This window comes from Camelus bactrianus, chromosome 8, assembly GCF_048773025.1.
Source record: "Camelus bactrianus isolate YW-2024 breed Bactrian camel chromosome 8, ASM4877302v1, whole genome shotgun sequence".
In the NCBI taxonomy this organism is placed as follows: Eukaryota; Metazoa; Chordata; class Mammalia; order Artiodactyla; family Camelidae; genus Camelus; species Camelus bactrianus.
The window spans coordinates 36,448,696-37,577,226 of NC_133546.1; the positions used below are offsets into that span (position 1 = coordinate 36,448,696).

The 1,128,531-nt window shown below is 36.1% G+C and overlaps 1 protein-coding gene and 3 long non-coding RNA genes across 11 annotated transcripts; 3 read left to right on the forward strand and 1 right to left on the reverse strand.

Annotated features, from left to right (window-relative positions):
* Window positions 1–26,480: 26,480 nt before the first annotated feature.
* LOC141578361 (uncharacterized) lies at window positions 26,481–836,130 on the reverse strand. 7 transcript variants are annotated; one of them, XR_012508643.1, is made up of 14 exons: window positions 835,923–836,130; window positions 658,553–658,672; window positions 648,273–648,325; window positions 641,595–641,740; window positions 639,606–639,712; window positions 559,902–560,202; window positions 553,190–553,292; window positions 434,766–434,864; window positions 325,637–325,719; window positions 143,267–143,313; window positions 78,761–78,839; window positions 74,218–74,254; window positions 50,266–50,318; window positions 26,481–27,923 (listed from the first exon to the last, which is right to left on the reverse strand). It is a non-coding gene; the product is annotated as an uncharacterized LOC141578361 (long non-coding RNA). The 7 variants fall into 7 exon arrangements; XR_012508642.1 differs by lacking the exons at window positions 26,481–27,923; window positions 50,266–50,318 and adding exons at window positions 58,833–60,004; window positions 63,980–64,065; XR_012508640.1 differs by lacking the exons at window positions 26,481–27,923; window positions 50,266–50,318 and adding an exon at window positions 58,833–64,065.
* Window positions 52,461–88,573, forward strand: LOC141578362 (uncharacterized). Its single transcript, XR_012508647.1, has 4 exons — window positions 52,461–53,106; window positions 56,430–56,548; window positions 76,414–76,514; window positions 87,776–88,573. It is a non-coding gene; the product is annotated as an uncharacterized LOC141578362 (long non-coding RNA).
* A 62,094-nt stretch (window positions 836,131–898,224) lies between the features above and the next one.
* On the forward strand, window positions 898,225–1,049,707 carry MAN1A1 (mannosidase alpha class 1A member 1). Of its 2 annotated transcripts, none has more exons than XM_074368421.1 (13): window positions 898,225–898,515; window positions 898,723–899,580; window positions 936,732–936,828; window positions 939,145–939,260; window positions 949,831–949,911; window positions 984,355–984,449; window positions 1,020,924–1,021,047; window positions 1,023,019–1,023,112; window positions 1,030,933–1,031,048; window positions 1,041,014–1,041,233; window positions 1,041,999–1,042,171; window positions 1,046,490–1,046,605; window positions 1,046,986–1,049,707. In XM_074368421.1, exons 2-13 carry the CDS (start codon window positions 898,969–898,971, stop codon window positions 1,047,110–1,047,112), a joined length of 1,971 nt encoding a protein of 656 aa, XP_074224522.1. In that variant the 5' UTR covers window positions 898,225–898,515; window positions 898,723–898,968; the 3' UTR covers window positions 1,047,113–1,049,707. The 2 variants fall into 2 exon arrangements, with proteins under 2 accessions (XP_074224522.1, XP_074224523.1); XM_074368422.1 differs by having other exon boundaries at window positions 898,225–898,469.
* A 23,627-nt stretch (window positions 1,049,708–1,073,334) lies between these two features.
* On the forward strand, window positions 1,073,335–1,089,499 carry LOC123619830 (uncharacterized). The gene is made up of 3 exons (XR_006728564.2): window positions 1,073,335–1,073,458; window positions 1,077,259–1,078,054; window positions 1,080,600–1,089,499. It is a non-coding gene; the product is annotated as an uncharacterized LOC123619830 (long non-coding RNA).
* Window positions 1,089,500–1,128,531: the final 39,032 nt, after the last annotated feature.

Consider the following 1,128,531-nt stretch of genomic DNA (forward strand, 5'->3'; position numbering starts at 1 on the left):
TTCTATCATCTGAGCTAGAAGTAATCAGAAGCCAGGCATGAAGGATTAAAGCAAAATACTTTAGGTATATGCTTGGCTTCTGAAAGTTCGAATTTTATTTTTCTTATTTTAATGCCCAGGCTAACACTTGACTCTCTTCACAAATGCAGAATTGAAGTGTTCCCATGATAACTTATATTAAAAAATCAGGAAATAAGAATGTATTCACAATAAAAGCAACTCTCCAGAACTCATAGGGCTGTTGTAGAATATAGTGTAATGCTGGCAAGTTTTCATTTGAAGATTCATATCCCTAAAAGAGATTTCCAGAAGTATTTGGTCCCAAACAGTCATGTAATAGATAAGAAAAATAAGACCCGGAAAAGGGAATTAACATGCCTGATATCAAAGTGTCTTGTCTTTAATCCTGTGTCCATTGTCTTTAATCCTGTGGCCATAACTGTGCAGATAATATTATTAGGAAAGAAAAAAAAAAGAAAAAAACACTGATCAGATGCTACCTTTCAGAGAACAATAGCAGATACCCTGATAAAGGGCCAAGGCTATGGTAGCCAAATAGTTGGTTTTTTTTTTTTTTTTTTTTTTTGGCAATTCCAGTGTCAAATATTTGTCCCTGTTATCATTACAGTTGTGATTTATAGTTTGGAAACAAGTCACTGTACTCTTAAATAACCATGAGCAGATGATACTGAGTTAAATAATTTGGTCTTCTCTACTATAGGTTCTTACTTTCTCCTGTAGCTTTTGATTTTTAAGATCCTATTTTCCCTTAGAAATAATACCATATTCAATCTACTATATAATCTACAATGTAGTTAGAAAGTTGACATTTTCTAATGCTTCATTGTGTATTTTTGTGACTTTCTAAAGACATCTGTCACTAAGTTATGGTAGTAATGGGTACCATTTAGTGGCCATTTAGGGAAAGCACTTTGCTAACATTTTCTAATTTTTTAACTCACAGCAATCATATGAGGTAGACGTGATTTTTTCCAATTTACTGATGAGGAGACTGAGTCTTAGACAGATAGTGTAGTTTGTGCACAGTCACACAGCATTGGTAGACCCACTCCTCTAACTTTTGGAAAGCCCTGTATTTCTTTTAGGAATTTTCATCTTGTATTCTATGTGATTTGGATGAGACTATCATTGAAGTGATCCAGGTTTCCCACTGTGGAACTGTACACATGACCCTGCCTGGACCATCAGAGCCTTCTGTGGAGAACTGACATGCGTACCATACTGGAGAGAAAGGTGTCGCCCCTTCTGATATTGTTAGCTGTAAGAAATACGCAAGCTCTGGGGTTTGCTGAGGTCTCTCTTTTGTATGTGTGACTTGAGGAGAGAAATAGATAACTAAGAAGACAGGGCCAAGAACAGGAGAAAAAGAAAACTTTGATAATAGCATTTTAATCTTTGGTGTAAAGCCCGTTTCAATCCTGAGACATCAGAGTCATATGAGAATAAAAGCCAATTCCTAACAACGTCTTATTATATCTCAGCCAAAGTATCATTTTATAGTCACCTGAGAGTAGTATGGCAGTGGTTTACTTCACCTCATACGGTGGGGCTGACTGTAAATGCTGCTCTGAGCCTCCTCACTTACCCTATCACACTGATTCTGCTGTGCCTCAAACACACTGGGCCTGCTCCTGGCACAGGGACTTTGCACTGCTTATTTACTCTGCGTGAGACCGTCTTCTGCAGGAAACCTTATGGCTTACCATCGCCATGTTTCAGATATCATCTTCTCTGTTGGCTTTCCCCAGCAACCCTTCCTAATTCTCTCCAGCCTCTACTGTCATTCCCTCACCCCCTTTCCTGCTTCGTTCTCTCCCACAACATGTATCCCTGTGTCTTATCATGTCTGTGGATCTCATCTTTCATCACCATCATCCAGTGTGATGCAGCTTCAAGAGGGTGGGGGTTTTGTTCTCTGCTAAACCCCCAGTACCTAGTACATTGCCTGATGCATAGTGAATGCTCAATAAAAATTTGTGGAATGAATGAATGGAAGCCAGTAAGTTCTATTTTGGTTGATTAGGGTAGGTTGGATAAGATAGTTTGAAAAGGGTTTCTGCCATTTGCAGCTTAAAGATTCCTGACTGTAAACAGGCATTAATGGTGGATCCAGGATTCAAACAGATGTTTAATTGTAAGACTGTATTATTCTTTACTACTGCTAATCATTTTTAAGGATGATATTTTTTACAACAAACTGACCAAATTAGGGCTACTGGAAGGCCCTAAAAAGGTGGCTAGAGAGCATTTAAGTATAGTAACTTATTTATTATTGCTAACATGGAGAGTGCTATATACCATAGAGATTAAAAATAATCTGTAATTATCTTATTATTGACTAAAATGCTTCTAAAAAATGAAATAATTGCTTGAAAATACATTAATCTCTCCCCAAAGCAAGTTCTCTTTGAGAGTTCTAAGACTGCAATAAACAGATTTACTTCTACATACAGTATTTGTAAGCATGAGAATGTTGGTTCAAGTAAGAGTAAATCTAAATGAAGTTTTATTTAAGCAATTTTATCTTTAAACAAAAAAATAAAGAATTGTTTTAAAACAATGCATATGTATTAAATATAGATCAGTTACCTTCATTGATGTGGTAATATTTTTTATGTGTAACATATTAGGCACTCAGCTAAAGTTTGTTAAATTAATAAATTATGAATGTGCATGCGTTTTGACTTAAGTATTTTAAGTATTTATTAGTAATATAGGCTATTTATGTGTCATATGTGGAATTAAAAATGATTAAAAATGCTCAACTCACATTGCAAAATGTGAATTTTGAAAACTGTCTGTAGCTATGGGAAAAACAATTTACCAGAAGCTAAGGGTCTTTTTAACATTGTACTAGTGTTACATCACTTATAAGTAATGATACATCACTTATATGTATTACTACGTATAGAGACACAATTCCCTTATGGAAATGCTGGTTCTGATTTTGCATTACCAGTACAGAGCTTAATGCTTTGTTCCACTCTGATTTTGCATAGTTAAAGACTTATGTGTTTTTTTTAATTAATTTGTTTCGTTGAGATAAATCTTAACGTTAGAACTACTGCATAATTAATGAAAATGTATGTGTGAGAGGCTGCCTGTTTTCTAAAGAAAAATTATGATTCAATTAAATATTGTATATGCTTCATTAGATCTTGAAATGATCTTATTTAAATATTGAACATCTTTTAAGAATATTGAGATGGCAATTTCTCCATGATTAAAAATGCTCTCTTCATTCTTAAAACTTTAATTTCAATCATCATGCTGTTAGCTCTCTTCAGGGAACAGCAGAAAGTTTATAAACAACTTTTCCAATAAAGCTGTGAATCCAAGAGGTCATTGTATGGAACAGTCCTGCTTTAGTGAGTGTTCATATTTTTCAGTTATTTTCCTGCAGGAGAAAATGTTCTGTGAGCAATAGCATGAGTACCCTATTAATTCTGTCACTGGCAATGTGCATAAAGAGGGGACTCAGATATGAGTTTATTTGTAAATCAAATGAATAATTTCATTCTGACCCCAGGGCAGTGTTGCTTAATAATGCTGATGATGACCAACATATTCCCAGCTTAAGAGAACTTTGAGATAAACTTGAGATACAAATAAATATGTATTTTTCTATTTTTGCTTTTTTTTTTTTTTTGGTGTAAGCTTTTTAGAGGAAGCAAGGTTGTCTTATTTCTATATCTTATTTTTCTAAAAAGACAATTCTGTTCCATCAGTTTACTTCTGAAGTACCCTCCCTGCATTTTCTCGGAGGGCTTCCACATTGCAACTCTGTGTCCTTACGTATGTGAGAAGACACCAGGACTGCAGAAATTCTGCAAGCAGAGACCTTGAGTACCAGCGCCAAAAATTTCCATTTCAACCTTCATGACCACTTCTTTCTAACACTTGAAAAGTCCTTAACAATCAAGGCAGTCTTTTCTTACGCAATTAAATGCAGGATTTTAAATAGAGCTATCTTAAGAGAGTCAACTTTCGAGCTTAAATTCATGCCAAATTAGGCATGACTGGTGATAGCTTTTTCCTTGGGAATAAGGAACACTGTACTTATTTGATCAAGGTGTCCAATGTCTGTTCTAAGAATAATGCACTCAGAATATCTGAAACAAGTTTTTTTTTCCTTCTAATCAAATACATTAACGGATTTTTTATTTTTATTGTTTGAGTACTCCAGAAAAATCAGACTCTTCTTATGGGCCATTTGACTCCTTTTAAACTAGTGAAACAGCCAAACATAGACTGCAAGGCCTTATTTGGAGAGCAGAGGCATGGGTCACCAATTGAGGTAATCATCACTTAACAGTGCTGTTGGCTTATTTTTGACTGAGGGAGTGGGCTTTAAGCTGAGAAACCAAAGACAGTAGTTCTGGCAGTTACATTTGCTAGGCTCCAATTTCTTTGAACCTGTTTCTTTATTTTAAAAAAGAGATAGTAACTTATAGATCTGATTGTGATTATTCCATAACAACACTAGATTTTACTTAAGGAAAATTAAAATTAAATTTTACTTAAGTACTTAATTTTACTTTAACTTTTACTTAAGGAAAGATACAGTTAAAGCACTGAACAGAAGTGAATTCACTCACTTTATGGTAGGGATGCCCAGGAGTAAAGAAGAGAAGGCAGGTAATCTGATCTAATTTTCTTGTCTACAGGATCTCTGGGTAAATAGACTAATGAATGATCTTTGCTAGAAGGAAGAAGCTTTGTCTCTGAAATGCCCATGGCAGAAGTCCCTAGATAAAATTATCCATAGTATATAGAACACGAAGTTTTACAAGGCATTGCTTTCCTGGAGAATGTCACGTAGACTACACAATTCTCTGGGGGACATAAAACAGAGATAGTACATAAGTGAAATGCTCTCTACTGTGTGAGAAACCTTACAGACCTTACTGAGAGATTTCATCTGTTCTGGGTCATAGGTGTAGGCCCATGTAGAAAGGAAAGACCTCAGAGAAGTCCTCAACGTCCCAGATGCCTCTCTGCTTCTTCTGAGCCATTTGATTACTTCTGTCCTTAATATTATTTAGCTTAATGAGTAAGATCTCTGATTTGTGTGAATTCACACAATACTATTCTGAGTTTGCTCAATATATGACACTGCTATGATAATTTATATAAATACATATATATGTATGTATATTTCCTTTATATATATGAAATTATTTTTCTTATGTAATTATAAAAATTTAAAATTTTACACAGGTAGCATTTAAAATAAGTTAAATTTTGACCTAGAACTCCAAAATTAGGGCTATTAGTGGGGTTTCTTTTAAGACAACAGTTATACTACCTTCTATCTGTCTTATCTCTAATATATCTTGCAGAAATTTCTTAAAATTTCTGTATGTAATAGTTGCCTTCTCTGGTTTACTATTTTAATTCAGATTATTTCTACTTTTATAATCTATTATAATTTTACTAGTCATTCTTGTGGCTGGGAATCTGCAAACAGAAGTGTGTATAGTTAAATATATAATCTCAGTTCACTATTTTGAATTAAATATTTAATCCATTTTATTGGCCTGAAGACTAAAGCTCAAAAAACAGATAAAATAGTGGAGCCAGGAATCAAATCCCTATATACTGGCTTCAAAATCCATGTTCTATCAATTATATTATATGACTTCTTTCCAGTTTTTAAAAAACCTAGGGAATAGATTATTCTTAAAAGAATAATAATAGTTTGATACATTAAAAAGGAAGAGGGCCATGTTAGAATATTTTAGCAAATAATATAAATAAAATAATATTTGTGATTACTTGATATTTTCAGAGAAAATATAACAATATCTAACACTTATGTGCTTACTATGTGCTAAAAACTATCCTCAGCTCTTTATGTATATTATTTCATTTAGCCCTCACAATTTCCTTATGATGTAGTGTTATTATTTTCACTTTATAGATGAGGAATTATCTAGAGAAGTTATCAATACAAGTTCACATGGCTAGTAAAATAACAGAGAAGGGATTAAAATGCAAGACATCTGGCTTCAAAATTGATGCTCCTTATTTACATATTAAATTGACCATTTATTTCAATGTTGAAATAAAATGACTGATATGGATGTGAAATACAGTTTAAAAAACTTGGATTTATTCCCTATTGTCATTAGGTATTCTTAAATTTATTCGTAAATGAGATGTTCTTGCAGGGTACTGAGTGTGAATAATCAGCTGAAGATTATCTGGACACAAGAGTTTGAAAATATTAACTCCCAAAGTCAGCCATACATCCAAATTCCTTCCTGTCCACCAATCTGTCCACTTGTGTCAACAGGGATGCAACATACAGACAGCATTGTGATGGGCACAGGATGGTGAGATCTTCACAATGCAGAGCTTACTGGACTGTATGGTGCTCTGAGAGACTGCTCTTAATGTTGGAGATGTAGATGATGACAGAGATCATGGGAGATGGTTAGAGATGGCATGAGTGTTGGAAATAAAGGATCTATATTTACCTATTATCTATCTGTCTGTCTGTCTGTCTGTCTATCTATCTATCTATCTAATCTATCTATCTATCTATCTATCTATCTACCTATCTATCTATCTATCTATCTATCTATCTATCTATCTATCTATCTATCTATCTATCTATCTATCTATCTATCTATCTATCTAACTATACTAGTCCCCTTCCTGCCCAGTCCACTACAGAATCAACAAAAAGGAAAGCTGTGTGAAAATGACAGGAAGAGATTTGGCATAGCAAACCTCACAAAGAGTCTGCTCTTGTCTCTTTGGAATTTCCTCCTATCCTCCATGTTTCTGCTCAAAAACTGGTGAAGGAAAAAAGGGAGTAGGAGAGCCCAGTCAGGGTTACCAGAATTCCTTTTCCAGGTAGCAAAGTTTCAAATATCAGACTGACCTCTCACCACTCTATTGGTGCTTTAATCGGGTGCTAATCATAATGTCACTGTGAAATGCCAGTTAATATTAGATCATCCCAGCTCCCTGATGAACACTCACCAGCATGTCAGTTCTGAAGAGGAGAGCTTCTGAGAAATATCCATAGAAATCATGCGTGAGAGAAAAAGTCCTATTTGTGTGCCAAATAAAGAGAAGAAACAGCTGGAGAATTAAAGATAAGCTATTTACCTCTCAGTAAATATTTTAAAAGGATCACTGGAAACAAAGAAAGGGAGGCATTAGGATATCAGAGATTAGAATGGTGACTAAAAGAAGTCATTTTTGACTTTGAATTTTCAATAACATCACACCCATTATCTTGGCATTAGAAAATCTGATGTCACAAAGAGCAAGTGAACCACAATGAGATTTAATTTGTTTCAAACTCTGTATTTAAGACTTTGTCATTATAGGACCATAGGTCATATTTGTGATGAATTGATAAATTGAATAATTAGTAAATTACTATACCCAAAAGAGATCTTTAACCTTTTGTCAGTTACTTTGGGCATTTTTAGCAAGGGAGAAAGCAATGTTATCAGGAGAAATGAATCAGAAAGCTCAAATTTAGTCAGTAGTATTTGCAGCAGTGTCTCTCTGGGTACTATCCTAAGGCAAGCACCAATTACTCTTGGTCTATCCTGGATGACCTGAGGGGCCTGTAATCTCCTCAGGTAGTATGTTCCCAGCTGAATTCCTAGGAAAACGGAATGTAGCTGAGTATTTTAGAGCTTGTGGCTTAATTGAGGACAGTAGCTGGAAAGTTCCGTATAAAACACCATCTCCGTTTTTTCTTTTCTTCTTCTTTCACCTCTCTCTTTTCCTCCTACTTTTCTTCACCTCCCCTTTCCTTTATTGCCATCCTCTCATAGATCCTTTTATAGAAATCTGACCATTTATCTGTTAACAAGATGCAGAGGACATTTTCCCCACCTCCAAAGTTATTTCCTTTAGGTCTTTTCAGATATGATATAAATGAGCTACATTCAAAGATTTGAACTGCTCTGTGCCTTGTAAACTAGACTTTACCTCCTGTCTATATCCCCTCATTTCTTAGCATAATGACTTACATGTAGAAAGCACAAAATAATTTTCCTATATATTGTTGGTGGACTCGTACAATTTTTATGAATCAATCAACCACTTCCTATTTATTTAATGGTACAACTATCATTAAGGCAAAACAATCTGTGAACTTTGTATAAAACACATAGATGCATTAAAATTCAAACTTTTCTTGGTCTTTAAGGATTAATTACTTTTAAAAAAAGGAATAGTTTTCTTTCTAATGCAGCAAGAAGTTGGGGGAATCATAGAATGGCATAAGAGGTCAGGGGAGGTGGCTCTCCTTATTCCTACATTGGGCTTCATTAATCCTAAGATCCTCTGTAGAGATGGTTCATCATTCTCTAATCAGTTCATAGATTTCTGTTGTAATTTTATTTCCTTCACATGGAGTATGTTTTCCCATCTAGTAAACTTCCACGTATGCTCTAAAAACAAGAGCAAACACTATCCAATATTTCCAACCCTGGAAGAATGAAAAGTATCCTTTTCAGTTCCCCCACAGTATTTTCAAGCCAATTAAACTCATTGAATAATAACTATTATTATACATGTTATTCACTTACTATTCAGCCTTCCCTGGAGAGTAGTAGATAGTTCATAAATGAAGTAATATACAAATAATAGAAATATATTTTATTACTCACAAAGTATGGACTGCTATTGTATTGGTAAACTTTGTATACTTAAAAAAAATTTAGGTCATCTTTATTAAAACCTGTGCTTGATCTATGCATCCTGATACATTCTGAATCTAAATATCCTGAAAACTAAGAATCATGGTTTTTCATGAAATTTTTCTTTTAAAAAGTTTTAATTGAGATATAATTTACTTACTATAAAATTCACCTGTTCAAAATGTCAATTCAGTGGTTTTTAGTCTTTTCCAAAAGTTGGGCAATCTTCACCACTACTTAATTCCAGAATATTTCATTATCAAAAAAGAAACCCTGTACTTATCCTGCATTTCACCCTTTACCCAGATTGTAGCCATCACTAATTTCTGTCTCTGTGGATTTGCCTATTCTGTACGTCACATATAAATGGACTCATGTAATACTGGCTTCTTTCACATAGCACAGTACTTTCAAGGCTTATTTCCGCTATAGTATGTATCAGTACTTAATTCCTTTTATGGCTAAATAATATTCTATTGTATGTATATAACACATTTAGTTTATAAACTCACCAGATATTGGAAATTTAGGTTCCTTCCATTTTTGACTATTATGAATATTTTTCCTGTAAACATTCATGTGCAGGTTTTTGTGTGGACATGTGTTTTAAATTCTCTTGGAGTAGATTCATGGAGTTTTCATACTTTGAAAAAAGAGTGATTAAATTATACCTGGTATTTTTTTTGTACATGCTTATGAAAATATGTAATCTAAATAAAATATAATTATTTGTACTGAAAAGATGTTAAAACCAGAAGTTGATCTGAATTGAACTATATTAATATGGAAATTTGAAAACATAGTCAGAATTTCTACATACTAAGCATATCAATGAAAATATATCTTCCCTACAAATACATATATATTTATATAAGACCCTCAGTGATTCTGAAGTATATATAAAGACAGAAAAGAGAACGTATAACCAATATTTCAACATGACATGCGTCTGTGTTGGAAAAAAAGTAGGTATATATCCATCCAAACACTAGTTTTGTATTATTTAAGACATATTATATTGTATTATATATAAGACATATATTATATATAAGACATATATTGTATGTCTTATATATTATATATTATATATAAGACATATTATATATATATTGTATTATATATAAGACATATATAGGTGGAGGGTAATTAAAGAGTAACAAGACATAGTTCTTGATCTCAAGGAGTTTAAAGACTAAGCAGAGACAAATTATTAATGCAAACAGTAGTTGTAGAGTATGGTTTAGCTATGGAAATTCAAAAGAGGGAGATAATACTTCAACTTTCAGTGACTGAAGGCAGAGTGAAATTTCAGTTGTATACTCAGTGGAAAGTACCAATTGTAAGGAACGCCTGATATATATGCAGGGTAGAAATCAGACTGTGGGAGATCAGACCATTATATGGGAGTCACATTTAATGGTCATTTTTGCATAAAATAAGTAAGTCATGATGGATATGATCTTTAAGGAAGAGAACAGATAGCAAAAGAGCGTAAGACCACAGGTGAAGCTTTTCTGAATACCTGCAAAGAGACCATGGAAAGAGAAGGAGGCAGGCGGGGGAGGACAGAGAAGAATTAGTATAAGGAAGAATAAAACATGGCAAAGGGCTGTGTTCCAGAAGAGTTGTGACAGAGTTCTGAGTTAAAAGATAAGGAAAAAACAACACAAACACACATACCCACATTCCCCCTCCCCTTTTTTAATATAATGAGCCTCCTCAGAGTCAGCATTATGCAAAGTATAGGGGAAAAGCACAGACAGGATAAAGTAATGCTTCCCTATTCAAGGGGCTGACAATTTAGTCCAGGAGATATATAAAAACAAGTGCCAGGCAATACAAGTTACCATATAATTCCATACTAAATTATATATAGTTACAACAAGAGCTGCAGCAGTATGGAGGAGATTAATGAAGGTTGATATACTCAGGTAATCTTAGGATTGTTTTCTTTAGTGTCTGGTAGAAAACTGACAAACTAGAGCTTAAGCAATAAAAACATTTATCATAAGGAAAAGCCTATTTAGACATGCAGGGGTTTGTTAACTGTTAACATGCAGTGTGACTTTTTATAAAAATGTTTAAAATTATCATGTTTCTCTTCTGGTTACAAAATAACTTGAAAATACATTATAATGTCCTATACTATCCTTCCATGAAGAAAGGAAAGGCATGAGTGATATATTTCTTGAGTAAGAAACAGAGGAATCTTTCCAGAAGACTACCCCAAAGAACTTCTTTCATTTCATTAGCTATTCACATGTCATCATAGCAACAAGGGAGCCTGTGACAGTGATGATCTGGTAAAGAGGATGCCATGCTTTGCTTCCACAAATTATAACCATCCCCTGAGAATGCAGGAGGGCTGTACTTTCCCAGATGTTAGGCATTATCTATGGGGTTATCTAAACATAAAATGAGGTGTCTCTTAGGAGGAAAAGGTGGTCTTTGGGAAAGATGTGAATGCTGTTTCTTCATTTTAGTAGCCATTTTTTTTATCATGTTCTATAAAAAGGTAACTATTTTAGTAAGAATCTCTTGGTATATGTTCAATACAAAAGCATCTACAATTTTATTCATTGTTTACAAAACATGATTGATGTTATATGGTAATTATAAACTTTATAAAAGGGAAATTGAACTATTTTAAGAGAAGATGAACATCTGCTTAGGAATAAAAACTCAAAGGGTCCAGCAAAATAGAACAGTCATTCCAAATTAGATCTTTGTAAATTAAACAAAGTTAAAAAGTAGATTTTTTTTAATTGAAAAAGACTAAAACTACCAATGGTATAATTTCCCTAATAGAAAAAAAAAACTAGACAGATTGCCAGTCTAAAATGACGTTATTTCAACTGAATAAAAATGTTGCACACATTGAAAACCTCAATTCAAAGTAAAGGAGAATCAGTCAACAAGAATAAAATTGTTAGATTTCTGGCAATTTTTAAAACTTTTGACTCTTGTAGACTTTTTAAAAAACTATTTCCCATTGTTGAGCCATTCTGATATTTGCTGAAGGACTAACACTACATTTATTATTAATTTGTCTCCGTGGCTCAGGGGTAAGCCTGCAGAGACTGGAACTAAGTCTAGAGAGAGAATAATAAATAGTAAATAACAACAATAATAATCTACATTTCTCCAACATCCTCCAGCTGTGGAAGTCAAAGTGATTCACAAAATTAATTAAGCTTCACAAGGTTCCAGCAAGTGAGGAAAATAATGTTGGCCAGATGGAAAAAACAAAGAACTGAAAAGTTAAATAACTCGGTGAAGGTCATACATAAGTTAATAACAGATTCAGGAATATTCCCCATGATTTCTCACATCCAAATCCACTTCTCAATTTCCCTAATTTTTTATTGTATCTTTTTTTTTTCAAATATTGAGAGTCACACTTTGAAGGAAAAAAGTTCTCTAAACATATTTGTCTGTTGAAATCACTGAAGTACAAATTTTGGGACTTACTCTCAAAATTTTATTTTGTTTATAATGTGCTATATACCATGGCTGCTGAAATGTATAATACCATTATTCCCTACTCTGTAGGTGGTTAACTCTGAAGTTGGAAGGAAACTAACTCTAGGAAAGGATTGAGCACGTTTGCCATGTTACTATTGGCAATAAGCTCAGCAGTTGTAAAGGTGCTGAAACTGACAGGAACACAACTAAGTTAACCTTAAAAAACACAAGGCAATACTGAATAATCTGAATATTCACTTATCTACTGACTCGGCCAATGTATCAACTGAAAACATATATTTCATGCTTCATACATTTCATAGTCAAGTATTAATCTTCTGAACTGGTTGCATCTAAATGACAAACTTCAAAAGACCAATCCATTCATTTATTTCAGAATACTACTTATTGGAGTGGAAGTTATTCTTAACTTTATTGTCAACTTTTTTTTAAATTCTTGTATCTTGGGTATTGGGATTCATCCTTAAATAGGGAACTAGTGTGCTTAAACGTAAGGAACTATGTTTCAGGAAGTAAAAAATGTGAATATCTTTCATTATGCAGTCTGCCCCTGCTAATATAGTCAATGTTAAATAATAACACAAATATAACAAGAAACTCTAAAAACTTCAGATAGATAATGCCCTTTATATTTTAGTGTTTTATAGGTAATCTAGCTAGTGAGCTAACTTTGCTAGAACATAATTACTGTATGGGCTGATTCTGTTCTATAACCAAGATCACCATAAGTCTAGCCATGTACATGAGGAGACATTTAGTACTGAGAGAGGCTAAGTGCATGAGGCACTTGGATCAGGCATTTCCCACAATTGTGCAAATATAATTTGAGTCAGCCTAGACATCTTCCTATATCTTAAATAGCTATATATTCTTCAAGGTAGAAAGTCATGATTACAGATAAAGAAAATAAACATTTTTTAAGTTTTTTCCCCAAGGACAAAGTTTTTGGAATTAAGCAGGGATGGGGAAAACTGATAGTTTGTTATCAAGGGCAGAGGTAAGAGGATGCAAAAACAAGGACAGTGAAATGGGTAGTAGAAGAGCAGATAGTTTAAAGAAAGAAAAGTAAAGGAAGTCAGCAAAAAGAAGTTAGATAAAAGTTCAAATCAGCTCTTAAATGCTCATTTCTATTGTTTTTTAACTCTTGCTAATGCTGGAATCTCAAAGTAAATTTTAGAGGAAAAATACCTTCTGAGGCTTAAATCACTTTTTTTCCCTTCAAATATATACTAAAAATATATAAATTAATTAGAATTAAAAAAAAGAAAATACATGAATAAATTACAAATCTGTTTTGCCACTCAAAAATTTTGGTTGGGAACAGTAGACCTGAAATTCTATGTTTTACTTATTCTTGTCAGTGGTGGCAAATACACAACAGAATTCTCTAGATACTTTTCCTGATACTAAACAAGGAAACAGAACAATATTCTCACAATGCCTACATACAAACACACAAATATTCTCACAGCTTTGGCAGTTAATGCATATCTAATTAGGAAGACTGAAATAACAAAATAAACACCTGTCAAATTGAGACTGTGCAATATTTTTAAAACATTTTGCATTATTCTAAAAGATGTCATAATATTTTCTAAATGGGTTTTAGCACTAGTGTGTCTAATATTTCCCAGAAAATAAATATCTAATTTCTGTAGACATCCTTGAATGTAAAATATCAAGGAATATTCAATTTAAGTGGTTATATTTCCCACTAAGTGACAGCCTATGTTATTGATCTAACTTAAGTTCCAGTTTGAAAGTTATTACCATTTTCACTCCAGGGCAAACCTTTGCGTTCCTATTTCAACAGTGAAAATTTTGACTTAGAATGTATTTTGTCTTTCATTGTCACACATGTAACTTAAATTGCTAAATTAATCAGATGTTTTTGAAATTCAGGAAATGCTGCACAATGAAGTACAATATTCTTTATGTATTTACAAAGATAGATTGGCAGATAGATATAAATATCTATACTTTAAAGAACATATATATATATATTTGTATAATAAATATGCAAATGTTTGAAAAGTGAAGGGGCTATGTAGCCTAAATGAGTCAGTAGCTCTAAAATTCAGTTTTTGAAAGGTATTTCTCTCATTTTAATCCTAAGAAAAGGTTAAATGCAACACTACATTTTAGCTAAAATTTTCATGGTACTCATCAGGAATCTTTGCACACCTGTTAACTGAGCCCATTCAGTTGATTTTACTTCTTTTTTTGTGTTTATGTCTCAAATTCTAAATGACAGGGCTATTTTTCTGGTCATCCAAAAGCATGTCTTCTCCCCTGGACACAGTGGTCTCACCTCGATGACCACAGCAGCTGCCCAGTAATGTGATCTCCACTCAGCTATTTTTTCCAGTTCACCGTGTCCAATTAACAGCACAGCAAGCATGCCAATTTTTATGCTAGCATAGTCTCCTAAAAATCCATTCCTTTTTTTATTATATAGAATTTGGAATCCAATTGCTTTAAATGTTTTTGTATCATCTTTGACAAAAATCACTGAGAGTGTTTCTGGGTATATACAAATCAACATGTCATCTTATTTTTAAAAAATAAAAGAATCTATATCCAGGAAAATATTGATTGACGTCTGCAGGTAACTTGAGAACTAATTGAATTATCATCAGAACCACAAAAATCTGTTAATATTTAGGTTCTGATCACTACCTAAGAATATTTTATCTTAATTCATTTTACAGTTGCCTTTTTGTTGTAACATAAAGATAAAGTTAAAAAAAGACATTTTTATTGTTTGCAATGCCATTCTGTCGAGTCACTCAACAAATATTTATTGATTTATCTCTATTCCCACTGAAAGACTGCTTTAGTTTCTGTGTCAGGTCTTATTTTGCTTATCTCCAGGCTGATGGATCTGCTTAAGGGAGAGCCAGGCTCATCTGCCAATCTCTGCCTTGACCTCAGAGAGATAATGGTTAAACTTTGATGAAAGACATAAATCTTCAGATTTAGGAAAACAATTCCTTACAATAGGATTAAAAATAAATAGATTCACCTGTAGTATAGTCCGTGGTTCTAACACAAAGTTAACATCTTATAATCAAATATGAAGGAAATACAAGTTTTAATGAATAGAAAATAATTAGACTTATAGCTTAATAATAAACATAATAGTAATTATAGTAATATAATAACAACAACAACCATAATAATTGCTAACAGCAAGAACATTAGAGTTCAGAAGATACTGGGTATATCCTAAAAGCACTGTGGAAAAATAACTATTAATCTAAAATTATATGTCACTAAATTATTATTCAAAAATAAGGATAAAGTTAAGGTATTTAAGTGAGTAAAACAGCAGGCAGATTAACAATTACAACTCACTAATGAAGCAATAATATAGAATATACTTTAGATGAGAAAGAGAACTTAGGAAAACTGTGATGTAGAATGGGATGTTGACCAAATAAATTGATAAAACATTTCATTAAATTTAAATAAGAATGTTTTGAATAATTCTATCATAATTATGACTACTTTTGGAGATAAAGAAGCAAAGTGAAATGAGAATATTGATAACATAAAAGCTAGGGTGACGATTGGAATTAAAACATTCTAAGACTTTTTGTTACCCTAGAGGAGGGTAGATACTAAGTATATATGTGTGTGTGTGTGTGTGTGTGTGTGTATACATATATATGTATATATATTATTTTTAATGAAGTATGCAAGTAAAAAATGTGACTATAACCACTAAACATCTTCAAGTAGAATTTTTAACTTCTAAACTAGAAGTAGGCCAAAAAGGATAGGAAAAAAGAGATAAAGAAAATGACTCATAAGAGTAAAGCACAACATAAGATGGTAGATTATGTAGACAAATTTAACAGTTATCATAGCAAACCACAGATCATTTACCACTTATACATCAAATCGAGAGAAAATAACTCACTTGTATGCAGTTTAAAATAGATACACCTGAAGTCCTATAAATCTAAAAGATTGATAAATGATTAGAACAAAAATCTAGCCTCTCTCTGTTCTCTTGACCTCACCTCTTGTGCTTCCTGCCCCCACCCTAGGCCCCAGCCACATGAAGCTCCTTTATTTTCCTCAAAGACAGCAGACCTTATCTTTGTAAAATCTTTTCATTTGCTGTCCTCTCTGCCTGAAATGTTCTTTCTCCAGAACCTTCTTAACATTGGGTATCAGTTCAAATACCACTTCCTCAGAGAGACCTTCCCTGATCTAACTGGAGTAGATTCCTTGGCATGAGGTACTCTTTATTTTCTTTGTAGAACTTACTATAATCTGTAGCTATCTTAAATATTAATTCATTTACTGGCTTATTGCTTTTTTCTTTCCAGTCATCTCCAGGATGAGACTCTGTCTTGTTCATTGCTGAATTCTCAGAAGCTTAAAAGCTCCTTTTTAAAAGCAATCACTAAACATTATAATATAATTAGTGACAATACTACATTCTCTTACATTAAATAATGACTCCTTTCCTTGAATCTAAGAGAGAAGTGCTGAGGGGATTGTTACCAGGAAAAGGAAAAGAAGAATTACCTTGGTTCTTAGTCACCTGAAAAAAAGATTTTTGGTGAGAGACAAAAAGCATAATATAAGCAAGATTTTTATTAGTAAAATGAAAAAAAGTAAAAGATAGTACACTCCCAAGAACTGGGAGCAGGCCAATCCAAGAGAGGAAAAATGGTGCCACTTCCTCCTGGTTTTATACCCTGGTTTTGTAATTGATTGATTGATTGATTGATTGACAACTCAAGTTCCCTGTGCTCTGGTTGATAGACAGCTCAGGTTCTTTGTGTTCTGGCTTGTTCCTTTCCCCTACCTCTCCCCCTGCCCAGTGCTAATTTCTGTCTGAACTACCTAACAGGATCACTCAAAGGGGGCATGCAAGAAGGGGCATTATTACCAGATAGACACATCTGCTCAAATATGGGATTTTTCTCCCAGCTTTATTGAAATACAATTAACATGGAACATGTAATTTTAAGGTGTACAATGTAATGATTTGATTCACATATATATTGCAAAATGATTACCCCAAGAAGGCTAGTTAACACCTTCATCACCTCATATAATTATTTGTGTGTGTGTGTGTGTGGTGATAACATTTCAGATCAACTCTCTTAGCAACTATCAAGTATATAACACAGTATTGTTAACTATAATTACTATACTGTAGATTAGATCCCCAAATTTATTCATCTTATAGCTAGGACTTCATACCCTTTGACCAACATATCCCCATTTCTCCCACCCCTCAGCCTCTAATAAGCACCATTCTACTCTCTATTTCTTTGAGTTTGGCTTTTTTAGATTCCACTTGTAAGTGAGAACATACACTATTTGTCTTTCTCTGTCTGGTGACTTATTTCACTTTGCATGGTGCCCTGAAGGTCCTTCCATGTTGTCAAAAAGGGCAAGATTTCCTTCTTTTTTTATGGCTGAATAATCTTCCATTATTTATATTTATATGTATATTTATATGTATGGTTAATCTTTTACAAATATAACAAATTCTGCCCCTCTGCCTTACTCGGTGTCTCCAGCTTTTCAGTAGACATGTCTTGGATGTAACTGTCTCTATTTTCCCTGTTTTCATTATTCTCTTCAACAGAGGAGCATAATTTGTTTCTGTGGTAAAATCTCATTTCTCATTTTAATCAGTTCTGTGATTACGTACAGTTGGTTAAATGTCCCATTCTTCTCAGGGAAAATAATACTATATTGAACACTTTCCTTTCCTTTAGAATGTAACATACACCCAATCCTATTTTTCTGACAATGATTAATAACAACTTTGTAGCATTTTGTTTGAAATACCCAGTCTGGAGGAAATCATTTTGAAATACTTAACTATTCAGGATGTAATTTTCTTTTCCAGTTCCTGTTCATGAAGTTTCACTTTCCAGATTTTCCCCTCAGTTACAATGCACAACTTTCTTCCTTTCTTCCTTTCTTCCTTTCTTCTTTCCTTCCTTCCTTTCTTTCTTTCCTTCCTTCTTTCCTTCCTTCTTTCTTTCCTTCTTTCCTTCTCTCTCTCTTTCTCTCTTTATTTCTTTCTTCTTTTTGAGGGGAGGTAATTGAGTTTATTTATTTTTGGAGGAGGTACTGAGGATTGAAACCAGGAACTCATGCATGCTAAGTACACACTCTACCATTTGAGCTATACCTGCCTCCCCTACAACTTTCTAGCTTGTTTACCCTTGTTCCCATTCTTCTATCATATACTTTCTGTTTTTGAGATAAGATCAGCTTAATCTTGTTTCTTCTCAATTTCAAGCTGATCAAAATCTGTTTTTCCTGTTATATCTTCATTTGTAATTAACATGCATAAGATGCAGAGACAGGAGAATTGATGACAATTGGAAAATTTTCTTTTCTCATAGAGGAAAACAACTAAAAGACCCTGTGTTCACATGGTATGTGGTTTATTTGAGTTAGTCAGGAGCAGTTCATGACATTTTAATATATTGTGCTAATGTCTTAAACTCTGATGTCAGAATACATGCTAGGTCAGTATTTGCATAAGGATATCTGAACTTTTCCAGACTATGCTTTTGTAAAATCATGTTTAGAAATATTAGGATCACAGTATGATAATTATGTCATCATTGCACTTTTCAATTGAATGTAGAATGCCTGCTTACACTCCCACATAGCTGTTCTTTACAGCAAAACAATACAGTTTAATGAATTTTAGTCCCAATTCACAGAAACACCAAATTATAATCAACTAAAATAATATAGAAAAATATAGCATTTTGAAAATAAAAATAGTTTTTAAACAACTGAGGAAATCTTCAGGCACAGTTACTAAATGAATGCCATGATAAGAAAGTTGGCATTTATCTCAGTTAGGCTACAGATCTCCCAAATACATTTTTTTTAAAGGTTAGTGACTGCCTTCTCTGGGTTAGGAGAAACAACGTATTCAAATATAATGAGAACACAATAAAAAAAAAAAAAACCTTAAATGTTATCTGAATAAAGGTTGGAAATGAGCAGATGATATAACTATTACTTACCAGGAAAACTTTCCATCAACAATATCACTATCTGAGTTGTCTGCTCATTACCTACTAAATAATATGAAGTTGAATGCCCAATAAGAAAGTAAGAAATAATGATCTCATGATGTTTAAATCACATAAACCAAACAGAACTTTATCTTCTGGGTTATGAGTCTTACTCTTTTACTATCATTGATCATTTCTCACACACCACTATGAGCTCTTAGAGTTTGTGCCATTAAGGTGATTTAAGTTAGGGAGTTCTTCAGTGAGAGAATACTTAAGCTATAACAAACCATGCTTTGTACAGTTTTTATACAAATATACAGAAAAGTGAATTATGAAGTGATAGCTGTGTCTCATGATTCTCTTAACTCATCTGTGAAGTCATGAGATCCGTTCCAACGATGCTTCCTTTTCTCCTCTTCTGTAATAATCTCTCTGCCAAACTTCATCCACAAAAAGGCTTAAATTACTGCCAATGTATCTATCTTGCTTGAACCCTCTTCTGGGTAATAGATTTCTTTTCTGATCACCTCTAGCCCCCTTTCTTTTTTTTACCTCCATAGTCAGTATACATCTCAAAATCATGAAGTCAACTTGACCTCATTTTTTTCTCTCCCTACACAACTTAAACCAGCTGCTGTTCCTCCCAGGTAACCATGTTTTAGTGAATGTCACCGATACACATCCAGTTACTAAGTTGTCAACCTGGAAGTTATTCTGACTCTCTCTTCTCCCTCATATCCAGTTAGTGACAAATTCTGTAGCTTTTCTCTCTTAAATATCTCCAAATCATCTCTCCTTTTTCTGATGTCCACCACCATTGCTTTGGTCCAGTTTTCTGTTCTCTATCACCTGCATTACTGCCATTGAAAGGACACGGAAACTGTGCCAGTTTTTTCAATTATATGTCAAATATTCATTGAGCACCCATACTGTTTCAGATTCTGAACAAAGTCTGAGAATAAAATGAGGAAACCAACTCTATACCTATTGTCAGTACTAGAGTTTTCTATGCGAAACTGACTAGGATTTACTGTCCATGCAGTATAAGCCAGGCACATTATTATTTAGTATCGCTAATCAGCACAATGATGTTATAAGATCACCATGATTATTAATCCCTTCCTAAGGGGAGATTAACTAATGTTCTCTGTTTCCAAGATAACATTCAAAATTTGTCTCCAACGCTTTTTCCTTTTGCATTACACCACTCAGTCTCAAGTCACAGTGTTTTCCAATGCCTTTGTACATTTGAATAAACCATTCAGGCAGCCTGGAATACTTTCATCACATTGGTCACCTGATGAACTATGATTTGTCCATCAAAGCTCAGTCTATGTGTTATGTGCTCCAATTAGCTTTTCAGGACTGCACCAGGAAAACCACATACATTCTTCTAAGGGTGCCCGAGCAACTTGAGCTTATACCTAAGGGAAAAAAAGTATCACAGTACCTTACAATTATGTTCTGTCTGTCTCACTTTCAATACTGTGTACTCTGGGAGGGCAGAGGCGTTTACTCAGTTGACTATCTGCTAGTATGGAAAAGACCCATAAGCAGTTATTTCAACAGAGACAAGAAAGCTGTTCTAAAATGTACATGATCTGCTTTTGGCCACTCCCTTGTGTCTTTCTGATCTCGTTTCCTGCCTCTTTCCTCAGCTTCCCCAATCCAGTCACACTGGCCTTCTTGCTCTTGTTCAGACATGCCAAGTTCACTGCCACCTCAGTCAGGGCAACTGAACTGGCTTTTCTCAATGCCTGGACTATCCCTTCCCTGTTTTTTGGCATGTTTTCTTTTATCATTCACTCAGATATATTCACATGCCACCTTATCAGAAAAAAACTTCCCTGAAGACTCTATATATTAAATCACACTCATGCCTGTCCCTTTCACCCTTCCCTGACTGTAATTTTATTCCTACAATTTATTATTATCTGATATGTGGCATACTTATTTTTGACTTATTCTCTGCCTTCTTAAATCGAATGTAACCCCTTGAGGCAGGGGCATTGCCTCTTTGGTGCACCTTTTATCTCCACAGTGTAGAATAGAGCCTGGCATATAGTAGGCCCTCAGTAGTATTTATTTAATGAATGTTGAATAAACATGCCTCCTAGCCAGCTTTCATGGATACTTCAGTATTTGGTCTCCCTGATTCATCCACCATGTGACAGGACTCCTCCAAGACATGTATACTCAGCTATGAGGTCCAGGAAAACTTCTCTACAAGACCAAACATGGGCTATGAGAACCAAGTTTTATTCCAAAAACCAACTCAGTGGGGATTTCAGAGGAGGTGAGACATTAATACAAGCCTTTGAGAAACAGCTGAAGGAGAGTAGGTCACACATCTCCCTTACAGTAACCAGGTATCACACCAGAAGTAGCACTAACTTGAGAGAAAGGAGATGTGGGGAAGGCTCTTAGGCCTTAACGCTACCCTCTGGTTCTTGCTAATCTCCTTAAAAAATATTGGCCTTAGACTATGATTCCAAAGCCCTTTAAAGCACAAACATTCTGGGATCCAAAACAGTGCTTTAAAAATATATGTATGTGACTAGAGCTTTGATAGCCTTTAACTGAAAAACAAAACAAAGCAAACAACAACAACAAAAATTTTGTAACTCTAAATGCTACAGCATTTATAATTTGCAGTCCCCAACTGATACAGTCATATACAGCCACTGTCCTTTTTTGTTCCATTTTAGCATGTGTCTTATTTACTTCATTAGATTGTAAACTTCAGATGGGAAAAATGTGTGGCTTAAACCTCCTTGCCAGATGCCTTTCACACCAACAAATACAGTGACACTGAACCTCATTTGCCTGCTCCTAGTTGCTTCCTAATTGTACTTCTGGGCAGAAGAGTTTAGGAATACAACATAGAGCTTACAATATATTTTAGTTCAGGAAAAGTCCATATGTTACTGCTATTTAAAAAAAAAATTATAGCAAAACTATTATTAGTTAATTCAGTCACCAGTCTTAACAATTATATGTAACTCTCTTATAACCCCATATCCTTCAGTCTTTTCTCAGAGTTGGTTGTAAAGAAGTTTTGGTGATCCATTATTTGTTTAAAATTATATTTCAGTTATATAATTATTCTGAGTGGACATAACTGTACATCACTTCATCAGTTTTCACAGAATAGTTAGCATTTTTGCTGATCTTTTCCAAGAAAAACAAACCATATTCTGGACTAGCCCCAAACAAATATCTTCTGGTACAAAATTTCTTCCTTTTGAACAGTGTCTCACCTCATCCTCATTCAGATGTAGACCTCTAATAATTGTAAGGGAGTGATCGTCAACACAGTTCCTCACATCTTGGACAATATTCTGCATTGATTACTACAATACAGATTGGTCATTAATAATAGATTTTCATAGTGCTTTTTCATCTGACTTTGTTGGAACAACAAAGAGATGACTTAACACTTGGCCAATACCATTTCATTCACCTTTCGACCATAAGCACTATGTAGATGAGATCGTTTCTCTTAGTTCTAAAATGCTGGGTGAGATAAAGGAAGGCTGATGGAGCTTCCTTGTAATAAAACAAATGCAACACATACATCCTGTATAATGGATACAAAGGATATAATGGATTGAAAGCAGAGATGAATAGCCAACATCCATCACTCTATCTCAAATGTATCTCATGGTATGATGCAGTGCCATGATGGAGAGACTTCAGTTCAGGAGAGAGAAATGGCAGGGAAGGCAGTGAAAGCACTGGCCTATTGTCCGTGATAACTTCCCCTTGAGTTGAGCAGCACTCACGTAAGGAGGCTTTCCTCTGAAACACAGCACCTTCTCTTTGCAGCCAGAGCTGGAGAGCACAGGTCATGCTGGGCTGAAAAGCATTCACACTGGTTGCTTTCTTCATATTCTTGAAAAGTGCTACTCGTTTTACTCCACAAGCGATGAATTGCCTTGACTTGATTTTTAAAGAAAAATGTGAGTAGCTAAAAATGCAGAAGTACTAAAAAAAAATTGAGTAAAACTGATTTGTCTTTTCTGATTTCAAAAGATCTTTTTACTTGGCATAAAAAAATGCCTTGGAAACCTATTTTGTTTGTGAAGGGTGGATGCAATTTTTAAATGTTTCGAAACAGCTGTTTCCATCTTCTTTGTTTAAAAAAAGAAAAAAAAAACTTAATCACTGAGGCCTGACATGACAGAAGAAAACCAGGCAGGAGCTATCATCACTCCTTATCTCTTCTTTGTGTCCTACGTGCACTGGGGGAGCTGGTAAAGGCTTGAAATAAAGGTCTAAGTTGCAAATAACATATGTAGATGGCCATCTCTAATTTCTTGTTCTCCACTACTCAGTTCCCTACAGTGGATCTGGAAGTTTACATTTTATGGACCCAGTTTTATGAACATTTAGGCAAATGTTAGGAGATCTGGAAATATGCCCTACATTTTGTAGTCCTGATGTTTATTCTTTGTATGATGTTGGATTATCTTTAGAAGATATTCTGTACCATAATGACTATTTTCTATCCACAATAAATATCAAAATTTAGTTACATGGAAAAATAGTATCACAATAACAACAAAATGTTCTATAAACAAGAGTGATATGTGAAGAGTGAAGCCACGATGCTGGTCCAACACAAGTGTAAGCAGGGAAGGGAATAGATTGAATGTGGAGAATTTTAAAACAATAAGATGACTGACTAAAAGCAGCATTTTTAAATTATTGTCATTCATGAACAATTTAAACAATATTAATGATAAAATCCTTGTCTTTCCAGAGCTTTGTAGTTTATAGTGATCTAAGTTCTAAACAATTTCCCACAGACAGAATAGACTGCTCCCACTGCCCCACCCACTCCTGAGAAGATTCCACTAAAACACTAAATAAAGGAGTAGGTTGTTAAGGTTACTCTTGCTTTTCAAGTTATAAACTTTGAGTTATCGAAGTCAGTGCTTTTCAAACTTTAATGTGCATATAAGCACCTGTGGTTTTGATATGCTATTTCTGATTTAGTTGGACTGGGTAGGCAGGAACAAGATTCTGCGTTTCTAACAAGCTTGCTGCTGATGCTGCTGCTGCTGGTCCACGGACCACAGTTTGAGTAGTCAGGGTCTGGAAGACGTTCACTAGGAACATTAGTGGAGTAGCCATTTAAAACTTTCAAAAAGCAATGAAAAAAAACCGGGTACCAATATTCTCACAGCTCCTTAACTTTCTGAATGGAAATGTCTGTTATCTTATTGCTAGTTCTTTCAAAACCAGCATGCTAATCTAATATTTTGCACTTGACTGCATTGATATATGAGATTTTTCTTTTGTTCCCAGTTTTATATATGTGTATCTATCTATATATATATATAAAGAGAAACAGAGACAGAGACAAAGAGAGACAGAGAGAGATTTAAGATTTACTTACTTAGCAAATTCCAAGTGTACAATACCATATTTTAATTGTAGTCACCATGTTGTATATTAGATTCTCAGAACGTATTCATGTTATTACTGAGAGTATAGACTCTTTGACCAACTCCCCATTTCCCCCATCTTCCAGACTGTTAACCACCAGTCTACTCTATTTCTATGAGCTCCTTTTTTAGGTTCCACATATAAATAAATTCATAAAGTATTTGGCTTAGTCTGGTTTATTTCACTTAGCATAGTGCCTTCAGGGTCCATCCATGTTGTCACAAATGGCAGAATTCCCTTCCTTTTCATGGTGGCAGAATAATATTTCAGTATATATATGTATACATGCCACATTTTCTTTATTCATTTATCCATCAATGGACAAATGGACACTTAGATTCTTAGGTTGTTTCTATACTTTAGCTATTGTGAATAATACTGCAATGAACATGGGAATACAAATGTCTCTTTGAACTACTGTTTCTATTTCCTTCAGATGTATAATGACAAGTAAGAGTGCTGGATCATATTTATAGTTCTCTTTATAGTTTTTAAGGAACTTCCATGTTGTTTTCCACGATGGCTGTACCAATTTACCTTCCCATCAACACTGGACAAAAGTTCCCTTTTCTCCACATCCTCACCAACACTTGTTATCTTTTTTTTTTGGTAAAGGTAATTCTTAGGTGATATCTAATTGTGGTTTTAGTTTGCATTTCCCTAATGATTAGTGATGTTGAGCATCTTTTCATGTGCCTGTTGACCATCTGGATGTCTTCTTGGAGAAATGTCTCTTCAGATTCTCTGCCCATTTTTTAATAAGAGTTGTTTGTTTTTTGCTATTGAGTTGTATGAGTTCCTCATATATTTTAGATATTAATCCCTTACCAGATACATGGTTTGCAAATATTTTTTTCCCATTCCCAAGGTGTTAGTAAGAAAATAATAAGGCAGAGAAATACATTTACAGTACTGTACTGTGTTTATCCATACCATAAGTTTATGTCATCTGTTTATAAGATGAATCATCTGTTAGTACATATATCAATATTGTCTTATGTGATAGAAAACACTGCACATGTTATACATATTACTGACACTAGATATCAAAAATGGAAAGATAATATGAAAAATAAATTAATATTTATTCACAGATATTACAGTTCATGCATTGATAACAAAGAAGTAGCAATGATCGCTTTATAGTAGCCTAGCATAATCAATAGGATTGTTTCATGGTAGCCTAGCCTATACACTAATGAATGAATCATTATAAAATTTTTATGGTATACAGTATTACAGTCGTATTTATAATACAGAATTGGAAACATTGTTGCATTAAAAAAAACTTAACCTACAATGATAGGCTGATACATACTTTCTACATTGATGAGAGAGAGGCATACAGTACAGTAGTGTAACTCTTTGAAAGCAAGGCTAGAAAACTAAGAAAACTAACACGTTATTAATCTTATATTAAATGTCACTCACTCGCCTTGTGCCTATGTAAGGATAGGCTATCCACCTCAATAAAAGTCTCGCACAAGATGTTTTACACATATATTTTTGTATAGTTATTGAAAAAAATCCATGAATAAGTGGACTTGCACAGTTTAAATCTATGTTGTTTAACTTACAGGGTCAACTATAAATAGTGACATGATCGAATACATATTTGAGCAGGGTCACCCAGGCTGCTCTTTAGGTTGGATTGTTGGGGAGTAGGGAATTCCAGGAAGATGTCATTACAATATTCCAGGCAAAAGAGACCTCTTAAGAGGGTTCTGCTATTGTTGCTATCCTGAGAATGTTTCCTTTGTTATTAATTTTTCCAACAGCAAAGAGAATATTTGCAAGCTCTACATTTTTTTTTTTTTTGGGGGGTCATCCCAAGCAAGAGATATAATTGGATGACAGATCTTCACATGTCTCACCTCTGTCAATGAGGAAAAGAAAATTAAACTTAGGAATCTTTCTCCAATGAAGGAAACTATGTATTGGTGCTATTAAAAGAGTAGCACTCTATTAAATATGCAACTTTTGACAAGTAACATTTGCAACAAATAATGAATGTTTCTGACACATTAATTATGAAAAACTATTGAGTATTCTTCTGTAGGATTTAAAAACTATTTATATAGCAAAAATATACAAAAATAAAATTTGAAGTCAGGTTTATAATCTTTAACTCTGTTGTAATATGGAAGCCAAGGCTCCTCTTTGTACCTTAGCCTGGTCTGCCACACAGAGAAAAACGATACATGGGCTATCTGTACTTTTGCACAAAGATGTAGTATTAACAAAAATAAAATATATGCAGATTTACTTTAGGAAGTTGATAGAAGAATTTACATGTAAAATGTTGATAAAATATATGACTAATAAATCAATCTAAGTTACCATTCATTTTTCCACTTAGTGTATTTTTCAACCATAATGGAGAATCTGCTGTATGCTAGCCATTGCATTGTGTATATGCAAATAAAAATGAATAATTTATCCAAAGAACTAGTTGGCAAAGATAGCAAACAGAGATTCATAATACAGCAATAATAGCAATAGTAATATTAAGCCTGGGGTGCTGATAGATCATGTGGTAACAGTACCTAATCTAAGTGCAGTATTAAGAAAGACTTCTCTGACTTGAAAAATATAGGATCTAGTCTGAGCAATAAATAAGGACAGAGTATAAGAAAGTGATAACCAGGGCATTCTAGGCTGATCAAGCAACAAGTATAATGCATAAAATCACGTGAGGTCAGGGAAGCACACTAAAGTATAGGGTGGAGGAGCATTTTGATGAGTATAGAGCTGGAGACATAGGCAAAGGTAGTTTCAGTAGTCTTATGTGTCATCATGAGAGGCTTGAGCTTCCTACTGGAAATAATCAAGAAACATTGGTGATGTGAGTGTGTATCGGGCGGTGTGTGAGATTACCTGTGGGGATACCAGGAAGCTCTGTAAGAAACTGAAACAAATAATAGTGGTAGTTTGAACTGAAGCATTATCATGCGGATAAAGAGCAATACTGAATTCATGAGGTAGCAAAAGTGACAGAATTTGGGGATTAGATGTAAAGGAGAAGAAATGGCACATAGAAATATTTTTGTCTGCAAATAACAGAAAATACAACTCACAGTTTAAAGAAATAAGGGTTTCTTCTCCACACGTGATATGCCTGGCAGTAAGGTTTGCAGAAGCTCAGCTGTCATTAGGGACCCAGTTGTCCCTAGTCTTCTGCTCCATGACCCTTGACATGCTTCCTTTTTGCTCTTGCATGTGGCCTCATAGTCGTATGCCTACTCTGTCCTAGGCTCACATCAACCTTGCAGGCAGGAAAAAAGGAGGAGGAAGAAAGGTTGCATTATGGAAATCATTTTGTATTTCATTGGCCAGAACTGTGTCACATGATCAATCAATATTGAAAGGGAGGCTGAGAAATCAAGCATTTTTAAGTTTGTGTAGCCTTTAGAAAAGAGACAGATAAAAGAGGAGAGAACTAGATAGGTGATGGGATTTATCAACCTATGATATCTGCCTCAGAGACAAACAGGAAAGTGGATAATCCCTAAAATGGAAGCCTTCAACAGCTGAGAAGAGGTAGGTGAAACATAGGCAGAGTAATTAGTCTTATAAAATGGCCATGTCCTCCATCAGTGTAAAAAATAGCAGGTATGTGTGTGGATATATTCTAAAACAATTAAAGAAACCTAACAACACATTACAATCTCTAACTACACTGAGTATCTACAACATTTTATTGATTATTACATATAGATAATCCTAATATATAGCATTTGGTTTCCGTAAAATCGACTGTATGCAAATTGTTGCATAAACACATAGAGTGAATTTAGAAATGTGGGAAAATTTTGCAGTATGTAAGGAAAACAAAATCACGAAAGAGTACAAGCTGAAAGCAATATGAATCATGTCCCCTGGTGATGTGTAACACAGTGGCTCTGAGCACAACACACACAAAGGCTCCCCATTAGAAAAAGACTCTTGTTTTTAATTTTAAGAATTTCTGTTTCCTATTGGTTCAGCTCATGTCATTTTGGTATTATTTGTGTCATCCTTTCTTTTACTGCATAATAATTTGAACTAGAAAGAAAAGATTAGAAATCTGTTCAAACACAGAAAAGAAAGCATAGTCATGTTTGTGGATAGCCATGGGTTATTTTAAAGATTTAGACCATGTGCCAATTTTTGTAGTGCAAGAATACAGAGATGTTGCTAGTGCTACTGTTGAAGGGAGGTTTGTTTCTGAAGTTTACAACTATGAAAATGTCTTCCAGTCATTTTTCATATGTAACAAATTATTGCTTCCCTTGGCAGTCCTCAAGGAATATTTAAGGAAGTGGATTATATTTGGGGCTACAAAGAAACTTTAAAAATTTAAAAAACCCAAAAATGAATAAGACATAGTCTCTATATAATGGATTTTTTAAAAATGCATACAAAAGTTGAACTGAACGGATAGATGTTTAGGGAGAGGAATGACCAAACAGGTCTCTCATCTTGCATGCTGAAACAAGAGAACACCAGCATTCCCTTTCTGAGACAGAAGGAAAGGAATGCTTGTATTCTAGACATGGATCAAAACACTGGGTGAGTTAAAGTCAGTCCTTTCCTTATTTTAGTATTACCTGCCTTGTTCTACTTGTAGGACTTCAAGTGTGTAGTAGGTATTCCAAATATGATTTTCATTGCATGATAATCAACAGTGTAATGAATGGAAATTGTACATAGACTTTGCCACAGGGCCTTTAATTTTTATTTAACACTTTTTTTTAATGCCTCCACATTTGGGTTTTTATATATCTTCATGAAATTTTTAGCATTCAGTTTGGATTCTATGGGGACAGATGCTCTAATTTTGATACAAATATCCATCTAATAAGTGAAATACATTGTTGGCTAAGCGAATTAAATAAATGCAGGAACATTTCTTATGATTTCCTTAGTAGAAACCAGGTCATACATTACAAACTTCTCTCTTAAAATTTTAGAGAAAAATATCTAAGCATGTTGTGTATTTCTGTTGATATTAATACACAATATTTTTAGAATTATTTTCCCTAAAATATTAAGGGAGAGGGCTAGACTGTATATCTATGGTTAACACGAAGGAGAGCATAAGAAATATTCCTTCATCTGTTTAACTTGCTTAGCCAACAATGTGTTTCTCTCATTGCACAGACATTTGTATCAAAATTAGAGCATCTGTTCTAACAGAGTGGAATTTTGGGGGCAGTCAGTGCTTAAGTAATTGTGTTTAACTGATAGCATTTATACTTTGTAAATAAATGAATAATAACATTATCACCAAATAAAACACTCTGAAAACCAAATTATTATAGAAACATTTCTACATGAATATACTTAATATTTTGGCCCATGAAATTACTAACCATTAATTATTATCCTGGAATCATAGAAACATTTGCAAGCAAGATAGTAAATGATATTAAAATCTGATTATAGATTTGTAATTATACTGATGGTTTGGAAGATTTCTTTGTTTAATTTAGAGTAATTGAAAAATAAATGTGGTTGATTACCAATTTTGTATCAAGTCCATTCCTGAAGTTCTGTTCTTTTTTCAAAATATCTTGTATTTTAAAAATCTGCTTCTTATTCTCCATTTCCCCTGCAACAACTCTCATTCTGGTTCTGATTACATTTTATCCAGACATTTGTCATAACTTCTGAGCCTTCATCTCAATTCTCAATTACCTCCACTTTGCACACAGTCAATAGATTCACTTTTCTAAAATCATTTTGATAATAGCCTACTCAAAAGCCTACAGTAACTCTCCTTTCTCTTAATATAAATTTAATTTCTTGTCCTGACAGTATTTCTCTCTCTGTCTTTGGTTGATCTGTGCTGATAGAGTAGTTAACTTAATCTCCTTGTAATATAAATAACTCCCATTTTTCCCAATGAATTAATAAAATCAATCCTCTTATTCTTCCCCTCTCCACTTGCTGTCACCTCTCAGTACTTCCTCCACTTTCCCCAATGGATGTTAAACATCACTACCTGATTTAATTCCCTAAAAATAAATCTTTCCATTTTCTCTCTTTCAGTTTCCCATTTGACTCAGTTATTTCACTTCTTGCATCAGATTTTCCCCACTACTTATTTATATGTGAGCTGCTCCGTGTCTTCCAAAATGTATCTATTGGTTTTATTGCCAAGAGATATAACTTTAGTGCCTATTATCATATACCATATTAAATTATGATTAATTGTATAGTTTTATTTTCTCCGTAAGCAGAATAAATTCTTAGCAGACAAGGACCATAGGTTATTTTGTTTATATCTTCCAATGTTGAGCATGGGACCCTGTGTATAGTTTTCTCAATAAATGTATACTACATGAAATTATGCATTAATGTGCTCTTAAATTGTATTTTATAAATAAATAATTACTAGAAAAAACAGTAGTGAAAATATTTAAAGAGGAAGAGAGCTTTAACAACATTGCACATTAAAGAAAACATATTCTTGAACAATTTTCCAACTATTGCTTCTGGATTTGTTAGCATAATGTTAGCTGCCAAAACAAACTCCCAAATTTCAGAGTTCTAACACAATACAATTTTAGTTTTTGTTCACATTACATTCCAATGCAGTGTTGCTCAGAACTGGAGTGGGAAAGAGCTTTGCTTCATGCAGATTTTTAGTGACCCAGAGTGGTAGATATTGCCATTTTCAACACAATATTTCTAAAGTTTCTTTGGGAATTGACTTGTGGCTGGTGAAAGAGGTAAGAGATTAAAAGATCAAAACTTAGAGGAGATTTTTATGGGTCAAGCCTGTGTGCAGAAATTCTGCTCACATTTCATTGCCCCAGTTTCAGTCACATGGCTACCCCTAACTGCAGTGGGGTCTGGGAAATGTAGTCCCTTTCTGGGGATTCACCTCCAGAAAGAGGTCTGCGCTTAAGTAACAGGGAACCTGGATTTTTGATAGGTAACTCTTTTCTCTGCTACAGCATCCATCCAGAATTTATATTAAAATATAAATATCTGGGAATAATTAGCTCTTCCAAGATTAGGAATTAAGACAGGGGCATTCTGTTTTTGTTGTTACAAAACAACAAAAACAAACAGAATTTTTTCAGCACTTTCTCAAGCTACTACTTCATTATAAACCTTTGAATTGTGAGAAATGCTTTAAAATCTTTAATGTGACATAAAGCATGCAATTAAAAGTATCTTTAACCTGTTCCACAAATTTAAAATAGGATAGAGCAGTTCTGTGGACTTTGTTAAAATAGATTTTTTAAAACATTTTTTTATTGAGTTATAGTCATTTTACAATGTTGTGTCAAGTTCCAGTGTAGAGCACAATTTTTCAGTTATACATGAACATAGATTTATTATTAAGTATATTTAGTCATTAAAGGGTATAAAATGCATAAACCCCCTCTAGGGTTTAGCTCAGATCTCTAGGAATCAGGCTGAATGTGCTGTATATAGTCATCTCTTTTCTATACTTGGTGGGGTCTCATTCCTAACCCCTCAGGAAATTACTTTTCTTTCTTTTTTCTTTAATTGAAGTATAGTCAGTTTATAATGTTGTGTCAATTTCCAGTGTACAGCATAATGTTTCCGTCATCATATACATACATATATTCATTTTCATATTCTTTTTCATTATAGGTTACTACAAGATATTCAGTATAGTTCCCTGTGCTATACAATAGAAATTTGTTTGTCTATTTTATATATAGTAGTGCGCATCTGCAAATCTCGAACTCCCAATTTATCTCTTTCCATCTCCTTTCCTCCTTGGTAACCATAAGTTTGTTTTCTATGTCTGTGAGTCTGTTTCTATTTTGTAAAGAAGTTCATTTCTGCTTTTTTTTAGATTCCACATATGAGCGATATTATATGGTATTTTTCTTTCTCTTTCTAGCTTATTTCACTTAGAATTATGATCTCCATCCATGTTGCTGCAAATGGCATTACTTTATTCTTTTTATGGCTGAGTAGTATTCCATTGTATAAATATACTACAAATTCTTTATCCGGTCATCTGTCAGTGGACATTTAGGTTGTTTCCATGTCTTGGCTATTGTAAATATTGCTGCTATGAACACTGGGGTGCATGCATCTTTTTGAATTAGAGTTCCCTCCCAGGAGTAGGATTGCTGGATCATATGGTAAGTCTATTTTTAGTTTTATGAGGACTCTCTGTACTGTTTTCCATAATGGCTGCACCAAACTACATCGCCACCAACAGTGTAGGAGGGTTCCCTTTTCTCCATACCCTCTACAACATTTATTATTTGTGGACTTTTTAATGATGGCCATTCTGACTGGTGTGAAGTGATACCTCATTATAGTTTTGATTTGCAAGGAAATTTCTTAATAAAATATGCTAAACTTAAATAGTACTTGGTTTCTTTAGAAAAAGATTTGCAAGGTCAAATGGAACTAACACCTGAGACATGCTTAATCTGATTTTATAAATGTGATTTGATATATTTGGCAAATAAAGTGAGATAAGTTTTTTTATTAGGCTTTTGACTAATCAAAGCTCACCAAGCACATAGCCTCATTCAACAACAAAGGAAACCTCCTATTTAATATACAACACTGTCATCAACACACACTTAGATATAAGTGATGAACACTAAAGTCTTGGTATATACACGTGATAATAAACAGAAGTGTACCCTACACAAATCTTTCAAATAACAGAGATGCTCAAATCTTAGGGTGAGACTTTTTGTGAAGAAGTCTAAATTAAACTGAAGAAGATTAGGTAAGGTAGATTTAACTGGAGTTAGTCTATAGTCAGAAGGAAAAAGAATAATAGTTAAGATTCTTTCAGATAATGCTATACACAAATTCCTTGTATAAAATTAAATGCTGACACATAACAAGCCGAAAATTTGAATAGATTTATTGTTAATTTCAGAGCTGAATAATAGCAATTTTACTTCTTCTCATCTTTACATATGAAAATACAAAAATCTATTTGCATTCACAGCACCATAGCATCAGGTATGTTGTTCAAATCCTGGCTCTACAAATTACAGATTGTATGTTTTTATGCTGTTTACCTAAAGCTTTCTGTGCCTCAGTTTCCTAGTCTAGAAAATAAGAATAACGTTTATACTACATTATAGGTTTACTATGTGAATGCAATGAATTCAAATACATAGATTGTTTTGACTTGTTAATATTAACTGACACTGGTACTACAGTAAATTTTCCATTATGTAGAACAAACTTTATTACAATTTCCTGGACAGGGAACTACCATTCCCTTTTTTGGCAAGGATTTAAATTCCTTTATTTTTTCTTTAATTTACAGGTGCTGACCCCTGACAGTGATGTAAATAATTTGGCACACACCCAATTACATTGCTGTCTCCATCACTATTGCCAAGTCCCTTTCCTTGAAATGTGTAATCAGATAAAATATTCTAGTCTATGTCTGAAATGGTATTTGGAAAGGAGGTTAAAAAAATAGTTAATGGAGTAACCTTTTGCCTTGTATACTGATTAAGTACAGTCAGGCTTGTTGAGAGAATAGACTGAAATAGTTATTCAGGGAGAAGAGCCTTGAAGAGCAAGGGAAGACATCCCCTGAATTTTTAAGAGTGTTAACATCCTGGTTCTTGGTTTACATGTGAAGTTGATTTGTATTTTTTTTCCTCCACATAATATGACTTGAAGAATCAGTTCTTGTAATTTGCAGGATAAGAGCTCTAACTGTGCTACATCATCCAGTGAGAGTGGGAAAATGAGTTAAATAAAGGTATAAATGTTCTTTCCTGTGGATTTAATAATCTATTTTAGAAATCTCAAAAAAGGGGTTAGACTTGTTGTTTATCCCAAACATAATTGTCCATGGAATTTTATTTCTCCCTTCAATGAACAGCTCCAAAGGAAAAATGGTCCTTGGAATGACCGAAGCTAGCATCACTATATAGAGAATATATTTGTGACATTTCTCTTTGACATAACTCAGAGAGCTATGTTACAGTGCCGGACAGGCCAAGCCTTAGAATTTCCTCCATGCCTTCTGGGAAGATCTGACTCCAATCGATCCTCTGATGCTTAGGCAATAATGTGTTGTGCCTCGAGACTCTGACACGAGGGCTGTCAAATCATAGACAGGATAGTGATGCACTGCCTGGCCAGCCATAAGAAACAGATGTTTAGAAATGGTAACCACTCCGTCTGAAATTTGAGCTATAAAGTACCACTGACTTTTTGTAGGCTAAGAGATTCGAAGCTGAGGATGCCTTGGGAAAGAGTTGCTACCCTTGGAATCGTTACATGTCAATGGCTGCAACCACTGGCTTTTCTGCTCAATCCCTCTCCCCTGTAATTGCCTACCCCTCCTCAGTGGTGACTTTCTAGCAGCCATGCCTCACTCAGAAGCCCTGCTCTGTGGCCATATTTGCAGTTGGACACGTTCTCCCAAGATAGAATTAGAACTAAGAGAAAGGCAAGTTCTTACTATTGGACGCTGAATGTGGGCTTAGAAATTCTGGGTGGACATATTACATCATGCAAACTAGGAAACAGAGAACATTGGTCTATAGAGGGAAAATGAATAAAAGAAATGTAATATGAAGCAGAGATGAATGTTGAAAGCATAATATTCCTGTTTCCCTTCCTAAAAAGAAAGACCCTGCCCTTGGTGTCTCACTGTGCATAACTTTAATATCCTTTCTCCCCTTAAAATTAAGCTGTCTTTAGTTGGCTCTTACATATGATCAAGAATCTTAATTAGAAATCACATTTTGTGGGGAACAGAGACCATAAGTAAGAGAAGAAAATAGGAGATAAAGACCAGAAAGAGATGGAAAATTATCAGTAGTTAGAAGAGAATGTAGAGTTTGTGCCCAAAAGCAAGAATACTATGATAATTGAGCCAGGGAGGAAGATAGAACGGTGCTCAGAGCTGCCGCATTCCATCTGATTTTCCTATAGCAATTCTGGTCCACAGGTTTTCTTAAACTGCTTGCCATGCTTTTCTTGAGGTAATTTTAGGAGGGAACTGTTTTATGCAATACAGAGCGACTCATTAAAAAGTTATCAACCACAAGGCATTTAAAGAGGAGGAGAGCTTGCTCAAGTGCATTGATGTCCTTACAGTTGCTTGAGTGGGTCAGTCACATTGGATATAGGAGCCACAACAGCATGCATACCTGATTAGCAATCTCCAAGTAAATAGTAAGCTCATTCTCTGGGCAAAGCATGTTACAGAATGTGGAGACATTCTTACAAGAAGAAACGTTTTCAGATAAAGATAAAAGACACATAAAATGTGTTGTTTCAAAACTTCCTTCACTTGAGATTAATTTTGAGTATTTGCTTCCAAATTTCTGCCTAGTAAATGTGTGAGTAATATTGTCAACTTTCTTTTGATGTTAGAAAAGAATACAGAATGGAATTTTTCAAAGAAATTTGAATTCCCTCACGAAGAGTCTATATTAGTAGATGAGTAAAAAATAGGAATTTTGAATTAGATGTCTTTTTATCCCATGTAAATTTAGCATTTTAAAATGTCAGTTATCTGGTAAAAGTATAATGTTTTTGTATCTGAGGGCACAGATAATTGTATCTAATTGTATTAAAACACAAAGCTAATTAGATTTCTAATTGTTGCAGTATCTATTGCTTTTCCTCTGTTTTTACCCCTTTATTATATTTTCCTAAGGAGGAAACCACTTATGGTGGAGCTGCTTGAAATAATAGGTATCCATTTAGGCTGGACTCATCTTTGTTAAAATTTTATACAGAACTTTTAAACTTATTTTATTGAAGCATAATACACAACACACAATTTTCAGTGTATAGCTCAATGGATTTTTACAAATTGAGCATTCATGTAACCACAACCTAGATCAAAGATAGAACAGCACCCCCCCACCCTCTTATTGTCCTCTTTAAGACACAATTGACTCCACTCTCAAGGGTGAAGAAGTGTCCTGACTAAACACCATAGGTTAGTTTGATCTGGTTTGTAGTTATAAAAATGCAACCATACAGTACAGTATGTACTTCTTAGTGTCTGGGATTTTTCCCTCAATATTATGTTTATTAGTGTCATCCACTTTCCTGTGTCTAGTTGTAGCTTGTTTATTCTCAAGAAGCTACTCAAGAAGCAACCACTGTCCATCATGTGAATATTCCACAATTTATTTACCCATCTACTGACAGTGGGTGTCTCTTTTACCCAGGTTTTAAACCTATGTGGCTGTGCATGCATTTTCATTATTTTCACATAAGCCAGAGTCTCATGTTTCAGTTCTAGCTAGATGTTTTCAAATTTTCTGTGTCACTAAACAATTATGTAACACCTTGTAGGATACTACTCAGATCTGGTACAGATAGATATATCAATGCACATAGTTCAGAATCAACCACCTCGCTATGGCTGTCTCTTCAAACCGTTTGTTTCTTAAAAATTTTTTTTTTAAAAACTCTCTTCTAGAATTAGAAGTTTGATCTGAAAATTGTTGGTTTTGCATTTGAATAATGCTGGTGTACATTTTTTTTTAATTTAGAGATTTGCATTTTCTTCTCTTTCAAAGAACAGTTCTTCTCGCTTTGTGGGGTTAAACATTTGATCCATCTCAAGTTTATGTACCTTGGTGTGTTTCCTTAGCAGTGAAGTCATCTCCTCATTACCTCTCTGTCTCCATGGGCTGCCCTCCTACTCCAGTGCTCACCACTGGCAACAGAGTATGGACACTCTTTCAATTGTTGCCACCTCTGCCCTGGAATTTGTCAGAAGAAAATTTGGTTAAGGTCCCCTTTCCCTGCTACACTATTTCTTCAGGCAACTCCACCAACAAATGAAGTTCGCCCATGATAACTAGTAAGGCAATTTCAGAGAGAAATTACTATGTGCAATGGAGGTTTATAATTTGAAGAGGAAAGACTGGGTACAAAGTAATTAGGAAAGTAAGGTCTAAAATGCTTGGGTTCAAAACCACACTCAGCCTTGGGTAAGTAATTTTACCTCTCTGTGCCTCAGATTCATTCAGACTGCAATTCCAGTTTACAGAGATGGCAACTGAAGATTAATCCTTCATCTCAAGAGGTTTCTTTCCCAGGTGCCTCTGCTCTTGATATGATATGTCAGCTCTTAGTTTCCTGTTTTCTTTCTTGTGGAAATCTCCTTTCTTCATCAGTTCCTTTCGTGAAAAATATTTACTCTTCCTAACCAAATGGAAAAACAATACCACTATCAACCAAACACAACCTTGCCCAGAAAGAGGGACTCATTTACTGGATCCATTTGACCTTCCCTGGTATTTTGTGATTCATCTAGTCTGAAGGAGTTACTTTTAAAAATTACCTGGAGAGCCAGTGGTGAGTACCAGGGAAGGGAGTATGGCACCCAGGTTTCAGAGGCTGGCTGTTTGGTCAAAGGCAGCTGTGACATCTTGTTTGACTTCATTATTGTTAGTACCATCAGTATATACTTCAGGCAAATTGATTCTTTAGCTGGTTGTTGTTCTGTTCAATTAAGCATGTGCAGCCCCCAAACAAGTATTATTTTGGGGATAGTTGTATAAATTTAAATCCATTTAGGGAAGGAAATATTTCTCTTTTAACAAGGTGATGTATACTTTCCAATGAACTAAGTAATTCTGACTTATTGGGGAAAAAAGTAGTATTTTCTGTTTTACTTAAGGTACAAGTATGTACCAAAATAATAAAAGCACCTAATTATGCCTCCTTTTGTTTCCTCAGGAAGAGCTTTAGACTCTTATTTTTAAAGCTCTGCAATCTTCTTTGTTTACCAATTCTTCTCAGTGCATTTTAAACTATATTCATACTATTATTAATCTCGTATATGATCTAGTATTTCAAATGTTTATGCCTTAAATATGCCTAGAATTTAGAAGTTGTGCATATATCATGCAATTTTTTAATCTCCTAGTACCATATACAATGTAGGTGCTTGATTCCTATTGGCTGATGGACCTTTAAAATGTATATTCAGTTTACTTTTTGCACCAATTCAGTGATGCCCTGCACCAAAATATACAAATCTCTTAATTTGCATGACTTTTAAAAATACTAAAGGATCAATAATCAAGCTATTTCTAAAGTGATACAAAATGGTAAGTATACAACTTGTAAATCTTTTTGTTCTTTTTGGTGATTATTAGATGGAACCATATCCAGGCAAATGATCTCTTCTCATGCACATTGTAGTTTCCCCTCTGCATCAGGAAGTAAAAATATTCCCACAGAACATCCTAAAAATCAAACACTTCTTTTCTAAACATCTAATCCGAGCTCACCATTGTGGTGGTTGCAGGGGTATAGAAAGATTAAACTGCTAGCTTCCTGATTTCAATAACATGGGATATGACTAGAGGACAAATAATCAGTTTAATTATTTAAGTGAATTTTCATGATGTCGGCCTGGTCAGTAGAACACCTGTATTTGTTAGAGGAGTAGAGAAGTCTTACAATTGTAGGTGAAGCTTTAACTAAGAACTGAGGGATGAGAGAGAGTGATTTGGCTAGTGAATTGGTGGGAGAATGCATTGCGGGCAGAAGAAAAAGAATATTGAAACTCACACAGGCATGAGACAACATGGTGTCCCTAAGGGACTATATGAAATTCATTAGCACTAGACATTACTAATCAAGATGCAATTCTATGATGCTTGTTATATGGTTTCTTGGGTTTATAAACTCAAAGAATAAATTCCAGTGAGCGTGTGAAGCTTCAATTTGGCCTCAGTCTTGTTTACATTATCCACTGTAATATTTGGAAAGTAAACTATCTGATGTTATAAGTACATTATTTGCATAATTGTTTTAAAATACTAGAATCTCATTTGGCTAGCCAACTTTGCACTTTTTCTTCATCTATCAGACTTGTGGTGGGAAAAGGGATTCTTGGTAATATAAGAATCTTGATTTGGAAAAAAAGAAACTTTGTAAATGTGATTGGCAGGGCCCAATGCAGTCTGCTGGTGGTAACCAAATGGCTCTACCCTACAAAGCATTCTTCATGGCAGAGGTTGGCAGTGAGGCCATAATACCATGAATGTGCACTTACCTAATGCACTTACCCCAGTTATGGAGGGCTATATTTTGTGCAGCAAATCTTATACCCAGCTCCATCAGCTCATGCCGATAGAGCCCTAGTATTGCTGATAGGTATATTTACATTGAATTGTACTAGTTATCTGCTAACTTCCAAACTATGTCTCAGTCCTTGGATATGCATGAGATACTGTCTTCTTTATGCATCCTTTAAAAATTTTTCACTATTTGAGGTTGATTATGTGAGTCTTGGTTACTTACAACTCCAATAATCCAACACAAGAAACACATAGTCAACTTTCACTGATGAAGAGTGGGTACCTATTTCTGCAACTGGGACTTAACTCAGTGCTGGGAGGCAGAGTAGAGCAAGAATAGCTACTATACCACAGTCACGTAAGAAATAAAAAGTCTGTTTTGGTGGATTATTCCCAAACTTCAGAATATGTGATAACGAGTGAGGCAAGAACATACACCCATTTCCTAGGTCTCTCAATCATTACATCATTTTGGCTGTCATCTTTCAAGTTTCTGTTAGTGTAGTTAATATTATTGGTACTGTTGTCTGTTGTTATGATTGTTATTATTATTACATTTATGGAGCATTTTTTGTGTGCCAGGATCAGTGCTTTACTGCTTTATATACTTTATTTCAATTATTACAACAAAATCTTGAGATAAGATGGTTATTGGATTTTTAATAATTTTAAATTCTATAACATATGCTTGTTGAAAGTAAGTAAACATATTTACAATTTTAACTTCTTGCTCACAAACAATTCCTTCTCATTTTTCATAGTTTTTCCCACGTAATTGTTAAACAGCATGATGTTTTAGAAAAATGTCTCAGGTGTTGTGATGATTTGTTCATATATGACATAGGATATTTTGGCAAACAGACTTCTACCTCATTAGATATTCTTTTGAGTTGTCTTGGGCACCAGGAGTACATAACTGCATCAGTGAGATAGCTCTAAAATCCCTTTTCTCAAAGGTAATGAAAGTAGTAATCCCTCACCTACTCTCATTTGCTCCCCTCAGTAACTTAATTTCCCACTCCAACTTCAAATGGTTTAATTTCTTTCTTCATTGATCCTTTGTTCTTGAAGAGAATGAATTTAACGTCACTGGGAGATAGGTTTTATATATTTCAGTTGTGGTTTATTAACTACTTACAACTTTAACTTTTTTTTTTCATTCTAAATTCAAAATAAGCTCTTATTCCTTCATGTCTTACGTTTATTTTTGTTTCATAGAGCTCATTATTTTATTTTGATTTTCTTCTCCACTTTCCTAATTGAGCCAGAATCTACAGCAAATATACACAGGCATGTTAACAGATATGCAGGTTACACTATAGTTTTGTCCAGCATCTTGACTCTTATCAGAAGAAACCATTTTTTCCTTCGAAGTTGAAACACCTTTTATTCTTTTCAGTGTATATGTTCAATTTATCAACATTTGACTTTTCTTGTCTTCAAGGTTGATCTTTCTAAAGTTATAAGATTTGTTTTGGTGCTAACTAGTTTGCAGTTTTTTGATTTCTAGATTACTGTATGTCAAATTTAATCATAAGGCTGTCAGCTGGTCGAATGGCTCAACTCCATTTTTCTGCTTCACTGATTTTACCTTCATTCTGGCTTAAGTGATCATTCCCCGTAGGGGATTTGACAGACTAATTCTAGAAGTAAGCATTTGCCTAAGCCATTATTTCTGTGTCTGTTTCATGATGTGCCTCAAAAGGTTTAAATTAATATTTAGATGATTTTTATTTCTTATAATTTTTGTGTTTATATTTTTGCTTGCTTGCTCAAATTGTATTTGGAAAAAATATAAATTCTTTGATAAATTTGTTAACAAATTTAAAAATCCTCACCTGACACATTGGTGTTAAGGAAAGTGATCTTGGGAGTTACAGAAGAGAAATTTGTGGATTTTTCTATTAAATCACACTTGCTTTCATATCATAAATATTCAGGGAAGGATAATCATGCTTTTATTGTATCATATGTATATTTTAAATGGTATTATCCAATGGTACTTACTACTGAAGTATGAGGAATATTTTTTCCAACGAGTAACAGCAGGTGTTATAATTTCTCCTTCATTAAATCATTATGAAATCTTTGAAATGGATAGAAAGAAAATTCTAATTTACTGGCTCTTTAGAATAAGTGAGTGGTGGTGGTGGTGGGTGTGTGTGTGTGTGTGTGTGTGTGTGTGTGTGTGTGTGTGTGTGTGTGTGTGTGAGATGAAGCACGTGTGCAGCACAGCTTTCGTGGCTCCACTGCTTCTGTGTTACCTTATCCTGAGCAAGTAAACTACCATACCTTGTTGAGAGGTGACCTGACTTAAAGAGTGTTAGTGGAATCATTATTTATAACCTGAGGCTTTGAACTTAAGGAAAGTTAGGACTGGCTTCCAACGTCTATAAGAATATGTACCAATATGATCCTGGTTCATCAGCAGACACTGGAAATTCCAGAGAGAAGGCAGAGTAGAACTAAATTCTCCTTGTTGTAGGTGTGGAATTGAGCGAGGAAGAAATTCCCAATTTCTTAGGCTTTCCACGGGTCACACAATGAGAATTGGTGGGTGGGAGATCCCTGAACTGGGTCAGGGCAAGTGAGCATTGCACTAGGAAAGGAAAATATTACACAGGAAATAGCATTCCTGATACTGAAAAAACAGAGAGAAAGAGAGAGACAGAGAGAGAGAGAGAGGTGAATGTGATGAATTACCTTCAATAACAATGAAGCAGCTGAAAGGAGGTTGATAACTCTCAGTGACCTGGTATGTCAAGTACAATCAAATATTTGGTTTATTTAGGTGCTCAGGCAACTGTATGCTCCTCCTCAGAGGAATATAGAGGTTTTTGACTTAGCGGGACAACAGAGGTGAGTCCAGAGGCTTGGCAGCCTGTGTCTGGTGGTGAAAGTGCAGTGGTGGTGGCTTTATACCCACACTGGTCTTGGCTGACGGTCTGATGTATACGAAGCTACCTGGCCTCTCTGAACTCCTGGCCACTCTCTCCAGCCTTTTGTTGGTTCTGTGAACTACCAAACACCTTCCAATAAATCCTTTTCCATTTGGATAACCAGAGCTGGTTTTGGTACTATGACTAGTAATTGCATTATTCTGCTCCCAGGATGTCTGAATAACTTTCTGAATGCTCCCCTTCTTCCCTCTCATGGGCTGGCCTGGCCATCTTATTTCTATCCCTGTTCTTCTGTTTTAACTGCCTGTATCAGATGCTCTAATTATAAGTTATTTCCATTTGTGTTGTTTTATGCTTTTTTTTTTTAATTATCTCAGTTACAAGAGCATAATGTTTCAGCCAGGTGCACAGAGATACACAATAAAGACTAGATTTCTTAGGTTTCATTATGACTAAGAGTGGCTGTGTCTAAGGTGTGGCTAATAAGATGTGAGTGGAAGTAACGAGTACAGATTCTGGTCCCTTCCCATTATGGGGAAGAACTACCCCTCACGCCACCTCATCCCCCTTTCCCACTTCCTGGAGCGCATGTATGGTAGTGAGTCATCTTGAAAATGTGTGTGAGGGCAACGTACTAGGAATAGTGAAGCAACAAGTTCAGCAAGCTGGGGCCTTGACTAGTGGAACAGAGTTCCCATACCCACTCAACTTTTGAAGTGATAAAGTAATGTCTTCGAGTCAGAAAGGCACATAATGGGTAATACAGAGACTCACCAACACTTACTTAGCCACCACTCACCTCTAATAAAGATTTTTAATCCTCCTCTCCAGGTTAATGCCATCTTCCTGGCATTAGAATACACTTTCTGATGTGTTTTTGTTTAGTGCTACCTTTTGGACAATAAGGTTCTAAATGAAAGAGGTCTACAATTTGTAAGGTATTAAGAATGGCACAAGAGCTTAAAGAGTTATGACAAACACACACATCTGACATTATTTACTCCCACCCACATCAGTTACATATTTTGACATATCCCAGGTATTTCACTTACTAGGATAAGCAGCAGGGTGACTATGGTAAAAGAAATCTAAATTTCTGCGCAAGGAGATGATGCTGACCCACTGATTCTAATAGTTTCCTCCCTGGCTAAGCATTACTGATACTGAGCTCTTAGGACCATTATGGATCTTTTTATCTTGAGCTTTTAGCCAGATTGTTAATTAGAACCAACCCCAGACCGAAGAGATTTTAGTGCCTAATTACAAGGACCAATCATTATCATGATAATCTAGTGCTGGTGGTTTTTCAATATTATGTACACAATTCAAGTGGTTCTGGTTACACGCGTACCGACGGAGGGGATGGCATATACAAATGCTTGTGTTCTACTGGAAAAGAAGTCACTTTTTAACAGGAGGCAGTCTTATTCAATTCAGGTAGGAAGATTTCCTGAATACTTAAGGATCATTATCTAATAAACATTTAAAAATGAAAAACGCTGACAGTTTTAAAAAATCCATAGTTATTTTGGGGACAGTCTGATGAAGTTTGAATGTGGCAAAGAGGTTTAATTTTTCAGGATAATGGTTAGCATGGATAATTCATAATAAGTTTAACAATTCAAGGCTCAAAGCTGTTAAATAATTGCAGCTGGATTGCCAATTGGCTTTACTCAAATCTAAAAGGGACCTTTAATGTACTTAATATTTTGCTGAAACATAATTCAGTCTCAATGACTTTGAAAGGGACATTAATAGTTTTCTGAAAATATAACCTTGAAAATTAAATCCATTATATCTTTCCAAGATTATAGATGAAACTACTCTGTCAAATAAGTCATTACATTAGCATAATGAGCTATGAGGGGAGATATAAGTGAGAAACAGCAAGTAAAAGGTACTTTGTACCACAATTTGCTTACATTTAACCAAAATGACCTTTAAAAGCAGAGCTGAAGGGTCAGGTTTATCATCACTTTTCCAGCCTTCAAGTAATATATTTCTATTTAACAGAACAATTTGCTGAAAATTGCTGTAGTAAGAATTACGTGTGGTCCAGCTCCCTGCCTGCAGTACACAGGGTTTGAGTGGAAGCAACCTCTGAAAACAGCTGTCAGCCAACCACCGCGTCCCTGAAGCAAACACCTGAAGCGCACATGGCTATCACTTCCCTTCTAAAAAGCAAGCAAATCAAAAGGCAGACAAGTCATTAAAAATGTATTCTGGAACATATATATGCCAAAGAAGAAAACAGCAAAATGTTAAAATGCTAAAGAAGTAGCATGATGTATTCACATCTTTCACACTGAGGCTGGCAAATGTCAACTTGCCTGGTCTTTCAGCTTTGGATGTGATTTTTAAGTGTTTGCCTGAAGGAGATTATGTATGCAAAATACCATGAAAAAATATTTGATTGAAGGTAAGTTTTCAGATGCATTTCTGCATTTCCTATATTCAAATGAGGATTTTCTTTTTCCTTCACTGGCTGGATAGCCTTTGACTTGAGAAATTCTCTTCAGCTAAAAGGCGGCTGAGAGAAAGTGTCCAGCAGAGTGTCTGACCCACAGCAGGCACAAGTAAATATTTGTTGAGTGAATATTGAATGTATGAGTACCGATGAGCTTGAAAAGCAGGATTTTGTGTTTGCACATGGCATTGGTTACACAAGTGATTGATGGAATTCTCCTGGACAATGATTTAAGATTCTTTTTAAGGTTTCATAATTCTATAAAAAAGATGTGAAGAGTGTCTTTTCCCCTGTTTGGTAGCTCTGGTGTGCGATGGTTATCGAAACATCAGTATCTTTGCTGTGTCAGTGACTTTTAAAAGAGGGCAAAATTGAAACTGATTCAGCACACTGTAATGGTGTTGATGATAGGAGTAAAAGAGATCTGGGGAAACTGTTCTCCTTGACCTTTACTGGAAGGTTTTTCAGTTAAGAGGCAGTTACTATGCGAAGCGATACTATCCAAGTGCACCAAGAGCTCATGCAGTCAGGGCCGGCAGGACCCACGTTGTTCATAGACCAATATGAGGTGGGAAGTTCACATTCTAATTTAATGTGGCCTGAAATTACACATTGGTCCTGAGGAAACAGATTAAAAGAGCTAAATGAAAACTTAAAAAATACAATACAGACTGGGTGAAGATACAAGTACCTCAGGGCCTAACTGAATATGTCATTCAAAGGAGTTGTCACCTGATGCCATTCTTTTCACTATAAGGTATGTGGCTCAGCAGTCTGAATGGCTTCAGGGAAATGAGATGTAATAAAGTCAAAGTGGTAATTTCATAAGCTATAAAAATGCTGCTATTTATATACTATAATAAACAATAATGATAAAACGAAATAATACAAAGAGATTTTAAAATTACATGACATTTAGTCTGCTTTCTGTACTCTAAGTAATGGCACTTAACTCTGTCATTATACTCCATTGTGGGTTTGATCAAATATTATTGCAATAATTAGAGTTGAGGTATTGAATTATGTAAATGGTTTAAATTTTTTTAAATTAGAGTACTTCTAACGTGGTCCATATAATATCCCCACTTGCTCTCATGGACATTTCTATGAAGTGTAGTCCTTCTTTAGCATTTTAATATTTTGTTACTTTCTTCCTTGACATATAAATGTTCCAGAATATGTTTTTAATGACTTGTCTGCCTTTTGATTTGTTTGCTTTTTAGAAGGGAAGTGATAACCATGTGCACTTCAGGTGCTTTTTACCGACCTAACATCCTGTAATCTGGTGAATTCATAGGACTGTTTCATTCATGCATGTAAATATTTGGTATATGTGCTGTAATAGAAAAAAACTGTCTAAGGACTTCCTCGTGCTTACATATCCATTGTCTCCATACTGTTATGTTCAGTCAAGTAGTGGACAGTGCCAAGTTTACTTTGGAACTCATTGGCAAGTCAGGTCAGGTTTATCAGCTTCTTTATCTCTGTGCTTCATTATTCCTGAAATCTCCCCCCTTTATTTTGAACGTTGCTGGCCTCTTTTAGGATGAGATAGTTTCAAGTCTGAACCAAATCATCATAGCACTCATTGTACTTTAATGGCTATTTTGTTAATTACTATTAAACAAAATATAAATGTTATGAATTAACCTGTTGCTTTCTTAAAAATTACTTGTTCCACGGTAGAATGTTCTATTGCTTTCAGCCACTTTTTAAACCAGCATAGTGATCACATGAGGTAAATACTATTACGCTAGTTTTTTGATTGAAAATCTGAGACTCAGATTTATCCAAGTTCACAAACAACTACCAGACTTGGTATTGAAATTCATTTCTATGTGGATTATGCAGGCCAGGCTCTTTTCAACAACCACAGTGGCAGAAATAAAATGTCCTCTGACATTTTCTCACTGTCTGCTTCTTTAAAACTATAAAAACCAAACTTCTTATAAATCTTGAGCATTTTCTGTTCATTAAGAGTAAGTAAAAACAGGCAGAAAGTTGGAGGTTACCCATGGTGCCCTCGTGTCCCTTCTTTTCTCATATATCTATAAGATCTCCTGTGACTTTCTGCTTTATCTGCACCCCCAAAATGTGTTATCCATAATCGAGGCTCATCTTTTTTTTTTTTAAGCCTAGTAGAATGTGCCAGCATTTACACTGACTGTAATTGACAACTTTAAACAACCTACAGATGTTTATTTTTTCTTAGAATATATACTAAACTGAACATTATTCAATTTTGCATTATAGAGCAATTCAAAATGCAGGACTGCTTGCTAATTTTATTTATTTTCACCCACAATCAATTATTTTACCTAACAATTTAGAATTGTGCTAAGAGAAGAAATAAAGTAGGTTTACAGTCTTCAAAAGATCTATAAGCAGAACTAAAATTATATATCTACTAACTCCTTCACAGATATTAAGCCGATCCAGTATTGTACCTGCAGTGATTGTAAGAGGAAATTACTTGCTAGAAATCTAGAAAAAATTCACAGAGAGATCAATAGTGATTCTTAAAAGAATTTTATGGTATTTCCTTTTTATTATCCTAAAGATACAGATTTAGTAAGGGTTTACTTCTCAATAGCAGAAGAGAGGAGTAGTGAAAAAAGGCAATTTATAAAGCCCTCAAAATACATCTGATTAAATCATGAACAAACCATAGCTAGCCTAATTTTATGTTTAGAAATCTAGAGACTATTCTAATAAAATGTAAGAAGCTGAATGCTTATGTTGTAAGAAGTTTTTTAACTTTATTTCCACAATTTGTCAAATTCATAAATTTTAAACTTTTGTATGTGGATAATCCATGTCCAAATATGAATTGTCCAATTTTACCTTAGTGATAGGCAATAAATCTGATCACCTAAATCTCTAAAGTTAAATTCATTTATTTAAGTTTTCTTATAAGAAAAGCATTTTACTTTAGATTTAATTTACAATTTTTATTTTACTTTATGATGTTTTTATTGCAAATTGAAACAAAACAAATGTATTCAGAAAAGAAAAATTATTATGACATCCCGTTCTACTTCTGCTTTCAGTCTTGTTCAACTTTAAAATAAAACCATCCTTCACACACACACAAAAAAGTGACCGTCTTTTGCTTTTCATATGTAGATCCTCACTAATAAGGAATGAAGGAATTATACTGGAAAATCATCTGATGTTTCCCTTGTCTTTTAAACAGGAATGTTTTTTAACATATACTATAAATACATAAACTTTAAAAAATTACTTGAGTTTGAAATTTTTAAATTAAAATTTTAATATGCCATTAAATGAATTATCTCTTTATTTACTTATAGCAATATTACCAAGAAAGTGGAAAAAGAACCTGCACAGATGTCTACTACTAGTAGACTGACCACAGATCTCGTAGACTGACTACAACATAATGAGCAACGGTCACCTTTCCACTAGATAACTATGTAACAAAAAGATTGGTTGACTAAAATATACTTAGGGGATTACATAATTTCATCTATGAAAACAAGGGAGCAAAAAAATAGTTGCTCTCCTAAACCTATAATTTGAACTTATTTTTATTACATGATCCTTGAAGATGCATTATAGAAAATATGTTACACTGTATCACAAAGCCCCATCAAACTATTTCAAATCGTTTATATTTTTTTTTGACTAGTGTTAAGGTAGGAATTACTAGATAAGACTTTGCAAACTGGAAGGTGACATACAGGTAATATAAGTAGAAGTAATTATTATCAATAGAATATAGCTGAAATGTGATAAAATCTTCCAAAAGAGCATTTTCTTGGTTTTTCACTATATTTTCTTCATTTCATTAGCAAATACACTTTATTTGGCAAAAACGTAAATCATATTCAGTTCTCAGTGTGTGAGGGTGTGTGATAAGATGAAATAAGTGCACCCCATCCTTTCTCTCCCACTGAATGCCATTATAAAACCTGGACAGGATGCATGGAGCAGCTATTTGAGAACACTGAAAAGTAAGTAACAGCAGTCACACTAAGGAAGAAGATCAGAATTCCAAGTAACACCAGATCAGCAGCAAGTTCATCAGTTTTCTTTTTGAGAAGTCTCCAGCGTTAATACACTGCAGCAGGAGACCCAGAAGTGACACTGGGGTGCAGACAAAGAGATCTCTTGGAGAAGCATTCTTGGTTTGGTTCAGGATGTGGGAAAAGGAGCTCTTAACACTTAAAATGAGTGCAAAATCCACCTCCCCCTTAATTTAGTTATTTCTCCATTTTTTCATGCCCTAGCCCCCAAGCAATTTCCGAACATGGCAGCAGAGATGGCAGTGGAAAGACAGTGAATCCACTGTGTTTCTCAGTCTTTCTTCCTTATGGTCTGACTTGTAAACCAGGAGCTGATTTACAGATGTGTTATCAGTAGGTGTCACAATTTGATCCTACCTCTTTTATTGCCTGGGAGTCCTCCTTACCGAGGCCATGGAGCATATTCATATGGTCTTTTTTCAAAGGGATGTGTGAAGAAACATTTAAAGAGCTAATTGGGACATTTAAGAATTGCAAAATGTGAGGTTTGTTCCTACAATAGACTTTATTTTATTTTGTATTATATTGATCACTCAGTTGTATTAATGTGAAACTTTTCATTTGTCTAAGTCTTAATACTTATCTCAGTTTTAATTAGAGAACAGGAATTATGTAAACATCCTATTTCCAGCAACCCAATTTTATGCCATGTAGACACCTAATAAACTTACTGAAAGTAAGTAAAGGTGAGTTGCCCTTTTAGAAATATCTGAGGGGAATTCAGTGAATTTCTTAGGTTGAGATCTCTGTAATTTTGGAATTTTCAGCACAGGGATCTGTGCAGTTGTTTCCTATTTTCATTGCTGTAACAGTTAAGGATAAAAGACAAATAAAATAGCAGTTGAATTGCTCGCTTTTATGAGTACTATTAAGGAATTATGAAGTGAATAAAAGTTCCAGTCTGGTTCTTTGATGTGGGCCAAGTTGTGTTATTCCAAGATCTCTAAGAAGTAAGAATGTATAATTAATGTGCCAGGGGTCTAAAATCAAAATGGCAGTCTCTGTTTATAATTATCAGAGGACATCTTAGTATCAGTAATGTGAAGAAGAAATAAAATAATGTAATTATTAACATAATGATTTCATTTAAATAGAACAGCTTAAACGTTTAATGTCTTTTTCCATAAAACTATTTTTTTCTTCAAACTATTCTTACCTTGGCAGATCTCTGTTTCTAAGCTTTTGTTCCAAAAGTGTCAAGGATGCTGACTGAAAAAGAATGTGTTGAAATACAGGGATCAGTTTCAAAGAAGATAAACCAAAATAAATAGGTACTAGTTTTGCTTCATTTTCTCACAGATCATTTTCTATTCTTTTGTGCCCTCTTTTGAGTTCTGAAATTCTAATTTGTAATGTTACCTTTCACTCTTGCTTCGCATTTGGTCTAGTCAATGGAAAGTATCATTAGGAGATCACAGGGAGATTAGAAAGGACATTTGGTCTTTACTTCCCTCCACTTCCCACCTGTTAACTGGCCATGGTTTAGCAGTAGTTTTTGTTCCTTTACTTGCACTCAGAGTGAGTTCCTATGGTTACAGCTATTGCCGAGTTGTAGTATTATTTCATCTCCTTATCCATATAAAGCTAGAGATGGTCATGGTTTCCCACTGTTCTTAGTCAATGTGTGTTCTTCATAGTATCTTATGGATTCTCCTGTTCTTGACCACACTATGGTAAATCATTCTTTCTTTATATCCACTTCAAGTAACACTCCAAGTGTGCTTTTTCATGCCTGAATCTGGACTGATACAAAGCCTACAAATCATCTCTAGCCTATTTAATGATTTCTTCCTTCATGCTTCAAAATTACATTATTTTCGATGAAATGTATTTTTTTTTGAACTGTGATATTTACCTCTGTGCTATTAGTTGGTGTTTCAAATCCATTTGATAGGAGAATTATTACAACAAAACTTGAAATGAAGATACTTCTAAGCAGCAAGACATGAATTGCCAGCATTTTCTTTTACACTAGGATAAAACTGACCTTTCCTCAAACCTTTCTCTAATGGATGACATTATGAAGAAAGGAATCTTCAGCCTCAAAAGGGCACTGTTTGGTCTAGTCTTCATTCAAAGGGTATAGAGTCCAAGATGAAAGTAAACCTGGCACTTTTACCTGAGTCAGTTGGGGGAAGATGTCATTTAATCTGTTGGATAATGATGGGAAGAAGTCCCAGAGTCATTTCCTAGAATTAATGAGAAAATGGCATGCGGGAACAACAAGTTCCTCTCTTTTTTCTACCGCTTAATTGGCATGCATGTTTATCTGGGGGACTTTAAGAAGAAACTTGGCAGTAGATATATGACCACATCAAAAAAACTGGTTTGGATTGCTTACTCTTCCATGAGAGTTAAAGCTGGCAGCAGTGTTAGGTTTATTTTAATGCAATTAGTTGGAGCCTAACAAAGAAAATAAACCTTCCTTTATATCTTTCCAGTTTTGTATGTTCTCCTGCTAATGAGCCTCAAAGACTACCACTACCCTCAGGGTAATAATATAAATGTTTAATTTATGTTATTAATTAAATTGCTTAATTTAAATAACATTTAGATTCTGCACGAAGCATACAATAATATTTCTGAGAGTGTGACCTTAATGTGATTTTGCAATGTGTTTTCTTATCTAAGTGGCATCCATTTGCTAAGGAAAATATATGACATATTACTGATGCTCAGCTGGTCAGTAGAAATCAGGTGTGAATTTGCAAAGACATGTATAACATAATGTAATATAATATTAATATACTATAAATTTATATTTACATATGTACAAATATTCAAAGTGGGTGATTAAAATTATTCTCTTAACATAAATATAATTATTCAGTTAAAAGCATATTCAAGTACATTGTTAAAAAGAAGGCAGGGATTTAAAAAATTATCAACAAATTTTCTTTAATGGCCCAAGTTTCTCTACTATATATCTAACCAAGCTAATTAAACTCATAAGTACGAGACTGGAATAGTAATACTACTGGTTGAGTTCTGTGCTGGTGTGATTAAAAGGTTCTGTCAGAGACTAACCTTCACATATTAAGCTGGGGACAGCCTTTCAAAGAAATGATAGTGATAAGGCTTTGAGAGAGAGAGACAACACTAGAATAAAAGTTCAACATGCCCCAAAGGATTCTGCAGTGCACGATGACTGGAGGTCTAAAAGCTAATAAAAGATAAACTTTCTACAAAAGTGCTGTCAAAATGAAAGGGGGAAAAAAAGGTGACTAAGAAATAGCCCCAAGAAAGAAAACTTGGGCAAGCTCTCTTTTTACAGCAAAATAGAATAAAAAGATTCAAATGAAGATACATTCAACCATCATACAGTTTTCTGCCTCTTTAAATGCATTTCCTAGAACTGACCTTTACAAAGTTTATTTCTAGTTTCTGGCAAAAGTGGAAGAATGAAAGATCACTGATAGAGCTGTTGGGTAGTTTAGATAGAAATGGGCACTGGGCGGGGGAGAGGAAAGGGAAAGGAACGACCCAGAACACAAGGAACCTGAGCTCTCAATTAACCAGAGCACAAGGAACCTGAGCTGTCAATCAACCAGAGTGCAGGAACCTGAGTTATCAGTCAATCAATCAATCACAAAACCAGGATATAAAAACAGGAACGGCGCCATGTTTCCTCTCTTGGATTGGCCCGCTCTCAATTCCTGGGAGTGTACTAGCTTTTACTTTTTTTACTTCACTAATAAAACTCTTGCTTATATCACACTTTTTGTCTCTCATCAAAAATTCTTTTTTTTTCGGGTGACTAAGAACCGAGGTAATTATTTTCCTTTTCCCGGTAATACTAATTTTGGTGCTGTGGCTCGATGGCGTGCTTAAACCTAATCTTTCCTCCTTCATTTCCCCCTCCCTCCCTGAGGCCAGTGCAGCACAAGCTCCTGGGGCTGGTTGTGGAGCTGGACAAAGAATACAAGGCATGGAAGGGTGACCAGCCACTGGCTAAAGGAGATCATTCCAGTCAGACCACGGAGATACCCAGCACAAGGTAGGACTCTGGCTGTTTCCCCCTTTCTGGAGTGGAGGCTGAGACGTCAGCTTCTATCCCCAAATCAGGACCCTAGGATGCTAGGCACTGCTGAGTCATGGCTACTCTCTAGGATGCATCTGGTTGTAGACAGAGGCTGAGACATAAGCCTAGTCCATGGGCTTTTCACCTTAGGCCCCCCAGCTCTGAAACCCCCCTGTATCCTACCCTTGTTTTAGATGGGAAACCAAGAGTCTATCCCTGCTGGGACTCCTTGGGCTGCACATTGGCCAACTGGGACCGTTTTAATCTACAAACCCGCAAAAGAAAACACTTACATTCCTTAAAGCTGCGCTGCTGGAGTACTAGCACAGGTTCTCCTCTCCTGCTGCCTTCCCCGTTCAGGAGCTTCCATGTGGACCCTCTAACTGTAACCTACTCCTCTATTTATGCTCCCCTTTCTCTGGCTGTCCCAGTAGAGCAGCTCTCCTGCTCCTGGATCACTGACCACCCACGGGATTAAAACTATTTCCTTGGGCTGCGGAGACTCCCAGCTCACGGTAAGACTGTGGCCGCTTTCCCTATCCAGAGAGAACACCAGGACGCCTTCCGCGGGCCGACCCTGGGACACCAGGCTCTCTTCAGTCCATGGCTTCAGGGTACTCTTGACTACAGGCAGAAGACTGAGATGTCAGACTATAGCCTGTGGGCTTCACCTCAGGACTCTGGGCTCTGAAGACCCCCCTTCCCCGCAGTATCCTGCCCTTCAGAGGGAAAGTCAATAGTTGATCCCTGCTGGGACTCCCCTGGGCTGCATCTTAGCTAAAAGCATGGCCCATAAATAGGAGCATAAATTCAACCTCCTTGCTCCAGATTAATTTCTTCTACAATACACAAGGCAAATGGTCTAAAATACCATAAATCCAGATCTTTTACTTGCTGAGGGACAGCAATGATCTCCTAAAGAAATGCAAAATAACCACCTTGGCCATGGTTACTGTCAGCGACCTGCTGTCTCCAATACCTCCTTGAGGGGGGGACTCTCTTAAATGTATGTCCTCCCCTGCTCTTCCTACCATATACCCCTCATTTCCCTAATACCCAGGAAAGATACTGCCTTCAGGTCCTCCATTACCTCTGATAGCTAAGACCTGCCCCGATAGAAACAGGTGGAAAATTTGGTCCACAGCTCATACATAAGCCATCTTCTCTGGTAGAGCTGAGACAAATTAAGACTAATTTGGTAAGCTACTCAAATAATCCAGATAAATACATATGGGCATTCCAGCACCTTGCTCTGTCATATGATCTCACCTGGAAGGATGTTAATTTTATCCTTGGCCAGACCCTGTCTGACTCAGAAATGCAAAAGGGTCCTCAGAGAAGCCAGGAAATAAGATAGGATTCCGGGCAGCCCAACAAAGGTTATCAGTTATTCTAAGGTGCTGGCTGTTAGTCAAGAGTCCAGAGAAGACCTCACCTCCTTTTTAGCACAACTCCCGGAGGCACTTACTAAGTGTACTAATTTGGACCTTAGCTCATATGAGGGACAAATCATCTTAAAGGATAAATTTCTCACCCATCTGCCCTCAATATTAGATGAAAACTCTAAAAGCAACCATTGCTATCACAAGTTTTTAAAATTGAGATCAGGTGCAAGAGGCCAAGGCTCAGGAGAAAGGACGAAGGAAAGAGGCCAGGCCTGCCCAGATGATTACAGCCCTTTGAGGGCAGCCACCATCCCTAAACCCCTGGCCCCCAGCAGCCTGAGACAGGCCTGGTGATCAGCATATCTGCCACTGACCTGCTCAGTGGGCCAAGAAATGTCCCCATAAAGACAAACCTTCAAGATTCGCCTATTTTTGGTGTATCAAGCAAGGTTATTGGGTGGCCCTCTGTCCCTTGAGCCAAATGGCCCATGGGGGATAACCGGCCTGTGGCCTGCAGATGGATGTCTGGGACTAAAGAAGCCCCCTCCAGTCAGCCCCAATGCAAGAGATCTTCATCACTGTGCTGGAGCCATGGGTACAAATGGATGTGGCAGGTAGGACAATCACTTTCCTTCTGGAGACTGGGGCCACCTACTCTGTCCTGACTTCCTTTTCCAGACCCCTCTCCTCTAGATCCTACAACACACCTGTCCTTCTGGTCATTAGGAAGGATGGGGCCTATAGACTAGGACAAAATTTAAAAATTATAAATGAGGATATGCCTCTTCATCCAGTGGTTCCAAACCCCGATGTATTACTGCAAACATACCTCCAGGAACCCAGTGGTGCACTACCTTTCTTTTGTATGCCCCTTAGCCCTCAGTACCAATATTTATTTGCCTTTCAGTGGGACTCGCCCAATGGGTATCAACGCCAGCTAACCTGGATAGCACTACCAGAGGGGGTTTAAAGACGGTCCTCCCCTATTTCGTCAAGCTTTGGCCCAAGATTTACAGGACTTACTGCTTGAAAAAGGAACTGTTCTCCAATATATAGATGACTTACTTATCTGCTCCCTTACTCGAGAACAGGCCATCCAGCACACAGTCCAAATTCTCAACTTCTTGGCCAAGCGGGGATATAAAGTTTCTAGGTCCAAGGCCAAAATGGTCAAACAAGAGGTAACTTATCTAGGAGTTGTTCTGACTCCTGGACAGCATAGCCTTGCCCCTGAATGAATTCAGGGAATCTTACAACTTCCTAATCCCACTACTCAAAAACAGCTCAGGGCATTTCTCAGACTAACAGGTTACTGTAGGCTTTGGATCCCTAACTATGGGTCTATACCCCAACCTCTGTATGACAGCTTACAGGGTAATAATGACTCAGTACCTCTCCCATGGGGTCCTTCCTAACAGGAAGCAATGGAAGAATCAAAAAAAATTTCCTAGTAAGATCCCCAGCCTTGGTGCTTCCAGATCCCACAAGGCCCTTCCAGTTCTATGTTCATGAGAGAGGAGGAATAGCCTTGGGGGTCCTCACCCAATGGCTGGGTCCTACCCAACAGCCCATGGGATACCTCTCTATGCAGCTAGATCCCACTGCTCGAGGCTGGCCTTCCTGCTGAAGAGTATAGGGAGCCCTCTCCACTCTCCTGGAAGAAGCTTTTAAGCTAACTCTGGGGGCCCCTATACAAGCATATGCTAACCACCAAGTTTCTGATTTTTAAAAGGCAAGGAATGTTTCTGGCTCTCAGAAATGGTTTCTTAAATATCAGGCATTATTATTGGAAAACCCAGATGTCCCTGTCTCCGTTTGTGGGACACTCAATCCTGCTACATCATTACCATCACCAGATGAGTCTCTTCCCTTTCACCTATGTCATGAGACCCTATCCATTTCTCTCGGAGCTAGAACAGATCTCACCGACCAACCCCTGGAAAACCCTGATGGGATCTGGTTCACCGATGGGAGCCACATATTCTTGTAAACCTCTTAGCGATCTGCGACTGCTTTTCAAGCAACACACCAAGGTAATTCTTATTTCTCTTTTCCCAGTAACAGAGCTATCTTAACCCTTCAGTTTTTGTGAAGAAGGGAATAATGAGGAATGTTTTTCTATATCATGTCTGGAAAACAAGTTTTTAGGATGCCATAGACAACACCGAGAGGGTTGATGATTCTCTCAATCCTTGCAGGGTAAGCCAGGCCTGAGACCAGGAGGGAGTGGGCTGCTGGCCCGTGTCAGCTGTATACACCTAATGGGAAAATAAGCAATGTAGCTTAGCATGTGGGAGACTCAAGTGGTTTGGAAAGCGTTTCTCTGAGTGCGAGTCTTGGCAGTGGGAGTTCCACAGGAAAAGGATGTGCACTGTGCTGTAAGAATGGAGACCAGACAGGACTCAGGAACCAGTTGCCTTACAGCTGAGTGAGGAAGGCTGGTCTGGCACACCCAGATTAGTGAGAGAACCGACATTACAAACTGGTGGGAAGTCAGGCTGCTTCACGGGTGTGTGACCTGTGCAGTCACACAAGGCCCCATGCTCAGAGGACACCATGCTTGGTTTAATGTTCTGCTCTCGCTGTCTTGAAATTCTTAACTACTTTTTGAACAAAAGGCCCTGCATTTTAATTCTGCAGTTGGCTCTACAAATTATGAGGCAGGTCCTGTGAGGGAGGGGTTACCAGCTTTCAGTAATTTATCATATCCCAAGCATCTCTAACAGTTGAAGAGGTCATTCCTTTCTCCTCTCAAATATAAGCTTCTCTGAACCCCAGAAAATTGGGAGAACGTGGCCCAAAACATCTACTAATGTCTCTTTCCTCCATTTGGCACTCTGAGCTCCAGCATCTACTTAGTTCTGCATTGCCCAGGGTTACATTTAGGCACTTGCAACTAAACCACAGGACCTGTGCCACTTGCCTTTTCTCTATCACATTGCAGTGGGCATGTGATGAGAATCTGGTAAATGACAATGTCTTCAGTGGAAAGTCACATTCCTTTTAAAGCCAAATGAGAGAAGAGGCAGTCACTCAGAAATGACTGATCCCCATGGACTGTTCAGTAGTGTGCTAAGTGCTGTCTCGGCTTGTTTATTCTCCTTTTTACTTTGGCCCTTTTCCCACGACGTGTTTATAGTTCCATAAAGATCCCAGGAGGCAATGAGCCCGTTTAGCACACTCGGTTAGAGGATGAACTCTAAGCTAGACGACTTGAGTATAGCTCCTCAAGCCAGCACTTACTGTGTAACTTTGAGGAAATGCTCAGTCTCTATCCCTCAGTTTCTGCAGATATCAAAGGGAACTGAGGGCATTAATATACTAACTGCACTTAAAAATGTAGTTAAATTTTACCTGCTCTTATTATTCTATTATGGAAATTTCAAATAGGAGCTTTGCATGCTCTTGATGCCCAAGAACATGTGAAAATATGCCTACCTGTAAAAAAAAAAAAAGTCAATCTCCAGTGATGAGAATGAGAATTAGGAAACATCATAATTCTTAGCAGCTTATTACAATATTAAGGACAACCATATATCTTGAACTTATTAGTAGCTTCAGGCCCAGAAATGGAAGTTATAGTTTGCCTCTAAAGTTAATTCATGGGCCTCTGCAAGAGAAAAAAAAAAGTGTCCCTTTCACCACTTGGTGGCCTATAATTGATGGTAATTATCCAGTTTGCACCAGACTGTATTGGTAGGAGGGTCAGAGACTACAAAGAACTTTCCCATTACTCAGTGGCTAATGGGACACAGCTACAAGGGAAATAAAACAGTATAATTAAACTTTAGTCTTTTTTGTTCCTTTCTTTAAGCAGCATAGTTAGAATTTTCATGTCACCAAAGAACTAAAGAAGAAAGCTTCATATGCTATAGTGAAAAAGGGCCTGTCGTTTGATGAAATTGTATTGATCTTGGATGCTCTGACTAGTTTCTACCATCTTTTTATTGATTAGAATCTGACCTTAGCTAACTGCTACTTGATTGGGAGACTGTCTTTAAGTACATTAATATTCAAAGGGACTATGAAAAAGGTAAAGAAAGAAAATCTTAATACTTCAGCAATTCCTCCCTTTTCTTCACTGTTCATCATGCAAATTGTATTTAGCGTCCACATTTTTACAATCTACAGAATGAAGGGCAAAATGTCAAAAAGGTGTTATTTAGTTTCTAAGTATTGTCTTATTCTTATTTTTCTTAACTTATATGGCTCTTCTCACATTGTGAAAATAATTCATTCAGAAAATAATATATCTCCTCACATTCATTGTTAATTAAAACACCTATAATCAAATCAGCAAATAATACAAATCACCAGTGATCTTTTCAGGTATATTTTATCCTCATGCTCAAACCTGAGATTACAGAAAAAAAATCAGTTAATATTTAAACTGTATTATTTCCTACAGAGTTGGCTAGTTGAGAACAAATATTCTTTATAATAAATTACAGGTTTTATTGACTGTTTATTTTATAATCTTTTTTTTTCTGATTTTAACAGTAAAATACATCTTTTGTAGTAAATTCAGAAGTTTTCTGGCTCAAAAAAGAAAAGGATAAGAAAAATCAGTTATAATGTGTCCACCAGAGAAAATCATTTTTATTGTTGAATATATTTCCCTCTATACATACATACACACAAATATATACATACACATGCAAATTCACACACAAAGGTTTATAGTCAGTGTATAAAATGCGTGTATTTTAGAAGGATTGTGATTTTGCTATATAGCCTGTTTTGACAATTTTATATTATACTAATTATGTATTACATGAAAATGTATAGAAAAGAAATACCTAATTTTTGTCTATGAAGCAATGCAGGCAATTACAGCGGTTACATAATTTTTCATTCTTGGAATAGAGCATCATGAGTTGTTAACTCAGTCTCAACAGAGCCTCAGTAAGTACATTTTTACAGGTCTCAGGCCACAGGCAGGCTGATTCTTCTAAGAACAAAGACAACACTTCGATGATATTTAAGTGGCTTTTGTGGTATTTTTGATCTCATATTTTAGCCAATTGCTGTCTTACTGATTTAGCCTTAGTCTCCATTTCTTAGGAACATATAGGATCTATCCTGTCTCTTGCTTTCCTAAAGTCCCAAAAAGGTCATCCCTAATTTTACATAGACTTACTTTTTCAATACTGTGAACATTTACCTCTAGCTTTTCTAAATCAAAATTTACATGGTCCTTTTCTTAACCAGTTGGCTGTTGGTACATAATCATATTCAAAAATACGCATCTCTTAAGAGAATTAACAAGGTGCTTGTCAAACGCCACGGGGGGTTCAGAGGTGAAAGAGGCACAGTCCTCTTCTCAAGAAGCACAGAGAACCACTATAGCAGGAAGGAAGAAACATCAGAATACTAAAGAGAGACAAATACATTTTTATGAGAATTGCATGCCAGAGATTAACTTTGGTTTGGTGAATGGCGATGGGAAGAAGTTTCCATGAAAGATGTTCCATTTCATTGAGTTGCATCTGCAACAGGTAAAACAAGGTACTGAATTTCTCTCTCGACTTCAGATTCTTTTGTAAAAAATAAAGGAGTGAGACTACGGGAAAATCCACTTTTAATATCAAAACATTTCATCGGTACAAATTAGTGCAAAATAGCAAGACATTCTGTGGTGAATGTAAGGATGAACAAATCAAGATCCCTTTAGTCACTTCATTGTCTATGGGAACTCTGATGCCTGTTTGACTCTGTGTCACCTTGATGACACTTTCCTCTATGTCTCCATAGCTCCTGATGCCCTACCTCTGCACTTTCTGGAATTCACTGTCAGTCATCAATAACCACCCCTCCCCAGTACGTGCTGCCTCATCTCTGAAAGATCCCCTCAGCTTATTCCTCTTATGCGGCCCTGTGGACACTGCTTTCTCTGGAGCCCTCTCAAAAAGAGGTAGTTTTCTTTTTGTACTTTGCACCCTTTTGCCAGGGGGCAGGTGAGCATGCTTCCTGATTTTCATGATTGCTTTTTCTTTTTCTCTTTTCCCCCCATAAAACCCTCCGCTGCTAATCTCATGTCATCTGACTACAGTGGCACTACTCTGCCCTGTTACACTGAGGTTCCAGGTCCCAGATCACTCCCCTTCATTCCTTTGGCTCCTCATCACTGTCGCTCTCCTCATTTATATTGTTGTTGTAATTCTTAATGATAATAATATCACCACAGGGCGAGGGTTCCAGTGCTCCAGGCCTTCACTCCCTCAACCTCCTCTCTTCAGGGAGCATGCTCTCCACTCTTACTCAACTGCTTACTCTAGGATCACCCCTTAAATGTCATTTCCAGTAGATGCAAATCCTTCATAATTTGTTTTCCAGCTTCCAACTCTTACCCCTTTCAGATTTTTTTTTTTAAATCTCATGCTCTCTCACACTCCCATGCCTGCAGTCCTTCTTCACCAGCCCTCCATGCACCACTCCTGACACTATGCTCATCTCCCTTCTATCTTTAATTCCCTCCTTAACTCTGCTATGCCGCGTTAAGTTCTGTGGTTCATCATTATAATCACACCCGTCTGCTCTGTTTCCTTGTGCTGCTCTCATTTCCCTGTACTTGCTTGGCAAAATCAAAATAGCATAGAGATAAAACTCTCCTATTCTATACCTAAATCTGGCAGCTCAGTTTGAGGGACAGACTCACAGCCATACTGCCTGATCTCACTCTAAATTCATGACCATTTATCTCAAGTGGGCCATTAAAATGACTCAGCATTAGACTACATTTCCCTAGTTGGTTCCTTTTCCCTCTCCCCTGATTGCATATACCCTACCTGCTATTCAAATGTCAAATTCTGCTCCTCCATATAAATATGGCTGTCCTTAAATTGAGAAAACATGAAGAGGGACTGTAGGGACTACCAACCTGCCTCTCTACCTAAATCTTATATCATAAACTTTGCTTTTTCTCATTAATATGAATTAAATGAATTAATTCACTAATGTGAATTAAATGTTTGTGGTCCTAGCCGTGGCCAGCTAGTTCAGTTACTTACAAGATCCCATCTCTTCTCTCCTCTTCAAAACACAGCTCTAATTCTCCCCTCTCTCTTCTGTATCATCAATGTTTACCTCTCTGATGAATCATCCTAATTTAGTATAAAAACATTTTTCCCATATTTAAAACAAACAAAAATAAAACACCTTTTCTCATTCCAAGTCTCCTCATATTTCACTTTTTCCTTTTACCGCAAAACTCCTGAAAAATTTGCCTGGACTTGCTCTCTTCGGATTTAATCCCACATTGTGTATTCCACCTACTAAAATCAGGATTTAGACTCCACTGCTCCATCAAAACTGTTTAATATGGTTACTGATGACCTCCACATTGCTAAATCCTGCAGCTGTTAATCATTCCTTCTGGGTCTTTCAGCAGTTTTTGTCTTAAATTAATGCTTTTTTCTTCTTCACCTACATACTCATTCTCTTGGTGACCTCATCTAGTCTAAGACTTTAAATATAATTTATGTGATCACATCTCCCAAATTCACATTTCTAGCCTGGATTTTGACGCTGAATTACAGATTTGGTTTTTAACTTCCTGTTCTACTTTCACCTGAAGGTCTATTAGGTATCTCACACGTAACATATTCACAGCTGACTTTCAGATGTCTCCCTTCATGCCTGTTCTATTTACTATCTTCTCATCTTAATGGAAACTCTGTCCTTCCTGTTGTGAGCCCCAGATCCTCCTCTTTCACACTTCTCTTTATTCACAAGTCATACTCAATTATGACTAAAAACTTAGGACTAGTTTTAGATTCAACATCTGTGCAGAATCTGATCAGCTCTTAACAACTCTGTTATCCATGTCACTACTCCCTCTCACTTGGATTACTCAAAAGACTTCTAACTTCTCTGTCATCTGCCCTTGCTCTCATAAATTAAAGGCCAAGGTGGTGGCCAAAATGACCTTGTTGGAACTTCGAAAACAGATGGAAATCTGAAATAGATTACATCTTTCTTCTGCTCAAAGCCCTCCAAGGGTTTCTATCTCATTTGGAGTGAAAGCAAATTCTTTACAGTGTTCTCCAAGGATCTATATTATCTGTCCATCATCTCTCTGATCTCATCTCTTAACAATCTCCTCTATGCTCATTCTGTCTTAAATCATAAACACAGAAGGTTGGTGCTTGCCTCAGAGCCTTCCCAATTTGTACTGATTCTTCCTGGCATATTCTTCTGCCAAATAAACATTTGGCCCATTCTCTCAAAATCTCAAATTTTTACTCAAATGCCAGTTACTCTAAGCTGCTTCCCTTATCACTATAATTAAAATCACAACTTTTCAATTTCTTTTTCCCTTCCTGGAATTATTTTCCTTGATAGTAATTAACATCATGTGATATGCTGTAGTAAATGGAAATTATCTGAACAAATTTTTATATATGAAAGAAGAAAATGTGTATTTTGATTATTAGTATAATCTTAGAAAATTATAATCTCAGAACTATGTCTTGACTAAAATGAATACAGATAGGGAGATGGCTGGACATAGAAGGTGGTTGAATACAAACTGGAAAAAGGAGTTAAACTTGGATTAAGGGAAGCTAGAAGGATTTAAATGCATTTAGTAGTCACTAAGGCACAATTATATTTTGGAGGAAATACATATTTTGGAGAAATAAAGAAGTAAACCTTTATAATATGCTACTTTAGGAATATGAACACTTACATCCACTAACATATCAATAACTACAAAATGATATAATATGTCATCTTTCCAGAAGTCATTTACAGAAAATATTGGAAATGGACTAGTGGCTATATCTGAGCTATTTTTATGAACTAGTGTGACAGAGACTGTTTGAGAAAGAGGCTTTCTGACATTCTTCAAGTCATACCCCAGTTGAAGAAAATGATAGAATAATTTAATTCTGATGGTGACAAAGACAGGGAGCAGGGTTTTCACCTCAGAGTGTAGAACAGCCCTACAGAATCACCTACAATTCATTTTGCACTTAGTTCCTCACATGTGAGTTATTCCACACGTTGGGCTGATCGACTCTCCAGAGGAGTGGAAAGCCCACCACAAATTCTGTAAGCACAGCGCCATGGTTAGCACCACCCATCCTTGACGGGATCTGTTCTGTAGATGTCAGCAGAACCCGTTTTCATAACTTACCTGTGTATTTCTTCACGTTTTTATAGAATGGCAACTTGCTTTTTCTTACCAACTTGCCTATGTTATTCTGTTGAATTGTAGCCATGACTTCTGCAAAGGGTAAATCATCTTTGAGTAGCTGATATATATTTATATACATCTATGTTTCAGTAAAGTGAACTTGAGGGAATGGAGTAGGTGATGAGGGGACTGAGGCTCTTACAGCAGGCATCCTTCCCTGGGACTTGGACTTTATGTTACTCATATAGCCAGGAAGCAGGTCTTTAAAAAAATCATAATGCAAGTAATTATAGACTATTGTAATTGAAGGAATTTTAGCGATCACCTTCTCCAGCATTTCCCTTGAGTTCCAGAGATGTGGAATGATGTTCAAGGTCAGTGATGATTCATTCAGGTGCTTAAAAAGCAATTCTGAAAAACAATGGTTTATTTTCATTTAGACCTCATTTTTTTTCTAACCCTAACAGATCTGCCCTTGAGATCCGTAAAGCTTTTTCTGGAAAGATTTGATATAATTTTGTAGTGTCAGAATATATAGTGGGTATGAAAAAGCAGAATGTTCAAATTTAAGGGACTGGTTTATTGTATGAGTCTGCTATTGGAATAGCAAACCATCCCAAATCTTAGTGGCTTGCCACAGTAATCATTTGTTTTCATTATATGTACATCTGTGGGTCAACTGGGGCAAATGTGCTTCAACAAGGGGCCCAGGTGGCCTTTTGGGGAGTATACTGGACTGATCTATACATCTCCTCATTCTCTTTGGACCAGAAGCTATCATGTGAGACTGAGCAGGACTCTTGGGCCCTCCTGGACACAAAAGCCCTTCCTTGTCCCTCATTTCTTGTTTGTAGGAAAAAGGTTTCAGCCTCCTAGATGGTTCCTGAGTTCCAACAGGCAGGTTCAAACAGTTACTAATTAGAGGAGTGAGGGACTAAAGAAACAAAGGAAAGCAGTTAAGAAACAATAGTGCAGCGATAGGGGCAGGGTCCTGGAGCCTCCCTGCTGTGCACAGGGACATGCATAGCAATCGGATATATATCTCTTGAGTTCTTCTACAGGAACTAAAGCTCCCACCCCCCAGGTAAAGGAGGGTAACTTCGGGCTGAGCACAAGCACATGTACCACAGACTGTTTGGAAGCAGAAGGCTGATGTTTGAGATTCCTGGAACACCCCCCCATTACCTCACCACCAACCAGAGGGAGGTCACACACCCTGCATACCTCTCCCCAAATTTTGTCTATAAAAACTCTTCACCAAAAACCTTTGGGGATTTCGGGTTTCTAAGCAAGAGCTATCCTTTCTCCTCACTTGACCCTTGCAATAAAACTTCTCTGCTCTCAATTCCGACGTTTCAGTTTGGCCTCACTGTGCACTGGGCACATGAACTTGAGTTCGCCAACAGAGGCACACAATCTTCCTATGGACATACTTCTTACTTCATTACATTTTTTTCTCTTTCTCTTATTATGCAATTTAGTTTAATTTTATAGCGAAAATAAATGGATTTATAATGTAATTTTAGAAAATGCATGCCCATCATGTCTACTGGAAGACTACTGATTGGGTGTAAATTTTTGGAAATCTACAAGTTTTCACATCATGTTGAAGGGATATTTTAACTTCTACTAAATGTGTCTTTTATTCAATATTTAACAAGAAATAATGCCTATTCCTTAAGCCCTCATTTCTTCCAAATTGATTACTTTATCTTTTTTTTTTTTCCCTGAAGAAACTTACCCCTGGCTTTGCCTACCCTCATTCCTCATCTAGTTTTCTCAGAAAGCCTTTAACTACATGGGTTACAGAATTAATAAGGCCATAATTGTATTAAGCCTTCACACAGAAGGAAAAAATCTATTCCACAGCTGCAGTTTGCATACCAAGACCCAATTCTTTGCACTAATCACCCACACTTTTGCTTGTAAAACATGAGTGGCTTAATCTTAACACAAATCCATCAAAACAACCACAAAAGCACAACTTCCATTGAAAACAGATTAAAACTGTCACCTATAGAACCAATCTGTTATTTCTATGATCGTCTCTTGCAACCTGTAATGGAAATCTACCTCACTCTAAATGCAGGAGTAATTTTCTACATGAACCTTGGAGCATAGTAAAAAGGGTTTGTGGTGGATACTGTCAATGCTCTGCACATATACCCTTGAATCCCTAGAACATTTTTCATCCACAATGCACAATGGGGCTTCCATTTAAAAAGCCAACATCAGTATTTTTTCTCAGGCTGCTAGAAATCACTTTACTTTTGCCCCCAGAGAACCAAATTTGCCTGGAAATTTACATTCCTTTTAATTAAAAGGGCAGCTTTTAACTAGCACTTGAGAGGCCTAGGAATGTAATCCACACCTTTCCCCTCTGGGCTGACAATTTGGAGGTGAGATCTGCAGTGTTTCCACAGCCTTTCTGTCAAATTGAGCCAGAAAGGGTTAACTTGAACAGGACCCATTGACAGTGATAATGCAACCTTACTTGCCCCCTTCCCTTCCTGGTCCTCCTTCCCTGTTCCTCTACCAGAAATACGCCCTCAAAATCCATTCTCCGGTGTGCTCTGCTGTCCTTCCCGTCACTGAGGGGTCAGCTCTTTCAGCCAGGAATTCCTTTATTCTTTCAGGAAGGCCTGTCTTCCCCAAGTGGTCTGGCTGCAACTTGACCTATTTATTAGCTGAATAGCCAGAAGAGGATATCAGATCTTGAGGAAAAAAATGATCAGTTTGCAAGGCATCTACCTCAGCTGACTCTTTTGTATGACCCTCAGACTTACCTTATCCTTGCTAGCCAGTTTATTCTAGCAACCAAGAGAGTTCTGGGGTTCAGTGTTCTTTAGTGGGTCTACTCAGATGTCCCTAGTCCAAGTCTTACTCCTTCCCTATTTGGCCTGTGATTTTAGCATTGGAGACTTGCTGAAGCTCTGAATTTGGCCCTTTTTGTAATTCTGTTGCCCTAATCACCAAACTTATGCTTGACATTGTTGATCCAATCATAACAGTTGTAATTAGGATGATTCTTTAAAACTTAGAAAAAGTAATGGTTCATATTAAGAGTGAAGCAGTGTTAGATGAGGGAAATTAAGAGGTACAAACTTCAGGCTACAAAATAAATAAGTCACAAGGATGAAATGTATAGCATGGGAAATCAGTCAATAATAATGTAATATCTTTGCACGATGACAGATGGAAACTAGACTTAACCTGGTGATTCTTTTGCAATGTGTAGGAATATAGAATCACTGTGTCGTGTACCAGGAATTAACACAGTGTTGTAGCTCAGTTATATGTTCCAAACAAACAAACTAATAGAAAAAGAGATCAGATTTCTGGTTATCAGACGTGGGGGATGGGAGGAGTGGGCATTGGATTAAGGTGGTTAAAAGCTACAAACTTCCAGTTATGTTAAACAAGTACTAGGGATGTAAGGTACAACATAATTAATATAATTAACACTGCTGTATGTTATACATGAAAGTTGTTGAGAGGAAATTCTAAGAGTTTTCATCACAAGGAAAAATATTTTTTTCTTTTTTAAAATTTTATATCTATATGAAATAATGGATATTCACTAAACTTACTGCAGTAATCATTTTATGATGTATGTAAGTCAAGTTACTGTGCTGTACACCTTAAACTTATACAATGCTGTATGTCAATTGTATCTCAGTCAAACTGGAAGAAACAAAAAACAAGTTAAGCACTGTTGCCAGAAATGCCCTAGCAGAATGTTGTGGAAAGGATACTAAGGTGGCCTAGGAGAGATGCTTTTCTAGATGGGTCAGTTATGAAAAACCCAATAACCTCAACCTTCTCCCTCAGTTTTTTGGGTTTTTTCCCCCCCTAATAGGGGTCAGAAGACAGTACCTTCACTAAGATCATAAGGGTTATTTTGATGGGGCTAGGCGGAGGGCACTGGCATTGTACTGAAGCTCAGTGTGAGCCGTCCTCTACGGATAAGGGTTAATGATCGAGGTTGCATTTATGAAACTGGGCTCTCTGATAATAACAAAATTCTAGAATAGCAGAGACTAGGCATCAAACTCTCAGGGAAAAGGGCTAGTGAATTACTATAATCCAAACATTTACCTCTATGTAGTTCCAAGAAACAGAGCTCATACATTAAAAGGGAAGCTGAATGTGGATTAGGAAGGACCTGATAATGCAATGGTAAGTGTGTAAAGTAGTGATTCCTCCAATCTTTCCTCCAAAGGACTCTATGGTCATTTACCCAGTTTGCTGTTTTAGATGTAGTGTCTTTACTAGAACACATCAGCAGGACCTCTGGCTCTTGGTATGCAAATTGATCTACAAATGTATGTTCTCTTTAATAAATATTCATTAAGATAAAGAATCAATGGTTTGAATTCATGTAGAGTAGAGAACTACACATATTTATAGACTACTTGATATTACACTTTTATTTGTCCTCATTCTTTTCCAAGTCCCAATTCCCCTCCTCCCTACTGTTTTTCTTTTGAGAACACATAATATTTCACTTTAATATGAATATTCATCTCAAAATCTGTTTCTGAGGAACCCAGCTTAAAACAGGTGCCACTTCATTTGGGCCTTTTAACAAATTGACCTGAATCTATTTTAAAGAAGTTGGGACAGTGATGAATAAGTGAAAAATGAAAAAGAATAAACATTTCTCCATGTCACAGGATATTTCTGCTCACACACAATGTATTCATTGTGTGTGAGTGTGTTTTTTTTAATAATGGAACATTCATGCTTTAGTTCTTATCCACATAGAATGTCTCTAAATATAGTCCCCAGGAACCAAGGAAATAGCTCCTGGTGTACTGTATCTTAGAGTTGAGGGAGACTTTCTTTTCCTACTTGTATGCAAACAAAGAAACAAACAAGTAAAATTAAACTGTGAGTTATTTTAGGAAGGACAAAATTCCCTAATTTAAACTCAGGGCCACCACTGCTTCACGAGTGAGCTGGAAGCCCCCCTCGGGCGCTGCAGGGCTCACCCAGCTTCACTTGTTGGTGCGGACTCAGCTCTCTGAGGAGCGTTTACTCTGGTGTCAAAGACAAAAGACAAAAACACAGCTGGGGGAAATGGCAATGGCATCTCTGTGACCCACAGCCATCATTACTTTATGTGAGCAGGACCTCGATAGTCCATTAAAAGTCAGCCGAGTGCCTCAAAACAGCCTGAATGCCTTCAGCAGAATCTTGAGCAATGGCTGCAGGCCAATAACCCAGTAAACGTAAGTGAGGCCCCTTTTCCCTCCTCGTTATTTCCTTTCTTTGCATTCCCTTCACATACCCCCAGAGATACCTTATTTCCTTTCATTTGAGCTAGCAGAAGAGATTCCAGAGGAAGACAAAGGGCTGTGCAGATCGGCTTGCTACAGAAAATTGTCTGTCTTATTTAGAGGCCTTTATAAAAAGATAGTTATACCCAACTTTTTCTATACAAGTATATAGTTCAGAATTGTCTTCTTCCTCCCTCAAATACTAATATTTTGCATATTATTACTGGTATTAACTGAAACCACTTAGCTGGGTGGTTGGTGAGTGAGTATTAGAATAAGGTAGACGTTTTACTCTTTTCTGGAAGTTCAGGAACAAAATGGGGTTGCAGTCATTTTTACAAACTAAAGGAAGCTGTAAAGACTGGACATTATCACATTGTGCCTGAATGTACTCTTGGTATTTTGTAATTCAGGAACAAAATGGGGTTGCAGTCATTTTTACAAACTAAAGGAAGCTGTAAAGACTGGACATTATCACATTGTGCCTGAATGTACTCTTGGTATTTTGTAATGACTTTGCTATAATCCAAAGAATGTTTTTCAAAAGAGAAGGCATGCTTCTTTCTTTACCTTTTGCTTTATCAGCTTCTTATGATCCTGCAGATCCGGTGTACTCAGACCTTCACATCCTTGTTCATAGAATTTGTGGATACATTTCTACTAAATCAGACCTCAAGCTTATATAAAAGGGCTCGTGTGCTACTTTTGTGACTTGATGGTTTCTTTTTGGTTCAGAAGTAAAATGTGAAGATTTATCTGGACAACAATGGCAGTGGTAAATCCACATGAAAGCCATTTCATCCTTTTTCTTATAAAGAATCATTTTCTCACAAAAAAGAAAATCCCAGTATATTTCCAGCCTTGATGCACAAATGAATTTGGGTCACACTTCGTATTTACTTGTGTTCAGAAATATGAAATACTGGTAATTGGGCATGTGGTTTTCTTTGACAGTAGTAATTCTAGCTTCCTAGGAACTGTTTGCAACTATTTTACGCCACTGTGAAACTTAGAGAGATTTCATGCTTTTCTCTATTACTTTTGAGGATAATGGTCAGCCAAGGAAAAGTAAAAAACAAACGAAAAACCCTTTATTGGTTGCTGATACAACTTCAGCTACTGCATTTGTCTGACTAAGCATTCATTGTATTGGAACACAAGAAAGAAAGCAACTTCTAATATTTAATCAAGAGGTACTAAAATATTTTGATTTTGCATCATGTGATGTTTGCATTCATAGTTTAGATTTTGCTTATAAAAGACTAGTCCTCTGCATACATTACCTTATTCTTATAACCTTGTGTGGAAAGCAGTTACATCCCTATATCAGAAGTATTTGTGGAAGGCATGCTGATCAGTCTAGAAGTGCAAACAAGAAAGAGGCAAAGCATGTGACTGACTCAGCGTCCCTCTCCCCTAAGCAATGCCCTGCTTCTGCATGGAGCAGAGTATCTGCCTCCACCACCAAACGAGCAAAAACATCCAAGCAAAAACTCGTCTTTGTTTTCCTTGCAGATTGCACAATTTATCTCCAATAACACACACATTCATCGTCACCAAAGCTCAGTGGAATAATTATGAATACTCACTGAATAGACCATGCAAAGCCATATGCTGTGGTAGAAAGAATGTGGAAGAGATACTGAAAACTGGCACAAATAATAAGACTGCAAAATCAGCCACTTACAGTTGAGCAGCATTTAAAAATCATGTATGCGATGAGAGTGGCCTCCAGCTGTAAATAGACTCCTGGATTTCCAGAATTAGTGTGATAGGAAAGGATAGGAACTCTAACATTTCTGTTGCAAGTCACAGAATTTTTAAAAAAGAAGTTATTATAGGGAAATGTTAATATAAGTTATGGCACTTTTTATATATCACTGAATCTCCTTTAATCTGCAATGCTGAAGAATTTTTAAAAATCAGGAGTCTGAGGATGCAGTGGAGAAAAGCAAAATAGATCTTACTTAATTGCACAGGCGTTAAGAAGTGCTGGCAAGCCACTGCAGGTAACAGTAAAAAGATAATCAATTTGCTTTGAATTTTGCAGTTTACCAAACACTTTTCTACTTACATCCTCACTTGACTTTTTAATAGTTGTTGTAAGATACTATTATCCCCTTTCTACTGATGATAACATAGATTCACAGTGTTTACATGATTTGTTCAAGGTTACAAATATGTAAGTGGCAAAACTGGGCAGGACTCCTATCTCCTGATGTTTATGAAGATTTGGCAAATGCACGTAGATCAGATATAAAAAGAAGTGAAGACTGTCAGAATCACAGGCCTGTATTCAATGCAAATCAAAACAAGCTAAAAGGAGATGGTTGAGGACGGTTTATAACATGCTAGAGAGAAAACACAAATTTCCAAGATAAAATATTGGGATTAGTGGCCCAGAGAATCAGATACCATGGAAGGGAACGTCTACATCCCGAAGCAGGGCCATTGTTAGGAGGCTTGTTTTCCATGTCAATTCATTAAAAAAATTACAATTTTCAATTGCCATCAATCTTTCTTAATTAAAAAAAATCTGATGTCTTTCAGAGTTTTAAACCAACTTATTTTAAAATAAATCAGAGTTTAGGAAATCTCTTAGTTTCTGAGACACTTGTGCTATCTGTTTTTTATCACTATCCCTCCAATTTCATTGCACTTTTCACCATCTAACTTATCTACGATTATCTGTTATCTGTTCCTGTTATCTGTTACAACCATGATGTAAGCACCACAAAGGTAAGAAATTTGTCTTTTTATTTTTTTTTAATTACTGCTGCAGCTTCAACACCTAGAAGTATGCCTGGTGGGAAGTAGGAACTCATTATGTGTTAACTTGAAATTATTAATGAGTAAATAATTGGTTGAATTGTGATTTCCCCCATCTCTTTTACTAGCTCCTTCTCCTTCTTCAGTTCCTTTACTATGGAAGTTCTAAAACACTTAATTGAACTTTACTGTCAGGATTTGCTTTCTCATTTTGTTTAATCAATGTTAATTCATGATTAATTCTACTGCATTTTATTTGCAGTATCTTTTCCATTCCCACTGCCTACTGTTAGTCAAAGTACATGCCACATGATAGCAAAGTCCTTATTTCTTTTCCTAACTTTAAATCTCTCTAATTATTCAGTGCAGCCTGCGATTTATTTTCACATGACTATTTCTAGTATGCCATTTGAGTCAACACACTCCATTTTTTTTTCAGGAATGACTATTGGTTTCTGATTCTTATCAGATGATTATGATTATGAAGAAGGAGCATGCCATGTCCAATTCCCCAGCCAACATGCAATCCTTAAAACATCAGTTAACTTTATTGATTTATCAACATAAGGATAAGGATTTTATCAGAATCAGAGAAGGAACACTAACCAGGGGCAGATTCAGGATAAATAAATCCTATTCCCCTCCACCCTCAAAACTCAAAACAGAAATATATATAGCTTTTGGTGGCATTATTCACCCAATATTGGGTCTTACCAGCACTGAAAACTTCAGTTATTCTGTGACCACATGAAGCTTACATCATTTAAGGACTCTTACTTCTTATAAAAAGTAAGTTCTAGCAAGGTCCAATCTATGGGATTTTCCCAGGTTTAGTGAATAATATATCTGCCTTCAGCCTTCCCACTTTGTGGAAATTATATTTTTCTATAGTTCATTTCTCAACTCTGCTCTAACACCCTTAAATCTTAATGGTTCTTATACTGAGTCTTTTCCCAGTAAACCCATTTCCACAATGTCTATTACACTGGTAGGCCATATATCTAGGTATCATCACTCCTGAAGGAAATGGGGCAGCACAGCCTGTTGGTTAAGTACAGACTCTTGAGTGAGGCTGTTCCATGACTTAGGAGCTATGTGACCGTGGGCACACCTCACAGCTCTCACCCCCATTTTCTCTGTCTATAAAATGGGGATGATAATGGCATCTGCATTACAACACATTTGTATTCTTTTTAATTGAGCATTAATCATTGTGGTCAATAGTAATGAATTCTCTGATACTTTTTATATTATGCATCCCTTTCCATTATCATATAATATTTCTTCTATCAGACATAATTTCAGAGTATACCATCATCAAAGATCACTTTCTGACCATGATGAAGCAATTCAAAAATAAAACCATTCCAAAAACATGTTTAGACACAAAGTAGGGACAAATCACTGAAATGACTAATCATGTTCTCCTGGCTCACATAAGAGAATTCTTTTACGAGATGCTTTCTTTAGCTTCACTCTGTTTCTTTCACCTCCTAGATTTAAAAAAAAAAAAAAGAGAGAGAGAGAGAAAGAAAAAAGAAAAATCCCAACCATAAAACTTTTCCCCCTTTTCTACCACTACTCGATCCACAGGAAAACCACATTTCAACAAAACACCTATGACAAACCTCTAAAACTTCTAACATAAGCCTAACCCTATAATAAGCCCCTTCTAAAACCAAACCAAAACAAAACCCTGTTGTTTACATGCCCCTGGTTCCATGTAGTGTGCAGTCATCCTTGTTGCAAGAAATCATAAGCGCAACTTAGTTTGACTACAAATATGGCTCTGATAGTCTTTGTCTGATGGGTAGCAATTAGTTTGAAAAAGAAATTAGATTCTCTTTTTCTTATCATGCTATGATCCTGTATAAATAAACTGAACACCAATTTTAACACAACCTCTCTATAGTGAAGTTTCTCAAGTAGAAAATTATGTGAAGATAGAAATCCAGCACATATATTTTAAAAGTGTTATTCTAAGATTAAATAACAATAAAGAGAACACACTTTACATTGGAACCAGGCTCTTTCTTGATGCAGAATCACACAGGGAAAATTGGCATAATAAGAGGGACAGAATTTTCTCAGCCCCACTCATCCACTTCACAAGTAAAATCTCAGTTCAGCTTTTGCCTTGAATGTGAAGGACCAACCCATCCCCTTGGATTTTCAGTTGTCTTTGGCGGTCCTTGATCACCCTTATTGATTAGAGAGGTGCCACCAATTGGGTTAATTATCTACATTCTATCAGTCAGAAGAAGGTAAATGGTGCCACATCCCACTAACTACAAATTCCCCCACCAAACCTTCCTCAAAAACTCAGTGTCATCAAGGCTTCTGTCAGCTGGTCTCCAAGAAATACTCTTAGCTCAAGACTCTCTCCTATTATAGCTTTCTGGCTTTCTTAAAACCTAACCATAGGAGTCATGGTTGTCACGCCAAACCTATTTCTGATACCATTTGAAGTATGTCAGGTAATTCTGAGTTAATAAGTAGAGGCAATACTTACGCCTATCCCTTGATTTTCAGCATCTCATCTGATTCACCTGGGATGGAAAAATCTTATCAAAAGTGTGGTAGCCACACAAGACAAAAATATATGCGCAGTATCTTAAAAATGCTTCTTGGTCCCTAGACTCTGATAAGGTCACACAGTTGAAAGCTAAATCTCATGTGTTACTGCTATTTTATACTCATAAATAATATCAACAGTCCTGAATTATCTTATACTAACCACCTTCCATTTGAGGGAATATATACAAACATTAGACTCACATTATCATCAGAAAGACAAAACAAGGAATATTCAGTGGACTAGTGACCTTGAAAAACAAATTTCTGTTATCCTGAAAAGCCACTTGCATGAGGATCCTTATTACATAGCACAAATTTGCACCATTCTGTTCCCCATTTAAAACCTTAACTAAACAATTGCTGGCCATATAGCAATAACCTACTTAATAATTCATTGACTAAGTAACCACATTCTTTTTCTGGTGAATGTCAGATGTATCTGAATGAGCAATTAATCTAAGAATTTTGAGAAAACCTAGGTAAATACTATTTTTTAAAAGCAAAGTAAAAATTAACTTATGTATTTAACTTTTTTAAATAACAGGTAAGTACATTCTGTTCTATGTATATTGACATAATAGCTTTTCCCCCTCTCTCCCTTTAAAAAAAAGACAAAATGAAACACTTCTAGGTAAAAAAGAAAATTGTAAAAAGTATATACTCATATTTTTAATTAACTTTCTTAACAAACACTAACATACCAATGTGGCAAGAAAGTAAGGAACAGCTTTAGAGACCAAAAAATGACAAGAAAGTACAAATGCAAAGCACTAAATGAAGTTTGAAGTGCACTGTAGCTTTTTGTCCGTGTGATCTTGGGGGCTTGGAGCAGAGGTCTTCAAACTGCATTGTATGCTCCCAGGCCACACTAGGACTTTCCGGTGGATATGGCCACAGACAGCAGCTTTAAACAAATTAGTTTTCACATTTACTTCTATCATATTTTTGACTAAAATTCATCTGCCTAAGAATCTGCCTGTGGTCAAAGTTTGCAGCAGTGTTGCTGTTTCTAGTTTTCCCTCCTATCCTACCTAATTCCTCCCCTCCGGAAAAAAGCTAAAAATCGAAATTTTAGCCCATCTGAGCTATACTGCATTACATTGTCTATGTAAAAACAACAAAAACAAACAAAAACTTCTGAAGTGGCTTTTAGAAAGGAAGAAAAAAGAGAAGGAAAAAGGAAAGAAAAAGAAAATAAAGGTTAGATGCAAAAAAACCCACAAATATTTTACAAGGACAATTCAAAATAATCTTCTCTGCATAGTCTCTGTAATCAAAGAACTGCCTCAGCTACTTATTTTGCATGATTGCAAATAGAAGTTAAATTTTTTCTACTTTTTTGACATATCGAAGTTATATCTTTGATTCCAAAAACATTTACCAGAGGTAAGTTAGCTTAAACATTTATTGAAGCTTTTAAGGGGAACATATTCATTACATTTTGGCAATAGATGATTGGACACTGAAAAAGTCATACGCATTATTTTTTACTTGGATGCTTATCTGCTCACTATCTCCAGGTAAATAATTATATGCCCAATTATTTGTGAATTTCATGTACTTATTTGTTTTATATTAATCTACTTGGAATATGTTGAGAATTCTACTGTGAATAATGTACTTAAAAATTACTGGTTCCTTTTTTGAAAGCCCTGAATTTATTGGTAGCCCACCTACTCTCTCTTCATTTGCTGTTAATTTCCATTGAACCTGCTTTATTCTAGCAGTAAGTCACATTCATTTATGAGTACATGAATTTTAAGAAACTATCCATCTCATTAAGTAATACATTTCCAGTAAAATTTTATTTTCCATGTTTTAATCAATTGTGTACTATTAATAATTGTATAGTACTTTAACACAAAGGAACCTCGTTAACATTTAGAGCTTCACAGGAATTGAAAAATCAATTTCAATTTATAAATATAATTTAGTTGAAGAGAAATATGATAGAGCCACAAAAAATTCATGCATAAAATATAGCATAATAGAATAAATGTCTTGTGTAGGAAATGCCATGTAAATATGAGCTGATGAAGGCAGGCACCTGGTTGACTGAAAATAATCCAAGGTACTCATGCAGGACTGCTTGGTTCATGCACTAAAATGGATTATTTCCTTCTTTTCTCAGGAGAGACTGTATCAGAAATGAGTTTCCAATGGGACCAGTGGCTTTTTCACCCTTAGGGGGGTCTACACTTTCCCACTGGCTTCAAGATTTCCACGTGATGAGTAAGTGGTATTCTGTAGCGGGGGGGAGGGTGGTGTGTGTGTGTGTGTGTGTGTGTGTGTGTGTGTGTGTGTGTGTGTGTGTGTGTGTGTGTGTGTGTGTGTGTGTGTGTGTGTGTTTGTAAAATGCTATCACTCAAATCCAGACTTGCAGGTGTGCAAGATATTCATGTGACTCTTCACTGATAAGATTGCTCTCACATTTTTCATAGCTATAAATAGAAAAATAGAAGAGAATGTCCAGCCATACACTCTGTCCTCTCAATGGGGCAATGGGAGCACAGGAGCTCATGTTTCTCCATTGCTGACTTTGGCCTTGTTAGCTCCCCCCAAATAAAATCTATTGCTAACCTGCACCAAAGTTGTCAGACTAAACATGGGACCACCTTAGCACAGAAAACAATGTGAGATTTATGAATGTTAAAATCTAACATCACAATTTTTTTTTTGCAGATAATAGGGGTATTAACTCACTCACATTCTACTGAACACATTCAAAAGAGTGAAGTAACCAGTTTTGTTCTGAAATTTCAATATTAAAACACAAGAGATTGTTAACTTTGAAACCATTTAAAATTTAGATTGAAATTTTTAGATATCATGGATCTATAGCTTATCAAAATTCTTTTAGGAGGTATGGAAACAAAAGTAAATCTTGATGATCAATGATGCAGATACTTAATTTTAACTGACCATGCAAGACAGGAGGCATGGATATGGGAGGTTTATAAACAGAAACCTGCAGAAAGCCAGAACCATGAAGGACCATATGTTCAGTGAAAAGATGAATCAGAGCAAAACAGGTGCCAACAAAGAAGGCTCTAAGGTAACTTGCCTGAGTTTTCATGGTGTATGTAAAGAGTTTATCCTCTCTCTCTCGTAACCACAGTCTACCTCTCATGTAGTTCTGGGACTTGAAGCATGCTACCAGTGTGATCCCCAAATCTTTAAGCTGAGTACACTGCTGAAAGTGGTTCCGGGTATGCGGCACTCTAGGCACCCAGGCAGAAGCAAAGGGAAACACTCTTTAGAGGAGCATATTTTAAAACCAGTCTTAAATAATTTTCTCTTATGAATCTCTAATGAATGTGGGCTTCAATTGAAGACACTGTGAGGTTTTTTAAATTCTTTTTAAAATTTTTAAAAAATTCTTATAATTGAATTTTCAGAAAGAGATAAGAGAAGAAGCATAAGGAAGTGGCAATATCCAAAGAGATAACTCTAAGAATGTTCTAGAATTGACAAGAGACATGTATTGTCAAATTCAGGAAGCCCACCGTTTCTCAAGCAGGAATTTAAAAAATAATGAAGGAGAAAAGAAAGAAATAATTTCTTGTCTAAAGATATTATTGTGAAACTGAAGAATATCAAAGACAGATAGAAAATATTGTAAGCTGCCAGAAAGAGAAGATAGACAAAATACAAAGAAATGACAGACTGACAGTTGACTTATTAACAGCAATGCTGGATACCAAAAAGTAGAGTAAAAGTTTCAAAGACTGAGAGAATTTAACTATTTACTAATCATTGTATTATCAACTAAACTGCATTTCAGGAATACAGCCTAAAAACCTGAGGAAGCTGACTACAAACAGAATTGACTAAAGAAACGTGTAAGCAAGAAACCCTTGTACACTGTTGGTGGGAATGTAAATTGGTACAACCTCTATGGAAAACAGTTTGGATGTTCCTCAACAAGTTAAACATAGAACTACCATATGATCCAGCAATTCTACTTCTGGGTATTTTTCCAAAGGAAATGAAAACAGTAATTTTAAAAGATATATGCACCTCTATATTCATTGCAGCATTATTCACAATAGCCAAGATATGGAAGCAACTTAAATATCCATTGATAGATCAATGGATAAAGAAGATGTGGTTTATATGTACAATGAAATATTGCTCATCGATAAAAAATAATGAAATCTTGTAATTCGGGACAACATAGATGGGCCCAGACACTGCCCTCAATTTCTTGCCACATGGGCTTCTACAACATTGCAGTTTTCTTCTTCAAAGCATGCAAGCTAAAAAGGCAATAGAGTCAGCTAGCAAGATGGATGCTGCAACCTATTATAACATAAAGAAGTGACATTCTATCACTTTTGCCACATTGTACTTGTCAGAAGCAAGTCAGTAGGCCAGCACACACTCAGGAGGAGGGGCATATGCAAGAATGTGAATATTGTAAGCAGGGATCTTTGAAAGTTGTCTTAATATATGCTTACCACATAAACTATACTTACCAGACATATAAAGGAGTAGGGAAACATGGCCAAAAAAGAGGAAAGAAATCAGTCCATCAAAACCAACCCACGGCAAACCCTGTAGCAGAGAATGACATTAAACCAGACATTATAACTATATTATATAGGTTCAGAAATTCAGGTAGTGTGAAGGAGGATATTAAAAAGACCAAATCAAAACTTCAAGAGAAGAAAACTGCAAGCTCTAAGATGAAAAATACATTGAATGGGACTAATGACAGACTAGGCAATACAAAAGAAAAGTTTAGTCCCTTTTAAGACATAACTGTCAGCAGTATCCAGAATGAAATGTAGACATAAAAAAATCTGAAAAAAAAATTAACAAAGCACCAGTAAGCTGTGAGATGAAAAAAAATGGATGGGAATTTTTTCAAATGTGACAAAAATTCTGTATCCACAGATCTGAGACTCTCAGCAAACTTCAACCAAGCACAAGAAATATTTTTGAAAAACTACAATAAGGCACATCACAATCAAATTGTTAAAAAAGAGTAAATACACTATATGTGCAGAGTAACAAAGATGAGTATGACAATAGATTTCTTGTCAAAAGCAAGAAGTATGTGGAAAAGACAGTAGAGCAACATGTTTAAGTTACTGAAAGATAAAAGCTATCAATCTTCAATTTTATAACTAACAGAACTCTTTCAGAAATTATGCTGATACAAAACATTTTACAGGAACACAAAAGCTAGACTTTATAATATACATAATAGTAAAATGTATGGCAAAAAAGCAAAATTACTGGGAGAAGAGAAAGGAAAGTATACTTTTTGAGATTCTTATGCTACATATGATGTGATATACGATCACTTGGAGGTAGACCTTAGTTAAATTTAAGATGTATGTTGTAATCCTATGTTGGCATATCCAGTCTACGTGATTTTTCAAATAATGTGTTATTAAATTACCACTATACCCTTCTTTACTCACTACCTACAACTTTGTTCATGCTATGACAGCATAGCTAAGTAGTTGTGACAGAGCCTGTAGGACTGGAAAATGAGCATGTATTTACTGTTTGGTCCTTTACAAAAAAAGTTTGTGATCACAGCTGTAAACACTAAATCAGCTACTAAAACAACAAAACAAAGAATTAAAAGTAATAAATCAACAAAGGAGATAAAATAGAATTTTTTTAAAGTTTGTTTTAATCCAAAATGAGGCATAAAAATATTAAAAAGGCAGCAAAGGTTGTACAAATAGAAAACAAGAGCAAGACGGTAGAGTTAAATATTAAGTCAGTAATCATATTAAATGTAAATGTTGTAGACTCATGCTTCCAACCAAAGTGGAGCTATAGAGATCATGTTTATTTTACTGCTTGAAACAAAAAAATGATCAAAATTCATGAAACAATAGATTGTTAGACATTGGATAGTAAACAAAGGAAAGGAAGCAAAGGAGGTGAGTCCTATGACTGCTACAGCCTATTGTTTAGAGAGACTTTCCAAGTGGGAACCCAGAGAAAGAAAACTAAAACAGAGCCTGGCAGATTACAGAGCTAAAAGTCCTAAGAGACCAAAGTGAAGAGTTAACAGGACAGAGTATCAGCTCCTAGAATTAACTGAGTTTGGTAAGGCTGCAGCATCGAAGATCAATACACAGAAGTCAGTCGTATTTTTATATTATAGCAGTGAGCACTCAGAAACTGAATTAAAAAATACTATAAATACAAGAAAATATGAAATAAATGGGGATAAATTTGAAAAAAAAGATGTGCAAGGCGTGCTCACTGAAAAGCATAGATATAACAGAGAGAAATTAAATAAGACTTAAATAAAGGGAGAGATGCACCATGCTCAGAGGTCAAAAAACTCAATATTATTAAGATGTTAACTTTCTCACAACTGACCTATAGATTAATGCAATTCTAATCTGAATTCTAATATGGGCATTTTTTTCAAATTATGGGCATTTCTGAAAAATAACTGACAAGCTGATTTTAAAATTTACATTGAAACGTGAAAGTCATGGGTACCTAAAAACTTTGAAAAAATGAACAATGTTGGAAGACAAAAAAATGAAAAAAAAACACTACCTTATTTCAACACTTAGAAACCTGTGGTAATAAAAATTGTGTGGGTGGTATATTAAATAAAATCAATAGAACAGAATAGAGCCAAGAAATAAACCTATATATAAAAGTCAGTTGATTTTTGACAAAGGTATGAAATTGATTCAATGGGAAAAACAATCCAGTCAAATGACGTTGGAACAAATTTAGAAGATTTTGTACAAAAACAAAACAAAACAAAACTTCCACAGTTACCTCATTCACACATTTATAGAAATTGACTCAAAATGAATCATGGGCCACCATGTAAGATTAAAAACTATAAAATTTCTAGGAGAAAATACAAGAACAAATCTTAGAAACTTTAGGCTTAGGAAAAGATTTCTTAAATATATACCAAAAAAACAGGATATATAAAAGAAAAATTCAATAGACTGTTTATCAAAATTTAATTATTTTGCTCTTCAAAAGAGACCACTAAGAAAATTGTGAATCACTCTATTATACACCTGTAAGTTATATAATACTGTACATCAGCTATACTTCAATTTAAAAAAAAAAAAGACCACTAAGAAAATGAAAGATAAGCCACAGCCCAGAATAAAATGCAAAACTCACATATGACATAGGACTTGAATCAGGAATATGTGAAGAGGTCTTATAATTGAGCAATTAGAAAACAAACACAATAAAAATAAATAGGCATAGGATTTGAGGAGGTGTTTCACCAAATAAATTATATGGAAGGTGCTATGGACTGAACTGTATCCCCACCAAATTCGTACATTGAAGCCTTAACTCCCAGTATGGCTGTGTCTGGAATAAGGAAATAATTAGCATTAAATTAGGTCATAAAAATGAAGCCCTGATCTATTAAGATTACTGTCTTTATTGTAATAAGAAATACCAGAGATCTTACTCTCTCCTTGCCATGTGAGGACACAGCAAGAAGGCAATTTTCTGAAGCCAAGAAGAGAACTCTCACTGGAAACCAAATCAGCTGGCATCTTGATCTTGGACTTCCCAGCCCCCAGAACTATGAGAAAGAAATTTCTGTTGTTTAAGCCACCCAATCTATGATATCTTGCTATGGCAACCCAAGCAGACCAAGATAGAAGGAAAATGAGCACATCAAGACAGGTGTAACATCATTTGTCATTAGGGAAATGAAAATTAAAGTTGCCAGAGATATCAGTACACACACCACAATGTCTAAAATTAAAAACATTGACCTCACCAAGTGTAAAATGGTTGCGGAGCAACTAGAACTTTTACTCACTGTTGGTATAAATATAAAATTCTACATCCACTTTGGAAAACAGCTTGGAAATTGTTTAAAATGTTGAACATATAATCCAACTATGCTTCTCAGGAATTTACCCCAAAGAAATTGTATGTCCTAACAGAGACTTAAACATGAATGTTTACAGCAGATTTATTTTCAATTGTGAAAACCTGGAAACAACCCAGATGTTCATTAGCTAGACAACTGATAAACAAATTGTATATTTTTCCAGTGGAATACTACTCAACAGTGAAAAGTAATGAACACCTGCAATTAGCAAGAATAAATCACAAAAGAATTATACTGAGTGAAAGAAAGCAGATAAAAAAACAGCACACATGACAAAAAAGAGTACACATGCATAATTCAATTTATACATATTTCTGAAAAATGCAGATGGTGTGGATGGGGAAGGGAAGATAGAGGGCAGTAAGGAGCAAATATAAAATGGTAAAGAGAAATTTTGGTGGGTGACATGGTGTAGATGTCAGTGATGTATACATATGTTAAAATTTAGCAACACAAATAATTTAAGTATGTCTAATTTACTATATATCAATTATACATAAAGCTGTAAAAAAAATCAAACTAAGAACAAAAATGCCTGCTTAAAAACCATGACAAAATCTAAATCTTGCTTACCCCCAAATAACTTTCAGTAATATTTGGGAACATGTAGCATCCTGTGAATATCATTTAACATAAATACATTTTTAAAGGTTCCTTTAGTTGAGTATTATGTGCACAATTCCAATCTACCTGTTTAATATTTATTGTCTTTAACTTCTCAACAAGCCCTACATAGGTGTACAAGTATTCTCCACCAGCAGTATATTAATAAGGATACAGGAGAAAAATAAGTTAATTAATTTGCCAAGGATTTTAAGTGACAAATTCTAATCTATGCCAGACGTACTCCATAGTCTGACTATTAACCATTTTACAATAATCTAATAATACCAGTTTGAAAATTATAGTACCTGAGCCAACAGCATCAGCTTCATCCAGGAATTTGTTTTAAATCAAATTATCAGATCCCCACTCTAACTTACTGAATTAGAAAATATCGAATTGGGCTCAACTCAATACTTTTTTCAGTAAAATCTAATTTACATGAATTTTAAAAGATACATTTTATATTTAAAATATATTATAGAAATTATATTTTACATAAATGCGATTTATATATATAATTTTTGTATACATAAATTTCAGTTTTATTGAGGTATAATTGACAAAAATAAGATATTTAAAGTGTACAATGTGATGGTTTAATATATATTGTAAAAAGATTCCCCCATCGAGTTAACACATCCACCACTGCACATATTTACCATTTTAAAAAATTTTGGTGAGAACATTTAAGTTTTATTTTCAGCAAATTTTAATTATACAATGCAGGGGTATCAACTGTAGTCACCACTGTGTACATTAGATCCTTAGACTTTATTCATCTGATAACTGAGAGTTTCTGTACTGTGACCAGCCTCTCCCTATTTCCCCCATTCCTCCAGCCTCTGATAACCACTTTACCACTTTTTTGTTCTCTGTTTCTCTGTTCAACTTCCTTTTAAAAATATTCCATAAATAAGTGAGATCATGCAGTATTTGTTTTTATCTAGCTTTTTTCACTTAGCATAAAGCCCTCCAGGTTCATCCATGTTGTTGCAAATGACAGAATTCCTTTCTTTTTTAAGACTGAAGAATATTCCATTGTATGTGTGTGTGTGTGATGTTTTCTTGATCCATTCATCTGTTAATGAATATGTATATTGCTTCCATCTGTTGGCTATTGTGGATAATGACGCAGTGAACATGAGAGTGCAGATATCTATTTGAGATAATGGTTTTGTTTCCTTTGGCTGTATATCTAGAAGTGGGATTGCTGGACCATATGATTGTTCTATTTTTAGTTTCATGAGGACCCTCCATACAGTTTTCCACAGTGGCTGGCTGTACCAGTTTACACTCCCACCAATAGTATACAGGTTCCTTTTTCCTCACATCCTTGCCAGCATTTGTTATCCCTTGTTTTCTCAAAGAACTGAAACCATAAAACTCCCAGAAGAAAAAAAAGATTAGTCTTGGCGATGACTTTTTTAATTTGACACCCAAAGTAAAGGCAACAAAAGCAAAATAAACAAGTAGGTCTATGTCAGACTAAATAACTTCTGTTCAGCAAAGGAGACCATCAACAAAATGAAAAGGCAAGCTATAGAATGGGAGAAAATTTTTGCAACCCACGTATTACAGATGGTCAATGAGTACATGAAAAGGTGCTCAGTATCACTACTCAGCAGGGAAATGCAGATCAAAACTACAATGAGAGACCACCTTACATTGTTAAATGTCTGTTATCAAAAAGACTAGTGATTTATATAAAGTTTATATTATTATATTAAATATATATGAGTTGAACCTCAAGTAACTGTTGAACTTAAATGTTTCTTAATAAGTTACATTGTTTCAAAAAACTAAAGTTAACAAAATATTAAATATATTACATAATTAAAACATTATCATTTTAATATTTAGATATACATTTGCTAGTATAAAAATTATAAATTCAGCAAAGTTAAATTTCTTCATTACCTCCTTCTTTCCTAATCTTTGTTAGTTACATTATTATCACATTGCTATTATTTATATATTCAGGGTTTTTTTTAATTATTTCCCATAACTGTTTTGTTTTAGTTCTATATTTCATGATTTGTTACTAATCATATCTTTATATGTTAGTGTCTCCTGAACTGTATATTCATTTTTATGCCCCTATTTTATCCTGCAGTTTATTATTATTATTTTTAAAAGAACTTTCTATTGGTGCCCTATTTTGAATTATAAAAATCAGAGACAAGGACCTACTGTGTAGCACAGCAAACTGTATTCAGTATCTTGAAATAACCTATAATGGAAAAGAATCTGAAAAAAAAAATATATGTCTGAATCCCTTTGTTGTACACCTGAAACTAACACAACATTGTGAATCAACTATACTTCAATAAAAATAAATAAATAAAATACATGAGGAGCAAATCATAAAAGAAAATCATTGAGTGATTGTCTCTTCTCTTGGTATTAGGAATAAAAGTTCTTAGGACACTTTCCTGACATCATTGTTTTAAGACTAAGTACTGATACAGCAAAGACCTAAGTCAACTTACCCAATTTTCCTATGTACACGGTTTGCTTTTACTGCAGTATTGTCTTTATTTGCACTGGAAATACAGCTTTGCTATAGTAAGTTTGACTGTGTTGTCAGTTGAATAGGTTGTAAATTTAAAAATTTAGCAATTCATTGCTAGCTTCCTTCTGTCAACTCAACCTCTCCTGCTATTCTGAAAATGGAACTGAGTGTCCTACATTCCTGTCACTCATAGTGTGGTTCTTGAATAAGAATATCAACATCACATGGGAATTTGTTAGAAATGCAGAGTATCAGGCCCTACCTCAGACTTACTGAATCAGAATCTGCATTCTAATTGGATCTCCAGTTTATCCTTATGCACATTAAATTTGAGGACCATTGGTCTAAGTGCACTCTCATTTGATCTTTTCACTGCCTCCTGAAATCGAGGTTCCCAGATGCCAGCCAGGGACAAATCTTACAAGCCGCCTTTCTAAGGATGGCAGTCTTAGGCCTGCTATGTTAAATCTTTCCTGCACATAATCCAAACCAAAGAACTTGAAAAATCAATGATTTAATCAGTGGATTTTACTTGTAAGGGCATGTGTGTATTAATATGTTTCTACTCTAAGTCAATTTTATTAATTGAAAAAATTTTGAACTTAAGGTATGTTAAATGTTACTACTTTACTACACTCAAAATTTTTCTTTTGGCCAATGGAGGAGTACAAAGATAAAGGCAAGTTAAAAATGGCAGATATTCAAAAGTGTGTTTATCTTTTTATGGTAATTTGATGTTATTTTTGTACTTATAGTGGAATTTTTAGTATTAGTTCTAGAATTTGCAGTTTCCAAACGAAATCAGAAATCTTCAAGGACTTCCAACTCAGAGAAACCTTGATAGTATTCAGCATCCATATCTTGTCCTTCCCCCAAATTTTCTCTGATCCATATTATATGATAGAGAATGCATACTTTTGAATATGAGGTTATTTATATCTACCTATGATAGTTACCATATGCTTCATGAAATATTTCTTTGCATATTATTATTATTTTTCCCAAGTGGTTACTAAAATTCTACAAATTTGGATATATTTCCCCTCCCCAATCTCACCAGCTACCCTAAGTACAAAATGTTTCCATCTTGTTTCTCCAGAGTATGGGTTCCTAGGAAAGTCTTGGAATGCTTAAATGTCTTCACATGTAATTCTGCTTACACTTCCCAGGCCAGATAGTTATATCATCACCTTAAATGAGAAAAATGGTAATGTTTAAGTATTGTCTATTTCATTCAGAGAATTACTTTGTGGGGAGAAGTACAATTCCTCTTAAAGTGGTAGATAAAAACAAAGGTGGCCTGAAATTCTACAGCTGCAAGGAAATGAGTTCTGCTGCATGAGCTCAGAAAAGGACCTCAAGCCTCAGATGAGACCTCAGTCCCCTGCTGACAACGTGATTGACTGCAGCCTTGAGAGACCCTGAGCAGAGGACCCAGCTAAGACTTGCTGGACTCCCTACCCACAGAAACTGGGAAATAATAAATGAGTGTTGTTTTAAGCTCAAAACAACAATAACAAAAAACAGAAAGCGTGGCATGTATCAGTCAGTCAATAACAATCACTGAGCTTTAGAAAATGAAACAAGGAGAAAGAAAAACCTATTAAAATAGATGAAAATACATAAATTACCCAGAAGTAATTGAACAAACTATGTATGCAAGTAGTTTTGGAATTCAGTCAAATACTATTTTTTTTAAACAGTTGTTAAGTATTTGCATAACCAGAATTAGATGGATGTTGGGGCAGCCTTGTAGAAGTGTATAATGTTTAAGCATCTTCTTAAGGGAATTTATTTTTCCAGAAAATTTTGCATTGTAGAAGCACAGAAATATCTATAGCCTTTTAAATCAGGGACTGCTAACTTATTGACAGTAAGTCAACGTCAAAGATTTTTTCTTTGTCATTAATCACTTTGGGGATGGCTGAAGGCCATTAAAATAGTCACATTTTAAATCCCTAGTAGATTTCCTAATTACCTCTGCTCTCTCAATTGCTGCAGTTTTAAAACATATTGTAGTACCTTCACTTTTACAGCCCTATCATAAAACAGTGTCCACGTCTAAAATGCAGAAGTGAAGGAGTAGACATTTTATGTTTCAGAGAAGCTAAAGATTCCATATTAAAAATTACTTGAACCTATCACGTAATTTCCAAATAACTTGTTACACAATTCCAGCAAATGTCATGTCATGGGACTATCTTGTATTTTTAAGTTACAATAATGCAGATGGCAGGTTGAATGTTAAATGAGAGAAATTTCCAGTCACCATAAGCAGTGTGAACTTCCACTGTAATTTACAGTCGTACAACTGAGCCATTTGAATTGGATCTTTTGAATTAATGCTACAGCTATCTTATTACGTGGTGTCAATGTGACAGGCTATCATTTGTCTCAATAAGTTGTTGGCAATTATGACTGACAAGCAGAGTAGAATAAAGCTAGAAACAGAAATATCTAATAAACAAGGACTACTACTTACGAAAATAATTGTGTACTTTTCAGTTTCCAGTAACCTAAGGACTAGAAGAACAGACACAAGACCCTGGTGAGTAAGAAGTTCATCATAAAAGCTGTCATTTTGTTATTGCATCTGGAGGCACAGCCAATTTTTTCAATGACAGTATCGCTATGTAATATGAAATGTTGTATAATAAAAGTAATAAATCGCTCTGTTGTCTTTGTATCACCGGGTCACTTAGCAAGAAATAAAACCAGAGAAGCCTAAGTAAAGAGTAGAAGCCATATTGTTCCAAAGGTCAGAATAATCTCCTTCATTCTCTTTTTAAATTGCTCATATAAAAATAAAGTTGATTTGTATTACTGTCATAAACTTTTCTTAAAGAAGAGATTAAAGCCATGCTGAGGCTGCTTGTTTGAGCATATGCAATGCTTTGCTTAAAATACAAATATTTTATTTCTCATCATTACCTGTGGTGTTTCCTCCTTCTGAAGATGGCTTTGAAAAGGCTAGTAGCCCAAAAATCAGTGTAGCATTTTCATTATTAACTCTTCAAAACATACTTAGAGCTATTAATCATTTACAGAAAAATTTTGAAGCCTAAATTTTGTGCATCTCAAATTTCGTAATAGATTATATTAAATAATATTAAAAATTAATTTTCAATGATTATCAGTTATGCAAATGAGTATAATAAAGTCTTTGTGAAACTTATAATAGTTCTTTAATAAAAGTTGTTTAATATCTACCTTCCCAATAGATTACAAGTTTTATGAGTGCAGAACAGTGTGCCCTTCTTCACCACAATATCCTCACTGCATGACATTGTATGACAGTGTCTATTAAATATGTCCTCAATAAATATTTATTGAATTACTTAATAAGGAAATAGTTACACTTTTTTGAAGCCTCGTTTATGAGGAAGCTGACCACTCAGCTCCATCTCTTGATTCTTAGACCATGCATTGCACGTTATTGGACAGAGAATTATAATATAATTACTGATTTACAATGTGCAGAAATTATACACAGTTGGATAATTGCCAAGAATCCACAAGGTAAATTCACACAAGCTTCACTAATGGTGGAAGATGTGATACAGCATGAAAAAGAAAGTGCAGGTAAACACAGAATTTTTGAAAAGCTAACTTCCAAGCACAGCGCCCTAGGTCCTTTGCACAGAATGCACTTCGTCTTGGGATTATGAACTACCAAGATACATACAAGTTATTTTGTTCTCAGGAAAGTCAAGGTATGAGCTTACTGAGGGGTGTTTGTACCCCACTGGTCTGTATAACAAGTTAGATGCAGACTCATCCTTCAGTAAATTTTTAATAAACATGTAAATAAGCTAGTACAAAGTGCTAGGGGACTTTCAGACTTTAAACAGATCGTTATAAATCACCAGCTGCGACACTTCATCCTTATTTTGTCCAACGGTCAGTACCATGGCTCCAGACATCCCTGGAGATAAGCACAGATCCAGTAAGGACCAGCTTCCTTGCACCAAGTGGAGAGCACATCCTGAAGGAGAGCTTCCCAGAGCGTCATCTTCAAGCATTACTTCACAGGCACCTTCAAAAGTCTGTTTCGTTACCCACATAGTCTGGCAGTTTCTGGGTTGTGTAGTATTTAATAGGACCATTGGGTCCCGTGGTCATAAGTGCACACTGTACTTCATTTGCTATAAAATAGATGTGTGCTCCCTTGGTCCAGGTGGTTTTATATGTGCTCCATTTCAGTGAATCAAACACTCTGTAAGTTCTCAAATAGAGTGCCAATTTACCAGTCTTTAAATTATTCTCAGATAAATTTGACTAGAGTTTTTCTTCTTTTCAAATCTGTAGTCACGTATTTAGATACATTTTTTGTTTTGTCTTACTGGTCATTAATCTTGCTTATGTATACAGATCTTATTCATTTAATGCCAGGAGAAAAAATTTTATTTCTCTTATTTATAGAATTCTATTACAATGTTCCTTACTGAGGGACGTTTTCAGATTCATTTAGTGAGAAAAGTTTCATTTCCAATATATGGCCTACCTTTCTCAACAGAAACCGTGTAAGTATATTCTTTGATTTCTTAATTAATTATTGAGAAGTAAGATGTAAGTTTTTCTTGATTCATCTGTGCCAGGACTGTCTCTCTAACCTATGTCAGGCATCTCTCCACCTCCCTCATTTAGCTTTAGCCACACTGGAAATGCCAGCGTGCTCCTATTCCACGGGCTTTGCACTTGCTCTTGCTCCAGCTGGAACGTTCTTCCCTCATATGTTTGCCTAACTTGGTCCCTCATTTCATTCAGGCCTCTGCTGAAATATCCCCTTCTTAGAGAGCCTTCCTGACAATCCTGTCTGAGATAGCACACTGCCATCACTCCGCAACCCTACAGAGCAGGTTCAACAAGGAAAAATGATGACTCAGGTGGGGTCTGGAGGAGATCAGGCGCAGGCTTCTGAAGTCCTTCCCCTTAGGGTGTCATACAAGACATACATATTCCTCTAGCAATGACCTGGAACAACACATGTGAGGTGTTTCTGTCCAGGGAAGCCAGCTTGAGCCTCGGAGTCCAGGCTTCATGTGGAGGGCTGTGCAGGCACTGAGCACTGTGTAAGCAGCCGGCCGTGACTACTGAATTCCAGACCCAGAAGGAAAGCAGGTGTCCACCATATATCATATCGTTTCCACAAACTAGCTAGACAAGCTGGTACCGGATGTTTCAGTGCCACAGGCATTGAGAAATAACCTTACCAGTTGGTAGCATGGCGAATTTTCCAAAGGCTAAGTTCCCAGGGCCAGCCAAGGGTCACCCACACAAGCAAGCCCTCCTGAAGACAGGAGAGGCGAGCAACAGCAGGTCTGCTGCACTGACTCTTCGCTGGTGATTAACTTTATCACCACCTGACCTCCTGTACACGGATTAGGTTATTAGTTTAAATGTCTACCCCTCCCACTAGATTATAAACTCCATGAGGACGGGGACTTTGTCTCTTTTGCTTGATGCCATATCTCTTATGCTTCAGATACTTTGGATAGTGACTGGTATAGAGGAGTCATTTCAAAGTATTCATTCAATGCAGAAAGGAAGGAACACTCATTGACCTCTGCCTGGTAGGATATGTAATGTGAAAGATGAAAACGGGATAAAAGTATCACAGGAGAAGGACTGGTTGGGAGTAATGTTTTTATAGGTATTTGGAAATGAGATATGAGTACATGTGACTCATTTTGCTCCAAAAAAATGAAGTGAAAATTCAGTGCCAGAAAATAACCTAAATGTTTGAGTCAGAGAGAAAGAATGAACAGACAGCCCACTGGCAGAGACAGGTTTATTTTGAGAAACCAGAGTAGGTGACAATAATGAAGTGCTAGAAAATGTAAGGTGATTTTTGAAGAAGAAAAGGGAACAGCTGTGCACCGTCTTTTCTGAGATGGGAAAACGGGCTTTAATTGTGAGTTAAATTCATATATGACATAAGAAAGATGGTTAGGCATGTCAGGGAGCTAAAGTACTTATAGAGAGAGGCTTGAAATCTTTATAGAAAAGATCACTTTTTATCCTGAGGTCTTTAGCTCTTTAGATTTTACCACATTATAGGGTAGACTAATTGATTCTTTTCAAGGCCTCTTCAGATCATAGGATTACTGCTAAAACAGTCCCATCCCATCCTCCAGCAGTAGCTGCATACATGATAAATATGTAATATGATAAATATCTAGTATTTATCATATAGGCATAAAAAGCATAAAATGCATATTTTCTCATATTTTGACATAAAAACAATTAAAAAATTTTGCAGTCTTTGCTTTTTCAAAATCTGATATTAACTTATTCTTACTGAAACAATATTATGATGTGTTTAAGGATGTGAGGTGTAAATGATGGAAGAAACTGACTGATGTAAAATAAGGATGGGATAAAGAAAAATAATATGCATCTCCCAGGAAGTCATATAATTAAAAAATAAGAAATTCTAAATTGCAAACATTGGAAGAAAATAACCTTTGTAAGATTGTAGTTGAAAAATAGGATGCATGCTGTTGTATGGGTAATTCACATATGCTCCATAAACATTACTGGTATTGCTACATATTTTTTTTTATTTTGTAAAGGTAATCTCAATGAAGTTTTACTGAGAACTGTTTGAAATAATCTACACTTAAGATGACAATTTAAAAAGACACATTTTAAGGTACCTTAAGAGTGTTGAGATTTTGTTATCTACATGTGTGGGTTCCTCTAAAAGTTAACTAAAAACAAAACAAAAACTCTGTAAACCTTTGACAAAAGCATGCATTAGAGGTGATAAAAAGCAAAAAACCCTGAGCTGTTTTGAAGACATCCCTAATCTCTAAACACAATGAAGCAGAACAAATGAACTTTCAGCCTTTTCTTGGAAAGAATGATCAGTGATAAGCAACACATCACAGCAAATACCTCAGTAAGAGTACAGACAACGCACGTCCCCTGCAGCCTGCAAACATTCACTCCTCAGCACTCTCAACCCATTATACCTCCTGTTTCACTCCCTTTAGTCACAAACACAATTTAGACTCTTTTCTTTAAAAATAATCCAGAGTCTAGGAAAACACGAAGAGAATAAAAATAGATTCCTCAGACTAACAGAATAAAAACTTCTCTTTATCCTCTCCAAGGCTGTATATTTTATAAAGACAGTGGTAATTAGGATTGGTGATGAGTTCTTTTTGTATACATCTGTCTCTCAAACGTCAAACTAGTTGAAAGTGCTGATTGATAAAGATACAAAAAGGTGTCATGCATTTTTTTTATGCTGCCAAGCTCATTAAACTCTGTGGGCCACAAGGACCAGTCCTGTGGGGTCCTTCTGGGGATAAAAAGTAGTCAAGAAAAATGACTAGACTAACTGGACAAAGTCACTGCATGGATTCGCATGCTCCAGAGCATTAAAAACACTATTGGGCTGCTTATGAGAATAATGGTTTGCCTCCTGGCCTGATTCCAATGAGGATAATTAAATTCTGCATTCCTAAAATCGCTCTCTGCTTCCAGCTTGGAGAAGTCATTCCTTTCCTATTATGTACTGCTGTCCTAGGCTCTGAAACCCTAGCTGTTGTTCAGCCCAGAGATAACTGCATTTCAGTGGTGGGTAAAGTATTACGCTTCCTATGCTACACAGTAAAACACTTTCATATGAGAATTTTTATCATCAGTTTGCATCATTAATATAGATATTTTGTTCTATTTTCTGGAATGATATAGTTCAAACTGTGTATTTACTACATGCTGAGGAAATAAAAATTAGCCAAAGTAGCAACATGGCAAATATTTATAACTGTCAAATATATTTGATATAACTAAACTAAGTTATATGAAGAGTCATATCAAATATAAATCATTTCCCCTAAGGATTTAATGTATTAATCAATTTTTTTTGATAGGAGTGCTTAGTATCAGACATCACTGGTGTAGCATCCAGTTCACAATGGCATCCATGTTTTCTTCCTTAGTCCAAACCAAGACTGATTTCAAGAGAGAAATAAGTTCCCCTCCAGCAGGCCTCTTTCTCATTTCTATTTAGAGCAGAAACTATCATGAAGCAAAGTTAAAGCAAATGAGCAGTGAGAAGGATCTGGAAAGTCTGTTTCTTTGTGCTTGCATTAAGCAGTTCCTTTTATTAGCACCTTGTCTGCCACTCAGCCTCCTATTGCTATATGTCTGTATCTAGTTATCATGCTTCCCTGCCTGAAATGCTTGGCATTATTGAGAATGAAGCGAAGGTCTGAACATTCTAGCATCACTCAATTGATTGACCAGATGCATCTTATTAGAATGTTTGGCAGGTACATGATGAAGCTTTGGTGGGAACAGTGGTATCTGAGAAGGCCAGCCACCTAAGTAACAGAACAACTTCTCCCACCTCCCCCACATTTCTCTTCCCAAACAAGAGGTGCAGTGAACAGACCACTAACATGTCCACCTCCTGCTGGAAGGAAATACTGAGTATCCAGTTTGGGACTAACAAAAATGGTGCAAAGTTTGGTTTATGTAAGTGTATTAAATGGAAGCTCTGTGATTACACCTGCTATTCTCCCAAGAGTATTACCCTCATGCTATTGCAAGTCTGGTAAAGTCATCATGGCATGAAATTACACCATGTTCTTAATTCCACAAATGTATGTGTTGTCTAGTCTCAATTCCATTTTGCTTTGAAATTCAGTTTCATCTAAATCATAGGTTAAAGGGGACGATCAAAAGCAGGCTTATTATATTTCTAAGTTTCCAACAAGGTTAATGAAGTTCAACACTTCAGTTCAATCTGAAAATTAAGGAACAAATGTGATTATTGTAGTTTCAGACAGCAGGGAAAAATATTATAATACCCACATCCTGTGAACAAACACATGCTAATTTTATGACATTCCTTTAAAAAGTTTAATATACTTTTATTTACTGCCTACTCTCTAGGGACAAAGCAGTCTTGAATGTAAAACGCCTTGTAGAATAAGTCGCACGTTCTAAAGAAATTTATTCAGAATAGCAAATAATTGTACTCTGATACTTTTATTCAAATAAATGTCTAATGGGGTCTCTGGGGATATCTACTTTCTTACATTTATGCTCAAAATATATTTGCACTTAATATAACTGATTTTTTAAAGATTAGAAAATTCATGTACATATTGTTAGTGTTTCACAATATGAATTGGCAATAAGCAAGAACAGCTTATACTCAAATTTCACCAATGCTTTATGGACAACTTTATAACTAGTAGGATTCAGAAAGGTATTCATTAAAACTATCCATCACATTCAAAATCCTTATGATGGATTTACACAGTGCTGATTTCCAGAGCAAAGAAATCACAGAGGAAATAAGCATTTCACATGCTCTAGTTATCAGCTGCACAAAGGTCCTAAAGATCATGGTCTTGTAAGTAAAACACAAGCAGGTGCTCTCCTATCATGAGTTCAGTTCCTGCCCATCTCTATGTCAACAGGATAATAGAATTTTCATTATGAGTCTCTAACAACTATTATAAATGAACCAGAATTTGGAACCACAATGATAAAGTTTTTTCACAAGTTCTACCTAAATTGGTGCCACAATCAACAGATACCCTATTTTATTCTCACTGGTATAATATAGCAGAATGAGACAGGAATTCAAAAGGCCAACCATATTGTTTCTTGATTTTTTAGAAACTTTACTGACTTTTTGAGTAATGTGGATGCCCAGTAAGTTTTTTAACTTATGTGATTTATCAGATAAAACATTGGTGGTCAGTTTTGTTCATGTGATCTTGGAGAAATATTATTTTTGCTAAAACTTATTACCATTTTATTTTCCTAAAAACAACTCTAATATAGTCTGAAATGTTTACAAACAATATAATGTGATGTTTGGTGATCAGCTTCTAAACAATACGGGGGGGATAAGTGGGTGGCAGGTAGGTGGGACACATCCAGCCATAGACTGATGTTTGTTGGGTCCAAGAAAGTTTTTTATACTTTTCTGTCCACTCATATATGTCTGAAATTCTCCTCAATAACAATTAAAAAAAAATACTATCTTCTACCCTAGAGGTTGCAAAATGGTGGTCCCACGATGGACCAGTCAGCCAACATATGACCCATACAGTGTTTGAAAACTGGGAAAACCCATATCATAATAACAGTTCACAGATTTTCTTGAAAACTCTGAGGTGGCAACACTGGGTCAGTATCCTCTCCTAATAAACACTTCAATAGTGCAGCGAGCAGCTGCTTCCTGTAGGAAAGGATGATGCCTTGGGTCTGACTGACATCACTTATGTACTTTGCCTCCCTGGCTCTTTTAACCATTTGATATTGTTTAAATTAGGGAAAGGTTTTCACTTTCTTGCTGAAATATGCTGCTACTGAGAACCATTCAGTTATTTATTATGAAGAATCTGGGCTTAATGATGCCATCTTTTTATTCCCAAGAAAATCTGGAAACAGATTGAATGCAATTTCCCACTTTACAAATACTGTCTGGGTCAAATATCAGTCACAAAAGTGACTTATACCTCAGAATAGTTTCCAACGTGCTTAGAGGCCTAGCCAAATCATTTTGATTGTCTAGGAAACGGCTAAAAATTAAAAAACAATGGAGAGTACTCAGAAGATCTTCTAGGTCCTGAAATACAAAAGAGAAAATCCTTCTTCCTTACCATCCAAGATTTACATGGTGGGCATGTGAGCTTTTCTATCAGTTATTTACTCATTGAGGATTTGTTGTAATTGAAGAGTTTTACACCTGAGCTGAAATGTTAATCTTGCTATGCTCCAGTCAAAATCTGATCAGATACTCTGATTACAGTGATATAATCACACACATATACACGTAACATGCACACACCTTAATGCATATTAAAATATATCTTCCATTTCAAGAAACTGTAAATCAAGCATATAAAAGTGAAAGGAGAAGAAAGAAATATACCAGTGTTGCAGTGAACAGAGGAAAAGAAGAAAAATGAGTTACGGATGTCATTATATATCATTTATGTTTAAAAGAACTTTTTGTAACATGAATATTCAATTTACAAAGCCTTGTTATAAATCAGCCATCATCAGTGAGAGATTTATCTTGCTTGCCTGTGCGGTATCATAACTCATTGCTTTATGGGAAGAAAACCATAGAGTAAATTGCTAAATTCATTAAAAACTTATATATTACTGTCTAGGAAAAGACCAATTGATTGAAAACTGCTAAGTCAATTCCTCTACATAGAAATACTTTAATGAGCTTTTATTAAAATAGGTATTTCAGATGCAGTTAAAGAGATAAAATTATGCCAGGTCAGGTTAACAATTTGTTACAGTTCCCAGCATAACTTTTTGGGAGTTCAACATAAATAAAATGTTCTCTAAAATCTGGAGGTAGGGATTTTTATCCCATCCAGGCTGAGGGACTTCTACCACTGAGGCGGTGGGTGCAGACAAGGAATTTTAGCACCAACACCGTACTCCACGCTCACAACATTTGGATTCAGCCTAATTACAATGTACTTTAAGTTTCATCCACTGGCCTTTTGGGTTCAGGGAAACCCATTAATAACTTGATTAGGAGGAGAGTGAAAGAAGTACAGGGTAAGTTTCTATGTATTCATTCAAAGAAATGAATAAAATATCACACGTGGAAACTAGCCCTCCCAGTTTACACTGTACAAATGGCACTTACAGGGAGGTTTGTAGCTATTTGAATGTCATAAGTATCCTGAACAGACTTTTTAAAAAATATCTGTTCACTTCATAACAGCTAGTCTCCTCTTCTAGACTACTAAGAACATTAAAAATTTACTTAGATTGTAGTACAAGTGATTGTTTATGTTTAGTTGGACTTAACTCACTAATACCTGTGGGCTATGACTACCTTTACTGCTGCTGAAACCTAGGAATTGGGAAAAGACAACTGAAAATGTAACTTCCAGCATTAAATTAATAAAATATGACTTTGTATGTAGCAAAGGTTATAAGGAGGCACATGCTCTTTTTGATAACAAGGTAAGGTTACCTTAGTAGATGTATACGACTCTGTTAGGTGCATCTTCTAAGAGCAACTGGGAAGCAATTAACGTTTCATTATGACATACTAGTTTCAAAGCTGGAATTTTTTTTCCCATGCTAACTCTCACACTTTGAAGATGGTGTTTTTCATCAGAACCATTAAGAAATCAGCTGCTACTTGAATCTTCCTAACAATGCTTATGAATTTTCTCGTAGAGTTTATCTGCTCAAGCCAATGACAGGTGCCTGAAACATGTTCAGTGGGTATCAGGGTCAACAGATGTATTTATGGTTTTTAATTTAATTAGAGACATAGCATATTTAATTCTCCTGACTTTCTCCCTCCTCCTCAGAAAAGAGCAGCAGACAATTTCAATGGGCCAAAGAGAAGGATCGCATTACACTGTTTATGGTCCTCATACATTTTCTGTTACTTTATTTTATAATTTTGCTCCAAATGATGGTTATACAATTTTTTGGCCCCATCTCTCATGGAAGATACTGTTTTGAAGTGATTTTGTTTTTTTAAATGCAAGGCTAACAGTAATATTGCTGGGCAGCCCACAGCACTGAACTGAGAAGACATTAACTCTGCCCCTTACATTTAAAATGGACCTGAAAATTCAGTGTCACTGAGTGTCAGGTACAAGGTATAGTAGGCTGTGGGCATTTGGATCACCTCATATTCTATCTGTTCTAAAACATTCCATTTACTCTCAGGATACATTAGTCAGAATATCTTTCGATGCCCCCAAATGTTTTCCCCACCGTTGGTCCCTAAACTTCCTGCATTATTGCCCATGCATTGGCTCTTCACACCTTTCTAATCCCTGTGCCTAAAGCCCCACAAGATTCATTTCTTATAACAAATTCTTCTCTATCCTAACTCCCTATATAGTGATATTTCTTCAAATTAATACACTCTCTCATATTAAAAAATATAAAATGTGGGGCTCATTACAGGCATAAAACCCCATATCTCTGGATATCCCTGGAGTAAACCCCTATTCCTCCATAGACCCAAGAAAAGTGAGAGTCCAGAGAATATTTTTTTCATTAAAATTTACCAAAAATCTATTTGTTGGTGGGGAGATGCTGGACTAGATATTGGGAAAATGCCTAGAAATACAACTTGTTTACAGATAAGATATAAAAGAAACTTTCTTCTTGTAATTTACTTGACCATTTTCAACACTGCCTTCCACTTCTCAGATGTTTCTGTTTAGGCTTCTTAAGAGGGGAGGTCAGCATTATGAAGACAGAATGATGGCTATCTCATGCTCTCCTCTAAACTTACTCAAAGACTGCAAACTGCTGAAGAATGAGGTCAGTGGCTTCCTCATGCTTGTGTCTTTATCACCGAGCACAATGCTGTGCATCTGTCAAGCATCAATCAAATGTGAGTTGAATTGATGGCTAGAAGAACGAATGAGTGAACTGAAATAAATGAACTGTCCATGTTCCAGGACTGGAGACTGGGTTTGGTTTTCCCAAAGATTGCAATGTCTACCAAGACATGGATAAATAATGGTTGGCCAAGTATTGCCATTTCAGTATGTCACTTTAAAATAAATATATTTTATGTTTTATATCAAGGATATGTTTCTAATAAACCCTCTTACATTCCAGTATGATCTGATTTACTCCTGAGATAAATAGAAAGGGCTAGAGATGAAACTAGTGAATAATGTCTAATAGTATGCCAGATGTGGTCATTTTCTGTCCTGAGAACCTCACTGCAATGTTGAGAATCCCTGCCTAGGGGATGAGCTCTTAGAATAAAAAATTCATTCACTCCTACAAGTAAGTGATGGAACAGTGACTCAGAGAGGCAGCAGGAGAGGGGAGGAAAGAAGGGAGAGAAGTGCCTGACTGTGGGTGGAGAAATATTCCTGAGTCTCACATTATATACCACTAACTGAAAACCTTCCCTTCCAACCTGTAAGACTAATCAAAGCAGGTAGGGAGACTATTCTAAAGAACAGAAAATGATTCTGCTGGTGAGCCACATTTTACTTTCTTGTTTTCAGGGAGGATTTCAAGGCAGCTGCCGTACACAGCTCATTTAACTCTGGAATTCTCTTGCTTCTGCTCGGCTTTCTTTAGCTTGGTTCACTTTTATTCCTTGTTATGGTTGGACTGTGTTTGTTGCCAAAAGATATTGTGAAGGCTTAACCTCAACTACCTCAGAATGTGAACCTAATTGGGACATAGAGTCTCTATAGAAGTGATCAAATGAAAACGAGACCATTAAAATGGGCCTAATTCAGTACGACCAGCGTTTTCATAAAAAGGGGAAATCTGGACACAGACACACACAGAGGGAAGTCAGTGTGAGGAGCCACAGGGAAAAGATGGCCATGTGACGAGGGTGATGCGTTCACAAGCCAAAGAATGCCAAAGGTTGCCTGCAAACACCAGGAGCCAGAAGAGGCAAGGAAGGTTTCTCCTGGCCCAGCTGACACCTTGATTTCAGACTTCTAGTCTCCAGACTGAGAAACAGTAAATATCTGTTATTTTAAGCCATCTGTTACTTTTGGTACTTGACCCAGCAGCCCTAGGAAACTAGTGCATTCCAGTCTCATCCTAAATGCCACTTCTTCTGGTACGTATTCCTGACAACATTCCCCCAGATAATGGGCCTACACTGTCCTCTCGGGCGCCATACTTACACGTGGTGTGTAGTAGACACTCAGTCATTATGAACTGAATGAGTGAATAAATCACTGAAAAGAAGGATAACTGGTTAGTTCTTGGAGAAGCTGGGAATCCTTGTGGAAAACACTTGTGTGTTAAGGCTTATCCCTATCAGTCATTTCCAAGAAGTGAAGGACTGTGTAGCACTTGAAGTAAAATGTCCTGTATCATTAAATTAAACCATCATTTTAATAGTTACTTCCTACCATCTATATTTTAATTAAAAACAGAAGTAATTATATTGCTATCATTCAGCATGGAGACTAATTTTAGGAGGAGGAATTTGTTGATGGGGAGAGGTATTACAAATTTTACTTTAAAATATTTCAAGGAAATAAGTCACAGAATGTGGAAAGATGTTTCCTGAAAACTAAAAATGTAGATATTATTCATATTTTCTGGTAGCATATCAAATGGATTTTTTGGAAATGTTGAGTATTAAGTCTTAAAGAGTCAGTTTTCTAAATCATAATCAAATAGTCCTGTAGACTCACCCAAGCCCTTTCAGGAAAAAAAAAAAAGTAGTATCATACTGTGAAACCACATCTGAACTTGTGTTTACTCAAGACTGTCCCCATTTTCCTTACGAGGAACTGAGGAACAAAGAGCTTGAGAGATTTACTCAGGGAACAGGTCAGTGAGGAACTCAGGGCCATCCAAAGCATTCACGCTTTCCATTTCCTCTTCTAAGAGTGCCATGCCCTGTACACATCCTAATAATAGACAGGAACTTCATGTCCTAAACCCTCCACTTTACATGAGGCAAATCAATTATTCCACTCAAAAGAAATCAGGAAAGAAAATTATTTTTGAGGGACTAAAGAGCAATCATTAATTGCTAATATGTCCTGACTGCATCCACCTGTCTGTCTCTGGCTGTTCCTGGGGTCTAAGATGCCATCATTGCTCACGTGACTTTCCATACTAAACATCTGCCTGACCGGCCTGCTCTCACTTTTGTCCCCACACCGGCCACCCTCCATCCCAAGCCCACTGAAGTTTCACACAGCAGCGAGTATTCTTTCTAAAAATCTCAATTTGATCATGTGAATGTCTTGCTTAAAACCATTAAAATCCTTCCTAATATTTTTGGGATAACGATCAAAACCCTTAACCTGACTTTCAAAGCCTGAATGACGCCTCATCCCTCCCCGTACATACTGGAAACTTCCCCCGTGCAGGTCTCCACTGACCAGTCTCAGGCGCTCTGTATTCTCTGAGCGGCAAGTTCAGCCTTGCGGCCTCAGAGGGGAGAGGAAGTCCTTCCTACCTGAAACGCTGCTCTGGTCAACTCATTTCTTCCTGTGCCCTCTCCACTTAGTTAGCTTTCACCTATTTTTATATGGTCTTTTCTTAAATGTTGTTTCTCAGAAAAGTTTTTCTTGCTCTTTGAAAACATTGGTTCGGCCCCTGATTTTCTTTCACAGCACTCATCGCTCTCAGTTATAATTATATTTTATTGATGTGATCAGTTAGTATCTGTTCCTGCCATGGGACTGTCATCTCCCTGAGGGTAAGCACCAGGGCTGTTCTGCTCACCGATTAAACCCCCAGCAACTTACAGGTGCCAGACTTGATAAGTACACATGAATCAACAAGCAGAAGGGAAGACAGCATGAATTAGTTGGTGATTTTCATATTGGTATTATTCTCAACCATGGTTCCTGGAGGCCACTGCAGGAGAGTCACCAGACATGTGGGCTGGAGTCCAGATGTCCAGGCCCGTGGGTAGTCTAGCACAGGGCCTTGTATCACAGAAGCGATTCCGGTGCACCAACTGCTTTGTGGGATCACTCAGCTAAGCAATGTTTCCAACAGGAACCACGTGTGAAACTGCATAAATTCCAAATTAAATCTCTTTACCGAAGAGTAAGTATATGGTTACCCAAGCAACCTCTATAAACAGATGAAGAATTATTAAATGTAATGTAAAAATAATGTACAAATGAATCAAATAGGACTTATTTACTTGGAGAAGATCACAAATTAGTAAATTAAATAGATTTATAATCAGACAGATTACAATTCATTGAAATATATTTTTCAGTGTATCAGGATGCAACCTTAAGTCCTGATTAGAAAGTGTAAAGGGAAAACTATGGGGTGTTAGGACCCCAATTTGAGTTGAGTCTTAAGAGATGAGTAGTAATAGAGGAAAGTGATTTCCAGAACACAAAATAGTCCGAAGTTATCGAATTATGAGAGAGCATGGCTGCTTCAAACACTGAGTCAGAATGCTTGAGAGATCAGTTTGTAAAGGGCATCATAAGCCAAACCAAAGAACTTAGATGACAATTTTAATCAATATAGTAACATTTACAAAGACAATGACACTGCCTTTTAGGACTTTGTGATGAACAAACAGATCTCTTAGCTGATTTCACAAGCTGAGTTATTTTTCCTGCCAACTCTGAGACAAGTCACTATGGAAGTTAAAAAATATTATATTTGCCAACAAGAACATTTTTATTACTGTGTATATGCAACTGAAAGCTCCAGTCTTCTAAATTCTTTTTGTGAAATGTCATGTTGGAATTTAAATTGATATTTAAAGATATCTATACAGAAGTATGCCCTGAATTCTTCAAAATTATAATCTATTTTATTTTATATAGACTGCTATCTAGCTACAGAAAATGCATATTTGGTATCACTGCCATGGAAATGTATCAAAATAATTCACTGAAAAAGATTCTGTAAGCAACAGAATGGGCATCATCCTCTAATTCAGTAGTTCTCAGGCCTAGCTACACCTTAAAATACCAAGAAAACTTTAATTGATTGATAGTAGACATTCAATATATATTGTTTGTGTTGATTTAGAGTTCCTTTGTAGTGTAAGAGACTAGCAAGGAATAACAAAATCTGTACTAACTATGATAATCTGCTAACATCAGGAAAGAGAGAAAGACACCAGAAAAAACATTTATAAACTTAAGGTTACTCTAAAAGTGCACTCCTTGTAGTACATTCTCAGCTGACAAAAAGAAATGCTTAAGGCATCTCCATGAATTTCTAGTTCTTTTCTTTTAGGGGGGAATATTTGTGATTATTTTAAAGGTTGTAAAGAAAATTATTTTATATACCAGATTTTGCTCTTGCCAAATTGCATTAATTGTTGGATTAATCTCCAACATTTTTCTTTTTCTTTATAGTTTTGTGCACAAATGTCAGAATTTAATATTACAATGAAAAAATAGAGTACTGTCTGAATGAATTTGTTTCTGGGAGAGCCCTGAAGTTCAAGCTTGCCACACCTTAGTGTTTCTGCCTTGCTGTGGTGTCTGAGCAAATTACTGTGTGCTGGATTAATGTCCACCCCTGAAGAACAGAGTCTAGAAAAGCTTTCTTACTCAACTGACCTGCATTCTAAAAGCAATTATAACTTATATTTAATCCTTTGAGCTTTATCTCTTTCCAAAATTGCAAGCAGTTTTCTTGTCTCTGAGTGCTTGGGAATGTTAATTAGAGCATTTCAAAACCATAGTTGTAATGACAGACATATTTCCTGGTGTAGAAGAAAAGCACACAATGAGTCAGGAAGTTTATTTAAAGTCTAAGTGGTAATCAATAGCTTTATACTTCTGTATAGTTCAGCTCTTGATTTTTCTCTTCTGCCTAATGGGAATAGTAAGTTTTGCCTTCCTTAATTCACACAGTTACAGTAAGACTACAGGATTCTATATTTATACAGTTATATTAAATAAGATGGTACCTTCAGCCCCAATTCACTTGGCTTCTACTAATTCAGTAAATGTTTTTGACAATATACCATGTGGATATATTTTAATGATTAAAATCTGGACTCTGAATCTATATGACATTTTGAAATCAGTTTTCTCTCTCCAATTCTCAGTTTTCTCATCAGAAAAGTAGAAGGGGAACAGTAATACGTAGCTTAGTAAGTTGTTGGGAGAATGGAATGGGACAATATCCATTAAAGATTTAGCATCAAATGAGAAATGAGTAATAACAGCATGGAAGAATGGTTAAGACAGAGTTAACATAGGGGGTCTGATCCTTATAAGGCCTGTTTGCAGAGCTGGCCCTTGGCTGGCTTGAGGAAACTTGGCTTTGAAACGTTCTGTAAACTGATCAGGTCTCTGTACCATGCTGTGTAGGCTGTTTGTACCGGCAGCGTGATTTATGGTGAACATCTGTTTTCTTTCTGGGAATCTCGAGCTTTGGTAGCTGTGACTAGGCGGAGTGCCTCTGACCAGCCCCTAATAAAACCCTGGACTCTGAATCCCTGACAGACTTTCCCGTGCAGAAGTAGTATCCACTGCACCGGTGGAGGAAGGAGTGTGTTGTGGGGCCCCTTTGAGGAGAGCATAGGAAGCCTGTGTGGGATTCCTCCAGACTCTGTGAGATGTGTCTTTTTCCCCTTGCCAACCCTGTTGTGTATTCTTTCTCTGTAATATTTCACAGCCATGAGCATAAGAGCTTTCAAGTCCCCTGAGTCCTTCTAGTAAATCACCAAGTATGTGAGTGGACTTGGGACCCCCATCCCAAGAATTTGTTAAAACAACCTCCATTCATAGAAACATGACTAAAGCACTGCTTGGGGAAAAGAAAGAGGGAGAGGTCTGGTTGCTGAAGCCCCGATGCCTGGATGTCTATGGAATCACCCATATATGAAACAGAAGTTGAGCTGTGGTCTGTTATGAGAGGTAAAAGTTACCAATGAAATTGAAAAATGATAAATCTAATACCAAGAGAATTGGCTCAATGGATCCCTTGGGTTTCTGTTTTTGTTTTTGTTTTTGTTTTTGTTTTTGCTGTGGTAGCTAAGGTGGCAAAAGATAAAAGAAGAAGAAGATAAAGACAGAAAGGGCCCAGAAATCTCCAAGATTATACTTTTTAAGGCAGGAAGGAGAAACATTTTCTGAATGCCTACAGTGCCTCTATATTTACCAGAATTAAGTTAGTATTAATTTGAACCAGAATTATGATGAATAAATGCATAATCCCCACAGAAGCCAGTAAGGAAAAAAAAGCAGAAGAATTAAAATGTTGTATTAGACATCTACTTAATTATATATATAAGGAATATATATATATGTGTATGTATATACACACACACACACACACTCACACACACACTCACACACACATACACACCCCTACCTACCTTGTGGGAGATATCACTGAACATGATTGCTCTTCTAAGGTTTTGAAATTATGAAAATATTAAGATAAAACTGAGTTGTATGAATAAAGACCATTCAAATTAAAATTTAAGCCTAACATATATGGATAATATAAAAAGAAATTACCTATTCAACAGTTTTTTCAAAGTTTATATGGTATTTAAAGACAGAAATCTTTATCTACTTATAACATACATATGAATTAAGAATATTGACACTTTTATTTAACAAATGAAATTATAATTTTATAAGTGGAAGAGATCTTAGCAATAAGTACTTCATTTACAAATGAAGACTGCCAAAGACTATCAGGACATCCACAATTTGCCTAAAATTGATTTGTACCATTCTATTGTTTTTTCCAGAAAAATATGTAACTCTTGTTTCACAATAAATAGATCTCTTAAAATGTGTATATATTTAATTTATTTTTGAACTATTTTAATAGTTTTATGAAGTTAATGTTTTAGCATTAAAATTTCTCCTTGTCTTAGGCTTTTTGCCAAATGGTTAATCATATGCAAACACCTTCACTACTAAAAATCTGCTTTCAAATAATTTTTATAATTTTTTATATTTAAAATATAAAACTTTAATGTACGTGTTTCATGAAGATCATATTTTATGAATTAGAGTGAAGTAATCTTTGTTTAGAATTAAGCAAATGCTAAACACTGTCTATAATTCTTTAATAAATCGCATTAATGTAGAACTCAACAAATGCTCTCCAGCAACTTGTAGCATTTTTCACCTTTAAAACTTTTTGAGAACATTAATTAAATGTTCTCATTTGATTCCCTTTTCAGCTGTAGCTCCATGAGCATTTCTGACTTGAAGTTCATGAAGCAGGATAATTTGGGGTCGGTGTGAGAAGAACGGTGTGTGTGAAGATGTACTCCGGCTCAGACTCATAATGAAACACCATTCAGAATGTGGCAATTTCCTCCCTTACAAATCACACAATTTCCAGTGTCATCCCACAGGTGGATGACACTGCTCAGTTGGATTATCACTCATGCAGCTTTCTGCCAAAAAAAGATTGGTTCTTGAGAGTTGTAAAGTTCAAGAGGCTGAGCAAAATATAAAGGAGGAAAAGGGAAGGAGAGTTTGAGAGTGCTTGTGAAGCCCTCAGGCTGCTCAGACGTGGTGTGACTGAGAACCCTACATTTCGCTGTGACTCAAGGCGAAAGACTCAGCCACGCTCTGATTACTGGTTCTTTAGCTTGTCTAGTCTTAATTTTTATTTTTAACAGTAAACAGAGACGGTTGAATTATTTGTATCAAACAGGTTAACTAATAGAATCCATATTTAAAATCTTTAGAATCTAGTAGCATCTCAAAATACCATATAGGTAAAGCCATGCATAAAAAAAATGGTAGCATTTAAATATTTATATTTTAAAAAGAAATAATCTTAAATCAGTAACCTGAAATACTCTATTAAAAATAAAAACAAAATATAAAAATCACCAAAATCTATGTAGTAATCAAATGACAGAGAAAAGGATAAGGGTAAAATTCAACACTAACTGAGTTTTCCCAAGAGTTCTCTAAAGCCTTGTATTCATGTCCATGTTTTACTGCGCAATGTGTTAGTTACCCTGTGAGTACAATTATGGGAACTCCCTCTCCTAAAACCGGATAAGTGGAAACGTACTGCTGAGAAAAGGAGAGGTGAAGCCACAGCTACACTACTTGAATTTTATACCCAGGGTTGTGACTGGCTCAAAATCCTAAATTCTTATAAGCCACTGAGAACTCACTCTCCAAATCTAAAGACATCTTTGATTTCATACACTTGCCATTAGTCCAGGGCTTGATGAAGATTATGAGCAACTCAAAGCCAGGCTTAATATTATGTTGATTTTTGCAGCCCAGCACTCATTAAATATTGCTTTACTGAAAGAATAAAAGGATGAGTATATACATTAATAAATTAAAAGAAGAATCTTTCCTTAGGGAGTACAATTTTATTTCCTCTTGATTTATATTCAGATGCTTTTAACAGAATTTTGAAATTTATCTTCCTCTGATTTAATCTCATTAGTTGAGGTGATCTTAATGCTACTTTAAGTACATAGATACATACATATATACATGTTTCTAGTAAGCATGACTCATAATTATTTCTCTATGCATACATTTGCCCATTTTTTGATTGTGCTAGACACTCGGATGAAAATGAAAAATTCTTTCTGAATGTTGAAAATTTACCAAATTCAAGCATCTGCTTGGATTGTTCAAGAATATTAAAATCTGGGACTTAACCCTTGGCCGAGAGCTCAGTGTTTAGTATCTTTGACTCAGCACTTGAACAAGTTCTTGCTGCACATTTTGTGGCTAGTTTCTTAGGCTAGCTGTGAGTGCGTGTTCACACTGATATTAGTCTTTCACACTTGGTGCCTTCCACATATCACAAAGTTGGCTGGTATCGATAAGGAAAAAATAGCCAAATAATTAAAAATATACATTCATGTGATCCATTATGATGCTCATTTGGGAATTTTGTCAGCATTTTAGTTAAAGTCGATAGATCTGAGGCTTTCTCATTCATGGTTCTGAGAATAAATCTGCAAATCAGATCCACAATCATTAAATGCAATTTAATCAAACTTCAAAAATTAAAAAGTTCTAAAACAAAAATTTTTAAAAACTCATAGCAAATGTGAACTCAACTAATGCATGCCTATTAGTTTGAGCAGTTGAATATTCACATATTAAAACTATGGACCATATAACCGCTTTTATTTTGCTTGCTGATTTCCAAGGAAAGACCTATTTTGATGAACTTGGAAGCCTGACCATAGCTTTGGATTTCTGATATCAGTATGATTGACTTGAAAAAAATCAGATCTGATATTTTTGGGTTATACAGACATGGCTTAAAGTACATAGACAGAGATAAGCAAGATGACCTTAAGAGACCCCAGTAGGTTGAATGGACATCTGCGGTTTTAATTTCTCTAAAGGTCCAAGGGAGAATCTGCACCTAAGAGCAACTTTCTAGAGACGGGGTAATGTGTGCAGGGTAGGGAAGCTCCCTTTGCTTACAAGCTTGATTCCAACCTTCACCAAAGGTCATTATATCTAAGCTCAAATTTATCCAAGTGCTAATATCTCCACGTGCACTTGGCATGGTATCCTCACTTATCCTGGTGTTTAAACCTTGCTGTGTTTAAATCATTAAGTGTTAGGTATGCCTAACACATATTATAAGAAAACAGAATGGGAGAAAGAAAGAGTGCCTCTCACCGGGGCTCTAAGCTCTAAGCAACTCCATGTTCAGCAGCACAGACCTGGCCAGTTAAAATTCCAGGAACTATGAATGAGACCATCTGGATCCTTTCACCTGATCTGGAGTGTTCACAGGAACCCTAATTGAGCATCTCAAAGGATCAGTTGATCATATTATTATTTTTTATTTCCTTGTGATGTTTTTTCATCAATACTGTCCTATTTAGAGATTTGGAGGAAACTAAGAGTAAATGATCCATGTCAGCACCAACATGTACTCATAGCTGGCCTAGGAATTTAGTTACAAGATGAACAGCAACCAGTCAGATGAACTCGTCAAAGATACTAAATACCAAGCAAGCATGTACTTCTCTTCCAATATGTGATTTTTTTTTCCCCAGTAAAACCTGTGTATTTACAGAATATATACTGTGACTTGTTAAGACATATAAGGGCTTACTTATACCAAACCAAGACATTTAGTCCCTTTAGTATTCTTCCATAAATCATAATTTAGTTAATAAATGCACAGTTGATAAATGAATCTACATAATCACATACCTAAATTTTATTTTAATAAAACTACCATCATATCATCATATCTGTATTTTCAAACAAATACTAACTTTTAAAGAGATCAAGTTTGGAATTAATTCTGCTCATATATAATTTTTTTACTTTTTAAAAGACATGCCTACAGTGTTATTTTATGAACTACAAAACTCTAGTATTACTTCATAGCTACTCTTACTTTCATAATGGTATTTCCAAGTTTAATTATCCATGTTGCAATTCCATCATTAAGTTTGATGAAAAATCAGATTTCCTACAAGGTGAAGAATTTGTTCACATTAAGAATATGCCTAAGAAGATCTTACAGACTTAAAGCATTTCCAAAAGTAGAACAATACTAATACTTCTGTAGTAATTTTAAGAATATTCTCCTTATGAATCATCTAAATGCAATAAGAGAGAATTCCTCGTTATTGCCAATCGGAGTTCCTCCTGCTATGCTTTGGGAATTATTGCCATGAAAGACAGAACCACAAGCCTACCCACCACCTTTACAACTGAGTGGTGTCCTCACTTCTCACTCATTGCAGTTGCCTGCCAGAAACTGTGGGAGCAGCCTTGCTGTTATGCCAGAATCTGGACATACCCATCCCCCATCCTTACTCGCACTTGTCTCTGCCAGTCTTAGGTTTTCCAGTTTACATTTGCTGATACGACACACAGCCCATATTTGGTCACATTTGAGATTCTTTCCTTCATATAAATTCAGGGGAAAGAAGAAGGTTCATCTAACTCTATACATCAAGTATATTTGAATCTTAGATCTAATTCAGTTACTCCTAAAGCACTCACATACATTGACATGAAAAACATTAAGTCCTATCTACAGTGACACAGAGAAGTGACTTTATATTCAGTGGCATTATATTGAGCTCTTACACCAATATTGTAACACTTTCTATGCCAGAACTGTTCTAAGTGTTTTACACATATTACTACATTTAACATTCAGAAGGACACTTTATTGAAGATACCAACATACCCAGATGAGAAAATTAAAGAACAAAGAATCTAAGTAACTTGCTCAACTTACAGCTAATTAAATGGCAGAGCCAGGATTTAAAACTGAGCAGTCCAGGTCTAGAATATGCACTTTTAGTTGCCATGAGATTCTCAATTATATATGTAAACTGTTATTACAGCAAAACCCATAACGAACAATGTAGTAGTAATTTTGCTGCTCAAAATGTAATTCCAGTTCTGTGTCTTCCAGGAAACATGGTAGGATTGTCTTTTCATGCTGCTTTGTAAGTGTTTGATACTTTCATGTAGTTCTGGTAAATAAGTTTTCTATATCATTTTCAGGCCTAATATTTATTTAATTGCCTGTGTGAGACCATTTAACACAGAAAGGGGAGCCTCCAAGATGGTGGATACTCCATCTGTCTGTATTTCTTAGGAATTGCCAGCTAAACATTGGCACTTGCCATCTACCTCTACAAGGATTAAATCACAAGCCACTGCAGCCACTGACCTTCATCGCACCCTAGAAGGAGTTCAGGGTGGAGATCAGGAATGAGGCACTCTGTGTTCTGGGAAAAATTGGCTGAACACGCCTTCACATCGATATTTTCAGGAGAAAATTTTATAAGCCCAAATTCTTGCATCTCCTTCTATCTAGAAAAGCACTAAAATGATTAACAGTGACATCTACTCCTTATGACTAGCAGCAAGCCTCTTTCTAATTGTGTGTTTTACTTCATGTACCCCTCTTCGCTAAAATCATATATAATACTGATGTTTCCCTGGCCTCTTTGGAGCAGTTACTCAGAGCTATCTGAAATGCTGTCTCCCAGGCTACAGTCTTCATTTTGCCCCAAATTAAACTTAACTCACTACTCTCACATTGTGTGATTTATTTCAGTTGACATGATTGATGAGTAAATGTTCCTTTCAATTTGTGAGGAAATATAATTGAAAAAAATCAAAACTGTATCACTTTCATACAACTTAATAACAAACAAACAAACAAAAAACCCAAACAACCCAATCCAAAAATGGGCAGAAGATCTAAATAAGCAATTCTCCAATGAAAACACACAAATGGCCAATAGAGACATGATAAAATGCTCAATATTGCTAAATATCAGAGAAATGCAAATCAAAACTACAATGAGTTATCACCTCACACCAGTCAGAATGTCATCATTAAAAAGCCCACAAACGGTATATGCTGGAGAGGGTGTGGAGAAAAGGGAACCTTACTATACTGTTGATGGGAAAATAATTTGGTAAAGTCACTATGGAAAACAGTATGGAAATTCCTCAAAAGACTAAAAATAGAGTTACCATATATTCCAGCAATCCCACTCCTGGGTATATATCCAGAGGAAACTCTAATTCAAAAAGATACATGCACCCCAATATTCATAGCAGCATTATTCACAATAGCCAAGACATGGAAGCAACCTAAATGTCCATCAACAGATAACTGGATAAAGAAGTTGTGGTATATTTATATAATGGACTACCACTCAGCCATAAAAAAGAATAAAATAATGCCATTTGCTGCAACATGGATGGACCTGGAGGTCGTCATTCTAAGTGAAATAAGCCAGAAAGAGAAAGAAAAATACCATATTATATCACTTACATGTGGAATCGAAAAAAAAAAAAAAAAGACACAAATGAACTTATTTTCAAAACAGAAACAGACTCACAGACAGAAAATAAACTTATGGGTACTAGGGGGGAAGAGGGTGGGAAGAGATAAATTGGGAGTTTGAGATTTGCAGATACTAACTACTAGATATAAAATAGATAAACAAGAAGTTTCCACTATATAGCACAGGGGACTATACTTAATATCTTATAGTAACCTATACTGAAAAAGAATATGAAAATGAATTTAAAAATTGTATTGATTTATGGCACAAAAATTTGGAGACTGCTTGTTAAATACAGTAAAATCTAAATGCATTTCATGTTTTTAATATGAGTATACCAAACAGTGTAAATAAAAGATGCTGAGCAATAAATTTAATCAGGCTAAAACTTTCATCAGAATTAAAAGATGACAAATATTTTTATCCTATATATAATTTTATATTTATTATATAATTTCAATTATATTTGTAATTTGCTAGCAAATGATTTCTTCCTTCTATCACCATTGTTGAAGTAAAAATTAAAATGTATAATGGCAGAAGACTAAGAACATAGGATAGGTAAATGTTTTATTATCAGAAAACTAACTCTCTTAAAACACAATAAAATTTTTGTACTGTAACTATTTAACTTAATCCATCAACAAGTATGTATTAGCCACCTGATATATATGCTCATTACTGTTGATCTAGGAATTAGGACAGGTTAAAAAAATTAGAAAAGTAGCCAAAATTCATAAGATTTTTGAAGTCACATTTTATACATAAAGATTAGACATAATACATCTAAGACTGGAGTATTATTTTCTGGAGCTAAGAAATTTATCACTAATAAATTAATGTCATTACCTTTTGAAGTTTTCTAGTATCTGTTGATTTTAGGTAATTTAAAAATGCAGTATGTGTTTGTTTAATTTTAAAATGTTAGTTCTATATAAATTATAGAACAGATAATTTTTTTCCATAATGAAGTAAAAAAATTAGATTTTCCCTCTCAGAAAGATCTGTAATTTACAAAGGTCTATATTTTATCATTAGGAATGAATAATTAGAAATATGTCAGCATCCCTTTGGCTAATTAAACACTTATTTCACAGGGAAATGCTTATGCAGAGTTTTAAAAATATTGTTGAAAAAAGTTAAATTTCCTCTTAATATACTATTTATATAAAGTCATATATCTCACCTTCTGAGAGTATCTGTCAGCTGATAGTTTTTATGGACAGAGGTAATTCAAATTATGTCAACTGTAATATTCTGGGCAACATATTCACCCAAATAAGACAGTAAGTTTAGTTTTCCAAGGAAAACTATTGGCAAATAAACATGATATTTATCAGGCTTTCCATTTTCACAGGAAAAACAATTATAGTGTTTTGTTATGTAAACAAGAACACCTCTCCAATTTTCCCACAGCTCTGTTGTCATTCAGAAGCAAGAGCGTTACATGTTGCTACCAAAGCCATTTCCTTAATTCTTTTATAACATTTATTCTTATAGGCAATAAAATATATTCTACTCTTCACTTTTCTAAAGAGAACATATGGTAACAAGAGTAAAGTTGATGAACCTAGAATCAGTAGAATTAAAGAGAAGATAAGATAGCCTTGAACTAAGTTATAAAAATGTGAATATTGTGCATCTCTTGTTAATGGAAATTAAAGTCACATAAATGTATTTATTATTAGATAAACATTCAATGAAAAGGAAATTATTTATGAACAATTTTTAAACTGAAGTTTAAGAGTGATGAAATATCTTCTCAAACCCTCTTTTCTGGCAAGCTTTAATTTTATTCTCTTTGTTAATAGTAAATGGAAAACATCATTTCCCTTATTGTTTCTTGTCTTCCTCTGATCTAATTTCTGTTTTGTACAAAGTCACTGTAGGGGAAAAGGGGCAGAAAATTATATTAAAAGGTAAACTGCAGCACGTCAATATTTCTGACACTTTACTGGAACATACATGGATTGCAATCTGGCAGTATCAAAACAAAGGTGAAGGAATGTTCCACAGACAGGAGTTAGGGACATGGTTTTTATAGAGTAGACACACTGAAGCAAAGCAAAGCAACTATTTGATTGGTTATAGCTTAAGCATTTGCCTTGTTTGGGAAAACCTAGCTGGCTGTTTATGACTGGTTGTCGTTAAGTTTCACTTTCTTACATGCCAGTGCATGGGCTCCACCTTTGGTTTGCTTGTGGGCTACTAAGGTAATTAGAGCCACCTTAGTGTAACAGCCTCCTGGTTTAATTACTTCAACAATTGATATTTGAATTGTGAACAGAGGTTGCTTAGGAACAAAATCAGGAGGAAAAAAATAATTTCACTATCTATCCCCTTTCTTTAAAATGTTTTTTAAAAAAATTGCTATTTGTACAATCAGTGTGTTCAATCACTTCACTTGGATTTTCACGTAACTAAATTGAAAAAAATATTGTGCAAGTACTTATATATCAAATAAAATTTGATGGATATATAATTTGGCATATAATAACATGCCAAAGCATGCTGCCCCCCATTTGTGCTGGACCCTTTGTGGGACAAAAGGAAGGGCTCACATTTTCTGCCCTAGAGGAGCTTCGTAATTTTGGAGAGACAGAACACCCGCCATATTACCCACCGAAGGCCAGAAATGGGCTGCTCATTGAATACAATGTAGCCAACAGCACATCCTGTGATCCTAGAAGGTTTGCTCTCTTGGGTCATTCTGACACTGTTTCAATCTAATATTCAAATAATATACCATACTGATTAAAAGAATTGGATTTAGACTCACTCAGACCTGAATTTAAGAACCAACAATACCAACTCTTGGATGTGTAAACCTGAACAAGTTACTTATCATCTTTAAATTTTAGTTGCGTCATCTATAAAATGGAGATAATGAATGCTGTACACTAGAAATTGACACATTGTAACTGACTATACTTCAATAAAAAGAAAAATACCATATGATATCACTTATATGCAGAATCTGAAAAAAGGAACACTAATGAACTTATCTACAAAACAGAAACAGACTCACAGACATTTTGAACAAACATGGTTACCAGGGGGCAAAGGGGATGGGAAGGGATTGGGAATTCAAAATTTGTACCTCTTGAGTAGTGATGGAAATGTTATCTTGGTTGTGGTGGTGGTTTCATTGGTGTATACATCTACCAAAATTCATCAAATTGTACATCTGAAATATGTGCAGCCTATTGTATAGGAATCATACCACAATAAATCTGTTTAAAAAAAAAAAAGAGAGCACTAAAAGAATAGAATGATAGTACTTACCACATTGGAGTTTTAAAGAATAAAATATAATAATTATAAATACTTTTAGCTCAGAGCCTCACACATAGTAAATATTTAAATAACTAATAATTTCTGTGGTTATAATTAATAATAGGATGACTCTTTTATTTGCTGCTAGATTTAAGGTCATTCCAGATGAGCCTGCACTGTGTATGAGGGGAAATAAATACACGTACATTGGATCACTGGAAATTGCATAATGGCTTAGACATCTATGCTTCAATCAACAGTAGCTCCTCAGGGAACAATTAATTGTATTTTCAGATTTCTTGTTATCTCCAAAGACACATATTCACTTAGCCACCTGTGGCCAACCCATCAGATATATGGTAACTGGAAATCCTAGATTCCTCACTATGTAAATCCTTTTTTCCCTGCCTTCTATAATGGGAGCTTATTTTTCATAAGAAATAAATTAGTTTGAGATTGTCACAATCATGTTTATGATTGTGTTATGCTCATGTTAAATTCTTCATATTGTCCTATGTAGTATTTCTGCAGCATCTAAACTGTGGACCTGTTATTTTATAAAGCAACATTTAGTTGGATGTTTATTCACACTTGATTTTTTTTGTATCAACGAAACAGCATATCAGAGACAAAAAAAAAATTAATGTGTTAGAAAAAACAAAGATTTGGGCTATTCTGATTATCTTTAAAGTATTTTATTTTTGACTCTGTGAAAAAATGACGAGTGTCAAATACTTAGCTTTTGAGTTATCAGATATATAATTTTTTAAAGTTAGCATCAGAAATGTGCTCATAATGGGTACAAATAGGTGGAAATGTAACTAATCCAAAATGCATGGATTAAAATCAAATATTTACTTATTTGCAAAATAATAGCAATAGTTTCCTTCAATTCAAAGTATATTTATCTTTTATATATTAATAGATGTTTTTAGATTCACAAAATTTTAGAGCTGGCCTACGAGGAAGTGTAGTGGCCTATTAGTAAAATAGGTAAATCCAAGAGATTTATGAGAGATGCCCAAGGCCACACAACCAGTTTGAAACAAAGCCTGAACAGCAACACAGATCACCTGGTTCCCAATTCCATGATACTCAAAATGATAGGACGGAGATGGATGCTCTCAATGTTTCAGAAGGGCCAGCAATTCCAAGATACTTTCATGGTTCTCAGTCATCAATCTCACTTATTTCCAAACTTTTCAGGGGAGCTGGTATTATAGAAGCAGCACTTATACTAAAAAATGCCAACTGTAACCACAATTGCTTTATACAAGGAATGGAAATAGAGAGCACTCCTTATATAATGCAGTCATTATCTAAAATTATTCAGTATACTTGCAATGTTACCAGAATAGTTCATGGGCTACTAGGAAAGCCTGAGATGTAAGTAAATTAAATTTTCTGTTAATCATATTATTCACCATCTTTTCCTCTTGAGATATTTACCTGAAAGAGTCAAAGCTGTCAACATAAGAGAGGCATTACCTAACGATCGTGTGATCACTCAGTCAGACTCTGTAATAGTTTTCTCTGTGTTCACTAGTTGTTAGCTGAAAATGGTCTACTACTTTTTATATCCATTATTTTAAAATGTCAAAATTCAATTATTTGCTTTCTTTTTGATGCAAAATATTTTTTGTTATTCTTTCTGAAGAACTCTTTTGGGTTCATATATGGCCTTATAAAGAATATGTATTGAAAATTCTCATTTTTAATTTATTTAAGTTGATAGTTAAAATATACTTTTTTCATCAGCCAAGTATTGTGTTTTTCTAATCCTCATTGTGCAGCAAAACTCCATTAATTTAAAAATATTTATCAAAACATCATTTATTTAAAAACAGTATGTTCCTGCCCTAATAGTGGAGGAAGAGTCTGAATATTCAGCTCTCAAAATTCTTCGTATCAGCTAGCTCTTCTGTGTTGAATATCTACATAGATACATATACATGCATAGGCTTGCCTTTTCCCACAATTATTTTAGTCTACTTCTTTCAAATTATCTTTAAAAAATATTCTCTGATATCAAGGCACGAAAGGGAACAGAAGTAATACATGAAAACTGATTTACAGTGGAGTGGTCAAACTTGCTGTAACATGGTAAATGAGAAAAGAGAAATGGCCCCAGCTCAACAGAAGGAACAAAACAGAGAGATCTCAGCTCAGAAACAAATCGTAGGCGATCTGTAGCTCTGAAAAAGCCCACTCAACATCTCAAAGCACCCCACTAGCACAACTCAGGAGAGGTGACTGTCAATCCTTTTCCATGTTTCTATTGATAAGAGGCTTTGTTTAAAATGTTTATTTCTAATGTTTATCAATGTTTACTATAAAGGAATATGTTGTTATTAACCTATAATGAGTTTATGATATTTTCTCCTTTTTGGCATTAAATGAAAATCTAATCACATTATTCATGTAATAATAGATAATTGAAAAATCTTTCCTATTTTTGACTTGCTTAGAGTAAAGAAAGCCTTATTAATCATTATTTGTCTCAAAAACACTAACTACAAACATCTTCGTGGACTATATTTTTTATTTATTATAATTAAGCAAATTTTACTACAACTCATGAGATCCAGCTGAGTTTTTATCCTAAAGTATTAAAATGCTAAGCTTTACAATAAAGAAAAAATTTAGATAAGAGCCTGTTCAACGGCTGGGAATAACTGGAGTCCATTCATTCGCTGCTTTATCTAAAAAAAGTTTCCTGAGTGTCCACTGGAAACACATAACACCAGAAAAATATACAGGTTGAAAATATAAATAAGACATATTTCTCTGCATAACAAATTCAGTTAACAAATTAAGAAAACTACTGAAAAATATACACAAAGAAGAAGGTGGAGGTAATTAAAGCAGGGAAAGCAATCTTTCCTGAGATGACTGATGAACATTTAAAATATAGTGAGGAAATTAGAATTTCAAAAAGTGAAAGTAAAGCTTTCCAGGTATATTAGGAAAAAATGCATAAAGTTAACAATTTAGACAGAAATGATTAAAGTTTATATAGAAAATGACACAGAAAAATAAATTATAAGAAAATTTTTCTGTTATAAGAAAAATAAATTAGTCTGTTAGAATCCTACAAAAATATTAAACGGTATTCATTTACTATAATCTGTCTAAATGTGATTTTTTTTTGTTCAATTAGTTCAGTCTTGATGAATTTTTCACTATCAAAACTGAGATTTTTCTTCAATTCTTGAAAAATTTCAAGCATTGTCTCTGAATATGCCCTTCCCTTACTTTTCTGCAATTATTACTCCTGAAAATTCTCTTGAATAAAATTGAAGCTTCTCAATCTGTTCTTCATATTCCAGCTTTTAATACTGGTCATCTCTTTATTTCTCTCTGATATGTTTTGTGGTACATCTTCATTTCTTAATTCTAATAATTACCTTTCTCTTTAAGACTGTCTACTAGTCTGCTATTTACTTCCTAACTTTTTTCAGAATTTATTTTTTCATTTTCAAGCTTTCCAAGAAGAGGAGATCATCTGTGCTTTGTCTCTACTGTCTTGCCTAGAGCCTCCCACTGATATTTAATTTATAAATTTTAACTTTGAGATGGAGAACATGGCGGAGTAGAAGGACGCTCGCAGGTCACCCTCTCCCAGAAATACACCAAGACCCACATCTACAGACCCACTCAGCCAACCAGAGCACCTGTGGAACTCCGACAGAACATCGCCCTCTTCAAAAGATAAAGACGCCAAAAATCTGGTAGGAGAAAAGGAAAAAAGAAAGAACAAAAGGCAAAGCAGCGCGGGACGGGTCCCGAGGGGAGGGAGCGGCAAAGGAGGACTGGCTCTCGCTCGCTGGGTCTCCCCTCTCCAACTGAGAGGCCAGCGGGACGGAGGGGGAGCCTCCGAGGCTCGGATCTGTACAGAGCAGCCCGTGACTAACAGAACTAAGTTAAACTGGCACAGAGCGTCCCCCCGACACCCAGCCTGAGACGCGGGCCGGCAGCGGCGGGCAGGGCCAGGCTGCACAAGCCAGGCGGAGGACGGGGGCGGCTGCACGGAGGCAGCCCCGGGGGAACGCAAGGGGCTGCGCGCCGTGGCTGTGGGTGCACAGGGCAGAACAACCTGGACCTCTCATAAAACAGCAAGGTTGATGTGCTCTCGGGGGAAGGGTGCACACCCCCATCTCTGAAAACCCGCGGAAAGTTTTCGGAGGAAGAGAGGCGGGGCTCAGGCACAACCGCCATATCCTCCGCGCTGAGCACTCAGGCAGGGGCGGGGGCGAAACCTGCATCCGCACGGAAGGGCTTAGCAGCCTCAAAGGCCAGACTGAGACTGGCCTGCAGCCTGGGGCAGATAGGATCCTTCCATCCTGGTCCCTCAGAGAACTTGCTCCACAAAGACAAACAAGGAGCTGGGTTTTGGCTCGGAGCAGGGACAGGGCTGTCCCTCGGTCTTCCCCGAGCCCACCCACGGAGCGCCGACCAGTGCGGAGCGCGCAGCCACACAGAGCAGCGGAGCTACCTGCAGCTGCGCAGGTAGAGCTAGCGCGGCCCCCAGCCTTTCAGGCAGGAACACAGCCCCTGACCGAGGTGCTGGGAGGGGGCACGACCCGCCCTCCTACCCGGCCAGTCTGCAACATCTGACTACAGCATCCGGAGGGGCAGCGACCCGCCCGCCCACAGCAGAGAGCTGCACCTGACCCAGTGTTAGGAGGAGGCGCCATCGGCTTGCCGACAGGTGCTGGGAGCAGCACAGAAGAGGGCGCCAACCGAGGGCCTCTGAAAACAGCAAGGTGAGCTTCCAAAACAGGACGAAGACAGAAAGACTTCACATTAAAAGCACACAGACTCCAGGAGAACACCGACAAACCCCCCCCCCTTTTTTTTTTAAATCTGTTTTTACCTGTTCTATTTTCTATTACTCTCTTAATCTTTACTTCTTAATTCATTTCTATTTCTCTTGGGTTTTGATGTCCTGGTATTGATTAGACACAGGTTTCAAATACATCTATTCATCCCCCCCCCCTTTTTTTGTAAAGGTTTCAAAAGGACGTCTCAACCCGATTAATACTCTGCTCCAACTCACTCTTCTATTATTCATTATACACTGTTTTCAAACCCTCTTTCTCCCTTCTTTTAAAATTCTTTCTCTCTCTCTCTTATTTTTTTTTTCTTTTTTTCCTAAGTTCTATTCCTAAATAGGCATCAGATAGATAAAATCCTTAAGGACCAAAATAAACAACTGATACTCCATAAACCACAGTGCCAAAGAGGTATGAGCAAGATGAAGAAGCAGAAAAACCTTTCCCAATTAAAAGAACAAGAGAAATCCCCTGAAAGAAAGATCAACGAAATAGACATCGATAGCCTACTAGATCAAGATTTCAAAAAAGGAGTGATCGAATTGCTGAAGGAATTAAAAGAGATAGTGTTTAGAGATATACAATATGTCAAAAATGAAATTGAAGCTATAAAGAAGAGCCAAGTAGAATGGGTAAACTCATTGACAGAGATGAGGAATGATCTAATAGCTGTGCAAAGCCGACTAGATAATGCAGAGGAACGAATTAGTGATCTAGAAGACAGGGCAATAGAAAGCACCCATTCAGAAGAACTACAAGAGAAGCAAATAAAAAATAATGAAAATAGCATAAGGGACCTATGGGATAATATAAAGCGTCCCAATCTTCGCATAATAGGGGTCCCAGAAGGAGAAGAAAGATCAAAGGGGATTGGAAAGGTTTTTGAAGAAATCATGACTGAAAACTTCCTAAACTTAAAGAAGGAATCAGATATCCAAGTACAGGAAGCTCAGAGGGTCCCAAACAGGAAGAACCCAAATAGACCCACACCAACACATAGCATAATTAAGATGGCCAGAGTCAAGGATAAAGAAATGATTCTAAAGGCAGCAAGAGAAAAGCAAAGAGTAAGTTACAAGGGAACCCCCATAAGGCTCTCAGCTGATTTCTCTACACAAACACTACAGGCCAGAAGGGAGTGGCAAGATATATTCAAAGCCCTGAATGAAAAAAAAGATGCAGCCTAGGATCCTTTATCCAGCAAGGCTATCCTTGAGGATAGAAGGAGAAATAAAGAGTTTCACAGACAAAAAAAAAAGCTGCAGGAGTTTAGCAACACTAAACCCCTGCTAAAAGAAATATTGAAAGGGCTATTCTAAATAGGAAAGCAGCAGGATGCTACAGAAATGAGAAACACACAACTGGAAAGGTGATAACTCATGAATTACAAATAAAGTAAACATGAAATTCTAAAAGAAGACATACAAATCACTGAGAGTGGGAGAGGGAGGCAGGGAAATATAGAATACTTTTTTCTTTCTTTTTTAAATTTTTTTAACAGTAGGATGGGTTTGAGATCATGTTACTATCAGTTTAATAAAAACAGTTATAGTAATGGGTTGACAGATTTACAAAAAAGGGTAACCACAAGCCAAAAATTTACAAAGGAGTCACAAAAATTAAATAAAATCCATGATAATACAAAGGAAAATTACCAAACCACAAAAGGAAGAAGAAAGGAACAAAGAGGATATACCAATTCAACTGCAAAGATAAGTTCAAAATGGCAATAAACACACATCTATCATTAATTACTGTAAATGTTAATGGACTAAATGCTCCAGTCAAAAGACACAGAGTGGCAGACTGGATAATAAAGCAAGAACCTTCAATATGCTGCATACAAGAGACCCACTTTAGGGAGAAGGACACATATAGATTGAGAGTGAAAGGATGGAAAAGGATATTCCATGCAAATGGAAAAGCCAAAAAAGCAGGTGTTGCAGTACTGATTTCAGACAAAATAGACTTTAAAACAAAGGCCATAAAGAAGGACATTTTATAATGATTAAAGGAGTGATACAAGATGAGGATATTACACTCGTTAATATATATGCACCCAATATAGGAGCACCTAAGTACATACAGGAATTACTAACAGAGATAAAGGGGGATATTGATGGGAATACAATCATAGTTGGAGATTTTAACACTGCATTAACATCACTAGACAGATCTTCCAGACAGAAAATAAACAAGGCAACAGAGAAATTAATTACTACAATAGAAAAACTAGATTTGGTGGATATTTTCAGAGCATTACACCCCCCAAAAATAGGATATACATTCTTTTCAAGTGCACATGGAACATTTTCCAGGATCGATCATGCACTTGGGCACAAAAGAAACCTCAACAATTTTAAGAAGGTAGAAATTATCTCAAGCATCTTTACTGACCACAATGCCATGAAACTGGAAATCAACAACAGAGGAACAAAGGAGAAAAAAAGGAAAGCATGGAGATTAAACAATATGCTATTGAAAAAACAATGGATCACTGAGGAAATCAAAGCTGAAATTAAAAAATACCTTGAGACAAATGATAATGAAAGCACAACCACTCAAAACCTATGGGACACAGCAAAGGCAGTGCTAAGAGGGAAGTTTATAGCGATACAGGCCTTCCTCAAAAAAGAAGAACAATCTCAAAGAAACAATTTAACCCACCACCTGAATGAATTAGAAAAAGAAGAACAAAAAGCCCCAAAAAGCAGCAGAAGGAAGGAAATAATAAAGATCAGAGGGGAATTAAATACAATAGAGATTAACAAGACCATAGAAAAAATCAACCAAACCAAAAGCTGGTTTTTTGAAAAAGTAAATAAAATCGACAAACCTCTGGCCAAACTCACAAAGAAGAAAAAAGAGAGAGCACAAATTAGCAAAATAAGAAAGGAAAATGGAGAAATTACAACAAACAAAATAGAAATACAGAATATCACACGAGAATATTATGAAAAACTATATGGAACCAAACTGGATAACCTAGAGGAGATGGACAAGTTTCTGGAAACATACTGTCCACCAAAACTGAATCAAGAAGAATCTGAACACTGGAATAATCCGATCACTAGAAAGGAAATAGAAATAGCAATTAAAAACCTCCCTACAAATAAAAGTCCAGGACCGGACGGCTTCACCGGGGAATTCTACCAAACATACAAAGAAGAACTCATACCAGTCCTTCTCAAACTCTTCCAGATGATTGAAAAGGAGGGAATACTCCCAAACTCATTCTAGGAAGCCACCATCACCCTGATACCAAAACCAGGCAAAGACACTACAAAAAAAGAGAATTATAGGCCAATATCACTGATGAACATAGACGCCAAAATCCTCACCAAAATTTTAGCAAATAGAATCCAACAACACATAAAAAAGATTATACATCATGACCAAGTGGGGTTCATTCCAGGGACACAAGGCTGGTTCAACATACGCAAATCAATCAGTGTAATACATCACATCAACAAGAGAAAGGACAAAAACCACATGATCATCTCAATCGATGCAGAAAAAGCATTTGATAAAATTCAGCACCCATTTATGATAAAAACTCTCGCCAAAGTGGGTATAGAGGGAACATATCTCAACATAATAAAAGCTATATATGACAAACCTACAGCCAGCATAGTACTCAACGGGGAAAAACTCAAAAGCTTCCCACTAAAATCTGGGACAAGACAAGGATGCCCACTATCACCACTCCTATTCAACATAGTCCTGGAAGTCCTAGCCACAGCAGTCAGGCAAGAGAAAGAAATAAAAGGGATCCAAATTGGAAAAGAAGAGGTAAAAGTGTCATTATATGCCGACGACATGTTACTATATATAGAAAACCCTAAAAGGTCCACACAAAAGCTACTAGAGCTGATTGAAGAATTCAGCAAGGTAGCAGGTTACAAAATTAACGTTCAAAAATCAGTTGCATTTCTATACACTAACGATAAATCAACAGAAGAAGAAAGTAAAGAAACAATCCCCTTTCAAATAGCACCCAAAGTAATAAAATATCTGGGAATAAATCTAACCAAGGAGGTGAAAGAATTATACCCAGAAAACTATAAACCATTGATGAAGGAAATTAAAGAAGACTTTAAAAAATGGAAAGATATTCCATGCTCTTGGATTGGAAGAATCAATATTGTTAAAATGGTCACACTGCCCAAGGCAATCTACAGATTTAATGCAATCCCTATCCAATTACCCAGGACATATTTCACAGAACTAGAAAAAATCATAATAAAATTCATATGGAACCATCAAAGACCTAGAATTGCCAAAGCATTACTGAAGAGAAAGAAAGAGGCTGGAGGAATAACTCTCCCAGACTTCAGACAATACTATAGAGCTACAGTCATCAAGACAGCATGGTATTGGTACCAAAACAGACATATAGACCAATGGAACAGAACAGAGAGCCCAGAAATGAACCCACAAACTTTTGGTCAACTCATCTTTGACAAAGGAGGCAAGAATATACATTGGAATAAAGACAGTCTCTTCAGCAAATGGTGCTGGGAAAACTGGACAGCAGCATGTAAAACAGTGAAGCTAGAACACTCCCTTACACCATATACAAAAATCAACTCAAAATGGATTAAAGACTTAAACATAAGACAAGATACAATAAACCTCCTAGAGGAAAACATAGGCAAAACATTATCTGACATACATTTCAAAAATGTTCTCCTAGAAGAAATAAAAGCAAGAATAAACAAATGGGACCTAATGAAACTTACAAGCTTCTGCACAGCAAAGGAAACCAGAAATAAAACAAGAAGAAAACCTACGGAATGGGAGAAAATTTTTGCAAGTGAAACCGACAAAGGCTTGATCTCCAGAATATATAAGCAGCTCATACGACTCAATAAGAAAAAAATAAACAACCCAATCCAAAAATGGGCAGAAGACCTAAACAAGCAATTCTCCAAGGAAGACATACAAATGATCAAAAAGCACATGAAAAAATGCTCAATATCACTAATTATCAGAGAAATGCAAATCAAAACTACAATGAGGTATCACCTCACACCAGTCAGAATGGCCGTCATTCAAAAATCCACAAATGACAAATGCTGGAGAGGCTGTGGAGAAAGGGGAACCCTCCTACACTGCTGGTGGGAATGCAGTTTGGTGCAGCCACTATGGAAAACAGTGTGGAGATTCCTCAAAAGACTAGGAATAGACTTACCATATGACCCAGGAATCCCACTCCTGGGCTTGTATCCAGAAGGAAATCTACTTCAGGATGACACCTGCACCCCAATGTTCATAGCAGCACTATTTACAATAGCCAAAACATGGAAACAGCCTAAATGTCCATCAACAGGTGACTGGATAAAGAAGAGGTGGTATATTTATACAATGGAATACTACTCAGCCATAAAAACCGACAACATAATGCCATTTGCAGCAACATGGATGCTCCTGGAGAATGTCATTCTAAGTGAAGTAAGCCAGAAAGAGAAAGAAAAATACCATATGAGATCGCTCATAGGTGGAATCTAAAAAACAAAAACAAAAACAAACAAACAAACAAACAAAAACAAAGTGTAAATAAAGGACAGAAATAGACTCACAGACAGAGAATACAGACTTGTGGTTACCAGGGGGGTGGAGGGTGGGAAGGGATAGACTGGGATTTCAAAATTGTAGAATAGACTACACTGTATAGCACAGGGAAATATACACAAAATGTTATGATAACTCACAGAGAAAGAAATGTGACAATGAGTGTGTATATGTCCATGAATAACTGAAAAATTGTGCTGAACACTGGAATTTGACACAACATTGTAAAATGATTATAAATCAATAAAAAATGTTAAAAAAAAAAAAGAAAGAAAGAAATTTAAACTTAAAAAAAAAATTTTAACTTTGCTCTAGATTGCTACTACTCCTAGTCAATCATTTAAAATGCTACAGAAGTCACCTAGTTTGTCAAGTCACTATGAATTATTGTCCTGTCTTCTGATTTGTCACCAAATATCCTCCACATTAGTTCCCTTCATATCTTGATGAGCTATGCTCTTTAATTTATGAAAAACATGATACATAATAAGCTGATTATATTAAGTTATTCAGCATAGCCTTATCATGTTAAGGCTCACATTTTAATAGACATTATGCCCATATGTCTTTATTAAGTTTATGTAGGAAATCAAATTGGAAAAGAAAAAAAAAAATCCAGACATCCTAACAAAGTTTTCCAATTCTCCAAAAATATTTTAAAATTACATAATAGTGAATTTACAAGCAGAGTTAAAAGAAAATGACATTCTATAAAACTTGTTTTAGTACAATCATATTAAGTGACTCACAGTGTTGTACCTTCTAACCTCTGCTCTTAAAAACAAGCCCTTAGAAGGTCATTGCAACCTTAAATGATGTTGATTTTCTTCAGATTATGCTGTAGCTTGACAGGAGTCATATAAAGGCCACATTGTAAATGATATATCTTGGTTACTAATGTCCTTTTCTGCTGGCACTCAGACAGCTCTTGTCAAAGCTCTTAGACCAGTTAATACTTTCCTATTCCCTTAAAGGGTAATCTGAAAATGTTACCTGGAGTGTTACCAAAGTCCCAGAATTGTTTTTCTGTGGATAGGTCATGTCTTAAAAAGAGAGAAAAAATAACTATAGAAAGTGTTATTTTATGCTCTTTTGGTAATACTATATATATTATACTATATATATACAAACACAGGTATAAAAGTTTAGAAATTTTAACCTCGTAATATTAATTTTTTTTGGTTCAGTTCTTCTTTGTTTGCTTGTTTTTACTTATGTAATTTAAAGTAATGTAAGTACACCAGAAGATACAGTTTTGGTTTTTTTTCCTGAAAATTAAGATATGGCCAAAAAAGGAACAGGGAGAGAGGAAGGTTAAGATTTCTAACTCATGGAATGCATTTAAAAATACTGACATATATATTAATGTGTTAGATTGATCATCCGGCCCTTATTCTTGCTATATATTGAGCTACTTATTCATAGATTTTAACATTTATAATCACAGGCTTTACCAAGTAAAATGGCCAGAAAGAATAACTAGTTTTTAAATAAATGATTATTAAGTTTTTCTTACCATAAAAAGTCCTATTGTCTGGGTTAACAGAACCCATCTTTGAGAGTTTTTTCATAATATCAAAGGTGACAGTTTCATTCAATACTGCAAGTTTTTATAATGTCTTTAGCCTTAAGAGTATAAAATCTTTGATGCCAGTAATACTCATTCATTGTGTGTACCCAGAACAGGGCTATGTAGAATTGGTGCAATATGAATGCTACTTGATGAACTAAATAAGGGAAATAAGCCTCCAGTTCACTCCGTTACACAGAGTAACTAAAGGTGTTCCACACTAATGTGAAATTTCTGAAAAAAGGTAAAAGAACACATCTGTACCATTTTAAGAGAGAGTTAAGAAAACAGTAATATAATTAATTGCCACTGAACAGATACAAGCTGAGCTTTTCAGAAGGAATAATTCATAGAAATCTTACAGACATTTTAAAAGTACATGCTACAAAATTGCATGTTATAGGATTATAAAAAAGTAATAACAACATTTTATAGACAAATGAGCCTATAAGGAACTTTAGATACCCTCTGGCCCTGTTTCTAGCACCTGGAAGATCTATCTTTAATTTGAACTGGCACATAAACTGAACATTGCTGAGAGGTCAAATTACACTTTGGTGAAGACAGAAGGAGTGATGAATAATAATAATGATAGTGCTTTACATTTATATAGCAATATATGCCATTTAATCTCCTTTTATATCCATAGCTGTAGAGCAGAATGAAAAATTTCATGATATCAAAATATCCAAGTCTATCTTCCATCCATCTAACACTTTGCAGCTTACATGCTTTCTACACTGAGTATATTTTTTCCCTCAAAATGCTAGGAATTCTCAATGATTAGTGCCCGACTCAAACATCAGATCTACAGTTGTAGACAGTTTCATCTCTGTAACTAAATATCATTTCTCCATAGAAGCAGTGATCTTCAGACTCAAGTAGACATATTTTTATTGATTTTTATAGTGATGGAAAACCAAAGCAAGGGATATTCAAAATTTCACATCAAATATATTCCCAAATGTAGCCCAGAAGTATATGTGATAATATAAAAATAACATTTCTGAAACTAGAAGTATAACAGCAACTATGCTGATGCCTCTTTGCTTCTGCCACTGTCAGCATTCAAGCAGCATCTGCAGAGTTATTGCTCTGGATGCTGTGGTAAAAATTCCAGAAAAGAAAAGGATGAGAGTTATACAGTACTCCCCAATTTAAAAAATTTATGATTCCAATAATTTTGCTTTGCTAATAGGTAGAAAACCATTCCATATTTTTCACCATGGATAACGTTTCATGATCACAAATAAAATGTCTACTATTTTGTTTTCACTGGACTGTTCTGAATAATGTAAAACACTTGGATACAAGTTTATGACACAAATTTTAAGCCTTCATGAAATTATTTTCAATATTGTCATCACTAATAACTATATTAAGTCTTTTTACATGTATACTTATATTAAAATATTTTTTCATCAATTTCTAGGATACCTGATGCTCTGAAACAGTGCTGTTTGTAAAAATTTTGGTAAGAACAGAAAGAAATCTAAGAGAATAAAAGCAGCATCCTCTGTGACATAAGATCAATGGCTGTCACAAATGTTATTGAATTGGATGACCTGCTTTTTGGGAAATAGGTGACTAGGGAAATGTGTCAATTTGTATAACTTCCATTTTTTTCCAGATCCATCAGACCATGCAAGTTTATTCTTGGAGAGGGGAGAGTGGCAGAGAGGATGGTCTTCTAAGTTTCTGAGGACAACTGTGGCTGAAGAAAATGGTAGCTACTTAAGGAGTCTCCATATATCCTCCAGAACAGTGTATAACTACCAGCATCATTAAAACAATACAAACCTCCCCCCTGCACATCTTTAGCATAACTAGAAGCCAAAATACACTTAAAGCTACAAATGTAAGTTTTAAAACAAACAAACATCAAAACCCAGTTAAGGTTCCTTTCATGATCCTTTAGCACACCTTTACCTTTAGCATGACATGACAGAGACTTCCCTCCCCGCCAGAGACACCAGGGAGGTTTGAGGTCACTGGTAGGAAGATCTCACCACAAAACAAAAAACACTCAGTCAGGAAAGCTTTTTGTCTCCACAAGCCTGAAACTTTCCTCCCCTAATGGGAGACATCCAGGGAGGCAGGTGGCACAGACACTTCAGAGCAGCCTCTTCATTGCTCTGGATCTGTCTCCACTTCCCCACCGAGAGCCACTCTGTGGCTCCTGGAAAACCCCTCCTGTCCCCTCAGGCAATGCCAAGAGAGACCAGTGGGAACCACAATAGCCAGCAGGCTATTAAACTGTAACTAGAACCACAATCCACAAAAGAAGTCCAGGACCATGTGCTAAACCTAACCAGAGTGAATTCTCACTGATAGAAGTAATGCTGACCCAGAGCCTCCTAACATGAAAGACTAAGGATTAAAAATCACTTGCCATATCAAAATCAAGAAAATCATAACTTTAATGAGGAAAGACAATCAACTGACAGCAACACCAAGATGAATTGGATGTTGGAACTATCTGATAAAGATATTAAAGCAACTGCCATAAAATGTTTCAATAATAAATTAAAGATTATCTTTAAATAATTGAAAATATAGGATCTTAGCAAAGAAGCAGAAATTATTTTTTTAAAAAACAAATGAAAATTATAGAACAGAGAGATACAATAAGTGAAAATTTTAAAAACTTGTTGAATGGACTTAGTAAAATGAAAATAACAGGATAGAATCAGTGAACTTGAGGAAAGAGCAAATATACCCTATCTGAACAAGAGAAAAAAAATAGACTGAAAAAAATAAACAGACCTCAGGGACCTGTAGAAAAGTAACAAAAGTCCAACATTTCTATTATCTAAGTAGGGAGAAAAAGACTGGGTTGAAAGAGGATATGTGAAAAATCCCCAAGTTTGAAATACACTTGTTTTCAAATTTTTATATACTTGTTGGCTATTTGTATGCCTTCTTTGGAAAAATGTCTATTCATGTCCTTTGCTCATCATTAATTTTTTATTTTTTTTGCTATTGAGTTGTTTGAGTTCCTCATGTATTTTGGATATTAACTCCTTATCAGATAGAAAGTTTACAGATATTTTCTCCCAGTCATGATATACAGATTCAATACAACCTCTATCAAAATTGTAATGACATTTTTTTCACAGAAATAGAAAAAAAAGCAAAAATTCATATGGAACTACAAAAGACCATAAATAGCAAAGCAATTTAAGAAAGAACCAAGTTGAAGTCAACACATGTTCTGAGTTCAAATTATATTCCAAAGCTACAGTAATCAAGACAATATGGTACTGACATAACAAGAGAAACATGGACTAATAGAACAGAGTTGAGCCAGAATTAAAAGGAAGCATATAGAGTTAACAAATTTTCAACATGGGCACCAAGAATATACAACGAGGAAAGGATAAATAAATGATGTTGGGAAAATTGGATATCCACATGAAAAAGTATGAATTTATTTTATACCATACACAAAAATTAATTCAAAATAGGTTAAAGTCTTCAACGTAGGGCCTGAAACCATAAAACTCCAGGAAGAAACAGGGGAAAAGCCCCTTGACAGTGGCCTTGGCAATAGCGTTTTGGATATGGCATCAAAAGCTCAGACAACAAAAGCAAAAATAAACAAAGGGTACCTCCTCATACTAAAAGCTTCTGCATAGCAAAAGGAAAAAAATCAACAAATGAAAAGGCAGCTATATATTGAATAGACATTGCAACAAAGGGTACAGAAAGATGTTAAATAAGTACGTGAAAAGGTGTTCAACATAATTAGCCATTAGGGAGCTGCAAATTAATACCATTATCAGATAACTCTATATATCTGTTAGAATGATCAAAATACAAAAAACAAAATCAAAAACAAAACCATACTAACATGCTGGCAGGAATTTGGAGCAACAAGAACTCTCATACATCACTGCTGGTGATTCAAAATGGTACAGGCACTCTCGAAATCAGTTTGGCAGTTTCTTAGAAAGTTAAACATACACTTACCATATGACTGAGCAAACCCACTCCTTGGTATTAACCCTAAACCTCTGTAAACACTTGGCTGCTTGGCCCTTTTAACGCGTTTTGCTTGTTTTTGCACACTGTGTTTACTACCCCCATGTCACAACACTGCTCCTGTTCTACCACCCCTTTGACCTGCTGGTCTAAGTCATCCGGACTGAACAGAAGGGCTCTTTTCTTTGGGGCTGCTGTACTTGAGATGCTGCTTCTCTACTCCCCTCCAAGTCCCTGAGAGAGAGACTGGGAATGCCATTTCGAGGGCAGGTTAAGGAGGTAAATAGTCTCATCTCTTGTTGCTCTAAATGTTTTCCCACAGACTGGAAATAATGCTCCATCTCCAGGCAGAGGAAGCTGGAGTGGTGCTCATTGTTGTGCAAGTGAGGCTGTGCCTGCCAAACACTGGAAGCCCTACAGACCCCTCCCCTCACCAAACTATCTTCCCCAGGCTGTCCCTTGGAAATCTTATCATGATATGCAAAACTGGATTTTTCTAAAATCATCTCTAAAAAAGCAGATTTTTGCTCTATGGAAAGGAGGTTGGATCATTACCAAACTGCTAGGATTCTATTGACATATCCATGTGGGCAATGTTTCTCTTTTAAACATTTGTGCAACACAAAACTATAAAAAATCTCCACCCTTGATGGGTTTGAGGTAAAGTAACTGACTGTTTAAACAAAGTGAATCACACTTCTTGGCTTATGAATATGAAACAATCAGTTGTTTAAATTATTTTTCACACTGTACAAAGTAGGTAGATTTAATGAGTTCATCAATATGAAGTTCACTTAAGTTCACTGTTATTAAAACAACTAAGTAATAGATCCTAAGATTAAGTTAATAGAATATCAGTGTATGTTGGTAAAATGGGAATCTATTCACTTATGCCAGAAACACTTATGAAAATGTGTTTGAAAGACAGTTCAGAGCTTGGATGAAGTTAATTAGCATCTAAGCACCACTTAAGGAAATATTTCCTTACAAGAGGCTACTTCTGTATGACAGCTAGAAGAAATTTATAACACAGAAAGATTGTGCCTGACTTTTAGCTCATCAAGTCTAAAAGAAAGAGGCTTCTTTCTCTTTCCAAAAAAAGAGATGGTTTGCCACTTACAACATACTTTTCTTTTAAACTCCTCTGATAAAGACTATTTTGTTTCTCAAGTGTTTTTAAATAGAGCATGCAAATGTGAATAATTTATCTAGTAAAAGATACACAGTGTACTCTAATATACAAAATTCTGCGGGAGATGGGAGGTTTGCTTCTTGATTGTAATGTACTTATGCCTTTATGTGTTCATTGTATGGTCCTATATTCTGCAGATTGTGTGTGTGTGTGTGTGTGTGTGTGTGTGTGTGTGTGTGTGTGTGTGTAAAGCCTTTAAGTGACTACATTACTGTTACTGACTGAAGGAAATGTAATTTGTGCTAGGGACATAAAGACCCTATAATAAGACTTAAGGAAAAATTTTGTTTTTTCCATGAGGATGATTAAAAATAATACTTTACATGTGCCTGGGAGTCTTGTGGTATAGAAAATCTTTTCCACAAGCACTAGCTCAGAGAACATTATTATCCTGATGAAGCAATGTCTTATAATGCAAACTGATTTGGACCAGGGAAGACTTGCCTTCCAGTTTCTTCCTCTATTATGCAAGCACTGTAACCTCAAAGGACTCACAGAACTTCTGGGTTTTTTTTTTTTTAATAATTATCTATTATTTGAGGACAAAGAGACTTGCAAGATGATTATAGTGAAGGCAATGCTCCTATGTTCCTTGTATAATGGCTAGAGTAGTACCTAGCATATACTAATAATTAATTCTTAACAGTGCATTGCTATTGAATTTATAGACAAAAGTTCACCTTTTTAAAGTGTACAATCAACGGTTTTTATTATGTATACAGAGCTGTGCATTCATCACCATAATGTAATTTTAGAATGAGGCTCATCATACCAAAAGGAAACCTTGTACCATTAGCTGTGACTCTCGGTTCCCCTACACTGCACTCAAGGCCTGGGCAACCATTAATCTATTTTCTATCTATATACATGTGCCTATTCTGGACATTCCATATAAATGGAACTATGAAACAACTGGCTTGACTTAGCATGTTCTTGCGGGTCACCAGGTTATACAGATCAGTACTTCATTCCATATTATTGCTTAATAATATTTCATTGAATGAATATACTAAATTTTGTAATCAGTTTAATCAGTTGAAGGACATTTGAGTTGTTTCTACACTTTTGCTATTATAAATAATATGAACATTCATATAGAAGCATTTTTTTGTGTGTGCATGTACATATAGTTCATTTCCTTTGAAACTCTTTCTTTCTTTAAGAGTGGAATTGCTGAGTAAAATGACAACTCTATATTAACGTGTTGAGGAAATTCCAAATTGCTTTTCTGAGTATTTGTACCCTTATACATTCTGATCAGCAATGTATGAGAGTTTCAATTTCTACACATCCAACTGACAAAGGGTTAATTCCCAAAATATACAAACAGCTTATATAACTCAATATCAGAAAAAAACAAACAACCCAATCAAAAAATGGACAGAAGACCTACACAGACATTCCTCCAAAGAAGACATACAATCATGTGTATTTAGACCTGGAACCTGTGATTCCAAGTCTAAACTTTAGCACACATTCAGAAATTGATAAGGGATCCATGGTTTTTTTTTTCCTTTTGAAACATTTGCCTTCAGATTCTTTGTTGTACATCCTGGATTTGTTCTTCTTGTACGAGGTAAGGGAGATTTTGCTTCATATATCCACTTGTCTTTTTCTCCTGGGAATTCTATGTTCTAGGATCCTTCTGCATAACTCTCTGCAGTTCAGACCCCCTTGACTGAAACTATGGTCTTTCCAGTTATAGTTATTGTCACTCGTAGCTTCTGGAAGTTAGATTCTGCCACTTGTCCTCTGTTGTTTCAGTGTCTTAACATCCTTTGCAATCAATGAACTAAGTTCTATAACAGCCTCTTCTATCATTATCTAGGACCTGCAGAGGAAAGCTGTCACCAAATTTTTAGTGATGCTTGGGCCCCTCACCCACCACTCCTTATTTGTTTGTTAAGTAGTGCATACTTTGGGCCCTACCATAGAACATAGTCATCTGGGGACTTTTCCTGAAACTGCTCACTGCTCTAAACCATTTAATTCCTACCTGCATTGTTTGCCCCAATAATTCTGACATTTCAACTTCTGTCAACATGGACAATCACTTTTCTTCACTTCGAAGAACCATTCTAGTAGTAACTTTGCATTAAAAAATACTCTTGAAATTATATTAACTTCTTTTGTTATATTAGCACATTAACTTTTCTGATCTTTTCTGTTTTCTTCAAATAGAGGGACTAATGACAAGCCTGGCAGGTTTAAAGAACTTTCCTCCTTTAGGTTTGTCTATTTTCTATGAAAAAAAAAATCTGCTAGTATTCTAACTTACCTTAAATCTCACTGACATATCTTTTATATGCCTTTCAGATTCTCTGTTGCTATTTTCCCAGTATTTGAGAATAACTTTCTGCCAATGTCATTTGCTTAATTATAACTTGAGATTACCTATCTGTCTTCTGAATAAAGTTGTTCAGATTGTTCATTATTCTCTACCATTTATCCTCTGGTACACAAGAGATTATACATTTATGTATATATGCTTCTTAAAAAATAAGCAAAAATAAAAACAATCTTGAAAGAAATAGAGATGATTTAATTTTTCAACAATCTTCCTCTAAATTCAAATTATACTTTGTTTTCTGGGTTATTTAAAAGATTACATATATTTTATAAGATAAAGAAAAAGTGCTAACTAGTTTCCATTAACTTTTAAAATAGATTAAGAACTACCTCAGCAAACTCTAAATATATAGAACTTTAAGAAGCATAGGTAGCCTTTCATTTTCTAAGACTGATCTTTTTTCAGAAAGTACTCAGTAACTACTTGCTGTTATTTGCCTGTTTTCATTAGTTACAGTGTGTTGTTCTAATGTGTACTCAATAACTATTGGTTGAATTGAAATTAATTGAACTATATCTTTAGAAAAGTAAACCAAATTGTTTTTATCTTTTTCCTATCTTTCATTTCCCTCGTTCTTTACATTTGTATTTTTCATAAGTCTTCTATAATTTATCTACCAGTCAGATTTTTAAAATTCTTCATACCAGTTGAAGGGAAAAATTATGTTTCAAGTTATTTTATATGAAGGCAATTATATATCATGGTTGCTTTTCTCTATTTGGTATCCTGAGAATACAGTTCAATAGAGTTTGGGAAAATTCTCATTACTCTTCCTGGCAATCATTCTGGTGATTCTTTGTACTTGCTGACTTAATTTTCTCAGTCTTTTCATTGAGTTTATGGCTTTGGCTGCTACAATGAGATGCAAAAGGAATGGCAAGGACTCAAAAACAGATTTTATGAAGGTTATAGAAGTCCAGCAATCATTTCAACTTCCAGTAATGTACTGTACTCTATCAGGCATGCTAATTCAGAAATTCTTACCCTAGTGCCAGGCGGTTAAAATGAATATATTATCATGAATATTCATGATTGTATTCAGAATGGAAAACTGTGTGATGTTCAACTTTTTCTAGCTGCTTTCCAAAAATTGTACTTGCATGGCCCTCCTTAATTGTTACTACTTGAAAGAAAAATTTTAATGGTCCATCATTATTCTTTAAAGGTTTATACAGGGAGTTTAGCAGAATGTAGGTGATTTGATGTTTTCTCTTACTTTTAAAAGATAGTTTCCTCTCATTTTAACCTTTCAGGGTGAAGTTTAAAAATACCTTTATATAGAGAGAGAATAAGCACCTGACTATTTTGTAAGTGAAATGAATTAGATCATTTTGCTTTATTCTCAGTATTTGCTTTAAGATAGACCATGTAAGAAAAACTCTTGTGGTAAAGTAAAAGTAAATCATTGCTCCTCAGAAGTTTGAAGGAAGTAGGAGAGATCTCATTCTTTTTCCTTCTTAAATACATTTTTAGGCCAATGGTTGTCAACAATGTAGGTTTAAAGTAGTATCTTTGAATAATAGGAAGGCAAACGCAAAGGGATTTTTAATTACACTATTTACTTGCTTCCACATGACTCATCCCCATTGTTTGAAGATAATTGTTTACTTGTTTTCTATGTGGCACAGAATCTATATGCCTCATAAGACAACAAATAAAAACCAAAAAAAAAAAACCCCCCAAAAAACCCCAAAACTGTCTTGTGCTACATGGTCATCTTACTGAATGCCATTTAACTTGATAACAAATGTTACTTCTTAATATATATGCAGTTAGCTTTCCTAAGGAATCTACTAAAAAGGACAAATAATCCATTTATCATATTCCTCTGTTAAATAGACAGTCAGTGGTGATCAGGCCAACTTTAATGGGACATTGCTAAAGCTACTTATGACAGCCTTATATATTCCAAATTTTTCCAATAATGGTAGATAGAAAAAAAAATTACCCTATCTGGATAGCTTACTGTTTTCTCTATTAGGTCAAAATACACTATTTATGAGATAAATTAGTAGTAGAATGGGCAAAGACAAACTTAAGTATAGACTTATTGACTAATATTTTTAAAAGTAAATTTTAAATACTCAAAACTGTAATACCATAGAGAAAATCATACTAGATGCAGTCAATACATTTAAAATAAATTGAAGCTGCAATTGATAAGATATCCTGTACTAAGTTATTCATTGTGCAATTTGGAATTTCCAAAATGAAAATTAAAAGAGTATAATTAAATTTGGATATCAGTTATGGATTTCTGCCTTAAAACTTATAAAATCTAATCAATATGTCTCCTACCTTGGAATTATATTTGGCTATTAAAATCTTTATTTTTTTAAAAACTGGCTTTTATATCAGTATTTAGCACATCATTTCCTTCTGGATCTTCCTTAATCCCTTCTTCTCTATTCAAGATAAGTTACTCTACTTAAATTGGTTTAAGTCCACTTCCATGGTCATTACTTAACTAAATATGAAGCCTACAATGTATAAGTCACAGGCATTTTCATTTCTACTGCCTGTCTAGGAAAAAGGTTTAGTATCTATTGTTTTGAGATTGACTGAATGATTAGATGACATTTGGAAGTTAATAAGAAACCACTTCTTAATTGCAGTTTCTTTTGGCACTAAATACCACAAAATATTACATTAAAACTTGTGGGACTAACAAAATAAGAAAGATAATTTATGAGAACACACTTCTGGTAACACCTAAAACTCTAAATCTGATTTACACAAGCGCCTTGTTTTTCTATTGGCTACGCACCAGGGCACTTTTTGAAGGGGTCCTGCTATAGCTTTTCTTTACTGCTGTATATGTTTACATAACATTGGGAATCAGGTGACTCTTCCAATAGTTTAGCCAAGTATCTAAAGAGATGATTAGCTTCTAATTTTCTTTAAACTCAAACATTTCAGTTTCTTTAGCAAGGAGAGCTCCAAATATTATGTGAAGTTTGGAGATTAGAACTATAGTATATTTTCTTACGTAATGTACCCATCTTATAAATATTCAATAGTAGAAACTCAGAATTATGGCCTAATGTAATAGAAAAATTACTTTGACATTATTAGGCATCTTTAGTTATATAGGTTGCATATGGTGCTCATTTTTTGGTCCTTGCAGTGGGGGGCTTGAAAAAATAAAGCAATATTCATCACACAGAGGAAGAAAGGATGAATTTTGTGCTTTTCTGTATGCTGTTTCTTCAATAAAGCTCTAATACACTTTGATTCCTCCTAGGTTTTCTACTTTTATTCTCACTGGTGCCATTCTTTTCATCCACATACTCTATAGTCTTATTTTCCTATTTCTCACCAATGCTTATCATTTCCTTTCCACAAGTATGTTTTTATTCATACACTTTCAACTATTTTAGCTTCCCTTGGGGATCCAGCTGTTGATTATAACTCCTCAGAAAAAGCTTACAGTCATTGTCAGTACTAATGAGAATAATATGATTTTGATTCTCTTTTGAGCACTGATTTTTTTTTTTAATTAGTCCACAATTGCAAGCCAACGATTCAGCGTGGAAAGAGTTTTTAAATGGGTAGTTGGATCTCAATTTCTCATCTATTTAGATTCTCCTATTTGCTTCTCTGATATTTTTGTGGTAGGCAGTTGGTGAGTTCTCTAGGGTCCCTCAATCAGCCTTTACCAAGTTAAAGTCTATTGCCAAGGGTATCTTTTTTTTTCCCCCTCTAAGTTCTGTGGCTGTTCCCAGTGTGGAGGTATGTGGGTGTTCTGGAGCAGGATAAGGAAGACAGAGGAAACAGGCTGAAAAATGAGTGCACAGAGAAGTATAAGATAGCAATGAATTGCAGAAAATGAAAACACAGGACTTATATTCTCTTCCTGGTAACCAAGATGTTTTGAGCAACAAAGAATGCCAAATAAATGTTAGGTAAACATATTAATTTTTTTCTTGGATTAATTTCCTTCTTATTTGTCAGCATGTGTTGACTATAAAATTCAACTGAATTAGACAGCTCTACCACAGATACATGATTATTTGCTATCTTCTAAATTCATGTAAGTTATTTTTGTATTGAACACTCTACATATGTATTGAATATGCCCACAGTGCAGTTGGGTTGTCCATGATGTACTTTATGATGCTTCTTTATACACTGCCACTATCCCCATCACCAGAACACAGCCCAGCACCAGGGAATGAGCAGATAAAAATATCTTTTCTGATGAATGAATGAATTTGTCTTGATAGTTAGTGAAATATAAACACATCTTGTGTTTTTTTCTCTTTTATTTTGCTTATTTTTCATTATGCAGTTTCAACTGAAGTCTATATAATAACAGATTTTTAAAAAACCCTTCTAATATGGCTAATACTATTGAAAGAATGAATCTTTGTTTTAACTTTATCTTAAATTAGGCTGAGTTAGCATGTTGACCTCACACATTTTGGGCATATAATGTGTAAATGAGTAATAAAAATGTAAAAATTTAGTAAATTTAATCTTGAAGATAATATACTAACAATAATAACATAATACATATATTTTTTAAGCTTTAGTTTCTTACTTGCTGCCAAATGGTTTAATACTGCCTCACAGGTTAAGGAAAAGCACTCGTCCTTTCAGCATTACCGGGCAACAAGAATGGAAGTAGCTTCGGTACGTAAGAGATTCAAGCTTATTGATATCTCTGGCATCAAAAGGGATTTCAAAATGTTTTACTGATGCTCAAAAACAGCACAATAGCCAAATGCAGTTTTAATCAAGTGTTTACTGTAACTGAATATTATATATCATAGTGTATTGAAAAGTTATGTGAGAATAAATAAAATACTATATTTTTATTTGGGAATAGTCTGTAATAGATTAAGGATATATTAATCAATCAATATAGTGGGCAAAACAGAATAAACGGCTATTAAAATAATATAGATGTGATATTTAAACTTCTAAGTATGCTATTTTAAACATGAATATTCCAGTAGAAAAAGAAGTGAAGAATCATCCTAAATATTACAATATCTCTTCAAATTTATCTCAATAAACTAAAAATACAACCCACTTATCTTTCTATTCATATTACAAACTAAGCTTTCAGTACAAAGACTGGTACAAAATGAAGAAACCAACTCTTTGATCCAAGATAAGTCACCTACAAACTGGGAAGGATTTTCATTTATTTCTCCCTTACAAAACCACAATCTTTTAAAATTATTTTTAAAATAAAATTATTTTATAAAAAGCCTATATAAAAATCACGTAGGCTACAATGTTATCAAATTACATAAGAATTTTAAAATTATAAGGATGTCCTGGAAATTTGAAATATACTAATTTCTCTGTAGCTAGATTTTTATTCCACCTCCAAGGTAATTTTATAGTTCTTAACTTTAGAGTCCAGTCTAAGTTGAAGTTAGTGCTAACTATATTCATAGACTTAGAGAGATGTCCATGTGTAAAAATCAATGATATAGTTTAAGAAATGTCCAGATGCCTTCCCTAAGAATTAATTTCACATTTTTTCATTTAAAATTGCATCACAGTGATTCCACCCCAGTTTTTTCTCAAATGCTTAGATCATTAAAATGGATTTAGTCTAGTCAAAAAAAAGTCCAGTAATTTTTTTAATTCTTATGAATCTTAATTATAGTTGTGTTATTGTTAGTGTAAAGGAAGGCAAACCTAATTTATTATGATGAATAGACTATATGGGTAATATATTTTGATTCACACAATGAAAATGCTATATATAAATATCTCAGAGACTTAAAGAAGGTTTTTATAAAGAGACAAATTCAGCCTTTTAAAAGTTGGTGAAGCAGGAAAACTTTAAGTTGTCTTCAATTTAGGTTTTGGAGCGATTGTAGAATGTTAAGTTTGAATAACTAATCACGAATCACTATATATTTTCCCTAAATGCAATAGATGCTGACATTTTTAGATACCGTATTTTTACAATTATTAGTTCAAGTTAGAATATTTTTTCAAAACATAAAAATTAAGAAAATTCTACAACATGTCTTTTCATTTCTAAATTATTTTGATGCTTTTTGTTTAGTTGGATGTGTGATCAGGTCACTGTGTAATCTTTCTTTACAGTTAAAATGTTTATATTTTATTTGTTTCCTATATATTCTAACTAGATTATTACTGATGTAAAATTGTGTAATCTTAAATAAAGTTATTCTATCAGACATATATATCTGAGATAGATATATATATATATGTAATAAGTTTAATAATAGTTTTCTAAAAGTCAAAAGTAATAAGCTATCCTAGCAAGCTTATGAAATGATACTAATTCTGGATACTGCCGAGTAACATGATATACCCCTGAGCAACTGAGTCACTTAATGAATGCTGGGCATCTCACTACCAACCATAATTCTACTCCATGTAAAGTTTTTCTGGATAATCAGACACATAACTACAGAGGAAACTAAGCAAGATCCATATAATAATCAATGTTGTCTATCATTTATGGATGTACAAATAACAATATTGTTTTTAAGGACACACTATACAGCCATTATAATGAAGTGTCCGTGGTAGCACTGGGTTGGCTGAAATGGCAGACAGAGACCCCACGATGGTAAATCACATATCTTACATTCATTTAAAGAATTCAGAATAAAGTCAGTGCTGAAGGAGTGTCAGTAACATTCTCTCATATAGGCAAGTTACAAAACCCTACGGCTCACTAGAAAAGGGGTATGGGACCATGGGCTTGTAGAGACAATGAAAATGTAAATTCCTCTCAGAAAGCAGAACGAAGGGCTACCTGATGGGCTAATCATGGCAGATACTTCATATAATGGGATGAAATCTTCCCCCTTCCTATCCGGTAGGATTTGGTCAGTGCTATGAACCAATTACTGCTGAGTTTTCATATTCTCCCTTTTTCTGAATGGGAGTTTTAACTGTATATGTAACATTTTTACTCAACCACTGTATTTGGGGAATTGTAGAGAAAATAAATCATCTATTAGTTTATGTATCACTTTAAGAGCCACACTCTGGAACAGTAGTGAGGATTGAGCACTACATGGAGCTTCTAGACTTCAGTTGGATGCAGTATTTCAGATATAACTTTTTAAGCAGATTGTTACATGACAGTTTCTTGGAATATTCCCTAGGAGGCAACTAGTGCCTGCCTGCTGCCCTGTCTTTCGCTTGCCTTGATCCTTATCTTTGGACCATAAATACTGAGTTTGCAGCTTGATATATATAATTTTTTTTCATATTAACAATCTTCATTTGGAATGCAGGGAAATTATCCCTTTCCAAATATGAAATACAACTGCATGTATTCCAGGGAAATGTTATATAGACCATTGGTTTAACATTTTAACTGATAATTAGACACTTCAATTCAACAAATGGTCAATTCCATCAGCTTCCTAATTGACTTTTTTCTTTTTTCAGTTTTAAGTTTTATTAGGTAGAATTGTTACTATTTGACTGTACATATACAGTATACTGCACATATTTTTTTAGTTTACTTATATGTACTGAGATTGCAGCTTGATCTTTCATGGAGATAAAGGGCATACTAGGAAGTAGTGGAATAGAAAGACTCAAGAAGTTTATATCTATGAGGTACTGATGAAGCAGATGTCTCATATCAGCCTATTTCCAAACCGTTACCGTTACATGAAAGCAAAGCAAAATTCTATCAAGTTTAAACCAATGTTATTTTTCTTTCCACTGCTCATATCCAAACCTAATCCTACTTGGTAACACTGATCATGTAATAGCCCCAAAGAATTTCACAACTACAACAAAATCAGTATCATAAGGCAATATTAACTTACCACATGTAATTAAATTATAAATTACGAATTTATAGTTAGTTTTTTAAAATTCATAATAAGTTAATTTATTATTTTTTTCTTATAATTTGTGACTGGACGATTACATGAAAATAGAAATTTTAAAAAATTAAATAAATGGCCTTGAATGTGCTAGTATGAAAAATCTGGTATTAAGTTAAAGTGGTTCTGAAAGAGAAATTTATAGGAGTGAACTTACTTATTTAAAAATAAGAAAGACTGAAAGTAAATTAACCTAGACTCTAATTCAAGAAGCTGAGTAAAGAATAATGAAATAAACATAAATAAAATTAAAACAGATAAGAAATAGTGAAATATAGAAGAAATATGTGAGACTATCAATAAAACACAAAGCTGTTTCTCTAAAATAGAAAATAGGAAAAAAAATACCTCTTACTAATATAATCTTGAAACATTAGAGAATTAATACATAGGTATCTTCAAGATTGAATAATGGATCATAATTGTAAAGATTATTTTTAAATATAAGAAATTATGATATTATTTTAAGAAAATACAAAATACTAAAGTGACTCATATTTATAAAAAATCTTCATAAACAATAAGAAAGGAAAAGAATGAAATGATATTCAAATATCTACCTCTCACAAGACAACAGGCTAAATGCTTTAAAGACAATTTCTACTATATATTTGAGAAACATAAAATCTCAAATTTCTCAGAGTATAAAAGCATTTCCAGAGCATAGAAGTTCTTGGGAAATTATTCAGCTCTTTATATACCTAGCATAATCCTGATTTGAAACAAAAATTGACAAAGAAAATCCAAGGAAAGCACTGGTAATTCTCATTCTTTGAACCTAGGTGTAAGAATCCTTAACATTTATAGCAAACTGAATGTAGCGATATCTAAAAACACAATCATGATCAAGAACAGTTTTATCATATAATGTTAGGAGAGATTAATTTAAGGAAATACACTAATCAATAAATAATTTATTAAATTAACACATTAAGTAAAAAATACATGTTTCTGTCTACATGGAAAAATGATAAAAATCCAATATGTATTTGAAAACTTCCAAGAAAACTAGAAAGACATTTTTTTAATTTGTTTAAAGTTTACCCATCATAAGCTAATAGCAAATATGATACATCATGATAAAAAATTAGCAGCATTTAAATTAAATTTAAGGAAAAAATAGATTTACCTGTTATTTTTGTTGCTGTTCTATATTGTTGTGGGAGTCTTCACAATCTAATAGAAAAAAAGTAAAACAAATAACAGTTGTAAAGTTTTATAAAAGAAAAAGTCTAAAAGAGTCATGTAGAATTTTTTTGCAGTAAGAGATTTTGGATTATTAAAATACCTAAAATAAAAAATTAGAGTCTGGGGCATATGTGTAAGTTTATAAATATTGCCTAAAATCTAGATCACCATCCCACAACGGATAGTCTTCCTATGCACAAACAAAAAATAACAAACAAAATCTTGTCAGAAATGATTGTGGTGGATTTATATTGGGTCAATTTAGATAATCTGGTCGATTTCTAGATTTCCACTTCCTGTTCATATCCAGGTTGGTGTGTGGGTACAAGAGACGTTTGGAATGAAGTTCGGAAGGCAGACATGAAATGGCTGTCATATTGTATGTGTGTTAGGAAGATAAGGGGGAGACAGAAGTTGGGGCTGTTGACTTCAGTAACCTATCACAGATCTGCTTACTGTTTGTTGCATGGGGCAGCAGTGAGCTCCACATTCCACCAAACTTTCTCCCTCCACTTTTCTAAACTCTAGGATCAGATGAATATTTAGCTTCAAGACAAAGTAAACTACTTTTCCTGTCTGTCTTTACATCATCAAAATTGGTGGCTTGACAGCCGTGTGAGATTCAGAAGGATTCTAGTTTATCTTGGTATATTCTAATTTGACTTTCATCCTCTACTGTGCAACTATTATTTCTGTATGAGAGCCTTATCTGTGACTTCAGCTCCAGGACCCAAATCAGAGACAGAAATAAGAGCTTCACATCCTGTAGACTATAAAATGTAGAGTGTGTGTAAATATTTAACATAATCCCTATTATGATAGCAGTAGACTTTTTTTTTGGTTAACTTTAATAAGCTGATTCTAAAATTTATATGGAAATGCCAGCCTAAAGAAGAATTGTAATGTTGTATTATATCTCCTAACTGACCAGTTTTACTTGTCAGTTAACTAAAAAATTAAGATAATTTAGTGAGAAATCAAAGAATGCAACAAAATAAAGAACTTGGAAATAGAACCCCTCTTACACAGGCATCTCATTTTTGACAATGTAACCAAAGCTATTTAAAAGGGAAAGGGAAAGTTTTTCAAGTTATGGTGCTGGAAAAATTGTATCTCTACCTGCAAAAAATAGGCCTCAATCCCTACTTAGTATCACACAAAAATATTATCTTAAGAAAATATCATGGACTAAATATAAAAGCTAAAACCACATGGCTTTTAGAAGAAAATACAGGACAATATCTTTATGACTTGGTAATATGAAATAGTTCCTTACACAGGTCATAAAAGTAATATGTGTAAAAGAAAAAAATGATAAACTTCATTTAAATTTAAAAGTTCTGCTAATCACAAAATACTGTAATTAAAATGAATAGGTGAGTTACAGACTGGGAGAAATATTTATGAAGTATCTTTCAGATAAAAGACTGGTATCACACATACATAAAGAACTCTTACAACTCAATAATAAAAGTCAAATAATCCAATTTAAAGCATGAACAAAAGACTGAAAAAAACTTATAGAAGTAGATATGCAAATGGTCGATCAATGCATGAAAAATTGTTCATAGTTTGCAGTCATCGGGGAAATGCAAAGCTTAACTACACAGTTATCAGTATAACAGATATTATAAAGTCTGGTAACACTAACTAGTCACAAGGGTGTGATACCACTGGAAGCACATCTACAAGTTCATCTAAAGATATGTACATAAATATTCATAATAGTGCTAATTATAATTACCTTGAACTGGAAACAGTTCAAATGTATATCAAGAGCATACTGAGTAAATAAATTGGTGGGTATTCCTACGATAGCATACTATGTAGCACAGAGAGTGAATAAGCTATAATCACTAACAATATGGATGATTCTTGTAAATATAATAATGGAATGAAAATAGTCAGATATGAAAGAGTGTATACTGTATAATTTCATTTATGTAGAATTCAAAATCAGGAAAATAAATTTGTAGCATGAAAAATCAGAATACTGGTGACATTGTAAGGTTAGTGACTAGAAATGGGTACAAGGAGGCTTCAGGGGCTATATCTATTTTATAAGCTGGGTTACAGTTATATGGGTCTATTCAGTTTGTGAAATTCATCAAACTATATACTTAGGATCTGTACATTTTCCTACTTTTTATTATGTATGTTACACTTCAGTAAAATGTTTACTTTCAAAAAAACTCCTCTGGATTTAACCATTGCTCGTCTCTTTCTCTTGTACTCTGTATTTAAAATTATTTTTTATGTGTTGTTGGATTCTGTTTGCTAATATTCTGTTGAGGATTTTTGTATCTATGTTCATCAATGATACCAGCCTATAGTTTTCTTTTTTGGTGGTGTCCTTGTCTGGCTTTGGTATCAGGGTGATGGTGGCTTCATAGAATGAGTTTGGGAGTATTCCCTCCTCTTCAATCTTTTGGAAGAGTTTGAGAAGGATCAGTATGAGCTCTTCTTTGTGTAATGGCCTTCTAATTGTAAATCCGTTTCCTGCTTCTATACCTGATTCCTTGTCAGTCTATTCCAAACACAATCACCGACATAATCATGTTGACAAGCAAGCCAGATCTTGTCACTGTTGCTTAAAACGATCTGTGATGGTTAATTTTATGTGAAAGGGAATGGGCCATGGTGCCTAGATATTTGATCAAGCATTATTCTGGAGATTTCTGTGAAGGTGTCTTTTAGATGAGAGTAACATTTAAATTGGTGAACTCTGAGTAAAGCAAATTGCCCTCCATAATATGGATGAGCCTCATCCAATCAATGGAAGGCTTTAATAGACAACAGTTTACTTCCCCTGAACAGGAAGGAATTCTGCCAGCTCATTACCTTTCTTACTATCTCTAACCATGTTGTCTCTCAAACTCTCCACTTCAACCTCACTTACCACCTTGCTATTCCTTGAACATGTCAGGCAAGTTCCTGACTTAGGGCACCTGTACCTGTATCTCTGGTTGGAGCACTTTCCCAGATACCTGGGTAGCTTATGTTTCTTAAAATCTTTGCCCAACCTAAGGCCTTACTGGCCAATCCTATTTCAATTTGCAACATCTTTTAATACTCACTATCCACATTCTCTGCTTCATTTTAACACATTCTCTTATTCTTTATTTATTCACTGATTTTTTTTTAATCTCTCCCCTAGAAGGTAATACCTGTGAGACAGGATTTTTTTCTTACTAATATATTTTATGCTATATCTTCAGTTCCTGAGACAAGGCTTGTTACATAGTAGTTGCTCAATAAACATTTTGTGAATGAATAAATGAATAAAAATAAATAAAAGAACCATTTCAGAAATAAATCTTAAGCTAAACTAGACTTTTAGTTCATAAAATATTTTAAAAGTAAGGATGAGATTAGTGGAGTTACTTTGTGTTTCTCTTTCCACTTTTATATTCCAACTTTCCTCTCACCCTACTCCCAGTAATTTAAGATACGGACTGGAATTTAATTTTCCTCTTTGGTAATATTTATAAGTTTTGGTAAAACATATAAGTTTTCAGATATGTTCAATTTTAAATGTATTTATTTTCAATTTTCTTAAACATATTTTCTCACCCTTCTCTGTTCATTATAAATTTCAAGTCTTCATGTTAACACTCAGGGGTTCCTTGGGAACGGGGAATGTCATATTCCCTCATAGCTCACTGGAATTTTACTGATTTCCTGCCTAGGAAGGAGAGTTTTGGATCTCACATTAAGAGTCACTTGTGATCTCAGAATGTGGTTAAGTAAATGTCAATAGCAAGGATATTGATGAGCATTTTCTCCGTCAAAGAAGATTTATCTGCAAGTTAACCACTGGCATGACAAATCCTAAAGTAAGTATTATAACTGTTTAAAATATGAGCCTAAGATAAATTTGGATAACATTGTAAGATGATTTGAACTATGAAATATCTTCTAGTCATTTATCTTTTTGCTACAGAAGACCTTGCTTACAATCTATAGCTAAAATTGAAAAGCTTGGAACTACTTAGCCTTCAATGTTTTAACAAAAATGTCTTTTCTTGATTTAAAAAAATAGGCAAGTTCAACAGAGATAGGTATTTCTTAAAGAGCAATGTGTACAACATAATAATCTCATAGGTACCCAAGGCCCTCCTGAGTGGTCAAGGGGTATAATTCTGCATGAGCAATCTTCATCTGCTACTTCTCACATGTAGCAAGCAAGAACATCCTTGATTGGTCATCAGAGGCCACATAGTACTTTGCTTCCAGCTAAAACAGAGAGAGTGACAAGGCAAGTTGGTTTCTATTACTTTAACCAAAAACTGTAAGAAATATGAAGTATGGCTAATCTTTGGTGTGTAATTAATGCCTTTCACATTTTACACACATACAAAATATTAAAATGTAGAAATAATCCAAGAGGGCCACAAGTATGTACAAGTTTCATATAGTGATAGCGTGTGTCTCTTGCTGTCTTTTAAAAAATCACCTGTAAGGAGAACAAAATGTTTTCTTTTTAGCTGTGGTACATGTTGTACTGTAAACCATAAGGTGTACCTTAATGAGGAACTAGACCTTGAAAATTACATCTTATTCTAGTAGAAGAAAAAGCTTTTTACAAGAATAAAAATAAACTGACTCAATATCTAAAATCTCTAGGATTTTATAGACATTTTAAAATAATTTTATGTAGAAATAGGCATTTTGTCACATGTTGAAAAAACTGCTCAGCTTTCAAAATTACTCTTTCTTCTGACTTGATGCTACAAAATCCAAATTTTCACAATGATATTTATAATCATGATTTGTAGGAGGGTATAAACTTCCCCAAACTAAGCTCTACCAATTTCTAAGTCAGTATTTGTTATAAATATTTTATTTATTTTCCTATTGTGTATAAGTAGCTTTGCTGGTTGCAATATATACAATATTTCCCATTCATTTTCCTCTCATGATTGACTGCCATGTTATTTTTTTTATCAGATTTCTCACGGATAAGACTGATAGGATGTCAGAGGTAGAATGCAAACATTCTGATTGTCTTATTACTCTTGGAATAATTCAGAGTTTAGAAAACTATAACTTTGTTTCAAGGAAAATTCGGTAGAGAGTCCTGAATGTTACTTTAGCCACTCTTTGCGTATTCACGCAGGAAGAACATGTACATTTGTTCTCTTTCATCATATTTTTGTTTTATTTCTTTATTGTTGCTCATGATCAAGATGATATATAACAAATTAAATGCTGGTAGAGAGAAGGGATTCATGATGCTGTTAGGCACTCTCTTGAAACATTATTTTCCTGGAGATGGTAATAGTTATAAAGCTCAATACGGTGACCTTAGTTTTGCAGGTGGACAGGCACGTGAGAACTTGCTGCTCCACACAGCAAGATGAACACCTGGAGTACACATATTGGCGCTTTTAGAAAAAGAAAAAAAAAAAAATAACAAACAACATCTAAGTGTATTTTTGAATTAATTTAATATGCCTGTCATGTGAAAATACCTCATGCCATTCACATGGACTTTGACTGCAAAACTGTCAGAATTTATCTGAAGAAAATGTTTATTAGCAAATAACAGGTTTAGCATAATTACAGCCAAGTGCTAATTATACACAATATTGAAGGTTTTTAAAGATGTCTTTAAAAGCAGTACAACTGAAACCCAGCTCTCTATAGTCATTAAGTATATCTCTACAGAGGAGAAAAAAATTTGCTTAGTTTTATAGAGGATACATGTAATACATGAGAAACATCAGGGAAATTATATTTCTCCTCATAACTACAGTTGACCCTTGAACAACACAGGATTGAACTGCATGGGTCCACCCACTTACATGCGACTTTTCTCAATAGTAAATACTACAGAACTGCATGATCCTGTTTGGTTGAATCTGCAGATGTGAAGCTGCATCTTTGGAGGAACCTCAATAATGGAGGGCCAGCTATAAATTATAGGTGGATTTTTGACCGTGCAGAGGGTCAGCGCCCTTAACTCCTGTGTTGTTCAAAGGCCAAACATATTTAATTTTCAGAATTATTCAAAATCTACTCCCACCACAATATATATTCCCTAGTTGCTGAAAGTTAGATGTTTTCCTTGATATCAGCTGGGATTATATGCTAGTAAAAAGCCAGCATATAGTACTGAGTATCTATGTGCTCCCCACAAAAAGTTATTCAGTTGTCAAAAGCTAACCCAGTGTGTTAGAATAAGGTATTCAAATAGTCTTTTCCCTGTATTAATTTTCATATATTAATTTGCAAATCACCTATTCCAAGATTTGAGTTACATACATAATGTTATTATCATTGATCTCTCTTTTTTTTAAACATGAGAGTTTCCAAGGTAGATTCTGGTGCAGATGCAGGTATAAAATCTTTCCGAGGTATTCAGTGAAATGAAAGGAACCAGAAATACAAATATATAAACTTCATTAGTGTTAAAGCTAGCAAGTCAATTGAGCAGAATTGTTTACAAACTCTGAGGAGTAACTAAGATTTAGTGAAATTAAAATAAAGTAAGAAAAAGAAAATTGTGAATTGACAATGTCCCTACTCAAAGGAGGTGTGCTATGAATAGGCTAAGTGTATGCATTTCTAAAGCACCCATTGTCCGCTTGTCATGAGACATCAAGTTGGAGGACTTGTCAAAACCTGAGGACATGGAAATAGCCCCACATGTACCCCACCCCAAATTGTGAATCAGCTTTAGCATCTAGGATAAAAAAGAAACTATGTGATTATACTTAGGTATTTTTCTGCCCATGCCTTCCTGTAAAAGGGTGACGATGAGGGAAGGTAAGACTCAAGAGTAAGCTACGACCCAATTTTATAGTTGTAGAGCAACTACCAAACATAAAATAGACATGCACAGAAAAATATATTCTGAACCACAAAATAGGAACACACGGTGAGATACTTCACTCTAATCCAATTGCTCACTTAAGTAGTTAGTTCATGTAAAACCAGGGACAAAAACAAAAACTCAAACTGGGTATGAGTCATTGGGACAGAGTAGGACATAGAAAGCAGGACAGCCCAGGGGCAGTGATTTTAGTATATAGAGAAATCAAGCAGAAACAAAGTGGACTGAATACAATGGCCTATACACAGTAATACATCCCCTTCTTCTAGGAATACTGAATGGCAGAAATGATCTCTCAAAGCTTTAATACCAGGAAAACAAGATTAACTCTGAACAATAAGCTAATGGTCAAATAAGAACTGGACACTCTGTCCCCAACCCAAATATCATGAAAAATACACAGGAAAAAATAAATAAACATGGATTATGTAGAAGTTAATAGTGAGCAAACTTTTAAATTGCACATCTGAATAAATATTTCTACATTTCAATTTATTATTCACTCATTTATTTCCTTCAGCTATTTTATATGTATTTTTGTGCGTATTCTGGAATAGTAATAGGATCTGATGATCGTATAAGGAGCAAAACCAGACATAGGCCTTGCCTAAATAAAACTTGCCCTCCAGACAAACATACTCATGTAAAGAGCAACTGGGGTCAGTGCTACAAAGAAGAGGTGATATTCTAAGTGCACAGAAGGGGAATTTAGCCTTTTGGGGGATGAGAGAAAGCCTCCCTGTGGTTGAGTTTCAAGTTGCAGCACGAGTGGGACTTGGTTACACAACTGGAGGGAAAAAAGAGAATTCCAGATATAAACAAAACCATTGCGTGGAGAGAGTATGGGAGACACAAGAGAAAAGAACAGCGTAGCTGAAGCTAGTTCTGGAAGGCAGCTACTGGTAAGCACATTTAAATAGCAGCTTCAAACTCTTAAGAAAGTACGGAAGGTATGAATTCCAATTTTCAGTAAATGGTGGTCTAGTTCACATAACCACATCTTCTGGTGGGAAAAACAAAACATATTTAATTCAGTATTCTGGATAAAATATGAAAACATGATTTTCAAAAATTAATCAAAGATCTAAAAGTCAAATTAGCAGGACAAGCAGAAGAGAGAAGGAAAACCCTGAGATGTAAACAAAGCACTCAAAGTAGGTGCTTCTCTAGGTTAAACCAAGCTGTGAAATTGAAGTGTTGTTTTGATAGACTTGAAAAGAAGAGAAGGGGGCTCAGCACCATATGAACGTTCATCCACGCCGCCTCCACCTTCAGGATAGGAATGAATCAAAAGTAAACCAGCAGCAGCCCCACCTTCTGCAGGGGGACAGTAGGAGACTTGTCTTGATACTGAATAGAATACAGGGGGATCATTTTTTTAAAACCTAAGAGATATAAAGTTTTTTAAATTCTATGTGTGCCAAAACTTAACACTCCATATATTTTAAAAAGTTACAGCCATATAAAAATTATGACTTAATTAATGGGGAAATTAAGTCATAGAGTGAGTTTTAACATACCTCTAGTAATTAATGAAATATTAAAGGGACATAACATATTAGCAAAGATTTTGAAAGTCTGAAATCCAACATTTCAGCTTTTCAGAGGGCTGCTAAAGGGGCAAGATTCTGAATGGCCTAGGTTAGAGCAGTAAGGGACCTGGTATGCTCTGGGTGTCTGGGGGCTGCTGAGAAGAAAGGTGGTGGTTCAAAATCATATGTGATCACCATCAGAGCCCCAGTCTCTGGCTCAGTGTGACACAGTCAGGAAGACTCACAGCCTCTGGCATATTCCTGGGCAGGGAAGGAGAACGCTGAAACATATATTCAACACTCCGAATTTTTCAAAGGGCTGCCCAAGAGACTAGTTTCTGTTCCATCTGTCTCATAGTGCTAATGGGAAATAGAGAAATTTAGAGGCATGGGGACTGCTGAGAACCAAAAAATGGGCTGAGTGGGTATGCTGCGGCGCCAGAGGACGCACAGAACAGCAGACAGACTTGAGGGGCAGTAAGAGCTCATGTACTCCTAAATAAAGAAACTGGAAAATCCTTCTAATTGTGAATTTAAACAGTCTAGTGGGACACAGCCACAGAAAAGACATGACAAGCTACCTGAATCTCTAGCAGGGCTGATAGGCAAAAGTCTTCCCTTAAATGAAGCCAGTTCAGAAAAATTGGGAGAAGTGGCTTTTTCAAATGCACAAACACCCACCCACTGTTATGACATGAAGTCATAACATAATAGAGAATTTTTAAAGGGCCATTTGCAGCCTTGCAGATGGATGAAACTGCACTTAAAACAAGAACATATTTAGTTTCGTTGCCTGACTTAATTTCCAGGTGTCATCACGACTTCATTGAGAAGTGAAGTGACAAATAAGCTTGATTAATGGACTAATCATTTAACTTGATTTCCTTTTCTGTGATTTCTATTTAATTGCTTTTCTAAATGGTCACAGGTGCTTTAAGCATTTCTCCCCCATCTATAAAGAATTGAATATAGAAGAATAGCAACATTTTCCATTAAAACTCTGATGTCCATGTGTGGATTTGAAGTCCAGAGCATCGTTAGACAACCTTACTGAGACTGTCTATTCTGAGGGGTATTTTGCCCTATCAAGAATACTAAGTTCAGCTATAAATATATCAATGAAGTCAGACAGAGTTCCATCATTTCTTGAATATCTAACTCCTCATCAATAAAGTAATTCATTAGTAAATGACAGCTCTTGTCTGTCTCCTTGATTCCTGATAAGAATTCTGACAGCTTTTAGAATAACAAAAGAACAGATATGCTTTGCATAACTATGTCATTAAAACAGGAGGAGGGAGTGATTTACATAAGACACTTTAAATATGGAAACAGTATTCACAACCCTGAGTGAGCAGATTTAAAGAACCCCAGAGGTAATCTAGTCAAATCTCCTTATTTTACAGATGAGGAAAGTAAAGTTCAAGACTTTTAAGTGATTTCCACTGGGTAAATCACACTGGACTTTCAGCCCAGTGCTGCTTCAGCTGCATCAATCTGCTTCCATATTTGGTTATAAAATATCTCCCAGAATTTAAAGTAGCATTATACAAAAATTCACATTCTAATTTGAAATAGAATGTACACAACAATATTCTTCGAGTCCACGACATTAAAACATTTGATATGAACAACAAATTTTTATCAGTCATCGCTGTCTTTGGATGAGATCACTTTATAGTACCTCAAAATTCTGAAATTTTTCTTTGCATAAGTTATTATATAGTACATCTCTGAGTTAGACAGATAGTTACTAATACGATTTCTGTTTTTAGATAAGAGCAGCAAGACAGAGAGGTTAAATAACTTGCCAGACATTATATAAACTGAAAATGACAGAGCCAGGATTAGAACCAAGGTGGTGCTCTAGACAACCCTGAGGAGTTTACGGATCACAATTTAGAAACCACTCCCTCAGTTATATGGGATATTATTTAAATAGTTGGACAAATATAAAGCAAATATTTTCAAAGAGAAAAATAACAGTTTTACACCTTTAGACTGCTTTTTATACAGTAAAAATGAGTAAAAGGTGTGGAGCTGGCAGGCACTCTCTGGGGTCATGAAACCCCTACTCCTGGGCTCTCTGTGTGCCTGAAGCCTATTGACTCCTTGACCCTCACTACTCACTGCAGGATCCTTTGCATACCTGCATTCCTGCAGAATATAGAACATCTTCTCTTGATGTGTGTTTACCCTAACAAAGCTAAACCGCCCCAAGAAATAGTCCATCTCACAATACCCTGGGGGACAGGCCTCACATCCTGCCCTTATCAGAGTTGTAAAACCTATTGTTCAGAGAAGTCGCTGACAGATCTTACAACCAGTCAGGCACCTGTGCACAAACTGATCACGCAGCCCCTACTCCTTGTGTGCACAGCTCCCTCCCTAGTAAAAGACCCGCACGCCCACCCTCTGCTACCTATAGCAGCGTCCCTATTAAACTTTCCCAAACTCTTCCCAAACTCTTCCCAACCCACATCACTGGCCTGCTGCATTGTGACCCACAACAAAATGAACTAACAAATTCCTGTTCTAAACTAAATTATAAGGACACATTTATTTTTACATTAAATGAATAATTTATTTTCAGATCATGTGAATGTTGGGGCAATACATTACCATTCACTTCACTGTGTGCTTTTTAATCCATAATAATTGAATATTTTGACATTATTTCTGCTATTTTATTGGAAATTAATGAGTTTATTCTATGATATGTAAAATAACGTGTAGTAATAAATTAAAATAAAATTTGGATGCTGAATTCTTTGAAACAGTACTATAAAGCATGCCTGAAGATTTTGAGCAATGACAATTCTGTGGAATTTGAGTTTAAGCTCATATTTTAACTTCAGAATTTAATGTATAAATAAGAAATATAAAATTAAAAATAATTTCAGCCACTTAGTTAATTTTAAATTTGCCTCATATTGGATGAAAGATATTTATTGAGCACTTGCATAATAATGAACACCTTCCTGCCTTAACCACCCTAAACTCTAGTTATGGGTAATCCATGCATAGATAACTCTGATGGGTGTATGTACATTTAACATAATTCTAATAAACTAAAAATTAATAATATATTTGAAGTTTTAGAAAGAATAATTTCTTTGCTTACTGTGCTCCCAAAATGATTATTTCAAGCAAAGGTAGCTTCTCTATAGAAGCACAGTGATGTAAACTCCAGCTAGAAAAAGAGCTGTCTCTCATTGGAACACGAGGAAGACAGGGAGCCAAAGGGTACTTTCAGGTGGAGATCAAAGTCATAAAGTATGTGAATTAAAAAGAACAGATTCGTTTATCTTTGTCTTTTACACCTGGACAGAATGCTAAGAGCCATCTGTCAAAACTGCATTCAATGCGATAAAGGGCATTTTGTTTATCTGTGAATAAATTAAATGGACCTGGATGGGATTTTAATGGAAATATGTACAGTTGAGATTTCTGAACAATCAAGCTTGGTGTTTACTTCAACAAGCATTTGATGATTAGTGTTTACTTCAACAAGCATTTGATGGGCCTCTTTAGAGGGCAGTCCTCAAGGAGAATTCCCCTTTTCTCTTCTTGCAATATGGCTATTCAACAATTTTTTTTTTCCTTTTAAATACCTAACACATTTTGGATCAGTAGGAAATTAAAAGAATTCCAAATGATCTGCACCATGAAAGCTTTGCCTTGGGATGAATAAATAAATAAGGTGGAAAAAATACGACTATTTAGAATGCTAAGGGTAGATTTTCACTGAAATTTTTAGTTTCTCTTTGTTTTTTAAAAAAAATTTGGACTAAGAATAAATTGAAAGAACACAGAATGACAAACATCAAGATAAATAAGATAAAAAATATATGAGAAAGTAAGATACAATCTATAAATATTATGTTTGTCTTTGGAAATAGCAATATAATGTTTTAAATGTTGGGGTTTATAAACATCATGTTTAAAGGACTGATATTAAAATATCCAGTTTTCCTATAAGCAGCTATGACAACCCTTCTTGACAAAACCGGAACTATTTTACAGAAATAAAATATTTCTGTAAAGTATTTATTTAAAATACATCAATTTTTATAATTATATAGACGCATATTGAGAAAAGAACAGGTCCCATAGTAGTATAATTTGTACCAAAGAAAACCACACAAAGTAGAGAAGTTCAATATTCAGGATAGTACTGTATTCCGAAGTGACTTTTTTTAATCAGTAAAAGAGAATTGAGACATCTCTTTTCTTCCTAAGAAATCTTCAAGCATTAAAAGTTTATATATGAGGGGTGGGGTTTCCCAAATGGTGTGGGGAGAAACTCAGAAAATCCACTTTCCTCTAAATTCAGTGAGAACATTTGCAAACATTGTAAAAACCATCTTTTTTCAGGACTCTGGAAAATAACCAAATGTTAATAATAATCTGAGGAGCATTTATTCATGAAAAATGACTGAATCTTGGTAAGAAGAGTAAGGATTGTAGCATTCTATTTTCCCTGATTCCCATCTCCTTCTCTTCAGTTCAATGCCAGTCTGGTAAAACTGCAGCCTTGCAACCACATTAGGAGTAAAAAGTGGTACCCTACCTGTCACTGAGCTATGTGTGGCAGGAGGGAGGTAGGGTTTGGAGTTTCTCAAAAAGAACTATCTCTAGAGCATTTTTATTGTTTTGTCTGTTTTGGTACCTCCTTGGAAATGTCATGTTCTCATGACTTGTCTTTATTTGACCTGCCTCAGTTTTCTCAGTGAGAACAGCCTTATACCTAGGGTTTTTGTCCAAAAAATTCAAGGACAATTGTTTAACATTGCAACTGCCTGAGACAGCAGTATCAGTTGAGGCAAATAAAAGATTGGCCAAAAACAAGTAAGGAAGAAAAAATCTTGCAAGGAAAATCTGAGAATGAGATGTCCACAAGGGGCTTAGAAAAGTTTCAATATCCCTGGGATCTAGGAATCCATGTGCATGTGCAGGCCAGTGCATATGTCCAAGAAATACTCGAGAAAACCTTCACCTCTCAACTGTGGCTGACACTGAGAATGTGCACAAACACAAAGTGGAGGATAAGCCTGAGTTTTAAAGTGGCAAATTTAAAAGCATTCTTCATACCACACACAGAATCTTTCCAAATAGGCATATTAGTGCAAAGCATTTAAGGATATATCTGCCTAATCACTGACTGATTACTAAACTAATTAAGCAGAGACCATTGCCTGCTCAATATAGGGAATACAGACATTGGAATTAGTCCTGAAAAGTCACAAAATAAAAAACAGAAGTAATAACAACTACAAGAAAAACAAAAAGCAGCCACAGTAGCAAACCTGGGGAGGGAGGAGGTAGTTGATTTGTAGAGTTGCCACATGGCCCATGCACAGGGTGGGGTGGGGGAGTCAACAGAAACTGTTTTTTGTTCTTTAGGAGCCCAATTTTAAGCCTAGTAGACAGATTTGAATCAGCTATTATAAATACAGAAATTAAAAAGTAAATCATGTTTAAAATATTAAAGAAAAGCATGTGAATGATGTCTCACCAAATATTATGAATTAAGAGATAGAAATTATTAGAAAGGAACTAATGGATATCTTGTTGAAAAATACAAAAACTGGGATGGAAATTTCTCTAGAGGGGCTCAACAGAAGTAAATTTGCAGAAGCAGTCAATCAGCTTGAAAATAGTTCAATTTAGACTATCTAGTTTGAGGACAGTAAGAAAAAAAAAACAAAAGGAATGAAGAAAAATGAGTATGGCCTAAGTGACCTAGGTGAGATACCATTACGCACACCCACGTATGCACGATGGTGACCTCATAAAGAAATAATAGAGAGAAAAAGGCAGAAAAAAACTCTTGAAATAAATAAATGGCCCAAATTATCCCAATAAAATATGAGCAACATTAAACTACACATCCCAGAAGCTCAACATAAACCAACTATGATTACTTCAAAGGGAACCACACCTGACTACATCACAGTCAAATTGTTGAAAGACAAAGGCAAAGAAAAAATATTGAAAGGGGTGAGAGAAAAATGACTCATCACACACAAGAGAACTTCGGAAAGATAAGCATCTTACTTCCTAGCAGAAGCCCTGGGGGCAAGAAGATGTTGGGAGGACATATCCAAAAGGTTGAAAGAAAAACCTTGTCAACCAAGAATTCTATACACAACACAACTATCCTTCTGAAGGAAAAATTAAGACATTGTCAGATAAACATAAGCTCAAAAAATGTATAACTAATAGGACTACTTTACAAGCAACACAAAATGGGATCTTTAGGTAGCAAAAGCTATACCAGACAATAAATTGAATCTACACAAGGAAATAAAGAACATTTGTAAAGGAATTGCATAGGTAAATATAAACTACATAATGCATGTATTTTATTTGTAGACTTCTTCTCTTACCTGATTTAAAATACAACTGCACAAATTATTATAAAGCAATGTTTATATGCTTATTATATATATATAATTTGCTTGACAACAATAGCACAGAGGTAGGGGGGATGTAGCTATATTGGAACAAAGTTTTTTGTACACTATTGAAACTAAGTTGATGTTTTTCTTAATGATACTGTTTTTTTTAATTGAATAAAAAATTTTTAAGATTCTAAAGAGCTTTATAATTTTCAAGTATTTCACACACATGACTTCATATAACCCCATAGTAACCCTTTTTCCCCTCATCCTTATATTGTCCTTCCCCTCCCCTCTCCCCACTGGTAACCAGTAGTTTGCTCACTATATCTGTGAGTCTGCTTCTTTTTGTTTTATTCACTATTTTGTTGTATTTTTTTAGATTTCACATATGACATACTGTATTTGTCTTTTTCTATCTGGCTTACTTCATTTATCATAATGGTTTCTAAGTCCATCCATGTTGCTGCAAAATGGCAAAATTTCATTCTTTTTTATTTCATTGTATGTATGTATGTGTAAAATTTACTCCAATCAAAGGCAGAGATGAGAAGAACAGATAAACAGAAACATTCCCAAACATAATTCAACTGTATGCTGTCTACAAGGAACACATTTTAGGTTCAAAGACACACATCTAGAGTAAAAGGATGGTAACTGATGTATTGTGGAAACAGTAACAAAAACAGAGCTGGGGTGACTAATATGAGGTGAAAAAATCTTTTAGACAAAATTTCTTACTAGAAGTGATATTTTATATTGCTAAAAGAGCCAATCCATTAGGAAGATAACAGTTAAAAACATATGTACCTATCCACGAAGCCTCAAAATAAAGCCCAAACTGACAGAATTAAAGGGAGAAACAAATGATTGAACAGTAACAATTGAAATCCTTGATACCTTACTTTCAATAATGCATGAAACAACTAGGTAGAAGATCAGTAAGGAAATAGAAGGCATTGACACCACTATACGGATTCACTAGGTCAAACAGACATCTCTAGAATACTCCACCAAGAGCACACTCTCCTGTCTTCTCAAGTTCACATGGCACATTCTATATCATAGACCCCTGACATGCCCTAAAATAAGATTGAAGTCCTGCATTCATAGGTTCTTGAGTCTCTCATTTGATTTTTGTTATCACAGAATAAAATTGTTAAAGAGGCTTTGAACTCAATCCATAATAATTATTATTTTTAACTGAACTTGAATAGTAGGAAGGATACTTTTGACCAAGTTGTGATGTCTACCCCTGCAACCGTATATTGCATTGTCTATTAATGTGGCAAAGTTTAGTTTTCAGTCCTTTTTTAGGAATAAAGTTTTTTAAAATTAACCCATAAATTGCTTACTAAGAAATATCAAGATTCAATTCTGGGCATAACACTCCATAGAGAAAAAAATCCAAGCTATTAGTCAAATTAGAATAAGACGATAAATCAGATCAAAAAGTGATTTAAAAAAGTATGTGGTAAGATAGTTTAGAAATGAATTTTAAATTGGTGAAACATATCACCATCTCATTAGAAATACAAGTCTTAATATAACAGCTGTCCTTTAATAAAAACTAAGAACTCTGCCAAGAGATTTTCTTGGAGAGCTGGGTTTAAATAAAAATCATTTCCTTACTGAATGTATTTCCATTCTAAGATAATTTTTTCTCTTTTGCTATTGGAATATTCTAGCAAGACCTCAGATATGCCATATTACCATCACAAGACTAGTAAAGACATTAATAAATGCCCCTTTTATTTCAAATTCTGTACTCAGAAAAATAATCACTCCTTTCAATGCTGTCTGCATCATCAATGTGAAGATACCTCAAGTGGAAACGAAACAATGTGGCTTACTCTCTATTTTCACCCTGTTAACATTAAATTTCTGCTATAGAAATAATTATCTTTTAGTCATACAGCTCTAAAATTAGAATGAATTAGGAGTCTTAACGTTAGAATTGGAAAAGTATCATTAAAACAATTTTAGAGCAATAAAACAATTTGAGTGTTGTGAGTGTCCTAAATTCTACACAGAAAAAGTATAAGTGCTACTCTAATTGCTCACGTAATTGGTAGCAATTGTCTACTCTCTGCTATTAAACAAAAATGCTTTATCTTATTCTTCTTATGTTTCCTTAGGAAAAAACCTAGCTTTAATCCCTAAATAGTGCTTTGTCTCCCTGCTGGTTCTTCTAAATGTGGCTTTGATAATTGGTTAGGGTCTTTCTGTCCCTTACATATTTAAGGTTTTTTGCAGAGCAATAAAAAGAACTAGGAGCTATGACTTCACCAAATTTATGTCTGTAAGTGTTACAGAATTTTATATAAAAATTTATTATCTTGGTATAATCTGATAGGATGTGGCAGGGGAGCTGCTTTTTCTCTTTCACCTCCTGGAGGCTTTGCAACCTCTATTAAAAACATAAAAGTGAGGTAATTCTAACAATCTAAGAATTTTGCATGACCACATAGGCTTGGATGATATACCTACACACAACTAGGGGATAAAGAGACAAGGTGCTGCACAGAAATGGCCTTAAATCGGTAAAGAAGAACTAGAAAATGTTTGAAAGTAGAAGTTCAGAAGATAGCCTGAAAAATAATTGTAGATTTTGAGAGTTAGATACAGCAGGAGAGAAGAGAAAACGTCAGGATATATGGGGAATTGAGGAAAAGAAATATAATTTTAATCATTTGAAAAAGAGACTACAGAAAAATTGTATGATTTAACCAACAGTCTATTGTTTCTCCATATGAGAAAAGTGCTAACACAACAGTATGTGAATTATAAATATAATTAAAATAACACTTCCTGAAGGCAAGGGAATAGAATAAATTGTCCATCTTAATCACATTAAAAAATTATACTGTCTAAGCATAACTATGAAGAGTTTAGAGTAGGGGTTTCAAATTTCCTAAACTTTAAATATGCCAGGCATAATTACCATTCCTACTCTTAAGACATTTACTTCAAGGTTCATTTGAAAGAATGAACCACTATGGGTGTTTTCATGCAGGCTGAAGTATAATTATACATATTTTGCTTCTATGAGTTCATCAGATGCCAAGAAATGGGGTTACAGAATATGGAAAATAAGAAGAAATGGATATTCCAATTGTGTCAACTTTCAGCTGATGGCAAACTGATGAGATGCAGGAGGTACTCAGACAACCTTTTTACTTTCTGATATACTTTACAGGTCAATGTATCATGAATTATTTGCTTTCTATCTTTTGACCTTCAGGATTAGAAATCTTCTGTTGTACTATGCCCCTGTTTCCACACCCTTAACAGGATGACCACCTACCTTAGCTTCTGGATTTCCAAAGATGAGAGCCCCCTATATCCCCACAATCTAGCAGGATGAGATTTTCCAAGGAATTAAAGTGTGTAGTTCGAGTAACTTCTCTCTTACCTACATGGTTGTAAAATGGAGCAGAAAAGTTGAACCATAATATTCCTCTCCTTGTACACTTTGTCTCCTATGGAATAACTAAGGTACTTGCCCTGGAAGGCACTGACTGGTGAGCTTAGGCCAGTGTTGCTCTAAACAACAGATCATTGCTTTCCCCTTTTTCCTGTTTCCTACTCTTTATACTCCATTTGTACTAATTGTTTTAATGTATTTTTACCATTTGCACTATTTTCTATTTATAAATTTATTGTTCTTCCATTTTGTTTAAGACTAAGACTCAAGTTAAAGAACTGAGGTTTCCATATAGGCGACGTAGATAGAGCTGTTCTTATAACATTACAGATCATTTTAGCAGATCTAGCTTGGGTAGCCAGCTTCTTGCGAGATTTATCCCAGCTCATTAGGGTTCTTGAGTTCTCTAGATTTAAGATGAAAGCTATAAATGAACTGTGACTTTGCTTGTCATTATCTTACACGTCTCTCTCTTTGGAACCTTATGAAGAAGGTTATTTGTTTATTTGAGGCTGCACTTGTAGTGTACACAGCATGGGCACCAAGTCTGATGAGGAGAGGAATCTGCTGACTGGTGAGAAATACAACATTTAGTCCTTTTCGTTTCGTAGCTTAGTCTAACTTGAGAATATATACAGTCATTTTAGGTAATGTTCAATCTTTTAGAAGATGATTGCTCAACCCCTTTCATATTTTATCCTCTCCCTAGTCCCTTTCAGGGAGAGATGTGATCATCTGACCTCATAATGGCAAAATAAATGAATCCTGATTTCCTCAAGGTGTTCTCTGAATCCTCTGGCCAAGCTGTAAAGTGGCTGGTTTGATAGCTTTTGGATGTGGCTAGCCTGGTCCCACTCATGGGCATTCTGATGCTGCTTGAAGCTGCCATTCATGGTTAGAGTTGTAGTCTTTCTCAGATGAATTAGAGCTTGGAAACTAAAATCTCTGACTTATTTTCCTTGGCCTTAGCTTTTATCTATCTCCTCAGTTAGAAGTTATGACACAGTGCCTATTACATGGTCATTTCACTCCTGCCTAGACAGACTTCATGGTAAGCCTACTAGTTCCCAACTCCACATCAGTCCTGTACAGGGGGTATCCGGAGTACACTCTGATCCTCCTGACCACACTTCTCTGCCTCTTTAATTGTGCTGCCAAGAGATCACATGAGTCTCTCTCCCCATAAATGTCCAGACGCAACCTCAGAGAGGAGCAAATGTTGAGGCAACAGTAACAGCAACGCTGAGTGACTACCTCAAAGAGATAAGCTTTATGTAACGAGACTGTTTGAATCAGCAGCTGGGACTAGGTTTTAATTTTTTTTCTCCTTCCTAGCAGATAGGGTCTCTTGCTAAAGATAAGTAAACCGTAAGTAAGGGTCTTCTCGCTAAAGAAGAAGCTGTATTTCTTCTCTATACCTGACTTGCTGAGAGAGCAAATTTGTGACTTCCAAAACACACTTGTAACTATTGTTTACTTCCATAAAACTTCAAAATGGCCTTGTTTGTGAATGCATATATGAGAGCTAATTTTCAGTCTAAGTGTCAGACTCCAAATGGAATTGTGAAAATTAGTTTTTAGCATCAAGACAAGCACAGACAATACCATTTTCTATTGATTAATTACCATAATTATCAAAAAATGATACCAAATTAGACTTGCTACAAAAAGGAAAATTCTGATGATATCAGAGTGGATTTAATGTTAAACAACATTTAACATGGATAATTATCCCTCCCTTGGAGTGAACCAGCTGTTTACTCTCACCAATACCATGTTGAAAAAAAGTAATTCACATTCTGTTGATTCTTATTTTGTGGTTGGCTTTATTCCTTTGGTAAGCACGTAAGTTTAAAAAGCTAAAGCTCTAATCTGTTCTTAGAAACAATGATCAATACATATATGTAAACTAAGAAAATATGTGCAGTATATTGTATATATGTATTTACATGCAATATAATGTATATGTGCAGTCAAACTGTAATAATTCTACCTAATAAAACTGAAAAAGAAAAAAAAGAGTAATTCAACTTGTAGACCATGGGTAAGAATTGGTTCATAGCTCTCTCCAGTGTTCATAGCAACAATTTACAAGGTAATAGTCCAGTATTAAAATCATATCTATTGAAGCAAATAAAGTTCCAATTATGAATATTTGAATTAGATACACAGATTAACTTGTTTAAAAATATAATTTCCCTTAGAAAAACAAACCTAAGAATAATTCCACATGCCATAATACATTATCAGGTTAATCTGTCCTCTAACAGATGATCATAAATTTACAGAGTATAGACACTTGTCTCAATATGGAGTCTCTGTGGGGACTCTTGAAGTATCAAGTGCACAGTTGCTCAATAAATGCTAATTGGCAAAAGTGATAATGATATGATAACTCATTTCCCAAAAGGCCTTCTTAATCTCTGTTGGTTTCCTAATCCATCTGCTTGAAATATTAAAAGGAAAGAAAAAAAGTCAATACTCACAAGAAGTATAAAATTTCCCACAATTTGTGAAGTTCAAAAAAATCTCTCATTATATACTTTAATTGCTCACACACACCCACATGCATGTACGCACACACATACACACCATTCAGTGCAGTGAATTAGTTTGTAATAATTAATTTTGGGAGACTCTTCCCTCTTTGAATTATTACAGATACTTCAGAGTTTATCTGACTGAGAAGAAAAACTGAAAAAAAGCCTGATCTTCTGTTTATTCCCTTTGCCATGATTATTCCTCCTCTTGCACATTACAGCTATTTAAGGCTGGCCCTGCCTGGTCTACAGGACATTACTTCTTCGGGTGGTAGCAGTGATATAAAGGAAGCCACATGAAAATATGGACGGTGCTTAGAGGCTGATGCTGCACCTTCCGCCACATTCACTTTAACTTCAGAGTCATTGCCTCTCTAGTTTATGTCTGCAGGATATGTCCCTTATCTTCTTGTCTTTTCAGAGGACCGAAAGCATGGCAACGTGTTTCTATGTTAGGTGGCAGCATGAGAAGGAGGAAGGCAGGGGCACATTTCTGCCATCTTTCTATTTGATATCCATTACCAGGTGTGTTACAGAAGAATTAGCCCGGCGGGAAGCGACAGAAGGCACGCACTCGAAGAATCCGGAAAAACTGTTTAATTCCGCACCAGTGCTGGCTCAGCGGAGTCACCTCCAAAGACTGAGTCCAGGGCTTGGGGGTCTGATTGTCTCTTATACTCGTAACACTTCCGGGTGTTTGGGACTTTCCAGCTTGGGTAAGCTTCCACTCGACTGTTGCAAGAAGCAGCGGTTTACAAACGCAGAAGCAATGTTACCGGGGCCGCGGGGAGGGGTAACTTGTCTGATTTTTCCTCCTCATGTGGGCATATCTTCTTCTTTTAATCTGCTCTCTTCTATTTGGCTTTCTGGGGTAAAACAGAAAGCAGGTGTTGTCTTTGCTTATTCATTTACATGACCTACGTCATTAACTCTGGCTTTCCTATCTTCTCATTTCTCCCAGGTTGCTCCCCCTGTGCATATACACACTTGCGAACAAGTTAAAGGTATTTTTTTGGCTGTTAGGAGCGCGGTATCCTTTTGCCTAGGAAGATGATTGTTGTGTGTGGAGGTTTACCGGTCATAGAAAGATTTTTCACATCCGATTCTTGAAAATAACTATGTGGCAAAATGGCTCCAAGTCCCTCATAAGATGATACATATTGATCTAAGGCTACATATGTTAGAGTGGAGTCCTGGAAAGTAGAAACAGACTTAGGCAAAAAGAATGAGATATTTTTAGCCCTGTTGCTAAACAGTATTTTGGAAGAAACAATTGACTAAATTGTGCATGTTGGAACTTGACACTTTCTTCAACTTCCTCCAGATCTCAAACCCAAAAAAGAACGTAGGAGTAGAATAAGTGTTGTTCATCTCCTCCAAGGTAATAACCACAGTAGTAGTAGCTCAGAGACTGGCAAGGCTATTTAGATGGATGATCAAAAGACATTCTTAGAATATTAGCACAAATTTTTATTATTTCAGGAGTCAAGTGAAGGAACTCAAACAGCTAATGATATTGAACATCTCTTCACGTGTTTGTTTTTTGTATATCCTTTCAATGAAATATTAGTGACTTTTTCCCCATTTCCAAATTGGATTGCTTGTTTTTGTTTGTTTGTTTTGTTTGTTTGTTTGTTTCTATTGAGTTCTGAAAGTTCTATGCATTATAGACACTAGTCCTTTGTTGGGTATGTGATTTGCAAATATTTTCTTCCAGTCTGTATCTTTTGTAACTTAAAAGGATCTTCCATAGAGCAAAATTTTAATTTAATTTTTTTCTTAGTTTTAATAAAGCCCAATTTATCAACATTTCCACTTTATGAATTGTGCTTTTGGTGTCAAATCTCAGAACTCTTGTCCTAGCCAAGAGACACCCAAAAGTTTTCTTCTAAAAATTGTATAGTTGTAAGTTCATGATCCACTTTGAGTTAATTTTTGAGTAAGGTGGGGGAATTCAGCAACCGTTGTGGAAAAGGAGACATTGAATTGTTCTTGCATTTTTGTAAAATCAGGAATATTTGTATGGATTCATTACCAAGTTCTCTATTCTCTTCCAGTGATCTATGTATCTAACCCCTCTGCAATTTGTTCAGTCTTGAATACTGAAACCATATAATAAATCTGTAATTCAGTTAGACTGATTTCCTTCTGCTTTATTCTTTTTTTTTAATTCAACATTGTTTTATAGTTATTATAGGACGAGTACTTCCCACATAATGTTGAAATAATCTTGTCTATATTTACAAAAATACCAAGCTGAGGGTGTGGTAGGATTTCATTAAATCCATGTATCAATTTGACTTGACATCTTAATTCTAAGTCTTTCAATCCATAATCATGAAACATTTCCCCATTTATTTAGATCTTTAAAAAATTTCTTCATCAGCATTTTGCAGATTTCTGCAAGCAAATATTTTACATTTTTCTAGATTTACACCTTCCATTATTTTTGAGCACGTACATATAATACATTTTTTATTTTTGTGATCACATGTTCATTGCTCGTACATAGAAATACAGTTTATTTTTGTATGTTTATCTCACATTCTACAAATCTGATGAACTTGTTAGTTCTATGAATATTTACTTTTACTTTTGTAGATTCCTTAAAATTTTCCACATAGGCAATTGTGTGGTCTATGACAGAAATGGTTTTATTTCTTCCTTTCTACTATAAGTGTATTTTACTCCCTTTGTAAGTGTTATTACAGTGGCTAGAAAGTCAGGCATTGTGTTTTGTGAGTTGTAAAAGCAGACATGCTTGCCTTGTTTCCCAAATTAGGAGAAAGTATCTAGTCTTTTCTCATTAAATGTAATGCTCACTGTAGTTTTGTTTTTTAGATTCTCTTTCTCAAATTAAGAAGATACCTTACAATTCTATTTTTCTTAGAGCTTTTATCATTAATTTTGTCAAATACTATTTCTGCATCAGTTGATACAATCATATGATTTATCTTTTTAGCTTGGTAATTACACTGATTGGTTTTCAATTATTGAACAAACCTTTCATCATTGCAATAAAACTTATTTTGCTGTAGTTTATAATTATTTGATATATTGCTGAAATCTTTTTGCTAATATTTTGTTAATTTTTGTATCTATATTCATGAGAGATTTCACCTTGAGCTTTTTGAAGTGATATATTGATTTTCATTAATAAGAAAATATCAAATTATCAATTACTCAAATCATTTATTTCATATTGTGTGAGTTGTCATAGTTACTGTTTTTTGAGGAAGTGCCCATTTTGTCTAAAATGTTGAATTTATGTGTGCACATTTGTTTATATAGTGTTCTTGTTGATTATCAATTTGATGTCCACAAGGTCTATAGTGATAACGCTTGTTTCATTCTTAACATTGGTAATTTATGTTGTCTTCTGTCTTTGTCAGTCTTGCTAGAGATTTGTCTAATTCCTTAATCTTTTCCAAGAATGAGCTTTTTATGTCATTGATTCTATTATTTTAAATTTCAGTCTCATTGTTCTCTGCTTTTACTTTATTCTTTCTTTCTTTATGCTTGCTTGAGTTTATTTTTCTTGTTTTCTATTTTCTTGAGATTGTAGATTGATTAAGAATAATTTTTATTTCAATTATGCACTTGGTGCTAAAATTTTTCTTGGTATTCTTTCAACTCTATCTCACAAATTTTGATATACTCTATTATATTTTCATTCAGTTCAGTACTTTTTTTTTTTTTTAACATTTTCTCTTGGCAGTTCCTCTTTGACCCATGAATTATTTACAGGTGTGTTGTTTATTTTCCAAGAGTTTATGGAGTTTATCATTGTCTTCATGTCATTTATTTATTGTTTGATTACACTGTGGTCAAAGAAAACACTCTGTGTGGGTTAAGGTTTATTTTAAAGCCCATATATATCTTATCTCAGTGCATGGTCTGTGGGGTCTTAAATAGAATATAAATTCTGCTGTTGGGTGAATAGTTTTATGCATGTTAATTAGATCCTCTTAACTGATGCTGTGGTTGAGGTCTTTTATGTCTTTGCTGATTTGGTGTCTAGTTTTTAAATTAATTGTCAAAAAGGAAATATTAAAATCTTCCACTTAATTCTGGATTTGTTTGTTTTCTTTCAGTTCTCTCATTTTGTTTCACATATTTTACAGCTCTGTGGTTTGATGCATACACATTTAGGATCACTGTGCTATCTTGGTGGTTTAACTTTTTATCATTCTGTTGAGGTGGGAAGCCCCATAAAAAAGACCAGCAGGACCCCTAGGCAGTGCCACTACTCTCCTGCCAGCAGGTTCACTGGCCCAGCAACTCTCTCTCACTTTTTGCCTTTGAAACGGCTTACTTCTAGGAAAGTGGAACTTACCCCTAAAATTCTATTGGTTCCCTGAGCTCACTCCTGATTGGTTATTTCTCTCCCTCCTGATTGGTCCATTTCTACAAAGCTTGTTCCTAATTAGCCTTTTGTTATCCCTCATTTGCATATGACGATGCAAAGTGTAAACTGGCAGCCTATAAAAGCCTGTGTAAACCTACAGATGGGTGTCTTGGAGTGTTAACTCCTCTGGGCCCACTGACGTAATAAACTTGAGTTCTCCAACTCTCCGAGTGCTGCTTGGTCTCTTGCCTGGATCCAGGTTGCTGTCACAACTGAGCTGTAACACCAAGCTGTAACACACTTTTCTGCAACACTGTAATGTCCCTTTCTGTCACTGGTAATTTTCTTTGCTAATATCATCTAATATTAGTTTAGCCAGTCTTGTTTCCCTTTGTGAAATATCTGCATACTATATCTTTCCCATCCTTTTTACTTTTAGCCTGCTTGAATCATTATGTTTGAAGCAGGTTTCTTGTATATAGCATATAGTTCTGCTTAATTTAAAAAAAAATTTTTAAAGTATTTGAAAACAGAATGGTTAATATTAATGTGAATTATCTGAAGAATTGCTTCCCTTTATCTACATGCCAGGCATTTTATTAAGTGTATCATATATATCAATTTAAATTGTAACAACATTCTTTCTCTTTGAAAACCTCTTAATTATGGCCTGGCTTGCAGGTCAACTGTATTGCCCATTGTTCAGTTTTCCTTCTAACATAAAAATTCTGTCATATTATGTGATAAAACTACATGGTACTTTGTACATATCTTTGCTACATCAAAGAATATATGAATCCCCAATGAATTTCCTTTATCTTTGCCTCCATCACCATCTCTCACGAAGGCTAGAAATGTAAATTCTAATGCTCCATTCCTAATTTAATGCATATTAAGATTGCAAAATTTGTCCCAAGAACAGTCGTGTGCCAAAAGACTACTATAAGAGGAACATGTGCTTATTCATATATTTACTCCTAAACAGGATAGTCTGTTCTCTACCTACTAATGTATACTACAGTAGATTTTGCTATACTTAGAAAAAGCAGATGTATTTCCTCAGGCAACAGTTTACTTTTTCTGAGATTGTCCAGTATAGGTCAGCAGTTCTGACATGTTAGATACATTCTCTAAGAGGTTAATGTTTCAGTATCTAGTACTTTCCTGCTGTTTGCATACAATTACACAATTATTTCAGGACCATGACATTTATTTCACACTTTTAAAAATGCAGTTGTCTAAAAATACTGCTATGCTATTTTGCCTGTGTAGCAATTGAAGCAAAACCAGAAAAGCATCTTATATGAAATGGCTACTCTTCTTAAATTACAAATTATATCATTCGAAAATCTTCAAAATGTATTCATTTTACTTTATAGGCACAGAAGAAAGAAGCATGGGTGAAATGTACTTTCCAAGGACATATCTCAACGATTTCTCAGCAGCAACTAGAATATAGTTACCTTTTGAGGGCTTTGGAAACTCTCTAACACAGAGAAAACTACTGTTAACTTTTGGGCAGATTATAAAGGTATAACTTCATCAAAGGCCCTATTAAACTAAACACTCATTGTCCTCCATTTAAAATTAGTCTCACATTCTCACTTAAATCTTGAGTAATCATAAGTTGGTCATGAAAAAATGTGCTTTTGTGTAAAGTAAAAATTAGAAGACTAAGAAGAGCAACAAATGATTTTAAGGATTTTAAAAAAGAATGAGCTATTAATCAAAGTCAACAACTTGAAACCCAAAAACATTTGCCATAAAAACAGGGGGCAGAAAAATGCTGAAAAGTAAAGGATGTGTTCGGTAGCTCTCAAAGGAAGACTTGTTAGTCAGTGGCAACAACTTGATGTTTATGTGGGATAATTTTGGTAAAGGAGATATAGTGGACCACCAAGATAATCACACATGTGCATAATAATTACCAAGGTGAAAGAGAAAGATAAATAATCCCAATAGCTAAACTTGGAAGAAACAAAATAATTCTTAAAAAGCCCCTAATTAATATACTTAGAGAGAGCCAAGCGATACTACTCATATAAAACATAAGCAGCATACTATGAATAAGAAAGATTCAGGAGGAAAAAACTTGAACAAAAGCTAATGTTGGTAACTCCTTTACGTGTGAGATGTAAAAATAAGTAAATAAATAAATAAGATAGACAGATAACCTGGAGAAATTTCCCCTAATTTTTGTTTCTTTTAAGTGCTAATGTAGACCAAAAACTGTAAAAGCCTGTTGACTAAAGGAAAAAAGACATTAGAACAGTGTTTCTAAGTGTGATGTGTGGTCTACTTATACCAGCAACAATAGGGATGTTTAAAAAATGGATACAATATCCCAAACTCAGAAAAAAACCATTAAATCAGAATTTCTGTAAGCATGGCAAAGACAGATGCATTTTAATAAGGCTTCCTAAGTGATCTTAAGGTTACTACAGTTACTACTATATTAAAGCCATTTAAAAGATTCCAAAAATGTTAGATAACTTTCAGATATTTTTAATACTTCTTTTTAATCTTTTCTGTTCTGAACTTGAGAAATCTTTCAAAAACTAATATATATATAAGATATATATATATATATATAATATATATATAGATTATATATATATCTTGCCACTGTAAAGGAAAGCAACTTTATGCTCCCATATCTCCATATTACAGTTAATCTCTATGAAAATATTTGTCATGTTTGTACTATTTGCTAACCTTCCTTCATCATCAAATTCTAAAATTCAGGAAACCTATTTAATTAATTAGGAGTTAGCACATAGCTCATAGTGTAATTATTAAATTTTTTTTAAAAATTAAGAGTCTAAAGTTCACTGTCTAACATAGCATCTACTAACCACATGTGATTATTGAGCATTTGAAATGTGGCTAGCCAGAATTTCTAAGACTTGTAAAAAAAGATAAAATATCTCACTAATATTTTTACAGTAATTACATATTGAAATGAATTGTTTAAGGAGGGCAAACAATGAAAACAACAAAAACCATTTTTAGATGTTAATTATTCTAAGTATTTTCAGTGAATTTTTCCCATTCTCTGTAGATTAAAAGTTGTAGATTTTATGTTTTTGTTTCCTAATTAGAAACACATTCTCATTAAGCATTAAGTCCTTTGAGTTTTAAGCAGCAGATTGCCAAGAAAACCATGTGAAATGATTAGGGAATGAGGAGCATATAAAAGTTTACCTTGCATTCCTTTCTAGTCTCAAAATACAAACAACAAATGGAGACTCTATTAAAGTTTTAATTAATTTCTATCTCTAACCAAGAAAACCGGGACAAGACTTTCTGCTTAATAGGTTTTTCTTTGTTAGTTTTCAGAACTAGGTAAAATTAGGAAATACTAGGCCAGTATTTTCACATGAAAGAAACAGTATTTTAAAAATTATTTCAAATAAAAAGAGGGAGACACGATTCGCTCAGGGAAAGAACATATGTATGATACTGATCTGTTTTATTGCTATACATATATTTGTACTTTAAATACAAACATAGATATTGATTTTTTTGGTGAAATATAGTTTCCTAAATTGTAAGTGGGGGACACAGAAATGTTTTTCATTATAATGATATAATATCAATTAATTACCTTGTTTTTGCTCTCTTTAAGTTTACCAATACATTTACTTCATTTTACTATCATACAAATGCAGTTGCAAACATTGTGAATATATACTGTCTTATCACATTTAAAATGACATATGCGTAAACAAACATGATTCCTAAATATCCAAGATTCAGATTGGTATTAATAGATTTTCACAATGGCATTAATTGTCATCATATACCAGAAAAGAAAAAGTGGGTCTAAAGGCAGTCATAATCTATTAATATCAGGCACCAATACTGAATTTTATTCATCATCATACCTTTAATGGACAGGAATATATGACCAGGTAACTGAATTAAATTTACCTTTTTTATTGCTATAGTTTTCAATTTATTACTAAAAAATAATTTTATTGTACATTCAATCACCCCGTCTTTGTTTGAATGTTTATTTTTAATCAGTAAGTATGGTAGATAATTAAGTTTTTTTTATCTTTACTCTGTAATATTTTTCATCACTGCCCTTTTCCATGCTTAGTATTGTTGGAAGAAAGTCTGTATTAATTATAACAAAAGAATTAAGAGAAAAAAAATGTTAAGTGTCACTGATATAACTAGACCAAAACTTAAGAGAAAATATGGTTGAAGAAACAGAGATGATATATGTGGTCCATATATAACCATATCAATTCTGGAAATCTGTGTGAAAAATGGAGATATGAATCAAAGTATAATAATGCCATAATATGTTAAAATTTGGTTCAAAAAATAATTGCAGTATTATCATTGTAGATTTCAAAGACTATAAGTAGGCCTTCTTTCTGTGAAAAATGGCTTGTGTGATTTGCAGTTTTTCTTTTGTTTTGTTTTAATGTTTAAGGAAAAACTCAAAAGTCTTCCTAACTTTCTAGATTTCATTTTTTAAGCTAATGCATGATGTTTGATGTGATTCACTTTACAGTAAATATCAACAATTATATAGAGACCAAACAAAAAAGTAGATGCCCAATAGTTATTTGACTAAAGGAAAGTTGTTAGAAATTGAAGAAATTTAAAGAGCACCTTAAAATTCCGTTACTCAGATAACAATCCAAAGAAAACAATTTGTGTTTTAAAACTGCCTAACTTGTGATTATGTTTTATGTAAAAACAAAAACAAAATCAAAAGCTGATTTGGCTTCTTAATAGGATATAGAAAGTCTCATGACTTTCATTCCTGACCTTAAATATGAAAACAAACCAGACTACAATGTTATTCCCTCATGAGAGACCAGAAGATTCTAACAAACCCAAGTTCATTAAAATACAGAGAATGCCAAGAAATTCCTAGATGAAAGATACCTAAAATTGTTTTCATTCCTGACAAAGAGGCATGAGGAGGAGGGAATTGGAATGACATTGATAAGAAAAAAAAGTCAAATTTTAAATAAACCTTAGCATCCATGTGTGAGCTGGTGTAACAGATGGAAATTACAAGGATCTCCTGTCAGAGAATTTGTACTCACCATCTGCTCTTTCCCGAAGATCATCTCTGAATAGTATACTGAAAGCTGGATTCAAAGGGGAAGTAAGAGACTCTCACTGAATCATGTGAGATGGAATCAGGGCCAGAGAATTGAAAAACATTTCTCCCACAAATTCCTGGACTTTACCTAGAGCAAGCCAAAGTTGGCTTCTGGCTCTTGAAGTCTGGGTACATAAGAGGAGACCTGAAAGAAATCACTTTGAAGCTCTCTGAATCTTTGATGAATGTACAACATAAGTCCTTCAAATGTTGGAGATAGGACATTAAGGTAGAGAGATTCAGCACCAGAATTAAAATTAGAGTCCACAAAAACTCCCATGACAACCCCAAAAAACTGGCAGCCATGTGGTTAAAGCTAAGAAAAATTTCCCATGATTCAGAAAGCTAGCTGTTAAGCTGGAGAGGAACATAATAGCTCTAGAATGTTGCTGCTATTCAGATATCAAGACAAGCTAAACATAAAATACAGATCCCACTTTAAAACTATCAACCATGTAAGAAATGGGGACTAACTTCAGTTTCAACACAGCACACATTCTGCTCTATTCAGATTACTAGCCTTGGAGAAGTAAAAGAGGTGTTTCCTGTTCTGGGTGTAAACATTGTTCATCTACATTTGTGCTGTTTACTGACATACATTGTCTTGGTGAAGAAGCAAGATAAAGTGACTCATGGTTAAGAGAAGAAAAGTCCAATAAAAGCAGACTAAGAGATGAAGAAAATGTAGGGATTATCAAAAGACTTTAAAATTTAAAATAACTATAATAAATATGACAAAAGATTAATATCAAGAATGGAAAACATGCATATATAATAAGTAATATCAGTGCAGAGAAGAAATTCTAAAAATTGAATCAATTGAAATACTAGAAATAAAAAGAATGCAATATCAGAGGTTACAAATTCAATTTAAGATCTTAAAAATTGATTGCATTAGCCAATAATTATTAACATGGAGATATATCAACAGAAATTACCATAATCATTAATCAAAGAGAAAAAAACCCTCAAAAATGTAACAGAGTAACTGTGATCCATAAAAAATGCCAAGGAGTCTACAGTACTACTTGGGAAGAGAGAGAAAATGGAGCAGGGGAAATAGTTGAATAGATAATAACAGAGTTTTATAAAACTGATAACAGACAACAAAGATATAGAAATATTAATGTGTTTGAGCTGGATTTTTTAAAAAATAAAAGAATAAATGAAAATAGGAATATACTTAAGCACATCAGAGGTGAATTGCCTGAAATAAAATAAATAAATTGCCCTAAAAACACATTACATATAATGGGCAAAGGAATGAAAAACATGAAAAACACATTCCATACAGTGGGTAAAGATTAAGAATGATAGCTGTCTTCTCATCACAATGAAGGACAAAAGATAGGCGGACACTATTTTTACAGTGCTGAAAGAATAAAACCGTCATCCAAGAATGGCTTTGACAGCAAAAATAACTGTCACAAATGAAGCACTCCTTAGAGAGAAATTTATAGATTTCAGTGCTTCTGTCATAAAAAAAATATAGTAATTTTAGCTTCCACCTTCTACTAGATAACAAGGAACACATGAAACCTAGGTAGTTAGAAAAAAAAGGAATTAATAAAAATAACAGTGGATATCAATGAAATGCACAAAAAATAAAGAAAAATACAATGATATGTAGGTTCCTGAGAAGACTAATAAAATTATCTCCTATCAAAAGTGGTCAAGAATAAAAATCACAGAAAACAAGATGGCATATATCAAGAAGGAAAGAAAGGAAATCACTGTAAATATTACAGTCATTAAACAGGTAAGAAAATGTTATGAAAACTTTTTGGCAAAAAATTTGCTGATTTTGATAAAAGTGGTAAACTTACAGAGAAGCACAGCTTATCAAAACTGACACACAAAAAAGAATAGGTAATTTAAACAGCCTATGAGGTGATTTAAATATTATTACTAGAGAATTATTATTAGCAGAAAAAAGTATTATTCATGAAAAAGTTCTAGCCATATGACCTCACTGGTAAATTCAATAAAAAATTTAGGAAATAAATAGAACCATATTTATATAAACTTTTATGAGACTCATGTAAGCCTGATACTGAAACTGATAAAATATTATAAGGAAAATAATTATACATTAGTATCTGTCATAAACATAGATGGAAAAATGCTTTGCAAAATATTAACAAATACAGTCCTGCAATATGTAAAAACGATAACATTGTACAACCAAATTGAATTAAAAGTCAATTTAACATTCAAGAATCATTCAATATAATTCAACACTTTTATTAATAATTAAATAATTGTTATATTATTTATTATATTATAATTATTATAACATAAAATCAACTGAATGAGAAAAAATCATGACCATCTAAATAGCTATAGATAAAAAAAGATTTGAAATTAACTCTCATACTCTCAGTAAGCTATGAATAAAAAAGAAATCCCAAAAGAATATATATATGTAAAACTGAATCACTATGCCGTACATCAGAAACTAACAAAATACTGTAAACTATACTTCAATTAAAAAAAAAAAAAGAAATCCCACAATCTGATAAAAGGCATCTATGAAAACACTACAGGTAACTTCACACTTAATCATGAGACTTGGAGTATTCTGACCCTAAGGTTGAAACAAGGCACAGACATTCTTTTCCCAAATGCCAACTAATTCATTTGTAGTTTATCTGGATTATTTACATTTAGATATTTAATTCCTGGTAAGTAAGTAGATTCTCTGCTATATATCTGAGTATGGGTAAGAAGATTAATTTATTCTTCCTATCAAAATAGTAAGCTTAATTTTCTTACATAAATTTTTTTTCTTGTTAAATGCACAATTTTATTTTCTCTTCTGTATATAAGAATTGAAGTATAGGCAAATGGAATTAGTTGATCACATTGAAATAGAAGTTGTAAGCTTCACTGAGAACAAACTGAAGAGTAACCAGAAGTACTGTCAAAAGGGTTTTATTCTAAAGTGAAAATTCTCAGTGCAGTATCTCATTTTCACTTTTGTAAACTCCAAGTCCCAGACTACAAACACAGGTAACATTTATTTTCCTGAATAATTATGTAAGTGCAGCTTATGTTCAACATGTAAGAGCAACATAGCCCTCAATCAAAGCCTCATGTTTGGTCAGCATAATCGTTATATATTAGATACGTAAGAATAGTTAATTAGAGGTTTTTTGATCCTTATAGTATGTTCTTTGTCTAGATGTTCCCCGATGTGCCTGGGAGAATCATTCAGCATTTTAAAAGGCTATTCCTGTTTCTGACAGGAGAGTACAGTAAAAAGAATGGCTCATATCATAAACCAAATCATAAACCAAATGTGTGCCTCAGAACATCTGTATCTTTAATGTCTGATTAGAGGTTATATTGAAAACCACTGCTTTTTTCCCTTGTCCACAGAATCTTCTTATATGTGGCATATCTTTTCTAATTACAAGGGGTTTTAATGGTACCTTAGTTTTAGTATCTCTAGATTATGACCGTTGGCTTCTGTAAAGTAAGTTATATACACTATGTGTTGCCCATGTCTTCCTTTCATTAATTTACTAAACTCATATTTATTGAGCACCTACTTCATTTCAGGCTGGAAATTCTGTGTTGAAATGATAAGTACAATTCCTGCTCCCAAGGAGCTTACATTCTAGGGTAGGAAAGATAGATAACAAATACATGTGAAAATGTCATAAATATGTTACCTAGAAATTTTTTAAAAATGTATGTGATAGAGAGTAAGCAGGGGACCACATTACATAATATGGTGAAGTAAAGAGTACGTTTGAGTGGACACTCAGGAGTCACTTTTTCCATGTTAAGTTTGAAATGTTATTTGCCACACCAGTGATTAATATATCAAGCAAGCAACTGGATGCATATGTTTTGAATTCATGAGAAAGTTCAGCTCTTGGAGTGAAAAATTAGGAGTAGAAAGCATATAGATGATACTTAATGTATTATATACCCAGATAAAAATGATAGGGAAATAATTTATAGAGAGAAAGTTTTCTACAACCAAGTCCTAGCATGCCAATATTTAGAGATTTAGCATAAAAAGGGAATCAGGCAATGACAAATAAAACATAGAAAGAAAATCAGTAGGATGGTTCAGGTTGGATCTTATCAAATAGATTATGAAAGGTCCATTTAGCAAATTTTGAGTACAGTAGCAGAAAGATGGAAATTGAATATTATTTAATTATATCAGTAGTAAAAAACACTACAAGACTTGAAAGATTTAATCTCTATTTGGAACTAAAGAATAATTTCATTCCTAAAAAATATAGCTCATGATTATTTTATATAAAGCTGACTTTTAGTTATTAATTTTTAGAATATTACTTTTACTAATAAAGTTTTTCTTAATAAAGTCTTCTTGCTTTTGACTTTCTTGTGACTCTAGACCTAGAGGTCAGCAGAGTTCTCTCATTATAAAAGTCATGCATATTCAAAATACTCATGCATATTCAAGTGCTACAGATCTTTTTGCTTACACTAAAGAATTTCCAAAATGATAAAGATTGATCTTTCTCTTGTCACCTTCTTTGAATGTCATTTGGTTTAGCTTATATTTACATAAACCCTATCAGTTATATAATAAACTTGCAAAGCATGTTAATCATGCCAATTTTGACAGGTTTTTTGCCTAAAATATACAACTAAAATTTCCTTTTATAATGCTGAGAAATAAGTGTTAGCAGAGAAAAAAAACTGATGGGCATTTTAACTTGTGGTTGCTTTTAAAGATACCTTTATTCTTTCAGAACTCATCTGTTATTTTCTGTGATATTTTCAACTTAAGATTGTTGAAGTAAAGTTTTGAAGATAGAAATTGATTCCCCCCTCACGACTCACTGTGACATCAGATCCTTCACATCTGTACTTCCTCCCTAAGAAGTTTGAGTAAAGCTTTCCTCAATGTAAGCATACTTGCCTCCTTTCCTGATACTACATTTATCAGATCTGGTTTTACAGTATGATATTTACTGAGGAGATAATATGGACTGAATCATGTCCCTGCCCCCCCAAATTAATATGCTGAAATCCTAACCCCAATGTATTTTGATTGTTTTTTGAGGTAGGGCTTTAAAGAGACATTACAGTTAAGTGAAGTCATAAGGGTGGGACCCTAATCCACCAGGACTGGTGTCCTTACAAGAAAAGGAAGAGACATGATTTCTCTCTCTCTCTCTAGTGAGTGCACACAGAAGCCACATGAAGACACAGCAAGAAAGTGACAGCCCGCAAGCCAGAAAAGAGGCCTCACCAGAAACAGAATCTGCTGGCACCGCAATCTGGGGCTTCCAGCCTCCAGAACTGTGAGAAAATAAATTTCTGTTGTTTGTTACCCAGTTTGTGGTATTTTGTTATGGCAGTTTTGTTATTAAGACTAATACAGGAGAACAGGTTGTGACCAGATGTCTGAGATCATGTATGTTCAAGTTTAGGAGATGAAGACACATTTTTTCAATATTTTTACACTAAGTTCTTTCTCAACTTTAAAATAAAAATTTAAAACTCTACTGAAAAAAACATTTTTTATAGAAAATGGTATTTTATGATTCTTTGTGATTTTGATGCTAGCCTCTTATACCTTTCAGATACCTATTTGGTATCTTTCTGAAAAAATTAGTGATGTTCTTTCATATGAATTTTGTGTACTTGGTCACAATTGTTTTATCCAATTTTAGAATTCACTATATTTAGTAGATTTGATTGTAAATGAATTTTAGTAATTTCAAAGGAGATACAATTTGTGTTTTAGGAGAAATGTCTGCAATTATTGAGAATGTGTAAAGCAGTTATTTTTTGTCTTTGAAAATAAATCAGTAATCCTTATTCAGGAATATATCTTTTAGTTATAAAGATCCAACTATTCACTTATTATTCACTAAATATTCTTTTGACTACAAGGTTCCAGAGATGTTGCTGGATGCTGGAGCTGTAAACTTCGAAATTTAACCGAGACTCAGTCTTACACCCAGGTATCTCATAAACTAGTAGAAAAAGCAGACAATTATAATACAGTATGATAGAAGAAAGCAAAGTACTTATGAGGACACAGAGTATCTAGCGATTCAGAAAAAAAATTGAGAGGATTCCCAAAGAGAATGAATACTTTGAGTTTGGAGATAGATAGTTAAATTCAGAAGAAGGAAGTGGAATAATATTCTGTACTGAAGAAACAGGGAAATCCAATGAACCACAAATATTGCTGTATCATTAGTTACCTATGGAAGGAAAGTCATATGAAAAAGACTAAGCTTCATACACAGGCAGGAAACAGATCATGGTCATGTGCCAATATGAGACAGTCATGGAGAACCACTGAATGATTCTTAGAACACTGCTATGTCAAGATTTGCATTTTGTACAAATCACTTTCTCAGTACTGTGGAAGGAGGGACAGATCTATGGGCAGAGTGATGAGCTAGGGAACTACTGCAGTAATGCAGTTGCAATTAAGAAAGGCAGATACTTAGCTAACAATGGTGAATCAGGAACAAAGGACAGATTGAAAACGTTTAGGTGGTGAAATTAACAGGATATTGACAACAGTTGGAAGTAGGTTAAAGAGGATAACAGAAAGAAGTCAATGCTAACTTAAAGATACCTGATGCAGATTCACACTATTATATATAATAGATAAACAATAAGGTCTTACTGTTTAGCACAGGCTACTATATTCAGTGCCCTGTAGTAACCTATAATGATAAAGAATATAAAAATTATATATATACACATATACATATATATATACATATACATATATATACATATATATATATAAAACTGAATCACTATGCTGTACACCAGAAAGTAACACAACATTGTAAATCAAATATACTTCAATTTAAAAAAAAAGGTATCTGATGCTGGCTACTAAGAGAAAAGCAGTGCCTTTCACTAGAGTGGAGAATGAACAAAGAAACAGATTTGAGTGGTGGGATTTAAGATGAATTCAAATTTAGATATGTAGTCAGTCTGTCTGTCTGTCTTTCCCTCTTTCTCTTTCTTTCTTTCCTTCCCTCTTTCTTTCTCCCTTTCTCTACCTTCCTTCCTTCTTGTCCTTTCCTTCGTCTTTCTTTTCTTCTTTCTTTCATTTTTCTTTCTTTTCTTCCTTTCTTTCTTTTCTTCCTTTCTTTCTTTTCTTTCTTTCTTTTTTCTTTTTCTTTCTTTCTTTCTTTCTTTCTTTCTTTCTTTCTTTCTTTCTTTCTTTCTTTCTTTCTTTCTTTCTTTCTTTCTTTTTCTTTCTCTCTCTCTCTCTCTCTCTCTCTCTCTCTCTCTCTCTCTCTCTCTCTTTCCCTCCCTCCCCCTCTCTCTCTCTTCCTCCCTCCCTCCCTCCCTCCCTGAGTTACAGAGGGGTGAATATATCCAGCTGACCCTGGATAACTTATCTAGACTCAAACAAACAAACAAAAAGTCCATTTTGAGAAACAGGAGCAGTGATGGATTTCATTTTATGGACAAAACATGGTGAGGACTGGCCCATGGTTCTAGATAGAGAAATGTAATAGAGGCCAAAGAAGAAGTCTATTCTTATGTACATCACCAAGATAAAGCTATAGAAAAGGGTGATAAAGGTGTAGAGTTACTACTATTTGGGCTACATACTAGAAATATGCCAATGGATATAACAGTCCCCAATCTTGAAAAATAAGAGGAAAACAGTGGAAACACAACTATTATTTTAGGTCAATAAAGTTGGATAGGAGAGTGGGCAGTTTGTCTTGTATTTAACACTTCTGAAACACCCTCTACCCTTCTTTGTCCTTCTCTGTGCTCTATGAGGATGATTTGCTTTATTGCATTGCTTTGGGATTCCTTTCCTCTTGGTTTCTAGCTGTGTTCAGATAAAGCAAAGTATTGGCAGGAGATTGGGGGCTGGAAGAAAGTTTGAGGGGAATTATTTTTTTGGTTATCTCCCACCAGTCTGTGGTTGAATTAGTGGCATCAATTTTCTACCTGTAGCCATAGTTGCTTTTTGGCCATCTTCTCCCAAATTTAAATTCTCCTTAGGTTCCATTTACCGCCTTTTCTTCTCCCTTTAAAACTATGAATAATAAATCACATTATTGCTAGTTAATAAGTGCTTAATCTTCCTTTGTTAGTTACCTTAATTCTGCCCATACCTTTGTACATAATCTCCTTATTAAACTCTCTTTAATTTTCATTTAGAGTAAGCCATCCTTCTGCATCTGGACTGATACAGTAATTAGTACAATGAATAGGTCCAGGAGGAGGACCTTCAAAATAGGATTCTGGAATCTGGTATGTCATACATTTGATTGATTTATGAACTACTTCCTTGCCATAGAAAAAAATCAAATAGTAATACTCCATGGAAGGCAGTGGTATTACGTTTTATTCAGTTATTAACAATAATGACATAGGGTGAAAGAGAGATGGAAGGTTGAACGTCGGGAGAAAAGGGGGTTTTAGCACTTAGACATGCAGCATCAGTGGCAATTACAAAGTTTACTGGATGTTCTGAAAGCCTCTGCTGCCCTACAGAGCATATGCAGTAAAGTACAAATTTAATGCCTTAAATTCATAAATTCAATAAACCTGATTAAAAATTGGAAAGATTAGAAAGCCTCTTTGACATTTTTAAAATAACCCCTTAACTGAAGTATCTAAAGGGCAGACATGGTTGAAGTTAAGCCTAAGACATGAATGCAATGCTTGTGGATTTGAAGCACCAAATACATAGTTCTACCAGACAAGAAAGGATGGTAATAGTGAAGCACTGGAACAATTCCCACTAAATGGAATTTTTGAACAGACACAGATAATTTTGATACTGTTGAGCCCCCTAATATGTCAGGAAATTCTGAGAGTAGAAACAACACATCCCTATTCCCATTGCCACAAATATTTGAAAGAAGCATCTTTTCAGGCACAAAATCTCTTAAGGATTTCACATGGGTTATTGTCTGCTAGGGGATGCTTTTTCTCCTGGGAATGGTTCATCATTCCTCATTGCCTCCAGATTCATTTTAGCTCTCCTCAGATAAATCCTTATATACACCTATAAGAATTTATCTGGGAGCAGAGAGATTGTACACCAAGGGTGTATGTGTGATTTGCCAGCTTTCCCTGGCAGGAGTCCCAAGAGGATGCAAGCGAATGGACTCTAAGGGTGAAAGACAAAGAAGAACCGAGTACAAGATGATTATTGACATGAATATATTTCCTTCAGGACTCAGAATTTATTATGTTGGATTAGTTGTGTGATTATAAGTCTTGAGAATTCTTCAAAAGATAGATGATGAAAAAGTTGAAAACCAACACCAAGAAGAGAGATTCCTCCTCCTTCACTGCTGGTAGGAATGCAGTTTAGTGCAGCCACTGTGGAAAACAGTATGGAGATTCCTCAAAAGACTAGGAATAGACTTACCGTATGGCCCAGGAATCCCACTCCTGGGCATATATTCAGAAGGAACCCTACTTCAAAAAGACCCCTGCACCCCACTGTTCATAGCAGCACTATTTACTATAGCCAAGACATGGAAACAGCCTAAATGTCCATCAACAGATGACTGGATAAAGAAGATGTGGTATATTTATACAATGGAATACTACTCAGCCATAAAAACTGACAACATAATGCCATTTGCAGCAACATGGATGCTCCTGGAGAATGTCATTCTAAGTGAAGTAAGCCAGAAAGAGAAAGAAAAATACCATATGAGATCGCTCATATGTGGAATCTAAAAAAAAAAAAAAAAAAAAAAAAGCATAAATACAAAACAGAAATAGACTCACAGACATAGAATACAAACTTGTAGTTGCCATGGGGGCAGGGGGTGGGAAGAGATAGACTGGGATTTCAAAATTGTAGAACAGATAAACAAGATTATACTGTATAGCACAGGGAAATATACACAAGATCCTATGGTAGCTCACAGAGAAAAAACTGTGACAATGAATATATATGTATGTTCATGTATAACTGAAAAATTGTGCTTTACACTGGAATTTGACACAACATTGTAAAATTATTATAAATCAATAAAAAATGTTTAAAAAAGAAGGAAAAATAAAAAAAAAGAGATTCCTCATGCTCAATGGGTTTATAATCACCTTCAAAGAAAGCATATGATCATAAAGCAAAGTTAAATCTCCATGCTGTGATATATGGAACTTGTATACAGTTCATTTTTCAAGTAAACCCCAGAGGGATTTTCCAAATTTTATTCCTACATTTTAATATACATTGACACCAATCAGATATCTAAATTAAAAGTTCTAACTGAATTAATGTCATGATGAACTGAAAAGGAAAAGGTGATGTGCTCTTTAAATATGATGACTCCTTAGGCACAGATGTGTCAAATTTCGTCCTTAATTGTAAATATAACTTACAGTAGATACTTGCCAACTCGACTGTGAGGATGACTCTCTTCTAGGCTTGGTATAATATTTAATTAATCAAAGAACTAGAAAATCTAGTATACTTGGAACATATTACATAGGCAGACAACTATTATTTTGCTGCTTCACTACCCACTATTTTTAAACAATTTAAAACAAACACAAAATAAAACATTCAAAACATTCCAGTACTATCACAGAATTTTTTACCTTTTTTTATGGAATGATTAGTGTTTCATTTTTCTATGCAGATCTGGACTTCCTAATTGTATGAAATTGGATACAAACCTTTGGCTTTAGAGGGAAAGGATTTTTAGATCCCTTTGTCTAACTTTTTTTAAGGGAAGGTATAATTAGTATTGAAGACAGCCAGTAACAACTCAGTTTACCTGATTTAAGCTGAGTGCAATGCATACATTTTTCTTCATGCATTATTTAGCAATATTAACAAGCCCACTGAAAAAAATTATGGACCATGTTTTCTCAATGGGAGGTTTGCAATCCAAGCATATCCAACTTACTGCAATAAGACGTGATATCTTTCAGGTTAGGGTAAATATGCATTTTGTTGCAACTCCCATGAACAAATCAATTCACACTAAAATCTTATTTCTAAATTTCCCCCATAAATAATGTTGATAATAAATCATACAACAAGTTGGATTCCTTTAAAATATTTTATGAGACAAATTTTAAAAATTATATCTGAATCAAAGCACAAGTTTCATTAATTCAAACAAACAAAAAACTGTTCACTCATATGTAACTAATTACTGCCTGAACTCTAGAGATTATTCTGTGCTATAAGATAAATAATAAAGGAAGTTGTTAAAGTTACAAATAGAATTTACATAAGTTATTACAAATTGAGTAACACGTACATCAGGAATGTTTTAGATTGTATGACTATTTTTGTTGAAAATACTAAATATTTTCTCACATGACATTTATTACTGTAAATTCCATTCACCTTTTTGAATTTCATAAGATTCATTTATATCTCCGGGGTTTTTTCTTAATAATGATTAATACCTAGACTCCTTGTGTCACACAGTTTTCCCTCCTGAGCTTTGTAAACATTACTCCATTTTCTGATGGAGTAATGTTGCTGATGTTGCTGAGGGGAACCCATGACCGGTTGAGTTTCTCATTCATCTTTTGCTGGTATTCTCGTAGGATTTTTTCTCTAACCTTGAATATGAGTGTGGGTCTTGGTGTTAATTGTAATTTATTGATTTTCATTGGGCAAAATGAGCTCTTATTATTTTTATGAGTCCTTGAAAAAATAAGTCCTTCCTTATTATCTACAATCCACTTTTTTATAACACTGTTCTCCAAGGAATCATTTCATGTCTTCAGTGATGAAATCATAAATTAAAAAAGAAAGCAAGGAGGTAAGAGTTCACAACTGAGGAGACAGAGAGAGACAGAGGGCTCCCAAGGTATTCTAAAAATTCTAATTTTGGTGTGTAAGAATTTTTGTTATTATTATTGTTGTTATTTAAATACACATCACACATATATTCTCATCTATTACATATTTGCAATAAAATGCAAATAAAAAAAGACATGAATATGTAGTCTTCAGTATGTTTCATGGAAAAAATTAAACTTTGAGTTATTTCTTCCTTCCATATGCATTTGGGAGTTAAAAAATATAATTTCTAGTGTATCAGCTCTGACCTTTACTGTCTGACTAAGACAAATCACTTTATCTTTAAGTTTCATGTTCTTTGTATGTATAATTAAAAGATTAGGGTATGTGATATAAGGAATCCCTTATAGCTGTTATATCCTTGACTTCAGATCTGAGCTGCTGACAGCGAGTGGTGCTGTGTCATAACCAGCATGTAGCATTTCTAACTGACTGCATCAGTGATGAAGTCGTTTTATTTTTAATAAAAAATATATTAATAGTGAGAACTACAGGCAAATATTATAAACCTCTTGATTTTGTGCAAAAAAATATTTTAGTGTAAAATATTATTGAATGAAAAATGTAAATAGTGGCAAGAAGTATTCAAAGATATACTTGGACATAAAAATAATGGTCATGTACAATTAATTCTGTATAATTGGACTTAAGTAGTACAAATGGATAAACCCTTCATTTTAAAATTATACTAAAATATATAAGTAATTTTCTTAACATGATACATTTCTATTTTTATCATGATGAGTATTTTCTATTTTTTTAGAATTTAAAATTCTTCAGAAAAATATAAGTCTAAATTTGATCTCTATATTTCATGCAATCTTACTATTTTGTGTTGTTGATGTTAGTACCATTGAAAGCTGACTCTATTCCAAGTGATGTTTTAAGTATTGGAATATAAATATGAATAATACAAACATTTGGTAATATTCTTTACTTAGGTAAAAATAAAAATGAAAAAGAGAAATAGGAGTGATATTCTGGGAGTGAATGTCTAAAATTGCACTAACCATTTTGGAAGAAGTCTAAATACAGTAAAAGTAATATAATTTTGAATGCTAACTTGCACACACACTCCATATACCATGAACTAGGAGATCAATGACTAAATAAAACAAAACAATAATAATAACTATAAAATAAAATCTTTAGGAGGGAAATATTGCTATAAGAGAAATTTAAAAGGTGGCAATAAGCAATTTAATTAACATAGAAAGTCAATAAGAGATACAGTAAAAATTTGAAAGAATGCCACAAATAATCCACAGAAGAGGGTAAACTGAGATGACTCAATCAGAGAGAAATGCATTATTAGGAATAACAGCGTTAGTTGTTTGTCCTACTTAAATCAACTTCTGCACAAGAAACATATAACAGGAAAAAATAGAACAGAGAATTCCAGCTATGTAAGTTAGTAGAAGAGGAATCCAATGGTATCCTTGTAATATTTTGTGGTGTCTTTCCATCATAGGCTGGAAAGAGTTGTAAAACATATTCCAGAGCTGTCGGGCTCCTGATTCTAATGGAAAAGAGATCCCAGACAGAGATGAGTGAGACTGTTAAACCTTCAGCACAAGTTGGGAATGGCTGGCCTAATAAGCTACGGAGATGTTGGTGTCCAGGTTGCTTTTTTACTTCAGAGGTCTATGAGGATAGCTAAGTCATCCCAGGGTCTCAAGGAGTTAAAACAGATGGACAGTCTATTAAGGGCTACATGAATCATGGAAATATAAGAATTCTAAGTCTACTGGATATGAAATTGTTATGAATTGCTATGAGAGGGATTCATATTTGCATAGTTCCCAGATGCAAGACTGGTGACAAACCCAGAGCCATAATTTGTTTTTCTTGCTTTATTAAGATAAAATTCACATATAGCATTGTGTAAGTTTAAGGTGTATGACATGATGGTTTTATATTTATAGTGAAATGCTTACCACAGTAGCTTAGTTAACATATCACATTCTAACCTCATATAGTATGTAACTTTTGTGACTGTGGTGAAAATGTTTAAGATTTACTCTCAGAAACTTTCAAGTACACAGTACAATATTAACTATGGTCACTGTGCTGTACATATCTTTAGAACTTATTCATCTTATAACTGAAAGTTTTTACCCTTTGACCAACATCTCCCCATTTCCCCAACCCTGCCTATTTCGGTTTTGTGAATTACTTTTGGATATTAGCCTCTTTTCAGATAGGTGGTTTGCAAATATCTTCTCTCATTTCCTAGGTTTCTTTTCATTTTGGTGATTGTTTCTTTTGTTGTACAGAAGCTTTTCACTTGATCTAGTGCCACTTATTTTTGTTTCTGTTACTTGTGCTTTTGATATCATATCCAAAAAGTCAGCTGGGCAGTACCTTAGCCTGAGCTCCAGGGCTGCCCAGGGTCCCTGTTCAGGCTCCTCTGCCTGGCAGGGTTGGAGGCTATGCTCAACAGCTGGGTGTGGATACTGGTTTGGCTCCCTGTCTGAGCAGAGCAGTAGGACAGGCTCTGAAGCTGCCCAGGGTCTCTGTCTGGACTCCTTGGTCATGTGGGATTGAAGGCTATGCTTCACCACTGGGTGGAACCACTGGCTTGGTAGAGCAGATTAATGAACACACTTAGTCTTCCTGGATTGTTTTCTTTAAAGCTATCTTTATGCCACTTAAAATATAAATGTGTTCATTTATTCAGCATATGTTTATTTAGTACCTACCATGTTTTAGGAATTTTCTAAGAGCAGGACACGTATCAGCGAACAAAGTACAAAACATTCCTTCCCTCATGGGATTTTCACATAGGGAGAGGAATATAGAAAAAGATAAAGAAGTGGAAGCAAGAGAAAACGTATGTGGTGTACTAAAGAAAGTGAGAAAAGGTCTATGGGGGAAACTGAGATTTGAGCAGACTTGAAGTGAGGGAGGTAAGTATACTGTTACATAGGGGAAGAAGCTCCAGGCAGAGGAAGGAGCTGCTGTAAAGGCTCAGAAGTGACGCAATGCTTGGTGAGTTATAAGAATTAGGAGATTGATGTGGTAGGAATAGAGTGGATGAGAGACTGTGAGAAGGATGAGTTAAGAGTGACCATGCAGGACTTTGTCAGCTATTAGAAGGACTTTTCTCTAACTGAATGAAATGACAGCCACTGCTGGGTTTGTGAAAAGGAATTTCATGACCTGTCTTATGTTTTTAAAGGCTCCTTCTAACATCTGTGGAGTTAGGAGAGAAACAGGAAGTTAGGGTAGAAGAATATTACAGAAGGGGAGAGAGGGGAGAGGGCGGAACATTGTAGTCATGGTGTAGCAGTGAGAAATGGCAGATTTTGGATATATTTTGCAGAGAGCACTCATAAAATTTTCTGATAAATTAGATGCAGAGTGTGAGAGAAAGATCTTAAGATCCAGAAAAACCATTTACTGAGATGTAAAAAAAAAAATGTGGGAAAAACAGGTTCTTTTTTGAGAAAAGTATTAGGAGTTCAATTTGGGATGTATTAATTTTGTGACCCCCCAGTTCAAGTGTAGAGAGAGGCAGAATAAACAGCTGACTATGAGTCTGGTGGTCAGGGAAACTGCCAGGATTTGTGATATAAGTGTTCGATTCCTCAGGTCCAGAATACAGATGTTATTTCACCCAAAGCAGTTGCTTTTTTTTAATCTTTACTAAAAGTACCATGAAATTTATTCTAAAATCCACATTACTTCTACAGTTGATACTAGCACTTTTACTAAATCTTTATTTAGAAGTTCACTTATTGGTATGCTAAATTTACATTTTTTTGAGTTACTGAAGATGTATTCAGGTTAAATTGCATTCTTATATAAGGAGAGAGATATTAATGGTGTGGATGGGGAAAAAGAAGAAAACAAGCACAAGAAGATAAATGATAATTATACCTGGAGTTAACTAATCCATTTTGCTTAAAATAGTTGAGATACATTTATTCAGTGGTTACTGAGCACAAAAATTCTTAATTAAAAGAAAAAAAAGTATTATGAGCTGCTGCTAAATCAAACAAAAGCTTTTCTACCTCACAATTATATTCACAGCCATAATTCTGGTTAAATTTACAATTCCATCTTTTCCCGAATAAACATGTTTCTTCTATAAATGCATGAGAGGTCATTATAATTGCTCATCTCTCTGGATGAATTTCAAATCATAGCTGGAGATAGAAATGGCAAGAATAGGAAATGAAAATGACAAGAAAGTTTGACGTAAGAAAAGAATGAAAAATGATACAATTATTTCTTTATATGTAAATAATTAGTAAAATATTAAAAATATTATTTAGTGATTCCATTTATGTATTTCCCAGTAAATTCTTTGTCCATTATCCTAATAACTCTAGAGGAAATTATGGTCATGATAAGGAAATTAATGCTGTTGACATTCTTCCCAGGGGTTAATGAATGTTGCCAACAGCATTGCTATCTTAAATGAACTATTCATAACTATGACACTGAATGGAAAAATTCAAATTTTAACATGAAAAGAAAAAAAAAAAAGAAAGAAACTACCAAGACTTCCATTTTGTTCTCTAACAAAACAAAATGAAAAAAAAATAAAATTGTAGAAACTGTCTTCTATACTTTTCATATACGTGTGTACATACTTATCAGTATTTTCCTGGAAATCGCTCACATTCAGAAAAAAATTATTGAAAATGCTATGTATTAATTTTTTAAAAATAAACATAATAAAATTTACAAATGTAGTAAACATACCAAAATCCTGAAATATGTTAACATTTTAAATAATATTTAAAATATCTGCATGAAAAAGGTTAAACTTGTTCTAATCCTCCAGTACACTAGAGATATTTAAGAAAAATATTTCTACCACCTAAGATTGTTAAAGAAAAGCAACCAACTACTCATAAGATAATTTCAGTTTACAAGAAATTCTAAAATGGTAGGGATTTTAAAATAAATTTTATTTACTTTTGTATGAATGCAAAAACATCTGCCAGAATCTACCTGCTCAAGAAAAAAACGTTCATTTCATCAGTATTATTTCAGATTGTAATTTTATATTTAATTTGGTAATAATTAACTTCTTTCTCTTCCACTAGATAATAAGCTAGTAAATGAATGGTGAATGCATGAAAGAACTGTCTTTCTCTCCTAAGAATCCATTCTCAAGTCATGGTGACAGTTGAATGTGTGAATTCTGCCACAGAATTTGCAATGTGAATGTTATTATACATGTTGATCGAGATATTTTTTTCAGTTTTCTCTCAAAACAGCTTATTGCTACTAAGGGTGATTTTTACCTTGAATCCTTCAAATTTGGGAGGAATATACTTTTAATTTTAAATGAAAGCTAAAGGGTCAATATGATTAATTACATCCAAATTACCATTAAGAGTTTTTAAGATGAACCTTTCATTTTGGAAGAGGTTGAAAGAAGGATACACTAGTACTTTAGCTTACTTATAACTCTAGGTTATAAGTGTATACATGAAACTAGTTTCAGTGAAGGCAGGGCAGGCAGGAAGGAGGAACAGGCCATCCAGAGGGGAGAGTTGCTGATGTGGGGGTGGTGTTGACAGAGAAAAAAAAAATTTCAATTTAATGTCCCATTTGAGCCTTGTAATAAAAATAATTTAGCAAACACAACATCACATTGATTGGATTATTACTGAATGAATTGTTAATAATGAAAGAATATTCAGTCTTCTAAAGGTACAAAGGTTGTCAGTTGCCAGCCAAAATGACCTTAAAGATTAACTTAAAAATTATTCTATAAAGTATTTTTGTGAATATTGGTAATTACTTAAAATTTATATCAAAATTCTCTTCTTGTGGCTTTATTTTTGGCCTGTGCTAATTCTGTTGAATGTTTAATGCCTGATTAATTATGCACATATTTCTGATCATGTTCTAAAGTGTGATTTCATTTCTTAATTATTGATTCTATATTAGGGTCATGTTTAATTAAAACCTAAAGAAAAAGTACTACATTACATTATTTCTCAACTATAAATACATGTAATCAAAGTTGATCACACATAGTAATAAAGTTCTACGTGTTCAAGAAGGCTTATTAATTTATATTCCAATCAAATACATTTTGAAGTCCACAAATTTAATTATTTCCTTTGGTTCCATTTCCCTTCACTATTACCTCCTTATCTCTGACACAGTAGCTTTTCTTTGAGCATACCAGTTACATCTGAAGCAGATGGCATAACCATTGGTAGATGATTATAAAAGTTCAAGGGCACTTTATAAAGGGTTCAGTTGTTCCTTCTTTTTTCATCACAGGCATTGATGCATTGTGCCATTTGCCTACCCACGTTATCTAAATTCAAATAGCCTGGTATGGAACTCAAAGCACAAACTCTGCAAATGCAAATCACCTAGAAAATGCAAATTACAAGTTTGCTTTAAAAACGTGGGTGTTCGGTTAAGGAGGCTAAATCATCTTTCCATCCAAAGCTATTTTGCTTAATTACAAACTTGAAATTCACATAGAAAACAACCCTACTCCCAAATCACTCAGATCCAACATACACTTCTTTGGCATCCTCCTAATTAAATCTGGCTTCTGAACATTAATTATGAACTCTATAGAGATAGAGTGATTGAGAAAATTTAAAATATATGCATAATGCTGACCATATAATGAGAAAGTTGTTTTTGCAGAAAAGAAGTCCCAATTCCTTAGTAACTATTGCAGGAAAATCATACAAATTTGCTATTATATGATGCAAGGATTTAAAGTAAAGAATGAGCTGACATGATTATATAATCATATACAGGCGATAACTAGCTTCAAGCTGAATATATTGTAAAAAAATCACTCTTAAGCATTATCTAAATGTAATATATTACTAACTCAAGAAAAATGCTTTTATTAATTGGTATATATTTAAGTTTATGTACTTTGAACATACTAATGCATCATGTTAAGAAAACTAAGTGATATTAACATCACTGTCAAATCTGACCAAGTTTAAAGAGTCTCCATCAAGCATATCAAGTCAACATTTAACTTCACTTGAAGAAATAAAACATAATGCTACATTTTGCCAACAGGGTTACTACTAACTTCTATAGTGCTTACGTACAAATTATTAAGAAGAGATTCTCAAAATACTTTATTTCCATATGTCAGATATTTGTCAGAATATGCTAACCTTGTAAAAAGAAGACATTTTATAGCTTTCTGTTAGAAAATGGTCACTATATATGCAAGTTGACTCTGCCTTTGATGTGGAAGATGTGCCACAAGGTAACTCAACCATTAGACATTTTTGGTTTGCTTCCTTGAGAAATATGCTCTAAAACACTCCATTCAGGGTGTATGGGTGTACGGACTGTCTTAATACATTAACTACATGCTATGGAAATTATAATGTGAATTTGCTTTTATGGGCAAAAATTGACGATGCCAAGAGAAATGTCAGAGTGCAATGTAAAGGTAACCTAAAAGAAATTTAAACATCTCCATCATCATTTGTTTCTTTACATATTGGGAAACTTATCTGGCTACATGACTATCACACTTTAAAATATAGTACACTGGCAGAAGAACAAACAAAATAACCAAAAGTACAGACTCCTCAAGTGTATAGATTAAAACAAAAAATAATCATCAATAATGGCTACAAGGAATTATACATTATCCATTTTGTGTACGTATTAATGCAATTATTCATTTATTCAAAAATATTCACTGAGCATTTTCTGTGCACTACTTACTGTAATGTCAATCAAACACATTAACACTACAATAATGATAGCCAAAGTCTGGTGAGACAGCAAATAAACAATTCTGATATAATGTGGTATGTGCACTGAAGGAAATAAGGAAGGATCAACTTGATCAACTTGATATTATTTTCCTAACTCATTTTTCTATTAGAATAACATAAGTTTAAAGTTTAAGCAGCACTGAGAATTTTGGATACATTAACTGATGTTTAATAATACGCTATGAGAATATTTTGAAGTGAAAATTCTTAACTTACACTTTATTGAAAATAAAACTAGAGATAGACACAAGAATTATACTGAAAACATGAAAACTATATACATGAGAAGAAAATAGTGTGAATGTTTTTTGACTGTCATGGTGAGGTAAATTTCTCTATACATACATAGCTAGAAGTAATTGCATACATGAATAAAAAATTATAAGAGAAATTCCATAAATGGGATTGTGAATTTACCTACAAAAGCAATAGAAAACATGTGAAATATTTCAAAACTTACTGAAGCTAAATAAATGCAAATTAAATTTAGATGCCATTTTTAATTCAAAAATATGAACTTTTTCTTTTTAAATGGTAACCTTATATGGGCATGAGTTTTTCAGAAATAAGTTCTATTTTATACTATGGGAAAATGGTGTATTACTGAAAAATACCTAGAAAGGAATTTGGTAAAATTTAACCAAAGACAAATAGGAATTGGGAGGGGAATGCTTGAGAGAAGAGAGAAAAAAATCAGAGACAACTCTTGTCTCATTTGTACTTTCAGAGGATGTCTGACACATCAGCAAGGCCAACCACTCCAAAGTGGCCCTTTTGATAAACTGTAGCCATTTTAATTTTCTTAAGTGAGTTTTTCATTCATATAGAATATTCACTCAAATATTTGGACATGACTTATTAGACATCAAAGTATTTAACCCTATATACTTATACATGAGAACATTAGTTTTTACAGCACCATTTGTCATGTTTATCATACTTATTTCTATTATTTGTACTTACAAAAATCTTATTTGCATACACTAGTATATTGAGATAAATATGCAAACTACAATGCATTTCATAAGATGAGTCTTCTAAAATCTTCCTTTTTGCATCTTATTTTCCAGTTGTCATAGTTTTAATGAATTTCCCAGGGAACACGTAAACTCAAACAAGAGCTAGATAAACTACTACAACTTTTATTTGTCAAATTAAAAATAGGTGAGAAGACTACCAAAGAATATGCCTAGTAATTCATTTTTTTGGAATGCATTCTAAAGAGGAATCTAAATAAAAGAAGCTCCCTGTTTGTCTTTTTTTTCCTGACAAAATGATAAAATGGCTACTGTATTTCTGCTAAAGTAACACTGACACAAATAAGACAAAGAGTTTAAGGGCAGGACACTTTAGATGGGAAAAAGTAGACCATGCAAAATGACAATTTAACATTAAATATATATTTAATAATAACACTTCTTTCCTAAGTTTGATGAACCCTTGGGTTAGTGTATGAACAGAAAAGCAGACCTTCAGAAGGGAGATTAAAAAAAGAAAGCAAGAAAGATAAAAGCTCTAGGTGAAGGGCTGTGGACATGGCGGTGGGGGGGGATCTGATGCAAAGAGTGGCAGATGTGACAAGATGAAGTGGAAATGCAGTGCTGGAGATGCCTGAGTACAGGTTTGTAGTTTCCTTCCAGCATACGACGAAAATAAAAGTTTTTGGTTTTGTTTTTGTTTTTGTTTTTAATGTAAGATCTATAACAAGGAAAGGATGCCTACTTTTGCCTCTTCTATTTAACTTAGTACTGGAACTCCTAGCCAGAGCAATTAGGCCAGAAAAATTAATAAAAAGCATCCAAATAAAATATAAAACTGTCCCTCTTTCATATGATGTAATCTTATATGTAGAAAACCCTAAATATTCCAAAAAAACTGTTAGAACTAATGAACAAATTCCTTAAAATTGTAGGATATAAAATCAACATACAAAAATAATTTATATTTATATACACTAATAGTAAACTGAAGAGGAAGCAACCCCATTTAAAATAGCACAAAAATGACTAAAATACTTAGGAATAAACATAACCAAAAAAGTGAAAGATTTATATACTGAAAACTATAAAACATCAATGAAAGAAATTAAAGATATAACAAATGGAAAGACATCCTATGTTAACAGATTGGAAGGAATAATATTGTTTTTTAATGGTTTTATTTTTTATTTTTAAATTTTTAAAATTGAAATATAGTCAGTTACAATGTGTCAATTTCTGGTGTACAGCATAAGGTCCCAGTCATGAATATATACATACTTGTTTTCATATTCTTTTTCATTAAAGGTTAATATAAGATACTGAATATAGTTTCCTGTGCTATACAGAAGAAATTTTTTAAATATATTTTTATATATAGTGGTTAACATTTGCAAAGAAATAGTATTAAAAGGTCCATGATACACAGTGATCTACAGATTCAAGGCAATCCCTATCAAATTCCCAATGATAATTTTTACAGAAGTACAAAAAATTCTAAAATTCATATGAAACCAAAAAAAGACCATGAACAGCCAAATCATACTTGAGGCAGAACAAAATTGGAGGCATCACACTTTCTGCTTTCAAAATATATTGCAAAGTTATAGCAATCAAAGCAGGATGGTACTGCCATAAAAACAGACAAATGGAACAAAATAGAGAGCCCATAATTAAATTTATGCATATATGGTCAACTGATCTTCAAGAGAGAGTCCAGAATATAGTGTGAAAAGGGTAAATCTCTTTAATAAATTGTGTTGAGAAAATGAAGTCCACATGCAAAGAATGAAACTGGCCTCTTACCTTACGCCATACATAAAAATCAATTCAGAATGGATTAAAGACTTACACATTACATCTGAAACCATATAACTCCTGGAAGGAAAGATGGGGGGAAACCTTCATGACATTGGTCTTGGCAGTGATTTCACAGATATGATACCAAAACCACAGTCAACAAAAGCAAAAAAAGACAAATGGGACTACATCAAATACCAATCAAAAAGCTTCTGTGTAGTAAAGGAAGTAATCAACAGAGTGAAAAGACAACCTATGGAATCGGAGAAAATTTTTGCAAACCATAAATCTGATAAAGGGTTGAGCTCCAAAATATATAAGAACTCCACAACAGGATTAAAACAAATAGCCTGATTTTTAAAAATTGGCAGAGGAACTGAAGACATTTCTCCAAAGAAGACAAGCAAATGGCCAACATGTATATGAAAAAATGTTCAATATCTCCAATCATCAGGGAAACACCTATCAAAACCACAATGAAATCACCTCACAGGATGTCAGGATAGCTATTATAAGAAAAACAAAAGACAAAGTGTTGCAAAAAGTGAAAAGTTGGCATCCTTGTACTCTTGGTGGGAAGGCAAAATAGTGAATGTATGTAAAACACTATCAAGTTACCTCAAATATAAGAATAGAAATACCATATGATCCAGAAGTCCCACTTTTAGGTATTTACCCGAGAGTTGAAATTAGGATCTTGAGGATACATTAGCACTTACATATTCATTACAGCATAATTAAAAATAGCCATGAAGTGGAAACAACTTAAATGTTCATTAAAGGGTGAATGGATAAAGAAAATGTATATGCACACAATGCCTTTAAAAAGAAAGGAATTCTACAAATGTGATGACATGGATGAAACCTGAGGACATAATGCTAAGTGAAATAAGCCAGTAACAGAAAGACAAATAGTGCATGACTCTGCTTCTGTAAGATACCAAAATAGCCAAACTTGTAGAAACAGAAAGAATAGTGGTTGCCAAGGGCAGAGGAGAGGAGGAAATGGGGAGCTTCTGATCAAAGGTTTAAAGCTTCAGTAACACAAGCTGAATAAGTTCTAGAGAACTACTCTACATTGTGTCTACAGTTAACAATATTGTATTCTACACTTAAAACTCAGTTGAAAGGGTAAATGCCATATTAAGTGTTATTACAACATTAAAATAAAAACAAGAATTTTTAAAAACAAATTAGGGTTCACTATAGAACCAAATTATAATGACCAGTTTTTAAAACACAGATCTATTTCATTCATTCTTTTAAATGTTTAACCTAAAATTGGTCCTTAATATCCTTTACTACTTATATAATTTCCTCTTCAACTTATTCCCTTTTCTCATAGTTAATATTTTTCATTTGTTCTTCACTAGTTGTTCTTGACAAGATTTGTCAGTTTTTCTACTTTTTCTTTAAAAATAACGAGCTTTTTTTTTTAACATTTTTTATTGATTTATAATCACTTTACAATGTTGTGTCAAATTCCAGAGTTCAGCACAATTTTTCAGTTATTCATGGACATATACACACTCATTGTCACATTTTTTCTCTGTGAGTTATCATAACATTTTGTGTATATTTCCCTGTGATATACAGTGTAGTCTATTCTACAATTTTCAAATCCCAGTCTATCCCTTCCCACCCTCCACCCCCCTGGTAACCACAAGTCTCTATTCTCTGTCTGTGAGTCTATTTCTGTCCTTTATTTACACTTTGTTTTTGTTTCTTAGTTTGTTTTTGTTTTTGTTTTTTAGATTCCACCTATGAGCGATCTCATATGGTAACCACAAGTCTGTATTCTCTGTCTGTGAGTCTATTTCTGTCCTTTATTTACGCTTTGTTTTTGCTTGTTTGTTTGTTTTTGTTTTTGCTTTTTACATTCCACATATGAGCGATCTCATATGGTATTTTTCTTTCTCTTTCTGGCTTACTTCACTTAGAATGACATTCTCCAGGAGCATCCATGTTGCTGCAAATGGCATGATGTTGCTGGTTTTTATGCCTGAGTAGTATTCCATTGTATAAATATACCACCTCTTCTTTATCCAGTCACCTATTGATGGACATTTAGGCTGTTTCCATGTTTTGGCTATTGTAAATAGTGCTGCTCTGAACATTGGGGTGCAGGTGTCATCCTGAAGTAGATTTCCTTCTGGATACAAGCCCAGGAGTGGGATTCCTGGGTCATATGGTAGGTCTATTCCTAGTCTTTTGAGGAATCTCCACACTGTTTTCCATCGTGGCTGCACCAAACTGCATTCCCACCAGCAGTGTAGGAGGGTTCCCCTTTCTCCACAGCCTCTCCAGCATTTGACATTTATGGATTATTGAATGACGGCCATTCTGACTGGTGTGAGGTGATACCTCATTGTAGTTTTGATTTGCATTTCTCTGATAATTAGTGATATTGAGCATTTTTTCATGTGCTTTTTGATCATTTGTATGTCTTCCTTGGAGAATTGCTTGTTTAGGTCTTCTGCCCATTTTTGGATTGGGTTGTTTATTTTTTTCTTATTGAGTCGTATGAGCTGCTTATATATTCTGGAGATCAAGCCTTTGTCGGTTTCACTTGCAAAAATTTTCTCCCATTCCGTAGGTTTTCTTCTTGTTTTATTTCTGGTTTCCTTTGCTGTGCAGAAGCTTGTAAGTTTCATTAGGTCCCATTTGTTTATTCTTGCTTTTATTTCTTCTAGGAGAACATTTTTGAAATGTATGTCAGATAATGTTTTGCCTATGTTTTCCTCTAGGAGGTTTATTGTATCTTGTCTTATGTTTAAGTCTTTAATCCATTTTGAGTTGATTTTTGTATATGGTGTAAGGGAGTGTTCTAGCTTCACTGTTTTACATGCTGCTGTCCAGTTTTCCCAGCACCATTTGCTGAAGAGACTGTCTTTATTCCAATGTATATTCTTGCCTCCTTTGTCAAAGATGAGTTGACCAAAAGTTTGTGGGTTCATTTCTGGGCTCTCTGTTCTGTTCCATTGGTCTATATGTCTGTTTTGGTACCAATACCATGCTGTCTTGATGACTGTAGCTCTATAGTATTGTCTGAAGTCTGGGAGAGTTATTCCTCCAGCCTCTTTCTTTCTCTTCAGTAATGCTTTGGCAATTCTAGGTCTTTGATGGTTCCATATGAATTTTATTATGATTTTTTCTAGTTCTGTGAAATATGTCCTGGGTAATTGGATAGGGATTGCATTAAATCTGTAGATTGCCTTGGGCAGTGTGACCATTTTAACAATATTGATTCTTCCAATCCAAGAGCATGGAATATCTTTCCATTTTTTAAAGTCTTCTTTAATTTCCTTCATCAATGGTTTATAGTTTTCTGGGTATAATTCTTTCACCTCCTTGGTTAGATTTATTCCCAGATATTTTATTACATTGGGTGCTATTTTAAAGGGGATTGTTTCTTTACTTTCTTCTTCTGTTGATTTATCGTTAGTGTATAGAAATGCAACTGATTTTTGAACGTTAATTTTGTAACCTGCTACCTTGCTGAATTCTTCAATCAGCTCTAGTAGCTTTTGTGTGGACCTTTTAGGGTTTTCTATATATAGTAACATGTCGTCGGCATATAATGACACTTTTACCTCTTCTTTTCCAATTTGGATCCCTTTTATTTCTTTCTCTTGCCTGACTGCTGTGGCTAGGACTTCCAGGACTATGTTGAATAGGAGTGGTGATAGTGGGCATCCTTGTCTTGTCCCAGATTTTAGTGGGAAGCTTTTGAGTTTTTCCCCGTTGAGTACTATGCTGGCTGTAGGTTTGTCATATATAGCTTTTATTATGTTGAGATATGTTCCCTCTATACCCACTTTGGCGAGAGTTTTTATCATAAATGGGTGCTGAATTTTATCAAATGCTTTTTCTGCATCGATTGAGATGATCATGTGGTTTTTGTCCTTTCTCTTGTTGATGTGATGTATTACACTGATTGATTTGCGTATGTTGAACCAGCCTTGTGTCCCTGGGATGAATCCCACTTGGTCATGATGTATAATCTTTTTTAAGTGTTGTTGGATTCTATTTGCTAAAATTTTGGTGAGGATTTTGGCGTCTATGTTCATCAGTGATATTGGCCTATAATTCTCTTCTTTTGTAGAGTCTTTGCCTGGTTTTGGTATCAGGGTGATGGTGGCTTCCTAGAATGAGTTTGGGAGTATTCCCTCCTTTTCAATCGTCTGGAAGAGTTTGAGAAGGACTGGTATGAGTTCTTCTTTGTATGTTTGGTAGAAATCCCCGGTGAAGCCGTCCGGTCCTGGACTTTTATTTGTAGGGAGGTTTTTAATTGCTATTTCTATTTCCTTTCTAGTGATCGGATTGTTCAAGTGTTCAGATTCTTCTTGATTCAGTTTTGGTGGACAGTATGTTTCCAGAAACTTGTCCATCTCCTCTAGGTTATCCAGTTTGGTTCCATATAGTTTTTCATAATATTCTCGTATGATATTCTGTATTTCTATTTTGTTTGTTGTAATTTCTCCATTTTCCTTTCTTATTTTGCTAATTTGTGCTCTCTCTTTTTTCTTCTTTGTGAGTTTGGCCAGAGGTTTGTCGATTTTATTTACTTTTTCAAAAAACCAGCTTTTGGTTTGGTTGATTTTTTCTATGGTCTTGTTAATCTCTATTGTATTTAATTCCCCTCTGATCTTTATTATTTCCTTCCTTCTGCTGCTTTTTGGGGCTTTTTGTTCTTCTTTTTCTAATTCATTCAGGTGGTGGGTTAAATTGTTTCTTTGAGATTGTTCTTTTTTGAGGAAGGCCTGTATCGCTATAAACTTCCCTCTTAGCACTGCCTTTGCTGTGTCCCATAGGTTTTGAGTGGTTGTGCTTTCATTATCATTTGTCTCAAGGTATTTTTTAATTTCAGCTTTGATTTCCTCAGTGATCCATTGTTTTTTCAATAGCATATTGTTTAATCTCCATGCTTTCCTTTTTTTCTCCTTTGTTCCTCTGTTGTTGATTTCCAGTTTCATGGCATTGTGGTCAGTAAAGATGCTTGAGATAATTTCTATCTTCTTAAAATTGTTGAGGTTTCTTTTGTGCCCAAGTGCATGATCGATCCTGGAAAATGTTCCATGTGCACTTGAAAAGAATGTATATCCTATTTTTGGGGGGTGTAATGCTCTGAAAATATCCACCAAATCTAGTTTTTCTATTGTAGTAATTAATTTCTCTGTTGCCTTGTTTATTTTCTGTCTGGAAGATCTGTCTAGTGATGTTAATGCAGTGTTAAAATCTCCAACTATGATTGTATTCCCATCAATATCCCCCTTTATCTCTGTTAGTAATTCCTGTATGTACTTAGGTGCTCCTATATTGGGTGCATATATATTAACGAGTGTAATATCCTCATCTTGTATCACTCCTTTAATCATTATAAAATGTCCTTCTTTATGGCCTTTGTTTTAAAGTCTATTTTGTCTGAAATCAGTACTGCAACACCTGCTTTTTTGGCTTTTCCATTTGCATGGAATATCCTTTTCCATCCTTTCACTCTCAATCTATATGTGTCCTTCTCCCTAAAGTGGGTCTCTTGTATGCAGCATATTGAAGGTTCTTGCTTTATTATCCAGTCTGCCACTCTGTGTCTTTTGACTGGAGCATTTAGTCCATTAACATTTACAGTAATTAATGATAGATGTGTGTTTATTGCCATTTTGAACTTATCTTTGCAGTTGAATTGGTATATCCTCTTTGTTCCTTTCTTCTTCCTTTTGTGGTTTGGTAATTTTCCTTTGTATTATCATGGATTTTATTTAATTTTTGTGACTCCTTTGTAAATTTTTGGCTTGTGGTTACCCTTTTTTTGTAAATCTGTCAACCCATTACTATAACTGCTTTTATTAAACTGATAGTAACATGATCTCAAATCCATCCTACTGTTAAAAAAATTTAAAAAAGAAAGAAAAAAGTATTCTATATTTCCCTGCCTCCCTCTCCCACTCTCAGTGATTTGTATGTCTTCTTTTAGAATTTCATGTTTACTTTATTTGTAATTCATGAGTTATCACCTTTCCAGTTGTGTGTTTCTCATTTCTGTAGCATCCTGCTGCTTTCCTATTTAGAATAGCCCTTTCAATATTTCTTTTAGCATGGGTTTAGGGTTGCTAAACTCCTGCAGCTTTTTTTTTGTCTGTGAAACTCTTTATTTCTCCTTCTATCCTCAAGGATAGCCTTGCTGGATAAAGGATCCTAGGCTGCATCTTTTTTTTCATTCAGGGCTTTGAATATATCTTGCCACTCCCTTCTGGCCTGTAGTGTTTGTGTAGAGAAATCAGCTGAGAGCCTTATGGGGGTTCCCTTGTAACTTACTCTTTGCTTTTCTCTTGCTGCCTTTAGAATCATTTCTTTATCCTTGACTCTGGCCATCTTGATTATGCTATGTGTTGGTGTGGGTCTATTTGGGTTCTTCCTGTTTGGGACCCTCTGAGCTTCCTGTACTTGGATATCTGATTCCTTCTTTACGTTTGGGAAGTTTTCAGTCATGATTTCTTCAAAAACCTTTCCAATCCCCTTTGATCTTTCTTCTCCTTCTGGGACCCCTATTATGCGAAGATTGGGACAGTTTATATTATCCCATAGGTCCCTTATGCTATTTTCATTATTTTTTATTTGCTTCTCTTGTAGTTCTTCTGAATGGGTGCTTTCTATTGCCCTGTCTTCTAGATCACTAATTCGTTCCTCTGCATTATCTAGTCGGCTTTGCACAGCTATTAGATCATTCCTCATCTCTGTCAATGAGTTTACCCATTCTACTTGGCTCTTCTTTATAGCTTCAATTTCATTTTTGACATATTGTATATCTCTAAACACTATCTCTTTTAATTCCTTCAGCAATTCGATCACTCCTTTTTTGAAATCTTGATCTAGTAGGCTATCGATGTCTATTTCATTGATCTTTCTTTCAGGGGATTTCTCTTGTTCTTTTAATTGGGAAAGGTTTTTCTGCTTCTTCATCTTGCTCATACTTCTTTGGCACTGTGGTTTATGGAGTATCAATTGTTTATTTTGGTCCTTAAGGATTTTATCTATCTGATGCCTATTTAGGAATAGAACTTAGGAAAAAAAGAAAAAAAAATAAGAGAGAGAAAGAATTTTAAAAGAAGGGAGAAAGAGGGTTTGAAAACAGTGTATAATGAATAATAGAAGAGTGAGTTGGAGCAGAGTATTAATCGGGTTGAGACGTCCTTTTGAAACCTTTACAAAAAAAGGGGGGGGATGAATAGATGTATTTGAAACCTGTGTCTAATCAATACCAGGACATCAAAACCCAAGAGAAATAGAAATGAATTAAGAAGTAAAGATTAAGAGAGTAATAGAAAATAGAACAGGTAAAAACAGATTTAAAAAAAAAGGGGGGGGGGGTTGTCGGTGTTCTCCTGGAGTCTGTGTGCTTTTAATGTGAAGTCTTTCTGTCTTCGTCCTGTTTTGGAAGCTCACCTTGCTGTTTTCAGAGGCCCTCGGTTGGCGCCCTCTTCTGTGCTGCTCCCAGCACCTGTCCGCAAGCAGATCGTGCCTCCTCCTAACACTGGGTCAGGTGCAGCTCTCTGCTGTGGGCGGGCGGGTCGCTGCCCCTCCGGATGCCGTAGTCAGATGTTGCAGACTGGCCGGGTAGGAGGGCGGGTCGTGCCCCCTCCCAGCACCTCGGTCAGGGGCTGTGTTCCTGCCTGAAAGGCAGGGGGCCGCGCTAGCTCTACCTGCGCAGCTGCAGGTAGCTCCGCTGCTCTGTGTGGCTGCGCGCTCCGCACTGGTCGGCGCTCCGTGGGTGGGCTCGGGGAAGACCGAGGGACAGCCCTGTCCCTGCTCCGAGCCAAAACCCAGCTCCTTGTTTGTCTTTGTGGAGCAAGTTCTCTGAGGGACCAGGATGGAAGGATCCTATCTGCCCCGGGCTGCAGGCCAGTCTCAGTCTGGCCTTTGAGGCTGCTAAGCCCTTTGGTGTGGATGCAGGTTTTGCCCCCGCCCCCGCCTGAGTGCTAAGCGCGGAGGATATGGCGGCTGTGCCTGAGCCCCGCCTGTCTTCCCCTGAAAACTTTCCGCGGGTTTTCAGAGATGGGGGTGTGCACCCTTCCCCCGAGAGCACATCAACCTTGCTGTTTTATGGAGGGCCCAGGTTGTTCTGCCCTGTGCACCCACAGCCACGGCGCGCAGCTCCTTGCGTTCCCCTGGGGCTGCCTCAGTGCAGCCACTTCCGTCCTCCGCCTGGCTTGTGCAGCCTGGCCCTGCCCGCCGCTGCCGGCCCGCGTCTCAGGCTGGGTGTCGGGTGAAGCTCTGTGCCCGTTTAAGTTAGTTCTGTTAGTCAAGGGCTGCTCTGTACAGATCCGAGCCTCAGAGTCTCCCCCTCCGTCCCGCTGGCCTCTCAGTTGGAGAGGGGAGACCCAGCGAGCGAGCGCCAGTCCTCCTTTGCCGCTCCCTCCCCGCGGGACCAGTCCTGCGCTGCTTTGCCTTTTGTTCTTTCTTTTTTCCTTTTCTCCTACCAGATTTTTGGCGTCTTTATGTTTTGAAGAGGGCGATGTTCTGTCGGAGTTCCACAGGTGCTCTGGTTGGCTGAGTGGGTCTGTAGATGTGGGTCTTGGTGTATTTGTGGGAGAGGGTGACCTGCGAGCGTCCTTCTACTCCGCCATCTTCTCCGTCTTCCTCTTAACCAGCTTTTCTTGTTTAAATATTTTGTTTAAATATATTTACATGCTTTTAATTTTGTTATTAACAGTTTCTTTTATTTTTGATTATTTATTATCAATTTCTTCAAATTTCTAACATATTCACTTAATGCCATAACATTTTCTTCATACAATTTTTATTCCTATACTTTTTGGTATTACAGCATCTAATCTTCTGATTAACATAAATATTAAATAGAAATACAAATGAAAATTATTTCTAAGGAAAACAAGACACAAAATTTTGATTGAGTTGCAAATTGACCTTAAGTCTCCTGACAACCAAAACAAAAAACAAAAATACTGTCCATTATGCAATGAAGTGTATCAGATAGGGAGTAAACCTCAGGGTAGAAAGTAACAGAAATGAAAATTTCCTTAATACTAGAATCTAAAGTAAATCTTCATGTGGCTCTTATAGAGGAGATTCTTACTTTCATAAAAATATTCTTAGTCATACACATATAAGAAATGTGGTAGAAAAGATCACGTGAAATATATATTTTTTAATATTTGCTTTACGGCATTTACATATTGTGATGGTTATATTTTCTATCTCTGGATATTTCCAGTTCTCATTCTTCTAGACACTGGTGACTGCTGCACTTTTTCGCTAACTGTGGTTGTCGAGCTATGTGAACAGTTTAGTTAACCGTTGTTAAGTGTAAGTGCCATGTGTTACTCAATTGCCTGTATGGGTTCTCCACAGCACTCTTTTCCTTCTGTCACGGTACAATGATGATGTTCAAGATGGTAGACATTCCTGAGTCTGTGTACCAGAGTGAGAATAATTCAGAGCAAGATCTCTGAGACTCAAAATGAACATAACGCATGAATAAGAAATAAAACCTATGTAGTTTAAAATCTCTGACAGTAGGGAGTTACTACTCAGCATAACCTTGTTTCACATAGTGAGTTTCAAAAATGAATTCATTCAAAGTTGTTTTATGTTGTACTAAAATGTTTAGACCAGGTTATACTTTGTATGGTATATTTAAATCCAAAGATAATTTTGAGTACCACAAATGACATACACATACATTTTTCTCCAAATATCACTTCACCTTTGACAGGAGCTACATAGCAGACAGTTTCAATTTGCTCTCTTAAATAGAGGCTAGAGGTGCAGGGTTACTATAAAATAAGGGACAATTCAAACGTTCTGGAACCCAGAATGAGTTTGTTGCTGTATTATGAAAATTAATGTTTAACAAGTCATCTAAAAAGAATGTACAACTTCTTCACTTGTACACAGAAACTACTGCAAGAAAAACTAGAAAATTTCTCAAAAAGCAATTTAGAGGATCCTCTCTTAAAGTCATATGAATTACCAGTTGACTTGTAGATTAAAATTTATTCTACCATATTTATTATCTAATTTTAAAAGTGAAAATTGAGATCTATAATTTTTTAATGAAAATTGCTATGAAATTTTAATTATCAAGACTCTAAAGTTAGGAACATTGCCCTTACATCTCCCATCTAGGTGCTTTTCAAAATTTCCTTCTTTTTTCATGCTGTCCTCTGGCTTCACAAAATCAGACTTGCAGTGACAATACAGGTGGGTCAACCTCCCTCATAAGTTCCTTCATACTTAACTTGTTTTCAATTTTTTAAAAATTTTCCTATAGTATAAGTCGTACATCTGAGCTCTTTCTCACATTTGACAACTCAAACTCATTGTAAGTATAAATTAATATCAAAGATAGTGGACTTCCCATCCACAATTGTATGCCTCCTTAAATATAGGGACAATCCTTAGTAATTCAGAGGAATTTCATGGCATAAAGTATTTTTGAAAGGTGGTGTTTTCAATACACTTCAAATCATACTACGTGTATCAAAGTTCACTCCATCTATTAGTTAGAACTGGAGACTATCTTCAAAAAATAATATAAAGGGAATTGGCTCCATTTCTTTACCATCGGGACATTTATTTGTTACATTAATGTATATTATTGTTAATAGGAGTATTAGTAGTATTGTGTTACCTTAATACAAGGTCAAAATCCCCCCAAACCTTAAGTACTTTGATTTTACGAAGGTTGCATAAAGAAAAATCTTAAAATTACAAAAGTCACCTTTTCCAGCTATAAAACTCATTAAGGCTAACGATCGTTTCTAGAAGAGCAGTTAGTAGACATACAACTAAAATGTCAGTTTAAGTGAAACAAGCACATACAGACACATGCACTACATACAGACATAATCTTTGAAAGAGCAACTTTGTCATGTCTATAGCTGAAACAAATTCTCATCAAATTGGAAACAGTAATTAGATCATCCAGTTTGTGATGCTCAGAGTCTAAGTGTCATTATGTAGTAAAAATGTACACAACACATTTGTTTCTGAACCACACGTTTTGCTAATGATACATATGACGCCCATGGTACATTTGTGCTACTCCAACTCCCCTACTTGTGCTCAGATTAAAAATAAAAAAATAAGGGAAATATATAAAGACACAGGAAACAAAGGAAGTAGAGATATGAATTATAAAGACATGAGATTCAAAAAGAATTACTGAGGTTTGAGTAGGTTGGGAAAGGAGAGAATAAAGTGTGAAGTTGTAGTAGAGAAATGAGAATCGGAAGTTACTGGCAAAATGGTCATGTTGGGAAGGGGCAAATTCAGGTAGGAGGGAAGTGGAGAACACTCACTGGTGGAAAGAAATTACTCCAGACAATCCTGCTAGTCATTTTTTTCCCCAAATACTCTTCATAAGTCTATGCTACTTCACAGATTGAAAGGCTCTAATAGTCAGCAGCTAAAACCTCTAATTCAACCTACTGAATTGCTTTGGGCCACCAAGCCAATTAAAGGTAGAGCCAAAGAGAACCCAAGTATTTTAGCACTACTCCAATATGGTTTTACTCCTGTCTCCAACATGTGCAAAACAAAATAAAAATATGACATGAATGATAGGATTTATTGGTGATCAAACATCTATTAAATGCATTTTTCAGTAAGAAACATATTTCAAATTGTCAACAACTTCTATTCCTAAATTGCACACTACTATTTTGTCATGAAAATTGCATACCTAACATATCTAAATTTGAATTAATCAATCAATGCAACTGTTCTTTTATAACTCACTCAACTTTCTAGCAAATTTATCATCACCTTACACATTGTATTGCCGCAGATGTATTCTGAGTTACCATTTTCAGTCTAATACTATTTTGTCCAAATTTATGAGTGAATTGGGATTGCTAGAGTACATAGCTAATTAGATTCAATAACCTAATTTTTAGAAATAAAAATGTTATTTTATATTAAGCATGTGAATTAGTATCAATAATGCATATTTCTACTCTTAAATTAGTAATATCTCTCTTATATTTTTGTTGAAGTGCAGGAACTCCTAATTTGCTTACTGTTTTTAGACATAAATTATTATACAGATATAAAAGGTTTCAAATAATCAGAGCTAACCCACTTTAATCACTAATGCTTGTTTCTATTTTATCCATTTTAATGTTTTTTTTTTTAAAGACTCCTTTGCACATGACATTGTTTCCTTAAACAAATAGTGAATGTATCTTAAATGTTTCCTGAGGAATCCAGCTCATAATCACTTACATAATAGATCTTTAGAGATGTAAGAAATTTAGTCTGGCTTGGCCGCCTCATTTTGCAAAAGAATGAACTGAGGCTCCATGAGAGAACTGCCTTCATAAGGGACTGAAAAACCTAGAGGGTCTAATGCAGGTCTAGGGGTTCCTTCTACCCACCTCATTTGCCAGATTCCTTTCTGCACTCTACAGTTGCAGGCGTGAATGAAAACTTTTGTCTATCTGTTCACAGTATAGTGTTGAATTCTTTAGTACATTTCAGCCTTTATGACTGTATTTTACCTTGGTATCATTCCCTATATTTGATTGCATTTAAAATATTATAGCCTAGAACCCTCCTTTTGATGCTAACAGTAGGTTAGAAATGACATATTGGATAAGTAAGCATTTTATAATTGAGTATAACCTAAATGTAAGAAAATAGGACTTGAATGAGTGACTAAAAGTATCCCATACAATAAAATATATTTTTTTTCTCTGTTTACTTTGGGTAATGTATATTAGCAGATTTTATATTATGTTTGCTTTCTAAATTCTGACATGGTCATTTTAGTGAATTGTGGTGAAATTTTATCCTGATGTTTTAAATCAAATGTTAGAATAGATTTTCTATAATTCCTAATGCCTTTCCTAAATTCAAATTTATTCTGAAAATTATATATAATTATACATAATTATGAAAAAATATATAAATATATACAGATTAATTCAAAATGCATTTATCTAAAAATTTTGTTAAAGTACAAGAAAAAGTAGAGTTTGAATACACACACACACATACATTATACACACATAATATGTGTGTGTGTGTGTGTGTATAAAATATCCAAGGGGCAGAGCCTCAGGGACATACCACAGCTACCGAATGTCTTAAATTTTATAGATAATTTTTAAAAGAAAGTGAAACATAAAGCATTCATCTTTATGTTTCTTTGTGTTCTGGATGATTCCAGACAGACTTTACTGAATTATACAAAAGGCTAGGGCCATATTTTAGCTCACCAAGATGTTAATGAGCCCTCATGTACATTTTTGTGACCTTTATATAATCTGTACCATTCAAATTTGTACCCTTTCCCAAAGACTTTGGAACTAATTCTCCTCTTTAGTGCTCACGAAAGAAGGAAAACATATTTTTACCTCCTGTGCATCACAGAGGGTTCACACTTCCCAGTGACACTGTTATTCATGTTTTCTGCCAGGCTTGCTTTCCAGAGGACTCTGAGGTGGACGGACCAGTGAGGTTTCCTCTTCAGAAAGCAAATGTCATTGGGTTGCTTTTCAGGGTTATTGAAAGTTGAATACTTTCCTGAGGAATAGTTCCACAGTGATTGCCAATTTTTGCTTGAAAGGTTTATGATTGAATCATCTGTGGTAGGAATTTTAGTTGAGATTCTTTCTACTACTGGTGTTTGAGGACATTTGCTAGCACTTGTTAAAATTTCTTTTTCTACTGTAATTAATATTTACAGTTTTTAGCACCCACTAAAATGCATATGGCTTAGAAACTGATAGATTTAATTTTGAGGAGGAGTAAATGCATATAAAATTTTAAAATGGAAGGTGAGAAGACTGTGGGTAAAACATTAATAAAAAAACAGAACAATCATCTTCAAAACAAGCTTTAAGATGTAAAGATTTTGCTAAAGAATCATTAATGTCTCCTGGAATTTAGCAAACACACAAGAAAAGGTCTAATAAAAGTTGATATAACCACCACAATTAAACACTTCAATAAACAAAAGTAACTTAGATTTTTAAAAAACCCTTATTTTCTTTTGACTTCTACTTTCCAAATATCATTTAAAAGAAAACGAATTTTCTTAAACTATTCTCATTGTCTGTCCATAGATGTCACCTTGATTCATCACAGTAAGGGAAATAATGAGCGACATTCTTTATGAAGACAATGTAATAATGATGATGATGATGATGATGTATCCAGTATGGAATTAACAGATCTAATGTGACATGCATTTCCCCAAGGATAACTCTAAACATTAAAAGTGTTTCATGCACCAGAATATCAGCAACAAAAAAAGGAACATTTACATCTTTTTCAGAAACTATAATAACTAGTTCTCCCCATGATATCTGATCTCCCAATTATTCTAGGATGCAGTAAATTAAATATAGAATGAGTTATATTTCTAAATATCAGAATCATTTTAAATTTTAGCTCAATATGGTCCATGCCAGAAATAGCTTCTTCTACTTTGTGTAAAAGAGAAATAAATAAGTGTGGAGTAGATATATAAATATGTAAATGTAAATCCCTTCCTGAGAGTCCATTTCAGTCTAATCTACCCAAAAGAAAAAATTGCTAAGAATAACAGTGGAACCATTATTTAAATATCATAATTTATGGATCATTTCCAAAGGTGAGACACATTAAATAGATGATAATAATAATGATAGTAAATTTCAAGACAACTTGAAAAAAAAACCTCTTAACTATTTATACTAAATAAGAAAACATCATAGTTTTATATTTTTAATTTTTTATGTACTGAGTAGCTTATAATGTGTGCGTGTGCCCAGACAGTAGTTTTGTTGAGCCTGTGTAAAAAAGAGAGATGAGAGAAACCTCAAATTTAATGCCACAATGTTAGAAAGCTGTGAATCCCTTTCCTAAATCTAGACTCAACCTCTGACTCTCTCTGTTGTATTCCTAACCTTGTACTTCATAGTGTCCACCACATCATGACAAAATATTAAGATGAGAGTTCATTAACTTTTCCATCATAGCCAAAACATCCAGTAGAAACTGAATTAAAACACTGTAATAGTCACCTCCAGCTTTCTCAAACCAATTAAATTAACTTCACAAAACACAATTTACTAGGTTACATATAACTTCTAGGTAAAGTGTAAGGGATATATATGCAGGAACATAAACATTTTATGACAAAAAGTAGATATTTAATAAATGACAATAGTATACAAATAATAGAACATGAGTCCCCTGGAAAAGTTAAAAAAATTTTTCTTTCATTACCTTATATCTACAGAAAGCATATTTTAAAGCAAACACTGGATGGGACAAAAATACTGAATTTAAAACAGTAAGTACCACAGATACTAATTAATGTACAATGTGAATACTGAAAAACCAGACTACACCTCCAGAGAAAGACATCTTGATGGGATATCAATTCTGGTTTCATTCACTCAAGCATTCAAAATTATTAACAAAGTAATTGTATTTTGTCAAGAATTGGGCTGCACAAATAGGAATCATTCTTACCTCAAACGGTTTCAATATAACTGTGTATTAGAAAGGGTAGGTAAAAAAGAGCGACCATTACAATGTAGCATAATAATTTTTGTGGTAGAAGTATGACAGATGATATCAGAACATATAAAGGGGTCCTCAAAGCTGAACTTTGAGGGCAGAGCAACCTTAGAGGAAACTTCGTGGAGGAGGTGGAGATTGAGTTCTAGGAGATAAAAAGAAGTTATCCACGTGGAGAGAGGAAGCACATGCAACCACTGGAATGGAGACTGGTCAAGTGTACACTGTGGAACTTGGGATAAGTCCCACATCTTGGGCTGTAGCAAAGAAAGTAGTGTTGAGATGAGTGTGATAAAGAAACCAGTCACTAATTAGGCAAGAATCTGAGAAATGTATTAAGTGGTTTGTCCTTTTTATGACAGATAATGAAAAATAGCTGAAGGATTTTAAACAGGGAGTGGCATGTTATGTATATTTAGATTTGAAGGGAGTAATGACTAGAGGCACTAGATTGATTAGGAGACTTTTTATACTATCAGTGAAAATTGAGAGCGACAGTCCCTAAGATTGTGGAGGAGATATAAGAACTGGGCAAATTAAGGAGGTATATATAGATTGAATTAACAGGATTTGGTAACTGATTACATGAGAAAAAAGGAGAACTAAATGATGTTTTCTGATTTTGTGATGGTAGAAGTTAGGTGGAAGGCTGGGATTTACACTGATGAAGGTAATACAGAATTAAAACAGATTTAAGTGAAGAAGGAAGTGATTAGCAGATAGAAAGGTTGGTTTTATATATATATATTATATATATATATAATATATATATATATTTATATATGTAGCACTTAAGATACTTTGGATTATCTGGTTGGAGATGTCTAGTGGGGAACTAGATATACAGTTTTGGAAAATCAGTTTAAAGATTATTGTCTTGAGATTCATCACCATGTCAATGGGTATTGAAACTTTGGCATACTTTTGGTGAGATTAAATGAGAATTGAAAGTGGAACTCTGTAGAACATCAACACGATTAGCAGATTCAAAGAAAGAGAGGGAGGAGACAGAGGATTACTGAAACATGAGAGAAAGAAAGTCCAAGTATCATTATGTAAATCAAAGAAGTAAAAATTGCAAGGCAGGCATCCAGAAACACTTTCAAACCATTATAATTAAGGTTCGCTAACTGAGAGCCTTAAAAATTTCCATTGGATTTAGAAAAATGACCATGGCAACAATACTTTTATGGTATTATAGACAAGAAAATCAGGCTACATTGGGTTACAGAGTAAATGAGAAGTAAATAATCAATTCAGTGGCTAATAGTGAATTCTTGCTATGCATAATGCCCTATACAAGACATTTGAGATAAAATTACGAAGACGACAGACATGGTCTCTATCCCATACATTTTTCAGTACATGAGATAAGCCTCAATTACATGCACTCTGATAAATCCTATAATTGTAATGAAAATTTTCCTCATTTTTAAATGAAAATTATCTTAGATGAGAGAATTTTAGAAATTATATACACATACAATATTTACAAAGCCTACAGTTAATGCCTACAGATAGGGAAGCAAAAACAGCACTAGAGATTAATACCCTGTTAGTGAATACTGAAGGACAAGATGAGAAAACCTCAGGACTAAAATTTGAAGGTGTGTTGCAGAAGGCTTGCAAGGCAGAGATCAGGTCAAAAGAAGAAAAATCTTTATTTAGGACTAACTACTAGTATTAAGTGTAAACAGTACCCCAATCTAGCTCTTTATCTCAAGTGGAATTGTCAACAGGTAAACTCTTAATGGTGAGGGCAGTAATTTTAATTTTACATTAGCTATATATAATCCTATTCCTAGCATGTAAGCCAATTATTAGCGCAGTGCACTCTCTATTCATGTAATTAATTGCAAGTGAAGCCAAATATCAAAACAAAATCCAAATGATTAACCATCTTTCAGAAATAACCTGAACTGAGAAATTATTTGCAAATTAAACTTAGTCATACTGAGATACTTTTAAATATTATCAATCACAAGTAAAAGCTAGTTCAACAAAGAATCTCAGAATTGAATGTACCTTCAGAGATCATCTGGCTCAGAAAAGCTCAAAACTAATCAATGCCAGGTTGGCTCAATCAGAGTGAGCCTCTAGGCCTGCTGAACTTTAGCCTGGAGGATGGGGCTTGCTTTGATACAATTCAGTTCCATGATGACTACTTAGCGTGGCTGTTCCCATGGCCTTAGGACCATTCTAGTCAGAGTCAGTAAGAATTTAGTGCAAATTCTTTACTACTCTTAGAACATGTAACATGAGTCCTACTTAAGGAGAATCTGTAGTGTTGCCTTCATTTTGAGAACAGAATTAAAATAAATACCAAGGATTTCTGACTCCCAATGTGGGGATTTAAAGGATAAATATTGAAAAATTAAAGAACCTAGTAGGAGAAAATGACTTTCAGAATGAGCAGAGATATTATTTCACAGCCTAAGGAAATAGGTCCCTGTTCCATTACACTAATCTGACAATCTAAAAGAATTCATTCACAAATGAATCAATGGTCAACTATGTACAATGCTTACAGTATTTGAGTTTCTGGAAACAGAAAGATAAATGAGAGATATTATAGAGGAAAAAAATACTGCCTTAAATTTACTGCAGTTTTCATTAGGAAAACAAGAATAAAACAAAGGAAAATATAAACAAGCCAATAAGTTAAAAGAAAAACTTTACACAGTCAGTCATATCAACTATCCATTAAAAAATTCATTAAAATTAGAGATTATTTGATATGTCAATTCTTGGGAAATTAAACTTATTTCATTTTCTTGAAACATGATAATTTTATAGTAGAAAGCATCTGCATACATACAATCTGTCAAAGGCTTAGGACACTACTTCTCAGGAGTCTATTTTTTGCTTATTAAAATTAGTGTAATACTGTAGACCTCTACCAAACCAAAATTTAAAGAAAGAATCTGTTGGAAAAATCCTGATCTTCATAAAATCTTAGCAGACAGAATATAAAACGACCACGAGAATATTAGGTTACAAACAAAGAAAAGATCAACATTTTTCTCATATTAAAGAATATCTTCTGATAATCACTGGAATAATCTTCCCATTATAATGTAGTTTTTCCCATAAGAACCCAATTACTGAAAGTGGTGGAAAAAATTCCAGTTATACCACAGTTGTGGAGCTTTTGCTAATGGAAAAAATATATATATAAACAAATTAGTAAAGTTTTCTTTTAAAAAATATCTGCAGTGGAAAATCTGACCCACAGAAAAGTGAAAAAGAAAAGTACTGAGACCTCTCTTATCATAAGATGAAAACTTCAATACCATTAACAGGCCTCCAAATTTCAAACCTGGGGAGAATACTAGTAATCATTTATTCTGTCTTGCTTGTTAATTGTGTCTCTGATGGAAAGAGAGTTGACAGGACAAAAAAAGTCAACTACTTCCTGCCAATTTGATTTCCCAAGGTGTGTACTGTATGTATGTGCATTTGTTTGTACTCATACACAGACACAAAATGCACACAAAAGGCGATTCAAGCCAATGAACTCTTTATAATAACTGAAGGCTTTGGCTCCATTCTCTCAGGCAATCTCTTATCCTGGATCATTAGTTTTGACATTCAAAACAAATTTGGGGTTGATTATATATCATTTTCATCAAAACTTGTCATTTTTTATAACCTCAGATCTCAAAATAAACAAAGCTATCCTCTAAACTTTACTTTTGACATCTCAAGAACAAATGTGGGAAGAAAATTCCAATGAGAACCTTGGAGCACAGCCAGTCTGAGACGCTCAATCCTTATCTTTTTTCACCAGACTCTCTCGTACTCTGAGACCAATTGTTTTCAAATTTTAGAATTAGTAGGATCATTTGGAGAGTTGTTAAGACACAAAAAGATGATTGTCCCTGCCCCTAAATCTCTGATCCAGTAGGTCTGGAGTGGAACTCCAAAAACTGCATTTCTATGTTCCCAGGTCGGGCAGATGCTGCTAGACCACACTTTAGCAACTGCTACTCTATGCCTTCCAATGATGGGGTTTGAGATGGGCTGGGGAAGACAGCAGAGAAGACAAGGGCAATCAAGAAAGAATTGGTCTAAAGCTTCTTTCTGAAACAGAAGAATGGAAAGGAAAAAAAGAAAAGAGGAGTAAAGTAAAGCAGTGAAGAAAGCAACCAAATATCCCTTTTCCAACAAAATGTAATTTATGGAAATGATATATTTATCCTCTTGTGACTTGCCCAAAGAAGTGAGATGGGCTCTCCACCTAAAATGTCATTTGCATGTTGAGACTGATGACACCACACATACCCAGAGCACAGGAAAAGGTTTATTACATAATGAGGCTTTCTTGGAAGAGCTCTACTGACTTTCAAGTTGATCCAAAAGTGGTTTGAAAAAAAAAAAAAAAAAAGCAAGGAAGGGTGACAGGCTTGGGGTTTTATGGTGGTAAGAAGGTAGGCTGGGATAAAAGTTCCTGCATATGCAAATTCATGTTGTACAGTTTGAACTGCCCACTGATGCCAAAAGAGGGAACACCCAGGCTTTCTTATGAGGTTGCCCAGATGTGGTACAGAGGAAGAGGGGAGTAACAGGCTTGAAATATCTCAAGAGTTAAATATCAAACAGGAAGTCAGTTTTAAGATCAGGGTAGGGAATTATAAGATACAAACTACTATCTATAAAATAAATAATCAACAAGGATATACTGTATTGTACAGGGAAATATAGCCATTATTTTGTGATAACTTTAAATGAAGTATACTCTATATAAATATTGAATCACTATGTTGTACACCTGAAACTTATATAATTTTGTTAATCAGCTATACTTCAACTAAAAAATGGAGTCACATTCTTTACTATAATTTACTCCTGAAGATTTACTGATAAATTAAGTACCATGTTTAATTTAATTAGATTTTGTTTATAAAAATGTATGGTACTCTGTGAGGCCTGTAGCCTGAGGTCAGGAAATTCCTTTTTTTAAGAATCCAATATTATGTACTTTTTAACAAGTGAAAGTGCCTTGTCACTATCAAGAATGTCTGGACCTTCTTAAAGGAGATAAAGGGTGTTTTGGTAAGGTCTCATACTGTGGCTTTAGTATGTGCAGAGGCCTTAGTCATCTTGATTTATATTTTTGGTATTTGTGAGGATAGAGATTTCCAACATCCTTTACTACAAAGAGAATGACCTTGGATAAGGACATATTGCTGCCACTGACCAAATCATATTAGACTACTGGCTAAGGTGATAAGAATATATAAGAATATTCAGCTGGGGCTGATTTTTGGCCAGGGAATCCAGTGTTAAAATAACTGCTTGAATTTGGCCAAATATGCTAACCCCTTGGAAATGCCCTTTATCAGGAATGTCCTGGTTAACGGTATCACATGGGATGGGATCCTGCCATCCATAAAATGCATAAACTCTCTTATCTGTTTCCACAGTTGACCTAGGACTGCCTGAGTAGCCAAGGATTCTGGGGGGAGAAGTGAACTTCTCTGGCACCGTGCCTTCAGGCAAAGAACTAAGAACAAAAAAGACCACCCCCTGTTGCAAGTGAGGTATGTTAGAAGGCCTACAGGTGTCCTGTATGTACAATTTCAGTTATAGCAAGGAAGCCTTGGTGGCCATACTGTGCTTATGGAATGCTGTTCCATGACCAAGGCACAATGGGCAGTGGTATGGAGAATCACCTATGAGACCTCTGTATCTAGGACCTATGAGAGCCTCTATATCCAGGGAAGTCCTGTATGTGACTAGCAATTGCTGCTCCAAAGATACACATCATGGGGCTGAAGAGGGGAGTTTCTAGCATCAGGAAACTAAACAATTTCTGGTAATCATGAGCGGTCCAGAAACTCCAGGACGCACGAGAGAAAGTAGCTGAAATCTTTACAATGAAGGAGTTGAAGGTGGGAGGGTGGGGAGGTTGGAGATGGTAGGTGGAGGAAAGTGGAGCGGGTGCTGTTCTATAGCAATTTACGTAAATTCTAGAATCTCCACACAAACGACCATTCAATGGGTCTTCATATTGAACAAGGTATTAGTGCTTCCCCTGAGAACTCTATAGATTGAGCCCAATGCCTGGCTGATACACACAACCAATAGTTATAGAGCAAGAGTTATTCCCTGAGCCTAGTGTCAGTCACAAATCATGCTGGAATTGAAAGTCACAATTCAGTCTAAAGTATATAGATAAGTCTGGATTGAAACATATAACTCAGTGCCAGTTTAAGGAGGACCTCAATCTCAAATTCTTGTTGCTAAAGGTTTGAAAACTTTGTCTTGGGTTGGTTAAATCTGTAACAGAAGCTCCATACAACTCATCAACCACAGCACAAAGTAGCGCATCAAAAAGCACAAGCTTGTCAGCAACATTTCAAAGTGCATGCTGGCCAGCAGGCAGCAGAGTCAGAAAGCAAGTTAAGGCAAGAGAAGAAAGACCTGTGGTGGTGGTCATCACAGACACTCTGCTTCCAGTGTCCATTGTTGTGGTCATCACATAGATTCCATCCAAAGTTTGGTTTGGGTGTAGGAACTGATAAAGCCATGTACACACCAAGAACATATAAAAAGGTTTATTACTCATATACTGAGGCTCCCTGGGTAGAACAGAGTATGCTACTGGGCTGGTACAAAAATGGCTTGAGAGAGAAAGTGTTAGGAAGAGTAACTGGCTTAGAGTTTTACGGTGGTTAGGGGTAAGGCTGGAATAAGGGTTCCTAACAAGCATGGGCTGAGCTTACGTGGTGTAAACTTCCTTCAGGTGCCTAAAGAGGAAACGACTAGGTGTTCTGATCAATTTGTCGAGGTGTGGACAGAGGGAGAGGACAGTGAAGCTTGAAAGTTGTTAGCAATCAAATATCAAAAATAGATGTTTCATAACAATTCTTTTCTCTCTTCAATTCTCTTACCATGTTTTACATTATTTTATTGGATGGAGCAGGATAAAGGAAACTTCAGCCCACACATTGCTGATTGAAAAAGAAAACAGAATGAGAAAAGGAGAGGAGAGATGATTTAATACTGATTTTGAGTCTTCTTTATGGAATTTTTTAAGCTAAATACTTTCATTTATTTCTCTTTCTTTTATTTTGCTCATAATTAAACATAATTGAAGAGAATAAGTGCCTGTAACTGGTTTTCCCATTGACACGCAGTTGTACAAGAGTAAAAATGGGTTTGAGACATGAAGAAATGGATTGTTTCTAACCACAAATCATTTTTTTCCTCTTACTCCAGGATATCTTTCAGTTCAGGTATGTTTGGTTTTGTTTTTGTTTTCCCAATGTGTTTCCTCAATGGATATTAAAAAAAAAATCAAAGGTTACAAGAATCAAATAGAATAACTGAATACAGATTGCATGTTAGAACCAATTTTTGTATGTAGTCTGTCTATACACCAATGTATCCATGTGTCTCTTTGTCTATCTCTCTATAATATACCTATCTATCTATCTACCTATAATATATCTGTATTTTCTAAAATCTTAATGATTAGCATTTCTGGACTCAGTTTTCAAATGTTAGTGGTATTTTACTGGTACCTTATGAAATGAGAAGTTATAATTTCATTAAATAAACTTTTATCACTTGAAAATTATTTGTATACAGTGTTATTCAATTTTTTCCTTGAGGATTGAATAACTTTTTTTTTTTAGTCTGTATAGATATTTTGGCATAATCACACTAAAATAGATTTTCTGTCATAGTGGAGAAGAAAGTTGGAGGTAAATGTTAATATTAGTTACTGTACTTTTCTAATTTCTTTGGTAAAAACTCTGCATGCTGTGACTGTAAATGTATTATAGGGTTTTTGTGATTATGTCTTATATTCTAGTTGTTTAAGTTGTCAGACTTAGACATAAATCTGCAAAAATTTGTTTGACTTAGAGAATAACGAGTTATTGGTCCATATTTCTACATCATAATTTCTACTTTTTTCTCATGTAACTAAAGCTTCAAAAACCAAAATCAAATATGCACCTAAACAAGTTCACTTGTCTCAGTATATGTTTCAGTAATGATAAAAAGATATTGCAACTGAAAAATTTAAAAATGAAATATATCTGTCTCCCTTGCTAGTCTCGAATATTACTCTCGATAATATTCAAGAAGATGGGAACCCAGACAAATAAAGATCATACCCTTAGACATGTCTTTTTCTCTAGTTTCCATAGTATTCATATTCAGTCAGAGAGATGGTAGATGACAGATGCAGGAAAATATCTGTGCTAAGTGCTCAAATTAATTCTCCTAGTCATTGCAGAAACTCAAAAGTGAAACTGTGGTACAAACCATTCTGTAACATGACCTAGTGGAATCTGGCCACCTGCTTTATGTCCAGCCTTTGTATCTTATAATCATCACCCATACTTTATACTCAGTAATGTTCTTTTAACTATAAATTCTTTATCTTTTCCTTTGACAATTTTACATTTTTTTTCTGGAATTCATTAGCTCTTTGATTCATACTTATGCTCACTAGCATTTTAATCACCAGGAGCATATTAGATACTATCTTGGGAGCTAGGAATGGAGATATCACAAAGATGAGTAAAAGCTATGTACAGCAATATAATCCCTAAGGAGTTCAAAGTCAAGTGGCAGATATAGATAAATAGATAGAAAAAAGGATATATATTTTAAGGAACTGGCTTATAGCTTATGTAATTCTGGGATCTGGCAAATCTGAAATATGTAGGTAAGAGATGTCCTGTTGGACATTCAAGCAAGAGTTTATATTACAGTCTTGAGGCAGAATTTCTTCTTCTTCAGGAAACTTTAGTCTTTGTTCTTAGGCCTTCAACTGATTGGTTGAGGCCCACCCACATAATGGATAGTACAGTAGTCCCCCCTTATCTGTGGAGAATACATTTCGAGACCTCCAGTGGATGACTGAAACCTCAAATAATACCAGATCCCATATATGCTATGTTTCTTCTTATATATACATACCTATGATAAAGTTTACCTTATAAATTAGGCACAGTCAGAGAATATATAAATTGCTAGCATCACTACTCTTATGCTTTGGGGTCATTATTAAGTAAAATAAACGTTCTTTCAGCACAAGCACTGTGAGACTGTGACAGTATTCGATAACTGAGACAGTTGCTAGGTGTTATACGCAGTGCAGTTATGCAGGACAAAGGGTGATTCACGTCTTAAGTGGGACAAGAAAGGATCAAAGGATCACACGAGATTTCATCACAGTACTCAGCACAGTGCATAATTTAAAACTTACGAATTTTTATTTCTGGAATTTTCCATTTAATATTTTTGGACCACAGATAACTGAAACTGAAGATAGCATACTGCGGATAATGGGGACTACAGTAATCTGCTTTACTCAAAGTCTACTAGATATAGATGTTAATCACATATTTTAAAAATGTCTCATAGCATGTCTAGACTGGTGTCTAAAACGGCACCAGTGAAGTTGGCATAAAAAGTTAACCATTATAGAATTCATCACAAATGTGAAGCTACATAATATAATCTATTCTAGGTTATCCTTTAATAACCATAGTCATTTGAGTATCTTCCCAAAGAAAGCAATGGGTTAGAGATGGGATAATTCTATTAAAAGGGCCACTGTAATATCAAAATAAAAGTCTGATATCTGTACCAAAGAATGGTATTATCTATGTTATCAACAATTTGTCTAATTGTTTATAAAATTAAATTTGTCTTTAGAAAGTCACCAACATTTTATTACAAGGATAGAACCAAAAATATTAGAAACATGTTGTCAGAGATCTGGATCCCAGACAACATCTTTAAGGGTAGAAGTCTGAGATGAAGCTGTTAGCAGGGCCATGTTCCCTTTGAAACCTATAGGGAAGAATCCTTCCTTCTCTTTTTCTATCTTCCTGTGTGTTTGCCAGCAATCCTTGGCATTCCTTGGCTTCCAGATAAAGCACTTCAACCACTGTTTCATGTAGCATTCCCTGCTCACATGTCTGTGTCACTTCTCATCTTCCTATGAGGATATTAGGCATATTGGATTAAGAGGCCACCTTATTCTAGCCTGACCTCCTCTTAAATCAACTGATTACACCTGTAAGGAGCCTATTTCCAAATAAGGTCATATCCTGAGGTACTGGGGGCTAGGAGGTCAACATTTTGGGGGACACAATTCAACTATAATACTTGTGGATATCTATCTCTCTGCATCTCAATATTATCATCAATAAAATGAAAAATATAAGCAAAATACTTTCTCAGGTAACTTGCAGAAATTTTATTCTGTAATTTTAATTACTAGTTATAACTTCTTTATTCATTCAACAAATATTCATGAAAATTATAATACATCTAGAGTAACTTGAAATATAGAAATAAATGATAGTTCTCACACTCAGGGTCTTCCAGCTCAGAGAGCAAGGTGGAAAGTATAATGGAGTATGGTAATCCTAATGTATATCAGAAGCATTGTGAATAGCTGTGTGGAGTGGGAACAATTAAATGCTTCTTAGAAGAGGAAAGAGCTTTACGAGTTACAAAAGATGAGTAGGAGTCTATTATTTAAGGTGTTTAAGTAGGAGGAAGAACTGAATGTGTATTCGCAAAGGTATAGGAGAGCAAGAGATAGTCTGCATTCAGTGAACATCTGATACATTTGTTGCTGGCAATTAGGTTCTTGTTTGTCACAGAAAGAATTTAGAGACAAGACACAGAGGTCACGAAAGTAAAGTGAGGATTTATTAAGTTACAGATAGTATGTGGGCAGGCTTAGGTGAGCAGCTGTGCTGAGTTTCTTTGTCAAGTTGGTTACATAGGGTGTAAAAATAAATGGGTGGGTATTCATTGGGGAGGGAAGGGTTTGGGGTCATATTCCCTTATTTTTATCCCAGCTCCACCTTCCAGAGGGGAGAAGGGATTTTTGTCCTTATTTAGTCTGGATTGGAAGTGTCAGGGTGTCAGTGCATGATGAGTACTTCTAATTTGGAAGGCTAATTTTATTGTAATGAGGGCATAATGAGCAAAAGGCCACATTTGAACACTGAAGATTCCTGCCTTTTCCCACCATTGTTGCCTGCCTCCAGGACCCCTCTCACTCCAAAATATATGATTTCCTATCAGTCTGGAGGTTCCTGCTTTTCTCTGCCCAAGGAATCCCATTGTTTGCAAGATGTATGGTTGTCTGCCATGTGGCCCATGCCCTGCCTTTTTCTGTCCATATCTAGCTTTCTGCCTGCTCTAACAGTTTGACCTTCATAGAAGGCTCAGCTCTGGGAAGGAAACTGGTAGGAAAAGAGACGGGAGAGAGAGGTGTGGTGAAATACAAAGAGCCAAAAGCATGATTCTAAAGAATTTGAACTGTGTCTTGTATTTATGGTGAACTTAATGGCTGGCATTTCATAGGAGAGTGTGTTTACATTGTCACATATTATTCAAATTCAGTCTGAAAGCAGAGTGGAATATAAGAGAAACATTAGGTCTTCGTGGAAACAGAAAGGCCAATAAAAAGGCAAATGATACCATTCAGATAAAAAAAAAAGTTGAATGGCCTGAAATATGGCAGTAGCTGAGAGAATGTGGGCAAGGGAGTAGACTTGAGAGACAATAAGAATATAGAGTTACTGTAATTTGGCAATGAATTACATTTGGAAGAAGCAGAGACTGAAATAAAAGGAGTCTAGGATTTGTCAAGGTTTCTGGTTAACTTTATGATGATGTATTTCACTGTAATGGAAAAATACTGAATAAAAGGCAGCATAAGAGCAAAGGTGAGAAGTATTATTTTATAAATGGTGAACCGACAGTGGCTTAGGACATCCAAACAGAGATATGCCATGTGCAGTTGGATATACAAGGCATTCTGACTATGCTCAGACTTCAGTGGGGTTAAAACAAGTTCCCTTGATGTATCAGGGGGAAGCAGGGGGGACATGCTATATGGCTGACTTGGACAAAGATCTCCTTCCCACTATTTAGGAATTTTTATTCCTGGTTTGCATAAAAGAAGAGGGCTCCCATTGCTAAAAAGGATTTGGAAACCCAATCTCCCCCTTGTGTTCCAAGTTAATAAACTAGGGCAAATGAGTCCAACAGCAGGGCTGAGCAATGAGATGCCTGGAAAACATTTCCTCATGTGTGTAGGAAGTGTTGGAACCATTGGGGTGACCTGTATACAATGGGCAGAGATAAAAAGAAAGCATTTGTTCTAGCCCTATCAGATAACTGACATAAATCTTGAACCTATATATGCCACATGAAACTATACATGGAATAAATTAATCTATGCACAGAATAAAATTTCATAGAACCACCCACACATACACATACACACAGACGAATGCAGATTTTTAAGTGTTGAAAACTGAATAAGTCTATAGCCTAGTTAACAGTAATGTTCCAATGTCGAAAGCATACACGGGACTCCATACTATTTTTGTAACTTTTTAAAAACTCTACAATTATTCCAAAGAATAAAAGAGCCTGAGCCAATTTGCTGTCTACACCCCTCCTTTATCTATCACTAATTTAACTGCTAAACAAAACAGGCTATCCTTATTTCAGATATATGAGTTTTGAGATGGTCATTATTCATCCATTTCCAGTCACATTTTAAGAAAAGAATTACTAGGGAGATAATCTACCTGATAATAAGGCTGCTATTATTTCTTTATATAATTTTAGTATATCTGCCATATAAACTTGAGAAAGTCAATCTTTCTGTTCCTTAAATTCCCCATATGTAATGGAGATAATGGTTGCTAACGGTTGTAAAGAGGATGAAATGAGTTAGCACAATAAAACACTTGGACCATGTTTTTAGAAGGTATTATCTTTGTGATCAGTGCTTGCTGGTAGTTTCCAGAAGAATGCCTTGCATATATTAAAAGAATATTTGCAACTACATTTATGGCAACTATTTTTAAAAAATCGTATTTTACTGCTTATTTCAGTGTGCAGTACCAAGCAAAAATATTTTAGTTACTTTCGCTGACCTTAAAGTTTTTAATGTTTCTAAATTAACATTCTTATGATCACAAATCTCAAGTGTCAGTCACAAACAGCAATTTAATGAAGACAGTGTACTGCTGCAATCCCTTAAGTATTTATTAGATAGAGATTCATCTACATTTTGTGAAGGTCTAATTTGCCAAGAGGACGTTGGCCTTGCAAGAATCTATAAAATTTCATCAACACACACTATTTTTAACTGATTCACCTTTTCTTAAAGTAGACACATGGCAAAATAATATTTCATTTATGCTATTATTAATATCAGTAAGTAAAAAGGATACATGAAAAACATAGTTAACAAAATTTGAGGTAAAGAAGGAGGAGGGGAAGAGGAAGTGGGAGTGGAAATAGAAGTGGAAGACGAAGGGAAAGGTAGGGAAAGGAGAAAGATGAAGGAGAAGGATGGCATTCATGATTGACTTTCCAGAAGGAAATGTGTTCTAAACACAACTGGCCAACCTGACCAGCGTTCATAAAATATGATCACAAAATAATTTTCCAATTTCTTTTGAAAATATTTGCATTTAATTCAAAATTAAGCTGGCATATGATTACTTATCATATGTCATATGACATATGATTACTTATCAATTCATCTATTTCTATATTGATAATTTTACTAAAAAGAAAAGTCCTTACCTTGCTCACACTGGTTTTAAAGTTCTACACATTATGTTCTCAAGTGGATTGGAAGAGTGGCCCTTCATCATCTGTAATATTTTCTAGCTATTAAGTTTTTGGTATCTTCTGAAAAAAATTCAGTCATTATATTCTTACCACATTGTTCTTATTTTTCTCATTGTATTAACTAAGTTTTCTGCATTTCCATATGAATTTTAGAATCACTTTCACAATTTCTATATAAAAAAAGGGTCTGCTGTAGTTTTGATTGGGATTGCATGAATCTATAGATCAATTTGGAGAAAACTGACATCTTAATAATATTATGTCTTCTGACCCATTAACAAGGTTATTTTCCCCGTTTATTTAGATCAGCTTTAAAATTTCTAAGCATTCATTTATAGTTTTTGGCACACAGACCTTACACATATTTTGTCAGATTTATCCTAATTATTTCATGTTTGATGCTATCAACACTTCATTCAATTTCATACTGATATTCTATTATTTGGACATACCAAATTTTGCTTATACATTCATCCACTGATGAAGATTTTGGTTGTTTTCCACTTTTTGGCTACTATGAAAATGCTTCTCTGAACACTCATGTATGAATTTTCATGTGACCATGTTTTTAATTCTCTTGGATATATAACTAGGAGAGAAATTACTATATATAATATCACATAGAATAACTCTACATTAATCTTTTTGAGGAACTGTTGAACTGTTTTCCAGAGTTATTGCATCATTTTACATTCTGATCAGCGAAGTATGGGAGTTTCGTTTTCCCCACAACCTCACCAACACTTGTTATCATCAGTTTTGATTATAGCCACCCTAGTGGGTATGAAGTAGTATCTCTGTAGTTTTTATTTACATTTCCCTAATGACTAACAATCTTGAGGATCTTTTCATATGCTTATTGGCCATTTGCATATTTTCTTTAAAGAAATGTTCATCTGAATCCTTTGCTCGTTTATTGATAGCATTATTTGTCTTTTCCATATTGAGTTATAATTGTTCTTTGTATACTTTGGATAATACACCTTTATTAGATGTATGATTTGACAACATTTTCTCCATTCTCTGGACTGTTTTTTTCACTTTCTTGATACTATTCTTTGAGGTACTTAACATTTTTAATTTTGATAAAGTTCAATTTGTCTTTTTTTTTTTTTTGGATGTGTATACTTTAGGTGTCATGTCTAAGAAACTGTTGCCTAATCCAAGGTCACAAAGAATTACACTTATATTTTCTTTCAAAGATTTTATAGTCTCAGCTTTTGCACTTAGTTCTTTAAGGACATTTTGAGCTAATTTTTGCATATGGTGTGAGGCAAAGTTTCAATTTCACTCTTTTGCACATAGATAGCTAGTGGTCCCAGCACCATTCCTTGAAAAGAATATTCTTTTGCCATTGAAATGGTCTTGGCACTCTTATCAAAAATCAGTTGGCAGGTAATAACTTATTCCTGGACTTTCGATACGATTCTATTGATCTGTGTATCTATCATTAAGTCACTACCACACTGTCTTGATTAGTGCAGTTTTGAAATGATTGCAAGTTGCTCTACAGATTCCACCCAATTTATATCAAAATTTTAGCTAGCTTTTTTTTTTTTCTGAAACTGACAAACTGATTCTAAAATTCATATGAGAAATACAAGGGACTCGGAACAGCTAAAACAATCTTGAATATAAAGAACACATTTTTTAGACTCAAACTCATTTTCTGGAAAAACTTATGTAAAAATTTGGTATTATTTCTCCCTTAGATATTTGTTTGAATTTACCAATGAAGTTGTATGGCCTGGAGGTTTCTTTACAGGAAGCTTTTAAACTATAAATTCAATTTTTAAAAATGATCAATATAGAATTATTGAGGTTATCTGTTTTTCTTTAGTGAGTTTCCATTGTTCATCTCTTTCAAGGAGTTTGTCCAGTTAATCTAAGTTGTTAAATTGGCTAAATTTGCTATATTTCACTATTATATTTTTCATATATGTAGACTCCCTATGGATGCCAGACTTCTGATTCCTGATACTGGAAGTTTGCGTCTTTCTTTTTTCCTGATCAGTCTAATTAGAGATTGAGCGAATTTACTAATCTTCTCAGACAATGAGTTTTTGAATTCATTGATTTTCTCTATTTTTTCTCTGTTTTCTATTTTGTTGATTTCCATGCTGATATTTATCATTTCTATGCTTTTGCTTATGTTGGATTCAGTGAGCTCTCCTTTTCCTTTTCCTTTTTTTTTTTTTTTTTTTTTATGTTGTTCTGTTTGTTTGCTTTTTGTTTTGGTGGGGGGGTTGAAGCTGAAATCAATGATTTGAGAACTATCTTCCTTTTGATCATATGATTTCATTTTCACTCAGTTCAGAGTATTTTCTAACTTTCCTTTTTATATCTTAATTGATCTATGGGATATTTAGAAGTGTGGTATTTAGTTTCCATAAATGTGAAGATTTTTCAGTTTTTTATCTCTAATTTAATTTCATTATTATTAGAGAACATACTTTGTACTATTTAAGTCTTTTTTAAAGTATCAAAAATTGTTTCATGGCTCAAAATAACATTTGTCTACATAAAACATTTATGCAAACTTAAAAAGAATATATATTCTGCTATTGTTGGGAAATTGTCATAAAAATGTCATTTAGGTCAAGCTGATTGATAGTTTTTTAACTCTTAGGTATCCTAATTTTTGAATATTTATCCTATACATTTTTTGTTGTTTTTATTTTTTAAATTTTTAAATTTTTTTATTGAAGTACATACTTGATTTAAAATGTTGTGTTAATTTCTGGTATACAGCATATTGACTCATTTATTTATATGTATATTTTTCCTTTTCATATTCTTTTTCATTATAGGCCATTGCAGGGTATTGAATATAGTTCGCTGCGCTATACAGCAGAGTGGGCGGTTAAAACCTCCTACTGCATTTGTGGGCTTGTCTATTCCTTCTTGCTATCCTTTCAGTTATTGCTTCATGAATTTTGAACTCTATTATTAGGTTCATAAACATTGAGGATTGTTTTATTCTCCTGAGGAACTGAGCACTTGGTCATCATGAAGTGAACTGAAAATATAATTTGCCCTGAAATCTACTGTTTCAGTTATTGATACAGGTACTCTAGTCTTTTAAAAATTAATTTTATCACAGTTTCTTTTCCATCCTTTCACTTGAAACTTATTATTGCTTTTCTATTTAAAATATACTTTTTATAGGCAGTACATAATTGGATCTTACTTTTTTATACAATCTGATATTCTCTGTATTTATAAGGTAATATTTAGATTATTCATGTTTAACATGATTTTTGCTATACTTAGGTTTAAATCTTCCATGTTGCTATCTGTTTTTTGTCTTTCCATTTGTCCATTTGTTATTTTCCTCCATTTTCTTCTCTTCTTTTAACATTTTTGGTGTAGATCTGCTTGTGATGAATTTTATAAGCCTGAAAGTTTTTGTTTTACTTCTGTTTTAAAAATATTTTCTCTATGTACAGACATCTAGGTTGACTTTTTTTTTTAATACTTGCACAATGTTCCTCCACTGTCTTCCTGAATGTTCCATATCAAATATCTTCTGTAATCCTCTTCTTTGTTCCTCTGTAAATAGTATGATTCCCCTCAATCTTTCTTTTAGTTCATTTTTTTAAATCACTGGCTTTGAGCAAATATATTGTGATTTGCTTTCATGAATTTTCTTCATATTTTTTATTGTTGAATTTCTGAGATCTATGTGCTTATACTATTCATCAAATTTGGAAAAAAACTTAACCATTGCTTCTTCAAGTAACATCCTTCCTGCACCTCACCTCAGTCTCTACAGACTAGCCTGTCCCACAGTTCACTGATCTGTGTTCAGTTTGTCTTTTTAGTCTATGTGTTTAATTTTGGACAGTTTTTATTGTTTTGTATTGAAATTCACTGATCTTTTAGTTTGCTATATATAACCCTCCCTTAATTCCATCCACAGTATTTTCACTTTAAATACTGACATTGTTATCAGTAAAGGTTTAATTTAAAAATATTAATGGGCTTTATTTTAGAGCAGTTTTAGGTTCACAGAAAACTGAAAGAAAATACAGAGTCCTCATATAGCCTCCCCATCCCCCAAAGCAGCCTCCCTCAGCATTAAATCCCACACTGCTGTGGTACATCTATTACAACTGATGACCAATACTGACACACCATTATCAAGCAAAGCCCACAGTTTACATGCCAGTTCAATCTTGATTGTCCATTCTGCGGGTTCGGACAAATGTAGAATGACATATCCACCATTGCGGAATTATGTAGAATAATTTCACTGCCCTAAAACTCCTTTGTGCTCAGCCTATTTAACCCTCTCTCCCCCTTCACCCCTAAAGTCACTGATCTTTTTACTGTCTTTATATTTTGCATTTTCCAGAATGTCATATAGTTTGAATCATACAGTGTGTAGCCTTTTCAGATTTGTTTCAGTCACTTAGCAATATGCATTTAAGGCTCTTCCATGTCTTTTCACAGCTTGATAGCTCATTTATTTTTAGCACTGAATGTTTTTCTATAGTCCACTGAACATTTATTCTCTCACATACTGAACAACAACTAGTTACTTCTAAGTTTGGGCTATTATGAATACAGCTGCTATATCTGTGTGCAGGTTTTTGTTTGGACATAAGATTTCAATTCTTTGGGTAAATACCAAGGAGAGCAACTGCTGGATTGCATGGTTATATTATGCTTAGTTTTGTAAGAAACTGTCAAACTGTCTTCCCAAAGTGGCTGTACCATCATGCATTCCCAACAACAATAAATGAGAATTCCTGTTGTTCTACATCCTTGTCAGCATTTGGGGTTGTCAGCATTTTGGATTTTTGCCACTCTAATGGGTGTCTAGTGGTATCTTGTTTTAATTTTATATTATCTAATGACATATGATGTAGAGTTTGTTTTCGTTTGCTTACTTACCACTATGTATCATCATGGTGAGGTGTATGTTCTAGTGTTTTGCTCATTTTTAAATTGTTCATTGTTCATTTTCTTATTGTTGAGTTTAATAGTTCTTCATATGTTTTGGATAACAGTCCTTTATCACCTGTGTCTTTTGCAAATACTTTCTTCTGGTCTGTGGCTTGCTTCTCATTCTCTTGACAATGTTTTTCACCGAGCCATGGTTTTTAATTTTAATTAAATTCATCCTTTCATTTTTTTTTTTCTTTCATAGCTTGTGTCTTTCGTATTGTTTCTAAAAACATCCCCATAAAAACCAAGTCCTCTAGATTTTTTTTTCCTATGATGTCTTCTTCTAGGAGTTTCATAGTTATTACATTTTATATTTAGGTCTATGATCCATTTTCAGTTAATTTTTGTGAAAGAGGTAAGGTCTGTGTCTAGACTTATTTTTTTGCACTTGGATTTTTCAAGTTCAATCCTTTTTATCATTAATGTTTCATTTTATGTATATTTAATTTTTCTTTTAGCTTGCTTAACATGTAAAAAGTTATAAAAACATATTAAAGTGCTTGCTAATTTACATCTGTGTCAGTCCTACATATGTTCTGGTTAAGATTTTTCTCCTCATAATGTGATGTATTTCCCTGCTTCTTTTCACATTTGACATTTGTGAATTTTACTTTTCCATATCTAAATTTCTCCATTAGAGATAGAACAGTTTAAGGATTAGTGGACTGAAAATTACTTTTAAAGAAAGCTTCTATTTATATTGAAATAGAAAAAATCTTTGAGAACTCAAAATACAAGCTTCTGTCTTTCAACAGATATTAAAGTTTAGTGCTATTTTTAGTAACAGAAAAGATACCTAGCTACTGTTCTGTTGTTTACGCCAGGAGTATCCATTGAGAAAGTAATCATTTGAAAATAGTATAGACAACAAGCTGCTAGATATTTGTTCCTAGAAAGTATCTATATTTATTTTTAAGATGCAAGAGAATGTTTAATTCAGAATGGTGAAAGGTAGGAAAAATTGAATAAAGCAACCAACTAAGGAGGGGACTTAAAGAAAAGAAAAAGTTCAACTTAAATATTAAAAACAAAGGTAGATGGTAAAGGTTGAATATTACAAGATCTAGTTCTTACATATTACAATTTCAAAAAGGAAGAAAGATGACAAATTGCTAACTAGAGCCAGCTACAAAAGAGAGCAAATTTCAATTCTGGAAGACAGTCTCATAGGTTTTAGGAGTTACCGCACTCATTTAACAAAGAGAATGGCTAGAGAACAAAACTCTCCTGCTATTTAAAGTGCAGAAATAGGGTGCTGCTGATATCACAGTGGCAGATGCCCCTCAGGGACAATTTTAAGTTATGCAGAAAGAGGAAACAGGTCTCTAATGTGACTCTCTTGTGAGAGAATGAGCCTCACACAAAGTAGACATCATTCTTTTGATACTGTGTCAGCTCTGGGGGGAGCATACAGGGTTTAGAAGGACTTGTTCGTTATCAGTCTTCTCTGATCTTTTTTCAGGGCCACATACAAGCTAAATAGGAAACAGGAAACTTGTCTTTGATATCATTTCTGACCTTTTATTTTTTTAATACTTCCTCCTCTGTTTATGCTCCATTCCATGTTATACTTAGAAAAATGAAACTGGAATAATGGATGATCATATATCTCATTCCATATTTTTCTGTTATTTTAAATAAACACTGTGAAATCTCCAAAAGAGATTCTCAAGTCATTTAAAAGAGAACAAAATTTTCTTTTCTGGAAAATTCTTCAGACTATTGTATTAAGCAAGAAAACTCAGATCTTATCAGTTCCCAGTAGTAATTCTATATGTGTACTACTACTTTCTGAAAATACAGCTTTAGAAAACAGGCAGATAGCAGCACAACTATGTAGCTAGCATATTACAAGATTTACCCTCATTTTCTGAAACAAATATCCCTTTAGAAACAACACATGGAGGCTATTCATTATGCGTCATTTTAGATAGGAGTGGAAAACTTTAGATAGGACTGGATACCATTAATACAGATGAATATGAAATACACTGAAAAGTATCACAATCATTACAATTGATTTGTTACAAAGGACTACATGTAACATTAGGACCTAAAGTGAACTAACATAATTGATGACAGTCAGCATTTATACACACATACGTAATGCTGTTTACCTGGCTGTTCTTGCAGCTCAGCAGCATGCTATTACATACTTCAGAAGGGGCTTTCCTATGGAGTCAGACACAAAATCTATAGCTTCTGGATGCTACTTTCTACAGCATTCCTATGTCAACTCTATTTCATTTTTAAGTGATTAATTAACTCTGAGGTTCTCCTGAATCAATTAGTCTCTCTCACTCTCTATTTCATGTCTTTTCAAATATTGCTAATTCTCACTAAAATTTTACTTCCCCTTTAGTCTGGAGAATTCAGTTATCACTTCTACCAGAGAATCTTGCTTCTTCTGCTCCCACATCTCACACCAATTTATCAACGGTGCTTCTCTTGTATGCCTCCATAGCTTCTCAGGCATACACCACTCATAACACTGAATACACTATATGTGACCACTTGTTCATGTATCTGTTTGTCCTACTAGAGCAGAAGCTTTTCGACATCAGGACTATTACTATATATGTATATATTTCTAATATATGTCTTCTGGAATATTCGCTGTGATACACACTTCACTATTTTTAGATAATTATTATCAGTCAAAATATAGTCATTAAAGACACTGAAAATAACATATACACTAGATGTGACTAAATATGTGTATGTATGTGTGTGTGTTTACTGTGAGAGTGCAGTAATAAATCTCAAAAATCTTCCCCAAAAGTATACAAGGTAAAACGCCAATTTAACTGATCCATGCAAAACCGCAATTTAAATTGTATAAAAATGCAAATGTATAGAAAATATTACATCAACACAGGACAAAAATAAGCATGCAATCATGATCCCATCATTGTTAAGAAAAATTTATCTTGTGTTGCAAAACTGACCACATTAAGATATAAAAGTCCAGTTCAAAATTTGAGAAATATATGCCACATAGCTGAGGGATTTTGAGTAGCCATCTAAGGTTTGTGTCCATTAAAAGAATATTCATGGCTGCATTATATACAACAGCCTTAAATTAGAAACGACTCATATGACTGACCACCAGCAATATGATGGATAAATTGTGACATTTAAATAATGAAATGAGTTAAACTACTGCTACATATAGTGATGTGAATCATTTCAAAAATGATGTTGAGAAAAGAGGTCATAGACATAAAAATGTACAAATAATTTCATTTACATTTGTGAAAGCTGATTACCTAACTTAGTGAGTTTTTTTTTTTTTTTTGAAACTAGATAAAAGAAATTTCTTTGTGAATGTGGTTTCCAATGTGCTGTACAGTTGAAAATTTATGATACAGGAGGTAAAAAACAGCTACAGACAAGTGTCAGTTACTTGACAACTGAGTTGTGCCAAAAGAATTCCCCCACACACAGTCAGTCTTAAAGCAGGATAGCGTTCTTATACTGCTGTTTTGACTATTTACTGTTTTGACATAATTTTTAATAAAAAATACTTTTTTGAAGTATTTTTTCTAGAGTAACTTCTACTTTATGTGTTTTTAAATCTAAATACAAATGTTTGACAATTAAGTCAACATATTTTTGATGTATAGACTTCTCCAGATCCATGTTATTCCTATAAATGAAATCATGAAGCATTTTATATTACCATATAGCAAGTTTAGTTTTATTATTTAAAGTTTTTAGGAATTTGTTTATAAATTTATTTTATCTGTTTTGATACTTCTATTTGTTTTAATTAAGAATATGAGGTATGCATAAACATATAAAAATAGGCAATTTATAGTTAATATCCTGTCATCTTTTATAGCTTCCATAACAGGGTATAATAAATAATTGCCTGTTATGTGAGAGATGCCAAAAAAAGTTATCAAATTATTTCTATGGAAATATATAATAATATGACACTAAGTGGTCTCATTGGTTTTGCTTTAATACTATTTCTGAAACAGTTTTAGAAGGGCTTAAAGATATGCATGTTTTATAATAGCAATGCCTTATGAAAAAGTAATTCTTATTAAGTATACTTGTGCTCTGCTTGGTGATTCTGCTATGGCTATTAATTTAAGATACTTCCTGAGCTCTTTGATATGTTTTCTTATGGCATTAAAAATCACAATAAAATTACATGTTGCCATAATAGCATATAAGACATTTTTGCCAGGCAGTTTGAAGAATTTCTAAATGCCATTATATGGTTAAGCAGTGAGGCACAACAGGTTATATTACATTGTGAAGTTCTAGAATAGGTGTTCAAATTGCTTCTCAACATCATACCCGGGAGTATCTCTGAGATTTCACATGACAATTTCAGAGGGTTATAAAAAAAGGATAAATGAAGTCATTAAACAAAAATTTTTTTCCTTAGGTAAATTAAATGCTTTCCATCACCCAATGTGCAGTCATTAAAGTCTAATGCCTTTTCCTGGGAAACTACTTCGTATAGATTTTTTAGCTTCCTTTACTGGTAATTCAAATTTGTTAAATTTGACTTATTTAAATTTTGTTTCTATCTTGAAAAATAATGGAGGCAATTACTTTCAACTCAGTTTCCAGGGTGACAGTTTATCAATCACAGATAAGTGCTTAGGTTTCTTCGTAACACGTTTGACTCCTTGACTTTTACATTGTTCCCCAAGCCTCAAATTGCCTCCAATACTTTGTGGAATCTTCTGTCTCAGACGAGAGTGAGAACACCTTCCCCAGGAGTGATTGTGGAGGTTCAGGAAGGAGTGGAGCATTCTCAGGGTAACAGAGCCCAAGGGTATGTAAAATTGAGGACATTAGTCCCTCTCCTAAATTATATATAAGAGCACTGGAATCAAATATTTTAATTTACTTTTTGGTTGCACAAAGTGACTCATAAGGTTATTGCTTATTTATGAAATGGCAAAAAGCTATGTCTACATTCACAAAGCTTGTTCTAAATCAAGTTAGAACAACAAAAGCTTTTGGCTTCTCTGTTCAGCTAAATTTCAATTTCCCTGTCGTACAGTTGTCCCTCAATATCCTCAGGGGGTTGATTCTAGGAGTCCTATGAATATCAGAATCTGCAGATGCTCAGGTCTCTTGTCTGAAATGGCCTGTGCAATGAATAAAGTGGGGCCTCCATATCTGAGGATGCCAGATCTGCAGATAAGGAGGGCTGTCTTTGTTTTGGACAAACTGACCTTGAGGCCAAGTGTATTCAAGGGCAGATAGATAACTTAAAAGTGCAAAGGACAATGATAGGAGAGAGAGATGCGAAACAGACAAGGAAATTCAGCCAATAAATTGTGCACTATCAAGCCAGCTACCACAATAGTTGAATGGAGTTTAACTCCATGGTGAAACTCTGGGGAACAGTTCAAAACACACAAGTTAGAATTGTCCCTAAGCAAAGGTAAGGGAGCTGGAGATTAATATATAGCAGCTCCTGAGAGCACTGGGTGATGCTACTAAAGTAAGGAAGTGGATATTAATTCCACAGAACTTCCAGACTCCCAAGAGCACTTGAGCAGAGTGACCTTCCATTAATGAAGAAACAATGCACTGAGGCACAAAGACACAGCCAGTGGCAGCTGGAAGTTGGGAGAAGCATAATGAAAAGTCCAAGGAATGGGAATGGGCACCTCCAGTATCTATTAGATCTGGAAAACATTGCGATAATTTTGCTCACTACACTACATATCCAAGTTTTCTATTGTTTACAATTTGCTAATCATGTTTTCTAGTTTCAACAAAGAAACTGAAAAATGTTTATCAGTAAAGATTAGAAGACAGAATTTAAATCTTCATGTAGAAGCCAGAGATATATTTATTAAAATTATTCGTTCACTGTTGGTTATCACTTATGCATTCTCCAGTGGATCCTTGGATGATCTCATATGAAATATGGGGTCAATATCCATTTAAATGATGGATACTCTTAGGGTTCAACCATATCCTGGATGTCTCTCCTGAGCTTGAAGCATTTGTCCAACTATCTTTTGTAGGTCTCATTTTAAGTAACAATGTTCTGATAAAACAGCTAGCATTTATCAAGCATGTACCTTATGCTAAGGACTATATTATACAATAAGCTTTGATATAGATTATCTCAATCTTCACAGCAATTCTAGAAGTGGATACTGTTACTGTCACAATTTAACACATGACGAAATAGGCTTTGAGAGTTTAACTAGCTTTGACATTAGCTAGTGTGTGCTAAAGTGTGGATTTGAATCAGGCATTCTGATTCTGAATTCAAGTTTAACTAGGGATATAGAACCAGTAGCTGACGTATAGGAGATTTATTGCCTGTGCAATTGTGAGGGCTGGCTAGGCAACTATGAAATCTATAAGGCAGGCTGTCTAGAAAGAGCAGGCTATAATTCTTGGGCATGAGCTAAAGCTGGTGTCCAGAGGTGGAATTTAACTTCAGAAAAGCTTCAGCTTTATTCTTAAGGTATTTTAACTGATTATATCAGGCCCACACAGATTTTGTTTGATAATCTCACTCATTTAAAGTCAACTGATCTTGGACTTTAATCACATCTACAAAATGTCTTCACAGCAACACCTAAATTAGATGTTTGATCAAATAACTGGAGAGTAGCCTAGCCAAGGAGACATGTAAAACTGATTATCACAGCGCCTGACCATTAAACCATGATTTCACCTAAATGATCCACAACATTTCAAACTCAGCAAAATTGAAATATTTCCATAAAATGGATCTTTCTATAAAGTAATTATTTTACAGCGGGGTATATTTTATTGAGATATGTTGTAAGAGCACAGATGAAGGATATCTAAAGCAGGGAAGGCTGCTGGGGAAGAGTGACAGAAGGTAGTCCACCAGGATCCCAAATAGCAGAGGACTGCTCAACCCAGCACCCCCAAACCCCCAAACCATGACACAGAGTACTACAAGCCCACAGGAAGCATTCCGTGAATGCTGAATTAAGGAGGGAACAAGGCACAGAAAGGCTCCCTTTCTGTAGAGACTCCATGCTAAGGAACAGAGGTACATGAAGTAGAGATAGAAATAAGCAAGAAACATTAGAATCCTGCCTGTCCCCTACCTCCACCACACACACACACACACACACACCCATTCATGGGACCCCTGCAATGGACAACTGAAGGGAAAATGGACACCCACACACACCTTAGATCTAGATTTCCTACCAGTCCTATCTAGATTCTCCTATGGGGGAAAAAAAAAACCCAAGAATTTCTTTTATTCTTTCTACACATCTCTACATGATTTTTAAAATCATTTTTATATTCAGTACCTAGCTAATAGTATAACACATATAGAGTACTCAATAAATGTTTGTAGAATAAATAAATATACCTTTACCCAGAACACATTTGTTTGGTTCAAAAACTGTATCTTTACAAATATATTTTTGCAATTTGTATATGTAAATGATGTATCATTCTTTCATCCATCATTACAAAGGTGCTATTTTAAAAATAAAATAAAATAAAATTAGTTTTTCTTGTTTCATTTTATGGGAATTTTAAATATTAAAATGTGAAACAAAAATTAACATGTATCTACACAGTGTGAGATTCTTCTTCAAATTAGCCAATGAAGTCTGTATTTACTGAGCTTCTGTTTAATATCAAGGACAAGATGATAGATTTAAATGAGCACATGTTGACAAAAATAATTCAATATTAGAAGACTTTCATGAAATGTCTATATTTATCCATTCATTAACTGTCCATTGATTGAGCATTATAAACAGGTTCAGGAGATATAGAAATGATTATGATATAAATTTTGTCATGAAGAAGTCAAGATTTGTTTTATGTCATCTAACTAGGTAAACTAGTAACACTACTGCATGACAATTTTTAACCTATCATATATATGCAGAAAAATGTAACAGGTTAGAAAAGAAAAGTTAAAATGGATAGCTAGAGATATGTGTTTATATTGACGTTTATATGGAAGGATTAATTTGGTTAAACTGAACAACATGGGATAGAAATTTTCATTTTATGAAAAACAACTGATCAAAAAGTTAAAAGTGTGACTGTTATATCATGGTATTATTACAGTTTCACACACACACACACACACACACACCCATACACACAAATCCCAGACCATTTTAAACTACAAAGAACTTTGTCAACTTATACTTAAAACAAAAATCCTATGAAAGTAACTGTGTGAGGATTGCCAAACTATTTATCTATGAGAAATGAATGATTTAAAATTTTCAATTAAGAAATTCAAGGCAATTGAATGGTTAATGTTTACAAATTGGGCATTTTTGCATTTTCAGCACAATTTATCTTACTTTGTTGATTAGAACTACAGTTATAGGTTGACATTGGGACAGTGATGAACCAAAGAGCTGATTCTGGCAGTGGCTTGTTTCCAGTCTGACATGTTAAATGAAGAAAAACTAAAACTCCAAAAGAGATCGGGAATTTAATGATACTCAACATTACATTTGTAAAACATTTTGCCATTTGGAACTAATAGAAAAAAGAGACAGTAGTTGAAATTGTTTTATTCACTCAAAAGAAAATGTGCTCCTCCTATATTTCACTTCCAGAACAGAAAGAAAAAACTTAAAATTAGAAATAAAGGAGAAGTAACTAGGATGACTGCCTATAAATAGGACCTATAATCCAGAATGTATTTTTCTCTCAACAATTTTAGTAGCATTTAAAAATATATATATCTTTGTAATCCCATACTCATTTTATTTATTCATTTAAAAAAATTGTGAGAATTCAGAGGATACATATAGGGGATACCATCTACTTCTCTAGATAATTGTTGATTTGCCTCCCTAGCCATTGAATCTTGGTTAGTGAAGGAGTATCAAGTTCAATTTCCCCACCATGACAAAGTCTTAATACAGTGCCAGTACTGCCTTTGCCCAAAGGATAGCACCATCTACCATTTTCTCACTGCTGGCTGCTCACAGCTCTGGAGTTTCAGTTTAAGTCATACTGCAGAGGTAGGGAGGCTCACAGTAGTCTATTTCCTGCAAATTTAAGTATAAAAAAAGAGTACAGTTGGCCCTCTGTATCTGTGCATTCCATATCCGTGGATTCAGCTAACCTTGGATCAAAAATATTTTTAAAAATTCCAGAAAGTTCCAACAAGCAAAACTTGAATTTGCCTCACACCAGGAACTATTTAATTAGCATTTATATTGTATTTACAACTATTTACATGGTACTTACATTGTATCAGGTATTAAAAATAATCTAGAGATGATTTAAAACATACGGGAGGATTTGTGTGGTGATATGCAAATACCATATCATTTTATATAAGGGACTTTAGCACCCTCGGATTTTGGTATCTGTGGGGTCCTGTAAGCAGTCCCCTGGGGACACCTAGGGATGACTAGAAATATTTTTTCAATATTTAATTGTTTTTCAGTAGGAAGACACTTTAGAAAATATAATCTGCCACACAATTGGGGTGGAACATATTTTTAGGCTTTGAAACTAAATATTTTACCTATATAAAACAAATTAATTAAAAATTATTAGACTGAAACAAACAACATGAATATTCAGCATGACTGATGTGAAAAAACACCAACTATTTTAGAAATCACAAACTAAGTTCCTTGGGAGAATGAATGTGTCTATCAGGCACTAGGAAACACAAAAAGGGAACTAATATGTAAAAGTTAATACTCCTGACACCATGACTACAGTAGCAGAAGTGAGACAGAAACAAGGAAATGACCTTTTGGTTGACACTAATTTTGTAGTTTATAGAACTTAAAGGGGCTTCTATGATTTAAAAATTTACAATGTATGTTCTTATTGGACCCTTTTCTGAAAGACACCATTCTGAATATTCTGAAAGCAACTTTAACTGCCGTATTAAAATTAAGTTTTTAAAAATGTGATAAAATAAGTGGAAAATTCAGTCACAGCTTGTGTATGGTTTATAAAAGAAGAAAATACAGTACAGAGTGCAAATTATATATTCTGCAGGTATAGAAGCATACATTTCCTATAGATTTAATGGAGAAAAGGAAATAGGTAGCTAAATTCTTACTGATAAAATCCAAAGGTTCATTAACTAAATAAGGAAGTAAGTACAGTGAGGAGAGCTGAGATTTTAAGATAGAGGGCTTAAGATTTTAAGATAGTTAATTTCTCATTTTAACTTAAAAGTACAGAGGAAGAGTAATTAAAGTAAATTGAAAAAAAAAAATCAGAAAGAAGAGTGAGTAAATACTGAACCTCGGAAGAAAGGTTAAAAGTTGGGAAAATGATTCACCCTGTTGTTTACAGCACATATATTAAAGCAGTTTAGAAGAAAGTTTGGAGATGTTTTTGAAAAAGTTACTGGACATCTTATACGTGCAACTTCAGACAAAACCAATTTAAAGTAGGCCCAGGAAAAAGCTAAAGGAATAGCAGGAAAAGCCTATACACTCTAAGTATTTAGAAATGAAAAGGAAACTAAATGAGAACAATAAGTGGAAAGGTTAAATAAATCAAGGAGAAGCATTTCAAGTATCACTAGAAATGCTTGAAAGCAGAAAGGAAACGACAGAAGTTGATTAGATAAAAGAAAGTAATGAAGTTTGAAATAGCCATCCCAGGTGAAAAAAGATGGGAAGCCAAAATATGACTGAAACAGGGAAAGCTAGAATTTCTGGATAAAAGTGTCAACTGGGAAAAGACAGCAAGGGGTGATACAGAATCAGGGAGCAGCCACCAACTTAGAAAATAGTGGAAATCACACTGATTTCATAGAAAATATCTTGCTATCCTTTAAATCACTTGAATTAACTACAATTACCTACATATTCTGTTTTCTTTTCATAAAACAATGCTATAAACATGTTCACATTATCATAGTTTGATTGCAGGTCAGCTAATTTTACAAACTAGTTTTATTTTTCTCTTCATTTTTAACAACTTTATTGTGAAATGCAATATACACAGAAAAACACGCATAAATTATTTATGGACAGATTAGCAAACAGTTGTAAAGTGATCTTCCATGTAACCACCAGAGTGGTAAAAACAGAACATCGGGAGCTACCCCAAAACCCACCTTGTTGTGAACCTCCTCCACCACTTCCCTACATGCAACCAATTCCCTGCACTGTATAGTAATAATTATTAAAACTTTAAGAGACTTTTACTATGATAACTGCATTCCTAAACTATATAGATAAGTGCTGCCAGGGATGAAACTTTATATAAATGTAATCATTAGTATATATTAATTTGTGACATTTCTTTTATTTAACATTATGTTTGTAAATGCAATGTTAATGCATTCGACTGTAGTTCATTCATTTCCTTGCTGTATAATATTTTATTGCATAATTATTCCACAATGAACCCATTTAATATTGATGGAATTTTGCATTATTTCTAATTCAGAATACTTGCAAGTAATATAGTTATGCATTTTTTCTTTGGTCCATGTATCCCAGGGAACTTATGTACATAAACATTTAAGAACAGAGTTGCTAATCAAAACTACAATGAGGAATCACCTCACACCAGTCAGAATGGCCAACATTAGAAAGTCCATGAACAATAAATATTGGAGAGTGTATGAAGAAGGAACCCTTCTTCAATGCTGTGGGAATGTAGTTTGGTGCAGCTATTATGGAAAACAGTATGGAGGTTCCTCAAAAAACTAAAAATAGACTTACCATATCATCTAGCAATCCCACTCCTGGGCATATATCCAGAGGGAACTCTAATTCAAAAAGATACTTGCACCCCAGTGTTCATAGTAGCACTATTTCCAATAGCCAAGAAATGGAACCAACCTAAATGTCCATCGACAGACGACTGGATAAAGCTGTGGTATATTTATACGATGGAATACTACTCAGCCATAAAAAGAATAAAATTATGACATTTGCAGCAACATGGATGGACCCGGAGATCATCATTCTAAGTGAAGTAAGCAAGAAAGAGAAAGAAAAATACCACATGATATTATTCATATGTGGAATCTAAAAGAGGAAAAAAAGAAGACACTAATGAACTCATCTCCAAAACAGAAACAGACTTGCAGACATAGTAAACAATCTTATGGTTATCCGGTGAACGGGGGTGGGAAGGGATAATTTGGGAGTTCACAATTTGCAAATATTAACTACTATATATAAAAATAGATAAAAAATAAATTTCTTCTGTATAGCACAGGGAACTATATTCAATACCTTGTAATAACCTTTAAAGAAAAATAAGACGAAAATAAATATATGTATATATATATGTATGATGGGGACATTATGTTACACACCAGAAATTGACACAAAAAGAATAAAATTGCTAGATCATAGGGTGGTTACCTTCTTTACTAGATAATGCCAAACTCTTTTCCAATATGGTTGCATATTGGAATTTATTTATTTTATTTAATTTTTTTTGGTGGGGGGAGGTCATTGGGTTTGTTTATTTTATTTTATTCAATTTTTTATTTTATTCAATTTTTTTTGGTGGGGGGAGGTCATTGGGTTTGTTTATTTATTTTTAGAGGAGGTACTGGGGATCAAACTTGGGACCTTGTCCATGCTAAGCATGCAGTCTACCACCCTCCCCCAGCAGTTGCACAATTTAAATTCTGCACAATAGGTAAAAATTTCTGTTGCTCCACATATTTACCAACAGTTTTGTTTTTCAGAATTTTAAACGTTATCTCCTTACTGTATACAATTTCAAATCATTATAGTTTTAAACTGTTTTTTATTTATTTATTTTTTTTTGGTGGGGGAGGTAATTAGGCTTAATTTTAAGTGTTTTTAGTTGAGGTACTGGGGATTGAACCCAGGACCTCGTGCATGCTAGGCATGCACTCTACCACTGAACTATACCCTCCCCACTAAACTGTATTTTGTTAATAACTAATGGGATTGAACTTTTTTTTTTTCACAAAATGTATTGGATTTCTCTTGTAAATTCTTATGTGTGCAAATTTTGTAGATTTTCCTGCCTTTGTCATAATAATTTGTTTGAGGCTGCTTTCTCTTTTTTTTTCTGTTTGTTATCTAATTGTTCCAGCGCCATATTTTGAGAAGAATGTCCCTTGTCCATGACTCTACAGTACAGCCTTTGTCATAGGACAAGTGTTCAAAATATGTATGTCTGTTTTGGAGCTATGTGCTCTGTTATATTAATCTAATTGTCAGTCCATGAACCCAAACATTAATATCTTATTTTCTACAGATTATAAAATGTCTTGTTAACTAGCAGAGCAAGCATCCTATTTTTCTTATTCTTCTCTAAAAGTGGCCTGATCATTCTTAACATTTGCATTTCCATACAAATTTTAGAATCAGCTTGACAATATTCACAAAAAATTATTGGATTTTGATTAAGATTATACTGAATCTGTACATCAGCTATGACAGAGATAATATATTTATGATATATAGTCTCTAACACATCTATATCTACTATCTATCCATCTATCTAAACTAAAATTTATTTATATATATTTTTAAATAAGTCCAATGAAAATTTCTATTTTTCCCTGCAGAGATTTTGAAAGTCTGGTATTAGATTTATTTTCTATAAACACAGGCATATAATCTCCAAATAATGACAAATTGTAGCCCTTCTTTTCCAATGTAATGTACATTACATTTATTTTATTGGCCTTATATATTGGCTGTGACATTTAGTAAAATGCCAATAATGATTAAGAGAAACTTTGTCTTGTCCTATATCTCAAAGAAAATATTTTCAAAGATGCACTAATAAAATGTCTGCTGCAGGTAAAACCGTAGGTAACTCTTATTAGAATAAAGAGATCCTCTTATATTCATAGTTTACTAGGATCTATTACATAATATTGCATGAATATTGAAATTTATTAAATTATTTTTATTGTATATATGAAGATGGTTGTACGATTTTTTTCTCTTTTCAATACTTATTATGGCAAATTTCTCTTAATGAATTTCTCATTTGACATCAACTTTTCATTCCTGGAAGAGTTAAACACTTTTGCACACATGTTCAGGAGTGAGACTGGACTTTAAATTTCTCTTTCAGTATTGTCTTTGCCAGATGTTGAATAAGATTATGGTAAACTCATAAATCTATGTGAGTAAGTAATCCTGGTTTTCTATTCTAAAAGACTTCAGATAAACTTACAGCATTAAAAAAAAAAAAAAAAAAAAAAAAAAAAAAAACCTCTTTAGCTGAATGTCTGAAATAATTCAGCAGTGAAGCCAAATGAGCCAGCATTTTCTTCATGGAAATATTTATGACTACTGATTTAGTTCCTCAGATAAATACATGATGAAGTATCCCAATTCATCTGGAGAAAGTTTTGCTAAGTACTTTTTTTTTCCTTTAGTAATTTGCTCATTTTAATTTAAATTTCAAAATTTTGATGTAAGGCTCTTTTGGAACTGTGAAGTAATCCATTCTTACATGCAACAAGAAAATTAAAAATGATGGACAAAAATCACCTTTTAAAAAAGCACAGAAATTAATCAAAGGCAATAATCCAAGGGTAATTTTTTCAAGAAAAGCTATAAATCCTAGTGAGAATAGTAAGCTTTGTGGTATTTAACTTGCCTTATTCCCATCTCTCACTCCTCACTTTCATGAGGGCCTTGAAAACCATCACCCTTGCAAACATGGCAGTTGTGAACACTAGCAGATTAAAAGCCTCAAAATCTTACCTACAGGAAACTAGGGATGTATTGTCCGTTCACTGGAAAAGCCCTATTCCCAAAATTTTACCTAACTCAGAGCTTATTCAATGGTAGAAGCCCTACCCTCAGGGTGTTTGTCCAAAAAAAAAAAAAAAAAAAAAAATGATGGCATTTATTTAACATCACAACTGCTTGAAATGGTACCAGTTAGGGGAAAGAAGAAACAAAAGCAGCTCCCTTGCCCCTTTCCTGTTTGCTCATTTCTGTCTCCCTCTAAACTTGAAAGAACCTAATTACAGGAATGAGATCACTAAGCAATTGAAACTAACTCCTGACTTACGCTCTTTTGAATGCACTCTATGCTTTGCCTAACCTGTTGATTCTTTTTTCTAGATAAAAAGAAGTGAGAATGAAGGATTAAGCCATTTAAGAATGATTAGCTCTCTACCACCAACAGCCTCCTTAACAATCATACAGGCAGATCGTGAATCAAGACAACATTTGAAGAGTCAGCCAGTCTGCACACAATGGAGAATGATGTAGAACCCAACCTTCTGCCTTGATGATTCACTGAGATTCTTCCCCCCATTTTTCCCTTTAAAAACTGTCACAGCTGAGCAGAATCTTTGGAGTTTGTCCCTGGACATGAGTCCACCTTCTCCTCAGGTTGCCAGCTTTTCTGATTAAAGTGTCTTTCCCTTCTACTGACACTTGGCTCTCAAATCATTGGCTTTGGAGCAGTGAGCAGCTAAACCTGAGTTCAGTAACAGAAAAAGACAAAAATACATAAAAGAAAGACCTTGGAATAAAGTGTCCATGGGGGACTTTGATAAGCTATGACATATTATTTGAAATAGAAGTCACTATATACATATGGAAGTCTGTGCATACACATAGGAAAAATCTGTAAAGCCCTAATCTTTCATTTCTGGCTGATTCTGAGTCCCTTTACAAGCAGGAAGTAAAGAATAAGGAAGAGTTTTAAACCACTGGTAGATAGAGGAGTGCTAAAATCACACACACAGCCCATCTGCCCAAAGATGGAAGACTTAGTTGTTCAGAGCATTTGAGGAAATATCTGTTTAATTAGATGACTACTAAGCAAACAAAACAGAGACTTCTTGGCTTCACCTGACAGGGGACACAAATATTTTATAATTAGTCCAACACAGTTACTAAACAGACAAATGAACAATAACACAACAACAAACCCTCAGGAAAGGGTGAATTTTACTTCCACATTTGCTCCAATATATCATTTTCAGTGTCCAGTCTTCAATTAATTAAGACAATATAAGTAAACAAGAAAGTGTGGCCCATACACAGGTAACAAAGCAGTCATTAAAAACTGTTTTTAAGGACAGTGGACTCACTAGACTAAGACATGAATTGTATTTATTTATATCATATTGTTGACTGAAAGAAAATGTTCAGCCTAAAAGTTGAGAATTAAGTTTTATTAGGTGGCCTTACTGAGAACTACAGCCTGGGAAGGCAGCCTCTTAGATAGCTCTGAGGCACTGCTCAAAAGAGGTAAGGGGACAGCCAGGACACGAAGGAGTTTTTGCAAAAAAACAAAAACAAGTAGTTGAACATCAAAACATTACTGTTAACCACAAACAAAAACAGACACCTCAAGTTAATGATTTTAACACTTTTCTATGTATGGGAAGATGCAAGACTTATTGAAATCATTCCTTTGATATGAATCTTAACTATTTAGGGTCAGTATATGCAGATTGCTATTATATGTGGAGGACATGATACTATACATAGAAAACTCTGAAGGCTCCACCCAAAAACCATTAGAGCTGATAAAAGAATTTGGCAAGGCAGCATGATACAAGATTAACATACAGAAATCAGCTGCATTTCTTTACATTAACAATGAAATATCAGAAAAGGATAGTAAAGAAACAATCCCTTTCAAAATTGCATCCGAAAAATGAAAATACTTAGGAATAAATCTGACCGAGGAAGTGAAAAACATGTGTGGAGAACTACAAAACACTGACTAAGGAAATTAAAGATGACTTAAAAAAATAAGGTGAACTCCCATGTTCGTGGATTGGAAGAATTAATATTGTTAAAATGGCCATACTACCCAAAAGCAATCTACAGATTTAATGTAATCCCTATCAAATTACCCAGGACATTTTTCACAGAATTAGAACAAATATTTCCAAAATTTATATAGAATCACAGAAGACCCAGAATTGCCAAAGCATTACTGAAGAAAAAGAATGAAGCTGCAGGAATAACCCTCCCAGACTCCAGACAATACTACAGGGCTACAGTAATCAAAATAGCATGGTATTGGTACAAAAATAGACATATGGATCAATGGAACAGAATAGAGAGCCCAGAAATAAAACTACAAACTTTTGGCCAATTAATCTTTGACAAAGTAGTCAAGAACATACAGTGAAGTAAAGACACTCCCTGCAGCAAATGGTGTTGGGATAACTGGACAGCTGCATGTAAATGAATGAAGTTATAATGCTCCCTCACTCCATACACAAAAATAAACTCAAAATGGCTTAAAGATTTAAACATAAGACAACACATTATAAACCCCTTAGAAGAAAACATAGGCAAAATATGACCTGACATAAATCTTGGCAATGTTCTCCTAGGACAGTCTACTCAGGCAATAGAAGTATTTAGGGTCAATATCCTGTTTTTCTCTATTCTGAATCTCCTCATGGTACACTCTTGAGGGTGGCTATTGATGGCTTGAGGGTTGCAACATCCTTTGTTTACTGAAATGGCAGGTGACATCCTTGTCCACAGTACATTGTAAATGAAACATACCTAAAAATTCAAAGAATGTATGATAATCTATGAAATTAACAGGTCCAAACTTCCAGGTACAATATAAATGAATCATGGGAATAAAATGTACAGCACAGAGAATGTAGTCAACAAAAATATAGTATCTTTGGTGATAGGTGGTGACTAGACTTACTGTGGTGATCATTTTGTAATGTATAGAAATATTGAATGAATATGTTGTGCAGCAGGAGCTAAAGTAGTATTGTAGGTCAATTATACTTCAAAAACAAATAAATAGACTCAAAGAAAAGAGAGATCAGATTTGTGGTTACCAGAGACAGAGGTCTCAGAGGGGGAAGTGGATGAAGGCAGTCAAAAGGTACAAACTTCCAGTTATAAGATAAATAAGTACTAGGGATGTAATGTACAACATGATTAATACAAATAAAACTGCTATATGATATATATAAAAGTTGTTAAAGTAAATCTTAAAAGTTCTTATCACAAGGAAAATATATATTTTCTTTTTTTAATTTTGCATATATATGAGATGATGGATGCTCACTAAATTTACTATGGTAATCATTTCATGATGTATGTAAGTCAAATTACTATGCTGTACACCTTAAACTCATACAATGCTGTATGTCAAGTATATCTCAATAGAACTGGGAGTAAAAAAAGAATGCATGAAGACAATGTCTCACCAAATAGGAAATACCAATTGAAAGACAAAGTTTTAAAAATAGATCTAATTAGAAATTCTGGGGTTAAAAGTACAATAACTTAATTGAAAAGTTCACAATACAGATACAATAGCAGATCTAACTAAACAGAAGAAAGAACTGTTAACTTGAAACTTAACTTGAACAGTTAGTTCAGTTGATATTCTATCTGAAAAACAAAAAAAAAAAGACATGAGGAAAAATAATCCATTATGTTCCAGAAATTGTTGATAAAATTATCAGCTTGTGTCTCATTAGAAACCACGGAAGCCAGAAGGCAGGAAGTGTGACATATTCAAAGAGAAAAAGACTGCTGACCATGTGCTCCATATTTAACAGAACTATCCTTTAAAAAGTTAAGGAGAAATTAAGGCATTCCAAGACAAAAAGAGACAACTTATTATTAGCAGATCTGTCTTACAAAAGCTACTTAAGTACTAGGCAGTAACTGAAATCCACATGAAGAAATAAAGAGCTCTGGTAAAGGTAACCATAAAAGTAAATACAGAAGACAGTATAAATGTATTTTTTGGCAACTCTTTTCTTTTGTTATCTGATTTAAAAGACAACTGCAAAAAGCAATTATGATAAAATTGTGATGATGGGCTTATAATGTATAGAGTTGTAATTTGATTGACAATAATAGCACAAAGGAATGGGGAGAGAACAAAGCTATATTAGTATAAAGTTTCTGAATACTATTGAAATAAGCTGGTATTATTCCAAACAGGATTATTTTAAAATGCTAATTATAATCCAAGAGTAGTCACTAAGGAAAAAAAAAAAAACACAAAATACAGCAAAAGGGAAAATAATGAAATTAAAATAGTACACTAGAAACGATCTATTCAACACAAAAGGAGAAATAGAGAAACAAAAAGACATGAGAAATGGAAAACAAAGAGCATAAGATCAAGCTTAAATTATTCCTTATCAGTAATTACATCTAATGTAAAAAGATTGAATACTATAATCAAAAAGTAGAAATTGGTTGACTGAATTAAAAAGAAAAATGATCCAGCTATATCTAAAAGACAGAATTTAAATTCAGACACATTGAAAATAAAAATGTGAAACAATGGAAAAGATACACCACGTCACTAGTAACTAAAATATAACTGAAATAGCTATACTAAAAGAACCAATTTTAATGCCTATTTAACGTAACATACATATTATTCAGAAAAGAGGAGAGGAGAACTATGTAATTGACATCTCTAACACCTATGCTGAGAGAATTCATCTGGGAGAATTATCATTCCCCAACATGATAGTGGCTATTTTTAATGGAAGTAATGTTTTAACCGAAAAAAAAAAAAAAAGTTGAGCATTTCAACACTTTCTCTAATGCCACTTAGCAAGATACTTTATACTCTGCCTATTATGACACTAATCCAGCTACTTAAGTATTACTGTACTGAATGCAGATGTTTGTTCCCTCATATAAAGAAGGACTTAGACTACATAAAGTACAAAAGTAAAAATTTATATTTTGTAATCAGAGGCATCTGCATTGTAAACTCTTTTATCTCAGTATTACTAAAAGCCCATAGACCAAGGGTAAGAATCTCTGACTTAAAATGCATTGGAAGTCTAAAATTTTATAACATGCCTAGCACTTGAGTAAATACCAGAAAAAAAAAAAGTCTTTAAAAATAATACATCCTAAATTGATTACCTTAGGAATATCAAAGATTAACTTTAGATTTTGGTCAAGTTGATCTTTTATCCAGGACAAGCGATTTAACTTTAAATTACTTCAACTGCAAAAAAAGAATTATATAACTAAGAATAATTGTGATGGATAGTGAATAGTTACACACTAAAAGACTAAGGAGTCAGCACTTGTAGGAAATTTATAGCATAAAATTTGCATATTAGACAAGGACCCCCCTTACAAACAAGAGCCTTTCTTCTCTGTAAAATATTTATCTCAGGAAATGCTAAGTGATGATAATTGGCCTATGATTTTCTTTGCTATGCCAATATCATATTACTTTCAAAAGCAGTTAAGAAGGTTATTCAGATTTCTTAATTAAAGCATTTCCAGGAACAATAAAGTTGCCTTAATATAAAATCCACCCACAGAAGGAAATTGCCATATTTCTACTGTGACCTGTTATGTCAAATCTGAATAAGGACTTTAATGTGTGCGATCTATCATAGGAACCCTTTATCCCTCTTGTCTTTAGAAGACCCTGGTTGATGAAAGAGCCCTTGAGTACCCATTCAAATAAGGAACTTAATTTGTGACTCTATTTTTTGAAGACAGGACAAATGTAGGACATAGTAGCTTCCAATAATATTCTTTAAAATGTATAAGTTTAAAGGTGTAAGTGATTAGTTTTCATGAGCAGCATAGAAAATCCTCTAGGGGAAATCCAACTTCTTATAGATTGCTTATAGAAACACTTTTTGTTTTTGTCCAGAAATAGTTATATTCCAAATCAAAGACACATAAGAGAAATATTTGAAAGTGGATTATATGATATTCTTTATAATAACTTAAATTTACAGGTCTATAAAACTTAAAGGGAAAATGTCATGCTATTTAAAAAGTAACCCTAATGTGTGTTCTATAGGCTTCTTGATGGAAAAGGAAGAAACTTATAGTAGGATAAGATGAAAATAAATTGATTTAGTGATTGAAAGATCAAGGATAAACAAATATATTAATATGTTCATAAACTATTTCTTGATTATATAGATTATACAAAAAACTCAGTTTCCTATAGTGAATTATGACTGTATGTATAGGGAAGACATTGTTGACAATAATGAAGGTTCATATGTGAGGTAGAACTTTTTTTTTCTTTTATTATTCTGAGCTCATAATTTCAAAAGGAGAAAAGATTCATCTCATAATAGACTTGACTTTATTCATCTTGTAGCATCAAGATCTGCTATAGGGGTTTTCCCAGAAACTGAATCAGGATTATTGTTCTCCCATAAAAAAAAACGTATATTTTGCAAATTAAGAAAATAAACAGAAGTGGGCAGAACAAATATCTAGTGTTAAATCTCAACACGATTATTTCTGCCTGTGTCTATCTTCTGTGTTGAACAAGCCATATAAACTTTATGAGAACTTTTAATGCAAGAGCTAAATCTACTGAAACAGCTACCTTCCTAAATAAAAAGAATTACACATACAAGTATGAGACAGAAGAATCTTGTTTTTCTAATGCTTGGGTAAATAGGAATTTCTACAGTTGCACAATAAACTAGAGGAAGAAATCTACAATCTTGTGAAATTCACAGAAACACAGTATTGTCACAGGGGATATTGTCACAGGCTGCAAATCACCAGTGGACTCATTCCTTTTAGTTTCATATTTGTTCATCCGTTTTCACTCTTGCTTGCTTTTTCAGCTTCTCACCCATTTGCCTATAGTATTAGCTATGATGTTTTTAGAAGTTTTAAAAATCCCAACTTAAACTGATTTAAAAGTAAGAACAGTCATTGTTATGGTTAATTTTATGTGTCAACTTGGCTAAGTTACAGTACCCAGTTGTTTAGTCAATCATCAGTCTAGATGTTGTGGCAAAGGTATTTTTAAAATTTTATTAACATTCAAATCAGCACACTTTGAGTAAAGCAGACTACTAATTTCGTAATGTGGGTAGGTCTCATCCTATCAGCTGAAGGCCTTCAGAGAAAAGACAGGACCCCAGGAAAGTAAGGGATTCTGCCTCCATACTGCCTTTGGCTTCAAGACTGCAACATCAACTCTCCCCTGGGTCTCCAGCTGATCGAGGTTGCAGAATTTGACATTTCTAGCACCCATAATTGTGTGAGCCAATTCTCTAAAATAATTCTTCTTACTCAAGCACTAAAGGAAAAACATAATAACTTTGGAAGACTGTCTTCTCAATCTCATAGCAATAGAATGGTTTACTTCTGGCAATTGAAAACATGATCTATATCCTAGAATAAATCCCAAATATTAAGGACAGGAGTTCCACTTCTAAAAACATCTTTATCAGTGTCTTTTTTTCCTTTTGAATAATAATTATAAATGTTTACTCCTATACCTTCTACATTTTATGAGAGTGAAAGAAGTAAGTACAGGAACACTAAACATTAAGTGGATTTACCTCAGATTTAATCAAGAACACTGGTCACAGTTATTAGGATCTTATCTAATAATATTTTTCAAGACTGGAGGATCTACATAAAAGCAGTCTACTCCTGTTGAGAGTCTTTTCATTTTTCTTTCAAATATATTATTTAATTTTAATAGCTAATTTCTTTACTTGGCTTTAAAGATGAGCCAGTTGTGAAGAGCTGGGTTTTCTTTAGCAGGAAAGTATTTCCCTGCCCACGAAAAGAGATATCTCAATCAAAAAATACCCTACAGGAAATAGATTTTTAAAAAGTAATACTATTGCATAGTAAGCACAGACTGCATATGTTACTACCCTCAAGGTTTAGCTACTGAACCTTGAAAGTTTCAAATTTTGTATTCAGTGAAAAGCAACAAAGTTCCCTAAACAGAATTAATTGCACAGATTCACAAAATGCCTTAGAGGATTTAAATTCTAAGTTCCAATTTCATTATAAATACTTATTTCATCTAATTTGGGATAAAGTGTAAGATCATATTATATTTTGGCAAAGTATGCTACTCTTTTATAGCTCCAGGAACTGTCTAGGCAAGTGTAATGCATGTTTAAGGATAATAGTAAAGCACTCTTCAAGTGTATCATTTCTAATGGATTAAATATAAAGTACAATTATAGATATATTTGTACAGAAAGATGCTGAACTAGACAATGTCACACAAGAATTACCTTATAATTGATAATTTTTAAAAGAAACTTTGTGTGTAAAATATTTGTACCTAGTATATACAAAATAATGAAAGAAATACTCAAATAAGGATACCAAATAATTTCATGTGCAAGGTCATGTGCTAGTCACTGTGAGAAGAATAAAATATAATAATAAAATAGTGAAGTATAGTCAATATTCTAAAGAAAATTACATATTTAATTATAAAATTAAGGTACAAATATATTGAAGAAAAGAAGACAGGTAAATATTATGTATAAAAATGTTACAAGCAGATATACATGAAGTATAATTTTGTAGTGATACTCAAATATTGACACTGATACTTTGTAGTGGACTCAATCAAATAATGAGACATCACTAGAAGCTGGGGTATCCTGGAAGGACTTCAAGGTACAGAAAACTTTTGAGTGCACAATAGCAAAAATATAATTAATATATATAAATATGCAAATATTGTTGCCCTGGAAATAATATAAATATTTTGATACAAATCACGGGCTTGGAGCTAATAATAAATATGAAAAATATTAATATCCCTAAAACATAAATGTTTGCCAATTAAAAAATATAAGAGAAAAACTCAAGGGAACATGATCAAAAAAATGCAGAGGGAATCACAGGAGCAGGTGGAAGATTTTCAGGAACACTTGAAAGGACACAAAATGTTACTATTAGTTGAGAAAATATTTTGTTGAAAAGATTAGTGAAGTATTTTTAAATGATCAAATTAGAAATTTAAAAAATTGTAATAATCAAGTTCTTGAAAATGTCATGGGGTAATAATTCCCCAACATTAATCCCTGGAATATGAATTGATTTTTTTATATAAAATAATTTGTCATCATGTTTAAAGAACTTCAGAAGGGTTGAAAGTTTTTAGCCCAGTAATTTCACTGATAATAGTGTATCTAAAGAAATAATCTCACACACAGAAATAAAATGATGAATGGGAATACCCATTACTACGTTTCATATAACACAAAATTGAAGAAGGCTAAATATTCAATGGTCTGTAAATTGCTGCAATAAAAATGATGTCATTAATGTGATGAAATGTAATGAATCAGTAGAAAAGAATTTAAAACATTAAAAATTCTCTGGTGGTGATGTTATATGAGTGAAGGTAAAATAACTCTTTTTTATAAAACTACTTTGCTAAAAACAATTACATAAAATTGTTTTCAATTATATCTACATATAGAGATAGATATATGTTACATACCTATATATCAATACATTGCAAACTTTTAGTTAATTTTTCTAAAACTATTAACAAATTAATAAATACTATTTCATTTTTCACTTGAAAATCTGTACTATAAAATGGAACATGTGTAAAATAAACATAAACAAAATAATATAAAGTGACAAAGCCCAACAGAATAATTTAAACATTAATACCAATGCAAAGAGAAACAATAAATTAGAATTCTAGATAATGTTGCATTTTTGTAATTTTGAAATAATATATCCTGAAGATCCTAGTAACTAAAAACACTAGAAATATAAGTTTTCCAGCTATAATTATTTTTTAGAGGAAAAACGCATTTTTCCTAAGTGCTAAGGGAATTTGTGGCATTGATTTCTCTGTAAAGGATGTTTTGCAATATACTCAGGAAGAATTACATAAAAAATAAAAACTGCTTTTCTTTGGCCATTTCATGTATCAACTGTCAGGAACATTTATAAATTTAAAATTAAATTATATTTCCATGAAGCATGTGCCCTTGGAGTTAACAGGATATAGTCAAGTTACTTAGGTTTCATGAAATTTATTGGAAAGAGATTATGGAGACATAATAAGATTAATCATCATAGTGGCCATTGGACAGCTACCTCAGTTAATCATTGTTTAAATGGATCTTTAACTAGAGATGGAGCAGGTATTTGACAACTCATGTCTCCACTCAATACTCTAAGATATTTATTGTTTTGAGTTCTGAAAATACGGGCCTTTTATAGCATATCCTCAGGTTAAAAGACATGCACTTTTCAAGTTAAACAATTTTCTAAATGGAGGCTTTCTCAGCTTCATAGAGGGAAGCTGAAAGAGATGTCTGTGATGTAAAATATTTGTAGGCAATATTCAACATCCCACTTTCTAAGCCATTGTAGAATCAATATGTTTCTTGTAAACAATGAGTTTTTAAAGTGTTTTTTTAACTTTGATACCTGGCAAAGGTAGATTTGAAATGGCACTAAATAAATCAATATTTGAATTTGAATTCATTTGAGTAAATGAATTAATGCCATTAATATTGTCAATTAGAATCCTGAAGAATAATTGATTAAAATAGCTATTTTTATTTGCGTACCTTTCTAATTATAAAGGCAGTAGGAGAGGCATGCTATAAAAAAGTGCATTAACATATTACTAAAAGAGGGAAATCGTAGCCACACCCAGTAAATTCCAGTTATACTTGGGAATGTTTAACCAAGACCTTTATTAATGTTAACATTTCCTTAAGATACATTTACATAGATAGGTAGATAGATATTTTTATATCTGTATATCTGTATAGCTCCCATGAATAAAAAATTTATAATCAATGAATATATGACTTGAGAAGTCAAGGTTTTGTTATTTTTTCATTTATATAAATAACTAATTATAACAACAATAAATAAAATAATAAGTAAATATACAATGGAGAAAAGACAGTTTCTTCAGCAAGAGTGATGTTGGGGAAGCTAGACAGCTACGTGAAAAACAATGAAGTTAGAACTCTCCCTCATACCATATACGGAAATAAAGTCAAAATGGCTTAAAGACTTAAACATGAGATGGAACACCAAAAATCCTCTAGAAGGGAACATAGACAAAACATTCTCTGACATAAATCATGGCAATGTTTTCCAAGGCAATAGAAAAGCAAAATAAACAAATGGGACCTAATCAAACTTACAAGCTTTTGCATAGCAAAGAAGTCATAAACAAAGGGAAAAGACAATCTACGGAACAGGAGAGAATATTTGCAAATGAATGCAACTGATAAAAGCTTAATTTCCAGAATATACAAACAGTTCATACAACTCAATAACAAAAACATACAACCCAATCAAAAAAAAAAGGGCAGACAATCTAAATAGACATTTCTCAAAAAAAGACATACAAATGGCCAATATGCACATGAAAATATGCTCAATATCACTAATTATCAGAGAAATGGAAAACAAAACTACAATGAGGGATCACTTCACAGCAGTCAGAATGGCCATCATTAAAAGAAGCCCTCCTACTTTATTGGTGGGAATGTAATTTGGTGCAGCCACTGTGGAAAACAGTATGGAGATTCCTTAAAAAATGAAAAATGGATTTACCATTTGGTCTGACCATCCCATTCCTGGGCATATATCTGTAGAAAACTCTAACTTGGTAAGACACATGCACCCCAGTGTTCATAGTGGCACTGTTTACAATAGCCAAGGCATGGAAGAAACCTAAATGTCCATCAGCAGATGATTAGATAAAGAAGTGATATGTGTGTGTGTGTGTGTGTGTGTGTGTGTGTGTGTGTGTGTGTGTGTGTGTAATGGAATACTACTCAGCCACAAAAAATTAAATAATACCATTTGCAGCAACATAGATGGACCTAAAGATTATCATACTAATTGAAGTAAGTTAGACAGAGAAAGACAAATATCATATAATATCACTTATGTATGGAATCTAAAAAAATTATACAAATGAACTTATTTACAAAACAGAAAGACTCACAGACATAGAAAACAAACTTATGTATGGTTACCAAGGAGGAAAGGGGGAGGACTGATAAATTAGGAGTTTGGGATTAGCAGATACAAACTACTATATATAAAAAAGAAACAACAAGGACCTAATGAATAGCATAGGGAATTACATTCAATATCTTGTAATAAGCAATAATGAAAAAATATATAAAATATATATATATTTGTGTAACTGAATCACTATGCTGTACACCACAAACTAATTTGACATAGTAAATCAACTATACTTCATTTTAAAAAATAAAGCAAAGATAAAATAAATAAGCAAAATAATATAAAATAGTGTAAAATTTAACAATTGGTAGCATATACTGAAACTCCTTACTGAGATTGAGAAGTATAGGGCTGCAACTTAGTGGCAAGAAAGCTGCTGTAGTAATGACAGAAGACACAGCATTATAACAAAATCAAGTAGAAAGGCAATTACAGAAGATTTTATTAAAGACCAGTGGTGAGACGTCTAGGGCCACTTTAAGTAGTTACACTGAAACCACTGTATCAAATCAAATGGGTCTTGCATCAAACAACGTAGTTGACTTCTTGCTCACATACGCAGTCTAGTGTGGATGTAAAGGTTAATGAGTGGCCCCTTTCCATGTGGTGAGTCAAGGATATACACCATGTTTTAACGTCTGGCTACCATCCACATGCCCCTAACAGAAGAAGAAAGAGATCTTAAAGAAGGAATACCTATTTCTTAAATTTATGGTTCACACCTGGCACATACCACTTTATCACAGGATCCACTGCCAATATGTATGACCACAAAGAGGGGATGGGGAACTCAATGTACTTATAATCTCAAAAAGAAGGCAAAAATAAGACTTTGATGAACGCTGAGCAGTCATCATTATAAGACTAGGTGAATGAAGAATTACATGTATAGATGATGTTAAAATTAAAAAAAATTCTCATAAATATGTCAGGTAAGTTGGGGAAGCTTTATCATATCCATTTTGCAGCTGAGGAAATTTTGAAATTCTCCCAGTTTTTTATCTTTCCCTCACAGTTTTATCTCAATTTTTAGGGAAAATTAGACCTAATCAATATAAGACTTATCACTGTCATTTGCATAAAGTCCTCTTGTCAGGTAATTAATGTAGCCATGGCTTTGAATTTCAGTTTTGCTGTATTTTCCTGTGTATGAACTTCTGCCTGAACAATCTATCCTGGACAAAAGGTGCAAACGTCTAGAACCTAGTCTCTAACTTGCCAGCCTTCCAAAAATACATGGCATATTTTCTCTGAATTCCCACTCAGAATGAGGCCTCGCTATCTACTAACAGACTAGCTCTGAAAAGCCTATTTGTCTTCTTTGATAGTCCAGTGTTGCATTCACCCATGATTTTACATTGCAGGGCTCTGTCTGCTTGTTGCTTATCAATATCCCACCCTCAGCCCTTAAAAGATTCATCAACCCCTGCCGCCAACTTCCATCCTGACAACATTCAGACACTGTATTCTGCTGGCATCCTGGACTTCCCTCCAGTGGTACAGCTTGGTCTGCCCTCTCAGTGTCTTTACTGTCTCAGGGGATAAGCCTGTTTCTAGGTTCCTGAACCACTTCCTCTTGTCTGGCCTTCTTTGGTGTGTAAGTCGCAGCGGTGTCACAAGTCAGGGAAGAAACTGAATTAGCACACACGCACATCAACAGATAGTTTGATTTAAAATCTAGAATACACAAGCATATAAGGTCAATTGATTTTTGACAAATGTGCCAAGAAAACACAATGAGAAAGGATAGTGTGCAAGAAACGATGTTGGGAAAACTAGACATCTATGTGAAAAAGGAAAGAAAGAGAAAGAAAAAGAAATGGGACCCCTATCCTTACATTACACCATACACAAAAATCCACTCAAAATGGGTTAAAGACTTAAACCTAAGACCTAAAACTGTAAAACTCCTAGATGAGAACAGGGAAAATCTTTTGACATTGGTCATTAATATTAATGATTTCTTGGCTATGATACCAAAAGCACAGGTAACAAAAGAAAAAAATAGAAAACTACATCCAACTAAAGAGTTTCTGCACATCAAAGGAAATAATCAACAGAATCATAAAGTAACCTACAAAATGGGAGCAAACATTTGTAAGCCACGTACCTGATAAAGTGTTAACATCCAAAATATATAAAGAACTCATACAACTCAGTAACAAAAACCAAATAACTCTACTGAAATTGGGCAAAGGACTTGAACAGCTATTTCTCCCAAGACATACAGATGACCAACAGGTACAGGAAAAGATGTTCAACATCATTAATTATCATAGAAATGCAAACCAAAATTGTAATGAGATATCAACTCACATTTGTTAGGTTAGCCTAATTATCAAAAAAAAAAAAAAAAAGACTGTCAGCTAGGATGTGAAGAAATTCAAACCCCTGTACACTGTTGATGAGAATGTAAATTGGTACTGCAACCATGGACTTTTGAGCAACTTCTGAGTATGGATATTCCTTAAAAAAATTAAAAGTAGCACTACTATATATACCCAGCAATTCTACTTCTGAGTATAGGCACACCTTGGAGATATTCTGGGTTCATTATAGACCACCTCAGTAAAGCAAATATTCCAGTAAGTGAGTCACACAAATATTCTGGTCTCTCAGTGCATATAAAAGCTACGCTTACACTATAGTGTAGTCTATTAAGTTTGCAATAGCATTATGTCTAAAAAAAGCACATATCTGAATTAAAAGAACTCTATTGCTAAAAAATGTTAACAATCATTTGCAATAGTAATATTCAACCTCTCTGATCACAGATCACAACAAATATAATAATAAAAAAATTTGAAATACTGTGAAAGTTACTAAACAGTGACATAGAGACACAAAGTGAGCAAATTCTGTTGGAAAAATGAATCTGATAAACTTACTTGATACAGGGATGCCACATATCTTCAATTTGTAAAAAAAAAAAAATACTGTATCTGCAGTGTGCAATAGAAAGGTGTGTCTGTATAGACCCAAGGTAAAAAAAAAGGTATACACACACACAATGAGTAAGTCTTAAAAAATAAGAAAATCTTGCCATCTGCAACAACATGGATAAACCTGAAGGACATTATGTCACATGAAGTAAGCCAGTCATAGAAGGACCAATTTCCACTTATATGAGTTATCTACAATAGGCAAACTAATAGAAGCAGAGAATACAATAGTGTTGCCAGATGCTGGGAGTTGTTATTCAATGGACATAAATTTTCCATTATGCTAGGTGAATAAGTTTAAGAGATCTACACTGTAACATAGTGCCTATACAGATCTTCCTCAACTTACCATGCAATTATGTCCAGATAAAGCCACTGTAAGTTGAAAATATCATAAGTAGAACATGCTCTTAATACATTTAATCTACTGAGCATCATAAGTTAGCCTAACTTAGGTGAAACCTTCTCAGGACACTTACATTAGCCTACAGTTGGGAAAATCATCGAGCACAAAGCCTATTTTATAATAAAGTGTTAGATATCTCATGTAATTTATTGAATGCTGTACTGAAAGTCAAAACCAAGAATGGCTGTCTGGGTCCAGAGTGGTTGCAAGTGGATTGGTTGTTTACTCTTGTTATCACGTGAATGACTGGGAGCTGCGACTCCCTGCCTTGCCCAGCATCATGAATATGTATCATACTGCACGACACTAGCCTGGGAAAAGATAAAAATTCCAAACATGGTTTCTACTGAATGTGTATCACTTTTGCACCATATTAAAATTGAAAAATCAGACATCAAACCATCATAAGTTGGGGACTGTAGTTAACAGTACCGTATTGTACACTTAAAAATTTAAGAGGGTGGGTCTCATGTTAAGTATTCTTGCAACAACAACAAACAAAAGACACCAAAATGACATAAGGAAACTATCATAAGTGCTGGATACGTCTATTACCTTGATTGTGGTGATGGTATCATGGCTGTTGCAAATGCATCAAATTGTATACATTAAATATGTACAGTTCTTTTTATATCAATTACCTTATTAAAGTGATAGATGATAGATAGACAGACAGACAGATAGATAGATAGATAGATAGATAGATAAGATAGATAGATAGAAATAAAGAAAGATAAACAGAAAGACAGTAAGATAGAACCAGAATACATTTTACCACACAACAATAACTTAAAATGAACGACAGTGGAAAGGGCATAATCATAGACTGAGATGATCAGCTCTCCCGTATACCACATAATATGACTTACAAGAGACAAGGCGAGGAGTTTTTAATTTCAGACTCATCATTAAAATCCAAATTTTTTGTCTTTTTAACATTTTCATTCCACTGTAGCTTTTAAATCTTACTAGATATGTAAGGCATACCAAAATTCTTGAGGCTTCCTTAAGCTTTAAACCTAGCAGAATATAATTTGGCATAAAATATCTAGATACATTCAGATAATCCTGGATATTGTTTCCATACCCTTGAACAGCATGACACTGAGACTTAGTATGAAATTGCTTCATGCAGGGTTTTTAAACATATATAAACTGTACATGATGTAACACCTGGCCACTTCTCAGCCTATATGTTTCCTATCGACATGGAACCAAAATGAAGTGATGTATAAATGTGTAGCTATTTAACTCAAGATTATCATCTACATTAAATATGCTCACAAGATTGGCATCCAGTACTACCCATCATACTGCTAATTAACTTTCCATAACCTTAGGCAACTGCATGTAGTGTAATTTAACACATATAGAGAACTAGCTGATCTCAGATTGGCAAGAGACATCTGTAAGGCATTTCTGGGATAGCACTAACATATGGGATGATGTGAGAAATACCACCTCATTTTCAATATCTTCTCTGTGACCCAATGTACTTTTGTAAGAATTTAGCAAGGATATTTTCAGACTCAATGGCAGATGTTTTTAATGGCTTATTTCCTATAAATTTGACTGTTTTGGCCTAAGTCTGGTCAAAATTTATAGAACAGTCTGTGGTTAGGAAGAGGTTCTCTGTGTATCCTCTTCAATATCAGAAACCACCTAGGCCACTTTTTATGTAGGTGTAACTGCTGTGTAAGATATGTTTTTACTGTCAGCTTTCCTACTAAAGACTCATGTGTCTTCTTTATGCTCCATTCAATTGTCCTACTAGTTGCTACTTATGGTTACTACTTAATAAACACTGACAAGAAAAAAGAATATAAGAAATGTGACATCACTGGCATAGATACCAGATCTAATATTTTGGATATAATATCTTCAGAAAGATTGGAAAATCACAGCTATTTATGGAATAGGGAAGAAGACACTCAGCAGAGAAATTGTAAAGAATAAAACAAAAAATAGAGTCATAGTCTTTTACTCTTCTAGTCTTCAATCACAACATTTAAAATTAAAAATAATCATGTATAAAAATTATATAAAAAATATATTTAGCATATCAAAATATCATGTAGTATATTAACATATTTCATAGAACATATGATTCCATCAGATGTTATGAGGAGAGTGGAATTTATGTTATGAGGAGGGTGGAAAATAATAAAAAGTTCAGATAGTGAATGAAGATCATAGATTTAAAATTTCTTGAGCTATTCAGAAAAAAGATACTAAGTAAATCAGAAGTATCATTTCATTAATGTTATAAGCCCCAGCACCAGAAAAGAATGCACATACAGATCATTAAGTCCTGTTCATAACTCATTAGTTTGTTTAACTTTCACAGATTAGATACCCCATTCATTTTCCATGCACCCTGATCATCTTGAGCAGATGCAGTTATCATTGTCCTCAGTTATGTCTTCTTAGTGAGGATGTTGACAAGAGAAATGAGATCCTAACTGTCTCTGACAGTGAATCCAATTGACACAGAATGAATAATACTTTAAATGACTAAAATACCTTTACCAAGGGTGCTTTGAAGATTAAGTATGACATTGTAGAACTGAATATAGTGGCTGTTGTGAAGATAACTCTTTAACATAAACCTATAAACTGAATGAAAAGCTCTGATAAAAATGTTCTGGAAATACTACATCTTAAATTTCACATAAACATTTTGCCTCATACAAAAATATCCAAAGTGAAAAGTTTTTTAGAAGTACAGGCTCAAGTCACGTCAGTAGAATTCAAAGTAAATAGGGCTAACAGCTATCAGTGATTGTATTATTTCAGGAAATAGGCTAGGGTTGAGGAATATTCTGAGTGACAAAAAATAACTATGAATATGAATTATGACACCATTCCAAAAGTATAAGATTGAACAGGGAAAAATATAGTAAATGTAAGAGTGAGCCAAGAAGTAGATTAAAAAAAAAAAAAAAAAAACACATGATGGCTACTGGATTCCTCCTATGCCTGTCTATTTTACAAGACAATTTGATGGCAATGAAAACAGATGAATAAACCTTTCTTAGCCTACCAACTACCCAGAAGCAGGAGAAAATATTTTATTGCTATCCTCATGTTTTCTTATTGCAACAATCTATTCTGAAAATGTATAGTATGATCTTAACCAGCAAACACTGAAGAGAATATCTGATGCTTTTCATCAGGCTTTGTTTCTTATCACCTGCAAAATCAAGTCAGCATATTAGAAAGATAATTTCAAAATATTCACTGCCATCGTTAAAAATGTGAACAACCAGGTAACAGCATCAAAAACAGCATAATGTGCATGTTCTTTGATGTTATCACTTATGATTCCCTGAAATCACTTAACATGTAACACTAGAGTGCATTTAACACTGAAGGCACTGCCATACCATTTTGGCAGCTTTGATCAACTTTGTCATTTCAGACATCTGGTAGTTTTTATATTGATCATGCATTAATCAGAGCCACTTTTGTTTCAGAATTAGCATACCAAAACTGTTCTGAGTTACAGTGCTAATATGGCCTACCAAAGACTAAATTAACATTTTACTGCTATTAACCAAAGGCAATACCTGATTTTAAAAAATGCCAAAACTTCACAATCTAAGCTGTTTAAACTTCAAGACGTCTAATCTATGCCTACAGATGGGAAGCACATCTCCTTCTTTTCCTGCTGACAAAGTTAAATGCCAGGTTTCAAATGTCTAACAAAAGTTTTAATTTCCCATCTATGTGTTTACTAGCCAATACAAAAAGTCTAAGAAGACCACTTAACCTCCTTACAAAAATTTATATAATTAGTGAAGTCATGTTCACTTTAAAGATAAGCAAATATAAAGAACTGCTTATTAATAATAGAACTAAGATATTCTAATCTTCATCTAGTATTATGGATTATTTATGTAACGGGGAAAGTGAATTTCAAACACTTTCAAATTTCATCACTGAAAGATGGTAACTGACTGAAAAGGAAAGCAAAACTTTATGCATTTCTTTGAGTGTAATTTCGTAAACTTTTTACTTAGCAATTCTCCTCAGGCAACACTTATGCATTAGTGTTCATCCCAGAGAAATTCTGGCTCCCAACCCTTAGGGGTTTACACAGCAAATGTCACATTTTCTATGTGCAGATACATTCATAAATCAATGTGTACAGCTCATACTGCCTGAATCTTTATAGCAAATTTTAATCAGTTAAACACATACAAATTTTGCCACACTTCATCCGCTGCTATGATGAGATCAGAATATAGCAGATGTAGCTGCCTGACAAAGAAACATAGCAATTAATGTCAAGCAGACTCTGGGTAAAATATCTTATGAAAATGTAACTAACATTTTCTGTCAGTGATTCAATCATGTCTTCACAATGTGAAACCGAGTGAGAAGATAATCTTGCTATTTGATTGAGAACAGTTTCTGATATAATAAACAGATATTTGGCAAGTCTCCCAACAAGTCAAATTGCTTTAGGAACCTGAGAGGGGATACATATATAGGCTACAAGGATGGAGGAAGAGAAGAAAGGAGAAAGATTAGAGTTTGTTTCATCTTGACTTGTTACTTTTAGAATATATATCTGGTTGTATTCTTTGCAAAGAGAGAGTTGAGAAAATATTCTGCATTGGTCAGGGTAATGAATAAAACAAAATAAAAAGTAGGCTGACAGGGCAGTTTAGGAGAGATATGAGGATGGACATCTCAGAATGGTCACAGTGTAAAGACAATCTGCGTATATAGAAGAGGCCAGTGCTGAGCCCTGTATGAGACCCTTCTCTGGGGGAGGGGAGGCAAAACACCACTTGGTGGCAAGCTGATATCAGCAGGCTCGTTACACAAAGTGGTTTCCATCTTGGAGGGGCAGATGTTGTACTCAACAAAATACATAATTGGAACATGAATTTGCCTTCTGCCTCAGTGCATATACTGACATCATTTGTGGATCTACATAACGCCTGAGTCTTCACCACACAATGTTGTTGCTGACTAAAGGACATATTTTACATAAAAGAAATACAGATGTGAGTTCATACTCACAGTATTCAACTGTCATACCATGTGCCCTTTAGAGCCTGTAGCTTGATGGAATGATGAGACAGAATGATGGAGGCTCAGTTGCAGAATATGCTAGAAGAAAACCTCTTACAAGTCTGAAGCACTGTGCTACAGGATTCATTTGATGCCTTAAACCAATGGTCAACATGTGACGTCATTTCCCATGTAGCCAGATTACACAGGTCCAGGGACCAAAAGGCAGAAGTAGGAATGGCCCTCTCACAATTATAACTACTAATAATGATGATAAGGATAATAATAATAATAATGATACATGCAAGAATTTTTTTCTCACAATCCTAGGGTACCTAAGATATAAGTGTTTCTTCCAGGACAGAGTTAGCTCCAATAAAAGGAAAACTGAGAGAGGCACCTGACATTTTTAAAATTGTCATAGCACTAAACCAAAGAGAAGTGAGTGATCCTAACTACCAGTCATGATACAAAATGGGGGCAAGAAGGAATAAGGCCAAGAATCAGAATATTCACTGCATCACCACTAAGCATTCCGATGACTGATAATACTGTCAATGGAAAACCGTGGAAACTCAGTGAAGAGCTGGGGGCAAGAAGGAATAAGGCCAAGAATCAGAATATTCACTGCATCACCACTAAGCATTCCGATGCCTGATAATACTGTCAATGGAAAACCGTGGAAACTCAGTGAAGAGCTGACTCTCTAGGACTCGAGTTTTCCTATGCTGACAGCTCAGCTTTCTCCAACCAAACGAAGGGCCAGTGTGGTTACTAAGGGGCCCGATTTGTGTATTGTGCTGTACATGCTTTGTTTGTACCTCTAGATCTATTCTTCATCCTTCTCCGTCTTTCTCTGTGTACAAAAGGCCCTGACTTCCCTGGCTTCCATTTGAGTTCAGTGGGAGATTCTGGTGGGAGAGAGGCTGTGTTCATTCCCTTTGCTTCCTGTCTTTCAGTCTGCAGTCTGGTCTTTGCTGCTTTTTTTCTCCCCAAGCTGTAGCTTCTGTCACAGTCCCACACCCAATAACACAGTCTTCTCTGGGTTGCAGCAAGTATCCCTTTCCTTGCCCTGCTAGGCCTGTGCGTGATGACCATGCCCCACTGTTGCTGGCTCGCAGAGGCGTCATCATCTCCTCGTTGTTGTTGCCCACACTGCTATAAGTTTTATTTGTTAAACTCTCTTCATACACTTCTTTTAATGTCCCATCTGTTCTGGTCAGGTTTCTGACTAATACAACATCATACTAAATGATCGAAGGGAAGTGGTAGTAGTTCAAGAAGTAGTTCAAGAAAATCAGAGGGGGGAAAAATGGGAGAAAAGTAGATAAGGAAGGTCCCAAATTAAATAATACAGAGTTTAATAAACCAAGAGACCTGCAAAGCAAATGTATAACTCAAACTGGACCACAGACCTAAATGTAAGATATTAAACTATAAAATTCTTAGAAGATGATACAGGGAGAAAACCTAGATGACCTTGAGTATGACAGTGAGTTTTAGCTGCAATACCACAGGCAAGATCCATGAAAGAAATAATTGATAAGATGGACTTTATTAAAATTAAAATCTTCTAATCTGCAAAAGACAATGTTTTTTAGGGCAGTGAAGATATTCTGCATGATATTGCAATAATAGATACACATCATTATAAGTTTTCCAAATCCATAGAATATACAACATCCAGAGTGAACCCTAAGGTAAACCGTGGACTTTGGGTGATCATGATTTGTAAATATCGGTTCATCCTTGTTACAGAATGCATCATTCTGGTGAGCAATGATAAAGGGGAAGTTATGGACTTGTAGCAACACACAGTATTTGGAAAATCTCTGTATTTTCTTATTAATTTTTTTGAACCTAAAACTGCCCTAAAAGAAGTTTTAAAAAAAGACAGTAATAAAACTTTCTCACAGATTGATGGGGATAAAGAGGATGATGTATTTTGTCAACGAGGACAATGTCTAGTTAACAGTAAGCCAGCATTATGTTAATTCCTTTCTCTAGCTTTTTCCTCCAAATAGAATGAACAAGCATTGGCTCAGACTAGCTCTCTTTTCTAGTTTACTAATTCTATATTCATGGTGTAATGAAATATGTATATGATGAACTTTAATGTTCACATACTTGAAAAAATGAGTGCAATAAAAGAGTGCAATTATTTTTTACAATTAGCATAGTATAAAATAGATCAATGGAAGAATACTATAAATAATAAAGCCTCTTCTAATTTCGTACCTAAAAAAGACAATGTCAAGAGAATGAGAAGATAAGCCGCAGACTTATAGAAAACATTTGCAAAGGACACATCTGATAAAGGACGGTTACCCAAAAAATACAAAGAACTCTTAAAACTCAATGATAAGAAAACAAATAACCCAATTTAAATGTGAGTATATACCTTAACAGACACCTCAGTGAAGAAGATATACACATGGCAAATTAAATATATGAAAGGATGTTTTACATCATATGTTATCAGGGAAATGCAAATTAGAACAACAATGAGATGCCACTACATACCTATTACAAAGCCCAAAATCCAGGACACTGACAACACCAAATGCTGACAAGCTTGTAGAACAACAGACATTCTCAACTGTTGCTGCTGGGAGGGCACAGTGATACAACCAGTTTGGAAGACAGTCTTGTGGTTTCTTCCAAAATATAACACACTCTTATCATAAGCTCTAGCAATCACACTCCTTGGTATTTACCCAAAGTAGTTGAAATCTTATGTCCAAACACAACTCTGCACACAGGTATTTACAGCAGATTTGTTCATAATTGTCAATAAATTTATTAACTTTTGTCACAAAAGATATATGTGGCTTATGCTAAGTATCTTGATGATCACTAAAACATACAAATATAAGAACTTTTCTTTGATTCTGAATTATAAGGAAAGTATAAATAAATATTATTATACTAATTTGAGTTGTAAAAAAAATTACTGAATTATTTATAGAGAACTACTAACTGGATCGTAAGTTTGGAAGAACTTAGAGAAAAATTATTAATTTATATATCAGGTGTCTTTTGTTTTCTTGATTCTATATCACATTGTATAGTTCAAAGCAAATAATAACACCATTAATGTTCAAGATCTGAAGTCTTTCAAATGCCAAATGTAAGTAGCACATACATTTTTATATCTCTCCCATTAAGCTATAAAATACGATTATTAATATTATTTTTAGATAAAGTGGTTCAAAGAAATGTTTATTTTTATCAGTATTATTATTACTATTCATATAATAATTGTATATCTTAGGTATATTCCCAGAGATTTACAGGAAACACAGGTAGGAAGTGCATTTATCTGTTATGGCCAGAAACAAGGAATAACAAGAAGAACAGAAGTTGCTTGTTTATTCTTTTTATCTGCATAAAAAATGCCTCCACATTTGCAAGCCAGTACTCATGTTGGGGTCCCATTATTACTGGGTACCATTTATCTTTCGGCTCTGCCATCTTTATGTCTACTATCTTTTATAGACTCCTTCTGTATAATACAACTGTGGGAGTTCTGGCACCATGAATACATTTAATACAAGAAAGGTTAAAAAAAAAAAAGAAAGAGAGAGAGATTCACAAACTTTCTGCCCCAATTTCCCAATTTGAGGAGTTAAGCTCCACCAAATAATTTATGCTTTCACCATTAGCCCTAATTTTTTCACATGGGGCACAGAGAGCTACAAGAGAGGCAGGAATATGGAAACTTTAACTGAGTTCTTTTTTTTTTTTTAATTTGCTTACAAGAATAAAGAAGAGAATGAAATTGAGACTGCAATTAGCAATCTCTGCTATAACAATTCTACTGATTTCCAGTGTTTAGCAACTGAAACAAGTCCAGGATACTCTCTAACACTGAGATAAGCATTTTTCTGGATGCTAAACTATCATTAAGTCCATTGAAGACATATTTAGAGAGACTATTCATAATATATATTTTTCTTAACCTTATAGTACCAATTTTAAAGAATTCTTCTACTTTATCATTGGAAAAAATGAAAAAAATCTCTATTCTGAATTAGGCTACTCATGAATCAATTCAATAAGAAATCAAATGTTTTACTCAGATAATATCAGTCATAACCCAAGTCAAGGGCTTTTTTGAATATTTACTTCTCCTTTAAGGAAAAAACCCTGAATTAACTAAGAAAGATAAAATACAAGATCTTGGCGTCTTTCAAAATTCCAGATTATCTATTCAGACAATATTGATTATATACTATGGCAAGCAATGCTGGCTGCCCGCATTTATAATCATTTCTTTTCTTCCTTCCTAATGGACTCTCCATTGCATTTGGCTTTACAATTTCTAAACTTCAAGAGAGATTGGTTACTTACAGACCTTATGGAATGAGCCTTGATTAGTCTAAGCCAGTCATTCTATTTGCTATTCTATTTGCTATTCTATTTGCTATAATTAGGTTAAGATTGGACAGGTGACAAAATCTTGGTCAATTAGCTTAGTAAGCACTCTTGTTAAGATTTAATAATATTTAAAAATGGAGAGAGGAAACTTCTACGCTTCCCTTTCTTCTTCTGGTGTTCTCTCCCCTCTCCCCAAGGGTAAAATGCCTAGAGCTTCAAGAAGCCAACTTGTGACCATGAGGGGACGATCTTAAGAACAATCCATAAGAGGATGAAGATGATAAAGTGAAAAGATAGGAACAATCTGCATCACTGATAATATTGTTGGGCCACTGAAATAAACAATCCTGGAAGTGCTCTGTGTCTGGACTTATTATTTACATGGATAATTCCTTTCTTTAATGATTAATCCACTGAATGTTGGGCTTTCTGTTAAACACAGTTGACAATTTCCAATCTGATACAGATGTCTCTCATTCACAGGACACTGGGCTTCACTTTCTAATATCTTACCTTCCAGAATCGCAAATATCCAGGTAATGATTTAGTATTCAGCAAGGAAAAAATATGTTTCGTCTCTCAAAATCATCATACTCAATTCTGGACATTTAGTTAAAGAAGAGCCATGTCTATATTTCCTTACAGGCTGTGTCTGTTTTTCAAGTCTCAGTCTTGTTAAACATAGAAATAGCATAAAGATTGCTCTGGAAATTAAATAGCAAGTGCTCTGAATTTTCCCAGCACCTTGGTTAGAGAGTGAAGTACAGGTAATTATCTCTAAAAGAACTGTTTCTCTAATCAATATTATGAAAAGATACAAAGTTAAAAAAAAAAGTATAAATCTATTATGACTTCATAAAAGTCTCATTATTCTGAAAAATTCTACAAGAACCTGTTTTAATTGATTCTCATTTTGAAATCAATTTTTAATTTAATATTTAATTGATAACAAGTGACTAAGTTTTCCTGAGTTTTCTTGCTAACAATAGATTCTGGGTCACATTGGACAGCTTTAATCACATGACATAGAGGAGGAAAATCAAATTAACTCCATTATTTTCTAAGTTTCAGTTTATCAAAGTTTCATCACTTTACAATTCATTAAACAAGTAATATTTAAACAAAATTATATAAATACATCAATAACCTGAAATGAAAAACTAATGAGGTCAGATACATGAATCACAAAAATATCATTTCATGCAAATGTTACACAATCCTATAGTTACTTAAAATTACGCTTATGAACTTGTCTCAGGATTTTTGTTGCCATTGAAAAGGTCAATCACGTTTAGATCACGAAGGACTTTTGTACTTTGATTCATAATGTGAAGGATTTATCTAAGTGACATTTTAGAAATGCTTTATGAATAGATCTTTAGTAATTCCTTACAGCTTAATGAAGTCCCTTTTCTTGTTTTTAGTGGAATTTACTCACGAAAATAAAACATTGATTAATGAGCTTTCTTATAAGAAGATTGCTAAAAAATTCTTCTCTACAAGAACCTCTCAAGAGTTTATCAGATCTACAGATAATCATTTTATTTAATTGACCACAAACCCAATGATAACTCAACGGTTATGATTATTCAAATTCCTGGTGACAACTTCTCAAAACTTTAGTTTCCTTCTATTATTTAGAGTTAACAGATCTAGTTGCTATAACACATAAAGCCCAAATATTCAGTGGCTTTTATTTAGAAATGAAAGTTTATCTCTTATTTACTGAAGTGTAAGTGACACTGCAGGTTGTTGTGTGTGCGTGTCTGTGTGTGTGTGTGTGTGAGAGAGAGAGAGAGAGACAGAAGGAAAGAGAGAAACAGGGAGAGTCAGGTGGGGGCATTCTGGCTCTGTAGTCATTCAGAGGCCCACATTCCACTGAACTTTTATATGTGGCTTGAAGGTCTGCAGAGCATTATCCAGCAAGAAGAAGAGCAGAGTAAGGATAAACAGAAAGGACAAAGAAGGCACATCTGCTCCCCATTGCTCTAAAACAGAAGTGACCCCGGTCACTTAAATTTACTTGGAAAGAACTATTCATTAGGCACCACCTAGATGCAAAAGAACTAGAACATATAGTTTAGCTTTGTGCTCTAAAGAAAAGAAAATGGATTTGGTGATAATCCTGCTAGTTTTGTCATATTCATTATCCAAACATTACAGTAATGATATCCTTCATACTTGTCAACTGGTACCTGGCACAGCATAGGTAATCTATCAGTGTTAGTTTCCACCTCTATCATCAGTCCAAAGTGATGTTTTTAAACAGCCTTTATTATCGTGTCTTCTATTTTAAAGTTGAAATTTGTGAAATACTTTTCTAAACGAAATAAATTAGTGATGACTTGTGCTTATTGAAATATTTAGTCCTAACATAGTATGTAAATTTACAGCTTAGTAAATAAAAATGCTTTGAATAAATCTTTATCTTAAAGGCATACATTATATATAACCCCATTATAACATGGCCTACCAGTGGTAATTTATGCTTACAGCTACTACTGTGTTGTAATTTTCACTATTTTCTTGTGCTTTTTTCCTTTTCTCTGAATATTTTTTATAGTTGGTAATTCATGTTAACATTTAAGCCTAATCTTCAAAACTGAAAAAAAGGGACTCTAAACCATTTGAGTATATGAAAAAATTTGAGAAATGCTGATACCTAAAGCACTGTTTCTCAAACTGCAGGTCTCAAAGCCTTCAGTGCATCCTAAAAGGAATTCAGTAGAACATAACAAACATGTTAATACAAATAAAATAACACAGTAGAATAGAATTGAAAATAGCAGAATGTGTCATGTGTAAGAGTAGGAATTTTCACTTGAAACGTTTGTTTAGTGATACTTGTTTGGGTATGTGTATATGTAATGCATTTCTTTTTTGAGATCATTGTAAAAACGTTTCAAAACTATTTGTATTCTCTGGAAACACAGTTTTACATGTAAGAAAAGTTCCCAGATGACTTCATTCAACTAGCAATTAAACCTAATCTAATAACTTTACTGGAATTTAATATTCTATTACATTTTAAAGAAAATATCCCTATTATATTATATAACATTTTCTAGGACTGAAAGTACATCTTAAGAACACATGTTCCTACCAGTTATATATTATTATTTAGCCTTGTAGGTTGATCTTGGACAATTTATTTGAACTTCTTGGCCTCAAGTGAGAGAAAAATGGATTGTTAATCCTAAAGTTCCATCTAAAACTCATTTTCTAAGATGCCTTGTTTTGCAATATGTTAATATCTTCTGTAGCTTCAAAGGCCACTTCCTCCAAGTTAGCTTTTTTAAGGCTTCACTTCCAATAATATCCTTACTTCCACTGTGGGTTTTCTATTATAACACACTAGGGCTGTTAATTCAGGGCTGTTAATCTCAAAGAATTCAAAATAAATTCCAATATTAACAGGTTTCAAGGCTCTTACAGCAAGAACATTTCACAAGTATAAAACAGCTATGACATCCATGTAAGGGCTATCATTGTTATTTTCAAGTCAGTTACTATATTTTCAGAGTTTGTAGATTTCATGAAAAGATAGACACTAACTTGAATACACAGCATGTAGATTTATATCTACCATTTAATAGTTTTTTTCTATTTGTCCTCTATTTTGTGCTCTTTTTCTCTCCTTATTTGCAATATTCAAATATCTTTAGCATTTTTCTGCTATAAGTTTATGAAGAAATCAATCATCTTTCTTCTATTTGTTACCTTTGAGATTACTTTATACATACTTCAAATATTAGAAACGATGTTAAGAATACAGAAATTTTGTGCCTTTTAAACCCTCTTATTTCTTGTAATATTATTTCTTTGAATTTAAAATGCATTTCATGTTTATGTGTATTACAGCACTATTTATTTTGATTTATTTGATACAGTGAGTTGTCATCAAGATATATCCACATAATTAGTAGTTTCACAGCTATTCAGCTATTCATTCCTTCATTAACTTTTATATTTGTTTCTAAGATAATCTTCCTTGTCTCCGAGGTAAAAACAAACAAAAAACAACAACAATCCCCACAAAACCTTTCTTTGTTATTTGTTCTAATGCTAGTATGCTAGCAATGAAATCTCTCAGTTTTTGTCTAAAATCACTTTTGTTTCATCTTTACTTTTGAGGGACATTATCATTTGGTTTGCAGTTCTAGCTTGGGAGTTATTTTTATTTAGCACTTTAAATATCCTATGCAATTATCTTCTGCTTTTATTTTGTTGTTGTTGTTGGGAAGCCAGGTGTCTTAACTGTTGCTCCCTGGTTGATCTTTATATTTTCCCTTTGTTTTTAGAAGTTTCACTATGATATGTCTAATTATGATCTCTTTATATTTATTCTACTAGAGTTCATAGTACTTTTTGTATCTGTGGGTTGTTGTCTCTTTTCAGCTTTGACAAATTCTCAGTCACTAGCTCTTCAAATATTGCTTCTCTTCCTAATTTTCTTCTAGAGCTTCAGTTACACATATTGCAGACATTTTTGTGTGTCCTATGTGTCTCTTTGCTTTATCCTGCATCTCCTTTCCTTTGTTTCTCTCTGTTTCAGCCAGAATATTTTCTAATAATTTCTAGTTTACTAGTCTCTTCTGCTGTGTCCAAACAGATCTTTAACCATCTATTCAGTGATTATTTTTGTTATTGGTTTATACCAAATCCAAGGCATATAGCTCTTCAGGTGTCCCAATTGAGAGTCTAGGTTTTTTACCAGGATCAGACTGTACTTTCTCCATTGAAAAACACACATATGCACATTTTTTGAAACTAAAAAAAAAATCCATACTTATGTTATTCTATTTCCGACTTTCATTCTTTTCCAGTTGATCCATTTTTCTATCCCTTTATCAATATCACATTGTTTGATTACTGTAGTTTTGTAAGTTTTGGAATTAGGTTGGGTGATTCTTCCATCTTTGTTCTTATTTTTAAATATTTTTGGAGGACATAGATTATACCTTGTCATTTTGCCTTCTATGTGTATTAATCTGTACTTCATAATTTCTCATTGTCTATCTGAACTGATTTAACAGTATTTTTTTTTCAGAATTATTTTCCAATTCACAAGTTTTCTCTTCATAAATGTATATTCATATGTTAACCTATTCTTTGGGTTCTTCAGTGATTACATCTACTATTTTTAGAGAGTCTATTTGTTCTTCTTTTTCCTTTTTAAATCTTGGTAGCCATTTTGGAAAGTAGTTGTTTTTTGAGTTTTTCTGTTGTTGTTGTTCCTGTTTTTTATTTCCTCATTTATTTACTATTATATTCTGTATAAAATTTCAATACATTAGGGTTATTATAAATCTCAATCTGCTATTTCAGTGTCTTACTGATGACTCTTGCTCCTGGTGAACTGTTTTTTCCTGTGCTTTTTTATTCTGAATCCATGTTAATTTGGACTTTATTTGTAGAAATTCAATGAGACCTAAAATGTGTTTCTCTAGGGAGACTGGGTTTTTGCTTCCCCCAAGTACTTAGCAAGATAACAATCTATAACCATTTTAATTTAACTCTTGGCCAGCATTTGCTGTACCATACAGGTAGCATATATATGAACCCTCAAGATTTGTGAGGTTAGAAATTTTGTTAAGAGTTCTCAAAGAAGTGATTTATTTCCTACCTGGATCTGAGATCAATATCAGACAAGTTTCCTTGAAATAGCCCTTTGCCAGCTGGTAAAATTTACATACACACACATGCACACACATACTAAAGGTGTATTTCTTCAAAACCCTGTATTTTTGCAGTGCTCTCATTTCAGCATCTACCTCATGTAGTATCACAACAGGCCCCAGGCCACCCACAGGTTTAGAAATACATTGATCCCTCTTATTCCAACTCCCTCTTAATCCAGCTATTTGGGAATTTAATTATTTTAATTTCAAATTTAGCTATGAGTTCAAAAGTATGTTTATTATTAATTTAATACTTCTAGATTTCTTTCAAAGAGGGATTTTTATGCCACATAGCATCCCCTGTCCTGTTGTTCGGGTAGGACTTGATTACAGGGGATTTGCCCGCTGGATTAGAAAGCAGAGAAACCCAGTCTTCCTGAAGAGGTTAGAGAAAACACAAAGAGAAGGGTATAAATGTTATGGAGGAAATTTCAGAAGACATGCTAGTTTCTGATTTTTGTTGAGTCCCTCATTATAGTTCTATTTGTTATTAGAGACAGTTTTGTGTCCATATAATGCTCCTTATAATGCTCCTTTTGCTTAGTGTAGGCAAGTGGTCTTCTGATGTTTTCAAAGAAGGTTGTTAATACCAATTTTGAGCAGTCTTTGGTTCCCAGATCCCAGCTCTGGATATTAGCTACTGTACTCCTGCTTTTGGTTTCACCAGTTTTCTGGCTTGCCTCTGTCTCCCCTAGGACAAATTAAGTCTGGAGAAATTTGGAACATTAGAACCTTAGTTCATTTACTTTCTCATTTGCAGGAATCTGTTATTCCACACAGCACTTCATTTATCCTCACCAATGGCTAAATATTGGACTCTGAACCACCCATTAAATATTAAACTCAGACATCTTGCTCTCTGTCCACACCCATTCTTCTTTCAGACTCCTCACCTAATTACTTACACTACAGCTAATTTTTTCTTTTCTTCTTCTTCTTTCTTCCCACCTCTTTCCTTTATTATTCCACCTCCTTTTCTCCATCCTCTGCTTCCTCCCCTCTCCTTCTTCTCCTTCATCTTCTTCTCCTTCCCCTCCTCCTTCCTCATCTTCTTTTTTGTCTTTTAAGTAGTGGAGTTTCCACTCCTTTGACTCCTCCATTTGTTCTCTATTGAACAGAACCCTGTTTTTACTTTGTTCCCTTAGGTTAAATGGGCCCTTGTTTTAAACCCCATCTGGCCAAAATCATTTCATTGTTCCTTACTGGTTTACTGTCTCACTTTCCTGATGAAGCCATAGCTCTGGATCTACCCAAATGTCCATCTTCTAAGAGCCTATATCCAAGCTGCTGAACACCACTCGGCATGGTTAAACCCTCACATTGTTGTCACTAAGATTCATGCTCTCTCTGCTAAAGTGAGTCTTCCACGCTGCCAGAAGATCCTTCTCTGATCTCCTTTTCATGTCTTTCATTTATCTTTGAAAATGCCTGTTCCAAATGAGATCCACTCTCCTCAAACATTAGTCCAACTGCCTTTGTTCTTTGCTCATATCTCATCGGTACACATTTTCCTCCTTGGTACTTTACAGAGATAAAAGACGTAGAGAAGAGAACCTCCTCAATATCCTCCCAGCAAACTGTCACAAACATCCATCCTAGTTTTTCTATTTTAATGTTCAAATTGTTATTCCTCATCTTGCACTATGCGCTAATCCTGTCCACCCCAAACAATGCCCTTTTAAAATAAGTATCCTATCTCATCGGCTGCCTATTTTCTAGACATTCTTTCTGTTAGTATTCAAATAGAATCAAATCTATCCTGTGTGAAAGAATAAATGAAAAGAATGACACTATTTGAATCTATGTGTCCTTCTATTTTTAAAATTAATTTTCCCTCTCCCAAGCAAAATTATTTTAAAAATTTATCTACAATCAGATTCTCTACCTCTTAAACTACTGATAATTACTCAGTCTTCCATAGTCTGCCTTCAACCCTAATCACTTAAAAAAAACAAAAAAAACAAATTGACCCCATCAAGGTCACCAAAGACCTCCTTGTTATTAAATATAATAGATTGTTCTTAGTTTCATCTTACTTTAACTATCAGTGTTTTTCACATTATTAATTCTTCTTCTTTCTTTAAATTGTATTTCCTTGAATACTATGACAGCATGCTCTCTGACTTCCACTTCTCAAATAGGCTTCTCTTATATCAACCTACTACTGAAATGAAAATGTTTCACATTCTTCTTTTTTAACAGTGTTCCTGGGAGATCTTATTTATTACCATGGCTTGATTATCATTTCTATGATAATATATCCCAGATATAATTCTGAGGTTCAGGATTATTACCTTTTTTATATCACCATTTGGATGCCCAAACAACACACGGTTAACAACAATAATCAATATTATAACCCTCCTATATCCTGGTCCATCTTCTGTGTTTAAGACAAGTCAGCTCTCTGTTCACTATTAAAATTATCTTCATTTTTGTTAATTTTCCTTTGAATTTAAGATCAAGACAACATTTTTTTCTCTCTTCTTTTTTTTTTTTTTTTTTCCTTTTCTTTTTTTGTATCCATTCAGGGAAAGCTGCAGGGAAGACAGTTAAACAGGATAAACCAACCTTCTAGGATAATCAGAATGTTGTCATTGGAGAGCACGAGTAGGGAGTTTGCAATGATTATTTCAAAGAATGAATAAAAGGCATGGATTGAGCCCTCACAATCTTTGAACATTGTTATTTAGCAGTTCAAAAATTGCCTTCAATTGTAATGATGGCACTACTCTGAAAAGCATTTTCTATTTTTCTGTAGTTGTGTCTTTGAGCAAATTTTCCCTTTAATGTGAAATATGATGACTTCCCTACTCAGGCAATTTCAGTAATGGAAAAAATGGAGTCCTGTACCTCTCTCACTAACTGATCTGACTGAACAAAAACATGCATTGAATTCCACATTCAATTGAGAATGTGTGTAAATCAAAAGACTTTTACTTATTTATCATGCATAGGAATAACATATTTGGCCCACAGCTACTCAAATGCTGGAGTTAAGAGAGAAATAACTTTCCAATATTATGTCTATGTAACATTTTCTCTGTTCCTTGGGAGTAACTCCCCAGTTCATTGCTCTCCATAGGTTTGGTTCAGCCTCCCGGGAGGAACACTGTGTCCTATCCTATTTCTTGGATATATCTATAGGATATATATGCTCTGGAGAGCAGAACATTCCTGAGAACTGAGCCACTCTCCTGTCCATTGGAGAATAAAATAATTTAAGTATATTATTAATTTGGTACTAATAATATACTAGTATAAACACATTATTATACTTAATAGAGAATATTTAGTAAATAATACAATATACCACACAAAGCCACAATAAAGTTTCACGTTCCTTTTTGTTTTTAGCTTTTTCTTCCTGAATTAGTAATTTTTAAAAGCATCATCTTCCTACCTCCTTGATAGATTTCTTTTCTCTTGTCATCTGACTGTAAGTCTAATTCTACATATTCATCTCAAAAACTCATCACAATATTATCTCTTTTCAGTTTGCTCCTCCAGGAAGATTGTTAAAATGATTTTGGAATTTTTGCATAAATCTCTTTTTTTGATCGAAATGACTATGAGAAATGTAAATAGCAGGAAAGAACCAAAGAAAACCTAGGCCCAGAAACTAACTGTGTTTACGGACATTGAAAAATAAAGCACATCTAAGATTAACTGTAGGAAGATCAGGGATCTCCCTACAATGCTCTCAATGTTCTCAAAGAAAAGTACAAGTGTCTAGGAGTTTATAACCAGCCAGTAAGTATACAATGTAGGAATAACAGCTGTGAAAATGAGGGCTAACAGTTGAAATTTTAGAAGCATAACTCTATGCTTCCAGGCCAAAATTCTTTTCAGACATAAGGTGAGATGAGTTCTCTATACATAGGCTGCTGCAGGATATTCTAGAAACAAAATTACTGGTAAAACTCAAAAATTTCATTTATACAATACATAATATGCATGCTAGTGTACAGTTCAGACTATACTCAGGTATAAACATGATTTCATCCATCTGTCTCACTCCCAGACAAACACAGCCTCATCCAAGAACATTTATGATCTTAATGCAGAATAATTAGAGTAAATTGATGCCCAGATGTCTCCAGGAATCAAGTTAAGATTTCTTCAGGTAGCATTGGTGCTCATTTGGCAGAGGGCTAGTTGCAAGCATGATTGTTTGCTTTTGGAATAGCCACATTAGACATTTTTCGTTGTTGTTATCTATTGACAAATTTCCACTCCCCATAGAGTGTGTATAAAACCAGAGTGTATACATTCTCATTCCCTACTAATTTAAGAAGAATAATATGAAATGAGTAATAAGAGATGAAGTTCAACAGGTAAGAGAAAAACATAAGGACATTTATGCCATTTTTGGGAAAATGACATTTACTCTGAGTGAAGAGGAGAGCCAATTACAAAGATTTAATGGAAGGGTGACATTATCAGAATTATATTTATAAGTAGCACACTGGCCACTGTACTGACAATATACGTTAATTAAATTGACACTACTTTGCTTCTTACTTGAGGAAGGTACACTAGTCAGCTAATTCAATAACCAAGATACTGGCTTAGACCAAGGTGGTAGTATTGAAGATAGTGAGAACTGGTAATATTTTGGATATATTTTGATGGTACAATCAATATAATTTGTTGATGGATTAGATCGACATTGTGAGAAAAACAAAGAGTCAATGAAGACTGCAAATGTTTTGTCCTAAGGAACCAGAATGATGTAGTACTAAGGCAGTTTGTAAGCTAAAAAGAATTGGAAGAGATGAGAATTTTGGATCTGGCGGTGTTTGAGGTGTCTCAGCCATTTAATGGATACTGTTAAATTAAAAGTTATACACATTAGGTTGGATTTTGGAAGTGAGGTCTGTTCTGGGAGTTTGGGCCTATGGGCAGTATTTAACATCATAATATCAGATGAAATCACCAAGATAACATGTATGTGTATAGAGAAGATAAGAGGACCAAGGAAGAAGAGCAGAGGCTTGAAAGGAGATGGAGAAGGATAAATGTGTGTTGGAAAACAGAATTCAGTGTCTTAAAAGCCAACTGAAAAAAATATGTCAAGAAGGGAGTGATAAATTATTTAAAATATTGTTTATTGATCAAATAAAATGTAGACCAATGATCAAAGATTATATCTGACAATGCTGAATCATTGCTGATTTGGACAAAAGCAGTTCTGGTGGAATGATTATGGAGAAAACCAGATTAAAGTGAACTCGTGAATGAATGAGAGAAGTTAGATATAGTTGATATCAATAAACTTTATGAGCTATATCATTGCAAAAAGGGACAGCAAACACAAAAAGGGAAAGAGTTGTCAGGGAAAGTAGAGTCACTTTTCACCTGCATCTATTTTAAGTGGCAGCTTCTGCTGGAGAAATACGATGAAGATTATTTTCAGAAAAGAGGTTGGGGGAATAGGGATGCTGCTTTTGATGGAACACACATTTTGCAGAACACAGTGCAATGAATTTAGGAGCTGGAGGTAGACAGGAAATGGAACAAAATAAGGAATGTATAAGCCTTATGTGTACTAATATTATAATACGGCCACAGATGGAGGACAACATGGGCTTTTAGAGTTTCTTTTGTTTTTGACAAGTAGAGAAGAAATACATGACAACATCAATACACAAGGAAACAGAGGCAAAAAGTACGAAATATATTTGCTATGATTAACAGCTAGTAAGTGGAATATCCAGATTCTGAACACATTTTATCTGAAAAGTTATATTCTTAACTGTTGTACAATATTATGAATATTTAAATGTGGGAGAGGTTAAATCAGGATTTATATTTTTCTACAAGCAGATATTCATTGTTAACCTTCACTGTCCATCTCTATCTTTTCCTCTAAGGCTAATCTGGACAGGTGTTTGATGTAAATTCACCTCTTAGACTGAGTTTATTTACAGAGGCTCCAGTATAATCTGGAAGTAAATAAAGCCAGGGATTTCATTTTTATCTTCTCTGTGTTTTGCACAGATGCTGCAGTGGTGGTAAGTCTATCCATTAGGGAGAAGTCCCACTGTTCCAAATTTTCTTACTATAGTTGCTGGAGAAATCCAAGGTTCCTCAATGAAACTGCTGTCATATTTTCTAACCCTCAGTAAAAAAGGGAGTCCAGTTTTAGGGCTCACGATCAGTCTTATGACTCACATTTAGCCCTACAACCTTCAAATGAGGCTCCATGAGGTTTTGCCACAATCCCTTCTACTCACTTCTCAGGATACTGCTTGTCTCAGAATTAAGAATTTTTCAGTTAAGTCTAAGTGCTTCTTCATTCATATCACATCATGACATGCAGGAATTTTTTGAACCTTTAGTTTATGAGGAACTCCTTTCCTAAATTTTCAGGGGCACTTGAAGTTTTGACAAGTCTATCGTCTTAGCCATTTTCCTCATGGTCTTGGAGCTGCATATATTATTGGTGGCGGTGTGGAGTTGTAGATGATAGTTAAAGGAAATTGTCTTAGATTCTTACGCTTAGTGTTCATTGTGAGTGTTTATTATTAAAAGGAAAGTATAATTTGGCTAGGAAATCAAAAACAAGCAAAGGAAAAAAAATCAAGGATGTAATAGACTAATATAGAAATGTTAAGTCAAGAAGATTTTTGAAGAAGTCTGTTTTGTAGGTATTTAGTTCTTTGACATTTTATCATTTGTTTTGGATAAGTTATCGTCAATAGGATGCCATTTGATTAAAAAATTGCAAGCCTAGTCATACATACCTGATAACATCTTCATAATTTCACTTGGGTCATTATTGATAACATTTATCACCATCTAAATTATGAAAGATGATCTCAATATAAATAGCAGTATACCATTTGTAGAACAGCTTTGATACAATAATGATATTTCTTGTCATAACAAATTAGTGTTTATCTCATCCATCTCATTATAGACTATGGGCCTTCAGCTCTGTTCTATTCACAGTAAATATCTTTTGTCAATATAATCTCACATAAGTTATGATACATTATAGGATAAGTGAATTTATTTGGCTACCAGTTTCAAGTGACAAGTTCAATTAAGAATGTTTATTCTTGCATACCATATTTACTACTTAGTCTGTCTTCTTTCAAACTAATTTTCCTTGTAAAGTCTTATCAACAGGAGGAAATTCACCCAGACATTGCATAAGGCTATTATAAAGATAAAGTATATTTTTGTGTTCTTTGCTTTACTAAACTTATGACAGAAAACATTTAACAAATTTAGTATGATTGTATAATTATAGATTGCCAAAAAATCATAATAAAAAAGACAAAAATGTCTTCTAATAACACCTTATGCAATTCAGATAAAATATTTATTCATAAAAGGAATTAAACTAATTTAAAAAATATTAACTTTTAGAATAAAATAAAAGTGGTGAATCCAACTTTTTATGCAATTTTGTTTCTAAATAATTTTCCATCTCATCTACTGAAGAAATGACACATGAAAATGGTTTTAATTTCTGTGTGAGCATCTTAAGCAGATAATGCATATTCAGAGCTAGTTTCACTAATTATAACACAGGAAGGGGACAGGGCACAGCCACTGAAAGAATGCTCCAGCCATTAATATCAAAATGGTGAAAGAGTCAACCCCCAGTAGGCCTTGAGGCTCAAGATGATGGGACATTTAACCTCTAGTAGACCTTGAGCTTCATTATTCTCATTGTAATATATTTACATGGTGAATAACATGGCCATAGGCCCATGACAGTCCTAAGGCTAGCCACAAAAGGTCAAAGAGTGGGAAATGGCCAACTTCCTGAGAATCCCAGCCCCTTCCCCAGGCTAGTTAGACTGGTCCTTCCACTCATTAGCATATGGAGCCAGCAAGCCCCTACAAACTGGCAACATGGTGCCTCACGGCCTCTGCCTCTCGCTCTCTGTTCAGAGACAGCCCACACTCTGTCTATGGAGTGTGTACCTACTTTTAATCTGAGCACCCATCCCCCCACCTCATGGCCTTTCTCTTTCCTTTCAATATATCTCTCTGAATAAATCTACCTTCACTTAACTGTGGCTGGCTCTTGAATTCTTTCCTGTGTGAAGCCAAGAACCCACACTTGGTGGGGCACGTCCCAGGGGCTCAACTGAAGCCTGGAACCCAGCCCTCCTCACACCCCACATCTGTTTTTCCTGTATCAAATACATCATTCCAACGTTAAGTTTATCTGCATCCCAGGAAGAGGAAAGAAAAAATATAGCATAAATGTTAGGTCTCACTTTTCCTTGAATAAATGAGCACTTAATCCAGTGAAACAGCATTAAACATTCTACTATAAGGTAATATTCTTTACATTGTTCTCTTCTTATACCCCTAGCCCTGAAGTGATGCTTGGCTAGAAACACTTGTGAAAATTACATCAATTGTAACCTTTCTTGAATTTAAGTTAAGACTACCATCTTCCTTTCTTTTTTCCTTCTGGAAAATTTTGCCAAAATGTATTCTAATTTTCCTTGTTTTCCTAGATAAAATTTATTGCTCATCTAGCTATTTATCAGCAAGAATAATAAACCTGCGATAACACTAAAACTGAGTCATTTCATAACTTGCACTTCTACACACTAGCAACATTGATAAATTATTGTGAATATTCCTAAAGTAATTTTGTATACTTCAATTTTATAGCATATTCATTTTTCATTCTCTTAAAATTCCTTACTGTCAATGTACAGGATTATACTATATATTTGTATACTGTGAACCCAATAATCAATAAAATATCTTGAATAAAAAAAACAATTTATATCACTTGTGAAATTTAAACCACACAAGTTGTTGATTGGAATTTGCTTGTTTAGAAGAAGTACGTTAAAAATTATCCATTTAACCTAATTTATTTTTTAGTAAATTATGTTTAATATCTTTTTAAAAGATATATATTAATTTTTAAATAATTCCACCAAAATCTTTATGTCTTTTCTTTATATGTTTTCAAAGTATTTTTTTCCTGGAGATCATCTGTACAGTTTCTTTTTTGAGGATGTGGCATATAGGAAAGCAGACACTAATACTTTATAAAAGGAAAAAAGTTCACTCACTAAGCTCCAATCCACAGGGTCACTGAAGAAAATGGATTAAGATAATTTTAAAAGGACTGGAGTCTTACAAATAGAAAAACACACAAGAAACTTATAAACAGGGAAAAAAGTATTCAAATATCTTCAAAGTTTTCCTGGGACCCTATAGTATAAAAAGTTAGTTGTATTCTATTGTGTTCTACCAAAAACTCTCAGCAAGTTCACATGCACTGAATTATGTATCTCTAAACTCTGTCCAAATGAAATGGTTTACCTACACCCCTTTGTATGTAAACAATGTGAATTTTGTTATCAGGAAATACCCATTGAGAACACCTCCAAACAACACATTATGCTAATTTCCAAAAAAGTAAGGCTACTTAGATCTTGGCCAATTCATTTTTTGTTTGCTAATTCCTAGCTGTCTGAAAAGAGTTCCCAGAAAACTTTAGGGAACCAGAAGAATGCACATGTAACAGGGATTTATAAATAAATGCCCAGGCCTGTCTGACAAGGGATTTTTTCAAAGGAATGGGCTGAATGAAGTTGTTGAGAAGCTCGGGGCAGAGTGTAACTGCACTCACCATTATATTATCAAAGTGTGACCCTAACTAAATAGCAGGAAAAATACTCCCTCTCTGCTCATTATCCTTTTCCTTTGATCTTCTTTTCCTTGCTTGCCACCTGTGTGATAAACTCAAGACATGTGTGTGCTTGAATCTGTTTAGCCTACTTTATTGTTACAGATTGCTTATATCTGCCCATGGACATGGCTGAGTGGGTCTTCTCTGTGGTCAATGCAGGTAAACAAGAGACTTCAATGGCTTTTTCCTAGAATATATATATACATACATACATACATACATATATACACACATACACATATATATGAGTAAATAGTTAAAGGATTCTATATCTTAATCAAATACCATTCTTTCAAAAACAGCTTACAAGAACTAGGAACTTAGTCTGCATGGGCTGCCATAATAAAATACCCCAGATGAAGTGGCTTAAACAGCAGAAATTTATTTTCTCACAGTTCTGGAGGACAAAAATTTGAGTTCAGAGTGCCAGCATGGTTGGTGTCTGGTGAGACCCCTCTTTCTGGCTTGTAGATGCCCAGCTTCTAGCTGCATGCTCTAGGGGCCTTTCCGTGGTGTGGGGAGGGGGATAGAGAGGAAGAGAGGAAGAGAGGAAGAGAGGGAGAGAGGAAGAGAGAGAGAGTGCTCAGGTGTCTGTACAAGGGTAGTAATCCTGTTAGATCAGGGCCCTACCCTTATGACATCATTTAACCTTAAGTGCTTCCTTAGATGACCCCTCTACAAATATATCCACACTGGGGGTGGGGCTTCAGTATATGAATGTGGGGAGTGGGGCATAAGCATACAGTCCATTATAGGCATTGTTTCGTTTACGCCAGGAGGAGAAAGGAAACTACATAAAATACCTTTTAAAATCCTACCACTCCTTATGAGATGAAGCAGAAATACGTCTAGAAGCAGTGCAAGAGTACATATTTCCAACCCACTTTCTGTTGAATAAAGGTGAGATAGGGCTGAAGTGTGAGAAAGGGGGCAAATGGAAAAAAGAAAATTACACCGAATTAATTAGAACATTGCCTTAAAATATACACTGAAAAACAAAATAAAATCAGGACTGGAAGTTTATAAGTGATTTACTCATTCTGTCGAGTCTTAATGAAGGAATTTTCTCCAGCTTCTGATTTTCTTCCAGATTGAACTGCTAATTGCTACTTTTACTTTTCCCAGGCTGCTCAAAGTTTTGATTTCTATCAGAGCTGCTATGAAAAGCCAAAGACTGAACAGACCAAATCAGCACTGTCAGTTCACCGTGGCCACATTATGAGGAGTTAGTCCTAATGAGGAATGATTTTGTGAAGAAGACGACCCAGGTGGATGAGCAGACAGCTCATGAGTACTCACCTTGAAAGGAAGCTTCATGCTGAGCAGTGTATCAAGTAGGTCTTTTAAAAGTCAAATACGGAATAGGATATAAAGTATAAGAGTGCAGGATGTCCTTGACATTTACTGGCAGTAGATTGCCTGTTCTCTAAATGATAACAATTTGTCATTGATGGGATTTCAGGAAGAAAAATAATTGGGCCCAAACAGTAAGCATACAAAATAATTGCGAATAAAGTTAAGGGCAAACTTTAGACAGAAATGACTGAATAAGGGGAATCTTGAGAGTTAATTATGTGAAAGTAAAGATACAATAATGAGTACTTTACCGATGAAAAGAAAAGAAAGGGGAAAGTTAAGATATGTGAAATTAAAACAATAGGATTTAGAAAATAACCGGTGGTTTAAACTGAAATTGGTGATATAGTAGGCTAATGACGGTACTGGTGATAAGGACAAAATTAGGCAATGAAGAGGTTTCAGGAAGAAAAATCAGGTAGTACATGTACTTTTTTCCCACTGAATTTTGGGTACTAGAGAAAAGATTTAGAAAACATATTATACTAGAAAAGAAAAAAACATTTTATTTGAGAGTTATTAGCATAAAACTCCTGTGACATATTAGTATTGCTGACGTAGATTTGTTTTTATTAATTTAGAAATCAACTTTATTTATTTGAGCGTTTTATTGCAGACATGTTATTTCAGATTATTTTAGGTAGAAATATTTCAATAGTTTTATGCACTTAAGAATCTACTGTAATTTCTACCTGATAGAACCTACTAATATAAACTATAGGTCAACAGAAATCAGACTACAGAAATTAAGACATAAGTTGCTCTTCATATATAATCTGTAATGTTCCCAAAACTTTGGTTTCATACTAGAAACTTACTTTAAAATATTAATAAGGAGTTAAGAGTATTAGAATGCAGAGGTTATTGCAATAAAAAAATTCCATCTCCCTTCTTTAAAAGAGTGAATCACTTCTATGTGCTCAGGCCTTCCTCTGTACAGCTTTGCTCACAGTCATTTTATCAGAATTCATCTTCTTACTAGCTGGTAGGTTTCCTTGCACACTAATGCTCACTCAGAGCAATGTTCAAGCTGACCTGGGATATTTCTCTTAAGTAAAGCACTGTTATTTAACTATGTCAATGGTATTCCAATTTGAATTTAAAGTGCATTCACTGCTGGGATTTAAACTTACCTAAGGTACGTCTAGAAAGCTCGTAGAACAGATTAATGCATTCTGAGGAGTCTCCTGAGCAGGAGACTTCTCATTCTAAAGGATAAAGGAGTCTGACAGACAATGTCAGTCTAACAGGATGACCAGGATCATATCAAGGAAGGCAGAATCTTGCTACTTCTCTTGCCCTACCCACTCCTCCGCATTAAAAAAATGTCCTGGGCAACTACCAGTCTGCTTCCTCTCACAATAGATTAAATTTGTCTTTTGGAATTAACAGAAATGTATGCTTGGCTTCTGGCTTCTTTCACTCAGTATTATGTTTTCTGTATCATTCTTTTTTATTGCTGAATATCCTCTATTTTACTCAATGTAGAGATTCTTTTCTTTCTTTTATTCTATTTTTTACTACTATAAATAAACTAGATATGGAAACGTACTTGTGTACAGGTCTTTTGCACACCTAATTCATTTTTGGATAAATACTTAGGAATGGAGTTGCTGAGTCATATGGCTCATGGCCATTGTCACACCCACTTTTTACGTGCCTTGGCTCCCTATCTCTGGGTTGCTCAAACTTCTGGAAGAAAATTACCAAATGAAAACATAAGCATAAAAATTCCAACATTAGGGGCAAGTCAGAGAAGAGAGACTCTTGAAAAAATAGAGGAGCACTGAAATGTCTTCCCACATGATAAGGCAGTTTAGACATTTGATCAGAAAATCTGTAAATGTGCACCTCTGTTCCTGATTGTCACTCATGAGTTTCCTGCATTAACTGTACTAATTCAATTATACGATGCAATTACATAAATAACATGATGCATATGTTTACTACTTACTAATTCAATTGGTACAGATAAGAGGTCAAGGGAAAGGGATCAAGAAAAAAGGCAGCATCACTGAACCACATAATAAACACTAAATGTATTAAGAAACACTATTTTAAATTATTTCAGATTGCTTAAACACACACTATACTTTTATGATGTACATGCAATTATGCCATTTGATTTTTCAATCCCATTTAATGAAAAGTAGAAAATGAAACATTCTAGTCAAATTATAACTATTATCTTTTAAAGCTGAGTGAAACTGAGGAAGGAATTGGAACTGACTACCAGATAAAACAAGACATCTCTCATATCTCCTCTCCAGGAAATTTCTCCACATTTCTATTCTCTTAAGTAATGCAGAGGTAGATACGGTTTTATGATGCATACGCTTACTACTTTTTTTTTCTATCTCAAGGGCTATGCTGAGAATTACTCATATTCGAGCTCTAAATTTGTAAGTGATACAGATAACTAGTAATCAGGTACTTGCAAAGTTTACCTGGATCAATCAGGGCTCATCATGGTCTATTTGAAATAAAAGAGTGAATTCTGCTGTTTGACTTTGCAGTACAAATTGAGACAGCACTTTCAAAAATGTTTCAGAGAAATTCATAAATAAGATATTGCCAATTAAGGAATATCACTAAATAACAACAACTCCATTTATTGGATGCCTGCTCACCCTGTGCCGAGAATGCTGAGCAACTTGCATGCATTATTCCATGGAATTGTTAGAAGACAACAGGATAAGTATTATCTAGAGATAAGGAAACAAGTTTAGAGAAGTTAAGTAATCACTCATGGTCACACTGCTTATTAACGTGGGAGTTTAAACTGAGTTTCCTTGAACTCAAGCTTGTGTACTTAATCCATGAAATAGTTGCCACTATTCATAATGGAAAATGGAAGTTTAGAAATCTATTTAGCTAAACAGTGGGAAGCACTGGGGGAAAAAAAGACACAATTCTTATCTTGCAATCTATTTGAAGGAAGAATAGATACATGGATAAATATCTATTACCTATAGGAAGAAAGAATGCATTTACACAAAAAACAACAAGAGAATAACAAGTACATGTTGATACAATTGGTGTTGCTGTTCATAACCAGAAATGTACCCAATCAAGTACTCAGGGATGGAATTAAGAAGCACCTCCCAAAGAACTATAGTTCAAGATAAAGAAAACATTTATAAACATTATACATTACATCAAAATTAAAATATCCTCAAGAGTTACAGAAATATATTACTAAATATAAATCATTTATAACTCTATTTTGTAAAGTATAATAAAAAGATACATCCTTAACCTAGTAAAGATGACTACTCTAGTAACTTTAGCAAACATATCCCTTGCCTTTTGGAGCTGGAGATACAGACATGAAAATATAATTCAACTGAGACAAATTCTGTGGTGAAGAAATTCAGAGAAATATGCATAGAAAGCATAATCTAGTCTGATCTGATCAAGAAAGATGCTTGAAGCTAAAGGATGAATAAGAATAACCTATGCGAAGAGGGGAGAGGTGAGCACTCTAGGCAAAGGGACCAACACTCCCAAAGGACTTGAGAAAGGCAAGACTATGGAATATTCAAGGGACCAAAAAGTCTGGTGTGTTTTTTTTGTTTTTGTTTTTGTTTTGTTTTTTAAGTAAAAGGAAGAGGAATAAAGTGTGGCAGGAGAACTTGCCAGAAGAATGAAAATATACACCCTAAGATAAAGAAGAGTCACTGGAAGTTTTTATTCAGGGATCTTCTACTCACTCATTCTTTCTCTTAGTTACTCCATTATTATTCAGTTCCTACTAAGGACCAGACTATACTACATATTTGGATATGGCAGGGAACGTAACAAGCCTAAAGCTCTTCTCCTAATAAGCTTATGTTCTTGTAAAGGAAGATAGTCTGTAAACAAAATTATAAATTAATACATAAAATACGTGGAAGTCATACATACTATTAAAAAGAATTAAAAAAGCAAGAGACAGAATACCACTGAAACTTGAATGTCCATAAGAATCATCTAGCAGACACATTAAAATGCAGAGTCAGACCCGGTAGCTCCAGAGTGAGGGCTGAGATCTCCATTTCTAACAGTTTCCAGGAGCTTCTGACATTGCTGGACTGCTTACCACATTTTGACTAACAGTGAACAAAGAGTGAAGAGTTGTTTGTTCAGGAAAGACTACTCTGGTGGGATTATATTTAAATACATTCATAAATAGAGACCCAACAATGGAGCCCCCAAACATATGAAGATAAAAATAGGTAATTCTATAATAGTAGTTGGAAACATCAACACACTGCTTTTAATAATGGAGAGAGAGAACAACCGGACAAAAAATTCAATAAAAAATAGAGGATTTGAGCAAAACTATAATCCAATTGGAGCTAAGACACACAGAGAAAACAACATCACACCCCACAGCAGCACGACACATGTTCTGCTCAAGAGCACATGGCACAGTCTACAGAACAGACCATACATCAAGGCACAAAAAAAGTAGTAATATATTTTAAAAGATTGAAGTCATACAAAGAATCTTTTCTAATCCCAGTAGAATGAAGCTAGGAATGAATTACAGACAGAAAACTGGAAATGTGTAAAATTTAAATATAATCTTAAAACAATGAATGAGTCAAGGAAGAAATCATAATGGAAATTTTAAAGGACCTTGAGATGAATGAAACAAAGCATACCAAAAATTTGTGACGTGCAGTGAAAGCAGCGATCAGAGAGAAATTTGTAGCTGTAAATGCCTACATTAAAAAAGAATGATCTCAAATGGATAAAATCATTGTATACTTTAAAGAACTAACTTATGAAGAGGAAACTAAACACACAGCTAGCAGAAGGAAGAAAATAAAGATTAGAACAGAGATAAATCAAATAGAGAATAGAAAATTGGTCGTTTACTTCTATCAATATCAAAAATAATAGAAATTTAAATATAAACTCCAGGATGAAAATGATGAGGTCTCTATACGAGGCAAAGAAAACGGCATAATTTTGAGCAAATTATGGAGCTCAAGTAAAGATAATCCATCTAACCTGCAGCATTCTGTTCAAGTGGAACAGGCAGTGTAACATTAAATTATGAAGAGGGAAGCATACTTTTTAAGAACTAATTGTCTCTGAAATAAAGACTAATTAATATAAATGTGAATTAATTTTCAATGTTTAGAATGAACCTATAGGCAGTAAATAAAACACATCATTATTTAAGGAAAGCTAGACAAAAAGAGAATGCGATTTGGGACAAGCTTGACAATGTAAAAGTAAAGGTACCACTCTTAGAAGTGGGCGGCAGAAGTGGAGAGAGAGAGGTTAGGATTGGGTAGATAAATTGACATACTTGTACCTTAGCATGAAGAGGCAAGAAAGCTGTACATAGTTGGAAGTAAAAGAAGTTGAGCATGTTAATGTATAAGCATAAGCAGTAGAAAAACAAAAATACACAGTACAGCTTAGCGTAGGTGGAATGAAGGAAGTGATTTGGGGTGGTAATGTCAAAGTAAACTTATACTTCAATTTTCTGCATCAGAGATTTAAAAGTCAAAACCAATGGTGAAATCATATTGTTTAGAACCATGTGCCCAAGCACAAATTTAAACAAAAATGAAAATGCTTAGTAGGAACAGCTTCTAGAAGACAGTCTAGTGTTGGAGACGTATGGAGCAAAGAACAACTGGCTTTTATTATTAATTCCTCAGTACTATTGAATTAAAAAATAAATAAAATTGATTTATAAAATGAATATAAGAGAATAATAAATAATGTTTCAATAAGTAAAGGAAGTACATTATCTCAACAGAGTGTCCAGATTATTATTTAAAGTCTCCTGAAAGAACAGGTTGTCAGTGACTTCTCAACGGAGTGAGCAGGTAACCAGAAAGTGCCCTGAAAGGGAAGAATTACATTATGCCAAAGGCTTGTAAGACTTATGACTATAATCAGGAAGTTCAATAATTTCCCTTCCTCACAGGGCAGACAATCAATCAGCCAGTGAGCCAGCCATCTTGGAGAAACCATCTCTCACTGTCATTTCATATTGTTTTTGAAGTCATAACCAATGCAGTACTTTATCAAATGAAACTAAGAAGACCAAATATTAAAATGAAAGAATCCATAAAGTCATTTTTTTTTCAGATGGCATGATACATACCTGCAAAACTGAAAGGCATTAGAATTGATAAATTAGTTTAATAAAATAGTCAAAACCAGTGCAAATATACCAAATTCAATAATACTCATTCATATCAGCCATATCTAGTTAATATACATAATGAAGAAAAAGACAGCATCTGACATACATAAACAAGTAAGTATATGAGTTATAGGAAAAACAAACTGTATGTCCAAACTTTTTGAAACAGTTGCCTCAACTTTTACATTTATTTGGATTATTTGTATATATTATTTTGCACATCTCTCTCAAAGCCTTTTTCATATTTATTGTTATCATACTACACCCTCCACAATTTCTTCCTACCCCTCTGTCTGATCTTTCTCCGTGAATTTGCTTTCTTTTCGTCACTTACTCTGTTTTAAACGTTAAACTTATTCGGTTTCCGTTCTTAGTCTCCTTTTCTGATCACTCTACAAACTCATCTCATGTCCTTCAATAGCATAAGTTTCTACCTTCAAAACAATGACTACTGAAATACTAACACTGGCCTACAGCACTCTCCTAAGGCTTAGGGCAGTTTCACCCAGGTGTCCCTCACATATCCCAAACGTTGGACATTTCTCACATAATTCAAACGCTGTGATTCACACTTGGCTTTATAATCTCCCTAACTTCATGTAGCAGTGAGTGACTCCAGCATCGGTCCACCTGTGCAAGTGAGGATTCTGAGCGTGATATTTGATTCATCCTTCTTTTCCCCGCTCTCATCTAATCGCTGAACTGTTCTTCCTACATGTACCTGGAATTTGTCAATTCTGACCTTCACTTCTACAATTCTAGTTACATCACCACTACCTTCCACAAGGATTATTGCCTTAGGCTCCGAATTGTCCTTCTCCTCTTACCTCATTTGATCCTCTTCAATCCTTTTCCACAAGCAACAAGAGCCACCATTTAGTATGTTAATCTTACTATGGTACTGTCCAACTTAAAACATATCAATGATGCATCATCACTCCTTAGAATAAAGTCTAAATAAAATAGCTGCTGAAACCTCCGGTCATTGTTTTTTCACTTTAGCATTATTTACTTCTCAACATACCCCATAGGGTTAGCAATTCAGCTACACAGAGTTTCTTTCCATCCCTTAAAACTGCCATGTAATTTTTCTCCTGGGTTTAAGCAGGCTGTTTCCTACGTTTAGAATACACTTCCCTATACACACTGCTTTAACAGTTATTCCTATTCATTTTTAGGTCTCAGTTTAAATCATTCATTGGCTAATGTAAAACTGCATTGATCTTCTATGTATTTCTGCAGCATAACCCCACTTTCCCTTGACTCCTCTATTATCATTATATTTCCCACTGAATTGTAAACTTGTACATGGCAAGGGCTATGCCCATTTTGTTCATTCTTGTCTGCCTTGGGCCACATCAGATTTGGCACTTATTAAGCACTCAACCTTGGTTTCTATTTCATAGAGACAGAATTCTCTCAATTTCTCCAGGCCTTAACTACAAAAATTCACATCTGCAGTAACCCTCTGTTATTTCCTTCTTTCTCAAAAAAGCAGACTGTCCTGTTTCCTTTGCAGTCTAAGTCTACCATGTGTCTTCTTGTTCTCATGTGTTTCTGACTGGACATTGGCTATTCACTTTGTGTCATGTATTTTCAACTTGTTTTCTTTCTAGCAGATTCCATACTGCAGAATATAAGCTGTTGAATTTCTCTTAATTACTAAAACTGTCTGCCCTTGAGCCTCTATTTGTGTTGAGGTACTGACCTGTCTCTTTTCCTTCACCAAAAAGACCTCCAACAAGGTTTCTAACATTGCTGCTTCCACACTTCCTTACTTCTACTTAAAAGTTATGAGAGAATAAATTACGAAAACAAGCATCAGTCATTGTCTCCACTGACTAGAAACTATTCAATGGCTTTGTGTTAACTCCAAGAAAATTAAATCATTTACAGTAGAACACAAAATCCTCCACATCTTACTGCTACCTCATTACAGCCATTATGCCCTTGATTCCTTAAAGAATCCAGAATCCTCAATGAGTCACTTGAACCAAAGTATATTCCTAATGTTATGCTACCTGAAGCCAATATGTTACCTGCTTTTGAGAAAAGAAGATGTTTTACTCCCAGGTCAACCAGCAAGGAGACAGGAGGCAGGGCTCAAATCTGTCTTCCTAATCTGGGGTTCAGTCAAACTTTTATGAGTTAGGGGAAAGGGGCTGGTATGCGGAAGCACTGAAGAGGCAGGTTTCCATTAGAGGGTTTGGAACTTGACCATATTTGGTAAGGTAGGGTAAAGGGGCTTCAGCACCAAATCTTCCTGGACAACAGACTCTTCCCTTCTGAAAGCGTTCTGCATTCAGGTTCCAGTCATGCCCCTGTCCTTTGGTTCTGGTGTGGGGGGAGGAGTTTTGGTTCTAGGTGTTGTTTGAGGTTAACATTTTCTCCTCTGTGCTTGCTTTAGCTGCATGACGTGCTGTTTTGTGCTGTTGTCTCTGAAAAATAACTCAGTATCTTTTTAGAAACAGGATAGGGTCAATTTGGGGCTGCTTCTGAGGTCACACTAGTAGCTCTACTGTTTCCTCCTCCCTAGCCTGTGATTTGGGTTGAAGAGTGTCCCCCAAAACTCATTTCTACCCTGAACCTGGGAACGTGACCTTCTTTAGATATCGGGTCTCTGCAGATGTAATCAAGTTAAGGTGAGGTCATACTTGATTAGGATAAACCCTAGTCAAAGACTGGTAACCTTGTAAGAAGGGGGAATTTGAACACAGAGACACAAACAGAAGGAATACAATGAAGACATAGAGGAGATCGTCATGTGAAGATGGAGGCAGAGATTGGAGTGATGACTGTACAAGTCAAGAAACGCCAAGGATTGCAGGCCACTACCCACAAAAGAAGAAGTAAGGAAGGATCCTCCCCTAGAAACTTCAGAGAAGCCACGGCCCTGCTGACACCTTGATTTCAGAAATTCTAGCCTCCAGAACTGAGACAGGTTTGTGTTGTTCTAAGCCACCTTGTATGGCAGCCCTGGAAAACTAATATACCCTGGAATTCAGGGCAATATATCTTGATAGTTGCTGGTTAAACACAACTCAAAATCTGACTGTATAATCATTTATAAATTTTTCTTAACTACAGGAGATTTAGTTTTGTCATTTTCTTCACAGTATTAGAAGGTCTTTATTGTGATGTTATTTAACTCACAGGATATTAAAAAATTACATTTGTGATTGCACAAAGTCAATCAAGGTTTAGCAACTGTAATTAAAGTAACTGAGAATAAGTGGGGTAACCAACTGAGATACAGTCTCTCTTTGTACATGAGGTTTGTAGTGCAGGTTTTTTATCTTGAGACAGTTCCTGGGATATCATAGAAAATGGTGCCTTGAAACAACAACAGCAACAACAGCGAAAATCTCAGCTGTTGCTGGTGCTCTTTTTCTGCCACTATTGGCAAGAACCCGGTCTGTGAGTCTTCCTGTTTTGTAGATGAGTTTATTAGTGTCTTCTTTTTCCTTTCTTTCTTTCTTTTTTTTTTTTTTTTTTTTAGATTCTGCATGTGAGTGATAGCATATGGTATTTTTCACTTTTGAATAAAAGCATGTACATTTTTACATGCACACACATACATTTCATCTCATAAATCAAAGAGGACCACCCAGCCAATTATTTTACTGTATTTACATCTGCCAAGATTGTGAGTTACTTTAATTTACATTCAAAAGAGAAGACAGAAAATTCCCAGTGAAATAAAAATGCTTAGTTTTCCGTTCAGTAAAGCAGAACAATGAAGTAAAACACTGCCTTTTTAAAACAGTATTTGTACTTCTGAAGGTTAGTGGAATTTATGGGGAAAAAATCTCTCAGTGATATTTTGGTTTGGACACTCAAAGCTAAAAATCATGAAAACTTGGTGAGAACCCGGAGACAACCTGACAGAGTAAAAAGGTCACCATTTCATGCTTTTCCCTCTTCTACAAACACAGAGACCTCTGGAGTGTACTTTAGGGAAATCCTGTCAGAAGAAACAGCATCAGAAGCAGCCCTTAATCAGAGCTGTAACTGTAATCATAATCATTATTTTACTAAAACTAATGAAAAATTATACTGGAATTCATCCTTGAAGCATTCTTGATTCATGGCAAAGCACTTCTTCCTTCCGTGCTATTAGTCATTAGTCTCTGAAAAAGTATTGTGAGAGTAAATGTCAACTTAACTCCTTTTTCATTTGATGTATCTTCTAAGTTAACAGAGAGAGAAAGAACAATCCGGACACAGCAGTTACACAGATGGGCAAGCAAGAGAGAAAACAAGTCTGTCTGATGAAGAGAATTTCAGGGAATATGTTATTTTAAATGCAAATGCTACAGATTCCCGATATTTTTGTTTAAGGGGAAACCGTTTTATTGCGTTGTCAATGTAAGGCTAAGTAATGTCTGTGTGCTGGGCATCTTAGATTCCCAAGTTCATTTTCACTTCGAAGCTAACTCCTCTAGGGAACAGGTAATAAATCTGATACTACCTGGATCCCTGCAGAAGACAGTGCTTTAGCTGATGCACAGTACATATCAATCCAGAAATATCTGTGAGAAGATGATGACCTTACAGGAGCCAATGTCTTTCAAATAACAGACAGATGGCAAAAACAAGCCTGACAACACCAAGATGAAGAATGAAAAAATCAAGTGTAAACAAAATTGTTTCAGTCTGGTTCACAGGGAGATGTACTTTGTCATTGAGCTTTGGTGTCAAAGAACTCCAAATAAGATAAAGTTGGGAAGATAATTTATAGGTTATGTCCAGCACATTTCACGGCATATTGAAAATTTAACATGTTCATATTGGGAACTTCTTCTGACATTACCATTAGCAGCTATGAGAAGCTTGACACTGATTCCATCACCTGTATTTCTCCCTTTTCAAAGAAAGAGCAAGCTTCCCTCACATCAGTGTTTTTTGCCTTTCTCTATTCTTTCCAGACTTAGAGTAAATAGTTACTCAGAAGGTGGAGGTAATTTTCCTTTTCCAAAGAAAGTTTAGTCAGTGAAGTGGCCTGAATTTCTCATGAGAAAAATGGCTAGAGAAAAGTTGTAGTCTCACTGCACTGGTCCTAAAATGAGTGAAATACTCCTTAGTTATTTTTCAGAATATTATTCTGAAATATATGGAGAGCTATTTATCATTATGAACAATTATTCACCAAGAAGTAAAACCATTTCTTTATTATTTTATGACCTATTTATATTTCACATTCCACTGTGTCTTTTGGAAATTCATATTCTATTTTCTACAAAATGTTTTTCATTTTCCATCTGATTTTTTATAAAGTATCTATTCACCTTGTACAATTTTCAGAAAATAAGATTTCTTCTGGTTACAGCGTTTCCTTCCTTACTCTACTTCTTTGGGCTTCTTCAACTGGGGGAGATCCATTACCAGACTCCAAACTACATTTCTCACTGGCTTCTCTCATTTCAATTCCATTTGATATTGAAGCTCCAGGAAATGCTCTACTCAGATAGCTCAGTACTTAGCTCAGATTTTCTTATAATCTCTCTTCCATACCATCAACCTAAAGGACTTGTATTAAAGATCAATATTATGTCTCAGCCTTACAGTTGCTTGATCCTGTCAATTACTTTATTTGGAAAAACCTGAACATCATCTATGTGTCAGGCAAGGCGATAAGCCCTTTGGATGAAAGGCAGGTAAAATACGGTAATGTGAAAATAAAGGAAATTTCATTTAAAATGGATTGGGGAAGTTCTGAGGGAAGAACCCTCACACGTGTATCGCTCATCACAGCTTACAGACCCCAGCAGGAAGACTGCCTTCTGTCCCATCAACATCCATCAACACCAAGCTGCCCAACACCTGCAGCCAAGGAAGCAACATCACAGCCCTTCCTACTTCCTCCCAAAACCTAGTAAAAGCTGACCTTCCCTTTATCTCCTGGGACTTTCCTATGGCTTGCCACAATCTGCATGTCTCTGTGATTCTCCGCTATTCCCAAATAAACTCATTTTCCTGGTAAAATTACTGGCTCTTTTGTTGTTTAAGGTGAATAGCAACTTTCTCAAGGCTATCCTATGTGGAAGGTATAGGAGTTATACCTCCTATAACTCAGCTGTCTGTCCGATTCCACACCAGACTGGCCTGGCTTACACGGGTCAGCACCTATGTTTATGTTCCTGTTTTCCTGAGTGCTTTCTCTTACAGCAAGGCCCCTTTCTGCCTTGCCCAAAGCAAGCTGGACATGTCAGAGATGTTTCCCAGAAGTAGCACTCAACTAATGACTAGTCGGAGTTAGTGTATCAATGCGCTGATTCTCTTTCCCTTTGGGTGGGATGATTATGAGACTCATGTTTACTGTCTCCCAACTTCCTCAGTGGGAATGAGATCTTTCTGCTTAGAGTGATTTCTTAGTGTAACCTGCTTTATAGCATCCTAATCATTGGCAGTTTCCCCTTCATAAGACTGCCTGTCTTAGTTTAGATCCTTCAGAAACAGTACTCAGTACAAGTATCAAACAAAAGTCATTTATTTCAGAGGTATGAGGGGACATTGGTAAGGGAATAAGGAGGTGATACAAGGAAGAAATCAATCCATTCCAGTGTGCATCACTAGGCTAGCAACCACAGAGTTTGCTTAACTCTGGGGTAAAAGGAAAATTCGTACCTCAGATTTGGGTCAACCAAGGGAAGGGAGACCTGGGATTACACAAATCTGCCATAAATTATTGGAGTGCTCTGGGGTTCATTTAGTTCCCTGGTACTTCTGCCATGCCAATTGCACCAGCAGAGTGGTCTACATATTGCGGAAAGCCCTTACGCCCAGAGATGCAGATACCAGCCTTTGGGAAGCAGCAAATTAAACATGTTAAAAACAAGTTTGAGGATACTGGGTAGGATACTGATATTGTTTGTTCCCCTTCCCCACTCGACTGTCAGTGTTGCCAGGAATCATTTCAAAAAATTATTTACACTAGAATTTTTATCTTAAGAATTTCTTTGGGAAGATCTCACACTAAGATAACTATGCTTACTTGTGAAGATAGCTAATTGCCATAACCTGATAAATACTAAAATAAATGTAAAACAACATACTATGGAGGAATGGCAAAGGAAGAATTCAGATATGTCTCTTGGAGAAGACGAAGACTGAAATAAAACATTTAGGACGGATAGGAGTTGGGTAGATGAAGACAGGGAGAAGGGTGCTGGTGCCAAGAACATTTTATCAAGCGGTGAGAGAATCAAGGGCGGGGCTGTGGGAGCTGTATGGCCCAGATGCAGGAAATAAGGTTGTGTGTTTGCTGGTACAGAATTTAAAACAATAATAATCCTAATTACAAATTAGTCCAATTTTTATTATCATATGCATTATCAATTCTTAAAAATATCAGTGATAATACATTTTATCTATGTTCTTAACTATTTCTGTAGTTACATAATATGTATACTACACATATGTACTTTTTATTATGATATTCACTAATAAACATTATACTTTACCCCACATTTAGTTTGAAGAACTCTTAGTTACCTAATGCTCAGGTACCAATGTTTGTTTCAAGAGTTTATAATAATTCAGAATGATTTGAGCTTTCCTTCAGGTCAATTCATGTCTTCAACCCATACCCGGCTTTATATTTCTGCATTTAAACAGTAGATTTGAAATAAGGAATGACAGCCCAGAGATTGTAAGATGAAGAAACAGAAACTGAATTATATCTATCCTGTCATTTGTGAATGCCTGAAGAAATGACAAAAGATGCAGTTCTCACTGCCAGCAAATATAAAATGGCTAATATTTGAATTACTTGATTATTTTACCATAACCTGGACAGTATAGCAAACACTGTCAATATTTGCTATCTTTCAGCCTTTCGGGAGAGGGCTGGTTAGGGCTTTTTTAGTAGAAAAAGAAAATCTTTGGAAATTTTTAACAAATATATTAGAAATTCTGGGAAATTTTTCTGATGAAGAAAATTAGCAGAAATATTTTGACTACAGAGATATTTGAAGCCTTTAGAATGTATTCTGAAGAAATGTGTGGTATCACATATTTTGAATTTATCATGAAATGGGATATTTATTAATCTCTTCCAAACTTATGTTTAAGTTAAATCTTCCTATTAATACAAACACACTTTTTCTTAAATTTTCAGTATCAAAACTTTTTGATATTAGAAGTCATAGAAAGTGTCAATTGATCAATTAAGAGGAAAGCTGATTTGATAATGTGGGTATACTGTCTACTGAGCTTATATGTCAAAAAGGCTGTATATTTTTTTCAAAATTATTGAGCCTATTATAATTCATATTGCTTTCCATACAAATTTTAGAAGTAGCTGGTCTGTTTTCTCAAAAATCCAGCTTGGATTTTAATTTGAATTGCATTAAATACATAGATCAATTTGGGGATATTTGACATCTTTACTGTGTTGATTCTTTTAATTCATGCCCATAGTATGATTCTCCATTTATTTAAGTATTTGATTTCCTTTATCAGTATTTTGTGGTTAATAGCACTCAAATCCTGTACATATTGTGTTAGATTTATGCCTAAATTTTTAACTTTCGTAATTTTGTGAATGGTATTTTTTATTTCTAATTCCATTTAATGCTAATGTGTACTAATTAAATTAAAATGTGTGCTGAAAAGACATGTTAAATAAAGTTCTATAAAATGTTATTTTTTTCTTTATGAAAAGTTTTATTTCTTCCTTGCCAATTTGTCTTTTATTTCAATTTCTCACCCTAGGACTACTTTGATAATAATCAAGACTGCATTGCTTTCTTTTGATGATTTACTTTTTTCATTTTCTTACTTTTAATCTGCCTATATCACACTATTTGAAGTGATTTTCCTGTAGACAACACATAGTTGAATCATTAGTTTTATCCATTCTGTCAATCTCTATCATTTAACTGGTGTGTTTAGACCATTTACATTTGGCTTAGTTATCGATATATTTTGATTTAGGTCTATCATTGTGTTTGTCTTGTGTTTGTTCCTCCTGTTTTTCACACCTCTACTAAAAATATTTTAATATTCATTTTATTTTACTTATGATGCTTTTTATTATATCTCTTTGTTTAGTTTTTGACAGGGGCCAAGTGGCAGGAAGACAGAGAGAAAAACAAAAGCAATGGGGATTGCTCTGCCACTGGAGACCATAGGTTATCTGGTAAGAAAAAAGGCTGACCTGCTTCAGAGGTTTAGGCTCCTGCAGGCCCACAGTGCTGCTATGGTCAGTGTCGCTGCTGCTGCAGCAATGAGACTGCCTGTGGGCTAGAGCATGAGGAAACAGAAAGGATGAAGAGGAAAATTACCTTAATTTCTCTAAACATTATTATTTCTTTTTCCCTCTCCTCAGTCTCTCTCTCTCTCTCTCTCTCTCTCTCTCTCTCTCTCTCACTCACTCAATTGAAATGTTCTGAACTGATTTATATTATCTGCTAAAGAAGCTATAGGAGAAGAAGGAGACTGATAAAACAGTTTGCCTGAATTCTTTGCAAAGCTTAGATGAAGATAATCTCCATCAAAAAGAGAGAAACCTCATCTGCTGAAAAAGGAGAAAACCCTACTGCTCTCCGTTTCCACTGTACTCCACCACTCCTCCCATCTCATACCCCCAGCTTGGTTGCAAATATACCATCTTCAAAATACTGCAATTCTTGTCTTGGATTGCTACTATCTAGCTCATTCCCCACTCATTCCCCTTCATCATCAGCAAAACTGTCAGTCCCTCATTCATCCAGGCTCTTTATTTTTTTTTTAAAAAGCTACAATTTTTTTTTATAAAACCCCCTATCTCCTTATCTTGCTAATTCAACACTCTTGAAATTTAGTCTCTCTCTAAATTTAGTCTCCTAAGTATTGTTAGCTATATTTTTTTTAACTTTGTTAATGGGATTCAATTAAAAAGTCATGCTGCTTGATCTCATCCATTTCAACTTTCTTTATTCCTCCTATGCAAACTATTTAATTTGTACATTTTACCGATATTGCTATAATATTATTATCAATGATCATCTTGTGGCTGAGTCAATAGTCCTACCCTGCCTCCATAATCCTTTGTCTCTGCAGGGTTTTATTATGTTTACCATGTCTTTGTTGTCCTTCTGGAAAGAAACCCATCTCTTCATTTTATTACTCATTATTTTTGTTTCCTCAAATTTCAAAGATAAATTAAAATATCCCTCAAAGTTTGGTTTGTTTTTTCAAAGTCTACATTTTTTAAATGAGATGTTCTTTTTTTGTACTCACAGTTACACATGGAACTTGTGGGGAAAAATCAGTGGCTTTTTATGTTGACCAAATCAACACCCAGCAAGGCTTTAGAAATTAATTTTTTTTAATGTTGTTTAAGCTAGTTATCTCAGGATATTTAGAATCACTGGGAAATAACATTATAGCAACCACTACTCAGTAAAAATGAAAGGACTGTACTGCTTTGATACATAATGAAGAAAATATAACTGGTTGATCACCTAAGAAGACAGAAGTTAACATAGCTAGAATTAGTGAGTAGAGTTTCATGTGTGCAGCTCAACCGGAAATTAAGGGAGTTGTAAACCACGGGTAGTATCATTATTGGTATCAACAAAAAGAAAAGCATTTTACTAAAATAGGGCTATAATCAGAGCTGGGCAGCAAGAAAACTGACCATAATAATTGTCATACATATAAAGGCTTATTGTAAGAAATAAAATAATAAACTAAGTTTAAATTACAAAGTAAGGATTCAGGGTCAAAATAAATTAAAAATCCTTCTCTGTAAAGGTCATTAACTACTGGGCAGAATTAATTAGGAAATTAAAAAAAAAAAAAACCCTGAGAAGTCTTATTCCTTTGAGATTCTTGAGAAATGTGTACTGCTATCAGCTAAGAGGCAGAAGGACTATCATAAATTCATAAGCAACATGGTTAGGGTACACCAAGAAAATAAGAATAATTGGAAAAGATATATAGTATTATTTAAAGGTAACATTTTCTTTCCTTTCTTAATTTTTGAAGACATAGGGAATACATGAAAATTTCTATGCAGATGTCTGGGTTAAATAAATGTGTAAATGTCACAAAAGAAAACACAATTTCCTTGTAAAATTCTTCAGTTCTTTTACTGGTGAGTTTATATCATTGGAAGGCAATTTCTTTACATAAATTTCACTTTTCAATTTTTTTTAGATTATATCTAATAATCTAATTGAAGAGGCAATGTATGTGTGTGTGTGTGTATGTGTGTGTGACTGGGGCCAATATTATTATCATTATTAATATCTTATTTTTACTCTAGTAATATTGGTTTTCCACTGGGAAATATACAGAGAAAGAAATTTATTTCTCAGTCTTTGCATAACAGTTAGAGAATCACGTCACTGACCTAGAGGTGAAATACCTTGCCTCATGTAAGCTCAAACCTTTGATCTATCCAACTCACTAATGATTTTCTTTTTGACAGAGATTCAATAAATTTCAAATCTGGTATCTATAAATCACTTATAGCTATAAGCAATCCTCATAGACAGTCTTATTTTGTACTTAGGAATCCTTTTGGGGCAGATTTCTTACTGTATCTCCATTTCATCAGAATAGGAGAGAGACTGAATATCAATTTCTTTCAAATTTTTTTGTCCCTAGATACATGTAACCATATTCAAAAAAGAATTTGCTAGAAAAAGTGAAACTCATTTACAATCAATTGCCCCTTTCATACCAAGCAAATTCACTTGGGACTGCACTGACGGACATTTGCAGAATGAGGCTGCAAATGCACTGGCTGAATATTTTGGCTTTTAGCCTGAGTAAGCCTTCTTAGAGAATACAAAGTGCTGGAACTCCAAGCAATACGATGCTATGAATAAATTTCAGAGACTTTTACAAAGAGGAAAATGTGTCATTCTGAAGGACAACTTCTTTTGTTTTTGACATGCCCAGAATCCAGTAACTTTAATAGTAAGAGCTTGCTTTGAGGATAAAACGTTCTGGCTAATGAAATAATAGCTCTAATAGCTCAATGCAGCAATTCCGGGGAGGAGGAGGGAAATTATCATGGCCTCCAGCAGTAATGCTATACTTTTACTCTTGGTTCTTTCATTTAATCACAGATATGCTTACGGAAGCTTGCAGCAAAGTAAAAGATCCATGGCCTAATCAGAAAAGAAAGGATTCCCTGGGAAAGAACTGCTATAATAATTTCATTATTATTTTTAACCTTAGGAAAGAAGTTCCAGTTTAAAGGTTGCACCTTCAAATATTGTGCCCAAAGTGTAGATAACAGTCTTCAACATTTTCCCTGCAACCAAATTGCCATTTTAGTTTTTTAATGCTAATAATTATTGAAAAGCATACTGAGGAGCCATCATATGTAAAACTGTCCTAGGGATCTACAAGAAGAGCAAATCATCACCTGAAAGAATTTCAAAAACAAGAAAGGATTTTAAGAAAAACGAACTAAGAAAAGGATTGACTTACACTGAAGTAAAATGTAGAGAATTTTCACTCTGTTATACTTAGAAAAGGTGTAGATTCACCTCCAGTAGTAATTTAATTGCAGATTAAAAGAAATACTGTAATTTTTCCTGTATGTATGGAGATACGCAATAAACTATTTTTGGTATGACAGCAAAAAAATAACCTTAATCACTTGTAGTATTTCAAGTACCTGTATCATTGCATTAACACATTTATACCATTCTCATAATATTTACACTACTGTACTCCTCACCACTAAAAAAAATCTTTCCTTCACCATGGAGAGTTATGATGGTTAATTTTATGTGTTAACTTGGCTAGGCGACTATTGTGACCAGTTTAATCAAACACCAGACTAGATGTTGCTGTGAAGGTATTTTTAAAATGGGATTAACTCTTAAATGTGTAGTCTTTGTATGAAGCAGATTACTCTCCATAATGTGAGTGGGCCTCATTCATTCTCTTGAAGGCCTTAAAAGACAAGACTGAGGTCTCCCAAACAAGAAGAAATTTTGTCCCAGACTGCTTTCAGATTCAAGATCAGAGCATGAACTCTTTCTCAAGTTTTTAGCCTGATGGCAGAATTTGGACTTAACTAACCCCCACAATCACATGAGCCAACTCCTTAAAATAAATCAATCTCTCTCTTTGTCTGTCTATATATAGACAGGCAGACACATTATACACATCCTTTGGTCCTAGAGGATGCTGGCTAATACAGGTGCTCATTCATACTCATGTATGAATTAAAATATTTTCTCTTTTATTCCTGTCCCTAATATTATGGCCACTTACTTGCTTTTATATATTTATTAATATTCAAAATTAAGAGCTTTCAGGATATGACATTTCTAGAGAGCTTGTTTTTATTCATTTTTTCAAGAATTATTCATTAAAATTGAACTAAATGCAGACATTTTTCTAGCAGCCAAAGATACACTGGTGAATAAGATAGACAAATTTTTCTTAAAGTTTCCATTCTTATATAGACCAGTCAGGAACTCTTGAAAAGTCACTAAATTTTTAAACATAATTTATATTAAATATTGCTTTATGTTAATAATTGCTGATACAAAAAGCTTCTTCATAAGAAAATGGCAGAGAAGGAAGGCCCTGAGCTCACTTCCTTTCATAAGAACACCAAAATTACAACTATTTACATTAAACTACTGATGAGAAAAACCAGAAGACTAGCAGAAAAGATCTTCTAAAACTAAAGGTACAAAGAAGGGATCACAATGAGAAGGGGTAGGAGGGGTGGAGATACTATATATTCAAGACCCATAACCCTAGATGAGCGACCCACAAACCGCGGGATAATTATAATTGCAAAGGTTCTCCCTGAGGAGCAATGGGTTTAAGTCCCACATTAGGCTCTCCAGCCTAGGGTCCTGCTCTGGGAAGATGAGACCCCAGAACATTTGGCTTTGTTGGCCAGTGGAGCTTGCATTAGAGAAAGCTGTTGGATATAGAGACTCCACTTCTAAAGGGCTCACATGAGATCTCACATGCTTCCCAAGGCATAAGCAGTCATCTGAAAGGAGCCTGGGTCAGACCGAACTGCTAATCTTGGAGAGCCTTCTGGAGAAGCAGGAGGTAACTGGGGGGTTACTCTGGGGAAAAAGACAGTGGTGGCAGCCATTCTGGGGAGCTAGTTCTACCATGTGGACACTGTTGCTGGCAAGTGCCATTGTGGAATTCTCCCTCTAGCTTACTAGCTATTACCACAACCCCACCCACCAGCTTAGAGACACCAGTACCGAGACACCACAGGCCAAGCAACTAGTGGGGCAGAAACACATCCCCATGTACCAGTAGGCCTGCTGCCTTATGACCTCCTGAGCCTACAGCTGCCTGGAACCTGGCCCTGTCCACCAGAGGGCCTAGGACCTAGCCCCACACATCAGTGTAGTTACACTAGCTGTGGGACCCCTTGGCCTTCCTACAGAGCCCTGACCCTGCCCGCCAGCAGGCAAATACCAGCTCTGGGACATGTCAGGCCCCCCTTAGCCAGTCATCCTGGGATCCGTCCCTATCCATCAGCAGACCAGAGCCAGCCTCAGGATACTCCAAACAGCCAGCCATGCCAGGAACCATCCTTGCCCACCAGTAGACAGACACCAGCTCTGGGATTTCCAGGACCCTGGAGCAAGAGACCAGGGAACCCAGCTCCACCCACTAGTGAGCCAGCCCTAGCCCTGGGACCCCCTGGGTACCAGTTCTTTCCAACAATGGCACCCCTCAGCAGCTACAGAGCTCATATCAGCCCACAAATGTCAACGATGACCTCTTGACAGAATTCCACTTTTATATAAAAACAACTTTACTTATAAACAAGTGGATTTGAAATCATGTCAAACCATTAGACAATATCTTCCTCTCAAGTATTTTTCTGTGTTGTGTCCTTTATCAGATTAACCTAACTATCCCTATGGAAACAAGGTGGTAAATGAACTCATGGTTTTCTGGTAATGGATGTAACTCATTCATTGAAAGAACACATGTGTACCTACTGTGTGCAATGTGAACGTCATGCATATTGTTCCTAACCTGATGCATATCATAAAAGCCTGGAATGATGTATGTTTAAATAGAAGATTCTTAATCCTTTATTGGAGGAATTTTTTTTTATAAAGAAGGAACAGTGTACTTCTGTGTGTGTGTGTTTGTGTGTGTGTGTGTATGAATGTACACGCATAAGTTCTTTTATTTTTAGTGGAGGCCTTCCTAGAGCAGAAGTTACATCTAGCTGGAATTCTAGGCTTTGCACACATAAACCAGTTATATTTGTGGAACTGGAATTTGGATTTGTTCTTATTTTCAAAATACTGCTCCTAAAATTTCTTGTTATGAATATAACTCTCTAAAAATTAGAGTTCATAATTTTTGTATTCCACTTCTCCTTTCAAATTATTCATCACCATTAGTTGTACCATATATAGTATTAATTTTCTATGGTAGCGATTCTTTTCTAATCCTAAAAAATGAATGCTCCGTGAAGAAAATGTAGAAAATATCCATAAAGAACAAAAAAATGCTCATGAGCACTACCACTAGCATTTTCATGCTAATAAAAGTGAAAAATCTGAATATAATTTTTATATATTTTTTCAGTTGTTCACATATTAATTGATTATATATATCTTTTTACTTTCTTACAGAATTTTCTTCATTGGTATATGAAATGCTTTTGTTTAATTCTACTGTTGAAAATGTGAGCTCTGAGGCTAATAAAGGAATATTTGAAAAACATTCCTATCAACATTATAATGAATGGAAATTTAGAAAAATAATTTTCATGACCTTTTCACAATAAAAATCTAGCATTAAAACCAGAATTTTTTTAGTAAGGTTCTGAGTTGAGAATAATGTTCTGCAAGGTTTAGCAAGGTACATATTAAAATTTCTGTTTGTGACTTTCAACTACTATTTTAGATACTACGTTACTATTTTGTTACTAAATTAAAGGTAATTAACTCTAATTTATATGCTCCCTTTCTCCCAGATCATTGAAATTATCCATCAGAAAACACATTTTTAATATCTGCAACAAAGACCAATAGTGTGTAATACTGCATTTTTGCCAATTTTTATATGATGCTTTTAAAAAGTTTTTTGCTAAATTGAATGATAAAAGTTTAATAATGCTGAATGTTTTACCAAAATATTTTGCCCTCTCTTACTTGTGAAAGGAAAACCAACTAATTAACACTTCAAAAAAGATAATCCTGATATATCTAACAGTTCCCCTTCAATATGAATTTCCATGTCCTGATAAAATGCCTGAAATCTTTTCTCTTCTTAACTGGAATAGTGGTTGCCTAATGTGACATAAATTCACTCATTCTTTTTTTATCTATTAAATATAAAAATAATAAACAAATTAACTGATTAATTAATCAACAAATATTTCCTCTCATATACAGCTTGCCACTATGAACTGAATTATCTAGAAAGCTGTGTAAAATAAGAAAAACTACCTGCAAAAACCCTAGGTTTTTCTTGCCTTCAACAGAAATAGTATGCTGAATTTTGACAATACTATTATCTAGACTTCACCCCACATATTTGGAGTATGTAGATCTGAAATAATCTCTGTATGTATACAGGGCATTTATAGATAAATAGATAGATATGTAAAGATTTATATATATATATAGATACACACACACACACATATATAAAAAGAGTATATATATCTTTAAAGGTTTTATTGTTATTTCTCATTGCAGAATTGGAAGTTGATTTCTTTACATTTCTAATATAAATTTTCATAAAATGCATACTTTTGTTGACCACTAAATGTGAATAACAGCAAATATCTTTTCATAAGAACTTATTAAAAAAAGTATTTTCATCAGAGATTGAATACAAATCAAAATGGCCCTGAACACTTCTACTCAGCACTTCACTGGAGAAATATTACAAACATCATAAACATCATATCACACTGAAATAAAACTAGAATTTACTCACAAAAACAAAGACAGAATTGTCCTTCCACCCAGAAATTTATAGACTTCCTATTAAACATCTCTTAGGTAAAAGGAGAAATAGAAACAGGAGTATAAAAATAATGGCAACAAAAACAGCACATATCAAAATTTATGGGTGCAATTTAATGAAAAGGGGAGAGGTAAATCCATTGTACCAAATGCTTTCATCAATAAAAATAAAAGAATAAAAATAACTGAGTTAAATCACTAACTCAAAAAATTTAAAAAGGAACAACCAAGGAAATCAAAAGAAAGCATAATGAAGGAAAAAAATTTAAAAAGCATTGTTTAATGAAGAAGCAAATAGAAAACAATAGATTTAATTAATAAATAGAAATATTGGTTCATTGAAAAACTTAATGAAATAGACAACTAGTTAACCTGATCAAGGGAAAAAGGAAGGCACAAATACACAAAAGAAGAAATAAAAGGGGGAAATAACTATTAAAACAGAAAACCTAAAAAAATCATGAGCTACTTTGATGACCTCTAAAGAAAAAAAAAATAATAACTTAGACAATTTCTTAGGGAAAAACAAATAACTAAAGTTGACTTTATTTTAGTTACAATGCTTAAAAACACCAAATTTTCATTTAACAACTTAAGGGGGAAAAGTAACTTTAGAAATTTATTCAGAGTACTTTTCTTTTATTCCTTCAGATTCACTCATCACTTTTCTCAATCGTAACATATGCCCAAGGAAGTAGTTCACACCTGACCACATTAATGGTCCCACTTAACCTCAGACACAGGCTCAGAGAACTCATGAAAAATTAAACCATGTAAAAGGTAAATCCATTCACCCATCACTCACTTTCCATAAATATTAACATTCTGGTCTTTTATATCATCTATTAACTCCTCCCACTCTATAGAATCTTGCTCAATTATTATCATCATCATCATATAATTATTTGGGGGTAAATATATATATATAAATGTGTGTATATATGTATGTATGTGTGTGTGTGTACGTACACACATAATACACATACAACATACATACACACACACATAAATACCCTATTCTATTTTCAAATATGCCATTCCTGGCTAATTTCTTATCTCCTATTCTGGAAAAGCAGCAACTGTTGTCATTCACAATATCATAGTTGTCTATTGCTGATTACATTGAAACAATACAGTTCTTTTTCTAATACAGGCAAACCTCACTGCAGTTCATTTCATTATGCTCCACGGATACTGTGTTTTATTTTTTCAAACTGAAGGTTTGTGGTAACCCTGCATCAGGGAAACCTATTGACACCGTTTGTCCAACAGCATTTGCTCACTTTGTGTCTCGTGTCACATTTTGATAATTTTCTCAGTATTTCAAACTTTCATTATTACTATGTTTGTTTTGGTGATCCGTGAACAGTGATCTTTGTGTTACTACTATGGCGGGTGAAGGTTTAGATAATGAACGATCACATAAGATTATGCTGCCAGAATGGTGTTGATTTGGATGTTTTCTCACAGGGTAGTAATCAAAATAATGATAAACTGTAAAATTGCAAACTGAAAAAGTCAAGTATATTGTCCTGGTTGGCAAGATGACCCAGAAATATAGATGAGAATGGGGACATAAAACACATCGATTTGAACATTTACCTTATTCAACTCATCTCAGGAAGCACAGAAATCTCATAAACCAGAACCCAGCTTATGAGTGATAGGAAAAACTTTTTTTAAGAATTCAGTTTCTGACCTAAATATTTTATTTTTCCCCTGAATATCTTGGCTTCATATTTATTAATTTTGGAGTGAAAATAACATTTAGTTTAGTAAGTCTTTATAGTCAATACTATCAATATAGAAAAATCATACACAATTCTACATCTGTTTAATATTTAGACTATGCTAATACTCTAAATGGTAAATAATAGACAATTACTCAGTATCACTTAAAATATATAACATAGCTTACGTTAGAGATTAGAGCTAAGTTTTCAGAATTAAGCAGTTTTACTTAGTAAAATAGTTTTTCCACTAAATATATGTTTAAGCATAAGCCCACTTAAAGAGAATAAAAATTATCTAAGGCTCGTCTTCTTTTTCCAGAATTCCCCATGATAGAGTTTATTCTGTTGTCAACTAGCTCTGTAACTGTAACTAAGGGTTTATGAGGATTTCAAAATACATCTATATAGTACTCAGTTATGTAAATCCATGTCATGTCACAAAAACCCATCCACCAAGTATTAAAACGTGTAGGCACTACATGTTTCAATTTTATACATCATTATAATATTCACTTGAAATGTAACTTATCTTTTAAGCTTAACATACTCCATTGGTATGTTTTTAATATTTATGCAATTAGCAGAACAAATTTACACTCATGATGTAAATTATTTCTATTTACTGATTTTGAGGTTCTTTGTGAATTAAATATTTAAGTTTAACAAAAATGCAAGGGAGGAGCTGTACTTTCCACAAAAGTAAACAACTATATAACATCTCAGGAAGAGTCAAATACTTAACAAAAAGATTCTGATTATCAAATCAGTTGATTTGATCATGTAATTTTGTATTCACCTTATTTGCATATACTCTATGGTGTAGAAACTCAATTTTAAAACATTTGCAAAATTCTAGCTTCCTTTTATCTCAAACCTCCAAAGAAGCATCTTAGGTAGAGGGGAAAAAAAGTTGGGTCTCAACTACCAGGAAGCCAGATTCATTCCATAGGTTCTGTTGAAACTAAACACTAAAATTTTTGTTCAAGTCCCTGGAAATAAGTATTTCAGTGGCTACAAGAATTTAAAACCCACGTAAATACAGTTGACCCTTGAACAACATATTTTTGAACCATACAGATTTTTAAAAAATTAAAATAGTACCTCTATTTTTATTTTACAGATCTTTAATTAAGTACAGGGAAAAGTTTGTGTTCTATTAGAGATCACACTATGTGGAATCAAAAGAATTAGGGTTTCAGTCTTGATTTTATCGAAACTGTTTCAGCTTCCTGTAATCAGGTGAGTCATTTATCAGTTCCTGTGTTTTTAAGACAGAGATAGCAGTACATGAATTTCTGACTGCTCTGGGTGTTGGCATCCCTAATCCCCACATTGTTGAAGGGTCAACTAAACATGTTAACTTTTGATGCATGATTTGTTGAAATCAGTTTCAGTCTATCATGAAAAAATTATTACTTACCATACTGGGAAAAAATGTTTATTCCATGCCTTAAAAAAAAGTACTTGAACTATAGTAAAATGCATTTTTCTGCCATTCACCTTACTTAAACCACTGCCACTTTGTACTAAATACTGTAAATTAAAATGGCTGCCATATAGGAAGTTAAATAGCAATAAGGGAAACATTGAAAACAGAACTTACAGAATTGTAGGGCTAAATGCATCATTATATTGCACAAATATATGTGCTTATTTTTAAGCTAAAAAAAAATTTAGATAGACTTTTTTAAAGTTTAGTCATACTTTTTTTTCTGGTCAAGATGCATGAACTAAATTTATCTGCCTGCCTGAAATAACCTAAAACCAGGCACAATATATGAAACAAGTGTTTTCAAGACACCACATACCAGGCAATAAAGGAGAGTGATCACTGCAAGGTGGGAAGCAAACAAGATGATCCCTATGATTATCTCAGCTTATATCTCTGAGCAAGTTTTTAGGTCATAGTTCAGGAAGAAGAAACCCAGGAGGATTAAGACAGACACCCTGAGAAGATTGAGCTGAGTGTCTGGGGAGAACAAAGTACTACAGTTGCAAAATAGAGTCCTGGAAAAAAGAGAGCAGCACTGAGAGGAAGCTCTGGGGATCTGCAGAGGGTACCCTCTGAATACTCAGTAGAACACTGTTCAGTACATGAGGGTAAGGAAATTGCCTGAGGCCAGAAGAAGAACCATCTGAAAGGATTAGAGCAAACAACGCCCAGGACCAGAAGTAAGGCCTGACAGACTGAAAACACTCATTATTAAGGGTCATCTAGTAGAGCTTTCAGAAGGGTCTTGCCTCAGTAGTGGGGAGTAATTATCCCTCTGCCATAAACTGCTCTGAACACCCCTAACAAATCTTAAAAACACAGCTCAAAAGGAACAAACTGTTTCCAAGTAAGTTAACTTTGTCCCAGATCAAAGCTTAATAATATCTATAGAAATACAAAAACTACCCAGCAAAAAATAAAATAAAATAAAATTAACAATGTCTGCCTCTAGTCAAAGATTGCCAAGAGTGCAAATGAGCAGAAAAATATACTACATAATGAGAAAAAAATCAACCAATGAATAAAAAAATCCTAAAACTCACACAGATGTTAAAACTTACAGACAAATATATTAAAACAATTATTATAAACTGCATTCCATATGTTTAAAAAGTTAAGTAGGGGCATGGAATATATAAATAAAACCTAAAATAAACTTCTAGGACTGTTGAGGGGAAAAATCCACTGTATGCTGCTAAAGGCAAGTTAGTTATTGAAGAAGAAAAGATTAGTGAACTTTATAAGATAAGAATAGAAAATATTCAAAATAAAATGCAGAGAGAAAATACCCCCCCCCAAAATGAAGAATATCAGTGAACTTTGGGATAATTAGAAGTCTGCTAATATTTGTGCAATTAGGGTCTCTATAGTAGAGGAAAATTTAAGAGGGATAAAAAAATTTTAGGGAATAATAGCCCCCCCCAAATTCAAATGTGATTAAACTCATAAAACTTTAGAACCATGAGTCTCAATGAACCCATCAATTTAAGAAACTCAAGTACAAGAAACATAAAGAAAACTGAACCAAGGCATATCACAGTAAAATTGCACAAAACCACTGGTAAAGAGAGAAATTTAAAAGCAGTAAGGGAACCAAGAAACATTACATACAGAGAAACAAAAATAGGGATAACAACATATTTTACATCAGAAACAATGCAAGTGAGGAGAAAGCGAAATTTCACCTTTTAGAATATGAAAATGAAAAATTTGTCCAAACAGAATTCTATACTCTATTAAAATATCTTTTTAAAATATAAACAAATTAAAACCTTTTTTCAGACATACCAACTGGAAATATTCATCACCATTATAGCTCCACTACAAGAACTACTAAGGGAAGTCCTTCAGGTAGAAGGGAAATAAAAACAAATGAAATTAAGTTATCTACTTAAAAGGATGAAGAACTCTGGAAATGGTGGCTGCATGGGGAAATAACAAGATTAGAAACGGGCAAAATCTTTGAATATACACTTCATTAACAAAGATATACAGATGGCAAATAATCACGTAGAAGGATTCTCACCGTCATTAGCCCTAAGGGAAATGCAAATTAAAACTAAAATGAGGTAACACTAAACAACTATCAGAATAGCTAAAATAAAAAGAAGTGCCCATATCAAATGTTGACAAGGATGTGGAAGAACCAGAATCCTCTTACATTGCTGGTGATACAGAACTGTACAAACACTTGGGAAACAATGTAACAGCTTACCATATGATCTACCCATTTTAAATCTTAGGATTTAGGTAAATGGAGGATAGTAAGAAATATATACTTGGTCTGTGTTCCTGGTTTCTAGTACAGAGCTCCTAAAACCTTTGGAATTTCCTGAGTTATAAGAATGATAGAAATTTTTTTTGTTTCAATGAGGCAGCTCTTGGCAGCTTTAGGATGGGGGCTGGACACCAGGAAGACCAAACCCAAGACGCTTGGAACTTTCAGCCCTATACTGTCACCCCCAACTCATGGGGAGAAGAAAGGGACTGAAGATTCAGTCAACCACCAATGGCCAACGATTGGATCAATCATGCCTATGTAACAAAACCTCCATAACAACCTCTAAATGACAAGGAGAACTTCCGAGTTGGTGAACATATCCATATTACTATAAGGTCAGAGCACCCCAGCTCCACGGGCACAGAAACATACATTTATGACTCTTCTGAACCTTACTGTATATACCTCTTCATTTAGCTATTCATTTGTAAAGTATATTTTATGATAAACCAATAAACATAAGTAAAGTGTCTTCCTGAGTTCTGTGAGTCATTCTAGCAAATTATTGGACCTTAGAAGAGGGACCCCCCGGGACATGATTAGTCAGTCAGAAACACAAGTGCCCAAGATTTGCAATTGACATCTGAAGTCAAAGCAGTCTTGTGAGACTGAGCACTTTAACTTGTGGGATCTGATGCTAAGACCAGGCAGATGGTGTCAGAATCAAACTGAATTTTTGGATATCGTGTTAGTGTCAGAGTTGGAGAAAGAAGTTGGAAAATACACCATGTATTCTGTGTCAGGAGAAAAAAAAAACAACAGATCATTAAGCAAAAGCACAAAGTATACTTGTTCATGCATGTTCACTGAAGGTCTATATTTAGTAGAGAACATCTAGAAAACATTAGAGTATACTTCAACAGGTGTATGAATCAACATATTGTGGTATATTCATTAAGCAGAAACCTACTCAGCCATAAAAATAATGAATTACTGATACATAAAACACCATGGAGGAGTATCAAAATAATTATGCCAAGTGACACGTAAAGAAGTACATACTGTGTGATTCCATTAATGTAAAACTCCATAAAATGCTAACTAATCTATACTGAAACTCGCCAGTGTTACTTGGAAAGGAAGGAAAAGACAGAGAAGGTAGAGATGGCCTCAGGCAGGAATGAGGGAAGTTCAGGGTGGTAGATATGTTCCCTTTCTTGATTGTGGTGTTGGTATCAATATCGTATATATAGGTCAAAACATACTTATGTAGTAGTATCATCCTCAATTACACCTCAAAAAAGGTGTTGTGTTAAAATAATAATCTACCCATTTTTCTTCTTATCTCTGTCTTTCACTCTATTCTCAGTTGTATACATGAGTTCCACAGAAGGCTAGGTAAAGGTAAACAGCTGTTGCTGAGAAAAGAAAAAAAAATTAAAAGGAAAAAAAAGTTTATCACTTCACAGTGCTTGTCTGCCTGAAATAGGGTGTCCATTTTTATGTGTCTATGTGTGGTGTGCATGCACATGTTTTCATGGCTGCTTCTCAAATGGAGCTGTGTCAGCTGGGTCAGCCCATCCATTGAAATATCAACTCATACTTACCAAATGAATCATTTTGTAGGTCAAAGCCATCCTGAAAATGAAGTGTAGTCTTTATTATCTAATAAAGACCCTTTAATAATCAAAAAATTATTAAAAGACATGGCTAATTGAGTAATTCTCAGAAACATCTATTTAAAATCTTTAGTAAGCTTCATTTCTCTTGAAATATATTTATTTACAATGCAAGAAAAGGGAAACTCTGCTGTATGGTGATACATAGTATCACGACAGAATGCATTGTGAAATATATTAAAATTTTCAAGTGAAAGTTTTTTGAGATCTTCCTCTGTTAAAAACAGTTTTAAAGGAAATGTCATGGATGGTCATGAGGGAGACTTTCAGATAAGATCATGGAATGCAGAGCCATTTTAAGGTTTATCAGTAATTTATATTTATATTCCACTCTTGAATGAAATATTTTTAATGGCAGGTGGAGTATCCTGGGGTCCTCCTCTGAGGTACCTCATGAGTAGAAATAAAAATAATCTGAATTCATGACATATAAAGGTTATCTGAAATTTGTAACTACTTGGCAACCATTAAATCCAGAATTAAATTACATGATCAAAACCAAGACAAACAAAAAACACTCTTTTCAGTAATGGATTTAAGTATGAAGTTTCTCAGATGACTATAAGAAGTATAGGAAGAATATAAGGTGTATTATTTTTTGTAATTTTACAGAACTCTATTGATTTATGCTCTATTGGGCAAGAAAACATGTAGAAGCTAAAAATGTGACTAGTGTCGACTGAAATAAATACGCAGCCTAAAAGTTAAGAATTACGTTTTATTTGGCGGGAGGACTCAAACCGGGATGACAGTCTCTGAGATTGCTCTGAGGGACTACTCCGAAGAGGTAGGGGAGGAGCTAGGACATATAGGAGCTTTACAACAAAGACCAGGTAGTTGGAACAATAAAAGATTGCTTGTTATCTAAAGAAAAACCAGGCATCTCAAGTTAAAGAATTTAGTGCTTTTCTATGTATGGGAGGAAGCAAACATTTGGGCTCATTGAATTCATTCCTTTGACAAGCACCTAGCTATCTAGGGCCAGTATCCTGTCCTTTCTTATTCTGAGTCCGCTCAGAGTGCACCATTGTGAGTGGCTGCAGAGGCTGGGCTGCAGGCCTGTCCTCACTGGGGGGTGGCGGCAGCTGCTGCTGACTTGGTTTCAGCATTCTTTATTTACTGATATGGTTGCAGTATTTTCATTCACATTGCAGTATTTTGGTTCACACTAGCATATCTAATATAGCCACTGAAAGAAATAAAAATTATTTAATCCAAGAATTGTTACTTTATCAAGGATGAATGCTATTTTAAAAGTTAAACTAAAAATGTGGATTATTTAGAGGTGTATTAAGATATGTAGAAAAAAACAGATAGGAGACCTATGTTCCTGCAGTTCTAAAAAAATCTAGCAAGATTGTGGCAGGAGAGGAAGGAGAGTGGTGACTGCAGAAAATAAAAGTCTAAAAACAACAAGCAAATAGACTTTTAATTTAATTTACATCTATACATTTCCTTTGGTATTTATGTGTGTATACATGTATGTGTGTCTCTACTTTAAGTTTTCTTTCTTCATTTTGTATTCATCATAGGAACTTAAATACTATCTAAGTTAGTTTTAGCTATAACAGCACATTACCAAACACTTGCTAATAATGTCTGGGAAGTAATTCAGAATATATTAAATTTGAAGGTGAAAGTAATATTTACATGTGATGATTTATGTAGTGTTTTCTGTGTGTGTGTGGCGAGTATAAGATCATTTCTAATGTATTCAAAAGGTAAGGAGACGAAAACCAAACTGAAACAGTCAAACCAGCAAAAATTAAGTAAACTATTTACTCCATAATTCTTACTTCTTCAACCTAGTAATAGAAATTCACAGGTCCAGAAAGGTGAAGGTAGAGAAGGAACAGATTTGCACAGAGATTGAGATTCTTGCTCAATATTTCCAAATATCCCTCCACCCCCGCTACTAATCTCATGATATAGTCATAGAAATTGTTTTAAAAAGTTACAAGTTAAAATAAATTTGGGAAATGCTGCCTTCCAGCTAAATACAATAGAGGCATCTTGGAGGTTTACAGTTCTTATTAGCATATTAAAGGCTCTGTAGTCCACAGCAGAGATATTTGCTTAAATCATTCAAATCAGAATATACTACATGCATTTAACCACAGAAACCTCTTCTTTTGAATAAGTATTTTAAAATCACCCCTTGGCATTAACTATTACAAAACACATTTTGGGAAACACTGTTGTTGGCTAATGTCTTTAATAATTTAAAAATAAATTATTTTGTATCTACAATATGACTCTTGTTGCTTTTCCATAAGAAAGAATAGATTCAGAAGAGGGGGAAACCTATAGTGTGCATGTTTGGAAGATTTTTTAAAAGTTAATAGGAGCTGAAAAGATGCAGAGTATATTTATTTATATTAATTTTCTGTAAAGTTTTTAGATGTCACCTGCCATTTGTGCTCTTCAAGATGAGAAATACAGGAGGAGCTAAAAAGAAGCAGATTCTCCTCACACTGAGAAATTATAATAACTCCCAAATTCAGTAAGTCACTACCAAATAGTTCTTACATGTGCACAAAATGAAAGCCAAATTAACTACCTGCTATTTGGCTTTAAGAATCATAGAAAGAACATGTAGATTTTAATACATTTGAAGCATATCTGTGATTTTTGGTCCATATTTTAAGGATAACTTCTAGAGATCAACTTTAAAACATTAGGCTAGATTAGAGAATCACAGTAATTTATTGTAATTCATAGTAATTTATTGTACCGAAGAGTTCATCTTGATTAACCAGTCCTGCTGTATGTAGGATATATACTATTATTAACAATAAGATGTAAATATTTTATTAACAGTAAACCTCTGCTGTTTATGAGTGATTTGTTTCAGAAATTTGATCATATTAAAGATGAGACATATAATAACATCCCTCTTCTTTACATTCTGACATATTGTCTTTAGTGGAAGAAAACAAAAGAAAGAGAAGATGTATGTATTGAATCAAATATAATTTTGAGTTCTATTATTAGAATACGCCATCCAGGTAAATCTTACCTGTCAGATGAGTTGTTACAGGAAATAAATTACTGAAATCTAGAATCTAGTTATTTATCCTGACATCCCTAACAGATGTAATAATATGCATCACTCCACAGAAAATCTCCTGAGCCCTTTTGTAGCTCTATGACGTGTACTGCAATGAAAGCATGCGTAGTGTATCCTGTGAACTGCTTGCCCTATTGCTACTGGCCTTCCTGTACTGTAAAGTCTGGAAGCTAAAAGCCCTATTTCCTAGACCCCTTGCTGCCAGAGTTCTGAAAGAGAGAATCATTATACAAGTGAAAACAGAATTGCATGCAAGATTTTGAATGAAAGTCAATAAAGGTTCTTTTCCAACCTACTCCTGTTTTTCTACAGGCAAGTGAAGGCTTGGAGGCCTAAAAGTCAAGAGGATGTGGTAATTTTCCAAAGCTGTCACCAGATTCATGGCCATCATGAAGGCAACAATAGCATTAGGCTAAAGAAGTACGTTCAAACACCAGCAGGTCCTGTGGCCCCTGTGGTCCCTTGACTCCCATTCCACCACTCCTTCCAACAATTTCCTAAGTCTCACATTCCTTGTATTTAGTTCATTTCATCTTCTTGTGTTGAACCAGGACTGATACAGTAGGAATGGCAGACAACCAAAATATTATAGAAAAGGTTTTAAAATATTTCATGTTAAAAAATCTGAATAAATTGTAACTAAAAATTATTAAAATGCTAGAGAAATTAAGTTTTGTTTGCAATGCATATGGAAATACATGTGTATTAATTTTCTGTAAAAATTGTTGGAAAAATTAGGAGTGAAATTTTTTTCCAGGTTTGTTCTGTGTTTATTTATTTTGACAATCATACAATGTTTTTTTCATTTAGGACAGAAGAAAGTAGAACTCATATGCTTCTTGTCTCTCCATCATCATCACCAGTAAATCCACTTTTACCCTTTAACTAACCTAAAACTTAGAGGCTAATTTTTTTTTTGTGTATATATATATATATATATATATATATTTCCATTGAAGTATAGTCAGTCCATGATGCTTTGTAGAGGATAATTATTAAAACTGGCTTTTTTTTTAAAAGGTTCATGACTTATTTTTTTCAGTTTTATTAAGATATAATTGATGTATAACATTATGTAAGTTTAACATGCACAACATGATGATTTGATACTCATATATATCACAAAATAATTACCCAAAAAGTTTAGTTCACATCCATCACCTCACATAAATTAGGAAGCATTTCACATAGTTTATTAAGTTGACCTTTCTCCACTGATGTGGTATTGAATAAAACTGACTTTCTAAATAAAATATTAATTTAAAGTAATTATAAACATATAATAATAATAATAAAAAACTACCTTGCATGTTTGCTTCATTATGCATAGTTTGTGGTTTAATCAATACTTAGAAAATAGTTAAAGTAAAAGAGTATTATCTGCTTAACTTGGTCAAAATTATATTTAAATATGACATTCCAGTTATATGGAAAGCAAAATACTGCAGCATTTAATACTTTTGTGATATATATAAATGCACACATATATAAAAGATATTCACATATATTAACTCATATAACCCTCTTAATAACATTGCAAGTTACTGTTATTTTACAGAGAAAGAAAAGGAGAACTGATGAGCCTAAGTGCTTTGACCAAACTAGTTAGTCAAGAGGCAGAGCTAAAATTTCAGGACAGATGATCTGAACTGTAAGTCATATGGTACTTCTATTGCATTATGATTATTTCTGTATATTCAGCATCTGGTATTTATTAAATTTTAACTGGCTGACATAAAATTATAAGGATGAAAATACCTGAAACATTTAACAAGAAATTGAAAATAATTATTACATCAGCTTGGATTTAAGTGAAAGTTTTGCTTATTGGATAAAAACCACACTTAAAGGAATAAAACTTAATTGAAAAAATAGAAAAAACTTACAATGGTGTATATACATGTGTATGTGTGTGTATTATACATATGTAATATATATATATGTATGAGATATATATATATATATATATATATATATATCCAAAATTATATACATATTTCTTCTTCCCAAACTCTTACTTCATTTACCAAATTATATTCCTGGAAAATTATATATGATCTCAAATAAGAAAGCCAAAATCTAATCAGCTGTGTTATATATTACCTGAAGAAATATTAAATTAATAAAGGAGGAATATCTTTCAAGGAAGGTAAGAAATTAGTTTGGAGTCAGTTATTGTATCTTGGCTCCAGCCTAGAGAGATCATCAATTAATACAAGTATCTAATTATTATGGATCTATAGTGAAGTTAGAGGCAAACAAAACCAAAATCAAACAAAACAAAACAAAACAAAACAAAAAACCCTGGCATAACTTGAAAATCTAGATTCTTTAAGATTATCTAACTCTCCTTTTTCTAATTATATTTTCACCAAGTAATTCTAATTTTTCTATCTATATGGAGTGGTGAATTTAGATGTCTGAGTTTGGTTGAATTTAGATCCACCACATACCAAATGTAGTGGAAGTACTCAACTCGCAGTAATTTAATTCCCTCGTGTATAAATGAGACTAGTAATAGCATCAATGTCCCAGGACTATGAAGATATTAAATGAATTAATACATTAAAAATTTTTCAAAGACAGGCTGGCATATAAAAAGTAGTTAATAAGTGCTAGGTAACACTAAATAGTAATTAGCATTTATTTAGTTTTTATTATGGACAAGGTAATAAAGTAGATTTTTAAGCATGATCTTTTTCATCTTACAACTAATTTGTGACGTAGTATGTTTTTTAGATGAGGAAATTGAGCATAAAGAGGATCCAACTGATTATCAGTGACTACTAATATTCAAAATGTTTTTAGATATACAATTTTTCACTTATATCTGAGATTCGTTACATTCTAGGTGCTTGCAAATTTGGTTACAATGATTCAATCCCTAAGAAAGTAATACATTTTAGGAGATCAAATGTTAAATTACTTTATGTACCTGCAAAGTTGAAGATTAAACTTTCAAAAGTGATGAGTGACCTTATAAGGTACTGTCCTCTTATGAGATTTTTATTTGACTCCAGGTGATAGAGCTCCATATTGTCACTTTTTAAATTTAAGGACAATTTTCTGTCTATTCTTTTTATGGCATGATTATGAAATCTTAAATTCATATCTTGTCTGATCTTAATATTTAAAAGGAAGATCTATACATTCTATTTTAATATCAAATCACCTGAGATTATTTATGAAAAATTTTCATGAGCTGTCTCATTCAGTTTAATATTCTGTATTCAACTGTCATATGAAGTGATTATAAATAGACTGATCTAGAAGGTGGGCTAGAGATTTTTTTTCTGGATCTCACACTACAGATGAAAGACTAGAATAACCCTTCTGGGCTCTTAACATCTGCTTTTCTGGTCTTCCTTAAACCAAGAGAGAATGACAACTGAATGGATATGTGAATGGAGGGTAGGAAAAAACAAAATTAGTCCTTTCCTTCCTTTTAATCAATTTCTATCTTTCTTCCTTATCATCACTGTCATCACCATCATCATCATCACCATCATAATCACTGTCTTATAGCCTGTCTGCCTTCAGAGAGGGTATGTTTTACTCAGCTTTCATATACAGGATAAGTTTAGGGGAGCAGGCTCTGCTCCCTGAGGAAGGGTGCAGGAGACCTGGAACTGTCCAGAGTGGTCTGTAACTGGTTAGGTAAGTCTGTTTTCTTCTCAGAAAAGTTATCAGAGAGCTATTTTGGTCACAGATCTAAATCATTTTTAATAATTTATTCTAGTAATAAAGGTATGATTGAATTATATATTGACCTCTTAATTAGCTTTGAATTTTGGAAGAGGTATAATATTAATTCTTTCCTGAATTTTCAAATCAAAGGACAATCACAATGAACTTCATTGTGACCCTTACAGAGGCAGAGAAAAAATGAAACAGGAGACTCTACCTGTCAAGCCAAACATCTTCCTATATTTTTGTTCCACAATACAATTTCTGAGGGAATCTTCATTTCCTTGAGCAACTTCCAATTTATCCATTTTCTCACCCATTTCCCCCTGGATACTCCACTGGAGGAGTGGAGAAGTATTCTGAAGCTGCTTGCCTACAAACTTAGTAGTGACTCTTCATACATGTAAATTATTTCACTGAAGTATTATGTAGAAAATTGTTAAAATAAAATATAAGTCATGCAAACAAAAATTGTTATACTTTGGTAGGAAACACAAAAAATTAAAGCTATGATTTTGATACTATTGTAAGAGCTGCCAGAGGGAGTGCATTTGTACTGAACTCTCAAGAGGAGAAAGGATAACGTAATAGGTCATTTCTGGCTTTCATTTCTGAAAGTATTTGAACTCATTAAATGCATTACTAAGCTCCCTAGAGATGTATTTGCACAAGAATTAATTTGCCTAAAACCCCACTCCATTCCTTCACAGAAAAGCATAAAAGGTTTTTCATATTCTATATTTATTAGGGTCAGTAGCTTGGTTTCTAGGTAAAAGTTCCCAATACAACCAGGGAATCAGAGGAAATAGGCCAAAGAATGAAAGAAGTAGAAAGACAAAAATAGAATATTTTGAAATATTGTTATCTTAATGTCTATATATACGCAGTCACTTGCTGAAGGGTACACTCCTCACCTAGCTGATCTAATCACTGCTAATTACTAATAGATAAAATACAACAAATGCTTCCCAGACGGCCCTTCCAAGCACATAAGGTCGCTTCCCAGAACACCTTTTGTGACCAACATTACCTAAAGCCCAGAAAGATCAGAACAGCAGTGGGCTTTGTTGGAGGGAATTCCCAAGATTTGAAAGAATTCAAATACAGTTGTGAAATTTTAAGATAATTTCACATGTGAATATTAGCAGTATTAATTAATATTGAAAGGTCCTAATATAGTTTTAACAAATACTGATACTATGCAAGACCCTATAGGCTTCCCCACCCAACCCCTGCCTCTTGTTTATAGAAAAGCTGAAGTCTCCCGGAGTCACAGAAGAGCGGGGTCAAGCAGTGGATTAGGACAAGCCTGCAGGCACTGGGGGATGGCAGTGACTCTGACCACCTATCTCAACGGTTAACTGAGATTATTCCCCCATTTCCCTTTAAAACTTTCATGGCTGAACAGAATCTTTGGAGATTATTTGGGGGGAGGGGCGGGGGTGGCAGAATGCTGGGTCCACCAGATTGCAGGCATTCTGATTAAAAGTCACTTTCCTTTTTGTTACCAAGGCTGTTGATGCCAGGATCATACCCCTGCCCCTCCCTCGGCTAGAAACCAAATACTCTTGTCTAAGTCTAGGAGGCAGCTTCAGAGAAGAAACAAGAACTGGTTAGAACCCACAGAGGTGGAGGATTTGACTTCCAGTGGACCCTGAGCCTCATTATACACTCATTGTAATGTATTAACACGCTAAATGACACACCCACCAGCGCCATGACAGTTGATGATTGCCATGACACCACTAGAAAAGCCCATACAAGGACTGAAAAGCTCAAACAAGGACTGACTGCCTCTATCACATCTAAAGGAAGGACATGACGGCAGAAGCCTCCCATAAAAGCCCCACCTGGGCTGGAGCTGTCTCTACCGGCCAGCTTGGCTGACAGCTTCCTAATCGAGTGCTTCCTTCTCCCTGCTCAAGCACTTTCCTTCCTTTCCCTCTTCTGAAAAATAAAAGTAGTTTCGTTCTATCCCTCAGCCTCAGCTGTGAATCCTTCCTAGCCAGCAGGCAAGGACCCACACTTTGGTGGGCCTCCTCATTTAGCGGTCTCACTATCCACTAACAATACCAAGATCCTGAAGCATTTATTCACAGGAAGTAAGACTAGAAGTAAAGAAAGAAAAAAAGGAAAGAAAGAAAATCTTTCTTTTTATGAACAAGAGGTACATGAGCAATGTTCTGTTAGTGATTTGGTCTTTATAATAGCTCAAAGGTCTTTCTTTGAAACATTTACATACATGATATGCACATGGGGAATAGCACCATACTAAACTGATTAAGATGGGTAAGGTAAATAGATAAATAAATCTCTTATTTTAAACTTCTAATAAAAAATATTAACAGAGACAGAAGAACAAAAATATCAAACAACTTGCAGAAGAATGAGGAGTTACCTGGCATAAACGTGTTAGCAATGACCTTATGCTTGTATTCTTAGCACTAAGGCCAGCGGTCCAAACACACATGTGAATGTGTATGTTAATATTTTGTTCTCTTTCACTTACCTTTTCTTTGACTTATTTAAGAGCTGCAGGTTTGTTCCCCCTTCGCTCTCAGGTTTGTTTCTGCCTCAGAACATGGTTAGCTTCTGTAATTAGATAATAATAAATGAGGTTACAAAAATCCTTAAGTTATGATCAACACTGACTTAGTATGCAGTACAATGGTGGTACCCTTACTTAAAGTTTCCAGTCAATTTTAAGGTATGGAAAACACAGGTCTAATGGCCTTAGTTGAAAATCACCGAGTTTTGGCAGTCTATGTGAAAAAAAATCCTGCCTTTTTCTCTTCCTGGCCTCTATGCAAATATTTGATATGTATCTGCTCACTATTTAAAAATTATAATTGCTGAAGATCAATACTGGAAAACATCTATGGTTCTTACTGGTATGAAAGAATTTGATTTTTTTCTTCTTCCATTTACAAAGTACAATGTCACATTCCCAGGAAAGAACTACAGGAAATAGCCTATTTTTAGTTTTCTATTGATTTTTTTCTAATATATTAATGAAATACATATAGAACATTATAATAAATGCTGTACATATTATTCACTCACAGGAGAAGTATGCATTAATTAATTCTTCTCTCCTCGTTCCTAAGGCAACAATTGTATCAAATAAACACATCTGAAATATTTTACATTTCAATTATACTACTTATAATTCAGTATATCATATTAAAGTGATTTCAATTTTATTAAGACAGTTTTGTACCGGTACAAACTGAAGTTGGCAAAATGAACAATTCAGCAAAAAAGTAATTGCTTCTAATTTTCTATGCTAATTTCTAAAGTTGCATTTCATTAAAAAAAACAGTCAAGCTTTCTCAAATTTTCCAATCTTACATTTTTCTTTACTGTCCCCAAATACACCATTACATTTCCACCTACCATATATCTTCTGTACTTATTTCTTTTTCCTTCTTATTTATATATAGATATAGATATAGATCTATATAGATATATCTTTTTTAATTTGTTTTCATCAAAGCTACTTTTCACTGCTCCTGAAGATATCCAGTCTTATATTCCAAGTTCAGGGAAATACTTTTTATGCAGTATTACTTGACACTGGATCAATATCATTACATAGGTTTATAGAGTTGTTTATAGATAAATATTCTAGACAGATATTTTATGTACAATATCTCACATAAAATATGCATAAGTATTATTCAGGTCACATAAATGACCATAAGTAATATTATTTTATATTCAACCTCTTTAGGAAAGAGGATTGAGTTTTGCAAATCTATAATTTTCCTTTCTCCTTCCCAGAGTTTACCTTAAGTGTAGAGTAAACTAAATATAGTCCTATGACCATCTGAATAGATCATTTGAACACTCATATTCTTGCTGTCATGAATGCAGCCTATCATTCTTCAAACATAAGTATCTGAGATTTTTAATGAAATCAATGACCCACATAATTTGCACATGTAAAAAAAATCTCTAATACATTTTCTGGAGTTTTATCCAATAAGGATTTCAGTACAATAACATGCAAAATATATGTCTGATTTGCTGGAAACAATATTGGATCAAAAAAAATAATGGTAACTTGGCTACTAGTGAAAAAAGAGACACTGTCTTATGGATTTAATTTTAGTTAATTTATGAATTTAAAAACAACATAGACTTCAGTTTAAGGATTTGAATTCTACCCATAGCTCTCTGTGTGACCTTCTGGAACTTAATAAATGTTGGACACATTTTCTTTATTCATAGTATTAGAAGTTTGGACCAGATGAGTCCTAGGATACTTCCCAGATTTAAAATCTTACGACTTTGTAAACATTCAGGAAAAATATGAATCCCACATTATTATTATTTATGTTATTGTATTTTTTATTTTATTTTTCTATTTATTAATCTAAGTGTTGTTATGAGGCAAATGTATCAACTTAAGTATGATTTTGAATATATTTTAGCTTCAACAGCACTATTTGACTTAAACATTTACAGATTCAATTTTATAGTTTAAGTCTCCCAAGTGGCTTCTTCACTATTTTTTTTTGATGGGAGGAAGAATCATCAGGAGAGATTTTCTTGCACTCTACATACTTTGCCCTCTATTAGTATATTTAAATGTAGGAATCATTATCCAAAGGGTGCTAGTTACATCATATAAATTTCCCATTTCACTCTATTTAGCCTACTATATTTGACCTTGATTTTAATACTTCTATTTTAACCAAAACTATTTTATTTAAATAAGTAAACATCAATGACCTCAACCAATAAAGCTAATAGTATTTTCATAGTTAAAAACAAATGCATAAAGATTGAAAGGAAGGAAAAAGGTATTTTATAAATTCTCCTCTTTTCTTTCTATTTTCTGCATTCTTCATCTTCTGAAGGTTATGGCAAGCTGGAAGTAACTGGTGGTAATTGTATTTATCTGGTGATAGCTTAGTGATTGTGGGATGAGATTACATGAGGAGGAAATAGTAGTAATTGCAATTTTCAGATTTGATTTTGTTAAAAAAAAAAAAAAAAGCCTAAGAACAAGTAAAGAATTTACCAAGCAATCATTCCAAAGGGATACAAACTTTTATATCAATTTATTATCTTTATGAGAGGTAGTCTACGTGCAAATGTAAAGAAGGCAGGTCAGCCTGAACAGTCAAGAAGCTATCTCAAAGTCTTGGAGTACGTTCATTCACACTTCAGCCTATCTGACTAGGTAGGCAGGTGGTAGACTGGAGCATGAATAGTCAGAAATTAGTGGTAAAAGAACCTTTCTTCTGAGATAACCTAGAACCATTATAAGAAGCAATTTGATTGCCATTTTGGATCTATCAGCCATAAAATGTTTACTAAAATAGGTTTCTGAGACTCTGTTGGTTTATCATTAAAGGAGGTCCCTAATAAACTTTTAGAAATCCCCAAAATATTCACTTTGCAGTATTTCTTTCTTTCAAATTATCAGAGAAGATGAAGAGTGCCTAAATATTAAAAAATAAAGATAAGTAATTAAATAAATAAATAAGTAAATAAATAAATAAATAAGAGAATCAATAAGACTTCACTTAACATGGAGTAATATAAAAGAAGGAAAAATCATGGAAGTATATAACAGGGTATGTCTTGGCCCATGGAAAAGCCATCAGGCCAAAAATAAGGCAATATAGAAACAACAGAGGAAAATTCTCCAAAAAGGAAGAAAAACGTCACACTTGGATGAAGAAGTGAAGACAGAAATGTGTCAAGCAGAGGAAAAGGAAATTCAAAACTTCACTCCTCTAGGGAAAGGCAGGGGAGATTTAAGTGTTAGGAAAAAGCAGAAAATGGAAAATCTTTTAGTTTTGTATGTTTAAGGAAAGATTCCAGTGGCTCTGAAGTATAATTGTTGTTACACTCTTTGGTAATCCCCTTCTGTATTATTTGTCAGAAGTGATCATATGACTAAAAATATTAGAACAAAATTAAGTTGTAGAAAACTGAAGCCCAATACTAGAGAGAAAAATTTAATAAAAGAATCTATACATCTTAGTCAAGAAAAATAATTTGCCCAGGGTCTAAAAATAACCTAAAATTCAATAACTATGGCATGTTACTACTCTCTGATAAATCGTGAAGGAGGCACAAAGACAGGATACAGGAAAATGACCATCATCTTTTTGAAACAAGGACAATACATTCCACAATCCACAGGCTGGTGATGGCAGTAAATTAGCATTGAAAAAACAACCAAAAACTTCTCTAGTGAGTGCCTACAGTAGGAAAAAGTAAAAAAAAAGGCCTTGCTGTCTCCCTAAAATTAGTTACATAAAGGATATTATTATTCGATTATTTCATACTTTTTTATTGTTTATAAAATTGAAGCTCTAAGATTAGACATGTAACAAATTCTAAACAGCCAGTAAGTGGCAGTTCCTGATCTAGAATCTAGTTCTCCTGACTCCATATCCCATGTTCTTTTTCCTCCCGACCTTGGGTTAAGTCTGTAACATCAGAGCTGCAAGGAACTTACAATGTTTTATTTTCTTTAAATATATTGTAGACTATGGATCAGTTGTATATGGCTACATAACAACCCAGCACAATAATTAGTGTTTTAGAAAAATGAACAGTTATTATTTAGTGATTCTTTGGATCTACAGTTCAAGTTGGGCTTGACTGTTCAATTGTTTTGGTCTCAGCTGGGGCTCCCTCTTAAATCTGTAAATCACGTCAGGAGGGAGCTCTGCTTCTCGGTGTTAGCAGGTTCACGGCTGGGAAGCCAGTGGTGGACTGGGCAACCAGCCATGTATTTATTCCTTGTTATCCAGCTGGCTGGACTGGGCTTGTTCACATCTCTGCTCTGAGGGGTTTCAAGAGAGAAAAGGAATCATCAATGATCTCTTTAGGCTAGGCTCCGAACTGTACGGTGCAACTTCCTTGGAATTCTTTTGGCCAAAACAAGTCTCAAGTTTAGTTTTTTGGTTTACCGCCTATTCACCTTGTCCGTGAAGGAGAGATTCTTGTCCAACAGTATTGCCAAACACACAACACCTGAGACTGGACAGATGAGTTTGAGGCAGCTTACTAGTCACATATCCTCGCATCCCAGGGGAAAAGACCACAGCACACAGGGCCACGCAGTGGCTGCACTCGGGAACGGAGGGAGCAAGCAGGGGCTGTGGGGAAGAGCTTCATAGTATTAAGAGAGAAAATGCCCCCTGACTTTCACTGGAGGATGTGATTGGCTTGTTTGAATAATTTTTCATGTGAGAAGGGACATGGAACCCATTAGGTTGAATACTGGGTGGACTGAAGCTGAGCTGGCTGACAGGGGAACTACCTGGGTGGAGAGCCTTTTCTCATCTGGTGGGAGGCACATCTGGGGAGGGCAAGGGAACTCATGGTTAGCCCTGTGGGTCCCAGTGAGGTGCAAAGATGTCAAGGTAGAAATTCATACCTTGCATTAATTTTAGGTCTTACATGACACAACCCAGACTAAATGGGGAGAGAACTAACCTCCTCCTCTGCAGTGGCTGTGCACTCTGCTGACTTAGCTATGCTGAAACCATGCAGCCCAGACTTCCCTCTCCTGCATGGATCTGGGTGAAAATTGGCCACTAGGGAAATCTGCGTATGATTTGGAAGTGAAAATGCAGCAGCAACTGCATTAATATTTGGAATATGGATGTGAGGGAGACACTACTGCAGCTCATGCTTGATGTCACAGGCCTGCTGTCATGCCTTGTTAAGCCACCTTGTGATGCCAGTCGGTCCTACAGCTCCTCCACTTGACAAGAATCTTTGTAAAAAAACTGTGATGGGTCTAAGGGTTTACTCAACCAGCAATCTAACAAATTAGCCTGCCACAGTTTTAGGGATGCTGGCTCCTAGGTCAGAATCAAAGCACTTTGCTACTCACAGCACAAGAAGCAGCATGAATTTCATATTTGTGTTTGTTCTCGTCCTCCAAAGCCCACAAAGGCCACACAGAATGGTCCACAGTGATGCTACACACCAGAACTGGGGGAAGTCTGATCTTTTAGAGGTGCTGTAGGCAAACCTTCCCAAAGTCTGTAACCGAGGAAGACAGTATCTTTATTATATTGGTCAGCAAGAAGCATGCCCTTTCCTTGGGGAAAGCATCTATCTTCAAGACTGTTTCTCATATAAACATCTTTGACATTTAGCTTTTTAATGAAGGGACCAGCTTCTCCTGTAGGTTATCTGTCTCATTGACATTGACCCTGGAACCAGTGAGACAATGTTGCTTCCAGACTGCACCTGTGGGTTCCAGTTAGTACTCATGGTTTCCAAGTTTGTCCTGGCTCTCCCTTAAAACAAATCCATCTTTCTAACTGCCTGGCATCAGGTGCAGAAGCAACAGGTATACATATATTGTTTAACCAGCTCCTGTGGGTGTCTTCGGCCTAATTTTCTAAAAATAAATTTCTTATTGCATAGAAGTTCTACTGTTCTACCGTAACCCCTAACACTAACCCTAACCCTAACCCACAAGTACAATGTTTTAATAGTAGGAATTACAAAGTCACATAGCAAAAGTGTGGCTGCAGGAAAAGGTTGAGAGGTGTATCACAGAGTATTAGAAATGATTATTCTTTGTAACTTTATGCACTGGCATTAGGTCAATGGGTTTACAGGAAGACTGATTTCAACTCAATAAATATGAAGTCTGTCTTAAAAACCTCAGCATCCAAAGATGAATCGTGATCTCAGAAACTAGTGAGTTCCCTTGAATGTAAAAGTCCTCAAGTTTAATTTAGATTAGCACTTGGCAAGGATACTACAGAAAAGAATGAAACATTTGCCATGTCACGTATATTTCTCTGAATATCAAGTATTAAAAGAGATACACAGGAGACAGGATCAGGGAACTGGTAAATAAGCATCAGTTTAAGTCCCAGAAATAAGAAATAGAGGAAGAAATGATCTCAGGTTCAGACTCATGGCTCTAGGATGAACTGTCCGAAAAGCTGAGGGACTGGAGGTAATGATACAAAAACGGAGTTTTGAAATAAGAATCAGCAAAGCAGGAGGGAACAAAAGACAGAAATGTGCTAGAATAAAGTGAAGGGAATGCCTATAACAGAATTTTTTTAATGCAAGAAATTATAAAAACAAGATTAACAACTATCCATAAATTTACCACCAGAGCATTTTGCTCTCAGATGTTTTACTATAAAAATGTTAATGCATTTGTTATATATTTTACATAAAAAGGTTGTTATTCTGTTTTTTATTAACATTATATAAATGATATGTTAATCTTTCCATTAAAAAAATTTAATATCATTTTAGCTGCCACTATAGATTCATCCATGATATATCATAATGTAATTGAACATACTGGGTTTATTTCCATATTTTTACTTCCTTGGTAACATAAGTTTAATATATGTATAATATAAAACATGATAAATGTAATATAAATAATAACATATTCTAAATTAATATGTACTACAAATTATTTATCTTGGTATATCAAAGCACGTGAACTATTTAAAGACTCAATATCTATAATTAAATTGCCTTTTATGTAAATTATACTTCTTAATAATCGTGTAAGATGCTTATTAACTTACTACACACTCTCCTACAATTAAAACAAAATTTAGTATTTGCTATTATGATAGTAAAATATGGCACCATTTTTTGCATTTCAATTTAATTTTTCATAATTTATGAGAATGATTTTTCACATGTTTATTTAGCATTTACTTTTCTTTTTTATCAAGCATATGTGTATGATGTTTATCTATTTATTAGATACAGACATTTTCTTTTTTAATAACGTTACAAACAAAAAATTTGCTGAAAGTATGAAAAATATTTTCCAAATGTTAATATCATCTTACAGCTTTGCCTGTACTTGTTTTTGTCAAATAAACATTGAAACTTTAACATAATTTAATTTACAAAAGTTTGCCTTTCCCTCATCTTGAAATGTTTAATGTTCGCCTATATCATTTCAAAGAATTTTGAACTTTTATTCACTTTTAAAAAAACTATTTAATATAGTTGGATTATAGTTTGGAATTGAGACAACTGCCACCATGAGATACATATCATTTTAGAGCCTCCCCTCCAGGTGCTGTATGAAGCCAATTTTATCATGTAACAATTGCATATCATTAGTTCCATTCAGTGATGTGGTGATCAATGTTTTAAAAATAGCAATCAATTTTCATGGTGTAAATTACTGGCACCATGGGCTATTTCAAGCTACCAACATGATGTCTCTGAAAGCATAGTTGATAAGAGATGTGCAGAACTGGTTCTTGTGGGCTTCTTTTTTTTCCTCTACAATGCTCCTGTTTTTTTTAAATTGAAGTAAGTACAGTCCATTTACAGTGTTGTGCTAATTTCTGGTGTACAGCATAGTGATTTGGTCATACACACACACACACACACACACACACATTCCTTTTCATATTCTTTTTCATTACAGGCTATCACAAGGTACTCATGGGCTTTTACTAGGGGGTCTAGCATACTTGAATTCTGCATCTGGGCTTTATTTTCCCACTAAGCAATTCAACTGCTCTTCTGTCACTCACATTCATTTGTAATATGCTTTAGTGTCTGTAAAGACATTTAGCTTTAATTAATCATCTTTTTCCAAAATTATGTTAAGTATCCTATCATTTTTAACAGAAAATTTAAAATTACCTCCATTGGTATCACATTTAATCTGTAATTATCTTTGAAGAAATGACATACAATAGTCAAAAACTTTCATCAAGAAAAATAAGTATTTTTTTGTCTTAGATTATACGTTGCAGAATTTTTTCCTGTTCTTCATCTTTTAGTCTTATGTTCATTACTTACTTTAGGGTGTATTTAAATTTTTGTTAAGTGTGCATCTCCTCATTTATTTATGCTATTATGAAAGACTGGAGGTCTTTAATTTACCTATGTCTTGTAACTGATTTTTGCTAAATGATTATTTTCATTATTACTTTCGTGTAGTACTTCATCTCTGTGTTACGGAACTCAACTTGGCTCGGCAGTGGGTTTGGTTGATGTTCTCAGGCTTTCCTCATAAAGAGGATGGTGCAGTGGTTAAGGATCTTAGATCTGTGATCACACAGGTTAGATCTAAATCCTGCTTTGTAATGTACTGGTGATGTAATCTTGGACCTATACTGATTGTCTTGCTCTATCAATTTTCTCATCTGTAATTTGGAATTATAATAAGATCTATATAAGATTATTGTTGAGAGAGTTAAATTAGTTATTAAAAAACTTAGAGTAGGATAAGGCACAGTGTAAGATTTCAAAGATTTTAACAATTTTTAATATCCTCTACACTTCACATATTCATTTTCTTGTTACAAAGGTAATTCCTTGCTTGGAATAATCCAGTACAATTAACACAGTCAGCATTTCTTCTTCAATCAACTTTTTATTCCAGAGATGGTTTTTGCCCTTTTTTTCTTTTTCTTTTATTTCCTTGTAACTGTTTGTTTTACTTTATATTTTGGGTGCTAGAAAAAGGAAATAAAGAAGTAAGGTAAAACTCCACATTTGTTGTATTTCTATTTAACAGTGTTACAAGTATATGTTTTAAGTATATCGTAATTCTGTGTCTTTCTCACTTCCTAATTTCCTGTGTTATTTTTGCTTCATATTACTGTAGATTATATTTACCAGAGGTTACCTCAGTTTATCGTGAGCAAGTGAGTCCATTACACATCCTATTAAGTGATCCAACTCATTAACAACTGTCTGCTATTCTTCATCTTCCATTTTTATTATCATTCTAACTTCCTGAATTATAAAGAGTTCAGCTTTTTATTTTTTATTAAAAACATTTATGCTTTAATTTTATATGATTTTAATGGCATCCCATTTGTTTTGATGTTTACTGGTTTTATTTCCATTGTTTTTTTTAAACCTCCTAAATGCACATTTGATGTTTTCACTATTTACTAGTCATTTACAAGAGTAGTTTCCATTTAGTCAGGCTTTTTGTTATTCTATAAACTTTAAAATTAACTTCCATTTTAAGATGTTATTATTCAAGAATATAGTCCTGCGTTTTATTATTTTAATCTCTTAAAAATGTCTCTTTGTATTTATTTTTGAATAGATACTTAATTGCCTCAAAACTCAAAAGTTTAAAAATGTGACAAAGTGAAGTATTTCTCTCCCACCTCTAATTCCCAATTATTAGAGCTTCTCCTCAGCTAAACACAGTTATCTATGTCTTGTATGTCTTCCAGATATATTTTATACACGTACCAGCAAATATTATTACATACGTATTCATGTGTATATATTTTTTATTTTTTCTTATACAAATGGTACTACTGATCTGCATATCACTTTTTTCACTTAAATATATCTTGAGGGACTTTCTACATTGAGAAATAAGGAATCCCCACAGAGTTTTTGTTTCTTGCTGCACTGGTAATGTATGGATTTCTCAAAATGTAGCCAATCATTTTCAAATGTATATTTACATCTTCTCTAATCTTTTGCAATTACTAACAATGCTATAGTCATTCACTGCACACATACATCATTTCCCACATGCGTGAGTAAATCTGTGGGACAAATTCCTGGAAATGGATTGCTGGCCAAAGGATATCTATAATTTAAAATATTGATGGATATTCCCTATTGACTTCCATACATGTACATCAATTTGCACACCCACAAGTATAGCATGGTGGCTCTTATTTCTTCAGAAATTTTCCAGTAAGATTCATTATTAGATTTTTGCATTTGACTATCTGATATGTGAAAAGTTGTATATTAGTAAGGTTTCATCTCTTTCATTTCTTATAAGAGAGGTTAAACATCTTTTCATATCTGTAAGAGCCCTTTTTCTATCCTTTTTATGAACTCTTTTCCCCATTTCTCTATTTGGTTTTTAGTCTTTTTCACAGTGGTTTTTAACTTTGCATCTGCAGGCAATCTTTATATAGTTGTTTGATTAGTTGGAAATACATCTAAAGAAACTTCTATTTTGTTTTAATATTTATCTAAAAATATTGGTTCAATTTAAAATGTATTATTTTTTAAGACATGAGAAATGAGTCCAACTTTGCTTTTCAGAATATGACTTCCAGGTTCCAGTACAATTGGCTCAGTAATTCATATTTTGCCCACTATTTAGTATGCCTTTTATATAATATTTTAGATTTAAATTTGCATTTGGAACTTTATTAGTATTTTATCTTGCATTCTACTGTTTGTTACGTTTATTAGTTAACTAATACCAGAACATCAATTGAAAATTGATTTACTATCTAATAGGGTAAATTCCTTCTTGCTGCTTTTTTATCAAAGTTCTCCTAGTTTATTACCTACCAACCTGACTAAACAACGTCCTATATCCTGTTGGAAGATATTCTTGGGATTGCCTTAAATTTATAGATTATGTTAGAGAGAAATGAGACATTCATACTTTGTCTTCCCAAAGGAAGGAATAATACTACATTTGATCAAGGTGTGTTAATAAATCTTACAAATACTTTAAAGCTATTTTATATAAATATTTCACCATTCTTAGTCTTAGCCATGGGTATTTCATATGTTGTTGCTATTATAAATGGGTCTCTTTTTTCATTATATATTTTCAATGATGTTTGCACATTAAAAAAGGGGTGAATTATTTCTTACTTTTTGTCCATATATCTTGATAACTTCTTTTACTGTTTGGACTATTTTCCCCCTAGATTTCATGTGATGTTTCAGATATACAGTCATATCATCTGAATAAAGTGGTAATTTTCTACGTCTTTCAATTTTTATACTTCTAATTCATTTTATTTTTCCCCACTAAGAGTTCAAATCATTGTTTATTTATAGTGGAATTAACAGATGTAGCTATCATTTAAAAATTTTAATGTGAAGATTCCTATAAATTATCCCTTTTGCATGATGTCATCCTGGGATTGAGATAGATGGTTTAGAATGATATGGAAGTATGCAAAGTATTCCTATTATATAATTTTGTTTCTTGTCAAAATGTAATAAGCATAGAATTTTATCAAGAACATCACTTATACTAATGATTTTTATTGTTCTTGGATGTTACACTGTGAATTCTTAGAAAACCATTTTTGCAGTTGCATAACTAACGTCATTTGTTTATGGTAATATGAAATATTCTGCCTAATAAGAATTTGTTAAGGATTTTGCATTGATATATGTAAGTAATTCTGATGTTAAGTTTTATTTTGTGTATATGTAGTCCTCTTGAATGTAAATATTAATGTAATGATCATTCCATAAAAATTATTTGGTCATTTTCTTACTTTGTTTTGTTCTATAATACCTTCAATAGCATGAGAATCATCTGCTCATTTCACTTTTTCTTGGAATTACTTTGTGAAAATGACTGATTATAGATCTTGTTTGGTTTTTTTTTTTTGGAGTGTATGGATCCTTTAATGTGAAGTCTGAAGTTGCAATTTAACAAGTCAGCCTGACATAGGCTGGCTGGCCGGGCTTTCAAACCTTTATGAACTTACAGTGATAGCAGCAGCAGTAGGAGTAAGTTTGCAGTGCAGGTTCCCTGCACCCAACTGTCCACATGACGGGAACCAGATGTTTACAGCTGTGTGTATAGAAAATAGAAATTATGAAACTCAAAGCTTAGACAGGGGCGGCTCAGTCATCTGTTCATCCTTCTCTCTAGAAACAGAGATACAAATTAGAGAGAGAGAGAGAATAAAAAATATAGGAAGAGAGAAAGGGGAAGGGAGAGGGGGATACAGACATCTTTTATTCTGGGATGTAACAAATCATCTCTTACTGAAGGAAGGGAATTTCTCTATTCTGGAATGTAAGCAGTTGAAAAAATGTTTTATTACTCTTTGAATGGAAGCAGATGGTTCCTAGAAGAGGTGACAAGTGTCTCTGGGTCTGTCACTTTAGAGTGAGAGTAGATGGCTTGGTGGAAAGGGATACATTATTTGTCTTTATAGCACACCAATTTCTGTTGCTCAGAAAGCCAGGAATCTATATGAACATTAGAAAATCTAAGGAGGTTTGCTTTCCAGCAGTTTGGGAAAAAAATAACTTATTCTATATTAATTTGTTTCTTTTTCTAGGTTTTCTAATGCACTTGGAATGAGTTCCAGTAAGCTATATTTCCCTAGAAAATTATGAGTTTCATTTATGTTTTTAAATGTATTGCTGCAGATTGACCAAATCACTTATGATTGCTGAAGTTCTCCCTGATTCTATAACCTTTTCATTCTTGTAATTTCTTATTTTAAGTATTGATATTTTCTCTCTTTTATTTTGATCAACTGTTGGATGTATTTATTTTTTTATATGTCTCTATGTTTTCTAAGTAACTTCTGCTTCTATGCTAAATAATCCTTTCCTTCATTATTTTATTGTTCATATTTTGATTTTGGAAATATTTATTTTAAACTCATTCTTTCATTTAATATAATTATATAGGTCTATGAACTTCTTTCATAGTACTGCTTTACCTGTATGAAATGTAATTTTTAAACACTTGCCTGAGATTATTTTTCACTTAAGGGTAAATTCTTAATATAAAGAAGTATAAAGAAGTAACAAAAAGTGATTGATAATCCCACTATTCATTTGCACTTGTTTTGTTTTTAAATACGAGTTATAAATATATATACTTACATATAAAACATATATAAAACATTTAAACTATGTATTTATTTAAATTCATTTAAAATATATATTATATTAAAAAGTATATATATATTCATGGTTTGGAAATTCTAATGGTACAAATATAGTGTAAAATGAAAAGTAAAAGTTTTTTCCTCTTCCACATCCATCTTTAAAAGTTAACATTGCATTTTTATTATTTCTTACAAAAATAGTACATACCCTTGTGTATGTCACTGGATATATAACACTGTAAGATGCACATAAGATTATACAGTATATACACTGAAACTATCTCTTAGAGACCTTTACATATCAGCACCTAAACGCCTCCCTCTTCTCTTGAGAGGATGTATATCAAAACATGGTTCTTTGAACAATGGGTCTTTGTAAAGAGGACAAGAACTATGCCTTACATGAATAAAGTCAGAATTTGAGGAAGTGATTAAATTGGGCTGTAAACCTTTTGCTTGACTTTTCACAACAAGGAAGGAAAACAAATCAAAGGGTAGGTAACTCTAATAAAATACCAGATATTTGTAGATATTCTTAAGTTTATGTTTAGACTTCATCTTTTTGACAAGTGTTGTTGGAGGGAGAGCCTTTCTTTTCTAACTTCCTGTTAGAAAAGCATATTGTTTTTCTTATTTGTAATTAATTCCTAGAGCTACTGAGCTATAATTAGATGAGGTTATCTTTATAATTTCAGTCTTTGAATATATTTTATGACTTTTTTCTTTCTGATAAGTGAACTTTACTAAAATATGATCAATTCTTATAAAAATTCCATGAGTCCTTGAAAAATGGTTTGTTCTCTTTTTTCACAGTAAAGATCTAATAGGGTATTTAAGTATATTTGTTTTTCATTTTGGTTTTGTTTTGTTTTGTTGCCTACTTGAAAAAGTAGGGTTGGCACGTCTAGTTTTCTTTTCTTCCTCGGCATCCTTCATTGTCCCCTCTTATTTCTTTTTCCTCTTCACTATCTTCTCTGCAAGAAGTATCAATATTTCTCTGCATACCTGATTCTCCCTAAGCAACCATGCTTTCGGAGGCTGCTAGTCTTGATACACACAGCTCCTAGTCCCTTCCTTTAGTCAGAGCTGTGGACTACCAAGCCCTGAGGCATATTTGGTAATGTGTCATTTATTTTCATTTTCTGTTCTGGGGGGTGATTTCATGTGTGCTTCTTTTAAGTCCTCTCCTCCTCTTTACTCTGTCACAGACTCTTATAAGCCTTTATTTTTTGTTCTTGGCAGTGAGAGCTCTACTGGAATTTGTTTTATTTCTCTACTGACAGATAATGTTAAAGATATAATGTTCTCTATCTCTTAGTCAGAAGATATGAGTGGTGTGGTTGTGTGGTTTTGTTTGTCCTTTTTGTTTTTATGGCTTTGTTTGAAAAGATGTAAAAGAGATTCATTATTGGACTATTTTGTATAGGTTAATATTTTCAGTATATTTTATTTCTAAGTATACTATTTCATATAGGAAGGTAGCTATTTACTCTGCACAGAAAAAGTAAACAGGAAAAATATGCCTCCTTTCCGCAACTCTTCTCTTTTCCCTAGGTTCTTGGTGTTTGGTTTGTTTTGTTTTAGCTTTTTTCCTTTACTATTACACTGTCAAGTTTATAATTCACAATCTCTTCTTTAAACTCCCACAGTTGTTCAGCCTGATTTCTATATAAAGAAATGATTTTCTGTTTTCTATTTGCCCTTGTTCAGTAGCTTTCCTTTGCTGAACATTTAATTTTCATTATCTTCTTGGATTTCTATCACTTATCACTAAAATTTTATTTTCTGAATGAGCTAATAATGAGTTTTTACATACTTTAAAATATCTTATTTTAAAATAAAATATAAAAAAATTTATTGGGTCATATGTAAACTGACAAAAAATTTGCTATACAGTTTCCTGTTACTCTCTAGGTTTAAATGTTGGTATAGAGAAATTTAAGAAAGAATGACATTTTTCCCATAGTGATGATCTGATTTCTTTCTCTAATGGTCCATAGGATTATCTTTCCCATTGACTTGAATACTTCAAAGGGACTTTAAATAAAATAGTTTGATCCTGAGTGATAATAATTTTCTACCCATTTATTTTTCATGAGTGGATGCCTTTAAAATATTTACATTGGAATCTCTATATCTAGAAGGTTTTATTCTATTATATATTTTGATTTTGTGGTTTATAGTTGTATTTTTCTCTTCTTAATGATCCTAAATCTGTTTACGTTGGATCTCTCTGGACTCCCTTTAATATCTATCATCTTTCAAAGCATTTTAATGGTTTTTAATTTGCCGATTTCTTTTGTGTGACTTCACCAAGTTTAGTTACTTTATCCTTGCCTGACTCAATTTTCTTTCCTTTTGAGTCTACCTTTATTGTTTTCATTATGTTTATCATCTAAGTGTTTATTTCAATTTCTTTTTTAACTCTTTTATTTATTAACCTCTTTTTTAAAATCTCATTCCTCCTGTAAATCTCTCCTCTAACTCATTGTGTGGGTATCATTGTGTCTGTCCTTTCTATGAAACTATGCAGCATGACTTGTCTAACCTCAGCAGACTCTTTAGGCAATTCCCCTTGTGATAGTGTTCACCTATCTTTTGCATACATTCCTTTCCATTTTTCTTAAGTTTATATGCTCCAGTTCCATGATGATTTACTCATGACTAGTATTCTTCTTTGAAAAGTATCAACTCAACAGGAAAATGATGGAAAGAGAGAACTACAGAAAACTTTAACTTTCATTTTATATTTTAATATTAAATTTCTTAAACATTTCCTCCCCAGATGATTATTGTCTTGGAAGGATTTATGTCCTTAGATTCCAGTGATTAGCAAGTTATTGTGCTTACCGAAGGGACTCATTTGTGATGATTTTGCAGTTATAAGGATCACTGCTGCTGCCTCTTTCATTCTGTCTCATCACAAGAATCTCTGTCTTATAAGGAACTAAGATATGGAAAATAAAAATTCAATGCTGACATGATTTCATCTTCAGGTCGATTCCTTATGTAACAAATTAATGCCTAACTGGATCTCCATAAACCTACCTTTTTTTTTTTCACATAAATTTTTTCATCCACGAGCCACAATATGGGTTCACTATAAACAAAACTGGTAGATGGAGCCTTCAAGATGTAATAACTGCTTAACTACTCATAGAGAAATGTGTTCCCACCCAAATTCTATTGTGTAACATATATGTCCTCAATGTCCTCTTCATTTATGTCTAAATGCATCGTACTGGGTTATTTTTCTTCACAGTTTGCAGTTTGGATTTCTGACTTTCTCTGCCTTTTTAAAATATAGATTTCTTTACTCTTAGTATTTTGTTGGTCTTAGAAAGTTTCAAAGAGAGCAGAGAAGAGTATATTTGCCTTCATTCTGACATTTTATTAAACTGCCTTGCAATGATTTTGATGGCTCAATGAATCTTTATTAGATTTGTGATCATTTCAATATTTGCCTTGGATCTCAAGATTGAAATCAGCAACAAAAGTCTACACAATTTTTTTTTCACTCAGTTCTTGAAGCTTATCTATACTCAGGTCTTTGACAAGTTTTGCTACAGTCTTGCAACAGCAATAAAGAGGTACGTGCCCATTTTATATTCTATGACTTGATTTTAGAAGATACAGTATTACTATATATTTGTTAATCAACTATTACAATGTTAGCAAATTCAAAGAGCCTATCATTTTCCAAAAAAACTGTTCTCTTAAAGTCCCTTTAATCATTAAACCAAGTATATTTTCTATATAAAAAAATCACAATAAGTTTTAATTAATATTGTTAAGGGGCTCTTTAAAATTAAACATATATTATTCCCAACAAAATTGTTATTTATCATTATCAGAAGTGATACAGTAAAAAGAAATTAAACACATTTATTTTTATAATTAATTCTACATTACTGTAATTAAATACTTAAATGTAAAATGACATTAAAATTTCTTGCAGCTATCTCACAATATATTTTAAAAAGAAAAAGCCTAAAAATTTTTTCCTCTTTATTTAAAATCACTTTCATCCTTATCTCCAAGAGCAATGCAAATAAATGTTTTCTTTTAGCTGTGTCTACCGTAAAATGTTCTTTAAAATTGCCAGTTTTACAGTTTATAGGAAGAAAAGCTACTTAAATTATCCACTTTAAAACAAAATTTAATAAGACCTTTGTCACCACAGCAGGGAAAAGGAACAAACACTTAAGCAACCATGTTAAAAAGTCATTTATTTAAGCATTCATTTCCTTAGACATACAGGAAATGAAATGCAAACAACCTAACTAAATATAGGCTTTTAATCTTGGACTGAGCAGTCTGTATATTCAGAAGAAAAAAATGTTATTGCTACTTCAGTGAGTCAAACAGGGAAAGTGAACTTACAAATAAAGAAAAATGTATAAGTGATGACACCCTTCATTATATTTCTTAATAAGAAATGTCATAAAATATAATATAGATAAATATTTTTTATCTTGGCAAGAACCTAATATAGCATAAGCCCTAGGACTGGAGTGGAAATATCCAGAGGAAATATTTTTTACTGATACTATAGTTTTGTATGATTAGTTTAATTACTCTGAAATTAAGCTATTTCTAAACTCTTGCTACTTTACTTTCCATTAAATTTCTCTCTTAATTTTTGAGGGAGACTGTTACATAAGCACATATAGTAATAAAAATAACCTTACTTTTTATTTCTAGGGTTAGTAAAACAGTAAACAAAAATAAATTTAGAAATTAGGTAGCAGGTTCTACATTGTTTATTTCTCATTGTATTGAATTTGTAACATTCTCAGTTTAGGAATGAACACTTCCACATTCTTCCTTTATGTAATATAATCTTGGTTAGGCAAGGTTAACTGAGATGAGGGGTGAGGAATTCACATATGTAACATGTCAGGACAGATACATAAATCGCATTTTGAAGACTATCTGCAAATATGTTATACCACTGAGTAGATTCTCAGTATCTGTCTATGTGTATACGTGCACATGGGTAATTTGGCAACATGAATACTAACTCTTCACTTCAAAAGATAATTTTAACTAGACGATAAATAACAATGCAACCCTCTTCAAAGTAAAAACTATTGATTTTACTAGATCTTAAGCAGGATTCTCAATAATAAGATGCTTCTTTAATTTTCAAAAAGTATGATTAATAATTTATAAATCTTCCAACAGTGAAGTATTAATATATAAGTTCAAAGAGCAGGTGTTAAAATCAAAAAATATTCAGGGATTTCTTAACAATACAAATAAGGCAAAATGGATTTATTAAACTATCATACATGTATAAAATATTCACTAAAATATAATCCTTTTGATAAAAGACTTTAAAAACAGGTTTAGGATCTGCAGAGTAGATATCTAAACTTGAATATTAAATTAAAATCCAGAGAAGAGAATATATGTGTTTCATGGTTATTCCCTATGATGATTAGGGAAAATCATATCTGAATCAGTACTGAACAGTACAGATACAATTTCAACAGGCAGAGAGGAATGAATATGCTATTCCAGGCTGACAAAATAACAAGAGTAAAAGGATTTGGGAGCAATAAAAAGAGGGAATTACAGAGGATACTGAAGGTTAAAGGTCCCCAAATTTCAAAAAGAAAAGAAATTAAACACATTTATTTTTAATTAGGGTTAAAACCAAAGCAGAGGTTTTAGAATTGAGACAACTGAAAGAATTGTGAAAGCGGTTACTAAATATCAAAGATGGAGTTTGATTTAAGACTAAGTAAAGTTTATTTTCAGACATGTTGAATTTGAGGAACCAGGAGATCATATACTTGAAAATGTTCAGAAATTAATAAATGATTAAATTTTACCTGAAAAAAAGGAACATCAGCTATTAGCTTCTATTTTGTCATAAACAAATCTCTTTATAAGACCAGACTTTTCAAAACTATCTTTAAGCACTGAAACCTAGATTTGAGAGTAATCTTCATGAAAATAATGATGTTGTAGTTCTGCGAGCTGATAAAACAGACAAATCATAGATCAGTACTCCTTGTGTGTTTAGACAGGTAGGTCTTAAGAAAAGCTGCCAATAATGAGACATGGAAATAGTCATCAATCATAGAAGACAAACGAGACCGTATGTGCTTTGGAGTAAATGTGAGAAAATATTTAACTGAAACTGAAGCCTTCAAATGTTGTGGAGACATCAATGAAGAAGGTAGAAATTGGAGACAAGAAAACACCAATGGCCTGTTAGACAAAGTGTTTAATGTAGGGAGACGTGATGAGCTTACTCCATTTTTTTTTCCCTTAAGTAAGTTAAATAAATAGCCGTTCTAAGATAAAATTCTTCAGAGGAGGTAGGGTCAGGAAGAATGTGAATTCAGTCAGAAAAAAAAAACAAGCGAGTGAGACTAATTTGTCAGCCATCCAAGGTGGACAGCACTTCAGTGACCTGAAAGTTTACTTCACCCACGCACTCCACTTGTGACACTGCTCTGTTATCTCCCTGAGCAGCTCCACTTCTTAGATGTTACATTCCAGCTCTTCTCTTTGCTGAAGGACTCCTATTTTTCTTCTCATTATCATTTCACTTATTCTTTCATCTCAAACAACAAGAAGCCTTCTAATTCTCCTCTGTAGATCATACTCCCCCAATCCTCGTTTCTAACCCCAATCATCTAAGACAGCCAGGCCAAACACATCTGGCAAAATGTTGACAATATTCTTCATTCCATTTGGCCATTTTATTTAATTCTATCTAGTTAAAAAAAAATGAAGCATTGGATTAAACCAACTCTTCTCTACACCTTCATACAGGCTACTCTAGAAAGCAGTACAATAACAAAATTTAACGTAATGAATTTTTACCATAATAAAAAAAAAATCAAAGCTTCCAAAACCAACTTGAAAACTGCCTGTCAATCTTTCTAGGTTTTCCATATCCTACTTTGTTTTTCAATTTTACAGCAACTAGTTGAAACCACATCAATTTCTTTAACATATTCTCTTGAATGCCTATCCCACTTACTGTCCCAGTTACTGCCTTAGGGCTCACATCCTCTTCCTGGCCCCAAATTTTGAACTACCTTTGAATTTTCTTTCCTTCACTTATTATTTAATCCTTACACAATGGCTTGACGATTTTTTTTCCCTTACAAAAGCACCGAAACACCGTTCACTATGACTTTCTTAAATATCGCCTCCCATGACGACAAACACTTCAGGATTTTCTCCATCCTGCATTACCTGTATTCTTGTTTTTCACAAACTACTTTGTATGCTCCTTTGCTTTTTCCTGTGTCATAAATGGCATTATTCCTCAGATCTTAGATCCCTTTTTCTTTTACTTCTCTTGGGTGATCTTTCTACCTTTCCATCAGGGCTCTATCAGTAATCAAAATACCCATGGCTTCTCACCAGTTCTCTCTTCTTAAACTCACACTTATATTGCTAACTTGATATTTCCACTTGAGTTGTCACATAAACACTTCATATTCATTATCTACATTAAACTGTCTTGCACTGAAAACCTGCTTCTCATTCTGAATTGCCAATCTTAATGAAAGTTGCCTAACTTTCCACATAGTTGTTGACGTTGAAGCTTTCATATCACTTTAAACATACTTTCATCCTGCCCTTTCCTTCATTCCATGCACCATCAAAGCATGTCAACTTATAGTGGTAAACTCACAAACATCCATTTTTCTTTATCCCTATTGGCACCCACCTGGATATACCTCACTTACATAGCTGAAATAAAAAACAAAATAATGAATATATATTTTTACAAATCTGCCTGCCCATACATTTTCCCTTCTCAATTTATTCCCCATGCTAAAGTAAAAAAATTATTCTAAGCCATAAATTCACTTCCTTATCTTTCAGAATCATCTCACTTCTTGTAGGATAAAGTGCAATCGTCTCATCGTGGTCTGTAGGTCTGTTCATGATTTGGCCACTGTTTATTTACCGAGAATCATCTCTTACCTCTACATCTCACACTCTAAAATGAAATGCATTTAACTTCCACTTCTTTGAATGTGCAATTTCTAAATCTCTAAACTTCCCTCTACTTCTAACACTTACTTTTGTCTCTTTAGTGTATAAACTGATAATTTTTCAAGTTTCAGGGTTGTTTTTTATTATTGGAATATTTCTAAACTCTCTAATTATCAGACGATCATCTCTGTGTTTTACAGTGCTTGGAACAATATCCTGCGATTTCCTTTTTTACTTACAACTATCTCTTATGAAACTCTAGGTAACATGAGGGTCAAGACCATTTCTATTTGTCATTGTATTGAAAGCACCTATTTCAGGCCCATATAAGCACTCTAAAGGAATTTATTGAATCAATAGATTCACTCATTAAAAAACAAATACGCAGATGAAAAGAAGCCTGAAAGGAGGGAAAGCGAACAAATCATACAAATAGATTATATATTCTCCAACAGTGGTAATGAATACCTTATGGTCTCACAGGTAGATAAGGTTCATTAGTGATCTTCAACAGGAATCACAGGTTCCCTGAAAAAGTTCCATCTTCTTCTTGGGTCAGTGCATGCAATTCTGCCCTTGTATAACAACAATTCTCAATCATGTGTGCATCTGCCACTCAGCAGACATTTGGAAATGTCTGGCAATAACATCTTTGATTGTCACAACTTGGAGAGTGGGGTGGGGAAGATGGCTACTGGCATCAGTGGAAGTGAACAGATGCCAGAATTGCAGTAAAACATCCTACAGTGCACAGGGAAGCCCCCATAACAAATACTTATCTAACCCTAAATGTCCATAGTGCTGAGGCTGTGTGCTATAAGGACTGAAGTTATTGTATGCTGCCCTGACACTGGATAAAAGCAGGAGGGCCTCAAATGACCTAATCACAAGTTACTCTCCCACTCCGATCCTGTGGATATGATCACCTGGCCAAACGACTCTCCTTGTCAAATCGACTAGCTGTAATTCCTGGTTATCTCTGAGAAGCAGCTGTCAATTTCCTGCCAGCCTGCAGAATTATTCAAGCAAGTTAATCACTTTCTCCGGCAGAAACTAAGGGAAACCCTGGCCACTTGTTACTGCCAAGTCCACATCCTACAGCCCCTGGCTGTTCACTGTGTTCCCAAGTGTAACTCTTGTGTGGCCCTCATCCTCTGGGCAGTGAGTTATATAATAAGCTGCTGCTGACCTCATTTGTCTAGTGCTGGGTGTCATATGTTCAGCACCCCCATAACCCTAATGTGGGAATCCCTCCCTCATCAATGGGGTGACTAGTAAGTGACCAAAACAGGTTGAGAAATCCTATTCTATGGGAGCATGTCTCCAAGTCCTTTTGAGAGTTTCTAGCTTAAATGAAGAATTCTTGAAAAGGTGAGAGATGGTGCTTCTGTCAAGGTTACAGAGTGAAACAGAGTAAGATCCCAGATCTCTTCCCAAGTCCTTTCCAGGATAGACTTCTTCATAGGTAACTGATTTGGGATAATTTAGTCTGTCTCCTTTGGAATTTATTTCCTCAGAGTAGGTGAGAAACAAATTAGAGTAACAGGGTAAATGGAATAGCTTTCTGAAAAGATTTTCCTTATTTGGTCTGCCCTCCATGGAATTTAGAATCTTGGCTGAGGACACCAGCTGATATCCACTCAGTCCAGATACCCTTTTAGACCTGGTGTGGTAGACTTACCTAAATAGCCTACAGCCAGGTTGGACTAGACTCAGCATTTGGTTGCAATCAAAGAATTAAACCAATTCTAGAAAATCTTCTTGTGGCATGGGTATTTTACTGAAGAAATTGTAAAGTGATGGGAGAGAGGATTTACACTGAGCAACATTCAGCAGCACTCAGCAAAAACTTTAGAGTAGTATTAACAGCATCAATTGTCTAGGTCATTGTGAAGAATGAGGAAGATAGCATAGCATTAAAAACAGTGGAACTAGATTGAAACTGTTACTGCATTAAATGTTACAGTATTTTAAATTATGTATTATATATTATTTTGCATTATTAGTAAATAATGGTTTACTAGTAATTATCTGTATTTTCCAAATTAAGTTTTGCAGAACGTATTTCTGAGGCATTCATGAAGCTCTATAAAAAATTCTATCAAGTGTGGGAAATATTAAATCCTTTGGTCGTTTCAATGAGTTCCACAAGCCTAAAAAACATTTTCAATTTTATGTAATATAAGATTTTTCACACCAGTTCTATTAGAAAATGTTGTTTTGCAGGCTAACTTCTAATACCAAAGTGCTGCATGAAATAAAGTTTGGAAAATGTCATTGTACTTGATTTTGGAATTGTTATGGTTATACATGATTGTATCATATGTGTGTATGTATACATATATATATAGAGAGAGAGAGGAATAACTGTTTATGTATGGTTTTATCTATGTGTAAAATATTTTAAGCAAACTAATATAAACAGACGGACAAACATGAAACAATTAGGAAATATTTAACTATGCATCTATTTAATTGGTAATACAAGTGTGTTCCAAAAAGAACTAAAGGTTTACTTTAAAATATTATATTTATAATAATAAATATGAGATGCACATTTTCAGAGTCAAAAAACACAAAGTGTTATAAAAAACAAATAAACACACATACAACTTTGAGATGGCATTTCATTATTCTATCCATATTTGGCTAAGCAGGATGTTTATATCTTTTAAAACTACAGACATTTTTTATTACTTAATTTCCAATGTCAGCTTTCATACGTTTCTTTCATCTCATTGACAAATATTATTTTATGTCCTGATTTTCATGTGGGTATGACTGTTTATCTCATGGGTATACCATGAGTGCAGCTTGTATTGATTTTTCCTCAGGGTTTTATTCTGAACAAGAACCATTTAATAGCTTATTCTATGTAAATTCAGTATTGGCCTTTTGTCAATATTTAAGAATAGAATTTGCATGTCAACACAACCGTGAGAGTTAGATTTGGTTTAGAATGTTCTTATAAAAGATCCTATAATAACTTAGCAAATTTATCCTAATATATACTTTTGGCACTTTTATGTCTTAATGATACGACATTGCTTTGGGATGGTTTAGAGGTATTTTTCTCTTGCTAAATATAAGAGAATAAAGAGAATAATGCTCAGAGACGCAGAAGATGAGGTCACAGAGATCATTAAACTATTCAAAAATGGGGCTTTTTTCCCCTTCTAGAATTTCTATCAATATTATAAAAATATATAAATAAGCCATTTCTCCTCGGGAAACAAAATTTTACTGACAATCTTGGTTTAAGTCAAACTCTTGTATTGGTCTTAATCTAAGTCATTATTCAAAAGACACCCTTCCTGACAAAGTTTGCCTGAACCCACCACCTAAAAGATCATAAAACCCTCTAATCTGTCATTCTCTATTCCCTTATTCTGCTTAATTTTTCTTCTTAAAAATTTAACTTCCTTTAGAAGTGAAAGAGGAGCAGTTAAAACCAACACCACAGAAATACAAAAGATCTTAAGAGACTACTATAAACAACTATATGCCAATGAAACGGACAACCTGGTACAAATGGACAAATTCTCAGAAATGTACAATCTCCCATGACTGAACCAGGAATAAATAGGGTTTTCACACCAGTTCTATTAGAAAATGTTGTTTAGCAGGCTAACTTTTAATATCAGTGTTGCATGAAATAAAATTTGGGAAATGTCATTATACATGACTTTGGAATTATTATTGTTATACATGATTGTTTCATATGTGTGTATGTATCTATATATAATATATATATAGATACATATTATATTATATATATAGATACATACACACATATATATACATATATATATATAGAGAGAGAGAGAGATAAATGTGTTTATGTATAGTTTTATCTATGTGTAAAATAGATACCAGTAATGAAATTCAACCAGTAATAATAATTAAAAAAAAAAAAAAAAAACTCCCAACAAACAAAAGTTCAGGACCAGACGGCTTCACAGGTTAATCCTGCCAAACATTTAGAGAAGTGTTAACACCTATCCTTTTCAAATTATTCCAAAAACTTGCAGAGGAAGAAACACTTCCAAATGTATTTTAAGAGGGTAGGTACCATCACCCACATACCAAAATGAGACAAATACATCACACACACAAAAATTACAGGCCAATATCATGATGAGCATAGATGCAAAAATCCCCAACAGAACATTAGCAAACCAAATCCAACAATACATTAAAAAGAACATACAACATGATCAAGTGGGATTTATCCCAAGGATGCAAAAATTTTTCAGTATTTTCAAATCCATCAGTGTGATCCACATTAACAAACTGAATAACCATATGATCTCAGTAGATGTAGAAAAAGCTTTCGACAAAATTAAACATCTATTTGTGATAAAAATTCTCTAGAAATTGGACATAAAGGAAATATACCTCAATATAATAAAGGCCATATATGACAAAATCGCAACTAAAATCATATTCAATGGTGAAAAGTTAAAAGTAATTCCTCTAAGATCAGGAATAAGACAAGGATACCCTCTCCTGTCACTTTTATTCAACACAGTATTGGAAGTTCGAGCCACACATCAGACAAGGAAAAGAAATAAAAAGAATCCAAATTGGAAAGGAAGAAGTGAAAATGTCAGTGTTTGCAGATGACTTGATACTATACATAAAAAATCCTTAGGGCACCACCAAAAAACTACTAGAGTTCACCAATGAATTTAGTAAAGTTGCAGGACACAAAATTAATATACAGAAATCTACTGCATTTCTATGCACTAACAGCAAACTAAAAGAAAGAGAAATTAAGGACACAATTCCATTTACCATCACATCAAAAAGAATAAAATACCTAGGAATAAACCTACCTAGAGAGATAACAGACGTGTATTTGTAAGATTATGAGACACTGATGAAAGAAATTGAAGATGACACAAACAGATGGAAAGATATACCATGTTCACAGACTGGAACAATCAATATTGTTAAAATGACCATACTATCCAAGGCAATCTACAGGTCCAATGCAATTCCTATCAAAATGCTAAGGAAATTTTTCACAGATCTAGGAAAAATATTTAAAATTTGTATGGAAACACAAAAGATCCCAAAAAACCAAAACAATCTCAAGAAAGAACTGAGCTTAAGGAATCATGCTGTCTGACTTCAGACTATACTATAAAGCTATAATAATCAAATAAGTTTGACAAAGGCACAAAAACAGACACATAGATCAATGGAACAGAACACAGAGCCCAGAAATAAACCCACATGCTTAGGGTCAATTAATCTATGACAAAGGAGGCAAGAATATACAATGGAGAAAAGACAGTCTTTTCAATAAGCGGTGCTGAGAAAACTGGAAAGCTACATGTGAAAGAATGAAATTAGAACATACTCTAACACCATATACAAAAATAAACTCAAAATGGATTAAAAACCTAACTGTAAAACTGGATACTCTAAAACTCCTAGAGGAAAATGTAGGCAGAACACTCCTTGGCATAAATCACAGCAATTTTTAAAAAATCTGTTTCCAAAAACAAAGAAAATAGAAGCAAACATAAATAAACAGGGCCTAGGCAAACTTAGAAGCTTTTGCACAGCAAAGGAAACCACTGACAGAACAAAAAGACAACCTATTGAATGGGAGAAAATATTTGCAAATAATATGACAGATAAGGGGTTAATATCCAAAATACATAAATATTTCATGCAATTCAACATCAAAAAACTAATTCAATTAAAAAATGGGCAGAGAAACAGAATACACATTTTTCCAAACAGTATACACAGATGGCCAAGAGGCACATGAAAAGATGCTCAATATCATTAATCATCAGAAAAATGCAAATGAAAACCACAATGAGATATCACCTGAGACCTGTTAGAATGGCTATCATCAAAAACAGCACAAATAAAAAATGTTGGCAAGGATGTGTAGAAAAGGGAACCATCATACACTGTTGGTGGGAATGTAAATTGGTGCCACCACTGTGGAAAACAGTACGGAGATTTCTCTAAAAACTATAAATAGAAGCACCACATGACCTGGCAATTCCACTTCTGGATACATATTTGAAAAAACAAAAACACTAACTGGAAAAGATAAATGCATCCCATGTTCATAGCAACATTATTTACAACTTCCAAGATACAGAAACAACCTAAGTGTCCATCAACAGATAAATGGATAAAGAAGATAAGGTAGATAGATAGATAGATAGATGTAGATATATAATGGAATACTACTCAGCAATAAAAAAGAATGTTATTTTGCCATTTGCAACAACATGGATGGATTTGGAGGGTATTATGCTAAGTAAAATAAGTCAGACAGAGAAAGACAAATATTGTGTATCACTTATTTGTAGAATCTAAAAAAATACAACAAACTAGTGACTATAACAAAAAAAACCCAGACTCACAGAGAAAGCAACATAGTGGTTACCAATGAGGAGAGGGAAGAGGGAGGGGAAAGACAGAAGTACGGGATTAAGAGGTACAAACTATTATGTATAAAATAAGTCAGCTACAAGGATATATTGTGCAACACAAGGACTATAGTCAATATTTTATAATAATTATAAAAAGAGTATAACCTGAATCACTATGCTGTACACCTATAACTTACATAATATTGTACATGAATTATACTTCAATAAAAAAATCTCCCCCTCATTTTTCACTTCCTTAATCAGTGATAGGATGCAATATAATGTTATACCATTATTCATCTGCCTCCTCAACTAGAATGCAAGATCCCGGAAGGCAGGTACTTTTTCTTGTTAACATCTAAATACCAGTTCTCAGAATAAGATCACTTACGTGGGGCAAAAGGAGACACAGGATATAGTCCCATATTTAGCAATGAACTCAGTCAAAAATCTAATGCTTCTGGGAAGAGGCAGAAGCAAAATCCTTCATCCTCTAGAGGAGAGATTACAACACCTCCCATCTGCAGGACACAGGCAAAGATCTACTACTGCTGGAGGACAGGTAAAATGAAAAATCCTCTGCACATGGACAGTCTGGCAGGAAACTCACTGTGACTCACAATATTGCATTAATAAAACTATTACCCTGGGTGTGACAGGAGAGGAGGAGTAAATAATACTTTCTCTCCCAAGAACTATCAAGAATACAAGTTTGAGTTTGGCTCCCACAAGCAGGAGGGACAAGAATTCTGATAAAGTCCCATGCCCAAGCCCACAGGCACATGGCCAGCGTTAAATTGAATCTGAACCAAGAAAATGAAGACTCCTTTCTAAATTGCATAAAAAGAAACCCTTCTCTGCAACAAGGATGTACAGGGACTGCTGAAGATGAGCCTGAAAAAACCAAAGCAAAACAAAAACAAAAACTCAACAACCTTCAAATTCCTATGCCTCACTCTAAGCACAAAGTACCAGCAGGCCACCAGTAGGAAAACTCCCTATGGCCAACTGAAGATTATGAGAACTGCAAAATTCAAACCAGTTCATGTCCTGACTAGACTGACTCAATTCCAAATAATCTAGGTTTAGAGAAGATTCATGTCCATTTTGGGGTGTAATATTTATTTTAGCCTCTACTGTTCTTTACAAAGTTTCTGATATTCAATTAAAAAAATATCTGAGACACAAAAGAGCAAGAAAAAAAACTCAATCTATTATTAAGAGCAATCAATAAACTCAGAGATGATCCAGAGGCCTGAACTGTAAAACAGGGCCTTGAAAATTACTGTTTACTATGCTATTGGTAGACAATATGCATGAAGAGATAGATTATTTGAGCAGAAAGATTATGAGTATAAGGAGTCAAGTGGAAATGCTAGAAATGAAAAACACAACATAAGAGATGAAAAATTCCTTTGGTGGGCTCATCTGAAATTTAGACAAAGGCAACAGAAGAATATGCGAAACTGAAGAGAAGTGAATGAAAAAAGACACTGAAATGCAAAGAGGGAAAAAAAGTATATTTATGTTTGCGAAACCAGAGCAGAGCTCCCAAGAGCTATGTAACAATATAAGTCAGCACATATATAGAATTGCATTTTCAGAGAGAAAAAAATGAAAGAGAATGAGGCAAAAGAAATGTTTAAGAAAATACTGGTTTAGAATTTTTCAAAATTAATGAAAGAGAACAAACTGCAAGACCCCAGATGGTCAGAAAAATCCAAACAGGAAAAATACAGAAAGCAATAAACACAACATAGGCACACACAAACACATCATGGTCAAATTGCTAAAAGCTAAAAGTAGGCAGTCAATCTTGAAGGCAACTGGGGCAAAGAGGAGACAAAAAAAAAAATGCAGAAGAACAAATACGATAGTTACACTAAATTAGCTGTTAGAAAGTGTGCAAGCCAGATGACAACAGAGTGACATATTTAAAGTTAAAATTTTAAAAAAAGTATTGACCCAGAATTCTATTCCCACTCACATTATCTTTTAAAAAATGATTACTAAAAAAAAAAAAAAATGATTACTAAAAGACTTTTTCCTCCAAGGTGAGAGAATTCCATTGCCAACAGACATACTACTATAAAGAATATCAAAGGAAATGCTTCAGGAAGAAAAGAGTACGGCATTGGATGGAATTCAGGTTCCACACAGAAAAAAGGAAGACTGACAGAATTTATCAAAAAGAATGCAGAGATAAAGAGATTTTCTTAATTTACAGTTGCTAAAATTGATCAAATTATGTAATTTACATATGCATAGTTTATTGTAGGTCAATTATATCCTAAATAAAGCTGTTAGAAACTGAAAGATAATGTTAATACAGTGCACAAATAATAACAATGTATTGTGGGGTTTATAACACATGTTGAAAGTAAGACAATAATAGCACAAAGAGAGGAAACAAGAAATAGAAGTATGAGATTTTTAACCTCCTTATAAGTAAAATGCAGTAATACCATTTGAAGGCAGAATGTGACCACTTAAAGAAGTATATTATAAATGTCAGCAAGAAAACACTGAAATTTTAAAAAGTATAAATTATAAGCCAATAGTAGGATAAATTTTAAAAATGTAAAAAAACCCCCACAAATACTCAATTATCTTAAGTTATGCAGAAGGAACAACATAAGAAAAAAAAGAAAAGAAATTAACAGAAAAAATTAGCAAGATAGTAGATTTAAATCCAACTGTATAATTACATTAAATTACATTAAATAGAGTAATTACATTAAACATAGTCATTATCAGATTGGAACAAAACAAAGCCCAATTGTACACCTCTTCAGAAAAACACTAAATCTAGAGACGTAAGTAATTAAAAAATAAAGTGATAAACACATATCATGCACAACAACCCATTAATATAGCTTAAGAGGGTGAATTTTACAATACATAAATTACGTCCCCAAAACACCACAGGTGCTTATTTCTCAATTTTATGCCAAAATGAGTAAGAATAGAATATGGTCATCTAAAAAGATGCACACAGACATTTGACAAATTAAAAAATATATATAAAAACCTGCAGCAAGGGAATTTTATTGATTTACAAAATACCTATACCTAACATCACATTTTTAGTGAAATATTGAATACTTTGACATATTGGCCACAGGTTTACCAATCTTATCAATTCTATTAAATATTCTATTGCAACTCTTAAATCAATATAATAAAGGGGAAAAAAAAAGCCTAGTATGTGGAAGGAATGAAGTTTCTTTCATAGAAAATACTAAGTAATCTCTAAAACAACTACTAGAGATAATTAATTTAGAAAAGTTGCACAGTAATAGACTAATGTAAGATAAATCAATTGTATTTCTAACAGCAAAATGTTAAAAATTAAACATTTAAAAGGAGTATCCTTTAGAATTACATCAAAATCAGAAAGCAGGAATAAGTTTAATAAAAAATGGATAATGTAAAGTATATACACTACTGAGAAAAATGTTTTAAAAACTAAATAAATGAAAAAACACGTGCAGACTAGGCTTGATATTTGTAATATTTCCATTATTTCTAAATTTATTTATATATTCAAAACAATTATCAATCAAAATTCCATCTGTTTCAGAGAAATAGATAAAATGATCTAAAAAAATTATATGAAATGCAAAGGACTGAGAAAGTCAAATAATTTTAAATAAAAGTGAAAAAATGCCATCTAATTTCATGAATCACCATTAAGCTACAGGAGACAGGCTGTGCAGCCCAATGATAAAGATCTGTGGCTCAAAAAGAGTTCAGAAAAAGACTCATGTGTACATATCCCTAAGGCAATTCAAAAATGAAACTTTTTTTTAACAAATGGTGCTGAACAAACTGTTTAAACCTGTTAAAAAATAATCTAAACCCTTAATTCCCTTCACTTACATCACTGACAAAAATAACTCAAAATGAGCCTTTCATTAACGATTTCATGAGAGAACACAAATATACTAATTACAAAAAATGTGAATGACTGGACTTCATCTTAATGAAAAACCTAAGTTCCAAAATATACCCCTAAAAAGTTGAAAATTCAAATCTCAGACTGAAAGAAAATACATCATACATTTTCTGACAGAGGATATGTATTCAGAATATATAAATCCTCTTGTAAATAAATAATAAAGCAAAAATCTAGAATATGATAGGCAGAAATCCACATTCATTTTAGAAATGAATGTATATGACTAATAGGCACATGAAGACATGCATAACATCATTAGGCAATGATTACTTGGCAATGGGGAACGCAAACAAAAACCACACTGGGATCCTACTTTACACCCCTAGAATAGTAAATATTAAAAGGAACTGAGAATAATAGATTTTGCTGAGGACACAGAGGAATTGGAATTCTCATGCACTGTATGTAACAGTGCAAATTTTAAAACCATTGTAGAAGTTTCTTACAGAGGTAAACATACATTTATCACATCATTCATCAATTTTACTCTTAGGTATTTGCATAGTTAAATGAAAATATATGTCATCGAAGGCCTAGTACACAAATGTTAATAGAAAATTATTCATAATAGTAAAATCTAGATGCCAAAATATCATCACTAGGGAAAAGATTAACATATATGATACATTCATACAACAGAAGATTTCTTATCAATAAAAATTGATAAACCACAGTTATCAACTAAGCAAAGATAGGAAGCCAGACACAAAATAATATATACTATATTATTCTCTTTACGTCTAGTTCTAGAACAGGCAAAAAGACAAAAAGACAATATGGTAATAGCAATCAGATCAGTAGTTGCTTGTAGCATGGGGGAGGGCTGACTGACTGCAAAGGCAGGAGGGAAATTTCAGGTATCATGGAAATGTTCTATAGACTGATAGACATCATTGTCAAAAAGCATTCGACCATATATGTGAGTGTCACCTTTCTGGCTCCATTCTATTCCATTGGTCTGTATGTCTTTATGCCAGTACCACCTTGTTATGAGTACTGTAGCTTTGTAATAAGTTTTAGAATCAATAAATGTGAGACCTGCAAACTTGTTCTTTTTTTTCCAGATTGTTTTGTCTGTTTGGAGTCTGTTGAAATTTCATATGAATTTTAGAATGTAATTTTCAAATTCTGCAAAAAAATTCTTGCTGAGATTTTAATAAACTGAACTAAACATATAGGACATAGGGTAGCACTGACATCTCAATAATATTAAAATCTTCCAGTCTATGAAAATTTCCAATTCATGAGTGGAAAGATGAGATGTTTTTCCCATTCATTTATTTCTTTAATGTCTTTCAGCAATATATCATAGTTTTTCAGTGTATAAATCTCTCATCTATTTGTTTAATTTAATTCTTAAGTATTTTATTCTTTTTGAGGCTGTTGTAAATGATATATTTTCTTAGTTTCTTTTTTGAATTGTTCATTGGATCATTTTATAATGATAAAATTTACAATTAAATATTAAGCTGTAACTTGCTAAAACTTATGACAATGCATTAAAATATAAAAAATATAAAGCAAATAGGAAAATTGAAACTAATACTGAGAAAATCTACCTCATCTACCTCAGCACTTAACAGATAAAACTGCTAATTAAAGAGAGAAAGAGAATCATAAAATTGATTAAAAATGACCTACTGTCTGTAAATAAAGTTTCAGTGAAATATACCCAAGATCATTTGTATACAGAGTTGAGTAGTTGCAACAGACCATATGATCCACAAAACTTAAAATATTTACTATCCAGCTCTTTACAAAAAAGTTTTGCCAACCCCTCCTGAAGAGAATCAAACTTTTTTTTAATGCAAATAGTGGCTTCAAGAAATAAATAATGCCTTTGTTTCACATCCAAGAACTCCTGTTGTTAACTACTCAGATATCATAAAGCAGCAGTCATTGTCATCAGGACTTACTCAGTCCCACTTCGTACTTAATTCTCCAGAACTGCTTCCCATGACTGTTCCAAGCTGCAAGGGAGTCTCTGAAGTGGCATATTCTGAACTGGGCACTTACTACTGCAAACTTTTTTTTTTATGCCAATAAGAAAAAAAGAGAGAAATGAAATTTTGGAGCAACTGGCAAAGTATACTATATGTTCATATAACGTTGTACTCCTCAAATTCTATGGATCATGGCCTATCATAAGATTTTATTGTATTATGGGATAAAAATTAAAACCTCAAAATCAATATGTGCCAAATGTTTTCTTTGATGCCATTGCCGTAAGATGTGAAAGTAACAATGACTCAATTAAAAAAAGATACAAATATTTGTAAATTAAAAAAACTAATCTCAAGTAAAACTTGGGCCAGCAAAGATGATAGCATGGCATCTCACGGCCAGTTAAGGAAAAAGAAGACTATAATAACACATTTCAAAAGTGGCATTTAAGTTGTACTCAAATGAAAAAACTGTAAATGCTTTATTAACATACATCAAATACTGTACAATAAGTCTGTATAAGTAAATGAGCCTATCCAATCAAATAAACTGACAAAGGTTTACAAGTGAGCAAAGGAAAACATAAAAAAATTAGGCAAATACAAAGAAAACATAAAACAATAAAATTTATTAAACACACTGAATTGCTTGGCAGGTTTGTTGTCATTGTCCTCCTCATGCTGCAATGAACAGCCAGGCTGATTTTTCAGACAGTGTGCACCCAAACTGTCTAATTGCTTATAGCCAGCATCTGCTCTGACTACTGTCTGTGCTGTGGTGGCTATTTGAATATGATGACTCTCACTGATGTGAATATCCAAATGTTAGTTAGGTTTAAATGAGACACTTTTTACTTATTGTTAACATAAAGGGGAACTAACTGTCAAATATAATTGAAGCAAACTGAGTTGAATCAGAAATAGTAAACTCTTAATTTACCTGACCACAGCCCACACATGTGTTTGAGCTATCATGTTCAGAAAGCTAAAAGGCAGGGAATTCATTCTTAATTTAAATGAACTGCTTTAAAAGACTTTCTGCTTGACTGCCATCCATCTTTCTTCCTTTCCTTTTTTCTTTCCTCCTTGCTTTTCTTCCTCCCACCCCGCCGGCTCTCATAATAGGAACCTGTTTCTTCCCTATTTGGAATGCAAAATTGTTCTTTCTTACATTTTTGACTCATGCTTGCTGGACACTGAGATATTGTGAATGAACTTTAAATATTAATGAGGTGGCCAACATTTCTGGGAAAAACAGGTGTACTGACGTAATGTTGTATATTATATGCTGTCAGAGAAGGCCAATACTTAAAGGCAAAGACCAGGGATTGCTGGTTTTCTGAAGTACAGAGAGTAGAATTGGGAAGAGGTAATATAATGATAGACTGGTGTTTGCATTATAAAGAATGATTTTATAAAGTTTTTCCTCTCTGATTTAGCCTCAGCCAAAGCTAATACCAAACTCCAGGCTGAAAGCAATTGAGCATCATAACATCAATAAATAACCAATATTTTGCGACTCACTCAGTGTCTGCTTCCTCTAAGTTAAAAAGGGGTCACAGAAGGACAGAACTCTTCTATAAACATCTAATATGGCTAATCAGGAAAACTGGAGAAACAAAAGTACAAAACATTAGGAACAAACACGAGCTATTGCTGCAGTTAAGGGAGATATCACAGTACAATAATTATGAGAGAATAGTGAGACATTGTGCTCATGAATTTGAAAATCTCCATAAAGAAGATCATTTTCTAGGAAAACAGAGAATGAAATTATCCACATGAAGGAGAAAAAGCAATATTGTATAAAATTCGGGAAAAGCTGAAGAACAATTCTCTGAAACAAAGATTCATTCTATTAATTTACGACTCAGATCTTCCAAACCCTCACCATAGGATGATTTTATTAAAAGCTAAATCCATGCCTTTAAATATACATTTTAATATATTTCATATAGGTCTTGCTCATTCCTTATTAATAACTTTGTTATGAGCATTAATAGGATTTGTTTTCCCACTGCTCTGACAAATTGGCTATTGTTTTCTCCAAAGCTATATGTTAGCTGACCACATTAATTAACATTTTTATTAATTTTTGTACAGGAACATGTTTAGCTGCAAATAAGTGAAGACTCACCAAATTAAGTAAAGCAAAATGTGAAATAAATTAGCTCATGTAAATAAATACACCAGGCCTAATCTGGTGTTTTTCAGATGAAGCTTGATTCAGGGTTTAAATAGCAATAAAGACCAGGATCCATCTTCTGATTTTCTTCCTTCAGTTGTCTTGTCTCCTTTTTCAGACAGGCTTTACTCTTCTGGTCACATGAAATAGTTAGTAGTTCCCTGGGCTGTATTCTCCCAAGATTCTATTCAGCAATTAAGAGAGAATCTGCATCCCAGCATTGCCAGTTCAAATCCTAACACTGAAGCTAATTAGAGTAGTTTAAATCACTTGAACATCTCTGAAAGCACCATGATTAATATTACAAGTTATGTCAATTAGTTTCAAATACTCAAAGCCCATTTCTGGTGTTTGGCATAGTAGAGATGGCTACAGTTCCACCAAAACATTTATGGACCTTTTCCATGAGGTAAAAATGTTGCTGTGAAATGACTTTCCAGCCATGCCCCACTTTTCTGAGTTCCCCAACCCCTGTGAAACTAGGTAGAGTCATGTGACCAGTCCACACTGACAGAACGTTAGAGAATCAATTTTGAGTACTTGAACATTAATAGACTTCTTAGGTTTGGATTATTCTTGCATTAAAAAGACATAAATAATCATAGCATATATCATTAATATAATGCACGTATCCTGCTAATCTTCTATTAGCTTTCCTGTATGTGTGTGTGTGTATATACATATATATATATATATATAAATAAGCAATATGTGCCAGCCTAGTCTAATTTTGTATAAATGGATATATTAAACCTATAGAATACATTCAGAAGGCATTGTCCTTCTCTATGCATGGGATGGGTTAATTGTCAGAGAAAGTGTATGTACCTAGAAGGTTTGTGGAAACTGTTTTAAAACGATCTAGGTATTATTTTTCTATGTGAAAATAGAGGGAGAAGATGAAAAAATAGGTAACTTTTCTGTTTTAATTATTTTATCATCATTTGTTCATATTTCTAATCTCTAGAATCACTTTGATTAACATAATTTATTAAAACTTAACCTTAATCAAATAGATTTTTGAAGTTAATTGCATATAGTATAATATTCTTTTTTTAATTATTTTAATTTCTGTCTTGTATCAACATTTTTACTCCTAATGCTTTTTGGCTATTTTTTTTTTAATCAGCCTTTCAAAGATTTTTCTCTTCCTTCTTACCCTAGTTCCTTCTCTTTCTTCTGTCTTCCTTAGGGTTCTCTCCAAAGGATTAATAATTTTTTTTAGTTATCAGGTCTATTGGGTTTTTATCCAAATGATTATTTTATGTTGCTCATGAAACAGTGCTGTGGTGACCTTTTTATTTTTTCACACTGTTGTGATTAGATTCATAAATATCAAGTGTTCAGCTGCAATCTAAGAGTCTAAGAAAAACAGCGTTATAGTTGTTAAAAATTTAGCATCAGAAGTAGGGCTGCCTATGCTTAAATTCTGGCACAACCACTTACTAGCCCTATAACCTTAGGAGAGTTACTTACACAATCTTCTTTTAAACTTATTTTAAAATATACTATAAAGTATTTCAGAGATACAAAAAGGTATGCAGAACAATATAATACTCACTTACCCACCACAAAGCTCAAGAAATCAATATTACCCCCCGTTGTTGAATACTCTGGTGGCAGCTGACCCAACTGCATTAACTCCTTTATACATTTATTATATTCTTATGCATTTCTAAAAATATGTACTGTAATTTTCCATGTTTCTACCTTATGCATGATTTGTAATATCCTGCATGTACCCTTTTGAAATTTCCTATTATCTCATCAATAATAATATTAGTTCATTCTCTTTCACATTTTTATAGTTATGTTTTAGGATTATATCACATTGAATTTCATTTTTCTTTTAAATTTAGATTATTTTACTTTTATATTATTATAAATAATATTATTGTGATTAGTGTACATACTGTATTACATACATGAGCAAGACATTAAGGTACACACCTTTGAATTCAAACGTTATAGGGTGTACACATATTGTTTTAAAAGATAATATCAAATGAGGTTTTCAAAGCAGTTTGTACCAATTTTCCCTCCTGTTTGCAGCATGATAGTTGCCACTGATCCAAATACCTGACAATGCATCCTTCTAAACACTTGTACAATAAGACTTTAAATGTTTGTCAATTCAATGGGCACAATGTATCACACTGCGGTTTTAATATGCATTTTTCTGATTGTTAAGGAGATTGAACATCATTACATATTCTTGTCACTCACATTTGTTCTTCAGGGTAATTCCTGCTCATATATTTTGCTTATTTTTCATTGAATTTTTTACTGTTGACATAGAAAGTATCTATAAGGTTTTCAAAGTTTATAGAGATTATGTTTTGATTATGTTTTCAAGTCTTGTCTTCCAGTTCTTGACTCATTTTGCTACTTTCTTCATGGTAACATTAAATACACAGTTCTTAATTTTAATGTAGTTGGATTTATTTGCTTTGTGATTTGCCATATTTGAGGGTTATTTAAGAATTTCTTCTTTCCTCTCAAGTCATGAAGAGATTTTGTTATATTATTTTCTAAATATTTGTAGGCTTATCTTTCAAATTTAATTTTTTTCTATCAAGAATAGGTTATGTATGGTCTCAAGAAAGGAGAAAATGTCCTTTCATATTTTCTAGAACAATTAGGCTCTAGAACAACTTGTCATATAATTCATTTTTTTCACAATTGATCTGCAATTCAATTCTGATGTGTTGTTTTGTGGTATTTTGTTCCATTGTTATATTTACCTATCCTTGGCCCTGTCTTAAGCACAACAGTTCTTCAATATAGATAATAGTTAACAACACCAAACAATGTATATCTTTTTTGAAATTAAGAAATAATTGACATATAACATAGTGTAAGTTTAAGGCACAACATGTTATTTTGATATATTTATACATTATGATATGATTACCAGTGTAGCTGTGGCTAACATCTCTACCATTTCACATAATTATTTCTTTTTTATGGTGAGAACATTTAAAATCTGCACTCTTACCAATTTTGAAACATGTAATCCAGTAATGTTGACTATAATCACTATGCTGTGCATTAGATCTCCAGAATTTATTCATCTTCTAGTTGCAAGTTAGTACGCTTTAACAATATCCCCCAAATTTCCCCACCCTCAGCCCCAAGTAAGCAGAAGTCTACTGTCTGTTTCTAACCCTGTATATGCTGTCAACTAATATTTGACAAGGGAGCCAAAACACAATGAGGACAGGATAGCCTCTTCAACAAATGGTATTGAGAAAACTGGATTACCATGTGCAGAGTAGTGAAACTGGATTCCTATCCTATGACATTTACCTAAGACCTGATATGGTAAAACTCTTAGAAGAAAACAGGAAAGAAGCTCCTTGCCATTAGTCTTGGCAATTATTTTTTGGATATGACATCAAAACCCAAGCAACAACAGCAAACATCAAAAAAGTGGGGCAACATCAAACTAAAAATTTCTGCTCAACAAAAGAAACAATCAACAGAATGAAAAGGGAATCCATGGGGTGGGAGAAAATAGTTGAAAATGATACATCAGATAATGGGTTAATATCCAAAATATATTTTTTTTAAATAATACAATTCAATAACACAAAAAAATCAGATTAAAATTGGCAAAGGAATTGAACAGACATTTTTCCAGAGAAGATATCCAAATGGCCGACACGCACGTGAAAAGATGCTCAGTATCAAAAGATGCTCAACATTATTAATCATTGGGGAAATGCAAATCACAACCATAATGAGATATCAACTCACACCTTTTAGAGTGGCTATTATCAAGAAGAAAAGTGATAATACTTGTTTGAGAGAATGTGGAGAAAAGGAACACCTTGTGCACTGGTAGGAATGTATATTGGTTCAGTCACTATGGAAAACAGTGTAGATTTCCTCAAAAACTTAAAAATATAGCTACAATGTGATCCCACTTCTGGGTATATATCCATAAGAAATAAAGAAAGAATATCTAACAGATATTTGCGACTTCATGTTCACTGCAGCATTATTTACAATAATCAAGATATGGAAGTGGCCTAAGTGTCCATCATGGATGAATAGATAAACAAGACTTAGTATAAGTATGCAATGGAATACTAATTAGCCATGAGAAAGAAGGAAATTCTGCCACTTGCAACAACATACATGTAACTTGAGGGCACTATACCAAGTGAAATAAGTCAGACAAAGAAAGCCAAATACTACATGATATCACTTATATGTGGAATCTAAAAGCAGCCAAACCATAGAAACAGTATAGATTTAAATCTTATCTCTACAACTGTCAGCTGTGTTACTTTAAATATGCTATTTAGTCTGCATACAGTATTTGAATATTTGGCAAGGATTAATTTAGTTTATATATGTAGAAAAATAGAAAATGAAATGGTGTGTAGCTAAATATATTATGATAATAATGGCATTGTCTTGATATTGAGTAGGTGTTACACACTCCAGTTTGATATTCTTCTGAGAGAAAATTTTTAATATTCTTGATCCAAAGTTATCACTGAGGGCAAGGGTTTTAATCACAAATTAATTGATTTAATTGCTATTGGACTGATATAAATTGTCTTTTTTTGGGTATAAATTTCCATAAATTATGTTTTTTTAAAAATAGTCCATTTAATCTGAATTATTAAATTTATTGCTTAAGGTATTTATAATACCCTTCTATTATTTTTCAAATCTCTGTAAAATCTATACTGATACTACATTTTCATTCCTGATACCAGTAATTTGTATTTTCCTTCTTTTTCTTTATTGATTTATTGACTTTGTTAAACTTTTAAAGAAATTAAATTTTGGCTTTGATGTTTTCTATATTGTCCATCTGTTTCCTATTTCACTGATCTTTGTTTTTAGCTTTAATATTCACTTCCATGCACTTTCTTCAGGTTTGATTTTTTTCCATCATCTTAAGATGAAAACTTTAACTTTCAGCTCTTCTTATATGTTAATACAGGAATTTAGGGCTAAGTAAAACTATTTTAGCAAAATCTTACAAGTTTTGATGTATTTTCCTTATCCTAGAGTTAGTAATGTTTTCTAATTTCCATTGTTACTTTTCTTTGAACCAGGTATTGTTTAGAATTGTAACTGCTTAATTTTCAAGTAGTTGAAGATTTCCTAGTTTTCTTCTGTTTATTAATTTCTAACTTATTTCCTCTCCAGAAAGATAGCAGACTCTTAATGATTTCAGCACTTTGAAACTTCCTTTATAATTGAGGCTTCCTTTATAACATGAGGTGTCATCAATATGCATACTCTCACTCTTGCAGGAATCTATATACATTTATTTGGTCTTATTTGTTAATTTCATTTTTTAAGCTCTTCTGTAATATTTCTGGGTTTCATTTTTTGTTTTGTTTTGAATTTATTTTTACTTGCTGCTTCTTTCACTATTGCAAAAATGTGGGCATAATTTCATACTCTAATACTGGGCTTGCTCTCTTTTCTTCTGTTATGTCATACTTTGTAAGACAGATATCATTTCTAACTTCTTTCAGATGAATATGTAGACAGCTAATTTTTCCAGCCACCCTTCTAATATTTAAGGCTGTAAGTTTTATTCTAAGCATATTTGGATGTACCCATCAAATAGTGCTGTCTCATTTATTTCAACTTTTTCATCTTCTACATATATATGCCCCTTGTTTTTCTTTTCCCTTTCTTTTACTTTTTATTTGTTCTCTATCTTGATTGGTTTTGGATTTTAAGAAGTATCTTTTCTTATTCTCTTTTTTCTCTCTGTTAAATTGCTATTTATAGATGCTTTTTTAAGAGTTACCAAAGAATGCATACTATGAATCCTTAGTTTGTTACAGTTTAATACAAATTATCATTTTAATCATTTTTCAGTAAATACCATATCTTAAATCATTGTAACTTTATTTACTACTCTTATGATGTTTTGATTCCTTGATCATTTATTTTAATTTACATTTATAAATTCTAAAAGATATCAGTAATTATGATTATTATTAACTAGGTTAAATCAATAGTAACTTATCTTTGTTTTAATATTTTGTTTTTCTTAATTTTTTCTGCATTTTCACAGATAATATATAACACATTTCTTCCTGAATCTCAACTAATAGGAGTCAGCTTGAGACAAATTGTCTTTGTTACCACTTATTTAAAAAATTTTACTTTAACTTCACAGTCAAAGAGTAATTCCATTGCAGGTAGAATGACACATTTTCAGTTACCTTCTGCCAGCACTTTCAATGCCATCTGAATACTACTCAGCCACAAAAAGGAAGGAATTACTGACACAGTCTACAGCATAGGCCAATTTTGTCAGTGAGACACAGAAGGCCACATATTGTATGATTCCATTATATGAAATATTCCTAATAGGTAAATTGATGGAAGCAGAAAGCAGAGTAGCGGTTTCCTGGAGCTGGGGGAGAGAGGGAAATGGGACGTGACTTTTTAATGAGTACAGGCTTTCCTTATAGGGTGATAAAATGTTCTAAAGTCAGATAATAATAATGATTGCACAAAGTTATGAATATACTAAATGCCACTGAATTTTAAAATTTAAGATAGTTAAAATGATGGATTTTGCGTTATTTATATTTTTAATGCCAAATAAAAGATGGCATTTTCTTCTATTATTTTTTGTTAAAACAGTAGCTATCAAATTATTGTGGTTGCTTTATAATTAATATTACTTTTTTCTTTGCTGTTTATAAGACTTTCCTTTTATATGTGGTTTATAGAATCTTAACATTATTTGTCTAGGTGTGGGCATATTTGTATTTATTCTGTTTGAAGTTTCCAAAGCTTCCTAAATTTGTGGCTTTATTTATTTCAACTCTTGGAAAGTTGTTGGTTATTTACTCTTCAAATACAGCTTCTGCCTTATAACCTTCTCCTCTTCTGTGGCTCCATTTTTACATATTTTGGATATTTTCACCATGTCCCTCATAATCCATATACCTTTACTCTTTCTCTTTGCTTTGGCCTATAATTTTCTAATTTTTTTTTTCCAGTTCTTAACTTCGTCTAAAATGATAATAGTAATCTTATCTTTTGAATTATTAATACTAAATATTATATATTTCAGCTTTGAAATTCCTATTTGATTCTCTTTTTATAGAAATAATAGATTTGTTTCTGGTGAAATTCTCCATCAATCATCTATTTTCTTGAACATACTCAACAAAAGTATTACTAATTCTATGCTTAATTGCTTCAGGAACTAAATCACATGTTGGTCTATGTCTCTTGTTTATTTTTTCTTAATTTTTAGGCATTTATTAATGCCTTCATTAATGTGTAATGCTAGCTATTATATATAAAGTAAGGTGAATGTTCTACATGATGTAATGCATTTTAATGCTAGCTATTATACATAAAGTAAAATAGATGTTCTACATAATGCAATATGTCAGTGATTATTAAATTGTTTTTGCCAAACAGTTAAAATAGGAGCAGTTCTTCTTGTTCCAATCAAAGATTGAGGCTTTTAGGCCATGTTTCCATCCTTGTGAGGACTAATCTATTTCTAGTAAACTATACTAACTGGACGTTTCAACTAAAAGCCTTTCAGGTGTTTCAACTGCAAGCCAAGTATAAATACTAGGTCTCTCCCTTAGTGGCCCCTGAACACTAACTTTTGTGTCTCCAGCTCAGTAAAACTAGTGAAAGCTCTGCATAGCTTTTTATCTTCTTGTCATAACTTTCTGCTTGGGTTTTTTGATTTTCATTTTCTTCAGCTTAAATATCAGCTAATGCCCTGAGGGTTGGGGAGCACCACATAAAGTCAGCTCAGTTCTCTTTAGTTTCTTTTTACCAAGGGCTATCGTCTCAATTCCTACTTGCTTGGGTTGTACTGCCTTCCAATGTGTGTCTGTCTAGGATAGCGAGACTGTTGGAAGCTTGGAGATAATTATTTTGGTTAAGTCACTTGGCCCAGCATCACATCATAGTGAGTGAGTACATCAAAGTGGAAAAGTGGCAGAGAATGTTATTTTCTCCACAATGCATTTTCCTTTATTGTGCATCTTTTATACTCAAATCTTGGCTATCCTGGATGTTCTCTGGTACATTCTGATAACTGGGGTTTTAGTCTCATAAAAGCTGGTCCTTGACAGACAAAAAATAGCTTTTTTAAAGATGGTTGTTGTAATATGAAATTTTTTTGAGAAAAATTGAAAATGAATTATTTTTGAAAGGATTTATGTTAGAGTCTGTCATGTGCAATAACACAATTTTCAGTCACTTTCTCACATTGGAATTGCCCGCAACAAGCAGATGGGGTAAATTTGAAATCCAAATTCACAAAGAGCCACTCTTCTTTTCCTTTGATTTTTTTTTTAAGTCTTTAATTTCACTAAAGCAACAGCTCTCCCATTCTGGCTTCATATGAGGTTCTAAGTTATTAATAACCTGCTTTACATGGACCTAATGCCTCATGTCTAGACCCCTGTGTTAACCTCACATTCCAGCATCTAGGTTACCAAAGACCATCAATGTCATCATTGGCATGCCCAGGCTTACTTACTTTTAAGTGCTTTTGTTTTGCCAAGTTTCATTATACTGTTCTTACTGATAGGCTCTTCAAGAAGTCCTTTTAATCTGAATTGCATGTCATCCTGAATATGTATCATAGTTTTTTCTTTCAGAATAAGTTTACTAACTGAATATAATTTTCTGAGACATACTCCAATCAACTTTACATACTTTCTAGAGCAGTGATACAAACCACAACAACAACAACAACAACAAAAGTCTGAATTTTGTTGATTCCAGAAATAACACCAAATACCAGGTCCTCAGCCCCACATGTGGTTGTTCAAATTTATCACTGTAATGTCTTATTATCTTCTAGAACCAGAACCTAAACCTACTTTTTTTCTGGAACAGGTACACATTCCAGTTTGTCTTCTCCAGTTTCCAGTGGCAGAGGAACTATATCAGCAGTTTCAGTGGCAAAAAGAAAATATATCAGTAATTCCAAAACTTTTTAAAATAATTTTTTGTCTCTGCCAGCCAAATCTTCAGCCAAGGAAGCAGAAAAATGACTTTAATTTATAAAAGTGTGTTTAACAACAGCTTAATATCTCTATTCAGAAAGTTCTCTAATTTTTTAATAATTGAAATGTTTGTAAATGTTCAATGAAATTGATCTCTGGTTTATAATTTTATGAAAAAATAGTTTTTGAAAATTGATTTCTCTCATTTTAGAAAAAGCACATAGTCTCGCCTACCTCTATTTTTCTAACAAGTTCCTAATAATTTCTTCTTTCAAAAGTCGTAATTCTGGTCACAAAGCAGTCTCTACTGGATGCCTCTGACTTTGCAAGTGTGTACCAAAGCCCATCATAGTTTCATTGGTCGAGTTGTTTTCTTTTGTGTAAAGTCTGGCTGTTAAGGAAAAAATGTGGTATTTGCTGTTTTACGATAAGAATTTTAATAATAGGTGTCACTGTACTTTCTGAGTACTCTGGTGTAAAAAATATGTAAATAAAAAGGTATTTTAAAAAGATTCACTTCTGCAAAGAACCAGAATTTTTATGACTATTCTCAGGAAAATTCGCTACAATTATACTTTTATTATTCCTTTTATGTATAGGGCAACTCTTCCCCCAAACACCTCATTTTTTGCAAATTCCAAAACTACCTCACATCTAAATGACCCCCACTCCACCTTTTCTTCTGGATATATTTTATTCTCTTTAGAGAGTGTTCCTTTGTAGGTTTCCAGTGTAAATCAATCTAGAACGTCTGGCCTCAATTTCTTAGTTTTACCCATTATTGTGATCTACTTAAGAAAAAAACAAGAGATATATCTACCAAAAAAAAAAAATGTTGCTTTAGTTTGTTGGAAAGTAGAAAAGGCTTTATTTATATAATCACCAAATAACCTTTAGTTTCACACACATACCACAAACATCCTGAGTTTTAAACTCTGATCAAAGCATTCTTTCTTTAATTTATTCTTATATGTTGTAGAAAAAGCATCCATTCCAAGTTAACCACTAAAATCCTGCCTGTAAAATGTTTGTGTGGACTTTTGTATTTCTTACGTTTTTTTAAATCAATATCATGGTTAAAAAGATATTTGCTAATAAAATTCTTAGATAACTACTTTATCATCAAATGTTTACAAGCATCTAATGAGTATAAATTTAGGAAACAAAATCAATTAATCTGCAAAAATTTTAACATCTCCTTGGTCCTGCTACATGGTTAAATATGAGGTTACTATCATTCTTTCGACCAAGTGGTCAATTATAAATTTGGGGGCCATTAAAATGTGTTTTTAAGAGCATATATTTCATGTTCAGCTTAACTTTCACTTTCTGATTCAAAGTAGTTTAGGACAAAACTACTATGTAGATTCCCTAATATGTTTATCTACCAGGGAAGCCTCTAATCCATAGTAATTTTAGAATAAAAGATTCAGGCATCTGGCATGTTTTACTTCCCTGTTTTACTATTATTGTTACACTTATGCTCGAGTCATATTTATCAATTAAAATTATTTTTATTCAAAATACTCATAACTTGATTTTAAAGATCTACATTATATTTATAGCCTCATGCTATACTTACAGTTTTCTTTCTAAAGGTATACATGTTTAGTCTCTTCTCCAATTACTCAGTAATAAAACACGTATCTGACTACATGACAAATTTTAGATTGATTTCACTTACTTTGTATTACAAAATACTGAGGTGTAATTGAAATGTTGTTTTTAAGAAAATAAAAAATGAGGATTTATTTTATCAGGTAAATATCATAGTTTATAGCAGGCCAAGAATTCCAATGCCAACAACTAGAAAAACTAGGGTAGATATATTTTTATAAGCATCAGAATGTGAAAAACGACTAGGACTAGACAGACTAAAAGACCAGAATGGGGACAAGGATTTGGAGCAGGGACAGTCATCTCCCCACTTTGGGCCAAGAAAGTGGTTTATTTTATTGGGTTCATGACAGGAAGGAATTTTGCAGGCAAGGGGGCACTTTGCTTTAGTTCAGTTGGCAGGGTTCTGACTCTTATCTAGATGCCTACATGCTTGCCTTCAGTTCTGAGAATTCATTAAGCCCTACACTATGCATTTGCATTTTTGTGTGCATTTTATACTTCAATTAAAGAATTTGAAAAGTAAATGAAGAATGGCATCCAAATACACAAACTAGAAAATTAAGTAATTTTATATCTGGGAACTCGCTGAGTTGAGAAAGGGAACGAAGCGTAATTTAATGGTGTTTGTAAATAACATTTGATTGAGTATAATTGTGACATGATTTGAATGCATTCATGAGTGTCACTGTTTAATTTACTGTAATCAAAAAAATTTTAATACTGTTTGCATAGGGACAAATTCAACAATTATAAAGCTAGCTGCTTGGACCTTTTCAGATTTACTAAGGGCCTAACTAACATTCTAACCTATTGAGCCCAGAAAACCAGCACCTCCCACGAAGCATGTGACATTACGCAAAGAAAAATCTGCCTTCTTTTCTCTGATTGTGCTCTCTCTTTAACAAAGTTATACTTCCTGCTAGAAAAAGTCCCTATTTCTTTACAGTACTTTGTGCCCTCCTCACTAGACTTTTACCACACAATACAAAATTGCACATGATGATATGAAGATATGGAATTTACTTGCTTTGTATGCATTTGAAAAGAGAGTTAGAACATTTCAAAGACTACAATTACATAGAGCAAATGACATTTCACAGAAATAAATGTAAGAGGGAAACTGAGGAGTCACATGAAGCCTAGAGAGGATGAGGGATGCACACAGTGTGCTGATACACGGGACTTCTAGAACAATTCTTGGGAAAAATGGGGACTCAATAAATACCTTTTGATTTGAATGAAAATATTTTTTTAATTAAAAAAATTTCTAAATCACTGATAGAAATTAAACTTCACAAAAGCTCAATGTATGCATCCTGTGTCTTTGAGATCATCTTCGCACATCACTGTGTTTTCTCAAATACTTATCCCAAATTGAGAGGCCCAGACTTGAAGACATAATTCAGAACATGTTAAAAGTTTATGCCACAAGTTTGCTTATCATTACACATTCATTATAAAATAGAAACAACCATACAAATGGAGTTAATTAAATCCATTCATTGAAATATATACACTCTAGTGAATGATATATGAGAATTTATTTCCAGGAAGTGAGTGCTTTTAACTTTTAAATATTCACTTACTTACACTATCTAGAAGCACTACAGTACAGTATTTAAAAGCTTAGAATTTTTTTTTACAGTTATATAATGCAGAGGAATCTTTTATTATATTTGGCACAAAGTAAGCGTAATGTTAGTATTGCTATTATAAGTGTTTTAGACTTTTTTTATAACACATTGGCACTGTTTTAGGAAAACAGAATACCATATTACAGTAAAACTTATTTTGTTTAGGTTTTCATGGACATGAAAGTGTTTCTTATATGTTTAGTGAAAATGTACGTTTAGAAAAGTATTCATTATATGCATTTAACTGCATATAAAATGTAGAAACAGACTAAAGGAAAAAGAAAATGTTAATGTTCATTCTGGGTTTTTTAAAATTATAGACACTTCACTTTTTTCTCCTTTAATTTTTGGTATTTCACCAAGAAATGCCATACTAAGGAATTTATCAAAAAACATGGATAACACTCTTTTTGAAAAAATGTAAATACTGAAGCAGTTTATGACGGTATAGTGTGACAAAAGCTCACACATTTTATCATCTAAGCTTAGATTTTAGCTTTATCACTTTGATTCTTCACTTTTCATGGTCTTTCATGCCTAAGGCCTAAAATTTTGAACATCAGGTAACTTTACAAGCTAATAATCTTCAACCCACTTTAAAAAAAATGAGCTCTCCAATTGGGACAAAAAGGAAAAATATATTTTGGATAATATAATCTGTAAACCAAGTTATTTTTCTCAGACCTACCCCAATTTATAAAGCTCAAGTTTCAAATCAGAAGCTCTAGTTTTCCAAGAAATGCATCTTTTTCTGCTCAAAAGAGACTGGAAATAGCCCATACCAAATCATCTCTCTTTCTTCACGCCCAGAAGAAAATTCTCTCCGGGGGCCAATATAGACTAAAGAAGCCTGAATTCTCACCCAAGGCCCTGAAGGCCATTGACAACGGTTTAGCTGATTCATTAAAACAAGAACTGGAAAAATATTGTCCACGTTCCTGTTCTTTATGAGTCACAAAATCATTAAAAACCAATATTTAACTGGGTCCTTCTCAAATTAATTTACCATTACAACTAATGAAAGTCATCTAAAGGAAATACTTACATGGAGAGACTGAAGCAGGGAAAACTATATACCATAAAAATTTTCATACAATCCTATGAAGAAGAGATCAAGAGAGCCCTGTCAGGCAGGGTGATATAAAATGGGGCCAGAAGGCTAGGAACCCTGCCACCAGACTTCTCCATTCAATCAGAACCACCTTAATTTTCAGTAGAATTAAGCCAGGGACAATAAATGGCACATCCCACCTCTACCTCTTTTGTGACATACTGTATGTGTGGTTTGCCAAATATGTAACTAATGACTGGAGAAGATCGTCACTTGCTCCTAGCTGAGATTGGCTAGCTACTGTACCTGCAGTGGGGTTGCATCCTTCAGATAGTTCTGAAAAGAGCTAGCTAACCTGCCCTAACTTTGAGAAATAGCAGTGGCAGTGGGCCTGACTAGCAATTTACTGAAGTGTCAACTTCTTATTGAAGAAGTACTTATGAGAGAGTAGATGATGGAAGTTTCTTCTTTCCTATCACTTCTTCTGCTTTAGCTGCTTGTTTTGGGACATTTCAACATTTACCTAATTTGGCGGCATTTCATTTCTCCTTAAGGAAAAACTAAGGAAAGGAAAATAGAAAATGGATAATACCTGCAACCATTCCTCTTCACATCTTTAAAATAAAAATATACCCATGAAATAGGTTGATACAACTTATAAAAACATGTTTAGAATTATTGATAATTTGGGGGCCTATGTAATTCTTCTTTCCCAATAATGTGGGTAATTAAAATATATATTCCTGCCCTTATAAAAATTTTTGCCATCAGCTGTCTCTTGGAATAGGAAGATGACCTCTGGATGCATTTTATGTAGACAGAAACAGTTGCTCTTACAGCCTCAATTAAAGGAAGTAGCAAAGGTGACATTAAAGGAATCAGGGCAAAGAGCCATGTGGTTTTAATGCAACTATACTAATTTGAAGAAAGGTTAATAATTTTTAAGGTTTTTACATAATTTATACATGAAAGCTAAGTATGTATAATCACATTGTAATCAGTTGTATATTCATAATTATAAAATATATTAAAGGCTTTGGGCCTCTTGGTTAAAAAGGAAAGGCAGTAAATAACAATACTATTTTTAGTTTTAAATGTTTGTTTTATTTGGGAAAGTTAATTATCTCTAGGTTAGTCTTCTGAAAGAATTTGACCATTCCATTAAGTTTACTCCAACGTTATGTAATCCCTCTTTGGTGTACTGCAATGTTTTGAGAAGCAAATGTGACAGTGCTAATGAGAAGTGTTGGAAACAATATAACTGCAATCAAACATTGACAAGCCTTTTTTGCTAGAGCATTATTCATGCTCATTTTTGATCTCCTGTGAGTAGGAGAAACAGGTAGACCGTCCTGTTATGAATCCACATATCTGCACATCTAATACTGCAAAAAACTCACATGAAGATTTTGCAAGTAATAGAATTGCTTTGATCTGATGTATATTGTTTGTGTGTCAGAAGAGAAACTGACATCTGCAAGAAGATCTGTTTAAATGCATACTGACTTAATCAGGCCCTGAATGTGCTCGTTCAATCCCTGATCTTCATTTACGTTCTAATGAGTGATGGCAATAACTGAAATGTTTAAGTACTAATGTAACAGTGAGTGAGTAATTGAAAGTTTATCAGGAGAGAAGTTCATTAGGTTTTAGGTGATTGAATAGTGTCAGCTTCACAAAACACACAGGTACATAATTAGCCCAGTTTTCCTATTTTCTTTTGTGTGCCCATTTACTTTTGTTTTAACTCAGAGAAAATGGAAGAAAGAAATTTTTCAAAGTAGAGAAAACATATCTGGAAAAAAAATGTTCTCAAACAACAGAAACAAGCTCTAAAGAGTTTCCAGAGGCTTAAAACCTTAACTGAAGGTGAAAGATAAACAAAAGAAAAGCAGTAATAAAAAAATTAATAATTCAAATAGACCCTTAGGAGAACCATTTCTTTTTTTTTTTTTTTCCCACCCTCCACCCCCCTGGTAACCACAAGTCTGTATTCTCTGTCTGTGAGTCTATTTCTGTCCTTTATTTATGCTTTGTTTTTGTTTGTTTGTTTTTGTTTTTGTTTTTGTTTTTTAGATTCCACATATGAGCGATCTCATATGGTATTTTTCTTTCTCTTTCTGGCTTACTTCACTTAGAATGACATTTCTTTCACTACAAAAAAGACATTTCTCATTTCTTAATGAGATAAAACTCTCATCTCTGTATCATATCCTTTCTTACTTTTTTCAGACTTTGGCTTTGGGAGTAAAATATTAAAACTGACACCCTTTTGATCATTTAGTCAGCCACACATTTTGTCAATGAAGATAAGTTATCATATGCATATCACGAAATGTCTGTTATACTTGTGAGACACTTTCCTTTTATTTTTATATTATCTTAAATAGACATTGCACATCACTTGCTGTGATAGGAAATAATTTAAGACATACATACCATTTATAGCACTAGAGGCAGGAAATACTTCTTCAAAAAAGATCCTACATTAACTTAGGGTAATTTAATAATTTAGAAAATAAATATTCATTTGTCTACTTCTGCCAGATTTATCTGTACTCATTAGCAATAACACTTGCAACAAATGAGCAGAGCTAGAACTTCCATCTCACTTCCATTAACTCTGGACAAACTAATGAGTTAACTCAACATTAAATCACCTAAAGTTACAAGCCACGGGAACTCAAAAGATCTATAACACTGTGTGAACCAAAGTGTGCTTCAGATCATATACTATGTCTTTGAATAAGTAGAGTCAAATTCTCACATCAAATGAAATAAGTTTGGGGGCAGTACAGGGGCCAGGGAGGAAGATCTATGCCATTGGTTGGTGGGTAGAATAGCACATAAACATATGCAAATCTTTAACAATCTTAATAAGTATCTCAAAAACTGCCCAAGTATTTCATGTGAGTTTTAAACAGACTGCTGATTTTATACTGTCTCCTATAATGCAGTGCTCTTCAACTGACTGCACTTCAGAATTGCTAGAAAGTTAAAATATAATACTGACTCCTAAGTCCTCACTCACAGAGATTTTCATTTAATTGACCTGGAGTTAGGCCCAAGAAACAATATTTTTACAAGTTCTCCAGGTGATTCTAAAACCCATTATGCCAACTATTGGCCTTTAAACAATACATTGACCAGATCATACATCTAGCCTACGTGCCCAAGGAGGAAAGCAGCAACTGCTTCTGTTCCCCACCTGGTTATGCCCACTTCCTCTTCCTCATGTTTTTAAGAAGTTTAAAAATATGTTTTATGTAATTTGGTATAGACATGCCACTCTATAAAAGGGTAGTGTCATTTCAGTAGTTGAAACCAGCATGTTCTAAAGAAGATACTTGGAATCTTCATAAAGTTTAGAGAAGCCCATTGACACATTAAACACACTCAACCTTGTACACCTTGATTGAATGATTCTAAGGGTAGTAAAATTCAATCCTGATCTGGTTCTACAGTCACCACTGAAAGACTAACTCCTGTAGAAAATAAGAAATGAGTTGGTTCTGACAAGTGGCATCCAGTATATGATTTTGTTTAAATTTGTAAGTCTTAGTTTAATCCAGTATGATCACAGTGAAACACATTTTAAAACATTTTCTCTATTCGTAATGCAGTATGATTGGTGCTTCTAGCAGTAATTGTATATAGACATACAAGTTCACAATTGCTGAAATATAGGTTTGGGCTAAGTTTGCAAATGAACTTTCCAGAATCAAGGTATTATTTCCTGAGAATAGTTCTTCAAAAGTAAAGTCATGGGATTAGTGAAAGCAGTATTTAAAGGAAAATTTATAGCATTGAATAAATATATTAGAAAAGACTAAAATTCTAAAATTAATAATCAAAGTGTCCACATTAGGAAATCAATATAAAGTAGGCAGAGGAAAAGTAATAATAAAAGTTAAAGTAGAAAACACTGAAATTTAAAGCATAAAATCAATAGTAGAGAAAATCGACAAAACCAAAAGCTGGTTCTTTAAAAATATCAATAAAATCAATAAGACTATAGCCAGAATAACTGAGGAAAAATAAGACATAAATGGCTAATATCGTAAATGAAAGAGGGGAGAACACTACAGATTCCATGGACATCAAAAGTATAATAAAGGACTACTATGAATAACTTAATGCCCACAAATTTGATAACTTGCATGAAATAGACCAATTCCTTGAAAGACAACATCTACTAAAACTTATATAAGAAAAAATAATCTGAATAGGCCTGTATCTATTAAAGAAATTTATGTAATAAATAACAACCTTCCAAAACAGAAAGCACCAGGCCCAGATAGGTTCACTGGTGAATTCTACCAAACTTTTAAGGCAACAATTATAAAATATTCCATAATCTCTTTCAGAGGATAGAAGCAGTGATAATGCTCCCTAACTCATTTATGAGTCTAGCATTATTCCAGCACCAAAATCAGATAAACATATTACAAGGAAAGAAAACTACAGACCAATATAACTCATAAATAGATAAAGAAATATTCAACAAAATGTTAGCAAATCAAATCCAAAAAAAGTATAAAAAGAATTATATACCATGATTAAGTGGGATTTACCTAAGATATGGAAGGCTGGTTCAACATTCAAAATTCAATTGATGTAATCCATCACATCAACAGGGCAAATTAAAAAATCACATCATCATATCAGTAGATTCAGAAAAAAAGCATTTAATAAAATTTAATGCTGTACATGACAAAAATTTTCCATAAACTAGTAATAGAGGGGAAATTCCTCAACTTGATAAAGAATATCCACAAAAAAAGCCTACAACTAACACTGTACTTAATGATGAGAAACTAGGAGCTTTCACACTAAGATCAGGAGTAAGATAATGATGTCCCTTCTCACCACTCCTTGTCAACATTATACTGGAATTTCTAGCTAATGAAATAAGACAAGACAAGAAAGGAAAAGATATACAGATTAAGAAGAAAGAAACAAAACTGTCTTTGTTCACAGGTAACATAATTTTCTATGTAGAAAATCCAAAAGAATAAACAAAAAATTTTTGGAACTAAAAAGCAATTATAGCAAGATTGTAGGATACAAGGCTAATGTACAAAAGTCAATTGCTTTCCTATATACAAGCAATGAAAACATGAAACTTAAAACTGAAAACACAGTATCATTTATATTAGCACCACAAAATGAAATACTTAGTCATAAATCTAATAAAACAAGACCTATATGAGAAAAACTACAAAATTCTGATGAACAAAATCAAATAAGAACTAAATGGAAAGATATTTCATGTTTATGTATAGAAACTCACTTATGTTCATAGCAGCACTATTTATAATAGTCAAGACATTGAAGCAACCTAAATGTCCATCAGCAGATGAATGAATAAAGATTTAGTATATATTTATACAATGTAATGTTACTCAGCCACAAAAATGAAATAATGCCATTTGCAGCAACATGGATGGATCTAGAGATTATCATACTAAGTGAAGTAAGTGAGACAAAGACAAATATCATATAATGTCACTTATGTGGAATCTAAAAAATGATACAAAACAGAAATAGACTCATAGACATGGAAAACAAGCTTACTATTACCAAGGTGGGGAGGCGGGAGGAGGGATAAATTAGGAGTTTGAGATTAACAGATACACACTGCTATATATAAAATAGGTAAACAACAAGGACATACTCTGTAGCATAAGGAACTATATTCCTTATCTTTCTAATAAACTATAATGGAAAAGAATCTGAAAAGGAATCACTTTGCTGTATAACTGAAATACTACATTGTAAATTACCTATACTTCAATTTAAAAGATTGTTAAAAATACATTGAAAAATAAAACATAAACTGGGAGAAGATATTTGCAATATTTACAATATATAAAAGGTTAAGATAAAAAAGTATATTTAATATAAATTAGAATCAACAACCTAAGAACTATAATGAAATGTCCCCATTGTACTGACATCTGGGATTTCTTTTAGGACAAGAATAGAAATTTCAAGTGTAGTATATATGCAATTGATATGCTTGAAAAGTTTGCAGCTTTAAGATTATAGAAACATTCTGTAATTAGCATATCAATTAATCCAGAAAGACTCACAAAATTAATTACTGAGGATTAGAGATATATCACAAAGATGATTAAAGAGGAAGATGTCTCTGAATTTCATTTGTATTACACTAGTCCCTTTGAGTTTTAAGTGATCAATATGCCATTTCTATCCCTCCATGCACATTAACATAGGTCAGTGACTTTTGATTTTCATTATAATAACAATACACTATTATAATCTTAATTTATTTTTGAAATGCTTTGGATAATAACTATTACTTGCTATGCAATTTCAATGCTTACTATGTTCTTGTATATATTTGTCTTGGTGCCTTTACCACTTCAATTGTGGTAAGCTAATAAAAGCAAAAGAGAATAATGTGTGTGTATATATATATGTATAAACATACACACACACACACATACACAGTGTTCATCACTATTAAGTGAGAGCCAAATGAACATTATGTATGGATAAATGTCCTCCAATAGTTTAACTAGAGGAAAATGGAGGACTAAATCATTTAACAGATTTTACATAGCAGCATAGATATGTCAAACTCACAAGTACCTGTGCAACAGCAGCAGTACACAAGTCACACTGTGAACAATTTAGTTTCAACAAAATGTCAAGTCATACAACAAATTAATTCTTTTGATTAGAATGCTATTGATTTTTTGGTTTTCCTTGTATTAACTTACTAATTTCCTTTTAGTTTTGCAGCTTATGGTTGTTAAGAATTTACTTTTTTATATTTGTACATATTCAGAAAGCAGTATAATAAAAATAATTTTAATAACCTCAGGTATACATAATCAGGTTTTCTTTTAAACATGGTATCCATACATCACTGTTGAGAAATACAGCTTGAGAAATACAGAAATATGAAGATATCTAAGAAATAAAATGTTTGTCCTACAGAGAGGCAAAATTAATAAGAAATTAGCAGGACCTTTAGGCCTTTTTATATTTTATAAAGTTTTAAGTCTGATAATGAACCAAGAAGGGTCCAGATGTTTGGACATTATTCTACCACCACTTTAAACTTGGAAGATATTTTAAAGTGGCAGTTACTTTCTATTTTTAATTTTTTTAGACTTAATCTTGGATTTTGGATGACTACATATTTGTTACAACTTAAAAAGAGCTATGCATGAATGAATAAATTTGTGTTATGTGAGACATAAACATACACCAAAGATACTTCAGGAATCATTTCTCTCCAGAAGAATCAATCTCTGTATCTATAGCACATCATGATTGCTGCAGGATCTCATCTAGAATAATGTTTCCCACAGGGGGTATAATTTTCCTTAAGACAAACTTTGAATGAGTTTCTTGAGTCCTTAAGGTAAATTGAAAGATTTACTGACCACTGCAAATAAATGGAATCAGAAGTGAATTCACTTTAATCTAACAAATGATCTTCATTATTCAAGTCCTAAAATTGCCATTAGAAATACATGCCATTGATTTGGCTATAAATTATTCACATAAAAACAGAAATAAGGAAAAAGTGTTATTATTTGAAAAATGCACTTGCATAATTTAATAAAGAATGAAAATAGATATCTAAAAACAAAATCATTAAGAATATTGAATGATATGTTGTAACATAACCACTTAATTAAAGACTTATTAGGATATAAAGCCATATTAATGCTGCCAAGATAGAATAACATTTTCTGAGTCCCAATGCATGTATATTTATGTAAGTCAACATTTGACTTAGAAAACTAATCCCCATTAGAGATTAATTATATGTTTGCACAGCACTGTCACATAAGTACACTAAAATTTATCTAACAAGTCATATGTTATAAAATGGAAAGACCTTCGGCATTAAAGTGAGAAAAATCACAGATTCCAATTTAAGCCCCTGGACTTACTGAATGCTTAACTTTTGGTTGGCCACAAAAATTACCTGAGTATCAATTTTTTAATTTATAAAACACATAAAATAAACTTTTCACCACAGCTTATCGCAAGAATTAAATGATACACTATGAGACTCCTAGATCAGGGCAAAGCTTGTAGTAGTATGTAATTACTGTTCCTCCCATGTCCACAATTACCCTTCCATAACTAAAATGCAAGTTACCATGTCTTATTTATGTTTACATTTCAAATAAAATCTCTGGCATGGGGAAACTGTCCAAAAATATTTGTTAAATGATATACATTGTCAACCTACTGCTTAGGCTTTCATTTCTCACTAGCTGCCACAGAGAAAAAACAGAATTTTGATTAGTCAACTGTTTAAACAGATGCTAATTTGGTACTGAATGTTTTACATATAGAGAAATTATACTTGTAAATCTTAATTTTTCCAATTAAAGAAAATTGTTACATAGAGATGCACACTAGTTACATTGATTAAGCTTATATGCATTAAATCAACTTATAATCTACTCTACTTATAATGTAGCTATAATAATATTTAATATTTATTTACATGTTTACAGTTTACAAAATGATTTCATATATAATCACTCAGAATGTCAGAGAAATGTGTTATATTAATTATTGGAAAGAAGAGAAAAAAACAAATTTTACTTTTTGCCAAAGATTTTATAGTAACTGCTGTTTAGTGCTAAAAATATACAAGTTTCCTAGATGGTATTATAAATTCATATTTTAGCTAATAGATTAATATGAGAATAATAGAGCTTAATTAACTGCATCTTCCTGTAAGTTTCATAGCTACAAGAGATTAAATTTAAATCTAATTAGTGTGACATAATTCTGTAAGCATTTCAAGCTCACACATACAATAAGCTCTATTTTGTAAAAACATTGTTAGGAGGAATAACCATTAACTTTAGTTCATATTAGGGAAGAAACTTCTTAATGGTCAGTATAATTTGAAATGTTTACAGTAACCCAAATAACATACACTATCCCATCTGCTTTATCTTTCAATCTCTTTAAAGTTATTTTTAAAGTTTCTTTCAATAAAAGTAAAACTTCAGGTAAAAAAGAGAAACATATCAAAAATAAAATATAAGTAGTAAAGATACAATGAAGATGTAGACATGCCAAGATATAAAATTTTGAAATTTTTCATTTAAAAACTTAAAAAGGGAAATGGACTCAGTGTCCACATAGAAACTTAATTTGTGTAGAACACAAAAAGAGATGAATCTGAAATAAACTGTTAGAAGTCATAATTAAGGTTAGGCAAGTGGGCAGCTGAGATAGGAAAGGAACAGGAAAAGTTTACTATTGTGTTAATAATAGTCTATTTTATCACCCATGTGTTGTTACATGGGTTTGTTCAGTTTATGACAATTTAACTAGTTTCATAGTTATGTTTGCTCTTCTATATATTTATTAAACTTTAATAACAATGTTAAAAAGTAAAGAAGGGAAGAAAATTTTTAAAAAATCAAAGGAAAGTGAAGAGTTAGATGACAGGCAAAGAAGATCCATCATATGCATAATAGGAGTCTTTTAGAAAGACAGTCAGAGCAAGAATAGAAGGAAAAGCACCAAAAATTGCAATGCAAGAAAGTATTCTTGAGTTGCGAAAACAACTAAAATGACATATTGGGAGGACATACCATGTCCTTGAGAAAACAAATCCAGAATTACCAACACGGAAAAATAGTCTCAAAAAAACCAATAGAGGTTAGATAAATAAATAAAACCTTAAGGCAGACAAGTAAAAATGCCAAGTTAAAGAACAGAATATGGGATTTTAAAAAAAGCAAATGTTCATCATTTTTCAAGCTCAATTATTTAGGCCAGAAGAATGTGGATTAAAATATCTAAGATACCCAAAGAAAGAAAATATGATTTAAGAATATTATATCTGCCAAAAGATTTTCAAAAGTAAAGGCTACAGAAAAGAATTATCAATATGAAAGAACTCAGGAAATATTGTTTCCGTGAGTCTTTTCTGAATAATCTACAGAGTATAAGCTTCAGGCAACCAACTGATGAGAGATACATCAACATAAAGGCTAGTGGTGAGCACTGTATATAAAACTAAGGATAAGTGTGAACTGTAGAGAAAAATAGATAGTATTTTATCCTAGTATTGCTGATACTAGTAGTTGGAGGAGTTCCTGTGACACTTACAAGGATAATTTATTTGGGATTAAATCAACACTTAGACGAATGTATCACCGTACTTACCCAACACATGTCAGTTTAACAGAAATATTTATCAGCAAATTAAGTAAGTGTTGACCATGGAGTAGGATGTAGCAAAATGGCTACTGTTTTTCATTGAGGTATCTTACCATTAAAACAACTGGTAGGCAAATTGATTCTCTCAAACCAGAAAAATTTAAAATACCAAAATAATGAGGCAACAAATTCAACATAAAGGATTAACATCCCACTAGCAGAACAATATAGTTATTATTACAACAGAAAATTCAGAATAATTAAATGCAAAAGCATATACAAATACAGATTTAAAAAAAATATTTGAGCAATGATATATAAATAAAATCAAGGTGTAGGTTGAGTTGCTAAGTAAATATTACAGAATAGAAGAGTGAGAGAACCAGAAAACCAAACAAAAAAGTTCAATTCTATCACAAAGGAAAAGAATGGGCAAATAAACAGAATACAGACAGCATTTTCAATACTAATCTAAAAGAAGTTTCATAGAGTGCTTGATGGTGAAATTAATTAAAGAAATAAAACAAATAATATTTTCTAGAACCTTAAAGAGATAGGAATTTTAAAATTGTAAGTGCTCTTTAATTGCTGAGCAGGATGAATTTTTTTTAACCATTTTTAAAATTAAAGTATTGTTAAATTACAATGCTGTGTTAGTTTTAGGTATTCATCAAAATGATTTTTATATATATATATATATATATATATATATATATATATATATATATATATATATATATAGACACACACACACACATACACACATATACACACACACATATATATATATATTCTTTTCCATTATAGGTTTTTACAAGATATGGAATATATTTCCCTGTGCTATACAGGGATTTGTTGTTTATCTATGATATGTATAGCAGTGTGTATCTGTTAATCTTAAACTTCTAATTTATCCTTCCCCATTCTCATTTTCCCTTTTGGTAATCACAAGTCTGTTTTCTATGTCTGTGATTCTATTTCTGTTTTATAAATAAGTTCATCTGTATTTTTTTTTAGATTCCACATATAAGTGATATCATCTGATATTTATACTCTGTGTGACTTATTTCACTTACTGTGATAATCTCTAGGTCCATCCCTGTTGCTGAAAAGTGGCATTATTTCATTAATTTTATGGCTGAGTAGAATTTCATTATATTTATATACCATACCTTCTTTACCCATTTATCTGTTGATGGATAATTATAAATATATATGCACTCAACATAGGAGCACTTCAATATATAAGGCAAATGTTAACAGATCAAAGGATAAATTGACAATAACACAATAATAAGGAGGAAACTTAATACCCCACTTCCATCAATCATCCAGACAGAAAATCAATAAATACAGGCCTTAAAAGACACATTAGACCAGATGAATTTAATTGATAGTTAAACAGCACCCCATTCAAAAGCAGCAGAATGAATGCATATTCTTTTCAAGTGGATATGGAACATTCTCCAAGATAGATCACATGCTGGGCCACAAAATAAGCCTTGGTAAATTTGAGAAAACTGAAATCATATCAAGCATCTTTTCTGACCACAACACTACAAGGGTAGAAATCAGCTACAAGAAAAAGAAAACTGCAAAAAACACAAAAACATGTGTAAGCTATACTATATGCTACTAAACAATCAATGGATCACTGAGGAAATCAAAGAGGATATCAAAAAAATAAATATAGACAAATTAAAATGAAAACACGAGGATCCAAAACCTATGGGAAACAGCAAAAGCAATTCTAAGAGGGAAGTTTTTAGTGATACAAGCTTATTTCAAGAAACAAGAAAAATCTCAAACAACCTAACCTCACACCTACAGCAACTAGAGGAATAAGAACAAACAAAACCCAAAGTTAGTAGAAGGAAAGAGATCATAAAGATCAGGGCAGAAATAAATGAAATAGAGACTTAAAAAAAAAAAAAGAAAAGAAAAGAAGAGATGAATGAAACTAAAAGCTGATTCTTTGAAAAGATAAACCAAATTGATAAACCTTTAGCCAGACTCATCAAGAAAAAATGGGAGAGGGCCCAAATCAATAAAATCAGAAATGAAAAAGAAGTTACAAGGACACCATAGAAATACAAAGGATCATAACAGACCACTGTGAGCAACTATACACCAATAAAATAAACAATGTAGAAGAAATGGACAAATTCTTAGAAAGTTACAATCCCCCAAGACTGAACCATGAAAAAGTAGAAAATAATGAACAGACCAGTTTCCAGTACTGAAATTGAATCAGTAATTTAAAAATTCCCAAAAAACAAAGGGAACCATATGGCTTCACAGGTGAATTCTACCATTTAGAAAAGAGTTAGCAACTATCCTTCTGAAACTATTCCAAACAATTGCACAGGAAGGCACACTTCCAAACACATTCTATGAGACTACCATCATCCTGATACAAAAAGCAAAGAAAATTACAAGCCAATGTAATTGATGAGCATCTATGCAAAAATCCTCAACGAAATACCAGAGGCAAGAATGATTCACATGGTAATAAACCTAAGCTGCAGATTCAATGAGAGCTCATGTTTCGCCTTAAATAGATACAGATAGTTACATATCATATATACATATATAGCTAGATATCCGTATATACAAATATTAATATGCACACATATTGCTCAGTCAGGTGACTGGGCCTAAAAGAATAATATTCCAGTGTCAACAAGTATGCTTAGCATTCAGATCATGGTTTCTAACACCGTTCTCCAATAAAAGACACTGGGGCTCTTTGGAGAAATGGCTGATTCCAAGTCTGAGGCAAGAAATATACAATATAAGCCTTGAGTATCATGTAATATCAGAAAACATAAAGTGTTCCAAAAAAATGATTGGGACTTGTCCAAAAGATACAGAAGCCAACTGAAAGAGCTCCCAGTAGCCCAAGCTGGAATGATTTGAGAAACAAAACAAAATACTATTGGATTGTAAGACAGGTTGGATTATAAGTATAAAATAAGTGTTAAGTCCATGATGATATGAATAAATTATTGTATAAATTAATATTTGGGGGAGAGAAGAGACAAATTTCTCATGTAGAAAAATTCCAAATAAATTATTTGGATATTCCACCTTGAAAGAGAAGGATCATATAACTCACTACTCCTTAAGAATGAGCTGTGTGTAGAGTTTTCCTTCTAGAGCACAGTATAGAAAGAGGGAGGACGACAGTAACTTCAGTGTGGAGAAACCTGATGAACACTACTCAGCCAGGTGATCAAGGTCAACAGCAACAGTCATAAAGCATGTGATGAAAATGGCTCTTGACTCTGTCATCTCAAAAGCCCATAACCCCCTAGCCTAATGGTGAGAAAAAAAATCAGACAAAATCCAATCATACAACATATTTGACCAATAATCCTCAAAACTTCTAAGGTCACCAAAACAAAGAAATTGTCATAGGGAAGAAAAACCTAAGAAAACATAACTGCTAAATGCACTGTGGTATCATGAATGGGATTTTAGATCAGAAAATAGGATATTATAGCAAAGCTATGGAAATTTAATAAACTATGAACTTCAGTTAAAAATAATGTATAGATATTAAACTATTAACTGTAACAAGTATACCATAAGATGTTAATAATACAAGGAAACTGTGGGAAGGAGTATGTACAAACTCTACTATTTGCTCATTTTTTCTGTATGCCTAAAACAATTCCAAAAAATAAAGTCCATTCATAATAATAAAAGAAATGTAAGCAGAAGTATACTGAGTGGGGCTTCTAGGAAAGCCATGGGAGTTTTTTGATAAATAGAGAAAGACCTTACGAGTACCACCTGCCTTTTGCCTGGAATCCTTTTCTTCTTACTTCCGGCAGAGCAGGAATATTTCTTAAAGTGAAACAATCTTCTTGGGATAGAGGCAAAGAAAACTAGATGGACAGAGGAGGACTCAAGTGGGCTCTGGGTTCTCAGTGACTTTCTTGAACAGTAGCTATATGCTTATAAGGTGAACTGACACTGCTTACAGCATGCAGTGTGCAGTTTTAAGGGGGAAAAATCATGGTGTCAAAACCTCTGTGAATTAGAATTCTGAGGGTTCCACTACTCATACATTAGCGCTCTGGAGCACAATCAAACCAATGTTTAAGAATAGTTTTGTCCCAACTATATCTATGGCATCAGTTTATTTCCTTGATGTGGTGAAAAACCAGGGACTCATCAACCCTCACAAGAAAATATTAACCTAATCCCCATTCCCTTTCAAATATCTCTGAGATAAATTGTCAGTGCTCATAAAACACACTTTCAATCCATAAAACTGTGGAATGAGAGAAACAATATTTGGAGAAAACTATTTGAAGTACACCTGTTTTTCTTTCATCTAATCTAATTTTATTCCTGATTCAAGCTATAATCAGCAGAGGGATGGCACCTGAACCCCTGGCATTGTTTCCAAGCAAAGATCACTGTTATTGATTTGCTTTTAGTCCAATGCCTTCAGCTTATATTGACTACCAATATAAGGCAGAGCCCTGTGCGACTCCCTGTTACATCTATTATTTAAAAAACAGTAGTACAATATATTAAACTGTACACACCTAGGAGGATTTCAGGAGGATGATTATCTAAAAAGTGCTGGATTCTTCTGAGTAATTGGTTTATTTTTATGAACACTGTGAAATGTGCAATCATGTAGGTTTTCACTTTATCGTTAGCTGGTAGAATGCTTTCAGTAAAAAAAAAAAAGAAGAATTATCTTAAGCAAGTACATATATAAGATACTAAACAAATATGTGAAGCACTTTTGCCACCATTCTATCCTACTACCTCCATAGTTTATACTAAGAACTGCACACAGCATTTTCCTGCTGAGAAACTATACAGCTTCACCATCACCCAAGAGTTGCAATCAGGCACACCAATTAATTAGACCAATTTGAGATACATAGTGTGGGTCATTATCATACACATATTAATTTTCCTGATTTCTGGGGGATTTAGGATATTTTTGTAAAGCAAAGGCAGTTTCTATTTTTTTCTCTTGATGCCAGACTTTAAGAACAGATAACATCCACTAGTTTTGAAAATATTTTTTCTAATCTAATTTCAAATGAAACTCATCTTTCTTTCCAACCAATGTGATTGGTCTGAGGAAAACACAATGAAAGACAATCTCCAAGAATTTTTAAGAAATTTTTTAATGAAATATTGCGTAGACACAAAACAATACTTGCAAAATGTGTGTAAGGAATAAAGCATTACAACAGTCTTGACATCTTACTTGCCATGCACAGATGTGAGAGGTTCTCTACTATATTTAAATTGAAATGGAATCATTGGGTCCTAGGGCATGTGCTATTTCAACTCTAGGAAAGTTAGTTTTATTTTGCTCCCAAAGGGGCTCCACCAATTTATACTCTATCCAACAGTGTTTATATTCAACTTGATCTATATCCTTGCCAACCCTTACCTAACCCTGGTAGTGCTTTTTTTTCTTCCTCCCAAAGTCTGCAGTTTGTGTAATGGTAGGTCATTTTTGTTTTGTTTATATATCCCTTGTTGTTAATGAATTTGAGCATCTTTTCTTATGGTTATTAGCCATTTGGGTATTTTCTTGTGTACAGTGCCTATTTATCTCTTTTACCTCTTTCCCTATTGTACTATTTGCTTTTTTCTTATTGATTAATAATAGCTGTTTTAACTTCTGGACACTAATCCTCTGTCAATTTTAGTTATTACTTACAAAGCTCTTATTTTGGGGGGATTCTGTTTCATTCTCCATCTTATCTTTAGATTAATTTTTTTTATTTTAATGTACTAAATATAAATTATTTCCTTCTTTTGTGCTTTTTGTGTATTTTAAAAAATAGTCCTCTACTTTGGTGTCATAAAGGTTTTTTTTAACACATATTTTTATAAAAGTTTTATGTCTTCCTTTAATATATGTCTTTAGAATTGATGTTGTATAAGAGATCATCTGATTTAGCTGTGCCCACTCAAAATAATCTGTCTTTCAGTTCACTCAGAGTTAGCTGATTTGGGATATTCCTTACAAAGGCACGATCCCTTTTGCCAAGCAATCTAATATTAACTTGGGAGTGATAACCCACTGTATTCACAGGTTCAACCTACCCTTAAAATGAGGGTTATACAGGATGTGTGCACCAAACAGTGAGAGTCTTAGAGACATCTTAGAATTCTGCCTACCACAGAGTCTAATTCCACTTTTATCCTTTTGGAGAGCCAGTTGGCTCAGCCTCATTCTGTTCATTTTATTTCTCAATACTCTGTACTGCCAGATCTCTCATAAATCAAGTTTCCATATTGTCTGGGTGTTTTTCTGAATTCTCTATTCAGTTTCATGGTGCAGTTACTCTTTAGTACACCATCTGAATTACTATAGCTTTATAATAATTCTTGACATCAGGTCAGCAAGTCATCCAACCTTATTTCTTTTTAGAAAGGTCCTAGCTGTTGTTGGAACTTTTCTTTTTTATTTAAGTCTTAGAATCAGCTGACCAAGACTCAAAAATATTTGGAAAGAACTGACACCTTTAACAATCCATGAATATTATATTTGAATTATTTTAAATTAATTTAGATGGTCTTTAATATATTTAAATAAAATTTTAAAATTTTTATAAATATCTTGAGTATTTTTCCTATCTACTTTATATTTTGATGGTCTTGTAAATAGTATTTTTAATTAAATTATATCTATAAACTCCTTTTTTATGAGTGTAAGCAATTGCAATCAATTCTTGTGTATTTGTATTTAGTCTTCTACCTTGCTAAGGACACAAAATAATTCTAAAGATTTAACTATGAGCTCTTTGGGGTTATTTACATAGACAATATTATAGTCTATTACCAGCAAGTTTTTCTTTCTTCTTTTATTTTTATGTATTTTATCTTGCTTTGTTTTAACTAGCACTTTAGTAAATTGTTGAATAGGAGTAGTTATAGTGTGAATCCTTGTGTCAATGTTGAAACTAAAGCAAAGACTTTTAATGTTTTACCTTAATTATTTCTGTTGTTATTTTTATGGACATATCTGATACTCCAGATGTTGTTTTATAAATATTCAGAACTATCCTTATCTTTCTTACATCATCCATGACTCCCAAGGAGTCAATGAAGCTATATTTCTTAGACTCTTCTGTGACTAGAATCTCAGATAAACTTCACCATGAAAGGTCTATGATGATTTGTGGAGGATGAAAGAAAAATAAAAGTCAGCAGCTATGAACACAGATGGGCTTTGGGTTTTTAAAGAAGGTTTTGGGTATTCTCCTGAGAACCAATCATTTCACTGTTGATGGAAGCTAGGACTATTGGTGACAACTTTTCTGTCATCTCAACACTTCTAGAATTTTTTGTTTTAAATGGCCTTGTTGATGTTTGCTCCCTCAGGCTTCAAAGTGTTCTGCAAGCTTCTAATGCTCTGTACTAAATGTCATTTCATTTTAAATACCCAGAGTGACTTCAGTTTCCAAACTGAACCTGACCAAATCAACATCCATTACCAGCAGTGATACAGTGATTCTGAAGAAAAAACCACAATATGTGAATCTGGAATTGGTTTTCTGATCTAGTTAGATTTGAAAGTAGTAACGGTCTTATTACCAGTATATGTGAAGATACTGGTATATGGTAGCGAAAAACGTGCTTACATTTACAAATTTACATTGTTATTGTTTGAATGTGGAAATTAAAACAGGATTTGAATCACCATGTTACTGCTGCAATAAAACTTTATAGTAGAAATAACGAGTATAAAGACTATGGATACAGGCTGGCTAAGTCATACTGTAATGAAGAACTTACAGAAAATCACAAGTACAGGGTTTAAATTCTCAGGTGAAGGTACAGTCAACCTCCAGAGAGCTCCTATGATTGCCGTGAAATACTCTTTCTTCATAGGTGCAGTCCAGTTTTACTGATAGAAAAAAAATTGACCCTGTGGGTCACTGAATTATAATGTAAGGTGAATGCACAGCCTAATCAAATGTCTATTGTTAATGTTAAGACATTGATTAATGAAGAATTGTCCCCTGAGAATTGAAATGATGATATTTGTTTGTATTCTTAGTAATACAAATACCTTGCAGTCTAAGAGTCCACTGAGTCTATCTTGTCAGGATAAGCATACTTTCTGCCATTACCTCCACTTTCTCAGTCTCTTATAATGATCCCATTTGAGTGAGCTGGCTTGTAAGAAACATTGATTCCTCTCAAGACTCACCCATGCCACCTACTCACAACACTTATAGATCTGTATTTAGAGTCATGTCCTAGCAACTCAGGAGGACAAAGTCTGTCCCAGGAGGAGGTACATGAATACCAGATAAATTGCAAAAAATTTCCACTATATACTGACAGACATATTTGGACTATGTGAAGGAATGGATTCTAAGGATATTAGATCAAGGAAGAAGAATATAGCTTTGGATTTCTCCATATTTATTAGTTTTGAGTATTTATTCTAGAGATTCTCAATTTGATGAATAAGCTTGAGCACAGAACAGCACTTAAAATTTGCTTGGTTGTTTAATGAAATACCAGCAACACAGGAAAGTAATCTGAGATACCAGGACTTCTTGGGTATGATGTAGAAGAAAAGACTTCTAATGGTTGAGACATGCATTGGTGTTGGGGGAGTGCATACATTGGCTTTTACCAGCAATTTCTAGACAATTTCCTAAGAAGAACCCACTCCACTTAGGGGCAGTAGGAAGCAGAAACCATAGATACTAGTTCTTATATGATTCAGACCCTCTGGTATTCCTGAAATTCCCCTTTCTAATCTTTGTTCTGGCTTGCAAAGATTTTTATAAACCTCTAATTCCTAAAATAAACTTCCCATATTGACTGTTTACAGTAGCTTCTGTTTTCCTTACCCAATTCTGATGATTTCTCCTTCCAAGATCCATTTTCATTTGAACCAGAGACATAATATTCCTATCAGATGTTGAGTATTCAGATATTTGAGTATCTGGTCATGCTTCCTGCCACAGTAAAAGAAAGTCTCCATAGTATTGGAGAATGGCCTTAACGCTATTAACCACAGAACTTCCTTAAGGCACTAAAATCTCTGGTTTCAGACATCCCTCCATCACAGCTGCACTCCTGCCCTTGCCACTGTTTGGTTATACGAGTCCATAAATCTCATTTTCTCTAAAGTTATTCTGAGTCTGATTGCTATCATTCGCAAGCAAAAAGTCCCTCCCAAAAACAAACATACACATACCTTAACACAGGAGCAAGACTTCTGACAGAGGCAAGGTATATATAGTTCAACATGTAAAGGAATAAGGATGAAATTGAATTAATTTGTATTGGGTTTTATAAACAGTTGATTCTTACCTTTCGCTCTCTATAAACTGTCACAAATGAGAAATACCACTATGAAAAACATAATCTCATAACACAGAAGGCAGAAAAAGTCCATTAGATATTGTAATGTTGATGATTCTGCAGTATAGAAATCTCAGAATTTTTATGGGTTTCTGCCAAGGACATGTGTACATAAAACTATTATAAATATGATATAAATGAATTTATAAACATATAGAGTATATTTAAATAAATTTATAAATAATTATAAATAATATATTTGCAAATATTATACAAATGTGCACATATTTATAATTGTATTATATAGTTGATCCCTGAGATATACTTCAGAGATCAATTATCAGGTTCAATCGATTAATTATAAGTACTCTAAATGTGCTGATCATAAAATACACATATCTGACAAACCATCTGAAGGTACAAAATTTCCTGGGAACTAAAAAGGAAAAATTAATACATAATAGACCATTCTGATCTCTTCAGGCATAAGCCCAGATACTTTAGTATAAATGCAGAGTCATTGTTTCAGCTATAATATCTTGTTAAGTAATAAAAATGGCGAAGCTTTGTTATACCATGTTATTTACACTATTATTTATTATTATTTGTTATTACTTATTTTACACTATTCAGTAGCCTTTTAAGCTCTGTATTCATTATCCAAAGGAGAAAGCAGATCACGTTTAAAGACTAAAAGTACACTTTCAATATAACTTTTAAGAGAGAGAAGCAGCAGCAATTTGCTCTGTATTTTTTCCTTCAGATTAAAAAAAAAGAGTAATAAAGAAATAAGTGAAATATATTTGTCAATGCATAATCCTGCCTATTTTGGAACCTCCTAAGCTTTTAGGCACATATACATTTACATAATTTATCACTAATTATGCATTGCATGGACATTAGCTATCTCTGTCCAGTTTAGCACCTTTGCACTTAGATTTCCTGCCCAGGGGATAATAAGCAGGGACTGAATTTCAATAGTGAAATTCAAATCTATATTCAAATATAAAAGTTGAAAGCAATTAATTCAGAGTGCTTAACGGTCTCTTTAATTTTGAATCAGTCTGTGCTACTTGAAGTAGATCACCTTATCTAGATGCCACAGAAGACCACGTTAGTCTTCTGGCCATTAATGCATTCTCTTTAAAATTATAGCCACATCCATTCAGTGTTCTTCCAGTGACCTGAAAAGTAAATACACTTTCAATGACCTAATTTACATTCCATAAATTTGGCAATTTGTTATCTCTTTAATACGTTATAAAAGGTCCCTTTTTACCTGACTTCCTAGCTATCCTGCCCTCTTTATCTATCATGATCTCGCTCATCAAACTTTACGCTTTATGTTCCTAGATCACTGCATACAGTTGCTTGAATAAAACTCATGGTTTTGACTTTTTACCTGCTATTTTCTCATCACCCAATCAAATATTTAGTCAGATATTTACTCCTTCTTCTGTGGTCTACTGTTTTGTATACACTCATACACACAGGATATATAGAAAAACCTTCAACAAATGTTGACTATATGTGTGAAAAGGATTTTCATATATATGTGAAATACATATTGAAATATGTATCGGACCTTTCATTAAATACCTACTAAATGCAAAAAGATACATTAAGCCCATGCAGAATATAAAAATGAGCAAGAAGAAATGGCACTGCCCTTAAAAATGTTAGAAACTCAAACTCGTGCAGGGTTTTAAGTAACTATAATGTGAGACAAAATGAAATAGCTTTTCATTTTGAAAAAGCAGGTACATATATCTATGGATATATCACGGAAGGGGCAATTAATTCAACTGAGGAAATAGGAAAGATGTCATGACTAAACCATTTAATCTAAACCACAACGGAAATAAAAATTTAATGGGTATATAAATAAAGGACTTTAGATAGTTTTTATATTTGTTTGTTCTGCATCATAATCATATTTAGAAGCATGCAAGAACATAGGAATGTTATGAGATGGCTTTCATGGCCAGAATCCAGGTGCGCAAAAAACATGGGTGTATTTGTTGGTACTGATTGTTTTCAAGTGATAGGAACAAACTGGAGCTAGTTTACAAAATAAAATTGGGTAGGACTAGGATAAATTTGCCTAAGAAAACAGAACTATCTCATAGAACTCAATGGTGGGGATCTGCTAGGGAACAAGAGAGACTGTAACCAGGAAATGGAAAATCATCAAGATGCTTTTCTATTTTTTATTTTTTTTAATTTTAATTTTAATTTTTTAATTATTTGTTTATTGGCAGTACTGAGGATTGAACCTGGGACCTTGTGCATGCTGAGCATGCACTTTACCACTTGAGCTACACCCTTCCCCAAAGATGCTTTTTTAAATCTCTTAATTCTTCTTCTCTTTACATATCTGATTACTCTATTTCTCTGTCTCTTCTTCCCCAGCATTATGGAAGATCTAAAATGATCATATCATAGTTTCCAAGTTTCCAGTTACAGTTCTAGCCACAAGCAGAAAAAAATGGCATGTCACTGGTACCAGGTCTAATATTCTGGAAGATTCTGATAATCCTGCCATATGGATCCACTGGCCTCATGGACAGAATGCAGTGCATGCACAGTCATACCTCATTCTCAGGATGAAGCCTATTATTATGCACATGCTAAGGATTAGGCAACTGAGAAGCCTAATGATGTTCAGGAACTTTTATAACTTTGTAAATCAAGTAATTGGGTCATTGGTACTATTAGGATTTCAACACAGTCTGATAATCAGGCTTGGGAGACTGTATTTTCAATCATCTTATTGTACTGTTATTACTTCAGACACTTGGCCCATTGCCTCCACTGAGGAGAGAACAAAGATTGTTTAAAAAGTGATTTCTAGCATAGACAGAGAAAGTTATACCTCTACTTTTTTTTTATTAATATATATATTTTTAAGAATGCAATTGTCAGCCATCTCATGTGAAAACACATGTCCACTGATAAAAGTCACAGGAGTTGCATAGTGTAGTTTGAGGTAGTAGTTCTTAGTTTCTTCCGGTAAGAACATTATAACATTTTAAATAAAATAAACAGAGTAAATTCAGACTATTTCAGACTATTACAGAAAAAATAAATTTATTCCCAGGAGAATTAATGAGATATCTCACCATTGAAAGAGGCTTACTCAGTATATAAAAGAATTTATATTCCAGAAATGGGATTAGAGACCCTACATTTCAATTACCACTACAGGTGGTTAGGAGTAGGAGAGAAATTCCAGCACCTAAGTGGAATGAGGAAATGCATCTTCTCTTTATGGACAAAAACTCAGGCTTAGTTAGATTACCATCTGCTCAAGGATGAAGAACAGAATTAATGTGGGGCAAAAAAAAATTTCTGCATCATAAAAGACAACATAAGATGTAAGAGGGTGTAGAAAGACAAATTTTTGCAACAAAATACTGCAGTAAACGGGGTAAGATTGTTGAAAACATTCATACTGCACTTTTAATAAAATTCAGGAAAAAATACAGATCCTGCCAGAAATAATATATGCCTACCCATTTCCATTTATATCTGTTTGCATTTGAAGAGGTGTGATTGTCTTTCTGCCTTTTTTCAGTTGGCATTTTCTTTATGAGGAAAAGGCTGGGTTTGCCAAGAAGAAAGAGTGGGTGGAGTATTCTCAATCCAGGTCTCATGATAAATTCTGTCTCCTCTCATCTATGGCACTGATTGTCTCTATCAGCGTTGGGTTTTAGTATTACTTACTAAAGTTTTACTTCAGTTTTTATAAATAGTTGAGTAATTGTAAAACTGCAACCTAAATACTATTTAAGAAGCCCCATGTACGTTATAATCTATGATTCCAAAGCTGATGAAATCCTAGATGATGTCAAAGACCAAGGTGTAAACATGCGTATACGAGGCAGAATTCTGTGGAAGAAAAGTTCATGAAAGTGGAAAAACATCATATATGTAGCATAAATGTTGGCAGAATCAACTCCATAGATGTTAAAGCCCCGTAAATCATTAAACATTCATAGAAATGATCCATTGATAAATAGTAAATAATTACTAGATAATACTGCAAGAAGGTTCAGACAATACTATAGAGCTACAGTAATCAAGACAGCATGGTATTGTTACAAAAACAGACATATGGACCAATAGAACAGAATAGAGAGCCCAGAAATGAACCCACAAACTTTTGGTCAACTCATCTTCGACAAAGGAGGCAAGAATATACAATGGAATAATGACAGTTTCTTCAGCAAATGGTGCTGGGAAAACTGGACAGCAGCATGTAAATCAATGAAGCTAGAACACTCCCTTACACCATACACAAAAATAAACTCAAAATGGATCAAAGACTTAAACATAAGACAAGACACAACAAATCTCCTAGAAGAACACATAGGCAAAACATTATCTGACATACATCTCAAAAATGTTCTCCTAGGGAAGTCTAACCAAGCAATAGAAATAAAAGCAAGAATAAACAAATGGAACCTAATGAAACTTACAAGCTTCTGCACAGCAAAGGAAACCAGAAGTAAAACAAAATGACAACCTATGGAATGGGAGAAAATTTTTGCAAATGAAACTGACAAAGGCTTGATCTCCAGAATATATAAGCAGCTCATACGACTCAATAAGAAAAAAACAAACAACCCAGTCCAAAAATGGGCAGCCTAAACAAGCAATTCTCCAAAGAAGACATACAAATCATCAATAGGCACAAGAAAAAATGCTCAGTATCACTAATTCTGAGAGAAATGCAAATCAAAACTACAATGAGGTATCACCTCACACCAGTCAGAATGGCCATCATGCAAAAGTCCACAAATGACAAATGTTGGAGAGGCTGTGGAGAAAAGGGAACCCTCCTACGCTGCTGGTGGGAATGCAGTTTGGTGCAGCCAGTGTGGAAAACAGTATGGAGATTCCTCAAAAGACTAGGAATAGACTTACCGTATGGCCCAGGAATCCCACTCCTGGGCATATATTCAGAAGGAACCCTACTTCAAAAAGACCCCTGCACCCCACTGTTCATAGCAGCACTATTTACTATAGCCAAGACATGGAAACAGCCTAAATGTCCATCAACAGGTGACTGGATAAAGAAGATGTGGTATATTTACAAAATGGAATATTATTCAGCCATAAAAATACAACATAACGCCATTTGCAGCAACATGGATGTCCCTGGAGAATGTCATTCTAAGTGAAGTAAGCCAGAAAGAGAAAGAAAAATACCATATGAGATCGCTCATATGTGGAATCTAAAAAAAAAAACAAAATATAAATACAAAACAGAAACAGACTCATAGACATAGAATACAAACTTGTGGTTGCCAAGGGAGTGGGGGTGGGAAGGGACAGACTAGGAGTTCAAAATTTGTAGATACTGACAGGCATATGTAGAATAGATAAACAAAATTATACTGTATAGCACAGGGAAATATATACAAGATCTTGTGGTAGCCCACAGTGAAAAAAAAATGTGACAATGAATATATGTATGTTCATGTATAACTGAAAAATTGTGCTCTGCACTGGAATTTGACACAACATTGTAAAATGACTATAACTCAATAAAAAATGTTAAAAAAATACTGCAAGAAGGTACAGTTTTAATCAGATGGCAAGGCTGCAAAGAAAAACGTTTTACATGAGAATGAGTATATAATGGGCAATAATAGTAATAGAAGCAGAGAATATCCATTTTCAGAGTGATAGTAGTACCTGAAATAGGAAAATTAACACTATTCATTTAAGGGAACTTCTTCAAGAAAAGGCTTTCTTAATAATAGAGTCCAGTTAAGACAACAAATTAGTTACTTCAGTGAAAAATTAATTTGTATCGATGCTGGACAGAGCCTCCAAAAGACATAAAAAAGAGTTTGAGATGGAGAATACAGTTCTTAGTATTTAATGAATGCCAATTCTATATCAGAAAACCAGAATCTGGCAGAGTCCACTGAATTCTAAGCATTGGTAAAACAAAGGGCAAAGTACCTGCGCTCAAGAAGCTTAGCATAAGTCATACATATATGTAAAATGGTACTTCTTTAAAGAGCATAAAATGAGATATATTTACTAAATATAGTATCTCCTTATGACAGCAGTTTGAAAGGACTATGTTAATCCCAGTGACAGCTACATCCTTAGCTTCTTTTGCCCCCCAAAATTGGACCTAAAAATGTTTATATAGATTATATAAGCCAATGTACATGGATCCCGGGTTAACACCATCAGCATTAAAGAGCCCTCAACAATAGATACTAAAAGTCTAAATTCATGAGCTCCTCATGAGTTCCGATTTTTTATTCTCAAAAAGTTCTTCCATAAGCAATTGCAAAAGAAAGTAGACACTCACATTTGTGGATTGCAGTCTTCCTATTACCACATTGTAGGCATTATCTCCCAAAGGATGGTGAGATAATTATATTATCCTCAGAGGTGTGTTAGTCAAGGGCACCACGTTAAGATCTCAATATAGCAAACAGTAGAGCAGTTTCTCATGACCAGCACTGGGAATAAGGGCAGTTCACTTAGCCTATTCTGCAGGTCAGATGTTGAACTTTGTATCATTCTTGGATAGCAATTATATATCCCTGGAAATGGCTATAAGTTTATTTTATATGGGTGTTTAGGAAAAGAGTACTATATTTGAAATATAAGAAAACCTAAATTTTGGCAGGGTTTTTTCCTCAACTGTCACTGAATATTTTACAACCATGAAACATCACCATTAGCCTTCTTTTGACTGAAGTAAGCTTTGTGAAATTCAGGTATCCACAGATAATTTCTTTATCATCCCATTCTTTCTCCTTTCTTATGTAGCTTTCACTAACACCTGTTTATAAGAAGTTTGTGTGGCTGCTTGGTTTTGTGTCAGTCTCAGGCTATCAATAATCAACGGTGTGGCTGGAATGGCCCTTGTGGTTCTTATTATGATTGCAAGACTCCCTCAGCAATAACCATCAGGAAACTTAGAGGGGAAAAGGGCTTATTACACACATGTCCTAAAAATTACCTGGCATACCTGGGGCTACACAGCAAGCTGGGTGGAGGGAATTACAACCATAGGCCTGGGGATCCACTTTTATTGGGATCAAAGGTGGGGGGGACTGTGGTTTCCGGAGCTCACACTTTATTTTTGCTGAATTTAAAACTTAAGAGTAGGGAATTTAAAGTCCAGGAAGAGGAGAAGAAAACAAAAAACAAACAAACAAACAAACAAAAACAAAAGAAGCCCAAATAGTCAAAAAATCAGTTATTGAAATCACCTAAGATTTCTAAAACAACAGAGCCTGGGGTGGGGTCTAGCTGTTTCGTGTAGCTGCAGATGTGTTTATTCTAAATAGCCAATGAAGCGGACACCTGGCAATCAAAGCTTAAATTAGGCACTTGCATTAAAAAAAGAAAAAAACAATTGTAAAGTTTTATACTACATTGCTATAGAAAGAAGTTTCTACTTCTTATTTAATTTACATGAGACATTACTGGAGAGGATGAACATGATTAGGTAAAGAAGGTGTGGTAAATAAGAACAGAAGAAGGAACTTAAGCCCAAAGATGTTTCTCACCAATTATGTTGTATATGTCAGGATTTTAGGTAGAAAACTCTGAGTATAGGGGGAAAGCATGCTGTTTTTTTTTTTTTTTCTTGAAAAGATCTGTAAAGTGACATTGTGTTGTTTCCTATGAGCAGATTTTCTCAGTGAACTCAATGGCCCCTTTTTTGTTTGTTTCTTATGATTAGCCAATGAATTTATTAATAGTTTCTTTATCCTTCTATGTTATAGGGAAATCTGATAAGTTCCAGAGAGTGGAACTAATGCTTAGCAAATTCATTTGCAAAGCACTCAGTATAAATTCTGCATACCAAACAGAATGTCTCTGGGTCTGAACTACTGCAAAACTTACTTGCAACACTGGCAATGCCCATTTATGGAAAATAAGACTCCTAACAACTTGTGTGTAATCGTACTTGTCAGCAGCACCTATTAACTTGAATGTAAGCCTTGAAGGACTGCATTTATTATGTCAAAGGCAAATTAGCAGCTGCTCAAATGGGGATGGTAGAATTTTAACATAACATCTGCAAAACAGCTTTACATATCTAGAATCAGCTTTTTCTCATGCCAAAGAGCTTTCAGTGATTTTCATTGATAAACTTCTCACTCCATATGTCTCATATGGTGTTTCATACTCTCTATAGTAACAGCTATTTTAACTGGTATGGCTAGGCTTAAAAGTATTTACATCACTGAGCCTCATCCATCTCCTTTACATCCCCTTCAAATGAAGCGCCAGTGTTTAAATGCCATGTTTTTCTAACTCATGACACTTTTCCATTTCCACTTTAGCCCCTTATCAGTATAGGCCTAGATGCTTGAATAGACTATGTCTAGTTTTACAGTCTCTATTCAATATATTTTAAAATATTTTCTTATGTTACATTCTCTTTTTAATGACTCTCCATTGGAAAATGATAGCCCAGTAATAAAAGGTCCAAACCATGTGACAATAAATCAAAAAACAAAAACAAAATTAGAAACTTTCACAATAAGGAAACTCTGGTATGAACATGGATAGAGAAAAGTATTATTCACATATCTCCATAAAATGGTTTTTTAAAAACACAAAGATGGTCCAATTGAGAGATGTGAGCAAAGGGCACAAGCCCCAGGCTGAGATAACTGTGATGAATTATAAAGAGATTTTTTAAATAAATGAATGGAAATAGAGGACCGATGAGACACCTGGCCAAGAAAGAGACAGTAAGCATGGAGCTACAGCCGGAGGAAACTTGCAGCCCATGACCACTTTTCTGATTGGGATTTTCAAAATGCGGCAAAGTGATACGATGCAAAATTGACCACTCTCTTTGAATTGAAATGTAATCTCCTTAGTTTAGTGGAGAAAAGACTGCAGGTAATGGATAGGGAAGATTCCCATTTGCAGCAACTACTGCCTCATCAGACCAAGAGTGAGCCATTAGGGGTTACACACTGTTAGACTACCTTGTACAGAAACAGAATTAAGAAGAGCTGTACACCGTACATTTCTTCCTTGACTCTACTTTTCCCTGGCATTTCCAAGTCTTGCTTTGACTTAGATTTCTTAACGTGAACAACAGAGTTAAATTCAAACCATAAATATTTAGAACTTAAGGTAAAAGCAAAAATTAAAGAGAAAAATCAAAAGCAAAGACATTAAATGATTCCACTGTCTTATTCAAAAAACAGTAAGAAATAGTCATTTGAAAGTAAGATTTGTGTCAGCATATGTATATTCTATGATATGTTAACATTCAGAGATCAGGGTTTGAGGTCTGGAGAGCTTTTCAAAGATATCGTTAGTTGCTTAAACTTTATACTGGTTAGCCAACTAATACTATTTTTGGCAATTACTTTTCTTGCTTTATATGGTATCTTCAGTTCTATTAGGGCTAGCACCTTGGTTCACTCTAATGATGGGTCATGTATGTATAAGCTTTTTGTGTGTGTGTGATTTGATTCATTTTATTTATTTATTTATTTGTTTGTTTGTTTTACATTTTTTATTGAGTAATAGTTATTTTATAATGTGTCAAATTCTAGCGTAGAGCACAATTTTTCAGTCATACATGAACATACATATATTCATTGTTACATTTTTTTTCCGCTATGAGCTACCATAAGATCTTGTATATTTTTCCCTGTGCTATACAGTATAATCTTGTTTATCTAATCTACATTTTAAAATCCCAGACTGTCCCTTCCCATCCCCCACCCCCTAGGCAACCACAAGTTTGTATTCTGTGTCTATGAGTCTGTTTCTGTTTTGTATTTATGTTTTGTTTTGTTTTGTTTTGTTTTAGATTCCTCATATAAGCGATCTCATATGGTATTTTTCTTTCTCTTTCTGGCTTACTTCACTTAGAATGATATTCTCCAGGAACATCCATGTTATTGCAAATGGCATTATGTTGTTGGGTTTTGTGGCTGAATAATATTCCATTGTGTAAATATACCACATCTTCTTTATTCAGTCATCTGTTGATGGACATTTAGGCTGTTTCCATGTCTTGGCTATTGTAAATAGTGCTGCTATGTATGAACAGTGGGGTGAATGTGTCATTTTGAAGTAGGATTCCTTCTGGATATATGCCCAGGATCAGGATTCCTGGGCCATATGGTAAGTCTATTCCTAGTCTTTTGAGGAATCTCCATACTGTTTTCCACAGTGGTTTTCCTTGCCTCCCTCTCCCACTCTTAATGATTTAGATGTCTTCTTTTACAATTTTGTGTTTATTCTTTTTGTAATTCATGCCAGTTATCTCCTTTCCAGTTATGAGTTTCTCATTTTTGTAGCATCCTGCTTCTTTTCTATTTAGAGTAGACTTGTCAGTATTTCTTTTAGCATGGGTTTAGTGTTGCTAAACTCTTAGTTTTTGCTTGTTTGTGAAGTTCTTTATCTCTCCTTCTATTCTAAAGGATAGCCTTGCTGGATAGAGTATCCTAGGCTGCAGCTTTTTTTCACTCAGGACTTTGAATGTATCTTGCCACTCCCTTCTGGCCTATAGTGTTTGTGTAGAGAAATCAGCTGAGAGCCTTATGGGGGTTCCCTTGTAACACTCTTTGTTTTTCTCTTGCTGCCTTTAGGATCATTTCTTTATCCTTGACTCTGGCCATCTTGATTATAATGTGTCTCAGTGTGGGTCTGTTTGGTTTCTTCCTGTTTGGGACCCTCTGTGCTTCCTGTACTTGGATATCTGATTCCTTTAGGTTTGGGAAGTTTTTAGTCATGATTTCTTCAAATATCTTTTCAATCCCCTTTGTTCTTTCTTCCCCTTCTGGAACCCCTATTATGTGTAGATTGGCATGCTTTATATTATCCCATAGGTCCCTTATATTGTTTTCATTGTTTTCTACTTGTTTTTCTCTCAGCTGTTCTGATTGGGTGCTTTCTGTTGTCCTGTCTTCTAGGTCACTTATTTGTTCCTCTGCATTATCTAGCCTGCTTTGTACAGCCTTTAGGTTTAGTTTATTAATTCTACTTGATTCTTCTTTATAGCTTCTATTTCATTTTTGACATATTTTATATCTCTAAACACTATTTCTTTTAGTCCCTTCAGTACTTTGATCACTCCTTTTTTGAAATCTTGATCTAGTAGGCCATCAATGTTTATTTCCTTGATTGTGTTTTCAGGGGATTTCTCTTGATCTTTTAATTGGGAGTGGTTCCTCTGCTTCTTCATATTGCTCATATCTCTCTGGCACTGTGGCTTAAGGAGTATCAGTTACCTAGTTCTCCTGGAGACGGTGTGCTCTTAATGATTTTATCAAGAGATCTTTGTGTCTTCGCCCTGTTTCACGAACTCAGCTTGCTGTTTCAAGAGGCCCTCTGTTGGCACCCTCGTCTGTACTGCTCCCAGTGGCTGTCGGCTGGCAGATCGCACCCCCTCCTAACACTGGGTCAGGAGCTGAGCTCTTATCCGGTGGGCAGGTCACTCCCCCTCCTGATGCCGCAGTCAGATGCTGGGCTCAGGGGAGGCAGGTGGGCGGATTGCGCCCCCTCTCAGCACTGTGGTCAGGTGCAGCGCTCCAACCAGGAAGCGGGGTGGCCGCCCACCCTCTCCCAGTGCCGGTTGCTCCGCTGCTCTGTGCTGCTGCCCGCTCCACTTCGGGTCGCTGTTCCGAAGGTGGGCTCGGGGAAGACCATGGAACAGCTCATCCCTGCTTTGTGCCAAATCTCAGCTCGTTTGTCTTGGCGGTGCGAGTTCTCTGAGGTGCCAGGGCAGAAAGATCCTATCCGCCTCGGACGGCAAACAAGTCTCAGTCCTGCCTAGGAGGTTTCAGAACCCCCGGGTGCAGATTCAGGTCTCAGCCCCACCCCAGCCCCAGCGCTGTGCACAGGAGGAGATGGTGGCTGTGGCTGTGCCCCGCCTCTCTTCTCACGGGAAGCGGCAGTAATGGTGGCGCAGGTCTGATGAGACAAAGGCTATGGCGCCCCTCCCCCCAGGGCAAACCAGCCGTGTTGCTTTGCTTTTTTTGCAATCTATGGGGGACCGAGGTTGTTCTGCTCCATATCCCCTCCCAGCCACCAGCCACCGCGCACAGCACCCTGCCATCCCCCAGGGCTGCCTCAGTGCAGCCACCCCAGTCCTCCATCTGGCTTGGGCGGCCTGTCTCAGCCCCCAGTTGCCGGCTTGCATCTCAGGCTGGGTGTCGCGGGGACCCTTTGTGCCCATTTAACTCAGTTCTGCTGGTCAAGGGGTGCCCGGAGCAGATCTGAGCCTCGGAGGCTCCCTCTCAGTCCTGTTGGCCTCTCTGTTGGAGAGGGGAGACACAGCGAATGAGCACCAGTCCTCTTTGCCACTCCCTCCCCGCAGGACCTGTCCTGCACTGTTTTGCTTTTTCTTCTTTCTTTTTTCCTTTTCTCCTACCAGATTTTTGGCGTCTTTGTCTTTGAAGAGGGCGATGTTCTGTCAGAGTTCGGCCGGTGCTCTGGTTGGCTGAGAAGATCTGTAGATGTGGGTTTTGGTGTATTTGTGGGATAGGGTGAGCTATAAGTGTCCTTCTACTCCGCCGTCTTTCTTCTCTCCTCTGTATAAGCTTTAAATATGTAGGCTTTCCTTAATAAGCTGCTGAGTTCCAGTTCATACAGCCCTGATGATTTATGATTTAAAGCTAATGCCATGGCCACATTTTCAGTGTTTGTCTAAAGAACTTCTAGTGTCAACCTGTAGAACGTCACTTTTTGTCAGGATGCACCTGCCCTGAGCAGTATAATTCTTAGATAGATCACAGCCCAATGGGTATATTCTTTAGGGAAAAACAAAAACAAAAACAGTCATACTGCCAAGGGGGATGAGTATGCAGTGTATCAAAGTGTTTGACTAGATAAGGAAAAAGCAAGGAATTAAGGAGAAGATAAAGGAAGAATTCCAGTAATTCTAGTGTTGTTTTGTTTTGCTTTGTTTTTCCTGAAAAGAACATAAAAATAAGTTACAAATAAGTACAACTAAAGAGAAAGTGCATATTTTGTTTGAATCTTTATTGAACATATCCTACCAAGGAACCACCCTTATCCTTGCCATATTTGAGAATATAATTTCTCCATAAAGAAGGAATAAATCACTTTTTTCCTTTGGATGTCTGGCAGAACTCAGTCTTTAGTAGGAAAAAACTCAGATTGTAAACTATACTAAGACTGTTCCTTCTGAGTAATATGAGGATCACTGGATGCTTATTATAAGAATAAATAAGATAATTCTAAATGGATCTTTAGGAATGTGTATTCTTTTTTTATTCTTGGAGACATATACGGTAGACTCTGGAGTGAGCCTACCAAGCTTTAAACTCTGGTACCACCACTAGCTAGTAAGAGACAAGTTACATAAATTCTCATGTACAAACTGGAATAGCAATATCTACTGCAAAGAGGTATTATAGGGATTAAAAGGAATTATACACATAAAATGCTTAGAACCGTATCAGTCACAAAATAAATACTCAGGTAATTATTATTACCTGAATTTGAGATCCAGCTCATAATAAAACATTTAATATACAGTGAAGTTTGGTTTTTTAATCACTAATAATCATACAGTTATACTAGAAAGTTTAGTTTATTTGCCCTGAACTCTCTGTTCTAAAAGCCATCAATCAGTAACCATCAGTCAGTGATTTTGATTTTTATATTGCTCAAGAATAGTGTACAAATATGTTGCCATTAATTCAAGATTCAAGTGGAAGGTTCCCCTTTGAAGAAGTAAATCAATTAACTGAGTAATTATTATATACTGTTGTAAAACTTTAGTGAAAGTTGTAACATAGCTGTGCTTTTGAAGCATTGTGCTGTACACCAAAAATTGACACAACATTGTAAACTGACTCTACTGCAATTTAAAAAAAAAAACCAGAACACCGAAAAGTTATATTCTGTTTGAAGTACTTTGCCAACATTTTTTTTTTCTTTTGATTTACTGCATCCACCTCACTTAATTGGTTGGAAATTCATAAGGCCCTAAATCAGCTGACTTTGAGCTACTCAGAAGAGAGATTTTCCCAGGTGGCTTGATCTAACTGGGTGAGCTATTAAAAGGGGCTGGGCCCTTTCCAAAAAGAGAAATTCAGAGCAAGAGAGGCTGTCCTGTTAACCAGAGGCTTCTTGAAAACTGCCCCATGGAACTCTGTTATCATCCAAAATCATGTCTGAGTAACCTTTAGCCACAGAGACCACATCCTGCTAGGACCCAATTTCAAAAATCTCCCTATTATTTTTTTTTCCCGTAAGAACATGAAACCGCAAGTAGTTTCCATCCTCCCATAATCCCGAGCACCCAAAGCCTGTACAGGTCCCTCCTCCCAGCAGAAGTTGAAGCATTTTCATTCTGTCCTCTGCCTTCATACTGCAGCACTTTGCAAGAAACGTAAATTGTGTTTTACTCTCAGAACAAAGTCTGCTTTACAAATTGGTCTAAATTAGCTACTCTGCCATTTCTGGAGTATTTCACCAAAAATGGGTATGACTCTCTCTTAAGTAAAAGTAAAATTACATATATGTATGTACATATACACATATCATATATGTACATATATACATATTATACATCATATTAATATAATTTGTATGTATGTACATACCTATGTTCATATTGTGCACACATATATGCATACTATGTATAAATACATATATGTACAGATAAATATATAAATAAAAATTTTAAAATATATATATATCCTGAATGAAGGCTTGGACACCATAGCAATACATCACACTAACAAAAAGAAGTAAGAAAAAAATCAGACACTGCATACCTGTGGGCTATGGCCTTTCACAAGGTGTTCCTATCTGGCATTTCTACTGGCTTCCTTTCCCAGTAGGCAGGCCTTGAGCAGTCATACCTTCACATATATAGAGTATGCCTCCCTCCCCACTCTCACTGACCTCCTGGCTCAGGCACAGAATTTACTCAAAATAGACATAACCCCTGGAAATGGAACTCTGACAAGGAAGAAGATGATATTTTACACTGTTATGTAAAGTGGTTTACCTCCCCACTTATTTAAACACTTTCATTTCATAAGAGGATTTTGGCTCAACTTCTACATAATCAAAAAATCATTACAATATTTTTCCCCACAATAAACATTAGCCTTCTCCAAAGATGAATTAGAAAACAGCTGTAGCCAATTTAGAATAATAATTTTTACTCATTTTTACTCTTCCAGATTGTAAATATTGAAATATAATCTCATTGACAGCATTCATTAAAAGTTTGATGTAGCTAACAAGGTATTTGAACTGAAAAATCGAGACTAAAGTATTACAGAAAAAGTCTTAGTTACAATGCACAATAATTGCATCACAACTATCATGGATAAAAGAAATCTGTATTTACAGAACATAGGTATATGTCTATCTCTGTAATTTGGCTTACTGCAGTAAAGGCTCTGTGTATGGGTAATTATATTTAATGAGCTCAACTGAATTTAATATATAGCATCAGCTACCATCCAAAAGATTAGCAGAGGTTAGTGCTTATAGTTAAGAGTGGCTAAACTAGCTTGGAGTGTGTAATTACAATTATGATTTCTTAGTCGCCTCGTTTCACCAACTGCTTCATCCTTCTGCCTTGGAACTATTATCTCCCTTAGCATGATTCCCTATTCCTACAAATAGAATGTATTTGCCTTCTCATCTTCATAGCAGCAAATTGCCCAGGAGCTGCAAATCAAGTGCCTCCGGAAAGAGGCAGGGAACTCTAATGTATAGAGCATGCTGGATGCTGAAGGCTGGATGTTGAAGGTCAAGGACTGTGTTAAATTGGAGACTGCACATCCAGACCAAAGGCATGCAAATGCAAACTCCTTAGAATACTGTGTAACCAAGTAAAACATATCTGCAGAATGAATTTGGCCAGAGGATGTTAATTTCTGTCTACTGTCTTAGATTAGTAGTTTGGGAATTTGGGGGAGGACATAAAATAATCCTTTGAGATTGTAAAGAAAGATTTTTTTTCTGTTTTTATACTATACCTTGGATAATTTCATTCAAGTTAAAGAAGTTATCAGTGCATGTAGCTTAAACGTCAAATAGCACCAAAAAAATTATACTAAAAATCACCACTTCTCTGATCTCATTTTCCCCATTTTCTGAGGAGGGGGATAGAAACCACCTCAGAAACCTCCTCAGAAACGACCAGTTGTGACTCACTGTTTTTTAAAAAATACTTGCATTGCTAATTAAAATGATCAAATCTATACACTTTATTTACTTTATGCTATGATGAATGAGGATTAAGTAGTCTCACAACACACCCAACTGTCTCTCTCCCATCTTCTTAAAGTATTATGTCACTATTTTCCATTAAAACTTAAGAGAACATTTATGTCACATGTCTTTGTATGTCCACAGCCAAGACAAGCAGAGTACTATCATTCCACGTCTCTTCTTTGAGTGGTAGTGCCTTATCTTTCGTGATTCTACCTATCTCTTTTTTGGGAATATCTTACACTTTAAAATCCCATTATATCAGGTTTATTTTTTCATCATTCTTAGTAGAGGTTTTTTAAATACGTTGTGTGAGTTTCCACGATTTAAAAAACAAACAAAAAATACAGTAATATAAAAATAAAGGAGGGAAAGCCTCCCTGTATTTCAGTCCCCTGTCTGTTTATGCTCTGTAACAACCCATCTATTCCATGCACACATATCAGTAACCAGTGTTAACAGATTACTGTGTAGCCTTTCAGAGTCAGCTATGCATATATATAAAAAAAGCAAATATTCTTTCTTATTTTTTCCTTCCTTTGTATAAATGATGGAATACTTATATATTTTCTGAAACTTGGTTTTTCACTCTAGTATTTTTATTGACATACAGAAAAATTAGTATTTTTGGATATAGTTCTTCAGTTTTGACAAAGACACAGTTGTGTTACTACCACTATCATCAACATATAGAATCATTTCCTTGTGCTGATCCTTTCTGGTCCCACCACCCTTGGAAACTACTAATCTGTTTCTTCCCCTATAATGTTGCCTTTTTGAAAATGTGAAATAAATGGACTCATACAATATGTAACATTTTAAGTCTGATTTTTAAAATGTAGTGTAATATATTTGAGATTCATCCCTGTTGTTATAGGTGTCACATATTCTTTTTAGTTGAGTAGTAATCTATTGTAAGGGTGGGCCACAGTATGGTTCTGCATCCACCAGAACAGCTGGATTTTTTTCTGTCTTTGTGGTTATGAATAAATACTCACTCTCACAACAGATACTTTACCTTGTGTATAAATATCAACGCTGAGAAAGAGAACACAATTAACATTAAGTATTTGGGGGGAAATGAGGTAATATAACAACTATCTGAAGATGTTTCCCAAGAAAACTGAATCTAGCTGTTAGATAGAAGCATGAATAATTTATGTGTGGTAGCCACAGAGAATGCCAAATGTATGAATGGAGAAGGATATATGGACCATAAAGTATGTGGTGATGGGAATGTTCTGTTATGATGGGTTCAATTTTCTCAGTGATACAGGAACAAAGGTATCAGCTGACATAGTAAAGAAAAGAAAGTAGGAATTGAAAGTTTAAGGAAAGAAGAGAAGATACAAATGGAAGTAGACTGTAATGACTTGGAAGCACCATTTGAGGTTGATGGTAATTAACTGAGAACGAGACCGGTCAGCATGCTTGACTTTTTCTATAGCCACATTCAGTTGCATGGGTGAAGTGCAGAGGGGATGCAGAAAAATCAGACTAAATCAGAGAAGCATTTTTGCCTAATGTACATGATTAAACAAGTGAAGAGCAGGGGTGATTTTTAAATAATTCACAATAGATTTTAAGCTGGTAAAGTAAAAAAGGTGGAGATAAAGGCAAAGAGCTACAAGGTAACTTTGATGGAATTTTATGATTTTCTTATTTATTTTCCTTCCTTTCTGTTTTTTTCACCCTTATCTTTTGTAGGTTTAAATATTCTCTTATTTTGCTTGATCAGTTTATCTATTTCATTGATTTCTCCCAAAGATCCAAAGTTCAGATTTATTATTACTGCTATCTTTTCTGTTTTCAATTGCATAATATCTATTTTCTCTTCATTTCATCATTTTGCTTCAATTCAGTTTATCAACTTCTTTTACTAATTTTGGGAGTCGTGCTGAATGTATTAGTCTTCATTATCTCCTTATTTGTTGATACATCCAATAAAGGCTATTAATTTCCATGTGAATTGATGAGCTGTACACAAAGAATTCTTATATCTAATATTTTATTATTTTTTCTAGATTTAGTGCTATTTGATTTGTATTCCTCTTTGACCAAAAAATTGATTTTCTAAAGATGATGTCTTAAGGAAGAAGCATTTAATTTCCAGATGAAACTGTCTAGTTTCTAGTTGTGCTGCATTCTTAGCAGACAGTGCTTTCAGTACTGCTTCTATTACTTGGAACTCATGGAGGTTGTCTTTGTAACCTAATGAATCTCCAATACTTTTAAATGCTCTATGATCACCTACAAAGAAGGTGCGGGCTCTATTTTCAAGTAACATTTCAATGTATACCAATAAATTGGATCTTATTATTTAGACCTTCAATGTATATCAATTGTATATACATGTGTATCAATGTGTGTCAATAATATCTCAATGTATATCAATAAACTCAATCTTGTTAGTTAAACCTTTTTTTCTTCCTTTTTTAAATTTATTATTGAGGCCAAATAAAAATCTCAAGTTAGTAGTATGTTTTGGCATTTATCTCCTTAATTATTTTTAAGAATACCACTGCTGTTGTCAGTAGGTATCCATACATGTTACATCTTTATTGTGAATGATGACAATATTTGGCATTAAAGTGCCTGCATATTTGCCTGAGTTCCATATTATGTAATATTAAGATCATTACCCCTGCTACCTTTGTTTTCAATCATCTGTTACATCTTTGCTCATTCTTTAATATTTAGCCCTTATTAATATTTTGTTTCATATATGTTTTTTGTAAATAGTGAAATCTTAGGCTTTCTTTTGTGATCCAGTCTGCTAAAAACACTTTTGTTTTAATAGATGAATTTAAATTTTACTATCCTGACAGATATGTTTGGCCTTAGTTATATCTTATTATTTTGTATTGCATTTTTATGTTTCCTGTTTATATTTAATTTTCAACCTTTCAATATCTCATTTGTTATCTTTGGTGGGCATGTGTGTGTGTGCATCCATGCATTGTAATTTTTCTGATATTTTAAAGGGTTCACCTTTTGTTCTAACAATGATTAATTAATTAATTTAGTGACTACCTTTACAATTATTTATGAATAATTATTTCTGTATTACTCTCTGTGGTGGTAATACAGAAATGATTATCTGTGTGTAAGGCCTAAATTTAATATTATGTATATGCTGCCTTGATATCTAAATAGGAAGGGCCTGACATGGACAACTGCAGCTCCCTGCCCACCACTCGGCTCCAATAAATAAGGTCCCCTAAACAACCCTTCTTACCAAAGGACCAAATGGAGTTCATGCTTGCACCTGAGCAGCAGGTTTCAGTTCCCTCTTTGCCCACAGAATTACTCAAACAAGGCAATCTCATCCCCTATGGGACACAGGGGCTCCCTCACCCTCTTGATACTATAAGGCCTGCCTCTCACAGCCCCTGGTTGTTCACTCTGTTCCCAAATGCAACCCCACAGGGTCCTGCATAATATATAGTATCCTTCTCCTCTGCCCAGTGTTGAATGCCATGTGTCTGCAATTCCCATCTCACTAACATGGGAATCCCTGCCTCAGGGAACGAGTGAATAGAAGGCAAGCAAAACACCCTCAATCTTCTGTTTTTTCAGAGAAACTCTTCGTTGCCTTCCAGTGGTAAAATTCGTGTATTTCCTCCTCCTCACTCCTTTTACTCCCTTTCTTATACCTCCCAATTTTAGATACTAATAGTAGCTTTTAGTGTTTTCCATTATACTGTAAAATATTCCTTGGGACACTATTGTCTTTCACCCCAAATGCATTCACCCTTCTAGCTGAGCACACGGCAGACCCTATCAGATATTACAGGTCTCAGTCCTTCCAGTGATTATGGCTAAAGGGAAGGTTCTTGTCAATGGGATGAAAGCACAGTGTTATGTGCCACTTATCATCCACTTAAAGATGCTTGTTCAGAACTTCCTTCTCCCCTTTTTTACTCTGCTGACTGGAAATGACTTTAACCAAAGCAATCTTGAAAGTCAAGTGCCAATGATTACAGAGCCACTCTGCAGACCGGGTCCTCAGGTGACTTCTTGAAGCACACACACTACCTAGCTTAGACTGTTAAAATGAAAGAGAAATAAACTACAGTTTTTTGTTGAGCCACTACATTTTTGAATGTTTGTTAAAGCAGATTAGCCTTCATCCCAGTGATGTATTTTTATTTAAATTCTTATTTTCAGATAATTGCATACCTACAAAGAAATTCCAAAACAATACAAAGAACTCCCACTTACTCTGAACCCAAACTCACCAATTGCTTATACTTTGTCCCATTTTTCTATCATAACAATAATTAAAAGGAAATATGCTTATTATATAGTCATATGTCTGTGGTTCTTATTAAGCAGTTTTGAATTAATTGTCTTGTGGCTGCACCTTATAAGTAAAAATGTGACTGCTAACAGAGAAAGTTTTATTCCTTCAAGTCTTTAAAAACATTTTTTTGCCTCTTTACACTGGTTAATACTTGGTTAGAAAATTGAATAGGAGAAATAAAAGAGAATGTTCTTGTCTTTTCATGATCATAACAAGGAAGCACATAATACATTACCATTATATATGAGGTTAGCTGTATGACCTTGTAGCTATGCTATCAAATAGAGGAAGTTTTCTGCTTTGTTTCTCGTTTTTGTCATAAACAACCATTACATTTTGTAATTTTTTTTTTTTTGGTGTCCATTGAAATAATCATATGATTTTCCTCCTTTATTCATAAGATGAATGATATAAATTGATTTTTGAATTTTTTTGTTGTTGTTAAAAGAGGTACTGGGGATTGAACCCAGGACCTCATGCATACTGAGCACATATTCTACCATGAGCTATAACCACTGCCCCCCGATTTTTGAATGTTGAAGCAACATGAATTACATACAAGTATGAACTATATACTTGTGATAAAACCACATAAGTATGATATATTGTCCTTCTTATATACTTCTTGCTAGATTCAATTTGCTAACATTTTGCTACAGAACTATAAATGTATGTCAAGGGCATAGACTTTTTCTTTAAAGGAACAGATAATACGTATTTTCACTTAATGGGATTTAACTGCTTAACTTTGCTCTCCTAATGTAAAAGCAGCCATGGACAATGTAAGAGTGAATGGTTGTAGCTGGATTTAGTCTGTAGGTTGTAGTTTCTATGCTGACAATGATAGCAGCCTGTGGCTTTCTTTTTTTGTAATGTCTTTGCTATGATTATGTATCAGAGTTCTATTGCCTCATAAACTGATCGGAAAACATTTCTTCTTCACTTTTCTGAAGAGTATTATTCATTAGAAAATGTCTTCCTTAAAATTTGAGTAAGTTTAAAAGTGAAATTATCTGGGACTAGAAATGTTTTTTATAAGAAAGCTTTATAATTGGAATTTTAATTACTTTAATAGGTGAAAAGCTTAGTAATATGTAAAATGTGTGTCTATTTTAGCAAGTTTTGTTTCTTTGGAATTTTTTCCATGTCATTTTATGTTGTCAAATCTATTGTAATGTAACTATATACCATCACCTTAGAACCCTTTAAATGTCTACGGGATCTATTGTGATATTCTCTTTGATTTCTGACTTGTTTCTCTCTCTCATTTTTAAAATTAATAAATATATTTAAAAGTTTATCAATTTCATTAATCTTTTTAAAGAACATACTTCTGACTGTTAATTTTCTCTATTGTTTCTCTATTTTATATTCCATTGTCCCTGCTGTTATAGTCATCATATCTTTGTCTCTACTTACTTTTGATTTAACTTGCTCTTTTTCTAGATTTTTAAGAAGTAACTGAAATAACTGTTTTTAACTTTTTTTTAACTAATATAAGCATTGACTGTCATAAATCTCTTAAGCACAACTTTTAATGCATTCCTCAAATTTTTCTATTGTGTGTTTTTTATACTGGTTTTCCATCATCATTCAGTTTGAACTATTCATACTCTATTCTTTCTTTCTCTCCTTCTTTCTTCCTTTCTTTCTTGAACCACGGGCCCCACAAAATTAGTTTTAGTTGCCAAATCTTGTGGATTTTATAAATCTTTCTGTTAATACCAGTTTCTAATTTACCTTCATAATGATAAGAAAGTATAATCTCTAAGTTTTCAATATTTTCAAATTTATGCAGATTTGTTTTGCTTCTATATATAAAAATAATATTTTCTGCACTTGTTAGATACGATATTTAAAAACATCAATAAAGTCAAGTTGGTTGATAGTGTTCAAATCTTTATTCTTGCTGATACTTTATATTAAAAAAATAAATTATTGAAAAAATTCTTTCAATCACAAACCATGAATTTTAATCATTTCCTTCATATTTAACAGCTGTATTTGGTAATTCCACATTTAACTAACATTTTAGTTCTACTTGTATCATACATTTTTACCAATTTTTGATGGGAGATTAGGCCTTTTCTCTTAGTGTGGGTCCACATTTTGGATTTGCAAATTATCTTTAAAGCACAAACCACAAAACACACATCATCTTCAATTTCTATGCTCTTTCTTTAAAGAGGAATGATAAAGTAGAGGTATTATTGAATGCAGATTCCCTCTGAATGTTTACCATCTACATCCAGTCTTTTACAGTTTTTCTCACTCACACATCACTAATAGCATATTTTTCATTAACTTCTACGTATTGTATTTTGCCAAATCATTCAAATCACATTTTTAAGAAAAAATGTTAACTCTTTTTCTTTCAAACTTATATTTTGTCCCTTAATTAGTAAATATCACTGGTAAATGCAGTCAATATAAACATGTTTTGGAGCACATGGCTGCTTCTTGGTATCACAGTTTGATTTATGGTTACAAAAGTTGACAGTATATTAGAATTAGCCTTTTAAGGGAACTCTGTATGGCATGGAAATTATTAGTATGTTTTAGAGGAAAGAGGAAATTGTTGCTTAATTTAGCCAGTTAAGGAGATATCAGTTAAGAGAATTTCTGGAGTACTTTTAAAGAATGTTTCTAAGAGGAATAGAGATTTAACCACTATTTTTAAGTCCGTGAGAAAAGTAATAGCCAACATTTAGCTAACTCATAATTTGAAACAAGACTTGTTCTAAGTACCAAACAAAATGATTACATTTATTTCTCACAAGAACATTTATAGAAAGACTAACTTACTTAATTTCATTCACCTAGTAGTTGGTAGAAGTAAAATTTTAATTTAGAGTTTGATTTCAGAGTTCAGTTTTTAAACCTCTAAAATAATACTGAAATTTATTTTTAATCACCTTTAAAAATTTATTCTGATAGAGTAAAATTTAAATTAAACTAAACAGTATATTCATACTAGAAGCTTGAGGAATGTTTCCTAAAAGAAAAAAAAATCTAATGGAATAGCATGAAGAATAATTCAATGTGGACCACCAGTATCAGCTGAACTCTTCAGGATTCCCTTCAGAATTCAATGGTAGAGCTTGAGCTATTACCCTCAGACAGCTGCAAAATCCTCAAAGCATAGTGGTTGCTGCTAGGTACTGAAGATCACATTAACAAGGCTAGCAGTGAGGGAATCTTATCTAGGAAATGGATAGACAATTTTAAAATATTTAAACTCTGGGTTACATAACTAACATAAAAGGTAAATATTTATTCCAAAGCTACAATATAAAACCTTCAATATCCAAGAATTTCTCACTCCAACACGAGAAAAGTTTTATAATAAGATTCAAAGCAAACTGTGTGAAATCAAGTTTATAGATGTAAAAAATAAGTTGTATACAAGTGGGCAATCAAGTACTACCCTGACCCAAAGGCCCTCCTTCTAAATATTTTCAAGTATATCTCTCTATAGTTGTTCACAATTTATGAAGGAAAAAATATGGTTACACTTTTATATATTTTTTTAAGTATCCTATAAATAGCACTGAAGATATTTAGAGGCAAGAGTCAATCAGTGCTATTGAGGCATGAGAAGTTTAGTATTGTCAGAAAATATTTTGTACGAAAAAAGTGATATGAATAGAATTGTTAACGTGAATTGAAATCAGACCAAATGACATGATAAGAAGTAGCAAACAACATTTAACTTTATCTTGAGTTCTATTTTAAGATTTATCACATATTAATTATGGAATTAGGATGAATTACTTAAGTTTTCTAACTCATGTAATTAGTAAAATTATATGATTGATTTGTAGTTTTTTTCAATCATATCTATAATTATAGTTGGAATAAAATCAATATCCATTTGTGATGAAAGTTATCAGCAAAGTGATAAAGAACAATGATTGAAACCCCACAGTTAGCATCATATTAAAAGGTAAAATATTGAATGTTTTCCCATAAAGACTGGGGAAAAGACAAGAATGCCCCCTTTGGCATTTGTATCCAATATCATACCAGAGGTACTAGTTATTGCAATAAAAAGAAGAAAAGAAATCAAAGTTATTAATATTTTTAAATTAATGATGAAATCTTTACTTTTAAATTTTTTAAACTTTTTTTATTGAGTTATAGTCATTTTACAATGTTGTGTCAAATTTCAGTGTAGAGCACAATTTTCTCAGTTATACATGAACATACATATATTCATTGTCACATTTTTTTTTTTTGCTGTGAGCTACCACAAGATCTTATATATACTTCCCTGTGCTATACAGCATAATCATGTTTATCTATTTTACATATGCCTGTCAGTATCTACAGATTTTGAATTCCCAGACTATCCCTTCCTACCCCACTCCCCCTGGGTAACCACAAGTTTGTATTCTATGTCTATGAGTCTGTTTCTGTTCTGTATTTATGTTCTTTTTTTTTTTTTAACTTTTTTTAGATTCCACATATGAGCGATCTCATATGGTATTTTTCTTCAAAGTTATTAATATTTAAAAGAAAGAAGTAAAATTGTCTTTATTGGCTCATGACATAATGTTTTAAGATAAAGTCTATAGAATATAGAAAGTGCCTAAGCCTATTATATGAATTAAGAATGGCTGCAGAATACAAGAGTACTATACAAAATGCAATTCTGTATGTACATACTGGCAAAAAACTTTCAAAATAAAAATTTTAAACAATTTGATTTAGGACAGCGTCAAATACGCTTAGCAATACATTTAACAAAGAAGGTGCAATACCTCTATTCCAAACACTACAAAGCTTTGCTAAAAGAAATCAAAAGCAGAAAGATGTAGATATATGGATGGATTGGAAGATTAAACATTGTTGAGATGTCAATTCTATAAAAATTGATCAGTAGATTCAAAGTAATCTCAGAAAACATTTTGAAGAAATTGATAAGCTTAGTCCAATATTTTATAAAGTATAAATGATTCATGATATCAAAAGCAATCATGAAGAAAAAACAATATTAGAATAATATTTCTTGATCTCAAGACTTAGAAATCCTAGAAATAGACCCATACTTATATGGTCATTTGATTTTTGGAAAAAAGTCACCAAAGTAATCCAAATTATTCAAAGTAATTTCAACAAATGGTGCAGGGAAAACTGTATCTTCATATGAAGAATATCATACTGGGCCCCTACCTCAAATTATACTTAAAAACTATTTTGTCAGTCTACAACATGCATTTCCAGCTTTCTGGATCATGATAATAGTTCTCTCACCACCTGCCACTTTGCTTACTTTAAATCTAAGTATGTCAACGCTGACATACTTAGGATTTCTACAGAAGAAAAAGAAGTAAGAGGAAGGAGAGAGGAATAGGAAAAGGAGGAGGAAAGAGAAGAGTGGGAGAAAGTAAATAATCACAAATTATGGCGGACAGTATACTAAAAGTAAAAAGGTATATTAAATGTACTTGTTTCACAAATAACTGAAAAGAGAACCCATATATTTTGGAGACTGAAGATGAATGTAATTAAAAAATTTGGATAAAGAATACATAAAATATGTCTATAAAACAATAGGAAAGCATTAAATTATACAGAATGTAAATGGAAGTCCCTGATAAAAAATAATTTTTTTAATTAGGGAAGTGTAAATCTGAGATTTTCAGATACTAATATATATAAAATAAATAAATAACAAGTTCATACTGTATAGCACAGGGAACTATATTTAATATCTTATAGTAACCTATGGTGAAAAAGAATATGAAAATGAATATATGTATGTTCGTGTACGACTGAAGCATTATGCTGTACACTAGAAACTGACACAACATTGTAAACTGAGTATACTTCAATAAAACATATATGTACAAAAAAAAAGAAGAAGCAAGTTCATGACAATCTGTTCCCAAATTTTGAAAGTCCATTAATATACAAGTGTTTATCATCATCTTCACTGCTTCCAAACAGGTCCAACGCTATTTGCTCTTGTATGCCCTCCTAACTGGCATTTTTCTTTTATCTTTGCCCTCCTGGAATCTTTTCTCAATATAGCAGCCAGAGGTGTCCTTCTAAATGTCAAGTAAGATCATATCAGTCCTGTGTTTAAAATCCTATAGTGGATCCCTAGCTCATTCAGATGAAAACCAAAGTCCTTAAGATAGTCAGCAAGACCCAAAAGAATTCCCTTGTTATTCTTTTGCTCTCTGTTCCAATTATCCCATCTCAGTCACAGCCATACTGGCCTCCTTTCTTCCTCAAAAACAAGCACATAAACAAAAACCCAGGAACACTCCCTCTTCAGTTCACTTGCTCTTTCCTACATCTAGCATGTGTTCCTCCTAGATAACTAAATTGCATGTTGCCACATCCCTGAGAAGTCAAGAGGTCTTGGTATGCATGTCACTTTCTCAACGAGAACTTCCGGTAGCAGTTAACTTAAAAATGTAATCTCATCTTCCCTCTGAAACTCTCTATTGCTTCGTCTTGCTTTATTTTTCTCCATAACCAATGAGCAGCATTGTACCATTAAAACACACACACACACAATTTATAGATAATAGTTCTAAACCTAAAATCTAATATGTAAGAAAATAAACTCATAAATCAGAAGTAAACATTCTTAAAAGACAAACAAAATAATAATAAAAGCAAAAAGTTGCATCAAAATTAAATGTCTTTTCATAGAAAAACATTGTTAATTAATAAATAATTAAGCAACAGGCTAAGAAAACTATTCCAAAATATATAACTGACAAAGGAGTAGAATCCATTATATATAAATAATTCCTACAGTTGAATAGAAAAGATAAACAACCCAGCAAAGAAACGGACAAAATGGAAAAAGGAAGACATAAAAATAGTCAATTATCATATGAAAAAAAGCCCTGCAAAATCACTAATTATTGAGAAAATGCAAATTGCCATCACAACAAGATGCCACTACATACCTACCAGAACACTTGAAGTTAAAAACAAAAAATAAAACAATCTGACAAAAATATTGGTAAGATTGTGGAGCAACTGGAACTTATACACAATGTTGAGTGAAAGGTAAAAGGAAACAAATATTTTGGAAGGAAGTCTGCCAGTTTCTTGTAAAACTAAACAAACATCTATCATGTGACCAACAATTCCTCCTGTACATATTTTTCCAATAAAAATAAAAACATATATGTAAAAAGACCTCAAAATGTTCAGACACTGTATTCAAAGAACAGTCTAAGTGTTCATGAATAGAATTTACTCTGATATATACACTCAATGGAATAATTCTCAACAATTAAAAAAATGGATTATTGACACTCCCATCAATATGGATGAATCTCTAAAATAAAGAAGCTTGACACAACCTAGTACATTTTGTATTATTGCATTTATATGAAATTATAAAATGGACATAAATAATTTATTGTGTTAACAAACCAGAACAATGATTGCCTCTGGGGGTGCCTGGAGTGGAGATAGACCAGGAAGGAAATGAGATAGACCAGAGTAAGGAAACTTTCTGTGTGGTTAGTCATGTTCTATATCTTCATAGTGGTATGGATTACTCTAGTACATTCATTTGTCAAAATTCAGTAGATGCATAGTTAATGTTTATGCATTTTGTTTTATGTAAGTATTACTCAGATGGACCAGAATTGTAAAAATATACTGATTTCTAGTTAATGACATACATGCTAAAATATTTAGTGGGAAATATATTGATGTCTTCAATTTGATTTGAAAGGCACCAAAATGATTGACCAGTGTTTAGATAAAAGGATGATAAATGGATAGATTTTTAACAAATGGAGAATAATGGAACATTAATGGTAGAATCTTAGTCATGGATATATGAATGTTCATTGTAAGTTCTTTCAATTTTGCTATATATTTGAAAGTTTTCAAAATAAAATGTTGTAGTAGTACTATATATAATAGCCAAGACATGGAAACAACCCAAATAGTCATCAACAAAAGACTGCATAAAGAAGATGCGGTATATTTATACAATGGCATACTACTCAGCCATAAAAAAGAATAAAATAATGCCATTTGCAGCAACATGGATGGATCTGGAGGTCGTCATTCTTAGTGAAGTAAGCCAGAAAGAGAAAGAAAAATACCATATGATATCACTCATATGTGGAATCTAAAAAAAAAAAGAAAAAGAAAAACAGAAGATACTAATGAACTTACCTACAAAACAGAAACAGACTCAGAGACATAGTAAACAAACTTACGGATACCTGGGGAAATCAGTGGTGGAAAGGGTTAAATTGAGAGTTCAAGATTTGCAAATATTAACTATTGTGTATATATATATATATATATATATATATATATATATATATATACATACACACACACACATATATATATATAATACATAAAAAACAAATTTCTTCTATATAGCACAGGAAACTATATTCAATATCTTATAGAAAACTATAATGAAAAAGAATATTAAAACAAATATATGTATGTATATGTATGACTGAAACATCATGCTGTACACAAGAAACTGATGAACTGTAACTGATAACATCTCAGTAAAAAATTCAAAAAAATTCAAAAATTAAAAATAAATAAAATAAAATGTTGGAAAAACAATGCCATCTTCTCTGTAAATCCCCTTTTGCCATTTTACTATCAAACCTCCCTTCCCTTTCCCCAAGAAACCAACGATCTGATTTCCCTCACAATAGCTTGGCTTATCCTAGGCATCTGTATAAATGAAATCATACAGCATTTATTGTGTCTGGCTTCTATTATTCAATATGTTGATTTTTGTTGGTGGCTAATACTCCACTTTATGAATATATCATGGTAGGATTATCCATTGCCTTATTGACGGTCACTTGCATTGTTCTAGTTTCTGATTATTATAAATAAAATTCTGTCAGGTTAGTAACTCTACAAGGTTTCTAATATGCAGGCAAAGTGGAGAACGACTGGACTGTGTGGCTGCTAAGATTCTTTGCCACTAGAAAACTTGGTGTTATGGCTATCTAGGGAAAGAGTCAAGGGATAGTAATCAGTGCTGCAGCTTCAGCCCTACTTCTGTGACACAGATATCTCACAATCAATTAATATCTATCTAATTGGTATACACTGTCTCATCAGAACTGATTAAATTAAGCAAATAAATAGAACCAAAGGCCCAAATGTGTCAGATTTTAATAGATTCTTAAAACATAGTTGCTTAAAGTAAATGTGAAAAAAATTATGCCTTGTGTAAGGCTAATCACATGAACTTAGCACTATAAATGTGTCTCACATAATCATAACCTCATCTGTATGAAATTGTTAGGAATGCAGTCTACACAAAACAGAGGTAGACTTCTGGGCAGTATAATTGAAAGAGTTAGTTAGAAAAACTAATCTTTACTTTAGTCTTTGACTTTCAACCAGTTCTATTATTTGAATAGAAGTAATAACACACAAAGCAAAGGCTACTATCGTGAGTTTGAAAAAACTAATTAGGTGTATCACTACAACCAAATTAAAATGCAGTCCTTATTGTAAGGTATTCTAATTGACCAGTCTCTGAAATTATAATTACTGTTTTTTTTTTTTAAATCACAGTAGTAAAATGAGTAATATTTGGAAGCAAAATATAAATTTATCCCCATGAAAGATTTAGACACAAAACAATCTGAATTTTAGAACCATAATAGTAGGTGGAAAACACACTTCCCCAAAGATTATATGTAGTGTGATCATCTTTTTTATAAAATTACAAACAGCTGAGCTCAAAGAACAGATTTTTAAGGAATTCACATAGATAAATGGTCTATATAAAAATGGATAACAGAGTATTTGGAGTTTTTGTTTTGGTTTGGTTTGGTTTTATTTTCACCTTTGAGTAGGAATACAGGACAACATTACAGTTTTGAATCATTACATGAACAAATGTGGTAATATAGTATCGACAATAAGCATGATCTAAATTCTGGGAATAAGTAGTTTTCAGTTCAGGGGACAGGCGAGAGAACAGGTGCAAGATCTACAAAGGAGATGGAAGTCACATTACTCAGTGAGCCACCAAAGGGTTTTAGCTTCAACTCACTGACTGAAAGGAATGCCAGTACTGGTTAACCACACATAATCTTCATCACAGCAAATCAGAAAATCCAATTTCCAAACTAATAGTAAGCAGAAGAGAGAGTAACTCCAGACTGACTTATAAATTGATCTGGATGACTACTAAGGCATCCTCCAATTGCATTTTGGCACAATCTTCAGAGTGATCATTGCAGCAAGGAGATTTTCGTGTGTCCCTAGTTATTATAGAGTGCATAAAGGCTGGTAAGTGTTAGCCTTACTAGAGAATCTCATGCTACCCGTTGAGGTGCCCCAGCCTTGAGCAACTGGAGGCAAATGATTGGGACAGAGGGAAAAAATATTTGATTAGACAGATAGTATTGTCAAGTTACAGCTTTCAGTTAGGGGACTGAGTTGATGAGTGTTAGTACATTACTAATGATAACTAAATAAACAAATCTCTACCTAAATAAAAGCAGACTATGCAGAGAACAATGAAAAGGGTGTGTCATGAATCAAGAATTGCAAATTATCCAATTATGTACATCTGAACTTAAAACAAAAAAAAGGAATAAAACAAGAAAAAGAAATAAAACAAAAATTATTTCATAGTAGTTAAAATTCCTGACCTATGAGATCATATAACTGCACATTACTATGTTGAATATGGGGGACGTCTCAAGCCATAACTTTGAGAAATGATTTTTCATATTCTATCTTTACAAAGAGTTCTCAGCTCTGAAAGAACCCCATATCCCATATTTAGCAGGAGATCTTTTGTTTTAAAAGTCAAAGCCTGCCCAACATATAGTAAGCCCTCAAACACAATTACTTATTAATACAGAGAAACCACCAGTTTAAAAGATAGACAAAAGACAAACACCTCAAAAGAAAAGTGGGTGAGAGATATAGGTAAGTAAATGACAGTACAGATCTTTCTTGACTTATGATGGAATTAAGCCCCCATAAACCCAATGTAAGTTGAAACTACTGTCAAGTCAAAAATGCATTTAATATACCTAACCTACTGAACATCATAGCTTGGCCTATGCTCTGCACACTTACGTTATCCTACAGTTGGGCAAAATCATCTAACACAAAGCCTATTGTATGATAAAGTGTTGAATGTCTCATGTAATATGTTAAATACTGCATTAAGAGTGAAAAATAGAATGGTTGTAAGTGTATCAGTTGTTCATCCTTAGAATCCCCAATGACCGGGAGCTGCGGCTCACTGCTGCTGCCGAGTATCAGGAGGCGGTATTGTGCCACATATCCCTTGCCTGGTAAAAGATCAAAATTCAAAATCTGAAGTGCAGTTTGCACTGAGTGCTATCACTTTTGCATCTTCCTAAAGCTGAAAATTTGTAAACTGGAATCATCGTAAGTGGGGATCATCTCTATAAGAAATGTGATTATCACACAAGAAAAAAAAATGTAACTATATATGGTGAGGGATGTTAACTAAACTTATTGTGATCATTTCACAATCTAAATAAATATCAAATCATTACATTGTACACCTGGAACTAATACAATGTTATACGTCAATTATACCTCAATAAAGAAGAAATGTGGTTATCAAATATACATAATGGGAAACACACAGTCTTATCCATAATCATTGTTTTAAAAATAAATTTAAAAGAATAATAAGATTTAATTGTTCATGACTCAGAGCTGAAAAGATTTAAAAGACTAAGGATACCCACTGCTGAAGAGGGTCTGTGGAAGCCAACACAATAACACACTGTTGGTGAGGCTGTGAACTGAAGCTGCCTTTTTGGAAGGCAACTTGGGACTACGTATCTAAAAATAAAATATGTAACTCATTGGAAAAAGTTAAAACCTGCCACCTCGGTAGAATCCTTTGCATTTTAAAGATGCTACAGTCACGCGTATTTCCTTCTTCAAATTCGTTGGCCATGACTTTATATGTACAGCTCAGATGATAATATTCAATTATTCAGATAAGAATTCAGAAAATAATCTAAAGTAAAGGTTCCATCTTATAAACCTGATGTTTAGCTTACCAACAATACCCTGTGGGTTGCTGGAAAAAAAAAATGTCAGTAGGGCTGAATAAATAGGCAAACATGGTTCAAGAAAAGGCCACGGGTTCTTATATCCTTAGGCCAGTAGGATTTAATCAAGAGTCTGAACTATTTTTGCACATTAGTAAAGGCAGCCACCAGAGAATATTAGTTGTAAGATTTTTAGCAGAGGAAAACAGATAAATGAAAATGTGCCATCACTGCTTCTAGCTTAAACGAGCTCTTTTAACTTGGAGGTCATGAAAGCATTGCTCTGTAAGAATAGTCTCCCATGATTTTCCTATTTCTTATGTCTCAAAGATAAATTGTTAGATGTTTTCTTTGATGGGAGCAGGATCCAAAGCGGATTAATTAATCTTTTACCAAGCTTCAAAGAAGTGAAGTAGAAGTACTTTGAGTCAATCTAGGTGAAATTCAACCAGTTTAGTAAATATAAATTGGTAAACTCAATTGGGCCAAAACAAATGTTTACCATAGCAATTCTGACTTAGCAATTTGAACTAAAAATAACTAGGAAGTCCTCAATTTTTACTGTTTCCAATGCAAGAGCACGGCCCTAATACTGCTTCTAACTCACTCTGGATTTTTAAAAAAATCAGATTTTTCAAAAGGCTGAATGATCCAGATTAGAATTGTCGGTCCTCAGCTAAAATAGGGTCTTTGAAAAGACAAAAATATTCTGCTGGAGTAACTGGAATGTATAAAAAAGTGATGATAAAAACAAGAGGGTTCCCAGTTATATTAAGAAAAACTACAAAATGTAGAAAATATTAACAAGATTCACCTCTGAAAAGACATATAGAATAAGAACAAACTCTCAAGAAACAGAAGGAATAAAAATAACAAAATAACCATAACAGCATCTGCACTACACCTTAAAGTCTACATCACTTTTATTACATGATTTTTGCCCATTCTTACAGAAACCTTGTGAAGTACATATTATTAAATTTGTGTTATAGTTAATATAACTGAAAAACTTAGGAGGTATCTTGCCCAAGGCAACAGATGTGCCTGAAGTGAATGACCCACACCCAGATATTCAGTTTTCATTTACTCTGTCAGGTTCTAGGTTTTCTTGGGCCTCCTGGTACAACAAGGATCCTACTACTCATGCAAAAAGCTTCCCTTCTATCTCTTGTAGGGACTTCATTGTCCACAATACAGTCTGATGCCTTGTACCTAATTTGACTGAAGTCCTCAACTGAGATTTTAGCTATTTGTTATCCTAGGAGAGGCTTCCCCATATTCTCATTACTCCCAGCTTAACCACGACTACTCCCCTCAGCTATTTTATACTGTTCTAAGGGTACAGCTATGACCTGGGCCACCCTCCCATCCCACCACATCCATTGTTGGAACGCTTAACTGTTGAAAGCACAGATCAAATGTTAGTTGCTCACATTCTCATAGACATTTTCATTTGGACTTACAGTCATTCTCACAGGATCCATACCCAAAGTCAGGCAAATGCATCTATCTGTCTCAGAATTGCCCTTCCCCAGTTTGTACATGTTTCTGTTTGCATGTTGCTGCAGTTCCAGTTACTTTTGCAATTAAATAATAAAGAAGTTAATGTTTATTGAGTGCTGGCAAAGTACCAGCATTGCATTCTTGATCTGTCTAACTCATTCCATAAATACAGAATCCTACTACATAAGTACTAGTATTATCCTCATTTCTTAGATGAGAGAACAGAGGCAAAAAGAGGATGGATTTCCTGCCGAAAAACAGTAGGAGAAGCCAGGATTTCAGTCTGGGCATTCTAACTTCAAAGTCCTGTAAACTCTACATTATGCCCTGCAGAGTAAAACTATGTGAATTTGGCAAAAGTTATCACCAGGAAAGCTATTTCTTTAGGGGAAGAGTGATCAGTTCTCCAACAAGATTCAGAAATCTTGACTAAATTTTGAACTGAGACAGAATCAAAAGATTAGATCAGGCAAAAAGCTTAACTTTGTGCCATGACTGGTTGTCCCTTCTGGTCAATTTAAGGCAAAAGCCAAACTCAGCAGGATCTACCTGTTCCCATATAATTGCCTTGTCCTTGCACTCATCTTAAGGAGTTTTGGAGTGATACCAATATTATAGCACCGCTGGATGGCACCTTTCACTTCTCTGCTCCAACCTACACCCTTCTTACCATTGCCTTCACATCCTTCAAAACTCAGCTCACGTGTCAGCATCCCATAGGTGACCATGACCCCACCCCTGCTCCTATTTTAGCACAGGTTGTTCTGCCTTGCTCTGAAATCATCGATATATGACTCCCAGGGCTGAAACTGAGAGCTGTTTGGAATATTGTTCTACTTGAGAATGTCACAGCACATGGTGTCTAGTACTTTTTAGGAACATAAATAATTACTTGTGGTAATGGATGTTAACTATACTTGTGGTGGTCATTTTGCAATATATATAGATATTGAATCATGCTGTATATCTGAAACTAATATTATGTTATATGCCTACATCTCAAAAAGTATTGCATTAAAAAAAAAGAAAAAAACCCTCAAACTTCTGAATTTATATAGTAGAGGATGAGGTTGTTGTATTTATTTGATATAATTCCCTTTGTGAAACCAAAAATATACAAGTCTGCAACTAATAAATTCATTGTTGTAATTACAATGATAGGTTTTAGTCATGGAAAATCATGCATCCTCTACAATCCTCAGTTTCCTCATTGATAAAATGTGATAAATCATGGAATTCCTCTAAGGATTAACTGAGTTCTTTGTAAAACTGTGTAAACCTGGGTATTTAAACAAGCATTTGAATATTATCATTAAAACCTATGAGGTTTGCTTTTGAAAGTGGAGCAAGGAGTGCCTTTTCTGGCTGCACTTTGGCAAGGTAACTCTGGAAAAGAGGAAGTAAATCACACTTTCTTCAGTGTTCTCCTCTATTCATTCTGAAACCAAGCCAAAATAAGCCAGGAGAAATCATGTAGAACAGAAGCAGGAAAAAATGACACAACGACCTCTGTTCTGTTAAAGTGAGTGTTTTTTTTCCAGATTTTTCAATAAATAATGTATTCCCTTATTCAAGTTTGATACAGTGCTACAGTTTCATAATTTTAAGATTCAGTTTGAACACTGAAAAAGTCTGATTTGCAATGCTTCAAGTGTATCTTTCCCCTTCTGTGACCATCAGCCACAAATTTTGCAGTAACTTACAAAGACAAGATGTTTCACAATCATTTTGATATGCCTGCCACTGCAACACAATCTGAACTACCAGAGGGGATCTCAAATGTTCCCTGAGTCATAGACGGCATTTGGAGACAGAACTTTCCCATAAACAAAAGAAGTTACATTATATAACGAGTCACTGTGCTGAATTATAAGGGAACCAGAGGTTAGTAGTCATATGGAATAATCGATTTATCCATTAAATTGCCTCTAATTCAAAATTTAATCATCTTGTTATTTCAAATAGGATCTGTTTTAGTCAATTTATTTATTAGATAACAATTTTGAGTTTCATTAGTTTAGAGCTATTTTTCTTCCCTTTTATCAAAATAAACTATAAAAACATGGTATAAATTGCTTAACACTGACCTCTGTCACCAACAATAAATGTTTCCTCTACAGACTATCAGAAAAAAAGTACAATGCACCTTCAAAGGTCATTTTTCAATGAAATAAAGTTGAACCAAAAATAAGTAGGAGTGAAGCTGGACTTAGTAGACATTGATCTGGAGCCAGAGCCCTGAGTAAAGTAGAGAAGACCCCTGTGGCTGCATATTTGGGAATTAGCCAGAAGGTTTACTTTCCTATATACAAAAGCAAAAATTCTGATTTGAGAACAATTGGATGGGGGTACTAGTGGCAAAGCTTCCCTGGATTCATTTGGTTCTGTAAGAAGCAGAAAAATATGGATTAAACATGAAATCACACAGAAAATCTATATTTGCAGGAAGCAGTCTCTGTGGCAGCAAAATCAAGGGACAAGAGAGGTGAGAAACTCTGTATTAGGAATGACCTCCTTTGATTGGCTGTATTAAAATTTAAGTTTAATGAACCCAGACCCCAAATCCTGTTAGCCCAGAAAAGGGCCCTGGCTTCTCTCTTAACAATGATATCACCAAATTGAAAAATTAAAAAAATTTAAAAAATTAAAAAAAAAAAAAAAAAAAAAAAGAACTTGCAAAAATGAGATCCTACTCAAGCTAACAGCAGTATTTGATGTATCTGCATCCTTTGACCCTGGAGAGAACTCCATCTTTGAAACAGTATTTTCACTTAATTTTCAGGATAACATTTTCTGATCCTCCTCCTTTACCACTGGTTGCTCTTTTTCAGTCTCCTTTATTGTATAGTTCAAGAGTTCAGTCCTTAGATATAGTTTCATCTCTAGTGACACTCACTCCCCATATTTCCATTGTCCACTTTTAAAGGCTTTAAATACTACATATATGCTGATGAAATCTGAATTTACATTTTCAACTCACACTTCTCACTGTATTTCATATTCAACATGTTTAACAAGTTAAAACTTCACATTTAACATGTCCAAAAGTAACTTATTTTCGTCTCCTCAGACAGCTTTTTTCCCTTAGTCTCTTTCATCTAAATAAATGGAAACACCACATTTCCATTGGCTCAAAACAAACAAACAAAATACATTATCTTGACTCTTCCCTTCAGACTCCACATACAATTCATAAACAAATCCTGACAATGCACTTCCCAAATATATTAAAAATGTGACAATTTCATGCCATTTTAACCACTGCCACCCTGGTCCAAGCCAGCATTATGATTCACCAGCATCATAGTGTTACTCATAACTCTTCCCTGCTCTTCATTCTCAAAACAGAGCCAAGAGTCACAAAGTAAAACTCTTCTACTCAAAATTTTCCAGCAGCATGTGAGGAAACACAGTCTTTGCAGTGTTTAGCAGACTAAATGACCCAGGACCCTACTTTCTCTCTGATCTCGTCTTGCCCTTTTTTCTTTAGCTGCTTTTACTTCAACTACATTAAATTCCTTGCTGCTCTTTGAACACACTGAACTGCTATTGTAATTCCCTCTGCAGGTAATGATTTAATCTCAGATATCCATAGAAGTCTTCCTCTTCAATTTTTTTAGGTCTTTTCTTAAATATCACCATATCACAGCAACTCCCACAGACTACCTTAAAATAGCATCCCACATTTATCACCCACTGTATTATATATCCATTTTTTTTCTTTTTTTCTCCCCCACCCCATTCTTCCTAAAATATAATGTTCTTTAGGGCAGAAAAAGTATATTTGCTGTCATATTCCTTGTGCTTAGAACAATACCTGGTGTTTACTAGATTCTCAAAAAAATGTTTAAGGAATACCAGATGCAATAAAATATGATAAAATAAATAAAAGTAAGTATATCAAAAAATTATATGCACAGTCAACATTAAGTGAGATTTAACTGCAAGTCAAGTTTGTGAATAAATTAATGTACCAGGTACCTGACTGAGTTGACTCTTAAGTGAGGAGAATGATATGAGAATAATCCAAGTTAGCATTCAGTCTGTGATGTCAATGAATTAGCATATATGCAGTTCTAGAGATATTCTCCTAAATCTTATACCAATGGATAACAATAATACGAATCATTAAGTGGAAGCTCATCATTCTTCAGCAACAAGAAAAAAGTAAGTTTTAGGGCTATAATAAGGTAAGAATAAGATAATAGTTTGTATTTTAAATTGTTTCAACCAAAATAAACTAAAAAATTCAAAATATGGAGAAAATTCCATACACTCTAATTTGCAGTGGCAGAGAAGTAAAAGGGCTATTTATATGCATATATAAACAATAGTAGCAAATATTTAAACCATTGATTTATATTGTGCACTAGTTACTTTGTCAATTGATTAATTAAATGGTTAAAAACTATTACCTGACCTTTTCCTATGTGTCCTACACCTAAAAATGGAAAAGCATGTCCTTCCCTTAAACCACAGGAAAATGTAAATTAATGCTTTGAAAGAAGCCTGCAAAAATCAATTAATGCAATCCATCACATCAATGGGCTAGACAAGAAAAATCATATGATGATATAAATAAACACAGAAAAGCCACTTGACAAAATCCAACACCCATTCATTATAAAAACTCTTGGTAAACTAGATATAGAGGAGAACTTCCTCAACCTGATAAAGAATATCTACAAAAAAACTTAGAACTAGCATTATAATTAACAATGAAAAACTAAAAGCTTTTTCACTAAGATCAGGAACAAAACAAGAATGCCCTCTCTTACCACTGCATTTTGACCATACTGGGCATCCCAGCAAAAAATCAAAAAAAGAAAATTAAAGGTGTACTGATTAGAAAGAAAGAAACAAAACTGTTTTTATTCACAGATGACATGATCATCTATGAAGAAAATCTGGAAGAAGAAGAAAAGAAAAAAAAAAGCCCTAGAACTAAAAAACAATTATAACAAAGTTGCAGTATATACGGTTAATGTATAAAAGTCAATCTCTTTCCTTAATTAAAAGCACAACACTATCTACACTATTATCCAAAAAATAAAATACTTAGATATAAACCCACCAAGGTATGTACCTGATCTACATGAGAAAAACTACAAAACTCTGAGGAAAGAAGTCAAAGAAAAACTAAATAAATGGAAACATATTCCACGTTCATGGTAGGAATACTCAGTGTTATTAAGATGTCAGTCTTCCCAACTTTGTCTGCAGATTCAATGCCATCTCAACCAAAAGCCAGCAAGTTATTTTATGAGTATCAACAAAATGATTCTGAAGTTTATATGAAGGGGCAAAAGACCCAGAATAACTAGCACGATATTGAAGAAGATGAACAAAATTAGAAGACTGACACTACCCAACTTCAAGAATTACTATAAAACAATGGTAATCAAAGAGAGCATCGTACTGGTGAAAAGACAGAGAACAGAACAGAAATCCCAGAAACAGACCCACATATAGTGACCTGATCGTTGACAAAAGAGCAAAGGCAATATAATAAAGCAAATGGTGATGGAAAAACAGGACATCCACATGCAAAAAAAAAAAAAAAAAGATGAATCTAGAAATAGATTTTACACCCCTCACAAGAATTAACTTAAAATGGAACTTTGACCAAAATGTAAAATTTTAAACTATAATACTCTTAGAAGATAATCTAGTAGAAAATCTAGATGAGCTTGGGTTTGGTGATGACTTTTTAGATATGACAGCAAAGACGTGATCCATGAAAGAAATAATTAATTAGCTGGACTTCATTAAAATTAAAAACTTCTGTTCTGTAAAGACACAGTAAGCAGAATAAAAAGACAAGCCGTAGAGTGAGAGAAAATATTTACAAAAGATACATCTAATCAAGGTCTATTATCTAATATATGCAAAAAAACTCTTAAAACTCAACAATAAGAAAACAATCTAATTTAAAGACACTGAATTTATATCAGAATAAGCACATTATCAATCTCCTGTGTCTTATTTACAAAATGACTCCATAGTCACTTTCACTTACTCTTTAATTCAGAAAAGCAGACCACAAATGCATAGTTTCAGACCACAAATCCATAGTTTCAGTGCTGCATAAAATGGCAAGAGTGGAAATCATTCATGTCTAGTTATTATGGCAACATTCATTACTTGGTAAAGTATCTTATGCCAAATTCTAGCCATTAATATTTTAGAAATTTAAGAAGACATCTGGAATAGTACAGGGACAGACTCACAACAGTACACTGCAACCTAGAAAGCAAACCATCGAAGACAGACCAAAATTACTGTATATAAATTAAATGTAATGTGATAAAGAACACCTTCCATTGTTGATTGATACAGAGTATCAACAATGTTGTTGCATTCATGTTATTCCAGAAGGTTCCACAGAGATTAATGGGATATTGAACACCTATATTTCTGCCATAACCAGACTATTATATAACTCTTAGGTGCAAAAATAAACATTTCTTTTAGACCTATGGAAACTTCTCAATAACAGCAACTAATTGAAAATAAACACCTGTATTTCTTGAGTGAAAGGAAAGTTCTAAGGATTAGGAAAAACAAAAATAGTGAAAAGTGAGAAGAATAAGGAAGGTGTCTCTAAATATAATTTCTGTGTTTTAACAACATTTTCCATCTATAAAACATAGCACCATGACAACTTGCCCAAATAATTTTAAAAAGAGAGTACCATTCCTACCTCTCTTTTGTACCAGTTAGAATGAGCATCATCTTGGGATGATTTTCTGTAATCAATTAATCTTTTCTTCTTAATTTTCTCTAATTCATGGAGATAGACCTGTGGAGAAAACAGCAAACATAAATGCCTTATTCAAGTGGTCCCTTTAACTGGGAATTCCTTAGAGTCTCTATTCTCCAACAGAGAATGTCCTAGTGTATTTATATCCTGGCAAGTTACACACAGCAGAGTCAATAAGTTTCCATGATAGGTATATTTTTATTATGAAATTCACAGTAATTGAGATTATTTTTATAAAATAGTGATCAGCTAACCAATTATGAAGAAAATAAAAGGCATGCATTAAAACACACTTTTTAAAAAACACTCATTTAGAAACAGTAATTATAAACTACAAAAAAGATTTAAAAGTCCCTCTTCATACAATGTTCGGAAAGTATTCTACAATTCAGTACATAATTCAATCATTTTTATAAAAATTATTTTGAATATGTGCTATATTAGAGAATCTAAAAAGGGCAGCTAAACAGACAAATCCCTTATAACTGTACTTATTAGCATAAACACATGCATGAAAATCATGTACAAATATCAAAGATTTGCTTTAACATTAGAGGGAGCAGTCTTTGTGTAGTCAGAAAAAAAGGAGAGCATTGTGAGTTACAAGTTCAGGCAAGGTGAAAGGCAATAAAGTTATTTTCCAGATACAAGGAATCCATGACACTTGAAGATTACTTTTTCACAAGGTGAATAATTTCTGTCTGATTTTTGTAATTTCTCCAACACTTCAGAAGATGTGTGGGCCCATATTCCCTCATGGATATTTTGATTTAGACACCTCACATTTTACAGCCTTTTCATAGAAACACACATGCAGAGAAAATGCCTAAAGCACTGTTAGAATATACCCATCTTATTTCAATCTGTAATGTCACCAAAGGTTAACTTGAAAAGGGACTTCATTTTAATTGCTTTAGAATATTAGGCCAAGCAATGTTTTGTAGAGTTTTTCTTAGACACTTAATTTATGAAAAAATCTCAATTTAAAAATCATGCAAAAGTAAAATTCAAATGTTTCTATTGTTTTTCTCTACTCTTTAAAAAATTATATTTAAACTTTAAAAAAATATCACTTACGTATAAAAATGACAAACAATAAAAGGTTTATTAGGTAAAGCTTACATGTCCTGTTTCACCAGTCCCCAATACAGTCTTTTCTGTTTATCAGAGACAATATGTAAATAACCATCCAGGCCTTTTTTCTATCTACTTGCACACACCTTTATGCAGACAGTCATACGGATGTTTTGAATAAAAATGAGATCATACTATAGACATTTTTTGGCAAATTAAAAGTAAATCCCTGTGGAACAACAACAAAAAAAAGAATATATTTTCACAAAAAAATGAATATATACAAATTTACCTCATTCTTTTTTAAAAGGTACAGAGTATTTTATAATACAGATGTACTAATATTTAATTAAATATTTCCTGGAGATGGACACATATGTTGCTTTTGAAAATTCCTCTTAAGCTGTTTACCCTGAATATTTTTATGTAAAAGTAGCTGAGCACATGAGCAAGTATCTCTGAAGTTTGAATATTTTTAAAAGGTTTCTAATCCAAGGTATGTGCATTTAAAGTTTTGATTTGATAGTTATTCACAAATAGACCTTAAAAAGGATTTATAGTTTATATTTTATCAGAAATGTTTGAAAATATGCATTTCCCCTTATGTTCAATACTAAATAGCATCAATCCTTTATTTTTTCCAATATTATATGTAAGAAATGGTACTCATTGACATGAAACATTTTGCCCTTCACTGATTTTCAATGAGTCTGAACATTTTTTCAGGTACTTATTGACCATTTGTGTGGCCTATCACATAATTAGATATATCAATTATCCATGTATGTTCAGTCCACTTTGCTCCTAAGTTGCTTGGGGATTTTATATGGATTTCTAAAAGCTATTTATATATAATGGATGACATTTTATTTAGTAGGTATTTTTAAGGTATTTATTCTCAACCTATATCTCATATTACACTGTGTATAGTTCACTGTGCTGATTTGAAATTTCGTATTGCCAAATCCACCAGTCTTTTTGCTTTATAGTTCAAAACTTCACCAGAAATAGAAAGCCTATCTTGTGCCTAATTATGAAACAATTTTCTTATATTCCAATCTATGTATTCACATTTTTTTCACACAGGTTATTTTAACATCTTCAATTTTTGTTACAGTATTATCCCAGGGGTTTAGTATTATTTTTTGATTCAAATAGATAGCTAACTTTTCCAAAAGCATTTATTTAGTTTATGTTTTCTCTTCTGCTATAATCCTTTTAAAAATCTGAGTTTTCTTTGGCCTAATTTGAGTCCATTTTATTAATATATTTACATTTCCTCCTTAATTGTACACTTATTGTGCCTTAATTTATTAACCAGTCTGCAAGAATAAAAAGTTTGTCCACAATTAAGCAGCACCCGTAGTGAAGAAAAGACAGACAGACATGCTTACACAATCCATTGTTTTCAGTTCAAACCCTGGGATAAAATGTCATGGAGTTTAAATGACCTAAAACTAGAATGTGCATTTACATCCAATCATACAAATGTGAGATATTTAAAATAACATAAAATACGTTCAGTCACTATTGCTCTATAGAACAACTCTAAAAAAAAGCTGTTGATATTTTCCAAAATGTCAAAGTTAGTATTTGTCACTACAGGTCTCTAAACAACAAATTTTACAAGGAAATGGGGAAAGCAAGCCAGCAATCAACTCAATACACTTGTACATCCCACTGCTGTGCAGAGACGTTCATCATTTTGCAGCGAATATACTCGGCATCCTGCTTCTACCAGGGGGCATTATTGAGTCCAACAGTGAACATTAAAGGAAAAGCAAATTGTAGGCTAGAGAATTAACAAGAGGAAATGAGAGAGAAGGAAAACATTGTTCTAATCATTTTTTGAGTCCTTATAATTATGAAGTTAAATGATTCCTTGAGGGTTTTTGTGGTGATAGCCGTATAATGAAGAGGGGGTGACAGATTAGGATAAGATATGTTGTTTATGAGCTTGTATACAAAGTAAATTTAGAAAAAAGTAGCAAGAAAATGATTTCTTTTACAGAGAAACATCATTTTTATTTCAGTCTAGCAAATCAACATTTGTTTATTAAGAGAAAAGTTGTAACTAGAAACCCTTTCCAAAGCAATTTTGAGCAGTTGTATAGGAAATAGGAATGAACTTACTGTTTTGGTCATTAAAAGAATCGGACCCTTGAAGGTGTCTTCTCCAGGTGTTTATTATTATTATTGTTATTACTATTAAAGTTAAATGCCTTTGGTATTGTTCTTTATAGTTAGAGTGGTTTAATCCCATTTTCAAATCCTACAATCACAGTTCCTAAGACTCAGTAACTAGTTGGAAAAAAAAAAAAAAACCAACCTACTCTTAAAAATAAGTTTAAGACCTTATCCAAACTCTGCCACCAGCCCATTCCTTAAGCTCATTTGCATATATCAATAAATATTTGTCAACATTTGTATTTTTTAAATAAGATGGAAGTGAAATTTACAAAGCACAAAATTAACCATTTTAGAACTCAGTGGCATTTAGTACATTCACAATGTTGTATAACTACCACCTCTATTTAGTTCCAAAGCATTTCATCATTCCAAAGTGAAAAAAAAAAAAAAATTCCACTACCCTTTAAGCAACTACTCCCCACCCCATTCCCTCCTTCCTCTTTTCTCCGGCAACCACAAATCTGTATTCTGTATCTATGGATTTATCTATTCTGGGTATTTCATATAAATGGAATCATACAATATGGGACCTTTTGTGCCTAGTTTCTTTCATTTTGGAGGTTCTTCTACATTGTAGCATATATCAGTACTTCATTCACCTCTATGTCAGAATTATATTCCATTGTATGTATATACATTAATTCATTTTATCCATTCATCTGCTGATAGACATTCATGCCATTTCCACCTCTTAGCTATTGTGAATAGATCTGCTATGAACATATGTACATATACTTGTTTGAATGTCTGTTTTCAAAATTCTTTTTGGTAGATGCCTACGAGTGAAACTGTAGGGTCATATGGTAATTCTATGTTTAACTTTTGAGGAACCACCAACCTCTTTTACACAGAGGCTGAACCATTCCTAACAGCAATTTATGAGGGCTGGGTTCCAATTCTTACACATTCTCACCAGCAGTTGTCACTCTCCTTTCTTTGCTATTGTTGTTGCTCTTTTGGTGTGTGTGTTGTTTTTTTAAAATATATAGACCCTAAGTGTTAGTGGGTATGAAATGTACCTCACTGTGGTTTTCACTTGCATTTCTCTAATAACTCATGATGTAGACCATCTTTTCATGTGTTTATTGGCCATTTATATATCTTTGGAGAAATGTCTATTCAACATTTGTATTCACAAGCTCCATGAAATGGAATGCAAACTTTTAAAATTGAGTTTCTCTGCCATAATTCTTCAAATGTTCCTTTATCCTAAGAGCAAAAAGGGCTCTCACTGTTTTATTTTCCATGATTTTTTATTTCAATTCTGAAGATGTAGGCAAAATGCCTCAAGAACCCATAATTTGGAAAGCTGGATGGGCCTCACATATTGAGAAAGCACCCAACTAAGTCTTTGGAGGCTAATCAGGAAATTGTGCACGCTAAAGAAAGTTTTACCCTTTCTGCCCATGCGGTGAAATGGAGATGTAATTAAAGGAATTTAAGTCATAAGTGAATGGTAACAACAGCTGAGTGACAACTAATGTGGCATAAAATCTAGCAAATGGCCTTTTCTTTTCCTTAAATTTCAGTTGCCCTGAAGCATGTCTCACTTCACAGTCAGAGCAGAACAAACAAATTTTGGCTGAAGTCTACCTTCACATATCCCTAGAAAGTCAATACTGACTAGGTACGTGGAGAAGTTTCTTTGTCATTAATGAAGTGAATATCTTAAACAAAAGTTAAGTCACATCACAGATCTAAAATGCCTATGAAAGACAAGCTTTCTTATATTTCTCTTCCTCCCAAAATTCTATTTGTATTATCTAAAATAACTCTGGCTTCCAAGTTGACTTAATGACTCTTCTAAAGAAGCAATCTTAATTGGTTTTGAAAATAACTTCTAATAAGCCTGTTTTTATATTTTTATTAAAAATATAGTTACAAGCCTAGACAGCATAGAAGGTTTTAGAGTTTCAATTCATTGTTTTATTTATTCACTCAAAAATATTTTAAATGTCTTATAGGGGCTAGACACCATTCTAGACATTGAAGGTTTAATAAAAGAATCCAATACAGTCTTATCCATTAGGAAGTTCACAGTCTAGTCAAATAGAAGAAACAAGAAAATAGAGAGTTATGATATGGTACATTAAGTGCTAAGATCATTATAAACTCAAAGTGCTATAAGAGAAGAGGAAAAACAAATAATCCAGATAGAAGGATGCATGAAAGCTTTCCAGAAAAGGGGAAATTGAGCCAAATCTTATAGGACAGGTGAAGCAGAGAAATGCACCTGAAATTCTCTTCATGAATATGATGCCTTTGCTGCCCAAGAATGTTTGATATGCTTTCTCTCATCAGCTACCACAGTGCATAACCCTTTATTGCAGCTCCTGTCCTCTGCCCTGAGACTCCCACTGATGGCAGCCATAGCACCACATCTTCACCCAAAGCACACAGTGTGATAAAATCTAGGGTCACGGTTGTTTTTGTTCTCACTGAAGTCAAACTCATTAAGTAAGAAATGGATTCTCCTACAGAACCTCCAGTAAAAATCAGCCTCACTGACACCTTAATTGCTTACTTGTTTTGTCTCCTGGAGACTGCTGGACTCTTTTGGCTCGTGCTTATATGACTCCAGTCTCTCCTTCCATTGTCATATTGCCTTCTTCTACTACTAACTCTGATCCTCCTGCCTGCCTCTTATAAGGACCCATGCCAATAATCCATGATAATCTCCTTATCTAAAGGTCCTTAACTTAATCAAATGTGCAAAGTCCCTTTTATCCTATATAGTAACATGACATTTACAGATGTCAAGGATTAAGATGTGGGTATCTCTGAGGTGGAAGGGCATTATTTGGCCTATTGCACATAAATGTTCACACACACAAGTAGCTTTGTATTAGAGATATTTTGGTGAAAGAAAAGTTAGGGACAATATCCAACATCAAAAATGCAGTACATATAATGAACAGGAAAAAAAAGTAAAAATAAGAAGGAAGTAAGACAGAGAATTCAGTTGAAGTAAAAATAATAATAACAGAAATTTGATGTGACCAGGAGAAATGGAATCCCTTCAAAAAGTTTAATGGACTTTGATATATGTCAAAGATACTGGGATAAAAGCTTCTTATAATATGTGAAACTGAGGACAAAGCAATTTAATTTAAATATTAAAGAAAATAGTGACACTGAAATGCAAGTAAATCCTAGGTGATAGAAATCTGGGTTGTATAAGGAAAGCAAAAACTAGCAATAACTGAAAAATAAATGTTTTCATATTATCAGTTATAAACCTTGAAATAGATGTGGAGATTAGTCATAATTTGATTCTCTAGCTTTTTCATATTAGGACATCCTTGAAAACTTCTAATATTTAAACAGCAACTGTGATAAAAAATAACATGGATCAGAGGTGACAGGTCAAATATCTCTAGCCACCCCAGGTATGCCAGACTGCCCTGAGGCCTGAAGTAAAAGAGTGAGTCAGGATAGACAACTTCTAGAATGGCTGTGCAAGGAGTTCCATGAAACACACATTGTTTTGTCCCAAGCAAAACAATCATTACTCATGAAAATCAGTTTAAAAATCAAACAACCGTTTAATGACTCTGGAAATTATCTAAAGAATTATTTATCAAAGAAAATTGACGAAATCTCAACAGAAACATCAAATGTCTGTGGCAATTAAGCTGTGACCTGCCCCTTCCCCCTGTGCAAGCTCAGAATGTGAGAGGTGCCTATGGGCCAGCCTATGGGATCTGAAGATGAGGTGTCCCAAGAGGTTCATGGGTCTGATGGAGTCTGAAGTGATTTGTGAGATACATGGACCTTTGATGAGGTCCAACCCTTGGTTTCTGTGCCCGTTGTCTTTCCCAGCCCTTCAGCCCTGATGATCACCTCAGTATTCTGAGTGAGGTTAGAAAGAAGTGGGCTTCTTGGGCAGCATCCCACACAGCTAAGGAAGCCAGGCATTCACTCCGTTCTCATTTTTCCAAAGGGAGAAATTGCAGATTGAGTGGGGAAGGTCTCTCTTGGTACTGAGCTGTGCCACTTTAGGGGAGGGGTGACACTAGTAAAGTGAAAATGATTTTCTTACCCTCTTACATGAATCTATTCATGAATTTTTTGTTCTTATAGTGTACTGCAACTTTTCTGCTAGACTCTTGGGTATTCTCATCTGTGGGTGGTTGTCAAAATAAATGTTCTGTGGGTAGATAATGGTAGAAAACTCCTATACCACAATCTTCTCACAGGAGACGCAGTTGAGATTTAAATATACAACTAGTTAAAAAAAGTAAAAGGTTAGAAAATAATAAATTGCACAAACAGAAACCATAAGAGGACTGGAATGCCTAGACTTATATTAGACAAAACAGACTTTAAAACAAGAAATTTACTAGAGATAGAGCTGTATTTATAATGAAAAATATTTAATTCATCAGGAGTATATAAAACTGCATTATATATGCAGCTAATAAAAGATCACATATACAGATATAGATAGATATGTTCTATACCAATAGAATAAAGGATCAAAAACACATGATTATGTAAACAGATACAGAGAAAATATTTGACAAATCCAACTTCACTTATAGATTAAAAAAACTAAAAACAAACTAGTAAAAAAAAAAAAACTGAGGACTTTTTCAATATGATATAGGACACTGACGAAATCCACAATAAGACCATACCTATTGGTGAGGGACTGAATGCTTTCTCCCTAAAGTCAGATGCAAGCAAGGATGTCTGCTCTCACTGCTTACACTAAACATTGTGGTAAAGTTTCTAGCCGGGGCAATTAGTCAAGAAAATGAAATAAAAATCATCTATACTGGAGAAGGGAAATACAGCTATCTTTATTTTTAGGTGATATGATCTTGTACATAGAAAATCTTGATAAATTCACTAAAAATATATTTAAACTAATAAACCAATACAGCAAGTTTGAAGGGTAAAAGAGAAATACACATTAATCAATTGTACCCACAAAAATGAAATTCAGAAAATAATTCCATTTACAATAACATCAACAAGAATAAAATATATAGGACTCAATTTCACAAAAAATAGGAAAAATCTATACTCTGAAAACTACAAAATATTGTTAAATGAAATTAGACATAAATAAATATAAAAGTGTCTCATGTTCATGGATCAGAAGACTTACTATGGCTAAGAAAGCAATGTACTTTGAATTGATCTCAGATTCAATACAATCCCTTTCAAAGTCCCCAAAGTATTTTTTGCATAAATGAAAAAGCTGATCATAAAATCCATATGAAATTGCACAGGACCCCAAAAAGTTAAAACAATTTTGAAAAAAAGGAACAAAGAGGATTCACATTTTCTCTTTTTAAAACTGACTAAAAGGCTATACTAGTTAAGAAAATCTGGTGGTACTCACATAAGAATAGACATATGTATCAATTCAATAGAATTAAAAATTCATGCATAAAAACTCTCATTTATGGTCAATCCTTTTTAAACAAGAGTGCCATGAAAATTCAATTGTAGGAAGGAGGATAGTCTTTCAACACATGGTTCTGGGACAACTGGATATCAACATGCAGAAGAATGAAGTTAGACTTCTTCCTCATACCACACACAAAAATTAGTTGAAAATGTATCATAGACATAATTGTAACAGCTAAAATTATAGAAATCTTAGAAAAAGTATAAAAGTACATCTTCATGACCTAGAATTAATCAAAGCACTCTTATTATGACATTAAAACCAAAGGTGATAAATGAGAAAGTATATGAATGGGACTTTGTTAAAACTGAAAACCTCTTGTGTTTCGAAGGGTACCATCAAGAAAGTGAAAAGACAATTCATAAATGGAAGAAATGTCTTTAAACTATGAGTACAGTAAAGGATTTGCATCTAGATTAAATAAAGAAATCTTAAATTCAATAAAAAAGGCAACTAGTCCAATTTAAAAATGGGAAAAGTATTTAAACAGACAGTTTTCCACAAAAGATACACAAATGGCCAATAAGCACATGAAGAGATGCTCAAAATTACTGGCTATCAGGGAAATGCAAATCAAAACTGCAATGAGATACCACCTTATTCTCACTGGGATAGCTATTATCAGAAAGAGAGATAATAAAATATACTGGCAAGAATGTGAAGAAATCGGAACCCTCATATGTTGGCGTGAAATGTAAAATGATGCAGCCACTTTAGAAAACAGTCTGACAATTTTTCCAAAGGTTAACATAGAGTTACTATATCATGTAGTAATTTTACTCTTAGGCACATTCCAAAAAGGAATAAAAATATATGTTCATGCAAAAATACATGAATGTCCACAGAAGCATTACTGATAATATTCAAAATATGGAAGCAAGCCAAAACTCAAAAATGAATAAGCTAAATATGATATATTCATACAGTGGAATATTATTTAGCAATAACAAAATAAAGTACTGCTACATGCTAAAATATGAATCAACCTTTAAACTATTATGTTATTGAAAGAAGCCAGTCACAGATGACCATATAACGCATGATTTCATTTAGATGAAATTTCCAGAATAGGGAAATAGAGATGCAAATAGATTGATTGGTGCCTAGAACATGGGGAGGAGGACTTTGGGAGAAAATGGGAAATGACTTAAAGGTTGCAGGATTTATTTTTGTGGTGGTGGTGAAAATATTTCAAATTTGCCTATGGTAGTAGCTCCATAACTCTATGAATATAGTAAAAACTATAGAACTGTACACTTTAAGTGAGTTAATTGTATTGTATGTGAATTATATCTCAGTAAGCTATTCTATATAGATTTTTTAAAAGAGTAAGTCAGAAGACACTATTGAGGAAGCTTGGCTATAGACTTTTCTGTCTTATATTTCTTCTGGAATGAGCTGAATCCCATAAAAAACACAAACTGTTAGACATCATTAAAGGAAACATATAATTTATCTTTACTCTTTTATTTTAAAAAGCCCACATATGGGAAAGAATTTGTACTACAGTATAAGACTGAAATAATTAATTCATGAAAAGATTAATAAACACTTTCAGAATTATGACTGAAGAATTGAAAAGAGTAGGTTCATCTTATGAGAAGAGAATGAAAAGATCTGAACTTTCGCATTTGGAAAACAAAAACTGAGTATGTACTACTGAACTCCATGAATTCTTGAATGGCACAACTAAAGTTAAAACAAACTATGTAGTCTGATGTTAATACAAAGGGACAAATTCTTAAATTAATCTAGTAATTTAAAGATAAGTATAATGACATACTGAACTAACAAATGAACAGTATCTGTTAACCCAAAATATTACAGCAGCAGAAAAAATAATTTCATTCAAGAAGACTAAGTTAAGAACTATAAGTTCTTCAGCAGATTTGTAAAAACTCAGTGATTTCTAGAATTTCTTATGGGCTGGCAGCAAACTTCTCCTCTGTTGAAAAAAGCCAGTTGGGTAAGTCAAGTTTCAGATTCAGGAAGGTAATTCTGATTTTCAAGTGGATAAGTCATGTAGGCCATTAAATATACAGGTCTGGGTTTCAAAGAACAGTTCTGAGCTGGACATACACATCTGGGAAGCAATAGAATATAGATGGGGTTGAAAGCCATGAGAATGGATGAGATTACCAAGGGAGTGTATATTACTATATCAATGTAGCAGAAGGACATAAATAGATACAGGTAGTATAAGTGACAAGTAATATGATTAATATAATCTACGATGTACTATAATAATATATTTGAATGGGTATTTCTTACTACTGAGTTCCATAAAAGAAAGTAAAGTTCACGGTATTTGAGCTCAGATGGTTATTGACAATTTAGTAGATAGGAAAACAAAGGGGAAGTATTACAATAAAAAATATCAAAGCAAAGACTCTGAGATATAAGACTTAACCGATTCAAGATAAATAACTTACAGGCTGGCCCACGCCTAAGAAGTTGGAAGTTGCAAGTTTCCCTGGCAACTGGCTAGAGCCCAGTTACTAAGGCAATCTGTTCTGGTCAACTGCAAGTTTTACACCACTCCTAAAATGCACAGAGAGGGTCTCTGCTTCCCCAACACTGAACGCTGGTATGAAAAATCCGGATTCCAGTTTCAAATATCACATGGCTGAAACTGTAAGTCTTGGACCCTAGGCTCAGTTTTATGCCAGGGGAGGAGCTAACGTGTATCCAATTAGATGAAGCAAAACTAGAACCAAGTTCCTTTGGGAGTAAATCGGTACATGGGATTATGAAGAGATATGCATTGCACTGTTTACTTTTGGGCACATTTAAACTTTTTGTACACTATGGATGTATTATCCAGATTTTCTTTTCTGAAAATAAATAATTGTTTCTATATCTTTAACAATAAAAAGCACTGCTACCACCTTATGCTTAGAGCGATTTTCTCATGAGATGAGTAACTTAAAACATCAGTTTGTTCACTAATTAAGTTCAGAGCACTTAGTATATATTATTAATATGCTTCTCTCTAACATCCCAAATACTAATTCCCTTAGACAGTCTCTCAAGTAACTTTATCCATTTCTTCTGATAGTTATAAAAATCACAGTTTAAACTCTTCTTAGATTAATTTGGAAACTTTAAGCCTGAGTTGAAAAATGAAATCTTGTTATTATGTTAATATCATCTTTGCTGAGACAGATTTTGTGCTTGCCTTTAGAAGCTCTACGCCTTTAAAAAATATAGATGAATTTTAATAAATGAAAAATAAAATGGAAATGTTCATTTCATATTACTTTCTTCTCTTTACAGTATTTTCTAATAATTTATTTCAATTATCTGAATTCTGCTTTGATCCAACATTATAGTTTGAAAAATTCATTTTTCAAATTAGCTGTAGAAGATCATACTATTCATTATTTTTAATCACAGTTTCTCTACCCCTAGATATGTAGTAAGTATTTTTTTCCTTTTTTGAAGTTCATGAAATAAAGTGTTTTTTTTTTTGTCAATACATAATTGATGCCTAATCCTAACAATTCTGAAAAGTACGTGGGTATTGATGTTTATAAATATTGAGCCACCAGTCTCTTGGCCAACCAACAGAGGGAGCCCACACTGACTATATGCACAGCAATATTCCCAAATGTAAAAGAAAGTAGTATTATTCTGCCAATGGTATTTCAGTAGATCTGGATGTGTGTGCTAGGGTGTAAGGGAAGCAGGAATGCATTGCTTTACTAAATAAGCAACATCATTGTAACCATATTCTAGGCACCATCATGCCTCCTCTAATATGGGCTAAATGCTTTACACAACATCTGTGAGGCAGGTATCATTTTTATCTCCATTCTATTCTAAAAAAAAACTCCCAGGGTCAAACATAGCTAGGGTGTTTGACAGACTCAATATTTAAACTCTCAGCTGCCGGACCTCAGAGGTTACGCTCTTAAACACTGTCCAAGATAGTCTCCTAGCAAAGTGTAGGGCTAAGGAAGTCAGTCAGGAATATTCTAGGCCAGGATACTCTGATTTGGAATAGTTCTCTAAACATCCCAGTTTGTAGATATAACTTAAGGCAAGAAGAGGTGAATGGATATTCTTCCAGGCAGCAGCAAGCAGGTCTGCATCATAGTTCTCTTAAGGTCAAAATTATTTATACCAGACCACAGTTCGCACTGATAATAAACACAATTGCAGATTTTTTAAAAATCAATACTTTACTGTTTTGGTGTATTAGGTATGTGCTCACTATGGTGAGGAATCCAAATGCACAGGATTTGTTTCCTCTTCAATGATCTTTGGCCTGTCTATATTTTCAGCCATGAGCAAACAGCTGCATATGAATTTTTATCAGATAATGTGTTCATATCCATAAGACATTTCCCCAGCACTTTTATTGACATATCTTAGCTTAATCCACATATTTGCTCAGGAAAAAAATGTGTTCAAATCCCTGAAATAAAATTGTCTAGGAAATAACATTATTGGTAAGCATAGCTTGACAGCTCCACATTCATATCCCATTAAGGTGTCCACGGTGCAATATATTTTAAGATAGCCTTCAGGTTTATCTTTACATTTACAAAACAAATGAAAATTCTGGGAGTTTACTAGTGCAGGGAAGCTATGAATGTACAATATTTCTGTTCCTGTGGAATTTTCTCATCAGCCATATTTGGTTATTGGATCTATACCTCCTTCCTTTGCTGTACTGCATAAGCCACGCCCCAAGACAGTTGATTGCTGAATTAAAATCTGAGGAGGGAAAGAAATAAATTTATGCTGCGTTTGTTCAGCAATATATTCAGCAGTGAACTATAAGACATTATGAGTTAAAGTAATGCTGTAGAATGCTAGCAACAAAGAATTTAGAGCACACTCAGAGGGAACTCATAATCATAAAGTCATCCTTAGACAAGAATAATAAAAACACAGTTACAGTAAACAGACTGAGTCCTCAATAACTCTGGATAAATCACAAGGTGAAAAATGTGAAAAGCAAACTACAGACATCATTTGAGCAGGATAGAGAGAAATTATCAAACAATGAGGTAATAGAAATGTCACAGCACTGGAGCCAGTGTTCATTACAACTTTGCTCAGTGCCATTCATTTCCCTTAAAGGTCAAAGAAACTTTGGGAATGATGAAACACCAGTTTCATTTCCTTTTTTTCCTCCATATTTAATTCCTTCCATAAACGTCTTACCTGAGATCTGCCTTGAAAGCTGCAATAGCAGTCCCAGGTTTGGAATGGAAAATGAATGTATTTTCTCCCAAAAGTGATGATAAGATCCACTATTGTTTTGTTTTTTTAACTGAGGTATAACTGACATGCAACATTATATTAGTTTCAGGTGCACAACATAATGATTTGATATTTGTATATGACCCACTATTATTAAAAATAATTCTATTGTTAGAAAAGGGAAAGAAGCATCAATATTTGAATAAATGGGTTCATAGAAAGTCACTGAGGAACCATCATGAGAAATAAATTCTATAGTAATTCAAAGGCAGGATTCTCACTGTCAGACAACGTGGAAGGTAAAAAATGCAGGGATCCTGCCTTTATTTAGAAATCAGGATGACCTTCCCTGGCTAATGCATAAAATCAGATGTGCTTGTTGGCCTTATCAAACTAGTGCATGTATTTTATTTTAAGGAATTCTATTTGTTTACCACTTTTACCAGTGCCCTGTAATAGGAACAACAACAATACATCACATGTGCAATAATGAGAAAGTCTAGGAAAATTATATCTAGGGTCAAGAGCCTTTTTCAGAGGCAAAAGTGATCAGTCTGAACCACCAGGGATTTGGCTAAAAGGTGAAGAACGAATTCAAGTTTCTGTTTCACAATTAAAGAAATATAACCTTTGACTTTAGAAATTATTTTATTTTGAGAACATTTGATTTACTGTGTGTGATACTTCTGACCTGAGTTAGACTTCCAAGAGACTGTTGAGAGGCATATAGACCCAATGAAACTGGTAGGAAAGGTCAAACAGGCTGTCAGTTGTCAAGATCCACTGCTACCTGCTCTTGACCACTTGGTAGATTCTACCCAATTAACTGATTTTCAGTCTCATGTGTAATGTCAGATCCCACATCTGTCCATGAATGAGTTATGTATAAGCCGAGCTACTATAAAAGAGACCACAAAATACAGCAGCTCAACCAAGACAGTTTTTTTTTTTTTTTTTCCAATCTGACAAAATAATCCAGGGGAAGTGAGCAGTCCAGGAAAGGTAGGCAAGTCTGCTCCACAAGACCACCCAAGGACTCAGGTTAGTATAAAGGCCCTGTCATCCTTCTCAGGCGCCTTTCTATTTTTTTCTCTTTGGGTCTAATGCCACTGGCTGATCCAATCTTTGTCATTTTCTACACAATGAGAAGACCAAAAGAAGGAACTGAAGGAAAACCAGCATGCACTTGCCTGACAACAGTACATATGACTTCTACTTGCATTCCACAAAGGGTCACACCCAGCTGCAAAGGAAGCTGGAAAATTAAGTGTCAAGATATATAACACTAAAACTGCACGTGTATGTATGTGTGTTTGTGTGTGTGTGTATCTGAATATTTGAAGAATTTTATTGCTCTAAAGGGAAAAAGAGAATAGTGGAGGAAAATGTTTAACTGTCTGTCACATACCACTTTCTGATTAAGGAAGTGCAATTTTAAAATCTGAAGCTTATTTAGTCAACGTGTCTTCAAAGTATAACTCATATAACATATTCCAACAGATCCTAGTCTGTATACATTCTAGGGATAAAGATAGTAAGGTAGACTGACTTAACCCAGATAAACTAGAGGTAGCGATACTGTTTCTATTAGTAAGTAGCTGTGTAATGACGTTTCTATCTTTTCACCAGAATAGAACAAAAGACTGTTTCACAGAAAGTCTCCCTGTGCCAACTGAGATGAAAAACTAAGTAGTATAGTATTTATTAACATAATGGTGAATCATATAAAAGTGGAAGTGAAGAATAAATCAAGAACCATATTTTTGCACATTTTATGATTCTATTTCATGTTCTAAATGATAGCATAACTTATTGCCAATAAATTATTTTTAATCAACTTATTGTGTCATTTATTATTTCAGCTCTTTGTCAAATTCACAAAGTTAATAAAGTGAAGAGCACTTAATGCTGAAGTTTTTCTCTGTTTTAGATTTGAAAATTATAGAACAGTTTGATCTTACTGAATCTTTGAGGATAATGTGATGGAATTAATTATGGTCCCCAAGTTCCTGCCCCCCATAAGGAGATTATTTCTCAGCATTCATCTTCATGGGATTTGTGATATATTCCTTTGGTATAAGCATACTTTCCCACCGACTTACATCAGTTTAACCATGTGACTTGTTTTGGCCAATAAAATGTAGGAAGAGTGGCCAATATTCAAATTCAGAGCAAAAGCTTTATCAGAGATTGCGTAGTTTTGCCAGTTCTCTTGTCTTTTCCCCCTTCCTCAGTAGCTTCAAGAATCAGAAAGGTACTATTCCTTAAGTCTAGACCCTAGAATAAAAGAGAAATGTGCACAGAAGCAGAGCTGCTGTTGCCCTTGTGATAGTTAATTTTATGCATCAACTTGACTGGGCCATGAAGTGCCTACACTTTTGGTCAGACATTATTCTGGGTGTGTGTGTGTGAGGGTGTGTAGAGGTGAAACTAACATTTGAATCAGTATACTGAGTAAAATAGATTGTCCTCCTAATGTGGATGGGCCCCGTCTAATTAGTTGAAGACCTGAATAGAACAAAAAGACTGACTCCTCCCTCAAGTAAAAGGGAATTTCCACCTGCCTGACTGCCTTTGGACTTGAACTGAAATATCAGCTCTTGTTTGTCTCAAGCCTGCAGGTCTTTGAACTGGAACTACAGTACCATTGGCTCTCCTGAGTCTCCAGCTTACTGACTACAGATCTAGTATGTCACCCTCTATGATTTCACAAGTCAATTCCTTATAATAAATCTCTATATCGGTTCTGTTTCACTGGAGAACTCTAATGTATCCTGTATCTGATATATAAAATTAGGTAAAAAGTAACTGTAAATGTATTAAACCACTGGAATATGGGCATTACTTGTTATAACAACACTGATTATCAGAGGTTGATTTCTAAAAGTTCTTTATATGTTCCAGATACAAGACCTTTGTCCACAAAATACATTGTAAATATTTTCTCACAGACTGGAGCTGAAGTTAGTTTTTAAAGAACAGAAGCTTTTTATTTTCATGAAATTCAATTTATCATTCTTTTTCTTTTACAGTGACAATTTTTGTGTCTATCAGGGGCATTATTCCTAGCCACTAATATTTAATGTTGTTATAAATATGTTTGTATTGTCTACTGTCTTGCCATTTGTTTTCTATTTGTCTCATCTGTTTTCTGTTGTTATTTTTGTTCTTTTACCTTCTTTTACAACTTTTTTGTAGATTAACTATCTACCTTACTATTCCGTTTTCTCTATTAGCTAATTAGCTATACATTTTTATGTTTTAAATGATTGCTCTAGAGTTTAGAACTTGCCTCTTCAACTATCACAATATACCTTAAAATAATATGTTAACTCACAGAGACTATGAGACCCTTGCAAGAGTAAATTTCCATTTCTCCCCTTGCATCCTTTTTTATACTGTTGACATATATTTAATTTCCATATATATTTTACATCTAAATTACTTCATGAATTTTTAAACAGTCAATTACGTGTTTGTTATTTTTTAATAAACTTCTTTTTTACACAAGTTTTAGGTGACAGCAAACTTGAGTAGAAAGTATAGAGAATTCTCACGTATCTTCCATCCTCTGACATACATAAACTCCCCACTATCAACATCCTGCACCAGAGTTACAACTGATGTATCTACACTGACACATTATTATCACCCAAAGTCCACAGTTTACATTACGGTTCACTCTTGATGTTCTACAATCTATGAACATGTATTCACCATTGTAGTATCATACAGAATAATTTCACTGCCTCCAAATTTCTCTGTTCTCCAGCTATTCATCTCTCCATCATTCTAAACCCTTAGCAACCAGTGACCTTTTGACTGTCTCCATAGTTTTACCTTTCCCAGAATGTCATATAGTTAGAATCATACTGTATGTAGTATTTTCAGATTGGCTTCTTTTACTTAGTAAATATGCATTTAAGGTTCATCCATATCTTTTCATGGCTTGATAGCTTATTTCTTTTTTAGCACTGAATAATATTCTGCTGTCTAGATTCAGCACAATTTATTTATTCATTTACCTATGAAGTTACTTCAAAGTGTTGACAATTACGAATCTTGGTTGTTTCAAAGTTCAGGCAATTCTGAATAAAATTGCTATAAGCATCCATGTGTAGGTTACTGTTTGCATATGATTCAAGCTAACTGGAGAAAACATCATTTATGACATAATTTTGTGACAGTATTCTTTGCCTATAATATCTTTTTCTGCTTTTGTTTAACTTTTGCTTCTTGCTATCTTGTTACCTAAATGTAGTGCATCTTAATTGAGCCTAATATCTATCATGCAATCATATTCAAAAGGTGCCAGGTAGATAAACGTCATGTCCTTTTTTCCCCCAGGATCCATCCAATATACCACATCACACTTAGTTATCATGCCTTTTTAGACTCTTCTTGGCTGTGGCTTGTTTATTTTTGATGACCTTGATAGTTTCGAGGATTACTACTCTGGTATTTTGTTAAAAAAAAATTCCTTCAATAGGTATTTGTCCAATATTTCACTCATGATTTGATGAGAATATGGGTTTTTTAAGAAAGAGAAACACCACAAAAATAAAGTACCATTTTCCTCCCATAACATCAATGGTACATACTATCAACATGAATTATCACTGTTAATATTTACCCTAATCATTTGGCTGATGTAGGGTTTGTCAGATTTCTCCACTACAAAATTACTTCTTTTTTACCCCTCCCTTTCCATAGTGAATTGTTTGCAGGAAGTCACTTTGTACAGCCTATACTTAAGCAATAAGGAGTTATGTTTCATCTTCTTAAGGTGAAGATTCCTCATAAATTATTTTGAACTCTTCTACAAAGGAGATGTGTCTCATCCCTCATTTATTACTTACTGAATAATTTATTTGTACCAGTATGAACTCATGGATATTTATTTTATATTTTGTTCTTTTTCTTTTTTTTTGGTCATGGGTAGGTAATTAGGTTTATTTATTTATTTGCTTTTAGAGGAGGTACTGGGGACTGAACCCTAGACCTCACGCATGCTAAGCATGTGCCCTACCACTTAAGCTATACCCTCCCCCCTTATTTTATATTTTGGATTATAATTATGTACTATTTTATTCATGCATTGCTCAAATTTTTCCAGCTTTGGCCATTAGAAGTGCTTTCAGTTGCTTTGAATATTCATTTAACATAATCACATAATTTTTGAATTTTTGCTTTTACCACTTTCTCACCTGCTGAAACTACAAAAATCCTCTAGGCTCATTATATATTCCTGCCCCAGTTGTAGAACCAGTTATTTCTCCAAAGAGCCTTGTTTTCTTTTTTAAAGTAGTATTCATTTATTTACAGAACTGTGAACCTTGATCCTTTAGCAGAGATCTACAATAATAATGTATATAAACTATATATTATCACTTTTTGTAATTTAATTTCAAGCATAATAAATTAAAAATATTTCTAATTTAACTTTTCAAAATTCTTCTTTCAAAGTTTGTATTTATGCACTAAAGTTCATATTATGCACTAGTGAACTAAAGGCAGTTAATACATTTATTAAATGAAGCTCACCAGTGAAAATTCAACTAATTCAGGATGCCAAACACCTAAATTGTTACCTAATACTTTGCATCCTCTATTTATTACAAGTTTATGGCTCTATTCATTAATTTTATTAATAAGTAAGCCAATTCCTTACATATACTACTTTATAGCTTTTTAGCATTCTGTATACATAAGTATATTTTAATAAATTTGTTTATAGAATTATTCACGTTATGAACTGTATTTATCATATTTTGAAATTTAAAATTCCATACTATTTTCTCCTCATGTCAACAGAAAATTACAATGTACAAATTGAAAGATTAAACATGAAAACAATGCATTTCAATTTGAATATTTCTAAAGGAATGTGCATGTAGCATTCCATAAGTAGTCCCTTAAGCTGTAACTATACTATTCAAATATATTTGACTTTCAGATTTTATTTTGGAGTCTCTTCCACAGCCTGATCATTATTGAGTAAGACCTACTGCTCTTTGACCTCTTTTGTCAACAAACCCAGTAGGAGTTAGAATCAGAGTCTAAGTAAATATGTCAAATTAAGTCTAAGTACCTGAAATTTTTCATTAATAAATGGTCTGTTATAGTTTCTACCATTTGTGGGCAATCAGAAAATATTGAGACTAAATAAAATGTGTCCATGATGACTCCAGGAAAGAGTTTAATGCTTACAATATAAAAATTATAAAATACATAGGGCAGAAAACTGAATGAGGTATTTCAAATTTCTCAAGTTAGCATTCTGACATAAGGAAATGCAGCTCCTGTGTCTATTTGCAGAACAATCACAACTATTTTTCTCCTGTTTAGAAGTAAACCTCTTGGGGTCTACACCTGGAAAACTTTCCCCTTCACCCTGCACTCAATTACTTTTCATCCTAAACCTACTCAACTCATTCAAAACCATTTCAGAAGAATCTACTATAAGGGGATTTACCTTGCTCAACAAAGATGCTTTACTGGGCATCTTCTACGGAATTTGGCTCTTCATGAAAGAGGCAACTTCTTAAATTCTGGTCTAGCCAGATTAAAATACTTTCATTCAACTCTCTATTATGTATTTGTCATTTAAAACTAAAATTCTGCAACAGGGCTTCTTCACTAGTCCTTAACTAAGCCTCACATGAATGTTTCTTATTCATCACATTTCAGAATCCAGGTGAAGCTACTCTGTCAATCTCTGCTCGTAAGAAGTACAATTAAACATATTTTGAATTTCCTTACTTACTCAGATTGGGATACTGCATAATTTTCCAAAAAACAGAGTTATTTTCCTCTGGCCATAATGAGTGTTTAGCCAGTAGTTATTTTCTTGTCCGTGGTGTAATTTATCTCAGAGTGCCGTGTTCTTGATTTGAAACACAAATTTGGTCCCTGCTACTTTTTCATCTGAGTGTAGAGAGAGAGAATTCTATCTTACTTGAGTCTAATATCTATCATGTAAACATATTTAAAATTCATCATGTCAAAATCATGCAATGCAGGTTTTATTTGCAATGTAAAAACCATGCAACACAGGCTTTTTTTTATAAAACAAACTGAATTCGTGAATGGTTTGATACAGTGGTACCAGATGCTCACAGTGCATAAGCTACTTTCTTGGAGTACATCTACCAGTTTTGGAGTCTGTGTTAACATATTCCATAAAGTATTTAGTGTATAGAAGAAATGATGCTATGAAGACATAAAAATGACCAATAGGGACATGAAAAAATGCTCAGTATCACTAATTATCAGAGAAATGCAAATCAAAACTACAATGAGGTATCACCTCACACCAGTCAGAACAGCCATCATTCAAAAGTCCATGAATGATAAATGCTGGAGAGGGTGTAGAGAAAGGGGAACCCTCCTACACTGCTGGGGAATGTAGTTTGGTGCACCCATTGTGGAAAACAGTATGGACATTCCTCAAAAAACTGAAAAAAGACTTACCATATGATCCAGCAATCCCACTCCTGGGTATGTATATCCAGAGGAAACTCTAATTCAAAAAGATACATGCACCTCAATGTTCACAGTAGCACTATATACAATAGCCAAGACATGGAAGCAACCTAAATGTCCATTGACAGATGACTGGCTGAAGAAGTTGTGGTATATTTATAAATGGGATATTACTCAGCCATAAAAAAGAATAAAATAATGCCATTTGCAACAAAATGGATGGAACTAGAGACTGTCATTCTCAGTAAGCCAGAAAGAGAAAAAAAAAAATCATATGGTATTACTCATATGTGGGATATAAAAAAAAAAAAGGGACACTGTGAACTCATCTACAAAACAGAAATAGACTCACAAATGTAGTAAACAATCTTATGGTAACTGGGGAAAGGGGGTGGGAAAGGACAAATTTGGGAGTTTGAGATTTACAAATGTTAACCGCTATATATAAAAACTGATTTTAAAAGAAGTTTATTCTGTATAGCACAGGGAACTTTATTCAATACCTTGTAATAACCTTTAGTGAAAAAGAATATGAAAACAAACATATGCATGTATATGCATGACTGGGACATTATGCTTTACACCAGACATTGACACACTGTAACTGACTGTATTAAAATTAAAAAAAAAATTTTTTTAAGAAGAAATGATGCTTATTAGGCAATCCAGCAGTAATCAGTAAAATAAAGAATAATACAGTATCTAGAAGAGATCTCAGAAGACTGCTTAAACATTGGGAGCATTTAATTAATGCAGTGAATCTCAAGGTAAATTGTTCAGTTATTTCTTCCACTGGTTGTGAAATGACCTTCCTAGTAGACTTGCATTCAATTATATGCCTATAGGTATTTTTAGTGGAAATTCAAAAATGAAAAAGTGGGATTAAATAGTCATGTTCTTACTCAAGGCCTACCTTGCCAGTTTTAGATTAGTAAAAAAAAAAAGTAGATATACTACCTACAATCCATAATTATCAATGTACAAAACTTTCATATGCCTAATAGTGTATACCATAATGCCTACATTCTAAAGTTTTTAAAGTCATACAGAAAAATATAAATTTAAAGAAGAAAGGAAAGCTATGAAATAGTTAAACAACATGCTTTACAGGGGAAATCTAATTGAATTGCAATTTTTGAGACTGGAGAATAATAGACAGCAAGGTGACTTACTGTTGAACATAGTGAGTATAATTATGAAGAGAATGCCAACTTGTTCTGTATTCACCAAGAAAAAAAATTAGAAATGTATTAAATGTGGCAACTCCTTCTTCCATCCTAGCCCCCATCCTCACCTCCATTCCCATCTTCTCTGTATGAATCAAATAATTTAAATTGTAAATAGGACAACATCATTTCAGGCTATGCATATCTAATCTTTCCAACACTGTAGTGAAAATGTTTGTTGTCCATACGAGTACAAGATAGCTTGTAGTAAATTTTGCATTATGTGTTTCAAAGGAAAAAGCTGGCCACTGTAGTTATTCTTCAAATAAAGTCCTATATTTTGAAATAAAAAATATAAAGTGGCAATTGAAAATTTTAAATACAACAGTTTTGGGGAGTGTGGAATGAATAAATTATTTTAAACAAACGGAAAGAGAGATAACAAAAGATACAGAGTTTTTGAGGTAGATCCTTCCTTCCTATCCTACAATGTATGTAGAAACTTTCTTGAGAATATTGTTTTGTTTGTTTGTGTTCTTGCTTACTGTATGCCATCCTGAAACTTTTATCTGTTTCTACAAATTATACATTTCTCATTGTCAACCTGTCAACAAATTTGCAGCCCCAAGGATCTCTCTTCTGTGTTTATTTCTTTTAATATTATCTCCTAAATCTGAATATATATGCTAGTAGTCCAATCTCTGGTCTTCCCATACCAGAATTTTGTGCTTAGAACACATGTTTTATTTCCATTCACCAGAGTTTTCAACATTATGCTGTGACAGGCAAACTTCTAATTCAGCTACTAATACTCACATCCCCCTGGTGTACACACCCTCTAAAATTCCCTTCTATTGAGTTTGGGCACGACTGTGTCATGTTATGGCAAAGAGATCTTGTAGACATAATCAAGGCAACAAGTCATTTGATTTTTATTTAATGAAAAAGGTCATTATTTGGACTTAATCAGATGGGTGGCCCTATAAACAAAGAGATTCAAAGCATGAGTTGAATTCTGCTGGTCTTGATGACACAAAGCGCCATGTTGTGGAAAAGGCCACAAATTAGAGAACTGTGTAGCTTTCAGAAGCTGAGAGCAGCCCCTGGCCAACATTCAGAAAGAAAAAGGAGAACCCCAGTTTTAACAAGTACAAGGAACTAAATTCTGCCAAAAAGCCATGTGATCTTGGAAGAGAACCCAGAGCTCATGGATCACAGCTGGGCAGACACTTCAATCTCAGCCTTATGAGACCCTGAGCAGAAGCCAGCCATTCTATGCCAGGACTTCTGACCTACAGAAATGTGAGATAATTAATTTATCTTGTTTTAAGCCATTAAGTTTACTACACTTGGTAGAAATTTGTTAATACAACAATACACATGCCCAGATGAACTCCAGAAGCCTAAAAATATTTTGACCCTTTACATTCTTACCTTTGAATCACTCAATCACTACACACATTCTCCTCAGAAAACAATTAATAAAAAACAAATAAATAAAACAGAAAAGGAGATCCTATTGACAATCCATTCCTCTAGTCCAAAATTTCAGCTTGCAGTATTTTTTGTCAGTCATCTTTTGTACATAAATACTGCAGGCAACTAAATCCAAAAGAGCTGTTTGGGATGGAGAATAAAAAGAGATATTAAAAAAAAAACCAATTCTTGAAAATCTTAATAAAGTACTACCTGTAAATCTGCCTTGGAATCAATCATGCCCTATATGTAGGCATGGACAGATAAAAAAACTTAAATTGCAGTCAGTGGCAACCTGTCTGCTTATTTTGTTTCACCTAGATGCAAACTCACAACACTCTAGGAGGCCTGCCAAGTTCTATGACTCCCATTGGACATAAACTGTGACTTCTACAGTTAGTCACACTTCAAGTTTCAAACTTTATTTTCATTATCTTTGTCACTAAATAGTTGTTGGCAGGAAGTAGAAAGAAAAAATAATAGAGGAATATACTGCCTTTGCCACCCATGCAATGTTTTTTTTTTAATTTTTTTTTCCTGTAAGCCCAGCAAACTACCATGCCAATGGTTTCACTCTTCCTTCGCTCAAGAAAACATGGCTAAAAGTAAGATTATTTGTTTTCCTCTTTCAAATACACACTTAAAATATATTAAAATGCTACCTCTAATAAATTTACTCTTAGATAATGTAAAAATAGATATTGTCCTGCCATTTGATGACAGTAATGGATTGGCAAAGGCCACAATATCAAATACAAGATATAAGAGCCTCCTACCCCAATGCCTGGCTCCATTTGAAGGGATTCAGCAGAAACTCTGACAATGGTGACTCTAAGCAGGCGTACTGCCTTAAAATTCCTTTTTAAAATGCAACTCTTTTAAGGTTCTGCCAGATTTCCCTTAATCTACCCCTTACTTTTCTCTTTACAAATCAATTTTTTTCTCATCCACAAAAAAAAAAAAAGGATGATGCTGACACATTACTGACATTGTTAAGTACCCTCTGGGCCCAGTTAATTCTAATTAATTACAATAGTGCCTATCAGCAAATATTTGGCCTTAGCTGTTGTAATTATGGAAACCTATATAAAAACTTTATCTGGACACTAATGTAAGAAGTTTTTCTGCAATTTTTGATCAATGGATTGTTGCACTTTAGACTATGTGAGGCAGGGAAGTGCAGACAGGATTCCTGATTACATTGTTATAGACAAGCGTTAGAACTACATAATGATCACATGGGAAGACCATTAACACTCCAAGAATGAATTCCATGAAGCATGCCATATTTGTTCAGTCTAAAAAGTGGAAGACAGTTTCACAGCAGCTGAATTTCAAAATAACAACTTCCACATAAGGCACTTTGGTGTGGAAAAGTCCTGCATATATTTATCATGTACTCAGATGCTGTAAAATAAGTGCTTTCCTTATTCAAAATGAGTGACAGTCTTGCTAGAATTTCAGCAGAAATTATTTTCCCCTATCTTTATGAACAACTTCTGCATTATATCAGTTCTTTTAATGAGTAGTGCAAAATGTCAAATGCTGAAAGGCAAAGAAACACATTTATGTACTGTTAGCTTAGCAATGAATTCAGATCTGCTTGGCAAAAATATTACAACTTAAATCCATCTCACAAAAGCTAAACTAGATTTTTCAGAAAAGGAATTGAAATATCTGATTGCACATTCACATAAGCAATCAGCTAGCCAAAGAAAGAGAGTAAAAAAGATATTTCCTAATGTCCAACAGCATTCTGCCTGTTTCCAGAGATGTGTTCCAGGCCTTAGGTCATGATAATCATGCTGCTTGCACAGTTCCTGACCTCCTACTCCATATTACCTCTTCCCTGTCAGTATTTAAGTCAAAAACACACCTGCCTAAATGCCTGCACAATACAGCTAAATGGGCTGAATACAGCCCAACATAGAACCTTCCAAACATGTGCGTGAAATGCAGAGAAGCATTTTTATGCAAAAATGACAGAAAATGTAATCGAAAAGAAAACCTCTAACAAAGCCATAGCCAGATGGTGTCCTTTATTGGGGGCCAGCTCATATTTCTGAGCTTTTGAAAATGTCACAGCTTATTTCTGCTCAATTCTAGATTTACATCCTAAATTTGGGAAAAACCCCTCTCATGTGAATATTATGATCCCTTTCACATTTGTCTTGTAATTCACCACTTGGAAAATGCTTTCAATTTTTTGAAACAATTCATTGTACAATTTTGTATAGACAATATACGTTCATCACAGAAAAATAGGAGGCGATGTGAAAACATGTAAAAATTAAAAGTAAAATGTATACTGAGGTTGATTTTCTACCATTATATTTCAATTGCTATAAATTTAAGGCATTTTCTTATCTGGTCAATTATGATCCCTCTCATTAATCTTATTTTTCAAAACAAATCATGTATTTTGTTTTCATTATAACCATTTTCCAATTTTACAAGTGAGAAAAAATAGAATACGATGCAGAAGTAAGTAACAACAGCAATAGGATGTAGCAAGAGGACAACGGTAAGGGACTATCAGAATTGAGTGATACTCTGAGATTCTCCGTCTTCACTGTCAAGAAATTGATGAAAATCCATTACATAATCAAGACTGAAAATTCGAGATATAGTCAAATACAAGAAGCAAATTATTCCACATGAGCCATTAAAAGGGAAAGGGGGTATGCAAATGGGTAGTTCTAGGAAATAATGCAATTAAATAAAAATTATCTTTTCAGGTCAAACAAGCTTACAGTCTCTCATATATTTTCTCTGCAGATTAGAAAAAATCAAATACTTTATAACAACATCTTTGTTTAAGAACATCAGCCACCCTTTTGCCAAAGAAATAACTTTATCTAGCATTGATAGAGTAGATTACTAAAGAGAGCCAGGTTGCAGAGTCTTCCACTAATACAAAGTAGGGAGATAATCAAGAGGCATCAGAAAGCTAAGACTTTCTTAAAAGTCTATGGTCTGCATCAAAAAGAAAAGTTTCTTCCATAAACATTACCACACTACACTCTGCTCCCCAACTCAGGAGAATCACATTCAGAAGCTATCAGGGTCATATACTGCTAGAGACTGCATCGTATATTCAAAAAGATTCATATGTTGAAGCTCTAACCTTCAATGTGATGGTATTTGGAGGTAGAGCTCTGAGAGATAATTAGGTTGAGATGAGGTCCTGAGGATGGAGTCCTCATGGATTAGTGCCCTTATGGGAAGAGAGTCACCAGAGCTCCCACTCTCTACCATGAGGGGGCATAGTGAGTAGATGGCCATCTGGAAGGGAAGAAGAGGACTCCTCTATAACCAAATCACCTGACTTTTCTTGGACTTCCCAGCCTCCAAAACTGTGAGAAAGAAACAACTGCTATTTAAGACACTCAGTCTATGTTATTTTCTTATAACAGCCAGAGCAGACTAGAACACTACCCATTCTTATCAGTTTCTCTTTTACATCATCCATTTTGATACTTTCTGGTATATCAGGCAGAAATAGAGAGAAATTAGGCTAACATGTGGTAGTACCCACAGAAAAGATCTGTAGCTTGTGCAAGGACTGTTAAAACCCTAGATTGAATTTCTGGAGCAGAACTACACACTTTTTTGATCCTCTGGGATGAAAATTATCTTATTCGGCAATTCTTAGTGGGGATGAATGCGGCAGAAGGACTGGAGTGAGGAATGGGAGGCAGTGATAGGATCATTTGGATACGTTTATTTAAAATGCGTAGGTTCAAGGTAGAACTCAGACATACATTACAAATAAAGTTCTTCCACTCAGGGCTAGAGCCAGGGTAAGATGTGCGAGGTACTCTCCTTAAGTACAAAATTTAAGGAAGCACCAAAAACTTCAGTAATCAAGATGTTTATTTTATTGTAATATTTTAAAAGCAAAAAATCAATGTTAAAAAAATCAAAACTTAAAATACAACCAGAATGTGATCTGCATTTCTGTGACCCTGTTTCACTCACCTCATCCTAATCCCAAGCCTTGTTCCAATATAACTTTATTTATAAAAACAGGGGCCACCCGTTGGCCATTGTTTTCCAATTTGATTTTATAAGATATTTAAAAATATTTCATTACTTAAACATATTTATGCACAAACATTATTTGCCTTGGTACCCCTTTATATTTTTTTACCCAAGACAAAGTGTCTCACTTGCTTTAATCTAGTCCCAAAGTCAGAGAGAATCTAAAAGCACTCTGCTTGTCTTTTTTTAGAATCAATTCCTGAAAGATTTTTTAAAATAAGAAGTAGTAGGCTAGGCAGAGAAGAAAATCACAGCTTCAGTGTGCAACAGTATAAGATCAAAGCCTGTCATTATCAGAAATTGGACTATATGTATCAACTCAGTTTTAGATCTGAGAGTCTATTAGCTCCCAAGTACATGAAGAGGGCTCTAAAAACAATCAAAGCACCCTATTTTTAGCAAGCACTTGACATTAAAAAATTTATCCTTTTTCATATATAAATGATTAAACTAGGATGGAAACTATTAAAAGTCCAGTGCAAAAGAAAAGAGTAGCATTATTATTCAGAAGAGAATTAATCTCTTGAAAATAATTTAACAAAGGAAATATATAAAGATTTTTAAAATATCTACTCTATGGGTTCAAAAAAATCAGATACAAAAGCTTGCATGAACCAATATTAAAATAACATAAAGAGAAGTAGCTCAAATGAAGGCAATTAGCTAAGATGAAGGCTGAGATGAAAGATCAAATTAAGAAAATAATTTTAAGAACACAAAAATGTAAGAGATTAATTTAAACTTACTGTAAAAAAATAAAAGAGCAGAAATGACTCAGAAAATTAACTTTTTAATATGTGATACAATGACCAACTTCAAAAGTTCTTCCAGAATTCAGAGGAAGAAAGATAAAAGATCATGGATATACCAATAATAATAAAAGATAAAAAATATGGAGAAAAGAGAGACATTTTTCCTCCTAGAGATTTAAGTTGAAAGTATAATCCTAATAGATTCAGTTAAACCAAGAAGTAAAATTATGAAAATGACAACACAATTAAAAAAATAAAAAGAGCTAAACAAGCAGCTCAAAATAGTCCATGATATGCAAATTAGGTGAAAATTAAAATATAAATATATTGGTAAAAGTTTTTAATTTCCAGAAAAATGTATGTGTTTATGTAATTAATTTATGCAGAACAAAAATAAAACTGGCTTAATCACAAGTGTGTAAGAGTTGCTTAAGAAACCTATAAAATTTTAACTCTGAGATGAAATAAATAAAGGAAAAGGCAATATGTCTAAGATGGAATATAAGTAACATTATTTCCCTTAAATTAAGACATGAATTTAATAAAATTACAAACAATATCTTAAATGGGATGTTTTGAAATTGGTCAAGTAATTTGAAATTCCACAAGAAAGTATAAGTACATGAGAATGCCTATGAAATTATTTAAAGAGTAAAATAATAAGGACACTTTTGAGAGACACTTAGTATTTTTTGAAAATGTAATGATATTTTATATAGGAATAAATATTCAGACCAATGATAAAATCAAAGATAATGGGAAACAAATATAATGACATATGCTAAAGTTTAATATATAGGATTTTATAAAGGAATCACCAGTTTATGTTAAATAGCACATTATTTCCTAAATGTTATTTAAAAATTAGTCAATATAAACAAATATAGCAAGTTTAATCTCATTTTACAAAATATCCCAAAGTCAGTTGATGAGAAATATTAAGAATAAAGAGCAAGTAAAAACTAGAAGGAAATCAAATAACTAGATTTAAAACAAGATCACAAGATTTTAAAACTATTAGGGAAAAAAACACAAAGAACAGTGTCATGGAACTATAAAACAAAGTGAAGAGCAAAACAATATTTGCAAAAAAATCATAAAGAAAAAAGGTAAAAGCACGATAGAGTACAAGAGTTATAATAAAGGTGAATAGAATACAAGTGTAGGCTATCACATTTGCAGCAACATGGATGGACCTAGAAGTTTTCATACTAAATGAAGTAAGCCAGAAAGAGAAAGACAAAATCATACGATAACACTTATGTGCAAAATCTAAAAAAGTGATACAAATGAAATTATTTACAAAACAGAAATAGACTCACAGATATAGAAAATAAATGTATGGTTATCAAAGGGGAGGGATATGTTAGGAGTTTGAGATTAACAGATACACACTACTATGTATAAAATAAACAATAAGGACCTACTGTATAGCACAGGGAACTATATTCAGTATCTTGTAATAACTTATAATGGAAAAGAATCTGAAAAAGAACATATATGTATAAGTGAATTGCTTTGCTGTACACCTGAAACTGACACAACATTGTAAGTCAACTATACTTCAATTACAAAAAAAAAGTATTTAGGCTATCTTGTTTGGGGGTATGAATAAAGACAGTTAAGAGAAGGTAAGATTTTCCCTTCCAAATCCCAGGTAAAAGAAAGGACTGAGAAAAAGGTAATTCATTTAAAGTCTATACATAGAAAATTTGATTCACAGTCCCAACTTCACTTCTATGCACAGTCTTTTAACCATGCAGGGAAAAAGAGGAAAAAGAAGAAAAGGGAAACCTGGAGAACTTTTCTCCTATGGAATCATAGAATCTTTGTGAAAAGAACTGGAAAGGCTAAACCAGGCATTTTGTCTCCAATGCAAAATCCTCCACTTTACACAATTTAGGGAGTTTTATGTGCATTTCCCATACCTCATCTTAGGAAAGCCAAACTAAAGCTTATAATCTAGGTATTGTGTTATACCTCCTATATAAACAGGAGAGTTGGAATTACTTTCTTTGCCTGAAAATGTCAATAACAAAGTTTGTTTTTTGGAGAATAAATATGTAATAGAATATTGGGGCTTGAATCATAACCTAAGAGCAATATGTTCATGTCATTAATTATGAAAAACATGAATAGAATTTTTGCAATATCTTAAAATGACTAATTCTCAAATATCTGCATAATTCTGACATTCTGATGCTGTCATATTTGGTTTATACTACCATACTGCACTGCAGTTCAATAACTTCTATTCTTAAGTCTTTATTGATACTACCAGTTATAATTGAGGAATATAAACTCAATAACGATAGCTCTATTCATAATGGTTTAAATCAGAGATTCATTTTGGAATTCAGTATTCAAACACTGTCCAATTTTGGAAAAATAATTTAGGAAATCATGTCCTGAGAAAATAAATTGCCAAAATGAATGTCAACACAGAAAAGGGAGCCAAATATGTTTCCCAAATACATATTCGGGACAAACAAATCAATTTATACACTTAGGTAAATACATGTGTGTACATTTCAAGAGAAATCACATTTGGAAGAATATTTAACTATGTGTGTTAATGTCATCCAAAAAGATCAGTTACATAATTCAACATTTGCTGGTGAGCTGAGGTGGGAATTTTGCACTGGGTGACATAATATGTAGATTTCTTCCACTAGTTCAAAAATTTCTATGCCTCCATATCCTTGTCAAGTCAAATAACTTCTAGACTATATTGTTCATCCAGTAAATTAAGCAAAATTCTGAGCTGACTAAAATTTAAGATCTAAAAATATGTCCAACCACCTTGATTCATTTAGTCACCCAACAAATATTTATTGAGCACCATTTATGTTCCAGATATTTTTCTAATTTCTTGGAATGAAAAACAAAAATATAAAACAAACAAATGAGAACAAAATGTACAAACAATATATCTTGTCCTTGTGGAGTTAACTTCCTAATCAAGTCTGTGGGTGGAAGTGGATTGGAAGGAACAGCAAATAAAATATGTAGGCCATAGAGTGTATGACTATGGAGAGAAAGCCGAAACACGATATGACGTGTGTGTTGGCAGGTGGCAGAGGGTAGGAGGAGCAGTGTTAGACACTCTGGCCAGCCAAGACCTCACAGAGAAGATGACACTAGGAAATAGTCAAATGTGGAAAAGGAACTAACCACTGTAGCTATGTGGGAGAGAATTTTGCAGGCAGAGGGAAAAGAAGGTGCAAAGGCTCTGAGGCAAAGGTATACCTGGCCCTTAAAATGCCTGAAGCAGATTAAGAAAGGGGGAAAGCGCTAGAATACGAGGTCTAAGAGATTAATATGTGTGGGAACAGCACTGACTGTGAAGCCAGTAAGCCATGGTGAGGTTGGCTTTTATTCTGAAATGAGAAGACATTTTTTCTTCCTGAATAAGAAATTTTTAAGGAAAGGAGTATTTCATGCTCTGTTCTCAACTTTTCTTTAAAACAAACCTATTTCTGAATAATCATAGAATCCAAAGACATAAATTCTATGTCTCTGCAAAATGTTAGTGCTTTGTGTTTGTTTATTTAAAAATCTAACATAGATAATCACTTAAGCATCAGCGGTAAATACTTACCTGTTTTATCAATTTACATTAAACTTTTCTCAACATAGTAATTCTGTGACTGTCACAGGCATCATGTCCAAATGTTATTCAGTCACGTAAAAAGTTTCACTGATGATGAATAAATATATGTAAATATTTGGCACTGTTCATAGTTGTGTTATCATCAGCTACAAGAAACAATGCCATAAATAATTTAACTTTTTTTCTTCTAGCACAATCTGTAAATTTTTAGCCATACCGCCAGTTTGTCTTTATGTTTTCAGTGCTTCTTTCTGTTCAAGATACATAATTTCTTTTGCTTCCAATAGATACTCTTTCATAAAACTACCAACTGTAATAAAAATGCCATCGGGGAAAATTTTTAACCTAGTTCATAGTAACATATCATACCAAAATCACTTACTTTCCATCTATTCATTTGTATTCAAAAAACAAGCCTGTGGAAATTTTAGTTCACATTTCCGTTCATTCAGCTCTTCATCATGACTCTTTCCAAATGTCTGTCATAACCCTTAGTTTTTAGAGATATATATAGTGGCACTTTCCATTGTATTTGTTCAACAGACATTTAGTTAACACTATAAATACATAGGAGAACTCTTAACTTCCACTAAGAGATCATCTTTCATTTTTCTTGAAACTAACTTTCTTTCTTATGTTTACTTTGAAAGATATACAAATAGATAATCTCTCTCTCTAGTTTAAAACAAAATGACACAAGGATAATGATGCATAGCAACTGATACCTGAGCTTAAAAGCAGGAGAGAGAGGAGCAGAAATGACAGGGACAATCCAGAATGTGTGCCTCGCATTTAAGAGTGGAGACTGTTACTTCTTGCCAATTACTTTCATTTAGAAAAGAAAGTTCACTTTGTCAGGTCTTCCAATTTGCCAAAAAATGCCAGAAATCGGTATATTTAGGTGAAATCTACTAATTAAAAAATATCTGAAACAATTATTTTCAAACATCGTACAGGTTAGACAAACTAGGTCTGCAAGCTGTGTTTATCCTTCGTCACTATTTTGTGATGTCTGCCTTAAAATAAAAGTACCAATATCAATTTGATAAGATTTACAGGACAAGAACGTAGAGAGAAGATGGGGAAGACAACGCTACAAAAAAAATAAAAAGAAGAAGAAGGAGAAGAAGACAATTTCTTAGCAGCGAATAAAGATTAACTCTTTAAAAGGGCCTGTATTTTAGAAGCAAATAACAGCAAAGAATAGAAAAATAATAGCGAAAGCAAAACCTACACCTAAAAACAGAACAGATATGAAGACAAAATACGAAAAAGCTTCCAGAGAGAATGGGGCAATAAAAGACTACATTAAAAAATTACAATCATACGGAGCACAAAGTTGCTATTGACAACACTGGAAACAGGAAGACAAGGAGCCAAAGCTTAAAATTCTAAGATGAAACAGTTTTTAATAGAATAGAATAGAACTATAAACCCAGAAAAAGCATTATTTTTAGATACGATAACATAGAAATATTACCACAAATGTATTAATGCTAAAATCAAAGCTAGTAGATGTTTCCCAAGAAGAAAAAGAAATGAGTCATAGAAGGATGGTAGAAGAACTTGGTAAAGATTCTTCACCAATAATTTGATGTGTAAAAATTAAATGTTAAAAAAAAAGTATTCTAAACACAATCTAATGCTTAAATTACAAATAAGACCAAACTGAGATTGACAGAAACTAAGAAAGCAAACAGTTCTTCACACATTTGGAGAACAGTCTAATTTTCCATAATATTGGTACAAATGTAAAATTTAGCATGTGCATTACATATTTTAAATTATTCAAACAAGTGAAAAAAAATAAAATACATAATTTCCCCCAAGTTACAGGATAATAGTTTTAAGTAAAGAAATGATAAAGCAGAATAGAATCCTAAATCAGAATGTAAGGAAAACCCAGATGAATTTCCTATCAGTAGAAAAGGACAACTATTCAATAATGAGATTGAGATAACTGGCTATCAATTTCTTTAAAAACCAAAATTAAATACTTGTATCATCACATAGAAAGAAAAGTGAATTTCAATTAAATAAGAGAACAACATATAACAAGAACTCCATGTACCATAAGTATACTGGGATATATTATCAGACAATATGTTTATGAATCTGGAGCAGGAAAGGACTGACATACAATGAGTAGAAAACAGATATGCAAACAGATACTTGTACACAAATGCTCACAGCAGCAATATTCACAGTAGCCAAAAAACTGACACAATCCAAATGTCCATTAATGGATGAAACAAAAAATAAAATGTGATATATTCATGCAATAGAATAGTTATTTTACTATAAAAAGTTATGAAGTACTGATACATGTCACAATGCATATAAACCTCAAAAACATCATGTTAAGTGAAAGAAGCCAAACACATAAGGCAATTATTTTATGGTTACATTATATAAAATAGGCAGAATAGGTAAATCCAAAGAGACAGACAGCAAATTGGTGGTTGCCAGCTCCTAGAGGGAGGAGAGGGAAAGTGGAGTAACAGCTTGGTAGATACAGGATTTTCTTTCAGAGTAATGAAAATGTTTTGGAACTAGCTAAATGTACTCGTTGCACAGCATTATAAATACACTAAATAACACTGAATTGTACATTCTGAAATGGCTGACTTTATCTTATGTAAATTTCACATCAATAAAGAAAAGAAAAACACACATACAACTAGCAAAAGTAAAATATTTTTATAGCAGTAGAAAATATAAATTATTTAATATGACTTTGAAATTTCAGAGCATAGCAATGAGAAAACCTGAACAGATTAATTACCAGTAAAGAATTTGAATCAGTAATCAAAACCTCCCAATAAGCAAAAGTCCAGGAACAAATGGCTTTACTGGTAAATACCAGTCTACCAAATATTTTTTTAAAAATTTATACCAATCCTTCTCAAACTCCTAAAAAAAACAAAAAACAAAGAGGAGAGAACACTTCCAAATTTATTTTACAAAGTCAGCATTACCCTGATACCAAAAACCAGACAAAGACACTACAAGAAAAGAAAATTAAAGGCCAATATCTCAGATAAACACAAATGCAAAAATCCTCAACCAAATATTAAACAATATATTTAAAGGATCATACACCATGATCAAGTGGAATTAATTCCAGAGATTGCATGGATGATTTAACATCTGCAAATCAGTCTATGTGATACACAACATTAATAAAATGAAAGATAAAAATCATATGATCATCTCAATAGAAGCAGAAAACACATTTCACAAAACCCAATACATTCATGATAAAAACTCAACAGAGTTTTTATAGATGTAACATATCTCAACATAATAAAGGCCAAACAGTTAACATGTTCTTGATTATTTTTAGAGTGATACAGGTTGTGACAAAGCCCCAAACTGACATATTCCACAGCAAGGGAGCACAAGCCAATGTACAAAGAAATACCTGGATACCACACAGGAGAAAAACATAAAAAGAACAAAACCACCTCATTATGGTCTCAAAAGAAGTCAAGTGCAAGATCTGATGCTCACTGTTTATCATACACCCGTTGATATATGATACTTAAGTCAGATAATAAGGCACTTTCATAACTAAAGCAATTACCAAAACGAAAAAAAAAAGCCAAGTTTCACTTTAAAGACAATAGCCTTCCCACAGAACTGATTAGGAGAGAAACCTACTCATCCTTTCCATTTCCCTCCTCACGGAAGTTGTATAGAATATTTCCCTAAATGTCTGGTATCCAGAACTTCCAAGTTCAAGAATTTTGCAAAACAGCATTTTTATTATAAAAATAGCATATAACCATTATAAAAATTTGAAAATAAAGAAATAAAGCAAAATATATCTATATATCATTTGTAGACACTGTTAAATTTTTTCAAATATGTCTTACCAGTTATATACATATATATATATATATACACAAATGTATATATATATATAATAGATACAAATATACTTATGCATGAATATACATAATATTTTTTCAAATAAATTGTCTTCACATCATCCCATATTGTTTTATAGCCTGCTTTTACTTTATTTTCAAATTACAATTTACCAGAAACATTTTTTCCAAGTAGTTATCAAAGTTTAGTGGGTATTGAAAAAAAGAATAAATATCTAGGAATAAATTTAACCAAGAATGTGAAAGACTGATAACACTAAAAAATATAAGACATTGATAAAAGAAACTAAAGAACACAAAAACAAATAGGAAGTATTCCATGCTTATGGAAAACACACAGAGATTCCTTCAACAATTAAGAATAGAACTACATGATCCAGTGATCCTACTTCTGGGTATACATCCAAAGGAAATTAAAACATGATCTTAAGGAAATATCTTCACTCTCATGTTCATTACAGCATTATTCACAATAAGCCAAGAAATGGAACTCACCAAAGTGTTCATCGATGGATAGATGAATAAAGTCATGGTGGAATGGAATGGAATATTATTCAGTTATGAGAAAGAAAAAATTTTGCTTTTGGAACAACATGGATGGACTTTGAGGGCATTAGGCTAAGTAAAATAAGTCAGACAAAGAAAGACAAATATTGCATGGTATCACTCATATGTGTAATCTTTAAAAAAAAAAAAAAAAAAGTCAGACTCACAGAAACAGAGAGTAGAGAATTGCTGCCAGTGTCTGGGGTGGGGGTGGAGGGTGATTAGGGAGAGGTTGGTACAAGAGCACAAAATTTCAGGCATAAGAGAATAAGGTTTGAAGATCTAATATAAAAACTTGGTGACTCTAGTTGATAACACTCTATTGTACAATTGAAATTTGCTAAGAGAATAGGACTTAAATGTTCTCACCAATAAAATAAAGAAGTCCATAAGTAAGTGCATAAGTAAGTAAATATGTGAGGTGATGGGTGTGTTAATTAGGAGGGGGATGGGGAATGTACACAATGTACATTTTAAGTATCTTACAAGATTATTTGTCAATTATACCTCAAAAATAAAATGTTTTTAAAAACACTGAAATGTGAGGAGCAGCATTTGCAATTTAAGGGTTAATCTTGGTCTGAACGTAAATCTTACCCAGTTTTCTAGTGCCCAAGTTTCTTTAAAACTACTTTAAAACAATGGCCTTCTCAACAATTATACCTATGGAAAGGACAATGGAAGACCCCCTTGGGCCTCAGCCCCACCCACCAGCAGGTCAACACCAGTCACAACTACCAGATCATCCAAGGTTGTCAGCCCAACCAGTTCGGTTTCCGTAGTGTAGCGGTTATCACGTTCGCCTCACACAAGGTAGTCAGCCCACATCGGGAGCACCCCTAGAGCATATAGCTCTGATAACCAGAGGGGAGTGTCCTGTTGGGACAAACAGAACATCTCTCACCAAAGGCCACTTTCCAAAGTTGGGGAATGTAACCTACCTATCAAATTTAGAGAAATAAACCCAGCAAATTAGGCAAAGTGAGGCAACAGAGGAATATGTTCCAAGTGAAAAAACAAGATTAGAAACCCGAAGAACTATATGAAGTGGAGATAAGTAATAAGTAAGTCAAGGTAATGACTGTAAAGATGTTCAAAGAACTTGGGAGGAGACTGGATGAACAGAGTGAGAAGTTAGAAATTTTTAACAGTTATAAAATATAAAGAAGAACCAAATAGAGATGAAGAATACAAAGCTGAGATGAAAAATATTCTAGAAGGAATCAAGAGTAGATTAGATAATACAAAGGAACAAATCAGTGAGCTGCAAGACAGAATAATGGAAATCACTGAAGAGGAACAGCGAAAAGATAAGAGAATGGAAAAAAAAAAAATGAGGGCAGTTTGCCCTCATGAAGCATACTAACATTTGCATTATAGGGATCCCAGAAGGAGAAGAGAGAGTGCAAGGAGCAGAGAATATATTTGAAGACATAATAGCCGAAAATTTCCATACCCTGGGAAAGGAAACAGACATCAGGTCCAAGAAACAGTCCCAAACAAGATCAACCCAATGAGGACCACAGCAACACACACTGCAATTTAAAATGGCAAAAACTAAAGAGAGACTATTAAAAGCACCAAGGAAACATCAACAAGCTATGTACAAGGGAACTCCCATAAGGCTATCTGCTGACTTTTCAGCAGGAACTCTGCAGGCCTGAAGGAAATGGCATGGTATATTTAGAATCATGAAAGGGGAAAACCTACAATCAAGAATATGCTACCTGGTAAGACTTTCATTCAGATTTGATGGAGAGATCAAAAGTTTTACAGACAAGCAAAAGCTAAAAGAGTTCAGCACCACCAAACCAGCTTTACGAGAAACATTAAAGGGAATTCTCTAAACAAAAAAGAAAAAGTCATGATAAGAAACTTGAGAATTATCAGCGAGGAAAAATTTCATTGGTAAAGGCCAGTATATAGGAAAGGTAAGTAAATCAACCTTGTATAAATCCTGGTTTTCATATTTGTCTTCTGGGCCTTGCAAAATGTGTTAGGTCTTTGCCCTGCACAAAGTGAGCAGGAAGACCAATGACGGACACACAGGTTTGCTATCTTTGTGATCACAGGTGTCAGCCTTATTGCTGTGCTTTATATGAGTCGCAAAGATAGTGGAAACAGAATAGACATCCATCTATCTATGTAACAAATGTACTGCTCTGAATTATCGTGTCCACAGCCAAAAAAAAAGCTTTCATCGGTCAGTTCTTTTTAATGAAGCCTAAACTCATTCAAAAGGCATACAGCTAGCTCCCAAACTATACCCTCATGTTTTTCTGCTATTTTTCAAATACTATTTCTATCATCCTATGTCAAGATGAGTCTTAACTCAACATCCTAGAACATGTCTGATGCCTTCCAACAGCACCATCTTTCCTTTTGCACATAATTCTAGATGAAAATTCCTCTCTGAAATGTGGAATAGTTACTCTATCTTCAAGATCCTGCTCAAATATCATCACTTCCTTGAAGCCTAGGATGCCAGTATACTCACAAGACTCTTGCCTTTCATGCTGTCTCAGCATACTGGAAGCATTTCAAAGGCATTCGCTTTAGGAATGTACCTCTCTCTCCCTCTCACACATACACACAGATACACCACTACACCCCACAGCACCTCCCCCAAAGTCCTTGCTCATCCCCTTCTTCAGTGTGTTATCCCAATAGTTACGAAGTCCCATGCAAAGCTTTTAAAGGTACAAACATAATTATTTTACTGCAGTAACGAGACAAATACGTGTTCAAAATAAATGCACATATGTGGGCTAGATAGAGCTTCGCTATACTTCTCATTCACTAATTCATTTATTCAACAAAACTTACTGAGCACTTGCTATATGTCACTTATCTAGGTTCTAGGGATACAGCATCAAACAAAGTTAGTGGGAGACAGACAATCAACCTCTATATATAACACATTTTCAGGTGATGGTGAGTGTTATGAAAAGTAAGAGGATAGAGAGTTACAGGGGTCACTATTTGGGTGAAAAAGTCATTGATGTCTTTCCAAGGAGGTGATAAAATAAGCAAAGACCTAATTTCTTCAGGCTGGTGACCTCTGCCCAGCTTCCAAATCTAGCCTATTTCTACGCAGTTCTCTTTCGATTCAGTTCCTTGAAACACTTTATACTTACATGTTTTAGTCAAAATCAGGCTTACTATTCAATCCTTAGCTATTCAGTTCTTGTGAAAGAAAAGCCTCCATAAAATCCAGTGTCTTCAGCACTTTTGAACCAGATGCCAAGGTTTTTAAAAATTACTTTATTCTTTATATGCAGATTTACCTAGTGTGAACTTTTTGCATCTACTTTTCTATCTCTGAAATCTTGAAGCATCTTAGACTCACTCTCAGCCACAATATATTCATTGCTATGCACACACAAGCTCGTCAAAGATGTTCATATTGTCACCACTTTGAGTAATGTGTACTCCTAATAGCTCATGTATTGAATTTAATTGCCATTTTATATAGCTTCAAAAAGATTACACTGTTTCTGTTTTAAATGAAATATTCTTTTTACCAAGAAATGCTCAAAATGAAAAAGCAGTGCATAAAATGGGAAGCAAGTATCTGTCACTGGAGGAAATAGAATCCCTTGGTCCCCACAGTCTCTCTTCCTCCTGGTGGGGCTTGTTCACCTGGTAGTAGCAGATGCCCAAAGAGAAAAAGGAGAAATGCACAAGTTCTCTTGAGAAAAAGGCTCCCAAATGGTACTGTGTCACTTTTACCACATCCTGTTAGCCCAAGCAAAAGACAAGGCCAAGGCAAATACAAGGGGTGGGAAAGTGAGCCTTTCCCGTGGTAGCAGAAACTGCAACATCACACTGTAAGGAGGGTGTACGTGGGGAGCAGTGGAGGACTGAGACTACTTTACAAGAAACCTACCCCGTATGACATAACGCTAACACAATGAAATGCAAAAAAAAGGAGGGGGAAACTGGAAAGTCCCTTGAATAAATGAAAGAAATTTCAAATTCCTGAGAATTTCAGGTGAATAAGTTCTTTGATTCTGGTGTTATACAGCACTATTATTAAGTTATCAAATATTGATTTATGAAACTTCTGACTCACTTTGAACAAAACCTACATAACATCCAATGGCAAATGATTCAAGCGATGCAGATACCAGGCTGAAGTCTCAACCCACAGGAAATTCTGACTGAATCGTGACATGCCTCAAAATTGTTCTATTAATGGTGAAAGTGCTACAAGTTTCAAGATCATGAGGCCAGTTTACATGGTTTCTATGTCTAGAAGAGCTCTTCCAATAAATATAAAACATTTTAAGTGAAAAGAACAATTTACAATATTTAATTGGTTGGTTTTCTATTTTTTAGTGGTACAAAAAATAATGACATATATTTCAAAGAATGATATATCAGATTTCCTTGGGGAGAAAAAAGAGACTAAAATCATTCACCTGTTTGAGTTGCTTCTAATTGTGGTTATGGGTATATTTAAAACACATTTAAGCCGTAACCGAGGCTTTTAGTTTTAAGTATGAAATTAGATAGTTTACATTCACATGGCTGTTTATTTATTTTCAGACATGTGTTCCTAAATTTCAGTGAGCGTGAGATTCATCTGGAGAGCTTCTCTGGCATTAGGTCTTTAGTGTATGGGAGTGGGGAATGGATTCTAAGAATCCACATTTCGAACTAGTTACCCAAATCATGTTTGTGCACCATGGGAAAATTTGTCCTTGACATTTTCTCTTAAATTTTCTCTTAAACTAAGTGAGATAAAATATTTTAATAACACTCACTTAATAATAAGAACTACAAACACTAGTAATAGAGAGGTTTCATTCTCTTCATTATCTTTTAAGAGAAGTAATTTTTAAAGGTATAAAACACTAACAGGAGAGATATACATCGTTAGACTTATTTTCCACTTCGGAGAAGACAGAATTAAGGAAAAGTAAAAGAGATGATGCTTCAAGTGCGTGATATTTTATTTCTCTTTAAAAAAATTATTTGTTGGGAACATTTCAAGCGTTAAGTCTGCCTAGTTTGTACCCTAGGGGGTGCCACCATATAAGGAGTGTAAATGAATGCCCCCCCACCATCTGCCCCTCAACTTCCCCCACCCCAGGCCAGAGCTGTATGCTCCCTGGTCTCTACAGTCACACGCAGAAATACTAATAAATGTCATCTTTTTTAAAAGATATGTATGGTATATACAATAATACTATGATGATACATCACTCTCTAGATTTTTTTTTCCAGCATAATTTCTAAAAATTAGCAGTTACTAAAAAACTAATTTTATTAAGTGGAATTATGAAATTGCAAAAATTAGTCATTTTGGACCCACAAAAGCAGCAATTTCATGTGGTTCAACCCAGTGTATACAGTGAGGGAAAAAAATTCATCCTAGCCAGTCAAGCTTCCTGATAACCTCCTTATTTAATACCTTCCTAATCTGGGTGTGAAATAAAACAAAACCAAAAAGATTTGCTCAAAATTCACTTCATCATATGTTACCTCTGACCTTGAAATAAACTTACTTAATATTTAAACAAACATCACAACTTAATGTAAACATAGTGTGCAATTTTCATTCAACACTCAAGGCACATTTTTTTCCTTATACAAACGGGCAAATACTGTCTGGACAGGAACCTATGGGCCAGTGTCTCAATGCTTTAAGCTTGATTGTTGCCATTTAATTTCTTGCCTATGTATTATAAAGAACAAACTTTAAGCATTCCTTAATGTCCAGTTATTATATTACTAATTCTGGGGAGTTTTATTACATTCTTTTCTTACTCAATGTACTTAAAAAAAAAATTTTTTTAAATCCCTGTTGTCCTTCTTCCTGGGATTTACAAGTATTTATTCAGTACCTACTATGTTCTGGCCACCATATCAGGCTGTGTTGATACAAACTTGAACAAGACAGACATCCCAGCTTTCACAGAGCTGATGTGATGACTACCTGTCTGCTAGTACCTCTTCCTTCACCTTAATTGGGCTCACCGTGCCAGACGTGGGGTCATACTACTGCTGGGTTGAGCTCCTTTGATGAAGCACTTACTTCTCCAGCAGTCACTGTGTTTTCCTTCACAGAGGATTTTCTGCAAAGCCTTTGGACATTTTCCCTTAAAACTTAATCTGTACATACCCAGTGTCCCCACATTAGCTATCCAGGTTGTCAGAATGTGACTTTACAAAGCACACTGACATAAACCCTTAACAAAGGAATTTGGATCTCTACCTACCTTGTAGGAAATGCCCAAAACTGAGAAGGAGGGGTGAAGCACTACAGGAAAAAAGCACATGCTGTTTCTATGAGCATCCTGAAAGTTGATCACTTCGAAGCAGTAGCTTACCAACTTCCATGAGCCTCAGAAACCACCCAGAGGTTATTATAGCACTGATCGCTGGGCCCCACCAGGGAGTTCCTGATTCCGTGGGCTTGAGGTGGGACTGCGATGCATTTCCACTCATCCCTGTCTGAGAATCACATTTTGAGAACCATTGCCATAGAACCTCCAGAAATTGTGAAGAAAAAGAAGGAAATGGTGACTTTTGAACTCTAAGTATGGAGCTTTTGCTTTATACTCACCATTTCCTCTAAATCATTTTCTACGAGTATCTAAATAACTGAAAAATTCACTCAATACAATGAAATAAAATCAGCAGAGTTCACTTTTTATATCAGTAAAACAACGTGAGTTTGGTGTTCGCTTTATTTGTCTTTTTATTATAAACTTTTCCAAAGACTGTGCTCTCTTACAGTCTCAATCCAAAACCTGGATTCCTTTTATGTAAAAATTAGAAAAACATGTGATACAATGTAAGTGTTAAGCCATAACTGAATTTTACTGTTTTAGTTCTGTCTTGGGTAAATAATAAGTTAACATTATGTGACTCTTAGATTAGGTGGATGTGAGAGAATTATATCATCCTAGAACAAGGCTAAAACTCTCCAAAATGGAAAGATGATTGCTATACTGTTGATACTAGGATACAATATTAGTGTTCAACTGACCAATAATCTATTACTTTGTTATTGTCATAGAAATTTGCTTTTAGAGAAAGCAGAAATGGAAGTTATTTGAAACTTTACAAGAGCATTTTTGATTGCTCAGGGTACAGTGAGTAAAATACTTAGATGAAAGTATGGTCTGAGATGTAAAATATTTCTTAGGAGTCATGTTTCATTGTTCAGAATAAACTAAATATTTTATTTTTAAAAAATATTTAACATATATGTTACACATTGGGAAGGTTATTTCATGTGGTTTTTGACACTGAACACCAGAAGAATAATGCTGGCAAATGGGACTGTGCAGAGCGCTCACAATTCTTCAGGATAGACCACTTCAGGGTCTATCACAGGAATGAGGGAGGGCCCACTTGCTGTGTTCATGTCGAGCAGGGAATGAGGAATCTCTGATTTCTGAGTAGCCATGAGGGCACTCCATTCCATACGCTGCTAGTTGCTGGAGGTAAAATTTGCCCATGGAATTTAGAAATGATGGATCTAACTCCCAGGGAGTTGGTTTACTAGGTGCATAAGGAAATGAAAAGTCATAAGAAAAAAAATAAAACATGTTATTCCTTGTTGTTGTTGTTGTTATTATTATTATTAGATATTATATTAGTTAAAAGTGGAAGTAGGAGACGGACCAAGCTCAGAGTCTGGCTGGTTCAAACTACAGCCTCTAGTGTCAGTCACCCTGCAAAAGGAATAGGTTGGAGTAGAACCTGACACCAGGTCAAGTTTAGATTCAGGATAGCCTGCTAGCCTCAGAGCCATTGCCAAAGAGAAAATTTATCCTAAAACAAAGACAGCAAAGAAGGCTAGACTGATTCCCAAGACAAAGGGGAAAAGCAAAGAGGTGATTCAACAGACTCATCCCAGCAGAGTGGAAATATTTAAATGGTTATTAAGAAATGGAGTGAATAAATTAAACATTGATGTGGTAAAACAAATGGGAAAGAGAAAGAGAAGAAGCAAGAGACTCATGCCAGCCAGATAGAAAGCAATTATTTAAAAATCAGATGAATAAAGCAGACATGAATGGAATCAAAATGAAGAGCTTAATGCAGCACTTTCAGAGGTTGGGCGGCCCACTGGGAGCCCCTTTGGTCCCCCAACATTAAAGGACCTTAAACAAATCTGCTTTATTCACCTTAGTTTGGGCGATGATCCTACAAGCAATCTAAACAATGCAAGAATTGACTCTCCCACTGGGGCCCCAAGGTCTCATGCACATGAATTGCTAAAAGGATCAGAGAGTAGAGAAAAGATATTTCTAATACTCCTTGACACGGAAGCCCTATGCATTTTAGTACCAAAACCCATATGTGAGGCCCTAACAGGAGCTACAATTAAATTGAAAAGATATAGAAATTTAAGAGTTGAGAGATTAAGGTGAAAGTCTGGATAAAAATTACAACATCTGAACAGACTTTATGTAAAATAGTAGTAGTACCTCCTTTACCTGCAGTGTTATGCGGATGGAACGAATGTATTATACTGTATCTGACCGGGGAACATTTCTCCTACCTAGTATTATAAAACTGAAGGCATGTAAGTCTACCCTTCAGGCAATATTAACTGGACATACTAAATGGCAACTATAAAGACTCCTCAAGCCCATGCAAAGCATTACCCTGGAACAGTGTAGAATAGAAGCTGCAGTGCTAGCATGCTGATGTGAACAAATTAGCTGTACAACTGTCTGTGCTGAACATAAATGGAGGCTTATTACTAAAGCCTGTGAGGATCATCCAGCAATAACTACTGAAATTTCAGACCAAAAAACATCCTTTTGAGAGACAATTAGTAGCTGAAAATTGGGTTTTTATTGATACTGCCCCTATGGCTGAAGGACATAAAATAATCTTAAAGACTGAAATACATATAATATCTTGAGTGATATCTGAGAGATGCTCTAATAGGGAAGGCAATGCCCAGAATAGTTCCAAGAGAAATTAAATGGCTTATACAGGAACATGCTACTGGGGGAATGTGAGAAAATATTAATGAGCAGAAGGACTCTTTTCCCCTAGAATCAACTTTGGAACAACGTGAGTTGCAGCCTGATCCTACTGCTACTTGAATGGTGCCCATAAACTGTTCTTGACTGACTAACAAAGAGATAAACTGATGTTGATTGACTAACAAAGAGCTGCTTGGTTTATGGATGGCAATTCCAAGAGAAATGGACAACATCTTGTTTGGAAGATCACCACTCTGCTTGAAGAAGGTAGATCAAATCAGCTCAGTGGGGAAATAGCACGTTTTTGTCCCTCATTTGCATTTTTACCACTCATGGGCAGTAGCAATGGCCTGGTTATATGGTCAGGCAAAGGGGCAATGGAAAACTAGCCTGGTAGAGGTTGCCAATCTGCTGCATGACTCTCCGGAAATCTGCTGGGAAACAAGCTGCTGGAAAACAAGCCACACCTAGATTTCCATGAGCTTAAAATATTATACTCAAACTTACTTGCTTAAAACGCACATGCTCACTTTATTTTAATGTTTTACACAGTAGATGACCTACAACATGTATTATGCTAAAGAAAATTTGTAAGGAGAAATCCTGAGACTGACCATAAGGGCATAAAGGAGGGCAGATATTTCCTTAGGGTAAAACAGTGGAGGTCCTGGAAAGCCAGATCATCCATTAACAGAACTTTGTTCTGGCATGAAAGCATGCTGTTTAACCTGAGGGAAGTATTTGCTATCTCGAGATGTCCCAGAGGCAATAACAGGATAGACTTAGAAAATTTGTATACCCCAAGAAGGGTGATTGTTCCTGGAAGGGATAGGCCTGAAATTAATCAGTTAACCAGCAAGCAGAACTTAGTGCTTATCGCATGGAATATCTAAAGCCCCACCCCTTTGATCGCATTTTTTTCTGAGCTGTATACTCCTAATAAATATGATGTTGACCAGGCTTTCGGTGCTTTAGATCCACAAGATCTTCAGTCCCCTGGTCCCATCTTTGCTCTTTACTTTGTCTCTTTGTTTCATAAGTCTTGCGTCGCCCGTCCTCAGACACGGTCCCTAGCTGCGCTGGACGCAGCAGAAATCACTTAGGAGAATCTGAGGGGTGCATTAAAAAGTAGGATGTGTTGATGCCCATTAGAAGAATCTCCTTCCAGGATTGGACGATGATCAGAACTGATGAGCAGATATTCTGGTATGCTCAAATGCGGTGACCACCCGGGGTTCATGAAATAAGTGGACATGGGATACTACAGCAATGCAGAGACAGACTGCATCTAGACAGTTTTACCCTCTGAGGCATAAAATGTCAATAAAAACTGTTCTGTCTGACAAAAATAGAGAGAAAGAAATTGCAGATGGCTATGTGGAAGATTCTCTGGTGGTACAGCAAACTTGCAAGTAACTGACAAGTTGACCTGATGCCATTAGCCCCAGGAGGCTTAAAATGTGCCCTGACAGGAATAGTGTTTACTCTAGACTGAATCCAGTGGTAGATGCAAATTTACAGAGTATTATAAAGGAACCAGGGCAGAAGATATTGCACCAATATGAAGAACTGAGTCACATTTCTTCAGACCAAGGAACACTTTACAGCCCATAATGTCCAACAATGAGCAGAGATATAACATCCCAGAGTAATGGTTTGATAGAGAATTGAAATGGCAACTGAAACATGAAATGGGGCAGGATACAGGCATGAGGAGTTGGCTTACACACTGTAATGAGTGTGTGTTCACATTCAACATGGGAGAGAGACAAAGGAGTTTCCCCAATAGATTCCTTGACTTTTCTGGTGGTTTAGGGGTAAGAAGGGGTGAAGGAGGGTGCTGGTATAACTATACAATTCTTCCCAAATAACTCCAGCTATTTTCTTTTTCTTTGTATCACCTCAACTACCCCCACCCTCAACACACACACCTGATGCCATGCCAGGACTAGGATTTCAACGGAAGGTTGAAGGTATCAGAAACAAGGACAAACCTTTCTAAAAGCAAGAAACTGTGACTATACTTTTAGACCTTTGCATCAGAATTCCTAACATTCTGATAGGGCAGATGGTGCCTTTAACCTATCTGTCAAAATTAGGGTTGACAGTGAATGAAGTTGTACAGCCTAGTGGTTGAGACAGCCCACAATTCTATACCTAAGTATCCCTACCCAATATAGATGGAAGTGAATAGAATGGGAGGCATTTGCTAGACAAGTTTTGCTGCCTCTAATATACACTAGCACAGTGGCCAAGCTTAGCATTCCTTCTAAAGAGGAAGAGTTTGACTTCAAGTTAAAAGGAGGAGGAATAGTAGCTGAAGGTAAAGGAATGAATATATGAATTATGCAGTAAGGGTAATCCAGTATAACAAAAGAGTCTCAGAGCAAGAGACAAAATGGTCTCTTAGCTCAATTCTGCCAGATGTCAGAAAGGTTGAAGCTGTATATTGCTGAGACCAGTCCTGCCTTTGGAACCTGATGAGATCAAAGTCCTTCAAACCTTAGTGGCCTCGCCCTGGGAGATATTTTGGTCATATGACATGATGATGGAGTGGACTATTTGCTAGCGACAGAATAGACTCTAGTAATGTGCCAATATCTTTGACCCTTGTTTTTTAGTTTATATCTATCATGTGTTACAGTAGAATTCTGGCATTGTTGGTAAAATTATAATATGATATGGATGGTCAAGTTTGGGTTAACCACAGTTACAATGCTATGAGGAAAATAAAGCAGGGAAGGTAGATTGGCAGTGCTGGTGGTGAAGAAGTATGTGAGTACAGCTGTAAATAAAAGTGTCCAAGAAAGGCTTTCCTGAGAATGTGACTTTAAAGTGGAAAACTAAAGAAAGTAAGAGATGGAGTTGTGAAGCTGTCTGGGAGAAGACCATTCCAAGTGCCAGGAATAACAAATACAAAAATCCCTGAGGCAGGAACTTGACCTCGGTGGTTCAAGGACAAAGAGCTAGAGGAAGAGTCATAGGAGATGAATATGCAGAAGAGAAGAATGGTAGAAACTCAAGTTGTGCGTAGTTAGAGGCTACTGTGATTCCCTTGACTTTTACTCTGAGTATGATGAGGATTTTCAGGATGAGAGTGACATGATCTCATGTATCTGTGAAGTCACTCTGGGTGCTCTCATCAGGAGCAAGCAGGAAGGCTAGTTAGGAGGCTTTTGCCATAATTCAAGTGAGAAATATTGGTAGTTTGGACTAAGGTGGAGGAGGCTGACATAAGTACTTAGATGGCAAAGATGTGCCGACAGGATTTACCGACAGAGGTGATGTGGATGTAGGGTACAGAAAGGAGTCAAGGAATTTGTCCCAAGGAGCTAAATGGATGGGGTTTCCATTCTCAGAGATGTGAGGGCCCAACCCTGATGGTGGAGCAAGATTAAGGGTGGAAATCTGGGCTCCGTTTTAGACATATTAGATTTAAGAATGTTTCTGGACATCCAAGAGATGCTGACTAAGCAGTTGGATACACAAGATTGGGGTCGGGGAAGAAGTTCACGTGGGAAGAATAAATATAGGTATCTTCAGCATAGAGATGGTTTTTAAAACCAAGAGACTGGAGGAAATCAAGAAAGTGTAAATAGAAAAGATAAGAAATCCAGATGGCTGAGCCCTGGGCAGTTCGGTGTTTAGAATTGTGTAGATGAGAAAGAGGAAGCAAAAGGAAAGGAAAGGTGTTGCTTTGAGGTAAAAAGGTAACCAGAAAATTGAGGTGTTTTGGAAATCCTAAGGAGACCATGCTTCAATGTGGAGAGAGTGATCAACTGAAAAATGCTGCTTTTAGTTCAGTAAAACAAGCACCAATTTAGTCACCAGGAGATCAATAATGTCTTCAACAAGCAATTATTAAAAACCAATTCCTAAGTCAAAGGTTAAAACTTTAAAATGCCAAGCATTACTATAAAACAGATAGCTTCAAGGGAATTTTCAAATGCATAACTTTATGATTCTAATTATTCACTAAAATATTTGACAAAATATCTCAAATACTATCCAGATGTTCAGCATCACAAATAAAGCTATAATTCAAAAATTTCCCTTTGAAATTTATTGTCTCTTTCTTGAGGTACTATTTATTCAATTTCCTTTGAATAACTTTGCATTTTTAAATATTTTATGTAAGGATCCTTCAGTATTCTTGTATCATTACATTCTGTCCAAATGTTACTTTAAAAATTTTTAATATTGCTATTTAAAGGCTAAAATGGAGGGTCAGTGTAGGAAAATTTTTGTTGATTTTATCATTTTATTAACTCCTAAAATTTTGATGTTCCAAAAAACATGACTTTTAATTAAAGTATGAGTGACTTATACATATTTACCTCTAAAAGAAATAATTTTATGTCACGATACCATGATGGAGAATACATTTTTGTAAAGTGGTCATTAAATATTTCCTCAGTTTCAAAGGACAGACTCTTGTCAATGTACTCAGTTATTATCACTCTAAATAACTAAAGGTCCTTTCTCCCCAGTTTGCCCAGAATTAAGGGGTTCCCAGGATATAAGATTGCCAAGACTATTACAGGAGCAGTCTTAGGCAAAAAGAATGGTTGGTCACACACTCCCATAACGTCACCTCCTCTGAGTGTCTTCTCCACCTGATTATACAACAATGGTTAAAAGCACAGGCTCTGGATTTAGAGGACCTGGCTTTGAATATTGACTTCATGTCTTGTTTATTAAATGACTTGGGCAAACTACTTTATCCCTAGGATAAAATGAAAGACTAGTTACAAATGCCAGGCCCCAGTCATGGCACAGAGAAGGTGCTCGAGAAATGCTAGCTATTTTTATTATGGGTTTTAGTCACCTAACTTCTTTTTCATAAGAAAGTTAAGCTACTACTACTCATAAGCCTTAAACAATAATGATGACCAACCACTGAAAAAATAAAAGTTAAAAAATATGAAAAGTATGGAATTTAAATATGTGAACAATATCCCTATTGTAAAACATGAATATATCATTAATAGAAGACTTGAACTCTGAAATTGCAGGGGTTGTGTGAACAAAAAATACTACAAACCATATCAGTAAACAAAGAATGCTGAAACCATTAAGTCATCAGCGGCTGCCACCACCCCTCAGTGAGGACAGGCCTGCAGCCCAGCCTCTACAGCCACTCACAGTGGTGCACCCTGAGGGGACTCAGAATAAGACAGGACAGGATACTGACCCTAGATAGCTAGGTGCTTGTCAAAGGAATGAATTCAATGAGCCCAAATGTTTGCTTCCTCCCTTACACAGAAAAGCACTAAATTCTTTAACTTGAGAAGCCTGGTTTTCTTTGGATAACAAGTAATCTTTTATTGTTCCAACTACCTGGTCTTTGTTGTAAAACCCCTATATATCCTAGCTCCTCCCCTGCCTCTTTGGAACAGTCCCTCAGAGTGATCTGAGAGGCTGTCATCCGGGCTGGAGTCCTCCCACCAAATAAAAACATAACTCTCAACTTCTAGTCTGCACATTTATTTCAGTCAACAGTTTGGAGTGAAAGGTTGTTGTAGGGAATAGAAGCTCATTTTAAAAAATCAAATTTTAGGTTTGAGTTGGTCATACCAGGGTATAATACCTAATTAAGACCTGGAATTACAGGAAGCAAATCAGCTAATAAACTTTCTCATTTATATAAGAAACTGAAGCCAAAAGAGATTTTTTTTTTCCCAAAGGCATCCAACCAGTTAGCACCAAAGACAAACTTCAAGCTTCTCAGGGGCAATGACCGGTTCTGCCTTTTCACCTCTGTGTCCTTTGCACCTTAAAGGGTCCCTAACACATAATAAGCACCAACCAAATAAATACATGACTGATAGAAAGAATGAATAAATGAATGATAGAAAGCACGGAAAACATGGTTTTCTCAATTCTCAGCCCAGATTTTCTCATTTCATCCTTCCTCTGCACCCAACCCTGACCCAAAAACTCTTTCTCAATATGACTCTGTCTTAGTTCTCTCCAAGCTTCTCTTGAGTCAGTGTGCAGAACACAAAGAGTGAAAAGAAACACATTCAGTAGACAGGCTTTGTACTCTGAATGAAGAGTAATGCTGAAAAACATTTTTGATAAAATGTTGATAGATGAAAGAAAAAAATGTTCAGATAAATTTGGGATCCACTGAAAAGAGGGAAGTTCCACTGTGTTGATTTACTTTATCAAATGTCTCAGGTAGCTACTAGATTAACTCCACTTACCTAATCTTCCATAGCTGTGCTTGGTTTAGAATCTTTAGCAAAAAAATTAAAAATAATAATACTCCTGTATAAACCCCCTTGCCTAATTTTCTTTGTGTGAAAGGACTTATTAATGGAAAAGTAAATTCTGAAGTCAGCCTCGGCACTGCATAGAAGCCTACACTATAAGCCAAAAGCAGTTTTATCCCTCAGTGTGCCTAAATATACCTGTGTGGATTGAAAAAGTTGTCACTGAATTACTGCTCATGCAGAAGAGAGAAAATTAAATGGGAGACTCTTTAAAGCAAATTACAACTAATAGAAACATCAGATTTACAAAGTCGTTCTGCTTCAGAAATCCTTTGGTGTCTCTTAGGTCTTAAAGCACAGACCCCTAATGGATTTGGACATGTTTCAATTTCAATTTGTACACCCTTGCTGCTTTGTTGGAAGGTTAGAGGAATGTTTATCTATAAGAGTTGTTGTTTTCTTCTTTCCTAGTTTCCCCCCTGTAAATATTGACCCTAATGTCCAGTTTTATGAAACTACAGAAATAGTAAAGTAGTATACAAATAGTTTTTGCCATTGTCACAAAAGAAGAAGAAAAGCTTTATACCCAAACTTGGTATCTTAGAGCAAAAAAAAAAAAAAAAATCAATGAAGGCTCTTTCTTTTTTTTTAATTTTATGAAGCATCCTGAGATCCAATGGGTTACTTTGACACAATTTGAATTTTGTGTATAGAATACTGTCTTTCCTCAGGATGAATCATCTCCAAGATGAATACAATCACTTATTTTCTCTTTCTATCATCCGTAAGACAAAATTTTCCACAAAAGAATTGTATTATACTAAATGGCATGGAAATGCCTACGTACAAAAAAAAAATGCCATGAATGTCATGAAATACCTCAATTGCATATACATTGCAGTCAGAGCTATTGCTGGAGGTCAAGGGAGAATCAAACCAGTTAACTGGAAACATAGATGATTTCTTTGAAAACTACCATGAATTTGGGAGATTTCTATAATGATAGACCCAGGGAAGCAAGCAAGGTGATGAGTGGGGACTGGTAAGATATCATGATGGTAGAGCCAGGTGACATAGATTCCAATTCCCCTTCTAACACTTAAACATGTGTCATAATCTCTCTGAACTTTACTTTGCTCACCCAATAAGATTACTATAAAGAGGAAAGAAAGATAATGAACATAAAGCACTCAATATAGTGCTATTGTACAGAATACATTCAATAATTGTTATTATGTTGATGTTAATGATGCTGTTGCTGCTGCTGCTGGTGTCTTTTCCAGATTAAATGCTTAAAGTGTCCTCTGTTAAATAGCCTTGAAAAATATATTGTCTGAAATTCCCAGATTGGTGGGTTAAACACTAAAGTCAATTATCAAAAGATTTCTTTGCCTTTAGAATATCTCTAAAGGATCTCTAAAGGATCCTGGCTGAAAGACTTACGTAGACTTAAGTCATATCTTAAAAAAAGGGTGCTGGCCAGTAGGACAAGCAGGAGTTTGTAAGTTCCAGATGACCAGAGCCCACTGTAAAAATTAACAGACAGAAACTTCAATTAAAATTGAGTTGGGAGGCCAGAAAGGGGAGCTCTCATGCTCTACCACCATAGCAGAGTCCAACAACAAGAAGAAAGACTTTCTTTACTTCTGGCAAAACCACAACCAATGAGAGACTATCACAACTCAGCCAATGAAAAGCCAGTCTACTTTGAACTCTCAATTTCTCCAATGGACTCTTTGTTTACGATAGCCCTCCCAACTTCCTTTTCCTCTCTTTAAGAGTTCTTTCCTCGTTGTGCAAGGACTTGCACATGACGCACTATGGTTGCAAACCCTGAATTCTAACTCTTTGTTGATCTCAAATAAACCAATTTTTGCTGGAGAAATAACTGGAAATCTATTTGTTTTAGGTCAATACCATCATGATATCACTGGTTAAGTGAAAGGTAACTGTATGTGATGATAGCAGGAGAAACAAAGGAGACAATCACTGTCCTACAGAAAGGTTAGCCTAAGGGTTCTCGGAATGCAGCTATTCATTGCTAATGCTGTCAAGATCCAGTGATTTAACAAATTTATACTGAGAGCTTACTCTGTCCCAGGCACTATACTAGGTTCTAAGACTACGATACGTCCCTTGTTCCCCAAGGAGTCACCAGATACATTACTATGATTGGCCTCCGCTTCCATGAACTTTGAGAGAGTACGTATGAATGAGACAATAGATCAAAGGAAATGAGTTGTTCTGAAAATAAGGCCTAGCAGTGGCTGGTGACAGATCTCAGTACGGGAGTAATTCTAAGAAAACAGGCCTGCTCTAGCACTTCTGACAACATCGGCACACATTTAATTGCCAGCTTTCTTGTCCTACATGGATTCTGAGCCCCTGAAGGGTCCAGTCTGTGTTTGTTCATCATGGCTTCCCAGAACCTAGAATGGTGTGTGACTATAAGAAAACATTTGAGAAACTGAATTATTCTGTAGCTTTCTTGGCCTAGCTCAATCTGATTAAACATGATTTAGTTTTTTTAATTAGAATTAGAAAGGTCATAGGCTTTAAAATGACAGTGGCTTGCAGAAGGATTATGAATAGTATCAAGCAAGTGAGAATTAATAAATATTTCGTCAACAGAAGCTGGAAGAAATCTATAAGTAGGTAAGGAAACAAGAAACCAACCAAATTTGACAACAGAACTATTACCGTCTTGTAATAGAAATATGAGAGTGTCTGTACAGGATGTGTGTGCTTACTTAGAATGCAAAGCAGTACAGGAGAACACGTCAGGACTTCTTTCTCACTGGTTGTATAATTAAACAAATGAGTTTCCTTTCACACAAATCCTGCCTAAGTTACTTCAGAAGGTTCTATTTAGAAGAGAAATGGATATGTTAATGTGTTCCCAGAACTAAAAGATATGAAATGAGCATGCAATCTTTTCCCCAGTGATGATTGTTTTCTTAAGAAAGGACCAAGGTTAAAGTAAACAGAAGAAAAAAGAAGATGAACACAGAAAGAAGACAAAGAATTAGACAAATGCAAATTTTCATTTCAGCAATATACTGCCTTTTTAACACCAACTTGCAAACTAGTTAGTTTGACCAATACAAAGAAAAGAGAAAAAACAAAAATCTTTCCCCTCTCCAATGAGCTAAAACTACACTATGCTGGCTGAACCCTTTTCCACCAGTCTTCTCTCTAGGGATTTTGATTTTTGTGGAGATCTTGTCCAAATTCCCAAAGCAGAGAAGTCCCAGAAGGGTCTGTGACTTCTTAAGGAAAAACACCAAAAGAATATGCCAAAAGAAATAAAGCCACAGACCATAAATTCCAAAAGCACTAATCAGGATTCTGAGGAATCAAAGATGTAAGAAATTTTTGAGGATTAATCTGATTGAAAGCCAGGTGTGTAGCTGGCCATGCTTTTCTTTAACTCACGCAACACATAAAAAGAAAAATTTAGCTAAACAATAAGCAATTGCAAGTCCGAATGACTGAACACCGAAGGATATAAGGGATTTGAGAGATACTAAAAATCATAAAATACAAAACATTTCATCATTCCCAAGGAGTTTTACAGTATAGAAGGCAAGGTGCTGGAGGAAACTTAGATTGAGGCCTTGACCTCGTCCATCATGGGAGCTTACACTATTTTTCATTCACGTCACTCTAGAGGGGAAGACCATATTTATCTATAATGGAATGCTAACAAATGCAAATGTTCCAGGACCATAAAATAACGCTTTGCTAAGACATCACAAGATAACTCCTGAAGGAGAAAGCAAATAAGGCAGATAAATTAATTCTAGTTCAGGGAAAACAGTACTTTAACACTTGTTTCATTATTAAGAAATACGAAGTAAAAGGAGTAGGGTTAACATTGAAATAGGGAATTTAGGTGAGACATCGGGACAAATTCTTAAATGATAAAGCAAAATAAATCCAGAAAGTGGTTACCAAAATCTGAAGTTGAAGTTCAGGGCTCCTAAGGAAATATACTGTTTGTTTATACATAAAAATCATTTTTTAACACAAGAATGGCAAAGTGCAATCTGATTCTTAGAATAATTGTAAAAAAAAAAAAACTGTGCAAATATTCCTATGAGATTTTTTTCTTTTTTCTTTTTTATCTGTTTTTTGAAGGGTGTATGTATTTTTAGGACATAAAATGGGAAGAAGAGTGGGATGAATTTTTTTTTTTTAATCAAGAATGGTAGATCTCCCTTTCCTGGAGATCTGCTGGAAGTCTCATCTATGTTACATTGTTTAAATGACACAATTACCCCCTGAAGTATATCTTACTATTTATGGACTTTATTATTTATACCTTAAAGACAAGAAAACTGACACTAACAACATTTAAAGTAATTGCTCAAAGTCACATAGCTAGGAAGTAGCAGAGCTGGGAGGTAAATCTGGGTACAAGTCTCTGAAAAGCTTATTCTATTGATGCTGTATTTTGTTTTTTGATATGACCCTCAAAGCTGTTTCTAGTCCTAGAATTATGTTTGATTTACTCTAACTGGGAACATCTGTTTATTTATTTCTGTAAATCTATGAAATTCATTCTTTCTCCTCATCCCCCTATAATCAAAGAAAAGAGAAGCATCCACTGTGGCAACGGTCTAGGTGAGAGATGCCTCAGTCCTAAACTAAGAAAATAAGATATTAGGGGAGAGAATAAACAAGACTTAGCAATTAATTGGAACACATGGGTCAGAAGATGGGAATCACTGATAATAAAAAAAACAGAAATAAAGAAGAAGGAGTAGGCTCAAGGAGAAAGATAATGTTTTCAAGGTTGGACATGAGCACTTAATAATAAAATACTAATGAACTCATCTACAAAACAGAAGCAAACTTGCAGACATGGTAAATAATCTTATGGTTACAGAGGAAAGAGGATGGGAAGGGATAAATTTGGGAGTTTGAGATTTGCAAATGTTAGCCACTATATATAAAAATAGATTTTAAAACATGTTTCTTCTGTATAGCACAGGGAACTATATTCAATATCTTGTAATAACCTTTAATGAAAAAGAATATGAAAACAAATATATGCATGTATATGTATGACTGGGACATTGTGCTGTACACCAGGAATTGTCACATTGTACTGACTGTACTTCAGTTAAAAAAAATATATATATTTTGCTACATCACTAATTAAATCTACTTGGACACAACCCAAAATAGGCTTCCTTTTCAGTTGTTCTTTACAGCATAATAAAACACCAGTGAATTATTTTTGTTGACCAATAAGATGTTTGAGTCAGGCAAATATTTGACATTTAAAATTTGTTCTTTATAAACAGTAATAGGTACCATACTTGTGTGACATGTATTAAATATAAAAATAGTTCACAGCGGATTCTAAGTTAATAAATTCACCACAGCACTGAAAATGTGCCTCCCACTACCAGAAAAATCTCATACTGAATATTGAATCCTCCCTCTAAGAAAGAGAAAACATAGCTAATCACAACAGGGAGGTAATAACTCCAGCTCTACTAAGAGTAAGTTCCTGAATTTTAACTTCTCTGCAGCAGCAGACTGGGGAGACTTCAAGCAACACCTCATGTAAAAATGTAGTATATACAATGACTACACTGAAATGCTTGTAAGACTTGAAAATCCAACATCTAGCCAAGGATATGATAGTTCATTTGTGATATATAAAATCCTATGCATTCTCTGAATGCAGCAATATTATGATGAAAAGAAATTTTAGGAAAATCCAAGACAGTCCACTGGTTTAAAAATTCAGCATAGCCTGGCTGCTACTCATTTGGTAGTATCATTGATATTATAGACTTCATATCCTCGAAAGTGTGATTCCCTCACTGCCCCTGGTATGTTCGGCACTTTGATGATAAATGTCATTAAAGTGCCTGGTGTCTGACTCTCTCTTTCCACAATCTTTTCTCTCAAATGAATGGTGTGAAACTCCTCAATGAAGTGCTGCTCCTTTAATTGTGCCTGCAAATGGGATGATTTTCATCTTAAACGATTCAGGTAATAATTTCATACTTGCTAGGCAAAGGGGATATAAGCCTCTTTTTGCCTTACATTTCTCACTTCAGTGAAGAGCCATGCAGATCTAAGTTTGACTAAAAATATGTACAATGATATTTTAAAATTGGCATGCAATTTCCTGTGTGGTGGAAAGAAAATATTTCTAGAAATGTGGTGGTAATAGCATTTTCTAAATTGGCAAAGGCTGAAGACACTATGTTTTACTCTTAAAAGAAGAGAATTGTCGTAAGAATTTATTTCACGGGCACCAATTAAAATAGTTGATCAGGCAAAAATAAGGAGGTATTTTGTTCTCCAAACTATCGCATTTGAAACAGGAGTGAGAAAGCAGAGAGGAGACTGCCCTAGAATTTAACACGTAACCCTACTCAAAAATTTTTGCTGCTCACTTTCCAATAAAACACATTTTGACACATGGGAAAGGAGGGGTGAGAATACATAATCATTTTGCTCAATGTTTGTTTCTAAGGGGAAAAAGATTTTTATAGAAGTGCCAGTAAGATGTTTGGAGGACTTTTTTTTTTTTTCCTTTAGAGTATAGCTGTTTTCCCCCAGAAGCACAAATTACTTAATGATTATTAACTGTTTAAGCAAACAAGAATGAATACTAACTTTAGATCAGCAAATTTACTTTTAGAATAGCTAATTCATCTTACTGCAAGGCTCACTCTCCAGACAAACTTCTTTGTCTCTTCAGAATCTTAATCCAGCCCCTGTCAGGGCACCAGAAGTGAAAGGGTTTTCTCCCCTAAAATACCTTGAAGTAAAGAGAAACCCAGTTGCAAGCACACACGAGCTATACCATAGCAGTTCAGAGCACAGGCTCTACATTCAGAGAAACTAAGCCTCTCTTTCACTTAGAGTGTTGTCTTGGGTGATTACCCCACCATCAGAAGGTTGTACTGTGGCTTATGTTCCTCTGCCCCACAGTGCAGCTAGTCACAATTCTTTCCTCGTTGGGTTGACAAGAGGACTGGATGAAATTATCTAAGCATTTGGAATAACGATTGGCGCATAATATTCTCCTGTTGCTATTTTAGCCATTAGAATCCAATATGAAATATATCAACATATAATGTTTGTTAAATAGGCCTTTTGTTTCCTCTATTTTATTCTAGAGTTGATCACTCAAACTCCCACAGAGGTCAAGCAAACACCTTGAGTCAGGTTTTAATTTTTTTTAAGACATTTTTGCATACTAAATGCATAGGGACATCATTCTTTTCCACAAGGAAATACGATATTTTCTCATTTTTATTATACATGGCCTTCTCCAGCTACCTAGTTCCTCTCCCTCATACTTTATACAGTATAAGAACTATTTGTTTTCACTTTATTATAAAATAATCAACAATAAACATTCAATGATGAAGAGACAACTGACACTTGGCCTGAGTTTGAGAGGCTGGAGCAAGTAGGGACTAGGGCAAGCTAAAGAGACACGTCACTCTCTAAAGGGGAAGCCTACTTCCCTCTAGGGATCTGTGCCTCACAGAAATATGAGGTTCCAGATCTGATTTTTCAATAGGCAAAAAATCTGAACTGTTAAGTGTAATTTTTTATACAATCATACCTCAGGGGTACTGTGAGTTTGGTTCCAGACCACCGAAATAAGGGAAATATCACAAGAAAGCAAGCTGCACACTTTTTGGTACATATAACTTCATATTTACACTATACTGTAGTTTATTAAGTGTGTAATAGCATCATGTCTTGAAAAAAAGGTGCACACCGTTTTCTTTGAATTCACAATTTGGCTTACTGTTTGATGCAAGAGGCCTGGCTTTTGGCTTGTCTTGGCTTTTGACACGCCTTCCTCACTAAGCTTAATCATGTCTAGCTTTTGATTTAAAGTGAGATACGTGACTCTTCCTTTCTCTTGAATACTTCAGAGATCACTGTAGGGTTATTAATTGGCCTGGTTTCAATATTGTTATGTCTCAAGGAATAAGAATCCAGAGGAGGCAAAGAGAAACAAGAGAATGGCCAGTCTGCGGAGCAGTCAGAACACACAAATTTTTCAGTTAAGTTTGCTGTCTTATATGGACACCTCAAAACAATTACAACAGTAACATCAAAGATCACTGATTATAGATCACCATAACAAATAAAATAATAAAGAAAAATTTGACATATTGTGAGAATGACCAAAATGTGACACAGACACACTAAGTGAGCAAATGCTGTTGAAAAAATGGTGCTGATAGATTTGTTCAACACGTCTGCCACCATCTTCCAATCTGTATAAAATGTACTATCTGTGAAGAACAGTAAAGGGAAGTTCAGTAAGACGAGGCATGCCTGTATTTAAATATTTGCAACAGATTCAAAATAGTCTTGTAGACAATATTTGGCTTGACAGTGGCCAAAGCACAATATTCATTCTGCATTGTGATTAGTATCTGTGATAAATATGACACAGAATAACAATTTTAGAAATTATGTTTACATGTGCTCATTTAAAAATTATCCCTTTCTTATAGAACTACTTTATTTTTATGGTTTTCAACTTAGTTACTCTGAGTTTTATTTAACATCCCCTTCCACCACACACACACACACACACACACACACACACACACACACATTACATGAACGTTACATGTATTATTTTATCAAATATATTGGAGAAAGTTTAGTTGCATGTGTGTAGTGTGTAAATACACATAGACTCATAGTCTTCATTGGTATATCCTTATATTGTCCCAACTTTTAGTATAAAAATTTCCAAATATCCAGAACAGTTGAAAAAGCACCATGAGCACCACACAACCTCCACCTAGATTTAAGTTATTTTACAATATACAGTGTATCCTTGAACTGCATACATCCGCTTATACGCAAATCTTTTTCACTAAGTACATACTACAGTACTATATAATCCATGGTTCATTGAATCCAAGGATATGGAAACACAGATATGGAGAGCCAACTGTAAAGTTATATATGGATTTCTGACTGTGTAGGGGGTCAGTGTTCCTAACCCATGAGTTGTTCAAGGGTGTATTATACACACATAAACACACACACATACATATATATATATCAGGTATGTATATAACCATGTTTGCTTCATATATATGTGTGTGTGTGCATGAAAAAGGGATTTTTTTAATGTTTAAACAACTTCTTTTATAGGTTTTCATTTCAAATTTACTACAATATACACATGGGTATTAAAAATAAATGTATAATAAAATACAAATAAATAGTAATTTTACAATAAAAAAGTACTAGAATACTAGGTATCTTGAGAAAGTCTTTTTATGTGAAATGTTAATATTTATGGATAGGTATAATCTTACAAACACACATGAAAATAATAAATATCATTTGTATAATCCTCAGCATTTATAAAACACTTTTCTCATATATTATCTCATTTAAATTGCAAAGAATTTCTGAACTAAATAGGTTCTATTATCTATCAAAGGTGTAATGCAGAAGATGTTCATATATATATATACACACATATATATATGAAATACATATGGTAAATATTTAACATAGGTGGATAGACAGTCTGTAACTCCTTTCCTCCTAAAGTGATCTTTATTTCTGAATAATTTGAAAGAAGCTGCAAACATTATGATCCTTCATTCCTAAATATTTAAACATGCATTTCCTCCAGGTTTTTTAAAATCTGAGCCTTAACTGGGCAGAGTTCCTTCTCTCCAAAATCATGATTTTTATTGTCTTTTCATGTTCCGCTCGTTGTGCATTAATTATACATTAACTCATGTAATAAACATTATCAAGTGCTTTCAGTTTGTCTGACACTATGCTAGACCTAGAGATAAAAAAGATTTGGCACCAGCAATCAAAAACCTCACAGTGTAATAGGGAAAACTGGTCTTTGTGTAGTGAGACATTAAGTGCTAGCTAGGCAGAGGCAAGATGAGGCCAGTATGGCTTCTAGGAAACTTTCAGAAATCAAGAGTAAGGGGTAGGGGACAAGAAAAGCTGAGTCTATATTAGCTCTATTTAGCTGAGACTTAAAAGATGGCATGGAGTTAGTAAGGTGAAGAACTTGGAATAGCATATTCTAGGTCTTAGAGGAGCATGTGCCAAGGCACTGAGGCAAACATGATGTGGCGTTATGTACTCAGGACATGACTGTGAGAATCTCAATGCAGCTGAAGCACTTATCATGTGACAGGGAGGACTTCAAGTACTGGCTAGTCATTTTTAACTTGATGGTGTTTAGTTGTGAATAACTATCAGAGATGGTTCAGTACAGGAAGTATTTCAGATATTTTAAGCAAGAGGGATTATAAAGGTAATTTTAAAGTTTTCAACAAATTAGAAAGGTTGAAGCAGCAAATCAAAGCCTGGACCTCCAGGAAAAATCTCATAGAATTATACAGATTTACTACCCCTAAGATGCCTCTGGAGCTATGCTGAATCACCAGCTGCTGCCATGCTCCAATCACAGGACACCCAGGAGTCTGAAGACAGACTCTGGAATATCGCTGTAAGGAACCCACTGATTTCACAACCATACCTGCCAGAGAACACGTCTAAATATAGATCAAAAGATAGCCTCTGTCTTATGTCTACCTTCTAATCCTCACACAAGTGCATCTAATTGGTCAGAATATTTTGCTTCCAGAATCTCAGACCTGATGGAGTCTAGGAAATGAAGCTGTTACTTTTCAATCTTTTTCACCAGAATAAAAGTTGAAAGGAATTTAAGGAATCGATTCAAAGTATCCAATAAAATTTTTCTAACCCTCTCCTAACTGATCTCCTTTATGAACTGAATGCACTGTTAAGACTACTGGTTAAGTATTTAAATGTGCAGATTGTTGCCAAACATGTTTCCTTTTACTTTTATAATCAGTAAAAACTGCTTCAAGTTCATGTACAAGGATAAACCCGTAATCATGACCTTCAAGGCACAATCATAGAACAAACTGAATTTAACAATCCAGACAATTAACTTTTCCCTCAATAGCTTTAAACAGATGATCTTTTTTTTTTTTTTTTTGGAAGGTGGTAAAACATAAAAAACAGGTATAAATAAATGAGAAACTTGTTGTGCCATCCTGAATTTTAAGTTAAAATAAATACATATTTACTGAAGTTGAATTATTGACTGATAGAATTCTAACTACATCTACAAATGTGGTTAACTTCAAACATCTGTAAGGCCAAATATTAATCTTTGGGATGTTGAGATTAATACTATGAAAGCATCAAGGTACATAACAATAATTGATAAGAACATTAGAAGTTACATATTTCAAATCTTATCCCATGTATCAATATTCTTATAATATTCATTTCAAGTGAATCTCCAACTTCTGCTTGAATATTTTAGGAAATCAGAAACTGCTTGACAGCCTCATTAGTCTATTCCATTTTTTTACTTCAGTAAAATATCTCCCAAATTCTAGCCTCTAGCCTTAGTTCTATACTTTGGAGCCATTAAAGTTGTCTACTTCCTTTTCTGAATTATAATCTTTGAATATTCAAAGTTGGCAGTCACATTCTACCTAAATCTCCTCTTCTACAAGCTAAATAATCAACTGTCTTTAGTCATCATTTCAAACCATCAGTTCATAACATCTTCCACTACCCTTTGGCTCAGTCTAGACATGGTTAGATAATTGTAGAATATAGAACAACTATATTCAGTGCTGCTAAAGCATGGACTAGAATTTTGGAGATGATACCATACAATGTGTTGCTTTGAATTGAGCTCACCATCAACTGAAAATTATGTACTTTTCAAATGTAGTGCTCATAAGTTGTATCGCTCTGCATATACAATATTCAGCTATAGTACCTGGAACTAAGTCCCAGAGTTTTATTACCATCAGTATTGACCTATTATATTGCATGCATCCTTAGCTTGTTGATTTATAATCTCATGGTCAAAGGTGGATGCTATACCTCCAAGCATCACTCCTTACTCTCAGGAGTAAGAAGTAAGAACAATAAAAGGGAAAAAGGGCAGCAGCAACAAATTTTACTTCAATCTCATTGGTCAGAAATATGGCAAATGTCCCCCTTTAGCCGAAAAAGAGACTATAAATCAAATATTTTGCTTCTAAACCTCTATGATATAAAACAATAAGAAATTAGGCAGTAAGAAAGATTGGTCATAAGCCAACCTACAATATTTGCCACAATATACAATGTATGAGCTTATGCCAGCTCCCACTGAACACAGTTACTTGTACTAAATATTCATAATCCAGCCTTTTAATTATTCATTCTGGAAAGTTTTCTGTAATTATTAGCATTCTCCCTAATTTAAAGTTTATAAAAATCAATTTCTTACATTCTTTAAAAATAAAGATAACAGTTGTTGGTGTCCAATCTTCTATTACTTATATCTTGCTTCATAATTTTTTAAATCTTTCAGAGATTTTTATCTATAAATTCATCAAGTCAGTGATTTTCACCTATGAATTTCTTTTCAGCAAACTAGAATGCAATTAAAGAAGTCCAGAAAAGTAGAACACTTTGAGAGAAATTATGTGCACATGTACCTTCTCTTCAATAACTTGGTTTCATTTCTCTATTACCAATAAATTTTCTAGCCTTTTGAACATGAAGTTTATTTTCTCCAACAGAGAAAAGATGCAAGCAAGCAAATGAGAGTTATGTATTATAGTTCACTTTTCTATTTTTCACATCTAGCCCCGAACACCAAGCCTAGGCTGGTCTTCCTTTTCTTCTAAATGCGAATATAGAAAAATCCCTGTTAAATCTTCTTTCCTTCTGAGATCTAAAATCACTTCAGTCTTTTCTCTGAACTTGCAAAAACGTCTTCTAAGTCAGACTAACACCCCTACACACTTCACCACACCTAGCATACACTCTGGTAGTACTTCACTGATTTTTCCACTTATACAACAATGTACACACAGAATTAAATCCGAAAGAGTGGCAGTTCACATCATTTCCTAAACTCCCAGGTCAACAAATCATGAACCTAACAGGTCACCTTAGTGTAGAAGGAGGGAATTGGTAGATTATAGCCAAGTTCATTTTCATCCTACAAGTTTCTTGTAAAAGGCCAGTACGTAAGTCAGGGAGATTAAAAGGTGACAGAAATGCCCAGATGCACCAGCATGTTGGCCTCAGGTTGAATGTAATTGGGCATTCTAAGTCTCATCATTTGAAACTGTATGAAATTCAGTGTATAATGAAGCATCATGAATAGTATTAAAGTAAGTAAACATTCATCATGTTCTTACTGTCCAGAGAACCGTCTAAAACTAAACAAAATGACTACCCTCCCCTCTAGCAGTTAAAATCCCTGCTAAATAACATAACATTATACATTAGAAATAAATATAAAAAAACCCTACATGATTAAGGGTCTTTATACTAGTAACCCTATTTAATGCTGTTCACCTTGAAAAAGATACAAAACACCACATGATTAATGAGTGTGAAATTCTTAGTTTCATGAAAACAAGTTTGCTAACCCAATTTTTTGGCATCAGTCTCAGCAATTGAAAGAAGAGTTCTACAATACGATGGTCTAGCAAAACTCAGTTCTATAATTATGTAAAATTTTTCAAAGTTTGCAATGCATTATAGAAGTTATGTGAAAATTTTCGGACTATTACAATGGATACTACAAATAATTTCATGTGTATTGCCTGACAGTTGAGGTAATATATCAATATATCTGCACAGGTTTAGGGGGATGTTATGGTTACCACTGTTTCTATATGTCTAACTCATAAATAGATTAAAACCAGATGGCATGGGTGCAAACTGATACCCATTAAAATGGAGTTACTTATTTTTAGGTAATGAACTTTAGAATATTATGACACATTTTACTTAGACTCATAAAATACTGTGGAAATTATTTCTTCAAAAAGTAAACCTTGGTTCACCTTGAAAAAAACACCCAGATCACCACAGCATATGACTTGTGTATACTAATACAAAATCTGCTCTATGGAGTAAAGAATTTTTTAAAATATTTTCAAGGCTACCATTGCTCTGAGGAAGTTGAACCACTTCACTGCTATTGAATAGCAATTTGGTGCTTTCTTCAAGGGCTAACTTGTTTTTTTGACTCTGGTCAAAAATAATCATAACTGTCCCAATTTATTTTGATCTTATACTTTGAGACATGATGTCTCAAATTCTCATAACAGTTTTCCAGGATGGCAGTATTAGTCCCTTTTTAATGACAAAAACCTTGAACCAAAGGAAACAATTAAGGTCTTTTCCCACGATCACCCACTAAGTGGCAAAGCGATGATTCACATCCCTAATCTGAATCGCCCCCTGGAGGTCATGCTCTTCCGTGTATGCCACAGAAGCTCAGCGGCAGCAGTAATCTAAGTGAGTGTGAGGCCAGACACTCACAGTGTAGCTTCATATGCTCCCTGTGCAGTTGCCTTAGTATACAGTCGTTTTCGTATGTGTCCATTATTTTGGCCGTGAAGTTGGTTCTTAGGAGCTGCAGAACATATCACACAATTTTTTCTTTATTCTCCTCAACCAAGAACAAGGTTGAGTGCCCATTGGACATGTGATTAATAGCTCTATCTAGGAAAATGATTGTTTCAATAAAACACAGTACACTGTGAAAATTCTCATTGTTTTCAGTTTGCTTTCATCCGGCTTGACTTAAGAAAAATAAGACTCTTGGTAAGAACGCACAGGCTCTAACATGAGTTATATCACTTTTGTGAAAAAATTCCCAGTATCTACCTTACATATGGAAAGACAGAGGTGAGAAACCTTAAACACCAAACTGTAATGAATAAAGTAAATGTCAATGGATGTATGAGGTTGTAAAAACTAAGGCTTTCATCTGCTGGACATATGGCACTGGGAAATTCTGTGAAGTAACAGTATATGTTCATTACACTGTAGATTATAACACAAAAATTAATAAAAAAGAAATAACCCAAGTTTACAAAGGTACTATTATTATTAAATATTATATACTAATTAAAAGTGATGTTACAGTAAAATTTTCGATGATAAAAATGTTCATAATATATTGTGTGAGAAGTTGGCTACAAATATGTAAACCAAGATCCCATTCGGTATGTATGTGGACACGCATTCTTTTTGTGTGTGCATAACAGGTTAGAGAAATGGGAATTTTTCTGTGTCAGTTCTAATGAGATTTCAAGACCCTAAGCAGCAAATAATCCCACATTCCAAAGGCAGTCACGGAGGTACAAAGGGTGTGATTAACACCAGAGCTGTGTCCCTTAGTACCCAATTCATCTGAGTCCTGAGAACTTCCAGCAACCCAAATGGGGATTTAGCAGTTAACAGACTTCATTATATGTTTTATGTAAACTAAATCCATTCCTATTTTCATAAAAGAAAAAAAAAAACATGATTTCAAATTATGCAGTTCAATAAAACCCCTGCACTTACCTCTTTTTTTAATCCAATACAAACAATAATAAAACAAATGTTCTCAACTGTTTCCGTATTTTTAAATGTATAAACATTTTTGAAGAAAGAAAATGAGCAAAAACGGTGAAACGACTTTGGCAATCAAACAATCTTTAGCTTTATCCCCTCATCCAACAGAATAAACCATCTTGGTCCTCACCATGGGGGTTGTCTTGTATCCTTCTGATCTCTGTCTATTGAGTAGTATTTGTAGAAACTAATTAGGCCTAAGGGATGGAAAAAGCTTTCCCACCAGCACTAATTTCTCAGACTGCATACATCCCACAGGGGCCTCCTGAGATATGTGCTTTTTACTGAGTCATGGCATTAAGTGCATTAGCTAACCTGGGAGAGGAAAAGCATCAGTTTGCTTCCATATTAGCTCAAGTTGCTCTATCTGATTAAACCTACTGCTGCCATGCAGCCATGGGCAGGGCAGGGAAACAAGGAGAATCCAGATCTAGGGAGTGGCCTTTGCTGAGAAACCAGCGTGTGGCAGGGAGTGGGGGGAAGATGGAATGAACAGGGGCAAGGAAGAATGATAAAAAGAACAATATGCCTTACTCAAGAGCTTTCCTCACACTGCCCTGCCAAAGAGGCCAAAATGAGGTATGCTGTTGAGTGAAGTCAACTTAGACTGTACCTGAGAGATTTAAGTAGAGAGCTAAAATGATTTAGATCCTGCTCTGGCTAGCCCTTAGGGAAGAAGCTATGGCTACTTTCTGCAGAAGAGTGAAGTCCTCAAATGGTAAAATATAACAAATAGAAATGTGAACTATCACCACCTCTCTCTCTCCCCTCCCCCCACCCCGATGCTTTCATGGGCTATTGCCACTTGAAACAAGAGCTGGAACAGGAAACACTGCTGAGGCTGTGGCTGACGGGAAGTCACTGGGTCTCAATCTAGCACAATTTTTATTTAGCATCAACTTTCTCTCCCAATCCAACGTCCTATCTACAAATGAATCAGAACTGTTCAAGTTAAACCAGCTAGAGTCCATTAGACACCACATTAGCTTTTACCAAGTTATTAAAACAAATGTCTCATATCAGTACTGTGTTCTGGCTAAGGCTAGAGGGGAGGAAGAAATAAAATTGTCCACCACTTTGACAAGAAACTCAGTCAAGTGGAGAACAGAATCAGAACAGGATTTCTTTCCTTAATCTGAGATGATTTATCTGAAAAAGGTGGATCATCAGTTTTTGAATGCTGTAGTCATTAGCTCAGTTCTCAAATAGATTGTAAGTGGCTGTTCCTTGCTTCAGACTGACCTCCACGTTACCTTTTTCACTTTTAAGGCACTTTTCATAAGGAGGCACTTTTCATAAGGAGGAAAGTATTTTTAAAAAATCGTATTTACATTAACAAAGGAAAAATGGACTTTAAATTCCAATTGTGTGTGGGTGTGATTATCTTCATATGGAAAGTATACTGCATACTTCACATGCTGGACAAAGAATAAAGAATATTTACTAATTGTTTTACTGACCTTCCCAGTGCTTCCAAACCTGCACCTTCAAGACAAATATAAGAAACTTTTACAAAGATGATCCGTAAAGAGTGATTGCATATTTAACAGAATCTAAACTGACTCCTCTGCATTTCTTCATAGGTTCTTATATCAAGGAAGTAAAGCCTGCCAGTTGTCACCCTCCCAGTGTCAGCAGAGAAACTTACCAATGGTCATGGTGTTAAGGAGCAACTACTCATATGTCATTACTAGGTTGAAAGAAATTCATGCATTTTGGTGAAGGCTGCAAAGCACCAGTCTGGATTCTTGATCTAGCTACTGATGAGAAATCTCAGCTCTGGGCCTGAGAATTTTCATGACTCCCTGCAGCTCCTTCACGGGGTCTGAGAAATCACAACTGTAGACCCAGGTGTCTCCCACAAAAGCCCTCTGCCTGGCTAAGTCAAAAGACAACAAACATATTAGATGCAGGACTTTAACCAGAATGCCTGTTGATGTCCTGGCATCCTCTTACACTGACTGAAATAACATATATGGCAACACAGAAGATTTCTGGCTAGGAGACATACAGGCATACACACAAACACACGAATGCACAAACACACAAGCATGCACACAAGCATACACTCTATTTTATCAGTAGTGTGGTTACTTTCAGAAAAGAGTATCAGAAACTTTATTGCCATTTAAGGGATCCAAGAACTGTAAACAAACTTATAAACTATACACAAATTTTAAAAAATATTTTATTTATAAAAATAAACAAGTACCTGAATCTTCTGGGAAAATTACATATAAGAAAAATAGAGGATCAATGCCTAAGTTTAGTCAATTCATAAACAGCATTACTGGCAGCACAGAAAAATACGTTCATATGCTATATTAACTGTCAGTCATTTTTAAAAACAAAATCATCAAATTTCTCAATTTTTTTTTACAAATAGCCTTTAAAAATTAGATAAAAGACTACCTACATTTAAACCAATAGGCCAAAGGCCCAGGTAACACACCAGGAAGGATTTTTGGGCAGGAAAGAAGGACACCAGAAAAATCTAAATATTCTAGGAAAGGAAGAATCAGAGGCCAGGTAAACAATCAACACAAACACCAGACTGGCTGTCTTGACACAATGCGCAACACGCAAGCAAATTCTCAGTCACAGGTAACCTGTCGGAGTAGGCAGGATAAGTGGACACTGTTCAAGGTAGCTCCAGCAACAGAAAATGGTGTCTAGGATATCAGCCACAAGGGAGGACCTGAGTTCCAAGGCAGTTTTATTTGACACTTCGAGAAATTTTCATACAAATCTATATATATTGGAGACACACATGTATGTGTATGTCTTGTTTGAAGGTTTGGGGAGCCATATTTTAAACAATTAATGATAACAACAGGAAATGGAAAAGTACAAAGATAGAGTAGTTTTCTGACCTATTCCTTTGAGAGGGGAGTTGGGTCTCCCCTTTTCCTATGACCACACAAAAAGAGACTTCACTATGGACTGAATTATGCACCACTCCCAATTCCTATGATGAAGCCCTAACCCCCAAAGTGACTGTTTTTGGAAAGAGGAGATCATGAAGGTTATATAAGGTCATAAGGGTGGTGCCCTAATCTGATTGGAATGACAGCCTTATAAGAAAACAAAGAGATTCCTTCACCACCCTTCCTCCATCCTCTGCATACCCAGGGAAAAAATTACGTGAGGACACAATGAGAAGACAGCCACCTGCAAGACAGGAAGAGATCTCACCAGAACCCAAATTAGCCAGGGACTTGATCTGGGACTTCTAGATTGCAGAAGAGTGAAAATAATAACAATAATAATAATTTATGTTTAAGCCAATCTAATGTGTTTTGTTATGGCAGCACAAGCAGACTATAGTACAGGCTTCTTTCCCAGTAGGATGACAGTAACTGATGGTAAGGTGGAGAGGAACTCCTAAGCCACAACGGAATTAGGGAGAAGCGAAGAGGGCTCTGCTTACGTGGTGAACGTCTGAGGACCCAGGCATGAAATGATACTAGAAGGGAACATCACCATGCCAGCTGGAACAGTTCAGGGTCACTACTATTTCAAACTAGAAAGAGGGGAGAAGGGCTCTTCCTCCTCCTCTTCATCTTTCACTTCTCTAATTAACCATCTTCCTGTTCATCAACCCCTTCATTTTCTCTATACGCCCCTTCAATCTTTACTTTTTATTCCCCTTTTCTCCCTTCTTTTTGACCTGTTTCCATCGTCCTTTTATTATTTCTTCCACTTATATGCCTAAATAGAGTAGACATCTTACATTTCTTTTGTTTGAACAATTATATAGTAACATCAGGACAAATGTTAATTGTAGATGTTTTACAGAGTAAAAGATGGAGATAGAAAAAGTTTTTTTGGTCATTCATTAACCCTGGCACAATCAAACCTAATTTACTCTTTTAAATCAAGCAAAGTGAAATTCCCAACAGCCTTACTCTAGTTGTACTGCATTAAAATGTACACCATGGAATTGCAAGTGTATGTCCCAAATTGTTTGATTTACTCCAGGCTTATGTAGGAGTGGAAATAATAAAAATCTGCACACAGACGGCACAACCAAAGTACATATTCCTCTTACCTAAGCATTGATGATACAGAAAGTATTGTACCTATACAATCATGTGAAAACTCAGGCAAATAAAGAATTTTGTGAGTCAAATCAGATTCCCATGCATAGCTAAAATATTTGAAAATCCAAATGTAGTGTTTATTTCTTGAAAAATGCCCCATGTTGTGACACAACAGGGTTTCAGTTTCAAACTTCCATAAAACAGAGAAATTATCAAGGCGTTTGCCTTGCAGAACACGCGTGCTGAATGTGAGGCACATGTTTGGTTTGAAGTCTTCTGATAGTATCTAACATCTTGTAGGGCATAGATCCCAAGTCAGTCTGCTAAAATGGTGCACACTGGCCACACAGAATGCAACGTGATGAATGTGATATCACCACACCTAACCTGACTACTCTCCAGTTATCAAACCAAGTAGCCTGAATGATGGTATAGATGCATCTTACACTTGGTTTGTTAATTATTTTTGCCCTTTTTGGCAATGGTATTACATAAAATGCAGTTCTAAACACTAAACACTACTAATAGTGAAACTTCTGTCCATCATACCTTTCAGTTGAGGTTTTACATCACTCACCAAATACAGTCATTTCTGCAACCCTTGGACCTGGGCTAGAAGTGGCCTTTAATGGCCACTCCAACTTTGAAATCTTCCTGCCCACAATACATACTTCTAAGTAATGATTTATGTTTCCAAATTTTAAGTTTAAACTGAAATAATCTCTGCATTGTGTCACCTGCAGGACTATTACAATCTTTAACAAATGCTTTATTTTTTTGTCCCAGTGTTAAAGTATTTCATTCTTACCCAACTAACATGTAGGAATATTACTGTTACAGAAAGCCTAGTGGGGTGTATTGTAATGTGTATTGTACTTGTAATATACAAAATTGTGTCATCATAAATCATAAATTTTAAAAGGAGAAATTATGTTCTAGTCTGTGCTACATTTTGGTAAGTAAATACAGTCAAAGAAAGCTAAAGCAAGATATCACTAGTTGAAACATGCTAGGGGAAACTCTCAGTTACAGAAAGCTCTTCTAGTAGTTTAAGTATTGTACATAATGTGCAAGACAAAAAGCTGAAATTTGACAAAAATTATGTTTAATATTTGCTTCCACAGGCCTGGAGCTTGATTTTTTTTTTATGGTTTTTATAGTTGGAAACACATGCTGACCAACTTGATGATGTCCTAATGAAAATTTTGTCAGGAAATTTCTCCAACATTTCCCACTGAGGTCAAATAACTATCAGACTTTCTTCCACATGCTATCTCCTATTTCATCCTTTAATGTAATGCTGTGCTTTTCATTTCATTTAATTAATCCTACAGAGGGGCACATTTACTCCTGCCACCTGAGAGAGAAGGTATGAAGAGACAGGTTTGTGCAGTCATTCTTGGCTCAGGTTCCTCCTTTCAACGTTCAGAACATATGTGCACTGTTGGCTGCTTAAGATCACACCCATCTGCTCTGACGATGAGAAATCTGCAGGGAAGCTGGTTGCTTCCTTGCCTTAGGGTTTAAGTGTCATAAACTGATGGGTGTATATGAACAAGCTGTAGGACCTTTGACAGTGCTCCTGTTTCACCTGGACCCAAATAAGGGCTCACACTCCTCCTTACATGCTGCTCTGCTGCTCCTCAAAACTTGCCACAATATATCAAGGAGCTCTCTCCATATATGTAGTATAACCTCGTTTAATCTTCATAGTGCTACTTTTGCTTGATCATGTCTGTCCGCTCAGAACTCATGGCTTTATTCATTTTTGATACACATTTTAGTTCCCACTAGATTCCACATCCGTACTGATATTCCTCCAGCAGAACAGCAGGCAGAGATCTAAGCACAGAAATGCCTTCCAAGATGTAAAAATGTTCAGAGCCAGTGCCGGGTGGCACCAAAATGCAGTGTCTTGCTCTATCTGTGGTCATTACCATGCCTTGGCTATTGTGAGTAATGCTGCAGTGAACATGGGAGTGCAGATAACTCTTTAATATCCTGTTTTCATTTCATTTGGATACATACCTGGAAGAAATATTGCTGAATAATATGGTAGCTGTATTTTTAATTCTTTGAAGAACCTCCATACTATTTTCCACAGTGACTACAGCAATTTATATTCCTACCAACAGTGCAGAAGGGTTTCCTTTTCTCTACACACTTATCAAGACTTGCTACTTCCTGTCTTTTTGATGATAGTCATTCTAAGAGGTGTGAGGTGACCCCACTATGGCTTTGATTCACATTTCCCTGATAATAGCGATGTTGAGCACCTTTTTAATGTACCTGTTGGCTATTTGTGTGTCTTTTTTAGAAAAATGCCTGTTCAGTTTTTCTGACCATTTTGTAACTGTATTGTTCTTTTTTTTTTTTTTTTTTTGCTCTTGAGTTGTAGGCATTCCTTGTATACTTTTGGACATTAACCCCTCATCAGACATATGATTTGCAAAAGTTTTCACCCTTGATGAAGGCTGCTATTTCATTTTGCTGATTATTTCTTGGCTGTGCAGAAGCTTTTTGGTTTGATGTAGTCCCATTCATTAATTTTTGCTTTTGTTGCTCATGCTTTCGGTGCCATATCCAAAACAAATCGTTGCTAAGACCAATGTCAAGGAGCTTTTCCCCTCTGTGTTCCTCTAAAACTCCTTTGGATCCAGGTCTATGTTTAAAATTTTAATCTATTTCAAATTAATTTTTGTGAGTGGTATAAAATAGAAATGGTGATTAACAGGGGTTGCCAGGGTAGGGGAAATGTTACTCAAAGTGTACAAATTTCCAGTTTTAAGATGAATAATTCTAGAGATCTAATACAGTTCAGCATAACGATTACAGATAATACTGTAGTGAAAGTTGCTAAAAGAGTAGATCTTCAATGTTCTCACCACAAAAATGAAATGATAGTTATGTGATGTGACAGAGGTGATAACTAACTTGCGGTGGTAATCATTTTGCAATATATAAGTATATCAAATCAATATATTGTACATCTTAAACTTACACAATGTTATATGTCAACTTTATCTCAATAAAGCTGGATTTTTAATTTTTAAAAAAGCAAAAGAGAAAAAAAAGAATAAATTAATCAACTAAAAAGAGTAAGTAAATTAACGAAGAGGAAGCAGTTGAGAGTACTGTGTTATAGCAGTGTCCTCACTATAAAATCCTCAATTTAGATTTGAAAATTCTTAATGGTTTTGATAAAAGCAGGCCCAGTACCATCATGAGGACTGAAGAAGCTTACAACACAGAGTAAAATATAGAGGAAGCATGTCCACTTCATTTCCTCTTCCTTTCATCTTCCTGCATTAGTCTCCTAGGGCTGCCATAATGTCATCCCGCAGACTGGGTGGTTTAAGCAATGGAAGTCTGTTTCTCATAGTTTGGAGAGGCTAGTTGCCCAGGAACATGGTGCTGACAGGTTTGGTTTCTCCTGGGCTGATAGATGGCTACTTGCTTGCTGTGTCCTCACATGGCCTCTTCGTTGTGCATGTACATCCCTGATGTCTCTTTCTCTTACAAAGACACCAGTCCTATTGGATTATGTCCCTACCCTTATGAACTCATTTAAACTTAGTTACTTCCTTAAGGGCCCAATCTCCACATACAGTCACATTGGAGGTTAGGGATTCAAACTATGAAGTTAACAGAGAGTTGGGGGTATAAATAAGCTCATAATACTTTCTTTTTCACTCTTTTCCTTTCCTGAAAAATTCAATACAAAAGGCTTATACTGGGGCCAAGACATGAGACTGGAGGTTTGGATGAGGACAGATTGCAGTGGCAGGGTGCAGTGTGTCAAAGCCCATGTGGGGCGAGGAGAGTGACAGGAAAGCAGCCACAAGTGCAGGGTGTGAGTGGCAGAGAGATGCAGGTGTCAAAGACCAAATAAAGGGTAAAAGACATCCACATTGGCAGGGCTGGGGAAAATGCCCATCAGAGGGTTTTTGTGCCCAAAGTGAGGCAGTGCGCCACTCAGCAAAGAGGCCTGGTATAGTGTCAGAGCACAGGTAGAATGAGGACAGCATCCATGTGGGAGGGATGGCAGCAGCCAGCACAAAATACTGGAGCCCAAATGGGGTGAGAAGGAGAATGATGCAGATGGAGAGGGGAGCTTGAGTGGTCCCAGAGCTCCATGGGATGAGGAGGGCATGGTAGTGGCAGCACGGCACAGATGTCTGAGTATTAGTGGCATTAAGGGGAATTTCCACATGAGGAGAAGGCAGAACCAAGAATGAGATGGATTACATAGAGAAGAATTCATCAAATAGGTAAAAATGTTAATAATAATGTCATCCTATTTCTCACTATCACTATCAGAGAAAGGAGTTATAAATATGGAAAAGGAGACAACTAGAATGAGCCATGTGTTGTTTGAATTGGAAGTTTCAGTGTGAACTCATGATTTTCAATATATAGTGAGAAATATAAGTAAATACAAATGAATGTGTGTGTGTGTGTGTATTCCTTAGTTCTATCCACTGAAGGAAACTGGAAGCAGTGATACACTAATAGCCACGAGCATAACCAGGTCTTTCTAACTAAATTGCATTTTCCTTTAAAAGGAACCAAAGATCTTTGGAGAAATATTTGATTCCAGGCCTGGGACAGTAAAAGGTGAGTCTGGATCTTTTGTTATGCCAGAAAGTAAATATCAAAGAATGATGAAAACATGTCAAAAAGAAAAAGAAGTCAGCTTGAAGGAGCTGCCACTGGCCAAATCTTTGCCAATATGAGCATTAAAAATGTATTATAGTAAAAGATTTTAATTCAATAGTAAAATTATTATAGTAAAAATTTTAGGTGAATAAAATAGAAAATCAGAATTCATACAGATATAAATTCAAAAATACATAATTTGAATGTTTGACGAGGAATGGGATATTTACATAGACTCAAATTACCTCCTCATGAAATGTTCACTAATTACAAGGGGAACAAGAGTAATTTATGGTGGAGAAGCCTAGAAATCAGCACCTTAGTCAAATGATCAATGTGATCATTAATAAGGGAACAAATTAAAGTCATGAGCCACTGATATGACGCAATGAGAAGAACACAGAATCACTCTTGTGACAGTCCTGTCTGATATCCCTAATCTGAATCCACTCATGAGGAAATGCCAGACAAACCAAGCTGATCTTTTATAACACAACTGGCTTGTACTTTTTAAAGGTGCCAAAGTAATAAAAGTCAAGGAAAGGCTGAGAAACAGCTTCACATTAAAGGTTACTAAAGAAACACAGAACTAAATGCAATGCATGATCCTGAACTGGACTCTTATGCTCTAATGGACACTGATAGGTGAAACTTGAACGGATCCTGAGAATTAGATGTTAATGATGCTTCAACACTAATTCCTAATTCTGATGGTTGCATTGTGGTCCTGCAGGAAAATGTCCATGTTTGAGAAAAAAACAAACACTAAAATATTCAGCCTTGATGGGGCAACAGTTCGGCAATTTTTAATTTCAAATGGTTCAGGGAAAAGTTTTTGTACTGTGTATACAAAATTTTTGAAAGTTTGAGGTTGTTTTAAAAATTGAAGGAAAAGAAACAGGGGTTATAAAATCCATAGGTAAAGAAACCAGACAACTGATTTGAAGGGCAGGGCAGGGAAGGGATTTACTGAGAAAGGGCATGAGGAAACTTTCACGGGTGATGAAAATTTCTATAAATTGAATGAGTGGTGGTTACTTGGGTGTATACATCAGTCAAAACCTATCACACTGTGTATTTAAGATCTGTGCACCTTGCTGCCTTAATGAAGTAATAAGCATTGAAAAAATGGGGACACTAAATTCAGATAAGTCATTCAAGCTGCTTGGTTTGGAGAAAAGAGAAGTAAGACATAGCTAGAGGGTGATCAAAAGGTTTTAAAAATCACTTTCCTTTTGTTTATTTTTCTTTCGTTTTATCTCTAGATGTGCCTTTGTAACATGTGACTATATCATATGAATTATCTGGGCAGATCAAGGGAACAAGACAGCTCAGAGAGAGCGAGAGAGAGGCTGGAACTAGAGGAGAGAAAGACCTAAGACAGGAAGGAGGCAGCTGCCACGGCAGAGTCCTGGAGGAGACGGGAAAATAGGACCAAATGAAAGTGACTTTAGGATATGGGGAGCTGGATAGCTGAGGACCCTTTCCCTGGTTATCTCTGTTTTTCTTGTCAAATAAAACATGGAGTAATCTTTTGACTATGAAGGGCTTAAAATGGCTAAGGTGGCTTTAAAAGGTAGTACAAGCTTGAAGCTGGAATACCAGCACCAAGACAAGGATCTGACTAGGCATTCTAACTGTGTAATGAGAACGTGGTGGCTCTGCTCACTAATCCAGACTTCAGCTAGAAAGAAGGGTATTTCCTTAAACCTGTCCTTAGTCTAATTATGCAGCCTCAATCATCTGAATTCTCTATCTCTACCTTAAAGAATAGTAATTTGCTCAAATATAAAGAATCTGACAAAAATAAAGCGATAGGCCTGAAAGAAATGCAGCATATCCTGACCCACTCAGCTCAGTCTTATGTGATTAATCTCTAAGTGAGCATGATGATGATACGCATTTTGTTTCCTTAGCCCAGCAATGTGAGGAAGTGTAGGAGGTGTGGAAAATTACTCCTGAAAGGGCTAGGGGAGAAAACTTTGGTAACTGTGTATAGACAACTTCTCTGCTTTTCTAGCTGGTGATAAATTCTGCTTTCAAAGCATTTTTTAGGCAAGAAATTTACTAGGAAGCTGCATATTAGATAGATTCTTATTGACAGCTTTACTAGTTTAATTAGGATTCAAAGTTTAGAACTACCTCTAAAATAGAAGTCAGAATGTCAACAGTGGAAATTAGGTTTTTCCCAAGACTCTCTCAAAAATGTAGCTGGGAAGCCTCAGCTTTTAGCCCTTCCCTGTGTGTCTCTTAACTCCTGAGAGGCTCTAATCTACTAGGTTTTCCACACAAGTAGTTTCCATCCTGTAACAGTCTATAGTATCAGTTAGATGACTGAGGTATTCCATTTGACTAAAATTCAGAATATCATATGCAACTAGCCTAGATTTATGACAATTCTAAACATAATGATTTTCCTTTCTGATACTAAGCTACAACAATACTTCCCTCATTCAAGCAACCATGCAACATGTCATGCCCAAAGAAAAAACAAAAACAAACACAAACTAGTGAGTGCATTTAATTTCATTGTTGTGATGGGAATTATGTAACAGGAATAAGAAAGGGGTGCTTTGTTTCTGATGTGTATTCAAGCACGCCACTCAATGATATCACTGGAAAAGATGTGTATTAAAGTTACATTAAGGGCTAATTTAAGTAATGGAAATCGAATCCTTTCCTGTAGGTACAAATTTCCCCATACGTGCAATTTATGAAATTGCTTTATTTGTGGGCTTGTTCATTTTTGTTGCATGATTTGGTTGAACTGGAGAACATCAGGCAATCACTTTTATATAGCCAGCTTGGAAACCAAACATTCTTGTTCCAATTTTTGAAAACACACGGAATTGAGAAAAACAGATTTTTTTTCAATATCATTGGATCCAGAATCTCATAGTGATATTCATTCTACAACCCTCAGACCATATGTGGCTCACAGAATATTGCATGCTGTTTTCAACTAAGTCACATTATGGAGCCAGACAACTCCCTTTGGATTGTGATTAAACAGTTGACCTGGAAGATGAGAGATTTAAAACAGTCATCTCAACAGACACAGATGGGCTCACACCAAGGCGAGTGGGAGGAATTCATGAAGCCAGCTGACAAGAAATGAATGACAGACTCTCCTTGACTGATCTCTCCTTCAACCTAAAATAATACTCCTCATATTATAACCCTTATTTAGCTGTTTTGGTTTAAATGATATTATGAAAAGTTGTAATTGTACATTACAATAATTAGGGTGAATTCTTCGATGATTTCTCAGGGCCCCTGATGGTCAAGTGAAAAAAAAAATGACCTTCAAATATTAAGGAGCGATAATCTGTTTTAAAAACACAGTACAAGATTTAGAGACAGACATGGGTTCCATTGTCAATTTTGTCACTTACAAAGTCTATAATCTCAGTTTACTTATTTGTTCTCAAAAGCTGAAATGAATTGTGCAGAGATGCTGCTAAGAATCTGTGAGGTGATGCAGGCAAAACAACTAGCATGTCAGTGTTGCCCAATAATTGACAGTTAATGATTCATTTGTAAGATTCTTGATTCACCTTGCTACCACTTAGCACCTATTACTGTGTCTTATCCACTCAGTAAATCATAGATTAAATCAGTGATTTTTTAATGAATTCTTGTCAATCAACAAGAGTAAGTTCTTTCATATTGAAAGCATTTAATAGGTGAGTCCACAAATAAAAATTAAAGTCCTAACCTGGTTTATTCATTAAAAAAAAATCAACAGAACTGAAACATTCCAAGTAAGATATTAGTGGTGTTCCGATACGTTCAATGCAATTTCAGTTTTATTTAAATGGGTGGAAACTCATGGAAGACAAGCCCCTTTTGATTTTTCACTGGCTTTTCTTTCACTTATGAAGAATCATGAAGTCATAGCATTTTAGAGCTAGAGATGGGCGGGAGAGATCTCTCATCAACCCCTTCGTTTTACAGATGACCAAACTAAGGCCCAGGGAGGAAAGTGACTTGCGCATGATCAGAAGAGCAGAGCCAAGATTAGAAATCAGGTGACAGACACCTCAGTGCAGTTTTCTTTACTCTGTATTATACTGCATAAATCAAACCTAAGACACTTGCTTTGATGCTCTCAAAGGGAACTCTGCTGTGAGATGTTATGAAGCAAAAGACCTCAAGGATTAATACAACTCAAGATGAGAGAAAAATGTCACCTCATTCAGTCAAGATTTTGAAGAGAAATAATAAATTTAACATCACCTTTCTTTAGCCCCTTGGCACAGCATCTATACGAAGGTCCTACAAAATTACTGGTATGACCAAAAAGCATGTTGGTCTCTTAAAGATAATGGTAAATGGTTCTTTTAGAAGAGACAGAAAAACTATTTTTCAAAATGAGTTTGCTCTTTGAGGATTTGCTGGTTGTGTGGAAACATTCAAACACATTCTTCTCCTTGAAAAGCAGAGTGGTTTAGCCTCAGCACATTTACTGGGTAATCTTTGGAGGGTATTTAATTGATTTGGGCATAAGTTTGCACCTCCATTCATGTTATGATACTGACAGTAGTTATATAGTTTGTATAGGGATTAGTTGAGATAACACATGTAAAGCACTTAGAATGACAGCATAAAATAAAAATGGAGCAATACTACATATTACTATTATTGGTATTTTCATCATCACCATTACTTTACATTGTCAAAAACAGATAATATTCATACACAGCAATATTAGATTCTATCATCTTTCCTCCTTATACTTCATGAAAATAGCTTTTCCGTCTCAAGTCCTTCCATCATCTTAAATGGTGCCACAAAACTTTTTAATCTTAGTTAACCTCTGTGCTCAAAGCTTCAAAAGAAAATGACAGTTAATAAATATTCACATGTGTTTCAATGGACTCATAATGTTCTTTGAAAGTCCTCTTACTCTTCTTTTAGTAGCTTTCCAAAACTGTTAAGCTCCCCTTCACTTTAAAATCAAGATGAACATAAGAACAAAAACTGTTAGAGAAGTGAATAAAATAAAAATAAATGTAATGCCTACATGTTTCTAGGCATTGATAGGAATATGATTTCACTTGCTTTAAATGATTGCATGTAGTTTCTTAGTTTGTTATAAGGAAAACAATATAAAGAATTAGGAAGAGAATTTTTTTGCATTTTCTATCCTTTAGTTCAGGGCTAGAGCTGAACTAAATATAAACTGAACCAAGTATAAATAGACCTCAGTAAATATTGTTGAATTAATGGCTAAACTAAACCAATGTGTCATGGAAAATTTAAGTTGTCAGTCAAATAATTGCAGCTGTAACATTTCTTCAGCATAGGTTTTTTCCCCCTCTCTATTTGTCTTCATTGGCAAAATCTGGATAGATGATTCTTGTTTCCTTGCCAAGACTTACAATGTGTACACAACTCTCTGCCACCTCTAAGGAGACAATTACTAGGTATTCATCTTCTACGTGCCTGTCGTTGATCACCCTGGAGGCCACGCTACAGAAAGGTCACTTCAAATTGTACCAACAACAGAGTTCATAAAACTGGAGAAATGATGCATTTCTCAAAAACAGTGCCCTTCTTCTCCTCATAATGCATATTTTCAGAAGTTAGGTCATTCTACAAAAAGCACAAGGTCATGACTAAAGTTACATCAAAAAAACATGTGGCGATGGAATATACATCATCTACCACATTTCATTTTGTGTACTCATTTGATAGCCAACTTTGTACTTCTTTGCTAAAAGCTGGAATTAGAGTTGATTCTGTCAGATAGGTGTTCTCTAAATTAGATTGCCAGACAAATACATTAAAAACAAACAGTGAATACTGGAAAAATTTCAGGGCAAAAACAATTAATATGAATAGCAATTAAACTTGATTTAGGATGGATATTAATTAGACTTGATTCCAGATAGATTGAAAAAAAAATTAATTTACAAATAGTTTCTAGGTATTAAAAGAAGAAGAAAGCTATTTTTTAAAAAACAGACCTATAAAGTTGGTTAAATAAAACTTACTTTAAAAAACAATGTTGCTAAGTATTTTAGTAATTTTTTATTGTGGTAGACACAAGGGTAAAGGTGCTAAATTTATCCTCCATGTTAAAAAATATTTTTTTTAAAGTCTATGAAGTTAATACTGAATTCTTTTTCTCCCCCTTGAGATATAGGAAAACAAATTTTAGACTTCGCATGAAAGAAAAATTATAGAATTTTCACCAACTCAAACTCACAAAATAAGTCTCTTGACTCATTTAAATACTTAAAATCTAATGCCACAAAAATGCTTTTCCTGATAAGCTAAGAGCAATGTGTTCATTTTCCATTTATCTTAAGATAATTATCACAAAGAGAATCTCTTTCTCTGTTCTTTCCTCCTTGATTTCAAAATATTTGAGGCCAGGAAAGAGAAAAATCAGAGTTGATGAACTGAAAAACACATCCTATGTAAAACCAACCCAACTTCATGATTCTTCCCTTGTTCGGTAGCATCATCTACAGAATAATGTTGCAACCCTCTGTCATGACATTTAAGGCTTTCCTTAATCTAAGACCTCACCATATTCCTTTGCATATTTCATAGCCTGGCCACATCAAATTGTTTGCCATTTTTGAAACACACCACAGCCCTTCTTCCTTCCAAATCTTTGATCACAATGTTTCTTCATCCTGAACCTTTCTTAAACTCTTTTCTACTCTCCAAAAGCTTCCTCATCCTTCAAGTCCAGATTAAATGTTACTTTATTTATAAATTTTCCTGGATATCCCCAGTAGAAATCTGTGGGATCCCACAGCTGAATGGTTATAATCTCCTTCATTGAATAGTGGAGGATGGTCAAATTGGAAGGATGTTAAAGATTGACGCATCTGGATTGGAATCCTGCCTCTGACATTTATTTAAAATTTCGGGAGCTTTGACAAGTCACTTGAGTACAGAGAATATCTACTTTCCCAGGCTATTGTTAGGATTAGGGATGGTATGTTTGTCACACAGTCTAGAAGATAGCTGTACATACACTATAGAGTCAAAATATTAGATCTCATATCATTGCACTCTCCAACCGAGGGTCTTTCTTCATTTTGAATGGTGCACAGACACTTGTTCACAGTATATGCACAAAATAGATGTCCACTGAATTTAAATAATGAAGGAATGCACATGTGAGAAACTGCCGTTAGTCTTATTCCTTGGAAAACTGCAGGTTTATTTTAGGCCAATCAAGAATTGCCTGAAAGCCTTCTAAGGGAAAGCCAAAATGCCACAATGGTGCTAAAACCAGTCAAATGAAGACAGAGTCAGCTGTGACACATCCTTTACTCTGAGTATCAGGCTCCCATTATCTTCATAGGCTCCTTGAGGTTTAATAACAATAATTTAATGATTTATAGTACCAACCCAGAGAATTTTGCCAAACTTGTTGATCATATCTATATAATCCCCTGGGGATTAGATAATTTAGACAGTTAGTTCAGTAACAACATGAAGAGTCCCAAGGTCAAATAGTGTTTGCCAATTAAACAGCAGAAGGAAGTGGTCATCTCACTATTCCTATCACACCTCTCCCAAAATAGAAAAGAACATGTTTTCTAAGCAATCAAACATAAAAGGAAACATAATCAGAGCTGGATATATAACTTTTAAATAAAAACTGATTCTTAAACGCAAAGCTATGAATGATTCTCAGAACAGTAACAACATGATCTCTAATTATCGTGGAACAGGGAGAGACATACTTAGTTTTAAAAAGAGAGAGCAAAACACTTGTTACCTTTTTAAAGAGGTCAATGTAAGGCATGAATTAAGTAAATACATTAAAAAAATCTCAACAATGTATTGTAAAAAATGTATTTTAGAGTCTTTAAATTAAATTAAATTAAAATAGGAAGAAATTTCTCTTTTGATATCTCCTAAGTGAGATAAAAGGTCCTTTTGATGGAGTGCTGGTGACACACAGCCTTTACACTGACTCTGGGTACTGCTTTCTGCTCCCAAACACTCAGTCCAGAAAAACTGCAGGCTGGTGTTCACCTGTGAAATTGAGTGTGCACCCAATTCCGCCTCCGTAGACAGAATGAAACACTGTGAATGATAAGAGAGTGATGTGAATTTGTAAGAAATACACGTATGCTGTTGGAGTCTAATAGAAATATTTTAACCACTGGCCTGAATCCAATCTGCACAGTAATTTAATAGACTATCAACCACAAATGCAATCCATAAGGCAAGTAAATGGGTACCAAGTGCAGTAGGTGATTTCCTTGGAATGGGATTGGTAGAATCAAACTAATCTATGTGGAAAAGGAAGCTGCCCAGCAACATCATGCAGTCAAAATCTTCAGTAAGAAAGTGTAACCAATCATATCCTTATGATATATTGCTTTGGAAGAAATCTGATCAACAGCACAGGACCTAACAAATCTCAAAGTTTTCTAGTTGTTGCTGTTATCAAGAGTTTCTTTTTTCTAGTATGTTACATCTCATTAAATGTATAGAAATTCCACGAGAACAGAACTTGAAGTCAGTGTTTTCCAAGTAACATATAAGAGTACATGTTTATAAGATGACATGATAATGTTATTTTCTTTCAAAGCAACTTATTGCAACTTGTATCCTTTAGACATCATTTTAGAATTCCACTTTAGGGAATTTATCTTCAGAGTTACTTAAGGAGATTAATTCCTAAAAGGAAATTAATCTCATAATGTAATAATCATAATTCAAATAAGATGAATTCAGAGGTTGTAATTAGCTCTTCTAGCTTTAATAAATAGAAATATTTAGATTAGGTACAAAAATATTTTATAGGGGAAAATACAAAAAAAAAATTGTAGAAGGAAGCCATGTTTTCTTAATTCATGGAAAGACTTTCAGATCACAATGAATTGCCTTATATAGATGGTTTGGAATTATCTAAAAAGACAGAAGTAAACCAGATGGTCTGAATGTCCCTTCAAGCTGAAGATTAGATTCTTTTGAATCATATTATGCATTGTATCATATATATAGTATATGACAAACATATTGCCCACAGAATACACTGGTTAAATGCAGTTTTCTCTGCCAACTATATGATGTTGTCCATATAAATCCCTACTAATACTGTTTCTCTTCATGAATGCTCAATTAAAAATAAAATAAAATAAATAATAAAATAAATAAATAAAATAACCAAGAGATTTTGTTTATATAATAAGCTAATTTTACCATTAGATATTAGACTGTTGACAGGACTCAAAAAAAAATTGGAAGATAACTTAACAAATCCAACATCATATTTTATTCACTTATTCAAGCAATAAGCAGGTACTTATAACTCATCATGTGACAGTCAGTGTTCTAAGCACTGACATACAGAGGTTAATAAAAGAGACAATGGCCTCTGACCTTACAGAATTTGCATTCTTATGTGGAAGGCAAATTATAAACTAAGTTATACAAATAAACATACAGTTAAATATTCTGATTAGGTCTGTGATGAAAAGCAAAGTACTCTGATAGAGAAGAAGGAAGGATCTAAGTTAGGCTGGAGAAAAAAGCATTTGATTTGAGTTCTGTAAGAATATTAGGACTTACCATGTAAACATTCACTTCAAGCAAAGAAAGGAATATGTAGAGAGATCTACAATGTGGGAAAGATCTTGATGCTTCCAAGGGATTGGAAGGTAGAAGAGTGAGCTAAGAGCTTCATTAGTGACGCAGAATAAGACTAAGATGAAGCCAGAGAAATAAGTATGGGCAAGGTCATTCAGGGCTCCATAGGATACATCAGTGATTTAGGCTTTTCTTTCCTAAATGCAATGGAAAACTGTTAAATGGTTTTAAGCAAGGCAAGAACATGCTCAAACTTAATTCATAAAAAATTCACTCCAGCACTGGGAGCAGTAGGGATGAATTATAGGGAACCAAATGTGGCCATTGCACCTCTGATGTAATGCACATAGGACTCTGGTAGTGACAGTGGAGATGAAAAGAAGCAGAAAGTTCTGAAATGTATCTTGTGTTGATAGTATGGTGTAAATTTAATGTTAGGAAATAAACACCAATTGCTTCTTCTTGACTCAAGATAAAACTTTGGCAATAACTTTACCAAAAAATACTCTAAATGTAACACTTTACAGTAATAGTTCACACAAAGCAGAATAGGGCAGTTGAATTTATAAAACTAATCACATGTTTACCTACCAGGAGAGCTTTCTAATCCCTAGAATACCATCTGATGAATAGATTGATGTCAAAGGTTTCTAGTCTGATTAGTATCCCACTAGGCGGGATTAAGTTCAGATTTACCAATTCATGGCAAACTTACTTTAATGTGGTTACTGTAATCTGAAGGCTTAAGGGAATCACAGCAAAGAGAATATGCTTAGTTGGATGAAAGGTAAAATAAAACAAATTATTTACTCATAAGTAAATATACATAAATATGAAAGGAAATCATTAAAAAGGATTTCTAATGTGGTCTAAAGTACTTGTCTTTGACTATGACTAGGGATTTGGATACATTAAACTGAAAACAGTTATGTGCAAATGTCCGTATCAATAAAAGTTAAAAAGGTTTGAGTGATGCTAAACATGGTCCTTGGAGGTAAGCTAATTAGTAAACTAGAGAGTCTTAAAATTCTCAAGTACCATCTTTGAACTGAAGAAGATGTCTACTAATGAAGTCCCCAGCGGGCTAAAAGTCTGTATCTGACAGTATGTGTATTTCTGTAGCTGAATTTCAACTATGTTGATGCATTAAAAGTAATATGAGATGTTACTCTATAAAAGAAAAAGGAGGCTAAAAATGTTCACAACACCCTAAACTGAAAGCATTTTATTTTTAATTTCTTGGTTATCTCTAATGCATATAAAACCATCAAATGCAACCAAAGTACCTAATAAACAGAGAGGAAAAAAATAAGGAAGACGGTAGATATTTAAAGGGGAAAAATATCACGAAATAAATCCAACTCTCTGACTCGTTTACATATTACAAAAATAAAAGAGGTAAACACGGTTCTTCTAAGAAGTTTTACAGACGAAAATATCAAACTTTATAACCAAGCATACTATTATTTCAAAGGGAATGCTTTAAAGCAGCATAATCAGAGCAGATATTTAACTTGGAAATCTACAAAGATCATCTAATTGTCCTTAATTGTGACAAGAGGAAAAGGATTGTTCCAGCAGCTGGCTAACACTTACTTCATAGAAAAGTCACCTGCTATGAGACTTGTGTTTTCTAGTAAGCATTCCACTATGATGTGTTATGATTGTTTCCTCTCTTTCAGCAGGAAAGTCTAGAGAAATCGAGTAGGTTTCAGGGACCAGAAAACTTTGCAAACAATATTGGCCTGGACTTTAGAACAGGGTCAGGACATACAGGAGCATACCAGGAGAGAGAGCTGAACATGCAGACAGCATGCCTTCTTCCTTCTCCAAGGATACAAGGAAGACCCAATACCTATATCTCTACAATTCTAAAAACTAAAAGTTGGTGAACAAGGCAGAACAAGTGCTCTGAACTTTAAAAAAAAGTTTCACCAATATTAAACAAGCTCTATTAAACTAGTGCAGCACATACATTCTTATTGTACCCACACTCCATCCCAGCCAGGAGGATTTTGATGACTGTTTTTCAAATTAACTCAATTCCTTAATCAAAACCTAACATTATTCTTCCCTCTTTTTTCACTTTTATCATATAAAAGCAAAGGAAGCAAAGAAGGAAAGAAGAGAAGAAGAGAGGGAGAAAGGGAGAAAAGGAGGGAGAGAGAAAGAAAGGAAGCAACAACAAAACTCTTGTAGCCTGCTTGAGAGCATCAGATGACCTTGACATCAAGGTCAACAGTTCAGAACTGCTGAAGGAGAAAGCTGGGGGAAAGCAATGACTGATGATCAATTAGACCTGGGGTAGGGGTGGCAGGCATTAGATGTGTGTGTCTGGGGTCTAGTATACATGTATCTTACATGTTTATTTTGCTTCTTTTCTAAACTTTTTTGTCTCCCTCCCAAATTACAGTATCTTTATAGATCTGTTTTTACTTCTGTTGCAAACTCTTTGTAGCTCTACATTGACCACCAATGTTCAACATTTTGTTGCTGTTGTTTGGGATTTCAGTATCCTCGATATTACTTACCAATAGACAGGTAATAAGTAGTATGATTCAGGAGCAACAGAAAGTCCTCTGGATCTTCTACAAACTAATATTTGCCTTACTAGTTATAACTTAAGCCTCTTAAGTTATTGGAAAATAAGCCAATCAGAGAGTGATCTAGGTTCTGATTTTCCTGTCTTTTAAAATGAAAGCATTCCAAGGACCTGAAGCTGGGCTATTCATCATTGACGCTTCAACGTAAAGGTGTTAAACTACACTGCTACCTCCTAACACTTTGCCTATGCCATTTAAACTCAAGGGACTAGAGTTTCAGGGAAGGAGCCAGAGGTGTAATATATAAGCAAGTGACACATACCAGGCATATAAGGTGACTTCAGTAAACAAAAACCCTGCAGCATTCATTATTTTGACTCTGGGGGTAGGAAATGGTGGAGGCACAGAGAAATCTTAAATTTTATGTACTCTGCAATTTTGCCTCTAACTGGCCCTGGCTCCTACAGTATTTATTATTAACACTTTCCTTTAAATTGCCTTATTCTTTTCCATCATCACAGGTACTTCTTAAGGTCATAAGTTGGTTCTAACTGCAGTTCTCTGATATTTTATCAGTGCTTAGAGAGTTGTTTTATCTTGGGATGAAGTGCTAACATTGATTAAAAAAATAGAATCATTACCAAAACAGACATATAGACCAATGGAACAGAATAGAGAGCCCAGAAATGAACCCACAAACTTTTGGTCAACTCATCTTTGACAAAGGAGGCAAGAATATGCATTGGAATAAAGACAGTCTCTTCAGCAAATGGTGTTGGGAAAACTGGACAGCAGCATGTAAAACAATGAAGCTAGAACACTCCCTTACACCATATACAAAAATCAACTCAAAATGGATTAAAGACTTAAACATAAGACAAGACACAACAAATCTCCTAGAGGAAAACATAGGCAAAACATTATCTGACATACATTTCAAAAATTTTCTCCAAGAAGAAATAAAAGCAAGAATAAACAAATGGAACCTAATGAAACTTACAAGCTTCTGCACAGCAAAGGAAACCAGAAAACAAGAAGAAAACCTACAGAATGGGAGAAAATTTTTGCAAGTGAAACCGACAAAGGCTTGATCTCCAGAATATATAAGCAGCTCATACGACTCAATAAGAAAAAAATAAACAACCCAATCCAAAAATGGGCAGAAGACCTAAACAAGCAATTCTCCAAGGAAGACATACAAATGATCAAAAAACACATGAAAAAATGCTCAATATCACTAATTATCAGAGAAATGCAAATCAAAACTACAATGAGGTATCACCTCACACCAGTCAGAATGGCCGTCATTCAAAAATCCACAAATGACAAATGCTGGAGAGGCTGTGGAGAAAGGGGAACCCTCCTACACTGCTGGTGGGAATGCAGTTTGGTGCAGCCACTATGGAAAACAGTGTGGAGATTCCTCAAAAGACTAGGAATAGACTTACCATATGACCCAGGAATCCCACTCCTGGGCTCGTATCCAGAAGGAAATCTACTTCAGGATGACACCTGCACCCCAATGTTCATAGCAGCACTATTTACAATAGCCAAAACATGGAAACAGCCTAAATGTCCATCAACAGGTGACTGGATAAAGAAGAGGTGGTATATTTATACAATGGAATACTACTCAGCCATAAAAACCGACAACATAATGCCATTTGCAGCAACATGGATGCTCCTGGAGAATGTCATTCTAAGTGAAGTAAGCCAGAAAGAGAAAGAAAAATACCATATGAGATCGCTCATAGGTGGAATCTAAAAAACAAAAACAAAAACAAACAAACAAACAAAAACAAAGCGTAAATAAAGGATAGAAATAGACTCACAGACAGAGAATACAGACTTGTGGTTACCAGGGGGGTGGAGGGTGGGAAGGGATAGACTGGGATTTCAAAATTGTAGAATAGACTACACTGTATAGCACAGGGAAATATACACAAAATGTTATGATAACTCACAGAGAAAAAAATGTGACAATGAGTGTGTATATGTCCATGAATAACTGAAAAATTGTGCTGAACACTGGAATTTGACACAACATTGTAAAATGATTATAAATCAATAAAAAATGTTAAAAAAAAAAACAGAATCATAGCAGATAAAGAAGTTTCCAAATAACCTTTTTTTTTTTCTGAATTGATAGAATGAAGAAAAATGTTGACTAATGGTTCAAATACTGAAGGAGGATAAAGGGAAGGAAAAAAAACCAAAAAGAAATATATGGGAGACAAGGGAAATAGCTGATGGGTTGTATTAATCCAAAGTAACATAGTAAAAACAGCAGTGTTTTGTTCTTGAATGAGAAATGATACTTATTATAGAAAGGCTGTGGGTTAATATAATTGGGGGATACTAGTACCGAGACAGAGGGCAGGAAATGGTAGACACAGAAGGGGCAAATATATTTGAGACAGAAGGAAAACTTCATGAATCTACTTTGTTAAGTAAGAGAAAGCCGTGGGATGTTCTTGAGGAAAGATTATGGGTAGAAAAGATGGTAAGAGGAGAGCAGCCTTTAAATGTGTCTTAAATCCTTTCCCTTCAAGAAAATATTTTAAAATTTTTAATTGAGATCCTTCTGCACAGTTGCAGGTTTCTGTTTGTTTGGATGGTCACCATTGTTTTTTCACATTAGATTCAGACAGAGGTGAAACTGGTGTTAATCTTAAAGGGCCAGCCCTTTCTTACTCTGAGGAAAATTTAAGAAAAATCTTAAATTGTTCTAGACAATACTATATTGCAGTAGACACATAAAATATGGAGGGAAAATGTGTAAGGTATGTAATAAGATGTAAGGTATACAGTCAGCAATTATTACGGGCACATAAGGAAACCTTGTCGCAAAAACTTCACACACATTCACAACCCAACATTACTCTTTTAGCCTATGACGTACTTTAAAAATTAAACAGTATCTTCTAAATGTAGCCTTGTTTTCACTTGTTATTTTCTAGCTCAACTCTTATAGACTGCTTTTTTTTCTTAATGGTTCATTATCTTTCCATTTGTATCCTTCAAAATACAGGCTTTTTTTCTCTTCTCCTCTCCCTCTCTCTTTATTTAGCCCTTTCTCATTATCATTCTGAAACCAGTGTATTTTTTTTTCCTGCATAGACTTTAGACCCAAATCCCTTGCCAGCCTCCAGAAAAGCCATGCTCCTTAAAGTCATCTGACTCATGCTTTCCATTGGTAAATATTTCCAGGTCATTGAAGCATGAAAAACTGATCAATTTCTACCATCAATTACCCAAGTTCCAGGGCCTCAGCTGACATGCAGTGTTCCACCAGCGCACCCCAGTTCTTACCCTTCTCCCCGATTCTGTCCTTGCTTATAATGCTTTTTGAGTGAATTTATTACTTCAAGCTGCTTCTTTTTCTAAACTCATACTGGTTTCCTTAAACCACTTTCTCTCCAATTCTCCCATCTTTTCCAAGATCACCAGGACTCTCCCTTCCCTTCCTTTGCCCAGATGTTGAGAGTTGGAAAAGTTGGAAAAGCCAAAGCAGATGTGTGGCCCAAAACTGCTCCAAAGAAAGATGAAAACAGCTTAGTTCCTCCTGCCCCTGCGGACAGCGATGGGGAGAGTGATAACTCAGACCGTGTTCCTGTGCCCAGTTTCCAGAATTCCTTCAGCCAAGCTATTGAAGCAGCCTTCATGAAACTGGACACGCCAGCTACTTCAGATCCCCTCTCTGAAGAGAAAGGAGGAAAGAAAAGGAAAAAACAGAAACAGAAGCTCCTGTTCAGCACCTCAGTCGTCCACACTAAGTGACACTACTGGCCCAGGCTACCTTCTCCATCTGGTTTTCTTTTTTTGTGTGCTTTTGTTTTGCTGCTGTAATTTTTAAGTATTTGAGTTTGAACAGATTAGCTCTGGGGGGAGGGGGTTTCCACTTGTTTCTTCACTAGAGGCCTTTCCTAGAAGGATGCCTCACCTCCTTTCACCTGAATCCCTCATCAAGTCTTCATTCCTGGCCATCTGCCTTCCAGCATTTATTAACTTTCACTTTCCCTCAAGTAAATGCTATCTCGACATTTGGGGTGAGATGAAAGGTGAAATGAAAGACGGAGTTGCCATAGGTTAGTATCACACGAGGGCAATTCAGAAGGAGAGCATTTTGGAACCAGAGAAGAGAGCTATAAGAAGGGTAAAATATTAGAAAATTATCACACACCCAACAAAGGAAAGGTTTAGGTGCATATTCAGACTAGCAAAGAGGAAAAACCTCTAGCTAATAGACAGAAAGAAATTGATAGAGAGGAATTAAATATATGCTAGAGAGAACAGAGAAAAGAGAAGATGGAGGGGGAAAGGAGAGACAGAAGGGAAGAGAGATGCAAAAGTCACAAATACCTTAGGTAGGTAGGTTGTTAGCAAAGGGACAGAGGCTACTGTTGACCCTCAGTAAAAGGATTCATGTGCACCAAATGTATTCTTCCAATGTCAATCGATAAACTATTTACATAATTTTTTACTTTTCTCCCTATTGCATTCTCTTCTATTTAATATTTTAGAAGAGGTATTCCACTATTTTATTATTGGTCAGTAGCCATTATGGCAATTCACTCTTTTAAATAATCTATTTTATCCATTAATTAGAATATCCTATTACTACAAATAACAAAATAAAAAAATTATTGCACTTTGACTCTGTGTTAGGTACTTCACTAAGCAGTTTACATACATTTTTGCATCTTATCTTCAGAACATCCCAATGGAACTGGTAATAGTAACTTCATTTAACAGGTGAGCCAAAGCAAGCTTAGGGAACTTGAGTAACTTATCCAAGGTTACAAAGCTGCTAAGAAGGAAGGCTGATTCACACCTAGGAGTATCCGGTAACAATGTCCATCTTCTCATTACATTCTACTATAAGTTATTGACTAAGTTTTATTACCTGGCATTAACACAAAAAAATTGTTTGGAAAATCATTATGCTTTGGTTTAAATGGAGATTGCAGGAGAAATATCCCCAAACATATTACCTCATTAAATGGCTGGAACAGAATTATATTGGATAAATAATATATATCATGATTGTACTAGAATACATTTATGTATAATTAAAATCTGAATTTACTTATTTTAACAGAGTGTTACTTACTGAGTTCTAGCCAGTGACTTAGTCACCATTTTTATATTGTATAAAATAAAAATCACCAAATATAAGTGCAAAATTCAATGAACTGTGACAAATGTATACATTTATAAAATTATCACCTAATTCAAATTCTATGTCACCCAGATATTCCTCATGCCTTTCTTACAATTTCCCACCCCACCTTGGCACACTGACATGCTTTCAGTCACTAGAGTTTTGTCTTTTTTAGAGTTACATATAAATGAATCAGATAGTATGCAGCCTTCAGTGACTGTCATTACTATAGATACATGTTGCCATCTTCAAACCTGAAAAAATTTTTAGACATTTTATATACATACACACACACACATATATATAGTCTGCTGGCAATGAATTCTTTAAGATTTTGAAAATCTAAATATATTATTTCATCTTCATTTTGAAGGATAGCTCTACCATATATAGGTTATTGGTTGATTTTATTTTTCTTCAGTATGTCTCCAGGCTTTCATAATCTGATGAAAAGTCACGCATTAATCTTATGACTCCCTAGTATCTAATGTGTCATTTTTCTCTGGTTGTTCTCTGTATCGTATCTTTTTCTTTGCTTTCAGTAGATTTACCATAATGTGTCTGGAAGTGTATCTCCTTGCATTTAACTTATATGAGATTCTTTGAGTTTTCTGTATTTGTTTTCCATCAAATTTGGCATGCTTTGGGCCTTAATTCCTTAAATTTCTTTCTGCTTTCTCCTTTCTCTTTTTGGGATTTCATTTACATATATGCTAGACTACTTCATATTTTCCCCCAGATCTTTAGGATTCAGTACATTTTTCTTTATGTTTTTTCTATTTTTTCTTCAACTGGGTAATTTCTATTCATCTTAAATTTACTGATTCTTTCTTCTGTCATTTGCAACCTATTGTTGTGTCTATCTAGTGAATAATTTTATTTCATTACTTCTACTTTTCTACTTTATATTTTTAGTTAATTTTAATTTTTCTGTTGAGATTTATCATCTGCTTATTCATTGATGCCATATTTTTATTCAATACTTTGAAGGTATTTTCCTTTGATTCTTATATTATATGCTTTGAAATTATGTCTGCCAAATCCAACATCTGAGTTCTCCTAAAGTCAGTTTATATTGACTGCCTTATTTTTCTGATTATTTTTCAAATTTAGCTGTTTCTTTGGATCCCTGATTTTTGGTTGAAAATGCAGACTTTGCAATAATATGTTCTTGTGACTCCGAATTTTATCCTGTTCTTAGGATTATTCTGGTTTTGTTTTCTTAGGCAGTTAATTTGCCTGGAATCAAACTGAAAGCTGTTACCAATTGCCTGTCTTCTGCTCCCACATTCATCCACCTTCAAAGTTCAGCAGTATATAGATGTTAAAATATCTGCTTTGCTCTTACATCTTCCCACTGCTGCATTTTTAGCCAGGCTTCCTATAGGTCACCCATACGTGCCAAATTTGTCAATAATCTGGAAATTCAGGCTTCTATAGGTCTCATGCTTTCTGTTTTTCCTTGTTCCCAAGGAATCCTCTAATTTCCAGTTGCTCTGCTGATTTTGGACAATGTACTCTGAGACTTCCATCTTTCTGTTTGTCTGAACTGAGCATGATTGAGAAATGCAGTCCATTTTTAAAAAGCATCAAACTCAGAGATCTGATTCTGTGTCATCCTACGTTTCACCCTCTGGTGTCTCGCTATTTTTACCATTCTGCCTTCTGAGGTCTCCCCTATACACAAATAGTTTAGCTGTCAGCCAGATATTTGGGAAGTTTATATTCAGAATTTGAGATTCCTTGCTTCTCATGCTACTCAGTATTTCCCCTTTAAACATCTAGTCTTGAACTCTGATCTCTAGCACACTCAGTTGCCATTTTAAACAGCTGTAGCCTTGGGGAGAGAATAGCATACTCAGGTCAGGAAATAACAAACTTGAAGTTCTTACTCATTCCAGTTGTAGTTTTCTGAGTTTAAAATGTCCCTGGCTTCTGGTTTTATTCTTTTTAAATGCTATATAGTTATTTATTGATTTTACATGTTATACAGCATTTATAACTCTTAACTGATAGGTGTTCACAAAGCCAACTTACTCCCTGCCTTTCTGAGGTTCTATAATTTTGCTTAGCAAAACCAAGACTAAGTAGTTTCAAAATATTAATTATGATTATCTGTGGTACAGCTTGATTTTGGTTAAAATATTTTTATTGTGATAAATGATCTTTAACATATTCATCTTTCCATATCTAACTTTTATTTAATGTCTTAGGTGTGATATCTTTTTATAAATCATAATTAAGATATTATGTCTTGTAGATGTACAATAATCAAAATAACAATGCAGGTAAAACAACTGACCACTGAGAATTCATTTTTTTAGGTTGTCCTGTATCAGTATGTGTCCCATGGTCCTGTACTAACCAAACAAAATGGGAGAGAGGAGTATATCAGTATAGATATAGTGGGAGGATCCATAAAACAATCTTAGGTAGAAAAACATTCTGGAGGTAGAGAGTCAAAGTATTTACATATTGTCTGGTATGGGATCTTTTCCATCCTCTGACATTATAAAGATGGGCACCATATCACAAGGCATCAGTGCTCTGTAAAGTGATTAAAAACACTACGTAAAGGGAGTTCTGTTCATGTTGGAGACATACTGATATCTGACCTTGTTCTTTCATAGGGATACTTACTAGCCAGCTCCTGGTCCAGCCTCAAGCCAGGTATCTAAAACCAGAGTAGGACAAACTGTCCGCCTGGCCTCTACCATCTCTTACACCCATTGAATTCACTAAGCTACTGTGGATCTTTTTTGAGGAGCATTCTATCCATAAGACCCTGATGCAGAAATTGAGCCGAGGGCGGGCTGCATCTGTGGGTTTTTCTTTTTTTTTTTTTTTTTTTTTCCTTTTTTGCTTATTCTGAGTGAAGTGTAAATTGGTTTCTTGTTTTGTTTTAACAGTCTAAATGTCAAGAGTGCTGAATTTGATCTGCTTTACACATGTTAAAAAGGAAATTAGAAACTCTATTAAGGGCTGAATGCTGAGAGTTTTCATCAGTGACTTGAGTCTATCTTGGTATCTTTTACATGTTTTTAAGTTGCTTGGGAGTTACGAAATTTGTATTAATGTGATGAAGACAAAAGCCATCAAATTGAAAGGATATACAGACATCTACCTTCATCCTAAAGTTCTGTTTTCCTTTGATCCTTTGTGTACACTTTACCAAGGAGGCCATCATTGTGCTGAGTAAGGTTTCATAGGTTTGGAAGGGAGATAAGAAAAATGAGAAAATGATTAAATGAATTGGAATAAGAAAGTGTATGGAAATATGGACAAGAGATTCTTAGTGATAGCTGAAAAAGGTGAGAAGGTAGAAAGAAACAGTATTGGAGGAGCTGAGCTAAATGACAGAAGGAAATGGCTGTGAGGAAAAGGACCAGCAAGTCTGAGATCGTTATTCGGGAGAAAACCGAAGACAAGCAAAGAGGGAAATTGAGATTTGATCAGCTGCAATGAGAAACGGGACTTTGATGAAAAAGAGGTATTTAGTTATGCTGCATAACGTGCAATAAATGTCCTTATCTTAAACCTTCTGAATTCTCCCAAAATGCAGTATTTATTTTCAATGCTTTTTAATGTTACAATATGCTATGACTATTCTTAAATTCAAAACAAAAAAGATTTAATTTTATTCAAGTAACATTTCAGGGACTCACAGACTTTTTAGACATGAGGTGACTGCCCAGCTGTACCTCCAGTGAGCCAAGAATGCCCTGTCATCATGAGGGTCAGGTTATTGAATGTGGGGGACAAACAGAACAGACATAATCCATGATTGGATCGCCCTTAGAGTACCATATTAAGGTGAGAGGCAAACTGCAAGAATTCCTCTAAGACTGGGAGAATGCCTGATCTGTAACTAGATCTATCAAATGGAATAGAGAGTCTTAGAACTATGTGAGATTGCTAGACTGTAAAAACCTAAGAAACTCCATGAAGCTGCAGGAAGGAAATTAGTGTTTAAGCCACATCTACAGACAAATAACTTATTGAAACAGCTGAGTCTTTCTTAAAAGAAGACAAGAGATCTGTGACAGGGACAACTGAATAATTTTAGGACTTTTGTCTGGACTCACAGGCTAATCACTGGTGCTTGGAGACCTCAGAGGACTAAAAATTCCTTCCTTTAAGGAACCAGAGAAGTTTTCAAAAATTACATTCCAGGTCTGGAAAAGAGAGGTGCTACTGAAATATTACAATAGTGGCAGGTCTCAGAGACTGAAAATCAACAGAAATTAAGAGGACTATTCTAGATCTTGCATCAAGAAGAGTTTGAAGATGTGAAGGTGTAGACTTCCATTTCCATGACTGAATTCCCAGTAGCCCTAGAAAGAATGCAGAGCAAGACAAGGAGTTGATGGCATCAGTTTATAAAAATGTGTCAGAGGAAAGGGAGAAGCTTTCTGTTTAGTGATGAGATGCAATGGTCTTTGATAGTAGATCACGCAGTTGTGCTAGAGCACAATTTAGAGACATAAATGGCTGGGCCAAGTCAATGCAAAAGAATATAAAGCCAAAAGCTGCTGAACAAGGAGACTTTTTTCAGAATCCTAAGAAGCCACCTGCATTGTCAATGTTAATAAATTTAATTAAAGATGAGGAAAAGTATGATATTAAGGCAGTCCTCAGGGATAGGGCCAAATAGTGGACTTCAGGCCTGAAGTTCCAGGATAGTCATGGGGATTAGGAAAGCTAAAGTAGGAAAGAAAGCATACACAAGGAATGAATCCTTAAATGTATAGGTTTTCATGGGCATGGAGAGAAACATTTCTCCTCTTGCTATCAAGAGACCCCCAGAACTAGCCTGGGAACAATTTTATGGATTAAGTCGTCTCCAAATTTACCTTTTGTTCATTAAGAGTTGATCAATGATAGCATCTCTCTGGCCACTAAGCTCTAATCTCCTGGAATGTATCAGAACCCAGATGTGGGGACAGATACTCTAACAGGCTTATGTCAGCTGAGGACTTTGGGACACAGCAACACCCTGTGTTTATTTAAGTTATGGTAAAGTCAAGCATTTGTTGGAAAATTATACTTAAGAAGAAAAGTAATCAATAAAAAACCAACCCTCCTTTCTGATTGAATAGAAAATACTTTGATGAGCACAGTCAGCTTGATTCAGAAAGAACAAAAGCAAAAGTAAGAGTAACCGAAAGGCAGGACACTCAACAGAGTAGGACTAGAAAGCCAAAGGACTGGAGATTTGGATGAAAAAGGGACACTGGCTGCCAAAGTACATATTATAGCCTTTTTGATAAAGGGTAAATTACAGCTGTCAAAAATTTCATTAAAACCTATCTTGCATCTTTCCCTCACCCTGGCATCTGAAAATATTTCTTTAGTTTCTGACTGAGCTGTCTGACTAGAGGCCCTTTGCCAAGGTGGATTGAACTGTAATAAACCTAAAGACAGGGAGGCAGCAGACGACAGTAAGTTGAGCTATACTAGTAAGGATGTGGCAATAACTGGAGAATACATCTGGAAATAGGCAGAAGAATAATTCAAAGGTGTTTCTAGAAGAGGTAGAGGTATATGTTGAGGAGCTTCATCACGGGTTGACTGAAGGAGGGATGATTTTATATTTATGCTCATTTATTTTTGCTTGGGAGAGAGAAGGAAAATTATGAAAAGAAATTGTTTTCAGTTTCTATAAAGAACAGAAATCTGGGGAGACAGAGGTGACTCCCTCTCATCTTTCAAATTTCAAATGTCACCTATTTTCAGAAACCTTCCCTGTCCATTTTGTATAAAGTAGCCACACACACCACCCTGCCTTTCAGGTACTCTCCATAACATCATTTGCTTATAAGATGCACAGCATTTGTTATTACACTCTGTAAATCTAATTTATGTATTTTCTTGTTTATGTCTGTCTCTGTCATTAGGAATTAAATGTCATAAAGTTAGGATCCTTTTCTCTCATGTTCACTCTATTTACAGACCTACCACAGACCTACCTATCTTGGCCAACAACAGATATCCAATAAATATTCCATGAATAAATGAATGAATGAATGAATAAAAGACTGACTAAGTGATGTATTCAGAGTTTTCTAGAAAATGTTGCTCTGTTATACACGGTATAACTTCCCAAGCCTTCCTTCTCTCTAATTATATTAGTGTAAAGATTATTTTTTAAAGATTTAAAAATACAAGATTATTTTTTAAAGATTTAAAAATACTCATGTTCCCTTGATTATATAAAAGGAAATAAATAATCTTCCATGTTTTGACAGAGGAGTTTGACAAAATCAAAGTCTACCTGTATACTGACAAGATTAAGGATAACATATTACTGTCATTTTACAAAACAAATATGTGCCCTTTATACATATTGAATTTTTTTTTCATGAAAAACTCCATTTCCTTGCTCATTTTAGCAATTTGACTCAGTAAACTTTCATTCCTTCAGACACAGTATGTAAGAGTATTCCTCAAAATTAATCATAATCTACTGACTCAATATTAATAAAGTATGCAATCTTTGTTCTCCATAAAGCCATGTCGTGAACTGATACTTTAATCATCTTAACTGTGTTATCACCAGTCAATTCATGTACTGAGGCAGAAAATAGTACTCAAATCAACTCTTCCTCACAGAACCACATCTAAACTGAAAACTAAATACACATTATTATCCTTCTCTTATCTCTTGTTTATCAACTGAATTCCATAATCCAATTAGGCAACCCACTATCAAAGAACTTAAATTTATCTTTAAAATAAATCCCCATTCCCTGGCATTGTCCAAGTGTAGAATGTATCTTCTACCACCTCTCAGCTGATCTCTGACTACTCTCCTTCAAATCCTTGATAAGCAAAGATATCCAAATAGTATTATGGCTTTTAAGCACTTGATGATGAATTTATTTTGCAGTCTTTCAAATCTAGCCCCTTTCTCAACTCCAGTGTTAGCAACCTAGGTCAAATCCTCATTAAAACTAATCGGAACCAGTGAAGCACTACACTAACTAGCATTCCTGCTTTTTGTTCAGAAGTCCTCAAACTCTGAACTAGACCTCCTGGAGCAGAGGTTTCAAAACAATTTGGATCACTCACCTCTAAATGATAAAAACTGTGTGTGTGAACTCACAATGTATGTGTATTTATTTATTTATCTGTAAATTGTGTGCCTGTTTTATTTTGCTAATGCTTAATGTACATTTTTAAATATACAAAAAAAAATTTAAAAAGTGAAGTAGAAACAGATGTTCTCATATTGTCTTCCTGAAGCCTAGTGAAACATATTCTTCTGAATCAGGGTGGTGATTAGATGACTTTCAAAAGTCTATATATTTCTATATTTTATACGTAGATATTCCACATTCAAGTTATCTATGACCTCTTAGGTTAAGATCAAGTGACTACATCACTTACCCTGACCTCAGATTGATTTTAGTAAAACACAGATCTTACCCTAACACTTTACTTTTCCAAAAACCTGCATTTAAAAAATTATATCCTCTATTCTTTGGTTAGTGAACATAGTTCTACAGAATCTGAGAACAAATTTTGCAGCTGTTATCTCCTGGCAAGCTTGCTGACTACACAGAAAACATTCTTTTCTCTAGTACACCATATGTGTCACACTTTTGAGTCATTTTTCACTTCCCTATAAAGGGAACTACCACTCATGTTTAAGTATTAATACTAGTAAGAATTACCATTTATTAAACACTTACTTTGGGTTACACATGTTCATTATCTTAGTCAATCCTCATAACATTAGAGGACAGGAATTATCCCCAATTTACACAAGAGTAAACTGTGGGTCAGAAAGTTATTGTATTTTACCAAGATTACAAAGTTGAATTTACAGCCAAGCCTGGGTAACTTAAAACCTGAACATGTCACCACCACCCTGAACTGTTTCCATACCTCAAGGGCCATCTCAAATTAAAGCTTGTCCTGACACCCTAGCCTCCAATCCATTTCTCTGTAGGCAGCATGAGAAGTTATCTGCCCTGTGTTTTTTAGCACTTGTTCATATATCCAAGCACTTACAATCATATATTTGAGTACTCGGTATGCGTGAGTGTGTTTGTCTTCTCTTTCACCTATTGTAAAACTACTAGAATGTTAGGAGTGTTTTAATTCTTACCTGCCTCATCTATCTAGTATTTAATAAATGTCTACAGACTCTCTTACAGTGATATAATAAATTATTATTTGATTGTAAATTGATTTACATTCTATTTTAAAATAAGAAATGGCCAATGTTATGGTTTTCATATTTTTTAGTCCAAGTTCTTGTGACCAAGGGAACCAAATGTTATCAATACTTAGGGCCATCTCTCATCCAAAAGTAGTGATAGAGAGTGGACTAAGTATTTTTGGAAAAAAATGAAAATCTGAAAATCTCCTCAAATCTGAAGACAAAAACTTTTATTTTTAAGGAAAAATACAAGTGCTTTAGAAAGACTGTAGAAATGATACCATATATCACAGCAGAGAATATGTAATCTTATCACATATTAAGAGTAGATATGGAAACAATCAAATACAAATTGGAGAATATTCTACAAACAACCAGCCTGGACTCTTTAAAAATGGTAATGCCATGAAAGACACCAAAGGTTGGTGAAATGTTCTAGATTCAAGGAGACTAAAAAGATGTGGATGAATGTACTATATGGGGGAGCTACATAGGACCAATTAGGAAAAGTCCTTAAATTTCCTAAGGGTGGTAACTGAATTGTAGTTATTTAGAGGAAAGTCTGTTCTTGGGCAAAATATATGTTGAAGTTTGTTAGTTAATAAGTTATCTGAGTTTTAAGACTAACTTTTAAATGGTTGGAAAAAATAGAAAAGAAAGAGACAGAAAGAAATGGAAAGAAGGAAAGGAGGGATGGAGGGAGAGAGGGAGAAAAGAGAATCATGGGTAGAGGGAAGAAAGAAAGAAAAAGGGGAAGGAGGGAAGAAAGGAAGAATGAGAGAGAGATTAATGGGGCTGCGGGATATTTAAAGAGAGATATAATGCAAATAATGGCGAAATGTTAGCAACTGGTGAATGAAGGTGAAGTGTGCATGAATTGTCATTGTACTATTATTACAACTTTTAGGTAGGTAAATAATTTTCAAAGTAAAACATCAAGGAACAGAAGGGGAGATGCTATTAGTCATCTGTATCAACCATAAGAGAAACTCAGTATTACATATGGGCATTACTCAGTTTTGAGCAGCATGGCCCTCCAGTGGTCTCTCACAAGATACTGAACAAATTCATCTGATGGACAGGGTGTTTAATAGTTAAGATTCAAACCTTGAAAAAATCTGCCAAAAGCAAACCTTTCTGACTTAACATTGTTTACTGAACTCAGCTTTCCAATAACTATGTAAACTGCAATGCTTTTTGCACCCATTCTCAGTGTTCGATAATAAAACTACATCATCACTGAAGAATATGATATTCATGACACTTTTATGGCACATGGACATCATTTAATTTTTTTTAACTGTCAAAATAATTATTTTAAATATATTAATGTGAATTGAAACTATTCTATTTTATACAAGATTCAAATGTAAGCCAGCTTATCAGGGAAATTATACTACTTTTTTTTTTTTAGGTTTTGCAAAAAATCTGAAATCTATGCTTAATTTTTACAAGTTGGTTTATGCTAACTTTTAATCACAGTATTGAAAGCTAATACTACAATGAACTTTGCAGAATCCTAAATTATTCTTGGCTATATGGTTGCTCTAAAAATCACATATTAACCTAAGAAATCTAGAACTTCCACTTAAATGCAGTATGCTGGTTTATACCAGAATTAACCTTCACTCAGGTTGGATTACACCCTGGAGCCAAACTGACAAAGCAACTGAGCAATCTAGACTGACCAGAATTGACTGATGTTAATATCAGGGAATAATATCTGGGGGAGAGACTGTAGATGCAGTACTTGGTTGCCGTATCTTTGAGAGTAAAGCCTCCTTAAGAGTTAATAATCTACTGGTATGTCGTTAACACCAGTTTGCTAATGAAGATAGAAATCTCATTCTATCTCAGCTTCTTAAAATTCTGATTCAGTACAAATAGACTTTGAACAGCTATACCAAAGAAACAAAAATAGAAGAGAGATAGCTTTCAACATAGTCTCAATCATACATTTCAAATAAGCAAAAATGTGTACTAACAGGTAAGTAGTCAATAACACTGCCACCACTGCTTAAGGCAAAATTAAAATTCAGTCTAGACTTGTCCCACAGGTTGTCAGCTAACAGTGTTAAGTGTGCTTATGGGTAAATTTAGCTATGATCTTGGCAACTGCTTCTAGAGAAATATTCCATGAGGGATCTGTCTTCTAATGATTACCTAATGATAAAATACCAGTAGAGCATCGCAAATTATATCTTGAAACCCCTTTAAAGTAAATGATACAGCTATGATATGTGAAGACAAGAATCTATAAACATTTTGGCAGGATAAATAGAAAGGCTAAGTCCAGTTTGGCAGTATAAAGTATCTGGATCATGAGCATCACAAATATTATTTTATTATATATGCCTCATAATCGTGAAAACATTCTTCTAAGATTTATTATATATGCCTCATAATCGTGAAAACATTCTTCTAAGATTACCAGTTAAACCTCTTTTTTTCGCTGACAAAATAACTTCTTGTTATTGGCAGTAAAGAAAAGGCTTAAACTTGGGAACAACAGGAAATGCATTTTGCAAAATGCAGTTTTCTCAGAGATAAACATTCAACTAAAAGAAGAGGTTAAAAATACAAATTGTTTTTATTGCTATGCCTTCCTTTAATCCAGGAGAGAAAATCTTTACACAAAGATATATTTCAATGATCCACATGGCAAGAGAATGTACAGCTATTTATTTGCCTCTCAGAATTTTGGAAAATTAACCTTCCTAGAAAAGATTAGCTTATACCCTGAGGACATACAAATGAAGTTGCATTAAAGGTTTAATTTCAGTAATAAAGTGGCAAAAGAAGATAATTAGGATGAAGAGGTTAATTTTGATTTATATGGCGGAAAGGCCATGGACTTTGGATCCTGACCTGTCGGGGCTGAAATTATGTTCCTGCCCTGACTTGCTCTGCAACCTGTTCTGGCCGCCTCCTGCTGAAGCCACCTGAGTTTTCCCTCTTGGATCTATGAGTGTCGGAGCTATGGTCACAGTTTTCTGGTGATATAAAGATGTCTCAGCTATAGCACACTTCTCCTGAGTAACGCTGAGGACGGAAAGAGATTTGAGAAGACCTCAAATTTGGGAAGTCGTCCTAAAACACTGCCCTGTGAAAAGATGATTCTGCTTGATTATGCTTATCCTGGGACAGAAAATTTGGCCTATTAGGACTCAGGATAGAGAATATTGTTCAGAACTATAAAAGAACAAAGGAAGTTGTGCTCAACATGTATCATGAGGAGCCAGTGGAGAAGTTTTCCATTTCTCCTTCGTTTTTCAAATAAGCATGTGCAAGGCTGACTTCTCCATAAGATTAGTTTGGGAAATTGTTAAATGTTCTCATTTCCTTTCCAGAGCCCTCAGAAATTCACAGCTCATTAGAACCTTCAGAGTAGTTAATAAACAAAGCTTGGTATTATTACCTAATTAAAATATATCTCATTTCAACATTTTATTACCCACTATTAAGATTCTTCTGCTACAGAGGTTACATAAAAATTATCATTCTGCTTTCTTTTAACTGCAAGTTTCATAGAGTAGTTCTTTCAAATCAAAATACGTAGAACTTGTAGCTGGGAAGTCATGTCAGCCAATCTTAACCCATTTAAATAAGCTCTGAGGCAATATTCTGAATGCAAGATCATCTAGGAAATCTACCTCAAGATCTGTACTTTAACAGCTGCTTCCATCAGATGTTACTGAATGATAAATACAAATACGAACTATAAACTAATTAATGAGGACATTTTCTATACCCTTATTCTTTCACTAACATGTCTTCGCACAGTGGACATAGCATCAGAAGGGGATTTGCGTGCTAGTTTTGGCTTCTGCCATCTCGTGCATCTCAGAAGAAAACTACTTATTCTCTTCTGTGCCCCATTTTCTCGCCTTTAATATGTGTTTACAGCAACACCCTTCCTGCACACCTTACATGATACTTGCAAGGACAAAGTGGAATTAACTCATAAAAAATAAAGATATCTTTTATTTTACAGACTTTTCTTCTTACAGCTGACAGGTAGCATAATGGGCCTACAGAATCCATCACTACGACACCCCTACCTGTTAGGTAGTTAGATAAGCGAGGGCACCCAGCAGACAAGGTAGAGGACAGGCTTCAGGACAAAAGGGCTTTACTTCCACTAAATGAGTGCCAGCAAGAAACTGGTTAGAACCAGACAGGTATGACAGCACAATTGTGCATTAGTGACAAGGACCTAACTGGACATGACCCAATGCTCATTGTAATATAATTAGCATTGTGGTTTAGCTCCCCTCCTCCAAGGGTTTTTCTCCAAGGGCAAGAGCCATCAATCAAGAAACCCCCTCTAAGCGAGGGTATAAGAGAAGGGACAAATAAAGACCATTGCTAATTGCCAGTAGATAAGTCTGCCTTCCACTCTTGGAGGTGTACTTTTGCTTTGCTAATAAAATCTTTAAAATCGTTCACTACACAACACTTTCATCCTGTCTGAATTCTTCTCTTTAGGGCAAGACAAAAACCAAGGTTTTCTTCCCTTTCTAGGGTAATGCACCCACCGGGAGAGGCCCAGGAGAGAAAGAGGTCTTAGTTTTCCAGTGAGAGTACATGATTCAGGGAGGTCAAATAAATGAAGCCTGAGAAGTTCACATTGGATTTGTTAAGTCTTAACCTTCATTAAAGGAGCTTGGTGGAGGGAGAGAAGCCATGAGCTGGGTGCTAGCATTCACTGTTATTGTGTGGAAATGGCCATGACAAGTGAAGGTATAGGATAGATGCTCTTATGGCCTGAGTGTCAAAACAGAAGGAACGCTTACAGCAGAATGCAGGAGGTGGAAGCACTGGGGAGCAAGGGGAGTGCTGCTCTTACCTTCAAGACCCATGTATGAAGGTCAGGAGGGACTACGTGAACAGCCTCAGCTTACAATTACTGTAGAGGGTGTAGTTTTTTGGTTCCATCTGAGGCAAACAGGAGGAAGAAGGAGCCTGAGAATATTATAGAAATTGTTTATAATGAAAGGAAGGCATGAATAGACAAATTCTGGGAAAATGTAAGAGAGAAAAATAGCCACATTTTGAGTGATGGTAATGAAAAGTGAGATGAAATGGACTCAAATTTTTGACTGGATGGAGCAGCTTTGAGTCTGTTAACTGTCAGAAGGCTCAGGTGCACTCAGAGGCTTGGTGTCATGAGAAGCCAACAGCCCAGGGGAAAGCCTCTATGGCCAACATAAGCTGAGAATCCTGTACTGCTGGGTGGTGCTTCCACATAGCTTGACTCAGAATTTCTCCTTAAATGTTACTAACAACATAAAGCGGTACCCTGAGAAACACTAGTCCAAGGGCTAGGAAATGTAGGATTAAATGTTCTCAAGACTCTCACCTAGTGGTAGATGTAGCAGTGCACCTGGTAGTTAAGAGAACTCTGGCCTCTTTACTTTGGTGTGCATGCAGACTTTGGACCCCACTCAGCCACATAAGAATGGGTCTTGGGCCTGGAACACCTTCTTATCAAGAGATAAAGAATTCTCACAGCCTGTGATGTATTTAATGCCTTGTGTAAAAATCTCTTTCTGTTTCATACTCAATGTGTACTCCTTTGTTCTGCTTAAGCACTTGAGTCAATGGCCCTCAGGGCTCCAGGTTTCCATATGTATTTCAAACTCCAGGTGTTGGGAGAAGGGATAGAAGCCTTCCAGTGCAGCACGAAGTGGGGAGCATGCAGCGACATTGTCCTGCACGGCTGCAGAGTGGACGCACTACCAAGGGGACTGATGCACTGCAAGGAACTGGAGCTTGGGCATTTTTTCTCTCCTACCACTGTAAGTAAACTACCACTTGAGCCTAGTGCCCATATTGTCTGTTCTCAGTGACCTCAAATCATATCATGCGTTGATCTCTTTTCTTGGTAGCACTTACCTGCCTTCAATTTTGGCTGCACAGCCTGGCCACCCAGTGAATGGTGAACCCTCTCAGTGGATTAGTCATGGCCTAGACTTAAAATTTCTGCTTAGCAGAGCATGTTGACTTGAGAGGATCATGGGTGATTGGTTTTAAAGTATTGACATTCAATGATTATTTAGAGATTTTTCTACTTCACAACTCTAACAGCACTCTTACAGAAATACATAAAAGTGACAAAATAGAAAAATGTATGAATATACAATTGTAAATTCTCTAGACTAATCATACTTTTTTCATGACTTAAAACTTACTTTTAAATCAATGATTTATGTGTGTGTGTGGGGGGGGGGTGCGTGTGTGTTTTAAATCCACCACAGAATTGCCTAGAGCAATGTTCTCAAACCTGGACATAGAGTTCATGTCAGAATTACCTAGGGAAATTCTTAAGTTTAAAATTACATCCTTTTCCCCACCCTGAAGGTATACCAAAATTTTATGTGTCTGGTGGTGGGCAGAGGAAAGAGTTGCTGAGGAAGAGCCTAGATTAAGGCACTAAGTGACTGGAATTTGGGTGATTCTAGTAACTTCCATTTTCATCCTCATTCCCATCCCCACCCCTAGAAATGGCTAGTCTAGATGAAGTCCCAAATGTCAACCTTTGGTCAACACAAGGAAAATCTGTGGAGTAATAATATGGATAGAGCACTATGATGGCAGTAAGGAGATCTACTCATGTCATAGTTCCAGTTTCATTAACTTTTGGCCACATAATCCCAGAAAAGCCATTTATGCATCTTTACCTTCATTTTCCTCAGCTTTAAATGAATTGTTTTAAATTAAAGAATCTTCAAGATCTTAAGATGACATGAGATGTCTCCTTTTATCCTTTTTTTCACAAATCATAATGATTTTAATTAAATTTCATGAGATAATCTCTATGAAACTTGGTGAGTTCTTTGGAACAAAATTAATAATATAAAGGACCTTCGTACCAAAGAATTTAGTACTTTCTTAAGTAATTTTAAGAAAAATTTGATTTAAGGGAGAAGCAAAACTTAGTGACACTGAATAATAATTTAAGTGAAATAACCACCTGGGCCTCAAAGCTATGATTCTGTTCATTAAGATTATCTCTCTGAAATTTGAAGACATGAGTACAACAGGACTGCACTGATTCAATGATACTCTCTTTATTTTTGTAACCCTTAACTAGCTTTCGATATTTCACAAAAAAACGGAACAGAAATTTCATTAATAATACAGAATCTTAATTTTAGCTGATCATTTTAACCTTCACTCGAAATGTACTGCCTGACCTGATAGCAAGTGTAAGACTGAACTGTTCTTTGTTCTTCTCTGTTCAAAATAATAGTAAGAGATGAGAGTCAATACCTATAGGAGAGGGAAAAGGGACAAGGGGTCAACTGTCACATAATATGGAGTTGAAAGTTATTTTTCACTTTCTATGTCACTAAGAATCCTATCCATGTAACTTTAGTTGTTCATTTCAGAGTGGTCTTTTTATACAGTATCTGAAAATACGTTTTAAAATATGTATTTTAAAAACTGAAATTTAATGAACATGTTATGTCAGAAATGTTTTTATCTCACATGAGCCAAAAAAGAAGCAGATGTTAACTCTGTTATCTGGAAACTAGAGTATATGGTCTTAAAGGGGTCAGTAACCATAAATCCTAACCTCCGGTGTCTATGGTAAGTATGGTAGCTGCCGCATGGTCAGATGCTGTAGATTTTAAGCCATTAAAAAATCTTTAAAATATCTGTAACATTGGCAAGTAAAAAATAATTAAGAAATAAATTCGGAATTAGATTCAAGCTTTAAAAAAATCTATTTTATTATTTTAAACAAAATATTGTATAACCTTGTCAAAACACTTGTGTAATGAATTGTCATTTTTAGATATGAAAAAAATAATAAATGTGAATATGTATATATACTAAAACACACATATATGTTTCATATAAGAGAAAGGAATTATATATACCATGTTATGGGTGGTTGAAACGCCTAGGTAAGAATAGTCCAAGGAGGATCAGAGCTCCAGTAGAAAACAAAATGACTACAATCATCAAATACTTGAAAGGAGAAGCTCTCAGAAATAAATCAGAGACATGTGTTCTGTGTGGCCCCAAGAAATAAACCAAGATCTTGTGTTGCTCTTATGGGGAGATAAATTTCAAACCCCCAAAATTTTAATTCCAAAAGTCAGAGATGATCAAACATGAAAAAATGGAATAGGATTGGTTTCAAATGATTTTCACTTATTTCTACTTCTTAAAGTGTCTTCATTCTGTTTGTATTAATTTTACAACTAATAGAAATTATGTTTTTAATAAATGCAGTGGTAAAATGGACTACTGTGGGGAAATAATGAGTTACCTACCATCAGGATGTTACAAGAACAGACTACGTAGCTACTGCCAAAGAGTCTACAAGAAATGATTCTGGCTTGACAATAGGATGACTGACCATCCTTTTTTTGTCTAACACTGTCCTGATTTTAGTCCTGAAAGCCTTGTTTCCCTGGAAACACCTCAATACTGGGAAGATTGGAATTGTTGGTCACCTTACTCAAATATATGGTTGGACTGAACAGCTAGAAGGTTTTGGTCATACACAAATAAAACTGGCCATGATTGCACATAAGAGCTATTAACCAAAGTACCTGCTCAGAGTCACCTTTGCCAGAAATCTGTGCTGTGTGGCATGGCTCAGGAATGAGGGTTCAAAGAGTACTCCCCCACTGACAGTAACTGCCTTTAGATCCACTGCTGCTTTTATCCAGACAATTCAACTATTCAATTCAGGTCAGCGTTTACTGACATTGAATATGAATTTAATTAAGATATTTTCTTGCTAAATCCCTCCAATAACTTACTATTGGCCTTCGTATAAAGTCCAGGATCATCAGTAAGGCCTCTAAGAAAAGCCCTGCATCACTGGCACCTTGATTCCCTCTCCAGTCCCACTCACTGGCATGTTGCTAGTTTGTCATAATCCAGTAATCTTGGCAATCTCTCTATTCATCTGATATACTGAACCTTCTATTTCAAGATTACTTCCCCCATTTATTAGCCTTGATAACCCCTACTCTTCCAGCAGGTTCCACTTCTTCATAGTCACCTCTCCTGAACAGTCCGAACCATGACAATATTAAGATTTTCCTTTTCTGCTTATTTATCATCCTATCCTTTCCCTTTGTAACACTTGTTTTTATGGTAATGATTTTGTATTATATGTTAATTGTGTGTCTCCCCCACCAAACAGAAAGTTCTATGAGGACAGCTACTATTTGCTGTACTCTGAGCATCAAGCTGGGATGTCAAGCAAATATGGTCACTGATTCAGGGATCTCACACTACAGAGTGTTTGCTCCTCAACATAAGATGCTATCAGAACCAACTCAGAAAAATCAAGACATTCAGTCACTGTAGCTTTAAGAATCCTGTGGTTTAGAGTTGGTAATACCCACAGCCAGTGCAGCAAAACAAGATGTCTTCTTCAGATCCAGTCAAAATGTTTAAGGCAAATTCCCAGTGAAATAATGTTGTAATATGTAGTACTCTACTTCCTACGGAAGTGATTTCCATTTCCTAGTCTGGGAATCACTACATAATGGAACTCTAATCATTGCGTTCTCAAAGTCCCATTCAATGAACACATAAAGGAACCTTAGGGAAATAACTCATCTGTAAATTGAAAATTGTCTATATACTGCCTTCTGAATTCACCATGCTTTAATTTTAATTTAATGTGATAATATCAACATAAATTACTCCAATTTAAAATAGAGGTAATTTCAAATATTTCTTTTTTATGATTATTAAGACTAGCACCAAATACCTCTTTTTTAATAACTGTAAGAAGCCACACTGACTTCCTGTAAAGCTCTACTTACAAGTTTTGAATGTTTAAAATTTTACGGTTTCAAATGTTTATGATGTTCTTCCGATTCTTTTCTTTTTTTTTTTTGGCTTGAACCATTTTTTTTCAGTTTACTGATAATGTGCTTTATTAAAAACTCAATAATTGAATTTTAGCAGAAGAGATTGTGAAATACTATATTACATTTATGGTAAGGGTATAAAGTTGTTTAAGTCCTTTTCAGATAATATTGCCATGTAGAGAATCTTTTTTTTTTTATTATTGGAGAATGTTTAAGTTTTTTCAAGTAATGTGGTCATTAGGTCAAATATAACCATGGAAAATCCTGCTTCTAATAAAGGCTTTAAAACCACAATCACTTAATAGAGATAAAGACTTTTACCTACTGAATAAAACAGTCCCTAGCACTTGTTTGCACTTTTACAAGTGAACTATGCACCATAAGAAAAGTTTGTAGGAAGAAAAACAATATTGAATTACTTAAATAACCTTTACACAATATGAATTTAAAGCTTCTTTTCATAGAAATTCAATTCAGACTTCAGTCACTTTTTTCTTCACTACCACTGTATTATATAATATGGCTATCATTTCATATGCAAATTATGTATTAAACAATCCTATTTGTTTCTTACAAGAGATAAGAAAGGGAGAGACTGTTGGACCCTGAGAAGCTTACAGACTGAAATTAGATCACTGAAATATCAACATATTAGATATTTGAGATATGTTCTAAGGAGGTTCTTGAGTACAAATAAATAACCCAGCTAATTCTATAACCAGGAGGAGGGGTAGTTTCACAACACTAAATACTTTCTACAGCTCAATGCAAATATAAACCTCTGTCAAAAACATCTGAGAATCCCAAATTGTTTCCTTCACATACTTCCTAAGAGCTTAGAAAACCCCTGACACTTCCAAGATCCACTTCACCATCCTAACAGTGTGAAATGAAACTCAAGTGTGGGAGAAAAAATCATTGGCCATTCCTCTGCATATCACAGTGCCTCTCCTCCCACTCATACCTTGGTCTTCAATTCCTCTGTCAGGCATTTATTCAACAAGCTTTAAGCATCTCCTATTTCCTAGATGGCATGTAAACATGGAAGATGCATGATAATACAGATACATGATAATGCAGGCTGTATGTCTTTAGAGTGCTTTCTTCAGTCAGAAAGGTTAACAGATAGGAAAGAGGTACTTACAGCACCACATGACAAGTGCCAGGACGGGCCTTTTAGAAAGAGCTAGGACACAGAAAATGAGGTCCTTTCAACCAAATTCAGAGAACTAGAGGGTTTCCTGGAAGCTATGATGCTTTTGCTGGGTTTTGAAGAATGAGTAGACATTAAAGAGAGGAAAATGGGGACAAAGATGCCATGAGTAGGCATATGTACAACATCAAGGAGACACAAAATAAGTATCTGTCTATGCTAAGAGCAAAAGAAATTTAGGAAAGACCGGCAGGGGACAAGACTAGAGAGACAGCTCGAGATGACAATGGACCTGTGTGCCAGGCCAAGGAGTCTCAGCACCATGATAAAAGCCAAGAAGATTAATTAAAGGCTTGAAGGAGAGAAGTGACACAATAAGAGTTTCAGAAAGATTACTCCTACAGCAGTGCAGAGAACAGACGGGAAGAGCTCCAAAGAAGGATTAGGAAACCAGTCAATTCAACTCTGCGGTAATCCAGGCAAAAGCAGTAACAATAATGGCAGCTAACATTTATGGAGCATGCATGATGTGTTGACTTCTGTTCCTAGTGCTTCATATGCATTAGCTCATTCAGTCCCAGTATCACCCTACAGGGCGTGCACTGTTCTTATTTCTAGTTTAAAGATAAGTCAGCTTAGGATAAGAGAAGACGGTAAGTAACATGCCAGGGTCCACATAACTAGCAAGCAGCAGAGCTGAGATTTGAACTCAGGCTTTTCTCCCGTGGGATTTCTTCACCAGGCTCTAGGAATTAACGTCTGACCTTGAGAAATAATACTGGAGATGTAATAAAATAAATGTATACAAAAAATACTGATACGTTAGAACCTGGCACGACTAGACATATTAAGGAAATGAGTGAAACAGACTCCTCAGAGGTGTATTCACACTAAAAATGAGTATTAGGTGTAACACAGTCCAGGGTGAACCCACCAAAATAATCATGAGAGATTGTAATTTCCACACCCTGGACCAAGTTGGTGAGTATAAAGATGAGAAGAGCTCAATCATTTAGGCTTTGGAGGACATCATGTCTGATCTCTTCAGTAATTTGAGCACCAAAGGTTCATAAAAGATTGTAAATGATGATGACACCCTAGCCTGAGCACCTCAGTCATCCCACGTGCATAGGATGGAAGACATGTGTAGTGTCTTTTACACATGCTGCTCCACCAAGTAAGATCTCAGAGGTAAGTGGAGGTGTCACTGCTAGATGTAAAAAGGTGATACAAGTGAAGACTCTCAGCTCAAAAAAAAAAAAAATCTATCATTTCCAAAGCGTGTAAAGTACATGAGGTACTGCCAGGGTATTGCTTTTCTTCTACAACCCTGCTGTGCCAGGAGAAGGTGTCACATCCACAGCCTGTCCCTGTATTCGAAAGTCTGTCCCCAGCAGAAGTTTTGGAGTGACCCAGGCAAATAACTTTTTATATCCCTATCATTCCAAGTTCGATTCTCAGTTGAGGCACAGAGAAATTTCAAATATCCTACTGGAAACAGAATGCAGCAGAGGTTCAACGTTATGCCTAAATTCTGTTTGCCTTAGGAACCAGCTGTATCTGATTTGTCTGGAAAACAGGTTGCCGTAGATGGCCGAGAGTCTAATTTAACAAATAATGAGGGACTACATAAAGAAGAAGACTAATTTAGGAGACTGCTGGCTCAACAATCACCAGGCATGCCCTGGCAGTCACGGACAGTGACAGCAGTATCCGCAGCAACAGTGACTAGGGGTCACTGTCTCTCCAGTGTGCTGGACACTAGGGATCAGCAATGTTAGTACATTTAGTTTTTTGTTTCCACAGCCTTAATGCAAATCATGTGAACATCAGACGTAGGAGCAACATTTGTGTAAGGCAGCAGCAGCGGCCCTGAGGACTTCTGTAATATGATGCCGGTGGCATAAGTTACTGCTGATCTCAGAAGTGACTGAAGATATACGTAAAGAGGGTAAATAACAGATCTCAAAGGAGTGACACATTCTTGAAATAAATATGAGATACTCATTGGAAATAACCATTATAAGTTTCAGAAGATCTTGACTGAAACCGCAATTTCCAAAGATTAGACAAGTTCAGAACCAAAGAAATACTATTTAATGAGTTATTGTGTAGCCTCAAACATATTTTATTTAGGAAGTAAAAACTGTAAGACTGGCTGGACATGGAAAATAAGTAATAGAGATTTTTCTGAAATGCCTCCAACTCTTTTTGCTTAGGCTATAGGCAGATGACGATGCTTACCACCAAGATAAAACACGTAACAGAAGGAGCAAATTTAGGGCAGGATAAAGAGGTGTGGCTGGTTTGAGAGGTGATGAACTCAGCTTTTAACCTGAGCTCTGTGAATTATACAAGTGGAGATGTTCATTATGTGGTGTGTAACAATCTCAGCAGAGCAATCAGTAAGTTCAAATAGAATAAAAACAAAAAGTGATTACTGGATTTGCCAATATATTTTTGGTGAATATTGATGGGAACATTCTCAGTGAAGTCGTAGAGGTGGAAGCAAGATTTTTTTGTGTGTTGAGGTGTGACCACTTGGTGAGATGTTAACTACTTTTCTCTCTCTCTCTTTTCAAAATTCTTAACTAAGAAGGAATAAAGAAAGATACGACACAGGAAAGGTCAAAACGTTCCTTGGTTGATTCATTACAAGTAAAAGGAAAAAGTACTGGAAAATGAAATAAATGCTATTTAAAGAAATAGGTACTGACATCAGACAACTTGAATTGGGGATGGAAATAAAGAGAATTTGCAAAAGTGTGAGCCAAAGCTCTAAGTCAGGCCACCCTCAGAGTGAGGCTCCTATGGTAGTACGTTTACCTTCCATATTTCAAGCCTGATTCTGTCTCAGTAATTCTTCTTTCCAAGAAGCTGACATCACAGATGACCTTCAATGGAGAATGGCCTCCGTGCCTTGGTTGCTTAAATGAACTTTGGCACAGAGATTGAGAAAAACTTTGGAGACAATTTTATCTCTGATATCTAGGAGCTTTGTGATTCCTAGATGGCAGAAAGCAAAGGAATGGCAATCCTAATATGTAGCACAGAATCACACGAACAGTGTACTGAAATGGAGAGACATGGTAAGCCCAGCATGGCAGACAGTGTCGATGCTTCATCCTTTACCCGCTGGCCCACTCAAGTGCTATGGTTATCATCCTGTTCAGCTGCAAGGAGGCATTTCCTGGAGGCACAGGGGAGTTAATGAGCCTAGAGCAACCCTCAAAGAAGAAAGCTACTAATAAATGCACAGATGCCTCAGCCTGGTTGCTCGTCTCTGTGGGCTGGTTTCTCAGAAAGCCCAGTGGGATTGAGCCCCAGTTACCTACATGGATAAACACCTGTTACTGGCTTTTCTTTCCTTCTCACCTAATTTTCTTCAATTCTTCACTTGGGTATTCTGGGATCTTCCAAATAAATTTCTTGCACACAAATATTTGTATCAGGGTTTGTTTTGAGGCAAACTCAAACCAGAAAATCTGGCAAGTTATCACCTGGGAATCCATCTTTAAGAAAACCATTGGAAATATGGGGCAGGGAGACCCTTATGAACAAAGAATGAATATTGTGATTTTAGTCATGTGACCCAAAACTCCCCAAGTCTATCAGTAAGGTTGCATTAACAGTGATATCTGAATCCCCATACTTAAGCCTTAATGGCTCTTAGCTCTTCTAAAATACTTTTTGGAAGTTCACAAGTATTACCTTATGTTTTCTCCAAACCACACAGGGCAGTCACCATCTGAAGCCTCTGCCTTTACCACTTCACTGGCCTCCAGTGCCCTGAGCTGAAGTCCCTGCACTTGCCCCATCACCAGTGCTCTCACAACAATGCCACTGTTTCTTCTCAGAAGCCTCTTAAAACTAGGAAGTTAATGCTACCCCCTTAAGTTATGCCCCATGGAGAGTTGCACAGCAGATTTTTGTGGGTGTTACTTGGCTATCAGTGAACTGCCAATAGAGTGCTTCCATTTACACACATGCCTCTTCTCCTCTCCCTCCAGGCACACAGACATCAGTCTCAGAGCATCCAGACAGGCATCCACACAACAGACATTCTGCAATATACATGTGTATCAAATCATCACATTGTATACTCTACACTTACACAACGTCATATGTCAACTATACTTCAATAAAGCTGGAATAAAAGGTGTCCACTCCAATTGTCATATTAAACCCCAAACTACAAGGCCATGTTGCCAAACCTGCTGAACTGTGAATGCATTTTAGGAATTCTGTTTGACAGAGCTACTCATCTCCCACCGAAGCCTCACTTATTGGATGGCTGACATCTCTATACCTCTAATCTATCACACAGGCGAATGGATACTACATACACACCCACTCACACACACATATACATAAAAGCATGCACACAGGCGCATACACGTACACGTGTACATACACACACTCACATGCACACACAATATACACTCATGTGCAAACATAATTCAGTGTTTTCTTTTGGAAGGTTTTCATTGCCATCACATTTTTTTTTTCAAGAGGTTCTTCAATATCCAAAAGTAATGGGTATAAATATTTCTCTCAACCAAAAACCATCACCCATTTTAAAATGCTAGACATATCTCAAAGTTTTGGCAGAGTCCCTATTAAAACGAGAAAGAGTAAGAGAGAAGGAAAGAAAGGAGAGATGGGGATAAAGGGAAGACTTTTTCTTAATGAAAGCAAGCCAGAAGAGAGAAATCAAAAACCCCAAATATAGGAAATGGTTCAATAAACTATGGAATTATCCATACTGTGGACTCTTAAAACATTTTATAAATGATGTCTATAAATAGTTTATAGAGGCACATAAAATGATCATTATCATTTTAAATTAAAAAAAGACACAAAACATAGGATAATCACAACTACATTAAATAAAGTCCTGGGGGGGAAACCAAAAAGATATCAGGAGTAATTTTCCAATTAACTCTGGGTTATAGAAATATTATTTATTTTCCAACTTTCTGGTTTTTCTACAGTTGTCAGTTTTTTAAATAAACTATATGTGTATGCATGTGTGCGTACATACAAATACACATGTGTGTGCATGAGTGTGTACGGATGATGAGCAAGTGTACACATTAAACAGGGTTTTACAAATGAGAAGTACTGAGAATCGATATTCTTAAAATGAAATATTAAGGTGGGTCAGCACCTTGATACAGTACACTCTGAGGCGATGTTCTCCCATTTCCTATTTTATTACTGATGCTCCTAGATCCAGGTTCCTACTTCATTTGGAGATTTACAAAGAAAGATATACAATCATGTTATGTTTGTAACATAAATGGGCCTCTTTTAATTCCATACCTCTTTTCCCCATCATTTCAGCACTAGCAAAGTAAGAAAGTTAACACAAGAGCTACTCTCCTATTTCCAAATTAAAAATGGTCCTAAGTCAGGTTTGAGTAACAATGGTGGGCTCTCTTACTAAGAAGTACTAAGCAAAGGTTTCAAGACACATGTACAATCTACTTATTTCCTTTGAACTGTATTAGATCTAGAATTAAGAAGTATCTGCCCAGGTCACAGAGGATTTTTTTCTCTACAATCAGGAACAGTCAGTTATCTCTCTGGGTACTATCCTATGACCAGGCTCCACAGGGCTGAGAGGTCCAAGGTACTTACTCTCTCGGGAGGGATGGATACCATGCACAAGGACAGATCACAGTAGTACTCACCACAGGAAGCAAGTGGAGGCTCTGGCTATCACTGTGAACACACAGCCCTCATCTCCAATCACAGAAGAGGCCACAGGCACCATCTGTGAGTCAGGGACATCATCTGAACAAAAGAAAGGCCAATCCCTCACTTTTCTTATGATTCATATAGGCTGTAACATTTCAGTCGGTTAAAGCAATTTAATATCTCACTTCTAATAAAATTAATTGAAGCAAAAAAGAGAAAGGAAAAGGAGAAGAAGGAAGAAGAAGAGAAGAATTTCTCTAGATGTAAATTTAATATTTTTTCCAAAGCATTGTAACAATTAAAATATATTTCTTTGTCGTTTGTAGTGGGGCATGAGTTCTCCCACATCCCCCTTCAGACATCCTGCAAATGGCACTGGAGTTTGCTAAGAACATGGAATACTTTAATTCTCGATTGAGAGAACACTCCTCCTAAGGGCACTGAACGGAGACATCAGTAAAGGTACTTCAGTCTTCCTTGAGTACTGATGCCTGCATTGCTCTCATTTGCGTCTTCTTTGGAGGCCTATTTCTAACTACCACTGAGGATGATGGTGTTTGTTTTTCCAAAGCATCTTGATACTTCTGCTTCTTATAGTTGCTTCTTTATAAAACTTAGATGATAAGACTTTACAGAAGTGATGTCACCCTTTCAAGAGAAGGCAGCTGTTCCACAATAAAGGAATACTGCCCCCCAATGTGCATTTCTGTAGGACTCCATATATATTTTGCTACACTTCAATGCATTCATAACTTAAAGCCAAGCCTGTTTAAAGTTCACATTAAGATAAACTTGGTGGCCAGGAAACATTGAATACTATGATATAACATTTAAAATGAGCTACCAATAGTCATAACTTTTTAATGCATTTTATTAGAACACTGAGAAATTCTGGTTACAAAAATGCATTCTGTAGCTCCTGGAAATATAATACCCCCATGGACTAAAGGAAGGCAAATTTGCAAGGAAAAGGTTGCTTCCAGTGCTTGCAAAATAATTGCTAGCTCAAGCCTGAAACATAAATTTTAAAAGATGATGTATTTAAGTGGTCAGGAATCCACAGATGATCCATAAAATGTACTGACACAACAGAGCATAGAACTTATGGTTCAAATGAGAGGGATAAAAACTATAAGGAGGAAGGGGAATAAAGAAGGAAAAGAACATATGAGATTCACAGAAATGTTCAGAATTACAGAAGCTAAACTTGCAAACTGTAAATCTAGGTTGTGTTCCTAAGCACACTCCTTAGTCAGTGTCCAAATAGGTCTTATGACTGTTGCCTCAATCCCCCTTTTCCTAGTCTCAAAAAATTCCTTCTAATTACAGCCTTTACCACCATGCTAAATAGCTGGCATGTCTTTCTCTTCAGAGTTAACATTCTCCATGTGATTGTAAACACTGCCTCCCTTTTAGTTGCCCCTTACCAAGCTATTTAATTCTTTGAATCATCTCTTCTAGAAGTAATCCTGGCAGTTGCCTAACCACTATTATTACTCTCTGTACTTCTTCCATTTGACTATAATTTTCTGGTAATGAGATTCCCCCAAACAGAATATTTATTATTCCAATTGTAATTGTGTCTCTTCCCCGTGAAGAGGTACAGCTCTCTCCTGCAAAGTAATGGGATGCTTCCATAGATGGCTCTAAAATTATAATAACATTCCTGTGTCCATCACATTTCAGCCTCATTTCCAATTGTTTTTTTCTCTATTACCATAGGTCTTTTTGACAATACTATTTCCAGGTTATTCTTTCCCTAGAGGACCTTGTTTTTAATTATTTTTCAACACACATGAGCCTCCTCCTTTTCACAAAGAATTCATCTTCTTGTTCCATGCCCATATTTCTTTTGTCATAAGAATACCATGTTCAGATTTGCTTTGTGCTCAGCAGTGCACACATCTGAAGACTGTATCTGATGATATAACACCTTTCACCATTTCTGTTTGATACTGAACATAATTGTAAAGGCTTTAAGTGGTCTCAAATCCCTCCTAATTTCCATTTGAAGGTTCCTTCCTTAACCAGAAAAATCATTCAGATGAATAAATACAGTTAAAAAACAAATCAAGAGATTACAAAATACAAGCTCAAGAATGAACATTTATGCTTGTTGGTTTGCTAACTGGAGCCCATAAGAGGGCAGGGGGACACCGAAGAAGGAGGCGAACCACTCCAGGTTGGCAGGTGGCAGTTCTAACAAGCAAGGAAACTTACATACAATGCTTGTCTTGGGCAGCAGCAAGATTAGTAGCTCACTGCACTCACCAGCCAGAATCTTAACACTTTATATAGAGGCCTTCACTAGGTTCAGTCATGTACACCATCCAGATGGTCTCAACAACACGTTGCTCACTCATGGCTGTGTCCTTGGAAAAGCTCCCACTGTGGGAACAGTGGGCAGAAGGTGTACATTGCGCATTCTAAGGACAGGGGAGGGAGTAAAAGGCCACTGACTACCTGGGTCCAGTTTGTAGGGCTACCAGCAGTCACGTCCTCTGCATGACCTCCTCCAACACTCCACCCTCTCGAGACCCGGCTCTTACAACCTCACGTACTCCTCTCTTTCACAATGTGCCCTGAGCAGTCAGCAAGGGGTGTCACTGGCATAGAGGCAGCCCATTTGGCTGCTGTCGGCTGCACTGGAGGCAGATGCCTCAGCAGCAGTAGAGGCCCACGCAAGAGAAAACACAGATCAAGATAGTGATTCCCAAAATAAGTAACACTTTTACCACCAAGAGTCCCATGATCTGCATCACTGAAGACCCCTCGACTGGGGGTCTGATCTCTCAGAGTGTTCACTTGTGTCCTCGTTGATTTAATAAAGATGATACATTAGCAAACTCATCAAGTATGAACATGCAACATTCTGTCTGGATAATGACATAGGCACCTCCTTGCAAGGCAGTAATAATGTCCAAGGCAATCCTATTTTGAAAGACATCTTTTCTCATTAGAGACGTTTCAGTGTTCAGTGAAGATAGGTTTTTCCAGCTATCATCTAAAACTTGCTGAGTGAATTTAGTAAAGGCTTCTACGTGTGCTAAAATGTCCCCCAGGCCAATGAGGGGAACAAAGACAGCAGCCTAACGGTTATACCAGTGGAGAACGGAATATGACCACCTGGCATTGAGGTGGGCAACTTCAGGAACTTGACCAGGTTGTGCATACTACACATCTTGCCCACGGGAAGCAGCACTGTCAGGCGTGAGGTGATACACTGGGGGCAGGATATGTCATACCAGGATTTCCACCTTTTCCCCCTTTCAATGGTACATGCTCCATTCCAAGTACAGTGGGTTTCAACAGGTCTGACATGCAGCAAGACAACAGTATCCCAGTGAAGACTGAGTAGTATCTCCTCACCCAGGGGTGCAAAGTAGCTCACCCATCTTGGTGGGATGTCCCATTAAAAACTGCAGTGGATAATGCATTTCCCAGGCATGACGAGACTAGCTGTTCATCCAAGCCATAGGGTTCATTCCTTTAGAACAGCCTAACTGTCAGTGCAGAGGGTTAACAAACAAGACTCTTGAGTGATCACCAGCCAATGGGCTCTGAGTTCAGACCACTGGATACCACAGTCTATTCGTTTCCATCCAGACGGTGTCAGCGGTGGGCAGAATAGGGACCACAGTCTGTGTAGGTTGGTTGCCCCAATTCTCCATCTATATACCAGGCCTCAGGGGAACTTTCTCCATTCCCTTTCTATGGGTTGCATGGGCTACCATAGGAATACGGGTGGGGGCATTTAGAGGATCTACATTCTCCACAGGGCCTAGTAGCACCTACATATCTAGAGACAGCAGGCTGGTAGACAAGGTAATCCTCTGCTGCAAACAGACATATCACTTAATCAAACTGGGAGTTTGAGCCATGGCAGAAATAGATTGATGGACCATATTTTCAATCCATCCCTTGATCAGAAGGGAGTTCCTACTATGATACGCTGTTGCTTCGTGAGAGGCTTTACCTGGAAAAGTGCTGTATACACAGCTAGGAGCTATTGATTTTTTGGACTATAAGAAGTTTCCCCTTGGGACCAAAATCCTAAGGGTATTCTCTCCTTTTGTTCTCTCAGCCAAGATGTCCAACCCATATGTTCCAGAGTCACAGGTAACCCTGCTTGGGAGATGTCCAGAGGTTTAATCTGCTTCACTAGTGTTTTTGCCTTCTCAAAGGTGTCTTATTGCTCTGATCTCCAGTCTCACATCTGCCTTTTCTTTACCAGGCAGAAATGGAAGTACTATGCCAGGTGGGGTATAAAAGTCCTCCAACCCCCCCCAAAATCCTAACAAAGCCTACACCTCTTTCATGCACTTAGGGATTGGTTAGATTTGTACATTGTCGGTCACAGCTTCTGGGACAACACACATCTCATCCGACCAAACGACTCCCAAAAACTTTATGGAAGTGGCTGGACCTTAAACTTTTATGGCTTCACTGCCCATGTTCTCCCTCATAGGGGTTCCAACAAAATCTGCAGAGTGTCCTGCAGTAGAGGCAAGTTTCGTATGTTAACACTATAGCATCAATGTCATGAGCCCATTTTACTGATGCTGGAAAAAAGAACAGGGACAGGTGCTGGACTACCATCCCATGCTGCACGGTGCATGTAGCCTTAAAAAAAACTTGAAAGGTCCATTGTTGCCCCTCCCACATGAAGGAAAGTTGATCTCGTGATTCAGTGGCCAGGGGTATACTGAAAAAGCATTTGTGAATACTCCTAGGACCGTGGCCAAGGTATTCGAGGTGGTGGCAATGTTGAGCATGGCCACATGGATGGGGGCACCACTTTGTTCAATTCTAGACAGTCCATGGCTATTTACTAGTCATTTTGGGCTGTTGAAAGTGGGCATACAATACCCACTCAGTTCTTGGATAGTTTTTCCTATTTCCTATGCCCCTCAAGCAAATTATATTGTTTGACAATTACGACTCTTTGTGGGGCAGTAGGCTTATTGGTTCCCATTTGGTGTTGCCCTTCAGCGCTAGTTTGATTACTGTAACCTTGAGGTGGAATTCACCAGTAGAGGGTTGCAGAGTTTGACTTTGTAGGATATTAATATCAAATATGTTCCCTAGTATTGAGCAGGTCAAACTTTGTATTCTCATGGGGAAGAATGCACAATTTGTAGTGCCAAAGGAACTTCCTGACCATAACTATTTGCCCTCCATAACCATCAAAGGAACTGAGGGTGCCAGGAAACTTCAGAAGGTTTGGTGTATCTTTTCAGGTGGGATACTGGAAGCAAGGAGATTAAACCACATTTGCCTTCAGGCTATTACCAGACCCTTTACAGTCAACTGGGACAGCCTTTTGGTTTTCTGATCTTCCTCTCCATCTCAGTCTTCCCCGTGGCCTGGTACCTGTTCCTGAGACTTGTCAGTTTCCCCCAGATGAGCAATATATAACAATTATAAAAATTATAAATGTCTTGTCCCACAACTGGAGTCAGCATGAGTATCAGCTTCCCAAGCCAGGTGCTGGGGGTGCGTCCCAAACTGGAGTACCTTGGTTTTCATTCCTGCAGTGAATGTGGCCCACTTAGGGCTTTCAAAGGCAGGGGAGTAGACTGCCTGTCTCATTCCCAACTCTCTAAGAATTTGTTGCACCACTTTATAGATTTCCAAGGTTCCATGTACCCAGGAAAATCCTCCTTATTGAGGCCAAGACTCCCTGCAGACTAGGATAGTCCAACATATAAGGGAGTAAGTTCTCTGAACCCACTATATACCATGAAGGCAAGGTGTGTGGTGACTTTGCTCATTTTCCCTGTCTTCTGCCTGGTCAGAGAAATCTCATTGCCCTCTCATATTCCTTGGATATAACAACCATGTCTGGATTTTTTCCCTGGTCTTTGGCTGGAACTTGGTAGCTCTTGTAATAAGCTCAGCAGGAGTATATTCTCTCATCAGAAATGTTTCCAGAGTTGGAGGCTGTGCCCAGGGCTAGGGTTGTTGTCACTATGCTTCTACTTTTCTTTGTTTTAGGGGTCAGACAGTATGAGATATTTCACCCATTTCATTGTCAATCCTCACAGCATCCTCCTCTTCATTCTCCTCAGCTCCCCAGGAATTCCACCTCTTACCATTCCAATCAGGCTTCATCAAAAGCTCTCAGACCTTAATCTGCCCCCACCAGCTTGTGCCCTCCTAGCTTTACAAAAGGGCACATTAAGGTCTCCAAGTCATTATCCTGCTTCCCACCTTGTCTGCCAGCCCGAAGCTAGCGGGGCAGTGGATACACACATGTCCTTCTCTAACCTCAGCTCTTCTTCCAACTCTCTAACTCAAGCTTTAGCCTCTAGTTGGGCATTGGTAACTAGATGAACTGCCCACTATAGAGGCCAGCCCTCTACAGCAGCCATTCATTTCCCTTCTTTGCCACCATGTGTTCTGTGCAATTCCTCAAACAACCACATTAGACCAGCTGGTATTTTCAGGATGTCCCCGTACTCATGCAGTGGTCCAAAGGCATCTAACACATGGACCAACTCACCCCACAAAGAGGCCAATGTCCAACTCAGGATTTCTCCCTGATGTCTCTTTCTCAGGGCCCATTTCTTCAGTGTCCTGGCTAGCTTGCCAATTATTGGTTTGCAAACTTGCCCCCATACACAGAAGACAAGAAGAGACTGAAGAAAGAGGTAGATCATTACAAATTGGTATGTTACGGACTTAATAAGCAAGGGAACTTACTTAAGAGGCTTGTCTTGGGCAGTTGCTAGATGAATAGATCTCCATATCCACCAGCCAGAATCTTAAAAGTTTACAGAGAGGCCTTAACTGGGCTCAGTCATATATACCACGTAGAGGTCTCAACAACATCTTACTCTCTCAAGGCTACATCCTTGGAACAGCTCCCACATGGCAATGGTGGTAGAATGTAGAATGTGGGGGCAATGACAGGAGAGAGGATGAGGCACCTTCTAGTCCCCAGGTCCAGTTTGCAGGTCACCTCACAGTTTTCTCAATGACTTCCTCCAACAATGCTTTATACCTGGAAGGTAAGTAAGTAATCACTGCTTAATAAGGAAGAACAATCTTTTACCTCCCTTTTATTTACAAAATGCTTCACAAAGGAAGTGGAATTGTAAACAGTCTGAATAAACAAGAAGGGATATGTTTATATGACACTGAAAAACAATTTTTAAGTAATCAGAAAACAATACAGAGGAATGCTAATGTTTCTTTAAAGTCTAGGTGAAGTAAAGCAATGTAAAAGTCACAGACACCCAGCTTATCTTTCAGCTCTGCAGATAACTGAAAGTAAATCTTTAATGAGCCAATTTTTGAGTGTTAGTTTCTTCATGGATAAAATAGATATAATATTACCAACTTCACAAGATGCTGGGAGGAACAGGAAATAATGTAGACAAAGGAATATATACAAGGCACAGCATACATCAATAAGATATTATATGTTTGATTAACATAAAAAAAATCTACTGCATTGAGACTCCTATCATCATCATTTGCTTTTGTTGCTATTCTACTAAGATGAATCTAGGACTGTTAATTTTATATTCTTCATTTGCCCTATCACTTTGTTTTCAAAAATTTGTCTAATATCTGTAGCCACAACTTTAGAAGTAAAACTTTGGAGGTTAAAGAGCTTTTAGTTGTACTTGTAGCCTGTAATTTATATTATATTAATTTATATTAGATTATATCTAAATAAATATCAATATAATGTCATATTACCTATCACATATTTTTCCCAGCAAAATTCCTTCTTAATGCTCGAGTGTCATGTTTAAATTACTTAATTCTTATTCTGAAAGACTTTGATGGTACGTGTGTATCTCACAGTAACCGTTTCTAATTGCTCATATTCTTTTAAATCATGTCTGTAGCCCAGAAAATCTTAATTATAACACCACTCGGTTATTATTTCAATTTCAGCCATGTGATCTTTCATAGATAAGTTCATTTCTCTTAGCCTGGGGAATATAAAGATAGATAGATAGATAGATAGATAGATAGATAGATAGATAGATAGATAGATAGAATCAATGCTATAACAAGTGTTCATTAAATGGCACCTATACTGAGTTTTTCATTTAAACTTTCCAAGGCATAATCCGGGTCACCTGTGTTTTAAAAATAAAGCATCTGATGATTTTTGTCCTTCACATGCTCTCTTGCATCTACATATTCATTTTGATTCCCACTGTCATCCTTCATCTGGACCCTCATCCCCAAATGTCCGAGTGATGATATCAATGGGCTCCCATCTGTTCTCTAGGCTTCCAGCCTCTTTCTCATCAGATCAAAGTCCTGACAAAATAACTCTCCTAAAATATTTTATACCACATAACCCTCCTTCAAACAGTCACTGGTTTCCCTTAGCCCAGAGCAAAATTACCAAAATACATTCCACAGAATACCCAACCCACAAGATGCTCCTTAGAAACAAGGTTCTGAGAACATATGGAAAACACTGTACACTTTTCTTCTACTTGAAAAGTCACAGTGAAAGTCAGTACACCAAAGTCTCCAAAAATGTAAACCCATTACTTTCTAAAACTTTTGACATCAGAATCCATCTTTATATAAGATCTCCAATTTGCACATCTAATTTGTATTTCTGATAGGCTAAGATTAATCTGTCCAGCATCCAAACCATTAGCAAACTATCAGTCTCATCTCATGAATACATCCTAAAACTAATCAATCACTTCTTACAAAATACACTGAAAACATGGAAGTCCAAATAATCACCATCATGCTCCTGCACAATCAGTTCTCAGATTCTCATTCACAAGTCTTGCTTAGGTGGTGTTCACTTTAACTTGAGATATGGGAATACCTGTCATGTAATATGTTGTTCTCACTCTCTGGGCTTAGGCAAAAGTTTAAGTGAGAGGCAATTTAATCTATTGCAAACAGATCGCCATATTGTATTTCCCACCCTAGCCTAATAATTTGCTTAAAACCCCTAAAATGTCATATATATTGCCATCTTCTCATCTCTTTTTACCCTCTTTCTACTCACTAAAATCAACCTTTAGTTAATGTTAGGGCTTCTTCTTTTTCCAAGGGCCAGTTCAATATTACCTCTTCTATGATGACTATTCATTTGAGTTTGTCACTTTGTATTTCTTCCTGTACCACTTACCAGGCTCTTAGACAATGACAGATTCTCCAAACACAGTACTAGTGCTTCACACCTTTCTGTTGTGCCCAAGGCAGACATCACTGGTCACTCTTGGTACTCTTCCTGGCTAAGCCATTGGGTGGAGTCCTTTTAATACAGCTCCACAGACAACTATTACCAACCAATCACTGTTGAAGCAGGATGTTTCAGATCCTCTATTTCAGATCCTTGAATTTTTAATAGAACTTCTACAGGTATATCCCATCAAGATAAATTAAAAGAAGTCAGAGGGCATATACCAGTTCTTTTTACATCCTCAATACCTAAGACAAACTAGGCCTCAGTAATGTTTGGTGCTTTTTTACTACAGTGGATTGACTTTTAGTGCCTTGTTTTCCTGCTATTTTGTCAATTAGCCTCTTGTAGCAAACACATAAGAAGATTCTAATGTATTTTTAATGCTTTAAGTCTTAGGTTGGCAGTTGATGATGATATCATTTTTCAACATTTTGTATGTCTGAAATATTTCATAATTGAAAATAACAATAATGTGATGAAGAACAGAATCCCAAAGAGTAGAAATTCTTATCATAGTACATGGAGACACAGAAGATCTGCAGGCATGGGAGAGACACACATATTCAAATAAAACAAATGGGAGTCCAGGTGCACTTTGTTTAAGAAAAGAAAGTAAGAAGCACATGTCTGGATCATACAAAATGATATTCACAGGGGCAGAATTAAACTCCTCATCCTTTCTTGGTCCAGTTTCACTGTGATATAAAATTAGAAGGCCCCATGCTTAGGACATCCAAAATTCAGTTCACTGCCCCTGTTGAGGGTGCTAATATTGTTGAAAAGTACGAACCCAACAGAAATTCAATGAAAATATGTTACAAAAACAAACATAAAGTCCCACCATTTTCTTGTTCAGGAATTAGAAGATCATCTAGTTGATTTCTTGTAGTTTTCTTCAATGTCTTATTCATATCCCAGCCTAGAACAGTGCCTTTTTATACACCCACAAAAACGTACTTACTATTTGTTGATTTATATATTTTTTTAAAAGAATATTTTCCTAGTAGATTAATTTATCATTGAAAGATTTTTCCACTGTGTACTTAAGGTTGGGACTTATGTATACTTTTATGTATCCCTCATCATTAGCCCTAAAAGATTCTTTATTTGTAGAATGAAAAGATTGAATGAGGAAATCTGATTTTATTCAAGCTATGACATTCATAAGTCTATGAAAAGTGTCCCCCCCAAATGAGCCAATCAGAAAGCTTAGAGTCTCAAGTAGAATTAAATTGGTCTTGTATTCAGTTATCCTGAATGATAAGTATTCTTTTGTAAACACTTGAAAAGAATCACTTGGTCTATTTATTCATTTATTCAGAAAAGATTTATTGAATGCCTACTAAGTAAACTGCTGGTATTGGGTGCATTGTGGCAGCAAAAATTATGACCTAAAATTCACTAAAAATTAGCTTTAGAAAGAAATATAAAAATCAGAGGTTGTCCTAGATAATCTCTCCTTGGAATGTGGACAGTTCCTTCAAATCCTGCTGATCTGATTCTTTACATATACTCTGAACTCACTGCCTTACTTTCCCTCTTTTACATGGTGTGTGTGTGTGTGTATGGTGGGGTGGGAGGTGGGGTAGGAGGCAGTGGTGTTTGAGATTTCTGTTTGCTCAGTCTTTTTTAATATTTAACTGCTTTTTTTTTTCAGTGGTGGGGGCAGGGGCAGTAATTAGCTTATTCAGTCTTAACTCCATATTTTATGGATACTTAGTTTCTGGTCTTGGTCCCCGACATGCTTCCTTAGCCTGATGCTTCTTAAGACCCAGGTTAACAACTGATGAGTAACCCAGACATTAAATTTTATGAAATCAGAGAAAAGAGAAGGGAGTCCCTATGGGGGTGGTGGTAAAGGGGAAGGTTACAGGGAGGTTCACGAGGGAAGATACAGATAGTGGGCATTTGCAGGGTAGGTAGATAATTAGCAATTAAAAGCTAAAGATACCTCAGACGTACAAGAGTGCTGATCTAAAGCAGGTAGACAATCTGATCAATGAGGTAAGTTAGGGGATTTGAAGAGACCAATGTACTGGAGGGATATATTTGAGTATTTGAGAAACAAGGGATAAAGGCTTGAAGCAACTCACTTCCATCCTAATTAATATAGCCAAAGGTAGGCACATGCTGGAAAGACATCCTGCATAGATGGTAAAATAGGCTCAGGATGCCTAGGCCTCTCCTCTCTCAAACAGCGAAAAGAACAGATAGAACAACCTCTTGTGCTCCACTCCATCCCCTTCCTGAGCTCCAAGAAGGAGTGGCAAAGAAGAAAAAAACCTCTCTTGGGAAAAACAGTCCACAAAACCAATACAAGAATTCAACTCAATATAAGAATATCTGGGTAGAATTTAACTTTCTTTGCTTACAGGGCTTATTCAAACTATTTTCTCCTTTTGCATGTTTTAAAAAGACTCTCAATTGCTTAGTAAATGTTTTTGACACAAACTGCTACCCTTCTTTCCTTTTATTCTCTCCCACACAGACTGCATCTATTAATTTTGACATTTATTATAAGAATCCCACTACATTTCAATTATGTGCATTAAAGTACAATGTATTTTCTCCATTACTCTCCCTTGCTTATGTTCCTAACTTTTTTTTTATTAGTGTACAAAACTCTGTTCAAGACAGATCATTTTCCTACCTTAACCCATTATTTTAATTTTCAGGTTAAAATCACCAGCCAGTACTGGTGAATTCTGCTTTATAAATAAATTATATTTATAATACACATATGTAATTATACACATATTCATTTGCTTTAATATTTAAAAATCACTTAAAATATGCCATTTGACTTTTATAGTATTGATGCTAGAGCAAATATTTGAACTAATAAATAACTTTTCCAGATTTGGAAAACAAAGTATGTTTTTTATGCTTTTGAAAAATCATCAGTTTACTTGCTTCCTAAATTAGACAATTTGTTATGCAAAAAGCTTGTTGAAACACTAACGATACACCTATCTATAAGAATTTCAGACACTACCAAGGAAGTACAGACCAATGAATCTTACTTTCATACTAGAAAAGCTGGTTGGATTCATAATAAATGTAAATTCAGTGTATGCTAAACATGCATAATCTCTAGAGGAAAAAAAAACATGGCCAGAAATCAGGTCTGACTACTTTGAGACGTAAAATATGCATGTTAAAAACAAGTAGATGTGATTTATTTAGTTCCAAAAACCCTTTAATACCTGACTTTGATCTTGTTGTTTCTATTTATCTTTGGATACCTCAGTAACTAGCATTTGTTGGGTGCTCAAAAGATGACTATAACATTGAATAGACCACACCAATAAAAATGCACATCAGAAATGTAGAGATGGTTGTTTTTGCATAGACAAAGAACTGAATTGTAAAGAGATAGAAATGTGGAGAAAAACAGTTGGGTCAACAGGGATCAGAATTCCCTAAGTAACCAGGATGAAACTAAATAGAGTAAACTCCTTAAGTTTGCAGAATATATGCTTTTGGGGATAGTAAAATACCAGACCAATGGGGAAAAGGTACAAATATATTTTGCTTTGTGCATGTGAAATAAAGTGTCAGGTGAGTTTCAATGTAAGCAAAAATCATATAAACCACACACAATGAAAGTTTGAGTTATCCATTATGACCCAGTGTTCGTTAAATGCATGATTTGTTGTATTCATTGTACCAACGTTGGGACTCTTGGAGAGCTTTATTGTTATTTAAAATACTTCAGTGTGGGCCTTGAAGATAATTAGCTTGTAAGGAAAAATAAGCACAAACTCCTGGGCACAGCTTAGACAACGTCAGTAATTATACTCTGAAAGCTACTATAAATTTGTTGTAAGACTTTTCTTCAAAAAGGATAACCAAATATAGTGTTATCACCAGAGGGAAGGGTCCAAAAATGTAAGTTATCCTCAAGAAATTCATTAAAAATCAACAGAGAAAAACATTCACCGCTATAGAAATCCTTGATGCCTCCATACCTGGAACAAAAGATCAAGCCGATAGATGCCTGGTAAAATCCATATGACAACAGCATATCACAGTTCTCCAGAGAAACAGAGCCAATGGGACACATACACACACACGCGCGCATGCACACGCGTTTATTTTAAGCAATCAACTCACGCAATTGTAGGGGCTAGCAAGTCTGAAATCTGCAGGGCAGGCTGGCAGCCTGGAAACTCAAGCTGTTGTAGTCTAAAGGCAGAATTCCTGCTTCTCTGGGAAACCTCAGAAGTTTTTGCTTTTAAGGCCTTCAACTGATTGGATGAAGCCCACACACATTTTAGAGAACAATCTTTACTTAAAGTCAACTGACTGTAAATGTTAATCACATCTCCAAAATACTTGCACAGCAACATCTAGACTAGTGTTAAACGACTGGGCACCACAGCTTCACCAAGCTGACACATAAAACTAACCACCACAGGCAACAAGAATAGTTAAGGGTTTACTGTAGGAAGACAAGCAAAATGGAAATGGAAACTTTGGAAAGGTAAAGCTGTTTCGTGTCAGTTTCGACATGATTTTGCAGAACTTTATACCTACAATTCTAGGAAATTGCTACTATATAAGAGATCTATCAGACAAGAAAGATATCCTAAAACACTGATTGGTGATGAATCTAGGATCAATGACTTTCAATCAGCTTTGCTTTTACTACACAAAAGCAATTACTAACACAACAGGATAAATAAGAATAATTCTGAAGAAAATTTGTAGTAAAGATGGTATTCATTTAAAGTAAGAATGAATATATTGATATTCTCAAGACCACTGTGCTCTGTTTTCTTGTAATAGCTGTGATTGAAAGGAGTAATTTTAAGCCTCTGTTATAATCAACAGGATCTCTTGACACCTATGGCTCTATCCATCACCTCATGCAAAGAGGGGTTCTCAAAACAGGCAAAACTGCTCTGTCAAAGGATATGAGGTCTATGGCTCTATTTCCCACTGCCATTTTTATTATATTCACTTAATTTCCATTGTCTCAATTTACATTTGAAATTACTTTGTTAACTTAATTTTCTAAATCAGCTATCAGAGGTACCATAGCTTTCTTTCTCCAGAGTTTCAATAAAGTCTTGACTCCAAACTCTGATTTACAAGTTTCTGGACTGTCCCTGTTTTAACAGCTAATTTTCAGCTCTTGAGTACGTGACAGGTTCTCTCAAGTTCACCTGACTCCCAGTCCTGGCCCCAAATGACCTTGTCTTTCCTACTTCCATCCACGCAACTTCATAACATAGTTGATTGTCACTTATCTTAATGCAGTTTATCTAGCTATCCTCCATCAATCCCTTTATTGGTTGTTTCCTACAGAGCTTGCCACTGTTGGAAGGTATTCTATGTAAAATAAACAAGCTGTTTTCTCAGTACTATGCATTACCTCCCATGCCTCATCCAGAGTAGGTATTACATTTTTCTTCAAGATGCCATGTGTCCACAGGAACTATTTTTCTGATCTTTTCCCTAATTACCTTCTTGTGCAAAACAAATACTGGATGCTTCTACAAGGTCTTAAATGATTTCTCTGAATTATTCTGGAAACTGTATCATCCAACACAGCCCAATAGAAATAGCCTTTGACTCCTGGAAATCTGGGTCAATCATGGTCCAGTTACAGATCCTTGGTGATTTAATTTCACTGAACATAAATTTAAAAATAGATGCAAAAATACTTTTGTGACTGTCTCACAGTGCCATTTATCCATTCAACAAATATTTAATATAATAGATATTTGGTGAACAGCTGTCCTAGATGTTGTCCCAAAAGTTAAAAATAGAAGGTAAACAAGATAATGTCCCTATCCTCAGGGATCATACCCAGTGACAGAAGATATACATGTAAACAAACCAAAAATCCATGCTGTTATATTAACAAGAGATTGCAATAAATACTGTGCAGGGAATAGTCACTGTTCTGTAACAGAGAGGTCTGCAGAGAGGAGAAAGTTCTCCTTTAGATTGCTTGGGTAGGAAATGCCTCTCAGGAGTTCTTTTCAGGCTTACAACTGAAGGAGAAGAGGTATCCAAGAATGTTGAGAGGAAAAGAATATTTTAAGCAAAGAATACAGAAGGTCAAAAGTAAAAAGAAACCTGAAAAGAGACCAGCAAGGAGACAGTGGCCAAGATAAAGCCTGATAGGTAGGCAGGGGCCAAATCATATGGGAGTTTGCAAAGAGTTTTTTAAGTTAAACTAAATTATTTAATCAAGGAAGCAACAGGATACAATTAATATTTTTAAAAGACTATGCTGACAGTTGTATATAAAATAAAATGAAGGAAAACAAAGTAAGACCAGCTGAGAAGCTACAAGCATTAGTCCAAGTGAAAAATCATGGTGGTTTTCTCCAGTATGGTGGCAGTAAAGGTAAGAGAGAAATCTATTTTGAGATATAATTTGGTGAGTAGAACAAAGATCATTAAGCCTGATTCTGCGGACTGTAAACTACACAAGGGTCTCACATCTAAAAGGATACCACTGACTTTGTAGATATAAAAGTGCTATTATGTTTCCATCAATGAGAACTGCTGATGGATTGGATGAACAGGAGAAACTGGAAAGTAGGATCAATAAAGGGTCATATGTTTCTGTTTGAAATATTATGTGAAAGCTATTGCCTATAAGTAAAACTGGGAATATCACAGATAAATAATTTTAGGAGTGGGAGAGACATTAAGTAACATTTTTAATAAGTTAAGTTTGGGATGCCTATTAGACATACATGTTGGTGGTTGAATGTTTGAGCCTGCAGCTCAGGTCAGAAATCAAGGTTTAAGATACAAATGTGAGGTGAGAGTTATCAGTTTAGAAATTTGTATTCAAACAATGAAACTGGCTTAGTTCACTTCAGGAGAGCACAGGAAGAAAATTGGTGGAATGCTCAAGCAATCAGTGGTAGGGATAACTGGAGGAGGACACAGTTAAAGAGACTGAAAAGTTTGCCAATTAGGTAGGAAGAGAGGACAAAATCACTTCAGGAGAAAGTCATTTTATAGAAGCCCCAAAAAGAAAGTTTGTTTCCAAAATGAGGGAGTAGTTGGCTGAGTTAAACACCCCTAAAAAGTCAAGCGAGATGCAGACAGAGAAATGTCTTTTATTTCATAAAATGAAAATTGATACTTGCTGCACTGTGGCAGTGAAACAGATGGAAAGTAGCCAGACTGGAGTGGGTGAAAGAGTAAATAGGAGTCAGGTATACAGTTTTGCCTTGAAAAACAGCAGAGAAGTAGAATGGCAGCTAAGAGAGGATGTGAGGTCAAAGGAGGGATTTTGAAGTTAAAACAGGAAATACTTTGGTATGAGAGTACAAGTGAAGGAACTTGACCTTGACAGAGGCAAGGATATCTCTTCAATTATAAAAGGAGAAAATACAAAAGAGGATGGGTGAAGATGAAGAAAAGTTTGTTGACCTGGTGACAGGAGAATGAAGCATTTGTAGTCTGCTTTTATGTGGTTAATGAGGTCTGAGGTAGGCCATCAGCTTAGAATGTGGGGAGTATACAATGTGTAGGAAGGTTAAGAGAAAAGACATGGTTTTAAACTAGTTCTTTCAAAGAACGGTAAAACCGAAGTATTGCTAGGCATTATTAAGTGTGGCTTAGGTTTGTAGTAATTAAAGTAAAACTAGTTATTTGAGGTGGGTGATATTTTCCCCAGAAGTCCCTTGTGGGCATGGAAAAGAGGTGACTGGAACAAATAAAGACAGGGCTTTGACAAGTGCATATGAAAGGAGGAGAGACGGGGAAAGTTGTTGAGAGTATTCATAAGGAGGTAATGGTAAAAATGAAATATAGAAACTAAATTGAATGTGGAAGGAAGTGAGAGTGAGAGGGAGGCGATAATTCTATGTAAATAGAATTTGCATGCGGCATCATTCCAAGAGATGATATTTTGAATTGGAAAAGGAATGTAGAAGACACAAAGACCAGACTGAAAGAGGAAAGAATAGAAGGAAACTAAACAAAATCCTAGCAGCAGAGCTGAAGCTCCTGGTTCTGGCCTGGAAAGCAGTTTTATGAGTGGCGGTAGTGAGGCAGCATGACTGCAGAGAGAAATGGGAGCAGAGTTGATTCCGGATGGTAGCAAAGCAGTTGGGTAGCAATGAGGGCTACCCTGAGATGATGAAGATTGGAGGTCGTCAGTTTAAAGTGGCACAATGTACTCAAAAGTGTGGTATTTTCTCAGGAAGTGTTCAATGTTCAAGATACTGGAACAAACAAGTCAATTTGATAAAATATTGAGGATCTGTAGGGCAGATGTGATGAGACAGCAAACACTAAGTAAATATAAATGATTAGCATTATTTTCACTCTCATCTCCATTTTTGACAACTTAGGAATTCCTTGAAAGAGTGCAGGATAGAGACTCCTGCTTCCAACTATAAGTCATAGTCACCTTCTCTAGCACTTCTTTTTGATCCTGCTTCTCTCAGGCACCAAGTTCAGTAAATGTATTTCACAGTTGAAAAAGCACTGTTTCTTCCATAACTATCAGCCTAATTTGCTTTTGGTTAGCAAAACTGGATGTTTCCTGGCAGAAAATACAAATTTTAAAGTAGTCATATCTTTTCTCAACAGTTTAAATATAGACTTAAATGCAATATAATAATATTTTTGGAACAGTTATATGGCAGTTTCCTCACATAGTCAAAGTCTAAAAAATCATGTTCATCCCCTACAATCTCGTCCACCAAATTCTGTAATAGCAGAACTAAAGGGCACCCTAGGTAGCCTAAAAGCTGTAGTTGAAAAACCACAAAAGTTAAGCACTAATTTACACAGCAGGCAGTAAACTCATGAAACTTATCCCTCCCAACTGGTGGGATAAGCCAAAAATACCACTTTCTATAAATTTTTAGATGATAAATTCATAATAGGTTATTAAAGAAACTAGAATGTTGGGTATGTAATTCTAACTTTTCTGAAGTTTAAACTATGAGGAACAAAAGCAATTTCTGCCCCCACAAAAATTCTTATACCAATCAAAGAAAAAGTGTTGGACTAAATAAACCATGGACTTAACGAACTGGTTCAGTTCCCTCTTTTCTGATAATACTTTACTTTATGAATACATGAAAAGAAAAATACACACCCATGAATATTAATTACATTATGGAAAATGCCACCACTTTGTTTTGACACTCCCTTTTTGAGATAGTTTAAATTATATCCATAGCATATCTGTAAAGAAAAGGACACATATCATTACTTTTAATAAAATAAAAATTGTTGACAAAAGAATGTGGGTTAGTGAACTTGGCATAGATCAGAAGCAAGAGATGATAATCTTTAAGATTTTTTTTCACACCTGAGAAAATCATGTTATCTAGACTTTTAAATATAGAAAGAGAGGAAGTTACAACATATGTTGAAAATATGATTGCAGAAGACTGTTGGCAACATGATAAATTGAGTGGATGTAATTCCATATCCTACTTCAAGCAAAAAGTATGCTGTATATGATGTAACAAACAAAAGTTAATACATAGCCAGGAAAAAAATAAAGGAAAACACAAACAGACCATAAATTAAAAGGAAATGTAAACCAAGAGCCCGTGGGTGTAAACAGTCCCCACAGTGGTCCGTTGGCTTCCTGGAACCTTATATTGCACAACTCACTAGCACTGAGTTCTAATGCTCATTCAGGGACAGAATATGACTTCAGGCTCTGCAAAGCAAGAAATAAGAATAGATTATCTTTTTATGTGCCTGTTGGCCATATGTATTTTCTCTTTGGAAAATGTTTATTCAGTTCTTCTGCCCATTTCTTAATGGGTTATTGCTTCTTGACGCTGAGTTTTACAAGCTGTTGATATATGTTGGATATTCATCATTTATCAGTTATATTATTTGCAAATATTTTCTCCCATCCAGTAGGTTATCTTCTCATTTTGTCAATGGTTTCCTTTGCTGTGCAAAAGCCTTAAAGTTTAATTAAGTCCAATTTGTTTATTTTTGCTTTTATTTCTGTTACTTTAGGGGAAGAATCCAAAAAAATGTTGCTTTGATTTACGTCAGAGGGTTCTTGCCTATGTTTTCTAGTTTTATAGTATCCAATCTTATAGTTAGGTCTTTAATCCATTTTGAGTTCATTTTTTGTATATGATGTTAGAGAATGTTCTAATTTCATTCTTTTACATACAGCTGTTCAGTTTTCCAGCACCACTTATTGAAGAGACTGCCTTTTCTCCATTATATATTCAGCCCCATTTGTTGTAGACTAACTGATCATAAGCGTATGGGTTTATTTCTGGGCTCTCTATTCTGTTCCATTGATCCATGTGTCCATTTTTGTGGACAGAATGTCCATTTTTGTATGCCAGTACCATACTTTTTTTGGGGAATTGCAAGTCTAAACCACAATGAGATATCACCTCACACCTGTCAGAATGGCTATCATCAAAAAGAACAAAGCTAATGAATGTTGGCAAGGATGTGGAGAAAAGGGAGCCCTCATACACTGTTGGTGAGAATGAAATTGGTGCTGCCACTGTGGAAAACGTATGGAAGTTTCTCAAAAAACTAAAAACAGACTTACCATATAGTCCAGCAATCCCACTCCTGTATATATATCAAAAAAAAAACTGATTAAAAAGATACATGCACCCCAATGTTTACAGCAAAATCATTTACAATTGCAAAGATATAGAAGCAATCTAAATGCCCATCAATATGATTGGATAAAGAAGATGTGGTAATATATACACAATGGAACACTACTCAGCCATACAAAATAATAAAATTTTGCCATCTGCAACAACATGGATGGACTTGGAGGGCATTATGCTAGGTGAAATAAGCCAGGCAGAAATTAAAATACTATATATCACTTATATGTGGAATCAAAAAAAATAATAAACTAGTGAATATAACAAAAAAAGAAGCAGATTTACAGATATTGAGAACAAACTAGTGGTTACCAGTGGGGAGGCAGGGGCAATACTGGGGTGGGGAGTGGGAGGTACAAACTATTGGGTGTGAGAGAGGCTATAAGGATGTACTGTGCAACACAGGGAATATAGCCAGTATTCTGTAATAACTGGAAATGGAGTCTAACCTTTAAAAACTGTATAAAAATAAAAAAGAAAGAATAGATATCTGCTACATAAATAAATTTTAAAATATAAGAACAAATCTCTGTAAAGGCTGTTTTTTTAATCATCATCTGAACACTCAAATTAACATATACAATGGCCAGCATCCCTTCAAAAACTATTAATAAAATGGGACCAAAAGCTATAAAATATACATTTTATAACTATATATAATGCATTACATTTATATTTCCCATACACATCAGCAAACAGAAAAATTAAATTGGTGAAAAAGAAAGACATCATTTCACTGCATTAAAAAATATCAAATTCTAAGTAATAAAACCCACCAAAATCCACAAAATATACATTTATCAATAGAAATGAAAGACCTAAATAAAGCAGTAATATGCATGTTCTTTATTAGGTAACTCATTGTCATAACATGTTAGATTTTCCCAAATGGATCTATAGATTTATCACTATCCCAAGCAACATATCAAGGGATTTGTTATGGAAATAAACAGATTCTAAAATGGATATGGAAATGCAAAGGCCAAAGAAGAGCCAAGACATTTTTAAAGAAGAGCAAAGTGAATTTTCTCTTCCAGTTAGTAAGACAATTTGAAATCTTCAGCAATCCACATCAAAGAAAGATAAACAGACTGATTAAACAGAACAGAAGGCACAGACAGTATCCAGTCCAGAACCTCTTCAGTGTAGATGTGAATCCCTCATTTATGGCAAAGATGCCTCCCAAGCGCAATATGCTAAGATTGATCTTTTTAGTAAACAGTGTTGGGTTGCTGGATTTATAAAAACAAATTTGAGCCTTTCTTATATCATGCACAAAAATTAACTCTGGATGGGTTGTAGTTGTAAATGTGACAAGCAATACAGTGATATCTCTAAATGACTTTGCAATAGAGAAATATTTCCTAAGCAGGACACAAATGTACTAATTATAAAGGGAAAGATTGACACATTGGTCTATATTAAAATTTAAATGAAGAACTGCTTATCAAATGATAACATTAAGAGAGTGAGAAAACAAGCATCAGGGTAGAACAAGATACGTGCAACATCCATGATTAATAAAGAGTTTACATTCAGAACATTATAAAGAACTTGCACAAATTATTATATAAATTAATAAGGAAAAACAAAGATAACAAATTTTTTAAATAGGTAAGATAGTTGAATAAGCATATGATAAAAAGGACATTCAAATTGTGAATACACACAGTGAAAGATGCTATAACTCACGAACAGTAAGAAATTTGTAGATACTGACAGGCATATGCAGAAAAACAAGATTATACTGTATAGCACAGGGAAATATATACAAGATGTTGTGGTAGCTCACAGTGAAAAAGAATATGACAATGAATATATGTATGCTCATGTATAACTGAAAAATTGTGCTCTACTCTGGAAATTGACACAACATTGTAAACTGACTATAACTCAATTAAAAAAAAACACACACAATGGGATAACACTACACAGACCAAATTGGCCAAACTTATACAGACTGACAATATGAAATACTGTTAATGGTTTGAAGAAATGGAAATAACGATCATCATAATGGAAGTTTAATAAAAACACTTTGAAAACCACTTATTCTTTAGATTAGCTTTAGGTTTACAGGAAAAAAAAAAAAAAACTGAATACAGAAAATACAGAAAGGTACTCCATAACTAAACTTTTTAGTTCATTTGGTTGTCTTATACCATTAGCTAAGCCCAATGTATATTGAACACTAATTATAATAAATGGGATCTTTGTCTTGTTCTTGACTTTAAAGGAAGTGTTTCTAATCTCTCATGATCATATTTTCTGTGGGTCTCTGATAGCTATATCTCACCTTAAAATCATTCTTTATCAAACTAAGGGGATATCCAGTTTAGTTTTACTTTGCTAGAAATTCACATTAAGAATTCGTGTTTTATTTTCTTTTTTACTTTTTCCAGAGTGATTATATGGTTTTCCTCTCAATAAAATTTTATGAGTACATTGTCTTAATAAATTTCCTAAGTTGAATTATTTTTGCATTTGCAAGGTACACACAAGTCATGATGTATTATTAGTCATGATATTGCTTTACTACATTGCTGGATTCTATTTGCTAGTTTTTTGTTTGTTTGTTTGTTTGTGTTTTGTTTTGTTTAGAATCTTGCATCTGTTAGTGGAATTAGCCTATAGTTTTATTTATTTTTTTAAGAAATTGTCTTCATTGTACCATAACAGCAAGTGATTCCCTTTCTAGGAAGCCTGTTTTTACCAATCTATCTTTGGGTTTTATTTTTATCCTTAATATTTTGACATTTCACCACATTTCATCAGGATCTGTTTTCTTTAATTCATTTTACTGCATGTTCAAGACTTTTCACCAAAAATATGTATATTTTCTGTTATTCAAAATGATCTTTCATCATTCCTTCAATTATTTTTCTTTTTAACCTGTTTTCTATACATTGTTAAGTAATGTATGCACATCTTAATTTTTACTTACACGTTTTAACCTATTTATCCTTTAGTATTGCATTCTGTGAAAATCTTTTTGTTATCTTCCAACCCATCTTTAACCTTATTCATTTCATCTTCTGAAAGTTTTAAAATTCAGCTCTCATTTTTAATTTCGAAGAATTTTAGGGATGCAAAGTTCTCCCAAATCTATCTGAAATCATTTACTCTGCTTAGCTGAAAATAGTCTCCTCTTTGCTACACTAATCTTGTCTCTCAGAAATTCATTCTTCTTTTTATTGATTTTGATATCACTATTTGATATGTTTTGTTTCACTCAAATCATGGTAATTGTTTACTGCTTGCTTATCTTTCCATTGAAGACTTCCTGTAGGCTTTATGTGAATATAGTTCCCTTCATGATAGGCTGTCTATGATGGTCTGGAGGAGGGGACATGATTTACTGTGCTAGGGTTATTTGTATTTTTTCTTCAGCCTCAGGAAAGGTCATTTTTGTAGGTTAGTAACTATTCATTGCCTTGCTCTAACTCTCTGAATCTATTACAAAAATTCATTGATTTGGTCTCATTGCAAATACCTTGTGTGTCTGGGATATAGAACAATCGGAGGAAAAAGAAAGAATCAACACACCTAACTGCTCCAAATGCAGTTCCACAATTACCATCATAAAGATTCTTCCTGCATCCCCTTCTGCACTTTATATTTACACTGAGAAAGCTGTTCTCCTTGAAGCAATTCCTCCTTTGGTACCTTTAGCCATTTGTCCTCCTTTGCTCTAATCAGGCTAATTTCTGCCTTTCAAGAATTCCTAAGAATATCTGATATAATGATGGAATCGATTTTTTTATCAGCATAATGAAGTATTAGTATTTTCTTTTCAGCTCAAGAAATATGGGGCAAAAGTAGAGATAAATGCACTTAGTCTATAATCTTGTTCCAAGTCTTACTAAATTTTTGGTACTTCATTGATGTGGATCCAATGGCTTTTTATTTATCAGTGACATTTTAAAATGTCCATACTATCTGTAAATGGCATTTGTTTATTACGGCTATTCCTTTTATTCCTTGATTTCACATTCTGTCTTTGACCACTGAATTATTGTGTGCTTTAATCATCATGTAGAAACTATCAGCCACAAGACTCTTGTAAACTCTAAATAAAACCATAATGCTTTAAAAAAAAATCCCAAACACTGAAGGAATTTCAATCTCTTTTCAAGGAAGGTCACCCTAAAAAAACTATATAGCCTTTGGGTAAGTCTCAGACACTCTTTCTGGAATCTTGAGATACTGAAAATTCTCAAATATGCATCTTTGTAGAGAATAGATATACAGGGTATGCAATTACACAGAATATTTATTTCTCAATATGTATGAGAAAATAACTATTTTGTTATTTCAAAGATTAATTTCAACAAGCAAGTTATATTTCCAGGAAATCTACACTTTACTGATATATTATGCCAAATATTAAACCTATCACTTTCATTCTTTTTACCACAGAAGAGTGGTACCATGTTAAGTTATAGGGGACTAGTCTACCATTCCAAAACTCCAAGTTGAGTTGCTTGATCTATATTCAGAAAGCATATTAAGAAATCTGTAATATTAATATAGAACATGACATTCTAGATTAGAAGTGTTTTCTTAAAATAATAGATTTACGTGTAGATTTTTAAATCAAGTTTCTATACTGAAAGTAGTAAATATGGAATTCATATCATGAAATACTGCACACAGTAGAGATAATATTAAATTATTAACGTTTTTAAATTAAAAATATTTTAAATTTAGAATAAAAATGGAAACAATTTGTAGGCATCAAGCCAAAGAGATTTCAATTAATTGTGGGCTTCACTCAGAAAATCAAGGGCTATCTTTTTTTTGTAAAATCTTGAATGTATGTTTAGACAGTGTCTCACTGCGTTTGGTATCCTGCATTATAGTTCTGCTTACTAGTGATATAACCTCAGGAGGATTACTTATCTTAAATAGTATATGCTTCCTATGTCATACTATGAGAATTAAATCAGATAAAACATGTTAGGCACAAGCAGTTCACATGATTTAATAAGAAAAAAACAAACAACCCAATCCAAAAATGGGCAAAAGACCTAAACAAGCAATTCTCCAAGGAAGAAATACAAATGATCAATAGGCACATGAAAAAAAGCTCAATATCACTAACTATCAGAGAAATGCAAATCAAAACTACGATGAGGTATCACCTCACACCAGTCAGAATGGCCATCATGCAAAAGTCCACAAATGACAAATGCCGGAGAGGCTGTGGAGAAAAGGGAACCCTCCCACACTGCTGGTGGGAATGCAGTTCGGTGCAGCCACTGTGGAAAACAGCATGGAGATTCCTCAAAAGACTAGGAATAGACTTACCATATGACCCAGGAATCCCACTCCTGGGCATATATCCAGAAGGAACCCTACTTCAAAATGACACCTGCACCGCAATGTTCATAGCAGCGCTATTTACAACAGCCAAGACGTGGAAACAGCCTAAATATCCATCAACAGATGAGTGGATAAAGAAAATGTGGTATATTTATATAATGGAATACTATTCAGCCATAAAAACTGACAACACCATTTGCAGCAACATGGATGTTACTGGAGAATGTTATTCTAAGTGAAGTAAGCCAGAAAGAGAAAGAAAAATACCATATGAGATCGCTCATATGTAGAATCTAAAAAAAAAAAAAAAAATACAAAACAGAAAGACTCATAGACATAGAATACAAACTTGTGGTTGCCAGGGGGACAGGGGGTGGGAAGGGACTGGGATTTCAAAATGTAGAATAGATAAACAAGATTGTACTGTGTAGCACAGGGAAATATATATAGGATCTTGTGGTGGCTCACAGTGAAAGAGAATGTGACAATGTATGTATGCTCATGTATAACTGAAAAATTGTGCTCTACACTGGAATTTGACACAACATTGTAAAATGACTATAATTCAATAAAAAAGGGGGCAAGGTGGGAAAGGATAGACCGGGATTTCAAAATTGTAGAATAGATAAACAAGATTACACTGTATAGCACAGGGAAATATATACAAGATCTTATGGTAGCTCACAGAGGAAAAAAAAGGTGACAATGAATATATGTACGTTCATGTATAACTGAAAAACTGTGCTCTACACTGGAATTTGACACAACATTGTAAATGATTATAAATCAATAAAAAAAAAGTTAAAAAAACAAAAACATGTTAGGCACCTAGCACCATGCCGGATGCGTGCTAAGCCCTCAATAAATATTAGTTATAATAAATTGCATCTGTTATTTTTTCCCACTTTCTATCAATGAATCCCCAACTATAGAAAAGCAATTTCTTCTGAGATAAATATTATGAGTTCAGAGTTACCATTTTTTGGCAAGACTTAAGGAAATAAAAACATGTAATATTATTGCTAAAATACATTCTATGGTAATTACACTGAAACACACAATGTCGATTCCTTTTGTGTCATGAGTTGTACTGAAGTAATTTGCAAGGACTCACTTGAGGATCTGTGAAGTTTTACTATTGGTAGCTTTACAATGAAGATACTGCTTCAGTTAGACATTCAGTATCAAATTCTTCCAGCACTAACTAGTTGTGTGACATTAAACCAGTACTAGTAGGATATGATATGTCAGGTTCCAGAAAACTGGAACAAGGAAAAGGTAAAGCACAATGCATAATTCAGACCAGAAGCAAACCACAACAGGGTCATGGGGTGGGGGTAAGCAGGGAAGTAAAGGTATCAGGAGAAATACTAAGTGTCCAAGATCACTGAAGGCCAAAATAATACCCGGTGACTGTCACAGCTCTCAGAAGGTACCTCACACTCCCAGACTCACATAAAAATTTAGGGAGGAGGAATCTTTACATATATACCACCTAATACATAGGCTATTCTACCTCTTAGTATATGCACTTTGACAACTAGAAATTAATAGATAATTGATAATGGTTGGAAAAACAAAACAGTAGGTAATCTGAATATTCAAAACAATATATTGCTTCTATTGAAGAAAAAAACAGTTCCAATGCCTAGAACAAAGATTGTCTGTCACATAGTAAGCACTCAAAATAAATAAATAAACGGTCAAAACAACCAGTGGTAACAGTGCTGTGACTACTCCATTAAGTATGAATGTATTATACCACCACAGGACTATAAGCATTTCTGCCATTATTTTAAGTAGCAATGCCAAATTCCATTTGTTTGTAGAGTCTTGCACTATTTGAGGTATTGCTCTTTAACTCTGAATTTAAGCTGCCTCTTTTTGGGGTCTGTTTGGATCACACCAACGTTGACTGTTACCAACTTGGTATCTACCATGTTTTAAAACCGCCTCTTCAAATATCTTTTTTGGAGCATTTTCAATTATTTAGCTTGCAGGTCCATCAGGATCTTCCTCACAATTCTAACAGTTGGGAACAGACATTCCAAGTTTTCTTACTTGCATATAAGTAATAATAATAGTAATGCTTATTAGAGCACTATTATTTACAACTACTTCTACATTTTCTGAGCACTTACTGCTTAATCTCTCTGAATTTTTTGCTTGGATAGTTTGTTGTTCTTTTTGTCTTCCCTCAGTCGTGATGGGTCTGCTTCATTCCTTCCTGGTCAACCATCTGATTGTTTTGGTTCAGGGCTTTACTCTGAGACCTCCACTTCTCTAAGTGGGCAAGGATGCCTTTTATACTCTTTTCCCAGGGTGACCAACTGAACGTTACCCAGGGGTCCAAATTCTGGTCCTTTATCTAACTCAAACCTCTGAGGGCTGAGCTCCAGATATTTCCTACCTTATTTTTCTCGTATCTTCCTATCAACTGTTCATTTGTCACTGATACCTGAAGAAATCTCTACTTTCATACAAATAGATCATAATGATACCTAATTCTATACCAACTCTAAGATTGCAATTTAAAAATTCAACTGGATCAAAAAAGTACAGTGCTTCTTTTCTTACTTCTTAAAAAAATAACATCTACTTTATCCCTGTAAACATAGCTTGCCTGCTTACACATCATGCTTCAAAGATCTGAAGAAATATCAGGATTAGATTTTCACCTGAGCCCTGCATGTGAATGTGTGCGTGCATGTGCACACATGCGTATGTATTTGCTTCTGTTAATCTGAGTTTTGTATCACATATGAAAAGTATCAGCCCTAAATCTTTATCCTTAGTTTATACTGATGGTTCTTAGTTCTGGCTTAGGTTTAGAACAACTTGGGAAATTTTTGAGAAATGCCAAAGCCCAGGTCCCATCCAGACCTATTATAAAAAATCTCTGAATATGGGGCCCACACCTCAGTATTTTTTTCAAAGGACTGTAAGTGACTGTAATATACACCCAGGGTTAAAATCACTGCTTTTATGGCTTTTCTTCCCTCCTTTATCATGTCCCATACATGACTTGCCTCCAAATCTGCCCTACTTTGCCCTCACAATACTTGACTTAATATTTCTCTTGAGCATGTCTAATATCCAATGCATTGGGAAAGTGTAATTTTTTCTAGAACCTCCAAGAGCAAGACCAACTTGCCCCACTTTGACTTTCCCAGACAACAAAGCGCATCAAAGAGAAAGAGGAAGAAAAAATAAAAAAAGGAAATAGCTCCAGTGAAGAGAACTGGAAATCACATGGCACCTGACTTTACCACTCTGTACTACTGTTATCTTTCATTCCCTCCATTTCCCAATTTTCCAGCCAGATAGCTGATGCCCCCCACCCCTCCACATCAGTCCTCTAAAATCACTTCACTGTCTGGTTCTGATAGCAAATTATTTTTCTCCTTAGTTTCAGCTAAGAATGGATTCTACTTTCTTACTGTATCTTTATTAGAAAAGTGGGATTAATGGGATAAAAGCCAAAATATTAAAAAGCAAAAATGTCAAAGTGCAAAATATTAAGACACAAAAAGTTTAATTAAAGGTTGGCCTGCAATGACAACTCTAGAATACACAGGATCCAGTTCTGTTACCGGAGCTATAACAAGAACTATAGCCACCCATTACTGAGCATCTTCCATATGCCTGGAATCCTATCAGGAGGCATTACTACATAGTTATTACCTCAGTTACCCAACTGAGAAAAATGGGTCATGGTCACATAGCTGAGAAGTGGCTGAGCCAAGATAAAACCTCAGGTTTCCAATGCCAAGGCACATTCTCTTTTCCCTGTAGCAATTAAATTAGACTGAGCAAGCTGGTCTTGAATTTGGTTTGAACCTCTTCTCTGAGTTATGAGACCTGTCCAGGATATATCATCTAATCTTCCCTTGTAGAATCTACCCTCTAACTCCACCCTCCCCATCCCTACCTTTGTCTCTTTTGGTGCTCTTCAGCTCTACAGCCATTCTAGTCTCTGGGGTCAGTTCTGGTCCCAAGCTTTTTCTGACTTTGAATTTGTAATTACCACTCTTTCTCCTCCGACAGGTCAACTGAAATTTATAATCATTACAATTTTATAAGCTCAAAATAGCTTAACTATAATCTCACTTATCACATGACTGTAAGGGTAGAGCTACTTCTACACACTATATTTGGTACATGTGAGGTCTTTACTGTATCATGACTCTATAGAGTTGCACTGATATTATTAGTTTTTTCAAAGTCTTATTTTTTTCACACAACTAGCCTGCAAGATCCCTTTTAGGCAAGGATTTGGGTCATATGCTTCAGTTCTTTCATGTTAGATGTGTATAATTAAAAGCACAATAAAATATGCCAAGTGAACTTAATCTACATTTCAGTAAAATACCAGTTTCCATGAGATATTACAGCAAAGGGTAACCTAACTCAAAAAAAGGAGACTTAAATTTACTTGCAAAAGCATGGTTTTTGAAGTCTCTTATTGAAGACAAAGCTACACAGCCACATGATAGGATGCAATTAGAAAACAACACTCATCTGCCATTCAGAACTCTGTTGCCAAGAATAACACAGCTAAAACTCATGCTGTGACACTCCTGAAAGAGAATAAAGGAAAATAAGCGTGAGGCCACCTCCTCTCTATAAGGTTGAAAATTCAATCTCAGAAATAAAACAAAGCTTAACAAAGAAGATGAAACACAAGAAGAGCTACTACAGACAAGGAAATACAGAGGGAAAATGAATCAAGACTCCTTAATGTAGGACAACAATAGACACAAAATATGGGTGCTTTGAACAGAGTAAGGAAGGAAATTTACAGGAATATTTAGGCTTCAAGACATTGCAATGTTTGAATTCATTATTTTGTTTTCAAAGACAATGTCAGAACTAAAAAGAGGGTTGGCCATAACTATGGAAAGTCAAGAGAACCTTTGTAATTTTTTTGCTTATTAATGGTTAATCAAAAGGACTCTGAAAAGAGGCCAAGAAATGTGGAGTTTGGCGGCACAATGTACAGAGTGATGTATTGTGATGACAAGGAAATTGTGCACTTAAATGCCCAGGAAACGTATGCCTTATATCTCTTCAGTTCCAATTCCCATTTGGGGCTTTCAGTTCCTTGAGAGTGGAAGGCAGTGTAGTATCTCATCATTTTCTCCAAGAACTCTTACAAAGGTTAAGACAATAGAACCCAAGTCAGCTAGCTGCTCACAGACTCTGCTCTGATTACAAGGCATTAAATCCAACTTAACTTCCCCTTGGCTCAGGAAGGAGCTGTTAACACAGAATCTCTTGACAGGCAAGAATTCACTTTCCATAAAAACGCAGACATATAGGAATGCAAACATACACACATACACACACACACACACACACACACACACACACACACACACACACAGCAGAGGGACTGTCCTATCAAGAGCAAAAGCCACTTTGTCGAAACACAGAAGGAAGCCTTGAGAGATACCATGACAAAAAAAAAAAAAAAGGAAAATAAAAATATAGTTTATAAAACATAAAAATGTATCTCAAAATCATCCTAATGTTCATTTTTCAAAATATAAAGTTACCAAAGATAACTCCCCAGTTGACCGGAGATGTTCTATGTGGAATCGGGTAACCACAAGGACATTATGTTCTTACTTGGTTGTTGTCTGTTGTTGCATGTAAAAACATCTCACTTTTAAAAAAAAAGCTGTTAAGGGTCTCAAAACATAATTCAGGATAGAAAAATAGTGCATTGGAAAAAGAGGAAAAAGTCTATTTCTAAATATAGCAGTTGCTATTAAAAGTGGGAAAATAATTGTACTGTGGCCCCTATCAGGAACTTGTATTACTATAAACAAATCAAGATTCTCATTTTAGTAATGATCATATACATTTATTGACTGCCACCATAGGAGATCTCATTAAAAGGAAAAATACTATCCATGATTCTCTATGAATATATATACCTGCAGGCTTGAATATCTAAAAGAATACCAATATATAGAATTTGACACTCAGCTACGCAGTATAAGCTCCCATGAAGTTTACCTTCCAGAGGTAACAAATCAGTTTGATTCATGTCAGGTCCTGGAATACCTATAAAACTGGACCTGATCAAGATTTGAGGCAAAACCTATACACTTATTAAACTCACAATATTCATTTTATTCACTGCCAACTTATCTACCTAAATTAACTCACTACAGAAATAAATGCAAATGTATAATGTCATAGACTACAGCTATATAGCTGTAAAACTGCTTACTGTAAAATAAAAAGTGCATTATCATTTATCAAAATAATAAGAGCAAAAGTAGGATATAATTTCTACTGCTACATGCAAAACCATAGAGAGTACATACTATTTTTAACATAAACAATCAGGAATATTTGTATATTTCTTACTACTTGGAAGTTCAAATGATAATACAAAATAATCAACAGGCTGCCACTAAAAGGTTACTGTGGTGATATGAGCAAAGGCAAAATAGGAAATAATAAATTTAAATAATAAGTCGATGATTCAAATGGCCTTTTGTTCATTATACAAACATAATATTCAGAGTAATAGAGGTTAGAAATAATCACATTTAGCTCATATCATTATGATACTAATCTGCAAATATATAAACTGATAGAAAAAGGGACATTGGGGTAATATACCAATTTTATTTCAATTTAAAACCACAAGCAAACTAGACCTCAAAATATTTAATAACCACTTCTTCCACATTATTACTTGATTAGACTACATTTTATATATGATAAATACATTGATGGATAAGTTTAAGATGAATTTCCAAAATCTAATATACAACTTACAAAAACTTTTCTTAGAAGTCATGAATAGAAATCAAAGCTCCTATCTGCATAACAGCTTTTGGAAAGTAATTAAAGGAATTTAGATTCAAATGAAATAATAAAAAAGAATTGATATATGAAAACAAGAAAAATGCATTAATTTCTTGTTAATCATTATGTCATTTGTCTAGAGATAAAAATATTTTTTCAAAATCTTGAGGGTACTCAGATTATTTTTTCTAACTTAGGGTTCTTATTTCTATGATAACCAAAAATAATTAAAATAAACACATTTAAGGCAATTGGATTCTGCTGCTAGGTAATATGTGTACCCTCATGAGTGCCTCTATTTACAATTCAAATGGCAGCAAGAAGCACTATGTGGGTTGAAGGACAAGAGAAAGGAAGGACTCAATAAAAAAGGAAGCATTTGCACCATGTGATATCACAGCACAAACCGGAGAGCCTGGTTACACTGAGTTTAACGAAACCTGCACCATGCCAGTCACTTCTACAACCACGACAGTGGTTTCAGCAGAGTGATAATTTTAGGCTTCAGTCATATTAAAATTATAGTTATTCTTTATTGGTCTGCTATTGGTATTGATATTGTTTGCATTTGGTTTTCAAATTTGTTTTGTTTTATAGTTATATTACATTTTAAACATAGGAGTTTATTATGTTTATGTATCTATAAAAACTTAAGTTATAATTTAAGAAAAACATTGCTCAACACTGGTGATTCATGAGAAATCCTTTTTTTAAGGGGAGTTACTATATGTCTATCTCATGTGCTTCAACCCAAATCAGAGAGTATTTTTAATCTCTTAATATAGTGTAACGGGATTGGGAAGAGGATAGATATATGTCTGCATAGATATTTCAGTACCAAAATAAATCATAGAGACTGAAAATATTTGTCCAAATTGTTACTAGTTTCAGGAAGACTAAAATCATCTGATATATAAATGGAGAGAGAGCATTTCATACTTTGGTGCTATTTATTCATTTCTGGAAGCTTTCTTCTTTATAAGAATGGCCAGATGCACCGGAAATGACTGTTATCTCATTGTTATTTTAATTTGCATTTTCCTGAAGACATATGATGTGGAACATTTTTCATATGCTTACTTGTCATCTATGTATCTTCTTTGCATATTTTGAATAACAGCCCCTTAACAGACCTGTCTTTTGCAAATATTGTCTCCAAGTCTGTGGCTTGTCTTCTCATTCTCTTGACATTCTCTTTCACAGAGCCCAAGTTTTTCATTTTAGTAAAGTTCATCATATCAATTATTTCTTTCATAGATCCTGCCTTTGGTGTTATATCTAAAAATTCATCACCATGTCCAAGGTCATCTGGGTTTTCTCCTATGATATCTTCTAGATATTTCATGTTTTTGCATTTATATTTAAGTCTATGATCCATTTTGAGCTAATTTTTGTGAAAGGTGTAAGATCTGTGTCTTGATTCATTTTTTTTACATGGAGATGTCCAGTTGTTTCAGCATCATCTGCTAAAAAGACTATTTTTGCTCTACTGAAAAATGAATAAATGAATGCAACTCCATTTTACAAGTGATCAGGTTCAGAGTAATTAAGCCAAGAAAAATTTGAGAAAATTATGCATTAACAAAATTAGTAAGACACTATATACTCATTATAATGATGCTCAGAGAATACAAGGTTGCGGATAATATTGACGCTTTTAGGACAAAATTCATACTCACTTCTGGTGCTGGTAACATGGTCAACAATCTCAAAAACACTCAGCCAATACATTAAGTCAACCAAATTTTGAAGAGTTTGACCCCAGTATTTGCCAAAGACTGAAAAACAACACTAGCTAAGATTGGTGAAATTTCACAGATAAACATGAAGAGGAGAATAAAGTGAAGTTTTCAACAATTTGGTAACTTGATGACCAAGTACAAAAACAATGCAAGCAAAAAATCTGAGAACTACATTAGCAAAATTAATAATGAAAGATATGACGATACTATGAATGTTAATTTCAGAATATAATAGAAGCAGGACATGAATAGGGAATTAGAGTATAATTTTAATCATTCATGTTTATATTCCCAATGTAAACAATGATCAAGTGGAATCATTAGCCAAGCTTGATCATAGAGAAAGAAAAAATAGATGACATGATCAAAAAATAAAATAAAATAAAGCTTTATCCAAGTGGAAGTATTACAGAATTCTAAATATCATCTTGAAAGAGAAATTTGCTTTTGTTTTGAGAGATGCTATCAGTATTAGTCATCATGTAATACAAAAGTAGCATAATGATAATAGTTAGAAAGCAAACATTTATTGGGTGCATTTTTTTGTAGTAAGGTACTTCACTCACACAACGCTGCAATGTAGGTATTATTAGCCCCAGAACACAAATGAGGGAATCAAGTCGAACTGGAATCATAAGAGCATGATTCTAGTGCAAGCTCTTCCAGTTATGAGCTCTGTGGCTCTGGGGGAAATCACAACCTCTCAGAGCTTTAGTTTCTTCAACTGTAATATAAAGGTAATACTTGCCCTACTGATCTCCCACAGTTGTTTTCTGATGGCAATTAGATAACAAACAGAGCCTCCAATGTTGTGGAAGCCACCTTACAAATACAGGGTGTTTTGTTACAGTTACAGAAGTCATGCTCAGAGAATCAACATGAGCAACAGTAGAATGGTTAAGAGCTGGTGTCATACTGTGTGCATTGTGGCCATGTTACCTAAGGAAAGCTGCTTACTCTTTTGGGATCCTAGTTTCTTTTTTCTTCTTTATTAATCTATAGATGTTTTACAATATTGTGTTAGTTTCAGGTATACAGTAAAGTGATTCAGTTTTATATATATATATTCTTTTTCAGATTATTTTTCCATTATAGGCTATTACAAGATATTGAATATAGCCCCTTGAGCTGTACAGTAAATTCTTCTCTCTCTATGGACCCTGGTTTCTATACTGTTACAATGGGAATAATAATAATGCCAGTCTCATAATATCATTGTTATTATTAAATGATACCACACATTAAAAGTTCTTAGAACATACTAGTCATATTAACTTTCTAGATGGAGATGCATTCTCTGGGCATCTTTGCCAAATTTCACCAACGAGTAAATAATTTGTATATTTAATTATGTTCATGTCAACAAACATTTATTAAAAATCAACATTCTGAAAAATACTATGCTAGATATTTAGGGGATGTAACAATAAGTAAAACAGAATCTCAGCACTCTGAGAATCCAGTTTGCTGAGAGAAATAAACATATAATGATCATAATAAAAGCCAGTGTAATATGGGAGAATCAGAAAGAAATTCCCACTTTACTTCAGGTAGGAAACAAATATGTTCTTGCCTTTATTCATTTGAGTCTGCCCAGCTCCTTGGTCCATGGTAACTGAAGTTCAACATATATGGAAGTACTTTCAAAAGTAATGAGTACAATAAAAATTAACACTCATAATCCAGGTCTTGTATCCCAATACAAGATGAAGATGATACTTTTTCACTAAGAGTACTAGTCATTGGGTTGCCCTCTCGAAACTGATACAACTAGTCCGTGGACTTAGAATCATTTTTCCCAGAGTATAGATGGAAATGTACTGATCCTTTCATGTTCTCTTATTACTACTGCAACCCACTTTAAAGTACAGTGTCTATGCTCAGGAAGCAGTCTTTCCACATGAAGTCAATCAAGGGTAAAAGACGTAAAGAGGCTGAAGCTGAAACCTCATTTCTCTAGGTTGCTACTGTGTAATTAATCTGTTGAATTCAGATGCCCAGACACCACACTGAAACGTTTGCTCTTTTTCCTTTTCCTGGGTAAGGTCAGCCAGTATTTACTTTCTCTCAACTTTTCTCAACTCAGGTTGTATACTTCAGCTCTTCATCAGAAATTCAATTAAACCATCAATAACACCACTTCAATCCCATAACATTTACACTGCAAAAATAACCTTTTCCTGGTTCTTTTTGGAATTTTTCATTATAGATACTTCTTGAAACAAAATTTAAGCATCTAGCCCAGTTGGTCCTAGTCCTATGGCTTTTCTTATTTTCAAATCTATTCTGGAAAATGTTTTATAATGCTCATCAACTGTCAAAGTACTTTATGTGATCACTCAGTTACCAAGGGGCTGAATAGGCTCAAATAAGTGACAGCAAGAAAATGTTTGATCATACCTGAAATATAGTAGGAATTTCTTTGATACTCCCATATATCACATTGCCCTTAATTGTCATTATTTACGTGTTTATTTCCCTTACAAGACTACGAGTCTTCAGAGTACAAGAATTCTATCCTGTTTATCTTTGAATCCCATACCATGCAAGATTATTATACTGTGCAAGTATATTACAATCCAGATCAGGAAATTTCAGGGGTTACTTATTAATAGTTTATTGGAATATATCAAACTCCACAATATGTCTCCCATCTACCTAAATTCCAATCTTATCTCCTGATACTCTCTCATATGTAACCTACACTCAACTGGATGTCAAATCTGATGAGTTGAAGGAAAGAGAGAGACTATTTGGTTTCATCTCCAGACATCATTTATATTACCAAATTCTTGTTAGAGTTCAGATGTCATATATATGATACTCCCAACTCTAGAACAAGTAAACGATTTCTTATTCTTAAAGACTACTCTCCAATTTTCTACACCCTGATTTTTTTTATTATCAGCCTAGAATGGTAAGTTCCTTCTCAGATCACTCCTTCTCAATGCTCATCTTAAGTAACACCTCCTGCATGAAGCTTTTCCTGATTCATTGCTTTTCTAAGAGCTTCTATGACATTTTGCTTTATTTCTCTTTTGATATTTAGTATAGTCTGCCTTGTAATTTGGGTGTTTGCATACCTGCTATCCCCATTAACAAATATAATCTCTTTAAAAGCAGGAACTGTCTTAAACATTTTTAAAACTCTCTGATAGACTCTATATATAATGTATAGCTCATTTATTTAAAATAAGGTGTTAGCACTCTCTTTACACTATTTAGTTCCTAAAGTTGGCCCTGTAATTTCCAAGTTGTAGTTACTTAGTCTCTACACAGTTAACATATCAAGTAAGACCCTCACCTGTCAAAAGCTATAAGCAAGCACCCAAACTCACCTTAAATGTCCCTTTCTTCTAAAGCAAATGCATTACACCACTAAATGCCAGCAGGCCTACTTTGTTCTACTAGGCCACATAAAGTTGGAAGTTTCCAATTATCAGCACAGCAGCATACAGCTTTTACATAATAACTTAGTTTTATGCAGCATCATTGCTCTGAACAAGGGAGAAATGTTAATAGGCAGAGTGAAATGAACTATGCAGACGGACATGACAGGAAGCGGCATCTTTCAGTACTGTTGTCGTTTGAGCAAGAAGTGCTCAGGGTCCCACGCACAAGGCCCAGAAATAAGGTTTCTGAGCCACCCCATGCAGTGCCAGAGGAAAGGGGTAGCTTGCTTAACCAAGTTTGATTTTGATACCTATTCCTCATTCAACACAGCAGGAGAAATAAGCCTTAAGGCTAAAGAGAGGCTATCTATGAACCTTTACTTCAGCTCCTTTATAAACCAATCTCCCTGAACGCCTTACTGCAATGGCTTCGTCCTTCCTACTTACACCACCCTACTCCCTTAAACCATTATAGCCTTATGCCGTTCCTGGAATGTGAATTATTTATGCTTTTTTTTTGGAAATGGTTTGGTTCTAGCAGTTCAATAATTTGTATACAGAACTGCCCCAGAGGAGCTTCATCCATACCTGGACCTGACCTAGGTGATGAGATTCTGAATTACTGAGCTAATATTTTAATGAGATGAGAATTTGGGAGATATCAGGATTGGATGAGAGCATTTTGCCTATGAAAGTGTCACGAATTTTGGGTGTCAGAGGGTGAACTGTAGTAAACAACCTCTAGAATATCCTACAATTATTCATGCCTCTTGGTATTCATACTTTTGTGCAAACTCTTTTATTTAAGTGTGTACTGAGCTTAATGACTCAGTTCTGAGGCATAAAATATGACAGTGATGGGAGCCTTTTTACATTCCTTTTTCTTCATTCCTTATTCCTCAACATCCCTTTTCCTCATCTTCCCAAATGTCTGTTTCCTGTGACACAAATGATTTTTGTACAGTCAACAGAACCCCTCCCCCATTGCCTTACAAACTATCAGGTAATATTACTGATGCCTTAGGTAATTCTGGTATCATGGGAACATGTAATAAAGTTTTCCAAACATAGTTCAAAGGAATATATCTTTCCAAGGTTGATAGATCACCTAAACACCACCCCCATATAAACAACCTCTCTTATATTTATATAACAATTTTCCTGTTTTCTCCTCCCTCTTCACCATTAACGTTATAACCCATCTTGTGAAGTGACAGGATGACATGGACAATCTAGGAGCAGCTCTCTGAAACTTCAACCCCCTTACAAAGATACTGGACTGCTTGGGAATTTTTGGCATTGGGTGACCTAAGCAATTTGAGACTATATTAAAGCAGAGTGGTATATTTTATGTTTATAAAAGAAGCATAGGTTTCTAATACTGGAAAAAGTGGACAGTGTGACGAAAGGACCAATACAACAGGGTAAACCGTAATCCAAATTTAATTCAAAAATCATTATGCCCAAAGGAGTCTGAACTAGTAAAATGTACCGACCGTATGAGGCGAATTAAAGTTTTCTGGAAATTCGCGGGAAAATTTTCTAATACTTTTCTAAATATCATTATCTAGATATTTTTGTCTATCATTGAATACTGAATATCAATATTCAACTGTTCACAGAAAGAAGCATCTCTTCAACTCTTCTAAAATCTTTCTACATAGTTAGGGAATGGCCACTTAGTCCACATTTCCAGGAGAAAGCAGAAGAACCTTAAACTAGGAAATTCTCATAGGGTAAGGACTGAGGATGTGATTTAGAATTTAGATGATTTAATGAATAATATGACCTTTTTCTTTGCATCCATCTCTCCCATTAACTGTGACTTTGGTCAAATCACTAAATTTAGTGTTCAGTTGTTACTTCTATAAAGTGCAGACTACAAATTCTGCTACACAGATTAAAATTAGAAATAGTAAAATAAAATACGAAAAAAGTCTAAATTACAAGGAGCTACACAAATGAGAAAGATTAAAAAGTCCCTTCCCCGGACTTGGAGCTCTTGCCTGTAATTCCCTTTGACTGTGTCTCAGTTAAATAATAATTGTAATTGGTTAAGGGCTGATTTACCCCCCATTTTTGTTTCTGAAGGCACTCTTTGGGGTGTTTCATTTCTGAAAGTAAAGCGTATTATATGAGATGCAGAAAGTGCTGCTCTCTCTGTCTTTAATTTAATTTGCTTTAAGCATGTGTTTTATATGCTAAACTGTAAGTAACTATAAAACTATTTGGGCTTTACACAATAAAACCCATGCAACTCTTCTAACTCCAACATATGGTTTAGGTGAATCTCATTGGTACTTTTCCTTTCTAAATTCAACATACCACATATCACACACACACACAAAGCTAACAAGTCTGGGGAGAAGTAACATAATCAGATAATACTTTGTACATTTGCACAACTACTTAGAAAGGCTTCTTGTGTGGCAATTTACATCTTAAAATATGGTTAATTACATATTTCTTATTTCTATTATAAGACTGTAAGTTTCTTGAGAGGACGTTTGTATCTTACTCTTTCCATGCCTTGCACTGGGCCTAGAACTTTATCTAGGGTATGTGGGGTACTCAAGAAATGATTTGCCAATTACTAATTAATATATTTATATAAGCGCTTTTTAGCCGAAAGGATAAAAGTTATTATTTTCCGGGTTTTTTTTCTTTTTTTTTTTTTTTTTGTCCCTGCTGCACTAAATCCCCTCTGATGATGCATGTTTATCAACCAATTGCGCAACATACAAAGGTTTCGGCGTGTGCAGTTCCTTCTGAATCCGCCTGCCCAGATAGGGCGGCCTGGAAATGTGACGGCACCCAGGCAGCTCAACCAGGTCTCTGACAGGTGCTGCCCTTCTCTGCACAGCCAGAGCCCCAAAAGGGAGACAAGTACATCGAGGACGTGCAGTGTCAGCGAAATGCCAGGGTGCCGGGACAGAACCATGGGAGCCACGTCTGACTAACGCTAACGGAGAGCCACCCTCAGCAGTCAGCAACCCTAGCCTTCAAACATAAGGAAAATGATAGCAGAAAACCTTTTATTGAGAGCAAGGAGATAAAAGGTAGTCAAATTCACCGAAATTAAATTAACTCAAGTGTTACATTAAAAAAAAAACCTCATCATTGATTTTTTTCTTTAACAGACTCACAGTGCATTTTTTTTTCCATCTCTTCCTTATCAACATAGAGAGACAAAGAATTGCTTGTAATTTATCAGTGAGGACACACAGAAAAGGCACAGAAGGAAACCATACATAGTCATGGTGTGTTTGCTCACCCAAGCAAAGTTACTCGTCTTGCTGGCTGCTTTTTCCTCTTTGCCGTCACAAAAGATTTAAATATATAAGAGCACCTCAGAAACATTCTTTCCCTTTATAAAGTGTAAACAAAACATACCTATTTTTTTTTCTGGGAAATACAAAATACCTTTAGGTTTTTTGGTTAGTCTGACAAAAATATATTGAAAGAAAATAGCGAGTACATACTATATGGGCCCTCGCACCACACACACACACACACACACACACACACACTCACAGTTGTTTTCAAAACACTCTCCCTATCTTCAAGGTTTTCACTCTGGTTGTGTCACAGGCCAAGCCCATTAATAATTCCTGCAAAACAGACTGTGGGCAATAAAAAAGTATCTCACCTTTTTCTTTTCCTTTGTGCTTAGTCTAGTTCCACTTGCTCGTAGGGAAGCGTACGCAGAGGCCTTGCACCGGCAGGTCAGACCAGTGTAGAATGGCTGTGCCAGCACCTCAGCCCGAGGACTATGTGCTGACGCGGAAGGGATGACACGGCAATCCAAGATGGCGGCGGCTGTGGGTGCAGACGCCGCCGCAACCTGTGATCCCGCCCAGTGGGCAGCACAGCTGAGCGTGATCACCGAGAGCTCCGCCCCCTCCCGCTGTCCGTAAGCCTGAGACGCAGCCCCGCCCACAGCCTAATTGGGAGACCACGAACCCAAGAGCGCCAGCTGGTGCCTCTCTACTCTCTGATATATTCAATACCCTGTAAAACCCTGTAACGAAAAAGAATATGGAAATGAATGTATGTATAACTGAATCACTGTGCTGTGCACCAGAAATTAACACAGCATTGTAAATCAACTGTACTATAAAAGAAAAAGGAGAAAGCTTTCCTTTGCTTCCCAACCGAACTCAGTCGGTTCTGTCCACTTTAACTTCAACACCTGTCAGGAGGACCCTTGCTGGGGAACGACGCGGGAAGTTTAGTAACAGTTGTAGTGATTCTCCCTGAAATAAGAGAACTCATCGCTTGGTATCTTTCATTTCCTCATTTCACACTCCTAACAAACACCATGTTTAAAATCACAAATTAAAACAAAGTAGTAATTTTGTGCCTATGTTTGTAATGGATAGAGCACCTTAAAAGTGTAATTTTCCTTTTCCTATAAGACTATAGAGCAGGAAGCCGTCTGCCTCAGAACAGTCTCTCTCTGCATTTATTTTTCCAGTAGCATCCTTACAGTACTATTTAAGGGAGATCTTAATAGACATATACCCTAGATTGAATATAATTGACGTCAATGGAAAAATCTGATCAGTGTTTACCCATGTAACACAAACATTTCTACCTGAATGAATCTAAGTCCAATGATATCTTTAAAAATGAAAGCTAATTTACACAACTAGAGAAATTTGAAACACATTAAGTAAGGTCTCAGTGCAGGAAGCCCTCTCTATGTTTTTCTAGGTAGCATTGAGGTAAGTTAACCATCACCAAATGTCTAGATTGGTTAAAAATTTACAGATATTCCTTTTAAATGCTGATCATTCAATTTGCCCTTACGAATTCACAGCATACTCAAGCGGCTCGCTTACCAACACAAACAATAGCCTATTGCTCCATAGAGAAAAGAGGCAAATAGAGGTCAGAAGTGTGTTTTTTTCACTGTAGAGATACCCTCCGAAAGGCACTACAATAAGGAATGAAAATCAAATTACAAAGATTAAATAAAATGAGATTTTAAAAAATTCCAAACTTCTGATCCAATAATCAAATTTAAAGAAAAAGAAAAAAAATGACTTCCTGTTTCTGGTTCCACCTGTAAGGAGCAGCTTAACAACAAGTAAAACCTGAACAGACTGAAAAGCCAACAGCCTCTTCTTGGATTCATAAGAAAGGAAAAGACACAGGGCAAATCACTACCCCCAATTTGGACAGAGAGATGGGTGAATACAAGGAGTCATGGCTTACTGAAACAGAGACACGTGAGTGGCATCTATTGCAGGAACCAGTGCCGGAGTAGAAAACCTAAACTGTAATTGATGAATGGCTGGAGGCTGAGTGTGACAACTCTGAGAGTTAGAAACTCCATGGGGACCCAGTCATCAGGGAGGCTCCTACAATTCTGTGAGATTTACCTCCAGCAGCTCAAGCAGGTTCTCACAGAAAGTATCAAGAAAAATCCTCTTGTATGTCTAGCAGGGAGAGGAGAAAGGAACCATTTTGAAATGAACCAGGTTGCTATGATCTTCATAGCAAGACCTGCTCTCAGGAGAAACTAGTTAACTAGAGCCTAATCTGCTCGGGTGTTATCAGAGCCTAACTGACCTGGGAGAAAAGAAATATCCAACTCCTGTCCACTCCAGCCTTACACACGGAAGAAGGGAAAACGCAGCAACCAGCCTATTCTGCTAATGCTGTCCCACTTAACGGGGAAGAAAAACACTGGGAAACATATGTGAAGTTCACAGTCCAGAAGCATAGGCTAACTAAAAGACTGAGACATAATTATAGGACAACAGAGCTCTTTCCCTTCCCCATACCATACCGCCACATTATTATATTGTGGGAGCCCATGATTGGGTTAACAAATTGTAACAGACCCCAGCCGCTTATCTCCTTAAGGAAGAGCAAATGTGCTTAGTAACTGCCTTGCTTGCATAGTTGAGGTTTTAGATAGCACTCTGCTGGTTGCAAAGCAACGACCCAGGCCCTCGGCTATAAACGCTGGGCATGCCTGCTGTTAGACAGTCTTCTATCCCCAAAGCAAGGAACTGGCTGGTGGTCTGCTTTAACATATCTATAAGAATGTATCTTGCTCCCCTCTTCCCATGACTTCCCTAAAGATAAACTGTAGGCCCCCAAAGGAATGAGTCTTGGGCTGGAATGGTAAACAAGTTATAAAAAGCTGCAGACTCAGAGGTGAGAAGGCTGGTTAGCCAAAGACGGGTAAGATCCCCAGAGGGGGGCAACCTAAGACAGGCACAGCCGCCTAAGTCCAAGAAAAATGTTAAGCAGCTGCTTCTCATACGTTCCGCCCTGATAAGCTGTAAGGCTCGCTGATGCCAACATGAACATGATTTACCAAAACATAAAGGGTCTTCTGACCTTGAGCCAGACTCTGCAGTCTCGATCCCACCCTGTCTTTCCCTAAATTCCTGCCTTCCATCACACAACTGTTAGTGATTTTTCCTTTGATAGTATACAATAAATATGGGAGCATTTGAGAGGTTCGTGGAGTTGGCTCCCAACTCCCTCTCGCTCTCTTGACTTTTTCCAGAGTCTCAAGTAATTCATTCCGTCTCTGTGGGACTTCTGCCGGCCAGAACCCACAACTGGTGATGAACCCACACTATATGACTATTTACAGCAGTTCCTTTCAGTTGGTACCTCATGACTAGCTATCAAGAAAAATTATGTCATACTAAGAGACAAAAACACAATCTGAAGAGACAACTCAAGCTTCAGAACCAGACATGTTCAGGGATGATGGAATTATCAGACCAGGAATTAAACAACTATGATTAATACGTTAAGGGCTCTAATGGATAAAGTAGACAGTATACAAGAACAGATGGGCAATGTAAACAGAGATGGAAATTATAAGAAAGCATCAAAAAGAAATGCTAGAGATAAAAAGCATTGCAACAGAAATGAAGAATGCCTTTGATGTGCTTATTATGAGACTGGACACTGTTGAGAAAAGAATCTCTGACTTAAAGGATGTATCAATAAAACCCTCCAAAACTGAAAAGCGAAGAGAACAAAGACTGAAAAAGAAAAAAGAAAGAAAGAAAGAATATCCAAGCATTATGGGAAAACCACAAAAGTGTAACACAGATGTTATGGGAATACTGGAAGGAGAAGAAAGAGAAACAGAAAAAGAAAGGAAGGAAGGAAGATAAGGAAGGAAGGAAGGAAGGAAGGGAGAAAGAAGAAGAAGGAGGAGGAAGGGAGGGAGGGAGGAAATAAGGAAGGAAGGAAGAAAGAAAAAATATTTGAAGCAATAATGACTAAGAATTTCCCCAAAGTTGATGTCAGACACCAAACCATAGATCCAGAAAGCTCAGAAAACACCAAGCAGGATGAATAACAGAAAAACAACACCTAGGCATATAATTTCAAACTACAAAGATAAAGAAAAAATCCTGAAATACCTATCTATAGAGGAACAAAGGTAAGAATTACATCCAATTTCTCTTCAACAATCATGCAAGCAAGAAGACAGTGTAGTGAATATTTAAAATACTGAGAAAGATAGCACCAAGCTAGAATTTTGTACCCTACAAATTTACTCTTCACAAGAGGAGAAATACTTTCTCAGACAAACAAAATTGAGAAAATTTGTAGCCAGTAGACTTGTCTTGTAAGAAATGTTAAAAGAAGTTGTTAAAAAAAAAAAAAAAAGAAAAATAGATTCCAAAGGAATCTACAAAAACAAAAACAAACAAAAAATCTCTGATAACTAATGAGCATTTATAGCAAGGTTGCGGACTATAAAGTTAATATACAAAGGTCAATAACTTTTCTGTACACTAGCAATGAACAAGTAGAATCTGAAATTTAAAATACAATACTATTTACATTAGTACCCCCAAAATGAAATACTCAGGTATAATCTAATAAAACATGTGCAACTTCTGTATGAGGAAAACTACAAAACTGACAAATGGCATAAAAGAACTAAATCAATGGAGAGATACTACATATTCATGGATAAGAAGACTCAGCATTATAAAATGTCAGTTCTTAACTTCATCTGCAGGTTCAACGTAACCCCAGTCAAAATCCCAGCAAGTTTTTCCCTGTATATTGACAACCTGATTCTAAAGTTTATATGGAGAAGCAAAAGACTCAGAACAGCCAACAAAATATTTAAGCATAAAGCTGGAAGACTGAACTACCCTACTTCGAGATGGACTATAAAGCTGCAGTAATTAAGATATTGTGGTATCAGTGAAAGAATAGACAAATAAATAAATGGAACAGAATAGAGAGTTCAGAAATAGGCCCACGTTTGGTCCTTGACAAAATAACAAAGGAAATACAATGGAGCAAATACAGTCTTTTCAAGCAATGATACTGGAACAACTGGATCTCTACATGTAAAAAAATGAATCAAGACACAGACCTTATATCTTTCACAAAAATGAACTCAGGATGGTTCATAGATCTAAATGTAAAATGCAAAAATATGAAACTCCTGGATGGAAACATAGGAAAAAATCTAGATGACCTTGGGTATGGTGATAAATTCTTAGATATAACACCAAAGTCAGGATCCTTGAAATAAATAATTAAGCTAGAATTCATTAAAATGAAAAACTTAGTTAAAAAATTTAAAAATACAAAATAAAAATGAAAAACTTAAGCTCTGTGAAAGATAATGTCAAGAGAATAAGAAGACAAGCCATAGACTAGGAAACAATATTTGCAAACGGACTTTTTAATCCAAAATATACAAAAAACTCTTAAAATTCAACCAAAAGAAAACAACCTGATTGAAACATGAGCCAAAAACATTACCACATATCTCATCAAAGAAGATATAGATGGCAAATAAGCATATGAAAAATGCTCCATATCATATGTCATCAGGGAAATACAAATTAAAACAACAAGATACCACTACATACCTATTAGAATAACCAAAATCTGGAACACTGACAACAGCAAATGCTGTCAAGGAGGTGGAGCAACAGGAACACTCATTCATGGCTGGCAGGTATGGCAAGTTCTTACAAAATTAAACATACCCTTACTATAAAATTCAGCAACCGTGCTTCTTGGTATTTACCCAAGGAGTTGAGAAACAATATCTACACAATAATCTGCACACAGATGTTTACAGTAGCTTTATTCATAATTGCCAAAACTTGGAAGCAGCCAATATGACCTTCAGTAGATGAGTAGATAAATAAACTGATCCATTTAGACAATCAAATATTATTCAGCACTAAAAAGAAATAAGCTACCAAACATGAAAAGACATGAAAGAGCCTTGAATGCATATTACAAAGTGAAATAAGTCAATCTGAAAGACTATATACTGTGTTATTCCAACTATTACATTCTGGAAAAAGAAAACTATGAAGACAGTAAAAAGATCAATGGTTGCTTGGAGTTTGGGTTGAAGGGGAGTGATGAATAGCTGAACACAGAGGATTTTTAGAGTAGTAGTAATTGTCTGTATGATACTCCAATGATGGATGCACGTCATTATACATTTGTCCAAACCCATGAAATGTACAATACCCTAATATAAATTATGTAGTTTGGGTGATGACAATGTGTCAATGTAGGTTCCTCAGTTGTAACAAATGTAACCCTCTGATAGGTGATGTTGATAATAGAGGAAGCTATGCATGTCTAGGTTTGGGGAAGGGTATATGGGAAATCTGTATACCCTCCTCTCAATTTTTCTGTGAACCAAAGACTGCTCGAAAAATACTTTTTTTTTTAAGAGAGTTTTAGTCAAAATCTTAAAGTCTTTATCTCCATTACTGTTCCTTAATACTGTACTGTGACACTAAGTTTCTATGAATTTACAGGTATTCCTTTGGCTGGAAGTAAAGATATCTTTGTCTCATCACTCATCTGGTGCTTAGGTCATCCTGATAAGCAGGGTCATGTGCTCTTTGAAGCCAACTCCAAGACCCTGGAGTAAAAGATGAAAATGCAAGGAAGATGGGAGGGGGTTTCTAAGTTTAGGGATAACACTGTAATTGGACACCTGCTTAATATGATAGTGCAATGTAGCACTGGAAAAAGAAAGGTCATATTACCAGTATAAGAATAAAAGAGGGGAATTAGAAATATCAATTCAAACATTTAATTTTTTTAAAGGTTATATTCTGGCCAGACAGAAATGAAACTAGCAGTTTCTGTGTCACCCTGTGTTAGCACAAATGCTTATGTAAAGAAATACACCCATTAATCAATCAGCAGCATGCAGACTCAGTTCTATGACTAGTATCCACCAAAAGGAGACAGGTCTTCTTAGAACAACTGATTCAATCTATGCAGGTAGTTCAACTCAAAATGTGCCTGAGATACCTTGTTGTTAAAGCAAGTACACTGTCAGAGTAATGTACAGGCAGTGTTAACAGGGATAAAGAGCTCAATTTGAAAAGAGAGCTACTAGCATCCAAGTTGTATCGATAATCTCTTCAAGATAGTACATTGGCTACTGTGGGCTCTCTGTAACTGTGGGACAATACCCTGAAGATTCTTAGAAGCCTGATTGTTTAATTAAAAGGATCTGTGAGGCATGCCCTCAAGCTACTTAGAGGTTATTGTGTCTGTCTGAAAGTTCCTAATGGAGTTCTACCTTAAACCATTCTAAGGTCTTAACAAAAGTTCTTATAATTCCACCTTGGATTTGATCTTTGTGTTGAGGTCCTTTCTTACCTTGAGAACACTATGCTGTCTGAAAAAAAAAATCCTTCTGGATTCTACATTCTTCTGAATTCCATTTTAAAACTAAATAATTTGCTCTGTTCTCTCATTTTATATTTGATAGCTAGAATAAGGTAGGTGACATCTTCAGGACTATCCCTGGAAACATCATTAGTTATGTCATAAAGCGGTATATATACATAATAGAATGTTACTCAGCTTTAAAAAAAAGAATGAAATCTTGCCATTTCCTTTGTCTTTGCTTGATGTAGCTTCAGAAGTCATGCGTTGTCATTTCTACTGCATTCCACTGGTTGCAAGCCAATCACAAATACACTCAGATCCCAGGAGAGGGGAATTAGACTCTAGTTACAGTGAAAAGGTTCTAGAAATCCACATGGGGTGAGAGATACCCCTTGCAACCGTCTTTGGAAAATAGTTTGACTGTGGAGAGCCTCATTTGCTGGGCCAACAAGTTTGACAATTTTTTTTCATTTAGACTAATTCTCAATTTCAGCGTTAAAATTAGTTAAGAAGTAAGTATGTTAGAAGCAATGTACTCAAATAACGGTTGAAGTTATCAAAGCTAAAATAAAATTTCTTAAAAATAAAACAGAGCTCATATAAGGTTATCACTGTTATAATGCCCCACTCATCCATTTAGATACATACTTAGGGAGAAAGGTGTGGAATTTCAGCTAACCAATAGGCAGCTGTTGCAGACATTGAGGAGACTGTGAAAACTTGAATGTCAATGTCAATTCCTGTTCTCTAACCTCAGCTGTGACTTCATTGAGCTATGCATGATTTTTCTTCACACTTTTTGCTGCCATTTCTTTTACTGAGAGATACTATTCCAAACATTTGCCACTTTCTCTCAACCCCTTAATTCACTCGTACCCACTTCATTTTTCAACCAGTGGTTTCAGCTCATTCTTTTTTCCCTACCCAAGTTAACAATATCACCTTTAACTAGTCAGCCAAGCTAGACACTTCAGAGGTTTCCTCGTGGTCTGCAACTCCCTCAACCTTTAACAATCTGTTCCCAAGTCTTACACACTATAAACTAAAAATGCCTCTTCAATTCTCATTGCCCTAGTTCAGTCCTTCAACATCCTTTACTTGAATTTTTTCAGTAAAGGATGAACCTATCCTCTTAACTCAAGTCTCTGTTCTTCAGTCAATTCTCCTTGCTTACCTTGTGAGCAATTCACATTGCTTTCTTGAACTTTTATTTTCTAATAATGGAGTAGATAAATAAGACTTCCCTTTACCTAAGACCAGTAAAATTTAAAAGTCACTCACTTCGTCTCAGACTTCTCAGCCTATGAAATTCAGCCGTCCAGTTGTTGAGTCAAATGAGTACAGATTCCATTCTAAGGGCCAAAGACAGTGTCTTTGTTGTGGAGGAGAGGAATAGGAGTTGAAATCATCACATTACATCTAAACCAAAATATTCAGCTTACATATGGTAGAAAGCACAGAGGGACTAAATATAAACAGTTTGAGTCCAGTGATACATCTAAAACTTCCCCCACTATCAATAAACTCTGCCAGTCTTTTATAAATGTATTTTTAAGAAATTCTATGTTCATCTCTATAGTAACTAGTTTTCCCATTGTTAATACTTCATCATAATCTTTGCTAATATTTGTGTTTATATATCAAAAAAATAGCTTTTGGGGGTAACACAATACATAAAATTCAAAATATCATCATAACATTGAGCTTTCAAAATCAAAGCAATCAGATTCTTCCCCAGACAATTTATTTTTTCCTTCAGTACAGAAAGAACTCTATGCTCTTACTGCAATGGACTTTTCACCATTTCTAATACAGAAAACTCCACAGAAATTTTTAATCTATGTATACTTGTTTATACTATTCTCTCTTCTTTGAAACTATTTTTACCCCAGCTGTGACTGACATAATCCTACATACCTACTAGAGCTAACTAGCTATAATCTAGAGCCTTTGCTGATGGACCAGACATAATTAAATTAATCTTTCTGGGGCTACCAGAATACTTTAGTCATTCCACCAATATGACATTTAGACCTAGAACACAAAGAATATTAAACCAAATGTTTGGAGACTGTCCTTGGGATATTTTGAATCTAAAGTGAAAACCTCCTAGATCTGGGGAACCGACTACTACTGGGGGTTAGTACACATCACATGGACATGTTCTCTAAGACCAGCTGGTAAGTCAGGGTCAGTGACTATTCAAACAAGGGAGTGTTAAGGTCTCTTGCCTATGCTTTGATAGAAAGAAAAGAATGATTTCAAGACTAAAAAGACAAAGGGGTGAATACACTGACTCATCTGAGATAAATCACATCAACCCTGAAATGAAACTAAAAGGAAAAACAAATATGTATATATAAAACAAATAAATATATGTATAATAAAACATATATCACACATATAAATATAAAGTGCATAATACATATTGTGTAATATGCAATACCTAATTCACAATACATAATTAAAATTATATTTATATATAATTATATATAACTATATAGTTATATAACATACAAAACATATAAAAAAATCCTTAAAATTATTGTTTTAATAAACGACATTTTATCACTGAAGCTGCTGAAGTTCCTAGAGGATCAGCAACATAGCCAACATCAAATGTCTAATAACTGGCAGAGCCACCACCGAAGTTAGACTTTCTGACATGAAATTTTTAATGTTCCCTTTATCATACCACAGTGTCGCCAATGTGCAGTTTATGCCCATGAATTAAGCACAGACAGATGTGGATACATTTTTAAGAGTAATCAAAGTAAGGTGGACAGTTGCAGCAACTCAGCACAAAGCAAGAAACAGTTGGGCATTATATGACAGTAGGATTAAAGCACATGACTGATCCCTGATTAGGGTAATGTGCAAGGCTGAGATAATTGGTTTGCCCAGCTCTTAATCCAAAACCAAGTAAAACTCACCAGTGGGCACTAAGTGGTAAAGAGACTGATGCTTGTCAGAAGGAAAACTCACTGAAGTAAATAGCTTATACTGCGTGGAGTTACCTCTAATAGACAGAACACTAGAGTTTTGAAGTAAAAAGTAATTTAGCTTGACACCTATGCTACTGACTTGATCAAAAAAGAGGTCTGAAAGGCAGCTACTGTCAAACAGAAAAATATGCTTTTTTTGTTTCCTAAAGAAAACATCAGATGTTATTACAGCATAAAAAAAATAAATGTTAAAACAGCAGCAAAAGCTGAAATTGTTCTGTAAGATGTGGCTGATTTTGATCTTATTCTAGTTAGCTTGATTCTGTATCTAAGAACAATTTGACAGAGTAAATAAGGAAGCTCAGAATAATAATAATAATAATAATAATAATAATAATAATAATAATAATAATAAATATACTGACCTTTTGGGTTTAGCCCAGCTCTTGAGGCACAATAATCATAATTAAACTGTCAACACATTATAGAATTAATTTGTAAATTATGATAATAAAAATAAGAGAGTTAAGGCAAGATATACGCAATTTAGGGAGATGTAATGGTGTAGAGTAAAAATATAGCAACATATATAAAGTGGGTGAAAAAAATCAAAAGAAAAGAAGAATCTTGGTGAATGTCAAATCTCCTAGACTATCCCAAGACGGTGAAGACAGAAATGTCAAATAAGTTTGAGGACACTTATTGAAGTTTCTAAAATAAAGAGCAAGATCCCCACTTGACAATGGCTAGAAACAAACTGAAAATGAAGAATTCTGATATTTACTTTCCCAAACTTTTCTATGAGGAAGATAGCATTATTCTACATTCATTTGCATAGCAGCTCTAAATAGTTTAGCCTACAAGAAATAATTTTACATATAAGAAATAATACAAGATATAAACCCCCTGTCTGACAAACATGGCCCTTAACTTCTGAAGTCCTATAATTCCTCTGAAGAAGCGTGCATGAGAGCCCAGCAGGATGGGCACGTCACACAAAGAGAGAATCTACACTGCTCCAGGCACAAAATAGTGAGCTTCTGCTGCACCTTGAAATAAGCACCTTGATAAACCATGGTCTCAGAATAGAATCTCCCTGCTCTCTAATAGGCTGCTAAGAACTGGTCACACTCAGTTTTATGATGAGGAGAGAAAGACTCTGAAAGAGAAATACTCCAAGCATATAAATTTATACATTTTAATATTGTACATGTCACTTAGATCATAGCTAAGTGGAATCACCTGCCCTTTCACACCCTTGTCACTTCTCAGCATACTCCATTTATTTTTGTGGTCAGAAAATGGATTTGGAAAATGGCATGAAAACATGTAGGAAGCAACTCACCTACTACAAAGATATTTTGTTAGGGTGCATGACACAGTTTTCAGGGTCATTTCCAAGGCAGAGGGAGTTAACAACTACATGGAGACTCAAGGGGAAGTTGGCTAATTAAAGTGGTATCTAACAAGCAATCTTCTGTAAAATCAAGACATCCTACCATGGCAAATGTGTATTTTCTTTGATAGTCTTTCTTGAAGTTAGTCCTTCCCTTAAATTATGTTTTTGATGGCTATTACCACAACTTTGGAACATCATGTGGCAAGGCAGAATAGCATACTGGTTGGTTAAGAGTGAATTGTGGAGTTAAGAATGACTTAGTTCAAATCAGGGCTCACGTGTTCCAATTTAGATTTGTAATATTATCTGATACCTCTAATTATCAGCTTCTTTGTTTTTTTAACCCTTTTTTCCCTTTAATCTCTGAAAGAGAAATAATAGTATCTGTCTCTTAGGGTTGGTCTAAAAATGCATTTTTAAAAATGTATGTAGAATGCTTAGCATCTTTCCTGAAATAGGTGCTTAATAAAGGTTCATTATTTTTATTACTCTTGTTCACAAAAAGTCTCCAGCCCTCAAAATACATTTGGCCTAAAATCCATCATCATTATCAAATACTAACTAGATGTCTACCATATGCTAAACACTCCGCGAGGCTCAGGATCTTCTCCTGCACTTCCACATGGAACAAATAAAAAACTGTCCTTAGAGATATTTAGAGTCTAGTGCATTACCTGTCCAGTGTCTCCTTAATGACCTTAGACACAAAGCAAAACGAAACAAAAAAAAGATTTCCAAAAATATCATCTGACCTATTTCTGTCCATGAACATCAACATTAATATATTCACCTGTTTTTTTTAAAGGAAAAAAATTTTGCTTAAAATAAGACATTGGTTGATTCAGACATATCACAAATCTTCATTTCTCTTCCAGCTGATTTTCCAGTCACTGAACACTATTATACATGGTTCTCCCAGGTCGTGAGATATGGCCTAAGCCATAGAATTTTAATGTTTGCTGCTTTTCCTGGGTTGATCATTGAGTTGTCTGAAAAAATATTTAGAAGCTGTTTAATATTTAACATGTCTTAACAAGTCTGTTAGTCTAAGGATTTTTTCATGAGTTACTGAGCTACAAGTCTTTCGTTGTCTTTCTTCTTTTACCATCCATGTCAAGTACATGTCAATATCTGATTTCAAAAATTACCACTATTAATCAGTCACTTGGTACTCTGTGCACCCAACCACAATACATAGTTTCATCATGCAATTTTACTTTGGTAGAAATCAGTTGAAATAAACTGGTCTCTGTCAGACTTTATTACCTAGCTTATGGTATTCATTTCTCTGATCACAGGAAACTAGCTTCAGCCATTCAATCCCCAGAGTCATCACTTGGTTTTTATTGTCTGATAACTATACGGATAAAGAACCCAAATATACAAAGAGATCAATCATTAGGATGAACAAAAATATAATGAAAACTCCAAATGAGAAGCAAGGCAATAAATCCTATAGAGACTTCAAGGACAGCAAGATCTCAAGTAACGTTTGAAAAGGGAAAAGTTTTGTGTTTGTCAGGAGGCAAACCCAACCTCTTCGCAGCTTATTTGGTCAGCAAGTTTACGAAATATCATAGACACTCCATGAATTAGTATGACTCAAGAAAACCCATAGAAATGTTATCTGGCATCTAAAGCTGTAACAGATGGCACACCTATCTATATGCGCATTAATGTGAGCTGATATACACTTGCAGGAAATCAGTGTTATAAAGTGGTATACCCACAGGAGGCCTTCCAGTACTGAAATGCTCACTTAGACTCTCATTTCTCTTATAAATAAAACATGGTTTTTCTATACTTTCTATGAAGCAGCAACATGGTTTCCTTAAAAGTTAAGGACTTTAGAAAGCTTTCAGAATCTCCCTCTATACTTCATATATATATATAAAATGATTGAGCAAGAAAATATAAATATTATATCTTGGATATAAATACCTTGGATATTTATTTTTCTTGTCAACTATTCCCTTAAATCTAGCTCTGCATTCTACCACTCCTCAGCTGATCATTCACAAAAGGAAAATCTCCTTTCCCAAAATCAATTTGACACTTACATTCACATCTTTTTATCTTCCTTAAGGAACCAGATCTGTTTACAGGCATCTCATTTAAGAAGCATTCTGGTGTGATGTGGAAGGAATTAAGAATGAAGGAAATTGATCTGATCTAATTTGATGTAACATAAGCAAAGTTGTTTATTATAGACAAATTCCCTCAACTGTGAGTTGCTGTCCACTAAAGGAAGTTTCATATAAATGATTACATGAAAGGGGAGATGTAAAAATCTGGCAGACATAGCCACCACAATATTAATTTTCTTTTTCCATAAACAGTACTTCAAACCCCTCCAGCCAGGTGCATCCAGGAGAAGTCTCTCAAATGCAAATTACAAAAATATCCTAATATGTATGTGATGAAATTAACCACCCACATTTGGAGATTTGTGGGAGGTTAAGAAGTCAAAATTTAAAGATATCAACCACAGGAACTCATCAATCTCCAGACCTTTACTCTACAGACTGAAATAGCTTCAACCACAAACATTAAGCCATAATCTCCAAAAACGTCTCAGTTAAATGGTACAAGAAAAAAGTGAAGACAGTTTCAGCGAAAGACATGGCTTCTCTAGTTTTCACCTACTTAGATTACTGAGTTATCACTGTTAATTCTTTGTAAGACACATTATATATTGATTTATTTCAGTAGCAAATTATGGGAACATGGCAGTCAGGAGTCCTGAGTAAATGGGGGAAACTCCAGACATTGGGCTAGACCAGAGCTACTTAAAGTGGGAGCCATGAACCTCGGTGGTCCAGGTAAAGAAAATTTAGAAAGTGAGAGTTAATGTTTAAAAGCTTTTATGGAAATTTCATATTGCCAGGACAGTTTTATCATATTTTACAAAGATGTCCATCCTCAACATATTGTAACTTTAAAGTAAAAATGATAATCACAATGATGAAAATTTGGTTAGACTACACAGGTCCTACTAATGTCCTGACCAGGGTAGGCATCAAAATAAAGGCATAGTAAAGACAGTTTGTACTTTCTTTAAAGTTTGATCCAACTCCAGCTTGCTAATGATGTTCTTCTGGGTAAAGATCATAGGAAGCAGAAAGACTTGGATTGAAATCATTACTAGCTGTGTAGCTTTGGGCAATGTTGCCCTCAAACCCAGCAAGTAGGGACCCTTCCCTGGGTCCATGCCTAGGATGCTCTACACTTTGGAGTACTGCCCTTAGAATTGTCCAAGACTCCCACAGAGTGCTTTGAACTAGTCTTCCAGGAAGAGTGTCCACATGGGTCTTAGATATCAACCACAGGAACTCATCAATCTCCACTCCTTTACTCTACAGACTGAAATAGCTTCAACCACAAACATTGAGCCATAATCTCCAAAAACGTCTCAGTTAAATGGTACAAGAAAAAAGTGTTCCCACCTCTGTCAGCCTCCTCTGGCCTGTTTTTCCCTTTCAGGGAGCTTTACAGCACTCTGCCTATATCTCCATCCCATTTCCCACTTGTGGGGTAGACCAGATGCACCAAGGAGCTCCAGCATTCATGCCTTTTGTTTCCTTCTGGGGTTGCATGGCTAGCCTGGTTGTAGGAGGACAGCCTGACTAACATATTAATTCCAAGTGATATGAAATGTTTCAAACTGTTTAACAGACAGGGGCCCAGCAAAAAGTGCCCTTAGCCACACGCGTGCACACACACACACACACACACACACGCACACAGAGGAGGGTGGGAACCCTGAATTTAAGCAAAGTCCTTAATATTTCTAAACCTCCATTTCTTTGTTGGTTAAATGGGGGGGAAATAATACTTACATCACTATGCTGTCCTGAGAATTAAATTGCATAGAATATATAAAGCATCCATTACAGTGCCTGATCCAATGTAAGTTCTCAATAAAAAATATTGTGAATATTCTAATATTGTAATTCAGATACACTGAACTATACACTGATAAATTAGTTTTATATGTGTTTTCTTTGTTTAAGGAGAAAGAGAAACATGAAACAAAAATTTTACTTCACAGTACTTTGCACTCTAGACACAACCTGTAACACTCTATATTTTTAAATACAGACCAAATTAAATAGTAATTTAACATTTTTACAGACATGTGCAGTAGGTATTATGTCAGGTTTTATCACGGTATACATATTCATTCATTCTTCAGCAAACACTTAATGATCATTATCTATGTGCCAGACACTATGCCAAAGTTCTCATCCATCGAATTATTTTACAGAATGGAATATTAACATTAAAAAAGGGCATTGCTATTTATATATACATTGCATTTATATTTATATAGTAGTAGATGCTTTCATTATTATTCCCATTTTGTAGAGAGGAAACTACTTTTCCAAGAGGACTTCTACTTTGTGCAAATTCACCCAGGTTGGAATTAGTGGAGTACGGATTAAATTCCAAATCTTCTGACAGAAAACAAACATCTCACAGTTTAGAAACTAGCCTGTATGCAATTCAGCCCCTACCCCCATAAAAATGATAATCTTTAACTGGCTTTTCAAGTTAGAAAGAGTAAAATAAAACCTATTATCCCAACATAAGGTCCAGCTGAGCATGGCTGCAGCCTTGCTTCACATGTAGTCCACAGGGTAACAACATGAACATTACCTGGGAGAGTGTTAGAAATGCAGGTTCTCAGGCCTCAATCCAGGTCCACTGAGTCAGAATTTGTATTTTAATATGATTCACAGGGGATTCAGAGGCACATTAATTCCTAAGCTGCACTGGCCTACAACCCTGATAGCATCTCATCTTCAACCTGTTTTGATTCTCAAGCCCAAGTTTACCAATTCTCTCATCTGCTATGGAGATTTGAAGTTAGAGTCAGGCTTGACTTCTATGCAAACTTGCATAAGGAGAATTAACAGAAAGACTGTATACATTTCTTGATACACATAGTAAGTGCTCAATAAGGATGCATTCCCTGACTTCACTATCAACCAAAATCCTCATGCACTCCCTTATAACCCACCTCAGCTCAGTCCTCATTTGTATCTTGAGTCTAGCCCGGATTCTAGCCCGGATTCTAGCTCCTATTCTAGCTCTCCCTGGCTGATACTTCCTGCCTCCTTTCTCATCTTCAAATGGAATCTCCAGAGTGTCTCAGTGTGGGCTGCCATTCTCATCCCTCTTCAAATGATATCCTAGGGTCACAGATTTGCAGTACATGTGCAGAGATGCTTTAAGCTGATTGGCTGGCAAAGCTCATTTCATTTTATTTGCATGAATTTGCATGCCTCCAGGTGGAGCACTGTACTCTCAAGTTAACCACAAACCTTTAAATACCCTTTGTCTTAACACAGGTCACATTCCCAGAAGTATGTTTCTTGTCACACCCCTGTAGGCTTTTGAGTGTGAGTTTTTACCCTCCAACTCCTTTAGATTTTATCCTTATTTACTACTGAGGAATAGGTGGGCAAACAGTTTAATCTATTAGCTAGTGATAGACAGAGGTCCCTTTGCTTAAACAGACCTGTCCTATCCCCCAACCCATGACTCTCTTGGTATGTGGTTCTCTGCTGCCCTCTAAGGGCCTCTGCTCACTTTACCCACTGGCCTTGATTCATAACCATTCCAAACCCTTAAGAATACTTGTTCTGATTTTTTAGTACGTGGAGTGCATTGTATGGAGTGTATCCAGGTATAATTACAAAGTTTCACATTGTAAAAGATGTATTTGAAGTATAAAATATATTCCCTACCTGCAAGTGCCCCATTCATGAGGTCCTCTCCATAGCACTAATCCCACTTTCTTGAAACATCATGACTTGTCCATTTATAGTCTCCACTAAGTGGACAGCCCTGTCAGAACAACATAATCCAGCCTGAGCATGAAGTAAGGCCTACAACAGAAATGGTGACACAACAAGATAACACTACACACTCATTACAATGGTAATTTTAAAAAAAACTGACAATGTCAAATCTTGGCAAGGGTACAAAAAACTGGAAATTTCATATACTGCTACAGGAAATTTAAAATGGTAAAGTCTCTTTGGGAAACAGTTTGGCACTTTCTAATAAAGCTAAACATGCAGTTATCATATTCCACTTCTAGGTATTCACCCAAGAGAAATGAAAACATATGCCCACACGAAGTTGTATATAAACAAATGTTCAAAAAGCTTTATTCAGAACTTGCCAAACCAACTCAGTGTCCTACAATAGGTAAATTATGGCATATTTATACAATGAAATACTACTCAGTAAAAAAAAGGAGTGAACTATTGAAACACATGATAACTTAAATGCACCTAAAAAGCACTTGACTAAGCTAAGGGAGCTACAAATGAAAGCATACGTACTGTATGATTCCATTTGATATGAAACTCTAAAAATGGCAAACCCAATATATAGGAAACAGATCTGTGGTTACTTGGGCCAAGGTGGGATGGATTGAGTGGGAAGGGACATAGAACTTTGGAAGGTGATGGATATGTTCTATATCCTGATTGTGATAGTGTTCACACGGGAGTTTAAATTTGTCAAAAACCCCACTAATGTACACTAAAAGGGGTGCATTTTATTAAGTCAATGAAATTGACTTAAAACAAGCAAATAAATAGGTAGATAAATACTAGCAATTTACAAGGTCATAATCAACAATTCGTGAGCTCCCCATGATGACGTTTCTTTGGCTTACCTCTCTCGAGCCCCTTTTAATTGAGTTCTGATAGCAAAGCACAATGACATGTCTCAATAGCATTGTGAAGGACAACAAAAAATCAATTTTCAAACTGTTTTTAACTAATGTGTGATGCAGAGCATTAGTGTCCTTCTATCTAAAAAAATACATATTTAGTTCAATCTAATTATTTCAGAATATTTTAACTCAGTGAACCTTTCTGCAAATATCATCCTTTCTAATAAAGAGCCTAGTTGAATCATAACAAAAGTGAAAACAATAACAAATTAATGTGGCAGAATGAAAAAAAGGCTGGACTAATGATCAGTGTTAACACAACCACTAAACAGCTGCTCAGCTCTTCCCAGAATCAGCCTTACCCTTAACTACATCTTCTTGAGCCTTTCTCTTCTGGCTTTGGACCATCTGTCATTTGGCAGATAAATCATATTCTGAGACATCTCCATTCTCAAACCCTATGAATATGACTAATTCTAGGCAAGACCACGATGATCTATTTTAACATTTTGTTTTCCTTAGTTTCATTTAAAACCCTAACACATTGGGGAAAAACAGAAAATTTCAGTGGCAAAAAGCAGCATAATTGCTTCTGGGAAGTTCCCCTTACCTTCTGCAAGCTTTTGGTAGCAATTCAATAAATTTTCAAGCCTTGCAAAGAAGAAGAATACCATATAATTTCCTCTGGTCAATAACGAAGATTCACTGGGAATTCAGCTAATTCTGAAGCCTCACAAATTTTGAGCATCTGTAGGATTTTTCTCCTTAGCTGCACTTCAATCTCAGTTCTGAATATAATATTTTAATTAGTTATGATCATCTTCAGTTATCATTCCTCTTCCCAAATTTTATGTATCACTTACGAGAAATGAAAAGAAAATTGTCTTTCTTGATCTCTGAAATAGCCCAGAGTATTGAGTTGATTTCTAAATCTATTTTCTCAGTTGAGTAGGGGAAGAAAACAAAATGGAACCAGGTTGCTGAGTCAAATAGAAGAAGTTCAGAACTGAGATAAACAGCTAAATTACCATTTCCAATACATCACATCAACAAGTTCATAGACAGTCTAGAAAGTTCTACACTCTAAACCTTTCTACCAAACATGCACTAAATATATCATCTAAGGTGAAGTGAGAAATATGAAGGCAATGTTATCTTCATATACGACTATTCCTAGGAGTCTATTTTGTTTCAACCAAGTTTATCAGGTTATTACTCTCTTGAGAAGCTATCTGGCTTGCACTCAGAGCAGTCAAAATACTTGATTTAAAATGTAAAATGAAAATAGCGCTTACATGTGATAAAAACCAATTTAGTTTCATTCAGAAATAAAAATAGACCCCTGTACAACCCACTGTTTATTCTTCTATTTGAACAAGTTTTTACATTTCAGAAGACCACTTTACCTTCTGCACAAAAGCAAACATTTGAAATGACCACAGGGCAGTATGCAGGAGGTTCTCAAAACAGGAAAATTACTTTCATTCTTCTACTGTTTTCCCCCTTCCCATTTGCAGCTTGGAGCATTGACTGGTGACTTATCCTTATGCCTAAGAATTAGTGGATATAACTAAACTAAGAGATAAGAATTGTGCTGTAAAAAGGATCACTGAAGAGGCAGGGCGCTGGTGCTCCCATCACAGGAGACTAGTCACAGCTTTGATTTATTTGCAGCTCCTGGCACACTAACCGCCTGCACAGCTAGTAAACAGAACAGCTAGCCAAAGATCAAGACAGTTCACACGTTAGAATGTTTTGCTTACCAAGAAAGCATCTACTATATTTGAAAGAACCTTTACACAAAAACAAACACGGTGGAACCAAAGGCAGTGCATATTATAACTACACTTCCTCTGAAGGAAAGCACTTTTCTCACTAAACATCCAGACAGATTCACATTACTGCAAGCACTTGGCAGAGCTGTGATTCGAGGTACTGGTGGCCTCACCATCAGAAAAATATAAAGGCTAACACAGCCTACCCCTGTCACCTCTTGCTACTCCTGTTGCTCCTTTCTCCAAGTAAGTAGGGAAAAGTCAAAACCAAGTAAATAAAAGTCAAAATAAGACTAATATTTTTCTTTACTGATGAGTTTTATGAATATGCAGTTTCACCCCATCCCCCCCAAAATCTGTATTTGGGATCCTCATGAGTTAAACAGGTCTCCATTTCAGCTTTCAACATTGCCACAGTTAAACACACACGGACTCACCCCAAGTATATATACACAATCTTCAGGGAACCCAGATATCCAAAGCATACATTTCACCCAATTCAGATCCACATGAGACCATGTAGTAGGCCTGTCAGATTATGTTCATATTCAAAAACAGTTATGAGAAGCAAAATGCTTTTATCTTTGGGTTTTTTGACCCTGCCTCATCACAAATATGACAAATGAGACACAGAGGACTCCTCTCTTTCTTACTGCCCACAGTAAGTGCTAAATATTTAGAATGAAACTGGAGAATCCCCAGCCCTAATTTAGCAAGCAGACAAACCAATTAAAAGCAACAATCGAAAAACCTCAGCTGACTCTAATCCTACAGTTCAGAGGTGGCTTCTGGCGCCATTTTCAACACATAGGATCAATGCCCTAAGAGAAATGTCACACTGAAATTAGTGCTTGTTACTCTCTTTAGTAAAGATATTTCCTTATTTCCTGTGAGAGTGAGTTTTAGGGAACAAAATTTGGTAAAGAGGCCCAAATTAGTCAGAGTCAAACGGTAAGTTTCACTAACAAGGCTCCAGGGTACATTTTTCTGTAGTTGCGTGTGTGTGTGTGTATACACAGTTTTGTACCTGTTTTTCTAATTTATGACTAAAAGAACAATAACTAAATATTACAAATGGTAACATCTTTTCCTTCACTGAGTAGAAACAGGGGACAAAATTCCAAAGCCATTCCTGGTAGTATCATTGTAGATTTTGCTTTCTGCTTATGGTTTTCATTATTGTATGTCATTAAGTATGAAAGAAAGAGATTAAGAAGTGACAGAAGATGAAAATATCAAACGAGGACACTTTTTAAAAATGTGCTTTAGTGAAGGAAAAGTACCGCTCTCTTCATTTCTCTACTGGCATGCAGTAGCATGCATGGCTCAGTCCCCTAGTCCCAACCTACTCCTACCAGGAACAAGGACCCTCCTTTGATCCCTGTCCCAACACCCTCCGTTTATTCCCTGAGAGACCACTTCATTATGCTATCTGACTCCTTTCACGCTGCCTGCTCTAGATTTGCAGGTCCTCTACTTGCAAAGCTGTTCCAACCATTCAAAGCTTTTAATCCACATTTGAAGAGAAGCAGCCTCTTCATGTCCCTCAGTCCATGTGCAGTCACAGTTTGCAACAGAACATGCCCACATGCTTAGCTGAATGATGTGGACTCATAGGTGCTCTGGCAGTAGCATCTTTGCACAGGCAGGACAATTATACATCTACTCCCCCTCAGGCTCACGGAGAGAGGACACCACCCGCCCCAAACCAGTGCCACCAGCTAGCTCTCCCTCTGGTTCTTTTCAGCCCCCACACAGCTGTTACAGTGCTGAGAGGGAAAGCACAGCTGCCTCAGTTTGACTCACACCTACGGGCTTGTCTTCATTCCCACTCTCATTTCTGGGAACCCTGACTGCTTGCATCTCTCCTCCCCTTTTATCTGCCTTACAGGAAGTGCAAGGCCGTGGGCAGAGTCCCCTTTGTCTTTCTGTTTAGATCAGACATGTAAATAAACACATCTGTTTGGCTAGGGTACAAGCAAAGCCTTAAATAGTAGCATTGCCTGAAAGACATCACTAAGTTCTGTGAAAGAATTATTACAATTAAGACTTCTCATGACAAGGCAGCTTCATACAGCTAATCAAACAACAAGACACCACTTCACAAACACACTTGCCTCCTTTCTGCATGTATGAAAAATGCTGGTACTTAGCAATAGAAGGCAAAAGCAATTGCATAGAACAGTCAAGTAAATCCATGTTCTCAAAGCAGGGCACCATGGAGAAAATCACAGTCCTTTGAAATTACAACCCTCTCCAAAGCAGATAAAATCCTTTAAAAAAAAATCTGCCTCAGAAAATACAAGTTGTTTTCATGACTCTCTCTCCTCCCAATCTACTCTGTATTTGCTCATAAAAATGGATGTCAATACTGGATGTACATTTTGTTATTTGTGAAAAAAAATCTCTTGAGGATTGTCTGCTTTTTTAGTAGACAGATTATTATCCATTTTCTTAACTACCTTTCTTAAAGGGAAAATTAAAGGTCCCTGTTTCTCGTGTTTAAAAGAAAAAGAAACCCTAATCTACACTTACATAACACCAACACAATCTACACTTATGCAACACAATTTGTTCATTTAGGTACTTCCCAAATATTTGGAAAAGCCTTTAGCCCCACTTCTCTGTTTTCATGCCCAGGCCTGACTACTGTGCTGTCTAGAATGACAAAGTCCATTCTCTCTCCTGTAACTGTGCCCATCTTTCAGCCAGCAAGGCAACCGGGCACGTGCGAATGGATGGTCTGTCTGCCACGACAGCACTTTGCCACGCCACGAGTTAGCCACAGGCAGCTCTTGAGCCAGATCAGCCCAGACACTGCCCTGCGCTCTTTCTCAAGTGTTAATCCCTTTCTAAAGATCACAGTGCCTGACATGCAGACAGAAAGTCAGGACTCCACCAGCCAAGTTCCTTAGCTCAGCTCACAACACCAGTCCACTTTGCTTGAGGCCGGATCACATCACGTGCTTACTTTCTCATGGGGTGTTACAGTCTTCAGATAGTGCACATGATGAACCCTACCTCCTTCTCCATCTGGCAAACCCACACTCCTGAAGCCCAAGCACCTCCTCCAGGGCAAGGCTTTGCTGATGCCAAATGGCACTGTTTATCTTTCCCTTTTCAGTGCAACCATCAGACTTCATACTCACTTCCTTACTTCTATTACTAAAGTCCTGATTACACTGTACTATGGTAGTCTGTCTGTCTGTCTGCCCATCCTGCTCCCTGGGCCCTGACTTTGTCCTTAGATTTCTTCTCGGGGTCTAATCTTGAAGTCATTTCTCAGGCTGACCTTCCCTGAAGGCTCAAAGCTGGTTTTCTCTGTTACGTGGTCCCATTTTGCTCCATTCTCTTTCTTTATATAAAAATCACATGTACCGTTTCTATTTTGCAAAACCTTAAATTCTGTGACTGTGGGGACCTTGAAAACCCTGTTCACAATTGCATCCCTAATGCCTGGGACAGTGCCTGAAATCTGTTCAACTGTCTGAAAACATCAGGTGAATGAATAAAGGCATGGTAGCTTCTTGAAAGCTGGAACTATGTCTTATTCAATTTTCTATACCCAGTCTATCCAAGTCAGTGAGCAGCCATTTTTTGAATCAATGATGAACTCAGTAAGTTGTGTATTATTCATTTATAACTGTACAAATATAGTCAAGTTACAACAAACTTGTTTCTCAAGGAACGTGTATAACCTAATTTCTCCAAATTTAAAAAGATCACAGACATGGAAGAGTAGAGGAAATCACTAGGAATTTAGATTCTTAAGTATAATTTATTTTTCACTAATAGTATCTTGAAAATATTGTACCATGCCATAAAAAATTGCCTTGATGTATGTCCAGCAGCTAAACAAAGCCAATACATATTCATCCATGTTTATTGTCAAGCATGGAAAAATTAAATCATAGGTAATTCAGAGTAATTCAAGTCTTCACTTAGTTTTGCTTTCAAATTACTTTCTACTCATACTTGCATATTTTAAAAAATAATCGATTAGTCATAGTCAACATTTATGTGCAGAGACCATATTAGGCAGTATGGAGAAATGCAAAAGAAACAGGAGGGAGACAGATGGCTCTATGTAATATACATAATAAAATGTCCTGCTTTGCTCTGCTTTACTTGGATATTATGCATTCAATCTGTAATGCTTTATATTCTTTTGCATAGGTGTGGAGATTTTTCCTCTGATTAGACCTGAAATTCTTTGGCAATAAATATCTTCAGTTTTAGTTAACTCTTTTTTACCATTATTTGTCCTTCTTTCTTACTATATCAATTCATGCATTCACTCATCAAAATATTTATTGAATGCCTGCGATATGTCAGTTACTCTGCTAGACTCCTGGTATAAAGAACAAGATAAAGTCCCTGCTCCCACGGGCTATATTAAATGTGTATGTAAGAGGTGGGGTGGGGCAAATATTAAACAAGTAAACAGGGAAATATGAAAATGTTAGCTAGAAAAAGTACTGTAAAAACTTATATAATAGGTTAAAGGATTAGGAACTGATATGCATGAGGGTTATTTTGGAAGAAATGGCCAAGGAACATTAAAGCAAAAACCTGAATGTATTGAGGAAATGTATTGATCTGGGTAGAATAATGTTTTAGGCAGAGAGAACAAAAAGCACAAAGGCCCCAAGGTGGCAATGAGTCCTGGGAGTTCCAAGAACATCGGAAAGATAATGCGGCTGGAGCTGAGTGAAAGAGGGGCAGGGGGCCTAACACGGGGTTAGAAAGAGCCAGGTCATGTAAGGCCAGCACAGACTATGGGGAAGCAGTTTAGATCTTATACTTATTCAGTGAGAGGCTTATGGAAGGTTTTGAGCAAGGAAGTGACATAACGTGATTTGCCTTTGAAGATTACTCTAGCTGCTCTGTGGCAAATGGGCTAGGACGGTTGCAAAATGGCAGCTAGACCAGTTGGGAGGTATTGCAAGGGCCCAGGCAAGACGTGGTAGTGCTCTGGACTGGGATAGTAGTAGCCTGGAGGTGATAAGAAGTGATCAGATTCTTAACAGACATTGAAAGTAGAGTCAGAAGACAGGACTTGTTAATGGTTTTCATAATAACTGTGACAAAATAAGAAGAAATGAGGATGGGTTCTAGGATATTAGTCAGAAAAGGGGTGAATAGTGATGCAGTTATGAGATGTGGAAGATGTAGAAGCCTGGAATAGGGTTCCCAAGAGCAGATGCTCCACAAATGCTAATTCGGTAATTAAAAAACAAAAAAGTACAAATTAATATCATTGCAAGCTGTTTATATAAGTGATAATAAGTACATAGCCTCAAATTCCAAATCTGTAGCATTTTAAAAAGTAGCAATAGTAATCAGAGCAAGAACTAGGAGAAAAGAACATCCCAAGAAAAATCATCTTTAGAAAATCATTTCAGACAATGGTGGGTCTTCGGCTTCAAATTTCACAAATCCTGAGAGCTCTTATATTAATTAAAATTAGTTTAAAGTTATCTGTTGAATGATTAACAATGATTCAATTCATTTATCTCTCACTTTTTTAGCAGAAGACTTTACTGTTTAGCACTAAAAAGACTCTCCTACCTCTAGACACTTGTGTTTTCAGAGAAGTTATAACAGACAGCTACATCATCTTTATTAATTGTCACAATGGTAATCAGCGAAGAACTTTCAACTTGACCTCTATGTAGCACTCAGAACAGATAAAGATTGGTTGCTATGATATCTTAATAACATAAATATCCATTCCATCAAGCCATGCTCTTGAAATTCATCTTCGAGTTTAATAGTGAAGTACCAGCTCCTTAATTGGTAAGGTTTGATTAATATGTCCTTTCTTACATCCACATGGCCCATTCGCAGTAGGTTAAATATGTTTCATTTTTCAAGTTACAACAGTTTGGGGATTTCTGCTTCCCTTTCATCTCTGATGTGAAGTACCGCACCTAAGAAACGTGAACTAATCTATTTTTAGTGATATTCTAGCTCCTTAAATTCAAGACTCTAGACATGTAATAAAGCGTTATTTCTTGGTGGTTTTATAAAGATCCAAAGACTAGACACTGGGGCAAGAAGGATGATTCCATTTGGATAGAATTTTTGAGTCAGGGAAATAGGAAGAGTTTTCTTTTGCTATTTATCACCTAAGATTAGAAATTTTTGCCATTACACTGCTCAGTAAACCCTAAGGATAGCTTACAATTGGTCTGAGTTACAATAATCTTGTGAAGATTTACTGCTGAGTTTCATGTTATTGTAAATGAAGGAAATTCTACTCACAGTCCAAATATCAAATGCAACTTCACATGGGGTCAGGCGTCGATGTGCCACAGGCTTTTATCATAAATCAGATACTCTGGAACAAATTCAGAGTGCTGACTTCCCAAGTTTCCATGTAATATTCTGGGCCTTTTTTTTTTTTTTTTAACACATAGAGGGCAGCTGTAAATTATACACTAATATAAAAAATGAGAGACTATTTTTTTCTCCTGGAATAAAAACTAAGTTAATGGCTGATTCAGGGAAACACTACTGTTGGCAGGGAGTGGGGCATCCTTAGAAGACAGGCAGAGGCATAGTCACTCCCTGGCCATTTAACAAGATCTGCCAATTCTGTGCCGTATCTGTTCCAACATGACTCCTGTCCCAAATTCTGTCAGGTATTTGCTTTCATTTTATTCCAAGTGGAGAGTTAGTTTTCTTTTCTGTAACTGCTGGCTGGCTACTTCATATATAACTTGCATAATCATCTCCACAAGTCATGGAGAAGCTTTGCTTGTATCAGTAAAAATCCCTCTCATTTTTAAAAAATTCTATCCCCTTCAAACCAGCATTTCTCTTCTGCTGGGATTGTCTCACCCTTTGTAGATAGCCTTATTTAATGGAGTTTTCTTTAAATGTCTCTAACTTGATCCTCTTCTGAAATGTCTCCTTGGCATGTTTGCCCAAAGTGGCCATGAAACACTGTGCACTGGGTTCACAACCTAGTGCTATACAAGAGAAGAGTCCTCATTCTTGACATCAAACTGGGCATATTGGGATGGGACTGTTTGTGCCTGGAGTAAGGAGTATATTTTCCTGATTCACACAACAGGATAGCAACAGCTCTGTTTTTGCTCCACAAACTCTGCCCCACAGACTTCCTCTTCACTCTAACACAGCGGGCAATTTCAACCAGCTTCTACTCTGTAGACCTTTCCAAACTAAAGTCTGGTACCTGCATCTGTGCCTCCAAAAACTCCAGGGTACACAGACAAGTTGTCCTAATATTGTTGTAACCACAGCCAATTCTGATTCCATGGGAAAACTGGGGCCAACCTTAATGTGAATGGTGAATATAATGAATCAAAATTTTAAATAAAATACAGTTTTAACCAATCAAATCTAGCTGTGTATTTAAAATTAATATCATTTGTGCTTATTCCAGGAGTATACAGGTTACATATAGGAATTTATTAATAAAGTTTATATTATAAAAAGGTCAAGTAAGGAAAAAAACCTTAGTTTATAAAACATTGAAAAAAGGCATCTGATAAAATTTAACATCCCCTCCTAAAGGAAAATCTCTTAAAAACATGAATAGAAAGATGTAGTATATTAAAATCAATCACAACTCTTCCAGCCAGCCTCATATTTAAACACTGCATGTCTGCTATTAATGCCATATGATAGTATTAGTATGCCACAAATAATAATTATTCTCTCCACAAATGATGCACACATGATTACTCTGATTCAGCCCAGCCGATGAAATTAAATAAGAAAATGAAACATAAGTGAAAAGTACTGAAATATGGAAAACATGTAAATATTTATCTATCTAGAAAAAATAAATGAACCAATGAAGAAGCTACTATAAATAGAAAGTGAACTCAGTAAATTGGACAATCAAGCCAAAAAGTTAATGTTTCCAAAATTAGAAAATGTAAAGTGAAAACATTTCACATGGAAGAATGACAAGAAATTCAAAAGAACTACAAAGAAAATTAACTTCACAAGAAATTAGATCATTTACTTGAAGAAAATTATAAAATTTTATTCAGAAGCATAGAAGCAAAATGAACATGTGGAAAACAATCAGATAGTGAGATAGAAAAGAACTTTTTAAATAAAAATACAAATTTTCTCCCCCAAAATAAGCTACAGATTTATTTCTGTTTCAGTCAGAACATCAATTTTTTTTTTCAATGAACTGATCAAAATTATACTAAAATTCTCTGGCTATCCAGGAAAATTATGAAAGAGAAGAAGAATGAGGGAGGACTTGTCCTTTCAGAACCTAAAATGTATTCTAAATTTGTCATAGTTAAGAAATGGTAGTATTTTCAAAATAAAGAAGCATAACACAAACATAAACATTCATAGGTAAAGATAAAGATGGCTTTTCAAGTTGCACAGGAAAGATAAATAATTTAATAAATGAAGCTGGGACAATGGTTGAGTAATATGGAAAAAAAAAATCAGGCAGATTCCTGCTTCATCCTTACCCTAAAATGGGTTAGAAATAAAGATTAAATTTAAAAGTAGAGCCATAAAAGTGCCATAAGCATATAGGTATAATATTTATATACTTGGTAATTCTATATATTATAGAATTTTATATTATATTATAGATACAAAAATACAAAAATGACATAAAAAGTAATAATCATAAAAAAAGTATATTTGACCTCACATAAATGTAAAACATATGTATTAGACACCTATTAAAAATTACAGTGTTGATATATATGCAAGCAAAGATTATGTGCATCAATAGCATGATCTCATTTTGGAAAAAAAGACTCAATAAATATGTGTTTGAATAATATGACTATATATAAAATTACAAATTTGGATGTTTATAAACAAAGCTTTTGGTCTTGAACTGAATTTAGTTTCTAAATCTGAATCTCCAACTAGCCAGCCTTATAGCAGGCAATTTCATTTAGTTCTTGTGTTATAATTTGGCCCCATCCAGTGATTTAATAGCCCATTTAGATCATGTAAATCAGTTACAGTTTAGTTCCCTAGTGCATCCTAGACATTTTTTCTCACCTCACCTTCTAGCTGTCAGTGTTTCAGGGTATCAAGCACCTGCCTTCCATAGACAGCAGCTGGCTGCCTATCTATAGTGGGGAGAGGTTGTGAAGAGAAATCTACTTTCTATGCTGTATTGCACTGCCTCTGTCAGTGTCCTGACTGTGAGCCACATCAGGAGGGGTGCTGGTGGGGGCCACATCTGGCTGCTGGCAGCAGCCTAGAAGGGTGAGAGCTCAGAGATGCAGCAGCTCCGTTTCTCTCTCCTTCTTCCATGGCAGCCTGCACATCAGCTGCCCATCCCAGTAAGTCACGAAAGTCCATCTTTAGCCCACTGTTAAGAGCAACTCCCTGACATGTCAATCTTAGACCAGGTTAGTACGCTGGAGACTGGGTGGAGGGTGGGGCGTGGCTGGAGGCCCCTCTGGTATCTAAATGAGCCATGTGACCATCTCCCTTGCTTTACCAATGCAGGCAGATGTGGTGCACACTTTTAAACTGCAGCCAAGAGACAGCGCATCCATCTCCTTTTCTCAAGTATCTGCATACTCCCTGGGGGCTTCTTATATTTCTGTCCTTCTTTTTCATTTGGTATTCAGCACAAAGAGTCGGGGAATAAAACAATACCAGGTCAGTTTTCTCTCTCTCTTCTTCGTCTAAAACTCCATTCCTCTCTAGGCTCAACATGGTTCAAAGTACTTTATTCTGTGAAGGCGAGTGAAAAGGGGGTTCCTTAGCTCTTTACCTCAGCAGATATGTTCGGTCCCAGCAGCCCTCCCTGCTCCATAAGAACTCATGATCTAAACTGGAGATGGTCATGAGGAACAGAACAGAGAAGTAAATGTTCTGTGATTCTGCAAGTTACTATGACACACTATTATTACTTCACATTCCATTCTTTACATATATCCATCTATGTACATATTTATAAATATTGTTGATATAGATGTAGAGATAGAGATAGAGATAAACAGAGAGAGATTGATAGAACATAGCCTGCAGATGGTACATATCTAGACATTAATAGAGATTGAGAAATGTTTCACACTTGCCCAACATTTATTACATTTATAGATAAATGCTAAAAACATTTTTAAAATATTATTTTCTAAGTTCACAGCTGTCCAGGCAATCTTCTAATACACGTGGGTAACAATTATGTTTTGAAAGTGTTGAGAAAACCACTGAATCATGTAACCTCATTTATCAGTGTGGCTGGCTTAAGCCTTGATTTGAAAAGCTCTTTCTAGGAGGAAAACAGACTACATCAGAATATGTACAAGTATGTGTTTCATTAGACAAAGCAGAAAGAATCCGTAAAGTAAAGTCCTGCTTTACTTTCCAGATATTAAAGCCACTGGGCAGTTAAGCAGGGTTACCAGGTATTATCTTTCTAATTCCTACCATGTGCTGTAATCAAAAACCTCTTCAGCATCATTTTGATATACGGTAACATAAAATATTCATGCATTATTCAATGTAAAACTAACATTTATTTTTTAATGAATGCTTATCAATTCAGAATAATACTAGGAACATCTTTCCTTTAAAATTGATTGTGTTTGATCAGAGAAGCCCACTGATTATAAATCTTACTTTTCCTAACAATGAGGAAAAAGGTTATGATTGCCTCATCACGCTCACCACAAATCCAAAGCCACAAATACTAAAGGCAGCTATATTAAGTGAATAGTAACACTGAGATAAGCTAATTATAACTCAGAAATCTTGAGACCCAGAGTGCTGATTTAGCACGTATAACTTTCCTGTTGTGTTTCAAGAATCATCATATTTTCTAACTGAATAATTCAATTTCTTGCAAGAAATATACTAGGATCGCATCTTAGAATAAGCAGTAATGTTAGGAATTGGCTCAACTCTTTATAATTTCAAACCTTTAACCTAAGTTTCCCAATGGATATTGCTTATAAGGAAAAGGGGAAAGCAAGAAATAGCCCAGTACTCTTTCAGAAACTTCAAATTCACAAGTGCTGCAGAAAATTCTAGTCAACGGCAGTGGTGATCAGGAATAGTGTGTGGAAGCAAAGAAATCACTCAGGGCCAAGTTCTCTTGCTCTGCCAGACCCCAAGTTATTCAAGAAGTATTAGGCCACCGTCCTGCACCCACAACCCACTCAGTCCTGACCCCTTGGCTAGGGCATAGGCAGAAAACTCAATGTAACTTGGTTACACAGCTATTCTTTCTCTCTGTGAGTTACCCACTTTAATCTAACTCCTTATATCATCGGGGGCAATGACATAGAGTATATGTTTCAGTTGAATTTCACTAGTCAAATAACATGGCAAATCTTGCATGTGTGTGTTAAATGTAATAATTCCTACATCTATATAGCATTTTAACAAAGCACCTTAAAATACATGCTTCATTCGACTTTGGGCCAAGTATCAGAGTTCAATATAATAAATATAAACACTTTAAATATTTTAAAAGAAATGATTTTAACTCAAGAAATAAGATACTTACAAAATAACTAGAAGTTTGGAAGGAGTGGGCTCTGGGCTGGGCCTCCAGGAATAACCCCTGAACACGACACAACTGAAAAACCAGGACAACTGCTGATGCTGCCACAATCAGAAGGTAAAAATCAAGAGACACAGGGACTATTAAGTCAAGGTAACATTCTGCTATGGACTCACAGACATAGAGAACAAACTAGTAGTTACTAAGGTGAAGGGGGGTGGTATGGGGTGGAGGAGTGGGAGGTACAAACTACTGAGTGTAAGACAGGCTCAAGGATGTATTGTACAGCACAGAGAATATAAGCAATATTTTGTAAAAACTGTAAATAGAAAGTAACTTTAAAGAAATTGTATATTTTTTAATTTAATGAAGTAAAATAAAACATTAAAAAAAATTAAGAGTCCATTATGGCTGTAACCTGGAGATGAGAAAGCAGCTGTGGTTGTCACCTCAGCTACTGGCTAAGTCTAGATGCTGGAAAACTGCTGGAGAAAAGCCCCACGACTCTGCAATCCGTTTTCTGAAAGAAAGAAAAACAGCTGCAGGAGGATGCTGCCTATATAACTCCACCTTACAAATCCTGAATAAAGACTTCCAAATGATAGAATCAAATTTGCTTCCAAATCTCAGCAGCAAGGGAGCCTGGAAAATAGGGATTTTTAGCTTTTCAGCCTCTACAGGGCAGGAAGGTTAAGCAGAAGTGGTTAGAAGTAGATGCTGAGGACAGCCCAGTCAGCCGGACAACCACAGGGAGCTTGTTGATACTTCCATTTCACAGGCGAGAAAACCTGAGATTCGGAAGACTTAAGAGACTTGCACAAGACGTCAGTGTTAAATAAACTGAATCACAAGGAATAGAACCTGGGAGTTTCCATGTCACAACCAGAATACTCTTCAATTTGCCACTCTATATTAATTGATTATGAGGGATCGTTAAACTAGAAAAAAAAAAACTGATTATACCTGTAAGGAGACTAACATTTCCTGACACTATTTGCTCATCTATCAGGCTATTATTATATTTCAAAAAGGTCAAATTAGGAAGAATCCCTAAACATACAGCATTCTTTCTCAATGGATGTTAAGCAGCTGATATAGTGTAGGGTATAGATGAAGCAAACTTGCGAACTTCAGGTTCCTGCCTTCCTTCAAATATTCAAAAACTACTCAAAGCCTAAAGACTAGAAAAAGACAGCTGAAAAGGTAAAATTCATGTTCTTGCTTTTTATGCCTATTCCCTCTCCAAATTAAAAGATCATTTGCAAACATTTATAAAATGTCAAAGAATAAAAGAAAAACTTATATTATCCAAATTAAATTTACAATTGTTATCTGAGACAAATGTAATACATAAATGTAAGTTAACTAAATATCGGTGATTTATCTATTTAGACATCAGCCTTAAAGATGTAACTATAAAGGTATTGAATATAATTTGGCTTGCTTATCAGCTTTCTAATCTCTTTTTAGTAAATGATTCCTTTTTTAAAATAAATATCCCTGCCTTCACATGCAGATCTTAATTCAATCAAATGTGAAATTTTAGATTAATTTTTAGCACATTGAAACTTATGGCAAATCCACTAATAGACATGCGGGAAATGGTTTTTCTGTCACTTAACAAATCTCCAAGGCAATGTTCAGTGCTCATTTTTGTGACTACCTCTTTAAGGGGAAGCATTTTGGAAAAGGTCTCCTGAGAGCATTTATAATAAATCTTTCCTGACTTTCTTTTAAGCAGGAAAGAAAAATCTATTTAAGACAACGCTTTAAGACAAAATGTTACCTGACTTCAGATTCAAACTTTTCATTTATTAGGGAAGAAGTTAAAATCTCCAGGAGGTGATGAATCAGTCTCTTCTGAGAGGTAGAAATGAAGAAACTATTTTAGATAAATGGTGTCTAGCTCTGGAAACAAGTCCTGGCCCTGCCAACATTCTCTCTCCTGGAAGTACCACCACTCTACCCCACAGAGAAGGTGTACTCATTCTTTACTTGAGAAATGAGAAGACAACAATGAAGAATTACAACAGCTTTTATTTATTGAATCCCTGCTGTATGCCAGCCATGTTAGATGCTTTACCTATATTGTCTCCCTGAATCTTCAAAACATTACTATGAGCATTAATAATCCTACATTGCAGAGCAGAAAATTGAGGCTCACAGGAGCTAAAAATGTGCCTAATGTCACACAGCTAGTAAGCAGAGGAAGCAAGACTCAAAACTCTGGTCGACTGGCCTCAACGATTGCATGCTGTCCCCTAGAGCAGAATGATGAGAAACCCAATATCTGGGGTAAAGGCCGTTTTCTACTCAAATAGAGATGGTATGAGGCAAGCAATGTAGATTGACACAATGACCAAAAACCTACACCGTGTAAAACTGCAGTGCCACAGAAAAAGCTTCGCAATCTTACCTGAAGTCTATAGCAATCAATGTAAAGGTTATTCAAGTTCAGCAAACTTGCCTCTAGCAAAACACAGCTAAATTTGTTCTATTTGTGGGAATGGACAGAGAGTGAAGATTCCAGTTACCTCGTTTGTAGATCTAGCCCCAGTGTGAATTTCCACCTTCACGGAGTTAAGGGATGCTTCACAGAAAGGGACGCACAGCTATGAATAAACAAGTTATACTTGAAATGACAATCAACACCTCCTCCACACTTCTATGTATGGCTGATTTTTTTTCCTCAAGAAAAATCATGTTACCAATACAGGAGTGATTATTTCTAGTCATGTTTCTCATGCCCGAGGTATATCTTCCCTATAGTCTCCACTGCATCATTTTATATGTCTTAAACACATTATACTTTTTATGATTATTAAGGTGAAAATTCATTTGCCAGCTATAGAGTCAAGCCAATTAACCTGTTTCACTTTGGGCTTTTTGAGAGGAGGGCATATTTTTGACTAGTAAGGCTTTTTTCTTTTATTAAGTTTTACATTTTCTCTTTCTACCATTGTTTCTTCCACCAAATGTCTGTGACTTATTGCAACTCAGACATCCCAAATCAGATGTGATGTCTGAAGCATTATAACTGAATTGCGTGGGAAGAAATACTCAGGACTGTGATTATTCCTCATATAGTTCTTCAAAAAACATTCGGCTTTTCTGCTGCCACATCAGATTATAAATTAATTTTTCTTCCAAGTAATGCTCACCTTAATTTTCTTTCACTTCACTACTCTTAACAAGTTATCTTGGCTCAGACTCAGACTCACTAGGCAACAATCCCTCTGGAGGCTTTCTTGTGCTACGACCATGTACAGTCCCCATAGCTGAGAATTCTTAAGGACACATAAAGAGTTTCTAGCCATGTTTCCTGATTTGCCCAAGGACCATGAGGCCTTTAGGAAAGAATTTCTGACATACTGGGGTGGGATGTGGTATAGAAAAGGGTTGCTACGGTGGCACAATGAGCCTGAAAAAATACATCCTCTATCAGGAGCAATGCTGAAGGCGAATAGCATTTCTGAATACAGTACTAGACGCTCCCTGAATTCGCCACTACTGCACAGACTGCTCCTGCTACCCCCACTACTGCCACCACCGTGCTGTGATTATTACCCATTCTGCCAGTCTCCATTCTCCCCCAACCCAGATCCATTTCTGTTGTGTTCTGCATATGCCAAAAAGGCTGACTCCCACAAACCACATCACCTGGGCTAAGGGGAGCCCAGCAGGCAATCAGGAAGCCAGAAGAGAGAGCTGTGTTCTTCTCCACTAGCTCATGCCCTGCTTCAGTGCCAGGACTCTAACCATGGTCACGGCTCCCTCTGACCACAGCTCTGACCAGGCAGCCTCTCTTCAGGGCTCTGTCTCTCACAGGGCTTTAATGTATGTTCCTCTCCTTGGGTTTAGGGATGGGAACACCTTCAATGTTGCTAGTCCCTCAACTTCTCTTGTTTGTTATTTTACCCAACCCTACATTTCTCTAACAAGGACTTTCATTAAATTCTCCTGGCAATTCCATCAGTGTGCCTTTTGTCTCTGTGGGCCCATGGCTGATACAGTAATTGGTTCCAGGAGTAGCCTCGAGAAACAGACCCTCAGGTTGAAATTCTAGTATTAATTCCATGCATATTATTTTATAACATACAGATGACTTCCATATTCAGGTGGGAGACCGGGGTTGGGGGGGGTGGAGAGAGCAGAGGGCAAGGTTTGAGGAGATAAAGTGTCTGTTTCATTTGAGCATTTTGGTGATAAAGATTACAGGCTGCTTCCCACTGTGCTGAAGAGATTACAGAAATAAAAAATATAAGCTCAACTATAAACTCAACGCATGGTGGGGAACCAGAAAAGTCCTAATTAGTTTTAACTGTATCTCTTATCTTGTGGATATGTAAGGCAGACATAGCTGATGATTAGAATCATGACATGATGACATGAGTTGCACAGTTGTGATACCAATTAAATACATACATCCAGTGGGCTTTGAAAGTCCAAGTTAAAATTAAGGTTAGCAGATCATCTCTAGTCTCAGGATCCCACTCCTTTGTAACCAAGGTTCTAACTGTAATCTACGAAACTTGCTGTAATAAAGGACTGGTTGAAAAGAGAAGCCTGAGACTTGAGATGAAGTCCTTAACTTGAATTCTCAAATCCCCCTGAATCATCCTTGCTAGTTGATACAGTCTCTCTAGACTAAAAAAATGACTTTGAATGAATTCATCTGGAGCACTTACCTAGTCAGGACATTCCCATTATTTTCAAGGTTAACCCCCACCACCGTCTACTGCTTCTGTGGCCAGAAGAAGAATTGCAAAGTATTCTCAAGGATAAGATGGGTTCAACACCAAAGGGGTGACAGGAACTTGCTAATTCTTATAGTCAAGAAATGGCAGCAGGGAAGGATGCTTACAAATAGATTCTGGAGCAGTTAAATCAAGGAGATAAAAATAAAAAGGTTGGTTCAAGAAGAATGTATCAATATGGGAAAGTTTACCTAAAATTCTAGACATATTATGTCAGCTGAAGCTCTAATTAGTTTGCTTGAAGCCTGGCATCAATGGTGACCTACAGTAATGAGGCTGAGATTCTGGGACTTCTCTGCAACAAAGAGGAAAAAAATTAAAGGCCTAGGGTAGTGGGGATGCCAGAGCAGACCTATTATCTGTAACCTACTCAGTCACTCTTTCCATACATCCAGGAAAGACACGTCCTTCCCCAAAGCAAAAAGAATTGGTATTGAGCACCTGTATCCCAGAAAAGTTCTGTCATGGCTGCCTCTGTAGGCTAGAAATGTCCCTGAAGAATTAGGCTCCCTAACTTTAGTGAGAATGATGGGGTCTTGTAGTAGTGGAGGCCAGATGGCAGTGCCCAGTTTTGGGGATGCGATTGGCACAACTACTGCAGTAAAACACAAGGACAAAATGGCAACACAGGTGTTTTGACCCACATGGATACACGGTTGTGATTAATTTGTGTATGTGAGAGAATCTTAGGAATGAAATAGATTGTCAGCCTTCTAAAATATTATTTAGTCTATGTTATCAGATCAATTTTTCCTCTGGAAGGCAAAACCTCCCCAAAAAGGGCTATAGTGGGAATTCATGGTCTTTTACTCAGTTCACAAACCCAGCGCCTTTTGAGACAGAGGCTAGCTCTTTTCAGGGTATCACTCTGAAATGTGGACACCAAGATGCAGTGCAATCTTCCTTCAAACCTTCCCTGTAAGATGTATGGCCATTTAACAGGATGACAGTTAACTGGGAAAGAGAAATAATCATACTACCTGGAGTTATTCACCCCAATTTAGCACTAATCAGCATGTACACAAAGTCAGTAAATAAATGGAGTCTTGGCCTATATCCACCTTAAGAGCGGTCAATGGGCTACATCCTTTCTGACTGTTATTTCCTGCGCTCCTTATTGTGTACTTGGAATAAGCATACTTAACAACTGAAAACATCCTTACATTGGTTCTCTGACCCATGAAGTAAATGCTGTTATAGTGGGAAGAGCCGAGTAGAGCCCCTGGAATTTCCCCTGTCGGGTAGCAAACAGAAAGCAATACCCCGAAAAAAAATGCAGAAATTTGTGCTACTATCAGAGAAGCAGAAGTCATGGTCATTCCTGTCCCATCCTCATTTAACTCTTCAGTTTTGCTGGTACACAAGCCAGATGAATGCTCTAGAGTGACCCTGAATTGCTGTGATCAACCACCGCTGCTGATCCAGATGTTGTGCCCTTAGTGGAGCAAATCAACACAGCTGTGGCTCCTGGTGTAGTTATTGATCTAGGAAGTGGTTTGTCTTATTGTGTTTTCCCCCCTATTTGCATTAGTAAATACAGTCAGAAGAAGTTCACCTTTATGTAGAATTGGAAGGTAATTATACCTTCAGTGTCTTACCTCAGGACTACGTTAACACTCTTGATCTTTGTCATAATATATAGTCCAAAAGAATCGTGACCAAGTTGAAATCCCAGAAAACATCACCCTGATACATTACATTGAAGATATTATGCTAATTGGACCTGATGACCCAGAGGTCACAAGCTTCAGATGCTTTAATAAAACGATATGTGCTGGTGAGTAGGAGAGAAATTCCACAAAGCTTTGGGATACTACCAAACTGCAACATTTCTAGTACTACTACTAGTTCTAGTGTAGAGCATGTGTGAATAGTCCCTTTAAAGCCAGCTACAATTAACCACACCTTGAATTTACCACTGTGAAGAAAGAGGCACCACATTTGTACTTTGTACTTTGTCTTTGTATTTTGGAGGAAGAATATACTGGGAACACTGTCGTAACCTATTTCCTGAGTAATCCGCAATGTTACCAGTTGACTGTTGCCCAGAGCAAGAAAAGGTTAGCAATAGGACCAGGTTATGGTGCAAGCTTTCCCACCTCTTGGATTTCATAAACTAGAATATCTAAATGGTACTCAAACCCTCTGTTACAAGTAAGAAGGCTCCCTTTGGAGCCTCCAATGTGCTTCAGTAGGAGAAACATGGTATAAACCTTTATATTATGGAGCAAATGCAAACTCTCTCATGCAAAAAACTGTTTCATTTGTAGAACTATTTCTACTTTGCTACTGGACCTGGTACAATAAAACAACTCCTGAGCACAGCAACCAGGAAACCATATGACCTGAGCTGCTCATTGTGAATTGGGTATTAATTGGTCAAATCCTAAAAGGAGATGTGTGCAGGGGCACTGACTGATTTAATGGGAAAGGAATATATCTAACAGGCCCAAGGAGGTCCAGAAAATTCTAATAGCTCCTCTTACCAGAATCAGACTTGAAAGTACGTACTCCTGTTGCTGTGTCAGCAGTCCCTAAACCATACTTGTGTCCTCCTGGGAAGTTATCGAAGACTGTTAGTCAAGGAGGAAAAATTACCTGCCTTTTTGATGGATGTTGACCCCATCCAGGAGTGGTGAGCTCTAACCCCATTTGTGACAGCCTGAAATTCCTAATGGAAAATACTTCCAGTAGGCAGAATTTGATGCAGTACACCTGTACACCTTGTGTGGAGACAGAGATGGTCCACTGAATGGATCCATAATGACTCCTGGGAGGAGATAAGGATGCCTATCTCATCAGAGACTTGAAAAACAAGATTAGAGGATTGGTGACAAGGCATTGTGTGGGAGAGTTATGCAGATAAGATGTCTTGGAATAGTCATGGACTATTATTAAGCCATTTATGTCATATAAAAGTCCACCAGAAGGTGTCCACCACAGAGGAGCCTCAATAGTCAGAGTGACTAGGTGATTCCTGTTAGAGATGCCATTTAACCTCTTCACCCAGCCAATCCAGCAGTTGTTCAAAATGGCCATAGTGGCAAGGTTGAAGGATACACATGGGACCAGCAACACGGACTCACTCTCCCCAGGGCTAACCTAGCTATTACAATGCCCAGGTACCCAGACTTTCAATCACAGAGGCCAGTCATGGACTCTGATGTGGCACCATTCTTCAAAAGGACCAGCCAGCTCCCTGATAGAAAGCTGACTGCCCTTTCTACTTGTGACTGGGGTAGATATTTGTCCCCAGGAACCTAAATATCTGTCCCAGATATGCATTTGGCCTCCCAGCCCTCGGTGTTTCTTCTGTCACCCTACTGTAAGCTGAATTGTGTCCCTACAAAATTAATTTGAAGTCCTAACCCCCAGTACGGCAGAATGTAGCTTTATTTGGAAATAGAGCCATAGAAGGTGTAACTAGTTAAGATGAGGTCACACTGGAGTAAGGTGGGCCCTTAATCCGATATAACCGATGTCCTTATAAGGTGGTATGAAGACACAGGCCAAAAGTGTAACATGACTTTGGAGGCAGAGAGTGTAAATATGCAGCTGTAAGTCAAGGAATGCCAGAAACAGCACAAGTTAATAGCATGAAGCTGATTCTCCCCTAGACTCTTGAGAGATCGCTGCTACACTGACACCTGAATTTCTGACTCCTCACCTCTGCTGAGAATTGCACAAGAATAAAATTCTGCTGTTTTAAACAAAGTTTGCAGTACTTTGTTACAGTAGAGAATTGCACAAGAATAAAGTTTGCAGTACTTTGTTACGGTAGCCATAGGTATCTAATACGCATCCTTATTCATTCCTTATTCAGTGAAATGTTAAACCACAAAAACGTCAACCCCAACAAAGCACCTCACTTTATAATGAAACAAACACAGCAATGGGCTCATGCTCATGAAATTCACAAGCCTTACCACATGTCTCATCATCTAGAAGTGGACATCTATTGCACCAGTTGGGGAGGGTGGGGTTAGGGTAAACCAATGACCAATGTACGGTAATGTCCCCCTACTCCACCCCATAGCCAGGTCCAGGAACCAAAGGGTGGAAGTGGTAGTGGCCCCTCAGTGTTAAACCTGAAATCCCTATGCTGAAAAATCTGCTTCTTTTTCCTGTAACCTTGGGTTCCACAGATTTGGAATTTTGAATTGTTAAGAGAATAATGCTTCTGACTGGAAAAGAAGTGGTGATTCCATTATATTGGAGACCAATTCTGCATCCTGTTAATTTAGATCTCTTATGACACAGAACTGAAAGCAGAGGAAGACTGTATAACATTGCTGGGGGGAGTCCATCCCAATTGTCATGGGGTGACTGTGGCGCTGCTACAAGATGGGAATAAGAAGGGATATGTGGGGAGCCTAGAAGATTCAGTGGATTGCCTCCTATTACTGTCATAATAACTTTTATGGGAATCTGCAGAAACTCAATAAAAGTAAAGCCACAAAGGGTTTGAATCTTACGGGAGTGGAGGTTACAGCCACCCCACCAGGTAAAGTACTGGAAGAGGCAAGAGAACTCAGAGTGGTGGTGGAGAAAGGAACTGGCAAAGATCAAGGACTCATCAGCACCACTGGAAGCGCAGCCTGAGCAGAGGGTCAGGAATCCCATGGCAGCACTAGATGTCTGGAGAGAGCTGCAGCAGGGAGGCTGAGCGTCACTGAGCAACGGGAACAACAGCATAGTTCAGCAGTTCAAGTAAGTGTGAATCAGTCTTCCCCTGTTAGGGATTCTGAGGGCACTGGAGAAGAGGAACGCTGAGATCCTATCAGTCAGGATTCTGATCAGACGTGGAGACTGTGATGGTTAGCTTTTTGTGTCAACTCGGCTAGGCCACAGTGTTCAGGTATCCAAACAAACACTAATTTAAGTGTCCCTGTGGAGGTGTTTTTTAGATCTGGTTAAGATTTACAATCATTTGACTTTAAGTAAAGAAGATTATTCCTGATTATGTGGGTGGACCTCATTCAATCAGTGGAAAGGCCTTAAGAGCAAAACAAATTTCCCTGTAAGAGAAATTCTGCCTCAAGACTACAGTATTAGCTCCTGTCCAAGAGTTTCCAGCCTGCTGGCCTGCCTTATAAGTTTCAGACTTGCCAGTCCACAATCACATACCCAGCTCCTTAAAAAAAAAAAAAAAAAAAAAAAAAATATATATATATATATATATATATAATATATATCTCACATATTTATATATTTCCTATACAAATTCCCCATATTTCTTATATATTTATATATTTCTTCTTTTATATATCTATATAAAATATATATTTCCTATTGGTTGGTTCTGTTTTTTTCTTGAGAACCCAGACCAATTCAGGGACAACTGTTAAGGTGAACTCATCTACAACCCACAGGGAAATGGGCCTCTTTCAGACCTCCTCAAATATATGTTTCAGAGAGAGGGGTTATTGTTCCCCAGATGCTGACTTATACTTTAAGTTAAATGTATATGGAAAGAACTGAAAGGGAAAGTATTATTTGTTTCCATTTCTAAGTTCTGCATGATGATCTCTCACTTTACGTGTGCTACTTGCATCGGTTTTCTGAAAGTCACAGTGGCATGCTGAACTGCAAACACAAACATGGTGCTTTGGGTCCAATAATATGAGTTGTCTTTCCTGGGGCTGAGATAGATTATTTGCACGTGGTACTCCTGTGAACCAGAGCTCAACATCTCCAGGAGGGCTGGCCAGCTGCCGTGAACAGTAAGTAACCACAAACGGGAACTGCTTAGCTTCCTATCTTCACACGGTAAATGTGGCCTCCCTGATATAGTGTCCAAGCCAGGAGAACCGATCACCTACCTCTTGGTTTTCAGACAAAAAATTGAAATCTACTGAAGAAAATTCAGAGAGAGAGAATGAGAAATTCTGCTTAGTTGTTCAAAACAAACTTATTTGACCCTTAAAAGAGCCTATCATAGGATACATAAATATTGAACATACATAGATAAACTTAGGAATGTTACCTAAAAAATTGAAAACCTAATGTGAATCAAGAAAAACTTTCAATTAAAAAACAAGTACTTAATTCACAATTGCTCAAATTTGAATAATGCATGGAACTTCTAAGGGAAAAATATTAGACAACCTAGTATTACTTGAATCATTTTCCTAATAGTATCTGTATATGTACTAACATAAAAATAGATGTAAACTTCGTAAGCTTATGCTCGTACAGAGATAAAACATCTAAACAATTTTATTTAAATGATAGAAAAACTAAAACAATGAAACTGTACTTTAAAACTTTAAATTAGTGTGACAATATGACAAGTAATTATTTGTTTTTTCAATTTATTTAAATTTAAAGCAAATTGCTGTTTAGTTTCATGAAAAAATACATATTTTACATAGGTGCTTTAGCACACGATGGACCACCGTTTGGGTCTGTCATTACTAATGTTACTTATTTTTAGATAATTCACTTAAACACTGATTAATTATTTTGATCAACCAATCAATTTAATAAAGAACTCCAAATTACAAAAATTGGCAATAATGTTTTAATATCATTCAGCAAAAAATCCTCATTATGGATTTACTATGACAATGACTGCTGATAAGTTTGGCAATTTACTAAATACCAAGACAGAACCCACACACCCTTAATTCACAGCAGGGACATGGAACTGTTATGGACGCAAGTTGTTCTGAGTTAGAAATGCACAGACTAAAGGTAGGCTCTGTCTTGTGTTAGAATCTTTTGGATACAAGGAATAGAACCAAGTCGATCTGGCTTTAGCACAGGGTCTCTGCCTCTGTCCTCATCAGGGAGGGGAAGCAGGGTGGGGGTGGAATTGGGAACTGGTGAGTTACTGGGATCTGAGGCATGTGTGTGGGTATCTCTTCCTCCAGCCCTCCCACCCTCCCTCGTTCCCTCTTTCTCTCGCCCCCAGCTGGCTGATGTGTCTCCCTCTATCTCTGTATTTCTGTGCATGTGTGTCTGTCTCTTTTTGTCTCTGTCCCTCATGACAAGCGGTCTTATCTCTGCTTCTGTTTTCATGTCTCTATTATCTTCCTTCTATGTTGTCCAGATTTATCTACCCATTAATATGTGAGTCAAAGACTATTACTCCCAATTCTGGCTCAACATCCTTTATAAATTTAAATTCTGACTAAGGAGAGTCCTGTGTCCCAACTCTAAATTTCTAGAAGAGAGAACCTGGTTGGCCATACAGACCACTGATGTTAAGCCGTGGCTGGTTTGTAGTGAGTGTCACATAGGTGCTTGCTCACTCATCAGTGGTTGTTAGAACACACTTTCTGAGAAAGGCATGCATATTATAGAAAATATGTCTGTTTACATGTCTACTGAGGACCCAAAATAGCAGTTTTACCTAGCAACTATTCATTAGAGTACTTGAAATATCCATTTGATTCTGACTTTAAAGATAGTGCCCAAAAATCAATTCAGAAAATTATACCACAGGACAAAAACAAAAGGCATTTAAAAACATGAAAAGAGTCCTTGACATCTCTTAGAAAGAGACAAATGGTCCAAATCACAAGGATTATTAGGCTGTTCCACCAACAGACCACTCGAAGACACTCACTTGAAGAATATAAAAGGACTAGGCATCAAGACTTTGGATGGAGACCCTAGCCACCAAAGAATGTATTTTTTAACCAGAATTTTTCTGATAAAGGAACATGGGTAAGACTATTTAATCCTTAAGGATTAAACACAATATTATAAAATCCTTCCCAGATCACAGCCTTCTGTACATACTTTTATTTACATACATCTATTGAAGCACTAAGATTGCTTTAATCAAAAAAAATTTTTACATGAAATTATGTCCTCATCAAAAATGAATGTTTATTAGATATAAGATAAGCAAAATAGGTGCGAGTTTATGCACAGAGCTTATACTTTGAGAGAGAAGGGAAGGTGGGATTCAAATTAATATGTAGGAAAAGCATAATGTTAAACTTTTACAAGGGTGCTGAAAATTTGGGGTTAATAGACAGGACTGCTTAAATGAGGCAAATTCTCTGAATAAAGCTGGACTGAGTCTCTCAAAAAATGAGAAGGACACTTTGGGAGAAAAGGTCAAATAAATATATGCAAAGAGCACGAGTGAAAGAAGGAGGAGAAGTTGGCACTGGAAGTGCAGAGGGAAGTCAGAGCTCTCACTTGGTGGCAGGCAAGGTGCTAAGGAGTAGCGGTTTGCACAAAACAGTAACTGAAGTTTCTGAAGGAGTTTCAAGAAAGGGGAGATTAAGAGGAAAGCAGCAAAGATGGTAAATTAGTCTGACAATAATATGCGGCTTAAATTGAATGATGGAGTGAACAGGGATGATAACTTTGCCTGTGACAATCAGCATGATGCTCTTCAGCATTGAAATACCTCATCAGCCCAGAGCCTACAGATCTGCAGGGTCCATCTCCTGTCACTTCACCTACCACAGCTGGCCTCACACATCCCCCTTGTCCTTGCCACCAGAAATCACTTTTCCTGAACACTGACTGATTCCTGATTCTGGCAAGAAGCCAGATCTCAGCTAAGCCGGTCACAAGAGACACTCACTCTACCTCACGTCTCCTGCCCTAAATAAAATTCTCTTCTGCTGCCAATACCAGACAAATCTAAATGAGTCTCATCTCAGTGTACACAGGGATGAAAGTGTCGAACTGGCTCCATGGGGATCAGAAGGAAGAGAGATAACGGGACAGAAAAGGAACAGTAATGAGAGAGAGGGAAACACTACCAGGTACTGCCAGGAGGAAGTGGTGAGAAAGCAGGACCTTGAGAGTGATGTAGGGGACAATGAGAATCATGGTGAAAAAAAGCAATGGAGAGAATAAGAAGGACACAGGGGAAACACTCAAGAAAATAAAAAGAAAGGGAGTCGGGGCTCAGAGAAGAACACAAATTAATCAAAGACAGAGAAAAAGAAGCTAAAAGGAAAGCAACAGAAAGGCAAAGCGAGAGAGCTAAGGAAGAGAACAAGAGGAAAGTCCATATGGGCTGTGCATCCTTTGGCCATCTCAGGGTTACTGCTGCAAATCTGCATCTGGCTGATCAGCAAAAAACAAGCAGAAATAAAAGAGAATGCGAGGGATAGAAAAGTCTGCATACAAGCCTAAGCAAGGTTTTAAAAAATAGTGGATTTTTAGTTCTCCTTTGATAATCAACAAAAAGACATAAAAATGTCTATTTTTTTAAAATTATGCTTTGTATACTTTGCTTGTATTAGGAAACTACCTACCTCCTGGAATATGTGGCTTTAAGTGAATAAATAATCTGTCCTTCCACTTATGAACAATAATTAGCCTACTAGCCCTAAGGCTTCATACCAGCGTAACATAAAAATTCATTAATTTCCTCAGTGCAACAAATCACAAAAACCTTAAACAAATCAATAATCCAACAGTGATATAAACCCAAGAGCCTTCCTCAACCTCCTCATCATTAAATATAAACACAATGTCCAACAGCAGAGTGCTCTGTGGGAGCTATGAGAAAGTAACTTTTAGCCTACAATTTTGTTCTCTCTGATAAAAGAGAATTTGAAAAAAGAAGAGTGATAAAAGCTTCTCAAGAACCATATGCATTATTGGTCATGTCATTTATCTCTTACCTGGAGCTAACTGCTGTCTCAGACAGATTATACTCATGGGTTACGCTCTCAGGACTATCTCTCAGGTAATGTTTGATGAGTCCTTCTTGGCACCCTTCAAGATTTATCTGTAAGAGACAGGGTGCTGAGAACTTTTTATACCCCTACTATGTCACTGATAATACCACATCAATACCGACTGAATAATCATTGGACAGTTTAGAGCCACATTTGCTTGGAGAGCTCAGCTGAAAATCTACAAAGATGTTTACAGTTTTCACAAGGTCCTTTCTTAATCTCTCTCTCTCTCTTAAATTTATTTTGCTCAGCCATTTAACACAGGAGTTGGAAACTTCTTGAAGAGTCCTGTGCGGATGTTAAGATTAATAGGTTTCAGATTTTGGTTGATGTATATGTTTTCATCTTTTAGAAAATTCATTCAGGTAAGAACTTGATTGATTGGAGGTGTACCAGTCTATCATCTCCTCTGAGACTGTGACACTCAGGGAGGCGGGTAGGCAGAGGGCCACAGAGACATAGAGGCAAGAAAAGATACACCCTCGAGCTCCGGAGGGACTTTCATGGGATGACTACTATTTGTTCTGCTCAGTTCTTTTGGTCAGTACTAAGGGCTGAATGTTTGTGTCCCATCCAAATTCACATGTTGAAATCCTAATGCCTAATGTGATGCTATTAGGAGAGGGGCTGTTTGGCAGGTAAGTAGGTCATGAGGATGGAGTCCTCATGAGTGGGATTAGCATTCTTACAAAAGAGACCCCCAGAGCACCTTCCCCCTTCCACCTTGTGAGGACACAGCAAGGAGGCACTGCCTGTGAACCAGAAAGTGGGCCCTTGAAGACACCAAATCTGTCAGCACCTTGACCTGGGACTCCCTGTCCTCCAGAACTGTGAGAAATACATTTCTGTTGCTTATATGCTACCAGACTGTGGTATATTGTTATAGCAACCCCAGTGGACTAAGACAAAATATCAGAGTGAATTCTTTGTTTCATTTTGGGCTATGTTGGTATGAAATATTCCACATTTGTATGATTACAGAAAAATTGGAACATAAAGATAAGCAAATACAATAAAATAAAAACTAACCATAAACTCACTACCCAGACAGAATCAACACTAATTTTTTGGCGAGTTTGTTTTTTTCTACCAGATTTATTTTCTTTGCATACATACATATTTTTATATTATTTGTTAGCCTGGTTTTTACATTCAATATCATAAATGTATTTCATGTGAATAAATATGATTCCTATACTTTCACTGTTAATAGTATACATGCTATATATTTTATTATATATTGTATGATTTATGTATGTATTTATGTAATCTACATAAACAGACACTTTTGAGAAGACAATGTAAAAAAAAATCAGTCTAGAATTTTCAGGGAAAGAGTTGCTCCAAGTAAATAAATTACCAGTCAACAAATAGTGAACATTTTACTAAGCAGGAATTTAGAGATCTTAGTATGTCCTGACCTCAATGCAAGAAGCAGATGTTAAAATATGGATAATAAGGAGGTCCTTATCTAAAGGAACCACATTTATGGTATTTTACCTAAAATATTATGCCCTACTTCTTTTTAAATGGAGGATGCCTAACATCATTTAAGCATTTCTTGATGAACTCTATGATTGGCTATTATGCCACGTATCAACATAATCAGTCTGCTTTTCAGTTTGGGGATTGCTGCTCTTCCTGCCACTGCTCCACAACCACCTCAACAGCTTTCTAGTCATTCTTCCTAATTGTAATTTATTAAGGCTAAGACACTGGAGACCTATGTTCATTAACATGTGCATGTTAAATAAGGCCCAATAAATCTATAAGGGAAGGATTTGAGTCAGTAAATATCATCCAGTGGTTTTACATGCTATTTTCACTGACATTAACATACATAATATTTATAAAAACCTGTACGTAAGTTTTTAGGTATTTTATGCTATTACAGAAAAGGAAACTGAGATTTAGGGAAACAAAATAACTTACCCAGTGTTACCCGGCTGTGAAATTGTAGCATAACGGCTCAAGTCCAATTCTTCTTGTTCCAAATCAACTCTCAGGACTTTGTTAAAAGCAATTTCAGATTTTTTTCTTGCTACCAGCTGAGAAATCTTAATCCAGAATAAAGCTTCCTAAAACATGTTTCATCAAACAAATGATACAAGGTAAAAGAATTATGCAATAAAAGAGGAAAACACTGGCTCAAACAACTTGTTTTACTGGACTCCTCAGAGATTTTAATGTGCTGACATGCTTCATGAATCTCCAAAAGCAGCATTTCCATAACTACTTAGACCTCTGAGGTAACCCTCTGTAACAGCATATTTCCAGACTTCCAAGGAACAAACTGTAGAAAATAACGTCCCAGTGGGGCAGGGGGTGGGGAAGGGTGTTCACCAGACCAGGTAAGTGAGGTCTGGCAGTCTTAGTCTTTGCATTCACTTCCCATTTACAATCTATTAATATAGCAGAGATTAGAAGATAAATTCTGGAAAAGCTTGATATTTATCTAAGCTGTTATCCTTTGATAATATAGAATATTACTTCAGTAAAAGGGAGAGAGAACTCTTCCAAGAGTAGCTACAGAATGCACCTGTAATAAAACATAACATAATGTTAATAACATTTAATCAGATAAAAGTTCAAATTCCCAGAACACATGGATAAATAATAAAAACCCTTAGGCTGGATTTGGAATTAAATCGTGCACCGTGACGGACCACAGCACTTTGTGCCTTCCCCTGAAATATGATGCACTGTCCTAAGATCTTCCTGATCTCTGTAACAAAAAGAGAATTCCCAATGAAATTCAATAATTTCCACCTTCACAAAGCACACATAGTAGAAATATTTGCAATATCCTTCAAAACTCAACAAATAACTTTCAAAGTAGCTAAATCTATTTGTAGTTCATTAAAATATTTTCATGAAATAGCACCATTTTAGTATAATAATAGAGAAGGTCATTATGTGGCCCATGAAATAAAAGGTTCTCTGAAGGGAAATTGTTCCCCAAATTGTCTTCTAAATAAGGTTTTGCATCATGGAAACCCTCTTGTCAATATGCTGTCATCAATATCTGTAACAAGTGGATATTTTGCTAAGCACTTTGTATTTATTATCTTATTTAATAATTAAAACAGTCCAAAGTAGGTACATTATAAATAATCTCCAATTTTACAAATAATAAAATTGAGGTTAAGAGAGATTAAGTTTCTTGAGGCGGCAGAGCTACGATTGGAAGTTAGGCTGCCGAGTTCAAAGTACTTTACTTAACCTACCTCTCTGCAATGCTCATATTCAGTTTCATATATTAAATATACAGAACACCCTGATATGCCTATTTAAATCTTATAGTAGCCATGGAAGTTTTAGAAGTAAGAATATACTCTCAGTAAGATTCCCCTATTTTACCTTAGCAAGCTTCCTGAGATTACAAAACATCCCTTCATTCACTTTGACCTATAACTAACCTCCACTCTTCAATTGGAAGTCAAAAGACCATGGCATTTCATGATTTCTTCTTCTCTTTTGACATTTCTGCTGTCTCATCAAGGCCTTTACAAATGGTACTTAAGTATGACTAACTGCAGTACAAACTAAACTCCAAATAAAAACCAACAGAGCGTATATGAATGGTAAAGCAAGCCAGTTCTAAAACCAAAGACAGCTTCATCAGAAAACTAGTAGATGCTCAATCTGCAATTTTGGCTTTTGTATAAATTAATTTGAATTCAAAAGTCAATAGAAGGATGAAGGAATCATATGACTAATTTGTCTGCCAGTGCAGAAGAAGTTGAAAGTGGTATGATTGAAAGAGCCTAGAAGAGAATCCTATCAATCAGTCCACAATTATTTATTGAATATCCACCACCCCTAACTACCACTGTGCCACAATGCTTGGAATCCCAACCCTTGAGCTATCAACTGGGTTTAAAGCATGACCAGAGAATGAGTGTGTATTAATGTAAATATGGATTACTTGAAGACAGGATAGTAGTAACTCCTTGGCAACTATTATTCCAGTAGCAAAATATATGCAGCGTTCCAAGGGGACAGAATGAAAGACAGGTAAATTATGACTGATTTTGGATAAGTCACACCAGTGGAGTAAAGGACCAAAAAGGCACCAGAGCTTTAGTTACAGATGGTAGAATCATTGCACTAGGCACTGGGTACTAGAAAAGTGAAACAAAGGACAGTGTTGAGGTAGAATTTTGGGTCCAACACCAGAAGTTTACCTACAACTAATGAGAGTTTTTCTTGTCCTTCATTTGTCTATGTAAATTGGTAACTTTTTACAATAGAAAATACATTCTGGAATTTGAAATCAAGACCCTACAAACAGAAGAGTACCTCCCCATACAATATAGGAAAAGGTCACAGAGGTCTAGTACATAAACCTGGTATCGTTATTTATACTTGGAGCTCATGTTCAAGGAAAGCTACAAAGGGACAAGAATGAATTTTTCTAGTATTCTCATCTGCAGAGAGCACTCATCTTCCAACAAAACATGCCTTCTATCTTGGGGTATGCTGATAAATGTTTAACAGACTCTCCAAGAAAAAAATTATTATAAATTTTACTGCTTTAAAAAAATTATTATAAGTTTTACTGCTTTAAGACACATAGCACCCAATTTACAAATAATGATAATATATATAATAATCGTCATTGTAAATTGTATTCCAATGACGTCAGTGCAACTTGCTGTTTCCTATAAAATCCACTATCAGTTTCTTCTTCATTCTGTCCCCAACCTTAGAATCACAAAATTGGACTATGTATAAATGTTTGATTGCAATCTGATTCAAAAAGAAGTCCTCATGTCATTGCCAAATGAGTGCAATTGTGACATAAATGCTGGTTGATATTTTCTTTTACATTACAGAGTAAGGCTAAAGTAAAACAACAAGGATGCATGTCAGAATTCATTCAGTTTTCAATGACATGAGCAATTTCTTTGCTAAATCAGATAGTAGTTTTCAAACACTAGAAGAATGTTTTCTCAATTTTATGTGCTATTCACAATGTAACAGCTGCATATACAACACAATTTAAATCTTAATCTGCATTATTAATATTAAAATATTAATACTTTAAGCCTAGACAATGAACAAAACAATAATTTTTAGCATTTGTGATTTTCATGGTATAAACGCTTCATCATAGTTGATTTCAAACTACCAACGCAGGACTGCGAAGAGCAGATAGCATTAAATAGCTTTTCCACCATACAGATACCAGACATGTAAATAACAGCAAAAGCATAGATAATAGTAAGATAATTAAGAAGTGACAAGTCTCTAGTATTTACTACCTTTGTTTTTAACATAATGTTCAATTAAAAGTTTATAAAATTTTCTTTGTAATAATTGCTATTTAACAAATAGCAAAATCGCTGTAAATTTAACCATTGGCTCTTGAGAGCCAGTAGGAGCTGGATGGAGCTGACCAGCTGCCTCTACCCATCCTAACCGCCAGCAGGACGGCATGTTGCTCTTCTTATTAGTTCTTCTAGGTATATTCCTCAGTTGCAGTATTATTTTGGAAATTCTCTACTATAATCGCTCTGGTTTTAAAAATCTCATTATTGTTCCCTAAATTGGAACAAAATTTGGGAGATAAATGCAGGTGAAGAAAGAAGGGTCAGTTAACCACTGGAAGAACAAACTATGAGATTGTGAAAAGAATCCTGGGATTTGCAGTCAGAAGACCTCGACCTTGAACCCAGTCCTCCTGTCTCTCCTGTCTCAGAAGTACCTCTTCAGTTTTGAGCTTCAGGATTCTTAGCTGTCATATGTAGCAAATAGTCACTCACCACACAGGTTTTTAAATAAAGAATACATACAAAAATACCTGTGAAAATGTTTTATAATTAAAATGTATGATATAAAATAAATCATTTTATAACATACTATTCTTTCAAATGAGTTTAACCTTCTAGAAATTCTTTTTTGATAGAGGAAATTAGTCATATTTTAGATTTCGTTTGCTACTTTATTACAATTGACAATTTGTGATTAAAGACTTTTTTTCCAATTTGGAAAAAATCTTGTATGTATTACAAAATAGGTAGATTTGATTATGAATAGTTATATACAGGAGATACCAGGCATATTCAAGAGCTTGACTGCAAAAATGACATTCAAGAGATCAGGATTTCACAGCTAGCTTGTTCCACAAACCTTACAACATAATTTTCAATTTCTCTGAGCCTCATTTTTATTATCTTTCAACTGCAATGATAGAGTGAAATAATCTGATGTTCTTTCTAAATCCAAATTTGCCTATAATTTCCTTATAATTTTCCCACAGGGCTCTCTTAAATATTGATTCACTTAAGGGGTTATTTACAGAATGTTAGCTATCATTTCTAATTGTGAGTCCTGACCTCACAATTAGGTCTTACATAGGAACATGCTTTGAAATGGGTCATTTGCTGATATAGGAACAGTCCACAGTTCCTTTGCTATTATAGCTACAAAGCAGGGACTATTCTGCTTTTTAGTCACTGAGGTGTATAGAGAAGGGACAGAAAAAATTGTAAACCAAAATAGGAGAAGCCACCTTCTCAGGATAAAAAGGAAAGAAAGAAGGAAAAAGAAACAGCCTGAAGGTATAAGGCAAATGAAACACAAAATCTGATTTATTTTGTTTGGTGTTTTACCTTTAAGAACACATCAACTCCATGAAGATCTATAGACTGTCTGGAATCACTTCCTTTTTTTCTTTTCTTTGAATACCTACCTCCAAGTCTTCTTATTTTGAAAGGCAGATTCCTCACCCCTAACTGGTCCTTCACCCTGCCTCTTCCTCCTCATAGGTCTGCTCTATCTCCACAGAGCTCCCAAACACACTCCCTACCCCATCTTAGAACATGTGCTTCCAATTCAAGGAAAAAGAAAACTAAAGCAAAAATACACACACACACACACACACACATATATAAACCTCCAATACAAATAAGAATCACTCCACACATAAGAGAACATGGTAACTGCCTAACTCATGCTGCGTGAGGTACAGAAATGAAAATGCCACCTGGGTAATTCCTTAGATAACATGAGTCCTTCCTGGAACGTATTTATTACACAGTAAAAAGAGTAGGATGTTCTTTATGAAATATTTTTCTTGGGAATTCAAAATGTAAGCTCCTACCACTGACAAGGTGGCATTTTTAGATTAAGCCGTAGGGAATCCAGCATGATTTACAAATACAACAGTCCAAGAATAACAGCCTTCCTGCCATTCGTGATTGGCATCATTATTACAGACTCTATTATAATCTTATCTCTCTGCCCAACAAAGCTATTCATTCAGCAACTAAGCACACGTCAAAGACAAGGCAGAGTCTACTTATTTGCAGGAAAAAAAATGCTTTTGAAAAACATAGTCTCATTGCTCAGGCAGAACCAGGACTGTACATGACACGGTGCAAAGGGCTCATGATAGAAGGCGGCAGGAAATGAAGTTGAAACAGAAATACCAGCTGAGAAGGTGTTTAATCTTCAAGGTGTGAGGTATTACATTCTAGCACTCTGTCTGATTGATACCAGGCATGAAGGGAAAAAATGATCTAAAACATATGGAGGAAAGTACGCTTAGGTCCCTTTGATGTCTGTGTTGGCAAAGCACTTCAGCTTTCACACCCAGTCTTTAATAAAACAGCTGGAGCTTCTGGTTTGTAAATAAAGGAAGTTGTTGAGTAGGGCCGGTCACAGACACAGAAATGCAACTTCACTTTAATGGGTACCTGAAACTATTTATCTCAATATTCACACACACACACACACATACACACACACACCTTTTAGAGCTGTCTTATAAGTGACTCCATATTTGCTTTGAATGATGCCTGTAACTTTCAAATACTTTTTCCTGTGGAAAACTAATGAATTCCTACAAATGCATGTATTCAAATGTGAAGGGAAGTTGAATAGTCATTCTCTTCCCCAAAGCCAGAAACTGAAAGCCATAAGCACAGTGGGGAGGAGGCCAGTGTAGGCTTCTTTCTGCACTAAAAATGATCAATTAAACATATAACTGACTTTTTTTTTTTTTTTTCCAGCCAGTGTGAGAAGTACACACAATAGCAGCAAACAAAAAAGGGAGATCTTGTCAATGATGCAGGTAATTCCCAAACTGTCTAGGTAGGTCCTCCAAATACACAAAAACAGCAGGGTCCTGCCAGAGACAGTATGTGAGGCAGATAAATCTTAACAGCAGAGAATTCAAGCCCCACATCCCATCAGTCTTCCCTGCGGAGCGTGCTGAGGATCCACACAGCCCAGGTTTGTAGAGAGCAATTCCTGCTCCGTCCCCAGCCTCATCAGTGATGCACATGTGTGCTTCCACACACCTCTGGACCTACAACCTCACACCATCTCCCACTAAATGCTAATGCGGGAGACCTAGAAAAGCATTCAAATAAATGTGTGTTTCTTAAGCAGGTCTATTCCATCTTACCCAAGACAGATGTATAGAATTCTAGGAACTAAGAATTGGGATCCAAACCTGAAATCATCCAAATGAAGTCCCACCCAAAAAGAATTTTCCGACTATGATGCTGACCCTGCTTCAGTCTGTCCACTGAGTGCATTGAGCACACAGTGGTTGTGATGCTGGCTCAGATCTGGAAGTCTTAAGGAGATTCTTCTCACCTTGAGTTGAGATCTGGTTCCCAGGGGTTTTTAACTGGTGATTCTGACTGGTCCTAGAGAGAGAGGGAAAGACAAGAGAATTTTTCTAAATAGATCATTAGTTAACTACTTATAATTTTTAGCTCCAGGCAGTTTTTAGCATTGACATTAAGTGTATCAACACCCAATTTTTACGACTTTTTGATACACTTTTTAAGAAAAGCATTAGTCTCTTTGTGTGTTGCCTCTCAATTACTGCCTTTTTTACATTGCTGACAGAAATTCTGCAACTGTGCTTATAAGTCCTTTCAATAAACTATAAGGTCATTTATCAGAATTCAGATGATTTTTATATAACAGTGATCAGTGTCATTTATTGTTTCATCATGTATTTCAGACTTTAATTCTACTTTTCTAATTGGAAAACTAACTTTCTTGCTCTTGAATATGGAAGAAAAATAGCTGAGCAAAGAAGTATCTATCATCTTGAGTAATATACCATCTAGGGAAACAGTGGGCTTGCCTCGTCCTTGTCCATCTTGCTCCCTGTCCTCTGTAACAGTCTTTTACAATTTTCTATTATTCTAGCCCTTTGCCTGCTTTTATATTCTTTTAGACCTTATGTATATATTTTATATATATATATGTATATATATATACATATATATATATTTACTTTTTTATGCACTTTAAGAAATTTCCCCTAAATTCCTATCACTTACACAGCTCCAAAATTGCTTTATTTCATACAAGCAATAGTCTTGCCAAGACTCTCCACTATGACTCTCTCTCTCAGAATTAGAATTCAGATGTGAGAGCATGTCATGAGGACATGTATTAACACATGTAATTACATTAAGAAATGAAGTCAGACTTTTCCTGAGAGTAAATCTGACTTGACTGATTGATTTGATTTGAAAACTGGCTTTGCCAAATAGGTAAATTAAACATTTTCCATAAATCACTTGATTCTGTAGTTCTGAGATTTTAACAATAGTATATTTAAAGTGCATGAAAAGAAATAATTTTGTGAAAACTGTTTATTGGTAAATGTGTATCAAAATTGATAACGAGTTATTGAATACATCTCAGCAAAGCCCTTCTGGTAAATGCCAATAAATTGAGAATGACACTGACTCTAATGACAGGGTGACAAAGCCTTTTGCTAGTCAGGATCAAACTGAAGGGAACACAGTTGAATTGTCAGCTGATAGATTAATAAAAATATTTTTGATGATAGGTTCCTATATGAATTTTTATCATATAACTTGGAAAGAGCTCAAAGAATTGAGTGGTATTACTACACTAAAACTTCCATTTCTTTCTTCTTATTTGTGATAAGTGTTCTCAGTGCTTACATACGTATATAAAATATAAAAATATAATTGATGCTGAACTTTGCCTCAATTAAATTATAACTATTATTCATCCAGGAAAAGATAAGCTATTCTGATTATTCTCCCACCCATTGCCTCTATTCTCTTTTCTATGAACAGCCTATTAGGGAAGTATCAGACCTCCTAGATCGCCCTCTACACCTCTCCCTTTTTTCTCTTCCTCTTCATTCTTCCACCTTATCAACTATTTCCCAACATTATCCTTTAGCCCTTCTATTCATTTTTTAAAATTTTACTCATCATACCTTTAATTTACAATAATTACTTGCCTTCTGATTGATTATTTTACATAGCAGCCAGTTCTAATTCTATAAATGGACTATTTTCTGAAATACTTCAAATGTACCAATTAGAACTTTCTAAAGTTCTCTTTTTTCACTTGAAAAGGGTTAAGCATTAGTTGTTTTCCCTGTATTTGTTCATGTATTTTTCATTCATGCTCTTTATTTTACTAAAATACATGTTTACTCAAATACGTGTGTACCCTCTCCCACTTGTATTTATAAATCAGATATTAAGCTAATTATACAGGCTGACTACCCTAACTATTCATAGTTTTGCTGTTCCAAGATGCTTCTCTGTGAACCTAAAGACTGGCTGCTTATAAATTCTTAGACTTGAAAGCCCTGAGTAATCATGCAATGAACATTCATCTTGATGGTCCTAAAATTCAAAGAGTAGCAATGCTGGAGCTAGATTAGATGCCTTTGCACAATGACCGCAAGTGGAAATGTAAACAAGCCAATCTCTGGATGTAGAACTGAAATGAAGACAGCCTCATATGGGATGAAACCAACTAGATACTTCAAGTTACTGTTTTAGTGACTTAGTAGCAAAGTAACAACACTAGATTGGAAATCTCAATACCTGTGCTCTAGGCCTGTTTCTGTCACTAACCACTAGCCACAAACCTGCAAGAGAGCCATATCCTCTTTGGATTATAACATGATGATGCTTGAGGCCCTGCCTATCCTAAAATTCTATAATAGTAGGAATTTAAGTGTCCATAAGTGATCTTTCTGCTCCTGGGTATGTATAACCAAATCAAAAGTTCAGCCACAGTGATCATATATTAATGGATGTAACATATTTACATGCACATATTTATTAAAGTCACTGTATTTAGTGCTAACACTAATTTCAACCTCTCCAGGATACTGTGATTGGTCTCCACATAAATTTTTTATCCCACACAACCTACTGATGAGTTTTTAAGCACACAGAACTCAGAGGAATACTTGAATGACTGTGCTATAATATATTTAATCAAAAATATGAAATGAAAATAGGGTTTTTCAAATGAAACATCCATATTCATACATAGCTTTTGTTTTTTCTTCTCAACTAAGTCTCACATTCTCCAACTCAGCAAATTCATCTTAAACATTGTATTGGTTCAGTCATAGTTATAATCTTAGAGACCTCTGCCAGTATTTATTATTTCGGCTACTTATGATCCTGCTATCACGTATGTCATCTTTCTTATCTTAGATCCAATCACTTCTCTTTTCCATAAAATTGCACAGTGCCTTTCACATTCTTATCAATTAGTATGAGAGATTTAATCTTTATAATTGACAAATATATATGGTGTATACACCAATGGGAAAGAGTTACCATGCTTCCTATTTCCCACACAATCTAGTTTTGTATCCTACAAATAACAAAGATTATTAAGTATCTATTTCTCAGTTATTTAATAAGAACACTTTTTAATTTCATAATTGTGACATAAGGTTTACAAACCTTATTCAAATACATTACCTCATTTGAGTCTTTGAATTAGTCTGGGACATAAAAAGGCAAACATATTCCTCATGTTACAGATGGAGAAGGTGAGGCAGGAAGGTGCACCAGGATAAGCTCCAGTTATACCTCAGGATGCCAGAAGGCAACCTCATTAGTGTCTGCTGCCTTCTCCCACTACCAAATTTTGCATTGTTTCTCATCTTTTTCTAATGTCAGCTCAACTTCAGTAGCTATTTTCTGAAAATCTTTCTGTTTCAAACTTCTTTCATTCATTAAGAAAACCTTAATCAGCTCCTACCGTGTTGCAGACCCTGTGCTAGATACTAGGGCAGAGCTTGGACCAGTTAAGAAAAGGCATTAATCAAATAATTACAAAAGAAAAGTGGATATTGTAACTGTGACAGATGCTGCAAAGTAGGAGCACCCAGTGTCATCAGACCCTGTACACGGAGATTTGACCTAGCCAGAAGGGTCAGGAAAGGCCACCCTGAAAGAGTAACATATGGGCTTTGGTGGAACAATGAAGCTGATTTTACTAGATAAGAAGAGAAAGAGAAAAACACACACGTGAAGACCTTTAGCAGTAGGAAGTATAGCAAGTGGGGAGTAAGGAAAGAAGCCCAATGTAAATAAAATCAAGAGAATGGAGGAGAACAGATGGTGAGACATGAGAAAACTGGAGGCCATGCTCTGCAGGGTTTTAAAGCAGGTTGATGAATTTTGTCTTTATCCAAAAAGCAATGGTATTGTATACTTAATTTACATGAAATATACAAAGTAGGCAAATCCATAGAGACAGAAGGTAGATGAGTAGTTATCAGGGGCTGAGGGGAGGGGAGAATGGAGTGTGACTGCTAACAGATACAAGATTTCTATTTTAGAAGATAAAAAAGTTTTTAAATTAGATAGTAATAATAATTGCACATTTCTGTGAATATACTAAAAACTACTGAACTGCACACTTTAAAAGGGTAAGTTTTATGGTATGTAAATTATATCTTGATATGGTTATTATTAAAAAATAACAGTAGAAAAGTGTGAAAGATTTTAAGAAGGGAATTCTCTGATAAGATTAGAGTTTTAAAAGGATAACTGGCTTCAGTGTGAAAAATTAGATTTGGGAGTGGAGAAAGTAGTCTACTATAATAATACAAGTGAGAGAAACTTAGAAAAGGAAACCAAAAGGACTTAATTATAGATTGAGCATTAGAGACAAATAAAAAGAAGATATAAAAGGATGGTCCCTAGTTTTCCAGCTTGAACAAGGAAATGGATGTTGGTACCATTCACTAACATTGTGGTACTGGAGCATGATCAGATTTTGAGGGATGGGGGTTGGATATTGAGTTCAGTCTTTTATTATATTGAGTTGGAGATTCCCTGGAGAAATGTCAAATAAAAATTAAGATATAAAGGTCTGAAACTCAGAGCAGAGTTTTTAGTAAAGGGAAAACTTATGAGTATTCTGCATATAAACTTGTAATAACCTTTAATGAAAAATAATATGAAAATGAATACATGTGCATATATATCCATGACTAGGACATTATGCTGTACACCAGAAACTGACACATTGTAACTGACTATACTTCAATTAAAATTTTTTTTGAAAAATTAAATAATAGACATGGATAAAGAGAAACAACCTGGGAAGAGAATCTATAGGGTGAGAAAGAAGGTGGGCTAGGACCAACCCTAGAGGAACTCTGAATTATTGGCCATAGAGTACAAGACTGCAGTGGAAACATAAAAATAAACAAGTCAGAGAAGCAGGGAGAAAACCAAGACAGTGTTCTGTCAAAGAGGACAAGGAGAGCATTTCAAAACCTCTATGACAGCTTTCACACCATGTAATTCTTACCTAACTCCTCTGCTAGATTATGAGTTTTTTGAAGGAAGGTATATTTTCTTCTGACACTACTTAGTACTGGGCCCATATTAAGCATTCAATGAATATGTGTGGTTTGCAATTAAATGTTTGAATTTGCTGTTTGGTGAAAAAATTTGTTACATCAGTAGCTCACAGTTTTATGCTAGAAAAACTTCAATGCAATAGACAAAAGGAAAAGTTGCCACTTTTCCTGACTAAAGAGAGAGCTCTCTCTAACCCCTTAGTATAATGCCGGTGTGTGGCAGAGACAGAGCTAAATGAAAATGCCTAATAGTAGCGATAGGCTAGCAGCAGTGATGGTAAAGGCAAAAACACTTGCACAATGAAATCGAGGCTTAAATAAAATGAAAAAGGAGTCTGAAGGGCTACAGAGCCAAGATATATTCAGAACTAGATGTTTTATGGAAAAAGACAGCCAACTCAGTGAGCAGAAACAAAATTCAAGGAGGCTGAGGAAGGTATGAATTTGTGAACCATGGCTACAATTTGGTTCCCACCCACCCAGGATTCCAAACGATGTAACCAATCCCTACTGAGAGGATTGTTAATAAACAAGCTTACCTATATAAAAAGTTCATAAAAATCAGCAGCATAACTACACATATATACACATACCAAGGTTAATTACTAAGTTAAACTTTGTAAGCTATTCACATTGTTCTTTTAATTTGATTCTTTTGTTTCCTAAACTCCAGGAGCTTGTCGAAAGCCTACTGACTATAACCTTGAAGCCCAAGCAGGGACTCCCTCAGATTGGATGCATTTAACTGTAAGACAACTTCTTCACAGTTGCCATGAAGAACTTTGGGCATGCCAGCTAGTACTACTCTGAGAATAACACTGAATATTGGGGACATCTTCAGGGGACTGTTGGCACAGAGATTATGACTGTACATTTGCAAGACACAATGACTATTTTGGACAGATGTTACTACACAGAATTTCACACTGATTTATCCTTCTACTGATGTACATGAGAATTCTGGTCACTGACTTAGAGATGGACGAGAAATTTTACCCTAACTAAACTTTGTTGAGCAGACCTTGTCAGCTGAGGCTTTGCAAGTTAAAAAAAAAAAAAGTATGATCTGCATTTAGAAATTCCATCATGTCCTTTTCCCTCATTCTAACCTTGTCTCAAAAGTTTCACAATCACATATCACAGCAAAGAGTTTGAGATCTCCAATAAGTCTAATCTTGTTATCTTCTCTTGCTCTTATCACGTCACACATTTCTTTGCCTTATCTATTTTGCCCTAGAGGTCTGTAGTATACCTACTTCTAGTAGCTTTATTTGTAAACCTTTTAGAAAAGCACTAACTTATTCTCTTAAACTTACTCTTCTTATATGAAAATCAGTCAACAATGCTCCCATTTATACTCCTTCATTATGCTTTCCATTTGCAAGCACATTGCATAGTAACATGTTCTAGACTTTTCTGTTATCCTGCAGCAGTAAGACTGTTTTTTATATATATATAAAATCTTTGTATCTCATAATTTTCTTCTGTCACCCATGCTGTGGATGGAGGTTTTGTTTCTAATACTACTAGCCTACAGGCACAGACACTCAATAACTTTCATTTCCTTTTCCTGTCTGACTTTGTCCAAATGTATCTGGATGATCATTTCTTGTGCTATTTTTCCCAAAACAGAAATATAGAAGTAAATAAAGGTACTGCCTTTCAATTTATTTTCCATTTATGTGGAAAACCTAGAAGCTTAACCCCCAAAAGCAAGCATTCTTAAATTTTTGTTCAAATCAATTCTCTTAGCCATCAGGCCCATCACTGTAACTTAGAAACCAGTCTTGTGATGGCAGGACTGTGCTGCTCAATCTTGCCTTCTCTTGGCCAGAGGCCCCAGTGCTAGTCAGATGTAGGAACCATCAGTTTCGGCCACTGTGGGTCAGAGAGAGCAGCTATCAGCCTGCTCCCCACCACTGCCTCCAGAGGAAGAGTCGGCAGGAAAGGGGCTACGAGTCACTCCTTCCTCAACAAAAAACTGCTCCACAGAAACAGGTCAATCAACAAGTCATGTTATTTATTCCATGGAAATCCAAGTAAGTAGAGGGGCTTCAATAAAGAATGTTATTTTCCTTTGTTTAACCTGGAGTTTCCTACCCCTTAATTTGAGAATATTTTTTTGTGTTGTGCATACATGTGAAAACTATTAGCACTTGGTGAATCAAACTTTAAGAAACAATCCTCTGGAAACCTTTAGATTAAGAACGAAGGCCAATTCTCATGCATCAAGATTAATCTCCTGTTGCTTTTCTCTTCAGACTTCTATATGACGTTCCATTTATTACATAAGTTTATATTTTTCGAGGTGCTTGCTCCATAAACTGCCTCATCCCTACCCCAAATTTGAGATTCTAAAGTCAGCAGATCAGTGTTTAAATCCCAACGCTGTTATTCACCAGCCATTGAGCAATTAATTTAATCCCCTTTAGCCTTAATTTGCTCCTCTGTGGAACTGAGAACAGGTTTCCCCTAATACTAGCACAGCCCAGGGCAAAAAGGACAAATGAGGGCCAAGAACCACATGTCTGAACACCTGGAAGTTACCAGATTAACTGTGCCCCCTACCTGGCCTAGTTTCCACTCAGTTTCCCCTCTCCCACCCGCAAGGCTACTCCTCTGGAATGTGCTCACTACCAAGAGGCCAGAGAGCCACCTTGCTCTCCCAGAGCCTGCCCTTGCCTGCTGCAAGCCTGGGTAGGAGTATAGATCTGCTGGGGCCAGGCAAGGCAGAGGCTCCCAGGCCTCCTGGATGGTGATCAGAGTGCCAGAGGGCTATCTTTCTGACTCAGGATTTACACACGGCTCTAAGCATCTATCAAAACTAGACTGGGGAGAGGGGGTGGAGTAGGGAGGAAGAGGATGCAGCTATGGAGGGACCCTGGTCTGCCTGGACACCAGCAGTGGTGATTCGGGTCAGCCAGATGTAAACAAGAGCACCAATTCTTCCTCTAGTTTCCCAGGGCAGAAGACATCCATGCACACACACACACTCAGGTAGTACCCTCTGGCCTGGGGCATCCATTTTGGCTAATATATTTATTTCCCATAATTTTGTGTAGTATAATTCTAAACATAAAAAAAAGAGAAAATAAGACAAAAATCTTAGCTTGAAAAGGAAAAACTTTCCTTGGTTTCAGCATCTATGATTTGCAGTGTTCTCTGTGGCTCAGAGCACTGAGTGGGGGCCTCTCATACTCATGTCTAACGGCAGGAATGATTGTGATAATTGTACTTATTTCCTAGAATTGTGTGGGAGTTAAATATGATAATGCATGTGAACTACTATTATACCATTATCAAAATCAGGAGTAACTCTTCTCTAAGTTTGGCCTCTAATTCTTGTTGGGAAAAAAAGGCAATGAAGCTGTGTCTTTAGAAAATGAAAAAACCTGCAGACCAGTCAGTGCTATTCCACTGCTCAATCATCTCAGGACACTGAGACATTATAGCACTTTATTGGACACTGTGCTTTAAAGATGATCAGTTTTCTCCTTTATTCAAGAATAACAAAATACTCCAACTCTTTGAGAATAAGCACTATGGCTTACCTTCAATTGACTGCCTGCTTTAGGTAGTAGAAACAGACTTCTTATCATCTCTCTTAGAAGTGATAAGCAGAGATGACATTCAAGCAAACGTGATGGTCTCACATGGAATATTTTTGAGCAATAGTTCCCTCCCTGAACTTTCATACTAATTAAACAAGGAGGTTGGACTAATTTTTGGACAAAGAGTTTGCAAGAAACTTTATAAATATTACATGTTCCAATTGTAACAATGATATAAAATATATCTTTCTGAAACACAAGCACACAGATTTTGATGGGACTGACTTCAGGTACAATTTACTAATCTCACATAAGAGAAGAAAAACTCACTAGCTGTATTATGAGTATTGCAGGGCTTCAGGCCTCTGAAACAGATTTTGACCAAGGATATTCTGAGCAAATGGATAACATCTTATATAATATATAGGCTGTATTTACCTTACCTATTTGGTTCTTACACACAGTCTTCAATTCAGTCAGGCCATCTGCCCACTGAAGAGCCCATGTTTACTGCTGCCACTAAGCCCTCTAAACTTGTATCTGAACTTTGCCCTGAGAGTCTCCTCTGGACTCCTATTCTTACCACTCCTTTGGTTTCTAATTTTTTTTTTAACCTCACATGAGCATATTTTGCCTTGCTATTGAGATTATAACTTACCTGAGAGTGGAGAACACAAATCAATGGCTTTGTGTCCTACCCACCCACAACACAGACTGCCAGCACAGTGCTAATGGCTTCACCCCAACACAGAAGAGCTAGTTATTACATGGCGAACCTCAAAGGTCCACATAATTAGTTGGCATCCAGTCTTTTTTTTTTTTTTTTAATTCTGGAAGTAAGATTAAACAATGCAGCAGGCTATTTGAGCTCTGCTTCATCCAACATGCTGTCAGACACCTGACAAATGCAGAGATATGAACTAGGTAACATGAACCCTTAACTAATTAAGGGATATAGTGTTTATGTGTTTCTATAATGAATAATTAACAGGAAAAATTTGAGAGACTCAGCCGCACTAATGTGGCAGGAGCTGCGGTTGGATTTGATTCCCCTTCTGTGTCTCCTTTGAAAGCATTCACACACCAGCCAGCATCCTTTACACTACATTTATAGGTATGTCATGTCTGGAGCCTCTCAGGTGGAAATTATGACAGTTGTTCTAGAAGCAGTGATAGAAGGGTAATTAAAAAATAATTAACAAGAATAATTAGCATGGGGCCAAGGGAGGAGAGCTTTTATTTTATCAGCTAGATTGATGTGATTAAATGTGTGCTGAACACAGCTAGAAAAGTACCACCACACGGCAATATGGAAGAAACTACGATTTTTCATTTTTATTTTATTTTCCTGCTATTCCTTCCCCAACAAATGTCAGGAAGAAACAGTCACTGGGATCCTCACTGCTTTTTGAAAAATTCCACTCAGCGTCTCTCACAGCATATCTCCATTTGAGCGAAGATCTAACTGCACAGCCCGGATGAACACAGTGGTGGAACTCCAGGACCTGTCGGCATGCTTCTGCTCGGGGCTGGGTAGTACGTGGTTACTTTGGCACTAGCCACGGAGGAAACAAAATGGCAAAGGCAGGAAGCAGTCATAGAATTTTTACTTGTTTTTGCTTATCATGTTTTACTTTCCTGAGAGCAAGACTAAACTCTGCTGGTAAAAGAACAGAGGCATGAAGACTCACGTTTAGCCAGTAAGGTGTCCTCGGCACTGATTGTCTTATAATTGAACAAGACAGCATGCAATTTTATGCAGTACTTTCCCTGTTACAGGGAGGCTGTACACGCTCAGGAATGGTGCCCTGCTGAGAGAAAAGCCCTTCGTTAAACAAGTCAGGCAGGCAGGAAGAGCGCGCTGCGCAGACAGCCCCGGCTGAGATGCCGGCCCACGTCACACACTAGTACTAGTGGAGTGGCCTTCGGCAGAACACCTTCTCTCCCTGAACCAAAACTGTCTTTAAAATGGTGATCATCATGCCTACCTGGCCTTGCATTTGAATTATCATTTATTTGAATGCCCTTCTTTTGTCACAATATCTGTTTTTATTATCAGGTTGCTTAATTTCCTGGAACCTGAGGTCTACCCCTCTGCAAAATGTAGGTAATGTTTATCTTATAGGTTTAGGATGAGAATTAAATAAGGTCCCTAAGAAAATTATCTCCCCAAGCTATATCATTTATCAAAAGTCATTGAGTGAAAAACTATGAAATATTAGAAGATAACAAATTTCTTGACTTACATTTACTGCTGGAAAAAATAATGAAAGGTATAATACGTGGACATCAGAACAATGGCTTTTGTGTTATTCCAAGGATCTGAATATAGTAGCACTCAGTAGGTTTTATTTGTTTACTTGCTTTATGTTTTGTTCATTTGCTTATTTTTAACATTTGCAGGAAACCACGCTGTCTCCTAAGCACTAGATATATTTGTTAAGGAATAAAAATATAATTAACACATCATCACACAATTCTGTTTCTTCCAGAACTTGATAGCACTGGGGAATGAGGAAGCAGAGTAAATGAAGTGGGTGAAGCCTTTAACAGTGATTGTGATGGTAGGCAGGAAGTCATTTACAATGATTTGGATTCTTCCAATGAGTTTCACTGATGCAGTTTGCCTAGAGGACATTTGAGATGGAAACTGGAGAACGGGGTGGGGGCCAATCACATTAGAGGGTGTGAGAATGGCCGACCTGTCTGAAGCTCCCATCACAGACAGTTTCTAGTAATTTCTGTTCATCATTTCAGGAACCTCACTCACCAGGAGCCATGGTTCCCCTGGGGTCACTGGATTTTAACAGAACCCATTCTTGGCTTGTAGAGCCTAGAAAGTTTTACTAGGCATATGTTATCTGCTAGCATGATTCATCCATTCCTGTAACAAATATTTTTTAGCTGATCCCTAAGCCAGTCATTGTCCTCTTGGACTTGATGCTGGTGGGAGAAGAGGCAGGAAGAGGCTCAAGTCTAGCTCAGATAAATAAATGTTAAGAGTTTCATATAGATTAAAACCCCTAATACTACACCCACCAAATCTCATAATTCACAGTAAAGGGATTTATGAGAGAAGGAGAGATTGAAAGTGCAAATGAGTCTTTTCCCTCCAAGCAGGAGATGTTTGCCCTTGTTGGTGTCATAGTTATCTTACTTTTCCTCGTGAGTTTTTGGCGCCTTGTTATACAGCAGGACCCATTGGCTTTGAAAAGCCCCAGGTACACCTGATTGCTACCAACATGTTAAAACCAAGAATGATTCTCAAATTCTTCCATGTTCAGAAATGCTAAGACTAAACATTGCAGCTCAGGTGACTGAATTTTAATTACAGTATCTGTATCATATTCCAATATTTATTGACTGACTAAATGAACAACAGAAGGTTCTGAGATAGAAGAGAGTGGAGGAAGTTTGTGGATGATAAGGAAACATTTTCAGAAGAACAAAAGAAGGAATACAGAGTCTGGCAGTTTGGCTGCCTCCATAAACTGGGTGTTCCATATAGTTCATTCCAATTCTGCCTGAGACTCTCCCTTTCAAAACATCCGCAACTGTTCTGATAAAAGAGAGCTAACAGTTGGAGGACATTAAAGCTGATTACCAATAGATTGCATTAACATGCAAAGCAATTAGGAACCACTGAAGAGTATTAACATGATGGGCTGATGCTTTGTGTACCAATCATAATTCTGAAACTGTGAAAGTTAACTCCATCTGCAGCCAGCCTTAGGCACTGTGATTCAAGGCTTCAAAAGCTGTTATTTGTCAAGACCCTTTACCTGTGCCCTTTTCATATGACATAACTCCAGGCCTGTACCTGTCCAACCAAATGGCTGCCTCCTGCTTTCCTATGATTGCAAAGTGCTATCAGCAGAACAGTTTTCTATTGAAGTCCCTATAAATTGATGACATTAGGTGATCTTTAACACCGCCAAATAATCCTGTTTCTGTCTGTCCACATTTATCTCTAGCTCCCATTTTCCTCAACCATTAGTCCAAAATCTCATTTAAGCATGGTCAGCTGTTACCTCCTTTATCATTCCCAGATGACTATATGGCTACCTCGTTCACAAATTAAGTAAAGCCCATGAGAATTGTCTCAGTTTCATTTGCTCATTTCGATATCATAGATACCTCCTCACTTCTCCCCTCCTTTGTTCCCACCTAGCACTGAAGTACTCCTGGTTCTGTCCCTGCTAATCCTTCAGCTGGCATCCTATCCCCCGGTAAACCATTCCATCAATTATTCCGTCTCTCTCCTATAGTTCAGCCTTTTCATGTTTGGTAGTTTACATAAGTATGTTCAAATCTCTCCTACTTAAAGAAACAAAGGCTCAGTCCTGTAATCCTTTAATTATCTTATTACATAGTATAAAAATTGCTTTCTAGATATACTATGGCATTTTAAGAATGAGTTTTCTTTACTATAAAACTGACAATACTAATTGGCTTAAAATTAGTCAATTGATCTTACTGAATAAAACATAACTTCTCTAATATAGTACACCAGGTTCCTCACTGTCTGTCCCCCTACTCAGCTCTCCTCCTTATCACCCACCCACCCACCCATTTTCCTTAGGACCCCTGTGGAATACGGAACTACTTTACACAACATTTTCTATCACCACCCTGTGTTTACAATGTTTCGCTCTTCCTGGGATAAAATCCAGGTTATAAAACAGTGGTCTTGGGCAGTTCTCCTCAGCAGGGAACAATGGGTAAGGCAGCAATCTGCCTTTGTTCACTGCAGCTATAAAAGAGCTTTAAAGTTGTCGTATAGGCAATGGTAATTACTAAGGTTTTGTAAACAGTGGAGTAATACTGGGTTTCAATATGGATCACTCTACATGAGAGCAGATTTAACGAGGACAATGATGCCGAAGGGCAAAACCAGTTAGAAGTTTGCTGAGGTTGTCCACATGAGAGGTGATGGGGGTCTGAAATAGGGAGCCATGGCAGTTAACGTGTAGCCTCAAAGAGGCCCAAGGAGCAATACCACAGAAGTCAGAGTTAAAAGAGGAGAATATATCATCACAAACCTAGAGTACAGAGTCCAGCATGAGCACCAATGATCCCAGGATCAATCGCCATAGAGAAGAACCAAAAATGTGGCCACTTGATTTAATTAAGAAAACATTTGTAGCCTAAACAGCTACAGAGTAGGAGCAGAAACAAGAATGCAGAGCTGAGGAGTGAATGGGAGACAGGGAGTGACTGGCTAGTTGGTGAAGGGCTAGTACTTTCCAAGAAGTTTAAATAGAAGGGAAGCGAAATAGCCTGGTCTAGAAGCTCCATAGAGTCAAAGGGCTGCTGAAGGTGAGAAAGAGGTTTGCATATTCATAGGCTGACAGTCTGCTTAGAAACTGTTTTCTTAAGGGAATTCTCCTACACTGTTGGTGGGAATGCAGTTTGGTGCAGCCATTACGGAAAACAGTATGGAGATTCCTCAAAAGATTAAAAATAGACTTACCATATGATCCAGCAATCCCACTCCTGGGCATATATACAGAGGGAACCTTAATTCCAAAAGATACATGCACCCCAATGTTCATAGCAGCACTATATACAATAGCCAAGACATGGAAGCAACCTAAATGTCCATCTACAGATGATCAGATAAAGAAGCTGTGGTATATTTATACAATGGACTACTACTCAGCCATAAAAAAATAAAATAATGTCATTTGCAGCAACATGGATGGACCTGGAGATTGTCATTCTAAGCGAAGTAAAATACAATATGATATCACTTATATGTGGAATCTAAAAAAAAAAAAAGGACAAACTTACTTACAAAACAGAAACAGACTCACAGACATAGAAAACAAACTTATGGTTACCAGGGTGGGTAGGGGGTAGGAAGGGATAAATTGGGAGTTTGAGATTTGCAGATACTAACTACTATACATAAAAGGGATAAACAAGTTCATACTGTATAGCACAGGGAACTATACTCAATATCTTATAGTAACTTATGGTGAAAAAGAATATGAAAATGAATATATGTACATTCATGTATGACTGAAACATTATGCTGTACACCAGAAATTGACACAACATTGTAAACTGACTATACTTCAATAAAACTGTATATATACAGAAAATGTTTTCTTGAAAGATCAGGTAGTAAATATTTTAGGCTTAGAGGATACAAGGTCCCTGTTGCAACTATTCAACTCTGCTGTAGAAGCACAAAGCAGCCAGAAATAATACGTAAGTTAATGGACACAGTGGTGTTTCTGTAACACTTTATATACAAGAAACGGTGGAAGCAGGCCTCTAGCCATAGTTTGTTGGCCCCTAAGTGACCTCAGGCAGATAGAAGTGGTGGGATCCAGTGCAAAGCTTTGCCTTAAAAAGGAGGAAAAAGGAATAATGATGTACACCTGTAAATAGAGGCTGGCTTACTGTGACTAAAAACTTGAATATAAATTCAATCTTTTAAAATTATGAAGAGATATATTCTAAAAGGGAACCCAGACATTTCTAAAATGGCTCTTCATAAGATTGTAAAGAAAGAAACATTTATTTAGTTGTATTGAAATACTTTGGATATTTTACATTCTCAACCATTCTGGATCCATCTTTTCTGCATTTTGATCCACCTAATATCAACTCTCAGAAACTGTGAAATGGCATTCATGATAGCAGCGAGGACCTCCCCTTCACATGCCACCTCAACTTGGTACAACAAAAACTCACCACTGCCTGCTCTAAAAGGAAGGTCTGATTTTTCAGAAAGGATCACATTATTCTCTTTCAACCCTAGATCTACAGCTATCTTACTTGAAAAGCTGATTGTGGCATCCTGGCTTATTTCCATGACTAAAGCAATGTGATTAAGTTCCTATAGGCTTTAGATAATCACCCAGGCTTTTTGATTCTTATAATCAGGTCAGAGCTTCAATCAGTGAAGCTCTCCTAATACTATTGACTGCTTTAAGAATCTGAACAGGATAGCACCTAAAAACAAAGACTGCAGTTGTGTGAGAAAAAGCTTTTAGGATAGTTTCCTTGGTACAGTTTAAATAATGTGACAACAAAGGACTAGCATATCATGGATGTTCACATGCTAAATCCTGATGGACATGGGCATATTTGTAGGTCAAAGTGGGATGATTCTGTATGTTACTGATTTTCTAATAATTGCAGTGGTCTTTCACTAAGACAGATTCACTAATCACCATCATCATAATTAAGCTGAATGGACTTCAGTAGCTTTTCTGACCCAGCCAAAAATTGCCAGGTGAATTATTTTGCTGACTTAAATCATGTGACTATTAATACTAATTCCTCCTAAAAACATGTCTAGCAAGGCAACTTTCTCCTCTTTAAAAAATAAAGAAAACGTGGAAACTGGTTGAGTAATATTGCTCTTTGCCCACCTACCCACCCACTATCAGTAAGAATGTCTTATTTGGGGCTGAGGAGTAGGGTGGTGGATATTTGGTGGCAAAGATCAGTGATGCTAGAGTTAAAGAAAAAATGTTCTAGTGCCTGTCAGGGGAGACACTGAAGACTTTAACTCCTCTCTAAGACTGTTCTGCCGAATGGCTCTAGGGAAAAGCTGCAGGCAGTCCTCTGTAGTGGATAGAAGAAATGGAAGAAAAATGTGTTAGGAAGCAAAGAGGTGAGAAATAGGCAAACAACAAATAAATCTCTTGGTAGTGTTGTGGATTGATAGATAGCACTTCATCCTGAAGCATTTCTCAAACCCCCCTCCTCCCAACATGCAGTTTCACCAGAGAAATGTAAACCTTTTAGGAATAGAAGAAAATCAGAAAAAAAAAAAAAAAAAAAAAGAAGCAAAGAGCCTAATGGTGAAAAAGGAAAGGGAATACTTTGGACCAAGTTCGGTTAGTCAAAACACATTACAGAAAGGACCATGAGCATTTAAATTCCCACAAGGTCCAGGTAAAGGCTCATTTTTCACAGTCTCATCCTTCTGGCACTCCATTTGGTTGGTTGAAAGGTTGAGTCACAGCCCTGCTGGGAAAAGACTCTGTCCCAGAAAACTACGCAATAACAAACGTTATGGCCAGTCCACTAAATCACATGCTAGGAAAACCTTGACCTACTCTAAAGCTGTATTCCCTCAGTGCACAGAATCTGAACCTGGCTCCAAGCATCGTTTTGACAGTGAGTTATCTCCCTAAAATCCTCTGCAGAAGCAGGAAGTCCTAAAGCCCAGGAAGCATTTTAAAAGTTCATGTTCCACTGGGATAAGATACCAAAATCACAGCTCAGAACTAAAATCTCCACTGCAACCAAAATAACTCGCTCACTCCTACCTAAAAAACTTCATGTGGCATCTCTGGATGCCATGCCATAATTTTTGTATAACTAATAGCTTGCATTTCTAAGCCATTTATATTTTACCCAAGTGCTTTTACATAGCATCACAATTACACACTTCATCTCTTTCAAGAGTTGCTACACTTATGTGTGATCTATATCACTGTATTTTGCAGGCTATTCAAGCATATAACCACAAAACAAAAATGTCTCTAATCCTCTCCTACTCATTCTTTGAGAATACAAGCAACCTACAAATTCCTGGGAAAATGTCTAGGTATCAGCACAAGATTTTTTTCACATGTACACCAAGACTTAATTCTCTTGGCCACACCTTCTTCCCTGCCTGAAAGTCCGTCCTGAAAGTCTTTGCACTAGCTATTTCTTTTTGCTTGAAGTCCCCCTCCACACACACACAATATTTGTGTGGCTCCTTTTTCCTCAGAGAACTGTTCCTTGACCAGTCAATCCAAAGAAGCTTCCAAGTCATTGTCTTTTCATTGTGTTTTAATTCACCGAAAAGCGCTTATCAGTCTATTTTTTCTTGTTTATCCAATTGTTTATTTGATTGATGTCTACATAAATTGATGCCACATAAATATACTAATGTGAAATAAAATCTTTAACTACAGAGTCTATAGGGTTATATAAACAATCTGCTTCAGAGAAAAATTGCACCCTGGTTCCCCAAAAAGTCACAAATCAGCCATTGGTATGTCCAGTTGCAGAGAATATAAAAACTTAGAAGTTCGATGTTAAAATACCTCGGCCCAAATTAGGCCAGCTGCAGGCAGGAATTCTGCAGTAGGAAAGGAAGGCATGATCCAGTTCTTTCTTGCTCATTAGTTCCCTATCTCCCATTTACCATTCCACTTTCTCTTCCTAGCTGCAGCTTCTAGCCCTTTCCACGGCTGAGGAGGAGAGAAGAGAAAAAAAAAAATGAGGAAAACCCTTCCAAGATGGGTGCCAATATCACTGGGAATTGATTCTCTCTGGCTCTGGCAGATATTGTAAGTTCTCGCTTTCTCTTTTCTCTCGGGGACACACCTATGGATTCTTCAAAACCACAACCACTCCCATTTCTAGAAGTATCTCCCCTGCAGTTCCCTAACATGAATATCCACCCCCCTCTGAACACCAAGGAGTCTCCTTTTGGGCCCCAGTCTAGGCCTCTATCTGGAGTCTCCTAACTCCCCGAGAGGTCCCTTAACACCCCCCTAGAAGGGTCAGGCTCTGGTGGCCACCTAGGGTCTTAAGTAGTTCTAGACCACTGTTCTCTCTCTTCTTTTCACACTAGATGAGGGGAATTATGGTTCTCACCACCTTCTTTACAATCCTGCTTAGGAAATGGCACCTCGCATTGAAACTTTTAATCATGGGCTTGGCCAAAGCTAATTTTACATATTTTTGCATTCTTATCAAAATACATGTATTCTATTAGTCAGTCTCTCTTCTATGAAACATTTTCCATATAGGATTAGTAATGTCTCCCTTTTCTGTACCAGTTTAGGCCATGAGAAGAAGAGAGACTATTCAGAGTAAATACGTATGAAGCCCAAATATGTAGTCCAGCCTTACAAACAGTCACCCATATGACAAGCCTAAATTAATGAAGTTGCAGGAAAAAAATGTTGATTTGGTTCATCTGGCAATGAACCTTATTGGTTCATGAGAAAAGAAGAGTATAACTTTTATAAACATTTCAACATTTTTGTTTTTAAGGTTTATCACATATCCCAGTAGAGCAGAGTTGATATGAGCATCTAGATAAAACTGAAGAACGAACTGTTAAAGCTATTCCACCCACCAGCTCCGCGGACCCTGGTTTGCTCGTTGTTGAGGCCATTCGTAATAATACACAGATCTCGTAAAGCTCACTTGGAGAGGGACTCTCCAAATTCCCACATACTTACCTCCAGAGGAACTCAGAGTACCCCAGTTAAAATCCCTTAACAACCCCCAACATCTCTGAGGGCTGGCCAGGGAAGTATTAAATTTTTAGCGCCAGAATTAATGCCAGATTAGAGTCACACAAGTTTTATCCTTGCTGATTTATGATGCCATGTAGCATAGTAAATGAGACTGTTCCTTCCCTTTGGGACTGTTGAAAACTCCGAGTTCTTTGTTTCTCATGACACATCTTTCTGGGATGGGACAGGCAATGAAAGCAAAAAGCAAAAAAAAAAAAAAAAAAAAAAAAAAAGTATCTGACAGTCCCTTTGATGTAAGTCCCAGATATTCTCTTTCTCAAGCCAGCCTAGATTGTCATTATGGAGAAAATTCAGAATTGCACATAAAACAAAAAGCCTAACAGAAACATCTCACATCCTCTGACAAACTAGAACAAAGCCATGAAGGCCATTGACCCAAAACAAGGAAGAGAAAATCTGAAAGAAAGGGTGTCTTAGTATTTTATAAAAGCACCCTGGTAGAACTCAAATTAATAAAAGTTTGAAAACAATCCCCCACTATAGATTCCTTACTCACCAGCTATGTGGCCCTGAACCTGTTTCCTCACATGTGAAGTAGAACAGCACCGTTTACTACTTACGGTTGATTTAAAATTTGAATGATTCAAGATATGATTTGACATTAGGTTTTATAATGCACATGGATTTAAGAAGCCAGAAAATTGTATCCTTTTGGTCAGAAGATTTTTTTAACTTGCTTCCAAACCAGGTTTTACTCATCCTTCTAGTTCAGAGACCCTATATGAATGTGCCTTATTCAGAATACTGACACAAAGGAGGTTCTCTAGCGCCATTTCACAACTCCGATAGCTATTTCCTATCTGAGCCATGGTGTCTTTGTGAACACCTATATAGACGTCTGTATGTTAGATCTTAGAGGCTGTAAGATCCTATTTACTAGGTTGATTTAGTCTTACTGCTGAAGAAAATGACCCAAGAGTAGTAACATGCTTAGTAATTCTTGCTTATGGCAACAAAAATGACCACCTTATTTATATGATTGTTTTTATATAAAACGCTAATATTGTCCCACAGGGGTAAAATGAGAGACATTTGGTTTTAGTGTCTGATGCCTTTTTTAGAATGAGGGGACCAAAGAAAACCAGTGCTTCAGGCTACTTAGTGGACTACCTTTCAGCTGTCTGGGAGAAACTGGCCGGGATGCCAGCCTCCTCACCTGGCATGTTCACAATCTCTTTGCAAACAACCGTGTCTGTGACTCAGAATCTGGCTGCCGAGCACGTCCCAGGCTGCAGGCTGTGGAGCCCTAAAGAGATCAGCCACAAGGCACTGATCAGGAAGAAGTTCCTGGAGGACAGCTAAGCCTTTGCCATGTTGTTCATAAGGATTTTCGAGCGGAGTGACTGGAGAGCATGCAACGGTGACTGTCAGCCCCGGGAAGCTGTCAAACATTGGGCCCACATGGGTGAGTTCACTCTGTTTACCTTGCTTGATATAAAGCCGGAGGAGGGCCGAGCAGCAGCCATAAATTCAAATAAGCTCTTAAAGCCTTCTCAATTGATCACTACATAAAATGACACAGAGCAATTGTATAATCACCTCACACACAGGTAACTAAATATATTGCCCTTTCCAGATTCACTGATGTAAACACAAAGCTTTTTCTCCCCTAGCTAATGGTTGAGAGCAGCTTTATATTGCTTTCTTGTGAACTTAATACCTGGCAAATAAACGACAGTACTGGAAGCAGCTCTGTGGGTCAGGTGGTAACACACATACGACGACATCTGCTTGTAGCAAAATAACTACCACAAGTGAAGCAGAATTAAAGCCTTGGTTGCACTTCTGTCTCTTACGTGTATGTTAAATTTTTCTGTGAAGGTCAAAAAGACAAGATTTTCTCCTAAATTTCCTGTCCTCCTATGTTATATTAAAATATATAAACTTGACTCGTGAGTTGACACAAACTGGGGCAATCAATAACACACAGAAGACTTGTGAAATCACAAACTATTAATTAACTCCTGAATCTACATATGAACAAGGAGCGACATGGCAATGGGGAACAGAGATCACCAGGATACCTAAATGGGAAAGTAAGCAGGTGCGAGGTACCAATAACCTTTCCTAGTGTGAACATTGTATGTGATAACTTGGGCCAATTCTGGAAGTCAGAATCTAAATTCTGGATTTTACCCTTGACTCCACAGTCCATGAGCACAACTTCTGTAACCACAAGAACAGTGTCTTTCATTGAGGTAATTTAAAAGGAGGAAAAAATGATTCCTACCTCAATAACATTGCCAAATGATTACATTTCCCCGGATGACTGTCAACAAAAATAAAGACATCTTCAGAAATCTCATAACCTTTTACAGGTTTCTTTTGTTTCAGGATCTCCATCTTTCCGGTGAGTATGGGCTTCACAACAGTACAATTCAGTCTTGACGATATTATTCGTGTCTAATAGATTGGATAGGTACAGGATTTTGGTCCTTCTATCTTAGCATATTTTAAATGAAGAACTATCTTATTTCTAATATACATAGCCAGTTGCTATAGAGCTCTGGACACTTTTGCATAAAAGTCAGAAAATACAGAATCTCAGGCTCTACTCCAGACCTCCTGAATCAGAATCTCCATTTTAACAGTATCACAGTGTGATTTGTTTGCTTAAGGTTTGAGAAGCTGTGGGCTCGGTGCTGTGAATTCAATTCAAGAGCCCACAGCAAACGGGGGAGGTGAAGGAACCATAGTTAGGGGTAGGGAGACCAGATGCAAAAACAAATCAAAGAGGAGAGAGGCATGAGTGAGGTCATAAACAGGAGCCATAAAACATAAACAAGGTAAAGCAAAAACAGGATGAGGACCAGAATAAAGAAGATTAAGATGGAATTAGATTAAAATTTCAGGAGGACAATCTATATGATACCGGAAAAATTCCAAGATTACTGCTCAGGGTGGATAACTCAACCTATAACTTAAATTTCAAAATCAGTAGAACTGACTTATAGTGGATGATGACCACAACTTGTTACCTTCTATGTCTCCAAGACCTTCATCTTTTCTCACTTTAGATATCACTGTATCACCTTATCACTTTGTTTCCCTAAACAGAAACAGGTTTGTTTGTTTATTTTTTGCTGAACCTTCACAATTTCCTACTGGTTAAACATCATATTTAAAAACAAAAATCTTTTCTGTTAATAAAGTTAGATTACTCAAGAAAGAATATTTCTGACCAGAGGTTTTTTCTGTTGGTGAAAAGTTTCCTCGGTTGGCAAGCTCATAGGCAATTTAATCTGGTGAGCAGCACAAGGAATACCAGATTTAGATCCACAAGGGCCACCGCTTTCAAATGCTCACAATCCTATGAGTTTAATCTAATTATCCCTCATTTTACCCATTTTACAGCAGAAGAAGTTAAGGCTCTGGAAAAAAAATAATTTTTTTCCAAGTCTGACAGAACTAGGACAGTGTCCAGAACTTGCGTTCGTAGCCACTCTAGTGCATTACAAGAAAGGCAAGCAAAAACTAGCCCCCATTTATCAACTTAAATGTCTCCTGTGTCGCATGATGTAGGAAAAGTAATCATTCCTGGAGTCACCAGAAAACTCACAACAGTGGACACCATCCCTGTAACATAATGAAGAACCTGAGCAGATTCCTAAATTTTATCTTCAGAATTTTTTATCTCCTTAACCATCAACGAGATGCTAAATGCTTTCCGAAACATAGAAAACCTGTGTGTATGTGCGCACGCATGTATGAAATGGTTAACAAATGGTAACATTGCTCCTACGTGTGATCTATATGAGATCTAAAGCTCTACTCACCATGCTCCACATGCTGTCTGTAGGGCTGCTTATCACAGTGCCTGACATGGAGCAGAACAGCAAGCTCTCAATAACTCTTTACTGAATGATTACGATTATGATTATGAGATTGTTAACACTGAAAGCTGAACTCAGACATGTCTACCAAAGATTCATTTTCATGTTTGCTGTGGATTTTTCTTAAACCAAGATGTTAACTCCCGGTTGTGAAAATAGCAAAAGATTTTGTTGTTTCTTTACATCAAAATTAATTGTGATAAACACATGAAAACTGCTGGCTCACCAGAAAGATTAATACCAAATTTAAGAAAGAGCTGGCAGCTAAATTTGTCCATATTCGGGGAGTAATACACAATTGAAACTTTCCCCCAAGGAGAAATTAGATACAGCTTGTAAGCTATTACAGGAAATTGCTGCCGTAGCTTCTCCAATTACAGATTAAGTATTAATCATTTAGCAAGCCAGAAATGACGCCAAACTTACACTAATATCATATCAAATGATGTAAATTCTATTTTAGCTATGTTTAGATATTTTAGCTTAATTCTCTAATCCTTGTCCAAAAACAGTGAATATTCCACCTCGCAAAAATAACATACACAAATCCATTCCCAATATGTACATGTACTATCTCCATTAAGCATTATTTGCATGTGATTACATTCTCATGGTCTACAACACTAAGGGACAAAGTTAAATTGAAAGAAAACAAGCTGATATCATGCCATTCGAGAAAATCATTTCTGATGAGTCCAAAAGTCAGAAGAAATTTAGTTCGGATTCCTAAACAACACAGAAAACTCTGATGTTCTGAATGATCACTATGAATCATTTATCCTAAGTGTCATAATCAAAAAAAGGAAATTCAATTATATTCAGTATTTTCTTCTAAGTCAGTCAAGTAGGTGAAAATTTTTTATTTCCATTAACATAAAAAGATTATAAGCTTGAGCACCAATTATTCAGAAAATTCAATGAACCCCAAACACCTATTCTCTAAGAATTTTATTAAGCTTTTGTAAAAAGTCAGAAATAACCCAAAAAAGAAGAAAATTAAATAAAATGGCTCAATAACTTTGCAACAATTACACTGTACCATACTAGGAAAGGTTTTTTAACTAAATTATCAAAATCTATTTTAAGAACTTAGCTTTTAGTGCTCAAGATCAGAATGTTTTTTGACCTTCCAAAAGTCAGTTTGCATATTTTGAAGGACAGAATCACTTCTGCTTTACTTTGATATATTAAAGGGAGAATGCTGAGATATTTCTAGATAAAGTTGCACATGTTTACAAATAGTCTAATGTGGTTGGCTTCCAAGGTTGATTAGGATAGAGATCCTCATACAACTTTTAGCTCACTATCTCATTTCTTCAAGATGTTTTTACTACCCCATATTCCAACTGTTTTTCTATGGAAACTGTAGTAAGATTTGAAAACTTAAGTGAGGAAAACACATTCTCCTTACTAATTAAAATGAAACACACTGAGCTCTTGACATTTATATCAGATAGGTTCTGGAAATTTTCACAAACCTCCAATCTTAAAATATCACCATAGAGAATCAAAACTCTGCATGGAAACCAGTATAACTGAGTGGTGGGTGGTCAGTAGGGCTTAGTCACTGGCTAACATCTTACTTTTCCCAATCAACACACCAGCCTCAAAGAGGTTATAAGTCAAGTTCATGCCTCAGCAAAATCATAAATTAGTTTTTGTCACAGATCTTCAGTTTAATTATGAGGAAATGAAACCAGAAATTTTAATGTGCAAATATCAAAGTTAAAGTAAAAATAGGATGCTCTCCAAAAAGAAAAAAAAAATACAATAAGTGTAAACTCAGGGGCCAATGACTCTCTCCCAAGCCATTGAGTGGGACGGCAACAAATCTGTCCAAAGTTTTTAATGCAATACTCTAAAAAAAGCAAAGCCAAAACTACAGCTCTAGGTAGCTTAAAACTACTTTTAGCAAGGTAAACAGCAGAGTGTATTTCAGTTTGGGAGAGAAAAAGCAATTATCACCTCAAGGAAAATATTTTTCTAGGGAAATGCAATTCAAAAATTTTCACTCAAGAGGGGACTAATGTGATACTCAATTCAAAAAGACCTATCAACACAAACACACCCTTCTATTCATATAAAGGTTTTGTGGTGATCACTCATTTTAATAAGACAGAAATAATGAAGTAAAGATTGTGAAGACATCTATTTCTAGTAATGGTAGGTAATTTGAGCCAACTCTGCAGCTAAGGACAGCTAAAAAAGCTGAACAGAATATAGTTTTTAAAACTGCTTGAAGGCATTAAAAACAAAATTTTAAAACACGTATCAAGGAAATACAACAACTAAGGAAGATGAAACCACTTTGGGGGCTAATTTTTTCCTCAAAGCATTGACAGATTTTGGAGGGACTGGCTGAGAGACTAAAAGATTGAGGAGAGCACTGGATGGTCTCATGGAGATAGGGAGACAGTGACTGAAGTCCAGGATTCACCATGTGGGAGGTCCGTGGTGAATCCACCTCACTATGGATTGGGACTTAAAAGGGCTAGAATCTACAAATAAAGGTTAACTGGAAATAGAAATGGATCTCAAAGGCACTGCAGCCCAACTTTGAATCTTACCAGTCCCTAGAATTGTATTAAGGTGATCGTAGAGCACGTGGCTCTAACTGCCAGAGTGGTAGATCTCCGGGCAGAAATGACTATAAGTTCCTTAAAAAGGAAGATGACATCACTGTAAGCACTGAATTATTTCTTTACACAATATTGCAAACATCACATCAGGCTCAAAATAAAAAGTTATCATGTACATATGTGAACAACAGGTATGATTTAAAAAACAACCGCAATAAAAGACAAAAGAAACACACGTTTAGAGTCTATAGATTAAAGTTATTCTCCACAGGCTTTAAAATGAGTGTTCTTACTCTACATAAAGAGACAAAAGACAAGACTGGAAATTTCAGCAGAGAACTGGAAACCATAAAAATTAACCAAGTGGAAATTCTAGACAATAAAGTAATATAATAAAATAGCCAAAATTAAGAACTCAGTGGATCATTGTTATCAACAGAAAGAATCTGTGAACTGAAATATAAGCCAAAATAATATATCCAAAATGTTGCACAAAGAAATAAAACAGAAAAATACAAAAAAGGGGATAAAAGACATAAAAGACAATGGAAGGATCTACAATGCATACAACTGAAGTTAAAGAAGAAAATAAATAAAAGAATGTGTCAGAGCAATATTTGAAAAAAACAATATCTGAGAATATTCCATCTCTGATTTTTAAAAAACCTGAAATCACAGCATTAAGCTAGAAATGAACTTAAGAAAATTAGACTATCTCAAAACATTTGGAAATTAGAAAATATATTGTACTTATAAATAACCTATAAGTCAAATATAAAACAATAAAATTAGAAAACATTTAAAGTGACCAATAACAAAAAAAATCACATATAAAAATTTGTGTGCTACAACTAAAGCTATATGTAGAAAGTAATTTATAACACTGCATGCATAAACTAGAAAAAATACAGGATGAAAATCAATTAGCTTAACTTACATTTCAAAAAGTCAGATAAAGAACAGAAAGTCAAAACCATAAGTAGAAGGAAGAAAATACTAATGATCAGAATAAAAGTTATTAAAATAGAAAGATGAGTAACAGTGATAAATTCCTAGTGTATCTGATTGATGAAAATAGAGACTACCCAAATAAACATAAGTAGAATGAAAAAGAGATTATCACTACACTTTTTAAAATCATCAAAATAAAAAGATATTAGGTATAAATATATTAGGCTCTTTGAATAAATGCAGAATTCACCAAAAAAATTAGATTAAAGAGAAAAAGTCTGAATTGTTCTATGACTATAAAAAAAATTGAATCTACAATTAAACATCTCCCAACAAAGAAAACAACAGTCCCAGATGACATCACCAGTGAATTTAAGCAAATGTTTAAGGAAAAAACTTTAATGTATTATAGGAATGTGAGTTTTTTTTTTTTAACATTCCAAAATCAATGGCTCTCATGCCACAAACAGAATAAATGATCTAGTTAATATGGTCATCCCAAAAAGATTGACAAATTTGAACACCTGTTTATCAAAAGCTGTATTAAGTGAACAAAAAAGGTGAGTCAGAGTAGGAGGGTACATTTGCAACATATTAAGGAACAAAGGGTTTATAGCTAGAAAAATTAAAAACTCATAAATCAATAAAAAAGACATTCAATAGAAAAGGAGCAAGAGATGTTAACAGGCATTTCAGAAAACCAAATGGCTAATAAGCTTATGAAATGCTTATTATGCTCAATTTCAATAAAAACTAGGGGAAGTGCAAATTAAAACTCCAGTGAGATAATTTTACATATCTGCTATTACCAGCTATATCACATGTAGCCAAGCATGTCTACTCATCCACTGCTTTTGGGAGTGCAAATTGGTGTAACTACTGCATTCGGGGTTTTTTTTGTTTGTTTATTTACTTGTTTGTTTGCTGCATAACAAATTACCCCAAATTTAAGAGCTAAAAGCAACACACAGTTACTATCTCACAGTTTTTTTTAGGTCTGGCCCAGTTTTGCTGAGTTCTCTGATCAGTCTCAGAAGGCCACCACAAAGGTGTCAGCCAGGCTGCATTCTCATCAAGAGTCTTGGTGAACTATTATCAAACATCTCATTAAAACTGGAAAGAATCTTCCAAATTATTTATGTTGTTGGCAGAATTAATTTTCTTACAGACTCTGGTCCCCATTTTCCTGCTGGCTGTCAGCTGGGAACACTCGGCTCAAAGGGGCTACCCAGAGTTCCTTGCAGCATTGTCCTCTCTCGAGGCCCTCTCAAAACACAGTAGCATAATTCTTCTTAGCCATCAAGCGGGTCTCTTGCTCTAGTCTGTTCATATAACATAACACAGTCAAAAAAGGGTGGCATCCTGTCACCTCTGCTATATAGCATAATCTAATCAGAGGAATGGCATTTCAATATTTCATTGGTCAAAAATAAGTCACAGGTTCTTCTCACACTCAAGGGAAGATTATTCAAACCCATGGACACCAGGAAGTCACCCAAGAGCCTGTCCACCAAACTATTTTAGAAAATATGTTGATAGTATACAAGAAAGTTGAATCCATACCTTTTGACCCAGCAATTCTATTCCTGGCTATATAACAAACGAAAATGCACACCCATGGATACAAGAGAAAAGCACAAGGGTTCTTATACTCAAAAACAGGAAATAACCTAAAATCTATCAAGCAGAACAGACAAATAGATTGGTATATTCACATAAATGCTATATAGCAATGAAAATGAGCAAAACAGCAGATAAATCTCATAAACTCTTCATTTTGAGATAAGCCAGACACAAAAGAAAACACATTATATGGAGCCAGGATTGTTGAAGAAGGATCAGGCTAGACCATCAAACTCTAACTCACAGATTCAGATTCTTACAAAGCCACTCTGGTAAAGTAAGTAATGAGGCTGGTCCAACATAAAACCATAGGGAATGGTGCCATATTGGAAAACACCTGCTCTGCTTAGATATGAAACACTATTCTACTCCATTAAGTCATTACCACTAGGGATGCAGGAAAAGTGGTGCCAAGATCTTTTAATTTTTCAAGAAAATCTGAAGGTATGAACTCTTGTGTTACTGTTCTCAATTTTTATCAAACTGAAAATGGCAAACAAAAATTACATATAAGCCATTTTGAACTCAAATTCTGCTATATATGACCTCTATTCTAGAAGGAAATAATTGCATGACATAAAGAAAGGTTTGCTCTGTAATTCAGTTAATATTAACAAAAATATAACAAAGCTTTGGAAACAATTATTTTTAATTGTTACCTCTGGGATATGATTCAGTTTACCTCATACTTTTGGTTAATGTTGGGGAAAAAAAGTACACAAAATCACTCTAAGAGGATTGTTTGTCAACAGAGAGGAATTGAAAGTGATTAGGACCTGGGGTCAACTTGGATATTGGTCTCAATGCCCAACAAGCCACTGGAGCAAAACCAGGCATTATAAATTAGAAACTCTTAAGAAAATGCCAATTATTTAATTCCCTAACCTCGGTGCATAGCCTTAAGACTAGGGGAAATATGATTTTAATATTTTTCTCCCGTGTAAATGTCACTCAAGAGTATCAGCATATTTGAAGGGTATGTTTGTATTCCTTTCAGTCCCTTTATGGCCTGAAATGTCAACACATAGTCAATAGCTCATTTCCTGTTGATCTTTTGGAACTAATTTTTTTTTAATGAAACCAAAGATTTATTTTTAAAACTCTCTGGCTCCCCATTAGGATGAACACTGCTTTGGGCTCTGCATACACCTCCAAATCAGCTGGATGTCTTTCCTCACCATCCTCTCATTTTCACATCAGCATGACCTGAGTTGTTTCTCAGTCTTCAGAGCTGGTGCAAGCTGAGACTGAGTTCTCCTTAACAGAGGTCCTCCATTATTCTACACGGAGTCCCCTCGATTCAGTCCATTGCAAAACAATTTACTTGACATCCTCTTAACACAGTTGATTTGCAGTGAACCTTGCCTCAGTCTTTAAGTAACTCTAGCCTTGATCCATGAAGCCAAGTAATTCCAATGTCACAGGTAAAGTTTTCTAAGTAGTTTCATTTGGCCTCAATAGCTGACCTGAATTTCAAGCCCTTATGGACAAGATTCTTGCAACACTAGTTAAACTTGTCTAGATGTGGCATCTTGGGAAAATTTCTGAAATTCAGATTACTGTATACTGTTTTGTCAAGACACTGACCATTTTCTGATTAAAAAAAAAATTCTCCTTTTCTAACAATATGGCCCCAAAAGAAGGACATTTCAACTGGTGCTTATCACTGTGTCCCAAGTGAAGATCTGTAGGATATGAAATATTAAAAGTTGTAGTCAGAACAAAGAAAATACAACAGATAAAGAAAAATGATTCTTCACTGACGTTCACGCAATACTTGGTAGTGCATATTTCCTTCTCAAGAAAATCAAAATTGCAAATGCTCCTCGACATCAAGCACTGTCTCCAGCTCAGGAGATCACAGTGGTCGCTCCATCTGTGCTACTGACTTCCTTCTTCCAGCGGGGTGGGTGAAGGCAGGTGAATTTTCTCAGACTGTCAGTTCCAGTAACTCCTCTTTGGTGAGTTTGGAGAGTAATATCAGATACACACACACACACATAGATAGATAGGTAGATAGATAGAGAGATAGATAGATAGATAGATAAATGGCAAAGTGGGTGAGAGTTATTCACTGAAAATCAGTCATTGTTTTCCTAGAGTGCAAAGTGTAAGGATTATGTATACTACACAGAAATATGTTTATGTACATATATAGAGAGAGATGTTACATGTGTGTGTGCAGATATATATAAAACACACACACACACACATACATAGATAGATGTTATATGTGAGTGTAGGGAACTGAGGGGGAGGAATATTACAGGAATTATGTGAAAAAGACTCCAAAGAGAAGAGAGTTCTAGAGGAAGGAGAGAAAATGTGAATGAAAAAATAAATTAAAATTAAAACACGAGCTTCTTTTCAGAAAGAGGCTTGCAGGTGTGAGACAGCCTGGATTCCACGGAATACTGGATGTGCAAAGTCGTTGGACTTGCAAGAAAGAGAGAGAAAATAACAGAGAGAAAGTCCAGCACCAACTCCCAGAAAGTGGGAAGAGGAGGATCTCACGATACAGAGCCAGATCAGGACTGCAGCACTAAGAAGGTACCAGCAGAAATCCCTTCATTTACAACTAGCCTAGGAGTGCTCCCTCACTCAAGACTTCACTGATACAGTCGACTGGGAAGGGGAAAAATGAGAGTTTTCCTTCGCCTTACAATGTTCTTGAGCTAATTTTTAAATATTATATTTTTGTGGGTTATATATTTAATAATTTTATGCTAGTAACATCTATTGAGGACAGTAGGTTCTTTGTTTTTTCCAAACAAATTGAAAACTTGGATAAAAAAGAAATATAGGTCAAAATACCACACTTTTTAGCCATAAAGATTGAGTTAGACAGTAGAGCTTATTGTGAGAACCATGACAATCCTGCTAACTAAGCCCAGTAATCCAGCAAATTTTATCAACTTGTTACAGGCGACACTTAACAGCAAATGATCTCTTCACTTTGGATGCTAAGGTAGAGAACTCCTGCTTCCTGGGCCACCTAGCCCCCAACAGAAAAAAAAAAAAAAAAAAGCAGAACTGAGACAAACATGCAAGTTTACTTTTGCTAAATTCTCCAGTCAGATAAGTCACCCTTACTTGCCAGGAGAAGAGTGAGTAAAGAGAAGGAGAGACTCTGGGACCATCACAGTAATCAAGCTCTCCACCATGAACCTATAGTAGAAAGAATGGTGTTGGAAAGCCACATTTCCACCTAATGGTGTTCCCAAGAACATAACTGCTCCCCACGCTATTGTAAAAGACATTCCCACATATCACAAATTACAGAATAATAGAATTTTGATAAGATCCTTTACCCAGGGCTTTAGTTCAGTGATCGAAGGGAAAGAAATTACACATAGAAAATATGTGTTACAGGCCAGACTGAAAAGCAAAAACAAAAACAAAACTTTAGGAATTATATCTGTCTTTTACATTTACATTTCTTAATTTCCACCAATTGTAATTTCTACAATTACATTTCTTAATTTCCACCAATCCTTCCTGAAATTACGAATTTTAGAATTCAGTTCAAGGGGAAATCACTGTTTTACTGATTGGGTCATAACACCAACCAATGCCTATCTGATCTGGTGTTTAAAAAACAAACAAAAAGTAAATACTAACATGGGAATTGTGCCCTGAACTGTCTCTAATAAATTCACTAAGCTGTGATTTTTAAGAACGTGAGGAGTCAACTTTGAGCAAGAGAAAGAGCAATGATTAGTCAGAGTCCTTTACTCAAGCCTTAAAACTATCACTCCTTTGCCCTAGGGCACTGGACACATCTGGATGACTTTCTTCATCTCTAAAATGTGGCGACACAAAATGCTCAATTTCTTGGGTAATGATCTCTTAACAGTTTTTTCCCATTGGTAAGTACTTAACCTTTCTTCAATACGTACTTACGAAAAACCGTACTCTTCCTTAACAATGTTCTTAGTTACACAGCAAAGAACGTGCTGGAAATGTGCACCAAAATAAATATAAGCCTCAGCCATGCTATTGCACGAGAAATTACTCAAGTGAGTGATCAATAGAAATGTGTTGCCAACACATAAGCTGATTGTTAAAACTAAATAAGCACTTAGAGAGAACTAGGCATTGAATAAATATAAACAAGAACATTAAATTATCCTTGTTACAGTGCAGGAAGGTTTGACAATAAGAATTTACCTTCTCCAAATATTTGGAAAGCATGAACTGATTAAAATGAAAATAAAATGCAGGCTAAATAAACAGCAAAACAAGAAAGTAAGCAATATATAATATTAGAAGTTTAGAAACCACAACATTTGGAAATTTTTATGAGTTTTATTAGCACTTCTATTACCAATATTCAGAAAACAGACATGGACTTCTCAAATAACATACTATTGATGCTAGAAATACCTTTTCTTTAAATTTTTTGTAAAGGAAGTAACCTCTTTTCAGATATTTTCATTGCAGAATTTCTTGACCTGACCCTGGAACACTTAGCTTTCTCTCCACAAAGATTTCCCCAGCTTGGGCTATTGTCAGTGATCACCTTACACTCAATAATCCTGGGCACTGTTTTGATTTTCTTTTTTTTTTTTCACACGATATGAACTTAAGGGAATATTTATACTTCACATTTTTAAAATTAAAATTTTTTATTAGGACACTATTTTGTATTCACTTGATAAAAACTTAACAAAGGGTTTATAGGATAAAAAAAAAAGTCTCATTAATTAGCTTGGGCTCTGAAAGCCCACAAATTATTCTGGGTCTTAATGTAGGCAGATAGAGCATCTGTACAATTACAGCACATCCTGTTAGTATCTCATTTGGCTGAGCTGCTACTGTTCACTGATTTCAGACATCTCCACGTAGAGATGCTGGTAAGTATGAGAAGAGCTGATCAAGTATTTGCTGCCTGGAAGATCAATTGACTCTATCTGCAGTGCTGAGTAAGTCTATTTTATCTCCCTCCTTCAACACTGTGCTCAGCATCAGAAACTGGATGGAGAAGCTTACTAATGAGCACCCAGTCCTTTCAAGTGACTGAAGACAAGGTTGTGACTACAGGAGTTTTGGTTGATGCAACTTTGAAAAGAATACTGATGATCATGGAATGCTTGAGTGACCCTTCCCCTTTTAACATAAAAATTCTCTCTCTGCTCCTAACGCTACTGGAATGTAGACTCTATAGTAAGTGAAATGATATATATATATACAAAGAACAATTACTCTAATCAGCTAATTACTACACTTTGGCAATTAATAGTATATGTAATGGTGTAAATGTCCAAAAATGTAATACTTTTTAATAGTTCGACAGGCCCTTAATGAAGACCTGATAAACTAGAGATCTCACATTGAAGCATCAATTGAATTTAAATTAGGAAAAAGCAGATTTGGCCTCTTAATAGCTTCGGCCAGTTCATAGAAAATGTTGAAGTCATCCTAAATTTATTATAATGAGATGGGACTGGATGAGTCAGCAAGTTTGTCATCCCCGGAAACAGAAACTGCACAATACTCCTATCACGATATAGAAAAAGAGATAGAGTCATGGAACACTTGCTAGAAGAAGTAATTCTTTTCCAGAATCTCTATTCTTCATTTTGAGACTTTATTCCAAACTTGTGTTAAGAACAGTTTAGCAGATCTTATAATACTAACACTGCAGTAAAATAAATAATTCAGTTCTTCTTTGGACTACTTTTCAATATGAAAATTTTCCTTTCTGTAGCTCAGCCTTCACCTCAAGATTCTAGCAAATTAAATAAAGTAGCACGTTTAATCCTTCGGTCAATCTGGATAAATCTGGAACTTATCCACTAAGTGTAACATTAATTCCCCACATATGCTTAGGATGCTATCAATTAGCTTAGGCTGGGTGATACGTGATAACAAGCCATCTCAAACTCTCAATAGTTCACAGTAACAAAAGTTTTGTTTTATTGTGCTTTTTCTCTCATTCATACCACATGGTTCTGCTTAATGTTATCTTCTCAACGGCATGCAGGCTGATGGAGTAACCTTTATCCAAGACGTCATCCATCTCATAGTCAGCACACACTCTGGCTTATCATTTCCACTAAGAGTGACAAACATTACTTTTGTTCACTTTTTCTTGGCCAAACATAACAAGTCATAGCCAAGGCTACCATCAGTGGGATTCAAATATATACTCCTTCTACAGGGAGACACAGTAGGAAGGGGCATAGCTAAAAAGCCAAGTTATCAGCCCTCCCTACCCAACCCCGCAACACAATAATCACACCCATTCCAGAAACAGAAAGAATGGCTGACACAAGTGGCCACTGATCCGTAATTCTAAAATCCTGATAACAGGCATTGCAAGAACCTCACCATAAAGATAGGTATTATGGACTGAATGTCTAGTGTCCCCTCAAAATTCATATACTGAAGCCCTAATGGACCCTCCCCCTCCCGCAGTGTAGCTATATTTGAAGATGGGGCCACTAAGGAAGAAATTAAGGTTAAATAATGTAGTAAATTTAGGGTCCTGATCTGATAGGATTAGCACCCCTGTAAAGAAGAGACACCAGAGAGCTTGATTTCTCTCTCCATATCACAGAAAGACCGTGTGTGTCTACAGTCAAAAGGCAGCTGTCTGCAAGCCATGAAGAGTCTTCACCCAAAACTGACCATGCTGGCACCCAGATCTCAGATCTCCAGCCTCCAAGACTGTGAGGAAAGAAATGTCTGTTGTTTAAGCCATCAGTCTGCAGTTTGTCATTATGGCAGCCCCAGGAGACCGATACAGTAGAGCACGTTTCTTGTTTCTTGATTAAGCCGTGTTTCTGCCCAGAGGAATAGCTTATATTCTATTGTTATCAATAGCCTTTGGCTCAACACTCTGGAAAGTCTTTTCTATTATCTCTCTTGTCCTCTTGAGGAAGACATTAGAGAAAATGACCTTTTCGGAATTGGAGAAAATTTCCCATTCTGTTTTCTTCCAATAAAATATTGGAAGCCTAAGGGTTGTTAAGTTTTGAAAATTGAGTCTCTTTTTGTGAAAACTAGTAGATTTGGGGGTTACACTACTTGGGGGGTCTATAAAAGCATATTTTTTGTCTATTTGACTGCAATCAGCACCATGTGCCAAGAACCACCATATAACAATTCTTTTTCCCCACTCTAGTCTAGGTTTGTCTGGCTTCTATAGGTGAACCATGATTTTAGACTCTTCTTGGGAAATTTTATCCTGTTGAAAGAATTTAGTGGCTATCACCTTAGTCAATTTGAAGATTTTAACAATGGGATATACAGTCACACTCTTGCTTTTATTCAAGCCATTTGTTTCTGTTTTAATTAGCTCATGTTGCTAGCAGACCTTCGCAGTTTTACCTTTTTGCAGTTGGAACCTGTTTAATACTATGTATGGGCTACTCTTGGCTATGTTAAGCAACTTCTTATTAAAAAAGTGATAAACTCAGAAAAAAAGTGTCTTGTTTGCAAGCATAAATGAAAGGGAATAGAGTCAGGGAAAAGAAATCAAAAGCTTCTGCTTATAACAAAACATATCAGTTCTTATATTTCATTGACCAAAGCAAAACACAGGGCCAATCTTATATCAGCAGAAAAGGGAAGTATAAGTCCTTCCACAGGGAGGGACAGTGAAAATTTTGAACAGTAATACAGTTTATCACAAAGCTTTACAGTATCTACATAGAATTTTTATTGTGCACATATATCATTCCCATGAAATGGGTAAGAAAAATTAGATAGGATTTCTAGCCTCATTCTCCACAGTATGACATGGAAGTCCAGGAAAATTTAAATCATAACTCAAGATCAGAGAGTGAAAAGATAAAATTAAGTCGACCTAGAACCCCAGATTCCTGACTTTCAGTACAACAATCTTTCTACTACTCTGAGCTGGTACTCATGAAATACAAATATTACAAAATACTGGTATACAAACACAAATGCCCCAGGAGACAGGGAACACTGAGGTCAGGAATAATGTTTGGGTGCTGAAGAGCTCTGGGTTCCAGGCCCAGCTCTCTTATTTACTAGCTATATGAGTTTCAGCAAGTCACTTAACCCCTCTGCGATTCTGTTTCCTCATCTGTAAAATGGAAACTGTTTTTATTTAAAAGTGCTTAATGCAGAGTCTCAGATACTAGTTTAATACATGTATTTGACACTGCATTAAAAATCAGACCCATAATGTGGAAAAGAAGAGTGGAAAGCAAAATAAAAATACAACATAGGCATATTTGCCTGGACTATTTCCCCCTCAATTATGTCTCTATTTCTCTATAGAAAGTGATCCTTTTTTAAAGATGTAGACATAAACTATGCACTTAAAAAAGTCATGCAATTAATATGAAGCTTCAAAAGCAGCCACTTAAAATTCCTAACCTTTTACATAAGCAGCAAAATTATAGAATTTAGGTAATAATTAAGATTTTAAAAAGGCAACACTAGGTGCATGTTTGATTTTGTGTCAAATATAGACTTGTTTTATTTTATATACTTTTTTGTGTGTTTGGGACAGGAATAATATCATTATCTTAATTTTCCAGATTAAGTAACCATTGTTCCAAGAGGTTAAATTGCCTACATATTAAGATCTTGGTCTTAGAAACCATGGTGTGACAAAAACTCAAAAATTCTTATTCTAGGTAATCATATTCTTATGGTCTTAGGCATAACTGATATGAAAAAAAATTTACTCTCAGTTCCATTTCTCATCAATTCTTCCTATGCACATATATATCATAATATCAATCTCACACAAAGTCAGAGCAAGTGCCTCATTTAACTACTCCTATATATTATTATATCATTGAAATGTCCACACACAAGGTTTTTAAATCTCAATGCATTTCTTTTACTAGATTCAGAAAGTTCAATGTATTTCTTAAATAAAACAAGCAAAAAAGTTTTCTATTATTACTGTGAAATCCAAGTTTGAACACATGGAGAAATAAATTGGTGGAAATTTTAATAGCTATTAATGACTATTATGAGTTTGGATATTTATGATCTGATCCATACTGAGATTCCGATCCATTGCTAAAATTCATACAACCAGAAATCATACACAGTGCCATATAAAGGAAATTGTTCAAGCAAAAATAAACCTCTAAGTAACTGGCATATCTTAAATAGTTTCAAAGCTGCAAAAATCACCATTAAGTTTGAAAGAAATAGGATTCACTTAGTGAGTCGTGTCAGAATCAGCATCAATCTCATCAAAGGACAGAGAACCTTCCCTCTCAGTTAAAACCACAGAGAGAAATGCACTCTTCCAGAAAGAACAAATCCACACAAATTATAATAAGGATCAGTAACTCCAGTCACAACATTACAGGAAGAACATTGGCAAACACAGAGGGTTCCTAAAGCGGCATGGGAGAGAGAAGAATGATAACATTTAACATCTGCACCAAATATTGAGGAAAATGAATGTATTCTGGGGAAAAACATTTTTCCTTTTTTTTTTTTTTTTGGTTAGTTGGCTTTTAAACTTATAAAAATTAAAATTTTACTCAGCCTTTCAACTAGTTGAAATGTAACAATTAAAACAGTGAAATATCACTTTTTTATCTATTATTCATGCAAAAATTAAAAAGAGCTATAGATTCCAATGTTGAATGTGTGAGGAAATAGAGTTCTTATGCTCGGAATATAAATTGCACAAGTTTCTGAATGGCAATGTTGCAATGCACCTATCCCAACAATGTAACTATATTGTCAACAATTCCACATTTTGGATTTATCCTACAGAAACAGAAAAAAAATGCAAAGATATATGTCATTGTGACTTTCTTTGGGGGATTGGGGGCATTTGTTTCTTTAGTAAAACTTGAAATAACATAAATAGTGTCTAACAAAGAGTTTTAAAAATAAATTAGAATATATCCATACAGAAGAATACTATGCAGCCGTTGGAAAGGATTAAGTAATTGTTAGATATTGGCTTATCATATATGAAATGCAGATTATAATTCAGTATGCATAAGACAGGAAACATACACACTTAAATGTTCATTGAAGAAGACTGGAAAGATAAACATTTAACTAATTAACAGTGTATCTCCGGAGAGTAGGATTAATGGACTCCTGAGAATCTTTCACACTTATGCAGATCTGAAGATTGGACCAAAAACAACCAAAAGGACACACTGGACAAGGAAAAATGCCCCATGTGTGTACACACATGCTGTTGGTGATTTTGTTAGTGCATTTTTCATAAAATATCTTTGGATGCTCTGTGTACGTTCATGATACAATAACTTCACTCACAGGGAAATAACATACAAGCTCAAGATTATCTCACATATTTTACCAACACCAGTGGGTTAGCATTTGGGGAAAATGAAGGGGAAAGTACCCAAATTTGAATTATATATTAACAAAGTTATCAATCATGGCAGCACTATCTCCCATAAACATTCCTTTCCTGAATGTGAGGACACTCATCAAAACTTGGAAATACTCTTTAATATACAAGAAAGTAAAGATAAAACAGGCAGACACACCTCGTGTCTGGCTGATTAAAGTGCTTCTTAAGTTTTAGGTAACAACTTATACTAACAGCTCTTCTCTCTGTATCCCTGTCTCTGTCTATCTCTTTGCATTTCTCTCTCTTTCTGTCTCAAATATAAGCAATAATTTTACTGCTGAAATTGGTTTCTCAGCTAAACCATAGGTTATCTTTATTCTTAAAAGTTAAAGATGACACAATATACATTCCGAGTTTTCTTCATCCAGCTCTAAATAGAAGGGAAGAACGATGAACAAATTTTGAACACACAGGGGATAGGATCAGGTGAAAGAAGAGCAACAGACACAAGGCAGAGCTGTGAAGAGCCCTTCATTTTTGCCGAAGGTGTTTCTGCACGGTGTTAACTTAATAGATGTCTTAATTAAGTCATCCATGTAATGATACTGGAAGTAAGGTTCTGGCTGACCCACTCTGAGATGCTAATAGAGCACCTCAGAAAATAAATATTATCTTGGTTTATCTCATTCATTTTGGCCATTCCTTCCTTCCCCTTCAGGTGACTGGTTTCAGAAAGGCAAGCACTTTATCCATGTGACAGAGCTATAGGAAAATTGCCACTCAGACTTAGGAAATGAGTCTTTTCCATTTTCTGACAACCATTTATCTCTCTGCCATCAGGCAATATCTAAAATTTTTATGTGGGCTTTATCTTAAAGATGAATTCCTGTTGAATCTCAGGGCCTGTCAATATATTTTAAACCTTTGAAGGAAATGCTATCTTTCCAAAACAGCCATATTTTCTTTTTCAAGGGTAATAATATCACTTAAAACAATTATCCAAAAACTTTGGCAGGCTACCATATTCTGAATGGTATAACATGACTTCATTCCTAAGTAATTCACAAAAATGTGTTTCAAAACAATTAAACCTCATTGAAAATGTAACACTAAATAAAGCAGATGGGAAAATTGCAAAATTATTAAATTTAGCTTTAAATAATCACAAGTAACAAAATCATAATTTTTAAGTTCAAATCCCATCTTTCATACTTTCACTTTTATACTTTTTTCATAAAGAAACATACCAAAATATATGCAATGTGTATAAACCTCTCCTACAGTCCAATTTTTAAAATTATTATTTCTTCTCATCAGTTTCTGTATCCTCTGTACTTATGATTTGTCCTAGCTTTCTTAGTTCTTTCCCTGAATCCCACTCACATTTATTTGTAAACGGTAGCATTTTTGCTATTCCAGGAGATTTTTAGCCCTAAATTAATGATTGTTTGTTGTTCAGCTCTTACTTTAATGAGACTGCATATACTGCTTTTTTGTTGCTATAGCCTATTTTCTTTCCCTTACAATATTAGCTGTGTCCAAAAATCTTTTTGCTATTTGTGACATGCCTAAATCTTGATCAATCAGGTTTCTCCTTCATTAGGAAGATTCTGTATCAACAATCCTCCAATTCATATTGACTTGAACCAACAGTTCATTAAGTAAAGAATTCTTATGAGATCCACTCTGACAAGCTCTTTTTTTTTTTTTCTACAGTGTCTGTGCTGTATTTTCTACCCAGATCCACTCCCCTCCCTCAACCTTGCTCTGTGCAATGAGATGCTGTTCTCCATCAACAGGATCCCTGGTTCTCTGGCTTCTAGCTGGAAGCTTACCCAAGAGGGAGCATCAGCAGGAGCCTTGAGGACAGGATGGCAGTAAAGTTGAGGTCATTATCCCCCAGATCCATCTCCTGATGTCCCTGTGTTGGTTGACTCTGCCAGGGACCCTTCTCCATGTGCCTACCCTTTCCCATCCTTTTGCCACTTCAGATCTCCAGGTAGAAAAGCTCCTCATTTTGCTAACCCTGGGGTTCTACCTCTTGTTAAGTTTTATAAAGCACCTTGTACACTTTAGTAAGTGATCCCTTTATTAGACTTCTCTCAATCTACCCAAGTGAATGAGCTCCTAAATGCTACAGCTTCTTAAAGACTTTATAAATAGCCTGAAGTTTAAGTTCATGAATTTATTTTGCACGTATAGGTTCTTTATCATCTTACTTTCCCAGTTTTTCATTCAAGTTATTAGTCTTTTTAAAATTTGTGATTTTGCTTATGATTTGCTACTTAGACATTTGTGCATGGCTATTGTAGAAATTCTGAAAATTAAAAAGGAAAAAAACATTTATAATGCCAGCACCAGGGGTAAGCACAGTAAACCTTTTGACAAATTTTTCTCTATATAAAATTTTACACATGTATGCACCATATGCTTTTGTTCATCATTATTATCATAAGCAATTCCTCACAGCATTTAAAACTCTTCATAAAAATTTTTAATAGCTGCATAATGCTTTTTCACTAAATATGTCTCCCTGAACTATACCCCTCATACTAGATATCGAAGCTGTTTCTAATTTTCAGCATTTTTAATAACACTGCTCTAAACATCATTGTGACTAAAACCTTGCCTGTATTGCACACTATTTCTTTTGAATTGATTCCTTGCAGTGGAATTCATGAGTCAATGGCTTGATTTCTTACTTTTTTCTGTTTAGCTCTAACTAAAATTGATTTTGGTAGAGGATAAGGTAAGTCTCCAAACCAAATTTTTCTTTTTTTTCATCTTTTCCTTTTTTTTCTTTTCTTTCTTTTTTTTTTTTTTTACAACTAGCAAACTAAGCATCCTAGCATCTCTGATTTATGATAATTTGTTATTTATATCATTCTGTCTTTACTAAGAACTATTTGGCTACCAAAATTTCCCTTCTTCTCACTTTCTCATTTCTTATAATAATACCCTGCTAATTTAATGATCACTTTTAATACGTTTTACTATCTAGTAATGCCAAAAGGAATTATTCTTTTCATTTTTCAATCTCTTCAATTTAATTAAATATTTTATTTATTTATTTATTTATTTATTTATTTATTTAATCTTATCCTAAGACCAGAAATTTTGATTTGTCCTAGGAGATATACAAAAATGTAAATTTGACATGATCTCAAGAAGTTTACAAAATAACTGGAGAGGACAGACATGAACACAAATAACTACAGTATAAGTAGAAAGTGGTATCAGAAAGCTATAAGGTTCTATGAAAGAACTGAGGGAGAATCTGACACACTAGAATAATCTGGAAATCCTTTATGTGAAGATGGCATTTGATATAGGCCTTCAAAAAGAGATAGGAATTCAGCAGGCAAAAAGTGGCAAAGAACACATCCATCAGAGGAACCACGGTAAGTAACGCCATTAAAGAGATGATGGAGGGTTAATTTGGGAAACAGCAAATAATTCAGTATGACAAGCAGGCATGGTGTTCAAGGCAGGAGACAGAGGGGCCACTGCAGTTTTAAGCAGGGGTCTGGGCAGATCGGCTTTATATTTCAGGTAAATTACCACATCAGGCTTCTACCACACAGGTATCTGTCCTTTAATACATTGCCTACTATTTTCAACAATGATTTCTCTTCAGGGGAACCTTTTTCATTAGTTTTTAAACATTAGAAAGAAGAATTTGATCCTACACTCAACCAGCACTAACACCACCAGAGATTACCATCGTGTTCTGCCTCAATATTGACATCTCCAAACAGTACATGTCATATCTGACTTTCCCTCTTTTCCTATTGACTTAAAAGGATTGCTTGATTTCATCTGGGCAGATGTCATTCATTGAGCCCCTTTTTCTTTTCCTTTTTTAGAATTCTGTAACCTTGAAATGATTCCAGCAACATCTGCTGTCCTCTTAATCTGCTTTTCAATAGAAGGCATTTCTGTGCACTAACCAAACTTAACATTCAGATTTCCTGAGCTCTACCTGTAGCTAGCCACTGACTGTGGCTTGGTACCCAAGGGATCTCTACTGATCAAAAACAGGCTTCACTCTGTTAAAATAACAGATAAACCACCAGATATCATTGAGTTGGCTCAATTACAGTTTATTTCTCACTCAGGCATAGTATGGCAAAATTAGGCTGCCTTCCTTCAACTTGTAGCTACTCCAACTGCGGCATTTGGCCTCCAAGGTCACTGTCACAGAAGAGAGAGCTGGAAGGTCAGGAGATATGTTTCAAGGTCCAGGCCTGAAAGTGACTTGTATCATTTCTGTCCTCACCTCACTGGCCAAAACTCACAGGAATTGCCTCACCCTAACAGCAAGGTGTGCCCAGAAAAAGGGAATGGTGTGATGAAACAGCAGGTATGGCCCCCGGATAGTTAATCCCATCTAGATGCTTACTTTAGTCCTATCCAATACTCACATTTTCTAATCTGAAACCACACCAGAATGTTCCTTTAACTAGGTCATTTAATGCAGAACAAAGAGTCCTCCATCCTAAATCATGCATTTTTCCTAGAGGGAATGAACAAAACTTGTACAATTGTTCCATTAACTGGTCTAAAACATTTTCTCCTAATGCACTCATTGAAATAACAGCAATTCTCCACAAGCTAACATTCACATTAAACTCTGGAAATCCAAATTATTAAGAATGTGTTCCTTGGGTTCATCATAATTGATTATAATCACGGTTCCATTACACAGTTCTCTCTTCCTGGAGAGTTGCCTTTATGCAGTGTAAAACATAATTTCTGGACAACTTCTTTCAATCACATTTTAGGCTGTCTACTCCACTCCCACAGGCTGCATACTTTTTCTTTCCTTTCCCATTCTATCTTCTGTCGTGTGGAATAAAAAAGATTAAATAACAATTTCTGCTTTCTTTCTATGTTTTTGCCCTTCTTCTCACTCTTTTTTTCTTTCTTTCTTCATCTATTCTTATCCTCTAGCTTTCTCATTCCATTCCTTTTCATGAGAGTTCTCATGCACAACTGGTTTACTGAAGTTATGCAAGGGAGGGCTTCTGATGCTACCACTTTTATTGTTCTTGTACCTTTTTCCTCTTCATTAGTCTTCTTGCCTCAGACCCATATAAATTCATTGGCATTCACTTCCACTTAAATTTCTACACCTCAGAATACTATTCCCTCGGACCCCCAAACCATTTTGAAATGACTTATTGTCACTGCCAAAGATAGCAAACATCTTGTGAGCTTGGTGGGCAGAAATTCACTGCCTTTTTAACAGATAAGAAAATAGAAAAATGCAGCAAATAAGCAAATACCTCCAAAGCTAGATCAACTGTATCCTAGAGCAGGAGGAGTAGGCAAACAATGTCTAGTTTTTTACAACCTGCATGTTAAATATGGTTTTTACATTTTTTTAAAGGTTGTAAGAAAAAGCAAAGAATTATGTGACAGAGGCCCATCAACTCTAAAATATTTACAATTTGACTCTTTACAGAAAGTTTACTCACCTCTACTCTGGACTATATCTCTATTTTTTAGATTTTGATCATCATAAAATTGCTTATATGTTTGGGTCTTCCAGGAAACAGATACCAAGAAAGAATTCAAGGGCAAGAGACTTCTCAGGGGATGGGGAGCAAGAGTAGGCAGAGAAAGCTTTCAGCCCAAGGTGTTAGAACAGGCAGATAGCTAGATATGAGCAGAGAAAGGGGGGATGCAGACCAAATGGCAGGAAGTGGGCAAAAAGGAGGGGTACAAGACCAAATGCAGGAAACCATTCATCATGTAAACAACAGGGGTCCCTGAGCAGAGAAAGAAAACCAGAAACCTCTGGGCTGATAAGCGGTCACACATTTTGGGGTGACAAGTGCCCTGGAGGCTGATAAAGAAAGGTAGGAAAAGGCAGGAAGCCCCAGTGTCCGAATGCAACCTTTTGCTCATTATGCCCTCATTACAATAAAATGAGCCTTGCAGATTAGAAGTACCCATCATGCACTGATGCCATGACACTTCCAATCCAGACTAAATAAGGACAGAAATCCTTCCTCCCCTCAGGAAAGAAAATCAGGAAATATGCTCCCAAACCCTTGCCTCCCCAATGAATATTCCTCCCATTCATTTTTACACTCTATGTAACCAACTTACCAAAGAACCTCAGGGCAGCTGCTCACCTGAGCCTGCCCGCTCTCCCCTTGAGAGTGTACTATCCATCCCTTAATAAATCCCCACTTTACTTTCTCAACCTCCGTGTCTCATCTCTGAATTCTTTCTGTGGCAAGACAAAAACCTAATTACTGTCAACAAAGGTACAAGGCTGACATCTATAAAAGGAAAAAGGGAAGGAAGGAAGATTCATTAGGAAGAGTCTGAGACAAAGTACAGGCTTGAGAAAGTCTTGGCCAGCCCAACAGGCACGGCAATGCACAGGTCAATCATAGAGGAGCCTCACGTTGGGCAGAAATCCCCAGCTCCTCCCACCCCTCCACCATTCGCAGGCATCAGCTGGGAACATCTCATGGCCTCAATGTGTGGCATCCCACAAGTATGGCAGACAGAGACTATCAGCTCTCAATCCTCATAACAGATTCTGCCCCCAAGTAAGTTTCACCTCTCTGCTGCCTCTCAAAAATCCATACATACCCCAGAATTCAAATTTCTTTATCCTAGCAATTGATTTAAATTTTCATACAAGTATAGTAGAGACCACTTAATGAATAATTACGAAAAAGCAGTATAAGCTGATGCAGACTTCCTCAGCATTTGTTTAGATTTTGCACGTAAAAGAATATTACTGTTTCCCTATTTAAAAAAATAACTTTAAATTTAAACAACTTGTACTGTCATGGACTATTTTTGCTCTTCATATTTAAAGATGTTAACAAGGTTATTCTCAGCCAGGAGCACTCACATGACTGATGTATGAGCTGCAGTCACTCAGAGCTATACAACAACTTTCTCCAAGGCCTGTCATCTTCCAGTAGTTTGCAGCAGCCTGCACTGGTACCTCGCTTCTGGCTGGCACATGCCATCACACTGTCTGATGGCATCACTTTCCCAGCTTCTTGTCTGCCACAATTATTCTTTAACCACCACATGAATACACACACACACACACACACACACACACACACTATTCTGTACCTCCTCTCTAAGCCATAAACATCCTTGCACATTCTCTCCTGGCTGTACAAGGGACCACCCCCACCTTGCCTGAACTGCCTCTCCTCTCCCCAGAAGCCCTGCCCATCTTTCAAGGTCCTGTTGAGACTGCTCCATCCATGCACCTTCCCTGATTACTCTAACTCTCAGATATTTCTCTACCTCTGCCTCCTTACAACTCAAACACTTCACTGTTCACCTTCATGTATATGTCTTGCCTCTTAATTTCACTTCACTTCCTTGTGACAAGAGACCATCCTTCAGACTGCCTCTGTACCTCTCACAGCACCTAGCTGGCTCTCATATTTATTGACCTCAGTGGGATACCCTGCCTTCAAACCTCCTACCCTTCCTTCAAGGCTAATTTCAAATTACACATTCTCTGAGTATTCTTTTCAAGTCCAACTAAAGACTATATTTTACTCTTCACTACTGCACACTTTGCTTGTACTTTTAACATATATTTGTTTCTGCTTTAAAATATAATCAGCTGCTTATATATTTTTCTTCTCTACCCTCATTGGGTTACAGCTTAGAACACATATTCATCTTTGTATCCTTCATTGTACTTCTGCTCTGCTGAAGCCTAATCCTCAGTTTTACATTGATTGAAGGAATGAATGAAGAAAAGAACGGTAATAGTCAAAACTTTGTATAAAAAAGAAAATGACATGAAAGAAAGTGTAACCAGGAATGGGAGGGAGACTCAGCTCTATCACTGCCTAGCTGTGGGGTCTGGGAAAGCCAAGTAACTTCTCTAAACAAGAATTTCATCATTTGTAAAAATCTGTGGATACAATAAACATTAATAAATAACATAATATTTAAGAACACAAACTCTGCAGTATCTGAATCTCAACTTTGCCAATTATCACTTGGGCAAGTTACCAAACTATAACAAGTTTATTTTCTCACTTGTAAAACGATCATAGTACAAAATGATAGCCTACCTCATAGTGTTATTTTTAAGGATTAATTAAATAATGTATATAATGATCTTGACAAAAGATCTAGGATATAGAAAGCGTGGTGTGCCTGGTAGCTGTTATCATTATTATTGATATTATTTTTAATATCTAAGATCCCTTCAGGTTTACAAATCAATAATTCTATGACAGCCACACTCTACAGCTCCATCAGTCTCCAAACACAAATTCTCATTTCAAGACTCAAGTCAACACTGAACCAATCATTTGTCCGTCTATCTGTTAACATAAGTAGGGTTCCCATACAATGAGAAATCTACAGGGAAATTAAAATGTACTTAAATATCAAGATCTAATGTTGACTATACTACCAGAGCCTTATAAGAGATTGACCAAAATGGCCAAAATCGTAATATTCTTAGAATTATTGCTGATGGTAGTAGAGCACATTACATTGAATCAAATTGACTTGAGTTCACATCTCAGCTCTCTATTTACTGCTGTGAGAACCGGGACTTAGTGCAAATTACTAAGCTCTTTGTATTTCAGTTTCCTCACCTGCAAAATGTCATAATAACTGCTGCAAATTCAAAAGGTTGTGGGCATTAAATAAACACATACAATGAATGTCTAGTGTATAGCAAACACTCAATATATGTTGACTATTATTATCCATGCAATTACTCTGTGCCTCCAAGCCTTACAAATAAAAGTATTGCTATCACCAAAACCCATTCAAAACTGTTGTGTGGAAATATTAATCAGAGAAGGCAATACATATTAGAGCAAGAAGGAGAAAGCATCAACTTAGACAATGGACAGAGAAGTTAAATTAGTAAATTCAGGTGAAAATTTGCAAATTATGTAGACTTTGAATCGGAGTGGGGAGAGAACAAGAGACAAGATCTCCATCTCCAAGTGGGATTGAAACCAAACAAGGGAGGAAAAGGAGAGAACGGTGAAGCGACTTGCATTTTTTAAATCACAGGTTGAGGGAGGGAAAAAGCATAATGGGAATAGGATCAGGTGCAGAGAAAGGCTCAGGCCAAGCTGCTCTGTGCATAAGGCATTGCCAGTTTTCCTGCTATAGCACCCACACCTTTGATATCCATGTTAAAATCATAAAATATAGATGCAAGTGAAGTGTAATGATATGCAGTGTCTTCAAGAAACATCTGGAAGAACTCTTGAAAGAATTTGTGTCTCTGACAAAGAATGATGTCATGAAAAAGAAGAATATGACATATTATAAAAGGTTAACTTGAGCCAGTTGTTAGCAAGCATCCCAAGACTACTGATCTCTAGTTCCTTCCAATTACTTTCGTTGGTATCTTGGCATTAGCATTAAGCAATAAATCCCAGAGTTATATTTCTGTGCTTTTTCAACTGGCCCACTTGTCAGTGTTGGTGCTTTGAAAGAAACCACAGAAGTAAGGGACCCACAGCTGGAGGAAGGTGTATGCTCACTGTTGTTGCCTGCCCTCCTAACACCCTTACCATGAACCGCTGCCACCACCACCTGTCCAGGGTTGGGTGTACCAAGGAAATCGTACAAAGAGGAACAGTATAGGCTACTTACACACGACCCTCTGAAAGGAAAAAGGAAAGCTTAAGAAGAAAATCAAGACTATTGATAATGTACTCATCCAGTCTCCCAAACTAGGTCACCAAAAAAAAAAAAAAAAAAAAAATCACATGATAAATGTGAGAAAATAACTTTGAGTAAAATTGAAAGCATTATAAAACTTTCCCCAAAAAGTCGATGCTATTTACATATTTTTTAAAAAGATAAAACAGAGGATTTCAAGAAACTTTCCTTTTTGCATAGGACCAACAGAGTCTATACCCTCTTCCTCTGCCAAGCTTCCTCTCTCCCTCTATTTTCTCACCTCAGACTCCTGGGTAAACTTGTGATTTCATCCACTATTAAGGCACTTCGGTTAAAAAAAAAAGAATCCTAGCAGTTTGTTTCCTTCACATCACAAAGACAAACATCCTTCGATGAATGTGTTGGTGCAGAATGAAAAGTTTCTCACTTCCCACACAGTATTTTAATAAGCAACAGCTAAAAAGCCTTCCTCCACCCTGCGGTTCTTCAGTTCTGCATCTGTCACTACCTTTGTGCTACTACATTTGTAAATCTCCTTCTTCTGAAAGTCACAGTCTGTCCTTCACCCAACATACCACCCAACAGCTTCCCTGATGAGAATATATTAGTTTTACTGTTTTGGTTTCCTGATTAGACAGAGGAGAATGTAATACCCCTTTCCTGCTTCTCCCCTCAATGAGATGGAAAATTGCTAGTTTCCTCCACGTATCAGGAGCCATTAGTGTGGAGCTGGCTGCCTGCTTCTATCCTGTTGCTTGGCTATAATCTTTATCAAGAGTGTCTCCCTTTTCCTTAATGATTTCCTATGATCGTGGCTTCCAGAGAAATCAGCCCATCAAGCTGCAGTCCATTTTCTAAGCATGTAGTCATTTTGGATTTTCCTACAAATATAATGCTAAGGACAATCTTCCTTTTTGACTAAATATTTAGATTCCATGAATTTGGTGGGGTTTTTGGCATTAAAGAGCATGAATTAAATCATTATTATTAACAAACAATAAAAATACATATTCAGTATTTCCTAAGATATTCATGTGATTTTCATCCAACCTTTGAATGTCATTGCTTCTCTGTTCCTCAACTCACATTCATTAATGTAAGGAAATATGTATTCCTCCTCATTAAAAGCAGAATAGGTAAATGATTTGGAAAGGAGTGAGTCAGCACTTGATTGAGAGAGCTCCTTAAAATAAGAATTTGGGGTTAGTTGGGATTGAACCAATAATGAAAACAAGTTTTGTCTGATTGGTTCTCAGTAGATTTTAGAGTGGCAGTGAATGAAGTAAAGCTAGAGCAAGAAATAGCATTAGATGATAGAGGTTGAAGTCAGGTGATACGTGTGGTCAGATAGTCAGATGGACCAGCTCCCACAGTGCCTACCTCATAAGGTTGTGATGATTAAACAACACAATACATATAAAGCCCTTAACATAGAGCTAAGTGTGCTCTCTAAACATGAGACGGGACTACTGATGCAAATGGGGATTAGACAGACAAAGAAAGAAATGTAGTAGACGTCTAGAGCTTGTTCTAGACACATACGGGAAAATAGTAATTCTTTAAAATTTTATATACAGTGGAATACATGGATCTTCAGTGTACAAAATACTAGTTTTGATAAATGTATATGGCTGTGTAAACACCACCCAAATCAGGAATATAAAGCATTTCCATCATATCATAAAATTCACTTGTGCTCTCTTTCAGTCAATCCCTACCTCCATAATTTCCATTACTGTGTCTTAGTTTTGCTACTTCTTGAAATTCACAGAAATGAAATAATACCATATGTACCCTTTCAAATCATATTGGCTTTTTCACTTAACATAATGCTTTCTGAGATGCTATTTGCATATATAATGGTTTATTATTTTTTATTGCTGAGTAGTATTCCATAATACAGGATAATTTGTTTATTCACATTTAAATGGACCCTTGGGTTGTTTCTGGTGGGCTATTATGAATAAAGCTGCTCTAAATTTTCTTGTACAATTCTTTTTGTGGGCTTATGATTTTATGTATCTTGGGCAAATACTTAGGATTGGAATTGCTGGGTTGTATGATTTAATGACAGTTTCCCCAAGGGGTTATACTATTTTATACTGTCACCAGCCACGTATGAGAGCTCAAGTTGTTGTATATCCTTTAAAAGATTTTCAATTATTAGTCTTTTTTTATTTTAACCTAGTGAGCATGATATGGTATCCCATATTGGATTAATCTGCATTTCTCTATCACCTAATATTGTTGAGTATCTATACATATACTCATTGGCTATTGGCATATCTTCTTTTGTTAACTGTCCAAGTCTCTTACCCATTTTTATTCTATTTTACTTATTTGTGAGAGTTCTTTATATATTCTAGATACAGTCCTGTGGTAGATATGTGTTGAAAATATTTCTTCAAATTGATGGCTTGTTTCTTCACTTTTAGTGTATTTTGATGAGCAAAAATATTAAAATGTGATGAAATTAAATTTATCAATTTTATTTTCATGTTTAGCATTTTTTAGCACCTTTGTTTAGCCCAAGATCTTGACAATATTTGCCAATGTATTTTTGCAAAATTATTACAGCATTAGTTGAACATTTAAGTCCTGCTGTAATCTGAATCAATTATTATGTGGATTGTGAGGTAGAAATCAAGATTCATCTGTTTTCATACGTAAGTCCAGCTGTCTTAGCTCCATTGGTAGAAAGACTTTTCCTTCTTCATTCAACTGTATTGGTATCTTGAAAATCACTTGACTATAATTATGGACCTCTTTCTAGACTCTCTGTTCTGTTACAATGATCTATTTGTCTGTCTTTATTCCAGTACCACATTGTCTTTTAACTACAACAGCTTATAGTAAAAGTTAATTATCAGGTATTTTTAAGTTTTCCAATTTTTTTTCTTTTTCACTATGTTTTGGCTCTTGTCAGTTTTTAATTTCCATATAAATTTTTAAATCAGCTTGTTCATTTCTATAAAAAAACTGGATGAGATTTTGACAGGAATTACATTGAATTTATTAATCTTCCAATCCATGAATATGGTAAGTCTTTCCATTTATTTGGAATGTCTTTAATTTCACTCAGCAAAGTTTCATAGTTTTCAGTGTAGAGAGGTCTTGCCTGCGTTTGTTACATTTATTACTAAGATATTTTATGTTTCCTGATTCTATATTAAATAAAACTTTTTAAATTTAATTTTAAAATTGTTTGCAGTTAATAGAAATCCAATTCATTAATTTTATTGACCTTATAGCCTGCGAAATGCTAAATCCACTTATAAGTTAAAGTAGATTCTTTTGTTGTTGCTTTTTTTTCGGGGTGTGTGTTTTTGGTAGATGCCTTTATAGGATTTTCTGTGGAAAATCAGTGAACAGACTTTGTTTTACATCTTCCTTTCAAATCTATCTACCATTTATTTCTTTTCTCTTTACTTACTGCTTTGGTTATACCTATATAGTAAAATGTTGGACAAAAGTGGTAAACTATTCCCACTCTTAAGAATAAATATTTCAGCCTTTTGTCATTAAGTATGTAATTAGCTATAATTTTTTGTATATGTCCTTTATAAGATTAAGGAAGCATCCTTCTTTTTCTCATTCATGAATGGATGTTGAATTTAACCAAATGCTTTTTCTGTGTAGTTTGAGATACTCAAATAATTTTATCATTTAATTGGTTAAGGTGTGATTGATTTTCACATGTTGGACTAACCCGGCACTCCTGGGATAGACTCGATTGTTCATGATGATATATGATCATCATCATATATGACCTTTTTTATATATGGATATATTCAATTTGCCATATTTTGTTAAGAACCTTTGTAGAATTTTCATAAGGAATATTGGTCTGTAGTTTTCTTATAATATCTTTATCATGTTTTACTTTCAAGGTTATGCTGGCCTCAAAATGATTTGTGAAGTGTCTTCTTTTCAGTTTTCTAAAAAGTTTGAAAAGTTTGATATAACCTTCTTCTTAAATGTTTGCTAGAATTCATCATTGAAAACATCTGGGCCTGTGTTTTCCTTTATGGGATGATTTTTTTATTACTATGAATTGTATTTCTTGAACATTTATAGGGCTCTTCAGATTTTCTGTTTTTTCTTGTGACAGTCTTGGTAAGTTGTTATTTTGAGGAATTTGTCCATTTCATCTAAGCTGTTAGATTGATTGGTGTAACTTTATAAAATTCTCTTATCATCCTTCTAATATATAGGCTATCTGTAGTGGTGTCTCCTTTTTTATTAGTGGGTTGGTAACATGTGTTTTCTCTCTTTAATAAGTTGATATGGAAGTTTATTAATTTTATTAATCTTTTCAAAGAACCAACTTTTTACTTGATTTTCCTTTATTCTTTATTCTATTTTAACCTTTACTCTACTCTGACATAAACTTCCTAAGCTATAAGTTTCCTATTAAGAACTTATTTAGCTTCATCTCAAATTTTGATATATTCTGTTCTTATTATCATCTGGTCAAAATATTTGCTGACTTCTTTTATGGTTTCTATTTTGACTCATGTTTTATTTAGAAGTGAATTTTTCCCAAGTATTTGAAACCTTTCTAGATGTCTTAGTATTACTGAATATTAACTTAATTCCTCTGTGGTCAGAGAACATACTCTATAAGATTTCTATCTTTCAAAATTTATTAAGACTTATATCCTAGCACATCTGCTTTCATGTATTTGAAAACAACTTAATTATTATTGATAAGTATTTTTACTGGGTATAAAATTCTGAACTGATGTATTTTTAAGCACATTAAAAATGCCATTCTGTTGGCTTCTAGTCTTACTAGTTCTGATGAGAAGTCAACTATCATATTGTTGTTTACCCATATATAATATCTCTTTTTATTATTGTTTTTCTAGATCCTTTTAAAGCTTTTTCTTCATCTTTGATTTTCAGCAATATACCACATGTGTCCACATGTGGTTTTCTTCGTATTTGTTCTCTGTGGAGTTTGATGAGACTTTTTGTGTTATAAGTTGATCTTTTCAACAAATATGTAAATATTTTGGCCAAACTTTTGACAGTAGGCACTTGTTTGTGTTCTGCCTCATGGTTGCCCTGTCAAGAGAGTTCTCTTGGAGGAAAAGCCTCTGTTTTCCTTCTTGGTCTTGAATGACAGGTGAGACTGCTTAATATCATCTCACAAGTCAGAGGAGTGCTGAGTTTTTTAAAAATCTTTTTTTCTTTCTGATTTACACTTTTGATAATTCTATTGGTCTATCTTCAAGTACACTGACTTTTCTTCATTTCTCTCCAATCAACAATTAAGCCTATTCAGTGATAGTTTTTATTTCAGATATTGTGTTTTTCTGTTTTAAAATTTTCATTTGATTAGTTTCATAGAGTATACTTACTTCTCTGATTGAATTTCCCTATCTGTTCAATCATTGTGTCCTTGTCTCTCTTTGGGTCTTTAAAATACTTTAAATGGCAACTTTAAAGTCCTTGCCTTCTAATTCTAAATTCTGGGTCATCTTTGAGACAGTTTCTATAGACTGCTTTTTTTTTTTTCTTGACAGTGGATCATATATCTCTTTATGGGTCTTACAATTCTTATTGTATAATGGACATTTTAAAGAAAACATTTTAAATACTCTAAATTCTATTTTCTTTCTTTGAAGAATGTTGAATTTTATTCAGTCAGTGGGATTACTGGCCTATCATCTTGACTTGTGGAGACTTAGTTTACTTTACCAAAGCCCTCTCTCTCATATGGTAAGACTCAATCTCCAATTTTTTTTTTTTATCTGTGGCATTTTCAGCTAATCTCTTTCACAAGCCCTTTCTGCTCTCCAACTGTGGTCTCCTGCTAGGCTCCTTGGAGTCTCCTAAATGCACTTTGCAATGTTCAGCCAAGAATTTGAGGGGAATTATATTTGAGGGCTCCATTCATTCCAGGATTTTCCTCTTCAAGGCTCTTATGTAATTCCAAACTCTGCTCACTAATACCTCAAGCTAAGAAAAATGTTACTTTCTACTTGAGTTCTACCCTCCTCCTACAGGCCGTACTGAATAGGATATTCTCAGTAGAAGGAGCCTTGTGAGAATAGGGGCTTCATTCAAATTACTTCCCTTTTACAGACAAAGCCTCTCCAGTTTAGCCTGCTTATGGTTGCTCTTCATGCCTTAAATAATTGTGTGTGTATGTGTGTTTTAATTTTGTTCAAAATTTATAATTGCTATCTGCAGGACAGTTATTCTGACAATCTACTCCTATTCTCTCACTGTTGACCAGCAATTTCCTTTTAATATTTTTTTCATTTTATGACAGCAAATTGATGAAATGAATAAATAGTATTATATTCTCATATATCTAACATATAATGACCTTTACGTTCTCATAAAGGCTTGGAGCGAGTGAGATCAAGAGGTACTGGTGAAGAACATATTATGACTTTCATAGGAGATTTACAAATGTGGTAACACAAGTGGAGTATGGTTTGTTCTGCTGGCTTGTTTTTCAAACAAGAATATTTGGACATTAACGTGTCCAAATACCTTGTTCTGCCAAGTCAACATAATCAAACAAATGGACTAAGAAGGTGAAAGAGCACTCAGGGGTATCCTCAGGTAAACTGAGTAACACTCCGATGCACAAGACTGTTAAACAAGTAAAAACTGTCTCTCAGGGAAATAGAGCTGTCCTCAAACATCAATTTAGTCTCCTTTGCCTGAAAATAATGTTACTTCCTTTTCTTTAAGGTATTCACATTTTTGTTCCCACTGTTACCATTTGTAATATTCTCTTCTTGTCAGAGCTCAGGCTGAGGCAGCAACGGGAAAGGAGAAATAAAGAAAACCAAGGGTTTAAACTTAAGAGCAAGGTCCCGGGTTAATTACTCATGGAAAGGAGTTGCAGAAATCTGAGTCACAGGCACAACCATCAGTAAGCCATCAACCCATGGTGCAGGTAGAGTAGAAGACAGAAATATAGTGACAAAATGTCCACTCTGTTCAATATTAAGAGGCGGTTTCAAACACAAATAGCTAATGAAGATTTTTTTGGTGGTGGCAAAGGCATGAATAAGAGTGTTATGGGGCGGGGAGGGCGGGCACGGGATTTGATATCTAAAATAGAGATGGCATAATGCAGGACACATAATACAAAGAAATTTTCAATAGTAAAGGTAATACTGTTTACCACCTCCTGTTTTTCAATCCCAGATCCATCATCCTCTAGCCATATGGTCTCAGGAATGTTGTTTAATCTTCCAGTGTTTAATTGTGACATCTGGGAACAGAAGTATAGTAACTGAGGACCAGACCTCCATCTCCAGATGTCTCAAGTCACTGATAGATGCCAGAGTCTCCCGACAATTTGGCCTTTTTAGTTCCACTCTGACCATTTCAAATTCTTCTTTCTCTACTCCTATTTCCTATTGTTCCAATGTCTCCAACTTCAGCTCTTATTCTCTCCAGAATTAAACCCAAACATTTCCAATTCCTTAATATACATATATATATATATATATATATATATATATATATATATATATATAGAGAGAGAGAGAGAGAGAGAGAGAGAGAGAGAGAGAGAGAGGGAGAGAGAAGTCAGTTTACAATGTTGTGTCAGTTTCTGGTGTACAGCACAATGCTTCAGTCATACAGGAACATACATACATTCATTTTCATATTCTTTTCACCATAAGTTACTACAAGATATTGAATATAATTCCTTGTGTTATACAGCATGAACTTGTTGTTTATCTATACTACAAAATCTATCTTATATCAATTTTCAAGTCAGCCTATACCTCAGCCTTTACTTCAAAGGCTTCTCTCAGGAAACCACTGGTCCAGCTGAAACTTCCTATCCTCCAACAGATGTTTCATATCTCCTTATGTGAGTAACCAGAGACTACTGCTATAATCACTTTAACAGCACTATATCTAAGCATTCCATATTCCTAGTTTGCTAAAGGCAATATCAAAAAAGGCACTAAAAACACAAATAAAGGGAAATAAACACAAAAGTGTCCTTTAAAAGCTTACAAAACCTGTTCAGAAGAGTAGGCACTTTTAATTAGAAATGCTGCAAGACTGCAAGGAGCAGCAAAATGGGATTCCTTAAAACATAATAGGATGTGCTGATGCATAGGCAGGAGGAATAAAACTCAGAATCTGCCTGTCTGCTAGAGTGATCCTGGCTCTTCCAACTCCATTTCTGAAAAATCAGCCTTCAGGGGAAGCTTTGTACACAAGCTTGGACTTTCCAGAGGAAAAATGGGCATAGCTTTTCAGTGGTGAGATAACTTAATTGTGTTATTCTCATTTAGTGGCAAAGAACATAGTGTCCTCTCTCCCTGAAAGCTCTTCTTATCCCTTCTAGGATCATGGAGATTTGTGTAGGTTGTACCTTTGCTTAAAATCCTTCAGGCCTACAACAAATAATTTGCAATCCTTAAGACACCATCATGAAAAATACAGGGTTGGGTTTATTTTGCACAAGAGAAAATGAAGGTGGAATGACTATCATCAGGTAAAATCAAAATCAAGGAACGTGTCTTTTTCCACACACTTAGGTTTAAATTGTTTGAGTACTCTGTTTTAAGCATGATTTTTTTTCCAGGAGATACTTTCAGGTACAAATACACAGTCACTGCCTGTCTAATGTCAGGTATAGATCCCACAGTGCAGCATGCACAAAGCTAGTCATCCTTGGGGGAACTGCCATAAAGTCATCTTAAATTCTAATTTTTTATTGTAGTTTTCATCTGAGCCTCCACAGGAAAAATGCGAAGGGCTACTGTTTACCTATGACCTGAAACACTGTAGACAGTAAAATGCATCATTTGAATGTTTCCAACAAAGGCAACTTCCTATGAGGCAAGCCTTTGCTCCTGCCTGTGAGACCTGCCTCTGTGGATCCCAGTAGAAATATCAGACATTACAACATACTGCAATTTTAGTAGTTTCTAACAGTGGTTTAAGAGTATTCCTAGATACAACCAATATAACAAGCAAAAAATCTTAACTGACTCTGTTGTATAAACCCATTATGATGGTTAATTTTATGTGTCAACTTGACTGAGCTAAGGGATGCCCAAATAACTGGTTGCATGTTATTTCTGGGTATGTCTGTGAGGGTGTTTTCAGATGAGACTAGCGTTTGAATCAGTGGGTTAAGTAAATCAGATAGCCCTTTGAAGACCAGAATCCACTGAAGACCAGAAAAAAATTTAAAGGTGGAGGAAGGTTGGATTTGATCTCTGTCTGACTGCTGAGCTGGGACATCCACTTTCTCCTGTTCTTGGTGCTCCTGGTTCTCAAATCTTCAGAACCAGACTGGGTCTCCAGGTTGCAGAAAACATCATGGGACTTCTCAGTCTCCATAATCATATTAGCCAATATCTTATAATAAATAAAAATCTCTATATATCCTATTGCTTCTGGTCCTCTGGAAAACCCTAAATACATCCATTAAAAATAAGAATTTTACAACGTTCTCACCCAAGCTTTGTATGGTAAGAATAATAAATCTAAATTTTAAAAATTATTTATTGACTATCCATTAAGTAAAAGATACTAGGACAGGCACTCTGGGATATAAAATAAGAAAGATTAAACAGTTTTCTCTTAAGAGGTTTATTGACATTTTACCAATTCCAAAATATAATCCCTCTTCAAAAGATGAGAATTCATCATCAAGGATGAAATGTTTTTTAAAACGTGTTGCTGACTTTAGATACAATTCTCTAACATTATTCTAATCAACAATGAAGCAAGTAATCCTAATTCAATATAGGCAAAAATATCTACTTGGATGTCCAAACTATAAGTGTTCATTTGAAATTAAATAAATGTTAATTTTAAACCTGTCACATTATACTGTGTCTTTGATTCGTATTGAACCCCCTTCCCTGTACCCTGCAATTCCTAGTCTACAGATCAAATTCATGGGATTGTAATAGATATTTCTGGTCTGTCTTCAGTTTAAAGAATAAATGGGATCAGCAATTCCCATTTCAAAATCTCAAATTCAGCAGAGCTTTTGGGATATATCCATTGTCGTTGTGGAAAGACATAAACACTAGTCAGAGAGTCCTTGGTTCTTATCCCAATCTAATGCTGTAATCTGACAATGTCACCATGGGCCCGTTACTTAGCTTCTCTGAGCCATTGTTTTCTCTGTAAGTAAGGTATGCAATTTCCACAGCACACAATACAACTACTGTGAACAACAAGAACAAAATATATTGCTCATCTTAGTTGAAGATCTGGCAGTGCCTCAGGATGATCATTCTAAAGATTCAGTAATTATCCAAAAGTGGGCAGAAGATCTAAAAAACATTTCTCCCATGAAGACATACAAATGGCCAATACGTACATGAAAAAATGCTCAATATCGCTAATTATCACAGAAATGCAAATCAAAACTACAGTGAGGTATCGCCTCTCTCTGGTCAGAACGGCCACCATTAAAAACTCCACAAATGATAAATGCTGGAGAAGGTATGGAGAAAAGGAACTTGCCTACGCTGTTGGTAGGAATGTAGTTTAGTGCAGCAATTATGGAAAACAGTATGGAGAGTCTTTAAAAAACTGAAAATAGACTTACCCTATGATCCAGTAATCCCACTTCTGGGTACGTATCTAGAGAAAACTCCAATTCAAAAAGATACATGCTCCTCAGTGTTCATAGCAGCATTATTTGCAATGGCCAAGACATGGAAGCAACCTAAATGTCCATCAACAGATGACTGGATAAAGAAGTTGTGGTATATATATACAATGGAATACTACTCAGTCATAAAAAATAAAATAATGCCATTTGCAGCAATATGGATGGACCTGGAGATCATCATACTAGTTGAAATAAGCCAGAAAGAGAAAGAAAAATATGATATGATATCACTTATATGTCAAATCTTTAAAAAAAAAAAAGGGACACAAATAAACTTACTTACAAAACAGATACAGACTCACAGACATAGAAAACAAACTTATGGTTACCAAGTGGAAATGGGATGGGAGGGATAAATTGGGAGGTTGGGATCTGTAGTTACTAATTGCCATATATAAAACAGATAAACAATTGGGTCCTACTGTATACTACAGGGAACTATATTCAATATTTGTAATGGCCTATAATAAAAAAGAATATGAAGAGAAATATATACATGTATAAATGAATCACTATGCTGTATACCAGAAATTAACATAACATTGTAAATTGAGTATATACTTCATTTAAAAAAAAAAGATTTCATGATTCCATGATTATCAGATTCAAAATCTGTGCTTGAAATTAGTGCTTGAAAGGGACAGATCCAATCTCCTCATTCCACACAAGGAAATTGAGATATAAAGGGAAGGTACTTGCCCAAGGCTACACATTTAGATAGTGGCAGACTTTGGACCAGGTCTTGACACCTAATCTAGTCCCTTTACTTCAGTACAGCAGATATGTCTGTGAAATCTACAGAAAAGTATACTAATTTTATAATGATCTTTGAAATCTGCAAATGAGGGGGTTTCCTGTTCTTAACCCATCTCTACTAAAAAGATGGTTCCTAGATCTCTGAATTTAGGAAGAAAATAAGTACTAATCTCTAGGTCATGGGCCACATTTTCTTAATAGAACAAAAAAAGAGATGTTTAACTTTGTAAGTTTTATCATCACTTAGCTATTCTTCTAAAAGAGAAAACAGACTAAAATATGGATAATTTAAAGTTCCAGTTAACTGGGTCCTAGTTATTCTAGGTTTTATTATTTCTAAATCATTTCATTACAAACTCTTATTGGTATAATTGCTTTAGAGGCTGTTTCATATGGTGCCTTCTGTTCTCTAAGTTAAGCTGACCCCAAAATGAAGAACCCTTTGAATTTGATCTGAGAGCTATACTCAGTTCTTAGAATTAAGGTGGCATTTTAGTCCTATCTTTTTGAGCTAGTTCCTTTTCCTATATTTTTTATTTAAAAATCCAATTTGAGCATTTTGCCTGAAGTTCTCATTGCAGACACCTTTAGAAAAAATGAGTAAAAGAAAATCTTTTCCCATGGAAAATCTCACACACAATGATGTCAACAGGCCTCTCATTTCACTGGTTGCCTGGCTGACTAGTATATTAAAAATAAGTGAGGATGGGAAAATAACAAGGAACTAGTTTCTGCTGAGGGGAACAAATTCTACAGTCATGAAGCTGTAAGGAAAAACACAATGAGCAACAATCTTACTATCACAGAAGAGAGCAATTCTCAGCAGTAAAATAGTAACAACTGAAAATCTTAGGAAACACTCAAAATAGGCAGTAATAGCACAAAGGCATTACAATGTTTTAAATTACAAGATGAATTGAATGATGGAAGAACTGTCTTAAGAACTCTTGAGATTAGTTCTCAAATGTGTTTTATTTGCTTCTTTCCTTCTTTCTTTTCCTGAGCAATTACCTCACCTGTTTAGGCCTTCTACCTTTATGTCACAGCAACAGGGAAAGGCATTTAAGACATTCATTAATTAAGATTCCTTTTGTAGTTCTACTGTGAAGGATAATCACTTGTTAGTTTAAGACGGGAACTTATGACTTAAAATATTTACATGGCAGGCTCTCTGCTGCGAAGTTAGATTTTAAAATTCAAATTGATGACAGGAACCAGCTAGATCTTTTAAATGAAGCAAATATTTTTCAAATTTCAGCAGAAGAGTAAGAAAAATCTTTAATTAATTAATGGAATGGAACAAGTAGCAATTCTGCCTGACTTTATATATTCCACATCAGTTGTTCTGTGCAAAATGAAGAGAATATTTTTGCTTATATAGTTTTCAAAGAAATAAAGATAAAGTATAAGCAATATGAATTTTTCCCGTATGCACAAAAAGTCAACAGCAATGACACAACAGTAACAGAGACTTTTAGTTAGATACAATCTGTTTTTAAGATACCAGAAATTCTCTTTCATACCACGTTAACCAAAGTTACTTTAATAACATCTTACGAGTTGAGTAGGTGTCAAGGATCATCTTTCTTTTACTGATGAGAAAATGGAGCAGAGACGGTTTTGTGATTTAGCCAAGATCAAATGTCAGTAAGCAAACAATCTCAAAATCAGAGCCTTTCAAGTCTCAATTGACAGTCCCAGCCCAGAGGGTCAATTCTCTGAGTATTATGTGAGAAAATCATCTGAGAGCATCAAGGCTCAAGGTCTGTGGGCTGTGGGTTTAGTTCTGTCCATTTTTCTGTCATGGGAACTTTTATTCATCAATGCAAAAATAAGAATATTTGTCCTACAATAGCATCTGACAGTCCTAATTAAAAGTTGGTTATTTGCAGGAGGAAAAAACCCAAATTGTATAACGCAGTAATACCTCATGTTAGTTTTACAATTGATTTCTTACTCCACTATCAGTACACACTCGAATGTTTCAGGCAGATGTAAGGAAGGCATTTTAAAGTAAGCGTATGAAAGGAACTGCATCTCGCCTGGAAAGCAATCCACATGCATCAACTCCTTCCTCTTTTGCAGATTCTGTGCTCTAAAATCCCATTCAAAGAAGTCATTTGTGCTTCTGACATTAATGGTAAGACAGGCTCAAGCCTTTATAAATGAGGAAAATAGCTACGAGGATTTTGCTGTATAGTATTGTAGCTATTACAGATTTTCAATTAACCTTTGTGCCTGCTTGGCAAATACCATAATGGTCAGACTCTAGTGCCATAGACTATGTCACAGTGCACAATATACAGCTAAAGATTTAACTGAGACTTGAAGGCAGTTCTGCAAAGAAAAAATATAGAAATCATTTTATTTACTTGTATAGAAATATTGATCAAAAAAGGAAAAGTTCTCTGATTCTGACCAATAAATGCCTATTATACTCTATGAAATATTAAATATCATCAACTTATCCAAGCATAATATCATCATTACGTTATGTTTTAATCCAAGTGTAAGTAGAATATGGGGTTTAGTTACTGTACAAGTCACATGGGAAAAAAAAAATAATAATCCTTTCCTTTCCAGAACTCAAAGGACAATACTGTTATATGCATTGAAAGGCACAAAGGTACAAGACACAAATAAATGACACTAGGAAAAATATAAAATATTATTATCATTATTTTCAGAGACAGTTACCTGTGTTGTAAATATATTTATCACGAAATTCGTGTATAAGAAGGAAAGAAAAAGCTCTTTCCTTCTGTAAAATGTTAACTCTTAGATTCACTATTTTCCAATGTCTAAAAGGTCGCAATGAAGCACAGAGAAAATCCAAAGAACTGCAAGATACAGAATGCCTTTGGTATTACCGGTTTTGCCTTATCGGTCAACCAGTGAAGGGCATTCAGTTTTCTGGAAGCCATCTTCTCGTGAGTCTCAGAATCCATTTGGTTTAAGGCTTATGATTCATCCACTTGAGTCACTGGGCCCAAGAGCTCTTTTATTCCGATAAAGCACTCCTCCTTAATATACTAGAAAATGGCGTGTCTTCTAATCCTCATTTATTTCCTAAATAACCTATCTCATCTAAAAGAATGTTCAATTCAGATAACAAATCAATAGATCTGGTAATAATCTCTAAACAGTAGCTATTTATATACAGAATTTAAGCATTCCTAAATAGGAGGATACTACAAGGAAAAAAGAATCTGAAATATTGTCTTAACTAAATCAAGTTCATTCCAGAAGTAGAAAGTCCATCAAAAATGAGTGACTCTTCTTTGAAATATATTTAGAAAGCTTCATGACAAGAAATAGTTCAAGAGCTGCAAAAATTTCCAGAAATGGCAGAATGAGACAATTCCAAAACTGAAAGATTGGGGTGTTTATCCTTTGGACCTAAATTACAAGAGGGCCTCTGCTAATCCCCAGAAAACCGTGCCAGTGCTTGACAGAAAAGGAAGGGAGGAGACCAAAAGATGGATCTGCCAAGAGGCTGAACCAGACCTGAGGGTATTATGAGATAGAGTCAGCATATCTTCTTGGGAAACCAAAAGGCATGGAGAGTGGGAGAAGGAAGAAGGAGGGCCCTGTCAATATTGTTCTATTTTCCTTCATCTTCCCATTCTAAAGAATGGCCTCCTTTCAAGTAAAATAGACTTCACCAGCACACAAATGTGTTAGGGTGTGGGATTGTTGAGCAGGTGTGTATTTAGAAGGACTCCAGGTTTTCCTCTTACCTCACTGATGGCTCCTCAATCCTCTACTGTATTCTTTTCTTCAACACACCTCAAAAATTTTAACTGCCACAGAATTTGTTCCTTGGACCCCCTTTCCTCTCTACCTACACTCATTTCCTTTGTGATCTTACCCAGTCCCATCATCCATATGACAATATCTCCCCAGGTTATATGTGTAATCCCAACCTCACTACCTGCCTACTTAACTACTCTCTTTGGATGCCTAATGCCATCTCATTCATATTTAACTTGCCTAAATTTAAATCATTATTCTTCACATTTTCCCTACCAAAAATACCTGCTCTGCCTGCAGTTTCCTATCTCAGATAACAGTAGTTCTCTCCTATTGCTCAAGTCAAAACCTTGAGGCCACTTTGATTCCTCTTTTATTTTCATTTTATTTTTTACAACATTCATCCAGTCTTTCTATAAACTCTGTTACCTCTTACTTCAAAAATATATTCAGTACCTGACCCTTTCCCACACCCTATATTGCATTCACACTGTTCAAGCCACTGTCATCTTGTTATATCTCGCCTCTCAGGTCTTTGGTCAACACAGGGAGACACAATGCCCCCTCACAAAGACTCAACAGACCCCAAATTGCCTAATGGTTCTATAGATTTTTCTCACCTTTGCCTCTAGTTTGGGGGAAAAATGTATTTAGTTCTTTGAGTCAGTAGAAACAGGTCCTTATTAATAAAAATGCCTATTCTTTCAAATCTGTTGCTTAGCCAAATCCTATATGATCATTTATTTTGACAGTCAATAGCCTAGATTTTCAAAACCCACCCTTTCTCTGCTTTGGTGCTGTAACAACTCTGTCCTGTGACAATGGATGCTTCACAAATTCTACTTTAAATGGAGGAAGAACAAGTTGAAAAATAATCGCTTGCAATGAAACAAAATGCAATAGATGCATTCCCCATATACGCAGGAAGGCTGAAGTCCAGACTAGTTCCGTTGATGTTGCTGGCAGCACCATTCCATGGCCAGGAAGAGGTTCAGCTATTTTAGAAATTCAGAGTCCCCAGTAACCTCAACAATTGCCTTGCATATTGCGCTCTTCTTTCTTTGCTAGTTCTCCTCTATCTAGGATTTCCTTTAACAGGGAAATTTAAGACATAACATAGTTATCTTTCACATTAAAGGTTTCATTGAAATCTTTAATAATCTCTGAGTCCCTCTCACCTCTACACACCAAATCCTTACAAGGTCATACCCTGTAGATGATTTTGGACCAGGGTTTATAATTAATATGATGCAGAGATGGGTGATCATGAGGATTCTTGAAAATTTTGCACAGTCTCAACTTGGAACAAGTATAAATAATCTTAGGTCAACCAACTCAGATGTTTAAGAAAGGTAATTTTCTATTTTACGACTGAATTTTATTTCCATTTTGAGTGTTGGTTTCGCTAAATGATAGAAAAAAATATTCATCAATTCAGGTTCTCTCCCATCTTCTCCCCCCAAGATTCTACTGTATATTCTTCTCAAATGATGAAAAGAAATTACTTGGAAAAACAACATCCACAAAATTGGGCAGTATATCAATGGAGATATGGACTTTCCAGGTCACTGAGATCAGAGCTGAGGGTGTGTCAAGGGTTACCTGGGTACTGACAAGGATGGCCAATGGCTGATATGTCGGCTGGTTCAAGAACTAGAAAACTAATGTTGGTAGACAGTCCTTTCAATGCAAGTACCAACATTGTTCATGTAATTCTTCTAAAATCGTGTTATAAGTAAAAAGAGCAGTGCCTGACAAAAACCCATCTTCACTGTTATTCTGGCAAGATCTTAGCTGAGAAGAAACTGTCACTGGCTACAGCTTATCCCACATGAAATGACAAGCAAGGGAAAAGCTATGCAAAGATACTTGGCTTCTATTCCTGCTCCAGAGAGTAACCTCACTTGTGTTATGTACTGTAGTTTGGCTATACAAATTGGGAGTTTTAGCAGGTGTGGGTGTAGACTCTTCTTGTCCATTTAAAAGCCTATCTGTAATGCTGCAATATCAAAACATCTCTTCTGGTAATTTTGAATGAGTCACCTCTAACAAGAAGCCTAGAAAGCATAGTATGATTCTTCGTAAGATAGATAGATAGATAGATAGATAGATAGATAGATAGATAGATAGATAGATAGATAGATAGATAGGAAGATAGGAAGATAGCTAGAAAGATAGCTAGCTAGCTAGATAATAGATAGATATTGCAATTATTTGGTTATTTTGGTTTCCCACCAGCTGCAGATATTTCCCTGAATCTGACAGCAGGCTGACTGAGCAGCAGGGGTTAACAAGACTCTGAGCCTCTGAGCCTTCTAGGGTGAAAGCAAACCCCTTTTCTCTGTTACACTGCTGCCACTGCCTCACCTCACCCTTGATTCTGAACCCTGGGGTTCTGACCCAGACCCAGCACCTAACCTAGATTTTGCTTTGTTGTTGCTGACTACGAGCTCTGACTCTGATTAGCCTGGAAATAGCAAATCTGGAACAAGTGTCTGCATCTATGTTCCTGCCAAAATTAGCATAGAATTTTTAGTCTTGAGGACAAGATCACTACAAAAATTGCTCTGTTTATGCAATTTTATATAAATTATATTAGTTTGCTAAGTCATCATCAGTAACATGAGTCTAACCTCATTTGTATGTATTAAATAAGATTTCATTTTGCAAATCTTAACTCTGGCTTAGAGCAGTGCTGTCCAGTACAGCAGCCTCTAGTCACATGAGGCTGTTGAACCCTTGAAATACAACTAGTGTGATTTGATCTTCTGTAATTTTAATTAATTTAGACTTAAATTTTAAAATATATTCATTTAAGTTATTAGAAAAGTTTAAATATTTTGGAACAACTTAGATGTGAATCTACTTTTTCTACTGTATATTTTATGAACTCTAAATGCAATAAAATATTTCCATTTTAATTTGCCAATCAAGGTATGCTATATGTATAAAATTCACACTGGATTTTGAAAACTTAGTACAAATGTAAAAAATCTCAATAATTTTTGGTTCTTTATATCCTGAAATAATAGTATTTTGGATATATTGGGTAAAATAAAGTATAGCAAAAAATTACTTTTACCTATTTGTTTTTATCTTTTTTAATGTGATTATTAGACATTGTAAAAGTAAATATCTGGTTTGAAACATATTTCTATTAGACAGTGCTGGTTGAGATTAATTGCTCATTAAATTGCCTTGGTATGCTTTAAGAGTTATATCATTTTCTATAAAAGTTTACCCCAAAGACTCTAAGTTAGTACTTTAGACTGAGTCTACAACTGCAAAAAATAAAACTCCTGTGTTTTCTTTCCCTTACAGAAAATACTATAGGAAAACCTTTCTCTTTCTGATAGAAACATAGTCTGAATTATGCAAAGCAAAACAGGAAAAATTACTCAGGCTCCTCACTCTTCTCCAAAATTTGCATCCAATAATGCATTCCTGACATTATTTCTGCAGCTTCCACCATCATTGAAGCTCTTTCTGTTGAAAATCCTCCCAAATGAAATAAAGAGAGCAGATGAATGAATGAAGCAGATTAGGATGTTATTTCTTTCTCCTTTTGTTAGCTGCAAAATGTACCATATGGACGTATCACAATGTGCCTTGCAGAAATTTGAATCTCTGATAAAGTTGTTTTTTTTTTTTTAAGAATGACATAAAGTACTCCTGATGAATGAACTTTGAGCATTAAGTGATGAATGCGTTTTTGAATAAGCATCCTTTCAGAAGTTGTATCAAGTTTCTAGCAACATAAGCATCTAAGTTCTGTTTAAGTGGCTCATACTTCAGGTCTTCAAACAAATCTAATGCCTCTATAAAATCTTACAGTGAAGTAAAACCTACACATTCCAGTGTTTATATAGGAACAGATTTTAGAGATTTTCAAATTAAGATTTTAATCAACACTTTCAGTTTCCTGAGTGAGAAAATTAAATCAGCTTTACTTTAGTCTTTAAAAATATGCATTGCTAACTTTAAGTAAATGTTATCACTGCTTAGGAATACTGCTAAAATAATACTATTAAAACCTTGTGGAAGACACTATCTGGCCAAATATATATTAGATCAAAGATTTATTGGACACTTTATTTTTCACTAAATAAAATGAATTGAAAAGACAAAACAACTGTCCTGACTTTTCAGGTATTACAACATAGTCCCAGAGGTCAGAAATACATATGTAGAACATTTAAGCACTGGAATTTGCAGGTTTTGAATAGACAAAGGAGAATAAAAAGAAAAATAATAGAAGGGGTCAACATAAGCTAAGACACAAGACAATAAAGAAAATCTCAACCAATGAAAAGAACAATACAAATGCGCTCCAAATAAAGCCAGTATAATTATTATAGTTCAGATTCAAATATGCTTTTACTTCTGTATCCGGTAACATAGCAGGCTAAGTACTGGAACAATATGTTTTTTACTGAAAGTAACTAATAATCCTGAATAAAATAAACATTTTAAATATTCTTAACAGAAACAATAAGCTAGCAGGAATAAAACAAATTCTCAAGTGAAAAAAAATCTGATTGAGAACTAGAACCCAAAGAATTTCTTGAAGCAGAACACTGAAGCCAACTTCCACCCCGAGATCATTTGTTTAATTAGGTAAAATGAGCTTCAGTTTTCATAAATGCATGAAATTTTTGAGATTGTAACTCCAAAGAGAGACCCTCAGTGAACAATCAAATACAGTGGAGAAAATGGAACTATCCAACATTGTTGGTGGGAATGTAAATTGATGCTGCCACCGTGGAAAACAGTTTGGAGATTCCTTAAGAAATTAAAAATGTAATTACCATATGATCCAGCAATCCCACTTCTGGGCATATATCTGGAAAAGACAAAAACTCAAATTCAAAAAGATACATGCACACCAATAGCATAATAGCGGCACTGCTCACAACAGCAAAGACATGGAAGCAACCTAATGTCCATTAACAGATGAATGGATAAAGAAGATGTAGTATGTATATACAATGGAATATTACTCATCCATAATGAGAATGAAATATTGCCATTTGCAGCAACAAGGATGGACCTAGAGATTATCATACTAAGTCAAGTAAGTCAAGCAAAGAAAGACAAATATTGTATGATACCACTTACATGTGGAATCTAAAATATGATACAAATGAACTTATTTACAAAACAGAAAGAGACTCACAGACATAGAAAACAAACTTATGTTTACCAAAGGGAAAGAGGGAAGGAGAGGGATAAATTAAGAGTATGGGATTAATACCACTATACATAAAATAGATAACAAGGATTTACTGTATAGCACATGGAACTACATTCAGTATCTTATAATAACCAAAATGGAAAAGAATCTGAAGCTGTATACCTGAAACTAACATAGTATTATAAATCAATTGTAGTTAATTTTTTTAAAAAAGAAAGAAAAAAGTAAATCTAATCCTCTGCCCCTCATCCCCAGAGACCTGAAAGGAGATTTGTGTTCTCAAAACTTAATTCTGAACAAAGGGGAAAAAAATCATCATTGAGAAGTTGGTCCCACAAACCAATCCTCACCAATGTCCACAGGACAAAAGTACACGGCCCCAGTGTTTGGAAAGCTTCAAGTTAAGGATGAAAATTAGATATTCTGGAATAGAATTTTCCCCAGTTGCCAGACAAAAGCAAATGAAAGTCTTCTGAAAACAAACTCCTCTCGTTTCAAAGAAAATCATCAGCTCACAAACAGAAACTAAAAACAAAAGGAAAAAATGTACCATAATTGAGAATTTGCAGAAAGAAAAGAGAATCTAAAAGGACTTGAAATAAGGAAGAGCATTTTCAGATACAGACTATGAAATAATTATTTTTAATGTTTTTAAAGAAACTTTTTAAAGCCTGGAATTATATACAAGAAAGACAAAGCATATTTAAAACAAACAAATGTAACTTCTGGATGTGACATTTTAAAACACAGTGGGAGATTTAACAACAAATAAATGAGGAGAGAATTTTTGAACTGGAAAGTAGATACGAAGAAATCATCCAGATTGTAGGTAGAATAGACAGACAAAGAGATGAGAAATAAGAAGGTTAATGAAATAATGCCATTTGCAGTAAGTAACATGGATGGATCTGAAGATGATCATACTTAGTGAAGTAAGTCAGACAGAGAAAGACGAATATCATATGATATCACTTATATGTGGAATCTTAAAAATGACCCAAATGAACATATTTATAAAACAGAAACAGACTCACAGATGTAGAAAATAAACTTATGGTTACCAAAGGGGAATGTGGGGGAGGGATAAATAAGGAGTTTGGGATTAGCAGGTACAAACTACTACATATAAAATAGAAAAACAACAAGGTCCTATTGAATAGCACAGGGAACTATATTCAGTAGCTTATAATAACCTATATTGAAAGAGAATTTGAAAGGAATGGCAGTTAAAAAATTGTCCAGAACCACCGAAGCACTCTAATCCACAGATTCAAAAAGCCCCCAACAAGACCATACCTAGACCATAGTACAGCTCCTGAAGACCAAAGCAAAGAAATTGGACTGATTATTTAATACATTGAGAGAAAATCATCCAATTATGTACCTAACAAAAACATCTATCAAGAACAAGACAAAACAGGACATTTTTAGAAAAACAGAATCAAAGACTGTTTACACCCAGTGTCCTTCACTAAAAGAAATTTAGTAGGATGCATTTCAGGAAGAAGGCAAGTGATCCCAGAAGGATAGCCTGAGCTCTAAGAAGAAATGAAGAACACAGAAATCAATTAGCACAATTAAATGAACATCATCTACTCAAAACCATAATTAACAATGTGTTATAGAATAAATAGGACAATTAAAATAAACAAGCACCAAAAAAATTAACTGAAAGAAAGGGTGAATAGAGTTAACATGTCTAAGACCTTTAATGTCATCTGAGACAGCAAGATGTATTAATTAAATATAACCTTGGATTAGTTAAGCAAGCATACTGTCATCATAAAAAAGTAATAGAAATGGAGTATATAATTCTAAACAGGTTGATGAAAAACAAAGGAGAAAAATTAGTCAATAAATCAAAGAAAAAAAAAGAATGATAAACACATAAAAGGAGTAACAAGCTGAAAGCCCAAAAGAAGATAGTACAGTATATACACCTGTATCAGAAATTACATTAAATGTAAAAGGACCGGGTGATCCATTTAGAAGACAAACATTTTCAGAATGGATTTTATAAAACAAAAGCTAAATGGTTTTCAGAAACACATTTAAGTGTGCTAGAAAAGTTATGCGTGGAGAAAGACATATTGGAGACTCCCATTTCCAGGAATATGGAGGAGACTTTCTTTCCCCTACTGCTCCCACAGCTAATAATTGAGACTTTATGTATAAAACAAACATAAGATGACCTGAAAGATGGAAAAAAGAAGGCAGACCAGGTAGGAACCCTGCCTGAGACCCAGGGAACAACACAGTGGTGCATCTCCATCTTTTCTTTTTGACTTGTCGCTGTTACAGATCTCAGATTTGTTGTTGAAGAAGCCAGCAACCAAGAAACTCCAACAGGTGCCAAACAATAAGAATAACAAAAACCTGCTCTCTCTAGCCAAAGGACCAAAAATAAGGCCTCACAAGAACGAAAGCTCTCAGCAATGACTGTTCAACCCTGGTAAACACCACAGAAAACACTGGGACCCACCCATGGCAGCAAAAGCAGACAGGCTGTAGCCAGGCACTCCAGTCTCCCCATCCCACAGGGCTGGTGTGAGAGAAGACCAAACAGGGGGCTGGGACTTTATCTCTGCTGTGTGGGAAGGAGCCCCCGACTCTGCAATATCAAAGGAGAGGAGAGCAGGTGGAGAATATGGACTTCCAGGCCCATCTTGTAGTAACAAGGTGCTCAGGAGACGTCAGAGGAGCCCTAATGGAAAGTCACCTGACGTGGGAGCAGCAATATGGCACTCCAGTCCCCCAGCCAGGGAGGTAGACCTAATGGGGAGCTTGACCTCTCCTTGCAACCGGGCATTTACAAGGCAGCCCCACCCTCTGCCCCAACTTGCCCTGCCAGAGAGGTGTCAGAAAAAATCCGCTAAAACAGAAGGTTTAAATAATGCCCAGAATCTCCTAATCTAATACCCAAAATGTAAAGATTTCAATTAAAAAATCATTCACCATACCAAACATCAGGAAGATCCTCCACTGACTCATCTAAACACAAGAATACAGAAAAGTTGAATGTTCAAAGACAAAGAGGGGAAGTATACCAAGCAAGAACCAACCAATAGAAAGCTGGCTTGGCTGTATAAACGACAAACACAAAATAGAAGACAAGAACTCTAAGTGAGATAAAGTGGGACGTTTCAACTGAAAGTTTCAATTGATCAGGAAGACGAAATGTTAAACTACCTAGTAACCTCAGAACTACCAGGAGAAATGGAAAACTGGAGTAGCCTAGGCCACTCTAACTGAAATCCCTGCACGGCTGATTCAATTCAGCAAGAAGCCTTCTTTAATTCTGGAGAAAATGAGGTATCGAGAACTGCAAAAGCTTTTTCCAAAAAGAAATGTGGTATATTGTCACACCAGCCACATGTCGGTCTCTTTTGTTCCCCTGGCATTCCTAGGAGGTGTCTGGAGGTGTCAGATTGACAGTGACATTTCTCCTATGGATGCAGGGGTGGGTGGATTGTGAATGAAAGGAAACAGCATGAAAGTCAGCTGTGCCCAACGCTTACTGCAGATTTCACTGCTCCAAAGTCTGAGGCTTTAATGAAACTCAAAAAAATCATTAGACATTTTCCACAAATATGAATAACATTTGTTAAGATTATGGCATTTTCTACAGAAAACATAACAGTAATGATTATGGAATGCTCCCACTAGACTACCCCATGAGTCACTCACTCAGAAGCAAACAAACCTTGAAGACCCAAGATTCATCTAAAGTAGATTACTTATTACTGGTTCTTAGCATTATGCTGTCCCTGGGTTACCCAGACTCTCCGGTGGGCGCTAATAAAAGTATCCTGGGGGAATCATAACTTTTTCTTTCCCTGGGAGAAGTTCAAGTGCTAGTGTTAGAGATATGAAGGAAAGGTTCTCCTGACCAACCACCAGTCACCAAGCAAAGTGCAGGGTGAGGAAATGGTCTCCCATCACCTGTTTTTAAATAGTCTCAGGGGCAAAAGCTGAGTGGAACAGTCTATTAACTACCCAGTAGTATACTGAGAGCGAGTATCTCTAGGCAGGACCTCAGAAAAATCCACAGATTTTTCTCTCTGCTCCCAGGACCCTCCTTGAGAACATAGCTTTCCTGGGACAATATGAATGGATGGAACTACATGCTGCAGCTCTCAAATGTACCACCGACAGGGGGCACCAAAGGAAAAGTCAGGACCCTAAATAAGAGTCTTAGGGCTAAATTTCTAGCACAGGGAACTATATTCAATACCTTGTAGTAACCTATAATGAAAAAGAATATGAAAATGAGCATATGTATGTATATGTATGACTGAACTATAATGCTGTACACCAGAAATTGACACAACATTGTAAACTGACTATACTTTAATTTAAAAAAAAATCTCTCTCAGGGGCAGTCTTCCATAATCCACCTTTTTCTAACCACCAGGACTGCAATTTCATAGAGAAAATTTGTGAAACACCAGATAATAAATGAAGAAAAAAGAGCAGGGGGTGTCTACCCTTGGCAGGCAAATTTGAAACCACGCCTGCTAGATGCTCTCCCAGCACTATTACCAGGAAACAATGGGGAAACTGCTATATTGTTAAAGGATTTTAGGTGTAAACGTATCAGTCATATGGATTGTATGTAGTCTTAGTCTTCCTTACGGGAAGACCTTTTATTCAATTCCAGGCTATAATTTAAAAGACCTGAAACTTCACTGCCGGCACTGCTGGAAGCTTTTCCATTGAACCACATGCTTAAAAAAAACAACAAAAAAACCCCTCTGCATTTTGGTTTTCATCTCCTCAGCAGAGCAAATTATCCCATCAGGCTGTGGAGAAGTGGGAGGTTATTGTTCATGAAACTATGAAAGAACATAATGCCGTAATGCAAATGAGAAGCTTGAAGTCTCTTTCACCCGTTAAAGCTACCCTGGAAAATACTCATTCTCAGAGAAAGGAGGAGAAAAAATACACTGTAGCCCTATATAGAAAGTTTTGAGAAGAATATTAGCACTGTATTTAAGGGAAGCAAGAGAGCTATTTAACTCCATGCCTCCCTCCATCATTCCAAGGCCACCTCTTAAGGACGTTTTGTTGTCATGAAACAGAATGAATGTTTTCTGCCTGTCTGACCTAGAGAAGCATGCTAGTCCGCAGCTCTATAGCTTCTGCCTGGAACATACTGACTGAATGCTATAAAAATCCCTGAAGGATGCTGGCTATCTTTCACGCTGGCAAACTCACATCTCCTGCTCCAGCGTGCTCTCACAGTCATCACACAGCATTGACTTCAGGCAGCAGAGGCCTCCTGTTAAGCTGGGGAGCCAGCTAGAAGCAAAGTGCCAGAGAGAGAGTGGAGGAGAATCCATTCCAGTTTCCAGGGTAACCCTTGGGTATTCTGTGAATCCTCCCTGTTTTTCAAAGGCAATGAGGAATTCATTTGATTTTAGACCATCCACATCCTGGCATAGGTCTTACCTGTTCTATTTCATGCTTTCTGGAGAACAATAAATGCAAGTCACAAGATACGAGTACATGGAAGGAGATCTTCACCTTTTAAGGACAACTGTACTTAGAAGAGCTTTGCGTGTTTTGGCAGATGAAGGAACAGCCAGAAACGAGGAACCCACTTGGAACACCTTGGTTGTTGCAGGACAGAGGAGGAAGGGCTGTAAGACACGTGAGAGTTACAGCAGGCCCAGAAATAATGGATGCTTAGGGTGCTTTTTAAGCCTACCTTAAACAAGCGCTTCCCTGAGGTCTTTCTCTGCTTCCCAGATAGCTTCCTCACTGCAGTGCTGTTCATCATAGTTCCTAAAGCCTGGTGATGTAATTATGCATTTAGATGTCTATTTCCCTCTGTAGGCAGTGTACTCACAAAAGGCAGACCCTTGACTCATTTGTGCATATATTCCCAGCATTTAGCACAGATTCTGGTAATAAATGTCTGATGAATGGATCAGGGGAGCCCTAATCTGAAAGAACAAAAACATCTATTCTTGCTCCCAAGTCACTTGATAAGGCTGATGAATATTCGTATATGTATGCTAATTGGGTCTGTTCTAAGCCTGGTTTTCAACCTCAGGGGCCAAAAGTGATGCCCAGCAGTCCTATCACTTTTTGTACTCCCTGGCCTATCTCCACCTTTCATGAAGCTATTTCAAACTTTTAATCTTTTAATCTTCTCCTAATCCCCCTAAAAGTCAATTCCAAAATCTGACTGCCAACACGTCATGATACGCTACTAAAAAATAGAGACCATCATGCATAAATTTCTCTCATTTTCTTCTTCTCTTTCTTAGTTTTTTATTTAATTCTTTACTTATCCTTTTTTTCTTTCTTCTCTTCCTTCCTCAGAGGAAAATGTCATATTCCTTTTAATGTGAACCACCTGTGAATGTATTCCCTCCTTCTCAATAGCCTCCAGGATTTCTTTTCATCAATTAGGCACCTCATTCTTGTACCTTCGTTTTATCTGTTCCAGTTGAGAGGTTTGAAGAAAACAGATCTTTCTAGCTGTCTCATCAGTTTCAAGCTATGAAACCATGGATAAGCTCTCTATCCTCAGTTTCCTCATCTACAAAATGGGAGTAATAATCCATGTCTCACAAGAGTCTGGAGAATTAAATGAGATATTTCACATAAAGCACTTAGCCCAATGCTTGATACATATGCTCACTCGATAAATATACATCCCTTTCCTTTTTTTCTTCCTCATCCAAAATAGAATCAGTTTTAAGAGCTCTGCTTCCTAGTCTTAATTAAATATTTTTTTCTTCCTTCCCTTCCTTCCAGACCCTGAATTCTGTGCCCACAGTTCCACTCCTCTCATTTGCTCCTCAGCCCACTGCAATCTGGCTTCTCTCCCGTCATTCACTGAAACACCTCTCACACATGAAACCAAGATTCCTAAACGCTCTTGAGTTTCACAGATTTAAATACTTTTCTGAAAAAGCCAAAGAATGAATCATGAAATAGGATGAATGCATGAATAGATAATATTCTCCCTAGTTGATCTTACTACTTTCATGGCTTTAACCTTTACCTATATTTCATGATTTCCAAAAGTATCTCCTGAACTCTCTCTCTCTCCTAAACTCAACCACTTATTTTTCCAAGGCTTTTCTAATACTCTATGCCTAAGAGACCACAACTAAAATTTAGGCAAGAATCCGCCCAAATGCCCAAGCTGGAAATTCCAGCACAGCCAGTCCCCAGTAAGTACCTCTTTTCCTACATGTCGGAGCTAATCGGTTACTAAGTCTAGTCAATTCTACATTCAAAATATCTCTTAATATTTATCAGATTCCTGGAGAGTGGAAGGTTTTCTAAATGTTAACTATATGTTCTAAGACTCAAGCACCTGTGGGTACAATCACACTAACTTAAATAACCCAAGTTCCTTTTTTCTTTACAAACCTGAATGTGTGGGCCCTCTGACACCCCTAGTCTGCCAGCCCTGCGTGTGCTCACAAACCACCTGCAGGTTTTGTTCCCCCTGCATTAGCTTCTCTTAATAAGTGTGAGGCCTGTCCACAGTGCCACCCTTAGGTGCTTCGTAATCGCCACTGATGGTGCCCAACATCAGAAAATAAATGATGCTGCCTAGAAGGTTCTCCCACAACTTTCCCTTTGGGACACGAGGGAGTGTTATGTTTTGTCTACAAATGAAAACATGGCCCCTTGCCCAAATCAGGCTACACAGCGACTCCTGGCCTGGAAGCAGAATGACTGGTACCCAGCTCTTAGAGCATCTCTCAGAAATCCACTCCGTCATCTTTCTCACCTTTCATCCTCTAGAACTATGGCCCAGTTCAAAGAGTCAATGAGGAAACCAGTGGTGTTCAATTCTCTCTGCTGGGCTAGTCAGTGAGCCAGCATCCCTGGCAAAGACAATCTTCTAATTCTTTGTCTAGCCAATTCCTTGAATTACAGTAAATACCAACTCAAGTAAATACATGCTCTGTAAAGGAGGTGGCTCCACCCACAAGTTCCACAAACAGCCAAACTCAGAATCTTAGTTTAGGTTACCTTGGAGACCCTACTGCATTTACTTGAGACATGGATATATGAAAAAGAAATAGAAAATTTTAAAAATTCTGAAAATCACTAGCTGTTTTGCATTAAAAAAAGAATTAAAGGAAATTATGTGTGTGAGCATTAATATTTGTAATTCATAATAAATTCAAATTGATAAGAAAAAACACTAAAAACTCAATGCATAAATGGGCAAAGAATGTGAACAAATTATTTAAAAAGCTGAAATATGAATGTCTAAATAAGATATGGGAAAACATTCAGACTCACTATCAATGAAAGAATTGTAACTTAAAACAACGGTAATATAATGTTTTTTTTTCCAATCAAATTACTAAGATTTCTTTAAATGAAAGCATCCAATGATCTTAGATGTAATAAGCTCCTTCAAATACTGCTTGGAGGAGTACAAATTGGTACAACTATCTCCAAAAGCAATAAATAGCAGTCTGTATCAAGAGTCTTATAATTGCTCATTTCTTTTTTACCCAGTAATTGCTCTTCTGTGAAAATGTCCTAAGGAGGTAATCAGAAATGCAGACACATTCTTTAAGCAAAAGAGTATTTATTTCAGTATGCTTTTAGTAATAACAAAAGCAAAACCAACATGAGTGTCCACCATTAAGGAATTTATTAAATAGGTTATGGTGTATCTACTGATAGCATATTACAGTATATTATGGAATATCAAGTTTCTGAGGTTTCCAATGACATGAAAAAGTAAATATAATGTAATGTTTCCTTTCAAATATAGAACTCAAAACTTTTTATGTAATATGAACTCAACTGTGAAAAAATTCATAGAAAACTGAAAGAAAATATGTTAAAATGCTGAAAGTGATTGACACAAATGTGTGGAATTATGAGTGATTGGCATAGGAAGAGGAGAATACGTCTTGAATAATACTTTGAAATTTTCTACACAAGGGGGCCCGATGGGAAAAGGACACAAATTATTTTTGCCTACAAAATAAGCAAAATAATGATGATCAGTGCTAGATAGACTGTGTTGAGTCAGGCCCTCTCATTTACTCCTGGCAGAAGCTTTAAAAAGATTTGGAAAAAAAATGTACTCAAATGCTAATAGCAGTTACTTCAGGAGTTGATTATCAAGTTTTTTCTTTTGCAAATTCTTCACAGTATTCATAAGTATTATTTTTCTAGGGCTGCCGTAACAAAGTACCCAAAGCTGGGTGGCTTAAAACAACTGAAACATGTCTCACAGTTCCAGAGGCTAGAAGTCCAACAAGGTGTCTGCAGGGCCGCAGGCTCTCTGAAGCCTCCGGGGGAGAATCCTGCCTTGTCTCTTCCAGCTTTTGGTGTCTGCAGCAATCCTTGCAGTTCCTTGGTTTATAGATGCTTCACTCCAGTCACATGGCCGTCTTCTCCCTGTTTGTCTTCACATCGTCTTCCCTTTATCCATGTCTGTCTCTATGTCCAAATTTCCCCCTTTTTTTTTTTTAATTGAGTTATAGTCAGTTTACAATGTTGTGTCAATTTCTGGTGTACAGCACAATTTTTAGTCATAAATGAATATACATATATTCATTTTCATATTCTTTTTCATCATTAGCTACTACAAGATCTTGAATATATTTCCCTGTGCTATATAGTATAAACTTGTTTATCTATTCTATATATACCTGTCAGTATCTACAATTCTTGAACTCCCAGTCTATCCCTTCCCACCCACCTCCCCCCTGGCAACCACAGGTTTGTATTCTAAGTCTGTGAGTCAGTTTCTGTTTTATATTTAAGTTCATTTGTCTTCTTTTATTTATTTTTTTTTTTAGATTCTACATACGAAATTATCATAAAATTACCATATGGTATTATTCTTTCTCTTTCTGGCTTAATTCATTTAAAATGACATTCTCCAGGGACATCCATGTTGCTGCAAATGGCATGCTGTCATTTTTATGGCTGAATAGCATTCCATTATATAAATATACCACAGCTTCTTTATCCAGTCATCTGTCAGTGGACATTTAGGTTTCTTCCATGTCTTGGCTATTGTAAATAGTGCTCCTATGAACATTGGGGTGCATGAGTCTTTTTGAATTAGGGTCCCTTCTGGATATATGCCCACGAGTGGGATTGCTGGGTCATATGGTAAGTCTATTTTTAGACTTTTGAGGAATCTCCATACTGTTTTCTGCATCAAATTGCATTCCTACCAACAGTATAGGAGGATTCCCTTTTCTCCACAGCCTCTCCAGCATTTATCATGTGTGAACTTTTGAATGATGGCCATTCTGACTGGTGTGAGGTGATAACTCATTGTAGTTTTGATTTGCATTTCTCTGAGAATTAGTGATATTCAGCATTTTCTCCTGTGCCTGTTGGTCATTCGTATGTCTTCACTGGAGAATTGCTTGTTTAGGTCTTCTGCCCATTTTTGGACTGGGTTGTTTGTTTTTTTCTTATTAAGTCACATGAGCTGTTTATATATTCTGGAGATCAGGCCCTTGTCAGTTTCATCTTTTGCAAATATTTTCTCCCATTCCACAGGTTGTTGTTTTGTTTTGCTTATGATTTTCTTTGCTGTGCAAAAGCTTGTAAGTTTAATTAGGTCCCATTTGTTTATTTTTGCTTTTATTTCTATTACTTGGGTAGACGGCCCTAGGAGAACATTGCTGAGATGTATGTGAGATAATGTTTTACCTATGTTTTCTTCTAGGAGTTTTATTGTATCTTGTCTTATGTTTAAATCTTTCATCCATTTTGAGTTTATTTTTGTGTATGGTGTGAGTTCCCCTCTTTATAAGTCAGATTGTATTAGGGCCTACCCTACTGACCTCATTTTAATTTGATTACCTTGGGATAGACCCTATTTCCAAATAAACTCACATTCTGAGGTACTGGGGATTAGGATGTCAACAAATCTTTTGAGGGGACACAATTCATTCATAACATCATATTTACCAAATTTGTTCAATAGGCATGTATTATGTCATAATCAAGAGAATGCATAGTAAAAATTAACTAGTCCCATCCCAAAATGACTTTCAAATTCATTTCCTTTTCTCCATTCCTGCTTTGTTCTCTCCTGCCCTGGTTCCCACCATCCTGGCATCTTTCCCAAGGCTGCTGCACTTAGACACCTTTACCGGCCTCCTTTGCCTCTAGTTTTCCTTCTTCCCAGCCAGTTCCTCATTGTTGCCAGATTTTTCTGATTTTGTCATTCCCCTGCTTAATAACTCTTATATATCCATAAGGTTCAGAGGGTTAAACCTCAACTCTTTAAACATCAGTTTACAATCTAATCCTGTCCTTTTTAAACCATCTCTCACACCTGTCTATTTATAACTCTCTGTTTTCCCCAATGCAAGCAGCCTGGAAATCAGACTTGCTGTACTGCATACAGTTTCACAAATGTGCAAATCTCATATCTTGGTTCTTAGGCCCCCACTCCTTTGATCTCATTTTATCAATTTATCCAAGAAACACACATTAGGTACTTACCATATGCCAAGCATTGTAGTAGAAATTTGCTGTGTAAAAATAAATCACATCCCCCAACTTTCAGGAGATCAATTTAAAAGTGCTCATCAAACACATGTAAATAATATGTTCAAAAATATGGTATAAATACTGTTATAAAATCTTTCAAAGGGTACAAAGGGAGCAGAAAAGTGGAAGGAGTCAATTTTACTAAAGGTAGGGAAAGATTTCACAGCAGAGGCACACCAGATCCTTAAAAACATAAGTGGGTGTTCCAGTGTGCTGCCCCTTCTCGCCTCCTTTAGCTGCCTGATAAAATTCGATTTATTCTTCAAGGACCAATACTCCCAGACCTCAGCAAACTATTCATCTGTTATTCCATGATCAGTGAATCATTCAAAGCATGTTGCTATCTGTGACTCTCTGCCTTTGCTATGAGACTAAAACAGATGTCTGTTCTCATACTGCCCAGCCCATCCCAGACTGCCACATGCAAGGTAACCTTTATGCTACTGTCTTTATACAAGTGTCCCAGTTACTTATAAAAGACTTTTCAAAAACTTTTTCTCACATTACCTTATTTGAACTGCATATGCAAGTTGAGCATATGCAATTGTTCCCATTCTACAGATGGGTAAATCAACACAAATGGTGAAATGACCTGCCCCACATTCCACCATGGGTGAGTGAGCTGCAGTGTATGGGCAAGAATGAAGAAGGATGACCTCCTTTTGGAGGATACATTCTCCTTGGCTTTGCTCTTTCCAACAGCACGTGTGATTTATCACTTTGCCATCTGTCTCAAACTATGCTTTAGCTTCTAGATTCTCTTTCATTCCCAGTACCTGCAGTGCAGATTTCTGTACAGGGTATAAATAAAACGTCTTCATAGCTCTGTGTGAAAGTGCCACATTTGTGTAATAAATGTCACGCAATAAGGAAGGCTCAACACAAAAGATGAAGATGATTCAAACCTCCCATTGCCCCATCTGAGGTCACTATTAGCTCTTCACCTGATTGCCTTGTATGAGCTGCTGTTGATATTTGGGGATAATCACTGATTTATTATATCATAGTACCCTGAAGCTATAATCACCTTTCTAATACTAGATTTGTCCCCATCAACATCTACTGCATTTTACTGCAGCTATTTTCCATTAGGAAACACAAACAGAAAGCAATATTAAGATCATTCTCTAGGAATGCTATGTCCTCTGCACTGCCACTCCTTAATAAGTAATTTTTAGTAAATCCAATATAATCTGCTATTTCCTAAGGCCCTGGTGATAAACCCAGCCCTTGAAAAATGCTTAAATTTTAAAAGTAAGCCAAGGTACTTCTCAGGGCTGTGCTTATAGTGTGAAACCTCACTTCATGCATCCCAACCATGCCTATTGAACTTGCTAAAAAAAGACACTCTCACCTCCCCCTTTCTGAACCAGTCAGACCCACTGAATTATTTTCACATGAGTTATTTCCCTTGTGAGACGGAGGCCAAAAAAGCTGTCGGGGACAAAAACAAAGCACATCTTTTCCCCAGCACCTGTGTTTCAGGACATTTTATACCTTAAAATCTATCTAATTGTGTCAAATCTAAATATCTCACCAGGATCCCAGTTCGGAAGTGACAGGAGGGCACCTGTGCAGAAAGCTTTGCTCAACCAGACACCCACAGAAGGTGCAGGACGGCTCCTGCAAGGTGGGCCTGTGCGCAGCACATGGCAGGGCTGAGTGCAGAGTGTTTGGTAACACACCAGGGGAGCCCGTGCAGCTGGTACAACATTAATATCAATAAGATGGGGTCTGTGGAGTATTTCATAAAGCTGTGAAAAAATGAGATGGAGCCGCCAGTTGTCAAAGCTTATTAACCTGCCCGGGATCTTTCAGATGTGTGGCTAAATAGCCATCAGTGGGCTGTAAATTCCCCACGGGGCTGCCGCTTCCAGGAATTTCTCCTTTTTCCTCTGTCTTTCCACCCTCTTTGCTACTCCCTCCCCATCATCATTTTATTTTCTTCGGTTTCAAACTAGCACTGATACCTCTGCCTTGTGGAAAGGTTTTTCCAAGAACAAACAAGGAAGATCTGTACCCTGGGCCTTAGCTCGCTCGTGGGAGGGAAGACTCAAACCTAAAAGACTGGGAACAAGTGGGGAGCAGCAGGGATGAAATGAATGGAGTGGGGGCATGAACAGGAGAGGGGCACCCAGGTGGCACAAATATTGAGACAGGTTTTCCCTCTGCACAAATTTAGTGTCACCTGCCACCCACACATTCACTCTGGAGGAAGCTTCCAGCTGACCTCACCCTCCTGGCCAGTGAAGCCCAATGGGACGCACTACACAAACAGACCCAACAGCTCCCCAAACAGAGGCTGACGAGACATTCCCTGACTCCTTCTCCAGGTACCCAGACAGATGCCTCCTGCAACAATCACATGAATGGTGTTGAATTCCCAGCTGCTGCCAGCCACCAGCCTGTTACAGGACCAAACTCTAGCCACACTGCATGAAACCATTCTATTCCTCTAACAGGAAATTAGTACATTTAAAAATTATTTTTCCGGTTTTTAAATCTGTGCAATAGAATCAGAGCAAGCCTGAGGAATAATGATTCATTACCTCCCTACGTGCATGTCCAGAATGCAAAGCCACTCCCAAACCCCTGAGAAGCAATTTGGGGTAGGAAAAAGAAAAAGATGGTCTAGAGAAATGACTACGTTGTTATTATGCTGCCTGACTTCCTGACTGAAATAGAAGCCATGCCTAATGTAGTGCTGGCAGGTGAGGTAGACGCTTCATGTCCTTTGCCTCTGAGAACCTGAATTCAAACAAGACTTTGGAGTCATAAGTAAAAGCTATTTCCCAAACACAGTTGATGCACATCGCAAGCTCCTCGCCCTCCCGAGGTCATTGTGGCTCCATGTTTATTGATGAGTGTGCTTCATCCTAATCAGTATTCAAATCAGAGTGTTTGGCTTATTTTAAACCCAATTTTACATACACTGTGGTTTTAGAAGTTGTTTCAAAAATGAAACCTTTACTAACAGCACAAAAAATAACAAGCATGAAGCAGCAGAAGGTTTTGCAAAGACTATGGGAAAAGGGGGGAATGCCGGTGATTACTCAGGAAAAATCTTTGAAAAACATTCTGTGCAGAAACAATTTCTGCTGATGTGTCACATCTTGCAAGTTTTCTATGAGGCATCAGTGTCTCTTTAAAGAAACATTTGTCAGGAAGGGTGAGCTTGAAATGTGTCATCTTAATTATTACATGAGTAACCTTCCGATTCAAAATGATTTTTTGATTCACCTACCGAGTGAAATATTTGAAAGCTAACCAATTTTTTTTAACATTACCAACAATTTCTGCTCCTGTGACTTGCAATCCAAATAGCTTAGCAATACTAGGACAGAGATAAGTCTAATAGTTAAACTCTATTCTCCGGACCATGAAAAAAATCAATAAAAAATAGTTGCTGGTGTGATGAGAATGAGGATAAGACTGTCACCTGTGCCGGTGTCACAGATGGGCAGGTTAAGATTCTTGCAGGTGTCTGTAATCATGAAAGAATCCTAATGCCCTAAAGCCCTCTCTAAGCTAAGCAATCTACAGAGGGGGAGACATGGGGAGAAACGCTGCAGCTTCTTCTGTTGGTTTCTCCTCTGCTGTGACCCTAACCTTCCAACTTGATCTTTAGCATCCATGAAACAAGGATTGGGAAGCAATGTGAACTGAGGGGCTGTGTTTACATTAGTTTGTTTGAATTACATAAACTGCTTTAGTGGAGCTAGAGGACACCAGCCAAGGAAATGTCTGCCTTTAGGACTTCATAGATCCCCTAAGCAGGTATGCAGACAAGTCTCAGGTAGAGAATCAGCACTGCCGTGAATGAGTCTGGCAGGTGAACTATAAGGGTGTTCTATGTCTGCAGGGAGGTGTCGGGGATTAAGTCTATATGTGCCCGAGTGTCATCGTGGGAGGGCAGGCAAAGGATAAGAAAAAGGAATCCAATGGCAAACTACTTTGCCCTGAAAAATCCTAGAAAGCAGAAATCAAGTCTCCCACACAGTACTTTTCTAAAGTGTCCATAAAATAAAAGAGTGAAAATTTGAACCCATCATAGCTTAGGCAGGGGCTGTGGGGATGGGGAATTATGAAAGAGCCCTAAGTTCTATTAGCAACAAATTCAAAATATCTTTGTACTCTCCTGGTTAAGCTTAAAAATCAATACAAATAAGTAACATACCCTGGGATGAATCTTTACTCATTGTAATATAAAATCATTTGAAAATTATTTTGCACATAAAAAACTTTGCATGTTTATTCTGTGTGCACTGAGGGTAATGCAGCTGACATCCGAGAAGCAAGGTTCCAACCTCTTTGGACTCAGTCTTTAAGAAAGTGTATGAGGTAAGTGACATATCAGTAGTTTGATTTTCTCCTTAATAAGATGTTTTGGGGGGGAAGTCACCATAATGTAGAGAAAGTCTGCTCAAGTGATTGAGAGGGCACTGTTCCTTGAGTGGCAGGTTAAGATGCAAGGAAGCTGAGTAAGATATCATCAGTTTAGAATCTAAAATACTTAAGGATAAAACTACTAACCTGGGGCCTATAAAAATGATTAACTGACTAGAGGGGCTTTCAAGGTGTCCAGGCCTACAAAAAAAAGGCAAAGCATGATAAATTCTATATTTGCAAAATTGGATCTAGAAAGTACTGGATAAATTAGTCAATAACACCAATGATCTCAATAAATGCTTCCTCCCCCAAAATGTAGCATTCTCTCAAGTCCTTATCACTCAGTTCCAGTTAGATAGCTGTCCTCAACTTTCCTATGCAAAAGTTCTGCAACCAGCACTACATTTTACCTGGAGCTGTTAAAAGGCACTAAAAATAGGCACACTCTTGTTCATTACAATAAAGGTGTCAGTTGTAATGTAAGTTATCTGTTGTAATGGCTCTTTGGTGTCTTATGTGCCCTATGAATCAGCATTTAAGTTTATTCCAAGTTTTGTCCTATTAAAACACCCCTACACTGAGTTCACATTTGTGTATAATTATCCCTTTAAAGTATAAAAATTTTAGTAAGACAGAATAGTTGACTCTAAAGCCATGAACATCTTACACTTTGAAACTCCGAAAGAGTTGTTCCAATTTACTCTACCACTAATGGTCCATAAGTCTGAAAGTTTTTCACATACCCTTATTGACTTAAAGTTTTGATATTATTTTTATCATTGCTAATCTGACAGGAGAAATTTTATTTCCACTTTTTAATGCAATTCAACGTTTTTCATAAACGTATTGGCTACATGTAGTTCTACTTTTTTGAATTTCCTGTTCAGGTCCTCTATCCATTTTCTTTTCGGGTGATGGCATGTTCTTACTGATTTCAAAGAGTTCTTTCCAAATCAGTAAAATTAACTCTCTGTCACATGAAATATAATATTTTCCCAGTTAATCATTTTTTAATTGTGGGTACGTTTAGCATTTTTATGTTATAAAACACACTTTCCTTGCTTAGAAAAGCTGGATGCTTCCAACATTTAAAATAATCATGTTTTTTTTTAAAGTTTTTACTTTTAAATCTTCAGTCTATTTATATTTATCTTGGTGTAAGAAAGATACAATTTTATTTTCTTGCAAATGGATAGCAGTTACCAATAGTCCTTTATTAAAGCCACAGTCTAAAATCAAGGTTTCCCAACATAATCACAGGAGTTAACTAGGGGATTAAAGGAAACTTAAATATTATCTGGAATTTAAAATGAACTGTGATGAGCTGGAACTGATTCATATTGGCTCATAAGAGTTGATTGTTAAATATTTAGGAATTTTGCAAGCTGACTATTAAGTACTATCTTTATTAAAAATCATACTACACAAATTTATAAGTAAATAAATTATATTAAAACAATTGTAATAATATTCAAAAGCCATCAATTCCCAGTTATTTTACAACACTTCACTATCATGTGTTTTTAAGTGTGAAAATTTTACACTGGCAACGTGAAATTAGCCAGTGTAAATTAGTGTGAACATTACACCAAGGAAATCAGCAAATGTTACAAGTCTTGACTTACTGTTTGTTGATTGCCTACACCAGGGCTGGCAAATGTTTTCTGTAAAAGGCCACATAAAAAATATTTTAGGCCTTGTAGGCCATGTAATCTCTGTCACAACTACTCAATTCTGTCATTGTTGCATGAAAACAGCCATAGACAACGTGTAAATGAATGTGCGTGGCCAGATTTTACCCATGGTCAACCAGTCTGGCCTGAGGGTTCTAATTTGCCAAACCTTGAACTAGACATACAGTGTTATTAGTCTACTCAGACTGCAGTAACAAAATAGCACATACTGAGTGGCTTCAACAACAGACATTTTTTTCTCACAGTCCTGGGGGCTGACAAGTCCAATATCAAGTCTGGCAGGGTTTAGTTTCTGATGAGAGCTTTCCTCCTTTGCAGACATCTCTCCATGTCCTCACACGGTGGAGAGAAGGAGAGCGAGCATAAGCTCTCTTGTGTTTCTTCTTATAAGACAGTAACCCTGTAAGTGTCGGGGCCCCACCCTTATGACCTCATTTAGCCTTAATTAACTCCTTATAGAGTCTGTCCCTAAATACAATCATACTAGGGACCAGGGCTTCAACACATCAATTTTCAGGGGACACAGTATATAGCAGAAAATGATAGACAAAATACTACTAAACAGACTAAAAGTGTGTTATGCCTGTAGCCATCATGTTGTGAGAAAATATTCTTCCAGTATTTGAAAGCTATTATCTACTTCAGCAAAGAACTCATTTGTGTCACTGAAGGACAAGTGAAGTTCCAGCATGTATCTGCATTGTTTCTCTTTCATCTTAGTCATTAACATAAACATTCCTGTTGGAACTGTGCTCATCCAGCAACTGCGATCAGAGGTTGGCTATAGATATGAAAGTTTGATAAAAATCAATGAAAACATTTTATGAGAATCAATTGACTATGTGAAATTTTCAATAAAGAGTATTGTAAACTATATTGGTAGTAATAAATTTTGTGCTACATATTCTTTATATTGTAAAATTATAATTATGTGTGTGTGTTTGTGTGTGCGTGTGTACTTAGGGGGAGACAGGAGGGGAGCCAGTTGTTAAACATTTTCCAGCACTCCACTTTTGCAACTCTCTTATGTTATGAATAAGGAAAATGTATCAAAGAGATACATACTGTCATACACACCTCCTCCATAAACACCTCTTGGTTTTGCCCCCACAGTGTCTTTCCATAATTCTACTGGTAAGACACCTTGATTTTCCTTTGGGAACTGGCCTGTCTTACATTTCAGATGGTGTAGGTGAACGAGTGTGAATTGCATTATCTCTTTTGATTTTGAGAACATCACCATGACTAAAAAGCAAAGATACCAATACCCTCTTTAAACAGACAAGGAAATTGAGGCTTATACCGTACAAGTGACTTACTAGATTCCACATGGGAAATGAGTAGTGGGGCTGAGCATTTGACCCTTTCCTTCTTAGCCAACTTAGTTGCTGTGTCCCCTTGGCTCTAGTGTGACACATCCGAGTGTCCTGCCTGCCTGCCTTCCACATACCTCTCCGTGCTTTCCATGTCTACACAAAACCCTGACCTTGCTCCTGCCCAACTCCCAGCTGTAGCCTTGGCCCTCTTAGTCCTCACACTCGTGCCTTTCTCCCCGCTGTCCTCACTCTTGCTCCACGTGGAGACAATGTGACAATGCTGAAGAACCAAGCTGTCACATCACTTTCCCAGGCCCTGAGCTGAGACTGGAATTCTCTCCAACGCATGTACAGCAGCAGCAGCAGCAGCAGCAGCAGCAAGCCTCTCTCTTTCTGACTCCACAGCACAGTGAAGAAAGAAAATCAAAAGTGACCATTTTCTGACTATACAGATCTTGCTCTAATTGTCATGACTCCCCACAACCAAAACATGTAAGAGCCTCAGTTCTTAATTGGAGACTTTATTTGTGAAAGCTGTCTTTGAGTAAGTGGCTCATTAAGAACATAATAAACGAGATCCTTGCTAGACAGTGACGAGGCATGAATTAACAGAGAGGGAAGGCCAGAAAGTCTTTCAAGATACTTGCACAATTACTTCTCTTGGGCTGACAAACCCTCAACTTGCCTACATTTTTCCACTGCTCTAGTTTGTTGATTTACTCATTCATTCACTGTGCATTCACTCAACTAACATTTGCTTTTTAAGGGTTATACATATACATATTTGTTCCACACATATCTTTACTCAGCAAGTTATTATTAAAATGTTTTTTGGTGATACTACTGATATTTCATATTTATGTGATGTATTCCCATGAGGACGAATTGGTGAGTTGACATATTCAAAAAGAAAGGAACAATGAGTGAGGGCAGGAAGGCAGAGAGCAAGTGAAGAAATGAGAAAGAAAATCAGTATTTATTTAGTGACCAAGTCCCAAGAATTGCAGAAAGCAGCGACATGGGTTCAAGCCCTCACTTTGCAGTTTAACAGCCAGAAAACTTGAGATTGGCTTAGATCCTTTCTAAAACTTAGTGTCTTTAGATGTAAAACAGAAAAAATGAAAATGCCTACATTTTAGAAATGTGGTAAAGATTAATTGAGACAATGCACATAAAAAGTGTTTTGCAAACTGTGACACAGTAAACAAACGCTAATTGTGGTTTTTATTATCTGCGGTTCCTTTCTCTTCCGTTAGCTTGCAGTTAAAAGACATGAATCATGGCCATACTCTCCTCTGTGTACACTGGACATTTGTATATGGTTAATTGACTGATTGGAACAGTGAAGAGAGAATATCAGACTTAGGCCAATCTGAAAAAAGATAACAGCTAAAGAGACAGAATCAGCTTTGCAAAGGACAAATACTGCTATACCTTCTAGAGACTACAAAGTTCCCAGGAGCTTAAATAACTACCTCTATTTCCTGGTTCCTGCCTAAAATTTTGTTATGTATTTATCTCCTCAGGTAAAATCTCTGATACTGCTAAAACGAAAATATCGGTGGAAGGGTATCCATCATTTATTTTCAATCATTTGCAAGTCAGATCCATGAAGGATCAGAAAGACAATCTTGGTAGGTATGAGACCTAAGGACACTTGCTATCCTAGATGAAAAGGAAAGATGCTCATTGCAAAGGCTGGTAACCAAGAGATCAAGCTGTCTACTTTGCAATTTTGCTTGCAGTTTCTACCCCTAATTTCACTAGATTTTAGTGATACTCTTTAGTTTAGTTTGAATACTTTTGGAAATTTCTAGAATTAAGATATATTTCTCATTTGTAATACTGCAACTAACATTTTTGAATAAAAATGAGTATTTGCAATCCCCCTAGAGAGGGGATAGATACCCAGCTTTAAAAAAAAAAAATTATGCAATACCAATTGAAGAGAGAAAAATGCCTAAGGTTTTCAACAGAGCTTTGGTTATAAGCTGAAAACTTCAGACCTATCACTGTTAAAAGGTTCTCTGCTTAGTTGAATGCACATTTTAGAACTCTTTTGTGCCCAAACTCTATAAATATTAAAAGCTAAATCTATGTCCTTAAGACAGACCCTCCCTGTTTGTCACATGTATATTCATTTGCTAGTATTTTCGACTGTCAAGAGTTTTTTCTTAAGCAAATCAATGATTCTTTAAAATTACACACTTAGCCAGAAACACAAGAAACAAAGTCCAATATGAAGTTATCTGATTGACATTCTCGACAATGTTCCTTTTGAAGTTATATGTATACATAAATACATGTATATATTTGAGGAAGAGTATAAAGGATCTTCTGATGCAGTAATTAAGTCAGACAGACTGGTTTCAAATCCCAGTTCAGTTTGTTTGAGCTACTTAGCATTAAAGAAGTTTCTTAAATTTTCTATGCTTCAATTTACTCACCTACAAAACAGATATAATAAATTTATTCATAGACTTACTGTGAAATCTAAATGATATAAATTCATATAAAACAATTTATATAGTGTCAGTACATACCAGTATTTCAATAATTGTTAGCTATAATAATAATTATTTTTATTACATTTATATAATTATTATTATTATCAAAGGAATGGAAAAGAAATGAATGCCCTGGGTGGAATGCCTCACAAAATGGGAACAAAAATATCTCCCAAAATAGCTACATAACTCCTTCAGTCAAATCAAAAGAAGAGGAAAAAAAATCTCTACCATATCTTGAAATCTGAAAACCATATTTCAAATTGACAGGCTCAATCATGCACTCCTCCAACTATGCAGGATGGAACAAAAGGAGAATGTTAAGCACAAGTTAAAAACAGGAGTCATGCCAACTACAACATTTTCTCAAAAAAAAATTTCTTCTAAAACTGCCAAAAAGTTTCATATGTTAATAATTACGAGAATCTCATAGATCTAATTATCTCAGATCAGAATACCTAAGGATCAGTGAATATATATCTCCAACCCGTCAGAGGTAACATACATCTTTATGGTACACTATAAAGACCATAGTGATTCCTGATACTGATGGCTTTGATGAATCAGATATTTTTAAAAGAGGTTTACACACTTACGTATAAGACTGGCTCAGCCTAGCCTAAGAGCACTGCCTACAGGTCACTCATGTGAAGGTCAAAACTTGTTTTAAAAGACAAGTCATCTCAGAGCAGTCTACTAGAAATACAGACCTACAAAGTACTCCAGAGATTCTCTGAAAGAAAGTCTCTTATTCAAAATCTAAAATCTCGGATTGGCAGGAAATTTACCAAAGGTCTAACTCTATGATTTGATGGTAGACCCCAAAATGGAACTTTTTCAACTAATGCAGATAGACTCTTCTGGCCAATAGATTACTGGAGAGCATGTGAAACAGCAAAGTTCAGTGTCTAATAAAACAAATATTACAATTCAAGTGAGAAATAAACAAGGAGTGCGGTAAGAACTAGAAGACTGTAGAGTCTCTCTAACCCTTCCTTTATCCAATCATTGGATTAGGTTAATTCATCTCCTGCATAATTCTTTAATTTTTGCTTGCTTTCCATTGTCATTGCTACTGCCCTTTTTCAGCCCTTCAGCATCACTATCCTGGAGTAAGATACAAGGACGAGTAAGGATATAAGGAGGGAGGCCACCTTTCCTTTCCTGTTCCCTTCCTCTAGTCTAGCTCAGCATCCATCTAAAATGCAAGTTAGAGCTTGCCATTCCCTGCTTAAAATCCTCCAATTGCTCTCAGAGCCTTTGGGGAAAAGGACAAACTGCCAGGCATGGCGGCCAAGGTCACTGTCTCCCATCAACCCATCCCCAACTCCTCCTACACACTTCCCTTGCAAGCAATACCAAATGTCTCTAATGCTCAGAACACGCCCGGTTGACTCACACCTCTCCTCTATGTCTTGGCATATGTAACTCCCTCTGCCTGAAATGTCTGTAAAAACTCCTACTCACTCATCCTTCAAATTTCAACTCAAATGTTATCCCTTCTTCTTACCTGCTCTTTTCTCTCTGCTCTCATTTTACTTTGAATATATTCATGAGAGCTGGATCTTGTTGTTTTGTAAAATGGCTTCTTTGCCAATCTGTGTCACTACCATACTGCAAAGTCCCCTAATCTTTGCTATCATGGGCTGTATGTATTTCCCTTCTACACAGTGCCTGGCCTCAAATAGGATCTCAAGGAAGGAAAGAAGGAATGAAAGAGGGAAGAGAGACAAAGAAAGAAGGAACAAAGGAAAGGAGGAAAAAGATGCTTGTAAAATTAGAGGACTGTTTACACAGTTTATTAAAGGCAGATTTTTGGACTAAGAAAGAAGATAGTAAATGGGTAGATGGATTGATGATGGATAAATAAACGATGATAGGTAGGCAGGTAGGTAGATTTAAAGATAATAAATAGATAATAAGCAATGTGAAAAGCCCTGACACAATCTTGGTTATCAGGATCCCTGGACTAAATGTCACTTTATTGACCTTTCAGAATTTATCAGTGAAAATCTCTAAAACTTCATACATTGATCTTTATGGAGAGATAGAAAAAGGATATTTTTCAAAAATGCAAATAGTAGGAAAAGTAGCTCTAAAGGACTTTGGAATGGCAATAAAACTGATCACCTCTGGTGAATCAAAGTAAGTAAAGTTTAGAATTTTAACAACAGGGAAAATCTGATAAAGCCATTATCTCAGTTTGATTGAAATGTATTATTTATCCTATATATCTTTATCCTCTTAGGGACAGACTTTGGGACAGAAGTGATAACTGAATCTTTCACAAGCCTAGAATGGTCCTAGGAGCTGTGTTCTCTGTTGAGAGACTACCCTGACTTTCAGAAGGAGATTGTCTGTCAATAGAAAAAGGATTATGTCTTTTCTTTCTCTTTCACAGAATTTCTCCTACTGTTAGGATCTGACTTGGCCAAATGGTAGGGACATATTATATATCTTGATAATCCTCTTTCCTCACATTTTGTTTTCTGTTAAGAAATAGTCCTAAGCATTTAGCCAACCTTGAATTCTGAGTTAAAGTCACTATTCTGAACTTTAAAATTTAACTTCAGATGTTTTCTAGTTATATAGTAGGCGAATATCATTAAGATTTCTAAATTTCTATGTTTCTAAAGATTTAAATTTTCAGCTTGAGTCTATAACTATGGTATCTAGCCTTAAGTTTACAGTCCAGTAGGAGAGATAAGGCATATACATAAATCACAGTAACGCAGGAAAAAAAGTAGGATCCATATTATAATAGAGATATAAATAAATACGGTATAGGACAACAGAAGAGAGAACAATTAATTCTACCTGGAAAGATCACAATTATGCTTAAAAATTTATGGAGAAGAAGACTGTGATGCATTCCCTAAAATTTCACAACCTGATTTATAGGTCAAGACAACAAGCTCCTATCATTGCTCTTTCTGTCTGGACTCAACTGAGATATTTCTTCCATAAATTTAATGTGGGTGTAAGACAGCACGTAGTCTGGCTAAAACGGATGCAGACAGCTCCATACATCATTCTCCCTTCCCCATCTGCGTCTATATACTTAGATGGTCATAGAGGCTTAGGTTTTGTACCTAGAAAAAGGGGAAATGTTCAATTGCCTCATCTAGTCCCTTATTTTGAAAATTAAGAAAATATGGCTCAGAACAGTTAAAGGTCCAAATCCGTACAGGTAACTGGTAGAAGAGCAGAGTAAGAACTCAAGGACTCTATTATTCTTTCTGTTCCTGGTGTTGTGCCTCTTATTCTAAAAGATAAATCAACTTTTAATGTATCTTTTCATATTTAGAAACCATGAATTTTTGTGAGCAAAATAAATCTGGGACCCCCATGTGGCTCAAGCTCACCTCCAAATCACATTAAAGGCAGTACAGCTCAGCAACTGAGAGTAATTAACTGCAGTCTTTACTTGCCTATCAAGTATAATTTTAATGATTTAACTTATACCCAACAGAAATATTATAAAAATCACTTAAAAATGTTCTTCCATTCTTTCGCATTGCAACTATTCTCTATTGTCTCACCTACCAATCCAGATAAAGTTTAATGCTATTACTAAAATTTTCCAGGCACTCTGTCCTTCTGTCTTAACTCTCTCTTTCACTTCCTGATTCCCCCTATCTCACTTAACATTACTTCCAAAACCAGAAGAGACCAAGAGAACTTCAGCTGCCAACCACATCTATTCACTAGCAGCTGCAGGGTGGTCAGAGGTGTGCTGGGCTCTCCTGGTACATCCTTGATACCCACTCCCCCTCAGTATGACTGTGTTTCTCATAAGACATTCCTTGTAAGAAATTTCTGGTGAATCGTTCACCTCATCACAACTTCAAATTTTAACTGTTACATAAAACTAGAAGTTTCACCTTATGTTCCTAAAAAAATATGTTTCAAATTTAGTAACTAGGAAATTAAACATTTCATGCTCTTTGAGCCTCTAGTAATAGAGTGCAATTACCCACATACCATGGATGAAAGAAAAGCTCTGAAAGGGTAGTCCTCTTCATTTGAATTTACTTCTTGGGAAAGAATCCAGGAGAATTAGTGAGGGAGGAAGGCAGCCACTTAGGTAGATCGATCAAATTGTGAATCAGTGGATTTCCCACCGCTGCAGCCACATCATCCTGACATATTGGTCTCTACGTCACTTACGTTATTTTAAAAATAATGCTTCTAAGCCATGTGTTATGTATATCAATAAAAAAAGTGATACAGACTCATAGTAGATAGAGAAATTGTAAGAAATAGAATATTATACACAGATAAGAATACAATGATCTGAAGATGTTCTTTCTCATTCAGTTAAAATCTAACTTAAGCTTGTTCCACTGCCAGGCAACTGGAGAATAAGATACAGACAAGCAGCTGGAGGGGCTAGCTGGCCTCTTTGCTGGTGCTCTTTTTTTTATTTGGATACATAGATATTTATACCACTTACTGGGTCTCTAATTCTAGTTTTTGATAAGACTTTTATCTTCTACTTACACTCTCAAAACTCATAGTCTACAGCTCTCAGCCAGGTCCACGTAGCTAGTATGCACAATAGTATCTATCCCTCTTTATACCAACAAAGTTTTCAAAGTCCTCCTACATTTACTGAAAATGGGAAATATCAGTTAGAACACTTAGTGTGGAGATTAATAATACAGGATTTGCTTTACAACTTACAGAAACAATTAATGCAATTAAGAATATTTCAGTACTCTTCAGTCTTCAAGGGGATAAAAATACTTCAATACATGAGTATTGAAATTCATAAATTACAATACACTCACTGTCTTACATCCATTAACTTTTCACAAGTCTAATGAAAATTACAGCAACCTGATGGAGGGGCAGTTGATGGAAAATTTGCATTTCTTTCACGTAAACTATTTACACTTACATTTATATTAGCAAATGCCCTGAATTACTTAGACAATCCATATGTTATTTATGAACAATGTTTCTTTTACTTTATAAATACCCATTACTAAGTACCACGTGCATGTAGTGACTAATACTCTGGATTCTAATAAAGAAGTAATAATTTGCTACTCATGTATTTTAAAGCTCCTAAAAGGAGAATGAAAACTAGAGTCTCAGTAGAGGGTAGGTGGGAAGCCATGGGAGGAAAAAGAATAGGAGAGAATGAAACTGATGCTAAGCCCTCTGACCTACTAATGGATTCTTGAATAAAGAGTTTGAGGAGATTAATTCGAAAGGAAAATAAAGTGGAGCCCTGAGCTGTTACTTGCTGAACACTCTCATTGTAGAGTAATGGGAGCTATTTTCTCAGTAAATGTGTTGCCAAAAGTCCAGATCACTAATATATATTCAACCATTCCCTGCAAACAATTTATAATTATTCAAGTACAGACTCTCTCCTCCTCCATGGCCTCTTCATTTACCTCCTCATTCATCCTCCATTGTTACACTTCTTTATGAACACAGCTCAATGAAGCTTGAAGACAAAAATATCCTAACCAGGAGTAGTCATGGGGTTATGAAGCCAAAGCAAGAAGGAAAACAAAGTAAAAACCTCATTTCAACTATCATGCTGACATCTTAAAGTCCAGTCAGTGCTGCTTAACCATAGTGTTCAAAGAATGCATGGTGATAAATGTAAGACATTGTATAAGCACTACTATTGATAATCATCTAGTGACTGATATGCATTAATAGACATAGGAATTAAATCCTTATGAGTTCTGAGATTTTTACTTTTGATGTTTTTTTAAAATCTTACCCTTGAATAAACTTTTGGTAATGAAAAATGGATGGATGAACTATGCATAATAAAATTACACCCATTTTACACCCAAGTAAGAATGATGTCAAGACACCTCTAGTAATAAAAGTGTAATTACATTTACTAAATCAAAGGCAAAGTGATAATGAAGGAGAAATGGAGATGAAATTGGCAACAATAAATGTTCATAATAATAATAAGATAAAAATCTGCAAATTCTCTGCAGTGTAATGTTAACAATAAAATGAGGTTTATTATGTTTCAAGGGTAATGGTGTAGTAACTTGTTATCAGAGTAATTCTCTTGCCCAAACAATTACAAACTGTAAATGAAGTATAAAATGCAACTGTGTAAAGGCACTGGAGAGCCACCAAAAGCAGATTGAAACTGGAGGAGATTCAGCTCTTGAGAGAAAGGAACCAGACTAGGTGAAATCACATTTGTTTGTCTTTTTCCCCAAGGGCTTCCCCGCCCAGGCACATAAATAGAGATCAAGGAGAATGCTGCACTCTTCTTGCCCTGAGAAGCTAGAGGACACATTTAGGATACATTTAGAGCCCCTAGAAATTTAGGGATCCACAGTGGAGAATGCCAAAATCTGTGTAGAAACTTCGGTTAACTGCAGAATAGCTCATGATATGGCAAGACACCAAAGAGCCAGGGGGGGTTATCAACAGCTGAAAGTCTGAAAAAGCTAAGCAAAAATTTCCACAGTTTCCCATAGCAAGAGGAACACTGGAGTTCACGTCTTCCCTAGTTACAGTGACTTTCCATTGAAACAAAAATGAGCCATGAATTGAGTCAAGAGCAAAATAAAAATAAAGACCTACCTAACAGAGCCAAAAGCCAAGCCTCCACCATCCTAAAGTAATTTTTCAGTATTTTAGCTGCCTGCTCAAACAAAACTCATCCTTGTTCAGAGAAAAATAATGATGTCTAGAGTCTACAACATATCATTGAAATAAAACAGAATGAAGGAATTGATAAACAGAATAAAGGAATCAGTAAAATAGAAAATGAAAAAGAAAACAAATTCAACAGAGTCAAAATGAGTTCTTTGAAAAGTATAATAAAAGTAAATTATAATTAACATAATTCACAAATTCCTAACTAATCTTCTAAAGAAAAAGAAAACAAAACAAAAATTACCAAATTTAAGAATGGAAGAGAATATATCACTGAAGACCTTAGAGATATAAGAAGATCATAAGGAAAAGTTATGAAAATTAAATTCAACAACCTAGTCAAATGGACAAATTTCATGGAAAACTTAAGTTACCAAAACTAAGAAGATAAGAAACAGTAAACCTAATAGTGTTATGTAAACTAAAGCAATTATATTCATAATCCAAAATTTTCCCGTAAAGGAATTCCAGGCCAAATAGCATTCTTGGTGAACTATGTTAAACTTTAAAGGAAGAAACAGTAACAACCTTATATATTTTCAAAAAAGAGAAGGGGACGGAAGAAATTTTGCTACTTGCAGCAACATGGATGGACCTGGAGGGTACTATGCTTAGTGAAATAAGTCAGACAGAGAAAGACAAATACTTTATGTTATCACTTATATGTAAAATCTAAAAAATAAAGTGAATGAATATAACAAAACAAACAGACTCACAGATACAGAGAACAAACTGGTGGTTACAAGTGGGGAGAGGGAAGGGACAGGGGGCAAGATAAAGCTAGGGGATTCACAGGTACAAACTACTACATATAAAGGCTTATTTAAGCTACAAAGATATATTGTACAGCACAGGGAATATAGCCCATATTTTATAATAACTTTAAATTGAGTATAATCTATAATCTATAAAAATATTGGATCACAATGTTGTGCATCTGAAATTAATATAATATTGTAAATCAACTAACTATACTTCAATCAAAAATAAATAATTTTAATTATTTATTAAAATTTAATTTGGGAGGGAAGACTTACCAAATCATTCTATGAGACTAGCACAATCCTGATGCAAAAAAAATTTTTTTAATTACAAAAAAAATGTGAGATTCAGTTTAAAGGTGTTTTGTTTGTTTCTTTGTGTCTATGGATGTCCAATTACTGAAGCATCATTTGTTGAAAAGTCCATTTTTCCTACGTTGAATTCCCTTTGCACCATCATCAAAAATCAGTTGGGCACAAAGACTCTGAATAGCCAAAACAATCTTGAAAAAGAAGGACAGAGCTAGAGGAGTCATGCTTCCTGACTTCCGGCTACATTACAAAGCTACAGTAATCAAAACATATGGTACTTGCACAAAAACAGACACATAAATCAATAGAATAGGACAGAGAGCCCAAAATGAGCCCATGCATTTATTGGCCAATTAATCTTCAACAAAAGAGGCAGGAATATATAATGGAGAAAAGACGGTCTCTTCAATAAGTGGTACTGGATAGCTACCTGTAAAAGAATGAAATTATAACATTCGCTAACACTGTATACAAAAATAAACTCAAAATGGATTAAAGACCTAAATGTAAGACTAGATAATATAAAACTCCTAGAGGAAAACATAAGCAAAACACTCTTTGACATAAATGGCAGCAATATTTTTTGGGATCCCTCTCCTAAAGTAAAGGGAATAAAAGCAAAAATAAACAAATGGGACCTAATTAAACTTAATAGCTTTTGCACAGCAAAAGAAATCATCGAAAAACAAAAAGACTACCTACTGAATGGGAGAAAATATTTACAAATGATATGACCACTTCATATCCAACATACATAAACACTCATACAACTCAAGAACAGAAAAACAAGCAAGTCAAGTCAAAAATGGGCAGAACTGAATAGACATTTTTCCAAAGAGGACATGCAGATGGCCAACAGGCACATGAAAAGATGCTTGACTTCACTAATAACCAGGGAAATGCATATCAAAACCACAATGAGATACCATCTTACATCTGTTAGACTGATATATCACCCACACCCCTACCAGTGGGAGAGGGAAAAGGGGTGGGGCAATATAAGGGTAGGAGAGTAAGAGGTATAAAATAAACTACAAGGATATGTTCTATAACATAGGGAATATAGCCAATATTTTATAATAATGATAAATGGACTATAACTTTTAAAAATTTTGAATCACTAACCATAAGATTGTTTACTAAGTCTACAAATGTGTTTCTGTTTTGTAAATGAGTTTATAGTTTCCTTTTTTTTTAGATTCCACATGAGTGATATCATGTGGTATCTTTCTTTCTCTTGCTGGCTAACTTCACTTAGAATGACAATCTCTATGTCCATCCATGTTGTTGCAAATGGCATTATATTGTTCTCGACTGGGACATTGTGCTGTACACCAGAGACTGACACATTATAACTGATCATCCTTCAATAAAAATAAAATTTTAAATTATGAATCATTATATTGTATGTATGTAACTTATATAATATTGTACATCAACTCTACTCCACTTAAAAAAAAAATGAAGAAAAAATTAAATTGAGCTTCTTGGAGACACATTGTTGGATTATGTTGAGGGGGTTGTTTTTAATCCACTATGATAATTCCTGCTTTTAAATTGGTGCATTTAAACCAACTTACATTTAAGATAATTGTTTTAGTTCATGCTGCTATTACAAAATATCATACACTGAGTGGCTTAAACAACAAACATTTACTTCTCACAGTTTTGGAGGCTCAGTCCTCCAAGGCACTGGCACATCCAGTGTCTGATGAGGATTTGCTTCCTGGTTTGCAGAAATCTACCTTCTTATTGTATAAGAGAAAGGGCCAGTGCTCCTCCTCTTTTTTAAGGATGCTGATTCCATTGTAGGAGTCCTACCCTCATGACCTAATTTCCTCCCAAAGTCTCCGCTTCCAAATACCATCACATTAGGGCTTCAAGATATGAATTTTGAGGAAGACACATTCAGTCATTGGCAGTAATTATTGACATGTTAGGGCTTAAGTCTACCGTTTTTTCATTTGTTTTCTGTTTGTTTCATCTGTTGTATTTTTCTTATCTTCTAGTAGGCTATCTGAACATATATTAGGATTCCATCCTCATTTGTTTTAGTTTTTTACTATATAACTGTATAGTTTTTGTAGTGGTTGTTCTAGGTACTACAGTCTACATATATAACCAACAATTTACAACTTCAAGTGTGGAAATTTGCTTTTATTTCAGCCTCTTATCCTAACTACTGTTTAAATATAATTTTCTTACACATTTCCCTCTACATATATTAAGCACCAGATCAGTTGACGACATACCTTTTGCTTCAGCCATAAAATATGATTTAAGAAACTAATGAGAAGTAGGATAGTCCATTATTTTACCTCTATTTTTATTTATTCTGATGTTCTTCTTTCCTTTTGGAAGTTTCAGACCTTCTTCCAACATCTTTCTACTTAAAGAATTTCCTTTAGTCATTCTTAAAAGTAAGTCTGCTAGCAACAGATTCTCTTAGGTTTCCTGCGTCTGAGAATGTCTTTATTTTCCCTCCATTTTTTAAGGATATTTTTGCAGAATATAGAACTCATGAATGACATTTGTTTTCTTTCAATACTTGAAAAATGTTATGCTACTTCCTTTTGGCCTCCTTAGTATCAGATGAGAAACCCACTGTTATCCAAATTGGTGTTTCCCTGTAAGTAATAAGTTGTTCCCTCAGGCTGCTTTCAAGGTTTTTTTTGTGTCTTATTTTTTGGAAGTTTAAATGTAATGTGTCTTGGCATATTTCTTTGGGTTATCCAATTTGGGATTCACTCAGCTTCTTATATCCACAGTCTTTTGCTAAATTTGGGAAATTTCAGTCTGTATTTCTTTAACTAATTTTTCAGGTTCAATCTCTTCTCCTGGGAATCTTATGATAAAATGTTCGCTTTATTGCTATTTATTTATTGTCCCTGACATTCTGTTGTTATTGTTCTTATTGTTAGTCTATTTTCTCTCTATTGTTCAGGTCAGGTAATTTCTATTAATTTGCACTTGCATTCCCTGTTTCTACACTCTGCCATTCTCATTCTATTATTAATGCTACACACTGATTATTTATTTATTTATTTATTTATTTATTTATTTATTTATTTACATTTTTTTATTGAGTTATAGTCATTTTACAATGTTGTGTCAAATTCCAGTGTAGAGCACAATTTTTCAGTTATACATGAACATACATATATTCATTGTCACACATTTTTTTTTCTGTGAGCTACCACAAGATCTTGTATATATTTCCCTGTGCTATTCAGTATAATCTTGTTTACCTATACACACTGATTTTTTTAAATTTTGGTTATTATATTTGTCAGTTCTATAATTTCCATTTGGTTTCTTCTCATAACTATTTCTTAGCTGAGACCTTCTTTTTTTTTCATTTTCTTCAAGAATTCATAACTGCTTGTGGAAGCATTTTTATTATGGCTGTTTTAAAATCTTTGTTAAATAATTCCAACATATGAATGAATTCAATGTTGGTGCCTGCAGACTTTTCTGTTCTCATTCATGTTGTTATTTTCCTGGTTCTTGGTATGATGAATAATTTTTTGTTATACCCTGGACATTTTGCACATTATTTTATGAGAATCTGGATCCTATTGAATCTTTTTTAGTAGGCACTCCCCTTTTTTAGGTATAGTGTGAAGGTTGAGTGGGTATGTATGATCAATTTCCCTCTGGGTCCTGCCAACATCACCCCAGCAGAAGTGTAGCACTGACATGCACTTCCTCATTGGCTCTGAATGAGGTTTTATGATCACCTCACCTCGGGACTCCACTGCCAGTAGAGACAGAGTAAAGAGGGCTGACTCATACCTCTCTGTTGCTACACGGTGTGGTCAGAAACCCAGCTCCACACACGGTACCACTGGAACTAAGGGAGGAGGTGAGAAAGCAGAGTGCTGACCAGCACTGTTTGCCCCCACCTTTTTCTCCCTCATAATGCCAGGTAGGGGTGGAGGCTCAGCTCCCCACCAGGTCCTGCTGACATGAGACGGAACCTCACACTGTTTCATTAGGTCTTGTTGCTGCTGAGTTGAGGTGGACACTAAATTCACTCCCACTAGACCCTGCTAACACTACCCTGAGAGGGGGAATCAGAGCGCCATCTGCTTTCACCAAGTGAGAAATGCAAGAGCACTTTCCACAGCATCACTGATCCTGCCCTGGCAGGAAAATCAAAGGACTGTCTACTTCTGCCCAATGGGAATGGAAGACCAGCTACTCCCTCCATCTCGCCAATAATACACCAGCAGGGGAATCAGATCACTGCTGCCTGTTCTGCTGGGCAGAAATGAAAGAACAGCTTCCAGCTGGGTCCTGCCAACAGCACACACACAGGGGAATCAGTGTGCTGCCTACTTCCTCAGGGCAGAGGGCAGGGAGTGGTAGTGGAAAATCAGTTCCCAACTGGGTCCAGCTGAAACCATGGAAGGCAGGAAGGTGGTTTTTCCATTGGTGTTTGGCCAGAGTAGGGTGGGTATTACCAAAGTGATTTTCTGTTTTTAGACCACATTTTTTCTGTCCTTTGCCTAAAGGGAAAAGGCTTCCTTGGAGCCTTTTTTTGGCCTGTGTGTTTGCCAGTTCTGGGTTGGAGACTTCTACAATACTCTGTCTGAGACATATGACAGGCAATAAGAAAATCCAGAGAAGTCACCACCGTGTCATTCCTAAAATTCTGAGGTCCCTAGGTTGCCTACCTTCATATTTCCACCTTTCAGTTTTCTGTGCTTGTTGTTGTGTTATATCCAGAGATTTTTAGTTGTAAGAAGGAAAATCTGAGAGGAATGATGGGGCTAAAACCAGAATATATATATATATATATATATATATATATATATAGAGAGAGAGAGAGAGAGAGAGAGAGAGAGAGAGAGGATTAATAAACGATACAATTCACTCACCTAAACCACATAATTCAGTGGTTTTTAATATATTCACAAAGGTGGGCAACTATCACCACAATCAATTTTAGAAAATTTTCATGACCCTAAAAAGAAATCCTATATGCTCTAGCAGTCACTCTCCATTTCTCTCCAACCTCCCCAGCCCCAGGGAACCACTAATCTACTTTCTCTCTAAATATTTGTCTTTTCTAGACATATATTTCCCTATTCCATTTCATATGAATAGAATAATATAAAGCCAGTCTTTAGTGATGGCATTCACTTAACATGTTTTCAAGGTTCATCCATGGTATAGCATGTGTCAATGTGTCAGTACTTCATTCCCCTTCATGTCTAAATAATATTCCATTCTACTGGTATATTTTATTTATCCATTCATCAGTTGAAAGACAGTTGGGTTGCTTCCATTTGGGGGCTATTACTAATAATGATGGTATGGACATTTGTGTATAGGTTTTCTTTGTGGACATAGGGTTTCATTCCACTTGGGTGTATACCTAGGGGTAGAATTGCTGGGTCTTCATCATAACTTTGTTTATTTTTGTGAGGAACTGCCAAACTGTTTCTCAGAGTGGCTGTACCATTTCACATTCTCACCAGAGTTATACCCAGTTTCTCTACATTCTAACATTTGTTATTATCCATCCTTTTTAGTACAGCCATCCTAGTGAGTATGGTTTTGATATTCATCTCCCTGATAATTAATAATATTAAGTACATCTTTATGTGTTTGTTTATTGGCAATTTTTATATCTTTTTTGGAGAGATGTTTGTTCAGATCCTTTTCCTATTTTTTAAATTGGGTTAAACTGTCCTTTGATAATTGAGTTGTAAGACTCCTTACATATTCTACACACAAGTTCCTTGTCGGATATATGATTTGATATATGTGATATATGATTCTATGAGTTCTTCTCTCACTTTCTTAATAGTATCCTTCGAACCACAAAGGTTTTTAATTTTGATGAAGTCCAACCTTTCTTCAATTTTTAAAAATCTAGTAAAGTTTTAATGGACATTTTTTTTCCTTCAGTAGTATATACACTGTATGTTTGCTGGTCTATATTTGTTTTATTTATTGAGTAGGTACCTAGAAAAATTTGACATCCTTTAAAATTTTTCTATTCCATCTTTTAAGCACTTTAAAGAGCACCTATTGAGGATAAGTTTTATGTGACTATTATATCAATACATGGTCTGTGTGATTTTTAAAATTTTATTATTTTGTTTCCTTTTGTCTTTTCCTCTTAACAGTTTTAGGAATATCTCTAAATAGGTACAAAATTTTTTCATCCACGTATATATCTGTGTCATGAATGTAAAATTAAACTGTCTTATGGAGCACAGGAGAAAAAAGGTGGGGTGTTAATCAGGATATTTCAGAGAAACAGAACCAACAGGTTATATATAGATATTAAGAGAGTGCCAATGTCGGAAGGCAGGAGATGATTTCTCAGCTCAAGCAGAGACAGTGACTATGCCCTTTCGTTCTATCCAGGCCCTCCAGGGACTATGTGATGCCCATCTGCATTGGTGAGGACTATCTTCTTCATTCAGTCTACTGATTCAAATGTTAATCTCCATCAGAGACGCCCTCACAGACAAATGCAGAGGTCATTGTATGCCAATCATCTGTGCACCCCAGTCAAGCTGACACATGAAATTCACTATCACGAGCAACCTGTATATAGTCATCATAGTTGTTTGCATTTAGGAAAGAACCAAAATCTAGACAAGCATGCTCTATCTAAGCTAGATCTGGAGTTCAGAGAGGACTCCAAGGAATTCTCTGTACATGTCCTGGATGCCATCTTGTGCATGACATGAGGCCTCTGCTAGAATATTCCAGAATCATGGAGAGCTACCAAACCATGCAGTATTAACAATTCTCTGTCACAGCAGAGATATAGATTCTGAAAACAGTAGAAGAAGGTAATCAATATTCTATCATGTTTCATGATGTTTGACTTTTAAGAAAAATAAATGCCGACTAAACTGCTTTAAAAATGAGATGCACTCAAGGGAAAAACGCCTAAAGCTTGGACCCAAAAATCATTTCCTAAAACAATTTTATGGGGGCATAAAATTCCAGCATTATAGCATAATGTTTAATACTATTTTATAGTGTAGAGTATTAGTTTAGACATTACCCTTTGTTCAGTAATAGCTTATTGAATATACAGCACGTGAGAAGACAATAATAAAAGCATGAACATTGTAAAACATAGATTTGAAGGTGCATGCAGTCCCTCACCCTGAGATCTTATAAGTATAGTATTTTAGAATGGCTTGCCTAGAGTTTTATAATTTATTGATCAGGGATTAAATAAACTACAAAAAAACTAATTAGCTGAGTTCAAAGAATGTAAATCCTATTTGAGATGTAATGTGCCTAGTATTCTGGGATTGCAATTACTAAATATTATAGAACAAATTATGTAAAAATATTTTCCCAGTACATTCCCTAGAGGCTCACTTTTCAATTTCTTAAAAATTCTCCCACACTGTTTGGCTGACCAATTAACTTAACACTTACTATCTCCTTTAGAGATGTTCAAAGATAATAAGAAAATACAGGCTTCTTAGAAAGGAAACAGCTTGTGAAATTCTAAAGGTCTATATGTGGCAGAGGATGCATATTTCTTTGCTAGTGGCCTTTGGAGTAAAGGAATGGAGGGTAGCAGTAGTGGCCTGGAAAATGTACATAGGACCCTGGCATTGTTCCTTTTTAAACATCATTTTTTTTGTAAAAGTACCTTTTACAGAAATTTTGAAATAATAGCAGATTATAAAAAAGAAAACTAAAATTATCTTCTTACAATTATATATATATAATTTATATATAAAGATAACATTATAATCCTATGTTCAGTACTATCAAATTGATTTTCAAACTGTTTTCAGTGCATGAAGTATTAAATATATATATATACATATATATATGTATATATATATATATGTATATATATATATATAAAATGTACAATACATTTCACAGAATGGCCCCCTGACATTGTCACCTTGGCCCCAAGAGGTGTTCAGCTCATCTCTGAGTGGCAGTTTTAGTACATCCCATCTTAGACACCACCACAACCTCAAGTTGTCATTCCCTGACCTTGTAAGACTATTAGTAAAGATGTCATTGTGAAAAAAAGGAAGAGTTACGAATGCTAAGAAGGGCTGAGCTATAGGTCTTGAATTACTAGCATTTCCAGTTTTAATAAGTGAGAGTTACAAATCCTAAGTATGCAAAGATATAACTTCCATTTTACTGTATTTTATTGAATTTAGGACACCATCATTTGTAAGATGCACTGTTGTTTTATGTACCATTAGGAAAGAAAAATCACTGCCAACTAAACTACGATATGCCGTGGATTGTGAACTGCATCTCAATTTCAAAATGTGTGCCTTGGAATCAGTGAGCTGAGGTATTTCTATAATTGTACTTAACCTCAACCCCCGTTTTTACTGAGAACAGGAACATCGTTCTTGCCAGTTCAAAGTAAACTCTGTCTTTTCTGGATTTTACTTGGTCTCATTTGAGTAAACGTGCAGTCAATTCAGAATTCTCCTGGAGATCGTTCAGAGGGGTGGACCTGCTTTCTTAATTTCAAGGCGGGTACACCATCTTAGCCTCAGTCCTCCTCAGGCCACAGCAGCCTCAGCCGGGCGGCCCCTCCACAGTCTTTGTTTTCCTGGTCCATGCATGACCAAACTGCAGGGTGCCTCCAAGTCCACCAGCCCTTTCAGTTATCACTCAAGAAGCTCAGGCACTCCCAGTTGACATCCCCATCCTATAGTGAGACACAGGACTTATCTGCTTATACATCTCCCTCAACTAGGGCTACCTGTCCTTCCTGACAGATAATCTAAGACCAATAAATGCAACTTAGTAGAAGGGAAATAAAACTGTCTCAAAGGGCAATGAGGCATCTGACCTGTTGAGAAACATATACTTCTTGGAATTTTCTTGGAAGGTACAGAATAAACCAATCATCATGCTCTTTTTGCATGAGCTTTATTTGGTGCAAGGTGCAACATGGAAATGCATCTGAGTTACAGTTTAGCATAGTCCCAAAGAAACTCAACCTTTTTTTAAGTAAAAATATCTAACTTAGATCAATTAACATACAGAGCCATCTACAGAATGATGAGCTCACAGTGCAATTCCAAAAGGAATCCATTTCTGCAATATCTGCTCTGCCAGCTAATTTAGAATACACTATTTGCAAAAACAAAAATACTATCTTTAAAATAAAACAGGCCTCAGGGAATCTCTGGTTTATAGTTGATACATTTCCCAAATAGTAAAATTTCTTAAACTTGCATTTGAAAGGACTAAAAGAAAAAGTCAATGTTCTTTCTCCCCTGCATAAATATTGGAATTGCCTTTAATTACTGACAATCTATATAATATCTTAAAGAGTAACTATATGTGCCAAATGGGACTTGGAGAAAGGGAGGGGAATTCATTTAAGTGATCTGAAAAATAAAGTGAAAAACTTTACCACACAGATTGAATAAGACTTTCAAAAATAATAATAAAAAGGAGAGTTTTCTTGGCTTGTCTTGTACTTCAAGAGAACCGTGTACCACATTAGAAACAGGAGGAAATTCCTTGCTGGCCCAGAAAATATAGAACCTGTATTTCCTCTTCTTCCAGTTATAAAACGCTGTTCTACTTTAATATTATATATAAAATTAGAATGAAGGAAAGAGTAGAGGATCAAATTAATTTACACGGAGGAGAAAAGTCTATCGTGCAACCAAGTGAGACTGGCTGAGTGACTTACCATGAGCAAAAAAATAGAGCAAGCAGTGATGCAGCAAAGACTCCACAGATTTCTCTACATTTTTAAAGCTTAACTATGAGGTTCTTCTTCTGAAGAAAGGACTTGTTTTACATAAGGAAAGGGTGGCAAGACTGGTTTTCTTCCTACCAGTCCAGCATGTAGTAGTCACTTGGCCTCCATGGTATGATTTGAAGGACTGATACTGATCAAATCTCACCATGATACCCCTCCCCTTTCTCCCCTCCCAACTGCCTGAAATTCCACTAATAGCAATTTAGTCCATTAGACCTGGTAGGATTTCGATTTTTAACGTACAATAGTCTTTTGTGGCCCAGCTTGTATAATTGCCTTTGGCATTTCTGAATTTCTCTGTAACTTCTCTACTGTACAAAACTTTGCATGTGTTTGGATTAGCACCTGAATCTATTAAGGTAAAGGGCAAACATGATTTGGAAATTAAATTTTGAATGGAAAATAAGCCAACATGCAAGATCATGATACCCACTCTTCCCATTTCAAAGATATGAATCCATTCCATTTTCAGTTGCATAATCTTCAGGAAATAAATTAGACATCTTATTTTGATATATAAACCAATGCTTAGCAGCCATCTCAGATAGGTAATTTCTCACCTAAAGGATAAGAAGTTTTCATTTGGAAACCTAAGTCTGTATCTCTTCATTCGGTACAACATAAACATTGTTTGCGAGTGTTCACTAAGGCCAGCCACTGTGCCAGGCACATAAGAGAATATAAGATTAGATATGGTCCCTGCCCTAAGAAAACCCTTGTCTTCTGAGGGAGAGAAACACAAAAATTCAAGAAGTTCTAAGAAGGGCAAAGTGTGACAAGTACATGAGGAAAGGAGTAAACTAAATAATAGTCGAGAAGGACAGAGAGACACATCATCTTAAAATTGGGGCAAGGGAAGGACCTTGTAGAAAAGGTGAAATCAGCTAAAAAAATCTACTCTGTGCCACAGCAAACCAGGAATAAGTAAGGCAACACCTGCATTTATGAAAAAATCTCGGGCTCTCAGGGGAGCAGGCCCTGAAAGCACTACAGCAGCCAGCGCGGCACAGCGATGGCATGAAGAAATTGCAGTCCTGCGGAAGAGAAGAGCACAAAAGGCTAGTCCTTCTAGAAGGGCTGGGGAGGGGTCTGCCTGGAAGTGGAAATAAGTCTCTCCAGCTAATGAAGGGGATGAAGGACATTTCAGGCAGCAGAGTATCTCACACAGTTGAGGACGAGCTCTCAAAGAAACGTCCAAGTTTCCCAGGGGTAGACAATGACGGGGATTTCAAAGACAAGGGGATAAAGAGCAGCAGTCATTACTGTCTGCAAAAGAACGCTTTGTAAATGGGAAGCTAGCTATTGACTCAGCTTTGAATTTTGTTCTTCTTGGATTTTATTTTCTAATTCTTTCTTCTCTGCAGTGGCTGAGCTCTGCCGTATCCCCTAAATTCATCTCGAGGTTGAAATTCACACTTTCCATGCCTCTTAGAGTCTGGCCACTCATGGCCTCTCAAATTCTATACACTGTACATTTATTTCACATCTGTCCTCTACTTGACAAAGGCAGAGGGACTTCTCTGTTAACAAAGATCATATGGTTTGACCTTGCACAATTAGGTAATAAGTCTATCTTTTCTACTATTAACACATTTGTACCATTGTTCTAAATAGCCCAGACTGAGGCATGTCCCCATTGGCCACCACCACAGTTTGTGTCATCAGGCCAACTTATAAGATACTTAGTCACCACAGAACTCTGGCTTGAAACTTGTCTCATTCCTTCTCACAGTTATTCAAAATGGGTATTCATTGTTTCTGCCAGGCTTTCCTTTGGTTATTTTAAGTGTTTGTAACTTGACCTTGCTCAAGAAAGCATCTGCCTAGTAATCTATTCATCAGAAATCTGTGGTTGAAGATGTTGTAAAGACCCTCCCTGGAATTACTACTATCTCCTCCACGAGGGTCAGTTCCCCCCAAGAGGCTATTTCTGGCCTCTGGCCCACCAGATAGTAACATCTCTCCTTGGAGGCCAAGAAGAGAAGGCAGTACTTAGAATTAGGCAATAAGTAGTTTCCATACCTGGCACCCTGAAAACAATGTAATTACTTGCTATTTATCCTTGCCTTTACCATAAAGCTGTTTTAACGCTGCATGAATCTAGCTTACGGCTACTTTCCAAGAAGGTCACCCTCTTGCTTGTCAATATATCTATTCTTTTATCAAATCTTGACATCACAAAAAGAAAACAAATAACAGATATAAAGAAAACAGACATAACCTCATTTAGTGGGGAAACATGCAGTAAATCAACACATATATAAATACGTAATATAACAGTATGTGATATGTAATATAACAGTATGTAATATGTCATGTTAGATAGCAAGCGCTACAATGAAAAATAAGCAGGATAAACATACAGAGAGTGACAGGAAGTGCTAGTTCAGACAGAGTGGCAGGGAAGGCCTCTCCAACGTGTCGGTATGTGGGCAGAAACCCGAATGAAGTGAACCAGACAGACATCCAGGGAAATAGCGCTACAGGCAGAGAGAACTCCACGTGCAAGGGCCATGAGGTCGAGCATGTACGTGTGTTCAAACGGCAGCAGAGGGTCAACAGAACTGGAGTATGATGAGCAAGGGTAGAAATGGAAGGAGATGGAGTCAGAGGTTAGCCAGGAGACAGATCCTGAAGGGCCTGCAGGCTATGGGAGAGCATTTACATTTTATGCTAAGGGAGATGAGATGACAATATCCACTCCCCACCTCCTAATTTCCTAAGGGAAATGTGGGAATCAAGATGACTGCTAGGTTTCTGGCATGAGGCTCAGAACAGAAGTACCATTTACTGCTGTGGGGAAGAGCAGGTAGAGGCTGAGGTGGGAAAGAAAATCAGGAATCAGTGAGTGCCTATGTCACATTATGGGGTAATTATAGGCTCTTTATACACTTGAGTCTTTAGAGTTTTTCTCCCAAATTTGCATATACAATCAATTTCCAATTATTTTGGTCAAGGGAGATAAGCAACAAGAAGGTCAATTGAAAACTTGTTTACATTTTATGCAGAGTTGATTACAGACACCACTTTGATAAATGCAAAATTTATGAAGTTTTCCAGCCTTTGAATACATCTCTTCCCAACCCCAACCCAAATTCTCTTCTCCACATTGCCCCAGATTCCCTCTAAAGACATGTATATCCTGTTGCGGGACACGGCTGGCCAGTGTTGCGGGCAGTCAAAGAATTTACCAAAGACAGAGGAAAGTTTAAGAAACAAAGGAAAGTTTAATAGATACTCTGCTACAGCAGGCCACACAGACAAGAGGTGTCTGTGTGAGCACTGGGGTGACGTGCAGGGTCTTTTATTGGGCGAAGTGGGGGCTGCATGATCAGTTTGTGCACAGGTACCTGATTGGTTGTGGGTGAGGTAAGACTTCACAGGGGCTCCTCTGAGTAATGGGATTTATGACTCTGATAAGGGAGGATGTGCTGTGAGGCCAGCCCACCTAGGGTATTGTGAGATGAGCCATTTCTTGGGGGCAGTTTGTTTTGTTAGGGTAAACACAATCAAGGGAAGATGTTTTCATCTTGAAGAAATACAGGTTAATTCTCCTCTTAAGAAGTTCTGATACATTAGACACCTACAGATTTCACTTACACATGATACACGCTGTAAGGTGAGAATGACCCAACACAATGTATACGTGATGTTTCTTAAATATCTTCTACGTGCCCAAGAAAGAAGGCAGGAGGGGCAGCCCCATCTAGAAAAAGGTTTAAAGATAAAGCAGTCTACTGGGGAAAGAATAGTTATCTTTAGCTACCAATATGATGAATGAAACATGTAATTAACAAAATATTGTCTGAGGTGTTGGACTGAAGTCAATTGCTTAAACTGATCATCAGAACAGGTGTCTCTAAGGCAAGAACCTGGAACAGACCTGTAAAGCCAGGAGCTACCAGCGATCTAGGAGCATGACTCCAGGGAACAGCAGATCTGGAAAGAGTACAGAAATATCAAAGAATTTCTAAGAGGAGCTGCCACCGACACCACAGCTGTGGTTATTTTTTCAGAGCTGCGTGCTTATCTGTGTGGGCACAGTGGCTTAAATGCCCAACAGCCAAGGGAAGATCAATATTCATTGCTCAGTCAACTTTACCTCCAGCTAAATGCTTCTAAAAGTGTTCATTCTTTGAATTCTGACTTTATGGTAGACTACCTTCATTAAATTCTTAATAAATATAATAAAAATGGAAGAATTTAGGTAGGATATTATTGATTTTTATCTGTACATATTAGTTGATATTCCTTTCAATATTAATATCCTATTACCTTTTAGAAGAAAGTGAATAGGCATTTCTCCCATTTTCTTCATTTTCATGAACTCCTGGACTCTAGTAAATGGATATTTTTTTCTCTTTTTCTAAGAGAAATATATATATGCACAGATTAAAATGCGTTTGAACAGAAAATCAATCCCACTAATGGCATCTTACTTAGTAATGGAAGAATAAAAGAACTATAAACAAAGAAATCTCCAAACAACGAGGTATTTACATCTTAAGAAAGCAAGTAGAAAATAATTTTGAAGTTGCTGAGATTAACTAGTCACTCTTAACCCAAAGAAAACCTATTTGGTTAGGTCGCCAAACCTGAGTAGAAAATATATCCACACAACTTCATTACAGCAGCCAATATGGCTACCAGGGCCAGGCTAATGTACCAAGTCAATATGGAATAAATAATATCAATATCATGACAGACAACTACTAACAATGATCTATTACTACCTAACCCCCAAAGCCAAGATGACTTCACCAGAGGATAATCTTCTGAGCTAAGGAATAACTGCATTTCTTGTATGATTTCAGGACCAGGCATATCCTAAAACCTCTAAACACTCTGACTAGAGAGTGGCATCATTGGAATGTGCTCTTTATATACACACACATTTAGACACACTACACACACACACACACACACACACAATAAATGTATTCCATAAAATCTGGGGAAAACATATATATAGTGTGTATATATACATAACATGTGCATATATAGACATATTTTGTCATTTTAAAGGGGAGCCTTTTTAAAGTGTATGTTGATTTTGATATAGGACAAAATAAGGTCTATAAACCTGATCATGGTGTCATTTTGGTCCTGTATTTCAGACAACTTAGAAAATTAATTCTCAGTTATATCTAGTATTTTTAACCTGTATTTTCAAACAGATTTTTTCTATCTCAAATGTCCTCATCCTTATTATTTAGGTCTTGATTTAGTCACCTAATTCTAATGATTGTTTGCTCATGTACCTACTATTTTTAGGAACTTCATATCTTTTTTGTTTGTAAGTACAATATATAGAGATAATATGAAATATGTAAGATAGTAAAGGTATACTTACATGTATATATAATAAAAACAGGATAATAGCTATTACTGACTTACACTTTATACTGAAAGTACTCTGCTCTTTCTCAAGTGGAATCTGAGAGTGGGCTTTGATACAGAAGAAGGGATTTGGGGTACAGGAAACAAAACAGCCAGCACCAGATGGAGACAGCAGGTGCTGAAAGCACTCTTCTTTGTCACGTTAATCACCAGTCAGCTTGGTCCAGGGAAGAGCTCTGGTTCTACACAGGCTCAGGGTGGGTGGAGAAGGCCCTAGAGGAGAATAGCTCCTTAGTAGTCAGGCGATTGTAAAATGCGAGCTGAAAATTCAATGGCCCCTAATTGTCCCAGAGCAGGCTCCGGAGCCAGTTTCAAATCAGAGAGCCACTGAAGAAAGAACAGAAGTCCTGTGTCAGCTCTAGAACATCTTCGTCCCTTGGAGCTACAACAATGGAAAGGGTAAAAGAAAAGCAGCCACACTGAGTTTTACCCCACCAGGGGGTAGAGTTAGGTAGAAAAGTGCTCACAGAATGGTACTTTCCACTCTTCATTATCTCAAAAGAATTTTCCACCAATAAGTAGAATGTATTTCACATTTATTTAATAGAGGAGATCAACTCAGTTATAACCACTCAACTTGGATCACATCCAAAATGGCACTGCAATGCTAAGGCACTGCAATGAATGATTGATCTTAACCAATTTCCTGGTTCCTGTCATAGCTGGCCAAGGCCTGGTGACACTCAGGACCTTTAAGACCAGGAGCTGAGGAAAATCTAACAGTAAGTCAAGACTACTGTGGGAAGAGTTCAGCAGTCCCATTGGAGCACAGCAAACTTAAATGTTGTCTAGACACATTACCACATTCCCAAAATCTCATTCCAAGGAGTAGGAGAAGGCACATGGAACAATGTCCAGTCAATGAAAGAGTTGTCCACCCAAGTAGGAGGCAGAGTAAGATTAAGAAGTTCTGTTTAAGTCTCTGTAAAGGATGCTAGAAGTAGGATCCAGGTCCAGAGAGGAAAGCCTGGCAGGAGCTTAGAAATAAGATTCAGTCCCAGCCAATTCTGTGATCCAGAATTCAGTCCCAGGATGAGAACCAGAAGCCAAGAGCCCATCAGCAGAAGATTCATACAACAGACTGCCCACATTTACAATGGGATGGCAAGGAAAATAGAAGTGAAGATGTGGATCTCTGCTTAGCCAGACAGTGAATCATTGTCACGCATCAGACAATGAGTGCACGATGACAGACTATTTACAGACCATTCCCCCTGGTGAAAAAAAGACCTTTAATGTATTGCCAGTCAGGCTGCTTCTGGTTCAGGAACCAAGCAGGGCTGCTCAAGCCTGTGGCTGGCAGGTCTGAATAGCCAGAGTGGCAGTTCCTGCCAGCATCTGACTCTGTGCCCTCCCCATCCCTGACACAGAAGCCTCTGCCCAGGGAGAGCAGGAGACAGCCCTACAGAGAGCACAGCCAGGGCCATGGGGAGTACCACAGTGGGAAGGAGAACACGTAGAGAAGACTGATCCATTCAGGAGCTCTGTCTTAAAAGAAAAAAAGAATGGCCTTCCCAGCATAATCATATTGAATTTCAGCTATATTGATGCTACAAAGGATAATTTTATCATAATGCTTTTATGAATAACTCAGGAACCCTTATTTTCTTTTTAGAAACTTTTCATCTAAATATTTTATATAAGCCCCTTTTTCTTAAAAAAATCCAATATTTTTATAATACATCAGCCTGATGTATTTTATAATCATGCTGTTTGAGTTAATGAAAATTCTGAGATGAAACTTATTACTTAAATTATTTTAAGGTACATTATACAGCTTGTAGGAAACTGCCATTTTCCTCTCAGGATAAACCACTTCCCTCTGGTTTTGCATAATAAATATTTACAAATCACAAATTCTGGTATTATAAATCACTGTATTCCCTTGAAACACAACCAGTCAATTGTCTTCCTCAACTAAAATGTATTGAGTTGCTATTTTGTAGGCCATTATAATCCGGGATACAAATTAAACCAAAATTAACTGTACATAAAACCTATTTCAGAGGAGTTTATAAACTCCCCACCTGAAAGTTTTAAACAATAATAAGAAAACACAAGAAAGGAGGAGATTTAATATGAGAACCATTATAGGAAATTTTTTGTTATAATTAACAAATGACTACAGATTATCCAATATTGTAACTAAAATATGACATAACACAATTAGAAGTAATGAGTTTTATTCTTTTTTTAAAAACTACATACTGTTGTCGACTGAAATAAACGCACAACCTAAAAGTTGAGAGTTATGTTTTATTTGGCAGACATTTCTGAGGACTCGAACCCCTTCGAACCTGGGATAACAGCCTCCCAGATCGCTCTGAGGGACTGCTCAGAAGTGGCAGGGGAGAAGCTAGGATATATAGGAGCTTTACAACAAAGACCAGGTAGTTGGAACAATACAAGATTACTTGTTAACTAAAGAAAACCAGGCATCTCAAGTTAAAGAATTTAGCGCTTTTCTATGTTTGGGAGGAAACAAACATTTGGGCTCATTGAATTCACTCCTTTGACAAGCACCTAACTATCTAGGGCCAGTATCCTGTCCTTTCTTATTCCGAGTCCCCTCAGGGTGCACCATTGTGAGTGGCTGCAGAGGCTGGGCTGCAGGCTTGCCGCTGATGACTTAATGGTTTCAGCATTCTTTGTTTACTGATATGGTTTGCAGTATTTTCGTTCACACTGTGAACTTTTTCTTGTAGCACAACACAGTATGAGGAAGGCCTGGAATCACTAAGTCTACCTCATATACCTACACTACGAGAAGAAAATATAATTCCCCTTATTTTCTCTATGAAATTAGCAGGGAGAAAGTTAAAAAGGAACTGCCCGTACTCAAACAGCCAGGACCAGCTTCACGGACACACAAGTTGTGTAGTTACACAGGGCACCACACTTAGAAGGGCCCTGCACTTGACTTAATGCTCTGCTGTCACCATCTTGAAATTCTTAATTTTCCAACAAAGGGTGCTGCAATTTCATGTTGCACTGGGCCCCACAAATTATGTAGCCGACTCTGCATACAAAGAGGGCAATTACAAGTCAAGGAATCACAAGATTTAACATATATACAAACAGGAAATATTCGTTGAGTGAATTAAATTAAATACATTCGCTAGTTTCCAAGATAGATTTTAATCCAAACAGTTGACTTTGTTTAAATCGATTTATAATGAAAAATCAGAGGAGGGAATCTTCCCCAAGGATAACCCTTTCCCATATCAACTTATTCATATTTGTGTTCTCTTCCCTTTTTTAGCAATTAATATGCAAAACTTATTCATCTGTACTGTGTGTAGCCAGGTGTCCAAATCAGCAAGAGCACCAGGAGAAGCCTGAGATATTCAGGCAGGCCACCAGGACTCCTTTTACATGAAGATCCATTTCCATAAAGACTTCTTCCTTAAGAAAACACAAATAGTAACTTTGTAATCCAGTAGTTACTTCTCTGAGGCTCTTGAGCTCTCAAACTCTTAACCCCAGAAAAGCAGTGAGTCATCTCATTTCAGAAAGAGCTAGGGAAGTGATGTGATTTCGGCAAGAAGGAGTGCTACATGCCATGTCATTCACATGTGCTTCTGTGGGCAGGTCTGGGATTTCTGCCAAGTCATCTCGTTTATATGTTACAGCACTGCATCTACCTCAGAGGTGGGCCTAGGTGGCCATGTTTTTATCATAAGACTCTGCTCTTATGGCCACGGGTGACCGGGCAACACAAGGGCACTAGTCTCAAGGGCAGCTCCTTGCCTGAGACTTTGAACTTAGACCTACAGAGCTAGAGTCTGATACTGGGAGCTTCCCCTGAAAGGCCATGTGGAGGCAGGGCCAGCATGATCATTTCTGACCAAGGGTGTGCTAATCTTTAAGTCATAAAAAGCTAAATTGCACAGATAAATAGGAGAATTGAGAAACCATGCTGAGAAAATAAGAGCCAGAAAGTTAGAGGGAGACAGAGAGAGTAGCTGTCCCCATTCCTAACAGCTTTTCACTTTCCAGCTCCATTGTCACAAGAGCCAGCTTGTTTTCATGTTTCTTATATTAAATAAAAATCCGTTCACTAAGCTAGCTTGGGTGGGGTTTTTTCCTTATAATCAAACGTGTAGTTCAGCATGTACTACACTTAGAGTACATAAGCTATTTGACAGCACTTACTGCAAAACTGAAACACCAAACAGCTGGAGTCACCAAAAACACATGACCATCTAGGGTTGACCATAAGAGCTCTCATTAGCTTGGAAAAAATTTCTTCTCTCAGCCTCAAAAGAAACAGAGTCAATCGTAACAGTCCTGTATAAGCTAAAAATCTTCTCTTCCTTCCTGCACCATTTCAGCTATTTGAAATGCATCCATCTTGTGCTTATAGACTGCTCTATTCCTCTCCTACTACCCAAGAGAGGGTGGGCAGCCCAGCCCTCCCTAGGACTTCCCAGAGTCCCAGCACTTGGGTAGCCACAGCCAGAGCACCAGCACAAAAGCTGTGACTATGATGCCAATTCCCCAGAAGCCCCCTGGAACCAAGAGAAAGAAAAGAATCTCAAGAAGAGGAACAAAACCAAGCAGAGACCTGTACTCAAAAGCCATGCCAATGGTCATCCGTGTCCTTGCTTAAACTCACGATTGGTACGATCTGAGAAAACATGGAGCTGGTGCTCTTGACGGCTTTTTGTTAAATTCATTTAAGATCTTTGCTGTAAGTTTTCTCATTATCTTTTCATCTTGCTTCCCTCCAATAAACTTTCAAAGGCAAGATAATGCCAAGAATTATCCATTACCTTGCACAACATTTGGCATAATACTAGGTACGTAGAAGGTATTTAAAATATTTATTCAACAGAATTAATTGAATGACTAGTTTCTCAAATGGAGTTAACTACTTTCTATTTATCATATGGTAGAATCTAGCCCAGTATCTTGATGGAAAAAGGGGAAAAGTGTAAAGCACAGGGGAAAAATGCTTCACCTAACATATCCTCTAAACCTTAACTGATTTGCAAACGTTTGTTGAATTTTCCCTAACATTATTTGACTTTTTCACAACATGGATTCCTGCCAGGCCAAGCTTGAAACATGTTTCAGCCCAGTTGAAATCACACACACACACACACACACACAATGCACAAATCATTGCTTTTGCCTAAACCAGATTCTTTGTTTGTTGAGTTTTCCCTTAGCATAGCACATAGCATCTTGCATGGTTGTCTGCATACAACAAGCATTTAGTAAATGTTTTGCTGCTTTAAGTAGTTGACTGCCCCTAGAGATGCTTTAAAACAGACCAAGACTAAGGAGTGAATATGAAATCTCAACGACCGTTTTTAAACAAAGTGCCACAAAGGGGATGCCAATAGCTAGCACTCCTTTTTCTCAATTACTGTATCAGAATATGCCTTTGATACCAGTTCCTTCATGTTTATGGTATCCTGAACAGTGTACCTGGCTCACCTCTGAGCTCTGGCCACCTGGACCACAACCTAGTTGGTCATCCACGCCATGGCGGATTCTCTCTTTTCCCGCTTTGTCTCTCTTGTTGAGTTACTGAATCCTTTACCTCCTACTGCAGAATAAACACAAATGCACTGGCTTCCTCTTATCCATGTGACAGGAACCTAAGACTTTGGATTTCCAATTTACACGTCCTTATCACTCACTCGAACATCTGACACTTGGCCATCTCATGCCTAGCCCTGCCTGGACCATGACAACCCGGGTGCTATTCATCCTTTCTCTTTTCTTCTCTACTTCTTTCATTTTCATTCTACCTTTCAACAGACATTATATAAGGATTTACTATGACTCTGAAAAAGCAAAGATTCAATAAGACAGAGTTTATGATTTGAAGGAGCCCATAATCCGGTGAAGGAGATTGTCAGTTAAACAAGTAATAAGAATACAATGTGAAAAATATTTTGTTACATATACACACAGTGAAGTGCTTGATTCTTTTGGGAGGAATCAGGGAGAACTCTGCAGAAAGGATGATGCTTGACCTAATTTTAAAGACTATTGATTATATTTCCCCAATGCTATGCTATTGGCCAATGTTTTTATACATTGTTTCTAGATAATATGAAGAAGAAGACCTATAAAGTTAGACTTAAAATCTCTAAACTTCATTCAGGTATGGGTGACCTGGCAGGGGTTAAGTGTAGAAAAATATACCTGTGTAAATTCTAGAAGATTTTACTTATATTTAAGCCTTTATTATTCACAGTTCATTATATTTACCATTTTCCTTTCATTTAGTAAAAGTATTTAATGATATCTTAAAGGTCACAATGAAAGTAATAGCAAAAAGATAATCCTGGCTATTCCTGAGAGGTTCTTCTATTTTTTTATTGCTGAGTGCAAAAATTAGAGTAAAAGGTCTAAACTATCACTAAAACATAAATTTATTTTTATTGCTAACAAGATTTTTAAAAAACTCTCACACAGGTCTTTCTTATAAAATATGAACAATAACAATTACATATATAAATAACCATAATTGCTCTTATATTTGGGTAGAATCTTTCCTGCTGATTTGAGAATTCCTGTTTATCTTCTTTATGAAAGTATCTCTATAAGCACCTGATATCGAAGCTTAAAATTCTACTACTACTTTAGATTTAACACAAAGTCTCCTTCCAAAAAGACACTTAAAAGGAGGTGGTGGAATACTGACTGGAGAGATAACCATTATCAGACAACAGCACCTTAAAGAGAATTAGTTTATCAAGTGTGTTTTGCCTGATAACTAAGTTCAAGTGGTTACTGACAAAATGGGATTCTTAACAGGGTGGGAAAAACATTAAGAGAGAGCTGAGACCTGGCCTAGGTAAGGTTTTTAACAGCAGGCACCAGAAAGCCAGGAGTAAACATAAGAGAACCTGTGTATTTTAGGAAAGAGGGCTCAGTATAAGGTAAGAGAAGAAATCAGAAAAGCAAAGCACACAAATTCACAATTTTTTCTATGACTGAACCCCAACTTTCCTTCTCAGGACATGCCTTCCATTATTATCCTCATTAAAAAAATATTAAGGGGCAGCAGTGGTTCTGGAATCAGCATTGGATATAAACACTCCACAGCCCATTCCTCTAGTGAACTACAGCTAAAAACTTTGTTGTCAACTACCTGAGAGCTCTAGAAACAACTCCTGAGGCTTCTGAAAAGTAAACCAAAGCAAGCAGATTGCAGAGAGGAATCAAAATGTAGAAAAGAAAGTGAGGGGTGGTTCCTTTTCTTTTTCTCAGTCTTGCCCACAGGATGAACCCCAGTCACGGAGTCACTTGGCAGTTGTAGCAGCCATAATATTTTCAGGGGAACCCTACTTTTTTGGTCAGAGAAATAAGGATTCTACAGGCTCGAGGATAAAAAAAAAATCCCAGAGCACTGATTGCTAGGTAAGGGGATTCCCTAAACCTGTGAACTTACACAAGTCTCAGACTTACCCCTCTTCTATGCACGTGTGGGACAGTCCCAAACCAACAGAGTAAAGGCACTGAGAATTAAAGGGAGATTTGAGCCACTGCCATGTCTCAGACTAACACTTGAGCAATTATGTATAAAACAGACTCAAACTAGCTTAGAAAATGATTTGAAAACTAAACTGAGGTATAAACCAGAGGCAAAGAAAACAAAATAGAACACAGTTTTAATCTACTCAAGTTCTCCAATATTCCCTAGAGGATTATAACCAGACCCAGTGTCTACAAAACATAACATTCCCATTGTCCAGAATAAAATCCAAAATTACAGTTTGCCAAGAACCACGAAAATCTCACCAATTCTCAAGAGACAATACAATGCACAGGTGCCATTCTCAAGTGTTGGAATCATCAGGCAAAGACTTTAAAGCAGTTATTATAGCTATGCTCTTTGAATTAAAGAATAACACAATCGAAATGACTAAAATGATAAGAGTTCTTAGAGGAATACATACTATAAAAGATAACTAAAAAAATTAATATGTGAAATAAAAAATTCGCTAGATGGGTCTAATAGAAGATTGGAGATAACAGAGGAAATATTCAATAAATTTTAAGGTAATCAGTAGAAATTATCCAATTTGAAGAAAAGAGAAAATTATTTTTAATAGTTGATCTGCAGAAGATGATTATTTAAATGACAATAGTAAGTTCTTTCCTATCAATAATCATTTTAAATGTAAATGGGCTGAATTCTCCAATCAGAAGACATAGAATGACTGAACAGATTTTTTAAAATAAAAATAAAAACAAGGTCCAACCATATACTGCCTATAAGAGACTCACTTTAGCTTTAAGGACACACATAGGCTGAGAGTAAAGGGTTAGAAAAATATATTTTTTTAAGCAAATGGTACTCAAAAGAAAACAAAGGTAGCTATACTTATATCATGCTGAATAAACTTTAAGTTCAAAATGGTCACATAAGAAGGCTGTTATATAATGATAAAGAGGTCAATTCGTGAGGAAGCTACAACAATTCTTAATGTCTATACACTCAACATCAGAGCACCTAAATACATAAAGCAAATACTAACTAAAGGAGAAATAAACTGTAATACAGTAATAGCTGGGGACTTTAACACCACAATCTCAACAATGGATAGATTGTCCAGACAGAGAGCATCAATAAAGGAACAGCCGATTTGAACACTATGGATCAAATAGACCTAACAGATGTCTACAAGACATTCCATCCAACATCATCAAAATATATGTTCTTCTCAATTGAACACAGAACATTTTCTAGGATAGATCATATGTTAAGTCACAAAACAAGTCTCAACAAGTTCAAGAAGACAGAAATTATATCAAATATCATTTCTAACAATGACAGTATGAAATTAGAAACCAAAGACAAGAGGAGATCTGGAAAAAAAACATGGAAATCAAACAGTATATCTCTGAACAATCAATGAATCAAAGAAGAAATCAAAATGGAAAACAAATAAAATCAAAAGAAGAAAAGAGAGAGAAAAAGCTACCTGATATTGGTGTTAACAATACCTTTTTTTTTTGAAATGGCACCAAGTGACTTAAGTGGCAAAAGCAAAAATGAGTGGGACAACAACAAACCAAAAAGCTTCTGCACAGCAAAATAAATGAATGATCAACCTATGTGATGAAAAGAAATGAAAAGTCAATCTACGTAACAGGAGAAAATATTTACAAACTATATATCTGACAATGGATTAGTTTGCAAACAATATAAGAAACTGATGCAACTCACTAACAAAAAAATTCCAATTTAAAAATGGGTAAAGTATATGAACACATATTTCCAAAGAAGATATAAAAATGGCCAAACAAGTATATGAAAAGGAGCTTGATATCACTAGTTATCAGAGAAATGCAAATGAAAACTGAGCTATCACTTCACAACTGTTAGAACAGCTGTTATCAAAAAGACAAGTGATAAGTGTTGGTGAGGATGTGGAGAAAAGGAACCCTGGTACACTGCTGATGAGGATGTAAATTGGTGACGCCACTATGAAAAACGGTATGGAAGCTCCTCAAAAAAGTAAAAACAGAACTACCACATGATCCAACAATCTCACTTATGAGCACATATCTAAAGGAAATTAAATCACTATCTCAAAGCGATATCTGCACCCCTGTGTGTTATTTACAATAGCAACCCATGGAAATAACCTGAGCATCTGTCAATGAATAAATGGATAAAGAAAATGTTATAAATATATGTATATATATACACAAATACAAACACAATGGAATATTATTCAACCATAAAAAAGGAAGAGTTTTGCCATTTGTGACAACATGGATGAATCCTGAGGGCATTTTGCTAAGTTAAATAAGTCAGATAGAGAAAGACAAATACTGGATGATCTCACTTTTATGTTGAATGTAAAAAAAAAAAATCAAACTCATATAAACAGGAAGTAGATTAATGGTTACTGGTGGGGGAGGGTGGTGAAATGGGTAAAGCTGGTCAAACTTCCATTTATAAACTTGTTCTTCAAAGGACACCATCAAGAAAGTATTAAGACAACTCAGAATAGGCTAAAATATCTGCAAATCACGTATCTGATAAGGGACTGGTATCCAGACTATGTAAAGAACATTTATAACTCAACAATAAAAGGACAAACAACCCAATTGAAAAATGGGAAAAGATTTGAATAGACATATCTCCAAAGAAAATATAAAAGTGTCCAATAATCACATGAAAAGATGACCAACATCATCTATCATAGGGGAAATTCAAGTCAAAAACTGAATGAGATACCACTTCACATCCACTAACAACAAGATAAACAATAACAAGAGTTGATGAAGATGTGGAGATATTTAAATCCTGAAATATGCTGGAATTGTAAAATTGTGCGATCACTTTGAAAAACAATTTGGCAGTTCCTCAAAATGTTAAACACAGTGTTACAATACAATCCACATCCAGCATTCAACTATACCAAAGAGAGTTGAAAACATATGTCTACAAAAGACCTATACATAAATGTCCACAGCAGCATTATTTATAATAACAAAAATGGAAATTATCTAAACATCTATGAACTGATGAGTGGATCAATAAAATGTGGTTAGCCATACAATGGAATATTATTTGGCCATAAAAAGGAATGAAGTACTAATACGTGTTACAACATGGATGAGTATTAAAAACATATGTCACGTGAAAGAAGCCAGTCACCAAAGGCCATATATTGGATGATCTCATTCATATGAAACATCTAGCAGAGGCAAATCAGAGAAACAGAAAGTACGATAGTGATTGTGAGGGGTTGGAGAGAGGGTTTCTCCTGGGGGTAATGAAAATGTTCCAAAATAAGAGAGTGGTCATGGATGCACAACTTTGCAAACATTCTAAAAACCCCACAGAGTTACACTATTTTAAATGGTGACTTTTAAGTTATACGAATTATATACTAATAAAGCTATTATTTTTTAAAAGTTAATGATCTAAACATTTCATCTTTGTTAATCTCTCTAAAGATAGAGAATGAGTGACTTTAAAAGCATGACTCTACTATATGCCGCCTAAAGGAGACACACTAAATATAATGGCACAGATAAGATACAAGCAAATGAATGGAGAAGGAAATAACATGCAGTGAGCTGGAGTGGATATTTTAATACCAGATAAAAGAGACTCCAAGATCAAGTGTATTGCCACATATTAAAAGGGACACTTCATAATGATAAAAGGGAAAATTTCTAAGGAATCTTTAACAAACATTTCTGTCTCAGAATAGGAATTTAGAGGTGAGATGATTGTCCCTTGGCCATGTAATTACAATATTTTGGTCTTAGAGTAAGTCTGATTATGTTGGTTCTCTTCACAATGAGAGCAAATTTTTCCAGCAAGTTATATGGTAGGTATTTGCTATAAAATGGATGAACTAAATTTGTATCTCCTAGGTTTTGATGAAAACATTTTTAAAGCTCATAATAGAAGTAGTTTAGTAAAAAAAAAAATTTAAGTTGTATTAAAATGAACATTATTTTAATTTCCCCTCTTCATTTCCAATATATACTATTTACAAGTGGCCATAAGAGAAAGCATATGAATAATGGTCATCTGACAAGTCTACTTTCTGGTAAAGTTTCCAGAAATTGAGAAATTGAATGACTCTAGTAATTGGGTGCCAAATACATTTTTAAGTAGATGATTTCCAATTCTTTACTTCCATCAAAGTAAAAATAGGTCTCAAGTGTGACATTCAAAATAGTTAACAACCAGAAAGGCACCAGCCAATCTTTTCACTCTGAGATTTTCAGCATATAGCTGCTCAGGAGTTCAAGTTCTTAAGTGACTTTGCTATAACAAAACAAAACTCCTAGTTCTATCTACCTATGTATGTGAACAAATTTTTTCACCACCTCTATAAAAATGAAAAATTAGAAAAGCATATGTGCTTGAATCTTACATTTATCCTAAAATGTGTGGACATTGAGAGACAAAATCATTCAGAGGTTTGCAAAAACAGTTTTTCTCTTGTGTATTTTAATTAGTTTGTAATCCTTACATTGTTTTGATTGTGTACTAATAACCCTCTTAATGATAACTCAAACCAGAAAAAAAAGTTTTAATATTCAGAGACTTAGAGTCATAGAAAATACATTTCCATTAATATATTTGATTAGAAATGAAAAAATGTATACATAGAAGTATATGCTTAGGTACATAATAATATATGTTAATAATAGTATCATGTAATAATAAGATTATTATTCGGAACCATTTCAATAATTCCATAGGATTAGTTTAACTTAGGGATATCTTTTACTTTAGTTTCTATTAGATACACTGAAGAGTGATGTGACAGTTTTCTTTTAAAATATCAATAATAATAAGCTGCCAGAAAGTACATCTTTTGCAATGGTATAAAATTATGACTTTAAAAATTTAGGTATCAACTTACATAGACTCCTCTTCATGGATAGGGGTTTGGAAGACAGAATAAAAAGTCTCTCTCTTGTTTCTGCATATCGGAACAAAATATGCATAAAAGTTGCAACCCTAGTATCTAAGAATTTTGCAGGGAAATAAAAAATGTGGAAATTAAATAAAATGAGAAGCTGACTACCTGCCTCAAAAGCACCCCTCCCTTAGTGACTCTGGATTCCATGACCTGGGTCAGAACACACTTCTGGGCAATAAGCTCCAATATGGCCAGGCAGAATACAGCATTTGGGGGAGAGGGCTACTCTTCTTAAAGGAAAAATATAAGCTTTTTTTGCTATCCACTTTCTACAACTCTCCCCTAAAATAACTAGTATCACTCTTTCCTTCCAAAGGAGGAGAAAAAAATAATCATTTGGCTGCATAAATTGTAAAAGAAAATTTAGTTCTTTTTGTTGTTTGACCATGTGTACATGAAAAGTTTTCCGTCAAGAGAAAGAATGACAGACAAGGAACATCATTTCAGGTAGCTATCGGGCTCACAACAGAAGTTGCCTCTCCAAACACATGATGCTTCCACTACACTTTCCTGAAGTCACAGCACGTTTCTAGGACTCCCTTGCAGCCAGAGCTCCAGACATGATTAAGTTGCACCAACACCTGTATAATATTTACAAGGGGGAATTGAGAATGAGGCTGCACTCCACAACTTCTCTTGTTTCCTCCAGAAAGCACAGTCATGGTTTTTCTGTGGTACTTTCTAAATTGCGCTCTCTTCCAGGGACGGATCATAGGAGAGGCAGTAGTTCTTTTAGTAACTTACCTCTGTGTCATGAGCTCAAAGTTGTCCCTGGAAGCTTAACTTTCTTTTTCCACTATTTTTTGCCTATTCTATATTCAATTCAGTAATTGCAATTACTATAGTTAATTCATTCTCTTAAACGGGCTGGAGTAGTTTCTGACTTGATATACCTCTGTTGAGCCTGGCCAATCTGTAACAAGATGCCAGTCACAAATTACCCTTCAGATTCCATTCCATTGGGCATTCTCCTGGGGGCTGATTAAAATTAGGCTGCATCTGAAATTTGCATATTCAGCCTCAACCCTTCTCATCAACAGCCCTAGGAGCTCAGTGCTCCCTTCCCAAGTGTAACAAAGTAAGTGAATTTCCCATTTATAACTGGTGCTTACTCAGAGCTCCCCAATGTTCTTGTTTCTGCCTAGCTAGTTTTAAGCCTCCAAACAGGAGTCATCTTTGGTCTCTGTTGTCTTATATTTCCTACATCATTTGTCTGCATCACCTTACTATGAACATCCCAGTGAGATGTCTCTTTCCTTCCTGGAAACTGGACTATATGGAAATTACCAGGTTACTTAATTAATCCATCACATTCCTTCCTATCGCTGTTCACTTAGACTGGAGCGCTAACATCTCATATCTCTCAAGAAAAGGAAAGTTTTCACATAGCTTATTCCCTTTCTGAACTTCAAACAAGGATTCTGTGCAGTGTCACAGCTTACCGATTTTCTCTCTCTAATTCCCTCCTCTTCTGAAAAATTGTAGTCCTCTGTTTGCTTTAAATAGTAATTTTATCAACACACACAAGCCAAAGCAATTCCTTTAATTTAGGCTATTTGATGCAGTGCACAAGGCTCCCAAGAGGAAAGAAAATACATTTTGCTTCCCCAAAACTCGCTTCCAAACACAGGCAATCAAAGCTAAATTATTTTAAAGCTGCATGTTCTTGAAACTACATCCATCAGAGGCTATTAGGGCAGCAATCAGGTCCTTAAGCCACATCTATAATTTTCCTAGATCTGCCTATTCACCTGGTAGCATCTGGACTTCTTTCCAACCTATCAGACTCTTCTATTTTATTCTTTCCAGACTGATTTGCTCCCAAACACACTCATCACATGTTTTCACCTCTTTGTTGGGTAATTTCACTCTAAACAGACCCTATCACATAAGTCTACTTCACATCTTCTATATCCTGGCCACACAGTAACTACCTTCTGTGAGTTCTTCACCACATTCCTTTCTGGTTTCTGGTTTGTTCACCTTTGAATATCATGTCTTGCTTTCCTGCGTGCACTACAGGGGTGAGGACAAGGACGTTGCAGTTGAGCAGCTCTAGTGTCAAATCCCCATTTGAGTTGAGTGGCACTGGGCAACTTATTTAACTGTTTGAGCCTTCGTTCCCTTACCTATAAAATGGGATTGATGTTAATACTTACCTTTGTGCTGTATGTTGTCAGAGAAAACAAATGAGATAATTTATGTAAAACACCTGGCTCAGCGCCTGGTGAAATTAAAGGGAAAAAAGATGAGTCTTTTGAAATACAATTCTCCAGATGTGGTTTTATAACTTAGTCTATTGCTCATGAGTAATAGAGGATTTGTTTAAAACCCGTAGAGGCACTTTCCCAGATGCTATATGATTCACTTCTGGAAATTGTCTACAAATAATAAAAAAAAGTTTAATTTTAGGCAATGTGTTACAGGTTTACTGAATTTGAATGCCATAATCACACAGGTAGTAGAGGCGCAACTGAGCTTTGCTCAGTCCTGCCCCGCCTCAATCTTGCCTTTTCTCAGTCATTTCATCTGCTCTCCCACACTACATTCCTGCAGCAATATTCCTCCCCAGGCTAATACAGGACAAGAATTATGTTTTCTAAGTCTTTGCATAATAAAAGTACATAAAAAACTTCTCTTCCCTATTCTAACCTCAAAGTGCCCAATGCTCGTTTTTTGTATATATATATATTTTTTAATTTAAGTATACATCAGTTTACAATGTTGTGTGCCCAATGCTCTTAATACATTGTTTACTACAGCATTAGTTTCTAAACAAATCTCATGTTTGTCCTAAATTCTCAACTGCAAGTGACCTGTCCAAAGTCATAAAACAAAAATGAGCTTATAACCAGAAATTGTCATTTCAATCAGTTTTGGAATCGGGATGTTTCCCTATACTTTAGCTCTGTGACTCAGGCTGAGAGTCTAGGACAGGGGCTAGCAATGTTTTTAAGTCTGAAAGCTGGAATCTGAAAGTTGCCTGTCTGCTTTTATCAATCACTAGGGTTTGAAGCAAGACTCATCACCTTTACAGTAAAGCAAATTTAGATGGAGAATTGAAACAAGGTAGAATTCAACTTATTTTGTGACTAAACAAAAGAGGCTACACTTTCTGTTTGGTCAGCTGTAGATCAAATGTTATTAAAGTGCAGGGGTCACATACCGAATTTAATTTGCTTCCACAAGAAGATCCACACATGAATAATTGTACTTAACTACTAAAAATATTGTAACAAGCAAATTTAAATGACTTGCTATATTTCTGTATACTTAGGAAGAGTATTTTGATAGTAAATATATTAAAAACTTGTTCTAAACTACTAACTGCATTTTGTGAAAATTTTGTACTGAGGTAAAGATAAAAAGACAAACTCTACATTGACTTTCAAATTTTTAAGTCAAAATTTCTAATGACATGGAAAATTCAGAAGAAAATTAAAATTGCCCATAACAAACCATCCAAAATTTTTTCATTTTTATTAACATTTTAATGTATTTTCTTCCCTTCTTTTACTCTGTTCATTTTTGAAAATATTTGCAATGATATAACCATTAAACTTTACATCTTGTTTTCCTAAGAATGTATCATTTTAAACCAAACACTCTACAGTATCATTAAAAACTCTTTGTAAGCATAATTTTAATAATTCCATAATATTATAAATGTGTACATAATTTAACCATGACCAGTTAGGATACTTTCAACAGTTTACTTTTTATACAAATATTTTATGTATTCAAATTTATTAAAATTTCTTATTATTCCAAGTATAGAGTTAGAAAAGCATAACTTTTTTTAAACATTTTTTTATTGAGTTATAGTCATTTTACAATGTTGTGTCAAATTTTAGTGTAGAGCACAATTTTTCAGTTATACATGAACATACATATATTCATTGTCACATTCTCTTTTGCTGTGAGCCACCACAAGATCCTGTATATATTTCCCTGTGCTACACAGTACAATCTTGTTTATCTGTTCTACATTTTGAAATCCCAGTCTGTCCCATCCCATCCCCCATCCCCCGGCAACCACAAGTTTGTATTCTATGCCTGAGTCTGTTTCTGTTTTGTATTTATGTTTTTTGTTTTTTGTTTTTTTAGATTCTGCATATAAGCGATCTCATATGGTATTTTTCTTTCTCTTTCTGGCTTACTTCACTTAGAATGTCATTCTCCAGGAACATCCATGTTGCTGCAAATGGCATTATGTTGTCAGTTTTTATGGCTGAATAGTATTCCATTGTATAAATATACCACATCTCCTTTATCCAGTCATCTGTTGATGGACATTTAGGCTGTTTCCATGTCTTGGCTATTGTAAATAGCGCTGCTATGAACATTGGGGTGCAGGTGTCATTTTGAAGTAGGGTTCCTTCTGGATATATGCAGAAAAGCATAACATTTTATAATTCTTGATATTATAGCATTATGGTTAAGAGAATGGATTTTAAAGTTAGACACACCATGGATATAATCCTGAGTCTACCAAAAATTATGAGATTTATGCCCTTGGGCACTTTATTTAACATCTCTGACTCTCTTTCCTCACCTGGAAAGTAGGAATAATACCACAAGAGGAGCAGTTTTAGGAGAGTTAAATGATATAAGTGCACAAGACACAGTGGTTACAAGCTTGAATCTACCTGGTTTGAATCCTGCTTCAACCAAGGACTTGTTGTATGATCTTGGCTTAATCTGCTTGTGTTTTAGTTTCCTCATCTCTAGAAAGGAAAACAATAATAGTGCCTACTTTACAGGGTTACTGAAAGTTAAAAATGAGCTAATACATACAAAACAAAACAGGGCCTGGCAGATGAAGAGCCCTCAGGAAACGTACTGTTGCCCTTGCTGGTTTTCCAATCCCGGCAAATGGTAAGCACTCCACTGCCATCATAGTTATTTATCACTGTACATTTCTCTCTAGAAAGGCTGTACATATTTTCTTACAGCCAACATTAAAATGCACATATGCTTTATCCATTCCATATAACAACAGGACAAAAAACTAGCAATTTGAGGGATCATATAATTTAACTTGACAGTTATGCTTAGGATAATAGGCTCCTTCGAGAGAAGGAATATCTGAGAGTTCTTCCAATACAATCCAGTCGTTTTCCCGTATTTGATCACCCTCATTAAAGAAAGATGACACAGATGAGTTTTTTTTTTTAATTCACACCCAACAAGACATACATCAAAAAAGTCACTGACTTCTTTCCTCAAGTGTATTCTCCTCAACTCACTGGGCAGAACACCACCTATACAGCTCCTACAGATGCCCAGATACCTGGGAGCAATTCACTGAACAAGCGTTTATTGCTTACCTACTGTGTACGCTTTTGTGTAAATGGAATAAAATAAAATATCCTTTTAGGATATATGTCAGAATATTTTCAAAACATTAGCAGATATCCCTTCTCCTCAATACTCCCTCCTCCCTTCTCAACACCCTGCAGTCAGCCGGCCAGGCAGCAGCAACCTGTGCATTGTTGCCTCGGAGAAATGATCTAAGAGCAGAAAGGAAAAAAAAAAAAAAGGTCCGTCCCTGGCTTCCGTGTTTCCATAACAAAGACCCTCAAAGCACAGATTTGAGAGACAACATGATGAACAAGGGCAAGGCTTCCTTCTCTCATGACCCCTTTAGCTAGAAAAACAGTTTCCTGGTCTTGAGCAAGCGGGTAGAGCAGGAAAATCAAGGAAGTATCAAAATGGTGCTCTCCAGAGAAAGGGCACGAGACCTGCTTTCCAGGCTGGTCCTAATAAAGGCTTTGAGGTCCAGGAGAAGAGAAGGAAAATAAGACGAACCGAGGGAACACAAAGGGGCAGAAGGGAACCTTTGAGAATGATGGATATGCTTATTGTCTGGATTGTAGCGATGGTTTTGCGGCTGCATACATACAGAAAATGTCAAATTGTACACTTAAAATATATGTAATTTATGTTTTGTCAGTTATACTTCAATAATCTTGATGAGAGACAGGAAGAGACCTATCTGTGCATCAAGTTCCAAATAGATCCCCAGGGAGGACACAGGAACCAGAGAATAAATGGCTGCCTAGTGGTTAAGTCTAGACAGGATAGGATCCTAAGCAGCTGGTGAGTTTCCAGTCTCTCTGGGTGGTAAAGGAGACACAGAGTGAACATTCTGTACCCAGAAGTGGCACAGAAGCAGCAAAAAGAGCTGCCTGGAGTCATGTGAGTAAGGACAAAAGACATTTCTGGGCCAGCATGTGGACCACTCACCAAGCAGCTAATGGAGCAAAGGCCATTTCAGCAGATGCCTGTGTGGCCAGATCACAGCAGGGACCTGTAGCATACCTCCTCCAGAGCCTACTCCCTAGTCTTGGCTTAAGTTAGACTCTTTGGAACTCTGTCACAACCCTGGGGTCCTTCTCTGTAGAGAAAGAGAAATCTGAATTCACTGACATTTAGTTTTTGCCACCCTTCGCAGAAAAAGACTTGAAAAAGAAACTGAATAGTTATAGATGAATAGATACTGCCATCCCTCAGTCTCCACGGGGGATTTGGTTTGAGAACCCCCTGAGGACACCAAAATCTGTGGATACTCAAGTCCCTTATATAAATGGTATAGTATTTGCATATAACCCATGCACATCCTCTGCTATACTTAAATCATTGCTAGATTAATTATATAATACCTAATACAATGTAAATGCTATGTAAATAGTTGTCTATGGTTAACAAATTTAAGTTTTGCTTTTGGAACTTTTTAGAATTTTTTTTCAAATGTTTTTGATTCACAGTCAGTTGAATCCACTGATGTGATACTTGCCAATACAGAGGGCCAACTGTATATGTTTCTTGTATATTTCAGTTCCAAATTCAATGATTCCATGCTGAGACACAGTCCCCTCCTTCCTAGAGCAATATTCTAAATTAGGAGACTATGAATAAGAATGTAAGAGCCACAAAGATAGGTGCTATGACAACGTTGCACACTAGATATCTAATTTGATATCTGGCACATAAATGTGCTTAATATGTATTTGTGGAATGCATGGATGGATGGATAGATACACTAAATCATTGCTTACCACTCAGAAGAGCACATGATAAGTGCAAAATGAGAGGTTTCAGAAGTGCAATAAGGAGAGACTGCTAAGGGCTGGAATCACCACTGATTACTTCATTAGAGGAGAAAGAACTAAAGATGGTACTTGAAGATTGAGTAGAACTGACTCAATAAAGAGCAAGGATGAAGAGAGAAGTTGGGTGGGTAAGCCAGGGTGCAGCGAGGCCAAAGAAGTCACAACTCTAACTGAAGTAATTTTGCTGCCAATCCAATGTACTTTCTCCTATACTCTTCTAAGCATCGTATGTGATACAGCACGGGATCTGCTGACAATACTGGATATATGGATGGATGGAGTGGAATAATGTTAGGAATAAACTTTTTTTTTAATTAAAAGAACTGGGTCTGAAATCTTGAGACTACTTAGTCACCACTTAAATTTTAGTTTTTATTTTTTAAATGCTCTTAACTTTTATTCTAGTAGCAGAATATACACTTATGGAGGATTTTACAATATTTGAGTTACATTTAATCAGTCTCAGATGGGCATTTTTTTTTAAACCTGGAATCCAAGCCATTCAAGGACTTATTTTATAAACTGTTTCTAACTCTGCCCACCTAAAAAGAGCTGTAAGTCCATATCATTATTTCAGTTCCTGCTCTGCAATAATCGTTTATACCACATTGTAATTTACCAACCTCTCTTACATATGTTGTCTCATTTATTCCTCAGAATTCGACCTCTGAAGCAGATCTCCATTTTTAGACATGTAGAAACAGACCCAGCAGGCTTACTTCCTTAATTCACCAGCCAATAAATGGTGTCGAACAATGATCAGTACCGAGGCAGCAAAGAACAAAGAGCTTTATTTGTGGCCTTAAGAATTGCAATTCAGGATACACAGATTCCAGAAAAACTGAAAGTATTCTGAGGAAGAGGAAGAGTCAGGGGCTTATCATGGCAAAAAGCCACAAGGTTATTAAAGTTGCCCAGTGAGAACTATGATTGAGTCTGACACAAGCCAGGAAATATTTGTCCTTAAGAAATCATGAGTTATTTTGGGGGTAGGGATGCAATAAGTAGATAGGCTATCTTGAGTTATTTTAGGATAAGGGTCCAACAAGTATCCTGAGTTTCTGGCAGATGTTCTGGATGCCTTCGTTAGGACAATAAATGGACAAAAGGTCAGATTCCATCCAGGCTGAGACGTGCATAAGTCACACTTCCTCAGCAGCCTCCTGGCTCCTTTTTAGAGAGCTCTCTTAGCAATACTGACTCCTTTTTGATTTTTCTTCCACAATGGAAACACCTAGACCTACCCCCAGGCCTTTCCTCAACACCATGTTGTCTTGCTGTTGTCACCTGAAGTCCTTAAAGAATGAGAAAAAATATGAAACTGCAGAACTGTGTATGTATGTCTGTGAAGAAGAGGGCATAGTGGTGAGTTAACACATTAAAGGATTTTAACTCTGGCGAAGCATCATTAGTTGTCATTTGAGTGAAAAAGAACATCTCTACTTTTTAACTGGAAGGGAAAAGAGTGTTCTTTGTTCAGTTACTGCATATTCATTATGTATTTCTGGGGGAACTCCCACAAAGTCTCCCTCCTTTTTTTAAGTTCTCTCCCTGGAGCTAGAATGCTAGACAGAATTTCTTATGGAAGAAATAATTAAGCTTTCTCAGGGAGCAAATGCCCCAAAGTACTTTATCATAAAGGAAAACTCCAACCTTTCTCCTGTCTGAAAGTACTACTAATTTAATTTTACAACAGAACAGCTTTAGAGATCCTAAGAGCAGGATCAGGAAGGAGAGGAGGGCCCACCTATTCGATCCTCTTAGTCACCTCCTACTAACACAGGTTTCATACTAAGAATTATTTTGCAGACTTTGCCAAGTCTGGTTTTAAAACGTTTCAAATAATAAAGCTTAGGCCACTTAAAACGGAAGAGTCTGTGTCGCTAATATTAACTGGTTTTAGTCCTCCTTCTCCCGTCATGGGTAATGGAAGTTGGGGCAATTTGCGGGGTAGGATGAAATGTTAGGTGTCCTAAGGCAGTCACGAGTGGCTGGTATTCAGTTCTTTTCAGACCTGAGTATTTATAAACTGCAAATTTTCATCCTTCCCACTTCTTCTACTCCTTTCTCTCATCTAGTCACACTGACATGGCACCCATCTTCACCCAAAACAGCTGACAGATGAAAATGTTAATTTGAGAGATTGTGTTGACATCACCCTGGGAAAAAAATGAAAAGTTGCTGATATATGGTGCCAGGCATTTGATGCCTTTTGCCACAAAGCAGAACTGTACATTCTCAAATACATGCATTCCGTTTCAAAGGTTTATTTATTCATCTGATACCTGGTTGTTAAGCAAGAACCAGAAGTGAACAATGGACCCACACTCAGATAGGCCAAGCTGTGTACTCCCATGTTGCCACAGCAACCTCCGGATGTGAGAATTCTGACATTTCTATTTTGATGCAGTCATGTTAACGCAGCCTCATTGACACAATCTGTCCAAATGTAAATTCACTATGTTGTATTGCCAAGTAATTCCTGTGACCCATCTCTCTGACTCTCACTCAATACTTAACCCTTCCCCTGATGACTGGGCATTTTCACCTTCTAATTGATCTGTGTGTTCATTGTCTGTGTTGGTAAAAATTCTTGTATTTATTTTATTCTTAGAAGAAACCAAAAGTTGCTTTAATTTTAATCTTTGAGAAGCAGTTTAGTCCTTGAAGTTTACATTTGTTGTCTATTCCCCAATCATTAAGAAAAAAGTATATGCTTTACCAAATCGTGAGAGGACTGTTAGAGAGTTCATTGAGATTTCCTGGGCACTTTGGAAAAGAGAATAAGAGAATATATTTTAGAAGTCTGCCCCCAATCCCTCCAGAAAACAAAACAAAACAAAACAAAAAAAACTGTCCATGCTCTAGATTTTCAAATGGAAAACAAAGAACCATCATCAAGCAGACAACTCAATGTATTAATTGAAAGTAAGTGATTATGGCCATTGAAACAATATTAGATGTAGAATATTCAAGATTCACATAAATTCTCAGAGATTAAGTGAATAGTTAATACTTTGCTTAGCATGATTAAGTCTCCCTTCCTGAGATGAGTTAAGTTTGGCAGGCTCAGAACTCCCATTTTATGTGATTTGCCCAAGTAGCAAGTTTGAATTTTACTCAGTGACATAACTCAGATGTGCATAAAATGCTAATTTTTTCACATCTTCACAGTTAAACTTTCCTTTTACTGTCAAGTCCCTATTTTTGCTAACTCTTGTGAAGTTGTGGTACCCTGTCAATTCCAGTCTTCAGGTATCCAGTTATCACCTCTGTCATTTTTCTCCTCTTCCCAATAGTGTGTCCTCCTTCTCGCCACCAGCCTTCTCCCTCACATCTACATTCACCTAGTGCTCTCCACACACCTGTGGGGTGTGTAAACCACTCCATGTATAAACCAATGTGAATATGGACAAAGAATGTCACCTGCCACATCAGAAAACAAAGGGTGTTGTGGCCATCAAACCATCAGACACTGCAGCCACCGCCCCCCCCCCACCCCCCAAGCTACAGTGGACCGTGAGGGGCTTCAAGATGAGAAAACAGGATTTTGGCCCTAAATAATTAACAGAATGATTTCAATGAGAACCAAACTCTTGCATCTTCCTATACACAAAAAAGCCCTAAATTCATTGACTTGAGATGTCTGGTTTTTCTTTAATTAATGGTAATCTTTTGATGTTTCAGCTATCTGATTTTTGTTGCAAAAACTCCTATTTATCCTGGCTCTTTCCTTGCCTCTTCAGAACAGTCCCTCAAAACTACCTGAGAGGCTGTCTCCTGGGCTTAAGCCCTCAGTACATCTGCCAAATAAAACGTAATTCTAGACTTCAAGGTTGTGCGCTTTTTTTTTTTTTTTTTCAGTTGACATGAAGATACAGAAATAGGAGGGAGAGAAAATAAATAAAAGAATATGGGGTTAGGAAATCAAGTGGTGAAAAGAAAAGCAAGCATTTGGAGAGTGGCTGAGTTAGGTTAAAGGGCAGAGACGGGAGCAAACATTCACGGCTGAAGCCTCCAGGGCCTCCCCTAGGACCTGACCTTCTGAGGCCAGATTGTTGGATTTTCCCTTCCATCTGTGCCCACACAACTTAACTCTGAACTATTATTAGTGCAGACAACTTAATTCTCTATTGTTTGCAACCATAAAAACAAAAAGAAAAAGAGAAGCAAAACAGTATACCTTGAAAGAAAAATCGTTTCTGAAAAACAGCAAGCCACTTTTCCACATCACCACCCCAAATTGTCCTCATGGAATAGCCTACAGGTCCACCAAGACAAACGTGGGCATGTGTTGTCTAGCCTGCACTGCGTATTACAGAAATTTCAAACAGTTGTCCTCTCCATAAAACACCTTTTATCCAAATCCAACAATATTCTCTTAATAATGAATCTTTTGGGGTGTTTTTAAAGCCAATTTGCTGTTATTCAGCCTCACTAAAGCCATTTAAGTGTTTGATAATGAAAAGAAAAAATACATGCAGTTGGGCAATTATCTATATCATATTCGTTACTCTCAATCCATCTCGATACTGTTTTTCAGAAACACACACATGTAGATCTTAAGGTTATTCTACAATCAAGAAAAAAAAGACAAAACTTTTAAATCTTGCAAAACTTAGGTGAAATTGCACGTTTGAAAAATGCCAGAAAAACTATCAGAAAAATAGACACAAACTTATTAACTCCTGTTAAAAAAATGAAAATGAATACAATAAAAATCTCAATAAAATACAGCATATGCTATTAGTAATTTGGATTTTATTTTAATATAATTGTTAAAATGTTATGACACCACTTAAGTTAAAAGTGTTTCCACTAGCTTCTTCTATGCATTTTTGAAAGTCGCATGTTACATGTTGTCATAATATATATATGCTAATATAGTTTCTTTCTTCTAGTGAATTTCCAATTAAAAGATTATATATTGGATACCTTAGACTAATTATGTAACTTTATTAGTATTTCAGTAACAGTTCCGCATACCATTTACATATTTTTAAATATCCAACATTTTTAGGTTTTACACTTACACCAAGCTGAGAATTAACACCCACTGAATATTAACTATAAGGCTCTTACAAATGCCATTATTAATGTTACTAAACGGTGGCTCCTGTCACACAATTATATTTACAATAATATATATTAACACTTTCTGTGGGTTCTTGTTGCTGTGAGTGGTGTATGACATCGGGGTCACCAGTTACGGGTTTTGTCCAGCAAAAGCCCCACCACAGAAGAATGAAATTGCTCAAGACTTTATCAAATCAAGAGAGTGAGACCAACTCCCCGAGTTCCTCCAAAGCTCTTGTATTTATTGAGATAGTCAACGAATCAAAGTAAAATACGTCATAGGAATGAATAAGGGGTGTGGTGTAAGTGCAGGAATGCAGGTCAGCAGTTTCAGTTTGTGAAAAACAGAAACATTATAATCTTCCAGGAAGTATACAGTTGATAGTTCAAACGGTTATTTTAAACCTCAAACAATCATGAGCAAGGTTATATAGTGTTTCGAACAATTGATAACGAAACCCAGACCACCACAGAGTCGCCATACAATGATCAGAAATCATCTAAGCATGCGAAGCAGCCGAGCCGTTCCCAGCTAAGGGCTAAGTCACAGTCTTCTGTGAGCGAGAGCAGCCCACACTATCCACCTGCGCCTGATAAGCGAAGCATGTCCTGCAGGTTGGGGCAAGGGACGAGTTATGGTTTTCCATAAGCACAAGCAGCCCTGAACCTAGGACCTCGAGTTCAGCAAAGCAAGCAAAATATGTCTCTCCTTTTCACAGCAAGGAGATAGATTGTAGCAGATTCCTGTTAGCAAAGCAGCTTTATGGCAACTAAGCTAAGTTCCATTGATTGAGAGATCAGCCTTTTGTGCTTTTAGACGTTTTGCTTTGAAGTAGCAGTATAAAGACAAATACAGAAAGCGTTGCTTTTGATTATACATTTCTTATGTGCTTACATAAAGGTGAGAATACATAAAGGTGAGAATATGATTTGGTAAAAGCAATCATTACAATATCAAAGTTTGTTAACCCAAGTTTGAGCTCCCACAACATTCCTTTAGATATTTATAAATATCTTAATGACTTTTAAATTGAGAGGTATTCCCAAAAGCACCGGACAGGAGATAAATGCATAACAGGCTAGAAAATAATTAGAATTCTTGTATCATCCTTGTTACTTGAATGTCTGGTTTAAGCATTTCTATACCTGACACACTAATTTAGCTACAATGCAGCAAAACCAGCATCGTGGTAATAGGATATTGATTGTACAGTGTTCAAAGACAAAGAACTTATGTTGTTGTACTTTTTATACATGCTTGATATGGCAGCCCAATATCCATGTCGATAATTTTCACAAAATGAACCCACTACCACTGTGCTCAATGGGGATTTAATTATGAAATAGTCAATCTTTTGATTAAACGCTTTATCTTACATAAACCTGAGATATAAGTAACCATGCTGGACTTGGAAGGGTTTAGTACAAAAGAACAGTGAAAATATACTTATCAAGCTCAAGTACATTATTTTCCTAATTTTTATTACTAAGATTTGTATTTTCATTACAAACATGTGGAAGAACTTTCTCATAGAGATTCTAATCTCTCAGGGATCAAGTATTAACTCCATGTAGTCCATTTTCCAGCACGCACATAAAATTAGGATTAATTTTATCAAGGTGCCAAAATATAATCTTAAAAGAATCCCTCCCATGGGGTCATTCTTATCGATACAGTGCTAATTCTTTTTTTAAAAAATAAGTTACTCATGAAGAAAATAATAAAGAGATGTTATTTTATTTACTTGGAAATGCAAACATAAAACCAAATGAAAATTGTAAATAGAATTCAGAAACTCATCTTGACATTAAGATCAACCAGCCTTTATTAAAATATCATTTTGAGAGAATTAAGCAGTAAGGAATGAGGTTGAAGAAAGAGCACCTTTGCAAATTTAAGAGTTGATAAGATCATTAAAATTTATCTAAACCAACTGCCACCTAAGCATCCCTGACAGATATTTATTCAACATCTGCTTGACTATCTCCATGACAGCTGTTTTGTGAAAATGTTATGTTGAGACAAAACCTCCTTTGTCGTAAGCCGGTCTCTTGTATTGCAGGTGGGGGTCTAAAAGGGTGTAACTTCTGAAGTTTATTTTGGCAAAACAGATCACAAAACTCTAAGATGTATCTATTCCTTGGCCCTGTAGTTCTAATTCTGGGGCTTTATCCTAAAAAATAATCAGCTACATGTATAAATTCCATATATATGACATTTCTTATAAGGAGTGTATATATACAAGGAATTTTTTAATTTTGTTACTTAGAAAAGTGAAAATTTGGAAACTAGTGTTCAAGAATGGAGAATTATTAAACTATAATAAATCCATATAATGAAATGCTATACAGTTACCACAAATCATATTGTAGGTAAATATAGTCACAATATGTTTTAATGAAATAATGTATACAAAGTTTGGTAAAACTTCCTGATACAGAGGAAATGACAAATAAATATTAAATTGCATATTATTATTTTAAAGTAGGCAATAAAGAAATATATTCAGTATATCATTTATTATTTATTATTTTAAAAGACATACATGTGTATATATACGTATGAACAATTATGAGAAAAATCTGACAAAATATTAATAATAGTTGTGTTCAAGTGGTGAGATTAGATTTTTGTTTTTGTTTCCTTTCTTATTTTTCTATATTTACAAGTTTTTGCACTAAGTATGCATTCCTCTTGCAATCTAAAAATTAAATGTTATTTTAAATGTTATTTTAACACTTGATAAATATCTACTAATGCCAAGTACCAATGAACAAGGCTTACTTTTCATTACATAGCCACAGTCTATACTGATTATGAAAGTATGTATATATTCTATAAGTACCAAAATATATAAACAGCAAGAATGTATACCAATTTCATGATAGTAGAAGCTTCTGAAAAGGAAGAGAAGGTAATAAGGCTGTAGAAGATTAGACAGAAATTTAAATTGTGTCCATAAAGTTTTATTTCTTTTAAAAAGAAAAGAAAATATCTAAAATAAATGATAGGGTGCTATCATTTTCAGTTATGGGTAGTAAGTATAATCATTCTGGGTTCCTTTATTTTTTAAAGATTAATAATATAATAAAATGTAAAACTTTTAGCAATAAATAAAACAAATACTGCCCTACAATAAGTATTATAAAAAGTAATGAACATGAAAATTATGTGTTCTATGACTGAACAATTTCACTCCAACTTAAATGAGTCCATATGTTCACTAAAAGACACATTTAAGAATGTTTATTGCAACTTTGCCTCATAAAAGTGCAAAACTGGAAACAATCCATGTGTTCATTAACTGTAGAATGGGTAAACAAATTTTTAACAACTTAAATGAGATATAATTTACATGCCATAACATTCACCCAACTTAAAATGTGCAATTCAGTGATTTTTGGTAACTTTACAAAGTTGTGCAACTATCACCATAGTCTAGTTTTAGAGTATTTTCATTACCCTAGTAAGATCCCTCATGATCCTTTACAGTCCTGTGCTCACCCTCAGTCCCGAGCACCTACTAATCTACTTTCTTTCTCTATAGATTTGCTTAATTGGGGTAATTTCTTACAATTAAAGCAAAGTGTGGCATATTCTTAGAAAGAAAAAAACACAGCTACACTCAACAACAATGATGAGCTCACAGAAAAAATTTTAAATATACATAGTCACACAGACAAAAACTAGTTTATGCCATACAGTTTCCATTTATAGAAGTTCAAGAACAGCAAACACAATTCCGTGACGACAAAGGTCAGAATACTGGCTATCAATAATTAAGATGCGTATTGACTAGGAAGGGACAGTAGGGAGACTTCTGAAGTGCTGGAAACAGTCTGCATGTTGATCTGGAAAGTGGCTACATGGGTTTATAACTATGTGAAAATTTAGAATCACTTCACGTAAAATTTAAAGTAATTTCATCTTTATTTTATGCCTTAATAAAGAATTTTAAGGAAATAAAATAATATCATACCCATACCAATTCTTTAAAAAAATTTTTTGTTATATTCGTTCATTTGTTTTATTTTTTTAGTATCCACATATAAGTGATAACACAGTATTTGTCTTTCTCTATCTGACTTTTTTTAAATGGTATTTTGTATTTTGGGGTGGGAGGTAATTAGGTGTGTTTATTTATCAATGGAGTTACTGGGGATTGAACACAGGACCTCGTGCATGCCAAGCACACACTACCACTGAACTATACCCTCCCCCTCAGTTCTTTTTTAAACTCTCGCTTACCTCATCATTTTTCCCTTCCCCTTTCACTTCTAACACAAGGTCATTGCCAAGGTCAAACAAAAAGTTTCTGAGAAATGTCACAAAAACCATTCATTCGTTTAGTTAAAAGACCTGAGAAAAGACAAAGCTCATGTCATAGACTCATCTTCTCTCTTCTCTACCAGTCTACATATCTGCAGTGATGTGTTATGATAATGGATATCTTACGAGAAGAGGAAATGCGTTTACGAGGATAATAAAGAAACAGTAAAAACAGAATAACATGCCCGCTTCAGCTAAAAATAGTCATATAACCAGCACCATTGCCAAACTTTTATGGCTTTCTTTAAAAAAAAAAAAAAAAAAAAGGAATGAAGGAAGGGAGGAGGGAGGAAGGAATAAAGGACTTGCCATCCAAGCTGTTCAATTACTTAAATTTTTACATGCCTTTTTTCAAAGTGTGAAATGTATCACGTAAAAAGGTAACAAAAGTGAAGGATTTTTCCTTTTGAAAGCCACATTTAACATCTCAAAGTGGTAACACACATGCTACTTAGATTCTAAAAGACTAGGGTTTGAAATATTATCAAGTATCTTGTATTCAAAAATCAGCAATGTAATTAGGAGTAATACGTCTATGGTTTCTGTGCCCCGGATAGTAACCCAGCATCACAAACCCACCTCTAAATACACTGCTTAACCACAGGACAATGACACCATCTACTGCATGACCACGTTCTCTAGGGAATTTCACTCATTTGAAATCATTTACTCAATCCCAATCATAACACCTGTGCTTGAGAATATGCATCTTAAAGATCTACTGTTCATTGGAGGAGACTGTGGGAGAGCACCGTTTAGTGACCCACCAAAGTCTTCTTAGAATCACCTCAATATCATTCTTTAAAAATGCAGCCATTTTCAGAAGAAAAGTATGCAATCCGTCAGTAGCAAATCTGAAAATAATTCTCAGACTCTTATTAGAAAAACAGAGTACTGTCTCATTGTTTCAAAGCCATATTTTCTCATTCTATATTTATTTCCAGATTAAAGTCAAGTATACAATCCAGCCATCAATGTCTACTCAGTAATAATAATCTTGAGCATTTGAAAGGCTGTGACTTTACTGAGAGACTAATCAACAATCTTTCAGCTGCAAGTGACAAAATAAAAAAAAACTAACAATTCAACTTAATTTTTTAAAAAAAGGAGTAGCTAATTTATTAGACAAGGATCTAAGGGTTGGGGGATAAATACTGATTTTAGGTGTAGCTAGATTTGGTCTCCATTCCTCTACCTCATCTCTTTCTCTGCTTCTTTGCATGTTAACCTCAATTTCTTTTACAGAAAAAGCAAAGAACATGACTTCCGTAAGCTCTAATTTATACTTTCAATACAGTTCATCATCCAAAAGAAAATAGAACCCTTACTTCTCCGCCCCCCAGCCCCGGGCTGACATCAAACCTTAAGAAAAACTTGTCCTAGTTTTGGATCGCAACTATCCCTTAACAAATCATGAAGACCTAGAGGGAGGAACACATAATCTAACTGGCTGTTCTGGTCATAAACCCACCAACCCATCCCTGACGCAGAGAAGAGAGTGCCTCATGACACAGAGCTCCCACAGGACTACATGGAGTTGAGGAAAAGGTATGCCCTGAAGGAAAATTGCTGTGCTGCTACTGAAGGAAGAAGAAATGGTGAGCAGGCCAAAACAACAGATGTCTACTATTGTCGTCACACTTAGGAGCTAATTCTTTCTATGTACTCAGTAGAGGTCTTCTGGAAAACAGAATGTGTATTTCTGATCTTCTTCATTATAGCAATGCAAAATATTACTGTGTGGGCATTCAAAAAATTTGAAAGTCATTTGAGAAATTTAAATGTAGGGGGAAAAATTACCTTCATTGTTTCATAAACTGATAATAAAAGTTATAAAAATCCCCACAGGAAAAAGTTATTCCTGTATCCATCCTGAATACATTTTGGCAATTGGCTTGACCTACCCATTTAAACATGGATATTTGGACGTGGCTGCACCAAAACGATAACCAAGAGATGGAAAAATATTGTTATTTGTTTTTGTTTTAATGAGGTGTTAAGTCAAACTGATGCCTCTAAGCCTCATCCCATCTGCCAACTTCGCTCCCTCTGATGAAGCTGGGAGTTGGGAGAAGCTGAAGGATGGCTGACAGTGTCTATTCTGTACAATATTGATGGTCAGAAACATGAGAAATGAAAAAACTGGAAGGAAATCTAAACAGTTCTATAATTACAAGCTTAGGATGTCAAAATATTTCTAAAGGAAAATATCAAGGCCACAGATCATAAAACAAAGACAGGTAGATTTGACCACAACAGTGAATATAATCATTAACAATGTTACAAGAAAATAGAAAACTAGTGAAAAAAAAATATTTGGAACATATATGGTGGACAGAGAATTAGTATTTTTTTTTAATTAAAGTATAGTCAATTTACAATGTTGTGTCATTCTGGTGTACAGCATAATGTTTCAGTCATACATATACATACATATATTTGTTTTTATATTCCTTTCATTATAGGTTACTACAAGATATTGAACATAGTTCCCTGTGCTATATAGAAGAAATTCGTTTATCTAATATATAGTAGTCAGTAGGTATTTTTAATATAATAAAAATTTTATTATATTAAAATGTTTTAAAAATCAATAAAAGGCAAGTGCAGCAATAGAAAAAATGGTCAAGAAATATGTACAATTCCAAAAGAAGTAAATGAAAAAATATAGTCCATTGACATGACTTCTGACCAGGAAGCTCCCAGTAGGCAATACTGCGGGTATGATCTGAGGGTCTCTTGGCACACAGGGCATAGTTGACAGGGGTGGGGAGGATCTAGATTACCAAGCAATATAAATGATATGTTCTCATTTTTACTTTTTAAAGTGTACATATGTGAAATGTGTTAGCAATGATCATAGCTGAGTGGTTAAGACTGTAGTTGATTTTTATTTTCTGTTTATATAACTCATTGTTTGAACTTCTATGGTTACAAATAATATGATTCTTTCTTAAGGGCTTTTTAAAAAATTTTCTTTGGAGGTGGGGGAATCTATTAATTTGTAGAATTTGATAAAATGTACCCTTGTCAAAACAATAACAGCTAAACGGCTGTGTCAGTATTTCATGCATTCCTTAAGACAATTCTGTTCACTTTTTTGCATTCATTGCTTCATTTCTGCTAGCCTGGAATTTCCTTAACTGTTCCATGACATTTGTTGTTATAACATGAAGATAGATAGATAGAAAGATAGATAGAATAAGTATGTCTTATGCATATGTCTAAAAATATATACAGGACACTAGGATAAGTAAAATTAGGCAGGTTTCGTTGCTTCAGAACTTCTCAGAATATTAAATACACTAACAAAATATGTAATATTTCCCAAATTTATTTTGCTCCAGGTTTTTTTTTTAAGGAAGTGTGTCACTGTGTTAATGCTCCAGGGAACAGAGTTAAGCAAGTACCGCGGCCTATTCTGATCTTCCTAAACTCCTTACAACTCTATTGACAGCTGGGTCCCACTTATGGTACAAATCAATTCGCCTCCTGTAGCTACAGTTCACCTCATTTTCTGAGCAGATCCTCATTAAACCAAGGTCATCAACAACCTTTGTTGTTAAGCTAGAAATGGAACCCTTTTTGTCAGTCCTCATTTTACTACATCTATCCTCAACTTCTGGCAAGTGGGACTTCGACATCTTTGAGAGAGTCTTCTCCCTGAGCTGTTCTCCATTGTCATAGGCATTTTCATTCAGTTTCCGTTGCAGCTGTGGTTGCATTGTTAGCTTCCTTTGCCCATATTGCTTTTTAAATGTTGGTTTTCCCTGGAGATTCTGTCTCGCAAATAAGCTTTTGACTCCAAACACTCCCTGGGTGATCTCATTCTCAACTATTACTTCAACAAGCTGCTCTAATAAGTTCATGATCCATACAGCACAGTCTTCAGCCCAGATCTCTCTTTTAGGTTTAACGTTTATAAAACTGCCCTCCTTAATGCTGCTCCTTGGAAGTCTTACAGGAACATCAAAGTGAATACATCCAAAACTGAAAAGGTTTTTTTTTCCTCTCCCCATGTGACATTGTTTCCAACATCAGCAAATGATGTCGCTCATCCATCCAGCTTCCAGGAACTTCACTTACCTCTCTCTCTCACAAACCAAGCCCTGTTAATAATCAATTACTGTTGATTCACCTCCTTACTATCTCCACAAAGGTCAACTTCTCCCCATCCCTGTGGTCATTATCTTAATTTTCAACACATTCATTTGCCACATAAATTACTGCAGGTCTCCCAGTTTGTACCTAGTTCAATGTTAGCACTCAATAAAAATGCTCTGAATAAATGAATAATTTCCCTTAAGTCTTGTCCTTCCCATCCACTCTCCCAACTACAACATGGTGGTTACGCCAAAAGTCAAATTGGATCATTTCATCTCACCTTGAAGGGTAAATGCTGCCCCAAAGAAAAGAAAACAATGCATCATGCACATCAGTTAATGAGGTAACCCTTGCTCATCCCTCTGGCCTCACCTGTCACTACCCCCCAACTCAAAGCATATCTTCCAGCCAGTCATTCCGAACAACGTACAGTTCCTTAACTGATACCAGAATCATGTTTCTCCTCCTTCTTTCTTCCTTCCCCAACCTCATGTGGACCTAATTCTTACTCAGCATTCAGGATCCAAAACGGATACCACCACCTTAGGAAATCTTCCAATTTGCCAGTATTGGGTTAGGTACACTTTTTATAAGACTCTATAGTTTCATATTCTTTCCCCTATTGTTATGTGCATCACACTGATGGGTTGTTTCCTGGTGACTTGAATGCAGTATCCTTAAGGCAGGATCTATGAATTATGCATCATGTCATGCTCAAGAATAGCTCAGGATCCGACACATGGGAGGCCACTCAGATTTAAGGTCCTCATCTGTATAATGGGGGACATTGTCCTACCAACTTTACAGAGTTATCAGAGGATCAAATATAGAACGGCCAAATAAAACACAGAACAGCCGGTTAGATTTGAATTTCAGGCACCCAAGGAATAATTTTTAGTATAAGTATGTCTCGTGCAATATTTGAAACATACTTACACCAAAATGTATTTGTTGTGTGTACGGAATCTAAACTGGTTGCTCTTTTTGTTGTTGTCGTTAAATCTGGCAACCTTAATCAAATAAGATTATATATAGATGAAAGCACTTTACAGACTATAAAACTTCCTACAAGAATGTAAGCAAATCTAAGCTCTGTTCTTCTCAAAATCCATTACAGCTTTAGAATGAGTAATGAGAGACGTTTCCATGTCAAGCTTCTATGATTTCCATCCATTATTGACCAATCTTACTATGTGAATTTATCTGTTCTTCCTAAATTAAATAATTAAACAATATCCTTCTTGAAAACAAAAGTACATGTCTTGGGAAAATACGTTTAGTTCCAGGCAACCAGATATGCATCTTGACCACCTGAAATAAATCATTAACAACAGAGGAAGAGTGAGAGCAAGAGAACAGAGGGAGGGAGGAAAGAAAAGGAGAGAACATTAAAACTGTGTTTGTATCAACTAATTTCAAGAAAGAAAAGTCGAGGGCTAACTTCTTTTAACACTATTTCTACATTTACTACCATAAGCTTAGAACCCACTGATCTACCCTTTTCCACACTGATTAATCTAAATAAATTAGTGAAACATAAGTTTTCTAATTACCCAGCTGATTTAAAATGTGAGCAGCATCAATATAAATCAGGAAAATCTCCAGCCTGGAGAGAGCTGAGATGCCTACTTCTTCAACAAACTCTCATGTCTCACCAGCATCTGCTTTTTCATCTTTAAAAAAGACAGCAGGTTCAGGTGATTTCTAAATTTCCACTTAGCTCTACCACTGAAATTTTATGAAATATTCACTGCTATCATCATGCTATTAGGCATTAGCACAAATAAAATGTTAAAAAATGTTTTGTGTATTAGTTTATCAAATTAAAAATTATCCAATGAAATTCATAACTCCCTTTTAAAATCTGTTATAATTATCTAAGTCTTGTCCACCCACAGACAGCAAATAATGCTAACAAATTTTAAGAGTGGCAGAATCATAATGCTTGAAATTTCAGTAAAAATTACAGGGGATCCAGACTGGCAGTGTTCAGATAGAAGAACATCACTCCTCCCCCTTCTCCTCTTCAATTCTCCAGAAGGGGAGAGAAGCGAGAGGGGAGACTAATTTGGAACTGAGCTTGAATGTCACAAGTGCTGGGACATCAGGAACAAGGACAATTACCAGAAGCACTGGACTGGAAGAGATTTAAGAAATCATCCCAGACTGACACAAATCACCCCTGGTAAATGGATTCCTTTGCAAGGAGCAAAGTTTAAGGACAGATAGATGCTCCTGTTTTGCACACACCAATACCACAGAGATGGTTCCCTGAGAAGCATGTGAGTAAAGTAAACATAATTTGTTCTGCCATCCTTCTCATGTTCCTTCTTTTGCCTTCACTCACCGAGCCCTCCCTAGCTCTCAGAAAATTTGGGCTGGGGCTAGGGAGAGGCTGGGAGAAAGCTTCTAGGGCCCCTGAGGCGAGACCTGGGAAGGAGATGGAGTTAGCCAGTAAAGGAGGAGGACATTTGAGGGAGATGTTTATTATTCGAGGGACTGTTCACCTCCCTTGCTTCTGATGCACACTGCACCCTCGCCCTTGCAGAGCATGCCCCGTCTGCCCAGCTCCCCCATGGGCTGCTCTAACAGGGACTGCCATCTCCGTAAATGGCCCTGCTCCTGGGGCCAGAGTGATTGGTCCAGGTGGGACATGATCTAAGATGCGCCAATCATCATCTTGCTTCATGATTTTCTAAATCAGAAGGAAAAGAATAGCGTCTTTAGCTCTCTGATAGCGAAGCAAGGAAAATGTCAGGCTGTTGGCAGCCACACTCAAGGCCACGTGGAAGAAGCAGAGCTGCAGAAAAAAAAGAGTGCAGCCAACACACAGACAAAAGCAGACATCACAGGCAGCTGGATAGAGCCTTCTCTACTCAAGACCAGGTTCCAAGTGTAATCCTGCCCTTCCCTGCTTTGCTTAATTTATGTGAGCTAATAACCCCTCCCTTTTTTTCCCCAGGTTTTTTCACAGTCTCTGCCAAGAATCCTGAATTATAACATTAAACACTGCGGGAACAAGATTTGCAAAGTCAAGGAACAGTGGCGTAACTGCTAAAATGTCTAATAAGGGCCCCCAGTCTCTGCCTCTCTCCAAAATGCTGGGGAAATATGTCACATTATAATAAACCAGGCAGAGTGTGCTTTTCTCTAATGATTTACGGCATCATTAATTTGGGAGAGGCCTGTATATGAGTAGAATAGAAGAGTCTGAATTATGGCAGGAAAACTTTGATAAGTGCTGTAATGTATTTGGTATTGATTATACTTTCATGGATATTTGATCTGGAATTTATAATTTGGCTAGTCGACAGTTCAGGAGGGCGGGGCTTAACTTTCACTGTGCAGTAGACAGAATTATGAACTACACAAAGGCACCTTGGTAGGGCTGGTCTCACGGACTGCGTTCTGAAAAGAGATCCACATGCTCTCACAGGCTCAGGAGACTCTGCCTGATGAAGACATCCTCTTGGAGACTCACAATGCGTAGTAACACATAAGAATAGTATCAGTAAATAAACCTGCTTAATTTTGTGTAACAGTTAAATGAACAAACCTATTTGCACAAGGAAAGATTTGTTTTATTCTTCCCCCGCTTAATGAACTCCAAAACAGTTTGCTCTTAACATCACTTTGCATTTAATACCAGTAAGGGAAGCATACTGCATAGACATGTACTAAGATTTTAGGAAGTTTCACCCCGTCTCTTGTCATAGAGACTCAATGGAAAATTAAATTATGTATTCCAGTACCATAAAATCATAAGCAGATTTTAAAGTGGTTTAGGCAAATTTCCTTTGTATTCAAGGACATTTTTTGTCTACATGCTAATGGTATTATAAGTTACTGGTAGTAAGTGATCAGTCAAAGTGGGAAATTCATCTCCAATTTTTACCAGACCCGTTAAAGCCCAAGTGGGTGGGCGGAACGCACGAGCTGCCATGGTGTCAGCTTCGGCCCTGGAAGAGGAGTAGGAAACAAAAGGACTCGTTCAGGGAAGTCGCAGTAACTCTATGTGACGAGAGAGCAAGGTGCAAAGCCAGGTAAGGCCGGTTAGGGAAGATGTGGGTTCCAGGTGTGCTAGTTAAGATGCAGACAAAGGCGTGGGTACAAAAGATGAGATAAATGCTCACTGGCCACTGCAGAAGACAGTGAGGAACATGATGGACTTTCTGGCTGGGCCACTGTGTGGTGGACTAAAAACCGAACGAGCAATTTCTCATTCCTATCAGAACCAGAAACAGGAAAGAGTCAGAGGAGAGAGAAATTCTCTCCTTCTTGCTGGCTAGCTTCATGTTCTGATGTCCTCTCACTGTCATATGATTCTAGAACACCAAGGGCATTTACAGCAGCACAAGGTGACAGAAACAAGAGTGCACAAGAAGCCTGCTCATTCACAGATAAGCACATGCACCCAAGTGTGGAGAATCATTCAGAACCATTCGAAACCAAATGAACTGTCACTACACACTGGATGATAGCTAGTAGAGATAAAAATTGTAAAGTTAGTCCTGCCTCACCTGGGCAGAATAAATACAAATTGAAATCCACTAGAAGGCACTTAAGGTGCCTCAAAATGACAAGCTTGCCTTGATGATGTGAAGGATGAAAGATGAATTTTTTTTCTGAAGTAAGAGCCAGTAGTACTAGAGCATCAGAAATAATTACAAATGGTACATAAATAGATTCAAACAACCGTATTAAATAAGGATTTTAAAAACTCATGAAGTGCCATCCTTTACTAAACTGTACATAATTCTGCAGTATTTTAATGACTTGACAGTACTATAATACAATCAGGGTATGTAGAATAAATCATTTCCATTTCTCACTATTGAAAACAACACAAAGCTTTTCAAAAATCCCACTCAACTATATTCAAGAGGAAATGCTGTATTCAACCATATCCAGAATGTAATGGAATAATTCTAGAATAAACTCTAGAGTAAAGATGTTTTCTTTATTCTTTTCTAAATAAATCTTATGAATATGTCTGGTAAATTAGTCTCTCTTCTTAAAAATTTATATTGTAGTCCTAAATTATTTCATGCTAGCCCCAAAACTGCTTGTATAATATTATGTCTCCTCTCCTCAGCATTACTTAAATTCCTAGGCATGAATGATGAAGTAAAAAAGCATTCTGCTTTGTTAATGCTTTCCCATGAATTAGGTATACATGTATGTATCTTTCGTTAAAATTTCAGTTGCTTTTAATCTGCCAATATTCACAGATTATCAGAATAATAAATTCTTTGTAAAATAACTTCACTTATTTTGCTAGTAATGCAGATTTAGGAATAATCTCTTCTTTACAAGCTCCCAATAAGATAAAACATATAATGGCACTAAAGACTAATTTGGATATTTTACTGGCTTTATATTTTGGCAATGTTTCATGCCTCATTTGCCTGAAAACTCATTAGATTAGTGCAATGCCATGTTTTAATGCAATAGGTTCAGACATTTTTCCAAGTAAGTTGAGCCCTGCTTATTTTCTGTACTTTCATGTTTGAGTTAAATTGCAAAGTTTCCCTCCTCTGTTTGCTCTGTTTTTCTTTATATACCATTTGTTGGAGGTTCTCTATTTTGAGAGAGAGGGAAAAAATGAAAAGTAAATTATCCCCTTGGGCTTGTGACATAAAGTTCGCCTATCTACAATCTGCAATCTAAATCATTCCTTATATTTTACTGAGCCTTCAATTTGTGACAAGTATATGCATTAGAAACTAGCAGATCAACGAGGAAGAAACTAGAAAACAGTGATTGGAAAGGTGCCTGGGGAGGACAGCAACGGAGATCACATCCTCGTGGCAAGTGTAACCACCAGAGCAGTGAGGCTTTGGAGACTAGTAAGGCAGGGGCTTCATCCTGCCCCAGCATGGCCCCAGGAGACCTCTGCCTTTCTTTCACAATCGTACAGGGGGCATATTTTTTAAAATTGAGACGTATTTTGACCTTCCTCCTTGTAATTCCATTACACTTGAATGCTAAAATATACTTTCTTGTGGAGAAATTACCAAACAAGCATAAATCAAAGTTGCATCTAAATGAGTCTTGTCATCTGGCCAGTGGACTCACTCTCTTGCATTGGGAGGCATCTGAAGGTTATCTTAATTATGAAAGTCTAAGTGAATGCACAGATCAGTTGTCTCTCCTGCTACCTCCCTACCAGACTCTTATCATGACATATAAAAGTCAATTGCATAAATTTTTACGTATCTGAACTACTTTCTCTTTTCCTTGTCAACTCTCCAAACCCTTCACCATCTCTCTGGTCCACCGCTGTCCCAGCTCTGGCTGGAGGTCCTGCCACTGTACTCCCAGCCCAGGGCTCTCACCTCATCCTGACCATAGTAGGAACTACGGCCTGACCCCTGTGTTACCAATAATCATATCCCCCTTCTCTTAGTCTTCTTCACACCACCTGCCTTTTCACGCAGTGTGGTTTTAGTGCCCCAGTAAGACCGCCTGTGCCCATGACAGCTCTGTCACATCTGTGTACTGATTAGTGCCCTAACAAGAGGGAATGCTCAGTAAGTTCTTGTGAATTTGTGAATTTCCCACATTTTATAGACACCATTTAGACAAAAACAGAGCAAGAAGCTTTGTACTTTTCCTCCCAATTCTATCTTAAACTCAAATCTATCATCCACAAACATATTATTTTTCCACATTAGATTTTTTTCCCATGGACATTTCAACAACCTACCCAATTTCACCAAAGCTCTAAAAACTGGTATTTGACTACTTAGGAACTTTACCAGTTCCTAAGAAAAACTTAGAAAAGCCCTCTTCATTCACATGTCATGAGTGTTTTATTTCTTTCCCCATAAAGTTGTCTTCACCAAACTTGTGAAAATCTCTAGTCATTTTTATGGTATTTTGGCCATTCTTGGTTATCGATGGTCCCCCTAAAGTTATCCTACAAGTTGGAAAACTACTACAGTATGGTCAAATAAAATATCACTCCAAAGTGTATCATCAGTTGAATGCTATGACGCCCAGCTTGCTGTGGTTCAGTGCCCTGCGTTCTTTTAGAATTGATGATCAGTCAAGAACAGTCAGAAGAGGGGACACAGGGCAGGCACAAGAAAACAAAGTTTATTACACTCACAGGTCCTAGAGATGGGGAGTCACCACATGCCACACAGGGTCACAGGGAAAGCACCAGGTCACGGACAGGTGGCAGAAGACAGGAGCAAGGTGGGTGCTAAGGCCACAGCTTTCATGGGTGTTTCTGCAGGAGAGGCAAGGCAGGACAGGGCGAACAGCTTAGGTGTGTCTGGTTTGAAAGATTTCAGTGGGCTCTAAGCCACAGGTGTGGTCTCTAGTTCCTATCGCCTGGCCCTGGGATGGTTAAGGCAGAGGACTGGCACCTCTGGGGTGTACAAGCCAGATGGAGGAGGTATGGCTCTGGACTGGTCCACTGCATACCAAAGGCATGTTCAGTTGAGTCCTTTGCTATCTCTAAGGACTGGCTAGCCCTAGGAGGGGCACTCTGCCCCCAGCCAGAAAGATGTCTTTTAAGATATATCCTAAAAGAACATAATATATAGAATGTAATATACAGCACAATCAGGAGCACACTACATCACCAGCTGAGATGGGCCACAGTGCTGCCTTGTGCACAAGAAACTGGGCTCCAGATTCACGTGACCTAACTCAAATAGCAGCTTCCAACCTGTGAGGTGTTGGGCAAGTTACTTAATCTCTCTGTAAACCATCTTCATCCATAAATTGAAGCAGAACCTACTGGGTTATCTTGAGGTTGAGATGATGTACATAAAACACTCAGCCCAACACCCGTACCAAGTAGACAGTAATTTTTTTGCTTTTTAAAAATTTGTATTTTTGATATACAATGGTAAATTTTTTAAATTAATCTTTAAATAAACTAAGTACTATGAAAGGGAATGTGAACTGACCCAAAAATTTAAAGGAGGAATCGAACCAGGAAGCAGAGGCAGAAAGTAGCCTCATACCAAAGAATGATATGGGATCAAGGCTGGAGACCTTGGTCAACGTTCCTCAAAGAATTACTTCTTGTAGCAAATAATTTTAGCACCAAAAAAGTACCTTTTATTACTTAGCTCTTTACAGTTATTTTTTAAGTGTTTTTATATGCCTACCTACATGTGGTACTACGGCAGTCAAGAGTTTACCACTTCCACTTTCTGGATAAGGTAATTAAATCTCGGCGAGGCTAGCCTGCATTGTCCTTGTCACTAGTAAAGCACCATCACAAACCAGAGTTGTATGAACACTTGTCCCAGGACTCTTTCCACCACACCAATCCGATTCAGATCAATCACTTTCCAATCAGGTCATAAAGAGCTAAAACTGTCCATCAAAGGTAAAATATGATATTTATAACACCTAGCTGATATTTCAATATTTCCTTCATGGAAATAAGATTTGGATTAGAAAGTGGGCTTTGCACAGTCAGGAACATGAATAGCTTGAAGATTAAAAGTCCTTAGAGCTGTCATGGCCAATATGGTAACTACAGGCCTCAGGTGGCTCCTGAGCCCTGGAAATGTAGCTAGCACCTCATGTTGAAATGATAATATTTTGGATCTATTGAGTCCTAGAAAATATAGTATTAAAACTAATTCCTTATTTCCAATTTTCCCACTAGAAATTATTTGCATGGGGCACGTGTTGTATTTCTCTTGGGCTGGGCTCTACGGGCCATCACAATCCAAAAGCTGTGGTCCCTCTCCACACCTTTGTGGCCAGCACTCTTCACTGCTGCAGCAGCCCTCATGTTAATATGACTGATACGTAATTCTCTGAGGCCAAATAATCAGGATAGTGCCTTCGTAAGAAGTAACTGTCTGTCTGCATAAATCACTTCAGTAAAGCAGGCTGGTACCTACAATTGCTTGGTGGTTATTATAGCCCCAGGGAGGAGCATTTGCTCAGTATGTGAGAGACCAAAGCAAGTCTGTTGCTAAAATAATTTCTTTCCAGTTAACACAAGCAATATAAGAAGATGAATGTTAATTTTTTTTCAAACTCCCATCATGGAAAGTATCTGACAAAATTGAGTATTTTATAGGAAAGTCAAGTACTATTAACAAAGTTAATTTTACTCGGTATCTGCATGGCACTGTCTTCTTTCTGACTCAAGAATTGATTGCTAGGAGCGCTTTGAAGTTTTGTGGGTAGATATAATAGAAATGGATTATGACATTCCTACCTGCTTACTTAGCATTGAAATGTTCACAATGTCAAGTGAGAAATTAATAATTGCACCACTTTTACCACTGAATGTCTGTCAAAGAGAACAAAACCATGTCAAGCAGAAGCAAAGTACAAAGATGGAAGCATTTGTGACACCATCTCTCGTTCCTGCGTGAAACAGCAAATCAAAGACAAGTTCAATATGTCTCCCCAAAAGTTAATAGACACATAGTGCTAGTGTAACATGACAAACTAATTTAATATCCAGCCTGCCTCTAACTATGTATCAAGAAATAAATTCTGTCACATTAAAATGCAGCAAGATTTAAGTCAAATAAAGGTAAAAATCTCAAGTCGGAAATCAAGCTTTTATAACAGAGATTTATCTTTACTTGTATAATATCCAAACTCACACTAAGGAGAATAAGTCAAGTCAAACTTCCTACTAGTTACATTAAAGAAGGAACTCAAACTCAAAACTAATGGATCACTTCATCTTATCTATTCACAACTCAATGCTGTGGCCATTTGCGGTTTGGCTAAACGGTGGATCAAGCCAGTTGCCAACTTAAAGTGTTTAACTATAAAAAATTATGTCCTTGGGGGTTTTGTGAAAATACAGACATATTTATTCATTAAAATGAGCATCCCCTATGTGATCTGATATGTGAACTCCCCAAAAGATCCCTTCAATGAAAAATATTTTACTAATGGATTCTAAAAGTTCTTCATTAATAAAAGTCATTCATAAAATCCTTATCCCTACTAGCCGTATTGGGGGTATCAAACTAAATCACTTCACCAGGGTGGTTGTATCAAGCAGGCTCTTTCCCGGTCTGGAGTAGAGAAGGGAAGGAGGTAGAAGTTAAAATCTACAGGGAGTGTTGTACCATTTCCGAGAGACTAGAAACAGGAGGCAGAGAATGCTAAAAATTAATAGCATACTTCAATATTTTCCTCAGGAAAAGAAGTAATAGTCTTGAAAAGATGGCTGGGGTCTCAGGCTCACCCTTTATGAATTATGTGAAAGACAAATGTATATTTTGCATTTATCATGCACTGTAACTCCAATAGATCATCCCCTTAAGTCTCTGATGCTAAATAATTTTTTTTAAAGAATAATAAAGAACTTAGTATTGTAAAGGAAATTCACCTGGGGAACAGTTTCAAGATGCCAAGAGTCTGAGGCCTGCTTTTATCACCAGCTGAAAAGCCAGTAAGTCTTAATTGTCTCTAAACAATCTCCAGCTGTGTAACCTTCTTTCTGTGCAGGATCCTTGTAAAAGGGAGACCTATAAAATAGTTTTCTAAGTGCTGTGTTTATGCTGGGATTTAAATTTCAATTACAGGGAGAAATTATATCTCCCATTTGATGCCAATGCATTTGAACACATTATGACTATAAAAGTAAAACCTGCTTTAATCCTCTCATAAACTTAGTAATTTTATAAAACTCATATTGTTTCATACACATAAAATGTGAATGATTCAGCATTCTAAACGGTAGCCTAAGTCAGAAACACAAGACTTCATAACATTCTCAGTGTTTTCTCCTTCCATTTACTCTGTATAACAAGCAGAGTGAAATATGCCTCCCATATTTTACAAGTGAAAATAGCGGGTTATTATTCTACGATTTCGGGATCTCATGAATCTAATGTTCTACACAAAAGGCATTCAGGACTATATTTTATACTTCTTTAGGTTAGCACACCAATATTTCCCTGAGACTATCCTAATTTGCCATTTAAATCTGAACATTCTAAAAACTAAACAACACTTCTTTCACCACTTAACGCGCTCAAATTGTGATGGTAATCTAACGGCTCCTCAATTCTCCCTCTAATCAAAAATCAAAGTGGGGATCTGGAGCTCTTCATTTGGAAATAATTTGCCGCTATCCCTACTGGTCAATAAATCTTCCCTACATAGTAATGTGGAAAGACCACAGTTCCAGGGAAAATGGGAAGAACTTGCATCATGAGGTGGCTGGAGATTCTATTCTCCAAGGGGAACCGAGATTGCCCAAAAATGGATTTGACAAGTCCTGCTGTCCCACATCCGTAATTCAAATCAGTTCCTCTGTTAGAGACACACTTCCTTTCTTCAGCACTCTTCCTCCCCCAGCATGGGAAGCTGTAGGAATCTCCAAAAGTATGGGACTCCTCAATCACAACCATCTCATCTTCCTGCTCCAATGGGCAGCAGGCTTTAGATGACATTCTAGATTTGAAGAAGCTGGGTCAGGGGCCAAGAAGACAGAGAATAAAGGCAAAAGAGCTTTTGACCCAAACCTCTTTTTTTACCATACATTTTTATAGCGATAATAAGGTTGTTGGTAAAGGATTACAGTATTTATTCATGTTCATGTTTCAGGATAGTTTTCAGAATAACATGTGTGTGGCATATCATAAAAGAGGAGATTAACAAGCCATCTAAAAATAGGATCTGTTTGACTGCTTTGCTCACTATTTCAAAGGAAAACACAAGCTCTCATTCTTAGAACTCACGGAGTTATCTTTGCCTAAAAATTGGAACCCATGAGGGAAAAGTTGCCACTCACTAACTATGTAACAAAGAAAATTCTGCACATCAGGCCAAGACATTATGCAGTAGGTGGTGTTAACATGGGAAGCTTTTATCAAGAGAAAGTAGAAACCCCATTACCTCCTAAGTCAATAACTGCAGCCTGTAATATGAAGTTCTATTTTAGTAGAGCTTTGTATATTTTTAAACAATAAGAAAAGACCATTTGCCTCCCTTTCTATAAACCAGGCCACACAATCGGTTGCCAATGCCTTTTCTTTATTAATTCTATTCCCTTAAAAACAAGAAGGCACTAATAGGCTTATAAGGTCGACTCCACGTGAATGGACTGAATTCACAAGAATGGGATTTTTTTTAAGAGGAAAAGAACATCCCAGCACTGTAGGCAGAGATTAATATCAGAGTAAGTAGACCACAGACCATTTGACAAATATTGTTTCAAACACTGTCTCTAAAGAATGATTCCAACAAGGCAGAACAAAATCCATCTTTTTAATTTGTAGTTACACCATGTAAATCAGGTTTTTTATGGAAAGGCATCAGTCTCTCAGGAATGATCAGGGAATTGATGATTCACACATGCTCCTGACAGCACTGCTGAGTGCCAGGCAGGAACGAGACCTGTGCTCTCACACTAGACCTCCTGCTGGGGCCATGTGAGCAAAAGGAAGAAAGGAAGCAATCGCTGAAGTAAACTTCCGGCAGGCAGGACACTGATGCTACAGGCCCCGAGACACATGTGGGTCTCTGTTCTTTCCAATATTCTTGATCGGAGAAAACAGTAGAGACCTCAATAGATATTTATGGGCCAGGCCAACTTAGACAGTTCTGCAAACCCTCTAAGACCCTTAGTGGAACATCATGTGTCCTCTGGGACATGGTGTGACAGGACATTACTGTGATGTAAGAGAACCTGGTTGTGTTCTGAAGGGCACAGGGCACTCTTGTGACTCTTCATGGGCATCTCCAGAGTCTCATCCCTAAAGGAAGGGGGTGTCCTGGTCTGGACATCAGCAGAATCACTAGAACAATCAACGGAGCACACGCTGTTCAAGTGCTTCTCTGTGACAATACTGAAGGGAGGAAGGAAGAAGGGAGGGAGGAACTGAACTGCAGCTCTGCATTTCATCCAGCCTGCCTCGCCTGCCCCTGCTGCCCTGCCTTTCCCGGGTCTTAAGCCCTTCCTTTCACCCTGTGCCCCTGCTCCTGTTGCTCTGCTGGCCCCTCTTGTAGGCACCTAGGTTTGGATTCACTTCCTGGTTTTGACTTCGGCCCTGTTCATCTAGGACCTGATTTGTCACCTCTCCTGACCTCCTACTTGTGAAACCATGGGATAGAGGCACCCAAGACCTCGCCCCACTGCATCCCTGTGGGACCAACTAGAAGAGGAGACTCTTCTCCCAGTTCCCACATGGGGAAAGGACTGGGCAGCAGAGTAAGTTCGATGAGACTGAGAAAGCCAGAAGGTGTCGGTCCTGCCTTTTCTACCCAGTTGCAGGAAATGGAAGTTTAGACTGCACTACACCCAGTGCGATGCAGTCTCTGGGTCCAGGCAACAAGCCTAGAGGATTATTAGGAGCATCATCTCTCTAGCATGTGAGACTGAAAACAATTTTGCTGCCTAATGCTTGGTCTCCATATTCATCTCAGTCACAGCCTCCTCCCAACTCCCTCTGCAACTGCCTTGCTCTGTGCTCCAATTCCTGATTCCTAGCAGGTTTCCAATTGGATTAGAGTTCTGCCTTGATGCTAAATGACTCCCTGCAGCACTAACAGAATACCTAATCCTTGACAGCCCTCGCTCACCCAGCATAGGACCTAGTTCTGTCATCTGCTGGCTTGGGATCCAGCCTCAATCCAGACTGACTCTTGATGCCAAAACACAGCCACTTTGATTTCAGCATCATGGAAGCCAAAAACTCCAGGCTCAACCAGGAGTAAGAATTCTTAGATATCAACAACAGGCCTTGCCTCCCTGAACACGTGAAAGATTTACTACTTATCTGCTGACCTGAACCCTCCAACCCTCCTATAAAGTCAGTCCTCACATCCTTGGCTCTGCCCATTGTTAACTTCCTCCCCTTTCCCTCACACTACATCTCCTAGAAAAGTCAACATGGATTATAACAAAACCATCAGGAGAATGTTGTTATCCAAGGTGGAAAATAGATTTCAGATTTCATACATACAGTATTTCTGACTGATGATAATAAGGTCTAGAGCTGAATATCATTTGAGTAGAGCCAAGGAACTTGAAGATGACTGTGTGACAAAGGTCTCTGCACAAATACTGAGCCCCCAGGTGACATCAGGGATGTAATGGAAAGATAATGAGTCTGATGTTCAAGTGGTCAGTGGGTAGGGAGACACAGCCTGGAGACTGGTGGATGGGGTGGGTAGAATTCTAAGATGGCCTCATGATCTCCAATCCCTGGTGTTACTGCAGTGATTGTGTTCATATCACACAGCATAAGGGATTTGCAGATGTATTTAAGTGTACTAACCAGCTGACCTTAAAATAGGAAGATTATCCTGAAGGACCAAACCTAGTCACATGAGCCCTTTAAGAACAGAGTTCTCTCCAGCCAGATGCGCAAGAGGAAGTCAGAGAGTAGAAGCACAAGGGAGACTCAGTACATGAGAAGTTCTCTATTGCTGACTTGAAGAAAGAGGGAGCCACATGGACAGGACCTAAGAGTAGCCTCCAGGAGATGAGACAAACCCCCTTCTAATAGCCGGCAAGGAAATCGGGCCTCAGTCCTACAATCACAAAGAATTGAATTCTGCGAACAATAAGAATAAGCTTGGAAGCGTGTATTTTCTGTAGAGCCTCCTGAAAAGAGCCCAGCCCATCCAACACTTTGATTCTGGCCTTGTGAGGGCCTGAGCAGACCACACAATCAAGTTTACCTAGACTATGATCTAAAAAACATGAATTAATAAATGGGTGTTATTTTAAGCACTTAGTTGGTAGTTATCTGTCATGCAGCAAAGCATGCTAACACAGTGGGTGACAGTGACAAGGACGGGGAGATGCTGATATGGGCAGTTGGTGTGAGTCAGACAGAAAAGAACATCAAGATATTTAGAAGTGCCACAGATGATTCTAATGTGACATCAACATTAAAAACCTTTGTCCTAGAGGTTGTGTGTTTTACATGCAGGTACTACAGATCTTCACACACTTAGAATCATCCATACACATTGAAAATTGAACATTAATACTAGATATTAAGATGCAGAATGTATTTTTCCTTGTCATAAATGTTTCATTGTCACCTATTTATTTTTAGGAAATAGAATTAATTGTATCAAAAGGTTAAGTCTTGGTGTATTTATACTAGCTTTAATTAATTTGATTTTAAATATGAACTGTGATAAAGTAGATAAATAAACATATAGATTCATAAAATTAATGAGCTTTTAGCACTTTATCAGTATTTCCCTCTCATCAAACAGATTTCTGTTTCATGAGATACATGTTGGTATAACAATTTCAATTTGCCATTTAATGATCTTGTTTCTATAACAAACCTAATTTAGAGAAAATATCACTTTATACATAAATGAATTGATTAAATCAATTACTTTTTTTATGCAAAATTATGATTACAAGTTGTATGCAAAGACTATGTTTTGTACTTTCTGGTGGGAATCGAGGTTTTCCTTATGATGGTGATATGAAGGAACATCTGCTGCAATGAATAAAATTTTACACCAATTTATGTTTCTAAATGAACCAAATAAAACCATTAGCTCAATGAGTTGTAATTTATAGGACTTTTAAATCTCCACAATTAGGTAATGTCAAGGTGCCCTCAGAAATAGCTTGGCACTTCTGACTAATAAATGGTCACTAAGAATTTACTTGCAATTCACTTGTTCAGGTAATTTTTCACTAAGTTCCCTGTTTTGAGAATTCACTACTTAATTAGAATTTTGCTATTTCCTGACTATGAGGTACAGCCCTTCTAAAAAATGTGTATTTTAATTTTCTCCTATTAGTCATAGAAGAAAAGGCACCTCATTGAATTTCATCAACATGAATACTTGAAAATACTAATTGACTGTAAGTGAGAATCTGACTAACCTACAAAGAGAAATGGGGATGTGGTCATCTTCAAAATGAAGAGAGTTTTGGAGCTGGAACAAGACGGGCGAAAGAAGAGGCTGAGTAGAAAAAAAAAAGGCCTAAAGAAAATATAACAAAATATCACCCTTTGTGCAATAAACCAAATAAAAGAAATAAAAGGTATAAAGATGAAAGGGGTTCTCTAAAACTACCATTTTCAGATGAAAAGATTGTCTTACAGAAAATCCTAAGGAATGTACAAAGCAACTCAAACTAGTAAGTGAATTTTGCCAAGTCATAAGACACAAGGTCAATATGGAAAATTCGGTGGTATTTCTATGCATTGGCAGCAAACAATTGGACAGTGAAATTTCAATAGCAATTCCACTTACAATAGTATCAGAAACAATCTGTGCATTGACAACAACAACAACAAAATAACTGAAAAAAATTTAAAAGATCTAAATAAATGAAGAGATATACCATGGTAGTAGATTAGAAGAATCATTACTATTAAAACATCATTTTTCCCCAAATTAATTTATAGATTCGAGGCAATCCTAATCATAATTTCAAAAGCCAATTCTAAAGTTTACTTGGAAATACAACGTTCCTCAACAGCCAAAACAATCTTGAAAAAGAAAAACATAACTGGAGGACTCAGACTAGATAACCTCGAGACTTAACAGCCACAGTAATCAAGACAGAGTGGTATTGGCATGAGGACAGACAAGTAGATCAATGTAACAGAAAAGAGAATTCAGAATAGAACACACTTACACAGTCAATAGATTTTCAACAAAGGAACCAAGGCTACTTAATGAGATAAGAAAATCTTCTCAATAAGTGATTCTGTGGGAACTAGATATTCATATGAGAGAGAGAGAAAGAAACTCTGACTTCCTCTCTGAAACCGTACACAAAAATTACTCTGAGGTGAATTATAGGTCTAAAAGCAAAAACTGAAACATTTAAGTTTCTAAAAGAAAACGTCGCAGAATATTCTTACAGTTGGGATAGGCAAAACGTGAAAAGGGAAGTCACTGCCTGGAAAACATATTTTCAATACATAGCTGACAAAGGACTTGTACCCAGAATATAAAGAGCTCCTACAACTCAGGTAAGAAGACAACCACCAAACAAAAACAAACAAACCGAAGCGGGGAAGGGGGGCGGGGGGACCAGAAAGGAACAAAAGACTTGAATAGGCACTTCAAAAGAAAAGATATACTTGCATCCAACAAGCACATGAAAAAGTATTCAACACCTTTAGTCATCAGGAAAATGCAAAATAAAACCACCAGAGTGGCTAAAATTGAAAAGACTGACAGTATCTCATGTTGAGGAGGATGTGAATCAACTTCCTGCACATTGCTGGTGGGAGTGTAAAATGCTACAGCCACTTTGGAAAGCAATTTGGCATTTTCCTGTCAAGTTAAACACACACCTACCCTCTGACTCAGCAATGTCACTCCTAAATAATTACTCCTCTCCAAAAAAAAAAAAAAAAAGCTGAAAACATATGTCCATAAGAAGATGTGCACAGAATCTTCACAGCAACCTAAGTGGAAACAATCCAAATGCCACACATCAACAGGGAGGATGAACAAATGCAACGAAATACTGTTTATCAATGAGAAGAAACAAATTATTGTAATAGGTACCAACCCAGATGAATTTAGAAAACACTATCCTGAGTGAAGGAAGCCAGACACAAAGGTAGGTATCCTGTGGGATTTAATTTATATGAAGTTCAAAAACAAGCAAAATTAATCTGCGGTGGTAGAAAATCAGAAAGAAGTTCAGAAAGATGGCCCCTTGACTTGTGAGGGATGATGGGAAAGTGGCTTGAGAGAAATTTTTAGATGTGTTTTGGGGGGTTGTAAAATGGGTATACCCAATTGTCCAGATTTCTCACACTGCACACTTAAGATCTATACATCTTACCATGTATAAATTGTACCTCAACACTCTGCCATGCCAACAAAAAGACTGTAAGAAAATATAGCGGACTGTCACCCTCTGTTAATGCTGGTTGGTGAATATATGGCAAAGAATTAGTCTCTTCATTTTCTTGTGTTTACAGAAACCTCTAAAATATCTTAAAGTTACACTTTTTAAAAATACATCTAAGTCTAATAAATACTTTTTTGCTCTCAGGGAACTTCCAAAATAACGCAGAGTCAAACAAGTGAATAAATGTTTGCAGTTCATAAGGAAAGCATCATTATGTCAGCAAAGACTTTATTTCTCCTGTTCCTGAGGCACCAGTGTGTCTGAGACACAAGAGGTTGGACCTGAAATGGGAGACATTCCAAAGCTCTAATGAACTTACTTTGGGATGTGACTGCAGTGACCTAGAGGACCCTTGTTTTGGGTCACCAACATTTATAGGAAGGAAATAATAATAATAATAAATATTTCTAAATTTATTCCTTTGAAAATGTGTGACATTTACATGTTTACAGTATATGTCCCCTTTCAGTAACTCAGAAGCAAATGAGCTCAACACCTAGCTGCAAAAAGAACTAGTAAAAATAGGCAGGGACCAGATGGCATCTGCTGATAATAGCGCTGTCTGAAAGCCACGTCACAAATCACACAGGTGACAGATCTGCTTTTCATTCTGCTTGTCCTGGGCTCCAAAACTGCTCTACTCTAAACTCTAAAGTCACACAATGAGTGTTTTTCACTCTAAACTATGTCAAGAACTGGATTCCAACTAATGAGGGAGAGGAACCTCTAAACACCAAAATTATGCCCGGGTGTGCTTCTGTTGGATGTATATGCCAGCCTTCATTCAAACACAGACAGAAGTGTTGGGCTGAGCTAAATGCCAACTTCACTCCTGTTCCTGGCTGAAGTTGTACCAGCAGAGAACTCAGTACTTGTGAAGTACTGTTTTGACGTCATATGAGATCACTTTTCATGAACAGTTCTTGATAGTATTCAGTTGGCTTTAGGAATGGCATTGAGGACATCACTGTGTAAAGTTCCACTGGAGACCCCTGCCCGTGGGCCCCATTGTTGGGGAAGCTCTGCTAACTCTGAACAGTGTTGTGATGACACATGAATCCTTCAGCAGACTGTAATCGCCTCTTTGCCTGGGCCATTAAAAACTCAGAATGAAATCTGCAATCCAGTTCTAGCCATTTTCCATAAACTTATTGTATGACTTATTTTTATCTATTTATTTTATCATGATATATTACTGCATTCATTTCTCTTAGCTTCCTGAAATCCTTTCAGGAGAAAATAAGATTATAAATAATTAAATTCACAAATTCATCAGTCATATGGCAATTTTTATTTATTTATATCCTTACCTACTTCCAAAAAAGGATTTTAAATGTCTCCATCAGGTATATCTAAAGATAAATTGAAACTCAGATTGTATTTACCGCAGTTTCATTTTGTTTCATTCTGTTGCATGGAGATATTGCCTAAGTACAGACCATTTGGATGAAGACTTAATGAGATAGCTAAAAGAACGAACTATGATTATTTAATGCATTGGGATAATTTAAGGTGTAAATTGGGGTTTTTTTCCTTAGGATAATTCAGGACAGGAATAAGGGACATGTTTTCTGATATCTTTATGGATGGAAAAATAGCACTGAGTACTAGACAAGCTACTTTCCAACATCTTGACAGAGTAGAGACACCCCCACCCCCTGCCTCGGCCCAGACCTTACTTATGATGCAGGGGAATACGGTAAAAAAAAAAAAAAAATTAAATCCCACCATCTCAGAAAAATAGGATGTTGAAATAGAAATTACAATTTTAGAAAAATAATGTTCTATGTCCTGCATGGCTTAATTTGTATACATATTGAGGCTCATAATATGAAGCAGAGTGATGGTTTTTTCTGTATACGTTCATATGCCTATCTGCATGAATTCATATGTGTACAACATTCCTCTGAGCCAATACTGGTAGGGACTATAGAAACCAGCTGGTGTTTAAAATCTGTATCTTACAAAAAAATAAAAAAGAAACTTCTTGTACAGTTTCCTGTGAAATTAAAGCTGTCATTATTTTTGTTTGTTTTTTTTATTAAAAACATCATTTCATATAATATGGTCATTTTAAAATAAATGTTAGGAATATCAGCTGGAACACTTTAAGTTTTTAGAGATATTTCTAATCAATCTCTACCACATATAATAAATAGAGGACAGATATTTTTGTTTTCAGGTGAAAAGGGTGCACCCTAAAATGGTTAAGTAACCACTGAAGTTGATATACTAGGTTTGTGATGCTGGAATGATCAGAATAGTCTACATACAGTTAGAACTTGAACATTACAATTTATTGATTAGCATATGGCCTGGTTTTACCATAATGAGCCATTTCCTCTTTGCCCTTTTTCCACTGGCACTTCCTCTTCTATAAATGTGACCCACTTTTGAATCTCATCTATGGAAAAGATAAATTCCTTATTGTGGCGATTGTATCTGACCCTTCTCTCCTGAAATCATGAGTCTGACAAATTATTCAAAGCAATTAGCAGGAACTGATCATTGTGTGTTCAGTTCTCAAGACCCAGAAGCACACAACACAGCTAGAACTACAACTGAAAGCCATCAAGGAATCCATCCTTCACCAGGTCAAGTCATGGCTTTGTGTGCTTCCTGCAGCTTGGTTTGGATCTCTGCCATATGACATTCCCATCCTAATTTATATTACAATTTGCTGTTCACATGGGCACCTCTCTCCTTGGACTACAAGCTCCTCGAGGGCAGTAATAGTCATGTCACCTCTGTGCCCTCAGTACCCCGTACAGCTTTATGGAGGACTGACCTATAAGCGTGCACTGAACTAAGACAATATGCAATATGACCCAAAGGGAGAATCTATTTACCCAAGGCCTCATTTACAGTGATTCATTTAGGTGTACAGCAAGCAGTCCAGCCAGGAATTGGCACCGCGCAGGAGCTGTGAAAAGCATCCTACTACCTATTCACGTTTTCCTCTGCGCTGCCTGTCATGCGTCTTAAATGACTGCGGTGCCAAGGCACTGACGGAGTGCCCTTGCCATTAGACTGTAGCCATCTGTCACACCAGGCTGTGGATGGCAGCAGGTCCAGAGATCCAGGCAAAGAGCCAGAACCAGGAAACCAAGATACATACAAAACATGAGGGTCACGATGGTAACGGGGTTGGTCAAAAGGCATTACACAAAGTGCAAAGGACACTGACAGCAGAGGACAGAGAATGATAAAAGGCCCAACAATGAGCAAATAAGAAATCAGCAAACGTTGAAGGTCAGCCTGAAGCTGGGGTTATTATGCCCAAATGATGTTACACACACAGATACAGAGATACACTGTCAGGACTGAGAGAGAGCACTTGTCAAAGAACTTTAAATAACAGTACCATGACCAGACCTGCTAGCATACCTGGAACTGAACAATTTTTTAGTGAATTTTGTAATATCTTCCAAGAAGCATTGTGTTATTGTCTGATAAAACAATTTATTAAATGTAAACACTTCAAATAGATCACAATTTTTGCTAGCCGATTTTGGATTTTCTTCTGTTCTGTAGCACATCAGGGGCTTCAAAATAAAAGACACTTGACTTAAGGGATACCTGAGAGGGCCTGGTCCATACATTGTTTTGATCATCCTGACAAGCATCCAAGCAAACAAGATTTTAACCCTCTCCTAACTCACTAAGACCACATCTAATCACCTTACCCTGGTTTTTTAGACCCTCCACAATGTGGCTCCAACCTGTTTCCAACCTTAACTCCTGCTGTTCGCAAGGAAGAATGCTATCCCCCACCCCACCCCCAGGGCAGAAGCAAAGAAGAGGCCAGGAGTGCCGTGAGCCCTGGGTGAGTCTGAGCCTTCCCCAGCCTCTTCCTCACATTCAGCAGGAATAAAGGGGGCGGGGGTTCAACACTTGCATGTTCCTGGCAAGGCCTCACTCTCTCCTCCCCTGCCACACTCACAGTCTTGCCACCACCATCTGTCTTGAAACATTTGAAGCCAATGTCACCTTACCCTGTATCCCTGTGCACATCAGAGAAGCCGATTCAGGCTTCCAGGTCTAGAATGATGCCTAAACTTACACGATCCTCCGTCTTCATAGTGCCCCCCTTTCCTGATTTTTCTCCATTATATTTGAGATTAGATACCGTTTTCTTATCATATGGCTGTCTATCTTCCTCTACTTGAACACAGCCTCTATGAGGATAGGAATTTTTGTCTATTTGGTTTTCTATAGTATCCTCTCTGCTGAGGACAGCGCCGGGGACACAATGGGCACGCACAAAAAATGTATCTAATGAATGAATGGAAAAAAATCGGTTTGGACAGTCAGCTCTACATCCTAGATACAAGCAAATATTACACTGTTCCCCCATTCTGTTCAAATAGTTCCTGGTGCTGTAGCTGAGGGCCCTCCCTCGCTCCTGTCTGCCTCGGCAAATCCTATCTGTCAGGACCCATCTATAATCCCTCCTCTTCTGAAAGCTTTCTCAGCCTGTTCCAGCCCGCAAGTATCTTGTCCTCCTCTGAACTGCCATGGTACTCACTGTCATTTAACCATTAATCATTGTCTTGCCTGGGCCAACTCTGCACAGTTATGTAGAACCACTGTTTATATCTTCTGCGGTTATTTAACTTCTCACTTCTAATGTGTCTTCTAAACCAGACTGTAAAGTGATAAGAGCAGGAATCTTAATTTTATTCTTCCTCATTTGCCCTGCAAAGCCTTCCAACAGAATAGGAGTTCAGCAGATTACTGTCGAATAAATGACTGAAATAATTTAGGATTGAGCCTTGAAGGAGGAACCAGTACAATTTTCAGTTATCTATTCTAAAGGATGGAAGCTTCTTCTTGTTGCTGTTAACCTTTTTAGTTTAAGAAAAAAACCCCAAAAAACAGAATAACACATTTGAAAGTATTTCAGAAAGTGTGTCCTAAGTCAGGAACAGTAGAATCAGAATGAAAGTAGCAGAGGACAGGCAATGACCACAGTGGACCCTGTCTACCCAACATCCCTTTAATTTCCCTCCTGGCAAACCCTGACTTTGTTCAGTGTCCATTCTCTTCTGCACAGTCATGTGCTTTAGGGGAGTTATACAAGCCTCATCACCAGGAATGAGTTCTAAATACTCTAAGCTAAATAGGAGGGCCCCACTGCCCTTGCCATCAGTTGCTTTAAGCATTTGATGTAATTTTAATCAATGAGAACCGAGGCAAAGTCTATTGAGGGACTTCTGGGCAAAGTTCCTTGCTCTTCAGAAAAAATATGAGGAAAAGACAGTTCCATCTTCTACTCTGAACATTGTTCTGTCTAGGTATAATGGTTGGTGCTGTCATAGCTATCTTGTGGCCAGGAGTGAGACCAGCTTGAGGATAAAACCAACACACAGAACAACAGGGGCGTACAAAGAGAGGAAAAGTGTACGTATTTGATGATGCTGTTTGTCAGCTGAATTAACCAACCTGAGAGCCATTCTTCTTTTGGACTTTTGTTAATGAGACCATAGATTTCTATACATATTTTTATTGAAATATAATTGACTGACAATATTAGTTTCAAGTGTATATCATAGTGATTCAATATTTTTAAACATTACAAAACAATAACCACTGTAAGTCTAGTTACTGTCTGTCACTATACAAAGTTATTATACTGTTACAATTATAATCCTTATGCCTTACATTACATCGCCATCTATTTTATAACTGGAAGTTTGCACCTCAATCCCCTTCACCTATTTCACCCTTCCCGCCACCCTTCCTCCTCTCTGGCAACCTCCTCCTGTTTGTTCTCTGTATCTATAACTCTTTTCGTTTTGTTGTTTGCTCATTCGTTTTCTTTTTTAGGTTCTACATGTAAGTGAAATCATACAGTATTTGTCTTTCTCTGTCTAACTTATTTCACTTAACATAATACCATCTATGTCCATCCATGTTGTCACAAATGGAAAGATTTCTATATTTTAAGTTGATCTGGGGCTAGTTTTTCTGTTACTTGTGCCTCAAGTATTCTGCTTGATGCAATGATTTAAATCCTTGCTCAAAATGAACTAGAAACAAAGACCTCTAAGTAACTGTTTATAACAGCACTAATAATAATAGCCAAAACCTGGAAATAATCCAAATGTCCATCAACTGATGTATGGTTAAGAAAATTAGAGTATTTATATTAATACAATGGAGTACTATGCAGTTAATAAAAAGGAATAAACTCCTGATACATACTGCAACACAGATAAATCTCAAAGGCATTATGCTAAGTGAAAGAAGCCAGCCACAGAAGGCTACATACTTTATGATTCTATTCGATACTCTAGAAAAGGAAAAACTGCAGTGTGATGGTTAATTTTATGTATCAGCTTGACTAGGCCATGGCACCCAGTTTTTGGTCAAACATCAGTCTAGACATTGCTGGGAAGGTATTTCTTTAATTGTAGTAAAATTTACACAACATAAAATTTACCATTTTAAGCATTTTGAAGTGTACAGCTGAGTAGTATCTAGTACATTCATTCTGTTGTACAACCAACTCCAGAACTCTTTTCGTCTTGAAAAACTGAAACTCTATACTCATTAAACAATAACTCCCATTCTAGCCTCTCTCCAGCCTCTGGAAACGACACTTCTACTGTCTGTCTCTATGAATTTGACTACTCTAGGTGCCCTGCATAAGCGGAATCATACCATACTTATCTTTTTGTGATTGGCTTTTTCACTTAGCATAATACCCTCAAGATTCATCCATGCTGTAGCATGTGTCAGAATTGCCTTCCCTTTTAAGGCTGAATAATATTCCATGATGCATACATATTGTATTTTGCTTATCCATTCATCCATCAGTGGATGGATGGACTGCTTCTGCCCTTTGGCTACTGTGAATAAAGGTGCTATTTACAGGGGTGGAGAAATAGCTCTTCAAGATCCTGCTTTCAGTTATTTGGGGTATATACTCAGAAGCAGAATTGCTGAATCAGGTGGTGTGAGGTATTTTTTAGATGTGCGTAATATTTAAATCAGTAGACCTTAAGTAAATCCAAGATTTGAGCTGCAATAGCAGCTCTTCTCTGGGTCTCCAGACTATAGGCTTGCCCTGCAGATTTCAGACTTGTCAGGCTCCCAATCACATAAGTCAATTAAGTATCTCTAAATAAACTGAGATAGAGATAGAGATACATCCTTTAGTTCAGTTTCCCTGGAGATCCCTAACTAATATACGTAAGGACAGGAAACAAATCAGTAGTGCTGGGGGCCAGGTTTGGGGAAAAACACACTGACTGAAAAGGGGCACAAGAAAACTTTTTGATATGAAGGGAATATTCTGTATCTGCATGGTTGAATACAGTAGCCACTAGACACATGTGGCTATAAAGCACTTGAAATGTGACTAGTCTGAATTAAGATGTGTTGTAAAGTATAAAAGAATACCAGATTTCAAACACTGCATGAAGAAAATAATGTAAAATATGTCAACAACTTTTATATTAATTACACATTGAAGTGATATGCTTTTACATACTTAGTTAATAAAATACATTATTAAAATAAATTTATTTCACCTGTTTCTTCTTATTTTTTTAGTGTGGCTACTAGAAATTTAAAGTTACATATGTAGTTTATATTACATTTCTTTCAGACAGTGTTATTCTGTATCCTGATTGTGATATTGGTTACATGATTGTACACACTGACAAAACTCTGAACTATACACTAAAAAGGGTGAATTTCATTTTGTGTAAATTATAAATCAATAGACTTAATTTTAAAATATGGGCTAGGAAAAATGGAAACAATTTAATCATACAAAATATATTGTATTATAATATTCACGCTATGCTCACTCCCACTGTTGGACCTTTGTTCATGTTCTTCCCAGTCCCTAGAAATTGAACGTTATTCACCCTTTAAGAACCGGCTGAGTCAATCTCATGCATCATCCCCATCCAGCTCTTCCCCGCCACTCTGATCTGTCTTTTCTAAATTCTTGTTGCACTGAGTCATAGTCTTATTCCTTCTTCATGATATGGAATTTGAGCTTGCTGGGTCACATATGAGCCAAGAGGGGAAGAAGGACTTAGGGGCAGGGATTGTGTTCAAAGGGCGACCAGTTTAAAACCTTAGATGCAGCTGGACTGGCTTCAAAGACCAGGGTTGACAGCCAGTTGCCACAGCTCAGCATCAAAATGCTTTCTAGGTGTTTTTGTGTATGTTAGGTATGGCTTCCTAGCTGGAGCATTACCTAAAGCCAGGAACTATGTCTTATCCTTCTTGGGTAACCCCTGGGATACCACTGCCCTTGGGTATGAGGTACAAGACTATTGGGTCTGACACCAACAGCATCCCCTGCCTTAAAGAAACCTGGCTTTCCCAGGACTCCAGCCCCCTATGACCCTCTCAAGGGGTACCTATTTATTCTCTCACACTTCTTGTAAATCAGGATCTATACATGTGGTTGTTGTCTCTGTTATTCTTCTTTATTACTTCCAGAACCATACTCCCTCACTCAAGAAAAAAGCCATGTTCTTCAAAGAACATGGGTTCCTGCTGTTCCACCTTCTCCCTTTCCTCCTCCTCCTATCTGAGAATTGCACTGCACATCTCATTTGTCAACATCTGTAGGACCTGGTTCACATCATCTTCTCCACTCCAAGTCCTGCTATCACTGACCCAAGAGAAGAATCCAGCCAGCCCCAAAACCGGCTTCTGGTGGTTAAATTCAGCAGACAAACCTGTGCAATATGGATAGAGTGAACTAGCCTCCTAACCTCCTGTTCCTTAATTCCATGCTCTCTTTACCTGTAATATTCCAGTGACTCCACTGGAAGAGGAGGAAGGCTTGTGAAAGACTAGAATGTGGGGAACACAAAAAGATAGGAGGCCCTCCAGAAGCCCTCAGGGGGTTGATTTCTTCCAAGAATGTTAATGGTTCCTTTTATAATTTAAAGATTGATTATCCAATTATTACATTTTAGTGTGAGAATGTTGAACAATTATAGGCAAAGAGAACAAAAATCAAAATGACCCAGAATTTCACCAACCAGAGAAATCTCTATTAACATTTTAGTGAATATTTCTTCCCAGACTTTCCCTTTTAAACATCTAAATTTCTTTTTAATAAAATGCTAACTTAATGAATATGCTGTTTTGTAACCTGCTTTTTGCATTTGAGATAACACGAATATCTTCCCAAATTAATAAATGTTTTACATCGTAACTTTTAATTTTATATCATAACTTATTTAATTAATTCACAATTATTGTTCATTTAGCTCATGTACAGTTTTTTGTTATTATAAACAATAAAATGAGCAACTTTGTAGCTAGATCTTTGTGCACATTCTTAACTCCTGTAGTATAAATTTTATAAGGAGGATTTCTGGGTTAAAGAATTTGAAATGTTATATATATATTAATATCTAAGTATGTTTTAAATAGAACAAAAATCTGTAAATAACTACCTCTTTTTACATTTTTAGACTATTAATTGACAAGAGTTCTCTAAGTGACATCAACAATTAAGCTTCTATCAATATTACTAAGAAAGATTTTTATTTATTCATTCTTAAAGTTGCTGGCCTTTCTCACATTCATTTAACAAACATTTACTTAGAACTTACTATGTGCTGGGCACTATGCCAGATACTAGGGATAGGAAGTAAGACACATGGAGTAATGATCACAGTATGATTCAATATACTTTTCTTGTCTCCATGGGACTACAGAGGCAGGTGACTCTAGATTGACCTAAATTGGTCAATAAAAGCTTTAAACTGTCAGGAGATGACATCAGGATGGTGTCTTTAAGGAAGTTATCAGGTGGCTCAAATAGCCCAGATGGTCCAGAAAAGGAAAAACATACCAGACAAAGAAAAAAAAATAAGTGCAAAAGGACAGACGCATAAAAGAACAGGTCATTTTGCATGACTGTAGCATACACAACTGGAGCCTTGCCTGAAACCTAACAAACACTAAAAATACTTGTTGGTAATGAGGAAATTCTATGCAAAGACTGTAATGCTGGACTACTAACATCATTAATTAATTATTGTTACTTATTTTTCATTAACCTTCTGCAGTCCTGTTAATTCTGAATAAATTCATTCAGTTCAATTTTTCTGTTTGTGCCCAGGAATTAATGTTTGGAAGAAGGTTCCTCCCCACTCTCACAATGTTTTGGATAAACCCTACACAAGGGCACAAATGGTTGAAGTCTAGACCCCACAAGCTCCAGGGGAATGGACTTTTTAAGCCCAGGAGACACCCTATCTGACCAACATCCTAGACTTATTTTTCAGATGTTAATAGTCTTCTGCAGTAAGTAGGAGGAAAAAAAGTTTGCTTTCAGTTCTACATATAATCAAAACAAACAATCCACATGGGATAATTTTTTCTTACAATACTGCTTAAAATGCATTATTATTATACCGAAGAAAGCAACTTTTTCTGTACTCCAACTACAGATGAAAAAATTAAAGTTTTCCATTCGTATACAGCTTTAGAGTATTTGAAGCACTTTTACATACTGCTTATTTGATATTCAAAACAACCTTGGAATGTCTTGAGATTCAAAACACCCTTGGAATATTACCCCTATTTTTGCAGAGAAGGAAATTAAAGCTGAAAATATGTAGCTCACCCAAACTCACACAATTATTATGACTAAACCATGCTACTCAGAAGTCAGTTTAGCCATCCTCTAGTCTAGGAAACCTTCTGAAAAGTCTCAATCAAGACTGGACTAATTGTTCTTCCTTTGAGTTCCCATTGCCCCGTTGCCTGTCCCTACCAAAGCACTTGTTTTAGCAATGCTTCTTAAACTTTAATGCGCGTGCAGATTGACTCCATGTTGGGGATGGGGCTTGAGAGTCTGCATTTCTAGTGAGCTCCAGAGCAATGCTGATGCTGCTGGCCAGACATTCGGTGCATCATTACAGCCCGGTTTTTTTTAATTCTCCTTCACCCCACTGTAAATTTCATAAGGCCATGAACTATGCATTATTAATCATAGCCTTCCCAACATTTAACTCATGATTTGACAGGCTAAAAAAAGTTTCCATAAGTACAAAACAAATAAATAAGTGAATAAATGAAATTCATGTTTTCTTGCCTAGAGTTACTTCCACTATATTATGCTGTCACTCAAAAACATGGGCCAGGACTACCTTTCCCTTTTAACTACCACATTAGTTAAGGAAAACTGCAGCTTCCTTAAGGAAACCCAATATCTCAGGGGCTAAACACACTGAATAGCTTTTTTTTCTTGCTCACGTAAGTATATATGACTGCTCCCACTTGGGGTAGGAGAGAGAAGGTAGTGAGTAACTGCTCCACGCAGTCCTTCAGAATCCACGCCAACAGAGGCTGTAACAACTGCACAATGAAGCTTTCAAGGTCACCTCCAGAAACAACATCTCACTGGCACGTGAGGCCTGAAAACAAGCCCTCAGTTCTGCCTCTGTTCCAAGAGAACCTGGGAAATGTAGCCATGAGTTGAGTAGTCACTCTAGCAACAGTATGCTAGAGAAAAGAGCAGGAGTCACAGGCGGACACAGCCCCCTCTACTCCCGTACGAGTCCCCATAACTACCCACTGTGCATTAATGGTGCTCCATAGTTTCCCAAATCCCAAATCCACGATTTTCCCTTTTCCTGGATTTCCTTTGCCCAAACAAGCTCCATCTGCTCAATTCCTGCCCATTCTTCAGTGCACGTCTCAAAAAACAAATTTATGCAGTTTTTCCAGATCTCACAAACAATATGTCATCTCCCTTTCTTGAATCTCTCTAATGCTTTGTACTTCTCTAATCATCTCTAACACGTTCTACCATGCATTCCAATTATGGGCATACTTAAAAGTTCCTGAAGATTTATACCTGAATCACCTCGGTAGCCCTCTCAGGATCTAGCACACAACCTCACATAGAACAGCAAGTCCGTAAACAGTGGTATCTGTAAGTTGAACTGAAACACATATAATAAATATAAAGAGTTCATCTGGGAAAAACCTTGCTCTATATTTTCCAACAGAAGAGACAGCTGCAAAAGTGAAACTTCTGTAACTTCAAAAGTGAAAGAGAGTAGAACTGCCCAAAAGCTACAAACATAGCTAGAGCCACGGCATCAAATGAAATACTTCTGGTTCATATACTTCCACTGAGCAACACTGCATTTGATACACTTCTTCTTTAATGGTTCAGACATATAGTTCTTAACATCACATGGAGACTCATAACCTTCAGAATACAGCATGAATCAGCTGGCTGCACTGCAAACAGAATATAAAATGCCATCTAGAATGTCCTAACTGGAAGAGTAAACTTTTAAAGTACAAACAACTCATCTGTTAGCAGCCTGGCATTTGGCTGTCTGGAAAGTAAATACATTAGAAAGATATCTTTAAAGAGATTCTATTACCTGTGTAAGTCAGCAATTTTCAATCATGTGTTTGTAGCAGATCCAGGTAAAAGGTGCTATGACCTGGCCTTTCTGCAGTGGGTACAGCAAAAGCAATCCCTAGGTCCTAACATAAAGCGTTTCTAGTCACCAGACCATGAATCTGTAATAACTGCCTTAGGCTGAGCCAGATTTGTCCTCACTTACCCACAGCCTTGGATTCACAATCTATAGACAAGCATCATTTAAAACAGAAATCTGAACACAAATACGTCCTTCATTATCTTACCTTTGTGAGTTTTTCAAAACTTTGCCTGAGTGGTCTGGCTTACTTCAGGGTGCTTCAAAGAACCCAGTGTCCAGTCTGAACAGCCCACCTGGAGAAAGCAGTTTTGGCTTTGGCTTGAAGAAGGCTGTTGCTTTTCACCTGAAGCCCAGAATCAGCAGCTTTCTGCAGTTAAAACTTTTCAGAGTGAAGGTAAGGGAATGTAGTTTAGAGCGTCTTCCCATGAGAAGAGATCGTCTTCATTCCTGACGCTTCCCTGCCAGTTCTCAAACAGGCCCCACACAAGGAGGGCAAGGAGAGACGGAAGAAACAGGCCAAACGCTCCAGACTGGTCTATGGCGGGTTTAACAAGCAAGAGAAATTTGCAGACGAGGCTTGTCTTGGGCGCCGCAGGACGAGCAGAACTCCGCACAGGCGAGCCAGAATCTTAAAACTTTATATAGAGACCTTAACGGGGCTCAGTCACATACTTCATCCAGACGCTTTCAAAACTACGTTCCACTTTTCAAGGCTGCGTGCAGGCGAGCAGCTCCCACTATGGGACCGGTGGCTGGAATATACACTCCAAGGACAGGTGAGGAGGTGAGAAGCCTCTGATTGCGAGTCCTGTTCTCGGGTCAACGGACGGTCACGACCTGTCGATGACCTCCTCCCATACTCTATCCCTGGTGATACGACCCCCAGCCTCCGGGACTTCGGCTCTTGGTGGAAAAGATGGTTACCTATGTTTGGAATCATTATCTTTTGTGGGGGGAAGGGTAATTAGGTTTGTTTACTTATTTATTTATTTTAATGGAGGTACTGGAGATTGAACCCCGGACCTCGTGCATGCTAAGCAGGTGCTCCACCAATGAGCTATGCACTCCCCTGGGGAATCATTATCGTCATTTGTGTTTTCTCTTGCGTGGGCCTCTATGGCTGCTGAGGTATCTGCCTCCAGTGCAGCCAAGTGGCCACCTAATGAGCCACCTCCACGCTAGGGACACCCCTTGCTCACCGCTCAGGGCGCACTGTGGAAGAGGAGGGTGAGTAAGATGGTAAGAGCTGGGTCACCGGAGGTTGGAGTGTTGGAGGAAGTCACCAGGAGGACGTGACCACCGGCTGACCTGCTAGCTGGACCCGGCGTTGGGAGGCTCCTTTGCCCCTCCCCCACAGTGGGAGCTAGTCCCTGGAGAAGCCTTGAGAGAGTAGCTGTTTCTGAGGCCCTACGGACCGTGTATGTGACTGAACCCAGTGGAGGCTTCTGTACAGACTTTTGAAAGAGTCTGGTGAGCAGGTGCAGAGACCTTATCCATCTTGCAACTGCCTGAGACAAGCATCATCTGCAAGTTTCTTGGCTTATTAAACCTGCCACGCCATCGGCAAGCCGGAGTGATCTGCCTCCTTCACCTCCGCGTCCGGGGACCAGTTTCTGATTTCACCCAGGGAACCCCAGAGGCTGTGGGCCAACATTTCCACCACCCCACACCCAAGTGAAAAACAGCGAGGTAGGGAAAAACAAGGTAAGCTTAAGCAAAGTTCCATGTTGGTAAAGGCGTAAAAACACGATCAGACTAAGAACTTCACAGCTTAAACACTGAAAAAAATCATAGCGCAATCCTTCCGCCGCCCCCAAAAGTGTAAAGGAGTATCAACAAATTTCTGAGTTTTCATGTTGATTACTTTAATCTTTATCTCTTAACAGGCAAGTACAACATATGAAACTTTTTTTGAAGAATTTTGGACACCACAATTTTATAGTTGTCCTAAGGTAGGCTCTCCTATTAAGTAGTCCCTTGTGGGAGAAAGGGACTTTGGGAAGTAACTAACACCTAATTCTGTGGCTGTCCTCTTAGAATGGAAGATGTCTGGGAGCTCTGACAGGTAATCCAACTGAGGCGGGAAGCCCCATAAAAACACCGGCAGGACCCCTAGGCAGGGCCGCTGCTCTCCTCCCAGCACCGTCCGGTTCCCGGGGCCAGAGCCTCTGTCTCACTTTCTACCTCTAAAGCGGCTAACTTACACCTAAAATTCTATTGGTTCCCTGAGCTCATTTCTGATTGGTTATTTTCTTCACTCCTGATTGGGTATTACTCTCACTTCTGATTGGTTATTTCCTTCACTCCTGATTGGTTATTATTCTCATTTCTGATTGGTCCACTTCCCTAATTTCTGATTGGTCCATTTGTAGTACTTTATTTGCATGGAGCTCACTCCTGATTGGTCTATTTCTACAAAGCTTATTCCTGGTTGGTCAACTTCTGTTGTACTTTATTTGCGTATGATGTTGCAAAGTGTAAAACTGGCAGCCTATAAAAGGCCTGTGTAAACCTACAGATGGGGTTCGCAGCTTAAAGTGTTAGCTTCTCTGGGCCAGTTGGTGTAATAAACCTGAGTTCTCCATCTCTCCGAGTGCTGCTTGGTTTCTCGCTCGGATGCAGGTTGCTGTCACAACTGAGCTGTAACACATTTTTCCGCAACACAACAAACTGGTTTTATCAGTTAAACTTGATTTATCAATTAAACTTAAATTATCAATTAAAAGGGCTTTGGAGGATCTTCCATGTGATCATGTTGGATATTGCAGGGGATACAAAGAAAAGTTAAGCCATGGTCCTTACTTTCGAGGGGTAAATTGTTTGGAAATTTTTGTGGTTTTTGGGTGAGGACGGCTACAGGAAAAGGTTTTTAAAAATCAAAATTAATTGTTGGACACAGAGAAATAGAAGTTCCAAAAGAAACGGGAGCACATGAGGGTTCATAGAAGGGAGAGGAAATAACTGTTTGGATGGAGTAAGAAAAGGCTTTGTAAATGGCCAGAGTTTGAGAGAAGACCTAGTACTTGAAGGGTGGCTGGTGTTTTATCTGAAGGAAACAGAGGTTGGGAAAGTTTATGTAAAATAATAGCTTAAACCAGAGTCATTGCCATCATGACTGGCCTTTACTGAGCACTTACTTTATGTTAGGAACTGTGCTAAGCCTTTACGTGTGTTAACCCCTGTAATCTTCACAGAGCCAAATAGTCTGTTATTATCTCCATTTTACAAAAGAGGAAACTGAAACTCTGGTTAATTGCCCAGGACTAAAACTAGCGCAATCTGATACTGAGAATGGTTCAAGTCACTGTGAAAAATCTAGTTTGAATAGAGCAGTTAGTGAATATCAATAAATAAAAAGAACCAAGTCTAGAAATGCAGGTCAGAATTTCCCAAGACCCCAAATGCTGGATTAATGACTGTATGCTTAGCTGCCAGGCAAACGGGCAGCCACTGAAAGGTTTTGAACAGGTTTTGACATTACTTAAACTGATGGCATTGTGGAAACGTAATGGAATATAGGGAACCGAGAGACAGTAAGACCAAGAAGCCATTGCCAATTTTTCAGGTAAAACGCAAACTTAGAGTGACGTCCTTGATGATGAAATGAAGTAAGAGATACGGTAAACATTAAAAGGTCAAGTCAACAGAACTTGTCAATGAATTGATTAAGTTCTGGAAATCTTAGAGAAAATAAAAGGCAACATGACTCCCAGATTTGGAATTAGAGGCTGCAATGATGGTTTCAGAAATAGATAGAGGTAAGAAAAGATTATTGAAGGGAAGAAAATGCCTATGAAGTCCTTCTCCTCCTCCTGATGCTCTTTCTCCTTCTCCTCGTCACCATCACCATCACCACATTCTACAAGTGATGGCACTGAGTCTGGGCCAAGCAGCATTCTAAGCATTTTGCACATATCAACTAATTAAAGAGTAAAAGATCTCATGAAGTATGTACCAGTAATACCTTCATTTTATAAATAAGAAAACTAAGACACAGGTGGTTAAGTGACTTACCCAAGGTCCTATCATTAATAAGTAAGCAGTGAAGCCTGAATTACAAGGCTAGGCATTCTGACTCTAGAGTCCACCTTGAAATTTTTAAAACTGAGTGAAAAGCAGGCATGAAAATGTTGTTTTTATTGAGTGAGCTTTTTTATTGGCTCTACTCAATAGTGCACATAGGGGAAATTAAGATAAGCAATCTCATACTTGAAGGGAGGACCTGTAACCCTTACATCACAGGCTATCTTTTCTCCATCCTGCTTTCACAGGTGGCCAGGGTTTTGTCTGCTTGCACCTTGCAGAGCTCCATCAACATCCCAGAGGCAGCCTGCAGGTGTCCTGCCTCCTCTGTCCACGTAATCCTCATTCTGCCTCTTGTAAGGAAGAGGGATGTTCTCTCCTTTACAGAAAGACTGTCTGACCTTTCACACTTTCATGCTTCTGATCTAATACAGTTGGACCATGGATGACTCTGCCTGGGTTTCCTCTTCTCTCTAACAATCAATTTGAAAATATTTACACAGTGTTTCACATGTGGTGGAGAGCCCACCTCTTGCTGCAGTGCTGGCTACAGAGGAATTGTTTTAATTTTGCTCAGTTAGAGTCATACTGGGGTGATATATTTATTTGATTTCTTTGTTTCTCTTTTCCTGGTTCCAAAACAATAGAATGGAACCATGTGGTGCCATGAGATGGGGTTGGAGGAAAGGAGGGCAGAGCCCATGGAGAGAAGGAAAAGCAAAGGGAGAGGTGGCAGGAGAGAAGCCCGGAAGGGCTGCCTGGCACCTGGTGGCCCCAGTGGCCAAGCAGCAGCTGGCCTGGGCCTTGCCTCCTAACTCCAGGGAACGTGAAATAAGCTAGCAAGACTGGGAGGACACAGAAAATATTACACATCCCTCTGACTCAGTAGAGCCATTGTACAGGTCTCCAGGCCCACAAGCCACATGTAGCTTAACACAGACTAACTAATACTTTAGGACTTTTCCCCCCAATTTACTGTGATAAATATTTTTAAACATACAGAACTAAAAGATTGATATATTGTAAGTATTCCTACTGCCTAAATTGGACAATTGTCCATATTTTTTGTTAACATTTTACCATATTTGCTTTATCTAAGTGTGCACACATACCTAAGTCTATCTTTACACATGTGTATATAATTGTTTTACTAAACCATTTGAAAGTCCGTTGCCAACATCATGGCACTTTATTCATAATCACTTCAGCTTATGTCTGTACCTCAAAAAACTGAGTATTTAATGTCCCCTAATATCTAGACAGTATTTAGATTTCCCATATTGTCCTGAAAAAATATTATCGGGATCTAATCTAAGCTCAAACTTTGCATTTAGGTGTTATCTCACTTTATTTTTTTTAAGTTTTCTTTTTATTATATTTAACATACAACAAATCGTAAGTGTCAAACTCAATTTTCACAAAATAAACATATGTGTAACTACCACTCAGATCAAGAAGTAAAATATTACCAGCAACTCAGAATCCTGTCCTGTGCTCCCTCCCCATCAGTAAGTCTCCCCAAAGGTAATCATTACTTTGACATCAATTGCCATTTTTGCCTGTTCTTGAACTTTACAAAAATGGACTCCTATAGTTCATGTTTTATTTTGTCTGGATTCTTCCAATCAAATTATGCTTATGAAATTCATCAATATTGTTGTATGTAACAGTACTTCCTGTATTTTCATTGCTATATACTACTAGGTTTTACTAATATTCTACAATTTATTTGTCCACTGTTGATTGGCCATTTGGATATCCTCTTTTTTTAAACTATGTTAAGTCTATGCACATTTTAAATTGGATTACCCATAATTTTCTTACTATTAAGTTGCTTTTATACTGAGGATATGAGCTCTTTGTTAAATATATGTTTTGTAAATATACTCTCATAATGACTTGCCTGTTCATTCTCCTAACTGTGTGTTTTCTGAGGAGCTGTTTATTTTAGTGAATTCCTATCTTTCCCTCTACGGCTAGTGCTTTTTTGTGAACTCTCTACCAACTCTGTGAATCTAATCTCCTTTGTTATCTTCTGGGAGCTTTATTGTTTTATTTTTTACATTTAGACATGCAATCCATCTGGATTTGATTTTTGTGTGTGATATGGGGTAAGCATCATTTTCACATAGAAATACAATGGAACTATTCCATTTAATAAAACAACCATTCTTTTCTCTCTTCACTGCTATGTGAACATTGTCATATATCACATAACCATATATTGGTAGGTCTATTTCTGGACCCTCTACTATTTGATCTATTTGTTTATCCTACAGACAATACAGCATTGTCTTAACTGCTATAACTTCGTGGTAAATATTAAAATTTGGTAGTGTAACTCTCCCAGCGTTGCTCTGCGGTATTACCTTCACTATTCTTGTATCTCTGCATTTCCATACCTAATTAAGAATCAGCTTGTTAATTTTTAGGAAAAATATTTTCCTGGGATTTTGATTGGGGTTTCATTGAATCTGTAGGTCAATTATGGAGAATTGGCATCTTTCCAATATTAAATCTTCTAATCCACCACCATGGAATAACTTTTCATTTATGTAAGTCTGCCCTCATTTCTTTCAATGTTTTTGTATATTTCTGTATAAATTCCTTATAAATCTCTTTAAATTGAGTGACCTTGTGTGGGAGTGTTCCCTGTGTAGACTGGGCAGCTTTGGCAGGCCAGCTGGAGCTGGAATGGGTGCAAACTGGGGGCAGTCCCGGGGATCTCTGTGCTGGAGGCCATCTTGGTGTGGTGGCTGGGGCTGGAGTGAGCACAGGCCAAGACTGGTCCCTGGAGAGTGTTGCTCCTGAGACCGTGCACATCTTTTGTTAGATTTAATTCTAGGTGTTTTATGTTTTCTGGTGCTGATACAAATAAAAAAGTATGTTTTATTATTTTATGTCAAATCGCTTCCTGTTCATATAAAGAGATATAATTGAGTTTGTATATTCAGCTTGTATATAGAGACCTAATGTTACTTTTTCATGTAAATAGTTTTTATAGATTCTTTTGTATCTTCTATAATTTTTGAATTTCTATGACCTCTGAAAACAAAGACAGTTCTAGTTCATCCTTTCTAACCTTAATACCTTTTTCTTTCTTTATTGCTCTGGCTATAAATCTCTAGTACAGTGTTGAATACAAGAGGCAATACCGCAATCCTTGCAGTATTTCAATCGCAAGGGAATTTTCAATATTTTACCATAAAGTAGGATATACAGTATATGTTTTTTGTAGATATTATTTATCAGATTTAAGAGGTTCCCCCAATCATAGTTTACTAAGAGTTGGTTTTCATTATTCTACTAATGTGATTTATTGCATTGATTGTTTTAATGTGAAACTACATTGCATTCCTGGATTAAACCTTTTATTATAATGTGTTATCCTTTGTATTTAGATTACTGGTTCAAATTGCTAATATTTGGAGTAGAATTCTTTTGTATCTATATTCTTAAGAGAGATTGACCTCTATTTTGGTAATACCTTTGTTACATTTTGGTATCAGAGTTATTCTGGCTTCATAAGATAAGTTGGAAACTGTCCCTTCTCATTCTCTTCTCTGAAAGAGCGTCTTAGATTGATGTTATTTCTTCTTTTAATGTTTCAACAACTTCATTGATGAAGCCTCTAGACCTGGAGGTTCTTCATTGGGAAGATCTTTATTTACAAACAGACGTAGAGCTATTCCTTTTTTCAGATCCCTTTGTGTAATTTTTGGTAAATTGTGGATTTTACTGGATTTCTCTATTTCACCTATAATATCAAATATACTATATTATTTTAGTATCTTCTAACTATATTTTATATAGGGAATTAGTTATCTCCTCTCTTCCATGCTTACTCTTCCTGGTAATTTGTACTCTCTTTTTATTCCTTAATCAATCTTACTTGGGGTTTATCAATTTTACTAATCATTCAAAGAACCAAATTTTGGCTTTAATGATTTTCTCTATTTTATTATTTTCTAGACTGATCTTTATTATTTTAATTTTTCTGCTTTCTTTGGGTTTAATTTCTTTTTGTCTTCTGACTTTTGTGATGGATGCTTAGATCATTGATTTTTCCATTTTCCTCCTTTTATAATAAAGCACTTATGGGTATAAATTTGCCTCTTAGCACAGGTTTCGTTGTATCCCACAAGTTTTAGTGTGTCGTATTTTCAGTATCATTCAATTTAAAATATTTTTAATTGCCATTGTTATTTCCTCTTTGATTCATAGGTTGTTTCCAAACATTTGAGGATTTTTAGTTACCTTTTTATTATTGACTTCAAGCTTAATTACAATGTGATCATACACCATAGTCTCAATGATTTTAGTTTATTAAAATGTGTTGAGGTCACTTTATGACACATCATATGATCAGTTTTGATAAATCTTCCATATATACTTAAAAATAATATGTATGGCTATATTGCTGAGGGCAGTGTTCCATGCATACTGATAAGGAGTGTCAGGGGAAAAAATGTGATAATAGAAGCAGAGGTTGGGTGATATAACTGCTGGAATGAGGCCATAAGCCAAAGAATGCAGGTAGCCTCTAGAAGCTGGAAAAGGCAAGGAACAGATTCTCCCCTAGAACCTTCAGAAGGACCAAAGCCCAGCTGACACCTTGGTTTTAGCTCCATAAGATTTTTACCTTCGATACTATAAGATAATAAATTTGTGCTTTAGGCCATTTTTTTTTTTTTGGTAATTTGCTATAGCAGCAGCAGCAAACTATTACACTTAATATGTCTTTTTTGCATTCTTTTACTTTCAGGCTTTGTGAATCCTTGTATCTAAGTTATGTCTTTTATAAATAACAGAATTGTTATTTTTTAGTGCATTTGACAGTCTTTTAATCAGAGTATTTAGATCCCTTTCATTTACTATAGCTACTGATATACTTAAGTTTACAACTATCATATAACCATTTGTTTTCCATTTATTCCATCTGTTTTTCTTTCCTTTCTTTTATTTTTACTTTTCTTTGGATTTATCCAGTTTTATCATTTCATTTTTGTCCTCTGTTAGCTTTTTACGTATATTTCCTTTTATCCCTAGAGATTATAACATGCATTTTGTGTTAAAAAAAAACTAATATAAATTAGTACTATTTTCACTTCCTAGACCATTCTGCTGATTTTTAAGTTTTCCAGCTTCTCTAGTCCTTGTCATCAGGAGCGCTCATCTGCCACCACCTGCTTTTTCATAACCAGTCTTAGAACTGCTTTTCCACAACTTTTTCTGCTATGATGGCGTTGCCACTGGCCCTGTTTCAGCTAGTGCATAAAGTCCACCTGGTTCCTGTCTCTCCTTTTCCTCCAATTAACTGTTGCTCCCGAATAGGAGGAGGCAGCAGCAGAAATGCTGCTGTAAAAGAGATTTAAGGACTAGATTTTATTTTCCACACACTAGCTTTGTTATACTTCCCTGAGCTTCAGGTACTCTGTCTTCTGTCTTCTACGTTGTAATGAGAATGCATTTTAATCACATAAAAAATTAAGGAGTCTGAATCCCTTGAGGACTCATCCATCTCATTTTCTCTCTCAAGAGCAAAAGCATTTCACCACACTGAGTAAAATGGGGACAATAATCATAAGTATATTTACAGTTAACCCTGAGTATCTAATGATCTCCAACCAGCTCCTGACTTCTTAAATGTAAGGCGAAAAGTTAGGAGAGATCTCATCTTTCTTGAGTTTTAGATCATGGGCTGCCTTCTGTTTGTGGGATACCCAGCAAATAAGGACATGAATTGCAGTGGCCCAGAGTGAGTCAAAGACCGTCCATTGTTAATTTTAAATTATACCATCTTGGGCTGTCAGTTAGACGCTCTAAACATCTGATTATTCTTCTGTTAAGTGGTCGAAGTAATAGTACTTCTCTTTTTGTTGTGAAGGGTAAATAAGATAAAGCAGGTGAAACACTTAATACAGTGCCTGACACATTAAATATACTTAATAAATCCTGGCAGTATTTATTTTAATCCTAACCCACTAACACTCTAGCAGCAACCCTTACAGGAGCCCTGGGAGACCTATAGGGACACTAAGTTAGCAGATGGGAGGGTAACCAGTAAACTTTACTGCCTTGACACTTTTGCCCTGACGGTGGCTAAGAGATCACAAGGTTAATCTGTAAAATTTTCTTGATCTGTCCACCTAGGATCTAAAAATCAGACGGTGGGTAGGAAGAAAATATGTCTACTGCTTTAGGATAAAGAAACATTATATTTGTAAATACATGTGTAAGCCACCTTCTGGGGGGATCTCCATAGGTACTTCCCTCCATTTCTGTTATTGTCTATACTCACTTACAAATACTTATGAATCCTCTATTCTGGTCACCGAGCAAGGCTCCAGGTACACCAATGAAAAGCCTGTGCCAAGTGCCAGTGTTCTGTATATTTATGTCATTTAGTCCTCACCAACATCTTGGAAGCACATACTACTGTTACCCTAATTTCACAGGTTAGGATACTCAGACACAAAGAGGTTCAGTAATGTCTTGAAGTCACATAGATCAATATTAATGACTTAGTCCTAGTTCTCATGGTGCACATAGCCTACAATATAGAAGGTTTTTTAGTAGAACATTTTAAAACTCTACTAAATGTAATATCGTTCAAAAGCTGGCAAGCATCCAGGCAATCAGAAAGTAACTTGATACTCAGTTTTCATTTAAATATTTGGAGTTATGTATCCACGTCCCGTTTCTGTGTCTTTGGCATTCCTGGCATCTCTTTATTTGTCTACATAAAAGATATAATCAGCTCTTTGTTCAAGTGATTTTAATGGCCTTTTAGTGGATTAAGCTGAAATTCTTTTGAAATGCAATTAGAAATACTAATATAATTCTGTTCTAAGAGGAAAAAAAAACCATGAAGTGTGTTAATTACAAGTATAAGTAGGTTAACTGACAATTTTGTAAGAAGTGGGGTTAAAAAAGCTGGGATATTGTGTGTTCAGTTAGCAAAACACTAGCTTAACTGAAGTTTGTTAAGAATGACTAAAATATAAAACATAAAGTGTGAGAGAATATTTAACCGATATAAAAACTTAAAATTAAGGGTGATCCTTAGGATTCAGAATGTTGCTAATTAATTTGCATTCTTGTTAAGAATATTACTATACTAAACATGTGTGTGGCATCATATCCTCGTCGTGAATTTGATCATTATTGTTATAATGGATGGGTCCAAGGAGACTACATCTGTCTTTAGACTGTAAAACACCGGTGCTACGTTTTTAAGATGTAATATAAATATTGCTTTAAAGGAGGCCATTCTCAAGAAACCACAGTCCCACATGAAGGAAGTGTTGTTAGGAGGTTAGAGCTGTGTAATAAAGCTTCCCGGAGTTAAAAAAGATATTAGCATTTCCTCAGGATTTGGAGGTAGAAGGAGAGAACTTAAATCAATAAATATTAGTAAACAATCATCTGAGCACCTACTCTGTGTAGGTAACTATGCTTGGGGTTTAGTACATAACATTTTTAAAACATTTCATAAAATTAAAAAAAAATTTTATCATGCTCTGTGCTTTTTCTCACCCCTACCATCACCTATACACACACACACACACACACACACACACACACACACACACACACACACACACACACACATGCACTTACTATAAAGAAAAGGATTTATTTTTTCATATCTTTAGTACCTGGAAGAGTGCTCATGGTCTGTGGTCAGTACCTGAGTGGTAGATGAATATATGAAACAAAAAGATGTAAGACACAGCCTTTGCACTTACAAGGAGGCAGCGTGGGTGAGAAGGGAGCGCTCAATGGGAAGGCAGAGACTGGTTCTCCCCTGTGCTTGGCCGGGACTTACCTGTCAGCCTCAAGCAGAGGACCACACATTCCTTGTGTGTACAGCAGTGGGACTGTCTCCAAGATCTCCTTCTTCCTTTACAGTTCTGTCTGTGTCAGTCTTCAGACATGTGAGGAGTGTTCACCTCAGAAGAAAAACGAGAGTATCTGCTCAGGATTGTCCTGGGAGGCAGATCTCTAGGGAAATGGATTCGGGCACTGTGTCAGCTTCCTGCGCCTGCCCTAACAAGTTCACACAAACTCGATGGCTTACAACAACGGAAATGTAGCCTCTCCCAGGTCTGGAGGCCAAAAGTCTGAAATCAAGGTTTCCGCAGAACCACACTTCCTTCAGTGGCCCAAAGGGAGATTTCATTCCCTGCCTCTTCCAGCTTCTGGGAGCTCTCAACATTCCTTGACCTGTTGCCCCTGTCTTCATCTCACCTTCTCGTCTGTGTGCATGTGTCTCCTATATGTTGAATTTAGGGCCCCCCCCCCGATATTCCAGGATGATCTCCTCATCTTAAGATCCTTAACTTAATCACTTCTGCAAAGACCCTTTTCCCAAAAGAGTTAACATCCAAAGGTTCCAGGGACGAGGATGTGGACATGTTGGGGGGGGGGGAGCACCATTCAGCCCACTACGGGCTGAGAGTAAGGAAACTGTACACCAGGTTCACTTTCCATGTTGTGGGCAGAGGGTCCAAATTCTCAGGCCCTAAAGTGTGATGCAACGAAATGTACCTTCCTTTGTTTTTCTATAGCTTTACTATATCTCTGTCCTGAATTCCCCATTCCTCTGAGCAGTGGAGTCCAAATTTCAGTCAGTGCAGAGCCTCTGTCGTTGGGGTGTTATCTGTCCATGTGAGCATCAGGTGAGATGTCCTCAGTCCCCTGTGGTCTTTGGTCAGCAGTCTGCACAGGTCACTGTCACATAGTTTCCAACAGTATCGTCATTCTCCTTCTCTTCAGGCCTGGGGCTCTCCTTGCTGCTTCAGGACCCTGCAGGGTACGTGGGACTTCACTCTGTCTCAGGCCCCTTCTGCCTAGTCTGGCGTGGAGTTACAGAAATAACTAGGAAAGTCTTCTCAGTATATACGCTTACAATGAAGTTTCTCTACCTGGATATCAGTGGGACATACTGCCTTACAGTCACTGGAAGTGAGCTTTGACAGTCATTTCACAGAATATTGCAAAGAGATTCTAATGAAAAAGAACAAAGAAATTTACCAAAACTCATAGAGCTTTTCCACTTAACAGCATTTTAGAAATAGTTGTCATGTCTTTTAATTGTATAAGTGAAAAAAACTGAGGCCACAAAGGGTTTTAAGCTACTTTCACCAAGTTGTGCTGCAAAATAGACATATTTATGGGTTCCCACTTCTGGGTTCAGGACTCTCCTCCCCCTGCACCGTCCCCCTCACCCACTGTGCCCTCAGGAATAAGGATGAATCTTCAGTAAAGGCTTGGGCAGCTCCTACACTTGGCAGGGTGTGGAACCTCCCTCTGGCCCATGGCCAGATCAAGCCCACCCTACTTGCATTGGTCATAGAGAAAATTTCTTGAAATTAAGCATCAACTGGACATCTCCTAATTCCCCTAAAGAAAGTTCAGCAAATCCAGTTGTAGCCACGTCTCAAAGAGCACACGGCAGTCTCGACACCCCACCCAGCACCCTCCTCTTCTGACTGGTGTGCCCTGAGTCCCTCTCTCAGAGCAAGAGGCCTCCCTCTGAGGCAATAGGCCAGGTGCTGGGGTGACTTGCCTCGGAAGTGGATGAGACAAAACAGCGAGGGAGGAAGGACCAAGGAGAGGCGATGGCACCTCAGGGCCAAGGGCTTTAGAAGTGTGTCCTAAACAGCAGTCTAACTGCAGGGGTGCAACAGCTTGGGGCTGGGGTGTGGCTGCAGAAAGTGGAATAGGCTGAAGAAAATGCTGGTTTTCCCTGTCCCTGTTTTTCTCCCCACAGCCCACCTGACCTGTCTTCCTAGCCTGCCTCCATCTTTCCATGCCTCATCCCAGATGGAAAACCATCTCTTTTTCTTCTCTTGTCTTTCCCTTTTTCCTCTCTCTTATTCCTTTCAGTGTTCCTCAAAAAGCCACAATATGCGTTTTATTCAGTTTTTATTTGTTAGATCAAATAGCGCATCTTATTTTCTTTTTCTAAGGAGGAATGAAGCAATTTTAAAATTTTATTTTTTTCTTTCTTCCCTTAAAGAAAAAGTTTATTTTAAATTGTTCTTTATATTCCATTGCCCAAGATTATTTTTGCCCTATATGTCAAAGACTTTCAAAGATAAATAGATTCCACATGAGATCTTTAGGAGTCCTGTTTTCTAAAGTTCTGCCCCCAAGAAGAGTTGGTTTCTTTCTCCCTTGAATTTAGAGGAAAATTATACAATTTGAGTCTGCGGAGAAAGGTTAATATCAGCATGGCTTGGGGCAGCTGGGAGCTCTGTATGCCAGGTGAAGAGATGCACCCTGACCCGCTCTTACACGTCACACTGGCCCGAGAAGGGGAACACAGCACATGAAGTGCAGTCTTAGGAGGTAAAGGATTTGCCCAGACTGAGACAACTGCCTCTTTCTTTGGTCTCCTCAATGCCTGAGCGGAAGGATTCAGGGCTCCCAAGGGAGACCTGCACATTGGGGTTGAGAGCAACAGCCTTATATATGTATTTCCTAGATTCTTTATTTTGTACATGTATTTCCTAAAGAAAAGGCAAGATTAGGGTGCTCAGGATCTGGGTTTCCAGACAAACACTATAACCGCATCCAAACTAATGTCTCTTGATGATAATAATAGCTCCCTTCATTAAGCACTGCACTATTGCTTGTGCAAACGTATGTGGTCCAGTTCACTCATTAACCCTCTTGACTACCATAAACATATATACAGGTAAATATCATTGTTTCTACTCTAGATGTAAAGAAAATGAGACTTGGGGAGGGCAAACAATTGACCCAAATTAACAAATGGATAATGTTAGAGATGAGATTTTAACATCAAATCCCATGTTCTTTCTACCACACTCTACTTCTCCTTTAAAATAATTGATATTCGGGGGAGGGTATAGCTCAGTGGTAGAGTGCATGCCTAGCAGGCACAAGGTCCTGGGCTCAATCCCCAGTACCTCCATTTAAATAAATAAATAAACCCTAATTACCTCCCCCCACCAAAATTCAAACGAAATAATAAAATAATTGATGTTTTGTGTCCTTTTCAGATCTAAAATTAAAGGACTTTGTGACTTCTATAAAAGCACTATTTTCACAAATTTCAAACAATACTCCATTCTTTGTCATATTTCTTTATTAAAGTTGGTTTTAATCTCTCAATCTATGCTCTTTCCAAGGACACTTTCTCAGCTCATGCTTGAGAACCTCACTTTCCACTGTGGTTACTTGTTTAGACAGCAAGTGCTTCCCCCAGCTAAACCAGTCGCCATAGTATTATTCACTCAACTATGCTGGGCTGAGCACAGTGCACCACCCACTGTAGACACTAGTAACTTGTGAAGAAGTGAGTTTGATGTGGGGAGTTCAGGAAGCATGAGGAGTAACCAGCACAGATAAAATAAAGGGAAGACTTGGTCTGTACTGAGGAAGAGCTTTTCCAGGTAGGATGTGGTCAGATTAGGAAGGGCAGCGAAAGCCGTGCAGGTAGTAGTTTAAGCTTAATGTTTCAGGCCAGTGAAAGCCAATAAAGGTCTTTGATTTGAGGTGTGGCAGTAATAAAAGCAATGTCTCAGAAAGAGTCACCTCACAGTGTGATGCTCCAGGAACTACAGCTAGAAAGAGGATGAACCAGATGCGCCAGCCCATGACTGATACAGAATCCAAGTGTGACCTGACGGGGGCTCAGGCCGGGACAGTAGATGTCTCAGCACTGGACTAAGCTACACTTCTTACGCTTCCTTAAGACAATTATCTGCGTAAGTTACTCAGAGAGCTTAAGTCATGATGTAGTTGCTGATGCATTTAATAATGAAAAAACAAACAAACAAACTCTGATAGATTACACTAATATTCCCTTCTCAAGGCCCTGCAGTCCTTTTTCATGCAATGAAGTCATTAGCTGCTTGACACTCTTCCTAATATTTATCTTTAGGAAAAGCTAATGGTTGGGAGAAAACTCGAGTTTTAATTACAAGCTGATGAACAGGTACAGCTGTGAGGGCGTAGCTGGCATCAAAAGGCCTGGATTTTGATCCCAGTCTTAACAGTTGGAAGCTGTGTGGCTTTAGGCGAGTTATTTCACCATCCCGAACTTCAGTTTCCTCAGCTGTAAAATGAAGATTATAATACCTATCTACAGGATTATGATCAAATTTAAATGAAAAAACGTACATGAAAGTACCTCGTACATGTGAGTGTAGAATTTAATTTTGGTGAGCGATTATACGTAAGTCAAAACTAAAGCTCTCACTCCTTCAAAATGAAACTTCATTAAAAATCTCTGCAGTTATTTATTTCCTGCAAGTATTGGGGTGCACCCGACAGCAGAAAATGAGAGGGAAGTGGTCTCAGGCAAGCAGATGGTGTCAGAAATACTGCCAATCAGGAACAGAACCCCAGGCAGGTCTGAAAAACAATAGCCATGATACATCATGGAAGGAAATACATCAAGACTTGGAGGGATGTGCTGGGTGTCAGGAAAGTCAGGCATCAGGTGATGGAATCATAGACAGACATGGCACTGGAGTCCAGGTTCAGGAGGACTTGCAAGGGTGAAGCCAGACCCCAATTTCATAGAAACTTAGAGACAGAGAAGCCAAGGCAGGATCACGAGCACAGGGACAAAATAAGAGAGATGTATGTGATATAACAAGAAATATTTAGTTTTCATCCTCGTTAGCATTTCCTGAGCAGTAAGAGCAATGGGAACATCTTCTCTTATAATATTTTTCTCTTGTCCTCATTTCCTGAAATTGTTTCAAAGCCATAAAGGGTCTCCTGTTGTTCGTAACAAGCACCTTTTTACCACAACTGGGTTGACGTGACCTTTGGAAAGCACCCAAGGATGGGGGCTGGTTGTCAATGGAGCCAAGCTTGTAATTAGAGGGTTGGAACTTTCAGTCCCCTTTACCCCTACACTGACCACTAGGGAGGTGTCAGAGGCTGGAGATTGAGTTCAGTCACCAATGGCCCATGATTTAATCAATTATGCCTATATAATGAAGCCTTCATACAAACTCAGAAGGCAGGGTTCAGAGAGCTTCAGGGTTAGTGAACACATGGAGATTTAAGGAGAATGATGCTCTCGGAGAAGGCATGAAATCTCCGTGTCCTTTCCCCATACATTGCCCAGTGCATCTCTCCCATCTGGCTGTTCCTGAGTTACAACCTTTTATAATCAACAGGTAATCCAGTAAGTAAAATGTTTCTCTGAGTTCTGTGAGCTGCTCTAGCAAGTTAATCAAACCCCAGGAAGATGTTGGAATTTTCAGTTGACAGTCGGTTGGTCAGAAGCACAGGTGACCTGGGCTTGCAAAGTGGTGTCTTAAGTGAGGGGAGGGGCTCAGTCTTACTGGACTGAGCCCTTAACCTGTGGAATCTGATGCTGTCTCCAGGTAGAGAGTGTCAGAATTGAGTTAAATTGTAGGACACCCAGCTCTTGGGGAGCATTGCTTGGTGGGTGTGGGGGAAATCCTTCCCACCCCACATTGGAAGTTTGTCTCATACCATTTTAGGCATGTTACCAGAGACAGGTTACAAGAAAAGAATTCAGCATAAGGAATAAGGCAACAATTTTGTTACAGAACCAGGATTTAAGAGGTGAGTCAGGCAGCCATGAAGCTAATACAGTGCTGAGCTGCCTGAGCTACTGGACTCAGGGTCTAGAAATTCCCCCTCTGCTGGTGAGGTTGATAGGTGTTTAAACTTAAGTGCAGGAGGTTATATTTATACCTATTAAATCTCATCTTGTTTCTTTTGGCCCATTAGTCCAGCTTGTCAGTATCTGTTTGAATCTTGACTATCATCCAAGTAATTAGTTGTTCCTCCCAGCTTCATGTCATCTTCAGATCTGATGAGTGTGCTTTGCAGCTGGCTTATTAAAAGTTCAATAGGACCCTGTAGCACATCCCTAAAAACTTCCTCTAGGAGATAGCCAGCTTCGAAGCCACTTAAGACACTCTCAGCGAGCCCTCATTTCTTCACCTTCCTACAAGAGCATTCACAGAGGCACGGTCAGATGTCATGCCAAAAACCGAAACACTGAAAGTCACAGTTCTGCCCTCGCTCTTCTACTCTCCACTCCCCTCTCACACACTGAAACTACCTCTGCACACGTGCTCACCTCCTCCTCCCACCGCCTCCCACCTCAAAGCTACAGTACCTCCTTCTGCCAAGGTCCATTCCTGTGCCATGAATCCCAGCACCTCCAATTCTCCTCTAGGGCTTTCAATTCGTCCTTTTTCTTCTCTTTGCTTTCCACCTCCTACTATACATCAGCTTCTTGCATCAGAATCTCCTGGAAGACTTATTAGACCACAGATTGCTGGGTCTCCAGAATTTACATTTGCGACAAGTTCCAGTGGTTCTAACATGTGGTCCTCGGCCAGCAGCATCAGCACCACCTGGGAGCTGGTCAGACATGTGCATTCTGAGGCTCCACCACAGACCTCCTGAATAAGAAATCTGGGGGCTGGGGCTCACAGCATCTCTTTACCAGCCCTCCCTCCAAGTGATTCTCATAAACTCCAAAGTTTAGGAACCACTGGTTAGCATACTGAGGGAAAAAAGGGCTTTACAGCCTGGGAAATTTGTTTGGATCTCGGCTGTGTCCCTTCCTATGTACTGAGATGACATGACTTACCATCCCTAAGCCTCAATATTTCAGTCTGTCAACTGGGAATGATAATACCTACCCCTGTGGGTGTTAATGAAGATTGAATGAGATAATGTAGATAAACCACTCAGCACAATGCCTAAATATTCAATAAATGGAAGCTATTTTTGCTTAATCTGTCAGAAAATGCCTAAATCTCTATCATCATAAAAATGTCCCTCCCTCTACCCTATGTCCCACTCTGACCTTTATAACCAAGCCCATAAAAACCTGCTTTCCCTGTCTCCACTTTCTCATGTCTCATCACCCTTTACCACTTTTTACTGGCCCTCTCCCCTCTCACCTACCTTTCTTCTCATCCCAGACCATAGCTTTACCTACCACCTAGATACATTCCCAGGCAAGAGCTCTCTAGAGCTTCAGACATCTCCAAATGACAGCTCGATACCCCAACTTGGAAGAACTATGGCACCTCAAAATCACCAGACCCTGAGGTGTAATTCATTGTGCTCCCTCAGATCTGTTCCTCCTTCTCATTTCCTTTTGTTCATAGATAGACTGGGAGCTCTTGAGCTCAGAGTCAGTCTGATTATCTCAGATCTCCCATACGTGGCCTCAGAGGCAGGTGAGCACTTAATAATGTATTTATTAAATGCATGAATCAACAAATGAATTATATCATATGCCTAGTATCTGTCATAAAAAGAAATTAAATACTCACATAAGAAAAAGAAAACGAAATTAGTAGGCGTCATCACTTCCCTTCTAGGTCTTGACTTCAAATTTACCAGTCTTTAGTGTCTGAAATCCACTTTCTCCCATCATTAATAATTGGGATAATTACCCATCCTGGATTTTGCACTCCTCTCTTCATAAACCCTCTAAAATTACCAAGAGTAGTTTTAGAATCTCACCAGTAAGCACTTTAATTTTGCTACAGTGCAGTTCACCCAGAAACTTGAATACCTTTAGGGCAGCTAAGTGTTTTCTTACTATTGCTTCCCTTATCTGGGGTTTCTGTTCCTTTTTAACTATCCTTGTTCTGCTCTTTTTAGTTTGAAGATTATTTTCCTTGATAGAAAAGACAGAGGTGAAATCAAAGCTGACTAATTCTGTTCTCTAAGTCACTTAGCCTTTCAGCACCCATCCCTACTCCATCGAGCTTTTATCCCTTCCTGAATTCTTTAGTTCAAATATAGATTTGAATGTCCTTTTTTATTATCTTTAGCATTTTTATCATAACGAGGTTTAGCCTTGCTGATTACATTCTTACATTGTTGACCCCTTTAGGAACATTCATCCTTGGTAATGTGCCCCTCCTTCAGTCTTTTGTATCCTGGTCCAGGGAGAGCAGGTGCAGAGATGGAAGAGCCAGACCGAGAGTGGAGCAGGTGGCTCCTGGCCTGGGGCGGTCCTGGTAGTATAGCAGCACTGGTCCTCAGAAGGACACAAGGCTGAACATCAGATCTTAGTAACCAGAAAAGGCAAGGCCTGCACTGGCCAGATGTCTCCTGTTGAACAAGACATTCGTGTATTTTAGCTTCTTATCTGATAATATGTACATTTCAAATTTGTTTATTTAATTTTAGATTTGCCTTATCTTGATTCCAGATTGCTATTTAATCAGCAGTGGTTTGGAACATTTCAACTTTCAGTCTCTCACTAAGTTAAGTATTTAATGATCTATAAATAAACACTTAAAAAGATGCTACTTAAGGGGACTCTGATCCCTCTGTAGTTTGCTAAATGAATGAATTCACTCTTGAATTTATCTTCAATTTTCAAGTAATCTGCTACAAATGTCAAAAAATGGGGGCTGAAGGTTGGGGGGTGTTGAGGGGAATGAGGCATCGCTATAGAAAGTGTTTGGGTTTTTAGCCCCCACACCAACTGGGGGTACTGTCTTCGCATAGAGGCTCTCTGGCCATCATAACTGGCAGGAAAGGTTAACAAAGGGGAAAGAAAGCAAAAGTGAAAGTGGAGGACCAAGAGGACACCTGACCGTGAGGGAGGAGAACCTGTGTAAGTGCAGGTTGAAATCCAAGAGAAACAGCAAGAAGAAAATACAAGAATGAGAGCGAGCCAGAGAGATTAATTTAAAAATAAAGATGAGTTTTTGGGCAGAAAGATATAATGCCAGAGAAAATATTAAAAAGCCAACAAGGAAAACAGAACAAAGGTGAGTAGGAAAGACAAGGATGTGATAAAACTACTCATTATCTACACACACTTCAGATTCTAAGAATGAGATTGAAGTTCTGCAGGTTCTGATGCTTGGAGCACATCCTTTTGAAACATGAACTTACCTGAGAGCTTCCCATTTCTTTAGAGAACTAAAATGTATCCCTCAAAATAACCAGTTGTCACAGGACTGTCATTTTTTTTTAATAACCACTCATGCCTCTTGGGTCCTTTTTAGAATCTCAGATTTTAAGATTATACTTTTTGAAAAGTCTGCCTCTACCTAGAAGCTAGAGTTCTTTCCTCTGGCTGCTACATATATCAGACATAGTCACTTCCAGTTCAGCAATTAATCTTCCCTATTTTGTAAGATTTAGGTGCAGAGTGCCAGTTCCCCTTTTTACTTCTAAGAAATGAAACTGTCAGGAGGGCAAGTCAAGTATACTCAAATGTTTTTTTTCGATTCTATTGTCATCACTGTCTCATCATAGTCGAAAATCTGTCATGATGAAGTTTCAGCTACAGTCCTCAAAAATGTTTGCATGTAACTCCCCACCTGAGATCATAGAAGTAGAAACAGATTCAAATGACTTCTAAGTAGGCTGTGCAATCACTGAAACCATCACCATGCAGGCAATACCATAAGGTTTCTTGGGTTTCTGAGACTTCCAGAGCATAAGGAGGTGGAAACGAGCAGGTTTCTCAGGGCCAGCATCACCAGCATTAAGTCCTAGCCTGAAGCAATGGGAAGCAGCAGTCAAAGGGAAAAGCAAAACTGGAGATGATGAGAAACAACAAGTGCTGGAGAGAATGTGGAGAAAAGGGAGCCCTCGTGCACTGTTGGAGGGAATGTAAATGAGTGCAGCCACTATGGAAAATAGTAAGGAGTTTCCTTTAAAAAAATAAAAATAGAACTGCCATATACTCCAGCAATTCTACTGCTTGATATTTATCCAAAGAAAACTGAAACACTAATGCAAAAAGATATATGTACCCCGATGATGTTCATTGCAGCATTATTTACAATAGCCAAGATACAGAAGCAACCTAAGTGCCTGTCAGCAGATGAATAGTTAGAGAAGATGTGGTGTATATACAATGGAATATTAATCAGCCATGAAAAGAATATTTTGCTATTTGTGGCAATATGGATGGACCTGGGGGTATTATGCTAAGCAAATAAGTCAGAGACAAATACCATAAGATCTCACTTATATGTGGAATATAAAAAACAAAACAAAAAAACAAGCAAAAGCAAAAAGAGAAACAGACTCACAGATGCAGAGAACAAACGAGTAGTCACCAGAAGAGAGGGGTGTGGGAGGATGAAAAAAGTAGGTGAAGGGGACTGAGAGGTACAGACTTCTAGCTATAAGATTAATAAGTCATGAGAGTGTGATGTGCAGCATAAGGAATGCAGTCAATAATATCAGAATAACTTTGTATGGTAGATTATCTTTAGAAACATAGAATCACTATGTTGTACACCTGAAACAAATATATTATACTTCAGGAAAAAAAAAAAAAACCCAGGGTGGTGAGATGTGCCAAGATCCCAAATGCCTGGAGGGGAGTGTGCAAAAGCATCAAACATGGTGTGCTTCCCGAATGGTGGGAGCCAACGTTTAGGTGTGGAGCCAAGAGTTTGTTTTTTTAAAAAATGGGAGTCAAAAAACACCTGGAGCAAACTAGTGGGGTTTATTTTGATTCTGGCTCTGCTTCATCTAGTTGTGGTGTTCTCCAGGTTCATGAAAGCAGACTCTCATCCGTTTGTTCACTACTCTGTCCCTGGTGCCTCTCACAGCCCCTGGCATAGAGTGAGTGCTCAAGAAATTAGTAGTGAATCAATCAAACATCAGTGTTTTCAATTCGATTTTTGTTTTAGGTTTTTGTTGTTGTTGTTGTTGTTGTTTTTAGTAGACCAGCCTGGGTGTGGGACACAGTGATTAAAGCTGTTTCAGAGACAGTGCCAAAGCAGAGAGTATGCTGCGGCTCTGAGTCAACCCATTTGGCCAGGGTCTATCCTCTGTCAGAGTTACAGCAATTTATAATTTTCCTGTAGTTTCAATACCACTAAGAAACCTCTGCTGTAGAAATGAGAGAGAACCTGCATTATGTATAAGTATGCTTCTCACACTCAAAACCTAGCATTTCTAAGTCTTTATGGGAATGCTAATGTTGTCTGCGCCATGGGTAAGGTTTAAAAAAGAATGACAACCTTTTGAAATTATAATAAAATACATTTTGAATCAACTAAGCACTTCAAACAAACAATTACTTTTTTGAAAGGTCTTTCCTAACTAAGATTAATCTGAAACCTTAGATAACACTATTCAGTGTGTTTTCACCTTGGTTAAAATTGTTACTCGTGGGAGTCTTTAGGAAGGCATTAAGGGGCTTTTTTTTGTTTTTTTGTGCAGCAAAAATGAATGTATTCAATACCTAGCCGAACTGTATAATAACTTAACAATTCTCCAATTCCAAGCTAAAATTTCTATCAGGAAAATGATCTCACTGTCATCATTTATGTGGAAGTCTGCCTAGTCCATTCAAAAGATTTCAGCTTCTTATAACACTACAGAGCAAGACATTTTCATCTGATAATCTTTGGGAAGATAGAATTCTAATATCTAACTCTTTGTAACTTTAAAATGTTGCGAATCTTTTCTGTGCTGCTCTGCCTGATCCTGACCTCAATTCCCGCCCCCAGGGGGGCGTGCCGGGCACCAGAAGATGTGGCAAAGGGTGAGCCTTCAAAAACACGTTTCCCGCGGAAGGGCTTTCCTGAGTTTCTCTCCTGATAATGGCTTGCTTTGGGGATGGTAATCTTGTGGCCATGTCCTTGCTGTTGAGCAAGCTGAGCATGAGGAAAGGCCAAGGAAACTAAAGGGGGAGTGGCACCCTGGTTCAGTCTTTCTCACATAATCCCGAGACACGGAAGTCACAAGGCTACAGAAAACGAATGCACAGATGTTGTTGTGAAGCATTCCACTCTATAAAGTGAAAGGACAGAGGACTTGAGATGGGGCCTAGGCAAATGAGTGAGAAAGCTTGTCTCTCGAAATCTCCTTCCAGGTACCCACAAAATGCTAGACTTCTACACATAGCTCACACATGCTCATGGCCATGATTGGAACAAAGGAGAGAAGAGAAAAAGCATTTAAGTTTCCCTACAGACTTCCCTTCCCTTAGCTCTGACTCTGGCCACAGTCCCTTGGGGCCTTGGCTGGATATGGAATGGGCACCTAGCTGGCTGCTGAATGTGGAATAAACAGAGGTGAACTGTGATGCCAGGCAAAGGTGAAGGTTACCCTTGGAGACAGGACATATGATCAAAGGGAAGCGCATTCCTCCAAGTATGGTACAATTCTGACTGCAATACCAACATATGGGCGGTTTCTCACAGCACCATGCAATTCCGTGACACCAGCTGGGTGTCCTACAATTCAACTCAATTCTGACACTCTCTGCCTGGAGGCTGCATCAGATACGACACATTAAGGGCTCAGTCCTACAAGACTGTCCCCATCAACTTCAGATGTCAATCACGAGTTCAGGTTGTCACCTTTTCTTCTGACTGACCCACTGTAGATCTGAGGCTCCAGCAGCCCCTCTTTGGGTTTGATCAGTTTGCTAGAGCAGCTCATAGAATTCGAGAAACATTTTACTTACTAGATTACCAGCTTGTTATAAAAGAATATGACTCAATAATCCTGCTCCTCCAAATTGCTGTGGTGGCCTTCTTCTTTCTTCCTCTCAGTGTCAATGATTGCTTCCAATATTGTCTTTGTCCTCGTTACTAGAGGGATGGTACTGTATGGATTACACTAAAACTCAAAATACGCCACTCTTGGGCCAGAAGAATCAGTGAGGCATTGAACTGTCCAGAGTCTTCCTGAGAATTTTGAAACAGAGGCAACAACAGTCAGCAGCTGGCTATGATATTATATTAAACTCAGATATTGTTGGGTCTTTTGACCTTCTGAAAGTTCCTTGAGTATTGTTTAAGTAGAAATAAACATTAGCTTTAAAAGAAAAGAAAGAACATGACTCTGAAACAGCCAGATAGAAGAGATGCTCAGGGCAAGGTATGTTGAGCTTCCCCACCCTCTCTACGTGTGCCACTCATCCTGCATCTCCACCTGTCCACCAGCCCTGAAGCTTCCTGAACCTCATCCTTTTGGCTTTTTATTAGAGGCTTCATTACATAGGCATGGTTGATTAAATCATGGGTCACTGGTGATTGGATTCAATCTCCAGCCCCTCTTCTCTCCTTAGAGAGGAGAGGGTAGTGTTGGAAGGACTGGAAGTTCTAACCCTCTAATCACTTGGTTCATTCCACTGGCAACCAGACTCCATCCTTAGGTTACTTAGAGGCTTTCCAAAAGCCACCTTATTAACTCAATAAAAGACGCCTTGATCACTCTCAACACCTAGGAAGTTCCAAAGGTTTTAGGAGCTCTGTCCCAGGAACAGAGATGAAGGTCAAATATTTATTTCTTATTATAAGTCTCAATATCACATCTGGACATGCTAGAGAGCAAGAGAAGCTCTAATGCATTAAGACTAAGGCCAGATAGAAAAATGGAATCTGAAGCTGGAAATCTAGAAGAATTTAAACAGGCAAAACCAAGAGAGTGACTTCAGGAGACTGAGTCCAAAAATATCCCCTGACACAATGCTAAGGGGAAAGGATATTAAAATCCATGTTTTCTTAAAAAAAAAAAATCCATGTTTTCTTGGATAGGAAATTAGGCAGGAGCAGTGAAGGGCCTCATGCTCGTCAGGACATTTTTAAGATCATACCCCCAGTTCTTTATAAGCTTATATCAAGCATGTAGTGTGTATGTGTGTGTCTGTGTGTGTGCTTCTGTGTGTGTATGTATCTACCTGGCCCCTGAAAATTTCACAATGTCTATTAACTGTCTCCCCAGATAGGCAAGTCATCATTCTATCACTTGAGTGAAGGTAAAGCCCAGCATTGTGCTGGAATGCCATTTTTTAAATCGATAATCCATGTTCAGAGAATGTATTTTATTCAGCAAAAGGGAAAAAAGTGATCTAGATAAAGACTTTTTTTCTAAAGAGTTACAACATTTGAAGAAGTATGTAGGTTATTGTTAATGCCATATAAGCACCCTCTTAAAAAAAAAAAAACAAGAAAAAATGCTCTTGAGGAGATGGGAATTACACATACGTGGAATACCTCCATATCTGTTTACCTGACCTGAGTCACGGAAAAGGGATAATTGTGGAAATAAAACAGGAAACATGAAACAAACAAGACCATTTATAACACATGGGAAATGGGCAAGCGAGAGGGTTGGTATGCATGAGGTGTAGAAAAAGGGTGCATTTCTACCCGATGCTTCTGATGAATTGTTCAAGAACACTTCATCCTTGGAGAAGGATTTCCTCTAATTCTGTCAAGGTTGCTGTCTGCATGGGTTATGTGCCAAGTAATTGTCCGGTCACAACTTAACAGTGTCGAGAGGCAATTTTAAAGATGAATGAGAACATAAACCATATTTTGTCCTGTTCTCCACTTTGAATATGTCTCTGGAACAAAACTTGTACTTGAAATGAAATGGAGAAATATGATTTTTATGAGTTACAGTTTGTTTTTTTTTTTTTTTTGCCTTCACACCACTGACAGTAGAACAAAAACATTTAGAGGAAGACAGCCCAATGTCATGTAAGTATTTGTATATATTTGTTCTTACCCTTACACAAGGGACATATCGAACCCCCCCCCCCGACTAAAAGCAGGACATTATGTAAGCGTTGCCATCACACTCCAATGCTTTTCAACAGCTAAAGGAATTTTGCATTTCTTCCCATAGGAATTGTTAACTCAAAAAGAAAGATTCTCCTGCAACATGCTCTATCAATAGATTGTATCCATTTTACTTTCTAAAATAGTTACTTTCAAAAAATATATGTTAAGAAAAGGTGAAAGGGGAAAAAGAGGACCTCCGTTTATGAATTGTGCTCTTTTATTCAAACTATTTCCAAGACCAGGCAAATTATCATAGTCTTCCCAACAGAGATACACAATTCCACCTAAGAATTAACCATTTTCCTAAATCAGTGAAAAGCAAAGTGTCTGTTAGATGCTGAAATATATCATCTGTACGTGCTCATACGTGCACTCTGGCAATTCCTTTTGAATTTCAAGGTTATAAGTAATTCCCAAACTCAACTTTGTGTGGGATTTTTAATATGGGTTATTTGTACTCCTCTGCTGGTGTCGTTTCTTTTGATTTGATCATTATCCCTTACAGGTGGGCACTAGTCCATTCAGTTTGCTCACGAGACCAAGCCATTCATCCCACCTGGGAATATCAATTATGTTTTGAAAACATATGCTTTTATTCATGCAGAAGCCACTGTATATGCATCATGGTGTTTTCATAAGACTGACTTATTTACTCTAAACAGTTTTATGCCTTGCCCTGTATGGTCGTGAAACTGTTTAACTTTCTTAAGTCTTTTCAAGAAGAAATCTTAAAGAAGAGGAAGGAAAGTTTGGCCTCAAGAACACATTTTCTGTTCTTATAAAAATCAGCTCCTCTATGAATAGCTGAGGCAATGAAATGAGGCAGAGTTTCAGAACTGCAGCCTGAAGTGCCAAACATACTATAGTGTAGAGACGGCTTTCAATCATGTCTGAATCTGCAAAAGAAAGGACATTTCTGCCAGCTGGATGTGTGTTTCCCAATATTTTCTCCTCGTGCATATCTAAAAAGGATACTGGGCTAAATCCCTAGAAGCTTTCCTATTTAAGGCCTGTTAGCCAGGGATTCCCACAATCGAATCTGGAAACACACGCATGCACACAGGCGCACGCATGAACACCCTGCCTCACTTCTCTGCTCACTGAGAATTATCAGGACTCAGCTCCCTGAGCTGCTTGATTTCTGGAAGCACAAAGAGGCTCAAATGAGCCCATCATCTGTCCCCATCATCTGTCCCCACCATCAAAACAAACAAACAAACTGAAAAAAGCCTGTCTTTTTCTATCTCTGTTAAAGGGGATCATGGTGAGCAAGGTGTAACCACAAGGCTCAAGCCCTTTGATTCTAAGACCATGAGTGTGAAGAGCACCCACCAGCGCAAACACACAGACGCACGGGAGCATGCAGAAGCAGGCGGTGACGTCAGCGGGGGCCACCCCTCCCTCCACGTGTCCATGTGCCATATGACAGAGACAGCAACAAGCGAAAAACATTACTTCACCTCCCAGAACCAGTTCCAGTGCCGGCTTCAGTGGAAATGGCACACTTTTCTGCATGGGGGCTTCCATGTAGGAGCCAGAAACCCTGTTCTTCTGCAGAAGCATGCTCATCTAGAAAGAATGAGCTCAACTGTACAGTGAAAGACACAGATAAACAATCACAGTACAGTTAAAAACTGCTCTGTGCAGCCTGATTATCCACAGAGTACCACGCTATGCCAGGGTCAGCGTGGCGGGGGAGGGGAGTCTCCCCCATGCCATTCTTTTAGGATCGGCTGTGTCAACTCATATATAACACTCTTCATTAAAAATAGTCAAAAACAAAAACTGATATTGCACATGAGAGAAGACAGAGGAAATATTCATTCATATTCCTGTCCTAGGTGGTCTACAGCACTGTTTTCCTGTACCTACTTACCATATTCTTTAGGATGGATTTTGAAACATGGTCAAATGGTTTTGACCATTTCCCCTCATTTTGACTCTTAAAAATAAACAAGCAAATAAGAATCCTTGTCAGTACTTCTCCAACACTTTTATAGGCGTATCGATGCATTTTAAAAAATTAAGATCATTGTATACATGCTCTTCTTAAGTTTTTTCACTTAAACAGTTTACTTTTCCATTCCATACTCCTTGATAAGACTTTTTGTAATTAAATACTCTTTGGCACAACTTTTTTGATATTTATTAATTTAATTAAACATTAAACATTTAGGTGTGATGGAGGCCTGATTTGTCTTTTTGCATGTATCTAAGAAAACCTGCAGAAGTCCAGATCCAACCTAGCACGTAGAGACTTATTTTTGTTTTATCATCGATATTTTTAAAATGGATTTATCTGTTCTTACTGACGGTTTCTAATTCTTAAGAACTTATATATCTGTCTTAATTAAGTCTAGGAATGATACTAGCTGACTGGGTGTGAAATGTTACTTATCTCATTTGTAGGAATAAACAGTTCTTCACCTCTCCAGAGCCACAGTCACACTGCTGTCAGGCACTCTGTGTAGCCCTTATAACGACTTAATTCTGATTTTTAGGCTGAAAGAGCAGGAGTAGAGTTGGTACCCTTTAGCATCCCCTCTTTCACCAGAGAGCCTGTTGAACTCTGAACTTCTTGTGAAGACATTTGTCAAGACAAAAAGCACAACACAGCAGTGATCACATAAGCATTTTTTTTAATTGAAGTATAGTTGATTTACAGTATTGTGTTAGTTTCTGGTATACTGCATTGTGATTCAGTTATACATATATATATTTTTTCATTATAGGTTATTACAAGATATTGAATATAGTTCCCTATTCTATACAGTAGGACCTTGTTGCTTGTCTAGTTTATTCATAGTATCTGCTAATCCCAAACTCCTAATTTATCCCTCCCCCACCCCCTTTCCCCTTTGGTAACCAAAACCTTGTTTCCTATGTCTGTGAGTCTGTCTCTGTTTTGTAAATAAGTTCATTAGTATCATTTTTTGGATTCCACATATAAGTGATATCATATGATAGTTGTCTTTCTCTGTCTGACTTACTTCACTTAGTATGATAATCTCTAGGTCTACCCATGTTGCTGCAAATGGCATTATTTCATTCTTTTTTATGGCTGAGTAGTATTCCATTGTGTATATATACCACAACTTCTTTATCCAGTCATCTGTTAGGTTGCTTCCATGTCTTGGCGATTGTAAATAGTGCTGCTATGAACATTGGGGTACATATAACTGTTCAAATTAGAGTTTTCTTTTTCTCTGGATATATGCCCAGAAGTAGGATGGCTAAAATACATGATAAGTCTATTTTTAGTTTTTTAAGGAATCTCTATACTGTTTTCTATAATGGCTGCACCAAATTACATTCCCACCAACAGTGTAGAAGGGTACCTTTTCTTTACACCCTCTCCAGCTTTCATTGTTTGTAGACTTTTTAATGATGTCCCTTCTGACTAGTGTAAGGTGATACCTCATTGTAGTTTTGATTTGCATTTCTCTGATAATTAGTGACATGGAGCATTGGCCATCTGTATGTCTTCTTTGGAGAAATGTGTGTTTAGGTATGTATACTCTGTAAATTAAGCCCTTGTCAGTCACATTATTTGCAAATATTTTCTCCTAGTCCATAGGTTGTCTTTTCATGCTTTTCTTTGCTGTGCAAAAGCTTATAAGTTTGATTAGGAGCCATTTGTTTATTTTTTGCTCTTATTTCTATTGCCTTGGGAGACTGACCTAGGAAAAACATTGTTACAATTTATGTTGGGGAATGTTTTGCCTATGTTCTCTTCTAGGAGATTTATGGTGTCCTGTCTTATGTAAAGTCTTTAAGCCATTCTGAGTTTATTTCTGTGTATGGTGGGAGGGAGTGTTCCAACTTCATTGATTTACACATAGCTGTCCAGCTTCCCCAACACCACTTACAAGCAGTCATTCTGGTATGAATAAAAGACTGTTGACTGTTCTTGGCCTTTAACTCTGCAGACCAGGAGCAATTATAATTTAAGCTGTATGTCCCCAAGCTGGTAATTCTTACACAAAACCTTCTTTTTAGCAACACCAAGAGACTCAAGATCTGTAGAAAGCGTCCTAAAAGATCAAATCATAATTTAAACTTCTTTTAACTTATATTTTAACTAAATGAAACCTCTTTAGGATTATTTGAAAGTACATTCCCCAGCTACAGAGAGAAAGGAAAACATCCGTCCCGTACACTGTTGACATAATTTTATCGTTGTGAACTAATAGCAGCAATAGATAATTGTTATGGCTATCTAATGATTATTAGAAAAAAATAGGTAATGGCCAATAATTCTGAAGGTAGAAATCATTATTTTTGGCAGCTATTCCCTGGTTTAATTAGTTTACATTAAATAATTCCATCTAGCAAATCATTCATGTGGTTACTGAGGACCTTGGCAGTTTCATTGGGAAGCTCTGTTGCTCAGTTTTGCCAAACCAGTTGTTTCTTGAGCAAACTACTAGGAGCTCTACATGATTGTGGCAGGCAATTGGCAACTCCTCCTTTGAGGTGGAGGGGCTTTCTATACAGAATTCTATAGCCCACCCAGACATCTCCTTTTGAGTCACCTCAGTGGAGAATTTAAATGGCCATCCATTCAGGCGTGAGTTTTAGTTAGACTCCAACAGGAGCATCCAACATGAGACTGGCTGATAACAGAGGAAGATGAGATCAGGAGAGACTTCTAGAGAGTGTGACCCCTGATATGAAGGACCAGTGGGCTGGAGTTGGGTGGGGGCAGGGGAGGAGTGGCATCCCAGGTAGAAGGGGCAGTGTGTGGAAACAGCACTGCAGCCTGGGCCAGCATAATGTACTCAGAAGCTTGCATGTTGTTGAGAACGGTAGGAACAAGTGTGCCAGAGGCAGGGAGGGTGGTGGAAAATGAGACTGGAGCATGATCAGGAGACAAGCCCTGAAGGACATTCTGTGTTAAACCAAAATGTCTGATCTTTATTCTGAAGAATATGGGAGCTCATTCAAAGATTTTAAAAGCAGGGACATGACGTGATATTGTTTGCCTTTTGGAAAGGTTACTCTGGCAACAGTATTGGAGAATGAGGGTGGGTGGAACTGGAGGCAGGGAGGACAGTATTGAAGTAATACCAACCAGAAAGGGCTCAGTAAGGTAGTGATAATGAGACTAAAGAGCAAGAGAGGGAAGTAAAAGACCCTTAGGAAGTAGGATTAACAAGATAAATTGAAGGTAGAGAAAGAAAGAGAGTGGAATTAAGAAAGGTACTCCAGTTTCTGGCTCGGAAGATTCTGTGAATAGTGGTACCAGTCTCTGAAATAGTCAATACTAGAGTAAAATCAGAATCTTATACCAAGGTAATGAATTTGATTTGGGGTATGTTGAATTTGAAGTGCAGGTAGGATATCCAGGTAGAGTTATCTTACACACAACTGGGTTACGTGAATATGGAGCTTGGAAGAGAGACCTGGGTTGTGGGTATAAATTTGAGAATCATCAATACATAGGTGGTAGATTTGGTTTGAAGGAGGTCATCCAGCTTAAGTGAATGGTGATAAGGCAGAAGGGCAGGGATAAAGATGATTCTCCACTAGAAAATCATAAGTAATCTTAATGGCAGCAGTTATTGGAGTGTTGGAGTACAGAGGGCTCCAGCAGTGAGTTAAGAAGTGAATGGCAGGTACAGAGGTTGTCAAACTTTTGGACTTTGGTACAAACAACCAATGCAGAAGCGTGGGGGAGAAACGTGTTCCTTGTCAGGGATTTTAGTCATCACTAAGAAAACTAGGAATCTAGATTGAAGACAGTAAAATAACTACTCTGATCATAACTGGATTAAAGAAGTGCTGTATCTGGAAAAACAACAACAACAAAAAGTTGTCACACATGAAGTATTACACTCATTTTGGGCACCACACCTTAAATTCCATCTAAATGGCCTTTAAGTTTAAAGATTCACTCCTCCTTTTTATCACTATTACAAAGGATAAAGAAAAGATCTGAAGTATTAAGCCAAAAGAGAAACAAAAGAATGAGATTGATTAATTATTAATTATTAATGAATTACTAATATTAATTAATTAATAATAATTCATTATTAATATTAATTGTTATATGGTAAGTGTTGGGCTCCCTAGAAAAACAGGAGAAAGTAGTGGGACCCCCTCCCTCTTACACACTCTAAACTAAAAAGAGCCACTTTTACAGGGCATTGCTGACCTGCCCTACTCACCTAGGAAGCAGGGAAACTGGAAATTAAAGCAAAATGATGGAACTTTCCATCTAGAAGCCAGGCTTCCTCTTGCTGCCATCATGCTCACTGCCTGGAAGCAGGAAGGAGTAAAGCTGAGTCTGTAGTGTGATCCATGGGGCTGAGGCTGGCAGTGAAAGAGACAGGATAGAGCCTGTTTGTCACCTTTGAGTTCAAGTAATCCTGGTCATTGTGAGAACCTTGGCCCAAAGGGCTGTGTTTTCAATAGGCAGATTAGCTGCAGCTCTTCCTCACAGTGGGCTAAAAAAATAGTGGGTAGAGAAACAATAAAAATGTTCACACCTGATTCCCCTCCTCTGTGGAAATATGTGTCCCCCAGCAGGACAGCACATTCTGAGCAAATCTGGTGGGCAATAAAGGATTGAAAGCTATGTCAGCTGAGAATATTTAGAGCAAAGCAAGAGAAATGTGTACCTTAAGTACATCAAAATGTGTATTATTTAGATGAAATTAGTAATAGCACTACTTTGCGTAGCCCAAGATGGAGAATAGAGCCAATAGGTGAGGATTAAAGACAGAGTGACCGACTGTCCTGGTTTGCCCGGGACTGAGAGGTACTCCAGGATGCAGAAATTTCAGCTAAAGCCAGTGCTTTGCCAGGCAAACAAGAACACTGGTCAGCTGGGATGACAGATTGTGCCATTCACTTATGGGAAGACACCTTTTAATAGTCCAAACTCTCCAGTGAGAGGCAGCACCTTTCTTACCACTGGAGATGCTCAGACTCAGCTCAGTATGAGGCTGCTGATAAAGAGGAGGTAGGAGTTGATGACTTTCAAAGGTGAGCACACCTATGCAATCTAGGACTTCATGTACGTACAAGGCATGTGTAAAATGAGGAGAAAAATTCCTTGAGCCATCAAGGAAAAGAATTTCTTTACTTCCAAACATGCCTTGTATTCTGGTATTCATAACTTTTTTCTCATGGCTGACTGCTCACAGCTTAAAGCAAGTGCAGAGAACAGTCCTGGTGCCCTTCCGCAGGGCCAGCCCTAGGGCCTCCATTAAAGGAGAATAACCAGGATCAGCCCACAGGAGCCACCTTGAAAGAGGGAGAGCTTTCTGGCATCCCAGCTGTGTAAAAATTTTATTGGCATATAAGCGTATAAACATTGTCAAATTATTGGCTTGCTTTGGGCATGTGTATGATAAGCTTTCTCTACGAAACTTATTTGTTCATGTCTTTCATACACACACACACACACACACACACACACACTTTTTTTCTGCTACAAACTGCAAGTGCATTGCAAGTAAGATGTTCTCTAAAAAGGACTTGATTTTACTTGCCATTGCAGACTATGGGTTGCATTAAACAATGGTTGGGCTGGGGGAAGGGAAATTAGTTCATGTAAGCCTCTGTCTCAGTTCCTTCTTTCTCAAAGACATGTATTGAGGACCTGCTTTATTTTGTGAGAGATGAGGATCAAAAAGGATCGTAACATCGTGTTATCACAAAGTTGTGATATTACAAAAAAGCACCTGTAGCAATTAAACACATCCCTAATTCGTGACTAACAGTGCTTTCTATAATCTTTAAGCCCATGAACCCAAGGCTGCTATGAGTTACAGCTGCAGGGGCCAGATCCTCTGTTCAGTGTGCAGGAGGCTGGACTGATCCATAGTAGTCACCATGGGAACTTATGGTTAGAATGACTGTATGTTCCCATTTTCTCAACACAGCCCCTGTACACTCATGTGATTCCAGCATGATTATTAGAGCATCCCAGTTTGGATGGTAAATTAAATGAGCACCTGGATATGGTACTTTTACTGGTGTGGTCAGAGTAGTGGCTGAAATTGAATAGCCAGTGGCACTTGATTGTCCCTCTGGATCTTTTTCACTGTTTTTAAGTTTCTAGCACACACCCATGCTAAGGCCATGTCTCAAGGAGATGTTTATGCCTGTGTGTGTATATGGCAGCTTTTTAAATCATTAAATAATGATTAAAGGAAATTCATGACCACTCAGAACATATAATAAATTTGAATTTAAAATGTTTCTCAGTTAATACCTCTGTGGGCTTCGTTTTGTTTCTGTTTGTTTAACAATAGGAGATTGGAGAGTGTAACATTGCCTGGCTAGCAGTTGGTGATTTGTTTTAACTGGATATTCTTTTTGACACTACTGGTGCTTTGCCCTGTCAAAGTAGATGAACTCACCCTAGAAAAACGTGTAGGGACACTGGTAGGGACACTCCTTGTTTTCACTATCAGTATGCTTCACTAGGTAACCAAAATTTAATGGCTAGATGACAAAAGTCAAGCCTGCAAATAGCTTTGACCCAGATACTTAAGGTTTCAGAAGACTAGAGACAAGATCTGGAACTTAGCCAGCTGGCCCCAGACAGGGAAGTCTGACAGACTTAAAGAGCAAAGGTAGGACTACGATGTTCCCAGACTGGCTCACAGATGCCTACTGATCACACCAACACAGCAACCTGTAATTAGTATTTGGAAAGAAGGAGGTTTTGAAACTGAGGATAACATTAAAATAAAGAAAGACTAGAAATGTGTGGCCAGAATGGTACAGATGAGTGGGAAGAAAAAGAGGATGAGAGAGACGGGAAACATAGAAACCAAAATGAAGCTAGTCCTAAATGGGACTCAGACCTGTCCACAAATAAGAGTGGTCCACCAAGAAGCCTCCTTGATTGAGAGACTAGAAAGCTGTACTAATATTAGAGGCAGTCAAGCAGAAGCACCTCATCGAGTTAACAAAAGCTTAGTTGTCAGAGGGGAGAGAAGATTCTAAATAAAGCATTGTGCTGTCAGTCCACAGATCCTTATTGAGCATCTGTGATGTGCCAGGCACTGTTCTAGGCGGGGGCATGAGACACCCAGGCAACAAATGAATAAGAAAAATTCAGATAGTAGGTGCTGTGAAGAAACGAAAGCAGAATGATGTAATGGCGCCTTTATGGGGGGATGGGGGACTATTTCACCTTGAGTCATCAGAGAAGGTCTGCTTTAAAGAGATGCGAGCTGAATGAATAAAGGGAACCATCCTGTGAATGAATCAACTGAAAACTAGAAAGCATCCATTGGGTTTGACAGCGTGGAACTCACTGGTGACCTTAGAAAAAGCAGATCTGGTAGAGAAGTGCAATGCGAAATGGGATTGGGCTGATGAGGTGGGGACACAGTGAATGCCAGTGAGGAAGCAGAGACAGAGACCAAGGATAGCAGGCCCCTTCAGATTTTAAGCTTCCTAAGATTTCAAAGGCTGTATGTAGCTGCAGGAGGGTTTTTAGGACAGAGCAATCTGGAACATTGCCGAGAGGGAGAGTTAGACATGCAGAAAAGAGAAGGAGAAAAGTCCTTGCCAAAAACAGGACAGAATCAGATCCAGAATACATGGAGAGCATGGTCTTTGACAGAAAAGAGCCTACTTCCTCTGCATTGAGAAAAAGGGAAGAGAGGAAGGGACTAACGCAGGGGTGGTTTCATGTGGGTCTGACAATGGGAAGTTGAAGAAGTTTCCATCTGTATGTCTGTTTTCTTCATGAAGTAAGAAAGGAAATCACCACTGAGAGTGAGTGTAAAGAGAAAGTGTGCAAGCTGTGAAGTGAGGGAGAAAGTGTAAAATAATTACCTTGAGAGTGGTTGAGTTGACTAGGGAAACACTATACTGTCACGCAGTGCCAAGTGCCGATTTAAAGGTCTTAAATATAATGATGCATTCATTTAATGTAAAAAACAGTCAGCCTAGTTATTGATCTTTCTCCTGCCAGACACAACTGTTCAGGTGCAGGTACAAATGAGGTAGATGGTTGGGCTCATCCAGTGCTAATGTCAGGTGAGGGTGAGAGGCAGAGAGATGAATAAGGGAGTTGAGTGTCTCTCCAAAGACATGTTTATGATTTCAACTATGAAAATCTAAGCTGGGCAGAAAGAGAAGTGAAGAATAGTTGATGGATAATGAAATTATGGTGGCATTAGTGGATGTACCCTACGACACTGGGCTGTGATGAAGTAGTGAGATGTGTGAGTTAGAGATTTCAGAGGTTGTGAAGGTTGCAGGATGTGTTGTGGCAGTGAGGTACCATGAAGAAAAGCAGAGAAGACAAAGGAAAAAGAGAAAGGGTAGGGAACGAGCCAATCACATACTATGAAAAAGCCTAGAAGAACTGAAGGAAAACTGGCTTCAAAGGCTGTGTGCCTTTGAAGGATATCATTACTGAATGAGGAGAGGTCAGTAGAATGTCGCCTGGCTGTGCATAATGATTAAGGATACATATTCTAGGCTCAGACTGCCAGGGTGTGAGTGCCAGCTCCCCTACCTCCTCAAAGTCTCCTTGGGCAACAGAATAACGGCTAACACTTACATGGTATTTACTGAGCTCTTTATGTCTATTATACCTCACAGTAAGCCCACTGGGTTAGGCACTGGAATGTCGCATTATTCACGTGAGAACAAGTTTCTTGACCTTTGTAAACGTCATGATGATATGATAATAATAGTTTCTACCTTATGGAGTTCTCAGTGAGATATTCTGTACAAAATGATTAGCACACTGCCTGGCTCAATAGGAGTGTTCAATAAATGTTAACTAATGTTGTTAGAAGGGAGAAAAGGGCTAGCTTCAAAGAGCAAAGTTTTAATGAGAAGGAATAATGGTCTGGAAGTAACATTGGGAGGCAAGGAGGACAATGACCCTTCTGGCCTTGAAGAAGATGGAACATGACACAAACAAGGAAAACACTACATCAGATTAAAAAAAAAAATCCTGGCTAAGAGTGCCCAACTGGGTTTCAAGCAAGGAATGGAACTGGAGAAAAGTCTACGAACATTGAAGAGTTTGCTACTCAAGAAAGAGGAGTTTTAGAGCATAGAGAAGAACAAGGGTAATGGAGAGTGTTGAGTTGAAGAGGAAATATACAGGGGAGTGTGAGTGGGGCTACGAGCCTGGTGGGAACTCATCACGTGCACACGCTTATCTGACAGGCTGACGTTAGATCTTAACCCTTAGGGAAGCTGTGACTCCACTTAGAGGTCATGAGACCAATCCCATGAAAGTGACAGCTGTTCAAAAAGGAAAAGCAACTTGGAAAAACAGGAAACAGGTGGCTCATTTTCAAAGAACAGTGTGTATATTAATCTGACCAAGAAAGATTTAGCCTCAATCCCAGCAAACTTTTCTTTTTTTGAGTAGTTGCTACATGCCAAAGCCTGAGCTAGGTATATTGATGTGTATTATCTCATTTAATCCTTACCACCACAAATCAAACTCTATATATATTAAGATTGCAAAGGTTTAATATTAAAACATAGTGGATTGGTCAGCAGATAAGCCAGAATGCTTCAGAATCCTCCACCCAGTTTGCCACCAGGGACGTAATGATGACTTTGAAGGAGACAAGTGAGACCCACCTATCTACATTCTTTCCCTTGATTCCTTCCTTTAGCCTTCCTCAGTGGTTCTCAAAGAATTTCTGTGCAAAAATGTATCCTCAAAACTATGTACACCATCCTGTATTGATAATTTATAGAATTTTCAAGAGTAATTCTGATTTTGCCTTAAACATTACCTGTATAACCCAATCCCCAAGTAAAGATACGTACCAATTTATTGGTACGTAGAGAGGCTTGTGTTTTGGGGGTGATAACCCACATAACAGGGACAACAGGCAAAATGGAATTGTTTTTTACCCCGTCTCTGATGGTTTAAGAGCTAAGTGCCCTGCAGTCCCATTATACACTGGGACACAAGGCAGCGGTACTTTGGCAACTTTCTAATGGGGTATTACATCAAAATAAAGAGAGAATGTCTCCCTCAGCTGGCTTAGAGAAGACAAATCTTGGGAGCGAAGCTGAGGTAGGAGGGAAAACAGGAGGCAATAGACATGGAAGAGTAAGGATGAGGCCATTCAGTAATTCATGAGATGTGTGTGTGTGTGTGTGTGTGTGTGTAGACTTCCAGAAATTCTTGGGAAGAGGGAGTTTATAAGAGGCTACAGTCTTGCATAAGCAGGTAGAACAAGGTTACAGGTGGAAATTCTCAAAAACAAGGGAAATATTTGTGTGGTGGATTTTAGAAGGATTTTGGGCTTTGTGATTGTTATTTATATTTTCGTTACTTCTTTATTTTTGACTTTTTAGATTAAGGCGTCATTAGGCAAATCAATTTATCCAACTGGTTTACAAATTTACTTTGAATTATAAGAATTTTTTTTTTACCATTCCACAGAGGCCAAATAATGTCTAAAAACCAGGTATGAATGCATACAACTGCAGCACCTAACAATATGTTTTCAGCCCCTAGTGATTGCAGGACACCAACATTACTGGCTGATTTATTTATGATTCCAAGTGACAGAAGCAAAAGCCAAACCCATTGTCCTCAGTTAAGTAGACAAACATTTGGGTGCCTAAATTGGTTTACTTTTCGACCATTACATTTGACAATGTAGAGACAACATTAAAATGGCAATGGAAACTTTTTTGTTTGTGGTTAATAAACTTAGTAAAGTATTTCAGAACACAGAAAATAAAAAGAAAGTACTTCTTCTCTTGGACTTTGAAACCTACATAGTCACAAACATTCTTATTTTGTTCTTTGCTAATTGAGAACATATAGTAATATTATTGAGAACAATAGTAATGTTTGAACATTACAGGTTACAGTAAAGCCAAGGAAATGCTAATTTCTCTAGCAAAATATCTTAGGAAAAGGTGCATTACAATGGATCAACTTCTATATACATTACACTACTGAAAATAAAAAGCAAGATTGTTGTAAGAGTTATTATCAGACAGTCTTGCATCCTGTCTTTTAATAATGTTTGTATACGTATATATTTGTTTGACACTATAAAATATAAAATATGTGTGCCTAGTAGATACAGTTTTAACTTATAAAATATATTCTGGTCCTAAAATTCAATACTTAAGAAATTTATTGTCAAAAGCTTTCAGAAGGAGAACTAGAAATCATCATCACAATTGATTCTGTCTTCTAGGTAATGAAATTGAGTGGCTCTTTCAAATCTCAATGTAAACTAGAACAGGATCTCAGAGTTCTTTATCTGGCTCTAACAAAACAGCTAATTTTTTTTTCCAACTTCATTCATTCTTTTTCCATTTATTGAACACCAACTCTATCAGTTACTGTGTTTTCAGCCACTGAGAAATCACAGATAAAGTTCCCTGACCTCCAGGAGTTTGAAGAGGAAAATAATTTCAATATAAATGAAAAAGTACTGTGATCTAACAAAATGAACTCACAAAACAGACAGCTAAACCACTGAGAAGTTTCTCTGAAGAGTTGATTCCAGGCTGAGTTTTGAAGGATACATTGTATGAAAGGGGACAAGAAAGATGTGCCAAACAGCAATAATAGGATTTGCAAAGATACAGAGGCAGGAAAATGTCTGACCCTTTTCACAAACTGAGGGAGGCTTAATATGATGTGAGTAAAGGCTGCAAGAAATAAATGGCAGAGTGCGTTAAGAGATGAGTTTGGAGAATCAGAGAGGGACCAAATAATCTTCTTTACTATGCTAATGAGTGGGATCTTTTTTTCCTAAAAGCATTGAAGAACTATTAAAGATATTAAATTGGATTATGACATGATATAATTTGAATGTTAGAAAATGTTTTTAAGATGAAGAATGGACTTTATGAAATCAAAGCTGAAGTTAGAGTAGTAAGGTGATTGTTTCTATCTAGGCGTGATAATGGTGAACCAGTGACAAGAGAAGACGAATTCAGAAGATATAAAAGAGGTAAAATTGACAAGACTCTGACACTAATTAGATATTATGTGAAAAGGGAAGGGCAAACCTAGGCTGTGTCCCAGTTTATCTTGGGTAACTGGATATCTGTTGGTCCATTGAACAGGAGACCACGCAGAAGAGAATCAGATTCAGTAGACACTCCAGTTTTCTGTTAGGTGTGAGGTACCTGTGACACAGTCAAGGGCAAAGTCCAGGAGGGAAATCTGTAATGTAATGTGGATGTGAGACTCATTATCATGCAGATCATAGTTGAAGCCAGCAAAGTAGAGAAGTTCTTTCATATAAAGTGGGTAGATTAAGAGGAAAAGAGGTCTATGCATAGACTATTAGTGAGTACCAGTGTTTAAAGGAAACGTTAAGGAAGAAAGATGCCAAAAAGATATCTTGAAAACCATGAGAGATTAGTATAATAGAAAACAAGATGAAAAGGTTTCATAGATAAAATGGGCAAGAATGCTCAACACTGAGGTGAGAAGCAGTAAGAAAAAGACTGAAATGTGTCACATTTAGCAAGGAGAGACCTGATAATTTGGGCAAAGAAATTTTAGTTGAATGATGGAAGGAGACTGCAGTGAATTCAAGTGCAAAAGAAGAGATGAAGCGGTAGACACAGTGCTGTCTTCTTGGGAGAATTTTACGTTTATAAACGAATTTTAAAAATAAGCTAGTACACAGAGGGTGCAGTAGAGTCAATGGAGGGTTTTGTGATGGGGTAGATTTGTGAATGTGTTTGTTTTCCCTCTGGTATGGAGACTTCAGTGTGTTTATATACTGAGGAGGAGGAAATCCTGAGAGGACAAAGATGAAGGCAAGATGGGAGAATCAGTGGTATAAGAAGGTACAAAGAGGAGTTGGATCAGTGGAGCAAATGGAGAGTTAATTTCTGACAGTATGAAAAACAATTCCTTTAATATGGAGGGAGAAATTATGTCCTGGTCTAGATAGAGCTACCTTAGTAGAAGCGGGTGGAGAAAGAAATAGGAAGTTGAGGAAGTTGCCTCCTGATATTTCAGAGATAAAACAATAATCAGCTGAGAGATGGGGAAGCTGGTAGGATCTGGTCTAGAGAAGAATGCTAAGGGTCTGAAATAGCTTGATAAATGATGGTAGTGCTTGTCTGCTTATTGGTAAAAAGCTTACTGAGAAAAAATAATAATTTCACAAATAAAAACATTTGTCAAAATGGAAGTTAAAAATTATATTTGCGAGTATTTCCACTCCCTAACTTTTATTTCATATTTCACTTGAGTCTTTGTTTCCTGCCAATAAGTGGCACCGGTTCTGTAAGGCTAGTCTACACAATCAGCAGTGTGCTTTCTATTAGGCCAATTGCAACACTATTGCAATAAACATAAAAAGTATTGTCCCAGCATATTTACTTCACTTAGCATTCTTACATTTAGCATTCTTTTCCAAGATGATGAAATTCCTTTCCAATACTAGTGGTGGGAGATAAGCCTGACTACTTTAATAAGAAAACTGTAAATTTACTTTTACATGAAGGAAATACAATGTAACACAGTATACCTAACTCTTTAATAAAGAGCTACATCGTGATATATTTTCACTTGTAATTTTTTTCTCTTATTCTCTCATTTTCTTTTAATTCCACTTTAATTGCATTTTGATTTTCTGAAAGGGAAGAGTAAAATAAAATAAATGGCACAATGCTTTGGATGCAGCAGTAGTTTAGCTTGGATTACAGGTTAATGATATATAACTAAGGTAATTGAAATATGCTACATGGGTGAGATTTTAAGGGGAAAAAACTGCCTATATTTCATGTATGGTTAATAGCTGAAGTCCTACGGAGTCACATTTCTAAGCCAGAAGTAATGATCTAAATCTGAGCAAAAACTTTTGGTGGAAATCTCCCAATAATTCATTGAGGATATAAATGCAGTGAACTGTAAATTAATATCTCCTACAAAGATTGAGCTGGATATTTCTCAAAGTAATAAATTTGCTCAATACATTTTTTAAAAAATTTGTTTCAAAGGACAAATGACTACTGAGAATGACAAAAGATCAGTTAATCAGCCAAACACTGGTACAAAACAACATAGTTGGCTGTTAGATGTATTATCTTGAAGTTGTTACTACCTCTCCAAAGCACTTCTGTAATTGTACTGTATCAAACTTGGGTTCAAACCATTTTCATTTTACAACAGTCAACGATTAGTCATTGGCAAAAACTAGTGCCTCTTTCTAGTGTTTATAAGAATTGTAGTAGATTGGTGAACAAGCAAGCCTACACATGGAATCTCCTAATTATAGTGCAGTGCCTGATAATAGAAAATGAATTTGTAATTGTAAAATGACCAATCTGTTGATGAACTTTACCTATTAAACTTGAATGCACAATTTAAGCAAAGTGGTTAATTTCAAGTGAAATTCCCGTTTAAGTCCCCAGCTTCCAGTATCTATAAATGGAAGGTACTTTTTTATGTCAAAAACATTTTTTTTAATTTAAAAGCAAAAATGAAAAAAGGAATAGAAATGTATTTGTATGTTTTCTCAATCTTTAAACTTAACAAGATTAAATAGTGTGATTGGGGGGGTTTACATAACACTGATTGCCAAGTACTTAGCAAATGAGCTATTCTTTATGTTTATAAAGCTGCCCTAAAGGCCTGCCATTTAAACTTTCAGCCCAGTAGCAATGCCATGAAACACTGGGCAAACATTCAGAAAATAGCTGGCCATGATAACTGATGAAGAATCAGAACTTACAACAGAGGAAAAGCTAACTGGCTCAAAGAAAGACAACGACTGTTAAGCTTTGGATTAAAATTAAGTTTAAGGTCAGTGTTAAACTTTATTGCCTGCTTTAACTAATTGAGTTAATCAGTCGTCATACAGTGTTTACTTTTTTAAAATTTTTGTGTCTAATTGTAAAAAAATTTTTGTTACCATTTTAACCATTAAGTATACAGTTCAGTAACGTTAAATATATTCACATTGTTGTACAACTAATCTCTAGAACTTTTTTATCTTGTGAAACTCAAACTGTATGCATTGAACAACTCCCTATGTTCCTTGTCTCCTCAGCTCCTGGCAAACACCATTCTACTCTCTGTTCTATGAATTTGACTGGGTATCTGATTTAAGTGGAATCATACAGTATTTGTATTTTTGTGGCTGGTTTATTTCACTTAGCATAATGTCCTTAAGGTTCATCCCTGTTGTAACATGTGACATGACTTTCTTCTTTTTAAGGCTGAATAATATTCGATTGCTTGCACATACCACATTTTTTTTTTATCCATTCATCCTTTGAACATTTGAGATGCTTCCACTTCTTGGCTTGTGAATAATAACAGCAATGAACCTGAGTATGCAGATTATTTATTTGAGATCCTGCTAGTGTTTATCTTTCTTCTTTAACCAAATAGTATAAACTACATAAAACCTGTTTAAAGAGGACATTGTTTTAATTCTTTAATAACCAGATGTTTTATAGAGAAAAGGCCCAATCAAAATTATGACTAACTGCACCCACCAACCATTTTCACTATTTAATTGGGCGATCACATTGAAAACAATAAGTACATCTCAGCTGTTTGTGAGGTTTTGTTTGTTTGTATCTTTTAGGGCCTTGTCCAGTGTTTGACTGACTTTAGCAATCAACTTAGCAATTAGTCCAGTTCAGTTTGTTTCTCTGGCCTCACATCCTGGCAGAGCAGATGGCTGAATGCCATTCTGGGAGAGGTTCAGATGAGGTTTGCATTAAGGTCTGATTATGAGCAGCATGACTGAGAGGCTCCCTGCCATCCCAAGTCTAGAGGCAGAGGATTCCAGTGGGGGCGTGGGGGGGGGGGCGGGCGGGGACACAGAAAGATGAGAAGAGGCTCTCACTCAGCAAATCGTTTATACTGTTTGTCTTTGGGGTCTGACTTGTGAAGTATGGCTTATGTTCCAATTCCTCTCTAATAAATTTACTTATCAAAAGACAGTGGAACGCTTAGGTTGGAAGAGTTTATTTAAAGGAGGAATGAACACCATTCCAAAACATTTTCATTTTAAAACTAAACTTACAGAATGAGAAAAAAATCAATCATGGCAAAATGTCTAAATTAATAGTATTGCTAATTAACTTCCAAAAATTCTTATTCATATGCTTGACTCAAAAGATGACAGCTACAGATTATTGATAGTTCTAGGGAGTAAGTAAAATGGATTCAGTAAAATGAAATTTCAAAAGGCATCAAAATATCTGTCCAACAATGTATAGATTTTTTTCCCCAAATGTTCTGCTATGAAATTCTTTTATTTTTATAAGAAGGAAAAAATATAATAAATATTGTTTTTCAAATGCACAGAAAATCAGTGAAAACAGTCCACTGACCCAGCAAGTGTTTGAAAGTATGGATTAGAAAAATACTTCACGTTCACAGACTGAGCTTGATATGGTCAGAAAAAGTGAAATTTTGAGCCTAGAAACCAAACAGCGCTGCAATCAAATGTGGGCTTTTTGGTGTCAGGTGGACCTTCTCATCACTAGCATGCTGGTTCAAACTGTGCTCTGTACACTGTATTGAAAAACTGTTTCCTTGTAATGGCTGTATGGTGATTCAGCCTAGATTAAATATTTAATATTACAATCTTAGTGCAACTAATACTGCTGAACTTTATGTTCACAGTCCCAAAAAAGATCCACAGAAAGACCACAATCCCCAGCCACCTGAAGTCCAGGGTCTTGCCTTCCAGAGCCAGGTTAACATCTGTCACTGAGATTGTCTAGGAAGCTGATGCTGTTTCCTGTCTTGGAATCAATTTGGAATGAAAACTAAATATATACGCCTGCAAAATTGTCAGCTAGCACTTCTCAAAAACCTACAAGTCATGTACTAGGACTCCATCTTTGCTGATTTGTCAGGGTGTTAAGGGGATTGGAAGAAATTTTTTGAGACTATTTTCAGGGCATTATTACTCCCTTTTAGCAAATCTAATTAGTGAACAAACAGGAGATGTGTTGCCCTGACTTAATGGGAGAGGAATAGAAATAAACATAAATAAATAATCAATGCTAGAATGAACAGAGAATGTGAGAATTTGGGCATATTTCCAAATATTTACCTTGGCGAGAAGACAAAACCACTAATATAATTTACATAAAACATTTTTAATTGTGGATACATCTTTTTTTTCCCCCTCTACTTGAAATAAAAGCCAAGAATTCTATTTTAAATCTTTCAACAAGCAAAGCTGCCTGAGAACCCATATCTTGACTCTCTATCCTGGTGGTTCTCTGGGTTTGCAGACTTTGTGAAAGAATTAATTGGATGTTTATTAAGATGCTGATTCAGGGGCTTTAGCCCTAGAGCATCTGATACAGTAGGAATCTGATTTATCTACATATACCAAGTGATTCTGAGAACAGTCTGGGAAGCAGACAAGCTATGTAATTTGTGGAGCTGAGTGAAAAATGAAAAAGCAGGCTCCTTGTTCAAAAATAATTAGGAATTTCAAGATGGCAACAGCGGACTGTTAAACCAAGAGCAAGGCCCTTCTAAGTGTGGGCCCCTGTGTGACCACATCGGCCAGACACCCATTAAGTCAGCCTTATTGGGGAGTTTAGAAACACTGCTCCAAGTAGAATTGAAGCCAGACAGTCCTACATGTCTCCAGAGACCCTAAAAACCTCCTCTACTGCACCAAAAACCAGACACTAAGCCAGAAGGGACAGCCAAAAATGGTTTCTCTTTCTCAGAAATCCTTGAGGAGTGATGACTTAGGACCTTCTTCTAGAATGGAAGGATATCTTTTTAAACCCAGTTTCTGGAAAAATTCAAGAAAGCGTCAAATGTCAATAGCCCCTTGGGGGCCAAATCTGTTTATTTTCATTTTCCTCTTTGATAACTTCTACAGTTCTGTTTCACTGATGAGACCACTATGAAGTATAAAGAGAGACAGAGAATTTAAAGAACAGTGTGGTCTGAAGTTTCTCTCCAGCTGTACTCAGACCTGGCCATGAGCCCCAGCATGGTTTTAACTCCTCAGTCAGAAAATGACTGTGGGCCAGGATGTCCACTGTCTTCAAGGACTGTCTGTCCAGGGGCTTTCTGCCTGGATCCACTTCCTCTGCACCCAAAACCCAGGCACAGGATAACGGCTCCTCCCCTCATGGTCAGAGGAAAGTCCAGGTGAATCATTGGACACAAAGGTCACAATAGAACATGCAGAAAAGTCTGAGCCAAAGTGGCAGTTCCTGGCAACTGAAACAAGGAAGCCTTAGATTTGCTTACAGAGGTCAGGAGGCCACAGAGAATATGTGTACTTAGGTTACATGGCTCAGAACAAAACAGGCGTGAAAGAAACCAAGCCCAGCACAGGGATTGCAACAGAGTCCAAGAGCTCTGAACAGAAAGTAGCAGCGCTGGCAGTAGAGAATTTATTGAGGCAGGTAGTCATCATACTGAACCAATCATGAAGGATAAACTCTTAGAAAATGAAATGCTATGGTGAAGAGCTGGTGAGGATCAGAGGAGAACAAGGAGGGCCCTGGCCAGGGCTCAACACTGGTGTTAGTCCTAGGAAGAGGGAGATGTTAAATGAAACCTCTTTAGTTATATTTATTGCAATGAATTCTCAAATAGTTTCTTTTGTTTTCTAATACCCTGAGTTTAAAAGAAAGAAAACCTCAAGAATTATAAATAAACATATTAAGCCAAAATGGACCCCACAGACAATAATATGCTTTTAATTCCTAATTGGGGAATTATATTTTCCAGGTCATAAATTACACATAATCCCTGCTACCCTGTTAATTAACTCAAATCAGTTTGGTCTTGATTGAGCATTTCCAGATGATTTCATTTTATAAATTGTGTCAAAATAAAACATCCCAACTTGGGTTTATCAAGACAAGTCTTTAAAACAGTGTTATCAAATAGTACATGGTTGAAATAGCTTGTATGTAATACAAGCTAATGAGACAAAAAGAGAGGGGCTGGCAGATGGAAGGAAGTAGAGAACAAAGCTATAGAGTTACATTGGAATGTGGACAGAAAAGGGAATTACAATGAGGAAAACAATCTCATGTTATTCTACTTGAATATAGGCTTCAAAAACTCTACTATGCTACTCATTAGAAGCATATGTTCCATTAGAAGCAAGTATCTGGGGTTTTCACAAGACTATGGTCAAGTCATGTAATTTTTCTGACTTCTGTCCCATCAATAAAATGGGAATAACCTTGCAGAGCTGTTAAGATTAAATTAAACAATATATGCACCAGGTTCTTTCAAGTTGCAAGGGCAAAGGATGCACATTCTAGTTCCTTCAGTCTCAACAGCTGCAGCTCCAGGCCTCCTGGACAGAAAAACACCAGCCCCCTCACAAGTGAGCCTGCTCCCTCTCTAGCAAGTCTAGTTACTCTACCAGCTTCTCTCTCTGTCTTTGCCTCTGCAGCTTTTCTCTCTCTGGTTTGCAACTTTCTCTCTTTTCCTATGATCCTCCAGCGTCCCGTGGCTTCTGCTTCCTCCTTTCTGGGCACACAGGTGTTAAAGCACTCCTACCTGCCCTGACAACCAACATTCAAACTGTTGAGAGAGAGACACTGAATAAGTTAGTCAGACACAGCCCACAAAGTGCATTCCTGATGGACAGAGTTTGCTTGCCAGGCCCATTCAAGGTCACTGCCTTGCCTGTGGATGGTGCCTTCAGATCAGTCCTTTGTCCCACCAGCTATTGGACAAATCAGTAGGAATAACCACCTGCAATAACATTCCTCAGAAGGAGCAACAGCTGGGCAGGCACTTGGAGCATCCAGTCCTGTCCCTGAGAATGCTGAAGCTCTTAGCTCAGCAAGGAGCATGAGTGTAGATCCTTACTGAGCTGAAAGTATAAAATAAAGGAGTAGTGATTGGACTCAGCCATGCTGTTCTGTCCGTTTTCAAATGGCACACACCAAATCTTGACCAAATGCAATCTTCATGAATACTAGGAGGCAAAAAAAGAAGAAAATGGTGTGAGTGGGCTTCAGAAGACTAGGAATGTGGGAAAGAAAGAGTGATGAGGAAGGAGAAAAGGAGAAATGTGTGTGTGCAGAGATAAGAAAGGCAGTGAATAAGGATGGTTGACAGAAAATGTGAGCAAAGAAGTGAAGGGATGGACCTGGAAAAGGGGAGAGGAGAACAGTCCTCGGGAAAGGAAGGTGAACCAGGAGTGCTTGACTCAACAGGCACGGAAGAATACAGCTCACCACAGAAGGCCAGCCTCCTGACATCGTGGCCTCTGTGTCCATCTTCATTCTCCATCAACCTCAGAATCCAATGGCGGTAAAGACAGAGGCAAGAGCCCAAGCCGGCTTCACCTTCCTAGGTGTTTCTCGCTTCCTGCCTTTTAAAATGCTGCTGCTCTTCCCAGATGAATCTGTTTCTGTGACTTTAGAAACATCTCGTCAGTCATGTGTTAATTAGAGGGAAACATAAGAGCCTTTTGCCTTTTTGCTGTGCTCAGGAATCAAGGACGTGATAAAGACAAGACTGGCAGTGCAGGGAGAGACATAAGGGAAAGTCTCTTCTCTCTCTTAGCTTTTCCTCCTTCTGACCCCTCTACTCCCCCTCAACCTCCTAAATTTAGGGATTATCAGAGCAAACAGGCATATTTATCAACTCCCTTGAAGTTGATTCAGAGCAGACATAGTGATTATAACCAAAGTAAAGCCGGTGGCTCCATCACCCACATCCTTTAAAGATGGTTTCTACACAGTATATCCTGTTCAAAAGATTCACCAATCTGACCTCCAAACACCGATGAAATCTTTATTATAGTCTCTCAAAGATGTCTAGGAGTCATTACATTTATAATGTGCAGCAAAACTTCAAATTATTCCTCCCCCCATCTTTCACCCGGTGTTTCATATACCATGAAGAGTTCTCTTCACTTCTAGTCCCCAAATCCCCCAAATATTTCCCCTCAAGACCAGCCCTTGTTGAATTTTTTTCTTTCTCCTCCTTGCATTTTTCCTTTTCTGGATCTAGTCTGTTTTCCCTAAAGAAACTTTATGCTCTATCTAATCTAAATCAAGCAAATCTATGTCACTTCTGCATTTTTTTCTCTTACCTGTTATCTCTATGCTGCACAAAAGCCCAGGGTTGGCTCAGCCAAGGCCTCATGGCAGAAAGGAAGGGGGGGAATTGGAGGACATTTCTACATCAATTATTTTCTCCATCACAATCATCCAATTTTTTTTCCTAATTCATGACCTTACAACTTTAGATGGTCTAAAGCAGGAAAAAAAACTTCTGTTTTATCCCTTTAGTGGTACAGGCCCAGAGAACAAAATTCATCACTGGAAGCTTAAGGAAAGAATTTCTTTAGCTTAAAGAAAGAATCTTCTTCAAAACCTAACTTGGTAAGCAAGAAGTTTTATTTCTATCCCAGCTTCAAATTTATGCACCTCAACAAAAATTACAGTTCACGCTTTGTATTTTGTTAATGTGTTTGAGAAATCTTACTGCTCACGTACTTTATTTGAGAAATTGTCTTCTTTCTGGCGCCTTCATCTTCTCTACAGAGGAGAAGTAGGAGGCCTTGTCTGTCTGGTATCTTACACCAGAACCAATAAAATAAGTCAGGAAAACTTAAGGTGTCAGTCCAGTCTTAAGCAAGCTTACCAAATAACCACCTGACTCAACTAAAATTTGTACCCAGTTTTCAGGGAAGACAAACTAGACAAAGCAAAACAAACAGTCAGGTTTACTAAATACATTGTGAAAAATGATAAAAACATTTCATGTTTTTTTTTTCTATTTGAGAATTTTAATCTATGTCTAAAACTTACCAAATGTAAGTTCACTAAAACCGTCATCCCACAAATACAGGTCATTTTTTTTCCTATGAAAAAGTGAATTCCCAAGTTGTCCCCATATCCTATGAACTATGTTTACTACTAATGAGAAACACATCCATTATAATAAGAGAAATAAGTAACATATTAAGGTATCTAGTGAATAAATCTACATAGCTTCCCACATCCATTCTTCTTAGAAAGACAAGAAGTTAGCTCTTTAGAGGCACAGGTGTAAGGTCATCTCCTCTCTGGTTCATCATGTTATATTTTGTCCTCAGGAACTCACAAGATTTTCAGGTCCCCCTGACACAGGACACCAGGCAGCATCCCATTCTATTGTGTCCTGATTAATATTTCCAAATACTGCAGAGAGAGCTGTCCTTCCAGGCTGCTTGGACTCCCTGTCTTGCCCTGTCACAGGAGCTCCTCCTGACAGAAGAGACAGTTGGGGGCTCCTAGTAGTCTGGGTGTTTGGAGTGTACATCCAAGCCAAGGCTTCCCCGCTGAGACCGTGGACTCCTTGCTCTAATGCTGGTCTCTGATCCGGGCAAACTCCAGGTCAGCGCTGCCTGCTGTGCGGCGGGATTTGAAGCATGGTGTTGCTGTCATGCTTGCAACAGAGAGAGTAATCTTTTCTAGCTTAGTATAATGTATCAGGACATCCTGAGAGCCTTTTCAATAGCTCGCTTCACCTTTGAAAACGGAAAGGAAAACTGTAGGTTATTTTTAAAGTTTATCATTATAAATACAACATATTCTGTTTTTTAAAAAGTTAGAATATACCCAAAAAAAGCCCCCCCCAAAAGTCATCTATATTGTTTACAAAAATTATAATGTGTGAGGAAATATTTGTGATCAAAATTTGGCAAATTGACTAAAACAAGAAATAAAGTGGCTGATTCTATTCTTACTTCCTTCACCTCCCTTTCAAATCATCAGAAAGGAAATCAAACTGAAAGTCACCCTGCAACTGCTACCATTTGGTTTAACTCTTTCTAGTCTTCTCTCTGTGTTTTTTAGTGTCTCCTCTCACTCACACTTTAATTCTCCCCCAGCCACACTGCCCTCCTGCCAAGCACATGCTCCCCTCAGGGCTTTTGTGCTTGCTCTACCTTGTACCTAGACAGCTCTTCCCCAAACTATCACTTGTCCTGCCCTCTCATTTTATGGAATCAGCTCGTCAGAAAGGACACACACACACATACATACACATTACTTCATTCTTTATGCTTTCTCAACTTCCTTTTCAGAGCTCTTAATGCTACCTGAAATCATATTGTGTTTCTGTTATCACTTGTTTCCATCATTAAAATTAAGCTTATGAAGACAAGACCTTTGTTTTGTTCACCCATGTATCTTCAGTGCCTGAAACAGTGGTGTCTGGCATTTAAAACTGGCTTAGTAAGAAAACTGCCTTTCAATAACTACCTGACTTAATTCTGATAACTATTAGTCTCCTGTACCAAACAAATTCTGAAAAACAGGAAGGGTAGATTCTGGAAAGCATTCAAAAATAATATACAAGTTTGGCAATCTTGAAATTGGAGTGTCTTTTCTATTAATCTAAATAAGCTAGCTTTTAATTTCAAAGTTATAATTAGGATTCTGCCTCAGGGCAATAGAGGGTAAAGAACAAAGGACAAGAGACTTTTTTCTTTTTAATTATCTTTCATCCTCCCCAAACCCCCATATTTACTGAGCACACAGAAGCATTAGAAAGGAGGGAAGGGAGAGGAGGATGAAGTGCTAAACTTCCTTGGGAGACAGAAGGTGATGCCTCCCAACCCTTCTCCCACCATCAAAACCTGACAGGTTCAGACAGATTTCAGAGTCTGACAATTTGGAAGTGAATAAACTCCATGAAGCCATTGCATCTGCGAGTGGCTTGTTCAATCATTTTATCCACTCAATTGGCTAGGAATTAAGTGATGACTAGGCACCTGTACTGCTGAACCCAGTCAAAGGACCAGCACCAAGGTCCTCTGTCCGTGGCCTTTCTATTTACCTTTTCTGTATCCTCCTAGGACAAAAGAATCTTACTGAATTATATCATTAGTCCCTAATTTATAGTTATTTTTGGCTTACACTATTCTTAGTCATCATTTTCTGTGACTTATAGAGGTGAATTTATGCTATATAAATTCTATCCAATGCAAATAACTTTGTATTTTATGTTTTTTCACCCACAAAAGGTATTCATACTTATAACTAGAGGAGAAACCATTATAAATTGTTAATGGTAGTTAATTTTGGGTGGGGCTCACAAGTAAGAATTATCCCCCAAATTCCTTTTACCACATTGTGTTTTCATAATTTATATAGTTTAGATGTATTGTGCTAAATAACTGGAGGAAATAAAGATACCTCCTTTATATTGGATCCATTCTTTTCTGTGCTCCAGGAATTCATGATTACAATGTTTTGTTAGATACTTTGTTAGATATTTTGACTATCCTGGCCTTTATTACATATAAATTGTCTAAAACCATTCCTATGTGATCCACGGTTTGCTCATAAGATTATTTCGAAGATTTAAAAAATTTATGTAAAACATTTAACGTATATTAAGCATTAACAATATTAGGTAGTTTTGATTAATAGGTGATGATATTACACTTACATAGACTTATCTTATCCAGAATATTATAAAATGACTCTCAAAACACTGCTTCCAGTTTTCAAAAACCTAACTTACAAGGAATCACTAGTCAAAACTACATACAATGAAGGACACAGGATGTTTTTAAGAAACAGTAAATAATTTTATTATTTCCCCAGTCTATCCTACAGTGAGAGAATGATAGAAACATTTTATTCATCCCACAAATATGTATTGAGCATGTATTTTGGGTCAGGTGCTAGGACACAGCAGCAAACGGCACAGGTAGGCAGGCCCCCTGCTCCCAGTGAGCTTGCAGTCTATCATGAAGAGAATTATCAAGTGCATGACTTACAAGTGTAAAGAGTATTAAGAAGGAGAAATGTAAGCAAGTAACAGGCCCCTAAACCAAAGTTCATCTGGGTCAAGAAAGGCTTCTTTGAGGAAATGACATGTCTTTGTGTATTTCATTCCCTTAGAAATTTTGAAATACTGGGGACTGAAATTTCAAACTCACATATGTGGATATAATTAATTGTAATAAAGTCATCTTAAGCAGAAGTTGGATTCTGCCATTGCCACCTGGTTATGGTATACAGTAAAAATTACTTTTGGAAACTCCATAAATTACTCCCCCAAAATCAGTGTATGTAGTAATATTTATATACTATTGACAATGTTGAATTTTAACTGCACCCTGTGCTCCTGGAAAAGCAAAGTTTAAGTGATGCCTCCCACCTATTTGTGTTGCAAGAAATGAATCACTACAAAACGTGACCCTTCCCCAAACAGCTTAGATAAGAATTACAGATGCCCTCTGTCAACCTAAATAAAGAGGTAAACTGAGACAAACTCAAATTACTGGAAATTGAGCTTATTCAGGAATACCAGAGGAATTGCAATTCAGGAAACACATGCTGTAGCAAGTTATAGATGAGTCCACTGAGGGTTTCAGGTGGGCTGTATTCATGGGTAAGGAGCACAAAAAGGGGAGAAGTCCAGCCAGAGTCCAGGCAGTAAGTTCACTGGGCTTGAGGATGGAGAGAGATTCTTGGCAGATGTTCACTGGTCAGGGGATAAGTCTCTGTCTTCTGTAAATCAGGTATTTAGGGAAAATTATCTCTCAGTTCTTAAGTTTGGTTCTTCTGAAGACACATGCATGGGATTCTCCACTTCTTATTCTCCAGTTTCATTTTAGATTGAAATCCTTTCACTCCCCCTTGTTACCTATGATGAGACCTTCCAAGTTCTCATTCTTTGTTTCATAAATGATTAGTTGAACTGCGCATCCCCACTGATCAACGTTAAGAAAATGCTTCTTAACCAAATTTTGGTAACTTCTCTCCTTTCCCAAGGTTCCTGAACTTTGGTTCACCCTCAGCCTGAACCAGCACACAACCCACCTGAACAGACTGGCCTCAGAATAAAACATCCTCTGAACTACTACCAGATCATGCCACTATCTCATTTCACTTCTCCCCATCTGGTTCTTTCTAGTCTTGTTTACTCCTCTCCATAAAGTAAAGCCAACTCTTTTTGCCTCACTCTTGAGATGCTTGCCATTCCCACATCTTGCAATAATCCTTTCAAATAAAGTCTCTCCTCACCAAGTCTGGATTTTTTATTTGACACTAAACACTGGAAACCAACACAATATCTCTCAATAAGTACAATACAATCAGGCTTTACTCCAGCACTTAAAGAGTTTAATGTTTTCTCAGTTGTTCAACGGATAAAACATTTATTTGGTAATAGAGCACAAAAAAATATGTGCTTTCAAATGCTGCAGTCATAAAGATGCAGGAATCATGAGAGCCCTAAGAGCAACTGAGATTGAAGTAACAGCAAAGGCCTGTCTTCCATCCCAAGCTCATGCCAAAATATGCACTCACTGGTGGAAGGGCTGGTGGAAACCCCACTAGGACTTTTTCTTTCTTTTCTTCCTTTTCTTTTTTTGGTCTGGATATATATAATTCAGGTGTGAAGTGATAAACCTTCTCCATCCTCTAAAACACTACAATAGAAAGAGAGACAAAAGAAGAAAATACAATAAAATCTCCTCTATCAGGAATCCTTAGAGGATGTGTCACTCTGAAATGGTGGAGATTTGCTCACTTAAATCTCTTTATAGAACTCTTTCTGAATGGCACTGCATATTTTACTGCTTTCTTCAAAAGGTACTCTAAATATAACTTAACCTTTTCTTGGATGATGTACATTCATTGTTATTTTGAAAGAAAATTCCACTCTAGTATAATGCAGTGATGATTGCATGACCAGCTGTGGTGCACAGGACTCTGTATTGCTGCGCTCCTGATTTCTTTCTTCCTCCTCTTCCTCCTCCATCTCCTCGTATTTCTCCTTCTTCCTTTTTTATGGCTACTATCTCCTTTCTACTATAAAAGGTCCAAGATTTTTTCCCCTCTGTCATTGTATCTGCCTATGACAGGAACTCTTCCCCATCCAAATGTTACTTATTATATGCTTTAGATTTAGGTGGGGGAAATAGGGAAGAGCTGCTTCTAGGACCATTCCTCCCAGGGAGGACTCCAGGAGCTTTGCTACATTAGAGACTATTCATCTATGAGCAAATTACATGAGCTTTAGCACTGGGATCTTCTTGTTCCCACCTTGGCTGTGCAGAGCTGTCTTTGTTTCCTGACTTCCAGCCGTGTTCCAAATGTTGAAAAAGTAAAGTATACAGAAAAGAACATCTTAGAACAGCATGATGATGATACTCAAGGTAAAGGCTATTTTTTGGAGAATTTGAAGGAGCAGGCTAACAGATCATGTGAAACAATTTGATTGGAAAGACCAGTTCCCTCTCAGGTAATATTTCCAAATCAGTAGTTTTTTTTTAAATAGATAGAGGGATCTGGAAGTATGACTTAGTGAAAAAGAACACTGAACTTGGGGCAGAGTACTTGGTTCAAACTGAAGACCTGTCGTGTATTAGTTGTGTGACTTTAAATAAATGATTTGTCTCCACTAATTTTTAGTTTCTCAACTATAAAATGGAAATACGAGTAGTTGCTCCATCTATACATCAATGTTGCTGTCAAGATCAAAGAAAGTAATGTAATTTTGAAGTGGCTTGTAAACCTTTAAAGTATTAAAAGTGAGTGGGTTGTTTAGCTAAACACTGTTCATCATGAATGAAGCACCAACTCACAAGTTTTCTGTGATTCAAGCCTATCATTGCCTCCATGGCAGGTTCCCTAAATCCCCTGATGATACCAAGCACCTAGCACAGTGCTTCTCAAATATTAAATGAACATGAATCAAGTTAAAATGCATGGCTCAATGCAGGTTCAGAGTTGGAAGGCTATCGCAGGGAGAGTTTGCATTGTTAACAAACTTCTAGATGATGCAGATGCAACTCCCCTGGAGACAGTTCGCCGCCTACCTGCAAAATCCCTGGGCACCCTCAGACCTACAGAATCAGAATCCACACTTAATAAACTAACCAGGAATTAGTATGTGTCTGAGAGTTTGAGAGGCATTTTTACAGCTTATAGTACTGATTCTTAAAGTTAGAATGGCAAATTCTCAAACCTTACTCCTCCCAGACTGCTGAGGTCCCAGACAAAAATGAGGAACTTCGTATGGTGCTTCTTATAAAGTGGCAAAGAACTTGGCTGAATTATATTCTAGAGTTTTGTGAAAGGTACAACTTTAGAGCAATGAAATTGAATATTAGCAGAGGAGATTTCTAAGCAAAGTACTGAAGGTGCAACTTGGATCCTCCTTACTGCTGTAGTAAAATGTGAGAGGAAAGAGATGAATTAAAGAAGGACTTGGTCCGCAGAAAGGAACCAGAACTTGAAAACGCTTAGCCTATCCATATTGCAAAGAAAAAAAAAAGGTGGGGGACGGAGGAAGCTTGTTTGGAAGACAACACTAGGGGTGTGGCTGAGCAACTTTTGGTAAAGAGGTCATCGTGGGTGTGACTCATGGATTTAATCAACCATCTCAGTAGAGCCAGCAATAGGGACGCAATTATATCAGCAGTGATACTACCAGTTTGGACCAAAGGAAGGGCAGAAAAAAGTGGGGCAGAATGAAGGAAGACTGTCAGACTTCTTGAATTCTACAGGATGGAACCTTAGAGTTATCTGGCTGCAAACATGCTTTATGCTTCAAGAAAAGGGAACAATGACCCCAAAGGTGATTCAGAGATCATCAGGACCACCAACTCAGTTTCAACAGGCCAAATGGCCTCTGTCTGACATGAGACTGTGATCCCTGCCTAAGGTCCACGTAGGCAGGGCCACCACCCCAGTGTGTCTGAAAGGCAGGGCATCAGACCAAAGAGGATTATTCTCAAGCTTTAAGATATAATGAAATTTGCCTTGTTAGGTTTTGGACTTGCTTGGGAGCCATCAATCCAGTCTTTCTTTCCTATTTCTCCCTTTTGGAATAAGAATGTCTTTCCTATGCCAGTCACATCATTGTATTTTGGAAACATGTAATTTGTCTGGTTTCACAGGTTCACAGCTGGAGAGGAATTTTGCCTTACGATGAATCATACCTTGAATCTCACTCATATCTGATTTAAATGATATTTAGATGAGACTTAAGACTTGATGCTGTAATGAGCTAAGACTTTGGAGGCTGTTGGGATGCAGTAAGCGTGTGTTGCATGCAATAAGGACATTGATTTTGGGATGCCAGGGACAGAATGGTATGGACTGAATTGTGTGCCCCCAAATTCATCTGTTGATGTCAGTCAGTGTGATTGTGTTTGAAGATAGTGTCATTAGGAAGATTTTAAGTTTAAATGAGGTTACTAGAGGGGGCCCCTAATCTGAAAGTACCAGTGCTTTTATTATAAGAAAAAGAGATTCCCCACCTCATGTATCTCGGGACCTGTGCACTCAGGAAAGGCCATGTAAGAACACGATGAAAAGTCAGATGTCTAAAAGCCAGGAAATGGGCCCTCACCAGAAGTAGTGTGTAATGTGATCAGAATTTACATTTAGAAAAGAATGGATTAAAGGGGGAAAAAAGTGCAGGGAGGCCAAAAAGGTTGTTGTGGTCCAGATGAGATATGATGGTGCTTAGACTAGGGTGTTGATACTGATGGTGGTAAAGCTATAGCGAAGTGGATAGACTCAAAGGGTATTTAGGAGGAAAAATCAATAAAACTTAGTGGTGGATTAGATGTGGGGTTGAGAGAGAGGGGTTGTCAAGGGTACACCCTGGGCTACCAGCTTATTCAACTAGATAAATGATGGTGCCATTCACTGAGACAGGAGATACTAGAAGAGGACCAGGGATATGGAGGAAAGAGCATTACCATTTAAATCTGAGTTTCTTAGGATACAAATAACATATGCAAGTAATACAAATGAACTCTGACTCTTTAAGTGCAAGAAAATGGAGAAGAAATATTACCAAGAGTTTACCAAATCAAAGGATACTGAAGCACAATGCCTGGAAACCAGATAGGAATTAAAGCAGGTCCAGAAGTCCAAGAATCAGGGGGCATAAGAAGTATCTTTTAACGAGAATCATCTGAGCAGAACACCCCGACACTACAAGAATTACGCCACTATACTACCAAAGATGGATCCTCACCCTATCTTTATTTATGTGCTCCATATTCAAATTTACAATCCAAGGTAGTAGTGTCTAATTGGCTAGGTCATATGCCTTTTAACCTGTCTTCCAAGGGCGGGGAAAGAGAGGAGCTGACATCTTCAAGGTCAGTTCTGGGAGGTGAAGTGCTTATCCTTTCCAAGACTATATTCACTGGGAAAGGCCTCAAATAGAAATATAGTTAAATACTAGACAGTCAGAAATCAAATGAAAAATGTATGGTCCACAATCTCATCAGTTACTCTATCCGGTCACAAGTCTATAAACTCCAGGTAATGCTTCTTCTTCCTCTAGTTTCATTGTGATATGTATTAGACTAAAAGATAAATTTTAGAGTTAACCACCACTAATAAGCCATATATATTATACCCTAGTATGGAGTGTAAAGAAAAGAACTCCACCAGACCTGTAATTTTGGGCTAGAGAAATAAAATGTGACCTTCGTAGATTGTTCTTCTATTTCAACGCCAAGGATTCTACAACCAATTAGTCACAGCAAAGTTCCCTATAGTAAGCCCATTTCATTCATGCTGCCGTTACAGTAACCAGGCCCACCATTCTTCCATGGGGAGTGACCTGTCTGGCTTCTACCACCTTAGAGACTCACTTATCCTACTGAAATCAGGAAACCCATTTCTATTTCAGCTTCACCCACAGCCTCCAGGGGAGTCACTACACCACTTATGTAATATGCCAGAGCGTCAACCACAATGTATGTCTCAAAACCACAGTGAATGGAAAGTCTTTAGGACCTGCTTGAGGAATATATTTACTGGATGAGTGGACAGGATAGCTCAAATAAATCAAATCCCATATTCCAATCCCCCAATTCTTTGAATTATTTTCTTTATATTATTCTAAGACATTTCTGACATCTCCAGTTCAGTTGTAAGTCTGGGGTAGTGTTAACTAGCCCAGCATTTTACTATCACATGCCATCAGGAATCTCTGACAAGTGAACTCACAGCTTAAGTTCAGTCTGATCAATCATGTTTCTCCATCTTTGGTTATATACCTTAAATTTCTATGCTTATATATGTTTTCTAAATTACTGCTGATGTAAATCCCACAATTTTTTGATATCTAAGCTTTCTCCACCAAGATTTCACCTTTATAACTGGTGCCCTGGGGCTTTCTAGGTTCTAACTCTGGATACAAGTCTACATATAATTCTAGTTCCCACTAGCAGCATAACTGCCTCATTTAAAGGACTAGTAGTCACACGCTGATTCTAGGAATCCTATGTATCCGTCTAGTAAGTCCCTCTACTCTCCTTTTACTGGTGGCCAAAGGAGGCCACCAGTATGATGGTCCTTTGAATTGATTATACTTTAAAGAGAAAAAAAAATTAGGCAGCTCTCATCCTAAACAATTGTCTTGATGGTACCTACAGAAAGATCAAGATGAAAAGTAGATACAAAGGAATAGAACACTAGCCTTCGGGCGTTTCAGCCCTTAACTAGATGAAAGAACAGAAATTAAAATTAAAACATCCAATGTAAATTCCCCTTCTTAAAATCTGGCCCCATCTCCTCAACAAATTCCCTTACTTCCACCAAATCCTCCACCATCCTCAGAAAATTCCTTAAACACCCAGCTATTTATTTTAACTTTCCTTTCCCTACAAGATTTACAGAGAGTCTAGTCTCAAGGCCCAAGTTATACAAGTTACCAAGGTAAATGCTGAAAGCCAGGAAGTGAATTTAGCAAAAGCACCCAAGACAGACAGTAAAAGTTGCTTTGCTCTCCCTTAGAAAACTCCACTTTTCCGGGCTCTGTAATCAATCTCTGCCAGCTTCAGGCCTTCCTAAGCAAAGCCCTTTGCAGATATAACCTAGACCCCCACCCAAAGAGTCCATGTGGTCTAGACAGCAGCGAATCTTTTGAAGGATAAAGCATTTTACCTCCAGTTTCAGAATATCCTACCAAATTTGAAGATGAATTAAAAAGATTAATGGCCACTTACAGTCCCACTCTCAGGGACCTTGTCTGGCTGCTAAGGGGTGTCCTTCCCACCCATGATTATACTGTAGTTATCAGACAAGCCAGATGGCCCCCTGGAAAAAACCCTCCTCACAGAGGAAACAGATGGCCAAAAATTCTCCCAGGCCCTCCTACAAATGATCAGGAAATGGCTCAACTGGAGGCTGATATTCAGGGACTAACAGAAACATTAGCAGAAGTTTTGTCCTCTAAGGTGAACTGGTTTAAGGTTAAATCGTGCTCTCAAAAAGCAGAGCATCCAAAGGCCTTTCCTGAACGCTTTGTGCAAACTTTTCAAAGGCATACGGCACAAAATCCTAAAGCTCCAGAACGTAGAAATCCTCGAATTTCTCCTGTAACAGGAAATTTTCTCCCTGATGCACAAAGACAAACTCAAAACAGTGTGGCTGGGTGGGCTAATCAACCTCTAAGCATCATCATAAAAGCAGCTACTAAATTGTTTGAAAACAGAGTGCAAGAGCACAACAGGAGGGGAAGAAGGAGTTAGAATCAATAATTCGTGATGTGCAGCTTAGATTTTTAGAGAAACAAAAGCATAACTCCGAGAGCAACTCAAAATCCACTCACCCCCTTTCCTACTTGCCTTCAGACATGTGCAAATATAAAAATATCGGGACACTGGAAGTACAATTGTACTTGCACATAAGAAAAAGAAGGAAAAATATAATAGCAATTGCCTAGACTACTGATAATAGACAAATATACTCCAAAGCTCCTAGAAAAAACTTACATTCTTTCTCTGTCCCTTGAAGTTCTACATCTTACCACGTCTTTGAAATAGTAACACCTCCAAAAGCAACTAAAACACACTTCCCCACTCACCAGAGACTGAAAACAAAGGAGGGAAGCTTTTTACAATACAGACTGCTACAGAAGCTTCATTGCTCAAAATCTAGTCCACAGCCTCCATAAGATTACTCGTCAAGGGCAAATACAAACCTTAAACACCTTCTCCATAAATGTTAGTAAAAAGCTTTAACCATTTGAGCAGGTAACTTTACTTGTACTGTCTGGCAGAGATACAGTTTGAATTCAACTGTTATTTATAACTAGTGAGTTTTATACTGTTATAATTGACTTGCGGGTAAAATTTTAGAATAAAAGTTTTGTGTCTGTCTGTTTATGTATGTTTATATATGTGCATTACAGATACAGAATTTTTCTACCTTCAGATGATACTGCCAATTAATCTGTAAAAGAGCTCTAATTAATTGGCTTAAAATTAAGTGCTTACAAATTAAGTATTCCTAAAATTCAGAAATATAGAAACAAACCCAAATGTGTTTTTTTTAAGTTTATGTGATCTGGGATAATCTTCGATAAATAAAAGCTAATCTAAGTTTGGCGGTTTAATTAAAACAGAACTGTCTTCAGAGTTATCAACATTAACTATAATGCAGATATACAACTTTTATTCTACCTGAGTTTACTAGTCAAATAAGTTCATGTTATCTTTTACAAAATTTATCAGCATGGAAAATAGCTTGGGATGATGGCTGACCTTGCCTAATTTCTCATGAGGTTTTCAAGTATAGTCTAAACATCATTGTTGGGAACAAATGATTTACATGCATATTAAGTGGGATAAAGGTTTATAGGTGAACTCTTCATCAATAATTATGTTTTCTAAATATTTTTGGTAACTTGAAGCTTGAGTAAGTTAAGTGATATTTATTAAATACCTATATCATTTCCAGTTAAGATTAAATACTGAAACATATGTTTTCCACCTTTGGCATCTTATTAAAGAGAAATTGAAGATATTTGGACCTGTCAATCAGCATGTTTTGTGCCACATTTTAAAAATGTACTATGAGAAAGTGTATGCTTCTTGAAAAGTATTCATAAATTTACCAATTTAAAGAATGCTGATTTGACAGTTCACAATTGCTTACTTCTTAATTTTCTCTAGATATTAAGGTTTTTAAGGGTTAAAAATTCTAATGTAATTAAATATTGAGAATAGTAAGAGAAGCTACTCTTTATGCAAGGAAAGTTAGTTGCATTTTTGGTTAAGAACAAGTATGAAGTATAGAGATGCATTTTTTTTTTTTAAGGAAAAATGAAGTAATTTTGTCCTAAAGTAAAGCTGATTATTTCAGAATGGGAGAGAGGAGGATAAAGGACATAGAAGTTTGGGAAGAAAGACAAAACAAAAGAGACAGGAAAAGAATCTTCTGTGGTCAAGTTGGCTAAAAATTAAATTATTATTATAGGGGTTTTTAAAATAAGCTTAATATCAGTAGTGTCCTTATGTAAAACTAAAAATTAATTTTCTTTCATCTGCTAAAAGGAAAAAGTTTTATTGAATTATTAGCTTAATCTTGATAAGATATTGTGAAAGGTTATTTTTTTTTAACTTTTTAAAGTAATCTTCCTAGAAAACAAATATTTTATGTTTTATCAAAATAATTCTCTATGCTTTATATTATCTTTAATATCAAGTCTTTGATTACTTAAGTAAAGAGCTAAGTTTTGCTCAGCACTGTATAACCTTCTGTATTTGCCTTTAAAATATTTAATTGTCATTTGATTAAATGGTTAATTATGTATTGTTTCTTAGTTGACTTGTCATACTTTTAATTCGAATGTCCAAAACTTTTAATATTTTTGACAAACTTCCCAAAATCAAATTCTAAATGAAGTTTGTTTGTTTGTTTGTTTTGTTTTTGACCTGAAAGTGCCTAGAGATTTTTCAGAGGGCCACTAGAGTATGTCAAAAGATTTGTTTTCTCTCCTTATAAACGAGAAATATCAATCTGATTTGTCTTATTTGATGTGTTAATTTACATGGGAAGCATTGTCAAATAAGAAAATAATACTAAGCCTTCTTTATGTTATATTTATATAGGTATATGTCATAAGTGTTCCAGAAATTGTGTGAACTACTTAGAAATCTGATATGTCTTAGCATGTTATCACTTGTAATTCTAATTACTATCTATAAATACATGTCACAAAAATAACCAAAATTTCCTTGTCAAAAACCTTGTAATGAGCTCTCATCAGATCTTTAAGCATGGGTATTTTAAAAAAATTTTAATGGAGAGAAGGTAATTTTAGGTTTATTTATTTGCTTTTTTTTTTTTTAAACAGAGGTACCGGGAATTGAACTCAGGACCTTGTGCATGCTAGATATGCACTCTACCACTGAGCTATACCCTCCTCCCCCCTAATTATGGGTATTTTTAAGTCTTCTGCATTTATTGTTTTTCTCTGATGCTTTTGCAAAAGTGTTCCATCTTCAGAGAAATTCATGGAAGTGACTCTAACAAGTACTCTAGAATACTGATCACTTTCAGATCATATCATTGAATTGGGTAAGAATTTACAAAACCCTAATGGAGAAACTAATGGCTTTCTAAAACTGCTAACAAAGATCAAGATCAACAAGAATTAATTATATTGGACTGAATGACTTGATGAGGATGATTATAGTTTTTTGTTTGAAACATTGCTGGTTCTTTAATGTTTTGTTTTTCCAGATTTAAGAAAATTTTTTTCTCTTTTTTTTTTTCAAATTACTCCTAACTTAAAGCAGTTTGGTAAAGTATACCTTTGTGAACAAAGATAAAGCAATTACTTTTTCTCCCTACCTGATCCCTCCAGAATTTGAAAACTCTCAGTAAGTGTTCTTATTTTCATGGCAATACAGTTATTTGAATAAGTTCAATAAGAATCTGTTCTCCTTATAACAGGGCACAACTGAAAACGCTGGTTGTATTACCGAGGTTTTGACTAGAATGTCATATTTGAGAGAGATGTGCATAGACTCGGATTTGACCAGTTTTAAGGAACTAAGATTGGGTTTATGGAGTCAGTAAAGCCACTTAGAAAACAACCTGGTATATTTCCCATAGCGTTCTTGGCAGCCTTATCAGGTAAGGAAGGTCACTTACTGGCAGTTGCAGGAACATCAGGATTTGGGGTTACCTCAAGAAGAGAGGAATGTACCCAAGTCTATAGATAATTGCAGGGAAAGTTTGATGGCAAGTTCTTGACTTGGCTTCTTAGCCTCAAGGAACTCTTTAGAATTCAATCTGAGACTTTTTATGAAAAGCTCCAGCAAAGCAGATTCAAAAGAGCTTATATGATCATTCACTATTCTTGTTACACTTATGTAAATAAGCAGCTCAAGTTTATTAAATTTGTTTATTGCAAACAAATTAGGCTTATTGTGGTTATCTTTAAAAGAAATGGGGGTAATTATAGGGAAAATTATATTTTAGTAGTACACTTTTGTGTTATCAAATTCTAGTGCTATTAATTGCCATTGAGGTTTTGTTCTCTGCCTGTAAACTAGACGGAATCTTGAATTCTAGTTTTCTCCAGTATCTAGTGACAATTCTCTAAATTAATATTTCTAATTTTTCTCCCACCCTTCTGACTCTAACTCATGGAGAACTAAAACTGCCCTTTTCCTGAAGACATGCAAGCTAAAATAGGACAAGCTGATATAAGCTTCAGATAACTGACCACAACAGCTCATATATGGACAATCTTTGCACCTGCTGCTGTGTGGGCCACTCAGACAGTCAAAGATATTCATACCACAAACCTGGAAAATCTGTCAGATGGCCACTGCCTGCTCTTATCTATCTGAAGATGCTCTGAGCCTGACGTCTAGTAATCTTCTCTACTGGCTCCCTTCAGAACTCAGAAACTAGATTTATGGTCTATTCCAGTTATTAACCATTGATTTTCTTTTATTGCAATCTAAATGCCCCATTAAATACCTGAGAGAGCTTGCACAGCACAGGCCTAACTTTGGGCACCCACCTGCATCACCAGCGCCTGAAATGAGTTTATCTGAACCAATCTATTATCAGGAATAAGCAACAGGTTCAATGAGATGGAACAATCTACCAAGTCAACTTTTGGAGACTAAACTTCTCGGGAAAGTTTCAAAGGCAGGACTGAGGGCAAACAAAATATGCTACCCCAAAATATGCCACTTTGATTATTTTTAATTAAAGTTACTTAAGAGCGAGCCAGTGAAGAAGGAAACTTTGACCCTCCTTTGTCCCCCATGAAAGTAGGAAATAAATCTCCCATGTGAAGCTATCTTCCCTATATCAGGAAGGTAGAAGGCATTCTTATTACCAGAGATAGGAAATTCAAGGCTGAGAAGACTGTATAAACAAACTTTATTACTTCTTTATTAATTTGCTACCCCAAGCCCAAACCCCTTTGTTTTGTCAAATCTTCACAAGTAATTGTTTCTTTACCTGAAAGGTATAAAGGCTGCCTGCTTTGGTGACTTTTTTGACTCTCATATTTTTATTAGCTCCCATAAATACAAAATTAAATTTGTTTTTCTCCTATTAACCTGTCTCATGTCAATTTAATTATAAAACCAGCCAAAGAACCTAGAAGGGAAAAGAGAAAATTTCCTCTTTTATATAATATATGTACAAAGGCATTGTTGTGGGGAAATTGTTAAGTTTTTTTCTTTTTGTTGGGCCATATCTTCTAAATTTTAATAAATATGTATTATATTTAGATAAGTTTATAAAACTATAAAAATAAAAAGGTAAAAGTCAATTTAAGAGGAGAAAATGTAAGGTTACTACATGAAAACAGAAAAATAGAAAATTTCTCAGGATGTCTGATTTTTATTATTTATTGAAGGCATTCAGAAAAAAATGGTTTCAATTTGGTAGAATTAACTGAATACAGAAGAATCAGACATAGATTCTGCTATATATTTGAAAATATTAAATATTTGTGATTTAAAAAAGTAATAGTAGTCAATTCTTCAAAATATTTAAACTTTTTGAGTTAAAGATCTTGGAGATAGATGATAGATGAAAGGAAGAAGGAAAGAAAGAGAATTGATATAATAGATACAAATTTTATCCTTTTGGTCTTCTCAGTAATCATTGTATTGGGATTCTGATGCTAGATTTTCTAAGTGCTTAATAATTATTACTATAGAATAATAATAAAAAAACTAGTATTAACATAGAATATTATTATATCAATAACTAATAATATTATTAATAGTTATAATATCTTAGAATTGTAGAGCATTCTCTGATATACATACAGTATCTAATTTGATCTTCAAAACTTTTTCAATTAGGAGTCCCCATTATTTTACAGGAAAAAATTGAAGCTGAGTGTTTGAAAATCCACAGAAGTCAGAACTAGTTTCAAAAACAGGTCTTCTGATTCCTAATACAGCTCTCTTGCCCCTGTATCATTTTGCTTAGATTAAGGTGTCCATTCTGAGCAGTTAACTTCTTCTGGAAACATTTTGGTCACTACAGTGCTGTGAGGGACAGTTATTTTAATGGTAATTTTCCACACATCAAAAAATATGAGTGGAATTACTTGTCTATGTTTTACTTCATAGGAAAGAGTGTAGAGTTATAGAAGTGCTTCATAACTTTAAAACATTCTCTTGGTTTGACTACTCAATAAAAATATATCTTTCTCAAGCTGAGAATTTGTAACATTTTCCTCAGTGTTCTTGAAGATCTTTTTTGGCTTTATACTCTCTACTTAACTACTTTTTGGACTTAAATATTTAATAATACCATTTAGTGTGTTGTCAACTTTATCTTGTTTTTTTTATCTTTTTTTGCTTAAGGTATTCCATGGTTCTTAAGATTCTTATAAACAAGTTCTGAGAGGAAAACATTCTTTTTGTAATAGCTTTATTCAAATATAGTTCACATAAAATAAAAATCACTCATTTAGAGTGTACAATTCAGTAGGATGTATTATATTCAGAGTCATGTAACTATCACCACAATCAATATTATAATATTTTCAGTGTACAATTCAGTAGGATGTATTATATTCAGAGTCATGTAACTATCACCACAATCAATATTATAATATTTTCATCGTCCCCCCTAAAAGAAACCTTCTATCACTTAGCGGTAACTCCCCATTTCCCCAGGACGCCAGCTCAATGCAATCACTGATATACTTTCTGTCCCTATATATTTACCTATTCTAGATGTTTCTACAAATGGAACCATACCATTTGCGGTCTTTTGTAACTGGTATCTTTTTTTTTTTTTTTTTTTTAGTTTTATTTGGGGGGGGTAGGGGGAGGTAATTAGGTTTATTTATTTATTTATTTTTAGAAGAGGTACTGGGGATTGAACCCAGGACCTCATGCATGCTAAGCATTCACTCTACCACTTGAGCCACACCCTCCCTGCTGTAACTGGCACCTTTAACTTAGCATAAAGTATTTAAGGTTCATCCATGTCATATTATGCACCATTACTTCCTTCCTTTTTATTGCTAAGTCATATTCCATTGTATGGATATACCACATTTTGTCAGTTGATGATATTTATGCTGTTCCACCTTTAGCTACTAAGAATAATGCTGCTACCTATTATGAATAATGCTGTTATAAACAGTCATATACAGATTTTTAATTACACAGATATTTTCATTTCTTTGGGGTTATACCTAGGACTGAAATTGCTAGGTCATATGTTAACTCTATATTTATCCTTTTAAAGATATGCCAAGCTGCTTTCCAAAGCAGCTGTGCTGTTTTACATTCCCATCAGCAGTGCATGTAAATTTGAAACACTTTTTTAAAGAGAGGGAAATGATGAAACTCTACACACTTAATAAAATGTACTCTGGCATATTATGTCTAGTCTATTCATTAATTGAAAAGTTTCACAAATTTACATTTCCTGACTTTCTTCTTATAGTAATTTATTCTATCCTATAAACATCTGTGGAATAAAAGAAAATAGCTCCACAATTACTTAAGTAAACTAAATTCTTACTTTTAAGAATATTGAAATTAATTTCTTGATAGAGATATGGATTTTAATATTAAGAATTTTTTTAATGAATGGCACTTCTAGGCACTTAGTATTTTCATTTCTTATTGGTTATTGTTCAAGATATGATATATCATCATAATAGAATGCATTATACCCACTTAATATTTGGGAGAAACTGGAGTACTTAATGATCTTAGTGGATGTTCAAAAGCTGCTAATAATCCAAGAGCCAGAATAAATGTCTCAAACTCAACTGTTGATATTTTAAGCCCAGTAATTTGTAGAAACCCTATATGAGACCCAGCCAGTTCCAGACCGTTAAATCTGATAGATATTTGGGTCACTGGCTTGGAATTCTTCTCTTCTCCTTTCCTATGTTAATTTCAGTGTGTTCCTCCCATTCCCACAGTCCAGACTGTACTAATTATACTGAATAAATAGACTACCAGTCACACATTCAGTAGATATAATTTGTTCAGGTTCTATCTTGAACACAGATCTGCTTTTACCCCAGCCCTTAAATGAAGCTACATACTGCAGGGGAACACTTCAAGTGAACTTGAAAAATAAGTTCTGTGGACAAAGAACCACAAGTGAATTCCTATTTATTTACAGAGACCCAGGGCTAAAACATAGTTCTGCCCTTAAAGGACAATATGAAAGACCAGACATGTAGTGCAAACAGCACATTTATTTTGCAACTGGGAAGCCAAGTGCTGTCGTGTCAGAGTTGTAGATAGTTTCTCCAAAATAGGAACAAGAACATGTGGTTTCATTTCACTTTTATTTCATGAGAAAAGTTTCAATTGGGCAGAATAATGTATCATAATTTTTCCTTTTTTCTGAGTTTGGTTTTTCTGAAAAAAAATGTGATCTTTTTTGGGACAGAAATGGAGAGAAAAAATACTTTTTAAAATAAAAGGCTATTTAAAAAAAATATATAGCTAATGAATTTAAGGAAAAATTTTATCTCTTTTTCTGGCCAGAGGAAAAAAACTTTTTCCTTTAGTTTCACTCAGTTGAGATAGTATATTCTCCACAAGTCATAAAATTCATTTTATATACAAGGGCTCCTAAAGGGGGTTGTTGGCATTTTCTGCTCAGTCTTCTGGCCTGAATCCTTGGTTTCCTGAGCACTGAGCAGTAATACCATTCTCCTCACTTTGAGACCTTGCCATCACTCACATTTTCTCAAGACTTTAGGACATATAAATATGGTTAGTTGGCTTTTTGGTCCTATTTATACAAAGAATGGGGTAATATTGTAGGACCCTCTCTCTATCAAACCTGGGGCTCTTCCCCCTCACTTTTTCTACAGTGGATATTATCTCAATAGAGGACAGAAGTTGAAAAGTGACAACCATATGAAGAACCAAATAATCCAAAATTTCTGCCCTGCCACCCTTTTCTGGTTCTTCCGTATAAGAATCCTATAGACACTGTTCTTTCACCACTCCTGACATATTTAGTTCCCTTTTTAGGGAAGGGGACAAATTGAATTAAATTTCTGAATGCCTATTGTGCCAGACACATTTGTTATATCATTTAATCTAAGAGCCACAGCAATGTTCTAGATGACGAATGAGAGATATAGAAGATAGGTGACTTATCACTCATGGTCACACAGCCAAGGACATGTGTGCCCTCTATAATAAATTACTCTCTCATTCAAACCCTTGCCCAGTTACCTCAGGAAAATCTCTCCAGGTGCTTATTTAACTTTTTCAGTTCCTTTGTTAATCAAATCAAAACGAAACAGGAACAAAAACACCCTAAGAGTAGCACTAGGGATACACTTCAAACCAAAGAAAGCTATATGCAGTGAAGAAAAACTATACCTAAGAACATCCATAAACCTTACCAACTTTGCAAGTTCATTTAGAATCTTCCTGAAACAATCACTGTATCTCCTTGTCTTCCAAGTAAATCTGTTTGTCCTCAGGCTCCAACAACGAAGATAAATAAAACACTTTCTAATGCAATGCTGCTTTGATTACTAGCATTGCAACACTATTTTTTCCAACATTTTATTCCACCCGAGGGTCTTAGATCTTTGTAGAGCACACTAACAACCAAAGCACCATTTACAATGTTTCTGTGGAGAAAAATACTCTGAAAAGTTCCAAAGAGCCAATGCACAAATATTCTGTGGAACATAATGTTTTTAAGTTGGAGACTGCTAGTATTTATGAAATGAGTGTTCAAAACAAAAACAGATCTTTCAATAGGAGCATGCAGGGACAGAGGGGGCTCCTTGATTCAGACTCTTATTTATTTCCCCCTCCCCTCAAACATACACAAAGTTTACTGGCGTGCCATAAAAATAAGCTACTCAAGCAATTCCAAAGTAAGTTGAAAAGAGGGTGGAAAAAAGAACCAGAGATGTGACTATAACCCCTCAAATGACCAAGAATATCACTGATAATTTATTTTAAAACTTTGGTTAATTTTACTAAACTTTGTGTAAAATTCAGCATTGCCCACTGAAGTATTGAAATTTCAAGATTAATGTTCACAATGAACTATTTTCTACATATTACATTTTGGTTTTGTTTTGCTTTAAATAAAAAATAGCAAAAAACCTATTCTGACCTAGAATTTGAAGACAATTAGAAAATCAGTATGGGAAGATTTTTATCAGAAATCTTACTTATTGGAGAATTTTACTAATCATTACACATACATGTTAATTCATTTCTTTTATTGGACAACTTTTTATTTTTAAATCAAAGAACAAAGGATTCTTCCATAAACCTAGTACATTCTAGAAAATTCCTACTAAGAAGTATTTTTGACAATTTAACTTTTGAGAACTTACAACTTTATAAAAACATTCATTCACCAGTTTATTTTTAAATATTGTCACTTTCCTCTATAATCTTGTTTATAATTATCTTTATATTTAATTTTAGGTATGTCTATGTAAAAGTTAAATCTACCCTTTGTTAAATGTTATTTTAAAAATAGCAAAATCCAAGCAGTCAAGAAACTTGGGGATTTATTTGTACTTTTGGTATCTCTAACCAAAACCAGTTTAAAAAATTACTTGATTCTAAACATTTTATCTTGAAACAAAAAAAAAATTTACAAACTATCAAAGAAAGATACAGAGATATAAGTATTGGAAAAGGAAAAAGTAAGGATTAAGTTTGCAAGCAAACTTGCAAGAAGTACAAGGGGGTCATTTCAGGATTGGTTAGCCACATAAGAAAACATAGCAAGTATTTAAACAGAAAAACTGCACAAAATTTCTAAGGTTGCTAAATTTGTATTAGATTATTCATAATGAGAAAACAGCAACTTTATCATAATCATTGTATTCACAAAGATCATGATGTGTCTTCAGGTAGGTAAGGTCAGGTGTCTGGATTTATGGGACATAGTCAAGGTTTTATTATTTGGGGACCAGAACCAGTCCCCTTTATTTTTGCTTTATCTCAGGATACAAAACAAAGCATTGTGTTTCCAGCTGTAGAATATGAGGTGCTTGTTTGTGGTATTGAAATCAGGACAAAGTGTCAGATTTTGCTTCTATAAAACGCACATTTTTACGTATTGAACATCTTGTACTCCTCCCTTACCATGAATACATAGGCCTTTGCATGGTTATTTTGAAAGCCTTCACATGGTTAATTTAATTGGTATGTCTCTTCAAATACCTTCTCTGTGAATTTTTTTTAAACTTGCTCTAGCCCAAATATGAGCATTCCCACGTTTCTCATCTTACCTAACACAAACTGGCACCCTTTAATACATATCCCATAATTAACCACCCATGCTAACTTCTTGTTTAACAGGTCATTAAAGCTAGCCTTCACTCATGATAAATCTGTTTTATATGAAAAATAGATAATAAGAAAGCAATATTAAAATAAGCTTAATAATGATGAACAGAAATAAACAGACCAGTTTAAAAAATTTAAACACAATATAGGTAAGTCAAATTTAAAGTTTTTAGAAAAAAAATTATCTTTAATCTACATGCTAAATTTTGAATGTTTCCACCTTAACTGATGGATTAAGTGCCAAACTGGTTTGATATCAAAAAGAATGCCAGAAATAGAATTATAAAGTCTTTTCATCGCCACTTTAACATGCACTTAAAAGTAGATTTTATTGCTTTTCTGGAATACTTAGTAATACTTATTTTAATGTTTCTAAATATTTTTGTGGCTATAAGAAATAATTCCATTCTTAAACATAATAGTTGAAATAATAAATCATCCCAAAAAAGATGATCATAAAGAGATTGGCTTTTAGGGTAATTATTATCTATTTGCCAAGAGGTAACTCAATTTTAGGATGTTGTTGGAAACAATATTCACAGTGACAAACTTTTCAGCCTATCTACAGGTTGCGGCTTGAAACAAAAATTACCCTTCCATCATTAAAAATAAAAATCATTTTTTTATTTTTCAGTCCTTCTAGACATTGTTACCCTGCTTGGATATGCTGCACTCTTCTGGGCATAGAATTTCATAACAGTTATCAAAAAACCAAGCTATACAGTTGGCTTTATCAAACAATAATTACCTATTAACAGAAACTTTGGGTGTATGACTCATTTTACACAAAACAAATAATGATGGTCAAAATGAATACTTAAATGAAAACTGTAATAATGATTCTTTAATTTGATGTTGTCTCATACAGTTTACCACCTGAAACCAACTGTATTATGGGCATCTTCCTGAAAGGTGTCAGCTGTTTCCTTTTAAGACAACAAGCAGAAGCAGAGCTAAAAATCACGTTTCCAGAGAAGAGTGAGGGATAGAGAATAAATTTGCTACAAACCAACCTTCAGAAATGGGAAATCAGCCAACTTTTTCCTCTTTGATAGTCTCATATGCAGAGCAACGGGGGAATAACGAACACACTTTGGAAAGTAACGCTGTCTTGAAGACACTATTGGATCAAGTCCGTCCTTCCTTAGAAGGAGTCAAACCCAAGACTTAATTTCAAGTGTTAAAATTTATTACTTGAAGCTATGGCAGCATAAAACTGTCTTCTTTAAATGGAAAATATGACCAACTTGTATGAGGTAAATGAATTTTGAAAGTGGGAGTGGGTGGGGGAGGTACACTTTTTTTTTTTTTTTAAGGGGGAGACGATGTATACGAAGAATCCTAAGCAACCACAAAACCGTAAGTCTCTTAGGATGTAAAAGGAGGTTAAACCAGAGAGCTCAAAAGCTGAGCTCAAAAGCTCTTCGAATCACAGCTCCACACCGCTCCACGCCGAGGGACTTTTGGGTTAACCGCTACCAGGCACCGAGGGAATCCCTGGCTGGGAGTTAAAAAAAAAAAAAAAAAAAAAAAGGAGGGAGCGGGTAACTGGAGAAAAGACTCGCTTAAGAATGACCCAGAGTCTGACAAATCTCTGCGAGACCCTGCCCTTCCCGGGCTCCCCTCGGAGCGGGCCCCAGCACAGCCAGGCTCAGGTCCGAAAGTGGCTGCAAGGGAGGTCCCGCGTCAGCCCAGGCGCCTCCTCCGCAACTCGAGTCTAAGCACAACCTGGGACCCCGGCCGGAGGCCGGCAAGGGATAAACTCCCCGATCCGGAGCACCACCCGCCACCTCGCGCCCCGGGCCTCCGCGACGAATCTGACCGCCCTCACTGCCGCCGCAACTCTCTCCCGCCTCGCGCCTCTGGGCCCCCGCGACCCCTCCGCCCCCGGCCGGGCCCCTGCGAGGCTGCGTTTCCCGTAAACTCCCCGCCCCGCACGGCCCCCTCCCCGCCCGCACGGCCCCCTCCCCGCCTCGGCCCCGCCCCCACGGGACCCTGAGTGGCGCGTGATTGGCCCGGCCGCGCCATCACTCTCCGGACGCGTCACCGCCCTCATTTCCGACAGCCTCGAGACCGGCAGTGGTATTAGTGCTCGCGGGGCGGAGGCGGAGGGCGTCTTGCTCCCCTGCTCTTCTAATCGCCCGCGGGTCGGCGCGCTCGCCCAGCTGAGCGGCGACCGGGGTTGTGGAGTGGCGGGGTTGTACGCTCAGCCGCCGCCTGGGAAGCGGAGACAGCTAGTCCCAACTCCGGGATGGGGAGCGGGTTAAGTTGACGAGCCTCCCACCTACGCTGCTCCCCTCTTGCACTGAGGTGCGCTGCCCTCTCCAGGAGGTGCCCGCACGCGGCCCTGCTCCAGGTGTGCACGGGACACCCCGCCCCCGGGACCCGAAAACTTCACCTCAAGTCCAAAGAGTGGGGTCCGAAGGCGGTACCGGGAGCAGGACTCGACTCCGCGCGGGGGGAGCTGTCCTAGCGGCTCGCACGGCCGTCGGAGGGCGGAGACTGGTGGAAACTTTATCACCATCATCGTAATTACTACGCTTTACTGTTTCTCTCCCCGCAGGGGCTGCAGCTAGAGGTCTGTCGCGCGTGTTTATTTACCAAAGGAGCCGCCCCGGGGAGAAGACCGGGAGGGGAGTTGTTACCCCAGGGGATACCTGCAGTCCAGCCAGGGGGTTTGGGCGGCCTGGATGCACAAGACCCAGCCCCGCAGCCGCTGACGCCGGGCGGCGGCGAAGTTTGGCTGCTGAGCGGCGCGGCGCAAGGCCACTGGACAGCGGGCAGCCCGGCGGCGGTGGCGACAGGAGCGATGCCGGTGGGGGGCCTGCTGCCGCTCTTCAGCAGCCCCGCGGGCAGCGGCCTGGGTGGGGGGCTCGGCGGTGGCGGCAGCGGCAGCGGCAGGAAGGGGTCGGGCCCCGCCGCCTTCCGCCTGACGGAGAAGTTCGTGCTGCTGCTGGTGTTCAGCGCCTTCATCACGCTCTGCTTCGGTGCGATCTTCTTCCTGCCCGACTCCTCCAAGCTGCTCAGCGGGGTCCTTTTCCACTCCAGCCCCGCCCTGCAGCCGGCCGCCGACCACAAGCCCGGGCCCGGGGCACGCGCTGAGGACGCGGCAGATGGGCGATCCCGGCGCGGCGAGGAGGGCGCACCCGGGGACCCGGCGGCCGCCCTGGAGGACAACTTGGCCAGGATCCGCGAAAACCACGAGCGGGCTCTGAGGGAAGCCAAGGAGACGCTGCAGAAGCTGCCCGAAGAGATCCAAAGAGACATCCTGTTGGAGAAGGAGAAGGTGGCCGAAGAGCAGCGGCGTGACAGGTCGGTGTTCAGGAAGCTGCCCCCGGTGTACTTGATGCCCCTCATCGGGCCGGTTGACCAGGAGCCCACCGACGCCGCCGTCCGCAACAAAAGGGCGAAGATCAAAGAGGTGAGTGCACCGGGCTGGAAACCCCTCCAGACCCGCGGTGTTTTTCTGGGAAGAAACGACAAACCTTTGAAACTCTTAAAAAGGTAACATTCTAGTGTAGGGGGACATGACTGTAACAGTACGGTGTGAGGGGACGTGGAGGTTTTCCACTTCTACCAGGCGCAGAGTCAAAGGCTCTTTCGTTTTCCTTTCTTCAGTGTCATAGTAGATGTGGCCATTTATGATCTGAGGTTGAATCCTGTTGTTTTTAACTTGCATGCTTGGGTGAGAATAAGCCACACGAGGTAGGTATTAAATACATGGGCAGGTGCTGTGCAGATCTCTTCTTTCACCGCCTGATACATGGTTATTCGTCTCTGAGAACAGTGGCAGTGAGGGTCTCAAACAGCCCCCTGATAAGGCTTGGAGTGGCTTGGAAATGAAGCGTGAATGTAAACGCCAAACACCAATCACGCATGATAATAAGGTTCTAACACTAAGCCAGCACACCTCGCCTTCAGTCATGTGGCCCCCATTCTGCCAAGTGGCATCGTGTCTGTACTTAACAGACTGTAAAGGTGAAACCTGACAACTTCCTATCATAGGGGGCATACTGTAGTTTACTTTTCAAAAAATGAAAAATGTGAAAAATCAGCCGACTGCCTCTTGCATTTCTGGTGATGTCAGAAAAAAAGAGTATTTCATGTGATGCAACAGGTTTGCCTCCACAGCAGCACAATGATGACAGACTTAATCTAGGGCAAACATGGACTTTGATAAGTCTTTCATAATTTCTTTCCTGTTATTTTCATTTAGAACTTGTAACGTGTGGTTAACTCATGACCAGCTTAAAACTGAAGAGGACCCTTAAAAATCATTTCAGACTATCATTTTAAAGATGAAGGTTGAAGGCCCAGAGGCCCAGAACGAGTTAGTGACTGAGTCAGGGCTTGAAGCCAGGCTTCCTCCTGTGACTAGGCTCTCTGTGGACATGCCTCCTTCCACAGCTACTCTCCCGCGTGAAACTATGCCAGCCTGGATTTTTACACACTCCAACAGCTGTAGCAACCATATTAAAAGCATTCTATCCCAAGTCTTGATTCTAATTTCTGCAATACATTATGAATGGAAGCAATGTTTTTTTATCATTTTTTAAGGTTCGCAGAATCTCTGTGAAAACAAATTGTGTGTTTTGACATTGGACAGGTAATCAGGAAAGGAAGCTTCCTGATTCCCCCCATTTTCAGAGGGTAAAAAGAATTTTGAGGTGGTGAAGAGGTATTTAGCTTAAGTGGCTGCAGGATAGAGGCAGCTTGATTGTCGTAGGATTTGTGCTTTTATTATAAAGACCAAATGAATTTGGTTAAGCTGTAATTGAGCAAGTTAAAGTGGAATTGGTTGCCCTAGGCAGAATGTCTTCATTTGTCCCCCTGCACAGATAGCTTCCTTCCACAGCCCAACAGCCTTTCTGTTCTGAGACCCTTCCTCAGGCACAGAGCCCTCCCAGACTTGGGGGAATGGATTTTACTCCCCTGGATAATTTCTGTCTAGCAGTTTCCTTTCTCCATGAAATCCTGTCAGGGCTACAAAACCAGGAAGGTGGTAAAAGCTCTGCTTCTCACCAACCATCTCTCCTCTTCATCTCTCAGCTTCCTTGAAAATATCCAACCAAAACCTGTAGATAAATTAGCCCCAAATCTGAATCTGCTTATGCTCCACTTAAGTTTGAAGCAGTGTAATTCACATGTTTCATGCCTCTAAATTCCCATGAGCTGCTAGTTAGTGCAGATCACAGTTGTCCAAGGAAATTATTTTAAATACTAAAGACGCATGGATATTAAAAAGCTGTTGATACTGAACAGTGGTTAAAAGTGCATTTAGAGCAGAAGCACTGGGACAGTAGCTGATTCAGGACAGAATATTAACAGTATGTATATCTGTCCCTGTTAGAGTCAGGTTATCTGTGTCTCTAAATCAAAAGGTCTTAATTAACCATGTAAAGGAAATTTATGTAGCCTTCTGTGTCCATGTGGTGCTAACATCTTAGTACTTACATGTTTTGAAACTGCCCAGTCTTGCATAAAGTGGTGGAACTAAAGGGTTTCTTTAAGTTTCATGTTGCCATGAGAACTGTCTCCCACTCCCTGCCCCCCCAAAATCCAGCATAATTAATTACCATTAGTATTTAGTCAAAAGCTAATGGGAAGAAATGGTTGTGTTTTTTCATCAGATTAGTTCAGGCAGATGTGTTCCTTTGTAAACCAAAAAAAAAAGTAACATGTTATTCTAAAACTACACTATAAGTGTTCCGTTTTGGAGAGGAAACAGTGGTATTGATGCCGTATTTTCTACTTTTCTAGTTCTCTTTATGTATTTAGATTCTCAATTACACCTGAATGTACTAATGGTTTTAAAAGTAAAATTTAGAAGCTATAAGCAAGTCTAACATGTTGGGAGCTTGGGCTATAATTTCTGAGCAAACTTTTATTTTGTAAATTTGGTTTAAAAAACAGCCAATGCTATTTTTATATTGCCAACACAGTTGTGTTGCTGATACTGCGGTTAAGTTTTTAACAAATCTGTGGCAAGGGGAAACAGTCTGTAATTTCAAATAGGATATTTGTTGCCTAGCACCTTTCACAAAAAGGTCCTGCCTGCTTTTCAGTACTGATTTGATGCATAATAAATATTTGATGTAAAACTTAAAATTGAAATAAAGACACCCCCTATGAAAACTTTGTGACTAAATTAACTCTGAAATTTCCCTGAAATTTATAATACACACATGGTAGATATTTTCATGAGATTGATCCTTTTTAAAATTGTGTTCAAGTTGTCCTTAACTTTAGAGAGCAGTAGTAAACAGTGAAGTACAGAAGTTAAATAGTACCCTAGAAATTTTAGCAAAATAGTCCATTTCCCCTTCTACCCCAGTCTTTTTTAAAATCAGGAGGGTTTTTGGCAGGAGTCCACATAAAGAGCCTATGCTGTCCTTTAGGTTTAGAGCCCTAATCTTAATTTAGAGTATGAACAATTTTTTTCCTTTTTTGGAATTATGGGGAGAGTCCCTAAGTAATAGGGGCTGAAGACAGATTGTCAACGGGATTCCCCCCTTCTCATTCTGGAACCCCCAGTCTAAATGGGATGGGGAGTCTGACAGCTATCTTTGGGTCTATCAGGAAAAGTTTTAGGAACAGACAGTCAGATATAGGGTCAAAGTTGTCTTCTCTAGGTTTCTCAAAACAGGCTTCTGTTTTTTATTCCAGACCTGTTTACTAAATCATAAGTTTAAAGAAAATTTTCATATAGATGGCTAATGGTGAAAGTGCATTTTTATGCCTTACACTAGCCTTAGGTTGTTCTTGAGTCTATAATTTATGTTAACTACTGACGATTAACCTTTTTATTAAAGATCAGACATAGGAATACTCAACCTTAACAGATTAACACAAAACATTCTTATTTTGAAACTTAACTTTCCAATTTATTTGTCTGGGTAGTTCTGGTGTGGAAGATGATATTTGCAAAATAATAAAGGTCACAATTTGAAGACCTGACTCTGAAGGAGCTTAGGTGCCCTTGGGTTACCTTGACTATTCTGCTCACCCAGTTCTGCAACACTGGACATTGAACATGGGCAAATGGGAGATTGCCCCCTGGTTAGGACCTTCCCTAGAGCAGGTAGGTCATGGAGTGTTTGTAAAAGATTTCTCTTTTTAGCAAGTAAATGAATAAATTAAATTTTCAACAGTGTAGGTACTAGAGTAGATGCTGACTGTTGAACATAAATATACAAAAGCAAGAAAAGATTGTTAGCAGATACATTAGTCATGCCCAGCTTGATTTTCTGTAAGCTATTGATCATTTGTATGGGAGGAGTATTCTGTCTTCCTCTTACTGGGTAATTTAACATTCCAATAAAGGAGCTACATTTAGGATCTAGAACCTAGTTAAGACTCTGGAAAAGAAGTTAAGAAAGATGCATTTTCAAGTAAATGCATTTATATTTCTTAGGTGAGCTAATAAACTAAACCACCTTGAGAAATTTACCCTAGTATTTCCTATGTGTAGAAAGTGTCTTTGGATGAGATCTGAATTTGCTAGAATTCAGTGGCTTACTTAACATATTTGTATTAAATTATTTAATAAGCTATGGCAGTACAAATTTTTTATTAGAAAGAGTTTAAAACGTGTGTCTCAAGGTCAGAGGGGAGGAATACTTGCAGATCAGTGTGAATGATGAGGGCTAAATAGACGGGTAGATCAGCACTGCCCTGGACCATGCTTATACCCCACAACCCCACAGAGAACCTGTGGCCTTTTAAGTTCTTCATCACCCACAAAACCATAGAAATGCATGTGTTTGTCAAAGGGGAGTTTTAGTTGGTCAAAATAGGAGCAGCCACACCGTGAGCTCCAGGAATACTATGACATGCCTTCTCCTAAGCAGCCAGAAATGACAAAGGAGAACCAATGTTTGGTAGTTTAAGGAAGAGATTCTTTCTCTGGGGAAACTAAGTCTTAACTTTCCCCTCAGTGTTCTTAGTCTAGTGCCTTGTTTAGTGTTAAATAATTGAACTACCTCTAACCCCCCACCCTTCACTCCTAAATCTGTTTCAAGGTCCTTTACACAAAGTCTGCAAATGATTTGTTCTGTTGCCAAAATATGGCCAAAAAATATGCCATAAAAATAACTCTCTAATTTTAAAAAGTAAATGTTATGCTCTAAGTCATAAAATACTGTATCTGGGTGAGACTTTAGAGATAGATACAGTAGAGGCAACTGTGACACGAAGATTGCTCTGGAAGTCGCATTGCTAGTTAGTGGTAGAGTTGAGAATAGAAGTCCAGTCCTTGGTGAGTGTTGCTCATTGTTCTAACATGGCTTGCCTCCTAAATAAAATGCCAAAGAGGTGTATAAATTGACAGCCCATATTCATTATTTGCAGATCCTAATGTCGGGAATGTCAAGTGAGTACAAAACATGTACAATTCTGCAGTATTATAACTTTGATCTCGTATTTGTTGTTTACATTAACTATACATTAAAAAAAAATCTTACGAGCAGCATGATTTAGGAGGCCTCTTTTTAAAACCGCTCAGCAACAACTTGATAAAACATCTTTTCTCCTTTTAAGATATCTGCAGGAAGCAGAGACGTTTGTAATCACTTGGTTGCACTTTCTTTACGAAGAGAGGTGGGGAAGAAAAAAGAGGGAAGGGAGGGAGGAAAAAAGAGGGAAGAGAGGTAGCCTGGAGAAGAGGGGTGTGCTAGTGTGGGGGAGCTCTTTCACACTCAGTGTGCATGCTCTTTTGACATTGCACAAGAATTGAAAGCTAACCTGCAGGACTGTATATTTTTAACGGTGGACACCTATGGGCTCTTCATTATAGGAGCACACAGTTCTCGCCACCCAAGTAGGTCCTGGAGGTTCTCTGGATGCCCTTACCTGTGCCTGCTCCACTAATTTGTAGCAATGTGTTGTGGTGAGAAGGGCAGGTTTTGGAGTCAGATGACCTGGGTCTGAATCTGGCCTCTTCTGTTTATTAGCTTTGTGACTTTAAGTAGTTTGTTTAATCTTTCAGAGCTTCAGTTGTCTCACTTGTAAAATGGAGGTAATAAAAGTACATACTCTGTTGGATCGGAAAGCTCAAATGTGATCAACCACACAAAGCCCTTAGAATGGTATCAGGTATGCAGTAAGTGTGTAATAAATGCTGCTTGCTATTATTACTGTTTAGTCACTATCTAAAGCCATCAAGCCAAGATGACATTGCTTCCTATACTGTTTAATACATCAGGGAAGTGGGTAATGATGCTTCTGAAAGTTATCAAAGACAGTTCAAATTAAGTTTGCTTAAAGGGATGTATTTCCAGTTCATCAAGCTGATCTTTCCAGACAGCTGTGATTTTATTGTGCTACTGTCAACTCTGATTTTCTAAGATTCCTGCAAAATTGCAAATAAAATTTTATCTTTAAAATTACATACTTTTTCAGCTTCTGTAATTCAGAATATGTGTTAAAAAATTAACTTGCCTATTTCTCATAGTCAAAGGTGCTTGTTCCTGAAGTACTATCTTCTCAGAGTGATCACAGTTCTTGAGCTACCTCTTGAAGCATTGAAACTGTTCCCCAAAATAGAGGGAATTAGTAAAATGCATTTTAACCTGTTTTGTCTTTGGAGGAATGTTTTTAAGAAGGGAGAAGAAAATTCTTTACATTTAGCAAAAATTTATATAATTATGATTAATTCTATAATTAGAGCTCAGTCTGTCATCTTGTAGTCAGAATTCACATAAATCACTTGTACTTTGTAACTCACAGATTTGGGCTTTTTTTTTTTTTCTTTTGATAGCTTTGAATTTAGATTTACTAGGGTATCAGGCCCAGAAGGACCTCAGACCTCTGGAAGCCCAGTACTCATTTTACATAGGAGAAACAGGGCGCTGTGAGCTGTGACCTCCTGAGATTCCCCCAGTGCACTAACTGTTGAGCTGAGAACTGCCTGGGAGCTCTCAAGCCCTGCTCCACCTGGGATACCTTGATGCTAGTGAGAGCAAATGTTCTGGAGGCTGGCTGGCCTGGTCCTCCCCCTTCCTCAACTCTGAATAGCAGGCCAGCAGAGAGAAGCCCCACTGAGACCATCCTAGAAGGAGATGGAATGTCTTCATTTGGTAAGGTATTGCCTGAGAAAGCAATCCTGGCTAATTCTTCTGCTCTGAAGAATGCGGCAGCACTGCCCCACCCCCACGGAATCCTGATAAAGACTTCTGTGATCATTAGGTACCTGAAAGAAAACCAAATGAGATTAAGGCTTAAGAGCATTTAAAAGTCGCAGACCTCATTTCTGTCATGAATACCCTGGCAGTTGCTTTAGGTACGTTAGAGCCCAACAGACCTGCAGATAATCCAGAACAGAGATAATAAAATTCAAAAGCCCATGCATCCTTTGTATTTACTTGACTTTTGTAACTAAAATGCCTCCTTTGCTTCCTTTTTTTCTGTCGGTCTCTTTGTCTCCCTGGCTCTTAAGCTTATCAAAGGCCCCATCCCTCATTTGCTCTAATACTTTCTAGTCAGCCTTGCTCTAAATTCTTTCATACAGTGACACTCAGGCCATATTATACTAGCTTTCATTTGCACTTTTTTGTGTATATCTATGTGGATCTCCCAGCAGATTGTCTTGTCTCCAGTCTGTAGTGTGAGGGTGCTTAGTATGAGAGGAGGCCTGGAAATGAGGGGATAAAAACCTGGTGAAGGATGCCAGGTTCTGCAGGGGAGGTTTAATGACACAGCGCACTACACACTGAAACAGTCTTTGTTACAACACCGGTGGGGATGCCTGTTTGCCTAGGCCAGGAGTTTATGAAAAAAGGTGTGGCAATAATGATGTACACTGGCCTGTGAATGACTGTGGTTGAGACCTGAACCCAGGCCATCCAAAGACCGTGAGCTATTGATGGAATCTTCATATCTGGCAAATCCTTCTTTACCAAAGGATCTTTTCAAAGTCCTGTGAGGAGCACTTGATTCTTCTCAGGGAAAAGAGGGTCCAGAGATAGGAGGCCAGGGCTTTTGGCCCACACTGGGGGGTGGCCACATCCATCTTCCCTGAACTGATGTTCAGGACATGATTGTCTGACCCTAGTTAGTTCCTTTCTCCCAAGAATATGAGCTGAAACTACTAAAAGCTTGTGTCTCCTCACTGTGTATCTGCCTGTCGGGGCATAAGGCAAAAGGACAGACCTGTGGAATGATTAAGGCAGCACACGGTGTGTACCCAGTCTCAAAATCTCCTTCTCAGCTGCCTGAAATTTCACCGTCAGTGCCTCCTTTTCATTGATGAATTGCTTCTTAAAGGGTGTTGTTAAAACGTTATCACTAAAGTTGCCTGGCAGAAATTACTATCCTTTGAGATTTGTCTTAGCAAGGGTGAGAATAGGTTTATAGAAGCAAGTATCTTTCATGGTGTTATTTCATTATAAAGTGATGCTTGCTTAGGAAAGAACATTTTGAAAGTACACAGGAATAGAAGAAAGAAAAATCCTTCACAGTTCTATCACTCAGTCACAAGCAATGTCAACACGACTTCCCACCCCAACATGTTGGGTATTTTTTCCCACAGTTATAAGCACACTATGTATATATGTTTTTTCATTTTCTTTTAAAGTGCCATTTTATGGTAGCATAATATATGAAATAGAAGCATCATGATTTATTTAATCATTTCCTTGGACCTAAACATTTAGATTATTTCCAGTTTTCTGTTTTTATTTTTTTTAAAGCTGAGATAAACACCTTTGTCCATTAAGATTCCAGCTCATTTTTTGTCTCCATCCCCCATAAGTAAGATTTCTCCTTAAATTCCTGATAGGGGAAATGAATGGGTCTAAGGATAGTAGTACATTTTGAGGGATGACTTTCCAAAAACAATGTACTTTCTCCTGTAATGTAATGAACACAGTCTTTAATTTTTATAAATTTCATAGGTGATGAAACAGTATCTTGTATATTTAGTTTGCCTTTCTTTGAGCAACACTGTCTCCTGAATTGGTTGACTGGTTGGATTTCCTCATTGTGAGCTGTATGGCACAAGGAAGTTTTGAAAGGAGCAGGATTGGGGCAAAGGCAGAACTTGGAGGCCTAAGGAGTAGGGTATCAGAGAAGCTGTCCAGAGGGACATTGGCTCCTGAAGGAAGCAAAGTCATGAAAAGCAATAGATAGCATTTAATTAAAAAAAAAAAAATTGCTCCTTCCCTGGGTTGGATGCCTAGGATTAAAAGTGCTCTTTGTTGATAGGTGTACCTACCACGCACTTTGGAACAGCCCCCTTTCCCCCTTGCTGAGACCCAGCCAGCCAGCTTCCTTTGGCTTTTCTTCCTTATTGTCATTGGGTTTTTGTATCAGATATTTGAGGAAGGCAATGGCCTCTTCAGAGATCTTGGGAAGGAGGGAAGGCCCTTCTCTTTTTAGAATTCATCAAGATGGTTTCCTAATATTTTAAGGTCATAGTTGAAGCTCAGAAAGATTCCGAATAGAATTTCAGGAGTGATTTTAGTGATTCCAGAAAATGGCAAGTCTTAACAAAGCTGAATTCTTAAAGAAGAAAAATTAACCAAAAGGAAATTGTTGATAAGATTTCATAGCAATTCACATTTTTGTGTTTGAAAGGGCAGGCTAAACTTTGTATGTTAGAGGCCTTTGGTGTTTTAAATAGGATAAATGCAGATTTTTGTCTAAGATATTTTATTTTAGAATAAAAGATTTGTTTATGAAGTTAGGCTCTGGGTTTTTGGGTTTTGGTTTTTGATTTTGTGCTAACTCCTTCAAATAAATGTATTTTTAGTCATACTTCTTTTTAAGATAGTGAAGAGCTGCACATTTTAAAATGTGTTTATACTCTGACCTTGGTTAGTTCATAGAAGTCTGCCAAATGCCAGAACTGTTTAAATTGGGCTTTGAGACTGTGTTAACATGGTGAATAACGATTGACATAAATGTACTATGTTATTTTTATAAATTGTGGTTTGAGATGATAGTAATTTTTAAATATTTAGGATGCTGGTCTCTGAGACACATTATTTTTGTAGTCAACTAGCAGTGTTGTTACAATATATATAGTCAACTACAGGTTTTCGTCTCATGGTTAGAAATGCCTGAACTGTGCATATTGTGATTTCAAGAGTTGTTAGCCCAAGTGAGCAGTTTTGTAAGGCATCCTCAGTAAGTGTAAGAGAAACATTACATAGAAAGAGGCATATTTTATATTTGGCATGCATTTAATACATTGTGTGCATTCACTCATACTATGCATGTTGATTAGTCTTCATTATTTAATCCTCCTAGGATTTGCTTAACTTAAAATTTGTGATGAAGAATTTAGCTAAAAAAAAAAAAAAAAAAAAAAGCCAGTGGGGTGGAGGCACAATTGGAGGAGCATAACAAGTGAAGATGATTTATTAAGTACTGTTGAATGCTGCTTTAGCAGTTAAGATGAATAAAAATTATGATTTGTTAAGTGTTCTATCAGTATTAAGATAAAGTCATAGGAGAGATTAGAAGTACTTCTGTTTTCACTTCCTCTGAGTGTATAAAATGTCTGTGATGTTGGTTCTTCATAGTCATGAATCTGTTTCCTGACCATCATGCTGAGAGTATGAGAAAGGGTTGCCCCCTTATTCATCCACCAGCGGGGTAGCCCTGGACCTTGCCCATAAGAGGACCCAGTAAATATCTTGCGAATGAATACACCTTTTCAAACAAGTGTACTGGGAGGAGTTAAATATGACACCTTCCCCTCCTTTAAATAATCACATATTCCAAAAGTGGTTTCCACTCAATTGGGGAACCCCCTCTACCTGTCCTCATACGCTACAAGCCATTGTCTTGGAGTGAAGATTTGATTTTTTTTTATGTCAAAAGTCATTCAGAAGCAGATCTAGTGAATAAAGAGATTTATCAACATAGGAAACACCTTTTCTAGTTTTAAAGTTATTTTCAGAATGATTTATAAAATGAAAATCTGTACTCACTTTTTTACGTGACTTGTAAACTAGCTGTGAAGGTGGATCATCAAAAATCTTTTGAGCAGATGTAACATCACTGAAATAAATGTGGATGCTTGTGAGAGTCCTTTGAAGGTCGACTTACTTGAATATAAAAAGTTCTGTTTTGCTTAAAAGTTAATCTGCTTTATATTTACACCCAGCATTTTGTTTTTCAGGCCTATGATTTTTAAATTAGGTAGAGTCCTCATTTATTTTTCTTCATTATTATCTAGAGTCATGGGCTACATTTAATAAGAGTTGTCATTTTTCTTACATTTCAGCTTTATACATGATTCACCCTAAAGTTGGTGGGGTTTTTTTTTCCTATCACAACAAAAATTGTTGAGAGACAATTGTGTTTTTATAAGTAATGCTTACAGAGTACCGCATCAAAGTGAAAAATCATAGGTTAGTTGTTATTTCCACTAGAGAAATTAGAATTTAATAAAAATTTTCTCTGTAAGAAGGTGTGATATTTTGAGAAAGAACCTTGGTCCTCTGTTTCCCAATTTAATATTGTATCTCCTGAAAAGTGTAGTCTCATGTAAATAATTGCATGGTAGAGGCTTTATGAATTTCATGAATTTGCACACAGAATGAATTTCCAATTCATTCTGCAGATCACTATTAGATTAATCTCCCTAAAATACCCCTTCTCTCACGTTGCCCAACTCAGAGGTTTTGGCGGGCCTCATTTCCTATGAAGCACTGATTCACACTTCAGGCAGCTTCAGAATGACATGGAAGGCAGATTAGCACACAGATTTTTGGGTGCTGCCCCCAGAGTTTCTAATTCAGTAGATCTGGGTTGGCCTCAGAATTTGCATTTTTAACATGTTTCTGTGGGTTATGGTGATACCACTGATCTAGTGACTAAAGTTTGAAAAACATTGCTCTAGAACATCTAGAAGTACAGACTCCTTAGGCTGGCATTCATAGTCTTCTACAAAGTCTGCCTCTTTTGCTGGAGTCATAGCCCTTAAATTAGGAAGGACTCTGTGCTTCAGCTAAACTTGCATGCTGTCTCCAAAACACATCTAATTTGAGGCTTTGATTTATTTTTTCCTTCTCAAATGGAATATCTTCTCATTTGCTCAGAATCTATGCCACCAAGAAGCCCTCTCTCACATTCCCAACCTTTACTGATCTATCCCTTCTCCAAACTCACATGCATTTGTTGTTTCTGTCTTTATGTGTTGCTAATTTCATGGGCATGTATTATCTTCCAGCTAGATTTTAGACCCCCTCAGTATGGAGATGAGTTTTTCTCTCCTTTAGACTCATGGCCCAGAATTTAGCAGTGGAAGACAGTTTGTCTTAAATATAACCAAGATGAGAAACAATTTAAGTATATCACCAAAATTCTTTACAAACTAGTCAGAATAGCAGAGTGGAAACCCTTCTTAGCCTCCCTTTCCACCTCTGTGAATTGGGGCTAATAATTCTCTTTTGCAAAGTTCTTTTAAGAATTAAAGTAGAAAATGTATGTGAATCTCTCAGTACAATGCCTGGCATGTAGCATTATTCGATAAATAGCACTTATTTATTAGCAACTAGGGATTGATTGAAGTAATAGGTTAAGAAAAGGGGTTGTTGGTAAGAACTGGATTTGAGAAGTCACTTCCAGGAAAAAGTTTTGGCTGTCGTGTTGCTATGTTAACCAATAGCTTGTATTTTCTGCTGTTACCCCCTCCTTAGTTGTTGCCAAAATCCTTGCTTCCTGTGGCAGGAAAGTAAGCATTCCTTTGCCTTGTTTAAATTGTTAGCCCACAGAAGTGATGCTTGTCCTTAGGAAAACCAGGGAGAGGGTGTCCATTCATCAGTGGCCAGTTACCTCTGGCTTTCTGGCCTGGTGTCACACAAACACTTAGATTTTGGGGGAAGGAAAAAAGTGGAGGGGAAGAATGAAATCTAAAATGCCTTAAGGGCATAGAAAGAAATAACAGAAAATGTTTCATTCAGAGATAGCTACGGGTATAAATTTAGCTCAATAATTAGGCGTATGGTGCTTTCATTTAGGAAGTATCTACACCCTCTGTGATAAGATCCATTGGTTATTAGAGCTGCTGCGGCTTTAACTACACTGGCAGCAGAGATTCCTAGTGCATTTCAAACAAGAATTGAAAAGTGAAATGGAAAACAGAATTAATAATTTGTTCTTGGTTGGTTTTAATCTGCTCTTTATTAACTTTATAATTTATGCCTGGAGGATTAGATTTGGAAACAGAACACCAGCTAATGTTCTAAAAGTTTACTTCCTTCTATTGAAACATATTCTTAAACACTTTCTGGAGAACACTTTGGCTGAATTTAGTCTTAACATGAGAGATGGTACTTAAATTCTTATGATTCAACCTAAAATGATAGAAAACTTTTGATCTATGATTTTATTTTTAAGTTTTTTCATGGTAGATTTCAAAGTAAAATTTATTAATAAAAACTGATTGATATAAAGAAGTAAAGATATTTTTGTTGGCCATGAGTATGTTTTATTTAGTCTACTTTTATTCTAGCTTTTTATTTTTTGCCACCATACGACCTCCCTCACTCCAGCCCCGTCTTTTTTTTTCCAGATTGCTGTCAGATTGCTAGTCACCTTAATAATCAGGAATTTAAATCTGTTTGCCGTTGGTGGTAAGGAAAAAGAAGAAAAGTTAAAATAAAAGGAATATTTGTATTGCTCATGCCTTGTCAAGTGTTTCTCAAATTGATTGAAAACAAACAATTGTAATTTTATAGATAGGAAAGTGTCCTATTCCAAGATGTAGCATGGTGTGGTGACCTGAAATACAGAGCTTTAAAAACACTGCCCTCGGGGGGGTGGGGAAGAGAGATACTGCTCATCTGTTTCTTTCTTGATGCTTCTCTAGTATAGTTCATTAGAATATGCCTGTGAATCTGGGTTTCAGCATATGTGCTTCTGTGGCTGTAGTTCTCCACCCACCTGTGATCTGGAGAATTACACTCTGGGTTTTCATAAGGTAGAGGCACTAGAATTTAGGCATTTCGAAGGGTCTTTTGGGGGACTAGGAAGAAATTAAATTTGACAGACTATAATACCAGGACTGACTTAACCAGTTGCAGATTTCTCTTCAGGAAAACTACTCTGGATGTATATGTTCTTGATAAATGAAAGTTTTGACCTAAATCCTTTACTCTGATGTTGATGTGGTAACAGAGGCTTAAGATTTTATAGCCAAATACACCACAGGTAGTCAGGTATTAGCTGTAGCTGTCTCAGTGTAGCTGTATTTTTCTGTCATGCTGTTTACCCATGCTGTTAATCATCTTCCATCCTTTTCTGTTTCCTCTCAGAGAGAGGTGGTGCTAATGACAAAAAGGTAAATAGCAGAAGAGTAGCACAAGTGGGATTATAGCTGTTACACGTCAGATTGCTAGTCACCTTAACAGTCAGGAAGTGACTGGTTATCAGCAGGGACCTAGCAGCACTCTGGCTTCCTGGAACCTTAAGTGGTGGATTCCAGACATCAGCACTGAGTCACAGGCAAATCACCTTTTCCCTGACCTGCAGGCTCTCACTGCTACGCCATAGAATCCCTGGGGGAGAAAGCTGTCCGATTACATGATTGGTTAGCATTATTTGTGGGCCGTTGTCTCTCAGGGGAATTGCTTGAAAGCTGTCTCAGGAAGGAATGCCTTTGATCGGATTTGAAATCTCAGGCATCACCGTAGTGTTGCTACAGTTTTCCAAAACACTGGAGGATTTTTGCAGACAGCACTTTCAGGAGCTGATGGGAAGGTGGTAATCTAAACTGGCAGGGAGGGCAGGTATCTTCCTCTACTTCTAGGTGAGATTACTGCCCCTGTACTTCACTCTGGACTGTCCTGTCTTCACAAACCCCAGGGGCACAGAACACATTAGTGATCATAAAAGGGAGGATATACTGCACTCCAGCTTTCTACCTTCATATAACAAGACCCCAAGTTAGCTGTTTCTTTATTAAATAGAATTTTGCCTTAATATTTTAAATAAGATTTTTATTCCTTAATTGACTCTTAAACCTCAGCTATTAATTTGTAGGTATATTTGTTTATGAATAACAACAATAATAGTAACAATGCTTGGTAATTTTCTCTTTTTCTCTAAAGTTGAGGTAGCTGTCAAGACTAAACATTTAGTTAAAAAATACAGCTTCTTGGTTATACTCTAAAATATGCTCCCTTCTTTCCCCCAATAGCATGCGTGTGTTAGTCTCCTTGTTTTGAGAATAATCTTCTTAAGTGATTTTCTGCATAGCTTGATCTATATATAATTAAAACAACCAATAACTAGATTTTCACAATCTCATCTTTGCATAGATTGTGTCTCCTTTTTCTGCAGTTTTAATTCTAGAGTGGTGAAAAGTATGAAAGTAATTATAGCATACCATTTGTTGAGTGTTTACTTCTTGTTAGGCACAGTGCTAACCACTTTACATACATAAACGCATTAAATTCTCAGAACAATCCTGTGAATTCAGTATTATTTCCCCTATTTTACACACAGGAAATTGAGGCTGACAAGTGTCAAGCAAATTGCCTAGAGCTCCTGGGTGCCTCACCTGGGATTTGATATGGGGTCTGTCTGGCCCTGGCGCGTACCTACTCCCACTGCGCTAGCCCGGATGAAAGCCCCTCAGCCCCACCCCCCATGCCTTGGGGCCCCTGAGGAACTTACCCATCGTGACTCACCAGGACTCCTGCCACAGAGGCACTCCTTTACCTGTAGGAGTGTGAGAGTTGACACTATTTCTGTCTCAGCTTGTGGCAAACAACATTCTGAGTTGGGTTTAAAAAAATTTTTTTTAATACTTAATTCTGAAAGTAAAACCTCTGATCAATTCATTTGGAAAAGCTTTTCTTAAAAGCAGTATTGTATTCAATATATGTGTATACACCTCAATGATACGTATGCATATAATATATACATGATTATGTGTGTGTATATAATGATTTCAAATAATATTTGAGGCACCAGTGAAAGTAATTGGAATTTCTGGAAAGTTGTTTGAATCAAAATGGAGAGAAAAAAGATAGTCTCTGAAAGAAAGTCTGAATTTGCTTCCTGTTCTCCCCCTCGTCTTAGGGCAATTATGACTCCTAAATTTTAGAATAAATAATCTTGCAGTTACTTAAATTTCAAGTGAAACATTCCATAAAGTGTGACCATATTAACACAAATGAAATGTGAATTTTAAATTCATGAAGTATATTACAAAAAAATATGTGAGTCCACGTAATACATTGTTACTGATTTGACACTCAGGTTTTATATAGAAGTGACAACAAAGGCATGTTTAATTGGTCCTAAGTATGGTACACAGGATGGGATAACTCTTTCTAAAGTATATGCAGATGAGGCAGTACAGTAATCATGCACATCCAAACTTTTTTAAATAACTTTAATGTCATTTTCCTTTAACAAACTAAATTAAGAAACATTTCCAACAAGGTCCTTCTAGAAATATTTAGGCATTACCATCGTGTGGGAAGCACTGGAAAGACGGCAGTAAACAAGACAGATGGAACCACTGCCCATCTGGAACCCCCAGGAATAAAGAGCAGGGCCGTGTGATAAGTGCTTTGGGAGGGAAAGTACAGGGTGTGACGGGAGCATGTAATAGGAACAGTTAGCTCAGACTTAGGGGCTTCAGGAGCACTTTCCAAAAGTAGTAAAGAATTAGATATCGAATTTGCATTTTTGGTTGAGACTAGAGTCAGGGGCGTGTGTTAAAAGACTCCAGGTGAGAGATAATAATGGCCTAAATGCACAGAGGTACTGGGGATAGAGAAAGTGAACAGATCTTTGAGAAATTTTTAAAATATTTGCAGAACTTTGTGAGCACTTATATTGAGAGGGAGGGTGGATACGGAGTCAAAGATGGTGCTTGGGTTCCTGGCTTGCACAAGGGGTTGAGTGACAGTGGGGACCCAGGCAAAGGAGAGAAGTGGGGGGCTGTGATGGACTTGATTTAGGGTGCTTTGCATTAAATGAGAAGGATGTCCAAGGAGAGAAGTTCTTTCACAGGCAGTTGGAAATATATAAGCCTTGCAAAGAGAGCACTAAACGAGAGTTACCAATCTTAAGACCATCAAGCCATGGAAGTAAAAAGCTCCCTCAGGAATAGAGTCCTGTAAGAAGAGTCCAGGGTCTAAAGCCCAAGAAACACCAACATTTAGAAGATGTGCAGAGAAAGAACAGAAAGGAGGCGTCAGAAGCGCATGGAGAAAACTAGAGTATGGCGCCCTGGAGCATTTTTGGATTTTTGCTGTTCTGAGAGGTGAGTCTCAGCAGTGTCAAAAGCTGCTGAGAGGCAAGAGAAGGACTGACTGAGAACTGGCCTTTGGATTTGGTAACAAGTTGGTAGAAGGAGACCCCTTCAGCAGATTCCGTTGCATATTTGGAGTGGAAACCAGATTGTAGTGGAGGTAAGGAAGTACAGAGACAACTCTTCCAAGAGTGCTGCCGTGAACAGGACTAGAGAGATGGGATGGAAGCCGCAAGGTGACAGGGATGATGAGTAGAGAACAGGGAGCCTGCTAGGCACTGCTGAGCACACATTTGGGGCTGGCGGCCGTGGAGTTCTGATGGCCCCATCTACTCACTTGTTTGATTTTCCTTTAGCAGGATGCAGCCGCTCTGACATATCTGGAGGAGGCAGACAAGTAGACTCACTTAGTCTTGGGGTTTTCCCAAGTGTTTGGAACTGAGAGAAGATGCCTGGTCCCAAGTGCTTTTTTGTAGAACCTGATACAAGAATCATTTGTTTGTAAGAATACAAATTCACTCAACTTAGGTTAAAGAAAGTTGGGGGGTGGTGCTATTTATTATTAAAATAAGAGGAAGTATCTCATGGATCCATGTGAGAAGTGCAGCAAGACCTTGCAGGGCCTAGAAGTACGAATCTGGAGGGCACCTGGCACCAGGAATGTTATTCCTCCAGTTTCTTATCCTGGGCTACTTGATCTTTCATCTGTAGATGTATCGGCTTTATTCTTTACTCTGCAAACAAGTTTACATGGCCAATGAGTTTAAGTACTGATGGAGGTTCTAAAAAGCATCTCAGAGACTCAACTCCACATTCCCAGAACAGAGAATCTGACCCAGCTATAGTTAGGTGTCTAATCAGCTATGGCTGGGGATGGAGAACTGACTTTTAGCACCAATGCAGCCATGGCACAGAGCCTCCTGAATGTTGGAGAGGAGAGGGTTGCCTGGCTGCACAGAGGTCTCCCACCATCTCTGCTGCATCCATCTTCATTTTTCTCAGTGGAAAACTCTCTGTTGTAGGACTCCTACTTAGAGGCAGATTGTCTGGGGTTCTGGTATATGTTCACTACAGAAAGTTCTGCCTTCTTGAAAGGATAGTTCACCAGCCTTAGCATTTTCATGTTATTTCAGTAACTGTGATAACAAACATGCCTGAAAAATATCAGTTCATGAACCAAATGCACCTGCCCTGAGATGTTCACTATTTAATAACCTATCATATTGCTGCTTTGAGATGTGATGAAGTCCAAACTTTTTAATGGTGAAAACAGACACACAACAGAATTTGATTTCATATTTACAAAAAAAAAAAAAAATCTTAGCATTCATCATCTTTCGAAATCCTATCAGCCCATCAAAACACAACTTAAATGTTATCAGTTCCACAGAGTATTACCTGTTCCTGTCCCCCTTCAGCAGAAAATCATTTGTCTTTCTGTGCTTGGTTTAAGCCTCTGTTAATATATTTATTCCAGTTTTACTGCTAAAGGCAGCACATGCAAAGGCAATGAGATGAAAGAGCTCTTGGCTTTGTCACTTATGAACAGCCTTACCCTGTGCAAGTACACAATGCCTTTGAGCCTTTCTCATCTGTAAAAGGGATGATAATGCCTTGTTTTCATGGCTGTTGTTAGGAGCCAGTGAGTGAATGGATGCAAAACTATTTGCTTCCACTATGACGCAGATACTGATTATCTAAGGAAATAGTTTGGGGGTTGAAAGACCAGGTTTCTAAACCCCTGTCAGCCACCTGGTAATTCATAGCATGACAATGGGTGAATTACTGCTCTTCCTTGTCTCAGGCATATTGTGTGTTGTGTTAGGTTTTATCGCTGCTGTAACAAATTATCACAATCATAGAAGCTTAAAACAATACAAACTAATGTTCTGTAGGTCAGAGTCTGAGTGGGCTTGTGTCTTTTGGTTTCTCTGCACTCGGTCTCATAAGGACAAAATCAAGGTGCCGGCTAACCCAGGCTCTTTTTTGCAGGCTCTGGAGGAGAATCCACTTAAAGGTTCATTCACATTGTTGTAAAATTTAGTTTCTTGTGACTGGAGGGCTGAGGTCCCCATTTCCTGGCTGGCTGTCAGCCAGGAGCCTCTCAGCTTCTAGAGGCTGCTTGCATTCATACTTACATAGCCCCTCCATCTTCGAACAGGCAGCATCTGCTGAGGGAAATGGATCTCTGACTTTCCTTTCTGCTGCATCTCTTCTGTCTCTAGCTAAAGAACATTTTCTGCTTTAAAGGCTCAAGTGACTAGATTAGGTCTGCCTGAATAGTCCAGGCTTATCTCTGTACTTTAAGGTTATCTTAATTATCCTCAAGTAACTTTCATTATACCTGCAAACTTTCTTTTTGCCATGTGAAATAACATTTTCACAGGTCCAGGGAGTGGACCTCTTTGTGGGGGGCAGTTCTCCTTAGCACCTGTGGGTATCATGTGTGATGCAATATGTGGAGCTAAGTGCAGTGCAGTCCCTTACATACATTACTCAACAGCCACTGGTGAATTATGTGGCCTGTGGCTGTGGTTTGTGATCAACCAAGCTGTTAGTCAGGAGGTATTTTGTGCCTCGGGTTACTGGTAGGGGAAACCAAACGAAAAGAAGCCAGGTTTTAGAGTAGTTCCTTCGTGTATAACTGACTCTTAATTGCTATATGCAGGTAAACAGGAAAGAAAAACCAGAGATGTATCCACATATAAAGAGTATTGATAAGTAAGAAAAATATTCTAGTCTTTATTCTTACAGCTTTTGTTGAGGCCTTTGATAAAGTATCTTATTTTCATTTCATTATCACTTTTATTTTACAAATGAGTATTCTGAACTCAGTAGGGGTGTGTAAGGTACCCAGTATTATAAACTATTAAAAATCTAGTTCTGATTTGTATTTATTCTCTGTCTATCATAGCAAGTGTGGTATAGAAGTTAGGAGCACAAACTCTAGAACCAGACTCCTTGGGTTTGACTTCCCTCTTTGCCACGTATGTGTTTAGTGACCTTGGCAAGTAACTTAACCTCTCTGGACCTCAGTTTCTTCATCTGTAAAATGGAGGTTAAAATAAACCCTACTTCATAGAGTTGTCATTGAGGATCAAATTGAGTTGTGCCCAGTACATGTGCTGTAAAAGTATTAGAATTATTATTCTAATTAAACCGTTTGTTTTAACCATTGCTTCTCAACCAGGGCTATCTTGCCCCCCACTGCACGGGACATTTGGCAATGTCTGGAGACATTGGTTGTCACATCTGGGGGTGTATGTTAAGACATCTAGTGACTTTTAACTGAGGATATTCATTCCTGACAGCCATGGGGCTCTGAGTTCTACAATAAAATAACAATAATAATGATAATGATAATAATAATGCACATTTTCCAGTGTCAAAAAGAAACCTTACTTTGGCTATCTACTTGTCTATTTTTTAATATGTATACAGATTTCACAAGCGTGTGCTTAACCTCTAGAATACATAATTGGGTGTTAGAAATAATCTGTTCTTGTGAAGAAATGAGTAGAATTTCTAATTTTCCTAATTTTCCAGTGAGTTTTCTTCTGGAGATCATAGGAAAGAAATTACTGAATTCGGGGATCTGCTGTTCCTCTGTCTGTTGAAACACGGTAACAGTCAAGATAACTACCCACTATAGTTACCAATTTAGAATTTACCTACATTGTAGCGTATGGCTTAGAGAGGCCTGAAACATGTATGCTGGTGTCAGTTTTATTTCTGAATTTTATATAAAGCTGTATTTTGTATTTGCTGTCTTCAATCCCTCCCCTTTCATTCTTACACATAGGCAATGATTTAGAATACTCTTCAGCTAGTCCTTTCCACCACCCCTCACCCATGTCCTCTCCACCTCAAGTTCAGCAATTTGAGTTGTCTCTCACTGTCCAGGATGTTTATTCCACTCTCACTTCTCATAGAATTTGTCCTTTTGATGATAGGGTCAGTTAGTCACCAGTACCTGCGCTACCACTGGGTGCACAGAATTGGTTAGACTGACATCCGGGAAGGAAAGCAAAGAATCTGGGGGCTTCCCCTTACCTTCCTCTGTGTTAACTACCTGAAGACACTGAGAAACACAAGACACAAACACAATAACCTGTCGCTGTAAATCATCATGGATTAAGCAGAACACACATGTGCTAGGCACCAAGTAGTTACTCAAAAGTACTTGATAATTGCTTACACGATTAATGATACAGTTGCCAAGTATTGGTAAAATATATGATTGTATTATGATAGAACTAGATTTTTCTGTTGTATTTAACAAATTCTGGCCTTATATAAATATTAGCAAAAGAAGAGTGTTCATTGGTGAGGATGACATCCACTCTGTCCTTTCTGGGTCATTATGTTATACACCTGTAGAGGTTCAAAGAGGAACAACCAGGCGCTCCATTTAAAAGGAACAAACAAAATGTTATTCATACAAACCGTACCTGCTATACTTTGTCATCAGGGCCAGAAACTGGGAAAAGCACTTTACAACAGAATTACAATATTTACTGTGGTCTTTCTTTAAACTTCACAAGTTTGTTTTTGTGATACTCTTTAGAAATGGTGGAACAGTGATAACTACTTCTTCACAGACTTCATGATTAAGAGGAATTAGTTTTTGGAGTAATTGGCATCTTTCAGGGATTTGGACAAGGACCAGCTCATTTCCTGTCGTCTCAGGCTGTGAGAATAGAGAGCCTTGACTGTCTGCAGCCACCTCACTAAGGATTTGGCTGCATCTTTGAGCACCAAAAGATCAAGCTACAGAGCCATTGAAAATGCATTAAAGACTTACTTCAATTTTGAAATGACTGTAACCCAAGTCTTATTTTGCTGCTTCATAATATAGAGCCTTGTGATGAAGACATTTTGGAAAAACTCTTAACAGCTTTACCAGTGAAACATAGGGATTGCTTAAGTTTCTCCACTGAGAATTAGTTGATCTGGGGGAGAGGGGACCTTAGATCACAATGAATCAGTACTTACATATGTTACACTATAGGAAGAACTTTGGTAAACAGGATCATTGGCTCAGCAGCAAACATAACAGAACTATGCTTCTTGCCTGTACTTGTACGTGTAGAATGGCATTTTATTGTGGAGGGCTGAGCCAGTGGCTGGAGGGGACTGGGCTGAAGGTAGTGATCATGCTAGGAAGGCAGTTCCTTTATAAGAGGTGGTTACCAGTAGTCCTGAGAATAGAGCTAAGGAGGGAGTGTGGGTTTCAAAGAATACCAGCAGCAAGGCATATTGTAGTGGTCCTGGGTCTAAACTGAGCAGATTCCAGTACCCAGAGGTGCAAGTCAGGGAGAGAAGAAACAGTGGGACCAGAATTACAGCACTTAGTAATGCTGGTCAGACTTATGACACAGACGTACAGCTGTGCACAGGTTAGCCCCTGTTGGACAGTCTGTGAATGTGGTATCAGCCATGTAGCTGTAGGCACACAGATGTTTGTGAAAGGAATGGACAGTTCAGCCTGGCATAAAGGAACAGGTGGCAGGGTTGGGAGTTGGAGTCCAATATGAGGACAGCTGAGCAGTTGCACCCCACTGGCCCACTGAATCTGTTCTGGAGTTTGCTCTCTGCCTGGCTGACAAAGGTTTCCTTCTGTGAACACATCCTACAGAAGCTGACCATTGCATGGGGTAGATGTTTGCAGGTAATATATTTTAACCTATTTACTAGATTTTAGGACCTCAGATCTTTACCAATAAAATTTTGAAGTAGGTAGTTAGTTATTGGGAGGGTGTCCTTCTAAAACAGGACTAAAGCAGCAGGCAGAAGGGACAGATCTCTCATAAATCCTGACAGAGCATCTTGGGAGAAGGCAGAATATTCTCCTGGTTCTGAGAAGCATTTTAAACAAGGATATTCTAAATCAAGTTAGAGAGTCCTAAGCCAAGGACAGTATTTTATATTCAGTGCTAGGAAAGTACTTCCTGTCGATGGTAGAAGGTCATACTTCTCTATTTGGAACAACAGTCTTGTTTCCAGAAATGAAGGATATAGAATTCTAATATTGTTCAAACAATGAGAAGAAAATACATAGTGTAAGACAGTCAGTTTATATGGAAATTGATAGTTGAAGATCACAAATATACTGACCTATTTTAAATAAGACTTGATGTCATTATAATAAAACATAGGGGAAAAAGTTGTATTCTTTCCTGTATAAATATATATACATATACATTAGAGGGAGAAAATTTTTACGTTAGAGAGAAAGATATTGTAACTCAGCTATGACACTCCATAAAAGTAGATAAAAATTAAACACTTCAACTATTATTGTTAGTTTTACTAATCAGAAGCATAGTATCTAGTAAAAATATGATTTTACAATTTTTTTAACCAGAGCACTTTTTAGTTAGCTTAACAAGAATGGCATACAAGTATTAGGGTAAATCAGTTTTTACCAGCATCACAGATAGGTTCTCTTATAGAACTTATAATCCAAAATTATAACATAGCCATCTTCTTTGATAGTAATATTTACTTGAATAATTTATCCCACTTTGAATAAGTATTTTACTTTTTTCAAGCAAAGTGGAGGAAAACAGCTCAGATTGTCCCATGAAGTTACTATTTTCTGGGTGAATCCAAGAACCCTGACCACATCCTTTTTCTTTTTTTTAACCAGTTATGCCTCTCTCCCCAATCCCTGCAATACACTAGACCTTTAAAGATTGAGGAAAGGACTCAAGTACCATAATTTCTTTGATTAATCGTATTATTTATTATTATGCAACTGTTCTGATCAAACCTTTAGAGTGGTTTCAGCTACCAAACAATATTATGAAAAGAAATAATACAGAGGAAAACTTCCCATTTCCGCAGATTAGGGGTATGGTATAAGTCCAGTTTTGATATGATCACTTAAGTTTTTAAACAGCAACCAAAGGAGAGCTCCTCAAATGTTAAATTCATTAGTGATTAGTAATCAATGAGTTAAGTAACAAAATAACCTTAAGTTTGAACTTAAATAGAAGGGGCAGGCTGTTCTGCCTCCTCCATCAGGATGATGTGTAGTCCTCCTGGATTTACGCTCATTTACAGCCGCAGAACAGCCGTGCGACAGCGCACCTACCTGCATCGCACCTCCTTTCAAGGCAGAGAGAAGAGGGACAGCAGGGCTGTTGGCAGACCTTGACAAATGTCTCATTGGCCTGGGCTTTGTCACATAGCCACCTCTAGTTGTGGAGAGTTAGAAAAGCACCCTTTTGGCTTTTGCAGCTTCTGTTCCAGGGACAAGCAAGGGAGAAGGAGATTTGGGTATGGGGTGAATTAATATGCAGGTAGAATGAATATTCATATTTTCCCATTATTATTATTTTGTAATTTTATGTAGTCTTTTTGAATAATAAAATGATTTGACCTCTCTGACAAACCTGGCATTGTTTTTCCTCTTTATGAAGATCTTTGCCTGATTTTTAAGCCATAAAATACCTGAACAAAACTGGAAGTCATTGTACCCAAAGCTAACACTAAGTAATGCAGTCTGCTTTATCAGGTCACTGAATCTGGCGTGTAATTAATTCTGGGCACTTGCCATCCAACAACTGTAGAATGAATGATGATTATCTCTTTCCACTCTTTGGGAAAAAAATCTAGGCTTATCAGAATTTGAAGTTCTAACAGAATGGTTAGAGTCATACATTTTTAGCCTCAGGCAATACTTCTCATCACTTACAAAAACCTTTCAGGTGATCATCAATCCATGGAAAATATGGCTTATAGTGTGGTAATGACACAGGCATATTAGATGTTAATGCTTGTCTTAGAAATGACACCACATATAGTCCAAAATTACCGTGTTCTATCTTCAGTAATAACCTTAGTAACATAGTAGAAGGCTAAACAAAACTATAGGAGAAAGAGCACTGAAAAATAATCAATATTGCTATACTTTTTTGTAGGTGTTTAGCAAGAAATCTGATGTTGCCAATTTAGGGGCAATTTATAGAATGCTGTTGGCATTTAAACTCATATTGAGGAAAATTATCTTTTTTTTTCAGTTGCCAAAAAACCAAAATTATAGGGTGTTCTGTTGGTGATGAAATGTCACCTACTATGAAACTGAGAATAAAGATTATGATCTAACGCTGTAGGATGCTCAGAGAAAAATGAACTAGTGTATTTACCTGGAAGGAACTTTTAAATGTTAAAATGTATGTAAAGCAAAATTCCTGTTCAATGTATGTAAGATATCTTTTTCCACAGGGCACCAGAAGCAAGAGACATTCTTATTTTCATTTTGACTCCTTAATCTACTAACATATTTAATGTTTCTCTCCTGAATCAGCGAGGTTTTCAGAATGGAAGGATTAGAGGGTGGCTTTGTATGTCACGTTTCTAAGTCTCACTATTGAAAGTTGAATTTATCCAGATAATTAGATAGGTAATAGAAAGCATGCAGGCATGTACATCAGTAACACATGAGTTAACAGTTTGTTTGGAAGCTTATTTGGAAGGCAAGTTCTCCAGATTGCAGGGCTCACGTGTTTAGCTCTGGACAGTGTACAGGAGAGTATGTCATAGGCTTCAGAGTCAGCCTGAATTCAGAGCCAGCCTCCACCCCTGCTAGAGCGTTGACCTTGGGGAAAATTACTTAACCTCTTGATTTCTTCATCTGTGCAACGGGAGTCTCAATGGTGAGACTGCTTTCCTTGAAGGGTTGTTGTGAAGGGTGAGAGAATATGTAAATGCTTTACGTCCTTCCTGACACGTAAGTGTTCAGTACATGCTGGCCCTTTCTACTATTAAAGATGCTAAGACAGTGCCTTTTTGTGACACACCGATTGATTATGTATTTTAAGTCTTAATAGACGCATTAGTTGCTACTCCAAGATTAGGAACCAGCATTTCTGGTATTTAGTATACATAAATAATACATTTCATAGGTTATTTTTAAAATAGTGCCTTTTATGCAACATTTTTTATTATTGCTCTGCCCGGATAATAGTGCCTAAAACTGTTATCTGCAGTATACAAAAGGATTACTTTCATAATCTTATAAAATTATGGAATCTTGAATAACAAGGAGTACCCCTTCTATTTATTAATAATGGACAGTTTTAAGGGTAATTATTTCAGAAGTTTTAAAAAATATTTCCCTATAACATGTGGCATTTTATAACCCAAATATTTTGTATAATTCTACCTTCAAAAAGTAATAACTTAAAAAATCATAATTCATAATCCTTTAGTTAAGAAAATAGGATTTCTGGTTTTAATTTTGAAAAGGAAACCCTTGTACCCTGAAACTCTCCTGTTGATAACAGCTTTATTCCTAATTGCCAAAACTTGGAAGCAAGCAAGATGTCCTTCAGAAGGTGAATAGACAAATAAACTGTGATGCATCCAGACAACAGAATATTATTCAGTACTAAAAACAAATGAGCTACTAAGCCATGAAAATTCAGACAGAGGAACCTTAAGTATATATTTACTAAGTGAAAGAAGCCAATCTGAAAAGGCTACGTATATATGGTTTCAATTATATGACATTCTGAACAAGGCAAACTATGGAGACAATAAAAAGATCAGTGGTTGTAGGATGGGGTGGGGGAGCGCGGAGATAGAAGAATAGGTGGAGCACAGAGGCTTTTTAGGGCAGTGAAATGATTCCGTATGATACTAAAATGATGGATACAAGTCATTATCCAGCTTTCAAAACCCACAGAATGTACAAAACAACAAGAGTGAACCTTAATGTAAACTGTGGACCTTGGGTGATAATGATGTGTCAGCGTAGGCTCCCTGGCGTAACAAATGTACCATTGTGGTCCATGATACTGATGGTAGGGGAGGTGGTACAGTGTATAGGCAGGGGGTTTAGAAAATCCCTGTACTTTCCTCTCATTTTTGCTGTGAACCTAAAACTGCTCTAAAAAGGAAAGTCTGCTAAAGGAACATACACACAAAAGAAAAGAAAAGAAACGCTTTGTCCCACAACTCTCCTCTTGATAACTGAAGCAGAATAGGGCTTGACTCTCTAGGGCTAGTTTGATTTTTTGTTTCAAAAAAATAAGAAAAGAATATAATTTTAAAAGATAAATATCTCTGACTTTTGCTTATTCTTATAAAATTTAAGCCAATTCTTTTGAATTTATAATTAATTATGTTCTAACTTCCTAATATTTATAAAGGTTTAAAAAAAGGAACCTTAGAGGGTGGGGAGTATAGCTCAGTGGTGGACTGTGTGCTTCTTGTGCACAAGGTCGTAGGTTCAATTTCCAGTGCCTCTGTTAGTGAGAAAAATAAAATACACAAGGAAAAAAATGGAAAAAATGTTTTTTTAAGAAAGGAACATTAAAAGAATAATTAAGTGTATTAGTCTTTGTGGGCTTGACAAATCTTATAAACAAATCCCTTAAAGAGAACATATTTCAGTTCTAAAACATTGTTGTGTCACTACTGCCAAAAGATAAATGTAGTAAAAACTGGAAGCTGTAGAGTGACAGGCATGAGGTAAAAGAATGTTTGGACTTGCCTCTTTATTACAAATATTAAAATTAAGAAGACATCTTTTGAAATAAGACGCTCGCTAATGAGGATAGTATTTGTTCCCTATGGGATAATTTTTTAGACCTCTGACTTAGAATAAAGGAAGTTTCAGGATATTCCAACAGGAGATAGCATTTCCTTTTGATTGCTAGGAAAGATCTGTAGTTACTGATGCTTCCCAGGTTTGGAAAAGCCCTATAAGTCTTTACTTGGGGGGCTGGACAGGGAAGGTCAGCTGCCATTGGGCCTACGAAGGACCACTTGCTAGTCTCCCACTGACTGCAGAGGCCTTACTTAGCCGGGGAAAATCTAATGAAGGCAGTTTTAGGTTGACTGTAATAACCTACAATGATAAAGAATATGAAAAAGAATATGTATATGTATAACTGGGTCACTATGCTGTACACCAGACATGAACACAACATTGTAATACAATCAACTATACTTCGGTCAAAAAAAAAAAAAATTATCCAAACACACACCAAAAACCCTGAGGTTTAACGTTTGAACTCGAGTGACAGCTTATGTGGAAAGAGACCAGAGTCATTAACCACAAGACAGATATTTCTGATGAAGAAATAACTGCAAGTGATAGACCCTTGGCTGATCCAGAGCTTGTCCGTGTAAAGAAATCATTCTCTCCAATAGTGCTTCTTTCCAAAAAAGAGAGGCACTAGATAATTCACATATGAACAAGCCTTTCTCTAAGGGCTACATTTTGAGATAGGAAGATACTATCCCTTAGAATATTTTAGAGATATATGCTTACATTTTAGTGAAATTTGGTTGGGTTTTTTGTTTGTTTGTTGGGGGGGAGCATAGGGTTCCTAGTACCCTTTTGTTTGATAATAGCACAGAAGATTTAAAATAATGTCAGATTTGAGCACAAAGAAGGAGAACCATTAAATAGCATATAACCAAATTCCCTGATCTAGACATAGTAAAACTGACTTTTTCTTAGGAGAGTGAGACACTTCTTAGAAAGAGGACAATCTGTCCTCCACAAGTGATTAACTAGAATTCTCTTTTCTTTAAACTGGCTTTATCAGGCATTCTGACTCTTTTTCTAAAGAGATTGCTGCTCTAACTGCTCTTTCAATTCACTAGGGAATTAATGTTCTTTGGCCCATTAGTGTTCATGCAATAATAGCCTTAAATTATTACTCCTCCTTTATATATCTCCTGCTATCTTAAAAAAAAAGTATACTGAATTGGCTGCACGAGAATTCAGGACATCTGAAGCTGAGGAAAATACATACATATATCTATCCACTCAGTGGTTATGAGGCAGCCTGGGGTGCCTGGTAACAAACAACTTGCACAGGCAAAAAGCAGTAGGGTAGTGGAGAAGAGGAAGGAAAACTGGCCACCCTCAGCCCTGGTGGTGGTGATGCCGTTTAGGAAGCATTGGAGCTGAAGTGAGCAGGTGTCAGCACAGTCAGCAGCTTGGTGTGAAGGAGAGGGTTTCACGGTTCTCCATAAATCCAATGATGGGCAGGGTTGGAGGAGGACAGAGCCATCTTGTCTTCCCAGGTAGCCTACACGGCCCGAGGAGAAGAGTTGGGCAGTGGAGCTGGAGAGAGAAAGCTGAAGTGGAGGGAAGGAAAGTCATGAGGGCTGAAGGATATAATGCAGGCGAGAAAAGCTGTTGCTGCAGGGTCCTGTCCTTGAGCCAATTTATAAGCCAAATTTAGTGTGTGCCATTTTGGTGGCAGGCCTGGCCGCATCTCTTTGGACCCACATAGAGCTGACCTCTGTGCATGGAGCAGGAGGAGAGCTCAGAGGCTATAGCTGACTATCTTAAATTTCGCAAGCGGCAAAAAGGTCAAGCTCTTCTAAGTGATGTAGAGGAAAGAATCAGAATGGGAGCATTTGAAGCCGTGCTTTTCCTCAGCTTCCTCATCTGTAAAATGGGCTAATAATACCCCAGAGGGGTGTTGTGAGGGTTAAATGTGTGGTAAATTGTTATCAGTTTCCCTTCACAGTGCCTGATAGGTGTTGGACAAAGTTAAGTCACTTTCTCCTTCACAGCTTCTGAAGTTTCATTTGTAGAACAGCGTCGTGTTTAGAATTCTAAATATTTTCTGAAATGTGAAACAACCACTCATCCAGCAAGAAGAGAATTGCTGAGAAGTCTGAGCATAATGCTTTAGATATCTCAGGTCTCAAGGACCTTGCTAATTCTAGGCAGAGAGACTGCGCCAGTGTCCTGGGGGGCTGGGACAGTCCAAGAGCAGGCACCGAGGTCAGCTTGTGGCAGAGTGGGCTGGTCACTGCTCACTGAGCTGGGGAAAGCAACGTGCCCACAGGCCTAATTAAGCACAGAGCAGTACAGTGTAGACATGTGCCCATAAACCATGGTCTGTGGGCCATCTGTGGCTCACAGATATTTTCTCCCCATAGCTAGCTTTTTTTTTTTTCCCCAGGCCCCTGGAAAACCTGGCTCAGACCTTGAAAGCAAGCTTAGTTATTTTTTTTTCAGAGTTTTTTTTTTTTTTTTTTTTTTTTTCAAATGGCTTTAGTCAGGGCCCTCATCTTGTTTGGCCACATTCCCTGTCATTTTCAGTTTCCCTAGACCCGGCCATTCTGTTTCTTCCTGGCCCTTGAATTTTCAGTCCCTCTTTTGAGCCCATGGCAGAGAAGGGCACAAGCCAGGGAGCTAGCCCTTGACACAGAACCAGGGATTGAATGGGTCCTATCCCCCAGCTGTAGGGTTCCTGGATGAAATACAGGACTCTTTGTAAAATTTGCATGTCAGATAAACATAAATACTTTTTAGTATAAGTATGTCCGATGCAAGCTTTTTATTTCATAAGTCTGGTACCCCTACTCTATACTCATTTGTAATTCACACCCTGCCTCCAATAGGCACTCAGTTAGTAGTACCTGTCATTGCAACATTGGGAAAAAGAACCTTGGAAATAGAACACCCAACAGCCTTGGGGAAAGGGAGAGAGAACTAATATATTTCACCATTGGATGAGAGAAATTGAGCAAGATGCTGAAGAATGTTTTAATTTGATATGGGGTAAAGTTGGAAACTGTCACGGCTGGGAGGGGTTTCCTTCATGCTGGACAAGGACAGATAGAAGGTGGCTGGACTCTGGCCTTGCCCACTGCACTGTGTTAAGTGGGGAGGAACTTCCCAGTACTGTCTTGGGTGGCGTCCTGATAGCAGTTAGGTGAGAGGGTACGAAACACTGTAATTGTGGTCGGCTCCAGGCTTGCAGTGTCTGCGAATGCAGTCTGCCATGCTCTGCGTTCTGTCAGCTCTGGGTGACTTTGGCCTCTTTCCTACCCTGCTAATTTCCCTCTCCCTGAATTGCCCTGTCCACTGTGAGTGTAGCTAAGTGTCTGTTTTCCTTTGGGCTGATCTCCCTTTTCTCTGTTTGTCTTCTGCACCTGGGTGGGGCAGTGAGGAGGAAGTGTGGATGAAGGCCAGGAAAACTCATTGGATGTCTCCTTCCAGACAGGTGCATTATCAGATTTGATCTCCTGACCATGATGTGAGGAAGGTAATGCTATTTCTTCTTCTTTTTTAAAAAATACAGATTTTAGTTTTTAGAGCAGCTTTAGGTTCACGGCAAAAATGAGTGGAAAGTATAGAGTGTTCCCATGAATCCCTGCCCCAGCACACACCCACTGTTAACACCTTGTGCCACAGTAGGACATTTGTTACCATCCATTATTTTTTTTAAAGATGAGAAACTCAGAGTCTGAGAGAGCAGGGACTTGGGCAGCCGGGTTCCGAGTCTCCCAACTAAAGCCCGCCTGCCTTGCTCCCTGGGACAGCGTCCTCAGCACTGGGTCTCCTGCTGGCCCTGTACTCCTTCTGGTCCTCTCTGTCTTCATTCCCACGGGGAAATGTAGGGCGTGGGACAGCACCAGATAAGAGGACGGGGCGGCTAGATTGTTGTCTTGTGTTCACATATCTAGAAATTCTTTTCTGACAGATAAGTGAAGATTTGGAGAAGCTGTGACTTGATTCCCTGAAGTTACTTTTTATCTTCTTTCCTTTCTTCCGTTTCCTAGTCCCATCAAAGATGAAAGGAAAGATGGTTGATACAGGATCCTAAAAATGTTTTGTGTTGAGATTTTTATCTGGAAGTTTCAGAAGTTACTTTCATGTGACAATCAAGTAATTTCAGACATAGTTTGGTGGCAACGACTGACAGGCTTTTAAAATCAGCGTTTTACAAAGCACCAACTGGAAGTATAATGTTAAGAGCCAAGGCCGCCGATTTCCAGGTTAACAATCAGTGAGGTAGATTGACCTCCCCCACTAGTCCTCAGCTGAACCAGTCACAGCCCTTTGTGTCCTCTAGAACAGCAGGAATGTGAGTGTCACTGGACTTGAGTTTCTTCCCGCTAGTGCCAGATGGCAAGCTGTGACATCAGTGAGCCAAAGAAGGCCTCTGCCTTGTTCCTGAGTTTGCTCGTTTCTTCACTATGGGCTGAGACGTGTTAGCTCAAAAGGCCGTTGGCATCAAATTCAAATTTGTACACATCCAGTTATTTTTTAAATAGCCAGACAAGTAGATTTTTAGCCATTTAGAGCCTGCCTGCTTTACATACCCCTCGAAGCCCAGCATCTGTTGGCCCTTGGTAAGATAGGGCCTTGTGGTTTGAAGACCCCAAGCTGCTCCTGTTCTTCGGAGTTCTCTGACCCAGAGGCTCCCTGCCATGCTTCTGAGTGACACCACCTATACAGGGAAGCCCCCTCTCTGACCTGCTCTGCCCTGGGAGTTCCCTTGCCTTCCTCCTCTTCTGGACGCTGGCCCCCCTCCTGTTAAGCATCTGGACAGTCTCATGCAGCCCTGTCCAAACACCACCCAGTAAGACCTGGATGTTACTATCTCTCATGGGCATATCTTTTTCCTAAATCAGCCCCCCAAATCCCTCAAACAAATCCCCTACATAAGGATGCCTAGCACAACCAAGATTTCAAGAAAGCTAGTGTGTGAACCTTCAGAACTAAAATCGACCCATGTCACCCTACGTCTGGAGAAGATCTTTTGGAGAAAGGGCCTTCATCCTTTCTCTGTCCACATTTTGGATACCGAGTAGTTGTGTATGTTTAGAGTTTGTACGCTGGTTAAACCTGGTTTTGTGTATATTTGCCTTCCCTGTTTAAATATGTTAGTAGGAATAAGTAGGAAACTCTTTCAGATTGCAAAGATCAGAGCAATGTTTAGATTTTTAATAAAAATAATTCTAATGCCTGTAATTTATCGAGCACTTACTATGTGTCAGACAATGTGTTATTTTATTTAACGCATTGTTTTATTTAATCATCACAGTAACCAATGAGGTTGGTTCTTTTATTTATTTACACTTAATGGATGTGGAAAGTGGGCTCAGAGAGATTAATTGTCTCGCTTAGAGTCACACCAGTGATGGCAGAGCTCAGATATGAACCCAGTTTGTTAGATGCCTGCCACTGGTGACCTGCTCTTACACATTCTTCCTCAAATAAACAGGAGGGTTTTCTGTAAGGACACAGAGGGGAAGTAAGTAAACAGTCTCAGCAGGCAAAGCGCCATGCCTCAGGAGGAGAGGAAGAGATTCCTCAACAGTTAGGATTCAGCAGCGTTGTCTGAGGTCATACAGCATCTCTACAAACCTGGTTCCCCTGGGGCACCGTGCAGATAACTGAGCCCCACCCCCAACTCTGCCCTCCCCTCCCCCGTCTGCCTCCCAGCCTCCTCTTATTTTTCTCCCCTTGCCTTCCATTTCCCTCATGATTTCAATTGTTTGTGACTTCTTGTGGCTTTTTTCCTCTATATATTTGTACTCTCTGCTTCTCCATCGCCTCTGGCCTCCAGATTCTCTGTGATTATCTTCCAGTTACACTCCCCGAGGTGCAGTAGATGACTGGGTTTGTCCATCCACTGGAGAGAACATCACCCCTGGGTGCCTCACCTCAAAGGCTCATGGCTCATGTCTTTCTTTGGATCAGACACCAGGGCCTGGATCAGTCAGCCAGAACCAGGAACCCAGATCATACTGCCAAACTATGGAAATTTTGTGTAAGGCCCCACAGGAGGGGCCTGTAAGTGGGACTTGAACATGTGTGCTTTTTAAAGGCACTGAAAGCCCCAAATTCTCATCAGACCTGTCTGAAAAAAAACAGATTTTCAAAAAGAATTTTAATGTGCCTTATGAATAACTTAAGATCATGTGATTAAAGTATCAGCAAATAAAAATATTTGCTAAGGGTAGTTGCTAGTGACAAAAATGTCAATTGTGAAATGTACACATACCTGGGGAAATTCAAGCATATTTTTGTTTATTCATGGCTTCCCATGTCCTTGATTAGGGCATAAAATGGAAACAAACTGTTATTTACAACAATAGAGTTAGGCACAACATTTAATTGGTTTTCTTATTATTCTCTTATATTTATTGTAAACATTTGTGAGTGTCGTAAGAAGGGAGAATGTTAAGCTTCCATACGTTATCTATTAGGTTATGATAGACCTGCGGACATTTCTCTGTTAGTCCTTTAGCATCTTATCACTCATAGGGTAGCAGATACCCAATAATCAGCTTTGCCTAATTACTCAGCACTGATGCCAATTGAGAAGAAAGTGCTAATTGAGGAATATTCTATAGGCATAGAGTCAGGAATGCTAATTTTGATGTTTTATGCCTTAATGTCAGCTTCTCTGGGTCAAAACAATGGATTACCATTCCAGGATCTTGTATATTTCCCTTTACAGGTTATGTTAGCTGCACCTTTTACCAACACAAATATAAATATTCAGGAAAAAATAAAATTCAACAAAAATTTTCGACTTGTTTTCAGTTTGTCTTTTTTTGAGAGAGTCCGAGTTCTGGGTTTGACGTCCTAATCAACATCTAATTTAGACCTATTTTAATCTTTCTACTTAGTATGTCAGGCTGTGTAACCCTATTAAATTGATGAAAGACTGCAAAACAAAATGAAGGAGCTTATGAAAACCGAGCGTTAATCCTTTCTGTGAGCTTCTACGTTAGTAGTTGCGTTTTAGAAGTGCCGTTCTTGTCCTAACAGTTCTTGAGCACACTGAGTCTAGAGGGAGTAAATGCTTCATTCTCACGGTCCCTCAGCTGGCTAGTGGCTTAGCACTGTACAACTAGAAGCTAGTAGCACTTCGATACTTTCAAAATTTGTGTAAGTCATAAATCAGAGTTACAAAGTTGCTTTTATATATGACTTGTGAATTTAATCTTATTGTTATTCTACACACACACACACACACCCCTAGACACATACACGCACACGAAGTCTTGTGTGCTTTGTGAAGTCTTGTGTGCTTTGACGTGGTAAATCATCTCCAGAGGTGAGCAACTGTTGGAATCCAGTAACAATTTGGCTGATCCTCTTCATTTCACAGATTTCTGGAGAAATCACTGTTGATGCTCCATACAGGACATTTTGACCACGTCGTTTCCTTTTTCTTTTCTAAACTTAACTCATAGAAATCCCATGGGGTGAGGAACCCATTTTGAGAAGTGTGTCACAGCAGCTTTTGAGATACAGGCAGATAAGCAATTAGTGTCAGATTTTGCCTTGAAGGAAAAAAAGATAAGAAAAGTTAATATATACTACAGAGGTAACTCAAGGAGGTTCTGTACTAGTGGCACATTGTATAAGTGAACAGTTTTGAGAAAGCGACAGCCTTCTATGGGAGAGCTTTATGCTGTCTTTGAGTCATTAATAGTATACGGCACTGGTTTCCATTCAGCCTTGGAGCTGAAGCAAATCATCATAGCAGTTTTTCTCTGTTCTTGCTTTAGGTACATTCCAAAAGCTTTTGAATTTATAAAGTATCTTTGGAAATGTACAGGAATGAAGAGTTTACCACATATCGTACATTTAATGGGAAAACACAAATCAAATTCAGATACAATCTCAAGGTGGTTTTGTACCTAGTGTTCGTGTCCCTAGTCTTTTCAGAGGCTCATTAGTTTCTACTTCTGTGATGTGACTTTAATTGGTTTCAATCAGGTTTAAAATTCAATAGGTACACGATTATTCGCCATATGCCAGGCAGTGTGCCAGGTGCCATCACACAGGCCTTGCTCTTGTAGTCCTTACACACACCCTGGGAGGAATTTTGATCCCACTTTTTCTATGACTCATCCATGATTATGTGACTAACTGGTGGTATTGGGATTATAAATCAGGTTATTTTCCCTTCAAATCTCTTATACTTTTCAATAAAATTAATTTGTAAGGAGAAAGTCTTCAAAACACTAAACACGTTTCATCGATTGCTAGAAGATCAACAATCTGATTAATCAAAGGAAGCTTCTGTTTTTGACTCATTAAAGGAAGCTGATGTAGTGTGGGACTGATGCGACTGACTTTGGAGCCTCAGCGAGGAACCTGGCTCCTCAGCTGTGGAGAAATATCTTAATTTTGAGTCTCAGCTTTTTCATCTTCTGAGTCTCAGTTTCTTCATCTACCAAATAATGATAATACACCTCATTTCATCGGTTGTAATGAGAAATGAACACAAAACTGAATATAGAGCATTTAGCAGAGTACCTAGCAGATAGTACAGATTTTTGATAGCTAGGATTAGTAGCAATAGTAGTGAGAAAGAAGGTAATATACAAATTGATTAAATAAAAATGTTCACTATGTATTTATCAGGGACATTTGAAGACTTTCTTATTAATAAAGTTGTATTGATTTTGCTCTAGATTTTTAGTGATAAACAGCCTTTATGTAATATTTATAGCTTTATGTGGTGCTTTTTAAGATATTTTAAAATATGGAGCCAAATTAGAATATTTCCAAATTATGTCCATATTTTAATTACTATTTCTAATGGATTGGGAATAGTGGCATGAATAAATTCTAGACAGCTGAGGAGTCCTCAACACTTCTTAAAAAATGTATGCAAAAATAATTATCTGCAGTATACTCTTGGAGTCATTGAAAATAATTTGCACAACTATTATACAGTAGTTATACAACTATTTTGATAAGCTCTTAGAGAATAATTTTTCCCCTTGAAAATCGTTCACTTTCTACTACAGTTAATATCTAGCACAAAAGATCAGAACTTTGTCTATGAACCAAAAGAAATTGATTGGTTTTCACTGTATGTAGATAAATTAATTTTGTTAAAATTAATAACATTTTAAAATGTATACAACTACTTTATGGGAGTTTTGGACTTTAAAAACATTTTTGGTACAAGGAGTCTAGGATGGTAATATACAGAGTCAATCTTCAGTTACATAGGTATACACAGATATAGATATACAGTTAAATATTAATTTTATTAAAATAGGCTGAAGTTTTCCAAAATCTCTTTATACCCATAGAGTTTCTTTTTTCCATCTCCTATAGATACTTAAAAATACTTCTCCATATTGACTTGGTCAAGATACATCAAAGTGTTTAAAGTGGTAACCTTGGATATTTGTCTATATACTAAGTACAGAGAACCTTATGCAAAAATGTGAATTTTAAATATAGAGTTATTGCAGATTTAATGTCAATAGGATGAAATAGGTGTAAGAATGGTTCATCCTTTTATGATAAGCTAAATTTCTGTTGCTGGGAACTGACTTTTGAAAATGATATGTATATTAAATAGGGCTAAATGGAGTCAGGAAAGTAAAATCTCCATTTGTAAGCATAAAGGGACAGTGTGCATTTGTGTGTTATGTGTGTGTTCTAGCTTATTCATACCATCGTCACTTTTAATTAATCATCCTTTTCACTAAGCAGTGACTATTAATGTTCTAACTTTTAGGTCTTCAATATATGCTCTATTTTGAAGCAAAAACATCCCAACTTCAAATTATAATCCTATTTTCATTTCCTTTCTCAGATGATGAAACATGCTTGGAATAATTATAAACGTTACGCCTGGGGGCAAAATGAACTGAAGCCTGTATCAAAAGAAGGCCATTCAAGTAGTTTGTTTGGTGAGTAGCATGTACTTTGGTTCTTTAGTGACAGTAACTCCTCTTCAATCGCCTGAACTTGTGGGTGGTGGAGAAAGTTTGTGTGACCCTCCAGGCTGTGTTGCTAGGAAACTTGCACACCTGATGGAGTTGTCTGCAGGGAATGTGCATAGCGTGTCCTTCAGACAGAGCACTGGCTGCACATTAGAACCACCTGTGTCCCTTGAAAAAATACTGATGCCTGGGGCACACTTCCAAAGATTCTTGTTTAATGGCTATGGATGCAGCATCAAGATTTTTAGCTCCCGTGTGGTACCTAGCAGAGGAGCATTTGCTGGCTGCATTAACTGCTTCCTGTCAGGTGAAAGCTGTGTCTTTATCCATAAGCTGGCCAAGGCAGCCAGCCGTGGTGACCTTCACTGTATTTTAGTGACTCTCAACTTTGGCTCTAAATTTCTCCTGTTTGTGCCGTGGGAGGGAAAGTGAGGATGGATTAGGCCAGTTATTTGAACTCCCGTTTATCCTCTTTGGCATGCTCTTATTGCGTTTGGTCTCTCGGCATCCCTCTGCGATTGGTTCTCTGGGTGTTACACAACATTCCCATTGTGGAGGTGAGGAAGCTAAATATCAGAAGTGGTAGGTGGATTCCTTGGGTCACAGAGCTACCCAGTGCCCTTCCCACTGTACTCAATTCGGTTTTAACTCCCGTAGTTTTGTCTGTAAGTAACAGGATGAAGGGGAGGGAGTCTTATTCTGATGCTTCTGAATTCACCATAGAAAAGGTGACTTTCTATACTTCAACTGAAGGTGTTAAATAGTATCAAATCATAAAACAAATAGCAGTATCATCTGACAGTATGTGCCACATGCCATTTGTGCATCTTCTCATTTAACCTCATTATTTTATGCATTTTATACATGAGAAAAATGAAGCTGAGAGAATAGCTTGCCCTGTGTTAGCCACCTATTAACTGGCTGAGCTGGGATCTGAACCCAGGTGTGGCTCAGGTCAGAGTCTGCTCCTAATCGCCACACTGTGCTTTTCCACTTATTTAGGACCTTCCTTGAGTTTGGCTCTTTCTCCAGCACTGGTGTTAATAGACACTATACAAGTCTTTGCAAAGTTCATGGCCTAGTGCAGAAGACATATGTGTAGACAGTGAATTATCAAAGCACTGGGTAGCTCAATAGATGCTCATACGAAGTTCTGAAGAACCGTAGGCTCTCCGGTAGGGAGAAGGTCATTGCAAGAACAGTTAGGGAGAGCTGGAAGAGTGGGGAAAAGGCTGGTTGGTCTAGTATAGTGACACACTTCAGAGATGAAGAGAGCCTGAACCTGCTGTAGTGGCAGTTCAACTGATTTCAGATGTTTCTGAAGTCATCTTCTGGGGATACAGTGACCAGTTAACATAGGTGATGAAAAGTAGGAATTGAAGAGAGAAACTCAGCAACTTCACACAGACTCAGAGACCTTAAATTTATTGTTTACTATAATTTAAAAAAATTTAACTCCACTTTTGTTTTTATCTCTATGAAAGTTGTTCATACCATTAAGAAAGCAGTTATGTGTAGATTTTGCCATAATCTTTATCAGAGAGTTTATTTAGTTCTCTGTTAATACAGTGGTGGTTTTTAATTTATTATTAAGCATTAAAAACATACTAGAATTCTTAGTATGGACTGTGGAGATGAACAAGACATGACTTCTCTGTTCTAAGGAAGTTTACAGACTGAAAGGAGATGCATATAAGTAGTTAAAATAAAAGTAAAAAGTAATGAGTGTAAGAGCATGTGAAGTCTTCCTGTTGAGGGAGTTCAGAGAAAATAATTCAGAGTCAGGACTGGCTAGGAGGGTGTGAGGGGAGGGGAGGATCTGTCAGGGTGCAAAGAGGGGGTAGAATTCCATTTTAGAGTAGTGGTTTCTTAGCACTATCACTACAATCTTAGATCTAATTATATTTAGACAGTTTTGCATAGGTACACTTTGATATAATTACATTAAAATTAATATGTGTGTTGCTCCTTGTTTCAGGCCTGTTTTTTTTTTTCCTTGCTAGAGAATGCAATCACAAATGAGATTTCTAAGGGATTTATTTTCTGCAACTCAGAAGAGACTCTAAAGATTAGTGTACCAATCTATAGCCTGTGATAATTTTTGGTTTGGTTTTGATGCAGCTTTTATGTTTTCTTTTACTGAAAGAATTTCAGGGCGTGTTCAGGATTCGTGTTTACTGATAAATTTGATATTACCCTCTCTCTTTCCAAGATATGGTCAATTAGCATGTATGTATCTGTCAAAAGTATTTTATTGAGTAAATGTTTTCCTGATATTTTCAGGTAATTTCAAAGGAGCAACAATAGTAGATGCTCTGGATACACTTTTTATTATGGAAATGAAAGATGAATTTGAAGAGGCAAAATCATGGGTTGAAGAAAATCTAAATTTTGATGTGGTAAGTTAAGCAAAAGCTGTTAATTCAGTTCTTAAATCTCAGCTAACATGGGCAAATTCTGTTGTGGGGCAGATTATTGTACCCTAAGAGAAACAAATAATGCAGTTTTAAATAGTGTCATACTATAGTCTTAACTTGCCCTCTCTCACTTTGCAAATACATGTCTTTGTTTTTTTGGCAATAAGAGTAAGGAATAACTGAATCACCATGCTGTACACCAGGAACTAACACAACATTGTAAAACAATTATACTTCAATAATAAAAAAAAAAAGAATAAGGAAAAAGAAAATAATATTTATCAAGGCCTACATGTGCCAAGTATTCTTGTTCAAGTCCCACAACAACCCTGTGAGACGGGTATTGTTTTCACACCTTTACAGATTACAAGACCGGTAAGATTTTCACAGCTTTCTAGACTAGAAATCAGAGCCTCAGAGGCTTATCCAGACCACACAGCTCGTTGTGTGTCAGAGCTGTGAGCCTAGCACAGGTCTGTGTGGCTCCAGTGCTCCGTGGTGCGTTATTATGACGTTGTTAAATTAACATTTGTTAACTGGCGCACAGGGTGCCAGATGGTGAGCTGCAGTTCAATGGAAGGCCACAAGAGGAATTGAAATAGAGAAGTTTATTATTTACAGGCCCCAAGAAGGTACACGACTCACCTCCAAGGGTCACACAGGGAGGTCACGGCAGAGCACAGACAGAGACAGGACCTGGGGCACATGCCTTTATTAGGGTGGGTGGAGTGCTTTGGGGTTCCAAAGCTAAGACAAAATTGGTCGATTCAAACTAAAAAGAGCTAGGTTTTGGTAAGCTCTGCAGTGGTCTTTTCTAAGAGGTGCACAAAGGGATGGGCCTAGGAGGTGGAGGACACTGATGACCACAAGGAGGAGTCATATTAGGAACTGACATTTGCTTGTGACTCTGCGGACTGTTGTCAAGGGCACAGTCTTGCATTTAAGGCTCCTGCAGGCCACTTGGCCAAACAAAATGGTTGCTGAGGCCGTAATATTATGAAGCAGCTTTATGTGAACTCTCCACATGCATCCAGTTGCAGCTGCAACCACTTCCCCATAAAGAAGGCGCTAAGCTATGTTAATTATATACCCTTATCAGTATAAATTTTTGTCAACATATATTGGAAATTTTTTTTAAAATTTTACTTATGTATTATCATTTTTAACAAACCTCAAAGCCTATTATACACCAATGAAAATTTCAGAATTAAGGATAGTGGACTCTTCTAATACATCTTGATAATTTTGACTTGGGAGGACTACAGCTTGTCAGAGCTAATCTAATTCCATCATCATTGCTCATCGTAATGAGGTTGACAAAGAGCTTGTTTCAAGAAAAGTGTTGGCCCTGCTGTGTTTTAGTCATTCACTTATGTTTGCATTATTGGTATTATTTTTAATCTGAGATTACTTTGCAGAAATCCTTGTAAGCCTCTCGTCTATCTGGTAAGCATTTGATAATATCTGTAAAAACCCATGATCAAGCACAAGAAACTTGCTGTAAGTTGAGAATGGACCAAGAGTGCTTCCCTGATGCTCCCTCTGCTTTGTGGAGCTCTTGTTCTTCTACAGACCAAGGGAAGACACCAGTGTCATTCAGAATATTCAGGAAGAGCATATAAAGCTGAGTCTTTGTCCTATCCTTTTGGATTAAAAAATATATAAAAGTTCTAATATTTTGTTCCTACTCCCCTAATTAATTGCCGTGTATACCCATTTTGGAGAGCACTGCCTTAACAGACAAGCAGATGAATCTATGTCTAATCTGCCTTATAACTGAATTTAGATTGTAAATGAGACAGTATTCCAGTATAAAAGGACCTTGGAGATTGAGATGTTCAGTCTTTTTATTTCAAACATGAGAAGACAGGCCCAAGGAGTGGGTGATTTGCTAAGGTTCTACAGCCCTTTGGTTGGATATGACCTGTGGATAATATTGGGTATTACCAATAGAACTGAGTGTGAAAAATTAAAGGCAATGGGAAAAAATTTATGTTTCTTTTTGAGGGTTTATTCTTTCTTCATAATACCTCTGACCTGCCTCATTATATATAAGAGAATCCTTGTTATTTGTAAGAAAATCCAGCTACACACCAGTAAGTAATTATGGACTTGTCTTTTGCTGCGTGGAGGGTAGAAAACAGAGACTATGTTGCCTCCTCCACCCCCTCTTCTGGGAAGGGTAGGCGAATGGAAACTAGATTCCTTCAGGATCCCATGTTGAAAGACAGGAAAGTAGACTTCAGTGACACTAGACCTGAATAGTGTCCAGGTCCTTTGTTTGATGATTATAGCCTTGCTGCCCTGACTCCTGCCCCCCGCCCCCCGAATACTGCAACAGTTCTTTGCTTTCATGACCAGTGGTAGTTTGAAAAACTCTGGAATCATTTATTTAAAAGGACCAAGCACAAAGGCCTCTCAAGGTGATGAACAGGGTGACAGAAGGCAGTTGGCATGGTCTCAACCATGACCAGGTGTCGTGAATGTGTTCCGTGGACCGTGGGAACCTGTGAGGAAGCAGTGGGAACCTAATAGGGGATATCAGACTGTGTAGAAAGAAGAAGAGCAAATTCTTTGGCTTCCTTACTTGTAAGATAAAGGGATTGGACTGCTGTTGAGTGATTGCTAAGATACTGAGCTTTGTTTCCTCATTTATTTAAAATTGTATTTTTATAAGATTTTTATCAATTAGTTGACAGATGTGTAAAATATCATTTTAGAACTATTATTGATCATCTTAGGCTATACCCTCTAAAATATACTTTTAAAAGTCATAGTCACAGGTCTCAAATTTCTGTTTATTAGATTCTTCCTAATGTGAGAGATCTTAAAACATTTCTTGCAGTTGTCTCTTTGGATATTGCCATATTTTCCTTTAAAATATAGAAGTTTATCAATAACATCCAAATGATAGTACTTTCCATATTAAAATTAATAACAAATATAAATTCAGGACAGCTACATTGATTTACTCTTGTAATCATTTTAAAGTTCTTCATCTTACAGTTTTCCAATTGATTTTATTATATCCCATATGAGAATTTGTCTTATATTCACTCATTCTACCCAGAGATTCAAGTGATTATGTTAACAATTACACAGTTTTTCTTCTGAAAACACTGAAAAATTTTTTCCATTTATCTGGAGGAAGGAAAAATTGGAAAAACTTAAGCAAAGACAGAGAAAACATTTTTATGGATAATATGTAGTATCATTTCATTGTGGGTAAATTATTGCTTGTTTTCAAATTAACACTTTTTCCTGATAAAGTATTTTAATTGACAGAGGGTATTGCAAAAAAAAAAAAAATTAATGCATCCAAATTTATTGCAAGGGAAAAATAAGAATGAAACTGAAATAGAACCATTGTTGTTAAGAGTTGGTTTATCCTGTGGTGCTCCTATTAGCAAATCTTACCGTCAAAAATAAATTTGTTTATATGTGAAATACTCAATTTGCATCACTTAAAGGTGTAAAGTAAATGTTTTTTATTGGCTCACACTGTCATTAACTAAAACTCATTTTCTTTTAATTAAGGCATAGCAAGTTGATTGAATTTGCATATTTGGTTCAAAGTTCAAATGGATTTAATAACTGGTGTAAAACAAATCACTGGGATAATGTGTAGGATCAATGGCTTCAGGTGGAGCTTTGTATTTATTTCAAGTATCTGTAGGGGCACGTAAGTTTGGGCAGAAAATTCTAAGAGTAGACTCCAGTGGATGAGTTTTCTGGTTTTAATTCAAAGTAATCGTAGGACAAAGACTCTAATAAAACAGATCCTTGGTTATTCATTACTCATTCATTAACTCATGCATGTATTAATTATTCACTAAATACCTTTTTATTGTCAGGTACTTACCCACATGGAGTTTATAGTCCAACAGGAAAAGTAGTCAGATTGCCTAGCTAGGGCCAGGTTTTTTTAAGGAATGAAGAAAGGACAAAGGAAATTACTGTTTATGGAATACTGATGCCAACTATTATGCTAGGTGATTTTTTTCATAGATTATCTGGTTTAGTCTTTGTGATGACAATACAGGTTAAGTGGTATTTTCCTTATTTTTTTAGATGAAGAGGTAGTTAACTAATTGGCCCAAAATCATACACCAATTAAGAGCTGTGATTTGAACAAGGTCTGACTAACTCAACGACCCTGTTTTTATTGGAGAGGAAGTACAGAGTTGAGAAATGCATAGGCAGCCAGAGAATTTGAGTCTTCCAAGGTTAGGCATGTAATCTTAACATCAATTAATGTACTCATTAGGGTACGTTGTTCTGTAGGTATTCAATACATATGAATTAAATGATTGAGAAGTTGTTATCTTGACCTGCTTCCTGACAAACTGTGGTAGACTCAGCTAGAAGACAAGCTGACAGGGTGCAAGGGTAGCTGTATTGTGTCATTTTTTTATATAGTTAGAAATGATCTGGAGTCAAGTGCAATTGATCTACTTGTTTTTACCTAACTTACTTCCGGAACAGATTTGTGGTAGCTTCTGATACAGGAAGATCATTAATATAAGGACAAATGATCAAAAATTACATATTTGGGTGTTTCCAAATTCAGTCCCAAACTTTCTCCTCTTTACTGTCACTTAAAAATAGTATTAATTACCTAGATTCTTACATGAGAAATGTTGGAAACTACCTTCCATGATACATTTTATAGAATATGTAGAAATTTTCTCCAGATAAGATAGCTAAAGCTATATTAAAATTATCATTAAGCATTTTTCTTCATTGAGGTAAACTGATATCTCTGTATGAGAGGCTGAGCTTTGAGAGTGACAAGGGATAGATGGTGAGCTTGCTCCAGACACTAGGAACACAATGAGACTGATCTTTGGCAAGTGCCTGGATTGTGCTTTTGATTGTAATGAACACTGTATGTTTTAGATAACAGAGGTATTGGTGGCAAAACTAAATTTACTTTTTTAAGATCCTGTTTACTGTCTCATCCAATTGGAGTGCCATCCTGCTTTTTAGAAAAATAAGCTGTAGGATTCCCTATCCAAGGGATGTAAATTGACCTCAAGAAGTGACTTTGGATCTCCTCAAATGCCTGAATGAGTTCTTGGCTTAGTCCAGAGCTCCATGCCAAGGAGCATGAAAGAAGTGACTTTTGCCTTAGTATTGTTCTTGCAAAAGGTCTGCTTTAGAGCAGCATTGCAACCTGACGGTGCAGATAACTAAGTTAATTATCCTGTCCAATGGAATTATGTAGTATTTTCCCTTTGAATGCTAGTTGGAGTCTGCCAAGGTTGATGATTTGGGTTTTAGCTCTAAGGATACTGAGCTGTTTCCTCTGATTGTAATTACTGATGGATTGGACTTCTACTTGAGGGCTCCCTGGACCTGCATAGTAAAACCAACCTATTGACAGAGAGAAGATGGTGATTTGCCTAACTTTGTGGCCCAGAGAACTTGCACTTTGTTCATCTGAAGAGGTTTATCATGTTACTTAAATATGAAATTAAAAATTGCCAAGACATAGGTTATTCTAAGCTACACTGTTTAATATTGTGATTTAATCTGTTAAAAGGAGTTTTAATCCTCAAAATGTTAGTACAACACACACTCTGAAGTACCATTTTTAAATAAATGTGTACGCTAAGCCTAAACATAGGCAGATCTCATAGGCAGTTACCTGTCTTTGATGAATGACAAGTCCTGTGTTGTTTCCAGTGGTTCTCAGTAAGGGAAAGCATAGTTATCACGTGTGTTAGTAGCAGAGCAGTTATTAATAAACATAGCTATTGCACTGAGTTGTAGTGGGGCAGTTGTTATTAATGCTTGCTTATTCCTCACCTGTAGTTCATTGAGTAGAAAGCTAAGAGGAAGACTGGAGGAGTAGCTAGCAAAGAAGTATTCTCTGAATTCAGGGCTCAGAGAATTTACCCTTAAAAAAAAAAAAAAAAAACTCTCAGAATTGGGATCAAACACTCAGAATAGGATTAAGATATTTCTGAAAATAAAATTTCTTTTCCAAGAAGTCTTTTTCAGTTTGATGCAATCAGTCAGGTCTGTCATGCTGTGTGGAATCTTAAGAATTAAGGAGAGTCCCTTAAACTTGATGCAAGTTTGATTCTAAACAATTATCGTAAGGCCTGAGGGTTCAAGGAAACAATATATCCATTCTTCAAGGAAACCTTGTGCCTTTGTAGTTCCTCAGTCAAAAAGAAGCTGTGGCTGAATCTGTTCCACAACCTAAATTTGTTATTTTAATGGTCAAGCCTGGTATTTCACTTACTAAAATGTATTACTTAATAGATAATTTTGGTGAATAAGTTGCCTATAAAAAAAACCTAATAAATTTCTCTGAGTTATTGAAAATACTATCTTGTCTAGTAGAAGAAGGTTGGTCTTTTAGGTACTCAGGTTGAAACAGGTTGACGTGTTCACTTTCCCTCTTGTCCAGATACGGTTAGATTCTTCATGCCCATAAGCTCATGAAGGGTGCCTTCCCAGTAGAAAGATGGAGAATGATGTTAAAGATTGTGGGAGGGAGCCATACACAATGGTTTATTGAATTAAATTCTTTTTTCCATTTTAGCCATCTTTAATCCTATATCTCATAATTTTACATACAGGTATAGTAAATGAGACAACAGCAGTACTAAGGAAAGGGACAAACTTAAGGTGGAAATTATCAGTCTAAGACACCCAAGACAATATGAGCGATTAGTACTGAGGCCTAGTCTTTTCATGATTTCACAATACTCACCTCTTGACTTTAGATGTAAACTTCACTATACCATATTATGTGTGATTCTGGTCAAGTATGTTCTTTGATTCAAATGCTGTTGGTGAAGGAAAGTCAAAAATGAAAGAGCAATATCTCCAATCTACGTTGTTTTGTTGGGAGACCTTTAACCCAAAAATGTCCAACTTCCCCTTGCTCATCAGTTGTGATATTGATTAACAGATGTGTGCAATTTAAATAGAAGTCTGGATCTACTTTCCAAACTGGCACTCTATATATACTGAAACTATATAGTAGAAGCCGCAGACTACAGTGGGTCATATTCCTGGGATGCAACTTTACATAAAGATTTAAAGAACTTAATTTCACTTTAAAACAAACACAGATTAAGAAGACTATACAATTCACATTGTTAGGATAAGTCACACAAGATTTTAGAGTTGCAGGCTGTTTGGGGTTCCCGTCCGTTACATATTATCCTCTTCCTGCCCTAATCCCTCTTCTGTCATTAGAGTAGGTCACTGGAAAAGTTTTAGAACATCTTAAAAGATCCTGCATGAATATTAATAGGATGAATATCTTCATTTGAATTTAGTAAGTTTATGGAAATCAGAATCAAAAGTTTATAAAAATGGCCTAAAATTCTCAGATTGTAGGAACTCACTTTTGAAAATCCAGGTATCACATAAAGCATATCAAGCCCAAAAGGAGGTTTGGTCAGGATACTGTATTTCAAAAGAGGATTCTGAGAAACATGACTCCCATGAGGGTCAGAGAAGATATATCAGTTTGCATTATAGAATTTATAATATTATGATTCTGGAGTGTCTGATTTTCCAGTAACCCCTGTGGAAGCTAGGCCTTATTAGCTAATGGAAGCTGAGCTTCTGTGCAATATTAATGTCAGCAGCTCTTCACTGAGGGCTTTACCTGTGCCACGCACTGTTCACAGTACTTGTGTTCTTGTAAGGAATGCATTGTCCCTGTTTAAAAATGAGAAATCAAGTCTCAGAATACGTGACTTGGCTGGGACCTCACAATCTGCCGGCTTCTGAACCAGCTCTTCCTGACTCTAGGGGGCTGTTTTTATGGTCTGCCGCCCCCAGTTTAGCCAACCAATTTCTTACGTTTTTATTTGCTTAGTTCTTTTCATCTAAGGATCTGTAAACAGGGACCTAAAGTGTCTAAATTTCAGTCTTCTGACCTAAAACATAATATAGCCCAGAAAGTTAAGAGCTATCAAATTAAGGTTTCTGAATAATTTAGATTTAACTTTGAAAAGAAGAAAAGAGAAAAAATTACATGTTGGGAATTGAAATGTAGTTTTGCTTTTCAAAGGAAGGTATATATGATGACCACTGAGCACGACCAACGATGATGTGACATTCCTGAGCAAGATTCTTAAAGACAAGGACACAGCAATCACTGCATGGATTTATTAACAAGCCAGATGTGCTTTTTGGACAGGCTCACCAGACTATTAGATCCATGAAATTCAAAAGACAAAGCACCTGACTTTGAGCATGGCGCACTTGGCAAAATCATCTCCCAATATCTTACAGACAGAGCAAGATAAATATAACTTAGGTTCTATCTAGAATATATTGCTGGATCAATAACTGGTTGAACAACTATACCCAATGGGTGACTGACATCTTGCTGAAGATACTTTTAGGGTGGTGTCTGACATGGCTCAGTCTTCTACCTTGCAATAATTTTTATCAGATGTCCATATAAAAGTCCTGATTATCCAAAGTTTTCCTAGGAGGAAAAGAATACCTATCAAATGGACTGAAAGCCAGAATAAGAATATGAAATCATCTTAACAGACTTCAGTAGGCAGAAATGTGGAAGACTGTTCTTAGGTTTAAAAACTGAAAAACACAAGTACAAATTGAGAGTGGTATGATTTGTGGGTTTAAATTTATTAGATTTTATTATTAGACTTTGTTATCTTTAGACATAAGAAGTATAGCTATGTGAACCAAAATAAACTAACAATTTCCTTCCTTTTTCCTTATCAGTAATTTTGTGGAATATTAAAGCTTTTACCAATATTTGTACAATACTGAGAGTGGTACACCTCACAGATAAATTGCACCTATAAAAATGCTTTTAATCAAATTATACTATGTGCATGTTATAGATTATGAAATACAATTAAACAAACTCACCAGAGTCTTATATTATGATGCTTTTGCCTAATACTGGCCCAATAATTCTCTTTCCTAAGTAATTTTCATAATCTTCCTTTTTTTAAGAATTTTTTGAAAACGTTTTTTAACTTTAACAGTTACTTAGCTTTATACCTTTTTAGAGAGAGCATGTAGAAATTAAATGAAAATATATCTCCTTTTTTTTCTTCTGGAATTGTTTTCTCCCACTAAAATGTAGACTCCATGAGCTTGAGGACCTTATGAGTCTTCATTGCCATGTTCCTAGAACCTAGGATAGTTCCTGGCACATAGTAGTTGCTCAATAAATGTTTGTTAAAGGAAATAATAGCTCAGATGATTTTGACTAAGCTCATCAGCTGGATATTGACTCCATATAGTGTAGTTTGCTGTTTGCCTCTGTGATTTCAGTGAATGGCTTTATTTTAGACAAAAGTGAACAATTATTGAGTAGGCCCAATGAACAAGAAAAGAAGTTAACTAAAGCTTGCAGTGTACCTAACATCTATTGTGGATTACACGTGCTAAACAGAATGTAGGAAAAATCCCATGTAGTAGTCAAATGTTGTAAAATAATAAAAAGTATTGACAATAATCACTAATTATATGCCTCAATTTCTGGCCATTAATAAAGGGACTTGATACATTATCATGTGAGGTGATACAGGAGTCAGGATAAGAGAGCCCTAGGCCAGGAATCCGAGTACTCAAGTTTAAATCCTGATTCAACCACATATTAGTTGTCTGACCTTAAAAAAGCCGAAGTAACCCCTATAAATCTCAGTTTCTCCATTTGTAAAATGGACATAAGAATAGTCATCATTTTACAGGGTTGGTATCAGGATTAAAAAGACATAGTCCATGTGAAGAGATTAGCACAGGATATAGCACTTTGTAATAATAACATAAACAAGCTATTATGGTGTAAATAAGAGCAGTTTTAGCAAGGTGCAACACATTATTATCTCTTTTGTGCAGAGATGAACTTTCTTCTCAGAGAGACGTGACCATCCTAGGCCACAGACAACATTTGGGAACCAGCGCTAGAACCCAACTCCTCCAACTTGAAATCCTGTTTGTTTTGTTCTTTTGAGGGGTGGGGTGTTATTAGGTTTGTTTGTTTATCTTAACGGAGGCAGTAGGGATCGAACCCAGGACCTCGTGTATGCTAGGCGTGCTGTCTACCACTGAGCTATATACCTTCCTCCCTTCAAGCCCTGTTTGCGTTCTAGCTGTGCTCCTTTAACATGATATGAGAAGAATCCTAGAATAATTTTGAACTACCAGCCAAAGTATAAAGAGTCTGAATGGCCCTTCAGGAAGAAAAGCATGCAAATGAGTAAAAGGACACAAATAGAAAAATAGAATGTCCTGGGTCTATTGCACCTGCATTGAGAATATTGAATAGTGTATCTGCTGTTGAATAGAGGGAGGAAATAACTTTATTTTAGAAATATTTTTATTATTTATTTTAAAAGTCAAAATGATTTTATCTATCTACATGTATTTTTGGCACTTAAAAGACAGGGCTTTTTGCTCTTGTGTATAAATTTCTCTGGGCAAACACTTAAGATTGAACAAAATTTAAATATTTAATGCAACTTTATCATGATGTTTTTCTCGTTTGTGTACTACCATATGTATGTGAATTGCCTTTATTTTGTTTCCACAGAATGCTGAAGTTTCTGTTTTTGAAGTAAATATACGCTTTGTTGGTGGACTACTCTCAGCCTACTATCTGTCGGGAGAAGAGGTAAGATGAAAAGCAGCATATATATGGGAAGTATAAAGTGTCTTAAAATTATATTTTCTGGGTAAAATATGTCTTTTGCAGCATCTATTAAATTTTCACATTTCAGTGGGCCACTAGCATACACTAAATTTCTTATAATATCTACTAATTATATGAGCACACTGGGAAAGTCTGGCAGAACATGTTGTCAGGAAATGTTTAGCAATGCCTTTAAAAAACCCTGGCTCCGTTATGTTATGTGTGGTGTGATTACAACTACAAATTATATATGCCTGTGGACAGAGTAAAGAGGCTTAGCACAGTGGCAGGCTTGTGGATAAATCTGTTTCTTTAAATACTATTTTAATGTTAGTAAAATGTTCACTTAATAAAAAGTTTTTAAAGTTAAGAAAGCTTGGCAAGTGAGATACAAAAATTACAGTGTTTTAAGAAGTTGAGGGGGTAAGGGAGATACCCAGCTTCCCAGCGAGAAGTCCCGTAGGCCGGTATCCCTGTGTACAGTGCTGCCCTGGGTTGAGGCCTAATTAATGATCCACTGCTCAGAGCAAAGCAGGAGTGCCTTTAGTTGATAGATTAAGAAGGGGTTTTTGTATCGTGCTCACGAAGAGCACAGATTCTATTTTCTTGAAAAGTTTTGGACAACTTTATGAATGACAACCTCAGTGTCCACTAAGAGTCACTGGACTGGGCCTCACCTTTCATGTCGACAGTGTTAAAAGCTGACATCAAGGAAGAACAGTCCTGTATTTCAATTGCGTATCGATCAGATTTGTGTTAGCCGCAACACTCTGGCTAGGGGAGGAGTGGAGCTTACCTGGTGTAGTAGTTTATGCATTTCTACGCTCCTTCAGACAAATTTAAGCAGAACAATAAATGTTTAATGAGAAAGGCTGTTTTACTTTGTTTCTGTCTCTCAGGTACTTTCCTAGTCATAACAAAACAGCCTGCACAATCTTAACATTCTCTCTCTGCTTAGATTTTATTCTACCTCAGAGATTTTAAAAGTCCGTAGATGGCTTCTCTATTCCCCATATCTGTCCTGTTTATGTGTTAAATTCTGTTCCTCATTATCCCTCTTATTCCCTTAAACCTGGGAATCCATATTTTTAAGAACTCATACTTAAAATTAACCACTGTTTTTTCTAACTAAAAAAACTGCTTTTAGAGTACTTGTCTTTGAGTATTCAGTGCCTGCGTATTCCCCCTGTTTTTGACATGGCATGCTTAAGATGACCTTGATTTTAACTTTCTTCATCAGTTCCGTGGGAGTGAGACAATTTGGACGAGTTAAGGATGCTTCATTCTGTATCTGGGCTCAGATAGGGTAATGGAGCGTACAAAGAGAAACAATTACGTATTTCTTCTAAATATACATCATATTTAATTAAGATACTTTTTTCACTCATAACAATGCCTTAAGTTTATATGCAAGTGTTTATTTCTATATGTGTGTATGCTTATTATAGGCATATATATTTATATACTTATATAAATATAATACCTACAGATATTATAGTTTATTGGTAAAATCATTTGCCTAAGATCTTGTAAGGGTATTTTTAAATTCTATACTTAGCTAACTTTAGTAAGCAAAGGACTACAAAAACACCTTCACCGAAAATAATTATTCTTTAGTACATTTGCTTTGTCCTTATCCCTGAGCAAAACATTGTTTTTATTATATCTAGATTTTCTTTATTTTAATTTAATAAAAATTACTTTAGATATTTCCTTTTTTATATACTTTCCTATGTTTCTGTAGAATATGTGTTAATTTTGGTTCTTAAGGATTCATCTTCTCAGCTTTGTTTTTGCTAACTATTCCCTAAATGTTGCACAGTTGGGTTGTTCCTAGTATTTCTGTATTTTGAATAATATAGTTATAACCAGCCAGTTAATGTGTTTATTCTCTAAATTGGGATTGCCAGGTGGGAAATGATCAGTATTAGACTATTTTACCATCATCTCCTGTTTCTTCCTCCCAGTTATCTCATCACTGTCAGTTGCCTTTCATTTGACCAGTGCACTCAGGAGACTGGCTTTCAGGAATGTGATTGAGGAGAATTATTTTACCCCAAGTCTGTGCCTAAGCTATTTGTCTCCATATCACAGTAAAAAATTAGGCAGTCATTTAATAGAAAGAACATCAACATGGCCAAATTATGAATTAGTTGGTTTCAGATTGTTGAGAAAGTTCTATACTGCATACTCTTCTATGTGGATCAAGATATTTACTAAGACAGTCTAGGAAAATTCATCTTCCTAAATTATCTCACAGAGGGGCTACTAAATCATCATAATTTAACATTCTCTTTTCATCTCTGTGGCTCAGGAGTATTCTGAGAACATCTTATAAATCACCATCAGAAGTATATAAGTCCACAATGGTATAAGCTCAAGATTCTTAAGTTTATATTGCAAAAACAGAAGAGGAAATACCACTGATTTGTGTTACATGCTTCAGGAAAATTACAAGTAGAAACACTGAATAATAATCAAGAATGTCAGTGGAACTCTATCTAACTCATGCTACCTAACTGTCTAATGAAGCCTACCAAAAGAACAATAGAAACGTGAAATACTTGTTGACAAACACTTTGATTACAGGGACATATTCAAAAACTTAAAATGTCCTAACTCAGTTAAAATATTTTGTCATGTTATTTTTTTTAAAGTCAATCCACAAGACTTCCAGAGTCTAAATAAGAAATGCAGACAACCATAGGAATTACAAACAGATGGGATAGAAATAAGATGAATACTAAATACTAAATGATCAGTATTAAAAATAAAGAGATAGTATTGCTCTATTATAAGTTCGAGGGAAACTAAAACCCTCATTGGAGATATAGTGAATAGCAGTACCTAGAATATCATTATCCATTATGTTCTACAGCTCACTAGTTTCTTGAGATATGGCAGGATAAATCTGTATCTGTATACGTACTAAAAATAAATCCAGAAAAAGCTACATCCTGCATTCTTTCTTAGAAATTCACAATTCACAGAAAAAGAAACTGATTTTATTTATCCCTATGTCTTCCATACTTACTTCCTCTCTTATGTTTTTAATGTAACATCCGCTAACACTGAGTTACAAATATAGTTTCCCAGAACAAATTTTGGAAAATGCCACTGTAGCATAAGAAAAATCAAAGCAAAAATGATATTGAAAATTGGCAAATGCAAAACAGGACATCACAAAGGAAGATGCACGTAGAAGGTAGCATGTATGAAATTACCACGGATTATTATTTGTTTTATGACAGAAAGCAGTGGCTATGTTGAGCAGAAAGAGAGTGTAATGGAATATACTGACACTACAGACTCCTAGAGAAGGCTGAGGAACAAGTTAGAACTAACACTCTCAAGTTGCCACAGAGGATCTGCAGCTCAATAGTCACTCTGGGACATCCTAGGATTAATAATAAATATGCACTATTTTTTCTAACGTTGTAAGGACACAAAGTCCCAGAAGAAAGAGGTCAGTTGGCAATTTTGGTTACATGTGGCACCTTGACAGTCTTGGGAAATGAAAGAGAGGATATGATAGAAGAAGTCTTCCACAGACTTTGAATTCGGTATCCTATGCAGACCGAGTATAGATAATTCCTGAACAGGAAATTGAGACCCTTTTAGAAGAGTAAGAAGAAAAGATGTTTGGGGGGGATCAAAAAAAAAGACATAATTCCACTATGGTGAATAAGGGTGTCAGAGGAAATAGACAAACTGTATGGAAACTGATAATTTAATGAAATGCTTGGGAAAGATTTTTCTGATTTGAAAAACTGCTTTATTCCATAAATTGAGAACATTTAGAACTGCCAAGATATTTAATCCTTAATGGAAACGCTCGATTAGTATGTTTTAAGTATGTAAACTAGAAAAACAAAAAGTCAACTCATAAAAGCTAAAAAGATTAAAGAATGAGCTTTCAATGAAAAAAGGTAACAAGGGTACCTGATCCAAAACTGTGGAAATATATATAATGGATTCTTACATTAGATCATTTTACTCTGCCGAGATAGCCTGCATTTTGAAGGTAGCAAAAGAATGCTTTTTCCCAAATCCACCAAAAGAAACCCACTGCTCCAGACACATCAGTACAAAAGATTGCTGAAGGACTTACCTGAAAAAGAGAAGTAGCTAATGCCACTAATTTTAAGACTATCAAGGGGAAGACATGGAGGAAGGGGATGGAATTGTGGGTTAGGGAGGAGAGAGGTTAGACTGAGCGTGTGAATGTGATGGTAGAAAGATCTCTTTTCTTTCTTGTCATATGATTCAGACATTTGTGGGTGCTTAGGAGGCTGGACGTCAACTTTGTAGAGTTTGTTTAGTGATGAATAATCATACAAGTGTTTAGAAATCTCATAGAAAATTAGGATGCACTGGTGGGGTTACCTTTCAAACTCAGTGTCTGCCACAGTCCACTAAAAAGAATAGTCATTTCCCAGAACATCTATCTGTCACGTGCCTTATTCTGTAAGGAAGCTAAGGTGAGTTAAAGAAAATGTACATAATTCAGAGCTGTGGAAAACAGCATAAAGACAATACTAAAGTCACATAACAAATAGCTGTTAGAGCAACGAGGCTCTGGGCAGAAAGTTATCGTCAGGTTTCCTGAAGGCCAGAGTGAAAAGGGGAGAGAGCTAATAGTCATTTAGTTTTAGTACTTTTATGAACACTAAAAATTTGATAACATAAAATCACCCACATATAATATTACCTATATACAGACTAAATTTTCCATAAAACACGTGATCAATTGGAGTAAACAAGAAAAAAACAATACAGTTGGATCCACCAGGAATATTTTTGCATCTCTAATCCTGCTTAAATTGTAAACACTGGGCTCAAATATATCCCTCTCTCTCAAATATATGGAAGGTAGTCTAGTTACGGTCTCTTAAAAAGTCGGTTTGAATCCAGAAAGCAGAGAGATCAAGAAAGGGCATATTTGGAAAACAAAAAGGTCAGATTTTGAGTAATACAGCTATAAAAGAGAGGCTTGATTGAAATAATGGCACAATGAAACAGAAAAATGAAGTAATCAAATTCTTAACCAATATTTACTATGTGCTACAGATAATGAAAATTTTTCAGTAAATATATATATAGTATGTATGTATGTATACAATGTTACAATCAAAATATAATATTGGAAGTATGTGACACATATTTTAAAATGGTGAAACCACATGAAGACTTTTAAATAATCCCTTAAATAACTAGATCAGGGAATTGATCTAAAATACTAAAATAGACTACTTAGCAAATAGCTGAAGTTTTGCTTAGAGAAATACATGTTTCTAAATGTCTATATTATAAAAAATTACTGTTTGGTGAACTAGGTTTATATTTTATTAATTAGAAAAAAGAATCAAGAAAAAAAGTAATAATAAAAATAAGAACATAAATAGATTATAAAATTAGAAAAAGGGCTGGACTTACCAAGCTTCTCCCTCCTCATCAATATTCTTACTGATGAATTTTCTGGGAAAGAATTTGGCAACAGGAAGAACTGTAGTATTAAGTATTCATCTATTAAGTGACCAGGGGTTGACGAGGAGGAGTTTGAGGGGCCCCCTCAGCAGGAAAACGCTCACAGGTGTGGGTTTGGGAGAAACTACGGTGACATGGCGTTCGTCAGGTTGGGCCGCGTCACAGAGAAGCAGTGAGGGCCACGTCCACAGACGCAGTCACGGCTGGGAGAGGTTCAGTAGATGTTGCTTGCATTCCTACCACCTACTAGACATAGTTCTTTGCCTTGAGATGCACCTGAGAATAAAATCACCTCAAATCCCTGCCTGTGGAGCTTGTCTGTTAGTGAGGAAACGTAACTCTCATAAACCAAAGCTGGGAAACTTGAACAGACCTGCATGAAAACAAGGTTTGTGTTTTGGTTTATTTTGTTTTGAGTATCGCAGGATAATAAGCAATCAGAACTGGTTTAGAGATAGACACCTGTCACACCTGACCTTCGTACTCCCAGCGTCTTCCCTTGTTAGTCACTCTCCACTTGAACACTGAAGACGTATTGTGCCCCACAGCCCTTCTTGGAAACCTCCACCGGTCCCTGTGGCCTTAAAAGTTGAGTCTTTTGACTTTGTCCACAAAAGCTTTATAATCTGGCCTCAGATTACATTCTCTGGATTTGTCCCTTACACACCTTCCTCTGTAACTACAGTGGGCTTTTTCCGCAAAATACACCAAGCACATCTGCATGCTTTTTATTTCCCTCTGCCTAGACTGGCTCTCACCTGCTCCTTCCAACTCCCCCAGCCTAGATATGGCCCCTCTGTGGGGCCCTCCCCTGACTGCACTGCCCCCTCCTCCTTCGAGGAGGAGCCAGGCACCTGCTTTCTCCCCTGCACTCTCTGGGGTTGCTGCTGTTACAGTTCCTTGTATATGGATGGGTCTGGGGTCATCTTACCTCCTCACTCCACTTTCCCTAGTAGCATTTGTGCAGCTTAAAAGTAAGGTTTAAGTTTCTTCTGTTTTTTTCTTTTTTTTTTTTTAATCCCTTTACTTAGCACTGCATGCCTGGCACTAGAAAATAGTTAAGTGCTTGTTGACTAAACCTTTATGAGGTTTCCTGTGACCTTTATTTTTTAAAACTCCAGTAGAAATTTTCTCCAATAACTTCCAAGTAAAATCTTAACACTGATAACAAATAGACAGCTGTCCAGGAAAGCTTGAGGTAGAGTGTGGGGACAAAGAGAATGCAGAAAGGTGATTGCAAACATACAGGATCTCTAACCTCCTCTATAACCCCCTCTACAAATCCACCCTCTTCCCCACCGCAGCCCTCTCTGCACTAATCCTGGCAGAACATCTTTTCATCTGTTCTGCATATACCAGTTCTCCAAAAGAGTTTTGAAAACCAGTGAGCTAGAGACTATCCAAATTGAAATCATTACTAAATATGGTAGTTTGTTTATTTTGAATTTTTAAAATAGAGTTTACATCTGAACATTTTGTGAAATTTTAAACCTAAGAAGAAATTATAAAAGGTAAATGGGAAAGAGATTCTACAATGTAGAATTAATTTGAGGAAACTATCCAGCTAAAACTTTCTAAATGGTTTAATGATATATTTATGCTAATTTTCTAGAAAGAAACAATTTTAATCATATTAATTAAATGATGTTGATTGTTTCTTTATGTTATTTTGTATTAATATGTTTGGCCCTATGATTTCTTGGAGGTTTAGATTGAGCCTTACACATATGTTAGATATTAATTTACTACTCAGCATTCACTATTGAAATTTTTATAAAAGGAATGACTACAATAAGCTAAATAGATAATATTCTTATTTAAAATGGTTTAACTTAACAAAGTGATATTAGATTCTAGTGGTTTTGCTTAAATTTATAATTAAGTTTCCATGGTTAATGAGTTATAACTGCTGCATATTAAATTTTTTGATTGGAAAAAAGGGATCTGGGAGTATATGGAATTGATTCTAAAATAATATACGTTTTAGTCAAATGAAATTACTATCTTTTTTTGTCTCAAAGTGAATTAGAAATCAGACCTACTCCTTAACCCAGATTTGCTATATGTGTCTCTCTCTGTATAAACCTCTGTCCTATGTTTATAATTGTTTTTAGAAGCATGGAAGTTGTATTAGCTGTAAGAACTTTATCTCAGTAATTCATGAAAATAGTTCTACAGTTTCCTAATAATTCCAGCTCCAAAACTTATTTATGGCTAATGTATAAATGCCAGAAGCTGGTATAGATTTCCATCTGATTGATTAAGGTGGTAGACCAAACAAGAGGGCTTGGGGCCCAAAGGAGAGGGAAACTCAGAAAATTAACTTCTTAATGAAATATTTGTATCCCCCTTTTAGGTGAGCATAGCACTTTGCACATAGTAAGCGGACTACAAGTTCACATCAGTGAGAATAGACCCAGGTTACGATGCAGCTGGGAGTAGCAGAAGATAAGAATTTGTGAGAAGAGAGGAACTTTTTCAAGGGTCTCCAAACTGGAGTCAGTCCTGCACCACTAGGAAAAGATGTCCATCCTGTGGTAGAAAGTAGAGAGTTGTGCCTTGGGATAGGAGTACGTTTCTTCATTAACTTTTCAAGTAAAAACCTACTCCTCCAGGACTTGTCTACAGAATTTTGCTTCTCCAGGAAACACCTCCTATGCTAGGCTTCTCCTCCAACTTCCCAAGTTTCATACAGTAAAGTTGACAGCATAAACTACCGTATAAAAAAAAGAATGCCTGTCACCAGCATTGTGGTTATCTGCTGGGAGAGCCAATCAGCGCTCTGTGGCAGCACCTGACTGTGTGGAGCAGACGCTGGGGACCTACCTGGTGCTTTTCCTCTAACCCGTTTCTCTGTGATTTAAGTACTCCCCTAAGCCAGGCACTTCTCTTTTTGCAAAAGCCTAATGTAAGAGATGAGGTAATATGTTTGTATTTAGATTTAATGTTGAATCATTTCATAATTCACAATGTCTGTTAAAACCAATACTTCAAATCATTTTTATTGCCTGAACCGTATTGACATAGATTTCTAATACTAGATTTGTGTGTGTTATGTACGTGTGCGATTTAAACAGAAGTTATATTTTTCCAGGAATATTTCTATGTGTTTTTTCCTGTGAAATTTTGATGTCCTTTAGAAAGGTATCATGAGATAGCTATAGCAAGGAACCTAAAATTTAAAAGGACTAGTAGAAACTTCCTGAGAATTGTGATAATTTACCATCTGTGAAGTCCATTCATTTAGTGGATCAGCAGATGCTTATTGAATACCTGCTTTGAAACACTGCACTTGGTGCTACAGGAAAAACAAACAAGAAAAACAGCCTCCAAAGGGGAGAGTATAGCTTAGCAGTAGAGCCTGTGCTCAGCATGCACGAGGTCCTGGGTTCAATCCCCAGCACCTCCATTAAAAGAATAAATAAATAAACCAATTACCCACCCACCCCCCCTTTTTTTTTTTTTTTAAAGAGAAACAATCTCGATTGATGAATATTAATTCGTATAAATGTCACAACAACCCTACAAAGAGAGTTAGGAATAGTTACTGTTTTTATCCTCATTTTACATAGGGAGAAACAGAGCCCTGAGAGTTGAGTACCTTGCCCAAGGGCACATGAAGTGGCAGAGCTGATGTTCAAACTTGGGTAGTCTAGCAACAAGACACCAAGTAGCAACTAGACATTAGGGATCTCAAACACAGAAGACAGATGCAAGCAGTAGACTTGAACTTAAGAGTCATTGACAACTAAACGATACTTGAAGGGATAGAAGGGAATGGGGTTGCTGAGAATACATTAGACTAAGAAAAGAGAGCCTTAACATTTAAGCATTGGTGAGAGGAGGAAGCTAGAAAGAGGGACTAAGAAGTAGTGGACCCAGAAGAAGGAGGAAAGCCAATATAATGTGTTTATCACAGAAGCAAAGGGAAAAATAGCATTTTGAAAAATGTGAAAGTACTCAGTTGTGTCAAAAGTTGCTGCTAGGGCAAGATATTTAAGGAATGAAAAGCATCTTTGGACATTGCAGTGTGGAGGTCATGGATGACTTTACTGAAAGGACTTTTGGTAGAGTAATAGCAGAGAATTTAAATTGGTTTTGGTTGAAGAGGAGAAGGTCTTTAAGAAGGTGGGGAAGAGTGGAATTCAGAGGACAGATAGCCGTAGGGAATGGTCCCTCCTCCACTGCAGTATGAAAGAGTGGAGGAGAAAATAGGCACACATGTCAGTGACTTGGTAAATCTGATAACAAAGATATGAGATAATTACTGTCTGGTGACCCCTGTTAACTGTATGAAGAAATAGAAGACAGGGACATCTGCTGAGACTCACAGGGAAAAAATAGACATTTGAGATGAGTGTATATAATTTGAAATTGTCATTCCGGAGGTGGTTGACTAGAGGATCCTGGTAGAGTTTCTGGACAGTATCTAGGTGGGTGACCATGAATTCATCATGGCGTTAATTCTCAGGCATATATTTCTTTCTCCAGCAGTTCAGATACAAGCATGGAGAAAGTAGTTGGTTGGTTTGGTTTTAGTTGAGTTTTGTTAGACAGATACCAAAAAAAAAAAAAAAAAAAAAAAAGCATGGATTTTATTTAAATTATACACATAAAGTCCAAGAATGGGTATAAGACAGTATGAAAAAAGCAGGGAATCATTGTTAGAGAGAAAAAGAGGTTAAATTGCTTGATGTTTAGTTGAAGTAGGATGGTAGAAGTAACAGTAATTAATCAGGTGACTAGAAGCTCTGGAAGTTAAGGCTATAAAGTGGAATGTATGACTAAGAGTTTTTAAAAATGGAGCAGTTTTAAGGGATGTCATAATCCAGGATAACATGAGACTGAGTGATGAAGGAGGGGTTTTGCCAGAAGCTGTCTGCGTGGCTGACTATGCAATATATTTTAATTGAAAAAAAATTGGTTTTTTTTTTAATTGAAAAAAAACACCAAGCATCAGTGAACTTGTTTTTAAATTTGCTGAGATTTAAACCCTTTATATAATCATAAATCTGTATGAAAGTATGTGCTGAACAAAGGTCACTGCTTGAACAAAACAGAGAAAAATATTCATGCAGTGTGAAATTTAAATATATGATTGTTGGACAAATATTCATGACTCTAGAGTCTTAAGAAGTTAGTGCAGATGATTACAGTTGGCAGTAGAAATGTAAACAAAATGCTTATCCGCTAATTAGTTCAATTTGAGGCAACTATATACCTATGCAGTTGTTTCTTTTAAGCTATATACTAGATGAACTTTTATCTACGGTAAATTTAGTATATTTGATTGTGGTGTTGTAAATTTGCTTTGGATTTCCTTTAGTCAATTCAGGCTGTAATATGCTATACTGGAATATCATAGACTGGGTGGCTTATAAACAGACATTTATTTCTCATAGTTCCCGAGGCTGGGAAATCCAAGATCAAAGTGCCAGAGGATTTGGTGTCTCGTGAGGGCCAGCTTCCTGTTTCGTAGATGGCCATCTTCTTGATGTGTCCTCACATGGCAGAAGGGATGAGAGAGTTCTCTGGGGTCTCTTTTATAAAGGCACCAATCTCATTCATGAGGGCTCCACCCTCATGACCTAAGCACCTCCCGAAGGCTCCACATCAAAATTATCATTACATTGGGGATTAGCATCTCACATATGCATTTTGGGGGACACAGTCTATGGCAGGTGCCTTCCTGAGTCTTCTAAAGATTCCATTTATAAAGCTTTCTTGTGTTACCATTTTATAATGTAGATTTGTAGTTTATGTATTTCTTTAAAGTTTCTTCTTTAAAACATTTTAGAAAATAGTTCATTGACAAATCTTGGGGTTAACCATCCTAGTAACTAAAGCCATTTCTGCCTCATTTTGAAGTGTTTCTCCAAGAGAGATCTGCTGATATATCTGAATATACCACCATTAACTTTGCATTTGAAAGTTCATCTTATAATTTAGCTGAAAATTCTTTTACATTGATGATAAAGTGGACGTAAGCCTTAAGGTTAGTGTTTGTTTTTAACTTAATAATTGTTCTGATTTTAATCTGAAGTGTCACATTCCTCTGAAGCACTACAAATAGTGATCATTTCCAGGGTCCTGCAAAATGAGAAAACTTTAAGAACTCTAAGAACTTTAGTGGTATGTTCAGAGAACACAAGAATTTTTTCACAGCTCTTTATTATAAACTCTTGTTTTTCATCCATACCAGAAGGTAGAGGGTTAGAGTTAGAACAGATAAGTTGAAGAGGTTGTCATCTTTGTCTAATAAGTCCTGTTTGGTTGATATATTTATTTGTTTAATCTTTTTTTAACAGATTTTTTTAAAGTTCTCGATAGAACAGGTCACAATCGCTCTAATTTATAATTGCTACTAACTTTTGTGTTTCAATTCTTACAGCTATGCTGGTATTATAATTATTATATAGTGGTCTCTTTCTTTAGACTTCTCTTATGAACTTCCTCTAGTCAGGTAGAAAGTACACTTATTATTCACTTTATGTTTAACTGTTAATTCAGATAACAACCATAGCATGAACGTTGACTGTGTGCTATCTAATCTTTATGACTATTTCACGGTATCTAGTGCTTTATGACTAGACTTAGAATAGTATTAACCCAGAGTTTAACTCTGAAGAATTAGGGGTAGTGGACCTTAAATCTCTGTCATCTTGTCAGGTTTACAATTATTAACATGTTTAGTTGCTTATGATTCACACCTTTATTCAGCAAATATTACGTGCCAGCTGTGATTATTTTGAGCATCTATTATGTGCCAGGCTGTGTTCTTGTCTCTGGAGGATTCGGCGATGCTCTCATGAAATGTACAACTAGCGAGGTAAAGTAATAAATAAGTTCACAGGATAATTTCAGATAGCAGTAAGAACTGTGAAGCAATACAATACAGTCCTGTGATAAAGAGTGACAGGGAGAGGGGCAGGAAAAGGAGGACTACTTTAGGGTGAACTGAAGCTTGGATCTGAATGACACTATTGAAGATTTGGAGAAAATAACATGCTGAACAGAGGAAGCCGAGAGTCCTGAGTTTATGGTAGATTTCTTTCTTCCCTTTGGGATGCAGAAGAGGAGGAGGAGGACAGTGGTGGTGATGATTATGGTGGTGATAAGACTGTTGAACTTTTCTTCACAAGTAAGGCATATAAATAATTGAAAGCGCTGAATAATGTGGATGTACATAATTTAGAAAAAAGCATAGTATTCTCCAGTTTTGAATCATATTTTCTAATAAAGAAATATGGAGGAAAATGGTAGTATCTTATTTTAAATGAAATTAGTTTGGCTTTATTAACAGACATAAATTGTGAAAGTTTACCAATACAATTGGAATGCTTTCATGTAATTAGAGAATTCCAAAAAGAATTTAGAAATAGCTCATAAGTCTACCATATGTTGACAGCACTTTAATAAAATTCTTCTGACTATGAATGAAACTTTGGAATCCAGTTACCTATTTACTTTTTATATTTTATTCACCTAGACAAAGAGAAGAAAAACTCGTATTTATTGTCATATATCATAAAAGTAACTGCAAAAAAGTGATTAAAACGCCTAATTATCATTGTCATTAAAGATTTTCAGTGAACCATTTTATAGTATGTTCTCCTTCCGTTAAGTTAACTGTTGTCAAAAGATAAGACTCAGAACCAGGGCCCTTAGGTTAAGCTAAGATTAGATCCAGGGACCTGGCATTCCTCCAGGAGTTTTTCCTAGGGGTTTGTCCATTGTGGAATTTCAAGATGCCACCTCAAATGATGGAGTTTAATTAGCACTCAGATAAATGGATAGTTGCCACACTTTTAAGGATTACAGTCTCGTGTCTCCACTGCCTGGTGCACACTTCCCACTGGCTTTACTCATCCATTCAGTGTTTCCCCCCCGCCATGTTCAGACAGGCGCAGAATAATCACTTACTCTCCTTACAGACACTCAAAGTAAAATACCAACACTCTGACTTCTTTATCCGCCCCCGACCTTTATTTCCCTATCAAATTAGCAAAGACTAAAAAGCATGTTAATACCTAGTTTGGAGAGAATAGGGCAAAAATTCACTCAGATATTGCTGAAGGGAATGTAATTTGATACGAATATAAGAAGATCCTCAGTAAAGGTATTTATTTAGCTCTAGTTATTCGACACTGGAGAGTCTATCCAAAGGAAATAATCCAAAATGTAATCATATTATACCTAAAGCAGTTAATGAATATATTTTATATACTCAGTAAATAGGAAGCGACATCTCAAATACCCAACACTAAAAGAATTGTGGAGCAGATCATGGAATGCCCACACGATGGCATATTGTTTAACCACTAAAGTTTATGCTTGTCAATTTATTTAATGGCATGGACAGGTATTCATATAATAAATAAAGCAAGATACACAATTTCATGTATAATTTGATTATTTCTGACCATTCTCCCAGCCTTCCACCCCCACCTCTGGCAACCACCAGTCTGTTCTCTGTATCTATGAACCTGGTATTTTTGATTGATTGATTGATTGATTGTTTTCAGCTACAAAAATACAAAGAATAACAAATGGGAAACTATTCCCAAATATAAACAGTATTTGCTTCTAGTCGGTATATGATCTTTCCCCTGCCTTTTTGTTTTTGTATATTTATCAAAATTTTCATAGTGAACTAGTAATAATCTTATGATCAGAAAAATATTAAAGGAAAACTGTAATAAACTTGGAAAAAAATCATTACCAAACTTTTGCCCCTAGACTTCCTCAGGATTTAGTTCCAGCTTTTTTAAGATTTGAATTTTTTAAACTTTTCTTACAAGAATACACCCTGTGAAGTCTTGAAAGTCACCTTTCTCCCTTTCTGACATCTGTTTCATAAAGAAAATGACTTCACTCAGTGATAATTGAATTTCCTGCTTTATAGCCAATTTATAGATTTCCATTTCAGACTGTGGCTTATTTACAACAACATCTATTAGATGTTAATATCATCCTCAGTTCACATGGAAATGGAGGTGACACAAAGCTTAAGTAAACAGATTGTTCATAAATCCTTGCACAGTCTCAGATCCAACTATTTAGTCTTTGTATTTTCAAGAGCAGTTTAAAAAGAAAAAAAGCTAATTATAATACCAAGATTTTTTTCTTACACGCACACAGATCTATTTAAAATGTGATACAAAATAGTATGTAGAGTATTTCATATTCTTAAAAAAATGTGCATTGGAAATCTCTGCATTTTTCACCCTCAACCATTTAAAAGCCAAAAGAGTGGAATTATTTGTGATGATTATTATAGACTCACAATAAGGTGTATGTTCATTACTAACATAGAAGGAAATCTGGGACCACTGAGGCACTTGGCACAATCTGTGACTTCGTCTTTCTCTACAGGATCTAATTGAAAGAAGGTATTAGGAAAGACTTAGCAGAGAGCCATTTTCCTGTTGTTACAGCAGTAAATATCCCTTAAGAAACTTCAAAACATGCATGCTTGCTTGAAGACGAAGAGAGTAAGAGAAAAGCTGTTCAGTAATGAGCCAGGGGAAAAAGAAAACCCTGTCTGAGAGATAAAGAAGGTGACTAGAAAAAGGGGAACATACAGTCTACCAGACACTCGTGAGACTTCTCAAAACAAAATCTGGAGTCGCTTTATGATGGAAACCCAAGATAATTAGAAACTGTATTTTAAAATTTATAATATTTTCCTTTATCTTTTAAAATCTAAAGCAAATATGACTACATGATATGAATGAATAGAGCTTGCTTATGGGTACCCAGGTATAGGAAACTTCTGTGTTTTTGAAATATTTTGTTTAAAAGTAATGTTTGGGGGAATCTATAGATGTGATGAAAAGCCAACAGTGTCTTCTTTCACTTTCCTCTATCCTCACCCTAAAAGTCTGCCTCTCCTTCCGTTTATGAGGATTAGCTGCTAGTCTGTGATCCTGTAACCGGAGTGGACGTTTGTGTAATGCTCTGGGTCTCTCACTATAATTGTATTTCTAAGGGAAATTGCCAAATTTTGGACCTATCGTTAAACTGTTTGTAAATAGGGGGTTACTTGAAATACTCACTGCATTGGAGACATCTGCTTAGTGAACTTAAGAAGTAGCTCGATCTACTTTAGTGAACTTAAGAAGTAGCTCGTAGAGAGTGGAAGTTACATTGCTCCTAGAATCTGGAATCCTGGCTTCTCAGACCCTGTTTGGTGGTTGACTCACTGCATTACCTCCAGCAAGCCATTTTATCACTTTCAGTTTTTTTCATTAAAGTACTAGACTATGGAATAAATGTACACTAAGCATCTTCTAAACGCAGTGTTCTCTAACTATGGTACACTGATTTCCAAGTTCACAGAATGTTGTAAATCGGAGGAGTGAGTGTGGAAGAACTTTCCTCCTCATAACTCAAAACGTCTTAACTCATTTTGGGGTATAAACACAATGACTCCTTTTGGTGGAAGGTAGATTTGTGCTTCTTGTTATGTAATGCTTAGGTAGTCCAGATTTGTAAATACCTGGGAATGAAGAACAAGTAGGAAAGTTGGACATCTTTATGCCCTAGAAAAATCTTGTGTCCTATGGAAGAGAAATTGGCTGATTGATAGTAAAAGGGAGATGCTAAAAATTTAAAGAAAACAATAAACTGCTATAGACAGAGAAACAATTAAAAACATGTGCTGATTCTTTACTTATGGAATAGTCACAGTCATAACTCCTTTCTTACCCAAAATTTGAATGGAGATTACTTTCCTTTTTGAACAGATCTCCCGTTTTAATGACAGACTCAAGGGGAATTCTGGCAGCTGTAGCAAAAATGAGAAACAAGGATTTTATATCCGGCAAAACTGACTTTCAGGTGTAAGGGACACAGGCAAGAGATTATCTGCATGTAAGAACTTGGGGAATATTATTTCCCAGAGCCCTTCCGATGAACCTACCAGGCAATGAGCTTCAGACAACCAGAAGACCACGTATCATATGATTGCATTTTTATGAAATGTCCAAAATAGGCACATCTAGAGAGATGGAAAGTAGATTAGAAGTTCCCTAGGACTGAATGGTTTGGGGGAAATGAGGAGTGACAGCTAATGCACATGGTGTTTCTTTTCGGGGACATAATAAAAATGTTCTAAAATTTATTGTGGGAATCAGTTTAGTGTGACTATAATAAAACCACTGAAATGTGCACTTTAAATGAGTAAATTATATGATAAAATGTTAAAAAGGAAAACATTGTAGCTCTGAATTTTAATTGAAAATATTAAGAGTTTATGAAATATTTCATCTTAAATTATATAAATGTGCGTGCGTGTGCGTGTGTGTGTGTATCCCCTGAAAAAGCCTAGAAACAATGATGAATTCATAGTCATGAGCATCCATAGCACCCAGATTGGGTCTTATGTTTCTATTTCTTACTAACCAGGGCTTCTTGGAGCAATACTTGAAATAGAAAATGTAAAGATTAGTCTCAAACATCTCATCCAACCAGGTAACAAAGAAGCTAACAAAAACTAGTAGAGTAATGTCTAAAGGACTCAAGAGCCAACTTAAAAGAGGCTTTATCCAGCAAAAGATGAGAATTTTGAGTTTCAGTAAAAATAAGAAATGTAACAGATTAAAACCCATTAAGTATGTTTAAGTTGATAAGTTCATAGTGATGTTAAAAAGTAAAAACAACTGGACACATTCAAAGAAATAACAGGGAAGCAATTTATTATCTTGAAAACTGATAAAGGGAAAGAGTCAAGGCTTTATCTTGCCTTTCCTAAATGAACTGTATCACTGGAAACCAAGTCCTAGATAAGCCAAGTGTCTGTTAATAAAATTATTTCTGTTAATAAATGAAAGTGAACTGATAAAAGTAGAAGTTCACCCATTTTTATAATTCCTGATAAATTAATGGATCTAGGCCATGGTCATCAAAGCTGCTAACTTCTCAAAAGGAGAGCAAACCACATATGTGCCTCCTGATAAGGGAACATATCACCCAGGGTCTTGTCAAAGGGATCAGTTCTCTGGATCCGGCTTCCAATATGTCAAAAATATAGAAAGAAGAACATATCAAATTGCACTACACGTGTGCAGAATGTGGCTCCTTTAGTTCAAATGACTCCAGTTTGTCCAGATAAACTATAAGGAAATGAAAGGGGAAAATGGGGAGCCTGTGGTGTGAGACTCAGAAGTCTTTTTTTTTTTTTTTAAGTGGGCAAAACTGTAGTGTCGAAGGATGTGCTGTTGGTTGATGAAGAAATATAAGAGAGTAAATGCCAGGATGTGGTTACTTTTGAAGAGAGGGAAGGAGCAATGACTGGGGCCAGCACACAGAGGGCTTCTAGCCAGGCTGGCAAAGTCCTGTTTCCTGACCTGGATAGTAATTATTGGGATATGTGTCTTTATCCTAGGCTGTACATTTTGTAGGTATGTGTTGTGGGTGGGAGGATCTGTATCTCTTTGTGTCTTTAGAATTTAACTGTGTTTTTAAATAAATCAATAATAAAAGCCATTACCCAGAAGGATAGTCAAACTTAGTGGAATGAATTTTGGATCTGGGGATCTATTTGGATCTCTTTCTCTCTGTAAAAGAATGTTTAATGTATTTGAATTAGCTTGATATGTATAAATTAGAGATCATATTTCAGACACAAACATAATTCAAATATAAAGTACATGTAAGTACATGTCTTAAAGTGCTGACCGAAAAGGTATTTTGATATACAGCATTCGTCATTTTACATTATGAAATAGATTATCCAAATAACTTGAAACAATTTTGCATTGACCATTTCAGGTTTAGTCGTAAATTTTCAAACCATAAGCATGCTGTATGCTTCATAGGACATACTATGATATGTATTGTGTAGAGGACAGTAAATAGATCTTTAATTCATTTCTCCTTTTACAACAAAAGTTACTTATGTTCAGAGCTGTTCTGAAAATTGGTTTCAGGGGCGTGGAGTAGTGGGGAAGACTGTGGCATTTGAATCCCAGCTCTGCTTCTTGCTGGCATTGTGTGAATGTGATCAGGGATGATAACCTTTCCCGCCTCAGAAGCTTGTTAGAAGGATTAAGTGACTTAGTAAGTGTAGACATTCAGGAGAGTTGCTGGAATGTATTGAATGCTATATAATCATCAGCTATTATTACTTGGCCAGAATCATTTATGCAGTTCAGTCTTTGGAAAATTATATGGCTGAAAGCCTACTTCTTACTCCTGGCATCCCTGAACTGGGGCGTTCTCACCACATGATTGTTTTCACGGAGGTCCTCACCCTCCTTAAGCAGCTTAGTATGAGACAGTGATATAAACAAAGCATGTTGTTCAGATTTTATAGTTTATGTCTGAATATTCACTTTCAAATACAGTTAGCATGTTAGAGGTAACTTGGAGTGGCATCTATGTTCTTTATGTCTTAAAATGTCAGTTCACAGTGTAAATATATATTACAAGAGCTATGAAAGAGGAAGATGTTTAGAAAAGAAGGGAGGGGGGCAAGAAAGAAGAGAAAGGGAAGAAGGAAGTGGGGAAGAAAGTAAGAAAAAAAAGCCTCATGGGGAAAAGGAGTGCCTTGAAATATTTGATTTGCAGTCCACTTTACCAAGATGTGGGTGGTCTGTGATTATAATTAGTTGTGTGATTATTTCATTTAAATATATTTATATTTCTTAGTGGAAAATCTTTATCATGATTTTTCGAATGTAAAAAGTTATTCGACCAGCACAAAACCAGTAGTAACCCCCTCCCCAGTTCTAGATTTTAACTAATCTTTGATAAATGCAGCTCCACCTGTTTGAAAAGAATTTGGAGAGGCCTTAGGAAACTTATAAATGTTAAGAAATTTAACTTTTCCAAGATCCTAAGGAATCTAGACATCAAGAAATATTTGCATATATCTACTAGTGCCCATTTCTTTCCTATTGATTTTCTTATTAAGAACTTGAATGGAAATTGTAGAATAGATAAACAAGATTATACTGTATACCACAGGGAAATATATACAAGATTTTATGGTAGCTCACAGAGAAAAAAATGTGACAATGAATATATATATTTTCATGTATAACTGAAAAATTGTGCTCTACACTGGAATTTGACACAACATTGTAAAATGATTATAAATCAATAAAAAATGTTAAAAAGAAAAAAAAGAACTTGAATGGAAAAAGGCCCAAAATATATCGTAAGAAAGTTGTACATAAATCTTCTTCACAGTATCAATATGACATAACTCATTTTACAAATGTTTATCAATTACATTATTCCAAACCTATAGTATTGGCATAGCTCTGTCAACTGAAAAAAAAATGCACAACCTAAAAGTTGAGAATTTTATTTTATTCGACAAATTTTCTGAGAACTTAAACCCAGAAGACAGCCTCTCAGATCGCTCTGAGGGACTGCTCCCGAGAGGTAAGGGAAAAGTCAGGATACAGGGTTTGTGCAACAAAAACCAGGTAGTAGGAACATGAAAAGATTACTGTTAATTAAAGAAAACCAGACATCTCAAGTTAATGAATTTAGCACTGTTGCATGTATGGGAAGAAGCAAGAGTCTGGGCTGGTTGAAATCATTCCTTTGATGTGCACCTTTAACTGTCTAGGGGCCACCATCCTGAAGCCCCTGGGGTGCACAGCTGGGGTGTCCGCAGTGGCTGACGGCTTGATGGCTGCAACGGTCTTTGTTTACTGATATGGTGGGCAACATATTTCATCCACAGCTCTCATAGTTGAAAAATAATTGTTTTATTGTTTTTTAATGTTTTTTACCTTGTATGACCAGTTTTATGCTAAAACAAGGTTATTTTACCTGTGAACTACCAAAAATAGACACAGAGCTACTTTACATATAAATGGCCCTTTAAAACAATACTATTGTGTACTGATTTGCCACAGAGTCTGTATGAAGGAAGGAAAAAAAGCTGCTAAGTGCTGTGTTGTGAACCAATAATTAGATTCTCAATGTGGTGTAAAGTACTCACAGGAGGTTCCTTCTTGGCCTCATAAATTTGACCCTATCTTTCCATTCTACTGCTATTAAGTGACTTAGAGACATGACTTAACAGTAAAATAAGCTCCTAAGCCACAGTGGCAAGCACATAAGACTGAAATTATGCAGTGATGACTGCTGTTCGTTTAGGAATTGGCTGTCCCATTTGTTGTTAAATATCAGGCGGATGGCAAATGGAGAGTTGGCTGTTAAACTGTGAACTCAGCATCACATGGCTTCAGACGTCTCATGCTATTTGATAAACTTAAAGATTATTAAAGACTTTCTTTGCTTCATTCACTACAGAAACAGTATACATTATACCGGTGGCAATAAATGTTTTGATAAAAGTATTCTTTCCAATCAATTTCTTTCGCTAGTTCAGGGCTTCTCAAACTGTGATGTGTATCAGAATTCCCAGGATGGCTTATTAAAACGCAGATTTGTGGGCCCCGCTATGAGAGTTTCTGACTGTAGATCTCAATGGGGGCCTGGTAATTTGCATTTCTTGTTCCTTATAAGTTCCCAGATGATGCTGATGCTGCTGGTTTGAGAATACCGTGAATCCGTCTTCTTGGAATTAACAGGATTCCTTTTTTAAAAAAAATGAACTAAGAAAATAGACATCCAGGTTTGGCTCTCACCTTTGTTGAGGAAACCATGTCCTAATTTGCTGGATCAAGAATTGAGGGAAACATTTTCTCTATTGGAAATTATAATGAGGCTCCTTTCTAAAATCTGATAAACATTGTATCAAATGGAGCATAAGCTATTTGGGGTTTCATTTATATTAAGGACAATTCCAGTTAAATAAAGCAAATAAAAAAGCCCTGCCACAATCCCTAAGGAATATGGGGCACAAATTTCTATCATTACTCTGATACGTATTGAAGTTTTTAAAGAGCCTTTTGAAATCTTATTTCCTCAAAGTCCAGGATCCATGTTGGACTCTGCTAAAATTTTTTGTTTGTTTACTTTTTTATCCGTAAAAAAAGAGACAACTTCTATTTTCTAACCCTTAAAAAGAGATAATTGCTTTTTCCCAGGGTCCTTAGTCATTTGTCTTCAACAGTACTGCCTTGTAGTGACTAAAATTAGGGCCAAAGTAAGAATACTCCACTTTTATTTTGTTAACAGATGAAATTTTTGGCATTCATGTCAAGTTTTAACCAAGTGCATTGCTGTTTGTTTAATGTTAAAAGAGCTTGACTCCACATCCTTTGCATCTTGAAGCTGCCTGGCCCTTAGACTGGACCGTGGACTTCTGTGCATCTCCATCATTTCTGTTTTACTCCCCTTTTATCCTTGACTGCCCTGATTTTTGTGTAAGTTTAAGGTGTACACAGTGTTGATTTAGTCATTGCAAAATGATTAACACAGTAGGGTTAGTTAACGCCTCCATCACTTCACATAATTATCATTTCCTTTTTGTGGTAAGAATATTTAAGATCTACTCTTCTAGCAACTTTCAAGTTTATAATACAGTATTGTTAACTGTACTCACCAAGCCTTGCATTAGATCTCCAGAATTTATTCGTCTTATGGAAGTTACACCCTTTCATCAACTGGAAGTTACAGCCTTTGACCAACATCTTCTCATTTTCCCCATTCTCTCTACCCTCCCTCCTCTGCCAATCACCATTCTGCCTCTATATCCATGAGTTCAGCTTTTTAAAATTCCACATATAAGTCATTTCATACAGTATTTGTTTTTCTCTGTCCCTGAGTCTTTTTAAAAGACTATTCCAGTGCTTTCTATTGGACTTAATTCTTTTTAACAGATCTAAAAGATCAGTTCCTTAACTACTGTAGGTGATTCCCACCTGAATGATAACCTTCAAGATGTTGACTAATCACCAAAAACAAAAAAAAGGACATATGATGTGCATAGGTCACAGTGGGAGAAGTCTGCTTAATCTAAAACTGTATTTAAGATCTTCAAGAACACCCGAATGATAACTTTCTCTACAATTTTGTGCAATTGTTTTTCTGTATATCTGATACCTTTTCCCATTTTACATGGTCAGACTAATGGCCAGGATTTGTCTGATTACCTTGTGCAGTACTACAACAGTATCGTATTTGTCTTCAGTTTCTTTTTTGGACAAGAAATGAAAGTTATTACTTGAGCCTTCCCTGTATATCATAATATACTCTGTGGATGTTCTTCCACTGTCACACTTCAGAAACAAGTATTATGAGTCATTGACCACAGCTCTCTTGTTTATTTATGTATTCCAAGTGCCTTGTGCGACTCGGCCTGTAGTTCATAGGCACTCAATAAATATTTGTTGAATATTTGAATTTACATCTCTAAAAGGTCAGAATTACAGAATAGATTCCTCTTTGAAAGCTTGTAATTTAGAAAGTTTAAACTATGTTGACGTCTGTGTATGTGTGTAATCGCTTTTCAAAGGCATTCAAATAGTACAAGAATGGTCACAATTGACAAAATACATTATGTTTCATGTTAGTGATTACTTATGCTTATATTTTAAAGAGGAAATGCCCTCCAAATTATTTCAGTTTGATATATTCAAAACTTTTCTAATAAGGAAAGTATTGAGTTATGTGACATTTTGTATTCTGATGATGATTGTTTCATTGAATTATTTATGGTACTGTAAGAATGTAACACTGATCTATTAAAAACATAGTATTCTCATCATGAAATAGAATATATGAATATACTTTTAAATCTCTTAATTTAAGTGAAAAATATTTAAGATGCTTTTAGTCAAATTAATGTAATCCAGGAGTTGGCAAACTACAGACACGCCCGTTCATTTCCATTTTGTCTATGGCTGCTTTGACCCTACAACTATAGTTAGTGAGTAAATGAATGCGTGAATGCCCTCTGACCAGAAATTCCATTGTCAGACATTCAACCTGATGAAATTAGTCATGCATGCATACAGATAAGTATGTAAATGGATATTTATTCACCGCTGTTTGCAATATCAAGACAGTGGAAATCTCAGTGTTGAATAGTGGGAGATTGGCAACTAGGTTCTGACATATCCATACACTGGTATACTATATAGCTGTTTAAAAAAAGATATTACAGAAATGTATCCATTGATATAAAACAGGGGTCAGCAAACCACAGCACAAATTCAGTCTGGGACCTGTTTTTGTACTATCAAAACTAAGAATGGTTTCACATTTTAAAGGATTATAAGAGAAAAAAACTAAAAAATCTGGCAAAGCCTAAAATACTTACTCTCTGACTCTCTACAGAAAATGTTTGCCGACCTCTGATGTAGAATGATGTATTTAATGTAGATTAAGTTGCTAGGGATGGATTTAAAACATTACAAAATAGTATATATGGAAAGATGCCATTTTGCAAAACAAATACAATCAATATCATTTAGAAGATAGATGCTTAAGATGTTAACAATAATTGTGTTTGGGTAGATAAGATTAATGGGGCTCTATATTTTTTGTCTATTTGTCTAATTTTATGATTTTTCAATAATAAGAATGTATTGTATAAGAAAATTAAAATTTTTCTTGGTAAATGGGAAAATAATAGGGAAACAAGAAATTCTCTGAGTTTATGTTTCTTTATTTTGTAGATGAGGAAACTGAGACTAAGAGAGATTAATTAGCTTTCCTGGGGGGGCACAAACAAGACAAAAATAGCACTGCTGCCAAATTTTGTGTCCATCAGCATCACCCTTTGATAACTTAAAATGTTCATCCATCAGTTGACATATGAAATTACAAACTCTGCCCAAAGGCACTTGGAGGTGTTGATGCAGGAAAACAGATGTGGGGCATGAGGAGGGGCCATGTCCCAGGTCTCGGCTGAGCCCCTGGGACGTGCCCCACCAAGCATGGGTCCTTGGCTTCTCGCAGGAAAGAATTCAAGAGCGAGCCACAGTTGAGTGAAGGTAGATTTATTCAGAGATACATTGAAAGGCAAGAGAAAGGCCACAAGGTGTGAGTGTTGGGTGCTCAGATTAAAAGTAGGTACACATTCCATAGACAGAATTCAGGCCTCTCTGAAGAGAGAGAGAGGGGGGTGGCCGGGAGGCGCTGTGTTGCTGGTTTTTATCAGCTTGGTGGCTTCCTATGCTAATAAGTGGAAGGACCATTCTAAGTAGCCTGGGGGAGGGGCTGGGATACCCAGGAAGTTGGCCATTTCCCATTCTTTGATCTTTTGTGGCTAGCCTTGGGACTGCCATGGTACCTGTGGGCGTGTTATTCACCATGTTAATATATTACAATGGGCTCAAGATCTACTAGAAGTTAAATCTCTCATCATCCTGAGCCTCAAGGCCTACTGGGGGTTGAATCTTTTACCATTTTGATGTTAATTGCTGTAGCATTCCTTGAATGGCTATGCCCTGCCCCCTTCCTGTCTCAGTGTCAGTGTATAAATAAAAAACAAACAAAGGCAGGTGATGCAGAAATCAAAATACATCAGTTTAATGGGAATAGATGTACAACTAGATAGGTTTACATTTGCTTAGATAGAATGAAAAAGGTGTGGCTTACATTTTGCTTTAAAAAAAAAAGCAAATAAAACCTATGTAGACATAGGTGTTTAGGTTACCTTGTAAACTTGCAAACTACTACTCTGAATAATATACTAATTAATTGTTTTTTCATACTTGTAGAGTTAGTGGTTCAAACGCAGTCATCTGAGAAAAAACAGGGCACATTTCCTGAAGCTCACACCCTGTACTACAGAATAGACCCAGAAGAGACATTTGACTTATCCTCAGGCCTTGGTGCCAACAACTGTTTATAAAACTAGTCTGAAACTTTTTGAAGGAGAGCAAATACACTACAATGGTGAGAAACCGCCATTGTAATTAACAGAGTGCTAATAACAGAAAGAAACAGTAGACTATAGAAAGTAGACATAAAAGCTCAGCAGTTTTTGAACCATTCAGTGTAAAGTCGAATATACTTCAATTATTCCTGAGGGAACCAGTATCTTATAGCGAAGAACAATGATGGTGATAATTGTTAACGCTCTTTAAAAAGCACTTGTGCATTTAATCACATTTAATCATCTTGTGAATTGGGAGATCAATCCCTATTCACATATTTAGAAACTGAGGCAAAGAGGGGGTTAAGTGAGTGCTCAAGATCATACAGCCCGGTCAGCTGAGGACCGGGAGCTCATCTTCTGGCCCCAGCCCAGGGTCTGCACGTGATGCTGACGCTGACTCACCAAGATAGGATCCGTGTACGTTGCACTAAATCAAAAAAACAGAAACATGTTTTTTAAACCGATAACAATAAAAAGGTTAAATAAACTACAAATAGTTCGAGGCTCTTTAGAGGTGAGATTCAGTACTTGGAAAAATTCGTTAGCAGAGAATGCCTCCTAACTCAAAAATGCCAGAGATTCACAATATACTTACGTGGATGAGGCTGTCATTCTCTTCCTCTTACTTTTTCTCTTGAAGAAAGGTTTCTGAGCCTAGATTTTGGTATATTTCCAATGATTTGTGATGTTTACCTACAAATGTAATAATAAACAAAACAGTCCCTATTTTAACACTATGATACTAAGTATTAACAACCTTTGTAATGGTGGTTTCCACAAATTCTATTAGAAATAATAGCCAGATAGGGTACATGCTTTCATCACTCCCTGTCTCTTTAGTAGGCATTATGTTTTCAAAAAAAAGTTTTCATTTTGATGTGAAATGTATGTTCAGAAACTATTTGGCATACTTACCTAATATTAAATATTATTAACAATAAACTGCACATTTAAAACATTATGTTAGTTACTTGCCCATTTTTTTAACTTAAATTGAGATTGATCAACTCAAAACCCCATCTTTAAGCCCTGTGTAATGCTTGGACTGTTACGGTGTTATTTATTGTTCTTGGGCCAGTGCTTTAGGCACCTAAGATAACATACCGTGTCATACAGCTAGCAATAATTCTAAGCATGAATGCTGCCTAGCCATGGTTTTGTTTCTCCTTTTCTGTGCATTTTTAACTTCCATAGTGAGTGTATGTTAGAAGAAGGACATATAACGATATCATATTGTCATACTTTATCATATGATCATACTTGTTCCCTTTTTTTCCCAGCTCCACTTCTGCCCCATTTTTCTCTACAACACATGTATACTTTCTCCTTGAGGAAACGTTATTTTAAAGGACCCTAATTCTTTCTCAAGGTTTCTCCTTCAGATAGCCAGTGTAATGTTTCTTGGTGTTGTGATTTATGTATCTTTGCCCTTGCAACTCAGAAAAGTTCCATAATCAACGAGAACCACTGCCTTTCTCCCCGCCCCATCTCTCAGGACCCTGATGATCAAGAAATCCTTCCACTTGTAAATGAAGGGCACCAAGATCGTTAAGTGTTGGAACCTTCTTGATCCAACTGATGTGCTTTTTTAACCAGCCCTTTAACTTCTGTCCCTGATAGTTAAGGTTATTAGCTTGCCTTCTTTCTTCTGTTTCTTTCTTGCCATTTTCTAAACCCTATGAATCTCTCTCTCCACCCTGCTCTCTGTCAGGCTCCTTCCTCTCCCCTTCTGCTTTATCTCTTGTCCCCCACCACATTAACCTAGAGTGTGCACGACATACGCATACTCACCTACAGGAGTACCCCCTCTGCCGTCCTACTCTCCCCTTCGACCTAATTCAGTCTCTCCTTTTGTTTTATTCCCATAGTTAGAGCCTATATCACTCAATTTATTCTCTACTGATCTGTTGGTTCGTATTGTTGTTTTCTGGTGTTATTTTATGTTTCTATAGTTTTATATGGTTGACTTGCCTTCCTGGTTATAAGCTCCTTGAGACAAGGATCTTGTGTTTTCTGGTGTATCTCCCTTATAGCTCTTAGGACATTGGGAAACATGTTGTAAGTGCTTCTTAAGTCTTAAAACCATGCCGCATCGAGCAGAAAAGTACCTTAGAAAGTGTTTTATCTAGTGCCCTCATTTTACAAGAGAAAGAATTAGAGAAGTGAAATGATAACTAATCTTCACTGTGGCAGAACAGGTAGGTAGTAACCCGGAACTAGAACTCAGGCCCTGTTTTTCATTGTGCCTGTTACCAGGCCACCTTGACTCTGGCTTATGCTCAGGGAAAACACAGGATCACTTCCTCAAGTAGGTGGCGTTGGTTTCTGCCCACACGGATGCTGATGATGTCCACCTTGAACAATAGCATGAATTCCCTCCAGTATTTCTCACTATTTTTCATCTTACTCTTTTAACTTTATAAAATCTTTCCCACTCAGGAGTTAGGGCATGAAATTGAACCCCCACAGAAAAAAAAATTAGTATTAGATTATAATTTTATTAATTCCTTTATTAACACTTATTTATTTTGACTAGGGGATAGTATGAAAGCAAACTTTGAAAGGTTTCACTAGCTGTTAATTTTTTCATGAAAATAAATATTTTTTAAAATCCTGAGTCTAACAGGATTCACTAACAGCACTCTGCATCTAGATTTTTTTATTAATATACTTATCAGAAGTTTTTTCTTTCATTTAATCTTTGTGCTTTCATATGTTAGAAACTCAAGCCTAAGGCACTGTTATATTGATTCTTCTTGGTTATGACCTATGGTTACTAGCTGGTTAGCATGCATATCCTTATTTATTTTGAATAAACAAGATTTTAGTGCTTTAGTTTTGCAGGAAAATGAAGAATACTCTCTTCATCTAATGGCCTAGAGGCTAAAAACTGAATTATACTGAATTACAGGGAAGAAAAACAAAACAGTTGACACAAGTTTTCATCTAATTAAATTTATACATTTTAAAAAATGAAGTTCGTAATACAATTTGTTAAATACAACAAGTAATTCTTTTAATTTAGGAAAAATTCAGTTTGGGGTTTTGATTAATGAGAGAGAGAATGCAAAGAGTAGAAAGAGGCAGTGAAAGATGTGTGCACATTTTCAGTTAAAAAAGAAAAGAAAGATGTATGCACACTTACATACAAGGGACTCACAGGGGAGATCCTTCCAGATCAAAAGACTTACGTGTTATCTGAAATGGCACAAAGCTGGCGTTCACTTGGCTGTAGCTGTCATCAAACCGTCCCATACCGGAGCATTTAATTAGAGGAAGAGGGCCTCTCTCAACCTCAGTTTTCTCATCTATAAACCAAGATTATGCAATTAGATGATATTTGATGTCCCTTCCAGCTCCAAATTTCTCTTGGATTAACTGTTTTTATATGTCTTTATTCAGATATTTAAACCTTTTGAGGTTCCCCTCTAAACTGAAAAGCCAGAGTAATTCAAAAGTACTTATTGGTTGAGTGATTAAATTTGGCCCATATTACATGTGTTAATCAACTCAGCTAACGATATATGGGTTATTCAGTTATTTTCAAACAAAGACATTTATCATATCTATGGCATTTCATGCTGGAAGCTTTATGTAGCAAAAATGAGTAATAGGTAAACTCTGCTTGTACTAATGGGGAATTAGTGTTTGATCTTTTAACAGTGAAGTTTTCAGCATAAGGATTTGAAGAAAGGCTTTGATATTTATTGTACATTTCAAACCAAAGCATGTCTGAACTGAAACTGGTTCTTTCCAGAGCTGTCTGTTCATATTCATATCTTCTTTCCTTACTCTTTGCTCTGGTGTATAAATATTCTTGTACAGTTCTTCAGGGATCTGCAAACTAGAAAGGCAAAGAAAGCCATACATCTTATTTACAGCCTTGTCTAATCCTATCTGTACAGATAAAGTAAAAAGATAAATGTTTTTTATTTGATAGGTTCTAAAATATGAAGTTTTTTTAAACTTTTGATCAAAAATAGCAATAAGACTGATGATGTTATTTAAGGATAATGAAAAGATGCTGTTTGGGTGCAGTTATTCTGAAATTCTTAACTTGAGACCATAAAAATTTTTATTTAAACCTGTTTGTTAGTTACATGCTTGAAAGATTATTTTAGAAGCTATTTCATCATATTTTACCACCCTTTTTTTCAGCAAATTGTATTAGTTTTGATTTTTGCTGTGAATGTAATCAGAATCTCTATAATGCATAATCTTTTGGAAGATTCCTTTTGGACCATTAGGTGTCTGCCCATTTTGAACTGATTGGTGCAAGTTGCACAAAAACTCTATTTAGTGGTAATGGTCATTTAAAAAAAAGAATATGTCTTCTATTATCATCATGGATTGTATTTTATTGCCTGTCATTTTTCATTTTCATCTTGCTCTCTTTATAGAATCCTCCCCAGCAAATATAAGTACCAGCAAATCCTGGAAACCAAGATTGACTAAGAGTTGGGTGGCAAATCAACTCTATCTTTATAAAAATTATAATAATTTTTCTTTTTTTTTGCCAGCTTCATTTTAGTACCAGTTTTATGACTTCTGAGTACTAGTTTTTCAGTAACAAATCAGAAGTAGAAATTATCAGCCCTGCTCTCCCATTTCTCTGGGGAAACTGAGAACCAGAAAAGTTAAACAGTGGGCCCAGGCCTCCCACTGAACTGTAGCAGAGCCAGTCCTAGGATCCAAGTACTGACCTGTCCAGTGCTGCCTCCATCATGCTGCCCCATTTGAAGGGGCACTGAATTGAAGTACCATTTTTTTAGTGTGCTCTTTGTCATCATTTGCTTTTGAGTACATTATCTAAGATATGCTAGTTAAAACTTAACTACCCTTTAGAATGATTTGTGACATTTCTCCTTCATTCTTTTAACAATATTAACTTTGTAAGCTAGTTTGGAATTTTACTACTCACCATTTTGGGTTAAAAGATGTTGTCTTTTAGACTCTGGATTCCTCCTCCAAGTAACCTCTCTTCATGTCTCAAGGAGAGGTAACAAATCAAACACTAAGAATTGGAATTGACTTAGGCTCACATGTGATTTCATTTAAAGCATCAATAGGTCAATTAATGTTTTCATCCAAAAACTATTTTGTAATTGTGCCCAAGGTTGAGACTCCAGAATCCTTGATGTAATTATTTGCAGACAATAGAAACTAGTGGAATAGAACACTTTGCAAATACTAGAATATTAGTGGTTTCTCATTCTAGTGCTCCAGGTACATTTATTAATATTTGACTCATTCATTTATTAAATGAATGTTTATTGAGTACCAGCTACTTTACAGGATACTGAGTATATACACACAGCAATGAACAAGACCAAATCCATGCCCTCATGAAGCTTACATCTGGCAGAGTTGTCCAACAGTCAACAAGTAAGCAAATAAGATAATTAGGATATGATAAATAGTGGGACAGAAATAAACAAGATAATATGATAAATAATAAGTGAGAATGGCCAACTTTATGTGTGGTTGGTAAGAAAGACCCCTCTTAGAAGGGGACGTTCAAGCAGATTCCTGAAGTTAAGAATGAACCAGTCATGTAAAGAGCTAGGGAAAGGGCATCGCAGCAGGAGGAAACAGCAAAGGCAAAAACCTTGACAGAGGAAGGGCCACTGTTTCCTGTTAACTGAGAGTGTAAGTATCTTCCCACCTGCAACTCCTAGGCATACGCTAGCAACATCAATAAATTTAATACAGGATGACCAGATCTGGGTTGGATATGTAAATAGGCAATGGAGAAGAAATGGAGATCTTTTTCTCTATTTTTAAAGATAATTACTTGGGGATGTAAGAGAGGAACATAAGGAAACATTTCGAGATGTTAATCTTGCCTTCTGTAGTCAAATGCTGCATTGTGTAATGCCAGTTGTCAGTGTAAAAGTTCACAGAAGGCAGTGATCTTGGCCTGGACCTAGGCCTGGAGAATGGGTGAATTTGGATTGGCCAACAGGAGGCAGAAAAGGGTGTTTCAGGATGAGCGAACTGGGTTAACAAATATACTAATGTGGCAGGACACACACACACACACAAAAGGTAATTATGCAAGAAGATGGAAGTGTCAACCTTATTGTGGTAATCATTTCACAACACATACGTGTATCAAATCATCACGCTGTATACCTTAAACTTACACAGTATGTCCATGATATCTCAATAAAGCTGAGGGGGAAAAAAGATAAAAGTATCTTTTAAAAAAGATACTAAAGTGGACCAAACTTCAATGAGTGCTCAAGACCAAGGAGACTTAAGCTGGAACCAGACTGATCTTTGAATGAACAAAAAATGATAAATGGTCCTATTCTTAGAGGTCATTGAAAAGTCAGTAATCAGTTTTGACTTGAAGTTTTAGATAACAGAGGGAATCGTTGTGGTTTCTTGAATAAGAAACTTGTATGGTAAAAAGAGGAATTTGGCAATATAGATACAGATTAATGGAGACAGGAGGATGTGAGACCAGGTAGGAGGACCTTCTTTGCTATGGTACCTGGTGATGAAAACATGGACTATACTCATCATAGAAAGGGAAGAAGCCATATATGAGACATTTCCAGGAACTTCCATGTTGATACTCAATAACTAAAGAGTAAGAAATCAAAAGTCAAAATGCAGCTCTCTCGGGCCTCATGGACTAACTGAACAGTGGTGTCAGTGATGGAACTGGGGAAGTTTACCCAGGACGTTAAATGATTGATTTCACCTTGGACATGTTAAGTTTCAGAAGACGACACCCAGATTGTGATGTGAGCATGCAAGTAGAAGTACAGAACTAAATTCAAAAAGAAAAGTTGAATTTGGGAGTGCAAACGGTGATGAGAAGGCGGGCTTAGCTCTTGAGCATGTATGCTTATGATTAAGAGTGTGTGTTTGGGGGAAAGGGGGTGTACATGCACATGCGCACATACGCACACACACTCAGAGAATCTGAGTATAGCGTATCAAACAACAGTTGGATTAAAGACAGAACAAGAAACATTTTCAGGCAGTAAATAGGGAAAGTATTACTTTACATGAAAACTACCACTAACCTTTTAGAGTGATTACTATGTATCCTAAGTATTTTTTTCTAAGATCTTTAAATATAATAATTCATTCCTTTCTTTCCACAACCTTTAAAATAGCAAGTGCTATTGTTATCTCCATTCTATAGATGAGGAAGTTTAGGCGCAAGGAAATTAAGCCAGTTTGCCCAAGATCATCCAATTTGAAGAAGCAGAGCTAAGATTCAACTACAGGCATTGTGTTTTCAAAGCCTCAGCCCTTAACTCCCATGCCATATGGTTATAATATCCATGATGGTGTTTTAATTACAAGTCTGACTTCCATCTTATGTAAGTTTCTTGCAAAGGAGTTAATTAATTAACAGTTTTAAAAGTTGGGTGGAAGCTAGAAAGTCAGCAGATGGCTGGGCAGTGATTGGATAATCCCTTACAGCAGAAGAGAACTTAAAATTCTCTAGGGTAAGGCAGAGAAGGAAAGGAAGACTGTACTTTTTAGTTTATTTTTCTTTCTCTTCTTCTTCCATTCACTGTTTAGTTGTTGAAACAGAAAATTGTCCACTTTAAAGAGGGTTATAATAATAATTTGTGGGAAAAAATGGTTCTGTTTTTTTAAGAGCTTCATATAGTACAAATGTCTGTGTCCTCATTTGTATCCCAGGAATACTAGTTTATCTAAATTGACTGTCAGCCAAATTGTTACATGAAAACTTAGTCTTTTCTTAACTTTCATTACAAAGTAAGATTCCAAAAGAGTAGGGTTTCAGAAACAGTGTCAATATCAACATGAGTGGATTATCTCCAGTCCAGAAGCCCCGGTGCCTGGCTTCTCTCTGTAGGGAGGCTGTGTGCTTAGAGCAGAAGTTGTGGGCTGGAACTCTTCCCTCTGAAGGAGCCCCCCAAGTCTTCTCTGACAGTGGCCTTAATGAATGCTTTTCCACACTGGGAGAGAATCTTACTTCCATTCTCCATGCTTTCCAGGGCTCCCCTAGCCTTTGTTAGGAAGAGGGAAAAGGAAATAGTAGGTTCCCAGCCCACCACGCTTGGTCACACAGTATGGCAAGGAGAAGGGACAAGGCCCTGCTGCAGGGAAAACTATCACAGTCTTTCCTTCAATGAGCACATTCACTCAGTGCTTTACTTTGGACCTAAAACTGTGAATGGATATCACAGTTCTGCTCAGGTGGACTGGCTGCTCAAAAACGTTCAACATTTTTCCATTTTAACAGAATGAAGTTTTTAGCCTTACCCTTGAAGATATGGGCTGTGTATATCTGACTTTATTTACAAGTGTTCCCCTTTTCTTTGGACAGGCAAGCTGACTTACTGCATTTCTTCTGCAGGCCCCCACTTGGGGGTGTCTGTGCTTATATTCTTACACTGATGCCTTCGGGGAGGCCCCCTCCGCTTCCCACACCTCACACGTCTCTAGTACTATTAACCTCATTACATGCTGCATACAATCCTCATCTAAATGCCATCTCCACCCATAGAGCCTTAGTGAACTCATCTGAACTCCTAGATGGTATTATGCCAGGCTCTCATTTTATCTGTGTTCCAGATATTTGCATGCATATTTTGCCTTTGTTACTGAATTCTGGGCAGAATTTGTATCTAATTTAACTTTGTATCTTCCATATCACCCACACTTGGCATCAGAGGAGGTCAAAACTGCAAAGGGCTGAGTGGACATATAGATTACTGGTAATAAGATGTCTTTTTCACAACTTCTTTCTCGGTGCCCTAGTAAATAAATGAAGCTGAAACAGGACCAGAGCTCCTGATTTTCAGTCCAGGACTTACCACCAGCAACAGTGGTTCTCTCCCTGTCTTGCACATTGGAATCACCTGAGGTCACCTGTGGTGCTTTAAAAAAAAACTGATTTGGGAGCCCCAAGCCATAGAAATTAGAATCTCAGGAGTGCAACCCAGATATCAGTATTATTATACTGATACCCCCTATGATTTTAACATGCAACCAAGATAAATACCCCAAAGAACAATGGCTCCTGGACCTTTCTTGCTTTCTAGGTAATTCTGTTAATTTGAGAAACTTTTATTTTTTCATATAAAAAAGTTTTAAGTAGAAACATGCTCAATGTGAGATAGCAGTATAGTGCATTTTGTTTTTCTTACAACAGTAGCTTACTTAACTGTTTAACTTTTCAGATATTTCGAAAGAAAGCAGTGGAACTTGGGGTAAAATTGCTACCTGCATTTCGTACTCCCTCTGGAATACCTTGGGCGTTGCTGAATATAAAAAGGTAAAATGCTTCATTTTCAACATGTTTTAAGTTGAAATATTCAACATTATGGTCTAACAAATAGACCCTGGATGGATAATTACTGGAATTTTGTTGGTGACTGACACTATTGGGAGTCTTGGCATCTGTCCTTGTGTTGGAAGTTATTAGTATTTTTCAGTGTTCCATGGCTTAAGATGCGTCCCCATCATGGGATCGAACAACCCCAAGAGACTCATCCAAATGAGACATAATCTGAGGTTTTCACTATTTCCTGGTGATGCTGCATCAATGATACAGTCTCTCTCCATAGATTCCAAGAGCATCCCGTTATTTTTAAAATTGTCATCAAAGCATTTCACTTCCAGAGAGGCCAGTTCCTCAGGTCACTTCTTTCGGTTAAGCTTCTGGTTAGAGATATTGCAGATACAACACTTAGACTGGTCCGATCTCCCGTGCAACGAGCTGGTGTACCTGATACTGGGAGCACCTGAGGCTGCTCACCCACAGCTGTAGAGAGGGAAGGGAACTGCTCCATTGACCCAGATCAACCCAACCTTTTCATCCCACTTGGGTGAAAAACCCTGGTGTGCCAAGTCCGTGGGAAAGTACCCCAAGGAACACGTGGGCTGAACAGACTTACTGGCATTCTCCTAGTAAGTGGTTTGAATTTTCATGGTAGCTTGAGCACTTTGTTAGTAAACGATTTTATCTTAAGCTTTCTTTTTAACTCCTTTTCCCATATAAGTAATTAATTGCATATGTGTCTTCTTGTGATAATGATGATAATGGTGGCTCTTTTATCATCATAAAGTATGAGGCTTTGTTCTAGGTACTTTACACATATTACCACTTTTAATCCTCACAACAACTCAGTAAGGTCAGAACTGTTGTTATCTCCATTTTACTAATCAGGAACTTCACTCACAGAGAAATTAAATCATTTGCCTAACATCATAATGTATGCAAAGGGTAGAACTAGAGTATGTACTCAGACGTTTACGTGCACACTGATTCATAGGCATAAATTAAACGGTTTTCTTAAAGTTTTAGAAATGCCTAGAGGATGTACAGGGTTACTTGGCAGGATTAACGTACCTTTCTCCTTACTTATTTATTTTAGTGACAGTCTTTCCTAAAATTAATCATGAAAAATCATGAGATTAATTGATTGGCTAATAAATCAGGTAAATGTCATGCTTCATTTTCATCTTGTTTATATATCTATACCTTGAAATCACTCTGTACCTGTCTATAATTGTATGTATGTAGATGTCTCCATGTATGTGTATGTGTGTATGTTTGGGGCAGGGGTGGGGGTGCTGAGGAAGTAAGATGGGGAGAGTCCACACCCTGGGCATGTTAAATCAAGGTAGTTCTCCATTGTGTGATGTGATAGCTCAGGATCCATTTTTCTCTTTGAGGGCCTCTGGCTCTCTGTCAGCATGGAGACTGTGGCACATGCTGCAGGGACTCAAGGCTGGAGCAGGTGTATAAGCTTGGTGTGAAGGCAGCATCGTGTTGGGAGATTTGTGAGTTTTTTATTTGGCTCATTTAGATCACCTATATTACTTTCATATCTTCAGATTTTGTATTTATAGATAGTATTGTGACCTAGAAACTACTCTGTTACTTGAAATGAGATCTAGTTATGAAAGCCCTGTGCACACTTAACACACATTTTTCCTACCTGCCCTCTGAGAAGAATGATATGGCCCTAAGAGTACACTGAGTTTACCGGTTTTGTAGAGACCTGGTTCTAGGTGTTTTATAGCTATCCTGGGTTTGCCTTTAGAGCAATCATTTCAACTCTCCAGGCTTATTTGTAAACTGGAAGTTAGGCTAACTTAACTAGTTTTTTTTTCTGTGAACTTTTTCAGGTTCATAGCCCACTTTGAAATTCTAATGAAACATGGCCCTCTTCTCATAAATGCATATTCCTGAATACACATATTTTCGCTCCATTCCCAAAAGCTAACAGTACCATAGGAGACCACCTAGGACCTAAGGACCCCAGGTTTAAAATACTGGAGTGAATGATCACTCCAAACTTCTGCTTAAGATACTGTGGAGCTAGTTCCTTATTGCTTCCTGGGAGGTGATGGAATTAGATAAAAGCTTCCTAAAACTAATACAAGTGTGGTCCTACGTCTTTGCAAAAGTTCAATTATTGTAAGGTGCTGATATCATTTAATTAGTTCTAGACTCTCTTGAAATAAGCATAAGAAATTGGATTATTTTAAAGCATACTTAAGTTTACTCAGTGTTTATTTTTTATAGCCAAGGGGATTTTTTTCTTAGTTAAATCTATCTTCTGTATACAGTGGAGATATTTTTCAGCACATATAGGAATACTACTAAAAACTACTCAGTACTGAATCCTCTATTATCTTTTTTATCTGTATCTCTTGAAAATTCATTAACTGGGACTTTCAGCTTTTTCACAAGACCTTATTTTGAGTCTACAGTATTTTACATTAGAATTTTTGTTTAATTTCAAAGTTTACAGGAAAACTATTTTGGGTCAAAAAATAATGTGCCATTTTATTTGTGTATTTTCTGATGTCTTCAAGTTAAAGTAGAGGAAATTAGGTGACCATTTTACAACTGATAGGAACATCTAATTTCTTCTTGGCAACTTGTATGAATTTTTAATTATATATTTTATTCACTCTCAGCCCCATTTACCAAGTAGCAATGACTTACCCAAATTCATGCAATAAGCCTTGGCAAAATTAATAGTAATATCAATCCACTAAAATTCCTCCTATTCCTTGGCCCAGTCAAGTACGTTCATAGAATCCTCTCTCCTTCCAGCTGTGAAGCTGATTTATCATCTTGAAGAACTTTCTCTAGGGGACAAAAACAGCATTTCATATTTATCTGCAGTAATTACATTTCAGGATGTGCTGTTGATGTCAACCTGTACATACATGTTGTTTTCTCCAAATCTCTGTGTTTTCACATTTTGGGCCAGGGTACAAGGGACAACTGGCATGGAACGTATTTTCTTTTTTTTTTTGCAGGCTGTCACTAGTACAAGTTTCAAAGGAGAAGGGGGAAAGTATGTCTGGCAAAATTATATTTTCTTAATTACCTTCTCAGAATAAGGGACTATCTATAGAAGGATGCCCAAGAGAAAAATGCTAAAGGATGCTTTTTAGAATAGCTACGTGTCACTGTTTGCTGGCTTTGAAACTCTTGGCAATAATAACGATGGGAGAAGCACAATATGCTGTCTGTAATATCATAATTCTGTTCTTCCCTCTCAATTTTGAAAATAGTTATAGAGGCTACTCTTTGCCAACACCTACAAGTTAACAAAAATGTGAACTTATTTATATTATCTGTTCACATCCTTCTAGTATTCAAGTTATTGCCAAAAGATAATTGGTTTCTTTACCTATCCTTTGTAAGAAATAAACATTTATTTTAGTCCTTGCTGTGATGAAAGTTCTATGCTAGGTCCTGGGTAGATTTTCTGCTTCTCTTCACTTTATTTAAAAAGATAACAGAATTGGTCTTTCTCTCAAGGTATTCATATTCATAACTTTGTTTAGTAAAGGAGAATACATATTTTATGTGTTACATAATACACTCAATTAATTGTATGATTGACAAATGTAAGACAGTATGTGCCAAGGAGAGATAGTAAGGACTCACCAGCTTGAATTTAAAGAAGCAGTATTTTGAATCAGGGAGGTTTATGTGTTTGGAGACCAAACACCAATAAGCCAAATTACATTTCAGTATTTTTGCAAACTGAGAATTGCAGAGAACCTAAATAATTTACTCATATCCTATATTAGAAAGTCTGTCCCAAAATCTGTTCAGAAAAAAATGTTGCAATTATCTCTCCTGCTACATCTATAATAAATTCTCAACTCAAGAGCTGCTATATTAAGTTGTAAATTAATTGAAATTATGATTTAAGACTGAGTGGTAATTTGATTGAACAGACACCTAGGTGCTATACACAGTACCCGATTAGACCAACATGCTTGCTTCACCGGTACAACGGTAAAATGAAGATGCGTGAGTACATGACACCTCTGCTAAAAGGAAAGCGTTGCCTTTTTAACAGATTAGATTTTGGTAGAACTCAGTTGCCCTGATGTGAAAATGTCAAAATTTGATGTCTGATCCTGTTACTACTATTAGCAGGAGACCCTATGCATTTTTTTTTTTCTCCAACCTGAAGAAGAAAGATCACCTTTGTGGCTTGTAAAATCAAGCAATTCACCATTTCCATATTTTTAGGTATAATTTAAACCGAAGTAGAATACATTTCTTAATTTGAGGTTTTCTAAAGTATGTTCTTAATTTAAAATAATAAGGTTAATATTCCCATTATTCATTTCTATTGCAGGGCACATAGTCTGGGCATTCCTAACAATTATTTTACCTTTATTATGAGTTAGTTTTAACTGCTTGGTGTCTTATTGCTTGTTTCTCTTTGTGGGCTTCTCTGAGCTGACACTTGCCTGGTGGCTGTATTAGTTTAGTGAAACTGTCTACAGCGTGTGCTTTTATTGTGCACATCAAGGAATGTGCTGGGAAATGACTGATCTCTGTTCCAGCTCTCATTAGTAAGCAAGGAGATGACTGAGCCACAGCTCCCTCACCTGTTTTCACTTCCTGCTTTGTAAAGCTTTATTTACCGACTACTATAATTGTCCAACACAAATGCATACTATGTCATTAGTTACATTGCAGTTTGTATTATTATAATTAAATTGCAAATTGCTTTACTTTAACTGAAATGGGGCCTTAATTAAGAATAGTACATAGCTTAATGTTTTCTAATAGTGAAAGATTATCCTATATGAAGCATGTAGTATATATATTGTAACAAACTCCTTTTTTGGGTTTCTTAATACTTTTGTATTGAATAGTTAGTTTTAATAGACACAAACTATGAAAAACAGTCTAATTAGGGTAAATATTTTCCATGTTTTTCCCTGTGTTTTACTTGACAGTTGAAATATAAACTTCTGCATAATTAAATTTGCTAACCATTTTTTAAAGTATCCGGTTTCAGACTTGAAACACATGTATTACGTTTTAAAATGAAGCAGAATATAATTCCGTACTTTAAAATCATAAGAATATTAAAAATATCAAGAAACAAATTTTCTGATATGAAGAGATCAAACTTACTTAATGATTTGCTAATATTCTAAGAAGCAAAATAGTACTTAGTTATCCTAAAAGTGTTCTGTAGCAGTTATGTAGCCCAGGTATAAAATCAGAGCTGCATCTTATAGTTAGTCTTTTATTTATATGTTTTGTGGATCTGTTAAGAATTCAAGGATAAGTTCTACCAGAAAAGTAAAGAAGCAGTTACAGACTTTCCAGGTATTTTAAGTTAACCTGCTTTATGCTTTTATTTTGTTCTGATTGGATGTTTTATTATTTCCCTCTTTCGCCTATTTTAATTCATTTGGCCCTTTATAGTCTTCTGGAAATAATTATAACCATACTTTGAGGTTTTAATACTGACATGCACAAAGTTACTAATATCAGACATCAGAATGTTATTAACATAGTTAAAGAATGCTATTAACATTGTCAGTATAGCTCTTAGCTTTGGATGATTCACTTAACTGAGTTTGTCTTCTTCTCCTAAGTAAAACTAAAATGACAACAATGATAGTGTCTCTCCTGATGATCTCATAAGGCATTTTTGTGGAAATCTAACGAACTAATATGTAAAAGAAGATTACTCATTGCTATGAAATAAATGTAAATTGGAATGATTATTAATTTATCATCTTGTTCTCAATTTTCATTCTAAAATAGCCTATGTATGTGTCACATATATATAAATATATAGATAAAATGATAAAATAGTATATAACTAAAACTGACTTGGTTCTGATGCCTTTTTATAGTAGTCTTCAGGTTTTTAAGCTATTCAGTGCCCCAAACATATTCTCAAACTCGAGTCCCACTTTTCTAGGTCAGGAAGGGAGACGGTACTGGTAGAACCAGCTAGGGGTGTGGAGAGTACAGCTTCCTGCAGTCCATGTAAGATTGTGGTAGCTCCATGCTCAAACTTTTATTATTTTTAAAATTATTTTGGAATCAGCCTATAGGGTCAAAATTCAGATTCCTCTCTCAAATTATATTTATTGGTGAATGATCTCTTCTAGAAATAAGAATTGTTCAATTCATGAGCTTTAAGAAGAGTGTGAGGCAATAAAATGTAATGTTATTTTCACAAGTCCGCATTTTAGCTAGTGCTTAATTAATATGGCACAAACCTAGTCTATAAAAAGGTATGTGTATTCTTCCCATAAACATCCACAGGGCCCTACGTTCTAATTCCTCGGCTGTCCTACTGCTATTAAGGGTCTGACTGCTGTGGCTATTTTCTACCAGTGATTCTCAACTTTCCCAGGGCTTTAGAATAACTAGGCCGTGGTTTCAGTTTTTCTGTTTGTTTGTTTTTTTGTTTTTTTGTTTTTTGTTTTTTGTTTTAATATCATCGCCGCCTCTCTACCCTCCAGTCTGTTTCAGTTGGCTTGAAGTAAGATCCTGGCATTTTTTAAGCCTCTTCAGCCATTCCAATATTCATCTAGGATTGAGAATCACTGCTCTAAGTCTAATATTTTTATCCTAAGGATAGCTTCATTTCTCTTCTCAGTGACCTTTGAAAACTTTTCCCTCCATGTTGATGGTCAATTTAATTATTGAAATATAGAATATTAGACAATTGGTTTGAAAATACCCAGCTGTAAGAAAACCGTGGTTCTCAACCTCTAGAGTAAGTAAGAATTGCCTAGAGGGCTTGTTAAAACACATTGCTGGGCCCCATCCACCAAGTTTCTGATTGGGCAGGTTTTTAGTCAGGCTTGATAATTTGCATTTTACCAGATCTCAGCAGATGCAGAGGCTGATTGTTGCTTCTGGTCCCAGGACCACACTTTGAGAACCATTGTAATATAAGAAACGATTGAGACATCTGAGCTTTGGGGGTTCTTTAATCTCAGAGCTGCTCAGTGAGGCAGGCAATTCCAAACATCCATGGCATAGAGGTAGGGGTCTGGCGGGGGGCGGGAGGGGGGCGCTGTTTCTATGATTGATTTATTTTTGTTAATAATTACACAACATTTTCACTTATCCCTAAGCAGTTTGTTGGGTCTTCTCAAAGGCAGCTAATTCCAGATACTAATTACCCCAAAAGAATTTATATGTCCTTTTTTCCCTTGCAATATATAAATTTTTTAATCCAGTAAGACTAGAAAGCAAAGTGTGGGCCATTTTAGCATAGAAGGAGGGGAAAAAAGGCATTTTTAATTAAGGGCTTCAGGGTAACTATTAAAAAGAAGAGCCATTTCCTTGAAGCCATTCTTGTTGCTTCAGGCAAAGCGACTTTATTCAAAGCAGCTGGTGACCTGTCCTTATACCTGAGGGCATTCCAGGGCCCAAGAAAAGAGGCTGAGACTATCCTTCCACCAAAGAAAGAGGGAACCTAGGCTTCTTCTGAATCATTTAATCCTCTCACCAAGCTTCAGATCTCTTACGTGCATGCTAGGCACTCAGTAGCTTGACCAAATTAGAGGCATTTATTTATTGCAAATGGACAGTAAGGATGGCAACGCTTAATTTAAATGTACTTTGTGTGCAGCCTCCTTTGTTGAGATGCAAGGGACAAGCGATTCTGAGCAAAGGATGCTTTGCTGTCTCTTTGTCATGCACTGTGAGGCAGTAATTTGGAGAGCCTAAGGGTAGATGAACTCTTTGTTCCCTTTCTTCCCACTCCTCTGGTCATAATTGAAACTAATGTCCAGGTAAATGGGCTTTTCGATGTCTTTCCTTCCCTGCAGGAAGAAGCAGGCCTAATCTGTCTCTGAACACAGGCTCTAACAGTCCTCATTACTTCTCCACACCACCCACCTTCTTTCTCCACGATTCCTCACCTGCCACAGACCACTTCTGCTGTGCTTCCAGAAAGGCAGTGGCAGAAAATTGACATGTGAATGGAGTAGACTGGCTGACCTTTTACCCAACCATGAATTAGATATTGAAAAAATATTTTTTGTATATTTTCGTAAGGTTCTGCATTTAAGGCTCAATTACAGCAAATGAGTAATTCAAGTGCAGAAATACATTAAAGGTGATATGTAGGCAATTTAGAAACACTCTATCCCAAGAGGATTGCTTAAAGCCCTTAAACAACGACCTGTAGTATGTGGAAATTCTGTTAGGGTACCTTCCTCACTCTTCAGTTTTGGGCAAGATAGATCCTTGGTACGAAACCCACGGGATTGGATTGTTAGATATGACCGTGACTTTCCCCACAGCAGCCCCACTGTTTGAGTGGTTAACTCACCGGGGAGTTTTTGTTTAAGAACAATTACAGTTATTTGAATACAGCAAACTCAAAGTGGCTTTCATCTCAAGATTTTCAAATGCTCAAAACTCGTAGTGTTTTACCTATTCAGCTTTGTTCACTGTGTTCACACATTTGGTAGCAAATCAACCTGGGCAATTGGAAACGTATTCTGTGTACAGAAATTAGATTAGGAACAAATCAGAACACATAATTCATACAACGCCCTCACAGGTCAGCAGTGAAATAATCTTTTCAAGTAGTTACAATCCCAGGATTTTAATGAAGCAGCAATCAGTTTACCTGTGATGACTCTAAAGATCAGGCTCATGTTGTTAGTATGGTGCAGACCTTTCAAATACCTAGTAAAGTTTAGTTTAAAAGTTATGAAATCATTTGAACAGGTGTTTGAAAATCAGCCTAGGTCTCAAGACACTTTGTCAGCCCTTATAATTGTTAATCATTGTAAATGTTCAGCTAACTCCATTGAATCTTTGAGTGGGAATTGGAAGGTCAATATAAAATATTTATGCTACAGCCAATAATTTTTAAAAGCCTCACAATCTCCGTGGGTCCATTAACCACTCCGTGTTTCCTGCCTATGCAGTAATAGCTGTAGCTGATCTGTACTGAAAACTGGGATGAACAATAATTGATTGCAGTCTCTTTTATTAACTAGAAAAAGAAAAGTGATGGAGCAATAGTAAGAATTAATTATAATTTACTAATCTGGAAATTAATGTGCAGCTGGGCATGAGTACAGGCAGTGCAATTTGGTGATTTAGCAATCATGACAAATTATCTTTATCTGTAAGGTGGAAAGGGTTGCTAGCTTTCCATTATTTGATTTTTAGTAGCAGACCCAGTTTCAGGAAGACTTTATATGAATGCTCACGTTGACCTTTTATCCTGGAACTGTCAATGGGAGTCTAGCATTATTAATTAAATCTCACTTTCCCTCTTTGTCATGTCATACTACGGTTTTTATGGAACATTTGTACAAAACAGTGATTACTGGTAATTGACCTGCATATGTTGAATAATCTTAAGATGCTACTGAGAGTTTAATGTACCTTGTAAATCGAGAGGCTTCCAATTAAGTCGAGTTCTTAAGATAATCACTTTCAAAACTAATCAAGTAATAGGATATTAGTAAAGCTCTTATTGACTTAATTGTGACAAATTAATAAACAGACCCAGTGCAATTACTATAATGGCTTTATCAGTGAGCAGTTTTCCAAAATTTAAGCATAAATCTATTCTACTCTCTAGAAGTACAATAAAAGTTGGATAAGCTGTTTTAAGGTAGATATTACTTCTAATAGTTGTGTGCGAGTACATTGTACAAAGAGCATGGACTTTTTGTGTGTTTCTTTTTTAAAAAATATGATTACATTATTTCAAAGGTCAGTGAATCTACTTGCCAATCCCTTAAAGCATAAGATTTTATAAATGATCTTTTATACACCTTGGACGAAACTCTTACACACTCTCGTGTTCTCTCATCTCCGTTTTCTATGCCTGTGCCCTTGGGCTGTTGCCCTCTTCCCTCAGAGAGCTCCAGAATGCCCTGTCCCACTCTCTCTGCCCCAAACTGCTGTCAGCATAGTGATTTTTTATACCTGGTTGGCACTCTGCAAATGGACTTTGGAAAATAAATGAATTATGTATTATAGATTTGCCATAATTTTTTAATATCTGACAGTGCCAATTGCTGTAACTTTGCCAATTGTGAGTGTTTAAGAAAAAGGCAGCAGAAAGAACAGGAATACAATCCTGCTTCCACTACCTTAAGAATCGTGTGACAACTGTATATATATTTCTCAAAACACATCAAACTATGTGTTTAAGATGCTGTGTTGTACTGAATATAAGTATAATTCTATTAAAAACAATGTGGTCACATATCTTCTTTCTCTAGGTCTTGGTTTTCTCATTTGTTAAAGTGGGATTAATAAATAGTATCCATTTTACAGGGACAATGTTCATGACAGGCCCTAGAAATTCGAGAAGTCGCGGGTTTTTTAGACCCAAAAGAGTGGATCACTGTGAAATTTCAGGATCCTGACATCATTATGGTATCCATCCATATCACCTGTGTTTAAGTTGGGACTCAAGAATGGATTTTCAAGTAAAGAACTGTGTGTGTGATTTGTGCGTCTGTGTGTATAATATGTATGCACACATCCGTAATTCTAACAAGCCTCCCATGTGTTCAGTTTATAACTCATAATCTTCCTGAAACAGGGAAGCATTATAGAGTCCTCATAGTAATTGTCAGCATCTGAGACAGCAAAGGATCGTACACAATGAAACTGCCCAGCTGAAGAAGGGTTATTTTTAAATTATTGGAATACCCTAAAATAAGAACGAAAATTGTGGCAGTTTCCTTCGTTGTGAGGTATAGAAATTGTGGTTCCTGAATTTAACTGGAAAAATTAATGTTAACACTGTATAAGTGCATTACTTTTAGCCATTTATTTACATGCAATTACTTTAACTAGTTGTATGATAGAATTTGTGCTGCACAATTGTATCAGGATCATAAGCTTTTGGTTGTTAAGCCTTTTTGCTCTCTTACCAGTAATATATTTTGGAGCATTCACCCCAGAACATGTATTTTTATTTATAAATTATATAATACATGTGCCACTGTATTAATATGTTACATTCATTTTAAAACACTCAAAAATTAGAATTGTAGAAGGACAAGGTATAGATGAGGAAATAAAATATCTTACTAAGAGTCAATGAATGATGTTTTTAGTGAGAGCAGTGTGAATTTTTTTTTTTTTTTTGGTTTCAATTTAATGCTTGTGAGACATTAATTCAAAGATCTTGTTCTGTGTTTATTTCAAAACTTGGATTTGTCCAGGTGAGCAAATTAAAAAGTTGTGTTGATGAGAGAAGTGTGGTATTGGCTAATCTCCCTAAAATATGATGCTTGTTTTTGTTTTGTTTTTCTTTTTTAATGCTTGTTTTAAATCCTATCCTTTAATTATGCAAAGAATATTCTTGTAATTCTGCTGGAAAACTTCAGCCTTTCCTGATATCATCATTTGTTCTTGCAAACTAATAGAAAATTAGAAAAACCTCTGGAACTCTAACTTTGGGAGATTTAAAAGCAGGATAGAAAATTCCATTCCATTTGATACAAATATGAGTTTTAAAGGTGAATCACATTAATATGTATTTTCATATACATCCAATTTCAAAATGATCTTTCCTTAGAAGGTGTTTCTTTCAAGTTCATATTTTTTATTCATGTTAAATTGTTACCTTTATCTTCAGGTGATAGATGAAGCATGTTTTCTGTTTCTTTTCTTCTTCCTTTTTTTTTTTTTTTTTTTAATTATCTGGTAGGTAGCATAATCCTGACAACTACTTGTACCAGAAAATACCAGCACATAGGGACACATTTCTTTTGTGAAATATCAACTCTTGGTTAAATGCTTTGCCTCAAGACAATCAGAAAATCTATTTAGTGCAGAATATTTGCATGGTCACTCTCCATCTCTTTACAAAATGTTGTAATACTGTAACTGCTCTACTGTGTAGAGGTCCTGGACTTCAAAATTAACTGCATCAGTGACCTTCTGTAGCTCTGAAACCCCAATACATCCAGAGTTGCTGAGAGCTGTAGAACAAGTAGTGGTCCCACTGCAGGCCTCTGCTCATTGTGTAGCCTCTGCAGGAACCTCTGGGTATCTTTTATATAATCACCAAGGGAAGAGAGCAGTATATATCTGAATATTTAATTTAATAAAGCTTTTTTTCTTTTAGATAAAAAATTTAGAAATAGCAGCTTTGATAGTTTCTTCCTGCACTCTAATTAAGAGTCTTGCATTCTGCTTCAGAGGCTGCTGCCATAAACAATAAATGTCTAAGTGTCGTTTGCCTTTATCAAGCCCATACCAATGTCTTATCATTTGGCAGTTTATAATGGGCATATTGTCTCATTAGATTAAGTGGACTTTCATCCTGTTTAGATTACTCTAGAGAATATTTTTTAAATTGGTTTCAAGGGAAGTTCTAAATTACTTTTAACCAGATCTAAATATTACAAGACTAAATAATCTTGTGGTATTAATTTTCTCCACTTTAAAGTGGGCCAACTGTGAAAGTGTGCCTGAAAAAGTTGTTAATTAGATCAAGAGCTTTTCTTAGGTGAGTTATTGGTTTTAATATGAAATAGGTCAGAAAGTGCTTAAAGACATTAATCTTTAATATTGATTGGGTAAGCAATAAAATGGCTGAGCGTGTCAGTCTATACTGGAAGAGTGATATTTTAAAATGAACAATGTATTTTGTGCTAGGATCCAAAATATTTGCTAGATTCAAAGGACTTCAAATTACAGAATCTGCTAATTTGAGTTTCTGAATCTTATGGCCAAGAGAATGGTGATTTCATGTTTGTATTTTAAAAAGATGTTTCAAAACTAGAATTTATAGATCTTTAAGAATAATAAACTTGCTTTTCAAGTTTCTCTAAAGACAGTAAAGCCTAGGGTTTCTTTTCAAACGAAAGGTGCTACAAAATACATTTATTAGTATGTTGATCCTAAAGGAAAAGATGTAAAGGGGAGGAGATGGGGAGATGGGAAGCAGGAGGAATTATGAGTGTCCAAGCTACAGGCAGCTGGACAGCTAATGTTAATACCTTCTGCTTCTGCAACTCTGACAAAGGAGTTCCAAATATATGAATATATTAAAACTTGTATTAGTTTGATTTAATCTAGTCAGACACAGACATAAATATACAATTCTGTAATTCACATTCCCTTTTGAAATATTTTGGAACTGTTGGAACTAAAAGAAATAATTTTATGCTTTTAAATTTTCTGTTACCTGGCAGAAAGACAGGGAAGAGAAAACTGTCCTAATATTTTCTTGCCATGGTAGGCTGTCACCATGTTTATCTGTTTTTACTATATTGATCATTCAGCACTCCCAGGTTATTAAGTGTTTTAGATGGGCTTGGTTGAATTTCGCATACCTCCAGAATGAAATTTCACCAGTACCTTGCGGTTAGATATATACGTTTTGTTAAGCCCACTTTCACTATTTAAAGGTAAAAATAAATGTAAACAAATAGAATCTCCTTTCTAAAAAGTTAAAAATAGAAAATTAGGTGGCAAGCATCTTTCTTACCTGGATGCAAGAACTAAGATTATGTCAATCTTCCTTTCCTCTTCTCTTTTAGGATAAAGAACCTGAATTCTTTTCAACCTCTTTTGTTAGAGCCAGTTTTTCTTCTTTCCTGCCATCTTAGTGACTCCTCTACTTCTGTACTTTCTCCCCATCTTTGTGATAGTGTCAAAATGATCAAAATTTGAAACTGTATTCAATAAGAATCTAAGTGACACAGGAAGAGTGAGAGCATTTTTCTACTGTTCAGTCTCTTCCTACTTCCTTTAGACAGTGGCCAGGCCCTCGGTGCAGTGAGGAAGGACTTTGCATCCTCTTCTCCACCTGTCCTGACTCTTCAAGACACCAGTCCTTCTCTCTTCATCTTTCATACGACCTACTCATCAACACCTCGTCCTCCCCACTCTGTAGAGATGTTAAAGTATTCTCCTATGACCCTTCTCTACATAGAAACATCTGGTTATTCCACTATTAAGTCCTAAATTTATGGCAGTCACCATCCCTTAACCCAAATCTCTAGCCCAGTCCTTACTGAAGACTGTAATCCCTATATCCTTCTTAGTACCAGGCAGCTCCTAAACTTAACTGGTCGAAAGTCACCTGCATTATTTTAATCCCCAAACTAGTTTCCCTTCCAGACTGACCTTTGTTACATCAGTAACCACAGTTCAAACATCCCAAGGACATACTGAAATAAATTCCCTGATGGCTAGTCTGTCATCAGATCCACTTCATTCCCATTATATTTTTGACATCTCTCACAGCCGCACTTCTTTCCCATTCTCATTTCATCACCTAGTTCTAGCCCCTGTCAGTTCAGTTCTGGGCTGCAGCAATAGCTTTGGAAATCGTTGCCAGTTCCTCTTCCCTCCAACTCAGCTGCACACATGTATCTATCACAGCTAGTCATCTTCTCAAAACACATTATCCTTCTGCTCTCCACACTTTTCTCCTCTTATACAAGAATCTTTAATAGTTATCCAAAAGCTGGCAGGCTTTTCTTCAAACATGCACTGTGCTCTCAAACCCCCATGTTCGTGCATATTCGGTCCCTTTGCCTGGAAAGATCCCTTCACTGCTAACAAAACTGCCATTTTTAAGGATCCACTTGTGTCACCTAACCTGTGAGAGGTTTATTCAGTTACTTTCTGTCTACCTTGTCCTTTCCCCACCCTGGACAAGTTTAATCATCTTCCTTTGTTTGTTCTAACATTTTGTTTACTTCTACAAATATAAACTATACCACTGAGTTGCAGGATCTCCAAAAGTTCTCCATAAGGATATGCTGAATTCATGGAGATGAAAGTTCGTGAGTGAACTAAGAAGTAATGTGATCATTTATTTTTTCCCCTATAACAAAAAAAAAATGATGCATTGAGGTATGATTAGCAAAAGTATCTTTTTGGTTCACTCTGTTGTATAAATATGGTATTAATTATGTAGTGAAATAATATAGGCATCTTTTCATAAAGTGGTGTTTCATCATTTGCTGTTTTTTTCTGTTTTACGTAACTAGAGAAGAGACTGAGGTTCCCCTATCATCTAAATCTAAATATTAAACTGGTGCACCAAGTCCAGTGATTTGTCTTAATAACATTTAGATTATCTTATTCTGACATAAGAAAATTAGACTTCCAAACATAGGAATCATAGGAGAGATTTAAATTAAATTATATCTGGATACTTTAAGAAGGATGGAAGAAGAATGTAATGGAAGACAATGTTTGGTTCAGATAGGCTGATTTGAAAAGTAGAGATACCACTTTGGGAAAACATTCTTCATAAGTTTCTAGTATGAAAGCATTTTAATTAAAGGGTGGGGTAAAAAACAAGTTCTGTTAAGAATATGTGTATGCGTGAATCTTGGATCCAGTGTATCTGAAATGACAGAGGTGGAATACCCCAGTGCAGTGTGGCAAGTACTCCCCATTTATCACCAATCTACTGCCCAGACAGTGGCCCAGTAGTGCATTTCTCTTACCTTTGCCTTTTAAACTTTAGGTAAATTCCTTTTGTGTGAAATTTTCCTAAGACTCCAAAATAGTTTTAACACTGTGATATCTTTACTCAATTACAGTCTCCTTTCCATTAGCATTTTGATAAGCGGTTTCAAGGGTTAATGACGGTAAAATAAGTATCAGTAATACTTGCTTTGGCAAGATAAGAAAGCAAGCATGCTGGTGTGGAGCAAGCACAGAATTGTATAATCAGCAGAAGGACCATGTGGTCCAAGACAGATTCTTGCACTTGTTATCTGAGGTCCAGTTATGTATTATTGTAGTCGCTACAGTTATATTAAACCGGGGTGAGCACTGGCACGGAGAAGCTGCTCTGGGACAGTAGTCTGGGAGCTAGACCTGTGCTTCCATCGCAGTAAATTAAAGGAAACTGCTCACTTATTCAGCAAGCATCAAGTGAACACTCTCCTCATTCTAGATCTTTGCTGGACGCCAAAGATAAACTGGTAACTATAAACACTTTCTTGGTGACTCTCATGGAGTTTACAATCTATGAGAGAGACAGACATTAATTAATCACTATAACATATCAAATTTCAGGGAAGTCAGAGGCAGCACTCCTGAAGAAGTGATTTTCAAGCTGAGATCAAGGGGATGCATAGGTGAGATCTAGATGAAGAGGGAAGAGTGGACCATCCAAGCAGGGAGGCCAATGGATGGGAATCTCTGTGTCAGAAAGGACCAGGGTAAGGCCAAGATGCAGAACAAAGGCAAGGTGTTTCTCTTGGCATCAGTGGGAAGCCGTTCAAGATTTTAAGCAGGGTGGGCAACATGATGGTGCTTGAGGTTAGCTGAGTTAGGCTTCCTGCTTATTCCTGCCTCGAACGCCATAAAACATATGATCAAATTGTGCTGACTCTCAGAAGTGATAGTTTTGGATCTCTGTATCTTCCTTCTTTCACGTTTATTTAACTTTTCCCCAGAACATAAGCCTACAGTCCTACTTGTGAAAGTTCACAGTCAGTTAGGTCCTCAAAATGCTGGGTGCAGTTTTAAACTTGGTCTTTTATCATTGGTTTAGTTATCAAGCAGCAATTTCCAAGATTTCCATTCAGTTGAAATGATCTCTGAAATTAGATTGTTTGACAAGGGACTGATACCAAAATGACTAACTTAGGAGGAAATAAACCTATGCTTTATACTACTAGCAAGTTTGCATTTTTCAGTTCTCTTTATTTGTTTCTGTTAGTCAAAAATAACTGAAAAAGGAACCTGTTCATTTAATTTGGAGAAGAGAGCATCACGTAAAATGGATTCAGGTTCAGAATTGCTGCAGCTTGGGATGAGTCCCACCACCAAAAAACTAAACCTTTATCAGTTTGTTTTTTACATTTTCAAAATAGATAGAGAAGAGGGGGATTACATAAGTTGAGAACGACAGAGAAAGTGGCACTGCAGAGGAAGAAAGTCTCATGAAAGATACAGCATTCCTCTCTGATGTTGGTAGAGCACTTACCTCATAGGATATGAGTGGGTGCTGTTGATTCTCAATCAGAAATGCTTGCAACCCAATTGCATTTGTGACATATATATATTTTAAACCAACATAGCAGAATTTATAGGTAAGTTGTGTTTCACAAACTGTGTTTCATAGAATATCATGTCCTTGAGATATTAATTGGTGATCTATGAAAAGAAAACAGAGCTTTACTGTAGGTAAATGTGAACCCTGGGTTACAGAGACTTCCTCACCCTAAACTTCTCAGAGCATTTAGCTAGCCAGTGTGCAAAGTGCAGTGTGCATTGCTAATCTCTGGGACAGAGCTTTTTTACAACTTTCCAGACTTCTTTCATGTGGGACTTCTTTTATCCAGAACAACTGTTGCCATTTCTGATCCACAGTTGTCTCCAGAGCACTTTCATAAATTTCTGATTCAGATGAATGCTGTCCTACGTCCTTCAAAGTAGTCATCTTGGTAAATACGTTATTATTCTAGTAATAAACTTATTGCCCAAAATATATTTGGAAATGAATTGAGATATCATGTATTATTCATTTATGTTAGTTACTAATGGGGATACCATGTGTTTAGCAATATGAAATTCTTAATCTCAAAAAGACCCACTGTAGAAAATTAGCATTATTGCTTGTATTTATTATTCTTTTTAATAGAAAAGGAGCAAGCTTACATGTTTGCCCTCAGTGAGAGTTTTGAACTCTGGGAGGTTAAGTAGCAGGAGTAGTTATAGAGTTATATGCGTAGTCAGCTGTGTAAAGCTTTGTTATGGGCCATTATGGGCCACACTTTTTATTTCTATATTTTATAATTTTTAAAAGGTACAAGATTGACACAAATGTAACTGTTTTCATCTCTGGGCAGATAAAGCATCTGCTTTTTATTTAGAAAAAATTTAGTATTGCCTCCACGTTTGTTTTTTAAAGCTTTTTAGATTTATTCCAATTTCCATAATCTTGTGACTAAGAATTTAGTTTAATAATTATCCTCCTAAAAGAGTCTGACCTTCCCTAAAAAGTTTGAGCTATTTATCTCGTAAGAAAAATTTCAGATGTATAGTTGTAAAACACTTATCTTCCTAAATTACAAGTACCTTTTGTGTGCTGGTAACTTATTCCATGATGCATTTTTGAATGGCCAGTCAAGATGGTTGAGTTTCTCAGCAAAAAAACTTAAGAGAATCATTAAAAGATGTTTGGGACTTATCAATATATATTAAAGAAAATATTAAGTCAATATCATAATGTCATGATATTGTCAGAGTGTGATTATTTTTATTGACCAAAGCTTTGGATTCATTGTAAACACATGCAATACCAGTAGGGTTAGAATGAAATTAATCAGATTCTTTGCCCCTGAACTAAAAGTAAAACTTTCTTCAATTGAGTTATCAAAGAATAAATATGCTGGTGAACAATCAATAAGTAATTACCACAAAGCTATACTACAAGGGTCTCTCTGAACCATGTCACTGTCACAAGTCTAGTAAGTTAAATATTCCAATATTTAACTTTCAGTTGAATATGTTAACCTAAGAGCTAGAAAATCAAGCATTTTTTGTTGTCTCCTTTTTCATTCCAATAAGTATTTTTACATTTTTAGAAAAATTCTGGTTTTCTAAACATTAGTGTATAGCAATGAAATACTATGGATGTATTTCTCTCTACATAATAAATTTTTAATAACTTTAAAGGTAAATAAATGATCTTTGGTTGAGTGTATTTTTAATATATTTTATCATTTTTTCTTATTGTAAAAGAAACTATTTTAATTGGAGAAAATAGGAAAATGAAGAGAACAAAAAGAAGAAAATAATCATTCACAATTTCAATCCTGTATAAACACTTTATGTATCATTCAGTTCTCATTTTTAGAGTCAACAATAAAATCATATACTTTTCCCATTCTTTTTTCTTTTCATCCACTTTATTAAGGTATAATTTACAGCTAAAAATGCACCCATTTTTAGTGTAAATTTCAATGAATTTTGACAAATGTATATACTTTGTAACCATTATAATCAAGGTATACAGCATCATTTCATCACACACAAAACTTGCCTTGTGAACTTTGCAGTCATTTAGCCCCTGTCATTTGACCCCAACAACCACTTATATTTTGCTGTCACTAGAGATGAGTTTTGCCCTTTCTAGAATTTTATACAAAGGGAATCATACAGTAAACGTTTTCTGTCTGGTTTCTTTCATACAGCATAGTGTTTGAGGTTCATTAATGTCATTCTGTATATAATAGTTCATTCCTTCTTATTGCTGACTAGTATTTTATTTTATGGATATACCATGGTTTTTCCATTCTCCTGTTTTATGGGCATTTGTGTTACTTCCAATATTTGGTGACCATGATAAGGCTGTTTATGAAAGTTCAAGACTTTATGTGGACCTTTTATGTACTTATGTCTCTTAGGATAAACACCTAGGAGTGGAATTGTTGAATCCTATCAGGTTTTTTTCCTGATTGTCTTTTCAAAGATGTTTTGAACAGCCTCAGAAGATAAAATATCTAACGTGTCTTCTAGGGCAGTGGGCAGTTCTGTTTTGTTTGGTTTTGTTGTGATTTTTTTGCTGTCCAAGATAATAAAGATAATGTCCCCATTTGGAGCAAAGATTGGGCAAATTTGTTAGTAGCTCCTTTAAAAGATTAAGGTTCTCTACTGTAATACAAACACACACAGCATCCACCCACCCACTGTGCCTCACCCCTGAGTGATGTGAGGGCACGGGACCTGATACCCATATGAAGTTCATGCTGCCTGCTGTTCTTTTTCTTTTCTCCTTTCCTGTATTATTATATGTGAACATATATTTTATATATTTACATATAATATATATATATATATCTAGATACAGATATGTAGTTGCTTTAGTCTATTTAGAGTTCTTACTCTATTTCAGAAAAATTATATAAACTTTACAACAATATATAGTCAGCTCTTGGGACCCAAGGGGAATATATTTCAGGACCTCCTTCAGATACTAAACTCCGAAGATGCTCAAATTCCTTATATAAAATGGCATAATGTAGTCTACCCTTTGTATCGCTGAGTGTTAGTTTTCTGCTGTTATTGCTGGCAACAAATAACCTCAGATTTTTGCTTATCTGAAAATACGTATTTTCTTTTTACCTTTAGAGGAAGACTTCATTAGATGTAGAATTTTTAGTTTTCGGGTCTTTTATCACCATTTTGAAGATGTCATCCCTTCAGATTGTGGCCGTCATTGATTCTGATAATAAGTCAGCCGTTATCTTGTCCTTATTTCATAACTTGCTGTTTATTTTCTGGCTGCTCTCAAATTTTTCTCATTATCTTTGGCTATCAGGAGTTTGACCCTGTACCTATCTAGGTCTGGGTTTCTTTGTATTTATCCTGCTTGTGTTTACTGATTAGTAAATTCATGCTTTTCAAAAAAATTAGGAAGTTTTGTGCCATTATTTCTTCAGATTTTTCTTCTTCTTCTTTCTCCCTCCCTCCTTTGGGAATTTCAGTTACACTTGTTTGACCTCTAAATGTCCTCCACAGGTCTCTGAAGCCCTGTTCATTATGTTTAAACTATCTTCTTTCTGTTCCTGAAATATGATCATTTTTATTGCTGTCTTCAAGTTAACTGTTTCTTTTGCCCATTTCTTTGGCAAGTTTCTCTTTAATTCTTTGATGTGTTTAAAGAGTTGCCTTGGAGTCATTGCTAAATCCAGTATCTAGACCCATTCAGAGTCAGTTTCTGTTTAACTCTCCTTCTTCCTGAGCATGGGTCATGTTTTCCTGTTTCTTTGCATATCTAGTAATTTTTGGTTAAAAACTAGATATTGTGGATATGTTTAACAACCTTTGATTGTTTTATCTTCTTCTGAGAATTATTTTGTTGTTTAGTATGCAGCTAGCTCTTTTAGACTCAAGCCATTAACTCTTTCTCCCCTGCAATGTGCAACCACTGAGATTTCTGCTCAGTTCTTTTAGTTTCCAGCTTTTGTTGTCTTTAATCTGGCCTCCCGGGGAACTTTCTTGTACCTGTGCAATGCATGTTAATACAGTCAAGGTTTGGGGCAAAGTTTGTGGTAGGCCATCAACAAGCTCTGTCCTCTGACACTTGAAATCAGTAAGGCTTTCGCTTTCTGCCTCCTGGGTTAAGCATATGGATTCAGGAGTAACTTGAGTCAGACAAAGCAGCAAACTCACAAATCTCATTTAGTGCAGTTCTGCCTTTCAGAGGTAAATATGTTCCCCTTCTTTCGGTCAACTGTTTTCCTGGTGACCTAACGGTATCTTCTTTAGTGGCCCTCCAAAGATTCAGGCAGAGATTAGCCTGAGATTTTTTAGTCCCACTCCTTCTATGGCTCACTCATTTCTAGGACTATCCTCTCCCCTTTCCCCCCCCACCACCAGATTTTCAGCTGCCTTGCCAACCTTTAACTCTGTCTATAGTAAGACTGAATTTTTGTGAAATCAGGGGAAAGAAGTCACTAACTTGAATTCCAACTCATTGCAGTGGCTGTCTTTCTGTGGTTAATACTTTTTTTTTTTAGTTTAAGCCTAATACTGATCACTTTCTAGTGCCTTTAAATGATTGATAGATAGATAGATAGATTTATAGATAGATAGATAGATTATATCTGATTTTATAATTGTTATTTCCTGGAGGATTTGCCAACCAATTCCCTTCACCATTACTAGAACTCAGAAGTCCCTTCCTTTTTAAAAAAGTATTAGGAAGAAAACTACATATTGTATATTTTCTTACAACATGGCTGCATGCTATAAGATCTTCTAAATGGGCCATCAGTTTAAAACTTTCTCTTGTTAGATAGTTAAGCTCTATTCAGTCTTACAGTATATAAATAATACCCTAATATGTAAGTTATTTATTTATACTTGGGAATATACATGTTTATACTTATGAATAAAATTAAAATTACTTCTTTAGGGTACATTTCTGAAAATAGAATTATTAAATTAGTGACTGTGAATATTATTCATACTTTGGATACATTTTACCAAATATCCCTGCAGAATGGTTGTACCAGTTGTCAGTGTTAACTATGAAATTAAGATTATTTCCTTCCTCTCAAGTCACATAACTTTAAATTTATTATGATTTTTTTTTAGCTTAAAAAATTATTTGGTTGGTTATTATAAAGCAAAAAGTCATTTCTGATTTCTCTTTTTTTATAAACTGTTTCCACATATAATGCTTATGTATACAGTAGTCACAGTTGTAATACGGTTACATAATCAAAATAATAGAGGAATTTTAGTACTTTAGTTTAATTATTAGGCACTTTTTTCAGTAGTACAAATACATAGAAAAATTTTAAATTCCACTTTAGGGAACTAATTCTGTTCACAGGATTTTTTAGGATGAAATTTTATATGTATTCCCTCTCTTCTCTTTTCAAAACTGCTTTATTGAGATATAATTCACGTACCATACAATTCACCCATTTAGCATGTACAATTCAAAGGTTTTTAGTATATTTACAGAGTTGTGCAACCATCACCACCACTAAGTTCCCTTCCTTTTGAATAATAAAATGAGAATACTAGGTAGAGTCCTGGCAGGGTCAATGAGTAGAGTTTGTGGAACTGAGAGAAGGAAGACCCTGCCACAAGAGGGGGCTGGACTTTCTCCTCTCCACTTCCTACCTCTGCTCAGGATGTTAGCTATAATTATATAAATAACATTTTTGAGGCAATTTTGTGCATGTCAAACTGTGGAAGGCTACCCATGGTGAGGAAAATTTCCTACGCTAATGTCAAAGAGAAGTTTAGTCAATATTTTTTCATAGAGATGAAAGGTGCTAATAAAAATAAAATGACAACAACCACCAAAATGAAAAATAAACACTATAAACTTTTGATATTAGATAATATACCTCTTATGTTAATAATACTGCAGCCAAAAAGATAAAAAATAACAATTTTGTAAAATTCTGTAAAAAATAACAATTCTTTACATTTTGGGGTCAATTAATTGATGAAATTGAATAAGGACTAGGCATTAGAGGATTTGAAGAAATTATTAATGTTCTTTGATGCCATATGATATTGTGATCATACAGGAAAATGTCCCTACTTTTTGATGAATACTGAAATATTTTGTGACTTGATGTCTATAATTTCATTAAAAACAATTCCCCAAAAGAATACTAATATGCTTACATATAGATAGACAGGTGAAGCAAATATGGCAATATAAATATTAATAGTTACTAAATCTAGGTGGTGGGTATATGGGTAAATCTGGGTGTTTATTAAAACTTTTGCTTTACCTTCTCTATGTATTTGAAATTTTTCATTAAAAATAAAGTTTTTTAAAAGTTTGAAGACTTTTTAATATTTTATTTTATTTTATTTTATTTTTATTGAAGTACAGTTACAATGTGTCAATTTCTGGTGTACAGCCCAATGTCCCAGGCATGCATATAAATACATATATATCAAAACTTTATTTTTAATGAAATTTTTTCATTAAATTTTTTTTTCAATTTTTAAAAATGGGTCTGTGAATATTCCAAACATGAAACAAGAATATAGTCTTAACAGTGTTTAGTCTGCTACTATTTATGTAAAAAGTAATGGATATTTGTTCGTATTTGTTCATATATGCAAAAAATTTATCTTTGAAAAGCAATTCAAGAAACAATAGTGTTTGTAATATGTCATTGGTCTATGCAGCTCTCTTACTTCTAGAAATAATTTTGAATTACCTTTTTTCCAGAGGACTTGCAAGAAATAAAAGAGCTTTCTTAAAGTGCTACATATATGGTAGCTGTACAGCAATTAAACTGCTTTAAGAAAGTTGACTGTTAACAGTAGCAATTTGTTATATTTTTAAATCTTGGGAATGCCTTACTTTGTTTCCTTATTACTTGTGTTGTAATATCTATTTCCAAATAAACATTTGGTTAATTTATTTTTATTGAGTAGATATCTCTAAAATTGGAGAGAAAAACCCAAAAGCAGATTTCTTTTGGTTAGCTAAATGTCATTTGCTTAATGCAAAAGATAAGAATAATTTTCTGGGATAAACTATATTTTCAAAATGCTTTCACGTGTTTGTCCTGTTTGATCCCATTAAAATCTAAGACGGTGGGTTGCACAAGTGTTACTTTGTTTTAAAGATCAGGAAACAGCTGCCTTAGAGAGTTTAAGGGACTTGCCCAAGGTCACAGTTAAAAATTCTCTAAATGCACAAATAATGTTTAAAGATTATGTAGCCCATTCTCTGATTTACTTATAGCCTCTCTGTTGTCTTTCTGGATAAAATGTTCTCCATTATTGTTTAAATGCAACTTTTTTCTTTTCTATTAATGAGGAAATATTGATGAAATTGCTAAATCTCTATGGGGAAGAAATCAGTAAAGATTAAAAAGAAATACTGAGAGAAATTAACTTTAGAATACTTAAATATTCAACAGCTATAATTAACTAAGCTATTGAACAGGTGAGCTGAATACAATTTTTTAAAAGATGTCAAATGACTTGAGAAACAAAACACTTATAGTTAACAATATAAATTTTGTTTATATACAATAATACTATGATTTTCACTATTGAATCTAACTTGAAAAAAAAGTCATTGCCCACATTTTCAGGATTTTTAAAACATAATCTTGGGTGAGGAAAAAAGGCTTTCTATATAGGGCACAGAACCCAGAACATATATAGAGGTATAAATTGGAAATTTTTACCAAACAAAAATTAGTAGAGCCAAAAAAAAAAAAAAAAAAGAGCTGAGGGTAAAAGCAAAAGACAAACAGCAACTTGGAAAAAAAAATTGGCAAACACTTGATGGATAAAAGGCAGGTATTCCTAATGTATAAAAAACTCTTTCTAAAAGCATTAATATGAGTATGGGTGATTAATATGGCATGACTGTAGTATTTAAAAATTAGAATAGATCTACCTGTTTATCAGTAGAGGATTGGCTTAATGAAATGTGATTATCCATTTTATGGAATATTATTGTGCAGCTGTTAAAAATGAGCATCCTAAGAAGTGTCTATGATAAGCTGCTAATTGAGACAGGTGCCTTACAAAGTAATAGATACAAGTAATCCCTTTTATTAAAAAGAACAAATCCTCAAGATATATATCTACATAGATATATGTCTCTGTATGCATGTATGCATGTGGGTGGATGACATTGGTTAACTAGGATTGACAGGTGGGAGACATTACAAGGGGGTACGGGTACAATATTAGCTGTTTCTCAATTCATCTTTACATTGTTTCATTTACAAGAATGTATATACATTACTTTTAAATTTTTTTAGTTTATAAAAGGTAACAAGTGGGAAAGGCAGTAACACCACATAAATGAGACAACTTCATAAACATGTATGTCTCAGCAAAAGATGCACATTGGCCATTAAACATCAGAAGCTCATAAGAAATGCAAATTAAAATAGCATTAAGATGTTATTTTTAACCTAGCAAATTCACCAAGTTTTAAAAATTTGATAGATGCTCAGAGTTAGCAGCTGTAGTATTCTCATACACATTTAGAGGGGGTGTATATTGGGACAAACTCGGAAGGTAATTTGATGGTGTTTATTAAATTTGAAATACATGCTTTATCACCTGGAAATTCCACTTGTAGGATTTTATCCTAGAGACCTACTCATGAATGTGCAACATTGTTTATAATAGCAAAACTGGAGACCAAAGAAAAATGACTGAATAAGTCACTGTACACCCATACACTGGAATACTATGCAGCTATAATGAGGTACAGCACCAAGATACTTAACTCTTTCATGAAAGACAGTGTATAGTAATACGTATAGTATATTTTCATTTGTATTTATAAAAATTTTTCTAGTGCATGCACTAGAAATTTTGGAAGAGATTTCAGTTAATTATTGATGGTGTTTACTCTGAGAAATAATGGTAGGATCTAGAATATGAAGCAGATTCATTTCCATTACATATTCTTTTTTTGTTGTTGTTATATATTCTTTTATATGTTTTTAATTTTTTTCCATATGTGTGTTATTTTCGTAATTTTAAAATAATTTCAGAAAAGGCATTGCAAAAGAAAATTTCCTCAAATTAAATACACTGATCTTTATAAAAAAATTGAAAAAGGAAAATTAAAGTGATCAACTTTGGCTTTTTCCTCATGATTATAAATGATGGTTATTATAGCAAAATTCAAAAGACAGAACTCAAATTTTTTTAATCATGCCTGTTCCTACTTCAGTCTTTTGCATCTTCATAAGTGGCATCAGTATCCACCTAGCTGCTAAAGCCAAAAAACTAGAAATCATCCGTGATTCCAGTCTTCCCTCAGCCCCAAATCCGGTTCTTCCTGGCAGCTCTTTCCTCCAGACGTAGCCTGAATCTGTCCGCATCTGTCCCCCTCCACTATTAGCACCTAGTCCAGGCCACCATCTGCCTCTTGCCTGCATGCCTGTTTGCTTGCTTACTTCCCGTCTTGCTCTCCTATAGTCCATTCTTCCCACAGTTTCCAGAGTGAACTTCAATAACACAAATCAGATTACATCACTTCCTATTTAATACCCTAGAGTGAGTTCCCATTGCACTTAGAGTAAATCAGATGCTTGCTCTGGCCTGTGGGTCCTTGGGGATCTGCCCTTTTTTATCAGCTCTCAGTGTCCCTGTCACTACAGTCCCCGACAGATTGTCCTTCAGCCACACAACCAGCCTCTGTTTGCACACTTTGCAGAGTCATGGCTACCTTAGGGCACTTGCAGAAACCGTTCCCAGGTCCTCACTGAAAGATTCATTTTTATATTGCTGGTCTCAGCTTGAAAATCTCCTTTTCCACATGGCCTTCTTCCCAACAAACCCATCTAAAGAAGCTCCCCATCAGACTCTGCCACTTCATCCTGTTTTATTTGCTTCTTAGTGCTTAGCATTAAATGATAATTGTGCCATTTTTCACATTGGCATCCTACAATTAACAGAAGTAGGTAATCTTAAATTCCAAGAAAGTGCATTTTCCCCATGACCCAAGAGAAAGTTTTCATTTTGAACTGGGGGAGGAAGGTGGTCCAGAAACATTTTTATTGTTCTTAAACTGACATTCATGGAACAAGAAGGCACTCATCAAAGCTGTAAGATTTATTTTGTAGCAAGAGTAGCCCCAATCCTTAAAACCCTGGAATCCTCCTGCTAGTTCATTGTTTTATTTCACAACAGCTCATTTCAGACCAGATCTGTCTGAAAAGTCTGGTCTTACTTATTCTAGTATAGTTTGTCCTAAGTTTACCCTCTCCCCTTTCATTCCAGATTCCTGTATCTCTCAGAAATTGTTCCCATAATATTACCAAACTCTATCCTTAGTGGGTTAAGAACAGCAGTGTTTGAGGCCTAATTATTACATGAAATTCTCTGAGCCAACAGTTTGTACTGTATCTTAAATGCAGTATAAAATCCAAACTCCATTAGCAAAAGATAAAGAAGGAATTTTTTCTCTTCCTTTTTCTTACAGGTAAAATGAGAGTGGTTACCATTTCTAATTTCAAAATACTGCTTTGATGTTTTCATCATAGCATTTTATAATGCTTCCTAACAAATTAAATTTCCCCAAAACTACATTTTTTGTGTTAGCACTCACTTATCTGAGTATTTCCTTAAAGGTAAGATAAGAATGATTGTATGGTCTCAAAATACTGTACTGACTATTCACTTCTGCATTTTACAGAGCTAACACACATTCAATAAAAAGTTTTTAAAGTTCGTTATGTTTGTCGACACTCAAATTTTAAATATTCTATTAGGAAATAGGTAGTTTTACTATCAAAGTTCCACCAACCATTTACTTAGTATTTTGAAACATTTTTTGAATGGACAGATTAGCATTAGGAGTCTACCAGAAGTTTAGACGTTGTAAACTATTTGTTTTGATTATTCTTACTTTGTGAAAGTTGCTTGGAGTTTAGTTACATTTTTCAGTATTTTTCCATGTGATATAAAGAATCTTAATTACTAAAAGTATCTAAACATGTAAGTTAAAGGTAAACATAAATTAAAAGTGTCAATAAATGTAAAATATTTTAACTATAAGTTAAAACCCTTGCTTAGACTACTTCCTGAATTTTATAGGAAAAAAAATGAATTACAGAATTGTTAGAAATGGATTTGTTGCTGAAATATACAAATGTTCCAATCGTCTAGTTATGGCACCTACTATATGAATATCTTTCTGCAGAAAGAAACAGAATTCTATCTCCACCTTTAGATCTTATTCTCCAGTTACGGGGATGAATTTAAGCATGTAGAAAGTTAAATAACAGAGAAGACGTCACAAGGCAGCATATAGCTAATTATACGCAGATGATCCTTTAGCACTGACTGTTTTATATAAGGATGTCACTGACAGCCAAAACAGAACAGATGCTGATTTCATCATAATAGTTCATATTCTGTTGAGGACACCTGTCTTTATTGTTGAGTTTTCCTCAATGATTTATTTTTCCTCTTTATTCTTTATTTTCCATTGTCCTCTTTATTCTTTTGTCATGATTTTTGCTAATCTTTATGTTTTTAAAACCTTAGTTGCCACACTGTTTTATAACACAGCTTCCCACAGCCTCTGAACCATACGTTGTAGGCAGAAGGCAGGGAAATGAGAATGCAATAGCTTGGTAGCTTTATTCTCCAGCATCTGTTCCAAGTATTCCCTGAATCTGTTTGTTCTTCCCACAAGCTATGCACACATTTTTGTTTGTGTAATGCCTATTATATAAAAATTCAAAACTAAGGAAAGTTACCATTTTAAATTATAAGGTGGTTTAATTAACTGTGGTAGTTTCTTTTGGTTGCTTAGATTTCCATTAGATAGTAAGAGAAATATTTGAATTTGCATAATACAGCTTAAAAGAACACACTAATTATTAGCTGTGATTACCCAGATATCATCTGTTTTCTTGAACTTTCTTGCTTATTTATCATTAGAAATTTGAATAGCATTTGTAGCATTAAGCTATATTTTCCCCCTACAGGTTCCATAATTTTGCATTTATTTTACTGATCTTGCCTTAAAAACAATTTGTTACCCACCGTGAATTATAGTAATAGCTAATTTATTAAGCATTAGAGAATGAATCTTTCCCAGTTACTCCCAAGTAGTTTAATACCTGGAAAAAACCTCCCTACAGTCAGGATCTACTGAACTTGGTAATGAGATAGAGGGAGAGTGCTTTATATTCAGGTGAGATGAAATTCATTTTCTTTTATAAAAATTGAATTAGACTCACTTGAGTTTTTCACTAAAGACCTCAGAGGAATGGCCCTAGGAAGAACAGAAATGGTTCTCTAAGAATTGTTTTACCTATACTCAAGTGACTGCACAAAAATTGTGTTGAGTTGCAACTGATACCCCAAATCTCCACATTTCAGAGCAGGCCATCTTGACCATTAAAAACCTCAGCATGCATTTTATAGCGTTTGATGTTTGCTTTGCACAGCGCCTGGCACTTAGGAAGCACTCAGTAAATTATGGTTGACTGATTGGCTCAGTCTTACTTGCTGAGTTTGGCAAGATGTTCCCCCAAAGTGCTTATTTTTTTAAACTGTTGAACAAAATCATTTAATATTATCCTTTTATACCTCAGAATTTCTGCCAAAAACTAACATTAGTTTTGGCATAATTGATAGTGACCTGTTCTTTCCAATAGTGATTCTCCATAGCTTCAACTGTATCTTAAGGTCACTGGTGCCAGACTTTTCACATTCATGGACAGAGTAGAATTTCCCCAGTTAGTGAAACACTGTCCCTAGGTTGCCAGTGTTTCTATTTGATCAAAAAAGGATACCCCTCCTCCTAAAAACCCTCAAAACAAAAACTACCTACTGTCACTATTTCATTTAAAAAGATAAGCTTAACATCACAAAAAATAGGGAAGGTGTAAATTCAGGATAAAGGCAATCATTTAAATAGAGTACATTTTAGCCTTCATAAAAATTTACCATCCTGTCCTTATTTTCCTCATTTCACCACATCTCAACTCTTAGAAATCACAACCTCAGACCACTTTAAGTTTGTGATAGTAAACTATGTGATCAGCCCAGTGAGAATGTTTTTCTCAGATTGACTTTGAGGGTGTGCATGTGGTGACACTAATGTAGGATTATATTATTTAGATATAAGTTAGGGGTAGGCACCAATAACACAACCCTTTCCTTTTTTTTTTTTTTTTTTAATTGTATTTAAGGAAGCATGTGTTGAGCACTTTTCTTTCTTGGCGGTGCCCTAGACTTTGGGATTACACAGGTGCATAAAGCAGAATCTATGTCCCTGGGGATCTTAGAATCTAGTAGAAGGGAACAATCCTGGCCATGCTGGTTATGAAAATAAACTAGAGTATAGCATTTGGAGAATTAAAAGCCTGGGGTCTGTACTGATTTCAGTTAGCTTGATCCATAGGTGATCGTTAGCTTGACCCATAGGTGATCAATCCATAGATCCATAGAATGAAAGGCAAAGAGATGAATAAACAGCCAAATTTGACTGTAGTCTTGGATCTTAGTAATGTCTTGAAATAATGCTGTGTGTTAAACTCTTACAGTAGTGGAGCAGTTGTATCTAAAATCAAAGGAAGGGAATGTCTGGCAAACCAGTATTAGTGAATTACCATTTCTGAAGATACGGAATATACTATTCTGTTTCATCCTGAAGTTTATTAAAAGTGTCTGGATATAAATCCTTGCTGTAACTTCCCCCTTTCCAATTTTAAAGGACTTAATGTGATGATTTACAGCAAATGAACTTGAGAGATCCCAAGAGTTCTAGAGGCTACCAAATGTGCTGGGATATAATAGGCCTACTTTGTAAAGAGAAATAACTCATTTCTCTTTCTGGACATTTATAACTTCAATACACATTCCCAAATCCATCCTCATTATCAGTTTAGACAATTCAACTAACATCTTCCAACCTGAAATGATGTAGACATTTTTATGTAAAAATAAGTTAGCTTTGATTTAGTAGACATACCACTAAATTATTTTAATGGTAAAAAATTAAAAATGGAAAATAAATTAGCTTTGGTGTCCATCAATAGGAGTATGTTTAAATAAATTAGAATATATACATTCAGTCAAATACTATGCACTCAACACTCAACAACAATGATGACAAACATGATTTGCATGGGAAATGTCAGTAAGAAATGTATATTTAAAACAACAGGTAGAATATAATTTTTTAAGTATGATAAAGTAAATGTGTATGCATGCCCACACGTCCTGAATGCACTGAAATACTTTCTCATTAGTACTGCCTTCTGGTGGTGTTCCCCAACCTAATGATATGATATCCCAGTTTGCCCAGTTACTAGGCAGAAAACTACATTCAGCTTATTCTCAGTCTGTTAAAAGTGGTTAGCAAGGAGCTACTCATACTCAAAGGGTAGCTGTAAAACAGAATTTTAGCATCTTTGGACTCCAGGAGCAAGTTAGTTATGGAATTAAAGAGTATTTCTCATCACCTCAGTCTTTGTAGCATCCCCCCCAGCCTCTCCCCCAATTCAAGAAAGCCAAATACAAGGACAGCAGTAATGAATATGAGAATAAACTAAAATAATAAATATTCAATTTCAATTCTGTGTAAATACCCACAAAATGAAGCAAGATATGGATAATTTTGAAACAATATTTGGGCCCTTGGTTAAAAAATTTAAATGTGAAAATTCTTTGGAGATATAATCCACATATTGCTGTTCAGAAGCAGTAACTATTGGATTACGAATTAATTCAGTCAAATGCCCTTTATTAGCCAGCTTTACCCAGTGAGATAGCTCTCAGGGGAGTAGTTCTCCCCAGTCTAAATTTCAGTGCATGACCTCCCTGTAGAATCTTGATCAGTCATAGAATGCCAGTCCTTGGAATTGTTAGTCCAAGTCTTAATGAGGTCTTAGATTACAAACATGAAAGATCAGCACTGTGCAAACCTCTTCAGGAAGGAAGCATTTGAAATAAGTGAAGCTGAAATTGTTTAACCTCAAAATCAACTAGCTTTAGAGTACAGTTAAAGGAAGCAATCATCGTGAACTTTCCAATTATGTTTTTCCTAATTTGTGCTAAAATCCAAAAAGAATTATTTTTGGATTATCTGCTCTTTTGAATTAAGTATCCCTGTGTGCCCCTTCATTTGTGAATATAAGTAGAGCTTTACCATGATGTATGGAATGTGAGGAATTTTTTTCTTCCAAAATTTGTTAACTCCATAGCCCTAAGGAATAACCTGTATTCTGGACTTTGAACTTGAAGGGAGTTTGTTTACTGATCAGCTAATCAGAAATTACTCAGGCAAGAATCCTCAAGAAATTTCTTTATTGGCCCATTTCCCATTTTGCATGGAAGAACAAGCAGCAAGAAAGAGTAAATTGAAAGTCTACAGCTTATCAAGACTTTAGAACTATTTAATGTTTTGTTTATATATTCACCTGGCAATTTTTTAGAGTTGTTTCAGTTGTTCTATAAATTCTTTATTTGTTAATGTTCCAAATTGTATCTGGGAAGTAACTATGACATATAACTTTAGGTACCTAGATTTCAGATTATTTTGAGGGGATATACCATCAGTCCAGAACAGCCCTCCAGCTACGTGATTCATTATAAGCTCTAGCAAAAGAGTAAGCAGCTCTCCCATGGGATTCAGACGTGGGTAGAATAGCGTCATTAGCACTGTACTTTCCTTCTCTGGCGCTATTAACCATTCCCAGGAGAGAGAAGGAAAACCTGTAACGTCCATTGCTTATCAGAGTTATGAGTTCAGTAAATAATTAGACCTTGTTGCTTTTGAGTGCAGTAGAATGAGGAAGTATATTCCCAGTGCTAATAAACCACATTCAAATTACATTCGCGAAAGCAACAAAATAGTATTCCACGTTTTCAAAAGAATCATAGCAACTCAATTTTCTAAAAGACATGTTTCTAATTGCAGTTGCCATAATCATTTATTTTCTAATGTGATGTTTTATGTTCAAAGAATTATTGCCTTTCTAGAATACTGAAGTTTTACATTAAATTTAAAGTTGAGGCTTATATATTAAACAATACTCCAGTTTAAAATGGAAGAACTGGAGATTAAAGGAAACAGAAATAAATGAAATCAGAATGATACCAAAGTTTGAAGCTCTATTCCAGGATTCTTTGAACCAAACACTTGGCAGCTCCCCAAATCATGTTCATTGCCTTTTTGTGTATACATTTCCATATGCTGAGTCATCATTTTGGCTTAAAATGTAGTCATAACAACAAGATTGGCAGTATTTAAATATTCTCCCCTTTCATGCCTGCCTTATGGAACTTATAGTTTCTGAACACAAACTGTTATCTTATCTTTAAAATATTTCTCTAAAATATTATTAGTGCTTATAAAATAATGATATTTTAAAACAGATAAAGAACATCATGATTGCCTTTAAATGCTGTAATAACAGAACTAAAGTTAAAGACATTTTAAATTCTCTGCTCTCTCAGGTGAAATTTGTTTTGAGCCAGAGGTCTAGAAAGCTTAGCCTTTGGTATCATGGGATGGATGCCCAGGATGCCTTGGTCTGACTCCCAGACCAAGGGAGCAGAATCTTTCTGGACTCAGTTCCTTATATCACAAATCCACCATTTTGGTGTCAAATGCCCACTGTCCTTATATATTATTTTAAAAATTAGAACCATATAAATATGTATATTTCTCAGTAGACTCATAGAATTTAGAAACAAAAAAAAAGGTCTTAGAAAGCATCCTGTAAGTGAGCAAAACTTGGTTCTGACTCAGTGCACATTTGCTGTGCAAGGAGACAGCCCTTTCCCCGACACACACGTACTTTAGCTGTGATGGCCATGGCATGTGCCCCGTGCTCTCCAGGCCAATCTCCATGTCTTTGAAGCTTTGCCTAAGAAGAGGCAGGTGACCTTCTTTAATATCTAGATAAAATGATGCCCTACCTGATTTCCTGAAACCCTTGCCTGACTTACATTTAAGAGCCAGCAGAACTGTTGATCTTATAATTTTACCAGAATACATTAATTCTGTTGGCTCAAAGAATGGTAACCAAAGCCATCGTTTCATAGAAACATACATGTGTTCTAAACCCAGCTTCTTTTTTGTTCACATGACATATCCTTTGCTAGTGCCTTTAGTGTTTTGCTCCCTGTATAGTGATAGAGTGCTGTTTTTCTTCTCATAGGAATTTGTGCAAAGACAAGAAAAAGAGAATGAATATATGTATACATATATATATATGTAAAATCCTTTTTAAATCTTCATTTTTAACATATTGAAAAGTTTTCTGTATATCTCTAGTTTGTTTGTTTTTTTTCCTGACTGACCACATTAATAGCAGAGAACAGATGCCTGGATACAAAAGTAATTTGTATTTTATTTAGTACATCTACTGCATAAGTTTCGCATCTAAGCGTGCCACCACACCCTCTAATATCCTGAACTGAAAAAAAAAAAAAAAAAACCAGCCTCTGAAGATCTGGAAACTGGGCTGTATTCCTTGGCATGCTGTCCTCTCCCTTCTCCAAGATGAAGTCATCATCCCTCTTGCCCTGATATTGTGGCTTTGTTTTTTATAGTTTCTCTAGAACATGGGAATCTGTAGTTTTGCTTAATAGGTTTATTGACTTTGGTCAGTGATGGAATGGTTGGAATAAAAAAATTAATATGTCATGACAGCAAATTAATGACCAATTACTATGTGCGTTTGCCGTATGTTAATACAATTTGAAAGTAGCTGTTCATCCTGTTTGGATGATTGGCTAGTCCTTTTATCTAAGCCAACCGTGAAAATAAAAACTGACTCTCATTCCCAGAAGTTAATAAATGTAAGACAGTTTCTAAAATAAATGCATATGTGGTTTTCAGATCTCTGTCTTTTATTCCTGTTTACTTTTGATTAGGTTTACTATAAATCTATGTTTGGGAATAAAATTTAGATTCTGCTCTAAAAAGAATCAGGGACTGAGAGGAAGGCAGTCTGGACTGTCAGATACCAGTTGTCATCAGTGTTCTCTTTTTCATCAGCGTCCTCAGCAGCCCTGCAGCAGAAGCAGTGACAGAACTAGAAGCTTTTACCTGGAGTTGTGAATGACATAAGGCAAAAACAAAGGGGGTAGAAAACCTGGGGGACAGGGAACACCAATAGCAGTATGTCAGTAGGACCGACTTAGAAAGAAAAAAGTGAGAAATTCACAAGCCTCTGAGTTTGGCTTCAGCTTAACCTGCAGCCTTCTCTCCTGCTACCTTCTCCTTCCCTCCACTCACCAGTATCAGGAGTTACCTCCAGCTCCTGGCTAGCCCTTCTGCTGTGTGTCTCCCCGTGTCCAGATTCTCCCTCTCTCCATTCTTCCTTCACTACTTCTTACTTACCCTGCAAGAATCAACTCAGGACTCTCCTTGAAGAAGCCTTCTGTGATCCCTACCATGTTGGCTTGCATGTCCTGGCTCTAGGTGCTCAGAGAACACTTAACACATTTAACTTGGCACTTGCTATATGTGATTGGAATTATTTATGCTTAGGTCTTTCTCTCCCATTATGCCAGAAGGTCTTTTAAGTAAAGAGCGATTTATTCATTATAAGCATCCTTGTAATCCACTGCCCTACATAAGTCCCTGGCAAATAGTAGGCATACAATAAATGTGAGTCTGAATGAAAACCAAGATGTGGGTTTTCAGCTTTCTTGAAGGGAATTTATTGACCAGGAGTATCATTGACTTTATTCTGTATTTGAATTATCACCTATGTTTGACATTTTAAGTAGCTCTCCACAATAAACTGTACTCAAGGGTATGACCATGTCTCCAAAGCCACTTTCTGTGTCTTTGTGCCTGAGTGTGTTTAGGACTAACTCTTTTTTAAAAGCATTTCACTGGGATGGGCCACAAGGCAGTAATTTTTTAAGCTTATGTCTCTTTGAGATTTGAATTACATAATTTTTTGAAATCCTTGAGCATAGATTAAGTAGGTCACAGGGTACATGAGTGCCTTAGAAAACAAGTAAAATTGTGTGAAGGGAAACATAAGAAAGGAAGTCTAGTAAATGCGGGGAAGGTTTGAAGCAGAGTGGGGTGAGTATGTAACTAGTGAATCTTTGAAATATAGCCAAGAAAAATGTTGTATATAATCAGAGTATCTATAAAAGTCCATAACCTCTTGAGCTGAAATTAATTAAAATGTTGAAAGGCTTTATGTGGGATTTGGAGCATGGTGGGAGTGTTGGGCTCTGATTTTGTTTTATATTCTACTTGGAATGGTTGTACATGTCTATGTGGCACCTGTACCTTCTAATATCTGTTCATCAACGACAAGCACATAACAACTTCTTTCTGACTTAAGTCAAAAGTCATTTTCAATTTGGTGCAGGAGTCAAAGCCTGAAACCAGTAGCCAAGGAAAACAGCACTGGATATTTTAAAATATATGGAGTGTGCGATAAGCTAGTTGCCATTATTCAAAAGCTGTCTCTTTGACTTGTACTGTTTAGAGCTCCAAAAAATGGAATCAGTCTGACCCGTAACCCTTCACTCTCTTCCCTTCCTCAGTGGGATTGGAAGGAACTGGCCCTGGGCCTCGGGAGGCAGCAGCATTTTGGCAGAATTTGGAACTCTGCATTTGGAGTTTATACACTTGAGCTACTTGTCAGGAAACCCCATCTTTGCTGAAAAGGTGAGATTCTCCAATATACTTTGCATTACAAAAAAAAGTACTTGTGAGAAACGATACCCTCCCTGGGGAGATTTAGTAATATGGGATGTGGAAAAGAACCGCTGCGTTTAATGCAGCCCTTTATGAAGTTTGTTGCTGGCAGCATTTCATTTCACCCAACTGTAAACCCCTCTTTTCATGGCACCCATTCTAACTCGGTGCTGGAGGGCCTGGCTTACCTGTCTGACTCTCTACACCTCAAGCAGGTAACTTTACCTCTCTGAATGTTTCCCTTATCTAAAAACATATCATTTGTGTGGACTATATGAGCCATGTATGTGAAAGATTTTTTTAAATCAAAGTGTTTTACGAATGTGAGGTAGCAACTGAATCGATTTCTAATTTTTAGGAAATAATTCCATAGATATTCGAATAAGTTCGTATTCACCCTGCTGCTCTGCCCCTAGCTTTCACCCCCACTTCTCAGCATCGCTTCACAGCAGAATTCCTTGGAAGAGTTGTCTGTGTTTATCTTGTCTTCTTGCCTCTCACTCCCTTGAGCGCTTCCCAGCCGGGCTTTTCTCCCAGCCACCCCATTGAGCACCATGCTGGCAGATCCAGTGATCATTCTCACCTCTCCATCTTCTTCATCCTCTCAGCATTTGACACACTGATCACTTCCTTTTTCATGATGCATTCTCTGCACTTGGCTGGGGACACACAGTACCCGCCTGGTCGCTTCCTTCCTCCCCAGGTGCTCCTTCTCCGTCTCCTCCTTTGGGTCCTCCTCATCACCCCAACCTCTAGACATTGGAAAGCCCTAGGACTCAGACCTGGGCCTTTTCTTTTTACATTTACTCTCCACAGTATTTCATCCAGTCTCATGGCTTTACACAACATCTATACACTGCTGACTCCTAATTTGTAATTCCAGTCCCAACCTGTCCCCTGAACTCCAGACTGTGTCTCCAAGTACCTGTTCAGCGTTTCCCCTGAGCAGTCTGTCAGACAGCTCCCACTTAAAATGCCTCGGACTCCATCCCCAGACCTGCTTCTACTCTAGTCTTCACTGTCTGGGGAAATGACACCCCAGTGGCTCAAACCAAAAATCTGGAGATCATCCTGGTTCCTCTCTTTTTGGTAAACCTCAGGTCCAGTCCACCAAGAAATGCTTTGTATCCTGTTACCTGTGCTGCTCCCCTGGCCCAGGGATCCATCATCTCTCACCTGGACAGTGCAGTAGCCATCTGACTCCTGCTTCCTCTCTTACCTCCTCAGTCACAGCCATCCTGTAAAAATACAAGCTTTCAATGGCTTTGCATCATGCTCAGAATAACATAGCCCACATTTTGGTCTGTGAGGCCTGCAAGACATGGGTCCTGGCTACCTCGGTGCTCTCTGACATTCGCTCCTTTGCTTCCTCGCCTCCAGCCTCCGTGGTCTTGCCAAACCCACTCTCTTCTCGGGGCTTTTTTTGTACTTGATCCTCCTCCTGCCCAGGTGCTCTGCCTCCATTGCTCTGCATGACTTGCTCCTTCATTCCGTTAAATTTCTGCTCACTCTCCGAATACCACACCCCCCAGACCACCCCGACTAGCATAGCACAGCCTCACCACCTCTCATCCCTCTCTGTCCCGTTACCCTTTTGTACTTTCCTCACAGCTTTTTGCCATTGGACATACTTGCTTGTTTCTTAGCTGTCTCATCCCACTAGATGCAATTCCAAGGGGGCAATAACTTCGTTTTCCCATCGACATAACCCTAGTTCCTTATATGGTAACTGACTTATGGTAGATCAGTGTGACTATTTTCACTTACTGTTACTGTTTTTGTTAAGCTGCTGGCGGCTGTCTTTGTTCTAATTCTACATCATTTATATCAGCTCTTTTTTTTTTTCTAACGTGGAAAAATGTAATCAAGAAAGAGAGAATATGAATAGCACCAAAATTGTTTTCTTAGATTTTTGTAGTAACTTTTGATTTTCTATTGTAGGTGATGAATATCCGAAGAGTACTGAATAACCTGGAAAAACCACAAGGTCTTTATCCCAACTATCTGAATCCCAGTAGTGGACAGTGGGCTCAATGTAAGTCACAAGTTCAGCATTGTTTTAGCTCTTTCTTTTTGGCACCCAGCACTGTTTTAGTAACAGAAAGAACATCCCAAAAAAGCGATAAATCTTGTTGGAGAATCTTTAGGAATAGGGGAAAGGGAACATGGTTCCTTTAATAAGTAGGCTTCTGTCTTAGGGCAGACTGTATATGTTACCGGGGGAACTAGATCATTTATTTTTCATGTATAACTGTGAGTATGATGGCCTGTACACATTTGAAGCTGTTCTGGTCAGGATAGTGTGCGGACGCTACTGTAACAAACTGGTCATGTAGATGGATGGGGAGATTGTCCCTTTGTGCTGATGACTAGCAGGGCTTGCGCAGAGTAGCTGGATCATTCTGCTTCGTAACGTTTTCTCTTTCTGCTTGGCTACAAGATAAGAGAGGAGCCTGAATCGTTAAGGGTTGGGAAATTGGAAGAGCAACAGGGTACTTTCTTTAGTTAATTTTAAGCCAGCAGATAAAGGCTTCTTGCCAGGAGAGCTACCTTCACCACAGGAGGAAGTATTGTGCTCGAAACCCTCACTTCACGTCCTTAGGGACTTTGACCAGAGGTACAAAGACTCCGAGTAGCTGAAAGCCATGCTGTTGAGCTGACTTGGAAGAACAGTGGTAGATTAAGCAGCAACTGAGAGCAAATGAAGAACACTGAGTGAGATGTTCAGCTGTGCCAAGGGTGTTAGCGATGCCTCAAAATTTTACTCTAACGTGAGTTTTTCTTTATATTTAAGTAGGGTATTCTTAGATGATTATGCCTCACTGTTACTTTAAAAATACTTTTCTTAAAGAATAATTTGGTAGAAAAAAAATTGCACTGCCATCTATGTTTACATGTTGGTGATGTCCATGGAAGGCCTAGCGTTGAGACCGTAAGACCATAATCGAGGTTGTCACTTAACCTATGTGTCGTCTGCAGATCCCTGGATGTCCTTGAGACCTCTCAGGAGATCTACAATATCAAAGCTATATTTTTATAATAGCAATAAGACTTTCTGTCTTCTTCCCTGTGTTGACATTTGCAGTTCTGTTGCAAAAGCAATGGTGGTAAAACTGATGAATCCACAGTAAGAGCTTTGGCAGAGACCAAAGGGTGGTAACACCAGACATGCCTCAGAGACATTGCCGTTTCAGTTCCAGACTGCTGCAATGAATCAAGTATCGAAACAAAGCAAGTCTCACAAGTTTTTTGATTTCCCAGTGCATATAAAAGTTATGTTTACACTATACTATAATCTATAAAGTGTGTAGCATTATGTCTAAAAAAAATGTACGCACATACCTTAATTTAAAAATACTCTATTGCTGAAAAGTGCTAAACATCTTCTGAGCCTTCAGCAAATCATGGTTAACATCAGAGATCACTGATCACAGATCACCATAAAACATCTAATAATAATGAAAAAGTTAGCAATGTTACAAAAATTACCAACATGTGACACAGAGACATGAAGAAAAGCAAATGCTATTAGAAAAATGGCACTGATAGACTTCCTCGATGCAGGGTTGCCACAAACTTTCAATTTGTAAAATTTTGTAAAAAATGTAATATCTGCAGAAGGCAGTAAAACGAGATATGCCTGTCTGTGGTCATATCCTTCACCACAGATAACAGATAACAACAACAAATAGATACCAGTTTCACTCGTGAATGTTCTTAATGAAGCAAAAAAAACCTTATCAATTCCAGTGAATCTAAATCGTTGAGTATACATCATTGTACTATTCTGTGTGATTAAATGGAAAGTACGCTTAAAGCACTTGTGCTGCATGATAAAAAATAGTACTTGCCTCATAGAAAAGCACTTGTGTGGTCGTTTGAGTTGCAAGCTGAGCTAGCTGCATATTGTTTTATGGGTCACCATTTTCAGTTGAAATACTGCAGACAAATTCTGGTTATTCAGACTTGGATAATTGGTAGACATGGTCCCAGAAATGAGCATGTCACTTCAAGGAAAACTGACAGTATCTATGCCAAAGATAAAACTTGAGCTTCTAAATTCTGAATTAGAATTTTTAAAAACTTGCATTTGCCACCATAAGCTTAATGCCTTTCACCAACACTAAAAGACTCTTCTTCTGGGATTGATAGTGGTATTAACAAATATGTTTTTTTGATGTTGTATAATCAAATGTGTCATCATCTGGAAGATCTGTGTAATTCAGTGAACCTTCAATGTTTTCCAAATGACCAATGCCTGCTGTGACAAAATCATATTATGCAAGAAAAAGTACATTCAAAGTGCAAGATAGCCCAGTGGATTTTAATGTAATAGTATAAAAATTTACTGACATGGTTTCTAATTCCACATTGCAACTGTTAAGAAACTTTGACCACTTGTCAAATTTTGTTGTAATACCAAAGAAAAATTATCCATAATTATCTGAAAAAAACTTAAAATACTCTTCCCTTTCCAACTGTATAAATGTGTGAGGCTGAATTTTCTTCCTGTATTTCAGCCAGAACAACAGATAGCAGCAGGTTGAATGTAGAGCACGTATGAAAATCCAATTGTCTTCTAGTACAGTGAACATTAAAGAGATCTTCAAAAATGTAAAACAGTGTCGTTCTCACTGTTTTTGTTTTTTAAAATATAATATACTTTTATGAAAAAAACTATATTAACATAATGGGTATATTGTTACTTTAAATAAACTAACAAAATATTTTAAATTGTTTTAACTTCCAACATGGTAATTATTGATAGATACTACATGAACAATTTCTTTAGGGTTCTTATTCATTTTTAAGAGTGTAAAAGGGTTCTGAGGCTGAAAAGTGTGAGGGCCTCTAGAGTATTTGGGATAAAACAGATCTTGAGTAGCTTTCTAAGTGCAAGGTAACGAGAGAGGATTCCCTACAGGTGTTTTTAGAGTTCCCCTTAGGAAAGATTTCAGAAGTTGAAGAAAAGTTTCTATGATTTACTGTTTTCTTCCTGTGATTTAGGATTTAGAGGTCACTATGAAGAGGGACAAAGGGAGTCAGTTGTTCTGGAACATCCTGGCTTCACCTTCTGGGTCACCAGTATACTATGTATTAGGCCATGCTTCCTGGTACAAAGGGCCCTTTATAGTTGGATTGCTTATGGGCCAGTTTCCTGATGGAAAAACAAATAGGGTTCGTGAGTCCCCGGTCTCTCTTCCCCTACCCCCATCCTGTGCTCCAGCACTTTTTTTTTTTTTTTTTTTTTTTTTTTTGATCAAAGTCTGCTTGGCCATATCCAGGTCATGGCTCGTGCTGTTTTCCTTGTCCTTTTACTGCTCTTCTAACTCTACCACGCGCAGCTTGGTCGCCATTTCTTCCGGGCGGCCTTCTGCAAGATCCTGGTTAGAAATGCTTAGCACCACTCCTCCTCTGCTCACCCCCTACTTCTGCCCTGGCCCAACATTTTGAGTACTTCCCTATCACCACCCTTTTCCTGATGATTCATATACATATCCATCTTCCTAGGGATCTACAACCTCTAGGGACAGTGACTTAGTCATACTTGTTAACCCCAGCAGATAGTACCTTACAGCTAAAGGAGTTTACTTAATTGAATTTTGTGAGCACTCATGCCATCTATCCAATCTGACTCTTTTTGCCTCTGCTTTTAATGATGGTTCTGTTTTTCCTCTTTGAACAGTTTGTCTCCTGCTTCTCAGTTGTGGCTGAGAGGCAGCATCTGGTCCTGGTCACTGATAATATCTTGTGACTGTTGAGGCCAGATGTGGGGCCCCATGTCTATAAACAGAACAATGATCACCCTACTCTGATTAATGTAACAACATTAATATATATATGGTGTTACTAGCATCACTGGGGGATTGCTTTGAGAAGTTCAGACTCAGATGAACTCTACAAAATATTAAAAAGTGAAGCTGTTGAGTATTTCATACTTTCGTCTTGATTCTTTTACTATTTTTTCTCTTTTTAAGTATTAGGTTCCACATATGAGTGATATCATGATATCACTCATATGTGAAATCTTTAAAAAAAAAAAAGAGGACACTAATGAACTTATCTACAAAATAGAAACAGACTCGCAGACATAGTAAACAATCTTACGGTTACTGGTGGGGGAAAGGGGTGGGAAGGGATAAATTTGAGACTTTCCGATTTGCAAATGTTAACCACTATATATAAAAATAGATTAAAAAAACGAATTTTTTCTATATAGCACAGGCAACTATATTCAATATCTTGTAATAACCTTTAATTAAAAAGAATATGAAAACAAATATATGTATATATATGCATGGCTGGAATATTATGTTGTACTCCAGAAATTGACACACTTCAATTTAAAAAAAATTAAATAAACTGTTTTAATTAAAAAATTTTTATAATATTAGGAATCATTTTATGGGACCTATTCCTATTAAAAATAGAAGAATAAATTACCCCCTTTATAGAAGAACATACTATTTGAGTGGCAATGGTACACATTACCTTTAGAGCTTTTGGGAATAAGAACATGATATATGTTCTTTCTAGAAGTAGGCAGTCCTTTCCTGCTGGTAAAACCAGGCGTGTTCTCTCTTACATCCCCTAAGATATTTACATAGGATTTTGTTGCCAACACAAATAGTCATCCAGATATGGGGGAAACTTAGTAAGTGATACGCTAAATTATCAAAATAAAACTTTCTCTTGTTTCTCCTCTACATTCCTTTACTTTGATTCTTTCCAAATATGAAAATTTTATAAGTAAGAAATAAGAAAATAGAAAGTTAACTCGCACTTTGCAACATTAATTAAAACAAGTTTATAAACCCTTTTCCCTTTTTAAAAATCACCAAATGCCCAAATTTGCTTCTTCCTCCATTCTAGAATCATAACCCAAGGGGGAAGAAAATGAAGCTGCATCTGGCTGTTACTTTTCAAGTCTTACTGCTTTAACTCTAAAGGACATGTCTGGATCATGGCCATCATTTCCTATTACCTCATTTGGTCCCTGTTATTTTGACAGTAACTGGACAGTGATTTGCTTTAGCGCGCATCACTTGCGCTTGTCTCGTGCAATCATGTTTACAACAATAGGGCTTATCACTGATGAGATACTGCTTAGTCTGTTTAGTTTGTAAATGTCAGAGGTTTCTTTGTTGATTTATTTAGAAAACTCTAAAGGTCACTTCAAACTACTATTTTAAGAGTCACCCTTACAATTATAAAAATAACAATTTTACATTAAAATTAAGACTATAATTCTGGACTTCCTGCAAAGGCAAATCAAGTATTTAACTACTTAAAAATAAATCCCTTCTAAACTTAATAGGTGTAGTTCCTTACTAAGATTGACTTAAAAGGATTTTGCTTTGTTCATCAATTATTTGCTGAATACTTACTATGGGCAAGATACTTTTTAGGGGCTGATGTGCACTGGGAAACATAATAGGCCTGGTCCCTGCCTTCCTGGGTCATAATTTCATGGAGGAGACAGAAAAAATTTCACCATTTTATGAAAGTACAGGTATGGTAGACTGCGCTATCAGAAAGCATATAATGAGAAAACCTAGGGGGCAGTCAGGGAAAGTCTCTTTGGGGAAACAATATTTGATCCCAAATATGAAATATGAGTAAGAATTATTCAAAGGGGAAAAGGAGTCAGGGAGTGCACTGCAGGCAGAGAGAACAGTGCCTTTAGAATCCCTGAGGTAGGAAGGAGCCTAATGGTTTTGAGAAACCAGAAGAAGGGCCAGATAGCAAGAGAGCAGAGAGCAAGAGGAGCAGGACCAATGGCAGAGAGAAGACTGACATCATTACAGGGCCTCCCAGGTCTCCGAAGACCCAGGATTTGCATCGTTGTCATTGAAGGCTTCAAATAAGGGATGATCCGATCCACACATTAAAAAGGTTGCTCTGGCATTAGTATGGGAATAGACTGGAATGGTACTGCCCTTGGAACTTTGTGTGGTGATGGAAGTGTTTTATGTCTCCCCTCTCAAGGGCAGTAGCCAAAGGACACACGTAGCTATTGAGCTCTAGTATGGCAAAGGAACTGGTTTGTTTTGTTTTGTTTTGTTTTTGTATTTTAACTAGTTTAAATAGCAAAGTGTTGTCACAGTGCAGGAAACCAGATAATTTACCATTGCAGACTCAGGCAGGACATAGTGGTAGCCTGGGCCAGAATCATATTAGCGAGGACAGAGAGGAGTGTGTAGACTCGAGAGAGAGATTAGGGGTAAAATTAGTAGAGTTCGGTAACTCATTGAATATGGGAGTAAGGGAGAAAAGAAGTAAAGATGCCTATCTGATGTCTGACTTGTGCAGTCGGGAGGATGATGCTGCCACTTAGTGAGACAGGGACCAAGGCAGAAGATAAGGTTGAGGAGGAAAAGGTAATGAATTCAGTTTTAACCTGCTCAAGTTTAAGTCCCCATGTCCAAATGGAGTTGTTGGGTGGGTCTCAGGAGAAAATTGTCTTGAGACTTGTGTATAAAAACTGATTTACTTTTGTGTAACTAAGTCAACAAGTAAAGGTTTTATTTTTTATAGATACATGAAATTAGTTTTGAGTTATAAAACTTCAAACACAGATTTCCCAAATAGGACCATCTTATTAATGCTCAAATTCACTATGAGTTCTAGGAATGATATTTCAGATGTCTCTGTGGGTAAATATGCTTCAAAAATAAAAGTATTAATTCAAGCAGTAGGCAAAAGAGTATTTACATTTAGTTACATGTTGGAGAGCAAGTGATTCCAAATTTAAGATCCTGTGTGAGCCAAAGAGTCAGCTGGCACCTACCAATGTTATAATCTCGTTTAGACCCTCTAATGTCAGTTTTCACTTTTAATGAGGGTTACCTATCCTACAAGTTGCAAGATTGTTGGTAATATATATAGTCGATGGCATAATACATGGCAGTGGAGGGGGATTGTAGAATGGAGTACAGGCATCCTTCTGTGTCTGCAGGGGATTAGTTCCAGGACCCCCATGGATACCAAAATTCATGGATGCTCAAATCTTCATGTAAAATACATAGTATTTGCATATAACCTATGCACATCCTCAGGATACTTTAAATCATTTCTAGATTACTTGTAATACCTCATACAATGTAAATACTATGCAAATAGTTGTAAATACAATGTGAATGCCATGTTAGTAGTTGGCCATACATAGCAAATTCAAGTTTTGCTTTTTGGAACTTTGGAATTTTTTTCATGTTTTCAATCCACAGTTGATTGAATGGGGACCTCACAGATATGGAGGGGTGACCTCACAGATGGGGACCTCACAGATATGGAGGGGTGACTGTTTTAGGAAGAAAAACTTCTACTGCCCTGCCCTCTTTCTTACTGGTCTCCCCAAAAGGATTTTGACCCTTCAGATTGTTAAAACTAGAAAACCTACCAAATAATAATAATTACAAGTAGCTGAGGACCTTCTTGTTATATTGCAATCCAGTTGGGTTTTTTTTTTTTAAGATTTGATTATACCCATAGCTTTGACATAGTTTCTGTTATTGAGAATCAAAGCAGTTAAGAATACATTTGAATATATATGATGAAATATTTTAATTTGGTATTTTTACTAAAGAAACAGTTTTGGAAATTGGGTTGATTATTTTTTTTATCTGAATGTTTACAAAACTACATTGGTATTTATTCAGAGTACATCACATTAGTTTATAGCACATCTGTTCATTTCAGAATATCTTTCTGAAGACAAGGGATTTGTTGGAATTTAAATGTAACATTGACTTGCAGTTGACATAGGGTTCTGCATCCTAGTTACTAATGTGATTTTGCTGCATTATCTGAATTGAAGGCTGAATCACTCTAAAATTCATTTCCCTCTCTTTGCAGATCATGTATCTGTTGGAGGACTTGGAGACAGCTTTTATGAATATTTGCTAAAGTCGTGGTTAATGTCAGACAAGACAGATTTAGAAGCTAAGAAGATGTATTTCGATGCTGTTAAGGTAAACCCAGATTTAAATCATCTTTGCCACTCAGTTAACTTATAAGTTGCATATTAATCAAGCTTTAATGAAAAAAAATGGAATACTACCTGAATGGGTTACAAAATATTTCCAGTCAGATAGAAGTTAATGGGTGCTAATATAATTATAGTAATAATAATCATACTTGATATGCTGAGTTCTAATAAGGCAGTTAAAAGTGTTTTTCATGGTTTAAACCTCAGTTAAGATTTACGTATCTGATAAAGAGATATTTTTCTTCATTGAGTATGAGTTTCCTGTTAGAGTCACAATTAAAATTATGGGGAGGAAAAAATCCTGAATTTATATTCTGAATATTGACTAAGTTAGAATTGCCAGATAATACTAACGGCTGCTTCTATTTGAAGTAAACTTATCTCCAGAGATAGATGAATGGCACTTTCAAATAAATCTGAGCTAACCAAACTAGTATTTAAGATTATTAACAGTTTCCAAAGGTCCTTATGATGGAGGAGGAATGAGAGGGAACAAATATTTGTTGAGTTGCCTGCTGTGTACTAAGTAGTGTATTAGGTAGATACTTTATATAATCTGTTTGTCTGTTTCTTTACAGTCTTTTTTTTAAATTGAAATATAGTTAATGTACAGTATTGTGTTAGTTTCAGGTGTCCTACATAGTGATTTGACATTTGTATGTTATAAAATGAACACCATGATGAGTCTAGTAACTATCTGTCCCCGTATAAAGATATTACAATATTATTGACCTTATACTGTATATTGAATCCCTGTGGCTTATTTATTTTATAAAGAAGTTTGTACCTAATGATCCCCTTCACCTATTTCCCCACTCCCCCATCCACCTCCCCTCTGGCAATGACACATTTATTCTCTGTATCTGTGAGTCTGTTTTCATTATGCTTTATGTTTTGCTTGTTTGTTTTCTTTTTTAGATTCCACATATAAATGAGATCATATGGTGTTTGACTTTCTCTAACTTACTTCACTTAGCATAATACCCCCTAGATCCATCCATGTTGTTGCAAATGACAAAATTTCTTTTTTATAGCTGCATAATACTCTGTGTGTGTGTGTGTGTGTGTGTGTGTGTTACATCATCTGTCTATCGATGAGCACTGAGGTTGATTCCATATCTTGGCTTGGAAAAACTGCAGCAATGACCATGCAGGTGCATATATCTTTCTGGATTAGTGTTTCTGTTTTCTTCAGATAAATACCAAGAAGTGAAATTGCTGAATCATATAGCAGTTCTGTTTTTAATTTTTTGAGGAAACTTCATACTATTTTCCATAGTAGCTGTACCAATTTACAATCCCAAAATAATGCACAAGGATTCCTTTTTCTTCATATCCTCCCCTCACTTGTTATTTGTTGTCCTTTTGATGATAGCCATTCTGACAGGTATGAGGTGATATCTCATTGTGGTTGATGTGCATTTCCTTAATGATTAGTGATGTTGAATGTCTTTTCATATGTCTGTTGGCCATCTCTCTGACTTCTTTGGGAAAATGTCTATTCAGGTCCACTGTCCATTTTTTAATGGGGTTGTTTGTTGAGTTCTTTGTGTATTTTAGATATTAATCCCTTATCAGATATATTTGCAAATATCTTTTCCCATTCAGTAAGTGGCCTTTTCACTTTTTTGTTAGTTTTCTTCACTGCAGAAAAGCATTGTAATTTGATATAGTCCCATTTGTTTATTTTGGTTTTTGTTTTCCTTCCTTAAGGAAACAGATCAAAAAAAAAAAAGCATTGCTAACATGAGTGTCAAAGAACGTACTGCCAATGTTTTCTTCTAGGAGTCTTATAGTTTCAGTTCTTACACTTAGATCTTTAATCCATTTTGAGTTTATTTTTACATATGGTGTGAAAAGGTCGTCCAGTTTGGTTCTCTTTCATGTAGCTGTCCCGTTTTCCCAACACCATTTATTGAAGAGGCTATCTTTTCCTCATTTCTCATTGTGTATTCTTGCCTCCTTTATCATAGATAAACTGACTAGGCTCTCTATTCTGTTCCATTGATCTATGTATCTGTCTTTGTGCCAATACCTTACTGTTTCTATCACTGTGGCTTAGTAGTATAGTTTGAGATCAGAGAGGGTGATATCACCAGCTTTGTTCTTCTTTCTCAAGATTGCTTTGGTTATTCGGGGTCTTTTGTGAGTCCAGACAAATTTTAGAATTATTTGTTTTGTATCTGTTAAAAAAAAAATGCCTTTGATATTTTGATGGGGATTGCATTGAATCTATCAATTGCCTTCGATAGTATGGCCATGTTAACAATATTTATTCTTCCAATCCATGAACACAGTATATCTTCCCATTTGTTTGTGTTGTCTTCAATTTCTTTCATCAATGTCTTATACTTTTCAGAGTACAAGTCTTTTACCTCTTTGGTTAGATTTATTCCTAGGTATTTTACTCTTACTGATGCAAATGTGAATGGGGTTGTTTTATTAATTTCTCTTTCTATTAGTTTGTGATTAATGTATAGAAATGCAACAGATACCTGACTATTAATTTTGAACCCTGTGACTTTACTGAATTTATTTATTAGTTCTAATAGTTTTTTGATAGCATCTTTAGGATTTTTCTATATATAGTATCAGGTCATCTGCAAAAAGTGACAGTTCTACTTTTTCCTTTTCAATTTGGATTCCTTTTATTTCCTTTTATTGTCTAATTGCTGTGGCTAGGACTTCCAAAACTATGTTGGACAAAAGTGATGAGAATGGTCATTTTGCCTTGTTCCTGATCTTGTTGCTTTCAGCTTTTCATCCTTTCAGCATTTTATTCATGTTAGCTGTAGATTTGTCACATATGGGCTTAATTATGTGAAGGTATATTCCCTCTAGACCCACTTTGTTGAGAGTTTTTATCATAAATAGATGTTGAATTTTGTCAAAAGCTTTTTCTGCATCTATTGAGATTATCATATGACTTCTAGTCTTCAATTTGTTAATATGATATATCACATTGATTAATTTGCAGATATTGAACCATCCTTTTCATCACTGGGATAAATCCCACTTGCTCATGGTGTATGATCCATGTAATTTATTGTTGAATTTGGTTTGCTAATATCTTGTTAAATATTTTAGCATCTATTTTCATCACTGATATTCACCTGTAATTTTCTTTCTTTCTTTTTTTTCTTCCGGTTTTGGAATCAAGGTGATAATGGCCTCATAGAATGAGTTCAGAAGCATTCCTTCCTCTGCGATTTTTGAAATAGTTTGAGAAGGATATGTGTTAACTCTTCTCTAAATGTTTGATGGAATTTACCTGTGAAGCATCCAGTCCTGGACTTTTGTTTGTTGGGACTTTTTTAAATTACTGATTCAATTTTATTACTAGTTATTGGTCTATTTATATTTTCTATTTCTTCCCAATGCAGTCTTGGGAGATTGTATGTTTCTAGGAATTTTTCCATTTCTTCTAGTTGTCTATTTTATTGGTATATAATTATTCATGGTAATCTCTTATGACCCTTTGCATTTCCATGGTGTTATTTTAACTTCTCCTTTTTTGTTTCTGATTTATTTATTTGGGCCCCCTTTTCTTCTTGATGAGTCTGGCTACAAGTTTATCAATTTTATTTATCTTTTCAAAGAACCAGATCTTAGTTTCATTGATCTTTTCAATTTTTTTTATTTTAGTCTGTATTTTATTGATTTGTGCTCTAATATTTATGACTTCTTTCCTCTTACTAACTCTGGGTTTTGTTTCTTCTTTTTCTGATTCCTTTAGGTGTAAGGTCAGGTTGTTTATTTATTTTTCTTATTTCCTATAGTTGGCTTGTAGTGCTAAAAACTTTCCTCTCAAAACTGCTTTTGCTGTGTCCTGTACATTTTAGATCATTGTAATTCCATTTTCACTTGTCTCCAGGTATTTTTTTATTTTTTCTTTCATTTCTTCAGTGATTCATTGGTTATTTAGTAGCATATTGTTTATCCTCCACATGTTTGTGTTTTTTGCAGTTTTTTTCTTATAGTTGATTTCTAGTCTTACACCATTATGGTCAGAAAAGATGCCTTATATGATTTCAGTTTTCTTAAATTATCTATCCTGGACAGTGTTCCATATGCACTTGAAAATAGTGTGTATTCTGCATTTGGATGGAATGTTTTTTATATATCTATTAAGGCTATCTGGTCTAATGTGTCGTGTAAGGCCAGTGTTTCTTTATTGATTTTTTTGTCTGGATGATCCTTCCATTGATGTAAATGGGGGGTTAAAGTCCATACTATTGTTGTGTTGCTATCAATTTCTTCCTTTATGTCTGTTAATATTTGCTTTATGTATTTAGGTGCTCCTATGTTGGGTACATACATATTTACAATTGTTTTATCTTCATCTTGGATTGAGTCCCTTGATCATTATGTAATGCCCTTCTTTGTCTCTTTTTACAGTCTTTGTTTAAAGTCTGTTTTGTTTGCTATAGATATTTCTTCCAGCTTTATTTTTGTTTCCATTTGCATGGAATAACTTTTTCCATCCCCTCATGTTCAATCTGTTTGTGTCTTTAGATTTGAAATGAGTCTCTTGCAGGCAGCATATATATGGGTCTTGTTTTTTCACCCATTCAGACACTCTGTCTTTTGATAAGAGCATTTAGTCCATTTACACTTAAAGTAAGTACTATAGATATGTATTTAACTTTGTTAACTGTTTTCTGGTTGTATTTATAGTTCTTTTTGTTTTTTCTTCTTCTGTTGTTCTCTTCCCTTGTGATTTAATAACTATCTTTAGTTTTATGTTAGATTTTTTTCTCTTTTCTTTGTGTGTATATATTATAGGATTTTGGTTTGTAGTTACCATGAGGTTCATATATAATGTCATTCATATATATATATATAGGTAGGTATGTAGATAGATAGACAGACAGACAGATGATTATTTTAGGTTGATGATCTCTTAAGTTTGAATGAACTCTAACCACTATACATTTTTATTCCCCCACCACCTGTAATGTTTTTGACATAATATTACATTTTTTTGTGCATCCCTATTACTTTTATGGATATAGATGATTTTACTGTTTTTGCCTTTTAATTTTTCTACTAACTTTTTGTATTTGATAGACTACCTTTACTGTATATTTGTCTTTACTAGTAAGATTTTTCCTTTCGTAATTTTCATATTTCAAGTTGTGGCCTTTTCTTTCCTGCTTGGAGAAGTCCCTTTAACATTTCTTGTAAAGCCAGTTTAGTGCTGCTTAACTCTTTTAGCTTTTGCTTGTCTGTAAAACTCTTTATCTCCCCTTCAGATCTGAATAATAACTTTACTAGGCAGAGTATTATTGGTTTTAAGATTTTCCCTTTCATCACTTTAGATATATTGTGCCACTTCCTTCTCAACTGCAATGTTTCTGCTGAAAAATCAGATGATAGTCTCATGGAAATTTCCTTGTAGATAACTAGCTGCTTTTCTCTTGCTGCTTTTAAGATTGTCTTTTTATCTTTAATTTTTGCCATGTTAATTATGATGTGTCTTAGTGTGGACTTATTTGTGTTTGTCTTGTTTGGGATTTTCTTTGCTTTCTGGATCTGGATGTTTGTTTTCTTCCTCAGGTTAGGTAAGTTTTCAGCTATTATTTCTTCAGATAAGTTCCCTGCCCCTTCCTCTTTCTCTTTTGCTTCTTGGACCTTGTAATGTGAAAGTTAGTATGCTTGACATTTTGCCAGAAGTCTCTTAGACTAACCTAATTTTTTTAATTCTTTTTTTCCTCCTTTCTGTTCAACTTTGGATGATTTCCACTATTCTGTCTTCCAGTTCTCTAATTCTTTCCTTTGCATCATCTAATGTACTCTTTATTCCTTCTAGTATATTTTTTATTTCAGTTATTGTATTCTTTGGCTTTTTTTCCTTATATCTTCTAACTCTTTGTTGAAGTCTCAGTGTGTTCATTCTTCTCTTGTTAGTGAGCATCTTTATGATAATTACCTTGAACTTTTTATCAGATAGATTGCTTATATCCACTTCATTTGGCTCTTTTTCTATCTCCCCTTTCCTCCTTGTGTTACATAGGTAACTTACATATCCCGATCTTGGAGAAGTGACCTTATATAGGAGATGTCCTATCAGGCCCAGCCACTTACAGTAGTTTAGATATGATTCACCCAGTTTTACAGATAAGAGAACTGAACCTCAGAGAGGTTGAGTGTGGAACCAAAATTCAAACTAAGATTTGTATTAACACCTATCCGTTTCTACCTCACCACTGTGGATTTGTGAATAAGAATTTCCATACTACACTTAAATGTCTTTCTTGGCATAAACTTCATAAGATAAGTTAGAAACTACTTAACAAAATCTGTAAGAGGTGGCCATTGTAAGAGTAAACTAAGCCTTAGTCAAATTTAAGCCTTAATCAAAAGTGAAAATAAAACTTGAAAATAAAGTTTAAAAAGAAAATTATTTTATATAAAATACTTGAACCTCAAATCCAACTTTTTAGGAACAAAAGCTTTTAGCAGAATCAAGTAACTTTGTGATTGATAAGTATTTTATATGGTAGCTCATGTTTTTTAATATTAATCATTATCAGACATCTTAAATAATGTAATTACTAAATCATCAGAAAATTGACTTTTTTATTGACAGCTTAGAAATTATTTTTATAATCAATAGTAGTAATTTGTAGGGGGAAGAATGGAAATCTGTAATCTCAATGATGTTACCATTGTTCTAAAATTAATGTTCCTAGAAAGAGTTCTGGGTGGTTTTGAAACAGGACAACTTACTTATTTAAATATAAATACAACATACTTTGCTCTGGTTGACCAGATTCAATATTACATTGGTTCCCTCCAAGGTAAATAGTGAACTTCACTAAGTAGAGCAAATACTCTGTACTATTCACATATAGAAACCAGAACACCTTAGTTAGACATTGGCCATTTCACACATTCACAGCTTTGAAGGCACATGACACATATTAAAAGCAAACTAGGATATGGTCCAGATGGCCTCCTCCAGGTTTATTTTTCTTCAATCCTATGAGGTTTCAGGTTTTAACTTAAGGAGTTCTCTATACAGTGTGGTTTCCATTATGTCATTTTTCATTACTGTCCTGGCAGATATTTTAATTATTCTAATCTTAAAGTCCTTCCCTAAGATTTTGAAGTACCAGGAAAGGCAACTTTAAAATACCCTCTGAAATACTTTCTCCCCAGTTTCTAGAACTATACCCACACAGCTTTCAACATATTGTATTTAGGCAGACCATGGATAGGAAAATCCATTAAGAACAAATGAAGTCGAAGTGTTTCCTGTTTCTCATAATAGTAAAAACATTTTCAATCCATTGTGTATTTCCAACTTAGCAAAGCTAGAACAATTACACTTCTGGTTTTAAGAAGTAGTCATGTCTTACATAGTAAAGTTTCTTTGTGCTGGTTGTACTTTAAAAGGTCGTTATTGTGAAGGAGAGAATCCCTTACAGTATTGTTTTTGACAGTTGGGTTACTGGAGATATAGTTCATCAGTTTTAGCTTCCGGTGCATTTTGAGAATCATTTAATCCCAGAGTGGCATGTTTTCTTTAGCTGTTTTAATAACAAAATACTTTGAGTTTTCAATTGGCTGTTATGGCCTCATCTGGAGATCATTCTGAGAATCCATAGTGGTATATGTTAATGCTGCCAGAAGTCCATTGGAGTGAATGATACCTGGGCAGGTGATGTATTAGGCATTTAGGATTCTATAGGCACAGCCAACTAATTTTTTTCAAATATTGGAGGATGAAATCACAAAATACATAATACTCTCTTTTCCTAATCAGTTCTCACAGCTCTCACATCAGCTTGACACAACATTTTTAGAGCCACTAAAGGCTGTTTTTTCCCCTTTATAGTTTTTAAAATTTTCCCATTGCCACACAAACATTGTTTTAAAAATCTTGGAACTTCGTTGTAGTTTATTTTGAGAGGTAGAAACTTGGTCAGAATTATGACAAAAATAATATAGTACTTTATTCAGGATCCATAACAGGGTAATAATGGTTCTGTAATCCTTGCTCAAAAACCATTACTCTTGTCATGTAGAAAGAATCATTTCTTGGGTGATGAACAAGTATCTGCTTGAAGGACTTTATTGCAATTTGTGCTATAAATATAAATAGCTAAGATATTCAGTTGCATTAAATAAGAATGAAATATTAATGTAATAACTAGATCATCAATAAAATTAGCTTAACCACAGTTAATGAGCACAGTAGTGTGTTCATTTATTTACCATCTTGGTTTAATTTATTTCCAATAAAGGTGGGAGAGGTTTCATCAGTGTATCTATTCATTTTCATTCATTCTTCTCTATCACAAGTTTTGTCTGTACCTGCTACAAGCATACCTCAGAGGTATGGTGAGTTCAGTTTCAGACCACTGCACTAAAGCAAATAATACTGTAAAGCAAGTCACATGAGTTTTTTTGGTTTTCCTGTGCATATAAAAGTTGTATTTTCACTATTCTCTAGGCTATTAAATGTTCAATAGCATTATGTCTAAAAAAACAACATATATACCTTAAGTAAAAGATACATTATTGCTAAAAAATGCTAACCATTATCTGAGCCTTCAGTGAGTCGGAATAGTCACCTCAAAGATCACTGATCCCAGATCACCATAATGAATATAGTAATAATGAAAACGTCTGAAGTATTTTGAGAATTATCAAAATATGCCACAGAGACATGAAAAGAGCAAATGCTGTTGGAGAAACGGCACTGATAGACTCATGAACTTGATGCAGGGTCACCACGAAACTTCAATTTGTGAAAAATGCAGTCTGTGAAGTGCAGTAAAGCAAAGCACAATAAAATGAGGTGTGCCTGTATTCCCAAATGTGCTTCGTAAAATCCTCTCTCTTTTTTTTTAAAGCGTCTCTTTTTTGTTAATAGTATAACAGGTGCAGTCACAGTCACAGTCTTTCTCCTTCCATGAAGAAATTGGGTGGGGGGAGGGCATTTCCTATTACAGTAATTAGAAACAGTGATGCCAAGCACTTACACTACATTTTTGTTTAAAAAAAAAATAAGACTTCTTTTGTTTATCTAATCAAAAGAATATCAGCAGTCCTGGGCAGAAATAAAAGGTGTTTAATAAATCATTCTTGTAAACATCATCTCTCCCAAATTTATAGACCTTATTCTTTTTTTAAAAAAAGTACTTATTTATTATATATTAATGTCCTTTTTAAATAGAATTATTATGAGGAATTTAATTCAAGTGTTGGACCACAGTGGAGATGTGATCATGATAAGTGACCTTTATCAAGTGCTAATCATAGTACTGATCTCTTTATAAACAAAATGTTGCCATTTTCACAGTAGATACTACTATTCCCATTTTCTGGATAAGGATACTGAAATTTAAGGATATCGTAAGCAAATAACCCACAAAGTTTACAGATAGTGTCAGGGCTGGAATTTGAAGCCAAGCAATCGGACTCAGGACCAGCTCCTTTTTCCCACTGTGTTCTGCTGCCTCCCCACGCCTAGGAGAGGGAAAGGAAGGGAAGTACCGCCAGGCTGGGTTTTACTCACAGGTGTGCTCTGTTCATCATTCATGGTACAGCCTGTGCTGCTTTGTGTTGTTTCTTCATTTGTGAAAATGGAAATACACTAAAGCAACTATTACCACTATACCCATGGCCTGTCTTTGAAAAAGAGACAGCCTTTGGGGGGTATAAAGGCTATAAGTGTTTAGTTAGGGAACCAAGCAAAGCCAACCGGGCTGGCCCAACAGCGTTAATTCTGACTAACCAAACTAGTGAGGCATGGGCTAGAGGAAATACACAGAAAGCAGTGACATGAAATTTCAGGTTGAATTGACTTGTAGCACCGATTTCAAATTGTGAATGATGTTTTATCCTTTTCTTTCTTTTTTTTTTTAATGTTGGGGGTGTTTTTAGTATAAATTTGAGAGGAGATTACAAAATATTAAAAGTAAGTATGATTTTCAGGCAATTGAGACCCACTTGATCCGGAAGTCGAGTAACGGGCTGACTTACATCGCAGAGTGGAAAGGGGGCCTCCTGGAACACAAGATGGGCCACCTGACCTGCTTTGCTGGGGGCATGTTTGCACTTGGGGCACATGACGCCCCAAAAGGCCTGACCGAACACTACCTTCAGCTCGGGACTGAAATCGCCCGTACCTGTCATGAGTCTTACAATCGCACATGTGAGTACGCGCTCATCTTCATTTGCAGTTTGTTCCCGCATGCTTTTTGCTCCATTCAGTAAGGAACTTTGTCCATTTGTTGTCCATTGTTGCCCTCAAAAGAATATGCCTGATGAAACTTGGTGTTCGTGATTAATATCATAAAGGAATTTATATTTTTACTTTAAGAGGCACTGCTTTCCTACATAAAAATATTTACCTTTCATTTACCAAGAAGCAGAAATCCAGGCCATAAAGTGTTAAATCAGTCTGACTTATTGGCCCTGCTTTAAGTAAATAACATTGGTGAGAGTCTCTGTCTCAGTGCAAAAGAAACTTAGTATTTTCTAAACTGTTAATTGATCTTCCCAGAATCTCCATGAAATAGATGATGAAGAGTCTGGCTCCCTTCTTATAAAACAGAAGCTCGAAGCACAAAGACTGAATACCCTTCACGATGTAATGACTTAGAATTCTCCACCACAGATTTTCTAGCTCGCTAGTGAGGTGGTGCTGTGCACCTACCCATTGGGTACTCAGTAAATGGTGGCTAAATGAAAGAAAATAAAGGATCATTACCATTTTCTAAGATGGACTCTTTTTGATGAATAAATTAGAAAGGTATATTTAATATTGCTTATTATACAATGTTTATAACTATTCCATAAAATAATTGTTTTGGCATCTCTCTTGAATGTTATAAAGTACTTTCTAGTTTCATTTTAGTTATAGACACTAAGCATTGTCTAGGACAATGACCCTTGTCACCTGTTGCATGTCCTTTAGTTATGAAACTGGGACCAGAAGCTTTCAGATTCGATGGTGGTGTTGAAGCCATTGCTACACGGCAGAATGAGAAATACTACATCCTACGGCCAGAAGTTGTCGAGACTTACATGTACATGTGGCGACTGACTCATGACCCAAAGTACAGGAAATGGGCCTGGGAAGTCGTAGAGGTGACGTTTTAATTTGCTCACTTTTCTTATATATAAATGTCTCTGGAAGAAAATGTTCAATGCTACCTACAAATCTAGCATATCAACTTTTCTATGATTTTTAAAACTTAAAGCTTTGACCAGCCATTTTTCCATTCAAGACTGAGTATTCTCAGTTAGGTCATCCTATATCCCTGGATTCAGCTTTGCTTTATGTAACAGTGATGTAAATATGCCTGCTTTGGTATTGAAGGACAAATCTAGACAAGAATATTATAAAATTAAGTTCTCACGACTGTAAAATGATGATCACTTAATTCCACAGAAGGTTACTGGCAAGTTGGAAATAGTCAACCCCTGCCTGTTGTCTGTTTCAAGAAGCCACTATGTGGTAGCTTCTTTTAGTCTTGGGGCATTGAAATGATAATATATGGTTTTACTTAGAGTAAATTAGCTATGCAGATCTTTTAGAAAGTACTTATAGAGGAACTGCTTTGTACGAGAATATTCCTTCACTAGTGTCCGGATTCTCTGAATAGCTCTAAGCTTTCTATCTGTCCAGTGTGTTAATTATCTTTGTCATTTCGTGGGTCTCTTCCTGTTGAATGTTTTGTGTCATCTTCCTAAACTAACCTGCTAAACACTTTGTGTGCTGGATGCCAGCGGAGGCACCCTCCAGGATATGCATCAAACAATGTCTAGTTTTAAGATCTATTATTCCAAAAGGAGTGGTAGGGAATTCAGGGGGTAAGAACTAGCAAATGCTTTAATTACACTCTTACTGTCTAGCACTCTTTGTGAGAAAGTTAGTTTTCTTTTAAAACTGTTAAGAATAACTTCTCTCAGGAAATCTAAAATGAATATTGCCTTTGTGTAAAATTTAACTAATATCTTAGGAAGCCGTTGATGCATCTTGCCCATTACCGTCTTCATTTTGAGCGTGCCTTATCACCAGTTGTCAGTCATTTTAAGCAATAGCAGCTTTTAGGCCTCTTTTTTTTTTTTTTGCAAAGTTTTCTAATTATGTTTAGTCAATGGTAATTCCAATTTCTTTAAATTTATCTTTTTTTTCCTCTGAGAAAAGTATATTAAAATTGAGATTCATCTAAGCCTTAGTGATGGGAATTACTTTGGTCTTCGATAGACCAGCAAAGGAATTAACGTTAATATTCACTTTGAAAACATCAGATAAATTGAAAATATCAGGAATAGCGTATCATTAAGTATAAGACACCATAATTGATAAGAAATACCGTTATTTTATATACCACTAAGGAAGCATGACACTACCAATTAAATTATGGCATGCCAGTTTTAGAGATGTGAAAATGTGAAAAATGTATGATGGGATTGATCAAAAATGGAAAGTCAGCAAATCTCTACCATCTTGTGGGCAGGCAGCTTTGATTTGCTTGGTTCTTCAGGGGTGTTTGTTTATTTGTAGGGGAATAAGGTTGGCTTTATGTGTTAGGATTTTTATCTATTGTCTACCTTTAGTGTAGCATATGATGTCAGATTGTTTCCCTGTGTCACAAAGCAGGGATTCCCCCCGTTTCTGCCATTGGTACCTTCTGTTAGGACTTGAGCTGTAGTGGGGAGGGAGGAGTGCTGGAGGCTCTTGCCTTTTTTAAGCACAAAGATCATAGACTTAGAAGGTGTGGCGGCCGTTTTTCCCCTTCTTTCCTGTATCCCATCCCCCAGCCCCACCCTGTGTCTCAACTTTGGCTGCTGGGGCACCGTGGCCTCCTGACAGCATCACCACCCAGGGCTTCTCAGCTACTCTGACTCTGAGCCCCTTCCCAGGCAGCTGGCTGTGGTCTGGGAAATGTGGGAGAGTTAGCGGCCCCAGGGGCAACCCTCAGCCAGTGAGGTTTTGGAGTTGATGGTAACTATCCCAGTCTTACTCCTCTGAAGAGTAATTCCAAGATGTGTCCTACATGGTTCCTTAGAGGGTTCCTGGCAGGAGTGAGCCCCCAGTGCACACAGCTGTGACCTGTTCGGTGTCTTCCACTGGCCCTTTTCCCTTCCTTCTTTCCCTCTCCCCGCTGGCTCACTTCCTGATGTCACCTCCCAAAAAAACTCCATGCATCCAACCCTTGTTTCATGCTCTGTTCTCAGAGGAATCCTATTCCCAGAGGCTGAGAATCCCAAGAACAAGTTGTAGTCAAATGATGTCCTGATCAGACTAAGTGGCATGAATACACGACCACTTCTGCTGTGGAGAAACTATAAAACCAGGCCTATTGGGGGAGCCCAGGAGAGCTGCTTGTCCCCAGCTTCACATCCCTAAAGTCTTAAAATTTAGACTTGACTTTTTTTTCTTTTTTTACCGATAATTTTTTTGCCTATACCATGTATCTGGTATTTGACTTTTTATCAAAAAGAACTGTTATCAAAAAAGGAAGAAAGGAAAAATATAATAAGACCAGAAAGTTCCTTTCTTCAGGCTTTTCCCTGACTTAGCTCATTGTCTGCAACTGAGAATATAATCAAAGCACTTTTTTTTGTTGTTAAGTTGATTGTTCTTATTTTCCCCGGGGCTTTTAGAAAGTACCACATCATGAGACGTGTTCTTTATTCAAGTAGGCTGCCAGTTAGATTTCCTTTAACCTGGTAATTAAATGCTTCTCCTCAAGGCTCCCTTCTGCCCTCCAGCCCTCACATGCAGAATCAATATCCTCATTATCAACGTCCGCAGATGGAAGCTGAGCTCTCAGCGCCCTGTTCCTGCTCCCTGGGTTTGTCTCCCTCTCCCCTCTTCCAGGCCCCGGGTCATTAGAGCTATACTTTCCTCCAAAGCCCTTTTCTAGCCAGTGAAGATTTTCTCAACTAATATGGCAAGATCAATGCCATATCTTCTTGGTAGTTGGGCTAAGTGGGAGGAAGATGGAATATAATTATGCATGTGAAAAAAGAGGGACAGGTTTGTGACTTGTGAAAGAAAACTGAAGAAGAAATGAAAAAATGACATGAGAATCTGAGAGTAGCTTTATCTTATTGGCGTTTCCTATGTTTTATCTCGTTATAAATATTAGGGGGTTTATTTAGTCTTACTATTTTTGTCATGTTCTGTGAATTATAACCAGATTTCTGATGACAGTTCTTATACAATGGACATCTTTATTTGACCATATGGTTAATAGATTTAATAAGATATAATGAGTAGAAAATAACTTTCCTATAGATGAATATGCCTGGTAACTAGCAAAGCAAATCAATGTAATTTCAAAATACAAACAACAGTCACGTTAGTGACAGCTAAGTGGAAGGCAAATTGTTTTAGGTTCTTACCTAAATTTTCATTTCCACACTGCCCAATGTTTTCTTCCCATCTCGGACTATGATACTCACTAAAGTCAGGCAGCGTAGCGACACAGGATCACGTCTCTCTGGTTACCAGTGGATTCATCCCATCTTCTTCCATCCCAGACTAAAGAAAAGAAAAATATAGTTCAGAAATAAGACACCAGCCGTGTTTTTTTTTTGCTGCTTTCCATTTTTTCCCTTTATATCTGTCAGTCACCAGTATTACTAATTAGTATTCCATAGTCAATTTTTAAGGAATAAGATGTTCTGATGACAGAGGCAGCTGTTTTGGGTCCAGTACACTTTCTCAAGCAGTGGTGTAGGATCCCGACTGGCATTAACAATCTCTCTAGACCAGAGGTCAGCAAACTTTTTCTGGAAGGGCCAGAGAGAACTAGGCTCGGGGGCCATACGCAACTACTCATCTCTGCCACGATAGTGAAAAAACAACCACGTACAGTATGTAAACAAGTGGGCATGGCTCTGGTTCAATAATACTTTATTTATTTTTTTAATATATTTTGATTTAAGTATAATCAGTTTACAATATTGTGTCAACTTCTGGTATTCAGCACAGTACATCAGTTGTATAGGAACATACATATATTTGTTTTCATATTCTTTCTAACCATAAGTTACTGCAAGATTGAATATAGTTCCCTATGCTATACAGTATACTAAATAATGCTTTATTTATAAAAGCAAAATTTTAGATTCTCCTGTGGTCTATAGTTTGACGAACTCTACTCTAGACCACAGGAGGAAATGGTAAAACTCACTGAAAAATTATTCTGAAACTAAATGTGAGAGCGTTCCCAGTTAGATGAAATAGATTGTCCACATGTCCTTTAACTTTTCATACTTTATTTACACTTTCCTGTTACCATGTTTGAAATTTTTGCCTGAACCTGTCGCTGTCTGTCATTCAGTTTGAATCCTTGTTTTATTTAAATGTGACGATCTATAGTAAAAATTCGTGACAATCAGTTTACTGAAGAGTGACTGTTTTTCCCTCCTCCTCTTGGTGCGTTAGGCCCTGGAAAATCACTGCAGACTGAAAGGAGGCTATTCAGGCCTCAGGGACGTTTACCTGAGCCGTGAGAGCTACGACGACGTGCAGCAGAGCTTCTTCCTGGCAGAGACGCTCAAGTGAGTAAAATCATTCTGAGCATGTATGACTGGGATACCTGGACAGATCTTTCTGGTTGTCTGTATCGTGAGCACACTCGCATAACGTCAGGCATGACTGCTTCTGAATGCCGTTGTACACGCGTGGCGATAATTGCAGGTGTGCCTTCAGTCACATGTAAGCCCGACGGCCTGGGGCCGCTTTGTGTGGCTCTCAGACACGAGCAAAGCAGCGTCTTTGCTCAGCACTGAGTACCCTCCTCAGGGTTTTGCTTTCCCTGACTGTTGTCCATGGTTCTCCGTAAGATGAAGGGAGACATTGATGTGGTTTTTTTCTGTCTTTGTGGTTTCATTCCTTGGCAGAGTCTCCAGGCCTCATACACCCATGTTTCTCTTTCCAGATATTTGTACTTAATATTTTCTGATGACGATCTACTTCCCCTGAAACATTGGATCTTCAATACCGAAGCCCATCTTCTCCCTGTCCTCTCTAATAATATAAAGAAAGCTGAAGTCAATGACCAATAAAAAGACATTTTATGTTTTACTCTACTCCACTCCCTTCACTGCATACCTTAATAATTCCTTTTCTGGTGTTCAGGCACATGCTGAATTTTTATTAATAGGTCTGTGATTATCCTAAGTTCTAAAATCGTTTTGCAGTCTTTTATGTTTATTATCATAGGCATCAATGGACATAAATTCCTCATTGTATCCTTTATTATTCAGTCAGTGAATCACAGGTTTGTTTGCTTGTTTTTTTAAGTAATCTGTTATCTCTGGAGTTCATGAAGGTATGGTATCATTTGTGTTAAACTGAGTAGAATGGTATACCAATGACCTCTTAATTACGATTTTGATTTGACTGCAAAACTTTTTCCTCCTCTATGAGGAGATGATGTCTGCTTTAAGCTGTAATGTTTTGCCATGTTGCAAAAAGCCATAATAATAAATTAAATAATGAAAAAGCTCTTTCCTTTTCAATTTTATGTTAATCTGGTTTGTCTATCCACCAGAGACAGATCTTATAACTGTGACAGCCTCCTTATGCGGGTCTATTGTTATTTGATAGAATGTCTTCTAAAAGACTTCACATTGTAATTCAAATTAGAATCTCATCCCAAAAGGATCATCTCCTGTTGACCTCATTTCACTGGAACCACGGTGTATTTTTGTTGGTTAATTATATTAGTGTTTTCTAATTTGGGAATTAGTTCCCAAGTTTGACATTAAATCAGTTTACTCTGTTTCCTACCACACAGCAAGGTGAGCTTTCCAGTTTTGCAGAGCTCTGCTATTACTGAATTATATTTTTTAAAGAGAAATTGTATAACTTTTATAAGTGTGTTAGACTTTGCTTTTATCTGAATATATGAAGAAAATGCGTCTCTCCACAGAGAGGGTGAGTATTTCATATGGTTTTTAGTTTGCATTTCATCTTCAATTGTTTTCTTGAAAAAAAGAAAGCATTACATTTGATTCAGATTTTTCAGATTTGAAGAGGGCCCTTTCTCAAATGTAGTAAATCATTTCATTTCAGTTTATGAAAGCAGGATTTAACTCTGAAAAATGCCAATGTATCTCTTCACGGTCAATTGAGGAAAATCTAATAAAACTTTCGGCCAAATTAGGGTATAGTGTATTTTATCTGGTTAAATTCAACATAGAGATCTCTGCTTAGAAATAATACATTATTCTAAGGAATGGACACTCCCAATCCTCCACAGTCCTGTAGCAAATCAAAATAATTATATGGTTCTTCAAAGCATTTTTTTTTTGAGATATGAGTTGTTTTCCCAAGAATAGATTTGGTGACACCTTGTGTTTTCTTATTTTATTTATATTCTCATGAAAGGGCTAATATGATGATGCCTGTCCCAAGGTACAAAGCTTTGACCACCTGCATTTTCAGCCTCCCGTGGTCGGGCAGGTCAGTGCCACCCCACAGATTATCCTGAAGCACATGAAATGGAAGCGTTTTTACTTTAAAAACTGTTCAATACCAGTCATTTCATGGGGCTCAACCTGGTATTTTTTAAGACAATTATTTTCTTACATCTCAACAGACTTAGTTGTTTTCGCTCTTTCAGCTTTTGAAAGTGTTTCTAAAGATTTCCTTCGTCTGAAAGGACCACCTTGTATGACCTGCCCTTTTTTCAATATTATACATTGGTATATGTCAAAGAATAGATCAGTACAATTAGTAAATGAAAAAGATCTCCTTTAGTACATCATGATTGCTATGTTAATGTGTTTCTGTGACACAGAATAATTTCTTCCACTCACATCTTCAGCTCACCCTATGAAATGAATGGATAGTGCCTTTGCTTAAAGGCAAAATATAGAAGATTCTTGTCAAAATTGGACCATATATATTTAGATTATAATTTTCATATGAACGTCCTTGGACTAGCAATTTTAATTAATTTATTTTCTTTGCTTTTCAATCTGATTTGAAAGAGCACAAGCTGATAGGTATTTCTGCAGCAGATAGGATATTAAAATCAGATTGTATGCACACACTGCACTAGGAGGTACCATCCGTGTTCTGGCATTAACAGGCGAGGTGACTATACTACATGCTGCTCAGCCAATGGCAAGAACAAAGTTCTTTCAATTGTAGAACTTGGATTTTTTTAACCCAAGTCCCAAAACACCAAAAATGTAAACAAGATAAGAGATTAATATTATGATGGTATAATTTAATTATATAGTTTGTGTTAATTATTTTAAACAACTGAAGTCCTTAGGTAGATACTGTCTTTCATTTTCAGCAAAAACTGTGCAATGAAGTTTACTTAAGTATTCACATCCCAAAAAGTGAATAATTAAAACAGCACTTAATTTTGTGTTTCTGCATATGTTTTGGTATACTTTGTGCAGTTAATATTACACGTTTAAGTTGTATGGCAGTTTACAGAACTCAGTGATGTTTGTCATGACGCCTTCACATGTATTACCCATTCCTTCCATTGACTGTTCTTGATTTGTGCATAAATCCATCCTGTCATTTCCAACTTTATATAAATCTCTAATGTTATGGGAAACATAATAGATTGACACATAATTTTTAAAAATTATATTTGTAAAATTTCTCTATTGTAAATAAAGCCTTTTAATATATCTCCTCATTTGTTATGTTTTTCTCCTTTTAAGGAAGCTTTTGTGTATGTTGGGATGAGCGTGTACTGTCACAAAGGGAAATACGAGGTCCTGACAGCGATTCAATGCCACACCCAGGGAATCGTGACAAGGAAGTATTTCCCATTAAAAACTTCAAATTGCAACTAATTTTGCACACACCACCTTTGGTTAATCAAATACTTTTATTAAGAATCTTAGCATATGTTGAACACTGAGGCACATAGGGTAGAGGCAAGAGTTTGGTATCAGAAATAGCACACAGTATCATCCTTGTTCTAAAGTTTGCAGTCCAGTGAGGGGATCACACTCCCTCCACCACCAGAAACAAAACAAAACAGCATTTCATGGTGTTCAGTGACAAGTTAGATTTGCTGTAGGAGTTCAGGGCAGCAGGAGGTGACTAGAATTTGAGTGGTCAAAGAGGCTTAGTAGAAAAGACACAACTTAAGCTGTAGGAAAGCCTGCAATATTTTTTTTCAAAGCCTAGGTTTTCCAGATTCATGTTGTACTTCTTAGAATGTTTCAGATATTTTGGTTGCTGTTCTCTCTGCCTGGAACTCTCTTTCCTAGATGTTTTCCTGGCTCATTCCTCTCTCCATGCAAACCTCTGCTCAACTGGCATCTTATCAGAGTGGCTTCCTTGGCAAATCAACATAAAATTCCCCATCACCCTTTGCCCCCTCCTCTTTTTACTTTCTATTTAGCATTTGTTATGTAACATATTTATTTCCTTATGTATTTATTGTCTGTCTAACCTCTTAGAATTTAAGTCCCACGGAAACAGAAGGTTACTTTATTGGGTCTTTCTCCCGCTGCCATCTCCAGCACGCAGAGCAGCGTCTAGCACTTGGTAGCACACAGTGTTTGGTCAGTGGGCGAATGAATGCATGAGGTTCTGCCTTATCTTCATAGGCTTTGCTACAGCTATTTGCACATGTCTTAATAAGCAGTACTTTTTAAAAAAATATTAAACACCAGTATTATATAACATGCTGTTTTAAATAAATAATCATAAGAATGGGCAGTTTTTTTATTGCTGCCTATAGTAGTTTTAAGGAAATGTAGAGAAAATTAGTATTTGTGACTGGAATCAACCCTCACCCAACAGATTTGTTTTTAAGCCACTTACATCATTAAGGTACCATGTATGGCCTTGTGTAAAATACACACTCAAAAAATTGTAAGTCATGATTTCTGTAATATGGAGTTTTTTCCCTGTTGCTATTTGAATAGCCTACTACTGTTTTCTATAACTGGATCTCACAGTCCCTGTCTTATATTAAAAAAAAAAAACCTATTTCAACAGCATCAAGCAAAGAAATTGGTTTTTCATTTAACATAGAGTTAGTCAAATGGGAACCATCTGAATTCAGTTATTTGTAACACAAATGATGTTGGTTGTGTTTAGTCTGTTGTTGACAGGATTATTAAAATGGAATCTAAGAGTGATTTTTATTTATACTAATTGTCAACCATCCACACAGAGATGACAGCTCAGCAATCAATATATCTAATTTCTGATAATTATGTGTAGTAGACAGTTGCTTAAATTTTTAAGTAAACAATACCTTTTTTTATTTAAGCATAGAGTTCGTATATCTAATTGCCATTCCAGCTCCTTAGGTTGTGGCTGAAATGAGAAGGGAGGAGAGTGGAGTTATTTAATCTTTTAAACTGATTTAATGGCCCAAAGACTGATTTCTGTTTTTCCCTGGCTCATTCCATCCACATTGGCCAACACATGAGTCATAATCTTTACGAAATATTTGCTAGGCATCAGATATGCACATAAAGTATTAGAACTACATAGGAGTCTAGACAGCATTTAGTCCAGCTCTCTTATATTAAATGTGAGGAAACTGGGAAATTTTTCCAAGGTCAGGGACTGGTTTCTATCCTAGCTCTGTACTACCAGGCACAGGGATTTGGTAAGATTTATGTTTACGTCATATCCAACCAGCCACTCCAAAATAAAGGTGTAAATTCAGAGTTCACCCTTGGAAATTGGTCTAAGGCTGTATTTCTCAAGGTGTGAGCTACAGTTCATTTATACTGGAACCTCTCGTAAGTCTTGTTAAAATACAGATTCCAGAGCGTTACCCTAAATTTAGCAAATCAAAATTGGGGGGGTAGCCTGGAATATCCATGTTGAATAAGCTCTTTCTGTTATTCCTATGCATGCTAAAGTCGAGAAACACAATTTTAAGTTACAGGTTTACAGGTAGGTGGAATTCCCAAGATAGCAGAAGAAATAATTAATTAATTAGCAAGTCATGACAAGTATATGTACCTCTTTCAGAATTTTTGTTTCTACTTCAAGGTTTAAGCACAAAAGCAACTTGAAGCATAATTCGGACCACTGTGGAAACATAGATTTATCCTTTTACAAAAGCATTTCTGAGAAGTAAGCCATATATCTAAATCTTTTAGAAACAGATTTACATTGGATTTTTAAACAACTCTTTCTTATTGAGAGAATCTTAAAAGTATTAACTTCAATCACCCCTATTTTTATTCAGTCACTGTTTCATTTGCTTTCTTCTCTTAGCTGCTTTTAAAGTCAGTTCTCAAATTGTTTCTTCTGTTCTTGTTGAATTTTAACATGACTGCCACTTGCACAGACTACACAGAATTCCTAGTTTGGTCACATGTCATGTAAATATATAAGATGTTCTTGGAAATGACCTCTGAAACGCACCTTCATTTCCATGCACATCCCCCACCCTCCGTGTTTTTACATTTGTTGCAGTGCTAATTGCCAGAAACTTTTTTGACTTATTATGATGATCACTTTAAATCCCCTTAAAGCATGCCATTACTTACTAATAAATTAATGTAAATTTGTGTTACGAGTCTATTTAATTCCCCCAGCGAATGCAAATTACAAGAAAGCTCAGAGAAGAGTGATGGGTGCCTAACAACTTTTCCACATCCTGCAATATTTCAGCCTCAGGCTATGAACACATATTAATTTGTAATTCTGCAAAAAAAAAAAAAAAAAAAGGCCAGAAATGTGCTGATTTGCAGGGAAAATGAAGCAAAGATGAGATGAAGTATGCATTTTCAAAAATGACTGGCACTTGAGAGTTTTTTGTTTGCTTTATTTTGTTTTCTAACTCTCCTAGAAGTAAGTGAATGGTCCTCATTCACAGAATCTTTAAGAACTTTGTTCCTGACTTCGGACTCTTATAGTTGTTGGTGGAAAGTGGAAACACATAGTGTAGAATCACCTCTTAGAACCAGGGTGGGAGGGCACCTTATCAATTTCCTAAGGCAGGCACAGTGCTAGTGGTCCCATTTCATGCACGTGACAGCTCTGGCTTGTTGAGACCCAAGGCTTCTATTTAGTAAGTGACAGAAGGAGAGGCGAACTAAATCTCTTCCTTCCTTGTGCAAACCTCATCACCAGTGTGCCAGTCAATACAACACTTTAACCTCACTGGTTAAATAAACCCTGAGTACATTTCACTGCTATCCACACTCCTATCTGCTATTTCCAAGTTGATAACTTTGTGACTTAACGTAGTCTTAGCCAGGAGCTGCAAAATTATATACGTTTTAAATGCCACCATTAAAATTAAATCCCTCTGGACTCTTTTCTTTTTATGATGCAGTAGAGAAGGGGTAGGAAGTAGGTACAGCTGGACCAATGGGAAGCCAACTTCACTAGGAATCGTGACAGCTGAGTTCCAAACTTGGCTCTGTTACTAACTTCCTGCATGATTTGGAACAAGCCCTTGAAGTCATCACATCTCCGTTTCCTCATCTGTAAACTGCAAGGAGTCATCAGGCCATGTAGTAGCTAGGCTATGCCTTCAGTGATGTCTGTTGTGGATGCTGGAGTGAGAAACAGCAGGACGCAAGCCAGGAACTTTCCATCCATGGACTAGGGATCACCAGGCCCAAATTAAAAGACATCAGAAACCTTAGTTTTCTCATCTGTAAAGTTGGAATAATAAGACCTGCATCATGAGGACTGAAATATGTACATGTTCTTAGCTCCATATGTGGCAGGATTATGCCTTCAATCCATGAATCCCAGCTCCTGTTTCTAGCACGTACATCCTGCAAAAGAATCATCTCTCCTCTACCTTGGGAAGCCTCCAGCTTGTTTTGTTATGACAACACATTTGCTATTATTTTGCTTGCTGTTTCCAACTACCCTAGGCTTTTTTGGATGCCGTCCTTCAATCAGACTGCTTCAAACACATGTTATTGTTCATCTTCCAAGGTCAGAGTTTAGCTCTTGTTTTCTGACACAAGAATGGAAATATCTCACTCTTTCATCATGCTGGTATGATGCACTAATTGAAGACTTTTCCACTTATTTTTTTTTATTGAAGAACAGGAGGTTTTCTTTTAGCATTTGAAGACGAAAAGAAATAGGGATCAACCTCCATGACTGTTGCACTGGTAAGAACTCTGTTATCAATTGTGTCATTGATGTATTCAGATAAGCCGGTGAAAATAAAACAGTGACTGCAAGTTAAGAACTGCTTTTAAATTGAAGTATAGTTTTGTTTTCATCCCAGAGTAGCTTTGGAAACCAACAGAATCGATTTTATGAACTAGGAAGGATTGCTGAAATAACTTCTGACAGAGCCAGCACTGCTTCCCAAATCAGCTTACATGTTTAAAAATCACTTATAGTGTCTTAAAACTAACCACATCCAAAGAATAATGCATAAAGTGATTTTGATTGAGAGTCCACTTACATGCTCCGTCTCCGGAAAAAGAAAAAAAAAAGCCTTACTTTCTACAGCACTGGGGACATGAATTATGTGAGAGTGACACTTCCTTTTCTTCTGGTACTCACCCCCAATGATGGAAGACTGTTAGCTTTGGAAGAGGGACTTGTGGTTCTGCCCCAGATGCTGCTTACCGGAGGAGTACTCTCAGTTCCCCTGCCCTCCCCCGCCACACCCTTGCTGACCTTCGCTTTTCTGTTCTCTGCCTGAAGCCCTCCCCATCTGTCTTCTACTCTTCTTGGAAAATATCTACTCCTCTTTTAAGTCTTTGTTCACATGTCTGTGGCCTGTCTGCCTCATTCTTCCCTCAATTTGTTCTTGCTTCTTCTGGGTCTCCAAGAACTCCATGCAAACTCCTATCCACATGCCTCACACTGTAGTATCATTATTTGTTTACTCATTCATTTGTTCGACATTTATTAAGCATCCAGAGTGTTTCAGACTCTATCCTAAGTCCTAGAGATTTAGCAGAGAACAAGTTAAATTTGCTTCTTGTTTGCATAGAGCTTAAGACTAGAAAAAAGGTAAATATGCAAAAATAAACAAAATTTTTAATGGAAGCTGCCATGGTTTACTCATTAATATAAATACAGGAAATCTAGCATCTGGCACATATTTGTTTTCAACCCGGTTACACCCTTCCATTCTGCACTAGGAGGCACTCAGCATTTGGTAAAGAGTGAACAAATTGTTGGAAATGGAGAAAAAGTTAGTCTTAAACTTTTGTTCAAAAGATATAAACATAATTTTCATCTTAACGTTTGCCTCAACAGAACATAAGCCCCTACGAGGCCCTACTGACTCAAAGTGGCACTTCTGTCTGCAAAATTGAATGCAGGTTCTATTTTTAGTGGGTAATCTAGTGTTTACCTTAACTGTGAGATACCTAATTATAAGCTGTCATTAGAAAATTTTCATCACTGTACTTGCAAAAGCAAACTCACCAAAAATAGGATGGTTTTCTCATCTTTTAGTACATTCAAAATACATCAATTGTCTCAGGGACAGGAGTCCACACTGTATTCCTCCATTTTAATTGCTTCTGGACCACACACTGTTGGTAAGATCCACAGACACACCAGATGCCCTCTCACCATGAGAGTTAGGCTTGTTTGTTTATTTTGTTTTGGGGGAGACGGGAGGTTGTTTGTTTGAGCCATCATAGATAAAGGCTACGCACACATCTGAGACTGGCTGCTTCTGCTCAGTGAAACAGCGGAGGGACACGGTCAGTGATGTAAAGCAGAAAGAACTCCTCTGTAGTTACTGCAGCCTTTTCATAATCCTCTCCAGTAATGGGACCAAGAATTCTAGGACTAAAGAAAATCCATTAGTAATTACATTGTTACATTCTTCCTAATAAGTTCAGCTTCCTTTTCCCAAGCTGGCCTTTCTTCAGCCATTCTAACAAGTGACAAAAATGACCGATTAGAATTTTCAATCTCATCCTCCTTATTTTCTTGTCTCTAACTTCTAGGGGAGGTGCTAATATAAACGAGCAAATAACAAGGAGAAAAGCAAAGGATCTCAGAGAGATTAATCGGTCCCTGAGAATCTGAAAGTGACTTTTGTCATTATTATAAATCAATACACAGAATTTCTTCAAACACTAGATAAAAACCATATAATATGCCAAAACCATGATTAAAAGGTAAATAAACATAATTAGTTTTAACAAAATCTTGGACTTATTTTGCTGTTTGAAGTAGATATGGAATAGATTGTTTTCTTTCTGTCACCTCATACAATGATGCTTGCATTAAGGAGAAGTTTCAAATTTTCCACATTGTGTATCTGGGCTTGTAACCTCTCCCAAAGATCAGATAAAGACTGCCAAACCAAAAAGCATTCTTGGCTCAGGTACACAGCTCATTCTTTAAATAGGAGATTCAGCACGTCCGAGCAAGAGCAAAGACTTCTCTAGGGTCTTTATCTATTGATTAACTGTAGAGTATATTCTGTTTAAAATGAGTCTTGAATACTCTCTAAAACAAACGTTGTATTCTTTTTTGGAGTGAAAGGTGTAAAGGGAAAAATGAGACATACATACCCCTCCCCTACTCTGCAAATATATGCTACATTATACTGCCCATGATATTTCTATAAAAAGCTTGAGGCAAGAAAAAAAATCCACTTGGCAATGAGATTGTATTTTTCCTCCTGAGATGAAAACCCAAGACCAAATGCCAATTGCTACTCCACTGGACAGAGGTTGCTGGGTGGCTCCCCAGTGCACATTAGGAACTGCCCTGAGACCGTTGGTTAAATTGCTAATGTGCCCCACATCTCAAAAGAAGTTGGGGAAACCTTTTTTCCATTATCCTGATGGCTATGATACCAAGATTCCTAGGTAGAACCCTGAGGAGCAGGCATCAAGGTGTGAAGACAGGTGTTGAAAGTGGGAATTCCTCCAGTTTCTTTTATGGTCATTATCTTTATAATTATTATAAGTGTGTGTCAGCCAGGAAAACCAAAACCACTCTGTCTCAAAAAGAAGAAATTTAACGCAGAGAATTAGTTACATAGGTGATAGGAGAGTTGAGAAGCCAAAGAGTGGATGGTGAATTCTGATGGCAATTCAGAGATGAGCGGCTGCAGTATGCCACGATCTGGGGGAGGAGCTGGAAAGACACAAGGTGGAAGTGATGCTACCAAAGAGGAGAAATGGTCAGAGCATGAGCTAGATTGACAATGGAGGACTTAACAGGAACTAAGCCCACAGACAGGAGGAACAGTCCAAGAGGAGGTAAAATTGTGAAGCTGATGCCGCAACTGCCAGAGGCACCACAAGAAGCACAATGAATGGGAGAAATACCCCAGCTTCTCCCTTTCTCCTACCTTACAGTCTTCTACCAATGCTTCCTATTGGTCAAGACTACCAGGAAAACAGCAAAACAGCCTGGGAAACATAGTTCCCTGAGATTCAGAGTCAAGCTGAGGAAGTTCATGGAATAGAGATAAGAGAAAACAGGTAAATGTCAGGCAAACGTAGCTGTAGCTAATCACCATTTGGAACCTCCACGTAGCTTGAGAGGACTTCATTTAAAAAAACAAGCCTTAGGAATACCAGCTGCTAGAAACTTAACAGGTTGAGAGCCTTGATTGCAGTGATCCATGAGCCCTCCCTGAGTTGCAGAGCAAAACTATTGGACATATTTTTGAGCCTTCATATCTCAGTGATGGACATACTAGTGAGATGCCACATTTGCCCATCCGTGAGAGATCCAAAAAGTTTAACAAATGCTTTCAGTCAGAGAACAGACTTCAGAGAAGGGAATCTGTGAGTCCATGAAGCATTTTGTTTTTGTTTTTGTTTTTGTTTTCCAGAGAATTAAAGAATAGATAGGCCTAAAATAAAACCTGCAGAAGGCATGGCCATCAAAATGACCATTTTAATGTCAGTGATTAAACTTTGACCACCCTGCTTTGGATCACAATTGATCTTAACTCCAGATTTTCACATGACTGATAGCACTTTTCAAAGCCTTTATCTGCCAACCCAAATACATCAGCCTAGTTTTATATCCTACTTAGTGGAACATAAAAATGATGAAAGCTAAATGATCTTGCAAGAGAGAGAACTTAGATTTTCTTTTAAAAACACTGACTCTATTAGTTTAATAGCATAGAATCCTATGATTTAAAAGTATATTTATTACTTAAAGACATCTTGGAGTATTATGCTCTGCATTCTTCACTGGGTTTAGATGGAAATGCCTGCTCTTCCAAGCCCAGTTCAAATGTCACCTAGGAACTTTACCCTGTCTTCCTCTTTTTTGTTCTTTTAGCATCTTGAATAAGCCTAAATGGTATACTTATTACATTATATTGCAATTGTTACCAGTCACCTCTCTCTACTAGTGATTTAGACCAAAACAACTTTTCAAAAGCAATTTAACTTTATAAATTGGACAAATACAAAGCTGGTCCACATCATAAGTTGGTCAAAAATTAATATCTTAAGTCACTGTTGCCAAATTTGGTCATTTTGTTGTAGAATGGTGTTGTTTTGCAATGATTTGTGGGTCCAGAATTTAAGTACTTCTTGTCATTTTTTTCAGAATTGAGACTGGAGCATTTCTCATTTTTGCTAAATTATTTTTTTCAGCTAGTTGTTGCTACTCTGTGTTATTTGTAAAAGTTGAAACAACCAAAATATCCAATTTAGGAGATTGGGTGAAACAAATGTTTAGTACCAGGGGACAAGATGGAGCCACTTTGAGGTCCAAAATTGATTGCCTAGAAAGTGATATATAAGTTCTGTTTTCTTTTTTATAGAAAATATTATAATGATGCCTGTTTATCTTTGACTCTAGCCCATAGTATATAATAAGCATCTAATAAGTAAATAAGGATTGCTATAGACTGAATGTCTGTGTCCCCCAAATTCGTATGTTGAAACCTAATTCCCAATGTGATGGTATTTAGAGGTGGGGCTTTGGGAGGTGATTAGGTCATAAGGGAGGAGCCCTCATGAATAGGATTAATGTGCTTATAAGAAGAGACCCCAGAGAGCTTCCTCATCCCTTCCTCCAAGTGAGGACACAGCAGTGAGACAGTCATCTGTGAACGAGGAAGAAGGCCCTCACAAGACGTGGAATCTGCAGCACCTTGACCTTGGACTTCCTGGCCTCCAGAACTGTAAGACACAAATGTTAGTTGTTTATAAACCACTCTGTCTACGCGATTCTGTTATAGCAACCTGAATGGACTAACTGTATGAATCTAATTGTGCTCTTTTTCCTTCTGAATTCAGTTCCTGTCAAAAGATGGCAGCCATTCTTTCAAGCATTCAACAAATGTATATATTGAGAGGTCTTTCTCTATCAAAGATTTTGCATGAGTCCATTAGTTCAAATTTGGTGCTAGTTCAAACTGGATTCTGCTGAGCTAGGATGCTATTTTTCAAAATGGGAAATAAATGTTTCCCTACTCTTCTCTCAGTGTGTTTCTGCAATTCCCAGCTCCCCCATTTCCTACTGCTCCTCCCCAAACGTTAAGCAAAAGTCTCACTATCCAAAAACTGTATGCTAGAACAAAGTTATCCCTCTCATAAGTTATTTCTCCTCCCAACTGTAGGAATTTCCTTTAGACAACACTCCTGAGGACTCCCCACGTCAGAGCTGTATGTTACCACTAAAGGCAGGAAGAGGAAAAGAAGAAGGAGCAAGCTCAGAAATTGTTCTTGAGTGGCTATCCACTTCTAAAATCACACAGGAGAGTGTGACTCCAACAGGCATTCTCTATAACGGATCCAATCTAAGTGTGGACTGGTGCTATTTCCAGTGAATGCTGCAGAAGATGTGAAATCTAATTTGGTTCATTAATAAACGTTAATGGTCTATAATCAGTTTATAACAAGAAATCAGTTAAACAAACAAGTAATTGACTTGCTTAAAATGTAATTAATAAAATGACTAATTCAGGTCAGAATTTAATTGCTTTTGGCAGGATCTTTGTTGGAGTTACAGTAAAGTGCAGACCTACCAGGGTACTACTGAGAAGTAGCTTTTTCACAGAATGAAAAAGGTTTACATACAGTATGCACTCGAAAGCACCTGTCTCAGAAAAATTGAAAAGTAAGTGTGCTGTGATTTTTTTCAAATGATTCATTAGAATGAAGCAAGAATAAAGAGGCATTTTGGATTGTGAGAATGTTAACAGTCATATTTTAGAGCAGTTTCCATAAAACAAATTATTTGCTGCAACATCAACCAAAAGCTTTAGTGGTGAATTTTTAAATGGCCGATGTAAATAATCATAGTAATAAAAAAAATAACTATATCAACATTCTCACAGTTGGCTTTTTATGACATATCTTTTCATTATTTCATTTAGTTATTCTAATAAGAAAAATGTCATATATATACTTGTAGTGTGTATACATGTTTCAGTATAAACAGCAGACTTTGACACATTTCCAGAGAGCACACCAAAGAACATAAACACAAGAAGTTTCTGGCAATTGTCAGATGAGCGATTGATGACCTAAGAGTCTACGGATGGGGCCTGGGAGTGCACAGGTTTTCCCCGGTATCTGAAAAACCTTTCATAAGCTAAAAAGGTGTAAAGCAAAGAAGCAGATACCTTAGGACACATCTTGCTAACAGATGCACAAAGTAAATGGAGATAAAGCCCAGATGCTCACAGACACAGTTCAAAACTATGGCGCCGGATGTTGAGATACTGAATGTCGTTCTCGGCGAAGGAGCTTGGAGAGTGACACTCTCGCTGCTCAAGGTGTGCGCTACCTCCATAACAGCCCACTGCAAAACACATGCTGAACGCCATTTTCCCTTTTTTTCCTTTTTTGTAAAACTGAAAATCCTCCCTGGGTTTCTTTCAGTTAGCGAAAACAGGTGCCAATGTAGGTCTTTCCTAAAAGTGAAATGGTATAAAGCGAACTTTCAAAAAGTGGAGGATACCCATACGTGCATTTTTCAAGAATGAGGATCTAAGACTTTAATCAGATTATCAAAGTGGGGGGAAGAGAGTCTGTGACCCGAAAAAGACTGGAAACCACTGTTGTAGATAGATGCTACAGTTAACAAGTAAATGCGGCAGCTCAGTTAACCTAGGAGCTCTCCACACGTCAGTTCATTGCACTGTTTGGACCTGGAGAATTCTGCTACAATTGCTCATTTTTCTTCTGTGATCCCAGTTAACATATGGTGAAGAAGTTGAGCCTCTTTTTTTATTCACTTGGGAGCTTTTATTAGAACACCAAGGAAGAGCTGCACATGTTAAAAAACAAACAAACAAAAAAAAAGCCTTTGCTGCTGTGTGTAACACCCCATGTGTTTTCTGCTAGACCGGGCGATCTGGGGCCAAGGGCATTCTGCTTCCTGGTGAGCTATACACTTTGGGAAGCCATGCAGATTCTCTCAGGTCACCGGGTGCTTTTGAGAAGATTTGTTTTATTTATTTGTTAGGTCATTAAAAAAATGACAATCTCAATCCTGAGACATACTCCTGTTACAAAGCAGCTCATGAACAGATAATGTATATCTCTTGGGAGCAAAACTAAATCACCCAGAATCACCCAGCATTAATTGAAACAATGCCATGCTCATTCCAAGTACTGATGTTATCTGCAGATACCAGCTTCCTGCAGTGGGAAATCATATAGAAGTGATTTATTTTCATTAAGTCCATTTTCTAAGTGCTGCTCCTGGGAACACCCGTTGGTTTCCTGTATGTCATCAGCCAAGGCCTGATTTGTGCCTGTGTTCTGATTTTCCTCATCATGATATTTCCCCAAATACTCTGTTTTATAGTTATATGTGCAATCAATCTCTATATAGAGATTTATGTTGAAATAGATGCCACCAGCTAGGAAATGCTAAATTAATCCCATTACTCTTTCGTGGGGAAGAAAATGCTTGTTGTTGACCAAATACTAGCCTAACTGGCAGCTCTCTGACTGGGTTAATGTGTTCCAGAATGGTGTTCCTGAGCAGTTGGAGTGTTCATTGAAACATTCATTCTGGGGCTAGCCTAGAAACACTAACAGAGTGAACCAGTAACTATGAGAATAAAAGATGAATGCTCCCTTTCACCCAGAATCCATACAATGTGTGACTTTCTATTACCGAGCTATTGAGATTAGCAAGAAAACTGTCCTCAGTGCCAACATAAACAAGGTGAGCTAATAACAGGAACCAAAACAAAAACCAAGACAAACAAAACAGAAACTAGAACCAACAGCATAACAAGTAGAAGGACCGGGTGAATGGAGTTCAGGGAAGAATTTGTTGTGAGGAAACTGACTATGAAACGAACAGTGAAATGTCTGCATCCTTCAAGCAACTGGACCCGCCTTGACCCAATTCTGCCCTCGCATTATAGAGTTTCTTCACACCATTTCCAACCCTAGACCCTAATTAAAAACAGAAACGACAAAACCACTGCAGCACCCCAACCCTCTGGTGCTCAGCTGCACTGCTGCCCAGAGAGCAGCCACTCAGATCATGCCTGGTGTCCCTGCTCCACCGGCTTCTCCTCACATGCTCCCAGGCTCTGTGCTGCCCTGCTACCTCCAGCTCGTGCCTAAAAAGCCCCAGCTGTTTCCCTCCATCATTTCCTAGAGAGCAAACCCTGGAAGCAAGGCCGGGAGCCAATTCCGTATTTGACAGGTGTCTGACTTGGAGAGATCTCAAGCATGTGTCTTGAGCACTCAGCATGGGGCCAACAGCTTGTGTTGTTTTCAAAGAAGGCTCATTCAGGACATTCCTAAGGACCACAGAGCTTGGTGCCCTGTGACCAGAAATGTGCCATCTCATCTAGACACACAGGATGCCAGCAAACCTGTCACCCAGGAAAAACAAGGCAAGGTTCAGTGCTCACAGATGTAGCTCTGGTATCCCTGCTATGAGGTAGCAGTCTGATGAGGAAATCTAATTAACAGGCATCTCTTGAGCCGCCAATAATATGCTGTTTACCAGGACGGGCCATGGGCTCTGAGGTGGGAAAGCAAGATGACCAGCTTTGGAATTCGAATTCAGCTCCATCTCTTACTATACTGAGGCTAGGGTGACCTTTCATTAGATTGATTCCTTGGCTGTTGAGTACCTGCCATGTGCCAGTCACAATTCCAGGTGCTTCAGAGACAGCAGTGGACAAATAGACCAAGCTCCCCGTTTCCTGGGCTGCTTATATTCTAGAAGACAATAAATTTCATAAGTAAGGAAATAATATAAATGTTAGAAGATGAGAAGTATAGAAAAATATAAAATCAGGACAGGATAAGAAATCAGGAGAGCAGGGGATGGTACCTGCTATATACGTTGCAGTATGAAGATAAGGTGGTCAGAGTGGACCACCACGGAGAATGGGAGACTGGAACAAAGGCATGAAGGCTATGAAGAATTAGCCAAGGAGTTATTTGGGTCATCCAGGGGAAAGTATTCCAGACGAAGAGACTGGCTAGAGCTAAGGATTTGAGAAACGATGGGGCATGGAGTTCAGGAGACGGGGCAGGAATGGAGTGTGTGCCGGCACAGTGAGAGGAGAGGGCTGCAGGAGGGGCGTGGAGACCACTGTCAGGAGCAAGCCCCTCCCCCCGGCTCTCCTCTCCTCCTGGTAAAACAGATATGAAACGGCCTTCTGCCAGGGGCAGCGACAACGGGATAATAGGTGTGAAGGGCTCCGCGGAGCACAAAGTAGAGCCTCCGTAAAGATCAGAGCAATTTCCTTCGCCTCTTTCACCTCAGATGGCGTAACTAGTACAAATGAGCCCCAAATTAGGGCTGGGAAATGCGAGCTGTGCCCCACAACAGAGTAGTAGAGGGAAAATATTTTAAAACAAAGCGTCTTTTCTCCAACAAATTTGAACCTTTTCACCGGCCTCCACTCCCACCACCCAGGCAGCAGTCCAAGCTCGTGGCCACCACTGTCCCCCTGGCGGCAGGTGGAGATGGTACGAGACTCACGAGCAAAGGAGAGTCGGAGATGCAAGAACTTTTGTTCCCCAGGGATGCCCTTCCCCTGTCTGGTCTCCCTTCCCCCGGCCCCATGAACTGAGGGGTGGGGTTTTATATCACTGCATAGTGTCAGGTGGGCCCCCCGGTTGTGTGCCGCTGCCTACAATGAAGAGTTCCCCACTTCTTTGAAGAGTGAGGTGGGTGTGGACCATTGGGTTCTTGTGAAGGGGCAGGGCACACTGAAGAAGGGATGGCAAGCAGGTGGAGGCCTTCCCAGGAGAGGAATGCTTGGTGCCAGAGCGTCTGGAGGGCTGCCCCTCTCTGGCATTTCTTGGGTGGGTGGTGAGGTGTGGGGCAGTGGGGAGAAACTAGGTGGCACTGCTCTCTGGCTGGAGTTTCCCCTCCCTCTCTCATTGCCAATGAGAGGAAGTGAAATGCTGAGGTGAAGAGAGAAATCCCCCTTCCTACTCCAGGGGTGCAGATGCTTGGATGGGCCTCTACTACAGCCAGACTTCCAAAAGCACCATCTTGTAGCAAATGCCCCTTTCCTTCACACAGAAGCTCCCTACCCAGGGAGGAGGCTGACACAATGAAGTGTTGTGGATCCCTTTCCAGCAAGGCCGTAGGCTGTGGTTTCCTTTCCAGCCCTGACCTTACAGCCCGAGAAACAAGACGAGGAGTGAGGAGAAGAGGCAGGAGCCCTGGTGGCGCCCCAGGATCTGTTCCACTTGTGTGTTAATGAGCTCCAGGAATTGTTCATCCTAGTCGTCAGCCAGCAGCTACTTTGTTCCTTTTCCTCTTCCAAGAACTAGCTGTCCCCTTCTGTTCCAGGAAGGTCACAGCTAAAGACTTGGGTCTCAGGTAGGAGGCTCAATAACTGAACCCCAGGGAAAGCTCGCCCTTGTCTGTTTACCAAGATGGGGCTTCAAAGAGAAGAAAACAAAGTAAGCAGTGACTCTGATCTCAATGCATTTTTAAGTGACATGAGGGAGACAAAACTGACACAAGAGACCAAGGTGGGCTGGGAGAGAGTGTGAAATTAATGTGTGATGAGCAGCGATCAGAAAGGAAGCGATCCCGGAGACCTGGAAGACTCTATGGAAGATGAGGTGTCTAAGAATCAGGCCAGCAGCGTGACCGAGGATGGGCTGTTGAGGACAAATATAAAACAAGTTGCATAAACAGGGTAGGGCCAGACTATGTAGGGGTTGAAAGCAGGGGACAAATGTTTAGAATTCTCCGTTAGGAAATTCCCCATTAGGAAATACAGGGTCACTGAAGGTTTCATGTGTGGGGCTGATGCTGCTGAGAAGGGCAGCCTCACGGCCCTCCCAGCTGCACATGCGCACGAGGCCTCCTCCACACAGCGCATCACATACTTGGTTCATCTCCAGGAACGAAAGCTGGCCGGGTCCCGGTGAGGGGCAGCCACCGACGACGGTATTCCTGAGTGGATCGGATCTCTAGGGAATCTTCTAGACTCCAAGACTCTTGTTTCTGGCAGCCAAAGTCAGCTGCCAGGATATGGGGAGTTCTGCATATGAAAATAATGTCAAACGCCTCTGGAGGAGAGGTTGGAAGCAAAATCTGGAAACTCACAGATGGCAAGTACAGACGGCGCTGTTTTGGCCCCCTCCATTTTTGTTCTTTTATTCTGCGTTTCCAGGTTCCAACTACCGGGGCCGGGAAATATTTCACGGAAGAGAGCTGGGTGGGTGGAGGGATGGGGCAGCGGGGAGGGACTCCAGGGCCTGCTACCACTTGAGAGAATCCTCTCCTGGAACGTGGCCGACGCCTCGCCTGCCCGCAGCAGATGTAGCCAGGACTGTCCCAGCTGCCCCCTTGCCCTCCACGTCACGTCCCCCGTGGTTTCCACAACCCCCCCCCCCAACCCAGGAAGGAAGGAAGACTCTCCTCCCCTTCTTCCACCTGGCAAGGACGACCCGCAGGTCAGGGCGGCACAGCTTAGTCTTGATGGCGGGGAAACTGCGGGGGAGGAAAGGGAAAGGGAAATGTATCCGCATGACATGTTCCTCCGTGGCGGTTGGCGCGGGGAGGGGTGTTGCTGCTGGGAAGAGAACTATTGCTCCTATGAAAAATAGTTCCTCTTTCTCTCTTTCACAAAGAAATCCGTGGTTGAGAGCACTGACTTCTTTACGCAGTGAATAGTTAGGGCACACGTACTGCATGCTCTGTGGCTGGTGCTGTATGTTTATGTTGATGATCTGTGTAGTTTCCGTACTAGTAACTGTCAGGGTCATCACCCAGCACAGGTCCGCCCATCTCCCTACGCCCTGGGAGACCATGTGCAACACCGCAAGGTGAGAGCCAGCTCCGCGGAGAACCTATGGAAACAGCCAGATGTAAAGAACCCATTTGCCCACTTAGCAGCCTCTCAGCTCCCATCTGGTTGGGTTACCAGTCAAATCTTAGACAAACTCGCAGACCTCTGCATCTCCTGGTACTAAAGCACAAGCTGAATCACAGCTTCCTCATTAGGCAACTTGGCTAAATGTCAGGGAGTCAGAGAAGCGCCAGTCAGGCAGGAAGTCCCACTGGGCGTGGTGGGAGCAGCATTGGCCAGGAGGGCGTCTATTAAGGCAGGCAGCCGGCCTGGCCTGGCCACGGATGCAGTGAGCATTTGGCGGATGCTGGGCCTGTTTGGAGGTCGATGATCTCAAGGAGACCTGCTCCAGGCTCCTGCAAGTGGAGCTCCAGCCAGCGCTGAGATTGGCTCTTGGAAAAGATCACTGGCACTCTACCAGGCAACACACGCCGAGGCAAAGGTTAGGCCAGGAGAAGTTCCCAACTTTAGTTATGAGATATTCTCGTGGTTTTAAAAAACAAATCCCAGTTCTTGGCTTCCCTGCCCCCAAATAAGATGTCTCACTTGGCCTGACTCTCCCACTACACACCATCAAAAGTGTGGAGATGAGGTGCTCAGCATGAGGGTCTGGATCCCCCCAGTGCATCCTGCTCCACCGACATGTTCCTGAGCTGTGTGGATCGTTCCCCTGGTATTGAGTCTTTCACAAACACACGGTGCTGTGCTCTGTACCACGATATTCCAGAATAATCTGGCTCATTGTCACAGAGTCTTGGCAGTATTAACGGCATTGGCAAGGGTGGTTGGCCACGTGATATACTTTTTTTAAACCACAGTGTTTGGGCCACAATTAAGTGTGTGTATCACTTATTTAAAGTTCATGCTATTAATTAATAAATGTCTGCTTTAATCCTGCCTGTTGTCTATTTCCAGGCCAAGTGTTTCTTTTGCTCTGAAACCAAAAATCTCCAGAGTAGAAGGAACTAGTGGACTATGGACTTGGGCGAGTTGACAGGTACCTGCACCCTCCCTCTCCCACCTTTCCCACCCTGTCCTTGCCTCTGTGCTCATCTCATACCTGGGACATGCAGTGTCCCTTTCCAACACATGACTCCAGTTCCCCTGACTTTCTAAGGATTTCCCTTCTTCGGGACCAGCTGATTTCTCCAGGAAACACCACCCATAAAATGTCTGAAAGCAGAAGTGGTCACTTGGTCAGTAACCCTCTTGACGCTCTCCTGAGCCACGTGACCATCTTGAGCACCATCCAGTGCCGTTAGCTGTGACTCATTACTGAAGCCACCAGGCAGCTGGAGACCACATGTCAGCAGTGGTAGAGATTTACACTGAAGCCTCCCCAGGGCAGAGCTGGTGACCAGAACCAGTTCTGTGCCGTTAGCCTCATGGGAATTTCTGTTCAGCCCAGTTTAAAATCTACTGTAGCCACTTAGATCTTACCCATGAAAGGACTACCTCCAGGCAGTCAGGATAAGCTGTCTCTCCTGCTGTGGCGGCCAGCATTCTTTATGTAATGTATTGGGCTAAAGTACACACCCATCTCCTCTTCTAATGAGATATTTTAGGCAGAAGGAAGAAAGGATGATCTACTGCCATGTACGGTGTTTACAGAACCAGCATGTCCTTGAGTTTGTATTCGAGTCCAGAGCAGTTTCAGAGGGTTACCAGGGGCATAAACTCAGGGAGTTGGTTAGGTCAGTAGGTGTTCAGGATGACTGAAAGCTATCATAAAAATGCACTCACCTTTATCCTTTCCACCTAAAGAGCACACTCCCGAATGGATCCCATCAATCTCAGCTTTTCCAAAACCATTCTTTGGATGTCAGGGAAATGTCCAGAGTGTTCAGACAACCCTGGAGGGAGGGAAAGACTGTAAACCTGGCTGAGGTAATGATTCAATTCAGAAGGTAGTCACAAGCTAGAGGAGTAGGAATAATTCAGTCTCTTCTTTAAAAAAGGGCCATTAGCAAACAAATAGCTGGTAACAATGCCTACCTTTACCCAAGGTCACTAATGAAAGGCAGGATGTACCAGCATTTACTTAAATAAACTGCCCTGAACAACTTGGGAGAAAAAAGATTTTCAGAAATCGATTTTAAGCACACAATCAGAAATGCAGACAGAAATTTATATTCAGTTTTCACTGCAATGTTATTTATAATAGTGAAAAATCAAAACCAACTTCCAGTAGAAGTAATAAGAGAAATAGCTAAATTAAATTAAGGCACATCAATAAGTCAGAATATTGTATAACCATTAAAAAGGATGTTAACTAAAAAGATTTAACAATGTAGGGAAACATTCATGATTAGGTAAAAAGCAGAATAAAAAATGGTGTGTTCAGTATGAGTAGGGCTATATTAACAGTTCTTAATTTTATGTGGGAGGATTCTGTATCATTTTTATTTTCTTCTTTGTTTTTTAAATTTTCTGCCAGAGATATGTATTACTTGTGTAATCAGAAAAGCCCTGAGATAGGACTAGAGATTTTAAGTGGATAAGATGGTCATTTTACATAGGATATGTTAAACGTTTCTCAAAATAGTTAACTTCCTTATTGCATGAAAATATGATTTAATTTCCACATACAATTCATTAATTGAGTAAATATTTATTAATGCCTACAATTTGCTGAGTAACTTATTCATGTAATGAATATTTATTGGAAACTGAGTAGGGAATAGAGAAAAGAACAAAATGTGTTGTCTGCTCTCTTGGAGCTAATCATCTGCTAAGATTTAGTGATACTGAGATTAAAAGATTAAAAAAAAATCAAGAACCCTCCCCTCAAGCAACTCCAGAAGCCAGAAAGAGAGACAGACAAGGTAATAAAAGATGGTGCTACACAGCCTAGGGTGATACTCTCCTGAGGGTGCATGGGCTGCCATGCGAGGAGGCCTTCCAAGAAAGGAGGGGAGAAAGCTTAAGAGGCTATTGGTCAGGAGCCCAGGCCTCAGCCCAGAAGCAGATAAACACCTCATAGTTTCTTTCCCCCTTTTGGTTTATATTAGCTCCCTAACAGTTTAGTAATCCCTCCTACTCAATGGGTTTCAACTATGTTCAAAAAGTCAGCCTAAAAAATAGAGTCCATTTTTAATTGAAAACAAACAAGTAAAAAAAGATCTGGGTTCTCCATGTGGCTCCCACCCCACTGCCAAGCAGAGGAGTCTGCCATGGCCACAGAGTAAATGTTTTTGTCCTCCCCAAATTCACATGTTGAAATCCCACGTGTTGGTATTAGGAGATGGGGCTTTTGGGAGGTGCGTCAGGCATGAGGGTGGAGCTTTCATGAATGGGATTATAAAGTGCCCTTTATAAATAGACCGAGAGAGCTCCCTCGTTCTTTCCACCACATGAAGACACAGCAAGACAGCAGTCTGTGAACCAGGAAGCAGACCCTCACCAGACACCAGATCTGCTGGCACCTTGATCTTGGACTTCACTGCTGCCAGAAGCGTGAGAAATAAATTTCTGTTGTTTACCAGCCACCCATCTGTAGTGGTGTTACAGCAGCCCGAGGAGACTAAGACAGTACCGAGTAGACAGGCACCTATGTTTGTGAGGAGCACAGAGAAAACCTTGGTTTAACAAGAGTGCCAAAAAGCCTAGAGCCAAAACAAAGCTGGAGAAGGGACCATGTGTGTCTTCAGTCTCCTCTTTCCACCTATTAGACAACTTCTAAATGTCACAGTGACACACGGATGAAGTCCTACATTTATGTAGCACTTTACATAAGAGAGCCTCATAGAGGTAGGATCCCAGAGACCGTAAATGGGACCCTGCTTTCATGTAATTAGCAGTGAGGGACCACTGACTACCCCCTGCCCAGGTCTGTTTGCACAAAGGACATCTAAAGGCCGCTGTTCCTGTTTTGTGGTTGCTGATCTGTTACTGCTTGCGAGGGCGACTGGAGGGAACATGGAGATGCAGGGAAGTGGAGGAGACCAGTAGGTGAAACACAAGGGGCTAAGATGGGTAAGTGGGGGCCAGAACTTTTGGGAAGGTGTATTATTAATGAGAATGTTACCTCATTGCCCCACATGGGGATGGGGCTAAGGACATTCAAGTTCCACACATCATCTCTCAAAAGCCTTATCTTTCTCTCTGATCATGAAAATCATGTAACTGATCCTTGACCCATGAAGTTTCAAGAATCTCAGTCACATTTAAAGCCTAATTACAGAAATTAGGTAGTTCAGCCCACCTCACCCCCCGCAACATATTTTTCCTTAGTCTTGACTTTCCTAGTATTGTATGTAATGTCCTTAATCCTGATTCCTTAATTTTATTTTACCATTATTTTCTTATATGATACCTGTGGTCAGCAGACAAACTTGCTTCGTGGAAGGCTGAGTATTTACTAATACATAAAAATGTGATTCTTAACAATAGCCCTAGGAAATAGTTATCCCTGTGCTGGGTCTCTGTTTTCCAGCTGAGGAAACTAAGGGGAAGGTGTCAGGTGTGTTCCCTTGAGTATTTGCGTGTTGGAAGAGGGTGGTGCTTCCATAAAGAGGTGAAGTATAGAGTGGAATTTCTAACATCAGTGGGGGAGACTGTCTTTTTCATATACCAATAACCTTAGTCCTGCCAACCAATGTCATACTTCTCTTACTGCAATATAACTAAGTGATTTTTTTTTTAAAGATGGAAAAAGAATTATCAGGTGATGTAGAAAGTAGCATTTGGTCTCCAAAAGTACACAGACAGGAGGACCAGTTTCTGAATGAAAAGTGTAAGGGGTGAGGGAAAGCAGCTTCCAGTGAAAAATTAAATTAATTTTAAAATCTAATTTAAAGCAAAATAGAGTGGCAGATGTGGAGGGAGTTAAAACTCCTCCTTGGATTGTATTCCCTAAACTTTCCTGTTCTTTCATTTGGCTTGAACATCATCCTATTTATACCAAATAGCAAAACTGGATTAATTAAGAAATAAAATACTCCAGACAGTTCATTTCTAGGGATTGTTTGTACACTCCACATCAGAGAGGCAGGGAATGCTTGTAATTGTAATTTCTCCAGAAGGAAAGACCACCAATGCTTCCTACCTGAAATTTTTAAAACATATTTCTGGTGAGACTGTCCTAATGATCTTCAAGATTGAGAATCAAGTATTAGTAAAATAGATATTTATTTTTGCAGTTCACTTACTCTTCCAACGCAAACTTATGGTTAAACAGCCTCTGTGAGTCAGAGGCTATGTGAGCTTCCTTGCTGTGCAGGTGGTTTTAGGGACAGTTTGGATGTGAAGATTCCAACTCAAGTCACAGGCCAGATCGATCAAGACTTCCAAGTAGTTGTCACCAACCAGACAAGTCATACCAAGAAAGGAGAAAGTAAAACTGCTTCTTCCGTGTTGTCATAGGACAAGTGTAAAATAAAGCAGCCACTGAGGAGTCCTGATGGAACCTTGTGCTTTTCACGAGGTGAACTCCACTCCCCAGAGATGTGTGACAAGCAAGTCAGGATGCCCCAACCTCTCCTCGGAGCTACTGATATGTCTCCTGCTGGCCGCGGGCCTGACACCTGCCAGAATACCTCACAGTTTAATCAGGGATGTTTTCTGGTTCCACCCTCACCTCTTATAAAACCATTCTTTAGACACGGGGCTTTCTATTTAGTGATGCTCTGTTCAAGGTGTTTAGATGTTTCAAAAACCTAAACAACAGCTTGATTGAAATCTGCCTTTGTAAATTCCTTTCTGCACGTATTTAAGCATCACAATAAAATGCATGTTCTACTCACCAAGCAGGAGAAACTAGGTAGGAATATTTGTGTGCAAAGGAAATCGTCTTAGAAAAGGTGAGAAATCTCACTGGCCAACAGCATCAGCAATAATATCTAACATTTACTGAATGCTTACAAGGTGCCAGCCACTAGGGTAGTGCATCCAATACTGTGTAAGTTTTGAAGGGAGGTGGGTGCTGCTGTAACAAAGTACCACAAATTGGATGGCTTGGCAGAAATTTATCATCTCACAGTTCTGGAGGCTGGAAGTCTGAGATCAAGGTTCCTTCTGAGGGCTCTGAGGGAGGATCTGGTCCAGGCCCCTCTCCTAGCTCCAGGCAGCTTGCTGGCAGCTTCGGCATCCCCTGCCGTGTGGCTGCCTCAGCCCAGTCTCTCCCGTCATCTTCACATGGTGCTCTCCCTGGGTGGCTGTCTTTCTGTGTCCAAACCTTCTCCTTTTGTAAGAACAGCAGCTGTATCGGATTAAGGCCCACCCTAACGACTGCATCTTAACTTGACCATCTGCAAAGACCCTATTACTAAATAAGGTCACCTTTGCAGGTACTAGGGATTAGAACTTCAGCCTCATTGAAGGAAACACACTTCAACCCATAATACATGTATTATCTCATTCAGTGTTGTAATGGCTGTAACTGTCACCATTACAAACTGGAACACTGAAGCTTGGAAAGATTTGTTTCCCTTTTCTGAATTCATCTACTGCACAAATGGCAGGACCAGGGTTTGAATTCAGATCTTTTGACTCAAAAGATCATGCTCTTCATCACCACATTTCCAGAGGTTTCCAGAGGAGCGTGAGGCACTCTCCTGACCTTCCAGTCGCTTGGCCGTAGGTTATGCTCTGTGAGCGCCCAGTCTACTCTCAGAAATACTACCTACTTAATGCCTCTTCTATGCATATTTGCCTTATTTAATCCCCTAAAACAATTCTAGAAGGCAAAGACTATACCCTGGTTCACAGATAAGCAAATGAAAAGTCAAGGACGTTGAGACCATTTGGGCAAGGTCACAAATAAAGTAGGGATGGAGCCAGGATACAGATCATTCCCCTCCCCCACCTAGGTCCTGAAGATTGATTTCTCCCCACTGTTTTGCTGTCTTTGACACAAAGTTCAGAGAACAGCAGGCTATCATCCAGTCATGTTAAAGAATAAGAAGTCCAGTAAATCTCATCAGTGCTGTTTTTAAAACCATGCACAAAACAAATCTCAATTCCTAAGAATTTGAATCAGCCAGGGAAGGTACAGGAAAACAGCAAATGTTTGTATGATTTCCTGGGCGACCTTGCCTCTGCTATGTAAATATGTAATGACTAATCGGCCAGGGCAGCCGAGGGATTTTTCTAGATGTGGGCAGTTTTCATTTGTGCATGTTTGCTCAGCTCCGTATGTGGAAAGGGAAAAGACTTCTAACTGTTTAGCACAATAACAGACCAAAACAAAAGGAGCAATCATTTCACTCGTGCTTAGGTAAGACATTTTAATCTTTCTTAAATCTCCGTGTGTGTATTTTGGGGCCTATAGCAACTGGCAGACTATTTAGGACAGACATGTGCATGTGTTGAGTGCAAAGAGAAGAGAGCCCCGGGCTGGGGGGTGTGTGCTGAGGAAGGATGGTTGACCTCTGGCAAGTATCAAACACCAATAGCCATTGATTAGGAATAGCCCTGGGCAAAATAATATTAAGATTTTTCTGGAGGTTGTGACCGTTACCAGTTTTCAGTTTTCTGACATTTCACAAGAACAGAAAAACACAGATCCTGACTTCTTGGAGCTTTGCAGTTTGCCAACGCTGTTGAGTACATCAGCGGCTTTATAGCGCCACCATGTGGTCACTTCTCAAGCTGTTCAAACACTCGTCTGGAGCCAAGCCTGGCAGGGAGATTCTGATTCAGACACGACTGTGTTGGGCGGCTTGTGAGAACAGAGCTGGCTAGTCCGGCATCTGATACAGGCAGCAATAGTATGTGTGCTGGGTGGGGGTAGTAAGGGCTGAGAAGATCCCTGGAGGCAGAGCAGGGGCGGGACCAGGAGACCCCAAGCAGCTGGACTTGGCCATGTAGACAGGCAGCGGGGGAGAGGAAATCTACCCACGGGGAGTTAAGACCACACTAGTGGACCTGGGCTCCTGAGCCAGACTTTATCTATGAGAAGGAGGAATTGACAAGAGTAAGGCAAGGCCCCAACTGCCGTGGAGCCCATGGGACTGAGACATGAAGTAGGAACCAGAGCTAAACCCCAGTTACAGTCCTGCCTGGTCACTGGCTCTTACAAGAAGCCAGGGGACCCAATGTCTCACTCAGGAGAGCTCCAGGAGTCCAGCTGAGCCCTGCCAGCACCCTCCCCTGGGGAAGTGCTCCTGCAGACACACCAGCCAGACACACTCTTCTCCCAGCGGGGGAAGGGAGTATTGTCCGCAGAGGAGAGTGCAGAGTCTGGAGACTCATCATGAGGCAAGGCACTGGGACGATAAGCAGGTTTCAGACTCTATGGAAATAAAAGAAAACCAAGCAAATGAGAAAAGCAAAGGCTATTTATTATTCTGTGCTTTCTCTGTAGTCAGGGAGTCAGCCACCATCACTTTCCTTTCGGAAGAGGCTCCAAGGCAGGCAGAGGAGTGGGACAGCTCTATAGAGCAAAAAAGGAGAGGATCTGAGGTGTGCCCTGATCAGAGGCTGTTGGCCTGGGGAAGCTGCAGGCAGGCTATCTAGAGTGGGGTGTCTGCGTGACTGGTTAGGGGTACATATTTGGCTTTCTCCGGTTGATCCTATGTTGCAAGTGGAGACAAAAATCAGGAAAACTGTCAGTAATCAAGCCCTGGCCATTTAGGGGTCACTCGTTACAGAAGGGATTGCTTAGCTCCCTGGACTGTCATCAGAGAGGGCAGCTGGCTTCCTGCAAGTACGGCTTACAGCGGACTGGCTTCCTGGGTGGTTTATTGTAGATGAAGAGGTTGGTTTCCTGAGCAGGTTGCTGCACACTGTGGGTCAAAGTTCTGTTTCCACATATGGTTGGACCCATTTGTACATTCAGTCTCTCAGCTCTGAGGGGCTAGGACTCAAGGATTAGCCTAGAAGCAAACGGTCAGCATTGGAGGCCTCCTCTCGAGTCAGGCGAACAACGAGAATTCGGAATCAGCCAAAACAACCCTCACCCCACCCTGTCCACAGTCAGAATCAAGTCCTCAAGGAGACAGGACAAGTTGGAAGCTCAGTGGTCAGTACTGACGTGTATCATGGCTCAGGTCAACAGCAAGGGTGGACCCACACTGAACCCCTCCCTGGCCACTATATGCAGCTTCATTATTCGCTGCCTTAGTCAGGAGTGGATGAGGAACTTGGAAGAAACTTAAGCTTCAAGAGAAGAAGGAGGACGTGGTGGTGGTGGTGGTGGTAGGGTGGCCCATCTTGTGGGCAGCTGGGGGAGGTAAGAGACATGAAACAGAGCCTGCCACTGTTCCATGAGGTGTCTTAGTGCCACTAATTAGAGTCTAGGGACCGTGCCCTATCCTGATGAGAAACTATATTTGATTTCTTAGAAATGCAGTGGCCATGATTCAGAAAGGGCAGGGATGCTGAAAATGCCCAGCTGGGGAGCCCCAGGGACAGGCCCTCCTATGCAATCCAAGTAGAGCAAAGGAAGCTCTGATCTGTGCAACAGGGGGGCTGAGGACACCTCTCCTGGTGGGGATTATGACTCTGCTCCCAGCAGCCCTCCACTAGGACGTCGTGTGTGAACCAGCACAACTCCTGTGTCATACTGACATCATTGTCATCTCCATCCAAGCCACCTGGTGGCACAGACACCTCAGTCATAGCAAAACTGACTATATTATAAACAGTCTCTGGAAATAGGCAAAATATAGGGACATTTGGGAGCAGATGGATATTTAATTTTTTGGTTTCTAGCAGAGCCTTATTCTCTGTGGACTCTTGGGGCCCCTGAGGGCCAGTGTGGAGTCATAGTGTTCCTCAGGTTTCAGTCATAATTTTGGCCACACCCGAACTCAGCCTTTGTAATGCTTCAGTATATTTCTTTAAATTTATTTACCCTTTCTCATTACCTTTATTTGGAAAAAGAAACTAAATCACTATTAAAAGTGGAAATTTAATATCACTTGTCCTAAATAGAAGGTAATCCTAAATATACATAACTAATCAAATGGAACACTTCGCCCATAGACATCCCCCCCACATTGTCTCCTATGCCCCCAGTGGTACAGGGGCCACACTGGGGGAAAATCTCTCAGTCATTACAACTTCAAGCCCTGGCTCTGGTGTCTGGTTCTGAGCTTGAAGTCTAATTGTAAAGTCCTAAGCAAATGTTTAACCTCTCTAAGTGTGGTTTCCTCGTTGTATTATAAATTATATTCCTCATTATTATAAACAGTAAGTGTTAGCTGTCACTCTGATTGTCACCATAATTGTTATAAATAGTATCCTTTTGGACTAGCTCACCAGTGTGTAGCTCCTCCTAACAGCTGGACCTCGAAACATCCACACTTACCTGTGGACAGGAATCATGTTCAGAATATACAGAGCATGGATGTCTTTTTGATAAGACTTGCAGGCTACTAAAAATAAAAAGCCATTGCTTCTAGTCAATGGGTCTATTGAGCCTTTCATGTTAAAAATTCCAGTCAGTGATTCAGAGAACCTAAGTATATCAATCAACTCTTGACTTGTATTTTTTATATTACCTGTCCCTTCCCAGCCCCTTGGTTCTCTAGGATAATATTTTTTCCTCCTGGCACTCACTGTACCAGTCAGAGTCTCAGCAGGAATCAGATGGTACCCAAAGGAGTAATTGAAGAGACTAGTAATGAAATTAGTAATAGAGCTGTTTATGGAGGTGTGGGCAGGAATTGAAAAAGATAAGGAAGCACCCAGGGCCCAGCAACCATAGGAAGCTGTGACACCCCAAGGCCCAAAAGGTAAGAAGGATGTTGAAACAAATTTCTAGGCCCAAGATGGAGCCGCTCCTGCCCAGAACCATGTCAGCAAACTGAACTTTCCTGTCTCTGCAAATGCTCCACTGGACCAGAAACACAGTCCATGCAGTCATCCGATCCCCAGACGCCGAGCCAACTTTGGGCACTACACTTGTTTCCTTATTCCTTGATCTTTCTACGTAAGGTCAGATATGCAATCCCAGCCAGTCATGCCCTGTTTCCACGTTGTGACTTCTAAGGCTCCATAAAACTCACCCTTGCTTAAATTCCCTCGGGAAGAGTGCTCCCCAGTCCACTGACTCTTTTCTCTCAAATATAGGACATCAAACTCATTGCTGAGATGATTTAGCTTGGTCATTAGACAGGAGGAAGCTGCTGCTGGAACCCTGGGAGCTCCAAAGCCAGAAGAGGCCACCCTGCTCTGCCCTAACAGGAGCTGTGTCCTCAGTAGAGAAGGTCGGTCACAGGCCAGAGCAGAGTGCCTACATGCACGGACTCTCCTCCTGCCTGTCGTCCCCCGCCAGGGCTTCCAGGGGCTGAACCCAGTTGGAAGCGAGAGGGCAAGGGGAGCACTGGACATGTCATCCCTAGAGGCCAGCAGAGAAGCGTGGAGAACAGACCTAGAGGGCCAGACGGCGAGTAACCAACACATTCCTGTAACATGTTTATCCATCTGTGATGCCCCTTTGCACCCCTTAAACTTTCAGAAGAGTGGGTTGTAAACACCAAGTGAATCAGACTGTAAATGTGTATGTCAATGACACAAACACAAGTAAAGTCACAGGCAAAGACAGAAGCGTGTCTCACCCATCTAGACTGCTGAGAGAGCACCCCCTGCAGGCCAGGGGCCACCACACCAGAGCTCGCAGCAGCTCAGCCCTAGGTTCCCACCAGGGAAACAGAACTGAAGTCATCTCTTAGACGCCAGTAGGCCATAGCTCTGTTACCAAGGAGCATGACTCTGGAGGTGAAGAGACCAGTCCGTGGAAGGAACCCCCACGACTCCCTTCTTCGCCACAAGCCAGCAAAATCAGGAAGCAAAGCAAGGAAGATGGCTCTCCCACTAACAGATGGGGGATGCGTTCCCCATGTGTTTTGAGAGAAGAAGGCAGCAAGTAAGTCTGGGTGGATGTGGTACCCCTGCCTTGAACAGCAGTTTGGGGGAACGGTGTGCGCTGATGGGGTGTGTGCTGGGGTGCAGGGCAAGGCCGGCACCTGTCAGAGGGTGGCAGGGCTCCCTGGAGGAAAGCAGGTGACCTCATGGAGGAAGGCAGGTGACACCCTTTCGAAGGCATCCCTAGGGTGCAGGCCCCAGGCAGGCAGAAGCAATATTTTCCTGAGTGTGGAAACCAATCTGGCTGCCTTCGCATTGCGAGGCCAACCTAACAGTCATGTTATCAGAGCAAGCTCCCTCCACATCTCTCTTTCTCTCTTTTTTAAATTGTGGTAAAATACACATAAAATTTATCATATAATCATTTTAAGTGTATAGTTCAATAGCGTTGAGTACATTTCCACTGCTGTAAAACCAATCTGCAGAACTCTATGCACCCTATAAAACTGAACTCTGTACTCATTAAACAATTCCTCACTGCCCCCTCCCTCAGCTGCCAGCATCCAGCTTCTGCTTTCTGTCTCTAGGGATCTGACTGCTCTAGAGCCCTCATGTAAGTGGGATCGGACAGTATTTGTCTTTCTGGGACTTGCTTATTTCTGTTAGCAAAATGTCCCCCACGGTTATCCATGTTGTAGCATGTGTCAGAATTTTCTTCCTTTTTAAGGCTGAATAATATTCCATTGTAGGTATATTCCACATTTTGTTTATCCACTCACCCATCCATGGACATCTGGGTTGTTTCCACCTTTTACCCATTGCAAATAATGCTGCTATAAATACAGGTGTGCAAATATCTGAGACCCTGCTTTCAATACTTTTGCATATATACCCAGAAATGAATTTCTACGCATCTCTTTTCTTCACCTCCATGTCAACTATTTTTAGAGGTCATGTAGGGGGAAGGGCCTAGGATTTGAAGTCACAGCTCTGGGTTTTAAGTCTCCACATTAGCCTTCTGCTGGCTATGTAATCCTGGGCAAGTTTCCTAACATTTCTGAAACCTGCATTTTTCTTCCATACAATTGGAAGTATATCACCCACAGTATTATGTTTTGAGGGATGCCAGAATGAAGTACTGTAAACTGGGTGCCTTAAAACCACAGAAATGGGGAGAGGGGATAGCTCAAGTGGCAGAGCGCATGCTTAGCATGCTCGAGGTCCTGGGTTCAATCCCCAGTCCCTCCTCTAAAAATAAATAGATAAATAGACCTAATTACCCCCCCAAAATTTTTTAATTTAAATTTTTTTAAAAAACAAAAATGTATTCTTTCACAATTCTGGAGGCTGAAAGTCCAGAGGCATCAGCAGGATTGGTTCCTCTTTGGCTGCACAGGGGGCGAATCCGTTCCCTGCCCACCCCCCAGCTTCTGGTGGTTGCTGGAACCCCGGCCCCCTCGGCTTTTGGCTGCATCACTCTCACTTTCACACGGCTGTCTCCCCTGTGTGTTTGTGTCTTCATATAGCAGTCTCTCCTCTTTGTGTGTCTAAATTCTCCCCATTTTACAAGGACATCAGTCACTGGGTCAGGGCCCATTCTAATCCAGCATGACTTCATCTTAACTTGGTTACGTCTGCAAAGACCCTCATTCCAAACAAGGTCACATTCACAGGTGGTAGGGTTAGGATTTCAACATGACTTTCAGGAAGACATAATTCAACCAGCAACAGCCACGCTCCAGGATCTCTGTGAGCATTAAGTGCATTTTGTAAATGCGCGAGCGGCATACTGGATGGGAGTAACTATCCCGGCGAAGCTGACCTTCAGCTTGTGTGTCTTCTGACTTCAAGGACTTCCTTCTCCCTTTACTGCTGGGTCTAGAGTGTGAATGCTTACTGAATGCCCCTCTGCTTCCAACTGGGACTGCACTCGCTGTGTGTTGTTAAATGTTCAATGTCATTTTCATCCCTGGGAGAAGGAAGAACATTAAGCGTGGACTTCGGTAGATCAAGCCAGCTCTTGACACATTCTATTTTTTGTTGCTTTTGATCTCTGAAGAATGCATCCTCTCCTGCTTTTCATTACCTGCCTTGTCCCAGAGGACGGGCAGAAATGTTGTGCCTGGATGCTCCTGGGAAGTGAAGCCATCACGGCTGCAAGGTCATTGCATCCTTCCCTGGCTTATTCAATTGTCACCATCTCCTTAAATACCGCACCCTAGAGGAGCCTAGGCTGCCTAGCTGATATATTGTCTTCAGATGTTTGTCCGTGTCCTCCATAACATTCTTCAAGCTGGGACACACAAAACAGATTCACCAGGAGTGGGAACAGAAATGAGCCACTCTCAACACTTTAACGGTATTGCAGCTAAATGGTTTATTTACCCCTGCACCCTATTCTCTAGACAGATAACCATTTTCCAATCTATGAAAATTAGCATTTCTAGACGAGGTAAAATTAAAAGATGATTATTTGTGTTTTAAAAGGATTTGTTATGATTCCTAAAAGATGATTGTAACAACCATAATAATAATATAAGATTTCACTTAAAATTCTTCTGAGCTCATCTGTTGAAATAAGGTGCTACTGCTTATCTACCACACAGACCCTTCCGAGATACACGACTCTGGGGCCCAGAGGTGGACTTTTAAAGGAGTTCAGCTGATCTCCCCCCTCAGCAGCTCAGCAGCCCTGCAACCAGGATGCTCACTCTATTTGGTACCAAGCCTGCACTTGACTGCTGAAACTGCAGGTAGCCAGCAGAAGTGACACAAACTTCCTAGATGCTTGGACCAGGCCACCCGGTGATTTATTGACAGAGGCAGCTTTGCTTGAAGATCAACACCAGGCAATCTGACTAGGCAGGTTGCTAAACCCTAAGGCCGTCAGAGTTTTAAAATGTAGTTTTTTATGCTCTCTATGTCTAGCTAGTTTTAATGAGCTATGGTTTTCTTGTGCAAGAATTAAAGAGCAATTCCTCATAGGAACAAATCCAGGCAAGGGACCAGAGACACAAATGGCCCCATTTTCCCCTGGCCCCTGCCACCTATTCGAGGCCATGTGAAGTAGCCCCGGATTTCACACCTCCAGACAGGCAGAGCATCAGCCTGTCTCCAGTTGTAAAGGCCTGCTGACTGCTACTAATAACATATGTGATTCTGCTGGGAAGCCTGAGGAGGAATCGTCCATTTATTACCTAGTGAATCAATTTTAACTTTGAAAGAAAAGACCAGACTGTGGACCGCAGTGCACAGTGGAGTACGGCATGGAAATCCTAGCAGGGTTTTGATGCCCGGTTTCTGAAAGGGAAAGAGAGGCCCTTCCCCACCTCCCTTTCACCTGTTTTTCTGCTCAGAGTGTGGGAAAGGAGACCTCGTTCCCGGCAGAGGCAGCCTGTGCTCTTCGGCTGGGGCCCTTGAGAGCCGAGACTGCGGCGGCAGGGATCGAGGGCCGGGGGGGCCGGGGTGCAGCATCGTGTTGCCGGCCGCTGAAAGGTGCGGATGAGATGATGCTGATTACAAGGACTGCAGGAAAGTGGAGAGCGAGCTTCTGAAAATGGCTGAGACAGGAAGAAAAGAAATGCCCTGTGCATCCAGGAAAGCGGATAGTGCGTATTGGGTGCCTCTTGTATGTTGGTCATTCAAAGATAAGGCCCGTCCCACCTGAAGTTAGCCTGGCTGCTTCTCCCAGGGGTCTTCTCAGAGGCTGGGGAAAATGGAGTATCATTTTCAATGAAGAAGCAGATCAGACTGGGAGACCCATGAGCATAAGCCATGGGGCCAGAAAGTGTGTTCTCCTGACCCATTTCTCAGCACAGCTTTGCACGGCCAGCTCCTGTCCCTGTCACACAGGAGGCAACACACGAGGGCAGGTTGCTCTGTGTTCCTCTGCTCCCCGGCAGCACCGGGAGCGGTCCGTGGCTTGGACACTGGACCCTCTTACGAAGAGGGAGCTCTCTGCGATTCTCTTAAAACCTCTCAGACTCAGGAAAAGAGATGGTCCAACTTGGATGTCACTGTGTTTCACTTTACTGCTCAGTCACACCTTGAGAACAACACAAAAAGGAGAGAAGAGAAAACTTTCACTTATATGTGGAATCTAAAATAATGACAAATGAACTTACAAAACAAACAGACAGACATAGAAAACAAACTTATGGTTACCAGTAGGGGAGGGGGTGGGAAGGGATAAACTGGGAGTTCTAGATTTGCAGATACACACTACTATATATAAATAGATAAATGACAAGTTTCTACTGTATAGCACAGGGAGCTATATTCAATATCTTGTAGTTACTTAAAAATATGAAAACAAATATATGTATGAATATGACTGAATTATTATGCTACATGTACACTAGAAATTGACACAACATTGTAACTGACTATATTTCAATTTAAAATTTTTAAAAATTAAAATAAAATAAAAGGGAAAAAAAGAAAACTTGATTCCACATCGTGATTTGGACAGACGAAAGTGCTCTGGGAGTGGGGTGGGCAGAAGGCAGCCCTGCCCCCAGAGGCGGCCCTGTTCTCAGCCTCAGAACTTGTGAATGCGTTACCTGAAGTGGCAAACAGGATTTTGCCTATGTGATTAAGTGAGGGATCTTCAGGTGGGGAGAATTTTCTGGATTATCCAGGTGGGCCCAATGCAGCAAGAATCCTTATAAGTGAAAGAGAGAGGAAGGAGAGTGAGTGTCAGAGTGATGGGATGTGGGACAGACGTGACTGGCTGTTGCTGGCTCGAAGGATGGAAGGGCCTGAGTCCAGAATTTAGGCGGCTTCCAGAAGCCGGAAAAGCCGAGGAAACAAATTCTCCCCCAGAGCCTCCAGAAGGGATGCAGCTCTGCCGTTTGCCTTGATTTTCGCCCAGTGAGATCCATTTTGGACTTCTGACCTCTAGAACTGAAGGTAATACACTTGTGGTGTTTTGAGCACTAAATTCGGGGTCATTTGTTACAGCAACCACAGGAACCTAACACAGGGCAGAAGTTGAAAACCAATATTCTCTGGAAAGCAGTGAACTAGAGGTCCCAAGGCTTCCCATTTGGGTAGTTTACATACCTCATTTGACCCGACCACAACCCCACTAGAATGTAAACCATTTTATTCTTGAGTCAGCTGTGTGAGGGCAAATTCTGTGTTTCGTTCACGGCCCCATCCTCAGCACCTGTTTGATGAATGTTGTTGACTTCGTTACTCAGGAAATAATCACTCTGGACCAATCCAGTAGGTGTAATGTAACTGGCAGGCATGATTATCTTGGTTAGAAATGACTGACACGTTTGTTTATCGCTGCTCTCCCCATCCTCTTCCAAACCACCGTGCTCCCGAGCCACTTCTCTGATCCAGCCTTAGCCACCCCTACCCCTCTCCCAATACTCCTCCATATTCTAAGCCGAGTGATCTTTTGAAAACATGTATTGGAGCAAGTCTTCTTACTCCCAACACAGGTCCTGGGACAGAGATGTTCCCTCCGTCCTGAATGTGTTTCCTCCCCCACGCTTCCCTCATAGTACTTTTAGGTAACTCCTGCTCATCCTTCATTTTCCTTATCAAAGGTCACTTCCTCTAGGAGGCCTTCTGAACCTACCCTGCCAGATTCATTGCCCACTCCTCACCCTCCCACCTGCTCTCATAGCATCCTTCACTTTTCCTTCGTCACATGTATCACTGACTTCTCAACACCTAGCCCCAAATTTGCAAGTAAGAAAGCAAGGCACCCTTGTGGCATAAATTAACTCAGTGAAGTTAAGTGATTTCCCTAAAGGCACACAGCTTGTAAGTGCGGGAGCCAGGAAGAGAACACAGGTGTTCTGACTTCCACATTTCCATGATTCCACATGGCATCTCTAAGCAATTCCTGTTGGGGTGTCTGAAAAACAGAAGAGGCAGCACTACCAAGACTGGAGCACTGAGCGCTGCAGAGCTGAAATGCAGAAAAGTAATGGACTCGGACAAGCCAGCCGGGCACGTGGATGTTAGACACGGGGCCTCTGGCTTTGAGTACAGTGTTTCCTGTTCCAGGAGGAGGAGAGGCAGGGCTCCCCAGAGAGCTTGACAAACCCCAGACAGATAACTTAGAAAATGGCACATATTTACCAGAATTTGCAGTCAGATGTGTGCATGAGAACAAGAAGACTATGAAAAGAGAGTTAGCAAATTGTGAGTCCCATTGTTAATATCTGACAAGGACTGAATTGTCTCCAAATTTATATGCTGAAGCCCTACCCCTCAATGTGACTGTACTGAGTGATAGGACTCTTAAAACATAATTAGGATTAAAAGCAGTCATAGGATTGGGGGTCCGGATCCAATAGGATTGGTGGCCTTAAGGGAAAGAGAGAGATAGGAAAGACCACGTGAGGACACAGGGAGAAGGCGACCGTCTACAAACAGGAAGAGAGCTCTCACCAGAACCCGACCTGCCAGCACCCTGACCTCAAAACTGTGAGAAAATAAAGTTGTGTTGTAAAAGCCACCCAATCTGGTGGATTTTGCCATGGAAGTCTGAGCAGGCTAAGACAATGCCCAAATGTTTGTAGCATTCATTTAAATTGTGCAATGGTTCTGGATAAGAAGATTACAGCCAAATTCATTTCAGCTAAAAGGGTTTGAGTGGATATCTGCTTTTTCCAGCTCAGCGTCAGTACCCCCTATTCTTTTAGTAATAGCACCTGATTTTCCTTTGGAAAATTCTGAATCTCTTCCCATTACCAGTCGTCACTGCAGCAGTCTCAGTGGAACTGTCAGTTACGTCATACCTTCCTCTTGCCAAAAAGTGGCCCAGGCCAGATTACAGCAGAAATTAGAAAGTTGAGCACAGTGACAAGATCTGAAAAATATTGAAGGTAATTTATTTATTTTCTTTGTTTTTGTATATATATTTTTATTGAAGTATAGTCAGTTTACAATGTTGTGTCAATTTCTAGTATACAGCACAATGCTTCAGTCATACATATACAGACGTATATTCGTTTTCATGTTCTTTTTCACCATTAGTTACTACAAGATATTGAATACAGTTCCTGCACTATATAGTATGAACTTGTTGTTTATTTTATATATATATTAGTATCTGCAAATGTTGAAGTCCCAGTTTATCCCCTCCGCTCCTCCCCACCCCGGTAACCAAGTTTGTTCTCTGTATCTGAGTCTGTTTCTGTTTTGCAAGTAAGTTTGTTTCTCTATTTCTTTTTTAGATTACACATATAAGTGATACCATGTGGTATTTTTCTTTCTCTTTCTGGCTTACTTCACTTAGAATGACAATCTCCAGGTCCATCCATGTTGCTGCAAATGGCATTATTTTATTTTTTTTTTATGTCTGAGTAGTATTCAGTTGTATAAATATACCACAGCTTCTTTATCCAGTCATCTGTCAATGGACATTTAAGTTGTTTCCATGTCTTGGCTGTTGTAAATGGTGCTGCTATGAACATTCTATTCCATTGATCTATGTCTGTTTTTGTACCAATATTACACTGTTTTGATTACTGTAGCCCTGTAGTATTGTCTGAAGTCTAGGAGGGTTACTCCTCCAGCTTCATTCTTTTTCTTCAGTATTGCTTTGGCAATTCTGGGTCTTTTGTGATTCCATATAAATTTTAGGATTATTTGTTCTAGTTCTATGGAAAATGTCTTGGATAATTTGATAGAGATCACATTAAATCTATAGATTGCTTTGGGTATTATGGCCATTTTAACAATATTGATTCTTTCAATCCAAGAACATGGGATATCTTTCCATTTTTTAAGTCATCTTTAATTTCCCTAGTAAATGTTCTCTAGTTCTCCACATATAAGTCTTTCACTTCCTTGGTCAGATTTATTCCTGAGTATTTTATTTTTTTGGATATAATTTTAAAAGGGATTGTATTTACTTTCCTTTTCTGATATTTCCTTGTTAGAGTAAAGAAGTGCAACAAGAAAGAAACTACAGGCTAAAACCACTGATGAACATATACGCAAAAATTCTTAACAAAATATTCAACAGAATCCAACAACACATAAAAAAGATTATACACCATGATCAAGTTGGGTTCATCCTAGGGACACAAGGATGTTCAACATATGCAAATCAATCAACATGATACGCTACATCAACAAGAGAAAGGACAAAAATCACATGATCATTTTAATAGATACAGAAAAAGCATTTGGTAAAATCCAACACCCACTTATGATAAAAACTCTAACCAAAGTGGGATACAGGAAACATATCTCAACGTAAAAAAAGCTGTTTATGAGAAACCTACAGCCAGCATAATACTCAATGGTCAAAAGTTGAAACCTTCCTGCTAAAATCTGGAACAAGACAAGGATGTCTACCCTCACCACTTCTATTCAATATAGTACTGGAAGTCCTAGTCATAGAGATTAGACAAGAAAAAGAAATAAGAGGAATCCAAATTGGAAGAGAAGAGGTAAAATTGTCCTTATATGCAGATGACATGATACTGTATATAGAAAACTCTAAAGGTTCTACACAAAAACTACTAGAGCTGATAAAAGAATAAGGCAAGGTAGCAGGAGCTAAGTTATTTTGATAGTAGTACCTAGGGAAAAAATCCTGCCTGATACGTTCCCCTCTGTAGATCCCTAGAGCTACCTAATTCCTGCCCTTTCCAAAGTCTGGTTGGTCCATTGGTTCTTCACTTTGGTGAGACACCCAATATCCTCACAGTAAATTCTTTTCTAGTTTCAATCAGTCAGATCTGATGTTGGTTCCTTACCATCAAAGAAGCTTTGACTAATATGTGGGTCTGTCAAATCTGTGCTACTGATTTTTTTCTTAATGCTTATATGCTTATGTTTATACAATTATGCCACTAAAATGCATATGCATTATTGAAAACTATGGTTTGGAAAGAATTTATTTTAAGAGTTTAGTGATTAGTGTACCACAGAAAAATATACTATGTTTCTGGAAATATTCTTCTGACTTTTTTTTTATTAATAGGAGAACCCTAATATTTAGGGCTTAATGCTAATGTCTGAGTAACTCCTCTGAAGTTGATGAGATTTGTATTCTAAAACATTTACAGACCAATGAGTAGAATAAAGAGGGTAATATATGTTTCAACATTAAAATGGTGTGGATATCACAGACCTGAGAAATAGTATGATTCACCTAGCAAATCAAACTCTAATCTTTCTTTTGCATAAAGTTTGGATCTGGGCTTATTATTTTTCAGTCTATTTTAGCTGTTCTCCTGAAGATCCACATCAAAGATCTGGAGCCAGACAGTGAATCAGTGGGAGCTCTGAGGGCAAATTACCATGGATTCTGTGGTAACATTTGTGAACCCAGGAAACTTGGCTCTCTTTTATAGGCTTGGTACATTTATACTTTTCAATTTTGATGAAGAGGAATGGAGGATGGGGAGATGCTTGGTGTGCAATGCTGAATATTTAAGAACAATTTGTTTGCTCACTAAAATAGCCCTGATATTTAAAATTATTTTTAAAAACACTTTAATTTGCATTTTTATCGTGCAGCATATCCATTTTACAAAAGAACTGTATAAAATATATCCATAGAGGTTTAAAGAACATAATACACTCCCATGGCATTTGAGAAACAGAACATTACCAGTGCCTCTCTCCAATTACTTCCTGATCCTTCTCCTACAGAAAGAGCTACCAGCCTATATTTTGTATTGATCATTCATTCTGTTAACTTTTCTTCATAATTTTATCTCACATATATGGACTCTAAAGAATATATTGTGCATATCCTTTATGACTTGCATCTTTTGTTCAACATTGGTTTTTTAGAGTATTAAGATTGATGCATATGCCTTAGTTCATTCATTTTGCATAACTATATAATTTTCCACTTGATAAATATATCATAATTAGTTTATTCATTTATGGATTATTTTTAAAATTTTGCTCTTAAAAGTGAGGCTTCTGTGAACATAGTTTTGCACACATGCAATAGAAAATATCTTTGAAGTATATACTGGGAGTGGAATTGCTAGATCACGGGTTGTACAGAAGTTCAGCTTTCCTAGGAAATACAAATATTTTTGACATATTTGTGTCAGTTTATACTCCCACATGCAGGTGACAGTTTTCATTGCTCAATGGCCCTGACACCTCTCTCTCTCACCAGAAGGATGACAAGAGGATAGGGGACCCCTTCTGAATTAAAGTGACTCTTCCAGCAGCTGGGAGCATGGCTAGCAGATAGCCCTGGACTGTCAGCCTTCAGCTGAAGAGAGTCGACCTGCCCACATCACGCCCACTTCCTGGGGCAGCTCACTGGGGTGGCTGGTTGACATAAAGTATAAACGCTAACCTGCTCACCCCAAGTCAAGCCATCTTCACAGGGACACCCTCATTCCAGAGCTCTCTTTAGGGTTGGCCACAGCTTTCCCTGAGGCTACACTGCAGCCCAGCTACTTCCGTCCTTTCTCCTCCACAGGTGCTGACACCAAGAACACTCCCTAATAAATTTCCTGCATGTTAACCTCCATCTCAGACTGTTCCTCAGGAACTCAAGCTATGACAATGACTGTTTTCAGTTTACCCAAAATTTTTCTAATCTAAATGAATGTCAAGTTTTTCTAATTTTTTTCTGCATCTGTTGAAATAATCACATGATTTTTCTATATTAATTTGTTTATAAGATGTCAGACAATTTAAAAGTAAAGAAACTTAAAAGACATATTACTAAATGAAAGAAGCCAGTCTGAAAAGGCTACAAACTATACGATTCCAACCAAATGACATTCTGGAAAAAGCACAGCTACAGAAACAATAAAAAGATCTTGGTTTCCAGGGATCTGGGGAGAAGGGAGGGAGGGAAAGATGAATAGATGGAGCATGAGGAATTTTTAGGGCAATGAAATTACTCTGTATGATACTATAGTGGTGGCTACATGTCATTATGCATTTGTCAAAACCCATAGAATGTACAACATCAAGTGAACCCTAATTTAAACTATGGACTTTGGTTGATAATAATGTGCGCATGTTGGTTCATCAATTGTATGAAATATGCCACACTGATGAGGGATGTTAAGGGTAGAGGAGCATATATGTGTGGGTGGGGAGGGCTATGTGTGAACTCTCTGTATTTTCTGCTCAATTCTGCTGAACCTGAAATTGCTCTACAAAAAAAAAAAGTCTATTAATAAATTTTTATAAAGTAAACCAATACTACATTTGTGGGACAAAGGCAATTTGATCATAACATACTGTCTTTTTATGCATTTTCAGATTCAATTTGCTGGTATAAATTTTGTTTAGAATTTTTATCTATGGTCACAATTCAGATCGGCCTATTTGGGAGTTTCAGGGGATTTTGGTTTTGTTTGTATTATTTTCGTCTAGCATTAGTAATCTTCTTATTAGTATCTGTGGTCATGACTGAGATTGGCCTATTTCGGGGGTTTGGGGGTTGTAGTTTGCTTGGAATGTCTTTGCCTGGACTTGGCATCAAGGTAATTAATGTTGGCTTCATTAAATAAGTTGGGGAATAGTCCCTCCATTTCTAGTCCTTGACAGGGTTTGTGTAAGGCTGAAATCATCTAAAGATCAAATTTTCTTTGTGCAAAGGTTTTTAACTATTTCATTTCATCAATTGTAATAAAACTATTCAGATTCCCTTTCTTCTTGAGATGGATTTAAGAAGTTGTATTTTTACAAGAATGTATTCATTTCATATAGATTTTAAAATAATTGACTTTTTTCTCATGATTTTGACATCCTTAGTCATATCACTTGTTTTGTTCATGATATTATATAAGAATACTCTCCATTTTTGTCCTTAATTTTCCCGGAGGTTTGCTCTTTTTTCCAGTTTTTTCAAAGAATCGGTTTTAGATTATGTTGATCCTCTCAACTGTAAGTTTGCTTTCTTTTTCATTATTTTCTGCTCAAATTGCATTACTTCTTTTCTTTTTCTTTCCTTGTGTTTATTCTCCTGTTCTTTTTCTAACTTAAGTTAGATATTTAACTCATTAATTTTGAGCCTTTTATTCTTTTCTAAATTTTTTATTTTTTAAGTTGATTTACAATGTTAGTTTCAGATATACAGCACAGTGATTCAGTTATATATATACATACATATATATTTTTTCTGATTCTTTTCCATTATATTTTATTACAAGAAATTGGATATAGTTCCCTGTGCTATATAGTAGGCCCTTGTAGTTTATCTGTTTTACATATAGTAATGTGTATCTGTTAATCCAAAACTCCTACTTCATCCCCCCACCTGGCCCTTTCCCCTTTGGTAACCATAGTTTGTTTTCTATGCCTGTGCGTCTGTTTCTAAGCCGTTACTCTTTTTCATGTAGATTTTCTCTGAGTACCACTTTATGTGAAGCCCCAAAAATGTGATGTGGAGTATTTTTGTAATTGTTCATATCTTAACCTTTTCTAATTTCTATGATTTTTTTCATTGACCCTCAGACGTGTGGTTTTTCGAATATTTAAGTGTATAGGATTTTCTTAGTTATGTCTGTTTAACAGGGTCTAATTTAGTTGCTTTGTGTTAGGGAAGTGGTCTATGTGATACCAGTCCTTTCATGTGAGACTTTACGCAGAGTGGGTGTGTAAGCTCAATGTCAATTCTCAGTGTCAGTCTTCATAATGTTTCATGTGTGCTTCAAACAACTGTGGGAATTAAACTTGTTGATTTTGCCCTTTAAATCTTCTTTATCCCTACAAATAGTTAGTGTGCCTTAGCTATCATTTATTATGAGAGATATTTAATATTTCCCGCTATGCTTGTGGATTTAACATTTATCTTTGTAGTTCTATTTTTGTTTTATATATTTTGAGATTTCATTAAGTGCATACAAGTTTTGACTTGTTCTATCATCCTGATGAATTTAACTTTTTCCATCATAAAGCAACTTCATATTCGACCCTTAGTTATATTTTGTCTAGTATTAATTTTGCTACACGAGTTTTCATTTAGGTGTTGCCTGAGTATCTTTTCAATCCTTTGACTTTCAATCTTTTTGTGTTTTTATGTTTATGTATATCTCTTACAGAGAACACACAGCAGGATTTTATTTACCAAAATGTGCCTTTAACTAGAGAATCATTGTGATTATTTACGTATTTGGATTTATTTCTAGCACTGCATCATGTACTTTATATTTGTCCTAGCTTTCTTGCCGCCTTTTAGATTTATTAAAATCATTTTGTTTTCCCTTCCTTTTCCCATCCCATTTTCCCTTCTCTATACCTTTGGGAGTTATACTATTTCTAGCCTTTTAATGGCAACTTAAGATATTTTAATGCATATGCATAACAGCTAGAGTTAACATCTCTATTCCCTTTTGAGTAATATAAGAACCTTAAAAAAACTTTTAATTCCTTACCTCTCTGTACCTTATAAGCTATTGCTGCCTAGTCTTTAAGTTTACCTTACTTTTTCCCACACATGAAACTTCATGACTGTTTTATACAGTATGTGTTCCATTTATCCAGATATTTAGCAATATTTCTGCTCCCCCTCCCTTCTTGCACCTCAGACCTTCCTTCCCCTCAAGGTACATGGAAACTTCAGAGATTTCTCTAATGAGGATCATTTCACGGCAGCGTGCCATGTTTGTTTATAGCCTGAGTCTCTCTAGAGGGGACTTGGGTTTGTTTCTGCCAGTCGTCCAGGAGCACCACCACTGAGATCCCTTTAAATTACAGTCTACACGGAAGGCTTTCTGTGGCCACATGAGCAGCACGATTTCGGAACACGCAGGGTTACAAACTCTACAGAGCACTTCCTCACCTTTCCCTTAGTGCCAGGATCAAGACAGACAGGTTTCCTTACTTCCCCTTTCAGTGCAGGGGGTTTAACTTCTAGTCACCCTGAGACTGAGGGTGTAGCTCCTTGGGGTCTCAGTTTTACATGAATGCCTCATGCCAGTTTTTACTCTTGAAGCAGCCCCTTGGCTTCATCTCCTGTCCCCTACTCCCTGCATTGATCAAACGGATCTCAAGGTCTCCCAGGTTTGACAGGAACCCTCAGAGAGAAGATTGGTTTGAACTTGCTTACCTCCCCAAATTCTTTCTCCCTCTTCTGTTGGGGAGGTCTCTGGTTTTCTTACTTTCATGTCAGTTTATAATGCAGATGCAAAGGGAAGGAAACGTTAAAAAATACTATCTAAGATTTACCTGTTTCAAATAGAAAAGTCATTCTGGCTTGCTAATCTACCGCATTAACCTTCTAACATGTTTTAATCAATGAAGATAATTCAGAATAAACTAGTAAAACAATCCAGAACAAATTAAAACTCACCTGAAAAGGCCTGTATAGGAACATAGCTGTAGAATGCAGATGGCAACAACCAAGTAGAGTTTACCTATGTCCCAAACATTTGGCCGAGGTTTCTCCTCTGAACACATGCTCCGTCCTGAGAATTTACTAATTTTCGAACCTCTAATGAGATGTTCACCCATTGGTCGCACAAAAACATCCACAATTGAGCATAAACAGGCACAATCAAACAAGATTTATGGAACCCAGTTTCTCAGCTCAGTGAGAAGTCTCAAGCCAGTGATACTTACGAACAAAGTCAGTCTTTATTGCCTGGTTTGACTCTTTGTCCCTTGAAATTTTCAATACTAAGTGTTGATTAAAATGAAGGCTGCATTAATGTGAGCATCTGGGTCCCACTTCAGCCTCTCCTGCAAGCTCCTTACTACCAAGGGAAAAACGAAGTGGAACCTAATGGTTCTGGAAGGTATAACTTAAAGCCAGGGTAGTAAATAGATTTCACCTCAAGTGCCATCTTCCAACAAATGGTAGGAACTACCTGGATTACTGTGCTGGAAGGACTTCAGGGCCACATCCCAATTCTAAGGAAAAGAGAGCTGAAATCCATTAGCTGTGTCTCTCAGGGTTGGCATAGGTAAAGCAGGAAGGGGAAGTGCTTAACATGTGAAAACAAAATCCAGATTGAGTAAATAAGAAATTTGCAAATGAACGAAAATGGCATTTACAATTGGAATTACCTTTCTCTTCAAAAATGTAGGTTTGGAGTTAGTGAACCTGGGATCTGGGCAGCTGCTGCAGGCCAGCTGACAAGTTTAATGATCTCGTGGGGCTGGAGTTGTACCAGAACCTCAAACAAGGGCTCTTGTCCTCCAGCCAAACCAGCCTAGTAGGAATTACTAAGGTTTGCAGCCAACTAACTTACTGTAAATTATATTGCATTTGCAACGAAAGGGCAGGTAAGGGCAGACAAGGGATTGAAATGGATTCTGCAGTGAGTAACAGTGTAAATTTATTATGAGAAAAATGACATATACTCTGATACTCAATATCATTAAGATCTGTAGGGAGCTTGGCATTTGTCATTTTAAAACAGAAAAAAATGAATTTTTTTTTTAAACTTAAAAATTTTTATTCTCAAAATGGGACATGATTATATAGAGAAAGATATACAGTTAAGTTAGCTAGAAATGGAATTTTGTTCATTTGTGTGCTTTACTCCAAAGAGTCAAGTGTAAATTACTAAGTCCTTCTCCCTCATGTAACCTCCCTTCCAAACACTAGTTGGAGAATAAATTAAATAGGAGTAAATTTACTCCTATAACTCCCACCACCTCATCTCCTAATACTGTACTGTTTTTCTGTTTTGAAATACATCCATAACAGAAAACATACTACAGGATTTTGTTTTCTGATTGAGTAGATCAGGTTATCATAGTGTATGAGGACCCTCCTTACACGAGAAACAAACCTTTGAAAAAAGAATAATGAAGAATTCTAAGATTGTGGCCAACCTGCCCAGATTTCTCAGGCAGAAGCTTCAAAGAAAGAGTCTTGTTTCTGTACATATCAGAGTAGGTTGAATCTATTGGATCTTTGAACTTTTTAAAATTACTGCTTTGTTTAATTCATCCAGAATAATCTTTGAGGAGAAATACTTCAAATTTGACGGTTCTCGGAATCTTTTTGTCTTTAGATGGAGCCAAAAGGAGGTATGCCTTTTCACCTTTGGCTTAGGAATTACACTGGCATCAGGAAGTGCAATTCTGACCCGGAGATTGTAGCAAACACCCAGGTACAGGGGACCTTGGTGGGGTGTTTTATTTGCCATTCAGGTTAGGTTTCAGAGGCCTGTTATTAAAAACCTACTCTTACCACAAGGAGTCTGGCTATCCGATGTTTATGTAAACAAATAAATTTGTAAATTTCCACAAGGCCAGCAGCATCGGAAGGGACTAGATTTCTAATTTTCTTGGTACCATTTGGGTTTTCTAACACACTTTCCTATAAATCAATCAAATTACTTTCATTTTATTTTAAACTACTTTTTATGGAGAAAGAATTTATTAAATTCTCTCCTGTGGTGATCCACGTGCCCTCTTTTCTTTAATTTTTTTAAGCTGCTTGTGTCTTTGGGCCAGTGCACCAGCACGTATGTGATGCGATGGAAACATCAGGGCCTAATGGCAGTCGGATCCAGAGTATTTATTTATATTCCCCTGAGAAGATCCACAGGAATCTGGTGATCTTTCACGAAATGCTTATTTCAGAAACAATGTACTCTTTCCAGATTTGAGAATTCCCTAAAATCTTACTTCTGGAGCTTGTCTTACAGTCTTACTGTAAAGTTAGTTTTCAGATTTTCCTCTGACTGTATGTAAATTATGTAGATTCTACTTAACAGTTGAAATTGTTTAATTGGAAAATTTTGTGACTCAGATTCTAAATATTGACAGTCTCTCAGTGTTTAATCTATTTTTTTTTTTTAAATATTTAAACCCTTGTGAGCCTCTGTCCCTATACCTTGCTATGTATACTACATGAAGTTAATGCATCCCTGTCCCTGCTCTTGGTTTTAACTTTGTACAGTTAAGTGCACTTTCTTTTTACAAAGGCAGGCATTCCACCAACCCTTGCAATAGAGATTTCTTACCCCTGAAAACTTCTGATTTTACAAATCTGGGGCTAGGCCTGGAAATCTATGTATTTTTAAAACTCCCCTTCAGCTCAGTTTTGCTGTGAACCTAAAATGATCTTTAAAGGTCTACTTTTTAATGCAAATGAGTTACAAAGCAAAAACAAAAACAAAAAACCCCAGTGATTCTGACAGTAAGCCCACTTTGAGAACCTCTGGAAATTTCCCTAATATGAACAATTTTGAGATCCTTAGGTTAGACTTGTTTGCTACAAATTCTAAATACCTCTGGCTCCCTCTAGTGGAGCAAAATAAAATGCACTTTCTACAATTCATCTGAGCCAATTATGAGAGGGAAATTAGATTAAAATGCACATAAAGACAAATTATGAGATACATTCAGAAAAAGGCAATATGCACCCAGTGAAATGAACCTGAGTTTTAGAAGGATGGGAAAGGCCCTACATATCTGCTTCATGGCTGGGTTGCTGGAGGGAGCCCAGTTTGGCACTGGGTAGATAAGCCACAGGCAGAGCTTTCCCATTGCCATCCCCTGCAGATTGCATTCAGGAATCCCTGCCCAGGCACAGAGCTCCACTCCTGACTGCGATCTCTGAGGACAGAGCAAAATGAAGTTTATAGAATGCAATACAGTTTATGTTGAATCTATGTCATTCACTGTACTCAACTCATCTTCTTCCACTGAGAGAGGAGAAATTAAAAGGAAATTGACTGTGATTGAATACCCCCATGTGCTCAAGGTTGATAACTCTGCCACATAACACACTGAGCAAATTCCAGAGATATCAGGCTGTGAAGCCGAATTTACAGGCATGACTGTCTCTGGCTACTTCCACCTTTGCATTACTCCTGGGATCAGAGTAGTTACAAAAGTTCTTCCTGTAGGGTAGCACTTGATCCAAATGTTCCCTGCGCTCAGGGTACTGTTGGTTCCACTGTTACTACAGTCAGCAACTCGCGCCGGCCTAGGGAGAAACCCGAGGGAGCCCAGACTAGCCTCTGATTGGCTTCCCTGGGTTCAGGGCAGTCAGCCCTAGAATCTGTATTTGAGGTTTGCTCCTTAGTGATGGAGGTGGGTCTCCTAATTCCTGGCCTAAGTCCTTTTCTGTGAATTTCAGTGACATTGCCAGATACCCAGAATATGCCCTCTCATCGCCTGCATGCACTTAGAGCAGAGAACAGTCTGAGCTACCAGGTTCCCTTGTCAGACCCAAGACCTTGTGCTCCCACTGTTAAACCCCCGCACCCACTGTGGTAGGCAGGATGCCAAAGCACCCCACCATCACCAGCGTGGACACATCTTTTCCTAGTTATTCAGTGAAACCCTAACCTTGGGTGCTGCTGTGAATGGACTTTGAGGCCCCAAATAAGTGGACGTTCAGATGGGGAGATTATCCTCGGGACAGCAGAGGAGTCGTGTGGCTGGGAACAGTGGGCAGCCCCTGGGAACTGAGACCAGTGCCACCAGCTACAAGGGGCAACCTCAGGCTTGCAAACATTAACAACTGTATTCTGCCAACATGAATAAACTTGAAAGATGACCACAAACCTCAGGGGAGACTCACGGCCCTGGCTGATGCCCCAGTTTCCATCTTGGGAGACTGAGCAGAGAGCCCAACCGTGGCATGTCCAGACTTCTGACCTACAGAACCGAGCACTAATAAATGACTGGTCTTTTAAGCCTCTGAGTCAGTGGAGGCTTAAAAGTAGAAAACTACTACACTCTCTGCACTGGAACAGCAACAGATCATGTTCAGGAAAATTCTGTGGGAAATATGGTGGAAATTAAGTGCACAGGCTCTGAGACAAGACACCTAGATTCAGATACAGGCTGCTCCGGTTACTCGCTGTGTGAATTTGAACAAGTCACGTAACCTCTCTGTGCCTCAGTTTCTTAAACTGTGAAATGGAAATAGTATCTATAGAATTGTTATAAAGAGTAAATGAGATTTATGTTATGTTAGGTGCTTGGAACCAGGACTGGTATGGAATCAGCAAACTGAAAAATACCGGCTACTATTACCTGGTCCACCTCACAATTGGTATAAGAAGGCAAAACTTTACCTCTCCCTGACTTAGTTTTTCAGCTGGGACTCTTTAACAAAAGAGAAAAACACTTTATTAACACATGCAGCACACATCACATAGGAGAAATCTAAACCAAAAGTAGCTCAAAGCAGTGGCTTAGAATTTCAGCTTACATAGCATTTTCAACAAAGAACAATAAATTTGTAGAGAAATGACAGAACAAAGTTAAGCAGTTTTAGGCTTCCAAGGATGACAAATTGTAGGAAGATAAATATGGGGGAAAGAAATATAATGGAGTAAGTTTTGTTTACAGATTCCTCTGGTGCCTTCTCTGGGCTGATAAGAGTTTGTCTCCAGGAAGAGGAGAATTTATATCCCACTTTGGGGCAAAAAAGATGGAACTTTTTCTGTGTTTACCTCTTCTTAATTGCCTTCAGCTCAAAATAATTTCTATGTCAAAGAGGCATATTTTAGTTTCCTTCAATGATTAAAATTAGTTTATATCACTTCTTTTATTCAACAAAAATTTATTTTTCATTTACTATGTTCCATGCACTGTGCTAAGTGCTAGAAGCAGAGTCCCTGCCTTGGTCTGGTAGGGGAACTCGTCAGACATAATGTCAACCTTTAAAACGAAACGGTAAGCAGTTCAGCCAGCAAAATCCAGTTTATTTGCCAATAGCAGAAGAATTGCAGTTCAGGACATGCAAACTATGGCAAACTGTAAGCAAGTCTGCAGAACAAAGGAGAGGAGCATTCTTTCATAGAGGAAAGGAAGAACTTGTTTCGAATGAAAGTTCACTGGTGGGGAGCAAGGGTTCTGGGTTGTAGCTTCTCACTGGCTGAATTGCAAAAGTTTTTCATTGGCTGGTTGTTGCTGGGAGAGGAGAAAATCTTCCTTCTTCCTGCTGGTGTATGAAAAGTAAGCTACGAGGCGTGGTATGTGTGTGAGAGCGCCTTCCTCAGGGCTTCTGGACTCCATTTTGAATGAGGTTTTTTGTTTTTTTTTTTCATTTGTTTTCACATTTTCCTTTATGATCAAGTTCTTTCCTCAAAAGCATCATTTATCAAAAATCAGGTTTTCTGTATTTAATGGTTTTGTTTCTTGATGGTGGGAAGGATTTTTTCTTGGTTGTCACGTCCCACATAGGAGGGAAAGTGTGCAGTCGGAAACCACCAAGGCCACACTTGAGTAACAAGGAAGAGTAGGAAGGAGAACTCTCAGGGATTTCCCATCTAAAGTCTGTTTCATTGAGGTCATAAGCATCTTGAGGTACTGAGCTAGCATTTCCTTATTGGGTATATTGTTTTGACAAGGGTTTGACAGGCAAAAGCTTAAAAATGACTATGCATAGCAAAATTTTTAAATATCCAATTTGTATGATGGTCCTAAACCAGGACCCTAGACTTGAAGGCAGCCAACTGAACAAGTCAAAGGACCATGGAGGGTCAAGTGAAATTTGTTGTAACCAGTAAGTTTGTCCCTTGACTTTAGGTGATTGAGTTTCTGCCTCTCCAGAGGCATTTATCCATGTGCAATAGGTGATGTATGCTGTGGCACAAATGTCACCCTGTTCAGAAGTAGGTAATCAAGGGCTATGCAGTTGTCGAAAACTGCTTTAGCCAATGAGTCAGATGATTGCTGTCGGGCTGTGACTGCTCTGGCTGCAGAACTGGCTGCTCTTCTAATGTTAGGGAGCGATTCCCCATCACACATTCATTGGCATTTACTCCAACACAAGGGAGAAAGGCTCACCCTAAAGAGCCAAATCCCGGTCATATATGCCTCCTGGATGCCTTCACTTACAGCAGCCATGGAAGTTTAATGGGGTGGACCAGTGGGAGGCTTCTAATGTGTTATGGGTGTTAACAGGGACAGTTAAATGTTCCAACAAGCTTTGACCTGAAGAGTTGTTTCTCCAGGTTTATTAAGGGGAAGGATTGGGAGAAACCCCTGTAGTTCCTCAGAGTCCCATCAGTGGGGATCAGGAGAGCATTGAAAAGGCTGAAGGGGCCTGGAGCACTTAAGCTTGTAATGGTCTTTCTTCCAATGTCCTAGATTTTTGCAATCATGGCAGAGCCTGAGAGGGTTTTGATTTTACTTAGGGGCTTCCATTTGTTGGAGTTGAAAGTTGAGAACATTACTGGCGTTCCTTTTGGTCAAATCATCTAGGGTGCAGGCGAGCTGGTTTGCTAAATTAACTAAATCTGGAGTGGACATGGTTTCCCATTCCATCTTGGTCCTTTTAACTAGAAGAAATGTCCAGTTCAGCATGTTAATGAACATAGTTAAAAGCTTCCCTGGTGGATTCAACACTCAAAAACAGACCGGTATTTTCTTTAAAGACAACTCAGAGCTGGCTGTAAGAATCAAGCATGGGCTCATGGGGCTTCTGGGTACAAGCCTGAATTTTATTCCAATCAGTCGGCTTTGGGAAAGCCCTAGGAATTGCCAATTGGAGTCGCCTAGCAATTCCCCAAGTCTGATCATACAGTAAAGCAGAGGGGATTTCTTTGTCTCCAGGCTGTAATTCTAAGGACTTCTCAGGACCATCCAAATAGCAGTTTTCATCCACTGTTGGGTCTGGCCTTCCCAGGCAAAGCATATGAACTAGCTGATAAAAGTCAGAGGAAGCAAGCTGATAAGTTCAAATGACTGTATTAAATTCCTCAGCAAATCCGTGGGGATCCTCAGTTACTTTCGGAAAATCTTTGACTATGGCTCATAGATCAGCTTTAAAACCAGGGAACATAAGAAATTAGGAATTTAGCCTTTATATCCTCAGAGGGTCTGATTTTAAAGGAGCCGGTTTTAATAGGTTCAAGGGAGGAAGAAGCAGGGAGAGGTTCAAAGAAAAGAGAAAGAAAGGAAAAGTTTTCTGTCCCTATGGTATTTTACCATAATTTTTTAAATGCCATCCATGACTGGAAAAGGAGGGATTTCACACAGTTAACTTCCAGGTTGAGGGCTGTCTAGAAGAATATTTCCTTTGCCCTAAGAGCCACTCTCCACCTGTTACCACTCTCTGCCCAAGGAGGCTGACCAGTAGGGATTTTTATTGGTTCTTGCTAAAAGAGAAGCCAACAAGGGATCAGAGGTGGGAGGAGAGTGACACAGAGATACTTACTGCCCTGGCTCCCTCCCAGTGGGGCCACCCTGGGCTGGCGTGTCCCTAGGCAGAAGATGACCTGTTCTCTACTACTCTTTCCCTTCCAGCTTCTGGGAACCACTTCTTTGTCATGGCCCCTGAGATCTAGGGATGGTGACAGTCCCATTTAGTGGCCCCAGCCTCCTGCACTATTGTAATCACTTTTCTACCCCATCTCCATTTTTGTAATTGTAATTTGTAACTTTGTATCTCTTTGTACATGGACCCTTCTCAAATTACCCTAATTTGAGTGTGCCACCTGTGTCTTGCTGGAACCCTGAACAATATACTCACTACTCAGAAACTCTTTCTTCAAGGTAGCATCCTAACTTCCACTGTCAAACTTGCCCTGGCCAGCGTGCTGCTGGGAAAATCTCCCGCTTGCAGGCTTGCTATTTGCCACTTCCCTGACACACGTGATATGAGCAAGACTCTGAAAACTCCTCACAGAATGTTGACCTATGAACACCGTGTGGAATTCAACCAGCTCTCTGGGAATTCAAAAACAATTTGCTGGTTGTAGGGGCAAAGTTGTAGGTGTGAAATTTATATGCCAGAAAATGCAAAATCTCCGACACTGATAAGCAGATTGGTGTGTCCATCTAGGCTCTTCCGTGAATGTAAGGGAATAAACCTGAAGAAAAAGGTAATGATATTTCATGTTAATAGAATTGCCTAAAGATGGCCACAACTGTAATTGTTAACTGTATATTTGCTGATTGATTGATTAACAAAGCTGACTCAAGTCTGAGATCAGACTTAAATGCAAATTTTCTGAAAGTTTATCCTAAGAAAACATAAATGAATATTATGGACTGAATATGAATTAAAACTTCTGAATATAAAGCCACAACAATGTTTATAAAGAATACTTTACAACTAATATCTTTCAAAGCATTAGTGTAAGTAACTTAATTACAATTAATATTTTCTCTGTGACTAACAGAACAGGATTTCTAAAGAACTATGAATCCCAGGAATTTTTTTTTCTTCTTCTTCTTCTTCTTTTTTTTTTTTTTTAACATTTTTTATTGATTTATAATCATTTTACAATGTTGTGTCAAATTCCAGTGTTCAGCACAATTTTTCAGTTATTCATGGACATATACACACTCATTGTCACATTTTTTTCTCTGTGAGTTATCATAACATTTTGTGCATATTTCCCTGTGCTATACAGTGTAGTCTATTCTACAATTTTGAAATCCCAGTCTATCCCTTCCCACCCTCCACCCCCCTGGTAACCACAAGTCTGTATTCTCTGTCTGTGAGTCTATTTCTGTCCTTTATTTACGCTTTGTTTTTGTTTGTTTGTTTGTTTTTGTTTTTTTTTTTTAGATTCCACTTATGAGTGATCTCATATGGTATTTTTCTTTCTCTTTCTGGCTTACTTCACTTAGAATGATATTCTCCAGGAGCATCCATGTTGCTGCAAATGGCATTATGTTGTCGGTTTTTATGGCTGAGTAGTATTCCATTGTATAAATATACCACCTCTTCTTTATCCAGTCACCTGTTGATGGACATTTAGGCTGTTTCCATGTTTTGGCTATTGTAAATAGTGCTGCTATGAACATTGGGGTGCAGGTGTCATCCTGAAGTAGATTTCCTTCTGGATACAAGCCCAGGAGTGGGATTCCTGGGTCATATGGTAAGTCTATTCCTAGTCTTTTGAGGAATCTCCACACTGTTTTCCATCGTGGCTGCACCAAACTGCATTCCCACCAGCAGTGTAGGAGGGTTCCCCTTTCTCCACAGCCTCTCCAGCATTTGTCATTTGTGGATTTTTGAATGACGGCCATTCTGACTGGTGTGAGGTGATACGTCATTGTAGTTTTGATTTGCATTTCTCTGATAATTAGTGATATTGAGCATTTTTTCATGTGCTTTTTGATCATTTGTATGTCTTCCTTGGAGAATTGCTTGTTTAGGTCTTCTGCCCATTTTTGGATTGGGTTGTTTATTTTTTTCTTATTGAGTCGTATGAGCTGCTTATATATTCTGGAGATCAAGCCTTTGTCGGTTTCACTTGCAAAAATTTTCTCCCATTCCGTAGGTTTTCTTCTTGTTTTATTTCTGGTTTCCTTTGCTGTGCAGAAGCTTGTAAGTTTCATTAGGTCCCATTTGTTTATTCTTGCTTTTATTTCTTCTAGGAGAAAATTTTTGAAATGTATGTCAGATAATGTTTTGCCTATGTTTTCCTCTAGGAGGTTTATTGTATCTTGTCTTATGTTTAAGTCTTTAATCCATTTTGAGTTGATTTTTGTATATAGTGTAAGGGAGTGTTCTAGCTTCATTGTTTTACATGCTGCTGTCCAGTTTTCCCAACACCATTTGCTGAAGAGTCTGTCTTTATTCCAATGTATATTCTTGCCTCCTTTGTCGAAGATGAGTTGACCAAAAGTTTGTGGGTTCATTTCTGGGCTCTCTATTCTGTTCCATTGGTCTATATGTCTGTTTTGGTACCAATACCATGCTGTCTTGATGACTGTAGCTCTATAGTATTGTCTGAAGTCTGGGAGAGTTATTCCTCCAGCCTCTTTCTTTCTCTTCAGTAATGCTTTGGCAATTCTAGGTCTTTGATGGTTCCATATGAATTTTATTATGATTTTTTCTAGTTCTGTGAAATATGTCCTGGGTAATTGGATAGGGATTGCATTAAATCTGTAGATTGCCTTGGGCAGTGTGACCATTTTAACAATATTGATTCTTCCAATCCAAGAGCATGGAATATCTTTCCATTTTTTAAAGTCTTCTTTAATTTCCTTCATCAATGGTTTATAGTTTTCTGTGTATAATTCTTTCACCTCCTTGGTTAGATTTATTCCCAGATATTTTATTACTTTGGGTGCTATTTTAAAGGGGGTTGTTTCTTTACTTTCTTCTTCTGTTGATTTATCGTTAGTGTAAAGAAATGCAATTGATTTTTGAACGTTAATTTTGTAACCTGCTACCTTGCTGAATTCTTCAATCAGCTCTAGTAGTTTTTGTGTGGACCTTTTAGGGTTTTCTATATATAGTAACATGTCATCAGCATATAATGACACTTTTACCTCTTCTTTTCCAATTTGGATCCCTTTTATTTCTTTCTCTTGCCTGACTGCTGTGGCTAGGACTTCCAGGACTATGTTGAATAGGAGTGGTGATAGTGGGCATCCTTGTCTTGTCCCAGATTTTAGTGGGAAGCTTTTGAGTTTTTCACCGTTGAGTACTATGCTGGCTGTAGGTTTGTCATATATAGCTTTTATTATGTTGAGATATGTTCCCTCTATACCCACTTGGCGAGAGTTTTTATCATAAATGGGTGTTGAATTTTATCAAATGCTTTTTCTGCATCGATTGAGATGATCATGTGGTTTTTGTCCTTTCTCTTGTTGATGTGATGTATTACACTGATTGATTTGCGTATGTTGAACCAGCCTTGTGTCCCTGGGATGAACCCCACTTGGTCATGATGTATAATCTTTTTTATGTGTTGTTGGATTCTATTTGCTAAAATTTTGGTGAGGATTTTGGCGTCTATGTTCATCAGTGATATTGGCCTATCATTCTCTTTTTTTGTAGTGTCTTTGCCTGGTTTTGGTATCAGGGTGATGGTGGCTTCATAGAATGAGTTTCGGAGTATTCCCTCCTTTTCAATCATCTGGAAGAGTTTGAGAAGGACTGGTATGAGTTCTTTGTACGTTTGGTAGAATTCCCCAGTGAAGCCGTCCAGTCCTGGACTTTTATTTGTAGGGAGGTTTTTAATTGCTATTTCTATTTCCTTTCTAGTGATCGGATTGTTCAAGTGTTCAGATTCTTCTTGTGAATCCCAGGAATTTTTATGCACAATTAGGGGTGCACATATGCATTTCCCTGGGCCAAATGGGGTCATCACTCTCCTCAGATACATAATCCTGAGAAAGCTAAGAACAATTACAATACTGTAGATGTTGTATCTATTTGGAATATACAGATTAGTAATTGTTACCAAAAGTGCTTTAAAGATGTAAAATAAAATAAACCATTAGGGTCATGGCTTATTTGATTTTCTAATTGGGCTATTAGTTTGTTCATGACTTAACATCTTTTCAAGTGTCATTAGATTTGCCAGATGGAAAAACAGACCTCTACTACCAGAGCATAACCTACTTTTTGTACCCATTATCATTTAGATGGACCCCTTGTAAGCAATGATTTCAGCATGACTCATTTTAATAGCATATAAAACTATCATCTTCTTAATAGAGTACGAGAAGGCTTTTTACACCCTCAGGTAAAATTTCATAAGTAAACGTAGATTTTTTATTATGATTATAATTACTGGCATACAGTTAAAGCCAATGGACTAGTTCTGATCATTATTGCCTTGATTTAAAAATTCAAAAGATGCAATCATAAGTTTCAACAAAACTTAATTCTAAAAATTGCATAAAATGTTGCTAGTCAATAAAAGTTGTTGAACTTGTAAGACAAACTTTGATACTGTGAAGCTCTCGGCATCATTAACATACGTATGTAAGAAGTCTTCAACACAGTGACTAAGAACTGGAGTAGTAGAAATCTTGCCAGAATTTAACTTGTTTATAGGTCATGTTATTAAACCAAATGAAAAGATAAAAATCCTTTGAATTAAAAAAAATTCTTTGTCATCTTTAACTCTATAAATGCTGATTAGCTAAGGCTATAAATAGCCAAGAACATTTTACATCTATTAAGAAATAAAATTAAAATTTTCAAGGCCAATTTTAGTTATAGTCAGTAACATAGGGTTCCATAAACAGTAATTGATAGTGAATATGCTTTGAGGGTGCGCTTCGTAAATGTTTGTGTCTGAAAATCTATCTGTACATGTGTTACATTGTAATGTAACCCCACAAAAAAGTGACATAGAATTAAAAATAGAGTAGGGAGGAAACAAATGTTTCCAGATATTGTTTCTCTACAATTAAAAAAAATAACTGCCTAGATTTATTTCCTAAAAACTTCTGTCTCACCAAAGATTCTGTGACTAAAACAGCTATAAACACGGCAAACAGCATGAACAGCCGTCAGCTTGTCAACATAAACAGTGGAAGTTTGAAAAAGGAGCTCAATCTTATTAGATCAGCAATACCTGAATCCCTCTAGAAGCCCTCTTTATGCAGGACTCGCCCTTCAGAGACCTTTTCCCACTTCTTTCTGGCCACTGAGGTTGGAAGTTCCCATACCGAGAGGGCTGTCCATCTGGTGCTTCTATAAAGATCGGAAACCCTACACAGAAGAGCAGTACTACTGGAGAATGAGTCAATTAACTCTCAAAGAAAAAAAGTTGCACAAAAAGTGACAAATAGTCTACTTAGAAAGGATTATGAATAGAGCCAAATTCTGTTAGGTACTGTATCACTTCCGTAGCAAAGCAGAGTATACCACTGTTTGGTTTCATTGACATTTCAGATCTGCATGCCTCTTTAAGAAATCACTTTGCCTTATTCTCCCTCCACTTAGCCTTCTAATCTATTTAGCATGAAGCTAAGCATAAAGTGATACAGCTGATGAGTTAATTTACTCTTAAATATCAAATAATCACTCAACTAAGAACAAATATCTTAGAGGTCTGCACTAGAAATTTGGTGCTAAAACATTTGTGAATAAATCTGGATGCTTCTGCAGATTTTCAAGCATCACTGAGTTTTGTAAATTCTGGATCAAGCAATTTCAGGGACTATTTAAAATCAACAGAAGTGGCACTCAAACTGAAACTTCCACACTGCTTATATATTTAAGATTTTGTTTTCAAAAAAATTATTCTTCATAAAAAATGTAACACATTTCTCCACTCAGCAATAACTCTGCAATAAGTTACCACTTCACACTGGGCTGGCTATAATAAAAAAAAAAAAAACAGAGAATAACAGGAGTTGGTAAAGACAAACTTGGAGAAATTTGAATCCTCATTGCTGGGATTATAAAATACTATGATCACTTTAGAAAACTGGAAGATCCTAAAAATGTTAAACATAGAGTTACGGTATGACACAGAAATTTTACTACTAGGTATATACCCAAGAGAATGGAAAACATATTTTCCTGAATTTGGACACTAATGTTAATAGCAGCACAATAGCCCAAAAGTGGAAACAACGCAAATGTCCATCAACTGATGAATGGATAAATAAAATGTTGTATGTTCATACAATGGAATATTATTTAGCTGTAAAAAGGAATGAAGTACCGATATGTGCTAACACGTGCATGAACCTATTTCAACAAAACACTATGTAAAGTGAAAGAAGCCAGACACAGAAGGCCACACAATATATGATTCCATTTCTATGAAATGTCCAGAATAGGCAAATCCATAGAGACAGAAATTAGATTCATGGTTGACAAATAGCCAACAGTCAGATGAAAGGTGCCCAGCATTACTAGCCATCAGGGAAATGCAAAACAAAACCACAATGAGATATCACTGCACACGTTTTAGGATGTCTATTATCAAAAAGACAAGCAGTAACAATTGCTGGTGAGGATGTGGAGAAGAGAGAACACTTGTGCACTGTTGGTGGGAGTATAAACTGATACATCCACTAATGGAAACAGTATGGAGGTTCCTCAAAAAATTAAAAGTAGGAATACCATATGATTCAGCAATTTCACTTCTGGGTATATACCCCCAAACCCAAAATTTTTATCTCAATGAGATATCTGTACTTCTAAGTTCATTGCAGCATTATTCACAATAGCCAAGACATGGAAACAACTTAAGCATCAATCAATGGGTAAATGCATAAATAAAATGTGTGTGTGTGTGTGTATATATATATAATATTATATATATACATACATATATACATATATATAATATTATATATATACATATATATACACACACATATACATATATATATACACACACACAATGTGTGTATGTATAATATATACAATGGAATATTATTTAGCCTTTAAAAAGAAGGAAGTCCTGCCATTTGCAACAATATGGATGAAGCTGGAGGGCATTATGCTGAATGAAATAAACCTAAACCAGACAGAAGAAGACAAATACTGCATGTTATCACTTCCATGTGGAATCCTTAGGGGAAAAAAAAGTGGAACTTGTAGACACAGAGAGCAGAAATGTGGTTACTAGCAGGAGTCGGGGAAAAAGAAAGTTTGGGGGAAAAATGCAAACTTTCCATTGTAAGATAAATAAAGTCTAAGGATGTAATGTATAACATGGTGTCTATAGTTAATTCTGTATTATATAATTGAAATTTGCTGAGAGTAGAACTTGTGTTCTCATCAAAACAAAACAAAAGACCCTAAATTTGTGAGGTGATGGGTGTGTACATATACCAAGTCATCACATTGTATGCTTTACATATATTACAATTTTCTTTGTCAATTATGTGTCAATAAAGCTGGGAGGGAAAGCCATACATGGACTTATGAATCAAAATTAAAAACAGAAACTTCATATTAAAAAAAAAAAACACTGATGACATGTTGGAAAATTTCCTTCCGGGCTCTTTTTTTCTTATCTTTTATAGTTGTGAGTATACTGTGTTCCCATATAATTCTAAAATTGTGCCATATTATTACAAACTCATCAGAAATATAGTTTTAATGTCTGTACAATATTCTATCAAAATAATTGACCACAATAATAAAGATAATTATTATGGAGCGCTTAAGATGAGCTAAGCATTGTTCTAAGTCCTTCATATACATTATCTAATTTAATACTGACAACAACTTTATGAGGTAGGAGAGTTTATCCTCACATAGAAATTCTATTTCACATAGGAAGAAGCCAAGGTTGAATTAATTTTTGGCTCATGAGTGGTAAAGCCAGCATTCAAACCCAGAAATTCTGCTCTAGAGTCCCAAAGCTTGAATAATTAAGTTACAGGTACCCCTTACCCATTCTGTACTATTTTTGTGTTATTTTGCACTTAAGTTCCTTCTAGTTTTTTCACTGTTTTAAGCAATAAGAATTTTCCTTGATTGTTGAAGATCATAATTCCTCTGCCTCTGTGGGTAGGTCATAAAGGCCTCCTAGAAAACCATCTTTCATTAATTAAATACATTACATAATTTTAACTTAAAAAAATTCCCAGCCCTATGAAAACAAATGAAGCTCAGTTTTCTTGCCAGCAGATCATTTCCACTCTTGGACAGCAGGAAATGTCAACCACACCCACATGAGAGAATTGTTGGGGAAACTGCTAGGTGGTGAGCTCACTGAAGGCAGGAACCACGTACTTTCCTATTTGCCTTCCCAGCACATGCCAGATCTTCTGGTACAGGGTGTAAACTGAATGAACAATTGATGAACAAACTACCTTGCAGGAAACAGCAGCTTCATGAGCAGAAGAATTAACGATACTCTCAGAAGATATTACTGATCTTCAGAATCAGAACTCTGGAGAGAGCTTCAGGCACTGCTTTAATCCCTTGGTTTAGAAATGAAGACTGCTCTTCCCTTTTGCAGGAACTTCTTTCCCAGCTCTTCTCTTCAATATAATTAATAAACAGACCATTTAAACTCAAGAACATGCGTGATTCTATTATCAGTCTCCAAACAGTTTGAGAGTTTATGTGGATTTAAATGCAGACATGAACATAGGTGTAAATTTAGAGAAATTCTTGTCAAAACCAGTCTAGCGCCATGTTGAAAATAAACAGATTGCCATGGGCATGTGCTGCAAAAGGAGCCTCCATTGTTCCAAGTCCAACATTTGATTCTTTGACAGCCAGACACAAGGGACAACAAAGGATACTGTTCATGATGCTGCTCTGCTACACGTGGGCTCTTCACAGGGGCCTAAGGACTCTTCAGTTTAAAAATATAAAAGGAAAAAATGACAGTAAGAAAAAACTTTCTAAATCTGCCACTCCAATGTAACTATTTTCATTTTGCATGTTGCTTTAAAACCTTATTCATATTAATACATAATACTTTCCTGTTCTGTCTACTTTTGTACCCCAAAAGTTTAAAAATCGTATCTACCACATTGTATAGGCTCGAGAAACAGATTTAGAATCATGACACATGGTGAGGTGTTTGGATTACATTCTAAGTGAAATTAAGGCCATCGAGAGTTTTAAGTAGGTAAATAATGTGATCTGATTTACTTTTTTAAAAGACAAATTTGGTTGCTAATGGTGAATGGTTTATAAAACGGAAAAAAAAAAAAATAAAGACAAGTTAGGAGGTTACTGCGGGAGGATAGGTGATGCGCTGAGCTGTGGAGCCGGAAAATGGATTCAGTATAACTTTTGAAGACAGAGCTGGCAGTACTTGCACCCGTACTGAAGGCGCTTAGTGAAGGAATGGAGAGAATCAAGGAAAAGTCAAAGTTTTCTGGCTGAGAAAAAAAAAATGTGTTGGATGAGATATGGATCTACTGAAAAAGGGAAACTAGGAGAGGTATTAGGCTGAAAATGAGTGATGTGGGGAGGGGGGCTTCTGCAGCTGCCTGAGGTGACTAGGAAGGCGAAGCTTGCTGATTGGATGGGCCATTCTATCAGAGAAAGAAGGGCTCAAGCATTACCATCCTGAATGCTTAGCTTGATACATTGGTGTGTTTACTGGAGTGTGAAATGGGACTTCTGAGAAATTGACACCAAAATGGGTTAGATGTGCAAGAGATTTATCAGCAGAATTGCTTGTGAAGGATAATAGAGAGAAAGCAGGAGTAGAAGGGGAGGGGCTTCAGACTACCATGCAGGGTCAACACCTGCGAAAGGAGACAGGAAAGAGCTAGGACGGCGTGGGAGCCTCAGACTGTGCAGCCCAGTCCTAAGAAAACTTCCCCAGGCTGGTGGCAAATCCACTGCCCAAAGCTGCCCCCAGGAGCAGGGCCCCATCCAGGGGAACTGCACTTGGGCCATGCCGAGTCATCGGCTGGAGCAGAAACCTGGGGAAGTGTGGCCCCAGAAGTGACAGCAGCGAGCTGTCAGTCAACTGTGCCCCTCTCTGCCAGACAGACAAGTAATAAACTCCCTGCTTTTATCCTAAACAGCTCCCCTTAGCATTGCAAATAAGGAAACACGTATTTTCAGTGGCTTTTCACAGCAGTTAGCAATTTTATTGCTGTTCTTTGCAGAAGTCGTTCTTCCTCTGTCTCACACAGATAAATCTTCCAGGGATGTCCTGGTGCCTGCATCTGTCCTTTTCATCTTTCCTGGTATTTCAGGTTATCTTTCTCAATTGCTTTTTTATCTTTTCTACACTTGTTTCTTTAAAAAAAAAAAAAAAAGGCAGCAGGACTATCTCAAGTAATGAAACAAGATGGCAAGTGAATTCCTAATTTCATTCCTAAAAGAATAAAATTCAGTTTCTCTTTCGAGTGACTTTGTCAGGTGGGCCACTCTTCAGGGGCACAAGGGGTAACAGCGTCTGGCGATCTGAATCACAAGTGTGGAAGTGGAAAGCCATTACTGAAAGAAGAAAAAGATAAGAAGCCTGCTTTATATAAAACCCATTAAACTTTCAATGACCAGAAAACTAAAAATATTATCTTAAACTTCTTTTTTAATGATTTAAACATAACTCGGATGGAAGCCATTACATATGTCATGCTCCATTTGAGATATGACCACTCAGAAACTCCATGTAATAGGCCATTTCATGGACCTAGGAGATTCCCACCTTCTTTCTTTCCAGAATAAATAAAATTCAGGGATTATCTAGTTTTTAACAGTTAAAATATTATGTACATAGGCATGGTCTTGTTATTTTGCTGTATTCTTAAACTAACAAAAGATGATAGAAATGATTTTTTTTATTTTCAACAGCTGTTACAGTCCAAAACCAATTTCTTGTAATGAAAATATTCAGCTCCATATACCAAGAAATTGCTTTTTTAGAGAAATATGAATTGGCCAAATTACCCTCATTTGCCTTCTTCCCTGAAGTTGAATCTGCTACTTGCTTTCTTGTAGTACTTAAGTTGCTGTGTTCCTGGCATGGCCGAAACAATTTGCATAGTGATTAGAACTTGACAGATGCTTCATCACCAGGCAAGGGATCTACTTTGCCAGGACCAGAAGAAACCCAAAAGCCTAGTACCAAGTTGTCACAACATGGTAATATAAATCAGAGTGTGCCCCGTTTCTGTATTCTACAGTATCAGCTTACTCGCTTCCCTGGAAATTCAGTATTTTAAAATTTGTTTTTATTGTTGTAAAGTATACATTACATAAAATTCACCTTTTGAACCATTTTTCAGTGTACAGTTCTGTGGCATTAAGTACGTTCACACTGTTGTACAACAATCACCACCATCCATCTCCAGAACTTTTAAAATCTTCCCTCAACTGAAACTGCACAAATGAAACACTAACTCCCCGCTCCCACCTTCCTCCAACCCCCGGCAACCCCCCTTGTGCCTCCTGTCTCTAGGAACCTCAGATAAGTGGGATTACATGGTATTTGTCCTCTTGTGAGTGGGTTATTTCACTTGGCATAATGTCTTCGAAGACATTCATTATGTTGTAACATGTGTCAAAATTTGCTGTTTAAGGAAAATGTGTGTATATATGACATTTTGTTCATCCATTCATCTGTCAGCGGACACCTGGGTTGCTTCTACCTTTTGGATGTTGATATAATGGTGCTATGAAGATGGGGCGCAAACAGGATATTCCATTTTAAGTAAGCACGTGGCTGCAGCAGTGGCGAAGATGCTTTTGTAATTGTCTTCTTCCTCTTCACTTCCTGGGTCACGATGCCCCAGTTACAGGTAATGACCAGAGTGAATATCAAGTTTAAACTGCAGGTGGCAGCAGATATCAATAAACTTGGCAAACGCTCACCACAAGCACGGCTGCTTCTTCCTGTGTGAAGTTTTGGCCCTTCCAACAGAGTCAAATCAACGTTTTTCTCTAGGTCCCCTATGTTCAATGTAAGGAACTCTTACTTAGGTTTAATAAAGAGCACTGTAACTGAGAACTATAAAAGACGAATGAGTCAGTGAGAGGATCTGTGGCCTTGAAATTCTGCTCGGAGCTTTCAACAATCTTGCCTGAAGTGTCTCAGCCAACCACACATATGCTGTAATCTCCCTGCCATGTCTTGGAGCTTTGAAAGGAGGTTAAATCGTTCATGAGTGATTTGCCTCTGGCTTTTCTGTGATAGACACTGCTAGTTTTTACCCAATATCCTTCTCATCTTCTTCCGTAATAATAAAAACCCCAATTTTTATTAGGTTCACAGTGTACCCAACTTAAAAAAAAAAAAAACCACTATGTTTTCTCACCTCCACTGCAGCCAGAGGTGACCACGTGACAGAGTTCTGTCCTTGACCTGTAGGCTCAAGTCTGCTGCAGATGGAAAGCTGATTTCCCTGATATAGGCTCTTTCTCTTTCCTTGTTTTTGTTGTTGTTGTTTTCTTTGTTGTTTTATTTTTGCTTGTTTGATTTGTTTGCTTCCTACCTAAAACTTGGATGGGAAATAAAACATGGAACAGCTATCTTGTAACCATGAGACCACCAGAAAAATAAAAGGCACATGTTCAACATTGCAAAGTAGAAATAGAGGCCTGGGGAAGATGACCTGGCTCAGGTGCCAACCGTCCCTGGGCTCCCCACTTTCCAGCAGGACTTCCTACTTCCTGTCTTGTGAGAAAAAATATTCTCCTGTTTGCTTAAATCCCCAGTCAGCTTATGTCGGTGAAGCAGAATCCAATCCCTAAGTCAGGGGGATGGGCACTCTGAGATGGGTAGATGAATTAAAGTTGTGTTTAGGGACAGAAATAATAAATATACTTGGTTTATTAAATTGAGAAAATGTACCTCAAATATAGTGCAGAATTACATTTTAATCGGATGTGCCTCTGAAAATAATCAACTAAGGCAGACATTTGTGCAACATTAAAAGTAACAAGTTAGTAGACCTTAAGATAAATGGAGTGGCATTAACGAGTAGAAATAGCAGAAGAGAATGACTTTTAAATAATAAAAGTAGAGTTGAGTTTCTTAACATTTCTCATAAAAATCCTCATGAATGTGGATGTCCCTATTCATTAGAGTTCACTTTGTCAGATTTTACCACATGCTATAATAACTCACTTGTGAAATGCCACAAGGTCAAGATAACACTGTTTCCATCCATATCCTATTATATTTTATGAGAACATTTGGTGGTCTGTGTACATAGCTAATATATTCATCCTGAGAAGTGAACATTTATCAACATCCAAGAGAGAGAAACAGAAGGGTCCATTTAAAAAGGAAGATAAGAGAGTTTAGAGGAAACATTCTGCAGTCAGACCACCTGGTAGAATAGAAGTAAACAGGAGGAAGGGCAGAGGCTCAAATGCTAAAACCAGCTCTAAATCTGTGACCTTCATTTCTTTTCTATACTAAGCACAGGCTTTTGCATTTGTAAAGTGAGAGATGTGAAATGTCTCATGACACTTATAATTTAGTTGGAGAAAAAAATAAAAAACTAAGACGTTAACACTAGAGCAAACAATATGGCACAATATGTAATTAATACCTAAATCATATGGTTGAGAGGATTCATGCTACAGAAATGGAGAAGATAGTAAGACCAAGGATATCTGAGAAAGGTTTCCTGGAGGAGATGAGATTAAGGGGAGTTTATGAAGAGAGGTTTAAAAAAAAAAAAAGGAACTTTCCAAATAGGAAGGAAAGGCAAGGAGGTCCGAGCATAATCAAGTTCTTTGTTGGATGGGGAGGAAAGTTTGTTTTGGAAAACAGTGAGGAATAGGTTTAGATTTGTAGTATTGGGTCAACTCATGGGTGCCCTTAAAAGCTAGGAAGAAAAAGTTTTGAACCTGACTAGGAGAGGTCAGTCCTATTTCCTAGAGAATAGAAATTCTTGTTTCCAGCATTCCCAACTCCATTCAAATCCTTGATGATTAGAAAACCTAGCAGCATCCTTGGGTGTCCGAGCTTTTACTGGGTCTCAATTCATGGACCAGCAGCTCTCTTCACTCACCATCAAGCCATCCATCAAGGCCTGGCTGACTCCTTCCAAAACAGAAGCCAAGCCAGCCTCCAGGGGACACTGTCATTTCCAGTCCATGGAGAGGGGCTGGGAAACCAGAAGGCTTCTGCAGTTTAAAGAGAAATATACAACTTGAAAAGGCAGGTAGAAAGTCCTAAAAAAAAAAATTCAAGAAAAAGTTCTCAAGAGTACAACCCAGTTTGGGTATAGAGTATTTAACAGTGTTTCAGAACAGAGAAGCATGCAGACTTTGCCTTTTCAATTACGGGAGAGGAGCAGGACAAAATTAGGAGGCAGTGCAAAATATTATATGTCCAGTTCATTTGTTAGAAAAGACTCAGTCTCCTTCCGAGGAGTCCCATCCATGATTTCCTGAAGCAGGAAAAAAATTTTTTTAAAGAGAGGGAGAAGTGTTAATTCCTTCCTCTAGTATAAGATGTTTGTTTTGTATATTGGAAATGAGGGTAGTTTTCTCCCCTCAGACTTAATTGAGATATAATGACATATAACATGGTGTAAGTTTAAGGTATACAATGTAGTGACTTCATGTATGCACATATTGCAAAATGATTACCACAATAAGGTTGGTTCATCACCATATAGTTACAACTTTTTTATGTGTGGTGAGAACTTTTAAAATCTACTCTCTTAGTGACTTTCAAGTATACGCTACAACATCATTAACTAAGGTCACCATGCTGTACATTATATCCCCAGGATTTATCTCTTACAATAGGAAGTTTATACCCTTTGACCACATTCACCCCTTTTCCTTACCCCCACCCCCTACCCCTGGCAACCACCAATCTTTTCTCTGTTTCTATGAGCTTGTTATTTGTAGATTCCAGATGTAAGATCATTCAGTATTTGCCTTTCTCTGTTTTATCTCACTTAGCATAATGCCCTCAAGTTTCATCTACGTTGTCACAAATGGAAGAATTTTCTTCTTTTTTTAGCTGAAATAAATATAAATATAAATTATATATTAATTTTAATTATAAATTATATAAATTAAATAGTGTATATATATATAACATTTTCTTTATCCATTCATCTACTGATCAATAATAGCCAGGTCCCTGGACCACACACTCATAAACCATTTCTTGGCAGGGGGATGGGAATATCATAATTGACTCACACCAGTTAGGTTTGACCCCTGAGCAGAGGATCACTCTGTAATCCCAAGTAGGGTAGATGAGTATCTAGACAAAACTGGGCTCATGTTAAGAGAGAATAAGAGGGGACTGGATCGTGTGTAGGAAACCAGAGCCTACCCTACGCTCTTCCCAGTGTTTCCTGGCAGGTGCGTTGATTTAAACCTGCTTTTAGAGTTCATATTGGTTTTCTCTGACTTTGCTACACACTGCCTTTTTTTAATACTTGCAAAAATCAAGAATTTCTTCTGGGTAGTGGCTCTCTGCTTTCCTGTTGCATATTGAAGCTCATTTTTGCTAAATTTCCTTTTACTTTGCAAGCCTGATGAGACATAGAGATGATTTTAGGCACAGGTTTCCTTTCTCATGCCTTCTTGGTCTCTGGTTTATGATAATTTCTTGGATAATTTTTCCCCTTCACCTCAGCTCAAAGAAAGTACTGCTTCTTACCCTAAGGAGCCAGATCTCTTTAACTTTTCAGAGATGAGACCCACCCACTCTGCGTTCTGCTTTCCACAAGGTCCACTGCTATGAGAATTGATATATAAAGATGCATTAAGCGTATCTGATCTGGAGTGAGAGATGTGTTTCGAATATTCAACAGTGAAACATAAAATCCTTTATGTTCTATACTTTGAGAGACCTCTCTGTACACCTTCTTAACTTTATATATTTTCTTAACATTGCCTTAGGCATTCAGTGTAGGCAGGCCACAGACATCTTGAGAACACAGAAATGACACTGTCGTCACCTATTAAGTTTACTCCTGGTTCTCAATTCTTCTACCAGTAATTCTCTCTTCTACTTGTCAGTGATAGTTGGGTGAAATTATTTCACTAACTGTTTGCCTACAGCAAATCCTAAGTGGCCAGTATCTTATGTTTGTGATCAACTTCACTTTTCATGAAAATTACACTCCTGATCTTCTGATGAGGGAAGGAAAATGATCTGCTACTTCCTTCCTGTGCCCTGCCTTGACACCCATTCCATGTTAGAATATTGTTCAGTTTCTTCCTGTTCTTTATCTCTTTATAATGGATTTACATATCTTATTCTTTAATTTCATTTATATTCTTTATCATGGTTCCTTGTCTCCTGTCATATATCCCAGGTACACCAGCTAGGGATATGAGTACAGAAGATTCACATAAAAACATTAAGATGATTTGTACTTAATATTTAAGTGTTATTTGTATATTACATCTCACATCCATGCTCAATAAATGTATGCTATTATTGGAGGCAAATGTGAGTATTCTGGGAAAATCACAAAAGTTAGCATCAAAAGAGTCAAGTTTGAGCATCAGCATCTCACTTGTTTTATGACCTTATGGGGAAGTATTTAACGTGTCTTAGCCACAGTTCTTTTATAGTAGAGTCAGGTTACGAATATTCATCTCAAGGACTGTTTTGAGATTAAATGAGATCATTGATATGAAAGTGCCTTGTGAGAAACAGGAGACATTATAGAGTATGACTATTAGTATAGAACCTACAAAAACATGAGAATATAGAATAGTATTTTTAATGTTTTAAGAAAAATAAGTCCATCAATACAGAGAGATAAAAAGCTAAATTAGTGGATGGCTTATTCAGACAAAACTATGCAACTCTGACATCGACGCCCTGCTCAGATCCCCTCAGCCCACCCTGGAGGTCAGCTGTTTGGGTTAGACCATTTGCTGGCCTCCAGTGACTTCTTAGCTTAAGCATTTCTCTGCCTAAGGGCTCCTGGGGAGTTAATGCCCAGGGAGAAACTTCAGCCATTAGTGAGTGGATATAGATGGGAAAATACTCCCCCTTCCTTGTCCATCGTTGGGATTCTTTCAAATGTGCTTTACACAGTCTCCTGAAGTCCCACAGTGGGAGTGAACGCCAGCTGTTCCCTGCAGTAACCTTGGCAGTAACAATGCACCATTTTTGCCCTGTCTCCTCCCATTTTCTGCCTCACTCCGCCCTCCCTCACCCTGCTTCCTGTGATTACTCCCAGAATAAACTGCTTGTACCCAAATCCTAGTTACAGAATCTGCTTTGGGGTGAAACTCAAAGGATGACCTCTCAGTTTTTCATTTTCTGAATTCAGTAGATTTGTAAAACCTCTTACAGGTGTCCGTATGTGATGGCTCTTATTTTGTTTCAGTCTTTGCTTTTCATTGCCCTTTTCACAAAGTAGCCTGAGAAATTAGAGAGTAGGACAGGAAGAGGAAAGAGGAAAAGAGGTGGAGAATTGCAAGCTAAGTTCCTTTACTTTAGTGAATAAGCATTTTTGAAAAAGGAAGTAGCACTTTTCAAGTTGTGAATAAAAACAGTCATGAGGCAGAGGTGAGAGAGAACAGTGTGAACCACTTGATGGAAAGGATGGAAGATAATGTTGTTGTTGTTCTGACCCCAATATTCCTTTAAATATAATTTTTCTAGATCTGGGCTCTTCTCATTATTGTGTCTTCTGGCCCCTCCTCTGCACTCCCTTCATTCCTCCTTCTTAACCCCGTTTCTCAACCCCCAAAGTGACACATCAAATCTCCAAATGAGAAAAGAGAGGGAGCTTTGAGCAAGATTATGCCAAAATGCACTGCATTGTCTCTAAGTCCTGAACTTGGATGGGCTGCCTGGAGACCAGCCCATACCTCCCAATGCCAAGGACAGGCCAGGACCTGGATGAGCAAGTGGGAGATAAATATCTATCCAAATATTTACCCAAAGTGCTTCTCTCACTTACAGTGTGTCAGAGACCTTAGAGAAACACGGACTCGAGAAACCAATTTCATTTTTTAAAAACAGTCACTCTTGCTCAGAAGAGGCAGGCAAGCTGATGGATTGACCAGGCACACTGGTCAGAAGTGAATAATAAATAAAATTAATTGATGATTGTATATGATTAATAATAAGTACTGCTCTTTTTTAAACTTCATTGGGTTATAATTGACCAAGAGTAAATTGTGCATATTTAAAGTATAGGATCTGGTAAGTTTTGATACATGTTTTATCCACATGAAACCATCACGTCTGTCAAGATAATGAACATACCCATCACTCCTAAGCTATCTCTTACTCATTTATAATCCCCTCCCTCCTCCTGTTTCTCCCCTTCATACTCTCATTCCCTCCCCGGGCTACCACTGATATATTTTCTGTCTCTGTATGTTACTTTGAATTTCCTAGAATTTTACATAAATGGAGTCATATAGTACACACTTTATTTTCTTGGCTTCTTTCACTCAACATGATTGTTTCGTGATTCATCCTTGTTGTATCATGGATCAATAGTTCATTCCATTTTATTTCTCTCTTTGCAACTTTCAAACATGTAATACAGATAGTATTATTAACTATAGTTGCCAGGCTGTACATTACATCTCCATGACTTATTTACTTTCTAACTGGAATTTTGTACCTTTTCACCCATTTTGCCCACCCCCCCACCCCTCACCTCTGGAAATTACTAACTTGTTTTCTATATTTTCTGTACCTATTAGTTTGGTGTTTTCATTTTATGTTTTTAGATTCTAAGTATAAGTGAGATCATATGGTATTTGTCTTTCTCTGTCTGGCTTATTTCACTTAGCATAATGCCCTCAAGGTCCATCCATTTTGTTGCAAATGGCAAGATGCCATTCTTTTTTTTATGGCTAAACAGTATTGCATCACATTTTCTTTATCCATTCATCTTTGGATGGATATTTAGGTTGTTTCCATGATTTGGTTATTGCAAATAATGCTGCAGTGCACATGGAGGTTCATATGTCTTTTTTAGTTAGTGTTTTTGTTTTCGTGGGATAACTACCCAGAAGTAAATTGCTGTATCATGTGGCAGATCTATTTTTGACTTTTTGAGGAAATTCCATACTGTTTTCCACAGTGGCTGCACCAGTTTACATTTCCACCAACAGTGCACGAGGGTTCCCTTTTCTCCACATGCTGGACAGCATTTGTTATCACTTGTCTTTCTGAAAATAGCCGTCCTAACAGCTGTAAGGTGATGTCTCCTTGTGGTTTTGATTTGTATTTCCCTAATGATTAGTGAGGATGAATAACTTTTCATGTGCCTGTTGGCCATCTGTATGTCTTGTTTGTAAAATGTCTATTCAGATCCTCTGCCCATTTTAAAAATTGGATTTTTTTGTTTACTATTGAGTTGTATGCATTCTTTATATATTTTTGGATATTAACCCCTTATCTTTATGACTTGTAAATATTTCCCCCATTCACTCACTTTTTCATCTTTCTTCTCTCAATAAGCTCACTCACTTCCCCCCTACTTTCTGGAGTCATCCAGCAAATTAATTACCTAAACTCAAGTCTTTACTTCAGGCTCTGCTTTTGCAGGGCCCTGAACTAAGACAGTAATACCAGATATAACCCTAGATAGCAGACCCTCAGGATACTATTCTGAAAATAGTTTATTCACCAGTCAGATGGAAAAAAAAAACTGCATTGCTGGTGGTAATTGTAGTGTCCATATCTCTGGCATAAACACCAAACTCTCCACTGTGGCAGATGGGATGTAGGGGGGTGCTTTACTTACCCAGTGTCTCTAATACTGGAAGGAAAAGGGGCAGTGGTGCTTATACATGGAGTGACATTGACTGGCTTTTGTAATCTGCCTTCAAAGCCGTGAAGAATGCTTTAAAGGAAGAAAGATAAGTTCAGTTCAGCCAACTGTCAACTCATGGCATTCTGAGAAAAATCAGACTCCTCTGTGACAGAAAGTAAAGAGACCTTGTGACAAAAGGGTAGACTGTGCTAAAAGCCAGGTTCAGGATTTAATCCTAAAATTGACAGAATGGCAAAGGAGACTGAACATGCAGGGCTCCTATGTTAAAGATTCCTGCTCAAGGGACGGCTTTGATAGAAAAAGCCCAGGATCCTAACACTTGGGATATAGGCATCTGTGAGGAAATGTATGAGGACCTTAAACCCGGGATGCTCTTGAATCACAGAAGCTGTAGGAGCCAGTCTTCTCCCCGTCGCTAGAGGACAGCAATCCTCCCTTAGCCCGAGGGGATGAGATGGAAGCCTTGCAAGATGACGCTGCCCTCCTTGGGATCCCCTCCGCTGCTCCTCCAGCTGCTTTCAGATTGACAATGTGAGTCAGGACCTAGGATACCATAAGAGGGAGGTGCAGTCTTGGCTATGGGGAGAGATAACTTAAGGGAAAAAAATCACAGAATCTCGTTAGCATGTACTGACAGGAATGAGGGAGAGATCTTGGGAATAGATGAGAAGGTGTTGAATGGAGCGAGTAGGATATAAGGATGAATAGGGAAGTGTTTATTGGACCATACAACACGACACAGGGTTTAACATCCTTTCAATAGCACCTGGAGCCTGCCCCAACACACTGCTGAGGTGGTGCTTTGGGGCTTGGACAAGACAGTGATGTAGAGATGCCAGAGCTGCCAACAGATTATCAAGGAACAGGTCAGAAGGCTCAAGGAAGCAGGCATATTCTAATCAGGTTTTTATGTGAGACCCACTGTTTCACTATATTTCTCAGGATACTCCTTTCACTAGGGCAATAAGAAATGCACTGGCATGTTTTAAAATAACCCTATTCTATGAACCAGGGTTCATAGAATAAAATGCTGCCACAGAATTGGGTTCCCTCGCGTCAATGGGCATGAAAGAATTTCATAATATTAGAGGCCAAGTAGCTGCACTTAAACGTCAAAGGCATAATTACTGTAATAGGCAATAAGGGAGTCTGGACCCCAGGGATCTGGAGTAATTGCTAATAGACCTTTGTGTCCCTAGGGATAAGATAGATAGGCAGCCTGCACAAGTTTTACTTGACTTCCCTATTCAGAAAAAAGAATAATAAAAGCAGGTGGGCAGCAGGCTAGCATCAGCAACCATAATAGAAAATCATCATCCTTTGCTGAGTTTCCATATCTGAGATAGTTCTCAGACCCAGAGCCCACTGACTGAAGGGGAAGCCTGATCCTCCTTGAGGAAAGACCCTGCAACCCCATTATAAATATATATAATTATATATACTCATATATATTTATATGTATGTATGTAAACTCTTCAGTTCTTCCCCTAAAGAACCTATGACCCATTTACCCAGAACTTCCAAGGGCCATTAGACACAGAATCTAAGGCAACACTAATAACAGGGGACCTAAATGCTATCACGACCCCATCACTAGAGTGGGAGCTTAAGGAGGCCAGGGAATAGAGTCCTGGACAAGGCGTCTCCAGTGGGCTTGCGGGCCATCTTGTGGTCACTCTCCCAAGACCAAGGGCACAACTTGAATGGATATACTTTGTTATTGAACTTCACATTCCTAAAACTTAGAAAGAAGTACAGCACAATTTTGGCCTTTTTAAATTTTGGAGGCAGTAGATACCACATGAAGTATATTGGTCCAAGCCATTTATTGAGTGATTCAGAAATTTTCCCATTGCAAGTAGTGCCCAAATCAAGAGAAGACTGTACAGCAGGTTTGGGCAATGGTGCAAGCTTCCTTGTTGCTAGGACCATATGACCCAACCGATTCTGTGGTGCTAGAGATATCCAATGGAAGAGTGGCAGCTCAGAGCTCTGAGATTCTGAGTTAAGGCATGTCTCCCGTTACAGTGGACCACCCACTGTTTGAAAAACAGTTTCTGCTATACTCCAGGGTCCTAGTAGAAACTGAGAATCTGACCCTGGGACATCAAGTGGCTGCAACTGGAAACATGTTGTCAAATCATGTAAGTGACAAGATGAACTTGCACAGCAGCAATCAACCGTATGATAGAACTGGTACATACAGGAACGGGCCTGAGAAAGCCCAGAAGGCACAAGTAAATCTCATAAACAGGTGGCCAGACTCTCATGTTACTACCCTCTGTTGCATCAGTGCGTCTCTGTCAGTCCACACCTACGGCCTCTGTGACCAAGTGGCAGAGGAGGGGAAAAAAAATATCCGAGTCTACTTTAAAGATGGCTTAGCTCAGTGCATTGGTGCAAGTGCAAATGGTCTGCTGTTGCCCTCTATCCCCTTCACAGGTAGCCCTAGAAGAGTGGCGAGGAGAAACTCTCACAGTTCTCAGAGCTTAGAACAGGCACTTGGTGTATAGAGGAAGAACTAGCCTGACATAAGGATATACATGCTCTCCTGTGCAGTGGGGAATTACTTGTCTGATTCATCAAGGGCTTATGTGAGCAAGATTATGATATTTAGGATAAAAAGATTTGGGGAAGAGGCATATGTGAATACCTGCAGGAGTAGAAATAAATATGCACATCTTTATGTCTCACACTAACATCGATCTGAGAGCATCCATCACTGAGGAGGCTCTTAAAAACCAGGTAGACAGGATTCTCCTCAGGTAAATGTCAGCCAGTCTCTATTCCTGACACCTCAATGCTAGTGCCACGGACCCATGAATATAGTAGCCTTGTGGCAGGTGTGGAGACCATGCATGGCCTCAGCAGCCAAACTGACACGGCTCCTTCTCACCAAACTGACATAGCTGCTGCTTCTGCAGAAGTTCTGACTTGTCAGCAGCAAAGACCAGCACTGAGCATTGAAAGAGTACCAATCCTCAAGGACACAGCCAGGCACTTAGTGGCAAAATGATTACATCAACTCTCCCCAACCTTACCCCAGGAGGAAGCAATTTATCCTTACAGGAAGTATTTCCTATTCTGGGTATGTGCTTGGCTTCCTTGCTCATAGTGTATCTTTCAGGATTGTTATCTGAGAGCTCAGGTTAGTTTGGGGACAACATCCTGCATAGCTGAGAGTTGTCCTACAGGATGTTATATATGCACTGAGCCAGTGATTGATATATGGTGCTGTGGACTTGGCAGCTAGAATACAGGAGTCTGGAAACCAAGGAGGGGAAGTAGGAATGGCTCCTCTCACCATCATACCCAGTAACAGAAATACTTGCAGAATTTGCCCGTCCTATTCCTGCATCCTAAGGCTATTAGATTTAAGTCTTGGCTACTGCCGAGGATGGGAGGAAGGAAATCACTTATAGTATTGAACATAGTAAGAGTCTCACAACACCTATAGCTATGACTACCACCTGCTCACTTTGGTTCTTTATTCCAAAAGATCAGAAGTTAAGTAAAGACACTTTTTATATCAGCGGGGTAATTGATGTGATGGTCATGAACACCTAGGGTTGTTGCTAGATAATGGGGGCAAGGAGGAGTATTTCTAGATCTCAGAAGATTCACTAGGATTCACCTTATTCTTCCATACCTGGTGATAGTACCAAATGAAAAATTATAGCACCCTGAGCCTGACATAAGCAAGGCTTAAACTTCTCAGAGATGAAGGCCTGGATCTCCCCACCAAGCAAATAACTTAGACCAGTAGCAGTGCTTGCTAAGGATAAAATCTAAAATGGGTGGTGGAGAAGGGACCTGATAAATATGTTATGATCTTTGGACCAGTTGCAGCAAGGGACATTTGCTTGCTACACAAACTCTCTTGCCTTAGAAGGAGTTACCTCTTGAGAATTAGCAGCTGGCCACAAACTTAAAGAACTAGGGACAGGATGAATTTTGTATAGGACAAAAATGGATCTGAAAGGTGTAAGTGATAGGCTGCTGCAGATACTTTTGTTGTCTGTTACTACTTCTTTTTATTTCAGCTGCAGAGGTGCTGGACAGTTCCTATACATGCCACAGTGGCCCCTCAAGTGCCTGCTGCATCTCTCTTCCTCACAGCTCTCCCCAAAGCCCTAAAAAGCTGAACATATACTGAATGACCAGACACACAGGGAAGTTAATTCCTCTGGGAGCCACTCTCAACCAAGGAGTGAAGGGAGACAGTAGATAAATGTGTCCACCTTTTGTCCTCAGGAGGGAAAATGCTGACACACATTCTATACCATTCTTCAGAGAGTCCTTAGTGGGACTGAGTCCCAATTGATCAAAGTGTTAGCCAGATCAATAATATATCCTCTAATGGTTTTTCCTTCTTATCTCTTTCAGTTTCTCTGGCTCATGATCACCTACCGAATAAATTACCTGATTTAATCTCTGCTTTCAGAGGAACCCAAACAAAGCAGATTGATAAACCAGTTAGCTGCCGGTTGATCATGAAGTTTTTAGAAAGATTTGGCTTTGTTAGTAAAGGAAAAGCTAATAATATTTTTGGTGGAGGAAGTGAGGTCAACTAAAATTCAGAAACAAACATTTATTAAACATTATTATGGATTGTACATTTTAGAAGGTATTCAATACTATTTGCAGTTGACTGATGTGACAGATGAGTTTTCTGAACTCATGGGGAAGGAACAAAAAGTAAAGAGGGAAAAAGAGAAAGAAGCACATAGCAAGACATCAATGAATGACAGTCAAACTCATAGTGATGTCTACCAGTTTACAGCCATCTGGATTTATCTGTGCAGATCTACAATCTAATTTAGGATTATATGTGTACTATGCTTTGGGTGTGTTAGAAAGTAAAAGTGAAGGTTGGGACATGATTGATTTTTGGTATATCCAAATGAATATAACAAAATTATGTCCTAAAAATATGAGATAATTCATCATGTAATATGTGAGAAAGGTAAGAACCCTCAAGATCATTTAGTCAATGTCCTTGCTTTAAAGATGAAGAAAAAGAGGTGGCTTAGTGGCACAATCAGGCCTGGAGTATCAGGATACTGATACTGTTTCCATTTTACTTGGAACCTTGCAGCAAGAGAATTGTCATTTGAAAATGACAATTTGTTTAATGCAAAATATGTTCTGTCTTTGTGTGAAGTCTTGCACAGAGCTAGTGTGTTTATTGATTCCATTGGAGTCCAGTTGCTTGTACAGTCTCCACGGATTGAGTCCCTTATGCAATTAAGCCTTAATGCATCACCTTAGCTTAAGTCCCATTTAAGTGCTGAATGTTCCTAAGGGGCTTAACAATGCGATACAGAAGAGAAGAGAGCTAGAACTTTCCTTGGAGATCACCCAGCCACCTTCACTTGTCATGCATTTTTGTAGATATTTACTGCCATTCTCAATTGACTGTCTGATTTCATCTCTATGACTCTTCTGGCCCAAGTGGGAAGGAGGAAAAAAGATAAAAGGACATTTCCTCACTTCTTCCTTCTCTCAAAACTAAAATCCAGATGGTCTCTATAGCTAACCACAATCTCAAGTAGAAAATGACTGTTCCACCTCCACAAAGGAAGCATTCAATAAATGCCTGTTGGTTGATGGAACAGCATTCTCTAGTTGTTCTCTAGAATAGATTTCCCATAAGTAGCAAGGATATGTTTCATTGAAGAAATCAGTGTCCACTTTTTTTTTCTATTGTGGTAAAACATACATAACATAAAATTTACCATTGTAACCATTCTTTTTTTAAAGTTCTTTTTTTATTTTCTATTGAAGTATAGTCAATTTACAATGTTGTGTCAGTTTCTGGTGTATAGCAAAATGTTTCAATCATACATATACATACATATTAACCATTCTTAAGAGTACAATTCAGTGCATCAAATACATTTGCATTGTTGTACTTCTACCACCAGAACTTTATCATTCCAACCTGAAACTCCATGCCCATTGAAGAATAACTCCCCATTTCCACCTCCTTTCAGTCCTGGCAACCACCATCTTACTTTCTTTTTTATAACTGAGATATAATTGATGTATAAGTTTTTACATATGTGAGATAGCATACTTCCTGTATCTGTGAATTTGACTACTCTAGGTACGTCATATAAATGGAATCGTACAGTATATTTCCCTTTGTGATTTACTTATTTCACTTAGCATAACGTCTTCAAAATTCAACCATCTTGTAGCATATCAGAATATCCTTTTTTAAGGATGAATAATATGCCTATATATAAATACATATGTATCTATATATCTACCACATTTTATTTATCCATTCATCTGTTGATATATACTTGGGTGGTTTCCACCTTTTGGCTACTGTTAATAATGCTCCTGTGAACATTGGTGTACAAATATTTACAAATATCTCTTTGAGTCTTTGCTTTCAATTATTTTGGATACATACCCAGAAGTGGAATTGCTAGATCATATGGTAATTCTAAGTTTCATTTCTCAAGGAACTGCCATACTGTTTTCTATAGCAGCTGCACCATTTAACATTCCTACTAGCAATGCACAAGGGCCCCAAATTCTTCATATAATACTTGTTACTTTCTGTTTTGTCTTGTTTGTTTTTATAATAACCATTCTAATGAGTGTGAAGCAGTATCTCATTGTGATTTTGATTTGCATTTCCCTAATGTGCTTACTGAGCATTGTATAAGTTCTTTGGAGAAATGTATATTCAAGTCCTCTGCCCATTTTTCAATTGGGTTGTTTTGTTGTTGTTATTGTTGAGTTGTAGGAGTTCTTCATAAGTTCTGGATATTAATCCCTTATCAGATATATAATTTGCAAATATCTTCTCAAAGGGTTGTGTTTTTACCCTGTTGCTAATATCCTTTCATGCGCAAAAGTTTTAAATTTTGATGAAGTTCAATTTATCTGTTTTTTCTTTTGTTGCCAATGATTTTGGTCCACTAACTTTTGAGCACACATCTCAATCCTCATTTTAATTTTTAAGTTTAGGTACTGCTGTCTAGGGTTTCCCATGTCATCCATTTTTCAAAGTCACAAGAATTATGTTACTAAAATACAAATCTGATTATTTCATTCACCTGCTTAAAGCCCTTCAGTGGCTCATCATTGCCTTTAGAATAAAGCCCCAACCTCTCTATCAAGGCAAATAAGATCCTACTCCTGAATAATCCTGCTACATGCTCTGCTTCATGGAGTCCATGTCTACTACCTCTCTTCATCTGAAAACTTCATCCTTCAGGAATCCGGTCAGATATGACCTTTTTGCATGTGTGAAGCCTTTTCTGACACTCCAAGGCTGGGTTAAGGACCCCTTTTGTGAATTCCTTTAATCAACACTTACCACACTGTATCACATCTTATTACTTATCTGTCTTTTCCACTAGACGGCTAACTTCCTGAGAGCAGAGACTGACTCTTAGTCATCACTGCAGCCTTAGCATCTAACGCAACACCTGGCACAAAATATGGCATTTGAGAAATATTTCTGCATAAATCATCTCATGAGAGAAACAGGTACTAAATAAAGATTTCTTGCCTAACTAGCTTTTCCTGATTTCTCTCCTATTGCACAACTCCTTTACTGGATTTTTAAAAAATGAGATTCTGGGTGATGGGATTCTGTATGTATTATATTACTCTTTGTTTCTGTGTGTTACTTATAATTAAGCAGAATTCTTTATCTTGTTTTATCCCACTGTGGTCAGGTAAAACTATTAAATTCACGGAATGACACGGGGTGTCTATTGAGCAGAGTATTTGGGAAAAGGCTCTTGTTGGGCTATGCTGTGTAGTGATGGCAGGAACTCACGAGGTTCAGAGTGAATTGCCAGTGGGCCACTTCTAACTCCGGAGTTCGAGCTGGAAGGGACAGATAACACTGTCCTTTCAGAGGAGGCACTTGAGGGATGAACTAGTTGTCACTCAGCTGAGGCTACACATTGCTCTTATTTCCAGTCCTATATTTTTCCCACTATATCATAGAGACAAAAACACTTTCTTTGTCCCTGTCAAGACTTAGCTATAAAAATTCAGGGGAACTTAGGGAGCTTTTTGAGCATACACTTCTGCGTAGACTGTAAAGGACTTGAGAGTTCTAAAATGATTGTGAATCTTCCATGCCTAGAATTTGATGAAATAACACTAGCTCCTAATTCTCTAATTTCATTTGATCATTAGTTTTTAAGAAGGGAGCAAAATTTGCACGATGTTTGTTTCTGGCCATCTGCTCCATTCAGAACCTTGGAACTAGACAACTTATTTTCTGAAAGTTCTATTAGAGGGAAGTCTGAGTACCTAGCATCTGGGAAAAGAGGTAACCAATTTTGAGCTTCCTTTCTGGAATTCCAACAGTTCTGGAAGTATTTCAAGTTCCTATTCAATCTTCACCTTGCTGATTTAGATTTTGTCACAATCAAGTACTTTATGTCAATATGGCCCCCAGTGGGATTTGGTAATAAGCTCAGATTTATAGGATGGTTAGTTGCATCCTAAAGAAAAACTACTTATTATAACATGAGAGGATTCAATCCTGCAAAACTGCATGAAAATAGATTTCTAAAAAATAGGCACAAATCTGTATTTTTAAAGTTTGTGTTAAGAATGCCCTAAAATGATCTCAACACAGGATACATATTAAAAATAGTAATAGTAATTTGACTCGCAGGTGTAGAGATGTTAGCAGAAAAATAGTAGGAAATAAACACATTTAGTTAGGTGAAAAGAAGAAAAATAGTACGAAATAGATACATTTAGTTCGATGAAAATGCGTAAGTAATGACACATTTTGGCCCAGCCCCAAATCCTTAAGGAGCTGAC

Excerpts from the sequence above, each read along its gene's own strand:
- MAN1A1 (XM_074368421.1), top strand. The coding sequence starts at position 898,969 with ATGCCGGTGGGGGGCCTGCTGCCGCTCTTCAGCAGCCCCGCGGGCAGC. Across the intron at positions 936,829-939,144 it reads CCATTCAAGTAGTTTGTTTG|GTAATTTCAAAGGAGCAACA; the intron begins GTGAGTAGCATG and ends TGATATTTTCAG. Across the intron at positions 1,041,234-1,041,998 it reads TGAGTCTTACAATCGCACAT|TTATGAAACTGGGACCAGAA; the intron begins GTGAGTACGCGC and ends CATGTCCTTTAG.